At 39.6% G+C, this 997,500-nt stretch overlaps 7 protein-coding genes and 3 long non-coding RNA genes across 26 annotated transcripts in view; 5 read left to right on the top strand and 5 right to left on the bottom strand.

Moving 5' to 3' along the window:
- The window catches only part of LOC117420406 (alpha-adducin-like), a 78,180-nt gene extending 52,620 nt beyond the window's left edge, over positions 1 to 25,560 (top strand). For 2 of the 11 annotated variants that reach the window (XM_059026231.1, XM_059026235.1), the window contains exons 11-18: positions 2,221 to 2,322; positions 5,531 to 5,620; positions 5,724 to 5,744; positions 6,596 to 6,682; positions 15,775 to 15,931; positions 19,149 to 19,502; positions 20,313 to 20,420; positions 24,028 to 25,560. In XM_059026231.1, the coding sequence (XP_058882214.1) occupies positions 2,221 to 2,322; positions 5,531 to 5,620; positions 5,724 to 5,744; positions 6,596 to 6,682; positions 15,775 to 15,931; positions 19,149 to 19,502; positions 20,313 to 20,420; positions 24,028 to 24,395 (1,287 nt within the window). In that variant the 3' untranslated portion in view covers positions 24,396 to 25,560. Of the gene's footprint in view, positions 1 to 2,220; positions 2,323 to 5,530; positions 5,621 to 5,723; positions 5,745 to 6,595; positions 6,683 to 15,774; positions 15,932 to 19,148; positions 19,503 to 20,312; positions 20,421 to 21,336; positions 21,372 to 24,027 lie in introns of those variants that run through there. The other 9 variants (XM_034033841.3, XM_034033843.3, XM_034033844.3 and 6 more) reach the window with 7 other exon arrangements.
- A 1,233-nt stretch (positions 25,561 to 26,793) lies between these two features.
- LOC117420693 (major facilitator superfamily domain-containing protein 10-like) lies at positions 26,794 to 53,083 on the bottom strand. Of its 2 annotated transcripts, XM_034034225.3 has the most exons (13): positions 52,323 to 53,083; positions 50,537 to 50,740; positions 43,419 to 43,515; positions 42,824 to 42,927; positions 41,724 to 41,882; positions 40,225 to 40,413; positions 38,618 to 38,726; positions 38,225 to 38,336; positions 35,166 to 35,274; positions 34,973 to 35,063; positions 28,865 to 28,912; positions 28,302 to 28,391; positions 26,794 to 27,650 (listed from the first exon to the last, which is right to left on the bottom strand). In XM_034034225.3, the coding sequence occupies exons 2-13, from the start codon at positions 50,720 to 50,722 to the stop codon at positions 27,547 to 27,549; spliced, it is 1,398 nt and encodes a 465-aa protein (XP_033890116.1). In that variant the 5' UTR covers positions 50,723 to 50,740; positions 52,323 to 53,083; the 3' UTR covers positions 26,794 to 27,546. The 2 variants fall into 2 exon arrangements, with proteins under 2 accessions (XP_033890116.1, XP_058882263.1); XM_059026280.1 differs by lacking the exons at positions 50,537 to 50,740; positions 52,323 to 53,083 and adding an exon at positions 43,931 to 44,800.
- Positions 53,084 to 53,198: 115 nt separating this feature from the next.
- Positions 53,199 to 105,484, top strand: nop14 (NOP14 nucleolar protein homolog (yeast)). The gene is made up of 19 exons (XM_034034314.3): positions 53,199 to 53,348; positions 54,267 to 54,468; positions 54,689 to 54,823; positions 58,137 to 58,278; positions 64,559 to 64,707; positions 65,077 to 65,211; positions 66,744 to 66,866; positions 71,953 to 72,084; positions 72,491 to 72,821; positions 79,540 to 79,670; positions 80,453 to 80,538; positions 82,420 to 82,555; positions 83,308 to 83,409; positions 84,140 to 84,293; positions 90,387 to 90,546; positions 97,689 to 97,836; positions 101,276 to 101,394; positions 101,848 to 102,003; positions 104,749 to 105,484. Exons 2-19 carry the CDS (start codon positions 54,286 to 54,288, stop codon positions 104,846 to 104,848), a joined length of 2,622 nt encoding a protein of 873 aa, XP_033890205.3. The 5' UTR covers positions 53,199 to 53,348; positions 54,267 to 54,285; the 3' UTR covers positions 104,849 to 105,484.
- Positions 105,485 to 106,100: 616 nt separating this feature from the next.
- LOC117420485 (desmin-like) lies at positions 106,101 to 108,967 on the bottom strand. The gene is made up of 3 exons (XM_034033939.2): positions 108,349 to 108,967; positions 107,012 to 107,680; positions 106,101 to 106,371 (listed from the first exon to the last, which is right to left on the bottom strand). The coding sequence occupies exons 1-3, from the start codon at positions 108,848 to 108,850 to the stop codon at positions 106,289 to 106,291; spliced, it is 1,254 nt and encodes a 417-aa protein (XP_033889830.1). The 5' UTR covers positions 108,851 to 108,967; the 3' UTR covers positions 106,101 to 106,288.
- Positions 108,968 to 166,364: 57,397 nt separating this feature from the next.
- Positions 166,365 to 237,448, bottom strand: LOC117421484 (alpha-synuclein-like). 2 transcript variants are annotated; one of them, XM_034035953.3, is made up of 6 exons: positions 237,308 to 237,448; positions 236,134 to 236,279; positions 235,134 to 235,163; positions 233,606 to 233,751; positions 167,687 to 167,779; positions 166,365 to 166,905 (listed from the first exon to the last, which is right to left on the bottom strand). In XM_034035953.3, the coding sequence occupies exons 2-6, from the start codon at positions 236,252 to 236,254 to the stop codon at positions 166,873 to 166,875; spliced, it is 423 nt and encodes a 140-aa protein (XP_033891844.2). In that variant the 5' UTR covers positions 236,255 to 236,279; positions 237,308 to 237,448; the 3' UTR covers positions 166,365 to 166,872. The 2 variants fall into 2 exon arrangements, with proteins under 2 accessions (XP_033891844.2, XP_033891845.2); XM_034035954.3 differs by having other exon boundaries at positions 237,211 to 237,439.
- A 27,407-nt stretch (positions 237,449 to 264,855) lies between these two features.
- Positions 264,856 to 310,645, top strand: LOC117420880 (multimerin-1-like). Of its 3 annotated transcripts, none has more exons than XM_034034598.3 (8): positions 264,856 to 265,343; positions 296,168 to 296,287; positions 297,042 to 297,148; positions 300,808 to 300,903; positions 301,925 to 302,098; positions 302,857 to 304,809; positions 308,131 to 308,274; positions 309,156 to 310,644. In XM_034034598.3, exons 1-8 carry the CDS (start codon positions 264,961 to 264,963, stop codon positions 309,575 to 309,577), a joined length of 3,399 nt encoding a protein of 1,132 aa, XP_033890489.3. In that variant the 5' UTR covers positions 264,856 to 264,960; the 3' UTR covers positions 309,578 to 310,644. The 3 variants fall into 3 exon arrangements, with proteins under 3 accessions (XP_033890489.3, XP_033890488.3, XP_058882204.1); XM_034034597.3 differs by having other exon boundaries at positions 308,128 to 308,274; XM_059026221.1 differs by lacking the exon at positions 302,857 to 304,809 and having other exon boundaries at positions 308,128 to 308,274; positions 309,156 to 310,645.
- A 17,649-nt stretch (positions 310,646 to 328,294) lies between these two features.
- Positions 328,295 to 979,600, top strand: LOC117420735 (serine-rich coiled-coil domain-containing protein 1-like). 2 transcript variants are annotated; one of them, XM_034034306.3, is made up of 10 exons: positions 328,295 to 328,508; positions 375,213 to 376,491; positions 378,018 to 378,205; positions 436,699 to 436,789; positions 466,275 to 466,395; positions 586,653 to 586,860; positions 696,404 to 696,487; positions 749,754 to 749,831; positions 849,681 to 849,726; positions 974,288 to 974,483. In XM_034034306.3, exons 2-10 carry the CDS (start codon positions 375,252 to 375,254, stop codon positions 974,371 to 974,373), a joined length of 2,142 nt encoding a protein of 713 aa, XP_033890197.2. In that variant the 5' UTR covers positions 328,295 to 328,508; positions 375,213 to 375,251; the 3' UTR covers positions 974,374 to 974,483. The 2 variants fall into 2 exon arrangements, with proteins under 2 accessions (XP_033890197.2, XP_058882158.1); XM_059026175.1 differs by lacking the exon at positions 849,681 to 849,726 and having other exon boundaries at positions 974,288 to 979,600.
- On the top strand, positions 486,682 to 527,515 carry LOC131737430 (uncharacterized). Its single transcript, XR_009329029.1, has 4 exons — positions 486,682 to 486,744; positions 526,464 to 526,667; positions 526,800 to 526,869; positions 527,360 to 527,515. It is a non-coding gene; the product is annotated as an uncharacterized LOC131737430 (long non-coding RNA).
- Positions 700,194 to 705,835, bottom strand: LOC131737428 (uncharacterized). Its single transcript, XR_009329026.1, has 3 exons — positions 705,737 to 705,835; positions 703,919 to 704,038; positions 700,194 to 703,077 (listed from the first exon to the last, which is right to left on the bottom strand). It is a non-coding gene; the product is annotated as an uncharacterized LOC131737428 (long non-coding RNA).
- LOC131737429 (uncharacterized) lies at positions 772,599 to 778,076 on the bottom strand. 2 transcript variants are annotated; one of them, XR_009329027.1, is made up of 3 exons: positions 777,960 to 778,076; positions 775,426 to 775,561; positions 772,599 to 772,869 (listed from the first exon to the last, which is right to left on the bottom strand). It is a non-coding gene; the product is annotated as an uncharacterized LOC131737429 (long non-coding RNA). The 2 variants fall into 2 exon arrangements; XR_009329028.1 differs by having other exon boundaries at positions 775,426 to 775,545.
- Positions 979,601 to 997,500: the final 17,900 nt, after the last annotated feature.

Genomic DNA, 997,500 nt, shown 5'->3' with positions numbered 1-997,500 from the left:
TTATTTTTTCAATTGACTGCTATGTCCCTACCTTTAGAAGGTAAAAATAAATTCATGGCATTTGCTGTTATTTTAAGAGGGCTTGTTTTAACAGTCTGTGCTTATGAGAAATTTATTTGGAACTCATTTTGACTGAGGAAAAACTGGTAATGAAAAAGAGGACTTGAACTTGTCTCTGAAATATCCATATATTTAATGCGCACTTACTGTTTTAGACAACCCTTAATAATGACGTAATGAAACGCTTAATGTATTTACCTAGAAAAGCTGTTCTGAAAGGATTGTGTCTCTCTTATTGGCCAACATAAGTTCAAAGTTACCAAAATTAAAGAAATAACCTATTTTGACACTTGAAAGATTTATACTTTCTACACTTTTACATGTTTTTAATAAACTTGGTTATTCAAGTAATGATAAAATAATTATCCTATTCTGGTTTAATTGTGTGTGTTGGCATAACCACGGCACTCCTTTCCACCACAACCCACCCCCATGGATCATTCTTCCTCCAAGAACAACTCCAAAGCAATTTCTGTTATGCAAAATCTGAAATCTTACGGTATTCAGGGAAAGTAATCCACTGCAGCAGTAATGGTTATTTCCTTTTAAGGAAGTGAAATGGCAAAACTAAATGGCAAAACTATATTCAAAATTGTTAACTATTTTAACTATTTTTGACAAATTGACTTGGAAAGGGATTACAGTCCTTTTTATTTATTTGTTTAAATTTAATTGGTACTGCTGCAAGTAATGTTTATAATGCCAGACATCACCAAAAGGCCTGGTGCAATTTCTGCATAAAGTAAACTATTTTAGAAGCACACTTTGGATGGAATAAGGATCACTAGACCACGAGGCTGTGTGGTCCAGTGGTTAAAGAAACAGGCTTGTAACCAAGAGGTCCCCAGTTCAAATCCCACCTCGGCCACTGACTCATTGTGTGACCCTGAGCAAGTCACTTAACCTCCTTGTGCTCCGTCTTTTGGGTGAGACATAATTGTAAGTGACTCTGCTGATGCATAGTTCACACACCCTAGTCTCTGTAAGTCGCCTTGGATAAAGGCGTCTGCTAAATAAACAAATAATAATAAAAAATATTATGTTATTAATGATTAATGAATTGTAATAAGTGTAGAAAGGCAGAAGAGGCTCATATTTTTGCACCTGTATTAGTTTTAGACAAAACTTTAGTTATGCCCACTCATGCAATGTATCAGCTCCTTCACGTAGCTTCACATCACCCTCCATAGCCTTTTCATCTTATGCTTAAGGTGCTTTGGTGTTCTGTGTTTTCCAGAGCGATTTATCAATGATGATAATACTCCAGTCAAGTTTGACAAGGCTTTTTATGTTAATATATCTATTCCGTTAAACAGACAGATCTTAAAACAACCATTATTGAAAAACAGTATGTATTTGCCTTGTTATTTATTTTTATCTGGGATTTTTTTTTTATTTTATTTTAGATCAGTTGAACAGACCCTATAACTTTTTTTTAATTGCCTGAAGTAACCAGTAGCAAAAAACATTAGGGCTTAGAATATATCCCTAATGGCCAGCAGCCATCCCATTCCCCTACTATCTGCAGGCAAGTGTCTCCATGTAATATTCAACAAAGTACTGCGAGGGACAAATTCAGATGAGCATGCACCAATCCAACAATGTATTTATTGAGGGAAGTTCAGAACGTGTAGCATACCATTGTTTTATTGTACTAGTTTAGTTCATGAACTATCACAAACAAGTGACCACTAAGCTGTGCAATAGATCACTTATATTCATAAGCAGTTAATGGGGGACTGCATAAATCTCAGAGAGCATTAATATTTATGCATGTTTTAAAGTAGGAGTAACAAAGCAAAAAGGATTGAGATTTAGAATCTGTTTTAAATAATTTTCCTGCCTGATGGGACCCCCCAACCACCCCACCCCCCACCCCCCCAAATGCATGATTTATAGCAGCCTTTTTTATATATAATAAAATATGTTATTAGTAATGCCTTAATGTATAGTAATGGATATGGTTAATTTTTACATGCAATATATTTTTCAGAAAATACTCTGCCAGTTGCATCATCATTGGTTACATGCTCTACTTGTAATTTAATAGAAATTTCATTTGAAATGCATGATGTACTGTGCTGTATGGTTTGTGTCCCCTGGTTGTGTTTTTGTTTGTTTTTTTTGCAATGCATTTTAATATTTTTCGTGATATTGCAGTGGACTAAAGAGGAAGGACTCAGACAAGCTGCTGCCACTGCTTCCAATCAGTTTGTCCCTTTGAACACTAACCCAAAAGAGGTCCAGGCGATGAGGAACAAGGTGTGGTATTAAGATAATGACTGTAAATGCATTTGTAGTTTGCATGTTTTTAAAGGTGCAGTGTCCATCAACCTCTTTATTTAAATTGTATGCTAAACTAGGATTCTTGCTCTTGCTCTTATTGAGTATCTTGGGAAAAATGGAGGAACAACCCATTTGTATGTAACCTATGAATTTTACTTGTACACATGGTGCTTGGTGATTTACATTTTCAAGATGCTCAGCTCTAATTAGTGTTACTATTTTCCGTAATTCAATCTTAAATGCACTCAACCTAACTATTTCTTTTAAAAGTAATTTCAGCTGTAAGCCCACCAGCCGCCTTCACCCTTGAATCAAGCTTTCCACTATGCAACCTACGTTCGCAGACAAAAGTATTGGCACCCTATACTTTAATATAAGATAATTCAAGAAAACATTAAATGCCAGCATTTAGTAAACATTAGCCACCAATTACTATGACAGACCAAAATACAGTTTGTAGTAGTTTTACCAAACAATCTTTATAAAAACTTGTTAAAAGCAATTAGGCAATTTTAAAATATTTGTTCATGACAAGTCTGTACAAATGTAATACAGCTCATTTAAACTCAATAGATTCATTGGTTAGTAGTAATTACATAGTAATTAAGCTGCATTATAAAGTCACAGATTTCAAACATCTGTTGAAGAAAAACATTTTGTTAACAAAGCAGATGATGATGATCAAGACAAAGGAGTTGGATTCACACTGGACCACACAGCCTTCTAAGACAATTTCTTAAATATGCCAAGAACGATGAACAAGAATCAAGCATTCTTCAACAAAATTCTTTGGTCCGATGAGAATAAAATATAACTTTTCCCTAATGTAGAATGTTTGTAGATAAAAGGGGAAATCCTTCAATGAAGAAAACCTAACATGGAGCTGATTTGATCATGATATGGGGGTGTTTTAACAGTTCAGGGACTTGAGACATTCATGTGATTTTGAATATTGAATGAATGCAGGCATGTATCAAAACATTTTACAACCTACAATGATACCATCTCCTAGTAGGCTGAATGGCAACTTCTAACTACCCAAAGCATACGGTTAAGTCAACTGGAGTTGAAAATGAAGATAAAAGTTCTCGAATGACCTTCGTAATCTCACCAGATCTCAATCCAATAGAAATGCTTTGGCCTGATCTGAAAAAAAGCTGGAGTGAAACATTGGCTGGGCTTCTAAGCAGCTTAGTCTCTCCAGTGATTATTTATGTGTCTTAGCATGCATGTTTCACACTGTATAGGAAGTGCACGTCTAAAAAATTGTATAACGTAAGGGGGGTAAATTGCCTTCTCATGCTGAAAAGTCATACAAGTGACCAAATACTCAGTTTTTATTTCTTTTTTTTTTTCTTTTTTGCATGGAAACGTCGAAGTCGTATGTTATGCTTATGAGACTTTAGCAGTGAAAATCCAGTTTGTGACGAAACCTAGTGCAATTTTCAACTACAACTGAAGGCTGTGCCAAGCAACCTTTTATTGGCAAGCATCTTCGACCAAATAGGAAAAAATAATCATACAGTACGTGGGGTTTAGAGACATCTTCATTCAGTTTTTTTTATTCAATTTTTTTTGTTACACCATTTATTACATGTTTCAGATTTGACGCATAAAAAAGTGCTTTTATAGTTAAGTTTTTATAAGCAAAATTATAAAAAAAATACTGAAGCTACTACAAATTTAAAAAAAAAAATACTCTTAGCAATAAATACATAAATAAATAACAAAGTCCTTACACTTACTTGTGTTATCTTTGTGATCGGTCATCGGATAGCTGATTGCTTTATCCTAGTTTGTTTTGTCCCTCAGCAATAAGATGCAAAAAAAAAAAGCCAAGTTTGTACCAAAATATGTATTAAATTAACGTAGCTGTATTATTGCTGCCATCTCCTGACAACACTAGGCTTGAGCAAATTCATTGAGGAAGATTTGCTTTAAAAGTACGAAAACATGAAAGAAAAAAAGTCAGTTCCATTGATTTGATCAAAATGGCAAATACGGGTCTAACATCAGGTTGCTGCAAGACCTACTACATAACGAATTTCCAGAAAGTCACGATGGACAACACTGAGAAATGTGTTGAAATCGTATGGAATACCGATGCTCTGGTTAATTTGTTTTGGTGGCCAAATGAGCCAGGCTGCACTTGCAGTGTTTTTAACACATCCTAAAAAGTTTGTGGAAACCCAGTTTTAAAAAAGCGGTACTAATATCAGTAGTCGCGCAAGGCCAAATTGCAAGTTAGACAGAAACATTGAAATATACCCTCCCGTATTTTAATACGGTTATTTGCATTTAGAAGGAGAATTTCTCTGGCTAAGAAAACTACATGGAAATACATAAAACACAAAATTACTACCAAAACAGCGCGAGGAAAAGGCGAGACATTTCTTTTTCCCCTTGGAGATTGCCCCAATGTGTATCCAGTCTGTCTGAGCTGAAAGAAATATGCAAGACAGAATGGACCCAGATTTCACCAACAAGATGTAACATACTGGTTAAGAAAGATCAGAAACATCTGAAAGCCTTAATAAAAGCAAAAGGAGGACACACGAAGTACTAAATAAGGGGTGCCAATAATTTTGTCATGAACTAATACTTTAAATGAAATTTGGTTTTGTTTTTTTAATAGATTTGTTGGTTTTACTAGAAATTGGTTATTTTAGTTTTTGTTATATTAAAAAGTGGTTAACGCTTACTAAATGCTTGTCCTTAAGAGTAAGTAGCAAGTTCAGAGAAATATAGCGTTCTACGTCCACACGTGTTGCTATAACTGTTAAAATAATGTACCTATAATTTCTTTTTATTGTTAACATCCTGACAACTTTTTACACTTTAACTTTTAGTCTGTTTATGTATACATGTTATTTCCCTGTCCAGCATTAAAGTACAGTGGTGTACAATATATTAAAACATTGTATATGATGAGTTTTTGAAAAAAAAACAAAGAAACCAATAATGGTTTCTCGGACAGGATCACACTGTAAACATGAGCTGGTAGCTTAGTTTTGTATGCTGAATACATATTTTAATAAATAAAAACCTCTGTTTTTAAACTTTTACACCTTTTTCTATTCTAATTTTTCTAAAGCATTTTAAAATGATGTGGCATGTGCAGATGGTATAGACTAAATATATAGGATAAACATTTTTACATTGACATTTTTGTTTCTTTTTGTAGATACGTGAGCAAAATTTACAGGATATTAAAACTGCTGGCCCTCAGTCTCAAGTGCTTACAGGATCTGTGATGGATCGAAACTTTGTGCAGGCGAGTGCAAGATTTAAATGTTTTTTGTATTGCAAGTTACTAACCATGTGTGCCCCCCTATCTACACCTAACATGTAATTGTAAAATTGTTCTTTGACTGCAGAGAGTTACAACAATCTGGCAGGTAAGTGTTAGGTAACCACATGCTGTGTCATAACTCTGCAAATATGCAGGTTGGCTTTTTATGAGCTCTGTTTTAAAAAAAAGGCTTCAGTCCAAAAATTAAAGCATGTCAACATGTAAATATGGCCATTGCTTAAAATGCAATTCAATCATAAAAGTGCATGTAAGATTTGCAGCAGTAATGTTTCCCATTTATATATCTTACATTACTAGTCAGGCTTTCAAAATAACTTTCTTTTGGTACTCCTCCATCATTTCTATTTATTTTCTCTCATTTATTTCCTGTGGTGACAACAATCCCATAGACACAACTGTAAGCAGCTTTTAAAATACTGGCCACATTCAAATGTTAACAAAATGGTGGGGGAAAACGATTGTCTTGTTCCATTTAATACATTGTAATCAGTTTTTAGAGTTGCTTGACTTTTACCCAGGCCTGGGAAATGTTGAGCATGACGTACATTTTAATAAATGTAATTTGCACTTCAGATTTCATTGAATGTGTGTACTGGTTATGCAAGCTGTTTCCCAAATTCTATTTGCATACACAACCCTATCCGATTTGAATTCAGGGGGAAAAAATGCTTGCACAGAATTCTATTATTGTGAAAGCACATACAAAATAGTTTTGAAGTGTATTATGAAGTTTGACTAGTAGACTCTCTTTCTATTCATACCCCATAACACCATATCATATTGTGTGTGTGTGTGTGTGTGTGTGCATGTTGTCAGTATCATATTTTTTCCATTGTGAATGTTTTCTGCACGCTGATGGGCTGATTTCAATTTCTTGGTTGTTGATGTAAAATCCAGGGCTTGGTTTGCTCTGTTTTACTCAGTTTACTGTTTCAGGATGCTCCGCTCTCAGACTGTACGGAAACTATTGATGGGCTCGATCTCACAGAGCAGGCCTTTAGTCCCGCTAAAACTGTTAGAAAGGTACTTACTGCCCTGTCGTTAAGCTATAACCCTGCACTCCTCCTCCCATATCTAACCCAAGCCTGTTTGTGTTAGTTTAATACCCCTTTTCTCACCCTTTAATCTTAGCCAGCTAATAGTGACATCCTTGTGCTGGAACAGTAATGGCTAGAAAGGCATTGTTAAGCCTTGTTTCCATGTGCCACCCCAAAAATAATTCGGTTTCAACTGAACTGGTTACAAATTGTACAAGATATAGAACCAAATATTACAGTGTAGAAATGACACTGGAAGGTTTTAGACCTCTTTTTTACCAAGTTTAGAATGTATTTGCCCATGGCAACAAGGCATTTACATAAATAAAAAGATTAAGAGATATCCATTAAACATCCCATAGAATTATATTATTCTGATTGTGTTTATAGCTTGGTGTACTGCAGAATAATGACACAAATTGATAAAATGTAGATGGAATGACACATTATTATTTCATCTTCATTACCTTTCACAGGAAATGTAATCAACATGGTGTGTGTGTTGTTTTTTAACACTTAGTAGTTGTCCTCTTTTTGAAAGTAGACTATAGTTTTAATTTTGTAATACATTTGTCTGGTTTCATCTGGTTTCACAGGCTAGCACTAATTACACTACCTATGTTGTCTAAGGTAAGGTAGTCCCAAGATTAGCATTAATCGAGCTCTATAAAACAAGCCAACTTGTGTTTGGGACTGGGGTCTTCTGCCTGTCCAACTGTTCGTTTAAAAGGAGTATACTGCGAGCAAAAGGTTTAAAGATGTACTACAGTTTGTAAGGCTCAGTTGTAAAGTAGGATGTTCCATAAATAATTTAAAGGAGCGACGACTTTGGCTTCAAAATTGATAAATGTGATTATTGTGCTTTTTTCCTGGATTGTCATTTCACAGATTTTATGTAAAGCCGTTTAGTGCCCAGTATGTCAGCATTCAATTTTAATATTTTTTATTTTACCCTTTTAAATTCCAGTTTAAACAATTGAAAAGTATTGGTAGTTGACTGCGACTGGGCTTATGAGTCAAGGTCAACTACCACACGGTAGAGCCTTCATCGAGATGGCGCTATCACTATTGGGAAAACTATTTCTCATTCCAAATACTTTTAAAACCTACATTTACCTTGAACTTGTAATGAGAAGTTTAAGGAAAATACTCCCCAAGAATTACATAATATACATACATAATTAGAGGAAAAAATGAATAACTTTAAACTAACTTTTGTACTTGTCAGAGCTGCTTGTAGCTTATCTGGACAGTGCCAGATATCAGAATGGAGCAATATTACTGAATTGTCTGTGGCTCGGTTTGTTGTTGAAAGATACTGTCTGAGCTGACATGCTGTGATTGGCTGGTTCGGCAGTTGCGGGTACAAACTGTCTGCTTTCGTCGGTGGAAAGTATTGATTGGCTGGTTTTAGTGGATAGTAACATACAGTTGTCTTTGTTTTGTATTTGCTGTCCAATAGATATGAACTGAGCTTTCATTACGGCAATTTTTAACAATTAAAAAAAACACTAGTTGTGCAGATTGCTTTTAAATTTGATTCACAGTTGATGCTGTAATTTAGCAGCGGGCATCTACCGTGTGATAGAACACTTTTTCAACCACTGGGTACTCAAGGCTGCTGAAACTGGCATGCATAAGGTAAATATATATATATTAGGGCTGTCAATTAATCGCAGTTAACTTCTGTGATTTTTAAAGTGTGCGTTTTTTGGAGATTTAATTCTTTTAACACTATTTACTGTGTCTTGAGCCTTTCGAATCACAGGTGGTGAATGCTTTCCTTTTGAAATTGTCAGCATAGATGGCTAGAAAATGTTCCAGTAGAGGAGAGAGCACTTGAAGTTTGGCCTAATGTCATTAAGTACAGTGACTCTCAAAAGTATTCACCCCCCTTGGACTTTTCCACATTTTATTGTGTTACAATATGGAATCAAAATGGATTTAATTAGGAGTTTTTGCCACTGATCAACACAAAGTCCATAATGTCAAAGTGAAAAATAAAATATACAAATTGTTCTAAATTAATTACAAATACAAAACAGAAAATAATTGATTGCATAAGTATTCACCCCCTTGAGTCAATATTTGGTACAGGAACCTTTGGCAGCAATTACAGCCATGAGTCTGTTTGGATAAGTCAACAGCGAAAAGTCAGCGCTTGAATTTAAATTGGAACGCAGAACTGCGCTGGCTAAGATTGTGGGTAAATTACTGGAGAAATCGCCAATCAAATATGCTCTTGTGAGAAGCATGTCTGCCCTAGATCCAAGGCTTATGTCCTCTGCTAGTGCTGTGAAAATATGAAGAAAATTTCAAAGATTTTAGTGGATGCCAAAAGAGTGACGATATACTTCACCAGTTCGGAGAGTTTATGGAAGTGATTCATGATTCAAAGATTATGAAATGAGTGACAGAGTTGATGCCCTTCTGTATGAACACATGGCCAGTAATCCATCTTTTACAGCTTTGTGGAAGATTATTCAAACATTGCTGCTGCTTTCGCCTTGCCAGGCAAGTGTTGAACAAGGGTTTTCGGTGAATAAGGGGCTTGAAGTTGAAAACCTGCTTAAGGAATCATTAGTATCGCAATGCATTCTCCTCACTCACATTCAGTCAGTTGGTGGAATACTAAATGTGCAAATCACAAAACCAGCTTTTGCAGTTTGCTTCTGGTGGTGGACAATATGGCACGTCTTGAAGAAAAGAAAAAAAGGCGCAACCATGTCAGAAACGAAAATCGGTGATGGATCTCAGAAAAAAGAAAAGGAGAATGGAAACGGACATTGGCAGTCTAATAAAATCGGCTGATGAATTTGCTGAGAAAGCAGAATCAACAGGACATTTGACGTGGATTAGTAAATCCAACAGCATGAGGAGAAGTGCTAAAGAAAGAGAGACCTCGCTTCTCTTCAGGATAAAATTGGTGAACTTCTGCAAACGTTAAATGTCAGCAAGTAAACAGCCGGGTAAGATTGTCAATTAATATATATTTTAAATATAATATACTAACTCTGCGTTTTTAAATATAGTATTGAAATAATATATGAGCAGTATTCATAAATCATGTCTACCGTTAGATGCTTGTAAGATATTTTTTGTAAATTATAGAAAATAAAATATAATTTTGTCGAAGCGGACAAGCTGGGTCTTACCAACTTTCCGCCAGTAGTGGCCCCCATTGCTGCGCTTGTTCAGGCTACCAACCTGTCTTTGCTAGCCAAGGATGCAGTGTGCCTAAATGAGCAGTGCAGAGTGACGCGAGTCATTTTAAAGAAAGCATACCCTGCTAGTGTGTTTACCGCATGCCTGGCTAACTACAATAGCATACTTATAGCTTACCAGACTCAACTTATGGGGTCCCTCTCTGAGAACCATAGGCCCTCGTCTCAGCAACTGGACGAGCTGCGCCTAATTTCCAGGAACCTGCTACGGCTGTCCAAGCTTAGCAGACAAGCAATAGGCAGAAACCTGACACGCGTGCTTGATGCAGTCATGACGGCACTGCTCGACGCTCAGGTCACTCCAGGCCACACATTTGGTCCTGCGGTAGATGAGATGCTACAGCAATCTCACCAATCAAGGGAGTCCACCATGGAACTGGTGTGCCTTCTCCCTAAGAGACCGCCTCCACCACGTAAGCCTGCAACTCGGTTTGAACCGCAACCACCTATTGACAGTGTCCTCACACTGTCTACAGGCATTCTCTTGGTGGAGACAGCCGGCCCACCTACGTCTAGGCGTAGTGCTGGGCAGTGTCACCAGGAGAGAGGTCATCACCACAGACGCATCCAACACGGGTTGGGGCAGAGTGTGGAATGGCCGAGGCGTGTACAGGGTGTGTGACAGCCCCCGTGGAAGGGTCACCACATCAATATTTTGGAACTGCAGGCAGCGTACCTGTCCTTGCAGGAATTTTTGGAGCAGGTTCGGGGGAGACACGTGCTTGTCCATACGGACAACACGTCTGTGGTGTCCTACATAAACCACCAGGGCAGTTTACGGTCACCCAGTCTCCACTGTGTGGCCCACAAGCTTCTGCTGTGGGCCCAAGTGAACCTCCTCTCACTTCGGGCAGTCCCCAGCGGTATGGAGTGGAGACTCCGTCCCGAGGTCGTGAGCCTCATTTGGGAGGGATTTGGGAGAGTGGAAGTAGACCTTTTTGCCTCTCAGGAGTCGACACATTGTCCCCTGCGGTTCTCCATAAAAGGAGAAGGAGGACCTCTAGGGAAAGACGCACTGGGACACCCGTGGCCAGCACATCTACTCTATCCGTTTCCGCTGCTACCGCTGTGTTTGGAGAAGGTCAGACAGGAGTGGGCCAAGGTGCTCTTAATAGCTCCTTACTAGCCCAGGAGAGTTTTTCTCCCTCTGATACAGCTCCTGAGCAGTCAGCCGTGGGAGCTGTCCATGCGCCACGACCTGCAACAGGGCACCCTCTGGCACCCCAACCCGTCGAGCCTACAGCTGGGTCTGGCATCTGAACGGCTGCATTTGAGCCGCCTGGGGTTATCAAACAGGGTGATTGACATCCTACAAAACGCCAGGGCAGCCTCTACTCATTCTCAGTATTGTTACAAGTGGGGCGTGTTTCAGACGTGGTGTTTGGCTTGTGGGTTTGAACCCACTGCATGCCGTATGGCAGTTATACTGCAAATTTTACAGGACCTTTTTGATGAGGGGAAATCTCTCTCTACTCTAAAGGTCTATTTGGCAGCCATCTCGGTGTGCCATATACAAATCGATTCAGTCTCCCCAGGAGCTTGTTTCCTGGCAGGGCAATTTTTGAAAGGCACTCGGCGGCTCAGGCCACGAAGGATATAGTCCCTCGCTGGAGGTTAAATGTAGTGCTTAATGCACTGACAAGACCTCCATTTGAGCCCATGCACTCAGCTGAGCTCAAATTTTTGTCTTTCAAGACTGCTTTCTTGCTTGCAATCACCTCCGCTAAGTGGGTGAGTGAGATGCAAGCATTTTCAATTATCGAAAGCTTGTCTAATTTCGTACTAACCTTGTTTTTGGCAGAAAAGCCATTTCGGCTTTCTATGTTAACCAGCCGGTGGAATTGGAGGCTTTCCATCCCCCTCCTTTCCAATCTGACAGGGAGAGTCTGCCCCAGCTCAGACACATCTTGAGAAATTGTACCAGGAATTTGTGATGTACTTTCCCACAGTAACAACACCACACACGTGAAAAGATTTTGTTGTGGGTGCAGATCTCCTGGAAAAAGTGCATGAAAAACAAATAAAGCTTTCTACAGATGATCACTAGTTTCAATGGGAGTTTGCCTACAGATTTTTGGTATGGAAAAAGAACAGAATATAAAGACGTTAAGTGTTTTTACTATTTGGATAGACCTATCTCTGCGAAACAGAATTTTCCGTATTGTTTAACATAAAAACCAAACACTGAAACAGACTTCAGCCAGAAAACAATTTAGTACAGTTGCCACCACTTAGAACGGGTGCGTTTTTAAATGTAATAACCTGACATTCAAAGTCTCCCAATCACCAGTACAGTAATTAAAACAAACAAGCGTGTATGCGGTTAAAAAATCTTTATTAAGACACGCATTACACCAGTACAAAAGATGTATTAAAATGTATGAATATAATAAAAAGTACAGTAATCCGTCACATATGTGACTGCAATGGGACCAGAGTAAAACCCCGGTCACACCTGGAACGATAACCATATATTGTTTATGGAGCGATCACACCAGAACAAAAAAGGGCTCCGATATATTGTACAGCAAATGCCAATCAACAAATCATACACTCCCACTTTTACTTCCAGCAAGGTGAGGGACAGTGCGGAACATTAAGAAATGTTCCTGTTGTATTAGATCAACAGAAGGTGTAGAAGACAGAGAAGATGAGTGTGGGTACACAGAATACTACAGAGTAGTGAGGAGTTAGGGGAATTCCACACGCACGTTGGTATAGCCAAGTTCTGAAAATTACACAGTGGAGGTCCCCTGTTTAGAAAAAATCCCTTGTTGGAAAGATACAAGGTATTAATGCTTGTGACAGAGTAGCCATCTGTCGTGTGGGTGCGTTCATTCGCTGCCGAGTGACAGGCAGGAGATCGAGACAGGTAGAAGTTGATACGCCCCACGGACGAACAGGATTTATTTACATATTGTAGCACTGAGCTGCAGGGTTTCCAGGATAGAATGAGACGGACAAACAGTTGCGGTTCAAAGCAGTAGGAAACCGCTGTATTTTTTATTTATTTTTTGGTCTTATAGTGAACAATGGCTGTCATTCCTCTCCTCTCCTCTCCTCTCCTCTCCTCTAACTTGCAAACTCAACCTATATTAACTCACACACACCCACCTCAGTCCCCTTCCTTACTCATTGGTCCAACACTCCCTATCTCTGACTGCTCGTGTCAGACCTGCTCCCACCGCCCTCAGTGACGCACTCACACACAGGCAGTCTCAGCTCTGTCACACAAGCACCAAAACACGCACAGAATACTAACAGATCTGAACAAGAATAACACAGTTTACAAACACACATTATTTACTCCCATCCCCTTCACCAGTCCATAATCAGGTCCATTCCCACATAGTCCCTGGCTTTTTGAAGCAATGTTGCATTGTTGCTGACTGACAGAGTTCTAAGCATGCTTAGCGTACAGCATCTAACAGAGACATTTTATTTACGCTGAATTTTCTTGCTGATGCTCATCGCTTTTCTTTTTCTAGCCATGCTTGCTTGCTGTTGCAGTCAATGCTGTTTCAAACTGTAAATAACATCCGACACAGCGTACAGGGATTAAATAGCCAAGGTACAGTACAGGAGTAAACGCTCAGTAACGAGGTGCAAACAGCTGATTGATTGATCTGTCAAGCTTTTTTACTACAGTAAAGTGCTGCCTTTTTTATTGAAATCTATGTGAATGGCAAGGTGAAAACAGCTGATTGCTGGATTAGTAAGAGCGATTACTACAGGAACAAGCAATGTGTTTTGTTATTGAAATCTATGCAAATGGCACATAACGAGAGTTGCCCGAAATATATGGCGTGCTTAACATTATATAAATGATGCCTTTTGTTATTGAATTCAATGGGAATGGCAAACGGCAAAAGCTATTTGTCCGATATAAACGGCTGCCCAAAATAACCCTGTATGGTATAAGTGGTGGCGACTGTACTTGCATTAAGCACACTGAAACCAAGGATACATCAGCTAGTTACAGAAAAACAGGCCCAAGTTTCCAATTAAGATAGGCAGATGTTTTTATTTATTTTATTTGATTTAATTTTGTATAAAAAAATGGGCGAAATCTATTTTATCCACATGCAGGCATTTTATACTTGCTTATACGTAGATACCGCCTGACTTCACTCGCCCCCGAAACTGATACGTGGGACTGAAAGGTTGAAAACCACTTTGATAGAAGGCCATGGTGATAGAAGTTGATTGGCTGATGTTACTGAATCGTTTTCTAATTGCTATATCCTGTACTTATCATGAACAGCTTAAGTATATGCTAATAGATTTGTATGATATTAATGATTTATTAGATATCTTTTTTTATGGTATGTGTTGATGTGTATAGAATTAAGTCACTTGGCACAAACTTATTATTTTTTTAATTTGTGATATATTTAGAACCAAAAGTACCGTATTTATTTTGTGAGGTGACCAGATAAGCTTGCCCAACAAAACTATTGCATGAATCCTCCATCAGATTGCTTCTCTTTTGAAATGCTCTAAAAGCTTAAGTTGAACCTATCCATGTTTCTGTGTTGATGAATTCCGAGGTTTTTATTTGTTGGATACAAGTCTGTTTAGTGTTCTAATAGTAAGTTTCCCTGTGTTATGTTACATGCATTCTCTCCTGGTAAAAGTGTCTGTTTTACCTTTATCTTTGATGCAGTGCTGTGTTATTTCAATTGTCATTTGAATTCAGTTCTATCCAGAAGTTTGTAAGGATGCCCAGAAGGTTACAGTATAACACATTATGAAGTTCAAAGTCCTTAAATATGTGTTTTAGAGGGTGATTGCAACATTCTAATCCAGTTAGTTCTCATCAGCTGGTTCCATAGTCTTAAACCTAAATCCTATTCATTTGTGACATTTAGCAGACCACGGAAATCCAGTCTCTTCTCCAGTTATTGTCTCTCATTTAACCCGCAATGGGGCAGGTCTTTCTTAATCCTTCTGTTAAATTTTTAGGTCATAACCTCTAATTCACAATTTCTTTGAAAAAGCTGAAGGGTCTTTGGTTCAGATACTGCTATAATGTGGACAGAACTACACTCATTTTGCTAGTAATATCTTATACTTCAGTTTGAACCGTCTAAGGTTATTCAGTCATCGCACACTTTTTAATGTTCATTAAGATTAGAGTGAATTTGTATCTCTGTACTGACCAATGGGTATTGGTCTTTCAAATAGTCTTTATGAAACATGCTTAAGTTCTTTAAAGCGAGGATACTATTTCTATTACTAGTCCATTTTGTGACTTACATAAAGATGACTTAAGAAAACCTTATTCTGTTACAAAGGTTGCTTATTTTTGGTTTAATGCAATTTCTTTGGGGTTGGTGGGAGTGACTTTAAGCCCAGTTCATATCAAGGTACTATATGCTATTTTTAAAACTGTAAAAGTAAAATGAAACAGTTTTACATATATTTTTCAAAAAAATGGAAGTTTCTCTTAACAAAAGTTTTCTATTTACACAATATTAGTAGTAGTAGTAGTAGTAGTCGTAGTAGTATTGGTTATTTTCACAAACTGGTGCAGATTGCATTTTGGGATGAATACATTGATTTAATCTGGTTACACTTTAAAATAATGACTGCAAATTCCAATGAATGCCAGTGCATTGACTGGTATTCCTGTGGTGTTCCACTTTTCATTTATTGTGAGTTTGTAGCCATTTAAAAAATAAATAAATAATCAGGACTAGAAACATTATTTTGATTTAAGGCTTATCTTAGTGTTACCATCTAGCCCTTTGTCTTTTTAAGTTCAGTTAAAGGACAAAGGGTTAGGAATTTGAAAGAATGTAAAGCAGTACTATACAAATATAGTCTTAAGGCCTTTTTGTATTTTTTCCAGGGAGAACTGGTGACTGCATCCAAAGCGATCATTGAAAAGGAGTACCAGCCCCGGGTGATTGTGAGCTCAACGGGACCAAACCCATTTAACAAGTTCACTGACCAGGAGCTGGAGGAGTATCACAAAGAAGTGGAGCGCAAACAGAAGGACTTTGAAGGTGAGTGTCTGCACACTTTGTATTTCAAAATCATTGTTTTACTTTAGGATCCCAACTGGCAGACGTTTTTTATTTTATTTTATTTTTTTATCTTTCTATTTCTGCAGGTTTTACAAAAAAAAATTAACACTTTTTTAAATTATGAATGTTGTTCAGAATAAAAAGTTTTAGTAAAAGCCAGAGGAGACTCATCAGGCTTTTAATACTCTCCACCACTATTTGTAAGGGTACCATGCACACTGTTCGTAACCAATATGAAGGATGCAACAAAATACCTAGGTGTGACTCCTAAGTGAAATAATCTTTGTTCATGAAAAGTTTGTCATGTAGATGTTTAACATTACCTACAGTTTTGTTATTCATAACAAATGTGGTGAATGCAGATCCGCGGTCCATTCGGGTGACTGTTGCACATGCCTGGTTGCCTATTAATTGAAGTGCTGCAATACTGCCTTGCTTATGACATTGAGTAGTTTAATCTCCATTGACTCATTGGCATCTGTGTGCTACACAAATTCATCACTCCAAGTCCGCACTAAAATTCTAAAAAATTCAATTTAGAACAATGCTGCTACTGTGTCTCTACTGGTGTCCTTTAGGCCAGTCTCCAATACTTTGTACCAAAGTGGGAACAAGGTCAAAATGTACTTTATTACATTTATTTGTTTAGTTCTCAAATGTGTAAGGTATGGGTTTATATAACAAGTTAGTCTTAAGGGTGATAGGATATACTTTGGTTTGTTTGTAAATGATAAAGATAAGTCCTGCTGGTTCCCTTCCCCTTTTTTAAGAAAAAAAAAAAAAAGTAATTTTCAGTTGACACATTTTTTTATTCAATGACCATCCTACTATTCACATGTAACATTTGACACCAAAAAGTGGGTGCTTTTTTATATATAGTATGGCCCTTCAAATTATGGGTTGCTTACTTACATTTATCAATTATAATGTAAATTGTTTAACATCCTCAAACATGTAGTGCATCGAACTGTCTTCAATATTTAAATTGTGTTATTATATGTGACATTGTTATACAGAAATACAACTTTCTCAGAAGAGATTATTCTACCATTTAATATCTCCTAGGCTTGAAAGGGGTACTTTTTAATATTAAATATGCGCAGTCACATGTAACATTGTATTCTGAAGGACATTTCAGAAAATAGTATGAAGTAATTCCTAAACTGTACAGTGTTTTTTTTTAATTAATTGAACTGAATATGCGTAATAGTTTAGTTTTTAAAGCGTTAGCAATGTTACACAGTAATCCACAGCTCCACATCTACTATTACTGCGTTATTTATTTATTTATTTTACCCTTTCACAAATGAATCAGTGCATCAGCTTTTTTGGAGAACGGTGTATCGATAGTGAAAAATTATGGATCGCCCCAGCCTTACTACAAACAAACTGGAATGTAAGCAAGGTCTGCATTCTAAAGAAGTTGAGTACACAAACAGTAGCTATGGAAGAATGCAGTAAACATGCAAATATAATCAACAATAGTTTTGAATATTCTTTGAGATTATCCTTTGTATTTCATTATTATCTTGTGAAACTGAAGCTATTCATAAATAAGTTAGTATTCCACAGTTCACTTGCATATTATTACGCTCTTGTTGCATACTATATTGGGTAACTTGACGACATTATTATATTTATTTATTTATTTATTTATTTATTTATTTATTTATTTATTTATGTATGTATTTATTTATTTAGCTGCTTCCTTTATCCAAGGTGATGTTTTAATAGTAAAAAAAAGCAAAATACAAATGTATCTCCCAGCTCTTACCCCTGCAACCCATCTATTTATTAATTATTGATATTTATTTTGCTTCAGTCTCAAATAACTATTTCAGATATTTAAATACATAGATGATAGTATTTGTAAAGTTGGATTAATAGAACACAGGGAATTAAGGTTTAGGCTATTTGAATATGAATGGAAAGAAACAATACAAAATCCGATTTATACTGCATAAATAGTAAGTAGCTGAAACCTGTTTCTGAGCAAAATAAATCTGTACTGTTACTAGGGTGGTCTAACCAGGGGTCTGAGAGTTCTGCTCCTATGGAGAGTTCTGCTCCTATGGAGAGTTCTGCTATGTGCTGCTCATGAACTTTGCAGTTTTCAACTCGTCATATAATTGAATACTAATCAGTGAAGCACAATCTTTCTACATTTAGAAGTATAAATACTCCGGTAAACATAAATAATAATCACAATACTTTTTTTGTTATTGCCCTGTAAAATCCTCAATTTTAGAAAATATCATCTGAATCATTTTGAAACTGGTAAAAATAATATTCGTCAAATACACATTTAAGTATAGTGTAGCAATTGAAGAAGACGTATCATGTGAAATTCATTTTTCTTTTCGCTTGTAGTATCTTGGGGCAGCAGTGTGGAGTAGTGGTTAGGGCTCCGGACTCCTGACCGGAGGGTCGTGGGTTCAATCCCTAGTGGAGGACACTGCTGCGGTACCCTTGAGCAAGGTACTTTACCTAGATTGCTCCAGTAAAAACCCAACTGTATAAATGGGTAATTGTATGTAAAAAATAATGTAACTGTATGTAAAAATAATGTGATATCTTGTAACAACTGTAAGTCGCCCTGGATAAGGGCGTCTGCTAAGAAATAAATAATAATAATAATAATCTTCTATATTGATTTCATAATACCACCTCGCAGAATGGGTGTTTGCTGTGGATCTTTGGCACCTTGTTTTTTATTTGCTACCGTTATTCAAGCTCCACATTTAGTCGTCTTTGTCGACCTTATAGGTAGAAGTAGAAGGTCTAAGCTTTCTGCCGGTGTAGGCGCTAATGAGTAGGACATACAGAAAGGTGAAAACTCATTTCCTTCCTTTACTCCTGAGATTTAAAAATCTAAACCCATCAAGGCAGATTTAAGATTTACACTGTTTGCTGTTGAAAGTGTCTATAATGCATCGTCATTTAAACCAAGAGCCAGTCTTGCTTCGGTTTTTAGATATATGCGTCATTTTACAACGGTGATGTAGGAGGGCAGAGCGAGCTTTACCCAGTGCTGCCTGTATGATACAGGGGCTTTTTAACCTAAAAATATATTGTAAACATGATTGCAGCACAGGGATAATAATATTTTCTTAATAGACCAATACATCACATTTTAAACAAAACTTTAAGAATTGTGTTTTGATATGTAATAAACTGTTTCATGTTGCTGCACTAGACGCGGTGTTCGAGCAGGCAGAATCGGTTACGTTGCATCCAGTACAGGAGGATACAGAGGTTGGAGTTATACCCCAGTGTGCTAGTCAACAGAAGCAGCACCCTTCCAATTGCCAGAATGAGCCAGAAAAATCACTTGATAATGGAAAGAAAGCAGACTTGAACAGCTCCACTGGGCCCACGGACTCCCTGCCTTCCCACAGCCCTGGGCAAGAATCTTCAGAGACTGGGAGCGGGAATGCAGAGCAGCCTGGTTCAGAGGAAACGGATGCAGCTGAATCGCCCCACAAGGAATTTCATTCAGCAGTCATCAAAGCTCTCAGCTCGAACTCTGATCTTTTTAATGTGACCTCAGGTACTACTGAGCAACCTTGGGCTTTGGCAAAGGAGGGCAGTCTCTATCCTACTTTCACATTTTGGAGATTCTTGGTTCACAATTTCCCCCTGTTTTCTGAATGCTGAATGGTCTTCATTGTTTGGTTAACTTTTATATCTGGTTCTTAATCCAGTGCAGGGTCTTGGCTGCATTGCGGTGTTTTTGTGATTTCATTGATTTCTCTGTGATTACTTGGTGAAATTCTCAAGATGATGGTTAATGTTAAAACAATAAAACACCTTGTAATCTGGACATTCCACAAACTGATCTTTGTCTGCTGTGGGCCTATACATTTTTACTAATATTTTTATTGTAAATATATTATTATCCTTTTCATTTCTCCAGTTTTTTTATGTTGGGTGATGGTCCATTTCATAAAACCTTTTTAAGCTTTTCACTCTTTTTCTGTTTGTGTATGATAATGTTACAAAATATCCTCTACGCTTCGGTCATCCTTTATATATCTCAACACTTTCTATCGCTTTATATACTTTCCATGTTTTACTGTCATACATGGAGTATATCTTTTACAATGTCTGTGCCATCAGTAATTTTTAACTTGTATCCTCACCTTAGTCTCCTAACCTTTTTAAATGCAATCTTTTTAATAACTACCAATTGCAGTAAACATGTTCATTTAAAAAGGTTAATGTCATCTTAAATTATAAGAAATACATATCTTCCATTCATATACACACATGATATCCATTTATGTTGGGTCACTTGCATATCAAGTTATATATTGTAGTCTGCATTATTACAGTATTTTCTCTCTTGTGTACTGTTTAGACCCGTCCCAACCAGTGCCTGAAGAAGCTGAAGAAGTGAAGGAGCAGAACCCTGCAGTCCCCACTCCCACACGCACACCACCAAGCACCCCGACTAAAGCAGAGGAAGGTACGGTATTCACAGTCCCCTTACTTCACTGATAGCATGAACAGTTCAGAACTGGACTGGGTTTGACTAATGGTATTTGAAATAATGTGGTTAACAGCTGCCTGTGCCATTTTTAAAGTTTTGTGATGGTAAGTTCTGTGTTGCTGAGCAATAATGGAGAAAAGGGGTGTTTATAACTAGGAGATTGAAAATGTTAAAGCCTGTCACATTTTAATAATGTGTACTGTAGGGAATGTAAATAATTTAGTGCTGATATGATGTGTATTAACCTTTATTTATTATTATAAATGTAATACACTTGTCAGATTGCTGTAATTCATGACAGTTGGGTTAGGTTGGCTCTTTCCTTTTACAAAGTAGCCAGGTAGGATTTCAGAATTTGAAAGACAGATTTTTGTTAATTTTATTACTATCCTCTAAAATATGGGAGTTACTGTGTATCCTAAACTATGTGATCGTGTCCGCACCCCTTGTTCTTCTTTATTGCATTTGGATTACACCTATCGTGTGGGAGACTAAACTGTTTAAATATGAAGGATGTGCTTTATTCATTTAAAATTAGTAACATGAAGTAACTATAAAAATGCTAAATTGAAATTCATTACGCTTAGTTTAGCTTTTAAAACTATTCAGCCAAAATAAGCTTCTGAAAACTGTACGATAGAGAAATATGGGGAATTATTTTATTTACCAGGTCTTTCAAACGGGTGTAATCTAATTCCTGTGTCTTGTTATGTGTTTGGTTTTTTTTAAGATTTATATATTAAGGTTTACCACGTGACTTTGTACTTTTATTTCCATTCACTTTTCCATTTCATTTCTGGGGTCTTGTTTTTTAATTTAACATGATGGCTATGATGAATGCATAGACATTTTCTACTTGTGTTTTTTCCTCTTGTGCCTGCATTACAAACAGGAGATGGATATGCTAAAGAGTACCTGTTACCATAGTAAGTACTGTACATCTCATGTTTGGACATGCCTTCTTTTTAACCTTGTCATGCATGGCTTGATTATCGTGCATATTTGTGTTTTTAATGCATTTGCTGATCTCTCTCTCTTTTGAAAGTATATTACTATTTTGTTTTTCTTTTGGTGACGGGCACTATTTCAGAAGTCATATTCGTGTAAAGTGAGAAGACTGATCCCACCAAGTCCAACACTAATACAACTAGGTGGTTGTTGTAACAGCAATTTCAACTTAATAGATGGAACCAGTGCCATAAAAGTTTGCCCTGTACAAAATGAAAGCTGGATACACATTAGATATTTAAGACGTCCTGACCTGGTTCTACTGCATTTCAATAGCTGTCTGTCTATCCTCAACACCTACTTACAACAGCGTACTTCTGTACCATTATTTATTGTACAAACAACTATATCCTTTTTGTATGAAATAGTGGAGTCATCAAGATTTAAGTACGCTTTTTATTTTTTATAACTGGTGTGGTTGTTATAGAAAGATGTTGAAGTACAGTGGAATAACGTGTATACAGCCATGTTCAGTTTAATTGTAATTAATGGTGCTTTACACTTCAGCACTGTTTCATTTTTGATATCCATTCTGAAGTCATTATGCCTGTTCTGGCATTGGACATACAGACTGCCCCTCCTAATTGGTACAAGCCAAAAGAATTACAACTTAGAGGCACATTCTTGGGGACGAGAGAAATACTCAAAAATTGCTGCTGAAATGAAAGGTGTCCTTCCATGATGGGGACATTATTCAACCTGTGGTACAATATCCACTTTCCAGATTTTAAGTGTCTCCTGGTAAAAATGGTGTTGGTGGGTAAATAAATCTGGAGTGCTCCGAGATAGTCCTAGCAACAAAAAGCTTACAGCTAAACTTTTTTTTTTTCTTCTTTTCATAGCTTATCTTAATAATTTAACAGTGGTGTATGAGTTTGTCATAAATGCTTAAAATCCTTAACTTATTATACTATTCACGTAATCTACGTTATTTTGACCCTTTGTCTTGGAATTTCTGGTATTCTAAGAAAGTAAACGCTTTGTGTTGCAATGTCAGTGTTTACAAATATTCATACGTTTATTTACTTTTTGCTGTTGTACTTTGACTTTTTGCTGTTTTTATTTAAAGCTTGCTAAGCGCTATAATGATATTGTTTCAAAACAATAACGTATACATGGAGGTGCAGGAAAAAGTTGAGATTTAAATAGTCATTTAACACAATATACACAGGGATGCGGGTGAAGCAGAACTGATCTTTATGGGGAAGGTATGGTTCAGAATATCATATGGAGTGGGGAAATGTCTAGCCTGATGGTGACAATGCTGCTTTTTTAAAGAACCCACCAAAATGCTAGCCTGAATAACTCCTCGACTCCACACTTAAGGAGATTTTTTCATCATTGTAATGGTAGTTTTCAAACACACCCATAGTAGTGTCCTTAACCTTGTTCATTACAAATCTTTTCATTCTTTAAAATGGACCTAGGTCACTTACTGACAAACAAACAATTGTTTTTCTCCATGTATCAAACATTTACTGACCCCGTCACAGCTAACCTAACATAAGGGAGACATTAAATAAAAGGTGACTTGCATTGTATTAAATCCAGGTATTACTGGTGATTTTGAGCAGAACACAAAAATGGTTGATGGACCACATGTTTTTTCTGTATATGAAATGGAATACAAACCATGCAACAGGCTGCTAATTTATGTAAATACATTCCTAATCTTATGATGTGTTAGCCATTATTTTATTTATTTATTTATGTATTTATTTTTTTAGCATTTCCACAGTTTGGACATTTTATAACAATCTGAAATCAGTAGCTGCTTTGTTGGCATCAGGAGAGAGCTAAAGTTTGACTTTTTCCCAAATTATTATTGTCGTCTGGCATCTTCTTAAATCAAAGGCAATGCTTGCCCTCATACCAGTAGACTCCAGGGCATAATTGACAAATCACTCCACTGTATATAGCTTTTACTGCTTGGGGGAGAGGAGTACCCCTGTCACAAATTATCCATTGGTTCAAATTGAGTTAGAATTATAACATCAGGTATAAAAGTGCGGAACTATTCAAGATATTTCACGATTTTAAACATATTTGTTAAAACAGGAAAATAAATATTTTTGTTATTGTACAACACATTCCTACATTGTTGCTGTATTTATTTAAGTGATAAATATTTAAATTTATAGTATTTAAGAAATTAGTATTTTAGCGGCGAACTACATATTACACAGCATTGGGTTAATTTCACAGACATCTGTGATAACTGAAAAAAAACAGTGTCACCTATTTGAAGATAAGCAGCAATATCTGCTTCAAAGTATTACTTTTATTTTTATTTCTAGTTGGTTGTTCTGGCTGAGTCGGCACAATATAAGCAGCAGTGATCAGTCTATAGCTAATTAATAAAGTCATATTCAGTAAACGATAAGACTGTGGTAAGTCTGACATAAGTGACAGTGAATGCATGTTTGCTGGTAAGATAGTCACAGACTTAAAAAAATAAATAAATAAAAAAAATATCACAGACTTGCACATTCTGATCTGTTATTGAATTGTGCCCTTTATCTCTGCTTTCTATTAACATTTCCCCTTCCTCCCCCTCCTTTTGTGAATCCTGTAGAATCCCAACAGGAGCACACATACAAGGATGAGAGTGATGCAGCAACTTTGAGACAGACCCTTCCAGACCTAACCCCTGATGAGCCCTCGGAGGCCCTCACCTTCCCTACTTCGGGAAGGGAGGAGATTGACAGCCATCTAGAGGATCTGACCAAAAGCCAGACTGGGCAGCAGCAGCCTCCTCCTGTTGAGGACCACGACTCGCAACCCCCTCCTGTTGAACAAGCAACCACCCAGGCCCCTGAGGACACAGCAGCTGCTGCTGACCCAGGCAGCGACGAATCCCCCAGCAAGTCCCCATCCAAGAAGAAGAAGAAGTTCCGCACTCCTTCCTTCCTGAAGAAAAACAAAAAGAAGACAGACTCCTAAAGACCTACAGATGCAATGCAGTTCTGCCAATGTACACAACTATCAATTTAATGTTTTTGTCTTGGGGGGGGGGGGGGGGGGACACGAAATATTTTAAAAGGAAGGCAGAAAAAGCTTTGTGTATCTAAATTGTTAATTGGTGAAACCAGAAACAGAAACATGTGTTTTTGAAGGCAGATAAGCACCTGTTTTGATTGTGGCATTGTACAGAACTTTGGGGGTTTAGCTAATTTTCTAATAACTGTGACCAATTAGGATGTGGCTATACTGAAGTTTGCTATTTGATGGTCTTGTGTTGAGGCTGGATTCCAAACAAATACTTTGATCCCTAATTTTAGGCTTGGATAGCTATCAGTTTATCAGTTGACTTTTTTTTATCACTTTATAAACTGGGGACAAAGTTTTGAAAGTTTTGAGCATTAGAACAACAAAAAATGAAATTAAACAATTGAAATTAACTATCAAAAAGTTTATACCAGGAATACGAACTTCGATATAGGATTGAAAGAAAAAAAAAATGTTTCCATGGAATTCACTGCTTGTTTATTGAGACTAACCAGTTACTTTTTTGTGTCCTTAATATTATATAATTGCTAATTGCTTCTTTTTAACCTAGCTGAATATTTGACCTTTGTGAGCAATTAGAATGTGGCTATACTGAAGTTTGCTATTTGATGGTCTTGTGTTAAAGCTAGAGTACCATCTGTAGTGTAATTAAAAAAAAAAAAAAAACTGGCCTGTAATAGGTATTTCCCTAGCACTGGTTTTTCACACTGGAATTGAAACTGCAGAACCTTGATGCCATTTTATAAACCACTAAAGACTGTGGTATTTGTCACAGTAACTAACTTTTGCATATAATGAATACCAACCAGTGTAAAACCCTTAACTATATATATATTTTTTTCAAATCTCAATTTGTCAATTAAAAACGTAGCCTTGCATTTTATTGCATTTACATGCTGTTGCCAGGAATGACTGTCACAGCATGATTTTACATTGAGCACAGTAATTGCCCATTCAACTCGGCTGGACTGTGAATGATAAGGAGAATTAAAGATGTGTTCTTTTAACATGACAGAACTGTGTTGTTCCAGGCACAGTTCCAATGTATTGACTTCAAAATCTGTGGTATGCAAAATAAACTGATGAAATTCAGAAACACTATCAGTTTTATAATGTAGTTAATCTATATCTGTGTAGCATGTGGTGCCTTTCTGTTTTATGTACTTCAGAGGCACTTAACATGAAAAATACAAGCCTTGTGATGATGTAAACTTAGTTTGGCTAGAAAGACAATATACCCAGAAATGTCGAAGATACTAACTCTGCTCTTATTCAGAGATGAAGGCTTGAATAATTTTAGTACATGTACTTTTTTTTTATATACAATATACTGTATATCTATATTGGCTGAAGTGCTAGATTATTCAGCGCAGGAATAGTTACACTACCAATATTACAATATAGAACAAGCTATTGGAGATAGAGTGGATTCATATTCCCTTTTACAAAATAAACTAATACAAAGACAAAAACAAACAAACAAAAAAATAACATAACCTGGGATGTTATCACACTGGACCAATTATGCACTTGACCAGTCTACAGGCCAGCCTATTGTTGTAACAAACCACTCTGAAAAACTTAAAACAAATGTTTCTGAAGGACTGCATGGCATAATGGCTTTGAGCTAGTATTTTAACCGTATATGTCCTCTATACATGAAGGCTTTGTACCCTTTTTTTTCATTGTTTTACTATAATGTGTTTTACTGAGTTTTATGTAATAATAGTACTAAATATTAGCTACATTTTGAGTTCGTAAGTGATCTAAGTCTCGTCCTACTACATATGCAACTATTTTTAACTTCTGATTTGTACTTTTTCTTTTTATGACCAAGTTCCACATAGGTTTGTTACACATTTCTGGAATATACATTTGTTTCATCCACAAATAAAATTCTTTTAAAACTAAAAATGAGTTTTATTTTATGAGCAAATTGCTGTTGATTTGGGTAAGTATATTCAGTCTGCCTTTACTGAAGCCATCTCTTCAAGTAAATATCATTGTATCCCATTATCAAAGTGCTGCACGTAAATAATACACAGAACTGAAGTTTTGATGTGTCAAAGTATTAAAACTAGCCTGAGCTTCATTATTGGTGTCTTGTCTCAAAGAACAAGTGTTTGTGCTTATATAGCACTTGCGCGTATGTTGTGTTGTCTTCTGCAATAAAGGGTTTAGAGTAATGTGTTCTGTGACAATTCAAGATTACTTTTAACCTTTTTCAAACACTGCTTGGCATGTGAGATTACTGTACAGATGAACAACTAAACATATTTATAGAGCAACCAAACTTTGTTTAAAGGGAACTTCCTCCACAAAATGACACATACAAATTTAAAGTGATTTATTTGTAAAACAAAGTGTATACAAAAACAAAGGCACTTGCATGATCTCGATATAAGTCCTGTAAGTGTATCTTAAAGTGAACATTATTATTCTTCAACTAACAAACCAACTGATTTGAAGGATGCCATCAAGATGTGTCACTCTGCAAATGCTGTCATTCTGATGTTTACAATCTCGATGGCTGGACATTTCTAGAAGACAAATGATGTCCATATAAAGCACTTAAATGCAATTTCCCTTATGGGCACATTTATGGTAGTGCTAAATCAACCCTCCTTCAGCATGGTTTCGTTTCACTGTAGTGATGCAACTTGAGAATCCAACTGACCTTTTACTCAAGCAACATATACTCTATGAAGATCAGAAGATTTGGTACCACACTTTACTGCTGAGCTCAGTACAGATTTTGGATCCTCATGATCATTTTTAAACCAAAACCTCTACATCACATAAGAGAGAATGGTACTGTAGCTCCCTTTAAGGGCTCCAGTTGATATGCACACATATACAAAATGTCTATAGTAATCCAGCAGTGTTTTATTTTTTTATTTGAGTGTAATTTACTTTATATATAAAAAGTATTAATGTAGAATATAATTTCTTTTAAAAAAAAGTATTGAACAGTAAACAGGTTTCCTGTGTGTTTTATTTGCAGTTATATCTCCAGGGCCCATTGCAGAACAGCAGTGTTTCAGGGCTCTTCCTCATCCTGTCCAGTTTCTCTTAAATCTTCCCTTCATTCTGTTTTTGTCTGTTTGATAAGCCTCAAAAGCACAAGAGGGACAATGAAGAAGGCAGAACTAATAATGAAACATATCTCTGCTCCAGCCCACCAATACACTGCAAATTTAAACAGAAAACATGAAATCAATATTTAGCCTTATAAAGACACACAATTGAATGCAGAAATACCTGCTGCAGTAGTACTGTACTACTCACCATCTAGTATTGTGTTCCCCAGTATCCTTGAAACATTTCTCAACACCATACATTTATACATACCACAATTGTTTAAAACAAGTTTTATTTTCAAGGCTTTTGTTTAGAAAGTGTTATTGAAAGTTCCTCCATGCAATTACTAAAAGTATATATTTTTTTTGCTTTTTGAATAGTCTGGTTTTCTGAGGTTAAGAAGAAACTGCTCAATTTTGAAGCAAAAAAGGACTTTGTTTCAGGATAGGAATTCTAGTTTCTTGCTACTTTTGTAATGTTGCAGATTATTTTATTCCCCTCTGAAAGTTAAGATTCTGCACTCCATTCAAAATACCTTAAGAAGTAAATCACCCATTAGCGCCAAGTCCAGTCCTTATATTTATTGTAATTGTTACAGTAATATAAAATAATTACAGATTTACAATCCAAAAAAGAGGGAGGTAAACCTGTTCTCTAGGCCAAGAAGGGACCCACTTGCAAGTAGAAATCAGGACTTCAGAAATGAATGCTGAGTACATTAACTGAGAGATATCTAAGCATATCTTTATGTTCTCATACCAGTTGATGCTATAATCGGTCCTAAAGCTCTTGCAAGAGCGCCCAGACTGCGAAGAATCCCCATCACAGTCCCCTTCTGACTAGCAGACCCTAGACGAGGAAAAGATTTAGTTGGCTACATGGAAAGAATCAGTGTTCCAACTATGAGCCATTCGGGTATAACTTGTCATTTACAGCACAAGTCCATGCTTTCAATTTGAATGTGGTACACATAGCCGACAAATAAAACCCATAAAAACAACTTTACTGCTCCTTCATCTGTGATCTGTAACATTGCTATCTCAGTTACCAAAAAAAACCCTGTGAATTAGACTTGTGTTTTTTTTTTTAGATGCAAATATTCCACCCAGTCATTCTGCATTTGTACACATGCCTTGCTTTATTGCAAAATCTATAGGCAAAAGTATGTACTGAATATATAGATTTTAAAAAGTCCACAGCTTGGTAATAATACCACGTGTGTCTATTACTGTAATACTTCTGCTTCTATGTTTTCCTATGTTTTTAGCTTGTTAGCTTGGCGTATAAACAGTAAATATGTGCAATACATGTAGGTAACTTACCATATGCAGACACCAGTGTGGACAGGCATGGCACAACAGTAGCAGCAGCTGTAATTAAACCATTTAACAAATTAAAAATTACTGTACTAACCAGCACCCACTCACTGGATGTTTATGGGTATAGCTGCAAACACTGTAAGCCAGCTGAAGTTAATGTTAGAATGTCATAGCTCTAGCTAGATGCTGTTCAGTCCTCAGAATAAACTCGCATAATTGTTTTAATGTTTATCAGCAGTACCATGTAGGCAGCACCTCTTCATTTCTTATATAAATGTATATCAAGAAAAGTCAGTGATTGGCTGGTCTTACACTCTTGCTTACATTGATAGTGCTTTAAGGTGCTTCTGTTAATTTCTTATTGTGGCTGATTTTATTAGACACATTCCCATTAAAGTATTTTACCTTCCAGGGTGTCTTGGCAGCGCTAAATCTGATTAGAGACAAAGCCTCTGAAGCAACTATTATAGGGAACAGAGCTGTACAACCTTTTTGAAAGTGGAGTGTTTGATAATAAAGCATACAGTTATTACCCTGTTTAAAAATACAAGTGTATTCTTGCAGTGTGTTGTGTCCACCACCATTGGCATCAGGAACCCAAAAATATATGACAAAGTGGTTGTAAGTGGCAAATCACGTCTGAGTAGAACTGCAGCTCATGATTTTCAAAATGTGTATATTTAATCAACATGTTGGCTTCAATGTGAGAATACCCTTGCTGTAAAAAACTACGCTAAAGTTAAACACAAAGAGCAAGTAAATGTAACTGAATTAATTCCTGTGCTTTTTTTTTTATACTAGCTATGTCCGAAGACAAGGCACGTCCGCCCTCCACGTTAAAATATAGTTGGTGAACTGGGAGTCATGAGCCAGCTCATCGCCCAAAACAGTGCAATAAATATATATACAAACAAGTTGTTGATGCCCTCTAAGAACTGACCAAATAAAATTGCAAATTAACCCATTGATTGTGTTTTATTTGTTTGCATCATTAATATTTAACACAACAGTAAATCCAACACAATTTAAAAGAAAGAAGAGAATCTCTGACAGCACAAGCCTCCTCAGATCGCTGCTGTCCAATTGAAACTGGCGGTTGAGGTAACCTTCCCCCCGTCTGTCTCACAGGCAGCCGCTGATTCCTGTACACCTCATTCTGTTGGTTGACAAGTTTGTACAGGATACAGCAGGCAGTGGCAATTTTGGGAACAAACTAATGCTGCACTTCAGTCAACTTCAGTATCTGCCACCTCCCTTTTCAAGTGCCCACTACCCGTACTCGCCCAAGCGTGGTGCTGAATGCTTCCTCAGCAGCTGTCAGCAGTCCGGACGGGTAAGGTTTCTAAGCCAGGGTAGTATACGCAGCATCACCTGAACCCCTATATGCTGTATTGCCTGAATGAAAGATATATATATATATATATATTATAAAATGTCTCTGCCGGTTTTCAGCCATGGTGATCCGCAATACCTGTTGGTCAGTTTAATTTGATACCTTTGAGTTCATTTTTAATTAATGAGTCATAAGATAAATTGGTTGAAACAGTATTCACTACTAAACGACATGACACCCCACTAATGAAATTTGAAAAACAATTTGGGCAAGAGCAGTAAAACATATTATTAAACAACCAGGCACTAGGTATTTAGAAATCGCAGCTTAGATTCTCTCGTGTACCAGTTCTCTGTGTGCGGATGGAAACAACATTTTCACGAGCCATCTATGAAAACAGCATTATGCGTAGCTAATTTACATATCAATCCCCACCTTTACTCTTTATTTGCATGACGTCGGATGAAAAGCCGTGTTTTCTCAAGTAAAATAAACAGAGCGAATGGAAAGCCGAAAAGCATTTTGCACGAGACATTTTTCTCGAGTAAATGTCTCGAGCTAAAAAAAAAAAACATGCATGGAAACTCCACCAATGATGCCATACACAATGTGGTGCAACAGCCTTTACGCAAGCTGCAAGTCCACTTTTGTGTCCACTCATGGTTTTTGCCCCATCCGTACAAATATCGACACCACAATTCCACTCTGTTTTTATCTATCATGTACCTGTCAAAATTTCTCGTTGGGGCAGGGATTCGAAATGGAACGGAAACTGGAATGATAAACGAAAAAAATATATATATATATTTTTCATGGCACAGAAACAAAAGACAAAACAAAATTCATTTATTACGTTCTGGAAAGAAAACGACATTCAAGATTTTGTTTATCGGTTAATAACGTTTTTTTTTGTTTTTTGTTCCCTTTCAGCCTGTTCTCTCTGCCTCTCCAATGTTTTCAAACAAACAGTAATTTGAAAAAAGTGCTCTTCCCATGGTCTTACACCTCAGTGATCAATGACAAAGCATTACATCACAGCCAGCTAATGAAATTCAACATTCCATTTAGCTTGCTTTTTCGGAGCAGCCAGTGAATCAAATAGCACTATATCTGCCTTCAGTTCAGGCTTCCACCTTGCAGTTGGATACATGCTGGATCCACATTACGTGATCAGTCTTATATTCGCTCAAAATAAACAGGTACTGTTATCAACTTATTATTAAGTTAAGTACACAGAAAACTAGCTGTAAAAGTATGTGTGACAAGTAAAGAGCTTTGTTAATAATCAGAGGTTTGCTAGTTATATTCCTGGCTATTAAGAGTTAAGACATTTTACGTCGACTTGAGAAAACAGCAATGTTAATTGTATAATGAATTTGTTTCGTTGTATTCTCAATCATTTAACGACTCATGATTTAATTCTTCAGTGTTTCATTTTCATTGTTATATCCAAAAGAAGTATGTAGAAAAGTTGCATGTGTGTACAGGTTAGATTTGATGTATGTCTTACTGTGAAATGTGCATACCGACAATAACAATGTTCCCCTTAGAGCTTAATAATAGAGTATTCATACGTAATTGATTACTTTGGAGAGGATTTTCTTCTGCATAACTTTTGTTTAAAACAGAGTAGCGATGCAATAAGAAATATGTAGGTTATGGTAAATATATAATGCTTTGAAGAGATGTTTGTCACAAAAATGTTTTTTTGGTACTACCTTTCAAATATACGGCAGATGTGTAGAGCCCTGTAATTATTATTATTATTATTATTATTATTATTATTATTATTATTATTATTATTATTATTATTATTATTACTATTATTATTATTATTAAGTTAAAAACACCACAAAGTTGAAAGGTGGAACAGAATGGGAAAAAAGCAAGTGGCATATTTGATGGAGCCATGATCTCGATAAGCTGCAGTTTATTTCAGACAAACATCACATTAAGTTATTAGGTTGAATGTAAGGACGCTAACCCACCAAAATTGTTGGAAAATGTCGCTGTTTTGAATTGTTTAAAAAAAACAACGAGACTTAACTGATCAGCAACTTTCCTTTCACACACTATTGATTCCATTTCGATTGCTGCACAAGACCTTCACCAATCGTATGAGGTTTTCCAATTGTTGCTATTTGGTAGGGGACCGTGTACGATGCTTCAAGTGCTTTGGCAGGTGTAGCGCTGCTTTCTTCGATTAACCTCCTCTGTCCTTTGAGTTGAAAGAGCTGTGATTCGAAAAGATCTCATGACTTTATCTTTGAGGGCAGGATGTTTGGTCTCCAGATGGCGTTACTTTTAGTTTGTTTGGTTTTATGCTATCATTGGCAAGAACATCCACTCAGACAACACATTGCGGTCGCTGATGTTCATCAGGACCAATACATGTAAATCCCAAGTCCAAGTGAAAAGGTTGGCATTTCCTGTTTTTTTTTTTGTCTGGCTTTACCTGCTCCTTCATCTGGATCAATATCCTCAACTTTACGTTTTAGAAAAACACTCCATTCTTATTGTTTGCCGTCTAACATTAACACAGCTGATCATTCGCGAGAACAAATAACATCTGAGTCACGTTCACGTCTCTACCTTCACATGTCAGTTTGGGTGCTAAGAGGCGATGACATGTGTCAGAATATTGTTCAATGAAGCTTTGGTGTGATGCACCTTGTTTTATCAGATATTTATTAGTCAGGTCTTGCACCCCCCTGATAATCTTGTCACACCCCCCTAGGGGGGCGCTACCCCCAGTTTGAAAACCTCTGGGTTAGGGTATACAGTTATACAGTATACAGTTTGCATATTCTGGTATTAGCACCACCTTTCATCAAATAAAAAGAAAACATCTCTAGACATCTAAACATTCAGACTAAGTCTGAAGCTGCAGTTATCCCAACTGAGGGCAAGCAGGTAAAACTTGCCATAACTTTTAATTTATGTTACCACGTTAAAATTATTAAGGGATGTTAAGATTAACCATTTACTGCAGCAAAGTGTACGATGAGCTCCTCAAAATGCCGCCGGCTTACTGCTGTGTCTTCCAATGCTTTTTCATTGTACAAAAAAAAAAAACCCAAAAAATCGGTTTAGATTAGTATTTTGCCGGAATCGTTCGGTTTGGAATTTTATGCAAATGTTGGTTTCGGTTCGGTTTGGGAAAATCATAACCGTTGCACACTTATACCTAAGACTAGGTATTGTCCTTGAAGTCTACTTCAAAAGAGTCACATAGCTCAAGAGCCATCTGTTGGACAGCCCTGATAAACTTACATCTTACATGTGAAACACTATCTGTGAAATTCCCACAGGTGCATCCTGTTCCTGTGTCTGATAGCAAGAAATTGTTATCTATTAGGACTGCACAATATAGTGCTGAAAGATAGCTTGTACTTTTGTCTTCAACACTAAAATGTAACTTTAATTTTGTAATGTGTCTTACATTCATTAAAATCCAGCAACAGAATTAATGGGCAAATCTCATCTTTCCAAATTACGCCCTTCATGGGCTCGTTGGTTAAGGCACATTCAGCCTGTGGAATACACCCAGTATTCCATGAAAATTCTTGAAGCATCCACAATGTATAACCTGACTATTGCCACAAGGGTTGAAAATGTGTCATATTTAGACATACCACCCACTGGAGATCACTTTTTATTTTTAACATTTATTTATAAACAATAAAATTGGAGAGTGTATCTTGCACTCTTTTCTATGCTGTACTTCCTGTTGAAAGAACGCATCCGACATAGGAGTTGCTTTTGGGAGTTTAAGTCCTTGTAGGAAAAATAATTCTGAATGTGTCTTTTTTTATACAATGACTCTTCCTGAGCGCATTTTTTAAATATATACCGTATTCCTTCGAATTTAAGATGTCCTTGAATTTAAGATGCAGCCCAAATTTCCCATCCTAAACCTGAGGGGAAAAAAATCAAATAAAGATGCATTTACAAAGATGCATGTACTCATATAAGAAAATGACGTATGGAGGTAGTTTGCAGCCATCTGCTCATTATACAGAGTGTTACAGTTATGCGCTGCTTCTCATTTTCAGTTGTCTTTACTTGCACATGTTTTGCTCCCTTTTTGTGAACTGTGGTATTGCTTGGCAAGTAGAAAAATAGGGAGGTCGGATTAGATGGATTTGTTTACATCGAGGAGGAGAGTCTGCTCTGCAGGATAACTGTTACGGAACCTTTCAACTGCCAGTCAGTCACGTTGCTGCTTGTGTACTTGGGCAGTCACATCTTTTGTTGGCAATTTTAATACATGCATCACTATACTGTGCTGGAATTTAAGATGTAGGCCATTTTTTTGAAAAAAAAAAATTGGTTAAAAAAGTGGTGTCTTAAAGTTGAAGGAATATGTTATATCTTCAAGAAAAAACAACTCAACATTCTAAAAGTTTACCATTTATTTTCTTTAAAGGAACTCAAACTCCCAGAAGCTAGACACATTGGCTCACATGTGAGTACCAATCAGTGTTTTTCCTATGACTGATGTGTTTTCAATGGCAACTTTATTCCTTCATGCGACTTTAGGAAATTGGCTGGAAGTGCAGCACTGAAGTATCTGCAATGATAAATGTTCTTCTCCAGCTTCAAATAAATGACCATTAAAAAATAAAATTCAGCTTTATCGTAATGTGTGTGTTTTCATATAGGAAAATCTGAGACCTACAAAATTATAGCAATATATATTAGGTACAATTTACTGAAATGATTTTGTTTGCATCATAGACTTCAAAGCACAAAATAGCAGAATTTGTGACACTTACCAAATGAGTAAAGTAACAGCCCAATGTACAGCATAGTCACATTCCACGCCAAACCAACCAGAACGAAAGCTGGGATCAAAAGGATTATCGCCTAAAAGACATAATTTTTGGTTGAGCTATTATATGTTTTCTTGTTTTAAAAATCATGGATAGAAACCTAGGCTAGGTATTTTTCAAAAGTCCTTGTATTCACCCTCTTGACGGTTTTAATCTGACTTCCTGGTTTGATTCTTCGGGCATAACCTCCTTGGATGACAGCCATTGTAATTCCAATGAAGAAAAACATCTTTCCTTGCTGCATGCTGCAACAGGAGACATATAACCAGTTTAAATGTGATTTCCCAGAATTATTTTGGGTTTGTACTATATGAAAGAAACTTAAGTGCTATCCCAGTCCTCCACTCCTTTCGCGCTCGCAAAATATCTCACCAGCACCGTTCTAACTCCATCCAGATCTCTCTGCCCCTGCCCCCATCTACTCCTTCCTCCTGCTCTCTCTCTGTCTCTGGCACCCTCTGGAACTGACGGTCAGCCTGCAACAAAGCTGACTTCATTGCTGCCTACGCCTCTCATCTCTCTCTCGACTTTCTGGCCCTTACAGAAACATGGATCATCCCCAAGAACAATGCTACTCCAGCTGCTCTCCCTCTCTCCATGTCCTCTCTCACTCTCCACGCTCTCCAGGAGGTGGCGGGGAACTGGATTCCTACTTTCTCCATCCTGGAACTTCGATACCCTCTACTCTCTCCTCCATCTCTGTCAGCACTTTTGAGTTTCACACCATTGAGTAGCATTCTTCCTGTCATCTGCTTTTTATTGTTCTCCCCGTTCCCCTTGTTCATTTCCTTGACAAGCCTGACTTCTTTCTCTCTTCTATCACCACTCTATTCCTATAATTTTGTTAGGCAATTTTAACATTCATCTCTCCAACTGCTGGCTTCCTCCCTCTTCTTGATTATTTTTCTCTCTAACTCTTCCCCTTGCCTCCCACACAAAGTTGGCCGCCAGCTGGACCAGATTTCTTCCAGAGACTGCTCTCCTCCTTCCCCTACTATTACCCCCTCTCCTCCTCTGACCATTTCTTCATCTCCATTTCACTCATTCTACCCTCTCTCTTCCCACTTCTCTTTTATCACCGTAATCTCCGCTCCCTTCCCCCAACCACCTTTACTTCCTCTGCTCTTTCCATTCTTCCCCCTATTGACTCATTCTCCCAACTTTTAGCAAACTCAGCCATCATAACAATTTCTTCTTCTCTCACCACAACTTTTGACTCCTTCTGACCTATCGTCTTCCACATTGCTCGCAACCGCCCCCCACCCCCACCTCCAGCCCTGGCTATCTACATTCCACTCATCCCGTAATGACCTCTGCACTGCTGAACGGAGATGGAAGAGGTCAAAGGAACCATCTGATTTAGACCACAACTGCTCCCCTCCTCTCCTTCTTGTCGACAGCCGTTACCTCTGCCAAACATTCCAACTATCAATCTATCATCCCGCTGACTTTTCTCCACCTTTTCCTCCCTCCTCAAACCCTCCCCCACTCCCCAATCCTCATCCTTTACACCCAATGACTTTGCCTCCTTCTTCTGCTCCAATGTAGAGGACATTCAGAAGCTATTCTCCAGATGATTTTCTCCTTCCCCCTCCCCACCTGAACACATCTCACCTTCCTGCCTCCCCTCCTCTCCTCATTCTCAACGATCACACCTCTACCTGACTCGGACCTTTCCTCCTTACTCCTGGACTCCAGGCCAACTACTTGCACCCTGGACCCCTTCCTACTTGCTTCTTCCAATCCATTGAGCCCGCTCTTCTTTCTTTGCTTTCTGGCTCCTTTTCCTCAGGCTTCAAAACTGCTCGTGTCACTCCCATTTTTAAGAAACCTTCTTTTGACCCTTCCTCTGCCCAGAACTATCGCCCTATCTCTCTCCTCCCAGTCCCCTCTAAAACTCTACCAGCTGCCATCCTGCCTCACTGAGCACTATGATTGGCCCTCTTCAATTTGGGTTCCGTCCTACGCATTCTATGGAAACCATCCTCCTCTCAGTAACTGACTCTGTGCTTGGGTTGCCTTCCTCTCCTCCATTCTATTTCTCCTTGACCTCTCCTCTGCCTTTGACATCTCCTCTCTCTCTCTCTGACCTGGTGATATCAGGCACTGCTCTTGCCTGATTTTCCCATCTCTCTAACTGTTCTTTCCAGGTTTCCTGGCATGGCTCTCTCTTCTCTTTGCCCCCTCTCTACAGGTGTACCTCAGGGATCTGCCCTATAGACCCCTCCTCTTCTCACTCAATGCTTCTCCTACTACCTTTACTCTGATGATGCCCAGATCTTCCTCTCCTTTCTCTCCTTTGACTCCCACATCTCCTCCCGCATCTCAGAATGTTTCTCAGCTATCTCAACTTGGACACATTCACACCACCTCAAACTCAACCTCTCTAAATCTGACCTCCTCTACTTTCCTGCTGCTTTCTCTCCCTCCTCCATCTCAGTATCCCTTGACTATCACTCTCTCTCCATCTCCTTCTGCTAAAAACCCCTCCCTCTCCTTCTTGCAACACATCTCTTCCATGACATGCACTTGCAGCTTCTTTCTTAGCAACATCTACCGAATCTGTCCTTTTCTCACTACTTATTCCACCCAACTCCTGGCCCAAGCTCTTGTACTCTCTAGACTACTGTAACTCTGTCCTTGCGTCTCCCTGCTTTGGCTATCCTCCCCCTTCAGCTCATTCAAAATTCTGCTGCTCGTCTTGTTTTTTCCCAACCTCGCTACTCTCATGCTACCCCTCTGCTTCGCACCCTCCACTGCGTATCTATCTCTGCTCGCATTCAATTCAAGACCCTTGTTCTTGCCTACCGCTCTCTTCACCACACTGCCCCCTCCCACCTCCAATCCCCCTCTCTATCCTCTCTGCTCATCCTCTACTGGCTGACTAGTCATTCCTTCCCTCCACTCTCCATCCTCCCGTGCCCGCTCTTTCTCTTCCCTAGCCCCTCTCTGGTGGATCAGCTACCGAAGAACCTCAGGACTGCTCCGTCTCTCACTGCCTTCTGCCACCTCCTCAATGACTGAATTGCCTATAATTTCTGAAAAAATGGTAGGCAGTAATAATTGAGGAAACAGTCACCTTGCAAACTTGCCATACCAAATCGGTGCTATAAGGGCCCTGATATATTTCCTAATTAATCGCATGTTCAATCCCTCTTTCTAGTTTCAACCTAAACTGAATCCTGTAAAGAGTACCTGGTAAAGTGGAAGCGCTGATGAGTGAGGAAGCTCAGTGTGTACTCCAGTCCAGAGAAGAGAAACAGGTAGAAAAAGTAGACCAAGCCCAGTACTTTAAGGCTCTGCAGACCTAAGCAACACAGGAGAAAGAATGTATATATGTCAGATGTGCTCACAGTGTTGGATACCAATTCAGGGATGAAAATAAAACTCTTTATTGTGAAGCAGTTTCACCCATTCCAGGTTTTAATACATGCTTGATTAGCCACAGTGTACAAGTCACACACTTATCTTATTAAACTTGTAGTAAAACCAGTAATGGATCAAACTACTATATGAAAATATAAGTATAATAATAAATTAAACAATGATGTCTAATTATTCTTAACTAAGGAACAAACTGGTACTTACTTTCTTTTGAAGGAGAATCCTTTCTTCTAGTAATAGCAGAGAACTGAAATAGTGCCACTGGGCTGAGCAAGTCAACCGATTCCTGTAACCCAGAATTCACTGATGAAACCTGAGAAACAACAGAGATTTCAGCTTATGTTAGATTACATGAGTAATTCTATAAAGTAATTAGACTTCTTGTATGGGCTGAATATGTTTCTTGGAAGCTGTTTCACTGCTTTCAGTAAAAGAAATGGATCAATTGTTTGGAAGCAGGCCTTTGGTCTAAATAGATATCGTTTGGCGGAAGATCCTAACTGTGTGACCTTGGACGAGTCTACTTTTAGCTCAGTCTTGGAAATGCATAGGCTGAACTCAAAATAACTGAAACGTTCAAGGGAAAGGTGGAATTTATTCAAACTATTTAAATCATGTTCTGCTTACTGTGCATAATGTAATTTAACAAGCTTTTTTTTTTTTTTTTTTTTTTTTTTTTTGCGAGTCCAAAGTGCCATACATATTCCAGCATGCCCAGCCATTGGATAGGTGTATTAATGTACCCTTGTTTTCCCCATGCTGACATATAACAATACAAATCAATGGGATCTCAACTATAATATGCTACTATTTACAAAAATAAGGATTGTTGACCCATATAGCACAATGCATGCAGCATAGTAAAGCTATTGAGAGTCTATTTAGTTATCACAATAATAAAAGCCCTCATTTCTTTTACAGCCCCCCACCAACTTTAACTATGATGGGCATAGTACAGTATGGATTGCAGACTGAGCTTGGTTTTAGCGCGCGAGTCATAATTAGGCTAGCTGCTATTCGATTTTTATTTTTTGGCCAAATCGACGATTAGTATAGGTGTTTATTTAAAAAGAATTTACCGGGTTTTTTTATCTTTATTTTTCCATCCAGACTCTTTATGCCATTGAGAAACATCTTACTTAGAGAAACCCCTTTATCATATTCAACATGCAACAAAACCATGGTTACCAACACTCTAATTGAATTAACGTTTGCTCACAGCAGAGTTATACCTTGTATAGATATAAATCTTACACAGATTTAAAAATGGTCTCAAACTGTAGAAAACACAGCATATAAAAGTGTATTACACAGACTTTTACAGGATAAATTTATGAGTAAAAATAATATGCACAGAACAAAACACTAGATAGTTGAACAGAACTAACTTGCACTTATTATTTGGAGTCTGAGCTCCCCCTCTCCTGCTTCAGGCACAGCACAGCTGGACTCAGAGTCACTGGAAGGTAATGCAGACAGGCTTGCTTTGTCCTGCCGCAGAGACTTCAGCCATCGGTCAGGATATTGTGCACAATATTCATGAAGTGTTTTTCCTCTTACTCCCCATTTTCAAATCAAACAAGTAACTGTAACTGTCACCGTATACCTATGGCAAAACTGACGTTTATCCTATTTACATTTATTTCAACAAATTTGATGTTTAACGAGTTCACCCAATTAATATCGAAAAGTAGCAAGCCTAGTCATAATGGTCTAGAAAAAAGAGGCTTCCACTAACAGCACTAGAACATATGACAGTTTGTGTTACATCATTAAAGATCATTACATGTTATCTGTCTCTAATAACTCACTCTGTTTTCTTTGTGAAGCGTCTCTGGAAGCATTAGGAAGATGAATAATAAGTCAGCAGTAGAAAACATTAGGCCCAACAGTGCTGGGCTGAGGTAAAATATCTCCCCCTTGGCTGTGTTCATAGCAAAGTATGCACCAATCATTGGGCCAACAGTAAAACCAAGTGAGAAGGCAACACCAATCATGGCCTTAAAAAAAAAAAAAAAAAAAACACCATGTTAGGTTTGAGTATAATTCAAGGGCAGAACATAACAAAATGTGATCCCTAATGCTCCTATATAGTAAGTTACAAAAAAACTGAACTTTCACTATCAATTTAGTTCTTTGAAAGTGAAGCAAAGTACAGTATACCGCAGTTATCATGCAGTGCAGCTTGAAGTGTAAAACCAATACTTTCTTTATCCTGCAGGGTGCACCAGGCGTAAGTTACACAGGGGACATGTCCCCCTCACTTTTTCAACGATGGGGAAATGTCCCCCTCACAGTGCAGCAGTACTAAAACTTGTATTTCTCAATAATTTATTTGAATAATCACTAGTCTGCATAGAGTCTCCACTAGGACCCAGTGGAAACACCAATCAACTGCGGCAGCGTTGGTGCACACTGCATTATGGGCAATCTCAAGCAGAGAGGAGAAAGCCAACCCCACACCGACTGTTAAAGAACTGTTTCTATTAGTTTTATTTTCTTCTTTTCAATTTCGCAACTGTGATACCTTTTCCGATGTCTATGGTGTCAATACTATAAAATATTTTCTATTTGAACAATGGGATATTATTGTTATAAAGTGGCTATGAAATACCCCCGCCTGTCCTCTGAAGAAGGAGTTCATGACCGCAAAGGCAATCTGAATGAAATGAACGTTTATTTTTAATTGTATTGCTTCAGTATATTATGTAATAGGGTCATTCAAGGTGCGATACCAGGGTAAATGTGATAAGTATTTAACATACTATACTATACTATAGAGTATATTTGAAGAACACAAGCCAACAGATATTTTCATTCAACATTTTTTCATTTGGGAATTGGTTACATAAAAGTAATTACACTTATCTTGAATTACCCGATCCTAATAACTGGATGACTCAAAAAGTGCACAAATTAATAATTTGACAATACTAGTAACAAAATCATTTTGTAGGTGGGGTGCGTCCCTATAAAACCAATTAAAGTCCATATTTTCCGGAACTAGTTTCCGTCTGTTCAAAAGGAGGTGTCTTATGGGTTTTATTCAGTAATCTGGCTTGGTCCCCTGCTAAATTCAATTCCCTACATTTCGCTTTCTTGTTGCCATGTTTTGGGGCAGTCACTAGCAAAATCACATGTGGGATTGATAGGTTGCTGGAGGCTGGGCTCTGGATGCCGATCAAGGAATGGAAAGTCTTTACAATATGTTTCTATGGTAATGTATCACTGTACAACCCTAAGAACTGCAATAGTGTTGTTATTCCACACAGACCTACTTGTTCACGTATAGTACAGTTTTCAGTCTTACCATTCCTTTATTTCGCATTTTGGGGCATGGCAGGTCAGCAATGATAGCTGTGCAAAGACTGACGTTCCCTTTGCAGATTCCTCCAACCACTCTCGAGAGAAGGAAGACACTGAAGTTCCAGGAAACAGCCCAGAGTGCATAAGAAGCCATCAACCCCACCTGCAATCACAAACACAGAACCGATGTACAGTACTATAGCCAGGGTTCCCTGCCAGGACAGAAATACCCAGTTTACATGGTCACATTAATCGATCTGCCTTTATATTACCCAGAGAATAATCAATGGTGAATGCAGTAAGAATGTACAGCCTGGAGTGTGTTGTATGCTTATAAAATGGTTTAATGTCAAAAAATCCAATTGTTGTAAACAAATAAAAAAAATACAAGAAACAGAAGTGACCATACCTAACTATATGTCTGTACTGAAATATTAACACATCAGTGGAATAGCCTATCAGATACCGTAGCTGGAAGTAATTTTATACCAAATAGGTTACAAATGTCATGTTTTTATTTATTAAAAGTAAAAATGAACACTTAGATGTTTCCTTCATAACATTTAAACATTTCCATTCTTCCTATGTTTCAAATGTAATATATATACGACCAGTATAAGTGATGTAATAATTGATTTATTATTATTATTTATTCAAATAGCTTGGTACAGTAGGGGTCTATTTTAATCATCTAAGCAATGATACATCTAAAACGGTGCAACTCTTCAACTCCCGCTGACCTTTTTTTCACAGTATCCCCCCCGAGGGAAAACACAAGCAAGAATAATACAGAGTTGAAGGCTGGCAGCATTTAGATCTTCAACTGTGTAGACCATTAAGACCATGATACACAAGGCAATTATTTTGCTTGCGACGCCATCTTCATGCTGCAAGCAATCAATTTGACGTGTGTAAACCTGCTGTATCACTTGTCTCATGATATATTTTTACTGTCGGTGCATTTTGAGCATGCAAAAAAAAGCACAAACGAGACACTTGCCTTGTGTAGTTTACCAAGCAACCTATCACCAGGTTTGTAACCAAAAATAATTGCTGGTGAAATCACATGACAGACAGACAGTGAAACAATATCTATAAACTTACTGTTGAAATCATCATTAATGGTCTTCTTCCAAAATAGTCAGAAGCAGCGCCAGTGAGAGGGGAGGAGAGGAACTGCAGCAGAGAGAACAAGGAGCCAATCAGACCTTGTGTATGTTAAGAAACAAAAAACATACATCAGTAACAGCACAAACTAAACTGACAAACCTGTTGTGTACAAACTGAACTAAAAGGCACGTTTTTACTTGAGCAGTTAGCTAATCCACCTAGTTATTTAGTCTGTCAATTTATATCCATTGTTCCAGTTGCCAGCAGACCATGTGATCTACAGCACAGAAAGCACAGTACCAGGAAACAACAATATAATAAGTAGCATTGTACTGTACTTGAAAAAGCTCTAGATTCCAAATTAACAATTATCTTCATCACAGTTAATAAAGGACCATAGAAATGGTTGTTCATACTAAAAGAAGTAAGAAAATAGAATTTAAAACATTTATGATGCATGGAATTTTTTAATGCCACAAAAGCTGAGCACTTACAGGATTGAATTACATGACTCAGCTGTTTTGCAATTTACTGTACTGTATAGTTAAATAATCCTCACACCCCTAGTCCCCTACCTATCTCACCTTACCTCCAAAGAGAACACTGTTGTATTTTCTTTCAACAGGAACCCCTATCGTTTCACCAAACCAGTCCACGATGCTCTGTAGAGACTGATATACACCATCCTGCCAAAAGCAATTAATCCTGTTTAGTTATGTATCCTACTTTAGCTAAAAAAATCATGTGTTAGTACTGCATAACCTTTACCCGATAAGCAAATTACTATACACCACACTAGGGTAATGGATGTCCTGAAAGATAAAATGTTTGGATTGCTAACATACAGATTTTTTTTTTTTGTGTACTGGATTTTTTGTTATATTGCCACTTTTACTATAGTGCCTGTCCTGTACTTGTAGGTAGACAAAAGGACTCATGGTGTGTTTACCCTGGCTGTTTTTAGGATGGCTTTGGGCTGTCTCGGGTCTTTTTTCTGCAGTGTAAACGCACACGGCCTACTCTTAGCTGTCCTAAAAACGTCCAACTAAAGACGTGGCTCAGCGCCAGCTTAGGCCCTTCTGAAAGGCAGTGTAAACTCACCCGACGTGAGGGCCGCTCGGCTCCTCTCCCACGGAATCTAAACAGGAAGAAGCTGCAGTGCAGTTGCAGCGTCACAAAAAGAGAAGAACGACTTGATACACAAGCATCCTGAATATTTGAATTTATTAACTGTTTTATATTGGGGAGTATTTGTAAATATCTAAGTTTTATTATTAAGTTGTCATCAAAAGTGTACATACCCCAAATATCCATACATTGGGCTATGTAAACTTTTGCTTTGTTAAACAGGTGCAGATGCCGGTGGACGTCAAAGAAACAAAAGTGTAATATTTGAGTCTATCGGTGAGAATTATTTTAAAAAATGCTATCAAAAATAATTTTATACAAAAACTATTGTGGATTGTGTTTTTCCCAGTTATTTTATTGTAAACCAGTTAGTTATTGGTTTAGTTTCAAACACGCTTTCACACACCGTCTTTCTGTTGTTTGTTTTTATTGTTATTTAAATAATTATTTTGATTGTACCAATGATTAGCTTAAAAAAATTGAATAGTTTTTTTTTTTTCAAATGTTTTTTTTTTTTTTTTTCTGACAACCACGGCGTGACCTGGGGAGAGCAAGAAAGCAGAGCTGTCATAGAGTTGTGGGGCAAAACTCAAATCCAGAGTGCACACTAAGTGTAAACACAAAATAAGTACATATACCGAGAAACAGCGGCAGGTCTGGCGAAAGAACTGTGCTACCCCCTTTCCGCACATTTTAATTATAGTTTGTCTGTTACACAATTGCATTTACATGCTATGTTCTAAGTTTTAAATAAAGATTGTTTTAATAAAGGTGAGATAATATTGGTGAAGAAATGGAATAGAGTTCTTTTGAAAAAAATTATTATTACAGTAATAAACAGCAAATTTACTTATCTTACTCAAGGTGAAATCCTTCACATAACAAATGGGTCAGGAACCGCTATGTTGTGTCAAACACTGTCTCAACGAATAACCATTTTTCTTGTAGACTGCAAGATAAGTGTATATATTTTTTAAGATGAGTCCCCGCAATATGAACACGACACTGTGTTGTTTGTTTGTAATACTACTTTGCCTCTTCCGCCTTTGTGGTTTGGGGAGGGGAAAACTCGTCATCCCTTCAGTGGTTGTTATGACGTCACCGAGCACGTATTGTAATTTAGATGGTATGCATGCGCATTCGGACCTAAGCCGGCTCAGGGCACAACCGCAGTCTAAACGCTATGTGAAAAATGATAAGAATCACCGTGATCAGTTGGACCTGAGTCGGCTTAGGTTCGAGGTGGTAGTGTAAACGCAGCATCACAGTAGTTTAATTAAATTCAGGTACCCTGTACATGACATATGAGCATACATGTGCCTCTACCTATCTCTCATGGGTAATAATAAATATAACTGAATTATGTCCCTTATTTACATTATACTACACTATCTAAAACAGCAGCTCTGGATGTCAAACTAACACCAAAAATCCAGAACCTTCTGTTGGTCACATGGGCAAACCAAAGACTCTTTCCAAATCATTCCATCTATAGCAAGTAAATTATGTTTCTCACATAGAGGTCATTCAATAGCTCTCAAGTGACTATGTTCTCATTGTGTTTTCAAGTTAGCCTTTTCATATTATATCTTAGTGGTGGCTCGTCATAAGATGCTACAGAGGCTAAGCCTACGTGTAGTTTTGTAAAAGTAAAAAAAGCTTACCTTATGTCATGCTTTCCAAGGTCTACTGTATTGCTATTGGCTAACGTAGCCTCAAACTGTGTGGGATTCTGTGTGTCTTCAACCTGCAATCACCCTTTGTCTGTCAAGTTTTAATATATTTGTATTGGCTACATGATGCAAGTTTGCAGCTAGCTTCATAATTAGATTTAATCTTGACGTATCTGTTGACAGGCAGGTAATGGGTCACGTGTGGCTACTCGCTTAAATTTCGATTTCTATACAGTACGTTGTAGATTTTTTAAAATTCATACGCCATTTTCCTCGCTTTCAATTGAGGTAAAAATAAGAATAAAAAATAACAATAAAGGTCATCCAACGCCTAAATTGGACCTTCTTCAACAGGGAGGACCAAAACAAAATTGCCTTTTTAATTGCTTGTGGTACGAAACAACGAAATGGTTGAGTGTGAGTATTCGCTGTTTGGTTTTTGAAACCATCTTTATCTTTCCAGTGGATTTCTGTGGGCTACAGTGATTTAAAAAAATCTTCCACGGGCTGTAAAAATATTTTTTCTACAAATGATATCACTCAGGATTCATCAATTAAGTAAGTCCACAATGTTTTTGTTATATTCAGTTGCTTGCCTTATGTGCTGCATATACGACATTACTGTATTACATGTCTTATTAAATTACGAAGTACCTTTTGAAACGTGCCATGTTTTATTGCATATAATAAAATTATATATATATACAGTGGTTTGCAGAAGTATTCACCCCCCTGCAAAGTTTTCACATTTTGTTGGCACCTGAGCGTACATATGTACATAAATTAGCCTTTACATGTAGAATCTACACAAACTACTCCACATTGGTAAAGTTAAAAAATGCATATACTGTAGAATATAAATAAGTAAGATTTACAGAGAAAAACAGATTAATCTCAGTTGCATAAGTATTCAACCCCTTTGCTGCAGCCCTAAATCAGCTCAGGTGCAAATGATTTGTTTGAAAGGTCACAAAATTAGTGAAATGGTTTCAGCCTGTGTGTACTCAAAGTGGTTTAACTTGTAGATAACTTCCCTCAGGTATATAAAGACTTTCAAGCTGCAACTCACATAGTGATCCAACAAAGCAACCATGAAGACCAAGGAGCTTTCGAAACAAGTCAGGGATAAAGTGGTAGAAAGGCACAGAGCAAGAGAAGGGTACAAGAAAATGTCAAGGGCGCTGTAACAGGGGAGATCTGTGCTGACTGTCTGGCGTATGCATGGTTCTGCAGGAAGAGGGCAGCAGCCTCGTAAGATCCGCTTGTCAGTCATGGCAATGACACGGAGAGGTGGGGAAGAGGGTGTGTTGGCTTTCCCTCTCTCAGAGTGGCTGATAGGCGGGTCTTGGGGGATTGCTGGACCTATCAAATAACGCTCTGTTGTTCCCCCAGCTCTGCCCCTCTAGACCGACAACGAGCTAGTGGAAGCGCTGCTCTAAGAGACCATGAACGGACGGAGAAAGAAATCAAAAGAAAAACAAAAGAGAAGAAAATAAAAATACAGAGAGCGGGGAACCCTTGGGCAGACCCCCAACAGTGTATGAGAATATGTAGAGGGAACGGTAGAGTGTAGGACGAAGACCCAGGCCGTACGGCTAACGACGGTCGGGGAAACGCTGCAGAGTGCAGCAACTTTATTTTGCAGTTTTGTTTAAAAGTGTTCTATTTTCTCTTTTCCTGTGTACCTTCTGTTTTTGATTATTATTTGTTTAGGTATCTGCGAGTGTCTATTTGGTCATTCTTCGTTACCATTGCTGGTATCTGGGAACGGCGGACCTACAGTATAGTGCCACCTGCCGGTGCATAATAAATACTGCACCCAAGTGGTGTTTAGCACTACAAATTTCTGTCTCCTGTGTCAATGAATTCCTCACCTTTCCACAAGCGCTGATTATCCCTTTCAGCACAGTGAAGTCCATCATTAAGAAGTGGAAGATGCATCATACCACCCGACACTACCCAGATCAGGTCACCCTCCCAAACTGAGCAGCTGGGCAAGCAGGAAACTGGTTTGGGATGTCACTCTGAAGCCAACAATGACCTTGAGAGATCTGCAGAGTTCTAGGTCTGAGATGGGAGTCAGTGTTCACACATCAATAATAAGCCAGTCCCTACACAAAGCTGGCCTGTATGGACGGGTGGCAAGAAAGAAGCCATGACTCAAAAAGCCTCATCTTAAAGCACGTATGGAGTTTGCGAAAAAGCATGTAGATGATACTGCAGACATGTGGAAAAAGGTTTTGTGGTCAGACGAGACAAAAATTTAACTTTTAGGTCTAAATTCCAAACGTTGCGTCTGACGCAAGCCGAACACTGCACATCACCCAGTCAACACCATCCCAACTGTCAAGCATGGTGGTGGCAGCATCATGTTATGGGGATGCTTCTCTTCAGCAGGCACTGGGAAGCTTGTCAGGATAGAGGGGAGAATGGATGGTGCAAAATACAGGTGAATCCTTGAGGAAAACCTGTTTGAGTCAGCCAAAATTGGAGAGGAAATTCACATTTCAGCAGGACAATGACCCGAAGCACAGAGCCAAAGCCACACTGGAGTGGTTGAACAAGAAGAAAATTCATGTTCTTGAGTGGCCCAGTCAAAGTCCTGACTTGAATCCAATCGAAAATTTATGGCGAGACTTGAAGATTGTAGTCCATCGATGATCCCCAACAAACTTATAAGAACTGGAGCAATTTTCCCATGAAGAATGGGCAAAAATGTCACCATCCTACTGTGCAAAGCTAGTAAGACCTATCCAAAAAGACTCATAGCAGTAATTGCTGCAAAAGGTGCTTCTACCAAGTACTGACTTAAGGGGCTGAATACTTATCCATTCAGTAAATTTCATTTTGTCAATTCTTTTGCAAGGTTTGCTGACATTTAACCTCATCCTCATATAACAGTATTCAGTTTAACCACTACAGCTTTGAATAAAACAACCACTGTATATATATATATATATATATATATATATATATATATATATATATATATATATATATATATATATATATATATATAGCCTCCCCACTTATTAAAGTCAGGAGTCGCTACTGTTATATATAAAAGTTATTGCCATGTTATCAGTATATTTACTATATAAAAACAATATATATTGAATTATGGGGTTTAATCGATTAATGATTAATCGAATAATCATATCTGTGGGCTTTGAGTGATTACAGAACAATTGATCAATTAATCTTGTCTACTTGAGTGCCTGTGGCAATGTGCCCCGCCCCTGTGTGTATTTTTGTGTTTTATGTTGTATGTAGTGTGTTAATGTTGGTGTATTGTAGTTGGTACATGGGATATAATGTGGGTAATGAGCACGAGTGTTTAAAATGTATAATTGTATTTAGGCACGGGGATTGCACTTCACTTCACGTGCATTTAAAGTATGTAATAATATGTGAGCACGGGGTTGCACAGAATTAGTTCACGTGCTGGGATTCAAGTGAATAATTAATTAGTAATTGAATCCCGGCACAACAGTTATATATAGATGCACAAAGCACTCCGTCGGGGTTGGGTGTTCGGTGAGGAGAGAACGGGAGAGAGAAGGAGAGTAAAGGAAACTAAAAGAAACTAAAAGAATAATTGTTATTTGTTTTGCCTCACCGTTTTTGTTTGTCTGTTACTCCACTGTTCGTTTAAGTGTTAATCTGTTTTGTTTGTCTATTTATTTTAGCCGCAAGTCCAGTGTGCTGTTTTTGTTTAAAACCTTTTTATTTTGTTCATTATTAAACCACGCAGCAGCGCAATTCACATTTCACTTTGCAGTACTGTGTGTTTCTTCCAGGTCTGACATCACCACTACAGCCTGCTTGTCACAGTGCCTTATCAAAAAACAGTGCGTGAAAAAGAAATCTTGAAAAATGGCGGAGGGTACTTACTGGAAGGTATACCCAATATTTCACAATATCTCAGAATGAGGAAAAAAAGTCAAGTTTATCATTTCTGTTGTAAGTTGATTTTTCTTTTTATTCAACATATTTCTTTGAACAGGTATCAGAAAATTTGTATTGAAAAACGTATTTGTCTGAAACACTGGCTGGCTTAGTGATTCACCTACAGTGACCTACAGACCTACAGACAATCTGACCCCCCCCCCCCCCCCCCCCCCCATTTTTTTGCTTATAAAAGCACTACACACCTTTAAACCATCCTCCACACCACCGATTAAAAAGAAACCCCTCAATTTTTAGTTATCCTCCTCTCCTCACCACTAAAACTCTTGTACGTCAAATTACATGTACATAATTATTTTAAAGTATATTAAACATTAGCTGGCATTATGAAACATTTGCATTAAATAGCATTATATTAATATTTTGTATTACTGCACTTGTATTTGCCTTTCAGTACAATTTCATATCACTAGCAAATTAATCGATCGCAGTCTGGATGATTAACTGACCAATAGAAAATGTCAGATTAAAACCTATTTTTATTTTTTATGATTCTATTTTCCATATAGAGAATAAGTAATGAATTTCCACATTTAAGCACTTTTTCAGTTTGATGTACACTCCCTTTGGTGTACAATGCAGGAATATGTCAAATAAATAAATCTGAATTATATCAGGTACATATTTGATTATATTTCATACATATATTGTAGTTACAATTCTGACCCTGCTATATATTAAAAGGTTCTTCTGAACATATTCTGGAATATAAACTTATTTTACACATATCTATATTTAAAATATATAAAAAGTGGCCAAAAATATTTAACATTTATATATGTTTCAGGTGTATTGTAATACATAACTGATATATGGGTACTGCTTAAGGCTTCATTTTAACCATTTTGAATTTCTAGAATTAAAAAAAAGTCTACGAGCAGGAAATGTACTGCTGAGAAGTTGGAAGAAAACAAAAACAACAAAATACAGTACTTACATCTGTCTTCCCATAGTCATCCAGAATTGAAGGAAGCAGCGGCAGAATAAGAGTGAATCCCAGCAGATCTATCAGGAGAGCCAGGAATACAACTAGTATGACTCGAGACGTGCCGCTGTCAGCCTTGGGACTGCTTTCTCCTGGGCTCTCCATCGCACTGTTCCCCACTGATTCACTCTCCGACATATTTCAATGAAGAAGCTCCTACAACCACATAAAGCAAACATGCTGAGTCACCCCATATCTTGTCTTGTACATATCTTTGAACTTGAAAACCAGACTTGCCTTTTTTGGTTTGCTTTTTCACATCATCCAGGCCGAGAGTTTAATAATAGAAAATGGAGTGTATACTGTATGTCTGTATTATTCAAGAAAACTGTCTCACCTTATGCAGATGCAGAATTCCTTAATACTTAATGAATCTGACCCAATTTCAGTGTATATGGTGACAGTGTACAAAACATTATTAAAATGAAATTTGTTGTGGTTTTGCATGTGGGTAGAGTTTTGGGGCTCTAGAGACTTGTAGATTTGGGGGTTAAAAGGTATTTAATACCAACATTACAGGTACAGCAGTACAGCCAGTGGCACTCTTACACCACAGCAGGAAGTGACTACTCACCCACACCACACAAGAACAATAATCTGTTTGGTTTGCTATGAACACAGGAATATCAGTGTTTGACAGAAAACATCAAATTTATAAGACAGGGTAGATATTATTTTGATTCCATTGATTAAACCGTACAAGCACAACACTGATTAGCAATACACATTTCCTAACAAGTGCATTTAAAGTGCTGCCACCTACACTGACCTCAGATTCCATTCCAAGTTTTCATACTACTGCACTCCTCAAATCTGCATGGCAGTTGCAACAGTAAGTGCCCCTTAATAAATACTACAGCTGGGATGCAGAACTAAGAATCACTTAAAATGCAGCACTGGAAAACAGCCAACCTGAAACACTGAAAAATGTTTTTATAATAGCTTGGATGACCATTGAAGGTATGCTGGAATGACCAGTAATATCATTTACTTGTATTCAAGTTGCGCAATTCAAATAATGTTGCAATACAGGGAAGAAAATTGTGATGAAATATTTAAGATGACTTCCTTTTCCTTAATCTAAATGTTATTCTTTTCTCTGACACTTAATATGACAATTCAACCCCATATACTGTAGGTAGAGGTGGAATCTTTAACACACTCAGCTTATTAAGGTGAGGCAGATAGATATATCAGTTTTTGTTTATTTCCTCGCTCCCCCCACCCCTCCATTGCTGTTTGAGGGTTATATATTATTTATAAATACTAACATTAATTCAAAGTGTATTGGGGTTGAAACCTCTCCCTCTCTCTCTATAGATTGATTTTTTTTTTAAGTTGCAATCTCTAGACAATGCATGGAACAAGTCAGTTTTCAACAATACAGTACAACACACGTTACACAGATGTATCCATCGGCTTCTCAATGATTTCAGAAGTGTATCAGAAAATTGATTATTGCTACTGTTATTAGCTACAGTATCTGTGAAGGCAAATATTTGCTATTTGTCTTCATGCAAATACAAAAACTTGTTATGGCATTTCTTGAATAAGTATCAATGTAAGGTAACATTCTGACTGTTCTCCGAACTATACATTTTAGAGTTCTACTCACTCAAGATGTACCGAAGCATCAAACCTCCAAAGCCTTTTTAAAAGGTGTACGGGCAAAACAATAAACACTGTCGTTAAAACTCAAAACATTTTACCGTGTAGAATATTTTTAAATCATACATACCTGTATCGGCCAGATGACTATACTCTATGGAGTTTCTGCAGGCTTGATCAGCATGCTCAGCACAAATGAATGTTTCATTTCATTCTTTTAATGTACTGTATAAATCCAAGACCAGGAAGAGGTTTCATATTTCACTTCGGACAAAAAATGGTGACGGGTGCGGTGCGAATACAAGGAAATAATTTCTGCTTTAGAAATGTAAATGTACGTGTGTTTTTTGTTGCCTGACGAAAACCTGGACGGCTGCTATGCCATTCACAAATAGAGAATGTTGCTGCTTGAAACGTGTTGCTAGGGCCGAGGCCACAGCTTGCCAAAAGCATCCAAAATTATGTTGGAATATTATTCATTGTGTAGACTAGCTCAAAAGATGCCAGCAACGTAAGCAAACACACCCATCTACCCTAAGTGAAATGATGGAGGGATGATTTAAATTTTAGATTTATCTTTCTCCGCCCCTTAAAAATACATACAGAGCATTTTGTTTCATAAAAAAATCTTATCATTAAATAACTAAAATGCTAAATAAATAAATAAATAAATAAATAAATAAATCTGCATTCTAGCAAGCTTCATAACAAACCACCAAACTTATTTTCTGAAGGTTTAGATTCCTTTAGGATTTTTTTTAGCTGCAGGCTTTTCCAATACTTGAACTTAAGCAATTTTCCACTTTCTTTTCTGATCTAAACAATACCATTTCCCTTGATTACTACTTATTGCAGCAGCAGTACAATATACATCATTAAAACGTCGCTGTATCCCAAGTAAATAACTATCTAGATGTAATCAGGAAGACTAACAGTAGAGGACGCTAACTCGATATTTTTTTGGCGACTTGATTGCGGAAGGGATTGTCGTGGAATGTGACCCTTACCCTTCGACCTACAGAAACATACCGACTCTTGTAGTGGCAGCGTGGTAGTTGTTTAGTTTTTTTGTAAACCTATAATATATATATTTTTTAAAGAAAAAAAACATTTAACTCTGGATATTTTACTTTCAGTTTGTTTACAGGTATCACAAGTAAGTGTTATTTAATTTCGGTACAATCATAACTGGTGGATAGGTTGTTCTCGTATTTTATTTACTTGCAGTGTGGTGTGATTTAATTATTGTGTTTGAAGAGCATATGGCATGATCGGGCTGCTGTAATTAAAGTAATTACAACCAAAACCTTGTTGTATGTATCGGAAGATTTGAGTTGTTTGTATAGTCGTTTGATACAACATAAACGTAATGTGTTACAGTGTACCTGCACTATTTCGAACTCGTCATAGTATCGCAATTTACCACGTTTTACGCCAGCCAAGTTAGACATTTATTATGTGTACAGTGTAAACTACAGTGCATATTTACATTAACTTTATGATATCACAATTGACGCGATTTCATTTTCCTATTTGAAATTCCAGGCATGGCTAGCACTGGTGTATACCTACTGTATAGTTTGCTGGTTTTTGTTTTGTTGGTCGTCCTGGTTCAAGACATGCTGGCCAAGGAGCTGGTTGAGCTGATTTATAAAAACATTGAAGTTCTCAAATCAAATGTATGTTATGTAGTCTCAAAAATGTGTTTGTCTAAACATGTGTTCTATTTTATACTATTCATAAAATTCATAAAATTCATAAACTCTTATTGGCAACATTATCACTGGTACCATCCCATTTTGCTGTGTTTGTCCTTTTAAAAGTAAAGACTTTTAAAGTTAATCTGCTTCAAAACTGATGATTCTTGATATGTTAATCCTTCCTAGGTAGGTCAATTTGTATATAAATTTAAGTAAAACATTAAAAAAAGCCTTGGTTATACTTTTTGAAGCCCGTTTTACTTCATGTTGTACGTAACTTGGAAGTGCGGCGTTCATTAATGGTAGGTTTTGTAAATATGAAAAACGGTCGAATTGCTTTAATGATTGTAAAATCATATGTGTTACATTTTCAGAGTTCTGTCTGTCACTAGTATGGGGAAGCCACAGAAGAAAAAGAACCTCTCCGACAAGGTGCGGAAAACAAAAACCGCCGCAGACATTAAAAATAATCCGTTTGAGGTGAAGATAAACAGGCAGAAGTTTGAAATTCTTGGACGAAAGTCGAAACATGACATAGGCCTGCCAGGGGTGTCGAGGTCTAAAGCCATAAAAAAGGTAAGAAACAGGCGCAAAGAGGATCCACCAGTTAATGAAACATTTCTGGGCTGGGGGAAAATAGACTGCCAGGGGAGTAAAAAAAAATACTAAAATATAGTATTTGATTTGTTATTGCAATTTCTCGAAATCATTTGTAAATAAATGCACATGGTGAATTGTGTTTAATTTTTCTTATTTAATTTTTTGTTTCTGATTGTATCGTGCTTTTTTATTTCAGCGTAAAGAGACTCTTCTGAAGGAGTACAAACTGAAAGACAAGACGAATAAGTTTATTGACAAGCGGTTTGGTGAATATGATACTAAAATGGCACCAGAAGACAAGATTTTGAAGAGGTTTGCTTTAGAAAGACAGGTACTTGTAATTTTTTTCTATAAGCTATTGGACATTATGAAATGTATTTCTCAGGTTGATTGCTTAAAAGTTAAGCAACTGTATTGTAGCTGCAACTGGCTCCACTTTGGGTTCAAATGACAGACACAAACAAACACGGTCCAGGAAGAATCCCAATATATATATATATATATATATATATATATATATATATATATATATATATATATATATATATATATATATATATATAGCCCAAGGTTTTGCCATCAGGGATTTTGCTTTTTATAAAGACAAGTAAATGGCATGGATGCTTTTTTTCGTTTTTTTCCCATTTGCCTTTCAAATGCTCGTGTTGAACAAAAACAAACACAGTTCCATCAAATTGGAATTGGAGTACGGTTCTCGAGATCGGTTATGTAGTGTGGACAGAGCGTTAAATTAAAACAGTTCCTGCCACAAACAGCCTTGTGTTACTTTAGGCTACATACACACACACACTGCAGTTGGCTTGACAACCGTATTTACAAACGGTACTCGCTGCGGTTGTTTGTTGTACACGCACACACTTTTCATTACTGAAGTGAGTGACTCCCTGTTTAAACAAACCACTTAACTCAGGTGAGGTTTTGTGTGACAACATGGAGGCTGTGTTTTTGTTTATGCTTTTGGAAGAAAGTTACTGTACGTAATCGATCGAGAGCTTGTCAAGCACAGCTATGATCTTTTCAGCAAAACCAGCGGAGATGCCGTTTTGCTTTTTCTGCACTGCTAAATACAGTGGCGACGATCTGCAGTACCATGACGGTAGATCGAAACATTTCGGCGATCTTCCGACCAGAAGGCTGGTGGAAGCGACTTGAGTGGTTTCCAAATGACTGGATTAAAAATATACGCATGTTTAAGGAGTCGTATATGCTTCTTCGTCATTTACTGAGACATTTCCTGGAGTGCCAAAACTTAAAACACACAGATGAGACGTTTGATATCGGTGGAAAAACGAGTTGCGGTCGCACTGTGGGGTTTGGGGATACGAATTGTCCCATATTGTTTTATTTAAGTTGCAAAACCAAATATATATACAGTACTGTGCAAAAGTTTTAGGCAGGTGTGAAAAAATGCTGTAAAGTAAGAATGCTTTCAAAAATAGACATGTTAATAGTTTATATTTATCAATTAACAAAATACAAAGTGAGTGAACAGAAGAAACATCTACATCAAATCAATATTTGGTGTGACCACCCTTTGCCTTTAAAACAGCATCAATTCTTCTAGGTACACTTGCACACAGTTTTTGAAGGAACTCGGCAGGTAGGTTGGCCCAAACATCTTGGAGAACTAACCACAGTTCTTCTGTGGATTTAGGCAGCCTCAGTTGCTTCTCTCTCTTCATGTAATCCCAGACAGACTCGATGATGTTGAGATCAGGGCTCTGTGGGGGCCATACCATCACTCCTCCAGTTCCAGGACTCCTTGTTCTTCTTTACGCTGAAGATGGTTCTTAATGACTTTCGCTGTATGTTTGGGGTCGTTGTCATGCTGCAGAATAAATTTGGGGCCAATCAGATGCCTCCCTGATGGTATTGCATGATGGATAAGTATCTGCCTGTACTTCTCAGCATTGAGGAGACCATTAATTCTGTCCAAATCCCCAACTCCATTTGCAGAAATGCAGCCCCAAACTTGCAAGGAACCTCCACCATGCTTCACTGTTGCCTGCAGACACTCATTCGTGTACCGCTCTCCAGCCCTTCGGCGAACAAACTGCCTTCTGCTACAGCCAGATATTTCAAATTTTGACTCATCAGTCCAGAGCACCTGCTGCCATTTTTCTGCACCCCAGTTCCTGTGTTTTCGTGCATAGTTGAGTCGCTTGGCCTTGTTTCCACGTCGGAGGTATGGCTTTTTGGCCGCAAGTCTTCCATGAAGTCCACTTCTGACCAGACTTCTCCGGACAGTAGATGGGTGTACCAGGGTCCCACTGTTTTCTGCCAATTCTGAGCTGATGGCACTGCTGGACATCTTCCGATTGCGAAGGGAAGTAAGCATGATGTGTCTTTCATCTGCTGCAGTAAGTTTCCTTGGCCGACCACTGCGTCTACGGTCCTCAACGTTGCCCGTTTCTTTGTGGTTCTTCAAAAGAGCTTGGACAGAACATCTGGAAACCCCTGTCTGCCTTGAAATTTCTGCCTGGGAGAGACCTTGCTGATGCAGTATAACTACCTTGTGTCTTGTTGCTGTGCTCAGTCTTGCCATGGTGTATGACTTTTGACAGTAAACTGTCTTCAGCAACCTCACCTTGTTAGCTGAGTTTGGCTGTTCCTCACCCAGTTTTATTCCTCCTACACAGCTGTTTCTGTTTCAGTTAATGATTGTGTTTCAACCTACATATTGAATTGATGATCATTAGCACCTGTTTGGTATAATTGTTTAATCATACACCTGACTATATGCCTACAAAATCCCTGACTTTGTGCAAGTGTACCTAGAAGAGTTGATGCTGTTTTGAAGGCAAAGGGTGGTCACACCAAATATGGATTTGATTTAGATTTTTCTTCTGTTCACTCACTTTGCATTTAGTTAATTGATAAATATAATCTATTAACACATCTATTTTTGAAAGCATTCTTACTTTATAGCATTTTTTCACACCTGCCTAAAACTTTTGCACAGTACTGTGTAAGTGCAGTTAAAATACTCTCACACACACACACACACACACACACACACACACACACACACACACAGCCTTCACACACCAGACGCAACAGGATTTTTCCTGCGACGACACGACAAATTTGCTGCGAAAACACTGCACGCCAGAAGCGATCACAGATGCGACAGCTGGAAATTTGCCAAATCTTTCAGAAAGTATGATTACTAACAAACAAACGCAATGGAAAATGGCTGATTCAGAAGAGGAAGAGCTCTTATTATTACTGATGTTATTTCGCAGATGTCAACAGCGCCGGATTTGGGTGCACAACATCCTAAAATGCCAGTAAACTGACCACTGAATTAAAAGAGACATGCTTCCATCTGTAGCATTACATTTTGTATTTTACTGTTTTTACTGACCTACATAATTGATTTAAAATGAATGCTTTAGGCTAATACAGCAACACAAAGTGTATAGTTGTAACACTGGTCAAATTGTGGATGTTTTCTGCCAAATTATAGAGAAATATATTTTGTACCTAAATATCTTACTCTAAGGTATTTATGAGAACACCCTTTAAGCTGAGCAATGTATTGTAGCCCAAGACATACAGTATATTGTAGTACTTACTATAGTATGCTTCAGTATTTGTAACAATTTAACCTTGCATTTAAGCGTAACCATGAAAAGAAGGACATCTATACCCTGAATGAAGAGGAGGAACTGACACATTTTGGACAGTCATTGGCAGACATTGAGAAACTGAATGACAATTTTGACAGTGACAGCGATACTGAGGAAAAGGGCCTACTATCAGGTAGGTAAAAGTAGATTGAAAAGAATAACTGCCTTTAATTGTTAAACAGTTTATAATTGTTTAGATTTAAAGGTTTGCCTATGTGTCTTTGATTAGTCAACAAGTTTACATATACAGCAGAGATGGCAACGGCTACGATTTGGCCGTAGCAGCTACTATTTTGGAGGTTTTGCTATGGTACTACATCGAAGGGATATAATGCTACAATTTTTATTAAATAAATAAATGATGGCTACTCCCTGAACATTTATGAAATATTATTTCAATACCGTGTGTGTGCTTTCCTGTCAATGATTTTTTTTAAATGACTTAATTGTTCTAAATACTGTATTTCACTGACAGTTTATTGTGACATTTTAACTGTCATACTAAAAGCTGTGAGCCAGGTTGCTTAGCAACCAGTTTAGGGGTCTGTGGCAAAGTGTCTGCTGATTAAGACCGGATGCAGAGGTGATGCAGTGCAGAAACAATCACATGTGAAAACTGTAATCCAATTTGGAAAATGTTCTTTTTATTTTTACAGAAATCCTGGTCTGGTGACCAAACAATAATCCTCCGGCAATACACCCCTGGTGTAAAGCTCGGCAGGAAAATAACGATTTGTAAACACAAACAAATAATAACACGTTATCCGCTCCCACAATACTACTAACACAAATCACCGGTCCGGGTGCGTGCAGTAGTGCTCATGGTGGGTGATAACAAATAACAGTGACACTGGTGTTGTTGGTCCGGGTAGTGCTGGCCCAAGGAGACAGCTCCGGAGACGTGTTAGCCGTCTAGTGAATTTACAAACAAAAGACAATTGCTAACAGTGCTACAAACAAACAAAACACTCACAAATATTTATTATTTATTTTTGGGAACTCTCCCGGTCCTTCCAGTTCCGTGCGTCTCTGAAACCAAGCGAAGGAACCGATTACAAGTCTCTGTCCCCTTTTTATGCTGTCACGCATGACCCCTTGGTAAACTAATGCAGCTGCCTTACAATCACCGGCTGCTACATTGTTTACCTTCTGGGTCAATACGTTCTTGCAACAGAGACTCGCCTTCTTCCAGACTGGCCAACTCCCCGACCCGGGAAAGAACTGTCAGTCCAGCCCGTCAAAAGAACTCTGTCCTCGCTGCTTAGCGCCCTCACAGGTCGGGAGGGAGATTTACAACCAGAACTCATTATATTTCTGTCACAGGGTCCTTCAGAAATTGGTGCGCAAATGTCGCCTTGTTATCATTATCAATCGCATGTTTACTCGATTGCTTATCAGTTATTAAAATAGGAATCGCAAATCAAATAAATGTAACTCTCCTCCATCTAAAAGATTGCGGTTGGCTTGTCAGAAATATGGAGAGGAATTTACCACAGAATGGTCATTCATTGAAAGAAATCGCGTCTCAATGTCACGTCTACTGTGAATACTGCTGGACAGCCTTCTCTCTGAAACATGGTGGGGGTCATGACTGTATCCCTCATAGGTACGAAGAAACACCAGCAATGCACAAAATCTGACACTCACCATTGTGTTTGTGCAAATGGGTTCAGTGGTACCCTAAATATGATTCATTACTAACAATGCTGAATGACTGGGTGGAGAAATTGTTCCCTGTTTTACCCAAAAAACAGTCTATGTCCAGAAACTTATTTGTGAGGGTAAAATGAAGAGAAAATGTCATAATTCCTCATTGGTAGTAAGTGGATCATATTTGGGGTACCACATCACCTGTGGGATAGACTGTTCATTAATTTTACAGAGGAGACCATTTTCTATTCAGGGCAGTGGCGTGCCGTCAGCACCTTCAAGGTATTCTCTGCTGACCAGACAGTGCCAAGTAAACCGTCAGTCAAATGACATTATGTTGCCTCACTCACTTGCGTACAGTGTGCTTGCTTATACTATGAAACATACTACTCTAGGTATTATTTGTTAATTTGTCTGACGCCTTTATCCAAGATGACTTACAGGGTTTACTAGAGGTTTTTTTTAAGAGTCAAGGGGTTTCCTGAAAGGGATGTGATCAGCCAATAAGAGATCTCCATTTCCCCTGCATAAGTCGAAAACAACAACCAGACGCTAGAAAAAAAAACAGTTGAGTGTATTCTCCATTGTTCACTATTTTTAAAGAGGATACTGTATTTGGTAATTTTAGGCTGCTCATGATCTTTCCGCCAAGCAGTGTTCAAGTTTCGCATTCTGTGTTCTACGACAGTGTTCTACACGGAAAAACCCTATTCTTGACATCAGCCGTGACACTTTCAGTTTTTACAGTGATGTATTCTCCATGCCAGCACCGTTGACATCACTTGCTAAAAAAAATCATACCTTTTTCAAATTCCATTCAACTGTAAAGTTTATTCAAAACGGTGAAATCACTGTCGGCCGAGTACCTCAGCCACTTAACAGTGTTCTCATCAACCCTTTTTTCCCCTCTTGTCAATTAAACTGACAATGTTCTAAATAAAGGTTGATGATGTTTAAAAAACAAATAAAGCTGATTTTTTTTTTTTTACTTGTATATTAATAATAAAGCAGGGTTTAAAAGATGTATTGGACTGCAAGTGTCTGAGTGTGGGTTATACTCAGTGCTTAATTTGTAAATCAGGAGGTCCCGGAACACATAGTGAGCGCGAGAGGGGGGGTGTTCCGGGGGGCTCTGAGGTACCGGAACGCATGAGAAAAAAGTGACAAACACAATGTAGCAGCACAGCAGACAGAGTAAACAGCTAAGTAGCCTACTATCTATGGTGCTGAAATGGACGGCGCTCTCCAAGGTGCTGATTAATTCAAAGCATTTAGACGTCACCCGCCATACGCATAGCCTATAGTATGCCCACATAGGCCTACTCGAGTAGCTGTGGGGCTTACACAAGTCCGAATTTCTCATAGCCTAATTTTCAAGACATCAGTGTACAGCAACATTTTTAGACGTCACTGCAGAACACCCGCCATACGCATATGCCCACGTAGGCTACTCAGCTATGGGGCTTACAAGACCCCAATTTCATATAATTTTCAAGACGTCAATGTAGCAGTAGAACACATCACAATATCAGAGTATAACTTCAAATAAAAGAAATCAATGTAGGCTACAGCAGAACACACATATCAGAATAAGCCTGCCTATGTGATAATATGATTAACTTCACAGTACAGAAGTTTGTAAAGGAAAAAGATGTTCCTACCTTAGTTTTCCAAAACCTCCCACAACACAGCCATTTCCTCGTGCGTCTTCTCCTCCCTATTTCTTGTTTTGCTCCTGGTGTCTGTGCCACATCTGTGTCCTTTAGCAATCCATGACCTCACATAGGGGACTGGGTTGAATTTGGTCAGGGGTGGGCCAACAAGGTTCAGAAAGAGTAGTCCTGATATGGTGGAGGTATGCAGGGATGTGCGGGTTGAGGTGCAAATCAGATTCATTTGAGAAAATCCCCGCTCGCATTCTGCACTGGAGATGGGGATGGTGCTGACCGCCACCAACAGCTCCTTAGGTCCATCTGGAATGTCTCCTTTACCACTGGTGTCCCTGTACTGCCTGTAGGCCCGTATGACCATACGTGGACTGTCAATGCCAAACCGCTGGCAGAGAGATTCTATCTCTGTTTCTCCGTACAGTGCTCCTGCGTCCTGGGGTCAGTATTGCACGTAAAGCACCTTCAGCTCCTCGATAAACTGGCTGTATCCTGTATTGTCCACCGCCTGTCCTCTTTGAGAGAACATTCTAGGCTCCATGTTCCTCGCCAAGCTCTCGAAAAACTCCCTCTGATTAAGGACTCTGTTGCTGGGTCTTCCACCATTCAGTTTGACGCCTTGGAAAGAGTTCTTCTGAATCCCTCTCTGGCTGAGTTGTGTGTGCCGGCCTGGCTGCTGTGACATTGCACTGAACACCCTCGCTTCCCTGAAGACTGCCCTGTGTGCAGTAATAATTGTGCAGTCTCTCTTTTGGAGCTCGAGTGACAATTCAGATAGTTCTTGAAGTGCATCACACATAAGGCCTAGATTGTTAACAAACACATGCGAGGATATGCGCATGGCAAGGCCACTATAGCTCTGATGGGTCACGCTGTCGCGGGAGGCATCCTCAGCTGCTGTGGTGAAATGTTTGTGAAGAGCCGAGTAATTTTTCCACACAGCCTCTACAGTTCTAAAACTGGAAGCCACCCATCTAGTGTCCAAGATCCTGCTGATTTTGCACAGCTGAATGTCTAAACTCTCTGCGCACTCCCTCAGCTCCATTCTGTTTTTGTTGGATACGCTATAAAGCGCATATAGCTTGTCCATCAGTATTTTAAAATGATTGATAGCCCCCATCTCTTTTACAACATCGCCTACTGCGAGCTCAAGCCTGTGTGCCGAGCAGTGCCAAACAGTTATATTAGGGAAGAGGGCCTGGATCCTTGTTGCTACTCCGCTCTTGCATCCCAGCATGACAGACGCGCTATCACACGTTATTCCAATGAGGGTTTTGGAGAGAAAGTCCTCAGTAAACTTCACACCCTCTAACGCAGATAACAGCTTACGGACAATTTCCTCAGCAGATAAATCATCCAGTTCCACAAAATCAATAAAAATGTTTGCAGGTACGTCCATATCTGTCAGCTGAAGTCTGATGTATACAATCAAGGCACTCTTTTTATTCAAACTAGTAGCCTCATCCAGCATTAGGCTGATTTTGGGAGAACACTGTACTATTCTTTCAAATAGTTTTTGCTTCATTTCGGATGAAATATGTTGCTGTATGTTGGAGCAAACAACATTGGAATGGAGAATTCTCCCCATGTCAAGTCCATTTAACTCCTGACAGTCAATTTCTTGCTCAAAGCCATGAGCGGGCCTGTGACATTTAGCCTCCTTGTACGCTGTTCGGAAGACTCTGGATGTAGTGTCTATTTGATCATTTTGTGTTAAGGTGTCATCTTTAGCCTTGGCTACAGTGCTTGCTGCCGCTAAATGGGCCTTGGTTCGGGCATGTTCAACAACCTTTTTTCTGGGGGCTCTTTGTTGTTTTTTTTACGTCAGAGGCAGAGGACGTTACTGTACATTCCACCCACTCTTTTGCTAGTTTCATCCCGCCCGTCTTTTCCGGACCCAAGCTCCCTACCTTTTTGCATGTTGTACAGCCCAGCTTTGAATTTTGCCTGACAAGCCAGGGGTTATACGATTGCTTTTTATTAAACTGAGCCTCCGTCCAAACTGCACCTGCTCCGGGCACTTCGTCGGTGGCTGCACTGTCCTCCCTGATCCCGTCCCCCTCTCCCGCCGAGTCTGACTTACTAGTAGGCCTACTGGCTAGTGGAGGACGTGCCGGTGGTGATGCTGAAATGGCGGGATTAGCAGCACAGACATCAGGAGCAGTTTGCCCCTCACTCCTCTCCTCCGGCACTGACAGTTCTCTGGCTCGTTTCGGGTTCAATTCACCATCTTTCTCTGGATGTTTGGACTTGAAAAACATTATCAAACTCGATTGTCTTTTAGGCCTATCCATTTTTTATTTGGCTTTCCTTTCCCACGACACGTTTCAAATTCAGTAGCAACGACTAGCCTAGGCCACGTGACGTGATTACGTAGGGACCTCTCACTAGCTGTTTCAAGATCAGTTACTTACCTCGCCGGCCCGCCCCATAACTTCTATGTACAAATAAGAGAGCAGGTCTGGAATCGGTGTGGCAGGATAGGATGCGCTTTTACGTGATGGTTTTTCTGGGGGGTGTTACTGATGAAGACTGCTTGTATTGCTGTATGTCCAAGAATACCACACCTCCTATTTTATACCAATAAAAAGTCTCAGTAATAAATGGCAAAGGAATCAAGTAAACCATTGTTAAATTAACCAATACTAGTAAAAAAAAAAATAAGCAAGACACAGTTATTTACAATAAAATCTGTATTTGTTTCTACTGTATTCTTATTTTATGCTATTGTGCTTACTTGATAATCGTTCTGTAATAATTACTTGTGAACAGATTTGCTCATCTGCATGCCCTAGCTTATATAGAGAGATAGTTGTAGTGCTATTTCTCCAGCACTGTAATTTGTTTTTACATACAGTAATGTGATAGCTCCCAAGGGGTATCCTTGTAAAAGAGATGATCCTTCTCGGTAGAATAATCCTGGTAATCAAATTTTAAATAAACAACGTTTTCAACAAATATTGAACAGCAACTTCTGTTCTAGCGATCAGAAGGGAGATAAGAGACATATTTAAGGCATAAGATTTGCAGATGGGTGATCTGTGCATTCAGTTTCTGTTTGTGAGCTGTGTTTAACATTTTCCCTTGCTTTCAAAGCGGAATTCACGGCTGCAAACTTTGGAGGGGGTGGGGGCCTGCTGAGGAAGAAATCTCTGTCTGAGCAGAAGGGAGAGGATAATAACCAAAAACCCAGGTCCCGCAAGGAACTCATAGAGGAGTTGATTGCAAAATCCAAACAAGAGAAGGTGAGAGTTTCTGTTGGACGTTTAAATTGGATTGTAAAATTATAATAATCTGTTAAGTATTCTCAAACAGTTTTTGTCCTCCTGGTTTACCATGTCATCAGAACTAATTGATTGACTTTATTATGTACAGTTGGGTGTAAATCATTACTTATTCGCTTAAAAAATATATATTGAATGATTTCACCAACTGGCTCGTCTCTCCAGTGGTATGTGTCATTTTGGAGCATTCATTTCAAAAAGTCTTCTGTTCTAAAAAGTACCTTTATGATGCATTTAATATACAACATACTTTTCTTCCGCACTGTGTATACACACATATGGAGTGTATACAGATTTTAACATTTTCTTTAAATTTTGAACCTTTGACAGCATGAGAGGCAGACCCAGAAAGAGGAGTCCCAGGTGCTGACAGAGAAACTAGATAGTGACTGGAAATCCATCCAAAGTCTTCTGGCTCATAATACTCCCAAATCTCAGAGACCGGTGCAGGTGGAAAAACCCAAGGTAACATAATCAGTGTTTTTCAGTTATCTTTTATGGGAATTATATCAACCCAAGTCAAAATGTTTTGATGCAGGGATTTATATAAATAACATGTCCTTAAAAAGACTAAAAACTGATAGAATGTATGTCAGGGGTATAAACCAGATGCATATACAGTCTTTTAACAACAGCTAGGCAGAAAGAAAAGAAAAAAGTACAAGAGAAAAGCAGATATTTATCGGTTCATTGACAATTTTGCTAATGTCTAGACTTCTGACAGGACTAACTTGCCTTGCTTGTTTAGAATATATTGATCTGAGGATCTCCCTCTAGTACCACTACATCTCTGTCATAATTTAAGTAACGTTGCAAAAATGTACAACCCTACTGCAACTAAAAATATTTTCAGTAGTCCTTTATGGGGAAAAAAGTCATATACAAGTACAAGGGCATACCAAAGACATATGTTTTTAAGTGAAGGTTTTTTTTCCTGTATTTTGAGAATTTAAGACCCTTTGATAGTTAGATTTGAGGAATTCCACTGCAGAGTGGATCAAACAGAGTTACATGATAATTCCCTTTCAACCTAATGAGTAACACAAGTTCAGAGTTAGTTTTACTGATGATTAGGTTAACAAGGATTGGCCCTAATTATTTTGTGTACATTGCAACAAACTGCTACTGTGTACAGCAGACTCCTGCCATCTGTCCAACATCGGCCCCCTTTAATTCTTTGTATGTTTAATATATACGTTGCCTTATACAGGGTTCGAAATTAACGACAGCCAAACGGCAATTGCCGTGGGTGCCCTTCTCGATTGCCGCAATGCCCCCCAAAATGTATGTCTATTCTCGGCCATTATGGCCGCAGTGCCCTTTCAGCTACAGCACCTAGAGAGACACCTGTATTAGGAAGTGTTTGGGTCCAAACAATGGCATGATTACGTGATTTGCGTGGTTAAGATGCACCATTTCCATGCACGACACTTGTGTCAATATTTGTCAGTAGAATACAGTAACCCCAATTTCTTGCACCAGTTGTGATCATGACCAAACATGTGCAAGTACTGTTGTGTACATTTTGTGCTTAAAATGAAATATTGCATTAAAGAAATTTGGAACAAGAACAATGAAAAACTAAAATACACTTAAGGTTGGTGTGTTGCACAGGTGCCATTAACAAAATGCCCTGAAAACTTAAAATAAAAAAATAATTCTAACAAAGGGCTGAAACACAGCAAGAGGTCAATAACCAAAAATAAAAATAATAATAAAAAAAAAGAATATGGTAGCACCCAACAATTGGATTTGGTAGCCATTGGCTCCTAAAGCAAAAACTTAGTCTGGAGCCCTGTACAGGCTGCTGGTAGACAAAAAATACTGTGCTCTCTACTTTATTGAACTGAAGGCCATTTTTGCCTGGCCATTTTTGCCTTGCCCTTTTTGTTGCCAATCTAATATCCGCTAAGGCATTTAAGACCTTTGCTGGTCATTACTGAGGTACTGTATAATGTATCGGACTGGATTAGCTTACATTGTTGGTTCCTTTTCAGCCAGATGAGTATAACATGATTGTACGGGAGCTGGGGTTTGAGATTAAAGCCCAGCCTTCTGAAAGAATGAAGACCAAGGAAGAACTGGCCAGGGAGGAACGAGAGCGTCTTCAGAAACTGGAGGTGGGTAGCTCAAACTGTAGATAACATTTTTGCAGTTATACAGTACAAAACCTTACTCTCATTGCCCTATTAAACTCTAATTGCCCTATTTAGCAATGTTCGCAAACCCCTAAGGCTATCGCAAAACACTTTTGTGAACAGTTAACGCACCAGAATCTGGCGCATGTGTGGGCAAACAGTCTTTACCCACATATGTGATTTAGCAACCGTGTTTTAGTGCCGACTCAGCAAGTCAGCGTTAGCGCTCGACATGGGCTGAACTTTAGGGAAATGAACTCATTTACATACAAATGTAATGATTTAACATGCCATCAACAGGGTTTGCGTTTTCAGTTGACATGTGAAAACCAGGTCTAAACTGTGCGCAAATTACATGGTCGACTATAAATACCGGTGAAACTACCAGGGAAGCAGGCAAAGAAGAGAGAGAAACAAAGATAAATCAAATAAATATGGAGTGCGCACTGGATTAATGTGATATTTTATAATGTGATACTTTGTACAGTGATTTTGTAACAATTGTAAGTCACCCTGGATAAAGGTGTCTGCTAAGAAATTACTAATAATTTCTACATGGCCAGACAAAGACAGGAGGAGGCGACATCCCCAAATATTTAGAAGTCATCTGTCTTTACTGAGCTTGTCTGACACACAATGCATGCAGCAATTTTGCCTCAACAGACAATCACTGATATGTGCCAACTGCTTCAGGCTGACCTGGAAGGAAACATGCGGAGAGCACACTGTTTGCCTGTAGCACTAAAGTACATGCACCAACACAGAATAGGCACTTCTACGTAAATTGTAAGGGGACCTATTTTGTCAACGTGCAAGTAGTGTGTGATCTGTGATGCCAACAACTACATCACAAATGTGTATGCAAATGATGGTTGCTCCGCTCATGACTTGTTTATCCTCACTAATTTGCAGATGGCAGCTGCATTTTAGCGGGTTGACAGTCTGAGAGGCTGGTTGATAGGGTACAACGGGTATTCACTGAAGCAGTGGCTACTGACACCGCTGCTCAACCCCACAACCCCTGTCGAACAGAGGTATAATCGTACCTTTTAAATGTGCTCGTATTGTAATTGAGCGAATATTTTGAATCCTAAAAATGTGATTCCGATGTTTGAATGTCTGTGGCTGAACACTACAGTACACTCCTCAGAAGGTTAGCAATATCATCCTGGCTTGTTGTGTTTTACAAAACATAGCTTTCCGTAATGGATTTTGAAATTACAGAGGAAAGATTACAGGGTTTGAGGGAAGCAGACGCTGAACTCCTCCAGTGTTGGAGGTTGCAGATGTTGCAAGTGCTTGGCAGGTCAGACAAAGCCTTAAAGATGGGTTCACATTACGCAGGTATATAATATAGGTACATAGTAAAACTACTGTGCGACTGTACCATTTACTATGATTATTTCTTTGCTATATAAAAATATGTGGCAGACAAAAGTATTGCCACAACTGTCAAAGAGCAAAATTGGTAGTTTAAGAAAAAAAATTTATTAAAAAACAAAAAGACTCGAGCAATTTAAAATATTTGTTCATGACAAAAGTATTGATACCTTTACCTTCAAAGTCTGTAATGTAATAGAACAAATTAAAACATATATTCATTGGTTAAAAACCATTACACAATAATTAAGCTGCATTATTATTATTATTTATATATTTGGCAAACTCCTTTATCCAAGGCGACTTAAAGGTGTTCGAGAGCAGTACAGGGTTACAATGCAAGATTAGTATTTAAATACAGTGTAGATTACAGTAAGTGCAAATAATACTACTAAAATATAATATGAACTAGGATGCAAGAAGTTAGGATTACAACAAGTTATATCTACAATGACATATTAGTAGTGCAAGGATCAGGCATTAGCTGAGGATCCAGTAACGTGGTGCGTAGGTCAGGCAAGGCCAGTGCATAGTAGGAGAAGTAGATCAAGAGATCTACAAGTGCAGTCTAAACAGGTGAGTCTTGAGGAGGTGGCAGAAGGCAGTGAGAGACGGGGCAGTCCTGAAGTCCTTCGGTAGCTGGTTCCACCACAGAGGGGTTAGGGAAGAGGAGTGGGCACGGGAGGAGTGGAGGGAAGGCATAACCAGTTGGCCAGTAAAGTTCGGTAGATGTTGCTAAGAAAGAAGCGGTAAGTGAGTGGCAGGGAGATGTGTTGAGAGAGGGAGGGTCAAGAGTAACAGAAGGAAATGGAGAGAGTTATAGTCAAGGGATAATGAGATGGAGAGGTCAGAGGTGGGAGAGGAAGCAGAAGGAAAGTAGAGGATAGACTTAGAGGTTAAAGGGTACATAAGGACCTTTTTTGTTTTATTGTGTTACATGTTCCCATGTGTTGCTACAACTGTTTACGTAAGGGGTGTGTGTGTGTTTATTTTTTTATTTTTTTTGTACATTTTGACCACTTTTTTAAACTTTTAAATTGCATTCCCTGCCTCAAGATGGCTTCACATTTCCCATCATCCTCCTGCTCACTTATGTAACTGAGATGGATTTACCAGTGAGCAGGAGGATGATAGGAAATGTAGTTCTGAAAGGTCCATGCGGGTACATATGAAGCCATCTTGAGGCGGGGAATGCAATTTAAAAGTTTTAAAAAAGTGGTCAATGTAAAAAAATTATAATTAAAACAATACACACATCTTATGTAAACAGTTGTAGCAACACATGAGAATATGCAACACAATAAAATAAAAAGGTCTTTCTGTACCCTTTAAATTTGAGCTGGTGAGAATGTGTCCAAGTTGAGATAGCCAAGAGGCATTCTGGGATGCGGGAGGAGATGTGGGTGTCGGAGGGAAAGGAGAGGAAGATCTGGGCATCATCAGCGTAATGGTTGTAGGAGAAGCCAAAAGAGATGAGAGTACCTAGTGAGCGGGTGTTGTGTTGTCCCAGGACAGATCCTTGAGGTACATCTATAGAGGGGGCAAAGAGGAGAGAGGAGGGAGGACAAGTTGGTGGAGGACAGGATGATAGATTGATAGTAGGCGGTGAAAAAATAGAAGGGGAGAGGTGAAAAGGAGATGAAGTGGTGGTCTGAGGAGGAGAGGGGGGTGGAGTAGAGAAGTTTCTGGAGAAAATCCAGTCCAGCTGGCAGCCAGCTTTGTGAGTAGGAGGCGAGGGGGAGAGTTGGAAAGAGAAAGAATCAAGAAGAGGGAGGAAGCCAGCAGAATAAGTCGAGGTAGAGTAATGAATGTTAGAACTGCCTAACAAAATGATAGGAATAGAGGTGGTGATAGAAGAGAGAAGGAAGTCAGCAGGGGGGACCAGGGGGGCGATAGAACAATAAGAAGCAGATGACAGTGAGAATGCAATTCAAAGGAGTGAAACTCAAAAGTGCTGACAGAGATGGAGACAGGGTATCGAAGTTCCAGGGTGGAGAAAGTTGGAATGCAGTTCCCCTGCCTCGTCCTGAGGAGTGGGGAGAGTGAGAGAGGACATAGCGAGAGGAGAGAACAGTTGGGGTTGCAGTGTTCGGGGGGGGGGGGGTATCCATGTTTCTGTAAGGACCAGAAAGTCGAGAGAGAGGAGAGAGGCGTAGGCAGAGATGAAGTCAGCCTTGTTACAGGCTGACCGGCAGTTCCAGCGGGCGCTGGAGAGAGAGAGTGGGAGGAAAGAGTAGATGGGTGCAGGAGTAGAGAGATCTGGTTGGAAGGGTTAGAGCGGTGCTGGTAGGAGATTTTGTGAGCACAAGAGCAGAGAAAGATAGCAGAGAAAGTCATAGTGGATACAGTGGACAAACTCTACTATTACAGTTGCAATCAAACAGGACTCTGTTCCACCTGGGACAATCAAAAACACTTAGCAAATATATATATATATATATATATATATATATATATATATATATATATATATATATAGATATAGATATAGATATAGATATAGATATATATATATAGATATAGATATATATATATATATATATATAGATATATATATAGATAGATGTCTGTCTATCTATCTATCTATCTATCTATATATAAACACACACACACAGTGTTTTGTGATACCTCATTTAGGGAGCCTTGATACGATACCACGCACAGTATTATAATATTCTATACTATCACGATACTTTCGATCTTATGCCCATTACATGATAAAAGGCTGTATAGTACATAAGAGGCTTTGATATTTTTATTTTATCCCGATATTAGGTATCGTACGATTTACCATAGTGCTTATTTAAGACCGGCAGTAATTATAAGTACTATGATTTTCGAAAGACGACATTTTTTATTGCGGTTTTTACGGTATTTGGGGAAGGCGTATATGGAAGTTTATTTCTGCGGATACAACTTGAACAAGTTGGCAAAGAAGTCCTACAATTTTAAACTGAAAGCTGTTGAGCTTGCAGATGAGAGAGGCAGTCAACCTGCTGCTTGATAACTTGGAGTTGATGGGCGTCGCATTAGGGAATGGAGAAAGCAAGTACCTCAGCTACAAGAAGAGCCGACATCTTCACGGTAAAAAAAGGAGGAATAGTACTCCCGATGGCGACGTAAATGAAGATGATTTAAGTGTTCACTCAAACAAGGAAAATGAAGAGGAGGACAACAATAGAGAAGAAGTTGTGTATGACTTGGTCTGGACGCATACCAGTATCAATACATAGTGCTGTGTAAATTCTTTTTTTGTTTGGGTTCCATAAACTTTACAGTAAAATACCTGTATGCACCAGTGTTTAATTATATTCTTTTAAATAAATTGTATTCAGGTTTATTCAATTCCTTATGCTTCTATTTTTTAATGTTTTGCCATACTGTGTTTTTTTTATGCATTTCTTTAAGTGCTGTGTTTATTTGAGTTGGGGTAGGGAAAAAAATGTACATGTTTCATTATTGAGAGCGCCATTTGTTTGAGGGTGGCGTCTATTACAAATCTGATATCTGATTGTGGTGCTTATTCAAGGGCGGTGGTAATTCAAAGTAATACGGTATATATTTTACAATGAACAAAATCAGTTTGTTTGCTTATGTTAACATCCTATCATAATGTAATGAACATAGCTTATTAATGCTAGCTGTGACTCTTGTTAATTTGTTTTTCATTGACAATTGTTAAATTTAGGAAGACAGACTTCGCCGCATGCAAGGAGATTTTGAAGAGGAAGGTGCTAAGAGACCCACTCATCTGTCAGCAGATGATCTGAACGATGGATTCATCATAGATAAAGAGGACCGGCGGATGCTCACATATCATGTCAGTGTCTTAAAACCAATACAAAAGAATTCACTTTTAATTCTGAAATTTTGAACACTGCTGATTTTAATACAGTGAGGCAGCTTTAAACACTTTAACCAGTTGAAGTTGTTGATATTAATAACTGGTAATCAAATCTGCGAAGAAACTGTAAAAAGTTAATTATATGTGTTCTAATATATAGATTTAAAACTTAAAAAAAAAAAAAAAAAAAGATGAATGCAATAAGTTAAAATTTTGAATAATTTGAACGACATAGTTAAGAAGCATTCAGTAAGATGATCTAATTATGTAACAAATGTTTACTTGAGTAACTGTAAATATGTGGATACACCATTTAAATGTAACATTTCTGCTTACGCCATTGCTGAATTGGTGGCAAAATATATTCTGCTATATTCTGCAGGATGGAAAATTGAATGTGGAATTGGGTGGTGAGTCAGGAGAGGAGGAGGAGGAGGAGGAAGAAGGAGGAGGAGAGGGAGAGGTGGAGGGGGAAAGTGAGAATGAAGAGGGAGATGAGAGCCCTGATGAAGAGGAGGAGGAGGAGGAGGAGGAGGAAGGTAGTGATGCTGAGGACAGTCACTCAGACCTGGATTCTGAAGTGGACAGCGAACCCGAGGGGGAAGAGAAGAAGATGGCAGAAGAAAACCAATCCAAAGCAGAGAAGGCACTAAGTGAGGAGCAATCTGCGCAGAAAGAGGCTGCTAAAGCAGAGCTCCCATATACCTTTGCAGGTAAGTGCATTAGTTACAGAATACATTGTAATTCTTACACTTGGTGATTTATCTGTTGTAGGGAGAATTGGTGTTTAGATATCCAATTAACATTAGAACCGCCATGTAGGTCACTTTGACCAAAATGTTTTTAAACTGCTTTGTTATGAAACCGAAATTATTATTTCTAATACTACATAAAACACTACTTCTGGTATGAAGGCTACATTGTACTCTATGGAGGAGCATACGCGTCTGCCAGCGGTCTGCCTGCATCCAGTGTGTTGTAAACACAGATGCAGTTCCATTGAACACTATTGTGTAAACACGTGTATACTGGTACATACAAACCTGTAAAACCGAAATGTTTTTTTTTTTTTTCTGAAAGTAATATAAAAAAAATTATATATAACATACGTTTATTATTAGGCACATAAGTTGTTATCCTACCTATCATTTGTTTGCTGTGTGCAGATTCTGAGTGCAGCTTGCCGTATTCCAATTAAAATGACTACTTTCAAGATTAAATATTTCTTTCCGATCTCTTCCCAGTTGCATTTCTGGAACAAAATGAAGGATTGTTGTCTCCCAGGTACATTGAAAAATAAGCAACCAGACTTTCACTGAGTTGGCATCTTGACAAATCCACAATCCTAGCAATCTCTGTCTCATATTCAGTCTACAAACAAAGAAAGGCTTGAAATAAAAACACGTGTGCTGGAGGAGGGGGCATGTCTTGTTTGCTGCATTTAAAAAAAAAAAATATATATATATATATATATATATATATAGAATATCTTGAGTTATATTAAAAAGACGTATTGTACTGCATGGGTCACATTGACCCACGTGGCGGTTCTAGGTAGAACTGTTTAGAACTTTATCATTTAGGATCGGACATACACCTACGATTTACAATGGAAGAGTAAATAACAGTTTAAATACAAAATGGGTCAAACTGACCCGCATGGCGGTTCTAGTGTTAAAGATAATTAATTAGTGTGTGTAACGGTTTAAGTTGGTTAGTTACAAACTTCTCCCAAATGAGTTTGAGATTGCAAAGGAAACATTTGCACTATAAAACATGCAACACGGTTATATCTTTTATACATTTTATCAAACGTTTGTAAATAAAATATGGTACACAAGCAGAAAAGATTAATATCAAAGTAGCATAAATCCGCACATTAATCTCAGTAAGCAGTAAGTTAGGTAATACCTGGTTTTCCGTGTAGATATTAACTACATGTGAAAGCAATCTTAAGAACTAATAATCGTCTTAAGTCAACAAATACAATACTATGAGTATGCAAGCAGAATAACTGAGTAAATATTTCAAATAAAATCCTGATGAATTCTAATAGGATTTTATGACATTGTACTTAATTCTTTATCAATCTGTTGCGAAGTAGATGTTCTTCAGCTGCAACACCCATTCATTTGTTATTTAAAACTATTTCAGCACCTCTTGTTCAGTTGCATAGATTGCTTTGTAGTTATTCTAGCTATCTAGTTGCTAATTTACTTTCATGAGCCCTTTTGTTATAAAGTGTGACACATCCCTTTTACATTTCACAACTTCAACCTTTCTGCAAATATACAGGAATTACATTCTTCAAGTATAGTTTCTGTAATTCCATATTTAGTTCAATTGGAGAAAATACTTAATTCAGGTTGCAGCTTTGATACCGTCTGTGATGACTTGATGGGGCGGTGTCCCTTTCAAGCTTTGTTTTAAGAGCAGGAATTCGTCTACTAAAATTGACCGATTTCAGGTAGGCCAATTCAGTTAATTAATTAATTAATTGATTAATTAATTATTTAATTATTCACTTTCCTTCTCTTCAATGGCGATCCGAGTAAATGGAGTTCCTAAGTCCATTAACAATATTTTAGTTTTGTTCTAAGTTTTCTACAATTGACAGTTGAAGTTGTTAAAAACTGCTCTCCATTTTTCTGACTGACTAGACAAATGCTGAACAAAGTCCTTTTCCTTGTAACCTTGACTCGTTTTCAAACTTAAAAACATATCTTATTACAGTAGCCTCCGGCTAAGAGAACCCCCTCGCGAAGTGTTCCCTAAGACGGAGTTGACCACCAAACACAATATTAATCAATCAATAAATAAATATGTATTACTTGTCATGACGCACGTGCATCACTATATGAAATGAACACAATAAGTAAGAGAAAAGCAACAGGCAAGTGTATGTTAATGAAGTATAATAATAAAGTAACAGAAAAACTAACATTAATAAATTAACTGTCAAACTAAATTAACACAGCACCCCTACACACATTAAAAAATGCAGCAGCAACTCTAGATTAATTATGAATACATGTACAGGAGCAATATTGAAGACATGCACAGCATTATTTCACAGAATGTTGAAGCAACTCACCAGAACGGGAAACACCAAATTGGTCTGACTTGTGTCTGATTCAGGTTTTTTTGTAGCAAGAGAAACAGCGGTGCGTTTCGTCATTTGTTTGTCTACATACCATTCTGTAGCTGCAATAGACTACCATACTCGCCCACATTTCCCACTACATAATATTCTGATAATAATACTACTCTACTACCATATAACGGGTTTCGTTGTCATTTTTCAATTTGTAGGGCCTTTAGAGCTCCATTAAACATATAACCACACATACATACTTACATATTTTAGGACAAACATGTAGCAGACAAAAATTTATATTAAAATAGATGTTTTGCGATTTGATTACTGGGATCGATTTCAAAACTGCTGAATTGAATGATACACACATGCTGTCCTTCTCATAGGGGATGAACCCGATCACTTTCTGTTCGCCCATCCCACTAAGACTACTACTAAATAATAATAATAATAATAATAATACATGAATCTGAATTCCACAGGGATAGTGCAAGACAATACATTTACTGAATGTTTTTGGGTAGTCTATTACTATTACATATAATTAGGACTTGAATTTTTCAGTTATGTTGCATTTGTTCTGCGGGGGGGGGGGGATTTATTTGCAAAATCTGTTATATATATATATATATATATATATATATATATATATATTGGGGATCCATTAGATGCTAATCCACCCGAGACGTTCGTGAACTGTGTTACGTCTTGCAGCAAGGTGATTTTAAGCCCCCTGTCTTTTTGAACAAATTAAAAAAGACAGGGGGCTTAAAGATTTATTTCTTTATTTAATTTTCATATTTTTGTTCTTCTTCTAAAACAAATCTTCCTCTAAAATTAGGTTGAAGACATTTTACTAACAACTCTAGGTGGACGCTTAAGCCTGGTGCTGTTGGTAGCCCGCAGATAACTAAGAACATAAGAAGAACATAAGAAAGTTTACAAACGAGAGGAGGCCATTCAGCCCATCTTGCTCGTTTGGTTGTTAGTAGCTTATTGATCCCAGAATCTCATCAAGCAGCTTCTTGAAGGATCCCAGGGTGTCAGCTTCAACAACATTACTGAGGAGTTGGTTCCAGACCCTCACAATTCTCTGTGTAAAAAAGTGCCTCCTATTTTCTGTTCTGAATGCCCCTTTATCTAATCTCCATTTGTGACCCCTGGTCCTTGTTTCTTTTTTCAGGTCAAAGAAGTCCCCTGGGTCGACATTGTCTATACCTTTTAGAATTTTGAATGTTTGAATCAGATCGCCGCATAGTCTTCTTTGTTCAAGACTGAATAGATTCAATTATTTTAGCCTGTCTGCATACGACATGCCTTTTAAGCCTGGGATAATTCTGGTTGCTCTTCTTTGCACTCTTTCTAGAGCAGCAATATCCTTTTTGTAACGAGGTGACCAGAACTGAACACAATATTCTAGGTGAGGTCTTACTAATGCATTGTAAAGTTTTAACATTACTTCCGTTGATTTAAATTCAACACTTCTCACAATATATCCGAGCATCTTGTTGGCCTTTTTTTATAGCTTCCCCACATTGTCTAGATGAAGACATTTCTGAGTCAACATAAACTCCTAGGTCTTTTTCATAGTTCCCTTCTTCAATTTCAGTATCTCCCATATGATATTTATAATGCACTGCAACAGTGTTTGCCACTCCTCCTATTTTTGTGTCGTCTGCAAATTTAACGAGTTTGCTTACTATACCAGAATCTAAATCATGAATGTAGATTAGGAATAGCAGAGGACCTAATACTGATCCCTGTGGTACACCATTGGTTACCTCACTCCATTTTGAGGTTGCTCCTCTAATCAGTACTTTCTGTTTTCTACATGTTAACCACTCCCTAATCCATGTGCATGCATTTCCCTGAATCCCTACTGCGTTCAGTTTGAGAATTAATCTTTTATGAGGGACTTTGTCAAAAGCTTTCTGGAAATCTAAATATACCATGTCGTATGCTTTACAATTATCCATTTTCATTGTTGCATCCTCAAAAAAGTCAAGCAGGTTAGTTAGACAGGATCTCCCTTTCCTAAAACCATGCTGACTGTCTCCCAGGATATTGTTACCATATAGGTAATTTTCCTTTTTGGATCTTATTATAGTTTCCATAAGTTTACATATAATAGAAGTCAGGCTTATTGGTCTGTAGTTACCTGGTTCGGTTTTGTCTCCCTTTTTGTGGATCGGTATTACGTTTTCTATTTTCCAGTCTGTCGGTACAACCCCTGTGTCAAGAGACTGTTGCATGATCTTGGTTGGCGGTTTGTAAATAACTTCTTTCATTTCTTTGAGCACTATTGGGAGGATCTCATCTGGCCCAGGGGATTTGTTTATTTTAAGAGCTCCTAGTCCCTTTAACACTTCTGCCTCTGTTATGCTAAAGTTATTTAAAATTGGATAGGAACAGGTTGACATCTGGGGCATGTTGTCCGTGTCCTCCTTTGTAAAAACCTGTGAAAAGTAATCATTTTAATATATTTGCTATTTTTTTTTTTTCTTCATCAATGATTTTGCCATTTGTGTCTCTTGGACATTTAACCTTCTCTTTGAATATTCTCTTGCTGTTCTAATATTGGAAAAACATTTTGGAATTGGTTTTAGCCCCCTTAGCAATATTGATTTCTATCTCTCTCTTGGCCTTTCTAACTTCCTTTTTGACTTGTGTTTGCAGTTCCAAGTACTCTTTCTGTGTACTTTGTTTTTGGTCCCTTTTAAACGCTCTGTAAAGTGCCTTTTTTCGCTGAATATTTTTTGTAATTGATCTATTAAACAAACCATTTTGTTTTAGATTTAGATTTGTCTACTTTTGGGATGTAATTGTTTTGCGCATCTAGTACTACATTTTTAAAAAACAGCCATCCTTTCTCTGTGGATGTTTTCTCTATTTTACTCCAATCTACTTCTGTTAGTCTCTGTTTCATACCTTCATAGTTTGCTTTTCTAAAATTGTAAACCTTAGCTTTAGTCATTACTTTCGAGGTTTTAAAAAATACTTCAAATGAGACCATGTTGTGGTCTGAGTTTGCCAATGGCTCTCTGACCTCTGTTTTAGTTATTCTGTCTTCATTATTTGAAAAGACTAAATCAAGGCATGCCTCTCCTCTAGTCAGTGCCTTGACAAATTGCGTTAGGAAACAGTCATTTGTCATTTCCACCATTTCAATTTCGTCCGTCGTACTCCCCACCGGGTTCTCCCATTTTATACGGGGGAAGTTGAAATCCCCCATTAGTATGGCTTCTCCTTTTCTACACGCATTACGAATGTCATTGTATAACTGTAAAAGGATGAAAAAAATATTTGTAATATTTGTTTTTTTATTTTTATGTATATCCTTGTTTATAAACCAACCAAACTATAAATCACTATCATTTAATGAGTCGCATGGCAGTAATTTGAAACGTTGAATAAATGGTGTCCTCATAAAAAATAAACACTAAATGGAGGTCTCTAAACTCCTCATACTGTAATCTTATTTTTTTCTTATTTGGTCAAAGGACCTTGTCATGGCCATTTCCAGCAAATCTCCGATAATAAAGGATTGCTTGGTACGGCCTTTACTTTAATAGAAAGTTGTGCAAGGATTTCCACTGCTGGAGTTTCATAAGCTTAAGGTAAGGCTTCCAGACATGTTTCCATGCAAAAAAAAAAAAAAGTAAAATGTACTGCTTTTTAGCGTGAGAAGGCAATCTAACCCCATTTAAAGCACACTTCCTATAGTGCGTGGTTTGTGCGTGCTACATCACATAAATTGACGGTGGAGAGCATATCGCCTTTCTAAACTGCATGGAAACCCGGCCATTCTCAAACTTCGTCAGTGTTGCTATGGAGACAAGGCCAGCTAGTCTCCATTTTTAATCGCACATTACAGGTGCTAAAGTTGTTTGACCTTTTGTCTACTTCTGTGGGCCTATACTATACCTAGCTTTTTTCTCTGTCATAGATACTCCCTGCTCCAATTTCAGGGAGCTCCAGCCTGCCACACCCCTGCTGTATCCCTTATGAAGCTACAGTATGTTAGGCTCAATATCAAATACGCTGAATAAAAGCATGCAACTAGGAGTATCTGGAAGCTGCAGACTTGTAGTATGCAGGACTGTACAGAGCAGCCTATGCATGCCCAGCAAAATAAAGTCTTGTGTTCAAGTACAGAGACTTCCTTATTTAAATATATATTATGCAATGTGCAATTTTATAAAACAAAGTCCTTGTTTATTGTATCTGGGATTCTGATGATTAATTCCACAAAAAAAAAAAAAAATTGAAGCTGTAAACTGATTTCCTTCAGGAAGGATCGAATTGTCAATACATGTATTTCTGCTTTTATCCAGCTCCTGAATGCTACAGTGATTTGAAGTCTTTACTAATAAAGCATTCTGCAGAGCAACAATGTATTATAATCGAGAGAATTCTGAAGTGCAACCACCCAAGCCTTGCAACAGGAAACAAAGCAAAACTGGAGGCAAGTGAATATTCCAACATCTTTAATCTGTTGTAGTGTTTGTTTATTTTAATTGCAAAACAGCTTAATATTATGATGCCTCATGTAGTAGACCCTGATATCTATTATTATAGGGTGCTGTAAGAGACAAGCATATTTATACCTCTTTCAAGGTCATGGCGGACAGATAACCAGTCGCGTGCAGCTGCTCTGATACCTTGTGGGGTGGGTATAATATCAGCCTGTATCGTACAGCAACTACACTTTTTTATTGGTAATAATTATAATATAGGTATATAGATGAAGTACTTATTAGTTTAGTCACTTAACGTGATAAATTAACATACTGCAAAATTGGTTATTAAAAATAGATACCACTCAAACGTATCAGTTTTCATTTTCTATAATAAATTGCATGTACATTTCACTCGTACATATAGTTGTTCCTGTGTAGAAGTGAGGATGTCCACATTTATGATTCAGGCAATGTAGAACTCGGGATGCATTTTGAATCCGAGAATTGTGTGAAGTAACAGATTTCGTTTTATGCCCCATTACCACCCACGTATCTATCACACACTGTAGAGGAGTTGTTGTTTTATTCAGCCAACACAAGTCACAAAACCTAGGTTTGTCGATTTTTAAAATAAATAAATAAATAATTCTAAATAGGTATACGGGGTGTTATCAGGTTAAAACCAAAAATGTCAAGCCCTACGTATAACATGTATACGATCTGTTATTTATCAATGGTTAACATGCTCTGACTAAAGAAGTTTTTTTTTTTTTTTTTTTGTGTACAGAAATTGTTTGGCTTTGTACTGGAATACATTGGAGAGTTGGCAACAAGACAACACCCTGAGCTGAGCACAATTAATAAACTCATCCCGTGAGTACTATTCCATCTAACTCACCACTCCTCCCTTCAATACACATTACTCATGGAACAGTGTTAAGGAATGCAATAAAGTAGACAAATGGAAGTTTGTCCAACTCTCTGGCAGATAACATTGTCCTATGTCTATAGCACAGTCTTTTTGTTGTGAATAATTGTTCATCATAACAAGAAACTGCAAGATGAGGGAGTGATTTTAATGTAACTCTATTCTGTTTAAGTTGCTTTTTATAAGAAGGAAGATTCAGTTAAAGTAGCTGTAGCTAACAAATTAATTCCATAACTGTTCCGGGTTGTGTTTTACCATTCGTTATATGTCTCAAATGTCCAGTTTTGAAAGAAACACGTTATAGTAAAATTGTCCCCACCATTTCAATGGTTTCTGTCCTGTCATTAACCAACCAGCTGCTTCCCAATTGACTGATATGCTTTCAGCCAGTAACATGCTTTGACCAGAAGACACTGCTGAGGTGAAATGACCCAGGAAGTACAAACAGATAACCCAATAATGAATCCTAGAAACCCTAATCCTGGAACCCTAAGTAGTACTAGATATAATGTTTTAAAATGAAAATACATGTGTGCTATCACGTTTTAAACATTAAGCTGAAAGTGCAAAACAGGCAAGATTTATTAAATTATATTTAGGGCTTCTGTTTTTCTGTTTTATTAATTGTATTTTTCGTTGCTTATTTTTAGCTATTTTCGGGTTTTATGTAAATCGTTTTTTTGGAGGGCTTTCGTTTTTGATATACTGTATGAAATGAGTGTTTTCGGTTACTTTCCAAAATGCTTGAGCATTTTTTTTTGTGTCAAAATGTATAGTAGTAACTCGACAGTACTTGCACACTTAAGTTGTACCTTCTTTCCATTGCTGTCTTCCACAATGAAATTCCTATGGTCACGGGCACATTCTTCTGGGGTTTTTGTGTATATGCATTTTTGTACATTTCGCCACAATTCTGTTTTAAATACTCTGTTTCTTAACTGTAATACAGCTTGAAATCCTGCTAACAAGCCTCCATCCTGATTGTAATCTCATTTTAAATCTCGCAAGCGGAGTCTCCAATAGAAATGTAGGAATGTCATTCAGTAGTTGGGGCGGGTTTAAAGGTATTGAGAACGAATCAGTGATAGACGCAAAGTCAGGAAGGCGGGACATTGCCCAGCAGCACTGGGAAATGTATTTATTATTATTTTTGTAGTAGGTTTTATTTTTTAATGGGAAAAGGGTACAGTCAACGTGAATTGATTAAACATTTCCACAGTTATACCGGTGTTTTCCGATGTTTATTGGCTAGCCACCGATTTCATTTTATTTTTTTTGTATCAGGGTGTTTTATAGGTTAAAACCAAAACTCAGAAGCCCTAATTATATTGTTAGTTAAAAACTTTTAGTTGTGCAAATATTGACATCATTCCTACAAAAGGTTTTGAGTTACAGTTCAGCTGTTTTACTTCTCAAATTTGAGTATTCATGGTTTTTTTTATGGTAAAAGAAAACAATGAAGCATGTGTAACCTGACAAAACTACAGCTGACAGAAAAAAAGTCTGGAATAGCTGGTTATGTCTGAATTTGGTCTTAAGGTCTACGAGCTGTTTTTACTTTTCAGTTTGAATCTCATTTTCAGTTTTAAATCTCGCATTAATTGGATCCTTGACTGTTAGCTGTTGCCTTAACTTGTGTAAGTTATGGAGTTTAGTTTTCCTCTTAATAAAACAGAAACCCCTGGGGACCCAACTATTTCTTAGTCAAATATGAATGTTATGCTTCTACTGGCCTCCCAAATATTCTGTGAAAGCCTGGCTCTATGAGGTATCAGGTAATGAACCATTCTGTCATTTTGTTAGTAATTTAATCTTTTCTGTTGTAGGCAACTGTATGCTCTTTGCCAGCTTTTTCCTGAAGCTGCTTGTAAAGCTGTTCAGTCAGTTTTTAGAGACAGTGCACATGAAATGGAAGAAGTAATAGAGGTGAAAGGTCGTGCACCATTTCCTGGCCTGGACATGGTAGGTATATTACGCATATATATATATATATATATATATATATATATATATATATATATATATATGTCCTCTTTAATAGCATATCATAAACACAGCATATGTAGATTTTCTTTATTTAATTTTTCACCACCCTTGCTTTTAAAACTAGTTGCACTTAATCTTGTGCAGATACATTTTACACGAACTTCACTGCATTGTAAATAGCGATGTGTGAAATGTCTTGCCATAGAGCATAGAGAAGTGGTAAAATATAATTGGCATACCTCCCTGAAGTAAGAATCATGTAAAAAGACATACACACCCCTGCTCTTGGCAACTAGACGGTACAGTGGGTTCAAATTGTATCTCACAGAACTTTGCTTTTGATTGAATTTGTCTGGTCAAATGTTTAAACCAAATAAAGAATATGAATACTTAAGCTAAAGAAATGAGGAAATACTTAGCAACTATTGTACTTTCTTTTTGTTATTATTGCTGTTGTTTTTATTCATGTTCCTGTGGTGTTTGCTGTGGGTATAATTAATAATAAATAAATAAAACATTTGACATGTTCAAGTGACAGCATTTATGAAACCCAATTGTTACCAAATGGTAACCAATATACAGACAAACTGTACACTAGTTTTATTATACAAACAGTTTGGAAAGAGCAGACTAATGCACATTACTAGTGCCTTCATTGTATGTTTTATTATGTGAAAACATTGCTTATTGTTGTTAATGGCTAGTTTCTCTGCTCTCTTCTCTCTTAGCTGATTTACCTGAAAATCGCAGCACTTTTGTTCCCGACCTCTGATTTCCGCCACCCTGTAGCGACCCCTGCTCTTGTTTACATGAGTCAGTTGCTTACCAAAGTATGTATTTATTTATCTATTTATCTATTTATCTATCTATCAATAAGAATCAGATCCTTTTATATATGTAATGTGTTAAACTGTTTCTTTGGGATCCCCGGTCTTCACTGGGGACTCCGGAGAGAGTGTCACATTGGCCTTGGCGTTCCCGTTGGTTAGGGGGTTAAAACCAGAAGGGACTGTTTCTCCTCATCATGTTACAGCGGGCCCTACTGGTCAGGTGCCCAGTGTGCTCAGGCAGACACCTGCAGGACTGGCCTTTTGTCCTCCAGAGGCTCGCTGACGTTTGCACTCGCGTTCAGGGTGTAGAAGAGGAGGCTGACTTGGTCGTGGGATCGGTGGCCCACTGAACCTTTAGTAACCCCTGAGCTGTGTGGGGAATTACTGCGGTGAGGGGGGGGGGGGAAATAAATGGACGTATAAATTGGGTACACACACCTGTTCTGGAACTTGTATTTTGTCATCCATATTCCTTTCTTTCTGCACACTTGACATCTTTTAAGGTCTTTTTAATGTTTAAGGTTAGAGGGCTAAGTAAATTTAGCATGCAAATTAGACGTAGGTATGAGGCAGGTTTAGAAATCTGTTTACTGCACCCTCTCCAGATCAAACATCATGTTGTTGTTTTTATATTTACAATACCCTCCGTGACATGTTTCACTTAAAAATACTTCCCTGCTGTTAATCGGCCAAATTAGTTTCTAATGAAAATGTTTGCGTCTCTCTTTAGTGCCCAGTTACTACGTTGCAGGATGTGGTGACAGGACTTATGCTGTGCTGTTTATTGGTGGAATATATATCTCTGTCCCACCGATTTGTACCTGAACTTATCAACTTCCTGCTGGGAATCCTTCATCTTGCTGTTCCAGAAAAGCAGTGCTTAGGTAAGTTGTGCTTGAAGCAGTTTAATACATCAGTACATTTATTGAATTTGTAAAATAATTTGTAGAAGCAGTTATGCTGGCTACAACCAGCAAACACCCAAGAGTTCAGAATGTCAATAACTCCCCCTTGCAGCCCCACTGGATTTGCCTTGCTTTGTTTATTGCTTGCCTATAGTACTTATTTTGAATATGCTTATGTATTGTGCCCAGTTGTTCATGGGACACAATTTCAAAAGGAAAATCAGTTGCCCACAAGTTTTAATCTGTCTGTCATGTGACTGGCATTTGAATACTCCAATAGACTAACGTTTCAGCTGAAATGTTTCAACAATCATTTATGTAAGCTTCCATTTTGAATAAAATATTTTAGGCTTTATATATATATATATATATATATATATATATATATATATATATATATATATATATATATATATATATATATATATATATATATATATATATAAAAATAAATAAAAATAAATACATATATTACACACGTATACATACACAGTGGTTTGCAGAAGTATTCACCCCCTACCAATAATGTCACATTTTGTTGAATTACCAATAATGTATGCACAGTTTTTCAACTAACTTTTTTATTCAAAGCTGTAGTGGTTAAACTGAACACTGTTATATGAGGAGGGGAAACTTGCAAAGAATATGTACAAAATGAAATTTACTGGTTGCATAAGTATTCAGCCCCTTAAGTCAGTACTTGGTAGAAGCACCTTTTGCAGCAATTACTGCTTGGGTCTTTTTGGATAGGTCTCTACTAGCTTTGCACAGTAGGATGGTGACATTTTTACCCATTCTTCACGGGAAACTTGCTCCAGTTCTGATAAGTTTGATGGGGATCGTCGATGGACTGCAATCTTCAAGTCTCGCCATAAATTTGGATTCAAGTCAGGACTTTGACTGGGTCACTCAAGAACATTAATTATTTGCTTTGGCTTTGTGCTTTGGGTCATTGTCCTGCTGAAATGTGAATTTCCTCCTCTGATTCAGAGTCTTGGCTGACTCAAACAGGTTTACCTCAAGGATTTGCCTGTACTTTGCACCATCCATTCTCCCCTCCATCCTGACAAGCTTCCCAGTCCCTGCTGAAGAGAAGCATCCCCATAACATGATGTTGCCACCACCATGCTTGATAGTTGGGATGGTGTTGACTGGGTGATCTGCAGTGTTGGGCTTGCGCCAGACGTAACTTTTAAACCCGGAATTATCCCGGGGTTTAAAAGGCATGTCGTATGCAGACAGGCTAAAATAATTTAATCTATTCAGTCTTGAACAAAGAAGACTACGCGGTGATCTGATTCAAGCATTCAAAATCCTAAAAGGTATAGACAGTGTCAACCCAGGGGACTTTTTTGACCTGAAAAAAGAAACAAGGACCGAAAAGTTCAATTTTTGTCTCGTCTGACCACAAAACCTTTTTCCACATGTCTGCAGTATCATGCTTTTTCGCAAACTCCATATGTGCTTTAAGATGAGGCTTTTTGAGTAATGGCTTCTTTCTTGCTACCCGTCCATACAGGCCAGCTTTGTGTAAGGACCGCCTTATTGTTGATGTGTGAACACTGACTCCCTTCTCAGACACAGAACTTTGCAGATCTCTCAAGGTCATTGTTGACATCCCAAACCAGTTTCCTTCTTGCCCGGCTGTTCAGTTTGGGAGGGTGACCTGATCTGGGTAGTGACTGGGTGGTATGATGCATCTTCCACTTCTTAATGATGGACTTCACTGTGCTGACAGGGATAATCATCGTCTTTGAAATTTTTTTGTACCCTTCTCCTGCTCTGTGCCTCTCTACCACTTTTATCCCTGACTTGTTTCGAAAGCTCCTTGGTCTTCATGGTTGCTTTGTTGGATCACTATGTCCGAGTTGCAGCGTAAAAGTCTTTATATACCTGAGGGAAAGTTAAACAACTTTGAGTACACACAGGCTGAAACCATTTCACTCATTTTGAGACCTTTCAAACAAATCATTTGCACCTGAGCTGATTTAGGGCTGCAGTAGCAAAGGGGTTGAATACTTATGCAAATTAGATTAATCTGTTTTTCTCTGTAAATCTTACTTATTTATATTCTATATGTATTTTTTAACTTTATCAATGTGGAGTAGTTTGTGTAGATTCTACATGTAAAGTCTGATTTGAAAGCGTCGTGGAGTATGCTCAGGTGCCAACAAAATGTGAAAACTTTGCAGGGGGGTGAATACTTCTGCAAACCACTGTATATACAGACGTGCTCAAATTTGTTGGTACCCTTACAGCTCATTGAAATAATGCTTCATTCCTCCTGAAAAGTGATGAAATTAAAAGCTATTTTATCATGTATACTTGCATGCCTTTGGTATGTCATAGAATAAAGCAAAGAAGCTGTGAAAAGAGATGAATTATTGCTTATTCTACAAAGATATTCTAAAATGGCCTGGACACATTTGTTGGTACCCCTTAGAAAAGATAATAAATAATTGGATTATAGTGATATTTCAAACTAATTAGTTTCTTTAATTAGTATCACACATGTCTCCAATCTTGTAATCAGTCATTCAGCCTATTTAAATGGAGAAAAGTAGTCACTGTGCTGTTTGGTATCATTGTGTGCACCACACTGAACATGGACCAGAGAAAGCAAAGGAGAGAGTTGTCTGAGGAGATCAGAAAGAAAATAATAGACAAGCATGGTAAAGGTAAAGGCTACAAGACCATCTCCAAGCAGCTTGATGTTCCTGTGACAACAGTTGCAAATATTATTAAGAAGTTTAAGGTCCATGGAACTGTAGCCAACCTCCCTGGGTGCGGCCGCAAGAGGAAAATCGACCCCAGATTGAACAGAAGGATAGTGCGAATGGTAGAAAAAGAACCAAGGATAACTGCCAAAGAGATACAAGCTGAACTCCAAGGTGAAGGTACGTCAGTTTCTGATCGCACCATTCGTCGCTTTTTGAGCGAAAGTGGGCTCCATGGAAGAAGACCCAGGAGGACTCCACTTTTGACAGAAAAACATAAAAAAGCCAGACTGGAATTTGCTAAAATGCATATTGACAAGCCACAATCCTTCTGGGAGAATGTCCTTTGGACAGATGAGTCAAAACTGGAGCTTTTTGGCAAGTCACGTCAGCTCTATGTTCACAGACGAAAAAATGAAGCTTTCAAAGAAAAGAACACCATACCTACAGTGAAACATGGAGGAGGCTCGGTTATGTTTTGGGGCTGCTTTGCTGCGCCTGGCACAGGGTGCCTTGAATCTGTGCAGGGCACAATGAAATCTCAAGACTATCAAGGCATTCTGGAGCGAAACGTACTGCCCAGTGTCAGAAAGCTCTGTCTCAGTCGCAGGTCATATGTCCTCCAACAGGATAATGACCCAAAACACACAGCTAAAAGCACCCAAGAATGGATAAGACCAAAACATTGGACTATTCTGAAGTGGCCTTCTATGAGTCCTGATCTGAATCCTATTGAACATCTATGGAAAGAGCTGAAACTTGCAGTCTGGAGAAGGCACCCATCAAACCTGAGACAGCTGGAGCAGTTTGCTCAGGAAGAGTGGGCCAAACTACCTGTTAACAGGTGCTGAAGTCTCATTGAGAGCTACAGAAAACGTTTGATTGCAGTGATTGCCTCTAAAGGTTGTGCAACAAAATATTGGGTTAGCGGTCCCATCATTTTTGTCCATGCCATTTTCATTTGTTTTCTTATTTACAATATTATGTTGAATCAAAAAATCAAAAGCAAAGTCTGATTTCTATTAAATATGGAATAAACAATGGTGGATGCCAATTACTTTTGTCAGTTTCAAGTTATTTCAGAGAAAATTGTGCATTCTTCGTTTTTTGTAGAGGGGTACCAACAAATTTGAGCACGTCTGTATATGTATGTATGTTTTGACTGGGGAAAGATAACGTAGGTTTATTGGAGTTCACAAAAAAAGGTAACCTTTTTAGCTTAATTATTCAGCTATTGCTTCATTTAAATAGTTTTAATTTTTCAGGGCATTTTGTTAATGCATGTCTGTTTTAGTTTTTTGCTGTTCTACATTTTTTGAATGCAACTGTTCATTTTAACTTTTTTTTTTTTTTTTTTTTTTTTTTTAACACATCAGTACTCACACGTTTGATCATAACTGTTGCATGAAACCAGAGTGTAATAATCCAGCACCACTGCACTTAAGCATTTGTATGTCAGCTGACAAATGTTCAGCTGATATCCCATCACACCTTTCTTCTTAAAGGCGTACAGCCTCTATACATGAACCCCCAATATCTCTTTCAAGCATCTGGGTACATATTTTTACAATATTACAACAATAGGAATATGTTGTGTGTGTTTGTTTTTTTTTGGGTGCATCTGTATAGCTATTCTGTACCCTATCACCTTACAGTACAATAATACGACAAATGAGCTGAATAATAATACCCGGAAATCTTAATATTTTTAATAAAGTAGTCGGCGCAAATATAGTATTAGGCGGTGGATTGTGCCAATCGCCGGCTTATTTTAACCCCCTGCATTCATTGTCACTTTTTGCTTTGAAAATAATCGGTTATTTTTTTAGCAGTCATTTTAATATTTTAGCCTCTCGAAGTGCTTAACACAGAAAACCTGCCCCTTCAACACTCTGATTGGTTAAATGTTGTGTCAAGATGTAACACAGCTGTCATGTGGTTCCAAGATTTTTTAACCCAGCAACGCGCAAGTGATCCAGTCTGCTAGAAGCGCAAGTGATCCAGTCTGCTAGAAGCGCAAGTGATCTAGTCTGCTAGAAGCACAATCACTCCTTATTGTTCAAGGCACAGTAGCACCTGCAGCGACAGCCACTTCGCCGGGTGACCCGCCTGGCTGAAAAGGCCTGGGGAGAACCCTGTAATGCATCAGAGTAGAAAAATGCAACATGTGTAAGACTTTTGCACAGTAGTGTGTACATATAAATAGATAGATAGATAAAATCTTGAAAAAACACAAACAAACACTTTTTAAATCTTATTTTTAACAAACACTTTTTAATATTTCTAATAGCAATAGAACTCTTATACGAGGGCTGTACCGTCTGGTTATGTTAAATGCATCTCACATTTGGCTCGGGTGATTTAACAGGCATGAGGCATGAGGCATCAGGCATGAGGTAGTGAAGCCGTGTTTTCCGGGTTGTATTACTTAAAGAATAAGTAGCGTGTTCTGAAAAATATAGTTACACGTTAGATAATGTACCTGTAATTTTTCTTTTCATTGTTAATATCCTGTCAACTTTTTACACTCATAACTTAGATAAGAAAACATAGGCAGATCTGAGCAATACGCATAGTCCCTTCACCACAGACATAACACGGACATAAACAAACAAGACAGCTGCTTCCATATCCAGCGCTCAAAGAAATTTGCGGTCATTTGCCAAGCTTTTTGAGATGTTATAGTAATAAAATAATGACTTGGATAGCATTATTGAGGAGTTTGGTGATAAATCAAGTGATCAGGAGATGATTTATCAGTATGCACTACTATGAAGAGATATGTAATAAATACAGCGAACAAGGAGTGGGGCGGGGCTGGAGTTGCAGTACTGAGTGTCCTGTTGATATGCAGTGCCTTTTAAACCTGTTTTACTGTGAATAAAATTACTTTTAAACAGTGCATGTAAAAATAAACAGCTTGTGTGAAAATAAATTGGACGTGACACGCCTGACAGGCGCTGAATAAATGGACCGCAAAGGGTTAAACATTGAATTTATTGGTTTATTTACCTTGATTACTTAGTTTCATTTTCCTTACATTGTACATGTTTTTAACTACAGCGTGGTAGTGCTGATTGGTGGATGAGTTCTGAGGTTATATCAATTAACTATTTGGTGGTAGGCTGAGTCTCCAATTTTAATTCCTGAAGGATTGTAATGATCTGGTTAATGCTTATCCCAATCTCTAATCAATCCAAATGGCACCAGGAATTTCTGTCTTGTTAGTCTATTTTGCAACAGATAAATAAAGAACTACTGGTGGGGTATGCATTATTGGCAGTTTTGCATGCATTATAATAACATTTAATGATACTATATCCACTTACTGATTTTAGCTCAATGTTTTTTTCAGGTTACACAGTTGTGCCACCCTTCAAGACAGTGGGGAAGAGTTGCAACTTGTTAGTTGTGAAGGATGAAAAAGTGTCCGAGTCTTGGATGAAGAAGTGTCTTCCAATGTCTGCTGTTCAAGGGCTGGAGCTTAAGGATGAATTGGAAAAAGACCATTTCAGGTAAGAAAAGGACTTCAAACCAGATAGACAATTAAACGATTGTGCCTGTCGATGATGGCTCTGCCGTGTGATAGTTGACTGCGACGGGAGTTGTGTCAAGCGCAGAAGGTGAGGGCGCTAACGAAAGTCAAGGTCAACTAACACACAGTAGAGCCATCACAGTGTTCACGCTAGGATGTGCCATTGCGCCAATGGCTCCCAGAAATAAAAAATGTCCCACTGAATTTCACTTAACGGGCCCGTGTGTCCCCCTCCCCAGACGCAATACCAATAAACAGTATTATAAATCACACACTTAAGGATTAGACACACAAATATCTTTACAGTGAAAAATAACTTATTTTCGTTAAATATAACATTCAACCCCCACCCCCCTTCTCCACGTCTTAAAATGGTTTGGTCTAGGATCGACCGTAACGTGACAAAAAATTTTCGAAATCTGGCTGAGTGACATATTCACAGCCAGTGACATCGGTAAGTACAACAAAGTTATTTTTACAGAGATTAGCTGTGTTTTGTTTCTTTGTCTATGAAAGAAAAACTACTCAAACCATACTTTATAGAGCAATTAGTAGCTTTTTTTTCTCTTGGCTCTAGACGTATACAGTTTCTTCAGATCTGTTCTTGAAATCAGATTTTTATGATTTACATAATTTAAGCCACAACAAGCTACATGTGTAGCTTGTAGATTTAGGTGTTTGTTTGCCTGATGGAATTCAGAATCTTTAGCGATACAGTATTTTTATTCCAGGGGTGTTGCTGAAGGTAGCAGTTAATCCAGTTCTCCAATCCCCCCCCCCCAAAAAGTGCCAGAACACACAATCATTTCAACAACAGTTAAGTTAACGTATTAACCCCAAACCTGAGTGTTACACTGTATATAACGTCATTCTGGAAAGCACATGTGACAGTGGTACTGGTGTTTATATACAAGTACATTAAATGTAAAACTGATTCAAACAAGTGAAGCACTGTTTTTTATTTGTATGCACATATCAGTTCATTGCTTTCACATTTTATTAACATTAAAAAAAGGAAAAACTATAAACTGAATACAGTACTGAAAACAAGATTCAACACTATTCTTAAAACAGCAGGCGGGGCTCCCGAGTGGCGCATCAAGTAAAAGCGCTCTACATGGAGTGCAGGATGCACCCTATAGCCTGGACGTCGACGGTTCGAGTCCAGGCTATTCCACAGCTGACCGTGGACAGGAGCTCCCAGGGGGGCGGCGCACAATTGGCCAAGCGTCGCCCGTGGTGGGGAGTTTAGGTCGGCCAGGGTGTCCTCGGCTCACCGTGCACCAGCGACCCCTGTAGTCTGGCCGAGTGCCTGCGGGCTTGCCTGTAAGCTGCCCGAGAGCTGTGTTGTCCTCCAGCGCTGTAGCTCTTGGGTGGCTGCATGGTGAGTCCGCAGTGTGAAAAAAAAAAAAAAAAGCGGTCGGCTGACGTCCTCCGAAGCTTCACCCTCCTGAGTCAGCGCAGGGGTGGTAGCGGTGAGCTGAGCCTAAAAATATAAATAAAACAGCAAAAAATGTAAATAAAACAGCAGGCTGTATTCCATAGTGCTGTTTTAACTGGCTTATCTCTTAACACAAAGTAAAAAGTTTTTATTTAATTAAAAAAAAAAAAAAAAGATTATTCAAAATTGAATATTACATAACATGGCTAGGCAAAGGTCTGAATGCAGCTACCAACAATTACTAGGCACGAAACCCCAGACCCACAAGCAGATAAGAACTTGAACTTGAAGCATATGTGGAAGCAAAATCATGGTCAGCACAAACTAGGATAGAAACAAAAATGATATCCCTCTTCCCACAGTATATCATGAGTAAAAGTTAAATGCATTAATATTCTTTTTTTTTTTTTTTACATTTGCTTTTCTAATTTCTATATATTGTGTATATAAATCAGTGGTCACGAACCCAAAATAAATGTTACTTTTCTTAACTTAAATATAGTGTTTCAAACATATATTAACTAAATAAATGGTCTTCATGAATTTATATAACAAACATGAACATACCATACAATGCTGAACTGTACATACTGTAACACTTACATCCTTGCTGTTTTTCTGTATTTATTGTTGATAAATACAGTATTGTAGTACACTTGTGGAAACGTAACTTACCTGTCAAGTTGTTTTTAGGCTTCTTGTTAGTGACAGAAAAGTAGGACAGTATCCCACTACGCTTTTTATCAGACGTTACTATCAGTGGTGTAGTGGTAAATAAAAGTTTGGAGTTGAACAGATAGATTGAACAAATAAACATGAACAGATAGATTGTTATTGTCTTTTCCAATGAGCATGCAGAGAGGCTGACATACTGACCCCCTCAGTGAAGAAAATGTCCCCCCAAAATTTTGGGAGAGGGACACATTGACCCTCAATCTGTAAGTCCTGAAGCAAACACTGCATCATCAAGAGGGCACTATCGCTATTAGAAAACAATTTTTACCATTGTGTGTTTATATATATATATATATATATATATATATATATAATGTGTATATATATGTATGTGTATATATATGTATGTGTATATATATATATATATATATGTATGTATGTATGTATATATATATATAAACTTAACCTAGATTTACCTTGAACTTGTACTGATTCGTCGGGTACCTTTCCGCCGAGTAAAGACATTCTAAGAAAATAGCCCCTAACATTTTTTTTTAATTAAAAAAACAAGGATGACATACATATAAAGAAAAACAATGAGTTTTTATTTAGTAAATCGATTTTTATTAACTTGTTGTAATCTGGACATTGCCTGAGAAATGAACGGAGCAATTCCTGAACAGTCCGTGTACGATGGAGTCTGAACTGTTTGTTATTGGAGCGTCATTTGAGCTGACAGGGAGTGGATTGGCTGGTGCGATAGTGACAGGAACAGGATTCAGTGCTTGATTGGTTGGTTTTGAGTCTTGTTTGGAGGATCCATCCGAGGATAGTATTGTAGACCAATTATGTTTTTGCTGAACATTTACTGTCCAATAGCTGCAAATTGAGTTTGTAATACAGCGTCGTATTGGACATGATTTCTCTGGTCTCCAGACCAGCGTCAGGTAGAAGTTGAACAGCTGTTGCTCTCACACAGTGATTTGTGTACCTTTTTAGTGAGATTGACTTTTTCCCTTAAATTCACTTAAATTACCAAGCGTGTTTTTTCCCAGTGGTTTGTAGGTGTACCAAATAGGGTGTGTGGCAGCATTTTCAGGAGAGAAAGGCTTTGGCTGAAGGTAGAAACGTGGCGAGACGTTTTAGGGTGGTATTTAATGTAATTTTTAAAAAGCCGGTATACACGTGGATTGATTTTCAAATTTGATTCACAGTTGGTGCTGAGACGTTCCAGCGGGCATCTACCGTCTATTAGAGCCCACTAGAGCTGGAAGCTGACAGTACTGAATAGTGGAAGCTCACAGTACTGAATAGTTTTCTAATTCCCAATGTATTTAATTGTTTGGGCTCTAAAGGTTTGTCAATTTAATATATATTTTTTTTTTTTTTTTAAACCTGATGGTTTTAACCTCATCTCCTGCTGTGGTACGTCAAGGCATTGCACTGTATCCCATGGTGCAGCTTGAAGTGTAAAACCAGTCATTTATTTTTCCTGCAGAGTGCGCCAGAGAGCTTTTAAGAATTTAATTTAATTTAGGAATTTAATGGACTGTATACTGTTGTTCCTCAAGATGTTTTATGCTTTAGGTTTGTTTCGCTCTCTGTAGGGGTGTCGTATGAATAGTGTTAACGAACATGCAGCATTTTTAAAATGAATTAGTTGATTGACAATTAAACAACAAAACAAATCTCTTGTAAAGAAAAGTTCTGTCCATACAAAAGCTATTTACATTTAAATGTTGGTCAAGGGATTCTTTCTTTTCTTTTTTTTAAGGTGTGAAAAAATTCAGTAAATGCAGGTATATGTAAAGCTATATGAAAAATAACGTTTTCTTTAGGTCAGCAATTGGTGCAACATGATAGCAACCTTAATGTTACCGTACTTTAGCCAGATTTAAAGTTTAATATCTGCTTGTTTCCATCTGTTTGGATGCTATCATCCTGTTTTATTTGGGGATGGAGAGTTGCTAACTAAATGTCTTGGTATCCCTGAATAGATAATTATCACTGCTTAAAAAATATGCCAAGGATTTTAATGAGCAATTCGTCTCAAATTCATTGGTACCCTAAATATGATTCATTTACTAACAATGCTGAATGACTCGGTGGAGCATTTGTTCTCTGTTTTACTCGCACACAAAAAATTCCTGAGTAGTGACTGCCAAGAGTGGTACAATAGTTAATGTAATGCTGTCCTTGGCAGTCCTGAGCCACTTATTTCCTGAATGATTTAAAAATAAAAGATAAATAAATAAATCCACGGTAGGGCTGCCAGAGTCAGACGGACAGGTTTTGGTTTTGGATGCTGAAAGTGGTCAGTTAAAGCCCCTCCAGCCTCAATGACTCCAACACAGCAAAGCTGCAGACTTTGTGGAGTGTCTGGTCTATTAAAAGTACAGACCTCAATGTACCAAGTTATTATTTATTACAGAACACATGGTAAAGTAGGGCAGGACTACTAATTAAGATTATTTTTTTTAATCTATCCTCCTATGGTTGTAGAGCAACATAGAGGAGCTTGAAACATACATTTTAAAACCTTTTTTGCTTGCTCGCTTTGCCATCCTGTGGGCATCTTTTACTGTCATTTTAATGAAGGCAGTGTGTATAAAAAAAAGAGCCATTGTAAAATTCATAAAGTCCTGATTGCAAAACTCCCAAAGTCAATCAGGCGAACAACAACCGGAAGTAGATTTGCCAGTGTATGGAAATGTGGAAGTAAGATGTGTAAAGAGCCCATTGACTCGCAACAGAAATTTCCCCCCAGCTCTCTCTGTATCCCATAACCCTTTGCGTGCAGTGTGATGGAAATAAAGGGTCAGAGTATCTTTGTATATAGAATATCTATAATCTATGCAACTGCAGTAGTTAATGCAACACGATAGCTACGACTGTCTGTACTGTACAGAATTCTTGCACATTTCTTGAAAATTTCTTTTTTTTTCTCCTGTAGAACTGTAACTTGATTGAGACCGTAGGCACCTAACCCATAACTATACATTTTTGCTCCATGTATACACACTATTCTATGTTTTGTTAGGGTTTTACCCTTAAACCAGGGGTGGGGAAAATTGTAAATATATGAGAATAGCACTTTTAGAACAACAGGCCCATTGTGGGGTTGCTAGGCAGTGTCATTTCATTTCACAGGCCATGTGCACAGTGTTCCACATGCTTGAGCAGCCATGTTGTGAGTTAGTTGTATCGTGGGTAGCTTCAAGTACTGTGAAACTTTTTTTGTGCTCTGTGTATAAAAATAAATACATTTGGGGGTGGGGAAAATGGCTACTACAAAATAAAGAAGAAAAGTGGATGCATGTTTTTAATGAAAAATTGACAAATTATTATTTTTTGTGGAAGTGAAATGCGAGCTTGTGTGCGCGGATAAAATGATAACATTTAAAAATAATTTGAATGCACAGGAAGCCATTTTTACAAAACCAAGAAAAGAGCTGGACAGCATTGTGCAAGCTATGCTGTTAGTGAACTCATGGCAAAAAAAACTTAAACCTCATATACAGGGTGATTTTAGAAAGCAAGTTTTACAGCATCAACGCACCATATATCATATGGTAAACTTTCTAATCACCCTGTAGAAGGAGAGTTTGCGATCGCCGTCTTATTGGCTCAGGGGGAAAATTAAAATTATTTGAGTGTGAGCTTATCTTGTAGGACAGTGTCGGATAAAATTGACGATATGGCTCAGAGTATTGAAACGTCTCAAAGATTTTCCGGCCGATTTTTTTTGAGTTCTACTCTCTGGTTATTGATGAGACATAACAAATACGGCCTAGCTGTTTATTTTGCTTGGAATCACACCAGATTTGGATTATTTACTCTCTTTAATAGCAATGCATGGCACCACCGAAGGTGAAGATCTTTTTGAGAAGTTTATGTTGGCAGTGTACAGGCTTCAATTATCATTTGTACTTGTTGCCTTAATCAAGAAAGAAATGAACCACCTCAGTCTTGATTCAAGTAAGTTGATAGTGTGTCACTGCATTCACCAACAGAATCTGTGCGCACAGTCCATGCGACTGAACAACGTAATGCTTTAGTAGTATTAAGCATTAACTTTTTTAAAAGTAGAGGATTATAAAGCCACCAATTTAAAGAGCTATTGAAAGACCTTGAATCAGAATATGGTGATTTTGTTTATTATTGTCAAGTGCGATGGCTGAGCAGAGGGAGCATGCTGAAGCAGTTTTATGTACTGAGGGAAGAAGTGGTCGAGTTGAGTGACCCCAAGTGACTGTGACCTAGCAACACAGTGCATTGTCCAACACTTGCGGGACACAAACCAACATCAACAGTGGCCAAGGAGTGCTCAAATTTACTCAGTTTAGTGTGCAATTTCAAGACCTAAAATCGAAGGAACTTGAATTAAACATTTTTTCAATTCTTTTCAATGTTGAGACAGTCGATGTACCCGAGAACAGGAATGTGATGCTTATTTAGCAGTTTATGTTCATTGGTTTATATTTAATACAAAGTGTCATTCTTTATGGAAAGCAGGTGAAATGTAGCAAACTTAACTCAAGGTTGTATGTATCAGATCTGGTGATGTATTCGGATGGACGCTCTAATAAAGTTAAACTGCATTCCTACACTTCGCTTTGTCTAAAGCCCACGCAGTAGTTTTTTTTTTTTTGTTGTTTTTTTTCCCAATGATCTGAAAAAAGTATTCATGTCCCCTATCAGCTACCCTAAAATTAAAAAAAAAATGTATGTTGTACCACCATTTGTTTAAATTGTTACTTAACTGGGATATCAGAAGCTGGCAGCAGAACAATTAGGTTAGCGTTAAAGCATTTGCCCACTTATAGCACAAAAGTTTCAGTGAAAACGACGACTGTAACATTACACACTTTATTAACATAAAGGGATAGGATTGTCTCCAGGCCAGATCCTCAATTCCTGCCAAAGGTGGTAACAGAGTTCCGTTTGGATCATGTCTTGCTCTTTGTATTGACGTTGCTTTAACATTTGAAATGTTGTCTTTACAGGTTCTCCTCCTTAAACACCTGTTTAGACCTCATTAAAAGGTGTACATCATTGTATGGATCACTGCCTTCATTCAGCAAGATATTTCAGCCAATAAGAGACCTTCTTACAAAACACCTACCTGCAGGAAACTATCCTACCCAGCTACAGGTAAATAGAGCGTAAATGAAACACTGTTAAAACGTTGTGTGAACAAACACTTTTTTTTTTTTTTTTTAGCTTGCATGCAAATTCAGGTATAATAGTTGTCATTGGTCTGTAATTTAGATGTCTGGTGTTCACATTAAAATACCTCTTTAATGCCCTAAATTAACAGTTTTTCACTTGTTAAAGTAGGTTGTTATCCTATTAACAATGTTGAAAATATCAGTTATGTATGAACTAGAAGTACTAGTGTTATGAATTTATATAAATACCGTATTCCTCAAAAATGGCCTTGCGTCTTAAATACAAGTATGGTGATGCATGCATTAGAATCGGCAACAAAAGACATGATCCAAACAGGAACGTGACTGACTGCCTGAGAAAAGACTAACAAACGTTACTGCCCGATCTCCTAACCATCCATGGCATACAGGCAGCCATTTTCAAAGAAGTGGAAGGCATTGTCTGGGAGATGTCATGTAACAAAGAGGATTCCTCCAACTCAGGATGATGACTAGGAGAGATGTGTTGTTACAGGCATGTTAATTTAACAATATGCAATATGCTATAACAATATGCCTAATATATGAAATATGAAATCCTATTTTTGTGCTTTTGGATTTTTTTTAAATGTCATTTGGCGTTTCCGTTGTTTTAAACCAACGTTTGATACAGTGACAATAATTAAGTAGCCTAACAATTGTGTGGGACGAAAGTAAACGTGTAATTGAATAGGCATCCCCATCCGTATCTGTGTGGTTATTTAATTCTTGAAAACCTTAAAAATTATAAATAAAGCATGTAACCAAATATATTAATATAATATATTTGATACGCTTCCGAAGTCAGTTTTACCCTTCCGAATGCTGTGCCATAGTAGAATATCTGCGCATGCACCACAATACAGGACTGTGCTGAGAAGATAGCATTTTTCATAATTGCGTACTGTCATAATTTGCCAATGTTGACGTTTTGTTCAAGAGACCTTGGGCAAAAGTGAAATGTGCTTCAAAATTATGGTGTGTGTGTTTTTTTTTTTTTTGTTTGTTTTTTTTTTTAACATTGCAAAAATCTGCAAAATTTTACTCTCAATTGAAAAAAATTCTCCCAAGCTCCCTCTGTATCCCATAACCCTTTTGCGCGCAGCGTGACAAAAGTAAAGGGGGAGTTTGAGTATCTGTATGTAGAATATCTATGGTCTCTGCTTCTCTTAGCAGCGACCAGCGATGTAGTTAATGCCCGCTCTGCAGCACAGTAGCAATGCCTGCCCTGTACTGTACAAAATGCGTGCACATTTTAAAGGTTTCACATTTTCCCTTCAAATATCTAATTTCCAAGCTTAATGCTGTACTGCCAAATGTGTTTTTTCCCTTTGTTTTTTTTTTTTTTCATACAGCAATGGATTCCGCATTATTTTGATTCCATCCATGTTCTCATTATCGCAGGTTTCATAGGGCTCTACTAATAGACAAGTTTGGAGTATTCCTTTGTATAAATGGAGCTTCTATGCATAATTAAGGTTATATCTTTGTCAAATTCATACTTTTTTATTTGATTTATTTTTTCATCAAATTGAAGGTGTCGAGAGTTCTTTCTGCACACATCCTTCAGTGGCTCGTCACCACATAGCAATGTCACTGCACTAGAATAAATAATTGATGGTGCTTTTATGTATTGATTAAAAGATGAATGACACCACCACCTTAGCATACCTGTAAACCCCCTCTCTTAGCTCTTTGTAAGGTGGAGGGGATCAGCAATGGATTTGATCTGCATTCTGCACAGCAAAGTTTCCTTTCCTTTTATCTGTATTTCACACTTTCTATTTTTGAATGTGTTGTAACAGGTAGTGGCACACTCTACATGACGGCTTGAAACAGTTTAGCAGACATTTGTACAGCAGTACTAAAAAGAAAAGTTATCAGAAACATGTTTTTTTTAGATCTTTAGTGAAACAATAGAACTGGCTGTTAGTTGACTGCATCGGAAAACTAGACAAGGTCAACATTATGGTCAACTTTAGGCATCAGCGGTCTGAATTTAATCAATGTATCAAGATGTTATTGATATGCTATATAATAGATGGTGCAGTGATAACTTTAACCCTTTGCGGTCCTATGTCGGACCTGGTCCGACATTGCAATTTTCCCTTTCCGGTCCAATATCGGACCCTGTCCGACATCATCAAAAAGACGCAAAAAACAGGTCTCAGGTCGTTTTCTTTCTCCGTAAAAAGCCGAGAAAACCATTCAATGGCCGAGTGAGACGGATAGGAGCCGAGAGAAGCCGTAAAAAAAGGGGGGCGTATCTCATGAATACTGATAGACCCGACACCAGTGAAGCACACTTCAAACAGATATCGTGCTACACCAGCGAAGTACACTTCAAATAGATATCGCGCTACACCAGTGAAGCGCACTTCAAACAGCTATCGTGCTACACCAGTGAAGCACACTTTAAATAGATATCGTGCTACACCAGCGAAGCACACTTTTTAAATAGATATCGTGCTACACCAGTGAAGCACACTTTTTAAATAGATATCGTGCTAGACCGGTGAAGCACACTTTAAATAGATATCGTGCTACACCAGTGAAGCACACTTTTTAAATAGATATCGTGCTACACCAGCGAAGCACACTTTTTAAATAGATATCGTGCTACACCAGCAAAGCACACTTTTTAAATAGATATCGTGCTACACCAGTGAAGCACACTTTAAATAGATATCGTGCTACACCAGTGAAGCACACTTTAAATAGATATCGTGCTACACCAGCGAAGCACACTTCAAATAGATATCGTGCTACACCAGCGACGCACACTTCAAATAGATATCGTGCTACACCAGCGAAGCACACTTCAAATAGATATCGTGCTACACCAGCGAAGCACACTTTTTAAATAGATACCGTGCTACACCAGTGAGGCACACTTTTACAGCCATAGTGAAGCAGTTGAGAAATTCCTCTCCAGCTTGAATTATTGCATCTGTCACATTGATGGAATATACTAATTAGACTGGGTTAGTTCACACTGGGGGGTAAGATCTGTAGCCTGAGACATGGAATTCCCATAGTGGGTACTTGCTAAACATTTCTTTTGGAGTGTCCTTTTAACTGAAATGAAAAACAGTTTCACTTTCACATCACTTGTCCTGGCAGATTCACTGTATGTTCACATACTAGAAGCAATAGCTCCCATTATAAACATGAAACACTGTATCCTGAAGGTTATATTTCAGTATGACACATTTTTTTTTAATTGTGTTTTTTATATTTCAGTATTAAATACAGAGTAATATTTTCAGTTGTGATTTAAGGTAACGTTTTTAAAAATGAAAGGTGCACCTCACCAAGATGGTTACTGCTATTTGCAATATGTTTTGTTTACAAGGTTGATTGCTCACCTGTGATTTTGTTGTCATTTTTGTTGCATATTTTAGGAGCTTCGTCAGGAAATTCTGCAAGCTATCGAGGACAAAACGACATCTCATGTACCCCTAGTGTTTGAAAAAAAGAAGCCTGTTCCTCTTAAATTGTATACACCCAAAATTATGGAAATGTAAGTAACCTGAATTTGAAAATGATCAAATGCACAAATAGATTAATTAAACCATATTAGAAGGCTGAGGTACAATATGTGGAACATTCAAACTAAAGGGTAAGAAAGACAACCAACATTAATCCAGTAATTGTATTTGTATTTTATGTTTTAGTTGTAGCTAGACAGCCATTTTCAAAAACAGAAACTGGTCTACATTAATGAGAAAACAGCAACTGGTCTACATACAGCCTCCGTTCATGAGAAAATAGGTCCCTGTACCAAGCATAGGAAAACCAGCATATATTTAGGTCCTTTTATCGTGTCCCATAATGAGCTTAATGAATTGGCATAATGAATTTGCCTTGCTGAGTGAATTATTATTTTTTTTTCTGTAACATAAAAATATATCATTTACATTAAAATAATGGTTTTAAGCCTGCTTCTGTTGTAACGATTGTAAAATACTTTCAGACTGGACTATGGGAAAAGACGTGGAGGAACCAAAGAGGAACGAGAGCGGCAGAGGCTGATCCATAAACACAAGAAGGAGTTTAAGGGTGCCATTCGAGAAATTCGAAAGGATTCACAGTTCTTGGCTAGGGAAAAACTTTCTGAAATTATGACAAGGTAGTTAATGCTTTTATTTTATACATTTCCAACAGACACAAATGCATGCTGCATAAGTACTAGAGAACCCCCATTTCATAATTACTGAAATACATCACTAATCAAATCCTAATGGGCACATTTCTATATTTTTAATATTCTTCAAAAAACAGTTTTTCAAAGGCAAAAACATATGTCTGTGGCTATGTCTAAATAGCAAGTGGAAAAAGAGCTCTGTCTGATGTGTGGGATTTCTTATATATAAAAAAAACAGAAGATCAACACAGCTACCCGACCCCCTCTTTTTAAAATGTTTTTGACATCAAGAAGTAAACAGAGCCCATGTTAGGATGCACACGCAACCCAAACTACCAAATAGTGATCTCTGCCGAAAGTCGCAGGTGCTGTTTCCGATTTGGGAAGCAAGGCAGAACTGGGTTTGTTTCTGTATGATAAAGATGCAGGTAGGTCACTCTGAAATGTCTCATGTTTTTCAACACTGCCCCAACTTGCAAGGGAAATGTTATATAGGCCTATAGTGATCATATTTTTATGTTATGCGGAAAGTAAAAATAAAGTTAAATTTGACATTTTTCAACCTGCTTGTTCAGCTAAACAAAAGGCATACGTAAACCTCATTAAAACCTCTTTGGCCACATTATTTATTGCGAAGAAATAACAGTGACAAAAACAACAACAAAAAACACACAGGACTTTTGTACTGGTTTTGCCTAAAATGCACACACATGAAAAAAATGTTTTACTTAAACTACTGTGGCATATTTTGTAGTTAATTCAGTGGGGTAAAGTAGGGATGCAACAGTTATGATTTTCCCAAACTGAAACTGACATTTTCATAAAATTCCAAACTGAACGATACCAACAACAGATAAAACGGAACCAAAACTGAAACTGAATTGTTGATGGAAGCTGCTGTTGCTTGTACTACAGGCATGTGCAAACACTCAGCCTGCGTACCCTGACATAAACCTTTGTTAAACAAAATGCATCCTAAGAAGTGAAAAGCTGAAGCTGGAAGTTGCTGAGTCTGTGTCATCTGTTAAATTACTCTGTGTAGACCCAATTTAGACCTAATAAATTAAACAAATCTGCCAAATGCAAAAGTATTGAAAAACAATCAAATGAGAATTGAGGTCCTGAACCTTTGTGAAACTGGAGTAAGCAGTAAGTAAACTGAGTGAAGCTGTATAACTAACAAAAGAGATGCTGCATGGACCAACTTGATGATCATAATTTGAGGAAGACCGTGCTTACTAAGGGGTGTTGTAGCCTACCGCTTGGAGTCTTGGTGCAAATCTAGATACTTTTAAATTAGATGCTTCTTCCTTTATTAAGGGAGCTTAATTTAATGTGCTTGTATTGATATTAGTTTTGTTTGTCTGAAACTATCAGCATATTGATTGAATTCAAGTCCTAGGGTCTTGTCCATAGGGTCATATGTATTTGTAGTAACGGGCTATAATAATCCAGCATACTTAATGATGATAATTTGTCATGTTTTTGGGAGGCTGGTGCCAGGCCTCAGTTCTAGCTTTAGTTTTTTGCTGATATAAATCTTGATGACATTTTAAATTAGAAGTTTCCTCATCAGAAACTATTTTAAAATGCTGCACAACAACTGTCACTTTGTAATAATTTCAGTTTCAAAAACCATGAGCTGCAGTTCTACTAGGATGTGATTTGTACATGATTTGCCACTTCCTAATGACCAAAAGCAATGTGCGTTATACCTTGTGGACAACTAGTGACAGGTCTTAGACGGATAATGTAAATCATTCATTCTTCTGAACCTGGGAATCTCAGTCATTTATATTCAAAGATCAGGTTCATTCAAGCTCTTTCTTGAGACCTGAAAATAACAAATAAAATAGAACACTTCATCTTGGTCATTTTAATAGCTTTTGTTTCCATTTAGCTGAATACTTCTAAACAAATAAAGTATTATATACTTACGGCTTCTGTTTGGCTGTCTTTTTTTTATGAATTTAATTTTTCAGTTTTTTCTTTTTTAGCTATTTGAGTTTTATGTAGATACCCTAAAATGAAAAAAAAAAAAGAAATTGGGGTTTTTTACATACCGTATGAGTATTGTTTTCGGTTACTTCCCAAAATTCTTGTAGTAACTCAACAGTTTGCACACTAGTAGTTATCAGTGAACATGTTTTCACCATTTGAGCATAGTGGCATGCATAATTAGTAGAAGTCGCTTCACTTTGAACAACTTATGAAATAAGTGCTACAGTAATTTAGTTGCTATGTCATTAAAGGACCCCCCCTTCCATCACCTGTTTTCATTTTATAGACACATTTAGTTTCCTGTGGATTTTATGCTGCTGAATTGCAAAGTTAGACTTTGCACAATTTTCTATTACTCATGTCCATCCACGATAATACAATTAAAAATTATTTTAAATACTCTTGACCTGTCATTGTCAGTCTCTGCTAAGCTTACAGTGTAGATGGCGTCTACAGTATGACTTCGGAGACTTCAGCACTAATTCTCTGACCATTCAGAAAGCTGAGGTGCATTATTTTATATTTTTAAAATGCTTGTGCTTGCTTGTGGAGTGATATACAAAAATATATATTACACAGTGACTCATAATGTAAGTTAGCTTTCAATTTCTAATAAGTGAAATATGGCATTATTGGTAATAATGTTTGACTGCTTCGGAGCTAACCTTTGAAGGAAGGTACTGCTGTGTGTGTTTCAGAATTTGTAATTCTGTGTTTACTGTGCCACAGGGATGCTGAGCGGAAGAGAAAGGTGAAGGAGCTGTTTGGAAGTCTGGCTACACAAGAGGGGGAGTGGAAGGCTCTGAAGAAAATGAAGATGAAACGCTGAGGAGGAGGAGGATCAGGGGTCCTTTAAATAAAGCCACAGTCAGTCTGCAGCATCAATGCTGCTCAGTTCAGACTGATTAAGTGGCAATGCTATGAGGAAAATGCCAGTTTAAAAATGCTGCAAGTTAGAACTGCATTCCTTTTTGAACACATGGTGTTTTGTTGTCTATCTAATTGTTTTATTAAATGAATATTGGTGTACAAAAAAAAACCACATTGCTTATTTTGTCCTTTTTTCTGTACTGAGAATTGTACATCAAAAACAAAAAAAAAAAACACATTAAAGGTAAAGATGAACTCCTAATCTGCAGCACCACTTTCTGTGTTGAAAACTGTACATTACCATAGTAACATCAATTATACGTAGGCATTTGTGCTAGCTGAGTGCTTTAGTGGTACATTGATGTAGATATTATATTGAAGACATTGAAAGACTAGTCACAATGTTTGTTCCTGAATGAATTTATTTTAGTAATCGTTCAGTATTGCATCTGATAAATAGCGCATGTACATGCATTTTTCAAATGTGGCTTTTAGGAACTCAACAATTGAGATGGGTCTACGCTTCTCATTTTCAAAACCTAATCTCATGATCTGAGAGATTTGACATTTCTAAAAAAAAAAAAAAAAAAAAGAACATCGCAAAACATCCCATGTGGATTTTGTTCAGTTTTACAGGGTAGTTAGTTATGACACAGTGATGAATCTCTGAAAGTTTTGTTTAGATTTTTTACTGTGTATAAGGAAATGGCTGCAATTTCACTTTTTTTCCTTTGTACTGTATGCCCTGTGTTTTTCGCGAATACAAAATAGCATTAAATTAAACGAAATATATAAAATGTCATTATATCCAAAATGTCTTTGGATATAAAGAAAAACTATTTACCCATGACCACCTTCTGGTGTGACCCCCTTTTAAGGGAGTGTACTCATTTTGTAGAATCTCGGAGGTCCTGCGACATCGTTTTGAACATGGGAAGTATAGACACAGATTATTGATTTATGTTTGAATATAATTCTTGGGGTTTGATTCCCTGCAGAAAAAAAACAGTATGTTAGACACCAACATATGTCATTCTCTACTATAGAATACAACAAATGTGTTGGTATTCTATATTCATGTTCATGTGTTCATATTTTTTGCAGATAAATGTAAACCACTCGAGTACTCTTAATGTGTTTTAATATGGTACTTGCTCAAAATAATAAAAACTGTGTCTTATTGTTTAAGTAACCAGAAACAACACGGTGCATTCAAGTCAACCTTTATTAAGAGATTGCTCTCTAGTACGTTCACATCGTTTTGGTTACATTAGGGAGTATAGGTTTTCATTACAAGACATCACATTTTAACAACAATTTTGCACATCATCTGCATCTAGGGAGTAATGACAAAATCTATTGAGGTTTCATCAGTTGTCGGCTGTAAGTTTTTCGAGTCTCAGGCTGTCACCTTGGTAGCCGTGTGGGTTTCCACCTTACGTGTAACTGAGGTGGTTCTCTCTTCCTTTGTTACTGCTTGAGCTAAGAAGAGAGGGAAAAAAAGTCATTGAAATTTACATTGCATATAAAAACAAAAGTTATTTCAGCAGTGTAGAAAGCTATTCAATAGTTCAAAATGTAAGTCAAAAAACAGTAACTTATGAAAAGTGTGGCATATATTCATTAAAGAAATACCCCTTTGACCTATATTATTTCCATATTCTATGGTGCTATTTAAACTAATGACATTAGGTGTCAATCATGTGATCATCTGTTGGTGTGTTGTCATTCTATAAGCCACTCATTTTTAAATGTAGCAAACACTGCATATATATATATATATATATATATATATATATATATATGTATGTATGTATGTATATATATATATATGTATGTATGTATATATATATATATATATATATATATATCTATCTATATATGTATAATCTCTTCATACTTTTCTTGCACTTTTATAGTTGCTTATAAAAGGAAATCTGGTGTTTTACAGTACTGTAGTGTGTCAAGATCCCAAGATAATTATTTTGTGATCCCAACATGACCCATCTAAAATTTCAGGTTTTGTGATGACACTTTCTATCCTAAAAGTCCTGACTGAATGACAGGTAGTTGAAACTGGATCTGACTTTGAAATGTATTTAAGAAAAATTGGATTAGTTACCTGAGGCACGCTCTGAAGAAATCCCCAGCCTTTGCTCCTCTCCTTCCAGCAGTTTCCTGTAGGTGGAGATCTCTGCATCTAGTTTCAGTTTGATGTGGAGAAGCTTCTGGTAGTCCTGCATGTATTTAGCCATCTCAGACTTGGTCTCCCTCAGCTGGCACTCGAGCTGGGCAATGATGTCCTGCAAGCTGGCTACCCTATCCAGATGATTTGCTTCCATATCCTGTAGTTGCTGCTCTAGCACACTGTTGCGACATCTCAGTCCATCGATTTCGTTTTGCAGGTCAGTGGCTTGGGACTGGAAGATGGTGATTTCTTCTTTAATGGACTTCATTTGCTCCTCATGCTTGGAAGCATGCTCCTTCAGGGTGTCGAACTTGCTCTTGTACCACTGCTCGGCCTCCTGGACATTCTTGGCGGCAACCTGCTCGATCTCGGCTCGGACCCTGCGTAAGTAGGCTGCCAGGTCTGGTCGGCTTGAATCCAGCTTGATGGTTATTTTGGAGTCTTCAATCTGCTTCAGGAGGTCAGCTACCTCCTCATCGTGCAGTTTCTTCAGGAACTCAATCTCTTCCACCAATTGCTCAACCTGCTTCTCCAGCTCAGCTTTCTGTAGGGTGCCATTGTCCACATCCTGGCGGAACTGTTGGAGGATCCTCTCTGCCTCCTCTAGTTTAAAGAAAGAAGATTTGCAGATTTAAATGATTGCCAACTGACTAAGGCATGAAGTAACCCATGATGTCTTCAAAAGGCAGTATTAATATTTAATGGCAGCATCGAAGTGTGGCATTTTAGCAAGTGATCTACTTAGTGAAGTAGTACAAGAATAAAAGTATTCATTTTGTATTTATAAAATGATTTAATAAAAAAAGGCTCATGGGAATCTGAATTGTTTGTCATGGGAGCTGTCACAGGAAATGAAGAAACCTCAAAACCTACTCTAGGTTCACACAAATAACTGCTTTAATTTTCAATGAAGGCATTAGTAGAAAATATAGTTTTGACAACTACTGATTTATTTACTTCAAATGTAGGATAAGACTGGCCTCTCATAATCGGTCAAGTCTTTAAAGAAGGGGGTGGCTGTACTAGTACCAATAGCTTTTCACGGGGAAGCAAATTTGTTTCTCAAAAGATTATGGCTATAGAAGCCATAGTCCTAAAGCTCCTTAAAGAAAATAAAAATGTGTAACTTGACAAGACCTAAAAATCTAGCTAGGTTTTTAACAGGGTCGATTTCCACCCTCATTAAGACCTCAGTTTCAAGACGACACTTTTATTGTGAGAACCCTTTCATGAAGATTTTGAAAAACAAAGGATTGAAAATAATGCCTCACCCTTGAGTTCCAGCTCCTCTTCATACTTCAGCCTCCATGCCTCAATCTCCTCCTCGATATAGCCCCTCTCAATGTCGGCTGCTCCCTTCTCTTTTGTTAGCAACTCTATTAGGTCCTTTGTGTCCTTAAACTGCAGCTCATACTCCTCTCCAATGCCAGTCGGGCCCCCCTTGAACCGGGCCTGCAGGTCTGCCAGCTCCGCCTGTAGGGCAGCATTCCTTTGCTCTAAGTTCTGTACCTTCTCGATGTAGCTGGCGAATCGGACATTCAGCTCCTGCATCTCCTCTTTCTCGTTGGCCCGGTGGATTTCTGTACCAATTTCAACTGCGGAGCCCTGGAAGCCTGAGCGGCCCCGAGAGTCACCTCTACTGACTCTGCGGGAGTCAGTAGAGGTGGAGCGGAAGGCGGTCCCTCCACAGCGTGAGGGAGATGGGCTCTGAACTCGCATCCTGCTGGAGCCACTGACTGACAAAGTCTTCTGGGAAAAAGATGTGCCTCTCATGGTTGCTGTGAATGTTTGTTTTGGCTTATTCTGTTGGGACAAGTCCTGTGAAAAGAGGTTGTTCTGAGGCAAGGCACTTTCCTTTTTCTTTTATGCGTGAAGTTGTTCACAGACACTCCAAACTTGGACCAATGCTCTCCAGTCGTGCTCCTGTGGTTTTTATAGGACCGACAAGAATGTAACAGTTACTTGGAAACTCACAGCTTTTAGAAATATTTTAAATTGGGAGGATGACTCGTTTCCAAGTTTTGCACCACACATCTTATTAGCTATTGTAGCATTGCATTGTAATGAAGGGCATGAAGTCAGGATGCAGAGGCCAGGCTTCACTCCCCAGTGCTACATTTCTCCAGCAGCACATATTGAGCTATTCTTCAGTTTGTACTCGGTTTGGCCGGTGCATTCGAAGGCATGGCATTTTGCATATGCGATAACACTTACGAAGTGTCTTGGCAACAGTTTTCCTATACACTCAGTATTTTGTTTTTTTATGACCGTGCTTGATATCAGACAGAAATGTCAGTATTTTGCTGCTGCCACAATGTTTAAATACGATGTTAGTGAATATACAATTTTCTCTTATACCTTGATCTCACACAATGGGCAGTTCTGTTCCTTGAAACAATCAGAAGCAATGACTTATATAATGGTAACTTGCTATTTTGATTGATTTGATCTGTATTTGAACAAAGTATACCTTTACACAAGTAGTCTTACATATTCCAGCAGACAGGAATTTTACAATTGGAATGCACAGCAGTCTTTGTTAAATGATACATTAAATTAATCATTTATGCTTTTAAACTAATTTAAGAATGTGAATAATTCTGTATTAATAATGTGGCAATAGGTTGTCTTACATTCCCATTTTGACAAATGTAAGTATTCTATTAAGAATATGCAGAGTGTGAAACATTTTGACAACAGATTAATGTCTCAGGTTCTCATTAAGGTTGATGGGGACTGTCAGAAATGTGTGTGTGTAGTTGTTGCTTGTGAATCCTAAAATAGTATGAGTGATACAAACCCATTTGCCATAAGCAGATACCACTTGGAAAGACTGACACTGAAAGCAAGGATTTAACATATGTAAGGAAAGCAGGTGGATTTCAAAGTGTTATAGTCCTTACTGATAAATTGATGGACATGAAACAGATTTTTTAGTAGAATGCACTTTAAATACAGGTCAGTGTATTTTTTAATTACTTACATGAATTCACTGTACAGTGCAGTGTAGTTATGTAGTTAGATACAAAGTGGGTTGCTTTAATGCACTCCCCCCAGCCCCCCCCCCCCCACACACACATCTGCTTAGTTTAATTTTATCTAGAACATTCTCTATTTTTAAAAGAAGGCAACACAGAGTTAATTCAAATGTCTGCATAGATTATTAGACACCCTCACCCTGGCAGTTCCAGTTGCATTTCCAAATCTGTTGCATTTTCTTATACCGTACCTAATACACATTCTTTTGTATACAGCATGTTGTATGTATTCACCCCAACAGCTTAATTTCACAGGACAAGAGCCAGGGCTGGATTGAAAGGTTGTTACTTGGAGAGGTAGTTTGAGGAGTGGCCTCAGGGCACAGAATAGGAAAGGAAAGAGGTTCCCAGCCGACAGGAGCCTTCTTGGCCAGAGGAGAGAGAACGGCCTCGAAGGCAGGCTATTTTGCAGCCCCGGGAACCAGAAAACACATAAGATAGATTGGCTCGGCGGAAACGAAAAGGACTGATACAGCCCAGTCCTAATTTGTGGAACATAAAGAGCAGGAGCTGCTAAAGGATAGAGTGTGTGGCCGGGGGTCCCCTGTGACTCATGCGGTGAGAACCCCCCCTCAGCAGAGGCGTGGATGGCGGCGGCCATAGAGGTCAGGGAAGTGAGCCTCATTTACCCCCCAGAGGAGACCTTGATGCAATGGCAATGTGGGAAGGAGGAGGGGGAGAAAACTAACTGAAAACGCTAGACAGCGAGCTGTGTGAGATTCAGACTTAAATAGGAAATAGGAGAAGATTGACAGGGAAAGCAGGGTGGAGTCCCGGATCTCGTCCCCCGAAATATGCCTATAGGCTATCACTTCTGTGAGCCTCACTTAACCCCAAAGGTTGGACCCCCGGTTCCCCACATAACCCAACACCTGTGGGACAAACAATAGTTCACATGCCACATACTGCTGAAGAGGACCAGCGCCCTAGGCTCTTAATTAGATGCTGATTGATGTTGTTTTTTGCTGCTGAGGTGGCTGCTCCAATTCTAAAAGTGGGAGGAGTATAGAACTGAGGAGAAAGGCCTGCTTTGGAGATGAGAGAGGCAAGGTGAGTTGAGAACCAATGTCTTGTAACTACAGCATGGGAGGAGCTGGTGAACAGTGGATCCATCATGAGGAAAGCCTTCTTGCTGTAGATGTATCTAGACATGGAGGTGTAGGGACAGAATGGAGAATTAATCTTCGACAGCTGTATAAATTGACCCTGACGAAGTTGATCTGTCTTAGAGATGCGGAGCATAATTAGGAATTGAGAATCTGGAACTAAGGAGATGTCGTTGGAACGGATGCCGAGAGAAGGGAAGCTGGAAAGGGAAGGAACTGTACATTCAGAGCATCTGAGGAATCCAAAGAAAGCAGTTAAGTACATGACTTCCATGAGGAGATAGTCGAAGGGGTTGTAATAGCCTTTTCGCAAGATTGATATGAGCGACTGTAGAATATCCGAAGATATAGGAAGCCGAGATGGGGAAGTAGGAGGGGAGCTCTTAGATATGCCATGGAGCATCAGGCGGATTGCTAGAATGGCCAGAAGAATGGAGAGGACACTGACATGACACGGTAATGGAACTGAATTCCTGAGATGTAAGATTTGATTGTGGAAGCAGAAAGGTGTAGAATGTTTGGCGCATGGACGATAAAGGCTAGGATACAGTCTTGATTAAATGGAACTGTCTGCATTTGGGTGTTTTTTTTTTGTTTTTGTTTTTTTTTGCAGAAGGAGGAGAAAGAAGACCAGCCTGTAGAGTAGGATGATCTTGTTGATGGAGCTAGGGCAGTAATTTCTAGCAGATTGAAGAAGGTTGAAGACAGAAAAGCTCACAGGAATACTAGGTGGTGGTATTTCGGAACTTGGAGAGGTGCTGTAGGTGCTGTGGGAACCAGCTGCTGAAATCTAGCGATCTGTAGGCGAGAAAGAGCATCAGCTGCATTATTATGTTGTAACAAACACACATTTAGCAAAAAAGCCAACTTCAACCAATAAGTTACCTCTTAAGTGACTTTACATTGGTGTTTCCATTTTTTTGTCCACTACCTGTACATATTTAACATCCATACAAACTATGAAACAAAGGGTTAAAATAGCATAAACATGAGCATTTATTTACAAGTGTTGAATGCTATGTAGATTATTCATAAGGGGTATAGGCCAGATAACTATTATTTTGAGCTGGTTTCTTGTAAAGTAAATTAAAATATATATTTTGTTGATTCACTTATGGACATAAGGAATTTGCACACAAGTTTGAGTGTATCTTCTTACTTTGAGGGCACCAATGGAGAGGAGTTTTGAGGAAGGAAAAGACAGCAGAACACTGTAAAATATTTTATAAAGATAAATTATATGTGCATATTAGGAAATTAAATGCACACAATCTCAGATTTTTAGAAAACACACATTATTGCCCTTTGCTAATGTGTATTGTTACTTTAGTTCAAAGTTTACCATAACCATGTTAAATAATACTGTAGGATCTTATATGTAACTGAAGCTGACTATTAGGCAAAAAGTAATTCATCAAAACCCTTTGCAACAAGTCACATACTGCAAACCAACATAAATGTATGTCAATTTTTTTTTTTATTTAAAGATTTGCAATGCTCAGGACAGAAAAAAATTAAGATTTTGATTCTTTTATTAGACCAATATGTCAGACCAACCATGTATTCTATTATTTAATGAACCTCTTTCTTTTCAAGAAAAATATTATTATTGTTTTTACTATATATTTTAAAGCAACACAAATTATGATTTAAGGTTAGGATTAGGGTTATCTTTTGATGTTCCTGGAGCCACTGGACATGGAGACAACATGCTTTAAAGTGATGTTGGTCTGCCTTGACACCCCTCTGCAAAAAGCTAAACAATAACTATTAATATCCAACACAGCGGTCATTACCTGCCAGATAATTGTCCAAGTTGACAGGTTTCTCAGATGTTCTGCACCAAGAACACAACACCAAGTTGTGACAATACAACCTTTGTCTTTACAAAATGCAGAGGAAATGTTTTTGTGCAAAGGAATAGACATATTGTTCTTTTTTGCAAGTTAGGCAACAGTGCCAGAATTTTTTCCATATAAACAACTGAAAAATGAGCAATGACACCTGAAGAGTCCCTGGCCTGATGCATTTAGATTGTTTTAGCATACAGATATGGGGTGCTTGTTATTAGAAAAGCTGCAGTGATTCCTTTTCAAGTACGAAATGTAACCGTTACCGTATGGGTATTTACAGTGGCTCTCAAAAGTATTCACCCCCCTTGGACTTTTCCACATTTTATTGTGTTACAACATGGAATCAAAATGGAATTAATTAGGAGTTTTTGCCACTGATCAACACAAAAAACATCCATAATGTCAAAGTGAAAAATAAAATCTACAAATTGTTCTAAATTAATTACAAATACAAAACAGAAAATAATTGATTGCATAAGTGTTCATAAGGGACCCCCCGACTCCAGGGCATATGTTTGGTCCCGCGTTGGATATGATTCTGCAGCACTCTCACCGCATGCAGAAATCCACTAAGAAACTGGTTTGTCTGCTTCCCAAGCAACCACCCAGTGGAAATCTGCCACCGTAGGCCCCGGCAGCCTCAAAGACCGGCATAGCCGGCTGCACCAGCTGCCAGAGGTGATGTTCGGAACAAAGGCTTTGAAAGGTTCCGTCGCCCTGTGCAGAGACAGTGTGGCCAGTAAGCTGTTGCTCTGGGTGCTCAAGAACCTCCTCTCACTACGGGCAATACATCTGTCCGGGGTGACAAACTGGGTGCGGACCTCCTCTCAAAGAGAGTCCCCAGTGCCTCATATGTGAGAGGTTCGGGACAGCAGATAGACCTCTTTGCCTCCCAGGAATCAACCCACTGTCTCCTGTGGTTCTCCATAATAGGAGGCAGGGACCCGCTGGCAGTAGATGCCTTGGCACACCAGTGGCCGAGACAACTGTTATATGTCTTCCCACAGCTTGCCTTGCTCCCACTGTGTCTGGAGAAAATCAGGCAGGACCGGGCCAAGGTGCTCCTAGTAGCCCCTTATTGACCCAGGAGACTCCTGAGTGGATGCATTTGGGTTTCTGGGGCTTTCTAATAGGGTCATTGACACCCTGCAGAATGCCAGAGCACCGTCCATGCATTCCCAGTATGGGTGCAAGTGGGGTGTTTTTCAGACGTGTTGTCTGCGTTGTGGGTTTGACCCCATGACCTGTCCCATGGCAGTTATACTGCAATTTTTGCAGGACCTTTTTGACAAGGGAAATCCCCCTCCACGTTAAATGTCTATCTAGGTGCTTAATTCACTGAGCTGAAATATTTATCACTCGAAGCTATCACCTCCACAAAGCAGGTGAGTGAGATGCAGGCATTCTCCATAGCGAAAGCCTGCTTAATTTTTCCACATGCCAGGACAAAGGTTACGCTCCGTACCAATCCTACCTTTTTGCTGAAGACAATCTTGGCATTCCGGACCCTGTGTCAATGCTGGCAGTGGCAATGCTGACAATGGTACAGCGCACTACAGCCCTGGCAACACTGGCAGTGGCAACAACAAATCCCCAGGGGTCAGCTGCAAAGGACCCCCAGGCAATGGGAATCAGCCTCCTGGCTGTGGAGGTCAACAGGCATCCCCAGGCAGTGCGGCACATGCATCCCTGGGCGGTGCAGAACAGGCAACCCCGGGCAGTACGGGTAGAAGCAGCTGCAGCTCCTCTCCCTCTGGTAGCGGAGGTAGCTCTAGCTCCTCTGGTGGTGAAGGTAGAAGGAGCCACAACTCCTCTCCCTCTGGTGGTGGAGGCAGTGGGGATTCTCCCTGTGGCTCTGGAGATGGCAGCGGCTCCTCCCCTTTTGTCACACAGGACGGCAACTCCTCCCTTTCTGACATTTGGGCAGACAGCTCCTCCTTCTCTGGCCTTTGGGCAGGCATCTCCTCCTTCTCTGACCTTTGGGCAGGCAGCTTTGCCTTCACTGGCCTTTGGGATGGCATCGGCTCCTTTGCTCGCCTCCGGCATTGGGCACTCCCCCCCCCTTTTTCACTCGGGCCGGCAGCTGTTCCTCCTCTTGGAGGGCTGGAGACAGCGGCAGTGGTGGTGGCAGCCTGCTCATCCTCCTCATCTTCTCCTCGAGGTTGGCATACTGCTGGCTCTACTGTCCATATGCGTCCCTGGCATTTTGCCTCTCTTTCTCTGCCCTCCTGCTCCGCTGGTCCCAGCGCATCCATTTTCTTTCTCCAAAATTACTTTCTTTTTTTTTCATGCAATGCAACTTCATGAGCTTTATTCCAGGGTGCATCATGAAAGGGAACGTTAGGCTATTATCATAACCCTGGTTCCCTGGAATGGAAATGTAACCATTAACCTTCAAGGTCAACGCATCCATGATTGCAAAAAGCTTGAAGGAAAAATTATGCTGAGATCTGTGAACACAGTACTTTTGTAAAGGTTACATTTCTATTTCAGTGAACCAGGGTTATGATAATAAACTAACATTTTCTTTCTTCAGTGCCACAGTATGCCATGCCCAGGCATCTTTTCATAACCTCATAAACATCACAAAGGCAGACAACTGCCCAGTGCAATGGTGCCCACATCAGGACTCATTGATTTGGTAAGTGTTGGTCTTTTATAACATTATTTAATCAATAGAAAACTTTCGTTAAAAAAAAATCCATATTTCAGAGTTTTATGTAAGCCTTTTGAAGCTCTGTTGTTTGGCATGTGGCCCGAAATACACCCATGTTGGAGTGACTGGCTTTTCATAACTCAGAGTGCAGCTGTGATGAGAACACTTTTGTTTTTGTATAAATCGTTTCTGCTTAGAAAGCAGTTTTGAGCCTATGTCCAAACCATAATCAAATGAATTAAAACTGGTTCCAAAACCACATACTGTTGTTAACACTAGAACCGCAGCGGTTATACTCATACCTAAAACCACCGCCAGCAGTCATTATGACGGTTACATTTTAAATCAATATTAAAATGAAAGACAAACTATCGGATACAATTCCTTTAAGCACTACTTCAAAAAATGAAAAACGATAATAAAATAAACATTTCAAAAGAAACTAGGGTGTAAACAGGTACATGTACATATAAAACTGTAAAAACAAAATAATTTTTTAATTTCATACAAAAGTAACATAAGTTTTCTCTTGCGTGTGTCACTCGGTGCAGCACTGAATCCAGGTTGAGCTGCAGCAGCAGTTTTCTGATCGAAATGTTTCTGCCTAAGTGCTGTGGCTAGCTTCAAGATGAAATCTCTCCTACTGATATTTTCCCTGGTGCATTCCTTGTACAAAAAGAAGAATAGATGACTGCCAGGTCCAGTAGAGATAACAGCAGGCTTGTATATAAAAAAATAGAATATTGTAGGTTATATTCAAAATAAAAACATGTATTGTAAAAGGCAGTCAGAATTTTCATGATCCTGCCTTTCAAACGCCATCAGGGTATTTAATACATGTATTTAGGAAAAGTCATAAACGGACAACCGCATAACTCTCAGACACACAGAGTAATTTAAATTTGAATACCTCAAACCGTCAAAATGACTGCCGTGGCAGTTCTAGTGTTAAAAGTGACATGCAATAACTTTAGGTAAGGGTCACAGAGTGCCTGTTAACACACTGTACAAATAGAACACGTAGGCTTTTTCTGATAAACACACACCCTGTGTGGGGCGGTGTATACATTGTTCCATTCCAGTTAAATTGCACAAGCTCTTATTCTTTCATCAGCCATTTGTTCCTTTCCATTATGAAACCTGTTGCTTATGTTGCCCCTTTAAATGGTAAAGAAATGATTGAAACTGTCTGTAAACATTGTGTGATTTTTCTGTGTTTAATGTAAGTTCTGAATCAATGCAGTGTTAATGAACTCTTAAAATCAAGCTGTGCATAGCTGGTGCACATCAGCAGTTTGCAATCACCAGCCTTGTCGTTCAACCTCGTGATGCGTGGGTATAGGGTGAGAATTGAGCAAAACTCAATTGTAACTTCAAAAATGTAACTTCTTGTTATCTGGGTTTCTGCTGACATTGGTGAAGTGAAGAAGAAATGCAGATGTTAACTATTAATTTGCTTTCTCTCATGCATCAAGCTAGGGAAATAAAACCAAATTTGGTCAAGGAAATTGCGTAAGCTAGCTGATATAATCAAACTTCAATACATGGCGGCAAGTCCCGACTGATAAATACAAATAATACCGCAACATTTAATTGTTATAATATTGTGGCAATGTGCCCCGCCCCTGTGTGCATTTGTGTGTTATATGTTGTATGTTGCATGTGTTAATGTTGGTGTATTGTAGTTGGTACATGGGATATAATGTGGGTAATGAGCACGAGTATTTAAAATGTATAATTGTATTTAGGCACGGGATTGCACTTCACGTGCATTTAAAGTATTTAAATGCATGTTTCATTCACTCGGGGGTTGTGTGTTCGGTGAGTGGAGAACGGGTGTGGAGAAGGAGAAAATAAAAAGTAAATATAAGTTTGTTTGACTCGCAGTGTTTGTTTGTCTGTTCATCGACCGTTTGTTTAGTGTTAATCCGTTTTGTTTGTCTATTTATTTTGGCCTCAAGTGCCGTGTCCTGTTTTTCAGTTTAAAACCTTTTGTTTGTTTATTAAAATACTGAGCGCTGCCGCGACTCAGTTTCACCATTACTGCCTGTGTCCGTGTATTTCTCTCTGGCCTGAAGTCATCCACTACAGCCTGCTTGTCACAAATATGTTTTATATGTGTCGGTCAATTTGACCGCTGCTGGTCGGAATAGGTATGACAGTATTTCATCTCCCTAATTTTTGCTACATGATTCTTTCTTTGTCAGGGTAGTTAGTACATATATTTAGGAAAAGTGAGGAAAGCACAGCTCCGTATCTTAAACACACGCACTGCAATTTAAATTTAAATTCCAAAAAAGATCAAAATGACCACCTTGGTTGTTAACAGACCATGGCATATTTCTGGTGCTCTTCTATCAACTCAATACAGATAGATAGTACTTTTGTTTTTTTTGTTTTTTTAAAATTCAGTTTACAAGGGCAATAAATGTGTACTATAAATAAAGTTCCTATAGACTGGTAGCAAAATGGTAAAATGAACGTATAGGGAGTAGGGATCGGCACGAGTATTCAAATACTGAGTACTCGCCAAGGACATTAGTATTCGTTAACATATGGAGTAATCGTTTTTTTGTTTTTTTTTAGATTTTCAACAATATGCTTCGTAAAATAAAACATAAAAAACGTGATGTCAATGTGGTATTGTGAAATACAAAGATAGACCATGAAATTTGAAATGCTTACATTAACAATACATTTTTAATGCAGTTTTTGCAACGGCGTGTTATTCAGAGCTGATGTCCAGACAGAAGCGACAAGTCGCAATGACACACCCACAGGAAGCTCCCACATCAGAGCTCAACACATTCTTTGGGGAGGATTATTGCATTGCCGACTCCAATGCCGATCGGAACAAGATTGAGCAGTATTTCGCCGAGCCATGCATCCCACCCGATCAAAACCCATTGCAATGGTGGAAAATCAACAAAAAAAGTACACCAAACTCAGTGTCCTGGCTAAGCAGTACAAAAGATTTAGAAGTGAGTAGTTTTTCGAGATTTACGATTATACTGTAAATCACTTTCACGAATCAGCCCCCAAATGTAGTCTCCCATCATGTTCTCGTTATACTGTCCTTGGTAGCGGCGTTCAAAGTCCAGTATATCCTGGTGGAAGCGCTCGCCTTGCTCCTCCGAGTACGCTCCCATGTTCTCCTTGAATTTATCAAGATGAGCATCAACATATGGACTTTGAGGGACATCCTACAGCCCATTGTGCCGTAGTTCTTCACCAGAGTCTCAACCAGCTCCACATAGTTTTCGGCCTTGTGATTGCCCAGGAAGCCCCGAACCACTGCGACAAAGCTGTTCCAAGCCGCTGTCTCCTTACTAGTGAGCTTCTTGGGGAATTCATTGCACTCCAGGATCTTCTTTATCTGTGGCCCGACGAAGACACCGGCTTTGACCTTTGCCTCAGACAGCTTAGGGAAGAAGTCTTGAAGGTACTTGAAGGCTGCCGACTCCTTATCTAGAGCTCTGACAAATTGTTTCATAAGGCCCAATTTGATGTGCAGTGGTGGCATCGGCACCTTCCAGGGGTCCACCAGTGGCTCCCACTTGACGTTGTTCCTCCCCACAGAGAACTCGGTCCGCTGTGGCCAGTCCCGCCTGTGGTAGTGCGCCTTGGTGTCCCTGCTGTCCCAAAGGCAAAGATAGCAGGGAAACTTGGTAAAACCGCCTTGGAGACCCATCAGGAATGCCACCATTTTGAAGTCTCCTATGACCTTGATGCCATCTCAGAAAAATGCAGATATGTATCCTCTTAGGCAGCTGGAACTAAACTGAACTGGTAGGCTTAAGGCCCCTGTATTTATACTACTATTTATATTACTGGAAAGTTCTAGAAAGTTCTAGAAGTTACTCCAAGTTTACTCAGCACTGAATCTATCTGGATTATTCTGGAAAATAGGTAAATTTCAAAATATCACTGTCCTGGTCACAAAAGCAAAGTTTGTGGGGAATAATAGCCATTTTCTATACTTTTGAGTCATAAGCAATTAGGAAATAACACTTACTACCCAGGAGCAAAAATAAATAAATAAATTGTTACACGGTGTAATAATATCATGAGAGTACTCGAATAGTGAAATAATTCCAAATGCCCATCCCTAATAGGGAGGCAGAAATGTGAGGAGTAGTACCCAAACCAGCTAAAACCTATTATAGGAACCTTATGATCATGGTCCTGTAGGTTTCCAGCCGATTTACAATTATGTGATTGAGGAGGGATAAAAATGTGACATGGTGCAAGGGATCAGGAAGGGGATCGGAACTAAATGGCTTAATAGTATAAATTAGCAGTAATCGGCATCTGTTTGAATGTGTAGACATTCCCCAGACTAAAAGCTACCCCCCCCCCCCCCCCCCCAGTCCGATTACTGTATGTAATGGTGATTATTAAAATATATATTTGCAAAATGTGTACTTTCTTTCAATAACAAAACATTGGTGCCTTTTGGCAGTATGCTATACATTGCTTTCACTGAAGAAATTATTATATATTGTGGAGCTCAGAATTCAACTGCTGTTAAAAGATTAGTGAATTATGTAAAAATGGTTATGTCACGAAAGATCCTTGAAATACTTAGTTGCTCTTATTAAAAAAAAAACACCCACAAATTAGATTTAGAAAATGACTGCTACAGTAGTTGTTTTTTTTTCCAAGTACTTAGCATTGTTCAAGAAAGCTAATAATACTTTGGACTTTCACCATTTCCGAGCTTGCTCGCTGACTAATCTCTGTTTCCTGTTGTCCTTTCCAGTTACAGCTTGATGAAGAATGTGTTCCAATGCACTCTATACAGATCAAAGTGAGCCCAGGTGCACCCTACAAGGTTGTTTATCAGGCAAGTGGTTTTGTGCCTGCCAGAGTTGTTGAAAAAGGACAAAATGAGTCATTAAATCATGTCACATGTACCATTTGAGATGTTCCTGATGTTCCTGTTAACTATATTGTAAACAAAATAATGGCAAATGAATAATACAAGAAGTTTCCTTCTTGCATTAAAAAATAGAATAACTGATTATTTATTTATATTACTGTTAATACAATGGCAGTCACAGATGCTGCACTTTGATTGGTCAATCACATATTCTAACCATATATGACCTGTAAGATATATGTTAGGCCTGCTAAATCATGCCTTTACTGTGTTTTAGAATTCTATTGTATAATCAAATACATTTACAATAAGTGGATCCCAATACTATTGTCTGCTATGATAACATTTTAAGGGGCGGTCTCATTGGGGCTTTCTAAGATTAACTATACATTTATAACATGTTTGTACTCAAAGAAAATATCTGAAATGCGTGCTTGCCTTTACTTGTTATAGCTATCTGTATGTTCTGACTGCTGCAGGTCCCTAGCATACTGTACAACTGGGCTCTCGCATTGCATGCAAAATTAAATTGTGGTGTGATAGAAACCCGGAATGCTCAATTGAAAAGTCAGCAGCAAGATTTTTCTTTCATTCCTAAAACCTGTGCTGTCGCTTGAACTGTGATCATTTAGGCTCCCACAAAAAAGTGTGTCCCTAAGCATTTTAACATATCTTTTTGGTATACAAATGTAAACATAGTCACAAAGTACAGTATTAACTCATTCATTTTGTTTTATATCTAATTTAATGGATAAAGGCCCTGTCCACACTAGGCCTTTAAACCATATTAGTTGCCTTTAAACCTTCTTAAAAGTGCTAAATACAGTTTGCGTCCACACTACACAGCGTTTAATACCGTACTCAAGAAGTGTACTCCAGACCACCTCAGGAGGTAGTCTCGAGTCCGGTTCTAATTAGATCGCATCAGGTAGTGTGGTTTGTCAGAGGTGTGGACGCTGTAATACCAAACTACATTTTTTGTGTATCCTTCAATATCCCCAAATGCTTTGAGATATGTTTGGCTAAATACTCAGAACAGGCGTCTGAAGGACTTGCTGTCAGAGTACACTAGGTATTCATATTTTTGCTTAAAAAAAAAAAAATCTGTCCGAACATCTCTGTTAAACTAATGGGAAAAATAACAAAAGCACAAAGTTAAATTAGGTGACTGCAAAAATGAAATGCGAGTTAAAAGTAGGATCGGGGATGAACAATTCACGTAATTTGTCAGCTGTGTTTGAAATAAAAATTACGGGGACCACAATTAGGCTGAGGCAAGATATGACGGTAAAAGCAAAGATTGTTTTGTAATTAACAGCTTTTTCTGAGTTTAATTATGAAACAGAATCAGCTCAATTTGTTTAAAGGGACCTGATTAAAAATAAAACCTGAAAACGTCAAGCCCTACTTGTGTGTGTTTGCATTTACTTTTTCCAAAACACTTATTAGCATAATGGACCTCTGTTAATATGGGACATAACACATTATTTTAAAATAAATTAAAGTGCATGGTGGGATACTATCAGTTATAATTTCCACTGTTCATTGCGCTGCTAGGAACTGTAACTGAACTATTTTAATAGTGTGTGTACGCATTAAGCCCAACTAAATTAATCCGCTTTGAGTTGGATTAATTAAAACGTTTTTGAGTACAGTTCTCGAGATTGGTTATGTAGTGTGGACAGGGCCAAAATGAAGTTAAGAGAACCCAATAACAGTCTAGTCCAGTTTCATAAATATGAAATGTTGTTCAAGTTTAAATTTGTGAATAGGGTCCTTTTCTAAAGGAAATCAGCAATACTTTATACATTAAATTTTAAAAAATGAGTCCTGCCAGTGGAAACAGTATTCCACACAGAAAAAAAACAACAACTAACATGTCCTCTCCCAAAGACTAAATAGTAGTCTGAAAAGCCACACAAAATTTGGCAAGGGTGGGGTTTCCAACCCATCCATGTGGCCTGTACTGTGTTTTATTTGCCATTTTTGTGTAAGCCAAAGTCCTGCTGAAGAAGCAACACCACATGAGTAGGTAGCTTGTGGCAGTGCCTGGTATTACATTTGCACTGTTTTGTTGTGAGTCAACCACAATCCCTCTGTCTCTCTCTCTCACAACCGACTCCCACATGCTTTCACCATGTCTCAGGATATATTTGTGCTTACTCTAATTTAATGTAGCTTTAAATTAACAATATTGATTGGATCCCCAATTACTACCATGAAATAAAAGGTTGACACACATTGATAGCTGAAGTACATTTGTTTACAGCGGGGAGACCTTTTATTCAAGATAATGGTTGTTATTATTGATCATTATAGCTAGTATGATGACAAAAATGTTCACAAATCTTCTATTTGGAAATAGAAAGGGTTGCTGTGTAAATCTGAATACCTGAATGCAGTGGAGGCGTTTGTCCTGCGGTGGCCCCATGCAAAGCTCAATTCTGGGGCCCCTGTTTCCTATTATTACCAGTAATACTACGCTACGATACCATGACTTTCAAACAGGGCAACAACAACACTATTAAATGTAGTGCATTTTACTACAGTAATCGCAAAAAAAAAAAAAAACACTCACTTTTGTGCTTTCGCAGTGGCAAAGTCTGCAATTATAGCTGAATAATCCAGTTTTCGGGAAATCTGGTGCAGGATCGATATCTGCCCATGTCCAGTCAAACGTTCCTGCGACATTGTAGAAAGTAAATCATTGTTGATTAATTTCATGTTCAGGCAAGAAAAGCTTCTCTCCCATGACGCTACTGTGACAGGCGCAAGCAAAAGCAGACGCAAGGCAATAGTGAGGTTAGGATACAGGTCCAGCAAATGTCCCTTGTAGATGTAGTCGAGCATCGCAAGAGGTGAGGACGATACATCGACTGGAAACTCATTTATTTGAATTTGTTTCCAGGTTCATTCAAACACAGCCCTACGCATGTGAGACACCTATACATGTATTCCCCTCAAGTTTGCAGCACTAACAGTACGCGCAAGCAAACTTTGTTTGTGGTGTGTCGACATGAGTTTGTTTTTAAATGTCTTACCATCTTTAGCTTAAATAGTGTGTTATGTGATTATGAGGCACATGCTGACATGAACTTGCACACAGCTTTAATAAACCCCTACATGTTGTGTTTTTTTCTGTTTACGGCTTGTGGCATATAGATACAGAAAAAATGTAAAATGGCTAATGTCATTCATTCTGGTGCAGACTTGAGGTGAATCTAAGTTTAGCCACGACAACCGGGGGTCCCATGCAATTGCATGGGTTGCTTGTACCTAAAACCGCTAGTGCCTAAAACCGCTAGTGCCTAAAACCGCTAGTGCCTGAATGTTCTGAAACAAAAACATAGGGATGTCCCTCACTACTGATATACAGCCAAAAATAAATAGCTGATCCTTATCAGGCTTGTCCCTAAAAGCATGTTCACTTTTATGGAGCAGGATGAATCATCACACTGACTTTATTGGCTGAGCTGTTCTTTTGACATAAAGATACCCTCTATGATAGGCTGATGGTGTTTCATGTGCTGGAAATAGACATCAGTACAGAAACTACACATCTCTGGGTGAAAATAATTCAGATGGTATCACTGAAGAACTGATTACTGACAATTGATTAGCATGCATTAGGAGAAAAAATAATAAGGTAAAAAATGCATTGATTTGCTGTTATGGACACTTAGAGAGGGTTAAATGTAACTTATTTGAGTCACAAAAGGCAGCACAATACTAACTGGACTTCATAATAATGTGACACACAATTGGACTTAAGGTTACATTCTAACCTTTCAAAGTTTCCATTATCCAGTTACTGTACATCTGTTGTAAACCCAGGTAGCCACGATTAGGTAAGTACATTTGGAACCTTTCCTGTAATATCATTCTAAAATCCACCTTTTAATGCAATGCACATTTAGGGGTAGATGTAAGTATAGGCACAGTGCAAATAATTGTGGATGCAAAATTCAAATTACATTGTGGCCAGGCAATTAGTTTGCACTGCACCCTATGTAAGCTTAAGAGCAATACAAATTACTCAACATGTACAAATAATGATCTGCAGTTATTATAAGGAGGGTCTCAATAAGCACATTGGTCTATTTAGCCGCCGCACTTGCAGAGCTAAGAGTAAACAGAGTAGTAGTCGCTGTATGACATTTGTGGAGCACGAAAATATAAAGCTATATATATATAGCTAAATAGACATTGGTCTATTTAGCCGCCGCACTTGCAGAGCTAAGAGTAAACAGAGTAGTAGTCGCTGTATGACATTTGTGGAGCACGAAAATATAAAGCTATATATATATATATATATATATATATATATATATATATATATATATGTCAGAAGAAAAGAAAAAAAAAAGTTTTCTGAGAAGGAGCTGACAGTCCTTACGGTTGAGGCCACTCAGCATGAAACAGAATTGTTTGGAAAAGCCTCAGCCAACATCAGTTATGCTAGTTTCCTTAGGAAATGAAATGTATTGGCATGCCGTTTTTAGCATGACATCCAGAAATTTGCCTAGCACTGGAAAAGCTGGACTGGGCTATCCCTCCAGACATTCCAACTGTGGTCTGAAAGGAACCAGAGGCTAAGTATAGGATTGGAGTGCAGGTTTGTGTATTTATGTAAAAGCACTTTCACACCTAGTTCGTTTGACCCTTTGATGCAGATTGAAGTGAGGTTCGGTTCGCTTGGAGTGATATGTGAAAGCACCAATACAGGTAATCGCACCAAGATGCACATCAAACCAAGTGAACCAAGGTCACTTCAAATGGTGGTCTTGGTTCGCTTGGAAGTGGACTAGGTACATTTGAGACTTTGCTCCATTTCAACTTTTTGCAATGTGAAACCAAACATATTCCAGTTCAAGTGGAAACGAACCGCTCCAAACAGCGAAGCAAATCATGGAAGTGACGTACTGCAGCAAGCACCAAGGAAAGTGTCTCCCCACTGTCTCACATATGCAACGCAGGGCTTTTCAAAAGACAATATAATGACCCATACACACCGACAAGAACACCATACATGTACACAACAGCACACCACCAAAAAATACTATGTGGCTGATTTACAAACTGGCGCAACCCAGGGCTTATTCATTGAAATTACGTTAATAATTAATACCAGTGTTTGAGGTTTATTTTTGTAGATGCACGTTCTTTAAGCATATTAGCAAAACTGTCACAAGTCAAAGAAAAGTCATTGGAAAAAAATATGAAATGACAATATTCCGCCTGGCTTCATTATAATTGCACAATATACACTTGCAGGTAAAACATTGTGCCAAGACAAAGCATTATTGTGCCTGAAAAACACAGGCCAAGTTAGTAGAAACAATTGGGGCAACCTTGGCCTCCACCGCTTTGACAGTTGTGCCTATTTGCTTGGTGCTGGGCAAGGTTGCCCCAATGGTTTCTTCTAACTTAGCTTGTGTTTTTGATACAAGTTAGAAGAAACAATTGGTGCAACTTGGCCCCCATCGGTTTTACAGTTGTGCCTATTTGCTTTGTGCTGGGCAAGGTTGCCCCAATGGTTTCTTGAAACTTGGCTTGTGTTTCTGATATCTCCACTTAAAATGGCTGGGCACTTGATAACTTGCCATTTTTTCACATTTCCAATGTGTTCTTGTTTCAGATATCACTTATGTTTTCACTTAATGGATATAACACATACACATTACGGGAATAGCAAAATTGTTCAACCTATATTGAGGCACTGTATTGCCGTTTGGATAGGGTGAATGTAAATAGTAGCCTAGTCTGTTGAAAGAGTTAAGATGTGAATGTACAACATTTGCAAGTAGTATAGCAGTAAAGTTACAGTTTTTAACAAGTAACGAGACAAACAAGATTTTGTAAATAATGATTATGTATGATCTTGACTGTACTGAAAGCTTTCATCTGATTTTGCAAACTATCATAATAACCTTTATCCGTTCATTTAGTATATTGTAACGTTTTCATGTTTAGGAAGTAGTACGCAGAGAGACGGTGTTGATTTCTCAAAATGTTTGTTTTATTTGAAACTACAGAGAATTCCTGTCAGGGGCTGAAATTCACGGCACCAAAATAATAACCCTACGTTTTAGCCTTGGCATTTTCACTGCATATTCTCTCCGGTCACAGCTCACACGCTTGCTCAGTCACACCCAGTTTCTCATTCAAGTTCAGTGCTACACTGTCTCTAGTCCCCAGACTCATTTACCCCCTTATATAATTTCCCATTGTTTCCCGCCGCTGTCCGGCTCATCAACCAGTCACACCCATGCTCTGCAAACCCCGAAAACAGCAACACACATTCTCCCCTCATTCACTCACTCCCCCTTCCCATGCTAAGTAACGGCGTGACCCGTTCCCCTTACAATACATGTAACATAAAAGACAGACAAGACAAACTGAACAGACAACAAGTCCTGCAACAAAGCAATTGTCCGGGTTGTTACAATATATTTTTTAATTTGAAAGTAAAAATATATGAAACCATGATGACTTTTATGTACAAAAATCTTCACTAATATACAACTGAACAAGAACTGTTGAGTATTTATTATTGTTTCATACAGTATTAAATGGCAGTGTTTATATCTGATAGTGAAAAAGAAATAAATAAATATCAAGATAAAGAAAGCACTGTCAGTAACACAAACACAACCCGCTTGCAAACTGAAGGTTACAGTTTAAAATCCCACACATGCTAGACATTTTTTATATTTATATTATATAAAATATATATATTTTTTGCAGGCAAATGTTCAGTTTTAAAACATAAATAAATCGTTTAATATAAATGATATAGAGGTCACAATAAGTGCATTCCCTAGTATATTTCCATGTTGACAAAACAAGTTAATTGTCATTAAACTCAAATGTCCTGTAATATACATATGTCTGGGGTCTGCAAAAATCGTCAAAAAAACAGGAGAAAAAGAAGAAGGGCATTTTGGCGACTTATTTCTGGATTTCATGGATCGTTATTGCTGTGTTACCTGTTTGACAATGTGGGCAATAATCCTTACACTATCTGTGCACTAGAGCGGCCGTTTTGAAAGGAGCTTTGAAACAGATGTTAAAGTTCTAAGTGTATAAAGTTGTCAGGATGTTAACAATGAAAAGAAAAATTACAGGTACGTTATTTAAACAGTTGTAGCAACACATGGGGACATGTACAGTGGCTTTCAAAAGTATCCACCCCCCCTTGGACTTTTCCACATTTTATTGTGTTACAACATGGAATCAAAATTGATTTAATTAGGAGTTTTTGCCACTGATCAACACAAAAAAACTCCATAATGTCAAAGTAAAAAATAAAATCTACAAATTGTTCTAAATTAATTACAAATACAAAACAAAAAATAATTGATTGCATAAGTATTCACCCCCTTGAGTCAATATTTGGTAGAGGCACCTTTGGCAGCAATTACAGCCATGAGTCTATTTGGATAAGTCTCTACCAGCTTTGCACATCTGGACACTGCAATTTGTGCCCATTCTTCTTTGCAAAATTGCTCAAGCTCCGTCAAGTTGGATGGGGACCTTTGGCGAACAGCAATTTTCAACTCTTTCCACATATTCTCAATTGGATTGAAGTCCGGGCTTTGACTGGGCCACTCCAGTACATTGACCTTTTTGTTTTTAAGCCACTCCAGTGTGGCTTTGGCTGTATGTTTGGGGTCATTGTCCTGCTGGAAGATGAATCTTCTCCCAAGTCCCAGGTCTCTTGCAGACTTCAGCAGGTTTTCCTCCAGGATTTCTCTGTACTTTGCTGCATCCATTTTGCCATCTATCTTCACAAGCTTTCCAGGCCCTGACGCAGAGAAGCATCCCCATAGCATGATGCTGCCACCACCATGCTTCACGGTAGGGATGGTGTTCTCAGGATGATGTGCAGTGTTAGGCTTGCGCCAAACATAGCGCTTAGCGTTGAGGCCAAAAAGCTCTATTTTGGTCTCATCAGACCATATAATATTCTTCCACTTGGTCTCAGAGTCTCCCACATGCCTTCTGGAAAATCTAGCCGAGATATGATGTGAGTTTTTTTCAACAATGGCTTTCTTTTTGCCACTCTCCCATAAAGGCCAGTTTTGTGAAGCACCCGGGCTATTGTTGCCATATGCACAGTGTCTCCCAGCTCAGCCGTGGAAGACTGTAACTCCTTTAGAGTTGCCATAGGCCTCTTGGTGGCCTCCCTGACTAGTGCCCTTCTCGCCCGGATACTCAGTTTTTGAGGACGGCCTGTTCTAGACAGATTCACAGTTGTGCCATATTCTCTCTATTTCTTAATAATGGAATACTGTGCTCCGGGGGATATTCAATGCCTTGGAAATGTTCTTATATCCTACCCCTGATTGGTGCTTTTGAAGAACCTTATTTCGGATTTGCTTTGAATGTTCCTTTGTGATGTAGTTTTTGTTAGGAAATGTACTAACCAACTGTGGGACCTCCCAGAGACAGGTGTATTTAACCTGAAATCATGTGAAACACCTTAATTGCATACAGGTGGGCTCCATTCAACTAATTATGTCACTTCTAAAGACAATTGGTTGCACCAGAGCTTATTTAGGTGTGTCATAGCAAAGGGGGTGAATACTTATGCAATCAATTATTTTCTGTTTTATATTTGTAATTAATTTAGAACAATTTGTAGATTTTATTTTTCACTTTGACATTGTGGCAACAACTCCTAATTAAATCCATTTTGATTCCATGTTGTAACACAATAAAATGTGGAAAAGTCCAAGGGGGGTGAATACTTTTGAGAGCCACTGTAACGCTATATCTTTCGGAACCTCGCTACTTTTTAATTTTTCCATTTGATGACTTTAGCAGTGCTTCACAAGACAGACTTGGTATGGATATAGTCAAGCTGAGGGGGTGATATTAGTTTGGGGATAGTACATGGCCAGCATAATCCAATAAAAAACAGGATGTATCAAAAGAAAACCTGCACTTGTGCTTGTTGTAAACTGGGAGGAGGAAAGAATTGTCCTACAGTCAGCCTCTCTACTTATCTGCAAGCTCATTTATGGACAGGGGTACCCCCAAAGGTGAGGCCAAAAGCCAAAGAATATAGTGTAACAAATATTTATAATGTAGTCATGTTGTCTAGTCTGAGCTTTAATAAATAATCTATCTTATGAGTTTCCTGACTGAACTCATGGCACCACAGAAAATGCTTGTCAAAGACCCATTGTGTCCATAAAGCTCCATGTGAATATAAATGGTGCTCAACTGAGGCATTACTTTATGAAAAGGTTGCCTTCATATTACCATTAATCTCAATGATAAAAGGAATGTACTTTTATTAATATTTTTTTACAGCCTCAGTACCAATAATTTGAATTACAAATTTGTTGGTATCAGTTTCTGTATTATATTTCAGATAAACATACAACCATGGTGCCAAAACACATTCTGATTCAGCAAAATGTGTCTGTAAATGTCAAAACATTACATTTATTAATATGCTTGTAACAGCCATAGTAGTAATAGTATGCTTGAAATGACCTTCTTTATTATTATTTATAATATGTCTATAAGATGTTGTTGTAAGTGACTCTGCAGCTGATGCATAGTTCACACACCTTAGTCTCTGTATGTCGCCTTGGATAAAGGTATCTGCTTAAAATAAACAAATTGCCAGTGGGCTCAGAGTGGACACATGCAGGGCTAGCCAGTAACTTGTTCTTGGGTGTAAAATAGGAAGCTGACTTGGTCGTGGGATCGGAGGATGCCCACTGAACCTTCAAATCTCCTGAGCTGTGTTGGGAATTGCTGCAGTGGGGAGAAAAAATTATTTGACATTCCAAATTGGGGAGGAAAAAAAAGTTTTGTTTTTTAAAATACAAAACCCAATGACTGAGACTAAGAATAGTCTTTCATATGTTTTATTATAGCAGCAAAAATAATAAAAGATGGGGACTCCTGAGTGGCGCATCTGGTAAAGGCGCTCTGCGTGGAGTGCAGGATGCACCCTATAGCCTGGAGGTCGTCGGTTCGAGTCCAGGCTATTCCACTGCCGACCGTGGATGGGAGTTCCCAGGGGGCAGTGCACAATTGGCCGAGCGCCACCCCGGGGAAGAAGGGCTTAGGTCAGCCAGGGTGTCCTCGGGCCTGCAGAGTGAAAAGAAACGGTCGGCTGACGGCACACGCTTCAGAGGACAGCGTGTGTTCATCTTTGCCGCTTCTGAGTTAGTGCAGGGGTGGTAGCGGTGAGCTGAGCCTAAAATACAATTGGATATTTCAAATTGGGAGAAAAATGGGGTAAAATCAATTGGCGACAACTAAATTAAATAATAATAATAATAATGATAATAATTATAATAATAATAAAAGACGGTTAGATGAATTAGATTTAAAAAAAGCAGAAAAAATAACAAAACAGTATCCACTACAACATTTCTGGGAATTGGATTTAGTGTAGCTTTACCATTCTCAAACAAATCCCTAATGTAAGTTTTACTTTGCTCTAAGGTGTCTGAAAGGGGATATGAGCGTTGCTGGAGCTAAGGGTCAACTTCAACTACATAAGCTACCTCAGATTCTGAAGTGCTTAGAGAAGGATAGTCAGGAGATGGAGAGTCTCCCAAATCTACTTCTATGTGATATGCTGGCTCTTTTATAGCTGATTTACAGAGGCTGCTCTATCCTGTGCTAGTCATGTATTAGGAGCTGAGTTACTGTTCTGGGGTTCCCCCTGGCTGCCTGTGGGCATGCTGGGAGGTGTATGTTTAATCTCAAACTACTCAGGAGTCTTGCATATTACTCATCTTGCAAGCGCATAATCTTTCCTCTAAATAGTTGTCTGTACTGTGCTGGTTTGGTGGATAGTTACCTCTGTAACCTTGATTACCTCTGTATCTGCGATTACCTGGTCGACCTCTCCATTGTGAGGCCTGTTGTTGGGCAAAACCTTTGTTAGCACTATTATCCAATTGTGTTAAATTCAGGATAGTCATCTAGCTAAACGTCATCCATCCCAGCATAATACACCCACTTTATCTCTTTGTAAAAGTCTTTTGGAGCCTCATTCTTTTTACACAACAATTTTCTAGCAGCAGAAGCTGCTGCTGATGTATTACGATAACCACGATACTCATAGGCGGCAGGAGAAAATATTCTTTTGGGGGAGGCTGAGTAAAACTTAATAAATATAGCTAATGTTCTACTGTTGCCGATCCAGTTTATTCTGGGACATGTCATCCGGGCATGTGAGATATCATTGGAAAGTCCCAAGCCCCCTCTTTCATTTCTATGTATTCCTAGCTCATTCCATTTTTGAATTACAGGCACTTGAACACACCTACTGATTTGCTGCACATCACTGCACTGAATGAGGGGATGGTAGAATGTATGCACATGGGCATGCCTGACATCAATGGAAAGCGCGAAGCCTGTGCTTTTAAATGACGTTGAAACCGGAATGCTATCTGTTGAAGCGACCGAGTAATAGGCAACAAATGAAACTTACAAGCTGACTCGTGTCACATATAGAACTAGTACAGAACTATTTGATGCATAAAATGAATAATAAAACCTTGCTGTTACTTTGCTATTCCAGCAGAAGTTTCCTGTTTCCCTTGGCTGAGTACAGTTTCACAATCTCTGCAGGATCAATGTTTCTTGCAATATCCGATTCAATGTTTAAAATGGACAGTGCAGAAAATCTTTCTTGGCTTGTTGTTCTCAAGTATGTTTTAATCCGACGCATCGCTGAGAAGGACGTTTCAGATTTTACAGAGCCAACAGGTAGGGTAATTACTAATTGAAGCAGTTTGAAGAAATTGGGGTGTTCTGAAGCTCTCACTGTGGAGCATAAATGTTCTAATTCTGCAACCAGTCCGTGTGCAATTTTCATTTTTGTCCCCATCAATTGTTATTTTGTAATTTTAGGCATATTGCAGGATATCTACCCAGACTCCCTTTCTTGTTTGTTCATTTTTCATATTTCTCAAAGTTGCGGCTGTGCTAGTAACGACCTTTGCTGCCATGGCGAGCGAGGCTTTTTCAGACTGTAGTGGCTTGTGAGCAGGTTATCAAAAACAATGAGACAGATGATAAAATCTTTTATTGCACTTGGTGCAGCAAACCACTTGCAAAACAAAACAAAATTGTGATTACTTCCAGGCTGAGAGAGCTCGTTTAGGCATTGAATGATAACCTTCAAATTAGATTTGCATGCATTGACATTTCTCCACCTACACGCCCAAAGCATATCACTCAGGCTTGTCAATTCAACTGGCTTTACGCCTAGTATACGCTGTACATCGCAGAAAAGTCCATGGTGCCCCGGTATGGAAGAAAAAACTATTCAGTGACTCCAAAATGCAAAAAAAAACCTGACACGATTATGTTTCTGATTTTCCGTTGGACTCCGTTTGTGTCGCCGGACATAACGCTCGCCCCATCGTATGCTTGTCCCACTGTTGGAATGGCACTTAGTCCAACTGCCTCTATGCCTTCTGTGAGACAATTGTAGATTCCCTCTGCATTTCATAATTGGGAACAGTCTTTAAACAAGAGAAATCGCTTGTACACGTTTAAATCAGTGCCTACATAACGAACACAGATTTGAAAGTTGCTCTTGTTTAAAAGACCGCCCTTCATCAGCAATCAGGCAATAAAATCCCACATTCTGCACATCTTCAGCTATTTGTTTCCTCACCAGGTCAGCCGCAATGTAGAGGAGTTTGTTTTAAACTTCAAGGCTTGTCAAGTTATTATTATTATTTATTTCTTAGCAGACGCCCTTATCCAGGGCGACTTACAATTGTTACCAAATATCACATTATTTTTACATACAATTACCCATTTATATAGTTGGGTTTTTACTGGAGCAATCTAGGAAAGGTACCTTGCTCAAGGGTACAACAGCAGTGCCCCCACCTGGAATTGAAGCCAATACCCTCCGGTCAAGAGTCCAGAGCCCTAACCACTACTCCACACTGCTGCCCTTAAACGTACCATGCAGTTTCCATTGAAATTGCTCATCATATTTTGCAAAAAGGGAGCATAACTCAAGAAAATTCCCTCTGTTTTCTGACGTTTGCTTTTCATCATGACCCCTAAGGGCCAGTCCCTGGTGTGAAAGAGCAGCAAATCACTAATTTTTTGAGCGTATTCTCTGTTTTCCTGAACTGTCATCCTGTGAGAGTTTGAGAGATGACATACAACTGAGCCCGATTTAATCGCTGCCTGGTAATCTTTCCACTTACTCATACATTCCAAGTAACCCTTACAATTGGAGTGACTGTTGTCACAAAGACGGCCAGAGTGGGTGGCGTCAGACCAGAAAAGGAATACACAGACAGAGAGATGGGGTTTTGGTAAAGCTGAGCGCGTGATTGCGCTCAGCATTTAATTAAACAGCACAGAAAATAAAAGGGTTTAACAGACAAAAACACGGGACACGGCACTACACGCCAAAATAAAAAGACAAACAAAACGCACTAAACACAAACGGTGCTCGGAGACAAACAAACACGGTGAGTACACACACTTATCTTCACTTTTACGATCTTTAACTTAACTCTCCTCTCTCTCTCTCCCGTTCTCCTCTTCCGAACACCTAACCACGACTGAGTGAAACTGTGCATCTATATATACTGTTGTGCTGGGATTCAATTACTAATTAATTACTCACTTGAATCCCAGCACGTGAATTCATTACGTGCAACCCCGTGCCACACATTATACACATTTTATCTGCACGTGAAGTGATGTGCCATCCTCGTGCCTAAATATAATTATACACTTTAAACACACGTGAAACACAGACCCGTTTATATCCCGTGTACCAATCTATACACCAACATTAACATACGCACGCATATACACAACACAGAACACACAAATGCACACAGGGGCGGGGCACTTTGCCACATATACCCCCCCTTGTGCGCAGCACACATGGCCTCAACGGCCACCTCCCCCCTTAAATACCCAGCAGTCCAGGCCAAAGTCTCGGGCTGGGAAGGGAGGCTTTAGTGGGCCCATGGCTGGACATGCTGTCAGCTCCCCTGCCGGTAGTGGCACGGCTGACAGCATGCTGGTCCCGTCCTGCAGCGAAAAAGCTGCGGGGGCAGGTGGTCCCCCGACCTCCCCCTTCTTCATAGCCGGCAGCTCCCTCCTGTGGGGCTCCGGCCACAAGAACTCCTGCAGCGAAACTGCTGCTGGGGAAAGTGGTCTCCAGACCTCATCCCCCTTCTTCGTGGCCGGCAGCTCCCCTTTCTGGGGCTCCGGCCACCGTACTCCCTGCGGAGGTACGGGCAGCAGAGGCAGCTCCAGCTCCTCTGCTCCTGGCGGTGGTGGAGGCAGAGGCAGCTCCAGCTCCTCTGCTCCTGGCGGTGGTGGAGGCAGAGGCAGCTCCTGCTCCTCTGCTCCTTGCGGTGGTGGTGGCGGAGGCAGAGGCAGCTCCTGCTCCTCTGCTCCTTGCGGTGGTGGTGGCGGAGGCAGAGGCAGCTCCTGCTCCTCTGCTCCTTGCGGTGGTGGTGGCGGAGGCAGAGGCAGCTCCTGCTCCTCTGCTCCTGGCGGTGCTGGCTCCCTCTGCTGTGGCGGCTGGGCATGTGCGCGCCGTGCTGCCTTCAGCAGCATAGCGAGAGGCTGCTGGGGGACACCAGCATCCTGCCCTTCTCCCCCCCAAAAATTTTCAGGGGGTTGAGCCTGTAACCCCTCCCCTTCCGGCTCTTGGGGCTGAACCAGCAGGCATTTTCCCTCTGCTGGTGGCTTGGGTCCCAGGGCTGTGGAAGCCCCGACTTGCCTCCCTTTGGGCTGTGGACGCACCGACTCCTCCCTTTTGGGCTGTGGACGCACCGACTCCTCCCTTTTGGGCTGTGGACGCACCGACTCCTCCCTTTTGGGCTGTGGACGCACCGACTCCTCCCTTTTGGGCTGTGGACGCACCGACTCCCCCCTCTTGGGCTGTGGACGTTCGGGCTCCTTCCACTCAGGCGTAGGACGTTCGGGCTCCTCCCACTCAGGCGTAGGACGATCAGGCTCCTCCCACTCAGGCGTAGGACGTTCGGGCTCCTCCCACTCAGGCGTAGGACGATCAGGCTCCTCCCGCTTGGGTTGTGGACGCTCAGGCTCCTCCCGCTCGGGCTGTGGACGCTCAGGCTCCTCCCATTTGGGCTGTGGACGCTCAGGCTCCTCCCATTTGGGCTGTGGAGGCAAAACCAGCAGGCATTCACCCTCTGCTGGTGGAGATGGGGACAGCAGGCATTCACCCTCTGCTGGTGGGCCTGCTACCTGGGCTGCTGTTCCTTTTATCGTTGCCTCCAGGTAGCTGAGGAGAAACTCCACACCTTCCTCCAAGGTGTTTGGGGTGTGTTCCTCCTGATAGGCCTCCCATCTCTCACTGTCCATCATCCACAGGGCCCGGACGATTATGGGCAGAGACTGGGCCTCCAGCCCAGCATTCTCCAGGAACCAGCCCCGCAGTTTGATGGCGTCTTCTGCCATTGACTCTCTTTTTTTCTTTTTTTTTTTTTTTTTTTTTTTTTTTTTTTTTAAACAAAACCCCTCCGGGTCTGACGCTTGGAGGCGCGGCTATCCCACTTCTGACACCACGTGTCACAAAGACGGCCAGAGTGGGTGGCGTCAGACCAGAAAAGGAATACACAGACAGAGAGATGGGGTTTTGGTAAAGCTGAGCGCGTGATTGCGCTCAGCATTTAATTAAACAGCACAGAAAATAAAAGGGTTTAACAGACAAAAACACGGGACACGGCACTACACGCCAAAATAAAAAGACAAACAAAACGCACTAAACACAAACGGTGCTCGGAGACAAACAAACACGGTGAGTACACACACTTATCTTCACTTTTACGATCTTTAACTTAACTCTCCTCTCTCTCTCTCCCGTTCTCCTCTTCCGAACACCTAACCACGACTGAGTGAAACTGTGCATCTATATATACTGTTGTGCTGGGATTCAATTACTAATTAATTACTCACTTGAATCCCAGCACGTGAATTCATTACGTGCAACCCCGTGCCACACATTATACACATTTTATCTGCACGTGAAGTGATGTGCCATCCTCGTGCCTAAATATAATTATACACTTTAAACACACGTGAAACACAGACCCGTTTATATCCCGTGTACCAATCTATACACCAACATTAACATACGCACGCATATACACAACACAGAACACACAAATGCACACAGGGGCGGGGCACTTTGCCACACTGTTCAACTTTTCATTCATCTTTTTCCAATCACGCAACCCATTTTCTGTAAAAGTGTTATACTTGTATTCAGAGGAACAATACAAACTTCTACAGGGATAGCAAAATACAGCATCAGCGGGTACATTGTACTGAATAAAGGGATATTGATCGAACAATGAAGATGAGAATGATCGATTTTGCTTGCCAAAGAAACTTTTGGGATGATTATCCAACTTCACCAGCAGAGGCCAACTCAAGCGGTTCCCTAGTTTCAGATCACTCAAAGCACTAGCAGCACAAGCAACACTTACATTCTTACCCGCTGTATGGACTTAGTCGTCTTTTTTTCTGTTTCATGTAGACGGGCGATTTCCACACTGACTGCTTCAGTATTTTCCGAACCACTTTCTAAAATCAATGTCGGCTAAATGTCCTCTTTATCTCTATTCGCATTTTACTGTCTTGGTTTAAAAAAGCTCCTTATGTCTGCAGCCATTTTTATTACTTCACTAACAGAACCGCCACTGTACAGACAGTACATGAATCAATCGCAAACTGCAGCATATGTCATTACGTTGCAGAAGCAACGAGACCCTCCCACAGTAGAGACAGCACAGCAACAGAGCGTGCACTGCACGCTGCGAGGTTAGGGATTTGGGGTATTGCCTTCGGTGTCGGTCAGTATGGTAATCTTTTGTGCCAAGCCTAGAGAAAAGTTTTTGAATTAGCAAATCAGTTTGGAGGGGCTAAGTCCCGTTAGACACGGCCTTCAGCTGCCTATGACAATACTCCTTTCTCAGTGCTTTAAACAGCAACTCAATATTTTATTTTACAATACTGGGCTGATTACACATCCAACTGCTTACCTACATTTTCACTGTCATTTCTATGAAACCCCATTTCACCTCATGGACACCCTGCCTGTAAATAGTGTTTTGTTTGGCTGTGGGTGTTTTCAATAAAGGTTTATTATTTTGAATTTAAGTTTGGCAGGGATGGGGTTAATTCCATCCCTGCCAAATACACGTGTGGAATAACTGATCATCACTCAAGTCCCAGCCACATGCTATAAAAGGGAACTCAATCCTTTGTTTAGAAAGTGGAGTTTGAAATGAGGGATCAGTGAAGGCTAATGCCCAGCCTAAACAAAGCAAGCAAGTAAGATGGCATTATTTGGGTGTTTGATTTGTATTTGGATTTGTTGTGTTTTGTTTAACCCTTTTATTTTGGTCCTCGTACCTTGTTTTTTTTTTTCTCGTATATTTTTGTTGTTTTTTTGTAAATAAACGTGCGCCTCTGTGCTTTAACTGCAGCCCTCTGTCTCTGAGTCTCCCTACTGCTGGTAACCAGCCTTGCCAGCGACGCTACCCTTTAACACCTCATTAGATACTTTATAACCAAGCATTTTAATTTCCTTGTTAACCCGCTCTAAATGATCCTCTATAACCTGGTTCATGAGGATCAAGCTTCCTAATGAGTTTTGCCATTCCTCTCAGTTCCTTCCATGCATTAGGTCGCCTTGTTACAGCCTCATGAATGTATGCTGGAATGTCAAGCTGAGGGAATAAGACTCTCTGCCGGCATTACAACACTGGGATCATCCTCTTGTATAAAGACAACTGATTTGTCCTGTCTAGGTGGATGGATAACTGTTGCAATAGCTGCCCCTTGGTCCAGACTAGTCTGGTCCCAGTACATATCCATCCTTGTCTGTTCTTTTTCCACACAATAACTTTCTAATTCTATCTTGTTCATGTACTATCCCTTGCAGCTATCTCTTGCAGCTTTACTACTTGCAAGTGAAAGCTTACAATGTTATGTTTAGAGGAGTTACTATTTCCCTTAGAATGTGCCATGCTTCTTGGCATGGCACATTCTAAGGACCAGAAAAGGTTTTTGTACTTTCTAGTATTTTTCCACTGAAACATCAATACCCCTAAGTTAATACTTCATGCCATGCTATCCTTTGAATTCTATTGAGAACCCCTGTAACCTCACAGCTATACATTCTTTGGACCCTAAATGTTCTCTGATTCCAGTATCACATACACAGCATAAAATATTGTTGGTCAGCTTGTCTTAAATGACTGGTTAGTTTCACAAAGCAATGTTATTGTGTCTTAATGACAGGTTTTTAGGGCCTATGTTACTACAACTGTTTTAGTCAATGGTTTTGATTTTTATATTTTACCATTTAAGAAAATCTGTAAAATCGAATTAAATTGTTTGCAGACACAGTACTGGTATCAGAAGGGATAACCTACAATGGCAAACTTTATTTGATTCTTGAGAAGAGAAAAGGAGGTTTGCCTGTTTTTTTTAATGGGTATTGTATTGTAAACTGTATTAATTGATGAGGGTATGCTGTGCTATGATGTCACTGATGTGAACTTCACAAAACTGGATGATGTCATAAGGACAGACCCTGATGTATTTACCTTGCATTTATCTAAAACGCAATACAGTACATGTAGTCCAATTTGGGAAGAAGATAACTGTTTTAGTTCAGTTTTGCACTATGTGGAATGAGTAATGGAAAGGAGATACCAGAATTTTCCTGTGGTGCGAGATAAAGTTGGCAAAGGAAGAGGAGGACATGCAAAGGAGATGGAAAATGTGGCAACAGAAAGTAATAAAGGAGCAGGAGAGAGAGGGACAGGGAACTGGAAGGAAGAAAAGGGAGAAGGGCAATACAGTGAACAAGGGGCCCAAGATAATCTAGGTGGAGGGCAAGATACTGCTGGAGAGTGGAAAGGCTAGAACAAAGAAACAGGCTCATATAACTCCTGTCTTTGCCTCACTGCACTGGCTTCTAGTGCATTTTAGAATTGATTTTTAAATCTTTCTATTGACATATAAAGCACTAAATGGTTTGGCACCGGATTACCTAAGAGAGATTCTGTCCTCATATAAACCTCTGCGCACAAAGGTCAGCTATCACTGGCTATTCAATTTTACCTTCCCAAAGGTAAAATTGAAAAGCAGGGGAGAAATTTAGTTATAATGCTCGCAGGTTGTGGAATTCATTGCCCTGTTCTATTAGAAATGCTGCTTCAGTTGATATTTTTAAGTCAAGATTAAAGACTCTTATAGTCTAGTCTTTTCAACCTGACTTACAAATACAGTGCTACCCCGTTATAACGCGACCTGTTATAGTGCGGAGTCGGTTATAACAGGGTAAGGTCGTGGCTACAGTGGCGTAGCCACGGGTGGGCCTGGGTGGTCCACCCAAATCTGCGCCTATGTGAATGCCAAGTTTAACTACATTTATATAAAAATAAAAAAATAAAAGTCAACTGTGCGCCCCAAAGGCGGGTGTGTTTAGATTAAATAGGCTTTTTTTTTTAAATGCCACAGGCTTTAACCAATCAAATCAAAGTAGTAATTGTGATGCAATATTTGGGTCAGATCTTCTTCTCACACAAATCATGTGCAAGCCACGTTTGATTGACAGCATGAGAGGCAGTTAGCGCAGATCTGTTGAAAGTCTGTTGAAAAGTCCCAGACGTTTATTTTAATGTGCATGTGATGGGGTACACCTCGTCCCTGTATTATTATTTGTATATTTCGTATTATTATTATTATTATTATTATTATTATTATTATTATATTTGTATTTGACGGTGGGAAAGCCGTGTTTTTTTTATTGTTCGTTTTGTTTATTAATTTAAAAAACCTGTGTGAATGTGGCTGGAGCCTCAATAAGGTAATTGTTTTATTGATAAGTAATTAAGGCTCCAGCCACAGCTTAAAAGAACCAGCTCCAGGGTAATGGGGAGAGATTTCCCTTTGAGTTAGAGACGGGAGGACGGTTTAGAGCGAGATCATACATCCGAAGCAACTGCTACCGCTGTACCACTCAGTATTTGTTTCTTTATGTATTTTTGGCCATCGAGCCCTTTTGTTTGTTATAAAGTGTTTTGTTTATTGTTTGATTTATTATTAAAACCTGAGCGCAAACGCGTCTCGTTTCCCCTACCTACCTTTGCCTTTGTTTTGTATTGCTTCTTCCTGGTCCGTGACGTCAGTACTGCAACCGCTCTGCCACATATGGTGTCCTGCGTGGGATAAACGCCTCCAGGAGCCGGACCAGGAATACAAAGGGCGTTTTTTTTAATTTTTTCGAAAATTGTTTTTTTGTGGAAAAATAAATAAATAAAAAAAATGGAAGGCTGGAACTGGAGAGACGGCTGCAGTGAGCTGGAGGAGCTCCTCGGCAGGTTGGAGGACCAAGGTTGGTGCCTTGCCTGCGGGGTGTATGGGCACACGGTGGCTGTCTGCCCCTTCCAGGAAGAGGAGGAGGAACCAGCCCAAATGAGGAAGGTGAGGAGAAGGAGGCAGAGAGGGGGAAAAGTGAGGAGGAAGCAGAGGGAGCCAAGGTGGTGCACCATGTGCATTGCCTATGGGCATGAGGACGAGGACTGCCCAGAGCAGGAGCCAGGGGAGGAGGAGCCCGAACGTCCTGCGCCTGAGTGGGAGGAGCCCGAACGTCCTGCGCCTGAGTGGGAGGAGCCCGAACGTCCTGCGCCTGAGTGGGAGGAGCCCGAACGTCCTACGCCTGAGTGGGAGGAGCCCGAACGTCCTACGCTTGAGTGGGAGGAGCCCGAACGTCCTACGCCTGAGTGGGGGGAGCCCGAACGTCCGCAGCCCAAAAAGGAGGAGTCGGTGCATCCGCAGCCCAAAAGGGAGGAGTCGGTGCGTCCACGGCCCGAGAGGGAGGAGTCGGTGCATCCACGGCCCGAGAGGGAGGAGTCGGTGCGTCCACGGCCCGAGAGGGAGGAGTCGGTGCGTCCACGGCCCGAGAGGGAGGAGTCGGTGCGTCCACGGCCCGAGAGGGAGGAGTCGGTGCGTCCACGGCCCGAGAGGGAGGAGTCGGTGCGTCCACGGCCCGAGAGGGAGGAGTCGGTGCGTCCACGGCCCGAGAGGGAGGAGTCGGTGCGTCCACGGCCCGAGAGGGAGGAGCCGGTGCGTCCTAGGTCCGGAGGAGAGGAGGAGGGACGAGGGCGTGAAGCTCAGGCTCCACAGCAGCCGCTGTTTTTGCTGCTGAAGGGAGCCCAGCGGAGACGCCCGCCACCAGCCCTACCCCCGCTGTCGGAGGAGCCGGCAGCGCCACCAGCCCTAACCCCGCTGTCGGAGGAGCCGGCAGCGCCAACAGCTCTAACCCCGCTGGCGGAGGAGCCAGCAGTGCCACCGGAGGGAGATGAGCTGCTGTTCCCGCCGCCACCACCTGAGGGAGAGGAGCAGGAGCTGCCTCTGCCTCCACCACCACCACCCGAGGGAGAGGAGCAGGAGCTGCCTCTGCCTCCACCACCACCACCACCCGAGGGAGAGGAGCAGGAGCTGCCTCTGCCTCCACCGCCACCACCCGAGGGAGAGGAGCAGGAGCTGCCTCTGCCTCCACCACCACCACCCGAGGGAGAGGAGCAGGAGCTGCCTCTGCCTCCACCACCACCACCACCCGAGGGAGAGGAGCAGGAGCTGCCTCTGCCTCCACCACCACCACCACCCGAGGGAGAGGAGAAGGAGCTGCCTCTGCCTCCACCACCACCACCACCCGAGGGAGAGGAGCAGGAGCTGCCTCTGCCTCCACCACCACCACCCGAGGGAGAGGAGCAGGAGCTGCCTCTGCCTCCACCACCACCACCCGAGGGAGAGGAGCAGGAGCTGCCTCTGCCTCCACCACCACCACCTGAGGGAGAGGAGCAGGAGCTGCCTCTGCCTCCACCGTCGCCTCCCGAGGGTCCGCTGCTGCTGCCGTCGCCTCCCGAGGGTCCGCTGCTGCTGCCGTCGCCTCCCGAGGGTCCGCTGCTGCTGCCGTCGCCTCCCGAGGGTCCGCTGCTGCTGCCGTCGCCTCCCGAGGGTCCGCTGCTGCTGCCGTCGCCTGGGGTCCTGCTTCGCCTGGGGTCGCCAGGGATCCTGCTTCGCCTGGGGTCGCCAGGGATCCTGCTTCGCCTGGGGTCGCCAGGGATCCTGCTTCGCCTGGGGTCGTTGAGGGTCCTGCTTCGCCTAGGGTTGCTACACTGTGGCCGGAGCCCCACGGAGGGGAGCTGCCGGCCATGAAGAAGGGGGGGGAGGTCAGGAGACCAGTTCCCCTCGCAGCAGTTTCGCTGCCGGAGATCGTGTGGTCGGAGCCCCACGGAGGGGAAATGCCGGCCATGAAGAAGGGGGGGGAGGTCAGGAGACCAGCTTCCCCAGCCGCACGTTTGCGGCAGGATAGTGTGTGGCGGGAGCCCTGGAAGAGGGAGCTGCCGGCCACGAAGAGTTGGGGGGTGCCGGACCTCCCACCATGGCCACCCCCATGGACACTGTGCTTCCCCCTCTTCCGGGACTTTGAGACTGAGGGGGGAGGTGGCCATTGAGGCCATGTGTGCTACGCACAAGGGGGGGCGTGTGTGATGGGGTACACCTCGTCCCTGTATTATTATTTGTATATTTCGTATTATTATTATTATTATTATTATTATTATTATTATTATTATTATTATTATATTTGTATTTGACGGTGGGAAAGCCGTGTTTTTTTTATTGTTCGTTTTGTTTATTAATTTAAAAAACCTGTGTGAATGTGGCTGGAGCCTCAATAAGGTAATTGTTTTATTGATAAGTAATTAAGGCTCCAGCCACAGCTTAAAAGAACCAGCTCCAGGGTAATGGGGAGAGATTTCCCTTTGAGTTAGAGACGGGAGGACGGTTTAGAGCGAGATCATACATCCGAAGCAACTGCTACCGCTGTACCACTCGGTATTTGTTTCTTTATGTATTTTTGGCCATCGAGCCCTTTTGTTTGTTATAAAGTGTTTTGTTTATTGTTTGATTTATTATTAAAACCTGAGCGCAAACGCGTCTCGTTTCCCCTACCTACCTTTGCCTTTGTTTTGTATTGCTTCTTCCTGGTCCGTGACGTCAGTACTGCAACCGCTCTGCCACTGTGCATTTTTAAAGTAAGTTAGTAGTAGTGTGGTGGTTCACATCGCAAAACAAATATGCACACACTTTTAAGAGATTAGTTGAGTAGAAGGGCTCGAGTGGACAGGATTAAGACAGCTGGCCGAATGCTGACAAATAGCTTAAATTGCTGTTCTTTGAAGAGATATGTGCGATTTTCTGGAGTGTCATGACTATATAACTGCAAGCCCCAACACTTTATCCTGTGTAAGGTGGAGCGGAGACGAGAGGATACTAACTTGGCAATGGTAAGTAATTGACTGACTTTCATTGTATTTAATAATTGCTTAAAATGTAATACTGTGTACTGATTAAGTACTGATTAAGGTTTGTAGCAGAATATAAAGAAAGCATATTTAAATAACCTTGGGCTCAAATCCTTTTGTAACAGTGAATGAAATCATTGATGCAAAGAACTGTGATATGAATGCACCTGGAATACCTGCCATATTCCTGTCAAATCAAACCTTTCATTTGTATGGTTTTAATCACTTCTTTTACTTCAACTTTCTGTTGCTGTGAGGTTGCTGATGATGTTTAAATTGATCCACGTTTATGGACGACAAAGCTGGTGATGTCATAAAGACTGACCCTGCTGTATTTATCTAGTAACAGTTCATAAAGTCACTTTAACAGTGTTCAGTTTGGGGAGAATTTTAAGGACATGCTGCTAAGTGAAGAGGAGGAGGGGGGAAATGGGACAACAGGCAATGATAAAGGAACTGGAGACTGTAAGACAGAGAAGGTAGAATGCCAAGACAGGAAAGAATGGTTCCAACAGAAACATGGTGAAGGGCAGGGCACTGTTGGAGGGGGAAGATATAGAAAGCAGTGGGTAGCTGAAGTATGGGAGGTGCTGCCACTTTGGAGTCCTGAGTGGAAGAGCTTGCAGGAGAAAGAAGATAAAGAGGAGGAGCCTTACAGAAGCTACACACCCCCGTCACAGGACCTGTGCCGTTGGGTAGAGATCTGGTAGAACAAACAAGGAACACAGCCAGGAGAGGGTGCGGACGCCCTCCGGGGAATTAAAGAGGGGGCAAAGAACATTGCACAGGGGGTATGATTGGGTAAAAAAAAAAAAAAAAGGAAGCTTTTCTTAATTGTAAGGAATAAAGTTATCCAGATTGGTAAAAAAAAATATATATATATACAGAATGAGGAACATATATTTTGCATATTCTATAGTAATTGCCATTCATTTGTTTGCTGCAAATAACAATTTCATTGTGTATATGAGTAACACTTGATTACTTTGTTGCTCTTTTACAAAATAAGGTAGAGCAAAACAACATTGCACTGTTAGTTGCTTTGTCAGAAGGAATAAGCAGATAAGAATATTGGTAATTAACAGAGGAGTTCAGTCAAGCATGAACATTATCTATGGAAACCAGTCGTTTCTACATGTCTAAAGCAATTTAATTGGAGATTTTGAGGTTACATATTTTCATATTGTTTAACCAACCCTGTGAAAAAATGTATGCTAGCTATTTCTAAAACTTGAAGTAAGTGGTGTTTTAAGAGCAACCTTTCTTTCAGTTTTACTAAGTTGCCCTAAACCTTTGGTATTCATAAAGATTTTTGAGAGTTGTGAATTTAATGTAAAATGTGAAATTTGGTGAACAGGGCCCAGACATATCCTCTACATTATGAATGTAAAAAACAATAATGATGTTTTTTCCTTCATTTCATGTTCAGGCAAGAAAAGCTTCTCTCCGCTGATGCTACATAGGAGGCTGTGTGGTCCAGTGGTTAAAGAAAAGGGCTTGTAACCAGAAGGTCCCTGGTTCAAATCCCACCTCAACCACATTGTGTGACCCTGAGCAAGTCACTTAACCTCCTTGTGCTCCGTCTTTCGCGTGAGACGTAATTGTAAGTGACTTTGCAGCTGATGCATAGTTCACACACCCTAGTCTCTGTAAGTCGCCTTGGATAAAGGCATCTGCCAAATAAACAAATAATAATAATAATACTGTGACAGGCACAGTCAAAAGCAGATGAAAGGCAATACTGAGGTTAGGATATTGGTCCAGCAAAATTTCTCTTGTAGATCTAGTTGAGCACCGCAAGAGGCAAGAGTGACACATCGGCTGGAAACGCATTTATTTTAATTTGTTTCCAAGTTCATTCAAACACGCAGCTCTATGCGTGTGAGACAACTATGCACGTTTGCAGCAGGGACCGAATGCAAAAGCAAACTTTGTTGTAGTGTGTAGAAATTAGTTCATTTTTAAATGTCTTGTCGTGGGTTACATGATTATGCACACATACTGACATAAACTTGCACACAGTTTTAAACCCAGATATGGTACATTTTGGTGCAGAAGAGGTGAATAAAAGTTTTTTTTTTTTTATAGTAACTGAGTCACGACAACAAGGGGCCTCATGCAATTGCATGGGTTGTATGTGCCTAAAACCGCCACTTGATTGGGGAACCACAGAGATGAAGAGACAGGCCAAGACTGTGGACTCAGATCTGGAACAAAGGGGCTTGGGCTAGCGGACAAGATGGTGAGGAACTGTGGCTGCTACCAGGACGGAAGAGCAGTGGAGCACTAGAACCACATGGTAAATGAGTTGTTCGATGGATATAGGACCTGTCCTTATTTCTTTGTTAATGTATGTAGTGTAGCCAGCTGAGCGTGGCTAAGCCCTGGTGTAGTGGACCCTAGTACACCTCTCTCCCACTGTCATTTTTTTTACTGAACTATTTGCAGGTTTTTCTTTTATTCTTTTTGGATTTGAATACAACTTTTAGCATCCTATTTAAGTTCTGGGACATTTTCTATCTCTGTTTTTAAACCTTTATCTACCACGGTTTAGTTTGGCTCAGGTGGGCATTTCATTAAGGGTAGCAAAAGTGGTTACAGTGAACTATTTAGTGCTGCTGCTGTTCTCTTCTTTCCTCTAGGAGGGGACATATCTGAGGGGGGCGGGGGGCGGGGGGCGGCGGGGGCAGTTTTCCTGCTGCCGGGGACCCAAGTGGAGATTGGACGGACAGCCATCTTGCAACCTTGCATTCTAGCTATTGCAGTGTTTTTTTTAATGTTTATTTAACTTTGCACCGTAGCCATTGTAGTGGGTGTTTCATTTTGTTTTGCTTTGGTACTTTGCACCCTAGCTATTTTAGTGAGTGTTATTTTGTTTATTTATTGCATATTTGATCTATTTTTATTGCCCGTATACTTAATAAATTGCTGTTTTAAAAAGTGCCTTTGTGTTTGCCTCCCTTGGTATGGTTACTGCCTGTCATGGTTCCCAACTGGTCACAGTTAGCGAACCTGTGTAAGCCTGTTAGAATCTGGGTCCTGGTGCCCAGCCTCCACTAGTGGCGCAGTCGGCTACTAATAAAACCAAATTGAGTTCAGTGAGTATACTGTATATATTATTATTATTTATTTCATAGCAGACACCCTTATCCAGGCCGACTTACAATTGTTAAAAGATATCATATTATTTTTTACATACAATTACCCATTTATACAGTTGGGTTTTTACTGGAGCAATCTAGGTAAAGTATCTTGCCCAAGGGTACAGCAGCAGTGTCCCCCACTGGGGATTGAATTTTTAATCTCACCATTTTCAAAGATGATAATATAAGAGACAATTTCTTCTCTTTCAGTTTAAAAGGGGGATGTTTAAATAATATTACAATGCTCTTTGAAGATGCTACCTAATGGAAATGAACATAGACTGAAGGTGGTGTTCTGAAATGAAGGTTAAAAGGCTGATGGCTTGTGCTTGTAAGGTCTGTAGGTGGCACAGATGAGCTGTGGTTGTAAGATGCGGCATTACAAGCCTTTCACTTTTTTATTGCCTGCCAGGATAGCGCCCACTGTTTCCGGTTTTGAAGGGATGCTGTCCAGTAATTTTTCAGGCTGCTTTCACACATATACAGCCATTATTTCTGTATTTCTCACTTTTAATGTATTTGCTTACAATTGTAAGTCGCCCTGTAAAAGGGCGTCTGCTAAGACTTCTAATTGGGTGGTTTGTATAACAGCAAGACAGCCCTGCTTCCTTAGACCATTATGTTTTTTTTTTTTAAATCAACAAAATATGTTTAACTATTGCAGTAAAATGAAGAGGCTTGCGAACACTAATTTACAATATTTGAAAACAGTAAAATGCATTTATCATTACCTGTTCTTATCATTACAAGTCTACTATTGCCCAGATATCTTTTTGACTTGCTGATTTAATTGCTAATTGGGTAAGTGCTGCGACGACATGTTTGCGACCAGTTTCTGCATTTAAACTTCCCACACGACACAAACCTTCTCTCCTGTGTGTGATGATGAGTGTGGGTGGGTCATGTGAGTAGTCCAGACCCAATGAGAAACTATCATCATCTATGATTGCTAAGGAATAAAAAAAATTAAACATGTCTACTGGTGCCAGAATTTAATGTTGTTGGTGCTATATGAGGTAACCTGGTGCTGGAATCTAGCGCCATAGCACCAAGTTTACACCCCTGTTTATGTCTCTTCCAACCTTTAGAAAATTCAGATGTCTGTTTATCCCTGCTCTCAGTCCAAGGAAGCTGGAAACACTGTAGCATTTTGCTTTCACTATTCTGACTATGCCATATTCTTTTTCATTAATACTTTCATGGCCCATGAAGCAGTTTTTTGGGTATTTTCTTCAAGGTCATTCAGTTCTTTTTCACTTAGGGATACATGCCAACTTACACTTTTGTTTTTTGTTTTTTTTTAGGTAGATGGTAGACGTCCAGTTCATCCAGCCGCCTTTCAACAGAAAGTCCTCCAAAAAGATCTAAGCTGCCAATTTTAAGGCTGCTCAGTTATTGTATAAGGTGCTTAGAATTATGAGCTATTTTTAATTGATTTATTGTGACAAATTATGAAGGATAAGTATGTATGTGATTTAAAAATGAGATCTGCACTGTCCATAAATGATACTTATGAACAGACAAGTGTTAGACACTTGCTAGGAACCAATCAGAGATGTTGGTTTGCACACCTGGTTTTATTACATTTTTGTAATAAGTTTAGAATATCACAACATGAATTACTTACATGTATTAGATGTTTCGTTCTCCTTTGAAATAGAAAATAGAAGTTTTTGTTGGGCCGAAAAAACATGCAGGTGATCTGGCAATGTGAGAGAGGGACAGCTGCAACACCAATCAAAGCCACTATCTTCAAAGCAAACAACCTGTCAATCAAGCTGTTTAAGTAAAGAGTGACAAGTCTGGCAGGTTTGACTGTCTATATACAAAGACTGATGTAGTTTAATGATGAAGTGTTGCAGTTACACAGCTAAGAAGGGATGCATAGCGTGAAAATTGATCATGGCTGATGGTGGCTACCCAAAGGCCACTAGGTGAATCGAACATCATAGATATAAGCTGCAAAGCGGTTAAACTGCCACAATCACAAATATAAACTACACAAATAAATATTATATTGTCCTTGCAAACTTAACATTTACAAAGTCTAATTAAAAAAATATATTTGTCAACACATACCTGTGCTTCAATATGCAATGCACATAAAAAGCAGGATCAGTCTTTTCTTCGAAAAAAAGTGTAAAAAAAGAACTTGTGTACATAACAATGTGTACCATATGCAAAAAATAAATAAAGATAGGCTCCATCTATAAAAAAAAACAAAAAACAAATGCCAATTCAAATAGTGCTGTTATCAGTGTTTCAAAATCCTGTAAATGGGGGCATATTTACTCCGTTGGCTGTTGTCTCTCTCAGGCATCAATTCTTCAAATCATCAGGGACTGCGCAATAGTGGTAGCCTAGTATAGGAAAGATGTAATAAGTGTGGTACTGTAAAGAATGTAAATACAGTGCTGGAAACCAATGAATTAGACATACATAGATGCACAGTTTCATGAAAATTGCTATTAGCTAAACAAATAAATAATTAAGGGTACATCAATAATTTAGAAGCAATACACCATGTCTACATCTCCTTCAGCTCTCCCACAACTCTCAATTGTATCAGTAAGCAGGAGCTATGATTGTGGTATGTGACAAATGTATATTTTCTGTAACTCTTGGAAGGCGGAAAGGGGGTGCAAATGCACCCCTAAAAATGTACCACATGCATTTTGAAGACAAGAACGTTCTTAGTATCAAAATAAAAGTAAATCACATGTAAGGATATCCTGCAATCTTTAACCCTTTGATGCCTAGGTAGAATGATCATATTTGGGCTTGAAAATGTCCACTTTGTGTTTAGCGCTTGTAGAAAGTAATGTCTTCAATACATTTTACTCACATGGGGGTCTATTCATAAAGGGTTAACGCCTGTTGAAATGAGAAAACAGGAGTACATGATCGGATTTCGTCCCTAGCCGCCTATTTAATGGCAGTTGCTATTCATAAGAAAATTCAAATGCGTCGTTAAGCACCAACGATTTTCGTCTATGAAGGAATGTTTTTAACGAATTGAGAGAAAGGTTAACAATTACCTCATTAGCATAAAGTTTTCACTGGTCCTGAGCATCAACCTACTATTCATAAGAGTGAACGACAGCAAAATGCTGTTGATAACGGAGTTAGTGAACGCTTTCTACAGTCAAGTCTAAACTAACGACAGCCTCAGCAGACTTTTTTTGAAGACATATTTTATTACTACACTTGCTCTGTTATACAGTTTGACATACCTGTGATTAACACTTCCTATTTTGAAAAAAACAAACAAACAAAACTATAGCTTTATATGAAGGGAAATGTTTAAATATACTCACACAAGAACGAATTCTCTGGCATTTTGAAACTGCACTGTGAAGCGGAGAGCAAGTGAGACTGACAATAGACAGTTATTCTATTATTATTATTATTATTATTTTTTGCTGTGATACGCGGCTGACAGCGGTCCTTTTCTTTTTCTTTTTTTTCTTTCTTTTTTACCTGTGTTCACAATAAACAGTTTAGACAAATACTGCCTGTGTGAACCTATTTATTTTCATGGCGCGTTACAATATACAGCATACCAGTGCTGCCGATGCAGTCGGTTGGAAATTTGGTCTTTCTTGCCTGGTATTGCAAAAAACACCGATCGAGCCGAACAGTGTTCGAAAGGGAGTCTTTTTTCACGCACCACAAAACAATCCATTTTATGTACAGTGTGCAATACGGCATGAAACTTTAACGGATTCATAAACATAAACTCGCCCCTGATTGATTCCCTGCTTTAAGCAGAGTTTATTAATAATAATAATAATAATAATAATAATAATAATAATAATAATAATAATAATATTAATAATAATAATAATAATAATAATAATAATAATAATTTATTTATAATAATAATAATAATAATAATAATAATAATAATAATAATTGAGAATTTGTAAGATTAACATTTAAAGTTTTCAAAATGATTATTTAAATTTATTATTATTATTATTACTAGAATTATAGTATTATTCAAACGTACTTCTACGGTGCTTTTTGTTTAGCTTTTTTTTTTTTTTGGTCCTGCAGTTAAGAATGGAAATCTTATGTGTGCTTATGGAAATATGTTTACCAGCATTGCCAAACAAAACGAAAATACAAAGTAGTAGAATAAGCTTCTGTGACCTTGTTATCTTTCCATACCTGTTCCTAAGCAGTAGCTATGGGACTGAATGTCATACCCTATATTGCTGGGGAATCTATGTTAGTGTCTCACGCTCTGGACAGCCAACCTGCAACTATATTCCAATATATTGGCACCCACAGACATTGAAAGAGAAAAATTACCTCTAAGCATCCCATGTAAAAATACTTTCTAGTTGTGGGAGGGTGTGGGAATTCACTGGACACAAGACAAAAGTGGATTTGAACACCGCAGGGGTGCACCATTTTATTTATGCCACAAGGTGGCAATGCTGCAGAGCTCAACCTAATACCAGCAATGGTAAAAGGTTGGCCATTTGGTGGTGGCGCACATACAGGTGCCCAAAATAATAATTAAAACAAAATGCACAAAGAAAAAGGAAAATACAAATTGCTGCTCTTGCAGCATCCCCCCACCGCTACTCGTACGGCTTGGGTCTTCAGCCGAAGCTTTGCTCTTCCCTCGCTATATTCTGTGGGGTTGCCTAGGTTTCCGTCACAGAAACCGTCACTGCCAGTTTTGCTTCCCTAACCCCCAGAACGCCAGTGCCAATAAATGTTTGACAGTAGAGTCTCTGCTACACTGACCTGGGCGTGGTCTCTTTTCCAGCTAGCTGGCATTGGAGTGTTACTGTAGCAGTGTAAACAACAGTGGTGAGTGGACCGTCTGCTTGCACTTTGTTTAGTGTAGCAGAGTTACAGGGGCAGTTCTCATTAGAAAATGTTGTCAAAGATTAGGTTGAGAGATCTTGGAGAACTGCATATCTGGAGAACTCGGTATCTTCATGTCTGTCCATGGAAGCCCTATGACCTATCAGCAGTGTTATGACCGGTATTTTAAATGTTTTTGTTTAAAACCCTGTTCAAAACGGCAAAAAACTGTATGAGACATTTTACTGTCTCACTTTTTTTTTTTTACCTGCCATTCTTGATGTTGGAAAAAGTGACTATTTTAATGATAAGCATCTTTTCCTGAATAAGCTCTCCGTCTGCATCCATCATTCCCAGCCCACTCCAGTCTGTACAGCTCAGTAATCATGCCTCCACAGTACTGCCCCCAAGGGGTTTGCGCTGTACTGGAGGTGGGTATGGGTTTTCAGATTACTTGCGTTCCTGGGGAATGCTTTGGGAAACTGATTAATGATTATTTTCAGTGAAAAGAAAATGTGGAATGCAATCTAAGCATGTAAAATTATGTTAATAAAAAAGTTTACATTTCATCCAATAGGTTTTCCTCAGGAAATCTGTGAAGAGGGTATATCCTTATCAAATATTACCTTTTATTCCATTGCAATTGCAGGATGTGATGCCTACACTCATAACTTAATACAACAATCACAAAATCAGATTAAAACATAAGGTCATAAATCAGTACCAACAGAAAATGTAGTTTTGCTTCAGTAATCTATTTCATAAAGAAGAACACTCTGCAAACTTGATTTTGAAATTAAAGAGTTTATGTCCTGTGAGATAACACAGACATAAACAAACAAGATAGCTGCTTCTGCATCCAGCACTCAAAGAATATCACAGACATTTGCAGAGCTTTTTGAAATGTTATAGTAATAAAATAGTGACTTGGATCGCATTGTTGAGGAGTTTGGTGATAAAACGAGTGATCAGGAGATGATTTATTGGCATGTACGACTATGAAGAGGTATGTGAAAAATACAGCGAACAAGGGGTGGGGCAGGGCTGGAGATGCAGTACTGAGTGTCCTGTTGATATGCAGTGCCTTTTAAACCTGTTTTACTGTGAAAAAAATACTTTTAAACAGCATGTCTAAAATAAACTGCAAGTTTGAAAATAAATTGGACCTGACGCGCCTGAGACGTGTTGAATAAATGGGCCGCAAAGGGTTAATTTATCCAACCATTCTCTAAGTTTATTTTAAACACGCCACCAACAAAGGGTTAATAACACATTTCATGACAACTGGATGAGCGGTTTTTAAGATATTAATTAATAGTCATAATAGTAAGAACAAAATATTTTGCAAAACTTTACATGTATCTCTATGTGAACTGGTGTTTTGGTTTTAGTTTAGGGTTAGGGTTAGAGTTAGATTTGGGATTAGGGTTAGGGTTAAGGTTGGGGTTAGAGTTATGGTAACTTAATATTCCACTTTTTATTGCTCATGTTATGAGTAACAGAAGTTTCAATTCAGTTATTGAAGTGAATTGGTTGCCTTTTGGTTTTAAATATATTTCCCTGGGGTAATGTGATTATTTTTCTTACAACCTAGTCACTTTTTTCAGTTACAATTAATGCATTTTGGAGCTCCATAAACCTGGCTATAGAATCCTAATAACATGGACAATGGTATTAACTATGACAATATAACAATAACATCACAGTTTGAGGGCTTGGTAGTTCTATCGGAAATGAGATGTAATTTAGATAGGCAATGCAAGAGAGGAACACAAATGGCATTGATGGGCTGATAAAAAAATGCTTTAAAACAGTGATGTTATTATTATTTAAGTCATCTTATTTCTATTTTTTCCATCATGTGTAATTTTAAATTGCCATTTCTATTTTTCCTTTTATTTACAACAAAATTAGAGGTAAAAAAATCCCTTGACCCTGTCCTTTTTTATTTTGTCAAGGGTTTACAACTAACTTCCAAGTGCCATACCAGTCATTTTATGGTAATTAAAAAGGGGCTATACAAATATTTCATACAGCACACATAAAAAGAACATACCAACAATTAAATGCACATTGCATTAAAAAGGGTGTTTTTGACAACTTTGTAAGATTTTACAATGATATTACAGAAACGTTCCAGTTTCACCAACTAATCATGGTCATCCTGGTTTACAGCAGATGTAACTGGATCATTCTACTGATCATCTCTTTTTTATATATATTCCCAGGATGGTTAAATGTAATTATATGTTAAATGTTTCCAGTATCCAATTCTCTTATAGCACAAAGGGGATTCCTTAATGTGCTGTGTTAAATTTGTCCCAACATGCTACCGCTACTACTAAGTAACACTAGAACTACCGGAGTTATATGCATACCTAGAACTACCATGAGCAGTCAATTATTATTATTTTATTTTAATTTAGTAATCAGCAATTGATTTTACCCTGTTTTTCTCCCAATTTGATATATCCAAATGTATTTTAAGCTCATCTCACCGCTACCCCACCCCTGCGCTGACTCGGGAGCGGCAAAGACGAACACACGCTGTCCACCAAAGCGTGTGGCTGTCAGCCGACTGCTTTTATTTCACTCTGCAAGCCCGCCATACAGCCAACCCAGAACTACAACACAGCTCTGGGCAGCTTATAGGCAAGCCCGCAGGTGCCCGACCAGTCTACAGGGGTCGCTGGTGTGTGGTGAGCCGAGGACACCCTGGCCGACCTACACTTGTAAACTGTTTGAGTGTAGTCAAGGTGCTTGTAGTGTACAGCTCTGTTTGCTGGTCTCCTCTCCTTTGTTTATTTACAGTTCCAACCAGGCTTGATTTTTTCTTCTTCAACTCTTTTGCCAATTGCAATGAGGTAAAAAAAAATGTCGGTGGTAACATTTCACCCTTTTCCTAAATAGGGTCCCATTAGCCGAAGTACCACACTGTCACCCAGCCTTTGGTAAGCTGGGCGATTCTCATCCTTGCCCAAGTAGGGGTAGCCATTGACCAAAAATTTGGACTAAACATCCTCTGCCAGCCAAAACTTGATCCCAGATTTGTCAGGTTTGTTAGACATATATTGAGTCCACCAACACCTTGCTTTTGTTGGAAAAAGCTGCTCATCCACTGTAATGTTCTCTTTCAGTTTGTAGCCGAGAATGCTATTGTCAATGAAGCGGGTCCAAACTTCGGATGCCAGGGCAAATTTATCATTTTGAAGGCGCACACCTCTGGTCATCAAATCAAAACGCAAACATTTTATAATTTAATAAAAGCAAATCTGTGCCTTTGTCTCTGGAAAAAAGAAGGTACCCACTTACTGGACCACAAGCTACCGCTGGAGAGGCTGCCTCAGGTGCTGGTGCTACCGCTGGAGAAGCGGCTGGTACAGGTGCAGGGGTGACACAAGAAAAATGTCTGGTACAGGTGCAGGGGCTGACACATGAGAAACGTCTGCTACAGGTGCAGGGGCTGACACATGAGAAATGCCTGGTACAGGTGCAGGGGCTGACACATGAGAAATGTCTGGTACATATGCAGGGGCTGACACATGAGAAATGCCTGGTAAGGGTGCAGGGGCTGACACATGAGAAACGTCTGGTACAGGAGCATGGGCCGATACAGGTGAAGCAGCTGGTACAGATACAGGGGATGACACAGGAGTAAGTCCGGTTCTGTGTCCAGGTGTTCCCAATGGAGTGCTGCGGCGGTCTCTTTGCACACTTGGTCATGGCACTTCGCTGGCACTGTCTTTTAACTGCTGCTAGAATTTTCTCATACGCAAACCAACTCTTCACCAGAGTCAGTTTTATCACTGTCAATGGCAACAACTTTTTTGTCTCCAGATTCACTTTCAGATAAATTCTGTAGTAACTCTAAGCATTGCTCAGCAGTCATATGTCTGGCAACTTATTTTCAATTTCTCCAGTGTAATTGTGGAAGACTGAATTCCTTTGGGTAACTTCCGACATACACAGGCTGCAAACTGATCTAATCACAGTTCAGTACATCACAGTCCTAATTGATAAATACAAATAATAAAATAGAATACTGTACTTTATAAGCAAAATACAATTGTTTTCTATGTAGCGGTCAATTTGACTGGTCTGGTAGTTCTAGGTATAAGGGTATTATATCTCCTTTATTTTTGCAACCCCACGTCTCATACTTTGTCAGGATAATTAATACATATATTTAGGAAAACTCATAAACGCACAGCCCCGTATCTGCCAAACAGGAGGAGTAAATTAAATTTAACACTAGAACCGCTGAGATTTCGGACTACATACAACCGTCGCACGCGCAAAATGTGTGGCTCCATTTTAAAATGGCTTCGATATGAAAATGAAAAACAAACAATCAGATACAACTTAATATTTTTATTTATGAACATCATGCATAACATTTTCAGTGCAGAAACACCTTATTTACATTGAAAATTCAACTTTTTTCTTATTTTTTTTCAAGAAGAGCACATATACATATACATGAAAAACTGTAATAAAATAAACTTCAAGCAATAAATGATAAAACATGATAAAACATAAATAACTAGTTATAAAAATAGCATAAAACTAAAATATAACATAACTTATGCAACGTGAAAGTGTTTTGAGTGAAACAGAGTTCAAAGGCTCTGTCTGTTCAGAGTTCTATTATAGCTTTCTAAGTACAATCTACGCAGAAAACACACTTTTCAACTGTACAAGTGCATTTGCCTTTTCACAACGGACGCAGACATCAAAAGTTCTGTTTTTATTGCATTTAGCAACCTGACATTGTCTTTTATTCTGTGTGCCAGTGGGCGCAGCGCTGGCTGAAGGTTGCCAGACGGCTTTCATGTCTCTTATCAAAATGTTTCTGCCATAGCTCCAGGGCTAGCTGCAAAATTAAGTCCCTCTGAGTGATTGTGTTGCCGATGAACACCTTGTAAAAACCAAAGCGTTGATGGCTGCCAGGTCCAAAACATTATAAAAAATAGCCACAGGCCACCTGCGAGTACCACCTTTGACAGAATACAGCTGTGCCATTTGATCCAGTATATCCACACCGTACTTCGTTGCGTTGTAAAATGCAACAGGCTCTGGATTTTATTTAGCATCAGTCCCGATGGTCACTGATTTGTGCAGAGAGCTTAGAATAAGTACATTTTTATTTTTTTACACCTGTACACACTCAGGGTGGCACAGTCGTTTGCCTGAGGCAGTCCTCTGTGTATATTTTGTGACAACTGCTAATAAAATTAATAATAATAATAATAATAATAATAATAATAATAATAATAATAATAATAAAAATAATAATATGATGTGTAGAATGACTTTCATTAGTGTTTCAGCACTCGACAGGAGTATATAATACGTTCTTTCACAATGACACTGATTTTATTACAAAGCCCAGACTAAATTGTCGACTATATTGTATTGATTTCAATATGCCGCATAAACTGCGGGTCTGGCGGTTGAAGAAGCAAGTGCTTATAACTTACTCAGTTTTTACGATTTTGCAGCTGAAATACCGTATGGGTATTTAATTCAAATATTTAGTAACAATTAAGAACGCACATGCACGAGATATTCACATACCAGGATATATTTAAATTTAAATTGCAAAAGGTGTTCAAAAAGCAGCTATGGTGGTGTTAAAAAATGTACAAACAGTCAAATTGACCATCTTGGTAGTGTTAAATTAAGTTTACTTTTTTAAACTACATAAATTAATAAGTGCTTTGTTTTTTGGTTACTCAGCATTGCGACAATCAGAATTGCTACAGTGGAACATGAACTTCATAAAAAGTATGTCCAGTGAAAGATGTACAGTATTTTGAATTAAGATAATTTTCAACAGCGGTATTTGATACCAGGATTTTAAAGGACCGTCAACTAAGTGTTTGAAATATAAAGCTGCTCTGTCTTCAGCTAGATCAGTCCATTACTCAAATCTTATAGAAACAAATAAAGATAATCCTCGATTTTCTTTTTAAAACAATAGCTAAATTAACAAACCAGCAGAAGGAGCCCTCCTTGGGTGCACTATCGCCAGCAAGCAGTGATGATTTCATGAACCTTTAATAAAAAAAATCCTTGATATAAGAAATCAGATATCTAATAGTACAGGTAATTTAAGAAATCAGATATCTAATAGTACAGGCAATTTAAGAAATCAGATATCTAATAGTACAGGCAATTTAAGAAATCAGATAACTAGGCTTGTAGTACAGACGATTTAAACAAGCCGTCCTACAACACAGACAAAACTACTTCTCTGGGTCCTGCTACACCGGACTAAACCTTTGATTAGTTTTCCTTCATTAATCAGCTAGATTTCACCTTATTAATCAGCTAGATTTAGACTTAGTAAGACAAAATCCCCCCGGGTTTTGTTCTCGGACCAATTTTGTTTTACCTATACATGCTGCTCTTGGGCGATATTGTCCGTAGACATTGTAGTATTTTGGTAGACGGCAGAGAGACAGAACACACATAGATGCACGTTGAGGTAAGCAATCTGTTTATTCTCCCCCAAACCGGAACAACTACAGGAAGGTCATCAGTACTTCCTAAAACAGCGCTATCAGAGATTAACTCTTTCATTGTCCACTAGTACATCTCCCCCTTTTAGCTGAAGTAGCCTTCCTTACATACAAAGGATATATACCTTGTCATATGTATTATTTTATTTTATTCATTTATTTTCTCTGTCCCCTTATAACACAACCCCGTGAAAGGTTCAAACATTTCAACTCTTAATTCTTCTCTAGAGGTCAGGGTGGACTACCTGTGCCTCCAAGCTTCTGAGGGGATTATTCTGCCCTGTATTCAGACAGCTCTCTAACTAACTTGGGCCAAGTCCAACATATTTACAAGTTGAAAAGGAGTAGCGGCTTCGATATCCATCCCAAATGTGTCATAGTCCCAGTGTGTGGTACTTGAGGTACTCTTGCTGTGTCCCGTCAGGGAGATCTCATAGGACCTTGATGTTTCATTCTGGACAGATAACAGTACCTGTGGCTGGTGTGTTTTTGACCCATACTCACTGTCCCAGTATAAGGTCTAGCTTTTGTTGAGCTCTATGTCAGTGGTTGTACTGCTGAGCTTGTGCTTATTTTAATGCTCTGTCTTCCTCTAAAGGCTTCAAGATCTGGCCATTCTGGTTTCAGTTGGTGTGAAGGAACTGGTAAGGGAGTTCTGATCTTGATCCATTAGCAGTTGAGCCGGTGAAACGCCATGTGCCAATGGTGTCGATCTGTAGGCCATGAGTGCCTTGTGTGGATCTTCCTCCTTCTTTAGTAACACTTTTACTGTTCTCACAGCTCTCCACCTCACCGTTACTCTGAGGATATCAAGGACTACTGGTCATGTGCACAAGATCATAGTCCCTGGCAAAGTCTGCGAACTCTGCTGCTGCAAACTGGGGACAGTGTCTCTGGCAAAGATCGCCTTCACTTTTGATGACTTGAGTGGATGTTGTGGCTCGGTGTTTCTTTTGCACAAATTTCACAGTTCACAACCAGTTCTCTGATCTGTTTTCACAGGCCTGGCCACCAGATTGATTGGTGTGCTCTGGCAGTGCATTTACTTATACCTTGATGGTGATGGATCTTGTCGAGTATCTCAAATCTCGTGTTTTGGTATAACCAGCCTGTGTCCTTTTAAAAGCAAGTCACCTGCAATGTGTAGATCTGACCTCTCCTGTCAGAATTGTAAAAGGTGTTCTGGGACTGCTCTTCTAGTCGACCAGCCTTTCTTTGCAAACCTTCGTAACTGCTTGCAAATAGCATCGCATTTCTGTGCACAACGTATGTTCAAGTTTTGAGGCCATAGCTGGCAAATTTTGAAGGATGTGGTCCATGTACACCTTAACGTCAGTTTCCAGTAACTGGTCCTCTTCAGTCAGTGGTCTGTTGATAGGAGCTCTCGAGAGTGCATCCGCAGTCACCAGATTTTTTCCAGGTACATGGACAATTTTGTAATTGAAGCAGAGCAGACGTAACCTGAATCTCAGTATACGTGGTGATAAATCATCAAGGGCTCTTGATTCCAGTAGTGAGACTAATGGTTTGTGGTCTGTTCTGATTGTGAAGTCAAGACCCACTAAGTACGTACTGAGGCGCTCACAGGCCCATGTTGCTGCCAATGCCTCTTTTTCAATCTGTGCATACCAATGCTCTGTGTTAGTCAGACTCCTTGATATGAATACCACAGGTCACCAGTCACCTCATGGTTGAAGCTGACAAGACTCCTCCAAGTCCATACGAAGATGCATCAGCTGACACTCTTGTTTCCCTCTGAGGACTGTATTGCGCTAAGACTGCTGAGGAACTGAGCTCTTGCCTAGTCCTCTCGAATGCTTTTTGTTGTTGGATATCCCATGTCCACACTTTTTCACATCTCAGCAGGTCTCAGGTTTTTTAAGTTCAGGCAGGCATGGGGAGAACTTGCCTACATAATTGACCATGCCCGTAAACCTGCGGACTGCAGCATCTTTGGACTGGCATCTCCACAATAGCTTTGATCTTTTCTGGGTCAGCTTCTATCCCTCGCACACTGATATAGGGTCCTACACATTTGACCTGTTCCACTGCGAGTTGGCATTTGTCGTTCAGTGTTAAGCCTGCGAACTGGAATCTTTTCAACACTGCATGTAGTTGGTCATCATGTTCCTCACGGATTGTTCCATAAACTAATATGTCATCTACATGACAGAGTGTGCCTTCCAATCAGAAATTAGTTGTGTAATTCGTTTCTGGAAATGTTCTGGTGCCGACGATATTCCGAATGGCAGTCTGTTAAAACAATATCTGCCAAAGGGTGTAATGAACGTGGTGAGAGGAGCAGCCTTTATGAAGAGGAATCTGCCAAAACCCAGCCATTGCATCCAGCTTCGTAAAAATATTAGCTCCTTGTAACTGAACCAATGTCTGATCCACTGTAGGGAGAATGTGTCTCTCTCGGCAAACACTCCCATTTAAATGTGTAAGATCAACACATATTCTTATTTTGCCATTAGGTTTAGGCACAACGACCATGCCCGTGCACCTGACTGTGGGATCTTCAATGCATGTGATCACTCCCATCTGCTCCATTCTCTCAAGTTCTTCTTTTACTTTCACCATCAAGGGTAATGGGACTCTCCTTGGAGATGACAGGGCATATGGCTGTGCTGACTCTTTTGTACTCTCCCTGGAGTTTACTTAGCCCTGTAAAAACCTCTGGATACTGTCCCCTGAAATGTGTTGCAGTATCTTGGATAGAGTGGATTTGTTTTAAGAGCTGAAGACTCTGTATAGCTGGCAGACCTAGTAGTGGCGCCACCAGCCCTGGTACAACATATATGTCTTGCTTGACCTTTTTACCACTTTTCTCAATAAGGCCAACCTGTCCTGTCACTTGCAATGGTGTGTTGCTTGGTCCACTCTGCAGGTCTCCATGGGTTGCTTTAGAGTACATACTGTCTTGGATAGCTGTCACTGCAGCTCCTGTGTCTAGTTTAAAGTACACTTGTTTCCCATTCAAATACAACCACTGCTGCCATGTCTCAGATGAGTCTGCTGTGGACATCACACCTAGGAATACTTCTTCCGTTTGTGGGATGTCTGTACTATGTATCACTTCTAGTCGTTTTGTTGACCTACATAATGCTGCAAAATGTCCTTTTTTTCGACATCTCCAACATTCTGTGTCTTGAGCAGGGCACATGTTCAGTGGGTGTTGTGGTGATTTGCCACACCTTCCGCAGTTTGTTTTGTGGTCTTTAGTGTTTGCTCCTGAGGTCTTTTGTCTGTGTTGTTCAGGTTTCCCCCCAAAAACTGCTTTTTAAAAACTTTCACAAGGCTCTTGTCTATTAAACCTTGCTTGCTCATATATGACATTATGCTTCCCTATAATGTGTTTTTCAAATGCTTTCTTTATTGCGTCATATTTATTTTTCTCTTTGTTTATTCCCTTTGTTTATTATTTATTTATATTATGATTTAAGTTTATATTATGGCAAAGCGACGCTTATTTTGTTATTGTTTTTGCATTTTAAAAACCTTGTGAGGATGCGTGACTGATCAGCTACTGATTATTTAACTAGCTGACAGTCACGCATCCTTACTAAACTCGTGCAGACTGTGGCCGAGGGGTAATAAGATAATTAACAGCTAGTTAACCCCTCGGCCAGAATATAAAAGCCTCCAGCTGTCTGCGCAAGGGGGGAGTGTACTGAGGAGAGTATGGGAGAGCGAGCAAGGAGAGCTTAAAATCAACTGTTAAAAACAACTGCTAAGCGTGCTGGTTTACACCAGCACGATACTTATTTGTTTATTTGTTTGGTCAACGCGCCTTTTTGTTTGTAGTGTTTCGTTTTGTTTAAACTTTTTGTTTATTTATTATTTAATAAATACGCTGAGCGCCGTAGTGCTCAGTTTCACATCCGCCATTTCTTGCCTTTGGTTACTTCCTGGTCCGTGACATCACTACCCACACGTCACTGCAACAACAGCACTTGGTCACATATGATGTCCTGCGTGGGACAGACAACGCCTCCAGGAGCCTGACCAGGAAAGAAAAGTGCGTTTTTTTTGTTAGTTTTTTTCAAATAGTGTTTTTTGTGTTTGGGAAAAAAATAAATAAATAAAAATGGGAAGAAGTGGCCGAAGGAAGCAGCAGCAGCAAGTCCTTCAGGCTGAGCATCCACAGCCCAAGGCTCCACTAGCAGGGGAAGAATACCTGCTGGTTTCACCTCCACCACCACCATCTGAGGGAAAGGAGCAGGAGCTGCCTCCGCATCCCCCAAGGCGGATTGGTCCACTCTCCTCAGAGGGGATCTGGGACTGGCTGGTGGAGCCTGAGAGGGATATCGTGGAGGCCCTCCTTGCTGTGATCAACCTCCTGTGGGTGAGAGATGGGGAGCGCTGGGAGGCCTGGGAACAGAAACACCACCCAGCATCCCTCCCAGACATTGCATCCATGGTGCTCAACTACCTGGCTGCAGATATGGGACGGGCCCCGCTGCCGTCTCCAGCGCCAGAGGGAGAGGAGCCATCGCTGCCGTCTCCAGCGCCAGAGGGAGAGGAGCCATCGCTGCCTTCTCCAGCACCAGAGGGAGAGGAGCCATCGCTGCCTTCTCCAGCGCCAGAGGGAGAGGAGCCATCGCTGCCTTCTCCAGCACCAGAGGGAGAGGAGCCATCGCTGCCTTCTCCAGCGCCAGAGGGAGAGGAGCCATCGCTGCCTTCTCCAGCGCCAGAGGGAGAAGAGCCATCGCTGCCTTCTCCAGTGCCGGAGGGAGAGGAGCCATCGCTGCCGTCTCCAGCGCCGGAGGGAGAGGAGCCATCGCTGCCGTCTCCAGCACTAGGAGCAGAGCAGCAGGAGCTGCCTCTGTCTCCACCACCACCAGGAGCAGAGCAGCAGGAGCTGCCTCTGTCTCCACCACCACCAGGAGCAGAGCAGCAGGAGCTGCTTCTGTCTCCACCATCGCCAGGAGCAGAGCAGCAAGAGCTGCCTCTGCCTCCGCCACCTCCACCAGCAGAGGGTGAATGCCTCCTGGTTCTGCCTCAACCGCCGTGGGAGGACTGCTTGCCCCTCCCACCTCCACCAGCAGAGGGTGAATGCCTGCTGGTTCCGCCTCAACCGCCGTGGGAGGACTGCTTGCCGCTCCCAGCTCCACCAGCAGAGGGTGAATGCCTGCTGGTTCCGCTTCAGCCGCCGTGGGAAGGACTGCTCCTGCCCTGCCTCGCACCGCCCAGGGATGCCTGCCTCGCACCGCCCAGGGATGCCTGCCTCGCTTCGCCCAAGGCTGCCTGCCTCGCTTCGCATCGCCCAAGGATGCCTGTTGCTCCGCATCGCCTGGGGCTGCCTGTTGCTCCGCATCGCCTGGGGCTGCCTGTTGCTCCGCATCGCCTGGGGCTGCCTGTTGCTCCGCATCGCCTGGGGCTGCCTGTTGCGCCGCATCGCCTGGAGAGCCACCAGTTACAGGGAATGAGGGAGAAGTGGAGCTCCCGCTGCCGCCTCCATGGCCAGGGGCAATACTGTGGCTGGAGCCCCATGAATGGGAGCTGCCGGCCACGGAAAAGGGGGGGGTGGTCAGGAGCCCAGCTCCCCCAGCCGCACTTTCGTGGCAGGAAATACTGTGGCTGGAGCCCCATGAAGGGCAGCTGCCAGCCATGAAGAAGGGGGGGAGGTCAGGAGACCAGCTCCCCCCGCAGCAATTTCGCTGCAGGAGAAAGGGTGGCCGGAGCCCCACAGAGGGGAGCTGTCGGCCATGAAGAAGGGGGGGCAGGTCTGGAGACCACCCCCAAAAATTTTTTGGCCAGAGGAGCCGGCCGGTGCACGGGCCATTGGAACGCTACGGCTGTTTGGGTGGGAGGAGGACATCCCACCGTGTCCACCACCTTTGGTCCGTTGCTGCCCCTGTTCCTGCGCCGGGACTGCTAACCGGGACTTTGGGGACTAAGGGGGGAGGTGGCCGAAAAGGCCATGTGTGCTGCGCACAAGGGGGGGCATGTGTGGCGGAGTGTCCCGCCCCTATGTATTATTATGTATTATTATTTGTATTATTTGTATTCGTCTTTTATTATATTTAAAAACCCCGTGAGGATGCATGGCTGATCAGCTACTGATTATTTAACTAGCTGACAGTCATGCATCCTTACCAAACGCGTGCAGACTCTGGCCGAGGGATAATAAGATAATTAACAACTAGTTAATCCCTCAGCCAGAGTATATAAACCTGCAGCTCTCTGCACTCGGGGTGGAGTGTAGAGAGGAGAGTATGGGGAGCGGAGAGAAAGGACAGTTAAAAACAATTGCTAAAACTTACTTGTTTGTTTATTTGTTTGGCCCTCGCGCCTTTTTGTTTTGTTGTTTGTTTAAATATTTTATTTTTGTTTTGTTTATTAATAAATACGCTGAGTGCAATAGCATTCAGCTTCACCCGCCCATCCACTGTTTTGGTGTCAGTTACTTCCTGGTCCGTGACGTCATCCACCTCGCCACTGCGAGCCAGACTGCCACAGATGCACATAATCAGAATGGCTAAACAAATAATCCATAAGACTGTTTATTTTATTTTTGAATGGCGTTAACACACAACCCAATACATTACTCTGCTATTAACTTGCTCAGCACGCTGATACAGTTTTGTACTTGAAAAAAATAAAAATACAATAGCAAAACCGGGACAATGAACAATTGTACTGTTTCCGACCAGGACAAAAAAATTATTCTGAAAACCGTGACAATCTCAATTTTCCTAGGCGTTCTGGTAACCTGAATGCAGTTCCCCGAGATAATTTTTAGTTTTTTTTTGCTTTACTTGTTTCCTCAGAATATAAACTAAACCGCAAAATGTTTACTTCCTAGTCAGGTTACCTTGTATAGTTCATTTCCTATGTGCAAAAGGACTGAGTCCAGCAGTTGTTCACATTGAGGTTTAGCAGTATGAACACAGCGACACTGATACAATTAAAATACAAATGAAACTTATATAAATGTGTACTTACCATGCTCAATCCTGGAAGATCCTGGAAGCAGCAACATTCAGATAATGCAGTACTAACATTCAATGCCGCCAACGTATTTTCGGTGCTTAAAACTCCACCACCGTCAGAAACACAGTTCGGTGCTTTTACTGATTTTTCCCCTCTGACATCTGGCTTCAACCAAACTTATCTGCTTCTGTTTTCTCATTACTACCACTAAATAAACAGTACAATCCTATAAGCTTAAAATGTAAAAAAGTATGGATGCTGAATAGTATATACAGTATATTCTTCAAAATAGTTTGCAATTTAAATATCTGCAGTTAGTACCATATGCAAATTTGAGTCCTGTTATTTTATCTGAAGGCATAGATTTGGGGTCTGGGCCCTGGGGCACTTGGTATAGCTGTTCAACCCTAAGAACCAAAGATGCCTTCAGTTCCTGTGCAGCTAGACAACTTTGAAAATTGTCTGTGATATTGGAAGGTTGTAAGAATCACATAACATTGCATGAATCCTGGGTTTAACAAGCCAATTTGCTCAAGGTGCTATATTTCTACCATTGTGTCATGTTTTAGGAATGCAACCTTTCTTTAGAAGTGAATATCTGTGTAGCTGTGCCATCCACTCTTAACACTGCTGCAGTTGTGTCTAGTTGAAATTGCCTGATTCAAATATCATGGAGGTGTCTTAATTACATTTTAGGCTTGTTGATATTTTGTGTAGATTTCAAAGATTGTGTTATATTGGTGGAGTGATAACATTTACCACATTCATATTCACAAAGTATTTACCACCGTTAGTTCTGTAACATTAGCAGTTTGTTTTTTTGTTTTACAAAAAAATTGTGCAAAAGCTTTGTAATAGTCTTCTGTTGTTAGAAATGGACTATTTCAATGTTTTGGTAAAAATTGTTCAGTGATAAATGTCATTTTTGTTTTTTTGTTTGAAACACTTTATTTACAAACACAAGTCAAAAAATGCAACACAGACATAGTAAACATTCACAGTCAATAGTAATATGTGCACAGCCTCATGCACAATGGTGAATTCACACATTTCAGTTTAAACATAGAAAACATAGAAAATCAGCATTGCATAACACCAGTTTACACAGTGACAATTCACAGACAAAAATATATAATTCAGTTTTATGTTAACAAAGCAGCAGACACTTAGGTGTTTTTTGTAATTAATATATATTTTTTTTGTTAACCTTTAAAGCCACAGATGCCCACAGAACACATAATGTACCTCTGACCAGACACTCATTCCAGTGGGAGGGAATCACAAAAATGGTGGCAGGTCAAAAGTGCATACACTCCAGTTACTGCTGATGGAAGACTTCAAAATTCACTGTTTTACAAACTTGAAAAGAAATCACAATTTGGGCGCAACTTGGTAGAGGACTTGGACAGTCTTGTTGATTATTTTTCAGTTTTTCAATTCTCACGCATCTGACTGAAAACCATGGTAGTCCCCCTACAAAAACAAAATAATAAAATACTTTAGTTGTAAATTCTTTGATTACTAAATTCTTAGTGTTCCTCATAATATGATAAATGTAAAATTTGCAGGATATAATAACAGCAACATAGGAAGTGGAATTCCATAGGTGGTGCATATAGTGTCTGCATAACCTTTGGATGGAGGAAAACTACCTTTAAAACTCGTACATGTATGACTGGGTTACTTGAAAATTGGTACAGTAGAGTCTTTCAAAATTTAGCTTACAAGGATAACGTCTTTGAGGTAAGCGTGGTTCAGGTAACAGCAGCAAATTAGATTACAACATAAATTAATTGTACAGTGCATACAAATTGTGATGATACAATTCTGGTTAAATAATTATACAAATTATACAATGTTGAGCTACACACAGGTAGGATTTGTATTGTTTTAGCTACAGTTGTATGTACGGTGAGTAAACCTTTACACAAGATAGCGTATGTGCTTGTATGCAGGACTAGAAATCCTCCTACAAGGCTTCAGTATAGTTTCTAGCAATTTCATTATCACAACTTACCAAGTACTACAGTCATAAATATTTTAGCCTCCAGTTCTTGCATTTCCACTTATCTTCAGTCATAAAGGCATTTATATCCCAATAGGTGCATGGGCTAATATATGAAACCAAAGAACAAAACTGCATTTTCGAAAACTGTGTACCCAAGCCCATGCACTTGTTATACAGTTAAGACGTAAGCAGTTCTTATATGTATTGCAGCAATACTTAGACTTAAATTGTTATTTTTAAATGTACCTGTGGTGGCATCTCATAAACATCATTGTCAGGATCCATTGGAATGTCTCCTGTGTTCTCCATCAACCCTTCCTGGGAGAGAATATCTTCACCCTGTCATAAAAACACCAAATCACTCAATTATTTCCATCTTGCATTTTTCAAGACATCTGGTACACACTTTCATTGTACAATAGATGAAAGATGTTTTGGATAGACAAAATGAGACCGTAGAAATTATCATATACCAGTGTTGTACCAGAAGTATGTATTGTCAATTTTGCAAAAAATACAATGTTTTTTTTAAATCAAATGGAGAAGCCATACAGAGGGATATCAAGGATGTGTTTTCATTTTTTGTCCTAGCAGCACAGTTATAGTCATTGTGTCCAAGTGGTGTTGCTATACACTGTGGTGTTACTAAACTGAGTTGGATTAAACAAATCCATTAAATAAAAACATATAAAGGAATTCATCTGGATTTCCCACAGACATTTATTATGGTAACAACTTACTACATCTCTTCCATTCACAATGCATTTAGCCATAATGTAAAATTGGGTTACATTACCATTGCTATGGTACTGAATCCATGTCTCATTTATGTAAAATGAATGTACCTGTATTTTAAGCTTAGACTTTATCTGCTGCAACAAATAACATTTCATGTGGTACCTTAAACAGGTCAGTAGTCCTACTTCCTGTTCTCCTGTGTCTATGATGCTGCATTACCTTTAACGATACCTTTAGCGAGAGAACAGACATGTGAAGCATGTCTTGTTCATGCCCAGACCGCAAGTTAAAGTAACATGAGAGAGAATCAAAAAAATAATCCAGTAAATCATGATATCAAAATACATATGTATAAATGGACATGTAACTAAACCCAGGTCATTGATTGAATTAGATGGTGTGAGAGGGGACGAACTGGTGCTAACTCTCTAGTGCATTCGAGTCAGCTGCAGGAAAGGGCTGTGTGTGCTCTTAGGTAGCTATTGGGCGAAGCTCAGCAGAAATACCCTGTGGTCTGTCTTCTGTCAGCGGATCCCCTTTTACAGAGGATAAGAATAAAAAAACTATGCAAGCTAGGAGTAAATACTTTGTGTCACTTTAACTGGAAGTGTACTGTTACATTATCAATATTTATGGGCATGATGCAGTTATGGGGTTGCATTTATGCTGGGAGTAAAATGCTTTTAATCTGTTGTGATATATTTTCTTGCTAAAGTGTGACTTTTGCATGTCCTGTTTGTACTTGTGTGATTGTTGTAAAAGCATAGTTTGAAAGGTAACTAGGAGTTAATTTGATTAACTCACCACAGCATGTAGCCATAAGGAGACTGCTATTTTAGTTAACTCGCCATAGCCTGCAACCATAGGTGAAGTAACTATTTTTAGTTAGTTTCCCTCCCCACCCTCTGTGGGTAAGAACATGAGTATATAAGGCTCTTGAGTATGGTAACAATTCACCGTTCAGACTCCAGACATGCAGCAGAAAGAAGCAATCTCCTCCATGCCACCTGGAAGGAGTAATATATTTTCGTTATGTATGCTTATGGCTTAATATACTATTTTGTTATATTAGAAATAAACAATAAAGACTAATAATAAAGTTAACTTTGCATCTTTGTGTGATGTGTTGTTTATTCTCTGTCACCACTGGGCAAAACCCTTAGAATTTTACAGTAGTTTGTGAGATTTTTAGTTTATCATCTTAAATTTTACCCCATTGTGTTTAGATGTCAGTTGTGGACACATGTCACATGACTGGAAGAAAAAAGAAAAAACAGATAGCTTGGGCAGTCTTGTTTGCGTAACCTGCTGGTAGTGTCATCGTTATTCCAGAGGGATGGCAATAATCAGCCAACCCTGTACACACCACTGACTTCACACCCAGAAGAATATTTAATCTGGCCTATAGGACATTTTACTGGTGAAAACTTCAAACAGATTTTCTTTATTTACAAGTAAAAATAACATATGGCCCTGTTACAATATCCTTAATATGTTTTGTATGCTTCATACTGCAAGTTACATCAGTGAGAAATTTTAATCCACTACAAATAGAATTTCCTTTTTGAACTGGAGCACTCACCAGGGGCTAATCAAATTATCTTCAAAGGCATTTATGCAATAGTTCTGTACTGAATTGCAATCATACCAGTTGTTAACCATATCTCACTCATGTGAGTTATTTGTGAATTTAACCCAATGAATCTGCTCACTACAACTTTGTCAAACAAGACTTTCCTTCATCAACTAAAATGCCAAAAAGTCCAGTGAGTTGTTTGTTTTTAGGACCATGAATTTCCAAGTTTTTAAACCTGTAAACACACAAATAAAAACTTGGAAATTCATGTTCATAAATCTTCTAACCCCATTAATGAGCAGTTTACTTGCACTACCAAGGGAAATGTGTACTGTTCATCTGAAAAAAGTGCAGCTTGCTACATATTGGAGAGATTAAAAGATGTTTAGCAGATCACTTTGTAGAACACCTCAGAAGCATTAAGGTCAAATCCACCTTGGTCACCTGTAGCTATACATTTTAATACTGATGGACATTCTATTGCTGATGTTACTGTCCGAGGAATTTAGAAATGCTACGGAACACACACGGCCAGAACGCAGAAAAAACACAAGCTGATTTTCAAACTGTGCACTTCTGAACCTTTTCGGATGAACATTCTACCAAGAAGCCCCACAAACAAGTCACTGGAAACCTCCTAAATATTTTTTTATTTATGTTATACGCTGTGCACCTTTACTATTACTTTCAAGGTTTTTTTTTATACATATGTTACGGGGTAACCCCTAAACTGGGCAATTTGTGAATTGCCCGGTCAAAGTCCGAAATGAATCACAAAGATCTTTAATTCTGGGTTTTACCCACAATTGCCCAGTCAAAGTCTAAAATCAATGTCAAAGGTCTTTCATTTTATGTTTTCAGGGGACAGAGACAGAGCTACGATTAAAGAGTTTGTCTGACCCGCCTACCTGAGTAGCATCACTCACTCATCTCATTCATAAAAACTACACAAGTCCAGTTTCAGAAAATAGGCATATATTTAAACTTGTATTTTTATTGACGACATGACTGTATAAAATATTTAATGAGATATACAAGACTAGTTTATTATAAACAAAGTATTAAAATCTAGATATGTATTATGTGCTTAACTTACACTCTCAGTCACTCCACTAAGTACTCTCCAACTGTTTAGATCGCTTGTCATAAACTCTGTCAAACGTGAATCAGCTTGAAATGTATTTGTTTACGACTGTAAGTCGCCCTGGATAAGGGCGTCTGCTATAAATAAATAATAATAATAATAATAATAATAATAATAATAATAATAATAATGTTCCACCCAGTAACTGCATCCATCTCTCTGATTGGACAGTTTAATACAACTCCTTATTATTATTGGTTGTTATTACGTTAATAATACTACCCTTTTTATAATAGAACTTGAAGCAGCCTATTATAGCGCTAGGGGGAGGGATTTGGTAATTACATTTAAGCAGCTAGGGATTTAGTTTTGTTCAGCAGCAAATCTCCAAGCACCCAGACCCTGAGACCGAATGGAAAAGCCATGGTCTCCGGGGAAGTAATAAGTTATTTTAATTTTTATTTCGAGCTTTTTCCAAAGACTGCAGGCAATCTGCGAATGGTAACATGTTCAGTAACTGTATTATCTTTGCTGTCGAAATGTGCTTTAACCAACAACAGCTTTCCATGTATTCAGAAATGTGTAATTCATGTTGAGGTATGTAGTGATGAGTATTTGATGTTTGGAAAGGAGTACCTGAAAATGGATGGGACATGCAATATGTGAAACCCTACATGTTAGATAACACTCTCCTTTAAATTTCACTCAGAAGGCGCCAGTGAAATAGAAAAGGAATCTTCTGTAGTACTGTATGGTATATTGCTGCTCCATGTATACTGTGGTACACAAAGCAGTGTTTTATGTTTCTTGGAAGCATAAAATCCACGCATTACAATCCACTTCTGCTTTATGTACTTCATTGAACTGCAGAAATCTGCAATTGTATCTAAACATTTCAATGTCATAATTGGCTTCCAGCCATAAGATTATGTTAGCAAGAATTCTTACTGAACTGTTAAGTTTGAAAGAAGAATGGGTAACAGTGCAAAAATAAAATGAATAATACTACAGAAAATGCAGTGACTCCTTTTGCCATGTGAAGCAGTGTAGTTCATACAAGAAAGCCAATGTTGTGGATTCCAATATTAGAGATTGGAGAAATATGGCTTGTGGAAGGTCCCAACTAATTAATTAGCTCTACTGTATTCTGAGTTAATTGGTTTTATTTAGAACACCGGTGAAATAATGAGCTTGACAGCAAAGATTGTGGGAATGCAGTTACTGAACATGTTTCCAATCACAATGACTTCCGTATGGCCAGCCTTTGGGGAGAATTTATCATGTGCTTAGTGATGTCATTGCCCATGTGTGGCAATGTGCCCCGCCCCTGTGTGCATTTGTGTGTTTGTTGTATGTAGTGTGTAAATGTTGGTGTATTGTAATTGGTGCACAGGATATAAATGGGTCTGTGTAGTACGAGTTATTTAAAATATAGTTGTATTTAGGCACGAGGATTGCACAAACACTTTACATGCATTTAAAGTACGTAATAATCTGTGAGCACGGGATTGCACAAATGAGTTCACGTGCTGGGATTCAAGTGAATAATTAATTAGTAATTGAATCCCGGCAAAACAGTATATATAGATGCACATTTCACTCACTTGGGGTTGTGTGTTCGGTGAGTGGAGAACGGGTGTGGAGAAGGAGAAAATAAAAAATAAACAAAAAATAACTGTTACTTGTTTTGACTTACCGTGTTTGTTTGTCTGTTCGTCCACTGTTCGTTTAAGTGTTTGTCTGTTTTGTTTGTCTATTTATTTTGGCCTCAAGTGCCGTGTGCTGTTTTTTTGTTTAAATCTTTTATTTGTTTAATAAACCTACTGAGCGCAGCCATTGCGTCTCAGTTTCTGCAAGTACTGCCTGTCTGTGTGTTTCTTTCTGGCCTGACGTCACCCCTACAGCCAGCCTGTCACACCATGTCATTGATGATGTCATATATAATGTTATGATGTCATATGTGAAGTGTGACAGGAAACATACACATAAGGGTGCAGAGTTAAGTTTGCGTGGCTACCTTAACTTGCAATTTCCTAACCTTTTGGACATTTGCAAACAAACCTTAACGTTACTTAACGTTACGTAACGTAACTTAACGTTACTTAACGTTACGTAACGTAACTAAGTTTTTGCCATTGAATATATATATTACATTGTATAGAAAAACAATTAAAAGTAATACAAAGTTATACCGTAACAATGTTACTGTAGCCGACTGGTCGGTGAAAGAAAACCACTTCCAGACAGATGTCTGTAAAACCAATCCAGGTAACGTTTATTGTTGAGTCTCCCGGATACAGTAACTTGATCATGCCTTTTCCTATTATACAAACAGGAATGTGAAATAATATTCTTGCAAGTTTGAAGTTGCCAAAGTAACACACTGAATACACGCTTGTACTACAACAAGGACTTCCCCATAACTCCACAATTCCTGCAAGCACTTTGGCTAGGGGTCTACCTAAATTATGATTTTGTGGAAATCTGGAAATAGAGGGGTCACCGTGAAATTCACTTCTTTTAGGGGCCAATACATACAGGACAAATATGGTGAGAAAAAAAAAAAAGAAACCTTGTTTAAATGAACTAGTGCACAACGCAAGTGACGCAAACTACGTGTCTTCCTTCTGTACAGAGGCTTTTTTTTATTCCTTCGCCGTCCTTTGTGCATTGCACTTAGGCAAAAAAAACAACCTACCTTAGACAAATAACATTTACAAAAAAATACTCCAAAGCTGTTAACGTTCTCGTTTACTGTTCAAATGACAACAATGTTTTAATCAGCCTATCAGTGCGTCTGTATTGGCTTGTCTGTGACCTGTACTGTATAGTAAGGGGTGGGACAAAGTCAGTGCTGCAATGTTTTGATTTAGGTTGCTAAAATCTAGTTTTCAGCATTGGAGGTAAAATACCAGAAATGGATGACAAAGCAAAAAAACAAAAGTATATTTCAGCTGATGATTGTGTCAAGATATTTCTCAAATAAACTGTACATGCAGATGGAGATAACTGTTTTGCACATCTTGTAATGTGTTTTTGGAGAAAATACGATGATAGCTATTTAGCTTCAGAATCACACATTAAACGAAAGGTTACTACAGAGGCCTCTGAACAGAACGTAAGATAAACAGCTTTCAGAAAACAAACTGGAAAGTCAGCGCAGACAAAAAGTATTCCTGTCGGTTGTAGCCAAGTTAAATCAGTACTACAGGTACGATCCAGCACAGCCACCTCGCTTCAATCAACCTACTGCTTACTTTTTAAACGCAGTTAGAATTTTAGACCCGAATAGGCATGTTTTCTTTGTTTTGACTAGGTACTAGTAAAATTAATTATTGGATGGGACAAATAACATGACAACGAAAGTGCTGCATATATTGCCTTTATTAAAGTATGCCAGATGCCCTCGGGGGTAACGGAGTTTTGGAACTGTTTCTAATCGATTTCCACATCAGTATAACTTGGCAAAGCTTTGCCTTACACTTCCAACCAATTCAGTGGATGCAGACGTGCAGTCTCAATGTATGGGCAAGTCCACACCAGACAGAGAATGTCGGCAGCAACTGCTGGGGGATGTTGCATGCTTGCCTTTAACAAATTATAGCACTCTGTTTTAGTAAGGAAGCAAGTACCACTATTTTTAGGCTTTTATAGTGCTCTGAAATATTGTCTACTTAGGTTTTTTTAATGTTTAAACAGGTCTGTGAAACGTCTGCGAAATCCTAATTTTATTCCACACCTACCCGCGAAAAATACGTAAATTTACCGCGATTTAAGTAGACCCCTAACTATGGCACACATCATCACTCTCTTAAAGCTACAGCAGCTCATTTATAAATCAGTAATACAACTATAACTAGGGAACCTAGTTCTCTGCAAAAAAAAAACGATAACAAAATCAGCGTTATTCCGCAATTAAAATAAAAGGCTAAAATTGAGTCGTCGTCATCCCCACGTCACATTATAAGATACAAACAGTACTATTAAATAACAGTTAACACAGGAAGTATGTATTGGTACACTTTCAAATTCAAAGGACGTTACAAGCTCACCAGGAGTGCCAACAATCAATAATATAAACAAATATACAATTTTACTGGTACTTTAAACATTACAAATATGTCTGTGTAGTAATAATAAAAACCAAAAATTAGTATTCATATTAGTTTATCTCGAGTTAGTCTTTGTCACCTGAATGGCTATTGCCAAACTCATTTAACCGATCTTTGGGGTTGATTTTTATTGTTTTCGTCATCTTTAAACAGCTTGTTGAGTAGTAAAAACGCACTGGATACTGAAGTAAACTGCAACTACGTTTCAGCATGAATGTGACACTGACAGTGCGCCTCGTTCAACCAGTAAAATTACCTGTGTTGATGATTATACATGATAAGTGTATTGATTTGGTTATCAAACAATCAAAAAAAGCCTTGCATGTTTTTTGCCCCGCCCCAAGTGTAAAACAAAAAATTCTTCGACAGCATAGAAAAAAGTGTTTTTCCACGTTATTCCGCAGCAAATAAATTCCTAGGATCCCTGACTATAATACACACTTGGGGAGATTTTTAAAAGGTCGTACATTATAACTCCAGTGTCCATCTTCCCAGCTATAGTAGATTCGGGTATAATGTTTACCGTTGGGATTTTGGGGATGATTTAATTGCGCAGCATCTTCCCTCGTTGGGTGATGAGCTGATACTATCTCTTAAGCCAAAGAAGCAGACGTGGTAATTTAAGACGTCATCATAATGAAAAACAGTACATGTAGCGTGAGTTTTGTACTAAAGGAGGGCCAGCTGCTGCAGGGAAAACTGAACTTATTTATCAAACTGACCATTTTAAGAACGGTGACAGCAGAACACACAGAAATACAGCAAAATGTAAATAAGTGTATTGCTGAAAAAAAACAAAACATTGAGGGAATTAAAAATGAAATGTACTACAGCTTACTTGATTGCAGTAGATTCACTAAACTTAACTTTCAGATTGTGGTAATGATAAAGAATGGTTTGGAAATATTTCAAATATATGATATTGTGTTTACTGGGGTTTATTTTATATGGTAAATAAAAACATAACATAAAAAAGTTTAGGAAAGTGAAAATGCCATTTGGCCCATCAAAGCTTGTCCCTTGTTAACACACCTTTCTCCCTTAAATGGGGGGGGGGGGGGGGGGGGGGGGGGGGGGCACAGCACTAATTTAAAAGCACAGCATCTAGTCTTCTTTTAAATGTTCCCAGTGTTTCAGATCCTACTACTTCACCTGGTAGGCTATTCCATGCATATAACTCTTAGTGTAAAATAATGCTTCCTACCTTCTGTTCTAAACCTTCCAGTTATGCCCCCTTGTTCTTCTCTCTGTACTAAATGTTAAGTAGTGTCTTTGGTTAACTTTATTTATACCATTTCTGTAACCCTGAGTGTGGTTCAGGGGGCAGGAGCTAGGGTTCCTCCCCCGTTCTGTCCCGCTAATAATATCTGTCAATCTCCCTATTTAAACCTCAAGTCATGCCCTTATTCTCTGTCTTGCTTTTTTCGTTTCCTTCCTCCTCCACTATGCTGCTCCACCTCTGCAATGGTTTCCCTCTGGGGGCAAGTAAAGCTCACTTCCCAACCTTAGTGGCCCAGCCACGCTGGCCTGGTCCTCTGCCAAGGGGAAACCTTGTGCTCTTTCCTAACTCAGAAAGCACTTCTCTCCTATTTTAAATTCCAGAGGTTCTTCCTCCACTCAGTTCTTGCTCCTGTTCCGTGAAATGATTCTAAAGATTTCAATCAAGTCTCCTCTTTCCCTTCTTTTTTCTAGGCTGAAGATATTTAATTATTTTAACCTGGCCTCATAGCTCATGTCTTTAAGTCCTGGGATCAGCCTAGTTGCCTTCTCTGTACCTTCTCGAGTGCAATTATGTATTTTTTATAGTGAGGTGACCAAAACTGCACACAGTATTCTAGGTGGGGTCTAACTAGGGCATTGAATAATCTTAGCATAACCTCGCTAGACTTGTATTCCATGCTTTTTGCAATATAGCCTAACATTTTATTTGACTTTTTAATTGCCTCATCACATTGGCGAGATACATTTAATGATGACTCCACTATAACCCAGACATACTTTTCAAAGTCCTCGTCCCTTATTTCCATCCCGTTCATTTTATTCTTATGGTATGGATTATTATGCAAAATATGCAATACTTTACATTTATTAACATTAAAATTAATTTGCCACAAGTTTGCCCAGTTACAGAGGTCCAAATCCCTTTGAATTAGCTGGGCTGCGGTTTCAGAGTCTACTACTCCATCAATTTTGGTATGATCTGCAAATGTAACAATCTTGCAATGTGCGTCTCGGTCCAAATCACTTATATAAATGAGGAACAGTAATAACAGAACGTACTCACTGAAATTTAACATACGAGCTGTCTGTGTTACATGCTCTTGGATCAGGACTTCACTAACTAACAAACACTAAGTATGCGAACTGCAGCACCGATTCCATATAAAATACTTGCAAAATATCTAAAATAGAAGCATGCTGAATTCATTGCAGTCATCAGCTGCATAGATAACCATTCAGCAGAATATGGCAACAAACATTTAGTTACTGTTTTAGTATCACTTCAGTGTCTTAACAAGTTGTTGTATTTTAAGCAGTTGAATATGGTAGCAACCAACTTCCTCCTAAAGTGGTACCCTATAATTGGATTTGGTGACCAATTTCTTTTATTATTAAATTTTAGGATATGTGCGGGAGGGTTTAGTCTCTCAAAACGTGAATGGTGGATTGATCACGTCAATCAAATGGTGAATGACTGATGCCTATAGGCCTATAGGATTTCTCTGTGTTGTTCAGTCTGGAATCCAGTAAGTCAAACAAACAAACTGAAGAGTTTTATATTTCGGATCGTGGTTTGATTTGAGCAAATCCTGATGGCTACAACATTTAGCAGACCCACAGGAGATATTTTTGTCAAATTTTATTTTCAACAGTTATTTGCAGAACTAATCCATTGTTATTGATTGCTGTGTACTGTGTCCCAGGCTATGCTGCACCATCCGCAGTAATAATAATATTATAAAATATGTCGGTGCCCTAAAGGCTGCGAGTGAGTAATCGCTTACAAAATTTTAGGACATGTGTAGGGGGATTTAGTCTTCACCTATATTGCTACAGTAAAAACCCAACTATATAAATGGGTAATTGTATGTAAAAAATAATATAATTGTATATAAAAATAATGTGAAAATTGTAACAATTGTAAGTTGCCCTGGATTAGAGTGTCTGCTAAGAAATATATAATATTTAACAATTATTCCTATTTGCTTTATTGACCACAAACAATATGGCTGTGAAGCAAATAAACACAAAAACAGACTGCAAGAATGAAATGCAATTAGGATCAGCAATGAGCAATTAATGTAATTCACGTCTGTTTGAAATAAAAATGAAGTGAAACAGAATCAGGCTCAGTCAAGATATGAAGGTAAAAACAAGTGACATTGTTTAGAAATTAACATCTTTTTCTAAGTTTAATTAGGAAACAGAATCGGCTTAAAAGGGAGTTTAAAGGGACGTCATGTGATCAAAAATAAAACCTGAAAACTTCAAGCCCTAAGTAGATCATAACACATGCCTATGTCTGGTGTCATCAAATTGTGTGATTTCCTTTAACAGCTCAGTCAATTAAGTTTTAATTTTGTTAAAAGGTTATGAGAAAAGACTTTCATTACCCCAACCAACCAGGGACAAAAGCTCCTATGCACAAGTTTAATCACAATCAGAAACGTGGTTCCAAGGATACAGGTAAAGATGTAAAATATGGATGAGAGGTGAGGAAGTTGTATGCCTCTTACTCAGCTATTGACACAATCCAGCTATTGCTGCAGCACAAGGTAATAGGTCAGAGTATAATGATAAAGTAAAAAATAGGCCATTTTATATTAGCTAATTCAAGGTCTTCAGCTTTAAGTCAATTCACATTGGTTCTATGTTCTAGGCTGTTAACAATCTAAAAAGGTTGGCCACATAAAGCAGAAGATATACCATATGGTCTTTCAGCCCTCCCCAGGATACACAGAATATTCTGCTTCAGATTGAAAGGGATAGTTTCAGAATGCAATAGAAAACAGTTTTCAGAGTATATTTTGTTTCGGTTTGAACATTACTGAAAAAACAATATAGTTTCCCTGTTGAATCTAAAGCATCTTCCAGCAGCTTCTATTTTACGATTCAGAACAGCAGACTTCCAGTGACGAATTGTAATTTCAAATTAATTGCTTTTTCTTTGAAAAAAATTGACAAGTATGTTTTACTAATCATTTTAATTTGTATGGCTAGTATCAGGATACTAACTGGAATAGTTCTTGCTGCTGCACCTTCAAAATGATTAGTCTGCCAGCAATTAAGAATTTATAGAGATTACCTTGCTGCTTATCATTCAGTTTGAGGTTTGACAATCATTTTGGGGAAGTTCACGAGAGATATTGGAAATAGACTTATCCTAATGTGTTCACATTTATCCAAGGTACATGAGTACAAGATGCATTTTGTGGTCATTACAAGGCAGTTGCTTAATGGTAGTTCGGCATGGTATTGGGCCCGGGAGTTCATTCTAAACCAGCGTTAATTCAATTAATTTGTGCTGACTAATACCTACAGTGGCTCTCAAATGTATTCACCCCCTTGGTATTTGTGTAAACACCCACACAGTAAGTATAATATGTATCTTGCTCCTTTACTTCAGAGTTGGTGATGATGAATATGTATTCCCCAGTTATTATATTTGGAATATGCACGCCTGCTTCTCGTTCTTTGAAAATATATGGGTAAATTGCTGTGTATTTCCATATACAGTAACAAGTAAAAGTTTTAAATAGCAACGGTGTTGGTTTACATTCACAGAGAGCAGATTACATTTACTTCATTTCGGGCCAGTACTATTTACAAATTTTATAAATGCCATAAGAATTAATTCTTACCGGTTATATTCTGAATTAAATGTACATACAGCAAGACATTGCACCCTTTTATGGGAGGATTAAAACCAGATTAAAAAAGTACAAGAACACTGGCAGTGAGACTGCTTCTGTTATGTTCTGCCAAATTGTCGTTCTCTCTCAGGTCTCCATTTGTGTTCCTACCAGTTACGAGGTAACCTGGCTGCATTGCTTATTTTTTCTTTTTTCTTTGGTCAACGGTACTGTTTGTTTTTAAATATCATGTTCCCAATATGTTGTAGGATGAGATTCTCTGGACTCCACTGGAGTAACATGTATGTTTTATTTAAAAAGGTTTTATTAATTTTAAATTTGTATATTTTTGTTGTACTGGTGGCTTGTTTTAATTTAATTCGAGTGTTGGTGTAAACATTATTTCCCTCCTTTCAGGACATGAACGTCATCTAGTCACTGTTTCTTACTGACTTTTTTATGGGTTGTCAGTGGAGGACTGGGCAGAGGAGGCTCAAGCTTCTATTCAGACTCAACATATGTCCCGCACAGAACAGGCACTGCTTGTCTGTGAAGCCTGAGCTGAGATTAAGTATCGGGCCTGTGATGAATAGGACAATCCGGAGAAAATTATTGAGCCTTTGACTGATCTTTATGGATGCTCACAGTCTTATGAAGGGCTATATAAACAGTTTTTTGAAAGAAAGCAGATGGAGGGTGAATCCGTAAATTAACTTGTGCATGCCTTAACCCTTAGCGGTTCATTTATTCAGCGCGTCAGGTCGAATTTATTTTCACACACGCAGTTTATTTTAGATGCACTGTTTAAAAGTAATTTTTTTCACAGTAAAACAGGTTTAAAAGGCACTGCATATCAACAGGACACTCAGTACTGCATCTCCAGCCCCGCCCCACCCCTTGTTTGCTGTATTTTTCACATACCTCTTCATAATCGTGCATACTGATAAATCATGTCCTGATCACTCGTTCTATCACCAGACTGCTCAATAATGGGATCCAAGTCATTATTTTATTACTATAACATCTCAAAAAGCTTTGCAAATGTTCTTGGAGCGCTGGATGCGGAAGCAGCTAGCTTGTTTGTTTATGGCCCTGTTATCTCTGTGGTGCCGGGGCTATGTGTATTGCTCAGATCCGGCCCTGTGTTTTACGTCTTTTTGATGATGTCGGACAGGGTCTGACATCGGACTGGAAAGGGAATATTGTAATGTCGGACCTGGTCCGACATAGGACCACAAAGGGTTAATGTCTTTAATGGCGATAACATTGCAAAGTAACCCGCATTGTTTTCCAGATTCTTTCAACGTCAGTTTACTGACAAAGTGCGGCATAGTATGTTGTCAAGAGTTAAAAGGTATAATAAATATGTCATAGTCCCCAAATTACCCAAACTGAATTAAAAAAGGCTCTCTTGATATGGTTTCTTTTAAACACTATTTTATTTGGTGATTTATAGTTGGCTGAGTCGGATCTAACCCAAGTGAACGGAGGAATTCGGTGCGAGTAACCCCAAGTCCAGTTTTGCTTTGTGTTTCAGGCGTCCAAGAACTCAAACATGTTTTCTTTTGTTCCTGTTAAATTGTATAACCACCTGCAGCCATCAATTTTGATTGGTTGTTTCTTATGTGTTTTAAAAAAAATCTTTCTGCTCAGAAAAGTGCTACACACTGAAATTGGTCTCATATTTTCATTTTGTTGAAAGGGGATTGCATTTGGGGAAGAGTTTATATGCAGTTGGATTTGTTTGTGTTATATTATGTTTCAGTCTAGAGATTTCCCTCTTTAAATCTTGTGGCGTAGATAGGACTCATTTTGATAGCCCATTTGTCAGAGGTGTGAGTCTGCCACATTAAAATATACATTTTTTTGAATGTATTAGTCAAAAACAGTGAGGTCCACAACCACCTTTAAGTATTTGGACGCGTAGAGTGTTACCAGGCATTAACAACCATTGGTGATCAGACGAGAGGGGCATGGTGTCCTCGGCTCACCGCGCACCAGCGACCCCTGTAGTCTGGCCGGGCACCTGCGGGCTTGCCTGTAAGCTGCCTGAGAGCTGCTTTGTCCTCCAACGCTGTAGCTCTTGGGTGGCTGCATGGTGAGTCTGCAGTGTGAAAAAAAGAGGTCTGCTGATGGCACGTGCTTCGGAGGACAGCGTGTGCTCATCTTCGCCATTCCCGAGTCAGTGCACGGGGGGGTAGCGGTGAGCTGAGCCTAAAAATAATTTGCAACGACTAAATTTTAACAAAAAATAAATTAAAAATGTATATCTAATCATTAAAATATGAAAATGCTAGGGTCTAAACATGTGCAACTTGGAGGAATCAAGGTTATCTTTAATTTAGATAACTGCTCCCATTTCAGAGGACTGTCCAAAGTCATCTTCATGTAATTTGTTACAGGCTCCAATAAACCTCATATTATTCCCATGGAATTCCTGGGGTTGAAGCAACAACCTCCACACAGCATGCACATGGTCCTGCTGTCTGTTTAAAGCCTTCATATATGTAAACCTGTGATTTACTCAAGCACAGGAATGCAGTTAACCATTATGTATTAGTTTTTCAGTTAGTCTGTAAACTAATTATCTACCCAGCTTAGGCCCACCATTTAGCAACACATTTTCCTAAAGGAATACAAAATTGTTAAGATCATAAAACTTGCAAAGCTTGTTAAAATTATTCACATGTTCCATAGCTGCAACTAAATTGTTTCTTGCTAGCTTTACAATAAAAAATGGTTTAATTCCATTCAAAAGTAAAATTTGCTTTTACCCTTGCACACATTGCTAAATAGGGCAACTAGGTTCTTTCATTTGGAGGACTAAGAGTAAAAAACAGCTTAACTACACTCTTTTCTAAGTGTGTCAAGTGTCCAGTGCCAGGAGTAAAACTAAAAAGATAAAACACTTGAAAAAAGAATAGACACAATCTGTGTCCTATTGTGTGTTTTTTCTACTTAATCAGTGTTTGCTCCAGGACTTACAGACTGAGGGTCAACGTGGCCCCCTCTCAAAGTTTTAGGGGGACATTTTCTTCAGTGAGGGGGTCAATATGTTTGATTCAGAACCAATCACCATTTCTTATTTTTGATTGTTTTAAATATGCCAACAGAGTTTACTGACCTTTTGTTTCTGAAAAACAAAAAATTTGGGGGAAAATATTGGGAAATGTGTCACAGTGACGCTGGTGTATCACGGAGTAGAGGATATTCATTATACCAAATCACATTAGAACAGGGGTTTTCAATCTTTTTAAGCTGCATACCCCTTTCCAAAAAATGTAGTCCACCGCGTACCTCCATCTGAGAGTCTGAGAGAGTCATAATAAAATGAAAACAAAAAAAAATGGTCTGTACAATAACATGATACAACAAAACGCACAAGCCTTGGAGTGGGTGGTGGATACAATTATAAAAGTTACAGTATTATAACAGAAAAATATATATTATATTTAGTTTTGGATAAAAAGTCCCTCAAACATCAACCTAATTTTATTGTAATTACTAATTAATTAAAATCAACAAAGCCCCCATGCTAGCCTCAACACTCTGAAATGACATAGGTCTATTCCGTGATAGCAAATGGCAATCATGTATTTTTATTGATAATAAAATTACAATAAAGAAGGCAAAGAAAAGTTCACTATCCACGCATCTCTACAGCTGACCGCATTACGAAAACATATTGGCATTTTTTAATTCTTGGTGACTAAAATGTACAGTACTGATGCTAATTAAAAAACAATAACAAAACACTTACCTAGTATCAGTGTGATGGATGTCCCTGCTTGTTACCACACAAATCACTGATGATGGCAGGGAAATTGGAGAGCGCTTCAGTCTCAAGACATTTTTGGCGTTTTTAATCTCTGACCGTATTTCGTCTTGATCGACCTTTGCTTCTAATGTACTAGTATTGAGCCAACAATCCATATTTTTTCACTGGATTGAAAGCTGAAAACTCTTTCTCACACCAGACGTAACGGCTTGTAAAATTAGACCACATGGCAATACTTCGGTTTCTGATTGGCCATACATTCTGTATTTTTAAATGAACCAATAGTACTTACAATAAACTTTAATCGGGTCGTTGAAAAAAATAAATAGATTTGCAGACACAAATGCACACAGGAAATAAAATTAGTTAAAGTCTAGGCTTTTAGTTTTTTAAAAATGTATTTTTTTTTTTTTATCCCAAAGACAGACTGCAGTAACCGCCCAACTGTTTATATGACATTTAAACAGGGCTTATTTAAAACGTACATATTTAATATGTAAATTAGTCATGTGTGCACTGAACGCTCTGTCACAGCTCGTCAGTCTGGTGTTAGCGATTAAACGTTGATTACATGACAAAAGTTTGCAATAGATTGGCAAGTGGTACTAAATAAAATGCGTTGTCCGCCAATTCAGAATTTCTTGCATACCAGTTTGAAAACCGCTGCATCAGAAGAAACCACATTACCAACAGACACAGTTTAATGGTAGTAGTATTTAAATGCCATTGTTCTGACTGGTAAATTCTTACCTTCCAGCTTCCCCTTTATTTTGACAATTTCCATATCAAAAATTGCATTTTATTTTTTTTGAAAAATAGCCCCAAGTATATATTTTTGACAGTTTTCAAAACAATTTTAGCTTTATTTTTACAACACTGTTGGTGTTGTTGATATGATAAACACGTAAATCTGCTTCAGGTACTGTATTTAATTTTTTTCAAGGTTAAACAATGGCCCGTGTTACACAGAACACTAAAAATAAAATGTCAAATATACAATATGTATTTCGTTGGTTTTGTGGATTTGCTATTTTAACATATTTTAATACTGCACATAATGATATGGTTTTGAAAATGCTAAGTACCAAAACCATGCTGCACGTGAACTGTATTACATAATAATTTCCTTTATTCCGATTCCAGTGGTGTTTTCTCAATGCAAGATGTATTGTAGGCATATATACAGTGCTGTATAAAATCACATACACTGTATATATATTTATTTTATCATGCCATTATAGGCCTACTGGCAAAATGGGCAAGAGACAGTTGGTGCTTAACACATACTGGATTATTTTGGCCCTGAATTTTAGCATTTTTTGTCATAGAAAAGACACATTTCCCATGTTTTTTTTTTTTTTTTTTTAAATCAATGGTGCGGTTTTCGTTTCACAAATATACTGCACTTTGTCTATAAACTGTACTGTTGTACGCAGAAGTACAAATTTCTCCCATTCATTTGCTAGGTCACTCCATATCTCCAAAACTTGTCTAATAAATAGATAAGTTTACAGAGGATGAATTTCACAGTATTTTTAAGCACAAATATAATAGCCTACATTTCAACAGTCACTGCCGAAGCTGGTTACTTATTCTTCCAGAAGTAATGGTCGGGTGTAACAGGGATACAAGGTTATATTTGCACCGGGCCATGTTGTTAACAAGCCTGATGTTGTCGTCCAGGCTTTACTGTGAAACTGACTGTAACCAGGGCGGGTGCGAGCGCATCTACTGGACTGGAGAATAAAAGCACGGGAGTTTAATTATGAAAACGCAAGTGTAAACAAACAAGTAAAAAAGATTAGCCTGTCGTCAGACATGTCATGTTAAAACAAAATGCTTTAATTTACTGTGTATTGGTATTGCGTGTGTTCTGGGAAGGGGGACACACGGGCGCGTTAAGAGAAATTCAGCGGGGTATTTTTTTATTTCAGAGGGGCATTAGCGCAATGGCACGGCCTAGTGCGAACACTGGTTAATTGGCATGGGTATTGCCACTAATTAGTATGATATTTGATCAAATCTTTGATAATTCATTTTCTACTTCAACACCTGAAATTACTCTTGCTGTTTTAAAATGTCAAATAATTAAGGTTGTCATCTCCTTGACAAGCTTTAGAGGCAGTTCAGCACTGTTTTGGATATAATGCTGTTAATCTGAGATTGAACTAGAGGTTAATGTAATAAACACGGCATTAATTTTACTTGAACATCACTTTTTGAATTGATGCGCAGTCCAGCCTCAATTTTTTTTTTAACTATCCAAATGTGAATATTCAGCTGTGAGAGATAAGAGATCTCATGGTTGTGGTGAGAGGAGAGTTCATAGCTGAACAAGCTGTACTTATTATACACTACTCAATTAAATGAGCAAACAATAAATATGAAATAACACCATGAATATACAGTTAAAGTTGTTAAGGTATTTGCCAGGTAGACCTTTTACATGTTGTTCAATAAATTGACAGCTGTTGAGATGCATGTTGCACTGGCTGCCCCACCTTAAAAGCATGTACCCCCATGTGGCGGAGTGTCCCGCCCCTATTTATTATTATTTGTATTTTTGTTTGCGGCGCGGGTAAAAGCGCCGCGTCTTTTATTATTATTTAAAACCCCGTGAGGATGCATGGCTGATCAGCTACTGATTACTTAAATAGCTGACAGTCATGCATCCTTACCAAACGCGTGCAGACTCTGGCCGGGGGATAATAAGATAATTACCAACTAGTTAATCCCTCGGCCAGAGTATATAAACCTGCAGCTCTCTGCACTTGATGTTGGGGTGTTGGAGTAGAGAGTACGGGGAGCGGAGAGAAGGAATAATATTTAAAAAAACAATTGCTAATACGTGCTGGATAATCCAGCACGGCACTTACTTGTTTGTTTATTTATTCGTTTGGCCCTCGTGCCCTTTTGTTTGTATTTTGTTTAAATATTTTGTTTGTTTGTTATTAAATACGCTGAGTGCTTTTGCACTCAGTTTCACCCGCCCATCCACTGTTTGGAGTCAGTTACTTCCTGGTCCGTGACGTCATCCACCACACCACTGCGAGCCAGACTGTCACATATGGTGTCCTGCGTGGGACAAACAACGCCTCCAACAGCCGGACCAGGATTGAAAAGTGCGTTTTTTTTTTGTTTGTTCGTTTTTTTTTTCTCAAATTAAAAATGGGGAAAAGTAGCCGGAGGAGAAAGCAGCAGCAGCAGCAACAACAGCAGCAGGAGGCGCAGCAACATCAGCCTTACCTTGCCACACTGGATATCTGCCTCACCTGCCTGAAGGGTGAGGAGTGGTGCTTCGCGGTTGGTGAGGTTGGGCACGTGGCACCAGACCAACCCCCTCCATGGCAGGAGAAAGAGGAGCCAGAGCGTCCAGTGAGGGAGGACCTGCATCCTCCAAAGAGGACGAATGCACTCTCCTCTGAGGGAGTCTGGGACTGGCTGGTGGAGCCGGGGAGGGATTATGAGGAAGCCCTCCCTGCAGTGATCAACCTCCTGTGGGCAAGAGATGGGGAGCGCTGGGAGGCCTGGGAACAGCAACACCACCCAGCTTCCCTCCCAGACATCGCAGCCATGGTGTTCAACTACCTGGCTGCGGATATGGGAGAGACCCTGCTGCTGCCATCTCCAGCATCAGAGGGAGAGGAGCCATCGCTGCCGTCTCCAGCGCCAGAGGGAGAGGAGCCATCGCTGCCGTCTCCAGCGCCAGAGGGAGAGGAGCCATCGCTGCCGTCTCCAGCGCCAGAGGGAGAGGAGCCATCGCTGCCGTCTCCAGCGCCAGAGGGAGAGGAGCCATCGCTGCCGTCTCCAGCGCCAGAGGGAGAGGAGCCATCGCTGCCGTCTCCAGCGCCAGAGGGAGAGGAGCCATCGCTGCCGTCTCCAGCATCAGAGGGAGAGGAGCCATCGCTGCCGTCTCCAGCATCAGAGGGAGAGGAGCCATCGCTGCCATCTCCAGCATCAGAGGGAGAGGAGCCATCGCTACCGTCTCCAGCATCAGAGGGAGAGGAGCCATCGCTACTGTCTCCACCAGCAGAGGGAGAATGCCTGCTGGTTTCGCCTCCACAGCCTGGGGAGGAGCCCGAACGTCCTACGCCCGAGTGGGAGGAGCCCGAACGTCCTACGCCCGAGTGGGAGGAGCCCGAACGTCCTACGCCCGAGTGGGAGGAGCCCGAACGTCCTACGCCCGAGTGGGAGGAGCCCGAACGTCCTACGCCCGAGTGGGAGGAGCCCGAACGTCCTACGCCCAAGAGGGGGGAGTCGGTGCGTCCACAGCCCAAGAGGGAGGAGTCGGTGCGTCCACAGCCCAAAGAGGGGGGAGTCGGTGCGTCCATAGCCCAAGAGGTGGAAGTCTGCGCTTCCACAGCCTTAGGACCCAAGCTGCAGTCCCAAGAGCCAGAAGGGGAGGAGTTACAGGCTCAACCCCCTGAATTTTTCTGGGGGGGAGAAGGGCAGGATGCTGGTGTTCCCCAGCAGCCTCTATTTATGCTGCTGAAGGGAGCACGGCACACACCAGCCCAGCCGCCACAGCAGAGGGAGCCAGCACCGCCACAGCCTCCCTCTGAGTGGCCAGCATCCGCCCCATCGCCTCTGCCTCCACCACCACCAGGAGCAGAGCAGCAGGAGCTGCCTCTGTCTCCACCACCACCAGGAGCAGAGCAGCAGGAGCTGCTTCTGTCTCCAACATCACCAGGAGCAGAGCAGCAAGAGCTGCCTCTGCCTCCGCCACCTCCACCAGCAGAGGGTGAATGCCTGCTGGTTCCACATCCACCATCGTGGGAGGACTGCTTGCCCCTCCCACCTCCACCAGCAGAGGGTGAATGCCTGCTGGTTCCGCCTCCACCGTCGTGGGAGGACTGCTTGCCCCTCCCACCTCCACCAGCAGAGGGTGAATGCCTGCTGGTTCCGCCTCCACCGTCGTGGGAGGACTGCTTGCCCCTCCCACCTCCACCAGCAGAGGGTGAATGCCTGCTGGTTCTGCCTCAACCGTCGTGGGAGGACTGCTTGCCCCTCCCACCTCCACCAGCAGAGGGTGAATACCTGCTGGTTCCGCCTCAGCCGCCGTGGGAGGACTGCTTGCCACTCCCAGCTCCACCAGCAGAGGGTAAATACCTGCTGGTTCCGTCTCAGCCGCTGTGGGAGGACTGCTTTCCCCTCCCACCATCGCCATTGCCTGGGGATGGCTGTTCTGCATCGCCTGGGGCTGCCTTTTGTTCTCCACAGGACACAGGGTACGAGGGAGAAGTGGAGCTCCCGCTGCCGCCTCCATGGCCAGGGGCTCCCCTCCCGAGTTCGCCTCCCGAGGGTCCGCTGCCGTCGCCTTCCGGGGGTCCGCTGCTGCTGCCGTCGCCTTCCGAGGGTCCGCTGCTGCTGCCGTCGCCTTCCGAGGGTCCGCTGCTGCTGCCGTCGCCTTCCGAGGGTCCGCTGCTGCTGCCGTCGCCTTCCGAGGGTCCGCTGCTGCTGCCGTCGCCTTCCGAGGGTCCGCTGCTGCTGCCGTCGCCTGGGGTCGCCAGGGATCCTGCTTCGCCTGGGGTCGTCGAGGGTCCGGCTTCGCCTAGGGTCACCGGGGATCCTGCTTCGCCTGGGGTCGTCGAGGGTCCGGCTTTGCCTGGGGTCGCCAGGGATCCTGCTTCGCCTGGGGTCGTCGAGGGTCCGGCTTCACCTGGGGTCGCCAGGGATCCTGCTTCGCCTGGGGTCGCTACACGATGGCCGGAGCTCCATGAAAGGGAGCTGCCAGAAATGAAGAAAGGGGGGGAGGTCAGGAGACCAGCTCCCCCAGCCGCACTTTCGCGGCTGGAGATCATGTGGTCGGAGCCCCACGGAGGGGAACTGCCGGCCATGAAGAAGGGGGGAGAGGTCAGGAGACCAGCTCCCCCAGCCGCACTTTCGCGGCAGGATAGAGTGTGGCGGGAACCCCGGAAGAGGGAGCTGCCGGCCACGAAGAATGGGGGGGTGCCAGAGATTCCACCATGGCCACCCCCCAGAAGTAACTTGCTTCCCCCTCTTCCGGGACTTTAAGACTGAGGGGGGAGGTGGCCGTTGGGGCCATGTGTGCTGCGCACAAGGGGGGGCATGTGTGGCGGAGTGTCCCGCCCCTATTTATTATTATTTGTATTTTTGTTTGCGGCGCGGGTAAAAGCGCCGCGTCTTTTATTATTATTTAAAACCCCGTGAGGATGCATGGCTGATCAGCTACTGATTACTTAAATAGCTGACAGTCATGCATCCTTACCAAACGCGTGCAGACTCTGGCCGGGGGATAATAAGATAATTACCAACTAGTTAATCCCTCGGCCAGAGTATATAAACCTGCAGCTCTCTGCACTTGATGTTGGGGTGTTGGAGTAGAGAGTACGGGGAGCGGAGAGAAGGAATAATATTTAAAAAAACAATTGCTAATACGTGCTGGATAATCCAGCACGGCACTTACTTGTTTGTTTATTTATTCGTTTGGCCCTCGTGCCCTTTTGTTTGTATTTTGTTTAAATATTTTGTTTGTTTGTTATTAAATACGCTGAGTGCTTTTGCACTCAGTTTCACCCGCCCATCCACTGTTTGGAGTCAGTTACTTCCTGGTCCGTGACGTCATCCACCACACCACTGCGAGCCAGACTGTCACACCCCAATTAGACAGATTTGATTAGTCAAATGAAGTTGAAAGTTTTGCGTGTGCCTAAGGCCGGCCCTGATCGATCTACTGTCCTTTTTCTTTTTATTACTATAGTTAAGGTTAAAATGAGCTTCCCATGTTAAACCAGTTTTTTGCACAGCTCAAAAAGGGGGTTAACATTAGTCAATCTGGATTTCAGGTCAGATTGGCAGGCACAATTTTTCCCCCAAATGGGGTTGTAGTTCTGTTTGGTAGTTTTTGTTTTATTGACACATCGTAAAAATAACATTTTCCCATAGAGTAACATTACAAACAAATCACCCTTGTGGTTCTCTAAAACTACCAGGTTAATTAAAACATGTAGATTCTGTTTGTGTGACACGCCTTTTGCTATTTTCTTTTTAAGATTTTAACCTGTTTTCTTAAAAAAATGGTTTTACAAAAGATGCGCAAGAGTTTAGTTGATCACTTTTTCAATGCTAAGACTACATTTCTCATAATTCTCTTGAACTTTGCACAGGAGTGGAGAGCAGTTTTCAATCTGAAAAGTCCATTAATGCCGCCATTTTTACTGGGACTTAGCATACATCATGAAACGTTCATGTCCCACTTGGGGCTAACTGTGGTTGCAAAGGTTTTAAAATCTAGTGCCCGGCTTGTCTGTGAGAAGGCCCTAAAGTTTTTCATGTTCAAATATTCTTTATTAAAAGTTACAATAGGTTAATAAAAAATTACCTGTCAAACTGTAAGCCTGTTTTATCATTGCTAGATATCCATGATGTAATTAAGAAATGGAGATGGTTTGGGGGTCCCGAGTGGCGCATCCAGTAAAAGTGCTCCGCGTGGAGTGCAGGATGCACGCTATAGCCTGGAGGTCGCAGGTTCGAATCCAGGCTATGTCACAGATGTGACCGGGGGTTCCTAGGGGGCGGCGCCTGGGTAGGGAGGGCTTAGGTCAGCAGGGGAATCCACGGTTCACCGTGCATCAGCGACCCCTGTAGCCGATAGGGTGCCTGTGGTTCTGCAGTGGAGCAGCCAGATCTATGTTGTCCTCCAGCACTATAGGTCTGGAGGCCTCGCTGTGGATCTGCATTGCGAAAAATGACGGATTGGCAGGAGGACGCATGTTCCAGCTGCCGTTTCCCGAGTTGGCGGGGGGGGGGGGGGGGTTGCGAGCGGTGAGCCGAGGATACAGATAATAATTGGGCAAACAAAATTGGGAAGAAAAACCGGGGCAAAAAATTGCCGATGACTAAAACTATTTAAAAAAAAATTGGAGATGGTTTAACAATGCGAATTACAGACGTAAAGGCAGGTATAGAGGACTGAAATAAACATCAAACGGTACAAAGCCTACTATAAGTATACTTTTTATCCTAGAATAGATTGAATTAACAATTATAAGTGTTGTAGTTTGAACGGGAAAAATGTGCAAGTCTATACTACAGGTGATCTCTTAACGATATGATGTCTATATACTTTAAAGGTACAGTTATCGACACATAATTAAATAGGCCTACTTCTGTGTATGTACCATGAAAAATAATAATATTACAGTATCATACTTTTGTGTGCTTTCACCTGTTTAGAAAAAGCAGCAGTGAATTGAAATCTGGTAATCCTAAATGTAGTCTACAGGCCTAATGATACAGTAATGTAAACATAGTAGGATTTATGTGTTGTATGCATTGTAAAGCACTTTGATAAAAGCGCTATATAAAAACTAAAGTGAGTAAATTGCAAGTGGCATCACTGTTGATATAACTAATCACATGACAAATGCTCCCCAAAGACTGGCCATAGGAACATAAGACTTGGAAATCGTTCACCATAACTTGGTCCTAAAGCATCTGGTAGTTGATCAGTGTAATACAGGTGGAGTAAACTGCCCTTCCACATCAGTAACAGTGATTAAGATCATTAGTGTCCATGGAGTTATAACGAACTAGCCAATTATCAAATTATTATGGATGAAAGGTGAAAGAAAGAGAATAAGAAGTATCAACTGTGAAACATGATATTAAAATAGACATTACAAAGATATTAAATCCATAAACAAAACAGCAAATGGTATGAAATAAAAACATTATATAGATATTTATATAATTAGCATACTAAATCTATTGTCATTACACCTGTTCCACCAATTACTTTTGGACATAAAAGAGAAAACATTGCAGTATATGGAATTATGACATAAAACCTTTAACTTTGAAAACACTAATTATTTTTAAAGATTAGCGATGATTTATAAAAAGATTTATAAAAAGATTAAAACAGAAAAAAAAACATGAAATAAACACACAAACTACTTTTCTTATATGAAGATATGCACTGCTGTGCAAAACTCTTACACATGTTCTCTATCTCTGTTCCTCTGGAATCTACCACAATCTCTCCCTCTTCCTCCGCTAAGAACCTCGGCATCACCCTGGACCCCTTCCTCTCTTATTCCCAGCTCATCTCCACTCTGGCACGCACTTGCCGATTCTTCCTGAGCAACATCCGAAGAATCCGACCCTTCCTCACCAACTACGCCACCAAGCTCCTGGTCCAGGCCTTGGTACTCTCCCACCTAGACTACTGCAACTCCCTCCTGGCTGGCCTCCCTGCGTCCTCCACCCGTCCGCTCCAGCTCATCCAGAACTCCGCTGCCCGCCTGGTTTTCTCTCTGCCTCGCTTCTCCCACGCAACTCCACTACTCCGCTCACTCCACTGGTTCCCGATCACCGCTCGCATCCAGTTCAAGGCTACCTCCAGACCTTCATCTCTCCCTACACCCCCACTCGACCTCTTTGCTCCGCCTGCACTAGAAGACTGGCTCTACCTCCTCTACGCTCCCCTGCCTCCAGAGCCCGCTCCTTCTCCATCCTGGCTCCGCAGTGGTGGAATGACCTTCCTACAGATGTCAGGACTGCCCAGTCCCTGACCACATTCCGGCGCCTCCTTAAGACTCACCTCTTCAGACAGTACCTGTAGAACTCCTCTGTTTTTCCCCTGGGACACTTATCACCCTTCCTTAAATGCGCTTTACTTGCTCTTATCTGCCCCCTATTTTACTGCATTTAATCCTGTACTTCAGAGTACTATAATCTGCCAAGTGTTTAATCTGTAGTATTTTGTATTTAATCATATCCTGATGTAACTATCACTGACACTGTTATCTGCTGTATTATTGAATTGTATTTTGTCACACTTGTACTTGCTTGAACCAAAGTCATTGTATTTATCTTGCTCTTAATTGTATTATTACTTGTACTGTAATACTTGAAATGTATTTGCTTACGATTGTAAGTCGCCCTGGATAAGTGATACATTATGAGCATTAATAATTTACTGAAAGCCTCAACTAGTGTGTTCTACTATTATAACAACCTTGACTTGCATAAAGAAGGAAAAACATTGAGTGAAATAGCTTGCATCACTTGATTTTCAAGGTGTGGTATCCGAAGCATAATCAGCAAGTACAGAGAAACATCATCTGTAATTGACAAACCCAGGACTGGAAGACCTTACAAGCTGTCTAACAAGGATAAGCAATCTGCCAGTTCTGTTGTCAATTTAGCAGACCCATCCAGGACCAAGTTATGGTGAACAATTTCCCAGTGTTATGTTCCTATGGCCAGTCTTCGGGGGGCATTTGTCATGTGATTAGTTATGTCATCAGTGTACTCATCCTCGAGTACTCAACCTCGCCTCTGCCAGAACACATTTTCAATAAAAACAAAACAATAACAAACACGCGGCGCTTCGCCGTCATATATAAATACATAAATCATAAAACAAACAAATACAATAATAACATGCACAGGGGCGGAGGGGGAGACCCTGTTCTAAAAATAAATAAACAAATACATGTACAGGGCTCCTCACCCTGTTACATATCCCCCTCCTTGTGCAAAGCACACCTGGCCCAACGGCCACCTCCCCCCTTAGTCCCAAAGTCCCGCTTCAAAAGGTCCCGGAACAGGGTCAGCAATGGGCCAAGGGTGGCTGCCACGGTGGGATGTCCTCCTCCCACCCAAACAACTGTAGCGGCCAGGCTGACCACACACAGGCCGGCTTCTCCGGCCAAAGAAATCTTGGCAGCCCCCCTCTATGGGGCCCCAGCCACAGTATTTCCTGCTGCATGGCAGGACTGGCAGCGACCCCAGGCGGAGCAGGCAGCGACCCCAGGCGAATCAGGACCCTCAGCGACCCCAGGCGAATCAGGACCCTCAGCGACCCCAGGCGAATCAGGACCCTCAGCGACCCCAGGCGAAGCAGGACCCTCAGCGACCCCAGGCAAAGCAGAGCAGGCAGCGACCCCAGGCGAAGCAGAGCAGGCAGCGACCCCAGACAAAGCAGAGCAGGCAGCGACCCCAGGCGAAGCAGGACCCTCAGCGACCCCAGGCGAAGCAGGAGAGGCAGCAACCCTAGGAGAAGCAGGACAGGCGATGCGGAGCAAAAGGCAGCCCCAGGCGATGTGGAGCAACAAACAGCCCCAGGCGATGCGGAGCAACAGGCAGCCCCAGGCAATGCGGAGCAACAGGCAGCCCCAGGCGATGCAGAGAAACAGGCAGCCCCAGGTGATGCATCACTGGCATCCTTGGGTGATGGCGAACTGGCATCCCCAGGCGATGGTGAACTGGCTTGCCCAGGCGATGGCGAACTGGCTTCCCCAGGCGATGGCGTACTGGCTTCCCCAGGCGATGGCGAACTGGCTTCTCCAGGCGATGGCGAACTGGCATCCCCAGGCAATGCACGACAGGGCAGCGGGAGGTGGAACCAGCAGGTATTCTCCCTCTGCTGGTGGAGGTGGGAGCCCTCTTGGGCTGTGGACGCACCGACTCCTCACTCTTGGGCTGTGGACGCACCGACTCCCCCTTCTTGGGCTGTGGACGCACCGACTCCCCCCTCTTGGGCTCTGGACGCACCGACTCCCCCCTCTTGGGCTATGGACATTTGGGCTCCTCCCACTCAGGTGCAGGACGTTCGGGCTCCTCCCACTCAGGCGCAGGACATTCGGGCTCCTCCCACTCCAGGTCTGTGTCCCCTCTCTGCCTCCTTCTCCTCACCTTCCTCTCTCTCTTGGCCTGTGGAGGTGATGGGGTCTGCTGCTGTCCCCATTGAGTAGGCCTTCCAGAAGCAGGGGTCTTCATAGGGGCAGTCCTCCCGGTCATGCCCAAACTCTCTGCACATGACGCACAGGGGAGCCCCTTCAGCCCTCCACTGCTCCTGCTGTCCCAGTCAGGTGGGGTCTCGTAACCACCATCTCTTGCTCTGCTGCTGCTGCTGCTGTTGTTGCAGATTTCTGCAGCTCTTCCTCCTTCCTCTTTCCTCACTCCACAAGAAATAGAAAAAAACGAAAAAAAAAACAAAAACTGCAGTACCATTTCCGGCCTGCGTCCAGGAGGTGCTGGTGATCCCGCACTGGACACCACGTGTGACAGGGATGGCGTGTGTGGTGACGTCAGGCCAGAAGCAGGAAGACAACACAGTTTATTTTCACAACAAAAATAAAAGGTTTAACACAAAAACACTGCTCACAGAGCAAAATAAATATTTAAACAAAACAAAATCACAAACACAAAATTAAACAATACCGGTCACTTAATTAATTTGGGAATTAACTTCTGCATGAGGTTTTTAATTATTCCCGGCAGAGGATGAGTACCCAACCTCGCTTCTGCCAGAACACATTTTCAATAAAAACAAAACAATAACAAACACGCGGCGCTTCGCCTTCATATATAAATACATAAATCATAAAACAAACAAATACAAAACAATAACCTGCACAGGGGCGGAGGGGGAGTCCTCGTTCTAAAAATTAATAAACAAATACATGTACAGGGCTCCTCACCCTGTTACAGGCATATATAAATGTGACGTCTCTGAAGGACTATATTAAAAATAAAATTGTATATTTTATTGTAATGAGGTCAGTGTTTTCGCTGTCGCTCGTCACTCTCGCCAATTACAAATGTTTTTTGACAGTGACAAAGAAAAAATCAGCCCAGTAGTCACTAGTGACGACTGCTTCTGTTTTGTATAATTTGTTTCATTTTTCAATAATTGTTTAATAGGATGTTAGTAGTTAAAACATAACCGCACAATATGATAGGGAAACAAAAGATCATACTACTATAATCTCTATGGAACAATAAAAAAATGTTGGTAGTACAGTGGTTGAGTTCAGTGTTTCTTACTAATTCTGCATTTTTGTCATTTGCTAATTTTAAAAAGAGTGTGTCTCCAGGCAGAATGTATCTATTTTCTGAAACAAGTTGTGTGCACAGTACTGTAGTGACTACATCTTCCTCACAGGGAGAGGAAAGCAAACAGTTTTGTCAAGGAATGTATAGCTAGAATTATTTTTTGCACATTTTATCATCATCTGCTATTCATGATGTTCAGTAATTGAGATACCGTGCCTTGCATAAGTATTCACCCCCCTTAGACTTTTCCACATTTTTTACTGTTACAACCTGGAATTAAAATGGATTTAATTGGGATTTTTACCATTTGATTTACACAACATACTTAACAGTTTGGAGGTGCAAAATATTTTTTATTGTGACACAAAAGTTAATTAAACAAAAAAAAAGACATTTGTTGGTTGCATAAGTATTCACCCCCCTGAGTCAATACTTGGTAGAAGCACATTTGGCAGCAATTACAGCTGTGAGTCTTTTTGGGTAAGTCTCTACCAGCTTTGCACATCTGGATCCTGCAATTTTTGCCCAATCTTCTTGGCAAAATTGTCAAGCTCTGTCAAGTTGGATGGGGACCGTTGGTGAAAAGCAATTTTCAAGTCTTGCCACAGATTCTCAATCGGATTGAGGTCTGGAATTGAGGACTGGGCCATTCTAAGACATTCAGGTTCTTGTTTTTAAACCACTCCAGTGTAGCTTTGGCTGTGTGTTTAGGGTCATTGTCCTGCTGGAAGGTGAACCTCTGCCCCAGTCCCAGGTCTCTTGCAGACTGAAACAGGTTTTCCTCTAGAAATTCCCTGTATTTGGCTCCATCCATCTTGCCCTCAATCCTGACCATTTTCCCAGTCCCTGCCGATGAAAAGCATCCCCATAACATGATGCTGCCACCACCATGCTTCACCGTGGGGATGGTGTTCTCAGGGTGATGAGCAGTGTTGGCTTTGCGCCACACATAGCGTTTTGCGCTAAGGCCAAAAAGTTCAATTTTGGTCTCATCAGACCAGAGAACCTTTTTCCACATGTTTGCTGTGTCTCCCACATGCCTTTTGGCAAAATCCAAACGGGATTTAATATGTTTTTTTTTCAGCAATGGCTTTCTTCTCGCCACTCTTCCATAAAGCTCAGCTTTGTGGAGTGTCCGGGTTATAGTTGTCCCATGGACGGTTTCTCCCATCTCAGCTGTGGATCTCTCCAGCTCCTTCAGAGTTACCATTGGCCGCTTGGTTGCTTCTCTGACTAATGCCCTCCTTACCTGGTCACTGAGTTTTGGTGGACGGCCTTCTCTAGGCAGAGTCGCGGTTGTGCCATATTCTTTCCATTTTTTAATAATGGATTTAACGGTGATCCGGGGGACGTTCAAAGTTTGGGATATTTTTTTATAACCCAACCCTGATTGGTGCTTATCCCAGACTTGTTTTGATAGCTCCTTGGTCTTCATGATGCTGTTTGTTTAGATATGCTCTCTAACAAACTCTGGGGCCTTCCAGAAACAGGTGTATTTAATCTGAGATCATATGACACTTTAATTGCACACAGGTGAACTCCATTCAACTAATTATATGACGAAGGCAATTGGTTGCACCAGAGCTTATTTAGGGGTGTGTGGCAGGATGGCTTGCAGTTGTGAGGTGTGGTGACGTCACAGACCAGAAACACAAGACACACAGCAGCTGCGGGTTAAAACCAAGACGCGAAAGCGCTCGGCTTCTTTATTAAATAATAATGAAAATAAAAGAGTTAAACAAAACACACACACAAAACAAACGGGCACAAGGGCCAAACAAAACAGTCGTTTTGAAATGTGTCTCCTCTCTTCTCGCTCTCCCCGCTCCCCGTACTCTTCTCTGTGCACTCCTCCCCGCAGCACGGACAGCTGCAGGTTCTTATACTCTGGCCGAGGGGTTAACTAGCTGTCAATTATCTTATTACCCCTCGGCCACAGTCTGCACACGTTTAGTAAGGATGCGTGACTTTCAGCTAGTTAAATAATAAGTAGCTGATCAGCCACGCATCCTCACAAGGTTTTTAAAATATACAAAAACAATAACAAAAGACGTGGCGCTTTCATCCGCGCCACAAACAAAAATATAAATAATAATAAATAAATATATAGGGGCGGGACACTCCACCACAGGGTGTCACACCAAAGGGGGTGAATACTTATGCAATCAAGACTTTTCAGTTTTTTTATTTGTAAATAATTTTGAAAAATATGTAGATTTTTTTCACCACTTCGACATTATGGACTATATTGTGTAGATCAGTGACAAAAAATCCTAATTAAATACATTTTAATTCCAGGTTGTAACACTACAAAATGTGGAAAAGTCCAAGGGGGGTGAATACTTATGCAAGGCACTGTATTTTATCAATGGTAATGAAAATTAATACATCGCTGTAAATTTAAATAAGGGTGTTTAAAATATAAAAGGTGCCTCTATCAAAACCTTCATAGTTGTTTTAACCCTTTGCGGTTCTATGTCGGACCTGGTCCGACATTGCAATTATTCCTATCCGTTCCAATGTCGGACCCTGTCCGACATCATCAAAAAGACGCAAAAACTGGTTTCTAGTCGTTTTTTCTCCGGAAAAAGCCGAGAAAACCATTCAATGGCTGAGTGGGAGCGACAGGAGCCGAGACAAGCTGAAAAAAAACAAAACAAATAAGGGCGTATCTCATGAATAGTCATACTTGCCCCTGGGATCAGATAGGGGCGGCCATAAGGAAACAAGCTGCCTGTGACTGCATCAGCGTTCAGAGAATATCACGGACATTTGCAGAGCTTTTTTCAGATGTTATAGTAATAAAATAATGACTTGGATCGCATTATTGAGGCGTTTGCTGATAAAACGAGTGATCAGGAGATTGATCGGTATGTACGACTATTATTATTATTATTATTTATTTCTTAGCATATGTGAAAGCTATAGCGAACGAAAGGGTGGGGCGGGGCTGGAGATGCCTAGTGAGTGCTTTGTTGATATGCAGGGCCTTTTAAACCCGTTTGACTGTGGAAAAAAAAACTTTTAAACAGCGCGTCTAAAATTACCTGCGTGTGTGAAAATAAATTGGACCTGACGTGCCTGACACGCACTTAATAAATGGACTGCAGAGGGTTAAATGATACGCAATATGCAATATATAATGCATTTGCATTGCAGGGTGTTAAAAGAAAAAAAAAAGATGTTGCTGAAGTGAAGTTTCTGTAGCCATGAGAACAATCTGTTGACTGTCATGATCCCTTTGCCGTGTAAAAAGGGTTATGACGGCATTACACTGTCATAGATTGCGCAATTCCGTGCTGTGTGAATAGGTATTTTAAAGAATTTGTGTGTGAAAGGGGTATTGGACACGGTGCCAGGATTTCAAGAAACAGCCACACAATTCCCTTCAGCCAAATCCAGAGCCTGCACTGTTCTGATGCGCAACGCATTCACTTAATTTAAATTCAGATGCACAGATGCCGTTTTCAAGACAGTTAATACATAGCCTGGAACTTTTGAGAGGTGCACTTGCTCGCTACTGTATTACACACCCGACCTGTACTATAATAGCTTTGTAAAATTCCCTAATCTTGACCAAACCTATTTGTGTTTCAGCTGCCCCCGTTAACATGAGGTGACTTCTAAAACACTTAGGCAGCACAGTATTCTTACTACTCTGTCAGTTCACTTTGTCCAAGCACTTTTAGCCATGCTGCTTCATTGCCAATTTAATGAGATTCTTTCTTTTCCTCTCTGTCTCTCTCGGAGGAATGCTTCTGGCTGGAAACAGAACTTCAGGCTGTTTCGCGGTTCATTTTAAAAGGTTAAGACCATCTGCCCCCCCCCCCCCCCATCTAATCAGGGATTCTAGGTCAGCCAGTCTCTGCCCGAGTGTCCCTGTGCAACCACCTGCTCCCTCCTGCAGTCCCCAGTAGCATGCCTGCAGCCAAAACAATGGGTTGCCAAATCTAATTGTTGTATTCCACTTTAAGAGCAAATTAGTTGATACCATATTCAATTGCTTAAAATGCAACAATTTGTTATGACACTAAAGTTACTTAAACAGTATTCACGTGCTTTTTCATTGGCAGTGAATGGCATTACATTTCATTTTTAATTCCCTAATGTTTTTTGTTTCTCTCTCAGCAGTTGCTTCAGTAGCACATTGCTCTGGCTACTGGTGTCAGGGTAGGTACACTTCTCCCAAGTACTTCTATGCTTTCTGATTTCATGGTTCTTCAAATGGTCAGTTTCAGAAATAAATTCCTTTTTCCCTACAACAGCTGACCGCGCTTTCGTACAAAACTCACAATACATTAACTGTTTTTCATTCTGGTAATGTCTTCCATTGCCGTGACTGCTTTTTCGTCTGAAGCTCATCAACTAGGGAAACTGCTGCACAGTTAACCCTTTAAGGACCGCGATCGTGTAAACACAATCATACGAAAGTATCATTCTGGGCCAGGGATCGGGTAAACACGATACTGTGACTTACTACGGCCACCATGCTTGCAGTACAGGCTGTAAACTCATTGGATAGGGGAGGGATTGAATTTCACCGCTTGATTTTTTATATTATTGTGATAGTACGCAGAAACAAAACATCACAAGAACTTGGTTTAGAGCTAATAAAAAAAGGAAAAACGCTGTAAATCTGATGTATTTGACTTATAATTATATCAGAACATTCTACTCTGTCCTGTTTTAATACATATGTTTTCACAACATTTATAGATATCAAGAAACGAGTGGATATAAGCAGAGAATGTTTCATGAACTAAATGTGTCAGGCAAGTTTTTATTTTCCTTATTACTGATAATAGGGAAATGAGGAACTATTATTTTATTTATAGATATAGGTGAAACAATGTCTTTTAATTTTTCCAAACATCAATATTTTTCAACAAAACTTTCACGAAGTATTTTAAGGTCCCAACAAAAACTTTTTTTTTTTTTTAAATCGTGTTAAAAAAAAAAAACTAAAAGTTTTTATGGTTTCTGAAGTACTTTATAATGTTCCCCAGTGTTCTGAAAAAAGGACACCAATTTCAAGATGCTACTGTACAAAACATTTTTTTGTGAATTTTTATAGGAATACAGCAAAAAAAAAAACAATAACCAACTCTATTATATCTGAGATTTAAGATGTAACAGAACATTGTTCCTCACACAGACTAAATTGGTGTATTTGTTACCTCCTGGAATACCTTTTTGCTGGCCTCTTACCGTCATTGAATTGTTTGTCGGTAGTTCCATTCCAAAATTGAAGTCTGCCAGTAAGAGAACCTTTGCTTAGGGTGACCAATCATCCCGCAAATCACGGGATAGTCCTACATTTGGACCCTTTGTCCCGCATCCCGCAACATCTACAAAATGTCCCGCAAAATACCCATTTGGAAATTTGAACATGCAAATATGTTATTATCTAACACTATGGCTAATATTATCGACATTATTAAGGTTAACACAGTTTTTCGTAAATAGACTACAAGTTCCAGTATGCCGTCCTCTTGTTTAAATGGTTTGTTTAACCCCATTTCCAAGGTAATGAGCCTCCTTCAATATTGGCACTTGTTGGGGAAAGCGAGGCGAGTTTACTGACCTGATGCCTCATACGTGAATCACACGTGCACTTACTGCACAAAAGTACAGTAGCTTGCTACAGTCAATTTGGAATTGCAGTTAAAGAAAATGGATCCTCCAAAAACGAAGAATGGGAAACAGCATACCCGTGGATTAAGTCGGTGTCAGGAGATTCGCAGAAAGCAGAATGCACCGTCTGCCACAGAACTTTTACTATCACACACAAGGGTGAGGCTGATGTAAAATGGTATGGCACGAATGAGTCTCACAGAAAAAAATGAACTACAAAGAGAAAAACAAATCTATGCCCAGTTTCTTCGTAAGGCCAAAGGACAAAGTAACTGCTGCAGGAGTGACTAGTGTCTACCACTTGGTACGCCATGGACATTCCTATAGATCAGCTGACTGTGGAACGAAACACTACTGCACTGTATTTCCAGATTCTGACACTGCAAGGAAAATGTCATGCGGTCGTACAAAATGTGCTGCAATTTTTACAGACATGCTTGCTCCTGCTTCTGTTGAAAAGTGCTTAGGCAAAATTCTAAATTTTAAATACTAAAATGATCGCGACCGAGAGTGACTTCTGTTGCTTCAGATGCCTCAAACCATGGCAATACCAAACTGTTTCCCCTCGCACTCCGATTCTGTACACCCGAACTTGGTGTACAAAATAAATTGCTGGACTTTTATGACGATCACTGCAAGGCCTGAGTGGCCTGAGTTTAGACAAGGATTCTGCCTACACAGCTGACAATGCTAGTGTAAATTATGGGAAACATAACTCTGTTTTCCAAAAGTTCAGAGATCAGAATAGTGGCATCATAAAAGCGAACGGTGTGGCACACATAATACACAACTTTGCGCGCTATGCAGCTGACAAGCTTAGACTGGGATATTGAGAGCACAGTAACGAAAATTTACAGCCACTCCTCATCATCTGCCAAACACGTCCACCAACTAAAAAGCATTTTTGATTTTGTGACAGAAGAGACACTGTACAATCATGCACCAACAAGGTGGCTGAGTTTGTTTCCTGCTGTTAAGAGATTACATGATTGCTGGCCAGCTGTTACTTTTTGTCACTTGGGGAAGATCAATGCCCGAGATTACTGTGGAAATACTTTGAAAACGACAAGGATGGCGATGGAATACTGTGTGAACCTGAAATCTACCTGAAATTGTGCTCTCCTTGTTGAGGGAAATGAGCTGAAAGCCTGTGAACTATATGAACTGATGTCCAACCTCAGACTGAAAATCCAACAAAGAAAAACTGATTATTTTTTTGGATTTGAGACCAACTCTCTCCTGAAGAAATTCCCTGCTTCACACAGGCTGCCTCGATCAAAGGAGACTTTTTAGTGTTTTACCAACATGCTTTCAAGTAATTGACAAAATGATTGGTTTGATTTCTCTGACGAGAATCACTTGAAGCAATTGGCATGCCTAGCACTGAAGAAAGAGCTCTGTGAAGCAGTGGAAGCCCTTCGGATGTCTACCAAACTCCACGGATGCTCTGTATGACGAGTTTTGTGTTGTTCTGCCATGTCTGAAAGAAATCACAACCTCAACAGATCCCGTGGGAAAGAAATGGTGTGCTTTATTGAGGAGCACGGAATGCCAAACATGACTGTCCTGGTCTCATTTGTTTTGAGCATTCCTGTCACCAACAGCTTCGTCAAGAGACTGTTTTCACTAATCACAGTTGCATGGACTGGCCAGCGGAGCCGGAGCAGTGTGGACCTCTTCAAGAATGAGATAAAGGTCAAAGGCTCTACTGGAAGCTGCTCGGTCTGAGAGGAAATACAAATATAAAGTTAGGAGATTGATGTAAATAGCGAGCTAGCTAACTAACTCAAGTGTCTATTCCTTTTGGCATTGTGTGATAGTTTTGCAACACGTTTTGCAATGTTTTAGCTAATTGTAGTTACAATTTTATTGAATGCTAAAACCATTTGTGACGGAGAAATCTCAAAAAAGCTGTTGTTCAGTTGTTATTGTTGATAAGGGTTTACCTAGCTAGCTAGCTAACTATAGCTACAGTCTGCAAATTAATTAATTAAATGTTGAGAAATAGTGACATTCAGGAGAGGAAACCTATGAAAAAGTGTTTAACCACCACTACTAGCTAGCTAGCCGATTGCTGTAGTGTGTGTTTACCTCGCTATTATTTACCTCGCTATTGAATGTAGAATTGTGTAACGTTAGCTAAATGCGCCGTTGTTTTAACTGTTTACAGCTTGCCAAAACGTAAGGCTATTTTGCTAGGTAGTGCGCTCTTGGTTTCATTAAAGGGATTTTTTTTTTTAAATTTCGTAGTATCCCGCAAACGAGATCATGCTGTCCTGAAACTGGACTCGTGTCATTTGGTCACCCTAGCTGCGTGCCACGGAACATGCTGCCAGGAGGCATCAGAGACTCCAAAAACAGAAAACAGGCACACGGTTGATATTCAAAAAAAATCATTCATTTAAATGTATGGAAATGTTTTTTTTTTTTTTTTTGGTTGCTTAAACTATCAAACCTCTGTTGACCAAATAAATCCAAACCATGGCTGCATTTCCAGCAATTATTATCTCCCTATACTGTATGCTATGCATATCAGTGCGAAATTTGCACAAAAAAAACTGCCTTTTTAAATCTTCAATTCTCTTCTCTTCACTGGTTCTCATACTAAGCAAGCCCCTTTATATTGTGTTGTATTATTGTAATCCAGTATCTAACAGTAAGTAAAGAAAGCCTTCACACAATCATATGAAAGTCATATAGTAATGTGAGAATTAAATTAAGCCATGCATTACAGCACATTGGAAAACATAGAACGGATCATAGGTGTCACTGGTTTCAAACAGATCTGTAAGGTAAACTCAGCACCAGAACTCATTTATTGTGCACACATAGGCCTATAAATAATGTTTGCTGACAGTCATGGCAATAAAAAAATAAATAAATAAAAAAATAAAACTATGACTAACTCTGAAATAAGCCTCTTCTAATGACAGCGTGATGAAAGAATCCATGGAGATTTGGATAGGCTTACTCTTAAAAACCAATACACTGACCATCTGTCAGGTTTCGCACTTGTACATGGAATCAATAATCTGACTTTTAAAGTGCTGAGATACCAGGCAATGTCACCTGACACATCAGAGAATTTCTCGCTTTCAATGACTTTTCTGAAGCATGACGCAAACTAATTCTGCATGTAGCCTGACAAGATAATGCTGCTTTTACATAACATTCTACCAAAATGGACCTCAAAGCTATTACTTCAACAGTCTTGGGTGATTTTATAAATGCTGTGCATTTAAATTCAGTCGACATCTATACAAACCTCTCCTTGCAAAACCAGAAGAACTGGGGCTAACATTTAACAGACAATAACATTCAGCAAGTTACATATGCCTAAATACAGAACAACTGGGCTTTGGAATGTATTTTTGTTTACTCCACTCAGGCCCTTTTCTTTCTAAAATCTTCTGTATTGGTATTTCAAGATAAAACAATGATCTACTAAGCAATGACAAGATGTTTAGTTAGCAAGGGGTAAAATGGGCTACTAATGTCAAATGTGGTGTATGTTTTGCTCCACTGGTCTCGTCAGAACCTATTGATATAATTACAGCTACAACACTCCCGAGGTGTCCATATATAATTATGTGTAAGAAATTAATAATAATAATGAATAAACACTTGTATACGCAAAAACAGTGACCAGACTCTACTACACATGTGTAATTAAACATTTACTTACCAATGGAATATGCTAGTCATCGAGATTGCTGGAATTCCAAGGTATATAAATATATTAGGGGTTTTAAATCGATTAATGAGTAAACGATTAATCACACCTGTGGCCTTTGATCAATTAAAAATGAATTGATCGATAAATCTACCTGAGCGCGGTATCAAAAAACTGTGTGCGAAAAAGAAATCTTGAAAAATGCCAGAGGGTACTTCTAAAGACCTTGACAAAAGGGTAACTGGAAAGTATACCCAATATTTCACAATATCTCAGAATAAAGAAAAAAAGACTGCAACTTGCAACATTTGCTCATCGGTGCTTTCCTTTCACGGCAGTAATACAAGTGTATCGTATCGTCGCAAGTAAGCAGATTTTTCTTTTTATTCAATGTACTTCTTCCAAATGGTATAAGAAAAGTAACAGCGATACTGTACTTTTTTTATTCAGCTAACTAAAATAAAATAGCACTCAATAAATTACATTTCTCTTCAGCTAACCTTAATAAAATAGCACTCAGTAAGTTACTTTTGTTAGTATGAAACCTGAAAGCTTATAGCAGTGGTTCTCAATCCTTGTTCCAATCAAGCTCTCAATTACTTAATTGAACCCTTAATTGAACTAATACTTATCTTAATTTGACTTTTTAAATAGTGTAGCTTATAAAAACTTGGAGAATTTAAGTTCCTTTTACAATTTTATACCTAAATTGGAATCACCATCTGTTTAAAATAATTAATGCTCAGATTAGCAAATTATTAGTTCAATTAAGGGTTCAATTACGTAATTGAGCGCTTGGTTGGAACAAAAACCAGCAGGGCAGTGGTCCCCCAGGACCAGGATTGAGGACCACTGGCTTATGGTATACCAAAAACAGATCTGTTAAATACAGTATTCTAGATTGTAGTGCAACTGGTAATTTACAGCAATATATACGCTCTTGATGTATTTTTTATCTTTTTCTTTTAGACATGGCATTTGGCTGAAGGAAACGCAAATGGGCAGTACAGCTCAAAAGAAAATATCAGATTATGTCACTAAAAGTGATTACTTGTCTTTCAATACAATTTCATATCACTAGCAAACAGGTGTGATAATCGATCGAAGATCGGATGATTAATCGATCTATAGAAAATGTCAAAATGAATACCCCTAATATAGAATTATTTGTATTATTAAAAGAAAGAAATGAATCCGAGGTTGTATGATTCAGAGTAGTGTTATAATGGTGTTTGGAAGAGTGGAGGAGGTGATGTAGGTTGATTTTAGTCATCATGAAAATGTTAAGATGTAGTCTTTGTATTGATGAATGAAAGAATACATTTCAACAAAACAAATGTAACTTTTATTCCTACATGGAAAAAGTAATAAGCAGGACACAAAAGGTAAGTCACAAAGTGCTCTGATGAATGTAAGGTCAGTATGACATTAAAGTGTGTGCTTTGTATTCAAGTCTCTGTAAAATCTGGCAAGTACTGCAGAACAGCATTAATCCTGACAGCTGCCCTGTCCTGCTGTAAATTAAGGATGGCCAAGAGGAGATGAGAAATACCACTCTGTGTACAGTGGCTATAAGATGAAAATTACATGCTCTAGTTTTTTTTGTAGGTTTCCCCACAAAAGTGCAAATTGTGGAGCTATGTGCTCAACATTGCCATTTATGGGCAATGTTATGCTGAGCGTTATAGATACATATATTTTAATGTTAATGCTTTATTTGAATTTGATACTGTGGGGTATATTTTCAATGTTTTTTGTTTTTTAGGGGGAAAGACACCTTTTATAATAAGCTGTCATTTTTGCTTTTGCAACATAATGGTAAGAAATGTTGTGACAATACATTTTACAAAAATGTTCTATGAATGTTATGTTTTAAAGTGGTTTATTTATTTTGAACTGCAGCATAGGCGTGCGAGTACGCAGGAATGCAATGCGTTTAAAAAAGAGAAAAAATGACTGCTGAAGTGACACTCTAAAGAGCCCGCCAACACTCAAGCTTCATGCAAAAGGCGCTATATTAAATAAAGATTGATTGACTGACTTTCACGCTACCTTCACTGACCATTCCTGCTTCTCCAAGCGGTGCTCACTCTACATTAATGCAGGAATCCTGCATGAATCCTGTTACCTTTACGCTGCATGAAAATAAACCCAACATCATAACTACCATTAATTCTGCCAAGAATTAACAATCAATCAGTAGACCTTTAAACTTAGCAGAATTACTACAGTAAAGACAAAATAGACAGCGGAAAAATAACCTACTCTGGCTACTACATGGTTGGACTTTACTCTCTTTCGAACACTGTACTTAAAAAGACGCAACAGATAGGCAGAAAGATGTTCTCCGGTTCTCTCTCTGGTCTTGTGCCGGTTCAGTTCTTTAGGGGGCAAAACAAATCCATTAAACTTCTCTGCCATTTATTTGTCAGCAGCTGCTGATGTCTTTCAAACAGTTACTGGTGCTTGAAATCGATTTCAGCAAAACATGCAACTGTAAGGATCAATGTTGTAAATCTCCCTCCCGATCGGAAAGGACGCTGTGTAAGGTCGGTGGTATGCTGCCTCCTAGATGGACCGCCTTGATGGTAGGTGGAAACCGGAAGGTGACCATATTAGGAGGGGCGCGTAGTTGCAGGTGCCTGGAACGACTCCATTGCAAGCAGCTGCAGGACGGCCCTCTATTGGAGAAACCATGGCGACGGGTTGTTTGCAGGGGGGAGTCTCTGGGTACAAAGGGGAAGCAGCTACGTCAGTACGGGGCCTTGTGCTGAAAAGTACACAGACGGCCGGAGCTGTGTTTTTGTTGTTTTGTATTACGTGTTTGTTTGTTGTTACGCCGTGTACCCCCCGATACCATCGCTGGTAAAGGGGCGGCTCTTTTTGTTTGTTTCTTAAAAACACAGACGTTTTTGGGAATAATTTACTGTCTGGACTGTCTTTTGTATACACTACACCACTCGCACCTGTCACATGTGCACAGGAAGTCACGTGAAAGGGGCACAACTAAGTATAATGTTTCGTCCATTCCGATCCAAGAGGTTCCCGGTCCATGTTTTTCAGTTCTCCAGTGGGAACTACAAAGCAGAGCATGTCCACGGCAACATTATGAAGCTTGCACCTCACACACTGCAGCTGTATTACCTGCCTGACTTAAAAAAAATAAAACAAAATAATAATCTGCGGTGGGGCTGCCCGCGTTAGACGCGTGTTCCAGGGACGTAGACAACTGAGGTATTAATTACAGAACAAAATATGCAGTGCACAGTGATAAGGCAGTGTAAAACAGAAAGCAAAGTAATGAAGGACAACAGGGTCTTCATTATGGGGCCTAAGGCCAGCTTTCCAAGGGTTACATTGTAGTTGGATTAAACCCACAGGGTGAACAACCGTTTAAAAAAACTACGTTAAGATAAAGTTTTTTAGCTCAGCTCACCGCTACCACCCCCGCACTGACTCAGGAGCGGCGAAGACAAGCACACGCTGTCCTCCGAAGCATGTGCCTTCAGCCGACTGCTTTTTTTTCACACTGCAGTCTCACTGTGCAACCGCCTCAGAGCTACAGTGTCGGAGGACAACACAGCTCTGGGCAGCTTACAGGCAAGCCCGCAGGCGCCCGGCCAGACTACAGGGGTCGCTGGTGCGCGGTGAGCCGAGAACACCCTGGCCGACCTAACCCTCCCTCCCCCCGGGCGGCGCTCAGCCAATTGTGCGCCGCCTCCTGGGAGCTCCTGTCCTCGGTCGGCAAAGGAATAGCCTGGACTCGAACCGGCGATGTCCAAACTATAGAGCGCATCCTGCACTCCACGCGAGTGCTTTTACTGGATGCGTCACTCGGGACCCCCAAGATAAAGTTACGTTTGTGAGACAAACCAACAAAACTAGGGAAATTGGAATTACGTTTTTACAATACAGCAATCTTAACAGACTTAGGTATTGCAGCACAGACAAGGGAAGTGTGGAGTCTCCCCTGGTACCCACAAGTGTAATAGTTAGTCTACTTTTACTTTTCTGGAGTATACAACTATGTCAATAAAATACATTATTTTTATTTCAGGAACATAAGAACATAAGAAAGTTTACAAACGAGAGGAGGCCATTCAGCCCATCGTGCTTGTTTGGTTGTTAGTAGCTTATTGATCCCAGAATCTCATCAAGCAGCTTCTTGAAGGATCCCAGGGTGTCAGCTTCAACAACATTACTGGGAGTTGGTTCCAGACCCTCACAATTCTCTGTGTAAAAAAGTGCCTCCTATTTTTTTTTACTTTGTGTTTATTGTTTGTGTTTAAGAACCTTTGTTTGGACCTCGTGCCAGAGGAAAGCTTGGGGAATCCGACATCAACCCCGCCCACCACCGCCCGAGGGACATAAGGGGACTCTTGGGGGGAGGGCTTGGGTTCAAAGGGGGTGGGGGGGGGTGGGGGGGCTTTACTTTGTACGTGGGGGGAGGTGTGTGGCAGAGCAGGGCTCTGCCCTTGTAAATATTGGCAGGGATGGGGTTAAGTTCTCCTCCCTGCCCAGGTTTATTGTGTCAGGTGGGAATCATTAGTAATCAATCAGCACCCAGCCACCTGACATAAAAGGAGGCCTCAGCTCCTCAGTAGAGAGAGGTAGCTGAGGAAGCAAGTGTGTTTTTTCTTGGTGTGCTGGGTTTTTGTTAATTTTGCAACCCAGTGAAGGCAAAGCTCAGCCTGGAAGCTTTATTTATGTAAGTTTATACTTTGTGTTTATTGTTTGTGTTTAGGAACCTTTTTGTTTGGTCCTCGTGCCTGTTTATTTTGTGTTTTTTATTTAATAAAAGTCTTTTGTTTGAACTGCAGTCTTTCTCTGGGCCTCAACCCTTGCATCATCCTGTCACAAGCTGTTATTTCCTTCATGCTCATATTGGACTTGGCTTTCGTCAAGATAAAATTTGATAATAGTGGTGGGGCCCAACCAAGATGGAGCTTCACTGTAATATATAAGCCTTCATTGCTTTTCCGCAAAGTGGATCTCCTACTGGCCCAGTGTTTATGGCAGAAGTGTAATGCTGGTCCAGGGATCAGCCTATTTGTGGCCTCCCTGGCGCATCAGTACACACAAAGGTGCCGAGTGTGGCCTTCCTTTCCTGAGGCATGGCAACCATCTGAAATGGGCTGGGTGGGGCACTTCGCAGGGATCATCAGGTAGCAAAATATGTGTCAGCGCAGTACTGTTAATACACATTTTATGGTTGCAGATTCAGTTGACAGTGTTTTGAGATCTCTACAGCAAGACCTCCTACATGCAATTAAGTACACATTGTAAAATAAATGTACAAGTAAAGCCTCTGGCAATAAAGATTGAAGTGTATTAATAAAACAGCATGGCTTATCAGTGGTTTCCCTGCACTCTGTCATGTGCGCCACTTGCTGTTTTCTATACCAGGTGTGTCTGGATGAAGCCAAATTCACAGATACAGAAACATATGAACTGCTACATTTTTCAATTCTCTCCTTCCAATTTGAGAAGCCTTTCGTACAAAATGTTTCCTCTGCATCCACTGCCTGCAAGTACTGTGTTGGTCAACAGTGATAGGCCTACTAGCATTAATTCCAAGAAAAGTCTCACTATTTAATTAGACAGCTACAAATAAACTGCTGTATCTTTAAACAATCATATCACTTTCAGAGTGAAACTGAGAATGTACAAAACAGCTAATAAAGCTCAAATACAAATCACCCTGGAAAACTGATGCAGACTAAACCCAATACTACTTACTGCCAATATTAAGTTCAACCACAGTAAAGTTACAGTACCTATAACAATGCATACCGTTGTTCAAATAATGGGGAGAGCAAAGATTCAGCTGACCTCTGTCATCTGACATATCTGCACTTTATTCAACAGCATGACACATTGGATTATTTGTGCAGCCTCCTATAGCATTATCTTCAACGATGTCCACACTGAGACAGGTAATAACGTCAGCTTCTCACCAACTGTATGGGGCTGCATTGCTTTTGCAATACGATTTTTTTATCTGGACATTTTTACCACAATGAATAATAATCAAATGGCACACAGTTAAAGTAGCAAGATTTTTTTGATGCTGTTTTTTATAATAATATGACACATCATATTTGTTGTTGAGTCCATTGCATAAGGGGAGTGGGGGAATGTTAAACAAATTAACTATAAAAAGAAATCTAGTGTTTGCTTAGTTTTTTATTTAATTAAAAGATAAAAAAAATAAAACACTGTCCTTTACATTGCTGTACAAATATATTTGTATGTGTTAACTTCCCTGTTCAGAGACTCACTACATCACTTCTTTGGGAGAGCGGTATTGCTGTTTTTTCATGTGACTGTCACTGTCCATAGTGATTATAGCGTGTCTTGTAAAATACAAATCTAAAGTATACGTTTAACTATTTTTAATGTACGATACAATAAGGCTTACATCTACATTAGTATCACATGAAAACAGTTTTAAGGACAATAAAAGAATATTCATAATACAGGAACTTCTCTATGCAGCAATGACTAGGTAGAATAGTTCAGATTGCTGTATTGTAAGAAATGTACCCCAGATTCTCCAGTTTTGTGTGTTTGTGTTGCAAACTTAACTTAGTTATCTCTGTTTATCAAATTGTCTCCAAACTAAAAAGGGACTAATAAAGAGTGGTCCTAATGTTGAGCAGGTTACAAGGAGTAAAAAATAATTTAAGGTAAGGTCTTGTAAATCAATTTGAGGACCAGTATAACACAGGGTCACTATTTTAAAATGAACAGAACCTGCACAAATATTATGTACCAGTATAGTTTTTATGTGTAGAGAAAAATACAATAAATATAAAAATAATTCCATAAACTGTGGAATTTATATAAAAAAATACATTTTTAAAGCACTTCTAATAGTACTGTATATTCAATTCCCTACAGAGCTGATATTTTAAAACTGTATGGGACAACTTCCATCAATATATAACAAAAGCAAATTAATGCCAACATTTTTATTTTGTTATAGTAATTTTAATAAATTGCATTCTTAGTATAACATACCCTAGCAAAAACACTATAGTATTGTATACATTAGAAAACTATTCAGTAATTAGAAAATGGAAAACAGATTTCCTTTAAATAGGTAACTGGGAGCAAAAGGTAAATGTAGCGTGAAGGGGGAGAAGTCTCTCAGTGCAAATTACACATTTTTAGATGTTATTTTAATTGAAAGAGGTAGTAATTTTGATTTGAAGGAGAGTAAAAGCTTTACTCACATCTCTATTTATTATGACCTCGAGATACAGAGGAGAAAGGATACAAATTAGATCATTAACATGGATTTGTATATGTTTAGGTAGTAAATGTGATCCTTCCTGTGAATTTTAGTTTTGACTTGGACTATCCTGGTAAATAATAATATTAACTGACATGAGTGATGCCGTAGTCATAACTGCACATGTGAGACCTATATAGCAAACAGAAAAGGATGACAGGTAAGATTTATGGAATTATTTTGTGAGCTTCAACAACTTTTACCTTATCATCTACTTGACTCAAAGCAGTTAATGTAATAAATGATCATGTCATTTACAAATTTCAAATGTATTTATTTATCCAGGATAGAACCCTTGAGATATAAATCTCATTTCAAGGGGGTCCTGGCAGGAGAAGGTGTCAATCTTCTCCTATTTCCTATTTAAGTCTGAATCTCACACAGCTCGCTGTCTAGCGTTTTCAGTTTGTTTTCTCATATTGTGTTTTCGCTTTCTAGCAATCGCTCAGACTCCATCAAACGTGCTTAAACTTCTTCTTTACTAATGTCTAAACTTCATCTTCTCATTCTCTCATCCGACTCAGATGATTTAAAGCAATTTTTCTCATCCTTCAGCTTCTTTCTTTCTTGCTGCAGCAGCTGCATCACCAGTTAAGCCTGCAACTATCTAATCTCCTGCCATGCTGTTCAAAGCGCCGCTCCATTATAAAGACCGGCCCTCTGCCAAACTTTTAAAAGCTCTGTTCAACAAAGGCATCAACATTCCCATCTGCAGCAATCGCTTTGCCCTTAACATTTATTGCGAAGCTTAACAACTACAAGCAGGCGCCCCTCCCTGACTTTTCTTTTAAGATTGGTACATCAACAGGATTCTGAAAGCCATTTTCGTAAAGGTATGTTCTCCTCCGTAGCAGTTCAGTGTTAAATCAGCAGTCGTGTCCCTCCCCACCTGGTTATTCGATAACAGAATCGCACAATTCTGTTACACTCTCGTCTCCTTGCAGACGCCAAGTTCAACTTGCCGGATTCGTGACATTTAAATCAACTGCAGGTGCGTATACAATTCTCCCTTTCCAATTCTCTGTTGGTTGAGAGGACGGATGTACCAACAACGTCGCTTTTGATTTTTTTTAAACCTCTTGTATATTTTTACAATTACGCGAATGCAGTCTGATCAACAGACAGTCTGGTCTAGTATCTAGCAATGATAGCAATGTCTAGTAACCAAGTCTCTAAAAAGGAATTTACAACAGGGATATGAAACAATTGCACCATATCTCAGGGAAATAGATGGTTAATCACAGAAACTATCAACGGTGTCCCGAGGAAATGGGGTGGAGGATCGTAAAATAGGCTGTAAAAATAAGCTGTAACTAAATTGTTAATATTTATCCTAAATATTTAAAGTGTTCCTAAATGTACACTTTTATCATGTACATTTTTATCAAACAAAATAAAAATAAATAAATAAATAAAAATAACAACAGACACATGAAATGTCCCCTTCTTGTACTGCACAGAGAAATCTTTAGCAGAAATATTTTAGACCTTTGATGCATCTGGTGTCTTTCGTTGAAGACATTTTAAAGAAATCATGCAGCTTTATGCAATGTGTTCAGTCCTAAAAGTGACAGGTAGTGCATCAGTAAAGGGCTATTCACAGTATAGCGTTTATTCGCTGCGTTTTTTACGCCCAACGTTTCGCTGCTATTTTTGTATTCAGACTTGCGCATCTAATATCACAGGCAAGATGGGGAAGCATCTGATTATTGCAATGCAGAATATCCTGTTCTTTATGATAAGCAGCACAAGAAATATCTCCATAAAGAATACAAACAGAAAATATGAGGAAATCGTAAAGTAAGCACTATTGGTATGTTAAAATAAACACACTGTTTTGACTACAGGTTTTCATTAAATGTCTGGGTGTAGCATCTAGAAAGTGCATGCCATGAGATACTCATACTATAGCTGCATGCTATGGTTGTGAAGGAGTCGTCGGTAACAAGGTATCTGTGAGAAATAAAACAATTTTTAAAAAATTTAAAAAAAACATCAGAATGCATCAAAATGATTGCGTTTGGTAGTCCTATCTGTACGTCTAACTTTGTTTAAACAATGTTTTTGTTGCCAGTAACATTGTTTGAGATGATTTGTTACCAATACAGCGGCTGATCTGACACTCACCTTTTTTATTGGCACCCTGAGCTCAGGGTGCCCATTCGTGCCACACACACCCAACCATATATATATATATATATATATATATATATATATATATGATAACCTCTTGAATTTCATAACTACGTAAATAAATACAACAGCATTTGTAGGATATGCTATATACCAGAGCTGTAATGAGTCAAATCGCCATTTTTGATTGACTCGACTCGACTCGACTCAAGTCATTGTCATCAAATGACTCGACATGACTCGAATCCCTGCAAGAAAAGACTCAACTCGACTCGAGTCTCTGCTCAAAAGACTTGATTCCACTCCCGGGCCAAAAGTTTCGACTTGACTTGAGTCATAGTCTTTATGATAAAATAAATTACAAGATCAGTTTCATTTTCATTAACTGCAGCCCTTCTTCTTATGTGTACAAGCCCTGCCTCTTTGAGTGAGAGGAACACGTGACAACATAGAGACAGAGGTCTAAAATAACTGAAATCGTTTTTGGTCTTTTTTATTTTTTCTTACTGTGGAAGGGTGGTGGGCAATTCACTGACACACACGGGAGACAGAAGGTTTTATTTGTAACACCGCTCAGGCGCACTGATTTATTTTTACCCGCAGAGGGTGCTGTTGTCCGTGGCCTGAATACTGGCAACAGTAAACAGGACCATGGGGTTACCAATACTGTCATACAGTCCAGTGCACATACAAGTGCTCAAAAATAATAATGAAAACAAAAGGTGAAAGAAAAAAAAGAAAATAAAACACAGTAATAAAACTACAAAACAAAAGTGCTGCTTACGCAGTGCCCCCACTGCCACTAAGCCAGCTATTTTCTATACACTGGGGAGGCCGTATAACTACATATGTCCCCTTGGGTATGTAATTCTTTTATTTTTTGTTTCTTTTAAGGCAGGCTGGCTCACTCATCCGTGCTTGCCTGCTCTTTCTTTACACTTTCTCCAGCGTCACTGGGTATCCTCTCTCCGGCCACCCAAATGCACAACCAAGCACAGTTCTTATGGGCCGAGCAATCCCCCAAGGCCCGCCTCTCAGCCACTCAGAGAGAAGGAAAGCCAACACACCCTCTTCCCCACCTCTCTGTGTCATCGCCATGACTGACAGACGGATCTTACGAGACTGCTGCCCTCTTCCTGCAGAACCACGCATATGCCAGATAGTCAGCACAGATCTTCCCTGTTATACATCCTCCTCCTCAGAATGGCACCACTGGTCCATTTGAAAATCCTACACCCCCATGCCTTCCCGAGGGAAAAAATCTGCATTTTGATGCAGTTTCCCTGCTTGGTGGACTACCCTGAAGGCATAGGGTTGCAGGGCCAAGTACCACCACGTGATTCTGGCGTTGTTATCCTTCATCCAGTGAAGCCATGCTAAGGGGGCATGATTTGTAATCAAGGTGAAGTGTCGCCCCAGGAGGTAGTACCGGAGTGACTCGACTGCCCATTTTACTGCGAGACACTTCTTCTCGATGGCATTATAGTTTTTCTCGCGGGGAAGGAGATTCCTGCTGATATACAGTACCGGGTGCTCGCTTCCCCGCACCTCCTGAGACAACACTGCCCCGAGACCTGTCTCTGACGCATCCGTCTGCAGGGTGAACCTCCTACTAAAATCAGGACTGCATAGCACTGGCTTGCTACACAACCTTTGCTTCAAAGCGAGAAAGGCTCTCTGGCAAGGCTCCATCCATTGATCCATATTTGGGGCAGCCTTCCAGGTGAGGTCTATCAAGGCAGCAGCGAGCGTGGTGAAGCTCGGAATGAACTTCCTATAATAGCCCGCTAGTCCCAAGAATGAGCGCACCAGGGTTTTGGTCGTAGGGACCGACCAGTCAGCCAAGGCTTTCACCTTAGCAATCAGCGGTCTGATCTGGCCGCTCCCCACTTGATACCCCAAATACTCCGACTCACTCTTCCCAATAGCACATTTCTTTGGGTTCGCAGTGAGCCCAGCCTCCTGCATGGATTGCAGCACTGCTGCTACTTTCCACAAATGACTCGGCCAGTCCTCACTGTGGATAACCACGGCATCTATGTAAGCAGTGGCATACTGCTGATGGGGCCGCAAAATGCAATCCATCATCTGCTGGAAAGTGGCTGGTGCTCCGTGCAATCCAAAAGGCATGGTCCTAAATTGGTACAACCCAAAGGGAGTCGAAAATGCCGTCCTCTGTCTGGATTCCGGGGTCAGGGATATCTACCAGTACCCCTTCGTTAAATCCAGTGTCGTCATAAAATGAGCCATGCCTAGACGCTCCAGCAACTCATCTACCCGGGGCATGGCATAAGCGTCAAACTTCCATTTTTCATTAACTCGCCTGAAGTCAATGCAAAATCAAGTTGACCCATCTGGCATATCCACTAAAACAATCGGACTGTTCCAGTCACTTTGGGACTCCTCTATTACACCCAGTCTGAGCATCTCGTCAATCTCCGCCTTTACTACCTGCCTTTTGCACTCAGGTATGCGGTACGGCCTCTGGCAAACTGGCGCCCCCGGCTCAATCTCAATGTGATGGTGGGCTACTCGAGTCTGCCCTGGGACAGGAGAAAATACATCAGGAAACTCCGCCACCAGCGCCCAAGCCTGACATTTCTGTGTTGGTGTCAGATTATCTGCAATCTGTACCGACCCCTTTTTCGCCAACAGGTCTGTGACGTCATCTGCTTGTACCACTAACAAAGCCTCCTGTTGCAACCAGGGCTTCAAGAGGTTTACATGATAAATATGCTTTTCCCTCCGTCGCTCCGGCTGGCAGATTTCATAATCCACCGTCCCACTCCGGCGTGTAACCTCAAAAGGTCCTTGCCACTTTGCCAGAAGTTTGGACTCATTTGTTAAAGGGTTTATGGTGTGATTGTGTTCTGTGTGAAATATTTTTGCTATTTTTTTAATCGCATTAGTGAATAACCCTTTTTTTATCTGAAAATAATGAAAATTACTTATTTTGTAACACGCCTCATTATGCTAAACTCTTAGCCTTTGAAGATACATTTCTTTCTGTAATATTAAGCAAATTAGGTTGAGTTTATTGATTTTGAACTGGAGCATACATGTGCGAGTATACAATGGTTTTAATGATTTCGCCTCAGTGGACTGTTTTCTTTTGTAGCTGCTACGTTTTTATATATCAAAAATCAAATTAAATGCCACACAATTTGATTTCATATGGTTAAGGTATCTGAAAAAAAATATCAGAGTTTCACTGTTGAGAAAAAGTGAAAAACACTGCATTTTTTAGTTTTGTGGCATCCATTACTGTATATCCAACCCAACTGAGCATAGATAAAAGGGCCTCTGTATGGTCTATAACCAAATCTTCTTATAAATAGGCCAAGGAATGTGAATTGCTAAAATGGAGAGACACAACACAAGGCAGAAACTGTGGACCTTTAATGGTGAACATCAGTGTACATTGTTGTGCATCTCAATTTTATATGTTTAACTGAAATTATTTTCTTTTTACTTGTAGATTGCTAATCTCCTGTAAAATGTCTCGAATTTGCAGAACAAATGACTTGAATTGACTTGAGCCAGATAGGTGACTCGACTCGAGCAAACTGTGACTTAACTCGACTCGAGCTTGGCATGTCATGTCAAGTCTTACCACCTGTGACTCGACTCGAGCTTGGCATGTCATGTCGAGTCTTACCCCCTGTGACTCGACTCGACTCGAGCTTGGCATGTCATGTCGAGTCTTACCCCCTGTGACTCAACTCGACTCGAGTCCCAATTTGTGTGACTCGATTTCAACACTGCTATACACATAGATTTGTGTTTGTGTAGAGCTTTCTTTCTCTTCTTCTTTGGAGCAAAAACCATGCAGCAGCCTTCACCCAATCCATATTGCCCTTCAGATTATATCAAAATTTAGCAGGACAGGGTAGCTTCAGACCTGTTTCGATTTTATTTTTGCAGCAAATTTCACATCTTTTTTTTTAAATGGGTAACATGAAAACAATCAATGAGTAACAGAAGGAAATCATGAGATGAAATCCATACTAGGTTTGTAGTTCCTCACAATTCTTTTGCACTATCCATCATATTTTCTGTTTATCCTACTTTAAAAAATCAATACATTTTTATTTGTGTTTATTTAATTATTTATTTTTAAATCATTTTGATTTTCTTGATCATGGCCCTTTATTGGAAAACCTGGGGATCTGGGGATAGTTTGCATCTTATCATAGTTTGCATCTTATCACACCACTATCATTCAGTCAGTTAAAACTGTCTGTCTTTATTCTAAGCTCTAAATAGTGACCAGCGTACACACAGAAATACATACAGAAAAGGTTTAAGCCACCAACAAAAAGTATTTTAACTACCTAGAGTATGAAAAACATCCAAAACTACATAGTAAAGTTGATTGTTGCCTTACCATTCGAACAATTTAGGCCTGAAATTGCAAAAGGCAAGTGATGTAGACTACAGTATCATCTGAGAAACAAATCTGGTGATGAACCTCAAACTCAGGTAGACATATACCTAAAAGGGTGTATTAGGACCTAGTCTGTCCCAAAAACACTGACAATTACTTAAAATGTAAAGCTATTTTTCAATACAGATGATAGACTACTGTACTTGAAAACATCTGAGTTAGAGTACCAAGTGACATTTCGCAAGTCAATTCAAAGTTATTCTTTTGTGTTTATGGTTGCTTAGGCATTATTTTTAGTTTAATGAAAATCATCAGGCAAATGATTGTAGTGCCAATTTATACCATGATTTCCAACAAATACCTGATACAAAAGAAAAATATAATCTGTTAAATGTAGTAACTACTAAATTATGAACAATAAATCACTCTAACTCAGAAGAGCTCAAAATCTGGACAGTTAAAGGACTTTTTGGTGGTGGGCTCAGGCTTATGAGCAATAGATGAGTAGTGCGATCTCTGAGCTGTCACAATGCCTGTCTGAAATTTAACTATGACACATGCTTTTAACGCCTCTGGTGCCTCAGTCTCAGCTTTTTTCACACTGGTTGCCATTATGGTTTAGAACTGATAATGAGATTCTCATTTTAGCTTACAGCACAATGCATTGTCTGGCCTTGAGCCAATTTTCTGTATCACTCAACTGTGTAGCGTGAAAGTGGGTCATAATATCATTCTGTATGAAATTAACAAAATTGAAATATATAGAGGGGGGTCCTCTGTGTCTACTTGGTTTCTGGTCACAAACTTCCCCACTGACAAACAATGCCTTTAAAAAATAACTGCTGGACAAGTGTTTTATCCTCCCCCATCACTGAATGAATCATTTGGTGCCGGCAGTATCTAGCACAAGGCAAGCCTGACAGTTTTAGATGCTTTGAAACCTTGGACAAAAAACAGTCCATCTCATAAATCCAGCCGACAGGGGGCAAAACAACGGACCAATTGAGGGGCCATCTAGGAACGAGAACAACCCACAGCCCAAAATAAACAAACTGACCAATCACAGGGTGGAAGTGAGAATCACAAAAGCAGCCGCGCAACTTTCAAAGGACATGCTTCCCATACGGCGCGTATCCCACACAAGGAACAGGGCTTAAGGGAAGAAGCAAGCTCCACACACTAGAAACAAGGCTCCTGAGGCAATAGGAAAGAAAGGAGTGATGAGAGGAAGTGGCTTGGAGTTCGGAGGAACGAAATGGAAGCTAAGCGATAGAGTCACGCGATAAATGCGTAAGGGAGGCAGCACCTGTGTTGAAAACTGGAAGAAAGTGGGCGGCAAAGAAAGCTGTGGAAGATGCAAAGGCTGCCCTTCGAATTGGTGATATCATGGGGCAAGTTCAGCAGTTCAGGGACGGAGGGGGGTGAAGCTGGGACGCCAGAATCACCGTCGAGCCCTCTTGAGGTGTCGTGGGCTAGTCGACGAAACACTGAGGATGGAAGGTGCCCACTTGAAAACCCCAGAGATGTACCCTACTTAGCTCAATCCAGACGGTTGTCATGCTGATGCGCTGGGGAGGCCGCACTGTGGTTGATCCCCGGAGCCAGCATCGCAGCCGTTGTGTGTGCTGATGCGCCAGGGAGGCAAAACAAGCTGATCCCTGGAGCCAGCATTACACTTCAGCCATTAACACCAGACAGAAGGATATCTACATCATCATATGGAAGGAAACGTAAATGGATGGAGACACATATGGATCACATTAGTTTACTGTAAAGCTACGTCTTAGTTGGTGCTTATCTTGGCGACAGCCGAGTTCAAATCAGCATGAAGTTTTAACATCTGCTCTCGTGTAATGGAAATCACTGCTCTGAAGAAAGTTTCTGAATTCATGGGAGCATAAGTGCTCGAATTCACGGAAGGCAAGGAAGAACTAATGTTCTGAAGAATGGCTAAAATAATTTTCTGAGAAGGCTGAAATCAGCTTTGACGAGAGCCCTAGCTCTTTGCCCTACGAGAGACTTAAACAGTAAACGGGACACTGCCTTGATCTGAAAGCGGGACTTGGTTTCCACGTCGCTGCATGGCACAAACGGAAGCATAGCCAGCGGCTGGGCCTAAGGTCATGCACTAGCCGTACAGAAGAATTGCAACGAGAAAACCTCTACGAACTACATAACTTTTCAATTGCATTATCTGAACTGAGTTACATCTGATCAACTGAACTATTTGCAGTTGGAAAACTGCAGTCAACAAAGACAATGCTGCCAGACTACTGGAAATCAACCAGCTGATCTCCATTTGAGAATAACTATTTGTTTATTGCGAGCCGACAAAATACAATGCGTACTTCAAGCAAAGTACCGTCTTCTTTCACTGGAAATTCAGATCCAGAGAGCTGCCGTGTTCATCAACAAAGCAGATTGACTTCTTTGTTTAAAATCGATAAGTATTCAGCATATTAAATACTTTATGACTAAAGAAATTAACTGTAGCAAATCGTATCAAGTTAGTGGATAAACTGTTCTAGGATTAGAATATAACTTCCTGTTTTAGAGTGTGTAAGAAATGCATTTTGTTTGTTGAAATGTGCAGCTCAAAGGAGTTAAGTCATAAATGCAGAAAATTTGATCATTGCCCCATTTTTGAGTTAATTTGAATATATAATCAATTGAGGTTGATAACATATTATTAGTTTGGTACATCATGTCTAAGCTAAATTGACACAGTAAAACTGATTTGCTAAATTAAGTACTGGAATGTTGGATTCCATTCTGAATGGGAAGTTGAATTAATTCTCGTGCATATTGATATGAATTACAATGAGAAAAACGCATATTGAAAATACTAACGCAAAGTAGACACTTTTTGTGATCAGCCATAATTAATACTAGTATATTAACCATGCATGCTAATGATGTTATGGTCGCTGTAATCGTTTGACTATGAAATCAATGAACTGTATATTATTTACACATATCTCTAACCAATAGCCTTTCTTTTCTGTAGTATTAGATTAGTTGTGCACCCCTTTTTATTCTTAAATAAACTATTTTATATTTCTGACACATTGTGTGAATGTCGGTTATTGTCAAGGGAATCTGAGTTCTACATGATCCAGAACTTAAATATGGTATGTCTCATTCCTTACATTTTCACGTCACTGAGTGGGCGACTAGAGACTAATTTATTTTTAAATAAATTGTATACCTAATTCACTACAACTGCTTACTTCATATTTCCTGCTCAGACTCGGAGATCATAGGGTGCTGTGTTTCTAGTCCCTAGGTTGGATACCATTTATTGACACAGAGGTATTTTGTTTTACTTCACAATGTCATGCTTCTTTTGAAACATTGGTATGAATCACTATAATTACACATTCAATTCAAAGCTTAGTGTTAGCACCATGGCAACCACACATTTCTAAAAGGAACTGTCTCCTTCCAACTAATTTCTCTACCCTCCACTTTCTAGCCACAAAATAAGAGGTTGCTCACCATAACTGTACAATTTATAATGTATTTATCTTTGTTTTCCTGAGGAGCATCTGCAGCACTTCTACACATAAACTGATCAAGCTCCAATAACGAAACAACTTTTTCCTCAGGATGCTCCTTGAATTTCTTAATTTTACCAAAATAATTCTAACAAATGTACAGGATGGAATATCTTCCATTTAAAATATTATTATTTATTTCCTTAACTTATCTTGTGGGTCGTTAATATAACAACCTGTTTCCCTTCCTGTCGGCTTATCGTCAATAAAATATAATGTGATGAGCTAATGGGGGGTCCAGTCTGTAATTCGACCTCCCAGCACTAGAGGGTGCTGAGCCAGCTGAAGGTTTTCCCTTACCAGGATCCGCTGGACCGTGACATCTATCACACTTGGAGGCCACTATCTTGGTAAAGGAAGACAGTGTAAGTGCATAGGTCCCTGCTACTTTTAAGCCATTATTATGAACACATGTCCTTTCGGGGATTGGTGTTCGGCTGACTACAGGGGCGTAGCTCTGGGTATTAAAGGGAGCGTGCTGTCTCACAGCCTGTGGTTCTTGGTGCTGCAAACCAGCGGGAGAGTAAAGTGGTGAGGGGCGAGAGTTTGTATGTGCTCTGTTTATTGTCTCTTTGTTAATGCAGACAAAGCAGAAGGTACATGCTTGTGCGAACGGCAAGGAGGTGACAGCGGAACTGTGTGCCAGTGACGGGAACAGGATACCACCAGATCACCATTGCTCAAATCAACAGTACAAAGGTCACTCTTGAAATCAGGATGTGTTGCAGTAAGAATACCTCTGGTAAGAAAGGGGAACAAGACTGAAAGGCTAAAGCATGCACAAGAACACATAAATTGGACTATGGAACAATGGTCAAAGGTGCTTTGGACTGTTGATGGTCAACGACGCCTGTGCCTTCTGCCACTTCTGTTGTCAATTCAACGCTTCTCTTCTTTCTATTCCTTAAGGATATTATCTTCAAGTATTGCTCATCATTGTTAGACACCTTTTTGGTGTTCTAGTCCTGGGTTTGTCAATTACAGATGATGTTTCTCTACTTTTTGATTATGCTTTGGATACCACACCTTGAAAATCAAGTGATGCGAGCTATTTCACTAAATGTTTTTCCTGTTATAATAGTAGAAAACACAGGTGTCAAAAAAAAGAAAAATAAATTTATATTTTATTAAAAATAAAAAAATTTTATAAGTTCTTGTGCTGTGCGCTTCTGTAAAATCTTTTCTTCTAAGTTTATTTATCTGCGTTGTTCAGTTGCTTTTGCTCATCTGATAATAAACCGATTGCTGTTGAAAAGTTAAAAATGTATTGCTATCGTTTCAGTTTTATAAATATGTATGTTGTAAACCGATGTTTGTTCAGATGTTTATTTATTTACATTTTCTTGTTTTGATTTGTAAAATAAATGTTCATTTTATATATATATATATATGACATACTCAATAAAAAAAAAGAATTACATCTGTTTCTCCTTAATTACAGACTGTTTCTCCTTTCATTATACTATTTACAGTATTTTGAATACAGCCATCAGAAAGACTGCTGCGGGGCTTCTAGGTATATCTCTGTATATCTCCCAGAAGTGGTATATATCATTGGAACTGCACGGCCCGAAGTGGTTTATACCGCTTATAACATGGCTACCTGTCATTTGTGGGAAGAAAAATAATTAAAATAATTAAAACACATTTAAATGAAGACAAAATCAGAAACTTTTATTGTGTATACATCCGCAGTGCAATATAGTCCCAAATTTAATTTAATTTAATTAATTGTTTGCTTATAAAATAAATGTTCGTTTATTGTGAATTTCTGTATCCGAAAGTGCCATTTCACTATAAACTAAAGGACTGAGCACAAGCTGTGATGATGGGTGAAGTTTCAAATGACACTAAGGAAGTAAGGGGAGCAGCTGTGATGGAGAATGAAGCCGGATCTTGAAGTGAGTTTATGAACTTATTATATGCGAGGCACACATATTCTAGTACGTTTTCATCCTTTTGGATCTCAAAGTATGTTTTTGTTAGTTGTTGGACACCCTCGTGTCCAAGTCGTGCCAGATCGAACCAGACTTTACGCACCAAGCCGACCGTGGTGTCAGGGGACAGTACCTCAGACGCAGACACTTCAAATCCAGGCCGGTAATTCAGGTGGGTTCTGGCCTTGTCTTTACCTGCTTTTCTAAAAGTTTTCCTGACTGACAGGAATACATTATTGCTGATTTTAAACTTGCTGTCAGCAGAGATGTTAAAACTTCTACTGTTAAAATATGTATTTAGTCCAGCTCAGCGTTATGAATACTGAATACTGGTCCCCAGTTGAACTTCTTGCACTGGCATAAAATTCCCTTATGTTGTTGAGATTTTTTTGTACTTATTTCTATAAAATGAATGTCCATATTTTTTTCTTTAAGTACATTAACCAGCCCATTCTGTAGTTTTTTGTGTGTGTTTTTTTTTTCAATCTTTGTTTTCTTCTATTTCATTTAGCTCTTCCTCATCTACTGTTATGTGTCTACTCTTGCTGGTGCACTTATTTTATTTATTTATTTTTTTCAGGTGGTCTGCTGTCTTCACTCAGAAAGTTGGTGTTGTACCAGTTATGTGGCGTTTCATCCCCAAATATATTAAAGGAAATAGGTGAAATGCCACTTTTCCAAGCCGTGTTATATATATATATATATATATATATATATATATATATATATATATAAATAACAATCTCTGATTGGTTAAACAGCATCACATGACCGTGTGCATATATAGCGTATGCCATGGCTTGCATACTAATGAGCCGCTTCACATTGAATAAATCACTACACACTGTAACATTCTAAATTCCATGACAAACTGTTGTTTTATTTGTTATTAGTTACAAAACCACTGCCAAAAATGAGTGACATTCCACCTATTTCCTTTAATATATTTGGGGATGAAAACAGATAACTGATACAGCACCAACTTGCTGAGTGAAGACAGCAGTCGACCTGAAAAAAAGAAATAATAAAATAAGTGCACCAGCAACTGTCAAGAGTAACACATAACAGTAGATGAGGAATAGCTAAATGAAATAGAAGAAAACAAAGATTGAAAAAACACTAAAAAAAAAACTACAGCATGGGCTGTTAATGTACTTAAAGACTGGCTTAAAGAAAAATATATTCATTTTAAGGAAATAAGTCCAAAAAATCTCAACAACATTAAGGGAATTTTATGCCAGTGCAAGAAGTTCAACTCTCCAGTTTTATAACGCTGAGTGCTGGACTAAAGAGATATTTTAACAGTAGAAGTGTTAACATCTCTGCTGACAGTGAGTTTAAAACCAGCAATAATTTACTCCTGTCAGTCATGAAAACTTTTAGAAAAGCAGGTAGACAAGGCCTGACACCACCCGCTGAATTACCGGCCTGGATCTGAAGCATCTGCGGGAAACTGAGGCACTATCCCCTGACACCGCGGTCTGATTGGTGCGTAAAGTCTGGTTCAATCTTAAACTTAGTCTGGTATGACGTGGACACAAGGGTGTTCGACAACTAACAAAAACATCTTTTGAGATCCGAAAGGATGAAAACGGACTTGAGTATGTGCACCTTGCATATAACGATGTCATAAACTCACCTCAAGATCTGGCTTCAGCATCCATCGCAGCTGCTCTCCTGCCTTCCTCAGTATTATTTGAAACTCCGCCCAGACCATCAACATCATTAGCTTGTGCTCAGTCCTCTAGTTTAAGAGCCACTTTTGATAAAATCCTTCTTTTTATTCCTGTTCAAATTCTGCATTGGTTGCAAAGGTTCAATTTAAATGTATTATGTAAAATATAAAATGAGCAATGCTTACCCTTTTTGTGAAGTCTGTGTTGTGAATACAGTTTATTTCTGCTCAATAAGGTGTATTTCGATGCTGATAACAATGACAACAGACACGTTGAAAGCAGGAAACAAAAGTGTACTTTAGTTATTGAGTAAGCAAATGCGATGGGAGTATAACTCTAAAATGTTAATGTTAACAAAGCTAGCCCAAGCAGCTCTTTGGTACAACTTCTCTCTTTCCTGACTGTAAACACCCAAACAGAATATATAGATTCCAAACTACTGTCGCTGTATCTGAACTACAGACATTTATAAAGTGACCCAGGAATACATTCTCAATAAGTCTAGTATTCTGACACTTGCTTTGGAGAATGATTCTATCCACTCCAAACTTCTCTTTTTAAAGAGTTTTAAAACAAAGAGCTGATGTAGGCTAATATTTGCAGCATGTATTGTATATTAAATGATTCATTTTTTTTTTCTTCTTGAAAATACGTTTTTTTATTTTTTACTTTTGTTAAATATAGTAATAAGAGTCAATTTACTACATTTTATTTGTAACACCTCAAGGACAGCTTAAGCACGGCTTGGTGAAACACTGTTACATGAGTAACTGATCCAGATATGAATCCATCAGGCTGGGTCTTGAACCTATCAGTCTATGTCCTGGATTATCCCAATTTTCATCCATACCCAAAAGGCTCCATTTAGCAGCAACACTTTCAGTATAAAAATAATCCAGAAAAATGTCCATGAATCTAATTGTGGAACACCATCCACATATTAATTATGGGCTGCGTCTGAGGTACTGTCCCCTGACACCACGGTCGACTATTTGGAAATTAAGTTTTTAACTGAAATATGTACATAATACTTCACATCATACAATTACGGAATACAGAAGAACAATCATTTCACACTAAAATGTACATATTGATGGTGTTGACCTCCATTATGGTAATATTTACAAACATATTGCTATCACTTAGGACAGAAATCAGTTTGTGTAATTGGATGAGAATATTAGCAGATAAGCACATTGGAAAACAATGTGGATGTACAGTATATCATTCGTCATTTTTGTGGCTTAAATAAAACACATTTTTGATAATTAAACTTACTATTTTACACTCCTAAAAATTGAATTGAGAATTGAGCCCTATTTCTTCTTACAAATTCCTATCCATTACAAATATTGTAATGTGATAACCAAAAAACAATTTTCCAGTTGTTCTACCTTTCCCTGGAACCACCTATAGAACTTTCATCTCAGAGTAGTCATCAAACATCATAAAAACTGAACAGTGGAGAAACCGCAACAGGAAATAATACAGGACACAGTGGTAGTGCACATAATATACATTGTGTGATCTTTCAAGGAACAGGGAAGCAACAATAAGCAGTTCATCATAAAACATGACGTTCTCTAACATAAAGCCTTATTGTTACCCTACACTCACAGATTTCCTTTTAACCCATTACATCTTCCTTTCCAACATCTTGATTAAAGGTGACTTGCATTCAGAATGCCTTACAACACCACAAGGCTGGCTTAAATATTAATCAAATTGCTGGCATGCTGAAACAGCTTGACAACCTTCCTAGGGTTTTTCCATCTGTTTTGTCTGAGATCCACATGAACATGTATTTAAAAATTAAATAACTGGCAAAGGCTATAAAAATCAATACAGGGTTTATTGTGGTACCCCACTTTTTACACATCTCACAATTAATACTCTCTGCTTTCTGTTTTTTAACCAGTTCTGTATCCAATTACATGTCCTCCCCTGTATTCATGCTGATTTGAATTTACGCATGTCTTTCACGTGGTACTTTGTCAAAGGCTTTTTGAATATCAAGATAAATTATATCATAAGCATTGCCATCATCTACATTAGCTGTAACATCCTCAAAAAAGTCAAGTCGTTTAGTTAAGCATGACCTTGCTCCTCTGAATCCATGTTGGTTATCCCCTATAATATTGCTGCTCTATACATAGTCTTCAAGCTTGCCTCTTAATTTTGCTTTCATCATTTTGCATGTTACGGAAGTTAAAGTAATAGGTCTATAATTACCTGGGTCTGTCTTAGCCCCCTTTTTAAACAATGACACAGTATATGCAAGCTTCCAGTCTTCAGGGACCTAACCTGTTTCTATAGAACTATTCATGATAGTAGCCAGTGGTCTACTTATTTATCTTTGTTTCCTTAAGCAACCTTGGATAAATCACATCTGGGCCCAGTGATTTGTTATTTTTTTAGCTCCTGTAGCTTATTTAATACAGTAGTCTTCGCATATAGGAACACCTCCTAAGAGAACACTTCACCTAAGAGAACACCCTTGTGGTGAATCTGATTTTTCCCTTTGTAAATGTGCAGCCTGAAGGAACAGGAACTCTGCTTAGAAGAACAGCTTTAACCTGATTACTCACCATCACCAAACTTAAATGAAATGGTTTATTCAATCTTTTCAAAACTGACTTGTCATCGCGAGAGTGTCTTGAGGCACACTGATAGGTTTATTCAGTCTTTCCAGAACCGCCGTCATTTAACATTGCCTTGTTTTGTATTCTGATTTCCAGGAGTGCACCTCATCACTACAAAATGGCATGTAAACAAACGCTGAAACACAACGCTGTTTCTCTTGCTACAAAGTTCGAGCTCTTGAAGAAAAACAGAATCAGACACAAGTTGTCGAGCAATTTGCTTTTGTTAAATAATGTACTTGTCTTCAATATTGCTCCTGTACATTTATTTAATCTAGAGCAGCTGCTGCATTTTTTAACATGTGTAGTAGGGGTGTGTGTTAATTTAGTTTGACAGTTTATTCACATCAGTTTGTCTGTTACTTTATTATTATAGTTTACTAACATACACATGCCTATTGCTTTTCGCTTACTTATTCTGTTCATTTCATATGTGGATGCATCATGACAAGTAATAAATATGTATTTATTTATTGATTCATATTGTGTCCGGTGGTTAACTCTGTCTTAGAGAACACTTTGCTTGCTTCCCGAGGGGTGGTCTCTTAGCTGGAGACTACTGTGCCTGTCACTAGTCCCAAGAGGAGCTGGGGGACCTCCTGGTGAATCTGCTCCTGGGTCTTGGTAGACTGGCCATCTACAAGACCAGGAAGCGTAAGATCACCGGGGAGAGTCTCTTTGACTGCGGAGCCATGTTCAGGGCCCTGGTCCAGTCCCGGGTTCTTTTAGAGCACGCCAATGTGGAGTCCACTGGTGACATGATGGCTTTTGTCAACCAGTGGGCTCTAAATGGTGTGCTCTACACTGTCTATTTTTGGTTCCCTTTTTCTATACATTTAATTTAGTCCTTTTATCGGTTTATTTGTTAAAATGTGTTAAATGTCTGTTTTTGTTAGCGATTTTTTTCTCCAGCTGTCACTTGACAGCCGTAGACCTATACAGACTTAAATTGTTATTTATTATTATTTATTTCTTAGCAGATGCCCTTATCCAGGACGACTTACAATTATTACAAGATATCACATTTTACATACAATTACATTATTTTTTACACATTATTTTTACATACAATTACCCATTTATACAGTTGGGTTTTTACTGGAGCAATCTAGGAAAAGTACCTTGCTCAAGGGTACAGCAGCAGTGTCCCCCACCTGGGATTGAACCCACGACCCTAGGGTCAGCAGTCCAGAGCCCTAACCACTACTCCACACTGCTGCCCAATATGACTGTACCTCTACTTCACTGATGCTGAAATCTTTAAAACCTATGTGTGTGCAAACAGGCGCCACTGCCTGCATATTATTTGTATCCTCTCTGGTGAAAACATAAAACAAAATGTTTAATACATCAGATATTTTACAAGAAGTAGATATAAACCTTTGGTCACTGCTCTGCTAAAAATGCCATACACAAAAAGATCATAGTTTAAAAATACATAACATACACACGCATGCATTGGATGAGTTCCTCTTTAAAATATCTCAATTCATTCTGTCTTAGTCAGCTGACATTTTTTCAGTTTTCATAGTTCTGATCTCTTTGAAAGTAACTTTTGCCCCCCAAACAATGCAGGCACATTATACTCACTTTACCACTGACATTACCACCAAACGGTGAAATTTACTTACCGATAAATAGGGCTTGACGTTTTTGGTTTTAACTTATTTTTTTCGGTTTTAAACTTTTTTGCTTCTCAAAAATAACCTGCGTCTTATGTTCAAGTATAGTATAGTGATGCGTGTATTAAAAGCGCCAACAACAGACATGACTACCCGAGTACACAAACAGCAACGCGACACTGCTGAGAAAAAACAAACCAAGCTTCCTGAGGAATTCCAAGAGAAATGTTTACAATTTCAGTATTTCTAACAAACAGTACCAGCTTGGAAAGATCGGAAATGCTGATCAGACCCCCGTATTTTTCGACATGCCAAGCAATGTTCAATGGTGTTGTGTCATGCTTGCTGTTGCCGGGATGCGTGATGCCATGAGTGGTGGTATGTGTACGACAGAGACGCCATCTTAAGTATAATACAGTGTGCAGCACAATAAACAAGCTCCGTGGTTAATCTACAACAACACTGTTTCGTGTCAGTTTTATATGATACAACAGCGCAATTGAGGTTGTATCTTTATAAATGCGTATTTATTTGATATTTCATTTTTTCCTCAAATTGAGGGTGGTAAATTTGGTCTGCGTCTTAAATTCGAAGGAACGAATAAAAAATACTTACTGTAAAAGGACAATAAATTGGTTACACTCTCTGGTTAATTTTAAGCTTGCTTTGCAGTAGTGTATTAGTGTTGACTTCAAATTGTTTGTATAAAGTTATTTAAGTGTCTTTTATAAAATGGGTCTTTTAAATACTCTGATTGGTCAAAACCTGTCACATGGGGGTGTTGATGTTACAGCATATCACCAAGGGTTAGCACTTTTTTTTTCAAAAAAAGGGGTGGGACTCCCAAATGGCGCATCCAGTAAAGGCGCTCCGCGTGGAGCACAGGATGCACCCTATAGCCTGGAGATCGCAGGTTCTAATCCAGGCTATGTCAGTGCCTACTGTGACTGGGGGTTCCTAGGGGGCGGCGCACAATTGGCTGAGCGCCGCCCGGGTAGGGAGGGCTTATGTCGGCAGGGGAATCCACGGTTCACCATGCACCAGCAACCCATTTGGCCAATAGGGTATTTGCGGTTCTGCAGTGGAGCCATCGGATCTGTGTTGTCCTCTGGCACTATAGGTCTGGTGGTCCCGCTGTGGATCCGCAGTGCGAAAAATGACGGATTGGTAGGAACACGTTTTTGGAGGACGCGTGTTCAAACTTCCGTTTTTCGAGTCGGCAGGGGGTTGCAGTGGTGAACCGGGATACAAATAACAATTGGGCATTCCAGATTGGGGAGAAAACCATTGGCAAATTATTTACAAAAAAATGGGTGAATCACTAGTTGATATCCATACGTCACTAGCCTTTAAAAAAAAAAAAAAAAAAAAAACAGCAGCCATATTGGAATTTATCGTAATAAACATAACTAATGAGATTTATGTAAATGTTGACCTTTTGGGACACCGAAGTGTACGTGAGATATTGAATGAGTCTGAATCGGACACCAGTGATTAATTCAAATAGTAAAAAAAGCAAAAGTATTCAAATCAATTCAAAACTTGCCATTCTGATCGCTCTGCTCCTTTTCCCTGAAACACAGCATTTCCCTATCCCATTCTGAAAAAAATATCTTAAACTTTCAGCTTTTTACAGAAGATTTGGTTCACTCTTAAAAGAAACTTTGGTGGTTAAATGGATGTTTTGTCGCTGCTGCCCCATCTCTGTCTTCTCTGGTCGGTTGCATCTCCTGCCCTGCCTGCTGCCACTGGTCCCACCCCCCGTGCAGCTGAGTGATCTGATGCAGAATATTTATAAATGTATGTCGATAATTCCTGCCGTACCTTTCTCTGCACATAAATGTGTCCAGGTACAATGGTATTATCTCTTCTACTGTGCCCTGCATTGTTTTAAATGGTTTCTTAACACTGGCACAGTAGTTTTCCACGTTGTCCAGTCGTAAACTGCAAAATCAGTTATGATAAGTAACCGGGTATTCCATTATGCAAATAACGTCTTTCTATAGGAGCTATATAAATTTATATATATTACGGTAGTGGTGGGCAACGATATGAAAATTGTATATCAATATCATGCACGTATCTCGATATCGATAATACTTAAGTCTTGCAAAACACAGAAAAATATAATAACACTGCTATATCAAACATATATATATATATATATATATATATATATATATATATATATATATATATATATAGACGTTAACAAATATACACATGAAAAGGAATAACTTTAACTTAGTGGTGCTTTGCTTCACAATAGCCATGGAGAAAAACAAGGTCTTGTTATATTGTTTTAAATTCCATCATCAGCCACCTCAGAATATTCCTATACTTCACTGCGCAGACTTTGGAGTTGTTCATTTTCTTGCCAATCCAGAAGTAATTGAATCTTCAGCTGCTCTGCGTGTAAATGCTGACTCACAACACCTCTAGAAGTATTAAGTACGGTATCATGCCAAATTTTGCATTATTTTGAGATGTTTTTTGGTGTTTTAAAAGTACATATATATGTGCTTGCCAATGGATATTGCTACCAAACCATAAAAAATCTGGACATTTTATATAATCACAAGGCCATTTTTATCAAAGATCCAAATGTACAACTCTGCACTCATGTGGTTAATAAATTTCATAGATTTCATATCCTGACCTGCTTCGCCATCCTGTCTTTCTTCACAAGTCCTGTAGCAGCAGCAATGTTCCCTGCACCTTCCGCAGTTTTGTGTGCAACCGCTGTGACCCCTGTGACCATTGCACCTCCAACCTGGGACACCTGCTCTTTGGTTTTCTCTGCCACTGCAAATGCAAAAGGAAATGTATCGCCATGTCATATATTTAAGGGATAATGGCATAGTTGTGGCATGTCAAAATGTAATAATGGAACTCTAGAGTCAATCCCCAGTGGGGGACACTGCTGCTGTACCCTCGAGCAAGGTACTTTACCTAGATTGCTCCAGTAAAAACCCAATTGTATAAATGGGTAATTGTATGTAAAAATAATGTGATATCTGTATAATGTGAAATAATGTGATATCTTGTAACAATTGTAAGTCGCCCTGGATAAGGGCGTCTGCTAAGAAATAAATAATAATAATAATAATATTTGAATGAGGGTGATTCATTATTACAGAGGAACACATCACAGCAATGTCATGAACACCTCTGATTTACCTCTGTTTATAATAATAATCATTGTATTCCACTGATAGAGGTAACTTTTGAAAGAATGGCTTGAGTGTCCCTGTGTAGTGTTTCACCAGTACGCAGTATTTTGAACAGGTGTCGTGAATTTGTGAAATCTTCCCAGTTATTGAGTTACTGCATAAGCAGAATGGCAGTCTTCCATAGATAGCAATGGGAGAGCAGTGTCCGGTTGTTTTATAATATCTTCTATGGTATGTATTCAGTGGTTGTACAACACATTATAACACCTGTATTAGCACACTTATTCTGTAATGTATAAAAGCTCCTTGTTGCGAATCAGTTTCAGCTGTAACGGACAGACGCTTATAGAGGGTTGTAAGTAGGCATTCTGTTGGCATATATTTCTGTATCCAAGACTATATAAATTACTAATGTGTCACAAAGAACAGTATTTAAAGTAATGCCTCTCTGGGCCATTCTGGAGAACAGGCTGTGATGCCCTGAAGTAAGTTAATCATTGAGGAATGGTGGTATCGAGAACAATTTAAACACATTGCAGACTTGTCACATCGAATCAGTGCTCTGCTGGCTGCCCACAGTGGCACAATATTTTATTGACAGTGTTATGAATTTTGTTTTTTTTTTGCCAAACCATTCAATTTTAGACTTTTACATTTAAATAAAAAATCAAACACATTTTTCAATTTTGCCCTTGATTCTTTTATTAATACTGAATTCATTGCTTAATTTACGGTGTCTAATAAAATGCATGTAACATCTGTATAAATCCTAGTACTAAGTAAGCAATAACACACTTCAATGTATGCACTTATACCAGATGCATTGTGATGCACAAAGTACAGCCAAGTGACTTACCCCGATATTAGGCGCTGTGTGGTTATAGTAAGACAACTGCACATGTTCAAATCCTTTCAGGCAATCAGAGTGCTTAGATTGTCCAGGCCATTTTATAGCCTTATACAATAACATCTTGCAAACTGAAAACTATGGAATAATTAGTTGATATTATTTACCTGATGAAACTCCATCCTTGGTTTTGGTGCCTATACAATGAAAACAACAAATACCTAGTTATTAAATAATACATTCTTAAAAAGAGTTGCAATTAATATGCAATGAAAGTGCATACCTGTGGTACTGTATAAAGCAAATGTTATAAACTTACACAGGTGGTATTTAATAAGCTGTTCAAATTCTGAATATAATTATACAAATTAAAATTGCAATGTCAGCTATATTTAATGAACATTTGGAGAAAAATTCTGTCTGTGCCTATCACAATTACAGCACAGTATGATGAATTGTTTTTGTAATGTTGAATAATGTCCACCAAACTCATTTCACATGCAACAAGAGGGGGATTTTAACCCATTCCTCCAGAGTTGAAGACAAAGCTATTGAAAGCCCACTGCACTACCTTTTCTATTATTATTATTTGTTTATTTAGCAGACGCCTTTATCCAAGGCGACTTACAGAGACTAGGGTGTGTGAACTATGCATCAGCTGCAGAGTCACTTACAACAACGTCTCACCCGAAAGACGGAGCACAAGGAGGTTAAGTGACTCGCTCAATGTCACACAGTGAGTCAGTGAGCGAGCTGGGATTTGAACCAGGGACCTCCTGCTTACAAGCCCTTTCCTTTAGCCACCGGACCACACAGCCTACCTTCCCCTATGATTCTTTTTCTGTATGATTAATAGTTTGTGTTCATTCTGCTCCAAGTAGTAGCAAGAGCATGTGAAACAGTGCAAACATGTTTTAAAGAGGGTGGGAGTTTGTGTCCCTGCAGCTTAAACTACCTTTGGTAATACAACAAATTAGACTGTGATTACAAAATGGCAAAACTACATAGAATGCTAAACTATTAAATAATGTAGGAAACAGACACCAACGAGTTATATTTTATTATACCATGAAACATGATTGTGGGGAACTGCTTTCTTTTCCTCATCATCTTCACTGCATAGTTCCAAAATGTAAGTCACAATGTTAAGAGAATCTTCTCACTTACCCACATAGAGCACTCCCTCTTTTGTTTTGCCTGCTGCTTCCGCCACTCCATGCTTCGTCTTTTCTGCTGCTGCCACAACACCTTCCTTGGCTTTAAACAGTCCCTTCATGAACGCGTCCATCTTCAGTCAAATTATTTGCCAATCACTGTGAGATTACAGTAAATCACTCATATTATCATTAAATGTAGCATCATATAGCTTTGTTCTGAGTGTCATATGGCTGTTGACATTCTAGCACCCACCTTTTTAAATGTTTTTAGATGCAACACTGTATTTAAAAATATTTACTAAGAATAATCACATTATGTATTCCGTGTCAAAAAAATGATAAATAGTGCGATAGCCTTAATTATATGCAATAGCCTATCCTTACTGTTTCATAAATAGTATTGCGTATTCCTGCACACGACCATACTGTATGTATGTAGTTCACTATACTTTATCTGATTGAAAAATCCAGTAACTGAAACGCATTTAAAAAAAAAAAAAAAAAATGCATAGCTTGTACCAGAAAATAAATCATGTTAATTTATCATTTAACAGCGTACAAACACATAATAAAAATGATATTATTTCGGTTTATTGGATTTCACAAACTAATAAAAGTCTATATAATTGTAATTCTGAACTAAGCATGACAATACAAAAGACAATGACAATAATGACGTATCACATACAAGTTATATAGAGAAAGCAAATCTTCCACGATTCGTCTTCATTTACATCTTAAGACATTTTTTTATATAACTTTCATTGCCATACACTGGAATTAAATATAACCTTATCGCTATGATTCCTACGTTGTACAGCAATGGACAAAAGTTTTGCATCACAATTTAAAAAAAAAAAAAAAAAAAAACTATATGAACATAATTTAGATATGATGTACTATTTTTTTCGTTAAGTACTGTATGTGGAAAACTACAGCGCGGTATGTAAAACAATATGTTAACATAGGAATATTCAGCTGGTTCCATTCGACTTTATGAAGCAAAATTAGTTAATTATATAGGGTGATGCAAAACATTTGGCGATAGCTGTATTGGCGTCTTTGGCTTGTAGTAACATACTCTCACCTGTTCCCTCTGTATTTCTTGTTATAAATGCTTAACGTCCAAGGCAGCTCTTTAGAACATGCCAGCTATACTCCCTGTTTTTAGTGCTAATAATTACCAAGAGTTTCTTCTCCCCGTTCAGTGAAGGAAGCGAGAGTGATTCAGCCCGTGGTCCTGATGCTGAGGTAGTTCCAATGCTTTTGGGTTGGGTAAATCGCTGTATCTATCTGCCTCCTCTCTTTACAAGCGTACCTTGTGATTAGTCACGCAGCAAGTCGAAAAACGACCACCCCCACTAGGAAATGGCAGTGTGTCTGTTCGTGTTCGACTGCTGTCTGAAGCAGCTTTATAATTATTTAATTTATCTTATCGTTATTTTTTTTTAAGTACCTAATAATTGTATCATTGCAGAAAATAAAATACCTAGAAATACGGTATATAGTGCTTAATATGCCATGCAAGTGCAGCATGAAATAAATTTACAAAATCCAGTACATTTCTAAACCAATTGTAAAAATTATGTTTACATGCATTTGCATGGGTACAGCAATACACAAATAGTGTACAATATACAATTGTAGTAGTTAGTAGTTTATGACTTTTGATTTGTGTGGGTAAAATGGTGTAGTGAAAAACAACTTACGATTTTCTCATGGTAAATCTTTAATATCTTACCATGAGAAACTTTGAAACCAAAACTTTGCATGGTAAGATATTAAAGATTTACCATGAGAAAATCATAAGTTGTTTTTCACTACACCATTACCATGCAAAACTACTATATATATATATATATATATATATATATATATATATATATATATATATATATATATATATATATATATATATAGTAGTTTTGCATGGTTAGATTTACCATGAGAAAATCATAAGTTGTTTTTCACTACACCATTTTACCCACACAAATCAAAAGTCATAGTGACCATTGATCTCCAACTGTGGTAATTAACTTGACATTTTCTGACTTTGTTTGATTCAGCCTTATTATTTCTCCCACGTCTTATCTGATTTTAGTTTTATGAAAAATCATTGTGACTGATGTTTTCCAAAGACAACATTGCTAAATTAACCAATTAGAATACTCTTTTCATGATCAAACTCTCAGCTTCAAAGTGACATCACCAGTAGGTTGTCATTTCCTATTAAAATACATTAATATGCTCTGTTGCCCCTCTCTCTTCTTGGTCTGGTGTTCACAAGGGTAATTTATTTACTCCCTTATTCATCTTAGTACAATACATAATATGCAGTGTAAAGTAGAGGGCTGTGGAATACTAGGCTTACAAGTTTTAGGGTGACAGAAAAAAACTCTACATGTTCAGTTCACAATACCCCCACCCTAATCCCATACAGATAATAATCATCACACATAGTAAAACATTCATTAAGAAAATAAAAGCTGTTTTGGAATAGATCAATTACATTTGATCATACGGGCAGCAGTGTGGACTCTTGACCGGAGGGTTGCGGGTTCAATCCCAGGTGGGGGACATGCTGCTGTACCCTTGAGCAAGGTACTTTACCTAGATTGCTCCATTAATAACCCAACTGTATAAATGGGTAATTGTATGTAAAAAAATAAATAAATAAATAAATAATGTAATTGTATGTAAAAATAATGTGATATCTTGTAACAATTGTAAGTCACCCTGGATAAGGGTGTCTACTAAGAAATTAATAATAATAATCACCTACAGTAGATTTACATTTTCTGTGGTGAATGTATTTGACTGTGAATAGTAACCAATTCTTCATGCTTTACCACCTACAGCAATGTACTCTACAAAAGTACCTGCATGAACCTTTACAGGCAAACAGTGCCTGTGAAAGTTCTGTTCAGCACTCTGATTGTATGACCATCGTGTGTGTATCCACCCAATACAAGAAGCTTCCAGGTGCACATGAGCAGCAACCATCCTCTTCACCCACCTACAGTACATCCAAATATTTCAGTGTTTATGTCACTGGAAAAGCACAAGCAAACCCATCCAACATAAAAGATTAAACCCACAACGCTCCCTTTCAATTCAAAGACGACCACCAAACATTACTTATGGGATATGCCTGCCTATTGATAGGTATTCACTGAGCTCTCTATATCAGAGCTGCCGATAGGCCCCTTCCTAGATGACATCCTCGGTCCCGCCTACCGAGGGGTTAAAACCGTTAAAACAATTTCTCTTTTTGCCTCTCAAGATGGTAAGGTAAGACCTCTGTGTTTAAACTAAGCGTTTTGTGAAAAAGAGCTTTTCAAAGTCGACTGCAGTTCCCCTGCATTCGTGCTCCAAAATTGAAGCCTCTTTTTCTTTCTTCCTTCTTTCAGCAGCCTGCTTGCTTGCATTGCAGGCTGCCTTTCCTTACTGTCTGTCATGTGTGAGCGACTGCAAGTGCAGTATTGATTTAAAGGAGTGCGTGTGTACGTCTTTTCTTGTCTACACTTGGGAGAACACATTTCAAGTATCACAGTACAAGTAATAATACAATTAAGAGCAAGATAAATACAATGACTTTGGTTCAAGCAAGTACAAGTGTGACAAAATACAATTCAGTAATACAGCAGATAACAGTGTCAGTGATAGTTACATCAGGATATGATTAAATACAAAATACTACAGATTAAACACGCGGCAGATTACAGTACTTTGAAGTACAGGATTAAATGCAGTAAAATAGGGGGCAGATTAGAGCAAGTAAAGCGCATTTAAGGAAGGGTGATAAGTGTCCCAGGGGGAAAACAGAGGAGTTCTACAGGTGCTGTCTGAAGAGATGAGTCTTAAGGAGGCGCCGGAATGTGGTTAGGGACTGGGCAGTCCTGACATCTGTAGGAAGGTCATTCCACCACTGCGGAGCGAGGGTGGAAAAGGAGCGGGCTCTGGAGGCAGGGGAGCGTAGAGGAGGTAGAGCCAGTCTTCTAGTGCAGGAGGAGCTGAGAGGTCGAGTGAGGGTGTAGGGAAAGATGAGGGTCTGGAGGTAGCTGGGTGCAGTCTGGTCAAGGCATCTGTAGGCTAGTACAAGAGTCTTGAACTGGATGCGAGTGGTGATCGGGAGCCAGTGGAGTGAGCGGAGTAGTGGAGTTGCGTGGCAGAAGCGAGGCAGAGAACACCAGGCGGGCAGCGGAGTTCTGGATGAGCTGGAGCGGACGCGTGGCGGACGCAGGGAGGCCAGCCAGGAGGGAGTTGCAGTAGTCTATGCAGGAGAGTACCAAGGCCTGGACCAGGAGCTGGGTGGCGTAGTTGGTGAGGAAGGGTCGGATTCTTCGTATGTTGCTCAGTAAGAATCGGCAAGTGCGTGCCAGAGTGGAGATGTGCTGGGAATAAGAGAGGCAGTGGTCCAGGGTGACTCTGAGGTTCTTAGCGGAGGAAGAGGGAGAGAGTGTGGTAGATTCCAGAGGAACAGAGATAGAGAGATCAGAGGAGGGGGAGGAGGAGGAGGGAAAGAAAAGGAGGTCAGATTTAGAGAGGTTGAGTTTGAGGTGATGCAAGTGCATCCAGGAGGAAATAGCAGACAGACAGGTAGAGATATGGGAGGGGATGGTAGAGTCAGAGGTGGGGAAGGAGAGGAAAATCTGAGCATCATCAGCATAGAAATGGTATGAGAAACCATAAGGTGCGATGAGGGGGCCCAGGGAGCGGGTGTAGAGAGAGAACAGGAGAGGACCCAAGACTGACCCTTGGGGGACTCCTGTTAAGAGAGGGCGAGGTGTCGAGGTTGCTTCACGCCAGGTTACCTGGTAAGTGCGGTTGGAGAGGTAGGAGGAGAACCAGGCCAGAGCAGTGCCAGAGATCCCCAGGTCAGCGAGAGATGATAGTAGAATAGAGTGATCAACAGTGTCAAAGGCAGCAGAGAGGTTGAGGAGAATTAGGACAGAGGAGAGAGAGGCAGCTCGGGCAGACTTTAGTGAGTTGGTGACAGACAAGCGGGCGGTTTCAGTGGAGTGAGCAGAGCGGAAGCCAGATTGGAGAGGGTCGAGCAGAGAGTGGTTGGACAGGAAAGCAGAGAGCTGGCGGTGTACAGTCCGCTCGAGGGTTTTGGAGAGGAAGGGTAGGAGGGAGACAGGACGGTAGCTCTGGAGGGAGGTGGAGTCGAGGGTAGGTTTTTTGAGGAGGGGAGTGATAGAGGCTTTTTTGAAGGCAGAGGGAAAGAGACCAGAAAGTAGAGAGGTGTTGAGGAGGGAGGAGATGAAGGGAAGTAGAGCAGAAGCAGCAGCTTGAAAGATGTGAGTGGGGAGGGGGTCCAGGGCACACGTGGTGGTTTTGTGACCCTGGAGCAGGGAGGAGAGGTCAGAGTCTGAGAGGGGCGAGAAGGTGGAGAAGGAGGGTGAGTTAGGAGGGGATGCAGTGGGTGTAGGGGTTGGAGCAGGAGAGGGTGCGGAGGAGGGAGAGGTGTTAAAGAGTTTGCGGATATCTGAGATTTTAGAAGAGAAGAATGAGGCAAAGTCATCAGGGGAGATAGAGGAGGGAGGAGGAGGGGGGAGGGTTTAGGAGGGAGGAGAAGGTAGAGAATAGTTTACGTGGGTTGTTAGCGGAGGCTTGGATTACAGATTGGAAATAAGTACATTTAGCAGAGGAGAGAGTAGAGGAGAAGGTGGAGAGGAGAGTACGGTAAAGGTCTAGGGCAGCAGGGAGTTTGGTTCTCTTCCATTTCTTTTCAGCAGAGCGCAGTGTGATTCTTGCTGAGCGGAGCACAGAGGAGAGCCAGGGTTGGGGAGGGAAGGGGCGAGCAGGTCGGGAGTTGAGGGGACAGAGGGAGTTGAGGGAGGAGGTGAGGGAGGAGAAGAGGGTGGAGGTAGCAGAGTCTATGGAGAGTTGTGAAAAGGAGTCGATAGGAGGGAGGTGAGAGAGAGCAGTGGAGGCAAGGACAGAGGGGGAGAGAGAGCAGAGGTTACAGCGAGAGGGGACAGTGGTGGCAGGAGGAGCAGGGAGAGAGGGGAGAGACAGAGAAAAAGAGATGAAATAGTGATCAGAGAGGTCCAGGGGGGTGACAGAGAGGGTGGAGGGGCAGCAGGCCCTGGAGAAGGTGAGGTCCAGTTGACGGCCAGCTTTGTGGGTAGGAGGGGATGGAGAGAGACAGAAGTCGAAGGAGTGAAGGAGAGGGAGGAATCCAGCAGAGTGGCTGGGGTTGGAGAGATGGATGTTGAAGTCACCTAACAGGACAGTTGGGGTAGACAGAGTGGGGAGGGAGGAGAGTAGATAGTCAAGTTCATCTAGAAAGTGAGCGAGAGGCCCAGGGGGACGGTACAGTACAATTAGCAGGAGTTGACAGGGAGAGGTTAGTTGGACTGCATGAAATTCAAAGGTATTAACAGAGAGTGAGTAGAGTGAGGAGGGGACAGAAAAGAGTAAGAAGGGAGAGAGGAGAAGACCAGTCCCACCTCCCCATCCAGTGAGACGCGGGGTATGAGACAGGACGTAGAGAGAGGACAGGGCAGCAGGAGTTACAGTGTTATCAGGGTTATACCAGTAGTATGCGTACAGCATTAGGGCGTGTCTCCACACTTGTATAATGATGTCTGAGAGAATGATGTTCTGTAAGTACTGCAAGTTACTAATAATTTAATATTATATAATAAACTTGGTTAAATCCAGTTACAGTCTCGTCTGAGCTTAAACAACACACCACATTACATGAAACAGGAAAGATTTAAAAAAAAAAAAAAGAAAATGGAAACTTAGCATGGCTGAACAGTGGAGGAAATTCAAACAGAGATTTGAAATATATGCAGCTACAGAAGGGAAACCGGAGAAGCAGCAAACCTCACTGTTTCTACACGTGGTCGGTGAAGATGCATTAGAGATTTATAACACTTTCATGTTCAAAACAGAAAAAGAAAAACTGCAAGTCATAATGAAAAAATTTGAGGACTACTGCACCCCAAGGAAAAATATCACGTACGAAAGGAATGTTTTCTTCACGTGTGTGCAACGCTCAGGTGAGACGATAGATCAATATGTAACAGAATTGAAGAATATAAGTAAGACGTGAGTTTCGTAATCTGACAGAATCTCTGATAAGAGACAGAATAGTCTGTGGGATAAGTGATCCAGTGTTGAAAGAAAGACTGTTAAGAGACCCTGACCTTACCTTACAAAAGGCAGTGGACGTTTGTAAAGCAACAGAAGTTACCAAAATAAGAATAAAAAAGCTCACAAATACTGAAACAGAGAACCAAGTTCCTGAGATGGATGAAATAAAAAGATTCATAGAAATGAAGAGAGTAGGAGCGGGAAAAAAGGAAAGACCAGTAGGTGGCAGTAATAGACAGAGACATCAGATTAAATGTGGAAGGTGCGGCAAGGAACATTCGAGAAATAGCTGTCCAGCCGTGGGAAAAGAGTGCATGAACTGCAAAAATAAAAATCATTTCGCAAGGCTGTGTAGAACGGGCAAAATACAGACAGTGAAGCAGATAGAGGAAGACAGCAAAAGTGAACTGTTTATAGGAGTGTGGCAAAGTGGTTGTGTGCAGGTGAAGATAATACAGCTGTGCAGAAGAAACAGACAGACAACAATATCCAGGTGCAATGGTGTTTATTGATTGTATTTTGTCCAGAGCCTGACGGCAAACAACAGTAAACAATAATGAAGTAAAATGATACAGCAGCATGTATCACTTTATTTATAATCCCCGGGTTTGACCCGTAACCAAAAGTCCCGTCCTTTATACACCCACACGAAACACAAAACACATACACAGGTTCTTTAGTGAGTGAATTAGTGCTCGTGGTGCAAATACAGTTCTCTGTGAAACAAGGGGAGTGCTGGTGTCTGGTTTGGTGCTGGCCTTCAGCTACAGCTCTGGATCGTGTTAGTAGTTTAAATAACAAAGAAACAGTTTTTATGTAAGACAGTACAAACAAACATAACACTCACGTTTTTCACCGGTTCTCTTTTTAGGTTTTCTCTAACCATTTACAAAGGAACAGATCACTTTACTACATCCACTTTTTGTACCCTCACCCATGACCCCTTGGTTAACGAGCGCATCCACTCCTCCAATCCGCGGATGCCACGCCGTTTCCCATCCGGGTCATTGAGTTTGTGTACCGTAGCTCCGCCCCCTTTCTAGATGGCCGACTTCCACCTAACCCTGGGAATAAACTGTCATGCCATTTAGTCCAGGGTACTCTGTTCCCTTTACACAGCACCGTCGCAGGTAGGGAGGGAGATCTAACACCAAGAATCATTCGAGCTCTGTCATGGAGAATGTAAAGAGCCCTGAAAAATACTGGAAAGCACAAATAGAAGTAAATGGAGAATATGTCATGCTTAAACTAGATACCAGAGCATAAGCCAACATTTTGCCAAACACACACCTACCAGAAAATGAGCTCAGAAAAAGACAAAAGTGAAACTGACAACATACAGTGGAGAATTAATTCCAGTCATCGGAGTGACAACAATGGAGTGCGCCCACAAAGGTACTGTCAAAACTTTTGATTTTAAAGTAGTTGATGTAAAAGCACAGCCTGTGTTAGGATTAAAATTATGTGAAGAGCTCAATTTCGTAAAGCGAGTGATGCATTTAAATATAGAACAAGAAGGAAGTGAGATATTAGCACAGTACGGAGATGTTTTCGGAGATTTAGGATGTTTACAAGGCACTCACAGAATTAAACTTGATCCGGATGTTGCTCCCGCTGTGCATCCACCAAAGGAAAATGCCGTTTGCTTTAAGAGACAGAGTTAAAAAAGAATTGGAAAGAATGACAGAACTGGGAGTAATTGTGAAAGGAAATGAACCGACCGAGTGGGTCAGCCCCATGGTAATAGTAGAAAAGTCTGACAGGTCCTTAAGAATATGTTTGGACCCTCAACAACTGAACAACGCAATTCAAAGAGAACACTACCAGCTATCAACAATGAAAGAAATAAGTAGTAAATTGACGGGAGCAAATTACCTAAGTGTTTTAGACGCTTCCAGTGGAGTCTGACAAATACCGCTGGATGAGCAGAGTTCAAAGAACACCATGTTCAATACACCATTCGGGAGGTAACGTTTTCTGAGACTGCCATTTGGAATTTCGAGTGCACCCAAAGTTTTTCACAAGAAAATTGCAGAAATAATGGAAGGAATTGAAGGTGTCACAACTTATATTGATGACTTGCTAATCTGGGGCACTACCAAAGCAGAGCGGGAGGCTGTGTGGTCCAGTGGTTAAAGAAAAGGGCTTGTACCATGAGGTCCCCGGTTCAAATCCCACCTCAGCCACTGACTCATTGTGTGACCCTGAGCAAGTCACTTAACCTCCTTGTGCTCTGTCTTTCGGGTGAAACGTAATTGTAAGAGACTCTGCAGCTGATGCATAGTTCACACACCCTAGTCTTTGTAAGTTGCCATGGATAAAGGCGTCTGCTAAATAAACAAATAATAATGATTCAAGACTGAAAAGAGTCTAATGCAAGCAAGAGAAGTTGGATTACAATTCAAAAAGAAAAAGTGGCACATTGCATTGCCATAGTTGAAGTACCTGGGAAACATCCTCACAGCAGATGGCATGAAACCTGATGATGCAAAGATACAGGCAGTTGTAAGGTATGCTCAAATTGAGAAGGAGATGCTGGCAGTAGTATTTGGATGTGTGAGGTTCCACCAGTATGTGTATGGCAGAAGAATTGACGTTGAATCGAATCACAAGCCACTTGAAGCGATAGTGAAGAAACCACTAAAGCACCACCAAGATTTCAGAGATACCTATTGAGATTGCAGAAGTACCAATATGATCTGAAACATGTTCCAGGTAAACTAATGCTGGTTGCTGATGTGCTATCAAGAGCTTACCTGCCAGAGACAGATCACAGCATTGAAGAGGAACCTGAGGCACAGGTACATATGCTGACACAACATTTTCCCATCTCGTATGACAAACACAAAGAGTTAAGTGTCGAGATTCAAAATGACAGCACAATGCAGGCTCCGAAAAAGGCTATAGAGAAAGGATGGCCTGAAACAAGCAAATAAATACCAAAAGAGCTGAAACTCTGGAATGTGAGAGAAGAACTCAGCAGAGCTGACAATCTGATCATAAAAATAGAAAATAGAGAAAATAGTCGTACCTGAGAGAATGTGGGGCGAAATGCTAAAAAGAATACATGAAGGACACCTCGGCCTTGTATTGGCCAGAGGTCTTGTATTGGCCAGGTATGAATGCATTAATTACTGATGTAGTGTCAAAATGTGGTGTATGCCAGAAACACAAACGACAACAGCAAAAAGAATCACTGATGCAGAATGTGGTGCCAAACAGACCATGGCAGATGATTTCCACTGATATCTTCTACTATGAAAACAAAGAATATGCACTGATGGTGGACTCATATTGTTGATTCTTTGAAGAAGGCCTGTTAAGAGAATCAATAAGTGAAACTGTGATCACTCTGATGAAGTCTGTATTTGCAAGACACAGAATACCAGAGAAAGTAGTCTCTGACAATGGACCACAATATGCAAGTAAAAAATTTAAAGAATTTGCAGAAACTTGGTGATTTCAACATGTAACGTCAAGCCCTCTGTAACCTCAGTCTAACGGCCTTGCTGAGAGAACTGTGCAAACTGTCAAGAACCTGCTTAAGAAGGCTAAAGCAGCTAACCAAGATTTTTATTTAGCATTATTGGCTTACATAGATACACCCAGAGGAACTGAGTTACAATAACCTGCTCAGATGTTAATGGGCAGATGACTGAGAACGAGATTGCCCACAGCACACAGCTTATAGCAACCTGAAAACTGCAAGAAGGTACAACAAGCACTGCAAAAAGTAAAAAGAAAACAAAAGCACTACTATGACAGAAACGCGAAAGAATGAAAAGGTGAGAGTTAGGCAAGGCAGATACTGGGAACCTGCCAGAGTAGTAAGAATAGTAGATGCATCCAGGTCGTACATTGTGGAACTGCCTACAAGAAATCTCCCAAGAAGAGACCTGAGAGAAATACAAAAAATTCCACAAGACAGAAACCTGCTTCAGAAGAGAAGACAGCACTGTCCCAAGAGTTGGGTTTGCCACAACCTGCACCCAACATCAGAGCAGAAGATAGTGGAAGTTCCACTACCAAACCTGAAGTAGGAGGAGTGTATAGTCACAACACCTGTCCTGAAGACAAGAAGTGGACGACTGGTGAAGAAGCCAGCAAGGTTCAATGATCGAACTTGTAATGTTTGGGGTGTAGGCGGATCACTGCCCCTAACAGATTGCTGTGACCGAGCTGTCGTTGAGTGGCATGTGGGTGGTGACGTCACGGACCAGAAACAGAAACCAAACAAATATTGGCGGTGGTGAAACTGCAGCGCTACGGCGCTCAGTGATTTATTAAATAATAAACAACCAAAAGATTTAAACAAAACACACTAAACAAAAAGGCATGTTGGCCAAACAAATAAACAAATAAGTATCGTGCTGGTGAAAACCAGCACGCTTAGCAGTTGTTTCTATCTCTCCTTGCTCGCTCTCCCGTACTGTCCTCTGTACACACCACCCTTTAGCGTGGACAGCTGGAGGCTTTTATATTCTGGCCGAGGGGTTAACTAGCTGTTAATTATCTTATTACCCCTTGGCCACAGTCTGCATGAGTTTAGTAAGGATGCGTGACTGTCAGCTAGTTAAATAACGAGGTTTTTAAAATGACAAAAACAATAACAGTTTATGGCGGCGGCTTTTATCCATGCCGCAAACAATAATACAAATAATAATAAAACAGTGCACACTATATATATATATATATATATATATATATATATATTGTGAGATAGAGGGTTGTGAGAGACAGCAGGGAGGGGGTTAATACCTCCCTGCGAAAGAAGTGCACATTTTGTTTAATTGTTTTATTGTTTTGTTAATTTATTTATTGATTAATTATCACCCGCACCAGGGTATTTAAGACGTGCAGCTTGTCTGCACAGGGCTGCTGAGTAGAAGGAAGCAGAAGAGAGGTGCTCTGCTTCCGAGCAGTGAGAAAAAGTAAGTGCTGTGTTAGCGTTTGTGTTTGGTGGCAGGTAAACGGCTTAGCCGTCCTGCAAGGTAGTAAGGGAAAATCCTGTTTAGTTAGCGCTCCAGTGGGAGTTAGGTGTTTGTTTGTGTTTTGTTTACTTTTGTGTTTATTAAAAATTAGCGCGTCAGCGCTTAAAAACTCAATTTCTCGTGTGTTGGGTCGTACTTTTAAAGGGGCAACGAACCCGAGTGGGTGAGTTCATTTACAATATATATATATATATATATATATATAGGAGCACATATATATATATATATATATATATATATATATATATATATATATAGAAGCTGTTAAATGTGGAACTGCATAGTCATAACATGTAGATAGTTAAAGACTCATAGTAAAAGTAAGAAACATAAGGTAATATAGAAACCCTGTAAAGTTAATTGTAAAAGAAATTACTGATTAATAAGCTTTGAAGTAATATTAGATTCTGTCATAATAGTAAGTGTGTTGCTTCATTTGAAAAGGAAGGATGTCAGGATATTGTGTAGGTTATACCAGTAGTATGCGTACAGCGTAGCGGCGTGTCTCCACACTTGTATAATGATGTCTGAAAGAGCACATGTTCTGTACTTACTGCAAGTTACTAATGATTTAATACTGTATAATAAACTTGGTTAAATCCAGTTACGGTCTCGTCTGAGCTTAAACAACACACCACATTACAGACTACACCACACTGCTTGTCTGGGTCATGCTGTGGATTAGCTGCAGCGGGGTTGTCATACAACAACAGCCAACAGCCGTGTATTCCTCCACCGTGCTGTGTGTTTACATACATCCCGCTGTAGAGTAGACCTCGCCAGCTGCGTCAGCCCGCCCACCTCAGTGTGTCAGGCTGTCATAATAAACGAACAACAACAGTGTGTTCTCCCCTAATTGTTTTTGCTGTGTTTTTGCTGTGCCTGCCGTGTATGCTGCGTGCTGACCAGGTGAGTGACCACACGTGGTTAGGGTAAGCACCGCTACATAGCTGCCCCCCCCGGTGCTTTGGTACCTTGGTACACGCTCAGCCTCTGGTACTTTGGTGCCTCGGTGTGCATGGTGCTCATTGCACACAGTGCACACGGTGCCCTGTGGTCACAGTGCTCGGTGCACTTGGTGCGCACGGTACTTCGGTGCCTCGGTCGCACAGCGCATTAGTGCAAGCGTTACTCATGGTGCTCGATGCATGTGCATACGGTGCTGCACAGTACTCGGTGCACGTAGTGCATGTGGTACTCGGCGCACACGGTGCCTGGTGTCACGAAATCCGCGTGTTCAGATTCCTTTACGTACTCTTTTGAATTGCTCAGCACACACTCTTATCTCAGGGGAGACGTTAGGAGTACAGAGATGTTATTACTCCTAGTGGGATATAGTTCGTGCTCTGGACCCGCAGTATATCCAGATGACTAATATAGTACTCAAGAAATTGACAGACTCATGTATTTAAAGTTTTTTTACGAATCGGAGTATGATTAGTACTCGTTCGGTTTATTAACGGTTAAATATTGGATAGAGTAGCTACAGGCTACGTCGTAGCCCCAGCTGACAGACACACTGGGCAGTCCAGTGTCTTAACAGATATCAATGTTAACACTTTAATACATGTATATATATGTAATCAAGGCCAACAAGCAGGCCAAGAACACGTCACCTAAAGTACCCAATGGTCTATTTCAGTACATTCAACAAAACTCTCTCTTATTTCTAAAACATAGCATGAGTCCCTTATAGCAATACATGCAATACATGTGAGATAAAATAATAATTGATTAATGCTTACCCTTTAATATAAATCGTAAAAGGATATGACTGTCTTCACCAGGCAAATTAAACTGAGTTCAATCAGCTTAATTGTGTTTTGGTTTGCAGAAGATGGACCACCTTGCCCTGTCTGGGATGAGTGTGGTAACTCCTTTGTAATTTCTGTGCAATTTTTATAGGTTTTTCATCCCATTGGAATACATGGGACGCCTCAATTAAATACAATCATTAATCAGGTGAGACAGTTCTTATCCCTTTTACAAATAATAGTTTTCAAAAGATCTGGACTAACTTTTCAGAATTAATAGGTGTCATGTACTCAATAAATTCAAGACTTCACATTTGTCCAACTCAAAACCTATGATCTCATTCTTTGCTTTCCTCCGAGCCCCTCCTTTATCTGAAAAGTCAAGTGAACCAAAGTTCCCAGGATCTTATAATATAAAAACACTACTGTTTATATGTGCATGTAAAACACTATTTTTATATGTGTTATATATGAGAGATGTTCTTAATATGTGACATCATCTTGATGTCAATATGTGACATCAATTAATTATATTATGCTAAATTAAAGGTATGTGTTTCTTTTAACCTCGTATTGTTTCATCATTTTGTTAATGAGTCAGTTTTAATTCCATATACCATTGTCTAACAGAGTATTTGACAAAAGATTGTCTCATACAGTATTTAAGTCAATTAGTTTCACTAAGTTTATGTGGTAATAGTTTTCATTAGAATTATTTTTCCCTTAAGAGATGCACTAACCAGGCTCTGACCTGTACTTGACTCTGGGAATGTTACTGCAAGCAGTTTCCACAGTCTCTTGCTTTTTTTTCCAAGGTCAGAGTCTGTGCAAGACCACTAACTCCATAAACCTTAACACTCCCCAATCTAGCTTTTACTGGCGTGGAATGTAAGAAAACCAACACCTTGTTCTACAGGCCATCTGATAAGAAGAGAGGCTCCCTTGCAATGCAGCAGTTTCACAGAACCACACAATGACTTCATCTACCATCATTAGACAACAGTATAGTGGATTAATAACAAGGTACATTATAGTATATTATTACAAACTTAACACAAAAACATAACACAACACCTTTTATATTCTATAATTCAATGAATATCATAATGGCTAGAAGTCTTGTTGTTCAATAGAAGGATTGTGGCAGAGCAGGGCTCTGCCCTTAGAAATACTGGCAGGGAAGGAGTTAAATTCTCCTCCCTGCCCAGATTGATTGCGTCAGGTGGGAGCAATCAACCCATTAATCATTCAATTAAGGACTCAGCCACCTGGCATAAAAGGAGGCCTCAGCCTCCCATTTGGAGGAGAGTTCTGGAAGGAGAAGAAGAGTGGTTTTGTTTGTGCTAGTAAAACCAGTGAAAGCAACGCCCAGCCTGGAAGCTTTATTTTGTAAGTTTTGTTTTGTGTTGATTGTTTTGTGTTGTTGAAACCTTTTTGTTTGGCCCTTGTGCCTATTTATTTTGCATTTGTGTTTATTAAAAAGCTTTATTTTGAACTTTAAAACTGTCTCTGAGTCTCAAACCTCTGCCAATCCTGTCACAAGGATAAATAAACTTGTACCATTTTCCCATTTAATTAAATCGAATACTGATCCAGGTTTTAATCTTCTTATCACTACAGCAAAGTCATGAACAAGCAATAATACTTGTCAGTTTTAAATAATATGTTTTCTCATTATAGCAAATACTTAAAACATATTATTAATCTTATGAAATAACTATTATGAACTATAAACAGTGTCAATTAGCACTGAACCTGTTTCATAATCTTTCAATTAATTTACCTCAGTTGCTCCTAGAATTTATAATATTTCTTTATTTCTTTGGTGAATCCCCCTTAGGATTTAAATCCAAATACAGGCCAGTATAACTGCATTCGACTCTTATCATTTTTTTATAATGATTGAACTAGACTTGACCTTTTTCTCTGTTCATACAAAATCCAGCCGAGACAGGCTTTCTTCTCAAGACCTCTGGCTTGTTAGTTAATCTTTTGGTCATAAAGAGTCTCTTTTCTTATCTTGTGTTTTTAGAACATAAATTTGTAGATTAACGTTCACTTTTAGCCGGAATGGTGCTTTTTATCAAGCGTCATGCTTTCTGAAGATAAGATATACAACTGGTAAATCGTTCATTATATATTTTTTTAGAAATTCTCCAATTGCTAAGTGTTTGATTAGAAACAGATGTAGACTGACCTATTTCATGGAGCAAGAGAGCCATCTACTGGTGGTACAAGCCTCTAATACTTCATTTTTATATTACAGTACATTCCATATTTGAAATCGCCTAGTACATGTCCAGCATATCCACAGTTCCCAGCAGGATTCAACTTCTGTGCCGGGTTCAGCTCTGGTTGGTTCCGCGAAAACGACCACAGGCCCCTTTATCCAAAGTTTAGCATCACAGGTGTGAGACGCCATCTCCCTCACTTCGTACCTACAAGATACTTGGACACGTTTAGCTGGGACACCTTCTACACATTCCAATTTACCTAGATGTGCCCATTTCACTAAGTGACCTCCTTCACAATTCATGCATTCAATCCTCTTTTGGGTCTACATTTAAATGAGAGAAAGAAATTCCTGTAGAATCATTGCATTCAAACAAGATTCTACAGTGTTTAGCCAAATGACTGCAGGCCGGACAAAGTTTGAGCCCAGTCACTGATGACTTGCTTTGGCACATATTACATGCACACATAACAAGAGGATTATGTTTTAATTTATGTGCCAGGGTTAATTCTGCACCCTGTACAATAGTTCTGGATCTGTACATATTGTGGCTATACATTTCCTTCTGCTCGCACAAAGTCACTTGGCGAGGTACGCCCTCCATCCAGAATACAGAGGGAGGCCAAAACTCACTGTTATTCATATTTTCTGGTATCCAATTACTGTTCTGCCTCACATCATCAGTTAGCAGACACAATACAACTGAATCTGAATCAAATGATGAACCATGAGCCTTAGCTACTGAGATCCTCCATGCAAAAGGTGTCAATGTTTTACTGACCAGCCTAGCTGATTCAGCGTCACTTGCGACACTGGTGTGCACGGCACCCAACGCACATAGAGCCCTCTGCGCTCAGTACACTCAGAGGGTGCACATCCGTCAGAGTGGTGGAGTGCATTTGTGAACGATTCGGGAAAACGCAAGTTGATCTCTTCGCCTCGGTAGAGCTAACACACTGCCCCCTGTGGTACTCCCTCCACCACTTAGGCTGTCCACTCGGCATCGACGCCCAGAGCGCTCCTATACGCATTCCCGCCGATACTGTTGCTTCCGGCCTTTCTGGAAAAGGTCCGGTTAGAGAAGGTGACAGGTCTCCTAGTGGCCCCCAGGAGAATCTGGTTCTCGACCCTGTGCCAGATCTTACAAGGCCAACCCTGGATCTCCTAAGTCAGACGAGAGGCACTCTCTGGCACCCAGAACCGGGCAGGTTCCAGCTATGGCCTGGTCCCTGAACTGGACCACTGGTCAGCCCTAGGGCTATCAGACGCAGTTGTGGGTATGTTGCAGAACGCTAGGGCGGATTCCCCTTGGTCATTGTACGCCTACAAGTGGAAGTATTTTCAGAATTGGTGTCTGACTAAGAGTCATGACCCAGTCTCTTGCCCCATGCCAGTTATCTTACAGTTTCTGCAACAACTGCTTGATGCTGGTAGGTCACCTTCCACATTGAAGTTGTATTTAACGGCTATTCCTGCTTTCCTCCCCAAGGTGATCACAGCCTTCTACATGAATCAGTCTGTGGAACTGGAGTCCTCCCATCCACCCCCGTTTTCTTTGGAGGATAGGAGATTGAATTTCCTCTGCCCGGTGTGGGCATTGAGATGCTACATAGATAGGACAAGAGCTCTGCATCACTCTGACCAGCTCTTCGTCTGTCACAGGATATGGACCCTAGGACAGCCCCTCTCGAAGCAGTGGCTGTCACACTGGATTGCGGACACAGTCTCGACTGCGTATGATGGTGCTGGCTTACCCCCACCTGGGAGGGAAGCTGCACATTCCACTAGATGGTTGGCTACATCATGGGCCCTTCAGAGGGGCCTTGAAGTTTGATATATGTAATGCGGCTAGCTGGGCTACTCCGCATACGTTCTCCAGGTTCTATCGCCTTAACGTGATAGATCCTTCCTTACCTATTGAAGCTCTGATATAGAGAGCTCAGTGAATACCTACCAATAGGCAGGTATATCCCATAAGTAATGTTTTGGTGGTCGTCTTCTCTTTCAGGGAACCAGGGTTACGGTAAGTAACCTAACGTTCCTAAACATTAATTGGGAGATTGTCTTTATCCAGGTGTAAAAAAAGGCAAGAAACACCACGACAATGTCCAAGGTTCAAAGCATGTCCAAGCATTCTTTGAACCATGCAACCTGGAACATTGTCCTATCTGCACTGCGATCATTTGTGCCTGTGACTTCAAGCTGTTCCTGACATTGAAAGATTGTGCAGTAGGGAATCCCATTGCTATTTTTTTTTGTATCTGACTTAATGTTAAGTAAAACATTTTAAAAAGGTTTAAAAATGTTACTGAATAAAAAAATAAAAACAAAACAGCTCAGTGACAAAAGTTCAGATTTGGTGTAGATGTTTGTTGTAACATTTGTAGAACAAAATATTACCTCGACTGCATGATGCACTATTTATTTTCTATTATTCATGTATTCATGCCTGAAATGTACAGACAAATCACATGTATAAGAGCTGCAAATAGGATAATCAAGACCCTTTAAAATAATTCAGATTTGTTAATGCATTATTACTGTCATTATAGACCTCATCTGATCTCACAGTCTGGTATTAATTAATTAAATATCTTGTGTCTATATCAATAAAAATACGTTATTTTCAGAAAATACTGGTAGTTGTTTACTTAACTTTTTACATTTTTTAACATTTATTTATATGAAACATACATATTTATTATACTGTGGGTAATATTTTAACAGTAGTATTCTTAAAACAATAACTGCATTTATTATAATATATAAACCCATTCTCAATATCACAGTCTGAAAACACATTATAACAAATTAAAATACCATTCTTTTTAAATTAAAGTTCATAAATCGAGGTTATTACACAGGCAAATGATTTACTAGGAATCTATTTAAAACTATGACATAAATTAAGCATGCAATCGCACAATAATACATTCGGAAAATCAATTAAACATGCAATAACACAATACATTCAGAATATCTACAAAAACAATTGCACAGTCAATATTACACTAAAATGATATTACAACGAAACAAGACATTAGACAACAATTGGTGATAAACAGTGAGCAGTCGTAAATGAATTGTTGAGAATACCAATCTGTCTGTATTAAAATAATCCAATATGACCTACAATACCAAGATTGAGATCCAACTGCACACCTCATTGTGTAGTGTGCACACTAAGACACAGTTTACAATAACAATGGTATGGTATCATCTAACTCCAGTAACAGAGTGACAACAAACTAAGGTTGAACCCAAATCTGAATTTACTGTATATTACAAACTTAACTTCAGAAGCAATGTAGTTTTTCAGGGGGACTTCTGGTCTTCTGTAGAAGTAACTAAATGACTGCATTACAGAGTATACTGCATTTTATTTTTAAAGGGTCAACCCACAGACCAAGCCAAACATTTGAATTATCTAATTGTATAGGCTTTATTTGCATGAATTCTGTTCATGTACAGGGTTTACTTACAGGTAAAATCACAAAATCCAGTTCCTATAGCCTTAAATAACTAAAACAGAAGGGTGAAGGACATTGCAAAAGATGAAAGGGAACAAAAGAAGAGAATAACACAGAGAATCACAAGTCAAATAAAATGACAAATGAATAAAAAATGTAAGACATGACATGTAAAAGCTTTTAGTGCATCAGAACATACACACCAGCACTAAGCTAATATATTCCAACAAAATGCACTTTGCCTAGGGTTTAACCACAAAAAGGAGTGAAACCCATCTCTTATTAGCATTAGAGGAATTATCACTGGTCCCCCTTTTTGTTTGGTCCTGTGCTTGTTTTCTAAACTTTAATTTGGGATGTACAGATACAGTACTGTGCAATTTTCTTCCTGATTCCTGATCACTTCCTCACTGTACATGGCCTGATTGAATCTAGATCATTGGAGTGAAACTGAGCTACAGCCCGGCATGTAATTTTGTACCAGGAATCAATAACAAAAATGTATGTGTAACGGGGAGGGGGGGTCAAACTGACTCGCTTAGCGGAGGTGATAGCCAAGAGGAAGGCTATCTTCATAGACAGGTATCAAGGCTCCATTCGGGGAGAACAGTCCTTCTAGGAGGACGTAATTGCAGAGCGCCTTTAAGAGAACGGGTAGCCAAAAAAATGCGCGCCCAGAGACATTGAATCTACGGTGGCATGGCAAGCAGAGATAGCCGCTAAATACACCTTCAACGTGGAAGGAAACTGTAAGATGACTGGCATAGGGCAAGATATGGGGTCATGGCTTCTAGCCAGACACCAAGCTTGGAAATACCTCATAGGTATACAAAGAGTCTGCCCTAGCGCTCTGCAACGTACCCACAACCGCATCTGAAAGCTCTTGTGCTAACCAGCAGTCCCTTTCAGGGTCCAGACCCATAGCCAGAACCTGCCCGGTTCCGGGTGCCAAAGAGAGCCTTTGGAGGCGTCTGTCATCACCTCTTGGCGGTTCAACACTACTCCCATTGGCACACCTTCGCGCAGGTGAGGGGTCATCCTCCACCAGCGTAGGGATGCCGAGCACGCGTGACACACAGTCAGCCTACGGTGTCTGTTGTATTTGGCATTGAGGTGGAACACATTGAGCCACGCTTGTAGCGGTGCATGCGAAGCAGACCCAACTGAATGGCCGATATGGCTGCAGCCATCAGACCCAATAGTTTCTGGTACAATAGGAGGGTCATCTGCGATCCCTGTTGAAACAGGGAGAGGCAACCCTGGTATTCGCACATCGTAATGGAGTCCAGCCGGAGCCCCAAGTACGTAGTGCTCTGCACGGGTGTAAGCCGACTCTTTGCATTGTTAATGGTGAGGCCCGTCAAGATAGTTTATTACTCTGATCCCTTGCAGCCGCAGGGGAGCCAGGATAGCGTCCATGCTCTTTGAGAACATACGAGGAGCTAGCGAGACGCCGAATGGCAGCACAGCAAACTCGTAAACGCTTCCTTGAAAAGAGAAGCAGAGATACTTTCTGTGCTCTGGACGAATGGGAACGTGAAAGTACGCGTCCCTTAAGTCCACGGTGGTGAACCAGTCACCCGACCGGACGGGCTGGAGGATGTGACGGTGCATCAGCATTTAGAACCTCCTTTCTTTTAAGAACCCATTGAGGAGCCTCAGGTCTAAGATGGGGCGAAAGCCGCTGTCCTTTTTGGCTAACAGAAAATACCTCGAGTAGTAGTGGGAGGTGGGGTCTACGAGACGAATGGCTCGCTTGCACAGCTAGGTGGTCACTTCCTTCTGAAGTACCGAGGCCTGGTAAGGGTCTGTCATGAAAGTATTTGTGATGCCTCGAAAGGGGGGAGGTCCCAAGCGGATAACCGTTTTGCACGGTGGCAAGCACCCAGGTGCAAGCGTGCCAGTACTGCAGCTGTTGTGCCGAAAAGGGGGTCTGAGGCTGCCTCGGGGGCAACGTGGGCCCCCTTCCTGTCCCCATACTTACAACCATCCACCTGCAGCACACACAGCTGGAGCCCGACTACCAAGCTGGGAGAGGGTGGCTCTCCTCTCTCCTGAAGCCGCTGACAGCAATCCACACAGACTGGCTGTGGTAGTCGGGAGAACTACCGCAGGGGACTTCTGTCACGTTCCAGTCCGGTTTGAGGGGGTCCCCTGCACTGCCCTGGTGGACACCGGCTCCAAGGTGACCATGGGAGGGGCAACCTGGCCAAACAAGTGGCTGTGCGGACAGTACACCACCCTGTCTGGGTAGCAGCTTTCCAGGACCCCTGCATACTTGGTCTGGATTTCCTGCACTACACAGGTGGGCAACTGGACCTCCGAACCAGGACGTTGCACTTACAAGGGGACCCGGCCCTGGCCTTGGCCTATCCGGGCCGTGACCAGGACCCCTTTGCTTGACAGGACCAGACAGCTAGGAGGGGAGCCAATGAGCCAGCCTGTTACACCGCCATGGCCCATACCATTCCACACCGGGTCGGGGGGCCTGGGCCCCACCATGCCAGCGGTCACTGACCCAGTCATCAACCCCCGCAGCCCTCCATGCCAGCCCTGGGGACCTCAGCACTTCCTTGTCCCCCAGCAACCAGGGACGGGGACCCTCCTCTTCCAAATCCCCATCAGTACAGAAGATGACCGCACCAGCCCCACCTCGCCTGCCCCAACCCCAGGTCCTATGGAGGACCCCACTTTTGCCATGGTGACTGCAGTCTTGCGCCATAATTGTGAGGAGCTTTGCCTGGAGCAACAGGCCCAGCTGTGTGAGCTGTTGCTGACCTATCGCCATAGCTTCGCTACCAACCCTGAAGACATCGCCCAGACACACCTGGTCCAGCATTCCATTGACACTGGGAAGCCCGGCCCATCAAGCTGCAGCCACACCGCCATCCACTGGCCTGCCAGGAGGCTACAGAGGAGCTGCTGAAGGAGATGCTAAAGGCTGGAATCATTGTGCCCTCAGACAGCCCCTGGATGTCCCCAGAGGTCATGGTTCTGAAGAAAGATGGCAAGAAGCTTCGACTACAGGTGCCTGAATTATGTGACAGTGAACGACTCCTACCATCTCCCCCGCATCGACAAAGTCCCTGGACCTGGTGGCCGGGTCGAAGTGGTTCTCCTCCCGTGACTTAAGGAGTGGCTACTGGCAGGTGGACCTGTCCCTGGCTGCCCGACCAAAGACCGCCTTCTGCACTGGCCGAGGGCTCTGGCAGTTCACTGTGATGCCGTTCGGACTTTGCAATGCCCCCGCAACGTTCGAGCGGCTCATGGAAAACATGCTGGTTGAGCTAGCAGAGTGCCTGCTCTACTTGGATGATCTGCTGGTCCATGGGAGGACCCACCAGATGGCCCTGGCCTCCCTGCAAGAAATGCTCTGATGACAGAGGCATGGCTGAAGCTACACCCTGAAAAGTGCCAGTAAGGAGGTTACCTTCTTGGGCCATCAAGTTAGAGAGGATGGCATCAGTACGGAGCCCTGCAAGGTTGCAGCAGTCAGATACTGGCCCACCCCCATCAACCCCTGCCAGCAGGGAGGCTTCCTTGGACTTGCGTCCTACTATGGGAGGTTTGAGCAGGGCTTCGACACCATCACTGCCCCCCTACACTGCCTCCTGCGTAAAGGTGAGCCCTTTGAGTTGACCCCGAAACACTGGGAAACAGCCTGAAGAGAGCCCTGTGTTGGCACCCCCAGATCCCCATTCCACCTTCTTGCTGGCCACTGACATGAGCAACGAGGGGATTGGACCTGTCCTATCGCATCCTGACAGTGAGCAGGTAGTCGCATACTACAGCCTGTCGCTCAGCAAGACCGAGCGTGGGTACTGTGTGATGTGACAGGAGCTGTTGGCAATAGTCGAGTTGGTCCGCCATTTCTGCCACTACCTCTGTGGGCTCCCCTTCACAGTGTAGACAGACCACACAGCCCTGCAGTGGCTCCTGACCTTCAGGGCGCCGGAGGGACAGGTCGCTCGCTGGATAGAACAGCTACAAGCATTTAACTATTCCATCCAGCATCAGGCAGGGGAGAAGCATACTAATGGGGATGCTCTGTGCCCAGGAGGGCTGTGCACACTGCGACAGGAGGCTGAGCTTCCCCAGGAAGTACAGAGCCATGCTATGCGCTGGTACCAGTGGAGAGGATGGAGTGGAGGAGGCACCAGGCTGACCCAGATCTCTGTCCTATGCTGCAGTGGCTGGAGGACCAGTGGAGACCCTCCTGGGAAGAGGTGGTGAGACACTGTACTGCCAAACGAGGGTTGTGGTCGCAGTGGACGGGACTGGCTTTGATGGATGGCATCCTCCAACGGCAGTGGAAGGAGCCAGCAACAGGGGAGGTGAGATGGCAGTTGTGACCACTGCCAGCCACCAAAAAGACTGGGATACCCACCTGCCTCTTGTGTTGCTGGCCTGCCGTTCAGCTGTGCAGGACTCCAGTACCTGCACTCCAGCTCTGTATGACTCATCCTACGCTCCCAGCGCTTTAACTGGATGAGCCACTTGGGGACCCCAAAAATGTTACAATACTTTAGCTGTATATTTTATACATTAATTCTACAATTCGAGGGTGTGGTCAGGTCCATTATGAATAAATATTTTCTGAGTTTCTTAGGAACAGAAAATTATGGTAATACAAACAGTTGGTTTCTTTGGAACAGTAATAATACAATTAGTTTTAGTTACGGTTCTGCTTTTGTATGATTTTTTTGGAAGGGTATAGTATTGTATTTATAGTAGAACCCCTATTACCCGAACTGGTAGCCCCAGCTAATTTCCTTATTCTTTCCAGCGAACAAACAGCATAGGAGAATACCATCCTATTCCCATATAGTCTACTATTTTCTGAGATTTTTTAGTCTGTTGTAAAACAGACAATCCCTGATATGTGTTTGGACTTGAAAAAAAATTGTATATAAGTGTATTTACAGTAGTTATCCCCTTCAACATTATCTATTACAGTATGTCATTTTGAATCAAGAACAAATTATAACAGAATACATATTGTTATTCAGTTATAATAAACCAGGCTTAACCCATGTTTAAAAACGTAGTGCATGTGTAAGGAGGATGGGATACTAAAATACGTGTAAATGTTTTGCTTAAACAAAACATCCTTTTTTCTTTTCAACAGGATATTGTTCCATTTCCCTCAATTTATTTTCTGGGATAGAAAACCTTGGAGTCTCAGGTCTCTAGAGGACCTGGAGTTACAATAATATATATTATGTGTTGAAAAGATCAAGCTTATTGTGTATCAGGGACTACAGATGACTTATTTTGGAGTATCGTGTCTCAATATGTCTCAAAGCCTCATGTATAAATCATTGTAGCAATCCACACTGAAGAAAAAAAGTTTACAAACAATGTATACCATATTCAAGAAAAAAGAAAAAAAATACAATTTTTGCACTCAAAAATATGGGACTTAGTACCTGAACAACTGGAGTTGGGAGAACGAGTTTTCTTTTGTTACATTCCTATTTCAATGTCCATAGATTTGCCCTTGCACTCGCATCCCAATTGGCTAATGCTAAGTCACATGACCAACACTAAATATTACAGCCCAACAACTTCATTTTTTGATTGTAAAAAGATCAACAAAAGAAGATCAAGACGAGGAGAAAGAAAAGTATGATACTATTTTTTAACAGTTTTGCTTGGGAAGTTACAGAACAGCGTCTTGTTTAAGGTGGAAATAAAAAGCAGCCCAGTGATGCACATAATGGGAAACGCTTAATGATTTGGGATAATACAATATGTAGTCCAAGGGATGCTTTTGTATTTTGTGTGGTGTTTATTTGGCAAAAGAATCTATAAAAGAATTATAAGTGGATGTCAGATTTCAGACACTGAGCAGTTTACACAAATCCATTTGTTTAGTTACGGATTAAGTTACATTATTAATTTAAATAAAGTAATAGTATTTGATAAAAAGAAAACTCCATTATTATTATTATTATTATTATTATTATTATTATTATTATTATTATTATTATTTATTTATTAGCAGACGCCCTTACTCAGGGAGACTTACAGTTGTGTACAAAAAATACATATCAAGAATTACAGTACAATTAAGAGCAAGATACAAAATACAATGACTTCAGTCCTAATAAGAGCAAATACAAAACACAGTACGATTGTTCACAAAGAAATTGGAATGTATAGTTGTTCACACAGAAATTACCTATACTGTTGGTGTTGCCACCTCTCAGGACATTTTTCACTGTCTTTAAGTGTAAATAAATTACTTGAAACCACAGATGGGGTGTAAACAGGGCAGTACCTGTATATCTATTCATATATCAAACACAAAAAAAATAAAACAAAAAGTCTAACTCCTTCCAGGAGTGCTAAACTACACGTTTACAAGCCCTTAACTAATACCGGATGGCTACACAGTTTACGGTCACAAAATCAACAATCATAAGCATTAAATACCATTTCCAGGTCTGCAGCCACCCATGCTTCCCACAGGCCTTAGCCTTACCACAGACCCAGACCAATCATTTTCACCTGCTTATATATCTACCTGCTTAATCCCAGGTAGATGTCCCTCATTAAAAGCCAGGTGATTCCACTTCTGTCTCTACTTCAACCCTATGGCATTATGGGGGGTGTAGTCCTGCAGCAACTCCCTGGACTACATCTTTCCTCCCCCTGCTCTACCACACTATATAAAATGTATTGAGAATTGACAGTATCGTATGTAAGGTACAGTAGCTTATACAGTATGAAGAAACTGATGAGCTGTTGCAAGAAGTGGGCAGTTTACACACACTGGGGAATTAGAACAAGAGAGATGTACAGGATAATAATCTGTTGAATACAGCATAAGAATTTACAGCGCTGCTAAATTTAAAATACCTGATAATTCATGCCTCAGTCTTACTGCAGGTGTTACTGTTCCCATCCTAGTCGCTACTGCGTATGCGCAAATGGTCTACGTTTCCCAAAAAATTAAATCCATATCCACAGTTTAATTTATGGGAAGTGTAATGGATTATCTATTCCAAGTCATGTAAACACAGAAAAGTGTTGTTTTCAGAAAATCAATTTTCTGATTCAATTTTTCCGAATATATTAGTTTTCTGAAAATGGGATCTCATGTAAACATACTGATTTTCAGTCATCATATCATGGTGACCTTCTTAAAGCACTCCTGTGGTCTCAATAGCGCTTTCAGAATCATGTCTAACCTCCAACTATATCTGGTACTACAAAGGGTAACCATTAACCTGTCCCCCACAAGTATCTATACCTAGTGGAAAAACATCAGTAAGATACTGTATATCACATAGAACAAATGTGGTATTTTGTACATCCACTAGGGGTAGAGTTTTGTAGAGGACAGGTTATACTCTAGTGTACCAAATGCAGTTTCATTCCTTAAACTAAAATGTCATTTCAGACATGTCAAGTCTCAAGGTTTTCCCCTTGAAACTCAGTTTTTCACAATTTTGAGGGTTCTCACGTCCGTGTAATCGATTCTTACGGTTTTTGTTGTGTACTCGGTTTCAATCTGTTATAGGGCTATGCACACCGGACACGAGCGAGCAAATAAAAAATAATTACAATTATTGCTTTAAATGGAGCAATGCACACCGCTAGCGAAGTGAGCGAATATAGAAATACATTTGTTTTATTTCTACAGTGTCAGAGGACAATGCAGCTCTGGGCAGCTTACAGGCAAGCCTGCAGGCGCCTGGCCAGACTACAGGGTTTGCTTGTGCGCGGTGAGCCGTGGACACCCTGGCCAACCTAAACCCTCCCCCCGGGTGGCTCTCGGCCATTTGTGCACCGCCCCCTGGGAACTCCCATCCACGGTCGGCAATGGAATAGCCTGGACTCGAACCGCCGACGTCCACGCTATAGGGCGCATCCTGCACTCCACGCGGAGTGCCTTATTTGTTTTATAAGGTTTAGTAAGGTCAAAGATAGCGGCTGTCTCACTATTACCACAGAAATAATAATTAAAAAAATGGACATCAATGAGAATTTAATTATTAAAGTAAAAAAATATAATGTTCTTTGATGCCAGTGTCAGTGGTTATCAAGACAATATTTAATGTTGTTGAAGCTGACACCCTGGGATCCTTCAAGAAGCTGCTTGATGAGATTCTGGGATCAATAAGCTACTAACAACCAAATGAGCAAGATGGGCCAAATGGCCTCCTCTCGTTTGTAAACTTTCTTATGTTCTTAAGTTCTTAAAGATGCCACATGACAAGAAATAGCAGAACAATTGGAAATTGATGGTATCTCTCTTTATTGCACCTTAATTTTAGTCAAAGTGACGGGGAGCACCACACACTTTCGTATTTCTGTAAAATGACGCTTCTTTGTTTTAATAATGTTGACCAATAATAATAATCACATTCATAAAATAACTGCAGATTTTATTAAAACTGAAAATCAATAAAAGTATATTATGTTAAACTAATTTTCTCAGGGTTTACATAGAAATATGTGTTGATTAAACCAGATCACATATAAACATTCACTGTTAAATTTCATTTTTTTAGTGTGTGGTTTTGTTTTATTTATTTTATTTCGTCTCCAGAAAAGGAGCAAAAGCAGAAAGTATTTTCTTTTCATGACTAGCTACAGTTGTCTGTTTTATGTACTTGTACTGTATTTGTGTCGTTCGCTTCGCTTTCGGTGTGTATCACCCTTAAGTCTAGGTCAGTGGCGTAGCTGCCAGCCATGTGCAAAAATTTTGATCTACCACCAGCATCCCGCCCCTGCCCCTGAAACAAAATCTAGGTTTAAGGTTTTTCATAAATCCCAAGGTTTTTCAGTAGGGGTCTCACTGGTGTGAACCCTTAGGGGTTGACGTGTCTGTTAGTTATTACACTATTCCATCTCCAACACAGATAATGATGGCAGCTTTTGTAAACAATTTTTAGGGAGCCTCTTCTTGTGAAAACGGTTTTCAAGAGGAAAATTATGTATTTGAAAGAACTTAGAGGAAAAGCACAACAGAACTTCTTGTTCTTTTTCTAGGGATTTTCCACAACATCCCCCCACCCCCCATCCCCACACCCGATTTCAACAGGTCAAGAGCTGAAGGGAAGCAACCAACAACAGGAAACGGCAAACAATGTTTCCACATTGCAAAATGATAGAAGTAATTTCCTCTGTTAAAAATAAAAGCTGGAACATCAGGCAGTTAGGATCATACAGCTCAAGTGTAAGACAAGTGCAGAGACTAGAAGACCAAACAAGGTCCTTATCTGAATAGTTCTAATTAAATGTTTGGAAACGAAGTGGTCACCAAAGATGAAGTGGATAGTACTTTCTTTTGTATATATGTTAAGTGGGGTTTATGGGGGGTTTTCCAATAATACTAATAATGGTACTGCAGATGGGCATGTACCTGTTGATAACAGTAGCATCAGCACAAATAATATTACTGGCAATAACATACGACTGAAAACAAATCATTTTGAAGGGCTAGTTACAAGTATAAAACTCTCTCAGCCAACAGCGAGGGCACCTGAAGATGCAAAGGCAGATGAAGCCACCACCAGATTGAAGCATGCAAACGAAAAAGTGACGGTTCAGAATGGAGCCAAGGGGGTGCCTAGTGGAAACAGACTTCCCAGGCAGACCTACAGCAAGATCAGCATCAGCAAACCCAGCTTTGAGACGACAAGGGGAAAGTAAGACATTTTTTAACAAAAGATTAGCAATTGTATAGCTGTTGCTTAATTACTAGATTAATGATTAGGTACACTATTAGGCAATACCCAGTATATACATTTATGAATAATTCTATCTTACTGAGCCATGCTCAGTATTTGATTATACTGTTTTAGGAAGATGGTCACTGTTAGGCGTAATATTATAGTCACGTGTAATATTAGCTTGGCAGTGACTACTGAGCACGGTAATTAATAAAGCAATTAAAAGATTTGTTTAGTTTCCCAGTAATAACTGTTAATATTGATTAGCCTAGAGTTGAGTCTGGTGTTAGGCTAATACAATGAAACCATAATAATGATGTGGTAATATCCTATAATGGATCAATATATAGATGGATAGAGATGAAATGCTGTGCTGGTTTACTACATGACTCAGATAACTGAGACTAGAACAGACTGTTTAATTGTGTGGTTTAGGCATACACTGGAGAGATAAAATACCACTAAGTCCAATGCAAAACTTAATATGCCTGTGTTTTTGTTGAACCCAGATATAAAGGTTATAGCAGGCAGTGGTGTAGTCCTAAATCTGAAAGTACTGGAACGGCAATTAAAATATAGATTTTCTAAAACAATTATATGAATTCACGTTTTATTTATACTTTGAACTTGAGGTAACGTTTAAGTAATGCATGTGTCTCGCATGCGACTTTTAAAGGCTACTCCCCCTGATCAGTGCTGCCAGATCGGCTCGTTCTGAAAGCTTCTAGTGGGTAAATACTGTCTTTGGTGGTTTGGTTATTTTTTGGCTATTTTTATCAGGCATGTTTTTTCGATTATGAGGTCATCACCAGTGCAGAACTTCAATCACCATGATCCCCTGTATAGTATATCACATCCTCCACCCGTTGTTTTACCTGACCTATCTGCATCCAATAAAATTACTAATCACACAAACGCTTGGTTACTTTTTATTTGTCACCAATTTAAGAACTGTCAGTGCAATTAGATTGTTTTGTTTGTTTTTAAATACTGTATCCACTGACAGATCTGGACAATTTAATTTTACACTACATTTGATACATTCTATTCTGGACCTATTGCATTTGATCTCATCAGATAAAGAAAGCAGTTCTAGTACTGTAAATTGTGAGAAAAAAACAAGCAAAGCAGATAAATAAATACATAGTTTACAATATTACTGTTTTTATTTTAAATAAATGTGTAGCACTTATTTATGAATACATATTAAATCTTAAATGGAAGTGTGTTTTTTGGATGGTTCAAAAAACACAATTTGGCTACTTTTTGGTGGGGCGTTGCAAAAAAAAAAATCTGCCACCTCTGCCCTTGATTAGACCTCCTCCAGCTAAGTCAAAGGCTGCGTTCATGATACTTTTTCGCCCAGCTAGATTGCATCCACAGTCTGTGGCTGACATCACAGATTTTGCAGACTGAGCGTGAACGGCTTTGGGACGTTGGCTGCCAAGCAGACAGAGCAAACAACGAGGCTGAATTGTGTGAGATCCTTATTGCAGAAGAAGTGGATTTTGTGGCACTTGATTACACAGTGATTGATGGAAAATATTTGATTGAAAACATGCTGTCATATTGTGATATGCCTCACAAATTTAATATATCTCTTAATTGTCTAAATTATATTGAAATGCACTACTTTGCATAGTGTTTAAACAGAGCAATTTTACCAATTACATTCCAAACACATGATGGCCCTGCAGGTAAGTGCTCCAATCAGCTGTTGCAAAGGGATTGTTTGAATTGAGATATTTTTCACCCTCGGTGTTTTTACCAGTAATTGCACTCGCAACAAGATCAACAGGTTATCAAGGAACACTGTGGGCATTTTATAAACTCATGCAGAATATTCCAACATGCCCTCCTTAAACTTTCCAATTTAAAAAGAACTGTGTATTTTTGCTCTGATAGGACACACTTTCATCAAAACTAGGGGACATGGCAAATGTAGGGTTGTGGACGTGCTTATTTCAGTAACTTCAAGGTTCTGATATTTACATCTAGTAGGCTAAATCATCAGAGTTTCTGATATAGAAGTCTCCTGAAGAGATTGGGAGACTCAATTAAGAGTTGCATATCAGTCAGTTATGCACATATGTGAACGTGTGGGTTGCAGTGCCTAAGTGAAAGGGTGATGCAAGTGCTCCAGACAATGACAAACACAGAGTTCACGGTTCACGTTATTTTTATTTTATTTTCCCAGTCTCCTTGACTGTGTAAATAATAAATGCTGGCTCTACCCAACTATGGGTATTGCCAGCGTATAAACCAAGGGGTTACAGTCTCAAAATAATAATACAAAAACACAGATACAGACACGTCTCCGGACAGTGCTCTAGGTGCATGTGCGGTGCTTGATTCAGTACAGGTGCAGTGAAGTCCGGGCTTATGACTGGCTTGAAGCGGCAGCTCCCGGATACGTATAGTAGCCGTCTGGCAAAGACAAACTTACACAGATATTGATAACTAACAAAACACTTCACTCACTGTTTCTCCGTCATCGTTTCCTCCCATTAACCACAACAAAGGAACCGATTATGGCGTCACGCCTCCCTAAAGTACCCTCAGCCCCGCCCCCTCCGATAGCTAGTTCAATCACGTCTCCTCCAATTCATGACTGAATTCAGTATGGTCCGCAGTACCTGTTGTACAGCGCTCTCACAGGTCGAGAGGGAGATTTTTGATTCGGATTCATTCGCTCTCTGTCACACCATAGTATTTTGTATCTTATGAAAAATATTCATTTAGAGTCTGAGATGCATACATAAATACATACATACATACATACACACACACTCTCTTTGTAAGCAATACGACATGACAGGGTGTTGGATTTGCCTTCAGCCCCTAGAAGTTATTCCAGTGCACCCAACACCCAGGAGTGAAGGAATGTCTTACTGCACTTATTAAATGGTTCATATTTTTAGAACTAAAGATATATACAATTTTATTTTATTATTTCAAATGAAATATAAATGTATTTTGTTCAATCTATTACTAAGCTAGGAACAATAGTCCCGTTACATATGATTTAATTACATGAACACATCTACATCTGTATTACTAGTGTTACTGGAACCTTTTTCGAAATCTTTTAAAGAAAAATTGGCTGAAAGTCATTTGAATGGTGGTTTTGTGCAGTATAATTGTATGTATATATATATATATATATATATATATATATATATATATATATATATATATATATATATATATACAGTATATATATATATATATTTATATTTACTAGCAATGACATATGTGTATGTAGTGAGTGTCTATTAAGGGTTCACTTAAAAGTCGACTCTTTCTAAGATGTCATCCAAGATAACATCGTAATAATGGAAGGCATTGGTGATTTTTCTGTCATTCACACCTCTGACTAGGTGGCAGTAGCAGGTTTCCTAATGACGGCATATCCTTGCCTACACCCCTCTCTGTCTGTTAGCACTCCTTTGCTGTTTTGCAGCTGCTCCAGCACAGCACCTCTCAGAATCTGTACCAACTGTGCAGCCGCTGAAGCTCGTGTTCATGGCCACAGTCGAAGGATGTACTTCTGCCGTCTTCTTCGTCAGCATTTTTACTACAACAGATTGTTAGCCTTAAAGTAGTACAGTAGTTTGTTATATACGTTCCTCATGTTCTCTTCATTGCATCACAAGGACGACTGACTGAATCAGACAATTGTGCGGGAACTGGGAGATGTGTGGACTGTTGACTCTGCAAACATTTAAAATACACGCCGTTTATCAGACTCCGGTTCCTGTGAGAAGCCCCTGCCTGCGGTAATTGAAGTTCACCACAATTTCATCAATATCAGTGGCGTAGCTAAGGAGGTGGTTTTAGGGGTTTGAACCCTGCCACCCCACCCCCGTGAAATTCATTATTCAACGACTACGTGGGAGAGAAAAAAATGTCAGCCACCTGCGACACTGTAAACCCCTGTCCCAACCAATGTAAGCTCTGTTTGCTTCACTGCCCATCTAACCACACTTAAAAAAAAAAAAAAAAAAGAAAAATCAGTCAAACACATATCTAGTTGTGATTGGACAGAATCCTGTCATTTTTACACCAGATTCAGCCTTTGACTCCTCCGATTGGACAACGCATGTGCACATACTATTCAAACCGACCTGTGATGAGATGTCAAAGTTGAAGATTAATTATGGCCTCAGCTAATACTAGCATTATGGGAAGAGGAAAAAAGAAAAAAAAGATGTGATTTTTTCATTAGTCTTACTGCCTTTAAACCAGTGGTTTTCAACCTTTTCATCTCAATACCAGTGTTTCTAGCAGGGACCTACAGGTGTACCAGTAACTATGAGCAATCTAAGCCTGATTCGCACAGAACTAAAAATCACCACGTAAACAGGTGGTTTTGGAATTTTTACAGACATCGGTGAAATCCTGTGCAAACCGTCCATTTCTTTTTATTACAGATAATTTTCTCAGAGGTCCTTTGATTATTTTACAGGACATCAGGACCGTCTGTAAAATATCAAATGCAGGAGTCCTGTGTCTTTTTACTCCTGTGCGAATCGACCATGTCAGTGTTATGTTAAAATTGATAAAGCATTTCCGTGGTATTCACCTCAAAGCAATACCAGCTTTTGCATTAAACCATAATAAAATATAAAAATTGGTATAATGTGTCTTGAGATTCTACAGTTCAGTGAAACACAACGATTGGGCATAACCAAATTGGGGCCGGGCGAACATAATTGGCTACTTAAAAAATGAATGCTTTTAACAGTGCATTTGAAAATATGTATGGAAATACATATCACCTAAAGGATGAAATAGTTATTGTAGCCTTTGGACAAGAAGGTGCAACAAAATTAGTTATATAAACCCGGTTCATTGTTTACAAATCATGCACAAAAGTCCTTCTCTGGCCACAAAATCGCATTTGATTTTGAATTTATCGACTTTCATGATAAAAACTAATCCATGTCTGGGAGGCTACTAGACGTCCTTTACTTTTTTTAAAATTTAGTAGTTGGCAATTATTTTTTATTATTTTCTCCCAATTTAGAATACAGTTATTATTTAAGCTTGGCTCACCGCTACCACCCCTGTGCTGACTCGGGAGCGGCGAAGACGAACACACGCTGTCCACCGAAGTGTGTGCTGTCAGTTGACCTCTTCTTTTCACACTGCAGACTCACCATGCAGCCACCTCGGAGCTACAGAGTCAGAGGACAACGCAGCTCTGGGCAGCTTACAGGCAAGCCCGCAGGCACCTGGCCAGACTACAGGGGTCACTGGTGCGCGGTGAGCCGAGGACATCCTGGCCAACCTAAACCCTCCCCCCACCCCCCGGGTAGCGCTCGGCCAATTGTGCGCCGCCCCCTGGGAACTCCCACCCAAGGTCGGCAATGGAATAGCCTGGACTCGAATCGGCAACGTCCAGGCTATAGGATGCATCCTGCACTCCACACGGAGTGCCTTTACCAGATGCGCCACTTGGGAGCCCCCAACGTCCTCTGCTTTTGACCAACTCTGAAGACACCTGAGTCTTATTGATGCCAAAGTGCCCCACTCCGGGCACGCCGTGGTTGGCTCCAGCGCACTGGAGTGAGGCGGGCACCACCAGTTGCAGACGAGCTTCACCAGTGGCTGGAACTTGGGCGGTGCAGGATGCCCTCCCACAGTTCCAGTCCACTGTGACCACAGTCCTTTCACGGTCTAGGAGAGCGAGGCTACTTCAGCCCAGTCTGGCTGCGTTGGTATACCCCTTCCCACTGAAGGGGCTCTGTGCAGCTCTTATGCGATGAGGGCTGTCGCTTCCCCTTTCCCCTCTTTGTGCCCCGCTCTCTGGTGGCGCCCCTCGCAGGAGCCCTTGAAAGGGCAGGCGCTCGCTGGGGCTTGGTTGGGAAGGGGAAGGTCTGTGGTGAGGATGGCCATAGCTGCTCTTGCTCTCCTCTGTCGCTTTGTTCTGGGGTCGCACCATTTGCAGGAGCCCTTGAAAAGGGCTGGGACTTGGCTGGGGAAAGGAAGGGTGGTTGCAAGGTGGTGTCTGAAGGAGCCCTTGAAAGGGTTAGCGCTCACTGGTGTTCGAGTGGGGCAGGCGTTGACCAGGGTTGGTGGTTGGCGCGGCTAAGTGTAGCGCCGGCCCCGCTCTGAAGGTCACTGTCCCCTTCGCCAGGTCCATCTGTCCTCTCGCCTGCTGTAGAAAGTCGAGTCCCAGGATGCACTGGTCCTGGATGTCCGCCACCCAGACCTCCTGGTCGAAGGCGGTCTCACCCAGGTGCACTACTTTAGCTTGACTGGTTATGGAGGCTTGCTGGAATATGGGCAACACTTTACTTTAGGGATATGTTATAAGTGGTTATAAACAATAGCAAAAACAAAACAATGGCACAAGTGTATAATAACTGTATTGCAAAAACAAAGCAACCCCATACAATTGGTGAGACAGACATATAAAAACAGACTGACAGATAGACAGACAGACAGACAGACAGAAAGGCAGGCATAGAAAGACAAACAGACCTGAAAAGACAAACTATTGTTAATAAGCTATTATAAACAATAGCGCAAAAACAATGACAAAAGTGAAAAATAATACTCTTACTATTTCTAATCATATTCTATAATGTTAATAGCATAATTAATAACTCGACCAGCGAGGTGCAGGGCATGCCTTCCTCCCGACAGTTTAATTGGAGGTACGCCCCGATTCTGGTTCTCCCCACGATGACTGGTGAGCTGGCAATTGGGTTGGGGTTGAAGACTCAGGCAGATGTTTCCCCTTTTACATTGGCCCCTTTTCGTTTCCCACTGGTTGTCAATGGGGTTTGGGTCGCGGCTCCTTTCGGGGGCAGTAGAACTGGATGTGACTGGGCTGGCCACATCCCCAACAGAGACGGGGACGGGTGGCTAGTGGGGGTCCGGACCCGCCCAGCATGGCTTACTGGACGGCCACGATCTCACACAGGATCTCGGCGAGTGGCGCGATGCTCTGAGTGGTTTGCCTTCTTCTCGTTTGGACCCCCGGACTGTGAGACATGGACGGGCGCTGCTTTCCTCTTGGTCACACCTTCCCATTCTTGGGCGAGTTGAAGGGTGGCCTTTAGTGATCGGGATTTGATGAGGGGCAGATACGTCCGGAGCTCACCCGGTCCTATGGCTTCAATGTACTGGAACTGGGCTTGCCCCTCTTGCTCCTGGGTGGCAGCGTTGGTGTACGCCGGCCTGGCTCCTCTCTCCAGGTCGGTGACCAATCGAGTCAGGCTTTCTCTGGTCGTCTGCACCTGTCTTTGGAATCGGGCCCTCAGTAGCTGGTTCTCCCATACTACCGAACCGGCGTTGAAGGGTGGCCACCAGGGTGGGGTAACTGCCCTTGTATTCCTCGGCCAGGTTTAGCAGCACCATCTGAGCGTCTCCTCTCAGCATTGCCATCAGCTGCACAGCTTGACCAAAACTGTTGCTTGAGCGTGGAAAGCTTCCCAGCTTGTGGTGCTGTCGAAGCTGGGCAGCTTCACGTTCCGCCATCTCTCTGCGCTGTCAGTTTGGGTGGCCTGCAGTCTCTCCTGGCTCTGGGTATCTGGCACGGTGCTCTGCGGGACCCAGCTAGGCCCCATTCACTCTGCTGCTGGTGACCGCCGTCTTTCAGAGCTGGCCAAGACACGTCTTTTCTCACTGGTCCTGGCTTGTTCCTCCATCTAGTTGAGCTCCCTCATGATGTCCTTCTTGCCCTGGATCAGTCGCTCCATTGCGTCACAGAGTGGGAAATTACAATTATAAACAGCGGGAATGACATAGACACACACAGCACGTAAATACACATACACAACAGGAATTACATTACAGTATTATTCATTTTAATATAAGACAAATGAAACTTGTATAAATGTGCTCAATCCTAGAAGAGCAGCAGAATTCAGATAAAACAGTACTAACATTAAATTATGCCACCAACTTATTTTCAGCACTTAAAACTCCACCACCGTTAGTGGAAAAAACAGACAGTTCAGTGCTTTTACTGATTTTTTCCCTCTGATATCTGGCTCATCAGAAGAAAGATTTTTGCTATTTTTCAAGGCCCAACCAAACTTATCTGCTTTCGTTTGCTCATTACTACCACTAAATAAACAGTACAATCCTATAAACTTAAAATGTCTGTTTCGCTTCAACCGATTGCACTAGATTACATGTGAGTCCACACTTATGAAACCGAAATCTTGTAAATCAATGGTACGCACAATGCGTAACCAAGTATGGCTGCGGACGCTAATGTCTCCAAATGAGACAAACAGTGTCAGGGTTGGTTCATACTTCTGTCGCAGATGAATGCAATACGTCAGGCGTAGACAGCTATAAAAGCTGTGCAGCTTCGCTCTGATCATGCAGCAAATGTTGAACATTTTCAACATTATCCTACCCCATGCGATTTCAGGTCACAGACGCATGACGCGTTAGAATTAGAAAACCACTGTAATCATTTTTTGGCTATGGGCACTAGCAGATATTACAGATGCAATAAGGACAAGAACCACTGTGCTAAGTAGCTTTGTCCAAAAACAAACTTGTCAAAACTCAATATGGCTGACAATCCTCTTGGGTAGACATTTTCATAATAGCATGGTTTTAATATTAAAATATCTTTCCACATTAACTGAATTTACTTTTTGATTTTAGAAAACAAGTCACATACTCGTTTCCCACACACTCTACTTACTTTATATCCAAATCTTAATGCCAGTTACCGGCACTCACTGTGTATTCAGATTTCATCATTAGCATTTGGAACACCTACTCATATATACTGACATACACAATATTGTGACTTGTGTACCCCCCACTAATCAATAATGTAGAATGTTTTAATATATTGTTTTGTTTACTGCTAATTAAGTCAAATGGCAATATGAGCAGATAAATGAGAATGGGCAATTATGGTAAAGTACAGCACAGTCCTTAACAAAGCACCACTTTGCAGTTATCATAGCAGATTAGAGGGCTGATTGTAGTCACTCAATTGGCATGTGCAAGTTCATATCCAAGTCTCAAAAGAGATGACTCTATGATGAGTCATTCTAGAGAACAGACGTTAATGCAAAATTCTCTCACCAGCGTTTCTGATGGAACTTAGGCAGTAATTATTTAGAAATTGTCTCAAAGCCTTTTAGAATAATTTAAACACTTCAGCACCAACCACACTGGTTGTCCTATAGCCAGAGCCCTGTGTTTTTCGCAAATACAAAATAAAACTAAATGCAGATATAAAACAAAATAATTATAAAGCAAACACAGAATTACATTTTTAAATTGGGAGGTTTATACAAAAAAGACTTTAAATAAATACTTGCAATCGTAGTTGTCAAGGCTCAGCCATTACCACAGACACGGTCTGAAGGGAAACAGAAGCTCTATAACTACCACTTGCACAGATGTATAATTTGGAGTGAATCGTTTGGGAATTAAAATTGTGATGGAAGAGAAGAGACGTTTGTTTTGGGACAGACTAAAACAAATGACAAAATGGAATGCCCATTGACTACAATGGAGAAAGGAATGCACATTGAATATAATGGAGAAAAGAATGCCCATTGAGTATAATGAAAAAAAAGATGAATAAAAAATGAAAGCTTGTATCTGAAAATCCCTAACAGAAATCGTAAAACCCCTAATACTGTTTCTTACAAATAAACTATTATACAAAATAAAAGTGTAATGAAATGGAAAGACAGGCCAGGAATACCGAAAAAACTGTAAAATCATAGATAAATAAGGAATGATAGCTTGTATCTGAAAATCCCTAACAGAAATCTTAAAACCCCTAATACTGATTTAACCCCTGAAATACCCCAGTTACTTATTCAATTTGTGTTATTGGATAACATACCAACTTGCTATCTGTGCCATGTTTACACGCAGTTTTTGTACCAAAATCCGGGATAAATACATAAAGTATGGGGAACTGTGGCAAAGTGGTAAGTGGTACGTGCAGGTGCAGGAGTGATGCAGTGCAGTGATGAAACACAGAGAGTTATAATCCAGTTTGGAACAGTTATTAATTGAATCCAGGTCTGGTAACCAAAAAATAATCCCCGGCAATACACAGCAATGTGTAGTGCACGGAGTAAATAACAATGGGGTTACAGTCCCAAATAATAAACACGAATATCTGTCCCACAATATACTAACACAGTCACCAGTCCTGGGTGCGTGCAGTAGTGCTCGTGGTGGGTGATAACAATTATACAGTGACTGTGGTGTAGTGTTGGTCCGGGTAGTGCTGGCCCAAGGCGACAGCTCCAGATACGTGTTAGCTGTCTAGTAAGCAAAGGAAAAGATTTGCAATTCTCCATCCCCTTTATGCTATCACGCATGACCCCTTGGTAAACGAGTGCAGCTGTCTCTACTATCTGCAGCTGCTACATCGTTTCCCTTCTGGGTCAATACGTTCCTGCAACAGAGTCTCGCCGTCTTCCATACTGACCAACTTCCCGGCCCGGGGAAAGAACTGTCAGGCCAGCCCATCCAAAGACTTCTCCTTTCGCTGCTTAGCGCCCTCATGGGTCAAGAGGGAGATTTACAACCAAAACTCATTGTATTTCTGTCACCTATCCCACCGCTCAGAGTGGAGCCAAAGGAACACTTGGCTGAATCTATCTTTCCCATTACTCCCTCCTCCCGGGAAAAATAATCCGCATTTTGATGGTCTTTCTCCGCACGGTGTACCATGTGCTACATGAAGGGTTGTAACGCCAGATACCACCGAGTTATCCAGGCATTGCTGTCCTTCATTGTGCTTAACCACTTGAGTGGGGATAAAGCGGCGGTAATAACCGGCTAATCCCAGTAGTGACCTCACCTGAGTCTTGGCTTTGGGGATCACCGCGTCGACCAAAGCCTGGATTTTGGTGACCACGAGTCTCACCCTTCCATTCCCCATTAAAAATCCCAAATATTGAGTCTCTGTCTTGGCAAATGCACATTTACTCAAGTTAGCTGTCAGCCAGGCTACCCTTAGAGACTGAAGGACGGCTGCAATCCTAGCCAAATGCTCTCAGCAGGTGAAGCTGTAAATAACCACGTCATCAATATACGCTGCTGCATATTCATGATGTGGTCGTAAAACCTGGTCCATTAGTCTCTGAAAGGCAGCGAGCGCACCATGTAGCCCAAACGGCATGGTTTTAAAGTGAAACAGCCCTTCTGGTGTTGAAAATGCGGTTTTCTCTCTAGAACTGCAGGTTAAGGGGATCTGCCAGTATCCATTTGTCAGGTCCGGAGTGCAGATAAACCTTGCCTTTCCCAGTCTATCTAAAAGTCTGTCGACCCGAGGCATAGGGTACGCATCGAACTTGGCAATAGCGTTTACCTTCCGGAAATCTACACAGAAGCAGTTGGTGCCGTCTTTCTTAGCCACTATGACAATTGGACTGCACCACTCGCTCCTGGAAGGTTCAATCAGTATACTTTTAGTTTGGAGTATGCCGCCGTGTCTCCATGGATACAGGAGATGGCCACCTGACCTTGTGGCCACCACGACACACTGCCCAAGAGAGCTAATTAATGTTTGCTCACATCCTGTGTCCACTAATGCGTGGGTTTTCACATTGCCTAAAACCACATCAATCATACAAGGCCCCTCCCGACATTCCCAGGGTTAGGCGGAAGTCGGCCATCTAGAAAGGGGGCTAGAACTACGGTACACTAAATCATCGACCCGGAAGGGAAACGATGTCGCATCCGTCGATTGGAGGAGCGGCTGCACTCGTTGACCAAGGGGTCATGGTTGACGGTATTTAAGGGGACGTAGTGATGTGATCTGTTCCTTTGTGAGTGGTTAAAAACTGGTAACTAAAAAGGAGAACTGTGCTGTGATAATCGTGAGTGTTTGTTTTGTTTTGTCATTATTAAATACTGTTTGTTGTTATTTAGATGGTTAACACGATCTGGAGCTGTCGCCAAAGGCCAGCACTGAACCTGGATCAACACCACTGCATTTTGTATTTGTATCACTAAAGAACTGTATTCACCACGAGCACTAGAGCATGCACTGTGGACTAGTGTTTGTGTTTGTGTATGTATTATGTGTGGGTGAATTGAAACAGGACTGTTATTATTTCGGGGCCAACCCGCAGATTATAAATAAGCAATAAATGCCGCTGTCTTGCTTCATCAACATTGTTATTATTTACTGTTGTTTGCCATCAGGCCATTGGATTTAAAACCATTAAACAACATTGCACCTGGATTATCGTTGTCTGTCTGTTTCTTGATCACTGCTGCATTACCTTCACCTGCACACAGTTAACCACTTTGCCACAGTGGCCCAAAGCGATTTTACCCGTGAAATACCCAAGTTATTTATTTAATTTGTGTTACTTTTGCGGGATGCAAATAAGAAGCTGGAATGTGAATAAGAAGCTGGGGAATAAGCAGCCAACTTCAGCATCGTGTTGTTTGTTGTGGCAGAGACACATCAAAAGCTGAGGTCGGCCTTGATGTTCGTTCGCTGAAATAAAAAATACTCCTGACTTCATCTTCAATGCATTTTGAGGACCAGTGTGTTGGAGTTACACTTTTAAAATTGTTGTCCAGTGCATCTGATAGTGCCTTTTGCACATCAGGATTCGCCAGCAAGTTCGAAAGAAACGTTACTAATATTAATAGTAGTGTTCTCCATTTTGATTGCCCACAAATCTTCGGGACGACCTGTATTAGAGCAAAAATAATAAAATGTCAGCCATGCTTTTGATTATTATGATTATTATTATTATTATTATTATTATTATTATTATTATTATTATTATTACCGATATTAAGTACAATGATTTAGCTTTCTTATCCTTCAAAACACTATGCAGTTGTAAAATAATGCCTCATCATTTTTGTCTTTTCATGGAAACTTTATGCCTATCTTTGTCACCAGAGTGCGCTAATACTCAGATGGCAAATGTGAGCTAATAGTAATTTTCTTGGAAAAGACGGCGCATCCAAGTATAAGACATTTATGCATTTATTTACGCATCTGTAGGGTATGACAGTAAGGACCCCAAGGGTGTCCTTCACAGTGCCATTTAATATCCCAACCATACTGTTTATAAATTAACCATCTTGAAAATAAATTAACTATACTGTTCATAAATTAACCAATGAATTATTTCCTGAACTGCACCTCATACTTTTTGTCATCATCTTGTTTTATGCCTAAAGAAAATTACTGGATAGTAAAAGTTATGGACAATATCATATTCTGAAATATGCAAGGCTAATGAAAAACAAGTTAATTAATTAATGGAATGCTATACATTATTGTATGCAAAAAATGCCAGTGTATATAAACACCTACAAAATACATAATGATTTCCATTACATCAGAGTAAACTTCATGCTGATTTGAATTCGACTCTCGCCAAGATAAGCACCAACTAAGACATATCTTTATAGTAAACTAGTGTGATCCATCTGTGTCTCCATCCATTTGTGTTTCCTTCCATATGATGATGTAGATATCCTTCTGCCTGGTGTTGATGGCTGAAGTGTAATGCTGGCTCCAGGGATCAGCTTATTTTGCCTCCCTAGCACATCAGCACACACAACGGCTGTGATGCTGGCTCCGGGGATCAACCACAGTGCGGTCTCCCCAGCGCATCAGCGTAACAAACGTCTTGATTGAGCTAAGTAGGGTACATCTCTGGGTTCTTCAAGTTGGCACCTTCCATCCTCAGTGTTTTGTCGACTAGCCTACAACACCTCAAGAGGGCTCAACGGTGATTCTGGCTTCCCAGCATCAACCCCCTCCGTCCCCCACTCAACTCAGCTTACTTACCCGTACATCAGCGTTTCTTTCTTTCTATTGTGCTTGAGATCCCCAACCAGAATTTTTCCGTCTCAACCATAGCCAGTTGCTGCTCCTCTCTGCTGCTTCAAATAAGTTCTTTACTGTGCAACGCAACTCTTGGCCACTGAATCCGACGTCTCTGAGAAACTGGGTTGTAGAGTGTGCCACAAATCCTCAACAACCCACATCCTCTGGGTAAACCCGGACTCTCCATCCTCGCTGTTCCGCTTCAGCGGCTAGTTGAGCATACCACAGTTTCTTCCTCTCATACGCCTCATCTACAGCATCCTCCCATGACACTGTTAACTCTAGCAGGTGAACATGGCGTGCTGATCCAGACCACAAGACAATATCTGGTCGAAGGTTAGTGGTGGCAATCTCAGGTTGAAAAATAAGCCATTGACCAACATCTGCCAGCATTTTCCAGTCTCTAGCAGCTTCCAGTTGTCCTGGGCAAGGCTTGGTTTTAACACCTTTTCTTGGCGGTTGCTCTCCTGGGCGGAGGAATGTTGTCTTTTGTGTGTAATGTTTTGATGGAACTGATGGCAACTTTGGTCATGTTATGCTTGTCTTCCAATGCTAAGGCCAAACATCGCAGCACCTGGTCATGGCGCCAAGTAAACCGTCCTTGGCTAAGAGCCACCTTACATCCTGTCAAAATGTGCCTTAATTTTGCAGGTGATGAACATAAAGGACATGAGGGATCCTCTCCTACCCAGAGGTTTAGGTTCTGTGGTGATGGGAGAACATCATATATTGACCTAATGAGGAAACTGATCCTGCTCTGTTAATTTGAGAAATCACGTTTCTGATACTTCTGCATGCAAAAAGGTATTATCATATATTTAATTTTTAATTAAAAAATAAGTGCACATGTTTCATATTTGTCTTTATATGACATGTTTACTTCTTGCAATGTTGTTTTCTACAATTATCTATCTATCTATCTATCTATTCAAATTGTATCTCACTTTTCCTAATATATTTCTAAATATGAATCACTAATAATGTTCCAACTTATCACAAGGTCATATATATATGTGGCAAAGTGGTAATTAGTAGCAGGTGTATAGCAGGTGTGGTGCGGATGCAGTAATCCCAAGAACAAACAGACAAAGTACGGGTGAAATGGTTGATTTAATGATTATTAATCCAATGGTCTGATGACCAGCCAGCAAATAATAATGAACTGGCAATACACAATACACAACAATGTGTATTGCACAGTAATCAAAAGGGTTGCAGTCCTGTAAATAATAAGCACAGTACTAACACACACAATTAGACATACACACGATCACAAGTCCATAGTGAGTGCTCTCAGTGCTTGTGGTGAAGTACAATATAATACGTGCTATACTTGTGAACAAGTGCTGATAACAATGTTAATCGTGACTATAGTTCAGTGTTGATCTGGTTTTGTGTTGGCCCTTGGCGACAGCTCCGGATTTGTGTTTAGCCGTCTAGTGCTATATAACAAAAGCACAGGCAGTTACTAAACAGACACGAACAAACAAACAAAACACTCATGAATATTTTCCCATACGCTTTCTCTGCGTCTCACACGGTCCTTCCAGTCTCTCAATAAAAACCAAGGGAATGAAAAGATTTACAATTCTCCGGCCCCTTTATGCGATCATGCATGTCCCCTTGGTAAACGATTGCAGCTATGTATATGTTTATTGCCTGCAGCTGCTACCCCGTTTACCTTCCGGGTCAATACGTTCCTGCAACGGAGTCTTGCCTTCTTCCAGGCTGACCTACTTCCCGACCCAGGAAATGAACTGTCAGGCCAACCCGTCTAAAGACTTTCCCTTTCGCTACTTAACGCCCTCACAGGTCGGAAGGGAGATTTACAACCAGAACTCATTACATTTCTGTCACAATATGTAATTTGGAATTGCCAATTATTTTACCACCGATTTTCTCACAATTTGGAATGCTCAATTATTCAACCCAGCTCACCGCTGCAACCCCTGCACTAACTTGGGAGAGATGAAAATGAGCACTCGCGTTCTCTGAAACATGTGCCATCAGCCATCCGCTTTTTTTCTGTGCTGCAAGCCCGCCATGAAGCCATTACAGAACTACAGTGTTGGAGGACCATCCAGTTCTGAACTGCACACAGGCAGGTCTGCAGGTGCCCGGCCAGCCACAGGGGTTGCTGATGCTCAGTGAGCCAAGGATTCCCCAGCCAACCTAAACCGACCTCGCCCAGGTAGCGCTTTGGCAATTGTGTGCCGCCCCCTGGGATCTCCCGGCCACGGAACTGGCGATCTCCAAGCTATAGGACGCATCCTGCACTCCGGGCGGAGTGCCTTTTCTCGGGAGCCCATTATTATTATTATTATTATTATTATTATTATTATTATTATTATTATTATTATTATTATATCATTCAATTTTGCATTTTAGTTCACCTGTAAACAGTGGCATGAAGGGTTTTAAGATATGTGTTAGGGTATTCAAATTATGAGTTGTTATTCATCATATATCCAAGTAATTTCCTTTTCCGGTATTCGTGGCCTGGCATTCCATGGAAAGCAGCTGTCATTCCATATGTAACGAGGTGGGGGTGACGAAGCCACAGCGGGCGGGGGCAACTACACTCAGGTTAAGCCACCACCAGCTCTATAAAAAAGAAAGAGCAGCTAAAATATTATGTTTCCCAATTTTTCCCTGCATGAACCACAAGAAAAAGCAGAGGACAAGCAAAATGGAGTTTGATGTTTTTATTTATAAGATAAACTATTTTTTTCGCATTTACACAAATAAAATACATCTAAATTGATCCTTTTTTCCAGAGCTTTGTAAAAAACAGGCATATTAGTTATCAGTAGGGGTGTCAGGTTAACTTGAAAACTGAAATTGATAATTGAGCCCACAATATCAAATCAATCGATAAAAAAATCGATATTTAGAGTTATTTTTGTTTCACCTACAATACAAAATAAGACACCTCTATATTATACTCTTACAACGTTTTAGTATCTTCGCAACCCTCTATGTTTAGAAAAACACCTGCATCTCCCCGCGATGGGTGATGGCAAAACCAGATGACGGTCAAATGTCAAACTAAAATAAAAATGCGTTCAGTCAGCACAGTCTGTCTGCTAGCTTCTTTATTTTCAGAACTGCCATGTTCCTTTAGCAAATCAGTTTCATTTACAAAACGTTGTATCACTTCTGTTTGAATTTCTTCCTGTACCTGACGCTTTTCTTGTTCAGATAAATGTATCAATCGGTGAAAGCATGGGTCAAAGAATGACGTTTTGTTCAAAAGCATGAATGTTGATTGTCGTTCTTCTTTGTCGTACCTCAAACTCAGACCACTGTAGATTTTGTTTTTCATCTCCTTTATTACAGGAATTTCAGATGATGCAAAGTTTTTAACTTGATTGATCAGGATATGCTGAAGAGGTAAAACAGATGAAGCTGTGGGGTATTTGTCTGTTGATAATGCAGCGGTTGCCGTTTTGAATGGTTTCAGAGTATCACGGATATTTTCAACAACCATCCATTCGTTAGTTGTTAACTCCAGATGCGAGAGCTTTTTTTCAAAGATTACAGTGGCCACTGCAGCCTGTTATTCTGATGCTCAGCAAATCGTGTCGTAGGTGCTGTTCCAGCGTGTAACACAGTCATTGATTAAATTGTCATTTTTTTAGCTGAGCAACTTTTGCTTATCCTCCAGAAGACATTTGTCAGTTGGTGACCTATTGAAATGTGCAGCCGACCGTTTAAGTCGGGTAAGTGTTCTTTCGATCAGTTCAGTATTCAGTCTCTTCCGTACAGCAAGGTTAATTGTGTGAGCCACACACGGGATGATGACCAAATTGAGATACCTTTCTACTGTGTTGGCGTAGTTCAGCGCATTATCAGTAGTGACAGCAATTACTGACCCGCGTATATTAAAATCATCCAGAATTTCTGAAATTCAATCTCCGATCCTCCTCCAAAGCAAAAGGAGGGGGATGGAAAGCCTCTAGTTCCACAGATTGGTTCAAGTGGAAAGCCGTAACCACCTTAGGGAGGAAAGCGGGGTTCGTGCGCAATGATACCCTGTTTCCATCATCCCAAATATGCATACAGGCACTATGCACTGCCAGAGCCTGTAGCTCACTAACCCGCTTAGCGGAGGTGATGGCTAGCAAAAAGGCTGTCTTCATAGAGAGATATTTCAACTCTATGGAATGTATAGGCTCAAATGTGAGAGCCTCCAACACCACATCCAGTCTCCACTCGTGGAGGGTGTCCTTTCTAGGAGGACGTAGCTGCCGAGCACCTTTTAGAAAACAGGTCGCCAGAATATGAGCGCCCAGGGAAACTGACTCAGTGGGGACATGGCATGCAGATATAGCTGCCAGGTATACTTTCAGCATAGAGAGGTACCTGCCCTCCTCTAACAGATCTTGCAGAAACTGTAGGATAGTTGCTATAGGGCAATAACTGTGATTATGACATCTGGGCATACACCCATTTTGAAAATATCTCCACTTATAAGCATACAGTGCCCTCATGGAGGATGCCCTAGCATTCTGCAATGTACTGACTACCACGTCTGAGAGCCCTAAGGCGGACAGACGGTCCCGTTCAGGGGCCAGACCAACAGTTGGAGTCTGGCCGGTTCTGGGTGTCAGAGTGCCTCTAGCCTGACTGAGGAGATCCATGTGCAGCGGGATCTCCCCGGGCTGGCCTTGCAGTTGGCAAAGGTTCATGAACCAGATTCTCCTGGGCCATCTGGGGGCCACCAGGAGAAACGTTGTCTCTCCTCCGAACTTTCTCTAGGAAAGCTAGGAGGCACGGTATTGGCGGGGATGTGTATAAAAGCGTTCTGGGCCACTCGTGCACTAGGCCATCGATGCCTAGTGGACCACCGCAGCGGTGGAGGGAGAACCAAAAAGGGAGACAAAACCAAACCAGGTAACTACATACCAATAAGCCTGACTTCTATTATATGTAAACTTATGGAAACTATAATAAGATCCAAAATGGAAAATTACCTATATGGTAACAGTATCCTGGGAGACAGTCAGCATGGTTTTAGGAAAGGGAGATCATGTCTAACCTGCTTGACTTTTTTGAGGATGCAACATCGACAATGATTAATTGCAAAGCATATGACATGGTTTATTTAGATTTCCAGAAATCTTTTGACAAAGTCCCGCATAAAAAATTAATTCTCAAACTGAACGCAACAGGGATTCAGTGTGGTGCAGCAGAATGGAGTAGTGGTTAGGGCTCGGGACACTGCTGCTGTACCCTTGAGCAAGGTACTTTACCTAGATTGCTCCAGTAAAAAAAAAAAAAACAACTGTATAAATGGGTAATTGTATGTAAAAATAATGTGATATCTTGTAACAATTGTAAGTCGTCCTGGATAAGGGCGTCTGGTAATAAATAAATAATAATAATAATAATAATAATAATAATAATAATAATAATAATAATAATAATAATAATAATAGTAATAATAATAATGATTCAAGGAAATGCATGCGCATCAATTAGGAAGTGGTTAACATGTAGAAAACAGAAAGTACTGATTAGAACCTCAAAAAGGAGCGAGGTAACCAGTGTAGTACCACAGGGATCATTATTAGGTCCTCTGCTCTTCCTAATCTACATTAATGACTTAGATTCTGGTATAGTAAGAAAACTTGTTAAATTTGCAGACGACACAAAAATAAGAGGAGTGGCAAACACCATTGCATCAGCAAAGGTCATTCAAAATTATCTAGACAGCATTCAGAACTGGATAGACACATTGCAAAAGACATTTAATAGAAAAACGTGTAAGGTACTGCACACAGGCAATACAAATGTCCATTATAAATACCATATGGGAGACACTGAAATTGAAGAAGAAATCTATGAAAAAGATCTAGGAGTTTATGTTGACTCAGAAGTGTCTTCATCTAGACAATGTGGGAGACTATAGAAAGGCCAATATATAGTAAAAAGTGTTGAATTTAAATCAATGGAAGTCATATTAAAACTTTACAATGCATTAGTAAGACCTCATCTAGAATATTGTGTTCACTTCTGGTCACCTCGCTACAAAAAGGATATTGCTGCTGTAAAAAGAGTGCAAAGAAGAGCGAACATAATTATTCCTGGTTTAAAAGGCATGTCACATGCAGATAAGGATAAAAGAATTGAATCTATTCAGTCTTGAACAAAGAAGACTACGCGGCGATCTGATTCAAGCATTCAGAATTCTAAAAGGTATTGACAATGTCGACCCAGGGGACTTTTTCGACCTGAAAAAAGAAACAAGGACCAGTGGTCACTAATGGAGATCAGATAAAGGGGCATTCAGAACAGAAAATAGAAGGCACTTTTTTACACAGAGAATCGTGGAAGTCTGGAACCAACTCCCCAATAATGTTTTTGAAGCTGACACCCTAGTGTCATGGAGTGGAAGCTGCGGCCATCAGACCCAAAAGTTTCTGACACAACACCAACTGTACTGTGGATCCCTTTTGAAACAGGGTGTGGCAAAGTGGTTAACAGTGTGCAGGTGGAGGAATGCTGTGGTGATCAATAAACAGACAACAATAATCCAGGTGCAATGATGTTTTATTTGTACAATCCAAAAATCTGATGACAAACAGCAGTAAATAATAACAATGAGAACAGGCTATACAGCGACATCTATTGCTCTGTCTTAATCCACGGGTTGGTCCCGAAATAATAACAGTCCCGTTCCTCCACACCCACACGTAACACAAAACACAAACGTCCACAGTGAGTGCTATAGTGCTTGTGGTGTAAGTGAACAAGGTGCAGCGTTGTCCGGGTTTAGTGCTGGCCTTTAGACATGACAAACAAACAAAACACTCAGATTTACAATACAGGTCTCCTTCCAGTTTAGCATTAACCATAACAAGGAACTAGTCCACGGCCAATCCACGGCTGCCACGTCATTTCCCTTCGGGGTCGATGATTTAATGTATTGTATCTCCGCCCCCTTTCTAGATGACCGACTTCCGTGTAACCCTGGGAATGAATTGTCTGGCCATCCAGTCCAGGGCACCCAGGGCTAGACAGTTCTGAATGGCGGACACTCTGTCGTCTGACAGGTAGGCTCGCATTGTAAGGGAATCCAGCTGGAGACCCAAGTAAACCATACTTTGCACCGGTGTTAGTTGACTTTTGGCATCGTTCAGGGTGAGACACAGTCTCGCCAGATGCTCTGTCACGATCACCATGTTGATCACTGCTCTCTCCTGCGACTGTGAGGAAATCAACCAGTCGTCCAGGTAGTTCAACACCCTCATCCCTTGCAGCCGCAATGGAGGTAGGATGGCATCCACGCACTTTGAGAACATGCAGGGGGCTAAGGAGAGGCCGAATGGCAGCACGGAAAAGATGAAAACGCTTCCCTGAAAAGCAAAGCGGAGGTATTTCCTATGCAGAATATATAGGAAATATATATAGGAATATATGTGAAAGCATGCGTCCTTTAAGTCCACAGTGGTAAACCAGTCGCCCAACCAGACTGACTGGAGGATGTGGTGATGTGTGACCATCTGGAACCTCTTCTCCTTCAAGAAAGTGTGGATGTGTCTCTGGTCTAGGATGGGGCGAAGGCCCCCATCCTTCTTTGGCACCAGAAAGTATCTCAAGTAGCTCCCCTCTTGCTGAGAGGTGCGTTCTACGAGACTGATGGCTTGTTTTCGAAGTAATCTACTTCTTGCCTGAGAGCCAAGACCTGGAAACCGGATGTAACCGTGATCCCTCGAAAGGGAGGAGGTCCCACACGGAACTGCAGCACGTAACCGGTTTGTAGGGTGGCGAGCACCCAGGAGTCTGAGGTGCAATTGTGCCAGTATTTATTTATTTATTTATTATTTATTTCTTAGCAGACGCCCTTATCCAGGGCGACTTACAATCGTAAGCAAAAACATTTCAAGCGTTACAATACAAGTAATACAATAAGAGCAAGAAATACAATAACTTTTGTTCAAGTAAAGTACAAGTTTGACAAACCACAATTCAATAATACAGCAGATAATAGTGATAGTTACATCAGGATATGATTAAATAGTGATAGTTACATCAGGATGTGATTAAATACAAAGTACTACAGGTTAAAAACTTGGCAGATTACAGTATTCTGAAGTACAGGATTAAATGCAGTAAAATAGGGGCTGATAAGAGCAAAATAAAGCACATTTACATGAAGGGTGATAGTGTCCCAGGATACAAACAGAGGAGTTCTACAGGTGCTCTTTGAAGAGGTGAGTCTTAAGGAGGCGCCAGAATGTGGTCAGGGACTGGGCAGTCCTGACATCTGTAGGAAGGTCATTCCACCACTGCGGAGCAAGGGTGGAGAAGGAGGGGGCTTTGGAGGCAGGGGAGCGTAGCGGTGGTAGAGCTAGTCTTCTAGTGCAGGCGGAGCGGAGAGGTCGAGTGGGGGTGTAGGGAGAGATGAGGGTCTGGAGGTAGCTGGGTGCAGACTGGTCAAGGCATCTGTAGGCTAGTACAAGAGTCTTGAACTGGATGCGAGCGGTGATCGGGAGCCAGTGGAGCGAGCGGAGTAGTGGAGTAGCGTGGGCGAAGCGAGGCAGAGAGAACACCAGGCGGGCAGCAGAGTTCTGGATGAGCTGGAGCGGACGGGTGGCGGACGCAGGGAGGCCAGCCAGGAGGGAGTTGCAGTAGTCTAGGCGGGAGAGTACCAGGGCCTGGACCAGGAGCTGGGTAGCATAGTTGGTGCAGTTGGTGTTGGGAGAAGGGATGAGTCTGAGGCCGCAAGCCTTCATGGGCCCTGTTGGGGCTGCTGAGGCTGAGGTGGAGCCTGTTTAGTAGGCTGTTTGGTGTGTTTCCTCAGAAACTGCTTCCCAGATCACTGATGTGCTGGGGCCCCACGTCCATCGTTTCCCATCCTTGCGGATGGCCCCACGCAGCGCAGTGAGGATTGGAATTGTCCGGGTAACCGTGGTTACAGCCAGACACCAGCGCTTCGACCTGTCCCGTACCGGAGCACAGGAAGGGAGCATCGCAGCCACCTGTCGTAATGCCTCATGCTCTCTGTGGGAGAGTTGTAGGATCTCCTCTACCGCTGGCCCGAAAGTATGGCCTGGGGAGATAGGGGCGTCTAATAGGGCCGATTTGTCTGCATCCGGAAACCTGGCCTGAGACAGCCAAAGCTACGCGCCACTACAAGCCCCGCCAGGTTTCTACCTAAGGCTTGCTCTTGGAAGCCTGAAATGTGGAGCAGTGTACCTGACACTAGGTGCAGCTCTGAGGCTATCGTCTCAGGGAGTTGCAGGATGCAGGATGCCATCCAGGTAGGGCATTAGGAGACCTGCTGTGTTGGCCAAGCGCATTACCTGCGCTTCAGCTGCATAAGCCTTCTTAAGGTGGGCCTCTGTGGTCCTGCATTGGCCATTAGGGCTTACAGGATCCTTGGCCAGACCTCCTACAGAATGGGCTCGCACCAGGGCTGCTATGGTGGAGTCCACCGGCGGAAACTGCGCTTGCCCCAGTGTCTGAGGCACCGAGGCACTGAGGCCCCAAAGGCACCAAGCACCAGGGGCGTGGAGGAATCGACTCTCTTTCTCTCTCTGTTATTGTTTTTTTTTTTTTTTAAGCTGCAAGAAAGCAGCCTACAATGGGCGAGTGATATAGGCTGTTGCTCAGTCCCCAGATGCCAAGATGCAAGCCAACTTCCAGCAATATTTGCTTGGAATTAGCAGAAAACTCAAAGTGACAGCTCTTTTACAAAGATACAATCATGCAACTGGAGAGGTTAGTTATACCTACCTTACCTACCTGATGGTGAGAAGCAAAAGAGAATGAGTTCTCCGCGTAGTGATGTGGCAAAGTGGTTAGCAGTGTGCAAGTGTAGAGGTGATGCAGTATTCAAGAGAAGGACAACAACAATGTTACTGGTGAAATTATGGTTTATTTGTAATCCAAAGTCACTTGACAACAGTAAATAATAATGTTAACTGGCAATACACAACGATGCGTATTGCTCAGTAAAACCACAGGGTTCAGTACCGAAACAATAAACACGGTATTTAATACACACACAATACACAAACACTGTCACAAGTCCAAAGTGAGTGCTGTAGTGTTCGTGGTGCAAATACGATTTATCGTGAAACAAGTGCAGTGTTGTCCGTGTTTTGTGCCGGCATGTAGCGACATCTCTGGATCATGTTAGCCATCTAATAACAATAAACAAGTACAACACGATTTACATATGGTTCTCCTTCCGGTTTACCATTAACCATAACTAAGGAACAGATCACCTCGCTACGTCCCCTTTCTAGATTGCCGACTTTCTAGATTGTCTGGCCATCCAGTCCAGGGCACTCACAGGTCGGGAGGGAGATTTATCATAAATAATCATTCTGTCTCTGTCACGAGTGACTATTTATTACCTCGGTGAGGTGGGAACGAGGAAGTCACTCCACGGAGGGGACTGGATGGCCGCTCCTACTTCCCAGTCCGGCATCCATGCTCACACGCACTACTCGTTATTCTGAACGTCCTCCCAGCTCTCACCTCGTTCTTTTTAATGAAGCGTTATAAAGTATTCAGCTACTAACAATTTGACTAATTAATCAATTACAACACGATTTCACACGTGCTTTAAAAAAAACATATAAATATAAAATAATCAAAGTGCATTAGAAAAACAATACATCTTAAATTATAAATAAAAAATAAAGTGCAAAGAAAACTTAACCCGGTTACACATGTCATTCCACTTTTATTTTGTAGCTACATTAGTTTATTTGTAAGAAACGGTATTAGGGGTTTTCAGATTTATGTTAGGGATTTTAAGATACATGCTGTCATTCCTTATTTATCTATGATTTTACTGTTTTTTCGGTATTTCCGGCCTGTCATTCCATGCCATTCCTCTTTTAGTTTGTATAATAGTTCATGTCTATGTAATGACATAATGGGTTTAAGATTTGTCTTAGGCATGTTAAGTTATAAGCTGTCATTCTTTTTTCCCCGTTATATTACATGGGCATTCCTTTCTCCATTGTAGTCAATGGGCACTCCGTTTTGTCATTCATTTTGGTCTGTCCCATTTGTTTCTAAAATGCCTAAACTGCACATAACAATTAAACAACGCTGCAAAGACTTTCTCGTGACCTCTCTTGGCCAACTGTTTAATCCACTGGAGAGAGCCACTTGGGCATCAGTTGATAAAAATATGTTGAAGGAATGTATTGTGAACGTGCCACTGCTAAGGGAAGTGGAAATGCATTATTTTCTGTTGTGGTACATGAAACTAAGTGACAGTGTGGAAGATGCAGTTAAGAATCATTTTGACGGCTCTGTAGATATTAGTGACATGCTGTTTGGGCTCAGGTGCCAGAATGCCAGCTTATCCAATACCATGATTTCCTGTTGCATGTACCCTGTAGTTTCTGATGACTCTGAACGTTTTTTTTTTCAAGTATTCACTGATTGTAAGTGACACACAAACATGAAAAAAGAAAACGTAGAGTTATGTTGTATGCTTGCGTTTAATTCTTAATTTGAATATTTGTGCTAGATTAAAGTGAAAAATTATAAAAAAAATAAAAATAAATTTCACAGGGCTGTAACTATAGCTTTATGTTATTTGAAGTAGTCCATCCATGCACACATTTGCACGACCTCAGAATATCAGAAGAATCCATAGCTCATTGCTATATCTACACCCACACCCTCTTGTGGTTTGTATGTGTGACGAATGGTACTTCCTCTGTCTGAGGAGCTCCAGTGATCTGTATCCTTTAAAATAAGCTAATTCCAGTATTCCCTACAACACTGAAGGTCATTGTTTTGCTATACTGTAGTTCCTATGAAAATCTGCATCAATATTGCTTATGTCAGTGAAGTTGGAAATATATATATACTGTAGGAATGAATTTAAGAAGGAACTTGCGTGGTGATATATTCACCCTAATCATGCTGGAATATCGATTGTTGTGTACTGTATATAATATATTATCCATGTGCTGTTGTAAGACAAATCAATAAACAAATAAAATGATAAGCTTAATAATCTTGAAAAAAGAAACCTGTGATTTATTATTATCGCTATTCATGGAAGAGACCTGTCCCAATGAATCAACTTTGTAAAATAAAATATTTTTTTCATAATGAAAGTAACCAACCTTCAGCTAATGCCTGGATGTGTAGTTTGGTGTTCTCAACATAGCCCGAGCCATCCACATAACAAAACCACCACACAATTCTGCAAAAATAAGACTCTTAAACTAAAAATCGGAGGATGCTCAGGGTTGAGATGCATGAACAGAGTTATGAGGGGGTTCTGATGGTGCCTTTCAGCAACGTGTCAGAATGTAGCCATTCTCTCACCTGTCATGATTAATTATAATAATAATAATAATAATAATAATAATAATAAGAAGAAGAAGAAGAAGAAGAAGAAGAAGAAGAAGAAGAAGAAGAATTTAGCCAGAGTAAGGGGGATTAAGCCAGAAAAAATTAAAAACAATCAGTATCAAATTAATAAATCTTGCCCTTAGGACTGAGTAAAATAAGTTGTATTTACTGTATTATTATTTGTTTATCCACGGTGGCTTACAGAGACTAAAAACATTATAGATGTTTATTACATTATCCATCAAGACTAAATACAAATGGTAACTATATTGCACATCATTTTTAAGTGTTGTAATTTATTAATTGCAAATCCTGGAAAACATTGACACCTGCTGGTGGTTCTCAAAATATACAATTTTTAAGGGATTTTTTAAATTTATTTGCACACTTTAACAATGTACAGCTTTCTCACTACCTGCATTCATCATTTGGGTTTTTATGCACAGTGACAGTCATGCAATTCCATAGACTATATACTGTAGGTCTCAAATGTGCAGTTTCGAAACAAACATGACTTTGCAAACATATTTTAATTGTAAAAGATGACATATGGGCCTACACTAGATCAAAGAAAGTTTTCAGTTGTCTTGCCTTCCCTACCAGGAAATCTGTTAAACCTGCACTTCCTGGATCATTTCACCTCACCAGTGTCTTCGTGGTGAAGCATCTTACTGGCTGCACAGCATGGCAGTCATTAGGGAAGCAGCAAGTTGTTTTTTTTAACTGGAAAGGTGGCTCTGTAGGGATGGGGAGAATTTTACTCTCTAGGTCAAATTACCATGATTATGCAGGACTAGGGTTCCCACCTCTGACATACAAAAAACCGGGACACCAGAGTCTTTTCGTACAAAAATAAATAAATGATATAGTTTGACATTTAATGTCCCGGGAAGTCTTACAGATTTCACAGGACAGCTGCCTCAAAAAGAGAACAATCCAGGCAAAACCAGAACGGATGGCAACCCTATGCAGGACTATCAGAAAGCAAGGCCTACAAACAAAGATTTCTTTATTCAAGTGTAGTTTCAAATATGTTTTCAAATGAAAATACACAAGTTTCTTTAAAAAATGCATGAGACCTATATTGATGTGCAAGGTGTAGAAAAAGTCTCCTGACATTGTAGTCCTTGATTTCCCAGTTACAGTCTGGTATGCAGATTATCTTTTTGAGCATCCCTTGTCATGTTCCTTTTGATCATGGGAAATATGAACTCAGACATTAGACATTATATTATTTTAATTTTGATTTGAAGATAAACATTTTTTTTAATACACTTCTGTTTTGTTTATAACATAGCAATTACTATTTTCCCAAAACACTTTCTTTCTAGCTAATACTTTGGTGAATTCAATCTTAAGACTACTTCATTCTTAACTGTAATAGTATTTGACCTATTAAATGACAATTGATCCTGACTAGAAATACTACTGGTGGCCAATAATGCGTGTTTATTTTTTATTATCCTTATTACTCTTATTGATAGTTTGCCTTTTCCGTGCCAGAAGTATATAAATTAAACAAACAAATCAAATAATTCTCAGCATCTTTACTAATATTTGGGTCAACATTTAGAAAAATGAATGACTGTATTCAGTGCTTGTGAAATCTTGACAGAGTCCTGCAATCCTCTTTTTATTAAAAGGTGTTTAACGCTCCCCATGAGGCATTACCATCAGGAGCCAAAAGAGTTCAATCTCACACATCCAGCCCATCACTTCTCTGCATCAAAGCTTCCAACAGAGATGCTGTTATACATGGATGGTGATGGTTTTGTGATATTCACAGCTGAACACTGAGAAATAGGCTAGGCAATATATTGCAAAGGGCTCCCAAGCAGCTATTCAATGGAAATGACTTAACCCTGTGATGTCCATTGATAGGCCCATACAGCAACACATGCAAAGTCAAATATATATATATATATTATATATATATATATATATATATATATATATATATATATATATATTTCTAAAAGCACTACAAAATTAACAGTATAAAACTAGCAAGGAATTGATCCGAGTATACAAATATTTGAGCAACATTTGGAGTGATAGCTAAGGTCACTGTTTTTCTTGTTCTGAAATGATCTTTCTTTGTTCGTTCATTCATTTTGCTAATTTCTATATTTGTGTAAGCACAGGATCTTCAGAACAACAGATGGGTACCAGTAACAAAATGGATGTCAATGCCTTGGTTATCACTCCCTTACTCAACACAAAAAAGCTAAATACCACTGAAATACCATTTTGTATTAAACTAAAGTAACTCTATCAGAAGGTGAGCATCCTCAAGCAACAAAGTGAGTTTGGGGAAAAATAAACACTGCACATGGGTCCTCCAATGTTACTGCTTTAACAGTGTGTATCACAATGGTAACGATTTGGGGGACTGCCCTTAGAACAGAACATTACATTGCCTTTGAAGCCCTTTAAGTAATTTGGTACTGACTGAAGCTGAAATCCAATCAGTAGAGTGAAAGAAAAAAAATGGAAAGTTGAATGTAAAATACAGAAATAGGGATGAAATCTCTTTCTTTAAAAGCAGGACATAAATACTACATGCACATATCATGGTTAATGACGTTACAACAATTCAATTATAACCATGTAATGGTTGGTTACATTTTGACAAGAGTATATAACACAAATAAATGTATGGTGATTTGCTTGATTGTTTTTTTTAATGTCAGAAAGTTGACGGCTTAAAAAAGTCTGTGTGCAGTACATTATTATTATTATTATTATTATTATTATTATTATTATTATTATTATTATTATTATTATTATTATTATTATTATTGTTTAGTTAGCTTTATATCAACTTAGAGCTTTTAATGTTTTGTGTCATCAACACAGTTTGTAAATCTGTTTGGCTCATTTCAACATAAAATCTTCCTAAAACCTGTACCAAACATTGTTTAAATAAATTATTTATAGTAGGAGTGTTCATTAAAGCCTGTGTGTATTTCAAGTTCTCCTTGCTAGATCACAGCATTTGAATGCATTAGTCAAGTAAACAGGCCCACCCATTGTACCATACAAGACAGCCCAGTTTTTTTTTCTAGTAGTCCTGGTGGAGAAAGCAGAGTGCGTGTTGTGGCTGACAATCTGAGTCCATTAAACTCATTCACTGCTGACATATAAGTGTGATTATGATCAAAATCCACTCTGGCAATCGTTCCAAGAAAGTGGGGCATACAGAGGCTGTTAGCGTAGTGTAACAGTCTCCGTCCACCAGTGCAGAGGAATGCTGTCAAGATATATATATAAATGGTGTAATTACAGAAAATGTGATTATAGCATCATTTTTTTACCTTACATTTTTGACTAAATTAAGTAATGCTGCATTATTATAGTACAATGGAATAAGGCACAATAGTACTAAACCTGATAAAGAAAGAGAAATGGGTAAAGGTAAAATACGGGTATGCAGAGCCAGTATGGTAAAATATTTTAGATAAAAAAAAGTTTTATAAATAATTCTCAATCTAAAACAAGAAAAATTACTTCAACAATCTAACAGTATTAGAGCATTTCTTGTAAGCAAAACCTTTTACTGTGTCTTTTTTGAGTAACTAATTGTGCCCAAAAAAAACCTTCCCACTTGAATGTGCTGTATTTCAAATTACCTACTGAAAATTATCCCACGGATATTAATGAAACATCTGAGCTACACCAAAGGCTTTACATTTAAAATTAATCACTTAATACTCCATTTTGCTTGAATAGCTTTTTCCTAATTAGTAGCCAGCACTATTAGACAGAGTATGTGCCAAGAAGGATTTACTTCTCACAAAACAAAACACAAAAAATATAAGCTGTTTGAGCCGTCTGAGCTAATATATATATATATATATATATATATATATATATATATATATATATATATATATATATATATATATATATACAGTATATATAGTCAGTGTATTTAATTAATTTCAGTCTGGAATTACATATGGTGTGTATAACATGCATAACTAAGCTGCCTTGGGTATATGTACTACCTTAGCAAAACACCAAAGTATAATATGTAGGAAACTACTGCACTATATACTATAATAATTACAGTAATGTTAAACAGGGGTGTCAAACACAGGGGCAGTTTTTTTTTTTTTTATCAAACTCCAAACTCCAACAGAAACAAAAATCAGAGTGTAGATTCTGAATAACACCCTATCATTTGATAAAACTGATAATTCAGGCAAAAGTGAACAGGTTAGGTTTACATGTTTTTATTAGGTACCATTAATTACAGGCCAACTGAAATCAAGAAAACAAAGAGAAAATAGAGAGCCACACTGGGATTTGAGGTGTGCTTAATGCAGAGGCTTTGGCCTTGATTTTCTCTGCCTGGGAGACTTGGTCTATGCTCTTAATGCTGAGGCACTAGCTGAAGTTCAACTTGAACAGCTGGAGGACAGGAAGGCAGAATCATTCCAGCCCCACCTCCTAGGGAGATAGAATTGGCGCACTGTGGTGGAGGAGGTGGGGAGAATCACAAGAGACAGGTAAGATCTGCAGGTATAAATAGCATGAAGGGGTGGAGGATATTACCTGATTCAAAAGGGGGATGTGAAGTGAGGCTGTGCCTTTCAGAACTGTAACCAAACTTTAATATACACTTTCACAGAAACTGGTGTGCATATGTCCACACAAGGCTCTCACCAACAGTAGTGATGGACAATGTGGAATCATATGTGACCATGTCCACAGAACCATGCTCCTGGAACACTGGGGGTTGCCCTGTCAGGTATGTACTTTAACACATTGAAACTTGGATCACACCAAAATGACTTAATACCAAACAAAAAACAAATTACAAGAGTGAGGGTGTACTCCTTAGTTAAAATGAGATGCAAAAAATGTACAGTTGCACTATCCCATAAAAGAACATTCTTACATAAAAGTTGCAGCCTTTTTGATAGGTTCACATGAGTGTAATTCACATTTCTCAGATGCTACGTATAGCATTGCTGACTAGCCACCAGATGGCATAAATTGCTACAGGGGAATCTGATGTCTTTAATTTCCATCTGTTGATAAAATGTACTTATCTTACAAAGAAGGCACGAAATAAAGGGGGGGGGGGGGGGGTGACATAGTGACATGTACTTTTGATAAAAACATTTTGACTGATACTTTCCATAAAAATTGTAGATTTTCTTACCCCAGCAACTATCTAATATTTGGTTGAAATATCAGATTAGTAGTTAATTATTTTATTTTTAACACACATTTTACAGAATCTCAAAGGAATGTTACTACCGTCCCCGTAAAAACCTTGTCCGTGACTGAAAAACTCCTGGTTCAAATAGGTTTCCTGGTTTCCTGGTTCAAATAGGAATAGATAAATAAAGAATTACATTTCCTTGAGGCAAACTATAGCAGTTCCATTAAATACCTGTTTTATACATTTTACAACAGAAGTGTTCATCTGTTTCATTCCAGATTTTTTGCTTTGTAAACCAGGTTTTATTGACGTTTTGTTTTTATTTGTTATTCAGATATCAAATGATGAATCGCCCTGCCTATCGCATGAGACACAAAATAGTCACCTCCTTAGAGTGGAAGTGCTGCCCTGGTTACATTGGATCCAAGTGCGAACCTAAAGGTGTGTGTGTGTGTGTGTGTTTTCCATTATAATATATTTCCATATTAACATGCTTATTAAAAAAGCAAATTCCTTTATTTCTTTTGAAATAAAACAATTCTGACCATTGGTGAGTGAAATGGAACACATCTCAAATATTAAAAACACAGTAGTTGGACTGTATTTAAGCTTTTGTTGCATTATGTAATAATACATGTCCTTACAACAAAATAATAACTTAGTTAAATAATGCATGTAGTAAATATTAGAAAACACTAACTACATTGTAACTGCATGTAATTAATGTACCTCTATTTTGGGAAACCATTAGCTACCATGCAACATAAAAGAAGGCATCGAGAATATGTTTTTTACAGTTTAGGACTGAAATTAATTTAAAAACATTCCATGAACACAATAGTTCAGATAACTGTGATATATATATATATATATATATATATATATATATATATATATATATATATATAATTACCAAAAATATATAGCCGGTGCTACAAAAGTGTTTGAAAGTCTTGGTATAATCACGGGGTGCTTCGTCTTAGGAAAGGTCTCCAGTGGCAATATACAACAAAAGAAATGTAGAGTGCATCTGCTGATTAAAAAGCAAGTCCACAACTGGGAGATGCACTATATATATATATATATATATATATATATATATATATATATATATATATATATATGTATATATTGACTTTTCAAACACAGTTGACATAATTATTTAAGAACGATTTCAAATGATGTGGGCACCTTCCCCAGTACCTCCCACTCACTAACTTCCCACCTTCCCCTTCTCGGCCTTCCACCGCCCGCCTGCCCCATCCCTCCCACTACAGGAGGGGAAGAAAAAAAAGAAAGAGAAAAAGGGGGGGAAATAATGAGGGAAAAAGTGTAGAGCAGAGGAGACTACTCTTAGATAATAGAGAGAGAAAAAAAATAAAAAAAAATAACAGCCCTTAAAGCGTGACTGGGACTTTTAGGTATTGGGCTCAGGATTTTTGGGTACAGGTACCCTTCAAGTAATTGCATAATATCCCTAATCCAGTGGAGAGGGTGGTGCAGCATGCTTCCAGTTCAGCAGAATTAGGCGTCTGGCCAGTAAGGTTTGTCAAACTGTCCGACTGTAATTTTGACAAGTTAATATCCTTGCGTGTAATTCCAGAGTGCAGACAGAGGGGAGTTATTGAAGTTTAGTCAGAATATTTGAGAGAAGGTTTTAATACTTGAGACAAGACCAAAACATGAATAAGTGATGCAGGGGCTTGACTGCACCTGTCGCAAATTGGATTCAACTCAGAGTAAATCTTAGCCAGCTTAACTTTGGACAGGTGTAGCCGACGCAGAACTTTAAATTGAATTAGTCCATGCCTAGCACAAATAGAGGACAAGTGCACTCACCGCAAGATGGACTTCCAATCATCGTCAGTGATCTCGGTTTCTAAATCTTGCTCCCACAATTTTTAGTGTGGAAAGTGAGAGGCAATGAAGTGACAATATTATGGAATAGATTTCAGATAGCAACCTCCTATGGCTTGAGTTTAAGGATGGAGTCAAATGGTGTCCCATCAGGCAGAGTAGGGAATTGAGCACAATTCCTATTGCATAATTCTTATTGCGCACAAAGTCATGAATCTGTAGGTAGCGAAAGAAGTGGGTACGTGGTAGGTTGTATTGAAGTGATAGCTATTCAAAAGAAGCAAAGCAATTCCCCACGAAGAAGTTGTTTAAAGATTTTATTCCACTTCTATGCCAAATGCAAAAGACAAAGTCTCCAAGCGAAGGTGGAAATAGATGGTTTGCATCCACAGGACAGAACATGGACAGTGCTTCAGACCAATAATTGAGCCTGAACTGGGCCCAGATCCTGAGAGAATGGCATTCTAAAGGACTGCTGCTAAACCAGGAGGTGGCTAGAGGAGGAGGGGCACATAGCACAGCAGTTAGTGAGGAAGCAACACATGAAGCACCCTCCATATGTCACCAGGCCAGGAAGGGCCCCTGTTAAGGAGGTTGCAGCAATTTAAAACACTACGAATATTATCAGAACTATGAATATTATCGAATCCAGTAATAGAACTGAAAATTGGGGAGGGCAAGACCCCCTAATGTTTTAGGCCTTTGGAGAAAGACCCTATGGATACGAGGAGGCTTTTTGTTCCATATGACAGAGGATATAATTTGGTCAAGAGAGTTGAAAAAAGACTTAAAAATAAAAACAGGGATACACTGAAAGAGATACAAAAACTTGGGGAAGGAATTCATTTTGACTGAGTTAATACGACCAGCAAGTGAGAGAGGCAGAGTGAACCAGCAAGCAAAGTCTTGCTTGGTATGCTCCAATAATGAAGCAAAGTTTCATTTAAAGAGATCGGTAAATGACCTCGCTACTGAGACTCCGAGATAGGTGAAATTATTAACTATCTTAAATAGTAAGGATGGGGGTAGATGGTGTGAAGCAAACATATTTATAAGAAGTAGTTCACGTTTATCTAAATTAAGCTTGTATCCGATTAACTGGGATACCAGAAGCTGGCAGCAGAGCAATTTGGTTAGTGTCTATAAAAACACAAAAGGTTCGGTGAAAACGACGACCATAACGTTACACATTATTTTACTATAAAATCAGACTTAGTGGAATGACATTTTTGAGTTTGTTACCCTTAATTGTTATGTTTGTTATTGAACCCTTAATTGAACGAATAATTCGCTTAATTTGACTTTTTAAATAGTATGTTATAAAATGTTGGAGAATTTAAATTCCTTATAAAATTGTATACCTAAATTGAAATCTCCATCTATTTAAAATAATTAAAAAGATCAGATTAGGCAAATTATTAGTTCAATTAAGAGTTCAATTATGTAACTGAGCACTTGGTTGGAACAAAAACCATTAGGGCAGTGGTCCCCCAGGACCAGGATTGAGAACCACAGCTTTACTAGGTTCCCAGGGTGTTCATTCAGTAGTGCCGAAGCGAAGAAAAACTCTCACCAAAAAGAACGTGCAAAACAACAAAGAAAAGTAAGTCTCGTTCAAAACAGAAGTGTGGTAGCGGTCTCAATACCCAAAACAACTCACGCTTCCACCTTTTCTCTAAACCAGTTCCAAGCTTCACTCATGCTGCCTATAGAACTGTCTCTCTTATTGTGGCTTTAAGTAATCAGCTACTGCTATGGGAACTAACAGATTCATTAACTTCAAAGGGTGGATCTTTAACAAGCAGTTGAGGTAGGAATGCAATTTGGATGTGCATGTGAAAACAAATCAAAGTGATCATAAAGAAAATATACAAACTAAAATATAAGTGACATACAATAAATTCAGTGAAAAGCAAAGTAAAATATAAAATAATCATAGGGAATAAATAAATCAAACCATGAAAAAAACCCATTAATGAGCACACTAATTACATCATTTAATCCTATGTATTAACTGGCACACTTATTACACTTATTGCACTCTGTCCACCACACCCAAAGACCTTGGCCGTCTACGGAGAATGGAAAGAAGCTATTGTATTTCCTGCATCTTAATTTCCACAAACCCCCCAAAAATGAATACTATCTTCCAAAACAGGAAGCCAATACGCACAAGATTTGCATGAAATGAGTTCCATTTGTAAAAAGAATGTAATGTACTAATTGTGGTAATCTTTTAACAGCCCAGCAGTCACAGACCCCAGCATCAGAGAGTCAAGATGAGAGTGATACTGCTGTTAGTGAAGGACCAGCTGCAGACCAGCAGACCCCAGACCCAGGTTAGTCTGATTACTATAATGAATCCCTTAAATTGCTCACTGTTAAACCTTGTTTAGATATTAGTAGGTAAATTGGGAAATTCAATGTGTAATGACTTTACTACTTAAATTGATCAATTAGGGAAAAACAGGCACTTGTGTGATAATTATTACTTTGGGTATGGTTCCCTAATTGACCATTAACCACATGACAATGGGTTATAAATGAGGGCCTAACACATTGGTGAATTGGAGATGTCTTGGAATACAGCAGGATTAGACCTGTGATCTTAGTCGCCACAAAAATTGGATAGGAAGTCGAGCCATGAGTTTTGGGAGAAAAAAAACCAAAAACTGAAACGTATTATTTGCTTTGTAAAATACTTATCTGTGTTTGTCAGGATGTGAGTGGTGCGAGTAATGGTCAAATGTCCACAACAACGGGTGTATTTATAAAAGTCCTGGATTTTAATTAATCAAAATACTCCCCTCTACCAGCAATGATATTGGGGAGGTGACAGTGCGCTTGAGGTCCCAAATAAACAATAAATTCAGTTCCAGGGTGCAGTGCACGTGCTCTGTGGTGCTGTATCAGGTTGGCTCCGTGGTGTCCATCTGCACAAAATACAAAAACAACAACAACGCTCTGGTGTCTTTACTGTTTCAGTGTACAGGGCCGTACTCACGTAGCTGCGTCCCCTTTGTACTGCCAATCTCCTCCGTGTGACCACTCCTCCCAGTCTTACAGCTACACCCTTTCACCGAGTCGGCCCATCCCTGTGAAGGCTTACTTAGCGCCCTTCCAGGTCAGGAGGTAGATTTACAGTTTGGATTAATTGTCTCCAGTTCAGTGTTGTTGCAACAAAGTCTTGTAAAATAAACACGTGCAATTTAACTGTGCAATTTTTCTGACCACCTCACTCAACATGAACTGCATATTAAATGACCTGCATAAAGTGTAATTTGCTTGTTCACAATTTGTATTCCACTATGTAATTAAACAGTTCTGTTAACACTCATGTCTTGTCGTTTTCTTTTGAAGCATTGACTCTGAAGATGACTGATCAGATATACAGCCAGGAAATGAAGCTCACAATTTTGCAGAAGAAAATGGATAGCATCTCCACTAACATGAGTGATGTAAGAAGCATGATATTCTCTTTGGAAGGAAAAATGAATGAAGAAAGTGGGAAAGATCTACAGTCAACACTGAAAGGTGCACACAGTAATTTATATACATTTATTTTTTACACACATTAAAGCATATATGATGCTGTAGCCTCAGAGCTGGGGATATGTACAGAGTGACATATCACAACAGATGCAGCCCAAGCTCCTTTGTATCTGATGCAACCCACCCAATTGGCTGTACTCTTTTAACCATATGGGATTCAAGAGTATGCAAGATGAGGATGCATGAAATGTTCAAGGCATTTATAAATTGTTAAATGTGGTGAATACTGTACAAAAATACCAACGGCTTTAAAATGTATATTCTTAGTAGCATTATCAACATTATCATTGGTTATTTGTGCTTAAGATATTTTGATTCTTTACTTGTTTGTTTTATATTAAATATGATTTTCAAATACAGTACAACAATAAAATAGAGTACAATTCAAACTGCTGCCTTCTGGTACCTAATCAGTTTCTGCACTGTAGTTTAGATTCACTTTAATGGTCAAGCTGCAATAGACCGTCTGACCTGTATGTCCACTACCCTATTAAATATACACATCTTTACAAAAGCAAGCTAGCAAAAAAGTATATTTAGTACACAGAAGAATTGGTAAGCTTGTTAATGCTAATATTTAGTTGCACATTTATTTTAAAGCCATGGTTATCTCCCCTTTAACTGAACAAAAGTATAATAATGGGAAATGTGCAGCTGTAATTGTTCCAAACGAAGTAACTGACATTAATGAATATTCTATTAGTACATTTAAAATGACACATTGTTTTTAATATTTACAGATTTTAAGACAAAGGGGATCAGTGACCTTGTGAAGGAAATTGTACAGGAGCAACTCAAAGTATATCAAGATAGCACACAAGAGACCGTTGTCCAGTTATTTAAGACTGTATCAAGTTTGACTGAAGAGCTTGAGACCACAAAAGAAACAGTTCATAGATTAAATAAAACAATGTCTTCAGTATCAACAAACTACACGCCCCTTCAAAAAAATAACAATCAAACAATGACTGATATCCAAAATATAAAAAATGGAATGACAACTTTGAGAGAGGAAGTCTTCAGTACTTATGGTAGTATAACTAAGGAACTAATAGAAAAACAGAAATCTCTCGAAGAGGAATTTGAGCGTGAACGAGAAAAGAACAATGTTTACTATGAAACTATAAAGCACACCCTTTCTCAAATGAGGGAGATCCACGAACAACTCCAGTCTGGAGAGCAACTTGAAAGCCCAACAACAGTCCCTCAGAACGATAATGTTACTGAACATGTTTCACTTCTGAGTGAGACTGTCAAAAAGCAATCGCTGGTAATTCTACAGCTACACAATGAATTATCTGCACAAAATATAAAGATCAGCAATCTTACACTTGCAGATAGACACCAGAGAGATCTTGCAAAGACTACCTGTGAACTACAGAACCAGATGGAGAAGATAGAAGACCATATGAATATCTTGAATAAAACGCTATGCGACACCATCATGCCCATGGACGATATGTTCAGCGTGATGGAGGAGAGGATCAGTCATATGTCCTATGATCTTGAGGAACTCAAACCCTTGATAGAAAAAGAGACATTTCAAAAAGACGATCCAAGTAGTGAGCTCAATTCTGAACTTTTAACCATGAAGAAACAAATTGACAGCCTTAAATCTATTGTAAACAAGCTGAATTTGAAAACCCAATACGTAATGAAAAACCAAGATGAACTTGGCAATCTATCCAGAGAAAAAGAGGTACAGTTTGATAAACATCTTGATAGATGTCGCATGGAAATAGAAGATGGTCTTAATGACACTATGTCTGTTATTAATGATGCCATTGATGCTGTTCAGGATAATTATTATGTTCTTCAGAATGATGTGGCTACTATAAATAGCTATGTTAATGTGACCCATCGTGATATCACTGAAAAAGTAGAGACTGTATTGGGTAAAATACCTCAGTTTGTTCAAATGAATTACTCCTTAAAGGCCATGCAAGATAAAACAGACATGCTATATAACACATTGGGAGCAATTGGAGTTTTTTCAGATCAGATATTAAAAGATTCTGAAAATAATAGGCCTCCAAACCTTGTGAAAGTTTCCCAGCAATTAAGTGAAGCAGTATCTATAATTGGAGACCACCAGCAAGCAATCAACCGTTTGGAAGAAAAACCCTCCAGTTCTTCTCAGGACCTTAAGACCATCAGATTACGTCTCCAGAGTGTTGAATCCAGACTAAACTTGCTAATTGCAAAACCCCCAAAATCTAAATTATCGCCAGAAGAAAAGAACGCATTACCCCCTACAAAATACCAAGAGCTGAACAACAAAGTAAAAGAACTTGTAGCTCAATCCTTAAACCAAACCAATGCTATTTTATCTTTAAAGGCAACTGCCTCAAAAGCTTGGGTTTTATGTCAAAATGTGTCCAGTTCACATGAGATGATGCAAGCCAGTGGTCCTCTGCTTTCTAAAGAAGACCAACTAAACATCACAGTTTTGCACGAGAGGCTTAAAGAATTACTGAGCCCAACCCATGAAGCCACCAGCAGATTAATCTTAGCCAACATTACACTCTACGTCGAAGCTGCCATTTCCAGCATTTTCAAGGATGTCACAAAACTCCAAAAACAAATGAGGCAGCTCTCAAAGAAGCAAGAAACAGCTTTAAAACTAACACTGAATGCTACCACTGCTCTAACGAACCGGAGTCAGAGAAATGCAGAAAATGCAGTAGTTTCAGGTAAATGTGCAGTAGTTTCAGGTAAATGAGCAGTTCTGAAAGAAGCACATGTTATGCCAAATGTGTATTTTAATATTTAGTCTGGTACACTTGCAATACCCAGGTATTTTCACGCCAGCTACTTTTCTGTCATTAACCAGCAAACTGCTTCCATGGATATTGACTGAGTGCAGACAGTGGCATACTGATATCATGAAAATACATTATTGCTTCAGTATAACATATGCTTCATTCACAGAGAAATAATGAGCCTCTAAAGTGGACAGCAGCCCAGAAATGACACCCCTTCAGCACCCCAGAACTAAAAAGAGATAGCAGATACACACTTGTGCTTTTGACAGGTCATAAAGCAATGTTTGTTTCGCACTTTTTCCTTAAAAATAACACACTTTTACAGTTCATAATGGTATTTTATAAGTTTACATGCATCTAGACAGCAAATAATTGATGGAACACATAGCAAAACAAACTATTGTTATCAGGGAAACTATGTACAGCATTCACAGTATTGTATACAGTTTTGAAACATTTTATTTGTATCCATGTCTTGGTTTATGACATTACAGAAATGTCTTTCTTGTATAGTTTTAGTCAGCCATTTGAAATAATATAATAAAATAATCTTGTGCCAGCAATGTGAGCATCAAACCAATGCTAAATTTCCTATGAACAGGTTAACTGCTGTCCTTTTACGGTTGCCTGTATCTCTTTCAACATGTAAATGAATTAAAGATCTACAGACTCGGGTGAGTGGTTTCTGGTTGGTTAACCTATAATAAGTCTGATCAGTTAAGAGCACATTTGGGGCACACGATTACAGTATTTTGTAATATTCCAAAACACTAAAATGACTGACTTTCTCTCATAGAAAGACCTCTGTATTGCCATAGGGACTAGTCTCATCAAGGGATGGATACAAATATAATTCTGTAGATACTGTACATTGTTAAGTTGATAATTATTTACTTAGAAACCACAGTTTGTTGTTCCATCAATTATTTGCTGTCATCCATCACAGGCATCCCCCATTATAGGCCCATAATTTAAAACAATAACGAGAGAACTAATATTTTGGGATTCTTCCTAAAACCCTTCCAGGTACTTCCAATACCAAAATAATCTTAGACAGTGACATGTGGAATATCTAAAAATGTGCCAATTTGGTGTGGAATGACCCAGTACGATTCCGCCAAGCCCTATTATAAATCTAATAAGCACATTTTAATTAACAGAAGATGGTGTATGCATTATTGAGTTTTTAATTATATTACCACCATCAGCTGCCACCAGATGGAGTTTCTTGGGAATTAAAAACTGATTTAAAAATAATTACTTTTAAACAATATTAATGTAATTTAATTAATGTAAAACTTATAAGAAACAGAGGACACAGGTGGATTTTCCAGCACCTGGATTGCACCTGCTTATTTTTATTGGTAATCCTAGTATAACCATGGATAGGTGATACCCTAGTGCTTCAAAAACATTCAGCTGCTGTTTATCCCAACAGGATAAAGATTGATTGTAAAACTCTTTCTTAAGTTTTCAGTAAAATGTTTGATTGAGTGTTTGAACTTGGAGCAAATGTTTACTGCAGTGTAAAGTGCTGTGTGGATCATAAAACTGGGCCTGAATACCCAAATACGAAGTGATATAACCTCTACTTAAAAGTTTTTAATTTGACAAATTTAGGTGGACCAATATAACAGTGGTGAGAGTGGATTTAAGAAAAATGACAGAACGAACATTTTGCTAATAGCACGGTCCTTCTGAATCAAACTATGATTTTTAATAATATTGTATTTCTTAATGTTTTCTCTAGCTACCTATTGTAAAGATCCACTGGCATAATACATTAGCATTCTTAACACATTATAGAGATATCGACTGTGGATCACACACTGGTCTTCATGTTCACACTCTACTATATCAAAAGAGCCAGGCTCCATTTTACGACAGACAGACCACCAGTAATCATATGTAAATAACTATTTATTGCTGCAGGTTTGTATAGGCACCTCACAGAAAGCAGACCCTGCTTGCTTGATGAGCATAAATCATTTTATATGAGTAAGCTGGTAAAAAAAAAATGTAACCTAAAGATCAAAGAACCAGTCTTAAAAAAAAAAAAAAAATCTGTGACATCACCCTTTGATCATTTCATTGATTCTGTGAGTTCTAACTAAAAGCTGCTGTGAGGCCTTGAAGAGAAGGGGAGTGTGGGGCAGATATATAATTAAGTAACCCTTTACTGATGCTGCAGCTATTGTAACTTACTGTTGTACAGTCGTAATTAATCAATTGATTAATCATGCAGTTAAAATGAAAATAACTTAAACAAAGTTCTTGATCATGCTTGACAATCACACATTACAATGTAACCATTTAAATATTTGCCAAATTGCTATTGGAATGGCTCTTGTGAGCTGTATTGGTGCAAAAGGACACCACTTAGGATCAGAGATTCCTTTACAGAAGAGATGTTTACCCAACAATTGTCATGCTGCTCCCTGTAGACTGGCTTTGGCTGCCTGCCCTAGGAGCTGTCTCACATTATACCTGTGAGGAGCGTTATTGCAGCACCATAAAAGAGCAGAACAATCAGCAAGACCAGAAAGCATTCCAAACAAAATGCAAAATGTACAGCGATTTAAGGCCATCAGTATTTTAGGTTCCTATCCTCACATGAGGCTGGGGGTTCAACTCCCACTTGTGCGTGTGGTCATGTTTTTTATTAATTTGGACACCCACTTTCTAAAGTGATCCAACCCTTTAAAACAGTGGTGCACAACTCAGGTCACGGAGGGCTGGTGTCCCTCCTAGTTTTTGTTCTAACCATACCCTAAATTAGTTAATTGGACCAATTAAGCTTCTAGTAAGGTCCAATAAAGTACTTTAGGGTGGACACCGGCCATCCAGGACCGAGTTGTGCACCACTGATCTAAAGTTACATCATTTTTTTCTGTGTTTTGTTAAAAAAAAGAAAAAATGCTTATTGTGTAAGAAAGCTTTAGCTTTAGTAATATATATATATATTTTTATTAAGCCAGTGTATTACCATGAATAAAACCCACACACAAACATAAACAGATCACAGCATTACCATCAATGACAATAAAATGGTTTTGGAACAAAAACTGCCTATAAACATACGATAATGTTAACACTGTTGTATAGTTCTACAAATGTAGCTACCCATTTTAGCAACTGTTACCTCCAAGTAGAGACCTCAGTTTCAGCAGTGTTTTTTTTCCCAGTAAGTCTTTTAATAAAAACCTCAACTGACACCCACTTATTTCTCCTTTTTTTTATTGATAGCAGAGTATGTCAGCTGCAGCAGTTCTCCGTGCCAGAACGGGGGCACCTGTATTAATGAAAGAAGTGCTCATGTATGTGCATGCCGCCCTCCCTTTGGTGGTGTCAACTGTTCCGTCAAGTTAGTGAATGAAAACAATCTGTCTACTGGTAAGAGATAATAGCAAATATTTTTCTTACTTTGTGTATACAATACTACTACTTATCCCACAATTGAAATCTACTTGTGTAAAAGTGTTAGACAGCCATCATATTTTTTTGTTACATTCTCTTATACCCATTTTAATAGATGTTGGGAATGTCATTTGAAATAATATATATATATATATATATATATATATATATATATATATATATATATATATATATATATATATATATATATTTTAATATAATTGTCTCGGATGCAGCTGGTTGTAGTATCCACTTGTCCCCAGTATGGCAGCACACTCCTGTGGATCCTTTTGAACAGTTCAATAAGGTGAAATAATCGGCATCTCATTAAAACCAATATTTATTGATATCCATTTGTTTTAAAAAGTGTAGAACAATGTGTTTCGACACATCAATGTCTTCATCAGGTTACAAGTTTGTAACAGGAGTGTGCTGCTATACCGGTTTCTGATACTGGGGTCAAGTGGATACTACAACCAGCTGTATCAGAGACAATCATATTTAATTATCTATTGTGGTAAGCACCTTGTCATGTTAAACTTTTTGTGCACGAATGACTTTCTAAAAAAATATATATTTATATCTATTTTATTTTAGTGCATTGAAGTGGCGACACCATAAAATCTAGTGTGCATGGTTTTAAAAATAATAATAATCAGTGGAAATATGTCTGCTTTAGCTCTATCCTACTGGTGCTTATCCACAGGGCTGATGTGATGACATCCACATTATTTAAATAGACTTCAGTGGTCTAAGAACTATGTTTGGCTGGCAATATTGATAAACAGCCTATTTTAGCTGAATACATATCCCTGCTAAAGGAGTTAACACACTTTTTTCCATTATTTATTTTAAAGATTTTTCTAAAGGATCCTACAGGTACGCTCCGATGGTAACTTTCTTTGTTGCACACACCTTTGAAATGAAAGCTCCTGGCATAATCAAATTCAACCATCTCTACGTAAACTATGGAGCATCTTATTCACCGGGAAGTGGAAAGTTTGTGATTCCTTACCTGGGGGTGTATGTCTTCAAATACACCATTGAATCCTGCAGCCCACAGGTCGCTGGGTACCTGGTTGTTGATGAAGTGGACAAGCTGGCGTTCCAGTCTGAAGATGCCACGGCTGCAGTGTATTCCAGCAGCCTAATAACTGGGGATGCTATGCTTGAGCTAAATTATGGGCAAAAGGTTTGGTTAAGGTTGGAGAAAGGGTCTATTCCCTCAAAGTACCCTCCAGTTACAACATTTGGTGGTTATCTGTTATACCGTACATAGTACTCTGCTAACCAGACAGTATACTAGTAACTATCTTGTCACTTAGTCTGATTCGTTAAACAATAAGTAAATCAGTGCTTTTCTCATGTATACTGACTTTTACGAATTATGTGATGCATAAATATTAAATATATTGCATGTTATTTTGCTTAAGAATCCAATATTTGTTTCTACTTCTATATGTAATATGTAAACTAAACTAGGTTTCCCCAGTTGTACTTAGCTTGGTTCTGTAGTAGGGCTATTCTAGTATAAAGTCACTTGGGACTAATGGTGTGGAAATTTTGTGATGTAATAAATAAGCTGAAGCAATGCCTGCCATGTGGAGACATAACAAATTAATACACAATCTACATAGCATTTAGGAAAGTTGCACATGGCAAAGTGTACATTATTAATTTAACTTGCTATTGTATTGAGGATTAAAAAAAACAACTGTGTTTCTCGGTGTAAGATCTGAAATAAAAAAAAAAAGATTGGTTAATGATATTCAGGTGCTTTCCTGTTTTTATCTTTTTCAAGTCACTTTATTTATACACAGTCGAATTAGTTCAGCTGCCAGTTGGAACTTTCCAACAGCAGATGTTTATCTAATCAGACCATCCATTCATCCAAGGTGCATTGAGGGCAGTATTGGAACTCCTCATAGTTTAACAAAATGTATTCTTTACTCTAAAAGAAAATACATTTCACAAACGTATGATTGTGTAGTTATTTGTATGCTGTTTAATCGTGCCTATAAATAAAAAAAGTTTAAAACAGTGGTCTTTATAATATAGCATGCTGGCCATATGCAGGTCCCTGATAAACTGTGGACTTACTGTATGCTGTTACAAGTTCAGTGTTTCATGTGTCCTTGTAAAGACTTAAAAACTTAAAGAGCCAATACTATAGTGAACAGCTACTGGAGATAAAGTTTACTTTTATACTGCTGGCAATGCCCAGTAGCTGTGGACTAGATGGCACTGGCTCTTACTATTTTAAAGACACTTTCAACTCTAGCTTGTCTGTGGCAGGAAAGCAAACCTCAATCTTCTGAACTCATGAGGATATAAAAACAGCAATATATATATATATATATATATATATATATATATATATATATATATATATATATATCTGAGAATGGCCACTAATAAGGTGAATGCATTTAAGTTCAAAGTTGACTGTTATAAGTTTTTCAATTACGTGTGAAACATTATTTTTCTACTAAAAAAACATTGTTGCAGAATAAGAAAAAAAATCGACCTTTTTTCTAGTAGGTGTATTAAATCCAACATTAAGTACTTTTAGCAAACTAGTACAGAGTGATATAGAAAAAAACTATTACACATTGTCATACGCCTAAATACTGGAATGTAAGTCAAGTAGAGAGAAAAGCTACTGGGGAACTTAAGAAAATAACAACATAATAATAAAATCTGCAGATAAAGGAGGCTCCATGGTTATTCAGAATAGTGACGATTATGTAGCTGAAGCTTTAAGACAATTAAATAATACAGATTTTTAGGAGCCTGGCTAGTGATCCAATCTTACGATTAAAACGAGAGGGACGTGATTTTGGATAAGGCTATGGAAAGTAATTTGATCACACAGAGTTAATATCATTTTTTGAAAATGCATTCCCTGGAACACCTCTTTTGTATACACAACCAAAAATATATAAAAGAATCCCAAAGGGCCACCAGGAAGACCTATAGTATCAGGGAATGGGCTAAACCCGTTAAGTCAATTTATTGATTTTTTCAATAAAGATATTGCAAAAGATCTGCCATCTTATTTATCTGATACTCGTGATGTGATCAAGTATACAAAATACCACATGAGGCTGTCATTTTATTTTGAAGTAAAGCAAAACGATCTACACATGGATTTCCTCTTGGAATTAACTAGATTTACATTGGAATCAAACTACTTCTTTTTAAAGATACATTTTATTTACAAATTCAAGGCACAGCCATGAGCTCTGCTTTTGCTCCAAACTATGCAAATTTATATATGGGATATTGGGAAAAAGAATATATTAATGACACTGCCTCTAACCCACTCCTACAGGATGTTTTGTTTTGGAAAATATATATCAATGATGTGTTATTAATATGGACGGGATCTGAGGCTGATATATTTTTGTTTAGAGATTATATAAACAATACCATTCTAGATTTTTCTACATTTGTTAATTTTGGTAAATGGTGAGGGTTCTCTTATTTTTTGAAAATGAACAGATAGAAATACAATTTTGCGTGCAGATAGTGATCATCCAAAACATTTGATCAAAAATATACCATGTGGTCAATTTGTACGGCTAAAAAGAATACGTAGTGATACGTCTTGCTTTAAAATTAAATCTAGGGGTCGATCTAGGGGTTATAATAAGACCTTAATTGATACTGCTTTTAAACTGAAATGAAAGAACATAGTGAGCTCATAGAAACTACAAAGATTAAGAATTCGACTACACAAGAAAGATTGACTTTTGTCACTGAATATAATTATATCTCCAATGATATTAAAAGAATAGTCTCAAAACATTGGAGGATACTGGAATGTGACCCTCAGCTTCGGCCCGTCGTTACCTCTCCACCTGGATTTTGTTTTAGATGTGGTAGGAATATTAAGGATCCGTTAGTCGCTTCTATGTATAAGTCAGTACCATCTAATGACAATTGGCTTACTGAAACTGAACATGGTAACTTTCAGTGTGGAAGATGTGTTCATTGTTCTAACATGCACAATACCAAATATTTTAATCATTCACTCTCAGAAATACATGATACAATGTTTTATCAATTGTAATACAACCCATGTGGTTGTATTACATAAACTAAGCTTTTGTGGCTTAGTTTATGTAGGACAAACAAAAATACATTTAAAAAATACATATAGCAGAACATAAAGCTGCAATATGAAATAACAACATGGATTATGCAATAACGAGACACTATAAAGTGTTAAATTTATAGGACTCGAAAAAGTGGTAATACAATTAATCTGCTAATGAGGCGTCATTCTGGGTTTATACTGCGAATATATAAAATATATAAAATCAATGGAACCACATGGACTTAATGAAACATTAGCTCTCAATCCATATGTTAAATGTTTTAAAAATTAGATAATTAATCTTTGTATGCCAACTTGAATCTTCAGGTGGCCGGGGATGAGTTCCAATGTCTTCCAATCTTTAGCATTGAATAACTGTTTAAGTTAACTATGTAACATGATGTGTAACATACAGCAGAATATATGGCTGTTTTTTTTAAAATGTTTTAATATATCAGTGTTTGAGTTTAATTATTGTATAATTACACTATGTATGGACTAACAATCGATTCTAAAACCATTTTCAATTAATGAATGCTACGATAGGTGAAAATTGTCATCTGTAACTTTAAATAATGTCTATGGTTATTTTCCAATTAATGATTAACTATTGGATTGATTGGTGTCCTTTATATATGATAAATCTGTGTTTTTTAATTGACAATCACTGCAAGACACACTATGTCGAAACGCGTTGTGTTTGTTTTTTGTTTTGTTTCAATAAATAATAAAACGTTTTTAAAAGAAAATGCAAGATGAATCTGATGCATAACATTAGCAGTCAAGTCTAAAAGAAGAAGAGATTTTTGAGCGTGCAACCAACCTCGTCTCTACAAGCATCATTGAGCAAAGTATACATGGATTATATGTCATTGCTGTTAACTACTTTTTAACTCTTGTAAATGAACTGCACCCACTCGCGTTCGTTGCCCCTTTAAAAGTAGACCCAGGACACAAAAATTAAGGTTTTTAAGTGCTTTTGTGCTATTTTTTAATAATAACAAAAAAATAAATAAACAAAACAAACACCTAGCTCTTTTTGAGCACTAACTAAACACCACACTGGAACCGACCTATAAACAGGACAGCTAAGCTGTTTACCTGTAAAACAAAACAAAACATTCAAACAAAACAAAACAAAACAGGTTTACACTACTGTTTCTTTTGTTACGCTTGTGCACACAAACAAGCAGGCTCCTATACACACCACAAAACAGCCCTGAACAGACTGGCTGCTTCCTTTAAATACCCTGCACCTGGCTCTAATTTACAATAATCACCAGGTGAGGGGATAATCACCAATAAAACAATTAACAAAACAATAAAACAATTAAACAACAACCTGTGACCTTATGGGAGATGTAGTCCTTTTTCCCCCTAGGCCTACACTCTCACACTCTGCAGACATTAATATATAAAGTGCATTATGGTCGGCGCCTCTTTTTGAAAAAAAAAAGCTTGCTGTGCATGAATGCCTTTATTATCACCCGATGCGCATGCCAGAGTCAGTGACACACGGGGGACTGTCAGGGCTTGTTTTCAAAAGATATCAGAACAGACATTTTATACAAACCAATGGAATACCTTGTGTGTGTGTGTGTGTGCGTGCGTGCGTGTATGTGTGTGTGTGTGTTGCTAGCTTGCTATTGGCTGCTAATCGGTGGTTCAGTGCTGACCTGCATATTACAGGTGTTACGCACCAGCAGCAGTGAACACTGTACGCTTTTCACCATAACCGACAGTGTGTCACTGATGCTGGCATGCGTATTGGGTGTCAATGAGGAACCCAGTGGGGTCCCGGGTCAAAGCCTAGGGATTTTTTCACATTTACAGTGCCAGTGCAGGCAATTTTACACCTAAAAAGACGAAGACATTGATCTATAGATATTATTTGGGGAGCCTGGGCCCATAAAAAATCATAGTTTTAGGTTACCAATAATCAGTATAATAATTAAAATTAATAGTAGAACATGTCATTGTTGGGTAGATTTTGTGTGGAAGGTTACCAGCCCAAAATAAAGATTCTCACTCTCTAAACTAGGAGGGCTATCCTTGCCTGTTCTTGAGAAATATTATTTGGCTGCAAGGCTATCGGTGCAATACTGGATGTACCCACATGAAACCATTTGGAAAATAATCTGACTATTCACATCTCCTAACTGGTCCCAATAAAATTGTTTAAGCGTTTAAAAAAAAAAAAAAAAAAAACATCTATTTTACATACATTAAATGCCTGGTGTAATATTAAAAAAACAATTAGGATTAGACAATAATTATTTAAAACTGGAAAGAAACAAAAAGATATTTCGTCCACAAAATAGAAAAAGCTTGGTATCAGCACACTGCAGGCCATCTCTCAAAGTGGCACAATGTTATCCTTTGACACTGCAGTCAGTCACAATTCAATATAGCAAAGGAACTCTTTCAGTTCTTCAATAAGACAAGTCCTCAAAATGACCACAATATAGCATACACACTAATAGCATACGTCCAATCGAATAAATATGATTGCTGTATGCTAAGCCGTAAAACAAAGACCATGAAACTGCAGGTTGCAAATAAAGGAAAGCATAAAAAAAACAGACAATTATTAGCCTTGTGTTTACATACAATATAGTATATCCCAAAGGTTTTTTACAATAAAAAATAAAAAGACCATACAGACATCACAGAACACAGAAATAAGACACAAGTAAACAGAATGCATAAAATTTAAAAAAAGAAAGAAAAAAGACATTACAAATCGGATAAAATAGCAGGTCACAAATAAAAAATAAACACGACAAAATGTATGCAATAAAATAAAGAACAGAAGGCTTTATATTATAGTCTAGTATAAACAGGTGTGTGGTGTCTGTGAACAACTGATATGATATTAAACAACTTTCGCTTTATATTATAAGCTTTCGCAATTATTTTCAGCAAATCGAGAGATCTTGCTAGGAACGCAGGATCGATAAAGGAGGCGGTGCCTGTTGTGTGTTGTTTTTCATCAAGTCTGTTGGATTGTGTTTAGTTGGTCAGTTTTAGAAGGAAAGAAAAAACAAGTTAAGCTATTATGCTCATTTTAGTTTATTTTAGAAAGGTGTTAAATGAATCAACACATGTTATGTGTTTAAAAACAAAAATGCAATTGCCCTCTAAAAACCAGTTGTCACGTCAATTTTAGTTCCCAATGCCGCTTGTCAATTTCAGTAGGCTACTGTTAAGCCAGAGAGCACAGAAGCAATAAAAGGAAAAGCTGCGTCAGGATGCTTTTTATAAATACCCTGCATCACAGATCACACAGCTGTGCAGGAGGGGCAGGAGATTCAACCGACCGAAGGAAGAGTACAGACATGCAGTACACTGGGGCAGCGGAAACAAAACATCCATTTAACCCCAATCTGGTAGCGCTGGAGTGGGGCCCTTGACTGCTCCTGCTGCCCTTTCCTGGCCATGCAGACATCGCACCGACGGACTTGAGTCTCCAAATCACACTGACATCTGACCCAGTAACAGAAAGCTTGCAGCTGCTGGATTGTCTTCGTAAACCCAAGTGGCCCGCAGCTGGGCTCCCATGCACAATCCAGAGCACTCTCTCCCTCAGGGTGGCCGACATGACCCATTGCCAGGGATCAGCTTCAGTAGCGGGGTGGTGTCACACCCCTGGTACAGAACCCACTGACCGATGAGCCCTTTCACTGCGGGCAGCAGGGGGGACGCCTCCTCCCAAGAGGGTCAATCCCTTGATCACAGGGCCCAGTTCTGGATCTTCAGCCTGCACTTTCCCCAGTTCCACGTCTGACAGCCCCTCCATTGGGCCCCTGCTGATGGAACCGGCGTTGACTCGTCATCTTCACTCGTGCACAATGGCGGCACTGGTCAACGTCGCATGGCCTGCGCGACAAGGCATCGGTATTCCCATGTTGTCGACCTGCCCGGTGACGAACTGGAAATCAAACCCCTGTAGTGCCTCGATCCACCTCATCGCTGCCCCTCTAGTTTCTTCAATTGCAGCAGCCACTGGAGCGACGATGGTTGGTCCTGATGGACCAGGCTGGTGCAGCAGCAGTTCGTGGACTTAGGGGCAAAACAATCACGATAATCTTGAACTTGAACTTGGGACAGGCTGGTATGCTGACTGGCAGGGGCAGGGCTGGTCAGGTTTCCCTTGACGGCCTCGCCACCCTCTCTGGAGCATAACCTGAGTGCAGTGGACTGCCCCCCCCCCCCCCCCCCCCCTCCTCCTTCCCCTCTCCATATGTGCAACAGTCCTTGCTTCAGGTCCAGGGTGGTAACTGAGTTTATTGTCACTGACCATAATTAAATACCAGTCCTCATATTTCAGAGGGTTCCAATTCACTGAAAAGTCCATCCCTGCTAGCGCTATCATTGGCTGCTTCAAGGTTTTATTAAAAAAAAAACTATTGAGAGCAATAGGTGGAATCAGTCACTCCAGTTCAAAACATGAATAATTTTATTTTAATGAACACTTGAAACAACCAATCATAGCAGGGATCTCGATTTAACTGTCCATTCAGAGAAGAGGGAAGTAGTTACAGGGAGTGGCATTGTGGAAGCTCGCTTCCCAAGCATGGATGAGAAGAGGAGGTAACAATGTTTGAGAGCTATTACATTTAAATGTGAGTTTAAAAAATAAATTTACTTAAGTATTTTACTTAAAAATAATATTTTGTTTCCCTCAGTTATATCCTTCTATAAATCCAGTTGTACCGTCAAGCTAACGTGTTCAACAACACTAATATAAAATGAAGAAGTGTTATTTTTTTTTGCTTTTGAATCCCCAGTGCTGGAATTTGGTGTTAGGTTATTGAAATAAACAGAGAATGTGTGATGATGTGTTAAATTTTTTTAATAACCAGCAATCCAGACTCCTCCATAAACTATTGTTGATGTCTTGACATCCCAGTTGTTTGAACTGTTGTCGGAGGAGGTGGAGCTTGACAGCGACTTGGATGATGACCCCTAAATTTGAAGAACCTAATGATAAACGTTATGTGAACCCCTGTATACCCCCTTTTTTGTAGTGTGGCTAGGCTGCAAACCTCACCCAGTCTCGTAATTTCTGGGGTTTCCAGGTTGTAGGCAGACTACTTACGCAATAGTGCCTTTCAAGGGCTCCACCGTGTGTTAGTTCACCGCGACTGGAGTTATGTGTCCCGAGCCGAAAGCGAGGGCGCTAATGAAAGTCAAGGTAGAGCCTTCATCAACAGGCACTGTCGCTAATAGAAAACTATTGTTCTCATTATTTTCTTTAAAAAAACACTTCAAAACCTACATTTACCTTGAACTTGTAATGATTCGTCAGGTACCCTTCCGCTGAGAAGTTTTAGGAAAATAGTCCTGAAAATTTTCATAAAGGATTACACACATAATTTGAGAAAAAAAAAACACTTTATTAAAACACATAACTTTTTCACTTGTTGGGGCTGCTTATAGTTTATCTGAACAGTGCCAGATATCTGAATGGAGCAAATCATCGATTTAGCAAACCATCAACAGGTGCTAACATTTGCGTTTCAATTGACATGAGAAAACCAGGTCTAAACTGTGTGCAAATTACATGGTCGACTATAAATACCGCTGAAACTACCAGGGAAGCAGGTAAAGAAAAGAGAGAGAAAAAAGAGAAATAAAAGAAATACAGTGTGTGAACTGACAACTGACAAACCATGTATGCAGCAATTTCAATTTCACCAATGTTCCAACGTACTGTGGGATATACTGCAGGCATGAGCCAGTCGGCTGTATCATGTGCAGTGCGAGCTGTACCTGCAGCTTTAGTAAAGCAGGCAGGAGAATTCATCCATTTCCCTGTCTCTCACGAGCTGCAACAAAATGCAAAGCAGGGGTTTCCTGAGAGCTATGGGTTTCCTGGTGTCCTAGGAGCCATCATTGCACACATGTGCAGCTACACGCACCAACACAGAATGCTGTCAACATGCAAGTAGTGTGTGAGGCCAACAACTACATCACAAAAGTGTATGTAAACTATCCTGGCTCTGCTCATGACTTGTTTATCACCGCAAATTTGGCAGCTGCTTTTCAGCGGGATGACAGTCTGAGAGGCTGGTTGATAGGGGACAACGGGTATCCACTGAAGCAGTGGCTACTGACACTGCTGCTCAACCCCACGACCCCTGTTGAGCAGAACCGTACATTTAAATGTGCTTGTACTGTAATTGAGCGAATATTTGGAATCCTCAAAATGTGATTCCGATGTTTGGATGTCTCTGGGGGAACACTACAGTACACTCCTCAGAAGGTTAGCAATATCATCCTGGCTTCTTGTGTTTTACATAACATAGCTCTCCGTAATGGATGTTGAACATACAGAGGAAAGATTACAGGGTTTGAGGGAAGCAGATTCTGAACTTGAAGCCCCAGTGGTGGAGGCTGCAGATGCTGCAAGCTTGGGCTGCTGGGCATTTTTAATTTTTTTGTACTTTTGTCTCTCCTTTTTTTCTGGTTTCAAAATGTCCTCCATTCGCTAATGCAGATGCACAGGTGCTCTTAAAGCAATGTTGAATCCTTATTGGTTGTAACCTTATTCCCCCCACTGTGCTTTGATTGGCTGGGCGCATGATTCACTATTTGATGTGAGTTTGCCCACGCATGAGACCCGACTTCTAAATTACTTTTTCATGCGCTATTGCGGTGGTTCGCAGACGTTGTCAATTTTTGCCCGAGTGGAAGCGGCTGCACACATATTTGCTAAATGGAGCCCATAATAAGCAGTGAATAAAATTATTTTATTTTCAAGTCCAAAATAGAACAACTGGCTCTTTAAATGCAAACAAAACACTTTGCATAAACCAGAAACAAAGCCTAGCTCTCTTTGAACTTATCTTCTGTGATTTCACCCGATTAGTCCCTGACTATAAAAAGAGAGGGCTAATTCCTGCTCCCCTTTTGTACACCAAAAGGGCATTTTTGGTTTTACCTTTGTGGTAATCACACAGTATATCCAGTGCAGGTCCGCCTACTCGCTGGCTTTCTTTTAGCAGCGCCCACAACCATGCCCCATGCTAACACCACCAACCAAGAACTGTTTGAGCCGGTCTTTTACACCAGCCTTTCTACAATTGCAACCAGCTCGTACAATTAACTAATTTGCCATACACAATTGGCCTCATTAGACAGTTGTATTCTGGGAAATGTAGTTTTCTGTCCCTTTGAACTACATCTCTCCTTCTGCACTGTTACACAGGGTATACGCTCTTAGCGAGACGGGGACCAATATTATTGTTATTATTATTTAGTCATTTAGCATTCGCTTATATCCAAAGCGACTTACAACTGCATCACAACTGCTGAACTCTGCATCACAACTGCTGCTGCATAGTCACGTACAATAAGACCTCAGTTTTACATCTCATCTGAAGGACAGAGCACAAGGAGGTTAAGTGACCTGCTCAGGGTCACACACAGTGAGTCAGTGGCTGAGCTGGGATTGAGCCTGGAACCTCCTGGTAACAAGCCCGTTTCTTTAACCACTGGAGCCTCTACTATTATACCCCATACTTTACCACAGTATATATAATTTCTTACCAGTGTGGTACATCATCAGAATGTGGTACGCATAACAAAACGTGACCCGTGTAAGGTCAGAAAATGGCATTTGTTTGTATTTCAAGTACTTAATGCATGTACCAGTTCTTTTTTTCATTTTTCAATCCATACACTGATAGCGGGAAAAAAACAACTCAAAGATAAAGAAAACAAAAGAGAAAGAGAAAACAAAGGAGACAGGAGCGGACATGTCACGTCTTGCACCCAGAGGGCAGTGTGGCAGTGTGGGTGGTCAGGGGAGAGGGGGAAACCTGAGCTCTTCAAAGTGGACCAGGAAGGGCTGCCAGGCAAAATTTGTCACTAGAACCGCGGATTGTGAATTTAATTTTCTCCAACTGGAGCATTTGCAATAGATCCAATGGACAAACAGAGGGGGGGGGGGGGGGGGGGGAAGCAACTTGCTTCCAGCAATATAACATTTGACGTCTAGCTAGTAATGTTGCGAAGGCCAGAGTGTCAGACTGCATCCTAAACAGAGCCATATCTTTTTTTTATTTATTTATGTTTTTTTTTTAATTTAGTAGTCACCATTTGTTTTTTTTGTATCATTTTTTCTCCCAATTTAGTATAGCCAATTGTTTTTAGGCTCAGCTCACCACTACCACCCCCACACTGACTTGGAAGCAGCAAAGATGAACACACGCTGTCCTCCAAAGCGTGTGCCATCAGCCGTCTGGTTCTTTTCACACTGCAGGCCCACCATGCAGCCACCTCAGAGCTACAGCGTTGGGGGATAACGCAGCTCTGGGCAGCTTACAGGCAAGCCCGCAGGCGCCCGGACAGACTACAGGGTTCACTAGTGTGTGGTAAACCACGGACACCCTGGCCGACCTAATCTCCCCCCCCTCCCCTACCCCCCCAATTGTGCGCCGCCCAAAGCAGTCAGCTCGGGACGACTGAGTAGAAGGAAGCAGGAGGTGTACCCTGCTGCCGAGCCGTCACAGAGAGGTGCTGTGTGTTACTTTTGTGTCGATAAAGAAAACTGTGTGTTTTGTTTTCAGCCGGTAAACAGTTTAGCTGTCCAGCTTATATAGAGTAGGTTCCTGCTCATCTTTAGTTAGTGCTCGTAAGAGCTAGGTGCTTGTTTTCATTTTCATTTTTGTTTTGTTATCAAAAATAGCGCTTCAGCACTTCAAAAATCCATTTCTGTGTCCTGGGTCTGTGTTTTAAAGGGGCAACGAACTGTGAGTGAGTGCAGCTCTTTCACTATATATATATATATATATATATATATATATATATATATATATATATATATATATATATATATATTGTGTGTGTGTGTAAACACTTATGATTTGTGTTTGCAGTGGGGAAGTGATTGACGTTGAGTTCATCAGTGTGCGACAGTACTAGCTACAAGGAGAGAGTAAGAAGAAACTGGACATTGGTCAGATAGCATACCCCTGTTTTATTTTGAACCCACAGATAAGTGGAGAGGGCTAGTAGGTGGAGTCCTGTCCTATAAAAGGGACTATAAAAGTGGACTATGGCCAGAACAGGAGGAGCGCAGCAAATGGAGTGAACAGAGCGAGCTGGGTGAATAGGACAAATGAAGTGAACGGAGAGAACCGAAGAGACCAACAACACGGAATAGAAGGACTGAGCAGGAGAGACGGGAACGTGGCGAAATAGAAAGTGAGTACCAGAGCTGATGGGGCGCGGACAAGGCAATACTGCAGTCAGGCGAAGACGCGGAGCAAACCCAGCTGACGAGGTATTGACAAGATATTGATATGGAGCAACTGGTGTCTGCCTGCTGTTTGTTTTTTTTGATTTTGTATTTGTTTCACTACTTTACACCCTAGCCAATTAGGGGGTGTTTACTTTTTTATTTGGTTTGCTACTTTACCTCTAGCCAATCAGTGGGTGTGTTTTATTTTATTTTAAATTTTAGAAAACCTATTACATATTGTCTCAATTGCATTGAGAACACATTTTTTTAAAATACATTTGTTATACACCATGTTTCATTTGTCTGTTCCCACTGGTCACATACTGAATTAAAACCCGAGAGTCACAGTTATTCTAGAGACAATTTAGGACCTGGTGCCCATGTTCCACCAATTGGCGTAGTTGGCTACAACCCTACGTGTAACACACGCCTTCTTTCCTGGCACAGTCGGCAGGATTTGTGACCAGTTTGAGGGAGTAGATTATGGACAGCACGCCTGGGGAGGGGGCACAGGCAAGGCCTACTGGAATGGCTGCACCATTTTTCCTAGGGGCCCCTTGGGTTCTACAGTTTCAAGGATCTGATTCTGATATGAAATTTGGGGAATGGCAAGCCCAAATGCAAGCTATGTCGAGGGCTCAGGTCTGGTCAGTGGAATGTGACTTTGTTATAGGGGCATTGGAAGGTGAAGCCAGACATGAAGTAATGATTTTAGAAAATGCAGAAAAGGTCCACCTCTGAATGTATTTTTAAATATTTGAAGTAACTGTTTGGTGACAAGACTTCTGTTGCAGAAACCTGGGGAGTCAGTTCGAGCATTTCCCTTCAGGTTACATGAGCTACTACAGCGGCTGAAACGACGGGACCCGGACGCCTTTGCGGACACATACCGGATCCTAAGGGACCAATTCCTTTTGGGCCTGAGAGAGGGGGGACTTCCTCAAGGGCTGTGACGTCAGGTTCGCCGAGATGATGTTCTCACTTTCAACGTGTTGTGGCATGAAGCTCTGTGCCATGAAGAAGACCAGCAAGGTGAGTGGTGGCCGACAGCTGCATGCTCTGCTATTGATGACTGGAGAAAGAAGGTGGACTGGAAGAAGGAGCTTAGAGAAGAGATCCTCCAAGAAGTGCGGAACGAGATCCGTGACCTAGGTAAGGCCCTCAAGTACAGAGTTAAGACCAGCTTATGCACCTCCAGCACCCCCACCACCGACCTTGGGATATATAGACTGACCTGCTGAATCTAAGGAGCACAGTTAATATGCCAGAAGCAACCGAACTAGGTTCGATTATAGTAAGAAAAAAACAAAAGTATTTAAATAAATAAGAAACCTAATATAATAACATTAAGTAAATGTATGAGCAGTCTTAAGTTTTAATATTCAAGGATGCATTTGCTGCTAAGCAGGTGTCTAATTAAAAATTAGCCTCTTGCCTTTTGTGTATATCAATAAAGTAAAATAGAATTGCAGTTTATAAGAGATTGCTATATTGACATATCTGAATTAGAACTACATGTTATAAAATCATTTGAAGTATAAACTGTAACTTTACATATATAGTGAACCGATTTGTAACCTCATTCTCACCTGCTTGTAGTACAGGCAGTGTTGAAGATGACTCATTGATGTTGGCAGATGAAGCGAGTATTTTTTGATAGTCAGCGATTAACAGCCAAGATCCTCTCTATAATGAGCAATCTTGTTAATATTAAATAATGAAATACCTTTCAGATAACAAAAGATAAGAGTTTATTGCAATAATCATTTTCTATATATAACAGAAATTAATTAGAACCTAGCAGGAAGAGATGGGAATGGAAAGTGTAGGACGTGTTAATATGTTAAGTTAGATATTAGATAGGTTTGAAATAGAGTATTGGAAATTGCTTACGATAGTGTTTCATATTAATAAGCCCTAAAATTGGCAAAAAGCAAAGGTTACCTTAAAACCTGCTTTAACTGGATTTTGTATGAACAGTGAAGAAGGTCAGACTAAGTTCAGTCACTATATTGTATTGTATAGTATGGCATTCTAATATATTAATGATAGCCTGTATTTAGATATAAATAACTGGACCTTCTATTAAAAGTTAATAGATTTATCAATGGAGTAAAGTATTACAATTTCTAGGAGCAACTGTTATACCGAAGTATCTTAATTATAAATACATCTTATAATGCAATACATTATAAGATGTATTTACAATCTTAAACTGTTCAAAGAACATATTAAAAGTTTATTATAACAGAAGCAAGGCTTTGACAATATTGTAAACATATTGTTAAGACACATTTGAGATAATGTTCATTTAATTAATTTAAGAATTAGTTCAGTTTCTCCAACTAAACAAAGTATTTTAGACATTGCAATATCAATTAAACTAAATAATATAAATGTTTAATTTATATAGGTTTTACTGCAGTAATAAACAGAGGTATTTATTTACAGGGAAACTGAATAATTTAAAAGTGAAAGAAATAAATGTTTGTCTCAGACACACACTATAATTCTGGAAGGGCATTAGACCTTCAAAAGATAAGGCTTAGTCTTTGGCACCTCAAAGCAGGATTCGGTGTTGACTCTTAAAAGTGGAATTTGCCAACCTTAAATAATAACCAATGGAAGGTGCTTTAAGAAAGACAGGAGTATGTACCTAATTATATTATAAGAAAATAACGAGAGCTTAGTTATAAAAATTAGGATGTATGTTTTTATCCTATCTGAAAAGATACCGGTCCAAGCGTCTCTTGAATCGGCTAAAAAATGACTTCATGCGGTGAATTTGGAAAAGTGCTTACAGTGGAATTTCATATTCATTAAAACACTGGGCTTGGCAAGTAAACAAGGTGTGTGGAAACCTGCTTGTGCAGGCAACTTTTAGAAACAGAGAGAGGTCAGGTTTGGTCCAAGCATGGTACAAGTTAATATAAGGCTATTATATTTAACATGTTTATTATAGCCTGAATTTAAATGAAAATAACTGGCTTATAAGGCTTATGATAAACCCCTACACTCTTTGTCAAATACTTTGTTAACACACATTTGTATATGAAGTTAACTGACCCATTGACAACACACTGAAAAGGTAACATAATATACAGCTAAGAGGGACATATATTTTTTTGACCCAGGTTAATATAATGAAATAGATCTGGTGTTTCATATTAAAAACATCTGTCATATATACACATATACTTGTATTGTATTTGGTAGCAAGGACCCTGTGAACTCCAGTTCACCTAGTTTTAGGGAAAGGAGGGGTGGAATATAGTGAACCATGAGCTCACATTCAGTTAATTTTGAAAACAGAGTTGATCCTTCTAGAAAATATCATTAACTCAAAGATAGGAACTGTCAAGACAGATTGATGATCCGATTTAATTGGCACTCTGATGTATTCAATAGAGGGGAAATCCTATAAAAACCAAGGTAAACCCCAGTCAATTATCGCACGACTTGCTTACTACAAGTAGTGTGGTACATGCTCTGAGGATCTCTGAAAAACTGATTGCTGTTTGGTCAAAGTCAAGTCTCTGCCTTTTGAAGACAGTTCTTATTTTTCAATATATCCTACACTACACTTCCATATACTGGAAGGTAAGCATATATTTGAATTTAATATTTAATAACAGTCTACAGGTAACCAGAGTCTGAGGCAGATAGGTAAGTGATCCTGCTTCAAGTAAGTGATCCTGCTTCTAGTAATTTACATTAGCTATATTTAAGTAACATTATAAAGGTGGTGTTTCAATTAGGTGATCTAGTGTTTGATTAGTACCAGGTGAGTGTGGTTAAATTGAAGAGGTTGATTTGCAATTTGATTGGTTTCCACACAGTGTTTTGTAGTTGTGTGATCCCATTGAAGTGCATTGAAACTATTATATTGCTTAAGTACTGTCTTTAGTGCAGTTAGCAGCTGTTACCAGTTCCCTTGCAAAGTGGGTGGAGGGTGGAGGCTACTTAAGCTGAGTGAATCTACTAGTGGTCAGTCTACAGGTAACCAGAGTCTGAGGCAGATAGGTAAGTGATCCTGCGCCAAGTAATTTACATTAGCTATATTTAAGTAACATTATAAAGGTGGTGTTTCAATTAGGTGATCTAGTGTTTGATTAGTGCCAGGTGAGTGTGGTTAAATTGAATAGAGGGTGATTTGCAATTTTATTGGTTTACACACAGCTTTTATCCACCTAGTTGCTATATTAGTCAGGTAGGCTACTTGTGCACTCTGGAAGATGCCATCTATTATTATTATTATTATTATTATTATTATTCTCAGCAGATGCCCTTATCCAGGGTGACTTACAGTTGTAAACAAAAATACATTTCAAGAATCACAGTACAAGTATTAATACAATTAAGAGCAAGATCAAAATACAATTTTCGGTTCTAGCAAGTACAAGTATATGACAAAATACGATTCAATAACGGAGCAGATAACAGTGTCAGTGATAGTTACATCAGGATATAATTAAATACAAAATACTACAGATTAAATAACACCTGTGACAGATTACGGTACTCTAAAGTACAGGATTAAATGCAGCAAAATAGGGAGCAGATAAGAACAAGTAAAGCGCATTAAGGAAGAATGATAAAGTGTCCGGAGGGAAAAGAGGAGTTCTACAGGTGCTGTCTGTAGAGGTGAGTCTTGAGGAGGTGCTGAAAGGTGGTCAGGGACTGGGCAGTCCTGACATCTGTAAGAAGGTTATTCCACCACTGTGGGGCGAGGGTGGAGAAGGGGCGGGCTCTGGAGGCAGGGGAGCGTAGAGGAGGTACAGCCTCCTACAGACTACAGTCTTCTAGTGCAGTAGGAGCAGATAGGTTGAATGGGGGTGTAGGGAGAGATGAGGGTCTGGAGGTAGCTGGGTGCAGTCTGGTCAAGGCATATGTAGGCAAGTACAAGAGTCTTGAACTGGATGCAAGTGTGATTGGGAGCCAGTGGAGTGAGCGGAGCAGTGGAGTTGCGTGAGAGAAGCGAGGCAGAGAGAACACCAGGCAAGCAGCGGAGTTCTGGATGAGCTGGAGCGGACGGGTGGCGGACGCGGGGAGGCCAGCCAGGAGGGAGTTGCAGTAGTCTAGGCGGGAGAGTACCAGGGCCTGGACCAAGAGCTGGGTGGCGTAATTGGTGAGGAAGGGTCGGATTCTTTGTATGTTGCTCAGGAAGAATTGGCAAGTGCGTGCCAGAGTGGAGATGTGCTGGGAATAAGAGAGTAACTTTATACAACTATTCAGTTAAAATATAAAATCTGTGTTTCAAACACAGGGCTCTATACTCATGCCGTTCTCCACAATTAAGCATTTTGATGACTGGACTTTTATGTATTTACTCTGTCCTAAAAAATTAAATAATGTAAAATATACATAAACATAAAGATTATATACATTATATTTATTCAGTGCTGTACACATGTATATTCGTGTCAGGTAATTTTACGCAGTAGCAAAATGCATAGGTTTATGACAAAAAAAAAAAACATTGCTGAAGAGCTTGGTCATGGTGGATGAACGGTTAGGGTGGATATGTGACGGGTGGATACACGACGGATTATTGTACTTTAAACAGTGGTGTTGTTTAGAGCCACCATCATTCAGATCATTAAACCTTAAACTGAATTGTATAGTAACAATGTCCTTGTAACTTAAGTTGTTTTTTGGTTGTTTTGCAAGTCTTTATTTTTTATTTAAATATAAAAATAAAATAAAATGTTTGTATTACATATTAAATAAATGTAAGACAAACAAATGTGAAATCTAGCATCATATTAAGACAATATTGTACTGTTTTGTAATTCCAGTAATTAATTTGCTTTATTGATTATAAGTTTTGTGGGACAATAAATTACGTTCAGATTCATTTTGACTGCTGCTTCGTCTTTTTAATGTTTAAGGCTTAATGTATACTTTCAAGTTATATGCAGGCAACTCTTCTCTTTAGCTAATGGTGTTTTTATGTACTATTTATTTTAAAAAGTTGAAGAAATACATTAAAAACTAATCAATTGCATCAGAACTATTTCAAAAGAGAATACATTAAAACAAAAACGGTTCTACTTAAATGTAATGTTCTTATACATTTCTGTACTTGTTCTACCTTTATTCCTGTACTAGGGGGGCTGCTTTCAATACTTGTAGTAATTAAAGAAATAGGTTTATAAAAAGAAATTGGTTGAAATGTTCTGTTTGATACAGTCCTATAGAATGAGTACTGTAGTATAGAAACATAAAGGAATTATTATTATACTAGAGAAAGACCTTTTTGAGTACTATAGGAGGATACTTTTTTTTAAAGGAATCCTGTAGTATTTATTTAAAACATTTTCAGTCCTATACACTATAATTGATTCTAAAGGGCATTTTCGTAATGGAATTGCAGTCTGTCGTGCTACTGTACGATTCCACCTAGTGGCTTTATTTAAATTACAGTACTTGCATATCGGGGATTAATATATAACAATACAGTACTGTAGGCAATTAATTTTAAATTAAATAATAAAGTCAGTTTCATGGTTTGCTACCGACATGTCTTCACAATAGGCAAGCAGTGCACTGCACATGAGTGATTTTCGCAGTTAGATGTGTCATGAGCTGGTTGCATGAGGAGGTGTGAGTTTCGGTGCAGCGTCACATGTCTCTGTGTTTACAGATACGGAAGGGGAGGAGAAGGAGACTCACGTCATTAAGGTAACACTAACATTCAATGGAAAATACATCAGCGGACCTTTAAATCCAACCATTGCATGAAAAAAAAAAAAAAGAAAAAACGGCTTGTGGATTACTGTCTTATCTGGATACAGCTTTGCAGTTTGGCAGAGTGCCTAATAAACAGACAAGGCCAAGTGTGTTCGTCTGCTAAAGGTAACATTATATCTATTTTTCTCGCCTGTTAGTTGATACAGTGGCTCACAGGTAGTCTCTACTGTTGTCGGTGTCCAGCTTCCTATAATTTGCAGGGAATGTGCAAGCTTTTCACATTTCGGGCCTTTTTAAAATCTGACTCTCAAAGCATGTTACATTTTATTACACCGTTAGAGTAGCATGTTTGATGTGAAGAAACGTGACAGCCAGCCCACAAGTAAGGAGCAAACAGATGCATGTCTGTGTGTGTACATTTAATATTAGCGATTTCAACATTGGACAGTGGAGTATGCAGGAGAATTATGTTCAATGAGTGGGAATATTACGCGTAAAGACACATTTTGACAGTTTCTAATAATCTTTGCAGTGGCCATTGTTTTACTTTATAACATGTTATGTTTAGGTTTATATTAATTATTGAACCTTTCCCTCTGTGTTTAAGGAAGAGGATCTTTATGCAACTAGCAAGTGTTGTTGCAGATGTAAGAAGCTTCCAAAACATTGCACGAGGCAACTTAAGCACCTAGGATTCTTTAACACTATATTAATATCACGTTTCAAAAGCTATTTTACTTTTATTTCTGTTTCAAAAGGACACCTGTGTTCTTAAGACATTACTGTGATCTGATCACAGGTCACTGGATTTCATTTTCTCACCCCTGTATGTCTGAGAATTGTGAGTCAGAAGTGACAGCATGTTCACTGAAGGATAGAGTGTGACTCCACACGATGAAAAGGAAGCTTCCTTACACTAAGTACTTATTAAGTGAAAATGACCACCACTGAGAGCAGAACAAGGTGGTTATAAAGAAAGTTAGAACGGTATGCCTCTTGTAATGTGCCAGTAAAAAAAAACAAACAAAAAAAAAAACGTTGACATCGAAGTGGTTAAACTTGGCAGCTGAAGGCAACATTCTAAAACCCCTTTCACACTGGCACTTCTACCTGGGTCACAATCCCACGTATTGTGAAACCACGTACCTGGGTCATACCCGGGTTAACCCGGGTCCCAGCGACACACCTCAGGATGTGGGTTGACATGCTTTGACCCAGGTTGAGCGAGACAAAATGCATGACTGACTAAATGAATGCGTGAATTTTTGACTTCCGCAGGAACGTTTTTGTTTAATCTGTTTAGCCATATTTTTGTTGATTGAGACACTATGAGCCACATTGCAGCAGGGATGAAGAAACATTTGCTCTAATCAACATTTGAGCCGACTGTTCAATCCAGAGAAGCTTGGAGGAAGCGTCTGTAACAAGATGCTTCCGGGGCATTGATATGCATATAGTTTACTTGCGTTTGTCACCCAGGTCAACCCTGAAAGCAGCGTGAAATCGCGTAGCCGACCCGCATGTCACAGGGTCCTGACCCAGGTAGAGCATGCCAATGTGAAAGGGTCTTAAGACAACTGGGTACTGGTATCAGTTGATTCCATTTTTTATTACAGTATGCGACTGACTCAATTTTCAAAATTGTTGGAGTTTGCTTTGAAACAATATTTTTTGTTTGTATTAACTACTGATAGGATACAATTTATAAATCATTGGAGAAGGCAGAGGAGGCACTTACTAATTGATAATTTTAAAATAAATAAGTTCTTTATTTTACGCAGAGGCAGCGACCCGATCCAAATTCTCCACTCAGTTGTTTGGAGGAGGAGGAGGCAGACGTGCTTGTGCCTCCTCTATAGTTATGATTAGCACGTCTATTAGCCAATCATATTCTTCCATTTCTTCAGATGGCTAGCATGGAACATGCGAGTAAAGCCATCTAAAATAATAGCTAAAGGTGGCATGCTTCCCATCCTCTTTAGCCTGTTTTAGCCACCGGCCATGTGCCATCCCACATTGATGACCTCAGATGCTAACATTGACGAGAGTGAAAGGAAAGTGGCGTGGGTTGTAATGAAGGACGTAGTACTTCTTGGCACCAATAGCGATTCGTTCACAACGGATACAGTACTGTTTTGGAACCTGATAACCAGGGTTCCCTTTCAAGTCGAAAATAACCATCAACATGAGATATTGCCGTCAGGCAGCACCGGTAGGCTGAGCTTTTATAGCAAAGCTGCCGATAGGCCCCCACGCCAGCTGCAGTGTAAGCCCGCCCCCCTGGGAGCTTACTTAACTGCGCGCGTGGGGATGCACTTCCTCTTTTGTCTTCAGCCTTGGTACGGTAGGTAATAGATAACAGAGCGAGCTTGTTAACTGATTGTACTCGATAAGCTTACGCTTGAGAAGCTGGTTAATTACCCCTTCTCTGAGTTTATTTCAGTTACTGTGTTTTAGGATTTATATATTCTTGTTAATATATATATATTTTTCCTTTCGCTTTGCTTCGGCATCGCGTCTTCGTGGTCTCCCGTCTTCCTTTTCTTTGTTATTATAATATATAATTATATTATATTTATTATTTGGGTTTTTTGTGTGTATATATATTGTTATATATATTCTTTTTTGTATATTGTTTGGGACGCGTGTTGCGTTGGCCTTAGGCCACGCGCATTTTTGCAGCCTCGGTCTTGCTTAGGCTAGACCGCGTGTGTGTGTGTGTGTGCGTGCAGACCTGCATTGCAGTCTCCCCCCCCCACCGCGGCGCGTTCTACCGCCACGTGGCTGCTATTGAGTATAGCCCCACTGTTCTACACTATACGTAGTGTCTGCTGCAGCGTCCAAACAAAACAAAAAAAAAAAAAAAAAAAAAAAAAAAAAAAAAAAGTTTTTTTCCCATACAGTACTAAGGAAGACGACCACCAAGTGCATTAACTGTTGCCCTTATAAGCAGCACAACACCTTGTCTTTCGAGACTCAGACACAGTACTAGAGCACATAGCGTCTCCGCTTTGCGGGTCAGCTGACGTGGATCGTCTGGTGCAGTACACGCGCTCCGGCGCTTTCGGTGTCAGCGCTTAGGCGCCTGGTGTAGCGCTTCGGCGCGTAGTGCTTGGGCTCAGTGCACGCAACGCACCTGTGCACGCACCTCGACGCTCGGTGCTCGGTGCCTCGGTGCACGCACCTCGACGCTCGGTGCTCGGTGCACGCACCTCGACGCTCGGTGCCTCGGTGCACGCACCTCGACGCTCGGTGCTCGGTGCCTCGGTGCACGCACCTCGACGCTCGGTGCTCGGTGCCTCGGTGCACGCACCTCGACGCTCGGTGCCTCGGTGCACGCACCTCGGTGCTCGGTGCCTCGGTGCACGCACCTCGACGCTCGGTGCCTCGGTGCACGCACCTCGACGCTCGGTGCTCGGTGCCTCGGTGCACGCACCTCGACGCTCGGTGCTCGGTGCACGCACCTCGACGCTCGGTGCTCAGTGCCTCGGTGCACGCACCTCGACGCTCGGTGCTCGGTGCCTCGGTGCACGCACCTCGACGCTCGGTGCTCGGTGCCTCGGTGCACGCACCTCGACGCTCGGTGCTCGGTGCCTCGGTGCACGCACCTCGACGCTCGGTGCTCGGTGCCTCGGTGCACGCACCTCGACGCTCGGTGCTCGGTGCCTTGGTGCACGCACCTCGACGCTCGGTGCCTCGGTGCACGTACCTCGACGCTCGGTGCTCGGTGCCTCGGTGCACGCACCTCGACGCTCGGTGCTCGGTGCACGCACCTTTGGTGCACGCACCTCGACGCTCAGTGCCTTAGTGCACGCACTCGACGTTTGTCTTCAGTGCTTGGTGCACGCGCCTCAACGCACCTTAAAGCTGTTCGCTTGGTGCTCAGTGCTTAACGCTCGGCGCTCCTATTACTGGCACGGTACGCTTGGGCATACAACGTGCTGCACCATGTCATTTCACCGCTGTATCACCTGTGGGACGAAGTTACCGGCTAATGACCCGCATGAGGACTGCGTGTCCTGTCTGGGGCCGGAGCATGCGGCATCTGCTTTGGCAGACAAAGCCTTTTGCACGTTATGTGCAAGTTTTCAGACGCGCAATCTGCGTCGTAGGGCGAGGAGAGCAGTCGGGGATCGCTCCCCTTCATCTGGGTCGTCACACACCCTTTCCGCCCCGCAGCCTTCTTTGGCTTCCCCGCCAGCGAAGCTGCCTTTTTCCAGGAGTTCGCCTTCCCAGGTTACCCCTGGTCAACGATCTCCTGACGTTAGGCGTAAGAGAGACCGCTCCCACAGCCTTTCTGTAAGGCGAGGCCCTTCTCCTCGCGGCGAACGCCCCCGTCAGATCTCGAGATCCCGCTCTAGATCGCCCCGAAGGAGAGGACGTTCCCGTTCTCCTCGTCGCGACAGGCGAGGTGGTGTAACTGAGCTTACTAGTAAGATGTCTCAGTTTATGGACCTTATGATGGGGCAGCAATCGTTGCTCATGTCCCTGGCCACAGCTCGGGCCGCAGAGGAGCCAGTCAGACCGGCTGTCAACCAGCCGATCATCCTACCACAACCCCTGTCCGTTCCAGTTGCGCAACAGGACGCATGGGACGTGGATGCTATCTCTCGAGATGCATCAGAGGGTGAGCCTCTCCACGGAGAGGATAGTGTGGAGGCAGAGCTCACGTCCCACCACTCAGAGTCTGAGATGGAGGTAGGCGTGGATGACTCTTTATGGTCCCTAGTAGAGCGGGCGACTCGCCACCTGGGCTTAGAATGGCCTGCCACTGAATAGCCTAGGCGCTCTCTTTTTGAGTCGCCTTTGGCACAGGGCCAGCAGTCTAGGACGCTTCCGGCCTTCCCAGACTTTGTTAAGGAGGTGCAGTCCACTTGGGGGACTCCAGCCTCCGCCCCGGCAACCTCGCGTAAGGCGGCTGCCTTTACCATGCAAGGTGCGAGTGAAGCGGGTCTGGCGTCATTTCCGCCAGTTGGCGCTGCGTTCGCAGCGTTGGTGAAGTCACCAACACTCTCTGGGTTGGTGAAAGACCCCACCTGTCCTAACAAGCAGTGCAGGATCACCGAGGTGCACCTCAAGAAGGGCTATTCGGCGGCTACAGAGGCAGTTAGGCTGTCCAATCTGGCCAGCCTCCTCTCAGTTTATCAGGCTGCGCTAATAAAGGATCTCCCAGACTACCCTTCGGTGTCTCTGAGAGCAGAGTTGGGGCTAGTTGCCCAGCTGCTGGTCAAGCTAGCCCAGCTTAACGCGCGGGCCCAGGGCAGGAGCATCGCGTCTCTGGTGGTGGCCAGACGACAGCTCTGGCTCTCGCAGGCGAGAGTCCAGGAGCATGACAAAGCTCCCTTGTTGGATGCCCCAATTACACCGGGGCACACATTTGGCCCAGCGGTGGAAGAGATGTTGCAAAGCTCAGCTAAGGCTAGAGAGGCATCACAGCAGTTGGCTACGATATGGCCGCGTAGGCCTTTCCAGGTCAAACGCCCACAAGAACATCAGTGGCGTAGAGCACCACCGCAACACCAGCCGCGTCCAGGGGGTACTAAGACCTCCCCGGCGGATACAGCAGCGCGTGGCCAAATCCCAAGGGGACGACCGCAGCGCACAGGGTGGCGACCTAGAGGAGGCGGCAGACAACGCCCTCGTGGCGCTGGCCAGGCCCCTCGTGAGCGAGCGAAGCCTAAGCAGCCCTGAGAAAACCAGGCAGCCATTAACCCAACCCTATACTGTTCCACAGCTTCTGTTTTGGCAACAATGCACCAGCGATATCTGGGTGCGCAAAACTATACTCACCGGGTACACCCTTCAGTTCCGGTTAAAACCCCCCCCCTTCAGGGGGGTGGTGGTAACTGTGGTGAAGGACGTGGTTCAGTCCTCAGCTCTGAATGTGGAAATACAGGCACTGCTCAGGAAGCGTGCCATTCAACTAGTAGACCCTGCTCTGACCGACCAGGGGTTCTACTCCAAATACTTCCTTGTGCCAAAGAAGGACGGCGGGCTCCGCCCTATTCTAGACCTGCGTGTACTGAACAAATACCTACGGGTGTTGTCGTTCAAGATGCTCACGCACAGGCACATTGTCCAGTCTGTCCGGCAGGGCGACTGGTTTACCACCATAGATCTGACAGATGCGTACTTTCACGTTCCCATCTGTCCGGGTCACAGGAAGTATCTACGATTCGCATTCCAGAGCAGGGTCTACGAGTTTTGCGTCCTGCCATTCGGCCTGTCTCTAGCTCCTCGAACCTTTTCGAAGTGTATGGACGCCATTTTAGCTCCTTTGCGGGCTCAAGGCGTCCGACTGCTGAACTATCTGGACGACTGGCTCGTCTGCGCGCAGTCAAAGGAGCAGCTGGCACAGCACACAGTGATGGTTACAGACCATCTCCAGCGGCTAGGTCTGAAGGTCAATCCAGACAAGAGCCGCCTCGTGCCCAGCCAACAGACCGAGTTTTTGGGTCTGCATCTGGACTCAGTGTCCATGGAAGCGACCCTATCGACACAAAGAGTTGCCTCATTAGAGCGGTGTCTCTCCCTATTCAGGTTGAGAGAAACAGTCAGCATGGAGCTCTGTCAGCGCATGCTGGGGTTGATGGCTGCCGCCTCGCAAGCCCTTCCTTTGGGCTTACTACACCAGAGACCTCTGCAGGCCTGGTTCAATGCCTTCGCGTTGCACCCGCGGAGAGACAAGCACCGCAGGTTGAGGGTATCCCGAACCTGCTGGGAGGCATTACGCTGGTGGAAAGTTCAGTCGAACATCCGCCAGGGCGTGCGCTTGGGTCCCATCTTCCGAAGGGAAGTTATCACAACCGACGCTTCCAACCAAGGTTGGGGAGCAGTCTGGAACGGGACAGGGACCCGTGGAGTGTGGTCAGGACCCTGGAGGTCAGCCCACATCAACGCTCTGGAACTCAGAGCAGTGGACCTCGCCCTTCGGCACTTCTTGCCAGTGCTTCTAGACAAGCACGTGTTAGTGCGGTCAGACAACACCACAGTAGTGGCGTATATCAATCGCCAGGGCGGATTGCGGTCCCCCGGTCTTCACCGGATGGTAACGCGGCTGTTGCTCTGGGCTCAACCGCGTTTAGCCTCTCTGCGTGCAGTTCATCTGCCGGGCAGAGTCAATTACGCAGCGGATCTCCTGTCCAGAGGAGGTCCTCTTGCGGGCGAATGGCGTCTTCACCCTCGGGTGGTAGAGCGCATCTGGGAATGGTTCGGCACAGCGCAAGTCGATCTCTTCGCTTCGCGAGAGACCACGCACTGTCCTCTATGGTTCTCGGTGAAGGACCTCGACAGCCCCCTGGGGGTGGATGCACTGGCCCACGAATGGCCGCCAGGGCTCCTGTATGCCTTTCCACCGATTCCGATGCTCCCCGCCTTCTTGGAGAAGGTCAGGGTAGAGCGAGCGACAGTGATTCTGATCGCTCCTCGGTGGCCTCGGAGAATATGGTTCCCGAGTCTAGTGCAATTACTGCACGGCCGCCCGAGGGAGCTCCCTCTGCGGGCGGACCTGTTGTCCCAAGCTCAAGGAGAGCTTTGGCATCCGAACCCCAAACTCATGCAGTTATGGGCTTGGCCCCTGAGCGGGAGCGCCTGTCAGCCTTAGGGCTTTCGACTGCAGTTATATCGACCATCCAGAGTGCGAGAGCGCCCTCTACTAGGTCGCAGTATGCGTATAAGTGGCAGTTGTTTCAGAGTTGGTGTCTGGCTGGGAGCCACGACCCAGTCTCCTGTCCTATGGCAGTAATATTGCAGTTTCTGCAGAAACTGCTGGATGAAGGGAAATCTCCTTCTACACTTAAAGTGTATTTAGCCGCCATTTCGGCTTGTCATGTACGCATTGACGGTTTATCACCTGGTTGCCATTTTTTGGCATCTCAGTTTCTGAAAGGCGCAAGACGCTTGCGGCCTCCAAGAACGACCAGTTTACCGTCTTGGAGCCTTGATGTGGTGCTAGAAGCCCTTACCAAGGCACCATTTGAGCCTCTCCACAGCGTGGATATGAAGCTCATATCTATTAAGACTGCATTTTTGCTGGCTGTGGTATCAGCAAAACGCGTGAGCGAGTTACATGCACTTTCAGTGCATCCTTCTTGTACTCGTTTTGCAGGAGACGGTTCTAAGGTCTCCATGCGCCCTAATCCGGCCTTTTTACCAAAGGTTATATCCCCGTTCCACATGAACCAGTCAGTCGAGTTGATGGCGTTCCATCCTCCTCCTTTTTCTTCCCCAGAGGAAGAGCGGTTACACATGCTCTGCCCCGTGAGGGCATTGAGGTGTTATATTGACCGTACAAGGACTGTGAGGCAGACAGAACAGTTGTTCATATGCCATGGTTCTAGATCTTTGGGTCAGCCGCTGTCTAAACAGCGCCTTTCCCACTGGATAGTGGATGCTATTAAATTAGCGTATGAATCTGCAGGCATTCCGCCACCAGGGCAGTTGAAGGCGCATTCTACTAGGGGTATGGCGACATCCTGGGCTCTCTTTCGAGGGGTGCCGGTGTCTGATATTTGCGCGGCAGCCAGTTGGGCTACGCCGCATACTTTCATGAGGTTTTACAGGTTAAATGTACTGGATTCCTCTGCTCCACTGTTTGGAGCATCTGTTTTACACTCTATGACGCCTCAGGATGCAGACGTATAGAGTGGTAGATAGCATGGTGTTGACTGTTCCACCTTTAAGACAGGTGTCATTACGAGCATAGACGCTGAGGCGCAGCTCCGCATATGCCTAGATGTACTGCCTACGCAGTTGCGTTATGACGTAAGTCTGTCCTACTGCCGAGAATCCTCCCTCGCGACAGCTAGGGTACACTGTATCCCATGTTGATGGTTATTTTCGACTTGAAAGGGAACGATAGGTTGCGGATGCAACCCCGGTTCCCTGAAAGAGAAAATAACCATCAAGCTGCGAGGTCGCTCCGGTAGCCTTCACGGCCTGAAGAGCAAAAGAGGAAGTGCATCCCCACGCGCGCAGTTAAGTAAGCTCCCAGGGGGGCGGGCTTACACTGCAGCTGGCGTGGGGGCCTATCGGCAGCTTTGCTATAAAAGCTCAGCCTACCGGTGCTGCCTGACGGCAATATCTCATGTTGATGGTTATTTTCTCTTTCAGGGAACCGGGGTTGCATCCGCAACCTATCGATTCTAGGAATCTGTTTCCTGCGGAATAACGCAGAAAAACTCAGATTTTCTATGCTGTCGGAGAATTTTTTGTTTTAGACTTGGGGCGGGGGAAAAAACATGTAAGGCTTTTTTTGGTTGTTTGATAACCAAATCAATGCACTTATCATATATAATCATCAACAAGCAATTTTGCTTTAAATTTAGTAAACATACTTTGTTCAATAAAACTGCTTCTGGTGTACAGAAGTCAAGGTTGAACGAGGCGCACTGTGAGTGTCACATTCGTGTTGAAACATAGCTGCAGTTTACTTCACTATCCAGTGCATTGTTACTACTGAACAAGCTGTGTAAAGATGCAGACAACGATAAAAATCACCACTAAAGATCGAGCCAATGAATTTGGCAATAGCCACCCAGGTGACAAAGACTAACTTGCGATAAACTAATATGAATACTATTTTTTGTTTTTTATTATTACAACACAGACGTATTACTACATAGACGTATGGCGCTCTGGTGAGCGTGTAACTTCCTTCGGATTTGAAAGTGTACCAATAAATACTTCCCGTGTTAACTATAATTCAGTTGTACTTTGTGTAACTTATAATGTGACGGGGGGGGGGGGGGGGGGGACTAAAATTTAGCCTTTTATTTTAATTGTGGAATAATGCAGATTATTTTTTATCAGAGAAATTATTTTATTGCGGAAAACTAGGATCCCTGCTGATAACTCATCATCATCATCAAACTTAAATTAAAATTGCTTATTCCGTCTTTTCAAAAGTGACTTGTAATCATGAGTGTCTTGAGGCACACTGATTGGTTTACTCAATCTTTCAAGAAAAGCCGTCATGTTTTTAATTATAATTAATCACTATTTCAGTTTTTTTTTTTTTTTTTAATAAATACTTTTGGGCAGAGTTTTTCTATCTTTGCTTCAATAGATACAGCTGAGTGCTGTACCTTGCTCCAGAACTAAAGTTTGTCTGAATTGCTTCTTTTATATTAAATAGATGCACAGAACAGTACATATTTATTTTGTTGGCCATTTATTAAGTTTAACAAATTAAGTCGATAGTGTGCGCTTGATTTTTGTCTGCCTTTCTCCTGATTTAACTTTGTTTAGAAAATATTTTATGCAAAGTATGTTAAAGTGACATGGTCTTGAAATCTAAATGCTATATTTTAAACACAGGTTGGCAGTGTGTAATAGTTAAGCTTATTTGAGTAAATTACAGCAGGCTACTGTTTTCTTTTTTTCTACTGACTGGTGGAGAAATTGTGTTTAGCAGCTTTGATTTGGGGTAAAACGTTAAGAAGATAATAGTAAGATTCTTCTGCTGGTGGCTTAAGGGGACCCCAAGACTAGGGGTGCCAGATTCTATTTAATTTAATAAACGTTTACACTTTAAAAATATATATAGTTTAAACGTTTAAACGGTAAAACAAAAACATTTTGAAAAGGCGCTATGTAAGGGGGGTAGTATGCGCCCCCCTCTGTGCGGTCTCGACAGCAGAAGAAAAACGGAAGTCTTGAGGGATGTGCGTTAGCTGCAAGGGCTCTGAGCATTTTAAAATAAATAGCTTTCTATAAATGACCGCATATATGTCTATAAATAGGTCTTTTACATTGAATGTTCTACTCTCCATAAATGCAATTGATTAGGGCAGTCAGTTAAGCCTCAAAATAGCAATCAATTAATTGGGCACACAAAATATAATCGTTCAAGTAAATATCGACGATTGCAACATGCATTTTCAGTGCACTCCTCTTCCCGCGACATTATTATTTTAATACCATTGCAGTTCAGTAAAAGCTTGTGCACAGCAATTGACTGCGAGGGGCAATTACGCCTGAGTAGCGTCAGGAGAAAAAAAACAAAAAAACACAACATTCGCAACAAGCCTAAAGCAAGTTTAACATACTACAGGAGTATTACTAAAATAGTTATTCCAAACAGATTACAGTAATTTGGAATGTAATCTATATAAACTAGACACACGTTTATGAAATACTTTTTTTTTTTATTCAGTGACAGCTGCAGCATCACGCATTGCATCTTGTTAATACTGTACCATTCCATCTAGTGAAACACAATGCGGAAATCCCTGCCTAAAACATCATCATAATAATAGTAATAATAATAAATTGAGTTACTTATGACAACATGCATACCCGCTAGCTGATCCTTACTCCAAAATTGCATTTAACATTACTGATCATTTATTTATTTATTTTTTAATGTTATTGAATATTGTTAAATATTCATTATATAACAGTTCATTTTTAAACTTTAATGTGCACAATTTATTTACAAGCTGTTTGCTAGGAAGCCTGTTGTCCTGCTCTGGATTCAAGGCAGCGCGTTTTTTTTTTTTTGTTTGTTTGTTTATACAGTGAATACACAGAGGGTCGTATTATTATTATTATTTATTTATTAGCAGACGCCCTTATCCAGGGCGACTTACAATTGTTACAAGATATCACATTATTTTTACATACAATTACCCATTTATACAGTTGGGTTTTTACTGGAGCAATCTAGGTAAAGTACCTTGCTCAAGGGTACAGCAGCAGTGTCTCCACCTGGGATTGAACCCACGACCCTCCGGTCAAGAGCCCAGAGCCCTAACCACTACTCCACACTGCTGCCGTACTTACAAAGCATTCTCAAAACTGATTCGCTGGTAGGATGGGACCAGCAAATCAGATGCTAGTTAACACGAGCAGGAAAAGAAGAGCACGCCCACTGCTTGTCTTTGGCAGAAATACTGTAAATAGCAAGGCAGCGCGTTCTGTGCAGTTTCGTTGATAAACTTCATAATATCCAATATTTATATCGATGTTTATGACGAGGAATGGAATCGATTGAAAAATCGATTTTCTAATTAATTGTAGCAGCCCTATAATTGATAGCTGTTAATCCATTCGTGTAAATTGGTTTAATTTACTTTTTTTCTGTGAAACAACTAAATGGGTCTTAATTTTTCATTTAAATGCCGAAGCGACTCATCTTTATTAATTTAAATACAGATACTCGTCATAACGATTGTAATAGTGTGTCCCGCAAAACACTTTATTTTTCATTATAGCTTTAATAAAGATTAGTTGCTTATTAACATGTGGTGATCTCGTATGTACGTGAAAAATGAATGCTTGGCCTATTTAAAAGTCCATTAAGTTGTTTGAAAGAAAAAAATAACAAAATTAAATCAAATAAGTTACTAAATTAAGCCCTATATATAAATAAATCTATAAAAACAGTGCAGCAATATGATAGCATTGGGGTATAATAATGGTGTGTTTTGATTAGAGGGCCAGCATTAATTGCATTATTACAGAAATGTTATGCAGTCTGATTATTCAAACAGTGCTAAAATCCAAATCGCTAATTTATCCTACTTACTGTATATACAAGAGACAATAACTAGTTATGTTCACACTGACTTTATTCCTAGTACAGTATCACATTAATTCAAAGAATCAGTATTCGGGTTTATAAAAATAATAATAATTTACTAATTGCAATAGTTTATATTTATCTGACTGGCAGCAATAAAAAAAAGAGACCAACTAATAAACATAAAATGGAAGCAATCTCCTGTTTAAAAAAAATAGAAGAAAAAAAATGTATTAACATCGCTCGAGTCTCAGAATGGCAAAAAAAAAAAAAAAAAGGATCCACACAGTCTTCTGTAATCTGGCTCAACAAAAGACATTAAAGTTGAATCCGGTAACCTCCTCAATTGACATTGGTTGCATGCCATTTGCGATCGTTTCAATAATCAACCGTGTTATGTTTTCAGCCCCAATTTTATCACATTTCGCTTGCATATCTGGGCCCCACCTCCTCCACGCTAGATCCTCCAATGACAATGATGCCTTGTGACACAGGTAGGAAGCAATACAAAAAAACAAACAACTGAGTAGCCGTTATTTGCAGACACCCGCTTTGTAATATTTGACCTGCACATTTTTGACAAAGTTTAAATGATTAAGCAAAATTAAAAACGTTTGACACTTTACTAACGTTTAAACGTTTGAAATGAATTTACACCCCTACCCAAGACCTCTACTTTTTTTCTGCCTCCCCATTTTTTTCACTGTATGTAATATATATATATATATATATATATATATATATATATATATATATATATATATATATATATATATAAATATAGTGTTACAATTTATGTGTAAAATTGGTAAGTCTATAGATTAACTGGTAAATGTGTAGAGTTACCAGCTCAGCGGTCAATGTATAAAATAACTAAGGAGGAGAGGGTAGTTTATAATGCTACACCATGTTTGGTGAATTCAGAAATAAAGTAACATCAGGTAGCTTAATGGCAATAAGATAAATAAATAAATAAAATAAAAAAAATATTTAAGACTTGTTATGTACTTGGGTAAATTAACTAATTTATTTTTCTTAAACTCCAGCCTTATTTTTTGTGTGTATTATTTGATTAATCTTTATTATAATAATAATAATAATAATAACAATAATAATAATAATAATAATAATAATGTATGTATTTCGCAGAGACAGTGTATTAATGTTTTGTCTCATATAGACATGATTAGAGACAGATTTCTGGTTTTATTTCTAACAATTTTATGCCCCTTGTCTTTCGTTTTATGTAAATGCACTTTCCCAGTTTTATTTTAAATCAATTTACCAAAGGGCAAACATTAGGTGTGGTAATAATGACATCTCTTCAGCAAAACTCATGCTTAGAACAAAGCATAACCTAAGTGCACGCAGGTTTCGCATTTCAGTGAGAATCATACAGTGTGCTACGTCATTTTGCCGGCAAAACATTATTTTGTATTATGAATCGTTGCCAGACAGTGATCATGGATGCAAGTAAAAGAGATTATTTACTACCATCTCCTTAGTTATTTTATACATTGACCGCTGAGCTGGTAAATCTACACATTTACTGGTTAATCTATAGATTCACTGATTTTACACATGAACCGTAACATATATATTAGGGTTGTCAAGCGATTTAAAAAAATGAATCGCGATTAAAATTTTTAATCTTGGTTTTAATCACATATTTGATTGATACAATTACTGCATCCATCTCATTCATTTGTTTTGTTACTGATGCTATTATTATTATTATTATTATTATTATTATTATTATTATTATTATTATTTTTTTTTTTTAAAGTTCTTATTACCTATAAGGCCTTACATGGTCTTGGACCTTCTTATCTTCAAGATCTGCTGACCCCATATGTCACTTGTCGTTCCCTGAGATTGGAAAATGGTAATCTTCTGACAGTAACTAAAATTTGTTTGAACATTGTTCTAGTTGTTTGGCACTTTATTTTGCTTAATGCAATCTGTAAAAATACGCAACAGTATTTTTGTCATTTCTTCACCTCCTTTCACAATGTCAATCGTTATGCCGTCTTCTCCGGGTGCCTTTCCTGTCTTCATATGTTAGATAGCACGCTTCATTCTTCCGGTAGAACGTCTGGAACTTCTTCCTTAGGTTGTGTTTTTTCCGTCTCATCTTCGTCATTTGCTACATTGCTCTTTTCATCTTGATATCATTTTCTGTAAAAGTCTTCGACTCTCTTCAAAATCAATTCACGATTCTTGATGGATGTCAGTCCTGTCCTCTTGTTTGATTTGCTAAAATTGTTTTTTCCCTGACGATTAGTGTTTGTTTTGCTTTCTTCATGCTTTGGTTGTTTTCAATAGTTTTCTCTACCAGCCTATAGTTGAATGACTGTATATCCTCAGTAATGTGCTTTCTTACTGTCTTGCAGAGCTCAATGTATTCAAGCTTTGACTTCAGAGCTGTGTTTGTTTCATTTCCCTGCTTTTCCTTATGAGGCCTTTTGTCTCTTACGTGATCTTCTGGTCGCATTTTGTACTCTATGTTCCAGCGAAGTTTTTTGGCTGTTTCTGCAATTACGTGCATCACTTCCTCATAGATTTTGTTTAACTTGATTGCTTCATCTTCTTGAAGAGCGCTGAATCTATTCTTCAGTTCCAGTTGAAACACCAGGCTTTGCTTCTGGAGCATTTCTACGTTGTTTGTTTTGGATTTCGTCATCATGAGTTTCACTCTCTCCAGTGCTGTGTTTAGGTGTATTTTGCATCTTACAAGTCTGTGGTCACTTCCTGTGTTAAAATTGTTTAGTACTGAGACATCTTGTACGGTGTGCTTCTTGTTGGTGAATATGTAGTCCATTTCATTCTTCACTCCGCTGGGTCCTCTACATGTCCATTTCCTGATGGGTTTCTTCTTGAAGCAGGTGTTCATGATGAATAAGTTCTTGTTCTCTGCAAAGATCTAGTCTGTCGCCCCTCTCGTTCCTGTTGCCATGTCCAAATTTGCAGACCGAATTCTGGGCTCCTATTTTGGCGTTGTAGTCACCGATGATTAACTTATAGGGGCTCTTTCCATTTTTGTGTAGTTCTTGTACTTCATAAAAATCTATGACTTCTTCATCTGAATAGCTGTTGTTGGTGCATATACTTGGATGACCTGAAGTTCATACTTCCTTGAAACCTTCACTATCAGTCTTCCGGACCTCTCTGATGCGCTGTCAATCTCTACTACGTTATTCTTGATTCTCTTGTGGACAATTAATCCAACACCTCCTGTTAGTCCATCTGTAGTGCCTCGATAGAAGAGAAGTCTTCCACTCTTGAGTTCTAGTAGTCCTTCGTTTTTTCGCCGTACTTCGCTTAGTCCTATGATGTCCAGCATGATTCTTCCAAGTTCTTCTTCCAACTCTTGAAGTCTTGCTTCACCTGAAAGAGATCTGCAGTTCTAAGTGGCCAGGGTCAGTGTTCTTTGATATGCCTTAATGCCTAGCTGGACGCTGCCTTGGTCGGCAGCAATCAAGCCTCTAGGGAATTAGGGCCATGTTTTTGTCATGGGGGAGGGGGCGGTTGGCCATAACTAGGCTTGCTACTTTTCGATATTAATCGGTAAAGCTTGTTAAACGTCGAATTCCCAAAAAATATGAGTTTGACTGAAATAAATTTAATATCCGATAAATGTTGGTAAAACCACTCGCTATTTTTTTATTTTCTTACCAAAAATAATCATTTAGAAATGCATCTCTAGTTTGTGTAGTTTTTAGTCTCCATTCCGCTCTGAATGGCTGGGGGTCGCTGTCAGTCATCTCAGTGGCCCGTTCGTGCTGTAGTTTCACCTTGTTCTGACAGATCTTGTTGACTGAAGCAGTGCTAAAATGCTCTCATTTGCCAGCCTAAGTGCCTGTCATTCAAAGCACCTACTTTGAAATTAGTAGGTTAAGGTGTACGTAACCTTTTGCTTTAGGTATACGGTGACCGTTACTAGTTTGATTTGAAAATAGGGTGCAAGAGAAACACTTAATGAATATTGTGCACAATACCCTGGCCGACGACTGAAGTCTCCGTGGCAGGACAAAGTGGGCACGTCTGTCTTGCCTTCCAGTGACTGAGTCCGGCCGTGTTGAAGCAGGAGAGGGGGAGCTAAGACTCTGAATAATAAGTGCAAGTTAGTTCTGTTCAACTATCTAATGTTTTATTCTGTGCATATTATTTTTACTCATAAATTTATGCTCTAAAGGTATGTGTAATACACTTTTATATGCTGCGTTTACTACGGTTTATTTGAGACCATTTTAAATGTATAGTTCAGCTGTGACCAAATGTTATTTCAATTAGAATGTTGGTAACCATGGTTTTTTTGCATGTTGAATATGATAAAGGGTTTTGCTAAATGAGACGTTTTTCAATGGCATAAAAAGTCTGGGTTTTTTTAAGCATAAAGGTCGATTTCATCCATTCTCTGCTTGAGTTGAAAAATAACAATTGAAAAGAACCTGTAAATTCTTTCTAAAATAAACATCGATATTAATCGTCGATTTGGCAATAAAATAATAATTGAATGGTAGCAAGCCTAGCCATAACTCACCACGCTGGCAAGGCGGATTGGTGAGTGCCCCTTCCACTTTGGCCGATACTCAAGCTTTCACAGCATGGTTGAACCTGCCAGAGTCAGGGGACCCCATTGTACTTTGACTTGAGAACCTGTTGTCACCCTCCTGCCACTTTGAGGCAGTGGAAGTTGGACTTTAGGAGGGAATATATATATATATATATATATATATATATATATATATATATATATATATATATATATATATAATATATACACACACACACACATACACAGTGCTACCCCGTTATAATGTGATTGTTGCGGTCCGTAATTAGGAGACCGTGTTATTTGTGTTTGGCCTTATAATGAATATTGGCATTTTTGTTCCCGCTATGATTTACAATGCCCACAAGCCAAATTAATATTGTACCGTACAGTTTCATATCCCATACCCGATGAGTCCCAACTGGTCCAGACAGAAGTGTCATTACGTAGCATGATACGCAACGTCAGTGTGTTTTGGGATTTTACTGTAGCAATGGTGGAAAAAAAGAAAAGAAAATGTTTGCTTACCTTGGGATGGGGAGGAAATGAAAGCAGTTTTGAATATTTGGTCAGTTATTGGGTGCAGTGCGAAGTCTTAGTTTTAGAAAAACATTTGAAAACACTGCAGGCAATAGGAATTGAAAGGAAGGCAATCCAGCATCGTGACAAAATAAAAAAAAAAACTCTTAAAATAGAGTTCAAAAAAAGAAAAGTGAAGGACACCAACAACACAAGTGGCAACAGCAGAAAAACGTTCAAATACTTTGAGGTAATGGACAACATATTGGGATGCCGTCCAGTACACAGTCTTGAAGGCGTTGTTTGTACCAGTGCAGCAGAGGATACAAGCCCTTGTTCGGAAGGTATGTGGACTTACTTGTTTTAAATGAAGCTTTGTTGTTGTTCGGCAACTTTATACGCAAAGTACGCTATTGTTTTTATTTTTTAATCTGAACTGTGTACCTGTTTATTGTTTTAAAAATAAATTAAAAAACAAATGCTAAAATAAAATTATTATTTTTTTATTTTTTTATTTTTTTTAAATCGATTTCTAAAATATTATTTTATTCCATTAGAAACACTGATCAGCAATACACCTGCAAACCACTCCAGTAGAGAAATGTGAAACACAAGGACCTTTTTCTCCAGACTCTGCAGAATTTGACAGAGGTATTCTTTTTTTTTTCATAAAGAACAATTATTCTTGTATTAAATGTACATTGTAGTATGCAGTTTGTGGGCATTTCTAACATATGTGAAATATATATCCATTCAGAACAAACAGCCAGTGATCACCAGGATCTTCGACCTGCATGGCTTCCACAGGACCTGCAGCACGTCCCAGAGGTAATTGTGCAGTTATAGCAATGTACTATTGCACAAAATAGTATTAACGTAAAACTTCAAATAATTGCCAGGTCTCAAATAATCGCCTGTCTCCAATACACACCGGGTCTGCTGGCAAATATTGTAAATAAATACCGGGTCTTTGTCATTGCCATTGAAGCTGAGGAGGAGCTTGAGCGTAATGAACTGCTAATAAGTGACAGCGATGAAAGTGACTATCAGGATTAATAAATAATAACAGAAAATCTAATTTAAGGTAGGCCTACATGTAATACATATTTGTTTAATGCAGTTATTAAAAGTTTTGATAATTTTAAGCGTGCTTCATTGAAAGTAGGCCAGATACAAACCTCTTGGTTTTTTTTTTAATTTAGTAATCGCCAATTTTTTTTGTATTATTTTCTCCCAATTTGGCATATCCAATTATTTTTTAGACTCCGCTCACCGATACCACTGACTCGGGAGCGGCGAAGACGAACACACGTTGTCCTCCGAAGCGTGTGCTGTCAGCCGACCACTGCAGACTCACCATGCAGTCACCTCAGAGCTACAGCGTTGGAGGACAACACAGCTCTGGGCAGCTTACAGGCAAGCCTGCAAGTGCCCGGCCAGATTACAGGGGTCGCTGGTGCACATTGAGCAGAGGACACCCTGGCCGACCTGTTGTTGTTGTTGTTGTTATTATTATTATTATTAACAATGGTAGATCTAATTCCGTTTTTAAATATAAATTCATACTTCTGCTTGTTCATTTTCCAACATTTTGCATAGGCTACCTTATCCTTGTTAACCAGTGCATATAAAGAGACCATAATAATACTTTTGCTTTATACTTGAGGGTGTACAATACAATGTAATTGTGTTATAAAACAAAACTGTTACTTAGTTCCCACTGACACACAACATTTTAACAAAGTTGCTGGAATGTTTAAATTGAGTTACGATGTTGCTACAAGGTTGTGTGTTAGCGGCTTCTCAATGACCGCATGAAGCATGTGAAGCTAGAGATCTGATCTAAACGCCGGTCTCAGATACGCGCCAGGACTGCTGACAAATATTGTAAATAAACACAGGAGGCATTTAATTGAAGTTTTATGGTAGATATGATATATGATTTAGATTTTCAATCTTATTGTTGCCATAAAGCAGCCCTTGCAAATAAGTTGAACTGTTTTTGTACAGCATGTTTTGAATGTTATTCTACAACATAGATCATGTGTTTTGTTTAATTGTTTGTTTGCAGGTGTCTAATATTTGTTTTTTGCCTTTTTCTTCAGACAGGAAAAAAAATAGATTCTGTCAGTGCCCTCGTATCTGGATTTGCAGATTTTGATGCCAAGGCATGGTATGGAGAAGACAAGAACTGGAACTGGAACTGAAAAAAAAGCAAGAGATTGAGAACCAGAGGCACCTTGTCAATGTGTTGGCACAACTTGCTACAGCCCTTACAGCAAACCCAAACAATCCACTCTCCATAATCAATAAACCTGCCTTCAGATTTCTCACTATGCCTAGTAACTGCTCCTGTATGGAACTGTCCTATGGCAAGATGTTTTAACATTTATTCCTGAATTTCTGATATCAAATGTTTTTCCTGATTCCATTATTCCATGTTTGATATCAGTATTTTTCACATTTTTGCTCTAAAAATATAATTGTTGATATCAGAATTATAATTGTTGATATCAAGGATATAATTTGTGATATCAGTAATTACAATTGTTCATCAAATTCTATTTGATATCAGCTATTCAATTTCTGATGTCACAAATTCAGGATTAAATGTTGAAACGACCTGCTATACTTTCCGACCATCCAGTGCTTTAACTTCCTCTCATCCCATGTTCACGTTCTCATGTTGCACTATGTGTTCCTTGTTCTTAAATGTGGCTGTCTAATTAAAATGTTTAATATGTTAATATATGTATATACAATAAATATTTTTTGAAGTATTAATCTCCAGTACTCATTCTGGTAGTGACACATTTATTTTATTTAAAGACTTGAAAGTAACATGTGGAACTGCAATGTACTATAAAAACACTAGCATTGTGTCCAATTGTCCGGTATTCAACTTTCGTTGCTAGCTTCCAAATTGTGATTGCCACTTTCTTCTTCGCTGGTATAGCACAGCGAAACCGGGTATCTCTGTGCTGCACCACAGAGCATAGTACATTGCAACTGTAATTGAAAGTATTTTTTTTACATTCTAAAGTTTTCCATCCACTCAGCATGTGTGAAGCTGTCATTAGCTATGCGCTCCCACCAGTCGGACAATCTTGTTTTGCACCACAAAGAGACATGGCGCTTCCTCCTGAGGGTGGACAGGACACTCTGTAGTATATGGAGAAAAAAGTTAAAAGATAATAAGGCTCCTAAAAGAAATGTTTGCTTTTACAGATTCCATTTTCTACATATAAGCTATTGAAAGCACTCAAATATACATTTTAAAATCTGTGTTTCACATTTAATTAGATTTTTTTTTTTTTTAATGATTTGTAGTTACATAAGCTTTAGCTGCTGGATGAGAACACTACTTTTCACACTGAGGGGATGACAAAATGCAGAAATACACTTTTTTTTTTCTTAGGAGTACTTACAAAGGTGAAGTAAGCTAAAAAAAAAATGACCTGCCAATAACTTGTTTTCATCACTTCTATTAGCATTACAGTATCATATAGAATACTTACAGTAAAATATACTCTGGCCACTGTAAAACTACTGTGTTTTTTCCAACACTAGAATATTTGCTTTTAACTAACAAACCCAATATAAAGTGATACAAACAACAAATATTAGCTAAATCACAACGTTTTACGGCTCGGCCTGTGTACAGCTTTGTTTTCATTTTTAAAGACCACCGACACAACAAACAAATACTTACCATGCAAGTTTTACAAACAAATTCTTACCATGTGAGCTTAACGACAATGTAAGTACAGGTCATTATCTTTTGTTTTCACTGCCAGTTGCTTTCTGCTTCTTGCTATTTACTCTAAAATCAGTATTTATAAGGCTGTCAATAGTGTGGATAATGAAAATGAAAACAGCAACAAGACTCCATGTTCACAAACGATCTGTTTCTGAAAAGCCACATAATCCCAGACCTCTAATGTAGCACAAATACTTCCAAGGTTAGCTGTACCTGAGAAAATGCAATGGATATGCAGGCAGCCATTTTTAGCTACACCACAGCTAGACGGGAGGCGATCTGATTGGGGTGGCGATCTGAAAGATAGTTAAATAAATTGGTGGCATTTCCTCTCTTGTTTTTCACTTCTTTAAAACACTTTCGACATGTTAACTGTCCGCCTTCAAACAGATTTTCATTGTCATCTTGCTGAAATCCAAAATAGCTCCACACCAAACTTCTTTCTCTGGCATTCACTATTACTGCTGCAGTGATTACATTTTCCTAGAACACGCAGTGTAGTTGGTCACTTCCACTAAGAGGAAATGAGTAAGCTTAGTTCATATTGTTTTTCAAGCACACAATTACAGAGTTTTGTTTTAAAAGCTAAAAAAATAAATTAAAAAAATGGTATCTAAAAATGGCGATACTTCGATATTAGGTGTTGTAGGATTTTGGTGTCATGAAATACCATAGGTGTCAATATACCATGGAACAGTAGTCAGGAGAGTGTATGCCAGAGACAGAAAAGTGTGGGGGAAGTCAAGAAGGGAACAGTTGCCTGCTGGATTATTTTTATGGAGTACAGAGATAAATCTGAGAATTTGTTTAGTTTAATATCTCGCCTGTGACAATGCCATCTAGTTAAAATGATGTTGATCAACCTAAAAATTATTCTGACTATTGAATAATAAAAAGCAACAGATAGTTCAGATCAATACTCTGTAGGAAACATTGAAATTAGATGTTCAAGGCAAGCAGAAAAAGGAATCCATCAGTGTAACCTGAAGCTTGTCATTTCAGTTGACAATGGTGTACTGAATCTGAGAACATGTCAAATCATGCAAGACTTGTTAAAAAGTACAGTAAATATAAATACAAAGTCTATGATGTGAAGGATTTCTTGTATGTCAAAATATAAAATACCCTTAGTATTTGTATTGTAGTTGAGGAGGCAAAAAGAAAATGCTATTTATCAGACACACATTTACAGACACTTGCATGCATGTGTACACTAACAAATGCTTCTTGAAAAAAAACTTCAGGATTCCAATGGGTCACTTATTTGTAACTTTCAGAGGTTATTTAGAACAAATCAATGATAGGTACGGAAGTCAGGAAGGAGGGACATTGCCCAGCTGCACTGGGAAAGGTGGTTTTCTTTTAGTTTTTTGTACTGGAGTAGTTTTATTTATTTATGTTTTTAAATGGGAAAAGGGTGAAGTCCGCGTGAATTGAGTAACCATTTCCAGTGTTTGTGTTTTGTATCAGTTTTATCGGGAAAATCAGAATCCCTAATCTTAAGGTATGTCAGTATTTTTTGTGATCATGTGACCCCCCTACAATAGCCTTGTGACCCTGTGACACGATGAATGGTGCAGTGCAAGAGATGAATGATGTCCAGACTGTTGTCTCCCAAAAATAATCAACTTTTAATCAAAAAACAGAAATAGTACAAAAATAATCCACACTGGAAAATAATAAATAGCCCCACTACCAGCGATGGAATTGGGGCAAAACACACCAGGGTCCAAACTCAAACAAAAGAAAATAAACAGACACTCCGATAACCACAGTCCTCTGTGCACGAAAATGTGCTCTTCTTTTCCGGGGCTTGTGGTGCGTGTGCTGTGCAGTGTAGTGCTGTGTGATGAGGGGCGTGCTCTGGGGTAAGTGCTGGCTCGCTGGCTACAGCCTCCCGTCCTCCGGCTTCTCTATTAACAGACAAAACAAAAACACGTAATACACACAAAACAAACATCGGCTCCGGCCGGTCGCTTTCATTACCTCAGCGCATGGGGAGGTTTTGACGTAGTTGCTTCCCCTTTGTACCCAGCAAACTCCTCCCTGCAGTCAACACGTCGCCTGGTTTCTCCAATAGAGGGCTGCCCCGCAGCTGACTGCAATGGAATCGTCCTGAGTACTTGCAGCTACACGCCCCTCCTAATATGGTTACTTTCCGGTTTCCAGCTACCACCGAGGTAGTAGATCTAGGAGGCAGCTTACCTTCCCCCTTACACAGCGCCCTTTCTAATCGGGAGGGAGATTTACTGCATCGATCCTTTCTCTCGCTATCACAGACCCCCAGTTTGAGAAACGCTGTTTTACACAATTTATATGTGATATTACAAATAATCGCAGTATTAGTTTTACTAATTACACATATTTGTTTACTACAGCCTGTTGTTTGTTACGTGCCCCACGTGAAGCTGGCAGCTTGAGTCGCCCCTTCCCAGGGATCAAGCAACGTAAGTCGGCTAACTTTGTGCTCTCCCACCAGGCTGCAATAGCTCCGGCCGGAGTTATTTTATTCTCATTTTGGCTTCGGCCAAAATTATGAGATGGTTTGTATGATTAAGGAATTGTATTACTGTATTATTGCATGAGAGAAATTTTTTCTTCTCATTATATTTTTCTGTTTTTACAGAGACTACGTGCAGGCTTGTCTGCATTGCATGCTGCGACACACGTGTAGTGAGAGCAGTGTTGTAATCGAGTCACAAAAATTGGGACTCAAGTCGAGTCACAGGGGGGTAAAGACTCGAGTCGAGTTGATGTTGTCACATGTTACTCTCACTCATAAAGAGGCAGGGCTTGTACGCATCTTCTTCAGGCTTGTACTTTAAGCAGTCAGCCTGTTGAAGACAAGCAAGGCAGATACTCTTCCTGCCTGGGGCCAGAGTATGTAAAGGAGGCACTGGTGAAACGCTGTTTTTGCAAGTTTTGTGCACATTTCTCCAAGCATACGCTGGAGAAACGTCTCGTCTGCAGCTCTACAGTGTTCTCCGTCCTTTACTCCTGCACAGTGCTCTTCTCCCTCTGGTAGAGAGGTGACTGCGTCCTCACCCCATGGCTCTGTGCCAAGGGACAGCGAACGATGCAACTGGGAAAACAGCCCATGCAGGAAGCCATCTTCACGGTCTTCCTTGGGTGTCAGAAATATTTTACATACACACCTTGATGGTCCTTTCCATCAGTCATTCTGTCTTGCTTTCCTAATTATGCAGGACAATCATGTGACAAGGAGAGCCCTGTCGCTGATTCTTGTGCAAATGTGTGCAGCTGGGACGTGGAACAGGAGACACGTTGCTAGGCAACTAACTGAGCAGGTAGGCTCGCCAGGCGCAGAGCTGATCGGGAGGTCTGGGGGGTGGGGGTGGGTGCCAGGGAGGCTGGGTGGAACTCAAAAGGCATCTGCGCCACAGCTCGAGGTGACTTAACCACCATGCTACACAGAGGGGCGCTTTGTTGACATTGAGGAGGAGAGCGTCTACGGAACCCTTCAACTGCGACAACAACCTGGAGTCGCTCGGAGGCCGGGACTTCGGGAGCAACAGCAGTAGGTTAGTTTAGGGGATGTTGATCCCAAACAGTATAGAAAGGGTTTACGTAGTGTAGTAGGTTTCTGGAGCAGGACGTCTCTTTTAGTGAGGCTAGCGCTCGCCTTGTGTGGCAAACTTATTTTTTTAGCTTTGTTTTGTTTTTGTTTACTGTATTTAATCTGACACTAGGGTTACCATTGCTGGTACCCTAGTGGTAACGCGTGTGTGTTAAATAAATCTGCACATCCATGTAGCGTGTCAACACTCAATGCTCTGTGTCTGCCTCATTATTATTCAGTGACGACCCACACACATAACAAATCCCCGTTACAAACCATTAAATGTGTTTACATGTGAAGATGCTCTAAACCAATTGCTTTTGGTTTAAAGCATCTTCAGTAGGATTGTGTTTGTTGCTGGTCATCATGCTGTACAAGTTTATATAAATACTGTGTGGATCTAATTAGTGGATTGAAAAATGTAAATGCCTTAATCTTAGCAGGGTTTAGTAAAAACATAATGAGATTGAAAATGTGTCAACTCTTAATTATTTGGGAAGACAGTTCCTCTGTTGAGAGAAGTAACATTAGAGTTGCTATTTAAAAAGCCTTCTCAAATAGTTTTTGCGTGATGTTTATACACATTGAAAGAAAAAATGTACATCCGTAAAAAATTCCAATATTTACAAATAAATGGTTTACACCTGTAAAGCCACTAATCGGCTTGTACTCATAATGGAGTTGCGTAGGTTATACAGTACTTTATATGTATTTCCATTCCTTAAACTTGGTTAGACCATTTATACTGCAAGAATTTCTGAGTATAGAGTGATACATTTCAAACCTGTTTAATTTATACTGTTTTCTCTCTTGACTTTAATATGGCACTCAGTCCAGATTTGTTACTATTCGCCTTCACACCAGAGGGGAATTGGGGAGCAAATTCACCTAACTCCCAAACTAACTATGTCTCCAGGGGTAGATTAGATACTGAATTAATTACTTTGTGTGTGAAGGCAAGTATAGTGCAGCAAAAAGTACTGCGAAGCAGTATTGCAGTACTAACAATGCTGCTTGCTTCCGATATAAATTCCCATTCTGCGGTACATCTGGTGTTGTGGAGGATTCACATGCACTGTATCAGTGCTTCACTATTTCACTGGTTGAATATATCAAAACACAGTCGCTAAAGTTTACAGACTACAGAGATGCCAGGAACAACAAACTTAAGCATTAATCTATAAAACATCAGATTTATGATATTTGTACTCATGCACAAATCAAGTGGAGTTTAATGCACCATCAAATACAGTATTATGTGTCTGTAAGAAAATAATTATTTAGTTTAAGGCTAGTTCCTTAGGCAATGATAAACATTATCTAGTCAAGCAGTGGGTACTACATTACAACTTTGCTTTCCTACTTCCACCTGAAGAAGAGACGTTTGAGGTCTTGAAAGTTTATGATTGTTTATTTAGTCCAATAAAAGGTATCACATCTTCTCTTTGTCCTTCATCTTTGGACTGATACAGTTAACATTTCGTCTATCAACTTTAGGAGTAAAAGTTCTGTGTTTAAACAATATTAGTGACCTGTGCTACTTCAGTTTTAGTCAGTATGTTTTTCTGTGTTAGCCCCAGTCAACACTTACACATGCTTTGATTGCATATCCTTTGTCCTTGGGGATTTCCTGCCAATTGTGCCTGTTTGCAGATTTTCTCGGTTACACTGAGGAAATTTAAATGAGACAGCGTTAATGTTTCGCATTTATTTCAACTGACATGTTTTTCTTATGTTTGCTCTTTTGTAGTGAGTAGAAATTGAGCTTAAACTGTTTTCCTTAGCTACCCATATTGTGGTTGTAGACCACGATAGATTTTTTTTTACAAGAAACTCAGGGAGAACATTAATTTTACATGGACAAACTCAAACTGTTGTATTGTGTACTGTATAGTACATCACACATAGCAGCAATGTATGTATGTGATTAATATTTTCATGTAAACAGAAGCATTCACCTAGTATGCTGCTTTGTGTTCCTGCTTTTTCACAAGATTGCCTTTATAAAGGGGTCAATATGGAATTCTCCAAGTAGACTTTTATAAATAGTTGTACATAGTTAAAAACAAAACAAAACATACTGTATATAAAGCTATGGCCAAAAGGTTTTCTACCCTGAAGAATTAACTCATTTTGCTTCATAAAGTCGAATAAAACCTGCTGAATAATGTTACGTTAACATACTGAATTGCATACTGCTTTGTAGTTTTCCATATACTTAACGAAAAACTGACAAAAATTGAAAAATGTGACATTTCAAAATCTAACATGAAATACTGAACTACTATTATGGCTTCCGGTGGCTTTTGCAGTTTGTTTGATTGCATGATGTTAAATAAAAGATTTAAATTAGGTTCATATAGATTTATTTTTTTTTAATTATGTCTCAATCCTAAAATTCTAGGTGATACAAAGCTTTTGGCCGTAGCTGTATGTTGTTAGGAGTAATCTCAGTTTACTTTATTTAAATGAATGTACTTTTTGTAGCATACATGCATACCTTTTTTTTTAAGTACATGGTACATCGCTGGAGCCTGTAGGCATTATCAGATACTGCAACAATTCTCTTGGTTTACATAGACAAAATTGTGTGAGTCTCAGGAAAAATACTCAGCATTTGTTATTTCTAGTTAATGTATTTCAACACTGAGTTATCTACAGTAGCTTATCTACAGTAGTATTATTTCTAGATAACACAAAAATATCTTCTAGCCTATCAGCCTTTTGGTTTAGAAACCATTTTGCCACAATATTCCAAACATATTTTTTGTTATTGATAATTGAGATTAAAACCAAAATAAAACTACAAGCTGCTGTTATAAGATATTATCCTGGTTTAATAAAATCACTTGATACATGTACTGATGGTGAAACAAGTATGAAACACATTGTTTTACAGATACATAGTATTATGTTAAGCTGCTGGATCTCACAATCTTAATTGTTTCAACCCTGAATAAAAAAAATAATAATTAAAAAACGAATAAAAGCACACTTTCAAGTTCTTTTTTAAAACGACCTGAGCCCTTTTCACACCGGTGCTCCTAACCGGTGTCCCAGGAAATAAGTAGATCAGGATAAAAGTTGATCAAGCTCTAGAATTTAAAGGGGAGGTTCCATTGTTTCTAATGTAAACGAGCCAAGGCTAGGAAATCGAGCCAGGAAATAAATAGATCGGATATATTAATGAACAATAAATAATTTAAAATTAATGTTGTAAGTATAATTTATATCAATTAGTAAATCGGATTTATTCTTCAGTATTCTGCTAGATAAGATGATGTGAATATCGCTTTAGATCCGATATATTAGCCTAACAAAATGCGTAATTTAAAATGACTTTTGTACGTATAATTTACATTAACATGTAGATCGGATACATTCGACAGTATGTTAGATAAGGGAATGTAAATATTGCTGTAATATATAGTAGCAGCAAATAAATAATTTAAAATGAATTGTATGATTGTACATTTCTGATTGTGTATTTCTGTTTGTGTAACAAACGTTAACTTATAAACGTTAACGTAGCTTATACAGTATTATTATTTTATTTTTGTTCTTTGATTTATTTTTACATACAGTACTTTGTATAATTAGGACAGAAAAAGAACAGGAGACTGGTTATTCATAGTGTATGTATTTCAATTACAAGTGTAGGAAGAAACAATTCATTCATTCATTAAAAACTAAAGAGTTGACGTCTTTGCTAAACAGTGGTAAATACCTGTAGTTCAATACCAACCAAGATTTTGTGTTGTGAGAGATCATACAGTATATGTAGGCTACTCTATATCAGCATCCTTTTAAAATGGTAAATCCCTGTAGTCCAACAAACAATAAGACATAAAGAGACACAGTATATTGAATTAAAGTGCACTGCCCTGTGTCTGCTGGGTTAGGTTAAGGAATAAGCGGTTATGATAATGGATGGATGGAAAGAATAAGAAACTTTAAAAAAAAACAACAACTTTAATTTAAACAATTCACAAACAGTAAGTGGTGGGAATGGGATGAGGAATCATTTACATATGGTCTTTGATTCCATGCTGTAGGTTTCTTAGGAATATACCATTACCTGTGTCGCTTAAATGGACACCATCCCTCCTAAAAAGCCCAACCTGATCATGTTTAATTTTGGGGTGCCGAATTGAACCTCCCCCCCTAAACCCCTTACAAAATCTGAAATGACACTGTTCACCCAGTTACGTGCTTTGTTTATTTTTGGTGATGCCTTAATATTTTTCCAAAGACGTCTCTGGGTGATGCATGAGAAAACAATTTTTGTTTTTGGAAACATCTCATGCAATTTAGTTATATTTGTCTTCATAACTCGAATTAACTCCACACCTTTAAGTTTCCCTAAATCATTGCCCCCAGCATGGATGACCAGGACATCAGGAGGTGAACCATTAGTAATCAAAGAAATAAAAAAATTAAAAAACATGTGCCATTTCAGGCCCCTCCATCCGAACCAGCGGATGGAGGCGCCTTGGAGCTGCAGGTCCAGCCCGAGCCCTCTTCTGGCCAGCTGTTCAGCCCAGTGGACAAAACTGTGTCCGACAATCCACACAGATGCTGTGAAGAAAAATTATGTAGCGTCAAGAAGTTTGATTGCAATCACTACAAACACAGCAGTGGTCAATACATTAAAGCATGCACCTTTGTAAACAGAATGAGTTTTGCTTAACAGGTGTATTTACAGTATGTGTTCTCAAAATCAGGTGAATTGTCAAAACTTTAGTTGCAAAATATTACAAAGACATCAGCTATAAGGTAACAAAGTAGGGTAAAGAATGTCTTTAAATAACCAAAATAATTAGACATCTTCCACTGTGGTTTAACTCTCACATTACAATAACTGTATTCATAGTAATTTATATGTTTTCGCATCATTACATTACACAGTGGCAGAGACACAGCTCTGCCACAATTCATACACAGGTAACATTATTATTATTATTTATTTCTTAGCAGACACCCTTATCCAGGGTGACTTACAGTCGTAAACAAATACATTTCAAGAATCACAGTGCAAGTAATAATACAATTAAGAGCAAGTTAAATACAATGATGAATGCAATGACTTTGGTTCAAGCAAGTACAAGTGTGACAAAATACAATTCAATAATACAGCAGATAACAGTGTCAATGATAGTTACATCTGGATATAATTAAATACAAAATACTACAGATTAAACACTTGGCAGATTATAGTACTCTGAAGTACAGGATTAAATGCAGTAAAATAGGAGGCAGATAAGAGCAAGTAAAGCGCATTTAAGGAAGGGTGATATGTGTCCCAGGGGAAAAACAGAGGAGTTCTACAGGTACTGTCTGAAGAGATGAGTCTTGAGAAGGCCCCGGAATGTGGTCAGGGACTGGGCAGTCCTGACATCTGTAGGAAGGTCATTCCACCACTGTGGGGCGAGGGTGGAGAAGGAGCGGGCTCTGGAGGCAGGGGAGCATAGAGGAGGTAAAGCCAGTCTTCTAGTGCAGGCGGAGCGGAGAGGTCAAGTGGGGGTGTAGGGAGAGATGAGGGTCTGGAGGTAGCTGGGTGAAGTCTGGTCAAGGCTGGATGCGAGCGGTGATCGGGATCCAGTGGAATGAATGGAGTATTGGAGTTGCATGGGAGAAGCGAGGCAGAGAGAACACCAGGCGAGTTCTGGATGAGCTGGAGCGGACGGGTGGCGGACGCAGGGAGGCCAGCCAGGAGGGAGTTGCAGTAGTGCAGTAATACTCTTACTTTTTGAGGCGGTTCTCCTGGCGTCCATAGTTGTTTTTTTTTTGTTGTTTTTTTTGAGTCTGTTAGAAACAGTATGTGTGTGTGTATAAATACATTGTCATCAGAAGTTTGCTGCATACAAGGTATATCATTGAAAAACATTTATTTGCATTATGTGTGCCTAATATAAGAAATCAATGTGTCCTCCTTGTAAGTATTGTAATAATATGAACACTACACAGGTGTAAACTATGCAAAAGACAGAGATTACAAAATAAAACACATGGATGGCTTTTTTCAGTATAATAATACTGGCGATATTAAATGGGTATTTGACTTTTTGTTGTTGAAGTTGTTGAATAAACTATAGGACAAAATGCATGAACACCATTAGATGTAGAAAACAAAAATGCCACAGCTAATACATTTGTACCTACACCTTTAAATTTGTGTAATTTAACTACAACCTTTCAACTCTGGTAGTTTTATTTTTACATGCAGGCAATTGCATACGCCTGTAATGTAGGAAATAGCGTTAAAAGTTAATCATGGTGATGTTAAAATATGTATTATCTTAACTTGTTAACTCAAGAATAACATAAAGTACTCAAAGTAAAACCTGCATTTATTTCAATGTAAGAAATAAACACATAAACACATCTCGTTATAATCATACGTGAAGCACGATTGCGAAAAAAAAGAAATAAAACTACGACACTAATGCAAAATCTTTCTTTTTTTAATAAGGTTGTTATCCATACATTAATAATTGCAATTTACTTTTTTAATGAGTAGAATTAACTCTTATATTTCTGTCGGCATAGGGCTACTACATAATCAACCTAAAATGTTTTTCAAAGAAATCCTTACAGATCGATTATGCTGTAACGCTGGCGGAGTAGCAAGTTATTACAAATTGCGCCTTTTTTTTAGGCGGGTATGCACGAATATGAATGTATTTTAAAATGAACTGTACAGTGTAATGTAAAGCAGATGTGGCGTCAAATGTAAATGCATTTGTATTTAAATGTAATCTTCTGAACTATTTGCATTTGACTATTCTAAATACATATTTCCATTTGTATTTAAAGCTTCAGATTATTTCAAATGCATTTAAATACTTTTCAATAATATTAATGTTAATAGTTTTTCAGTATTGCTGGTAAAGTTTAACTTTTCCATGCAAATTGAAGTACTTTTGAGAACTTAATGTTTATTAAATGCAACAATCACCCTAATGTAGATGTACACATATATGTCTCTCTTCCTCTTTTTTTTTTATATATCTCTATCTCATTATAAATTCCTGTAGTGCAACAACCATGTAATACATAACGAACAATCATATCTACCATGGCATACGTTTTTCATTTCTGTATTTGTCCTATCTAGAGGATTTGACAGGGTTCTTTTTTTTATATATAGTTACTGCAAGGAATACAATTGTTACGTTTACGAAGAATATGGCATTTATGTTAATGTATTGTGTGTAAACAACATGAGAGATTGTTTTTAATTCCCAACCTGAGTACACGACACAATTCCTTTCTAAAAAAAAAAACTTTCGTCTGGCTATTTGTGGTTAATTTTCTTCACCCTATCCCAATTTAAAAACCACAATCCTAAACCTAGAACCTTTTTTAAATAAACATAAGACATGCAGACAAATCAAGGTCCTGTAAATACTATTCATTTTTTTTAACTGGCGGTTTTGCCACGTCTAAACTGTAGTAAAGTTACAGCTATACTCATATTAAAATGTAAAAATACGACCTTGTCATACTAATATGATGGATGCAGCATGTCATCAGATTATATTACTGAAACATTTTAATTTTGATTAAAGATTGACAACATTTTGACGTGTAAAATAATTTCATATATAAATAAATCTCCGCGATCACACATAAACTACATCTGATTGACAAGGATGTTATAGAAACATAAAAAGACAGGGATTTAAAACATTTTACCGTATAAAGTAGAGCCGTCGATCACACATTTTAAAGTTCATACGAAAAGACAGTGGCACGAACACGCACCAACATACAGTCTAGTAAATAAAACGTCCAGATAAAAATAAAAAGCCATGCAATGAATCTCCCCTTTAATCAAACTGTAGCCCCGCCTTACTTTTTGTCTGCTTTTGCCTTACTGCGCTTGCGTGATCAACTTTTTTCCTGGTCAACTTATTTCCTACGACACCGGGTCCCAACCCGAGTTCTGGCTACCCAGGTCACAATCCCACGTAATATGAAACCATGTACCTGTGTCATGCCCAGGTTGTCAGCGACCCACCTCAGGATGTGTGTCGACACTCTTTGACCCGGGTCGAGTGAGACAAAATGTGTGACGAAGAAACAAACAGCCATGCCTGCGCAAAGGTGTCACTTCTGCAAGGAACATTTCTGTTTATTTTGTTTAGTCATATTTCTGTTGATTGAAATACACCATGAACCAGATTGCAGCAGGGATGAAGAAACATCTGAAGCTGAACAGATGAAAGAGTGGTCTTATAAACTTTGCTGCTTCCAGGGCACCCAGGTCGACCCTGCTTTTTCAAAAAGCAGTGTGAAATCACGTAGCCAACACACATGATACCGGGTCGGGACCGAGGTAGGGTCCGACCCGGGTAGAGCATGCGGGTGTGAAAGGGACTCTGTATACTAGGCCAGGGGTTTTCAACCATGTTATCAAAAACTCTACCCCTTCTGGCTAGAGGTTTCAGCTCAAGTACCCCTTTACAATGTTCGCTGTACTGAATGGTATCACAATTGAAATAAAAAGTTCGAATAATTTGATTAACACATTTATTTTTTTCCCCGTTTATTAATATATAATTTATGTCACAAAAGTTTAGGACTGACAAACTGCTGGTTTAGGACAGGATACCAAACAGTATGGCTTAATTCTTAAAACTTTAAATTACATGTCTTTGGATGCTCATATTTGAAAGACAGTATTTGGGAATCTCTTTGGAAACACTTGTATTCACTTTCTATTCTGCAAAGTTATTATAAATAATCCAAAATTGTCTGCACTGTAAATGTGTATCACATTACCATTTACTTCCCATCTCAGCATACTTATGTGTGCCATTTAAAATGTTTACAACATCAAAAACATTAACTTCAAGATAAAACTATAATAACTAACAATGATACACTTTTTATTAAAGCAACATAAAAATTATCCAAAAGGATTTGGTATAACTTTGTGCCTTTGCACTTTCTGTAGACTTTCTGATTTTTTCCTTTTATTTTGCAAGTAAGAAATGTATCCATTTCAAACACCGAAAACAAATTCAACCAGCCGCTACTGCTATTACTAAAATGCAGCCACACCTAATAAATAAAATAAAACCAGTCAAACTATGAGTATTGTGATTATTATTTCTAGAAGTACCCCTGGTTGAAAACCCCTGGACTAGGCAATGGACTTCTGTTCAATTTTCAGGTTTTGCCATATTCTTTTTGTAGGAAAAAGGGATTACCCCTTCTACATACTGTTGTTCTATTTCCATGCAGTATTTAGTCTTCATTCGTATTGATTGTAAGGCATAGATACAGGATCAATGGAATGCCATACAGTCTCACTACAGTGCTGCTTATGCTGCTGCAGTTGATTAGTGTGGCGCTCAGGGAGACACAAGCACCATATTCAGTTACACTTAAATTGTTCCTGTATCCCCAAAACCCATGTGTCAAAACATTCTGCAAAGCACAGAGACACCATCAGCTCATAGGCTGATTGGCAGACAGTTTATCTTCCAACATGACAACGACCCAAAGCATACAGCTATGTCAACTCTGGAATTCTGGAAGAAAACTAAGATAAAAGTTCTGGCCTTCGTAATCACCAGATCTCAATCCAATAGAAATGCTTTGGACTGATCTGAAAAAGCTGTAGCCAAGCTTTGTTTATCCAATCTGTCTGAGCTGAAAGAAATATGCAAGACAGAATGCGACCAGATTTCACCAACAAGATGTAACATACCGGTTAAGAATGATCATAAACACCTGAAAGCTGTAATAAAGGCAAAAGGAGGGCACAGGAAATACTAAAGCAGGGGAGCCTATACTTTAATCATGAACAAACATTTGAAAGTGCTTTTGTTTTTTGGTCTTGTTATGTTAATTAGTGGACAATGTTCACTACGTGCTTGTATTATCTTTTATTAAGTGAAGTTTATGACTGTAAATTAGTCATTACCCGATTAAATGAACAAGAGTGAAAAACAAAAAAAAATGAAAGATCTATTTACTGGCATCTACAATGTTATATGTATTTATCTACAATGTGGCACATGCAAGGATTGTACAATGAATTAGAAACATCTACACTGTTTATAGGGGGTAAGACCACCGTGCATAGCCAGGATTGCACTGATATGAAAAGCTTTGGAGGGATAGAAAAGCTACTCAGTTCTGCATAAAGATGCACCAGTCAACCAAAGTCTGTCAGATCTGCAGATCTGATTTGCAAATGTGCAGTGTACTTAGAGTAATATTAATCAAGGTCTTAACTGTTAAGTGTACTTAATTGTGTGATAAAGGAAAATAAAAAATATGTATATTGTAATTTTATGCCAGCATGCATTTTGCACCATGTTGTGGAAATCTTGGAAATCTAGCATTCAATGCAAGGCTTGCAAAGGAATTCCACTACAAATAATACTACAGTTGCAACCAGTCAAATAAAAAAGAGAAAAAGACAAACAATATCTTCTTTAAAAGTAGGTTGAAAGGCTGGTAAGACAATCTGTCACTAGAGACTCCTCAAATAAGGCTGCTTGTGTGTGTCTATATGTACATATTTTAACACAGTAATCTATGAAGCACTTAAATGTGGATTAAGAAGGATTTTATATATAGTAAAGCGTTAACTGTCTTTGCATGTTTATTAATAAACACTTTGGACTCATTCAACATGTAACATTTAACATGTACAATATTTTTAAAGCGATTGTATTGTCTACTTTTGTTTTTGCTTTCCATTTGCATAAATTTAGATTTTACTTAATGTCAGAGTGTAACATTTTCAGGTTCTACAGACACTCAGCTTTTCAAAAAGGTATAACACTATGCTTTAAATGGATAGATACACTAACTCACATAAGCTAAAACCCTGCCAATCACGTCTCAAAAAGGTAAAAAAAAGCAACAATCCTGAGGTTTGTGGCTACCACTTTACAAATTTTCAGTAGAAGATCGGTAAATTATACTTATGAGGACATTTCTAAAGAAAAAAAAAAATCAAGTGAATTATTTAACTTGTTTTCACATTCAAACTAAGTCTGTGTAGAGCAGGGATCTCCAACCATGGTCCTGGAGAGCCCCAATCCTGCAGGTTTTCTAGGTGTCTTTACATCAGTGGATAAAGATCTGCAACACCTGTTAAACTTGACTAATTAAGCCAATGATTGGTGCAATTAAGTAGCAGAGCTCAGTTGAAACGAAAACCAGAAGACCCAGTAGCTGTCCTGGACCAGAGTTGGAGACCCCCTGATATAGGGCATACATGATCATAGAGTGAAACCATTATGTATTTAGTAATCTGCAGAACAGCTTTTTAGAAATGTATAATAGTGCACTCTAAGTAGATATTTGGACTGATACAAGCCCTACAGTTAAGTCACATCAGTCGGCCCTCAAAAAAAGGTAGAATTCTCACAGTCTGCAAAGTTGTTGCTTTAGTTGCCCTTTCCTGGTGTAAATATCATCAGCACATAGGCCGGATAGTACTTAATAGTGTGAATTTTGGATTTCGGTCTGAAATTCCTTCATAATAGTGGCAGCATTATTCGATTCTCAAATGCCACCACCGAGGCATTGCGGTGCCTAAAAAAGTTGAAAAACACTGGGATAGGCGATTGCTTTAAGTCTAGACTTTATTGTCCTTTAGCAATAAGATCCAATTCACTGTACACTAGCCTCAAGTAGCATCTATCACGGGTACCTACCAACCACAAAAAAGTCACGTTTGTACCCCAAAATGCATTAAATTAGCATAGCTGGGAATTCGTACCAGTGGTCCCCTGTATCATTGCTACAGTCTACAGCACTAGGCTTGACTGACCAGCTATAGAGTTGAAGTAAAATTTCTTCAACCTAATTCGTTGAGCAAAATTTGTTTCAAAAGAACGAAAACATGAAAAATAAAAAAAATCAGGGTTTACAACTTGCTGCAAGACTTGCAGAACGAAGTTCCAGAAAGTTGCAAAAATACCTGATAGATTAGCATCTGTTTTGTTGAACTTGTATGGACTACCAGTATAATAGATCCCAAAAACAAACAAAAAATTATATATATATATATATGGACTAGAGAGGAGGGCTAAAGTAGAAAATTATTGACCTGAGGGAAGACTATTGTCTTGTTACCGACCGCATTTAATATTCCACTATGAGCCGAGTCTGCAGTATATGTTTAATATACGAGTCAGTCAAAATAATGAGAGGCAAGGTTGGACAGTAAACATGACTTTATATACTGTAAAGCCATAAATATGTGCGATCCTTTTATTATGTGTTTTTCTACTACCAGTGCAACGGTTCAGCAACATTTCTGGAGATGTACATATATAATAGGTTTATAGTAAATATATATGCAGTCAAACAATATTTAGTATGTAATACATGGATAGTTTCAGAGTGTTTTCTTATGGAATGTTGGTATTTGTATATATATATATATATATATATATATATATATATATATATATATATATATATATACACATTTGTATTTGTGTAACGCTAGTCTGGGTTTATGTTTGTTTTCCCTTGCTTTAGAGTAAACCCATTGGATTTTATTAATATGATAATTAGTTCAAATTAGTTCAATTAGATCAAAAATCACAGACATTTTTTTTATTATTTACAGGTTTACGGACAGTGTTACAGGCTGTCCTAAATTTACGAACGGTTGGTAACCCTAGACAAAGTTGAGACTTATTTTTATTTTTCCATGGAAACCACACCCTTGTGGTGTGTCTGGCAGGACACTGAAGTTTTACACTCATTAGGTGCTAACTTTACTAGGTGCCTCATCGAGTGTTAAAAGTACCGCTTATTGAAACCAGGCGGTGTCACAGAACCAGCAGAAGAGCTGCACAGGAGAGCGAGAAGAGGAGTCAGGGAGAGAGTGTTTAAAACCAGGCAGACGTTACTAGGGCTGTGTGAAGAGGAGGTAATAACTAGATACAGATTGAGCACAGATCATACTAGCCTTATATTCACAATATCACAAATTTCACAGAAATCGTGTATTTGACTGCCTACCATGAAAAATATGCATTTTATTTTCCTTGCAGTATTTTACATTACTCTTCACCTCCCCTGTTCATTTCATATTTTTATCAAGTAGAAGCAGCGACACAGCAGCTGTACACGGTCCGGCGTCAATGCCGTGCATTTGGTTACTACGGCAACGGGGTCAAACAAACACAGGCTTCATGATTGGTGAATCCCTCATACTGTACAATGACGCATCATGAAGGATCCCAGGGTATCATCTTCAACAACATTACTGGGGAGTTGGTTCCAGACGTCCAATATTCTCTGTGTAAAAAGGTGCTTCCTATTTTCTGTTTTGATTACCCTTTTATCTAATCTCCATTTGTGACCCCTGGTCCTTGTTTCTTTTTTCAGGTCGAAAAAGTCACCTGGGTCAACATTGTCAATACCTTTTAGAATTTTGATTGCTTGAATCAGATCGCCACGTAGTCTTCTTTGTTCAAGACTGAATAGATTACATTTTTTTAGCCTGTTTGCATATGACATGCCTTTTAAACCAGGAATAATTCTGGTCGCTCTTCTTTGCACACTTTCTGAAGCAGCAATATCCCTTTTGTAACAAAGTGACCAGAACTGAACACAATGTTCTAGATGAGGTCTTACTAATGCATTGTAAAGTTTTAACATTACTTCCCTTGATTTAAATTCAACACTTTTTACTATATATCCGAGCATTTTGTTGGCCTTTTTTATAGCTTCCCCACACTGTCTAGAAAGAAGACATTTCCGAGTCAACATAAACTCCTAGATCTTTTTCATAGATTCCTTCTTCAATTTCAGTGTCTCCCATATGGTATTTATAATGGACATTTTTATTGCCTGTGTGCAGTACCTTACACTTTTTATATTAAATGTCATTTGCCATGTGTCTGCCCAGTTCTAAATGCTGTCTAGATCATTTTGAATGGCCTTTGCTGCTGCAACAGTGTTTGCCACTCCTCCTATTTTTGTGTTGTCTGCAAATTTAACAAGTTTGCTTACTATACCAGACTCTAAATCATTAATGTAGATTAGGAATAGCAGAGAACCTAATACTGATCCCTGTGGTACTCCACTGGTTACCTCACTCCATTTTGAGGTTTCTCCTGTAATCAGTACTTTCTGTTTTCTACATGTTAACCACTCCATAATCAATGTGCATGCATATTCTTTAATCCCTACTGCGTTCAGTTTGAGAACACCGTGTAACAAATTTTTTTTTTTTTTTTTGGTTCCTGGGTAGTAAGTGTTATTTCCTAATTGCTTATGCCTCAAAAGTATAGAAAATGGCTATTATTCCCCACAAACTTTGCTTTTGTGACCAGGACAGTGATATTTTGAAATTTGCCTATTTTCCAGAACATTCCAGATAGATTCAGTGCTGAGTAAACTTGGAGTAACTTCTAGAACTTTCTAGAACTTTCCAGTAATATAAATAGTAGTATAAATACAGGGGCCTTAAGCCCACCAGTTCAGTTTAGTTCCTGCTGCCTAAGTGGATACATATCTGCATTTTTCTGAGATGGCATCAAGAGGCTGCAAGCATCCGGCAGACGCATTTTGCTATGTCTGCGGCCAATTTATCAAGACAAGAGCGAAAAAGTACTCCGTGGAAGCATCTGCTAAGATGTGTGAGGCCTACAAGGCATATTTCGGCATGCCTGTCGGGGATCAAGACAAACCCTGGGCACCTCATTTCACCTGCGAGCACTGCAAAAAAACTCTGGAAGGTAAGATGGACAATTGTTGCTCGGAATTTTATGTTATAAAATTTGTTAAAATTTTTAAAATTGTAAAATTTTTTAATTTTAAAATGTTTTACAATTTTCAATGTTATTGAAAAAAGATATCATATATGAAAAATGTTGCGAGAATCTCTTACACATTAGTCATGGGTGAAATAAATGTATTTTTGTAGGATGGTACAGAGGGGAAAAGAGAGCCATGAAGTTCGCTATCCCAAGAATTTGGCGGGAACCCACTGACCACTCAAGCAACTGCTACTTCTGCATGGTGGACCCTTCCAAGCGGACCGAGTTCTCTGTGGGGAGGAACAACGTCAAGTGGGAGCCACTGGTGGACCCCCGGAAGGTGCTGATGCCACCACTGCACATCAAATTGGGCCTTATGAAACAATTTGTCAGAGCTCTAGATAAGGAGTCGGCAGCCTTCAAGTACTTTCATGACTTCTTCCCTAAGCTGTCTGAGGCAAAGGTCAAAGCCGGTGTCTTCGTCGGACCACAGATAAAGAAGATCCTGGAGTGCAATGAATTCCCCAAGAAGCTCACTAGTAAGGAGAAAGCGGCTTGGAACAGCTTTGTCGCAGTGGTTCGGGGCTTCCTGGGCAATCACAAGGCCGAAAACTATGTGGAGCTGGTTGAGACTCTGGTGAAGAACTACGGCACAATGGGCTGTAGGATGTCCCTCAAAGTCCATATCCTTGATGCTCATCTTGATAAATTCAAGGAGAACATGGGAGCGTACTCGGAGGAGCAAGGCGAGCGCTTCCACCAGGATATACTGGACTTTGAACGCCGCTACCAAGGACAGTATAACGAGAACATGATGGGAGACTACATTTGGGGGCTGATTCGTGAAAGTGATTTACAGTATAATCGTAAATCTCGAAAAACTACTCACTTCTAAATCTTTTGTAGTCATTTTTGTATTACTTTAGTATAAATACATGTTAATTTGGATTCATATGTTGTTTTATTCTGACTTTATGTGAACGAAAAGACACAAATTCGCCCGTTTTCTCACTGGAAATAGGTAAATTTCAAAATATCACTGTCCTGGTCACAAAAGCAAAGTTTGTGGGGAATAATAGCCATTTTCTATACTTTTGAGGCATAAGCAATTAGGAAATAACACTTACTACCCAGGAACAAAAATTGTGTTACATAGTGGAATTAATCTTTTATGCTGGACTTTGTCAAAAGCTTTCTGAATGCGATGAGGCCACTGATGATCAAGGCAACTGTGTTTTGTACATTATTTTCATCCCACAGAGCTTTACAACTGCTAATTCAGGGGAACTTACTGCTTACTTAGTAGATACACTGCTTCTTGACTCTAACCACACAACAGTAGTAGGTCAGGCTATCATTAAAGTGCTTGTGAAGAATGGCATTGATTTCAACTGTGTCTGCCTTTGTAATAAAAGACAATGTAACAGAGGGAGAAACACTAGCTGTTTATGCTTAGTAGTATAAGATGTTTTTTTAATTAAATTACTTTTTTGATAGGCTCCAGTGGCATATATGATGTTATTATTATTATTATTATTATTATTATTTATTTCTTAGCAGACGCCCTTATCCAGGGCGACTTACAATTGTTACAAGATATCACATTATACATTATTTCACATTATACAGATATCACATTATTTTTACATACAATTACCCATTTACACAGTTGGGTTTTTACTGGAGCAATCTAGGTAAAGTACCTTGCTCAAGGGTACAACAGCAGTGTCCCCCACTGGGGATTGAACCCACAACCCTCCGGTCAAGAGTCCAAAGCCCTAACCACTACTCCACACTGCTGCCATGTTATATAATTTACTAATAATTTGACAGTATCTGTGGTTTAAAACTTCATAAAAATAATTTCTACATACTACTAGAAGTGTACAGTGTGTATAAAGAAAAACACAAAAGCTTTGGTTTTGTCATTTCAGGTTTGCAGTTAACATTTCTCTCGTGTTTAATATTTTTGGATTAAAGGCAGCAAAATAGGCTATGGGAATTAGACGGCCATTGTAATTAATGTGTCAACATAAGTTTTAAAAGTTTATAAAACTCGCAAGTGTTGCTGAATTTGTCATTCAAGGTTGTTTTTAAAAAATCTGTTTTGTCTGCTTGTTACTTTTTTTGCAGCCAACACAGACCATTTTAAACGACTCTTGTTTCCAGCAGAAGTTTGTTACATTTTTAAAGATTGTTTCAATAGCGACTCGAGTTCCAATGTTACATGTGCTCATACATCCTCACAGTACGGGATATATGAAGATTGCAAGGCGGGTGTAGATGCAACAATTCCGGCTGTGTTAATATATTTATGTAGTTACCATGTACGTGTGATATTTAAGTAGGCTATGCTTAAAATAGCTTTAAAATATACAAAAGAAAATTATGGAAACCGTAAAGGTCCAATTGATTAATGTACAGAGTGAGAGTTGAGGTCCAATCATAAATACAAGCAATCAAACAGCATCACTTTTTTAACATTAAAAAAATTAATATTTCGCCAAACACTGTAAATAGTGAAGTTTTAATTAACAGAGCAAGTGCTTCACTAACTTTTGATTAATATTACAAAATAAATCACAGGGAGATCAAGTTGGACAAACACATATTTATTTGATTTGCAGAGTTAAACATAAATGTTCCATTAACAATTACTGTAAAACTTTAAATAAACGCCCCAGCGTTTATTTACAATATTTGCCAGTAGCCCTGGTGCCTATAGGAGACCGGCGACTATTTGAGACTATTGAAACAAACAAACAAACATGGTTTTAAAATGAATAAAAGCAATAAGTATCATCTTAACACATATATAAACGAGGACTAAAGCAAAATACTTTAAAATCTCTGTGAGGTTAAAGTAATCGGTTTATTTGTAATACCATGACTGGATCAAAAAACTGTAGGTCAGTCCTGCTGAAGTGGACCAAGGTGGGTTGCTGAAATCCTTTCCTCATTGACTTATGTCATTTCAAGGGCTTTGCAACCAAAAAGTTATCCTTGTTGGTTGCAAAGCCCTTGAAATAAGTTTTAAAATAATGTCCCTGTAAAGGGAGCATGTGTGAGTCCGGCTCTGCTAACATCTCATAAACCATTTAGGCTGGCAACTTTATATTTTCAGTGTTATGGAAACTCTCTATGTTGCCATGCTTCACTTTGACTTTGGGTTGCAATGGTTTTCAGAAATAAACAATAGACTAGCACTGCCAACTACAGCATGTTGCTCATGCTAGCAAGATTTGCCAGCTTCTGTTTAATTGCTTAGGTGTACAAATTAGATGGTAGCAGATCTTGTGTGAAAGGGGTGTGACTTTGGGTGAACTATGGCTCTGGTAAAATTAGCAAATATTATGCTTTCCCTTGAAATTGCAAAATTAAATCCTTGGCTTGAACTGGGTGATATCCAATTACTCTTTTGCAGCCTTCATCATTTTTGTTCGATTCCTCTAGTGGTCTTTGAATAGCCACCATCCGCCATATTTGATTTTGCGCTATGCAACCATTCTTAGCTGTGTTATTACTGTATGGCATTCCATAACTGTGATATCCAAGTGTTTTTATCATAGATGTCACTCCACAGCCAAGCATTTTATGACAGTTTTTATCACACTCTTTAAAGTACTATAAAAATTGATTTGAGGCAGTTGAGTCCCCCCACTGCACAAATAGCAAAAAATCAAATTTCAAGGGGGTTTAATGATCAGTGGTGGGACATGAAACCAAATGTTTTTCACATAATTTGGAAGACTGGCACCTAAGGGTCTTACAGCAATACTTACATTTTAGGACCCACATCCCCTACAGGATAAAAGGTTAGGCTGAGGTTCAAATAAAACTTGTCAGTTACCCCTCGTCTGGCAATTTTCCAGAAGTAGGGTGCTCCTAGTATTTTTTATTTTTTTTTATAAATTTAGTCATTGCCAATTATTTTTTATTATTTTCTCCCAATTTGGAAATGGCTAATTATTTTATTAAGCTCAGCTCACCGCTACCACCCCTGCGCTGACTCGGGAGGGCGAAGACGAACACACACTGTCCTCCGAAGCGTGTGCCGTCAGCTGACCTCTTTTTTTTCACACTGCGGACTCACCATGCAGCCACCCAAGAACTACAGCGTCGGAGGACAACACAGCTCTCGGGCAGCTTACAGGCAAGCCCGCAGGTGACCGGCCAGACTACAGGGGTCGCTGGTGCGCAGTGAGCCGAGGACACCCTGGCCGACCTAACCCTCCCTCCCCCCCAGGCGACGCTCGGCCAATTGGGCTTCGAGTATTTTTTTCTGAAAAACCCTATTCATTACAATTGGGCTCCTAGTATTTTTTTCTGAAAAACCCTATTCATTACAAGTAGAACGAGGTGCTTCACATGATGGTAGCATCTAAATTGTGCCCAGGGTGATTTTTCTGGTCAAGGTCCCTGTAACAGGGCGAGGAGCCCTGTACAGTGTTGATTTGTTTATTTTATTTTAGAACGGGATTTCCCCCTCCGGCCCCGTGTTATTTTGTATTTTATTATTATCGTTATGATTTATTTATTGCGTTATAGGACGGCGAGGCACCGTGTGTTATTATTTCTGTATTGTTTTATTTGTATTTATGTATTGTTGGCGTAGCCGTGTTTTTGTTTTATATTTTGTTTAGCGTGGATGGGTAGTCCCATCCACAGTTTAAAAAAAACTCGTGCAGAAGGTGAACCTTCTCCCGAATTAATTACAGGATTAATTTTGTTGCTAATTGGGAGATGGTTCACCTTAATAAAAGCCTGCAGCTCTCGGGACTCGGGGTGGGTGTTTAGGAGTGAGAGCGGCGAGAGGAAACGAAAGCAAAACGAAATTAAAAGATCATATTATTTTTGTGTTCGAGATTTTGTTTTGTTTATCTGTTTTATTTTGTGCTCTGTGAGCAAAGTGTCTTTTTTTGTTTAAATATTTTATTTATTTTTGTTTAATAAAAACGGCGCTGAAAGCGCGTTTTGAACTGCAAATACCTGTGTGTTTTTAGTTCCTGCACTCTGGCCTGACGTCACCACTCGTCATTCCTGTCACAGTCCCTTTCTCACTTTAGGTTGACCTTTGCAAGGTCACAGGTTGAAGGGGACATTTTTAAAAATATAATGGAAGTCATTTCTAAACTTAGCGTGTCAGAAAACCCCAAGGTGAATTTTTCTAGGAAAATCCGAGACGGACGGGCAACGAAATGTCACTTTTTATGATGAACTGCTGTCTAGGCAGCACTGCAGATTAGCTAAGCAGCATCCCAAATACAGTCAGAACTCGGATATACGACACTCAGATACACATCAGTCGCATTTACCGCCCTTGTATTAAGAATAAAATCAATCCCCATTATATATGTAAAAAAATAATGCACTTACCCGTCACATGTGATTTCCGACTCACCAGTTTTCTGATACAAAGCCCATCTCTTCAATATAATGTACGTGTTTATCCGTCATGCAGTTACACAGCGCTTTCACCAGTTTCTATTATTTATTAGTTAACAATTCTTTGTTAATTACAGAGAGGGTCAACATATGGGGGTATATGAAGATTACTGTCTGTATTATACACTGTTCTACAGTAAGCGTCTGCAATATTCATGAAACTTGCTAAGGAGCTTCTTTAGTGCAAATTTCTGTGTGTCATAATCATAATATGGGGGTATTTAGTGGTTCTCTGTCGGTATGCTACATTTACATTAATCTACATTTTGTCTGTAATACTGTGGAATGCCCCCAATACAAACTTTATTGAATCTGACCTATTGACAACAAATACAGTTAAATACAATCTGCTCATGCATCTTGATTGATATTCTTCCAAGACAATCTGTGATAATTGGAATATACGTGCTGTATGTTTTCCAAATTAAAGTATAACATCAAAGTTAAGAACCGTCAGATATTCAACACAAGAAAAAGTGACAAGGCTATAATTTTATATTAATTTTATATTAAGACAGTGGCTGACAAAACCCTCTTAACAAAATCCTTTATGTCATCTACATTGACTGCTTATTTGGGGGCTTCTATGAAAAATGTGATGTTCACATGGCAGAACATGATTAAACAGTTACATGATCACTCATCCTTAAATCAGTTCTGAAAAGGTCTACACATTTGGTTAATTTTTTTGTTGTTGTCAGAATCTTGTTGAGCCTCCACTGTTGTTGGGTATATAGTTGTAAGTAATGCATAAACTGCAGTATGCCTTGCATTCAAGCAGAATACTGTTACAGAATGTGATTTAAAAGCAATACAAATATAGCTTGTGAATGCCACCTACTGACAGTTTCGTGCACTGCACTCTATTGTAATTAGTTTTTATTTTCTTTTTATTTTTACTAAGTTGTACGTGTAATCAGTACATAATGTACATAAATGTTACAACAATGATTCCTTTCACCACCTGCTTGCAATGCTTATAATGGGGCTTCACTTGATTGGTAAATAGTAGATTATTCCACGAGGAATAAAACAATGTTAACAATGTTCTAAAACATGCTGGATATAGCTCAACAAATAATGTATATTCAGGGACTGAAAACAGGGTTAGATATTTCCACTAAGGTATTTCCAAAAGGGTCTCATCAGAGATCTCACAGCAAAGTAGCGTTTATGTATGAACATAATCTGTAACATGTTGCTCAGTGATTTGTAGTTGCAATCTGTTGTCACAGCATTGCTATTTATACCAGCAATATTGATCTTCATCTATGCGTTATTGTGTGCTGATTTTTTTTTTTTTTTTGGTTTTGAGAATTACCATAATTGTGAAATAGCAGGTTCCACAGAATATGCTCATTTGGTGAAAATTAGTAAACAATGCTATAATTTCCTTACAGTACAATGTTTACAGTACTGGTGTTAAATGCAGTAGACTGGAGTTCTGTGCTAGCATGTACCTGTAGAATGCAGTAAACCACCAATGTTTTTTTTATATATATACTGTTTAAAAAGAGCAATGCTCACATTTGTGTAGGTTGAAGTAAATAACTGAAGTGCTTATGGCTAGCTGTAGGTCATAGTTGTCATTGTGATTCCTTGATTTACTGTAAAAGCTTTTATAAGTCAATGTATTTCATATTACAGTAGAAGAGGTATGCAGTAAATGTAGTTGTTCCGTGCACTGGGATTCGTTAATGGTGACCTTATTCATTTTGTTTTTATCTGTTTCAGATAGACTGTTACCTGCTGCAACACTAACTTAATGCTCTGATGGCCGGACGCTCAACTCTAGTTTCTAGGTTGCCCATATTCAGACGGAGCACGGGCAAAAAGCAAGACTCCTTGCCGTCCTCTCCCTCCTCTGGCAATGTCAATGGCGTTCACACCCCCTCCCCGTCCAGCACCAACTCCAGCTCCAGCAGCACGGGCAAGCGCAGGAATATCTTTCGCACCTCTTCCATTGGCTTCCACAGCAAGAAGCACAGCGATCACAAACTGGACACTGTTGAACCTGTGGATCTCAGCCAACACAATGGCAGCCAAGCTGCAGACTCCAGCTTCCAGAAGGTGGACCTAGAGGAGAGTATCAAATCCAAGTCTAGGCATTCGTTCGGCTTTGGAGGCCACCGGGGCAAAAAGATCACCAGGTCTCAGACAGAAGACTTTGAGAAGGGGAAGGAGCAATCGACTAACCGAAACATGTTTACAAACTGCATCAGTTCGGGGACCAACGAAGGGGATGACTCTGGCTTTTTAGATGATTACAGCAAGCGTTCCTCCAAACAGTCTAGTAAAAAGCTGCTGCCTAAGTCATTTTCTTCACATTACAAACTTTCCAAGCAGAGCCAGTCCACATGTGTTATGGAACAGCCCAGAGACATAGCTAAAAGTGCAGGAATGGAGCCTACCAATTTAGGGACCCCTGGGTCTTGTCCCGGTGAGATTGCTGAATGTTCATTGCAGTCCCCCATGCTTTCAACTGACCACACAACGGCTCATACTCCCTCTGAATTCATCCCTATAACTGAAGACTCAGTCTCGGAGGCGGATGTGTTGCCCAATTGTAGTCCTGCAGTGAGCCACGTTGATAACTTTGGCCATGACGTTACTACCTCACAGGTTTTCCTTAACCCAGTTACATCAATAGGAGGATCAAACTCTTTGCTGTGCAAAGAAAGTAGTCATCAGGCAGAAACTAGCGCTGTGAATACAGAGAGTGCAGTAACTGTTCTGAGAATAGATTCCACTATACTTGATATAGATGAGGAATCCTTAGATACAGACGATGGAAAAGAGATCAGTGGACAAGAAGAGAAAATCCAAGTACATGCACAGGTCCTAGAGATTACCAACCCTGAAAGCGATAACCCACAGAAGATTCCTACTGACCAAACTGAAGTGAGAGTGGGTAACAAAACTAGTGATGCAATAGTGATTCAGGAAGCCTCACAAGTCATTGTCAGCCTAAAACCCGACCTCAAAATGTGCCATCCAAAGAATACACATGCAGGTAATTTTTTAAAGAACTAATTCAATGTTTGCACTTTTTAAATCATTATAACATAGCTATACACTGTTGGACACCCTGAGTCCCTTTTCAGTTGGCATTATTTTATTTAACTCTTTGTTTCTTTTTTTTTTTTTACACCGGTTTTCTCCCCAATTTGGAATGTCCAATTATTATTTTTATCCCGGTTCACCGCTGCAACTCCCGCGCTGACTCGGGAAATGGCAGCAGACACACGTGTCCTCTGAAACGTGTCCCGCCAAGCCGTCTTTTTTCATGCTGCAGGTCTCAAAGTCACCAGACCCATAGTCCCGGAGGACAACACAGATCTGAGTGGCTTCTACAGCCCTCCCCATCTGGGCGGCGCTCGACCAATTGTGCGAGCGCCGCCCAGATGGGGATGGCGGCGATGGCATAACCTGGACTTGAATCAGCGATCTCCAGGATATAGGGCGCATCCTGCACTCCACACGGAGCACCTTTACTGGATGCGCCACTCAGGAGCCCTGACTTTTTGTTTCTTGATGTTCTACCATGAGGCCTAGAGACCCAAGACATACTTAAAATGCTTTTTGAAGACAAAGTTAGATCTGAACAATAGTATAAAAGCCAAAAAGTTTGCTTTTTTTTATAACAGTTTGTGCTTATTATTAAGTGTCTATTGTGCTTATTCAGTACTTATTGAGACAGGTACTGTATGTGTACACAACTCAAATAAAATTTTTTTAAAAAAAAGCAAAAACCATCAGAAACATTGATTTTTCACAGCACAGTGACACCTAGTGGTTCTGAAATATAAAACGACATGCAACATACTGTACAGTTACTGCAGCAATAAATATACATTTAAAATGTAATTTAAAAATAAAAACAAAACTGTTTATGTTGTATATGTATAAAGACGGTAAAGCAGTCAAGCATGGTAAATCAAAAAACTAAAGCCACATTCTCGACCAGCAAAAACAATAAAAAAAAACTAAGCACAGTAAATGCATAATATGAAGCATGGGAGAAGGATGATGAACTGCAAAATGACCATGCAAATTTGTGATCAAGTTTTATAAAGGGAACATTATTTGCTTCTTAGTAAAACAAAACACCAACCTGAAATGTCTGTTGTGCAATACCAACTAATTGAGGCATAAAATGGCTGACAAAAAAAAAGACTGACAGACTTATTAGAACATCGCTTTATAAAGTAAATCATCTACCTACATTTCTATCGATAAGTGACCAATCTGACAGGTAATTTATAAATAAACCGGCAAGCACAATAATGTGTCCTAAATATATACTTTGAAAAAATTAAATATTCAAGCAGAAGGTATATAGAACAAAACAGAAGGAATGCCTTGGACAGTAAACTACTGATAGTGCTAGTTGGTCAGTGGTTGAATCAATTATCTGTTTTATATTAATAATCCTTAAATTCATGATGCGTTAAATTCACTAAAATAGCTTTATAGTTCAGTACAGGAAAGCTGTATTAGGGTTTGGTGATTTCATATTATATTTCTACTCTCCCACAGTTGCTCTTGCTAGCAGTCTGAGTCCATACCGGGATGTCATTCGCATGGAGAGACGCTTGAGGTCCTCTTCAGAGGGCACTGCTGGAAGCGCCAGGTTAAACTTGAATTTAAGAGATGTGCATACTGGAGAGATCAGTAGCCTTCAGAAACAGAAAGCAAATTCTTCATCTTCCAAATTGGATAGCCTGGTAGGTGATGCTACATTTTGAGTTTGTTTAGATTTTTCTTCTGTCAAAAACAAAAAAGTCCAATGTAACTGCTAAACATTTTCTCTGGCAAATTTAATAGGTACTCTTTAACTTGAGAAAGAGGCTATGATTACCTTTTGTCAGATCTTTTTATAGTGTGTCAAAAATCCACAATGAATTGATCTACAACGTAATGGGTTTGTTTTCTTAATAATAATAGATTTGAAGAGTTGATACTGTTTTTTTTCCAAATAACTGTGATACACAACCACTAGCTTTCAAGATATAACACATCTCTTCAAGTATGGCACTATATAATCTATAATTAATTTGAAGAAATATGTGTTGTTTATATTTGCATATTTCAGATATTGTTTTTATCTGTAAATCATAGTTAATCAAATAAACAGTATAATAGTTATTATGGATTATTACCTGGATTAACAGAGCATTAAAAAAAATAAAATAATAATACTAAAAGTAGTTTTACTACTTTTTATAATGAGCTGCCAAAAGATGTTGTACACTACATACATTCCTGACTTTAAATACATCCCAGAACCCATGTTTAATCTCATGTCATTTACTCTGGGTTACATATATACAGTACCTTTTATCCAATTTTAGATTTATGTCAGACTCATAAAACTGTGACCCCCTCGATGACTTTATACCTTATTTAAACTGGAACACTGCCATTTATCTTGACCTTTGGGAAAGTTTCACAATCATGTAAACACTGTGAAATAATCCAAGTGAGCATCTTTAACCACTGCTCAAAACGGATGACAATTATTTGAATAAGGAGTCCCCTTTCAAGTCGAAGACGACCATCAACCAATACTTTTGGGATATGCCTGCCTTAGGTAGGTATTCGCTGAGCAATTTATGTCAGAGCTGCCAATAGGCCCCTCCGTGGAGTGATGGCCTCTCACCTACGGTAAGGTACGCTTCTGTGTCACTAAACAGAGTATTTTTTTGAAAGAACTCCTCTGAGTTGACTGCAGTTCCCTTGCATTCATGCTGAGAGCTGGCTTGCCGCTCTTGTGGAATCAGGGGCTCCATTTTGAGTGCCTTTTTCCTTCTTCTTATGGCCTGCTTCATTTGTGTCGCAGGCCGTCTATTAGGTATGTGCGTGTGTTGTCTTTCAACCTACACCTTCAGGGAGAACACCGTTCCTCTGCCGGGGCTCGGCTTGCTGCCCACGCCGTTGAGCAACAACAGCGAGTCAGCCATGTGCCCTCCACATCAGTGCTCGATGCACGCTGCACAGGACTCGGTGCCCTCGGTGCCTTGATGCTCTCTGCCTGTAGGCGGTGTTCCACTCCGCTGTAGGCTACGTGTTGCCCCAGTTGTGTGACTGCATGCAGTCCAGGCTAGACACCCTTGTCCAGATGCTGTGAATGAGCCTGTGTGAAACAACTCTCTCTCTCTTTCTCTCTCTCTCTCTCTCTCTCTCTCTCTCTCTCTCTCTCTCTCTCTCACTCTCTCTCGTTTTCAGGAGTGGCTTGCCACTTCCCTGGAATCAGAAACTCCGCTTCTGTGAATTCAGCTATAAACACTGCACAACTGCGCTGTGTTTACTCTTTTTCTTTTCAACAGCCTACACTGCTTTGCGATTGTAGTCTGCTTTTCTAACCTTACAGCGCTGACTGTTTTGTGTTTTTTCCTCTGCCATTGCAGCTAAACAAAAAAAAGAATGATCCTCCAGTGCAACAGCCCCGCTGTTGAGTTGACTCCGCTGGATTGTCTCGACCCGCCCTCTCGTGCGCTTAAAAATTCAGTTCATCCACGTTGCCGTGATGACTGTTCTTTTTACCCTCACAGCTTTGCTGTTGTGTGTGTGTGTTTTTTTTCTTTACCGCCTTGCAGTTTTAAAAAAAAGAGAAAATAAGCGTGATTCCTCCACCGGGACCCAGCTCTGCTGCACCCCGCTATTGAGTTGAATCCACTGGCTTGTTTCAGCCCGCCTACTCGGCGCGCTTGGTAATAACAATAATAATTTTACAACTCACCTGCCTGGCGTGGTGACTGTTCTCCCATAACTCAATTGCTGTGTGTGTGAGCCTCTATTTTCTTTTCCTATTACTGCCTTTGCAGTTTAAAAAAAAAAAAAAGCAGTACACTTTTCTAACACTGCAGCTCCTTGAGCCTGTGCTCTCCTGATTGCCTACCTCAGACACTCGAGCCTGTGTATCCACCCTGGTGTATGCTATGCGCTACCCTGGCTTGTGTTGACTACAAGCGGTTAAGGCTAGGTGCCTCTCAGTGCCTCACAGCCTTGGTGCTTCTGTGCTTCGGCGGCCTCGGTGCTTAGATGCTCCCTTTCTCGGTGCTTCAGCGCCACAGCATGTCAATAACACCTGCACTCAGTGCCCCGATTCTTCGGTGCACCAGTACTGTATTCTGCCTCACTCAGTGTCCTCGGTGCTTCTGCACCCTTGGTGCCTGAGTGCTTCAATACACAGGTATACACCCTCTGGTATTTAAACAACGCCCTTGGGGCCATACAGACATCAAGTATGGCTAAATTCCACGCTTGCATGTACTTGCACGGTGACTCAAACGGTTCTGATCCCCACTGCCCCACGTGATGACCTGAGGCACCACCTTCAGGTTTCCGCGGCAGCTAACAACCGGGCCTACCCGCAGCGACGGGAGGGAGCCAGACGTGGGATTCCAACACAGCAGCGATCTCAGAGGTAGTCCCAACACTGCCCCAGGCAGCCCCCAACAGTTATGCACACCGTCACATTCTACAGTCTGTCCGGCCGGGCGACTGGATTACAACAGTGGACCGAAAGGACACGTATTTCCACGTCCCTATTAATCCAGCACACAGGATGTATCTCCGCTTCACCTTTCAGGGGAGTGTCTTTGAGTTTTCCGTGCTGCCATTCGGCTTCTCCTTAGCCCCCCACACGTTTTCAAAGTGCATGGTTGCCATCATAGCTCCCTTGCGGCTGCAAGGGATCAGGGTGATGAACTACCTGAACGACTGGTTGATCTGTCCCAGTCACAGGAAGGAGCAGTGGCTCATACAGTGATTGTGACGCAGCATCTGTTGAGGCTGGCTCTCACCCTCAACGATGCCAGAGCCAATTAATACCGGTGTAAAGTACGGTCTACTTGGGTCTCCGGCTGGATTCCCTTACGATGCGAGCCTACCTGTCGGACGACAAAGTAGCTGCCATTCGCAACTGTCTGGCCCTATTCAACAAGGGTTCACAGTACAATTGGTGTTGTGTTAAAAACTATTGGGTCAAACCCAACTGGGATTACTCCACATGCGCCCAATCCAAGCGTGGCTCAGTGCCTTTCGGCTACACCCCAAGTGCGACAGACACCGTCGGCTGTCCGTGTCTCACCTATGCTGGGAAGCCCAAGTTGCAGTATCTGTCTATGAAGACAGCCTTCCTATCTTGGCTATCACCTCTGCAAAGCGGGTCAGTGATCTACATGCGCTGTCGGTGCACAGCTCCTGCATGCGTGTTTGGGATGATGGCAGCAGGGTGTCACTATGTACAAACCCTGCTTTCCTCCCTAAGGTGATCATAGCCTTCCACATGAACCAGTCCGTTTTCTTCGGAGGAGGATAGGAGATTGAACTTCCTCTGTCCGGTGCAAGCATTAAGGTGTTATATGGATAGGACAAGAGCTCTGCTTCATACTGACCAGCTCTTTGTCTGTCAAGGTATATAGACCCTAGGACAACCCCGCTCGAAGCAGTGACTGTCGCACTGGATTGTGGACACAGTCTTGATTGAGTATGACAATGCTGGCTTGCCCCCACCTGGGCGGGTAGCCACGCACTCTACCAGAGGGTTGACAACATCTTGGGCCCTCTTCATAGGGGCCTCGCTGTCCGATATTTGTACTGTGGATAGCTGGGCTACACTGCATATTTTCTCCAGGTTCTATCGCCTTAAACCTGTTTTACTGTGAAAAAAATACTTTTAAACAGCGCGTCTAAAATAAACTGTGCGTGTGAAAATAAATTGGACCTGACGCGCCTGAGATGCGCTGAATAAATGGACCACTAAGGGTTAATGTGATAGATCCTTTCCTGCCTTCATTAGTTGCAAGCTCGCACTGCTAACCCTTGGGTTATGCGGTTCTGATGCATTCCTCATCTGCTGCCATTCCTTCTCCCTCGCGACTGCTCTGGTATACTTTTCCATAAGTATGTTTTGGTGGTCATCTTCGAATTGAAAGGGAACGTTAGGTTTGTTACCGTAACCCTGGTTCCCTGAAAGAGAAGATGTTCACCAACCAGCGAGGTTGCATCGGTCGCCCTCACGGGTTTGATGCAAAAAGAGAACATGGCTTCCGTGGGTTGATTGTTTAATCCCTCCGTAGGCGGAACCAAGGACGTCACCCCAGGAAGGGGCCTATCGGCAGCTCTGATATAAAGAACTCAGTGAATACCTACCTAAAGCAGGCATATCCCATAAGTATGTTTGGTGGTCGTCTTCTATTTCAGGGAACCAGGGTTACGGTAAGTAACCTAATGTTTTGGGTATTTTATACTGAAAAGGAAATCTGTCAGGACTCTGTTAAACAAGTGAAATGCAATTAGGATCAGTGATGGGCAATTAACATAATTTGTCACGTCTGTTTGAAATAAAAATTAAGTGAAACAGAATCAGGCTCAGTCAAGATATGAAGGTAAAAGCAGGTGACATTGTTTTGTAATTAACAGCTTTTTCTAAGTTTAATTAGGAAACAGAATCGGCTTAAAGGGAGTTTAAAGGGATGTCATGTGATCAAAAATAAAACCTGAAAACTACAAGCTGTATGTATACAGGTATTGACAATGTCGACCCAGGGGACTTTTTCGACCTGAAAAAAGAAACAAGGACCAGGGGTCACAAATGGAGATTAGATAAAGGGGCATTCAGAACAGAAAATAGGAGACAAAGAGAATTCTGGGATAAATAAGCTACTAACAACCAAACGAGCAAGATGGGCCGAATGCCCTCCTTTCGTTTGTAAACTTTCTTATGTTCTTATGTTCTTATATGACACCAAGATTACTGTCAACTACAGCACTGTTCATCCACAAGTTACGTTTTGCAAAGACAGTGGCAGCTGTAACATGCCAGATCCCAGTATTTCATGTCTCTGTTTTCCAATGGTCGGTGTAGTTCCTCAAGCAACTGCAGGATCACACAATCAGTAAAGGGTGGAGTTTACATATATGTGTGTTACATACCAAATGTGTTCTCTTTTGTTTTTTTGTGTAAGTTTTATATATTACCACTAGATGTCAGCAGAGGACTAGAAATAAGATGATGTTTTGTTTATAGCACTTCTGTCATACACTTATATTGGGCCTTAATCACACTTTTTTAAAGACTGTTTTTTTAACACTGTTTTTATGAGTAAAACGCTTCTTATCTATGATAAAGAAGATAAAGAGAGGTAAGACTGATACAGAAACCAACCATAGTCCATAATACATAATTGAATAAAGCTTTTGCATGTAATGGTAAACAAGATAATCTGTTTTGTATTAAATCCAGCTGTTTTATTGCTATAAATGAGACTTTTGAAGATTTTAAATACAAAGGTGCCTATTCTATTGAGCTAAATATTGCATCTAGTAAATACCACCATCCTTTATATTACTAAAAAGGGTACTCTCTGATATCATCAGACAGAAATACACTAAAGAGACTTGCATGCACTGTTAGATGTTTGACTTTCGTTGGGTCTTGGTTCTCAGTCGTGTGGTTTAGGTATGTTGCTGTTTAGTTCAATTAAATATTCTGTTTCAACTCTCTCTCTCTCTCTCTCTCTCTATATATATATATGTATATATATATACTGTATATATATATATATATATATATATATATATATATATATATATATATACAGTATATACACACAGTATATACACAGCTGTGCAAAAGTCTTAGACATGTTTCATTTTTCTACTCTGATGCATTATGAGCATCAATAATTTACTCAAAGCCTTCACTATGTTTTCTACTATTAATACAACCTTGACTTGCATAAAGAAGGAAAAACATTGAGTGAAATAGCTCGCATCACTCGATTTTTCTTGTTCCCCTTTCTTAACAGGGGTATTCTTACTGCAACACATCCTTTAAGTCATGATTTCAAGAGTGGCCTTCATACTGTTGATTTGATGGACAACAACACCTGTGCCTTCTGCCAGTTTTGTTGTCAATTCAACACTTGTCTTCTTTCTATTCCTTAAGGTTATTATCTTCAAGTATTGCTCATCCTTGTTAAACAGCTTTTTGAGTCTTCCCATCCTGGGTTTGTCAATTACAGATGATGTTTCTCTGTACTTGTTGATTATGCTTCAGATACCACACCTTGAAAATCAAGTGATGTGAGCTATTTCACTCAATGTGTTTCCTTCTTTATGCAAGTCAAGGTTGTTACAATAGTAGAATAAATGCAACATGTCTAAGACTTGTTAGGAGTATAAAATTAACAGGATGGAAATAGGGGATTAGGACTTTGAAAAGGATCTCAGGGTTATAGTGGAGCCATCATTAAAAGTACCTCACCAATGTGGTGAGGCAATTAAAAAGGCAAATAGAATCTTAGGCTATATTGCAAAAAGCGTGGAATACAAGTATAGAGAGGTTCTGCTAAGATTATACAATGCCCTAGTTAGACTCCACCTGGAATACCGTGTGCAGTTCTGGTTACCTCACTACAAAAAATACATCATTAAAGACATGAGCTATGAGGACAGGATAAAATAATGAAATCTCTTCAGCCTAGAAAAAAGAAGGGAAAGAGGGGACTTGATTGAAATCTTTAAAATCATAAATGGTATAGATGAAGTGAACCCAAGACACTACTTCAAATTTAGCACAGGTAGAAGAACAAGAGGGCTAAGTGGAAGCTTAGTAAAAGTAAGTTTAGAACAGAAGGTAGGAAGCACTTATTTACACTGAGGCCCAAATTTATAAAGGGGAAAAACCGACCGCAAAAAGCCACGTGATGTGCGTGTTCAGTACGTCCGCACTCAGCATCAAAATAACAACCTATTTTATAAGACTAATTGGGTGAAGCAGGTGATTTCTGGGTGAACCTCAGACCGTTGGTATGAGGTTTTTACTGTGGAATGCAGTGTTTGGTTTTCGCCAGACATAACGGGGCCCATGTCAGCCAAAAAGTTCCACTTTTGACTCATCTGTCCATAGAACATTGTTCCAGAACTCTTGAGGATCATGCAGGTGCTTTTTGGCAAACTTGAGACAAGCATTCAAGTTCTTCTTAGTGAGCAATGGTTTCCGCCTTGCTACTCTGCCATGAATCCCATTTTTGCCAAGTGTCTTTCTGATGGTGGAGTCATGAACACTGACCTTAGCCGAGGCGAGAGAGGCCTGCAGATCCCTGGATGTTGTTCTAGGGTTCTTTGTGACTTCCTGGACGATTTTACGCCTTGCTCTTGGAGAGATTTTGGCAGGATGGCCACTCCTGGGAAGTTTCACTACTGTCCCAAACTTTCTCCATTTGGACAATATGGCTATGACTGTGGTTCGGTGGAGTCCCAGAGCCTGAGAAATGGCTTTGTAACCCTTTCCAGACTGATAGGCATCAACAACTTTTTTCCGGAGGTTTTCAGGAATTTCTTTTGTTCGTGGCATGATGTGCCTCTAGAACCTGTGTGCTGACAACTTCACTCTGATGGTAAGGGCCAAAGTTAGTCAGATTTATATTGGGCAGGGCTGGCCCAAATCAGGCCTGGTTGTTAACCAAAGTACTCAAACAGCTGACCCTAATTATCCCTTTAATTGGGTTGAGTTAACTAGGAGGGGCAATAACTTTTTCACACCTGAAGATTGCATGTTTGATTACCTTGCACACCAAACAAATGAAAGAAGCACCAAACTTTGGTGTAATTTTTTCTCAGACTCCCTCTATATACTACTACAACCCACAAATAAATCTGACCAAATACAATGTGAACAATGTGCAAAAATGCAGAAAATCAGACAGGGGGCAAATACTTTTGCACAGCACTGTATATGTCACCAGAAACCCTTGATAGAATTACAGCCTTATGATGCACAGTTTGGTGTACCATGGATGTCAAGTCTCAAGGTTATCCCGGTAAAACTCATAGTTTTTCACAATTTAGAGAGCATCATGGCCATGCAATGGATTCTCACGTTTGTGCACAACTTTGTTATTGCTTGTGAGGCTGCGAAACCCTTTATACATGATGGTGGTAAATCCAATACAACTGTCCAAGCGTATTATTTCATTTTGAGGGGGGGGGGGGGGTGTCACCGTGAAGAGGTGTACATTACCATTCTATATTCCTGCTACGCAAACTCCCCCCTTACTCCAAAGATAGAATTGCCTGTTCTCAAACTGACAGATTGTCTGCTCGAGCTTTCTATGTTTCTATACACAACACGTCATTACTCGGACAGAGTTGAAGGAGAGGCTGTCAGACTGTCACTGTCTCGTTCACGCAGAAATTACCACAGAAATAAAAGAGAAATGGACATCAATGAGAATTTAATTATTAAAGTCGAAAAATATAGTGTTCTTTATAATGCCAGTGTCAGTGGTTATAAGTACTGTAAAGATTTGCAGAGAAATTGACGTTAACATATTGTCAGTGCTTGGAAGTTGTAGTATGGTGAAACCGTGAAGCCGCAGCATCATAATAAATGTCATCCAGAAACAGGTATACTGGCTAAAACAGTTTCACTAACAGAATTTAGATCACTCCTAGTCTTCCATTTTCTCTTTACTTTTGAAGCTTCTTCAATTTGATATCCAGGCTTATTTGTTCAAGGGAAAATTAATATGGTGGGGACATAAAATATGCATTTGATGTATTATGAGAAAACTCATAATATTTGTAATACAGTATCAAGATAATTAAGACAAATAGTTGTGAAAACTCTCTGAAGGAAATTGTTTCTGTAATAAAGATCTTCCATAATAAATCATTTTTTTAGAACCACAGTACCCATTCCTCACACATCATTAGTTTATCTTTAGAGTTGATCCTTAGCTATAAAAACACTCAATGATAGAATATGTAGTAATACTAAAACAGTGTCTTCAATGTCTTCAACATTGGCTTGGTTTACATGCAATAATAAAAATAAGTCTCATCTTTTTGTCACACTTTTTGTAGTAACTTTTCAGTAATTTGGACTTGCATGTAGTTTTTTTTTTTAAATAGAGAGACATTCTCCTTCAAAATTAAAACCCTATTCTATTAATATAAACACATGGGAGGGTAGAAAGTGTCACAAGCAAGACCCTCACTGCTGTTTTGAATATATGACACTGTTTTCGTACTTGGTGCTATACAAAAGAAAAAACGTTGTTTTTAGTCAATTTGCATGGCTTTTTAGTGTATGAAGGCAGTTTATCCACCCTACCTAATATTTTCTATAGCGTGAGGAATGTGTGAGGTATTTGCATGGTAAAAGAGAGAATTTGGAGTTTCTAAACTGCATGTGAATCTGTCCACTGAGAACGATTTCTAGCTGTAACATTTGGTAAACAATCTGGTAATTACACACCGTGCATGAATACATAAGCATGGTCCTTTGTTTGTATCAATACAGCCCGTGTATCTACAGATTTGATCAGACCACAATATATTAATTGTAACAGAAGTTTCACTGCACTTTCTAAGTGTCCTCCTCACCTCAGTGTTTGTAAAGTAGGCATAACATGGCGTCATGGTAAATGTAGTCACCCTTGACAACAGTGCCTGCAGTTTCACTGGAGCCTTAAACCCATCGGGGGGTGGCTGGTCAGTTTGTATATGCCATTGAAGGCCTCAATAAACTGCCAGCGCATATCCCAGCAGGCAGAATCCTGAACTTGATGCTTTAACTTGACCCGGCAGTCTCACGCTAACATCTACAGGCATAGGAGAAAGGGGTCAAGTTGTGGAAGCTGTGCTTACTAAGACAGAAAAAGTAAATAATTATTCAAGATCAAGAACTGTGTCAATGTGTACCCCTTTAGGAAGTCTGGCTAACAAAGAAACCTAAATATAATTTATCAAAAAAGTATAACCTCAGCTGCACTGTTGGATACCTGTTAGCTCTGTTAACTAAAGGAGTTCAAAGGAGAGTACTACCTTGTGATGTTAGTTTTTGATATGTCCAGCAGGGCTTTCCCATTTAAAAGAACAAAAGAAAAGACAAGAGGATGCTTGGGGTTCCTTTTTGATCTGCTTCCACTGTAATTCATCTACTTCAAATACACTTCAGGCATGTTTCACTTGCGATAGTAATGAACAAGATCATGCAATTTCCAGATATAATTTGGCTTTTTGAAAATATGTAAAGAATACATTTTCCTAATTATTGACCTTTTACTACAGAAATATGTTACAAATTACTTATTTCTCATGACATAATGGTGAGATATTGTTGTAATATAGCTGATGTGTAAATGTAATTAAAATGTAACCTTAGAGGGTATTTAGATCATTGCTACATAATGTACAAAAAAACCCGCCAACCAATTTGGATATTAGTACATAATTCTACTCTTTCTGTTACTTTTTTAATGAAGGGTGAATATTATTATTGGTCAGAAGAGTGCAGTCATGCACTTGGTTGGCAAGGCAAGATGACTAGGGACTGGCTTTTTGCTAGTTGAAACCTGTAAATTTGTTTTAAATGTAAGGGGTAAATTTAGATTCATGATACATATTTTTTCTAATAATTATATTTCGGCAGTACAGGGGACATTCACCAAGTTAATGTAAGTATTTCACACTCCCAGAGATTTTCATTTTTTAGTAGGAGAAAGCTGCCAGGTTTCATTAAGATAGGAGCCAACCCAGCTGAGGTTTTTGTTGGTATTAGCAACTCTTTTCAGACCTTTGTCTTCCGGTAGTTAACAGGACCTGTCAATCTGCAAAGTGCTTTTATAACATTTTCACACAGCACAGAAAGGAGAAACACTATGGAAATGTCCTTGGTTACAGGAAATTCTCATTTGTATTTTGTGGGTGCTGTGGAGCCCAGGACTTGCACTTTAATTGTACTGTAATTAGTGGTGTGTTGTATTTCTTCACATGATCTCCTCAGAGATGGATGGCTTCACGTAAAGCATGTCAGCTGGGTCAGTCGCAGTTTAAGGGGTGCACAGCAGGAAGGCAAGGAGCATTACTATAATCTATCATAGGCTGATTGCAGTACTCCTGCTAATCACAGCAGTATCAGTCAATATTAAGGAGCAAGTCACTTGTCTTGTATGCTGTGTGTGACACAAGGTGTGGTCTAATTCAATGTATAGACAACCTGTATGGTATTTTCAATATATATATATATATATATATTGTGACAGACTGGGGTGTTTTGTCACGGTTCTTCCGGGTCTTGAACACAGTCTTTCGGAACCAAGCACACTGGACAACAGTATTTTATTGTAAACAGGGCGGTGCCTGTATGTTTATTACCGTGTTCTCTTTATCCAGAGTCACACAAATCAAATATCAACAACGTAAACAAACAAAACCAAACAAAACCTAGCTCTTTATTAAGAGCACTAACTAAACCTTTTAATTATCTTTTAACTACCCCTTTCTATAAGTCAGACAGCTAAGCTGTTTACTGACCAAACAGAATACGTTAACTAGGCAGCAGTTGTCTTCCCCTAGGTAGAACACCAACCTTTAATCCGTTTCCAGCATGCATCGGTCTCTCTGCATGTCATACCCTTTGCACACACTCGCGTTTGAACAAACCCATGCTCTTTTATGGCTGCCTAATTGGAGACAGGTGAAAACCCTTGTCTCAAAATGGTCGCTCCTGTGGAGCTCTGGGAATTGTAGTCTTTGTGACATTGGCAGTCAAAGACTACAACTTACTTATATAACCCGAATTCAATGGAGAGGATACAGGCTTCTCTTCACTCTTGGACCAATATACACACCGTCCACCACTTTCCCATATATTTTATAGTTCACTTTGTCACACATCCTCCCCCCCAGCTCAGACCTACTGGTACGAGCGACCTTGGTGAACAAACAGTGAACACGTGATAACCCATCCGCATTGCCTTGCAAAAGGCCAGCCCTGTGTTCAATTGTAAAATTGAATGCCTGTAGGCTTAAAAACCACCTGGTTACCCTAGCATTCTTCTCTTTATTGTTCTTCATCCAAGTTAAGGGAGCATGGTCAGTAATTAGTTTAAAACGTCTGCCCAGTAAGTAATATTTAAGTGCTTCCAATGCCCATTTAATTGCTAAACATTCTTTTTCCACTATAGCGTAGTTCTTCTCTTGTGGAGAGAGTTTCCTACTTAAAAACATTACAGGGTGCTCCTCACCCTGGACCTGTTGGGAAAGCACTGCCCCTATCCCTACTTCAGAAGCATCTGTCTGTACCATGAATTCATTATCAAAATTTGGCGTAACTAATACTGGCTGCGTGCACAGAGCCGCTTTCAACCTCTGAAAGGCAGCCTCCGCTTCTGCATTCCACTTTACCATTAGGTTTTTCCCGCCTTTGGTAAGATCTGTGAGGGGTGCGGCTATTGTAGCAAAGTCAGGGATGAACCTCCTGTAGTAACCGGTTAGTCCTAAGAATGCCCTAACCTGTTTCTTTCCCACTGGCCGTGGCCATTTTTCTATTGCCTCTAGTTTATCAATTTGTGGTTTTACAACGCCCCTTCCCACATTAAACCCCAAATATTTTGCTTCCTCCAGCCCTATTGTGCACTTAGTGGGGTTAGCAGTTAAACCAGCACTTTTTATAGAATTTAGTACTGCTTGTACTCTCACCAAGTGGGTGTCCCAGTCACTACTGTATATTACCACGTCATCTAAATACGCGGCTGCATACTCCCGATGTGGCCTTAAGATCCTATCCATCATGTGCTGAAATGTAGCAGGAGCCCCATGCAAACCAAAAGGCAGTACTGTGTACTGGAATAAGCCCTCGGGTGTGGAAAATGCTGTCTTTTCTTTGGCTTCGCTAGTTAGAGGGACCTGCCAATATCCTTTTGTTAAGTCGATGGTTGTTAAATAACGAGCTGGTCCCAATCTCTCAATCAACTCATCAACTCTAGGCATCGGGTAAGCATCAAATTTGGACACTTCATTCAGCTTCCTATAATCATTACAAAAGCGAAGTGTCCCATCAGGTTTTGGAACTAGCACTATAGGTGAGGACCATTCACTATGTGATTCCTCAATCACCCCAAGCTTAAGCATTTTCTTTACTTCCTCTTTAATGGCCTCCCTTCTTGCCTCAGGTATTCTGTAGGGTTTTACTTTTATTTTCTCTCCTGGTTTGGTCAATATTTTGTGGTGTACGATGTCGGTTCTGCCAGGTATGGCGGAGAACACATCCCTATTTCTTCCTACAAAATTTCGTACCTCCTGCTTCTGGGTCTCCGATAAAGTATCTGCTATTTTAACCTGTGGCTCAGGCTGAACTTCTTTAGATTCTACAAATGCATTATCGTTCATAGCCAACAGACCCTCCCTGTCTCTCCATGCTTTTAAGAGGTTAACATGGTATATTTGCTCCACCTTTCTTCTCCCCGGCTGTCTCACTTTGTAATTTACCTCACCAACCTTTTCTATGATCTCATATGGGCCATGCCAGGTAGCCAAAAATTTACTCTCTACGGTCGGAACTAATACCAGAACCCTGTCTCCAGGCTGAAAAACCCTGACCCTTGCCTGTTGGTTATAACTGTGCCTCTGCTGGGCTTGAGCCTGCCGCATATGCTCCTTCACAATGGGTATTACAGCAGCTATTCGGTCCTGCATCTGAGAGACATGTTCAATAATGCTACGATACGGGGTGGGTTCTTGCTCCCAGACCTCTTTCGCTATGTCCAGAAGGCCCCGGGGATGTCTGCCATATAAAAGCTCAAAAGGTGAAAATCCTGTAGAGGCTTGGGGCACTTCTCGTACAGCGAACATTAAGTAAGGCAGCAAGAAATCCCAGTTTTTACCGTCCCTATCAATTACCTTCCGTAGCATTGATTTAAGGGTCTTGTTGAAGCGCTCCACTAACCCATCCGTTTGGGGATGGTAGACAGAGGTTCTCAGGTGTCTAATTTTCAGTAATTTACACAGTTCCTTAGTAACCCGAGACATGAAAGGAGTGCCCTGGTCCGTAAGTATCTCTTTTGGGATTCCTACCCTGCTAAACACCACAAACAACTCCTTGGCAATACCTTTAGCTGAAGTATTACGGAGAGGAATAGCCTCCGGATATCTCGTAGCATAATCTAGGATAACCAGAATATGCTGATGTCCGCGGGCTGACTTGTTTAGGGGGCCTACTAAATCCATGGCAATGCGTTCAAACGGAGTCTCTATTATTGGCAATGGCACTAATGGGCTGCGAAATGTTTTAAAAGGGGCCGTACGCTGGCATTCAGGACAGGAGGTACAGTGTCGGGCTATATCAGCATGTATCCCAAGCCAGTAAAACCTGCGAACGATACGTTCTGTGGTTTTCTCCACCCCTAAATGCCCCCCTAAGGGATGTCCATGGGCTAAATCTAGTACCACCCTCCTGAACTTCTGGGGCACAATTAGCTGCTCCACAATCTCTTCCCCCTTCTTATCTACACGATACAACAAATCATTCTGCATAGAAAAGTGAGGATAGGTCAGAGGAATCTCAGGATTTGTTTGAACCTCATTTACCACCATTATATTCTCCCTGACAGAACCTAAAGTGGGATCGCGTAATTGGGCGGTCCCGAAATTTTCTGCATTTGTTCCCAAATCGAGTAAGTTTTGTTCTGGGTCTGGGCCATTACCAGAGAGGCTAGGCCCCTCGTGATCCACTTCCTCTCCTATCATTACGTCCATTGGGAACTCTGGTTTACACTCTGTAACAATGTCACTCTCTAACACTGGAAGTAAGGGTTCTGGGCCGTTACTCTGTGGCTCTCTTCCTGCCACCTCAGTTTTATCGGGTTCATCTAATGCAACCTGTTTCTCCCATAGTTTAGTAAAATTGGGAAAGTCCCGACCCAATATTACTTGATACGGCAACGTCGGTACTACTCCCATTCTATATTTAAGCGACCCAGCACTCGTTGTAATGCCTATAATTGCCGTTGGGTAGTGGCACGTATCGCCGTGTATGCAAGTAATATTAAGGTCCTGGTCCTTATCTAATTTATGCGGGTCCACTAATTGCGCGGCCACCAGAGTTACCATGCTTCCTGAATCGAGTAATGCTTTACCCTTAATCCCCTCTACAACCACTGGGCACATGTGTTTCTCCCCCTTTGGGTTCCCCGGTGCTACAGAAACTATAGTACAGGTATATAGAGAACTGTTATTAGGTTGTTCCCCCATGTTACACTGCATAGGCTCCTCATTTCCAGGACAGTTGGCCGCTATATGACCATATTCAGAGCACCTAAAACACCTTAAGGGCCTACTAAATGACTGAATTTTAAACCTTTCAAAACCCTTTTGTTTAAGCCCTGGGTCATGTTTACCCTCAGATACCCCACTCTCAAAATGTCCCTTCACAGACCTAGTCTGCTCTTCGGTTCCCCTTTCCCCAGGAACAGTCTTACCAGTTCCGCTGTAGTTCCGGGTTTTCGGGATCGGGGAACGTTCCGGTCCAGTTGGTTGAAGTAGCGCTCCTGCTGCAATGTAGCGTTCGACCAGCGCAACTAGCTGATCTCCATTAGATGGGTCTCCCTGACCAACCCACTTGCGCAGACCTGGTGGCAATCCTCGTAGGTACCTATCCATCACAACTCGCTCCACTATCTGACCGTTGGTTAAAGCCTCAGGTTGGAGCCATTTCCTGGCTAGATGAATGAGGTCGAACATTTGGGACCTGGGTGCTTTATCCTCCCGGTACTTCCAGCCATGGAAGTTTTGAGCCCGAACCGCCGTAGTGACGCCAAGTCGGGCAAGGATCTCTGCCTTTAGTTTGCCGTAGTCGGCAGCCTCATCTCGTTCCAGGTCAAAATACGCTTTTTGGGCATCCCCAGCAAGAAAAGGAGCGACTAGTCCAGCCCACTGGTCAGTGGGCCACTTCTCTCTTTCAGCAGTGCGCTCAAAGGTTTTCAAATAAGCCTCAACATCATCGTTACTAGTCATTTTCTGTAACCAGTGACTAGCGCGTATGGGTTGAGGGCTAGGCAAAACCCTGTTGGCCAACTCATTGATTTGCTCTGCCAAGGTCTGTATGTCTTTTTGCAGAGTCAAACTGGCTCTCAACTGTTCCTCTCGCAGTAACTGATTTGTGTCCTGTTGGATCCGGTTGGTCTCCTGTTGGAGTCGTGTTGCTTCTTGTTGTGCTGCCTGTTGGACCCGTGTTGCTTCTTGTTGCGCTGAAGCGACTTGTAAGAGCCCCTGCACTACTGTTTCCATGGTTGCAAGCTGTTGTGTTCCGCTTCACAGACTTTATTTTTTTTTAATGCTGCCCGCATTCTCCACCACATGTGACAGACTGGGGTGTTTTGTCACGGTTCTTCCGGGTCTTGAACACAGTCTTTCGGAACCAAGCACACTGGACAACAGTATTTTATTGTAAACAGGGCGGTGCCTGTATGTTTATTACCGTGTTCTCTTTATCCAGAGTCACACAAATCAAATATCAACAACGTAAACAAACAAAACCAAACAAAACCTAGCTCTTTATTAAGAGCACTAACTAAACCTTTTAATTATCTTTTAACTACCCCTTTCTATAAGTCAGACAGCTAAGCTGTTTACTGACCAAACAGAATACGTTAACTAGGCAGCAGTTGTCTTCCCCTAGGTAGAACACCAACCTTTAATCCGTTTCCAGCATGCATCGGTCTCTCTGCATGTCATACCCTTTGCACACACTCGCGTTTGAACAAACCCATGCTCTTTTATGGCTGCCTAATTGGAGACAGGTGAAAACCCTTGTCTCAAAATGGTCGCTCCTGTGGAGCTCTGGGAATTGTAGTCTTTGTGACATTGGCAGTCAAAGACTACAACTTACTTATATAACCCGAATTCAATGGAGAGGATACAGGCTTCTCTTCACTCTTGGACCAATATACACACCGTCCACCACTTTCCCATATATTTTATAGTTCACTTTGTCACACATCCTCCCCCCCAGCTCAGACCTACTGGTACGAGCGACCTTGGTGAACAAACAGTGAACACGTGATAACCCATCCGCATTGCCTTGCAAAAGGCCAGCCCTGTGTTCAATTGTAAAATTGAATGCCTGTAGGCTTAAAAACCACCTGGTTACCCTAGCATTCTTCTCTTTATTGTTCTTCATCCAAGTTAAGGGAGCATGGTCAGTAATTAGTTTAAAACGTCTGCCCAGTAAGTAATATTTAAGTGCTTCCAATGCCCATTTAATTGCTAAACATTCTTTTTCCACTATAGCGTAGTTCTTCTCTTGTGGAGAGAGTTTCCTACTTAAAAACATTACAGGGTGCTCCTCACCCTGGACCTGTTGGGAAAGCACTGCCCCTATCCCTACTTCAGAAGCATCTGTCTGTACCATGAATTCATTATCAAAATTTGGCGTAACTAATACTGGCTGCGTGCACAGAGCCGCTTTCAACCTCTGAAAGGCAGCCTCCGCTTCTGCATTCCACTTTACCATTAGGTTTTTCCCGCCTTTGGTAAGATCTGTGAGGGGTGCGGCTATTGTAGCAAAGTCAGGGATGAACCTCCTGTAGTAACCGGTTAGTCCTAAGAATGCCCTAACCTGTTTCTTTCCCACTGGCCGTGGCCATTTTTCTATTGCCTCTAGTTTATCAATTTGTGGTTTTACAACGCCCCTTCCCACATTAAACCCCAAATATTTTGCTTCCTCCAGCCCTATTGTGCACTTAGTGGGGTTAGCAGTTAAACCAGCACTTTTTATAGAATTTAGTACTGCTTGTACTCTCACCAAGTGGGTGTCCCAGTCACTACTGTATATTACCACGTCATCTAAATACGCGGCTGCATACTCCCGATGTGGCCTTAAGATCCTATCCATCATGTGCTGAAATGTAGCAGGAGCCCCATGCAAACCAAAAGGCAGTACTGTGTACTGGAATAAGCCCTCGGGTGTGGAAAATGCTGTCTTTTCTTTGGCTTCGCTAGTTAGAGGGACCTGCCAATATCCTTTTGTTAAGTCGATGGTTGTTAAATAACGAGCTGGTCCCAATCTCTCAATCAACTCATCAACTCTAGGCATCGGGTAAGCATCAAATTTGGACACTTCATTCAGCTTCCTATAATCATTACAAAAGCGAAGTGTCCCATCAGGTTTTGGAACTAGCACTATAGGTGAGGACCATTCACTATGTGATTCCTCAATCACCCCAAGCTTAAGCATTTTCTTTACTTCCTCTTTAATGGCCTCCCTTCTTGCCTCAGGTATTCTGTAGGGTTTTACTTTTATTTTCTCTCCTGGTTTGGTCAATATTTTGTGGTGTACGATGTCGGTTCTGCCAGGTATGGCGGAGAACACATCCCTATTTCTTCCTACAAAATTTCGTACCTCCTGCTTCTGGGTCTCCGATAAAGTATCTGCTATTTTAACCTGTGGCTCAGGCTGAACTTCTTTAGATTCTACAAATGCATTATCGTTCATAGCCAACAGACCCTCCCTGTCTCTCCATGCTTTTAAGAGGTTAACATGGTATATTTGCTCCACCTTTCTTCTCCCCGGCTGTCTCACTTTGTAATTTACCTCACCAACCTTTTCTATGATCTCATATGGGCCATGCCAGGTAGCCAAAAATTTACTCTCTACGGTCGGAACTAATACCAGAACCCTGTCTCCAGGCTGAAAAACCCTGACCCTTGCCTGTTGGTTATAACTGTGCCTCTGCTGGGCTTGAGCCTGCCGCATATGCTCCTTCACAATGGGTATTACAGCAGCTATTCGGTCCTGCATCTGAGAGACATGTTCAATAATGCTACGATACGGGGTGGGTTCTTGCTCCCAGACCTCTTTCGCTATGTCCAGAAGGCCCCGGGGATGTCTGCCATATAAAAGCTCAAAAGGTGAAAATCCTGTAGAGGCTTGGGGCACTTCTCGTACAGCGAACATTAAGTAAGGCAGCAAGAAATCCCAGTTTTTACCGTCCCTATCAATTACCTTCCGTAGCATTGATTTAAGGGTCTTGTTGAAGCGCTCCACTAACCCATCCGTTTGGGGATGGTAGACAGAGGTTCTCAGGTGTCTAATTTTCAGTAATTTACACAGTTCCTTAGTAACCCGAGACATGAAAGGAGTGCCCTGGTCCGTAAGTATCTCTTTTGGGATTCCTACCCTGCTAAACACCACAAACAACTCCTTGGCAATACCTTTAGCTGAAGTATTACGGAGAGGAATAGCCTCCGGATATCTCGTAGCATAATCTAGGATAACCAGAATATGCTGATGTCCGCGGGCTGACTTGTTTAGGGGGCCTACTAAATCCATGGCAATGCGTTCAAACGGAGTCTCTATTATTGGCAATGGCACTAATGGGCTGCGAAATGTTTTAAAAGGGGCCGTACGCTGGCATTCAGGACAGGAGGTACAGTGTCGGGCTATATCAGCATGTATCCCAAGCCAGTAAAACCTGCGAACGATACGTTCTGTGGTTTTCTCCACCCCTAAATGCCCCCCTAAGGGATGTCCATGGGCTAAATCTAGTACCACCCTCCTGAACTTCTGGGGCACAATTAGCTGCTCCACAATCTCTTCCCCCTTCTTATCTACACGATACAACAAATCATTCTGCATAGAAAAGTGAGGATAGGTCAGAGGAATCTCAGGATTTGTTTGAACCTCATTTACCACCATTATATTCTCCCTGACAGAACCTAAAGTGGGATCGCGTAATTGGGCGGTCCCGAAATTTTCTGCATTTGTTCCCAAATCGAGTAAGTTTTGTTCTGGGTCTGGGCCATTACCAGAGAGGCTAGGCCCCTCGTGATCCACTTCCTCTCCTATCATTACGTCCATTGGGAACTCTGGTTTACACTCTGTAACAATGTCACTCTCTAACACTGGAAGTAAGGGTTCTGGGCCGTTACTCTGTGGCTCTCTTCCTGCCACCTCAGTTTTATCGGGTTCATCTAATGCAACCTGTTTCTCCCATAGTTTAGTAAAATTGGGAAAGTCCCGACCCAATATTACTTGATACGGCAACGTCGGTACTACTCCCATTCTATATTTAAGCGACCCAGCACTCGTTGTAATGCCTATAATTGCCGTTGGGTAGTGGCACGTATCGCCGTGTATGCAAGTAATATTAAGGTCCTGGTCCTTATCTAATTTATGCGGGTCCACTAATTGCGCGGCCACCAGAGTTACCATGCTTCCTGAATCGAGTAATGCTTTACCCTTAATCCCCTCTACAACCACTGGGCACATGTGTTTCTCCCCCTTTGGGTTCCCCGGTGCTACAGAAACTATAGTACAGGTATATAGAGAACTGTTATTAGGTTGTTCCCCCATGTTACACTGCATAGGCTCCTCATTTCCAGGACAGTTGGCCGCTATATGACCATATTCAGAGCACCTAAAACACCTTAAGGGCCTACTAAATGACTGAATTTTAAACCTTTCAAAACCCTTTTGTTTAAGCCCTGGGTCATGTTTACCCTCAGATACCCCACTCTCAAAATGTCCCTTCACAGACCTAGTCTGCTCTTCGGTTCCCCTTTCCCCAGGAACAGTCTTACCAGTTCCGCTGTAGTTCCGGGTTTTCGGGATCGGGGAACGTTCCGGTCCAGTTGGTTGAAGTAGCGCTCCTGCTGCAATGTAGCGTTCGACCAGCGCAACTAGCTGATCTCCATTAGATGGGTCTCCCTGACCAACCCACTTGCGCAGACCTGGTGGCAATCCTCGTAGGTACCTATCCATCACAACTCGCTCCACTATCTGACCGTTGGTTAAAGCCTCAGGTTGGAGCCATTTCCTGGCTAGATGAATGAGGTCGAACATTTGGGACCTGGGTGCTTTATCCTCCCGGTACTTCCAGCCATGGAAGTTTTGAGCCCGAACCGCCGTAGTGACGCCAAGTCGGGCAAGGATCTCTGCCTTTAGTTTGCCGTAGTCGGCAGCCTCATCTCGTTCCAGGTCAAAATACGCTTTTTGGGCATCCCCAGCAAGAAAAGGAGCGACTAGTCCAGCCCACTGGTCAGTGGGCCACTTCTCTCTTTCAGCAGTGCGCTCAAAGGTTTTCAAATAAGCCTCAACATCATCGTTACTAGTCATTTTCTGTAACCAGTGACTAGCGCGTATGGGTTGAGGGCTAGGCAAAACCCTGTTGGCCAACTCATTGATTTGCTCTGCCAAGGTCTGTATGTCTTTTTGCAGAGTCAAACTGGCTCTCAACTGTTCCTCTCGCAGTAACTGATTTGTGTCCTGTTGGATCCGGTTGGTCTCCTGTTGGAGTCGTGTTGCTTCTTGTTGTGCTGCCTGTTGGACCCGTGTTGCTTCTTGTTGCGCTGAAGCGACTTGTAAGAGCCCCTGCACTACTGTTTCCATGGTTGCAAGCTGTTGTGTTCCGCTTCACAGACTTTATTTTTTTTTAATGCTGCCCGCATTCTCCACCACATGTGACAGACTGGGGTGTTTTGTCACGGTTCTTCCGGGTCTTGAACACAGTCTTTCGGAACCAAGCACACTGGACAACAGTATTTTATTGTAAACAGGGCGGTGCCTGTATGTTTATTACCGTGTTCTCTTTATCCAGAGTCACACAAATCAAATATCAACAACGTAAACAAACAAAACCAAACAAAACCTAGCTCTTTATTAAGAGCACTAACTAAACCTTTTAATTATCTTTTAACTACCCCTTTCTATAAGTCAGACAGCTAAGCTGTTTACTGACCAAACAGAATACGTTAACTAGGCAGCAGTTGTCTTCCCCTAGGTAGAACACCAACCTTTAATCCGTTTCCAGCATGCATCGGTCTCTCTGCATGTCATACCCTTTGCACACACTCGCGTTTGAACAAACCCATGCTCTTTTATGGCTGCCTAATTGGAGACAGGTGAAAACCCTTGTCTCAAAATGGTCGCTCCTGTGGAGCTCTGGGAATTGTAGTCTTTGTGACATTGGCAGTCAAAGACTACAACTTACTTATATAACCCGAATTCAATGGAGAGGATACAGGCTTCTCTTCACTCTTGGACCAATATACACACCGTCCACCACTTTCCCATATATTTTATAGTTCACTTTGTCACAATATATATATATATATAATTTATTTCTTAGCAGACGCCCTTATCCAGGGCGACTTACAATTGTTACAAGATATCACATTATACATTATTTCACATATCACATTATTTTTACATACAATTACCCATTTATACAGCTAAATAAATAAATGATATACAGAACACAATTGTGAGGGTCAATGCATTTAGTAGCATCTTTCACTTTTTTATTACCTTAGTTTGGTATCCAGTCCAATCTCTGGATAAATCACCAAGACAATCCTTGCAGAAATGTCATGCAGGAATTAATAAGAAACCCAAACAACAATCTAATCTCAAGTCCACATTTGTTTCCAATTTTGTAATAACATTTTACCATTTTCCATGCAAATTAAGTTGAACCACTTAGATTTTGTTACTAATATGCGTATTACTAGTGAATTTCAGTAAATTGCTCAAATGTGTTTTAACATAACAATTTTTATATACTGTATAGTAAAGTTGTGGCAAGCAGGTTTCAAGGAGGAGAACACTTCTGTTTCCATGCAGTTTATACACCGGTTTTTACAGTACATGTCTAAGATTTTACAACAGTGTCTAAGATATACAAGTGACTTGCAAAAATACATTGCCTTAAGGAAACATGCTTGAATTTAAATCAGGTACAACACAAAGCTAACATTTCTCAAGCACTGTTGGAGGCTTTGTTGCATATAGTATATTAGTGAAGGATCTTTCACCGGGCAAAACCCTTTGTGTTATGCTGTATGTCAGATACACTTCACTGTTTCAGTTCCTGTGCCAAAGTCTGCTTTCCACTGACAAGTGATTTGTCATTTTTGCCACCCTTACACATTGCACAATTTTGTTACATCCCAGTGGCTTTTGTTACATCCCAGCAGACTCGTTATTATCCCAGCTGGGGATGCATATCCCTGTTAATGAAGATATAGTTAAGGCACCTTACATACAAACCACAAATATAATTGAAACTTGATAAGGGCATTCTTTATGTTTTTGGGGATATTTTGAGAAAAAAATTCCATGTGCCAAAAGTCTTTATACTCAGTCACCCTGACTTTGTCCCTTAAAAAATGTATTTTTAGTTTGTAAACACTACAGAAAAACACAAAAGACACTTCTGCACATTATCCACCCCTCTCAGACACATACATACATTGAAAAATTACTGAAATCTGAGACGTATTTTTATTCCTCCCGTCTGTTCTGCTCAAACAGTGTGTCTGCACTGTCAGTGACACGGGAAAAAAATTACTCGGTGCCATCTCAACTCCGCCCCCTGGTGTATTTTTTCAATGGCAATGCCCACAATGTCAAAAATGTTCCAATAAAATTAATTTACTCAGCTTAACTTAGTGTATAGTTCAAAGTTATAAATGCGACTACATTATTGGCGTAAGGATATTTAATTAAAAAAAAACTAACAATTTGATTTACTTCGTCAAATTATTAGTCGACGTATACGGACGGCCTGTCGGGCCTTATGGCATACATATATTACAGCTCCTTTGGATGCAATACCAAGCATCACCTTCAAAGCCGCCATTAACTGAAACAGCTTTCTAAAGCGAAACAAGTACTAATTAAATAAGTTACACATTATGAAGGCACATTTGTTTTGTCAAAATTACATCTTTCTAATCTGTGCTCATTTTACTGCTTGTGTTCACTGTTTAGGGGAAAATTTAATCTGGCTGTCCCAGCCTTTTTGCGCACTAAATAAACAAAAAACATTAAAACCACAGTTTTAGTACTTTTCATATTCAACAATATACAATATGTGCTACAGTGGGATACAGGAATATACCTATTATTTCCATATATATGTTTTTGGAGAGGTTAGCTGCGTATAGTAACAGAAGTTAATGTGAAACAGAAAGAGGCTGTATTTGTAGCTTGACTTGTGAACTGTACCGTAGTGTGAATGGTCGATTTCAGCTCCATGTTATTATATAGGTTTATTCAGCCAGGTTTCATATGTCATAAGACTAAATGCCAAAGGAAAATTCTATTAACACTTCTGGAAATAATGTGTACAGTCTGTTCTTGATGCTGTCATATTTAACCAAAATGCTATAAATCCTATCGACTGCGTGCCATCAATCCCGTTTAATTTACACATCACAGCCCACCAGAAGTGGTAACATCCTGTACACTCTCCATTCATTTAAACATTTGTTCATATTCTGGTGTTTTTCATTTGTACATCTAGCGAAGTTGACGAATAATAAGTTGCGTTAGAATTAGATAGATTAATTTGCTACACAAGGTAACGGTTGCGGGGACCAGCACTGGCATTTACATTTACTGGATCTGAGGGCGACCCAAGCCCCAGTGCACTATTTGTCAGGAGGTTTTGTCAAACAAAACTCTTAAACCTGCAAAATTGAGACTCCATTTATCTACAAAGCATTCAGAATGTGAAAAAAATTGAAACAAAAGAAACAGGAACTTTGCCACCAGCAACTTTCACTGTGCAAAATGACAACATTCCTTGCTGACCTGGTAGTGAAGATTCAAGCCCAGGAATCTCATTAAGTTAGGTACGTTATATAAATACTTTACTTTCTACATGTACTTGTACATATACACATAAAAAAGTAGTTTAGAAATGCTGTTGTGAAAAAATTTGGCAAATGGTCTGTGAGAAAAATCCAAACACCAAGGTGGTCCCTACATTGAAGAAAATTGGGAACCACTGCCCTACTGTATTATTAAACACAAAAAACTTTGTTTTATTTGACGGTAAGAGCTGACAATTCTGAAAAAGATGGGAAATTGTCAGGCTACTGCGCCTTTACCTGACCCATGTTCTGACAAGGCTTTCCAGCACACACTGCTTAACTGCTACAGTAGGTGGGTTCACTTCAGACAACATGTAGTCACCACTGGGCAGCTCAAGTCAGCTTGTTTTCATGTTGTCATAGAATTATATGTGACTTTGAAAAGCTAATTAGAATAGTTTGAATATTAACACATCTGGAGTTATTTATTGTGTACTTTTCCAAGTATACACATATTTACAACTGTTATTTCAGCTTTTTCTTTCTTTTTTTGGATTTTGGTTTTGTTTATGAAGGACACAAAAACATGTGTTTGATATTCTGGAAAAGAAATTTGATGTATGTGTGACATAGTAATGTACGGAACCCCTAAAGGCACATGGTGTAAAAATAATAAAAATAAAAGGTAGCTTTTTGTGTTTAATATCCATTCCTTTTTCAGTTGAAGGCTGTTTTTAAAACATGATATTTAGATGCAATGAAAAGTAGATCCCTCCATTTAGACTGTAGTCCTCTCTGTAAATCTGTATATCAGTGGCGGCTCGTCATAAGAGGCTACGGAGGCTAAGCCTACGTGTAATTTTGTAATAGTAAAAAACGTTTACCTTACGCCTGGGGTGGGCAATTCCAGTCCTGGAGGGCCGGTGTCCCTCCTGGTGTTTGTTTCAACTTACCAATTAAGCTTCTAATAAGCACTTAATTGGTCCAATTAAGTAATTTAGGGTACAGTTAGAACAAAAACCAAGAGGGACACCGGCCCTCCAGGACTGGAATTGCCCACCCCTACCTTACGCCATGCTTTCCAAGGTCTACTGTTTTGCTATTGGCTAAATGTAGCCTCAGAATGGGTGGGATTCTGTGTGTATTCCACCCTCAATTACCCTCTGTATGTTAAAGTAGTTGTATTGGCTACACGATGCAAGTTTGCGGCTAGCCTCTACCACTCATAATTACACTTAATCTTGATGTGTCTGTTGCCAGGCAGGTTATGGGTCACTTGTGGCTACACACACTTAAGTTTCGATTTCCATACAGTACGTTGCAGATTTTTTTAATTCATATGTAATTTTCCTCGCTTTCAATTGAGGAAAAAATAAGAATAGAAAATAACAATAAAGGTCATCCAACGGCTAAATTGGACCTTCTTCAACAGGGAGGACCAAAACAAAATTGCCTTTTGATTGCTCATGTTACGAAACAACAAAATGGTTGACTGTGAGTATTCGCTGTTTGGTTTTTCAATCCGTCTCTTCATCTTCCCAGTGGATTTCTATGGGCTACAGTATTTTAAAAAATCTTCCAGAGACTGTAAAAATATTTTTTCTACAAATGACTCAAGATTCATCAATCAAGCAAGTCCACAATGTTTTTGTTATATTCTGTTGCTTGCCTTATGTGCTGCTTATATTATATTACTGTATTAAGTACCTTTTGAAATGTGCAACGTTTTATTGCATATAATAAAAACAAAAAAATAAATTTATATACAGTATATATATATATATATATATATATATATATATATATATATATATATATATATATATATATAGTGAAAGATGTTACTTCACTCTGGTTCGTTTGGCCCTTTTAACAGACCCAGACCCAGGATTTTAAAGTTTTCAGCACTTTCATGCAGGATTTATTAAATTGTACAGAAAATATAAGAAAAGAAAAGAAACACAAAACCAAAACCTAACTCCGTTTTGGAGTGCTTACTAAATACTTCTTTTCCCTTGCTAATCACTGGACGGCTAACCCGTTTACAAGTCAAAACAACACTAACACACCGTGTTTTCCAAACTACACACACAACAAATCTGGTTTTAAATACCCACCTGCTAATTGCAGGCAGGTGATAATTATTACAGATTGGATCCAGGTGACTCTCATCCTGGCTCCCTCTTGTGGCATTCTGGGGGATGTCTTTTGTAACCCCTCCTGGACAAAATTTTTTCCTCTTCCTCCCATCAGTCTTTCACAATATAAATATATGTGTATATATATATATATATATATATCCTCCCCACTTATTAAAGTCAGGAGCCGCTACTGCTGTATGAATCTTCAGTAATAACTGGCCAATCCCAATAGAGACCTCATCTGGGACTTGGTTTTGGGGATTGCCACGTTCATCAAAGCCTGGACTTTGGTGACAACGGGCTTCACCTGTCCATTTCCCATAATTAATCCAAAATATTGTGTATCTGTTTTGGCAAATGTACATTTACCCAAGTTGGCTGTTAGCCGGGCTACCCTTAGAGACTGTAGGATGGCCGAAATCCTAGCCAGATGATCTCGCCAGGTGGAGCTGTAAATAACCACATCGTCAATATATGCTGCTGCATACTCACGATGTGGGTGTAAGACCTGGTCCATCAGTCTCTGAAAGGCAGCGGGTGCACCATGTAGCCCAAAAGGCATGGTTATAAAGTGGAACAGACCATCAAGGGTAAAAATGCAGTTTTCTCTCTAGAATTGCAGGTTAATGGGATCTGCCAGTATCCCTTCGTCAGGTCCAAGGTTGATAAACCTGTCCATCCCCAGTCTATTTAGAGGCTCGTCGACCCGAAGCAGGGGGTAGGCATCGAATTTGGCAATAGCGTTTACCTTACGGAAATCAACACAGAAGTGGTTGATGCTGTTCTTTTTGGCTACTATCACAATCAGACTGCACCACTCGCTCCTGGAAGGCTCAATCACCCCAAGTTTGAGCATTGCCCATACCTCTTTGTTAACGCCACTACGTCGACTTTCTGGGATTCGGTAAAGTCTCTCTCAAACTGTGATAACTGGGGGAGTGATAATGGCATATTCAACAAGGTTAGTTTTACCGGGCAAGTCAGAAAAAACACAATTGAACTTCTCAATTAACTTACGCAGCTCTGTTTACTGATCTGGAAGTAACTGCTCCCCCATTGAAATGTCTCTGGTGCTAGGGGTCTCTGGGCAGGGTCCTAAATCATCCTCTACTTTGCCTGGGGCTATAAATAAGGCCTTCCTTGCCTGCCGGGGCTTCAACAGATTCACATGGTAAATTTCTCGTTGTGGCAATGTGCCCCGTCCCTGTGTGCATTTGTGTGTTGCGTGCGTGTGTTAATGTTGGTGTATAGTCATTGGTACACGGGATATAAACGGGTCTGTGTTTCACGTGTATTTAAAAAGTGTATATTTGTATTTAGGCACGGGACTGCACATCACGCACGTGCATTTAAAATATAATATGTGAACACGGGGTTTCACGTAATGAATTCACGTGCTGGGATTCAAGTGAATAATTAATTAGTAATTGAATCCCAGCACAAACAGTATAAATAGATGCACGTTTAGTCACTCGTGGTTAGGTGTTCGGTGAGTGGAGAACGGGATTGGAGACGGAGGTAATAATAATAATAATAATAGTAATAGTAATAGTAATAGTAATAGTTAAATCTGCTCACCGTGTTTTGTCTGTGTAGTCCGTTTTGTTTGTCTTTTTATTTTAGGCGTGTAGTGCCGTGTCCCGTGTTTTTGTGTTTAAAACCTTTTATTTTCTGTTTATTAAATGCTGAGCGCGATCACGCGCCCAGCTTATACCAAACCACATCTCTCTGTCGTTTGTGTTCCTGTTTCTGGTCTGACGCCACCCACTCCGGCCGTCTTTGTGACACGTGGTGTCCTGCGTGGGATCGACAGCGCCTCCAGGACTCAGGCCAGAGCAGGAACCGCAGTTTTGGATTTAAAAAAAAATAAAATAAAAAAAAAAAAATGGCAGAAGATGCCATCAAAGTGCGGGACTGGATGCTGGAAAATGCTGGGCTGGAGGCCCAGTCTATACCAGTAGTCGTCCAGTTCCTGCAGTTTATGGACAGAGAGCGATGGGAGGCATATGCGAGGGAACAGACCGTAAGCACCTGGGAGGAAGGTGTGGGGTTGGTCCTCAGCTACCTGGAGGCAGTTATAAGTGGAACAGCAGCCCAGGTAGCAGGTCCACCAGCAGAGGAAGAATGCCTGCCGTCCCCGTCTCCACCAGCAGAGGAAGAATGCCTGCTGGTTTTGCCTCCACAGCCCAAGCGGGAGGAGCCTGAGCGTCCACAGCCCAAGCGGGAGGAGCCCGAACGTCCTACGCCTGAGTGGGAGGAGCCCGAACGTCCTACGCCTGAGTGGGAGGAGCCCGAACGTCCTACGCCTGAGTGGGAGGAGCCCGAACGTCCTACGCCTGAGTGGGGGGAGCCCGAACGTCCACAGCCCAAAAGGGAGGAGTCGGTGCGTCCACAGCCCAACAGGGAGGAGTCGGTGCGTCCACAGCCCAACAGGGAGGAGTCGGTGCGTCCACAGCCCAACAGGGAGGAGTCGGGGCGTCCACAGCCCAACAGGGAGGAGTCGGGGCGTCCACAGCCCAAAAGGGAGGAGTCGGTGCGTCCACAGCCCGAAGAGAGGGAAGTCGGGGCTTCCACAGCCCTAGGACCCAAGCTGCCAGGAGAGGGAGAATCCCTGCTGGTTCCACCTCCACCAGCAGAGGGTGAATACCTGCTGGTCCCACCTCCACCAGCAGAGGGTGAATGCCTGCTGGTTCCACCTCCACCGCAGTGGGAGGACTGCTTGCCCCTCCCACCTCCACCAGCAGAGGGTGAATACCTGCTGGTTCCACCTCCACCAGGAGCAGAGGAGCTGGAGCTGCCTCTGCCTCCACCACCGCCAGGAGCAGAGGAGCTGGAGCTGCCTCTGCCTCCACCACCTCCAGGAGCAGAGGAGCTGGAGCTGCCTCTGCCACTTCCAGGAGCAGAGGAGCAGGAGCTGCCTCTGCCTCCACCACCGCCAGAAGCAGAACAGCAGGAGCTGTCTCTGCTTCCCGTACTTCCACCACGGGGAGTACGGTGGCCGGAGCCCCAGAAAGGGGAGCTGTCGGCCACAAAGAAGGGGGAGGAGGTCTGGAGACCACCAACCCCAGCAGCAGTTTCGCTGCCAGAGATCGTGGGGGAGGTCCGGAGACCTGCTCCCACTGCAGCTTCTTCGCTGCCGGCAGTACTGTGGTCGGAGCCCCACTAAGGGGAGCTACCGGCTACGAAGGAAGGGGGTGAGGGCAGGAGACCAGCATCCCCTGCAGCAAGTTCGCTGCAAGCATGGACCAGCAGGCTGTCAGCCGTGCCACTACCGGCAGGGGTGCTGACAGCATTGCCAGCCAAGGGCCCACTGAAGCCTCCCTTCCCAGCCCGAGACTTTGTCCTGGACTGCTGGATTTTTAAGGGGGGAGGTGGCCGTTGAGGCCATGTGTGCTGCGCACAAGGGGGGGTATATGTGGCAATGTGCCCCGTCCCTGTGTGCATTTGTGTGTTGCGTGCGTGTGTTAATGTTGGTGTATAGTCATTGGTACACGGGATATAAACGGGTCTGTGTTTCACGTGTATTTAAAAAGTGTATATTTGTATTTAGGCACGGGATTGCACATCACGCATTATGCATTTAAAATATAACATGTGAACACGGGGTTTCACGTAATGAATTCACGTGCTGGGATTCAAGTGAATAATTAATTAGTAATTGAATCCCAGCACAAACAGTATAAATAGATGCACGTTTAGTCACTCGTGGTTAGGTGTTCGGTGAGTGGAGAACGGGATTGGAGACGGAGGTAATAATAATAATAATAATAGTAATAGTAATAGTAATAGTAATAGTTAAATCTGCTCACCGTGTTTTGTTTGTGTAGTCTGTTTTGTTTGTCTTTTTATTTTAGGCGTGTAGTGCCGTGTCCCGTGTTTTTGTGTTTAAAACCTTTTATTTTCTGTTTATTAAATGCTGAGCGCGATCACGCGCCCAGCTTATACCAAACCACATCTCTCTGTCGTTTGTGTTCCTGTTTCTGGTCTGACGCCACCCACTCCGGCCGTCTTTGTGACACTCGTTCATTACCGTGATCGGGCTGTTTAATTTCATAATTTACCTTGAATCACCTCATACAGCCCCTGCCATTTAGCACACAGTTTCGATTCCGATGTGGGAAGGAGCAACATTACTTTGTCTCCTGGTCGAAAAATTCGAATTCATGCATTTTTATTGTACTGTTGCTCTCAGTGGTGCTGAGCCGCTTTTAGATTGTCCTGTGCCAATTTATCCAGGCGATCTCTGAGTAGGAGCACATGCTTCACTACATTTGTGGACAAGCCTTTGTGCTCCTCCCACCCCTCTCTCACGCTTTCCAAGCGTGCTAGGTGTAATAGATTGCACACATGTTGCAATATCCCCAGATTCAAGGATGAAAACATCATCATTCTTTAACTGTGCAAGTTTTATGTGATGCTCAATGTATAATCACAGATTAGTTGCTAAGTACCTGGCTCATGCCACAACTCATTTATCCTGGAAAACAGTGCCTTGCTCAGAAAATTCCAACAGGGGCTTATAAGTGGAGGCTGGCTAATTTTAGAATATATTAAATACATAATTAACTGTGGCAAAGTGGTTAACAGTGTGCAGGTAATAAACAGACAATGATAATCCAGGTGCAATGGTGTTTTATTTTATAATCCAATTGCCTGATGGCGAAACAGCAGTAAATAATAACAATGATAAGCAATACGGTGGTGTGTATTGCTTTACTGTAATCCGTGGGTTGGTCCCGAAATAATAAAGTCCCAATCTTTTACACCCACACGTAACACAAACACAAACACACGTCCACAGTTCGTGCTCTAGTGCGCGTAATGCAAATACAGTTTATTGTGCAAACAAGGTGCAGTGTTGTCCGGGTTTAGTGCTGGCCTCTGGCGACAGCTCCGGATCATGTTAACCATCTAATAATAACAAACAAGTACACTTTAGACACGACAAACAAAAACAAATAAAACACTCATGGTTCACAACACAGGTCTCCTTTTGGTTTCACTTTAACCATTTACAAAGGAACAGATCACATTGCTCCATCCCCTTGGTTAACGAGTGCCAGATCCTCCAATCCACGGTTGCCACATCGTTTCCCTTCCGGGTCGATTATTTAGTGTACTGGAGCTCTGCCCCCTTTCTAGATGACAAACTTCCGCCTAACCCTGGGAATGTCTGGCCATCCAGTCCAGGGTACTCTGTTCCCTTTACACAGCGCCCTCACAGGTCGGGAGGGAGATGTATCACCAAGAATCACTTTGTCTCTATGACATTAACATATGACCATTCGGAAACATATGCAACAAATGCATATTAATGTTTAACATTTTTATTATGATTTTTTCACAAACATACAACGTTCAGATATTGCATGTAAAGAATATTAATATTACATCAGAGAATACACTGTGATATTGAAATCAATTAAGGATTTTTTTTTTTCTATGGCACGCTGTATTATTATTAATATTAGTATATTATTATTTAGTCATTTAGCAGACACTTTTATCTAAAGCGACTTACTAGGGGGTGCATCACAACTTTAGATCCCAGAATCTTTTTTGGCCTTCTTTATTTGACCTTTTTATGGAAGAGGTTGCATTTATCTTTTCGGTTGGATCCTTCCGTATTTTAAATTTAGCAGTGGCACCGGACCTTTTGCCGAAAATAACAGTGTTGTGTTCTAAAATATCATCGAGCAAAATCTCAACTTGGATGGCTAAGAATGTATTTTTCCTTGCTTTTTCCAATTGTTGTGACTACATGTGCCTCGTTGTTTTCCAGTTAAATGGATGTCCAGACTATTGAAATCTGACTAATTGGCTTGTTAATGAACCTGAAAATCAATTGTCGTTTCAATTAAGTCATTCATAAGCAGGAGTCGCAAAGGGCGTGCGAGTAGGAGAAATTAACCTGTTCACTTTTGAAAATTGAGAAGTATAATTAGGTGGCAAAAAAACTTGCAATGCAAATGCATTGCAACCTTTATTGAAAATCAGGCTATTACTGTTTAAAATTCTGGTTTACGTCATATGGTAATGATTATTGTTATAGTGTTGAAATTTGTATTTGTCTGGGAAATATGTCAACTTAATAAAATAATACCCTTTCCAAACCAGGCCACCTTAAATTGCATAACTATGCGGACGTGATGGTGGTAACAGTAAATAACTAGAGAATCATTTACAGCAAAAATAATTATCAAATAGTACTTAAAATATGTTTTAATTGATTGATTTAAAATGTAAATTGTGTTATGAAGGATTCAAAGAAAGACATTGGGCCTACCTGGGGATTGGATTTCAACCCTTAGCGGTCCATTTATTCAATGCGTCTCAGGCGTGTCAGGTCCAATTTACTTTCACACGCGCAGTTTATTTTAGACGCACTGTTTAAAAGTATTTTTTTCACAGAAAAACAGATTTAAAAGACACTGCATATCAACAGAACACTCAGGGAAAATTGTAATGTTTAGCATAGGATGCATTTAACTCCAAACAGCTGACTTTCTCTTTCCTTTTTTTTTTGCTCCCTGTCGACATTTTTACCAACAAATGATGGTGTTGTTGCACCAATAATACTGTAATAATAATTAGGGATGTGATTCTATCACAGTGAAAATATGTAAAAATCACTGCACAGTGATGGCTACAAAGATTTGAACTTAAAAATATATATTTATTCATGTAATAGACTCCAATATTTTAGTATTTGTGCAAGGTAAATATATATATTGTAACAGATTTGCACTCACTCACGGTTCATTGCCCCTTTAAAACACAGACCCAGGACACAGAAATGGATTTCAAAAGTGCTGAAGCGTTATTTTTAATAACAAAACAAAAAAGAAAATGAAAACAAACACCTAGCTCTGATGAGCCCTAACTAAACATGAGCAGGAACCTACTCTATATATGCTTCTGCACTATCAAGTGTATGCCGAGGTATATTTTCTGCACAAAAGGCTTTGGTTAATTTTAAGTTAGTTTCTCCTTAAAGCTTTCATGAAATTGTTTGGGATTTGCTCTGCTAGTAAAACTTAATTTTGTCACTTTTTTATAGTTCTGTGTAAGTATTTTATTTACGTTTGCTAACCGCATTAACTTAAATTAGTATTAATACATTATTATTATGGATGTGAGTTTGTCATGTTGGTCAAAATTCAAGGGTCCGTGATGACTTGACCACCATGACAAAATCATATCCCTAATAATAATAATTATAATAAAATAAAAACCCAGTGTAATATATTACATTTCAGTTAGGTATTATGTGTAATATTCAATTCCGTGAGTTGGAATCGATCCTGGTGCTGGAGAGTCGACTGTCTATGATGCCAAAAATAGAATCGAATCCCATGTTTGAAAGCAACGGAATCGGGTATCGGTTCTTTTGGGATCGATTCCCTATCCCTAGTGCAGAGGAGTAGATTTTTCTTTTTTTTTAAATATATAATTAAAATCTGTATGTTGCCATATTGTTTAAAAAGTTTGTGAAGGCTCTCCCCAGCCAGGACAGTTTTTGTGGTATTTTGTTTAAACCTTTTTTTTTGGCCCTTGTGCCCTTTTGTTTGTGTTTTTGTGCCATTTTGTTTATTAAATGTACACTTTAGCGCTTAAACTGCAGATTCCTTGTCTCTGAGTCTCATTTTTGATGCTACCCTGCTACTCATTGCAGTTACACTTCTATAAAGTCTGTAATACAGTGATGCATTTACAAGATTGTGCTTCGGGACCTTGGTGCACGCTCAGCCCTTGGTACACGGTGCTCAGTGCATACAGTGCCTGGTGCTCACGGTGCTTGGTGCACTCGGTGCGCACGGTACTTCAGTGCCTCAGTGCGCATAGTGCCTCAGTGCACTCATGCACACGGTCATCGGTGCACACAGTGCTCAGTGTGCACGGTACTCAGTGCACACGGTAGTCAGTGTCCATGGTACTCGGTGCGTATAGCGCCCTCGGTGCACGTGGCGCTCGGTGCATGCGGTGCGCACGGCGCTCGCTGCAGTGTTTGATTGGTGCACGCGGTACTTAGTGACTTGGTGCTTAAATACCAGGCAGTATTGAAAAGTGACGGCAAGCATGTTGTGGTTCCATGCTGCCACGTCCTGCAGGGCGAACATGCCCCAGGAGGATGGGCATACTCTGTGTGTGCGGTGCTTGGGCGTCCAGCACGCCACTTTGGCCCTCGGGGATGAGACCTTTTGTGCACAGCTTTTCAGCCCAGGGTGCTCCGCAATAGACTGGCTAGGGCCACGGGGTGGAGGCTCCGTCCTCTGTGGCTGAGCCGTCAGCGGCCCTGGGGGCCCCGGTCCCCCCCCCTCCTCCAATTGTCCCACAGCCTCTCACAGAATATTCCCTGTGCACAGGCTTGGTTGTCAACCCCTCGTAGCCACTCCCCGTCTCCGCAAGCGAAGCAGGTTAATCGCTCGAGGCCGGTGAGGGATATAATGGACCTCAAGGCACAGATGGCCCAGGTCCTGGAGTTATTCACTCAGTAGCAGGCACCTGCTGTTCCGGCCGCAACTCCATCTCCACCATTGCCTGCCCCAGTACCAGCTCCTGTCTCCCCCAGGGGAGCTCAGGGTGAGCGGGAATCACCTACACTGATGGCAGAGGAGGACGCGCTTTCGATAGCAGCCTCTTGGTGTGAGGGCTCTCTCCACCGAGATGGAGGAAGGAGAGGAGCCTGTGCTCTCGGTCGAGGCGGAGCCTCATTCCAAGATTGCCTTGGAAACTAGTGTGCTCCCACCTTCGAGCTCCATGTCGGCACTGATAGGACGCGCTGCAACCTTTTTGCAGGTCCCTTAGACAACAGCAGCTGAGCCACACAGGTCCGTGTTCCAGATGCAGGCTGTCGCTCCCTGATCTCAGCCCTTTCCATGGAGGTGCATTCTTCCTGGGATCGTCGGTGCCGAGTGTGCTGAAGTAAGCGACCCTGTTTGCTTTCCTGGAAGGCGCGGAGAAGCTGGGCCTGGTGGGTTTTCCCCCAGTAGATTCCACCATTGCAGCCTTGGTCAAGGCTCCGCGGGTGGGGGGCTTACCTAAGGACCCTGCATGCCCAAACCTACAGTGCAGGGTCAGAGACACATCTGAAGCGGGCTTATGCAGCGGAGGCACAGGTGACCCGACTAGTGAACATGGCGGGTATCCTGACTGCCTACGTGGATAGCATATTAAGGGAAGCCACGCTGTCTGAGCCGGTGGCTTCCGAGTTATGCCTCCTTTCAGGCATGCTGCTGCAGATCTCAGGCCTCAAGGGCAAGCCCTAGTCCGGAGCCCAGCAAGCCTGGTGGTGGCTCACAGACAGGTGGCACTGTTGGATGCGCTAAATTCCCCGGGGCATACCTTTGGGCCAGCAGTGGAGGAGATTCTGCAGCGCTCCCATCGGGAACGCGAAGTGTCGCGGCAAGTGTCTGTGCTACTCCTTCCCTGTGTTCCGGCATGGGGCAGGTCGAGTCGTTGGCAGTCTCCCCAGGCACGCATTATAACCCAGACGGTCCTGGTCCCCACGGCTCCATAACCTGAGGCACCGCCTGCAGTCCACCGTGGCAGAAGGTAACCAGGCCCTCCCACAAGGCAGGGGGAATGCAGGGCATGGCACACCCACACAACAGCATTGCAGAAGGCAGTTCCAGGGCCGTCACTCTAGGCAGCCAACTCTGCGTGCTCCGCTCCAACCTCAGCAGGCTCAGCAGGGGCCCTGAAGGCTTGCGGCCTCAGACCCATCCTTTCACAACACACCAGCTGCAATATTGGTGTGCTTGCACCTCAGACACCTGGGTGCTTGCCACTGTGTACACCGGTTACACACTACAATTCCACATGGGGCCTCCTGCCTTACGACCTTGGTGTTGTGTCAAAAATTATTGGGTCTGATAGCCGCAGCCATATCAGCCATCGGCAGCCCTGCATTAGTAGAGGCGGACCTCTCAGCTGCGCGAAGGCGTGCAGATGGGAGTAGTGGTAAACCATCAGGTGGTGACGACGGACGCCTCTAACTTGGGTTGGGGGGCAGTCTGTAAAGGCAGAGAAGTCCACGGCACCTGGTCGGGCCGTTGGACATCCCTGCACATAAACATGCTGGAGTTGCAGGCTGTTTACCTTGCTCTCCAGCACTTTCTCCCAGTGCTCCATGGGGCACATGTGTTGATCCGGACGGACAACACATCAGCAGTGGCGAATGTCAACCACCAGAGTGGCCTTCGGTCCCTGGGGTTGCATCGCATTGCCTTCCGGCTCCTGACTTGGGCACAACAGAACCTGCTGTCCCTACGGGTGACGCATCTTCCCAAACTGGGCAGCGGACCTCCTCTCTCCGTCGGAGTGGCGGCTCCACTCTCTCGTGGTGGAGTGCTTTTGGGAACGGTTCGGGAAGGCGCAGGTCAATCTCTTCACCACAGCGGAGATGACACGCTGCCCCCTATAGTACTCCCTCCACCGCTTAGGTCCACTCAGCGTCGACGCCCTAGCCAACGAATGGCCCAGAGTGCTCCTTTATGCATTCCCACCAATACAGCTACTCTTGGCCTTCCTAGTGAAGGTGTGGTTAGAGAAGGTGACAGTTTTACTGGTGGCCCCTCGGTGGCCCAGGAGAATCTGGTTTTCGACACTGTGCCAGCTCCAACAAGGCCAACCCTGGGAGATTCCGCTTCGCCTGGATCTCCTCAGTCACACGAAAGGCACTCTGGCTTCTGGAACTTGGCAGGTTCCAATTATGGGTCTGGCCCCTTAACGGGACTGCTGGTCAGCCCTAGTGCTGACGCGGTTGTGGGCACGCTGCAGAACGCTAAGGCAGGCTCCACTAGGTCGTTATACACCTATAAGTGGAGATATTTTCAGAACTGGTGTCTAGAGGTCATGTATCTTGCCCTTGCCCTATGCAGTTTCTGCAGGGATTGCTGGAGGCTGGTAGATCACCTTCTACTTTGAAAGTATACCTAGCAGCAATATCGGTGTGCCATGCCCCCGTTGATTCTGTATCTCCAGGCGCACATTTCTTGGCAACCCATTTTCTCAAAGGTGCTCGGCGATTACGCCCTCCATGAAGGGACGTTCTCCCCGAATGGAGCCTTGATATTGTACTGTAGGCTCTCACAAAGGCCCCATTTGAGCCTATACACTCCATAGAGTTGAAGTATCTGTCTATGAAGACAGACTTCCTCTTGGCTATCACCTTCGCAAAGTGGGTCAATGAGCTACAGGCGCTGTCGGTGCACAGCTCCTGTATGAGCATTTGGGATGTTGGCAGCAGGGTGTCACTATATACAAACCCTGCTTTTCTCCCTAAGGTGATCACAGCCTTCCACATGAACCAGTCTGTGGAACTGGAGTCTTTCCATCCACCTCCATTTTCTTCGGAATAGAAGGAAGGTTAGGAGATTGAATTCCCTCTGCCTGGTGCAAGCATTGTGGTGGTACGTGGATAGAACAAGAGCTCTGCATCATTTTGACCAGCTCTTTGTCTGTCACAGGATACAGACCCTAGGACAGGCCCTCTCAAAGCAGCGACTCGTACTGGATTGTGGACACAGTCTCAACTGCGTATGACAATGCCGGCTTGCCCCCCACCTGGGAAGGTAGCTGCGCACTCTACCAGAGGGTTGGCTACATCTTGGGTCCTCTTCAGAGGGACCTCGCTGTCTGATATTTGTACAGCAGCTAGCTTGGCTGCACCACATACTTTCTCCAGGTTCTACCACCTTAACGTGGTAGATCCTTCCTGCCTTCTTTAGTCACGAGGGTCCTTGAGGTTGCACGCTCGCACCGCTAACCCTTGGGTTATGCGGTTCTGATGCATTTTATATGCTGCCGTTCCTTCTCCCTCGCGACGGCTCTGGTATACTTTCCCATAAGTATGTTGGTGGTCGCCTTCGAATTGAAAGGGAACGTTAGGTTACTTACCATAACCCTGGTTCCCTGAAAGAGAAGACGACCACGAACCAGTGAGGTCACATCGGTCGCCCTCACGGGTTAGATGCAAAAGAGGAAATGGTCTCTTTGTGGGTTGACTGTTTAATCCCTCAGTAGGCGGTCCTGAGGACGTCATCCCATGGAGGGGCCTATCGGCAGCTCTGATATAAAATGCTCAGTGAATACCTACCTATGGCAGGCATATCCCATAAGTATATTGGTGGTTGTCTTCTCTTTCAGGGAACCAGGGTTACGGTAACGTTTTCCTGCATCCATAATAAATTATTTTCATTTTGGTAAATTAAGTGGTATTAAGTTATTCTGTCTTTCTTTTTTTCTATCAGTCTGATAAGCCTTTTTTAATTTAGTAGTTGCCAATTGTTTTTATCATTTTCTCCTCAATTTGGAATAGCCCATTATTTTTAGGCTCAGCTCACCACTACCACCCCTGCGCTGACTCGGGAGCGAACAAGACGAACACACGCTGTCCTCCGAAGCGTGTGCCGTCAGCCGACTGCTTATTTTACATACTGCAGGCCCACCATGCAGCCACCTCAGAGCTACCGCATCGGAGGACAACGCAGCCCTGGGCAGCTTACAGGCAAGCCCGCAGGTGCCCGGCCAGACTACAGGAGTCACTGGTGCGCAGTGAGCTGAAGACACCCTGGCAAACCTTAGTCTGCGATGGTTGGATTTGGATTTATGTGGGGATGTGTTTACATTACAACCTAACTCGCTTCCAATTTCTTATTCTTACTATGATTGGCTGCAAACAGGGCTAACAAGTTATTGGATAATGTTTTGTTGGGTGGGTTTCCTAGTAACTGTAATATTATTTGTGTAATAGAAAAAAAATGACTCGTTAATATCTCAGAGTCACGGAGCCCGAATGTTCGAGTCACACAAGGTCGAGTCTGAGTCACGAAAAATGCGACTTGAGACCGAGTCCCAGACGCATCCTACAAGTCTGGTGTGTGTGTGCCTATATATATATATATATATATATATATATATATATATATATATATATATATATATATATATATTGGTTAAATTATTGTGGAAAGGTGCAAAAATAATGTAACCTATTTCCTATTTCTGTCACGGCCTAATATGATGGTTGACAAAGTGTTGGATACTGAATAAAATATCAAAGCACTTGAGTTTGGATTTGTATGTGGGCCTGCTGTACTGATGTACTATAATGAAAACATTCATCTATAAATTTACAACAGCCAAGCAGCCCTAAAATAAATGACAGAACAGATTTGATTATTCAGGTGATCATTTATTCACCGGATTAACTGAACCATGTCCTGGTCTCAATAAAACCATTTTTTATCTTTAACAGGTGTTGAGCTTTATTTTGGGTTCTGCGGGATACAAAAGTTTAGAACTGGCAGCACTGTGCTTATGCTAAGCTAGGTATATGCAGTATTTTTCATTTTTCTAATGCATCTTTATTACTTTCAGGGTGTGGGTCAATTATCCATAAAATCAAATAACCAGAACACTATACTATAGTTAAGTTTCTTGACAAATGTTTCAAAGAAAAGTCTTTGTCAATTACTTCATACAGTGCCTTGCATAAGTATTCACCCCCCTTGGACTTTTCCACATTTTGTAGTGTTACAACCTGCAATTAAAATGGATTTAATTAGGATTGTTTTGTCACTGATCTACACAAAATAGTCCATAATGTCGAAGTGGGGAAAAAAATCTACATATTTTTCAAAATTATTTACAAATAAAAAACTGAAAACTCTTGATTGCATAAGTATTCACCCCCTTTGCTGTGACACCCCTGTGTGCAATTAAAGTGTCACATGATCTCAGATTAAATACACCTGTTTCTGGCAGGCGCCAGAGTTTGTTAGAGAGCATATATAAACAAACTGCATCATGAAGACCAAGGAGCTATCAAAACAAGTCCGGGATAAAGTTCTGGAGAAGCACCAATCACGGTTGGGTTATAAAAAAATATCCCAAACTTTGAACATCCCCCGAAGCACCGTTAAATCCATTATTAAAAAATGGAAAGAATATGGCACAACCACGACTCTGCCTAGAGAAGGCCATCCTCCAAAACTCAGTGACCAGGTAAGGAGGGCATTAGTCAGAGAAGCAACCAAGAGGCCAATGGTAACTCTGAAGGAGCTGGAGAGATCCACAGCTGAGATGGGAGAAACCGTCCATGGGACAACTATAACCCGGACGCTCCACAAAGCTGGGCTTTTTGGAAGAGTGGCGAGAAGAAAGTCATTGCTGAAAAAAACCCTTATCAAATCCTGTTTAGATTTTGCCAAAAGGCATGTGGGAGACACAGCAAACATGTGGAAAAAGGTTCTCTGGTCTGAACTTTTTGGCCTTAGTGCAAAACGCTATGTGTGGCGCAAAGCCAACACTGCTCATCAACCTGAGAACACCATCCCCACGGTGAAGCATGGTGGTGGCAGCATCATGTTATGGGGATGCTTTTCATTGGCAGGGACTGGGAAACTGATCAGGACTGAGGGCAAGATGGATGGAGCCAAATACAGGGAAATTCTAGAGGAAAACCTGTTTCAGTCTGCAAGAGATCTGGGACTGGGGCGGAGGTTCACCTTCCAGCAGGACAATGACCCTAAACACACAGCCAAAGCTACACTGAAGTGGTTTAAAAACAAGAACCTGAATGTCTTAGAATGGCCCAGTCCTCAATCCCAGACCTCAATCCGATTGAGAATCTGTGGCAAGACTTGAAAATTGCTTTTCACCAACGGTCCCCATCCAACTTGACAGAGCTTGACAATTTTGCCAAGAAGATTGGGCAAAAATTGCAGGATCCAAATTTGCAAAGCTGGTAGAGACTTACCCAAAAAGACTCATAGCTGTAATTGCTGCCAAATGTGCTTCTACCAAATATTGACTCAGGAGGGTGAATACTTATGCAACCAACAAATGTCTTTTTTTTTGTTTAATTAACTTTTGTGTCACAATAAAAAATATTTTGCACCTTCAAAGTGTTAAGTATGTTGTGTAAATCAAATGGTAAAAATCCCAATTAAATCCATTTTAATTCCAGGTTGTAACACTACAAAATGTGGAAAAGTCCAAGGGGGGTGAATACTTATGCAAGGCACTGTATATTATAATGTGTGGTAAACAAGGCCAATACTCATTGTCAGTCTTTTCACAGTATGAGTAGAACCAATAGTCCAAACACTAACAATAGATTGGCTTTAACCAATACATTCTAAAATGAATACACTTTAAGCCAAGAAGCAGCTATGAATATATCCAATTTTCTCAAACCAACATGCATAATAAGTCAATACCAGTACTCACTTAACACCATGTTCCTGTAAGAAGTCTAATTTTAAACCTATTTTTGTCTCAAAGCAATTAAACAGCTCAGAAACCATAATTAATCAGTGCATTTTCTTAGGAAAATACTGTCATTCCCAGTGTGATGATTCTTGGTAAAACATAATTTGGTAAATAGCTTAACATGATACTTGTATTTCATACATTGGTGCACAATAATACCTGTATTTACTTCCCTTTATACACCTTTTTCTGAGAGAAAGAGACCATCTGCTGTAAAGTATTCAAGCTCTTCTGCAGTATTTGTAAATGTAAATTAGCATGTGTGGATGCCGGGAGGTTAAAAAATCTGACAGTTTCTCCTGTTTTAATGAATATAAAGCAGATCAATGTTTGGTATAGCTCGTGAGAAGATTTTTTTAAGTTGTACCAAGATATTTGTGGAAAATGTATTCGAAGAATAGGAAGAAAAGTTGAAATACTGGATATATTGTGTAACCTATTTATTTCAGATGCAAACAGCAGTAACTGTTTTAAAATATCACCGTAAAAAAAACACAAAGATGAAAGATAAAACATTGTCAATATTAGAACAATAGAACTTGGATCATGTTCTATTGCAATCAATCAATATGAATCAATATGAACTGTACTGTTACATTCAAGTGGTACTGAACAGGCTGTATTTTTGCAAGTCTAGGGGATATCATTTAGTTCTTTTCAACAGATCAGTTGCTTTAAATTGACGACTTCAACAATTCGATCCAGCAATGCTTAAGAACTCAGACCTGGAGATGAAGCATCCCCAGATATGCATCTTGAAGATTTTCAGGATGAAATTGATTTAAACATATCAGTAGGAATATTGATATAAATTGATATAAACATATCAGTAGGAATATTGAAAGCGTGCTACATTTTTTATAGACTTGTGACAGGGTAGCGTCACTGGCAAAGCTTGTTTATGACAGGAGAGAGACTCAGACACAGGTTTAAGAGCTATTGCACATTTTATTTACAAACCCCCTCCCTGCCAACCCAATATCCCCCCCCCCCCCCCCCCCCCCCCGCCCCCCCCCCCCCCCCCGCCCCGCCCCGCCCCGCCCCCACACACCCATACATTACACTGGCAGGGCTTCTGTCCTGCCACAAGACTTTGGAAGTTTTTGTTTCAGACTGGTTAGAACTCAGTTTTTAAACTGACTTGAAGTATTTAGATGTGTAAGTTTGCTATTTGTGCACACAGATGTCTGAATGTCCCCATTGGCCTTTATTTCAGAAAGTTAGTGTGATTTTCAGAGTTCTAGACTTTAATCAGCCCTGTCTAGGCAGAATATAAATGAATAGGAAGTGATGTAATATTTGTATACAGTTTCGATGTTTGGACCTATTACCTGTTTTTGAAGAAAGAAGAAGTAGGTGTATGTGTCACAGCAATGGCTGAAATTAAAATAATATATTTTAAATCACAGTAAACTACAGGAAGGATTGAGATTGAAGATATGTTTGATGAAGGGATTCAAATTGAAACCAGTGCCATTGCCTGAGTGCCTGCTTGTAGTATGATAAATGTTGCTTGGAATTGACATTTTGTAAACAACTTTCAGGAGCTTTACTTTGAAGGTAAAAATAAATATTCAGGAGGTGAGAACTCTGAATTTGCTAAATGGAAATTACCCCAGGTGTCCTGATCTGCCTGGGTCCTAGTATATTGTTCAGTATTAATTGTACAGTAGGCCTACATTCAAAGTGTTACAAAGTCTGAAAATTCTACTTTTCTATGTACAGGTATTTTTAACATTTTTGTAAACATTATTGCACGTGTAATGCAATTACAGTCTCATAACCTCTTGCTGCAAATTAATTAAAGGATGTTTGACACTACAATGTCAAGTTTGAAAACAGCATACAAACTGGGGATTGTGAAATATAATGCCAGGCAATAAAAAGGTTGTCCCACAATAATGTATGGAATATATTATCACACAATAATATCTCAAGTTGGCTTTGGGCAGTAATGCACGTTTAGCAGCCCACAATCAACGAGACACACATATTATTGAGTGATAAGAACATACTCTGACCCGTATGTTATTTTTTTCTGTGTTAAAGCATACAAAAGTGAATAAAACATAAAACATTTCTATAATTATTGTTTGTCTGTTTTTCATCTGTTGCAAATCTTATAGATTAACAAGAAATGTAGAATAAGTATTTTTTTTTATTTATTTCTATTGCTTTCATTCATAAACTGCTGAAATAAAAAAATGTAAAAAATGTTTTTAAAAAAAAAACGAAAAAAAAAAACCAACCCCCATATCTGCGACCAGTGCATAGGATACTGAGGGATGGGTTGCTGGGCAGACTCGCCATGCTTGGGCAAACACAGCTATACTACATGCGATATTGCTGACAAACCTATATTGAGTGAAATTATAAGAGAGCGGATAGTGATGGTAAAACAAAAGGGAGGATTATATTAAAGCTCTCAGATAAAACGGTATAGTGCGTTGTGTTATCTTATTTTGTTTCTCTTGTTGTCTCCCACTGTTTTTTTTTTTCTTGTATTTTCAGTTTCTTGCTCTTTAAAAACGTCTCCTTAAATTCTTCTGTTATTGGTCTGAACCTCATTGTTTCTGGGTTCTCATCATTGTTTGGTTGAATGTCCATGTCTTCATTTTGAATGTATTATTTCTTCTACTTTGTACTGTGCTTGTTGTAGCGAGAGTGATAATGGCAGTTTGTTTTTAAATGAAGCTGCAAGCCAGAGAGTGTCCTGACATAGGAACATGTATATTATAGGAATATATTTTTTGCACATACGTATGTAAATGAAGATTACAAATATATATATATATATATATATATATATATATATATATATATATATATATATATAGATAGATAGATAGATAGATAGAGAGAGAGAGAGAGCGTATTGTTTCCATGGAAACATGTTATTCATGTTATTGTAGTAGCAGTGGTACATTATACTGGGTTATCATCCTAATAGCAAAGTTAACATGAACTCATTTTATGTATCCTAACAAAACACAACTCCCAGTACTGATATTAAATGTAAAAAGCCCAATTCCTGCAGCATTCCTATATGAGACAACTGTGTATTAAGACCTGATTTACATGAGGTATCAACAGTTGTAATTCAGGATGTCTAAACTACTAATTTTAAACATCACACCGGTTAATGAGGTCCAAACAATCATGCCGGTATTGTAATGGTTAAGTGCTTAATGTACAACTACTTGATGCTTGTAAAAAATGCTATTAAACCCCAATATAAACATCTAAAAGCTTGAGTTACACCTGACATGCCCTTAGTCGCTTAAGGCAATGAATCCTAGAGAGTTTATAGACAGCCTGTCAAAGTGTGTTAGGGAATATTGGACAAAATGTGCTAAACTTTTATAAACCCCATCACTTTTCAAACACCATGATTTTTTTTTTTTTGTCCTGATTTATGTTGCACTCGTAATTTCAATCCCCGACAAAGCTTAATGGTTTGGTTATTAATAGACATAACCTCCTGAGCATTTCATGGTGACATATTTTAGAACCTGCTGAATAATACATTAACATTAATATATAATTTCAACAGAAATGGGTGTGAGGGACAAGGCAGTGACGGCAAGTCATTAAACGTGGTTTATTATTCTCCGTGTTGCAGTCTGTAAACCATATGTAAACAATCTGCAGCTGAATGGCAACTAAAGGAGGATGGCAAAGTAGATGTATCACTAGCATATAATACATTGAAGTTTACCAAGAATATCTATGGGGCATATTAAATCCAAAATTCTACTGGTAGTGATATATTACCAAAAACATAGTTTTGTAAATTAGCAGCAACTATCTGGAAATGCTCTATCAACGTGCATCTTACTTTACTACAAAATCATGGGGTTGAATTGTTAAAAAATAAAAATTAAGTGCAAGTTAATGATGAGAAAGTTTTATATTGTATGTTTATATTTTCTTACACAGAATTCTTAAATATGTGCATAGTGCATTTATAATAGAAATGGAAACATTTATAAAGGATTTCATTATATAGTGTATTTATTTAACAATTACAAACAAACCTGTGTATCAAGTCAGCAGAGAAATCTTAATGCATGCCAACTGCCAACAGTAATTTACAAGAGGTTGTACAGATAAGTAAATTCTTGGTACTGTAGCTCCCTGTATGGTTCTCAGCCATAAGAAAACTCCTATTGCAAAAGTGCAGAGGTATTTTAAAACAAATAAGAAATGACAGGAACGTTGCATTTCTGTAAGCTTCTCATTTATTTATATATCGCTGGAAGTGCTTGTATTTATAACTTTTTTTCAAATACATTACCTTAAATAACTTCTCTGTTTAAATGTTGTAATACAACATTTACCTATGCTACACAGTAACTCAAACATGTTAGCAGAACACACCTGGAACATGGTAAGGAGAGAGGGGAAGATAATTGAAAGAACAGTGCACTGCTTCAAAAAATCCATTAGCTTTGTATGGCAGAAAAGAGAAACCAAAAGATGTGGCTACCTTAAAAGATCTAAAAGCGCATCAATAAAACTATTGCATATGAAAAGAATAGATGAAAGAGGTCCACATTTCATGTAAATGCTTTCAGATTTTTGTATGTAGTGAATGCTTTTTTACAGCATCTTTTTTACACAGTTAGAGCTGAGAAACAGCAACAGAAGCTCTACAAAATGCACTTCTGAGACTTGCTGGCAGATGGCAGCAGAGTATTTTAAATGAGTGTAAAATCAGCTGTTTTTGTTCTGGGATTATTAGTGAAGACTCATAGTAAAACAGGTGTCTTATGCTGCTTGAAATATTGTGTTGAATGTCTTTGCACGTGATCAAGACCAGACAACAGCCAGCTGGGAAATGCCTTCCTGATTCTTAGAGTAGAAGAAGAACCATATATATATATACTGTATATTTATTTACATAAAGGGATGCGGCTGAAGAGATATTACCAGTACATGTACAGCAATGTTATGTGGGATACTTCATCGATGTCTCAATGATGTTTGCTTGCTTTCTATATGAGGAGGACATCATATTCTATAGCAGAGGTGCACAATTCTGGTCCTGAAGGTTTGTTCTCCCTATGCCCTAGATTAGTACATTGAACCAATTATACCTCCTTCCAGATCTTAATCAATTAGATGACTTCAGATATTGAGGACCAGATTTGTGCACCACTGTTCTATAATTTGAATACTACGGTTAGACAGGGATTTAATTGTACCTGAAGTCAAATCCATTTACTAAACCAGTGTAGTGTAGGTTTCTGCAACACTATATCCGCAAAATGAATCCTAATGTTTATCTAAACCAGAGGTTTTCAACCAGGGGTACTCTGAGGGTCATGGGGGTACACAGGACGACTGAGAAATGCAAAATTAAAAATGAAGGTAAAAGAAAATAATGATCTTGAATTGATTTTTAAAGGTATTATATATTATCTCTAAACCATTGTACATAAATATGTAATTTTTTGTTTAGCAGCTGAAAGTTTACAGTTTAAAAAATGATCAACCGCCTGTATGTGTGCATGATTTCGAGTGAGCAGGTTTCCACTCTGATATAGGCACGGCTGCATTTTAGAAAAGCAATAGCGGCTGGCTGAATTGTTTTCGATGTTTGATAGAGTACATCCAGATTATCCTGGAGTGGATGAATTTCTCACTTGCAAAAAAACAAAATTCAAGAATACAAATGGTAATGTGATACACTTTACAGTGGAGACTATTTTGGATTATTTATAATAACTTTGGCGAATAGAAAGCCAATACATATGTTTCCAAAGAGATTCACAAATAGCTATTCATTCTGTGCATCCAAAGACTTGTAATTAAAAGTTTAACGAATCAAGCCTACTGTTTGGTATTCTGTCCCAGCAGTTTGACAGTCCCAAATTGTTGTGACATAAATAATAAAAAATAAATAAATATATTTAGCCTTTTTTGCTACTGTGGTAACATTCAGTTGTGCAAATATCTTAAAGGGGTACTTGAGGTGAAACCTCCAGACAGCAGGGGAACAGTTTAAAAAAAGGTTGAAAACCACTGATCTAAATCAAAAAGCTTTTTGATAAAATTTATTAACAAAGGACATACCATCTAAAAATAAGTGTTGCTTTAGTTTAAAGGCCAGTTTATTCACTTTTGTGAAGTTAGCTTACTAACCTGTTTTACTAACAAAATACCCTAATCCCACAAGTGATTCTCATCTGTTTTAGTTGATTTTATCAGTGAAATGTGTTTCGTTTTTATAAAATAACTAACCATTAACCATAAAATAACATTTATTAACATCAGTTAGTTAGCTTGCAGTGTTCATAAATGAAAACGTGACCATTACCAGAGATTGTGACCTAAAACTATATTTTGGAGTTATCTTTCATGGTGTAATAGCAAATGCTTAAAAATTAATGTCATTGATTGCAAACTCGGTTGCTTTTCTGAAAGCGAATCCGCCCCTAACCAACACGTCATCAGCAAGCGGGTAAAGGCTCTGTGTGTTATTCTCTCATGTCGCTTCTTCTGTCGTGGCCTCTCAGTCACACGCTGGGAATCCGAAACTGGATTCGACTGCTTAGAGTCTGGAGGAGGGGCTGCCCTCAGGCGTGGATTCCCTGAGGTTTCCCCTTAAAAAATTATAAATATGTGAGTAGGGTTTTTTTCCTTACCTGAGCGCTGAGCGGTTCATATTTAGTTATGCATGTGCGTGGTCAGGCTGGAGAGGCTGGACTCTTTCCCCCAGTGCAGTCAATTTCATTACATTTTTCATATTGTGTGGTGTGTTAATCATTATTATTTTTCCATTCATAGTTTGGCGGCCTCGACTTTTGTGGGGAGGTGGCTCATAGCCACTTCTTAGCTGCAGCACTGGGATGCATGTAACTGTTCATGTTTTTTCAGCCGGCCTCACGCAGGTAGTCTTTGCGCACCCATGGACGAGGCTTCCGGCCAAATTTATTATTCACCCTGACTACCCATCAGAGTAATCGGGTCCAGAGCGTCCATCACAGTTCACTAAACCATCTGCAATTGCAATCAATACATCTCATCCGTGCGGATTCTCCGTGCTGAATTGTATATTCATGTGGGGAATGGACTGTTCATGTACCGCTCACAATACAAATGGAATACAGTTGCTATACTGATTAAGTATTTTTTTCAGAAGGACAATGCAGTAAAGTTGTCAGTCCTCAATACTTTCATTTTATTCTGCCTCTCTCATGTTGCTGTTGCTCTTATCTAAAATGTAGCTGTACAGTAATTCTGTTTTAACATACATTAGCATGCTATTATAGCATTACTTTTTTGGTACCCCTAGGTGCTGTAGCTGGAAATATTCACAGATAGATGTGATATACCTCTAGGCTGGAATTAAAATGGAAAGCAAATTCTGTACTCCCCGTCAGTATTAGAAAACATATTCTTTGTTTTTATTTAGGTCTGCTTCAAAACCTTTTTTATTCCTAATGTGATGCAGCAGTCAGTAATAAACATATAAATCACCCAACAGCAGACTATTTGATTGTATTTGTTTATTTGTTTAATCAAATTGCATGAACTCCACAAACAAAGCTCTATAATCAAAATTCAGGAACAATATTTAAAATATCAGATCTACTTTTGGTCTGAAAACAGTTGCTTGCTTTTAATACCATTATATGGTATTGTTCATCTTATGTTTCTTCGATCCCATATCTAATTGTTTGTCCAATTTATTTATATCTACAGTATAACTTCAACAAGTATGCTTTCTGTCTTTTTGAAATGGAATATGTCTAAGTGGAGAATAGTTAAGAGTAGACAAAGCAGACCATCGTAAATCGAAGCTACTTTTTATTTTACCAGTAATTGCAAGTACAGTTGTAATTTACCTGTAAAATACAGTGAATTAGCAGTATAGCTATGGCCAAAAGTTTTGCATCTCCCTATATAATTAAATGTTACGTTAACATACTGCATTACATACCGTTTTGTAGTTTTCCATTCCAACATGAAATACTGTACTATTATTATGGCTTCTGGTAGACTTTTGCGATATCATTCTGTAGTTTCTTTGATTACACGATGTTAAATCAAACATCTAAATTACGTTAATCTATATTTTATTTTTTATGTCTCAATCCACAAAAGAAAAAATGTAGGTGATGCAAAACATTTGGCCATAGCTGTATCTGGAACTCCGAGCAGACCGGGCTGTTCGACCGAACAAGCAGAACATGTTCCACGGCAGGAAGGTGGAACGGCTTCGCCAAATCAGATTGTCCAGTTCTGTTCAGGCCTTAGTATCGCATCTCCCAGCAGAACAATCACATGACCTTAACACTGACCTATTGCTAGAGCGCTTGCTCCGCATCCCGCCTCCAGATAGACAATCTGTCAGCTGTGATTTTTGAATTTGTGTTTTGATTGACAGTCTGCCAATACCTTGCTATGTTTGTTTGTTTTTTTTTCTAATGAGTGCAGTTGACGGCATCTATATATTTTTTTTTATGTCTAGTCAAAAAAAAAATTGACTCAGGGCGGGGCCCCCCCAAAGGCTGGGCCTGGATTCAGGTGCACCCCTGGCACCTTCCCTGACACTGGGCCCTGATCTATCGTCATACAATAATTCACAGTTTTTGAAGACTTTATAAACTCACAGCATAGTTCACACAGTCTGTAATTCACATGTAATTACCAAACTGTCAATTAAAATGATTACATTCTTAATTAAACAATTAGCCAGCAATAAATCCTCTCAAGCCACTGTCCCTTTTTTCTGGTAGGCACAGGTAAACTGCTAAACTGAATTAATACGAGGCAGGGGACTGACACAATCTCACAGCGTGTTGGAACATTAGTGGTCTCTACACTAACTAAAAGCATGTTACAGTGTCTCTTGGAAGAAGACGGTAAAACATAATAAATTGTTTCTGCACTGGCTTTAAAAAAATGATCACATTTCCCAAAAATGGGGACAGGACATCCACAGAGTTAGTGGAATAATACTGGAGTATTCCAGGAGGTTTCCAGGGAAACTGAACAGTGTAAGTTTTCAATAACACTCTAACACACACAAAGGTTTCACAGAGTACCTTTTTTTGTTACCAACAGCCTCTTGCCTTCACACAGACATTTCTGCCCTTAATATACCTGCCTCCTAATCACAGGCAGGTGACATTCATTAAATATTAGAGCCATTCTATATGTATATAAATATACACACACACTACAGATATACACTACAGATAGATATATAATAATTAGGCAGAGAGCCCTTCACACTGGAAATGTGTGTTTGTGGCAAGGGGAAGGTTAAAATCTCCCTGCCAAACTAAAATGTTTTTATTTTATTTTATTGTTTAATTATCACCTGCACCTGACTACCATTGTAAGTTACAGCCAGGTGCAGGGTATTTAAAGGAAGCAGCCAGTTTGCTCAGGGCTGCTATGTGAATAAGCCCTACTATGCGTTTGTGGTCGTGGTCGTGCGTGCGTGCGTGCGTGCGTGCGTGCGTGCGTGCGTGCGTGCGTGCGTGCGTGTGTGCGTACAGCCGTAGTTAAACGAAAGGTAGAGTAAAACCTTTTGATAATTGTGAAAAACTGTGTTTTTGTTTGTTTTTGTTTAACAGGTAAACAGCTTAGCTGTCCTGTTTTATAGTTTAGGTTGCAGTCTGTTTTAGTTATTGCTCGAGTAGAGCTAGGTGTTTGTTTTTGTTTTGTGTATTTTGTTTTTATAAATAAAAGTGCGCAACTGCGCTGAACTGCAAATTCCTGTGTCGGGTCAGTGGTTTTTAAAGGGGCAACAAACCTGAGAGTTGCAGCTCGGTTTCAATATAAATATATATATATATATATATATATATATATGGAAGATTAGGCCATACTCTCCTCCAGTGTGGGATAAAGAAACTATTTTGGTTTGTGTACTTTTTAATGCAATCAATTTCTTGAAAGTATATTTGAGAATCTGCTTGCAATAATAATTTTTTTTTAACGCTAATCAGTTATAAAAGTTAATACATACATGATGTTGATTAATGGAAAGCCAATTCTAGTTAAGTACATTTTAAAATTTGATGTTTGATTGATGTCACGCTAATTTAGTTGAGCTATTCAAGTTTAATAAAATTTAATGGAACAAAAATCTTTGTGGAACATGAAAGAAACTCATGTTCCCTAGTGTATTTCGGGGGGGGGGGGGGGGTGGCTGGAGCTAGGACTCCTTTCCTATTTTATCCCGCTAAAGCATCTGTCAGTCAACATTTAATTACCTGTCAGTCACCCTATTTAAACCATAGCCAGCTTCCTAATTCTCATCTTGCTTTTCAGTTTGCGGTTACCACGGAGACTTGCAGAACCAACCTTAGAGCAAACTTTTATTTTCAATCAGGATAAAATGACTACACACCCAAGCCAGCTTTCTTTTTCATCTGACTCAGATGAAGAATTGTTCTCTCCTTCCTCCAACAAATAATCCACTGAAAAAAACTTTCAAACAAATCCACCCGTCCTGCTTCTCCTACATCTGACAATGCTGCTCTTTCAACCTCTGCTTATCCAGCTGTGCCCACTGCCATTCCTCTTCATCGCTCTAAACGCATCAAGACCTCAGGATGATTCTTCAGCGTAACTTTTTTTTACAAAGATTGGCCCATCAACAAACTCTTGAAAGCTCTGTTTAAAAAAGGATTGCCCATTGAATAGGAAGCGATCGGGCTGCTTTATTTATTTCATACTGCAATTTCATATTGGCTGAGCCTATTTTCCCCCTCAAAAGGCACAGCAGAGATCCAAACTTGTCAGTTCACACTCCGTCCCCACAGTACAGTCTCCACTCACTTCTGATTCAGCTACCACAACACCTCAGCTCTCAGTTTCATCTGATCCTTCCTCTGATTTAAGTTTTCAGATTTTTAACGATATCAAGCAACTCATTCATCCTCTTTCCACCTCCATTTCTGCAGTATCTGATAGCCTTGATGCGCTTGATAACAGAATCACTCACTTAGAACCAGCAGCCATTTCATCACTTCTCCCACTGCTTCAGCCACGCCCACACCTGCCCTCAAGCTGCCAATCGTCACTTTAGCAACTGCCTCTACTTCAAGATCCTCTTCTGCTTTAGTTGGTCAAGCAGCAGTGTAGAGTAGTGGTTAGGGCTCTGGACTCCTGACCGGAGGGTTGTGGGTTCAATCCCCAGTGGGGGACACTGCTGCTGTACCCTTGAGCAAGGTACTTTACCTAGATTGCTCAAGTAAAAACCCAACTGTATAAATGGGTATTTGTATGTAAAAATAATGTGATTTCTGTATAATGTGAAATAATGTATAAAGTGATATCTTGTAACAATTGTAAGTCGCCCTGGATAAGGGCGTCTGCTAAGAAATAAATAATAATAATAATAATAATAATAATAATAATAACTCTCTCTCCTCAAATGAGACGCAATATTATTGAAGGCAAAGACGTTAATTTGGTCTCTATTCTTATTGCAACCTTATAATTTCTGGATCACAGTGTAGTTGACTGTGGAGATCTGTCTGTTACTTAAAAATCCAGGATCCTAGGCGGTCTAAATAACTCTTTTTGCTTGCATTTTCTGTTTTTCACAATGTCCTTTGTGAAGTTTATGCTCACCAACAAGAAGAACTGGACTCATATTTACTTAACATTGTTACTCTCTCATTCAGATATGGCAGTACCATTTTTTATGAGTCTCATAAAGCCTTTTCAGTCAAAGTTAGCATTGAACAATAAACTGATTGACTGATCTCAACCGATCTTGAGCTCTTTAATAGATTCTTCAGTGGTCTCCATGGTAACGCTTGCGGGGCTTGTGCTTCCACCACCCATCCTACCTCTCTGTGTCCAAACGCAGCCTCCTCTGCAGTCTCCTCATCACCCTCAAACTATTCTTCCCACACTCTCAAACACTTATTTTTTTTTGGAATCATGCATCTGCAGTTCCTTCTATCCATTTCTCAGCTCTGCCTGCTTTTTCAACAAGCAATGGGAGACCCATCAAATACTCAGGTGGCAGACAGCTGTGCAATAATTTCAATTCCTCATTCTGCATTTCCAAAAAAATGCAGTTTTTTACATAATGTGCAGTTTCTGTGGCGATGCTCATTCATGTTCCATCTGCCCTCTTCCATCTAAATGCCATTCATCATTACTAATCGCCTCTACCCCCATCAACATCCCAGCTCTATCAGATGCTCTTCACCCGATATCACCCGATTGTTTTTTTGTAATTATCTAATTTCTGGCCTTATTAATGGTTTTTCTACTGGTTTAAAATACATCCATTCTTCCTCTAGTACTTGTAAAAACCTGCTATAAAAGAACCAGAAGTCATCGATTTTCTCATAATTCCAAGATCTCAAAGGGATTCATGGAGGGCCCGTTTTCAGCCCCTCCCTTCCCTCAATTCTTCATTAATCCTACTGGATTAGCTACAAGGAAAATGTCAGGCAAGAAGCGCCTTATCATCAACCTCTTTGCCCCACGTGGCTCTTCTATCAGCAGCATTAATTCTCTCATTCCCTCGGATCAGTTTTCTCTTTATTACATCACCATATATGATGTTATCCATTCCATCAAAATATCAGGACGGGATTCCTGGTTATCTAAAGCAGATATTTCTGACACCTTCAGAGTCATTATTATTATTATTATTTATTCATTACCAGACACCCTTATCCGGGGCGACTTACAATTGTTACAAGATATCACATTATACATTATTTCACATTATACAGATATAACATTATTTTTTTACATACAATTACCCATTTATACAGTTGGGTTTTTACTGGAGCAATCTAGGTAAAGTACCTTGCTCAAGGGTACAGCAGCAGCGTCCCCTACCTGGGATTGAACCCACGACCCTCCGGTTAAGAGTCCAGAGCCCTAAACACTACTCCACACTGCTGCCTTGTGTGGAGTAGTGGTTAGGGCATATACTCCCTTCTCTCCATTATTTTTTTGGTATCTGTTGGAAGGGGCAATTTTACTTTGCTACTAAACTAACTTTCGGATGCCGCAGCAGCCCTAAGATCTTTGATTCACTCTCTGAAGCCCTCTGCTGGATTCTACTCAATGTTTATTGCATCCCCTTTCTGCTACACTTATTGACTTTCTCCTTATATCTCCTCCATCAGCCCCTCCAGCTGAAGCGTTTTTAGAGCTCAGCTCTCTCTTCTCAGCAGTCGGTGTCCCCCTCTCAAAGGAGAAAAACATCGGTCTAGTTCACACTTTTGAGTTCCTAGGAATAACTTTGGATACTATTCAATTTGAAGCCTGACTACCTCCTGATAAACTGGAATGCATTCGCTCTTTCATTCAATCTTTTGAGACCAACCACTCTACTTTCTAAACCGAACCTTCATTCACTCCTGGGACAATTCAATATTGCAATTCGCATCATTCCTCAAGGTAGGACATTTATTTCTCGTCTTCTCGCTCTTTCTAAAACAGCTAAAAATCTCAACTCTCTCATTAATATTACAGCTGAAGCCAGGAAAGACATTAGGATGTGGTCCTCTCTCTTACAGCACTGGAACAGCCTTTCTCTGTTTTATGATGATTTCATTTCTGCCCCCCATGACCTCTCACTCCATACGGATGCTTCTTCTATCAGTTTTGGCTGACTTTTTCTTAATCAATATTTCTCCGATGTCTGGCCTCCAGAAATCAACAATCTTCCTCCTCAGCGTAAATCCACAGCCATACTCAAAGTATTCCCTATCATCATTGCAGCTTTAATTTTGGGGCCCATTTTGGCAGAAAACCCTTTGAGGTCCTATGTCGGACCAGGTCCGACATTACAATTTTTCCTTTCTGGTCTGATGTCGGACCCTGTCCGACATCATCAAAAAGGCATCATACACTAGTAGTTTTTTTTTCCGGAAAAAATCGAAAAGCTTTCAATGGCCCAGAGAGGCCGATAGAAGCTGATCCTGATCAGGAGATGATTTATCAGTATGCACTACTATGAAGAGATATGTGATAAATACAGCGAACAAGGAGTGGGGCAGGGCTGGAGATGCAGTACTGAGTGTCCTTTTGATATGCAGTGCATTTTAAACCTGTTTTACTATGAATAACATTACTTTTAAACAGCAAGTGTAAAATAAACAGCTCATGTGAAAATAAATTAGACCTGACGCACCTGACAGGCGCTGAATACGTGGAACGCAAAGGGTTAATCTTCTGTGATAATCAATCTACTGTTCATATTATATAAATGGTGTTCCTCTTCCCCTCTAATTATGCAACTTCTCCGTCAGCTAGTCTGGATTTCAGTTACCAATAATTTTATTTTGAAAGCCCAACACCTTCCAGGTGTCACTAATAACACTGCTGACGCTATGTCTCCTTTACAGATTGCACAATTCAGACATCTGGCTCCCTCAGATCAACCTTTCCCTCTACCCATTCCTCCATTCAGCCAACTGGTTTTCAACAAAAGTCATACATTTGCAACTTTTGTCTTCAGCTCATTCTAAGCCATCCTTTCTCCCCAATCGCATTGTTCCATTCATCCATATAGGTGCAGCAACATCAGCAGCCATCATTAAAATCATCCAGTCCTTCCTCAGTGGTGGAATCTTACATTCACTCTTCTATCTTCAATATTATTCCACTAAACAAAGTATTGCTAGCATGCCCGGAGTTGTTGGCCATCTCTCTGCCAGGACCACCAGAGGTTTCCTCCCACAAAAGGCGTGGTTTTTCCTCTCCGTCGAGCGGTTAGATTAGATTAAAAAAAAAAAAATTCTCTCTTTGCATTGGTGGCGCAGTTGTGGGGAGCTGGGGTCCTCTTTTGGGGGCAAGTGAAGCTCATTTGCTGACCTTAGAGGCTGACTACGTTGCCTCTCCCTCTGAGAGGAAAGTTCCCCGCTGGCCAAAGGGAATCCCCGGCCAAATAACATAACTATATTTCGTTTTCCATTCTCATGCTGTCCTTGTGCTCCGTCTTTCGGGTAAGACGTAGTTGTAAGTGACTCTGCAGCTGATGCATAGTTCACACACCCTAGTCTCTGTAAGTCACCTTGGATAAATGCGTCTGCTAAATAAGCAAATAATAATAAATAATAATCTATACACCCGTGCCAGTCTCCCCCTTTGGAAAGCAAAGGTTGCTCCCAACTTTTGAGTCATTTCACTCAACTTATTGAAGTTGGCTCTTATAGCTAGGAGGGGAGAACCCTTGGTTTTCCATGCGGCCTCGGAGCGTCAGCTCAGTCTGACCTTTCTCAAATAGACAACTCAGTAAGCCAGGGAGACCTTGGTTTGTCCTCCTGACCTTCCTTAGTTTCCCCTTGGGGTAAGTCCGTCGCTTCCCAGCCCTGGAGGTTGATCGGTTCGGCCTCACCTCCGCGAGGGCGGTTCTCCGAGTAGTCAAGGGGAAACCCCTATTCTATTACTAAGTCACAAGCATTTTGTCTTTATTCTAGTAGTCCCTTTACGCAGGCCTGGCTCCTGCCTCATGAAATACATTTTTTATTTAACTGGTTACTTTAAAAGACTTAATCTCTTACACATTATAAAAAGAAACCAAGGTTCTAATTAATATTTTCTTTCAGCAAAGATACAAATTACAGTTGATTGAATTTCTTATGTGGCAAGATATTAAACTTTGAAGATTCATCACAATGTTAAATATATATATATATATATATATATATATATATATATATATATATATATATATATATATATATATATATATATATATATAATAGCTAAGTGATCACTTTGAAAGTTTCTCATAGAGTGCAAAATCATAATACATGCAAAATGGTATTGTCCATAATGGGCTAAGAAAGAAAACCCTCACAAAATAACAGACATAGGAAAGGGCACTCTTCTGATGCTGCATGTTGTTTAAGTTCACCTTGTTTCAAGTGTTATTGGGAGCTCTTTGGGTTCTGTCACCAAAATGTGAGTGACAAGATGATCATATACCATTAACAATTGAACAGTCTTTAAGAATCGTACTCTGTGAAAAATTATTTGTGCCCATCCAACTTGGCAACACATTTCGCAAACTACTGGAATAAATGGCAGTCATGCAACAGGTTTGTAAAAGTAGTCTTCCACTCTTGAGTTCTTTAACAGCTTTTTAGTTAGAAAACTGAGAAACTGTTGCATCAGTTGCTGAACTCTGGTCCTTATGGTGTTTATAATTAAATAGATATAAAAATAGTAGGTTACAGACTGGCTAAATCTTCAATCTAAGACAAGCACAGATGACACAAAATGTAAATACTGATGAACAGATTGCCCCCACAGGAACCCCTTGCTAAAATAGTTTCACTATTAAAAAGATATTAAAAGCATGTGAAAATAGTGACCTTGGTAGTTTCCATGGATGTCTTCTTAAACTGTATTAAGTTTGTATTTTCTGATATATATTCCCTTCTTGTTACAACTAGGATGTCTTAAACAACCTCGGCTCCTGTGAGCTGGATGAAGATGACCTCATGTTGGACCTGGATATCCCAGAAGATCAGCGACATCATTTTGGTAAGTCTCAAAGCCCAATGGAGTGAGGACTTTATAGCAAAACAGTTTTATTGCATCTGCCTTCATTTTAGATAATTCCCAAATGAAGGTCATGGTCAGATGAAGGCTGAAAGCATTTCGGCAGTACTGTCCAAATTGCATAGTGATGGTTCTGTTCTTGGGGTCATTTTGTTTTTTCACTAGGAATGCAGGGATTCTCTCTCTCTCTCTCTCTCTCTCTCTCTCTCTCTCTCTCATATAGATAAGTAGGTAAATAGATATAAACTTTATTTGGATCTGTTACCAGATTGAATATGGCATCATCCTGAATTAAAAGGCAAGTTAGTTTGATCATGTGATGTGACAAGTGATCTCTGAAGTTTAGTTAATCATCATTGTGGATCAAGTCCACCCAACAATGCTGCACTTGCACCCTGATGGTGATGTCTACTTTTAAGATGACAATGCACTCCTCCACCTTCATTCAGCCATCTTCAGTGTCCACCACAACCCAATTGATTTGTTTGGGATGAACTTGAACAAAATCCTCTGCCTACTCTAACTCTGCACCAGCTGCGTGAAATATGCGATCAGGGCAAACCATGGTCCAACTCAATGCATGATTGCAGTTCATTTAGACATCATTCTGAGAGCTTTAATGTCACCAGGATGTGATGACTGAAATAGGAAAATGATCAAATGTGAATCTAAACTACAAGGGAATACACATTAGTTGAGGTAACCAAACCAATTTGCTATTTTAAATCACTGCAATGATTTGTGAAAGTAACTAGTCTTTCGAATAATTTGGAGTGAAAGATGACAAGTTGTTATGCACACTGCATTTCAAGTACTGTAGTTGGTTGAAAAAAATCATTTTTATCATTAACAAGGAAATTCATTTTGTTAATTAAGTTCAGTGAATGTGCAGGGTGAATCTTAATGAAGTACTACATTTTCTACTTTGTGCTGCTTTTTTCAGGTGTCAGATAGGCTAGATAATTGATATACTCTACCTTTCTATGTGAGTTATGAATACTATTTATTTTCCATCTATAAATCATCCAAGACATAACCTAATGTTTGATGCATACTTACCATTGAAAGTTTTTAAAGGTCGGCTCTAGGATATTTTGACTGCTTGGAAATGTGTATTACACTCTGGACCTGCACCGTATTTACTCAATGCACACCAGTGTTGCTCTCTTTCATTTGCTCTTCAGGAGTATCATTTATTTTAGTCAGTATGCATGTTATGGGTCAGGGTTTGTCATGGGGTTATGTGCTGCAGATCTGCTCATTTATCATGACAGCAGGGCACTCTGTCCTTTTGCTTCAAACTATTTAAATAACTTTTGTCTAACACAATTGCTGTTTGGTTTAATTAGATAATCAAAAGCAATTAATCTACAAGGTCATTTGAATACTTACTGCTCTTTTGTAAATACTGAGCTGTCAGCATCACAAAGCTAAACAACACACCACACAGCAAAAACAATTCTGCAGTAAAGAAAATAAACTGATTGATATTCATTGTGAATACATGTAGGACATGCAGAATTGAGGAACACTGCAGCTTTCATTAAAAAACTTGAAAGGCAATCCTAAATGGGTAAAACTATAATCTATTGATGCTGAGTGATACTCAGACTTATTTATGTCATTGACATTTAAGAGGTTTTACCGCAGAATTTAAGATTGCTTTCACTGACTTATTTGATTCGGCATGTTCTTCTGGAAAACTATTTCCAGGAAACTATTACCACAAATTACCTGGTTGCTAGATCTGGATGAGTTTCTAGTATTAGCGGTTTTCTTACATAGTATAATAAATACTGTAAAACAAACAAAAATACTGTCTCGTTAGTATGCCCCATATAATCAATGAGTGAACACTGACAAGGTAATTCAATATTGAAAAAGAACTTGCATGCAACTTTATCCCCTGTCAGTGGTTTTCAACCTTTTCTTAAAGCTGCACCCCTTCTGTCTGGATGTTTCAGCTCAAGTACCCCTTTACAATTTTCGCTTTACTGAATGACACCTCAGTTGCAATAAAGGCAGAATAATCAGATTAACATTTTTTTTTCCTGTTTATTTAACATTTTTTTTCCTGTTTATTTAAAATATAATTTATGTGACAACAGTTTGGGACTGACAAGCTGCTGGCTTAGGACAGAATACCAAACAGTAGGCCTAATTCTTAAAATGTTTAATTACAGGTCTTTGGATGCACAGAATCAAAAGACAGTATTTGGGAATCTCTTCAAAAACACACATATTTGCTTTCTATTTGACAAAAATTGAAATAATCCAAAATAGCCTGCACTGTAAATGTTTTTCACATTACCATTTACATCTCAGCATTTATATAATTAAGTGCCATTTAAACTGTTTACAATATCAAAACATGAATCTCAAGATAAAACTATAATAACTAACAATGCTAAAAAAAATGTAGTAAAGCAAACATAAAAATGATTTGGCTGTACTCTATCAAACACCGAAAGCAAATTCAACCAGATACTATAATCAGGCTTGCTACTATTCGATTTTTTTTGCAAAATCGACGATTAATAGATGTTTTTTTTTTTTTTTAAAGAATTTACCTGTTTATCTTTATTTTTTTATTCAAGCAGAGAATGGGTGAAATCGACTTTATGCTTTAAAAAAAAAAAAAAACTTTTTATTTTATGCCACTGAGAAACATCTCATTTAACAAAACCCCTTTATCATATTCAACATGCAACAAAACCATGGTTACTAACATTCTAATTTAAATAACATTTGGTCACAGAGGAGCTATACCTTGTAAAGATAAAGATCCTACACAAATTTTAAAATTGTCTCAAATAAACCGTAGAAAACGCAGCATATAAAAGTGTATTACATAAATGTATAGCATCAATTTATGAGTAAAAATCCACAGTTGGACTCAGATTCACTGGAAGGCAAGGCAGACGGGCGCGCTTCAGCTGTCGGTCAGAGTATTGTGCACAATACTAATTAAGTGTTTTCCTCTTTTCCAATCAAACTAGTAACTGTCACCATATACCTTTTAGGGCTGTCAGTTAAGTTTCCAAATAGGAATCGATTAATTGGGCACACAAAATCAAATCATTCGAATAAATATTGATGATTGTACTGCCCACATACATGTTCGCTCCGTTCTTCTCTCCACGACGTGATTATTTTAATATCATTGCTGTTAAGTAAAAGCTTGTGCACAATAATTTAATGCAAGGGGTAATTACACCTTGGTTGTGTCAGGTGAAGAAAAACACAACATTTGTAATAAGCCTAAGGCAAGTTTAACATACTACAGGAGTGTTATTAAAATATTTATTCCAAACAGATTACAGTACTGTGGAATGTAATCTATATAAACTAGACACACGTTTATGAAAACCGTCTTTTTTGATTCAGTGACAGCTGCAGCATCACGCATTGCATCTTGTTAATACTGTACCACCTAACCTTCACTATCTGTGAAAGACTCAATGTGGAAATCCCTGCCTAAAACATCATCACCATAATAATAATAGATTCAAGGCGGCGCACTTTTTTGTTTGTTTACATCGAACACACAGAGGGGGGGTACTTACAAAGCATTTTCAAAACTGATTCGTTGGTAGGATGGGACCAGCAAATCAGATGCTAGTTATCACGAGCAGGAAAAGAAGAGCATGCCCACTGCTTGCCTGGCAGAAATACTGTAAAGGCAGGGCATTCGGTGCATTTTCGTTGATAAACTTAAATAATGTTAACTATGTGCATTACAAAAACAAAATTATTGAACTGATAATCCAGTATTTATATAGATGTATATAATGAGGTATGGAATCGATCGAAAAATCGATTTTCAATTTAATCGTAGCAGCCCTAATACCGATAGCAAAAGCTTACCTACACCTTAGCCTGCTAATTTCAAAGTAGGCGCTTCGAATGACAAGTGCTGTAGCTGGCAAATGAATTGACAGTCATTTAAATGAATGAGAGCATTCTAGCTCTGTTTCAGACAATGAGATCTGTCAGAAAAGGATAAAATGACCGACAGTGAAACTACAGCAACCTACTAAGGGACCACTGAGATGACTGACAGCGACCCCTAGCCATTCAGAGTGGAACGGAGACATGACAGACACCAAATATAAAAACTACGCAAACTAGAGATGATTTCTAAAATATAATTTTTGGTAAGAAAATAAAAAATAACGTTTACATTTATCCAATGTAAATTTATTTCAGTCAAACTCATATTTTTGATGAATATGACGTTTAAAGAGCTTTAACGATTAAAATCGGAAAATGTCGCAAGTCTACCTATAACTTACTAAAATGCAGCTGCGCCTAATAAATAAAACAAAAACAGTCAAAGTATTGTGATTATTGTTTATGTTTGTCAAGAACATTCAGTGCCAGTATGACAGAACAGGCTGTTGATGTAATGGGATGCATCTCATCTGAAGCTTGAGATCATCAGAGAAAGACAGCAAGCAAACTATGTAGTGCATGCTACCAATGTAGAGTATAGTTATTGCTTATAGCAATACTTTCAGTAAAAGGGCAGCTTAAGAAAGCCTGTTACTTAGAATAGTGTGTGGATACTATGGCAGCCTATTTTAGGGAAACTGCAATGTGGGAGGTGTGTGTAGTGAAAGTGTTGAGACTGTGCTCTGTACAGATGGATGCGAGACACAGTGAAAAGAAGGAGTGTGGCGCACCCTGTGTGGCAGGAGAGCGGTAGAAGGCAACGCTGCACTGTCTTGTGTTTTGACAGGGTCAGGGCAGAAGTTCTTATCAGATGCTGCAGATTAACAGCTTGGAGGAGGAAAAAAAGGAAAGACTAGCAGTAATCTGCTAAGGCATACAAAAAAAGAAGATAAGGGTGTCAGAAGTGTTTTAAGCCATTATTGCACAAGCTATATTAAGGGAGCCAAGGCCTTTTTATTTATGTATTCAAAGGCAATGGGGTTTTAAAGCTTATGTTCCAAACTAAAAACAGCAGTGTCAGAAGTGTGGACATAGTCAAATCAAATGTTCGCACTGAGTTGAGATATAAGCAGCTGTCCGTGCATCTCTTTTGAATTTCACAAAATATAGGGCCTCATTTAATTAAGGGCGCTAAACTTTATGGTGCTCGATAAGTGAAATTACTGTGCGCGTTAATGATTTCCGTATTTACTATTACAATTGTGTTCATTATCGTGTGAAATAGTGGGCATATTATGGTGCACACTAATTGTATTGTGCCATACTGTGGTAATCAGAATGAATATGTGATTTGTATGATCATGTATGATAATGTATTTAAATGAGGCACCCCGCTCTGAATAATGAGAGGAGCTTCATTCACACAGTATTTACTAAAGGGTGATAATTGTATTGTGTGCATTAAAGGGAGCGATTATTAGGCTTTAACCACTGATAGCCACACTATTTAAACCAATTTTTCTGGGCAGAAATCTAGTGATATACAGTTTGATTCTTTTTACTGACTCGATTTGTTTGATTCATTCAGTTTAGTGAATCAATTCAACAGATTTGTTTGTTTGATTCACTGAATCACTAACGTGAAATAAATACATCTTGCTGAATTACTTGGATATGAAAATGTGTTTGAAGCAAGGGCCATTTAAGTTAAGATTGTTAACTTGGTGGGCCACGCCATAAAAAAATAAAACACTGCTAAAACACTTTTGATTACATTGCTTGAGCAATGTGAGTATAATAGTTATGACGGCTACAGCATAGTTCAAATAGAGAAGGACGAAAACTGTTTCTTTAGCTGTTTAGGTGTGGTTTTATATGGTTCACAAAATGACCATCGAACAATTAGACATAATGCAATAGAACTAATGGAAAGCAATATAAAACAATATGAAATGTACATCGACTCAGTGACCCATATTGAAAAAATGAAATTAAGTGACGGGAGTATAGATTCTTGGGCTACAGAGGCAGAAGTTATGGCAGCTGTAGACCTCCTAAATAGGCCCATACACGTATACATAGACTTAAAGAATAAGGACTGTTTTAAATACGAAGGCACAATAGAATATATTAAAAATAAGAACGATCCAATTAATCTTTTATACAACAATAACCATTTCTCAGTTATTGTATTTAAAGACAATGAAACCGGAAGAAAATCTGAATACTGTGGCATAATTAAGAAAGATAATCAAAATAAATCAAAAACAGTAAAAATAAACCAGTTTAAAATAAATAATAAAATGCAAAATAGAGAATTAAACATGAACAGGACAGAGAATTCAAAACAGAAAAGATAGGAGACCCAAAAATGGAAATGGTACCAAATACACTAAAGATAAGACAGAAGACATAGTATTTAATTTATTAAGTAAAACTTTAACCACATCCCAAAAAGCAGTATTGAGTAAAGGAGTAAAGTTTATACCGACTGTAACAGGGCGAGGAGCCCTGTACATGACTATTTGTTTATTTTTAGAACGGGGTACCCTTCTGCCCCTGTGCGATTTATTATTTTGTATTTGTTTTGTTGTATTATTATTATTATTGTTATTATTATTATTATTTATTATTTGTAAATGTGACGGCAAAGAGCCGTACATTTTGTATTGTTTTGCAGCGTGGATGGGAAGTCCCATCCACATTAAAAACCTCGTGCAGAAGGTGACCATCTCCCGAGTTAATTCATTGTTTAATTGTTGCTAATTAAGGTGGGTGTTCGGAGGAGTGAACGGGAGCGAGAGAGGAGAGTTTAAAAGAAACGGAGATTGAAATACATATAGGATCAGTGAACGTAATCTGCCTCGCCTGACCTGTATTTTGCTGTTCGTGATTTGGTTTTGTTAAAACTTTTGTTTTGCCAGTGGTTTTTATTCAAACCTTTTATTTTATTTTTGTTTGTTAAAATAAAATGGTGCATGCGCCTTTGCACCGCAGTACTTGTCTTTTTCTTCCTGTATCTGGCCTGACGTTACCACTCTGCCAACCCTGTCACACGGACTAAAAAATACATTGATAAAGATAAACTGCCCACCGAATTAAAGGAGTGTGAGAGACGCATGAGATTAGCAGAATATTTTTGCAATGAAAATATCTCAGATTCCGAGAGTAATTATGAGCATGAGATTAAGGTTAATAATATGGACTCCTCTGGATGGAAGAGATACATGGTTAGATATGTATATTGAAGTAGTTAAACAAGAAATTATAGTAGGACCAAAGAAAAAATGTAAACTTAATTTAACCAATATTGAAGAACAAGCTATGACTGAGTTGTTAAATGATGATGACATAAGTATAAGACCAGCAGATAAAGGTTCAGGAATAGAGATAATGAACACAGATGACTATATGAAATCTGTAGAATGTGAATTAAATAATACGGATACATATGAAGAAGTTAAAATCAATAAGATCAATAAATTAGTAAAAGAGGTTAAGAAAATTGCGGAGAGACTATACAATAAAGGAATTATATCAAAAGAATTAAACAAATACATGCAGCCACATAATGCAAGAACAGGCCTAGCAAGAGGAAATCCTAAAATGCACAAAGAAAATCACCCTAGTCAGCACGATTTCACGATTCCAGTCTCTCCAACATATTTGATTTCATCACGTTTTTCACAGGCTATTCCATAAACAACATTGCTATTTTTACAGTAGGTATTAGTTTTTAGTGGATATGGTGTTCTTATGTTTAATTATATTTTTACTTTTGTCCATGTATTTACACACTTTACATCTACTGGTGCACATATTCGTAGAACCTATTTTGTCAATTATTCTTTTATGTTTACTGTGAACTAAAATATCACCTAAATTAGCTTCTCTTTTGAATGCTACAACTGGGGCCTTAAGAAACACGTTTTTTAATTTTTCTGAATAATGTAGAATCTGCAAGTGTTTCCAAACTATCTTAGAAATATTGTGCAAAAGTTTAGAGTAAGTCATTACTAATGGGACTCTTTTGTCCTTTTTATCTCTATTTTTATAATCTAGTAGATCATCTCTTTTTAATTTATCCACTTTTCTTAACTCCATCTCTATAATTCTTAATTAATCAGTTCATACATCAGGAAATGGTTGGGAGTTCCACGCTGCCTCAGCAGAGTGGGACTTTATGGTAAAGTAATACTGCAGCTACCAGTCTCCGCTCTAACCGAGGAGTTTAAGTGCGCCAAGGTCAGACTGGAAATGACATTAGTAGAGTCATGCGACAAATGCGTAAGGGAGGCAGCACCTGTGTTGAAAACTGGAAGAAAGTGGGCGGCAAAGAAAGCTGTGGAAGATGCAAAGGCTGCCCTTCGAATTAGTGATATCATGGGACAAGTTCAGCATGGAAGAGGGGGTCTTGGTCTCAGTTCAGCTCCTCCTACATGGCACAAGGCAGCCCCAGCTCAAAGGAGGAAGCTGGTAGTCAACGAGGTGCAAAAGCAGGAGGAGAGGATGAGGTGTATAAAGGCCATTTCCCAGGCCAAGCAGGGAGAATGGATGAGATGGGAGAGTGTGGAACAACGCAAGATTGGCTGGCAAGACCTATGGTCAATGGAACAGAGCAGGATCAGTTTCCTCATCAGGTCAACATATGATGTTCTCCCATCACCACAGAACCTAAACCTCTGGGTAGGAGAGGATCCCTCATGTCCTTTGTGTTCATCACCTGCAACATTAAGGCACATTTTGACAGGATGTAAGGTGGCTCTTAGCCAAGGACGGTTTACTTGGCGCCATGACCAGGTGCTGCGATGTTTGGCCTTAGCATTGGAAGACAAGCGTAACATGACCAATAAGTTGCCAACTGTTCCATCAAAACATTACACACAAAAGACAACATTCCTCCGCCCAGGAGAGCAACCACCAAGAAAAGGTGTTAAAACCAATCCTCGCCCATGACAACTGGAAGCTGCTAGAGACTGGAAAATGCTGGCAGATGTTGGTCAATGGCTTATTTTTCCACCTGAGATTGCCACCACTAACCTTCGACCAGATATTGTCTTGTGGTCTGGATCAGCACGCCTTGTTCACCTGGTAGAGTTAACAGTGCCATGGGAGGATGCTGTAGATGAGGTGTATGAGAGGAAGAAACTGCGGTATGCTCAACTAGCCACTGAAGCGGAACAGCGAGGATGGAGAGTCCGGGTTTACCCAGTGGAAGTGGGTTGTTGAGGATTTGTGGCACACTCTACAACCCGGTTTCTCAGAGACGTCGGATTCAGTGGCCAAGAGTTGCGTCGCACAGTGACGAACTTATCTGAAGCAGCAGAGAGGAGCAGCAACTGGCTGTGGTTGAGACGGAAAGATTCTGGCTGGGGATCTCAAGCACAATAGAAAGAAAGAAACGCTGATGTACAGGTAAGTAAGCTGGGCTGAGTTGAATGGGGGACGGAGGGGGGTGATGCTGTGACGCCAGAATCACCGTCGAGCCCTCTTGAGGTGTCGTGGGCTAGTCGACGAAACACTGAGGATGGAAGGTGCCCACTTGAAGACCCCAGAGATGTACCCTCCTTAGCTCAATCCAGACGGTTGTCATGCTGATGTGCTGAGGAGGCCGCACTGTGGTTGATCCCCGGAGCCAGCATCGCAGCCGTTGTGTGTGCTGATGCGCCAGGGAGGCAAAATAAGCTGATCCCTGGAGCCAGCATTACACTTCAGCCATTAATACCAGACAGAAGGATATCTACATCATCATATGGAAGGAAACGTAAATGGATGGAGACACAGATGGATCACATTAGTTTACTGTAAAGCTACGTCTTAGTTGGTGCTTATTTGGCGAAAGCCGAGTTCAAATCAGCATGAAGTTTTAACATCTACTCTCGTGTAATGGAAATCATTTTTGTATCCTCTTTTTTTAAGATTTGTTTTTAATACATTTCTTTGTTTTACATAGTCACTTTCTTTTGAGCACATTCTTCGTATTCTTATTCCTAGACCCTTTGGGATTGCCCTTTTAGTGTGTATTGGATGTGCAGAGGACATGTGTAAATACTGGTGCATGTCAGTAGGTTTAAGAAAAGGTCAGTCTCAATTGAACCTTCTTCAAGTTTTACTATGGTATCTAAAAATTTCTTTTCTTGTCCATCGAAGGTCCACCTTAATATTACGGTGTATTTCATTTGCCATTTTATGAAACTGGAAAAGAGATTCTTCTCCATGTGTCCAAACCCCAATAACATCATCTACAAACCAAATGTATTCTAAAGGTTCTCTTTCTGATTTTCTAAGAAATTGTTCTTCCCATTTCCCCATGTATGTACTGGCAAAATGCATTCCTAATTTAGATCCTATTGCTGTACCATTGTTTTGTTTGTAATTCTTATCAGCAAATGTAAAATAACTGTTTTCTAAAACTATGTTGATCATGTTCAGCACCTCTGCTGTTGGTATTGATTTATCTAGTCTATTATCTAGTGCTTTTTGACAAGCCTCTAAAGTTTCTTTACGAGGGACACTTAGGTACAAGGATTTTACATCCATGCAAAATAAAATTGTATTCTCTGGAAGGTTGTGTTTTAGTGATTCAAGTCTTTTTAAAAATTGTGTTGTATCCTTAACATTGCTTGGTAATTTCTCAACGTGAGACCTAACTTGTTCACTGGGACTCGAATTTCCTTCTGCAAGTACGATCCCCGGGTGATACCAGCGAATGTGATATGTGAGTTTGGTGATACTACTGTCATAGTAAATTTTGCCCACTGCCAAATTTCGCATCCACCATTAACACTAGAAGCCCTGCGGCGGTCATTTGGCAGTTTTTGGTTTTAAAATGTAATTTTCTCCAGTCGTGTAACACATATGGGGCTGTGCGTTCGTGTACCTTTCTGTCCATATGTATTAAATATTCACACAAAGCATGAAACACGGGAGTGCAGAAATAAAGGAGATATATTACATTATACCTAAAAGCCCCGGGAGCAGTCACATTGACGGCCACACAGAAAACAATTCAAATTTAAACATCTCCGCGTATGTGAATATCTCATGCATGTCCGTTCTTAAGTGTTACTAAATATTTGAATCAAATACCCATACGGTGCTTCAGCTGCAGAATCTTAAAAAAATGAATAAATCATAAGCACTTGCTTCTTCAACCGCCAGACCCGCAGTTTATGCAGCATATTGAAATCAATATAATGTAGCCGACAATTTAGTCTGGGCTTTGTAATAAAATCAACAGCATTGTGAAATAACGAATTATAATCCTGTTATAGTGCTTGAAACACTGATGAAAGTCATTCTACACATCATATATTATTTACACTACATTTCTCAGGCAGAAAGACTGTGCCACCCTGAGTGTGACTGTGCAAAACATTTTTTTTAAAATGTACGTATTATAAGCTCTACACAGATCAGTGACCATCGGGACTGATGCTAAACGAAAGCCAGAGACTGTCGCATTTTACAACACAACAAAGTACGGTGTGGATATACTGTATCAAATGGCACAGCTGTATTCTGTCAAAGGTGGTACTCGCAGGTGGCCTGTGGCTGTTTTTTTTATAATGTTTTGGACCTGGCAGCCATCAACGCTTTGGTTTTGTACAAGGAATGCACCGGCAACACAATCACTCGGAGGGACATCATTTTGCAGCTAGCCCTACAGCAGTAACATTTTGATAAGAGACATGAAAGCCGACTGGCAAATGCCCCTCAACTTTCAGCCAGTGCTGCACCCACTGGCACATGGAATAAAAGACAATGCCAGGTTGCTAAATGCAATAAAAACAGAACTTTTGATGTCTGCACCTGTTGTGAAAAGGCAAGTCTGTGGCAAATGCACTGGTACAGTTGAAAAGCGTGTTTTCTGCATAGATTGTACTTAAAAAGCTGTAATAGAACTCTGAACAGACAGACAGCCTTTGAACTCTGTTTCACTCAAAGCGCTTTCACGTTGCATAAGTTATGCTATATTTTTGTTTTATGCTATTTTTATAACTAGTTATTTATGTTTTATAATTTTATATGTGCATATAGCTTTCTACACCTGTTTACACAAGTTTATTGCGTAAAGTTAATTTTATTACAGTTTTTCATGTTTATGTATGTGCTCTTTTTGAAAAAAATAAGAACATTTTTAATGTAAATACGGTGTTTCTGCTCTGAAAATGTTATGTATGATGTTCATAAATAAAAATATTAAGTTGTATCTGATTGTTTGTTTTTCATTTTCATATCGAAGCCGTTTTAAAATGGAGACGCGCATTTTGCGGGTGCTTCGGTTGTATGTAGTCTGAAATCTCGGCAGTTCTAGTGTTAAAGGGTTACAAAATTGAAATCTACATGTGTTGCTTCACTCTGTGTTTTCAGATTTCTTCTTTACATTTTAAATAAATGGCATATGTTTGACTTATGTTTCTGAAAGCTTTTTTCCCCCTTAACTTACTGTTCTTACAGAATTAAATATCAATAACTGTATTACCCCTAACAGGCACCAAATAAAACCAGTTTTTAATGTAATTTGGGATTAACATGTCTTGTTACTTATGTGTGTGATGAAGTAGTATAAGATATTAATCACACAAATCATGTTGTGACAGGTTACTTCCCGTCCCTGTGCATATATGTTTTGTGTTATTTTTGTATTCCTTGTATTAATTAAATGTACTGTTTTGTGTGTAAAAACACACTGTTTTATTATTATTGATTACAGCCTGGATGGGGTTGGAATGCCCCATCCAGATAAAATCGTGAGAATGCGTGGTCAACAGCGAATGCTTATTGATAAACTGGCTGTTGACCACGCATATGATAAAACCTGTGCCAAATGTAGTTAAGCGGTGAATTAGGTAATTGATAGCCAGTTGACCCCTCGGCCACAATATAAAAGACCTGCAGCTTTGGCTGAATGGGGTTGGAGGTTCAGAGAGGAGAACGGGAGAGAGAAGGTGGTACAGAGAAAAAACGAAACTAATAACAATTGCTACATGTGCTGGTTCAATACCAGCACAATACTTGTTTTAGTTAGTGTTTAGTTTTGTCTGTCTATTTTGGCCAACGTGCTGTTTTGCTTTGCAAAAGTGTTTTGTTTTGTTTTGCAAACCTTTTATTTTGTTTATTTATAATAAACACGCAAGCAGCACATTCATACACCAGGGGAAGAAGCCGGTGCAAGCTTCAGCACCCACGAGAGGAGAGCCCAAGTGCCCACAAAGGAGGAGCACGAGGTCCAAGGTCCTCAAGGGCAATGTGGGACTGGCTGAAGGACCCTGAGGGGTGGATGATGAGGGACCTCCCGAGGGCGATTGACCTGCTGTGGGCCTGGGATGGGGAGCGATGGGAAGCCTGGAAACATCACCCAGCGTCCATTCCAGACATCACAGCCATGGTACTCAACTACCTGTCTGCAGATATGGGAGGGGCCCCAACATCTCCAGTCTCATTGGGAGGAGCCACGCCTACTCCAGATCCACAGGTTGTAGGCAGGTCCACACCAGGGCCTGAAGGAGAGCCGCATCAGTCCCCCACGACCGAAGGAGAGATGCACCAGTCCCCAGCCACTGAAGGAGAGCTGCCCCAGTTCTCTGCAACTGAGGGAGAGCAACACCAGTCCCCAGTGATAGAGGGAAACTACCTGTTGCTCTCGACTCCACCGACTACCCGCTGCTCCCGCCTTCACGGTCAAGGGAAGACTACCTGCAGCTCCCACCTCCACTGCCAGATGGAGACTAGCTGTGGTTCACACCGCCATCACCAGAGGGAGACCACTTGCTGCTCCCACCTCCACCACCAGAGGGAGACTACCTGTTGCTCCCGCCACTACCACCAGAGAAGTTGAAGCTACCTCTCGAGGATCAAATCCAGCCATCGCCTCCATACGATTAACTCCTGCCCGAGTCTGCAGAGCCTGCACCGCATAGGGATGGCGAGCCTGCACCGTCTAGGGCTGCCGAGCCTGCATCGCCTAGGGCTGCTGAGCCTGCAATGCCTGGAGAGGCTTGTTCGCCATCGCCTGGGGAGGCCTGCACAACACCGCCGAGGATGCCTGCTTGTTGGGGCTTTGTTATATCCAGCAGCAGCATTTGCGCTGCCGGAAATTTTGGGGCCGGAGCCCAAAAGAAGGGAGCCGCTGGCTACAAAGAAGGGGGGAGAGGTGAGGAGACCACCTCCACCCACAGTAGTTGCAATACTGGAATACACGGCACCACCACCACTGCTGGAGTGTCCTGCGCTGAGAGCATCATGGCCATTGCTAGCGCCACCGCTACTTCCGGAGTGTGCCACACCGCTGTCAACCTTTCCGCTGCAAGCAGTGCCACGGGAGGAGGACCTCGCTCTGCTGACAGCATTGCCGCTGTTAGCCTTGCAGGTACCAGCATTGCCACTGACAGCCTTTCCGCTGTCCTTGGTGCCATGGGAGTAGGAACCCGCTGTGCTGTCAGCATTTCGCAATTCCTCCTCCAGCCGGAATTGCCCCGGCTGGAGGAGCCAGCCTGGAAGTTGTCAGCCTTTCCGTTGACAGCACTGCCACTGGCAACATTGCCGCCCATGGGCTCAGTGATGCCTCCGTTCTGGGCCCAGGACCCTGACCGAGACTTTTGGGATTTTAAGGGGGGAGGTGGCCTTTAAGTCCATGTGTGCTACGCACAATGGGGGAGAATTTTTGTATACCTTGTATTATTTAAATGTACTGCTTTGTGTGTAAAAATATGCCGTTTTATTATTATTGATTACAGCCTGGATGGGGTTGGAGTTCCCCATCCAGATAAAATCGTGAGAATGAGTGGTCAACAGCCAGTGCTTATTGATCATTTTTCACATGTTGCAGTAAATTAGCATAAGGCACTGCACAATAAACACATGGTCTTGTTCAGGTTTCACGTCGGCCATCTACAGAAGATTTCCCTCTAATTGAGTACGTTGTACTGCATGCATATGTTTGACAGTATGATTGACAGTATTTGGAACCATGTAACAGAATTCTTTAGATGCCTCATTAAACCCAAGGTTTATGTGAGACAGGTAATAAAGAAAAGCATTAATTAAATTCTAAAAGAAAATAAATGAAGGTTAGACACAATTAGTAGCTTTCTTTGTGAATTGTGAGTTAATTAAAGAAAACTTTATACAGCAAGCAATTTTAAATGCTGTTTCTCAACACAAATGTGTGGATATGTGTAATACCAATTTTATACTAATTTTAATGCAAAACACCAGCAGTTCGTCTGAGAGGATTAAGACTCCCAAGCCTATTTGTGCTTCATAATGAGGCCATGGACACCACTTTGTATCTGTATAAGGATGATCATTTAGCACATGATGGGGTGTTGCATCTCCCATTAGCCTGGTAGAACATCTAAATCATTGTTGGCTGATTTTGTCTGATTGTGGTACACTATTGGCTACTTTCATAGACCTTGAATAGTACTAATATTGGATTACCTTACCAAAAATAACATTAGTCCTGATCTAGGTCTGTGAAACCAGTCGTATGTGTTACTGTGGCAAAGTGGTTTGCAGTGCTCAGGTGTACAGTTGATTCATGTGCTCCAGACAAAGGACAAACACAAAGTTCACAGATCAGGTTCTTTAATATCCTTGAAAAGGATTTAAATAATAAAGCTGCCTCTACCCAGCAATGGGGGCACGGCAGAGTCTTTGCTTAATGGTATCAAAGGCCCATTCCCCTGTCCATTTAATTAAATTTGGTGCACTCTTTTTAGTGAGGTTCACTAGAGGTTTTACCACTGTGGTGTACTCGGGGATGAATCGACGGTAATAACCGGCCAACCCCAAGAGAGACCTCACCTGGGACTTGGTTTTCGGGATTGCCGCGTCCATCAAAGCCTGGACTTTGGTGGCGACGGGTTTCTCCTGCCCATGTCCCATAACAAATCCTAAATATTGGGTTTCTTCTTTGGCAAATGCACATTTACCCAAGTTGGCTGTCAGCCAGGCTACCCTCAGAGACTGCAAGACGGCTGCGACCCTAGCCAAATGCTCTCGCCAGGTGGAACTGTAAATCACCACATCATCAATATACGCTGCTGCATATTCATGATGTGGGTGTAAAACCATTAGTCTCTGAAAGTCAGCGGGCGCACCATGTAGCCCAAACAGCATGGTTGTGAAATGAAACAGATCATCAGGGGTAGAAAATGCAGTTTTCTCACGTGATCTGCGGGTTAATGGGATCTGCCAGTATCCCTTCGTCAGGTCCAAAGTCAAAATGAACATCGCCGTTCCCAGTCTGTCTAGAAGCTCGTTGACCCGAGGCATGGGATATGCATCGAACTTGGCAATACCGTTTACCTTACGAAAATCAACGCAGAAGCGGTTGGTGCCATCCTTTTTGGCGACTATCACAATCGGACTGCACCACAAGTTCGAGCATCGCCCGCACCTCTTTGCGAACGCCACCTCGTCGACTTTCCGGGATCCGGTAAGGTCTCTCCCGAACCGTGACACCTGGTGGAGAGATAATATCATATTCAACGAGATTAGTTCTGCCGGGCACATCAGAAAAAACATCCCTGAACTCCTCAATTAACCTGCGCAGATCTCTCTGCTGATCTGGGAGTAACTGTTACCCCATCGGAATGTTCTGTATGTTAGGGGCTGAGCCGATTTTAGATTGTCCTGGGCCAAACGACTGACCAAATCACGATCACGGAGTAGGAGCACATACTAACATTTTTGGACGAGCCTTTATGCTCTTCCCACCCTTCTCTCAACAGATCGAGGATGCCGCGAGGCTCTCGGCCGTACAAGAGCTCAAAGGGGGAGAACACTGTTGAACTCTGTGGCACCTCTCTCACTGCAAAAAGGAGGTGGGGGAGAAGGGATGCCCAATGTTTTTGCTCACAAATCATTTCAGCATCTGCTTTAATGTTTGATTAAAACGTTCCACCAAACCGTCCGACTATGGATGATAAACAATGTCCGGGTGGGACGTATTTTTAACATTTTATACACCTGCTGAAGGTTTGGGGCAGAAAGTTAGTTTCATGGTCAGTCAGTATTTCTTTGGGGATCCCTACTCTCGACATCTGTACTAGTTCTTTGGCTATTGCAGTGGCACTAGTGGACCTCAATGGAACTGCCTTCGGGTATCGCGTTGCATAATCCACCACTACTAATATATGCGTATACCCGGAGTCAGAAGGTAGCAAAGGGCCGACTATGTCCATTGCAATGCGCTCAAAGGGAGTGGAAATAATTGGCAGTGGGACCAAAGGAGCGGGTCACACTCGACCCGGCGCTACTCGCTGGCAGTCTGGGCATGTGGCTACATATTTCGACACTTCATTATGAAGCCCTACACAATAAAATCGAGCCAATATGCGTTCCCTCGTCTTGTCAGCTCCCAAGTGTCCTGCAAAGGGGTGCCAGCCTCATGACCTCGGGCCGACACGACAGGGGAACCATCAATTGTGTTACAGGCTGACCTGTGCCTGTGGCAGGGTTTACCCTATACAGTAATTGCCCCTTGATAATGAAGTGCGGATATACCAGCGCCCAAGCTGGGGGCCAACCGCTGTCTCCATGATAAGGAGGTGGGCCGGCCCATTGAGGTCGGTGATCTGAGAGGTCTGGTTCCCAGATGGAGAGACGAGGGCACTGATCCGCGGGTGATTGCCACAACGAAAGGGGTCAGTAGTCCTGTTTTTACGGAGACCTGGGAGTCCTCAAATCCTCTGCAAGTTTGACAGTGGCCTCCAACGTGGACGGATTGTGGTGCCGTATCCATCCCTGCGTCTCGGCGCCGACCACATGGCAGAACTGCTCCAGGACGATGGCTTCTCCCATTTGCTGACCTGTCTTTTCTGCAGGGTTGAGCCAGTGCACCATGTGGTCACAGAGTTTTTGCGCGACCACCCTGGGACGGATCTCCCATGGCCTCCGATACTACCTGAACCGCACCCGGTGTGTTTCCCCCGTGATATTCAGGCGTCGGAGGATGGCCTTTTTGACCAGGTCGTACTGGCTTGCCTCCTCGTTGGTCATAGCCTGGTACGCTGCCTGGGCTACCCCGATCAGACAGGGACCCAATTGGCTGGCCCAGTACTCCTTCGGCCATAACGCGGTGGTGGCCAACCGCTCAAAGGCAACCAAGTACGCCTCCGGGTCATCCTCCGCCGTCATCTTTTGCGCCCGCGCTTTAGGAGGCGCCATCACGGGTATTGCTGGTGTTTGGGGTGCGTTTCCGAGACTGACCCTCTCGATCAGCGCCGTGTATCTCTCCTCCCTCTGTCTATCCTCCGTCTCTCGTCTGTGCTCCAGTGCCTGTAGCAGCGTGGTCAATGCAGCTATGTCCATGCTCCCGATTCTGACACCACCTGTGGCAAAGTGGTTTGAAGTGCTCAGGTGTACAGGTGATTCAGGTACTCCAGACAAAGGACAAACACAAAGTTCACAGGTCAGGTTCTTTAATTCCTTTGAAAAGGTTTTTAATAATAAAGCTGGCTCTACCCAGCAATGGGTATTGCCAGTGCCAAAACAAGGGGTTGCAGTCCCGAAAGAATAATTCAAACACAAAACATGTAACACAGTCACAAACAACACGTCTCCAGACTGTGTGCTGTGGTGCAGGTGCGGTGCTCTGAGTGGTGGTGCTTTTGTGCGTTCAGATCCGGGCTGGCTTCTCGCTGCAGCTCCCGGCTTCGTATCAGCCGTCTGGCAAAGACAAACACAAGCGTTTTATCAATTGGACAACACTTCATTCAAGGTTCCCGTCCTTGTTTCCTCCCATTAACCACAACAAAGGAACCGATTACGGCGTCACGTCCCCCTAAAGTACCCTAAGCCCCGCCCCCTCCGATAGCTCGTTCAATCACGTCTCCTCCAATTCATGACTGAAACTTCGCTCACCGTACTAGGGCGATGACTCCAGGTACCGTAACGCCGCCCTCTTCCTGAATGGCCGGCTTCCGACTGTCCCCGGAATGAACTGCCCAACCATTCAGTACGAAGCCTGCAGTTCCTGTTGTACAGTGCCCTCATCGGTCGAGAGGGAGATTGTTGATTCGGATTCATTCGCTCTTCATCACAGATACTAATGACAGAATTTTCAGCTTTTAAATTGACATTTAGACCTGTTCAAGTACAAGAAAAACCTATATACTGCAGACAGCTATGGTTGGAGTCTTTCTTCAAACAAGTGTACACATAGCTTTCAAGCTTCCAATACTGTTTTCATACTGAATTATTATAACCCTAATTAGACCTTTTTGGTTAAAAACACATCCAAAAGTGATATATGATGTTGGCAGATTCAGACTAAGCAGGCATTAAGAAATGCTTTTTTGAAACTTGCACAAAGGTGGGATTAATTGCCTCTATTCAAGTTTAAATTGGGTTAACAGTCAGACAATAAGGTTTAATCATGATTTACAGAGAGTGACAATGATGCTTGAGCAAAAGTCCAATCACTTAAAATAACAAAGGGATACAGGGGTATATTTTAATGATCTGTGAGGCAATTTCATTTCAAAGCATTGGCGGCGGAAGCTTGTTATGACTGGAGGGAGGGGCGAAGCTCTGTCAATGTTATTTTTAGTGTTCTTGGCAAAACACAATTCTGAATAGTGAACACAATTGAGGTCCTACCTAAATCTCAGCGAGATCTTTAAAAGAAAATCCAGCTCAATTGCGGCCAAAGCATGAAATATAGTTTTATTGCCTTATTAATTGTAGCCAACAAAGCCACACAACAAACAGTATTTCTTTTTCTAATTTAATAAAAATACTGATCTGAAATCGCAGAAAGGTGAAATAACTAGCTTTTTTAATGCCAATTTGACATACATTTATTGGTAGACTAATCAGTGCATTTTCAGTATTTCACAGTAAATAAAGTTGTAACACAAAAGCAAGCCTAGACATACCAGTACATTACAGTTAACTTTACAGACATTACATTTCAAATAAAAATGCTCTTGCAAACTTTTTCAGATACTGCCTAGCATGGTCTAAAGCACTGACATACATAAGTCTTTTTGAAGCTTTTACTGACTTTCTTTCTGCTCGAATTCATGCTGTACTGTGATCAAATGAGATGTGATCAAATGAGTGTTCCCAAGCAACACTTAATTTATCGCAAGATATAACAAGACACAGCAGACTGTGTTAAGCAGGTACAAATCCATGGACATAATATTGTTTACCCATATTCTTGTGTATTTTCTTTAACAACGGCAACTTTTAGTTTCCAATTTCAGATTATAAAATTGATAAATGTGAAGATATCTAGAAGCCTATGTGTTAATGCAGATCATGCTGTTTGTTCAGTAACTTTTTCATAGTGTGTTCATCAAGTTTATTCAAAGCCTCCTGACTGTCATCATGATATACTATGTTTAAAGCCCCGTGTTTTTCGCAAATGCATATAAACATATAAAACGAAATGCAAATATAAAAAGAAATAACACCAAAAATCATTATAAAACAGAGTGACATTTTTAAATTGTGAGGTTTTGTACAGAACATACTTTAAATAAATACTTGCAGTCGCAGTTGTCAAGGCTCAGCCGTTACCATAGACATGGTCTGTAGGGAAACGGAAGCTCTGACTAGCACTTGCACAGATGTATAATTTGAAGCGAGTCGTTTGGGAATTAAAATTGTGATGGAAGAGAAGAGACATTTGTTTTTAAAATTCTTGAAGCCTTCTCATGCTTAAAAGCAGTGCAACTTCACAATTTTTTCTTGCATGGAAACATGTCTGAAAGCTGTACCTTATGTTCACGAGACTTCAACAGTGAAAATCCCATTTGTGACATAACCTTGCACAACTTTCTACTATAACTAAAGGCTGTACCAAGCAATTCTTTATTAATAACTATGTACTGGTGTGTCAATGTGCCCCGCCCCTGTGTGCATTTGTGTGTTATGTGTTGTATGGTTCGTGTGTTAATGTTGGTGTATTGTAGTTGGTACACGGGATATAAATGGGTGTGTGCAGCACGAGTATTTAAATTGTATAATTATATTTAGGCACGGGATCACTTCACGTGCATTTAAAGTATAGTATGTGAGCACGGGGTTGCACAGAATTAATTCACATGCTGGGATTCAAGTGAATAATTAATTAGTAATTGTATCCCAGCACAACAGTATATATAGATGCACATTTCTTTCACTCTGGGTTGTGTGTTCAGGGCGAAGGAACGGGAGAGAGTGAAGAGAGAATTAGTTAAAAAGCAATTGCTACGGCGTACGTGTTTGTTTTAGTGTTCGTCCCTGTGTGTCAGTGTCTGTTCGTTTTGTTTACCTGTTTATTTTGGCCGCAAGTGCCGTGTCCTGTTTTCTGTTGGTTCAATCTTTTTATTTATTTGTTATTAAACGCTAAGTGCAGCCATTGCACTCAGTTTCATTCATCACCACCGTCTGTCTGTGTGTTTCTTCCGGGTCTGACGTGTCACTACCAGCCAGCCTTGTGACAACTGGCAAGCTCTTTCACCAAATAGGAAAAAAATAAGCATACAATACGAAGGGTTTAGAGACCTTTTCATTCTGTGTTTTTTTTGTTTTGTTTTTTTATGTGATGCCATTTATCCAATGTTTCAAATTATTGCCATTTGACTTATAAAATTATAGTTTAGTTGTTTTAAAAGCAAGGTTATAAAAATACTAAAGCTGCTACAAATTTTAAAAATGCAGCAATAAATAAATACATGACAAAACCCTTTGCAAAGCACATAATAATTTGTTTTCATCCTTTACACTTTTGTTATCTTCGTGTTTGGTGATTGGATAGCTGACTGCTTTAAGCCTAGACTTTTCTGTCCCTTAGCAATAAGATTCAATGCATTGTACACTAGCCTTAAGTAGCATCTATCATGCGTACCTACCTAGGACAAAAATGTCTTGTACCCCAAAATGTATTACATTAGCATAGCTGGGAATTGGTGCCAGTGGTCTCCTGTATTATTGGTGTGGGCTATCGACAGTACCAGGCTTTAGCGACCACCTCACCTATAGTTGATGTAAAATCTCAAATTCATTGAGCAAGATTTGTTTTAGAACAAAAACGTGTTCAAAAAGACAAATACGGGGCTTAACATCAGCTTGCTGCAAGACTTACATATCTCTCAAAAGGGAGCCATCCTCTGCCAGAAGACAGGTGTTGTTCTTGTAGAAGAAGTATGTGCCGCGGTCCATCTCCCGAAGGAACCTTGGGACAAAAGGACTGAAAGAAGAACGTCAAAACCCCAATTCCAGTAGTCAGTTGGCTTCAGCCTCTTGAGTGGTGTGTGTTTCCTGCAAGAAGCACACAGAGTAACCTCCCTTTTTCAGGTAGGAGATTACCTGGGCCTTGCGGAAGTGGTCCTTACAACCATTGGTGTTTAGTGTACCAATACGTGATAATCTTCTGTCAGGATTTGTTGGTGACTCTGACAGGAGACCCTGAGTTATCTTGTAGGTTACAACTCGTTGTTCAACTTTTGGACTGGAATGTGCACGAAGTTTTCTCAATGTTGCTGGCCCTGAGCAAGGATCTCACAGATAGTAAGATCTTTTGGAAATCTTTCCATTTGTCCAGGGCCAGTCCTTCCTTCTTTCTGCAGTGGATTGTGGCTTTCAGAAATTCTAGGAGCTCCACTGCAGGGATGTTTGGAAAAGAGGCGGACAATTTCTCTGATTCCATGTTACACATGGAATCTGTTTGCACCTCCCTCTCCCCCGGGTCTCCATTGCCCTCCTCTTGATGGAAAAGCACAACACACCCATGCTGTTTTGTGAGTGTGCTGCACTTTATTTTTAATTTTAGGTTCCACGCCCAGGGGACGCAGCGAGAGAGAACGGTGGAGGGCTCGTCTTCGGGACCATCCGCATCCTTGATTTGGGAGGTGCGGATGTGGGCTCAGCATATGCTGCCGAACCAGATGGTTCCGTCCCCAGTTTGGGTCTCTCTTCAGAGGACCAAGGCATAATCTCATCAGACTTGTCCTCAGTCCTCGCCGAGAGCTCCTCAATCTCTACGGTTGAGGATTAGATGTGTAATTTAGGTATTTTTTAATTTTATGAAGTAAAATAAAACTTACCTTTGGAAAAACCTTGTAAAGTTTTTATATTAAGTTTGTAGCAGTGAGTCCTGAGCAGCGCCATGTTGTGTGGGGTATCAATGGCTAGTGAAGAGGGAATTGTTAAGCCCTCTGTTTTACCGTAATTCAGGTAAACAGAGGGCAGCTACAGTTGACTTATTATGTCTACGCTAAGGGAAAGGGGAGTACTTAATGGTTATAAAATGAATATTATGTTGTAATGTGTTTTGTTTCCAAAATTGATTTAAAATGTTGTTATTAATGAAAAGGTGATCATTTTTGTATATTTGTGCTTGCTTGAGTTAAAGTGTACATTGCTGAATCTATTCATTGATTTTTTTGGTTTAATCCATGGGAGGGTGTGGTCGAGCAGCAGTTAAGTGGCATGTGTATGGTGACGTCACGGACCAGAAAGTACCAAAAACGAAACAATGAATGGATGGTGGTGAAGCTGAACGCAACGGCGCTCAGCGTTTTATTAAATAATAAAACAAACCAAAAGATTTAAACAAACAAAACACAAAACAAAAAGGTGCGTTGGCCAAACAAATAAACATAAACAAGTATATTTACATATAGCAATTGTTTTTAATCTGTTTGTCTCTCCTCGCTCTCTCCGCTCCCTGTACTCTCCTCTGTACACTCTCCTCCGAGCACGGACAGCTGCAGGTTCTTATATTCTGGCCGAGGGGTTAACTAGCTGTTAATTATCTTATTACCCCTCGGCCACAGTCTGTACGAGTTTAGTAAGGATGCGTGACTGTCAGCTAGGTAAATAATCAGTAGCTGATCAGTCACGCATCCTCACAAAGTTTTTAAAATATAAATACAAAACAATAACAAATACGCGGCGCTTTGACCTGCGCTGCAAACAAAAATACAAATAATAATACAAATATATATATATTGCGGCGGGACACTCCGCCACAGAGGGGCTATCTGAGCAGGTATAAAAGCCAGAGCATTGAGTATGGAGAAAAGGTGAGAGACACGGTTATGCTCTTGAAACTTGACTGTGAAACCCTTGGTTGCTTTAAACCAGGTTGTTTCTTCAATCCTGCATTTAGAATGTTTATTTTTCTTTTGTACATAGTTATAATAGTTTTTGAAGTTCTTTTGTTTGTGTTCATCAATTATTTGCATAATAATAAAATAAGTATTTGGATTGAAATCGATAGCTTCTGTTCCTGTCTACTTCCTGCTTACACCTGAACCTAGGCCATCACTACATTTTCCACAGCAGCACAAGAGCTAGGACCCTTGTCACCGCTAGAGGAGGAAAACTAGGTGCCCCTCCTGTGCACCCTAGTGACCCCAACTGGAACCGACCCCTTAGTAGTGGGATTAGGACCGGTTTCTTTGCACATTTGTGCAGTAGGGAGGGGATCCACCTCAAGGGCACCACCTCCTCCTGCCCACCAGGTCATTCTCCTCCCTCCGGTCCGTCAGTGGCGGCCACTTGCATGGGCTCCATGTTCTCTGTGGAGCCTGAAACTGCCTCAGGGGATGTGTCCTTTCCCCCTCCACAGCAACACAAGGGTCAGGACCCCTGTCGCTGCTAGAGGAGGAAATCTGAGGCAGTTGTTGTTCTGGGGGCCCCTTCTTTGCCCCCTCAGTGGCCCTGACTGTGGCCCATCCGTTTTCTTGCACTTCCCCCTCAGCCCTTTAGGACCGTGATTGTGTGAACACGATCATATTGAAATGTCATTCTGGGCCCGTGATCAGGTAAACACGATAAATGCACTTAATTTCTTTGACTTACTGGGCCATCATACTTTGCTGTACAGCTTGTTAACGCATATCATTGGATAGGGGAGGGATTGACTTTCACTGCCTGCTTGTTATTTTTTTTGTGTGAGATGGGCATTTCACTTTCAAAGTGTGGAGACAGTTTACAGCAGCACACAGAAACAAAACATCACAGGAACTTGTTTTAAAAAAATGGGAAAACACTGTAAATCCAATGTATTTTACTTATAGTAGAGCAAGCAAAGAGACTGCGTGCTGCCCAAACTAAAGCATGCCGCCTGTTTTAATTGCCTGCCAGCCCCCCCCCCCCCCCCCCCACACACACACTCTGTATATGGCAGAAATGGGGGTTGAAACTAATACCAATTTTAAACAGAAACTAAAAACAGTTTTGTGCCCAAAATAGAATTTATAAAAACAAACACAAGTATACCTTTTAGGTACAAATTAAATGTAAAGAAATAAAGTGTTAAAAAGAAGAGATAAACAAAATAAACACAAAGAAACAAAGAAAGTCCCTCCTGCACTTGCAAACAAACACAAGTGCAGGAAGAGAAACAAGAAAAAGAGAATAAACTGTGTTTTAAATAAAACAACTAAATAAAAAATAAAAAATTAACAAAAAAGGTGCACGACTACTTTATAAAAGTAAAAATAACAAAAGATTTAGAAAAAAAGTTGAAAGAACTGGAACTGTTTATATGTGTTGGACCATGGCCTGCAAGCCGGAGCTCAGACTTGCTCGAGACTGTTTGGCGCTAGTAATTAATTGCTGGCACATGGGACATACACATGAGGGCAATGCACGGGACTTTGCAAAACAGCTTGCCTTACCTAAAATAATGGATGCAACCTTGCACCAGCAGTGACCTCACGCCAGTGCGGGAAAGGTGGACAAGGGACTAAGGGGTGCACCGATCATAGGCAGAGAGGCTTCTGATTGGGCTTCTGATTGGGTACAGCATTTACAATGTTTCAACTGTATATGTAGTGCTCCAGATAAAGTTTTGGGTCTGGGAGTAACCCTCTAATTTGAACACTGAGAGAGTAAAATGTATTTTCATGGGGTAAAATGCAACATTACCTTGAGGTCATGAGTAATTTCGATAAATACTGTACAATCTTTAATGGTAATGGGGTAGGCATTAAAAAACAGCCTTCCATTTTAACTGCAATGTTACTTTGAACTGCTGTACAACCATGCATGTGTTCTACAAGGTTCTTTATAAGCTCAGTGCATTGTTTTCGAGGCATCACACTGACTGCAAATTAATTATATTACTTATATTTTAACATTAAATTCTTAAACTCAGTGAACATGTTAAAATTCAATGTAAAGCCAGACAGATCAATAAAATAAGGAAATGCATTAATAAGTTATAAAACAGTTTTTATTGGTTGCCTCTGACGATGGTTTCAGTTGGATTTTTAGCTGGACTGGGGTGTTTATGCTTCAACCCGTGTAGCTTCGAATTTTTCTTATTCTTACTGTGATTGACTGTAAAGACAACAGGACTAGCCAGTGATTGGATAATGTTTGTTGGGTTGTTTTTTCTTGTGTACAGTTTCCTAGTAACTGAAGCCATTGTAGTCTAGGAGATGTAATTGTTAGTGGAAGTTTTAGGGGAGACGGAAGGGGAGGCAGACACGCTGTGTAGCAAAATTGCTATGCGTATTTTTATGCATTAAATTTAATTTTAGTGCGTATTTCAGATTTTTTAATGCGTAAAAACGGCAGGTATGCAGCTTATCTGGACCTCTGTGCGTATGTCTGTGGGGCTATTTAAGGAGAGCCTGCAAGCTACTCAGGGTTGGTGATGTAAATCATCAGTTTGCTGTCTGTACTGCAAATAAAGACCCTGCTGCAAACCTGTGGCCTGATTCTTTTTTCACCTCCATGGTACAATATTAATGATCCTGTGTTTTGAAAGGTTTCTCTCAGAGTCATCATTATTCTCTGATAAACACAATAAAACAATCTGACGGTGTGTGTCGGCAAGGAGACTCAGAGACCAGAAACGCTGCAATTTAAGTGCTTACGCGCATTCATTTCTATATGTTTCATAACACAAAACAACAAACTGCACTGCCTTGACCATCACAACACTGCCTAACTAACACCCATGATCACCCTATTTATACACCTCCCAATACTCCCCACACACAGACATACACAAACGCACACACACACACACACACACACCGTGCACCAGCAGGGCTTTCACCCTGCCCTGCTGCCACACTCCTGTACAATCTTTTGGCAACTTTTCTTGTTGATCTAATGAATGCTGCTCAGCTGATGATCTCATCACTATATAGATCATTTAAAAAGCCCTGGGAGTAACGCTACAGGGCGCAGTTAGCAGTTCTACACCAGCTGCAACATACACAACAATGGCGAGAATAAAAAGGGATACCAACTGTGGTGTTTTGCATCCATCTAAAGAACCGTCCATTCAGCTGTGATGGTTGGGACTACTGGTCTAGCACTATTAGAATCTGGGGATACTTGTCTATCTGTCTTAAGATACATATTTTGCACTTATATTTTTGCATGTACATTTCTGGTGGATGTAGGTCATGGTGATCTATATTTTAATGACATTGGAAAGGATGCATTTTAACCATGTGTGAATTTTATGACAAAAGTAAAAGAAGATAAATAGGGGTCAGCAAGTTGAGCACATTGGACCCTTCAACAGACAGTTGGTATAAATTGGATAGCATTATCTCATGAAATCATCACAGAGATAGAACAATTGCCCAGTCCAGGATCTACTGATTCTAATTATTCTTTAAACCTTATCAGACTGATGCTGTAACCCTGCTTTACAGATCAAGAATAATAATGAAGAGTAAAATGACACTGGTTGCAGTGCTGGATCACATCATTTAGCACTTTAATTAACTATGTTTCAGCAGAGTGATCAGCAATAAAATTAAAATGAAGACGTTCAAACAGGCTGTTTATTTTTAGATACTCAAGTTGTGCATATATAACTCCCAAGCAATTTGGGGTCTGTAAATGCCTTTTCTGCTTCCAAACATATAGCCCAACAAAAAAGCTATTTTACGAGCCAATAGAACAGAAGTAAGCCATGAGCCAGTTTTACTTATAACTAAGTCCTGATGGAATTTGAGGAGATGGTTGATTTAGGTCTATTCACTGTATTTGTATCATTAAAGGGGTTGGGCTTTTTACTAGGAACTATAGGGGGGTAAAAGTGTACCCATCATGTGGTATGTGATTGACTGTGTCTTTTATAAGACCCAGAGCAGTTGGTTAGTCATAAAATGGGATGGGGCAAAGATTTATAAGTTTGAAATTATTTTACGCAGTAGTGAGTGTTACATTACAACTACAGTAGATTATTGGTAATCTGGAGCACGGTAGTATAAACTGACCCATAATCCAAACCATGTTATTTTAATAAAATACATGCTGAAAGCAACTGTAGAAACAAAATTTCCTCACAGGTGAATTAAAATATTGAAAACACAAACACTGCAGGTGTTATACAGTGTAGGTCATAATTTGAATACTGATTAAATAATTTGATAAAATGTAATTTGGGTGAGCATCAAATACATAAAACAAAGATAAATCTCTGAATTAAACAGGTTCCAGTCCTAGCTGGTTCGAATTAGTCAGGGTCTACTGTAATTGAGACAGGGGGCCAGGCATAGAATTAGGGCCAACAATATTCCGTCTTAAAATTGTTATGTAGGTCACCACCAACAACACAGAAACTGTTGCTAAAAGAAATAGCACTATGAAGAATGTTTATTTGTATATGTGGACTCTTGGTGAAGATCAGTCGGATTAAGTTATTAAGACTTAATGGTTTATGTGGTCTATCAACCTCATTGCAGTGTGGTGTGTAGATATATTAGTTCACCCTAAACCTCACATGAAATGGAAAAACAAAAGGAAAGCTTATCGCTTAACCCTAAAGTATTTCTATAGATATTATACAAGGCATGTAACCTAGCTGCTCACAGGGTGCACACATTCCGGAAATGACATACAGAGTATTTCAATGCATGAATCTGTATTTTTACACAATTTAGATTTCTCTTAAAAAAATATCTAAAATACAAAAATTCGGACCATAAACTGAAGATTTATCTGAATATTTGTAAACTCATTAATATTCTGACTGTAGTGCACAAGGTGTACCAAACCACTGTATGTATGCAGATGACTGCTGAATTCTTCCACATTTCTAATTAAAAATGTTTCAGTTCATTTGCTGCAGGCAATTTTTAATGAGCCCATTTTATTGTGCTATACTATATCTTTCCATTATGTCATGAATTTATTATCTTTAATTATAGAGATATCGGGATTGAAGAATACATTATTAGCATCTGTTATATGTAGCACCTACTTCTGTGTAAATTACTGAATCGTTTGTTATGTGAATGACATCCCTGACTTGTAATATATAAAAGCATCATCTCCCTGCTTCAATTCAGACAGACTTTAAAGGCTGATGCAGTAGTTGTGTTTGTTTCACAAGAAATAGTATAAAAAGTGATGACAACCACTAGGCCAGTCTAGAGTATAGACTTCTGCGCATTTCCACCCTCAGCTTTTCTGAGCGGAATCATTAAGGGATGGTGGCATATCCCTCATGTCTGTTGAATCAGTTATTCCCATAGTGGTTGTATACCACAATGATAGCTATGGCAGGTGTTTCCATTTTGAACTTGTCAGCTTCTGTATAAATCAGCATTGGTGCTTTAAATGTGTGTTTAATCTTTAATTGCAGTTTGCAGAGAGGATTCAAACCAGTCGATTGCCTCATGTTTGGCACTGATGCACTCACCCATGGAGACATCTATTGATAAGATTCCAGGAAGAGAACCAAAAGCCCTAGACACAACACATGGGTGAGTTTTGTTTTATTCCAAGCACATCATTGTGATACTTCAGAATTTGAAGGGTTGATTAAAAGGCCATTTAACAACAACAACAAAAAAATGAATTTCAACATTCAACATAAGTTTACAAGTTACCCTGGGTGATTGACTGTTGAAGAAAAAAAAACATTAAATACAAGAACTGCACTGTGTAATTAGACTATAATTGATTGTCGACTTATTCTACACTGACATAGGTTAATGGAGTTCTTTGCTTTGGTTTGAAGGCAGCAACATAACTGAAATGAATGTCCCTTTATAGAAGAATTACCTTTAATTAAAATAAAAAAGGTAAAAGATGTGAATTGATAAGTTTGAAGAGCAAGAACATGAATCCTCTTTATTTTTGTTATGCTTTCCCATTTTGTCATTTAACCCTTCTGGGCTTTCATTCAAATTAAATAACAATAAGAAGAAGAAGAAGAAGAAGAAGAAGAAGAAGAAGAAGAAGAAGAAGAAGAAGAAGAAGACAGAGATGAAAAAGACAAATAAGAATATATTATAAAATCTGCTAGAAATCTAACCTTAGATAAAGTAATATCCATATGTTAATATCCATAGAAACCACAAGGATGACATTGGAAAGAACTTCTTTTAACCAACCAACTGTAGTGTGTACAGAAGAAAGGGTAATTGGACAAATCCAATATTGAACAAACGCCATATGCCCTTCCATGTAGACAGACTTGTTTCTGAATGTGAAATACGTTAAAAGTCATCGTAAGTTGAGCCCAACTTCTCTTCGTTTATGGATATGTGAAGGATTATTTAATACTTGAGTTTGGTGACCTTCCACACCTCATAACAATATAGTTAAATCTGACATGTTACATTAAATTTCATTTGGTGTAATTCATGTGGAAATCAGAATCAGAATTGCCTATGTATGTATCTGTTTTTAATTCCTTCTTGAAATCAGGGTTATGACAATTAATTGCATCTAAAAAAAATTGAAATTAATTGTATTTTATTTTCTCCAAAACCAGTAAAGTGTGGAACATTCGTATGTTACTTAATTAGTTTTCATGTCAGTGCACTTTAATATGTATTTATCTCCAGTCTCTAAATGCATGGTAATCTCAAATTTAAGGAAGTTAGAGGCCAGAGCTTTGTAATGTACAATTTGTTCTGCAGCCTGTCCATATTTGTTTACTAGAATTATAACTGGATTGTATAATATTGTGGGCAGCAGCAGAAATAAGCATAGTAAGACCCATGCAGTATCTAATATACACTCTTCTTGCTCTTTGATGGATTTCGATTCTCAGTTACATTATTTTTTAATAATCTGTATCAAAGGTGATTAGTTATGATAAAGCTGAATATTGATATATAAGTGTTCCTGAGTTGCAACAATAGCAGCAATAACAGATGGATCATAGTTTTGAAATAAAACAGTTCATATCTATTTTTTTTGCAAAACTACAAAAATGCTCATTCAAAAGTATTCATACGCTGACAAGTAAAATGAAATGAATAGCTAGTTAAGGCACCTTTAGCATTAATAACCTCTTTTAAACAATTAGTTTATTTGTCAATGAGATTTTGGCATGATTCTTTAGTGATTTTTGACTATTCTTCAAAACAAAATTGTTCCAGTTCATTCAAATTTCGAGGACTTTTCTTGTACACAGCCCGCTTCAACTCATACCAAAGATTCTCACTTAGATTTAGATCGGAACCTTGACTAGGCCATTTCAGAACCTTGATTTTAAACTTCTTAACCATTCTGAAGTAGATTTTGATGTGTGCTTTGGATCATTGTTGTGTTAGAACGTCCAGTTGCGCTTTGAACCATGATTGACCAATATCTTTTGATATGCTATGGAATCCATTTTACTATGCACTGGAAATAAATGTCCTGTGTCACTAGAGGAAAAACAGCTCCATAGAAGGATATTACCACCTCCATGCTTGACAGTAGGTATGGTTTTCTTTTCTTTGTACGCCTCACCAGACTTTTTCCAAACTTAGCGACTATCAGGGTGACCAAATAGCTTGATTTTTATTTCATCACTCGACAAAACTTTTGACCAGAACTCATATCCATCATTCAAATGCCGTTTTGCAAACCAGCTTGTAAAACGGGAGCACAAGCTACTCTTGTTTTAAAACAAAAAGAGGCAACACATTTGCCTGGTTTATGCAAAAACAGGCATCAATACTTTTGATTGGTATTCTTAAGTTGTTTAATTTTATTTTGTAACATTAACTCTTTTAAAGAAAAAAATGGTGCTCATGACTCTGGAGTAAAAGGCTTTGCTAATTTCTACTGTTATGCTGAAGAGATCATTGATTTTGCCTACTTGTGAAAAACACACATGGTGTAGTGCAGACTGCTGTTTTTGCCATTGCCTTCACTGTCATGCTGCATTTAAACTAGAGAATATGTACATGCCCATATTCTTGTACACATTCATTGTTTTCTCAAAGGATAAACTTTTTCTTCTCTAGAATGACAGGATTGTTATTTTGGCAGTGTTGTGTTTTATTGCCGCTTTTGTGCTGGCACAAAGCTTGGTCACTAAAGTAGTCTGTCTGTCATTCCATGGAATCTCACTTAACGTCTTGCATCCTTCTTGACAGCTCATACTAAAGTGTGCCTTGCTGTTTCTCCTAACATAAATGGTATTCTCAGTGTTCACCCGACAGCCTTATGAAAAGATGATTGAACTGTTTTAAGTACTTATGCAGTTTTTTTCAGTGCTATAACTGGTGATTGGTGCATGACACATGCTTACTTGAATGATAGCGAGTAAGAAATGTACCATACTTACTTAAAAGTGGTATATCTGTACGGTAAAATGATGCTGATCCAAATTTATAAATCCAAAATAAATTCACAGCTCAGTTCACAACACAGTGCTTATAATCAAGGGCAGTATATTTGGTGCTTTGTGGTGTTCAGAAGCCAATGTAATATCAAGTAAATAATACTAACAATTAAAAACAGTACTGTAAAAGATTCACAGTTTTATTATTACATTAGAACCAAAACACATTTTCTGTTTTTTAGTCATGAAAATATTGCCTCTGTGTTTTCTTCCCAAATAAATTGCAATTGTGCTAAATATATAAAGGCAGTATTATGCAGATACTATATATAGTCATGAATATGCATCATGATCTATCCAAATTTTAAATATCTGGCCCTAAATTGCATTGTGTTTACCAATGTATTTGTATGTGTGCCACTATAGAGTAGGGTATATCTGTTTTTGGGAATTATTAAACTGAATAAGGTGAAGTTGTCTTACTTTTATCTTGCTTTTAACACCTGTAAATATTTAATGCTTGGTTGTTTGTGAGTGTAACATTGTAGAGAGGTGTGGGTGCTCATGTAACACTGTCAACAAGTGTAGCGCACGGAGGACATACAACAAAGCGTACAAAAAGCAAAAACAAAACATACAGTACAAAAACTACAAATCAAAGTAGCCATGAACACGGTGTACGCTACTCCCCTACATGGGAGGTCCCGCTCTTTAAGCTATGATCCTGGTTCACGTTGTCTTATGGCCTTGCAGCAGCTCTGAGGTGTACAAACAGGACTTTTTCATTAGGGATGCACTGAATCCAAGTTTTTGACATTCAGTTGAATACCGAATCCATCTCAAAAGATTCGGCCGAATACCGCACCGAATCTACAAAAACTGTCAAGAAAAACTTAAGGAAACTGTTGAATGAAAAACAGACTGGCAGCTACTAACAAGGGATGTGCACAATCTATTATTTTGAGCCTTTTAGTTCATAGTATTTTTATTACCAAAAGGAATATATCCCTGAATAAGATTTCAGTTTGAAACTTACACAATTTACCAATAGCCCCCTCCCCCCACAACAGAAATGTCAAAATACAGAACTGTTTACATTACCTTTACAAGAAAGGAGAGCTGCATCTTTGCCATAACCCACTATTTTCTTTGATGACGTTTCAACCTGTGTCACCTGATCTGAGAGCAGGGTTGCCAACAGGCTCCAGAATCTCGGGACACTTTAAGGCAGGTCAGGTTTTGTAACTCGCCTCTCTAAACTGCAATGTATTCAGTAAAGTGAGTGTGAATTGTGCAAACTGTCGCTAAATTAATTGAATTGTTTTACTTAGTTGTTACCAAGCACGCCCATGCCTGCGTGGATCGTTTCCATCAATCAGACCTATACAGCAGCTGATTGGCTTTCTGAGTCTCTGACTGGGTGGGACTGTGTGAAGCATGAAATATTAAACAAATAGAAACTGTACCTGCTGCCACAAGGTTAAATGAAAGAGTGCAGGTGAGTGCAAAGTTATCTATAATAATGGTGTTGCACAATTTTGATAGATATTGTTTACTGTATAAAAAAAATTCAAGCAATATGATTAATCGTTGTTACGAGGCTCTCCAGATAGAATCGCCACCACAATTAAACAATTAAATACATTTACTAAACTGCTCAAGCAATTCATAATCACTTTACATGTAAAATACATTGCAGTTTAGAGATGTGAGTTAAAAAAAAAAACCTGACCCTGTCGGGACACTGGGACCTTTAATAGAAAACCAGGACTGTACCAGCTAAACCGGGACCCTACATTGACTGCATAAATATATATTTTATTTTTTATCTTTCATTGATTTATTCATTATTAGGGGAGACCCTGTCTTGTTCATACAAGGGACAAACAGTGTTGATGAAGATTATTATTTAAATACAGATGACTGTAGTACACGATTGCAGTGGGAATGTCAGACTATATGGTAATATGCATATCACTGTGTGCATTATTACATATTATTATAGTTATCCATATCACACTGCATGACATTTCCCCAATAATAGTGAATCTCAGTAGCTGAAAAAAGAAGCATATGAGGAACATTTCTATGTGACTGGGTTCAGAAAATAATGATGAGGATTATTTAAATCAATGTGTAGGAGTTCCCCAGGAGCAGATCTTGAAATGTATTTATTTGAAAAAATATTTGAAAAAAAAACATTTAATAATAAAAAATGAATATTAAGCCTTGATTTGATTAAACCAGCATTATTTAATAGATAGTTTAAAAACATTATTACATAAATTTAGCAGAGAAACAAACAAGGAAATAAAACAACTGAATTCAAAGTGTGAAAAAAACCTTTTAAACACAGACTTTGTTGTCGCGTACAATAATGACGTATTTTACAATCTGCGCATGCAGGCTGCAGAGATACCCCTCTTCAAAAAGTAGGTATTCAGGCCGAATCTGAATCCGCCCCACTGGAACACACCTATCTGCTGATTAGGATTCCACAGCAGGTAGGCTCTCCCAGGAGTGTCAGGTTCTCCATTAACTATTTACAATAATTAGACACTATTTAACAACATTTTAACACACACAAACACACACACACACGCATATATATATATAAAACTCTTCATGCGTAGGGCTCCATCCCTGCCACAGTGAGTGATAGAACGATTGATTGAAAATTGCAGCTGATTCCACCTTGGAACTATTAAGGAGTACATTAAGCTAGTGAAGCATACTACATGTGACTAGTAGCCAATTGTATCCACCATGCATTTGAAAACAATAGGCATGGCAGTCATAATAAAATGTAAAGTAAGGAGCTATGTTTTAATTTAAGTTATGTCAGTGCACACAAAAAAATATATTATATTTAACTGTTCTAAATGGTGTCAGATCTAAATACTGTTGTTGTTCCTCTCATTATAAAAGGGAGTTTGAGAAAACCAACAGCTCTTTGTGTTCGACAGTCTCTTTAGTGAACTTTTTGTTAAAAGTAAGTAAAACACTAGGTTTGTTTCTATGTTTAGTGTTTAAATTGCGACAGTATTTAGATCTGCCACTGATTAGATTTCGGGGCATATTCAATTGCTCTAAAGTATTACCCATTTTAATGTTGTACTTTAAACATGAATTAATGTTGGACTTTTGTAACAATAAATGGTAAAGAATAATCAATCTGATTTAACCAAATACATGTAGTACATTTTTTAATATCTAAGAAGGGTCTATTACTGTAGCTTTAGTATGCAGCAGTGGGGCCCCTTTCATAAAGCTTTAACACTTGTACTATTAAATTAATGTTTTAATAAGTCTGTTTTACAAATAAAATAGACATTTGTTATCATAAAAATTGTTGTGGACTGGTGTTAAAAATCCACTAGGTGGGGCGATGAATGTGGCATCATAAACATTTCCAGAAAAAAAAAAAAAGATATATATATATATATATATTATTGCTGAAAATCTTTTTTAAAGAATAATGCTATATATAAAAAAATAAATACAAATGAAGCCATAATGAATAGCTTGAGTTTGAAAGTAGCCTTAGCTTACTTGCTTGGATATGTGGTTTTCATTACTCACATGACCTATTATAGTTTTTGTAAGTGAGTGATGCATCAAACATGTATAACTCTATTAAAAATGCTGCCTATAATTAGAAACTGCAAATTTTAACATGACATGATAGCCACCTAAAGTGCTGACACACTGGCTTTTGTTATCATTTCTTACTATAATGAGCATCAAAATCAATTAATGTAAGGCGGCTCATTCTTCATTTCTGTGCTGATGCAAAATGTTTAGTAGATTTATCTGAATGTTCCTTATGGGTAGGTGAAACATTCCATACAAACACAACCATTCAGTGCAGTCTAGTTTTTGTTTATAAACGCACAGGGCCATATTAGCTTTAACTCATGAGTTATTTAAATAAAAATAAATCTAGACTGTTAAAGATGTCCATACACTGTCATTAATATCAAACTATATTTTATTCATAAAAAAAACATACTTATGGAGATGGTTTATTCTAGAACTGGGTGGAAGTCTGTCTGTTAACTTTACACATATTCATATTATAGTAAAAATTTGATCGTAAACATTTCTAATTGGTTAAAGAAAGCAAAATTAATATGTTTGACTAAATGTTGTTCAATAAGTAAATCAGGCAAGATCAGAAGATATTTGTGTGTAAAGAAACATGTCAGATGCATACTCATGTTTGAGCCTCTGTGCCTGTCCAAAACACAACTATTTGTATTTGTATCCATCGTACAGAGACTGAAACACACAATGGTGTATATTTTAATAACAGTAATAGGCATAAAGGGTTACAACAAATGCATTTACCTGTGGTGTATCCTGCTTTGTATGTATCACATATATATTATTTTTACCATATAAATACAGGGGGCGCTGACGGACACAAGGCTTTATTTAGCATCTCTTGACAAGCTCTGCTGAAAATACTTTGTGATATGTGTTTGGATTCCTTCCCCAGTTGAAATTTACCCCTTGATATGTGAATTAAAGTATTAAAACAATATATCCATTCCAGTGGCATCTGGCCATTAAGGGCTGAAAGGGCCAAGCCCCTCCAGGGACATATTGCAACACGTTACTTACTGCGCTAATATTCATTGTTAGTTTCTCTTAAATCCATTTAATTTTACAGCAAAGGTGCACCCTCTGCATTCGGACGTTGTTGACATTCCTTGACCTGTGTCATCGGAGAGGGATAAATTTAGTTAGCCCTCAGCTTTGTTCAACTTGCTATGCATTCATCAGTCAGGGCTCGTAGGGACTCCCTACAGTTCACACAAAGCACACCGGGGATTAGATGTATTTACAGAAACTACAGATGTAACCTTTGAGCCCGCCAATTACACAGTTATTCAGCAAGTGCGAAGTGTGTTTATAAACGGCTACTGTATGATGAATTGCGTTGACAATTGTCTTTAGAAGCCTTTTCTTCTATGTCAACAGAAGAAAAGTTGGAGGTTAAAAGGCTGGGTGTACACCAACCAGGGGAGATTAAAAATTACACAAAATGACACAAAACAAAACCAAAGCTTTTGTGTGTCATGGTTTGATAGGAAGGATTGACTGACAGTGAGTGAAGCAAAATTACAGCGTTTTGTTTTCAATGCATCTTGTTTCGTGGGGATACAGCTTGGACCAAAACCGCAATGAATGATTTAAAACACCTGTCAGAGAAAGTTAAGAAAAATGAGTGCAGTGCTTCTCATATCAGGAACTGTGTTAAACTGAAAAATGATGGGAAATGTTAATATTGCTACTCAAATTGATGACGGTTACCATATTTCCATGCAAAGGCATAATGAGCTTGTACATAAGAATAGGTTTGTTCTTTCCCAGATAATTGACTGCATCATGTTCTGTGGAAGTCATGAGCTGCCACTTCTTTAAATCAGGGAGTGTTTTCTCAATTAGACCATTAGTTAGCTGACCACCTTGCAAATGCAACTGTGTCTAAAAATAAATTGAAGACCATACAAAACAAACTTCTAGATTGTATGCTCGAAGTGTACAAGAATAAAATGAACACTGTTTAAAATGCAAGATTCATATTGGTACCAGCTGACGAAACTACAGATGTGTCATGTACAACTCAACTAGTGCTTGTGCTTAGGTTTTAGGGTTTGTTTAACCTAGGGACTGAACTACTAAAGGATTAGCAACTCTTTTGAAGCAAGATCTGGAGCCTTACAATTTAAAAATGTAACTTGTTGTGCAAACATAACGTTGCAGCTGTAATGAGTGGTGCATTAAATGGTATCCACACAACACTCAAGAAAAGGTATTCATAAGTGAACTTTGTCCATTGCTATGCACATCACTTAAATATTATTAAGCGACAAATCTGCTCAGTTGTTAAACCAATCAGAATTTTCTTTGAGTCTTTCGGCGTTTTCAGTGTTTTTCTCAACATCTCCAAAACAAGGGTGACTTACAATCGTAAGCAAATACATTTCAAGTATCACAGTACAAGTAATAATACAATTAAGAGCAAGATAAATACAATGACTTTGGTTCAAGCAAGTACAAGTGTGACAAAATACAATTCAATAATACAGCAGATAACAGTGTCAGTGATAGTTACATCAGGATATGATTAAATACAAAATACTACAGATTAAACACTTGGCAGATTACAGTACTCTGAAGTACAGGATTAAATGCAGTAAAATAGGGGGCAGATAAGAGCAAGTAAAGCACATTTAAGGAAGGGTGATAAGTGTCCCAGGGGAAAAACAGAGGAGTTCTACAGGTGCTGTCTGAAGAGGTGAGTCTTAAGGAGGCGCCGGAATGTGGTCAGGGACTGGGCAGTCCTGACATCTGTAGGATGGTCATTCCACCACTGCGGAGCGAGGGTGGAGAAGGAGCGGGCTCTGGAGGCAGGCGGAGCGGAGAGGTCGAGTGGGGGTGTAGGGAGAGATGAGGGTCTGGAGGTAGCTGGGTGCAGTCTGGTCAAGGCATCTGTAGGCTAGTACAAGAGTCTTGAACTGGATGCGAGCGGTGATCGGGAGCCAGTGGAGTGAGCGGAGTAGTGGAGTTGCGTGGGAGAAGCGAGGCAAAGAGAACACCAGGTGGGCAGCGGAGTTCTGGATGAGCTGGAGCGGACGGGTGGCGGACGCAGGGAGGCCAGCCAGGAGGGAGTTGCAGTAGTCTAGGCGGGAGAGTACCAAGGTCTGGACCAGGAGCTGGGTGGCGTAGTTGGTGAGGAAGGGTCGGATTCTTCGGATGTTGCTCAGGAAGAATCGGCAAGTGCGTGCCAGAGTGGAGATGTGCTGGGAATAAGAGAGGCAGGGGTCCAGGGTGACTCCAAGGTTCTTAGCGGAGGAAGAGGGAGAGAGTGTGGTAGATTCCAGAGGAACAGAGATAGAGATCAGAGGGGGGGAGGAGGAGGAGGGAAAGAAAAGGAGGTCAGATTTAGAGAGGTTGAGTTTGAAATGATGCGAGTGCATCCAGGAGGAAATAGCAGACAGACAGGTAGAGATACGGGAGGGGATGGTGGAGTCAGAGGTGGGGAAGGAGAGGAAAATCTGAGCATCATCAGCATAGAAATGGTATAAGAAACCATAGGATGCGATGAGGGGGCCCAGGTTACTGTTACAGAAACTATAACATTGAGTGACCAACTACAGTACCTGCAAATATGAATGTTTTTCAATCTAAAGATACTGAACCACCAAAATCCCAAAAGTAGTAAGTAGACATGCCAATTTGGGGAAAGAGCTGTTAAATTAATTGGAAGATAGTGTAACCTGGGTCACTCTTTCTTCCCCATGCCACTTCACACTGGAATCAAGACTTCACACTACTGGCTTCACAAGGCGATTGTTTTATTGTGCTGCAAACAGAAAATGATAATCAGGGTTGCTGTCCCTCTTCATTAGCGCAACTCTCAGCTTTCTCTGAGTGTAAGAGCGCGGACTCCAAACATGCATACAATTACAATAATTAATAACACAATTAAACGTAATACCATTAATGATCGTATAGTGGTTTTCTTTTCAGCTTTCTTTTAAACAGTAAAAGAGAAATAACAAAAATACAGTACCTGCAAACAGAAAATGATAATCAGGGTTGCTGTCCCTCTTCATTAGCGCAACTCTCAGCTAGAAACAGCAATACAAGAAGAATCATTCTCTGTTTTTACAAAATACCAGTACTCTATGAACAAAATAACCTTATTGAACAAGATAGTCTAGTCTGCAGGTAATCAGTGAAGCCGTGCTCTTTGCTTTCAGTTTATGCTAATAAAATGAAACAGTACAACAGTGCATTAAGCCTTAAAATAAAAAATAAAAAAACGTATCGTTCCTTTCTTTTAAATAATGCAAAGTATCACACATTCATACAACACAAAATTACATAATACAATTCCAAAATAAATGTTCACCATAAAATACAAGACTAACTTATTTTTGAGTTATGTTTACACATTTATTTTAAAAGCAAAGAGCAGCGCCTACCTTTCTCTGAGTGTAAGAGCGCGGACTGGCTAAAATGGCGATTGTACTACACTAATCAGTAAGATCGGATCATACCATTTATGCCAGAACTCTGAAACACAAAATTTACAGCAAATTACTTCACAGTGGGGTAAATCAAATAATATCAGAAATAACTGTCTGCATTTGTACCATTTACCTAAATGCAACTGCACAGCAAAGGCTCCACAATTATTATTATCCACCCCTACGCCACATAGCAAAATGGACCGCGCTCTCAGATCGCACCACGCAACCAACTCTCCCCACAGACTTCCCGAACAAGGTAACTAAGGCTTCTAGGTTCTCCGATGTCAAATTTTGTGAAACTTCATTTAGTCATTTTCTATCTTGGTTACAATAGCAAAACAGAACAAAATATGAAAGAATGACAAACTGGGACTGGCTAAAACTAATTGAAATGGATGTATCAATGACAGAAAATATACACTAAAACAAAATACGAAGGGATTTCCATGGAAATGTAAAGGCCAAGGGGGACAAATATAAAATTTCAAGCTATGTTAGTCTCCGAGCTGGAATAAACCGCCATCTAAATTAAAACAGAAATCGGAAAATCAGTCAGCATACATAAACACCCTGATTTCATCCATTCAAACAGCATCTTTTTAGCGGTTTGTAAACGCTACAGGAAATCACAAAAAGACATATGAACATTATCCACTCTCCTCAGAAACAGACCTTCAAAAATTAAGTCTGAATCTCTGTCAACCGAAACGGCTCCGATCTTGGTGAGGAAATCCTGGGTAGAAGTACAGTACTATCTAGGGCGTCTACACGAAGAAGAAAAAAAAGAATCCAGTGCTGTTTGAACAATGTACATTCAATAGCAATGTACAATTCAACACATAGCAACAATAATTTGGACTGTTTAAATTAATGATTTACTAACTTTTACATGTTTCAATTAAATTAATTTATTTAGCTTTATTTCACCTAAACTGTACTGTTAAATGTCCCCTCACAAGTACATTTCTCTTCTCTACAAGCTGGTTAATAGCTTCATTGCACATATTCGGAGTTTCTTTGTTCCAATCCCTGTTCTGCTGCAGCTCCCATCTGCACCCCACCATGTATAGCCAACCAACTCAGCAACTTCCTCTGTGACCTTGAAGGCCTATTGCTCCTTGCAATTAGCTCAGATCATCTGCAGTCGTTATCTTGTCCTGTTGCTGGCCTGCACATATACACCACACAGTAGTTTTCCAAATAGCAGACAAATGCAGTTATTAACTGCAGTTCTTAACGCTTTCTTACTCACACCTATGTTTTGCGCGACAAACTGGTTGACTGTCTGAATATGCTTAATATACGATTCTAGCCATTTGACAGTTATGGCCGCCTTTTTCAATGGTGTTGATTGTGGACACAGTAAATATCCTGGCATCCTCATTACCCTACCAGGCATTGCCTCATATGGAGTTATCTTAGTAGTGCTGTGTGGTTTTGACCTGATAGCCTTCAGGACCTGTGGCAGCATTTCAACCCACCTGCGAGGATGTTCACTACAACATTTTTTCAATTTGTTTTCAAAGTTCTATTTGAAACTAGGTCTGGCAACTTTGTCATTGGCCCCTTATACGGGTGCAACTCGCGGAATTTCCCACATGGGACCCTGTGCTGCACATTCCCTGCTCATTGCCCTGTATTTTTGTGTGTGCTTTTATCTTGGCAATGGGTATATTCTTATGATGCAGAAATAGATCCCACACCACAATGAGCTATGAGTCAATGCATCGCCTCCTAAGGTGCTAAAACCATTGGCTGTATAGAGGGGCAGTGCCTTGGCAGTGTTGACCAAATACGCACTGTCTGAAAATATCTGCAGTGGTCCGGAAACATTTTGTAAGGTGTACAGTAAGGCACATACTTCTGCCAATTGGGATGAGGGCCTCTTAATTGAGTGTCTGTGTGTCTGTGGGGGTAACCACCAAGAATCCAGTATGGGGAGTGCCTCTGACATAATAGCTAGAGCCATCAATGTACACAGGTGTGGCATTGGGAAGAGACTGCATCAGTAATGTGTTCGGTGAAGGGGAGGGAGAGGTAAGGGACAGGTGTGGGGGGTGCCTTCTGTTATGAGAGTAGCAGGGAGTAACCATTTGCAAGAGCAATAGGCTCGATTTACTAAGGCGTTGGGAGGACAATTGAGTGGATCTTGGGTTAAGTAGCAGTGAGAAAGGGGTATGGGGTGTATGTAGTATAGTGGGGTTCAGGCCTGTGGCAGGGCAGAGAAAAGCCCTGGACATAATTAGAGGGGGCAGGGCAAAGCCCTGCTTGTAAATATATGTATTGTTTATTTTAGCACGGGTGACTGTATTGTTATGATTTCATATGTATTGGTTCATTATTATTAAAAATAATGTATTGTTTGGGAAAAAAGTAATGGTTTATTGTATTGGTATGATTTAAATGTATTTTTGTTTATTTAAAAAAAAAAAAAAGTTTTTTGTTTGTTATTATTTGGCAGCATGGATGCGGAAGCCCCATTCCACAAAACTCGTGTTGAATGTGACCAACTCCCAAATTGATTAATTAGTGTTAATTCGGAGGTGGTCACAATTATAAAAGCCTAGAGCTTTTGTTTGTTTCAGTGTGGGTGTTCAGGAAGGAGGAACTGTGCAAGAGAGAGCGAGAAACGAAACAAAATGAAACAGAAAGTAAAGAATAACAATTGTTACATGTGCTGGAAGCACCAGCACGGTACTTGTTTATTTGTTTGGTGTCAGTGTGTTCATGATTTGTTTTTTTCAACTTTTTATTTTGCTGTGAGCAGTGTTTTTTGTTTAAATATTTATTTTATTTTTGTGTAATAAAAACTGCGCCGCAGCGCTTTTCGCCCGAGTACCTGCCTGTATTGTCTCTCAGCTGTCTGGTCTGGGAACGCCAACCCTCGGCTACCCTGTCACAAGGCCTGCCACTCAAGTACAGTTGTACAGCCCAGCAGGTGGCATTTAGATGTACTGTAGTTCACAGGCTGTGAATTTGGAGGCCCTTGTGAAGCTCTGGATGCAAAGGCGATAGGTCTTATCTTGCCATCTCTTTCTTATGACAGGACATCCGATAGTGCACATGCAGTTGTTGCCACCTTCAAGTGAAACGGTGCTGAAGGGTCGGGAGTGATGAGGGATGTTGCTTGTGCTACCTCTGTTTTCAGAGCCTCCATGGCAGCAGTGTGGTGCCCTGTCCATGGTAACTTGTCATCAGGGACTTATTCTTTATTGAGGTCATACAGGGGTTTTGCTGCTTCTGTGAACCCAGGTATGAAGTCCCTCTGGTAGCTGACGAGACCCAGAAAGGAGCGAAGGGCTGTCTTGGTGACATATGCTTGTGATGAATTTGATCTTTTCTTCATCTGGCGTTCGTCCTTCCTTCGAAATTGTAACGCCAAGGAAACTGACAAACTGTTGAGCTATCTGTACTTGGTTGACCTTTAACCCCACCTGTCAGAAGTTGCAGGAGCTTGGGCAAGAGTTCATCATGCTCCTCCTGTGTTTCTGTTGCCAGGAGCAGATTATCTACATATTGTAGCAAAGCATCTGGCTTGCTGAATCCTTTTAAGGCCGCAGCCACTCGTTTATGGAATAAGAAACTCCCATGGCAACCGAATGAGTGTACTGCTTGTCCCCAAAGCTAAATGCAAACTTGTACTGAAAGTCCTCTTTTAATGGCACACTCCAAAAGCCGTTAGAAATGTCCAATACAGAGAATACAGTAGCGTTATGGGGTACGCTGGATAATATGGTAGGTGTGTCTCTTACTACTGGGCTGGCTGCTGGAGTACTTTTGTTAAGCAAGCTGTAGTGCACTTTGAAACGACAGGAGCCGCCCGACTTCTTTACTGGCCATATGTGTGAGTTGGTAACAGATGTTCATTCCTTTAGTACACCCTGATGTAGTAAAGATCTGAGGATGCGCTAGTCACCATCTGCCTCCCTTGGGTAACAATACTGTCGGGCTCCCTTATGTGGTGATCTGTTTATATCTTCCTGTGACAGGCTGGCTGCAGGGAGGAACTCAGACCAGAGAGAGAAACAAACAGACAGACGGTGATGATGAGAGAAACTGAGTGCGGTGGTTGCACTCAGTGTTTAATAACAAATAAATAAAAAGGTTTAACAAACAGAACACAGGACACAGCACTTCACGCCAAAATAAAGAGACAAACAAAACGGACTATACAGTAAACAGACGGACAGACACACAAACAAACATGGTGAGTTTTAAATAAACAAGTATCGTGCTGGTCCTACCAGCACGTAATAGCAATTGATATTTAAACTAACTTTTATTTCTCCTTCTCTCTCACCCGTTCTCCACTCTCGAACACCCAACCCCGAGTGAAAGAAACGTGCATCTATATATACTGTTGTGCTGGGATTGAATTACTAATTAATTATTCACTTGAATCCCAGCACGTGAATTAATTCTGTGCAACCCCATGCTCACATACTATACTTACAATGCACGTGCAGTGATGTGCAATCCCGTGCCTAAATACAAATATACAATTTAAATCACACGTGAAACACAGACCCGTTTATATCCCGTGTACCAATCTCTATACACCAACATTAACACACGCAACATACACCATATAACACACACATGCACACAGGGGCGGGGCACATTGCCACACTTCCTCACCTTGTAGCAGGCCGCAGCCATGTTTATGAGTGGCAAAGGCCGCCTGCTGAGCTGTAATTATAGCTTGTACAGAAGGGTTAGTGTGTGTGGGAAGGAGGTAAGAGTCAGGCTTTTTAATTACTGATATACAACCACCACCGTGAATACTGCACACAAGACCTGTTTCCTGCCAACATGTAATACATTGTTCAAATAATCCACTACACACTCCACCGCCTGCATTACACCGGTACCCAAAATACTAACCTCATCGGGAAGATGCATAAGCATAGGCCTGGACACCCTTAAGCTAGCATTAGCGGTGCTGATAGAAAAAGAGTTAGAAAATAGGCTTTGGCCAAGGCTCCCTGGAAGCCATCCAAAGAGGTGCCGCCACCTGAGAATAAGGGGTGTCGTTGGGGTTGCTCGGTGTGTAGGATAGATACGGATGTGCCAGTATTGACTAAAAAAGGGACCAGTGGGCCTCCACTCACTGACCATCGATTAAAGGCTGATTCCATCTGTCTTGCTGTAACTGAACGAAAAGTGGCTTAGGGGAGACCCCGTACCCCTAGCGGAGCTCAATATACAGGGCTCCAGACAAACATTTTGCCTTAGGAGCCAATGTCTCCTAGGCCAAACAAATCCAATTGTTGTGTGCCACTTTAGGAACAGCAACTTCTTATGACAAAAGGCTACAGAAGAGAGGATTAGATAACTATTAAAGGTCCATGGAGAGACTGAAGAGAAAGTGTTCTATACTGGTACCAAATGGGAGATTTAAATTATGAATTAAATTATGATTGTAATTCAGGCTTCTATGTTACTAATTATGATTTTCTATGTGGTCTATCTACATTGTTTAGTTTGTGACCATTGTAAACAGCTTGACTTTCTTATGCAGTGGCAGCTGCAAAGCTTGTTGTAAGTTGTGTAAGGCGTGGGTGTCTGTCAGGGAACAACTGGGTAGAATGTAGGTGACAGAGGTTCCCAGGATGGGTAAGATTGGGTAAAACAGACCTGACAACCTAAGACAGGCCAGTCAGTGCCCTGTCCCAGGTAAGCATGTGTAAACCCTTGGAAGTTTTTTGTAGTTGTGTCCAGGGTTCAAGGGGGTATTATGTAAAGCTTTCCTAACTTTTGCCTAGTGTTGTCCTGCCTGGTTTTACATAACTCAGTGCAGAGTTCAGCTGTGACCTCGGACAGATGATAACATCTTTGTTTTCGCTTAAGTTGTTTTTGCTTAAAAAGCTGTTTTGATCATATGTACAAACCACAATCAAACCAGCTAAAAGTGGTTCTAAAACCACAAACTTCTGCTACACAGTGTTCGCGCTAGGCCGCACCAATGGCCCCCTGAAGTAAAAAATGTCCCGCTGAATTTCTCTTAATGTGCCCATGTGTCCCCCTCCCCAGATGCAATACCAAAAAGTAGAATTATAAATCACATATGAGAAATAAGCCAATCACAGAGCAGCATTTCCAAACATTCATATACCTCTTATCTTGTGTATAAATGTAATCCTGTGTATATCAGTATTTTAAAAATAAAACTCAAAATAAAAACAGTAACATGGAAAATCCTGTTATTAACTTTGACCTTTGTTTTAATTTGGATAAACTGGACAATAGCTTGTCCGAAGAAAATATGACAGGAACTGCAGAAATAGAAAAGCAACTAATGAAATCCGAACCATCTACGGTGCAAAGTAATAATCGTTTTTCAACACTAAAACTTGAAGACATTAGCTTACTAGAGGGAGTGAAGAATAAAAAAAAAAAATCAGCAAACGTGGGCTGTTAACATTTTTAAAGATTTATGTTTTGAGAAAGAGAACTCTGTAGACTCTGAAGTTCTACCCAATGAAGAACTAGCGAAACTACTGTCCGACTTCTACCTCTCCCTGAGACAAAGTGACGGCAGTCTGTACAAGCGGGACAGCCTCATAAACATTAGAAATGGGATTAACCGTTACCTTCAGCAACACCCCTGGAATAAAAATACCGATATCTCTAAAGATTTTGAATTCTGTCAGGCAAACAAACACCTAAATCTACAAGCTAAACATGCAGCTTGTTGTGGCTCAAATTATGTAAATCATAAAAAGCAGATTTCAAGAACAGATCTGAAGAAACTGTATACGTCTAGAACTTTGAGTGAAAAAACAGCTACTAACCTACATGGCACAAGGCAGCCCCAGCTCAACGGAGGAAGATGGTAGTCAACGATGTGCAAAAGCAGGAGGAGAGGATGAGGTGTATAAAGGCCATTTCCCAGGCCAAGCAGGGAGAATGGATGAGATGGGAGAGTGTGGAACAACGCAAGATTGGCTGGCAAGACCTATGGTCAATGGAACCGAGCAGGATCAGTTTCCTCATCAGGTCAATCTATGATGTTCTCCCATCACCACAGAACCTAAACCTCTGGGTAGGAGAGGATCCCTCATGTCCTTTGTGTTCATCACCTGCAACATTAAGGCACATTTTGACAGGATGTAAGGTGGCTCTTAGCCAAGGATGATTTACTTGGCACCATGACCAGGTGCTGCGATGTTTGGCCTTAGCATTAGAAGACAAGCGTAACATGACCAATAAGTTGCCACCTGTTCCATCAAAACATTACACACAAAAGACAACATTCCTCCGCCCAGGAGAGCAACCACCAAGAAAAGGTGTTAAAACCAATCCTCGCCCAGGACAACTGGAAGCTGCTAGAGACTGGAAAATGCTGGCAGATGTTGGTCAATGGCTTATTTTTCCACCTGAGATTGCCACCACTAACCTTCGACCAGATATTGTCTTGTGGTCTGGATCAGCACGCCTTGTTCACCTGGTAGAGTTAACAGTGCCATGGGAGGATGCTGTAGATGAGGCGTATGAGAGGAAGAAACTGCGGTATGCTCAACTAGCCACTGAAGCGGAACAGTGAGGATGGAGAGTCCAGGTTTACCCAGTGGAGGTGGGTTGTCGAGGATTTGTGGCACACTCTACAACCCGAGACGTCGGATTCAGTGGCCAAGAGTTGCGTCGCACAGTGAAGAACTTATCTGAAGCAGCAGAGAGGAGCAGCAACTGGCTGTGGTTGAGACGGAAAGATTCTGGCTGGGGATCTCAAGCACAATAGAAAGAAAGAAACGGTGATGTACAGGTAAGTAAGCTGGGCTGAGTTGAGTGGGGGACGGAGGGGGGTGATTCTGGGATGCCAGAATCACCGTCGAGCCTTCTTGAGGTGTCGTGGGCTAGTCGATGAAACACCGAGGATGGAAGGTGCCCACTTGAAGACCCCAGAGATGTACGTTTCCAATTTCACCCAGAACAGCCAAGGCTTTTTCAAACTCCACGAAAAAAAAATCGGATGACATCTGGCACGGGAAGCATCCCCTCGGTGATAAGTTTTATTGCCGGTTTGATGAAAAAGATCTCCTAGAAGCTGCTCTCTCTACAATTTACACCAGCCACTGTGTTCGTGCCACTTGTTGCCAAGTTTTAAGTGATGCTGGAGTTGAAGACAGGCACATTATTTCAGTTTCTGGACAAAACAGCGAACTCAGTCTCAAGCACTACACAACAAACACAGATGAAATGCAAAAAAAGGGAAATAAATACATTTCTTCACGCAAGTCTTCAGGAACAAGTGTCCTCTCCTGCAACAGCAATGCCTAGTAATAACTTTCCTACACCAAATCAGAGCAACTGTTTCAACTCTTCAGTTACTAACGACACTTTGGGACACTTAAATGCTACTGGTGCAAGTTTTAGAGGTTGTACATTTGTTTTTAATAAATAGTTTTGTCACGTTTAATTAGTCTGAAAACACGGCATCTCTTATAAAATGAGACACCCTTCACATGACATATTAAACTTATAAAATGGCGTATGCTGTGATTAATGCATTTTGTATTAATATGGCATTTCTGTCTGTTGTTTTCTGACAAACTGACGCTGTTTACCTCAACCCAGACTAATCTTATTTTTCTTTGTTTATACTTGCCTATTAAAACATTTTGACCGATGCGTTTTCATAGATACAGCCTCAAATCCTTGATTTATTAATTTTTTTAAAAAGATGATCAATATGAAAGTCAACATGAAAATGACGACACAGCCAGCCAGGAAGCTCTTCACACACAGTTACATCAGTGGAAATGGAATCCTCTGATTTGCCGCCAGCGGAAAAAAATGCAGTGGCCAGGAATGGTTGAAGAAACACAAGTGGCTTACTTTTGACGAGGGCAGTGATAAGATGTTTTGCCAGGTTTGTGTTTCTAAAAACAAAACAAACCCATTCACAGTCAGATATAACAACCACCCAACATCAGCCCGGGAACGGCATTTACTGTCAAAGGACCATCGTAATGCTGTGCTTGAGAAAGATGCCGATACTACAATGATGAAAATGCTCCAACAGGCAATGAATGAGAACGAGTAGACTATCCTCAAAGCACTGCAAACCGTATACTTCATTGCAAAGGAGGATATTCCATCTCTGGAATATAGCAGCTTTTTGGATTTTATGATTTTCCAAGGAGTGGAAAACTTAGGAGAAACTTAGTGTTGGGGGAAATGTCACATACAGGTCACACACAGTCTGTGAGGAAATGCAAGAAGCCATTGCAGAGGTCATTACCGAGAAAATTAATGAAAAATTGGGAAGTTGCGATTATGTGACATGGCTGGCTGACGGAAGTACAGACATGACAGTTCACAAAAAGCTGTATCTGTATGAGGCTTGTGGAAGGTATTGTGTCCGAGACCCTTTTCATTAAGAATATGAGGATTTCAAGTGGGAATGCAGAAAACGTATATCAAGAAATAAAGTCCTTCTGGAAAGGAATGTTGACAAAGACAAAGTAATCAGCTTCGGCAGTGACGGTGCCTCTGTAAGTACATTAATTTGGTAAGGATTAAAATGTATTATGTTTCTGCTTAAAATACTCTGAAATTCATCTGCTGTAAACTTGTTTCTTTGCTAGACCAAATATGTCTGTCTGACGTTTGGAGATATGGAGTGACAGAGCAAGTGAATGGGGGAAATGTGTGCTGAGTGTAGTTTAAACGTTACTATACTTACTACAAAGTGCATTAAGTCTGTGAAACAAAAACCGCATCTGTTGATTTAAAAAAAAAAAACAGTAGCCTATGGTTTTTAAACACTTTTACTTTGATATGTTCTACAAAAACGTGCATGACTGTAAATTAGATGAGTAATGTACATCAATATAATGCAATGTAAATGTATTTTTTTAGGCTATAATGTTGTTTTTTTTTAAATATATTTTAATTAGCAATTTTTTCTAATGCTACTTCACATATTAATAATGGAAAAATCGCATTGTTTAAAACAAAAAAAAAAAGCCTTAATATTTTTATTTATTGCACTTCATTTTACAACAGGATTTATAATGTTATTTGGGTAAAGTTTTATAGTATTGAGAACTTACCAGTCAGGACAATGGCATTTATTTACTACTGCATTAAACTGTATCAGGAAATGTGGTTTATTTACTGAAAATCATTAGGTGATGAGGAGAACAAAAAATGGAGTGGCCACAAAAATAGAGCAAGATTATCCCTACCTGCACAGTTCATTGTTTATCAACTGGCACTGGCCACAAGTCAGGCAGCAAACAATGTCACCTACATGCAAAAGTTCCAGGAAATTATCACAGCCTTGTATTACTACTTTAAGCATTGTGCTGTTCGTGTGGGCAAACTGCAGGACATGGAGGAAGTCTTAGATGCCCCTCTTTTGAAAATCAAGGAGGTACATGATGTTTGGTGGTTTTCATTCTGTGCCGCTTTAGAAGCAGTGTATAGGTGCTAGGAACCTTGTGCTGTGATGTTAGAGCAGCAGAAAGACCCAAAAGGGAGTGGCATTTTGAAAAATATTGCATTATTTGAGTTTTTAGCTGTGATGTCCATGCTCATGAATGTTATTCCCATTCTGACACAATTAAATATGACTTTCCAGAAGACAGACTTGGATTTGGCCCTTGTAAATCCAGCTTTACAAGCAGCCAGAAGTCAGTTAGACTGCTTACTGAGGGAAGATGGGCCCCACTTGTCCAAGTTTCTCAGAGAAGCAGGACAATCCATGCAGTAGTACAAAGGGGTAAACATCTCTGACACTCCAACACAGAGAAAGAGTGCAAGCACAGTCAAAACGAATTTCTTCACTCTTTTGAGATCTGCGATGAGTGAAATCACTAACAATCAATTTTAAGGCACAGTGACTGATTAGGTAAATACACAATGGCAGGGTTGCAAAGGAAAAGATTTTTTTTTAAAGAAAAAAATGATACAATTATTGAAATGGATGGTCGACACAAATCTGTTCTATTTGGCAAATTTTCTAGAAGTTTTAGTCACGAAGAAAAAAAAAGTTGCAGATGATCAACTGATGCAGTAAACATTGTTGGGGAGGAGCAAAGAACAGCAGCCGAAATAAGAAAGAAATGGACAGATCTAGTGAGCAGAATGAAATTAAAAGAAAGGAGATGAAAAAGGTTTAAAGTTGATTGAGGAAAACAAAAATACCTCACTGTTAACAGAGATTTAGAGCTGTGTAGAATTGACAGGCTTGACAGTCTATGAACCAACTACGGTCAAAACCATAATTTGGGGATCTGGCAGGTTTCTTTTAGATTGTTTTTATTTAGAGACAAGGAGGCACTTGTCACTGTTTTTGTCACTTGAATTTAGTCAATTTTATTTTTCTATCATGTTCTATTTATTTGTCCACCATAACAAAGGAGTATGACAGTTACCTGCAGGGTAGTTCAGCCAATGGGTTTCCAGTATTGTCCTGAGGAACAGGAAGCCAGTGTGCTTTGAGGTGTGGTATACACAGTGCCCCCTGCCCCCCATAGTGCCCCCCCCCCCCCAAACACCCTAACATTGCATTTCCCTACTTTTTACATTTTAATATCAAACCTAACTGACGCATTAACACCCCTCATTATATCACCCCTCGCTATACTGCGGATTTGGATATGTCGCATTCCTGGAGTTGGCTCCCCATTTTTACAGTCTAACTGCACATAATTTAGCTGCAATATACTTAGGCAATTTCACTTAGAATTACTGTTCATTTTATTTCGTACTGCACACCACAAACAATTTCAGCCAACGAGGTGTTCACTTGTGGCAGCAATGCACTAGCAAAAGTCAGGGCAGTGATGTCGGCTCCCTGGCAACAAGCCTCCTGTGTTGAGAATGGATTCTTTCAATGCAGCGGGTTTGTGCATTTGAGAAAAGAGAGGAAGATTCATGAAATTAATTGGAGACTTAAGTTGATGAGAAGCAATTACCTTCCACAGTACAAATTAAAACTGTGTGCTGCATTTTATACGATAAATGAGAAAAAGCGGGTTGTGTAGAGTATTTATATTGGACCCTGACACCCCCGATAAAAGAGGGAGTGGTTGTACAGTATTTGTATTGTTTTTCTATGGGTCTCTCGCTATATCGTGGTCCTCAATATTTAGCAGACATCCGTGATATATAGAGTGGGTGGTGTACATCTTCTTTCTTTATTTTTAATTGGAAACTGCTCTGTTGTACAGTATTACAATATTAGAAAACCTCTTCATCATTCCAAGTTTATAACAGATGTTGTTTGATGACAGTAGTTTATATTGAAGTGAAGATTGAGGACCACAGTGTAAAGAAGCATTGGAGTTAAATGGTTAAAATCCAACAGCATTTTTAAAGGCTACCACTACATTAAAACAGAGTAATTTCCCTGACAGTTGTGTCATTGTATTAACAAATCGTTATTGATATTTCTGTCATATACTTCTGCATAAGTCAAGTAGAAATACAGGATTACACTTAAATAAGAAATGCACACAACACATGCAATCAGCTTTACATTTAGATTTGTTTTCTCTCTCAACCACTTGTATGGCACAACAGAGCAATGTACTTTATTGTATGTCGTTACATTTTATTTATTTATTTATTGCATTTATATAGCGCTTTTTATACAGAAGTATTACAAAGCACTGTACAGTACATAGCAGAAAAAAGAACAAACCACAATACATTTGTATAGCATGTCACACATACGACTGTCACAGCCAGACCATTTAAATACAGATTTAAACAGTATAGACATAATTAGGCTTGTTACTATTTGATTTTTATTTTTTTTGACAAATTGACAATTAATATCGACGTTTATTTTAGAAAGAATTTACCATTTTTTTCTACTTTTATTTTTCAATTCAAGCAGAGAATCTGTGAAATCGACCTTTATGCTTTGAAAAAACCCAGACTTTTTATGCCATTGAAAAACATCTCATTTAGCGAAACCCCTTTATCATATTCAACATGCAACAAAACCATGGTTACCAACATTCTAATTGAAATAACGTTTGGTCACAGTGGAGCTATACCTTGTAAAGATAAAGATCCTACATAAATTAAAAAATTGTCTCAAATAAACTGTAGAAAATGCAGCATATAAAAACGTATAGCATAAATATACAGATTCAGAGCTCCACCCCTCTCCTGCTTCAGCACAGCTGGACTCAGAGTCGCTGGAAGGCAAGGGAGACGGGACTGCTTCGTCCTGCCGCGGAGACTTCAGCCGTCGGCCAGGGTATTGCGCACAATATTCATTAAGTGTTTTTCTCTTGCGCCCCATTTTCAAATCAATCTAGTAACTGTCACCGTATACTTAAAGCAAAAGCTTACGTACACCTTAACCCGCTAATTTCAAAGTAGGCGCTTTGAATGACAGGCACTGTAGCTGGCAAATGAAAGTGCACAGTCGATGCAGGTCTTGATAATTGACAGTCATTTAAACAAATGACAGCATTCTAGCACTGCTTCAGTCAACGAGATCTGTCAGAACAGGATGAAACTACAGTAATAATGGACCACTAAGATGACTGACGTTTATCGTATATAAATTTATTTCAGTCAAACTCATACTTTTTGGGAATTCGACATTAATTTTAGATTAATATCTACAGGTAGCAAGCCTACACATAATACAAAAGCAGCAATTTTAAAGTTACATTAAAACCCACTAAGATAAGAAAGCCAGTTTATAAAAGTGCATTTTTAGTCTTGAAAACTATAACGGTCCCAGCTTCCCTGATTAACAAAGGCAGAGCATTCCATAATTTAGGAGCTCTACAAGAAAAAGCCCTACTTCCTGTGTTGCTCTTGTTAACCCTAGGAATAACCAGCAGCTCCGCATCCTGTGATCTCAGAGTGCGGTTTGGAAGATACGGGGTCAGTAACTCCTGCAAATAATTAGGTGCTAATCCACTGAGGGCCTTGTAAGTTAACAGCAAAATCTTAAAATCAATTATATACTGCACAGGGAGCTAGTGTAAAGAGACCAAAACAGGAGTAATATGTTCACTTTTCCTGGTTTTAGTCAGAATTCTAACGGCGGTATTCTGAACAAGCTGCAAGCAGGATACCACATGTTTTGGGACACCAGAAAAAGTGCATTACAATAATTAATTATATATGAAACAAAAGCATGCATTAATCTCTCCACATCAGATACGGAAATAATCGGTCTAAGTTTGGCTATATTTCTTAAATGGCAAAAAGATAATGCCAATTTTACCTCCCCAATAGAAACAAACTGAAACCTATCAGAAAGATAATATTTGAACCAGGATAAGACAAGGCCAGACAGTCCCACTGTGTTTTCAAGACGATTCAGTAGGATGGAATGGTCTACAGTATCAAAGGCAGCACTTAGAGCTAGAAGAATTAAAACTTATGGAAAGCTCGAGTCACAGCTTATCAGCAGATCATTCACAACTCTGACAAGGGCCATCTCGGTGCTATGTGCAGTACGAAAACCAGACTGAAGCTTGTTGAATATACTGTTAAGAGTTAGAAATGTTTGTACTTGAACTGCAACAACTCTCTCAAGAACCTTATCTAAGAATGGTAGGTTGGAGATTGGCCTATAGTTATTGAGAACTTTAGAGTCCTCTAAATTGTGCTTCTTAAGCAAAGGCTTTACCACAGCTACCTTAAGTGCTGAGGGAACTATACCGGAGGAAAGTGAACCATTTATAATTTTTAAAATGTGGGTATTAATAGCACCAAGAACATATTTTAATAGTTTTGTAGGAATAGGATCAAGAGAGCATGTAGTAGCTCTCATATGTTGAACTAGCTGTGTCAGTTCCTGTAAGGTAATCAAAGAAAAAGCCCCCAGAGTAGCCTTGATAGGTGTAGTTGGTAAAATTGTGCTGGAATCCTCCTTAATAGAAGATGTCTGTGGAATTTCATTTCTGATGTCTAGTCTTTTATTTTTAAGGAAATGTAGAAGTCATTGCAGCTGTGAGAGGAGCCAATGTCAAGGGTAGGACTATTAGGGGAAGAATTAATTAATTTATCTAGGGTAGCAAAAATAAATCTAGGATTATTTTTATTTGTTGCAATTAAATTAGAATAATATGATGATCTAGTCAACACCAGAGCCTTCCTATATTTAACCAGGTGGCCCTTCCATGCGATGTAATGAACGTGCAGTTTAGATTCCTGCCATCTCCATTCTAGTTTACAACCCTCATATTTAATCTTACGAGTTGTATCATTAAACCACGGTGAGCTTTTTTTAAAAGACACTCTCTGAGTTTTGATTGGCACTACAGTATCTAAGATACCAGATAAGGTGTTCACGGGGCGGAGCTATGCCACCTGATAGTGTTTATTGACAGAGTTAGTAAACATATACACATGGAGAGAGGGGCTCCGCCTCTTCCAGGCCCAACATTTACTTGATCGATAGACACGATAAACAGGAGGGGGGCCACCGTCTTTGAGGTGACCCGACAAACGAGAGGGGCACCGTCTCTGAGGTTACCCGACATACGAAGAGGCTCGCGAACCGGAAAGAAAACATGAATTAGTATTAATAACACAAAAGAGGTTCCGGCTCTTCCTGACCCAACATATACAGTAGGGGGGTTCCGTCGCTGAGGAGACCCGACAAACAGGAGGGGGGCCACCGTCTTTGAGGTGACCCGACATACCAAGAGGGGCACCGTCTCTGAGGTTACCCGACATACGAAGAGGCTCGCAAACCGGAAAGAAAACATAAAGTTAGTATTTGTTAAAACATATAATGCGTGGTGTTCCACCTCTTTGAAGCCCAACATAATAGAAGGGGGGTTCCGTCACTGAGGAGACCCGACAAACAGGAGAGGGGCCACCGTCTTTGAGGAGACCCGACAAACACGAGGGATGCCACCGCTTGGGGACCCTCACATAGAGGCATCAGACCTGAAAGAAGAATCCCAAAAGAAACATACATGCAGATGGAAGGGTTTGGCCGGGGGTCCCCTCTGACTCATGGAGAACCCTCCTCTATGAGGTAAATGAAGCGGAGCTTAACAAAGGGTTGGAGAAAGTGGAATCACTAACCCCCAAAAGATGGACCCCCGGCTCCCCGCTGACGCAACATGAAGAAAAAAGAGAGAACCGCCAATGCATAAGAAAGAAGAAAAGAGAAAACATTTAGACAAAAGAAAACAAACACTTAACGTGACAAAGGGGTTAGTAGACTGTACCCTAATGACTATGTGAAGACCCTCTGCACAGTGGAAAGAAAAAAAACCCCTTTCTTTAATTTTATTTCTTAGGGGGAAATCTTTGGTGGCTCAGGCAGAAAGGTCGTCCCCACTCCGGACATACTAGCAATGGACTGATGTGCGGAGGATATTTCAGATGATAAAGAACGAATATAGCTTTCAACTGCTGATGAAGTCCAGCGCCCCATATTTTTAATTAAATGCTGGTTAATGTTGGCTTTCGACGTTTATTTTAGAAAGAATTTACCATTTTTTTCTACTTTTATTTTTCAATTCAAGCAGAGAATCGGTGAAATCGACCTTTATGCTTTGAAAAAACCCAGACTTTTTATGCCATTGAAAAACGTCTCATTTAGCGAAACCCCTTTATCATATTCAACATGCAACAAAACCATGGTTACCAACATTCTAATTGAAATAACGTTTGGTCACAGTGGAGCTATACCTTGTAAAGATAAAGATCCTACATAAATTAAAAAATTGTCTCAAATAAACTGTAGAAAATGCAGCATATAAAAACGTATAGCATAAATTTACAGATTCAGAGCTCCACCCCTCTCCTGCTTTAGCACAGCTGGACTCAGAGTCGCTGGAAGGCAAGGGAGACGGGACTGCTTCGTCCTGCCGCGGAGACTTCAGCCGTCGGCCAGGGTATTGCGCACAATATTCATTAAGTGTTTTTCTCTTGCGCCCCATTTTCAAATCAATCTAGTAACTGTCACCGTATACTTAAAGCAAAAGCTTACGTACACCATAACCCGCTAATTTCAAAGTAGGCGCTTTGAATGACAGGCACTGTTGCTGGCAAATGAAAGTGCACAGTCGATGCAGGTCTTGATAATTGACAGTCATTTAAACAAATGACAGCATTCTAGCACTGCTTCAGTCAACGAGATCTGTCAGAACAGGATGAAACTACAGTACTAATGGACCACTAAGATGACTGACACAGACGTTTATCGTATATAAATTTATTTCAGTCAAACTCATACTTTTTGGGAATTCGACATTAATTTTAGATTAATATCTACAGGTAGCAAGCCTACACGTAATACAAAAGCAGCAATTTTAAAGTTACATTAAAACCCACTAAGATAAGAAAGCCAGTTTATAAAAGTGCATTTTTAGTCTTGAAAACTATAACGGTCCCAGCTTCCCTGATTAACAAAGGCAGAGCATTCCATAATTTAGGAGCTCTACAAGAAAAAGCCCTACTTCCTGTGTTGCTCTTGTTAACCCTAGGAATAACCAGCAGCTCCGCATCCTGTGATCTCAGAGTGCGGTTTGGAAGATACGGGGTCAGTAACTCCTGCAAATAATTAGGTGCTAATCCACTGAGGGCCTTGTAAGTTAACAGCAAAATCTTAAAATCAATTATATATTGCACAGGGAGCTAGTGTAAAGAGACCAAAACAGGAGTAATATGTTCACTTTTCCTGGTTTTAGTCAGAATTCTAACGGCGGTATTCTGAACAAGCTGCAAGCAGGATACCACATGTTTTGGGACACCAGAAAAAGTGCATTACAATAATTAATTATATATGAAACAAAGGCATGCATTAATCTCTCCACATTAGATACGGAAATAATCGGTCTAAGTTTGGCTATATTTCTTAAATGGCAAAAAGATAATGCCAATTTTACCTCCCCAATAGAAACAAACTGAAACCTATCAGAAAGATAATATTTGAACCAGGATAAGACAAGGCCAGACAGTCCCACTGTGTTTTCAAGACGATTCAGTAGGATGGAATGGTCTACAGTATCAAAGGCAGCACTTAGAGCTAGAAGAATTAAAACTTATGGAAAGCTCGAGTCACAGCTTATCAGCAGATCATTCACAACTCTGACAAGGGCCATCTCGGTGCTATGTGCAGTACGAAAACCAGACTGAAGCTTGTTGAATATACTGTTAAGAGTTAGAAATGTTTGTACTTGAACTGCAACAACTCTCTCAAGAACCTTATCTAAGAATGGTAGGTTGGAGATTGGCCTATAGTTATTGAGAACTTTAGAGTCCTCTAAATTGTGCTTCTTAAGCAAAGGCTTTACCACAGCTACCTTAAGTGCTGAGGGAACTATACCGGAGGAAAGTGAACCATTTATAATTTTTAAAATGTGGGTATTAATAGCACCAAGAACATATTTTAATAGTTTTGTAGGAATAGGATCAAGAGAGCATGTAGTAGCTCTCATATGTTGAACTAGCTGTGTCAGTTCCTGTAAGGTAATCAAAGAAAAAGCCCCCAGAGTAGCCTTGATAGGTGTAGTTGGTAAAATTGTGCTGGAATCCTCCTTAATAGAAGATGTCTGTGGAATTTCATTTCTGATGTCTAGTCTTTTATTTTTAAAGAAATGTAAGAAGTCATTGCAGCTGTGAGAGGAGCCAATGTCAAGGGTAGGACTATTAGGGGAAGAATTAATTAATTTATCTAGGGTAGCAAAAATAAATCTAGGATTATTTTTATTTGTTGCAATTAAATTAGAATAATATGATGATCTAGTCAACACCAGAGCCTTCCTATGTTTAACCAGGTGGCCCTTCCATGCGATGTAATGAACGTGCAGTTTAGATTCCTGCCATCTCCATTTTAGTTTACAACCCTCATATTTAATCTTACGAGTTGTATCATTAAACCACGGTGAGCTTTTTTTAAAAGACACTCTCTGAGTTTTGATTGGCACTACAGTATCTAAGATACCAGATAAGGTGGTGTTGTAGGTATTAACCAGCTCATCTCAGAAATAGTAAGATCTGGGGTTATGACGTTCTTAACAGCTAAAACACAAGAAATGACCAGATCTAAAATATGGCCACGATTACGCGTAGAACCTCTGACATGCAGGATATAATCTAAGGAATCCAGTAGCCTAAAAAATTCCAAGGAGTTAAAATCAGAATCAATGTCAACATGGAGGTTAAAATCACCCAGTAAAAGAACCCTATCATATTTGACTGTCAATATAGATAGCAGATCCCCAAAAGAAAAAATAGCGAGTTTGACTTAGGTGGTTGATTAATAATTACAATATGAACAGATAATGGACTGTTTAATGTCAAGGTTGAAACTTCAAAAGATGAATAACCTTCAACAATTTCCTGTTTGATTCTAAGTTCACTATGAAAAACAGTAGCAAGTCCACCCCCGCGCCCAGTACAGCAAGCTTTCTGGAAAAAAGAATAATTAGGTGGAGAAGCCTCAATCGGAAACATTGTCATTCGGTCCAAGCCAAGTTTCAGTTAAAGAGAGAATATCAATGTTGCAATCCTGAATAAAATCACTAATTAATGGAGCCTTATTAGACAGAGACCTGACATTAAATAAACCTAGGTGTAAATTGGTCCAATCAAGAGCATGTGATTGAGCAGGGGTGATAGGAATTTGACAAAGGTTAGTGTAACATACACCTCTGTGTTTACTCAGGGGATAGCGGGAATGGCAGGATACTTTAACCTGAATTTTACATGTCTCTTTAGATCCCCTCCCCTCCCCAGTTCCTAGTTTAAATACCTTGTTAGGTGATGTTCGATGTTATCAGCTAGCCTGCTTGCCCCTGACCTATTTAGGTGCAGTCCATCTTTTTTATAATATCTATTTCTTTTCCAAAAGCAACCCCCGTTGTTTACAAATCCCAGCCCTTTTTGCAAACACCAACCAGCCAGCCAAGTATTTAAGGCCCTAATTCTACTGAATACGATTAGCAACAAATTAATCACTTAATTAATTTGGGAGATGGCCACCTTCTACACAAGGTTTTTAATCACTACTGGTAGAGGACGAGCTGGAACACATTTAAATGAAAATAATAAAAAAACAACACTGCTACGCCGTCATATTTATAAATACATATATATAAATAGATAAATAAATAAATAAATAAATAAATAAATAATAATACTCAAAAACATATATACAAGCAGGGCTTTGCCCTGTCACCTTTTTAATAATGTGCACGGCTCTCTCCTGCTGCTCTGCTACATGCATCCTAAAGTTTTCAGCTGTCTTGTGGCACCTGCTACCATAATGCAGCATATAAAACTTGTTGACTGCACTTAATTAAGTGGCAGAATACCTGGCCAGGCTATTCCATTCAGTTCTAAATGATAGCTAAAGAAGCAAATAATATTTTTCTTAATTAATAGAGGGCTAACTCAATTTTTATTCGGTAGAATGGGGAGGCCAACAGAACTCCATAGTGGGGTTTGTGTATTTTATATATCAGTACTGATCGTTTGTGTGGTTTATTTTTATATATGGCAGAGTCTGACATCTCTAAAATTAGAATGAGTGTATTGGTTGATCTGCAATTGATTCTCTTTTGTTAATTACAGAAATCTGTGTCTAATTAAGGGGTCATTAAATACTTCCTGGTTCTCTGCTATGGAGGTGGAAGTTGGTAGTTGGAACTGGAAGACGGCAGTTATGTTATTTTTTGAAGTACTGATTTGCTAGTAAAGTTTAGTTTGCTAAGGCAATGGCGTCATCTCTTAAACACTGAAAAAGAAAATATATGAAGTTGTGGCGGAGTGTCCCGCCCTTATGTTTTTATTTATTATTATTTGTATTTGTTTGCGGCGCGGATAAAAGCGCAGCGTCTTTTGTTATTGTTTTTTTATTATTTATATTTAGAAACCTCGTGAGGATGCATGACTGATCAGCTACTGATTATTTAACTAGCTGATCAGTCATGCATCCTCATATAAAAATAAGTAGGATCAGTGAAGGCTGCTACCCAGCCTGATTGTATTGTTTAGTGTTTGTGATTTGTTTTGTTTACATCTTTTATTTCGCTCTGTGAGCAAGTATGTTTTTTGTTAAAACCTTTTATTTTTTGTCAAAAGTTTACATACCTCAATGGAAATTTAAAATTTCTAGAAGTTTCTCAAACAAAGAATTATAGGAAAAATCTTTTGTAGCAAAAGTTTTGCTTTTGTGGATGACGAAAAAAAGTTATTAAGCAATTTCCAAATTCAAAAGTATTTATACCCTGACAAGGAAAATAAAATGAATAGCTAGTTGAGGTACCTTTTAGAAATAATAACTTATTTTAAATGATTATATTTGTCAATGAACTTCTGACATGATTCTTTAGTGATTTTATTTTATTATTTATTTATTTATGTTTACCATTCTTCAACATAAAATTGTTCCAGTTCATTCAAATTCCGAGGATTTCTCTTGTGCACAGCCTTCTTCAACTCATACCAAAGATTCTCAATCAGATTTAGATCAGGACTTTGACTAGGCCATTCCACAACCTTGATTTTATTATTCTTTAACCATTCTGAAGTAGATTTTGATGTGTGCTTTGTTTTGCTAAGAGTGGCTTTTTCCTTGGCCTGCAACCATTGAGACCTTCACCATACAATACTCGACTTGTGGTTGAAATAGAAACCCCAGTCCCACTTGCAGCCAATTCACTTTGAATATCTTTGGCAGTCAATCTCAGATTGTTATTAACCTTCCTCACAATTTTTCTACTTGTTCTTGGTGAAAGAACCTTCTTTTTTCCAGACCGAGGGAGCGTTGTGAGTCTTGTACTTCTTGAGTCTTGTACTTCTTGAGAAGAGTCTTGTACTTCTTGATAATAAAAACAATAGTTGAAATTGGGATACTCAAATGTTTGGAAATTGTATCCTTCTTCAGCTTTATGACAACAAATAATTTTCTGCTTAAGGTCTTCAGATAGCTCTTACTTGATCCCATATTGACTTATTGGTGATGACAGCAATCATCCTATTAACCCTTTTATACTCTCTAACAATGTTCACCTACAATCCAGCATTTTCTAGACTTTTCTAGCATTATCATATTGAAATTTGTAGCACCGTGTAGACAATACTATCATAGCATCAAAGGGTATGAATACTTTTGAATTAGCATATTTTAGGATCTTATTATTATTATTATTATTATTATTATTATTATTATTATTATTATTATTATTATTATTATTTATTTCTTAGCAGACACCCTTATCCAGGGTGACTTACAGTCGTAAACAAATACATTTCAAGAATCACAGTGCAAGTAATAATACAATTAAGAGCAAGATAAATACAATGATCTTACTAGTAAGTGCTTAATATCCAACTATCTGTTGCATATAAAAAAAACAATTTTAGAAAATTGCTTTTATAGTAGAACCCCATCTAAATATCTAAAATCATGAGTTACACCCATCTAACCCCCTTAGCTACTTTTGAAACTTTACCCCCTTGCATCTAAAGGTTTGTATTGCTTTTAAATGCCTTTGTTGCCTGAATATTCAGATTTATGTGTTTGCATTATTCAATAGGGTAATTATATTTGAATTAATTTATTAATTCATGTTTTAAATGTGTTTTAGGTGCAAATAAATTACAAATCAATAGTTATAAAAACACAAACGAAAACCTTCAAATGTAAGGTCTTTATATGTTATCCTGGATGCTACAGCTGAGAAGCATGATACCAAAAAGCCATATCATTAAAGGATATATTCGTTTTACGACCCAGAATCTGACTGTTCAATCTGGAAACTAAGATCACAACAGGTGAACAATTCTGTTTTTTTAAGGAAAAGTTTTCATATTAAGAAGCAAGATCATCCTTTCCTAGTCCATGCTTCGCACCAGTAAGTATCTAATTCAGTGTTTTATTGGTATAGGGGAAAAGGTTCAAAAACATAATTTAAAGTTAATGAAACATTTTAAATAGATTTTTGAGGAACTGTTACAGTAAGCTGTACAGTTTTAAACCTCTGTTACCAAAAGGCAAAACAACAGATGGCCAACGTAAGATAACTTAATCATTCATGTTATTAAAATGAAATCTCTGGACCATGCTTTACTTTTGCTGATGCACTCAAAGGACAATAGCATCTAGAAATGAGTAACTGAATTTTAGAAGGAATTGCAAATATGCAAACATCTGTCTTGTTACTTAAATGAAAAGTTTAATTGCAGTCTTAGTTTAGGGCAGTGCAGAATGAAACTGAACACACTCACACACACACACACACACACACACACACACACACATATATATATATATATATATATATATATATATATATATATATATATATATATATATATATATATATATATATAATAACTCAGGATCCGGATTCCATCTGCTGATTGCCCTTTTGTTCTGCACATGAGAAGAAAAAGTAAATTGAATTCAAACACTTTGAAGTCAACCCTATTGGGTTTCACTGGAAATGAGATGGGGTATTTATTGAATTTTAGGATTCAATTCATTCAAAAGAAAGAACATTATTAGAAGCTTGTTACATTTCCCATTTACAATTTATATTTACCTTTTTGGGCATAAAACAATGGTGCTGTTAAGTAATGGCATGTTCATAATAAAAACAAATGCAATGCACCTGGGGTAGATTATAGCTAATGCTTAGGAGGCCTGGCCCGTCCAGTTTAGGTCCAGTGCTCCCAGTTTCAGATTCTAAATTGATTCAGTACCGCCAGCTTCCAGTTCTAGCAGTAGATGCCTGCTGGAATGTCTCAGCACCAACTGAGAATCACATTTAAAATCAATCTGTGCAAGTGCAGGCTTTTTCTTTTTGACTTGCTGTATTTTTAAGCGTAGTTCACTATTGGACAGTACATACTAAACAAAGACACAATTGATCCAAATTATTATCCACCAAAACCAACTTTGCATTGACGAAAGCAGCCAATACTTTACCTACAGCTGCCGAGAGCCAATCACAGCCTGTCAGCTCGACTGGAGCACAGACACAGCATCTTTCAACAACAACAAAGTGAGATGCGGAAAGTTCAGTAATATTGCTCCATTCGTATGTAGATTCAAGAGAGAAAGGCTTTGGCTGAAGGTTGAAACGTGATTAGGAGGCATTTTAGAGTGGTATTTAATGAGAGATTGTATTGGTAGTTCAGACTCCATCGTACACGGACAGTAATTACTCCATTCATTCCTCAGGCAATGTCCAGATTAAAACCCTAACAACTTAATAAAACATTTAAATTGATTTACTAATTAAAAATGCATCGTTTTTCTCTTTATATGTATGTGATCCTTGTTTTTTATTTTTTTTAAAATGTTGGGGACTATTTTCTTAGAACGTCTTTACTCAGCGGAAAGATACCCGATGAGTCAGTATAAATTCAAGGTAAATTTAGGTTTTAAGGTGTTTGTGTTTTTATTTTTTTTGTTTTTTTAAAGAAAACAATGGTAAAATAATTTTCTAGTAGAGATAGTGTACTCTCGATGGGCCCTCTCGATGATGGCTGTACCATGTGATAGTTGACCTTGACTTTTGTTAGTGCCCTCGCCTTTGGCTCGGTACGCATAACTCCCGTCACGGTCAACTATCACACGTAGAGCCATTATCGACGGGCAGTATTACTTAAATAAAAAAAATCTATGAGAAATCATTAATCAAATTAAAGTAAAGCAAAGCAAAATAATAATAATAATAATATGTCTTGTTGCTTCTGGTGTTTGGAAACCCCTTCTTAGGGCCGCCTTGTCAGATTGTTTACACGAGCGCCTGCTTTTTATATTCAGTATTGAATATGCAGTTGAAAGTAAGCATTATATGTAAATTTGTTACTTTACATTAATTTGGCGAGCCCATCCTAAATAAGTGGATGCCCCCCACAGCCTTCATGCTGCCGCCAGGCCTGACCATATACCTTAAAGTAAAAGAAAATTTGAAAATAAAATCATTTTTTATATGTAGATAATTATTGTAGATAAGTATTTTCAATTTCATATTATCTTTTGCAGCAAACTTGAATTGCAAGAAAAAATAAAAGTAGAAAAGTAGAAAAGTATCTTATAAATGCCATAGCTTCATCAAAACCAGACATGCACTTCACAAGAAACAGCCGTTAATCAGGTGTCAGCCGTGTCAGGCGCAATACACTTAACATTTAACATATGAAAAAAATAAATAAATAAAAAAAAAAAACAGACCTCGGATAATGAAAACTGCAACAAATGTATGAATACTGGTGGTCGTGTATTTAAGACAATGTATTTCTTCCCTGACTTCTGTCCCTTGGCTTTGCACTCCTCACAAAAATTATACATTTTTCAGGTATTTTACAATGACGACTAGTGTCTAGCCAAGTTAGAAGAAAGGCTGGAGTAAACACTACTGTGACTCTCGACAGTAAATGCAAAATTCATTCTTATACGTTCTTAAATAATCGTATGTTATATGCAGAACAGTTATTTCACATATATGTTCCAACGGGATTGTAGTGTATAACTAATTTTTTTGTAATTTTGTAATGCATGCAGCTGCTACCAAACAGTGTCTTTTCTGGGTTAATACTGTTAATATGGGTTAAAAGTTGTTGTGACACTGTTCAAATCTCACCTCTGCTGTTTGTTATAATATTTAAACACTTTCAAAAAATAATTGTAAGTGATTAAGCGAAATATGCAGGCAAGAAGTGGTAAGAATCGACTTTCAGTATTTTTATTAGTTTATTGCTCCCCACAGCCATTATGCTCATTAATTAAATCAGAATAGAAATGTTCACTCTTTGGAGTATGAACAAAAACATATTTAAAAAAGTCAAAAACAGATGTTCAGTGCATTCACACCTTCACTAGGGCGTCAAAGTATAAACGATAATCACACAAATATATACTATTACAGATAATTACAAATAAATAACTGCTCTAAATATACCCCAGTTAGACAGATTCAAAAACACAAACACATGCAGGGCAGCGCTGGGTGCCATTTTCTATTTCAGCCTTTCCCCCTTGGGATAAACCGCTGAAGCAAAAAAAAAAAAAAAACATTTAAATAATTTATTTGTTTTACTGTGAGTCTGTTTCTTGCTTGCCTGCTCCTGCACTCTGCAGATCCGTGACACAGTATTATTAATAATATTTATTCTATCTCTCTACTTTAATTCCAGCTGGAGTTTTATTAGTCTTGTTTTTTACAAGCATTTTGTGAATTTAAACTGCAGTCAAATCCACTTAATGTCACTTCTGTTAATGTCACACTCCACTTATTATCATCAAATTGAAATGTCCCGGCCTGAATATAACGTAAGTCAATGGAAACAAACTCCTCGTTATATCACTTCTTTTATTGTCACACTCCAGTTAATGTCAATCGAATTTAACAGACACACAATTAATTTCACTCCTACTTAATATCACTTTCAACTGCCAATCTATGACCAACCAATTCTGGCACATTTGGTCACGTGATCAATGCAGCTACATTAAGTAACTGTTATTGTAAAGCCCGCCGCACACAGCCCGACTCAAGCCGTCCCGACTCATCTCATCTGAGTATGCACAGATTCCGCGATTCCGTTGTGCTCAGTTTTAGTTTGACGTCACAACTGAGTTTTTCCCAACTGGGTGTCGCTCACTGCTAAGACTGAATTAGACGGACCACAACTAGATCCTGGTGATTACTATGTATGCAAATGTAATTAATACTGCCCTGCACACATTTTTGTATTAACTTAGCCCAACATAGCGACCCTCATATTATGCATGGCATCGTATGCTGATTAGACAGCGGAGACAGCGCCGCGAGGCAACCAAAAGAAGCGCTTAGTCTATTAATTAATTTACTATTTACACCGTACAAACGTTTCGGGCAGTGTTTGACTTTTTGTATAGCTTGTCTACTACACTTTAGCCTGTGGTAAATAAAATCCAACCTGTTGATTTTTTATTTGACTTTGGCGTTTTTTTCTCAGTGTGTGGATCTAGGGGCTTGTGATTTGTGACCTATTGGAGATCGACACACCGGTTACTTCTGTTTTAGCGCAGTAAGAAAATATAGGCTGCCAGTAGATTGATAATAAAAAGGTAAATTGATAATTTACCTTTGATTAGTAAACGCCTAAAAAAAAACTATTCAAATGTGCACATATGTGGTATTTTTGAATTCGGGACAATCGGAGCAATTCAAGACTAAGGTATTTTTACCTGTGGAACTAAAGCTGTCAATATTCCGCCATCTTGTATGACAAGTTACATGACAAGCTACGTCACTTACACCTGCTTCACCATAGATTGACACCCTTATGACTAATTGGTCTCAGTCAGTCTTGGTTGGCAACCGCCGCACACAGACAGACTGATCACATCTGAACGAAACTGCGTCTGAAAAAGATTCAACATGTTCAATCTTCAAATCTGAAGACATCCCGATCTGCATAATCTTGGTTTTGAGGGCACACACACTGCTACGATTCATCCAGACTCTGTACGGCCAGTTGAGATGAGATGAGTCAGGACGGCTTGAGTCGGGCTGTGTGCGGCGGGCTTAACAGTTAAGGCCTCAGTAAGCACATGGATACAAAACGTTACTAATCTCGAAAGAAAATGGAAAAGGCTCGTAAACTATCAGATGTAACTTTAGCTACAAAAGCTGAAATAATTGCTCTATCCAAGAAAGGAGAAAAAAAACTGTCTGAAAATGTTTTCAACTGCTTGTCATCTGTTAAAGTCTTTATCATGGATACTGCATTTCTGAAAAGTCGACAAGCCAAAATCACAAATTTCTCTGGGAAGTAAGACGCTGTGAGGTTGTTTTTTTTTTTTTTTTTAAACAAAAAGTTATTTCAGAGGATTTGCTGGACATGACATAGGATTCTATATGACAACTGTTTCAAAATAACTATTTCAATTCTGAGCTTTCGCCACCAGAACCAGTTTGTTTCTGTAACTTCAAGGACACATACTGTTAAAAGTGTGCTTTTTTTGTTTGTTTAATTTAAATACTGCACCATACCGTACCGTGTACAGTAGTACATCGTGCACCGTACCATTCTGTGTGTGCCATCCCCCGTGGATGGGGCTGCACATAAACGTCCTGGAGCTGCAGGCAGTTTTTCTAGTCTTGCAGAGTTTCTTCTAGGAGGTGCAGGGGAGACACGTGTTGATCAGGACGGACAACACAACCGTGGTGGTTTACATCAACCACCAAGGTGGTCTGCACTCGCCCCGTCTCCATCGGGCAGCCCACAAAATCTGCTCGCCCTAAGAGCAATACATCTGCCAAGAGCAGAAAAACACACCGCAGACCTCCTATCAAGGTGAGTCCCGCGGTGCTCAGAGCGGAGGCTCCACCCTGAGGTGATGAGCCTGATTTGGGGCAGGTTCAGGAGAGCAGAGATCGACCTCTTTGCCTACCTGGAATCTGCTCATGTCCCCTCTGGTTCTCCATTCTGGGGAACGGGGGTCCACTGGGAGTCGACGCCTTTGCACACAAGTGTTTCCACTGGTAGCATTACTTCCAACGTGGAAAAAATCAGGCTGGAATGAGCCAGGGTGTTTTTAGTGGCCCTGTATGTGGTTCTCCACGCTGGTGCAGCTGTTGCTATCTCTTGGGCATTGTTTCATGGTGCATCGGTCTCTGACATTTGCAGTGCAGCGGTGTGGGCCACACCCCACATCTTCACAAGGTTTTACAAGCTTAATGTCCTGGATCCTCAGAACCCTGCCTTTAGAACCAGAGTTCTGACAGCGGCGTATCAGCTGGACTCAGAAGCACATGCATAGGTAATCCTGCGTTCTGTGGCATTACCGTGCCTTATAACTGGCAGGCCATGTGTCTCACCAGATTGGCTGTTCTGCAAGTCATGTCCTTGAGACGGCTTGGGTACACTTAACCATTGTGTAATGGAATACATTTCGTACTTGAAAGGGAACGTAAGGTATTTATCATAACCCTGGTTCCCTGAAATAGAAATGTATCCATGCACGCAGTTTTGTCTCCTGTGTTATAAAGTTAGAGCTGCATTTTGTTTTACCACACAATTTTTTTTCTTTATATTAATACAATAAAGGTCAAGGTTGAGAAATGTGGTAGAAATTTGTGTTTGAGTGTGAGTTAAGTGCACCGTACCCCTTAAATTCTCTTACAAAATTTGCTGTCAGTCCAGTGGTTTGCGTTACCCTTCACCTGTTAAGTGGGCTCCAATAATGGCGCCTGTAGTGATTACACACACTGAATCATGGGATAGCAAGATTGCTTGTCCTATCCTTCTTTTTACTATCCTTGTAAAGCCCTAGAGGGAGTGCTCACATCGTCACATGTGTTCCTGTGCAGACAGTACAGTACTGAATTCAAACAAAAAGAAAGTCTGCAACAGTTTCAAAAAAAGGTATGCTTAGGGGCTCCCGAGTGGCGCATCCAGTAAAGGCGATCCACGTGGAGTGCAGGATGCGCTCTACAGTCTGGACGTCGCGAGTTCGAGTCCAGGCTATTCCACAGCCGACCGTGGACGGGAGCTCCCAGGGGGTGGCGCGCAATTGGCCAAGCGTCACCCGGGGGGAGGGAGGGTTAGGTTGGCCAGGGTGTCCTCGGCTCACCGTGCGCCAGCGACCCCTGTAGCCTGGCCGGGCGCCTGCGGGCTTGCCTGTAAGCTACCCGAGAGTGGGTAGGCATGCTTCGCAGTATCTGAAGTGCAGCAAGCACATTTATTTGAAATTGAATGTCTGTAAACTGTAAATATACAGGTATGTCTGGGCTGGCTTTTGTGTTCCAACTTTATTTACTGTGAAACACTGTAAATGCACAGGCCAGTCCACAAAGTTTGCTGGACTTGATTTTTTCTAAGCGATTTAAACTTGCCATTAAAAAAGAATGCTAGTTATTTCACGTTTCTGCCATTTCAGATCAGTATTGTTATGAAATAACAAAACGAAACGCTGTTTGTAAGGCTTTTTTAATTACCTTGATAATTAAGGCACTAGAACAACATTTCTGTGTTTTTTTTTTTTTTTTTTTCAAGCTTTGATCGCAATGGAGCTGCATTTTTTGAAGATCTCAACGCGATTCATGTAAGCCCTTAATTATTTTCAATATTAACTAACGAATTGTGTTTTGGTGGGAACCCTAAAAATAGCACAGAGGAAGCTTCGCGCCCCCCCCCCCCCCCATCATAAAAAGCTTCCATCGCCACTGATGCCCACCACCTGCTAAGTAGCTGCGAAAAATGTGTTATCACAAGTGCAAAGTACATAACAGCCTACCACACAGTAAGACATAATACACAGCATTAGGACAATAACTATTTATTTTATACTCTTCACCCCACTTTGTCATTAATATATTTTGATTGCCTTCAGGCAACTCTAAGCCATTAATGCAGAGAAACAAAACACACACAGCTTGTGTGCTTCATAGCACAAATTAAACTAGAAAAACATAGGAACAATTGATTATTTGAAATATTATTAGAAAATGGATCAGATGTCCTTTAATCTGATTGGTCAATACAAGGGCTTTAATCTCTGGTAAAGTACCTCAATGTTATCTTGAAAACTAGATTTACACTGTTCCAAAGCAACCAGCCAGAAAATACGTAAATACAGTATTTGTGTATTTTAACTTTTTTCTACTTGATGAAAGAAAATCTCAGTTCTGGTACACACCCTCTGGATGTCGGTGTAGATCAAGTCAGCTTCTATACGTTCAAATCTATCTATTTAAATTCAGTATAGCAAATACATAAAAAAATAATAAAAATATAAATAGCAACTAGTCTCTGGTTTTAATGACGAGTTGAAGAAATCAAAACAACTGGATGCAGTCTGAGTACTTTCAGCAACTTTATTTCATTTTCAGCATATCACAGTAACTACAGGATGGTGCTCTCTTCTCTAACAAAGCCAGCTAGGAGGCTTTGAATAAACTTTCTGAACACACAGTGAACAAGTTACTGAACAAACAGTACTATCAGGATTAAAAGTAAGTAGCAGGGCTCCAAGAAATACAGTGTTACACCTGGGACCAAAAAAAAAAACATGTGCAAAAATCTCAATCCATCACCACCACTAACCCCCTCCCCCTCCCTAAAAAAGAAATCCTGATGCCCCCTCCCTTCTGCAAAAAATCTCAATCCGCCCCAAAACAAAATCCTGCCTAAGCCACTGGTTATACATCCCCACGTGTTGCTACAACTGTTTAAATAACGTACCTGTAATTTTTCTTTTCATTATTAATGTCCTGACAAATTTTTACACTTATAACTTTAAAGTCAGTTTTAAAGCTCTTTTCAAAATGGCCGCTCGGGTTTGAGATCTGTCTTCTAAATCACTGCAGGAAGAGTGATAAAAAATTAACTGGCTTTTCTGTTCTGTTCCGTACCACATCATGGATCATTATTGCTGTGTTACCTATTTGACAATGTGGGCAATAATCCTTGCATTATCTGTAAACTAGAGCGGACATTTTTGAAAAGAGCTTTAAAACAGACTTTAAAGTTATAAGTGTAAAAAGTTGTCAGGATGTCACACTGACATCCCATCTGATGCTGATAACGACTCTGCATCACCATGCTGGAAAGTGTTTCAGCCAATCAGAGTGCTGCATGTTTGTTCTTTCAGCACCTACACTGTCACATTAGAAAACTGCAATCAAATTGCATCACCTTTCTAAAAATGAATAAACACAGTGTTCTGCCATCAAGATAAGATTTGAAGTTAAGAATCGTACATCTTTTACTGGACATATATTTTATGAAGTTAATGTTACAGTGTAGCGATTTGCAATGCTGAGTAACCAAAATACAAAGCACATATTAACATCATTTTTAAAAATAAATTAGCGGTAGAGGTAGCAAGTTGGCACAACTTTAGCACAGCACATTAAATAATCCGTTTAGTGCTATGAATCTTAATAGAAACATTCAACAAATAATTACATTTAACCATCCTACAGCTGTGGCCAAAAGTTTTGCATCACCCTATAGAATGAAGCTTCATAAACTTGAATTAAACCTGCTGAATAATGTTACATTGACATGGAGAGAGAGTGATGACTGAATCACTGGACAGAGAGTGACGGCTTTCTAAGCTGCATGGAAACTAGAAGCTTTACAGTCCCATTTCTCTAAGAAACTAAATTAAAAATACAACTAAAAAAAGCTTTAGGAAAATCAGAATGCATTAAGGAGTCCTGTATTTGCTGAGTTGTTGTTTTGCTGTGTGTGGTTTTGAATGGTTAATACAGAAGTGCCATTGCCTCCAGTCTGGGGGCCGGTTGTGTTGTGTTCCACAGTGCCTGTTTCTGCTATTCCACATATTTGCAGTAATTTGTATATGACAGAGCAGCGCCTTATCGTGCAGCATGCAGGGTGAATGCTAATGATATTATTAAAGTAATTGAATTCCTGCTTTAATGAGAAGATTTGAGATTTGCTTCTTGGGCTTCATCCCAGCCCCCAGAAGCTTGCCCAGGAAACACTATTACTCAGTTGATATGTTTAGTTTATCATGCAAAGCACTTTATATAAAATAATGAAACATTACAAAAGTCTAAAAAGTATGTCCCATAATAAGAATGGGGAAATACCTTGTTTTATAGCTGTGATCACTGGTGAATTGGTTCCAAAGATGAGTATAAACACAAAACAATAGGCACTGTACATTAAACAATTACTCCTGAAGAAACATGGTTTGTGGGATTTATATTTTGGTAATTGCAGGACTACTAAAGCACAGCACTGTTTATAGTTTGGGTGGAGAGAACATAAATTCACCTGGCTTTAAAATATGAAGTAACCTATTAGTGCAGAAAAATGTTAAACAAAAATAATCACGAACACAAAACAAAACAACACAGGTCAGGCTGGGCAATTGCTGTCACTGTTCCTGTGTTACTATTTTCTAAGTTTCGTTTCTCTCGCTCCTGTCGCTCCTGTTGCTCCTAACACACCCACCCGAGGGTAGAGAGCTGCAGGTTTATATGCAGGTGACCATCTCCCGATTAGCAACAAATTAATTACTTAATTAAGTCGGGAAATGGCCACCTTCTGCACAAGGTTTTTAATTTTTTTAATTTCCTGGCAGAGGACAAGCACCAATCTCGTCTCTGCCAGAACACGATTAAAAATAAACAAAACAATAACAAAAACGGCGCATGGCTCTCGCCGTTATATTTAAATACAATAAATACAAAAACAATACCGATAGCGCTTCGCCGTCATATAAATACAAATAAATAAATCATAATACAAAACAATAATCTGCACAGGGGCGGAGGGGGAGACCCCGTTGTAAAAATAAACAAATAAATAACACGTACAGGGCTCCTCGCCCTGTTACATATATTAGCATCAGAGTGAAATTAAACTAAGGTCATATACACCTTATTGAAACATATGTTGCTATAAGACAGACTGCAGTACTGGATGTCAAAGTAGAAAAAGCCATATAATTTAATTAACAGACATGATAACTTTTTCAAAATAAGTAGATGGGGAGGGGGGAATGGCACAAGCATTTGCTTTAAATTAAAAGCTGTCTGGTTCAGTGGGGAAAAAAATGCTGTTTAATGAGTTCTGAAATGTCCTCCAAAACACAGCATCTGCCATGTTTAACCAACAGTATCTCCCAGCAACTGGAGATGCTTTCATTTGATAAAAATTGCATGGCCATGTTTGCATCATTAGCCTCCGGCACTTTTCAAATAATACTTTCAATTTAAGACCTAGTTGTCAGATGGGTTTATTCAACATTATAGCAATTTGACTGTCTTATTTACATCACATAGCTGGATATAATTGGAGATCTATGGACATAGATATGTTTTGAAAAACTTTAACCCCTAAATGCATAATAAAATAAAGCTTTGCTTTTCAAATAGACTCTTTTCTTACAGTAGTCTGAACAAAGGACGTTTTCATCTATTCAGCGCTTGGCAGACAGGGGTTAGTCATACAATTGCATTGCTTCTGGGTGGCCCGCCAACCCGGCAACCAGTAGCCTTGGTTCAATTTGAGCCTGCACTGAAGGCATTGGCTTTTACCGTTACACCATGGGACCATTTTGTTCAATTTTAATAGCATATATTCTACACATTTTTAACATAAGCTAAAATACTGTTTCTGTGTGTAGCATACAAAATGCCGTGGCGCTGTGTTGCATTTATGAAGGAAGAGAAAAAACAAACGTATTTTTTATCATAAGGACAAATAATGATGATAAACACTGTGATACAATGTAGAAAAGTATTTCCTACCATCTTAGTTTTGTTGTGGTAAAAAAAGGAAATGAAAATAAGGGTATAACGGTGAACCATATTAAAAAGTGAGTTACAGTGAATCTTTTTTTTTAAACCTGAAAGAAACTCACGTACAAGTGGTTAAACCTTTCCAAACTACTGAATTACTAAGCTTTTTTTTTTTTTTTCAGTATGCAACACCACCTACTTTTTTTTCAGGACTCTTTGTTGACATGGCATTATTACACGCTGTAGAAATCCATGTGCTTGAAAGGGTAGTGTTTCCTTTTTTTCCCCCTGCTGACTTAACCATGCAAATCATGTTATTGTTTGGATCCAAACACTTCCTAATTTGGTATGTACAGGCATCTCAGTTACCGTAGCACAAAAAGCACTGTGGCCATAACTGATGTGAATAGACATACATTTTGAGGGGCATTGCGGCAATTGAGAAGGGCACCCCGTGGCAATTGCCGCATGGCCGACGTTAATTTCAAGCTCTGTATCAGTATTCCTTATTCAACATTTTCAGACAAAAATATGAATAAATAATCTATACATAATTAAAATGAAGTGTAAAAAGGTGCCACAGTAGGGGTACGTTTTATTTCTGTGTCTAACATGTCAATGTCTAACATGGGTAATATGCATACAGAAAGAATACACAGTTAGGTCTGGATTGGTTGAACAGTAAATGGATAGATACAGACTAGTGGAAGGATGAAAAATGAATTATTCTCTTCACTGATTTCTTCGTGCCATGCTTATGTTTTTAATTTGCATTTTATCTCTGAGTTCCCATAAATAATGGAATGCGGTACTATAACTGCTTTTACTGTAAAAATGACATAAACAATGACAGCAGGTGGCAGACCATACCATTAAATATGAATCTGAATCTTGCTGTGGCAATTTCAGTGTTGCCGTTGAGCTTGACTTCAAGCCTTAATGTCAGTGGATATGATATATGTAGGTTGCACAGAGGGTATTCTTTTTTATTTAAAATTGGATTTACATGGTTTAACTTCTCTGTGCTACAGACAGTTGATGATCACTTTCGGTGCATGGTTGTGAGTAAATTAAATACTGAGTCAATACTCACTAACTAATATTTACTAGCACTTGAAATATATATTAAAAAAGGCAGCTCCTTATTTTTAATTCAAACTGAACACTAAAAAGCGAGTTCAGTTAAATTACTTTTCCCGGATTTAAAATCTTAATCTGTTTTTTTTAATTAAATCAATGTAACTTCACTAGCTGTTTGCATTTGGTAATTTCACTAGCTGTTTACATTAGCAATTAAATAGAATCAGTCTCAATCAAATTATGGAAGAAAAAACTAACGTGAACTTGTTTCACAATCAACATTTTTCCAAGAGTTTAACTGAATGGAGTCGGCTCAAAAAAAGGGACATCACGTGATCAAAAATAAAACCGGCAAACAAAAAGCCCTAGGCCCTAGGAATATCGCTTGTGCCAAACGTCTTTATTTATAGGAATGAGTCTATTTATAAACCTGGAGTGTTGGCACTCCACTAGAGAATGCATGTATAAAATGAATATTATATTTACATTTCTTACATCTCGTCATGAGCAGTAATCCCTTTCAAAATAAATACAGTGCATTTGCCACCCACAAAGCTCTCCAAAGTATTTAATACTTGCAGCAGTCATTCAGGGGAAGTGCTTGTCAAAAACAATCCTTACAAAAATATTTATCTTTTTATGTGGTGTTTTTGCTGAAATCAGGCCAGTTATTTTACTTTGCTTCATAACTGAATATATTGTATTTAAAGTGCATAATACATGCAGTATAAACATAATGTAAAGACACCACAGTGTTACATGTAAAGTTTAATACACTTTAGATCTACAGTACAATACAAATTACACAGAAACTGTAAGGCTCTGCAATGTTCTATCCCTTGTTCTTGTGTATTTTGTTGCCATCAAGAGGTAACAACTACTGTACTGCACAGAGTGCAAGATTTTGTTACAATGTATGAGAGAATTTTAAAAACAAAATGTTTAAAACAATGCTAGTATTTAATGTCTTTCTCTTGCAAACATTTCATGTTTTACAGTATGTGTCTTGTGGCTCTCGGCCATATAAGCAAATTTTGGAATGCGGCTTGTAGGGTCAGGAAGTTTGGCCACCCCTGCCCTATATCAAAGAAAGCAAAATGCAAATCATCGTGTACCTCTTATACTAACATATCCTCCTACAAATACAAAAAATCAATACATCATTCAAAAGAACTTTAATTTATGGCAGTAATTTAAAAAAAAAAAACTTGACACATTGTAAACTTTTGAGATGAACATTCTACCATGCCCCCACTTGGCTTTATTTGAAATTAATTATTAAAAACAAACAATTTACTGGACTCTATGTCATTTTAGCTGATGTCCGAAACGTCCAAAATACTTTTGTATTTATGTTGTACTTTGTGCACCTTTTTAAGCAATAGATCCCGAAGAAGAGGGCTTTATCGTCTGGTAAGGTCCACCTCGTGTCTTTAAATGTCCCGAGCCGAAGGGTTCTATTGCTATTAGAAAATTGATACGTTAAAAAAATAACATTGAAAGTTTTTCTATTATTTTTTTTTTTAAAGAAAATTGTGATTTGATACAGCACTAGTTTTTGTTGCTATTGAATACAAATGTTTTCCTCATTATTCCTGAGTAATGCAGTTTGCTCAGAATTCCAACGGTGGGCGCTTTGTGGGTATTTCCAATTGCCAAATAATACCTCAATCCTAAAAAAAATGCTTCTACTTACATGGAGCTGTTTATATCCTGATAACATTTACACTAACTAAGCAGTTAGTAAAACACAAGCAGACACTGTGCTGAGATCCAAAAATTAATTAATACATTAATTTTTCCACAAGGTAAAACTGCCTGTCCAGTGTAAGTTTTCAAAACTATATTGGTGTCTTGCAAAGCAATATTGCTTAACTTTTCTTGATACGTTTTCTGTGAAATCAAAACTTGGTTTTCAATCAATTTCTGGTGTGACCCAAATGTTGTCCGTTTCTCCTTTTAAGTGCAAGCACATTCAAAGCAAGTTCAGTATCTGTCTCAGCATCGTCACTGGACTTGTCATTTACTCCCATGTAACGTGCTCCTTTCTTCCTAAAGGAAGCGCGTTCAATGTGACCTTTTTTTTTGCCACAACAATGGCAGGCTGGCTCTTTAAACCAGCACTCTTCCTCATTGATTTATTCTTTCCACAACAGAGCAATTACTAGACTTATATTTCTGTGTTAATGTTAGCTTACTTATTTTAGGCGATATGTAGAGTTTCTGACAAAAGACGTTTTTGGATGGCTTCACTTCTCAAACCGCATACCAGTCTATCTCTCAGGGTGTCATTAAGATTTGTGCCAAACTCACAGTACTCTGTTAATTTCTTTAACACTGCTAAACATTGCACCACAGACCCGCCCTCTTCCTGGTTGCATTTGTGAAAATGAAACCTTTCAGCAAACCATACCAGAGGCTTGAGGGAAAAACGTGCCTGTAAATCTTGTACTACTTCTTCATAGCTTTTATCCCCAGGCTTGTCAGGCGCTGGTAAACTTCATAATAGACTACATATGTTGCCCCCAGTCACACTTCATAAAGCTGCTTCTCGCCTTTCAGTTGGTCTATCGTTTGCTGTGATGAAGTGTTCAAAATTAAATAAAAAATGTGTACATTACTGCAATTAAGTTAGTAGGTTTAGGCAGACCTGAGATTAAAAAAAACAAACAAAATCACTTAATTTACTGTTAAAACTAAAGATGATATGATTAAGGGGTTAATGTAGGAATGACAGGCATACTGCATACACGGCAAATTCATATAAAATAAAATTCATTTAAAATATGCTACACGTGTGTTTTATTATTGTAAGATAAATGTATTCATAGCTTAAATATGTTATTGTAATTGTGAACACTAACATTCGCTTATCCACATACACACTGTGTTGCATATCTATTGACTACATATATAACTGGATGAAATGCAGGAATCAGAATGTATCATATCTGTCTGTCTGTCTGACTTTATGGTCTATCCTTATTATCATGTGACACTACTATCAAATATGATTGGCTGGTATTGAAAATGTTGCCCTTGTGTTGCTTGAAAGAAAAATAGCATGTTTTATTACTCGTTATATTTCTTTCTTTTGTCTTGTCCTGCAAAACAGTTGTTGTGACTATTGTTTACTTTTTAACTATACGTCTGGTAATTAACTTATTAACTGTGTCAAACAGGTTTTTAAAATGTTTGTAGTATAAACTTTTGGAATATAAACATAATGTACTGTATGTTTCCTGACTTTCAATAATTTTGCAGTATGAAGAGAAAATCATACAAACGTTAGAATTCAATAAAACCATGAATAGCAAATCCACAATAACTAAACAAAAACAAAAAAACGTCTATAGAAAAACTAACTATATGGTGATAAAGCAGTACACGTAAAAATAATGGGGTGATGCAATAAATGTGGCTACCACTGTGTAAGCAAGCAAACAAACACATAAATAAATACGAGGTACGTACAGTCAAGTATACACTCCTGTCGATCTTGTCCTAGTATAAACTTCAAAATGGGTGTGTTGTTTTATTCACCGCTGCAAAGAAACTGGTGAGGCGGAAGTACATGCACCGGTGACTGGATTCAAACAACAGTTTGGTGACATGAATATGGCGACTAGTAGCTGGAGAAAACTTTGTACTGCGCTGGCAGGCAAGACTGTAACAGACTTGCTGTTGTCAGAAAGAAAGACATTTTTTGAATGTTAAAGATTGGGACCATTGTTTCAATGCAAAAATACACAGCGATGCAGCGACACCTGCAGAAAGACTTGCAGTCACACTGCACATAGTAACTGGCAAAACCCAGCAGTGTGGCCACAAGCTTCTGACTGCTCTCTTTACTGCTCTTCACAAATCTTTCATGCAGTTTTCTCCATTGGGCTTTACATTCTCCCCAGTCTGTTTCTATTTTTTTCTGACAAATACACAACAGCGCTATTATTTGGGCATCTCTATATTCTTTAACTAAGTGAGGGCTTATATAAAAGTGGATGTTTACGAACTTCTTCTATTTAACTATTGTTATTGTTTTTTTTGTGCAGATAGTAACATGCTAAATTAAATTTAACAGTAAATTCATACAAACGTTTTGACATGTTTTTTTTTTTATATAATGTATTTCTTATTATGCTACCCAGTACTCATTTTTTATGACTTAATTGCTATGACATTAAACGCTAAGGTTAGATAATAAAAATAGTCATGTTTACAAACTCCATTAACTTAAATTCAAATGACTTTGCTTTTGGATTTGACGACTTAAACGGAAGGGAAAAGTTCATAAATTAAAGGGATTCGTTAGGACTTCTATTATTTACCATTTCTTAAACGATTTGCTGTCAGAGTCTACTAAACTGTTTAATTTGATCCCCCCCCCACACTCCACATTGACATGGGGGGTTGTCCATGCTGTTTTGGTGAATCGCACCAGCTTTCTAGCCCAGTGAGTCTGGTGGCTCATCGGTGAGTTTAATAACAGTTCGTTGAGCATCACTTGTTGACTCTAACAACAGTTCAGTGACCACACAGTGTCACTGGGTGAGCAAACGGTGAATAAAACAACACGCCCAATATACGTTTTTTGAAGTGTATCATCGAATTTGGGGATACACATTTTTTGTTCCTATTGCCTAGCCTTATTCAAATACATGGCTCAGAAAGACTGATTTGATTGCCCCATGGCTTATTATTGCCATGAGACATCCCGGAAGAGAGACGACGTCATCTGTGCTGAGGCACCAAAATTAGAGCAGTGGCATGTTGGGGTTAAAAAAAGACCATCATTTAAGTGTACAACGGAGAAAAGGTAACGAGACAAACTTGTTTCTTTTTTGTGAAAAGTAACTAATATTATTACTCCCATTCAAAATCTAACTCGTTATTGACAAAAGTAATATTATTATCAAATATTACTAATATTACTGATCAAAATAGTTAATATTCCTAAAGTAAATTTGACTAACTGAAACCAGTCTCAAAATCCAAACTGGGCTTACAGAGTCCCAGTTCAAGTTGGTTTGTTCTCGGTCTGTGGCTAATGGAAACAGACTGGCCTGTTTCCAGTTTGGTCCTAGTGGCAGATAGAAAGAAGTCATTAGAAGAGTACAGGCCGGTCCCATGGAGCTTATTGTACTTTCCCTTCTGTAGAAACAAAAGTCATCATAATAAATGAGGTTTTCACAAGTTTGTACCATAATGGTCACGCAGGTTGCGATCCGTCTGATTCTAAATGTTCCAGGAACATCTAGCCCAGATATTCGAAGCGATGTGCAATCCCCTCGCAAAATTTGTACCCTTGCAAAAATTAGTGCTTTTGCACAAAAATTGATATTTTCCAACAAGGCACAAAACAGTTGCGCAAAGTTGGAAAATATCAGTTTTTTGCTCAATTCGCAAAAGTGTTTGTGCCTCGCAAAACCACCTGCGCATTCAGTAACAATATAGCACAAATGCACAAGAGCTATGAATGCGCAGAATTGGAACACTGCACGACAATGGACTGTTAACAATATCGTGCCAAGCAGCTATCATAGGTGTACAGTACATACCAATATTCCTCAGATGAGTCTACACTCAAATGTAACCTGCACATGGAATGCATCGGTAGCATTGGCACCCCCGAAGTTGCGTGCCCTCCCCCACAAATATATAAATAAGCTACTAAATGGAGAAATGAAACAACTGACCACAGGATAGTGTAGGCTATTCAACATATAACTTAAATAAAACTATATTGTAGCGACTTGATAACTGGATAAGTGTCAACATGAAGGAGATGGACAAAATATCTCTGTAGCATCAAACGCCACTCTTTATTTTACAGAAACACGCCTGCCAGCCGGTGTTCTGAGTAGCTCTGTGAGTTTACGATTTCTCTACTTCTGTATCCATAATTGACAGATGTCACACAAATATGAATACATGTTACCTGTTCTAATTCATTAACATTTTTTCACTTTCTTGTTTTCTGTTACAGTACCATCTGTTTTTTTTGTTTTTTTTCTTTCTCAGTATTAGCCGTGATTCCGCTTATCAAACCACTATTGCTCCGTGTCTGGACTGATCTGATTTTTGTAATGTGTTTTTTTTTTGTAAGAACTGTAAGTCACCCTGGATAAGGGCGTCTGTTATAAGAAAATACATACATTAACAACAACAACAACAACAACAATAATTAATAACATTAATAATCCAGCTGGAATCACCTGTTTTTTTTTTGTATTGGGTGTATGTATGTATGTATATATATATATATATATATATATATATATATATATATATATATATATATATATATTGTAACAGCAGCAGGAATGTGAGACAGCAGGGAGGGGGTTAAAACCTCCCTGCGAGAGAATGCACCTTTTTTGTTTGATTGTTTTGCTTTTGCTTAATTTAATTGTTTAATTGTTTTATTATTTAATTATCCCCTGCACCTGGGTAGTAATTAAGAATGGGAACCAGGTGCAGGGTATTTAAGAGGAATAGTCCGTTTACTCGGGGCTGCTGAGTAGAAGGAGGCAGAAGGAAGGTGCTCTGCTTCCGAGCAGTCCTAATAGTAAGTGCTGTGTTAAACCAGTTTGTGTTTGTGTTGGCAAGTAAACGGCTTAGCCGTCCTGCAAGTTAGTGAGGGCAAAACGTGTGTAGTAAGCGCTCCAAACGGAGTTAGGTTTTGTTTTGTGTATTTGTTTTATTTTTGTGTTTATTAAAATATAGCGCAATCGCGCTTAAAAAAACGCCATTTCTCTGTTCTGGGTCGTAATTTTAAAGGGGCACGAACCCGAGTGAGTGCAATCGTGTTACATGTGGTGGCAGAGTGTGTGGGCGCCCCTACGACCCTAGAAATGGAGAGTATTGAGGAGTTGAATCAATCGCAATACTGCTGCTCAAATAAAGCAGACCTCAAGAATGGAGAGACAGATGAGCGAGTGGGGGTTGGCACTGCTGAAGAAAAGGGAGCCAACAGAGTTGGAGCTGTTGCTCCAGAAATGGGAGCAGGCTAGCGCAGCTCCACAGTCTCCCGAGCCAGAGAGGGAGGAGCTGCTATCGCCGCTTCCAGAGCCCAGAGGAGAGAAGCCGCCGCTTCCGGAGCCCAGAGGGGAGGAGCCGCAGCTTCCGGAGCCCAGAGGGGAGGAGCCGCAGCTTCCGGAGCCCAGAGGGGAGGAGCCGCAGCTTCCGGAGCCCAGAGGGGAGGAGCCGCCGCTTCCGTGGGCCAGAGGGGAGAAGCCGCCGCTTCCGGAGCCCAGAGGGGAGGAGCCGCCGGTCTCGGAGCCCAGAGGGGAGGAGCCGCCGCTTCCGTGGGCCAGAGGGGAGAAGCCGCCGCTTCCGGAGCCCAGAGGGGAGGAGCCGCCGCTCCCGGAGCCCAGAGGGGAGGAGCCGCCGCTTCTGGAGCCCAGAGGGGAGGAGCCGCCGCTTCCGGAGCCCAGAGGGGAGGAGCCGCCGCTTCTGGAGCCCAGAGGGGAGGAGCCGTCGCTTCCGGAGCCCAGAGGGGAGGAGCCGCCGCTTCCGGAGCCCAGAGGGGAGGAGCCGCCGCTTCCGGAGCCCAGAGGGGAGGTGAAGAGCATACATCCACCACAGCCCCGACCACCACCCCTACAGTCCAGTCTGGCGTCGCTGCGTCCGGTCCTTCGCCCCTTGCTCCTGGACACCCTGTCGGTTAGCCTGGACCTCCCGTCACTAGACCTAGAGCCAAGGAGTCAGCAGAATCGGGCACAGTTCTCCACCTGGTCCCCTGCTCCGCTCCTCCCGGACATTGAGACGTTGCTACGCTGCTCCCAGATGTCGCTTACGCTCCCCCTGGTCACTGCTTCGCTCCTCCTAGGTGACCGGACGTCGCTGCACTGGGCCCCAGCTGCAGACCTCTGCCCGCTGCTGCAGCCTCCAGTGCCCCGGTTGTCGTTCCGGTCGCCCCTGACAAACCGGTGGGGTCCCTCGTCGCCGGTGCGCGGTCCCTACCTGGCTGAGCCGGGACGTGGACCAATCCACCCTCAAGTCCGCCCATGGAAGAGGGCGAGAAAGGACATTTATGGACTTGAGGGTGGGTGGTTGTGTTTTAGGGGAGGGGGTGGCCTTGGAATGGCCGTTAGTGTTGCACACTTAGGGGGGAGGATATGTAACAGCAGCGGGAATGTGAGACAGCAGGGAGGGGGTTAAAACCTCCCTGCGAGAGAATGCACCTTTTTTGTTTGATTGTTTTGCTTTTGTTTAATTTAATTGTTTAATTGTTTTATTATTTATTTATCCCCTGCACCTGGGTAGTAATTAAGAATGGGAACCAGTTGCAGGGTATTTAAGAGGAATAGTCCGTTTACTCGGGGCTGCTGAGTAGAAGGAGGCAGAAGGAAGGTGCTCTGCTTCCGAGCAGTCCTAATAGTAAGTGCTGTGTTAAACCAGTTTGTGTTTGTGTTGGCAGGTAAACGGCTTAGCCATCCTGCAAGTTAGTGAGGGAAAAACTTGCGTAGTAAGCGCTCCAAATGGAGTTAGGTTTTGTTTTGTGTATTTGTTTTATTTTTGTGTTTATTAAAATATAGCGCAATCGCGCTTAAAAAAACGCCATTTCTCTGTTCTGGGTCGTAATTTTAAAGGGGCACGAACCCGAGTGAGTGCAATCGTGTTACAATATATATATATATATATATATATATATATATATATATATACACATACATAAACCTGGGGGGCAGTTAATTAAACTTAAATAAAACGGGCTGAATGGGCAGTGGAATCAGAAAGAAGCACCTTTCGTACATTAACTTTACATTCAAAATGCCAACAAAATGTACCAATACAGTAATCAGTAGCCTTGCCTACTACTGTATAAGCAGTGTCTTTGATATTGAAATCTATGTGATACAAGGTAAGGAGGTGCAAACTGTTGCCTCATCAATCTAGGGTTGATATACTGCTGTATGTGTCTATTAAAGTAAAGCTTTCCTGCATTATACAGGTAGTTTAGTATCTGCCAGCTCAGTCTATGTTACACACTGACGGTATGCACTATGATACCGTGCTGTACTCTTGATTCTGTTTTGGGAGTTATTCTTTCAGCACCAAGAAAGCGTGCTTGGGAAAGTGATTTGTTTTCTTTCGGTCCGAAAGAATGATCATGATTGCAGCTTCCCTTTTTTATAATTTTCAAACATGTATTTTAAACTAGTGATGCTGCGATCACAATCGTTCTATTGAATATAATCATTATATAGATGTGGACGGAACCTTGTATGATGGCTGGGTGTTTTCCATTATTGTAGTACCTCGGAAAGCTCCTGCATTTCACTTCAGTGATTGGGTGAGTGAGTGCTGGAGTGATGTGCGCGGAGTTAAGGCTTGCTTTTTAAACGCATTATTTTGTGCCTCGCAAAACTAGTTTTGTGCTTGGTGCATAATTTCAAACATGGCAGGATCTTGCAAATTGTCACTCCCACCAAATTGCGCTATGCATACATTATATTTGTGCACAGCGCAAAACGGATTGAGGCACCCAAACAGAAGTTTCGAATATGGCACATTTTGCACATTCGCGCATAACTACCATTTGCGACGCGCATTAACCCTCTGCGCAGTGCGCAAACCTTTCGAATATCTGGGCCCTACTCTTTAAATAGCATTTGTGGTATAGAATAGTATTTCAGTCTTCCAGATTTGAGACTGAATAACAATATTGTATTCTGGTAGTTTGGAGTACAATTGTTATTTGCTATAACATTAGGATTAGGTTTAACATCCTGACAGATAAACAATGTGCAATAGCAGTTTATGTTTTATATAAAAATCAAGACTGTCCAAAACAGGGTTTGCAACACAAAGCTGTTTCCTTCAAGGCATAAAGTTAATTGATTGTGTTTAATAATAAGGGTTCCCTATTTGAAGCACACAATAATAATGCTAAACAAAAAGCTGATATAATAAGAAGCAGTTGGCTGTCGCTGTCTACATTTGAAATATAATAAGCAATTTTATGGTAGGTACAGTATATATTGCTTAACGAGTCTTAGCACTTAGGGGACTAAATTGCCAACAAACTCTTCTGTTTGTTTTGTAGAGGTGCTCTGTCTTGTTTGTGAATTAATAGAGGGCCTCACTCACCAATTATTTCTATCGATTGACTTACAAATCCTAAATGAACCCTGTAATTAATGTATCTAGCACACTGGGCATTTCATTAGATGTCCTAATAACATACCACTGAGTTGTTAAGTAGCTACACAAAACAAAAACACCAGAGAACGACCAGGGGAGAAATATGCATTAATACGCAGAATTCCCCAAAAGTTATTTTTAAATACCTACATTTTAAGAATGTCAGAATGCTAAAATTTCACTTTCACATGAAATGGCAAATGCTTATTATGAAACTTGACCATGAGTTGTTCGGTTTGCATCAACATATGCATGTACTCCATCATTTAAAATTATTTGTTTATTTAGCAGACGCCTTTATCCAAGGCGACTTACAGAGACTAGGGTGTGTGAACTATGCATCAGCTGCAGAGTCATTTACAATTACGTCTCACCCGAAAGACGGAGCACAAGGAGGTTAAGTGATTTGCTCAGGGTCACACAATGAGTCAGTTGTTGAGGTGGGATTTGAACCGGGGACCTCCTGGTTACAAGCCTGTTTCTTTAACCACTGGACCACACAGCCTCCTAAAATATGAATAAGGACTACCAAAATACATTTATCAATGTCAAATCTCTGTGGACATATTAGACATTTACTGTACCTGTGTTTAACACAATCGTTCTACTTAACAGAAATCAGCGTTTAAAAATAAAAAAAAATCCCTACTCATCCGGCTGTATATTCTTAATGTTATATTTCCTGTTGACTGAAGTAGCATCTCATGGACAATGTATATTTTTAGTGAATACATTCAGTAACCATATAGGTAGGGCTTCTGATTTTCTGTGCTTTACCCAGACTTCTCTACTGTCCTTTAAGAATTATATTGATACCTGTTAAGCCATTTGTGTATCTCAACCACAACTAATTAGCGTGTTAATAGTAAAATTGATGTAATTTATAAGAACATAAGAACATAAGAAAGTTTACAAACGAGAGGAGGCCATTCAGCCCATCTTGCTCGTTTGGTTGTTAGTAGCTTATTGATCCCAGAATCTCATCAAGCAGCTTCTTGAAGGATCCCAGGGTGTCAGCTTCAACAACATTACTGGGGATGGTTCCAGACCCCCACAATTCTCTGTGTAAAAAAGTGCCTCCTATTTTCTGTTCTGAATGCCCCTTTATCTGATCTCCATTTGTGACCCCTGGTCCTTGTTTCTTTTTTCAGGTCAAAAAAGTCCCCTGGGTCAACATTGTCTATACCTTTTAGGATTTGAATGTTTGAATCAGATCGCCGCGTAGTTTTCTTTGTTCAAGACTGAATAGATTCAATTCTTTTAGCCTATCTGCATATGACATGCCTTTTAAACCCAGGATAATTCTGGTTGCTCTTCTTTGCACTCTTTCTAGAGCAGCAATATCCTTTTTGTAACGAGGTGACCAGAACTGAATACAATATTCTAGGTGAGGTCTTACTAATGCATTGTAAAGTTTTAACATTACTTCCCTTGATTTAAATTCAACACTTCTCACAATATATCTGAGCATCTTGTTGGCCTTTTTTATAGCTTCCCCACATTGTCTAGATGAAGACATTTCTGAGTCAACATAAACTCCAAGGTCTTTTTCATAGTTCCCTTCTTCAATTTCAGTATCTCCCATATGATATTTATAATGCACATTTTTATTGCCTGCATGCAATATTTTACACTTTTCTCTATTAAATGTCATTTGCCATGTGTCTACCCAGTTCTGAATGCTGTCTAGATCATTTTGAATGACCTTTGCTGCTGCAACAGTGTTTGCCACTCCTCCTATTTTTGTGTCGTCTGCAAATTTAACAAGTTTGCTTACTATACCAGAATCTAAATCATGAATGTAGATTAGGAATAGCAGAGGACCTATTACTGATCCCTGTGGTACACCACTGGTTACCTCGCTCCATTTTGAGGTTTCTCCTCTAATCAGTACTTCCTGTTTTCTACATGTTAACCACTCCCTAATCCTTGAATCCCTACTGTGTTCGGTTTCAGAATTAATCTTTTATGTGGGATTTTGTCAAAAGCTTTCTGGAAATCTAAATAAACCATGTCATATGCTTTGCAATTATCCATTGTCAATGTTGCATCCTCAAAAAAGTCAAGTAGGTTAGTTAGACACGATCTCCCTTTCCTAAAACCATGCTGACTGTCTCCCAGGATATTGTTACCATATAGGTAATTTTCCATTTATGTTTTTTTTTTCTTCTGTGAAACAACTAAATTGGCTTTTAAATTAGCCAAGCCTTATTTTTTGATAAACAAGCAGAACATACAAATGAGATCACAGCATGTTAATGAGTGACTAATCTTCATTAAAACTATAATGAAAATTGTGAATTTGGTTGCTTTTCTGCATGAGAATCCACCTCTAAGCAACATGTCATCAGCAAGCACATAAAGGCTCCGTGTGTTATTCTCTCATGTCGCTTCTTTTGTTTCGGCCACTCAGTCAAGCGCTGGGCAGCCGAAACGGGAGTTGGTCCCTTAGAGTCTGGAGGAAGGGCTACGCTCAGCCATGGATTGCCTGAGGTTTCCCCCTAAAAATGATATGTGAGTGAGCGGTTCATATTTAGTTCTGCGGGGTGTGTGGTCAGGCTGGAGAGGCTGGGCTTGTGTCAGCTTTCATTTGCATTAATTTTTCAATATTTGGTGGGGTAGGTGGCATGTGCCACTGTGGGGTGCGTTAATCATTATTATTTTTCATTCATGGTTTGGCGACCTCGTCTTTTGTGGGGAGGTGGCTCTTAGCCACTTCCTAGCTGCAGCACTGGGATGCATGTAACTGTTCATGTTTTTCCTGCCGGCCTCACGCAGGTAGCCTTTGCGCACCCATGGACGAGGCTTCCGGCCAAATTTATCATTCACTCTGGCCCTGTGCGCCCATCACAGTTCATTAAATCATCTACAATTGCAATCAATAAATCACATCCATGGCGGATTCTCCGTGCTGAAATAAAGTATTTTATGCTGTAGTACAATCGTTCTCCATGACTGTATTTACATTGATAAAGAGGAGTCACTTCTGCTTTGAAATGAAAAAAATAAGCCTACCTAATAGGTAGTATATGTCCCAATCAGTCTGATCCTTTACATACGAGGTCAGCATGCTCTTTAAAGCATGATTCACTTGTTTTGTGAGAACAGACTGTGGGTGGTAGGTAGAAGTATACCTTGCTGTTATTCCCCATTTTAGATGTGGGAAACAAATTCAAGCCGTTGTCATAAAATAGAAATTTCCTGCACTAGTACCTCAGCTGTTTTCTTAGCTGTTGCATTCTGTAAAGGAACAGTTTAACCCATTTTGAGAAATAATCAACAGCAGCTAACAGTTGTGTGAATCCCTTTAGGCTTCTAGGGAAAGGCCACAAAAGGTAGATTCCCAGCATTCCCAGGGTTCTGCAGCCTCTCTGGACTGCAGAATCTAGAAAGTGGTAAGTTTTCAGGTTTATATCTTTGACATATTTTACAGTGTTTCACATATCTGCTGACATCTTTGGCCAAAAGGCTACTTCCATAATTCTTGTTATGGTTTTATATCTACCCAAGTGTCCTGGTAAGGGGCTGTTGTGATATGCCTGCAATACTTAATACTGATCTTAATGTCTGGGGTACATACATTTGGTACGTATTCATCTCCCAAATGGTTTCTGACTGTACAATAACTTTGACATGGATAATGACATATGGATAGCTGCCAGTATCAGTCTGATGGTCCTTCCTGACAGCCTGGAATGGCTCATCTCCTTCATCCTCTGCATCTCCATCAGCGCAAATTCCAAGCACTGTAACATGGCTATGTTCAATTTTGGACAAGGCATATGTTGCCTCATGTAACTTCCCTTTCCTAGGTGTGAGGGTGAAGTAACTGGTGAACAATTAAAGGTGGAAACAAAGGAAACTGATGAAGACTTGGCTGGCATATTGACCTTCCAGAGGACTTAAGCTTTTAAGGAACATGAGGCAGGCCTTCATGTTCCCCTGAGAGATGCTACAGTTGCCTCTACTGTGAGACAGATCATGGAGTGCCTTATAAAGGAGTTGTTTATCCAATAGTAAGTATGTCTTGTTTGTATATGTATTGATTTAAATTGTGTACTATAATAGACATTGTATTACATATACATTTTTTTGTAGGCTCTCCAAGTATTTTTGTGTTCTAATTTTAAAACAATTTGTTTTTGCAGAAAGAGGACACATCTTTGTAAATGCCTGAGTTCACTCTAAAACCATCCATTGATGAGAATGGCATATAAGGTATGTATTATTGACTAAAATGGTTTAGGGGTCCCCTACTATTAGCAAAATCGCTTTATACTGAATGAATAACAGACAGCTTTCAACATTAAACAGAAGTTCATTGTTTTATTTTACAATCAGTACAATCTACTTATTTTTTAATTGCTTTTTGTCTAGTTTTATTTAATAACATTAATGCAGTCTAATATTGTATAAGACAACAACAAAAAAAGACGCTGGATATTAGTTGAAATGTTTTTAATTTTTTTATTAAACTGAAATGCAGCTCCCTCTGAAGCTTATTGAAATCTTGAAAGCCGACTGCTGCAGCCGAAGGAATGGCTGAAGGGCATCAGAGTTCTCCCTAATGATGTGGCGTAGGCGTTGGGATTGAGGAGCTATCACCAGCTCCTTGTAATGGACTTTGGGCAGGAGAACTCTGTGCTGGCCTGGTCATTTTTCCGTGGTTGACCTCTCGGCTTATCCTCCCTTTGCTCTTTCCTTCTAGGGCTGTCGATGTGACAGAGGTGTGTTGGTCTTCCTCCTCCTCTCTCTGTTGAATGGGATCTACAGATGAAACGCCAAACAAAACAAAGAACCAACATTTTGCTTGTATATATTTTTGTTGTTTTTGTTTGTTTACTTTATAAATAAAACATGTACATTGGGCTCTATTCATTATTAATTGTCGTTGTGTTTGTGGTTTTGTGATACTCCATCACATGTGCTTTTACTATGCATTTATTAAACAAAACAGAAAATGAATGCTTTTGAGAATGTTTGTTTGTTTCTTTGTTTGTTTTTTAATTAATTGTATATATGCTTACAATCAATACATGAATTAAAGAAAAGCAAATATACTGAATACATATACAATTATTTTAAATGGTGAGGTCTTAAACTATATAAGCCAGTTACACCAATTTCACTGGCTGGAAAAAACGATAATGTTTCAATAACATTAATTATATATATTATATATATATATATATATATATATATATATATATAATGAGGAGAAAACTAATTACCTGCAGGTAAGACCCACTTCTTGTCCTCCTCAACCCAGTATACTCTCCCGTTGAAGGGTGGATGAGGCGATCTCCTACGCGGATGTCAGTGGCTGGCTTTTGGAGGGACCCCCATCTGTAGAAACTGCAGCCCGGTTAGCACGTGATAATTTGTGTTTGCTTCTCTGCTGGACATCGTTGAACCATTTTTGGCACTTTTGTGCAGTTCTTTGGATGCCAAACTAAGAAGCATTCATAGATGCAGCTATTTGTTCCCATGCCTCTTTCACCTTATTTGCCCTGGGTGCTTGATGTTTTGTGCCATATAATACTGTTCTCCTTGCTTCAACCTCCTGCTAAAATATCTAGGCCTGTGGCATGAAGTGTGCCTTTCGTTGTCTGCAAGTTGCTTGTGTGCTGCCAAATTCCACTTCAGCTGCGATGGTGTCTCTTCCATGTTGGATACAGATAACATTGAGCCAGCGCTGCTTATTCTTTTTCTCAATTCAAGATCACTGAGCATCCTGGTGCCAGCGCAAACACCTTCTTAAAGGGAATGTTACTGACTCATGATTGGGCATCAGATTTCACCTCCCACTAGGCAGTGATTGGTGTAGCGCAAAGACACTGTGTCGGCTCTAAATCTGATCAAAATCTCTCTTGGGACAGGCCACATCCTGCAGCGCCAACGCAATGACTTTGCGGCTGTGCTTCGCTTAACAGGGAAACAACAGCCACTCCATATTTAATGTGTCATTTTTCAAGCCAGCAGAAACATGACTCCTCTAAAGTCCATCCAATACTTTCAAGAGCTTATTTTTTAACTATAATATGTGAATAATCTAAGAATTCAACTAATTCTTTAAGCAGTTGACAGTGAGCTAACGGGTCTCTATGGGTCTTTTTATTTTTGCTTGATCGCTAATGGGTAGTTTTCAACTTTTACACTTTTTTGTTAGTTTTGCCTTTTAAACAGTTTAAAATGTAATAAAAGTCATTCAGAAGACGCCAGAAGTCCAACATTGATAACATTTAAAACAATAAAACACACACTACAGGAAAATTGGTTTGATCCATAGTCAGCACTGCACTATTTAGCTAAAGTTAGCAGCAATGGGACTGCAACAGAAGATGCTGGGCAGTTTGGAGACTACAACAAATGATTATCTGAATATAGGCTAGGCAGTTGTTAGTTTAATTTGTTTTTATTCTCTATTAATTCACTTATATTCATTGAAAAAAGGCAAGATGGAACCAGACAGTTATTTATTTTTAATTATTTTAAATAAGAAGGAAGTTTGTGTTACTGCGGGGCCATGAACCAGTTTAAGTTCAACTCTAAATAATGTGTTGTTACTTTTATTAAGCACAAGTAATAATTTGCAGTAGTGGTATTTCAAACTTGTATGTATTGCAATTAATTTGCAGCTTTCACATTGAAGCTTATTGTGTACTACTCATTCAATCAAACCAAAAAGGAATTTGCTTGCATCATTTAAGATGTTTTTCAAGTCAACTAAGCTTATTGTGTATAAAAAATGACAATAGAGTTGCAGTCCTTTTGCAGCCAGTGTCATCTTAAAGGCACGTACCTGAAATCATAAGGTAATTAAAATATTTTGATTTATATTACTCTCCCCATCATTCTATGCAGCCCTAAAGATAACACCGTGTAACAAGTTTTTTTTTTTTTTTTTTGGTTCCTGGGTAGTAAGTTTTATTTCCTAATTGCTTATGCCTCAAAAGTATAGAAAATGGCTATTATTCCCCACAAACTTTGCTTTTGTGACCAGGACAGTGATATTTTGAAATTTACCTATTTTCCAGAACATTCCAGATAGATTCAGTGCTAAACTTGGAGTAACTTCTAGAACTTTCTAGAACTTCCCAGTAATATAAATAGTAGTATAAATACAGGGGCCTTAAGCCCACCAGTTCAGTTTAGTTCCAGCTGCCTAAGTGGATACATATCTGCATTTTTCTGAGATGGCATCAAGGTCATAGGAGACTTCAAAATGGTGGCATTCCTGATGGGTCTCCAAGGCAGTTTTACCAAGTTTCCCTGCTATCTTTGCCTTTGGGACAGCAGGGACACCAAGGCGCACTACCACAGGCGGGACTGGCCACAGCGGACCGAGTTCTCTGTGGGGAGGAACAACATCAAGTGGGAGCCACTGGTGGACCCCCGGAAGGTGCTGATGCCACCACTGCACATCAAATTGGGCCTTATGAAACAATTTGTCAGAACTCTAGATAAGGAGTCGGCAGCCTTCAAGTACCTTCAAGACTTCTTCCCTAAGCTGTCTGAGGCAAAGGTCAAAGCCGGTGTCTTCGTCGGACCATAGATAAAGAAGATCCTGGAGTGCAATGAATTCCCCAAGAAGCTCACTAGTAAGGAGAAAGCGGCTTGGAACAGCTTTGTCGCAGTGGTTCGGGGCTTCCTGGGCAATCACAAGGCCGAAAACTATGTGGAGCTGGTTGAGACTCTGGTGAAGAACTACGGCACAATGGGCTGTAGGATGTCCCTCAAAGTCCATATCCTTGATGCTCATCTTGATAAATTCAAGGAGAACATGGGAGCGTACTCGGAGGAACAAGGCGAGCGCTTCCACCAGGATATACTGGACTTTGAACGCTGCTACCAAGGACAGTATAACGAGAACATGATGGGAGACTACATTTGGGGGCTGATTCGTGAAAGTGATTTACAGTATAATCGTAAATCTCGAAAAACTACTCACTTCTAAATCTTTTGTAGTCATTTTTGTATAACTTTAGTATAAATACATGTTAATTTGGATTCATATGTTGTTTTTTTCTGAATTTATGTGACTGAAAAGACACAAATTCGCCCGTTTTCTCATTGGAAATAGGTAAATTTCAAAATATCACTGTCCTGGTCACAAAAGCAGTTTGTGGGGAATAATAGCCATTTTCTATACTTTTGAGGCATAAGCAATTAGGAAATAACACTTACTACCCAGGAACAAAAATTGTGTTACATAGTGTAATGTACCCGATCCGAAGCAAGTGCAAAATATAAATATTTTAAAACTAACAAGAAATGACTTGGTTGCAGCAGTTATATTATTGTTTTAAGTTATTTTATTATGGGCAAACCTTGCCCTCTAACTCAATGGACCATATTTAAAAACAAGCCCAATGGCAAAGACACACATTCTTAGAGGAATAAGACCATTTTAATGGTATGAAACCAAAAACCTCTTGACTTCCTGCAACTAAGTGTATACTGATAAATGTATACTGTTGAAATTGTTTTATTCAGCAAAAAAAGAAAATGTCTGCATTTGCTTTAGAATTTTTTTTTTTTTACTGTTGTAAACCAGTGCTTCTGACATGGCATGTATTTTCAAGAATAATGACCTTCAAAAGAACAGTACTTGCTTTTCTTTGTTTGTTTAACACTTTTCTTTAATAAACTATATGTGGGAATTGTAGGTGTAACACCGTGCAGAGACACCATTGGTACTGGTTGTGTCATTTGGTGCTACTTCCATGTATTTGTAATTAATGCTGCTCAGTAAGTACATATTGAACATTGTATGCTGAAACACCTGCCCAATTTTATAGGTTTGCAATTACTAAAACCACAACTTCACAACAGCAAGGTTTGATTGGTTTCTTAGAGCTTCTTAATTGAATTTTTTTTAAATAAATACATTTGCCTCTCTACTCTCAGCAGTTAGTCCTTCGTTTGTCCCTGTGACAGGCTAGCTGCAGGGATGACATCAGGCCAGAAAGAATCACACACAGACAGGCAGTTCTTGGGTTCAAACTGAGACGCTGTTGCACTCAGTGTTTTAATAGCACACAGAAAATAAAAAGGTTGAACAAAACAGAAAACGGGACATGGCACTTGAGGCCAAAATAAACAGACAAATAAAACGAATAGACACTAACAAACAGGGTGGACGAACGCTAAACACAAAACAAGTACCGTGCTGGTGCTTCCTGCATGTTGTAGCAATTATTTTCTATGATTTCTTTTTAGTTTTTACCTCCTCTCCACACCCGTTCTCCACTCACGAACACACAACCCCGAGTGAGTAAAACGTGCATCTATATATACTGTTGTGCCGGGATTCAATTACTAATTAATTATTGACTTGAATCCCAGCATGTGAACTAATTCTGTGCAACGCCTTGCTCACATATTACATACTTTAAATGCACGTGAAGTGAAGTGCAATCCCTGGGCCTAAATACAATTATACATTTTATATAACTCGTGCTACACACACCCATTTATATCCCGTGCAGCAACTACAATACACCAACATTTACACTACATACAACATAAAACACAAGAATATACACAGGGGTGGGGCATATACCCCTCCTTGTGCGCAGCACACATGGCCTCAATGGCCACCTCCCCCCTTAAAATCCCCAAAGTCTTCCCCATGCTCCAGGGGTGGGGACGGAGGCTTCCACTGGCCCACAACGGGCAAGGTTGACCTTGCGCAGGCCGGCTCCCCCGACCAAGGCAATCCCGGCAGCCGAACAGCTGCTTAGGGGGTGGTCTCCTGACATCCCTCCTTCTTCGTATCTGGCAGCTCCCTCTTCTGGGGCTCCGGCCACAGTATCTCCGGCAGCGAAAGTGCTGCTGGGGAAGGTGGTCTCCTGACTTCCTCTCCTCTCTTCATAACCAGCGGCTCCCTAGCTGACAGCGTAAAGGCTGCCAGCTTACCGACTGGCAACAGAGCCTTTAATGGCTTCCGGCCTGGCTCCTCCAGCCACAGCACATCCCCAGAGCTGGCGGCGACCCCTGGCAAAGCGGAGCAGCAGGCAACCCCAGGCGATGCGGAGCAACAGGCAGCCCCAGGCGATGCGGAGCAACAGGCAGCCCCAGGCGATGCAAGGCAGACATCCTTGGGCGAAGCGAGGCAGGCATCCTTGGGCGAAGCGAGGCTGGCATCCTTGGGCGAAGCAAGGCTGGCATCCTTGGGCGAAGCGAGACTGGCATCTTTGGGTGGTGCAAGGCAGGTATCCATGGGCAGTGCGAGGCAGGCATCCTTGGGCGGTGTGAGGCAGGCAACCCCAGGCGGTGATGTGAAGGCATCCCCGGGCAGTGACGTGACGGCATCCCTGGGCGGTGGCCAACTCAGCTGTAGCTCCTCTTGTGGTGGAGGTGGGAGCGGCAAGCAGTCCTCCCACATTGGGGGAGGCGAAACCACCATGTATTCACCCTCTGCTGGTGGAGGTTGGGGGGCAGAGGCAGCTCCTGCTGCTCTGCTCCTGCCGTTGAAGGTGGTGGAGGCAGAGGCAGCTCCTGTTGCTCTGCTCCTGGCGGTGGCAGAGACAGAGGCAGCTCCTGCTGCCCTGCTTCTGGTGGTGGAAGTGGTTGAGGTGGTGGAGGCAGAGGCAGCTCCAGCTGCTCTGCTCCTGGCAGTGAAGGTGGTGGAGGCAAAGGCAGCTCCTGCTGCTCTGCTCCTGGAGGAGGTGGTGGAGGCAGAGGCAGCTCCCTCTGCTCTGCTCCTAGTGGCGGAAGCGGTGGGGTTGGGAGTAGTGTGTAGTCTCCTGGCAACGGAGGTGGGAGCAGTGTGTAGTCTCCTGGCGACAGAGGTGGGAGCAGCGTGTAGTCTCCTGGCGACGGAGGTGGGAGCAGCGTGTAGTCTCCTGGCGACGAAGGTGGGAGCAGCGTGTAGTCTCCTCCTGTTCCAGGGGACTGGTGCGGCTCACCCTCTCTTGCAGGGGACTGGTGCGGCTCTGCCTCACTTGCAGGGGACTGGTGCGGCTCACCCTCTCTTGCAGGGGACTGGTGCGGGTCTCCCTCTCTTGCAGGGGACTGATGCGGGTCTCCCTCACTTGCAGGGGACGGGTGCGGCTCACCCTCTCGCTCTGGAGACAGCGGTGGGACCCCTCCCTCTGGCGCTGGAGACAGCTCCTCTCCCTCTGACTCTGGAGGCGAAACCAGCAGGCATTCTTCCGCTGCTGGTGGAGATGGGAGCAGCAAGTAGTCTCCCTTCAGCCCAGTGAGGGAGCAGGTAGGCGTGGCTCCTCCTACTTGGAATGCAACCTGCTGGGGCAGTCCTATATCGGCAGCCAAGTAGTTGATTACCACAGCTGCCGGGTTCACAAAGGGCACTGGGTAGTAGTGTTGTTCCCAGCGTTCCCAATGTTCCCCATCTCTGGCCCACAGCAGGTCAACAACCTTCGGGAGGTCCTCCCAGTTCCACTCTGGGTCCGACACCCAGTCCAGCATCTCCTCAGAGGATGGGAAAGGCACTGTCTCCTCCTGGGCTGTGGATGCTACGGGACCTCACTCCATTCCTGCTGTTGCTGTCTTCTGCTGTATTTTCCCCTTTTTTTTTTAAACAAACAGTCCTGTTTATTGGCCTGAGTCTCGGAGGCACTGTTGTCCCGGTTCTGACACCACGTGTGACAGGCTAGCTGCAGGGATGACGTCAGGCCAGAAAGAATCACACACAGACAGGCAGTACTTGGGTTGAAACTGAGACGCTGTTGCACTCAGTGTTTTAATAACACACAGAAAATAAAAAGGTTGAACAAAACAGAAAACAGGACATGGCACTTGAGGCCAAAATAAACAGACAAACAAAACAAATAGACACTAATAAACAGGGTGGACAAACGCTAAACACAAAACAAGTACCCTGCTGGTGCTTCCAGCACGTTGTAGCAATTATTTTCTCTAGTTTCTTTTAAGTGTTTACCTCCTCTCCACACCCATTCTCCACTCACGAACACACAACCCCGAGTGAGTGCTCAATTACTAATTAATTATTCACTTGAATCCCAGCACGTGAACGAATTCAGTGCAACCCCGTGTTCACATATTACATACTTTAAATGCACGTGAAGTGAAGTGCAATCCCCGTGCCTAAATACAATTATACCTTTTAAATAACTTGTGCTACACACACCCATTTATATCCCGTGCAGCAACTACAATACACCAACATTTACACACTACATACAACATAAAACACAAAAATACACACAGGGGTGGGGCACATTGCCACAGTCCCCCACTTTTTAACAAAGTTAGGCCCTGTGAAAATCGCGGACATTTTCTTTAAAAATCACAGCAGTGTCACGGTTAAAGTACCGTATTTTGCGGAATGTGCACAGAACTATTTTATAAATTATGTGTACAGGTTATTATTATTTTTTTAAACATCAAAATCAACGTCAAAGTTATTCAAGCACTTTACAATAGCTTGTGAAACGGTGTATAATTTAACAGCCTGTAAGTGAAGTGTATCTGCAAGGACAGCTTTTGGTACGTCAGATGCATGTTCACCATTTAGGTCTTGCAAAACAAATACGATGTGTAACCCATACTGATCTTGGGCATCAGTCAACTCCTCAGTGACCACTGACAAGCAACCATGTTTTACCAATTCCATAATCTCCTGCTTGTGGTACTCTACAACTTTAGGTAAGTATTCATGTCTCAGCTGGGCTGATGAAGGAATCGCTCCAACATTTGCAACATTCAGTCTGAAGAATTTACGTAACTTTTGGTTGTCCAATTTTTCAAGATGGATATTTGTGCAAACAAACACCTCTGTCAGGTCAAAATTTAATGTTTTCCATGCTTCATGGTTTTCAGTGTACTTTTGTAACATGGAAGTCATCGTTTTTTGTTTCTTTGCAAGTAAAGCAGTCTGGATTTCCGCTTTTCTCTTTCGGTGAATACTTGAATCTAAATGCCTGTCAACAGCTGATTCTCGGTAGTGATCTACAGTAATGTTGCAGGATGTACAGAAGAGCTTACCTCCATCGCTGTGTAAAGCTCCTGCTCGATACTACTTTACGTGATCTGCTGCAGACATTTTTAGTGACATCTATTTTCTTGTTTACAGTGTGTAATATTTTAATTTCCCGCCTAGCTTGCATATAGTCACATGACATACTCACTGCACACCACTATGTGCATGGCGAATAGTACACGCAGGCACACAGCAAAGTTGTACAGTTTTGTTATGCGATTTTTTTTGTATGAAATACAAATAATAATTATGAAATTATTTTTATTTCTTAAGAATATTGTAAAAATCACGGTATTTGGCTAATTTCACAATTTCCGCAGAGCCTGTGAAATTGCGATTTGCACAGGGTCTTACCTATGATTGAGACACAAAGTTCTTGGACTATTGCTTCTGACATGGATTAAAACACTGAATTGTTGCACTGCGTTTAGAATGAAACGCTCACCTATAGTTACCAAAACGGACATTACTAGAGTGACGTTATTTTGTTAATTCTGAAAGGAAAATCAATTTTCAGCTCTGTAATTAGTTATTGCTCTTTTTGTTTCAAGCGATCTGCCCTCAAGTGGTGTTATACTGTACCAGCTTCTTTTCAGCACCATATCCTGTATTTTGTATATATGTATTGTAAAAAAAATGTGTTGTAAACTAAAGAGTTAATGAAAAAATTAAGACACAACTTGTATTTTCTTTTTCCCCACATGTTCCCTTTCATTTTGTGTGTTCATCTACAGCAGGATTTTCAACTGGGGTATGCAGGACAACTCAAATGCACAAATAAAATTTAAAGTAAATTAATGAATGGCTTTTTTTTAACAGAATTAAATATTATCTCTGAACTAGTGTGCATAAATATTTCATTTTTGTTTAGCAGCTCAAAGTAAACTGCAGATGAAATAAAACCACAGGATCTATAATGTCCATACTTTCCACCTGTATGCAAGCGTGATTTTGATTGATTGAATTTCGGGTGGGTGAAGCCTGTGGAGAGCGCTGTGTGCTGCACATGAATTTTGCTATTTTTTTGTTGTCATATAATAGAATAGTAATCAATGAACATAAATAGTAATCACACTACTCATACTTTGACAGCTTTTGTTTTATTTATTAGGCACGCTACATTTTAGTAAAAGCAATAGCGGCTGGTTGAATTTGTTTTTGGTATGTGATGAAATGAATACATTTTTTACTTGCAAAAGAAAAACAAAGGAAGAAAACACAAAAGAGTACAGAAAGTGCAAAGCGACAGAAAGTTATACTGAGTCCCTTTGGATCATTTTCATGTTGGCTTTAATAAAAAAAAAAGTTTATTGTTAGTAGTTACAGTTTTATCTTAAGGGTAAATGATTTTTTTTATATTGTAAACATTTTAAATGGCGCTGTAACAGGGTGAAGTGTTACATGTGTGGGTAGTCACTGGAAAATACTGACAGACACAGAGCATTGGTGTTGATACGCTGCTCAGGCGCGCATATTTAATTTTAACACCAAACTGACACTAGGGTACCAGCGATGGTAGACCTAGTGTCACATTTAATAAAGCAATAAAAACAAAGAAACAAAAGCTAAAAAAAAGTTTGCCACACAAAATGACGAGCGCTAGTCCCACTAAAAGGAACGTCCCGCTCCAGGAACCTACTACTCTACGGTAACCCTCTTTATACTGTTTTGGGATCCACCTCCCCTAAGCTGACCTACTTCTGTTGTGTTATTTCTGAAGTCCTGGCCTCCCAGCGACTCCGGGCCATTCCGATGGTCCTGGCTGGGCAATCGCCTTCACAGGCCCCGTCTTGCAGTTAAAGGGCTCCGTAGTAGTCATTCCTGCAGAGCGGACGCTTCCCTCCTGGATGTAAACAAAGTTGAGCGCCCGTCTGTACAGCAATGGCCTTGCAGCAGCCCCGAGCTGTAGCGCAGCCGCTTTTTGAGCTCTGGCACGCCCCCCAGCCAATCCAGACCTCCCGATCACTTAAGCTCAGGACTAGCCTGCCACTGAACTGGTTGCTTAGCAACGCGTCTCCAAATGCGCGTCGCAGCTGATTTTCTACAGGCACACACTTGCGCAGGAACCAGCGACCCGGTTCCCTGTCACAGGCGCACATAATTATGCTGAGAGGGGAAGTAAATGATAAAGTGATAAACATTTACAGTCCAGACTATTTATAATAACTTTGCCGAACAGAAAGCGAATACGAGTGTTCAATAAGATTCCCAAATACAGCACTGTCTTTTAGTTCTGTGCACCCAAAGACATGTAATTAAAAGTTTTAAGAATTAAGCCTACTGTTTGGTATTCTGTCCTAAACCAGCAGTGTGTCAGTTGCAAACTATTGTGACATAAATTATATATTAAATACATGGGGAAAAAGAAATGTGTTAATCAGATTATTCTGCCTTTTATTGCATTCTACCATTCAGCAGAGCGAAAATTGAAATCTGCAGAGTACAGTTTCAAAAACAGGTTGAAAACCCCTGATCTACTGGTATAGTTTTACTCCCAGACAGTTAGATGCTTTAAAATGTGGTTACACAAGGAACCCTTTTTCATAATAGACCCCATTAAACCATAATTTAATTTAGAAATAAAATATATATAGGTGGTGTTATCAGGGCCGTAGCCAGCCATGAAAAATTACTGAGGCACGCCCATGCACATTGTAATATTAATAAGCTGGATTTGCTAAATTGCAGACTACCAAGGGAATGTATCATTCCTTAATATTAGGCTGATATGTACTTCTTTCTAATCAACACTATTACTTTGCCTCACCTTGTAAAAAGGTTGCTAATAATCCTTAGTTGTTTCGAATCATTCTAACACATTTAACTAACAGCTATGGTGGTATGAACTGAACCATACAGTGTCACTGTAGTCTGTGACAGTGAAGATTTTGAAGAACATAGAGGCTGTAGTGGTCTCAGCGGGACTTGGGAATTCATGTACACACAAGGGATGAAATGCATTTTATTTTGTTGCAAAGAACCATGTAAGAGAGCCTAAATAAATAATTATTAGTGTTAGATTTTTAACCGTAGGCCCGTGCCTCATAGCATTAATGTTTGCTGCATTTTTTAAAATATGTAATATTGGTTTTATTGCAAGCGGTGGAACCAAATTTCAAGAATTTGAAACCTTACTAAATAAAATATTTTAGAGGAATCTTGAACACCATAACTCTGCTAATGCAAGCTAGTGGAAGAGAGGAGAATAACATTTACATTCTAGAAAGTGCAGCTTACAGTAGCCTGCTCCAGGTGACATTTGTTGATTGTTATTTTATGTAAAACTGTGGACTCTAAATTCAATGCATCCTAAGAGCTCAGTGACATTTGTAAGCATTCAAAATCTCTATGTGAGATTCAAAAGTCTTTAGGCATTTCTTTACAAATGCACGGCATGTACAGTAACTATTTATTCTCATTTGAACAGCTGTTTACTGTGACAACATAAAAACTGATGGCATAAAAAAAACTTCTTTGACAACACCATAAAAAACAAAATAAAAAGTAATTTTAAATTCCTTGATAGCCTGTTTACTTTATATGTTTGGGCAGCTTCTTAAGCACCACCTTGAAGGGAGCTTATATGTTTTTGGAATTCCAGCACTACTTCAAACTCACTAAACCCTAAAAACTAGGTCTATAAATCTCCCCCAGGGGAAACCCCCTTTTGGAATAATACTGAGTTAAAAAGAAACTATACTGAGATATGACACTGTTTAGAATAGATCATTCAAATATTATTTTTTGTATTTTTTGGTGACCTACTGTTGCAGTTCCTTTACTTAACTTACTGAATAGTTCAGCTCAATTGCAAGTATCTCTAGATATCACACTAGCACAGTTAATGTAATTTGCAATCCTCATGTTTTTGTGTTTCATATGTTGCATACATGTAAATCAACGCACAAAACCTCTGGATAACCTAGGCCCAAAGTCTACTTTTATTTGTCTTTCAATCTATTTAGTGCTGAACACTCTATTACTTCTAACTGCTTTGCCTATTTAGCATGAAGTTGCACTGCCTAAGTGAAAACGCAGCCTTTTGTGAGCTTTGGTAAGATTGTTTATGGAAATAAGAAATGGGAATTACTATTTTTCTCATTTAAATTTTTATTAAAACTGTTCAGGGAAACTGAATGGGATCCTTTAAAAGGAAATACTGCAGCATTAAAACATATCCATCAGGTGAAAAACCCCATCACACATGTCAAAGTATCCTGAGCTAATAGTATTTCAAGTTTCTATTTGTTACCTAATGACTATTTAGTATTGACTGTCAGATTACATTCGGGCCATGAAATATAATCAGTTTTATGCTCTTTAGGCAGCACAGTACAGCAGGGCACTGCAGTTATCCTCACACAGATTGCAATGTAACTTGTTTTGTTTAATGTATATTGTATTGATTGTAGAAAAGATATAATGATTTTCTGATATTAATGGGTCTGCAAATGTCATACTCTTACAAAATACAAACTATAATTTGGTCTCTAAAGATTTAAGAGGACCAAAGACTTCAAAGGTAGAGGACAATGCATGGCACAGGAGGCTGTGTGGTCCAGTGGTTAAAAAAAGGGCTTGTAACCAGGAGGTCCCCGGTTCAAATCCCACCTCAGCCACTGACTCACTGTGTGACCCTAAGCAAGTCACTTAACCTCCTTGTGTTCCGTCTTTTGGGGTGAGATGTAATTGTAAGTGACTCTGCAGCTGATGCATAGTTCACACACCCTAGTCTCTGTAAGTCGCTTGAATAAAGGGTGTCTGCTAAATAAACTAATAATAATAATAATAATTTTGTAATGATGTGTGTTCAAGTGTTGCAGGCTTTGCTTTGACCAGTTGGTTATTTGGCCAATGTAAATTTCTGCTGTTCACAAATCACTAATTTATGGTTGAAAAACATACTGTATGTCTATACAATTGATCAAAACTGTGATAGATCTAAATACTCATATCAGTAAATCACAAAATAGATTATTATAATGCCTTTTTTTAGACTCAAATTGACAAATGAAAAAAATCTCCCATATTAGATGTTTGATATTCATAACCTTTGTTAACAAATTCAAATTCTCAGTGGTGGTAGTTAGATCTTCCACTTTTTGGATCAATTTAATAGCCCCTGCAGTGATCTTCATGAATGTAGGAGGCCAATTAAATCTTTTTTTAATCTGACTTTGTACAGAATCCATTTCTACACAATTTCACTGTATACCATTGAATATTTGACAATGAAAAGCGCCTACAAATATGTGTGCTTTATTTCCCAGTGCGCTTGGTTTTCCGAATTTAATATGTACCTGTACAGTATGTGAATTATTTATTAACAAATAAGGAAAAACACTTTTCCAAGACAGCTGCTGTAGAAATAATAGTGGAATAAGAGAAACTGGAAGTGTCTCAGGAGCATCTGATTACAGCAGTTACATGCTGTTAATCTTAAATACTTTCTTGTATGGCTACCATAGCGTATTAGCTCAACAGAAGCTGCTTGGCTTATGCTTGCTATAGCTGTAGATTTATTGACCTGAGATAGACATCTGTATCACACTGTGATCCCCACTCAAGATGTTTCTCACTGCAATTCTAATAGTTTGTATGTGTACATAGATTTCTACAAAAGGCGAAACAGTGTAAAGAAATACTGTTCACTATTTTGTACAGTGCACTCGGTATTCTTAAATGCAACCCCTGCCTGCATTGTTTTTACATATATCTAGAGAACCGTTAATGCTATTGTAATAAAATAGGGTTATGTCATTCTTTACCACAAATATCAGAATCTGATTAAATCTTCTTTTGTCAAGATACGGAGAGCTCTAATTATGTTTTTATAACAATGTATGGTATTAACATACTGTACTTGTAATAATTTGAATTATCAGATTCTGTCCAAAATAAATAATTACTACCCATAGTGACAATACAGTATATAGATAAATGAGCTCCTTTTATTTCTATAGTATTTTGATAGAAAATACGGTATTAGAACATAAGAACATAAGAACATAAGAGAGTTTACAAACGAGAGGAGGCCATTCGGCCCATCTTGCTCGTTTGGTTGTTAGTAGCTTATTGATCCCAGAATCTCATCAAGCAGCTTCTTGAAGGATCCCAGGGTGTCAGCTTCAACAGCATTACTGGGGAGTTGGTTCCAGACCCTCACAATCCTCTGTGTAAAAAAGTGCCTCCTATTTTCTGTTCTGAATGCCCCTTTATCTAATCTCCATTTGTGGCCCCTGGTCCTTGTTTCTTTTTTCAGGTCAAAAAAGTCCCCTGGGTCGACATTGTCAATACCTTTTTAGAATTTTGAATGCTTGAATCAGATCACCGCGTAGTCTTCTTTTTTCAAGACTGAATAGATTCAATTATTTTAGCTTGTCTGCATACAACATGCCTTTTAAACCCGGGATAATTCTGGTCGCTCTTCCTTGCACTCTTACTAGAGCAGCAATATCCTTTTTGTAACGAGGCGACCAGAACTGAACACAATATTCTAGATGAGGTCTGTGTCGGCACTGTCATTTTGAAACTATTGCTCTTTTTCTGCAAGCTACTGTACACCTAAAGAAAACATGACTTACATATTGTTTATAATTCACACCAATGTCTTTGGTTGAAAAAAATAGATCCTCCCTGTCTTCATTTCTGGCAGGAATAGAGATTGAATCTTGGAAAACAACCACAGTGCTGAATAACTTTGCCTTGCTGTCCTTTGCAACCATGTGCTAATGTCAAGATACTATTGAGGGAGCCTCAATCAGAATAACCTATGTTTATTTATTCATGAATGCAAGTTGTGCCTGTTTAGGTCAGCTTTGTGAAATGTACTGACATTAGCAGCAGAATACGACAACCCCATACAGTTTCCTTCACCACATGAGACTTGCTTTGTCCTTGAATAAACATATTTTTGGGTCACCTTCTCCTGCATTCAGTTTAAACATCATTGGTGCATTTGCCAGGCACTTTATGAACTTCTTGTCTAATGCAGGATGAAATTAAGCCAGTAGAAATCTATAAAGTACACGAATGGATTTCATGCTCAAAAACAAATCTTTAAGCAACCTATTAAATCAGCTGTTATGTGAGTTTGTTATTGTTTTGACAAATAAAATAATACTGGAACATGTAATCCATGAAAGGGGGCGTCACCTTAAATCACAGTCCATACTATGACTGTGTTGATGTTGGGAGTGGTGTTATGGACTTTTGTACTGTACCACTAAATGCATGGCAAGCATGGCATGTTTCTCAGCCTCAGTAATGGTATTTAAAATATTATTTTATCTGCAAAATTCAGTAGTGTGGCTGGGAGATTGTATCTTTTTGAGGACACTAGCTAGCCGATAGAATAAAGCCTGTGTTTTTTCTGAATGGTACGGACTGAAGCAGCTTTCCCCCTCCCCCCCTCTATTTTAGTGCTGGTAAATAAGGTTTGAGGTGAAAGAGTCTTCTTTGGCAAGGTTTGAAGTATGGATGTGGGTTGACGATGGATGCATTTCCAATCAGCAAAGCCATTCTTATGGACAATGGTAGTCATGGCCAGCTATAAAAATGGCAAAATATGGCGTGTTAGCTTCACAACAAAATTGAGGTCCCTGTGATATGCAGTTTAGTTAACCTGTTCTGCAGCTTCTGCACACTAGATGGAATTATCTGAGTATAAAGTGGTTTGTCACAGATTACTACTGAAATACAAGGTTTCACCAGCAGCTGTCACACGCTGAAGATCCAGCCTTCTTCTAAAACAAAATACTACATGTTATAATTTGATCAAACAGGAAATTAAATAAAAGCAAACGGAAAACAGTACAGTAGATGTGGACCAATGCACAGAAAGTTCAACATAAAATTTGCCAAATCCTGATATTAATCAAAAACATACAAATAACCTACTATTTCAAACTGTTTGTGGCAAACAATATATGTTCAATATACTGTAGCGTAATGCTTTATCATTCAGATCGGTAAAAAAAACAGTATTTCTATTGGAATCAAGGGGATGGGACTGTTTGCTAAAAGAGTATTTTTAGGTCTTTATTTTATATATTGTTGTATTATTATCATCAATATTATTAATATTAAAACATGCAATTAACCCCATCCCTGCCAAACTTAAATACAAAATATCCCTGCACTATTTACACCGGCAGGGCTTCCCCCTCCCACATACCTCCACCTTGTGCAACGCACACATGGCCACAACCAGCCACCTCCCCCCCTTGAAATACCATCCCCCTGCCCCATGGTCCGTCTTTCCTCCTCTGTATTCTTGTGGGTAGGTTGGTCCCGACTCCGGTGCTAGAGACCGAGATCCTGCGACAGGGGTCCCAAACGACGTGGACAGGGCGTCAGGAGCGTAGGTTTGTAACCAGCGGGTGTAGCAGCCGGCAGAGGTGTGAGCCCCAGCAACTGTGGAGCGATGCCTGGGCCACCAGGGGGAGTGGAGAAGGAGACCAGTTGACCGACTGTGTCTGGCGATGTAGCGACCTGGGAACCAGAACCAGCGACCAGAGGTCTGGACACAAATGCCGGGTTTCTGGGAGCCAAGGTCGAGATCTCAGACCCAAAGACACCGGGTCAGGACACAGGGGTGGTGGTCTGGATTGTAGTAAAGGTGGTCCCCTCGCCCCCTCCTTCGGCTGAGATGATCCTGTGTCTTCTGTTAGAGGCGTATGTTTAACCCCTCTGGTTACCCCTGGTCTTGTGTAAGGGTGGCACCCTTTTAGCCACCTTTCTACACCCTAAACCCAAGTGATTTTTCTCCTTTCAGGGCTCCATTAAAGAGGATGGCCCTAACGCCGCAGGCAGTGCTGGGCCCTCCTGTTTTATAAATAACATAATATGACAAATCACTTTGGTTTTATAGAAATGATACTGTAAGGTAACATCAAAATAAATAAGTATAGGCTAAAAATAACAGGGCTGTATAATACTTTTATTCAGAGTTGTGAATCATTATATTTGGAATTGTATGATATAAATACTGTACCTGTAGTATAAATACATATTTATATTAAGAAAGGTGCTGCAGATCATTTCATATTGCTATTGGCTTAAATACATGTTCCTAAACACAGAGATTGTGCTAGGAAATGATACCATTAGGACACATCACATTCTCGGCCTGGTCTGTGGCACGTGGTAATTATGATGCTGGTAAGGGTCAATAACGGCACAATACAGATTTATGAATTAGACGAATAATATGTTAATGAGAAAATTGGTCTCCAAGGGCACGTTATTCTAAAGTCACAATGAGTGATATTGTTTAACGATAAATGGCTTTTATGAATCACCTGATGAAATACTGTCATGTTAAATGCTATTACTGACACAATAAAGTAGATGCTAAGTTTTAAGCATATGGGCCTAATTATCTATTTTCATGTACACATGTACTGGTGGGAAAGTAGGACTGTTAGAATGTATGAAGGCTTTCATTTTTACTAGGCCGTTGTTTCTGTATTAGCGTAGCAATCGGTTTTAATGTGGGAGATAATACTACTGAATAACACTAAAACACAGGAAGTATTTACTGGTACACTTTTAAATTCAAGGAAGTTACAAGCTCACCAGTGCCATCAATCAATAATATAAACAAACTTACCATTTTACATACATTACAAATACGTCTATGTAGTAATAATACAACCCAAAAAACAGTATTCATATTAGTTTATCTCCGAGTTAGTCTTTGTCATCTTGCCAAACTCATTGACCCAATCTTTAGGGGTGATTTTTATTGTTTTCTGCATCTTTCAACAGCTTGTTCAGTAACAACGCACTGGATACTTAAGTAAACTGCTGCTATGTTTCAACATGAATGTGACACTGACAGTGCACCTCGTTCAACCTTGACCTCTGTACACCAGAACCAGTTTTATTGAAAAACTATGTTTATGTAAAAGTAAAGCAAAATTGCCTGTGTTGATGATATATGATAAGTGTATTGATTTGGTTATCAAACAAACAAAAAATGCCTCCGATCAACATAGAAAATCCTTGTTTTTCCGCGTCATTTCAGAGCAAACAGATTCCTATGATCCCTGATAATTAGAATATAATTAAATATAAAATGTAGCTATACCTCACCCCCCTACACAGCCATAAATAAAAACATTCTACAAAGTACAATGATACCATCTGCTCATAGGCTGATTGGCAGACAGTTTATCTTTCAACACAACAACAACCCAAAAGCATACATCTAAGAAAACTCTGGAATTCTTGAAGGAAATGAAGATAATCTGGAAAACGCCTTTGCAATCACCAGATCTCAGTCCAATAAAATGCTTTGGACTGATCTGAAAAAAGCTGTAGCCAAGCATTGTGTATCCAATCTGTCTGATCTGACAGAAAGGGCTCAGATTTCAACCACAAGATGTAACATACTGGCTAAGAATTATCATCAACATCTGAAAGCCATAATAAAAGCAAAAAGAGGAAAATACTTTGTCATGAACAAATACTTTAAATCAAATATGTTTGTTTTTTGACTAAATGATTTGTTAATTTACTAGAAGTGGTGTATTTTGCTTGGTTTTATTAAAATGTGGTTAAAGTCCTGTTACCTTGAATTATGATATAATGAGAGTAGGATGCCAATACTTTTGTCTGCGACTGTATGTGTCAGGAATGAGTAAGATTCCATTAGTATTGTTCCTAATTGTGCTCAACTTGTGTTTCAACAATTAGGCGCATGTTTGCATTATTTTCAATCATGTTAATCTACTTAAACATTAATCATAACTTGTTTTTATTAAAATGACTTGCAGAGCATTGACTAGATTAAACATAATTATATAAAAGTATAGTTAAATCCCCTTTATATGAAGTAGTTGAGGGATTGGAGTTAAACTTTAAGATTGCATACCTAATGATTCACCACACTGCTGCCCCACACGTGTTCAAGGATAAGGATAAGCTTTCATTACATTATCTATCTATGTTTTATTATTTTCTTGAAATCCTGTTTTACTTGAAATAAATAAAGGTAACAGTGTACTCCCAACTCCTTTAAAAAATGAGAAGGAAGGAACTGAGGCTGAAGCTTTGGGAACTAAAGTCAATTCATTTACTGTTATACTAACACTGCTGTCTCACTTAAATTCTAGCCAATACATACCTGTCAACTCATTTTGATGGTCATCTGTATATTTTACTTTTCAAACCCGTAAGATTAATTCAAAACCCTTAAGAAAAAGCTAAATGACTGGAAAATCAGTTTCAATTAATCTATTTCTGCGGTAACTAATTAACAAACTCTTTAAGAAATGAACATTAAAACTGTTTAATAGATTAACATTCAAATCTATTTTTGCTTTTTATTAAACTAAATGCAAATCCGAACACTTCCACTACCAAAACTAAATACAAATGGTCATACTTGACTAAATATTCCAAATACATTTGAAATAGTTTTCCATAAAACAAACATTAATTTATTGATTAATCAGCACCCAAATTAGTGCACATTATTTTTTATTATCATTATTAATGCATTTGCCTGATGCCTTAATCCAATGCAACATAAAGGAGTGCAGTTTATACAATAATAATATAAGCACCGTGTATTAAGTTGCAAAACATGCAAAAAGTAACAGGGCTTTAAAAAAATAGAATATAACACAATGCTCAGTTATATAATGTAATATATTTTGTTGCCTTCTAGCATCTGTGCAGGGAGTTTATAGTTATAGTTCTGAATATTTAACAGCAAATGCAGATAATACATTTTTTATGAATGGATTATCCTTTTTTAAATACCTCAATGTGTTCTTCACCACACTGAAGACAGCTGATGCAGTCACACCACTGCAAACAGGCCTGTCTTCAAAGCATTGGGTTATTGGGGTGTGTGTTTGCTTTTTTAATTTTATTATCTTTACGTATGCCTGTTTTAAAGTGATTGTTCAGATCGATGTGACCACTGGCAGCAACTTTCATACGGTGAATGCATACAAGGCACAAACTCTTCACTGAGAGGTGAAGGAGCCACGATTCTTGGGTAGAATTGTGGTAAATATTATTATTATTATTATTATTATTATTATTATTATTATTATTATTATTATTATTATTATTATTATTATTTATTTCTTAGCAGACGCCCTTATCCAGGGCGACTTACAATTGTTACAACATATCACATTATACATTATTTCACATTATACAGATATCACATTATTTAATTATTTTTACATACAATTACCCATTTATACAGTTGGGTTTTTACTGGAGCAATGTAGGTAAAGTACCTTGCTCAAGGGTACAACAGCAGTGTCCCCCACTGGGGATTGAACCCACAACCCTCTGGTCAAGAGTACAGAGCCCTAACCACTACTCCACACTGCTGCCCCTATATAAATATCTTCCGGTATATTGCTTCAGTGTTGTTGTTGTTTTATATTTATTTATTGATTTATTTATTTATTTTTTGGTAGATGTTTTAAGCCATCTTCGGGTTCCGACTTTTCAATATGGTTACAGAATAACTTACGGAAACTTTGATTACACGCTTGATACTTAAATCTCATTTAACGTGAGATTCTTGTGTGCTTACAAGCAGATCCAGAAAACGCGCCTAAGGTCACTTTGCCTTGATAATTTAAAAAATAAATGCTGATGCTTAAAACCCATAAGGTTTGTGTTTTACGGCCATAAGATGTGTGAAATTTTGAAAACCTGTAACACTTACGGGATATCTGTAAGCATTGACAGCTCTGCCAATACCAGGTCTAGTAGGCTATATTTTATTAAGCCTCCACTAAAAATTGCTCAGTACAAATCTTTATTACAATATACAACAATAGCTTAAAGACACCTGCTATAATACTGATATAATAATCACCGTGTAACAATTTTTTTTTTTTTTTTGTTCCTGGGTAGTAAGTGTTATTTCCTAATTGCTTATGCCTCAAAAGTATAGAAAATGGCTATTATTCCCCACAAACTTTGCTTTTGTGACCAGGACAGTGATATTTTGAAATTTACCTATTTTCCAGAACATTCCAGATAGATTCAGTGCTGAGTAAACTTGGAGTAACTTCTAGAACTTTCTAGAACTTTCCAGTAATATAAATAGTAGTATAAATACAGGGGCCTTAAGCCCACCAGTTCAGTTTAGTTCCTGCTGCCTAAGTGGATATATATCTGCATTTTTCTGAGATGGCATCAAGAGGCTGCAAGCATCCGGCAGATGCATTTTGCTATGTCTGCGGCCAATTTATCAAGACAAGAGCGAAAAAGTACTCCGTAGAAGCATCTGCTAAGATGTGTGAGGCCTACAAGGCATATTTCGGCATGCCTGTCGGGGATCAAGACAAACCCTGGGCACCTCATTTCACCTGCGAGCACTGCAAAAAAACTCTGGAAGGTAAGATGGACAATTGTTGCTCAGAATTTTATGTTACAAAATTTGTTAAAATTTTTAAAATTGTAAAAGTTTTTAATTTTAAAATGTTTTACAATTTTCAATGCCATTGAAAAAATATATCATATATGAAAAATGTTGCGAGAATCTCTTACACATTAGTCATGGGTGAAATAAATGTATTTTTGTAGGACGGTACAGAGGGGAAAAGAGAGCCATGAAGTTCGCTATCCCAAGAATTTGGCGGGAACCCACTGACCACTCAAGCAACTGCTACTTCTGCATGGTGGACCCTTCCAAACGTCAGACTGGCAAGAATGCACCTGCTATCACGTATCCGGACCTTCCTTCATCCATCGCCCCGGTGCCACACTGCCATGAGCTCTCCGTACCCACTCCTCCGGAGAGACAGCAGCCGTCTTTAGAAGAGAGCAGCAAGTCAGAGAGCGAGGAAGACGTTGTAGATCCAGATGACAATTTCAGAGGTGGAGCTGAGGAGAGAAACCCATACTACCCCAACCAAAAAGACCTCAACGACTTGATTAGAGATCTTGGTCTCACCAAGTCCAATGCCGAGCTTTTGACGTCTAGGCTCAAGCAGTGGAACTTGTTGGATGAAAGTGTGCAAGTCGCAGATCAGAGGAAGCGTCACCAACCTTTTTCCAGCTTCTTCACCCGTCAAGATGGGCTCTGCTTCTGCCACAATGTGACCAGTCTGTTCGAGGCAATCAGAATCGCCTGTAACCAGAATGAGTGGCGCCTCTTCATTGACAGCTCATCCAGGAGCCTCAAAGCCGTGCTGCTCTACAATGGTAACAAGTACCCGTCTCTTCCCCTGGCTCACTCGGTGCACCTCAAAGAGGATTACAACAGCATCAAGACCTTGCTGGACACCTTGAAGTATGATGAATATGGCTTGGAGGTCATAGGAGACTTCAAAATGGTGGCATTCCTGATGGGTCTCCAAGGCTGTTTTACCAAATTTCCCTGCTATCTTTGCCTTTGGGACAGCAGGGACACCGAGGCGCACTACCACAGGCGTGACTGGCAACAGCGGACCGAGTTCTCTGTGGGGAGGAACAACGTCAAGTGGGAGCCACTGGTGGACCCCAGGAAGGTGCTGATGCCACCACTGCACATCAAATTGGGCCTTATGAAACAATTTGTCAGAACTCTAGATAAGGAGTCGGCAGCCTTCAAGTACCTTCAAGACTTCTTCCCTAAGCTGTCTGAGGCAAAGTTCAAAGCCGGTGTCTTCATCGGACCACAGATAAAGAAGATCCTGGAGTGCAATGAATTCCCCAAGAAGCTCACTAGTAAGGAGAAAGCGGCTTGGAACAGCTTTGTCGCAGTGGTTCGGGGCTTCCTGGGCAATCACAAGGCCGAAAACTATGTGGAGCTGGTTGAGACTCTGGTGAAGAACTACGGCACAATGGGCTGTAGGATGTCCCTCAAAGTCCATATCCTTGATGCTCACCTTGATAAATTCAAGGAGAACATGGGAGCGTACTCGGAGGAGCAAGGTGAGCACTTCCACCAGGATATACTGGACTTTGAACGCCGCTACCAAGGACAGTATAATGAGAAAATGATGGGAGACTACATTTGGGGGCTGATTCGTGAAAGTGATTTACAGTATAATCGTAAATCTCGAAAAACTACTCACTTCTAAGTCTTTTGTAGTCATTTTTGTATTACTTTAGTATAAATACATGTTAATTTGGATTCATATGTTGTTTTTTTCTGACTTTATGTGAATGAAAAGACACAAATTTACCCGTTTTCTCATTGGAAATAGGTAAATTTCAAAATATCACTGTCCTGGTCACAAAAGCAAAGTTTGTGGGGAATAATAGCCATTTTCTATACTTTTGAGGCATAAGCAATTAGGAAATAACACTTACTACCCAGGAACAAAAATTGTGTTACATAGTGTAATGTAATGTTATAACCAGAATAATGTATGGGTCAAAATATATTATCACACAATGCCTCAAGTTGGTTTTGGGCAGTAATGTGCAGCCACATACATTTTATTGTATGATACAGTAATAATAATTTCTGAACCATACATTATTTTATATATTCTGTTTCTTAAAGCATACAAAAGTGAATGCCATTTAAAAACAATCACTTGTAAGTTTTTTTTTGCAGCTTGCAAAAAGGCAGCATTCACCAGTAATAAATACAGCCATGTACATCGCTTCAAAATGGTCATGGTCTCTGAACACAAAATGTAATGTCCTTGCATGATCTTCATTTAATTCACCCCCTCAGGCTCTCCAAACACAAAATGCAAGCCAATGTAACTCAGGAGTTTGACACGTACTTGTGCTATGAATTGTTCCAGAAGTAGAACATTCTGCTTTCAAGGGTATATGCTTAATTATTTTACTAAATCAATATAAACAAACTATACTATCTGTTGTGTTTAACAATGTGTTTGGTATGTCCATTACATATATTCTAAAAAAGACACATGCGTTCATGGCTTATGTATTTTAATACTTTGATTTGTAAACTGTAAACTATATACCTAGTCTTTAACTTTCTTTTGTAATCACATTACTGAAATGTAACATTTTGTTATTTTCTTATGCTGAAAAAGTAATAAAAATGGACAAACACAGGATTAGTTTACTGGTCTGCTGCTGTGAGTCTGCCATAGATCTGTGTGCAGGTCTGCAGTGTTGAAAGAGTTACAGATTTACTACTGTAGATCTGAAAATAAGACAGAACATTTATAGTTTTGAAATATGAGCTATATAATAGTGTCAGGGGACCAAGCATGTTAATTGATTGCTCTCTTGTTTAAGTTGATGGATGTTCCTTAAAAACTAACAAGATTTCCATAGCCATGTCACTTTGTAATCTTCTGAAGAACTCAACAATGTTTTAAAAACTAAGTGGATTAAATAAATCCTTTGTGACACAAGTCTGAAGTTACATTGGAGAAATTTGATTTAGTGAATGGCAGTTATATTACACTAACTATCTTGGTGAACTTATTATATTATGAAGCCCAAGCAGCAGTGGATTAAATGTTAATGTTAAGAGACAAACATAGATCCATTTAAGAAACTCCAGAATTTAAATTAAAGCTAAATGTCTTTATTATACAGTTTGTTTCTGTTTACTTAATATTAACATGAATTTGCTGTAACCTTAAAACATAATACCACAAAGCTGAATTATTACAAAGATTGGATGTAAAAACCATTTACATTGTAAAGCCCTTAGAATAGTTAACATAAGAAAAAAAGGCATTTATCAGATTCAAGAGTTTAGAGTTTAAATTGATGCCAGACAAACATGAGTGTTAAAAGGTTACTTCTTTTTATCTGGATTTATTGGATAGTGTAATTGATGCAACACGGTGCTTGTGGCTACAATTTAGATCCAATGATAATGTAAAATAAATGTCATCATTATAAAATTATGGTAATTTAAAATGTTGAACGGAATGCAAAGAGCAAGTAAATGGAGAAAAAGTAAGGCTGCAAAAATAAAAAGAAAACTTCCAAATAAAAGTAAAACAACACAGAAGACTGTCGTTAAAGGGTTAGCGAACACCCTGAGTGTTTACCACACACGGCTTCACCACTGCTGCACTGTGTTGTATGCAAAGGAGGGATATATTTTTCAGTACAATCAAGATGTGGCTATAAACACAGGATGCAGTGACAGAAAGTGATTACTGTCACATATAAACTGTTACTCTTGAGTCAGTAATCTGTGCATCCCTCATACCATTCTGATTGGTTATATTATGTTTTGGATGTACTTGCACATTCCACATACATTGTGCTCTATTTTGGAGAGTTGGCAAGATTATGGTTGATGCTGATTTTGTAATTCCAAGTTCCAAGTTTGCACGGGACTAAAAAGACAGGATGCTTGAGTTTGACATTTTACAGAAGGTCCTGACAGGAGCGCCCCCAGAAATGATTCACAAGACGCAAAACTGAACCACACCGACATCCCATCTCATGTGGATAACGACTCTGCATTAACATGCTGTAAAGTGTTTCAGCCTATCAGAGTGCTGCATGTTTGTTCTTTCCTGAGTTTCACAGCACCTACACTGTCACATTAAAAGAATGCAATCAAATTGCATCAGCATTTCACTTTCTAAAAAACACAGCGCGCTGCCATCGAGACAGCCATTGAGACAGAACAGCAACTACACTGACAGCCAAATAGTCCACAACAACTATAAAAGATTAAAAAAAATAACCCTATTTGAAATGCAGACTTAAACTACAGGGAAAACTAGCTCACAAAGTTGGTTCAGTTTCTAATCATTTATTCTCACAATCATTACAACTAATATAATCACTTACTCACCCCCTAAGCATGGCATATAAACATTTTTCGCATAGGACTAAAAACGGATACAGTACTGTTTTGTAACCTGGTAATTCATAATCCTTAAATTTAAATTAAAATGGTTTATTCAGTCTTTTCAAAAGCAACTTGTCATCACGAGAGTGTCTTGAGGCACACTGATTGGTTTAATTTACTGTATTTAATCCTGCACTTAACCCAATCTGTAGTTTTCTGTATTTATCTAATCCTGATGTAACTATCAACACTGTAGTGTTACCTGCTCTTGAATTGCCCCGATATCAAATTGTACTGTGTTTTGTATTTGGTCTTATTAGTACTGAAGTCACTGTATTTTGTATCTTGCTCTTAATTTTACTGTAATTCTTGATAGGTATTTTTTGTATACAACTGTAAGTCGCCATGGGTAAGGGTGTCTGCTAATAAATAAATAAATACATAAATAAACAGACAAAATTAAACAATGAGTGGGCAAGCTTCACAAGCCCCCAAGAAATGGGCAAAGGTGGCTGCAGGGGAGTCAGTCTGGCTCGCGGGGACCAACTCGAGCAGAGCACGTACGAGGAGAAGAAGAGCACCCTGCGGGACCTGCAGCTCCAGCGGTCCCGGGGGTCATTTGTGCGCTCGCATGTCCAGTTCCTCCGGGAGATCGACCGCAGCACACACTTCTTCTACGCATTGGAGAAAAAGAAGGGGGACCGTAAAAACATCACCTGCCTCCTGGCGGACGACGGCTCCCTTCTGACGGATCCGGAGAGCGTGAACGAGAGGGCCAGGGCCTTCTACTCTGCCCTCTTCTCTCCGGATCCCGTCGACTCTGAAGCGTGCAGAGTTCTGTGAGATGGGTTTCCCACGGTCGGCGAGGGCGTCCGGGATGAGTTCGAGGGCCAACTGACCCTGGCCGAGCTCTCCGACGTCCTCAGTCAGATGCCCTACAACAAATCGCTGGGCATCGACGGACTGACCGTGGAGTTCTACAAGAAGTTTTGGGACTTGCTGGGGCCCGCCTTTGTGCGGGTCCTGGCGGAAGCCTACGAGACCGGGGAGATGCCCCTTTCGATGAGGCGGGCGGTCATAATGCTGCTGCCCAAGAAAGGGGATCTCCGCTCCTGAAGAACTGGCGCCCGGTCTCACTGCTGTGCACGGACTACAAAATCGTGGCCAAGACCGCCTCCCTGAGCCTCAAGTCCGTGCTGGCAGACGTGATCCACCCCGACCAGTCCTACACGGTCCCGAACTGGACAATCTTTGACAACATCTTCCTGGTTCGGGACCTCATGCACTACTTCAGGAGGACCGGTCATTTGGTCGCCTTCCTGCCACTGGATCAGGAGAAGGCGTTCGACCGGGTGGATCACGAGTATCTCTTCGGAACCCTGCGAGCATTCGGATTCGGGCCGCGCTTCGTCGGCCTGTTCCGGATGCTGTACGCCTCTGCCGAGTGCCTCTTGAAGGTCAACTGGTCCCTGACCGCGCCCCTCGCATTCAGGAGAGCCCTTCCTCTGCCTCCTTCGCAGGAGGCTCACGGGGTTGGTGCTCGGCGCGTCAGACACGAGGGAGGTCCTGTCGGCTTACGCCGACGACGTGCTCCTGGTGGCCTCCGTTCCGGTTAACCTGGAGAGGATGCAGAGCTGCCAGAGCGTACACTCTGCCGCTTCCTCTGCCAGGATCAACTGGAACAAGTGCTCTGGGTTATTGGTAGGTCCCTGGTGGGTGGACTCCCTCCCTGTCGCGCTCCAGCAGTTCCGGTGGAGCGCGGACAGTTTCAAATACCTGGGAGTCCACCTGAGCCCCGCGGAGACCTCGGTCACAGCCAACTGGGTGGCGTTGGAGGACAAAGTTGCTGCTAGACTGAGGTCGTGGTCGGGTCAGTTGAAACTGATTTCCTTCAGGGGCAGGGCTCTGGTGATCAATCAACTGGTGGCGTCGATGCTTTAGCATCGACTCACCGTCCTGAGCCCACCCCCTGAGTTTGTGGCCAGGATCCAGAGGAAGCTGACGGACTTCTTCTGGGCTGGAAAGCACTGGGTCTCTGCGGGGGTTCTGTGCCTCCCTCTTGCCGAGGGAGGGCAAGGGTTGGTGTGCATCAGGAGTCAGGTGCACACCTTCCGCCTCCAGACCCTGCAGAGATACCTGTACGCAGACCCGACCCCGCAGTGGTGCTCGCTGGCGTCCCTCCTTTTGCGTCAGCTGCACGACCTGGGCTACGACCGGCAGCTCTTCTGGATCGACTTCTGGGGAATCCGTCTCCCCGGAGCATGTTTTCCATCGGCCGAGACGCCGTTCCGACCGAGGGCGAAGGACTCCTCCTGGAGCCCCTACTGCACAACCCCCACCTAGGTGCGCAGGCGTTGGAGTTCCCCTCGGTGCGGCGCGCGCTGATCTCGGCCAAGGTGACCAGAGTCTGGGATCTCCTGGATCGCGAGCGCTCGGAGTGGCTGACTCCCGAGTCGCTGGTCGCCAGAGCGGCTCGGGCGACCGTCAGGACAGCCGGCCGAGCAATCCGGGAGTGCAAAGCAGCGTTGCACCCAGACTCTGTCAGGTATCTCGAGGGAGTTCTCAGGACTGGGGAGCCACCTTCCCCCCCGACCCCCTGCTCTCCAGTCCTGTTGATTGAACCCAAGACGCGAGACCCCCCTCGGCCTCCCCTCGAGAACAACCTGAGCAGGATCTCACAGTTCTCCTCGACCCCCCTCCGATCCGCGTCGAGGAGGACCCTGTACGCGATGACGCTCCACACCCTCCACTTCCCCGTCCTTGTCTCCAGCCGAGACACCGCTTGGCGGGAGCCCCTCCGACCCCAGCAGGGCGAGAGTCCCCAGTGGGAGGCCCTGTACTCCCCGCTGGTCCCCAGAGGAGGGTCCTGCACGGAGCGCTCGCGTCAGGAGAGATCCTGCGTCACTTTACCGACTCGGACGCCGCATGCCCTTTCTGCGGTCAGTCCGAATCAGTAAGTCACATTTATTTTTCATGCGCCAGGCTGCAGCCGTTCTTCCTGCTGCTAAAGAACATACTGCTGCAGTTCTGGCTGCATTTCTCCCCAGCCCTCCTCATTTTCGGGCACCCTGTTCGTGGCTCCAGCAGGAAGAGAGACCTCCGGCTCTTGCTAAACTAGCCATTTACAAGACCAGGAAGCGTAAGATGATCGGGGAGGGTCTCTTTGACTGTGGGGCCATGTTCAGGGCCCTCGTCCGTTCTTGGGTTAAGTTAGAGCACGCCCACGCGGAGTCCGCTGGCGACATGACCTCTTTTGTCGACCAGTGGGCTCTAGGGGGCGTACTCTGTACCATCTCCCCTTTTGTTTTGCAAATTTAATTTACAGTCCTTTTAACCGGTTTTTCCTTTCGTTAGTTAAGGCCTAGTCCTTGTTGGCACCCCTATTTTTAGGGGTGCTAAATTGAATTTCTTCTCCAGTGCACCAGCTGCCACTGTGCAGTTGGTGTAGTCCGCCCACTGGGCCTTATATAGGACTAATAATAATAATAATAATAATAATAATAATAATAATAATAATAATAATAATAATAATAATAATTACATCTTTCCAGAACCGCCGTCATATCATTGACTCGTTTTGTACTCTGATTTCCACGAGTGCACCTCATCGCTATAAAATGGCATGTAAACAAACGGCGAAACGCACCGCGGTTTCTCTTGCTACAAAAAGTTTGAAATTATTTGAGTTGAAAAAAAAACGGAATCCAATACAAGCCGCTAGCAATTTGGTGTTTCTCAAATTAGGTGAGAGTTGCTTTGCCATTCTATTAAATAATGTGCATGTCTTATATTGCTGCTGCATTTTGTAACGTGTGTAGGGGGTGCGGTGTTAATTTAGTTTGACAGTTAGTTTATTAACATTTGTTTTTCTTTTACTTATTCAGTTAATCTCATATGTTGACGCACGTGCGTCATGACAAGTAATACATGTACAATGTATTTATTTATTTATTGATACATGTTGTGTCTGGTGTCTAACTCCGTCTTAGAGAACACTTCAGCTATAAGAACACGCTATGTTCGCCCACCCTACTACCAGTACCCAAAGATTGTACCTTTGCCTTGCTAGCCTGTACTGTGTGACTAAGGCGTATCCAGTGGGATCTGTCCTAGCATGACAGTAAGTGACAGAAAAAACTGACAGCTGGATAGGTTGGTATAGGATTAGTGCTTACTATTAGGCTAATGATTGTGTTCCCGAGGATTCTGAGTTGTGGCCAGTATGATTTAAATAAAAAATATCAAAAGAAAATGTTGACTTTACTTTTCAAATAAGTGACAGAGTGGCACCCCATCACAATAAACAAATCCTCTGGACCCACTACACCACCGGCTTCCCATTAGTGGTAACGGCAGTGGCAAATTTACCCCCCCTTAGTGAATACCTGATGAATATCAGAGGCCTCATTAGCTGTATTTCCCAGGCTGTTTTACATAATTTTAGATAATTCAAACTCATTTAGTTGATGCAAATGAATGTGAAATGGTAAAAATACTATGTGTTATTTAACACGCAGTGAATCCCATTTACTGCGTGGTATCATGAATGAATAGTGAATACGACAGAAGAAATACCGCGTGGGAAACACATTCACACAAAAAGGGTAGCAATGTGAACAGAAGGCTAGTCAGCTCGTCATTCCTTAAAGATACTAACAAGGTAGTTAGCTTTGCCATGATCTTCCTTCAGTTTCATACAGCTGAAGGTGACATTTATTAAACTGCACCAGGTGTTCATAGGAAAGCTTTTATGAGCCATTGGCTATGAATGCGGGAGATGGATGACAGAGCCAAGGTTAAAACGACTGCTTCAGGCAGGTAACAGGGGCTTCGGGAGCAAACTGTTCCTGCACCTGTTTCCATAGAAACAGGTCGATTCTCAACTCCAAGTCATATTCAAAGATTTTGCTTGACATCAAATAATGTTGGAGCTGGAGTCTAGAACAATTTAAAATTTGAATTTGAAAGAAAACAAGTAGTGTTCTTTATTATTGGTAATAAAGCTTTTAATCTTTAAACTATAAATATGAATTGATTTGCTTGAAGTGCAATACATGTAATACTTTTAAATAAAAAATGCATTTTTATATGTAGTCGTTTAAAGCACATAATAGTTACTACTATTACTTCTACAGTCACATTGTAGCTCCTGAAGCAGCAGATTTACCTGGCTATGTTTCATTTGCTTCTAAAATACATTAATGTCTCATTAAGTTACATTTCTTCATGAATACCTTAGCATTTTTGTTCAGTTTGGTAGTTACCAGTTGTGTAACAGATGTGGTGTCATTTATATTTTTAGATACAAAATGAAAGGTTGTGTATTACTTTATTTTATCCTCTCATACCAGTGTTACTACACTAATTAAAGTTTACTACAGTTATGTTTGCAGTTCTCCCATGCTTCTCATTCCCATGGTTATGTTATACAGTACATTTATCACAGTTTACTATAGTCTGACATGTTTTTTCTAATAAAAAAAAGAATATTTGCTTTTTAAATATGTCAATCACTAATTTCTTTAGTGTTATTAAGAAAACATTCTGTTAAGTGCCATTTGCATTGCTTCAGATGCTAATTGCACCCTTGAAGCACTCCAACTCTGAACCAGCTGCAAGTAAAGATGATGAGAATGTGGGTTTGCTGGCTCATTTTCTGAAAGTAATTTGCAGTTCTTGGGCAAAACAAGCATTTTTCTGCAGATAAACCATCAGGACTTTGGGGTTAATCTGCTGCTGAAGCTGATAAAAACATCACTGTGAACAAATGCCAAAGAGTGACATTTTTACTCCAGAAATGTTCTTCCTAGATCTGACAAATTGCACATGAACAACATTTCCTAGTCTTTTTCATCAGTGCGGGCCTTGGCCCTGAATCACATTCTGATGTTTGTGTTTCTTAAAGGAATGTACTTTTCAAACATTAAGCTTCAGCTAGCCCAATAAACTGGAAGCAGGGGAGTCTTAAACATTATGGGGGCTATGTTCAAAGGAGATCCGCTGCAGCCCTGTTTCTCCCACCGGTTCAGTATTTTCTAAAGCTGTGGAAAACACGACGGGACTCTATCCGCTAGTTTGGTTCACTAGTTGACTAGTGACAGCAAGTCAGAACAAGTCTCCCTGGCATTCAACGTGGATCCTATGTTTGAAGCAGCTGTGTGTGTGTCTGTGTGTGTGTCTGTGTGTGTCTGTGTGTCTGAAACAATAAAAGTGGATCGAACGCATGAAAAACACAAGCCAAGTTAGTAGAAACAATCGAGGCAACCACGCTTTTACAGTTGTGCCTATTTGCTTGGTGCTGGATAAGGTTGCCCCAATGGTTTCTTGAAACTTGGCTTGTGTTTTTGATATCTCCACTTTAAATAGCTGGCACTTTTGATAACTTGGAGTTTTTTCACATTTGCTATGTGGTTTTGTTTCAGATACAATACATTCCTTAAGTAAGTTAGCTTTCATTTCTCTTCAGGGACCGTCTTCAGTTAAACAATACAGTATTCAGTATTTTGATGCATATGCGCTACTTTCTGTACCATTTTGTTTTAGCACTTTTCCTTTTTTAGTGCATATTTATAATTTTTGAATGTTTTGATATTATTATGGTTGTGTAATATTGACTTAACAAGTAAACATTACTTTGCCCACATTAGTACTTCTGAAATATATAAATAAATAAATCAGATGGTTTGTTGATTTTATTTAAACGCATATGTCTGCAATGCATTTTATTTATTCATTAATTTTCTTACTTTTTACATTTTTATTTCCAACGTTTAGTTTGATACATTTGGGGCTACCCTGGAAATTTAATTTAAACTAAGTCTCACTTTGACACGAAAGGGTGGTCAGATCTTGTTATTTTAATTGTTCTTAATCAGGCTAGCTTTGGTAAAGTAAATTGTCTGCACAAGCCGAATAAGATTTCGGCTTTCTGAAAATGTCAATGAACTGTCCCAAGGCGATGGAGTTGACCCGATCTCAATGGGGTCGTATTTCGGCTTGGGATCTTAACATGTACACAAAAGGTTTACTGATTAAAAAATCAGAAAAATAATTTATTTCATGACGTATTAGACTAAAGCCTGTTCATCTGTGCAGAGAGAAACATTTAAGCGCCCTGAAATAAATGATAAACGATTAATTGAAACCTTTGTTTCATTCATTCATTTTCATTTTTGTACACTGCAGTTTTACCGTCTTTCAAACCTACAACTCCCATAAATTGTTCCGATTTTGTTTTTGTTTTATGTTGTCCTAATTAAACAAGCGATTGGTAAAAATGAATGGAAATAAGAATTTGCCGTTGTGTTTGGATTTGCATTTTGACTCATTTCTCCATTGGTTTGGTACAGTTTTCTATTGTATTTATATACCATTTGTTAACAAAATTGAACCAGAAATATTATTTTGGCAGATAAAAACGCTTAAATGTTCATTACTTATTAATTTAGAACCGCAGAAAATGATGCATGAAGTGTGATCCGTCGGCAGATAAAACAGATGATCACGTTAGAAAGGAGGACGTTAGGGAGATATTTTTTAACAGATTAACAGGTAGAAAAATTATTTGAATTTTGCAATTTCCACAGAAAATGAAACCCCTTTTGAAAATCGGGACCTATAATGGGTGCACTTTAATTATGTTGGACCATATTTCATTTAAGGGTTGGTTGTAAACCTGGTATTTTTCTGATGAAATATATTGTGTATAGTGACAAGACTTTCTAGCAAAGGGAAAAGAGCACTGGAAAGGTAAACCTTCTTATATTCCATATTGCATTGGGGGTATTGTGGGGGTGTTTGCATATATCTTGTTGTACGGTAACTGCTTCCTTGTGAGTAAGAATACAAACAGATCAATAGTGTAAACAGTAATCCAGGTGAAATGCAGGTGTAAGAAGGGAAGTAGAATGAGCAAATTAAGGGGGAGCTGCAAAACCCTGTGTGTGTACTCAAGATGCATCATGAAGCATGTGCTGTTCACAGGAGATAAACTATGTGACTGACTGTGCAGCATAGAAACCACCCAGCATTAACTCCCTATTCAGTTATTTAATTGCTGTTTATAATGCAGGTGTTATGGCACCCCATTGGTATTTAACATCATTGACTTTAACACTGCCCTGAAAACAAAATTGCATTATTGATGATAATAACTGGCAACACATGCCACTTAACAGTATTACAGAAACAACCTCTCACTGTGATCTGTGATTTCTACTCCTTGACTTACATCATATATTATGGTTGATTCAATAATGCAGTAAGTGCATTTTATTGTTTTCTGGTTGGTTGTCAACAAAATCAGTATGTTTACTACAGCAGCACTTTGGATCTAGATTACACTATTATTATGATGATGATGATGATGATGATGAACAGGACAATGTTGATGTTTTATATTGGTAAGTGAAGTTTCATTCTTCTGTATAAACATAACACAGTGTAACAATTTTTATTTATTTTTTTGTTCCTGGGTAGTAAGTGTTATTTCCTAATTGTTTATGCCTCAAAAGTATAGAAAATGGCTATTATTCCCCACAAACTTTGCTTTTGTGTCCAGGACAGTGATATTTTGAAATTTACCTATTTCCAATGAGAAAACGGGCGAATTTGTGTATTTTCGTTCACACAAAGTCAGAAAAAAACAACATATGAATCCAAATTAACATGTATTTATACTAAAGTAATACAAAAATGACTACAAAAGATTTAGAAGTGAGTAGTTTTTCGAGATTTACGATTATACTGTAAATCACTTTCACGAATCAGCCCCCAAATGTAGTCTCCCATCATGTTCTCGTTATACTGTCCTTGGTAGCGGCGTTCAAAGTCCAGTATATCCTGGTGGAAGCGCTCGCCTTGCTCCTCCGAGTATGCTCCCATGTTCTCCTTGAATTTATCAAGATGAGCATCAAGGAAATTGCCTTTGGGACAGCAGGGACACCAAGGCGCACTACCACAGGCGGGACTGGCCACAGTGGACCGAGTTCTCTGTGGGGAGGAACAACGTCAAGTGGGAGCCACTGGTGGACCCCCGGAAGGTGCTGATGCCACCACTGCACATCAAATTGGGCCTTATGAAACAATTTGTCAGAGCCCTAGATAAGGAGTCGGCAGCCTTCAAGTACCTTCAAGACTTCTTCCCTAAGCTGTCTGAGGCAAAGGTCAAAGCCGGTGTCTTCGTTGGACCACAGATAAAGAAGATCCTGGAGTGCAATGAATTCCCCAAGAAGCTCACTAGTAAGGAGAAAGCGGCTTGGAAAAGCTTTGTCGCAGTGGTTTGGGGCTTCCTGGGCAATCACAAGGCCGAAAACTATGTGGAGCTGGTTGAGACTCTGGTGAAGAACTACGGCACAATGGGCTGTAGGATGTCCCTCAAAGTCCATATCCTTGATGCTCATCTTGATAAATTCAAGGAGAACATGGGAGCATACTCGGAGGAGCAAGGCAAGCGCTTCCACCAGGATATACTGGACTTTGAACGCCGCTACCAAGGACAGTATAACGAGAACATGATGGGAGACTACATTTGGGGGCTGATTCGTGAAAGTGATTTACAGTATAATCGTAAATCTCGAAAAACTACTCACTTCTAAATCTTTTGTAGTCATTTTTGTATTACTTTAGTATAAATACATGTTAATTTGGATTCATATGTTGTTTTTTTCTGACTTTATGTGAACGAAAATACACAAATTCGCCCGTTCTCATTGGAAATAGGTAAATTTCAAAATATCACTGTCCTGGTCACAAAAGCAAAGTTTGTGGGGAATAATAGCCATTTTCTATACTTTTGAGGCATAAACAATTAGGAAATAACACTTACTACCCAGGAACAAAAATTGTGTTACATAGTGTAATCATTCAGTAGCCTGTAAGATACACAGATGTGGGGGTTAAAATGTGCATTATAGACATTATACTGTACCTCAAGCAGGCTTCAAAAGGGTCCTGTGACCCCCAGCTATCTCCTAATCCAGTTGAGAACTCTGACATGATTTGCTTCAGTTTTACTACAGATGTTGGTAAATTGAAAGGAAACAGATATCATCCAGTATGTTGTTTTAAACATCCAAGTCTAAAGACATCTTAATCTGCTGGTATGATCTCAGCGCAAACTGTAGCATGCTGGGAAGGGTGTATTATTGTGGCAATCCCCTCTCTGTGATTCATAATGTACCTTTTTTACTCCTGAGTTGAGAAGTGTCATCTCTACTACTCTCGTCTCCTTTTATCTGTTTTAGTCTTGCTAAAACGGTAGGAAGTACCTTCTGTGTTCCAAGCTTTGGACTGAGACAGAGTAGGAGGTACATATAAATGAGAGATTTTGCTGCATGCCTTTTGCAAAAGAAAAGGGAAACTAGACTCAAGACTCTTTTGGTGTTTTTTTTTTAATATGAATTGATGCTGTATTGAGTTTTCAAGTGGAGTTATTTTAATCTCACACTGCCAAAACACTAGTGTTTGCGCCTTTTCGCTTCAATAGAGAGATTGTTGCAGTTATCTGTATAACGTGTGGGCTATAAGTCTGATAATGGCTATGGCAGCAATTATTTAAAGCAACTGAATCACCGGATTGGAAGTCAATAATGGACCAGAAGTAATAACTATTAAAGGAACAAGTCCTAGAGTTATATCACCTCTACATTTTAAATTGGCCTCACAGCTCAGATGTACATATTGAATACAGCATCCACAAGAAAACGATTATATTACATTTTGAAAAAGGTTGATTAGGCAATACAATTTGACGTGAGGCACTAGAAACTGTGGATTATTTTCTTACTGATTTGAGTTGTTTATGCCACTTAAAAATGTTTTTGCTATTTGTTACCTGTTAGACAAGAAGATTAAATTGATTGTTAATTTTAATTGGATTTGGTTTTCGCTTCTTTGTTAGCTTAGTTCAAACTGTTAAAATGTTTGTCTCTCACATTGCGGGAATGTTGTCATGAGTTTGAAATCCCACATACATAGACAAAAGTGTCTGTAGTATGTAAAGATAGTAGTGAGGACTATGTTTTAGAACATGAAAGTGGCATTGGAAAAATAAAAATGCAAAAAACAAAGGAATGTGAACAGGGAACAGAGAGTAAAGTTATTGATAGTTTTGCCAAACCTAAAACATAATGAAGACTTAAATATCATTGCCAGCGATCGGTTTTCGAGAAGTATGTAAGTGGGCTGTATGTAAGTGGGTGAATTACATCCGACAGAAAGAGATCCACTCATTTTAAGTAGAAATTATTAATAATTAAAAAAAAAAAATACAAACCATAATCTGTTTTTCTTGTGTAAGAGATTGAATGGATTGTTCACATAAAGTCATTGGATTCTAAATGTACACATCATCAAGTTGCAAATAAGCAGAGAACTATTTTGTCGAGCTACTGTACAGTACTATAAACATGAGGACAGTAAAAACAGGGCAGTGGATGGGGCTTTCGCTGTTGTCTGAGAACTGCATGAATAAAAAAATCTATTTGGCTTTTAAACACCTTGTATGGTACCATACATGTTACCTTAACATAATCTACTGTTATCTTAACATATTGGTTGTTAAAAACGGGGTTACACAAAGAATTAGAGAGCAGTCTTTTTCAAAAGCTGAATTAATTTAAGTGTTTTTCATTTCAGGTATAATATTTTTTTTTTATTTTCAACCTATTTTTTTTTATTAATATTGATGTTTGCTCCTGTATGAAAGAGTAAAGGGAATTATTATTATTATTATTATTATTATTATTATTATTATTATTATTGTACTTTATGGGATTTTTCTTGTTTTTCTTAGTACAAAGTGGTACACTATTGGGTTAAATCAAAGCATTCACATCAGGTTACAAATCTGAAGGGTCACTGAATGGACAAAGATACAGAAAATAAAAATAGAAATAAAAATAATTAATTATATATTACACACGCACACGTACATACATGCAAACATACATACATATGTACACACACCAGAGTAAAGGGAATTTCAGTCAGGACAATCTTGCGTTAAATAACCACATTTGTTATAATACAAAATCTTACAGATTTCCAAAAACATTGAATCCAAACAATGTGTGTATAAAAATAAAAAGTAGTTGGAACACAGCCTCATCCCTTGGAGCATCCCGGTGCTACCTGCTAAAAAACAAACAGTACAATAATAAATCTATGTGATGTGTTCATCCCAGTGAACAAAAATGATTAGGCAGAGGAGCATCGTATACCCCCCCAAAGGAACAAAGAGGCTGGGAGATTCGCTGAGAATCCCTATTCGCTCATAATTGGTGCGCTGTGTTCATCCCAGTGAACAAAAACCAAAAAACGAAAAATAAATAATATATAATTATGACCACCTCACAGAGAAATCTAAAAACCAAATCCTGAGGGGATCTCGAATTGTGTTAGCTGCAGCCAGTGGTATAGTGCTGGACTTTGAGCTGTACCAGGGGATAGACCAATTGTGAATTGTTTCACAGCGTCTGTGAATCTGTGAGTGGCTCATTCATAATTATATTCCCTTTTGTAGAATTATAAGTAAATCACAATTCAAGCACCTGCACTGAGTACACAAATACTAGTTGAAATCTCTACCATATGTGGAAGAGAAATGTATAGTTTTGTTGTATAGGTTTGTTGCATAGTTTTGGTATTTATATAGGGAGGGCTGATTACCATTACATGAGAGTAGGTGTTAAAACTTCATGCTGATATTGGACTCAGCTCTGTGATATAATAACGGGGCATTTCGACCCTGTTACATTCGTAAAATGAATAAACTAGCCACAAAGCCTGTGAAACGAGTCACAATTGGTCTTCTTTAGATAAACAGTAGTTTGAAAACTGTGGCTGCTGTGGTTGGGGATACCTGTTCTATTTTGTTCATGTCGGGTATATGCGTCTATAGGCTAGTGCACCGCTTTTTATAAATTATTGGTATGATTCACAGATACACAAAAGGCTGGTATTTAATGAACCTCGTTTGCTCTAGGCACATATGTGGAATATTTTATTGATTTTCACAAATTGTTTATAGAATTCACAGTCAAAGCAAAGGTCATGTATACATTCACAACTGCCCAGCTCTACATTAAAGTTGGTTTGGAAAGCCTAGGTGATGCAGTTTGGAATATCAAATGAATATCGAACGTCAAACTAACTTTACCACAGTTCAATGTACCAGGCACTTGTACTATAAATTTTCTGCCTGAAACTTTGCAAACTTTCTATTAAAATGGCATGTCCTACATTACCATAGAAATGAATAACACGAATAGCTGATTGTGTGCTTCCGATCAAAACCAGATATGAATTAATTAAAAATAGTCCACTTTTGCATAAGTGCAAGTGAGGCGCATATTAGCGTACAAAAAATGGAGGCGCTATATCTTTAAAAGTCGGCCTTTTAATGTTACTATTTTAATAGATACTATTTTGTTAGAGATTTATATTGTTGAATTTGCAGTTTATATAAATTTGACATTGTTTTATCTTTTTCCTTATCTCCACCTAAGAACTGCAAAATAAGGAACACTTGTGCGGCCTGAGGGGTTGGAGTGTTGGTAGCCGAGGGTCGTTGAGGTAAAGGGTGTGGGGGGGCAAAGAAAATATACCATTTTATTTGGATTTAATCAGTACCTATAAGGAACTTTTTAAGGAGACTGCACAGAGTGAAACAACCTTTATGAATATCTGTTACAATGGACATCCACAGTGTCTTAAGCCTTTTCTACTAACTATAATAAAATAGAGATTTTATTCTGAACTTGCTTCCAAAATTGGATTGAAATCCATAGAAAAGTACTGAAAGTTTGTCCAATAACAAAGTCACATTACACAATTTACTGTTTTTAAATAAAGACAAAAGTTGGCACAAACATATTTCCAAAACTGAGTACTATCCTTTAGTAAGTCATTGTTGTGAATTGACTGTCATTCACAGTAAATTAGAATCTCTTCTCATTTGGCTTGCCTGGTATAATAAAAGTTTTTTGATTACTTTTGGTGAGCAGATTTCCACAAATACTTGTGGTTTCCTTGTGCAGCAGTAAGAAGAGCCCTGTCCTTTAGAACCATTGTGTGGAAGATGAAAAATTCAGACTCACGAGCAGCTTCTACAGAACATCTGTAGCGATTAACATTCCACTTGCTTAGCATGTTGGAAAATATGTGCTCAACATATCCAGTAGCTGCAGGTATACTCCAATGACACCACAGACAGCATGTGTGTAGGCAGCTTGGAAGATTGTTTTCCACTTAAGAGGAGTACTGTTTGCTTTCCAATCATCTGCTTTCTCAAGCTCATGTAGAATTTGTTTGAATGTTGAAAACTCATTACACATTTTATCCATATCTAACTGCAGCATTTTGATGAGATTTAGCCTTTCAGCAATTTTTTCCACATCTGTGTAAGATATCTGACTAGCAGTGTGCAATGAGAGTGGCTCTCATTGAATAGCCAGTTTTCCTCTGAAAAGTTGAAACACTTATCCAGATAAGCAATAGCACAATTCAGAAATTCTTTAAGCTATTTTTTGGCAGTGTCTGCTTTTGAGGGAGAAAGCCCAACCATCTTCTATTTAGTTAAGTATTCATCAAATTCCTCTTATTTTCTTTGGTTCAGCTTATCTTTTAGACACATCATTGAGCTGTATATGTCAGGAGTAGTTGTATAATTTCTTTCTAGTTTTTTTAATTGCAGAATATTATTGCAAAATAATCACGGTTTCTGCATGTTTTGCCAGTTTTAACAGTAGAACCGCCGAGATTTCAGACTACATACAACCAGCGCACTCACAGAATGTGCAGCTCCATTTTAAAATGGCTTTGATATGAAAATGAAAAACAAACAAACAATCGGATGCAATGTAATATTTTTATTTATGAATATCATACATAACATTTCCAGAGCAGAAATACCATATTTACATTGAAAATTCAACTTTTTTCTTATTTTTTTAAAAAGAGCACATATACATAAACATGAAAAACTGTAATAAAATCAACTTTATGCAATAAACTTCTATGTAAACAGGTGTAGAAAGCTGTATGCACATATAAAATTATAAAACATAAATAACTAGTTATAAAAATAGCATAAAACAAAAATATAACATAACTTATGCAACGTGAAAGCACTTTGAGTGAAACAGAGTTCAAAGGCTGTCTGTTTGTTCTATTACAGCTTCTAAGTACAATCTACGCAGAAAACACGCTTTTCAACTGTACAAGTGCATTTGCCACAGACTTGCCTTTTCACAATGGGCGCAGGCATCAAAAGTTCTGTTTTTATTGCATTTAGCAACCTGGCATTGTCTTTTACTCAGTGTGCCAGTGGGCGCAGCGCTGGCTGAAGGTTGAGGGGCATTTGCCAGCCGGCTTTCGTGTCTCTTATCAAAATGTTTCTGCCGTAGCTCCAGGGCTAGCTGAAAAATGATGTCCCTCCGAGTGATTGTGTTGCCAGTGCACTACTTGTACAAAACCAAAGCGTTGATGGCTGCCAGGTCCAAAACATTATAAAAAACAGCCACAGGCCACCTGCGAGTACCACCTTTGACAGAATACAGCTGTGCCATTTGATCCAGTATATCCACACTGTACTTCGTTGCGCTGTAAAATGCAATGGTCTCTGACTTTTGTTTAGCACCAGTCCCGATGGTCACTGATCTGTGCAGAGAGCTTAGAATACGCACATTTTTTTTTTGCACCGTCACACTCAGGGTGGCACAGTCATTCTGCCTGAGAAATGTAGTGTAAATAATAATAATATATGATGTGTAGAATGACTTTCATCAGTGTTTCAAGCACTCAACAGGATTATAATATGTTATTTCACAATTACATTGATTTTATTACAAAGCCCAGACTAAATTGTTGGCTATATTGTATTGATTTCAATATGCAGCATAAACTGCGGGTGTGGCATTTGAAGAAGCAAGTGCTTATAACTTATTCATTTTTTTAAGATTCTGCAGCTGAAACACCGTATGGGTATTTAATTCAAATATTTAGTAACACTTAGGAATGGACATGCATGAGATATTCACATACACGGAGATGTTTCAATTTGAATTGCAAAAGCTGTTAAAAAAGCGGCTATGGCGGTGTGGCAAAGTGGTGAGTGAATACAGGTGAGTACAGTGCAGGTACAAATCACACAGACAATTACTAACAGGTGCAAGGGTGTTTATTGATAAATTACAATGTCCAGAGCCTTATATGCAAATACCTGTAAATAATAATGTTGGAAGTGATTACGCGGCGTGTATCACTTCGGTTTTTGTAAACTCCCACAGGTTTGACCCGCAACCAAAAAGTCCAGTTTTATCACCCACACAAAACACAAAGACACAGACACAGTTCCTACGGTGCGTGATTTAAGTGCTTGTGGTGAAAAGACAGTAGGTTGTGAAACAGGGAAGTGCTGGTGTCTGGATTTGTTGCTGGCCTGCGGCTGCAGCTCCGGATAGTGTTAGTAGTCTTAAAACGACACAAACAGAACAATGTTACAAGACACACTAACAAATACAACACTTTCCTTTTGGTTCTTTCTCTAACCATTCACAAAGGAACAGATCACGTACGCTACCCCCCTATTTATATCCTTGCACATGACCCCTAAGTTAACAAGCGCATCCGCTCCTCCAATCCTCGGATGCCACACCGTTTACCGTCAGGGTCATTGAGTTTGGATACCGTAGCTCCATTCCTCTCCTAAATGACCGACTTCCACCTACCCTACGGAATAAATTGTCGTGCCATTTAATTAAGTGTACTCTGTTCCTCTTGCACCGTGCCCTCACAGGTCGAGAGGGAGATCTAACACCAAGAATCATTCGATCTCTGTCACAGGCGGTGCTAGTGTTAACAGTTTTTGGATCTGTGTTGGACAATCATCACCAATGATGATGAAATAGGATTTGTTTGAATCATCAGTTTGGATAGCAAATAGAACAGACTTCCCATCTTCTGATAAAGCAAGTAAAACCTTGGAGCTAGCACATTTTTTCACAAGACTTTCAGCCTCTGTCCTACCACAGGAAAGTTTCTTTCTGAGGCTGAAATCACTGAATTAACTTGACACCACAGTCCATGCTGTTGTAACTTAAACAGCTCTGCAGCAGTAACCTAAAAAAAAAAAAAAAAAAGCACAATCATATTGGAATGAACCAATTACTATTCAGTGTATATTTCATAGCTCCACCTGACACAGTGGAAAAGGTTTAAAAACACTGTGTGGGCTTATAGTAAAATATCATTTTGATAACTTGTATAAAACCACAAGAAAACTAAATAAATGTTAGGCTGTTAAATAGTCCTTATTGTAAAACTAAAGAGCAGTGGTGCAACATTTGTTGACTGACTAGTTTCTTTTTGTTCTTTTGTACCTGAAATGGAAAACTTTTTTAAGAAATGAAACGACAGCATGAATTATATTTGGAGACCCTGAGGGGGGCGTCACGTCTGCTCCATTATTGAATCGTATTTTGTCATACTTGTACTTGCTAGAACCAAAGTCATTGTATTTATCTTGCTCTTAATTGTATTATCACTTGTACTGTGATTCTTGAAATGCATTTTTGTTTACGACTGTAAGCGTCTGCGAAGAAATAAATAATAATAATAATAATAATAATAATAATATTTAAATGCAACATGTCAATATTTTTTACTTTAAAAATGATATGGCTATAGTATGCTCACATGAACAATGAAATGTCCTATTATTTTTTTTATTTATTTATTTTTTTTTTTTTATAAATTTAGTCGTCGCCAATTTTTTACCCCGGTTTTCTCCCCAGTTTAGTATGCCCAATTATTATCTGTATCCTCGGCTCACCGCTCGCAACCCCTCCGCCCACTCGGGAAATGGCGGCTGGAACACGCGTCCTTCGACAGAGCCGTCATTTTTCGCACTGCAGATCCACAGCAATGCCACCAGACCTATAGTGCCGGAGGACAACACAGATCTGGCGGCTCCACTGCAGAACCACAGGCGCCCTATCGGCCAGGGGGTCGCTGATGCGCGGTGAGCCGTGGATTCCCCTGCCGACCTAAGCCCTCCCTACCCGGGCAGCGCTCAGCCAATTGTGCGCCGCCCCCTAGGAACTCCCGGTCACGGTCGGCTGTGACATAGCCTGGATTCGAACCTGCGATCTCCAGGCTATAGGGCACATCCTGCACTCCGCGCGGAGCGCCTTTACTGGATGCGCCACTCGGGAGCCCCCCAATTATGTTTTTTCTCCTCACCGCAGCGAGTCCCCACACAGCACAGGTGTTCTGAGGGCATGTGAGCATCCTCCGATGTCACAAGCCTAAAGCCAGACTTGCTTTTACACCGAGCAATCCATAGCAGAGGTGGGCGGGCTACCGATCCTGGAAGGCAGAGATCAGCCCTTCTTATCCACTCTGAATGTGCTCAGTGTCTGGCCTGTAGGGTTCACTGTTGCGTGATGAGGAGAAGCAATCCCTGCCAGTTTCCCATCCCCCACCGGGGGGAGCATCAGAGCCAATGTGACACCCCACTCAGGGTCTCCAAGAAAGTTGGGCCTCTTTGCACAGCCTGGACATGAAGTAACGCCGTCCAAGCTATGTGAATCATCCTGCAATCCCCGTGGCAGATCTTTAACTAGAAGAGCCACTCGGGGACCCCAAGGGGTACAAATTTTTACAGAATTTAAATACACATCATTAAGCATCTCCAACTGGGTGGGTTGGTTGAAATGAACATATATCTAGTACAATCACTATCAGCACATCTATATGTTTGCATTTTACCTCATTATATAATACTAATTCATCATATTACAGTTTGTATATAAAATTTGCTTTTGCCAATACACCGTCCAGGGTTATTGCAGGCAGCCGTTTATTTTGGACAAATAGTGTTTGCCATTTGCCATTCCCATTGATTTCAATAACAAAGGCATTGTTTATATCGTGTAGTGTGCAAGGTATATTGTATTTGGACTAGTTTAAGTTGTAATCATTATAATACCTTATTTGAATTAAAATCATGTAGGACCAACCAGTATTGAAATAATCAGACTTCATGCTTCTAGTGAATATAAAGGAACAGTTTTATTAGAAATAAAACTAAATAAGGGAAAAATAATAAAGGAGCAACAACTAAACTGAAGTAATACAGAAAGGAAGAATTAACTAAACAGTACAGAAAAGAAAATATAAACAACAACACCCCACTCCCGATAGTTGATTAGCAATCTATATGGAGATTCCCTTAAAGGTTACAACCACATTCCTGACATTTATTTAAGACAAAGGTTAGTCTTAGCGGAGGTATAATAAGTAATACTTTCATAAATATTTGATAATCAAAGCATTGTTAAATCAGTCTCATTATATACATACATCTATATATATATATATATATATCTATATATATATATATATATATATATATATATATATATATATATATATATATATATATATATATATATATATACACACACACACACATATTATATATATATATATATATATATATATATATAGGTTCAGAAGGCAATTCTCACTCTTGCGAAATAAAGACGCTCTTTGCGTCCAGACAACCTATCAAGAATTATCTATTATCAAGACAGCTAAATTTTGATGCTAGCTTTTAATGCAAAATAATAATTGCCTTGGAAAACCCATATAAATTTGTATAAATCACATACAACAAACAATTACTATAGTGTTCATTAACTCAAAGCATGAATTGAAAGCAATAATACTTTTCTTACATTCTACCTGAAACAAAACGTTAATTTTACTTTAAGGTTGGCTTATTCTTGAGTTCATAAAAGGATAAAACATTATGTGTTGAATACATAACGGACTTTCACTCCTCCTTCAGATGATCCGTGTCTTCAACAAAACAGGCATTCAAAGGGAAAGTTCAGATTCCGGTTTCTGTTTTCCTTGCGTTTCGTCTCCACTTCAGGGTACGAAAGAAATGTCTTTACAAAAACAAGAGTCATTAACTATTTAGGTATTCCACTGAAACAGCAAATCCTCCACTAATATGTGCATTCTTCATCCGGTTATGTTTGGGATATTCCACCGCAAACTCTGGCACTGCTAGCTTAATAAAAGACTAAATATATTTCAATCTGTCGACTTCAATTGTTCATCCATCTCTTTCTCCCCGGTGATCAATCTAAGTTAGAGATTTGATTACAAGTACTTTAGGATTTTAGACGTCTTATGCTGCGGACTCCCACACCAAGGCAAACACTAGAGTACTTATCTTGTATCAGATTTTACGAAAACTGTATCTCTGTTCAAGCCAGTCGCAGGCTGAGTCTTCAGATTGTCAAAGTTCAGAGACTTGTTTGTGTGTCAAGAGCCTTGGGTTTCGTGTCTGGAGCACTGTTTGAATATTGTGCTTGTCCTTTTGTAACAGACAGTTGAAAATAACTAGTCTGAGCTCCTCCCTCTCCTGCTTCAGCACAGCCGGACTCACTGGAAGGCAAGGCAGACGGGCCTGCTTCGGTCAGAGTATTGTGCACAATGTTCTCTGTGTTTTCCTCTTGTGCGCCATTTTCAAATCAAACTAGTAACTGTCACCGTATACCTATAGCAAAAGCTTACTTACACCTTAACCCGCTAATTTCAAAGTAGGCGCTTTGAATGACAGGCGCTGTAGCTGGCAAATAAAATTGCACAGTCGATGTAGGTCTTGATGATTGACAGTCATTTAAACGAATGAGAGCATTCTAGCGCTGCTTCAGTCAACGATATCTGTCAGAACAGAGTGAAATGACTGACAGCGAAACTACAGTACTAATAGACGACTGAGATGACAGACAGCGACCCCCAGCCATTCAGAGTGGAATGGAGACGGGACAGAGCAAGTATAAGAACTACACAAATAGAGATGATTTCTAAATAATTATTTTTGGTAAGAAAAAAAAAATAGCGAGTGGTTTTATCAACATTTATCCTATATAAATTTATTTGTCAAACTCATATTTGATATCTACAGTCTCCGTCTCTCATTTCTTAATAGCGATTAGAATAAATACTAACGCTATATTACTTTACTGTATCCACTATGGCTTGCAAGTTTGATTGCCAGAAATATCAAAAGCACAATACTATTTATAAAATGGGTATTTTAAATACTCTATCCTGATTGGTTGAAACAGGTCACATGATGTGTCAATATTACATCATATCATCATTGGTTAGCACTTCTTTTCAAAAAGGGTAAAATCACTGATAGATATCCATAGCCTTTAAAAAAAAATGGCTGGCAATTTATTGCAGTATTTATGTAAATGTTGACCTTTTGGGAAACCGAAGTGTACGTGAGATATTGAATGAGTCTGAATCGAACACCAATGATTCATTGAAGTAGTGAAAAAAGTCAAACGTAAGTATTCAAACCAATTCAAAACTCGCCATTCTGATTGCTCTGCTCCTCCTCCCTGAACTACAGCTAGTTTTTAAAAAATATCTTCAACTTTCCTGATGCAGCAAAGCATTCCCAAACCATGACGCTACCACCACCATGCTTGACCGTTGGTATGAGGTTCTTACTGTGGAATGCAGTGTTTGGTTTTCGCCAGACATAACGGGGCCCATGTCGGCCAAAAAGTTCCACTTTTGACTCATCTGTCCATAGAACATTGTTCCAGAACTCTTGAGGATCATCCAGGTGCTTTTTGGTAAACTTGAGACGAGCATTCATGTTCTTCTTAGTGAGCAATGGTTTCTGCCTTGCTACTCTGCCATGAATCCCATTTTTGCCCAGTGTCTTTCTGATGGTGGAGTCATGAACACTGACCTTAGCCGAGGCGAGAGAGGCCTGCAGATCCCTGGATGTTGTTCTAGGGTTCTTTGTGACTTCATGGATGATTTTATGCCTTGCTCTTAGAGAGATTTTGGCAGGACAGCCACTCCTGGGAAGATTCACTACTGTCCCAAACTTTCTCCATTTGGACAATATGGCTCTGACTGTGGTTCGGTGGAGCCCCAGAGCCTTAGAAACGGCTTTGTAACCCTTTTCAGACTGATAGGCATCAACAACTTTTTTTCAGGAGGTCTTCAGGGATTTCTTTTGTTCGTGGCATGATGTGCCTCTAGAACCTGTGTGCTGACAACTTCACTCTGATGGTGAGGGCCAAAGTTAGTCAGATTTATATTGGGCAGGGCTGGCCCAAATCAGGCCTGGTTATTAACCAAAGTACTCAAACAGCTGACCCTAATTATCCCTTTAATTGGGTTGAGTTAACTGGGGGGGGGCAATAACTTTTTCACACCTGAAGATTGCATGTTTGATTACCTTGCACACCAAACAAATGAAAGAAGCACCAAACTGTGGTGTCATTTTTTCTCTCAGACTCCCTCTATATACTACTACAACCCACAAGAAAATATGACCAAATACAATGTGAAAAATGTGCAAAAATGCAGAAAATCAGACAGGGGGTATAATTTTGTTTTTTATACCACTTGTTAACTAAAAAAAAATCATAAAACGTTGACTAGCTCATCATGATATATGTAATTGTTTTAACATTATTTTCTGTTTGCACTAAAAAGAAAAATAGCAATAGAGGTAAACTATGATTTGTATGACTCGGATGCTAATTGTATTAACTGGCTCACTGGTGTGAGTCTTATTTTGTTGATTAACTGAAATGATTTCAGGGAATTTTTTGGAGTTTATTTTACATAATTGGAAAAAAATGATGCGTAGCAGTTCTGGTTTCTGATTAAGGTTAATATCCCTGGCATGTATGATGAAGCAGTATCTGTGCAAGTCAAAGCCACATTTTCCTAAATTAGCTGGTAATTTGCGAACGTTTGGCCAATGGCTGTGCTGACGGAAATAGTATCTGCAGAAGGTATGAACATGACATCAGCACAAAACAAGCCAAGTTTATTTGCCTTGAAATCATAAAAATAAAATAAAATTGACAGAACTGGGCGGTGCAAGCCATTGGGAGATGCGTCAAAAATCACACTGGACATGTTTACCAACTAAAGCAGGGGTTACCAAAGGTTTGGTCAGGGGGGGCCACTGAACAGGTGGGACATTGGGCGGTGGGCCGCATAATAAAATTCACCTATAATTAAAAACACCAATATGTGCAATAAATGTAACATACCTTTATATATAGACCCAAGACATACATCTTTTCGGCTGCCTTTTCTTTTTTGGTTTCTGAAGTATGTTTTTGTGTTGTTGTTTTGTTTTGCTTTTTAGATTTGATTTGATCATGTTTGCATTTATACTTTGTTGGCTGCTTTCTCAGACCCAGATTAGCACTAATCTTGGTTTACTTTACCTAAATTAACATTGGGTAGTCCAGGACTAGTACTAATCAGGGTCTGTGAAACCAGCCATTTATGTGTATGTTTATAGGGACATCCTAACGCTTACTGTGTCTTAATGTGCTTAAATGGAAAACAAATGCTTACAAACGTTGCCAATATTAGGCTTAACACTTCGCAATACTATCCTAAAATAATTAGTGGTTTTCATTAACATAATAACGTTAGCCCTAAAAAAAATAAGCTGTTTAATGTGAACTACTCATAATGTGAAAAGCGTTTATGCGCAAAATGAAGTTATTTGTTTGTTTACCCCTATTTATTAAAATCTGTTGGGATTCCTTATTTTAAATGTTTTAAAATTAAAAGATAAAATGCAGTTTTTTTTTCACTCATCTGAATTTATTACAAAACACCAGTGCCAAAATAAGTAAATCCAGAACACTGGATATATCACAATTAACACGCAGTTTAATTACAAAAGTAACGATTTATTTTAGGATAGTATTGGAAGTGTTAAAGTTGGATATCTGCAAAGTTTGTAAGCATTTGTTTTGTATTTCATCACATTAAAGCCACGTTAAGCGCTTTTCATATTATGCACAGTTCACACAAATTATTTTATATTTCAAGGAACGTACCTAGTTTCTGCTCAGTGGGATTTATGCAGCTGACTTTTTACGGAGATCATTTGGGACAGTAATCACCAAAATCCGATCACGAAATCCCTCCATCGGCGCCCCTGGGTGCGCGTGTGTCTTGTTTTCATGTTCTTAAAGCTACAGTAGCGCTGTGTTGCTATGTGCGCTGCTTGTACCGATATTGAGCAGAAAATTAACTTGTAATGGCCCAAGTGTTTTCTTTCTAAGAAAATATAGAAAAATGTTTGACGAGGGCCGCAGACAGTGCCATGGCGAGCCACACTTTGGGAACCCCTGCACTATAGCATCACCATTTTCTGTCAAATATTTACAATTAAGATTGTCGGCATTAGGCAGTGATTTAGCTGATGGACAGCACTGTCGCAAAGTCACCAATACATACCTGTCTGCAATAAACAATGGCTGTCCTGCAAAGCACAGTGCTCTGACAAACTCATTAACAGTCATTCTGCGCTCTCTTTTTTATTAAAGCGTGTGTAAAAGCTGCATAAATGGATTGCTTGTCTCTGTTCACTTTCTTGTTTTAGTTTAATGTGCTGCTTATTTTTCAGTATGTTCCTTTATTGTCAGCATGAACATGTACCTCAATGCAGCAGTATTTGCAGCGCTATGCATCCTCTGCCTCATCTGACCCACTTCTGCTATTTTTTGCTTTTTGTATACTTTGAAACATTTGTTTTCTTTTTAATATTCATACACAGATTTACGTTTTCTCCCCATTCCTCATCCACAAAAAATATTATATTTTCGTGTAAGTATTTCAATTTAGTTGTTGATCAAGCTAGTAGTTACTACGCCCAGCAATTGCCAAATTAATAAATCAGACATTGATTGGCCAACATATTCAGGTAATAATGTGTTTGTGAAGTGACAGAGAACCACGTTTGAATGTTATTTGATCCTCTGACGTCTAAACATCTGCTGTATCCTAGGATACAGTGTAGGGCTGCTTATTACAATGTCAGAATCAAAATAAAACAGCTTTTTAATCAAAATATTGTGTATTTCCTAGAAAATGTGTGGTCCATGTGTGGTCCAGTGGTTAAAGAAATGGGCTTGTAACAAGGAGGTCCCCAGTTCAAATCCCACCTCAGCCACTGACTCATTGTGTGACTCACTTAACCTCCTTGTGCTCCATCTTTCGGGTGAGACGTAATTGTATGTGACTGCAGCTGATGCATAGTTCACAGACCCTAGTCTCTAAGTCGCCTTGGGTAAAGGCGTTTGCTAAATAAACTAATAATAATAATAATAGTACTGTGAAAATATTTTTACTATAAAAATCAGTAAAAACCAATGTCCAGTTAAAAAAAAAAAATCCTGTAAAATTCTGAATAAATTGGAAACGTGGAACACTTATACGTTTAAACTGTGCAACAGCTGTGCCAACAAAAACATAGAAGAATAAAAGTAAACAGCAACTGTTTTTCCTACCTGACGTCACAAATGCCACCGTGGCTGTCATTTTCTGTCCTGAATGTACCTTATTTGAGCAAAATATCTACCTGAATTCATACATATTAAACAATACTGTATATATTAAACTGTACGTATTAAATGCAAAACATCTGCCTGTGGAACAGGAAAACTGTATGTATTAAACGGTATATATGTTATAAATTAGTCAGTTTTAACCAGAGTATGGCATAAAACCCATGTTGTTTGGCAGGGATATGCCTCCTCAATACGTTGTAAACAGAACTCTGTTGTAACAGGATCCGTTATAAGTGGAGTGCACCTGTATATATATATAGAATAATAGATGGGATTCAGTGACTATCAGGAATATACTTCCATCTTGGGTTTCTGTGACGTCATGAATTACGAGACCAAAGGTCAAGTAATTTATAAACTGTCACAGAAACCCGAGATGGAATTGCTTTATTTGGATGATTGCCTTTACCTTGTTTTAATTTCGCATTCCTCTCCAGTTTCTCTGAGATACAGAATGTACCAGCTTTACATCATTTTTTTAACGTATTCTCATTTTGTTGATCATTAATGAACATTTCTGTACTGTGGGTGTTGTTAAGTGATTGAAAACGAAACATTTTGTGTTTGAATTGAAAGTGATGGTCTCGAGGAGTCGAATGGGTCAGAGTTCAAGTATATTATCACTTTTTGACGTCACTACTGTGGTATTATGCCTTATTTTTCAAACGGCTCAGGATGCAAATGTAGCCTTCATCTGTATGAAGGCTACATACTGTATGTATGTGTATAAAAAATAAAAAATGTGTGTGTATATATATATATATATATATATATATATATATATATATATATATATATATATTTTATTAATTGGTAATTTAGCTGATACTTTTATCCAAAGCGACTTACAGAGACTAGGGGGTGAACTATGAATCAACAACTGCTGCTGCAGAGTTACTTACAATAGGACCTTGGTTTCTCTCATCCTAAAGGCCTTTGCACACTGGATCCGTTCCGTCATTTGGAATCTGTCATCCGAAAAAGTTGTCTGTCAATCCACTGCACACTAGATGCCCTTTTCTTTAACTACTGGACCACCAAGCCAATAACTCTTAATACAAATTCTGACATTTCTTCCCTTATTATTTGGGTATATAGTGTCATCGGAATGTACAAGTCATACGTTTAGCTGCATCGTTAGAACCACTTAACCAGTTATGATGGAAATTGTTATGGGCATTCTATAGTCAAGGTCAGAATGAATTATTTTTGCATGATATTAGCTAATGAAGGTTTATCGTGAGAATCAATCTGAATATACGGTTGTCACAAAGACGGCCGGAGTGGGTGGCGTCAGACCAGCAGCAGGAAATAAACAGACAGAGATTTGGGGTTTGGTGAAGCTGGGCGCGTGATCGCGCTCAGCATTTAATAACTGAACAGAAAATAAAAGGTTTGAAACAAAACAGGACACGGCACTTTAAGCCAAAATAAATAGACAGACAAAACGAACTAACACTTAACAAACGGTGCACGGAGACAAACAAACACGGTGAGAACAAACACTTATATTTACGCTTTCTTTCACTTTCTTTCACTTTCTAGTTTCTCCTTCTCCACACCCGTTCTCCACTCTCGAACACCCAACCCCGACTGAATGAAAATGTGTCTATATATACTGTTGTGCTGGGATTCAATTACTAATTAATTATTCACTTGAATCCCAGCACGTGAATTAATTCTGTGCAACCCCGTGCTCACATATTACATTTAACCAGCACGTGAAGTGATTTGTGCTCTCCTCGTGCCTAAATACAAATCTACACTTTTTAAATACACGTGAAACACAGACCCGTTTATCTCCCGTGTACCAATCTATACACCAACATTAACACACGCACGCAACACACAACACATAATATGCACACAGGGGCGGGGCACATTGCCACATATACCCCCCCCTGTGCAAAGCACACATGGCCTCAACGGCCACCTCCCCCCTTAAAAATCCAGCAGTCCAGGCCAAATTCTCGGGCTGGGAAGGGAGGCTTCCAGGGGCCCACAGGTGACAATGTTGCCAGTAGCCAGGCTGCTACTGGCCATGCTGTCAGCAGACGTGCTGACAGCTCCCAGACTGACTCCTTCAGCCGGGGCAGTCCTGGCAGCGGAAAGGCTGCTTGGGGGATGGTCTCCTGACCTCCCCTCTTCTTCGTAGCCGGCAGCTCCCTCTTCCGGGGCTCCGGCCACAGTCTCTTCTGCAGCACAAGTGCTGCAGTGGGAGCAGGTCTCCGGACCTCCCCCACGATCTCCGGCAGCGAAACTGCTGCAGTGGGAGCAGGTCTCCGGAACTCCCCCACGATCTCCGGCAGCGAAACTGCTGCAGTGGGAGCAGGTCTCCGGACCTCCCCCACAATCTCCGGCAGCGAAACTGCTGCAGTGGGAGCAGGTCTCCGGACCTCCCCCACGATCTCCGGCAGCGAAACTGCTGCAGTGGGAGCAGGTCTCCAGACCTCCCCCACGATCTCCGGCAGCGAAACTGCTGCAGTGGGAGCAGGTCTCCTGACCTCCCCCACGATCTCCGGCAGCGAAACTGCTGCTGGGGTTGGTGGTCTCCAGACCTCCTCCCCCTTCTTCGTGGCCGACAGCTCCCCTTTCTGGGGCTCCGGCCACCGTACTCCCCATGGTGGAGGTACGGGAAGCAGAGACAGCTCCTGCTGTTCTGCTTCTGGCAGTGGCAGAGGCAGAGGCAGCTCCTGCTCCTCTGCTCCTGGAAGTGGCAGAGGCAGCTCCTGCTCCTCTGCTCCTGGAAGTGGCAGAGGCAGCTCCTGCTCCTCTGCTCCTGCCGGTGTAGGTGGCGGAGACAGAGGCAGCTCCGGCTGCTCTGCTCCTGCCGGTGTAGGTGGCGGAGGCAGAGGCAGCTCCGGCTGCTCTGCTCCTGCCGGTGAAGGTGGGAGCAGCGTGTAGTCTCCTGCCGATGGAGGTGGGAGCAGCGTGTAGTCTCCCCCTTTTCCAGGGGACTGGTGCTGCTCTGCCTCTCTTGCAGGGAACTGGTGCGGCTCCGCTCCTATTGCAGGGGACTTGTGCGGCTCTGCCTCTGAAGGGAAAACCAGCAGGCATTCTTCCTCTGCTGGTTGTGCTGGGGAAACCAGCAGGCATTCTTCCTCTGCTGGTTGTGCTGGGGAAACCAGCAGGCATTCTTCCTCTGCTGGTTGTGCTGGGGAAACCAGCAGGCATTCTTGCTCTGCTGGTGAAGGTGGGAACAGCTGCCTCTCAGGCTTCGGATTCCCGTGGTCCCCCCGTCTGGGCGCTGGACGCTCACGGTCCCCCCGTCTGGGTGCTAGTTCCTCCTCTTCATACTGGGTGGGGCATATGGCTAACATGTGCCCATAAGCCCCACAGCCAGGGCATAACTCTGCCGCGAGGTTCTTTAAAAAAACCTCCCAGTCATCATCCCCGACCTCCTCCCTTTTGGGCTGTGGACACCGCGACTCCTCCCCCTTGGGCTGTGGACGTTTGGGCTCCTCCCACTCAGGCGTAGGAAGTTCGGGCTCCTCCCGCTTGGGCTGTGGACGCTCAGGCTCCTCCCACTTGGGCTGTGGACGCTCAGGCTCCTCCCGCTTGGGCTGTGGACGCTCAGGCTCCTCCCGCTTGGGCTGTGGACGCTCAGGCTCCTCCCGCTCAGGTACTGGAGAGGGCAGCGACTGCTCCTCTCCCTCTTGCTCACTGGAAGGCATCCCTCCCATGTCTGCAGCTAGGTACCCCAGCACCACCATGGTGAGGTCACGAACGGATGCCGGGTTGTGCTGTTGCTCCCAGTCCTCCCATCGTTTCCCATCTCGCATCTGCAGCGGGTGAATAACCCAGGGGAGGTCACTGGCGAAGTTCCCCTCGGGGTGCACCAGCCAGTCCCATATTTCCCGGGACGGTGGGGAACCCGGTGGCAGTGGGGTGGCTACTGCCCCGTTGTGGCTGTCCTCCTCCCAGCCCGGCATGCAGGATGAGGGCTGCAGCTGTTGTTGCTGCTGCTTCCGCTGCTTCCTGCAGCTCTTTCTTCCCATCCTCGCTTTACTATATATATATATATATATATTTTGTAATCCAAAACCCCCTCTCCTGGTCTGACGCTTGGAGGCGCTGTTTATCCCACGATGACACCACGTGTCACAAAGACGGCCAGAGTGGGTGGCGTCAGACCAGCAGCAGGAAATAAACAGACAGAGATTTGGGGTTTGGTGAAGCTGGGCACGTGATCGCGCTCAGCATTTAATAACAGAACAGAAAATAAAAGGTTTGAAACAAAACAGGACACGGCACTTTAAGCCAAAATAAATAGACAGACAAAACGAACTAACACTTAACAAACGGTGCACGGAGACAAACAAACACGGTGAGAACAAACACTTATATTTACGCTTTCTTTCACTTTCTTTCACTTTCTTTCACTTTCCAGTTTCTCCTTCTCCACACCCGTGCTCCACTCTCGAACACCCAACCCCGACTGAATGAAAATGTGTCTATATATACTGTTGTGCTGGGATTCAATTACTAATTAATTATTCACTTGAATCCCAGCACGTGAATTAATTCTGTGCAACCCCGTGCTCACATATTACATTTAACCAGCACGTGAAGTGATTTGTGCTCTCCTCGTGCCTAAATACAAATCTACACTTTTTAAATACACGTGAAACACAGACCCGTTTATATCCCGTGTACCAATCTATACACCAACATTAACACACGCACGCAACACACAACACATAATATGCACACAGGGGCGGGGCACATTGCCACAACGGTATACTATTTTATGGGACTGTCACAAAGACGGCCAGAGTGGGTGGCGTCAGACCGGAAGCAGGAAGGAATACAGAGACTTGGGGTTTTGGTGGAGCTGAGCGAATGGTTTCGCTCAGATTTTTGCTCACATATTACTTTTTACTTGCACGTGATGTGATGTGCCATCCCCGTGCCTAAATACAAATATACAATTTACACACACGTGAAACACAGACCGCTTATATCCCGTGTACCAATGCCTATACACCAACATTTACACACAACACGTAACATATAACACACACAGGGGGGGCACTTTGCCACATATACCCCCCCTTGTGCAACGCACACATGGCCTCAACGGCCACCTCCCCCCTTAAATACCCAGCAGTCCAGGCAAAAGTCTCGGGCTGGGAAGGGAGGCTTCAGTGGGCCCATGGCTGGAAATGCTGTCAGCTCCCCTGCCGGTAGTGGCACGGCTGACAGCATGCTGGTCCCGTCCTGCAGCGAAAAAGCTGCGGGGGCAGGTGGTCCCCCGACCTCCCCCTTCTTCATAGCCGGCAGCTCCCTCCTGTGGGGCTCCGGCCACAAGAACTCCTGCAGCGAAACTGCTGCTGGGGAAAGTGGTCTCCAGACCTCCTCCCCCTTCTTCGTGGCCGGCAGCTCCCCTTTCTGGGGCTCCGGCCACCGTACTCCCTGCGGAGGTACGGGCAGCAGAGGCAGCTCCAGCTCCTCTGCTCCTGGCGGTGGTGGAGGCAGAGGCAGCTCCAGCTCCTCTGCTCCTGGCGGTGGTGGAGGCAGAGGCAGCTCCAGCTCCTCTGCTCCTGGCGGTGGTGGAGGCAGAGGCAGCTCCAGCTCCTCTGCTCCTTGCGGTGGTGGTGGCGGAGGCAGAGGCAGCTCCTGCTCCTCTGCTCCTTGCAGTGGTGGTGGCGGAGGCAGAGGCAGCTCCTGCTCCTCTGCTCCTGGAGATGGTGGAGGCAGAGGCAGCTCCTGCTCCTCTGCTCCTTGCGGTGGTGGTGGCGGAGGCAGCGGCAGCTCCTGCTCCTCTGCTCCTTGCGGTGGTGGTGGTGGAGGCAGAGGCAGCTCCAGCTCCTCTGCTCCTGGCGGTGGTGGTGGCGGAGGCAGAGGCAGCTCCTGCTCCTCTGCTCCTGGCGGTGGTGGAGGCAGAGGCAGCTCCTGCTCCTCTGCTCCTTGCAGTGGTGGTGGCGGAGGCAGAGGCAGCTCCTGCTCCTCTGCTCCTGGAGATGGTGGAGGCAGAGGCAGCTCCTGCTCCTCTGCTCCTTGCGGTGGTGGTGGCGGAGGCAGCGGCAGCTCCTGCTCCTCTGCTCCTTGCGGTGGTGGTGGCGGAGGCAGAGGCAGCTCCTGCTCCTCCCCCTCGGGTGGTGGTGGAGGCAGAGGCAGCTCCTGCTCCTCTCCCTCGGGTGGTGGTGGAGGCGCTGCCGGCTCCTCCGACAGCGGGGGTAGGGCTGGTGGCGCTGCCGGCTCCTCCGACAGCGGGGGTAGAGCTGGTGGCGGGCGTCTCCGCTGGGCTCCCTTCAGCAGCAAAAACAGCGGCTGCTGTGGAGCCTGAGCTTCACGCCCTCGTCCCTCCCAAAAAAAATAGGGGTTTGGGCCTTCAGCTCCTCCCCTCCGGACACAGGACGCACCGACTCCTCCCTCTCGGGCCGTGGACGCACCGACTCCTCCCTCTCGGGCCGTGGACGCACCGACTCCTCCCTTTTGGGCCGTGGACGCACCGACTCCTCCCTTTTGGGCCGTGGACGCACCGACTCCTCCCTCTTGGGACGTGGACGCACCGACTCCTCCCTCTTGGGCTGTGGACGTTCGGGCTCCTCCCACTCGGGCTGTGGACGTTCGGGCTCCTCCCACTCGGGCTGTGGACGTTCGGGCTCCTCCCACTTAGGCGCAGGACGTTCGGGCTCCTCCCACTCAGGCGCAGGACGTTCGGGCTCCTCCCACTCAGGCGCAGGACGTTCGGGCTCCTCCCACTCAGGCGCAGGACGTTCGGGCTCCTCCCACTCAGGCGCAGGACGTTCGGGCTCCTCCTCCCCTGGCTCCTGCTCTGGGCAGTCCTCGTCCTCATGCCCATATGCAATGCACATGGTGCACCACCTTGGCTCCCTCTGCTTCCTCCTCATTTTTCCCCCTCTCTGCCTCCTTCTGCTCACCTTCCTCCTTTGGGCTGGTTCCTCCTCCTCTTCCTGGAAGGGGCAGACAGCCACCGTGTGCCCATACACCCCGCAGGCAAGGCACCAACCTTGGTCCTCCAACCTGCCGAGGAGATCCTCCAGCTCACTGCAGCCGTCTCTCCAGTTCCAGCCTTCCATTTTTTTTATTTATTTATTTTTTTTTTATTTACTTTTCCACAAAAAAAAACTGCGGTTCCCGCTCTGGCCTGAGCCCTGGAGGCGCTGTTATCCCACTTCTGACACCACGTGTCACAAAGAATGGTTGAGTGGGTGACGTCAGACCAGAAGACAGGAACACAAACGACAGAGAGATGTGGAGTTTGGTGGAGCTGAGCGAATGCTTTCGCTCAGCATTTAATGAATAAACAGACAGAAAATAAACGTTTGTAACAAAACACAAAAACAGGACACGGCACTTGCGCCAAAATAAACAGGTAAACAAAACGGACTAGACAGTAAACAGACAGTGCACAGACAGACAAACGAAACACGGTGAGTGAGACAGTTATTTACGTTCTTACTTTCTTACTATTTACTTTCTCCTTCTCCACACTCGTTCTCCACTCACCGAACACCAACCCCCAGTGAGTGAAAACATGCAGCTTTTATGCAGTTGTACCGAGATTCGATTGCTAGTCAATCATTCAATTGGAATCTCGGTACAACTGCACGTGAATTAATTAAAGTGCAATTCCCCGTGCTCACATATTACTTTTTACTTGCACGTGATGTGATGTGCCATCCCCGTGCCTAAATACAAATATACAATTTACACACACGTGAAACACAGACCGCTTATATCCCGTGTACCAATGCCTATACACCAACATTTACACACAACACGTAACATATAACACACACAGGGGGGGCACTTTGCCACAGGGACATATGACACCTGTAATGTCTATATTCTTAACTGGGTTTATGTATGTTACTGAAATGAGTTGTTTTATTTTCACCAGGGCTATATCCATCCAGTCTCAAAAGGAGATCAATCTAGGTGACTTCCGACCCTCTTCCAGCTGCCTTCCTGGAGTCCCTCTCACTGACTGGTGTCTGCCAAGGGAAGATGAGATTGGAGGTCTTGAAGCCTTGCCCTTTAGGTTGATGATGCAGGACTGCACTGCAGTAAAGACACTACTGCTGAGGCTGAAGAGGATACTGCAAGAGGTAATGGATTTACACTAATATAAAATGGTCTTGTTTTATTAATTATGCTGCAAGATTTTTCATTTAAATTCCAAGACATAACTAAGCTAACTAAGCTACATCCAGGTTAGGCTTTTAGCAGAGATACTGAGATGCGATGAGCACCTCATTAGCTTCAGTTTCAGTTTTCAGTTAACCTATCTTGTTTTACTAGTTTTGTAATGTTTACAGTTTATGTTTACATTTTAGAAAAGAGGCAAACACAGCTGGCCCATTTATAAATATAAATATATCTGTTCACAATAAGTGTCAGCAGTGTTTGCAAAAGACTGCAAGCTCTGGAGTTTAATGCCATCTGTAAAAGATCTACCAACACTAGAAGACCTTGATGTTCTGGTGCTGACACTTATTGTGACCATCACAAAAGCTAAAACTTTTTTGGGGGGGAATTCTTTCAGCAAGTAGGGGAAAAAAAACAAAACGTTTACATGTTTTGAAAGATATATATTTTTTAATTGTTCAAAATAAAGCATTGCTGCACTTATTACGAGTGTAGCTCATGCCGACATGCTTTTTCACACTACTGAAACCTGATTGGCTAACCTGTTGAGTGGTATATTTTGGGGAACTGCTTGCCACAATTTGTTAATCTTTACATTGACTTTTATTAGAGCAATTTATACCACATACATGAATTATTTAACACACAATAGGCTGAGCGATTGAAGCCTTTATCTTGGAAACTACTTGCCCAAATTTTATTAAACTTTGCATTGGCATTCATTACGATATATTCTACAGTAACACAATACGTTGAAATATTACAAATGAATGTTAAAAGCCACCAAAGTCCATAATGTTATTTATACCCTACAGAGTTCTATATTTTTCTTAATGTAATCTAACTGTAATTTTTAATGTTAAACTAATTTTAAGTGAATACTAAAGCAGGCTTTCGAATACCAAAGCAGGTGATAGCGAGCAAGAAAGCTGCTTTTGAATGATAAAAATTTCAGCTCAGCTGCATGCTGGGGCTCAAATGGAGGCTTCAAGAATGCATTAAGCACCACGTTTAGCCTCCATTGAGGAACAACGTCCTTCATAGGCTGCCGAAGCCGCCAAGCCCCTTTCAAAAATTGTCTTGCCAGGAAGTGAGCTCCTGGGGAGATCAAGTCAATTATGACATGGCAAGCCGAAATGGCTGTCAGATAGACCTTTAAAGTGGAGGGGGATTTCCCCTCGTCAAAACTGCAGTATAAATGCGATGGGACAGGTCGTGGATTTGAACCCACAAGGCAGACACCACCTGTGAAAAACACCCTGTCTGAGGTCTCCATCTCCTATTACGGGGAACCAAAGGGGACAGTGGGTTGATTCCTGGGAGGCAAAAAGATCTCTTCTCTCCCGAATCTCTCCCAAATGAGGCTCACCACCTCAGAGTGAAGCATCCACTCTGAGCTGTTGGGTCTCTCCTTGAGAAGAGGTTCACCGCCCAGTTTGTCACCCCAGGCAGATGTACATCTGCAGTGAGAGGAGGTTCTCGTGTGCCCAGAGCAAAAGCTTGCGGGCCACAAGATGGAGACTGGGTGACATGAGGCATCACTACCATGCGCGCTCTGTAGAGCTGAAACAGCTCCAAACAGGCGGCTATTCTGTGCACTGCTGTCCGACAGAGTGACCAGCATGGCCCTGGAGTCCTCCTGTGGCCTCCTGTGGCCAACCAGCACTCGCTGCCCTCTGGGGCCCCAAGGGGGCAGGCGGGGCAGGAGGTGGTGAACGGTCCCTTCAGCAAGAACGGTTCCTTGATGGGAAACAGCTGCCCTGAGCTTTTCCATCTGCTCCGAGTCTGCCAATCGCCTGGAACGGCGACTTCTTCCCCTTTCACGGGGGAGGGGAACGAGAGGCAGGGCTCGAGGAGAATGAGGAAGACCGTGAGGACAGTCTCCTGCGTTGGCTACTTTCCCGGGTGCGTCATCCGCTCTCCCTTGGCACAGAGAGGCTGATAGGGAAGAGCACTGAGCAGGAGTAATGGACGCAGAGCACTCCTTATAGCTGTGGGATAGCTGCTTCTCAAGCGTGCGCTTAGAAAAAGGGGCAGAAAACTCACAGAAGCTGTGATTAGCCAGTGCCTCCTTGGCATGCTCTGGCCCCAGGCAGGAAGAGCACCTGCCGTGCTTGTCTTCAATAGGCAGACTGGCCTTGCATGTCTCACAGGGATAGAACCTGGGTATGATGCAAGGCGCAAGTAGTGTTGTGTGAAGATACAGTTGTACAGGTATAGCCTCAATCTGCTTACCGATATCGACCGAGCGGGTCAAGACCAGAGCAGGACTGGTTTGGTACCAGACTGATGACTTGAGCACCGGTCAGTAGCGGACTGGAACCATGTAGGACCAGGTCGGTACCGTTTCTGTGACTGTAGCACTGGGTCAGTACTGCGTCAAAACCGGGTCAGTTCCATACCAGTTTGTTGTCTTTAGCAGTGGGTCGGTATGGGTACAGTACCAGGTCCAAACCGGGTCAGTTCGGTGACTTTAGCACCGGGTCAGTACAGATACAGTCCAGGATGGCTCTGGGTCGGTAACTTCAGTCGTGGTTCGGTACCGGGTCAGTGACCTCGGTACCAGTACAGGCAACGGATGCCCACCTGTAAAAGCCAATGGCAAAACCACTCAGTCAGTTCCACACACGAGACTGAGGGAAGCCTGATTGTTAGCAAGGCCTAACAGCCTTCGCAATAGTGATGCTAAAAGCTGTCACCAAAATGGCATCAAGATCACAACCGAAGTGAGTGCTGCTGAGCCCAGCAGCTGCTCTTGCTGCATGTGTGCTAATATAATTTCTGTATAAACATAATACATGCAAAATATATATACAGATAGAAGAACAAGTACTTATCTGAACAAGGCTCTCCGATTTGGTCAGTCTTGAAAGGAAAAATGGCGCTGAGATCTGAGAGCGCAGCCCTTTTGTGCCTTTGTGGGGGGGCATGACTGTGTCACAGGCTCGCAGAGCAGCTTTGGTATACAATTTTCAGGATTCGGGTCTTTAGGAAGTAAATACCCATGCAGTAATAGTTACATTTTGTACTTGAAAGGGAACTAATCTACACCTTCCCTTAATAAAATGTTATGTGGCATCATTGAAGTGTGAAATAACCTAGGCCTTATAGCTGCACTGTGTGATTTGATCTAAAGCACCCCAAGGCTGTACAACATTCATATTTTTTCTGTGTAGATACATAATTAATACATAATTAAGTCAGCTACCTAGCTTAATGTATGAAAAAATATCATGGTATTATTGTGAAAGAAGGCAGTAATTGTTTGTTAGTTATCAATTGTGGCTGTATGAATACAAATAACCTTTCCTTTTAGTTGCTGTGACCACTTTTGGGGAAAATAAAATAATTATTTTCATTGCATATAAATTAAAACTGAGCTTTTCTGATTTCAAGATAATAGCCCTATAATATCTATTGTGCTAATAAAAAAAGCACATATTATGTTTAGCTGGTTGCAAGCATCCGCTCCTTGTGTAATGGCTTATTAAATGATTCATCAAATAGGTATTTGAACCTGTAATGTAGGTATTTGTTATGCATGTATAATTTTCAACTTCTTCATCCACATTAATGTGCCCATTAACTGTATACCTCTGCCAGAACTACACAAGTCCATGATGTGCTAAATGGGGCAGAGGTTTTGGAGATTAAGATGTAGTGCTGCCACAGTCCAGTGGGTGGCAATCAGGAAACAGGAATGGCTTCATTCCATCGTGGTATTTTTATTTTAACAAGGCTATTATCATTGTCTCCCACCTACAATATTTATGAAACTTTGGCCAAATAAATTAAACAGTGGCATCTGTCACATGTGTCAGCAAGTTTTACATTAAGTCACCCATATGGTTTAGATAATATGTTTAGCACGGAATACAAAGTGTGCTTTTGAATGTAATAATGGCATGGAAAGCAGCATGAAAATCATCTGGTTGTATTTGAAGCAGGTGCAAAACATGCCCCAATTTTTCTGAATAAAACAAATACAAATAGCAAGAAAGTTATTTTCTTTTAAAAAAAATGATTTTAAAAAATGCTGAACATCTAAGGGGCCTTAACTATCAATGTCGTTAACTGCCATTATGGCAACGAGAAGCTGTTGACCCAGAAGAGGTTTGATCTTCAGAGGTGATTAGCCCCTAGCTCTGCAGTCAGGCAATTCTCATTGCACGGTCATGTGATCCTGACATTTAAAAAAATGCATTTAATACACACAACAGCACTCACACAAACACCTCACATGTGCAGACACAGGCATTTTCACAGTAATACATATGAAAAAAAATGTGTACCACTTCTGACCAAATAACAAGAGTAATTATAAAATGTCTTGAATAAATTAAACACTGTGATTGGCTGAACAAGATCACATGACAGCACTTACCAAAAAAGTAAAGCCTGCCGCAACATGCTGTTGATGTATACCAGCAATATTGCTGAAACCCTCCTGCAACCAGGTTGCAGCATTATTGCAGCTAATCCACAATTTGTCATGTAAATTAGGTTGCTATTTCTAGTGCAACCTAGTGGCAAAAAAGTAGAAAAAAAGGTGTACAGCAAACATCTATAAAACATATAATCTTCTAAAACCAACAACTTCCAAGTGAAACCAAGATTAGAGCAACACCAGTGGAATTCCCCAGTCTTTCTCAGAGACAAAAATAAGATTGCACCATTCAGAACAGGGGTTACTGGCAAGTAGGTTTCAACAGTCCTGCTTAGCAATACAGCAGTACATTCTTTTTTATTTTTGCCTGTAGCCCTGCTACTGCGATAGATATGAATAAAGAAGAGTTAGGGTGAAATGTGACCATTCATTTTAAAACAATTATTTAAGTCTTATACATAGGGAAATGTGAAGCCTTAGCAAAACTCTCCCGAGTCCAGGTTTTGCAGCAGGTAATCCTCCCCGCATGTAATTGAAACCAGTAAAGAGCCCTGGTTGTGTTGGTCTTTTGTTAGCTGTGATGTGGCTCCTCCTGCTTGTTAACCATTTCAGATTATATCTAAAATGATTAACAAGTTTCAGCATACAAAGTCTGATTCTGTCGTTGTTGCAAAGTTGTTGCAGCACGGTAATAAATGGCCATCTTTTGATTTTATTCCGGGGCATCCTCAATTTGTTAAAAGTGAAAGAAAACAAAGCCCAATATTTTTTTTAATATCCGTAGAGACACGAGAGCAAACATGACCAGACACAACTATTTCAAATCACACTAATCAGGTCCTACCATCAACATACAGGTAAAATTATACAGAGAAATTCACTACTTCTTGAGTTTATGAATTAGCCCTGATACAGGGTAACAGATAAACTAAAATACTTAGCTATTAGCTCTGGACAGTTGGCGCATGTCAGCCTCTCGACTGTCTTTCCAACTGTGAGTGTGTTTAACATTGTAACAATACATACACCCACAAACCCCACCCCAGCCTAAAATAGATACATTCTACAACCCCCACCCCAGCCCACAATAGATGCATTCTGCAAACCCCACACTGCTGAACATTCCTCAGATGAGCTCATAAGATAAGAGAGAGGGGGAGGGAAATAGAGAGAGATAGAGAGAGGGTGAGGGAAAGAGAGAGAGAGACCCAGGCAGACACACACAGACAAACTGTGATGCCCACACACAAAAGCATGGAAATAAGACTGCTATTGCATAGCACTTTCACCCATTTTGAGCAACTATTGTCAAAAATACCAGATGGTACAGTCCACCTCTTGAAAGAGAAAGAACAGTGTTCCGACCTTTCACATTTTAGCAGTAAAATACATATAAAAGAAATGTTAATGCTTATACTTTTAAATTAAAAATTAAAACCGCAGCTAAACAACTCCTTTGAAAAGCTTTTTTTTGGTAAATTCCAATTCAATTCAAGAATTTGAATTGGAATTTGAATTGAAAAAATCTTCAAGATACAGAATTGGAATTTGAATTGGAATACAAGGAAATAGAATTTAATTCCACGAAATTCCACTCATTTTAAAAAGTCAAATGCCACATATATTTTATACTATATACTTTATTATATCACTATAAACAATACTGATTGCAATAGCATTAATATATAATTTTGAATACTGTATCTAAAGCATGGCTCAAAGCTTTCAAAACTTAGTTTTTTACATTTCTGTAATGAGACGTTTAAGAGCTACAGTAGTCCTTAATTATTTGTTTTTCTTTATTCATCTGTTATTTAATCCTTTAGTTCTTCACTCCTATGTTATTAATTAAAAAAACACATTACCCAGAATGCATGTAATCAAGCACACCTGAATGAAGAGTAATGACTTGCCTTATATAAAGAGAAGCCAACAGTGCCTCAGTGAAAGGGGAGTAGAAGGAGGTTGGTGTTGTGGTGAGAGGTTTTGGTTTGTGTTTTTGACTGGATTAGATTGGATTGCTTTTTGTGTATGTCCTTGGACTGTTTGGAGAACCCTGTTGGCTGCCCTGACCCTGCTTTGGAAGACTACATGATTTTTGGGTGTGAATTCTGGACTGGCATAACTACTGTGAGATTTGGATGTTCCTTGAAAAATAACATCATGCAAAAACGTTCAACTACAGATGCAAGGTCTGGAAAGACTTTAGTCCTTATTCACTTTGGTGAGCCAACTGCAAGTGGTACAGCAGGAAACCATCGTGCTACATGTAACCACTGCAGTACACCTGTCTGTGGTTCAACCAAAGCAACCTCCAACTTCAAAAGGCATCTTCAAGTAAGTACATGGTTTCATGATGGTTTTTTCCACCTCAAACGCTTACATGTCTTAGAAATAATCAAATTATCAAATTTCTTTAACACCCAAAATATGAATATTTTACAAAAGCAATTAAGTACCATCATTCATCGGTGAACTGTTCACCACATCGGCCATTTAACAAAAGTACAGGTAATGCTGAATACAAACATCTATATAATAGCTAACCCTTACTGCGCACACTGTTTCTTATTCTCCTTGAGAATCAAGGCCTCTTTCATGCATGGTTATCGGTGACTAAATAATTAAGCAATGCCCATTTGCACATTGTTCTGGTTTAGGTTTTTGTATGGATGTGATTGACCAAAGTTTTATTAATATTGATTTAGCCATCAAGAAAAGATTTAATGAAGAATGAATGGTACATAATATTTTTATTTTTCAGAAAAAAACACCCTGATGTCCTGAAGGAGCCTGAAGATACCAGTATGAACAGATCTATGCAACCTGACCAGACTGCGGTGGATGGCCACCCCCAACCCATGAAATGGCCAGCTACAGTGGCGCTGACTGACAGCATTATTAGTTACATAGCTAATGGTCTTCTCCCTCTGTCTGCTGTTGAAAACAATGATTATCACAACATCTTCAGCTTGGCTGAACCATGTTTCAGCATGCCCAGTAGGAAACACATGAGCCAGATGCTTATTCCTCAGCGCACTGCCAGTGTCAAAGATCATTTGAGGGTTCAAATGCAACAAGCTGAAGACATCTGTCTTACTATAGATCTGTGGTCAAGCAGGGACATGAGGTCATTTTTTGGGATCACAGGCCACTTCCTTTTGGATGTTGCTCTTCAAAGTGTCATGTTGTCTTGTCAGTGTTTTAAAGGTAAACATATAGCAGAAAACATCTTTAGAATTTATGAGGAGACCATGGCATGCTACAACATAGCAAACAAGGTATTAGTGATAGTGACTGATAATGCTGCCAACATGGTGAAGGCATTCACTTTATTCCTACCAGTAGCGGTCCAAGATGGTGAAACCAATGAGGATGAGGATGAGGCAACTGACCTTGAAATGGTCAATGTAAGTGAGGCGCTAGATTATTTTCCACCTGAACGGAGTCCATGCTTTATTCACACTCTACAACTTGTTGTCCGTGATGCCACGGAACAAGCAGGCCCTGTAAAGATATTGATGGCTAAGGTTCACAAATTTGTGGCATTTTGCCACAAATCTACAAAAGCCACTGAGGTCCTAGAAGGATACTTCAAACTGCAGCTTGCAAATGCTACCAGATGGAAAAGCCAGTTGATGATGAGGTCCATCCTGCGAGTCCCTGGAGAGGTTTTGTCGGAGCGTCATGCCCCCATTCAGTTAACGCCATATGAACTGAAACTCAAAGGAGAACTCTATGAAGCAGTGGAGCCATTTGAGGAAGCCACTGATAAATGTCAGGTAGTTTAGGTAGTCACAGACAGTTATGTCATAGCATGTGTTCAGGGTCTCCGTCATGTTGTGGCAGACTTAAGGGCAACCTACATCAGCTGGTGGTGGCCATGCAATCCTCAGTAGAGAAATGCCTTGCCAAGTTTGAGAACTTGGAGTGTTTCCAGATGGCCGCCACCCTTGACCCATGTTTCAAATTGAACTGGTGCATGGGTGAAGAAAGAAACAGCATCAAGGAAATGTTGACTGACAAGATCAGCTCTCTCTCTCTGCTAAAATGACTGCCATGGCAAAGGATTCCTCAGCCCCACCAAAACAGCGCACAAAACATTTTGCATACATGAGCAGCCAGTCCACAACCCCACCAAGAATTCCTGCTTGAGATGAAATCCCAACTTACTTGAACTTACCATGCTTATCAGAGGATGCCGATCCACTGGCATACTGGCAGGAAAACCAAAACAGCTTTCCTTACTTAGCCCAACTTGCCTGCAAATACCTTGCCATACCTGCCTCATCTGCCCCTGTAAAGCGTATTTTTAGTGTGGAAGGCAAGATATTCAGGCCAGAGAGGTGTAATTTAAGTGATAAATAAAAATATTTTGAATAAAAATGCTGGTTTAAAATAAAGGAAAATCATATAAAAAAAACTAAAGAGTTGTTACTGTTTTGTGGGTTTTTAATATTTTTAAGGTATGACAATATGTATGGAAATATTTTGTGTTTTAAAAATGAGTGGCATGTAACATAGGAATGAAAAACTAAAGGGTTAAATAACGGATGAATAAAGAAAAACAAATAATTAAGGACTACTGTAGCTCTTAAACATCTCATTACAAAAATGCAAAAAACAAAGTTTTGAAATCTTTGAGCCATGCTTAAGATACAGTATTTGAAAGTATATATTAATGCTGTTGCAATCAGTATTGTTTGTAGTGATGTATAAAATAAATGTGGCATTCAACCTTTTTAAAATGAGTGGAATTTCATGGAATTAAATTATATTTCCTTTCATTCCAATTTAAATTTCAATTCTGTATCATGAAGATTTTTTAAATTCAAATTCAAATTCAAATTCAAATTCTTGAATTGAATTGGAGTTTACCAACACATTCGGAATTGACCCCAAACCTGTAATCAGCACAATAAAAAGTCACTGCACCTGCTCTAAAACAGAGTTTGTCATTTTTCGGTCACATCTAGTGAATTTTATCCAACTATAAGTGATAAGTTTCTTTTGATGCTCAAATATAAGTGATACGTTTCTGTTGATGCTCAGTGTGTGTGTGTGTGTGAGTGTATATATATATATATATATATATATATATATATATATATATATATATATATATATATATATATATCGCTTGGCCTTGTTTCCACGTCGGAGGTATGGCTTTTTGGCCGCAAGTCTTCCATGAAGGCCACTTCTGACCAGACTTCTCTGGACAGTAGATGGGTGTACCAGGGTCCCACTGTTTTCTGCCAATTCTGAGCTGATGGCACTGCTGGACATCTTCCGATTGCGAAGGGAAGTAAGCATGATGTGTCTTTCATCTGCTGCAGTAAGCTCCCTTGGCCGACCACTGCGTCTACGGTCCTCAGCGTTGCCCGTTTCTTTGTGCTTCTTCAAAAGAGCTTGGACAGCACATCTGGAAACCCCTGTCTGCCTTGAAATTTCTGCCTGGGAGAGACCTTGCTGATGCAGTATAACTACCTTGTGTCTTGTTGCTGTGCTCAGTCTTGCCATGGTGTATGACTTTTGACAGTAAACTGTCTTCAGCAACCTCACCTTGTTGGCTGAGTTTGGCTGTTCCTCACCCAGTTTTATTCCTCCTACACAGCTGTTTCTGTTTCAGTTAATGATTGTGTTTCATCCTACATATTGAATTGATGATCATTAGCACCTGTTTGGTATAATTGTTTAATCATACACCTGACTATATGCCTACAAAATCCCTGACTTTGTGCAAGTGTACCTAGAAGAATTGATGCTGTTTTGAAGGCAAAGGGTGGTCACACAAAATATGGATTTGATTTAGATTTTTCTTCTGTTCACTCACTTTGCATTTAGTTAATTGATAAATATAATCCATTAACATGTCTATTTTTGAAAGCATTTTTACTTTACAGCATTTTTTCACACCTGCCTAAAACTTTTGCACAGTACTGTATATACTTGTGGAAGGGTGGTGGGCAATTCACTGACACACACGGGAGAAATAAGTTTTATTTGAAAACACCGCACTGGTGCCCAGTTTTATTATTTTTGATGTTTTTCTTTTAGCCCGCAGAGGGCGCTGTTGTCCGTGGCCTGAGTACCGATAATGGTACACAGGACCACAGGAATACCAATACCAATACAATAAAAACAGTGGCGCACTCACAGGTGCTCAAAATAATAATTAAAACAAAAGGCGAAATGAAAAGGGAAAATAAAACACAGTAATAAAACTACAAAATAAAAGTGCTGCTTACGCAGTGACCCAACTGCTGCTAAGCCGGTCAGTTCGGGTCTCCGTCCTACGCTGTTATGCACTATACACTGGGGTGGCCAGAGTTCCCCGTATACCTACACACGTCCCCTCGGGTACGTAATTGTTTCTTTTACTTTTTAAAATATTTTAAGACAGGCTGTCTTCCTGAGTCTTCTGCCAGTGTCACTGTATATTCCCAAACACTTCTACCCGAATGCACAACCAAGCACAGTTCTTATGGGCCGAGCAATCTCCCAAGGCCCGCCTCTCAGCCACTCAGAGAGAGGGAAAGCCAACACACCCTCTTCCCCACCTCTCCATGTCATCGCCATGACTGACAGGTGGATCTTACGAGACTGCTGCCCTCTTCTTGCAGTACCACACATGTGCCAGATAGTCAGCACAGATCTCCCCCATTACAATACTGTAAACAAAAAGCAATTCATAGACAGATTCACTATATTTATCGCTATAAATTAATAATAACATCAGTCTACTATTCTATAGAAGCTACCTGAAGAAGACGCAAGCCGAAACATTATAGTGACAGTTAAATAGTGCACAATCTGTTTATCAATTCCTTTTTGTTAGTACTTCTAGTGATCGATTTAGTATCCCTTTTGGATCCAGATTTCCCTTGGATATAAATGCTGTTTTTGGACTCTCTCATACACACACTTTTTTCTGGTTAAGTGTCTGTGTTCATAAACAGCTATTTTAGGCTTTTAAATAACATGAGGAGAGGGGGGTTCTCTACATACATTCTCTGTCAGGCCTCTTACCTATGTTATAGGAAAATAAAATAAAAAAAGATACACATTTAACAAAGAAAAATCAGTATACCTTTTTGTAGCTCATGTAGCCACTGTTTTAATCCGTTAATCTACGTTTTAGATGTGAATTCTCTTCAGTTATACAAGTAATCTTATTGTTAGTCATAGTGCATTGAGAATAATACTCCTCATTCTCCAACATTTCAGTAAAAGAAGCTTGATTTGGCTGTTGCATAAATTAGATTTGTCTTGAAGATGAGGTGGGCAATGTAAAAAAGTTAGGAGGTTGATAATTAGGATGAGGAAGTCCATATGATGATGAATGAAACGTGCCATTAAGAGGGTCTTGTTGCTCACTGGTAAGATGCTGATCTTGGTGTATAGCTTTAGAAGTGAACTGGGAGCTTGGAACAGGGTAATTAGTATTGGGAATTGAAACTAAACTGTCATGCATGGGATGTTGCCAATTAGGAGGATGAACATGTGGTGCATCTGAGGGGGTATATTGGTAGTTCAGAATAGGTGAAGGTGAAGAAGAATAACTATTTAGAGAGGACGGTTGCGCTCTGGCAGGGTGCTCATGTGGTGCAGCTAAAGGGATAAAGTGGTTAGGGAAGATTATAATTAGGAGGTGAAGAAAAACTATTATTAGGGGTGGAGTGTTGCTGTGCAGAAGAGTGATCAGCTGTAGAGCAGCAAGATTACTATAAGGAACTGGCATGAAACTGTCATTACGCATGGGCTGTTTGTTAGGCTGATGAACATGCTGTATAGAGGAAGGGTTGAACTGGTTATCTGGGTGGTCATTTGATGCAGCTGGGGTCCTTGTTTTAATAGCTTTGTGTTTGTTTGTTTTTTTGTGCAAATAACTGCTTTGCCAAGTGTTGTACTGTTTTTTTCTTAAAAAGATTTCTTCTTTTTTGGAAGATCTAATTCCTATAAAGCAAATAGAAAGGTGAATTAGAGCCAAATAAACTCATTCAAATCAGTCATAATTTTTATCGGTTAGTTTCGGATTGGCCTTTAAGAAAAGAACAAGCCCTGATGGGCTGAATGTCTATTTTTTGTTGTTCTAAACATTTCTTATGTTTTTATGTTTGTATGCACTACTTTACACCTGTGGCATAATATACACTACCTAACTGTCACATGTGGGACAAGGTAAAGAACATTCTATTGTAACAGAAAATGAAAGCAGGGAGGATACGCCAATCTGATGCATGTTTAAAAAAAGTTTAAAACAGTAGTTACAATACTTTCAAATATAAATGTATTTGAAAGCATACTGTACCTTGTGCTTCTATCTTGTAGATGATCAGTTTTTCTCTTCTCAGATTGGCATGCTTCTTTAACAATCACCTGATTACATGCTGAGGTGTAGCTCACACACAAAGGACTCAAAAGTAAAATGATAATATTATGTGTATTAGCTTTTTAAAACTATTTCATTTTACCTAATTATACGTTAAAGTTTTTTGCCGTGGTACAACTATTTTTAATTGATGTATAGGCATACTAACCACTGTTTTCATTTGCTTTAGTCTCATTTTCATTGACAGAGATTTTTCTTTGTCATCTGTTAAAAAAAAACAAAAAACAAGAAAACAATAAATGGTTAATTACTTTAAATAGCTATCTGCTCAGAAAAAACTAGACTAAAGACTACATCTTTACATTGTAGCTTTTAAATATGTACAAATGGCGAATTACATAAATGCTCTCTGTTAAGTAAATACATATATACTGTATTATTATTATTATTATTTGTTTTATTTAGCAGATGCCTTTATCCAAGGCGACTTACAGTGACTGGGGTGTGTGAACTATGCATCAGCTGCAGAGTCACTTACAACTACGTCTCACCCGAAAGACGGAGCACAAGGAGGTTAAGTGACTTGCTCAGGATCACACAATTAGTCAGTGGCTGAGGTGGGATTTGAACCGGGGACCTCCTGGTTAGTATATTCATCTGATATGTACTTGGTTCGTCTTGCCATTTGCTGAAATTGTAAGATTTTTTTGCGAGAAAAGATTAATCAGCATGATAAGACTCCCAAAATATAACAAATTACAGTAAAAATACAGTTATGTGGTCATAATATGATTAACTATTTAAAGTTGCCTAATTAGATGTTTTAACCAGAACTAATTTGCACTCTAGTATCACTCAATCAAAATTATTTTATGCCATAGTGTACATGGCTTTCAACTGTGTTTATGAAATAAAGTGACACAAATTAAATCATATTTAAGATTATTTAATTTAGAAGTGTCTGGTGTCGTTTTTGGCATTTTATAAATATAATAACACACTTCTAATAACACTAAAACATTCCATGATGTCAGTTTGACTTATACACAGACTTCTTGGGTTGATTCGCAGCCCGTCGTCTGGGTTTAGTGCTGGCCTTTAGCAACAGCCCCGGATCATGTTAACCAACTAATAATAACAAACAAATAGATTTTTAGACACGACAAACCAAACAAAACACTCACGGTAATTCACAGTAATCCTTCCGGTTCAGCTTAACCATACAAAGGAACAGATCACCTCGCTACGTCCCCTTTTGTACCGTCAGTCACGTCCCCATGGTTAGCGAGTGCAACCGTTTCTCCTCCAATCCGCGGTTGCCACATCGCTTCCCTTCCGGGTCAATGACTTGGTGTACCGTAGCCACGCCCCCTTTCTAGTGGCCGACTTCCACCTAGCCCATGGAATGAATTGTCAGGCCATCCAGTCCAGGACACTCTGTTCCCTTTACACAACGCCCTCACAGATTGGGAGGGAGATTTATAACCAATATTCATTCTTTCTCTGTCACACCCTGCTTAAGCAATTTTTCAACACTGGGAATAAAGTAAAATCGGGCTTCATATGAGACATGCTTTAAATGTATATTAATTGGATTGTCACATTTAAACTAATTTGTAACAGTCTAAAACAGGGGTACTGAATTACATTCTCTGGCGGGCCAGATAAGACAATGTCCAAACCTTGGGGGGCCACAGGGCGCTCAAGATGTGCGTAGCGGGGGGGGGGGGGGGGGGTTGTTTTAGTGGTCATGAAAATCTGACTATCCCACTGTAATGCTATTAAAACATCATGCTATTAATTTTTATTTTATTAAAACTAGAAAATGTTCAGAAAATTACTGTGCACCAAGCATTCAAGTTAATTAACGAAAGCACAACAGTTATTAATTGCTTTATTTATGTTGTATAAGCATCTTATTAAGCGCCTAATTAAAAGTGTAGCACTGTGTCTAAATATGCATGTTCTAACTCCAATGTGTTTAAATGTAAATTAAAAGTTTCTAAATTAAATACATGGCATGACAGTAAACAGAGGAAAAATAAACTTAAGTGCATATCCACTGTAGTGTGCAAGGTATATTTGTATTTGGAGTAGTTTAAATTATAATAATAATATACCCTATTTGAATTCAAGTCATGTAGAACCCAAACTATATCAAAATAATCAAACTAGATGACATTGTGAATACAAAGGAACCATTTTATTCGAAATAAAACTAAATAAAGTAATAATTAAAGGTGCAACAACTAAACTAAAATAATACAGAAAGGAACAATTAACTAAACTAAACAGTACAGAAACAAAGTTTAAACATAAACAGCAACACCTCACTCCCGCTGGTTGATCAGCAATCCAACGCAATCTATGGGAGATTCCCTTAAGGTTACAACTGCATTCCTGACAGCTAAGGTTGCCAACTGTCCGGTTTTGGACTGGACATCCGTTTTTAAGGGAATTTGTACTGTGTACGGTCAGAACCACTGACCGGACAGCAAAAGTCTGGTTCTTGCGAATCTTGCTTACTCACTGTTCATTGCCGTTTGTGTATTTCCATTCTCGCTGAGCCAGTCCACTATGCAAACGTTTGTTTTTTTTTGTATTATTATTGGTCCGTTAAGTTTAAGAACTACACTGAGATGTATTCTGCGTTATTTTGCCATTCAGGATCCGATTACTGAGCATCTATCATTAAAAAAAAATCACACACAGCACCCCCTCCCCCCGCCCCCCCCCAATCACTTAGCTTACATTGCTGGTTTTGTCCGGTTTTGGAAAAATGGAGTTGGCAACCCTAATGACAGCTATTTAAGACGAAGGTTAGTCTTAACAGGGGTATTGTTAGCAACACAAATATTTACTTTCATTAATATCTGATAATCAAAGCATCGTTAAATCAGTCTCATATGTATAATTTTGGTTCAGAAGGCAATTCTCACTCTTGCGAGATAAAGACGCTCTTTGCGTCCAGACAACCTATTGAGAATGATCTATTACCAAGACAGCTAAATTTGGATTCTAGCTCCTAATGGAGAATGATAATTGCCTTGTAAAACCCTCATCAATTTGTATAAATCACATACAACCAATTACTATAGTGTTCATTAACTCAAAACATGAATTGAAAGCAATAATACTTTTCTTACATTCTACCTAAAACAAAACGTTAATTTTACTTTAAGGTCTGCTTATTCTCAAGATCATAAGAGGATTAAAATACTACTCATTGAATACTTAACGGACATTCGCTGCCTCATCCAGCTGATCCGTGTCTTCAACAATACAGGCGCTCGAAGGTTCTCCTGCTGGCAAGGACAGGTCCAGGTTCCGGGGTCTGCCTTCCTCACTTTTCGTCTCCACTTCAGGGTATGAAAGAAATGTTTTTGCAAAGAACAAGAGTCATTAACTATTTAGGTATTCCACTGAAACAGCAATTCCTCCACCAACGTGCACTCTTCGTCCGGTTATGTCTGGGATATTTTACCGCAAAACTCTGGCACTGCTAGCTCAATAAATTGAATATATTTCAAATTATGTCGACTTCAAATGTTCATCCAACGCTTTCTCCGGTGATCAGTTGGGGCTATGTTAGAGATCTGAATACTTTTAGGATTTTAGACGTCTTAGGCAGCGGATTCCCACACCAAGGCAAACACTAGAATAGTTATCTCGTATTAGAGTGTCCAAAAACAGTATCTCTTTTCCAGTTGGACGCAGGCTGGATCTTCAGCTTGTCACAGTTCATAGACTTATTTGTGTATCGATAACCTTGAATTTCGTGTCGGCAGCCCTGTTTGAGTGTCACGCTCATGCTTTAGTAATCTTCTCTTTACCCCTGTGTTTCCCATTGGTTATTCTCGTTCTGATGCAGCCCCTTGTTCTCAATTGGTCTGGATTCATGAGATGGACTGTTTTTCTGTCCTAGGTGTCAAAGCACCCAAACTGTTTGGCTTGTGGCGCCAAAGGAGTCATTCAGCGATCGTGAAGATAAGCCATTTGTCCAGTATTTAGTTTATGACTCATTTTAAAAGCATTCTTTGTCAGTGGGGGAGCATGTGACCAGAAATCAAGAAGACACAGAGAATAGCTTAAGAGAATAGAATGATATTATGACCCACACTGATGCTACACCACCATGTAATTTTTGACAGGCGCGCCATAGGTTACTGCTGCCAAAGAGTTTTTTTTAAGCACAAATAAAAGTTCTTTGATAGGCTCAGTTTCTTCAGCCAATTTCCTGTGCTTGAACACTAAAAATAAAGGAAATACAGACATATGTACTTAAGTTTTTCATGTATTTCTATAATAAAACCAAACTGTTTCTCATTTAAAAACATACAGCAGCCCCTCTCAAATTCAAACGTAATAGGTTAATCAATCATATAACTTAATACAGTACCTAAGCTAAAGTACATTGCTAACATATTGAAGTTATATAAATACAAAAACTACTTTCACTTTCCTGTTCCAATCACATGCTGCACAATTCCCAGATAAATCTAGCAAAATTAAAGCAATTTCCAATACTATTTATCCTAAAACTATGTGTAAACTGTAATAATCCAGAATTGTTTGGTTGGTTGTGAAGGCTTTACTTTGCTCCACTGAATTAACTATAAAGCACAGGATGTGAAACTTAAAATTATACACTTTTTCATTTGTGTATTTCAGGCAGACACAGTACAAAAGTAGTCATCACTTTTTTTGTCTTTATTTATCCCTGCCATTGTAGTTTCTTCGCAATAGACTAAGTGGCAAATGACACATTTTCATAAAGTAATAGCATTACTAGGGTTTGCTTGAGAATTATTTTTTTTTAAAGCCGTGCACGCAAGTGAAAACTGTCAAATTTAACTTAAACGTTTCAAAAAATAAATGGAAAAGGGTCGTTGTACAAAGAAAAAAATGTTGGTTTTCGTTTATTACTCTTCTCATAACAGAAAAAAGGATCACAACAAAACAAAATGCTGATCACTATACGTAACATTTACCTTGCAAGTTTGGCCAGTGTCTGGAAAGTGTGAAGCATTTTCCAGTGATGTGCACTACCTGCATCTGTATCACCAGATTCTGACTCGCTTGCCAAATCTGAAGCATCACTTTGTTGATCTTGTTTTTTTATGTTAATCCCACACATCACTTGCCATTTTAGACACAGATGTAGATTTTTGCCTTCAAATTAATGTACAGCAATGTTTGTAAGAATATTCAGAATATTCAGTTTCTCCGCACTAAAGAAAATAATATTACTACCGCTGTTTTCATATTGCACTATTAAAGCCTTCTCTCTTTGCTCAACCAATGAGGCACTGAAACTAAGCAAATGGGCGGAGATTTGTGACACATGCCAAAATGATATCTCATCAGAATGAAAGCTCAGCCAAAGCTCGGCCAAGCTCTTGTTCCTGAATTAGGTTGCCAAAAAAAAAAAAAAAAAAAGCTTCTATTGTTAGCTGACACAAATATCCTGTAGATAGCAGCGACCTTACAATCTTGCTTATCAGCAATTTCAGCTTTTGTAATGAAGGACAGCTGATGCTCGACGGGCCAAAAGAAAGGCTCTCGCGGGCCGGATTGCACCCGCGGGCCGCCTATTGAAGAACCCTGGTCTAAAAAGATAATTTTTTTTGTATTTTTTATATTTAAAAAAAAAAAAATGAGCCACTTTGTACAAGAATGTAAATAAAAGCCAATCTTTTAGAAAACCATCAAATCCCCTTTCACTTGAAGAAGGAATTCAAATGTGATCTATTAAAATAAGTCAAAATTACAGTGAAATGTAGGAATATCTAGGCTATATTTTTCTTTATGTTTTAATGTCTTAAATACAGTCCTAGTAACACAATCGTAAAAAAAAAAAATTATAAAATATTTTGGAAAACAAACCTCAGTGACACGAAAGCTGTTGCTGGTCTAAATGATGTGAGGCTAGAGCGACCACTGTGGCACGAGAGGTTGTAATGACATAATGACAGTCAAGAGATCAAAGTTTGTATTGAAATCAATTTGGATTTTCATTCATTTATTCAGTTCCCGCGGGCAGGGGTTTCTCACAGGCGGAGGAGGAACACGAACCTGGGACTTGCCACTCTGAAGCATAGCGCCGATACTGCTTTACAAAAGAGCTAGGCTCCCTTGCAGGTGCAGATATCTGGCTTATGACTTCATGTTCAGATTGCATTACCTACCAGCCCTGACCCCTACCCCCGTGCACACTACACTGTCCCCTGCCAGCCTCGAGTCTGCCCTCGGACTCACCAGGCTACAGGCTTCCAAGTGCATGCTGGGGTACCTGCATCCACTTCTGACACCAATGTGGTAAACCTTGGTTCTCGCAAGCAGGGGACACAGGCGGAGGTCGGACACGAACCCAGGACCTCTCGCTTAGTTCCGATGCCGCTGTATAAAAGAGCAGAGAATTACGTATATTTCTGTGATTCATTTTAATTTATTTTTTTTAGTTTATTTGATAGTCAGCCAGAAAAAAAAAACCAGAAATGGTGAGTGTAGAAACTGTTTAATTTAGTTTAATTATCTATGGTATTTTTTACTTGGGATGCAATCATAGACTTTGCTGATTTGGTACATCCCTGATTCTTTTAAATGCCCAATTATTTTGATATTTTTTCACATCATTTGGTCTTCTCTCCCTCATCCCACAGTCTCACTCAGTATCCTGACATCTGTTCAATTGCTCAATAGAAAGGAAACAAGAAAAGTATTTTTACATTATGCTCTACTTTGAAAAAGTCCTCACACCTTCTGGTTAAATTATAGCTCTGTTCAATTCCCCCAATTGCCGTTATATCATTTTATTTTATTTCTATGTGGTAAAAATAGAACTGAAGTAAATGTTTGTGAATAGAAACTAGAAGTACTGTTAAATAAGTAAGAAGCATTGTAGACAGTTTCCAGGCATCTATACGGGGAGCTTAAAACATCCCTTTATTTCAATCTACTAAAAATATTTTTGTAAATATGATACTATGTTACTGCACTCTTTTCTTTCTATAGAGCATGAAAACACAGATTAGCCAGACATCCTTATGCTGCCACTCTGAAAGTGAAGTGCCACAGACATCAGTCAGCAATCAGTGGGAAGGCAGTGCTAGTAAACAAGATAGGAAAGATTTCCTATTGTCTGAAACATGCCAGAATTACATTGTAGGAGCCTTGTGTAAGAACCTTGTGTAAGCACAAAATTCTGCACACCATATAAAGAAAATAATGATAATACCTCTGTTATAGCTGAAGTCTATGAAGGGATCCTGGATGTTGATGGAAGGGAATGGTTTTCAGAATCAGTTGATAGTGGTTGTAAATCATCTGATGAAAGTGACAGTGAACATGAAATAGAACAGGACTGTTCAAAATACAAAAGTCAGAATTCTCGTAGCGATCCAGTCTGTCCTGGACATTCTTTAACTATTGAATAAAGCATGTTGCTCATAAATGCTTACGCAGTTGCCCACTCTATTACAGGTGAACAATTAACAGACTTCATAAAACTACTTAACTTGTACCTGTTAATACCACATAACCCACTGAAGAGTTTGTAAACAGTTCTTTGCTATTGCTAAAGAGGCTCTTGTAAAACATTTCTACTGTGATACGTGTCATGCTTCTGTAACAGATTAAGCTGTAGATTGCCCAAATTATCTGTCAATATACACTAACAGGAAAATGCTACTTTCTAGAGTTAACGCTCTCTGACCAATTGAAGAACATGTTTAAGAGAAAAAGGATTTTGTTAAATTTATGCAGCATAGATTAATCAACTATCTGAGCAACATCCATACAACATCTCACTGACATCCATACGGATGGCATACTGATCTTCAGGTCATCAAAGATATCTATTGGCCCCTTATGGGCTCACTCCTGCTTTGGTTTCGAACAGTGCAAATGGAGATTTGCTACACTTGTTCCATGGCACTTAGTTTGTGGATGTACAGATAATAAATTCTGTGAGCTTTATTCAATGGTTCCCCAAACCTCTGTCAAGTATCTCCCCTTCTGCACCTGCTTATGGGCTTGCATGTAAACTGGTCAAAGCCCTAAAGTTTCACCAATGACTACTGTACTTACACTGGTGATTGTACTGTACAAGGAAAGGAGTACACACAAACTCTCTCTGATGATATGTTGTGACAGAGATCGAATGATTCTTGGTGTTAGATCTCCCTCCTGACCTTCAAGGCAGCAGCATAAAGGGAACAGAATACCCTGCACTAAATGGCATAACAGTTTATTCCCAGGGTTAGGTGGAAGATGGCCATCTAGAAAGGGGGCAAAGCTATGATATACAAACTCAATGACCCGGACGGGAAGCGGCGTGGCATCCGCGGATTGGAGGAGCGGATGCGCTTGTTGACCAAAGGGTCATGGATGACATTATAAAAAGGGGACAGTGATGTGATCTGTTCCTTTGTGAATGGTTATGTTAAATGACCAGAAGGAGAACCTGTGCTGTGAAACGTGAGTGTTTTGTTTGTTTTTGTTTGTCTTTAATAATACTGTTTGTAATTATTTGGACGGCTAACATGATCTGCAGCTGTCGCCAAAGGCCAGCACTAAACCCAGATCAACAACACTGCACTTTTGTTGTCACTAAAGAACTGTATTCACAACGAGCACTAGAGCACACACTGTGAACTGGTGTTTGTGTTTGTGTATGTGTTACGTGTGGGTGAACTGAAACGGGACTGTTATTATTTCGGGGGAAAAACCCATGAATTATAAATAAGCCATACACGCCGCTGTATTGCTTCATTAACGTTGTTATTGTTTACTGCAGTTAGCCATCAGGCATTGGATTATACAATTAAACCTTCATTGCACTTGGATTATTGTCTGATTATTGATCACCTGCACCTGCACACTGTTAACCACTTTGCCACATATGTACATAACTGTTGTTAATTTTCTGGGTGTACATCCACAAAAAATGTACTTCTATAGGAGAGGCCTTATTAGAAACACTATGTATCACTCCAGGAGCTATCACAGAGTAAAGAAAAGGAATCCATTCACTGTTAAGTACATTTCATCAGATTGCACACTTAAGATGGGATATGTACACTGGTTTGCAAAACTGTCACAAAGATGTAATTGCACAACCGACGAACGTACATGTAGAGAAGTTCTTTGTGCTTGCATTAACCCATTACGCAAAGCTAGTGGTGTTATGCAAGTTGCTGCAGAAAAGTCACCTGAAAGTGACTGTTCTGTAGAGGACAACTTCATGAACATCAGTTTGGCACATGTCCATTATGTTGACCATACAAATACCTTTGAAATTGTTATGCTTCACGAAACAGTTGGATTATGTGTTTGTGTTGCTGTCTCTGGAAGTTATTTTGTATGTGAACAACCAAATATGCATGAATTAAACTTGTAAATATTGTAGATGAGCCTAATGGAACATACTGAAATCTAAACTTCAGAGATTATGACTTAGTTTTAAAAACATGGTTCCATATTTGAATTTAACAAACTACACTGTTCCAAACCAATAAGGCATACTCGTTTACAATAAAATGACTGGAGTTATAATAAGCATTAAAACACAAAATTCTGTATTGAAATAATACTAATGTACATATCTCTGAATATCTGTTAACAGTTTGAAGCACGCTAATATTACAGAAATATAGGTCACTACCACACAGACATTTTCATTAGTATGCTCATCTACTGTATTAAGGAGGCAGTGTGGTCTAGTGGTTAAAGTCCAGTGTTTGTAACCAGAAGGTCACCAGTTCAAATCCCACCTCTAACACTGACTGACTCACTGTGTGACCCTGAGCAAGTCACTTAACCTCCTTGTGCTCCATCCTGCAGATGAGATGTTAAATCAATGTCCTGTTGTAAGTGACTCTGCATATCATGCACAGTTTACAGCCTACCTCTGTGAAGCGCTTTATTACGATGGTCCACTATGAAAGGCGCTATATACAATTAAAGATATAATTATTATTATTAGTAGTCATAGTAGTAGTCGTAGTAGTATGTAGCAAAATACAGAAGTCTTGTGACTATCAATGACAGAGAAGTTCCTGAGTTTGCATATGTCATAGCCACAGACCCATGTACCCCACAACAGTAACTGACTTGAACATGGAATTTGAGATTTTGGACCACTTGCTGGTGTTAATAACTTCCATGTAATTTGATAGATGTAGCCTGTTGATTTGAATTATTTATAATTGATTATTACAGAGGTAATGTCTGTTATGCATTGCTTTGGTAACATTACCCTTGATGAATTTTTAAATTATTTTATTGTAGTTCACTTTTAAGCTTAATTCTGCACCTACAGGATCATTTACGGTAAAACATAATATGAAAAAAAAACTGTTGTGTATAAAATATTGTGTCAATTACAATGGAAAAGCATGATGTAATTTCCTTTCTGTTCTACATAATACTTTGTTCATTAAAACGTTATTTTGAAGTGTTTTTTTTTAAATAAACTAGTAATATCGGCAACTGCATAACACTTACAATTAAATAATTTATAACATGATAGCTATTTTCTTTTTTGTAATGTTTTTAAATGCAGTAAGTGACTCTTGTGTGATTTTAATAACAAACTATTGTTTAGATAAACATAGTTGTGCACCTGCTTATTTTTCCAGGACCCAGACCTTTCTGCTACCTTCCTGCTAACATTAAAACCCAAATCTTCTTTGCAACCTGTCTGCTAACTTAGAATCGGATCACAGCAAGGCTGCAGCTACCTGCAACCTGCTGCTACCTAGGTAATTTCAATTCTTTTGGTTTGCTGCAATATAACAGCAATGTTTCAGATATATTTCTGCAATCTTATTTGTAAGGGAGTGCAGTAAGAATGGGCTAGGGGCAAACCACCTCTGAAGATCATGAAAACCTTCTCGCCATCCTACTTGCAGTTAGGGACTTCAGGCATCTTTGAAATTTAGTATGAGGATTGTCAGGAAGGAAACTCAGAGGCTGGAAAGCAGCACACGTTTACTAACAAACAGAAAATTAATCAAAACAAAGAAACGAGGCACAGGGGCCAAAATAAAAGGTTCAAACAAAACAAATCCGTGAAACAAACACTTGAAACAAACACACCTTATTTCTTCTGGCTAGTCAGGTGCCTTCACTGAACCCCAAACTCCTGCACCAAACAAAGGATGTTGCTTCCTTTATGTGCATGTGGCCATTCCCCAATTAGCACACAATTACCAAATTGGGGAATGGCCATATTCCCCACATGATTGTAGGCACAGATTTAATCCCATCCCTGCCAAATTTACATTCAAAGTGCACCTATTTACACAGGAAGGGCTTGTGCCCTGCCACATTTAGCATTTTGTAAATATTTTTTTATTCGTCAACCACTAACATAAACTAAATAGAATTGTATACAATTGAAATGATAATCGGTTTCCTTGGATTTTCTTTTCTTTAAAATCTTGATCTCTTCAGCCACGGTGAAGCCGCGTGTAAAGGATCTGTAATTGGGGTGGACAACAGTTACGTTTAATCTCAACAATGAAGGGGCCATGTAATATTTTCAAGAATATGGTATCAAAAGTTTACTTTGTTCAGGTTGACTGATATGAACGACATTCTGCATGACTGCCTCCCTGACCATATGGGTTCAGCTGTAGCACTGAGACTGGAGAACTTAAACTAGTGTTGAGAAGAGAGGTAGGCAGTTTGTGTTTGGAGCAAGGTTGCCAACCGTCTGTAAATTTATGGACAGTCAGTAAAAAAAAAAAAAAAAAGTCACTTTTTAACACTGTCCGTAAACTCGTAAATAATGGCAGTGATTATGGATCAAAATAAAGGATGGTATATTTTTTATTTATTTGTGGCTTTCCCAATCAGCTGGAATTACATATAACTACGCCTTATGTGACAGCACCGAAAAGTATCAAAAGAAGAATGCCAATTAACAATACTGTGCTGAAATTAGTACGCGTTCTTCAGTCAAGTAGCCAAAACACAGCGAGCTCGGGAGACATCGTCCAGCTTGCATGCGTTTGCCACAGCTTGTTCTTGGAAATATGCTGGATAGCCTAGAATGGAATTTATGCAGTACCAAGAGACTGACTTGACGGAGCTTAGACGAGATCTGGCAGCTGATGAAAACTGGCACAAAATTGTGCTCTTGTCTAAACCTAGCGGAGAGCCACATTTTCCTACACTTGCCAAATTTGCCATGAATATGTTGGCTTTGACACACAGTACTACAAAATTAGAACAAGTTTTTTCTCAGATAAACCTTGTAAAAACAGATGTAAGAAATCTTCAGACATTGGAACTCTGGAATTCTGACTATAAAGACTGCTGTTAAAAACAGCGGCAGCTTTGGAACAACGAAGCAAGTGATGCAATCAGCAAATGTGTCCATGTATGACCATAATAAGTACATTATTATTATTATTATTATTATTATTATTATTATTTAATTATTTAGCAGACGCTTTTATCCAAAGCAACTTACAAAATTAAACAAAATATTAAAGTATGATGCCCCATACTTTGGCATACTATACCCTGCTCCATACACGGCAGCATTATAGCACATGTGGAGTTGCTATAATGATTTGGTAGTGGATTTTAATACAACCTTTGTTTATGTAATATGCATCATACAAATCAAAAGATTCAATTTTTGCATGTGAGTGACATTTAATGTGTGATTTATAGCTCCCGAGTGGCGCATCCAGTAAAGGCGCTCCGCGCGGACTGCAGGATGTGCCCTATAGCCTGGAGATCGCAGGTTCGAATCCAGGCTATGTCACAGCTGACCGTGACCGGGAGTTCCTAGGGGGCGGCGCACAATTGGCTGAGCGCTGCCCGGGTAGGGAGGGCTTAGGTCGGCAGGGGAATCCACGGCTCACCGCGCATCAGCGACCCCTGTGGCCGATAGGGCGCCTGTGGCTCTGCAGCGGAGCCGCCAGATCTGTGTTGTCCTCCGGCACTATAGGTCTGGTGGCATTGCTGTGGATCTGCAGTGCGAAAAATGACGGCTTGGCAGGAGCACGTTTCGGAGGACGCGTGTTCCAGCCTCCGTTTCCCGAGTCGGTGGGGGGGTTGCGAGCGGTGAGCCGGGGATACAGATAATAATTGGGCATGCTAAATTGGGGTGAAAACCGGGGTAAAATAATTGGCGACGAATAAATTTTTAAAAAAAGAAAAAAAAAAAAAGAATGTGTGATTTATAGTATTCACACATTGTAAAACGGTTTCACTATGTAAAAACACAGTGCGTGATTGCCACGTGATGAACTTCAAAGATTTAAAACTACCTTCGAATTCCTGGCCAGCGAATGAACCTTTGAACACAACCCTAACTCAACACATCAATTTTCAGTTTCTGTAATACATTGAATGTACGTTTCACTAATACATATACAAACGTTAACTTACTGTGTTGAAGTGAGGATGTCCACATTAGGATTCCAGCAATGTAGAACTCTGCATGCATTTTGAATCAGATAATTGTGAGAAGTAACAGATTTAATTGTATGCCCATTACCGCCTGCGTATCTATCACACTACAGATACAGTTCATGTTTTTTTTTTCTGCCCACCCCATCGTATGACTATAGTGTACTGTAGTAATTAATCAATCTCAGCATACAAGAAGTTATTTACATTTTTTTTAATAATAATGTTAGTCGTATTAGTAATATGATAATAACAATTTGGCAGTCGTTGTACACAAGAAAAAACTTGAATGTGCATTGGTAGAAGAATAACTGTTTCGGTTCATCACTGAATAAAACCGTAACGCTAAAAAAAACTACCTGGCAACACCATGTTGCTGGTTTGTTTGGGTGGGTTTGTGGTCGCTAAGACCATTACTAAGCAAATGACGCATTGATGCAAATGATGTGTATTACGTAGTTCACAAAACTGATGATCGGTCACTTGCAATGTCTTTGCACACTGCCTGCCTTATAAAAGCCATTTTTCTTTATGTAGAAGACAGTAGTGCATGATTGACATTAGAGAATCAGGCCCAGTCAGGTGATAGTTTTTCTAATTGTGTAAACTGCAGTCAAACCATGATCAATTATATTTATTATTCAACAGTCTTAAGGTAATGTAATGAAGTCATTTGTTGGCAGTCAATTAAGAACTGCCAATTTCTGTGTTATATTCCAGTAATCCAGCCATACGATTATTCTGTGTCTAAAAGAATGTATTTGAGTCACTTGGCAGTGTTTGCAGAAGGAAAACCATTACTATACCTTTATCACATTAGGTCTATAGACCTAATTTCAAAACTGAAGCAGCATTTGGCTGATTGGTTAAATTGCTTTTGTGTTTCGGCATTCCACAGGAAGACGACTCTGGGGAAGATGTCTTTACAGTTACAGTTTAATATTTCCTGTTTCCAAGGCACTGTGGATGGCTGGGTGTACTTAGGCAGTCAAGCATTTCATTTGGTTCGGTAGTAATTTAAGAGAGAAAATATAGCCTTTAAGAATTTCACAGGGAAGTTTCTGCACTGGGAGATCAGATTTGACTTACGTAGGGATTGTACTGTTTACAGATCCAAGTACTAAAATAGCAACAACAAGCTTGTCAGCAGAACTTTCAAAGCACGTGTTTATGCATGCAAAACAATTGACAATGCTTGATTTCTGTGTGAAACTGTAAATTGTTTATTGTTCATCGAGTTAATTCTGTTATTATTATTTAAATCGAACTATACATTACTATAATTGATTCACTGCAGTTCTTTCAACTGTTTTCATAAGGATATTTAATTAAAAATAAACTTGTAACTACTGTAATAGGGTTGTCAGTTAAGCCTCGTTCGAATAAATATCAATGATTGTACTGCCCACATACATTTTCGCTCTATTCCTCTCCCCTCGTGAGAGGTAATTACGCCTTGGTAGCATCAGGAGAAGAAAAGAAAAAAAAAAAACACAACATTCGCAACAAGACTAAGGCAAGTTTAACACACTACAGGAGTGTTACTAAAATATTTATTACAAACAGATTACAGTACTTTGGAATGTAATCTATATAAACTAGACACAAGTTTATAAAAAACATCTTTTTTTGATTCAGTGACAGCTGCACATCACGCATTGCATCTTGTTAATACTGTAGCGGCGGTGCACCTGTAATGAACATGGCCTGTGTTATGGACTGGGGAAGGGGTTGGGACTGTGCTGTACTCATAATGTGACTGTGTTGTGTGAACTGTAATTCTGTCCTAGGCTAATCCTCACCCTGTCAGGCCAATTCTCACCCCAGTACAGTTCTGGGAGGGTGAACATTAGCCCGGGCCAATTCTCACCCCAGTACTCTATACAAAGAATAATCGTTTTCATTGTACGATAACTAATCAGCAGTAGGACATATATTTGTGAATGTACTGTAAAAGATATGGGGAAAAAAGACTGTGATGTAGACAAAATAAGCAATGTTTGTTGAACAATAATAGTGAGAACAATAACAGAACAAAAATGTTTCATACACTACAAACCAATAATCTTGTTTAGAGCAAGCCTGGACAATAGATATATAGATATCAAGTATCTCTGCCATGACAAGGTTGTTGATACAATATAAACAGCAATGTTTTAAATAATAAATATAGTAACTTTTCATTCTAAATTAAATATGGAGTGGATTATTCTTTCATTATCAGATGACCATATAAAAAGAAGTTTCTGATGAGTGTGCACCTTAGTTTAAAGAACTTAAAATTGACTGTACACAAATTACATTTCAATAGTAAATAACAGGAAAGCACTCTGCATATTCCATGCAAAGAAAGACACATCCAAGAAGACTGCAAGTTCATTGATATAGAGGTTATAAAAGGGATATCATATTCCAATGGAAATACGCAATAAAAAGTTTAATACTGTCCAGATATATATATATATATATATATCATTTGAAATGTACTACTTATTAAAATACAACAATTTAAACGTAACTATCAATAAAACAAATGACACACACACACGTGATAATTAAAATAATAAATCTTAATTTAATTAACGTACAAAAACGTAAAATCACACTAAGGACACATATCCTCTTGTCTTTTTGATTGCTAAAATCTCAAAAAAACCTTCACAGCCCTGGGGGTAAGAATTAGCCTGACAGGGTGAGGATTATTTTAGGACAGAACTCAACCGGGGTGAGAATTAGCCTGTAACACCAGCTCACTGCTTGTCAGTTCTGTGTGTGTGTGTGTGTGTGTATGCCAGTGGATACTGCTGGGCCAATGCGTGATGAGTGGGTAGAGTTAGAGACCATATAAGGGCCTGTTTCGCGCCAATCAGGGAGTAGTGAGTGACAGAGAGATATAGTTACCTTTGAATGAAAAAAGGACACCAATTCCAAGATGCTACTGTAAAAAAAAAAAAAATCTGTCTCTGCTTATCTTATGCCCCTGACAGTAAGCTCAGAATAGACATTGTCAAAACTGCACTCCTGACACACAACTGTGACTCCTGACACACAAGAATAATAAGACAGAAATTCATGTAAAAATCCTCCACCTTTATGCAGTACCTTTTAATACAGTATAAAATAATCTTACAGCCCTTAAAGGGTTAAAGCTTAATCTTTGTCCGCAGAGCTCCCCGTTTTGTTTTATGCATGTTCTGCTCATTTTTGCCACTGGTGGCAGGACTAGTGAAGTGCAGCTGATTCAATGGTAGTCAGAAAAAAACAGGATTGCAAAACTGCAACATTTTTACGCTATCACACTGCGACAGTATCGTGACAGCTAAATAGCTGTTTTTGGCTACCAGTGTAGGTTACAGGACATTCTAAATCCTTGATTAAATCAAGGCAGCAGATTTATAGCCCCGCTAAACAACAAAATTACAATAAGTTGTAATTGTCCTTTACCGAATTTAACAATTATGGAAACATTTTATCATTGGGGTGTTTCAGGTTTTGTGCAACCATTTATCCACAATTGGAGTGAATAAGAAAGATTTTTATACAGTATTTGAAATTAATATATAATTTTTTTATATCGCAAATTGTGTAAAAGAAAAAAAAAACACATTAGCAAAAATATTTTTATCACAAATAATATGTTCATCACAAATAAATTACACAGGAACCCTCACGAACGCGCAGAAGAACACATAAAGGGCCTCATTTACGAAAGGGCACTAAATTTGGAGTTAGCACGCATGTAAAGTAGTGAGCCTAACTTGCGCAATAAATCTAAATGTACTGCCCCATTTACTAACAGAGAACGCGTTAAAATACGTGCACAGTATTTGGCTAATTTACATGCCATACTGTGCACACTACATGTATTGTGAGCGATAAGTTAATGTGCACGATAATATCAGAGACTCACCCGGGACCACAGGGCCAGCCTTAGGCTGTGTGGGGCCCTAGGCGGTGATGATGAAGTGCAGGGTCCAGAACATCAAATGAATGCTACAGTAGCAACCGTGTCCTAAAGCTAGTATATAGGTGCATCATGTAATCATATATATATATATGTCTTGATCAGTTTCAGCCTGGAAAAGCTGTGCTCATCAGAAGCAACCGTCACTGGAATGTTTTCATACATGTACTGCAACATTTTCATAGGATTCATACTTGTGAGGTGCCGACAAGATGAGCTGCAGCTACAGCGTCAGGGGTGCAAATCATTTAGAAAATTTGTGCTTAACTTATGAAACTATTTTTGAACTATATTATATACAGTATATGTATATATATATATATATATATATATATACACTGTATGAAACAGTGAAGAAAATAAGTGAGACAAGGTTGGATAGTAAATATATATCTATATATATATATATATATATATATATATATATATATACAGTACTGTGCAAAAGTTTTAGGCAAGTGTGAAAAAATGCTGTAAAGTAAGAATGCTTTCAAAAATAGACATGTTAATAGATTATATTTATCAATTAACTAAATGCAAAGTGAGTGAACAGAAGAAAAATCTAAATCAAATCCATATTTGGTGTGACCACCCTTTGCCTTCAAAACAGCATCAATTCTTCTAGGTACACTTGCACAAAGTCAGGGATTTTGTAGGCATATAGTCAGGTGTATGATTAAACAATTATACCAAACAGGTGCTAATGATCATCAATTCAATATGTAGGTTGAAACACAATCATTAACTGAAACAGAAACAGCTGTGTAGGAGGAATAAAACTGGGTGAGGAACAGCCAAACTCAGCTAACAAGGTGAGGTTGCTGAAGACAGTTTACTGTCAAAAGTCATACACCATGGCAAGACAGCACAGCAACAAGACACAAGGTAGTTATACTGCATCAGCAAGGTCTCTCCCAGGCAGAAATTTCAAGGCAAACAGGGGTTTCCAGATGTGCTGTCCAAGCTCTTTTGAAGAAGCACAAAGAAACGGGCAACATTGAGGACCGTAGACGCAGTGGTCGGCCAAGGAAACTTACTGCAGCAGATGAAAGACACATCATGCTTAGTTCCCTTCGCAATCAGAAGATGTCCAGCAGTGCCATCAGCTCAGAATTGGTAGAAAACAGTGGGACCCTGGTACACCCATCTACTGTCCGGAGAAGTCTGGTCAGAAGTGGCCTTCATGGAAGACTTGCGGCCAAAAATCCATACCTCCGACGTGGAAACAAGGCCAAGCGACTCAACTATGCACGAAAACACAGGAACTGGGGTGCAGAAAAATGGCAGCAGGTGCTCTGGACTGATGAGTCAAAATTTGAAATATTTGGCTGTAGCAGAAGGCAGTTTGTTCGCCGAAGGGCTGGAGAGTGGTACACGAATGAGTGTCTGCAGGCAACAGTGAAGCATGGTGGTTCCTTGCAAGTTTGGGGCTGCATTTCTGCAAATGGAGTTGGGGATTTGGTCAGAATTAATGGTCTCCTCAATGCTGAGAAGTACAGGCAGATACTTATCCATCATGCAATACCATCAGGGAGGCATCTGATTGGCCCCAAATTTATTCTGCAGCATGACAACGACCCCAAACATACAGCGAAAGTCATTAAGAACTATCTTCAGCGTAAAGAAGAACAAGGAGTCCTGGAAGTGATGGTATGGCCCCCACAGAGCCCTGATCTCAACATCATCGAGTCTGTCTGGGATTACATGAAGAGAGAGAAGCAACTGAGGCTGCCTAAATCCACAGAAGAACTGTGGTTAGTTCTCCAAGATGTTTGGGCCAACCTACCTGCCGAGTTCCTTCAAAAACTGTGTACAAGTGTACCTAGAAGAATTGATGCTGTTTTGAAGGCAAAGGGTGGTCACACCAAATATTGATTTGATGTAGATTTTTCTTCTGTTCACTCACTTTGCATTTTGTTAATTGATAAATATAAACTATTAACATGTCTATTTTTGAAAGCATTCTTACTTTACATCATTTTTTCACACCTGCCTAAAACTTTTGCACAGTACTGTATATTTTGTTTAAATATAGTTGATACAGCATAAGTAAACAAATAACATAACTAAATAACAGAAATTGTTTATGAAGTTCAAACCGCATAGTTATCAAAGTCTTTTTGGCGTGCATCTCTCCATCTGGCTTCCTGACTGCTCTCTTAGTAGTGCATTTAGATCCTGGCCATCATATTTGTTTACATCGTTGAGTTAAATTTGTCTGAGTTTTAGAAAGTCAGAAAACAGTGATGTTTTAATCACCATTTTAGTGTTTGGAGAATCTTTCATTTGTAATATGTTTTGTTATTCATTTTCTGTTAAGTCACAGAATCGCTGTTCAGCAGTTCTTTCACTTTCAGCCATTTTCTCTTGTTGTGAGGAGTGCAGGGGAAGGGCATTCTTTTGAAAAATGGCAGGACTGACAGTGATGTGAACCAATCACATGTGAGAGGGAGACTATTGCCCTGTGGAGTAAGGATGTTAGGGCAATGGTTAAATCTATTTTTGCTCCTATGATGAGGATTTAACCAATCACAGGCCAGAATTTCCAAGCACTGATTCAGATATATATATATTAGAGGTCGGCACGGGTAGAAAATCCAGAACCGGATACCTGTTTAAATACAGTTATTAATGTTAAAAGCACATCATGCTGTGGGATTCTTTGCGACATACATTGGCCATATTCCACGGTTGTTGTTGTTGTTGTTGTTGTTGTTGTTGTTAACATGGCTGTTATGTTCAGTTTTAAAACTAATGCAGTAGTACAGCACCGCTATTAGTACGTTATGGACTGTCCTACCGTAAATTGAGCCAGCTGGGTTTTGATGGCAGTCGCAAAAGAGACATGTGCGTCTGTTTGATTAACAATCATGGGGTTTCCATGCAAGTTTTTTTTTTTTTTTAACTCAAGACATTTACACGAGAAAAATGTCTCTTTGGGTTTCCATTCGCTCAGTTTATTTTACTTGAGTAAACCAGGCTTTTCACTCAACGTCATGCAAATTAATGGGAAAGGTGGAGGTTAATATGTAAATTAGTTATGCATAAAGTACTCGTGCTGTTTTTGAAGATTACTAGTGACATTTTGTGAAAATATGGTTTCCATGCACAGAGAACTGGTACACGAGTGAATCTAAGCTGCTGTAATAAAGCAAAATACCCTGTGCCTGCTTGGTTAATAATGTGTTTTACTGCTCTTGACCAAATTGTTTTTCAAATGGGCAGCAGTGTGGAGTAGTGGTTAGGGCTCTGGACTCTTGACCGGAGGGTCGTGGGTTCAATCCCCGGTAGGGGACACTGCTGCTGTACCCTTGAGCAAGGTACTTTACCTAGATTGCTCCAGTAAAAACCCAACTGTATAAATGGGTAATTGTATGTAAAAATAATGTGATATCTTGTAAGTCGCCCTGGATAAGGGCGTCTGCTAAGAAAAAAAAAAAAAAAAAAAAAAAAAAAAAAAAAAAAAAAAAAAAAAATGTCAGGTGGGTTGGCTTGTCATTAGTATTGAATCCAGTTTCAACTAATTTATCTGACGACTCATTAATTAAAAATTAACTCGGAGGTATAAAATGAATCTGACCAACACAGGTATTGCAGATCACCATGGCTGAAAACCGGCGGAGACGTTATATATATATATATATATATATATATATATATATATATATATCCCTTTCATTCAGGTAATACAGCATATAGGGGATCAGGTGATGCTGCGTATACTACCCTGACTTAGAAACCCTACCCGTCCAGATGGCTGACAGCTGCTGAGGAAGCATTCAGCATCACACTTGGGCAAATACGGGTAGTGAGCACTTGAAAGGGAGGTGGCAGATACTGATGAAACAGACTGAAGTGCATTAATTCCTTCCCAAAATTGCCACTGCCTTCTGCCTGCACAAACTCTTGTCAATAATAAAATTAGGTATTTAGGAATCAGTGGCTACCTGTGAGACAGACGGGGAAGGTTACAGTCTCACGAGAAAAAAAAGCGGCACTGCCTTTCACAACAAGCACAAAACAAGCGCAAACCCATGTTAGAGTATGGGTGTTTATGCAAATGACAACCCGCGACTCTAAAAATGTATTATAAGTGGACTTGGCAACTGTGAAGGTTACCTCAGCCTCCGGTTTCAATTGGACAGCAGCGATTTGAGGAGGCTCGTGCTGTCAGAGATGCTCTCCTTTCTTTTAAGTTGTATTGGATTTACTGCTGTGTTAAATATTAATGACGTAAACAAATAAAACACAATCAATACGTTCATTTGCAATTTTATTTGGTCAGTTCTGAGAGGGCATCAACAACTTGGATGTTGTTGCGTTGTTTTGGGCATTCGAGCTGGCTTATGACATCCAGTTCACAAACTATATTTATTAACGTGGAGGGCAGACACGCATTATCTGTGGACATAGCTGGGATCAAAAAAAGGACGGGAATTAATTCAGTTAAGCAGCTCACTTGCTCTTCGTGTTTAACTTTAGTGCAGTTTGTACAGCAAGGGTATTCTCAAACAGCTGCTTTAATACTATAACAAATGCAAAACGCAGTTCGTGGTAAGTGGTTTTATACAGAACTGTAAACCCACAAGATATATACAACATGACAGACCAGACACAGCAAAAAATAATAATAAAAAAGGCCGCCCGCATTAGCATTGAGGTGAAATACTCCACTGCTAACCATAAAATCGCCCATCAGCCACTACTTTCTGCCTTCTTGGAATCCACAGTACAACTGACCTGATCCCTTGCAATATTTATAGTTAAGGATAAACACGCTCATTAACATTTACACGTGAAATGCGGGTTTCCATGCGAAACTGAGGGTGGTTTTTCCATGTGTTTCATCATTTACACGAGTAAATGAGATTTACCCTATCCCTCTCTTTGGCTGTTTTTTTCAGCCACAAACCTGATTTACCCGAGTAATTCTCCCAAACGTGCACACGCATCGCCATTTCATGTGTAAATTGACCTGAATGGAAACCCCATGATTGAAGTGCCGTCTTGTGACTACATAACAATGGCATCCAAGCAAAGCATTGGGTGGAATTTCTTTACCAAGCAGGAGAAAATGGAATTTGCAAACTCTGCCAAGGAAATTCAAAGGAGGAAGCACACTTACTTAATGTGCTCCACATTATTTTATTTTATTTATTTGCTTATTTATTTTTAAATAAAGGCTACTTATTTGATCTTTTTGGTAAGAAACTATATCTGCTCAATAGCTGTAGATAAAGCATTTTGTATTGGAAGCCACACGGTTAATATTAATGGATCACAGAGTTATCATTGACATAAACCAACAGGATGTTATTATGTTGTTTTGTTTTCTGATTTAGTTCCTTAGAATAGTCGGCGCAGTTATTATTATTGAGGTGTACTTGCTGCTTGCTGTGTGTTATTGTTTTCTGTAAAACATTGCTATCCTGTCAGTTAAGAAAAGGCTTAATCCAAAAGCTTGTTTTAACGTTGTCTTTATTACGCCAGCCAGAGACCCACACTTACAACTGTATTGTCATATTTTCTACATTTTCTTTAAATTCTCAAACTAATAAATCGAAACCCGGGTAGAGTCGGGTCTATATTGTGGAAGTGCGCCCCTAGTGGGTGGTGATAGTAGGGCAGCTGCTTTCTTTTATGTAGGTACCAATGTGTATGGGTAGAGGCAGACAGATGACACAAGAGGTTGAATAAAATGCTATTGCACACATTATTATTTTCACACAAAAAATAAACAAACAAAAACCCTTGCCTGATAAGCACCAACTAAACACAGAATTTTCCCTACCTAACAAGGAGGGCTAGTCCCTTTACCTCCAAAACAAAACAGTGTGAACAAAAAGCAAAAGAAAACAAGATAACAATTCACAAAAAATAAAGAAAAAACACTTAGCAATCACAGGTGTGGCCACTCTCCAGTTACTGCCAATTGGTGCTAATTAGGGAGTGGCCACCCGCATAAAAACAGCCAGAAAACCTGAGAGAGGAGTAGGTCTGTGTTGCTAGGATAGAGATGCATGTTCAGTGAAGGCAAATGCCCAGCCTCACGTCATGTTTTGTTAAATTTTAATTTTTTACTTAAAAAAAAAAAAAAAAAAAAAAATGAACAAAAAAAAAAACCCTGCAGTCCTGCTCTGAGTCTCCCAAGTGCTTCCTACTTCCAACACCATATGTAGCAGGTTTCTGGCAAGAAAGAGACTCAGAGGCAAGGAAGTTGCAGTTTAAGTGCTAAGGCGCACATTTAATAAACAAAACAGGACACAAACAAAAGGGCTCAAGGGCCATAATAAAGGTTTAACAAAACACCAACACAATGTCAGGCTGGGCATTCGCCTTCACTGAACATCTCTGTCTCTGTCTCTGTCTCTGTCTCTGTCTCTGTCTCTGTCTCTGTCTCTGTCTCTGTCTCTCTGTCTACTCTTCTCTCAGACAGAGGATTTCTAGCTGTTTTTATGCAGGTAGCCACTCCCCAATTAGCACCAAGTCGCATTAACTGGAGAGTGGCCACACTTGTGATTGCTGGCAGAGACATTAACCTGTCCCTGCCACAATGAAGATATTGCATTTATATATAAATGTAGAGTTCATGGACTTGCTGGTACCATTGTATTGTTCAGAAAACATCAGGTTTAATAGCTTTGTAAGTTAGATACAGGTTTTTAAATATATTGTTGCCTTTTACTGTAATCATTTTCACAGCAGTTACATTTCATGTTATATTAGCCAACTCAGTCTATTTAAACTGAAATGTAATTTCTTCTGAATTCCATTCAAATACACTTTGATCACTCATCATCTGGCATGCTTTAATCAAACTCTTGATGCAAGCAGCCGTACTCGAGACTCTGTTCATTGTGTCATCTACCTCCTCTTTCGAGTCTGGGTATTTTTCTTGTTGTCTAGCATTTGGTATGACATGTTTTTTGGAACAATGCAAATTATGTTACAAGTTAAAATAAATTGGTTTCTATTGACAAATGAATGAATGGATGAATCACTTGCCCTTTCATCATTGTAGACAGGAATATACTGTGGAAAGAAATAAATAAATAAAATAAAAAAAAGTACATTTCTGTACTGATAAGCGTTCAGTGGAGAAAAGAAATCAGTGTTTGCTTTAGTCTATTTGTTAATACAGTAAAAATCTTTGCAGACAGACTATGCCAAGGCTTGAGCCATTATTTGTTTTTTTTCGCAAATTTAAACATTTGCGTACTTACAGTACTGCATAATAGAGAAAGACTGAGTGTGATTTTTTTTATCCTTGCTTTGTTATGAATCATTTTTTATACAGATATCACTTTTAAATGTAAACCCTTTGAGCGTGATTTCTGAAGTGACCCTGTCACCTTGTTTGGCTGGACAGAAAAACTAAATTTCTTTTGACACCTCTGCTCTTTCAAGTGCTTGGGGATCACAAACAAATGTCACTTCAATTTGTGTCTTACTAGTAGAACCATAACTCTAATAATACATTGTCACAATAGACTGTTATGTGGTATGCACTATTTCTTCTTGCCTACATACATTTACATATGCCTAGAAATACTTAAGCAATAGAGCTTGAAGAAGAGGGCTTTACAGTCTGGTAAGGCCCGCCTCATGCAGCTAAATGTCCCAAGCTGAAGGCTATTAGAAAATGGATACCTTGTTTTTTTCGTGTGGTGTGTTAATCTTGGTGTATAGGTATTGGTGCACGGGATATAAATGGGTCTGTGTAGCATGAGTGATTTAAAATACATAGTTGTATTTAGGCACAGGGATTGCACAATCACGTCACGTGCAGATAAAATATGTAATAGTATGTGAGCACAGGGTTGCACAAATTAGTTCACGTGCCGAGATTCAAGTGAATAATTAATTAGTAATTGAATCCCGGCACAACAGTATATATAGATGCACATTTTACTCACTCGGGGTTGTGTTTTCAGGGAGAAAGAACGGGAGAGAGTGAGGAGAAAATAATAATAATAATAATAATAATAATAATAATAATAATAATAATAATTGCTATGTCGTGCTGGAGGACCAGCACGGTACCCTGTTTGTTAGTGTCTGTTCGTTTTGTTTGTCTATTAATTTTGGCCCAAAGTGCCATGTTCTGTTTTGTTCAACATTTTATTTTCTGTGTGTTAATAAAACACTGAGCACTGCAGCGTCTCAGTTTCACCCACAGTTGCTGTGTGTTTTGGTTTCATTTCCTGGCCTGATGTTACCCCTACAGCCAGCCTGTTCACACGTGGTGTCAGAACGTGTGATAACAGCGCTTCCACAGACACAGGCCAGGAAAAGTACTGCAGTGAATATTTTGGAAGAACATTTTTTTTTTTGCTGTGTGTGGTTTTTGGGTGAACAAAAAGGCAATGGCAGAAGATGCCATCAGGCTGCGGGACTGGATCCAGGACAGTGCTGGGCTGGAGGCCCAATCTATGCCCATAGCCATCCGGGTCCTGTGGCTGATGGACAGGGAGCGATGGGAGGCCTATGAGAGGGAACACACCCCAGACACCCTGGAGGAAGGTGTGGAGTTGGTCCTCTGCTACCTGGAGGCAGCGATAAACAGAACAGCAGCCCAGATAACAGGGTCTCCAGTGCAAGAGGGAGAAGCCCCGCTGTCTCCAGCGCCCGGAAGGGAGGAGCACGAGCATCCTGCGCCCAGAAGGGGGGAGCACGAGCATCCAGCGCCCAGACAGGGGAAGCACAAGCATCCATCGCCCAGAAGGGGGGAGCACGAGCATCCAAAGCCCAGCCGGGGGAAGCACGAGCATCCAGCGTCCAGGAGGGGGGAGTACGAGCGTCCAAAGCCCAGAAGGGGGCAGCACGAGCATCCAGCGCCCAGAAGGGGGGAGCACGAGCATCCAGCGCCCAGAAGGGGGGAGCACGAGCATCCAGTGCCCAGAAGGGGGGTGCACGAGCATCCAAACCCCAAGAGGAAGCTGTTCCCACATCCACCGCCATAGGGAGACCGCCTGCAGCTCCCACCACCACCACACAAGGGAGACTGCCTGCAGCTCCCACCTCCACCACGAGAGAAAGGACCAGGACGTGATGCTGGCATTTCTCAGCAGCCACTGCATAGGCTACTGAGGGGAGTACAGGGGAAAACAGCCCGGCTGTTGCCGCGAAGAGGGCCAGTACCACCGCAGCCACTGCCAGAGTGGCCAACCCCAGCACCACGACTCGTCCTGACATCACCAGGGAGAGAAGTGGAGCTCCCGCTGACGCATTCTGGGTCAGGGGCTCCCCTCGTGGCTTCATCGCTTGGGGATGCCTGCACGTCACCGCCCAGGGATGCCTGCACATTACCGCCCAGGGATGCCTCCAAGACATCGCCCAGGGATGCCGGCACATCACCGCCCGGGGATGCCTGCACGTCACTGCCTGGGGAGGCCTGCCCCGGAGGTAGTTTGCTGCTGAACTCCAGGGATTTGCTGAGGTTGGAGGAGCCAGCCTTGGCGCTGCCAGCACATCTGCTGACAGCCTCACTGTTGGCAGCATTTCCTCTGCCAGTGGTGCAACGCTGCTGTAGTGTGTGCCCCCGCTGTCAGCTTTTCCGCGGCAAGTGGGGCTACGGGAGGAGGACCGCACTTCGCTGACACCATTTCCGCTGTCAGCAGTTAAGCTGACAGCATTGCTAGTAGCAGCCTGGCTACTGGCAACATTGCCGCTCATGAACCCCTTGAAGTCCCTGTTCTTGGCCCGGGACTTTAAGTGAGACTTTTGCGATTTTACAGGGCGAGGTGCCCATTGAGGCCATGTGTGCTGCGCACAAGGAGGGAGGTATGTGGCAGTGTGCCTCGCCCATGTGTGTGTTGTGTGTGGTGTGTTAATGTTGGTGTATAGGTATTGGTGCACGGGATATAAATGGGTCTGTGTAGCATGAGTGATTTAAAATATATAGTTGTATTTAGGTACAGGGATTGCATAATTACTTCACATGCAGATAAAGTATGTAATAGTATGTGATCACAGGACTGCACAAATTAGTTCACGTGCTGGGATTCAAGTGAATCATTAATTAGTAATTGAATCATGGCACAACAGTATATATACAGTAGATGCACGTTTTACTCACTCGGGGTTGTGTGTTCAGGGAGAAAGAATGGGAGAGAGTGAGGAGAAAATAATAATAATAATAATAATAATAATAATAATAATAATAATAGCAATTGCTATGTCATGCTGGAGGACCAGCACAGTACTTTTTTGTTTAGTGTGCGTACCCTGTTTTTTAGTGTCTGTTCGTTTTGTTTGTCTTTTTATTTTGGCCCAAAGTGCCGTGCTCTGTTTTGTTCAACATTTTATTTTGTGTGTGTTAATAAAACACTGAGTGCCGCAGCGTCTCAGTTTCACCCGCAGTTGCTGTGTGTTTTGGTTTCATTTCCTGGCCTGACATCACCTCTACAGCCAGCCTGTTCACATGAATACAAATGTTTCCTCAATATTCCATGAGTAATGCGGTTTGCTCAGAATTCCATGTGTGCTCTGGTAGCCTTCAGGCTTCAATATCCCAGCGGCGCAGCACTACATCGCGTCCCGGGTATTTCCAATACTGTAAATAATAACTCAACACACAAAAAAAGCCCAGGTAAATCGTACACCAAAGCGAATATGGGTTTGTGAACGGTTTGTAAAACATGTAAAGAAATAAAAGTAGTGGTAACATTTTGTTTTTTAATTAAGATTTGTGTGCAGGTTTGTGTATTTGCGTATGTTTTAGTATTAAGCTACTGTTAGGTCCTAAAATGAATTGGCAAAATTAAAAAAAAAATAATAAAAGTTTTAGTAATTTAAAATATCTAGTAGTTTACATGTGTTGATGCTGATCGTGCTATTTGTTCAGTAAGTTGTTCAAAGTGTGTTTAAAGTTTAGTCAAAGCCTCCTTCCTAGCTTTATTAGAGAAGAGAGCATCGCCCTGTGTTGTTTCTATGTGATATACTGAAATAACATTGCTTAAAGTAATCAGACCAGTGGTGGAGGAATATATATCTAAATAGATATAGATATAGATAGAGTTGCGGAGGAATAGCCAATGCAGCCGGTGCAACTGCACAGGGTCCCACGCACTCACAGGGCCCTGGAGGAGCCTGAAAGTTTGGAAATAAATATTTAACAGTGATAATATCCTTCACATTTTAGATTTGCAGATGTTACAACCTTCATGTTTGTATCATTGTAGCTATCGGTGCCAGTAATTCACTTTTTATCCTCCCTCGTTCCAACATCGTTATTATCTTAAAAAAAAATTAGAAATTGGATCGGAGATTTCCTTTAACCTGATTGGCCAATACGAGGGCTTTAATCTCTGATAAAGGACCTCAAATATCATCTTTCAAACCATGTTTAATCACTGTTCCAAATCAATCCGCCCGAAAATACACTTTTTTTTTTTGGTGCTTGTTGAAAGAAAATCTCTGTTCTTGTACATGTCCTCTGAATGTTGTTTGTCAATGTAGACTATTCTGCTTCCTCGCTGTCCTATCTATCTATTTAAATGCAGTACAGCAAATAAAGTAAAATAAATAAATAATCGAGAATAGGGTTTGCTGTCAGCTGCAATACAGTAACAACAATACTATTGCAACTAGTCTCCGGTTTGAATGACGAGTTGAAATCAAACAACTGCACGCAGCCTGATTACTTTCAGCAACTGTATTTAAGCATATCACAGGCAAGTTGCACCTCTTCTCTAAAGCCAGGAGGAGGAGGCTTTGATTTTATGAACACATACTGTGAAGAAGTTACTGAACAAAAAGCACGATCGGGATTAACACATACTGCAGATAACTAGATATTTGAATTACTAAAACTTTTTATTTTATTTATCTTGCTAATAAATGTCAGCACCAAACGTTAACTTACATACTGAAACGTACACAAATACACAAACATGCACTCAAATATAATAAGTTAGCTGTACTTTTGTTCTTTACATGTTTTACAAACAGTTCACAAACCATGTTTCCTTTTCTGTACGAGGTACCTGAACTGAAGAACAGCTTTTTTATTATTATTTGGCAATTGGAAATACCCACAAAGCATCCACTGCTGGGATGAAGCCCAAGTGAAGGCTTTGAGATATTAGATGGCATTCTGAGTAAACAGCATTACTCACAGAATAATGAGGAAAACGTTTGTATTCATTGGAAACAAAAACTAGTGCTGCGTAAAATCATGAAAAAAATAAATAAAAGAAAAACTGTATTTTTTTTTTTATTTTTTTTTTAATGTATCCTTTTTCTAATAGCAATAGAACCCTCATAAGAGGGCTTTATCGCCTTCAGCTCGGGGCATTTAACAGCATGAAGTGGGCCTTACCAGACGATAAAGCCCTCTTTCGGGTTCTGTTGTTTCATTTAATTTCCTTGAAGGGACTGGTGATTAAACTTGTTAAGCTTGTGATTAAAAACAGTGTAGTGCTGGGTGTAAATAAAATAAAATACAAATATTACATGTAGTCCTATACTGTGTCAAGCATGCTAACATTCTGAATTCGATATTGTTAAATACTGAACACTTGACTTGGCATGTTTTTTATGTTTATAAACAAGTGTTACATTCAAGTTTGGGAGGGCCCACAATAAGGTATTTCTGTACTTCTGCCACTGAATCAGACTACATCCTGTTGTTTGTCTTCTTCAAACCAGAGACTAGTTGTTATTGTGGTTACTGTATTCCCGCTGACAGCAAACACTATTTGATTTTTTAAAAAACTTTATTTGCTATACGAAATTTAAATAGATGCATTGAGCAAAATTTAAATAGTGTGTGCATATTCAGTGGTTGATTGACATGCATGAGATCGAGACAGAGGTTTTTAATTGACACACCCTAAAGGCGCAATCAATCTATCAATCAATTTTATTTATTTATTTATTTTAATTTAGTCTTTGCCAATTATTTTTATTATTTTCTCCCAATTTGGAATGGCCAATTATTTTTTAGGCTCAGCTCACCGCTACCACCACTGCGCTGACTCGGGAGCGGCGAAGACGAGTACACGCTGTCCTCCGAAGCGTGTGCCATCAGTCGACCGCTTTTTTACACACTGCAGACTCACCATGCAGCCACCCAAGAGCTACAGCGTCAGAGGACAACACAGCTCTCAGGCAGCTTACAGGCAAGCCCACAGGCGCCCGGCCAAACTACAGGGGTCGCTGGTGCGCGGTGAGCTGAGGACACCCTGGCTGACCTAAATTTGAGTGCCAATGAATAAATACTTTTAAAATGTATACATATTGGTACATGATACATTAATGAATACAAAATAAGCATTAAAAAATAACTGATCAATTATAACCAATTCACCATAAACAAAGAAGCTGAATATACTGAAAGCTTTGTATCCTTTGCTTGTATCACTCAGTCATGCACTGTAATATAACACTTAAGTTAAACCTTAAATGACAAGCATTAACACATATTATACTATGCAGTAACTACTGTAGAGAGGGAGTTTTATTTCAAGATATCCTAAAAAAAGGATGATGTTATAAAAATGGTATAAAAAACAATGAAAAAATGATACAAAAATGTCTAAAGTCAAACAATGCACAATAGGAGCTAAAATAACCCTCAAATGTATTATGTAACAGGCACTACTACGACTAATGATGTACTTGGCCATTTTAATCTCCATAGTATTCTCTGAAATCATCCCCATACTTTCCAGACCCTACTTCTAATGCAGACTTCTCTCAGCAACCAGACTTGCTGTCCTGGCATTACAAAGATCAAAAATTCGCTGCCAGCAGGCTCAGCCTCAGGAGCAGCTATATTATAAGGATTGGCCACTCGCCTAACTTTTTAAAAAACCCTGCATGACAACAATTACAAAATCCAGATCCTTTTTATCCAAATTACACGTTTTGAAAAACCAGCATATTAATTACATTTACCAGTAATGATGTTCAAGGCCGTAGCCAGCTATGAGGCACCTGAGGCACGGGCCTCGGTTAAAATCATAGTAATAATTATTTATTAAGGCCCTTTTACACGTTGCTTTGCCGCACAATAAAATGCATTTCATCCCTTGTTTTGTGGATACATTAATTCCCAAGTCCTGCTGATATCTATAGCCTCTGTGCTCTTCAAAATCTTTACTCTCTATTTACTTCTGTCGTGTAATTGATGTGTTAAATATCGTTTTTTTAAATATATCTAGAGTTTCTGTTTTTTTTTTTTTTTTTTTGGTGGGGGGAGGAGGTTCTGACGAATGTACCTGCCCTTATATATGTTTTATGCTGACTCAATTTTTCATTAAAAAGTGAAACAAGACGATTAACTGACTTCTTTCTACTCCAGCGAATAACATGCAGAATGAAGGGGGTTGAATAAAATGAATTGCTCTGCATTTAAGTAGTGCTCTTATAATGCAAAACACATCATTAATCATCGCAATCATTATTAATTTTTATTTGACGAGTTTGAAGTCTTTGTTTTATGAAACAGTTAGTGTTGCATCTACAACCTCCAAGCAGCGAGGATATGTTAATGTACAGGTAGAAAAACAGAGCTTATTTTGCCATCATTTTTCCATGATAAAATTAAGAAACTGAGATGGTTTAGTGACTAATTACCACATTAAAGGCAGACAGAGCACTCAGAAATAAAACCTGAAAACCAGAAAACCTAAATATCCGTTCTGGTGCATTTAGAAGCATTTGTCTTTTGCTTTTGAAGTAAGTGGGATACTTCAAGATTTATTTGAGACAGTGTGTGATTGATACTGGTAGAGTTAAGGGTTGTGTCAAGTTCATAGGGCTGCAGTGTGCAAGGAGCCTTGCAGCTGGCCAATCACATTAATATAAGTAAAATGTATATTCATGAGTATTAAGTCAGAACACAGCAAAACAGCTTATCAAATCGACTGGTCAGTTGAAAAGCTTGAGCTGCGACCCTCTGAACTACATTGGTTTGATGTGCTTACAACTCACGCAGCTAAACTCTGTCTTGTCAGCCCGCTTAAGCTTATTTTATTGCTGAATGTGATTTTATAGTTAATATCACACACAACTTTATGTATGCAAGCACTCTTGTCTTCTTGGTATTTTGATAATGACATCACTGTTAAAATTAAAGTTTAATAAATGATGATGTAAAACTAAGTATAGTGTCTACAACAGATCTTCTGACATTGCTAAATTTCTTATTTTCTTGTATATTGAATATGTCTTGCAAATGTAGAACCTCAGGTACTCAAAATTCTATAATAGTATCTTATTCAGAAAGAAACCTGTTAACTAAACGATTGTATTTGAATAAACAACATATAATAATGTCCTTATATCTTTTTTTCTTCCATTATAAAAACTTTAGTGGGTGGGGTGGGGTGCATGGGCAAGTCTCTGTGGTTTTTCATGGCTACGGCCCTGATGTTACAGAGTTTTGTATGAACAGTAAAGTAGAAGGTTCTAAATAAGACCAAACTGCTTTATATTAACAGTATGCACTGCAGTATTTTAGCAGTAATGTATGTTTAGTTTGTACGGATATATATGGTACTAGATTAAAATAAACAACAGTGTATTGCTATTCCTAATCTACATTAATGATTTAGATTCTGGTATAGTAAGCAAACTTGTTAAATTTGCAGACAACACAAAAATAGGAGGAGTGGCAAACACTGTTGCAGCAGCAAAGGTCATTCAAAATGATCTAGACAGCATTCAGAACTGGGCAGACACATGGCAAATTACATTTAATAGAGAAAAGTGTAAAGTATTGCACGCAGGCAATAAAAATGTGCATTATATATATCATATGGGAGATGCTGAAATTGAAGAAGGGATCTATGAAAAAGACCTAGGAGTTTATGTTGACTCAGAAATGTCTTCATCTAGACAATGTGGGGAAGCTATAAAAAAAGGCCAACAAGATGCTCAGATATATTGTGAGAAGTGTTGAATTTGAATCAAGGGAAGTAATGTTAAAACTTTACAATGCATTAGTAAGACCTCACCTAGAATATTGTGTTCAGTTCTGGTCACCTTGTTACAAAAAGGATATTGCTGCTCTAGAAAGAGTGCAAAGAAGAGCGACCAGAATTATCCGGGGTTTAAAAGGCATGTCGTATGCAGACAAGCTAAAAGAACTGAATCTATTCAGTCTTGAACAAAGAAGACTACGCAGTGATCTGATTCAAGTATTCAAAATCCTAAAAGGTATAGACAATGTCGACCCAGGGGACTTTTTTGACCTGAAAAAAGAAACAAGGACCAGGGGTCACAAATGGAGATTAGATAAAGGGGCATTCAGAACAGAAAATAGGAGGCACATTTTTTACACAGAGAATTGTGAGGGTATGAAACCAACTCCCCAGTAATGTTGTTGAAGCTGACACCTTGGTATCCTTCAAGAAGCTGCTTGATGAGATTCTGGGATCAATAAGCTACTAACAACCAAACGAGCAAGATGGGCTGAATGGCTTCATCTCGTTTGTAAACTTTCTTATGTTCTTATGTTCTTATGTATTGTAACTGTATATTTAGGAAAAAAAGCCATTGAAACATTTCTGTAACCCTGAATTTCAGAACCCATCTACTGAGTAAATGCCCCAAAGTACTGTATCTTACCATATTTGGCACTTTTTGAAAGCTGCTATACGGATAGCAGCACCGCAATTAAAATGTATTCCTAGGTTTAGCAAAATTGAATTCCCCTGGCAGGGTACGGTCACATTGTCTTAGTGTAATATCCATGTTAAATTCATGATTCATATGTGTATTTAGACCGGGCTTGTTCATATAATTGTAAATGCCTGTTATTGTTTGAATTGTATGTATATGGTAAGTTTCATAACTGATTCATTCAGTGTTATGCTGGGTTTCTTTTTCTATCTTGCTCAAGGTCAGTCTTATAAATGAGATTTTTAAACCATGTTGATCAATAAATCAGGAAATATAAAGCTTAAATGGCAGTGTAATTAAATAAATTATAAAGGGAATCTAGTACAACACAGTACATCTAGTTCAATAAAATGTATGTATTTCCAGCTACAAATGTAAAGAAATCACATAAGCTAAAAATGGGTTGGTGGGAAGGAAGGTATGTCAGTATGTTACATTGAATTGAAGTCCCTCATGAAAGTGATAGACAGCTGTATTCACCAGCAGACATGTATTTAAAAACCCAAACTAGTGTGCCTGCTTTTGGTACTGTTTTAATACAACAATTAACTACTGGTGTAACAAGGTAAAATATTTCCTTATTTCCACAATGCACACTTGTATTTTCTTTATGATGTGTTACAATTGTTTCTTTATCTGGTGGTTTTGTATTCTGTGGTGTGTGAACACATTACTTTGAGAGATTAAGTCAGTATTTGTCATGGAGTTGCTTCAGTATATTCTTGGGACTCAGAGGAAAGCTACTGTCAGTTCCCATTGACTGTTTTTCACATACAGTGCACAGTTATTACAAGCTGTGGAGGTAGTCACAGGTGAGAAATTGAGCAAAAGGAAAAATCCATGTATAATTATCTAGTTGATTGTGTTTGTCAATACATTGTGCCAGACAGTCTGTCTGAGGAGCAACAATATGTTTCTCACCATCTCACAGCTCCACTGCCTTTCAGAGAGAACCACCAGTGTATGTACAAAAACAACCACCTAATAGGTTGTTTATACTTAGTTTACACATAAGTTGATTGTGCAGTATGTAGGTTAAAGATTACCTTTTTTTATTATGTTTGTATTATTATTATTTTATTGGCAGATGCCTTTATCCAAGGCGACTTGCAGGTGTTACATGGCAATAGAAGATTACAGTGCAAAAACAACATTTAGATACAGTATAGTTTACAGTAAGTGAAAATGCTACAAGAATACAATATGCGATAAGAAATAACAAGTTAGTATTACAACAATTTGTATTATTATTTATTTCTTAGCAGATGCCCTTATCCAGGACGACTTACAATTGTTACAAGATATGACATTATTTTACATACAATTACATCATTTTTTACACATTATTTTTACATACAATTACCCATTTTATACAGTTGGGTTTTTACTGGAGCAATCTAGGTAAAGTACCTTGCTCAAGAGTACAGCTGCAGTGTCCCCCACCTGGGTTTGAACCCACGACCCTCCGGTCAAGAGTCCAGAGCCCTAACCACTACTCCACACTGCTGCCCTTTGTATCAACAATGACATAATAGTAGTGCAATAGTGCGTCAGCTGAGAATCCAGTAAAATGGTGCTTAGGTCAGGCAAGTCCAATGCATAGAAGGTGGGGTAGATCAAGACATCTACTAGTGTAGTCTAAACAGGTGGGTCTTGAGGAGGAGGCGGAAGGCACTGAGGTACAGAGCAGTCCTGAAGTGCTCCGGTAGCTAGTTCTACCAGAGGGGCTAGGGAAGAGGAATGTGGTAAAGAGAGTGGTAGGCAAGAACAAGGGTCTTGAATATAATGCGAGCAGAGATAGGTAGCCAGTGGAGGGTGTGAAGCAGAGGGTAGCAGAGAGTAGCAAGGTTGGGAGAAAACAAGACTTGCAGCAGAATTCTGAATGAGCTGAAGGGAGCGGAGAGCCAAACAGGGAGATCAGCAAGGAGAGAGTTACTGCAGTTGAATCTGGAAAGTAGTGGAATAAGTAGTCAGAAAAGGATGGATTCTGTAGATGTTGCTAATAAAAAGCAGCAAGTGCGTGACAGATGTGTTGAGAATAGGAGATGGAGGGGTCAAGAGCAACACCTAGGTTTTTAGCAGAAGGAAAGTAGAGGAGAGCAGATTTAGAGAGGTTGAGTTTGAGGTGGTGTGAATGTGTCCAAGTTGAGATAGCTGAGAAACATTCTGAGATGCGGAGGTGTGGGAGTCAAAGCAGGGAAAGGAGAGGAAGATCTGGGCATCATTAGAGTAAAGGTGGTAGGAGAAGCCAAAAGAAAAGATGAGAGCACCTAGCCAGCAAGTGTAGAGTGAGAACAAGAGGGGTCCCAGGACAGATCCTTGGAGTACACCTGTGGGGTACACTGACTGGCCAAAAAAAAAAATCTATATTTAGAAATAAAAATTAGTAAAATGAGAAAATTCCTTAGTCTGCAATGTATGCAGTCACATGATGTGTCATGTGATACGCTAAATCTATATAACAGTTGTGTACAATGCGGAGGATCTGAGAGACTTCTCAACTTGTGTGAGGATTGAGGACTGTGCAACCTACTTGTCCCTCAAAGCAGTGTCTGAATTGATGAAAGTGTCAATGAAGACAGTCTCCGGGATGTTCCTGGAATGACAGTGCTGAAGAAAATCACCACAGGAAAGCGTAACTCTGGTCGCAAGCTGTTCATGACTGCTGAAGCCTGCAACAAAATCTGCCACACTACAGAATACAAGCAATGCCCAATACACAGAAACCTTCACCACTGAAAAATGACACATTATCCACTCAAACAATGCACAAAGAGTTCTATCCTATCCACTATTAAGACCAGTCAGTGTTTCTATTATTGTTAGCAAACAAATTATATCATTCTTTGTGAAAGTGGAAGGCATAGCTTGGGGGTTATATCATACAGACATTTTAATTGATTTGCCATTTATTTCTCAAAATATTACCACAAGAATGCTTCATGTATTAATGTATTCATTTATTTATTTTATAAAAGTTATTAGTCTATTAGAAATTAACCAGTTTAAGAAATCAAATTTCAATGAAGCATTTCAAATGCAAAAAAATATCTTATGCCATACATTCTTCAGTATGAAATTGGAGTTTGCAAAGCAGAACTCTGTATATTAAAACTAGTTTAGCTTGCTCTTGTATGTCTGATAATGTAGCTCACCAGAGGAGAAAGATGACTACAGTACACCTTCATTATCTGCTTTCCAGTTCAATTTCACATTTCATTTTCTAAAGGAAAATCATATGAAAGTAGTATTGTTTACCAGTCTCTGGCATTTCATTAAGTGAAAGAGACAGATTGGGGCTGCTCAGCGAGTGTTTTTGTCAGTTTATTATTTATGTATTATTTAGAAAGCAGATTGACCTTCAAAGTTGAAAACTGAGCTAAAAATGGTCCTAGTGTCAAGTTTATTAGAATGTGAGCAGTTAGAATCCACCAAGCAACATTGCGATCTGGCAGCAATTTAGATGGAAATAAGTGGAGTCAATGACATTTCTTCAACCCTCTATCAGTGTTTGAATAAGGTGATGTTTATTGGTTACACAGTGTCATATGGTTGGACAGACAGATTCTGGTTCTGTAGTGTATTGGGTAAAATTATAGGGAAGAACAAGTTTCGGATTCATTTTTGAACACATTTGCTTCTTGTTCAGTAAGATCAAAGGGAGTATCTTACCAAACTATTGTATAGCGTTGTGATGTACAGTATATTCACTTCCAAGGTTCACCCTGTTGCAAATTACAGTAATTCCCAATTAATTCCTAAATAAATTGCACAAAATTATTCACATTTTTAAAGCTGGACTACAATAGTAATATGTACTGATTTATTCTGAAATTCAACAATGGTCTTATTTTATTATTATACTTTATCTTGAAATCTGTTGAGGCATACAATATGTTGATATCAGGAATGTATGAACATAGGGCTGGGATGGAGGAATAATTAACTCAGTTCTTGTGTTGAAATGGAAAGCGAAAAAAGTTTTAAATGTTTTTAAAAACTTCTTTCATAAGTGATAGTTAATGCCAGCTATTTAAATGCCTGTATTATTTTCAGTATTTGAAACAATAAAAGTCTAGAGCTTATGAATATACAATGCCAAAGATCTACTAATTCACTCCAACTTAACAGGTAAAGATCCAGTGAGAAAAAAGGGTATGTGCTGCAATTGATCAGGGTGTGGAATTTTTTAAACAAATAGAAAAATCTACTTGTTCTCGTCAACAGGATGGCTGGTGGGTGACATCAGACCAGGAAGACACAGCCACAAGTAGCGCTCTTTTTTTATTAACGAAAAATAAAATATTTGAACATAAACCTAATACTGAACCCAAAAGAAAACTGCACAGTGGCCAAAATAAACAGATACAATAATTTAAACAAGTATCATGCTGGTGTTAACCCAGCACGCGTAGCAATTGTTTTTAAAGTTTGTGTGTCTCTCCCTCTCTTACTTTCTCGCCGATCTCTCATTCCTACTCTCCACTCTCATCCTCCTTCTATGAGTGGCTGCTTCACTTTTATATATGTGGCCATCTCCCAATCGGTAATTACTTAATTAATCTGGAGATGGCCACATTACGCAGAGTTTAGCTGGATGGGGGGTTTTAACCTGGCACTAGGTTCACATGGCTCTTTTTCATTGTTTTTTCTGTATCCTGTTTTTTTCAGAACCCAAAGATGAAAAGACTCTGAGATATGGTTAAAACTACAGTTATTTCCTAATTATTTATTTAAATGTGATCTATTATTATAAAGTTCCCTTTCAATTCGAATACGACAAAAAACCAATACTTTTGGGATATGCCACAGGTCAGGTATTCACTGAGAATTTTATATCAAACCTGCTGATAGGCCCCTCCATGGAGTGACAGCCTCAGTCCCGCCTCACCGTCGTAATAAATAGTCACTACACGGAGAACTCATTCTCTTTTGCTTTTCACCATCAGGTAGGTAAGGTTGGTAGAACTAACCTGTATTGCGTGATTATATCTTTGTAAAAGAGCTTTCACTCAAAAAAAAAGAGTCGCTTCCTACACTGGGCCATGGAACTGCCGTATCCACTGTCCAGTCGACGACACTGGACATACATTTGCCCTCCCATTCGGTGTGAGCGGCCTACCCTACCTTCAGCTTTGCTGTGTGTGTCGTTTTTTGTAAAAAAAAGTATACCTCTCTTTTTTCTATCTCTCTCCTTTGTGTATAGGCCTGTAGCCATGCTCCATGCCGCTGTAAGCTTCGCGCTGCCCTGGTTGTGTGACGACTCACGGGCTAGACTAGACACCGGCCCAGCAATCTCGGTGCTTACACCCCTGGTGCTTGGTTCCTTCAGTGCCCTTGGTACCTTCGGGGCATCGGTGCTTCGGCGCCCTCGGTGTCTCAGTGCCTTGACGCTCACCGCCTCGGTGCATCGAAAACAAGCCATCAGTCTCGTAGAACGCAACTCTCAGCAAGAGGGGTTCTACTCGAGATACTTTCTGGTGCCAAAGAAGGACGGGGGCGTTCGCCCCATCCTAGACCTGAGACACCTCCACACTTTCTTGAAGGAGAAGAGGTTCCAGATGGTCACACATCGCCACATCCTCCAGTCAGTCCGGCTGGGCGACTGGTTTACCACTGTGGACGACAGGTGGCCTCTGCGATGATGTCAGATGGCCTCAGCTTCATCAGCCATCTCAGTAGGGTTGCTCCACATGCGCCTGGCCCAAATGTGGCTCAATGCCTTCTGGACTCGCTTGTGCTCCACATGGAAATCACAGGATAAGCAGCTGGGTGGTTAAGTATAGTTTGCTGCTGAAGTGCCGTATGAAACCAAAATGCTCCAGAGGCGTTCGGAGCGACAGAGGATGGCGCGCTAGTATCAAAAAGAGCAGAAAGGTGTACTTAATTGTTTCAGATGCCGGTCTACTCATGTACTTAATGGGGATATAGTAAATATTTTGTGCTTGAATTCAGTTCAGCACGCTGCTGGAGCATCAGTTTGAAACAGGAGTTGGTCAACAAGAAAATGTAAACACGTCCAAGAAAACCAAATTGGCTTTGGTAAAATCTTATCCAAATCTTACCGGTAACTTAAAAAGACAGCAGTGAGTACACACCTGGCACTGTGTGTAGTGGGCTGAGCTCCCTAAGAGCCTGCTGCTGTGGAAGCTACTCTCTCCCCTTGCATTGCTGTCTCCTAGCAACTGTGCTGCAGGGACGGGGCTTTTTACAGAGTTGTGGTGAGAGAGGAAGAAAGAATCCTGGTAGCCATGTCAGCTGAAAGCAGGGAGAATGATTCAGTAGGAGGAACACGACAGAGAGCAGAGGAAGTAAAGGTTGTTGAGGAAAGGGAGTTGGGATTGCGATGAAAAGAAAGAGAAGGGGTAGAAATAGAGGGTAGGGAGGATAGAAGAAGTGAAAAGGAGATGAAAAAGTGATCAGAGGAGAATGGGGTAATAGTAGGGGATGAGAGAGAGCAGTCTCTAGAGAAAATCAGGTCCAGTTGGCGACCAACAATTTGAGTAGGTGAAGGGGAGAGTTGAAAAGAAAAATAATTAAGAAGAGGTAGAAAAGCAGCAGGATGAGTTGAGTTAGATGAGGAAAGGAAGCAATCAAGATCATCAAGGAAGTGAGTAGGAGGACGAGGGGGGTGATTGAGAACTATGAGAAGCAGATGGCAGGGAGAGTGCAATTCAATGGCATGAAATTCAAAAGTAGTGACTGAGAGGGTGGAGAGAGCAGAGAGAATTGAGAAGTTCCAGGATGGAAAAAGTAGGAATCCCGTTCCCCCACCTCGTCCTGAGGAGTGGGGAGAATGAGAGAGGACATAGAGACAGGAGAGAGCATCTGGGGTAACAGTGTTTTCAGGGGAGATCCATGTTTCTGTAAGTCGAGAGAGAGATGAGAGGTGTAAGCAGAGATGAAATCAGCCTTGTTTATAACACAAATATTTATACCACAAATTTTTACCTTTTTTTATCTGAATATTTATTGGCTATGAACCCGGAAAGGTACGTTCTATTCTGAGTAGTACTGAGATATATGTTGAACAACAACATATTTGATCATATTTCTTAAATCCGTATTATAAAAAATAACATATGAGCTGGTGCATTAGGAGAAAATATCTCATCTTGGCTTTCTGTGCTATTTCAAGCTTCGCTCGTGCGGTTTATGATGTCACAGAAAGCCTTGATGAAATATTTTCTCGCAATGCACATCAGCCCATATATTATTCTATATGTATACCACAAGAGTGGGTATATCTAGCATGGGATATAACATGAGTGGGATAACATGCTTACCAGGACTAGTTTCGAATGTGTCCTTGCTTACATTCCAATCCAGTGGTGTGCTGCTGAAATTCAGGATGGAGATGTGCTTCGGTAGTTCAAACAATACTGCCACCTATGCGTGTTTTATAACAACTTTAAAATGGGCCTAGGTGGAGAAAGACGGGCCATGATCTTTACCTGGTGCAGAAAGACGGGCCAATGTAAAACTACGACGTTCTTTTGAACACATGAAACGTTCTCATTGAGCGGTTGCTTGTTCTCAAGACCATGGCATTGTACCACACCGCTTACAATTTATCCCCCTGTGTGCTCTGTTTCTGAATCACCACTGATACATTGAAAGTTCTGATGGTGAGTGAGAGTGCCACTGACACTCTAAGGTTATAGGTTTTTGTGTTTCAACTATATTGAGTGTTGAAAAATTAAATGGATTGCCATAAATGTGATTCTTCTATGGTTATAACCCTAACCCTAATGTTAAGGTAGGTGTGCGTGTATGTGTGTTGTAACTGTGCCTTCAAATGTCTGAAATAATTTCAGATTTCTGTTGCTGTTTTGATTTGAACTCTGTTAATTGAGAACGAGTTTAGTCGAGAAATGCCAGTTACCTATCTGACTGCGTCTGTCTTACCTGAGCAGCCTGTAGCCACTTCATTAAAACCAGTAAAGGTAGGAAAGAAAAGGGGATGTAAATTGACAGCCTGAGCTCAAGGTTCTAAAGACATGTTGCGAAGAGGCCATAAACGGTTCAAAATTAATCTGCATCGAAGCATAGTCTGTTGACCATGAAAGTAAAGATCTGCCAGGTAAAATAATCCCTGAATTAATTGATTTAATATTAGAAATGTACACATTTAGTACTATTTATTTTAAATGTATATTTGTGGTATAAACAGAATGCTGAATGATCATACCTGGTACATGTTTTGTATTCCCCACAGCAGGATGTCCCAGGAAATCACGAGCCCCAAACGATCATTCAGTTTTCAAATAACAATGTAAGTTGATGTCCAGCTGTTATATTTCTCAAAACAAATTAATTTCCTATTGAAATACAAATTAAATAAATACGCAGCCCAGCAACTGCAGAAAGCCCACAGGCTTGCCCCACCACTCACCCCTTTTCAGACGCCTCAGTTCTAGGATTCAGGGGTTTCATGAATCACCAGATTCTGCAAGCTGCAGCACCCTGTACAAGGTTGTCCTGCACCTCAGGCCGTAACTGCTATCAGTCTTCTGGGCTCAAACCTGAATTCTCCCTTTCCGTTCAATCAAGACTGGATCCATGCTTTCATTGCTCTCTCCATCTGGCTCTAGGCACAATTAAATCATATATTCGTGGGGTCCAGTATCACTATCTTGCTGTCTAGAAGACATCAGTGTTACACGCAACATCAAGTTCCACACCACCATCAGGAGTCGGATCAATATTTATTTTACATTATCAAGCTCTCTTAGATACGGGAGTATTATGTTCTATGAGTACCATAAACATTCTCCTATAAAACCGCTGCCATCTCAGCAGCAGATAACCATTTTGCCGATCGGTTTTCCCCGAGTCAGTCCTCTTAACCGCATTTTCAGCGGTCCGCGAGCTAACGCCTGCGGACTCTGCGCATTCACAGCCCATCTGCCATCTGCCAAATACAATCAGATACACCATCAGAGCATTTAGTATAAACATTCCTATTGTGAGAGTTATTAATCACAATAATCAAATATTCTACCCTGCATCACTTTCTAAAGTCAACGGTTTTATGCTAATCATAACCTCTAGATGGCAGTACAACACCTTAAGTTCTATATATTTTAGCGGGTCCCCTTTCATTGCGGAAGTCAAGTATTTTCAAATCCGGATCAATTTTACTTCAGAAGTTAAGATTTCATTTGATGCGAGACACATGTCAGATACGGAAACCATGTCCTACGATTAATTATCAAGGTTTCAGTCAAGGCACCCTCCTACCCAGCAATGGACAATATACTCATAGACTGCTCCTGATTAAATCAATAGGGTTCACAGCAGCCTCAGAGCAATGTATTCTTTATCCTCTCAGGTTCTACAGCGGCCTCAGATCTATGCATTCTTTATCTCTGCCCAAAGGCAGCCTCATCTTCAGCTCAATCTAAATCGCCTTAACACTCAAAGACCAATATCATATCCGATGGCAGTCCACCATTCACTATGCTTCAGCAGATCTCTGTTCTCTATAGCTGGGCTTCTGCACACTACTGACAGTACTCATCGTTTATTTCCTTAGCACTGTTCAGCTGATACCACTCTCTACTCTTAATCACTCCTCACTACAGCAGATCTCAGCTCCCTCTTCAGATCTGCTTACTGTTGCAGCACGCAAAAGTTGCTTTAGTTTACAATTTTAAATCTGCAACTGTCCTCCTCCAGAGCTTCCAACGCTCCAGCTTGCCTCCAATACTCGGATCGTGGCGGCCATTTCGCTTGACTTCCTCAGCAATCTAGTCATATGTCCGCTCATCATTTCAAATACTACAAGCTTTAATACATGGTGAGAGACGTGGTACGAGACTGGAAATCTGTCTTGATTATGAGTTAACACTAGAAGGACCGGAGATATACTTATACCTAGGAGCCCCGCAGCAGTCTTTCTGACGGCTGAATTCAAAACACTGAAAATAGTATAACGAAAGGAGAAACAGTCAAATGTAATAAGGTTTTTTTTATTGGGTCCGTCACATAAACATCTGAACAACCAAAGCATATATATATATTTTATATATATGAACATTTATTTTACAAATCAAAACAAGAAAATGTAAATAAATAACCATCTGAACAGACATCGGTTTACAACATACATATTTATAAAACTGAAACGATAGCAATACATTTTTAACTTTTCAACAGCAATTGGTTTATTATCAGATGAGCAAAAGCAATTGAACAACGTAGATAAATAAACTTAGAAAAAAAATATTTTACAGAAGCGCACAGCACAAGAAGTTGTAAAAAAGTCAAATTTTTCTTTTTTTCGACAAAAGGGTATTCCTTTACCTTGAGTACCTTGAATCAACACAGATAATACGCTTCTCCACAGCTGTTAAGCAGGCGCCAGCCTTCAAAAGGCTGATTGAAAGCAATAGCCTGTCAGTCATTCACTCAGGCAGAGAGTAGAGAATAATCTGATTACAGCTAAACACATTGCGGACTGGTAAATAAAAATAATAAAGTAGAATATACCGTTCTGTATAATCAAAATGTGACTGCTCCCGTGGCTTTTAGGTATAATGTAATATATCTCCTTTATTTCTGCACTCCCGTGTTTCATGCTTTGTGAGAATATTTAATACATACGGACAGAAAAGTACACGAACGCACAACCCCGTATGTGTTACACGACTGGAGAAAATTACATTTTAAAACCAAAAACCACCATAAGGAGTTCCACTATTGGGTTATGAAACCCAAATCTCTGGATGTGAGTTCACCTTTTCCATTCCAAGCAGACATGATAGTAGCAAACTGCTGATCGATCCTGTATTAACTAACACATAGGATTCTCTCACCACTCTCGTCTCCAAAACCGGCCTTTTTACCCCAACCTTATACCCCCTGTTGCAGGAATGACGAGTGGTCAGAGTGCAGAAATTAAAAATACTGACAGGTAGGTACTGCAGGTAAAAGGCGCAGCGCGTGCCGTTTATTTTCAACAAAAATAAAATAAAAGTTTTAACAAAAAAACACACACTTGCTCACAGAGCGAAAATAAAACAGTTAAACAAAACAAAATCTCGAACCCAATACACGTAGATCAGTCAGGCTGGGCAATAGCCTTCACTGACAGATTTATTTTATTTCTACTCTCCTCTCTCGTTCCTCCTCTCGAACACCCCACCGGAACCGAGAGCGCTGCAGGTTTACACTACCGGTCAAAAGTTTTAGAACATCCCCATTTTCCCAGTTTTTATTGAAATGTAAGCAGTTCAAGTCCAGTGAATAACCTGAAATGGTACAAAGGTAAGCGGTAAATTGTCAGAGGTTAAAAAAAAGAGTTTAGGTTACCAAAAACTGAAAAATAATGTACATTTCAGAGTTATACAAAAAGGCCTTTTTCAGGGAACAAGTAATGGGTTAACAACTTACAGCTGTTCTGCAGCAATGGAAGTAAATTAAGCCTTGAAAGTTGATGCCAACAATTCCTACAGGTGTCCCAACTTTTGTTGATTACTTACAAACCCTCTGTCTGTATAAAAGCAGTGTTGGAACAGATTGTGTTACTACACCCTCTTAAGCATTATTTGGACAGTATTGTACTGCAGGAAGTAGTATATTGCTCTCATAATGGCGAGAAAAAGGCAATTAACAAAGGAAGACAGACAGACCATTATAACCCTTAAAAGTGTAGGTCTTTCCTTTAGAGAAATTGCAAAGAAAGCCAAGGTGTCAGTGAGTACAGTTTCCTACACCATCAACAGGCACTTGGAAACTGGAGGAAACTCTGACAGGAAGAGGTCTGGCAATAGCTTGCGTGATAGGTGGCTCACAGGACAACAGCTTCAAGCACAGCTTAACACTGGTCGAAGTAAGCAAGTCTCAGTTTCAACTGTGAAGAGAAGATTTCGAGCTGCAGGTTTGACAGGTCGAGTGGCAGTAAGAAAGCCATTGCTAAGATGGCAAAATAAGAAAAAGAGGCTTGCCTGGGCCATGAAGCACCGCCAGTGGACTACTGAAGACTGGAAGAAGGTCTTATGGACCGATGAATCAAAATTTGAAATCTTCGGTTCATCACGCAGGGTTTTTGTACGTCGTCGAGTAGGCGAAAGGATGGTTCCTCGGTGTGTGACACTAACTGTCAAACATGGAGGAGGAAGCGTGATGGTCTGGGGCTCTTTTGCTGGATCCAGAGTCGGCGACTTGCACAGAGTGAGTGGCACCCTGAACCAAAACTGCTACCACAGCATTTTGCAGCGCCATGCAATACCCTCTGGTATACGTCTAGTTGGCCAGGGGTTCATCCTACAGCAAGATAATGACCCAAAACATACCTCCAGGCTATGTCAGAACTACCTTAGAAGAAAAGAACAAGACGGTAGGCTTCAAATCATGGAATGGCCAGCACAGTCTCCAGACTTAAACCCCATCGAGCTGGTTTGGGATGAACTGGACAGAAGGGTGAAAGCAAAGCAACCTACAAGTGCAACACATTTGTGGGAACTTCTGCAACAGTGTTGGGAAGAACTTTCTGAACAATATTTGATTTCCATTGTAGAAAGAACGCCACGAGTGTGTTCAGCTGTTATATCTGCAAAAGGTGGCTACTTTGATGAGTCAGAAATTTAGATTAAATTTTGTTAAACAAAACAATTCCATGATTTCTTTTTTATCTCCAATTGTTTATTTGTTCTATGCTTTAATTTCAGAGTACATTGAGACATTAAACTGCGTAAATTTCAATAAAAACTGGAAAAATGGAGGTGTTCTAAAACTTTTGACCGGTAGTGTATATGCAGGTGACCATCTCCCGATTTAGCAACAAATTAATCACTTAATTAATTCCGGAGATGGCCACCTTCTGCACAAGGTTTTTAATTACGAGTGACCAACCTCGCCTCTGCCAGAACATGTTTAAATAAAACAAAAAAATAACACGGCACTTCGCCGTCATAACTACAGTAAATAAATCATAACACAAACAAATACAACAACAATAATCATAATAATAACTAACACAAAACAAATGCAAAACAATAAACTGCACAGGGGCGGTGGGGTAGACCCCATTCTAAAAATAAATAAGCAATATAAATGTACAGGGCTCCTCGCCCTGTTACCACCCGCCATTCAGTTTGGATCAGAGCAGCTACTTTCAAAGCCAACATCAGTCTCCCTCTAATCAAAAAACATGGGGCACCGGTCCTCTGCAGTAATCAATTTATACATCCGTTCATCTCATACCGACATAGTAATAGCCCATTAAAGACTAGTTAGTATACCCGGAGTGGGGGCTACCTGACTGCCGGGACCACCAGAGGTTTTCCCCTTCTAGGAAATAGTTTTTTTTCCTCTCCACTGAGCGGCAGGTAATCACATAACCATACCAAACTAACACTATTTTAACCTCTCCAGTTTGTTTTGTATGTCCCTGTTTTTTTATGTTATGCACTGGCGCGTCTCCTGTTGTATTGTCTCTGTATCACAGTGGGGTTTCTGCAGGGAGCCGGGGTTCATTCTTTGTGGGGCAAGTGAGTCTCACTTCCACAACCTCAGGTCTGCTTCAGCGACCTCGTTTCTGCTTCCTCTATTCCATCCTTACAGCCTCAACAAGCGCCCCATGTTAGCCTTTATGCAAGATTCAGGGGGCAGGCGTTGGGTCTGCTTAATTAATATATATCATTATTAACTCTCTATTTAAGACACAATCTTATGCACTTCCCCTGTCTAGTGTTTTCGCTTTGTCCTCCTCCCCTCCTTCTTTTACACGCCTTTGCATCGGTGTCCTCTGGGGGGCAAGTGAGTCTCACTTCCCCGACCTCAGGTCTGCTTCAGTGACCTCGTCCTCGCTCTGGGGGGTTCTCACCGCTGTGAGTCAGAGGGGACCCCCGGCCACATTATCCTGTATCAGCTCATGCGCTAATCTTACCTCGTCACCCGAGGCTCTGTTCTATTTCCCTCGGGACGTGGCCCGCTTTACGCTCTCAGTGCTGAGTCCCAGACTAAACCATCTCTCTTTGTTGCAGGTTCCCTGCGGGATGCCTCTCTGCTCCCAGCTTAGGAGGCCTGTGCCTCACCTCGTCCGAGGGCAGCACCAGATCAGTCAGGGAACCCTTTCTCTATATTTACATGGTACTGAATTTCTGCACCAAACCTAGTAAGGTACACTTGGTCTGTGCTGAGGAAGGTGCCTTTCAAATCTTTGGTGAAAAATATGAAACAGTTTTTGAGTTATTAATAATAAAAAGATAACAGGCTAGCATCCAGGACTTTTTGAAATCCTCTCAGCAAGGAATCCTTTCCCTGAAGGAATGTGCTTGTTACACAAGCTGTTTGCTGATTGGGTCAGCAAAACTGTGTGTAAGTGACAACAGGCCGCTGTGGGATCTGTAGTTTTGAGTGAGCCTGTAAACAATGCAATCACATAGACACATGCTCCCATTTGAACTACGGCTTCCAGAATGCATACCAAACTGCTTGATAAGTGTTGTTTTGTTAAACGTGCCAATACTTTCACAAACGTAGCAGAGCATCCAATTTTACTAGTCAGTAAAAACTAAAATAAAAAAACATGTCAGTCAGCAATACAAGGTGAGTGAGCATTTAAATATATATTGCACACAGTCTGTGGAGTGCCACTTAATGTGAGGACAACCATAAATAACTTAGTGAAACGTTTAACCCCATGCTATTGAACATACCTGGTACGTTCTCAAAAACGCTCGCTCAGTGCTGCCTAACATACCAGGTACGTCCTAATTTAAAAGATATATACAGCTCTGGAAAAAATTAAGAGACCACTGCAAAATGATCAGTTTCTCTGGTTTTACTATTTATAGGTATGTGTTTGGGTAAAATGAACATTTTTGTTTTATTCTATAAACTACTGACAACATTTCTCCCAAATTCCAAATAAAAACATTGTCATTTAGAGCATTTATTTGCAGAAAATGACAACTGGTCAAAATAACAAAAAAGATGCAGTGTTGTCAGACCTCGAATAATGCAAAGAAAATAAGTTCATATTCATTTTTAAACAACACAATACTAATGTTTTAACTTAGGAAGAGTTCAGAAATCAATAGTTGGTGGAATAACCCTGATTTTCAAGCACAGCTTTCATGCGTCTTGGCATGCTCTCCACCAGTCTTTCACATTGATGTTGGGTGACTTTATGCCACTCCTGGCGCAAAAATTCAAGCAGCTCGGCTTTGTTTGATGGCTTGTGACCATCCATCTTCCTCTTGATCACATTCCAGAGGTTTTCAATGGGATTCAGGTCTGGAGATTGGGCTGGCCATGACAGGGTCTTGATCTGGTGGTCCTCCATCCACACCTTGATTGACCTGGCTGTGTGGCATGGAGCATTGTCCTGCTGGAAAAACCAATCCTCAGAGTTGGGGAACATTGTCAGAGCAGACGGAAGCAAGTTTTCTTCCAGGACAACCTTGTACTTGGCTTGATTCATGCCAAAGCTGCCCGATTCCAGCCTTGCTGAAGCACCCCCAGATCATCACCGATCCTCCACCACATTTCACAGTGGGTGCGAGACACTGTGGCTTGTAGGCTTCTAACCATTAGACGACCAGGTGTTGGGCAAAGCTGAAAATTTGACTCATCTGGGGGTGCTTCAGCAAGGCTGGAATCGGGCAGATTTGTCTTTGTGAAGAACGCATGAATCAAGCCAAGTAAAACTGATAATTTAGCAGTGATCTCTTAATTTTTTCCAGAGCTGTATATTTTAAATGAAGGCTGGATTGCTGTTATTTCGCTTGGGATTGCTCATCGAGAAGCTCTGATAATATGGTATCGGTCTTTCCAATTTCATTATGTTACACAGATAAAATTTCTTCAATGTGTTTTAACCAAATATGGCCTGCTTGGATGCTAGCGCTCTGAGACATCCAGCAAATTTAAAATAATCTGCGTGAAGCTTTCGTTTCTGTTCAATGAGGATCGATAATAAAAAAAAGATTTATGATTAGCTTTATTACTGTCTTGCGTTTCATCAATTAAAATTCCAGATTGTCTACCTTTACTTGTAAGCCTGTGTCTTTTTCATTCTTTTCGCCAGTTAAATCCTTTGAAAATGGTCTCATATTAGAAAAGTGTTAATAGAATATGTTTTTCTGTTAGCAACACTGGTAGCTCAGCAGAGTGTTTTTTATAACATAAAAATGCAAATTTCCCTTTTTTTGTGACATTTTCAACGGAGATGCAGAATCGCATTGTAAGTGCAGTTTAAGATTACATTTGATAGAATCGCTTTGCAACTGCAGTTTAACACCAAAAAGCAGTAAAAAAAAACATATTGCAACTGCCCAGGGGCGGATCCAGACTTTCATGAAGGAGGGAGGTCAAGACTGTCACGAAGGGGGGATACCTGACACGAAACATACCGTTAAAAGAAACAATATATTATTGTACATAATATTCTTTATTTTGCATAGTTTATGCCGTGGGTGCATTCTGTATATAAAGAAGAAATGGCTTAAGGATGCATTTTATAAAGTCAGAAGTGTCAAGCATGACAGTTTATTTGTTAAAAAATAAAAACAACAAACAATGTTCAGTTAATTACGCATTAACATTCAACCCTCTTGGTAATAAGATCAAATCAGTAGTGACTAAACATTGGCATATGTTGTCTTTTGACAGGTCTTTGGGTTCTGGTTTTCAAACTCCCACTCTTTTTACTTACAAAAAAGCACCTAATCTTAAAACTATGTTGGTGAAAGCAGATGTACATGTCGCAACTGTGTCTCTTGTAAGAATCTTATAAAGTCTATTTTTTTTATTGTCCTACAACTGGTAAAAAACGAAAGATTAAATCTTGTATAACATGTAATACCACACATGTAGTGTATCTACTGACTTGTCCATGTGGAAAGGGGTATATGGGGTAAAACCACTCGTCAATTAACCCTTAGCGGTCCATTTATTCAGCGTGTCTCAGGCGCGTCAGGTCCAATTTATTTTCACATGTGCATTTTATTTTAGATGCGCTGTTTAAAAGTATTTTTTTTTCACAGTAAAACAGGTTTAAAAGGCACTGCATATCAACAGGACACTCAGTACTGCATCTCCAGCCCTGCCCCACCCCTTGTTCGCTGTATTTTTCACATACCTCTTCTTAGTAGTGCATACCGATAAATCACCTCCTGATCACTCATTTTATCACCAAACTCCTCAATAATGCGATCCAAGTCATTATTTTATTACTATAACTTCTAAAAAAAAGCTCTGCAAATGTCTGTGATATTCATTGAGCGCTGGATGCAGAAGCAGCTATCTTGTTTGTTTATGTCCGTGTTACCTATGTGGTGCCAGGCTATCTGTATTCAGGAGATACGCCCCTTTTTTTCCGGCTTCTCTCGGCTCCTATCGGTCTCACTCGGCCATTGAATGGTTTTCTCGGCTTTTTCCAGAGAAAAAACGACTAGAGACCTGTTTTTTACGTCTTTTTGATGATGTTGGACAGGGTCCGACATTGGACCGGAAAGGGAAAATTGCAATGGCGGACCAGGTCCGACATAGGACTGCAAAGGGTTAAAAACTAGACTTAGTGAACAGAGAAGCTCCATTCGGAGACAAGATATAACTTCACCACTTGCGAAACATTTTTTGGAAGAAAACCATGACATTGATACTTTAAGCTGTATTGGAATAGAAAAAGTAAGGAGAGGTGGCAATCTGAATAATAAATTGCTACAGAGAGAATCATTTTGGATTTTTAACTTAAATACTGTGGTACTCAATGGGTTAAATGAAGAATTAGACCTTAAGTACCTTTTTTATGAACTATACCTAATTTTTATTTTAAGAATGACGGCTTTTATTTAAGCTTGATTAATAATTAAAATAATGGGTTAGGAAATTGGTTTATTAGTGTATCTATATATCTGGTTTACAGGGTATTTGAAGGATCGATGCTGGATAATTAATTGATGTTTGTAACTCAATTGAGGAATGGTTCATTTTGTATGTAAGTTACACTGAGATAACAGTTTTAGAATCTAAGCGAAAACTGATGAACAAATATCTGTGATATACCAGGTGTGGTAAATCAATTGGTAATTGGTGTTGTGTGCCCATGAACTAACACTTTACTTAACTGCAATTACCTGTTAAACTCTGTGTATTTAAATTGAGATATTGAAGCTGTGTATACACACTGATGAAGTTTTTTTTGGCTGAAACATGTTTGTGACTTTTCTTATGGATTAGAATTTTAATCAGTTTGTTCTTCAAATTAATAATATTACACATATAGGTTATCTCAACAGGGGTGGGAGCAGAGCAAAGTAGCTAAGACTGAAAATGTATGGTGCCGAGTGAAGCAAGGCAAACATTTTTAGCAGTTCATATTTTAACAGTGGTTGCATGTATAAACTACAAATACAAAGCAAATGTGCATATACAACATACTACAGAAACAAACACACTGTGCACAATAATTGCAAAAATCATTTCATTTTACAAAAAATAAAAAAATAAAAAAAAATAAACCAAAACAAAAAGCTGTATTGCTTGTTTCTTAGCTTATTGTAATAACTTGTTACCTCTGTAAGTCGCCGTGCATAAGGGCGTCTGTCAAGCAAATCCAAAAAAACAACACATATGCTATGCTCCAGCTGCCTTCAAAACAAAACAAAAAGTTTATTACTGAGCTGAGAATATCTCATTTTCAGCTAAATATGTCTGCTCGTTTTCACTGCATTTTCTCAGGTACAGCTAACCAAAGACATTCAATTTATTTCTATTTTGTTAAATAAAGTATTTGCGCTACGGCAAAGATCAAACGGCAAGCAAACACGTGGACAAAGTTGAAGCAGAAAAAATGGCTACTGGTAATTTCAAACCTACCCCAAAAAGGAGTTCAGTGTGAAAGTATTTTCACCAGCAAGATTTTTTTTTTTCTTGTGTGATGCCGAGGATAAAAGAAACATTGGCCATATACTTTCCTTATGGAATTTTTCGATTTGTCTTAAGAAAAGAGAAACTAGCACTAAACTAAAGGCTAAGGATAAATACACTATTGTTTTTATTTCATGCAAAGTGACTATTAAAATAGACGAAAAATGTTTTTTTTTTTACATTGGACTGCAGTACAATGACATTTGTACAAGTACATCCAGTTATGCTCCTTGTTTTGAATGATTTAAATACTATTGAATAAATAAGTCATTTGATTTAGATTAATCTGATGTCAGTACTTTATAGCTAGTTGTATTTAGTAGCTAATAATGTTAAACTATTATGCTGTCAATTTTTAGTAGGTCTATAGTACGCAGGTATGGTACCCCAGGACCCCCAGGACCATCCTCTGGATCCGCCAATGCTGCCTGTAATAGAATCACATTGTAACTACAGATTAACACTAGACTATAATAAAGTTACTTTGTAATTACAGATTAACACTAGACTGAAATAATCATTGTAACTGCAGTTTAACCACAATGTAGTACAATTCAATTGGAACTGCAGTCTAACTCCCACTGCAGTACAAACATAAACTGCAGGAACAATAATACACACTGGAACTGCAGTTTAACATTACATTTAATAGAACCACTTAAAAAATCCTTGCTTTCAATTATTTATATTTGTTTCATGTTCATGACTTTTTTTTTTTACTGTTAATGAAGATTGCATTATAAATATTTCTTTAATAGATGATAATTAAGTAGTTTTTTTAATGGGCAAAACCTAAGAGGCATTTGTGAAATTAACCTTATGTCTTGTTCATTAAAACCTGTTTAAACTGACATAAAGGGCTACTACATTACGTTAAGTCACTTATGTTGTGTAGTGTGAACCCATCTTAAGAGACACTTCATTTCTTACAATTATGCATCATAGATTTCAAAAACATTAAAGACACACATTATCAACATTGTTTTACTATGTTGCTCAAATTACTGAGTTTGCACTCTTTGCATTAACATGACTAATACAATGTGATAAAATGCAGCAGTCATGTACGGAACACCAGGGGCGTAGTGTACATTGAGGCTCGGCTGCCTTGGTAAAAATCAGCTAGGTACATTTTTTAAAGAAATAAAAAGTACCAAAATATATCTAAAGATTTTTTTTTTTTTTAATAATGTGCCCATTTGAATTTTTAAAGTGGCATAATCGACATGTTTTCATATTATTATTTTTATTTGCCATTTCTTTGTAACATTATTGTGATCTCAGGCTGTATAGAAATGTGCCGGCCACACAGACATGTTCACTTCTCATTGGTCAGTTTCCCTAGTTACGCTGCGTGTAGCTCCAGAATTGGATCAAGATTATGGATCAGTGGAGTCTGATCCAGGTCCACTTAGTGAAACACCTTTTTATGATCCGACTTAAGTGAATTAGGATCGGATTTGTTCTCGTTAGTACAACCGGTCCCTGAAGCAGTGAATAGTCCAGTATATTATTTAGTGGACGGTTCATTACTGTACATACTCAAAGATGAAACTAGTCTGTAATGCATTTCTTTTAGAAGAAGCCAACTCTAGTTAAGAATGTTTAGTGATCGTATTTTTTCTTCTATTAATATTGTTTTTCTGCTAACAGTCCTGTGCAATGTGATGTTTAGCTGCGATACGTTTTGATAAACCAGTGTTTTTTCTTGCACAATAACAACGCCTTCCCCCTCCCCCGATATAACGATTCATAGCTGTTGGGTTTTAGTAATTTTCATGCATTGTATTTGATTGCTGTGGGCTAGAAGAATTGGAGGTAATTATATCCATAAATTCACTGTTTGGCGACAGCAGTTTAAAAAAATATATGTTTTCCAAATGTTTTCTTTAGAGAAAAATAAAAATCAAGGAAATACTGTTTTTAATACTGATGTGTTGTAGAAAATGTGTAAACATGGCAGCTGAGTTTGCTTTATTTATATGGGTTTCATTCGGTTTGATGTGGATTCCCTGATTTCTTACATTGCAGGCATATCTTGGTATAATATTGTGGTTCATGACCAGGGATCCTAGTTTTCCACAATAAAAAAAGAAACAAATTGTCCAATAAAAAAAAAAAGAAAAAATCTGTGTTACTCTACAATTTAAATAAAAGGCTAAAATTAGAAGATACTCAAACAGTACTACTGAATAACAGTTAACACAGGAAATATTTATTGGTACACTTAAATTCTAGGGAAGTTACAAGCTCACCAGTGCCATCAATCAATAATATAAACAAACTTACCATTTTACATACATTACAAATACGTCTATGTAGTAATAATAAAAACCTAAGTTAATCTTTGTCACCTGAATGGCTATTGCCAAACTCATTGATTTGATGTTTAGGGGTGATTGTTATCGTTTTCAGCATCTTTAAACAGCTTGTTCAGTAGTAACGACACACTGGATACTGAAGTAAACAGCAGCTACGTTTCAGCATGAATGTGACACTGACAGTACGCCTTGTTCAACCTTGACCTCTGTGCACCAGAAGCAGTTTTATTGAACAAGTACATTTACGTAAATGTAAAGCAACATTGCCTGTGTTGATGATTATATATGATAAGTGTATTGATTTAGTTATCAAACAAATAAAAAAAAGCCTTGCATGTTTTTTTTTGCCCTGCCCAAACTGCAAAACTAAAAATGTGTGTTTTTCCGCAGCAAACAGATTCCTATGATTCCTGTTCATGACGTAGAAAGAGTTTAACTGAGTGCGTCTTTTCAATGTGTTTGATTGGTCTCGCAGCAGTATGTGTGTGAATAGACTGAATGGCCTTGCCCCGCTATGTCCTCAGAGACAAGGAGATGTCCCTGAAGAAAGTGTTACAGCATTTCGATAGATCAGGTCATAGGAGGATTGGCAAACTCTATATTTAAAATAAAGCTTTCTAAATCGTGGCATCATACAGTCTCAGCAGTGCGATCAGTCTAAGCACTAGTATCAACAATCTTACCAGTCCCAGCAATGTCAGTCCCAGCAATGTCAGCACCAGTCTTACAAGTCCCAGCAGTGTCAGCACCAGTCTTACCAGTACAGCAGTGTCAGCAGCAGTCTTAACAGTCCCAGCAGTGTCAGCATCAGTCTTACCAGTTCTAGCAGTGTCAGTACCAGTCTTACCAGTCCCATCAGTGTCAGCACCAGTCTTACCAGTCCCAGCAGTGTCAGCATCAATCTTACCAGTCCCAGCAGTGTTAGCACAAGTCTTACCAGCCCCAGCAGTGTCAGCACCAGTCTTACCAGTCCCAGCAGTGTCAGCACCAGTCTTACCAGTACAGCAGTGTCAGCACCAGTCTTACCAGTACAGCAGTGTCAGCACCAGTCTTAACAGTCCCAGCAGTGTCAGCATCAGTCTTACCAGTTCTAGTAGTGTCAGCACCAGTCTTACAAGTCACATCAGTGTCAGCAACAGTCTTACCAGTTCTAGCAGTGTCAGTACCAGTCTTACCAGTCCTAGCAGTGGCAGCATCAGTCTTACCAGTTCTAGCAGTGTCAGTACCAGTCTTACCAGTCCCAGCAGTGGCAGCAGTAGTCTTACCAGTTGCAGCTGTAGCATCAGTGTCATCAGTCTCAGCATTAACTTCAGTAGTAGTGAACCAAATGCATGTCTCTCAATGAAGGTATAAACCCGTCTACTTATTCATATCGCTTTTCCGTTTGCATTAATAGTCTCCAAGCTTTATAAGATGATAACTATCACCTTCGTAACATAAACAGGATATGCAGATTTTTGCCTCAGTAAAATCTATTCCTAGCTACGCCCCTGAACACCTCTACAGAAGCATATTAATAAATGTTACTAATTCATGCAAAACAACCAGCACTATTGGTGTGTCTATTTGAGACAAAATAAGTTAAAATAGATAGATAGTAATTCAACCATATGTTATGTTGTAATTAATTTTTTTCTGTAAAGGTTATGTATTTAATCACACGTAGATCAATGTAATGTAAAGCATCCAGAGATGATAAAGAACAAAGGCAAGAAAAGTATCAACATTACGATTAAATACCAATTAAAAAAACGCACAAATATATTTTTGTTTTTACTCTTCACTCTGAATCGCTAAACAAAATTATCACATGACTCATTTAGGACTACAGGAGGGTGGGGGCAAATTTGGCATGACAGCGGCACCAGATTTTCCCTGATGAGGGGGAAGGTGGGGGGGGGGGCAGAACAAAAAAGTGAGGTAGGTACACCCCACTTTGTGCGGGCATGCATAAAATACATTCAAATCATTTTCCATGTCAGAAGTGGACCAGGGTGAACAGCAAGCATTTAAACAGCAATCTTAAGGAAATATAGAACTTACAGGAGTGTCTTAAGAAGTTAAATAATAATAAAAGTAAACTGTAAAAAAATATTCAGGTTATGGAGTGTACTGACGCGAGTGTGTGACTAAACTGTAATATTTATTGATTGAGAATAGCTTACATACAGGTTAAGTTGTAAACAAGGAAGGAAAAGGGTTATCACCAGAAAGTGCACTGGACATTTGTTCCTGTATTATGGTATATTGCTAATAAATATTGCTTGTTAGGGGACACAAATTCCTTGCAGATAGCAATGATCTTTCAACCATGCATATCTGCAACTAGCATTTGTAATGAAGGACAAGATTTGTAATAACCAGGCCTGCCAACTACTTTTACAAACACCTGCCTACTTCTTCCCGAAAAAAACCTTAAAAAATAAAAGCATGGCCCCAGGACTGAATGTATCCCTGTTGTGCACTAAGTTCTGTGCAGCTGGATGTCTTTGAGAACGGTGCTGTTTGTGTCATTTACAATGTCTAGCCCCGTTCATACTGGCACTCCTGCCCAGGTCCTGACCCTGATTCTGGCTACCGTGTCACAATCCTGCGTAGTGTGAAACCACGTACCTGGCTCAACGCTTTGACCCGGGTTGAGCGAGACAGAATATATAACGGCCGTTCATAAGCTGACGAAATAACAAACAGAAATGCTGGTTTCAATTCTGCCCGTCTCTTTTTGTCGCTAACCTCTAACATCGGTGCTACTTGGAAGTTTGTTATTTTATTCAAGGCAGAATGATTAACATAACACATCGCAGAGATGTCATGTTAAAAAAAAAAAAAAAAAAAAAAAGGTTTTGCTCATCATGAAAAAACGCCCAGTTGACAGCACTGCAGCTGACATCTGGTGGGCCAGACGGAAGGCTCTCACGGGACAGATTTGGCCTGTGGGCCGCGAATTAAACCAATACAGTACTATCAGCCTTTTCACTTTCATTTAAAGTAGGAGGCTAGAAATCCCAAGTAGAAGGCAGGGGGGTATGGGGGTCCTCCCCCAGCGCGGGTGCAGGGGGCTATGGGGTTCTTCCCCCAGCGCGAATGCACGTGGCAACGCCCCCCACCGAAAATGAATTTCAGGGTTTTGCAGGTGTGTAAAACTGCATATCTTGGGCCAAAATATGTGTATTAATAGGGGCCCAAAATTCAAAATTAGTGTAACTTTGTTCATTTGTTTTATGATTTTAGGCGTCGAGATTTAAAGAGCAAGTAAAAGTTACTTTTATGTGTCTATGAAAAGCAATTACAAAATAATTTATTTATATTAGAATTTTAAAACCACAAACTTGTCTTAGCACACAGTACATTTCAAAGTAAGCAAAAAAGTGGTGAAAGACAGAACCAGACACCAATGAAACAGAGAAATTATATTTCAGGCACAAAAACAAACAATGTCACATTATACAGATACCATAATACCAGTGAGACGGAACAGAAAAATGTGAAGCAATTTCTAAATTAAAGACATAAGATAAGAAGCAGTATTAATTGGTAGTAAATTTGAATACAGAAATGGTAAGCCAAGAGCTGTGTTTCTTTTTCTATTTTTTCATGTATTCCATTTTTCTTTTGCATTTTATGCAAAAAAAACAAAACAAAAACAAGACACATTTTAAGTTTCAAAAAATATTAATGGAACCAACCAGTCCTTACATTTATTTTTAGTCTTCCAAGATTCTGAGTAACGGTATATATACTTTCCCATGTCGCCGTTTCTCATTAACTACCGAGTCTGAGAATACGCAAGTGCATTAATTAATTAATAAATAAATAAATAACACATTTTTAAAAAATGCTTGCAAGAACTGCGATTTCAAACACTGTTGATTTTTTGTAAACACTAATACGGTATTTTTTCTTTTGTTTTTAATATATTTTTTTAATTCTGTTAACTGTTGCTTGATTAAAATAAATACAAATAACAATAAGTAATTCATTGGCATTTACTTGAACAATATAGCTTGAAAGTAAAAGTCCAGTACATAAATATCAAGCTACAGGTATATGAAATGGAAAAACATGGAAACTATTTCAAATGGAAAATACCCTCCCTCCCCCGACTGTTGCTCTTGCCTAATATACAAAGAAAATATGGCTGTATTTTAGGAAGACATGTAAAGTGTGACATCAGCAGAAGAGGAGGAGGAGGAAGAGATTCGTATTGTACATAAGTTTGAACACACATTTCCATTTGACTTGAACTTCTTAAAAAGGGAATTTAGATAGTCTTCTAAAAAATAACTAACCATTGTTTTTAGTCATCTTAAGTACTGTGCCTATTTAAACATAGATAGATAATCACAGTATGTGTTTATACGTATTTGTATGTGCGTGTTTGTGTGTGGGTGTACCTTTTATCTGCATTTTGTTTGTAAACTGTCAATAATATTACTTGACTACAGTTTTACAGCAGCGGATTACTTACTGTATGCAGCAAAAGATCTGGGGGCCGTTTCCCAAAAGCAACTTAAGCCATACGAACATCGTAACACCATCGTAAGAGCAATGTGTCAAATCTGATGCGTTCCCCAAACGCTATCGTTAGTTAAGTAGTTTGTGAACAACATCATAGGTTTATGAGTGATCTGGGGTAATCGTAAGGAGATAAGTGCGTCATGAAAATACATACATGCATTGCGAGATCATTCCCTCTTGCTGTATCTGGCAGTATGGCTGCGATTCACAGAACTGTGGAACTTAATCGTCGCAGACGTCACCAGCGCAGGTGTGCTATTGCTGTGTTCATTGCGGTACTATGCCACAGGTAGCTGTCTCCAACCCACAGGCGATGGGCTGGGACTCAGCAAAGCATCTGTATCACTGTGCGTCCAAGCAGTAACGACAGCGCTTGGTAAGCACGCACCTGAGTACATTAGGTTCCCGAGAACACAGGCAGATATTCATGACATGCACAGAGGATTCTATTCCATTGCAAACATCCCACAGGTCATTGGGGCAATTGATGGTACACTAATTCCCATAATAACCCCGTGGATTGATGAGCCAATGTATGTCAGCAGAAAAGGCTACTCAGCAATCAATGTCCAAGTTATATGCAATCACGAGGGTGTTATCATGGACATTGTGGCAAAGTGGCCGGGGGGGTACCCACGTTGCCTTCATATGGTCCAATTCCGCGATATCCCAGGCAACAAAGAACGGGCAATTTGGTGACGGTTGGTTGTTGGGTGATAGTGGATACCCCTTACGACCGTATCTCCTCACTCCTATTCTGCATCCCCGCAATGTTGCTGTGGAAAGATTCAGCAACGCGCATCACCTCACTAGATGCATCATTGAACGTACCTTTGGTGTGTGGAAAATGAGGTTCAGATGCATTGACAAGTCGAGTGGGGAACTACACTTCACACCAGCCGAACGTTGTGCTGTGATTGTGGTTCTGTCGATTCCACACAGGTTTCAATTGTAGGCCACTTATTACAATAACGGAGAACATATTTAACAAATCGATTAAGTTGAGATTGACTCCTCATCCTTTTCAGCACCTTTGCTGGGACAGTACCTTCTACGATGCACTTTAGGGTAATTTTTAAAATGCAGTTTAACGATGTGTTTCGGGAAACGCACGTGAAGTTCGATCGAACTCAGCTGCAATCCATCGTGGGCATGATATTGAAACCTCAAGTTCTATCGTTATCGGGAAACGGCCCCCTGACCGGTTCATCGTGTAGCTCATATATTGAAATTTTGCATTTAATAAAGACTGAATCAGCAAAACAAAGCACATAAAAATAAAATAATCAACAGTCATATTCATTAATTGCGGAATGCGACTATCGTTTCCTGAATTAATTGTACATGCTAGGTTTCAGGTCGATCTTCTAAGTCAATGCATAAGACATTTTACAATGCTATAACATATACTCACTGTATTTCTTACACTTTGAGTAAAAAAGACGATCTTACATAGAAAACATATGATGTTTGTTATACAATTTCATAACTGCTGTATGGTTACTGACTCAGGTACAGTATATGATTGTACAGTTCTGCCTTCACCACCAACATCGCTTGTAAGCTCGAGACTGATTGGTCCATCGCGATTCACTGTGTCCATCGAAACATAAGCCCAGAAACGAAACGAAATGCCCTCAGAGAAGGAATGTTTTACTCGACGTACATACGTAATGAATTGTGGAAATTGCTGCTATTTACTTGAAAATAATAAACATGTTGAATACTACTCACTGGAACATACAAGCACTGTAAAAACGTGTTGGTTTTCTTTTTTAAATAACTTAGGTGGCTCATCTGGAAAAGTAGATGGCAATTCAAGCTGGCTGCGGGCTGGAAATGAGAAGGCTGACTAGTATAATTTTAATAGCTAAACTGTATTTTTCTTATGTATTCAAATTGTGGGAAAACCTCAACATTTCTATAAATAAATATATATATATATATATATATATATATATATATATATATATATATATAAGGGCATTTCTCAAACCTCCCATTACATCTGCATTATGCAACACTGGCTCTGGCGTTAAGATAAAGAGTACGTTTTAACATGACAATTGAAGTCTGAAACCTCTGCTGGTAAAAGCAGATTTTGGAATGAAATTGTTGTAGCACTTCTTCATATGCATGGCACGCTAATTAATAGATACTTTTAGAATGATTTTTTTTGCACTGGTTCCTTTGAGGACATTAGGTGCTGCTGCAGGTATTAGCCAGTCGTCTGTAAGCGGTGCAGTACATGAAGTTACTGCAGCTTTAGTGAAGCGTGCCGGGCACTGTATTCGTGGCTTATGACACCGTTTTGCAACCCAAGTACTCCTGCTGAACACAGATATAATCAAGCCGTCACCTCTGCTCAATCTGTCACTGAGCGTGCATTTGGAATGTAAAAAATGTGTTTCCATACGAAATGGATGTCGTATTTAACTTCCAGAGGAAACCAGCTTTTAAGGAACACTGCGAGACATACCCTGTGTTATCAAAATAAGGCCTAAAATGTTTAAAAGCCACTGTACAGCTTTTAATCCAGCCCTTCCTCTTTTCTACCAAGTTCCCTCATATTCTTTGATATCAGTTCCATTATAGCTCAAATTCTGATCTACATCAACCATATATGGAATGATGCTATGAATAAATGCTTACCCAATCACAATGTCATAACGTCGTCTATAGGAGCCCACTAAAGCATTTTGTTCAAGCATGCCAGCTCAAAGTTAACCTTTTATTATGTAAATATGGGGATTTTTGTGTATGTTTGTTGTTTTTCATTTGGGAATTAAAGAGCTTAAGCTTGTGCTGGTGGGAATGGGGGTGTATTTGGTGTATTTCTAGAACAATACATTTAGCTATGTATTGGGGATCCTTATTTTAAAGGTCTGCATCTAAACCTTGGTTACATATAGAATTTTAAAGGTTGCTGTGGTGGTTGTTGCACAGCCAGACATGATTGAAGTCTTTTTCCACATATCTAATCACCATTGAAAATTTTACAGAACCATATGGAGTTTGTCAGAGCTTCTGTTTGAGTTTAAAGTAAGATTAGCACCACCTGTTTATAAGAATTTTAAAGTCATTTTACCACAAGATTTTCCAGCACAGCATCATAGTTTCATCATGAAGGTGTTTTGCAGAAGATTGAGTTGTATCTGATTTAGTTTATGTTATTTCAAATTAATTCTTGTGCTATAGGTATTTTCAACACTGTGTCTTCCAAAGTCACATACCAGGCTTCGGCACACAGTCTTAAAAACACCACTTAGAATATTCCAATAGTATTCTGAAAACTAACATAATTTATGTCATGTAAACACACTTTTCAGAAAACGTATTCTGATAGTGTATTGCAAATGTGCAAACATCATTCCCATGCACGTGATTATTAAAGCAACTATATCTATATTTCCAGACAGAAAAAAAAACTGCTGCAGTAATGACTAAACAGAGACAAGACTTAGTACCTGAACAATGGGAGTTGGGAGAACGAGAGTTTTCTTTTGTCCCGTTCCCATTTCAATGCATCTTCATAGATCAAAATGTTGGGGACTTGATGTATACATACCGGTACATATTAAACCCATGGTAGATTGACCCTTGCATCCAACAATACAATTGTACTTTTTGTAAATATTACATCCCAAAAAATGATTTTGTTTTTATTGTAAAAAGATGAAAACAAGGTCTATAGAGCAGCAATACATGAAGAGAAAGCAAAGTATGATAAAATGCTGTTTATCAGTTTTACTTTGCAAGTTATTATAGTTTGGATTATATAATAATATGTACTACAAGGGATACTTTTCTATTTTGTGTTGTATTTACTTTTCCAAACCAAAAATAAATAAAATAATTATAAATGAGTATCATCGATCAGTTTACATGGATCCTTTTGTCTAGTTATGGATAAAGTTTTATTATTCATTTAAATAAAGCAATAGTATTTGATCAAAAGAAAACTCCATTATTATAACTATACATAGATGTTCACAGAGAAATTGCCTGTAACGTTGGAGCAGCACATTAATTCTAGCATGGTAAAAATGCATTGAGACTTTACACAGTACAGTATGTAATGTACAGGAGCTTATATGAAGAAACTGATGAGCTGTTGCAAGGAGTGGACAGTTTGCACACGCTGGGGAATTAGAGAGATGTACAGGATAATAATCTGTTGAATACAGCAAAGTCTAAAATACCTCATGGGATAATAAATACACCTGGTTAAGGGGCTCCCGAGTGGCGCATCCAGTAAAAGCACTTGCGTAGAGTGCAGGATGCGCCCTATAATCTGGACGTCGCGAGTTCGAGTCCAGGCTATTCCTTTGCGACCGAGGACGGGAGCTCCGAGGGGGCAGCGCTCAATTGGCCGAGTGTTACCCGGGGGGGGGGGGGGGGGGGGGAGGTTAGGTCGGCCAGGGGGTCCTTGGCTCACCGTGCACCAGCGACCCCTGTAGTCTGGCCGGGCGCCTGCGGGCTTGCCTGTAAGCTGCCCGAGAGCTGCGTTATCCTCCGATGCTGTAGCTCTTGGGTGGCTGCATGGTGAGTCTGCAGTGTGAAAAAAGCGGTCGGCTGACGGCACACGCTTTGGAGGACAGGGTGTGTTTGTCTTCGCCCTCCCGTGTCAGCGCAGGGGTGGTAGCGGTGAGCTGAGCATAATAAAATAATTGGCCATTCCAAATTGGGAGAAAATAATAAAAATAATTGGCAACGACTAAATTTATAAAAAATAAAAAATAATAAAAATAAATAAATACACCTGGTCCACAAATGCAATCATTAATACTTGTTGGCTTCATTTTAGTCAAGTGACTATATGTTTGTGAGTCTGTATGTTTGTCACACTCTAACTGTTGAACATAATTACTTGAATATTGAACCCATTTTCTCCAAACTTTTATCATACAATCCCAGCCTCCTATACACCTTCCATATTGTATTTGGGTATAATCCGATACACCATTGATGTAATACAGATATTTAAACACCTATGAGACCCTGCACTGATCACTGTAATGTTATTCTTATTTCTTTTGCAGCCAGTTTTAATCTGTAACTTTATATAGCAGGGCGAACAATTGGTCTGCTTTGAGATCTTACTATTGAGATTCTTTATTACATCTTATCCTTGACATTAATGTGCCCTTTTACGTCTTCTGCTACCTCTAACTTTAATAGCCTACTTTATTCAACAAACATAATAGTTTCTCTAATTCCCTTTTTTTTTTAGCAAAGTATAGAAATGAGTCCTGCCAGCAGTGTCCATTCCCTCCCTGTGAGCCCTGAAAAACCACTGCTCTCTAAGGTACATTTTAATTTAAAGGTGTTTTTACTTCAAACATTTCTTGCCAACTGCCTTGCATTTTTTTGTGTGTTGGAAGCCCAAGTAAAACACACTGCTAGGAATAAAGCTAAAAACACAGAGTGAAAGAGAGCTCTTTTATCACACATCTCATTCTTTGTGTTTATCACAATCAATACAATCATATTTTGCTGCACCACACCACATTAAATACCCTTTGTTCCTGTTGAAATGTCTCATAGTTTTCTCTAGTGGTGGTGTATCCACCACTGTTTACCTTTTCACTGCTATTGTACAATTTCTGTCCTGTGAATATATATATTTTTTTTTAGATCACCAAAACAACTTTATTTACAGTATAGGAATTTTGAAAACAGAAATTCAAAAGATCTAAAAGTATGCAAAAAGTATGTTTACCAATAATCAAATACTCGTTTAGCGCAATGCGTCTTAGTGGACATACTGGTAGTCTCATTTGTAAGAGATGCCTTAAAATGACAGTAAATTGTTAAATGGTATAAACTTAGCACTGGAGTAAATTCTGTGTGAATATGGTCCTGTTTTGTGTGTATTGGTATGCAATTTTACATGTAATAGTCTGTATCCAACTAACTCTCTTTTAAATTGATGATCAGTTTTCTTTCTTCCCACAAAGTCCCGTAAGTTCTGTGATTTATGTGTCTTACATAATCAACAGTCCTTGATGTTGTCTGAGTGAGCCTTGTCACCGATTGCCTTTTTGGTTGTGTCATAGTTGTCAAACTACATATTTGAATATCTAATGCTGTGATGTGACTTATCACCCCAATATTTGATGTTGACCCAGTTTGTTTGCATATACAACCCAGGTAGGGACTTTGCTGGACTATTTCATAACCTCTTTTAATACATAAAAGCAAATCAAAGAATTCAAAAATATCTTCATGGTTTGTATCTTCTTTTTCTAAAACTGCAACCTAGTTTCCTGAGAAAAAACGATTTGACCTATCTTGAAAATAGAGCACAGAAGGCGATCTTTAAGGACAAACATACCTATCAGCAAATTTCCTAGGGAGCAACTCTGAGGACAAAAATGTTTGTTGGCAGTATTTGAAAGGTTACCTTGATGAAATATATTTGTTGTTTAAGGCTCATTTCTTAGAAGTGGGTATCTTAAATAAGTGAGCCACATTTATTTTCACTGGTAAGATCCTTTTGAATAAGTACATGTATTTAACATGCTTTCCTATTGTAACAAATTTGTGTGCTCATTGAGCAATATCACTCAGTGATAACTTTCTCTCATTGCTTTGCTGTTTAATTACTTTTGTTTATGAAGCATCTTTGGCAGACGATGGGACAAAACCCAGTTTGTTAACTGCGCTCCTCAGAGATTTTGTCAGCAGTTCAATTAAATTGTTCAGGTATTGTGAAAAATGAAAGCATTTGCAAAGCAATATTGTGTTTGACTTTGTAAGTCACCGAACACTTCCCCACAAATTATAATTTAGCATTGAGGGAATGTACAATCTCCCAAAGTACCAGTGATTTTAACAGAGTATTCAATTAAAAGTCAATTTCTGTAATAAAATAAAAAAATATATAATTTTATAAATGAGTGTGTTTTCTTATAACAGTATATTGTGCTGTTATTAATTGTTCTTTCATACACTGTAAGACACCTAAGACCTTTGACTGTTTATCAGTGAATATTATGTAATATAAGAAGTAGATATGTGGGCAATAGAATTGATTATGAAAAAAGATTGTTTTGATATCAAATTCTATAATTCCAGGGTGCAGTTTAGTCTTCACTTTACTCTACAATAACTCTTAACCACCAAATTCATTTTCCAAGGAAATTAGAATCATGTAGTCTTGTATCTGTAGTCATTACCTTCTATAGGAAACATCATCAAAGAATCTGCATTGTGTCTTGCAAAATATGGCATGCACAACCTACTTCCATTAAACAGATGTCTCTGAAGATAAATAGAATCATTGGTTCTACTCGTACTCTGGGAAAGACAAAAACAGAGGTTTGTACGTAAACCAAGCTTGTACATAATTCAGTAACCGTGCAATAGTTTATTCATATTGGATGATCGGTTCTTATCGTGACAATGTGACCATGACCTGGAAGACAAAGTTTACCATGCTTATATATGACCTAGTTTACCTTTGCGATAATGACCTAAAGCAATTTTTGAGGTACAGAGTGTGAAGGATGCGAGGAGGAGGAACGAAAGCATCACTTTAGTATAATGTGTGGCTACAGATAACAATGTATATATATATCAATATATGAGGCTGGCCTCAATCTTGAGAAGCTAATCTGTAAATTTGCCTTGCATGCAGGCAGCACTGTGATTTTTTTCAGGGCATCTGTAAGCAGTAATGGAGACAAGCCTAAAATAGGAAGCAATGCATCTGACATTGTGTTAGATGACAAGGGATTGGAGTGTGTGGCCTGCTGTTCTAGAAAATCTGTTTTAAAAATAAGATGGAATCCAACTGAGACTAACCACATCCCTTTTTGTCCTACTTTGAGCGAGTGCACAAACTTTTTTTCAACATTTGTTATCCTTGTCACCTTAGCTTGCCTTTTATAATCAGTTCCTGTGGACAGTAATTCCCACAGTGAGGTATGACACCAACATGGGTAATGAAAGTGAACGATCCTCAGTGCCCCTTGGATACAGCAGGTAGGAGGTACTATTGGTTCTCTCATTTACTCTCCACTTCTTGTCAGCCCTTTGTTCTGTAATTCTTTTTATGTAGCAACCAGGATACTGGCTATATTTAACATCTTTGGAATTGCGATAGGCCAGCAAAACAGACAGGAGTAAAAAAAAAAGTTTACTCACGTAACCCTGGTTCTCTGAAAGAGAAGACGACCACCAACGACATTATGTATGGGTAGGTATCGCTGAGCTGTCTATATCAGAGCTGCCGGTAGGCCCCTTCCTGGGATGACACACTCGGTCCCATCCACCGAGGGATTAAAACCGTCATACTGAGGAAGCCATTTCTCTTTTTCCATCGAACCCTTGAGGCGACCGATGCAACCTCACGGTTGGTGGGCGTCTTCTCTTTCAGGGAACCAGGGTTACATGAGTAACCTAACGTTCCCTTGCAATTCAAAGACGATGCAGTGTCCCCGCTGGCCTGAGTCGGAGGCTGTGGTTGCTCCCACAATGACACCACATGTGACAGAATGACGAATGGTGGCGTCAGGCCAGCAGTGCAGGAAACAAAAACACACAAGTACTGCAGTTTCAAAAAGACATGGTGTGCGCCGTTTTATTTTAAATACAAAAATAAAATAAATATTTAAACAAAAAAACTTGTTCACAGAGCAAAATACAAGATTTAAATAAAATAATCACAAACACAAAATACAAACAATACAGTTCAGGCTGGGCAATTGCTTTCACTAATCCTGTATTCCTAGGTTTCGTTTTAATCTCTCCTCTCGCTCTCCCGTACTCTCCTCTGTACACCCACCTTGAGTGCAGAGAGTTGCAGGCTTTTATGCAGGTGACCATCTCCTGATTAGCAACAATTACACAACGGGAGATGGTCACCTTCTGCACGAGGTTATTAATTATTCCTGGCAGAGGACGAGTACTCAACCTTGCCTCTGCCAGAACACATTTTAAATAAAACAAAACAATAACAAAAACACGCGACGCTTCGCCGTCAAATTTACAAAACAATAAACCAAAACAATAATAATAAAACCCTGAAGGACGGCACCTCGCTCGTCCTATATAATGAATACATAAATCATAAAACAAATACAAAATAACACAAATGAGACACAGGGGCGGAGGGGGAGACCCTGTTCTAAAAATAAATAAACAATACATGTACAGGGCTTTCTACCGCCCTACTACATTCCCCTATAGCAAATACCAACTACTTCACCCTTATTCCCCAGTTTAAATATATGCCAAAATGAACTTGATTTCTAAAAAATGAGATGTAGTGCACAGAAGGGAGACCTATGGGTAATATAGTCAGCTGACACCGATAAATCATAGTTTAGTGGCTCACCTGGTAAAAGCACAGCTGTGTGGTGTGCAGCGTATCATACAGTGCAGGTTCGCATCCTGGCTGTGCAAAGTCTTTTTTGTTTAGTTTTTTTGAGCTTTTAAAACAAAACTCTGTAATTGTGTGCTTTAAAAACAATATGAACTAAGCTTACTCATTTCCACTTAGTGGAAGTGACCAACTACCCTGCAGCAGTCATGGCAAATGCCAGAGAGAGAAGCTTGGTGTGGAACTATTTTGGATTTCAGCCAGATGACAACAGCAATCTAGTTGAAGGCGGACAGTCAATGTCTCAAGTGTTTTAAAGAAGTGAAAAACAAAGGAGGAAATGCCACCAATTTATTGAAACATCTTTCAGATCGCCACCCCGATCTCTTTGCTGAAGTTTACATTTACTGTAGTTTCTTCCATTCTTTTAGTTTAAGTGAATCCCAGTGCATATTACTTATAAAACTATTTTTATCTTGCTCCTAATTGTATTATTACTTGTACTGTGATTCTTGAAATGTATTTTTGTTTACGAATGAAGAATAGCATTCCACAAATTAACAAGAGTCCATTCTGTAGTTGCATAATATTAGTATTTAAATAGACATTTCATACAATTAGTAAGAGTGCCAACTATTGCACACCCTTAAGTAAATATTGCACATTCAGGTAACAGTAGCACTTATTCAGAGGTAGTAGTTATATATATATTGCACACAATCAATAACAGTACCTTCAATTGACTTACACCCATCTAACCAAGTATATCATTCAATTAATAAGCACAATCCAATAAATCTGGCATTTAATTAATATACATTTGTCAATTGGCCCACATCTAAATAAATATTGCACATGACCAATAGCAACACCTTCAATTAATAAGCATAGTTGTTAATCAATTTGCACACATTTAAATACATATTGCACCTGACTAATAGCAACACCTTCAATTAATAAGCATAGTTGTTAATCAATTTGCACACATTTAAATACATATTGCACATGACCAATAGCAACACCTTTAATTAATAAGCATAGTTGTTAATCAATTTGCAAACGTTTAAATACATATTGCACAGGACTACTTTGGAATGCATATTAACAAACCCAAAAAAGAAAAAGAACACATCCATTATGCTCTATGGTTTACAATTCATTTAAAATGTACCTAACTACAGCTACCTAAATGATTCTACATTAGCACAATTAATGGTCAAGAGCCCGGTAACTAAGTGTGTATATATATATATATATATATATATATATATATATATATATATATATATATATATAAACAAAACCATAAAGCACATAGGACGTTGCAGTGCACTGCCGTTTAAAAAATAAAAGTACTGACAACAAGACAAATGCATATATGTTTCAAAACGTATTAATGTTCCTTAAACTATCTCCCCCAACATCACATAACAGAAAAAAAGAGAATAAACAAAGTAATATCTTTGCCAAACGGGGAGGAGTACGTATAATATTTCTTCTGCCGAATAAAAAGGAAAAAAACGTCCCGAACTATATACCAAAATCTGTCCTTATTTCGGCCAAAACAATAACAAACTCCTGCAACCCGGGAGACCGCAGTAACCAACCAGATAAATCCCCACGCCATCCAAGATAGCAACAGTCCCAAGATAACAGCACACAATACAGAGTTAATCGCACATGGTTAGTTGCCCAAACACAACAAAATCCAGCAATACTAATAATAGCTTTTCAGAGTCAAACCCGCTTGAAGCTTGCCGATCCGATTCGCTTGGATGCCATCATCTCCGACACCAACACAGCAACAATAGCAGTCTCATCACTCGAACCATCAGTACACGTTTCCTCTTGGGATAAACAAAAAAACCAACAGAATTAAAACCACTGGTTGATCATCTACTTGCGGTTCCCAAATCAGCGCGTCTCCATGCTTCTCTTTTTTCTTCTCTCTAAACCCCATTCCCCCCTTTTAACCTCTGCACCGCAAAGAAATCCTCCAACCGCATCCCTCCTTGTTTTCTAATTAATATTTAAAGTGACAGTAAGGATTTACACAACACGGAAATATAGGGCACAGCGCTACAGGCTCCCCCCCATAAAAACTCAACCATGGCTGAGGCAACTATTACCCCCTAAAAACTGTGAAAATCCTCCTCTTCACTCTCATCCTGGAACAGTTCAAGCACATATCGTATTTCTGTGTCTTCCTGTTCCTGAGCAGAAGGGTAATAAGCTTTAAGATTATTGACATGTACAGGTATGTATGTTTTGTCCAGTTTCTTCACAAACTACCAGGTAATTTACAGGCCCTCTCTGCTGTATGACCCTATAGGGTCCTTTCCATCGGGGGGCAAATTTAGCTGTAAATCCTTGTGAAGCTTTTGATAATGCATGATTTCTTATCCATAATCGACCCTGAGGGAGGTACTGAGTATCTCTATGACGTTTATCATAATTTCTTGCCTGGCGATGTCTGGATTTGGTAACATTATCTGTCACATGTTGTTTCAGCTGGGACATGTCCTTCAGGACGGTATAAGCAGACTTTTCGGGAGTTACTGGGGAGCCCTGCAAAGCCACCTCTATGGGTCCTCAAAGCAATCTTCCAAGGTTCAGCTCAGCAGGCGTATATCCAGTAGTCTCTTGTCTGGCCATATTGATGGCAAACCTAAACTCGGCCAAGTAACAATCCCATTGTTTATGTTTATCTTCCACATAAGAGGAAATCATAGCTTTTAAAGTTCGATTCACTCTTTCAGTGAAATTAGTCTGAGGATGGTAAGAAGTGGTCAGTTTTTTTACAATGTTCCTGTGACAGGATGGACCGAGGTTTGAGACTCAGAGACAGTTGAAAGTTCAAAATAAAGATTTTTAATAAACAAAAATACAAAATAAACCAGCACAAGGGCCAAACAAAGAGATTTAAACACAAAATACAAACACCAAACAAAAACTTACAAAATAAAGTTTCCAGGCTGGGCGTTGCCTTCACTGGAACCAAAAACTTACACAGCACAAACAAAACACTCTTCTTCTGGAACTCTCCTTCAACTCTCTCCCCTAGCCAGGGCCTCTCCCCTGGCTTTTATTCCCTGTGTCTGGAGCCCAATTATTCAATAATTACTGATTAGTCAATTAGGGCTCCAGCCACATTCTCACATGTTTTCCTGGCAGGGAGGAATTTTAACCCCCTCCCTGCCAGTCCCAACCATGATCATAAAGACGGGGCAGTACCCCGTCACATATCCCCCCCCTTGTGCCAAGCACAACATGGCCTAAATGGCCACCTCCCCCCTCAGTCTCAGTCCCAGAAGAGGGGGAAGCACAGTGTCCATGGGGGTGGCCATGGTGGGACGTCCGGCACCACCCAATTCTTCGTGGCCAGCAGCTCCCTCTTCCGGGGCTCCGGCCACACACCATCTTGCCGCGAAAGTGCAGCTGGGGGAGCTGGTCTCCTGACCTCCCTCCCCCTCTTCATGGTCAGCAACTCCCCTCCGTGGGGCTCCGGCCACAGTGTAGCGACCCCAGGCGAAGCAGGATCCCCGAAGACCCCAAGCGACGGCAGCAGCAGCGGACCCTCGGGAGGCGACGGCAGCAGCAGCGGACCCTCGGGAGGCGACGGCAGCAGCAGCGGGCCCTCGGGAGGCGACGGCAGCAGCAGCGGACCCTCGGGAGGCGACGGCAGCAGCAGCGGACCCTCGGGAGGCTGAGACGGGAACGGCGGCCCGGCTCCCTCTGGTGGCGGAGACGGGAACGGCGGCCCGGCTCCCTCTGCTGGCGGAGACGGGAACGGCGGCCCGGCTCCCTCTGCTGGCGGAGACGGGAACGGCGGCCCGGCTCCCTCTGCTGGCGGAGACGGGAACGGCGGCCCGGCTCCCTCTGCTGGCGGAGACGGGAACGGCGGCCCGGCTCCCTCTGCTGGCGGAGGCGGGAACGGCGGCTCGTCTCCCTCTGCTGACGGAGGCGGGAACGGCGGCTCGTCTCCCTCTGCTGACGGAGGCGGGAACGGCGGCTCGTCTCCCTCTGCTGACGGAGGCGGGAACGGCGGCTCGTCTCCCTCTGCTGACGGAGGCGGGAACGGCGGCTCGTCTCCCTCTGCTGACGGAGGCGGGAACGGCGGCTCGTCTCCCTCTGCTGGCGGAGGCGGGAACGGCGGCCCCTCTCCCTCTGCTGGCGGAGGCGGGAACGGCGGCCCCTCTCCCTCTGCTGGCGGAGGCGGAAACAGCAACTCGTCTCCCTCTGCTGGCGGAGGCGGGAACGGCAACTCGTCTCCCTCTGCTGGCGGAGGCGGGAACGGCAACTCGTCTCCCTCTGCTGGCGGAGGCGGGAACGGCAACTCGTCTCCCTCTGCTGGCGGAGGCGGGAACGGCAGCTCGTCTCCCTCTGCTGGCGGAGGCGGGAACGGCAGCTCCTCTCCCTCTAGTGGCGGAGGCGGAAACGGCAACTCGTCTCCCTCTGCTGGCGGAGGCGGGAACAGCAACTCGTCTCCCTCTGCTGGCGGAGGCGGGAACAGCAACTCGTCTCCCTCTGCTGGCGGAGGCGGGAACGGCAACTCGTCTCCCTCTGCTGGCGGAGGCGGGAATGGCAGCTCCTCTCCCTCTAGTGGCGGAGGCGGAAACGGCGGCCCCTCTCCCTCTGCTGGCGGAGGCGGAAACAGCAACTCGTCTCCCTCTGCTGGCGGAGGCGGGAACGGCAACTCGTCTCCCTCTGCTGGCGGAGGCGGGAACGGCAACTCGTCTCCCTCTGCTGGCGGAGGCGGGAACGGCAGCTCGTCTCCCTCTGCTGGCGGAGGCGGGAACGGCAGCTCCTCTCCCTCTAGTGGCGGAGGCGGAAACGGCAACTCGTCTCCCTCTGCTGGCGGAGGCGGGAACAGCAACTCGTCTCCCTCTGCTGGCGGAGGCGGGAACAGCAACTCGTCTCCCTCTGCTGGCGGAGGCGGGAACAGCAACTCGTCTCCCTCTGCTAGCGGAGGCGGGAACAGCAGCTCGTCTCCCTCTGCTGGCGGAGGGGGAAACAGCAACTCGTCTCCCTCTACAGGTCCCTTCAGCCCTAGGCCTGTGGGCTTCCCCTTCTCGGGCCTTGGACGCACCGACTCCTCCCGCTCGGGCCGTGGACGCACCGACTCCTCCCGCTCGGGCCGTGGACGCACCGACTCCTCCCGCTCGGGCCGTGGACGCACCGACTCCTCCCGCTCGGGCTCCTCCCCCTCGGGCTGTGGATGTTCGGGCTCCTCCCTCTCGTGCTGTGGACGTTCGGGCTCCTCCCTCTCGGGCTGTGGACGTTCGGGCTCCTCCCTCTCGGGCTGTGGACGTTCGGGCTCCTCCCTCTCAGGCTGTGGACATTCGGGCTCCCCCTCTCTGGCCGACGGCAGCGGCCCCCATTCTGGCTCTCGGGACGGCAGCTCCTCCCCTTCTGGCTCTCGGGACGGCGGCTCCTCCCCTTCTGGCTCTCGGGACGGCGGCTCACCCCTCTCTGGCTCTCGGGACGGCAGCTCCTCCCCTTCTGGCTCTCGGGACGGCAGCTCCTCCCCTTCTGGCTCTCGGGACGGCAGCTCCTCCCCTTCTGGCTCTCATTACGGCTGCTCCTCCCCTTCTGGCTCTCGGGACGGCAGCTCCTCCCCTTCTGGCTCTCGGGACGGCGGCTCACCCCTCTCTGGCTCTCGGGACGACGGCTCCATCCCTTCTGGCTCTCGGGACAGCGGCTCCTCCCCTTCTGGCTCTCGGGACAGCGGCTCCTCCCCTTCTGGCTCTCGGGACAGCGGCTCCTCCCCTTCTGGCTCTCGGGACAGCGGCTCCTCCCCTTCTGGCTCTCGGGACAAAGGCTCCTCCCCTTCTGGCTCTCGGGACAAAGGCTCACCCCTCTCTGGCTCTCGGGACGATGGCTCACCCCTCTCTGGCACTCGGGACGATGGCTCACCCCTCTCTGGCTCTCGGGACGATGGCTCACCCCTCTCTGGCTCTCGGGACGACAGCTCCACCTTCTTTATTGGAATGATTGGGGCGTCTCCCATATCTACCGCCAGGTAATTAATGACCATCAGGGCCAGCTCTGCGAAGGACGCCGGGTGATGCTGTTCCTCCCACTTTTCCCACCTCCCCCCATCTCGACGCCACAGCGTGTTGATAACTATGGGGAGGTCGTGGAAGAGGTCCGCCTCAGGGTGCATCAACCAGTCCCAGATTTCCTGGGATGGTGGTGAAGGCGGTGATGTAGGAAGTGGTGGGGAGGCTGCCGAGGACGGGGTTTGCAGCTGCTCCTGGTCCCGATTGTGGGGGCATCCTGCCCAGTTGTGGCCATCCACCTCACAGTACCCACACCAGTCTGCTGGTAGCCCATCTGGACAGGACCTCCACTGATGATCCTCCTTCCCGCACCAGGAGCACCAGGGGAAAAGACTGGCTGGGTCCTCCAGCTGGGGTGGCTGTTGTTGCAGCAGCCTACATTTCTTCGGCTGCTGCATCTCCTGCCTTTGCCGCTGTCTGCTCTTCCTCCCCATTTAAATCAAGTTTCCAAAAAAAAACTCCCAAAAAAGAAAGAAAAAAAAAAAAAAAAAATTACTGCTCTGAGGCTCCAGGTGGCGCTATCCCGTTTTCTGACACCAAATGTGACAGGATGGACCGAGGTTTGAGACTCAGAGACAGTTGAAAGTTCAAAATAAAGATTTTTAATAAACAAAAATACAAAATAAACCAGCACAAGGGCCAAACAAAGAGATTTAAACACAAAATACAAACACCAAACAAAAACTTACAAAATAAAGTTTCCAGGCTGGGCGTTGCCTTCACTGGAACCAAAAACCTACACAGCACAAACAAAACACTCTTATTCTGGAACTCTCCTTCAACTCTCTCCCCTAGCCAATGCCTCTCCCCTGGCTTTTATTCCCTGTGGCTGGAGCCCAATTATTCAATAATTACTGATTAGTCAATTAGGGCTCCAGCCACATTCTCACATGTTTTCCTGGCAGGGAGGAATTTTAACCCCCTCCCTGCCAGTCCCAACCATGATCATAAAGACGGGGCAGTACCCCGTCACAGTTCCATTTTTCACAAACACTGGTTAACAACTCAGACACAAACTGTGGTCCACGATCCGACAAGATAAAATCAGGAGTACCCCAGCAAGTAAAAACTTCTTTAAGTATTCTCGCGATGGTATCTGCCGTAGCACGTCTTAGGGGAAATAGTTCAACCCATTTCGTATAATGGTCTACAACTACCAGGAGCTGTTTATTGTTCCTAGAACTAGTCGGCAGTGGACCCACCAAATCCACTCCAAAAGGATACTCAAAATTGGGATGACCCAAAACAGGGGGGGTTACCAAATGCTGCTTCAACTGCTCAAAAGCCAATTGACATTCCTCAGACCAGTTCCATCGCACCCCCTTTTTCTTAAGGGCATTCAAAGGAGCAGCTATGACAGTAAAATTCGGAACAAACCGATGATACCATCCTGCCATGCCTAAAAACCATTGCAACCCTTTCACACAAGTGGGTTGTGGGAAATGTTGTATAGCCTCAGTCTTTGAGGGATCCACTTGAATTCCAGCACCAGAAACAATATGCCCTAAGAAGGCCAGCTTTGCACATCCCAACTGACATTTCTTTAGATTCACTGTAAGTCCACCAATTCTCAATCTTTCCAAGATTGCCTGGACATCCTCAAGATGTTGCTTTGCATTTGGAGAATAAATAATGATATCATCCAAATACACAAAACAAATCTTCCCTTGTACATCTCTCAAAACTAACTCCATTAATCTTTGGAAAGTAGACAGAGCATTTTTAAGACCAAACGGCATCACATTAAAATGATACAGTCCATCAGACACAACAAAAGCTGTTTTAGCCTTACTATCAGCTTCCATTTCCACTTGCCAATATCCACTATTAAGATCCAGAGTGGAAAACACATATGCACCAGACATGACCAAAACAACAGGGAAAGCCCAAGGAGAAAAAGGTTTGATTATCCCTTTAGCTAACATGTCTTCCACCAATTCCTTAACCACATGCTGTTTACCAACAGACATACAATAAGGACGCTGTTTAACCGGAGTTACCACAGAAGTAATAATCTTATGCTGCAACACAGCGGTTCGACCAGTAAGGGGGGTGCAAACATCAGCATACATCTCCAACAAAACTTCCATATCCTTCCTATAGGGAAAGACTTCATACATTTTTGCCAACACTTGATTTACTAAAAGTTTGCGTCTTTCCTCAACAGACATAGGCCCAACAGACAGAGACATAGGCATGGCAGTAGTATACAGATTAGAAGTCAATAAATTAACTCCAGATTTGTCCTTATCAGACCAAATCCAACTATCTACATGCACATTTCCTGGTTGAAAAGGGTGGTGAACTCCCTCACAGCAATAGCTTTGCCCTGTTACATCAATTTTCATACCATTAGTGGCAAGAAAATTAAGACCCAATACAAGAGTAAAAACAAGCTTCTCTCTAGGCATCACAATAGTAGGTACAACTATGAAAAGTATATTCGATGTCCACAACTCCACTAGGATACACCTCTTCTCCATTTGCCAAGTAAAAAGACTCTCCCTTCCAAGGTCTCAATTTCTCTATGGGGCGCTTCAATTTCAACCATAAATCTGCATGCAGCAAGGTTAAACTAGCTCCAGTATCCACCATGCCTTTACCTTCCCATTGACCAATATGAATAGGAACAACTAGCTGTTGCAGGAAAACTACCGGAGAAAACCTGTTTGTTTTACACCCACCAACTACCGGGATCAAGTGAGTCACTGTACTAACATTTTGTTTACCTGTAAGGTCGTCCTTTTGGGGTTTTCCCATACAAGCAGTGGTCTTGTACTGTGGACATTGCTTAGGAGGATGCTGTTGATTGCATCTCCAACATAAAATAGCACTCACAGGAATCTGGGTCAAATTCCCCTGTAACTTCTTGGGGCCTATATCGATAAGTAACTCTTTCTCTGTCTTGGCACGTACCACTGGAAAGTTAGATATTTTCTTTTCAAGTTGGTTTTGTAGTTCTCTGTCTTTCTCCAATTGTCTTCCTAACCTAACAATGTCATCAACCGTATGTGCTCTACCACGCAAATAGCTAGTAAAATAAGGATTCATATTTTTAAGCATTAATTTCACTATTTCAGACTCTTGCATATCTGTCTTCCACCTTTTACACAAGGCCTGATAGCTATAAGCATAATTCTGAAGGGATTCCTGATTTTGCTGCTTTCGATTTCTCACACGTTCAGCCATCTCATCTTCATAATCATCAGATAAAAATGCAGCCAAAAACTTATCCTGAAATTCCTGCCAACCTCTTACTTGTTCACGGGCAATTTCCCACCAGTCCCTTGCTATACCATGTAACACGTTTCTGAAGGTAGCAAGAATTTCAGAATCCAACATAGGACGCAAAGCAAGATAATCACGGCATTTAGAAAGATACAACACAGGATTTATTTCATCCTGAGGTCGACCAAAAGAAGGAAAAAACAGTTTAATAGGCAACTTCACCGCACTAGAAGTAGAAGTACTTGGCCCACCACTAGCCCTCCTAGATTCATTAGGTTTTACTTGGGTCACTTCACATCCTTTAGACTGGAACTCCAAAACTTTAATTAACTTCTTATTTAAAAGTTCATTTTCCTGAAACAGAGCTTTCACGTCTTGCTGAATCTGGAAAATGAACTTTCCAGATCTCCATTCCCATTCTTAATGAGTCCCATGCAAGAGAATGAATGATCGTTCTCCAGAGCAGTTAGTGCACGTTAAGGATAGGTAAATGCGCAGAGCAGGGGTGACATTCGGAAACTTGGAAATCACCTGAGAATTCAGGATAAGTTGAAGGTGGTCAAACGCTGTTCTCTTGTCCTTGCCAGAAACAAATTTAGTAAACTGGAGCATTTCTGATAGGAAATATTCATCCAGATCTGCAGGATAGGTTTGCAGTGTAGCAGCTTTGTTTTTGATGTCATATTCTGACATGTTCTGAAAGTCGGTAAGGAAGCCAAACAAGTTATGCACAGTAACATACGCTTTTGATCGTTGCAAGAAATCTGTTGAAAGAGTGTCCAGAATCTTTAGGAAGATATGGACACGAAATCTGTCTCTGCCCTGTAATAAAACTTTAGTTACACTGGGGCAATCGTGATCCTGCAGAGCACCGGGTGGTCATCTCTGCCGTCGCTCTTCGTCTCGATATTTCTACAGCACTGAAGTTTTCAAAATCATCAAAATGATCACAAATCTCATCCAGAAATGTTTTCAGGAGATTCAAGTAATTCAACTACCACTGACAGTTTGATGTTTTACTAGTTCTGATGAATCTCTCCAGAATGTTATTTCACAAGTCTATGGGTTAAAGCGAAAGGCAGATTGAAGTTACCTTGATCGTTAATTGGTGATGTGGGCAGACTGGGTCCGACTCCTTGTTCTGTACTACTTTCTAATTCTTCAGGCCCATTATTTGGAACAGTAGCGTCGCCAAAACTCTCGTTGACTAGTTGTTCAGGTTCATTTGTTGTTGTCGTTACTTTATTCTTATAGGATTTAAAACCGAAATTTGATAGTCTCAGAATGTTTTCCAGCAGGCATTTTTCACTAGCTTGATTTTCCTTTTGTTTCGTTTTTTTCGTTTCGCTGCACCGCTAAGTTTTTCCATTTTTTCTATATCAGTCTCTCTCTCTCTCTCTCTCTCTCTCTCTCTCTCTCTCTCTCTCTCCATCCTCCAGCGTGCGCGTGACAAGTAAGAGATGCAAGTGTTTAGCTAGTGCGATCACGGGGCAAGTGGATTGGATTTTAAACTGTAAAATAGCAATTTTTATTTATGTATTTATTTAAACCAGGCTACAGCCACCCCTCAGCAGCCCAGGGCCCTGGACAAATGTCCCGGTTGCCCCCCCTTAAATCCGGCCCTGTTGTTAACTAAAGTACTGACATAACTATACAATTATGGGTAATGTGAAATATTTTAAGTATAAATCTATGTTAAATGTAAGGGTTTTTATTAACCATTCCATGTTGCCAAGATGCTGGTTCTCCGCGGACATCTGCTGTCCCACTGGTCCATCCGCGTTGGTGTTGTCGGAGTCTGTCTCCGAGTTTGAACCCTCTGATTCGGAGGCATACGGCTCGAATTGATAGGGGAGACAGTCCCTGTTTTCTCTCACTACATCAGATCCATCACTACATAATTCACATTCATAAGGGGTGTCTGAAACTGATAAAATTAGGCTACTCTCACTTTCGCTGTCGCTGTCATCCATACTGGCAGATGCAAGGAGCCTGAGGTCACAGTCTCCTGGCCCCACACCAGGAAATGGAGATCGTCCTCTGTGTATTTCCGGGTATTATTTGATTCATTGTAGCGCGATTAAACATCATTTGGTAAAGTTAATGTGATTATATGTTCAAGTGAGACCTGTTAATATTATTTTGTATGTTTATGTTAACAGTCAAGTTCCATGTCATAGGCTCTTTTACGACTTTAAAGAGCAAAAAAACGCTCTTCCTGTCTGCTGGTGGCAGAGTAGTCCTGTTCCTTCCCATTCCCGGAAGCTTAAATCCCGTTCTTGCCGGTCCTGAGAGGTTTATTTTTTTTATATCCCTGTCCCACCCGTTCCCCGTGAGCTTCACTCCTGTACCATCCCGTCCCGCAAAACTTAACACCATTTTTTTCCCGTACCGCGGGAATCCCGTGGGTCCCGCAGGAGTCCTGTTTTCATGTCACTCTCTAGTAGAGAAAATTGTAAAGTACTGCATGCAGGCAATACAAATGTGCATTATAAATATCATATGGAAGATACTGAAATTGAAGAAGGAATCTATGAAAAAGACCTAGGAGTTTATGTTGACTCAGAAATGTCTTCATCTAGACAATGTGGGGAAGCTATAAAAAAGGCCAACAAGATGCTCAGCTATATTGTGAGAAGTGTTGAATTTAAATCAAGGGAAGTAATGATAAAACTTTACAATGCATCAGTAAGACCTCACCTAGAATATTGTGTTCAGTTCTGGTCACCTCGTTACAAAAAGGATATTGCTGCTCTAGAAAGAGTGCAAAGAAGAGCGACCAGAATTATCCCTGGTTTAAAAGGCATGTCGTATGCAGGCTAAAAGAACTAAATCTATTCAGTCTTGAACAAAGAAGACTACGCGGCGATCTGATTCAAACATTCAAAATCCTAAAAGGTATAGACAATGTCGACCCAGGGGACTTTTTTGACCTGAAAAAAGAAACAAGGACCAGGGGTCACAAATGGAGATTAGATAAAGGGGCATTCAGAACAGAAAATAGGAGGCACTTTTTTACACAGAGAATTGTGAGGGTCTGGAACCAACTCCCCAGTAATGTTGTTGAAGCTGACACCCTGGGATCCTTAAAGAAGCTGCTTGATGAGATTCTGGGATCAATAACCTACTAATAACCAAACGAGCAAGATGGGCTGAATGGCCTCCTCTCATTTGTAAACTTTCTTATGTTCTTATGTTCTTAAGTGCTTTATGTTCTATATGTAGTTCTTTATGTTCTAGACTCACCTCTTCAAACAGCACCTGTAGAACTCCTCTTTTTCCCTTTGGACACTTATCACTCTTCCTTAAATGCGCTTTACTTGCTCTTATCTGCCCCCTATTTTACTGCATTTAATCCTGTACTTTAGAGTACTGTAATCTGTCACAAGTGTTATTTAATCTGTAGTATTTTGTATTTAATTATATCCTAATATAACTATCACTGACACTGTTATCTGCTCCGTTATTGAATGGTATTTTGTTATACTTGTACTTGCTAAAACCAAAGTCATTGTATTTTTATCTTGCTCCTAATTGTATTATTACTTGTACTGTGATTCTTGAAATGTATTTTTGTTTACGACTGTAAGTCGCCCTGGATAAGGGCGTCTGCTAAGAAATAAATAAATAAATAAATAAATAAATAAATAAATAATAATAAATGTCTTGTAATTTATATTAACTGTCATAATGAACATCTCTAATACCATGCAATATTTCAAATATGTTTAAGGCACTATATTATACACTTTATGACCTGCATTATTTCCCTGTTCTATGAACTTATCCTTACCAAACATGTCCATATATACTGCCCCTCTGGGAAGTTTGAACATGGAAATAACACATCTACCGCCATGATCCTATTTTCCTAGGTATTGAGACTCACCTATCTTCAGAGACCTTGAAATATGTCTTGAACAGCACTTACACCTTATTGATTATTCAAAAAGATGCATGTATACACAAGTCCATAGACACACAACAGAAGTGAGTGTGTGCATCACTTTGACATTGAAGCATAATGTTTGTCTCTGGCATGTTTGAATGTTTACCACCAGTCGGTAACAGCCTTTCGGGCTCTAGAACTGTTATATTCAGTGTCATTCACACATAAAACTGCCTACAATTTTTTTACTTGATTTTTTTTTTTTTTTTTTTTTTTAAGAAATTGAATAATCGTATATAATTACCGCGACTACTATTGCTATGCACTTTTCCATGTGGCTCCACCAGCAAAGTTACATCCACAAGTAGAACTAAATAAATAGAACATTACACTGACAGCTGATTTCTTGTCTTGTGTCATTTTTTCAGTTTGACGCAAACAAAACATTTTATTATACTAGTTAAAGTAATTGTTATATCACAACACACAACAATGCTTGAAGGTTTTAATTACCTCACAATACAGTGGTAGGTAATGCTTTTGGTCATATGGTGATGTGTAGCAAAGCCATGTATTGTTTTATTATGTAACACTAAAAAAAGGATAATGCTGTTGTATCAATTCCTATATATATATTTTTTGTTTGTTTACTTATTAACTTTTTTTCCAGTATAATTGACAATTGTGTGCTAATAATATACTCTGTATAGCAACTGTCACACTCCCAATTAGGCTAATGTTGTGTCAAAGAAATCGGGACTGTCCTATTCTGACAGAGATTTCTGCATACTTGTCATAAAGCCTTCAGTTTTTGGCACTGCAATGACACCTTGTATTACTGGGAACAAGCTGGAACTAACTTGTTTTTAGTTCTACTTCATTTCATGGATGCAGAACTACGTGATTGGCTGACAACTCCAATAAAGCATGAATGTATTGCTTTATGTGACATTTCATCTGAAATAATTGAAGGTTTCAATACAACACATTAACGAAAGCAAAATGAAGCAAGAGCCAATTTTACCTTTATTAGTCACCACTCAATTATAGTTTGAGTTTACATTTCAAATGCTGCTATAATCATTAAGGGTATAGCTACTGTGTTAGTTACACAGTAGAGTAAGTGTAAGGTTGCTGTCCAAAAGAACAGCTTTGGAAATCTGACCAAGTTATCCTATATACTGACTGTAATTATTACAGGCAGCATGTTTATGGCTATAATCTGCTATTTGATGGCTAGTTATTATATACTGGTAACTACATTTCAGTGACATGGACAGACAACTCAACTACATGGCTATGCATACTCAATTTGGCAGGGGATGCTGTATGTTTTACTCCCAATTCACTTAAGATAATAAAAATGATACTGAGGAGGACAGACTTAATAGACTGTCATTCCCATGATGTTCTTCTTTTCCAAGTGCATCCGATTGTGAACAAAGGAGCAGATTTGGAGCTGTCATTTTTGCCTGGCTATGTCTTTATCCATAATTTCAAGTGAAGTGCATTGCAAGTAGAACGGTACCAGGGCAAATGTGAATTCACCCACAGCAGGGTCCCCTCATAACCATTCGAAGGTGCCTGGTCCAGGTGTGTTACATTTTTTAATTGAAGGTGAATAGTTTCACAGCAGTTACAGAGAACAAGGAAATGTTCCCTCGTGGCTTTTTTTTCATTAATTTGAAAGAAAAAAAAAAGTTTTTTATGCTTGTCTTCACTGTTGTAACTGTAAAAATGTAGCTAGTATAAAAGCTAATTCAATACATAACATTCTGATTTGTGAATGCTATTTTTCTTTTGATTAGTTTTTTTGTCTGTTTGATGACCTTGCTCAAAGTGAAGCATGTGATACATGCTGTGATAATACAAATTAAAATTGATGCCTGACTGGATTTTCTTTCAGAAACCAAAATTAAACAAAGTTATTCCTGCTGAACTGAAAGCAAGCAGGCTGGATCTCGACTCTTTTTTGAAGAATGATCACGCAGAGTCTGCCTAATGGCTCCTGACTGCCTGTTCCTTTCTTTCTCAATCACACAATTATTTCTCATTTTAGCTCTGTATTCAGTTTGATTTTTTTTGCTAATGTTCCATCTTTTTTTGTTTGTTTGTTTAATCCATAGGAATTGATGCTTCAGTTTAAACTATATGCTGTATGCTACGTTTCTTTGACATGTTACAGTGCTGGCGATTATAAATAACACTTAAATAACAAAGCACTTGATGCTAAAACAATCCAGAATATATATATAAATACACACACCATGGTTTGCTAGCGATAATCCGTTAAGACCTTTAGCCCTCTTGTGATTTAGTGGCTTTGTTGTGCCTCACTGTGACTAAGGTTGCTATCTATTTTCAAAGAGGTTGCAGACAGAAAATGATAAAGAGCTAAGATGGGTCATATAAATAGAACCATCCTTTTCAAGCAGCTCACAGATCTGCAGGGCTCTGGGTTGAAAGTAGCTATTTTTTAAAGTGAAATCGCTTTATATAAGGTTTCTCAGCTGAATCAGAAATCAGATTTTTAGCTGTCACATTTTCACAGCCCTACCAAGACAGTTGTACTTTCTTTTTCCTGTAATATAGAAAGTTGGTAGATCTGGGTGATTAAGGATGTCCTTACTCCAAGCCACAATACTATTGTTTCCCACCAAAATAAGTCCATTGAAAACAATTTAGAATCAATGGCCGGATTTGCATGCTGTTTAGAAACTCCAAATTCTCTCTCCATTGTTATTAGTAGCATGTGACATAGCATGCACATTCCAAAATAAGTTTTTTTTTTTTTTAATGGAAATAGGTCAAAGCCATACCTTGTGTTCACGAGACTTCAGCAGTGAAGATCCCATTTGTGACTAAACTACAGGCCGTACTAAGCAATTCTTTATTAACAACAGAGATCTGCTGGAAGTAGCCCTGGCAAACTTCTTTGACTAAATAGGAAAAAAATAAGTATAGATTACGAGGAGTTTAGAGAGCTCTTTATTCAGATTTTTTTTTGTGAGACAATTTACTGAACTTTTCAAATTAGTGCTTTATAGTTTAATTGTTTTATAAGCAAGGTTATGAAAAAAATATTGAAGCTACTACAAAAAACAGCCATTTGCAATAAATAAATAAATAAATAAATAATCAAGCCCTTTGCAAAGCACAGAAATATATTTTTTCATTATTTTACACTTTTGTTATCTTCGTGTTTGGTGATCGGTAGCTGATTGCTTCAAGCTTAGACTTTTCTGCCCCTTAGCAATAAGATGCAATTCATTGTACACTAGCCTTACGTAGCATCTATCATGGGTACTTACCAAGGACAAAAAAAGATACATTTGTACCCCAAAATGTATCAAGCAGCATAGCTGGGAATTGGTGCCAGTGGTCCCCTGTATCATTGCTGCGGGCTACAGCACCAGGCTTGATCGACCACCTATAAAGTTGAAGTAAAATATATTAAACCTAATTCATTGAGAAGGAATTGTTTTAGAAGAATGGAAAGATGGAAAAAAAACTGTTGGGTCCACAAATTTGTTCAAAAAGACAAATACAGGGCATAACATAAGCTTGATTCAAGACTTACAGAGCAAAGCTCCAGAAAATTACAAAAGTGTAGCAGTGTGGAGTAATGGTTAGGGCTCTGGACTCTTGACTGGAGGGTCGTGGGTTCAATCCCAGGTGGGGGACACTGCTGCTGTACCCTTGAGCATGCTTCTTTACCTAGATTGCTCCAGTAAAAACCCAACTGTATAAATGGGTAATTGTATGTAAAAATAATGTGATATCTTGTAACAATTGTAAGTCGCCCTGGATAAGGGCGTTTGCTAAGAAATAAATAAATAAATAAAAATGCCCAGGTGGATTAGCATCTACAGTGGTAACCAAAACCAGCTATTTACATGTTGCAGCTTTCAGTCCTGTCTTTTCTGACAACAGTAAATCAGCGGCACTTTGTTAGTCCTGCCACCAGGTGGCAAAAGACAGCAGAAAATGCATTAAGCAGTGGGGATATCAGTCTTTATGTTGCCAAAAAATGTAGGACGAAATCTGTTGCTTCTACAATTTTGAACATAAATATAAAACATTCTCTCTCTCTCTCTCTCTCTCTCTCTCTCTCTCTCTCTCTCTCTCTCTCTCTGTTGTACTTTCAATTACTTTATCATATCCTTAGACATATTGACTCTTGTGTTATCAGGATTCTTTTTTTTACCTTCAATTGTGAACCGTGGTGTATTTAAATCTAAAATATAAATGGCATTAAGTTACTTCATTTTATTGTTACTAGAGACCAGCCAAATGTCTGCTAGTTAACGATAACTAGGGGTCTACTTAAATCGCGGTAAATTTACGTATTTTTCACGGGTATGTTGCGGAATAAAATTAGGATTTCGCGGACATGGTTAAACATTAAATGAACCTAAGTAGACAGTATTTCAGAACACTATAAAGCCTAAAAATAGTGGTACTTGCTTCATTTCTAAAACAGAGTGCTGTCATTTGTTAAAGGCGAGTATGCAGCATCCCCCTGCCGTTGACTTGCCCATACATCGAGACTGCACGTCTGCATCCACTGAATTGGTTGGAAGTTAAGGCAAAGCTTTGCCAAGTTATACAGATGTGGAAATCGATTAGAAACAGCCCAAAAACTCGGTTACACAAGGGCATCAGACATACTTTAATAAAGGCAATGTATGCAGCACATTCGTTGTCATGTTATTTGTCCCATCCACTCATTTATTTTATTAGTACCGAGTCAAAACAAAGAAGACGTGGCTATTCGGGTCTAAAATTCAAACTGTAAGCAGCAGGTTGAAGCGAGGTGGCTGTGCTGGATCGTTTAAGTACTGATTTAACTTGCAGACAGGAATACTTCTTGTCTGCGCTGACTTTCCAGTTTGGTTTCTAAAAGCTGCTGTTTATTTTACGTTCTGTTCAGCAGCCTCTAGTAGTAGCCTTTTGTTTAATACGTGATTCTGGAGCTAGCGAGCGATCGTATTTTCTCCAAATACACATTAAGATATTGAAAACAATTACCTCAGTCTGCATGTAGTTTCTTTGTGAAATATCTTAAAACGATCATCAGCCGAAATATACTTTGCTTTTTTTGTCGTCCATATCTACTATTTTCCCTGCAATGCTGAAACTAGATTTTAGCAACCTAAATCAAAACAATGCAGCACCTTTGTCCCGCCCCCTCCTGCACAGTACAGGTCACATAAAAGCAGTAAAGACGCACTGATAGGCTGAAAACTTTGTCATTTGAATAGTAAATAAGAACGTTAACTGCTTTGGAGAATTTATTTTGTAAATGTTACTTGTGGACATTTTTTGTTTGTTTTTTGCTTAAGTGCAGTGCACACGGGACGGCGAAGGAATAAAAATGGCTATCTACAGAAGGAAGATACATAGTTTGCGTCACTTGCGTTGTGCAGTAGTTCATTTAAATACGTTTTTTTTTTCCCTCTCTGTACTTGTTTGTATGCATTGGCCCCTAAGAGGTGAATTTCGCGGTGACCCCTCAATTTCAAGATTTCCGCGAAATACGCAAAATCGCGAATTAGGTAGGTCCCTAACGATAACCTTTTTTTATCCGTAAATATATATAACCCAATCAGGCCGATGAGAGGGCGGGGAGTCTGGTCTTACTAATAACACCTTATAAAAGTGCTTTTAATCTGCGATCATCAATCTGCTTGGATGTATTGATAGGGTGACCAGTCGGCTCCATGTTCACCGGGACAGTAAGAGACATTTCAGATTTAACAGACTCCCATTACCCCAATACGTTTAAAAATACAGGTTAAAACCCTCAATTTATTGTGATGATGGGGGGTCTGTAAAGCCTGAACTGTCTCAGCCTGTCCGAGTGAACATGAAGCCGTCTGGTCACCCTATTATTGAAAAAGAGTTACATTTGTTTAAAGGCACTGTGACGGAGTAAAGCGATCCTGTACTGCAATTCAACCTCCCAGCCATCAGAGGGCTGTGAATCAACCCTGAAGTTCCCAACAAGGATCACCTGATGTGGGACTGACACTGGGGCAGAAGTGCAGTTACAGCGGTCACCAGCTTTGTTGGGGGCAGCAACCCTGGAACATGCTGGAACATTCTTGAATCAGCAGATGATTGAGTGCTGTTGATTGGAGGGGGGCGGTTCCTTGTGTATATAGGGCCCAGATTGTAAACAGCTTTGGGTTGGTTGGGGGAAGGAGACAGGCATGCTGTTTGCACGGGTGCTTGTGAAACACTCTGTGTGGATTTTTATCAAGTAGATCCAGAGAAAGAGAGAGAAAAACCAGCAGGACGCTGACTCTTCCCACGGAGTGAAGCCCTCCAGTAAACTTTAAAAACTTTAAAACAGTCTTCTTTTGTTTATTGTAAGTCCTTTGTTAGTGGTTCTCTTACATTTATGACTTTTTTAAGTTAACCAAACCAAATACTATTGTTGGTAGGAGGGGTTATTTTATTGATTTACGTAAAGAAAATATGATTTTTAAAGGAACTTTGATTTATCAAAAGTAAGAAGGAATTTTTAAAGAAACGTGTGAACAGAAAGCCTGTGGAATTATGAAGATTTGATTTGCCATTGATGAAAGATAATAAACAGAAAATAAGAGACTTCTCAGAAACTCAATACTGCCTCAAGTGGTTTCCTTTGGTAGTGCACCCCACACTCCCACTGCCTGTGACAAGTTGGTGTCAGAGTGGGATTTGCACCACCGTTAGGATGGATCCAAAAACCCTGCAAGCCATCCTAGAAGCTCAGGACCGACGTCGCGATGGTGAAGAACGGCGACGAGAGGACAGAGATAATCAGTGGGAGTCTGAGCAGATGGCTCAGCTCACCGCTATGATGGAAAGGTTAGCAGCAATATGTCAGTCAGTTCAGGGAATCCTCACGACCCAGGCTACAGCATCGGCCCCAGTAGTACCAGCCCCGGACTCAGCTCCGAAGATTAAACTCCAGAAGATGACGGCGGAGGACGACCCAGAGGCCTTTTTGACAATGTTTGAGCGGGTTGCCACAGTGTCAAGATGGCTGAATGTGTGGTGGGCTGCTCATTTGGCCCCCTGCTTGACGGGGGAGGCGCAAGCAGCTTGTCAAGGTCTTCCCGCAGAGGACGCCCAGGACTATAACAAAGTCAAGCTGGCAATTCTCCGCCGTCTTAATATCACTCCGGAACATCACCCCCGGATGTTTAAGACTTATATGAGACCGGAGGGCGTTAGTCCCCGGAGGGTCGCACAGAAGTTATGGGACCATCTTACCCGCTGGACCCAACCTACAGAAAGAACCGTACAGCAAGTTTTGGAGACAATAGTGGTGGACCAGCTGGCAACTGTTCTTGGGGGTGATACCCGGGACTGGATTCTGAGACACAACCCTGAATCCCTGGACCAGGCGGTAAAGCTGACTGAAGCCTACAAGGTTTCCCTGCCCTCGAAAGACAGCAAGGAGAGCAAGAGCAACCCTGGTGCCATGAGGCCTATTGATATAAAAAGTAAGCCCAGTGGGCCCAACCCACCTCTGAAACCATGGAAGCCGAGGTTGCCGCCCCAATGGGTAAGAGAAAAAAACCCTAACCCGCTGGTTTTGGGCCAGCGGGACAATTTCAATCCTTCCCCACAGCCCTCTCTCCCCAGGTGCTTTTGCTGCGGAGAACCAGGTCATATAGCTCGGGATTGTCCACTGATGGAGGTCGGAAGCCTGAGTACCTGATGGACCACGGAAGCGGGTAAGAAACCTGGGTTTGGCTGGGAGAGCCCTTATTGCATTAATGTGCAGGTTGGAAATAGGAGTACCCTCGCTTTAGTGGATTCCGGGTGCGCGCTAACCCTCAATCGATACGAGGTCTTGGAGGGAGTGGTTTCAGAGCCGACAGGTCATAAGGCTATCACCTGTGTACATGGGAAAACCAGACTACTCCCTACCACTAAAATTAGGATCACGGCAGGTGACCAGACGGAGGACGTTAGAGTCGCTGTCACAGAGGTGTTACCGTACCCAGTGTTGTTGGGTAGGGACTGGCCTTTTTTTGATATATTAATCAAACAAAGGTGGGCTTTGGTCTCTACTCAACAATGGCCCAACAAAGGGGAGAAGACGATTGGCGAGATCTTCCCCCTTCAATCTGACCTATTTATTACCCGGTTCCGGCCCTGAAAAACACGCCGCGAGTGCCGGGCGGAGCGATACGCGGGTACATTCATGCAAATAAGGGAGGGGCCAGAGGCGCTTGTAAGCCAGAATGCCAAACGACATGGCAAAGGTGTTGCCATTCAGTATGACCTGGAGGACGGGGTTACTAGTAATGGAGGCGTGGTAGATGCTTCTCCTCCTCTCAATGTTCCTGATTTATGGGAAAGATATATTGATTTGGCCTGGAAACAACAGAACGATCCCACTCTAAAATTTGCGAGGGAACAGGTAAGGTCCATTGAGGGGAAGGTGTTGGATGGTAGAGGGCCTGAGACATTTCCGCATTTTGTTATAGTCGGGCACTTACTCTACCGAGTAACCTGGGACGAGGGAACTAGGGAAAAGATTACCCAACTGCTCGTTCCTGAGCCTTTTCGGGCTGAGGTTATGCGGCTCGCACATGACCTACTGTTTGCAGGCCATCTAGCCGTCAAAAAGAATCAGGAACAAATCCTGGCCCAGTTCTATTGGCCGCGGCTCTATACACAGGTGCGGAACTATGTAGCAGCATGTCCTGACTGCCAGATAGTTGCCCCGAAACGGGTTCGCCCCGCCCCTCTGGTACCACTACCTATTATATCTATGCCGTTTGAACGTATTGGCGTAGATTTGATAGGACCTCTGGAAGGAAGTGACACTGGATACCGGTACATCTTAGTCATGGTGGATTATGCTACCAGGTATCCAGAGGCAATTCCTTTACGCACAATGCACTCCCGTACAATAGCTGAGGAATTGGCCAAGATCTTTTCGAGGGTGGGAATCCTCACTGACCAGGGCACTAGTTTTATGTCTGATTGTGTCCAGCAGCTGTGTAAACTGCTCAAAATTCGTTCTATCAAAACTTCAGTTTATCATCCACAGGCGGATGGGTTGGTAGAACGGTTTAATCAGACCCTAAAACAAATGTTGCGCTGCTTTGTAGATCAGGAAAAGAAAAATTGGGTTAAACTCCTTCCGTACCTTCTTTTTGCGGTCCGAGAAGTTCCCCAATCCTCAACAGGGTTTTCCCCGTTTGAGCTATTATATGGTCGCAAACCAAGGGGAATTTTGGATCTAAAAATATAGTGAAATATGTATTGCACTTAAGAGACCGTCTGGAGTTGGTCGGTCAATTGGCTAAAGACAATCTCAGTGCGGCGCAACGCAGACAAGAGAATCACTACAACCAAAAAGCAAGAATTCGGACATTCCGACCAGGAGATAAAGTGTTATTGTTGCTCCTCACAACGGAATCTAAGTTGTTTGCTAAGTGGCAGGGTCCATTTGAGGTAATCAGAGCTATTGGACCGGTTAATTATGAAATCCGACAGCCTGGGCGTCGAAAAGAAACCCAAATTTACCACATTAACCTACTCAAACCCTGGATAGAAAGGGAAGTTCATTTTATTTGCTCAGAGAACATCGAGGAGGACTTTGGACCCTCAGCTGAGCCACTAGAGGCCGCTGAAATTTCAATGGGGGAGCAATTGTCACCTGATCAGCGAGGAGAACTAAGACATCTTATTCAGCAGTTTGGTGATGTGTTTTCTAAGGTGCCTGGTAGAACTCACATAATTAAACATGCAATCCTTACGCCTCCAGGTTCTAAAGTGAGGGTTCGGGCATACCAGGTCCCTGAGAGTCAAAGGGAGGCCGTTCAAAAAGAGGTGGAAAGCATGCTCAGGCTTGGGGTGATTGAACCTTCTTAGAGTGAATGGTGCAGCCCGGTTGTGCCTGTAAAAAAAAAAAACAGATGGTTCCTAAGGCTGTGCATTGATTTCCGAAAGGTGAATGCCATCTCAAAGTTTGATACTTACCCTATGCCACGAGTAGATTAACTCTTGGAGCACCTGGGGCAGGCTAGCTTCATCTCTACTTTAGACCTCACCAAAGGATATTGGCAAATTCCTTTGACGGAAGAGTCTAGGGAGAAAACAGCATTTGTGACACCAAACAGCCTCTTCCAATTTCGCACAATGCCGTTTGGACTACACAGGGCCCCTGCGACTTTTCAGAGACTGATGGATAGGGTGTTACTTCCACATCAAGAATATGCTGCCGCATATATCGACGATGTGGTTGTTTATAGCGCCACCTGGAGGGAGCACCTTGATAGGCTAAGGGCCGTCCTACAGTCTTTGAGAGAAGCGGGGCTCACAGCGAACATGGCAGTGTGCTTTTGGAAAGGACGAGACAAAGTATTTAGGGTTTATAATGGGAAAAGGTAGAGTAAAACAGTTGATCTCCAAAGTCCAGGCTTTGTTGGACACACCGATACCTACTACTAAGTCCCAGGTGAGATCACTGTTGGGCCTGGCAGGATACTACCGCCGATTTGTAAAGAATTATTCCACCATTGCCGCACCCCTCACTGATCTCACCAAAAAGAATGCACCTAACAAGGTCAAGCGTGTCAGAGGGCCTTGAGTCAGGCCCCTGCTCTTATAACACTGAATTTCAGTCAGGAGTTCATCCTCCAAACTGATGCTTCAGAAGTAGGTTTGGGGGTGGTTCTGTCCCAGGAGAGAGATGGTACAGATGGAACATCCTATCTTATATATCAGCCGTAAACTACTGTCTAGGGAAACTAAGTACTCAGTGACAGAAAAAGAGTGCTTGGCAGTAAAATGGGCCTTAGAATCCTTAAGGTACTATCTCCTGGGATGTCGCTTTACTCTTGTCACTGACCACTCCCCTTTACAGTGGCTGAACACAATGAAGGACAAAAACGCCAGAATAACAAAGTGGTACCTGGCGTTGCAACCCTTCTGCTTTGATGTTAAACTATTTTTCTCGGGAGGGTGGGTTTTGTGCTGGCCCTTGGCGACGGCTCTGGAATGTATTAACCATCTACTAATAACAAACAACAACAATTAGTGACAAAACAAACAAACAATCACGATCCGTTATCACAGGTACTCTCACAGGTCCTTCCGGGTTCTATTTTCAAACCAAAGTGAAGGAACAGATTGCGTCTCTCCGTCCCCTTTTATGCCGTCACACATGACCCCTTGGTAAATGACTGCAGCCACCCCTCCAATCCGCGACTGCCACATTGTTTCCCTTCCGGGTCGATGAGTTAATGCACCGTCGTTCCGCCCCCTTTCTAGCTGGCCGACTTCCCTTGAACCCTGGGAAAGAACTGTCAGGCCAACCCGTCCAAGGTACTCTGTTCTCACTATTTAGTGCCCTCACAGGTCGGTAGGGAGATTTACCACCAATAATCACTGTATTTCTGTCACAGGACCCCATGTGTCTTCTGGTTTTCATTCCAAGTGAGCTCTCAATTACTTAACTAAACCTTTAATTGTTTTCAGCTCTTAATCAGCTGGAGATTTCAATTTAGCTATAACAAATAACTTGAACTCTGCAACTTTTTATGAGCTGAGAAAAAAAAAATTATTAGTTCAATTAAGTGTCTTAATTGAGAGCTGAGTTGGAATGAAAACCAGAAGACGGGATGGGAAGCCCTGCCATAGATGTAAGGTAATACCGTAGTTGTAAATTGACCAATGTATTGAGTTTGTCAAACATGGACATATGCTTTTAAATACTAGATTTAATATTTGGTTAGAATTTTATGTGTATCTTGGTTGGTAGCATATGATATGTGTAGGCTTGCTGCTATTCGATATTAATCGGTAAAGCTCGTTAAACGTCGAATTCATTGAAATTTGACTGAAATAAATTTATATACGATAACCGTTGGTAAAACCACTCGCTATTTTTTATTTTCTTACCAAAATTAATCATTTAGAAATCATCTCTAGTTTGTGTAGTTTTTATACTTGCTGTCTGCCCTGTTTCCACTCTGAATGGCTGGAGGTCACTATCAGTCATCTCAGTGGTCCATTAGTACTGTAGTTTCACCCTGTTCTGACAGATCTCGTTGACTGAAGCAGTGCTAGAATACTGTCATTTGCCAGCTACAGCACCTGTCATTCAAAGCGTCTACTTTGAAATTAGCGGGTTAAGGTGTACGTAAGCTTTTGTTTTAGGTATACGGTGACAGTTACTAGTTTGATTTGAAAATGGGGCGCAAGAGAAAAACACTGAATGAATATTGTGCACAATACCCTGACCAACGGCTGAAGTCTAGGTGGCAGCAGGCCCATGACACTGCTTGAAGAATGATAATGAGCTATTTAAGGTAGCCACACTTTACCCAGACTGCTGCATGGACCCATATTTTGGTTAGTCCGGGTGTGCACAAGACTTGATTCTGCGCTCTCATCATCAAAGATAATTTCCATTCATGTATCAAACCACAAAATCCCTATTCTACCACAGACACGCGTCCTTAATCTTTGGTAAAGGACCTCGAATGTTATCACTGTTTAATCACAGTTTAATCACTGTTCCAAATCAATCCGCCGGAAAATACGTAAATACCAGCATTTAATTTTCACTTGATCTGTTTTGTGTTTTGGTGTTTTTATACTGCTTTGATGTCTAAAACGTGCATTTTATTTATAATGCCGAAAGTTCACATTGAAACCATGGCGAGGAATAAATGAATATGTGCATATCTCAAAGTAATGCACAATTTGGCATGACACAGGGAACTTACAGAAATAATTGCTCGATATGACGAGTTACTTGCTGCTCACATAAATAAGGAACCGTATTTACTAGGATGTCAAAAACCATACAGAATGACCTGCTTTCATCCATTTCCTTTACTGTGCTAGAAGTCAATAAAGAAATTAATGAAGCTCCTTTTTTTGCATGGGAGATTGATTAAGTGAATATGGTATGTAATTGTGCCTCTTGTGACTTAGTCACCAGCCACCACTGCTACAGAATGGTCTAGTTACAGTTATTTATTTACGTTTAATAAATGAAGTCGATAGGATGTGCTTGATTTTTGTCTGCCTTTCTCCTGCGTAACAACTGTATTTAGAAAAGATTTTCTGCAAAGTATTGTGACGTGCACGGGGGTGCTATGCAAATTAGTTGCATAGCGCATATGATCGTGGGTAATCTGTAACTGGCATAAAGGGGTAATTAAACGTGTGGGTGGGGGGCTTTTACAAATGTGGGGAGGGACTGGGGTGGGGTATGCTTGTGTAAACATAGGGGACACGGGTGGCGGTGGTTTGGGGGGGGGTGAGGGCTGATGGTCACAGTGAGAGGGGGGATGCTTTCCTGTAGTGACCCCCTCTGCTTTTACTGTGTTCAGGCAGATACCCTTTGGGCTCTGTGTCAATAAACTGCTTGAACTTTCAGTGAGCGTGTCAGTGTACTTTCTTCCTGCTAGTACCAAATGATAGCAGTGTGATTGCTTCCAGGGAGTCCTTGTAAGGGCTGCCCATTAACCCTGTTTTGTTACAGTATGTTAGCAGGGTGTGATTTGATGGGGGCGTGTCCCTGGCTCTGCTTTTTGTATCACAGGCTCTGTTTGCTCCTTCAATTTTCACCCAAGGCAGGGAAAATACATTTTGTACTGACAATGTCTGTCTGCTGGAAAATGTAATTTATACTGATGATATTCAAACATTTTGGATATAGTATGGCAATTCTGTGTACATACAGTACACTGTTACTCCGTTTTTAGTTTGGCAAATATTGTTTGTAGCATTAGAAGCGTATGTTGTTATTGCCTTAACATTTGCATGGTGGGAGATGTTAGCATATCAGTGGTGTATCAACTTGATTAATTTTTACTAGAGGCTTTCCTACTGTTATGTAGTTTGTGGATTTTACACTCCCCCCGCCCCCCCCCCCCCCCCCCGGAAATTTGACAAATTGCACCCTGTGACATGATCTTGAAATGTAAGTTCTATATTAGTGTTGTATACAGTGAATTTTTAAACATATGTTTAAAAATGCATAGTTGTGTATACTAAAGAACAAGGTTTAGTACCATATTTTTCAGTGAGGTGCATATTTCATGTTAGCAAGGCCAACGGGTGGTCAGTGTCACAAAGCATCATGCTGGGGTGTTGGTGGATTGTGTGTGTACAGATTAAGATCAGGAAATTATGACAATGTACACTGAATATTGCTTCTTCCTGTGCTGATGTTGTCTTTCAATGTCTTTAGGGACTCAAAACACCACTAATATTCTCTGTTTCTGACAAACTGAGGATAATTTCTAAGGGTTGATGTTGCTTAGTAACTGTCAAATGTAACTAGTTAGTGTTAAAAAAGAGTGAGTCAAATTGATCTCTGATGAGTAGCCTTAGAAAACCAAATGCACAGGTAGCTTCAGTGCTCTCTTTTCATTGTGTGTTCTAATGCATGATGGAAGAAAATTGCTCCTTTGAAGGTCTAGCTGGAAGATATCCGTGTATTATTCCATCACCTCTGATGTTTTTTTTTTTCTCCTCCTGGTTGATTTTTAGGATATAACGAAAGATGAATGCTCCCTGCTCATGCTACAGCTAAAAGAAAAAGACGAATTGATCTTGACGCTTCAGGATGAGCTGGTAAGAAACGAGAGGGGGAAATAACCTTGTACAGTACAACATAAGTGAACATACATTTTCATGACACACCTTGCCCTTTAAATGAAAAAGAAATATGGAAAAAAAAGCATTTACAAAAACTAAAATGTTTCCATGTTTCCATGTGGATAAAAGAAAAGTCTCTTTTAACTGCCAGCCCAGACTACAACCCTGCCCCTTTACCCTCTTGCAGGGTTTCAAACAACTGATTCTTAACAGTTCCTAGTTTTTAAAGACCAGACACATCTGAAACCAAAATTATCATGATTACTACTATGAGTGTATGTCTTGAGCTTGAGTTTATAATGATAAAGAAGCTAAGGAAAGTAACAATATACAAGTGTTTCCTTACTATGTGAAGCAAAGGAAATAAGTCTAATGAAGAAGATAAGATAAGATAAGAACCAGGTCAAGTGTTAAGGTATTTGTCCAAAATTCTTTTTTAAGCCTTTTCTACAGTACAGTATTTGACACATTACTGTAATCAGGTGATAACAAGGTAATGTTTTCGAAGTATTTGAAAGGCTGCTGGTGGTCCAGCTTATTGTAAAAAGTTGATCCTGTTGTTGGTTCACATCTCAAAATAGACAATAAGAATTTGCACCAAATGTTTATCTTTGTTGCTTAAATGTTTTCTTTCAGTGGGGGAAAATGAAAACTATAGTGACACATATCCTGTATTATTTATGTAGGTTTAATAGAGCCTATCCATAGAACCTCCAGGTGGCGCATTTTCTTTAAAACTTTAAACAAAATACCCTGGCTGGACACCAGGTGGTGTCATTTTATTTATGTAACACTATATCATGTTTTAAACAGTAAGTAAAGCTAATGCTTTTATATAGTACACCTAAATATAAGACTTATTTTGGCAAGGAAACAGAATTAATATTATCATGACCAAGATTGTTTTTTTTCTAAGAACCTGTCGGAAAATAAAAACATAATTTTTTTAAGGACAGTATGTTAGATTGTTATAATGCCTCCTATCCTGATGTCAGTGTTGTACTATATAACAATATGTAAGCTTTCTACAGTAAAGAAAATGATTTTATTAGTACTATGACTTAGGTTTGCCTAAAATAGCTCAGCTTATAGTTTTCCAAGTTCAAATTTCATGCTATGGCTTCATCTCTGTATTTGTACACAACACTCAGCCTAACTACGCATCCAGTATAAGTATGTTATGTTCTCATTTTGCTGAACTTCTCAATTATAAAATAGCCAACATTAAAAGAAAAAAAAGTTGGTATATTTACTATCATCGCATCGATTTTGTGGCATCGGCTGATGAGCCCGCCCCCTTGAGTTTGTCACCAGGGTCCAGATGGTCTCTGTCAAGATGCTGTTCCTCCCCTTGGATGAGGGCCCGGTGTGCATCAAGAGTCAGGTGAACACCTTCCGTCTACAGACCCTGCAGAGATACCTGTATGCAAACCCGGCCCCTCAATGGTGTGTGCTAGCCTCTCTCCTGTTACGCCAGATACACAACATGGACTACGACTGGCAGCTGTTCTGCACTGATGTCAGAAGGATCAGTTTCTCTGAGCTGCCAGTCTTCTACCAGGAACTGTAAAAAACCTGGATCATGATATTTCCGTGAGCCGAGATTCTGTTATGACTAAGTGGGAAGCATTCCTTCTGATGCACAACCCCTATATAGTGCACACCCAGAGTCTGGGATCTCCTGGATTACAAGCACTCTGAGAGCTTGGAGTGGGGAGTGAGGCTGGCTCTCTGGTCCTAAGGACCCCCTTGAGATACCTGACAGAGTCTGGGTACAAGACTGCGTTGCATTCCTGAATCACACGACGCGGCACTTCTTGCAGTGAGCGTCTCGGGAGCTAAACACTCTGAGTGCTTGTGATGCAGGAGATCCCAGACTCTGGTCACTCTGGCCGACACTATCTGCTGTTGCACCGTGGGGGATTCCAACACTTGCTCATCCAACCAAAGGCGCGGGACCCTCCTCAGCCTCCCCTCGAGAACAACCTGAGCAGGTTCTCGGAATTCTCCTTGAGCCCTTTCCGTTCTGTATCGAGGAGATCCCTGCACTCGATGATGCTCCATACTATACATTTTCTCCCTCCTGCGTCACTTCAACGACTCAGACACTACCTGCCCTTTCTGTGGTCACTCCGAGACGGTGTGTCACATTTACTTTCTTTGTGCCATACTGCAGCCCTTCTTCCTCCTCCTGAAGAATCTGCTGCAGTTTGAGCACCCTGTTCATGGCTCTACCAAGGCAAGAGACAGTCTGGTAAATCTGCTCCTGGGTCTTGGTAAACTTGCCATTTACAAGGCCAGGCAGTGCAAAATTGCCAGGTCTATTTGACTGCGGAGCCATGTTCAGGGCCCTAGTCCCATCCCAGGTTCTTTTAGAGCATGCCAATGCAGAGTCCATCATGGCCTTTGTCGCCCAGTGGGCTCTAAGTGGAGTGCTCTGGACCATCCTCTTCGGTTAATTGTTACAAATAAATATATAATTTACAGGCATTTTAACCTGGTTTTATTTTAAATTAGTTAATCCGTCCTTGTTAGCACCATTATTTGACACATTTTAATATTGTATTATCACTTTTATATTATGTTGTATCTAAATATAGGGGTGTTATGCATCATAAACTGTTAATGCTACAAAATTCATTAGAAACAAAAAAGCGATTTTCGAGTCCTTTTATTACTGATTTTGAAATACACATATGGTCAGGAACAGTGGCGTAACTTTAGTTTAAAAAGTGTGTGTGTGCTATATGGATGCTGTGTGGTCCAGTGGTTAAAGAAAAGGGCTTGTAACCAGGAGGTCCCCGGTTCAAATCCCACCTCAGCCACTGACTCATTGTGTGACCCTGAGCAAGTCCCTTAACCTCCTTGTGCTCCGTCTTTTGGGTGAGACGTAGTTGTAAGTGACTCTGCAGCTGATGCACAGTTCACACACCCTAGTCTCTGTAAGTCGCCTTGGATAAAGGCGTCTGCTAAATAAACTAATAATGCTAAATAAACTAATAATAATTAAAAATAGGTGATTGAGATTGGTGCCTTTGTGGTCATGGACTCCGGAATCATGCATTACATTAAATATAAGTATGCAGTACTTGCCTGAAGGCATGTGTTGCATATTTCTTAGAGCTAGATGAAATATAAAACTTTATATTTAAAATGTGACATTGCAAAAGAACATACTCATACGCTACACTACATGAAAAATGAATGCTTTACTGTATTACTGTAGTTTGTGTGCTTTTATTGCAGAGTTTGTGTAAGGGTTAACTCCAGTGGTATTGCACTCCCAATGTTTCTTTTTCTGAGAAATATTTTTGCCTAGGTTAATTTGCCTTTCCAGTTTATCAGTATGTTCCACTGGATTTACCTGCCACAAATATTGCAAACTTACTGCACATTTTTTCTCTCTACACTTGTGCGATCTCTAAAAAGGATGCCATCCTCTAGAACAGCTGTTATTATCTATGTAAAACTAACTGTGTGTGTAAGAATTAACTGACCCATTACAAATAACGTAGTCCCTCTAATTGTGAAAGAGTGTGCACATCTTTTATAATTCAGGTATAATGACAACACAGGAAAAGGTTATGTTGCAATGTTTTGTAATTTAATTTATATATAAATAATCAACTTCTCTTAGCATGTTTTCTCAACATTGTTGGTTCTTAAAGTATTAAAGTAAAATATTTAAATGAGGGAAAATGTTTCCCTTGTCTGTGATACCAAAAGTAAGAGCAGCGTGATGGGAGCTTGGTATTCAATGGAAGAAAAGTAGTCAGAAAACCAATTGTTTAATATATAGTCCATGCATTCTTAGCTGTTCTCTTGTGATGTAGTATTAAACAAAAGATAATATGCCACTGATATGCAACACATGTAAGTGCACTGAGATGAATAGAGGGCAACCCATCATGTAAAACCACAGCATCTTGATCTAGTATGTATTTTGTTATAATAAAAATTAAACTGAATACATTGCAATTTTAATAGTGGCATTATTCCTTTTGATGTCCGCAAACCTTTTAAGTCACAATATCAATTTATCCTGAAAATAATCTCAGGCTTTGTTCTATCAAACATTATTACTTGTACTGTTTCACATCTGGGGCTTTATTAGAGACAGAGAGATGATTAACATTAAATAGACATTTATAAGTACTTTAAAATCAGCTTTTTATTCACTCATATTAAAGGAAACAGTAGTAAGGAAATAGATTATGTATACTTAAACATTATTAAAAAGTCTGACACTTTAACTATGAGAATGAATTGCCTGGCTTTCAGAAGACAGCTTATCTCTGCATTGAAGCAGGCACTGCCAGACAGATGTAGTGCATGAAAGTGACATTATCCCATGATACACAAGGGATTAGCTTCCCATTCCTGGACCACACCTTGTTGAAAAGATACAAAGCAAGATAGAATCTTTAATATTCTCCAATGCTTTGCATAATTCACAAAACATTGTCATATTATTGTGGAGCTATTAGGGCTCCCGAGTGGCGCATCCAGTAAAGGCGCTCCACGTGGAGTGCAGGATGTGCCCTATAGTCTGGACGTCGCGAGTTCGAGTCCAGGCTATTCCTTTACCGCCCGAGGACGGGAGCTTCCAGGGGGCGGCGTTCAATTGGCCGAGCACTGCCCGGGGGGATGGAGGGTTAGGTCGGCCAGGGTGTCCTCGGCTCACCGCGCACCAGTGACCCCTGTAGTCTGGCCGGGCGCCTGCGGGCTTGCCTGTAAGCTGCCTGAGAGCTGCGTTGTCCTCCGACGCTGTAGCTTTTTGTGGCTGCATGGTGAGTCCGCAGTCAAAAAAAGCAGAAGGCTGTTGGCTGTAGGTCAACATGAGCATGATCGTTATTCTTTTGCATACAATCCGTGCAAAACAATATAGGAGGTTGTAGACAATACACACAGCAGTATGCTAATCCAAACTATGTTTTCTCTGTAAAATATTTTGGTAATTCAATTTTTAGATTAAGAGGCACAGTCAGCATTACATAATTCCACTGCACATGAATGCAGTAAAAAATGCTGGGTGATCTTGACCTTGACCTAGACCTTCCATACAATATGATTGCCTGGCTGCAATCTTATAGTAAAGGGCTCGTCAATAGGTGGCCCGTGAGTGTCCGTACATTTTGAACGGACGGCCAAGTCATATGCCAATCTTTGTTTTGCTTGCATTCAAATTGGAGATGCTGTTCATTTTTGAGGCAACACAGTTCTAAGAGAGTGTGGTTTGTGTCAGACGAAGAAAATGCTGATTTTAATAATATTTATAATTAGGAGTGTGCTGAATCCGAGTAATTGTCTTTAGGAATTATTTGTCGGCAGGTATGTGTAATTAGGTATGTGTAATTATATTTGTGTAGAAGCGCTGTAAGTTAAACAAGATGTACTACAAAAGTGTTTGCAGCTTATAATGAAGTGAAACTGCTGTAGTGTGCTGGCTTACCTATGTTTTTTTTGCAAATCAACCATTACCATAAAAATCGCTTTATAGGTCGCACTGGCGTAAAAGTCGCTTCCCCCTTTTTGAGACTTCAGTTTTAGGAAAACACCTTTTTTGTGTTTTAAAACATGCTCAACACCAATAAATAAAGAAAGATTCACAGGTTTAGTTTTGAAATAACCCTTGTTTGCAATGTTATTTCATAATAGTTTTACAGTGTTTTTCACTTTTAGTTAAACTGCTAGAAACTATTCAGTTTTTCAAAATTTCTAAAATTTAAAAAGTTATAATTAACAGCATAAATCAAGTTATACATCCCACATCACATCTGTATTAACCTACTGATATTTTATTTATCAAGTACCCAAACAAGTTCAAGTATCAAAGCACTGAGGTACCGAGGCTATGGAGCACCAGGGACCCGAGGGTCTCGAGGGTACTGGGGCACAAAGCTTAAAGGCCTCGAAGCATTGAAGCGCTGTGTATAGTCCTCCAGGCACCGAGGGTGTCGAAGCACTGAGGTACCGAGGCTATGGGGTGCCAGGGCACCGAGGGCACCGATGCACAGGGCTTGGAAGCTTCGAAGGCGTCGAAGCGCAGAGGCGTGGAGCGCTCGAGACACCGAGGCTCTGGAGTAGGTTGGCACAGTGGCACCGAGGGCGCAGATGCACAGGGCTCAAAAAGCCTTCGAGGCGTTGAAGCACTGAGGCGTATAGTCCTTGAGGCACCGAGGATGCTGAAGTACAGAGGCACCGAGGCTATGCACAAAGCCACCAATGTCTGGGAGCACTTGAACACCGAGGGCGCCGAGGCACGAGACGTCAAGGCTTTAGTGCACCGAGAGTGCTGAAGCACCGAGGCTGTTAGGCACCGAGGACCCGAGGGTACCGCGGGTGTCGAGGCCTAGACACAGGGGCGCCGAAGCACCGAGCACCAATTACTGAGGGGAAAGCACCAAGGTACTGGGCTGCGTGTCTGTGTCTGGGCTGCTTGCAGTCACACAACCAGGAACAGCGCTAAGCTTACAGCAGAGTGGAGCAATCCTCAGATGGTCCGGTCTGGATTGCGTGCAATACACAACTGGTGCAGCGCGTAGCTTAAAGCAGGGTGGCACAGCCTACAGACGGGAGAAAAAGACAGGAGAGAGAGTGAGAGAGACTCTTTTTTTAATGAATTATTATTATTATTATTATTATTATTATTATTATTATTATTATTATTATTATTATTATTATTATTTTTGGACCTTGTGGCAAAGTGGTTGATTGTGTACAGGTGCAGGAGTGATGCAGTGCGCAATGAACAGACAGAGAATTGTAATCCAGTTGGAAAGGGGTTTTATTAATTATAATCCTGGTCTGGTGACGAAACAATAACTCCAGGCAATACTCAACAATGTGTACTGCACTAGAAGTAAATAAACGTGTAGCAATTCCAAATAATAAACACACGTATCTTCCCCACAATGTACAAACACGGTCACCAGTCCTGGGTGCGTTCTGTAGTGCTTGTGGTGGGTGATACAAGTTTATTTGTGACAAAAGTGAAGTGCTGTTCCGGGTTTTGTGCTGGCCCTTGGCGACAGCTCCGGAACGTGTTAGCCATCTAATAATAACAAATAAACAATTATAGACAAACAAAACACTCACGGTACTTTTATCACTGGGTCTCTCACAGGTCCTTACAGGTTTAATAACAAAAACCAAAGCGAAGGACCAGATTGCATCTCTCCGCCCCCTTTAATGCCGTCACACATGACCCATTTAGTAAACGAGTGCAGCCACCCCTCCAATCTGCGACTGCCACGTCGTATCCCTTCCGGGTCAATGCGTTAATGCAACGGAGTTCCGCCCCCTTCCTAGCTGGCCGAACTATCAGGCCAGCCCGTCCAGGGAACTCTTAAAAGAGTCAATCACACAACTGGAGAAGGTTAGTTTATACATACCTTGTTTACTCACCTGAAGTGAAAGACAAGAGACTGAAGTCTCTGTGCATTATTACCTTGGGAGGCGGGACTGAGAACATCACTCCATGGAGGGGCCTATCGGCAGCGTTGATATAAAATGCTCAGTAAATACCTGACAAGCAGACACAAAAACTATGATAACAATTCTACAAAGCTGTTAATTGCCAAGACTTCAATACTGTATGGGAATTTTTTTAATTAATTGACAAATTGATGAACTAATTGATTAATTGATGGCCAAATTGATCTATAACTTTATGCACGAACTGACAAATTCATTTATGAATTGACTAATTAATTGATAAATAATTTTGGCACAAATGGTGCTCCATAGTATATTGTAGCGCTGACAAGTGCTGGTATTGTGTTATACACGAGAGAGACAGCAGACATTTGGAAGGCCATCCGGGTCAAAAACGCGTTATTCAGTACACGTTTCAAATATTTAGTACACATATTGATTTGGACCAATCAGAATACATAAAATACTAATAATAAAATAAAATAATACTTTGCAGATACCAAAATTTGCATTAGGCGATACTGGTGCTGGTGCTGTGGTACTGTAGTAGGCATCATTCTTGTTGTTTCAATGAAAATCAATAGCAAATGTATCAAATAGTCAATTTATTTTCATAATTGTCTTTAGAAGTTCCTCTCTGGTGTCACTTTATAGCAGATAAAAACCTGAGCAGTGTTTGTCCACTATTTAAGAATTAGAGAAGATCAAGGACAAAATGGGCCGTTTTCTTATTTTCTTTAAATAATCTGACAAAAACAAGCCTGTAAATTGTATTTAACTCTTTATTTTGAATGCTTGGTCTTGAGACCTTTATTAAAGAGATGAATTGCTAACATTGTATCACATCATCATTATAATTAATTCAACCCCAATTAAAATGTTATAATTTAGACTCATTAATATTCATGCAGAAACTTGGGAAGTTTTACAATTGTGCCCTAGTCAAATAAGAATTACTAATTAAACATTTTAAATTTTTTAAATGTTATGAAATATGCTTCTTAAATAGATTCTTCCTAATGCATATTAACTCAGCAGTGTCTCACTGTCCCGCAAAACCAACAATACTTGTTAATAACAATATGGTACACTGCATACAGTACCACTGCACATGTACATCATGATCCCTAGTGTTTCAGTTTCTTCTGACTCACCAGAAGCTAAGCAGCTACAATAGCATTTACAATTACTGTTATCTTGTTTAAACATTTGGTAGTGTAAGGGGAATTATACAGTATTAGCATTGCAGAGGGTTTTGTCACGTTTTCACTTTTCACGTTCTCTTTTATTATGTTATTTGCTCTGCACACACTCTTAACTCAGGGGAGACGTTAAGGAGGACAGAGATGTTTAAAACTCCTAGTGGTTTATGTTCGAGCACTGGACGAGCGGTGTGTCCTTAAAACCTTTTATTTAATCAAGAAAATCACTCAGACTCATTTATTCGAAGTTTTACGAATCAGAGCAACATCAGCGCTCCTTCGTTTTATTAAAATGCCTTTAATATTGGTTTAGTAGTTTGCGCATACCACTAAAACCCCAAAACATGTAACAATAATTAGCAATCCTAAGTTTATTACAAGCTCAGCATTTAATACTTCAATAACATAATACAATTATATGTATTCAGTGCAGCCCTCAGGCTGGCTAAGCACAAAGCCTACAAGCACCCACTGCTATGTTTTAGCACATTCAATATAACACTCTCAATACTAAAACATAGTTTCAAAACCTCATAGCAATATAACCAATACATGCAAGATACAATATTACCATTAATATGCTTACCTCCTACTATAAGGAAGAGTGGCGTGAACAAAAGAGAAGGACTGTCCTGTGGAGATCTGCAAAGGATGGACCACGTGGCTCTGCAAAGCTTAGTCTTGGTTGTGGTGCTTTTAGTGTGATCAGCCCAGGGTTTTTATACAATTTTTGTCCCATTGAAAGCAATGGGAGGCCCCAATTAGTTCCAATCATCAATCCTCATGGACAGTCCTTATCTCTTAGCGAACAGTAATCTATAAGGAATTCAACCAACTCTTCAGACCCACTTGGAGTCATATGCCAATAAATCAACACTGGCCCATGATCTCATCCACTCATCCTTGGCCCCCTCCTTTATCTAAAAAATTTAGGTAAAGCAGAGTTCACAAAATCCTTGCTATTTTGATTCACTACTTAATATGTGTGCATTATAAAAAGAAGTGGTGTTTTGAATGTATGCAACACCAACAGTTTATATCATAATATAGCAGTTATAGTTATAATGGTTATAATTGATTACATGAACTTGGCTTTCAAAAATATATTCCTTCATGTCATCTCACTCAAATTAGTTTCCTTCTTTCCTTACTGGTGTATGTTCAGCCGGTATTATAGGGAACTTTTATTCTATATCTTTTTTTAGTATAGAATTTTCTCCTTATGAAAAACCCAACTATTTTACTGAGCTGTGAAGTTGTAATGTCTTTTTTCTCCTATGGGCCCCAATTGCCTGAACTCAATTGAAATCCAGATGACCCTGTATGTTTCAGCTATATTCATACTGGCTAAATCCAGTTTGTTAAAGACACCTCTTCCCTTGCCAAGTTTGGTAGTGATGGATGTTTCTATAAATCTCCTTACACCTATGTCTCGCATGCCTCCTTTGCCCTTTGACTAGCTATTTTAGGTGTTAAGACCATCCATTCTAACTCCCTATTTTTGCAGTCCGGCCCCTGATACTATAAGCCTTCTGATAAGAAAATTCCGGCTTCTTCCCACCAAAGAGGCCTTCCAGCAGCTAATACTAATCTTTCCAAGGGCAGGCTGATAGAGAGTTCAAGAAGACAGGTCACATAGAGTTTATTCTTCTAAAACCTATCTCCTGCTTTTATTCTTCATTATTTATTCAATCCTTTTATTTTGTATGTTTACCACAACTTCTCTTTATGCTGCGTCTTTTAACTTCAGAGTCAAACTAGTACCTTACTTCTTATAGCGTATGGCTGCTAACCTTATTACTTTCTGCTAGCAGCAGCATAGCAGCAATGTTACCAATAGGATTTTATTCAATTTTTCTGTTCTCTATTTGTGGTGTATCTTCTGAAATGCTTATTTTTCTTAAGTTAGAGTCTGCTTTTTACTCTAGGTTGTTCTTACTCACCCACTTATTTTAAAGCTAAATTGCAAGCAGAAACCGACTCAAAGTGAGATCCTTTAGTCCCTTTCTGTCTTTCTCTTTTCCTTAAGAATACTCCTAACTCCTTTGTCCTTTATATTCAGAAAGTATAATTCTAAATGTAAGCACACAGCAATTCTTTTCATTGAATTAGGACTCAGTTTTTAACTATGCTTATCTTGATAGAAAACAGCTTCAGGTATGCTATCATATTAAGCAAAGTGAATCATATGATCCTATACATAAAAATTGTTCATAGTACACTATTATTTAAACTAACAATAATTACCACTACCTATGATTACATGTTACCACAACAATCTATACCATTTAGAACAAGCATGTTAACATGTATTAGTAGTATAGCATTATTCTGTTATTCCAGCTAAAAAAGTTTTAGCAGAAATTCCAGCACCCAATTCTGGAGCTGTGCCCACCTTGATAAGGTTTAAGGCTGACTGGGTTAAAGTGTCAGGCTGTCCCCGCTCCAGTTAAAGGGTCATACAGAGAGAGCATTCTTACAGCAATGGTTACAAACTAAAAACTATTAAACATTACAAATACAAACTAAAAACTATTAAACATTACAAATGATTATAGCACATGCATTTCATTAATATATTTAAATCATCCAATCCATGTCCAAGGCTTCAGCTCATTCCCAGCAGGACTCCATTTCTGTTCTGGGTTCATCCCGAGTTGGTTCAGCGAAAACAACAACAGGTCCCTTTATCCAGCGTTTGGCATCACAGGTGTGGGTCGCCATGGTCTTGACTTTATACCTACAAGATACTTGTACACGCTTAATAGGGACACCTTCCTCACATTCTAATTTGCCTAGATGTGCCCATTTTACCAGGTGGCCGCTCTCACAATCCATACACTCAACTCTTTTTACATCCCTGGGATTTACATTCAAATGAGAGAAAGAAAGTCCCTCGGAATCATCACATTCAAACAAAATTCGACAATGTTTTACTAAATGACTGCAGGCTGGACATGGCTTGGGCCCAGTCCGGGGTGATTCACCTCTGCATCTGTCACAATCACACACAACAAGAGAATCACTTCTCATTTCATGAACCAGGGCTAACTCTGTGCCTCTCACAAGCATTCTGGACCTGTACATGTTTCTGTCATGCATCTCCTTCTGTTCGCACAGAGACACCTTAGGGGGTATGCCATCCATCCAGAACACAGTGGGGGGCCAGAACTCACTGTTGTTCATGTCAGCAGGCACCCAGCATTTGTTTTCCTCCACATCATCAGTGGACAAACTTAATACAACTGAATCTGACTCAATCGAGGAACCGTGAACTCTAGCCACTGAGACCCTCCATGCGAAGGGATCCAATGTCTTACTACATATAACAGTTGGTTCGGGGTCACCTGTGACAGTTTATTGTTTGTTTACAGGGTTTTCATTACCTCAGCAGACAAGCACTAATAAATAGCAAGTCTACTGTCTCAGAGCCGCAATCCCATCCAGGGTACTGAAACTTTTAGAGCTTCAGGGCTTGGATTAAAGTTCCAAATTCCAAATCCCAGTTAACAAGTCAGGCACTTCACCAATTTTGAAATGGTAAAAACAAACCTGGGCAAACACTAAAGAATGCTAAACCCAAGCTTTCAAAACAATGATATTTTTGTCAAATATGTGGGTATTTGAACAGATTAAAAATGTTATGTGGCATAAATTACATTTTATTTGTATATATAACCCATCAGAAAAAGATGGTTGTTATTGGCTACATTTACAATGAAATAGAGGTAGCATGCTATTATTCCTGAAAAAAATCGACTGACCATGTCCTTTGTAGGGTCCTCATTTTAAAAATGGGGACCCTGATACTCTGATTGTGTCTGGTTGTCTGTCCGTCCATCTGTCTGCCACGCTATACCTGGTGAACACGATCTGCCTTAATTTTGCACCAATCTTCACCAAACTTTTATCATACACTCCTAGCCTCCTATAAACATTTTGGATTGCATTTGCAATTTATATGAATATTTGCATCCTGTACATGCACTCATTCACTTTCTTGCAGAGCATGTGAGCGGAGTGGAGCGCTCATAAACGCCACTCCTCACTCTCTTCCTCTTTGAAACCGCTCGCCCCAAAGCTTTTATTTACCCTGTCCACTCTGCTCCGGTGCTTCTAATTCTGCAGCCAGCTCCACTCACGCTCCGCTCCACTGCTAGTGTAAATCGCTTCCAAAATGCAGAGATGTGCAAAGCGGTTCCTTTGAAATCGGGTAGCCGGTTCCAGCTTTGGTACCGACGAACCAGATTCATATATCAGGGATCTGGTTCCAGTGAGTACTATTATGTTTTTAGTAAAACTGATTATTAAAACATTAATTTCTGTCAAAAATACATTTGATAACTATAATTGACACTGAAAAAAAAGGTCTGCAAAATATTTATTACAGCAATAACAGGGTTTTTAAAGGTTTTATATTATTTTTTTTATTATATTTATTTCCCTGGAGAATAATTCAATTTCACTTTTACATAAAGTGATGAAACGCTTTGGGTAAAGTGAATCTTCTGCACCTCGATGGGATCATTCACAAGACAACCCCAAGCCAAACACGACACGATTTCAGCTATCTAAAAAAGTAATTTAACCCCAAGCTGATGGGATCGTATTTCGGCTTGGGATCCTATCATACAGTGACCCTTTTGCACATACCCTGTGGTTAAAGTTTTTTTAATTGTATAAGCTTTGTGAAATTTGTAATTAACATGGTTCATATACAAGCACACAATGGCTTTCGCTGTTGTAATAAAACTCTTACTGTGCAAATTGGATATTATGGATTATTTTGTTGACTTTAATTATACAGAGCGATTTCATAGATTGCACAATATTGTCAGAGCATCACAAAAGCTGCATCGTTTACGGATCATATCTTATATGTACAGTGTCAAATATTTTTCCTTTGCAAAACATCTTTTGGAGCGGGAGCGGTGCCAGAGGCTTTTCATGCTCGTGCTCCGCTCAGGCACTTTACCCATCACTCCACGCTCCTAACAACATGGTTCCGCTCGCGCTCCGCTCCGCTCACATGCTCTGCTTTTTTACTAAGCAGCGCAAAAGCATTACATCATCACTTTATGATGTATCCGCCTAATGCATAGGCACAAAACTTACTGACAAGTTCAAAAACATATCTTCTTTGCTTTACTGAACATTTCTTTCCAAAACCATACACAGCTGCATTGGTGTTTGTTGTATTAATTCAAATTTAAAAGAAAAGTATTAAACTGTGCCTCTTCATCAATTAAAAAGCATAAATAAATAAATAAATAAATAAATAAATAACTAAATAGTGCACCATTTAATAACCAGTAAACAACACATTTTAGTGTTGCATACGGTGCAGTACAATTGCATTACATGTTTTGTCTCCAGTCACGTACGGCTCTCCCACCAGCGAGCAGCAGCCAAATGGAAATAAAAAATAATGGGAATATCTATGTTGTGTATAATTTGTAAACTTAATTTAAAAATTATGCATTTTGTCATGCAGAATGTACATTTATTTAGATAACTTCACATATACAATGCTGATTTATGATTATCTGGCGTGTGGGTAAAAATCGGTCGGCACAGATTTAAAAAAAAAAATATATATATATTTTTTGGATGGGGTGGGGGGGAACCATCTATCTATATTGGTTGGAATTTATTTTCTTATGTTGACATCTACTTTTGTATGTATTTTAGTATGTACAATTGTAGGCTATAAATAAATACGTTCGAAGTGTCATTTGTGTTAGTAGTTGTTAGTTATTATACATGTATACCATGTATGTAACGCTTCATTATACATTTATTAAGCTTTTAAAATTACGATAGAACTCCCCAACCCAATACACAATTTGTTTATAGTTAATTGTTCGGTGAATTCCTCTAATCATGCATTTTCTCCGGTACTTTTTGCTCGCCTATGAGATAAATAAACTCAACATGAATAGATGTAGCCATCGAACACTTACAGTATTATAAAAAGGTGTTACAATATGTGCATACAGACGTGTGAAGGTGAGAGTGTACACTGTACATACAGTGTGGGGGGAGTCTGACAACATTACAAATGCGTTAGGCAAAATCCATGTCAATGATCTCGATCACATTAGGTATTCCATTCATGTCCGTGGCAATACCTTTTGAAAACAAGCCCCCTTGCACTTTTTAACTATTAGACGAAATGTTTACAGAATACTTAACAACTGCTATTAGGACCATGCTGCACGATTTGTTTATTATTAATAGCGTTATAAGTAAACTATACCAAATCACATTTTTACTTACAATGAAGGGACAACATGTTTTTGCTGACTATTTATGAGCATTTGGGTGACACAGTATACGTTACCTTCACTGCAAATAAACGTGATTTGGTATAATTTAATGATAACACTATTAATAATAAATGAATCACGATTATATCAGCAGTTTTTAAGTATTCTGTAAATATTTTGTCTAATAGCTAAAAAGTACAATGTGGGGCCGTCAGGTCTTGTTTTCAAAAAATATTGGCACAGACATTATATACAAACCAATGGAATACCGTGTGTGTGTGTGTGTGTGTTTAATAGAGCGAGAGAATACATGCATGTCTCCAGTCATATGTGGTTTTCACGATCATGTTGCCTTAAGTTCTAGCCAAAATTGTAGATATTTATTACTGCCATAGCCTTATCTTTTCGCCTATTGATTTGCCCCAATGTAACTGTACTTTATGCATCCCATGCATCCCTTTCTGCGATATCATCGGGCAGTGTGTTCTGGGCTTAAGGTTACAAATTGCTAAAACAAATGAACAAATCTTATTCATAACTGTATATAAAAGTCTAAAATATCTTCATAACTACAAATATTGAATTATCTAGGTAGTCCCTGTATCGTTGGTGTCACAGCCGCAGTCTGTTAAATTTTTGTTTCAAGGTGAGTTATAGTCTTTCGTTAGTTTCAACACTCCAAAGGCAAATTAACTCCTCATAAATTATGACAAATTAACACGGATTTGCTTTTAAATAACCACGCGAACAAAATAAATAGTTGCAAGAAGCACTGCTCGTTAAGATATTAACATTAATTCGTAAATCAATCAAGATAGGCATAACGATCTCTTGAAAATGCCAAAATCAATGCTACATAATGGTTTGTTGATTAACACTGGAGTTATCATTTACGAACTTTTGAAAATCCTGCCCATAGATTGTTGCTCCACTTAATTTGTTAAAATATCCACATAGTCCACTTCTATCAATATAATACACCTACAGTACATTTAAACTTTTACATTGATAGAATCATTCTATAAAAGTACAGAATCTAGTATGTTAAGCATTACTAGTTTTAATTGTACATTCAGGTTAACTCTTTCACTGACCCACATGCCTGTATGTCTGTCTGCCTGTCACACCCTACATTGTGAACATTGATAACTGTTGTGATTTTGTAGCAATCTACCACAATGTTTTACTTTACACTCCTAGCCTCCTAGTGTCAGAATACATTGTTTTATGATCTTTTTGGAATATGAGGACCCTCAGTATATGCCAGCACTGATTTAGTATGATGTGAAATCGCGTCAGTTGTACTCCCTCCAGGTGTTCCACGCTTGGAACATGCATTTCCAAAATCTAGAAAAGTGCTATTGTGGTATGATGCCATCAAAATTCTAGAAAAATAATGTTCCATTCCATGTGCCAATAGTCATTGTAAGCCATTGTTGGGTTGTCATTTATTTGCCCTGTCGCAATGCACAGCTTAGATTTAAGTGCATTCATTGTGATTGCCCCACAATGCAATGCTACTTAGACATGTGCATTATACACAGGGTGTATGTTATCTGCTGTAACTTCAAAAATTACCGCAATCCAAAAAGAGTTATATATTCAAAAAGATCATCTCCCTTATACATTTTTTTTTTAATCAATAGCACATTACAGGGATGACACCGCATCTCAGGTGGATTTGCCTTGTGTCTTAGTGTTTATGTTTCAAACGAAAACATTTATGTTGGCGTTTAATGGAAATGTCAAGAATCTAAAGCCTGTGGGCATCTAAATGTTGGATAATAACCACTCTACTTAGAAATTTATTGGTTGAGATCTGGAAAGTTTGCTGTAATGGTTTTTTTTAAAACTTTATCCTTTCGGTAGTGCAAAATAGAGTATTTTTCTTTTGCTTTAGATCAGTGGTGGCCAATATGTGGATCACGATCCACTAGTGGATCTCAAGAGGTTTTTGGTGGATCTTGGTCCAAATCTGATCAAGCATCAACACATAGGCAGAGAATAGTTTTAACATGGTTGATTGCATATTTTAAAAATATAATTCCTGACTATGAATACATACAAAGAAAAATGACATTCATTCCAAACAGTAGATGGTTCTAATAACTGTACTATGGCTTCCATCCCATAATAACCTGAACAACAAGCTTCCTCAACTCGTTGGTTTGTAGTGTACAGTTGTGAGTTTGTTTGGTGGTTTCAATGGATCGTTTTGAGGTGTGAGTAACAAGATATGGAGGAGAGCCTTCTATGCCTTCCAGTAGTAGCGATTTGGGTGAAATCAGTGCTGTGGTCAGTGCTCTCGTCGCATATTAAGTTTACAAACGGTGCATCTACTGCTGCTTGAACAGTTGCACTGTAAAGATAGCCACCTAAATCCTCAGTGTTTCTTGACACAGTTTTTGCACTGCAATGCAGTCTTTGAAAAGGAGCAGAGTTTGGGTCAATTTTTTCAGCCATTTCTTTGAAAACGATGCCTGCTGTAAATGGCAGTTTGGCTTTTGCTAAACTGTAGGCAAGGCAAAGATCATTCTGTGCATCTTTGAAATTGCGGTTAACAAAGTCGGTCATTGACTTTACCTGGCTTCCTCTGTTGGCTTTGGCCTCCTTGATGAATCTATCCTTCTCTACACTCGACATGTTTGAAGTCTAAGATATTTTTTTGCACCATTTTTCAGCATGGTCGCGAGCTACTGTTGTTTTGTCATTGTCAGTTTACGGGGAGAAGCAGAGGCCAAATCTAGCCTGTTCACATCGCAATTGCAATATGTACATAGATAAATCATGTCTTTTTTCAACAGAGATTGTAAATTGTACTTTTTTTAAAATAAATTACCACGGACCTCAAACTTTTTACCACGGACACTGGTGTCCGTGTACGGACACCTTGCCGATCCCTGGGTACACGTGATGGACACCAGGCTTGGGGGTGGTGTTGGAAGGGGAGTTATGATTGGTTGCATTGTGTAAATGTTGCACATGTATGCAAATTCTGGGCTATAAAATGGGGTGGCTTTAGCAGCTTAGAGATGACTTTTGAGATGCAGCAGGAGCTTATGATACTGGAGCAGTAGAGCTTTACAGTGCCCACATGTGTTTGTTTGTTTTATTTTATGCAAGTGTTTTCTGTTTAACTGTCTTTTATTTTGTGCCTGAGTTCGACTCTTGGCTATTCAATGGTAATTGCCAGTCTCATACTTTTTCTCAGTCTTGCAATAGCTGGTTTGCTACACTATTATTTCGTAACTTTATTTTTGTTTTGTAATATAATCATGCACAACAGGATTACATTAAAAAGTGTTCAAAAGCTCAAATGATGGAACTTACAACTATTCAAAGGATGCAAGTTACAACTGTTCAAAATGTGGATTGTTCAACTGCTCAAAAGATGGAAAGGTAAAACTGTTAAAATGTGCATTGTTCAAATGTTCAAAAGATGGAATGTACAACTGTTAAAAAGATGGAAATGTATAACTGTTCAAAATGTGGAATGTAAAAAAAAGTACCACAAACATGTGCAGTGCTTGCCACACACTGCCTTATTGCACACAGCACAGCTGTCATGTGTCTGGTTTACTATATCAACTCCAAACTTCGTGGAATTATAAAACTGTACAGTCTCTGGGATCTTCTTTGCATCATTTCCGATGGCAATGGATGAAGCGTGCTCAGCAAAATTACATGTTTTCTTGGTTTGCACTTGAGATTTCAGCTCTTCTGCGTCCACAAGTTGATACATGGCCTGTCGATCGACCTCTATCTAAGGTAGTTAATTGCTGCTTCCCGGGTGGTAACAAAAATGTAACTTGAGTATGCAGCTGTGGCTGTGTTTGTCTCTGTCCCAAACTTTCACTGTGCTATCAGCAACCTCATTGTGACCAGAGTAAGTTTCATCACTGTCTGTTGGTCTCGCACATTTTTGTGTCCAGATTTGTCTTCCAATAACTCTTGAAAGTACTGCAAGACTTGCTGTGCAGTCCTACATGTGTTTGTCTATTCATTTTCTCTAGAAAATATATATTTTTTACAGTTGTTGATAAGTAAATCACTTGTCTGAAAAAGTATCCTGTTGTAACTATTCAAAATAAACAAGAAGCTTTCAAGTTCAGCAGCTCGATCACGCGCACTAAACCAAACCTACTGTTTTTACTATGACCGTCAAAATGACAGCTCCGGTGCTCTATAAAGTTCTGCAACCATGGGTCTACTGATGCTTTGAGATGTTTAATACATATATTTCGGAAAAGTCAAAAAAGCACAGGTGTGTGCATGGAATCCACATTTTCCCGAGCTGTCTGCGAAAAACAGCAAGAGAACGCTACGCATGGCTAATTTGCATATCAACCTCCTCCTATCCCCTTCATTTGCATGACATCAGGTGGAAAGAGGGTCTTCTCAAGTAAAATAAACTGAGCCAATGGAAACACGAAATGTATAGGGTCATTTTTCATTTGGCTCGAGCACAATGTCTCGAGAAAAATTAGAACACACATGGAACTCCTCCATTGATGCAACCTAGAAGAAACAACAAAAGAAACATCAAAGAAAGGAAAACAAAAACAAACCAACAACAGAACAACAGCTGACAGGATAGATGATGCTGCTGAATGCTTATCACTGTCAGTGGTGGACAGGGTTGCCAACTATTTTTATAAAAACCAGCCCACTTATCTCTGAAAACCCACCCCAAACCTGCCCAATCAGGAGCGTAAGTTGTGACATCACAATCACCTCTGATGTTCCCCATTGCAACAAATAGCAACTACAGTATTTGCAATTGCAACTTTTTGGTGCTTTATGTACTTAAGTACCAGTGATCCTAGGAATCTGTTAGCTGCGGAATAATGCGGAAAAACACAGCTTTTCTATGATTTCTGAGAATTTTTATTTTTACACTTGCAAAAACCATGCAAGGCTTTTTTTGGTTGTTTGGTAACCAAATCAATACACTTATCATATATAATCACCGGCACAGGCAATTTTGCTTAAATTTAGTAAACATACCTGTTCAATAAAACTGCTTCTGGTGAACGAGGCACACTGTCAGTGTCACATTCATGCTGAAACGTAGCTGCAGTTTACTTTAGTATCCAGTGCGTTTTTACTACTCACCAAGCTGTTTAAACATGCCGAAAAGTATAGAACTATAGAAAACTATACTATATCGGGTCAATGAGTTTGGCAATATCCATCCAGGTGACAAAGACTAACTCGAGATAAACTAATATAAATACTATTTTTGGTCTTTTTTATTAGTACACAGATGTATTTGTAATGTGTAAAGTAAAATGGTAGGCCTACATTTGTTTATTATTGATTGATGGCACTCTGGTGAGTTTGTGGAACTTCCTTCGAATTTGAAAGTGTACCAATTAATGCTTCCTGTAAAAACTAACGTATCCAATAGTACTGTTTGCGTATCTTAATGTGACGCGGGAGGGCACTCAATTTTAGCCTTTTATTTTAATTGTGGAATAACGCTGATACAAATCATACAAATCAATGAATCATTCCTTTTCTTTAATCAAGTAAAACCCTGAAGAACAAATTCTCATTTGCAATAACGCCTGTTACCAGACTGTGCCTTTTAGAAAGTGCTACATTTGTAGCCCAAAGTTATAATGGAATATACGTCATATCACAGATATTGATGCGTGTTATTGTTACAATGTTTAGCAACAGTGATGTAAACACTAAGGGTTGTGTATCATATAGCTGAGTATTTTGCTTAAAAATATCATAATATTTTAAAACTATTCAAACTATATCCAAATGTAATACCTGCACAAATGCCCAAAACTAGCCCAAAAAATAGACACCTGCCCAAAGCCATTTTTTCACGCACAGTACAAAATATACAAGCCCAATTGGGCATGAACCCGCCCAGTCTGGCAACACTGGTGGTGGAGAATGGATCCAGTATGAAAGATGTCATAGATGGGCACACGTGAACTGTGCTGCTATCTCTGGTGATGGTTTCATATGTAAATTATGCACAGTTGGAAGCATTTCATGCCCTATTTTTAAATGACAAGGTTAATGGTAAAACTTAACACTAATTCATAAATGCTTAAAATGTTAAAATGTTTTAAATGTTTTAAAAACATTTATGATTTAAATACAGTTCATGTTGAGACTGGGTCTACCACTTTAACACTAGAACCACCATGTGGGTCAGTTTGGCCCATTTTGGATTTAAAATGTTAATTACTCTTCCGCTGTAAATCGTATGTGTATGTCCGTTTTTGACTTTTCCTAAATATATGAATTAAATATCCAGACGACGTTTGATAGCCAGAATCGCAAAAATGATAAAAGTTATGGGCAGCAGTGTGGAGTAGTGGTTAGGGCTCTGGACTCTGGACTGGAGGGTTGTGGGTTCAATCCCCAGTGGGGGACACTGCTGTTGTACCCTTGAGCAAGGTACTTTACCTAGATTGCTCCAGTAAAAACCCAACTGTATAAATGGGTAATTGTATGTAAAATAATGTGATATCTGTATAATGTGAAATAATGTATAATGTGATATCTTGTAACAATTGTAAGTCGCCCTGGATAAGGGCGTCTGCTAAGAAATAAATAATAATAATTATAAACAGTTCTACCTAGAACCGCCACGTGGGTCAATGTGACCCATGCATTACAATACATGTCTTTTTTTTAATATAACGTAAGATATCCTATTTTTTTTGTAAATGCAGCAAACAACACATGTGTTTTTGTCAAGATGCAAACTCAGTGAAAGCCTAGTTGCTTATTTTTCAATGTACCTGGAGACAACAAATCCTTCATTTTGTTCCACAAATGCAACTGGGAATATATCAGAAGGAAATATTTAATCTTGAAAGTAGGCATTTTGATTGGAATATGGCAAGCTGCACTCAGATGCATACAGCTAGTATGCATACAGACAGTTATTGTGTATATTATATTTTTCCACCGTTTGTAGACGTGCTGAATATGCGCACATTTTAAAAGTAAAGCCTTTATGCTTAATTTTCCATTTAAATACGGTGTTTCTGCGATGCAAATGTTAGATATGATGTTCATGAATAAAACTTTTCAATTGAATCTGATAGTATGTCTTTAATTTTCATAACAAAGCAGTTTAAAAATGTATGGGTCACAGTGACCCACGTGGCGGTTCTAAGTAGTTCGCCGGGGTTCTAGTCCTATTTCTTAAATGTTAAACATCTTTTAAAAACATTTGTAATTTAAATACAGTTCATGAGACATTGTCTACCACTCTAATTCTTAAATGCTTAAAATGTTTTAAGAACATTTGTATAATTTAAATAAAATTCTCTATTTTTCAACCTAGTGTATTTTGTTCTTTTAGGGGATGTGTATTGTTTTGTTTAGTTTTTTTTTTTTTTTGGGGGGGGGGGGATTTTACCCTGACCCCAGGGGCATCTTCCCCCGAGGACAAGGCAAAATGCCCCTTGAAAAATATTTTGTTAAATTACAAGAATAGCAATTTAATTTTATATGAACATTTTTCATGGTGTTTGTACATTGATTTATGAACTTTACTTGTATACTTCTTTCATTTAAAATTTCCATCATTTTCCATGCATAAAATGAGATTTCCCTTAAGGGGGGGTGTCTTCACCCATGTTACCCTTCTTGTTAGTGTCAGTATTTTTGTGTGCGAGACTTGTTTTGTTCAAACTTTTATTTTGCTCTGTGAGCAGTATTTTGGAAAAGTGTTTTGTTTATTTTTGTAAAATAAATATGCACAGCAGCGCATCAACCCGCAGTATTTGTGTGTCAACTTCCTGATCTGGGGACGTCATCCACGAAGCCTTCCTGTCACACCCTTACATACATTTTTAAACAGAATTCTGTAAAGCGCTTCCTTTACTGTTGAGTCTATTTGCATACTCAGTGCTACAGAAAATAGTTTTTTTAATATAAATTAATATTTTAGTTAAGGCATTGAACATTATATTGTTTCTTGTAGTTGTAATTATAACAATTCTGAATTGGTATCCTAATATTTTGATGCCATCTGTTTATACTACATATATGAGGATGGGCTTCTATCCAAGTCTTTGTAAGCACTGTTGCTGATGACTAAGAAGGGATTATGTGAACGTCATTAATTGGTTTTAAACTGACATTTTAATTTACATAATGACTTTTCAGGAATTAGCACCGGACAACAGACTTCAACACCATTCACTATCATTATCAGGACCCTAGGGTTTTGTGTTTGAGCAACATCCTAATGTGATCTGTTGATTAATGTACTTGCTGCGCTGGACTACAGTATGTTCTCTTGATATTTCCCTTTTTTGTGGAGGGTTTGCTGTTTACTAAGATCATTTTAGTATGTTGTGTTCAGCTTTTATTTCAGCGTTCACTACAGTATTCAATGCTGATTAAGTGATGTACATACACAACTGTTGTGACTGTATAAGGATGGGAAGGAACTTAAAAGTATATATTTATTTAGTGGAAAAAGTAGTTTACAAATACTAAACAACCACTAACTGACAGCCACCCCTGAGATGGAAAGCAGCACATTTGCAAGAGAATGGTGCTTTGACACAGATATGGACCCTTACAGAAAAAGGAACAAATATGCCCTTCTCCAAAGCTGACCTACTGGTACTGTACCTACCTATCGTTTGAAGCTCCATTGACCTTTATGGAACTGAAGACACTAATAATAAGGGAGTTAAAAATAAACTTTATAGAGCTGAGGTTTACTGGTTGTAATAAATACCCAAAGAAGCATGCTGAAAATAGAACAGATTCAATACCCTGGAGAAGAAAACAATTAAAGATTTACTGAACCTTGGGTGTTGGTGTTTGTGGCAAAGTGGCTTGCAGTGTGCAGGTGTAGAGGTGATGCAGTGCTCAAACAACGACAACAAACAGTGTCACGGTCCAAACAGTTTCTTTAATTTGTTTTTACGGTTTTGGCACTTTTAAATAATAATGCTGGCAACTACACAACAATGTGTAATTGCACAGCCAAACAATACAGGGTTTCAGTCCTGAAATAATAATACACAAAGGCAATGTAGAGGCACGGCTACTCGTCATTTCGCGGTGCTCCTGTGCTGGTGGTGAATACACAGTTAAGTGTGACTGGTGCAGTGTTTGTAATCCGGGTTGGATGCTGGCTTAACAGCGACAGCTCCCGGTTTGCTTAGCCATCTAATAATTACAAATAAACAGTTAATAACAAACACAAATACAAAACACTCATGGTTACTTTCAGTTTCGCCCGTCCTTTACAGGTCTTTCCATAACCACAACAAAGGACAAGTGAGTTACAAAGTCCTGTTGCACTGGTTCATTCTCTCCTTATATAGATTTGTACCTTTGTACACAATCTGTGGAGATGTTCAGGTAAAAGCTGTTAGCCACAGCAGGCAATTTTAAATGTATAATCAATGTAGCCGGCTACACCACAGTGACAGACTCTAGGGCCTTGAATATTTGCATTGTTAGTTTTATGATTTGCAAGAAATTACCTCATAAAAGTGGCTAAAGCAGAGTGAAAAGACAATAAATATCCAAGCAAAACTAAACATTGTGCGCTCCACATCGATTGCTCAACAAGGTGCTGTCACACTGTTAACAAAGCTGCAACTCCGGGACTGCCTAAGAACAGGACCCAGGAAGAGGAAGCAAGCTGCAAGCGAGTCAGCGACTAAATACAACAAAATTGAAGCCCGGCTGTAGGTCTGCCGTAATACTTACAGACTTTTATCAGACTAACCAGTCTGGGTCTGCTGTATCCAAAAGAAACTGCGCCCTGCTACCTGCATAGCTAAAGATTCAGCGAAGAGGACAGAGCGGACAGGCGCTGTTGTGGAGCCTATCGGGAGTGAAGACTTTGATGCAGCTGTTTGTTGATCCTACCGGGGATTGAAGACTTTGTTGCCGAGTTTGTTGATCCTATTGAGGACTGATGACTTAATTGCTGAAAGGATAACCTTTTATACCGAACACTTCAACAGATTGAGTTTCCAAACCAGCCAACCAAAAATCTGAGCTTCAAGGAACCGTTGATTATAATTCCAGTTGCATTCTCTTTTCATGGAACTAAATTAATTAATTGTAACACATTTACAAAGAACTGAACTATTCAGTATTTAGTTTGCACACCTTGTGTGTGAAAGAACTTCTAGTGAAACTTGATGAAGTAACTATAAGTATCTACCTTATATTGTTTGTGTGAAGAATTTATTTTGAAAGTAAATTCACTATATCCTTAATCTATATACCATTAGTAAGCTTTACATGATATATTCTAAGACCCCATTCACACTACTGGTCCGCCCCATATTTAGGTGTGCAACCCCCTTCACATTTGTGTTTTTAAGGCGTCTTTGCGCATTCACATATGTCACTGAAAAGCAGGCCTAAAATGTGGCAAACTGCTTTTTTTTATTTTTATGGCACGATAGCCTGCACTCAGAATGGAAGAGCTACCAGGAGATACAGTAATCCTTTTGTAGCAAATGTTTGTTCATAGTTTTTTTTTCAATGCAGCACAGAAACAATTTTATGGTACATATTAAAAAAAAAAAACACACATTGACTATTTTGACTTACTGTTATGGTGTGTAACAGGGTGACAGTCCGAGCTTAACCCCACCCACAATCACATTATTCTCGTAAGAACACAGAGGTACTTAGAACGCGGGAAACAGCAACTTGCTAGTGTTCACAGGTATAAATATTTATTTTCGTAATGGATACTTCACTCAGATTGCAAATGACTATCATGTTGTACACAATGACTGACATTCACAAGACAAACTCACGATTGACCATCTAATAGTATTACTGCTCCCTCCTAAGGAAAGACACGGCATTAAATAATGTTAAACATGTTTCTTCTCAATTATACGTATTTGTTTAACCTGCCTGAATACTGTCTTTGTTTACAAATACGATCGTTAAACTATTCTGTTTTTTACTCATTATTATTATCATTGTCATAATTTATATAGTCCCTAACCATTACAAGTAAAGACTGAACACCAGCATTACCCCTTCTCTTGGAAGATTACCGAACATATGGCTATAGAATAACTTTAACATTAACAATAATAATCACAATAACAGGCATTAAAATATAACAAAAATTACAGTGAATATACCATTTTTTACACTTTCAAATGTTAAGCAAGTTACAAGCTTACCAGTTCCGTTGATCAATAAAACAGATATATATATATTTTTACTTCAAATATTACAAATAGTTACGTGTTGTAAAAAAAAAAAAATATATATATATATATATATATATATATATATATATATATATATATATATATATATTCATGTTAGTTCAACTCGGAGTCTTCGTCATCCAGATGGCTATTGTAAAATAATAGAGCTGCAGCATTCTCCAGCCAGATTGTCTGAGATGTGCTGGCGTTGAGCACAGAAAAGAATCCCAAGTTTTCTGCTGTTTTTTGTTTAGTTTCATTCAATTTATGTTTAGCGATTACTATCGTACAATTGTCTGCCTGCGAGTGTAATCTACAGCATTGCTGCATGAAGTACAGAACAGCATATTACTATCGACTCATTGATCCGATTATGGATGATTGTTAATGTTTTTGGCATTTTTGAACAGCTCTGGATACTGACTGAAGTAAACTGAAGCCTCATTCAGCACTGAACTCGAATACCGGAAGCAGGTTTATCAGACAGGTTTACTTAAATTTAAAGCAAATTTGACGGTGTTAATATTTATATATGGTACTTGTATTGATTTGGTTATTATCAAACAAAAAAAAAAAAAAAAAAAAAACTGCATGTTTATTGCCCCTCCCCAAATGTAATCGTAATCAAAAGACATCATAGAAAATCCGCGTTTTTCAGTGTTATCATAGAAAAATCAAATTGGTAACATGATACGAAAGGCCAGCCCTAGTCTGCTTTGCGTTCATACATATGTAAAGGACAGCCCTGGTCCCAGATTGCAGGCCGTGGACCACATCGAAACAGTGGCTTAAATCTAGGCTGGCCCAGGGTCGCTTTAAATTGCAAGTGTGAACGGGGTCTAATTAGTCTGCACCATTTCAGTTTAGGCTGTGTGTGGGTGTATATTAGTAAGCTTCTAGATACATCACAGCCTGCATGCTGCTGCTGAGTGCTGCTGTGTGTATGTGTGAAGATAAGCAGTGTCATATTTCACTGGCCCTGTGTGGCAAAGTGGTTCGTAGTGCACAGGTGATGCGGTGCTCAGGAATGATAGAAATAAGACAGTTCACGGTGAAAAAGCAGCTCTTTATTTGCTGACAAATAGCAATACCTGGCTCTACATAACGATGTGTATCGCTCAGGCAAACCACAGGGTTCCATCCTGAAATAATAATACACTAAACAAGACACACACCAACACAACACGGTCACAAGTCCAGAGTGAGTGCTCTTAGTGAAAGTGGTGATTCACAGGTTTATTTGTATACAATGGTGAAGTGGAGTCCGGGTTTATTTGCTGGCAGGTATGCTAGAGCTCCCGGAGGTTAGCCTTCTATAATGACAAGCACAGACAGTTAGCAACAAACAAAACACTTAACACTCATGATACGCTTATCACAGTCCATTTCCTTTCTCTGTCTTTATCATAACCACATAAAAGGAAAAGATGACATCGTCACATCCCCAGCTATACCCTTAGTCACGTTCCCTGCGATAGCTAGTTCAGTCACATCTCCTCAAATCCATGACTGACACATCGCATACTGCTTTAGGGCGATGACTTCAGGCATTGTGACTCCGCCCCCTTCCTGGATGGCTGGCTTCCGACTGACCCTGGAATGAACTGCCAGACCAACCAGTACAAGGCACTCTGTTCCTGTTATACAGCGCCCTCACAGGTCGGGAGGGAGATTGTTGACTAGGATTCATTCGCTCTCTGTCACACCGTGCTAGCTGCTTGAATGCAGGGTTAGAGCTTTGATGAGTTTTTGTGTGGACAAATATCCAAAAGTCTTGCGAATAATCTCATCTTTCTCTCAACTCTGCTTGCGTGCGAATGCTTTGCGTAAAATCGCAAGTGAGTGAAATCTAAAAGAGTTGCAGAGAAACTGCAATTATCGCAGAGCTGCGGAAATTAATAAATTAACATGAATTAACACAGGAAATCTATCGCAACTCTTTCGAGGTATATAACCATCGCAACTTTTTGCAAAATGAAGACGCATTATTTGGGCTTGACGAGGCATAGCCCCAGCACCTCTTCAGCTATGAAAGTTAAAAATGTCATTAAATGTTTTGCTGTCAAATGCGTTTTGTTACAATTCTCAACACAGTTTTATCCATTCTGCAAGTTCTTGCTTGCGCTAAACAGAGACAGTCCACTGCCAGGGGCATTTAATTACTTTACCATTTACGTGCCATAAAGATGACACTGGCTGTGAAAGTAGGACTGCGACTCTATTGTCATTTTTTATACACAAATGAAATAAGCTTACTTGATTTGAAAAACATCTTGAACGATACATGCAAATTCCTACACTACTTCTTTGATGAAATGAGTAGTTGAGGCAATGTGCCCCACCCCTGTGTGCATTTGTGTGTTATATGTTGTATGTAGTGTGTTAATGTTGGTGTATTGTAGTTGGTACACGGGATATAATGTGGGTAATGAGCACGAGTGTTTAAAATGTGTAATTGTATTTAGGCACGTGGATTGCACTTTAAAGTATGGATTGCACTTTAAAGTATGTAATAATATGTGAGCACGGGGTTGCACAGAATTAGTTCACGTGCTGGGATTCAAGTGAATAATTAATTAGTAATTGAATCCTGGCACAACAGTATATATAGATGCACAAAGCACTCACTCGGGGTTGTGTGTTCGTCAGTGGAGAACGGGTGTGGAGAGGAGGTAAAAACTAAAAAGAAACTAGAGAAAATAATTGCTACAACATGCTGGAAGCACCAGCACGGTACTTGTTTTGTGTTTAGCGTTCGTCCACTCTGTTTGTTAGTGTCTATTTGTTTTGTTTGTCTGTTTATTTTGGCCTCAAGTGCCATGTCCTGTTTTCTGTTTTGTTCAAACCTTTTATTTATAATAAACCGGCGCAAGCAAACGCCTTCATCATTTCATTTCACCGTCCTGTGTGTGTTTCCTTTCCTGGGTCTGATGTCACCACTCAGCCAGCCTTGTGACAGTAGTACACAACAACTTCAATATGAAAGCTGAACATTAATTTAAATAAACAACAAGTTTGTAATGAAAACAAATATTGTAGCCTACTTTACTAAAGTGAAAACTGGCTTGCTATTTTTAAATACCACTGCTTCCTATTATACTACTGCTTAACAACATTTTATTTATTATTTATCTTCGTTCTGCTTCCTCCGAACCCAGAATCACTGAGTCTCTAATTCAAGTCTAGATGGACAAAGCATTCATGGCCGGACCCATCCCAGCTCCGTTCCCCGTCTTCAGGATTAGCCCCATCGGAATAGCGACCCGCCTGGATATCTTTCCGCCCAGAGAGGCAGTTCCACTCTAGTCAGTCTCAATGATCAATTCTCCCTTCATTACATTACAGCTTCCGACGCTATTAAATCCATCAAAGCAGCAGTCCACGGTGCAAAAGCGGATATTTTAGACTCTTTTAAATCATGACCATTCATCCCTCCCTCCACCACCTGTATGGGATGTGCGGGGAAGACAACTTTTCTCCTTATATCCCTCCCTTCGGACCCACCCCCCACTCCTCCCCACTCAAGCAATCTAAAATATGCTATCCCTGTTTTCTTCAGTACACGTCTCACTCTTAAGATAAACATCAGCCCAACTAGAATTCCTCAGAATCACCCTGGACACTAAAATCCAAAGCCAGCCTCCCACTCAACAATCCTGGAACGCATTTGTCAGCTCATTAACAACTTCCAGGTATCAAAATCAATCTCTAAATGCAACCCGTTATCTCCCCTCGGCCACTTCAATTTCGCAATTTGCATTATTCCAAAGGTAGAACATTCATATTGTGCCTTCTCGCTCTCACCTCAACTGCGAAAACCTGGATTCTCACGTAAAAATATCTTTCAGAAGCAAGAAACCCTCCTCCAGAGCTTCCAACACTCCAGCTTTCCTCCAGTACTCGGATCGTGGCAGCCATTTACGCAGTCAGGCTAACGCTAATTCCCATCTAATATGTCCGCTCATCCTCTCAAATACTACAAACATTAATACATGGTGAGAGACGTGGTAAGAGGCTGGAAATCTGTCTTGATTATGAGTTAAGGAGTTCCACTATTAGGAGAATGACTGGAGTTGTGAAACCCAAATCTCTGAATGTGAGTTCAACTTTTTCATTCCAAGCAGACATGGTAGTAGCAAACCGCGGCTTGATCCTGTATTAACTAACACATAGGATGGTCGGCATGTCATCTCTCTAGACATCAGAATGTGGTACACCTTGCTGCAACATTGGAACAATCAACGAATGAAGTTCCAGCAGCTCCTCTTTAATTGTTTGGATATCAGTTTCCCACAATTTAATCATCCAAGCTAGCTATTCTAACAAGCATCTACAATAATGCAGTCATCCCAGCAGTACGTCTGACACTCCGAGGAATCACCAAGAACCCCCCCTGCATCTTCTTCCAGATGTCCTATAATTGTTCCAAAAGCATCATTACCAGACACTGGTTCTCTTCCCACCAGGTTCTCTTTCCACCTCTCCACTCTTGTCACCAGAGCAGGTCTTTCTCCCCTATTCTACACACACACTCCTTCAGCCAGAGCCCGCATCAGCCATCACCTGATCAAGACCATGGGGCGTCGGTCCTCTTAAGCAGTCAACTCCAACATCCGATTGCTGCCATCCAATATCACTGCAGCTCACCAGTCTATAGCTAGTATGCCCGGAGTGCGGGCGCCCTCTCCGCCAGGACCACCAGAGGTTTTCCCCTAATAGAAGGGTTTTTTTTCCTCTCCGACGAGCGGATGGCCAACACATAGCTTGTTCCACTAACCATCTATTTTTAGGTATTTTGTTTGTCTTTGTCATTGTTTGTCCCTTCTTACTTTTATGTTATACATTGGCACACGGTCTTTGTTTGTATTCACAGGTCCGGGTTCAGCGGGGAGCCGGTGGTCCATCTTTTGGGGGGATAGTGAGTCTCATGCGCTGTATCTTGCCTCAAGAAAGAAGGTTCTGTCTTACTTCCTTCTTTACCCTCTTACTCTTAGTGCTCGAGTCCCAAAACTAACACTTATTTGTGATTTCAGATTCTCTTTTCTTCCTTATGTCAAGGCTTCGTAAGAGCCGTTCCGTTCTCTGAGGGTCGAACCCGGTCGCTAACTGGGACCCAGGCGCAAGGCAGAGCCCATAACGACTTTCTGAGAAGTCAGAGGACTCTGTCTTTTCAGGAGCCCGGAGGCCATTAGGGCTAGCCTCGATTCCATAGGGAAGGCTTTCTCGGTTGGAGTCCGGCCCGTCCTTTTGTCTCTCCCTTGTCTAGAGGCCGAGCCTCCAATCCTAAGTTGCAAAAACACTCCGTTCCTCTCGCAGCACTGGCTCCCGCCCCGTGAAACACAGAGCAAAAAATGTGGACAGGCAAAGTACATATTTTTCTTGTCCTGCATTTGCCTCTAATTTATTTTTCTGCACATACTACTGCTTTGCATATATGATGTAGAATACGTGATTATAAAATCTAACAATAGTATGTACAATACTCTTTCAAAACTTGTTATGAATTTGAATGTGCGCTTCTTAAGAATGGTATTATTGTCATTATTTGCGCTCCGGCACCTCTTTCTTTACAAATTAAGCACTGGTAATTAGTATTGTTTAAAATAAACCACAAATAAATTAAATGTTTGAGTTGGATATAAACCAAAATGTTATTATGTTTAATCAAAGTATAAATTGACTAAGGATTTAGCTTGTGGTGGTGAACTTGCAGGATTATTCATGACACCTCCCCCAAATTTGAGGGAAAAGCACTTGCGAGAGAACAACTCGCAAACCCATTTTTTTGGCGGAGCATCTATTTTGAATATTTGAAATTTAAGAACTGTATCAGTACAATTAGAATTGTTTTTGAATTTATTTTGAAAGACTATCTGGTGACCGTTCCGGACAATTTAATTAAATTGTACACTACTTTCTGAATATCTTTTTTTTTTTTTTTTTTTCCTGGACCTACAGCATTTGATCTCATCAGAAAAAAAAAGAAGTGGTTCTAGTACTGTAAGTGGTGAGAAAAAATCAAACAAGCAAACAGATAAATAGTTTATAACATTACTTATGAGTGTTATTTTATTTTAAATAAACCACCACTCATGATAACTGTTATTTTATTTTAAATAAACCACCACTCATGATAAGACCCACCCTGTCGTGTATTATAGCTTAAATAATCACTGCTGCCACCTTTTGGCATTTCTGGCAAACTGACCAATTAATTTTATAGTACGACTATCACCTATAATACATAATAAATTGATACACTAATCTTGCATTCTGAAAATGTCTACTGTGGAATGTCAGATTTGTATTACTCTATCAGTGTTTCTCAAACCCAAAAGCGGGTAGCATGGCTATTGTAGGGGGGTCGCGTGATCACAAAATACTGTCCTAACCTTAAAATCCGTAGCATTTCATTACAGTGCATATACACTTAATCCCTAACAGTAAAATATGTATTATGAAGCCAGCCCTCCCCCCAAGTTTTACTGGTGTGTTTTGTTTTACTCATCTAGATTTATACCATAAGTACACAACCCGCCCACCACACACATCAAGCAGTGTGAGTGACAAGTTTTTAAAACAAATGTGTTGATGGGAAGGTGAGTGAAAGTGAACCGTCTGTATAAAAATAATTTGTTATAAAAGTAATTAGTTTACTACAAAACCTATCAGGAACTTAACATGTTTGTTTAAATTGCAAATACATATTTACGCAGAAAAAGCTTGTGGACTGTGACAGACTACTATAGTTACAAATAAAAGTTGGCAATAGCAGTCTATTATTGCTTGTTTTTCCAAACTAACATGTAAAAGTGTTGCTGTTTTGCTTAATATCCTTTTTTTATCCACTGGACTGGTTGATTATTTGCTTTTTTTTTCTCATTGAGTAAACAGGTCTGAGATGAGTCTGTAACTCAGCACTGTCTTGAAATTAGTGTTAATTTAGGTAAAGGACTGGGTGTCTAGAATTGGTAATCAAGTTTGTGAAAAAGTGGGTTTTTTTCGTATTACCCTGTGTCAAAGTACTGTAAATGGAAGTGACTACTGTACAAAGTATACTATATATATATATATATATATATATATATATATATATATATATATATATATATATAAGCAATAAGACCCGACACAGAGGGCATTACCAGGCATTATATGACTGTTTGGGTAATGGGGCCCGAGACGTATATATATAAATAACAAATAAATAACAGAAAATGTTTTTTGAAGTTCATACTGCATAGTTAGCAAAGTTTTTCTCTGTCTCTGTCTGGTTTTGCTGACTGCTGCATTATCCAGTTTATATCCCGCCCGTCATATTTGTTTTCGTTAAGTTGAATTTGTTTGAAAGTCAGAAAACAGTGACGTTTTAATCACCATTTTAGTGTTTGGAGCAGCTTTCGTTTGTAGTATGTTTTGTAATTCATTTTCTGTTAAATCACAGAATCGCTATTGAGCAGTTTTTTCACATTTCTCCATATTCTCTTGTTGTGAGGAGTGAAGATAAAAGGCGTTCATTTTAAAAGGGACGGGACTGACAGTGATGCGAACCAATCACATGACAGATGGAGACTATTGCCCGGAGGTGTAAGGATGTTAGGGCAATAGTTCAATCCAATTTGATCCTATGATGAGGTTTTAACTAATCACAGGCCACTATATATATATCCTCAGAGCCAGCATTGCATGATATAATAAAAATATAAGTTTATATAAAGTAGTGTTAATTAGAATTAATACAGATTCAAAGATAGAAGTAAAAATGATGTCACAATATATAGAACACCATTACATCATGTAAGAATAAATCATGGATTTGAATGTAAACAATAACAAGTAGTTGTCATGCCGCCAAAAACCTATAAATACCTCCAATGTTTTGATTCAAACACAGGCTCCCTTGAGAAAGATATGTACAACATATCGAAACGTTGGGCAGCTGGCTCTTTGAGCTAATATATATATATATATATATATATATATATATATATATATATATATATATTTTTTTTTTTTATTTACCACCAGTTTAATTCAAGTAACATATGGTATTGTAATGTTTCATGAGATTGAAGACAGACGGAGACAGGGATTGCAGTTCTTGAATTCACGGTTTATTTACAGATGTATATATATATATATATATATATATATATATATATATATATATATATATATATATATATATATATATATTTGTGTAACGCTATGTCTGGATTTTGTTTTTTTTCACCTTGTTTTTTTTTTTTTATATTTTTTGGTGGCCAAATGAGGCAGGCTTCATTTGCGGTTCTTCAACACAATCTAAAAACAAAGTGAAAAACTTGGAAATGACCTAATAAAAGAAAACTACATGGAAACCCAACTTACTAAAAGGTACTACCAAAATATAGCATCAGAAAAAAGGTGAAACTTGTTTTTATTTTTTCCATGGAAACCCTGCCTATGAGAGACAAAGAGAAAGGGATAGATATGTGAAGCTCATGCAGCAGAAATCCATGTGAATATAGTAATTTCATGTTAGCTAGGAGCACACTATTCATTTATATTGTCTGCTTTATAAGTTCCAAGCATTTTTCAAATAATTGAGCAGCTACGAGACCCAAAAGCAGGTGGCATTTGTGTTGATACTGTAGTGTAGCTGCATAGATAATATGGAACAAGACTCCAGGGTAAATCTGGTCCACAGTTATTTAGAACATCAGCTGGGATATCATTATGATTTTTTGGTTCTTTAGCTGCTTGAGATTTGTTGACACCTAGCTGTGATTTAGCAATGCAGAGAGTTCCTCCAGCTTGGGCTTCTTGGCAATGTGGTCAAGCACTGCAGAGTCGTCTTCTGCAGGGAGGGAAGTTGAGCGGCACAAAGTGCTCACGCCATCTGTCACTGACTTTATCTTGCTGGTCAGAAATGTAATTTTCTATGTAATGTCTAAAAACACTCCCTTCCAAAATTTGTGCACTGTAGTTCAATAACACATTTCTTACAGAAACAGAAAACTTGGTGAAATGAAGTGTTGCTGACGCACATTGCTGTTGGACATTCAGTACCTCAAATCTTACACAGCTTTTTATGCAATGAAATATTAACTCAGGTTGAAATACACTTGCCAAATCTCTGCAAAGTATTTAAAGTTTTAAGATATACATTATACTGTGCCATTTTGGCTAGGCTTTGCTTTTTTCTACAAAAACACCAATCTGTTTGTAGCCCAGTTTAGGTCATGTACACGGACGGTTATATCTTTTTATAATGAACCCTAGCTTACAAAGATATTCCCCACTAACAGTTTTAAACTGTATTATTCTTATGATTGTAATAGTCTTAACAATATCTAAAGACATAGACAGTAGTATAAACACTGCTATGTTTAGGTGCACTGCTTGTAGTAATCCCTTACAACTAAAGGTGGGATCCAGTGCATTAGTTTGTATAGTAAATTTGTCATAAATTAATGTCAAAAGTGGGAATATATACTGCACAAAAATAAAGAGCTTAGTATCATCAAAGAGGTTAATTAAAACAGCATTGAGTATGTGCTTTTAAATCATGGACTTATTGAGGAGAGAAAGGTAAGTACATTAAAGAGCACCGATAAATATCTACCCATGCATCCATCCAACTGTGTGTTTGCAGATATTTCCAAACGTCATGAAACTTGGCATTACCATTGTTTATGTTTTTAAGAATATCAGATTTTGGGGATATATTAAAGTAAGGTGCATATATCTGGAGATTTTCTAGTTTAAGTGATTAAACAGGTCTGCATTGCTGCCCATTTCATATAGTATTTGTTTTGTTTCTGTTTTTAACCTGCTTGTGATTCCCCCTGTATAAATATGCAAACAAATACACAAAAACAAGCTCCCTGGTGATGGTTTGCTATATTCTTCCACAGTTAAGCACTGCAGTTCCAAGTGTAGTTTTAGCTGTAATGAGACAAGCTCTCTCCCTTTTAAACCCCGATTTACATATAGATTATTGAATACATATTCAATATGTACTATAATGTAATTCAGGAAGCAATATTGATGTCATTTTCCCATAAATATAGCAATGTGGCAATGTCTCAATACCCTTTCATCATACACATTATATGGCTGAATAGTGCATTTTGTTATTTGTTTGTTGTCTTTCTTATATGTGCACTGCATTGATCATAGGACACATTTTATTTTTTATTGTCCCTAATGACTTCAGGGATTAATACAAATTAGGTCTGTGCTGGATTCCATGCAGTTCTGTTAAAGTTTTCTTTAAGAAACCGTAGGGGAAACCACCAACAAGAAACAATATATTCCTTTAAGAATCTGCATTCCCAGTTGACATTGTAACATTTGCTCATCTCAAATATGTTACTTCCAGAAAACATAATTTACATTACTACAGTACCAGTGAAAATGGACTGCAATAAAACTGCTCTGTGGGTCCATCTACTCCATGTACACATTGTTAATGTCATAATGATGTGCAGTTTTACACACGATTACAGATCTTCATCATTAACCTCAACTGACACCCTGTGTCTTGGAATCCATCTGTGTGGGTGAAGTTTGTTAGTTAATTGGATTAGAAAACAGGGAGCTTCCAGGTGTGTACATCAGGAAGCATTCGTCAAGTAGGTTACTTCAGCAGGAGTGCTAGATTCTAGCGCCAGGGTACCTCATAGCGGCACCAACATTAAATTATGGAGGCAGTAAACATGTTTAATTTTTTTTAATTTCTTTTTTTTTATTCCTTAGTAACCATAGATGATTATAGTTTTTCATTGAGTCTGGAATACTCACATGATCCACCCACACATACACAGAAGAGAAGGAAGAGAAGGTTTGTGTTGTGTGGGAAGTTGTGAGGAGGGCTTGATCAGGACACGGTTTCATAATTTAGTACTAGTCGGCTCTCTGGTGCTAAACTTTCAAAACAGTTTAGCACCAATTTTCAAAACGATTTCCACCCCTGTTCAGCCATATCAAGCAAACATGATTTGCAAAGATGGTAATGGTGTCAATGAAAATCCCTCTGCGGTCAATTTAAAAAAAAGTATAATTGAACTTTTGTTCACCAGAGGGAAAAAACATAATATACATGTTTTTCTTTGTTTGAAAGACGCTTGAGACCAAGGATTTCTGATGGCATAGTTTGGATTAAATAATCTATGTTGGCATCACAGTTTTTTGTTAATGCTTCTTCATTATACTTTCTTGGATTCCAAGACAATAGCATTCTGTGTGTCTCAAATAATGTGATTAAATATTTCATCGGATCTCTTGAAATTTAAATATTAAAAAAATAAAATCTGTATTTTTATGGTTATTAGTTTCTCAGTAATGTTGTTTGTTTCTGTGCTTTTTCCAAGGCCTTTATAGAAAATAGCTGAATTGCTTATTATGCTTAAAAATGAATAAATGAATGACTGAATGGATACAGAAATAGACAAGGCTGACTGCTGCTAAGGAAACAAACAAAGGGTCTTCTGATTATCTGGGCTTTTCAGTATCCAATAGCTCTTTTGGGATTTTTTGTTTCTTTTTTCGATTATTACCAAGATTATGTTATTATGGTGACATGAAATATTTCAGTTCAGTCAACTCTCATTAAGACACATTTCAAGGGACCAGCAAAAATGTGTTGTATCAGTAATTATTATTATCAGGAGTCTAAGCCAAATGCAAACAGTCAGTTTTTTTTATTGAAGTCACAGCAACACTTAAATCAAATTACAAAGACAAATATTATACATTTAGAAGTACTGCACATTATATTGAAAAAAAGTATATTGCATGCATTAGTGAAAATCTATAATGCAACATTGTTACAAAAAAATAAAATAATCCTGTGCATTTCAAACAGCATCCTCAACATCTGGTATTGAGCAAATTTGAAATGGACTTGCATCCACAGTTTGCTGTTTATAGGCCTGTACAATTGTATTCCGGGTTTTTCAGAATAGTTGACAGTGTTTATGGGAAATGAAATGTATTTTTTGTTTACAACTGGATAAGGGCATCTGCTAAGAAATAAATAAATAAATAATAATAATGTTGAAATCTTTCATTTTCTTGTAATGTGGTGGACTATCCACCACACTATATCTTTATTTTTATATAGCGCCTTTCATATTGGCCCACTATCACAAAGCGCTTTACAGACGTAGGCTGTGAACTGTGCATTATATGCAGAGTCACAACAGGACATTGATTAAACATCACAACAGTGAGTCAGTCAGTGGCAGGGGTGGGATTTGAACTGGTGACCTTCTGGTTACAACCCCTGGACTTTAACCATGGGACCACATTGCCTCCTAATGCTTATATTAAGGAAGATTAAATAGTATTCCTTTCGTAAGTAAAGAAGTGACAACATTTCATTTGATCAAAAAAGGAATACGACCTTATTAATACAATCTTATTACACCTTGATCCATGTCTCCAGCCAAGATCAGCAAAGAAATTATCCTTTGTAAAATGCATAGTTATCTAATTTAGATTGTCAGAAGGAGCTTTCTCATGTTCATTGATTGGCTCCAAAAATGGAATAGGCGGGAAATTACATCATGCAATTAACACGTTTTTAACAGGTTTCTTTCTGTTTTAAGTGTCACCTGTCAGCTTACAGCATGTTAAAGGGGGGATTTGGAAATACAACTATTCAGAGAAACTTAAAGGGTTTGCCTACATGGTTTACTATTTACAAATAACTACTTCAGAAGGAAATTCCTGTTTCTGCAATCAGGGCAGCTTCTAAACAAAACTCAGAAAAGCTGATTAGTGAGCTTCATTTATTGCACAGTCAAAATATAGGATATTTAACACATTTCATCACCTTTAATAGTAATAGTTTAATAGTAGAAAGTGGCTGAAAAAAAATCCTAGTATCTATTAATCACGGCACACTAATAAAAAAAAATATACAGAGCAAATACCACGTTATATTAAATGGTAAGAAATGTTTTGAAAATATTGATATATGTAAGTTTTCATACAGGAATGGCCTGGTTTGCAGATTGGACACTGGAGGACAGCATAGAAATAGAGAGAGCAAGATGGAAAGTGGAAATCAAAGAGAAAAGATGCAGTTTTTCTTAGGCAAACAGGGACTAGATTTGCAGCAGTAATCAGCAATAAAATAGAATCTCGGAATCTGATATTATTGAATTGCTAATGTGTAATGTAATAACTATACTTGTTGTGTAGAAATGAAATTATAAAGACAGTAAGATAATTTATTCATGAAAACAAGTATTTGAAAGTAAAAGATTCCACTCTGAATATCACCATGAGTCTCTGCATTCACTTTCAATATGATATTACTGTAGATCAAACATTGCCAAAGCAAAAATAAAAACCCTAGAGCTTCCCTGTAGCTTGGAAGTTGGAAGTTATTCACAATATTTCCATACTGTCCCAGTTGAAGGACTTAAAAATCTGGTCACCTTAGATATTGAGAATGTTTTGGGTCTGATAGGGCAGGAAATCAGGAAAAGTCAGCAATGCAGCCGAAATGAACTCGAATCAAGTGTAAAAGCTGCATGGAGGAATCTAAAGGATAACTCGACCCTGTCCATGCCTGAGAGGATTAGGAAGCCTTAAAACACAATGGATGCACTGAAAATACTAAGTACTACTGTTATGGCTTCTGGTAGATTTTTGCGATATCATTTTGTAGTTTCTTTGATTACATGATATTATATAAAAGATGTAAATTATGTTCATATGTATAAATATATATTTTATTATGTTGCAATACTAAAATTCTATGGTGATGCAAAACTTTTGGTCATAGCTGTAGGTTTGCTTTTTCCACGAAACACCCATGAAATTCATCACGACTCATAGCTTGTTGCTGTTCAACATCTTCAGCTTCTTTATTTGAACATAATACAGGCTTTTAGACATTATTTTGTATTTATTTGTATAGAAATGCAATTATACAGAAAGTCAATAACTGGAATAGAAATCAGAAGTACATTTCTGTACTCTACAGTATTTTCTTTACTTTTTTGTTACTGTTACAAACTGTTACAAGTCTACTTTTGAGATCATAGGAATTTGGTGATGTATAGAACGAACTAGTTCCTGGCAAGGATGAGTCAAGTCCTCAAAAGTAACCCAGCAGTTATGTGAGTTATGAAATTCAAATCACTTAACTATAATTCTAAGTTCCTTTAACATATTTCTTGTGCAGAATCTTTTCAATTGAGTAGACATTCTCCATACAAGCAGACAATTTCACATGAGACAGGCAAAGAAAAAGCAGAAGTATCTTCTGGTTGTAGGTCACAGAGGTTGTCCTTTACCTAGGACTCTGTGTTCCTTATGGCACTGCTGCATACAACTATTAGGCATACTGTGCTGTGAGTAACATCTCTAGTTGTTGACACAATACACTTGCTTAGGATTTGCCTAAAAGTTATACAACTGTTATAAAATGAAAAAGATTTGATTTGTTAACCCTTTGCCAACAGCAATGGGAGCAAATGCACCCCAGTGTGTTTAAAATGACCATGTCTCTTAAATGTGTATCCTTAAATGTGATTAAACTTTAAGCTTACATTTATTTTGATACAAATAACATCCTTGTCTGACCAGGAAACATGAATAATCCTTCTTAAGTGCAAATGGTTCATTTTTGGGGTGCATTTGCACCCTTTCTGGCCTTTTGAGGGTTACAAAAAATGTACAGTACATTTTTCACATACCACATCCACAGCATGCTTACTGGCAGAATGGACTGTTGAGGGTTGTGAGGGAGGTGTAGAAATGTGTATTGCTTCTAAAATTATTCATTTATGTGTTTAGCCAAGTCATTTTCTTGCACCTCTGTGTGTATAATACATTAGTTTCCAGCAAAGTATCTGATAACTGCATTCTTTCAGTATCCATCTTATTACCTGATAAAGTACAGTATTGAAAAAATGTGATTTTATAATTGTTTCTGTCTTCAGGGAGTAAAAAAAGGTGTGTCTTTCATATACTGTAAATGCTACCACGCTAAGATTTGGCCACTTGCAGAATCGAGTGCTGAGAGTTTGCTGGGATAGATGTAGAAAATTGTAAAATTACTGATTTAGCCCTTAAGATTTTTTTTATCTGTATGTCCTGTCTTAGAATGAGCATCTATGGCCACATTCACAATAAAAAAAAATCCCTTGACCCTGTCCTTTTTTATTTCGACAAGGGTTTACAACAAACTTCTAAGTGCAGCGCCAGTGGGTGCCATTTTATGGTAATTATAAAAAGGGGCTATGCTAATAGTGCCTTCACCCACCCAGTCTGGCGTGGGTTATTGCACTTATAAAATGGCTCTATGTTTATTTTATCAAAAGAAAAAAAAACAATAACATTTTAAACTTTAAATTACATTTTATATAATGTATCCTTCGACCAGTGCTAAACAATTCATATACTTAAAAAATGTATTAATATTGAGTACATTTTTTTATATATTCAATGTTATTTTTTTAAAGTGCAATTTGAAAAATGTAAAATGTAATTAAAGTTGACGTTTGAAATCACTGTTTCCCTCGTACAATAATCACCCTCTGCACCTTTATTTTTTTATTAATTCAACCACTACTTCTCAACACTAGTTTAAAGCCCCTTTACACTGGCATGCTTTACACAGGCCTGCAGTTGTTGTCTTGTGGGTCGGCTAAACATTTTCACACTGCTTTTTGAAGAATGTTCACATGACCACACTTTCATCTGTTTTTAATCTGTCTCTGCACTGGACTGATGTCCTGTGAAATCCAGTTTAAGCCAACTTCTCGCAAATTGTTCGGAAGACATGCTTTACGGACGCTTATCCAAGCTTCTCTGGATTGAATCATCAGCCCAAATGTTGATTTGAGCACATTTTTCTTAATTTCTCCATGCCATCCCTGCAGCGATCTGGCTCATGGTACAGTGCCTTGCATAAGTATTCACCCCCCTTGGACTTTTCCACATTTTGTAGTGTTACAACCTGGAATTAAAATGGATTTTATTAGGATTTTTTGTCACTCATCTACACAAAATAGTCCATAATGTTGAAGAGGGGAAAAAAATCTACATATTTTTCAAAATTATTTACAAATAAAAAACTGAAAAGACTTGATTGCATAAGTATTCACCCCCTTTGCTGTGACACCCCTAAATAAGCTATGGTGCAACCAATTGCCTTCAGAAGTCACATAATTAGTTGAATGGAGTCCACCTGTGTCACATGATCTCAGATTAAATACACCTGTTTCTGGAAGGCCCCAGAGTTTGTAAGAGAGCATATCTAAACAAACAGCATCATGAAGACCAAGGAGCTATCAAAACAAGTCCGGGATAAAGTTCTGGAGAAGCACCAATCAGGGTTGGGTTATAAAAAAATATCCCAAACTTTGAACATCCCCCGGAGCACCGTTAAATCCATTATTAAAAAATGGAAAGAATATGGCACAACCACGACTCTGCCTAAAGAAGGCCGTCCACCAAAACTCAGTGACCAGGTAAGGAGGACATTAGTCAGAGAAGCAACCAAGAGGCCAATGGTAACTCTGAAGGAGCTGGAGAGATCCACAGCTGAGATGGGAGAAACCGTCCATGGGACAACTATAACCCGGACGCTCCACAAAGCTGGGCTTTATGGAAGACTGGCGAGAAGAAAGCCATTGCTGAAAAAAACCCATAGCAAATCCCGTTTGGATTTTGCCAAAATGCATGTGGGAGACAGAGCAAACATGTGAAAAAAGGTTCTCTGGTCTGATGAGACCAAAATTGAACTTTTTGGCCTTAGCGCAAAACGCTATGTGTGGCGCAAAGCTAACAGTGCTCATCACCCTGAGAACACAAGTACTTCATTTTTGGAATTTTGTACTTCAGACCAGATCGAGATTTTAAAGAAAATAAATCCATGGAAATGCATTATTTAGATGTTTTAAATTTCTATTTAATTTATGTTACTGTTTGATTATTAAAGAAATATCCTGAATATCTATGTGGCCTTAAGTCCTTAACTGCCAGTATGGCGGCGAGATTTTTAAGCTTTTGACCCAGATGCACTTTGATCTTCAGAGGTGATTTGCCCCCAGCCATGCATAAGACAATTCTTACTGCAAGGTCATGTGATGTTGTTCAGCTGGCATCATGGCATTTAATGTATCCAAGCCATTTTTTAAAAAGGGTATTTATAAAAAAGACTGTGTAGGTTTTTAGAATGATAATACAGAAACGTTCCAATTTTACTTACCTACAGTAATCGTGGCTCTTCGAGTTTACAATAGATATAACTGGAGCGTTCTACTGGTCATCTCTGTTTTTTTGTATTTACAAGGATGGTTAAATGTTTCTATTAATATTCCCTCACAGCACAAAATAGATTCCTTAATGTGCTGTGCTAAAGTGCATGATTATTTAATACGTTTTCAAAGAAAGGCTATAACTACTATAATTATTGTAAAATAAGTATTTTGTATTAAAATATTTTTCAACAACAGGATCTAATGCTATGATCTTAAGTTACGGGTTTATTGATTGATCTAAACGGAAAGCTCAGCTCATTGCTGAGATTTCAGTGATTCATCAGCCACAGCCTGGAGGTAAATATATCAACCTGTATATTGCATTTATAATACATATATATATATATATATATATATATATATATATATATATATATATATATATATATACACACACACACACACCATATTACTAATAATTAACGCCGCTCTCAACAAAGAAATGTAAAGGTATTTTTTTCTACCCCTGCTCAAAAAATAAATAAAGAAACGTGCAACTCTGGCTATGTGAAGCCCCCGAAGAGACTGCAGCCTCAATCCACCATGTAATACAAACTAATGTACACATACCTTAGTAAGAACATTTTATTTTATGGTACAGTCCTGACAGACAGCCCAAGATGAACTACTTACAGCACAGCAGTCCTTCAAGTCTTTTTTTATTTATTTATTTTCCAGCAGAGTTCAGTGACAACACAGCAGGGGATAAACAAGACCTGTCTGTTTACCTTGTCCTCAGCTTGGATGGTGAAAACTTAAACTCAGAGGAACTTCGAGCTCTGCTGGTCACTCTAACCACTATCTGAAAGCTGACTGAAGATCTCTTCTTGTAGGGGGTTTAGTTGTTTAGTTTTCTATTCAATTGGAATTTTACTCAGTCCTATACAAATACACATATATATATATATATATATATATATATATATATATATATATATATATATATATATATAAAACACGTGCTTACTATCTATGAGAAGATTTAGTTTTGGTTTCTCTTACAGAGAAATTACAAACACGCACGCAGGTAAATTACATTGAGAAAAATAAATAAATAACCGAGTAGGATATATTTTAGTTTTAACAGAAATCAAACCAAAATTCAGAGGTAATATTTTTTGTTAAGAAAAACAACTGCATCACACTCAACTACCGTTCTCTCTCTCCTTTTTGTCCCGCCCCATAGCAACCAATACACACTCCTGATTCGCTGATACAGTACTCCCCTGACCGCCCAACTCCCACCTAATAGGCTCTTGTTAACTGTCAGTAAATGTACTGTATTCAAGCCCCCAAAACACACAAGAGTATAGTGCTGCAGGTTGGAGGCTTTCACAGCGCCACTTCGAAAATGCCTTAAATCGTAATAAAATACTGCACTGTTCAAAAACCTTAGTATTTCTGACAAACACCGCCCTCAATTAAGTGCCACAGCCGTTTTTAACAATTTAAAATAAACGCTGCAGCGCTAATTCGAAGTAATACTATATATATATATATATATATATATGTACATTATAAACAGATTCATATTTAGATCTGCCACTGTTTAGATTTCATTCCAAAATAGTACAATATCTGCACATCTAGGGGCATGAGGTGAAGCATATCCTTATCATGTCAGTATGTAACATTTTTGCACAAGTTGGAATAGTTTTTAGCCAAAAACACTGCTTCTTCCTTCCTTGCCATTTTATAATAAATATTATCAGTGATTATTTCAGATAACCAATTGATCTTGATTTATTATGATTAAGTATAATAACCTGTATATCATAAAATATTATCTTGGATAATTGTAATGGTTTTTGTTGGGCAGCTATTCATCAATTAGGGTTAATGATGACAAATTAGGATACCTTTAATGGGGTTTGATTATTGATCATTACTTTTATTTATGATAAAAGCAAAGGCTTTGATATTATAAGATTTTGCTTGATACATGACGATCAAGCAAAATAACCTGCTGTCAATGAAAATCTACGTTGAGTCAAATACAAACTCTTGAATAATATTAAATACCTCCAGCTTCTTTTGTTTGTGAAGCCAGACAGCTGATACCCAAATAGAGGTGCTAACCCTGAATCTTATGTGATTTTTGTATATTTGAAGATGAAGTTGGGCAGAGATAAGTGATCTTATGGAGTTTAAGACTAAGGCAGTGTTCTGTGTACCTTATAAGAACATAAGAAAGTTTACAAACGATAGGAGGCCATTCGGCCCATCTTGCTCGTTTGGTTGTTAGTAGCTTGTTGATCCCAGAATCTCATTAAGCAGCTTCTTGAAGGATCCCAGGGTATCAGCTTCAACAACATTACTGGGGAGTTGGTTCCAGACTCCCACAATTCTCTGTGTAAAAAAGTGCCTCCTATTTTCTGTTCTGAATGCCCCTTTATCTAATCTCCCCTGGTCCTTGTTTCTTTTTTCAGGTCGAAAAAATCCCCTGGGTCGACAGTGTCTATACCTTTTATGATTTTGAATGTTTGAATCAGATCACCGCATAGTCTTCTTTGTTCAAGACTGAATAGATTCAATTATTTTAGCCTGTCTGCATACGACATGCTTTTTAAACCCGGGATAATTCTGGTTGCTCTTCTTTGCACTCTTTCTAGAGCAGCAATATCCTTTTTGTAGCAAGGTGACCAGAACTGAACACAATTTTCTAGATGAGGTCTTACTAATGCATTGTAAAGTTTTGGCATTACTTCCCTTGGATTTAAATTGAACACTTTTCACTATATATCCAAGCATCTTGTTGGCCTTTTTTATAGCTTCTCCACATTGTCTAGATGAAGACATTTCTGAGTCAACATAAACTCCTAGGTCTTTTTCATAGATTCCTTCTTCAATTTCAGTATCTCCCATATGGTATTTATAATGCACATTTGTATTGTCTGCATGCAGTAACTTACAACTTTTCTGTATTAAATGTCATTTGCCATGTGTCTGCCCAGTTCTGAATGCTGTATAGATTATTTTAAATGACCTTTGCTGCTGCATCAGTGTTTGCCACTCCTCCTATTTTTGTGTAATCTGCAAATTTAGCAAGTTTGCTTACTATACCAGAATCTAAGTCATTAATATAGATTAGGAAGAGCAGAGGACCTAATACTGATCCCTGTGGTACACCACTGGTTACCTCGCTCCATTTTGAGGTTTCTCCTCTAATCAGTACTTTCTGTTTTCTACATGTTAACCACTCCCTAATCCATGTGCATGCATTTCCTTGAATCCCTACTGCGTGCTGTGTCTGGAATACTGGCTAATTCAGGATACAATTTTCTGCATGAAACTAATTTCTCATAACAGTACTTTTTTACCCATCATATTAGTAAATAACTCCAGCATACTTACTGTGGACAGAGACAAACCATGAACATTTTCGTGTTGAGCTTCATGTATAAACCACTCTTCATTTGCAATTTTAAAAGATAATATTTTAAGAGCGTATTTTAAAAGTGTAATAAAAAGCACCTGTTTCTGACTATAACTCAGCAAACTCTCTTTTTTGTAACTCCATAATAATAATAATAATAATAATAATAATAACAATAATAATAATATCTTTATTTTTATATAGCGCCTTTCATAGTGGACCACCATCACAAAGCGCTTAACAGAGGTAAGCTGTGAACTAGACTCTAAGCATTATTTATATACTGAAAGAACTGGTGATACCTCACAATACTGTTCACAAATCAGCCGTGCACTTTACTAATCATGCAATGGGCAATGTTTGAAAAAATGACTCCCACAAAATTAAATTTGTTGTTAGTTTTTGAAAGTGTCACTTGTGGACAAAGTAATTGTTCAGGGTTTTCAGATGGATAGAGACATGTAAAGCTGTCTCTGTTCTGGCATTTAACTATTGCACTTAGAACTGTTTTTAGCATTCCACAGTTGTGGTGCAATGAAAACATGATGAATACATTTAAATTTGGAATAAGTTAATTCTTTCATCTAGAAATACTGGTCATCAAAATGGCCTACTTACCCCAACCTTTCACTGTTACCACATATATGGCCTTATTTAGCAACGTTCGCAAACCCCTAAAAAGCAATCGCAAAACACTTTTGCAAACAGTTATCGCACCAGAATCAGGCACACGTGTGGGCAAACGTGATTTAGCAGCCCACTCGTCAAGTCAGCAATAGCGCTGGACATGGACTGAACTTTAGGGTTTGCGTTTTCAGTTGACATGTAAAAACCAGGTCTAAACTGTGCGCACATGGTCGACTATAAATAAGGCAGACAAAACAGAGCGAAAAAAGAGAAATAAAAGAAACACACTGGATTAATGTGATATTTTATAATGTGATACTAATTACTGTGATTTTGTAACAATTGTAAGTCGCCTGGGGAGAGTGGAGGAGGAGACGTCTCCAAATATTTAGAAGTCATCTGTCTTTTCTGAGCCTGTCTGACACACAATATATGCAACAGTTTTGCCTCAACAGACAAACAATCACTGACATGTGCCAACTGCTTCAGGCTGACCTGGAAGGAGACATGTGGAGAGCACACTGTTTGCCTGTAGCACTAAAGTACATGCACCAACACAAAATAGGCACCTAGTCTGTCAACATGCAAATAGTGTGTGATCTGTGATGCCAATAACTACATCACAAATGTGTATGCAAACTATCATTGCTCTGCTCATGACTAGTTTATCTTTGCTAATTCGCAGATGGCAGCTGCGTTTCAGCAGGATGACAGTCTGAGAGGCTGATTGATAGGGGACAACGGGTATTCACTGAAGCAGTGGCTACTGACACCGCTGCTCAACCCCACGACCCCTGTTGAGCAGAACCATACCTTTAAATGTGCTTGTACTGTAATTGAGCGAACATTTGAAATCCTCAAAATGTGATTCTGATGTTTGGATGTCTCTGGGGGAACACTACAGTACACGCCTCAGAATGTTAAATATGTACTGCAGACTCAGCTCATAGTGGAAAATGAAATGCCCCTCCAGGGTGCAATGCCGTCAGCCTGTGGCTACGGGCAATATAGCCCCCTGTCGGTAACAATAGTCTTCCCTCAGGTCAATCATTTTCCACTATAGCCCTCCTCTATATATTTACTATAGATACATACAGTTGTAGTCAAAAGTTTCCATACCCCAGTGGAAAATTATAATTTCTCGAAAACAAAGAATTTTAGGAAACATCTGTTGTAGCAAAAGTTTTGCTTTTGTGGATGAGGAAATAGATGTCTACAATTTATTTATTTCAGCATTTTTTTTGCAAAACTCAAAAAATGCTAATTCAAAAGTATTCACACCCTTTGATGCTGTGATAGTATTGTCTACAACAGCGTTCTTCAATTGGCGGCCCGCGAGAGCCTCGTCTGGCCCGTCAGATGTCAGCTGCAGTGCTGCCAACTGGGCAGTTTTTCCGTAAGATTTGGCTGTTTTTAATTACGTTTTGCGTTTGTGGGCGGTTTTAGCAAAACGCTGTTTTTTTTTTTTTTTTAAACATGAAATCTCTGCCATGATTGACACAACATGATTAATAACACATCCAATCAGAATTGGAGTAACACACACAGCCGCCGGCCCCACCCCCTGCCCTTTCAAGTATCCACCAATAGGATTGTTGTTGTTTTTCCGGGGAAAAATAGACAAAGTTATTTTTAAGTGATGAACAGAAACCCCTCAGAATCAGATCCCACAAAGGAAAGATGCCGAAGTTGTGGGCAAAATATATTCAAAAAAACAAATCCTTCCTGGGAATGAGAAGCAGTTTTTAAAGGTGAGTCTATTGTTGGAGCTTGACCACACACATTCATTAGATCTGACAAGAGCAGCTGGCTGTTCATCGGCTACTACCTTAATACTGTACTAACACATGCCAGTTTCATCCTGACTTTAATGTATCTCATCATTACAATACAAAAAAAAATGAAAAAGAGATTTGTTTAACCCTTATTTAAACTGTTAGTATCAGAAGATACGACCAGTTGATAATTTTGGCCCTTTTGACGACACTGTCTATATATGTGAGACTGCAGTGTGTACTGTCTATAATATGTGTTAATTTGCCTTTGTCCAGTTTACCTACATTTTAGATAGGCAAACCTAACTAGCAATATAAAAACATAAAATATATTATTATTATTATTATTATTATTATTATTATTATTATTATTATTATTTTATGTTATTTACTACATAACGTAAAAGTGCCTTTAAACAAATTTAACTTAGTTTCAATACATGAAAGCAGATAAAATAATATAATATCTTTATTTTTCTATAGTGCCTTTCATGGTGGACCACCATCACAAAGCGCTTTACAGAGGTAGGCTGTGAACTGTGCATTACATGCAGAGTCACTTACAATAGGACATTGATTTAACATCTCATCCGCAGGATGGAACACAAGGAGGTTAAGTGACTTGCTCAGGGTCGTGCAGAGGCGGGTAATGAACCAGTGACCTTCCGGTTACATGCCTTGGACTTTAACTACTGGACCACACTGCCTCCACCTATAAACTTTAAGACATGGTTGCTACTGTAGCATTAATTTCTGGACCTCACACTTAATCATCACCGCCTAGGGCCCTGCACAGCCTGCCGGCCCTGAAACTAACAGCAGTAATAAAGTAAAATACTTATAAAATACCTTATATAGCTATCACACTTGTGCAGCAGATATCAGTAAATATGAGTACTACATTGTCTCTTTTTTTTCTCTAAACTTTACAGTAAAAATATACTACTTCTATAATACATTTAATACAGAAATAAAAAGGGGTCATCAAATGAAAGACATGTATCCTGCATATAAGGCAGCTTATTTAAATATTTTTAAAGAAAGGTAAAATTAAATGATGACGTGATTCTTTTTTTGTAATTGTTTTAAACCATTTGTATCATATACAGTACTCCACTATGTAAATCATTTTTTTTAAAGAAATTAAATGGGCACATGGGAGACCTGAAACTATTGTATTTCATTATTTCTAAAAACAACATAAAACGTATTCTTAAAAGAAATAAAAAATGTTCTGAAACTTTGTAAATATTTTTACAACTTGAGTTTTACAAATGTGAAAATAACTACTGTAGTTCACAAATTATTTGTTATTTTTCACTAACATACCTTTTTTAGAGGGTGAAAGTGAATATAATTCCAAATACTTGTCACATTTTATAGCTCCTCCTATTGTTGTGATGGGCTATTTTGATGCACAAAGTGTTCAAACCACAGCAACCTTCAGTGCACTGCATTGTAAACATGCCACGGTGATGTGACATGACAGCGTTGATTACTGCAATTGTCGCCTATAGCTACACACAAAGCAAAGTCTTTTACATGCAGATACCTGTATGAGAGGTTAATGTAGACTACACTAGTTTAACCTCTTCAGGCAGCGCGAGTGAGGATTCAGACAAGGATACACAGGCTCTAGTGGCTGCAGTAGGCAATCAGGAGAGCAGTACATGGGAGCGCACGGTGCAGGGCGGTGATAACCTGGTTCTGGACCATGTGCAGTCATACAACGTGGCAGCTCATAGCATATGCCAGAGTGGAGCACAGGCTCAACGAGATGCGGTGTGTTAGGCAGGAATAAAAGTGTACTGTTTTTTTTTTTTTTTTTGTTCTCTCTGACTGCAAAGGTAGTAATAGGAAAACATACAGGCTTACACACACAGCAATTCAGCTATGGGAGAACTGTAAACTTACTGAACATTTATGAGGAGGTAATTGCATTGAAAGCGTATTGGAGCTGGAGAGAGTAATAACAGTTATAACAGTTATTTTCAAGAGTGAAATAGTTTATTTGCAATTGCATTTATTATTTTTGCCTCTACGTTTGTTTGCTGTTTTTCGATTGATTTAAAAAGTGACAATATTGCATTGTTATACTGGCAGAAATGTAAATGGGTTTAAAAGATTAAACATTCTATTACTAGTTGCATTGTCTGCTGAAGCGGTAACTTGTATTGTGTTTTTGTTGATACTGAAACATTGACTCCAGTGTGCAAGGTAAATCTGGAATTTCTAAACTACCAGTAGACTTACCTAAATTACCAATTTCAAGGTCCTTGCAGCAATTCAATTGTTTCAGATTATTGTTCTAATTTAAAATAAATAAATAAAACAAAAAGTTTCAAATGAAATGTTTCAACAAAACAAAATCATTCAAACAAAACACTCATTATTCAGGCTGGACATATGTCCTCACTGAACCCTTTTCCCAAACATTGCATTTTCACGTAATCATAATGCTTTCTACCACACAGTTATACACTTATCCACTTCCACTGGCAAACATCTGATCAGAAAACTACTTATCTTGCTAGATCTGTTTTTCAGCAGTTGCTAGGGTCAACATTTTCATTTTATGACTGGACAGGAGGGGTATTGGCAAGAAAATTTTGATATTTTTAAACATGATATCCTCTTATCAGCAGGAAGGAGACTGAAGCTGGAAAGTTGCAGTTTATGCACTAAAGGGCACATTTATTAAAGGGTACATAAGGGCCTTTTTATTTTATTGTTGCATGTTCCCATGTGTTGCTACAACTGTTTATGTAAGGTGTGTGTATTGTTTTAATTTTTTTTTTTTTACTTTTAAATTGCATTCCCTGCCTCAAGATGGCTTCACATGTACCTGCATTGACCTCTCAGAACTACATTTCCCACCAACACATGGTAACATGTAATAATAAAATAAAAAGGTCCGTATGTACCCTTAAATCCCACAGGGGGACAAAATAACAATAACCAAACAAAAATACAGCACAAGGGCCAAAATAAAGCATCAAACACAAAACTTACAAGAGCCAGGCTGAGCTATGCCTCCTCTGGCTTGCCTTCCCCAAACATCACCCTCAAAAAAAGGATTTCTCCTAGCTTTTATACATGTGGACACTCCATAATTAGTATCAATTACCTAATTGTGGAATGGCCACACCTGTGATTGGTGGCAGGGACAGATTTAACCCCATCCCTGCCAACCTTACATTCCCACACCCACACTATTTATAGCAGCAGGATTGTGTCAGACATTTGTTTTACATTCACTGATATATGCATAAAAATGTAAATGTTAAAGCCATGGGTACATTTTTCGGTCTGTATCTCGTGTTGAGTAATTGCAACATTCAACTGACTTTTTATTGATGGGTCAAATTTGTTAAAATTTTCCTTTATAACACATATCTCCCATTGCAATCCAGTTCATTTTATGCTTTAGTTCTATATTTGTCTGTTCAGGATGCTAGCACATTATAAGCCTCAAACACATGGGTTTTTTGAGATATCTGGCATTTCTTTAAAAGTCTTGTATTATTTTGTGAGTGCAGGGATTTGATAATATGAGGTACTGAAAGTTGTAACCACTACTTAAAAATACATTTACGTTTTGATTATATGAAAAGTTACTTCAGCGATGCACTCTTCTTTGGGCTATCTATCAAATAATCATTGTTTAGTCATTTTAAATAAATGTGGAATTCATTGTATATATTTTCTGGGAGATAAATACAGTTTAATCATCTAAAAGCTCAACAGCGCATTTATTCTGTTACAAAACATGTTTTAAAGGCTTTAGAGAAATGTATTTCAGAATGTACTCCATTAGTTGTCCTTTACCTTTTTAATTATTTTCAGGCATCAAAGACAAACAGTATTTCTGATAGGGAAGGGTTTAGTGAGGAAACAGGAAAATCTACATCTATCAAATGTACTGGTACCCATTTACCCATCCAATCCAGTTCTGAAACCTTAATAATCGATCATTCAAACACATAAATACCTTTATACTTTTTATGTGTTGTAAATTTGTGCCTTTGTAATACAGTACTAGTTTACAGTACAAGTAATAAGGATATCTGCATCTCTCTTTACAGGCAAAAGTGCAGAGTTTGCAAAAAACTGTTTCGCACAGAATGGACAAATCTACACAAACAGAAATCATTGGCCATGATGTGAGTACAAATGCCTTTATAAAACTCCTTATTGTTATTCAGCTCTCCACCAACCTATTTACATGTGCTGCTGTCTCCATCACTTACCTAATAAGATTAAAAGCAACACCATTCATCATTTGCTCTTAAATGATTATTGGACGCTCTCTGCAATAAGAATAAGATAATTAGAAATGAATTACAGCATACCCGTATCTATTTAATTACTCTTTAAACAATCACTCGTATGCATTGTCTTGTATGAGCTACTGTAGGGACGTGATTTATTTTGTCTTTATCTTACAGTTTGAGATATTACTTACCCACTAATTAAATGTTTATTGATGGTTGTTAAGGATATAATTAGTGTTTCCACACTGCAGTATATTTTGTAATGGAGTCAGACACACTGTCAAATAAACCTAAACTAACCCACAGTTTCATTTTCTTAGATACTCTATCCTTGAGTCATATTACCAAGAGAAAAGGGGTTTCCACCATCTTTTTTATTTTCTAGAAAATAGTTTTGGATGGTAATATTAATCAAAATGAGATGAATCTGAAATAGAATAGTGGGATATTATGTTTTCCAGGACACACCTCAATTATAAAAAAATTAAAATAAAAAATGTCTGGAGCATAAAATTGAATTAATTATGTTGTCCACAAAAGTGATTGAATTGTTTAAATTTGGCATCATTTTTTCTGTTGTTGTACTTGGATTTCAACATATTTTCTAGAATTCAATTTTGTAGTTTTGTAGCTAAAAAAAGAGGCACTTAATGTTGTATGTCAACCAATATGTATGTGTTCCTGTAGAAGCTATTACCAATAATGTAACCAGTAAACATTTTTATTGATGGTGACCACTGGCAGCAACGATCACTTAAATGGTGTCTAAATTCTGTGGGTGCACTCATGAAGAAAAAACAGCAATGGACAGTTAATGTTGATAGCTTGTTCCACATTTCACTGCCTCAGCTGAGTGCGCCAGAGGCACGTTTTCAAAGTAAATAACTCCTGTTTTTTAAAGGAGAAAAATACAATGTGTTTAAAGTAAATGGAGATATTTCCATCATTCCATAGGTCTAATATATTCCTACAAAAAGACAAACACATTGTTTTCCCGTGAAAACCATATATAAACATTAATTCTTATAATTTATGTCACAGAGCTGTGTTTTTCTTCACTTCACAAATTATATGCAGATAAAAAACAATAGACTGATAGCAGTATACTACAGAGGACTTATATTCAGCATCTAATCAGGATTAACTATTTGGGGAACTTTCGAGTTAATAAGTTAATTAGTTTATTCACTGATTGAAAACCTACACAAATAAAAATAGAAGTAAGTATTATTTAAATTTGGTGTTTTCCAAAATGCAAAACACATTTTAAAGACCAGTAACAATACTGTAGGTTATAGTGTAAACAAAAGTTGACATCAATTTGATATCAACAAAGGTTTGCATATTACAGGTTTTTTTTTTCTTTTACTCTAAGACATCACTGATTGGGCATGTGCCTTTTGATGGACACAGATCTTTTCAGAACTAAAGGATTTTAACATATCTTCACTTAAATAATATACAAAAATTGGGGGTATGGGGGCTAAACTGTTCGAACTAACCAAGCAAAGTTCTGGAATCCATAAATACAAAACTCAAACTACAAGGTCAATAAGCTATTTCTAGTCACAAGCAGGTGTTTATAGATACTTCTAACTTGATTTGTGAGGAGAAAAGTTCAGTAGATGACATTAAACATTACCTTTTTTTCTAGAAGGGCTGATACAGAGGTATCATTGACAAGTACCTGGTTTTAGGGGCACAGTTGAGAAGAAAAATCTATTAAAGTGAGGAAAGAAAAACAGTTATTCATAACTAGATTTTAATAACATTTAAATTCACTGCAGAAATATTTTGCTTGGCTTGGCTAGGAGGTGGGTATGTTCAAATTAGATTTTTCCTCCTCTGCCCTAATGTTTGAAAATGCATATTAATACTGTTGTGAAAATAAAATATTGCTTGATAATGAATGGTACCACACTGAAAAGCAAAATAAAAACTTCTGAGCACTTGTATTTTCTTAAAATTATTGAAAATAATAATGAAGAGGTGCTTGAGGCTAGATACAGAATAAAAAAAAATGGCTCATGTTTATGGATGGGTAGTTTTTAATTGCTTCAGTTTACACCAGATTTTTTAAATCGTTTAATAAATTGCAAGGCAGGCAAAAATGTTTCTCTCTAAATGCCTTTGAAGAGAAATTCAAAAAACAATTTTATTGAAAAACATTGTTTTATTGAATTTCAGTTTCTAAGCTGAAGGTTATGGTTTTATAATAAGATTTGTAGTGATGTATTGAAAAACAAATGCAGTAAACAAAAGTTACAGTGTATGATAAAGTTCTAAATATTCAGTTATGAAAACAGAAGATGATATGCTTTAAAGAGTAAGTAGCGGGGTTCTGAAAAATATTGCATTATACATCCCCACGTGTTGCTACAAATGTTTAAATAACGTGTCTGTATTTTTTTCTTTTCACTGTTAACACCCTGGCAACTTTTTACACTTATAACTTTAAAGTCTGTTTCAAAGGTCTTTTCAACATGTCAGCACTAGTGCATTCGGGTTTGAGATTAGGGGTGTGACCTGGAAGTAGTTTTGGACATTTTTCATTTTACTCGCCGGTAATCTATCCTTTCAGGTTAAACAAAAAAAGAACACAAACAAATATGTTTTGCAAACAACATGAATTGATTTATTTGGGGAAACCAACATTTTTAACAAAAACACATTTTTCTTTCCCTGTTTTGGGTTACTTTACACCCCCCAAATGTCCTTACCAACATGTGTCTCTTGCTCTACAAATAGCATTGCAAAGTGTCAATTTATATCTTTTTAATGTTTTTTTCTGATGACAAAACCATTCTTTTGGAGAACAAAACTAGCTAAGTATGAATTATTCTTTATTAATCTGGTCTTTATTTGTAATGTTACTGTAGCATTTTTATGTTGTCCCTTGATTTTAAGACTAAAATGTCCTCACTGACATTTGACATAATTTTGCTCAGATCCAAGTTTTTTTTTTTTTTTTTTTTTTTTTTTTGAGGTGAAAGGTCAGCTTTCTCTTGAGAGACAGCAGGTGGTGAGGTAAGGGCTGTCTTGGTGTTCATGAAATTGTGACGTTTTACATGAAACCTTGGTGTGGGGACCTTATAAATGTCTTTACCAACATGCATAGAAAACGGGGGGAATACCAACATGCATAGAAAACGGGGGGAATACAGACATTTTTCAAAATGTGATATACAGATTAAAAAAAAATGAGTTTGCTCACTGTACCGTGATGTCAAATGCAGATATGGGCAGCAGTGTGGAGTAGTGGTTAGGGCTCTGGACTCTTGACCGGAGGGTTGTGGGTTCAAACCTAGGTGGGGGACACTGCTGCTGTACCCTTGAGCAAGCTACTTTACCTAGATTGCTCCAGTAAAAACACAACTGTATAAATGGGTAATTGTATGTAAAAATAAAAATAATGTGTAAAAAAAAAAAAAAAAATTTAATTGTATGTAAAAAAATAATGTGATATCTTGTAACAATTGTAAGTCGCCCTGGATAAGGGCGTCTGCTAAGAAATAAATAATAATATTAATGGCCGCCAATCATTGAAAAAAAAAGGAATTTGGATCTTTTGTCCTCACCGACAGTTTATAGTTATTTTTACTTTAAAAAAAATGAAATGTTGGTGAAGATATTCACATGTCAGTTAGGACAATTTATGTTTTATTGATCTTCACTGTTCTTATACAATGGCAGACCTATCAATTGTTTCAGGAGTTCCTGGAGGATCGGTGGAGTGCTTTTCCTGAAGTCATTTATACTGTATTTGTAATTATGAAAACTAAACATTGTAAAGTTTAAGAACTGCAATTGTATATACAATTTTATATTCTATATACAGAAATATCTATCCACTCTTGTGCGTTACAGTGTGTCATTGTATCTGCTTTGCTCATCTATTTGTGCTTCTTCTGGCTGTTTTTATAATGCATTGTATTAGAAATCAGAAGTTTTCTGATTTCTAAACTGTAGATGAAGCCAATATTTCTAGAAATCTAGAAGCATTGCTTTTTGTGTAATGTATACTTTGCTTGAATATTCTTGGAATCTCCAAGAATATTTTGGTGTCTTAAAAGCTACCATTTCTAGTCTTGTCAGTAACGAAAAGCAAACAAAAATTCAGTACCTTTTAATCTATTTTTCTAGTCGTCATCATACCAGCCAAGAGTACCAATAAGTTGACAAATACTGAAAGATGCAGGAGGTATAGAGAAAAAAGGAAGAATGACAGGGAGAGACAAGACATATATCTAGAGAATGAAAGACAAAGAAGTAGGAAGCATTACAGGGACATTAGAAAAATGACAGACAGGGGACATTTACACAGGAAATGGAGGTTACAGAAGAGACATACAGAGAAGCTAAAGGAAGACTTCAGGAACTGTTACCAGGCACTCCACCTATTTCTCCAGCAACTCCTGAAATGCCTGACAGAGCTCCCATTGAACAGGGGCAACAAAGATCACAAGAAACACCGACACCATCAGTGGATTTCAATGATAGCCAAAAGTATGATAAGCGAGCCAAACACAAGTATAAAAAGACACTGGAAAAAGTGCAGAAGGTTAATGTACTGGAGGAACAATCTAGAAATGTAAAAAGGGATGTTTAAAAATGGAAGAAAAGATACTACAGAATTCAAAATAAAAATAAATGTCCAAATTTGACCGATTCACCTGGAACAAGAACAAAGAGATTTTTAAGAGCTGTCATGTTAACAATAAAGTAGAGAAATAACTGCTCTTGCACAATATAGTGGTAGAAGATCAAAAAAGAATTTCAGATTATCTACTCTGAAGACTGGTATGTTTTGCTCAAAAAATCTTTCCAGAGATGCAAGAACCTTGAACAATGAACCAACAAAGTAGAACGAGAAAGTGAAAATGAATGCACAAATCAAGAGGCAAATGGTCATCACATCTTTATCTAGAGATGACAACAGTGTGTCCTGGAAAGAAAGACACAATCACACTGAAGAAAATTCAGAAATGCAAGAGGCTCCTTTGTGCACCAATGACAAAGCAACTTAAAGTTCAAGCAAGAAAACATAATGACTAAATTGTCATTTGGCCAGTTTTGGAGGTGCAAACCTTTCTGGATTCTGCCTCCCAGATTGCAAGACAGAGGCACCTGCAAGTGCATAAGACATGATAACCTTAAAAATAAACACATTCTTTTGACACAAGGTCATCACAAAGAATGACTGTGAAGAAGTGGCAAAGACACGTGTTTGTTCACCTGCCAATAAAGCCTGCATGTACAGAGAATGTTCTGAGTGTGCAGTGCAGAAAATCGATGTGGGTGTACATGATCCTACCAAACATGTCTAGTGGAAGAAGTGGACAACAAAGAAAGAATAAACTGAAAAAAGAAAATTAGAGGTCAAAAACAGAAGCGTTACTTTTAAACACAGTGTGGATGGTACTTTGGAGAAGCTTGTGGCAAAAGTAAACAAAGATTTGCAAATGTTGTGTACACATGCCCATAACATAGTCCATCAATTTACTACCCGAACGAACCTGAAACAAAACTTGGGAGTGGATAAAGCACTAATATTAGTTGACTTCTTCGAGAACTATAAATGTACAGACAGCTTGAGACATGATTAGGGTTTAGGGCCACCTGATCCCATTTCTTAGGTGGTTGAAAGAAAATGACCCTTGTGTCAGCAGTGATGGTCCTACCAGCCAATACAGAAACAAAGGAAATTTCTACCTGAGGAGCACCACTCCTTTCCTCCATGGTTTCAGAGCTGTCTATGGAACTTCTCTGCAGCTGCCCATGGCAAAGGGCCACATGATGCAGTAGGAGAAACAGTAAAAAATCTTGCAAAAGGAGAGGATATCAACAATGCTGAAATGATGATCCAGAAACTACAACTACTCTATCCTTGAGTCACCAGCATACTCCTAATGATGGTGTCTGAGGAATACATCCATATTGCTGATGAGCAATTACCCAAGGATAGTCTGAAGACAGTAAAAGGAACAAATCCACCAGATTTTCACCAATCAAGCAGGTGTAATAAACTATTAACCACTATCCTGCTATTGCAAGAAGCCAAACTTCTGCAGCTGCTTTGGAGTTGTCAGAGACCACAACATTTCACCAGTGCCTGCATGTATATGAGATGATGCTAAACAAGGTGAAGGCTGTGCTGAAAGTCTACAGCCAGTGGAAGAAGTCTCATCAGATCTCATTGGGAAGTTATGTGTTGTGGAATATGATGGGGATGTGTAATCTGGAAAGATAACAGGATTTAAACCTGAACAATAAGTACTACTGATCTTCAACAGGATTAGAAATCTCTCTGTCCAAACAGGATTAGAAATCTCTCTGTCTGTTTCATTACCGCACTGCATCACCCTGCACCTGCATCCACTCAGCCACTTTGTCACACCTTCTCTAACATCTTATGCACATTTTGAAAATCACCAACCCCCCACCGCAACTCCCCATGAATTGAGGTTTGTAAATGTGATTTAAAATTGTTTTTTAATTCAAGTACGATGTTGCTTTCTTTTTTTTGATCAATTTTTTAACTAAAATGGAGTACAGACATCAAATCAGGTGCAGGTGTCTTCACCGACATAACAAGGTCTTCACCAACATTCAAATATCCAAAATGTGCTTTTTAATATGCATGATGTTCAATGAACATGTTTCTAGTTGCATATGATTTGCTTAATTAAACATCTTTATTATATATTTTTTGGTATTTTATATAAATAATGTATTTCATATAACAACTTTCCCCTCACATGTTAAAATTGGCATGTTGGTTAGGACATAATCTTCTTTAAATAACAACAAAAAGAGAAACAGAAAGTAACAATATTAAATATCATTGTAAAATGTACAGAAAGAGAATCTGAAGTCTATTTCAACAGCAAACAATAGGGAAAAAAAGTAATTTCAAGGGTCCCTTTTTAAAGAATATAATACTTAAGGTTGTGATGTATAAAGAGGTACTTATTTGAACAATTTCTGAACATAAAAAGTGTAAGTGTTGGTCTTTGAATATCAGCATGTTAAATGTTCCGTACAACAACATGGGTCATTATTGCTGTGTTACCTGTATGGCAATGTGTCCAATAATCCTTACACTATCAGCTATAATAATAATAATAATTATTATTATTATTATTATTGGTTTCTTTCTTTATTTACCTTACAAATATTACAGTATAATGTATCTTATAAACCAGGGCTGGTAATGGAACATGAAACAAGCAATGTGTTTGATCGAGAAAGGTTCCAGCTGTCCGCATATTGGATGGATATGGACAGTTGGAGCCTTGTCACATATTCAAAATCACTGCGCTGCTTCACAGAATTTAAAGTACTGATAGCCATCAGTACAGATGTACAGTAGCTATAAAACTGAGGGACCAATTACCAGCAAAAAAATCCCAAAGGTAGTATGCAGACATGCCGATTTGGATGAAGAACAATTAAGTGAACTTTCAGCTGCTAAACAGCAATGAAATATTTATGCACAGTTGTTTAGAGATAATAAAAAATTAAGATCATTATTTTCTTTTACTTTCATTTGAAAACACCTGCTGTAGGATATAGTTCTAATGCTTTTTTTTTTTTTTTTTTTACTGTACAGTGTATTGCTTACAGCATTAACTATGTTAACTTTATCATAACATAATTTTACTCAAGTTACTGAGAACTGGATATTCTGGATATATGATGACACATGTTTGTACTTACACATATAGCATACACTTTTTTTTTTAATGCCAGATGTCCAATTTTTCTTTTTTTTCTTTTTTGCACAATATATCATTTTGAAAGACTGCTACACAAAAATAAACTGCAAATCAATGAGGCACTCAGCATATCGGTTTAAAAACATATTATATTTTAGTGCATGGAAAGAGTTTCAAAATTGGACCCCACAGTATATTTCATTTTTTGTGTGTATTAGTGTTATTCAGTGGCCTGTGTGTTTTTTGTGCATTACTAAGGCAGGTCATTGTTACCGGCAACACTAGAACAGTTGGTAATAAAACAAAATGCTCAACACCTTTGTAATGAACTGTGACAAGAAAATAATGGATGACACAAAGGGACGATACCATATGAGATGGCATGCGGTACCCCAGGGTAGCATTGTACTCCAGTCTCAAAGGACATTTGGAAATAAAACTATTTGAAGAAACTTAAAGAGATCAACTCCAGCCCCCCAGTAATTCGAGCCCTGACATTTGCCTCTTTTGCTGAAGGAAAAACTTATATTTTTATCAATGTGTTGTTTTTCTTCTATTAAACTAATAGCTGTGATAAAGTAAAATACTTATAAAATACCTTATATAGCTATCACACGTATGCAACAGATTAATCTGTGTCTATTTTTTTTCTTAAACTTTGCAGGATAAAATATACTTCTTCTATAATACATTTAACACATAAAAAATTAGGGCTCACCAAATTAAAAATAGATCTATCCTGCCTCTAAGGGAGCTTATTTAGAATTTTTTTAAGGAAGAAAGGTAAAATGAAACGAGGACGTGATTCTTTTTTTGTAATTGTTGTAAACTATTTGTATCATATACAGTACTCAACTATCAATGTAAATAATGTTTTTAAAGAAATTAAATGGGCACCTGGAGACCTGAAACTATTGTATTTCATTATTGCTAAAAACAACATAAAAAATGTATACTTAAAGAAATACAAAATGTTCTGAAACTTTTAAAATATTTTTACAGCATGAATTTCACAAATATGAAAATAACTAGTTCATAAATTATTTTGTATTATTCCCTAACATACATTTCTTAGAGACTACCTGTGGTGAACTGAAAGTGAATATAGGCATATTTCAATAGAAAATACATTTTCAAATACTTTTGTCATATTTTACAGCCCCTCCTATTATGATGGGCTATGTTGATGCACAAAGTGTTCAAACCATGACAAGGTTCAGTGCACTGTGTTGTAAACATGGCACAGTGATGTGACATGACAGTGTTGATTTCCTAAACCTACACATGAAGCAAAGTCGTTTGCACGCACGATATACAAATATCACGGATGAAGAGAATAATTGTTAGACGAGGATGATTCAGACAAGGATAGGCCGCCAGTTTGTTTTAGTCAGTGGATAAAACCACCCACAATTCTTTGTGATTGGTTGCAAATATGAACGTTGACTGTTTAGTAATTAGTACATAAGAACATAAGAAAGTTTACAAACAAGAGGAGGCCATTCGGCCTGTCTTACTCGTTTGGTTGTTAGCAACTTATTGATCGCAGCTTCTTGAAGGATCCCAGGGTGTCAGCTTCAGCAACATTACTGGGGAGTTGGTTCCATACTCCCACAATTCTATGTGTAAAAAAGTGCCTCCTATTTTGTTTTCTGAATGCCCCTTTATCTAATCTCCATTTGTGACCCCTGGTCCTTGTTTCTTTCTTCAGGTCGAAAAAGTCCCTTTGGTCGACATTGTCAATGCCTTTTAGAATTCTGAGTGCTTGAATCAGATCGCCGCGTAGTCTTCTTTGTTCGAGACTGAATGGATTCAGTTATTTTAGCCTGTCTGCATATGACGTGCCTTTTAAACCCGGGATAATTCTGGTTGCTCTTCTTTGCACTCTTTCTAGAGCAGCAATATCCTTTTTGTAACGAGGTGACCAGAACTGAACACAATATTCTAGTTGAGGTCTTACTAATGCATTGTAAAGTTTTAACACTACTTCCCTTGATTTAAATTAAACACTTTTCACTGTATATCCAAGCATTTTGTTGGCCTTTTTTATAGCTTCCCCACATTGTCTAGATTGTCAAGACATTTCTGAGTCAACATAAACTCCTAGATCTTTTTCATAGATTCCTTCAATTCCAGTATCTCCCATATGGTATTTATAATGCACATTTGTATTGCCTTCATGCAGTACCTTACACTTTTCTATATTAAATGTCATTTTTCATGTGCCCAGTTGCTGTCTAGATCATTTTGAATGACCTTTACTGCTGCATCAGTGTTTGCCACTCCTCCTATTTTTGTGTCGTCTGCAAATTTAACAAGCAACAGGTCGAAAAGAGGCTAGATTTGTAGCTTGACTTGTGAACTGTACTGTAGTGTGAATGATCGATTTCAGCTCCATGTTATTATATGGGTTTATTCAGCCAGGTTTAAGACTGAAACAGGTTTTCCTCTAGAATTTCCCTGTATTTGGCTCCATCCATCTTGCCCTCAATCCTGACCATTTTCCCAGTCCCTGCCGATGAAAAGCATTCCCATAACATGATGCTGCCACCACCATGCTTCACCGTCTGGATGGTGTTCTCAGGGTAATGAACAGTGTTGGCTTTGCGCCACACATAGCGTTTTGCGCTAAGGCCAAAAAGTTCAATTTTGGTCTCATCAGACCAGAGAACCTTTTTCCACATGTTTGCTGTGTCTCCCACATGCATTTTGGCAAAATCCAAACAGGATTTGCTATGGGTTTTTTTCAGCAATGGCTTTCTTCTCGCCACTCTTCCATAAAGCCCAGCTTTGTGGAGCGTCTGTGTTATAGTTGTCCCATGTACGGTTTCTCCCATCTCAGCTGTGGATCTCTCCAGCTCCTTCAGAGTTACCGTTGGCCTCTTGGTTGCTTCTCTGACTAATGCCCTACTTACCTGGTCACTGAATTTTGGTGGACGGCCTTCTTTAGGCAGAGTCGCGGCTGTGCCATATTCTTTCCATTTTTTAATAATGGATTTAATGGTGCTCCAGGGGATGTTCAAAGTTTGGGATATTTTTTTATAACCCAACCCTGATTGGTGCTTCTCCAGAACTTTATCTCGGACTTGTTTTGATAGCTCCTTGGTCTTCATGATGCTGTTTGTTTAGATATGCTCTCTAACAAACTCTGGGGCCTTCCAGAAACAGGTGTATTTAATCTGAGATCATGTGACACTTTAATTGCACACAGGTGGACTCCATTCAACTAATTATGTGACTTCTGAAGGCAATTGGTTGCACCAGAGCTTATTTAGGGGTGTCACAGCAAAGGGGGTGAATACTTATGCAATCAAGACTTTTCAGTTTTTTATTTGTAAATAATTTTGAAAAATATGTAGATTTTTTCCCCCACTTCGACATTATGGACTATTTTGTGTAGATCACTGACAAAAAATCCTAATTAAATCCATTTTAATTCCAGGTTGTAACACTACAAAATGTGGAAAAGTCCAAGGGGGGTGAATACTTATGCAAAGCACTGTATATAAATAATATTATATACGCTGACATCTTTTTTTTTTTTTTTTTTACTGTTTGAGATTTCCATTGAACTTAAAATAGTCTTCTATTTCCTCCATTATATTACATTTGTGATTTTGAGTTTTTTTGTCAGTGTTCCAGGAAAGCTGCTTCTATAGTTATATCTGCCTATTTTTGTACTACAATAAATAAATAAATAAATAACACTTGTTATGTACTAGGGGTGTGCATGACAAATATTTTTACTATCGATAATTCCACAGCTGCTGAGGTCAACTAATCGAATAGTCCCCCCCCCCCCCCCCCTTCAAAATGAGACGTACATTAAATGTGAAATAATGCAATGTGACAATTATTGCAATTACAATAAATTCTGATCTTTATTTTAAAATACTTAGCTAACACAGCAACTTTAACAACTTTGTTAAATAAACATTAGGCTATGTAAAAAATACCTTCCTATTAGGAGACATACGGAAATGCCATAATAACAGCAGCAATAACATAAGCATACCTGTCAACTCTCACGCATCTCGTTCGAGACTCTTATATTTTGCAAGTGTTATTTTTTCCCGATATTGTCACAACCTTTTCCGTTAATTACAATTTCAAATGAACTATAAAGGTTGTGACAATTTAAAAAAAAAGTAACGCTTGCTTATAAAATATGGGCGTCTCCCATATAATTTTTATTCAATTATTAATTTAATTTTCATTCAATAATAGTTTAGCAATGTGAGCTACGAGGCAAATGCCTTAACATTAGCGTCCTTGTGGCAATAATGTTTCCCGGTCATAACAGCGAAATACAAAATGCATTAGACTATCTAGCTAGCTAATTTATACAATCCACTTAACTAAATGATTTACTTTTCCCACGTTTTCAAACCACACTCAACATATAGACTACTGGTCTACGTTAAATCAAATCGGAAACATACCTGTGCGTTCGAGTTCCAGTAAATAAAAAATAAATAGCTTATATAGGCAATAGCTTGCTATGTGTGTAGCTAGCTTAATAATATTAATAAATAAATGAATGAACAAAAAGACCTGAGTGGCATTAACGCACTAGCTTTCCATGAAAGCAAAAAAAAAATCCTAACAAAAACTTTAGGAATAATTAGGCTATCAATGTCCATTATTATTATCATGTTCACTTATTCTTGTTAAAAAAAATGAGCATGTCCACATGGTCCGGGAGAAGACGAGTGCACAGTCTGTTGACTATCAGGCCCGCAACCGAGAAAACTTTCTCAGCTGGTACAGAAGCTGCTGGGATGCACAGGCTTTCGCTAGCCGTGATAATTTCCTCTACCTGCTTTCATTCACCCTCCACCATGCCAGAGGGTCTTCATAGGGAGGAATGCACTCATCTTGTGTGTACTTTTCCAGTTCAGTTTGCAGAGAGGTTGTGGCGTCTGTGTAGTATTCATCTCCGAATAAAGTAGCCACAGCAGAATCCCTGTCAGAGCGTTGTTGCTTTGCGCTTGGTCCACTTGCCTCTGATGTACCTGGTTCCTTTTCTGCGATATCAGTGTTCTCCGGGAGACTTGAAAGTAATTCCCCAACTTTATCTTTGACTGCATTCCTGACCGCATCCTCTGTAAACTTCAGGTGTTTGTGTCTGGGGTCTAGAAATGAAGTGATGAGCGCCACCTTCTGCGCTGTTTCTGTGTCTTCAGGTGCCAAGCGGCGCTTAAGTGACTCGGATACAGTTATTTTAAACTGTGAGACTTTTGTGGACTCTCCTGTGGTAGAAATCAGATAGATGCTTGGACAGCAGAGTGGACGTGACAGGGTACATCATAGAGATTGATACCTCTGACTCACCGCACAAAGCAGTTGTAGCGCATTTCAAGGAGCGTAACACTGGCAGTAGCTCCTCGATAACGTACCAACTGTCGTCAGCTAGGTCAAGTGTGCGGGCATCTGAAAGCTTTGTGTACACCCTGTCAGACAGGACTGCGACAACTGCTCATCTCTGTTCCTGTAAGCGCTCAAACAGCCATCTCCCTGCAGCACCGTCACAGGTTGGGAGGGAGATTTATTACAAGGATACATTACCAACCTGTCACAGTCCCCCAATCACCAGTACAGTAAGCAAAACAAACACGCGTTTATGCTGTAAAAATTATTTATTAAGACATGCATTACACTAATACGTTCTTTTTCATTAAAACCTATGAATGTAATAAAAAGTAATACACGTGCAGAAATGTACAGTACAGGTAGGTTACATCCTTTTTTCTGTCCAGCCATGCTTGCTTGCTGTTGCAGTCAGTGCTGTTTTATTAACTGTAAACCTGACACTGCTCACAGAGATTAAATAGTCAAGGTACAGTACAGGGGCATTCGCTCAGTAACGAGGTGCAAACAGCTGACTGATCAATCTGTCAAGCTTTTACTACAGTAAAGTGCTGCCTTTTTGTTGAAATATATGTGAATGGCAAGATAATGAGGTGAATACAGCTGATTGGTGGATTAGTAAGAGCGATTAGTACAGTATAAGCAGTGAGTTTGTTATTTAAATCTATGTGCATGGCACATAACGAGATCCAAAACAGCTGAATTTGCCTGAAATATATTTCATGCTTAACACGGTATTAACGATGCCTTTGTTATTGAAATCATAGTGGTGGATACTCTACTAAAACTTTTTTATTTTTATTAGTTAATACATTTTCGGACATAACCATATCTTAAATACTGAACTGTATTTATGTAAATGTTTTACAAAAAGTTCACAAACCATGATCGCTTTTGTGTACGAGGCACCTGAGCTAAAGAACAGCTCCATGCAAGTTTTTTTTTGGTATTGAGGTATTATTTAGGCTATTGGAAATAGCCAGGACACAATCACTGGGATAATGAAGCCTGAAGCTACCAGAGAACACATGGAATTCTGAGCAAACCACATTTCTCACTGAATAATGAGCAATAAAAATAAAGAAATACTTTAAATGTTATTTTTCTTAACCTATCAATTTTCTAATAGCAATGGAATCCCCTGGAATACTATCTGGTAAGGCCCTTCTCGTTATGTTAAATGCCCTCGCCTTCGGCTCAGGACATTTAACGACATGAGGTGGGCCTTACCAGATGGTAAAGCCCTCTTTTTCGGGTTCTATAGCATAATTAGGTTATTTCCATTTTGAAGGAGAATTTATCTGGCTAAAAAACTACATGAAAATCCACACTACCTGAATGTAGCGTGAGAAAAAGGTGATTTATTTTTCTTTTTCCATGGAAACCCAGCCAATGTGCCATGCCACAAAACAAGTGTGTTGGTGTTCCACAAATATGTCAAAATACTTGCATGTAGTGAAATACAAAATGAAGAAAATGCTGGAAGATTGAACCCAGTCCTACATCAATACAGCCATAAGAACATGTCAGTGATTTGTTTGGGCAAATACCTCCCTCAATGGCCAGAGACATACAGTAAATTTACCATGTCTTTGATTTAATCCTTTTTTGTGCATGAACCAAGAAAGACATGTGTATTCCTTCAGGGCATCATATTTCAGTGAGCCTGCTTGTGGGGGCGGAAAAAATACTTGATGCCTGCAACTCACTCATAACCAACATAAATATTATCACAAAGGGCACCCTATTGCAAAGCTCCTGCATATTTGATACGGATTTTGTATTTCCACCAATACTAATTTTGAAGCAACCTGATGATAAACAGAACATAATGTTTGAGAGAGAAGTCATAAAAAGAGGCACAGCAAGTCTTGTGTTCTATTTCAGTAGTGTTTGATGTAGACGAATTAGCCTATTCCTGCTAAATTGACTTGCTTTGATTTGTTTCTTGGTAGCAAATTTGAAGGACTTCTATTTTTGCCACCCAACATGCTGTTAATCTACATTAAACCTTATATATATATATATATATATATATATATATATATATATATATATATATATATATATATATATATATACACTGCTGTGCAAAAGTCTTAGACATGTTGCATTTTTCTACTCTGATGCATTATGAGTACCAGCAATTTACAAAGCCTCTACTAGTGTTTTCAACCTTGACTTGCATAAAGGAAAAACATTGAGTTAAATAGCTCGCATCACTCGATTTTCAAGGTGTGGTATCTGAAACATAATCAACAAGTACAGAGAAACATCATCTTTAATTGACAAACCCAGGACAGGAAGACCCAAAAAGCTGTCTAACAAGGATGAGCAATACTTGAAGATAATATCCTTAAGGAATAGAAAGAAGACAAGCGTTGAATTAATAACAGAACTGTCAGAAGGCACAGGTGTTGTTGTCCATCAAATCAACTTTACGAAGGTCACTTGAAATCAGGACAAAGGATGTGTTGCAGTAAGAATTCCTCTGTTAAGAAAGGGGAACACGACTAAAAGGCTAAAATATGCACAAAAACAGAGAAATTGGACTGTTCTTGAGGTCTTCTTTATCTCCTTTCTTATATAAAAGTATCACCGATGTGTTGTTCCAGTCATTTGGCACTTTCTTTTGCTTAGTACAATCTGTAAAAATACGCGACAGTATTTTTGTCAGTACTTCACCTCCTTCTTTCACAATGTCAGTTATACCGTCTTTTCCAGGTGCCTTTCCTGTCTTATGTTGATAGCATCTTTTTACTTGTGAGTACAGTTGCTCAAATATTATGCTTTTTAATGTTTTTTTTTTTTTAAACAATTTTTTTGTAACAGAATTGTCCACTGTTTTATGATATACATAAAACAGTGGAGATTGTATAATGTTGTTAGTCCCCATAGTTACTCCATCATGTGCTCTACTACAAATACAAGTTTAAAGCAAAAAATTAAGTAGTTTCAGGGAACTTTACTTTATGAAAGTGTTTTCCATCATGGCCTCCCCCTTGCTGTGATGATGAAAAAATACAGGTTGAGAATTATCCATCAAAATGTGATTGAGCTGCCCAAGGTGAAATGATGCATCAGAGAAAGTGCATTGTAATGAATATGAGAATACATGATCTGTTTTTATCGAGAGTGACTGAATCCTGTCACACCTTGTACATATATCTAGAGAACATCTTATCCAGTGATGAAACAACATCATGTTATTGAGTTACTGAATCTGCCCTAAGTACAGGGCTGTGGCAGTGTGCCCTGCCCCTGCATGTATCTTTGTGTTTCATGTTGTCTGTTATATGTGGATATGCATGGGGTATAAATGGGTCTGTGTAGCACGAGTGATTTAAAATATATAGTTGTATTAAGGCACAGGTAATACACAATCACTTCACGTGCAGATAAAGTATGTAATAGTATGTGAGCACGGGGATTGCACAAATTAGTCCACGTGCTGGGATTCAAGTGAATAATTAATTAGTAATTGAATCCTGGCACAACTGTATATATAGGTGCACGAGTCACTCACTCGGGGTTGGGTGTACAGTGAGGAGGTACGAGTGAGAGACAGAGGAGATAAGTTTAATAATTAACAATTGCTACCGTGCTGGAGGGCCAGCACGATACTTGTTGTGTGTTTAGTGTCCGTCCCCTGTTTGTTAGTGGCTGTCTGTTTTGGCCAAAGTGCCGTTTTGTTTTGTGCACAGTCTTTTTTTGTTTGCTTAACCTTTTTATTTTGTTAATTTAATAAACGCGCAAGCAGTTGTCATGGAGTGACCCTAAAACCCGTATTCCCCTGTACAAGCTGCAAGCACCTTTTTTGAGTGAAAGGTATATGCGGCCGAGATGTCTGACTCTTTGATAGAAACAGTTTAATTTATTTGAAGTCTTCCCACTAATGATGGGAGCCGAGCTAACAAGATTTAAGTTTTTGTAGGTATCAGACTTTTAAAGACTGTCACCCACACCTGTGAGCAGAAACTGACCCAAAACTGTCACAGTTACTGGAAGCAGGCCGATCTTTGGGAAACTGCAACAAATATTGTAATGACTGTAATGTGTTTTAGAAAATGTTTTTAGCAGATGTGCACAGGCCTGTCGTGGTGTTCACAGAACCAGTCCAAGCTGAGCCTGGCGCAGAGTTCAATTCCTGTTGGGAATGTGCTGAGTTATTGGGTGATTTTAAACTAACCTGTATTGATTGAAATAATATGATATACTCTTTGTCAATAATTATAATAATACTGTATATGTTCCTTTCATAAAGATCTGCATACTCAGTAGAAAACAATGGATAGGTGTGTGCAGTCTATGAAAGCACCTGCTAGAAGGAGTCAAACTCAGCAGGCTCTTATCATAAGGCCTTGCTAACATATTCCAGTTTTATGAGAAAAAGTAGCTTCTTTTGTTACTTTACTTTCATTACTTCATGTCTCATTTTAATCAACACCAAAAAATTGGCAAAAAGCAAAGGTTGTCTTAAAACCTGCTTCAACTGGATTTCGTATGAACAGAGAAAGGGATCAGACTTAATTCAGTAAAATAATATTAGCAACTGTTATACTGAAGCAACTGAATTAGAAATACATGTTATAAAATCATTAGAAGTTAAACTGTTATACAAATGACAGTATTATTGTTGAAAAAACATTACAGTACAGTTAAAAACTAAAGTAGTTCAGTACTAACTGACACTGTCAGAATATTGTAATAACTGTACTGTGTTTTAAAGAATATAACAACAGCATAAATAATATTGCAGCAAATTATGAACAGGTTACAATGATTTAAACTAAGAAAACTGAACAAGTGGTAATGTTAGAAAAAAAGCTTGTCTGTGTGCCTTTGTTATTAGTGCACATACACTCGTATTGTTATTAGTGCACATACACTCGTGGAAGTTTGTAACCTAACCCTGAAAGAAAGCTAGGTATTGCAAATTAGTAAAAACAAAAGGGTAACCCTTTTTAGACAGAACGATATTTGAAACTAAAAGACCTATTTGACTTTATTTGATTGTGTTGTTACTAAGCATAGAGGTTTTAAAAAAAGTATTCTGATCTAATAATAGAGTGACAATGCTCTCTGAAGAGAAATAATATGTTTTAAGTATTGTGATCTAATAAGAAACATAATATTTAAACTAACAAGTGGTTTTGCTTGTTAATGCTCTACTGTAACAAAAATAGACTGTAAAAGCAGGAGCGAGCATTTAATTTAATCAATTGAAGAATTAGTTCATTTTCTTTCTCCAACTAAACAAAAAATCTTTTAGACATTACATCATCCATTAAATTAAAGAATATGAATGTTTAGTTTATATAAAGGTTTTACTGCAATAAAAAAAACAGGAACTGTTAGGTTGGAATATTAGACAAATGTAAACTGTATTCAATAATTTTAGTACACAAAAAACCCACTGAAAATTAGCCTTGCCCTTATCTGCCTGCAAGCAGAGCGGTGCTAGATATGGAAGGTTCTTTTTGGCAGTGAAAGTGAGATTTACTTGTAGTCCGCAGTTTTGAATCAAACGTCTTTCTATGATAAGAAAACCTTGTAGTAGAAGGGAGCATTCCACAAATTAGGGGAGTTGTGTTCTGTCACAGTTCTTATCAAATAAGTAGCGACTTTCTTTGGGAGAAAACCGATTTCATGAGGTGAATTTGGAGAAGTGCTTACAATGGTGTTTCATATTAATCAAAACAATAGTCTTGGCAAGAAAACAGGGTGTCTGAATCCTGCTTGAGCAGAAACAGAGCGAGAGGTCAGGCATAGTCTGAGAATGGAACAGTTAAATAAGGCTGTTATATTTAACATGTCTATTATAGCTTAAATTTAAATGAAACTAATTGCACTGACCACTGTATGCTTATTCAAAGGCAATCTTTGTCAAATACTTTGTTAACACACATTTGTATATGAAGTTAAACTGGCCCATTGATAACACACTGAAAAGGTAATGTAATATGTGGCTAAGAGGGACATATAATTTTTGACTAAATAATAATATAATTGTAGATAAATATAATCGAGTAGAGGTGGTGTTACATATTAAAAACATCGCTCATATATACACATATTATATTATAGCAAGGATTCTGTGACTTTTTAAAAGGAGTTGAAAAAGAGAGCGATGAAATCATGTTTCAATGTTTTTTGGCAAGAAGTTATATCCAATCAGTTTTGAAAAAGGAGTTGACCAGATCGTTCTAGAATGTATCATTAACTTAAAGATAAGAAATGTCAAGGCCGAGTGATGATTAGATTTACTTGGGATCTGATGTATTCAATGGAGGGAAAATCCTATAAAAACCAAGGTAAAACCCAATGAACTTGCTAACTACAAGCTTATGTGATTGATGCTCTGAAGATCTCTGAAAAACCGATTGCTGTTTGGTGGTATTCACAAGTCTCTGCCTTTTGAAGACAGTTCTTATTTTTCAATATATCCTACACTACACTTCCATATACTGGAAGGTAAGCATATATTTGAATTTAATATCTTTTATATTGATGCATTGCTATAAGGTATAGAAATGATGTTTTAGTCTTAAGAGAGTGATATATATTGAATGTTCTAGAATTTAGCAGTGGGCATTTTTAGCTTTTTGCATTTCATAGCCTAAGAGCTAAATATATGATAACCATATTTGTATTACTGTATTGAAGTACTAATGCTGTTAAACCTGTAAAGCACTGGATCGCCCAGACTGCTTTTTAATTGGGACTTATGGTGGTCTGCGCAACCAACCAATCCAATTTTTAACATAAGCATTTAATAAACCGAAAAGAGCTCTACTACTGCTCTGATTCGTTAAAACTTCTAATTAAATGAGTGTGTGATTTTCTTTATTATTAAAAAAAGTCATCTGGATACGCTGCAAGCCAAGTGCACGAACGATCCACTTACAGGAGTCCGAAACATCTTTATGTCCTCCTGAACGTCTCCCCTGAGTTTAAGAGTGTGCTCAGAGCATATATAAATAAATAAAAAGAGTATGTTGCGAGAATTCTTGACACAGTGCATTTATCATTTCCCCAATATGCTGTGTGTTTGTTCCGGGTCTGACGACACTGCTCAAGCCAGCTTGCCACAAGCTCTGTTTACAACTGAAAAAGCAAAGCTACACTTTCTATGAATATATTTTATGCTATTTTAACAATTTGTTGCATCTTTTTTTTTGGACTCCAGAAAAAAAAAGTCATATTCTTACAGTATGCAAGTCACCGCACTCTTAACAACCTGTGCTTGTCAACAGAATGTTAATATTGTTAATATTGACAAATTAAAGATGGTTCAGAAATATGGTACCTCAAACATTGTATCTGAATATTATGGATAACAGAGAGTACTGCTGAGGTTAAAGCTGCACATAAAGGTTGCTATAAGTGAAATGTGTGTATGCATCCTACTTTGTAGAATCTCTTTTTATACATTACCCCTCTACTAAATATAATTACAAGCTATATTATAGTATATGGGTTGAGCAGCTACTCCTCATAAAGTTGAAACACAACTGTCCAAATAATAGACAGATTAGAATAACTGGAAATTGTTTCCCATAAATAAATGTTTCTCAATATACAGTATAATACTAGAGTATGTATAATCATAATGAACATTAGTTGAGATCAGTTTGATTGTTTCAATTAACCATTTCACTTCTATAGATTCTATTATTTATAAAAGGCAACTCTGCATTTTGAAGTTCACCATGCTTTCCATTACCATGTTGTTTGCATTCATGCCTTCACAAGTGTTTCTCCAAATATAGAATTGATCAATTCTGGTTCAACAAACAATGATGATGTACAAATCCTTGTTTATTTCCAACTATAACATTTTACAACTGTGAAAAATGTATTAAACGCTAAACATTGTAACACTTGTATAAACAAAATCAATTCATTTTTTTTTTCATTTTCTTTTTTTATAAATTTGGAATCGCCAATTATTTTTCTTATTTTCTTCGCAATTTGGTAAGCCCAATTATTGCTTTTCAACCCCACTTACTGCTGCCACCACTGATTCCTAGTTATATAACTTTTACATCAGGGGCATGGTTGATATTAACTGGAGTTTACATGCATTCTTGTTATTAACTGAATGAATACAACCATTGGAGATGCCAACTTCATAATTTCACTGTTGGCTGTTTTTAGGGAAAATTAAATGAAACCATTCACCTTGACTTTACATATGACCTAAGATGGCTGACATGGTAGTCTTCTGAATGTTTGCTTTTTTGGTAACCATTAAACATTTCACTGCCACAGTGATAAAGAAAGTACATCTTGATACACCTTTACTATCAGGAAACAACAGTTTTCTATTATTTCTTTAGTCAAGTTCCATCATCGATCTTGTCCTATAAAAATGAACCACCGTCACATTGTTTTTAACTAATGACCATAGAATCTACAAAAAGACAGGCTTGGATAGAGCCAACGTAAAGCACTCTGCATCCCCCAAATAGGGGCTTAAAAAAGTATTAGTCTTGACAAAACAAGTTTATGTTGTGAACATGTATTTATCATTCTAATATATGGGGGAGGGGGGGGGGTTGTTTTACTAAAAATAGTTAAATCAACACAAGAAATATGTTCTTTTTTTAAATTGAATGTACCTTTCTAAGCCTAACAAGTACAGCTGCAGCAGAAACCAATCTGTTTCTTTAATGTAAATTCAGATGGTTTTCACTAATTGTTTTGCAACCCATTTTACAACTAATGTATTACAAACGTATTTCTGGAAACCCATCATGTTTGCCCTTGAATTCAAGCATATGAATAATGGAAAAAGAAAGATAGGATGTCACGCTGTGCTTTTCTGTCAAATGATTCCTTTTATTGCTGTTGGGTTTCATTATGTTTAAATGCAATTGGAATGAATTGGAATGGATGAATATGTTGTGCTTTTTAAATGATGTTTTCATTCAGATTATGAGAAAGTGTACTTGTTCATTTATTTGTATTTTCAATTATTAGTTCAGGTTGGCTTTCATAACCTTTTTGCACCAGGAGTCCTAACCCACAGTGTTCTGTATTGTCTCAACTGTAGGGGCAGAAGATTACTAAATTAATTGGAATCCATTGTTCATCCTCCACCCCAGGTCTGGCTCCTTTGAGATCTACAGTAGTAAAATGTGGAAGAGTCCACAAGCAAAAGATGTTGTTGTCTGTGGTTAAAAGTCATTGGCATTAGAAGGAGTATCCCTATAAACCTTTACTGTTAAGGCATTATTCTTTTTGGAGGAAAATCACAATTTGATGAATATTTCCATAATTTTAGAATAGATGAAAACACATTGTATTCAAATGGGAATTGTAGGGATCTAAATGATTATATTTTGTAATGTAGTTATAATTCTTAAAGCACTATTGTGTTCAATATCTTCTACCAACATGAAGAAATTGTTAATATTATATCAGTATAGTAGGGTTAGTCTACTTTAAACACTGTTTTTTCTTAAGGGAGTGTGGCAAAGTGGTAAGTGGTACGTGCAGGTGCAGTGCAGTAATCCAACAATAAATGACAAACAAACAAAGTACAGGTGAAAAAGGTTTCTGTTTATTTTAATCCAGGGGTCTGATGACCAAACAGAAACAAACAACGATGTGTATTGCACAGTAAATGATGGGTTGCAGTCCCGTTTACAATGAACAATCCCACAAGAACAATAATCTCGATGGAGATACCAAAACACAAACACGGTCACCTCTCCCAATGAGTGCTGTAGTGCTGGTAATGAGTTTACAATGTTATTTAGTGAACAGTCAGTGCATTGTTGTCCAGATTTTGTGCTGGCCGTGGGCGACAGCTCCGGATCGTGTTTAGCCATCTAGAAATACACAAGACAAACAAGACGATATAGATAGACTGACAAAAACAAACAAAACCCTCACGTTCTTTTAACACAGTATACCGGTCCTTTCGGTTCTTTTGCATAACCACAACAAAGGAACAGATTACGTCACGTCGTCCCCTATTTATACCGTCACTCATGACCCCTTGGTAAACGATTGCAGCCGCTCCTCCAATCTGGGGCTGCCACATCATTTCCCTTCAGGGTCGATGAGTTAGTGCACCGAAGCTCCGTCCCCTTTCTAGATGACCGACTTCCTTTTAACCCTAGGATTGAAGTGTCAGGCCAAACAGTCCAAGGTACTCTGTTCCCGTTACTTAGTGCCCTCACAGGTCGGGAGGGAGGTTTACCACCAAAGATCATTCTATTTCTGTCACAGGGAGGCTATAAAGTGGAGATGGATTATTAATCATTAATTACAGATTATTTCTGTGCAAAACTGACCTGCACATGGGCCACTCAGTTACATATTGTACTGTATCAGATCATACTTAATTATAACACTCTTTTTTTCTGCCATTGTCTTTTAACGAAGTATTACTTCTCCTTACAACAGGTCTGTGTGTGATGGGAAATGACTGGAACATCACAACGACTTTCTAAATTGGAAACTCAGAACAAATACTGTTATTTTCTTTAATAGAGGTATTGTCATTTTACTGTCCGCCCTAATTAATAAAATGGTAGTTTAACTGTAAAACTGACATTTTTACTATCACATAATGTAGCAGGAGTAAAGTTTTATTAATGTTGGCAACAAAATGGTTAATAAGTGTATGTGATGGAAATATAATGAGTTCTGGTTGTAAATCTCCCTCTCGACCTGTGAGGGTACGAAGTAGCGAAAGGGAAAGGCTTTGGACAGGTTGTCCTGACAGTTCATTCCCTGGGTCAGGAAGTTAGGATAGCTTTAGCAGTGGTAAAATGTACCATGATAAAGGGGTTGCTACAGTGTGTTTGCTGTTAGGCAGATTAGTTGGATTTTGAATTTAGTCAATTCTGACCAGTCTGCCACACTAAAGTTGCAGTACAACAGTGGAGTGACTCGCTTTGTATTTAAAAGTTATTTACTATTTGTATGTATCCATTTTCTGTGTCCCAGTATAAAAAAGCAGGTGTGGAATAAATACAGTTCTAATTAAATTTTGTAATTTATATAAAAAAATAAATCATAAATAGGGCAATCATGTAGTTCTTGAAACTGAAATAGATATGGTCTAAATAGGTTATTGTATTGAGGACGCGTACTTACAGTGAAATCTTTCAAAGTGTGTCAGAAAGTAGGTCAGTGCTATTTCCAAAGCTGACAAGACTTTGGGAGATTTCCTCCGCTTTCTAGAACACTCCGCCTTTATTATGGATAGCAAATTAACTGGAGGCTTATAAGGCTGTTACTGCCAAATGGTCTCAGCAGAAGAGAAATGAGTAACAGAGCGGCACACCTTAGGGACTCACCTGGCCTCCTTTACAGGGCTGCCTCTCTCCTCTGAGCAAAGGAACAGAGCCTTGAAGGTGAATGTATAGGAGAACCAACTGAGAGTGGGACTCTTCTTTTTATAACTAGGATGCTGGGGAGTCTTTAAAATGGGTCACAGAAAAGATAACCCATGCCTATAACATGCTGTTTGTACATTGCTCTTACTGAGTCACAAACAGTGATACTGTAATTCTGGTGGCATGATTCTGTATCTTAATTTAGTTGCTTGCTATTTAAGTAATACAGATCACAGCACTGCTCAGATATAATAAGACATTATACAGAAGACACTTATAAACATAGAAACTGCATAACTTTTGAATGTCTTTCAGAAAATGAAAGTCAGATCCATAACAAGGTTATTCTTGATCAGAATTAAGAATTTCACAACATTGCTTTACTGAAAAAAAATGCTAAGCTTTATCAAAGAAAAAGCATTGAGATTTTGAATCTAATTCTATAAGCAAGCTTCTGCTGTCCCCATCGCTACTATTTATTGGACCAGGTTTAAAATAGCTTTTAAAAACATCACTGTTAAATGTAACTTGAATTTAAAAACACTTAAAAGACTATTTATTCTACATTTCCTCTCATTGTGGCTGTGATAAATTTGTTATGCACTCCTTTTTTTGTAAAGCTTAATATTAAGCCCCTTTCACATTTGCGCTCCTTCACAGGTCCCAAACTGAGTTCTGGCTAACCGGGTCAAAATCCCACGTAGTGTGAAACCACATACTTAGGTCGTACCCATGTTGACAGTAACCCACCTCAGGATGTGGGTCGACACGCTTTGACCCGGGTCGAGCGAGACACAATGCATGATGGGCATTCGTAAGCGGACAAAGTAACAAACAACCACGCCTGCGTGAAGGTTTCACTTTCTCAAGGAACATTTCTGTTTATTCAGTTTAGCCATATTTTTGTTGCCTGAGACACACCATGAGCCAGACTGCAGCAGGGATGAAGAAACATTTACTCTTATTAACATTTGGGCTGACAATTCAATCCAGTGACACTTGGATGGACTAGCTGCTTCTGGGGCATTGCATACTCACATTTATTTGCTTCTGTCACTCAGGTCAACCCTGCTTCTTCACAAGCAGTGTGAAATCATGTAGCCGATCCACATGACACCGGGTCGCAAACCCGGGTAGAGCATGCCAGTCTGAAAGGGACTTTAGACATAAATCACTGTTAAGAAAATGACAACAGTGAGAAATAATTGATTCAATGAATACTTACCAGAAAATAAAAGCCCCATAACACCAGTCATTTATTTTGTATATTCAAACCGGTTAACTGTGAACTCAAACTCTCCAGTGGTAGGGTTATAAGTGACTGTTGTCCTTGTGTTCAAGTGAAGAACCTGTGGATTCACTTCTTCATCATTTTGTGGACAAACCACTTTTAAGGGGAGAGTAATGCATTAATTTAAAAATGCTAACCACTTGAGTTTTGCTGTTATATACCTTTATACAGTGGGTCTCTAAACTCTGCTATGTACTTTATCATTATGACTGATTTGTCTCCAAGTACAGAGGTTAGAAGTTGGTCTTAAATCATGTTCAGGTCTGTAATTTGACAACAGTGTATATTTGAAAAACACCAAAAGTTCTTACTTTTCCTTATTTATTAAATATTGGCCCATTGAGTTCTCAGTGTGTTCTAAGGGAAAATAATTTGTAATTTTAGAAATGTGATCTACTTGCAGGCCATTAGGAAAAAATTAAAAAATCGGTAACATACTGGCAATTTATTTTTTTAAATGCTGTTTTACACTCATTTTAAAGAAATGCTTATGTGGCAGGATACATAAAAAATACAAAAAACGAATAATGCCTAGTAAATCAGGTCTTATTGCTTATGTATTATTAATGAGATTATCCTTGTGGGTAATAAAAAAATATATTTGATATCTTAAAAAAAAAAAATCTTATACCTGCTTATCTTGCAGATTTTGCAGTGATTTCTAGATGGCAGTCTAAATATTGCAGTCCTTTACATTTTTAAAATAGGATTATCCCTGGCATTTTACATTAACTGATTTTTGATTTTCATAACTTTTGCACACAGAGGTTGATTTAATCAGCCTATATCCCGCCAGGAAAGCCTGTGGATTTCAGTTACCAGCATTGCTGTTAACGTGCAAACTTAATTTAATAATGTCCGAAATTGGTTTACAGATAATATTTTAACTCTTATCTCGCAAGAGAACCTTCTCTCCATGATACTGAGCATTTAGCAAAAAATGGCCCTTACTAATGTTTATTTAATGCAATTAATGTAATGCTACATGTAATGCTTCTTGGCAGTTGTTAAGGAATGCAGGTGGGTTTGTGGATTAATCCAACATTAATTAATTAATTAATTTATTTATTTATTTTTAAGATCCACATTGAAAAATGTACGCCTCTGTGGGTTTGCTGGAAAGTGGTTGTCCACCTGTGGCTTCCTGCTATGGATTATGTTGTTTATTCATCTTTATCTCAGACTTGTCTTCAAAAGTTAGGCATAGCCTACAACGATTTGTTCTGCAATGCAATTAAAAGACACACACATAAAATGCATGATGCATATTTGAGGGAGACACATTTGAACTCCTGCTCAAACTGCATCATTTTCCATTCCCCTATACTCATTCAATTTAATAACACAACATTACATAACTTTTATTAGAAAATACATCATGTAATTCTCCTCTATAGAGTTAAAAAGTCTGTGTAAAATAAAGACAGCAAAGTCTACTGTATGCATTAATATTAAAGTTGTGTTGTAAAATAGAACCTGATTGTAGACAGGTTAAACTGTGGCTTGGTTTACCTTTTAATATACACAGCACATATCCTTTACCCCAGTACTGTCTAATATGTCCTTCAAATATTTTCCATGGAACAAAACAAAGGGTCATTACAGATTTCATAAAATGTTCACATTTTTTGCTTGCTTGCGTTTAGCTGCACCGCAGTTTCTCCATTAAAACAATAATATGAGTAAACAGTGCTACTTTTATTAATTACTGTTTAATTACTGTCAAAATAGTTTTATAGGTCGCACTGGCATAAAAGTCGCTCCCCCCCTTTTTGAGACTTCAGTTTTAGGAAAACACGTTTTTTGTGTTTAAAATACTTTTTTTACAATTGATTTTTTTTCATACATGCTCAACACCGATAAATAAAGAAAGATACACAGGTTTAGTTTCGAAATAACACTTGTTTGCAACATTTTACTCCATAATAATTTTACAGTGTTTTTCATTTTTAAACTGCTAGAAACTATTCTGTTTTTCAAAATTTCTAAAATTTTAAAAGGAATAATTAACAGCGTAAAATCGTTATACATCCCACATCACATCTGTATTAACCTACTGGTATTTTATTTTAGCTTATCGAGTACCCAAACAAGTTCAAGAACATAACTTACTGAACATTTCTTTCCCAAGCCAAACTTACACAATACAGTGCTACCCCATAACACGGTTGTCGGGGTCCATAATTGGAGACCGCGTTCTTTGTGTTTCGCCTTATAACGAATATTGGCATTTTTTGTTTCCGAAATTATTTATAATGACCAAATTAATATTTTAGTGTACCGTGGAAAATGAAGGAAGGAGACGCACACAATTTGCAGGCACTCGAATCCACGGTTTATTGGGACGATTATTCCTGTCCCCTGTCAGCCTGTGCCACATCAAAAACAACAAACAATCTTGCACATTTACACAGCAGCTTGTCTGACTCAGCGGTCAACTTTGTCCGCGTTGATGTGGGCTTTCCTGTCCCCGCCTACTCGGACGTCAATCAGTCCCGACTGAGGCAAGCTTACCATTTCCCTGCTTACACACACACAGAGTCCATAGACTGGTAGTGTAACAGTATAAATCCTGGGTCGTTACAATATGTACAGTATAATAGAAACTGCTATTCCACTAGTTTAAAATTTACACCACTCATTTCAATTGTATATTTTTTTTATAATAAATGTAAACTGTAAATAAATAATACAGAATCCAAGGATGTTTATATAGACGTTTATTTTGTACTTGTTTTAGAAAAAAAATACAGTGCAGGCATGGGACCGTTATAAGTACTATATGTCCCAGTTTCAACAATAGAACCCAACGTTTGTGAGTCAAATTGCATAATGGGAGCCACGACCTTACCATTTATAACCGATTCCGTACTATAGGAGGTCGCGTTATAACGGAGTAGTACTGTAGTTCCAGCTGTATTGGCTTTTACAAATTTGTTGTATTAATTCAACTTTAAAAGAAAAGTATTAAACAGTGCTGCTTGCATCAATTAAAAAAGAAAAAATAAATAAACTAAACAGTGCACCATCTAATAACAAAACATTTTATTGTTGCATACAGTGCAGTACAATTGCATTCAATTTCCAGCTGTACAAATACATTCATTTTCTTTTGTTAATCAGAACCATAACCATACACATACATTGCCTATAGTAAGTATTCACCCCCCTTGAACATTTTCACAGTTTGTTGTGTTACAACCTGAAATCTTGATGCATTTCAATTTGATTTTTTTCCTTTGATTTACACAACCTACTCAACACTTTCAATGTTTGAAAAAATGGGGTGGGGGGTGAAAAAACAAATCAATTAAAAATAAAAACCTGAAAAGTCTTCATTAGATAAGTATTCACCCCCTTTGCTATGACACTCCTAAATAAGCTCAGGTACAACCAATTGCCTTCAGAATTCACACAATAAGTTAAACAGAGTCCATCTGTGTGCAATAAAAGTGGTTCACATGATTTCAGGTTCAATTCACCTGTCTCTGTAAGGTCCCACAGTTGGGTAGTGCATTCAAAGCAAAGATACTACCATGAAGACCAAGGAGCTTTCAAAACAACTCAGGGATAAAGTTGTGAAAAGGCACAGATAAGGGGAAGGGTATAAAAAGATTTCAAAGGTATTGGAGCAGAGACAAGTCGATCATTAAGAAGTGGAAGGTATATGGCACCACCCAGAATCTGCCGTCCTCCCAAACTGAGCAGCCGGGTAAGAAGGGCATTGGTCAGAGAAGCCAGCAAGAGGCCAATGACAACTCTGAAAGACCTACAGCGTTCCATGGCTGAGGTGGAAGAAACTGTCCATGTGTCAACAATAGCTCAGGTACTCCACAAATCTGGCCTGTATGGAAGAGTTGCAAGAAGGAAGCCATTTCTGAAAAAAGCCCTTGTAAAATCCTGCTTGAAATTTGCAAAAAGGCATGTGGGAGACTCTGAAAAGATGTGGCAAAAGATTCTGTGGTCCGATGAAACAAAAATTGAACTATTTGGCCTAAATGTCTGGCGCAAACCCAACACAGCACATCACCCAGGTAACACCATCCCTACTGTGAAGAATGGTGGTGGCAGCATCATGCTATGGGGATGCTTTTTATCGGCAGGGACTGGAAAGCTTGTCAGGGTAGAGGGCAAAATGGATGGAGCTAAATACAGGTAAATCCTTGAGGAAAACCTGCTTTAGTCTGCAAAAGACCTAGGATTCACCTTCGTAGATTCACCTTTCAGCAGGACAATGACCCCAAGCACACAGCCAAAGCGACACTGGAGTGGCTTAAAAACAAGAAAGTGAATGTCCTAGAGTGGACAAGTCAAAGCCCGGTCTTGAATCCGATAAACACTTTCCTCCTCTGTCAGCTCGTTTTTCTTTCACCAAAGTTTGTCTTTGTTTCATCTCTAGTCACGTACTGTTTTTTTAGCATTGCGATTAACATGTATTTCGGCAAATTCAACAACATACAATTTCAAACCTGTTGAGTAGCATTTTCGTTTTTTTTGTCTGACTGTCCTACTTTATCCAGTCTCAAAGTCACCTGCATAATTATAGCATTGCTGTTACAACGAATGGAACACTTGATAAGTTTACTCAGCTTTATTTAATTTCAAGTGGTGCAAACTTTGCACTGGAGTAATGCTGTTTTTGGTTTTGAATGCTTTGCTTAATGTTTAAATTCTGAGAAACCCGCTTGTTGTATGCAGCTTCAGTGCAATGGGATTGAAATACAATTCCTATATATTTTTTTAAATGGGTAGATACATATAATGTATTTTTTTTCATCATCTTATTGTTTATAGAGGGCATGGGCAGTATTTACTGTAAATAGGCAGTTAGTTAAAAAGAGTGGACTATACATTACCGTTACTGCCACTAATGAGAAATTATGGTAACTAAGTAATTTTTCTTTGCAAGGTCTTTCAAAATGTTTTTAAAAAAACTGATAATGTTTAAGACTAGAACCGCCACGGTTATACTCATACCTAAAACCGCCGCCGGCAGTCATTATGATGGTTACATTTTAAACAACATCAATATTAAAATGAAAGACAAACTATCAGATACAACTCAAACGTTTTATTCAAGCATGTCATATCAAACATCTGCACAGCCGAAATGCCCTATTTAAATGAACAGTAGTGGTTAGGGCTCTGGACTCTTGACCGGAGGGTTGTGGGTTCAATCCCAGGTGGGGACACTGCGGCTGTACCCTTGAGCAAGGTACTTTACCTAGATTGCTCCAGTAAAAACCCAACTGTATAAATAGGTAATTGTATGTAAAAATAATGTGATATCTTGTAATAATTGTAAGTGGCCCTGGATAAGGGCGTCTGCTAAGAAATAAATAATAATAATAAAAAATAATAATAATTAAACAGAAAAGCAGTTATTTTCTAACTTACCACATATTATTATTATTATTATTTATTTCTTAGCAGACGCCCTTATCCAGGGCGACTTACAATTGTTACGTTATTTTTACATACAATTACCCATTTATACAGTTAGGTTTTTACTGGAGCAATCTAGGTAAAGTACCTTGCTCAAGGGTACAACAGCAGTGTCCCCCACTGGGGATTGAACCCACAACCCTCCGGTCAAGAGTCCAGAGCCCTAACCACTACTCCGCACTGCTGCCCCTACATATAAAGCACTACGTCAAAAAATGAAAAACTATAATAAAAGAAACATTTCAAAAGAAACTACTGTGTAAACAGGTTTATGTACATACAAAACTGTAAAAACAAAAGTAGTCTTTAATCTAAAACGAAAGTAACCTGTGATTTCTCTTGGGTGTGTCACTTGGTGCAGCACAGAATCCAGGTTGAGCAGCTGCAGCCTGCAGCTTTGCAGTTTTCTGATCGAAATGTTTCTGCTGAAGCACTGTGGCTAGCTTCTAGATTAAATCTTCATTCAAAATAAAAAACATGTATTATAAAAGGCAGTTCTAGTGTTAATGAAACATAACTTTCAGATGTCCCACAAACACATACACACACACACACACACACACACACAAATATACATTCCAAGTAGTAAAACTTGTTCTTAGTAGAAATTATGTTTTATATCATTTTGTGTGCTTGTGTGTGTGTGTGTGTGTGTTGGAAAGGTAACCAGACAAACAAGTAGCTAATGCGCAGCGTAATTCAGAATGTGCGCGACAACACGTGAATTCATTTCTCTTGTTAAATGTTTTTATCTTCATGGCAACGCATGAAGCTCTCCTCATGATATTCAGAGTCGTTCTTTTCCTACTTAGTAAGCAGACATGGACATTTAAATATCCCCTCCCCTAAATGACTATGAATTGAGTAATCTGCATTGGTACAGACGATTTTTTTCCTTAATCAGAACTGCATAGCAACGCATTTCCTGAAAAGTACGGCAAACATGTTGTGAGGAAAACTGTCATGACTTGTGCATGTAAATGTCGCCAATGTCAGGACTGTGTCACATGGGACCCTAAAAACCTTTCTTCCCTTGTACAAGGTGCGAGCACTGTTTGCGGCAGAGATGCATAGCTCTTTGATAGAACCAGCTTCATTTCTTTGAATTGATGGTGGAGATGAAAATGTAAAGATGGGAGCCCAGTTAACTAGATTTAAGTTTTTTGCAGGTATCAGGCTTTTAAAGACTGTCACTCACACCTGTGATGTGCAGAAATGCATAAAGGATCCTGTGGTGGCTTTGACACACTCACTGAGAGCAGAAGCAGGACCATCTTTGGGATACAAATTGAACATTTGTGAAACTACAACAATGTTAAAATATTGTAATAACTGTACTGTGTTTTAAAGAATATAAAGCCAGCACAAATACTATTGCGGCAAATTATGAGCAGGATAACAGGATTCAAACTAAGAAACAGAGCAAGCAATGACCTCATGTTAGAAAAAAAGCATGTCTTTGTGCCTTTGCTTATTAGTTCTTGGAAACCGGCCAGACTTAAGACAGGGGCCTTCCTATTCTGAGAGCCACTCAGTGCTGGAAAAGAAAGGGAGTTTGAATCTTGCTGGAGCTGGGCTGACCTGCTTGACATGAACTGGGTGTTGTAAACACATTGTTGAAATACACTGCTCAGGATAATGTTATGATATACTCTGGATTAGTTTATAAGTAATGCTGTAGGGTTCTGTATTTGAATATTCTATTATAACAGTAAAAAAAATATTATTGGATCTTTGTAAGTCTGAGTAAGAGGCTGGGTTGAACTCGTTGACCAGTAATACCTATGAAATAATCAAAATTTTCCTTTATCTCAGAGCTACAGACGTGGAAGCCTGTGTAACCCTGGGAGATGAGCATTTCATTTAATTAAATGTGTGTTCACAGTGAAAGTTCTTTTCAGAAAAGCAGTAACTTTAATTGGGAAAAAAATGTTAAGCCAAAAACACGGTGCCTCTTAGGTATTGCAAAGAAAAAGCAACAAGAAATACATTTGAATGACAGAATTACATTTGAAACTAAAAAAGAAGTGTCGCGCCTATTTAAGTTTTACTGTAATAGAAAATAGAAGTATTATAACAGAAAAACTGTTAAGTCTGAAAAGAGACAATTCAGTACAAACTGTGACCTAATTAAAAACCACTGGTAGATGCATGAAGCTTTGTCTTATCAGTAGACTTACTGAAAAAGGCCCCTCGGCATTAGAGACAACCTTGGACATTAGCAGATAAGGAAGGATGAATTTTGGTATCCCAAAGCGGGTTTTTTGCTATGTATAATCTTTTATATTAACTAATATCATAATGAGGTCCATTACCTCATTATGATATCTATAAAATTAATGAGAAGTTGGTAATAATAATTAGGATGAAGACATCCTCTTATCAGTAAGAGTACCGGTGTAAGCAGTTTCTTAAAGTCTGGTATGATTTCATGCAAAGAATTTGGGAAAGTGCTTACTGTTGAGTTTTCTATCATTTAATAAACCAAGCTCTGGCTGGATGGCAGGGCCTCTTGAGTTCTTATCTATTGTCAAGGACTACTGAAGTGAGGGACATTTTTAGTTAGAGAAAGAAGCCAAGTCAGTTTGCCACATAATTATAAGTAAAAAGAGACAAGTTTATTAAAATCACACTGAAAAAGTATGATTTTACTGTTGAGAAGGAAATATATTTTAGATAAAGGCTGGAATAATTAAACAGAGCTGTTGTTATATATTAAAAAATATCTCTCTGTATATATATACTTGTATTTTAATAATTAATAAGAACTTTGTGGTACTGGGAAATATTTTATCAGTCTGAAGATTACCTCACATATTTTAGAGATTAGAAAAGTAGAGAACACAAGGTCATATACAATTAGTTTTAAAGGAGTTACCAGGGATTTTTAAATATATATTATTCACTTAAAGATAAGAGCTGCCAAAATAGACCAAATGTTTAGATTGAATTAAGTCTTCTGACGCAAGAAGTGGAGGAAAAGTTATATAAAAGCCAAGTTCATACAAGCCGTTTGGTTCATTCTCTGAAGATCTCTGAAAAGCTGGTTGCTGTTTGGTCGTATTCAAGAAGTCTTTGCCTTCGAAGACAGCTCTTACTTATAATCTGCACAGAACTTCCATATATTGGGAGGTAAGCATAATCTTGAATTTATTTCTCACTTATATTGAAGCATTGCTATAAGGGATAGCTGGCCAACTTTACCCCTCCGGAAAGCTCACTGCCCATTCCACCAGGGGCATGGCAACTTCATGGGCTTTATTCCAGGGTGCATCTGTCAAGAACATTTGCAATGCAGCAGTGTGGGCTACTCCCCATACCTTTACTAGGTTCTACAGACTTAGGTCGTGGATCCTCAAAACCCTGGTTTGGAATTAGAGTGTAAAGGGCAGCTTCTCAGTCAACCCTTACAACACAGGCATAGAGGTGAGTTTCTTATTCAAATTTTTTGCCCTAGCTACTTGTTACTGGGGTTCCGAATGGTAACGCACAAGGCAGCCTCTGACATAGTTTGATACATATTGTGAAGTAGATGCTCGCTTACAGGAGCAAGTTGCGGATGGTCGAGCGGTCTGAGTAGTGCGTTAAAATCTCAGTACCCCTAAAAGGTTTAGGTTTGATTCTCACTTTTGACAAAGCAAGATTTGTAATTAATGTTCTGTGTTGTAGCGCACTGTCTCCTGTGGTTAACCATGTGATTGTTCTGCACTGTGTTGTAAGCGCTTATTGCCTCCTGTGGTTGACCATGTGATTGCTCTATTCTGTGTTGTAAGCGCTCATTGTCTCCTGCGGTTAACCATGTGATTGTTCTGCACTGTGTTGTACACTCACTGACCATGTGTTTGTTCTGTTTTGTGTGATTGACTAGGTGAGCAAATATCTAACTTGAAAAGCTGTACTGCGCATGCTCAGAACCCCCAATTTAAAATCCTTATAACTCAGAAAGGATTCATATTTTTCACCAAACCAGCAGGGCCAGTCCCTGTTGTACCCTGACCATTTCAAACCAAAATTACAATTTGTTTGGGCGTTGGAGAGTGACAAAAAACAAAAAAACAAAAAAAAAAAACAGAACATTACAAAAAATATTTGTTTGACTTTTTCACATCCGAGTGGTTCATAGAACATAAAATATATACCGTATAAAACAGTTCTAGTGTTGGGTGTTGGCAGGGGGGCTTGTGATCCACAGTACAGACACCCTTGAAACATCACTGGTTTATACTTTGCAGACATTAGACAGATGCTTTGCGAAGCTGTGTTTAGATACTCTCTTTTAATCGTATGTGTTCAGCCAAATCCTACTTCAAAAGTTCTTCAACTTTGATCTCATCTGATCAGTTTGAATGGACCATAAGGTAACTCCTGCCAGTTTGAGATAATTGTCAAAAACAATAAAGGTTTTAATCCTTTAAACCCATCTTGTAATTCATCATGCAGCACTCACCAGATGTTTGTCAGTTTAGGCTAACTCACAGTTTGCCAATTATTGAAGGCATTCCTAATATCCTGCTGTATCAAGGTCATCTTTTTGTATTACGTTATTAATACCAGCTTGACATTTATAAAGTCCAAAGTAACATTTATTGTGTTTTGGGGATATTCATATCTCAAGGTATTGAGATTTTGACAAGTACAGTTAAAAATAACCATTTATATAAAGTTCCTCTTCAGGCTCAGTGATCACAGTTAATAATGAATGATTATACTAATCCTCTAAACATCCATTAGAGAATTATCAATGTACTGTGTTATTTATTAGTAGAAGCTGGTTATCTTGAGGCAATTGCTTACGTAGATTTACTCATTTTTTATCTCACCAAGTCATGTTGCCATGGAAACAGAGCGCTATATAGAAAAAACATATCCTTGTAATCTTCATGTACATACGTAGGTATGTGCAAAATCTATGTTTCTATAATACAGTATACATATTCCTACGTCATGACGCTCCCTGGCTGGCAGCTTCATTTAAAACCAAACAATGAGAACCCAGAAACAAGACCAATAACAGAAGAATTTAAGGAGACGTTTTTAAAAGAGCAAGAAACTGAAAATACAAGTGTAAAAAACTCTTGCTGATATAAACCTCACCTCAAGTCATATTTGCTTTCAATGGGAGAAACAAGTGAAACAAAATAAAATAACACAGCGCTAAATATCTACTCTACATGTGGAAGATTATGGTTCCAGGAGTGGGGTGCCTGTACCTTTTAATGATGTCAGAATAGGCGCCGAAGGCATAGGAGGAAAGCACAACAATGAAAGCGTGTCTGAATCACAACACTATTATGAGTCTCTGTAGAAATGCTTTCAATTATATAAGCACAAGCACCTACATTCTAGTGGAAGAACAGGCGACCGGCGTCTGTCCTTCACCAGTAGGTAGCTTTGGAAAAGATCGTCTAGCTCTGCGTCTCAGTCTTGTTCGCTAACCTACATTTTTATCTGCCTTACTTCCTCTCTTAGTTACGTCATTCCCAAGCAGCTATTTGGCTAAGCAACAGGTTGCACTGACCTTTCATTTATTTCTCCTGATTCACATTCCCACAAATATTCAATGTACACTTAATTTTCTCTCCTGTATTAAATATATACCTTGAATATGTTCTGGGCTCTCTTGACTTGGCAGGCAGTCAGTAACTCCTTACTTAACTCCTGAGTTTGTTGGCAAAGAACATTGCATGCATAACAAAGTTCAGTTCTCAGTAGGAGTGCGCGATAATACCGACATACCGGTATATTGCGATATTCATAAGGCAATACAATAACCGATATTTGAACAACTATACCAGTATTTTTGGATAAACTGATTTAGGGAAATGTCTACTGGAACATGTTGGCTATTATCTCGTGAGATAATCACTTCCCGTGAGACCTCGTAATGCGAGCAGTGCTAACACAAAAGAAAATATGGCAGAAGCACACAGAGATTTTGAATTGCTTAAATTCTGCAACGCAGTCACTTGTGTGGAATCACTTCCTAATAAAAAAATCTAAAAAGGATGCCTGTATAGCATAGTTTATGCAAGGCTGAAATAAAATATGCTGCCGGTACCACCAACCTTACATACAGCGGTGTAGTCCTACAGCTTAAAGTAATGTTGATTTTTCTAAAACAAATTATTATACAAACACATTTTTTATTTGTCACCAATTTAAGAACTTTATCAGTGCAATTTTAATTGTTTTTACATTTATTTTTAAAGACTATCTGCCAACAGTTCTGGCCAGTGTAATTTTACACTATATCCTGAATATCTTTTTTTCCTTGGACCTCCCGCATTTGATCTCATCAGATTAAAAAACTGCGGTTCTGGTACTGTAAATTGTGAGAAAAGCAGATACATAAATAAATAGTTTATAACATTACTTACTAGTATTTTTCTTTTTTTTAATAAATGTGTAGCACTGTGGGGGGCTCCTGAGTGGCGCATCCAGTAAAGGCGCTCCGTGTGGAGTGCAGGATGTGCCCTATAGTCTGGCCATAGCAAGTTCGAGTCCAGGCTATTCCTTTTCCGACCGAGGACAGGAGCTTCCAGAGGGCGGCGCTCAATTAGCCCTCCCTCCCGAGGGGAGGGAGGGCTAGGTCGGTCAGGGTGTCCTCGGCTCACCGCGCACCAGCGACCCCTGTAGTCTGCCGGGCACCTGACGGCACACGCTTCGGAGGACAGCGTGTGTTCGTCTTGGCCCTCACGAGTCAGCGCAGGGGTGGTAGTGGTGAGCTGAGCATAATAAAATAATTGGCGATTCCAAATTGGGAGAAAATAATAAAAAAAATAATTGGCAACGACTAAATTTACTTCAGAGGATACAACAAAAATTAGTTACTGGGCATTTCATATGAGAGTTTAATTTGTCATATTACATTCTAATACTTAATTCCATAAAAATGACAAAAAGCACAGTTTATATATGTAGATTTATTTTGGTAGAAAAATATCAACACCAGCATCATTCGGCATTGAATTCCAGTACGTATTGCAATATACTGTATCACAATATTGTCTTCAGTATTGCAATACATATCCTGTCCCATTACCCACCCCTAGTTCTCAGCAAGAAAAAAGTTAGACAATTAAATGATTATTATAAGTATATTAAAGTACTAAAATGGTTAATACTAGATAGTAGATGTGTTTATTTGAGAATTTCACTCAGTTTAGGTTTTATCAGCAGTATCACACATAGTACAGCCCAGTGGTGACGCATAGGGGGGGCACAGCTGGTCACATGCCCCCCAGATTTCTTTTTTTTAATTTTTTTTTTATAAATTTAGTTGTTGCCAGTTAGTTTTTATTATTTTCTCCCCAATTTGAAATGCCCAATTATTTTTAGGCTCAGCTCACCGCTACCACCCCTGCGCTGACTCGGGAGGGGTGAAGATGAACACACGCTGTCCTCTGAAGCGTGTGCCATCAGCCGCCCGCTTCTTAACACTCTGCAGACTCACTGTGCAGCCGCCTCAGAGCTACAGCGTCGGAGGACAACGCAGCTCTGGGCAGCTTACAGGCAAACCCGCAGGCGCCCGGCCAGACCACAGGGGTCGCTGGTGCGCGGTGAGCCGAGGACACCCTGGCCGACCTAACTCTCCCTCCCCCTGGACGACGCTCGGCCAATTGAGCGCTGCCCCCTGGGAGCCCCCCCCCCTCCCCCAGATTTCTGCCAGTGTTTATTATTAAAAAAAAATATATATATATATATATATATATATATATATATATATATATATATATATATATATACAGCTCTGGAAAAAATTAAGAGACCACTGCAAAATTATCAGTTTCTCTGGTTTTACTATTTATAGGTATGTGTTTGGGTAAAATGAAAATTTTTGTTTTATTCTATAAACTACTGACAACATTTCTCCCAAATTCCAAATAAAAATATTGTCATTTAGAGCATTTATTTGCAGAAAATGACAACTGGTCAAAATAACAAAAAAGATGCAGTGTTGTCAGACCTCGAGTAATGCAAAGAAAATAAGTTCATATTCATTTTTGAACAACACAATACTAATGTTTTAACTTAGGAAGAATTCAGAAATCAATATTTGGTCGAATAACCCTGATTTTCAAGCACAGCTTTCATGCGTCTTTGCATGCTCTCCACCAGTCTTTCACATTGATGTTGGGTGACTTTATGCCACTCCTGGCACAAAAATTCAAGCAGCCCGGCTTTGTTTGATGGCTTGTGACCATCCATCTTCCTCTTGATCACATTCCAGAGGTTTTCAATGGGGTTCAGGTCTGGAGATTGGGCTGGCCATGACAGGGTCTTGATCTGGTGATCCTCCATCCACACCTTGATTGACCTGGCTGTGTGGCATGGAGCATTGTCCTACTGGAAAAACCAATCCTCAGAGTTGGGGAACATTGTCAGAGCAGAAGGAAGCAAGTTTTCTTCCAGGACAACCTTGTACTTGGCTTGATTCATGCCAAAGCTGCCCGATTCCAGCCTTGCTGAAGCACCCCCAGATCATCACCGATCCTCCACCACATTTCACAGTGGGTGTGAGACACTGTGGCTTGTAGGCCTCTCCAGGTCTCCGTCTAACCATTAGACGACCAGGTATTGGGCAAAGCTGAAAACTGGACTCATCTGGGGGTGCTTCAGCAAGGCTGGAATCGGGCAGATTTGTCTTTGTGAAGGACGCATGAATCAAGCCAAGTACAAGGTTGTCCTGGAAGAAAACTTGCTTCCTTCTGCTCTGACAATGTTGTCATTTTCTGCAAATAAATGCTCTAAATGACAATATTTTTATTTGGAATTTGGGAGAAATGTTGTCAGTAGTTTGTAGAATAAAACAAAAATGTTCATTTTACCCAAACACATACCTATAAATAGTAAAACCAGAGAAACTGATAATTTTGCAGTGGTCTCTTAATTTTTTCCAGAGCTGTATATATATATATATTATATTGTGACAGGATGGTGCAAGGGATGAGGCCCAGAGACAGACTGCAGTTCAAACAAAATACTTTTATTAAATAAAAGACTTACAACAAACAGGCATGAGGGCTAAACAAAAGGTTTTTTTAAAACACAAACAATAAACACAAAGTAAAACTTACAGAAAATAAGAAAATAATAATATATTGAAAGATTGCCCTTTGTAAACAGACCCGGATTGAAGGTTTTTAGGCACTTGCATGCAATTTTTATTATTTACAGAAATAAAAGAAATGAAAAACAAAAACCTAACTCCCACATGGAGTACTAACTAATTTTACAAGCACACACAAAAAGGTTTACACGCTTCCTTTATTTTTTAATCACACAGGTCTCTCCACACTGACAGACCCTTTCCTTCTCACAGACTCCCCAGAACAAACATTTTGTCCCTGTTATGTACCTGCCTGCTAATTACAGGCAGGTGACATCAATTAATTAAATAAAACCATTAGAATAAGTAATTAATTACACATGTGGCTGTGTAAAGACACACAGCCACACACACATTTATCTGGCACGGACAGAAATTAACCCCATCTTTGCCAACCACCAATATATATATATATATATATATATATATATATATATATATATATATATATATATATAGATAGGATAATTGCGTCTGTTTGAGAGTAGCCGCTAATTGACCACTGTTAAATCATTGATGCAGCACCACTTGGGTTATATATACTGTATATGTGTGTGTATTGATTTTACTGAACTAATCCACACTGCAGGCGATGCGAACGGCACAAAATATATATTCTATAGGCTTAATTTTTTTTTTCATTCAGTTCGCGTCTGGTGTGTATTGGCCCTTAAGTCTTAATTACTCACACCATTCTAATGCTTGACCTAATTGAATAGGTATGTTAATTGTTGTGCATTTCAACGAATGACCAACCAAATTCAATCGTACTGTGTTCCAAAAATACCAAAATCATATAGCTTGTGGTGATTGTATGATGCTGATAGCTTAGCATTTAGCAGAAAAGCCACTACCACGACCAGTTTCATACAGATATCCTCTGTAGGGGTAAGGCTCCTTTTTTTTTCTTTATGAAAACCTGACGGGGTGGCCAGTGAGGAGCAGCTTTTTATCCCAGTCTGTAAAGCTAAATGGTTCTTAAGTCTACATAATTTTTGCCATGCACTTAACTCAAAACCTCCTATACTATAGATACATACTATTGTTTTTAATGTAGTGATTTTACCAGTCCTGCTGCAGAAAGGTCACAGTTACTATGTAGTTAAAGCCCTCAGGGAGGGTTGCACTTAGCATAGGTGAATATAAATTATCATTTTATCTGATGAAAACATTTAGACACATTTACCAATTAACATGTTTCTTTATGTTTTAATTAGGAAACTGCTCTGTTGTACACATGTATTACAATATTAGCAAACCTCTTCATCATTCCAAGTGTACTGCAGATGTTGGTTGATGACAGTAATTTATATTGAAGTGAAGATTGAGGACCACAGTGTAAAGAAGCATTGGAGTTAAAATGCTTCTAACCCAACAGTGCGTATTTTCGATGTTATTAATGCTTATCTGCACCGCTGACTATACTACTATTATGGCTTCTGATAGACTTTTGCAATATCATTTTGCATCACCTGGAATTTTAGGATTGAGACGTAATTGCTTGCTACTTTTCGATATTAATCGGTGAAGCTCGTTAAATGTCGATTTCCCCCAAATTATGAGTTCGACTGAAATATTTATACAGGATAAACGTCGGCAAAACCACTCACTATTTTTCTGTGTAAAAGTCTGTGTAATATACTTTTATATGCTGCGTTTTCTATGGTTTATTTTTTTTAATCTGTGTAGGATCTATATCTATACAAGGTATAGCTCTGCTGTGACCAAACATTATTCCAATTAGAATGTTGGTAACCATAGTTTTGTTGCATGTTGAATATGATAAAGGGGTTTCTCTAAATAAGACGTTTCAGTACTACTCACACACTCTCAGCACTGAGTCACAGGAAGCCCTTCCCCACACTGGAGCACTACATTAGCTCCCAGGATGACACACACCCAAAACACAGCAATAGCAGAACATTGAATCACTTGAAATAAACATTAGAGGGAAGAGAGCAATTAAATACAGCAATAATGAACAACAACCCAGAGACCCTTTACATACCCCACTCCCCTGCCGCTTGACTCTCCACAGGCAGCTGCAGTGTCTGAAGCCTCCAGCAGTGGGCAGCAGGTCCAGGCCGCCCATGCCCATTACATTGTCCCCTCCTTACGGTCGAACTTCCCGTCAGCCCATTGTCCATATTCTGCAAAGTCCAAGAGTCTCATTGGCAGCTGACAGGAGTGTTGACCACACTGTTACGGAAGCAGCAACGACGGGGAGTTGCCCCTATCCTGGGCATTAGTGCTCGACTCTCCACCCAGTGGCTCAGGTGGCGGCGCTAAAGGGGAAACATGATTCTGAACCCTGGGGCCCAGCCTCCTCTTGTTCTCGGGGCAGCACCAGTCCATCCCAGGGCAGTAAGGGGCCAGGTGGTCCTGGTGGAGAACGACCACCCGACCACTGGTCCGGAGCCTCACCCAGTAGGGTCCCACTGGTTGGCCAGCTTCGGTCAGTCCTTTCTTTCGCTGGGGGCAGTACACCCAGACCCGCTCCTGGGCCTGGAAACCACGCCCCCGACAGAGGGTGTCATACACCCGCTTCTGCCGCTGGCCAGCTGAGGACAGGTGCTCCCGGGCAAAAGCGTGGGCAACGTCTCTCCAGTCTTGTAGCTGTTGGAGGTACTCCAGACCAGCCTGCTCAGGGGTACCAAGCTGCGGTGGCCTACTGAACACAAGGTCTACCGGGGTGCACAGCTCTCTCCTGAACATGAGATCTGCTCACGTGCACCCCGTGGACACTTGGGGAGCTGTCCAGTAGGCAATTAGGACCAGAGGTAGGTATAGGTCTCAGTCGTGCTGGTGCCGGGAGGTTCAAATGGCGAGCTGGGTGGTGAGGGTCCTGTTGAACCACTACACCAAACCGTCACTTTGCGGGTAGAGTGGCATCGTCCGGGTTTTGTGAATGCCCAGCCACAGACACACCTCCCCAAGCATTGCAAGGTCCTGCCACAGTTCACCAAAGGTGGCAGCACAGTCCTGGTCCCAAACTAACCGACCCCCCTTCTCTGTCAGGCAGTGCAAAGGCCTGGCGAACTGGACGAAGTCCCGCACAAACCGCCTATAGTAGGATGCCAGGCCCAAGAAGCTCCGCACCTGTGACGGTCCCGGGGATCGGCCAGTCCTTGACTGCTGCCACCTTAGCCGAATCTGTGGTTAGGCCTTTCACCCCAACGGCATTCCTAAGGAAGTGCGTCTCTCTCCGGAACAGGTTGCACTTCCCCGGGTGGAGCCTCAGTCCTGCAGCTAACACCTGCTCCATTAGGGTTTCAGATGTCGCTGGGGGATTGCATAGTTCGAAAGGCATGACTGTAAACTGCCACAGACCATGGACAATGGAGAATACGGTCTTCAGGCGTGCCTCAGGAGGGAGCTGAACCAGGGAGAACCTGCTATACTGTCGAATCTGGGGAGGGGGTACGAGTCTTTACGAGTCACTGCGTTAAGTTTCCACGTAGAACCGCAGTGACCCATCCATTTATCGTACCAGCACAGCAGGTGCGGCCCACAGGCTAGCTGATGGTTCAATTACTCCGACAGCAGCCATCTCGCGAACAAGTGCTTCATCCGCCTCCCGTTTCACCAGGGGCTTGTGTCCTCCATGTGGATGCTGTGCTGGACCAAGTTTGTATGGCTGCAGACCTCCACTTTTGCCACGGAGATGTCCTTGTACCCCCTTAGCAGGTCCCTTAGCTGGCTCCGCGTGGGCCTTCCCGGTTCCACTGCCATGCCACAGTATTTTCTGCTTGACACAGTCCTTCTACCTGCCTGGGAGTCTGTTTTCAGGTGGTTGAGGCACTAGAGGCTGCGACAACTGGGGGCCTGCGGCCCACATCAGCTCCATCGATGACTTTAAAGAACCATATCCAAAAGTAATTAAAATAGGATCAGAGATGCTGGTTCCTAGAGTTCCTCAAATAACATAGTGGGAGGCATTAATGCTGATCCATGACAAGTAGATAACCTTGACAAGTTGAAATCCAGCCATTCAGCTGTATGTATTAGTGTGGGGCTGCAAAGGTGTGGTTCTTCTCTAGTTTGCTGAAAGCACCCTAGCCTTATCAATCCTTGTATTATTGTTTTTTGTCCATTTTAAATTTGTATAACTTTTTGCCCAAACTTCAATCAAAATGTATAACAAAAAATGTCTTATACCAAAGAAAATAACTTTTGCCGACATCCAAGGGTTCTTCCATCCAGTTTATTTGACACCTAGAACACTGTCAGAGATCTATATTATTTCAAATAAAGCTTACTCAGTCTTCTGTGTGTTCATGCGGGTCTCAGGGGGACACACAATATGAGCGTTATAACCGAAGAGCGTTATAAACGGGGGAGGGGATGGGGGGGCGCCGCGGGACACATAACAGCACACATCTGACTAAAATGCAAAATAAAATAAACTCCCTCTCTATAATGCACTTATTGTGAAGAAAAAATGTAACTTTCAGTGAATTAACCATGCATAAAGCACCATGTAATCAACACTATATTTTTTAAAAAGGTAACATTCCCACTCGTAGATCATTTTAGTTTTTAAACTATAAATAGCCTGGCTAAACAGCGGTCGGGAGTTCAGTTTGAAGCGACAGACAAGCAAACCAAGTGGGAGAAGGAGAGTGGGTCGGGTGAGGGGAAGAGGGAATGGGCTTGCCCCAGGTTCGGCTGCCGGAGCGGGTCTGAAGCATCTCGTCTCCCGGAGAAAGCTGTAATAGGCCAAATATTTATTTACTTATTATTATTATTTATTTATTACCAGACGCCCTTGACCAGGGCAATTTACATTTGTTACAAGATATCACATTATTTTTACATTTTTTTACACATTATTTTTTACATACAATTACCCATTTATACAGTTGGGTTTTTACTGGAGCAATCTAGGTAAAGTACCTTGCTCAAGGGTACAGCAGCAGTGTCCCCCACCTGGGATTGAACCCACGACCCTCCAGTCAAGAGTCCAGAGCCCTAACCACTATTCCACACTGCTGAATGTTATAAAGTGCCAGCGCAGCTTTCCTTCAGTTCAGATACTGTATCAAAAGGGAGAGAGAGAAATGTAAGTTGGACTGAGAAGTTGTTTACAGTTTGAACAACACCGGTAGTGTATTTACTGTAGAACTATTGCATGAATCACTAGTATAGGGAATTTGGGGACATGCTGTAGGAGCGTTATATCCGAGGTGTGTTATAATCGAGAACCTTATAGCGAGGGAGTACTGTATACTGAATTTGAAGGCTTCTTGATTGGGAATCCCATGATAAACATTTGTACAGTAATAATTGGATTATCTACACAAAACATTTTTCTTTTTAAATTAGATTATAGAAGTTTTACTGTATTAAATTATGATACTAGGTGACATAAATATGTATGTTAGGTCACTGTCTGCTTGTGTTTTACAGCAATATTTCAAGATATGTATCACCTCAGCAATAAGAACACAGACTACCCTGAGTTATAGTTTTTACTGTATAGTTTTTTTTTGTTTTTTTTTTTAATACTGTCACATTATTTTTTTTTCACTTAGAGATTCCTGTATTCTATGGATGTTTACATGATGTGCATATGTTGTCTTCCCTTTGATTATACATTAACATTTTTTGATACTGCTTGTGGCAATGTGCCCCGCCCCTGTGTGCATTTGTGTGTTATATGTTGTATGTTGCGTGCGTGTGTTAATGTTGGTGTATAGATTGGTACACGGGATATAAACTGGTCCGTGTTTCACGTGTATTTAAAAAGTGTAGATTTGTATTTAGGCACGAGGAGAGCACAAATCACTTCACGTGCTGGTTAAATGTAATATGTGAGCACGGGGTTGCACAGAATTAATTCACGTGCTGGGATTCAAGTGAATAATTAATTAGTAATTGAATCCCAGCACAACAGTATATATAGATGCACATTTCTGTCACTCGGGGTATGCTGTTGTCAGTCACTCTGTATGCCACAGAAAGTTTTAACCTGGTATGGACATACTTAGGTCATGGTGATCTACTTTTTCATGTTACCAATAGCTCTAATTTTGAATTTACAGCACTGAAGGGAGGTGTGGCAAGGTGAAAGCCCAGCCGGTGGATAGGTGTGTGTGGAATATTGGGTGGCAGGGAGAGGGTTAAATTCCTTCCTGCAAAAATACGTGGGAATGTGGCTGGAGCCGACAAGTGAATAAATGATTAAATTAGGCTCCAGCCACGGGTGTATAAAATAGGTGATCACGGCTGTTAGGGGAGGAGATGGTGATGGTGAAGGTGCTGTGCAGTGCGGTGTGTGGTTTGTTGTTTTTGTATTGTGTGAGTTGTAAATTAAACTGCAGCATTCTGGTCTCTGAGTCTCCTTGTCGACTCTATCGCGTGACATGTTTGTTAAAAACAAATGATGAGTGTAATAGCTTATCTGTGACCACCTGTGTATGCTTCTAATCAAGGTACCGTATTCCTTTGAATCTGAGACGCCCTCGAATTTAGACACAGCCCAAATTTCCCACCATCAATTTGAGGAAAAAATAAAACATAAAATAAATATGTATTTACAAAGCTACAACCTCAGTTACACATATGGAGGCAGTTTGCGGCCGTTTGTTATCACACAGAGCATTACAATTATGTGCTGCTTCTCATTTCCAATTCTGATTGCTCACACCTGTTTTTCTCCCAATTTGTGAACTGTGGTATTGCTTGGGGTCTGTTCAGCATTTCTGATCTGTCGAAGCTGGTACTGTTTGTTAGAAATGCTGAAATTATAAAATCTTCTTGTGACAGGATGGACCGAGGTTTGAGACTCAGAGACAGTTTTAAAGTTCAAAAATAAAGTTTTTAATAAACAAAAATACAAAATAAATCAGCACGAGGGCCAAACAAAAAGATTTAAACATAAAATAAACACACAAAACAAAAACTTACAAAAATAAAGGTTTCCAGGCTGGGCGTTGCCTTCACTGGAACAAAAAATCACAGCACAAACCAAACACACCTTCTCCTCTGGAACTCTCCTCTACAACTCTCTCCAACTCTCTCTAGCCAGGGCCTCTCCCCTGGCTTTTATTCCCTGTGGCTGGAGCCCAATTAATCAATAATTGCTAATTATTCAATTAGGGCTCCAGCCACATTCTCACATGTTTTCCTGGCAGGGAGGAATTTTAACCCCCTCCCTGCCAGTCCCAACCATGATCATAAAGACGGGGCATTCCCCCATCACATATCCCCCCCCTTGTGCCAAGCACAACATGGCCTAAATGGCCACCTCCCCCCTCAGTCTCAGTCCCGGAAGAGGGGGAAGCACAATGTCCATGGGGGTGGCCATGGTGGGACGTCCGGCACCACCCAATTCTTCGTGGCCAGCAGCTCCCTCTTCCGGGGCTCCGGCCACACACTATCTTGCCACGAAAGTGCCGCTGGGGGAGCTGGTCTCTTGACCTCCCTCCCCCTCTTCATGGCCAGCAACTCCCCTCCGTGGGGCTCCGGCCATAGTGTAGCGACCCCAGGCGAAGCAGGATCCCTGGCAACCCCAGGCGAAGCAGGATTCCCGAAGACCCCAAGCGACGGCAGCAGCAGCGGACCCTCGGGAGGCGACGGCAGCAGCAGCGGACCCTCGGGAGGCGACGGCAGCAGCAGCGGACCCTCGGGAGGCGACGGCAGCAGCAGCGGACCCTCGGGAGGCGGAGACGGGAACGGCGGCCCGGCTCCCTCTGGTGGCGGAGGCGGGAACGGCAGCCCGGCTCCCTCTGGTGGCGGAGGCGGGAACGGCAGCCCGGCTCCCTCTGGTGGCGGAGGCGGGAACGGCAGCCCGGCTCCCTCTGGTGGCGGAGGCGGGAACGGCAGCCCGGCTCCCTCTGGTGGCGGAGGCGGGAACGGCAGCCCGGCTCCCTCTGGTGGCGGAGGCGGGAACGGCAACTCGTCTCCCTCTGCTGGCGGAGGCGGGAACAACGGCTCGTCTCCCTCTAGTGGCGGAGGCGGGAACAGCGGCTCGTCTCCCTCTGCTGGCGGAGGCGGGAACAACGGCTCGTCTCCCTCTAGTGGCGGAGGCGGGAACGGCGGCTCGTCTCCCTCTGCTGGCGGAGGCGGGAACAACGGCTTGTCTCCCTCTAGTGGCGGAGGCGGGAACAGCAACTCGTCTCCCTCTGCTGGCGGAGGCGGGAACAGCAACTCGTCTCCCTCTGCTGGCGGAGGCGGGAACAGCAACTCGTCTCCCTCTGCTGGCGGAGGCGGGAACAACAGCAACTCGTCTCCCTCTGCTGGCGGAGGCGGGAACAGCGACTCGTCTCCCTCTGCTGGCGGAGGCGGGAACAGCGGCTCGTCTCCCTCTGCTGGCGGAGGCGGGAACAGCGGCTCGTCTCCCTCTGCTGGCGGAGGCGGGAACAGCAGCTCGTCTCCCTCTGCTGGCGGAGGCGGGAACAGCAACTCGTCTCCCTCTGCTGGCGGAGGCGGGAACAGCAGCTCGTCTCCCTCTGCTGGCGGAGGCGGGAACAGCAACTCGCCTCCCTCTGCTGGCGGAGGCGGGAACAGCAACTCGTCTCCCTCTGCTGGCGGAGGCGGAAACAACAGCAACTCGTCTCCCTCTGCTGGCGGAGGCGGGAACAGCAGCTCGTCTCCCTCTGCTGGCGGAGGCGGGAACAGCAGCTCGTCTCCCTCTGCTGGCGGAGGCGGGAACAGCAGCTCGTCTCCCTCTGCTGGCGGAGGCGGGAACAGCAGCTCGTCTCCCTCTAGTGGCGGAGGCGGGACGACGGCTCCTTCCCTTCTGGCTCTCGGGACAGCGGCTCCTCCTCTTCTGGCTCTCGGGACGACGGCTCACCCCTCTCTGGCTCTCGGGAAGACGGCTGCTCCCTCTCTGGCTCTCGGGACGACAGCTCACCCCTCTCTGGCTCTCGGGACGACAGCTCACCCCTCTCTGGCTCTCGGGACGACAGCTCCACCTTCTTTATTGGAATGATTGGGGCGTCTCCCATATCTACCGCCAGGTAATTAACGACCATCAGGGCAAGCTCTGCGAAGGACGCCGGGTGATGCTGTTCCTCCCACTTTTCCCACCTCCCCCCATCTCGACGCCACAGCGTGTTGATAACTATAGGGAGGTCGTGGAAGAGGTCCGCCTCAGGGTGCATCAACCAGTCCCATATTTCCTGGGATGGTGGTGAAGGCGGTGATGTTGGAAGTGGTGGGGTGGCTGCCGAGGACGGGGTTTGCAGCTGCTCCTGGTCCCGATTGTGGGGGCATCCTGCCCAGTTGTGGCCATCCACCTCACAGCGCCCACACCAGTCAGCTGGTGGCCCATCTGGACAGGACCTCCACCGGTGATCCACCTTCCCGCACCAAGAGCACCAGGGAAAAAGGCTGGCTGGGTCCTCCAGCTGGGGTGGCTGTTGTTGCAGCAGCTTACATTTCTTCGGCTGATGTATCTCCTGCCTTTGCCGCTGTCTGCTCTTCTTCCCCATTTAAATAAAGTTTAAAAAAAAAACCTCCCAAAAAGAGAAATAAATAAATAAAATATTACGGCTCTGAGCCTCCAGGTGGCGCTATCCCGTTTCTGACACCAACTGTGACAGGATTGACCGAGGTTTGAGACTCAGAGACAGTTTTAAAGTTCAAAAATAAAGTTTTTAATAAACAAAAATACAAAATAAATCAGCACGAGGGCCAAACAAAAAGATTTAAACATAAAATAAACACACAAAACAAAAACTTACAAAAATAAAGGTTTCCAGGCTGGGCGTTGCCTTCACTGGAACAAAAAATCACAGCACAAACCAAACACACCTTCTCCTCTGGAACTCTCCTCTACAACTCTCTCCAACTCTCTCTAGCCAGGGCCTCTCCCCTGGCTTTTATTCCCTGTGGCTGGAGCCCAATTAATCAATAATTGCTAATTATTCAATTAGGGCTCCAGCCACATTCTCACATGTTTTCCTGGCAGGGAGGAATTTTAACCCCCTCCCTGCCAGTCCCAACCATGATCATAAAGACGGGGCATTCCCCCATCACACTTCTCTATGAATTTCTCAGGAAGGTAATGATGCTTTTTTGAAAATGGCTGCCTGTATGTCATAGATGTTTTGAGATTCGGCAGTAAGTCACGTTGCTGCTTGTGTATTCGGGCAGTGACATCTTTGTTCTTCTTTTCTCGGTAGTCAGTTACGTTGCTGTTTGTGTATTTGGGTAGGCTTTTGTTGGCGAGTTCAATACACAAATTTGAGAAGCAAAAAATGGTTACAAAACTATGTCTTAAATTCAAAGGAATACGGTATTAACCATTATGTTTAGGGTTCAGAAATATAAGCAATTTAGTAGCTATCATGCAGAGTACTACCTATTATTGGCCTAAATGCTTTTTTTTGCTAGGTGTTGCATCATGAATGTAGAAAAGAGGGAAACATTCTCTAACAAGGCAGTCTAACTCAGCTAAATTCTGTGTGAATTATGTACCGCCCAAATGTAGAATTTGGACTGCCCACCCACACAGAGAATACAGTGCAAGAAAAAACTCTGATTAATAATGAAAGCCATTTTTATTCAGTCCATGCGTACTCCCATTGTTGAACTGCGTAAATTACATTACTGATTAATCTTTCCATCAGCTGGAGAGGAGCGTTGTGATGTATGTGATCTCATGGCCTGTTGACAGCATCTTTATGTGCACAACACTGGTTGTTAAATAAGATATATGCAGTGAATTAGACTAAAGTTGATTGCTTTGCCTTGTGAACCAAAACACTATAAACAGCAGATTGATCATGGAACTGTGATTATAGAGGAATAAAATATTTAATATTAACTTATTGAATGGGTATTTTAATGTGCAATTGTTTTGTTCAATTGTGGGATCCCCGTACAATATACCTGTTTCACTATTATGCATACTTTGTCCATTTTGCATCATGATAATAGCAAATGGTTATGGAGGACTTTACACAGGCAATATAAAAAACAATGTGTGATTATTGAGCTGCTGCAGTGCTATGCTTCTGTCTCATTTTGTAACCTTCTTTGAATGAAGTAATAACTTAAGATTTGCATGATCTTTAAACACCACACATATGCTGGAGATGAATCAGTTGTAACTAATAGCTAGTCATGGTACATATATTAAAAACTGCAGTGTTACTCAGTGGCCTGGTACATGATTTAGTTTTTTAGAGTAGGTAAACAAAGAAAAAAGAACAATATAAAATGGCATTGCTTTGAAACAACCCTATGCTTTATTTAGGTGTTGCTATGACCACCACAGGCAACATTACACTTGTATAATGCCTTTCGCAAGGCCATCTCTAAAAGCATTATAGAAGCACTTTTATTTAATAGCTACAGTATATCAAGTTTTGAGGTGACATTTTAAATCTTATATGCAGTTGATGAACTGAAACATGAACACATTCTCAGAACTCTGTTAAAATATTCTGTGATTCTTTTATAAATATATAATGGACGGACTTTCAAAACAAATTGCCTGCCCTCTAATTGACATTGCTGGTTGCATTATTTGTTTAAATAAATGGAATTCTGACATTATGCTGTGCTTTCTTATGTGGTATATAAAGTTATGCTATCAAGCCATACCTCTTTCAACTGGAAGAGTATATTTTGCTATGTTTATATGTTTTGTTATTCTTAGAAGTTGCTGTTAGACAGTTTTTCCATTTTGTTTTGAAGCAAGGGCATGCATAGTTACCATGGATAGCAGCATGTAATGAAGAATACTGACAATTTTCATAGCAAACAGTTGGACATGTATCCTGTTGATATGGAGGTGTTTTACTTTTTACTGGTTGTTTATTTACTAGCTAGTTACTTACTACTTGCATAAGGTCAGTTCTCTGTTATTACTCAGTCTTTCTTGGAAATTATCTATTAAACAAATATTTTACATATTCTCAATGTTCCGACAATGTTAACAAACATCGATATACATTGTAACTCCTGAATGTATCTAAGACTCACCTGGTAGAGTTAACAGTGCCATGGTAGGATGCTGTGGATGAGGCATAGGAATGGAAGTAACTTCGGTACGCTCAACTAGCTGCTGAAGTGGAACAACGAGGATGGAGGGTCCAGGTTTACCCAGTGGAGGTGGGTTGTCGAGGACTTGTGGCACACTCCACAAAGTTTCTCAGAAACATCGGATTCAGTGATCAGGAGTTGCGACGCAAAGTGAAGAACTTATCTGAAGCAGCAGAGAGGAGCAGCAACTGGCTGTGTTTGAGACGAAAAGATTCTGGTTGGGGATCTCAAGCACAATAGAAAGAAAGGAACATCGATGTAAAGGAAGGTAAGTAAGCTGGGCTTAGCTGAGTGGGGGACAAAGGGGAGTGATGCTGGGACACTACAATTACTAACGATCCCTCGTAAGGTGTCGTGGGCTAGTCGATGAAACACCAAGGATGGAAGGTGCCCACTTGAAGACCCCAGAGAAGTACCATACTCAGCTCAGTCCAGACAGTTGTCATGCTGATGCACTAGGGAGGCCGCACTGTGGTTGATCCCTGGAGCCAGCATTACACTTCAGACATCAACACTAGTCAGAAGGATATCTACATCATTAGATGGAAGGAAACGCAGATTGATCACATTAGTTTACAGTAAAAGAAGCTATGTCTTAGTTAGTGCTTATCTTGGCGAGAGCTGAGTCCAATATCAGCATGAAGTTTTAACACCTAATCTATGTAATGGAAAACAATTTTCTCGGAAGGCAGTGTAACACGTTGTAACAGTTTTGGCAGTCTCCTTTCATCACCAGAATACTGTGTTTTGTATGTAACTGTAATTGAATCAGCAGATTACTTTCCATGTAAATTAAATTGATTTTGCTCAAACCAGTAGGGAAGACATAGTAAATGGTGATTGGTAACAATACATTAAAAAGTTTAAGAGGAAAAAGTAGGGGAACATGGCAGTGCTTTTCATCATCAGCTTAAAAAGAGATGTTGGGGAGGAGCCACACAACACAGACATCTGGGATGATCTTCACTGTTACACATGGCTGGGTATAATAAGATCCAGAGGCAATGCAGAGGTTCAGTCATTTTAAGACAAACCAGCAGATAATGATGAAATAAATTTAATGTAATTGGAGGAATTGAGGATCTTAGAACAAAGAGAGAAAAAAGTTAGGCAGTTTTTAAACTAAGATATGTTGCTAACTTTTAAGTTACTAACTAAGCAGATTATAAGAAGACTATGAATGCATAGTTGGTTCTCCTATTCAGTTCTATATTGTTTTAACTTGCATATGGATAAAGTATTGGTAACAGCTGAACAACTATCAGAATTTACCCACATGTAGCGATACATCTTCTCAGCTGGGATATGCAAGGTAAATAATATAAAATGACCAACTGACCAAGTGCGATCTGAAGCATCCACTGGATATTAGCAGTGTTGCATTGAATAAAAAGCAGGCCTAATTATTGTTAACAAAAGTGGAAGAATTATATGAATATAATAAAAAAAGATATGAGGGTAACATCGGCATCTTTCTGGAACTTGTGGGGCTGAGTTCTTTGATTATCATGTTATGGTTTAGTAAAACAATGCGTCTTGGAAGGCTTCAGCCTGAAGGACTATAGATGAGTATCAGTCAGGCATTAAACAGCCCAGAGTGCTATTTGTCAAACTTTTAGTGGGCGGGATAAAATACACAAACTACAAAATCAGTAAGCAAGCCTCTAGTAAACACTGCCTACAACACTTTGATATACATCACTCATGTGCCAACCTCTGCCACCATAAAATGCAGTTGAAACTATTTTTATTCTCGATAACTAAAAGGCAATAACAATGTATGCTTATAATAAATAAAAAATAAATACATTTTTTAAAAAAGCACTTCGGACAGGTAATTGCACATAACCTGTATAACTTACTCCAGTAGGAAGTGTATTTTTACATCAAGAATAATTGAGCATTTAACGTTACCAAACAACCGCTGCTAAATTGACCCAATCCCAACAGAAACAATGGGTAGCTGTTCTTCTGAGGTGGTTTTTGATCACCAATTCCTTTGGCTTTGAGAAGATTGTGTAAGGCTTGTGTATTAATTGTTGATAGACAATAAGTGGGATAATTGAGATCCGTTTTGGTGGATCTCAATGGGCTCTGCGATCCACCAGCAATAAAGTGAATACGAGTACAATAAAGTAAAACCCTTTTGACCAATTGAGATTATCTAGCTTTAAGCCAGTGGTGACCAATACATTAAGGTAGCAATGAAAAACAAAACTTAATAATGATTTCCACTACATGAGAGTAGATGTTAAAACTGCTGATTTGAAGGCTTTCGCCAAGTGCCAATTATGATGTAGCTTACAGTAAATCTTCATCTCCATCCATTTGCATTTCTTTCCATCTGATGATGTAGATATCCTTCTGCCTGGTGTTGATGGCTGAAGTGTAATGCTGGCTCCAGGGGTCAGCTTATTTTGCCTCCCCAGCGCATCAGCACACACAATGACTGCGATGCTGGCTCCAGGGATCAACCACAGTGCAGACTCCCCAGCGCATCAGCATGACAGCTGTCTTGAGCTAAGTAGGGTACATCACTGGGGTCTTCAAATGGGCACCTTCCATCCTCTGCGTTTCGTCGACTAGCCCACGACACCCCAAGAGGGCTCGACATGATTCTGGCGTCCCAGCATCACCCCCCTCCATCCCCCACTCAACTCAGCAAAGCTTACATACCCGGACATCAGCGTTGCTTTTTTTCTATTGTGCTTGAGATCCCCAGCCAGAATCTTTCCGTCTCAACCACAGCCAGTTGCTGCTCCTTTCTGCTGCTTCAGATAAGTTTTTCAACTCTTGACCACTGAACCCGACATCTCTGAGAAGCCGGGTTGTACAGTGTGCCACAAATCGAGATGTCCTAAAAGCTGCTGACATTTTTGTGCAATACAAATCACCCCATAAAGTAACAATGAACCAGTGGCTAGCTAGGGGGGTGGAACAAACATTTTATTAAAATGAAAGAAACATGGGGCTCCCGAGTGGCGCATCCAGTAAAGGCGCTCCGCGTGGAGTGCAGGATGTGCCCTATAGCCTGGAGATCGCAGGTTCGAATCCAGGCTATGTCACAGCCGACCGTGACCGGGAGTCCCTAGGGGCGGCGCCCAATTGGCTGAGTGCTGCCCGGGTAGGGAGGGCTTAGGTCGGCAGAGGAATCCACGGCTCACCGCGCATCAGCAACCCCTGTGGCCGATAGGGCGCCTGTGGCTCTGCAGTGGAGCTGCCAGATCTGTGTTGTCCTCCGGCACTATAGGTCTGGTGGCATTGCTGTGGATCTGCAATGCCACCATTTTTTCTAGCTCAGGCAGCACTACGAAGCTGAGCCTCAAGATTTTGATCAGAAAGCTTCCCGCGCTTTTTTGACTTCAAGGTCAGTCAGTGCTGAAAAATATAATGGCAAATTCCAGCGTTGTTACAGCACTGGCGGCAGCTTCACCTTCTTTAAACCAGCTGGGATATTTTTATCCAAATCGCTACTACTGGAAGGCACAACTTTATTATCCAGTAAGTAATAGGAAATACATTTGTTATTTCTAATCCAGTGCATACTTTCCTGCAGTTTAAAAGCACAAATGATTATATATATATATATATATATATATATATATATATATATATATATATATATATATATATATATATATATATATATATATGATTATATATATGCATGTACAGCTATGAACAGAAGTTTAGCATAACCTACAATTTTAGATTTGAGACATAATTGAAAACAAAACAAAATGATATGAATATTATTTCATGTTACATGTCACATTTTCAATTTCTGTCAGTTTTTTGCTAAGTATATGTAATGCAATATGTTACCATAACATTATTCATTAGGTTTAATTTGACTTTATTAAATGTAGTTAATTATATAGGGTTATGCAAATCGTTTGGCCATAGCTGTACAATACACTAGGCTGAAACAATGATTTAAACAAATGTTTTTTATAAACACGGGGGAATTGCCTGTAGTCAACTTTTACTCAATTTGAACTCTATATTCCCTTAGCATTTACTCGTCACAATCTGGTAACTTGTACAACAACCTATAAAACACAGAATTTCGATTATACACTTGATTTACCTAGCCCCTAACTGCTTGAATCATTTCCCTCCACTTAAGTATGGATCTTTAAGAAGCATGAGTAAAATTGATGGAACATCCTAGCTAAAGCTTTAGGAACTTCAACTGAGATTCAACACCAAAATCCAATCGCTGAATCACACAATTAGCACAACTTTGTCAGACAATTCAAGATACAAATAATCATGAAGCGTAGACAGAAAAAGATCCCTGGATTGTCAATACTACATTGCAACAATACAGAATACGAGCTTCAGAAACTGTATTAAACAGAAATAAGATGTCCTGTGGTATTGTTCTGCAATTATGAAGAAAGTAATGGCTCAGTTTTTTTTTTAGTTTTTTTTGTGGCTCTGTGGCAGTAAATGTGCATAGCCATTCACCACAGAGCACTGCTAGGCTGACAGGAGGGCCTGATCAAGGCCTGGTCAGTTTAGAAGTGCTTTCTGTTAGTCCACTGCATTCACAAACACCAAATAAAAAACCTATTTTTCCCATGTGCCTGGATGCCCTGTTATTTTATTCTGTGATAACCAAACAACTAATTTTAGGCATTGTATCCACTGTTTGACTAATTACCGTGAATAATAATAGCAATAATGTAATGGATTTTGGAAACATTACTGGAGGAACAGACTGAAAATAACAAAATGCATTTTAAATATTGTTTCCAAATTACTTTCAACATTAAATAACTTCTTGCAAGCCTGTAAGCATTTTAATATGCAATAAGCCATAAAAAAGATTATAAAAACAACAATGGAATGCTTTTATTCTTAAGGAAAATTACTGCTCAGTTACAAAATCATAACAAAGTATGAATCAAGCGTCAGTTGAAATGGCTGACAAGACAGCATTTCACATTACAAAATAACCATGATTGTTGGGATGACTACATGTGTATTGAACATACATATAGGTGCATATATACAGCTCTGGAAAAAATTAAGAGACCACTGCAAAATTATCAGTTTCTCTGGTTTTACTATTTATAGGTATGTGTTTGGGTAAAATGAACATTTTTGTTTTATTCTATAAACTACTGACAACATTTCTCCCAAATTCCAAATAAAAATATTGTCATTTAGGGCATTTATTTGCAGAAAATGACAACTGGTCAAAATAACAAAAAAGATGCAGTGTTGTCAGACCTCGAATAATGCAAAGAAAATAAGTTCATATTCATTTTTAAACAACACAATACTAATGTTTTAACTTAGGAAGAGTTCAGAAATCAATAGTTGGTGGAATAACCCTGATTTTCAAGCACTGCTTTCATGCGTCTTGGCATGCTCTCCACCAGTCTTTCACATTGATGTTGAGTGACTTTATGCCACTCCTGGCCCAAAAATTCAAGCAGCTCGGCTTTGTTTGATGGCTTGTGACCATCCATCTTCCTCTTGATCACATTCCAGAGGTTTTCAATGGGGTTCAGGTCTGGAGATTGGGCTGGCCATGACAGGGTCTTGATCTGGTGGTCCTCCATCCACACCTTGATTGACCTGGCTGTGTGGCATGGAGCATTGTCCTGCTGGAAAAACCAATCCTCAGAGTTGGGGAACATTGTCAGAGCAGAAGGAAGCAAGTTTTCTTCCAGGACAACCTTGTACTTGGCTTGATTCATGCCAAAGCTGCCCGATTCCAGCCTTGCTGAAGCACCCCCAGATCATCACCGATCCTCCACCACATTTCACAGTGGGTGCGAGACACTGTGGCTTGTAGGCCTCTCCAGGTCTCCGTCTAACCATTAGACGACCAGTTGTTGGGCAAAGCTGAAAATCGGACTCATCTGGGGGTGCTACAGCAAGGCTGGAATCGGGCAGATTTCTCTTTGTGAAGGACGCATGAATCAAGCCAAGTACAAGGTTGTCCTGGAAGAAAACTTGCTTGCTTCTGCTCTGACAATGTTCCCCAACTCTGAGAATTGGTTTTTCCAGCAGGACAATGCTCCATGCCACACAGCCAGGTCAATCAAGGTGTGGATGGAGGACCACCAGATCAAGACCCTGTCATGGCCAGCCCAATCTCCAGACCTGAACCCCATTGAAAACCTCTGGAATGTGATCAAGAGGAAGATGGATGGTCACAAGCCATCAAACAAAGCCGAGCTGCTTGAATTTTTGCGCCAGGAGTGGCATAAAGTCACCCAACATCAATGTGAAAGACTGGTGGAGAGCATGCCAAGACGCATGAAAGCTGTGCTTGAAAATCAGGGTTATTCCTCCAAATATTGATTTCTGAACTCTTCCTAAGTTAAAACATTAGTATTGTGTTGTTCAAAAATGAATATGAACTTATTTTCTTTGCATTATTCGAGGTCTGACAACACTGCATCTTTTTTGTTATTTTGACCAGTTGTCATTTTCTGCAAATAAATGCTCTAAATGACAATATTTTTATTTGGAATTTGGGAGAAATGTTGTCAGTAGTTTATAGAATAAAACAAAAATTTTCATTTTACCCAAACACATACCTATAAATAGTAAAACCAGAGAAACTGATAATTTTGCAGTGGTCTCTTAATTCTTTCCAGAGCTGTATATATATATATATATATATATATATATATATATATATATATCTTTCCAAGGCCTTTGATACGGTTGATCATGCATTACTCAATAAAAGATTATTGTGTGCTGGTATTGGATTGCAAGCAGCTGGATGGTTTCAAAATTACCTTACTAATAGATCACAGATTGTCAAACATGCTAATTTAATGTCAAATCCTGTTTTGTTAAATAAGGATATATTATTGGCCTGTCATTGTTTATCCTGTATATTAATGACATCGGTGATAACATTAAACACTGTAAGTACCATCTTTATGCAGATTCTTGGCAATCAGTAATTTGCAGGCTGATTTTGATTCCATTCAACGTGCCTTAATTAATCTAAAGCTTCTTTTAAATTCTAGTAAGACAAAAGCTATGGTATTTTCTTCTACAAGGACAAATGCTACTAAAGAATTATCTTTAGTTACTTTAGATAGCAAAGTTATTGAGATAGTTGATAACTGTAAGTATCTGGGTATCTGGTTGGATAGTAATCTTGATTTTAAGGTCCATATTGATAATCTTGCAAAAAAATTGAAATTCATGATAGGCTTCTTTTATAGACTCTAATCTTGTTTTTCTGTAGTTACAAAAAAAGGCTAATTGCTTGTATATTCTTACCACAAATTGATTATGGGGACACAGTGTATAGCTTTGCATCGCCCTTAACATTAAGCAAACTGGATCCTATATATCATGCAGCCTTGAGATATATTATGAATTCAAGTTACAGGACTCCTCCTTGGCTCTGCGAAGGTTGAAGCACTGGTATATTATGTTATATAAGGCTATTCTTTGTAAATTACCTCCATATATAAATTAATACTTTATAGTCACTTTTTGTAACTACATTATTAGATTGCATACATTTTTTAATTTCACGGTTCCTAAAGTGCGTACAGAGGCTGCTGAAAGATCATTTGCCTGTTTTGCTCTTTGGTCTTGAAATGATTTACAATCTAAACTTAATTTGCAGTCCCGAATAACTTTAGTACAATTTAAGAGTAAGCTGCCCGATTATCTACTGTTTTAAGTAGTTGAGTAGACTTGTTACTGTTTGTTACTATTTGATTGTTTCACTGATTGATGACTGTATTATGATTTTTTTTGTGTCTTAAGTATTTTATTTTTGTATCTGTGTTTTTGAACCGCGTTTTATTGTGTTGCTGCTTCCTTTCTTGGCTAGGTCGCACTTGTAAAAGAGATTTTAATCTCAATGTGCTTACCTAGTAAAATGAAGGTTTAAAAAAAATGATATATAATTATATATATATATATATATATATATATATATATATATATATATATATCATTGTGCCTTTACTGTGTGACTGCCAACTCTTTAGTGACTAGTACACACAATTGTGTATTATTTAATCAATAATGTTAACCCACTGGTGTCAAATGTACTACGCCCGACTCACAAGATGACCGTGTCAAGCATCACGACTTCCTCCAATTGACTTGACACACAGTTTTAAGGTTTAAAAAAGTATATTAAGTCTAGTATTTTATGGGCAGTTTTACTGGTAATACAACATTAGATATCACAGTCAGCAGTCTCTACTTTAAAGGGTCACACCAGACATTGTCTTCATGATCAAGTTTATACACAAGCAGGTCATTCAGATTCAACATTTTTCATTAGTTTATTGTGTCTGCACTGCCACAATGTAAACCACATCTAGGAATAAACTGATATTGTATTTTAGCATCATTTGCTGCATGTCAACGGGCATTTGAAAGCACATTTGTAATGTGGCTAGCCACCACCAATCAGATGTGCAATATTTATTATCCTCGCTTGTTTTTAAATGTTTGATCGTTTTGCTAAAGTTACCCATTATTGCTAGTTATAAAACAGACATAGCTATCAGTAAACATATTTACTGGAACTTTCTATGTGTGTTTTATTTATTTAATTTGGTAACAGGGCAAAAACTATTGAATGTTACTGCTCACTTTCAATGAGGGAGATTTTCTTAACTGAAATATCAGAAATATCCAGAGAAGCCCTCTTCTATAAGCTGTTGTTTAGCTACAATATTAGAGTATTCGAGTCCCCCACAAAGAGACTTCCTGCTAAAAACAATCCAAAAAATGTGAACCAATATGGAGAAAGGGGCTGCTCTGGTATTAAGTAATCAGAGATCAAGGGTATTTTACTATTTGCCCTATTCTATTATTAATTCCCGGATAGAAGTTATTGCTATATAAGCCGTCTTAAGTAAAAATACATTTGAAAATGATTTACCAGTGTTCTGTGTTCATTTCATAATCTTGTTTCCCTTTATCTTCTCATTGCTTTGAGTCTTTTATGCTTTACTGGGCATTTCTAGAGAACTGACAACCTCTCCAGTAACCAATGAGGTAAAAATTATATGAAAAGTGAATCTGTAAAATTACAGGGGAGATCAATGAAAACGATAATGAAGCTAGGGAAACATATGTGAAATGGATTTCAAAAGCTTAATGAGCTGTGATTGTGTTGATCAAGGGGAAAGATACTTGCATGTTTTATTGTAATGTGATCACACAATTCCATTTCTTTTTACAGGGCAGCTTTAATTATGTTCTGATTCTTATCCTTTGAGAATATTTGGCAATAAGGGCTATTTGGAAACATCTGTTTTACATGCATGATATGCTGAGCTATTTTAATGTTGTGTAAACTAGCATTATCAAGCATTTGTAATTCCTTTTAATTGCTCGATCCAAGATTATATTTACCACAAATACACAGAAGATTTCCATTTTTTCTGTATTTACACTATTAGCCAACTGTAACAGTTGACCATGCAGAGATACTTTAAATGTTGCTTATTTATATTACATTTACAGTAATCAGAGTTATTGTCTCTCTATCGGCCTCAGTGTACACTGATAGTGGCCTGCTCTGCACTTTGAGGGTAAGGCTTAGGAAAAGGAGAGGTTACTTGTTGTGTTCGGGCTCCGCAACTGTGGAAGTCTCTGCCCCAGCATATCAGAAGTTCGCCCACAGTGACTACTTTTAAATCAAGGCTTAAGACTTATCTTTATCATTTAGCCTTCAGATTTTATTTTGCCATGTCTTGGTTGTTTTAACTGTTTTATTTAATTCTAAACCTATGTGAAGTGCTTTGAACCTTGCGGCATGAAAGGCACTCTATAAATAAAGATCATTATTATTACCTTACATACTGTACTGTCCATTCTACCTAGCTAGAATTAATTTGCTGTGCCAACAGTATAGGCAAATTCTGTGTGAACAACTATAGTAATAGTAATAATGGAGTTTTTGTTTGATCAAATACTATTACTTTATTCAAATGATTTATATAACCTTATCCACAACTTGACAAATGAGTCAGTGTAAACTGATCGATGACTGAAATCTGACAATTATTTACATTTTTAAATTATTTTTTCGGACAAATAAATACAAAACAAATAGAAAAGCATCCCATGCCATAGGGGGATCTGTCTGGACTGCAGCTTCACTGGTGGGGGCACGGGACAAGTACCGTTCAGCCACATCAGCCAGTCAGGTTGTTTATTCTGGTCAGGTTCTGTTCCAGTCCTCCGACGTGGGTCCATAAACTTCCTCTGAAGCATGTAGAAACCTGCCTGTTGCAGCCAAAGATATGGCTGAAGGGCCTCAGAGTTCTCCTCCATGATGCGGCATTGGTGCCAGGATCAAGGAGCTGTCACCAGCTCTCTCCTTGACCTCGGCCACACTGATGGACTTTGGGTTGGTGGACGTCACTGTCCTGTGGTTGACCTGTCTGTCGATGTGACAGAGGTGTGTTGGTCTTCATCCTCTCCTGTCTGTTGAATAGGATCTACAGATGAAACGGCAAACAAAACAAAGAACAAACATTTTGGCTGTGTAACTTAACTGCAGCATCAATAAAGCATGTACATTGGGCTTAATTCATTATTGTTGTTGTTTTTGTGGTTTTGCAATACCCCATTGCTCATGCTTTTACTATGCATCCATTAAACAAAATAGACAATTAACGTTTTTGAGTGTTTCTTTTTTTTACTGAATCATATAGGTTCATAATCAATACATAAATAAATGTAAAAAAACACACACCAAATACACTATTTTAAATAGTGAGGGGCTGAAATATATAACAGTTACACCATTCCAATAAGGCCTTTTGTGTAGCCTGGTTGAAAAAAAAACGACACAGTTTAAATAACATTAACTATGTATAGTACATGAAGGGAAACTAATTACCAGTAGATGGAAAACCCACTTCTTGTCCTCCAAAATCCATTATACTCTCCTGTTAAAGGGTGGATGAGACGACCTCCTCCGCAGACATTAGTGGCTGGCTTGTGGAGGGACCCCCACCTCTAGATACCGCAGCCCAGGGAGCTTTCGGCACTCTTGTGTAGTTCTCCGGATGCCGGACAAAGAAGCATTCATAGATACAGCTATTTGTTCCCATGCCTCTTTCACCTTATTTGCCCAGGGTGCTCGATGTTTTGTGCCATATAATACTGTTCTCCTTGCTTCAACCTCCTGCTAAAATATCTAGTCCTGTCGCGTGAAGCGTTCCTTTCATTGTCTGCAAGTTGCTTGTGTGCTGCCAAATTCCACTTCAGCTGCGATGGTGTCTCTTCTATGTTGGATACAGATAACATTGAGCCAGTGCTGCTTATTCTTTTTCTCAATTCAAAATGGCTGAGCACAAGTGCAAACAGCCTCTTAAAGGGAACGTTACTGGCTCACGAATGGGGAGCAGATTTCACCTCTCACGGCAGTGGCTGGCTTAGCACAAAGGCATTGTGTTGGATTACTCTTGTGCCAGGCGCTAAATCTGATTACTTTTTTGGGACAGGCTCCTCCCTGCAGAGCTACCGCAAGGACTTTGTGTGTTGTGCTTGCCCCAATCAAAACACTAAAAATAAAGTTTTGAGACTAGGGTTCATTAATTGCATATGCCCTTCCCTTTACAGTATTATTATAAAGACCAATTTATAATGTGAATTCAGCATAATGTTAAATAAGAACATAAGAACATAAGAAAGTTTACAAACGAAAGGAGGCCATTCAGCCCATCTTGCTCGTTTGGTTTTTAGTAGCTTATTGATCCCAGAATCTCATCAAGCAGCTTCTTGAAGGATCCCAGGGTGTCAGCTTCAACAACATTACTGGGGAGTTGGTTCCAGACCCTCACAATTCTCTGTGTAAAAAAGTGCCTCCTATTTTCTGTTCTGAATGCCCCTTTATCTAATCTCCATTTGTGACCCCTGGTCCTTGTTTCGTTTTTCAGGTCAAAGAAGTCCCCCGGGTCGACATTGTCTATACCTTTTAGGATTTTGAATGTTTGAATCAGATCGCCGCATAGTCTTCTTTGTTCAAGACTGAATACATTCAATTCTTTCAGCCTGTCTGCACACGACATGCTTTTTAAACCCGGGATAATTCTGGTTGCTCTTCTTTGCACTCTTTCTAGAGCAACAATATCCTTTTTGTAACGAGGTGACCAGAACTGATCACAATATTCTAGGTGAGGTCTTACTAATGCATTATAAAGTTTTAACATTACTTCCCTTGATTTAAATTCAACACTTCTCACACTATATCCAAGCATCTTGTTGGCCTTTTTTATAGCTTTCCCACATTGTCTAGATGAAGACATTTCTGAGTCAACATAAACTCCTAGGTCTTTTTCATAGTTCCCTTCTTCAATTTCACTATCTCCCATATGATATTTATAGTGCACATTTTTATTTCCTGCATGCAATACTTTACACTTTTCTCTATTAAATTTCATTTGCCATGTGTCTGCCCAGTTCTGAATGTCGTCTAGATCATTTTGAATGACCTTTGCTGCTGCAACAGTGTTTGCCACTCCTCCTATTTTTGTGCCGTCTGCAAATTTAGCAAGTTTGCTTACTATACCAGAATCTAAGTCATTAATATAGATTAGGAAGAGCAGAGGACCTAATACTGATCCCTGTGGTACACCACTGGTTACCTCGCTCCATTTTGAGGTTTCTCCTCTAATCAGTACTTTCTGTTTTCTACCTGTTAACCACTCCCTAATCCATGTGCATGCATTTCCTTGAATCCCTACTGTGTTCAGTTTGAGAATTAATCTTTTATGCAGGACTTTGTCAAAAGCTTTCTGGAAATCTAAATAAACCATGTCGTATGCTTTGCAATTATCCATTTTCAATGTTGCATCCTCAAAAAAGTCAAGTAGGTTAGTTAGACACGATCTCCCTTTCCTAAAACCACGCTGACTATCTCCCAGGATATTGTTACCATATAGGTAATTTTCCATTTTGGATCTTATTATAGTTTCCATAAGTTTACATATAATAGAAGTCAGGCTTATTGGTCTGTAGTTACCTGGTTCGGTTTTGTCTCCCTTTTTGTGGATCAGTATTACGTTTGCTATTTTCCAGTCTGTCGGTACAACCCGTGTCAAGAGACTGTTGCATGATCTTGGTTAGCGGTTTGTAAATAACTTCTTTCATTTCTTCGAGTACTATTGGGAGGATCTCATCCAGCCCAGGGGATTTGTTTATTTTAAGAGCTCCTAGTCCCTTTAACACTTCTGCCTCTGTTATGCTAAAGTTATTTAAAACTGGATAGGAACAGGTCGACATGTGGGGCATGTTGTCCGTGTCCTCCTTTGTAAAAACCTGTGAAAAATAATCATTTAATATATTTGCTATTTTTTTTTCTTCATCTATGATTTTGCCATTTGTGTCTCTTAGACATTTATCCTCCTCTTTGAATGTTCTCTTGCTGTTTAAGTGCAGTCCGTCCCACCTATATAGATAGTCCTTGTTGTAGAATGTGTTGTAGAATAACCATAGCTCTATTGAAAATAATGTGTTTTGAATAATTTACATGAAGGAAGCAAGGCTATAAGCTGTGATCAAAAGTGACAGATGGTTAGTGCATTTTGAAAGTGGCGGCACAGTGCTTTTCATCCATCTCTAAATAGGAGGGAGTAATCTTACATGATCATTTAATACTGAGTTGACTTTGTCATTACGGTATGTGTTCTTCATAATTACTCTGCATGCAAGGCTGTTGTTTTAAGTCTGTATTTCAAGTATTCTTTCAGAATGTATATGAAAAGTAAACACAGTGAAATTTAGATTTAAATAATAAATTAATAGTCATCATTTTTTGCACTTGCTGGCACCCATGCAAAAGTAGAGACACTCTTTGTAAAAATCAAAACAAAAAATATGTTAAAAGATGTCAGTCCAGAAATACAGTTTAAATTCTTTTAACATCTGAATTCACAGGTTGACGTTGGGCTGTAAAGAACACAAACCCTGTATATATATATATTTTTGTCCCTGGTTGCCATTCCAGTCTAGGTTTTTGTTCTAACCAGCTGAGAGTCAGATCACTAATTTACTTTAAGATGTGATTTAAACACCTAGATTGATATGTATTCTCTCTATTTTAATCCTTGTGCAATCCATTAAAGTCAAGTACTGCATGGTGTAGGTCTCAATGGTTATAGGCCATGGAAAAAGCCACTCCTAGGAAAACGACACAGGGACAATCGCTTAAAGTTTGCATTTGAATGATGGATATGAGTTCAAGAAGGCTGTGCACAAGAGAAGTCCACAGAATTTTAGTGAATTAGAACAATTTTGCACTGAAGAATGGTCAAAAATCACCTAAGAATCATGCCAAAAGCTCATTGTCAAATATCCTAATCGTTTAAAAGAGGTAATTATTGCTAAAGGTGCCTCAACTAGCTATTAATTTCATTTTCCTTGTCAGGGTATGAATACTGTTGAATTACCATTTTAGGAGTTTTTCAAAATAATTGATGAAATAAATAATTGTACACATCTATTTTCCTCATCCACAAAAGCAAAACTTTTGCTACAAAAGATTTTTCCTAAAATTCTTTGTTTTCTACTATAGATTTGCTGAACTAGGCACATATGAATGTCTCTTCATATGTAACTTTCTTGATCTTAATTTTTCCTTTGACTATGAAAGGTGTTATTGAACTGCTGGCTTTTTGGTGTTTTTGTGATCTCTCTTGCTTACCACACACATGACCATTCTTGCCCATGTCCCACCGAAGCTAGAAATTTGGATCAATATATCATTTTTTACCGGACCATGAGGGCTTGCACGTACAGTCATCGTAGATGGTCAACTACTGAATGCATGCCTGCCACAGGGCCCTGTTCATTCTATAGGGTGATGCAAAACATTTGGCCATAGCTGGATATAACACGTTTTAATTGGTAAAGCCTGATCTAATTTTTTTAACATGGCCTTTTGTAAAATAATTGGGAGAAGAGCATCTTTTACCAAAGTCATGCTAGCAACGTGAAAGTGACACATCATGAGTTGGATGCGATATGATCAAGACAAAGATCAGTAATACAAGCAAGATTATTAATATATTAAATTAAGACAATGTTAATTTGTATAATACAGTTTACTGTAAGAATATAACAGTCTATTAATGTTAATTTGTTATGAAAGGTAAACTTAAAGTACACATGCATCCAAAATACAGGAATCATAATACTTTAAACCACCTTTTTAAGCAACGTTATTATACTTTAACTCTTCAGTCACAATTGTTTCTCTTTTTGACATTTGAGCATCATTTGTTATTTGAGTTTGTAAACTCTGAGGGTGGCTGATTTTTATTCATGAATTTTTAACAGTTAGTTGCAATGTTACCAACCTTAAAGACCTATTTTTTAGCATTGAAAAGATAGTTATTTAACAGGCTAACAGGAAAATACATGACATTTAAAGTATAATATCTGTTTTTCTTCAATTTAATAAAGTTACATATTTTATGCTACCTATGTGTTGACTCTTTATTTCCTTGAAAAAATAAATAAATAAATAAATCAAACAAATATGACAAATTAGCTGTGATATTAGTCACCACTTCAGACTTACATTTTAGGGACCCCCTATTTTTTGTCCCATAATTCGAGCACTGTCTATGACTTTGATTATTTTTATTTTGCTGTTGCATCCAGTAGTAGACTTTGCCTCCCACTAGATATGTAACTAGGCAAATCCGAAAGGCAATGGTTAATTGTATTCATGGTTGAAAATGAAACATCTGTTAGGAAAGGCTTGGCAGTACATTTTGCTGTCTAATACTTTTAATTGAAGAGACATTTAAATGACCAACATCTGCAATGATTTCACAGCAGGAAACACCATAAAAATGCACATAAAATGGTCAAAGAATTGGACATTCTTTGACCACTGAGCAGCTAAGGTGAAAGGCTATAATCATATATTTCAATTAATGTACTAATGTACCTGTCTGTTTACCCAGTAACACTTGCCACTGATTCTATCTGCCTGTCCTTCCATATCTGTCTGTCACACATTACGATGAACAATAACTGCCTCAGTTTGTTTCCAAACTAATCCCTTAGCCTCCTATCGACCTTTTGGCAGACTCGACATACAGGTTTACACTTTTCAAACCTTAACACAACTCCAGCCTTCTGTAATTGTATCTTTTGTGTATCATTTTATCATAATAATGCTGATGTTGGTCGGTCGGACTTACACATGTAAACATGTTTTTGTGCAATCCACTCTACCTCTGCCATTTAAAAAAATAAAACTAAAAGTGCAGACTTTTTCTTCATTTTTTAAATCATAATAATAACAAAAAGCACTATCTTACCATCTCGTATTTGGATACTGTCATTTGATAGTCAAATGTGCTTATTTGTCTTTTTTTTTTTTTTTTTTTAAAAAGCATCATGACTAGTTTGTTATCCAGTGTTGGGGTGCATAGTGGAGACTTGCCTGTGTGTATGTCTATACTTACGTATGTCATACTTTAGAGTTTTGCATACTGTACATCTAGAGAACTTCTTGTACAATATTCATGAAACTTGCTAACACAAATTATTGAATGTATTTTAATCTCAGAGAATATAGAGGCTGCTGGTCTGTCTATACATGTACTGTATATCCAGAGAACTGCTTATTACTTAGGACAAAACTTAAAACGGAGTAGCCATTACTCCTGTCTGTCTCTCTGTCCTTATGTAATACTAAGGTTTTACATACTGTATATCCAAAGAACTTATTTAACTGTCTTTACATCTATTAAGAAAACCTATGCGTATATGAAATCATCTGTCCACCTGCTTATGTAAAACATGTCATTTTACATGTCTTTATGTCATATGGTGGTGTTTTTTTATGTTACTGATACTTCAGTCTAGTTCAGAATCTACACCCGAGGTGGGGTGTTAATGTCACGTTTAAAAATATAAACTGTGCTCCCAGTTAATTAGCTGTTTTGATATAGTGAGCCCATGTTTTGTAAACTGCAAATTCATTGTGTTGATGTAGATATGTTTTATAAATTCACTCTAAATATCAACATAGTAAAGAGGTGTTTTACACATTTCCTAAATAAATTGCCATAAGTATAGACCTACTGTAGTCTTACCTTGTTTTGAAGCTTTTGATTATCAATCAGATATACTCTATCAAGACTTAATTTGTAGGGGCTATCCTGTACAGTGGTTAAACTCTGCTATATCAGACTATTGTAACATTTCGAGACAAGATTTGGATAAAAAGGTACCAAAACAAAAAAAGACGTTTTCTTGTATTTTTAAGACTACCTATAGTAACATCAGTAATCATCAGGGTATTGTCAATACTCATTGGCACATATTAAGTAGTAACAGACAAATGACTAATCGTTTTAAAGATCCTCCATTGTATGTACACTCAAAAGGTAAAAACCTAAGAGATAGATTGGTGAAATCAGACACTAATTCACAGCCTGTTAGGACAGGCACATTGAGTGGAAGTGTTGGGAATTTTCCTTGTGAACATTGCGCAGCTTGCGCTCATAGTCTTAAAATTAAATAATTTATACATCCCTGTGGCAAAGTGGTTTGCAGTGCACAGGTGTAGGGGTGATGCAGTGCTCAAGACAAGGACAAACAACAAAGTGCTGGTGAAATGATGGTTTATTTATGTGTAATCCACAGTCTGATGACAACAGTAAGTGATAAGTGATAACAGGCAATCCACAGAGTGGTGTATTGCTCTGTTTAATCCACGGGTTCAGTCCCGATATATAATCACCAACAATAAACACAAACACGATCACAAGTCTGTAGTGAGTGCTGTAGTGCTCGTGGTGCAAATACAAGTAATTGTGACTCAAGCGCAGTGTTGTCCATTGTGTTAGCCTCTCATAACAACAAACAAGTATTTTAGACACGAACAAACAAAACACGACACGAATCACGATAACAATACGGGTTCTCCTTCCTAACCCTAACCCTAACAAAACTCTCTTTGCGTATTCGGATTAGTGAACATAAAAGCTCTATTCTAAGATAAAATATAACGTCTTCTGTTTTTCTGCATTTTAAAGAGGCACAACATTCTCTTTCTGATTTAAAGTTTTATGGTTTAGAAAGAATTTTACCCCATCGTAGAGGTGGAGATCGGGACACTAAAATATGACAGAGAGCCTTTTGGATATTTAATAAATACATTATTTCCTAAGAGGATTAATGAGGATTTGGGCCAGTCATGCTTTCTTTGAATTTATTCCTGTCTAGCGACAGGTAATATATGGAATTGTGAGGTATACACACTGCATTTTTACACCTATAAAGCTTTCAGTTATTAACTGGGGATTTGCATCAAGCCAGTGTGTTCATTAAATATTTTGTTTGTAATTAATTGAATGATTGTATTATGTAATAACTTAACTTATTTTGTATTTGTAATTTGAGGCTCATTTGTTTGTGTTTTTGCAATATATATATACAGTACTGTGCAAAAGTTTTAGGCAGGTGTAAAAAAAATGCTGTAAAGTAAGAATGCTTTCAAAAATAGACATGTTAATAGATCATATTTATCAATTAACTAAATGCAAAGTGAGTGAACAGAAGAAAAATCTAAATCAAATCCATATTTGGTGTGACCACCCTTTGCCTTTAAAACAGCATCAGTTCTTGTAGGTACACTTGCACAAAGTCAAGGATTTTGTAGGCATATAGTCAGATGTATGATTAAACAATTATACCAGACAGGTGCTAATGATCATCAATTCAATATGTAGGTTGAAACACAATCATTAACTGAAACAGAAACAGCTGTGTAACAGCCAACAAGGTGAGGTTGCTGAAGACAGTTTACTGTCAAAAGTCATACACCATGGCAAGACTGAGCACAGCAACAAGACACAAGGTAGTTATACTGCATCAGCAAGGTCTCTCCCAGGCAGAAATTTCAAGGCAGACAGGGGTTTCCAGATGTGCTGTCCAAGCTCTTTTGAAGAAGCACAAAGAAACGGGCAACGTTGAGGACCGTAGACGCAGTGGTCGGCCAAGGAAACTTACTGCAGCAGATGAAAGACACATCATGCTTACTTCCCTTCGCAATCGGAAGTTGTCCAGCAGTGCCATCAGCTCAGAATTGGCAGAAAACAGTGGGACCCTGGTACACCCATCTACTGTCCGGAGAAGTCTGGTCAGAAGTGGCCTTCATGGAAGACTTGCGGCCAAAAAGCCATACCTCCGACGTGGAAACAAGGCCAAGCGACTCAACTATGCACAAAAACAGAGGAACTGGGGTGCAGAAAAATGGCAGCAGGTGCTCTGGACTGATGAGTCAAAATTTGAAATATTTGGCTGTAGCAGAAGGCAGTTTGTTCGCCGAAGGGCTGGAGAGCGGTACACGAATGAGTGTCTGCAGGCAACAGTGAAGCATGGTGGAGGTTCCTTGCAAGTTTGGGGCTGCATTTCTGCAAATGGAGTTGGGGATTTGGTCAGAATTAATGGTCTCCTCAATGCTGAGAAGTACAGGCAGATACTTATCCATCATGCAATACCATCAGGGAGGCATCTGATTGGCCCCAAATTTATTCTGCAGCATGACAACGACCCCAAACATACAGCGAAAGTCATTAAGAACTATCTTCAGCGTAAAGAAGAACAAGGAGTCCTGGAAGTGATGGTATGGCCCCCACAGAGCCCTGATCTCAACATCATCGAGTCTGTCTGGGATTACATGAAGAGAGAGAAGCAACTGAGGCTGCCTAAATCCACAGAAGAACTGTGGTTAGTTCTCCAAGATGTTTGGGCCAACCTACCTGCCGAGTTCCTTCAAAAACTGTGTGCAAGTGTACCTAGAAGAATTGATGCTGTTTTGAAGGCAAAGGGTGGTCACACCAAATATTGATTTGATGTAGATTTTTCTTCTGTTCACTCACTTTGCATTTTGTTAATTGATAAATATAAAATATTAACATGTCTATTTTAATATTAACATTTAACATATACTGCTATGGTCTCTGTAAAAGACGGACTGCTGCTGATAAATGTCTTTTGACTTAAAAAGAAAAAAAATGCTACTCTGTATTGTGCTTTGAAATGTAATTGACTTGCCTTAATGATCTGACTGCTGCTGTTTGCCCAATTAACATTTGGTTCCTTTGTCCATCAGTGAATACATTTTTTTAAAATGCTAATTAAAAAAAGATTGCTAAAACAATTCGAATTAAATCAATATATTGTGTTCTAATACGTAATTCGTTTGTCATAATGATCTGATTGCCATTGCCAGTCTAATTACCAGTTGGATTTACAGGTATATGTATATTGTTAATACGAATGATTTGAGACCTATATAAATGTTAAACATGTGTTTAAGTATTATGCACTGATGATAGCAGTGGGGGCTGCTGGAACGTTTGCATTTTAGCACCTTTTCTTTTTTGGATATGTGAGTGTGAATAAGATTAAATATATTTCTACTTTGGACTTTTTTTTATCTCCATGCCATTTTGTGATACACATTGTGTGAGCATTAGACTTAAAAAAAAATTGATATATTTTGAGCTTAACGCACCTGTGTTTGGACTACAGGTTTGGACGGTCTTTGTAAAAGTACAGAATCATTGCTATATGAAAACCTGCTGTGTAAAATATGGAGCATCCCTGATGCAGTTCTAATAAGCATGAAGAAAAAAACAGTTTGAAAAAAGTACCAATAGGTCCTTCACATTACATCCCATCTAAATGTTAATGCCGAAAGGCTAAGACATATAAGTCCTTCTAGATAAGACAAGGATTTGCTAGCTTCTAATTCCGCTTTCTTGCCCACGAATATAATGTTAAGGCTATAATTTTCCAAGCAGACTGGTAATAACTTCTTTGAATGTATATATATATATATATATATATATATATATATATATATATATATATATATATATATATATATATTTGGCACAACTTATGAATAATGGAGCTCCATTAGAGTAAATGTAAGATTGGTTGTAATTGTCCAGGGGGTTAAGAAGGAGACATGCTGCATTCAGTGTAATTGCCTTATCTCACCTTAAAGGACAAGAAGAATAAAATTATTATACATTTTCAGTCTCAAAGTTTCTGAAGGAGAGGACACACACGACCTTATAAGACTGTAGAAAACACCTGCATCGTAGCTAAGCAGAGATTTTATTATTATTATTATTATTATTATTATTATTATTATTATTATTATTAATTTCTTAGCAGACACCCTTATCCAGGGCGACTTACAATTGTTACAAGATATCACATTATTTTTACATACAATTACCCATTTATACAGCTGGGTTTTTACTGCAGCAATCTAAGTAAAGTACCTTGCTCAAGGGTACAGCAGCAGTGTCCCCCACCTGGGATTGAACCCACTACCCTCCGGTCAAGTCCAGAGCCCTAACCACTACTCCACACTGCTGCTTTATATAGCTGTGGTATCCATACTTCTTTCTCCTTATTGAAACCAGAGCCAAGGTGTATTCTGCTTAGAGATACATGTATAAAAATGTGTTATTTTAGGACCTGTGAGACTGCACAATACTTTCTGAAAGTTTTGTTGAAAAATATTGATGTTTGGGCAAAATACAAGACATGGTTTCACCTGATTAGAATCCGCCAAGTCTAAGCTGAAGCAAGTACTGGTACAACGAGGTGCCATAGAGTCCAGTATAGTCGAGTTGTGAGGTTTACAGATGCTGTCTGAACAGGTGTGTCTTGTGGAGGTGCCGGAAGGTGGTCAGGGACTGAGCAGTCTTGATATCCGTGGGTAGGTCATTCCACCACTGAGGGGCAAAGGTAAAGAAGGAGCAGGCTCTGGAAGTGGGGGAGCTAATCTGCCAGTGGTTCTGACGGTGGGGAGAATAACCAGGCAGAAATAAATAAATGCATAATAATAATAACACTATGTAACACAATTTTTGTTCCTGGGTAGTAAGTGTTATTTCCTAATTACTTATGCCTCAAAAATATAGAAAATGGCTATTATTCCCCACAAATTTTGCTTTTGTGACCAGGACAGTGATATTTTGAAATTTACCTATTTCCAATGAGAAAACGGGCAAATTTGTGTCTTTTCGTTCACATAAAGTCAGAAAAAAACAACATATGAATCCAAATTAACATGTATTTATACTAAAGTAATACAAAAATGACTACAAAAGATTTAGAAGTGAGTAGTTTTTCTAGATTTACGATTATACTGTAAATCACTTTCATGAATCAGCCCCCAAATGTAGTCTCCCATCATGTTCTCGTTATACTGTCCTTGGTAGTGGCGTTCAAAGTCCAGTATATCCTGGTGGAAGCGCTCGCCTTGCTCCTCCGAGTACGCTCCCATGCTCTCCTTGAATTTATCAAGATGAGCATCAAGGATATGGACTTTGAGGGACATCCTACAGCCCATTGTGCCGTAGTTCTTCACCAGAGTCTCAACCAGCTCCACATAGTTTTCGGCCTTGTGATTGCCCAGGAAGCCCCGAACCACTGCGACAAAGCTGTTTCAAGCCGCTTTCTCCTTACTAGTGAGCTTCTTGGGGAATTCATTGCACTCCAGGATCTTCTTTATCTGTGGTCCGACGAAGACACCGGCTTTGACCTTTGCCTCAGACAGCTTAGGGAAGAAGTCTTGAAGGTACTTGAAAGCTGCCGACTCCTTATCTAGAGCTCTGACAAATTGTTTCATAAGGCCCAATTTGATGTGCAGTGGTGGCATCAGCACCTTCCGGGGGTCCACCAGTGGCTCCCACTTGACGTTGTTCCTCCCCACAGAGAACTCGGTCCGCTGTGGCCAGTCCCGCCTGTGGTAGTGCGCCTTGGTGTCCCTGCTGTCCCAAAGGCAAAGATAGCAGGGAAACTTGGTAAAACCGCCTTGGAGACCCATCAGGAATGCCACCATTTTGAAGTCTCCTATGACCTTGATGCCATCTCAGAAAAATGCAGATATGTATCCACTTAGGCAGCTGGAACTAAACTGAACTGGTGGGCTTAAGGCCCCTGTATTTATACTACTATTTATATTACTGGAAAGTTCTAGAAGTTACTCCAAGTATACTCAGCACTGAATCTATCTGGAATGTTCTGGAAAATAGGTAAATTTCAAAATATCACTGTCCTGGTCACAAAAGCAAAGTTTGTGGGGAATAATAACCATTTTCTATACTTTTGAGGCATAAGCAATTTGGAAATAACACTTACTACCCTGGAACCAAAAAAAAAAAAAATAATAATAATTGTTACACGGTGTAATAATAATAACAAAAATCCCTCTTTCATGGGGTTTCCATGCGGGTCAATTTATACATGAAATGGTGATGCACGTGCACGTTTGGGAGAATTACTTGTGTAAATCAGGTCTGTGGCCGAAAAAAACAGCGAAAGAGAGGGATAGGGTAAATCTCATTTACTCGTGTAAATGACGAAACACACAGGAAAATCCACAGTTTCGCATGGAAACCCGCATTTCACGTGTAAATGTTAATAAGCGTGTTTATCCTTAACTATAAATATTGCAAGGGAGCAGGTCAGTTGTTACTGTGGATTCCAAGATGGCAGAAAGTAGTGGCTGATGGGCGATTTTCTGGTTAGCAGTGGTGTAGGTCACCTTAATGATCATGCGGGCGGCTTTTTGTTATTGTCTGGCCTGTCATGTTGTATATCTCTTGTAGGTTTACAGTTCTGTATAAAACTACTTACCATGAACTGCATTATGCCCTTGTTATAGTATTAAAGCAGCTGTTTGAGAATACCCTTGCTTAAAAACTAAGCTAAAGTTAAACATGAAGAGCAAGTGAGCTGCTTACTAAATGTCTGAAACTGAATTTCCTTGCTTTTGATCCCAGCTATATCCAAAGACAACGCGTGTCCACCCTCCACTCAAAATCACTGGAGCGAGGAAACCAGTGCATTAGTAAGTATAGTTAGTGGCTTGGATGTGTTGAGCCAGCTCAATCGCCCGAAACAGCGTAACAAGCATGTGTACCAACAAGTGGTTGATGCCCTCTCAGAAAGAGGAATAGAGCGCACAGTCCCACAAGTTAGGAACAAATTAAAAAAAATGTACAGTCCTACCTGCAAGAACGAGCAATGAGGTGCCGTTCAGGAGATGAGGGATGATCCCGCAGAGCAATGCTGTTTGCTTCAGTTACATCTGGCATAGCTATGTACATGTTGTAGTGCCTCTGAACAAGGGAGTCAACAAACTTGTAAATACAGTGATGAACTGTGGTTTTATGCACCCCAAACACATTGCCAACTACCCTGCACTCAGCTGAGTAACCCTAACCCTGTACTCAGCTGAGGATGCCAGCCTATACAGAGCAATCACACTCTTTTTTTCCACTGCACAAGAGGCTGTATGTAATTCCTTTTTGGCTGCATATCTTCCTTTACCAGTTCCACTATAATGCTGAATGTTGCCCTGGTGACGTAAAAGGACTATCCACTGCAGATCTGAAAGAGTGATGCAGCACAACCTCTTCACACCACAAGATGGATGAATATGTGTCCAAACCGTCCTTTCGCTAGCCACTGGCATTAGATAACAAGGCGAAAGGACTTGCTGGTAGAGGATGTTTGGAGGTCCAAGCCCAAAACAAGGCAAAACATCCACTGTTCCCAATCCAGACAGCCTTGGAAGCATACGTGGAAGATGTCTGGCACAGAGCTTTAGAATCTCTGTGCCAGACATCTGCAATAGCTGTGTTTGTCAATTTCATTTTATACCTCTCAGTTAATTTTTAATAAGATAAATGAGTTGAAATGGATTCAATACTAACGACATGCCACCTGCCAATGACATTTAAAAAACAATTTGGGCAAGAGCAGTAAAACACATTATAAGCCAACCAGACACAAGGTATTTTGCTTTATTAAAGCAGCTTAGATTCACTCGTGTACCAGTTCTCTGCGCATGGAAACCACATTTTCACAAAATTTCACTAGTAATCTTCAAAAACAGCACAAGTACTTTACGCATAGCTAATTTACATATCAACCCCCACCTTTCCCATTCATATGCATGATGTCGGATGAAAAACCCGGTTAACTCAAGTAAAATAAACTGAGCGAATGGAAACCCAAAAAAGCATTTTACACGAAACATTTTTCTCGAGCAAATGTCTCGAGCTAAAAAAAAACATGCATGGAAACGCCACCTTTGACACTTAACACTCTGTGTGCAATGCTACTTTTTAAATGTTTTTGTTTTACAAATTAACCCCTGGGGATTATTAAATCCTTTTTTTTATTTTATGTTCTAAATGAGGTAAGAATATAAATTACAAAGACATCTAGCTCTAGCGGCAGCAAAGTCCTTTTCTCAAATCTGAGTATTCTAAATTCTAGGCAACTTTGCTTTCATTTGACAGTATAGCCAAATTTGACAATCATTTTTGAGTCATTGTTGAGATCAAATATATCTTGATCAGTTTCAGTCTGGAAAAGCTGCGCTCATCAGAAGCAAAGGTCACTGGAATGATCTGTCATCTCATCTGTTTTCATGCATGTACTGCAACAATTTCATAGCATTCATACTTGCGAGGTGCCAACATGATGAGCAGCAGCTACAGCGTCAGGGGTACAAATCATTTAGAAAATGTGTGCTTAATTGTTTTGAAAGTTTAGCACACCAAAAATAATTTGTAAACAAACATGTACTTAAAAAGAGGGTATTTTGGATGTGGGTAGATGTAGTTTAATTGTCATTGTTATTATTATATTATTCCATTCAGAAATAGAGTATTTTACTGGGTAAAAGAATGACTTTTATTCAGTCATTCACCCCGTATAGTCCCACAAATAGCAAAAGTTTTGCTTTTGTGGATGAGGAAAAAATTATAAATTCCCATTGGGATATGTAAACTTGACTACAACTGTGTGTATATTCTACTGGCGAGAGCCTTGCATTGTCCCTGCAGAATTCAGATTCAGGTATTTATTAATAGTAGTCGTAATATTAGTCCTATTTAAGTGGTTGTGTGTGGTGATACAATTCTACTTAGCACCCCTTAAACAAACGAGAGTGCTAACAAAGCCAACACTTAACTAATTATAACAAAAAGACCAGTAAAAGGACTGTAAGTTAAATGTTCAAAGAAAGAACAGAACCAAAAGAAACGGTACAGAGCATGCCACTTACAGCCTTGTCGTAGTAGTATTATGTAGTGGAAAATGAGGGCGAGTAGGGTAGCCTATTGTAGATTTGCAACCAGCATTTAAAAAAAATGTACTGTACTTAACATTTTGACTAGATCATTTTTATATCATTACCTTAAGTGCTGGTATTTTAGACTATAAGGATCAGAATTGCTGAAGCTATGGCTCTGTAAGAAAACTTGTATATCTCATATATGTAAATGTATAATAGTTTTATCATAAATATATATGCAGTAAAAAATGTTTAGCAAATACTACAAGAATAGTACCCAGCACTTTCTTGTGAAATGTTTTATTTATTTATTATTATTTTTTTGTATTTGTGTAACGCTTTGTCCGGGTTTTTGTTTTGTTTCCCGTAGTTTTTTTTATTAATTTTTTTTGGTGGCCAAATGAGGCAGGCTGTACTTGCTGTGTTTTAACACAACCTGAAAACGTTGTGGAAACCCAGTTTAAGAAAGCTGTATGATATCAGTCGTCGCGCAAGGCTAAATTGTAACTCAGGTACATTTAAAATATACCCTCCCGGATTTTAATATGAATTAGGTTTTTGCATTTGGAAGGAGAATTGCCATGGCTAAAAGAAAACTACATGGAAACACACACTACCCAAAAGGTACTAGCAAAACTGAGTGAGAAAAACTGCCCCAATGCCATGCCACAAAACCTCTGTGCTTGTACAATATTTTCATAGACTGGCAGCTGTTATTTAATTTGTTCATGATAACAAGAGAAGGGTTAAAGAAGTATTGGGCTTTTGTTTTAAAAGAGGGTTAGCACTGTAGATACAGAAATGGTTGCTTGTCTCTATGTATTCAATAGGCAGCACAGCGTTCATTGGAAAAAAAATCTGTAAGGTTATGAGGGCTTAGTGCTCCAGGCAACCAGAAATACTCACTTGCTAATGGAATGTGTTATTCATGTAATGTACTATATTGAGGGAAATTTGATAAATGGGGATTTTTATAAGTCATGCAACCATTCATTTCTCAATAAACGTGTGGTGCTTAAAGATCCACCATCAATTCCTGAGTTTCACCATAAAGTAGCTGAAAGCAAAGTAAACACATGTATAAAACAAATAATGTCATTGTTAAAAACGAATAGGAATGAAAAACATGATATATGCATTGGGGTCTATAAACTGTGTACCCATTTCAGTACACCAAAAACACTGCATAAGTTATAAGTTATACATTCTGTGTAAAGTGTCTGTATTATATGAGATACATTATTTTGCACAGTTTGAGCTGCTTCGCTTCATAGCCCTCTTGCCCAAAGTGCACAATATGACAATGACGAGACAATAAGAAACACCCTACACAGGACATATTAAAATACACCCAACACAGCTATCCCTTTCATGATTTATGACACCAGAAACTGAAAAACTGTTGCTGGAACTTTGTCTGACCTGTTGACTTTCCATTCTTAAAATTAACGAAAGGCTTGTCAGTCTTCCATGAAAGTCATTAGATCTATGTCATGTCATACTTTGTATAGCTCATTTCCATCTTTGATGAGGGAATATCCTCTGGAGTGAGATTTAAGTGACATTTTAATTTAAAATGATTTGGCTTTTTGCCGATATCTCCCTACAACTTTTAATTAGGTTAAAGTACCTATACTTTATTCAGCAAAACTATGCAACTACATTGCATTTACTGCTTAGTTTAGTTTGATGAGCATAGGGTCATTTTAAATGGAAATTATATGCAATCAAAATAGAATTGGAATTTCTAATAATTGTAGAGATTTTTGTTCTCTCACATAAAGATATTTATAGAGAAGCCTTTGACTAATCTTGCACAATTTATCCAGACTAGTCTGAGATTTCAATTTGACTGACCATTTTGTTAGACTGTGACAGGATAGTGTCATGGACCAGGCTGGTTACCGGCAGGAATTAGACCCAGAGACAGAAAGCTGCAGTTTTAAAGCGCTATTGCACACTTTATTAAACAAATAACACAAAAACAAACAAACAGGGCACAAGGTCCAAAATAAGAGGTTTAACAAAAGTAATCAGTCAGCTGGGCATTGGCATTCGCCTTCACTAACCTACAGAGAACACCGTGCACGGCACACGGCACACGGCACACGGCACACGGCACACGGCACACCGCACAAAGTCCTCCAACCAACAAAGGATTTCTGGCTCTTTTCATACATGTGGCCACTCCCCAATTAGCGCTCAATTACCTATTTGGGGAATGGCCACACCTGTGATTGTTGGCAGGGACAGATTTTACCACATCCCTGCTAACCTTCCATTCTCACACACACACACTATTTACATTTTAGGGCTTTCGCCCTGCCACATAAACCTATCTGATCCTGGAAATTTTAAAACACATCTGTGCCAAAATGGTGAATGTGAGCATATTGTTTACCAGTCAAACATGTTGCTTTGTGTTTGATACTCCAATAACTTTAATCTCTTTTAATTTCCATAACCATCTGCTGCAAACAATTGGGCAAGTTAAGCCAACATAACGATGTCTTTGTAGTTCACAGACTCCTACTAACAATGCTTGTTTTATTGTGTGTAAACAGCAGAGTGATTGATTCAATGAGGCCTATATCTGAAGATTTTACTTTTTTACATCAATAGTGGTTGGCTGCAGAGGCACTGCAGATGGTCAACAAATCCGTTACAGCATTTCTTTATATCTCCTGATGAATGATCATATTTAATCAGCTGGGAGCACCCTGGGGAAAGAAGCTTATGTCTTTCTGTTTCCAACTGTTTCAGGGCAAAATGGATGCATCTTTCTGTTAGAAGAGAGTGCCATATTTATTTGATTAAATAAGGACTTCTTGATATAAATGTTGGCATCAGTAAATAAGATGAAGGTTTTGATATCAATCCGGTACAGTTATTTTGGTGATTTATCCACCCTTCTGTATATAAAAAAGCTCTGATTATCGCATTACATGACACAGTTTGTTGAATGTAATGGATCTTTAGATGAGCTTATGTTGCAGGGAAATAGACTAATCTTTTTGGTTCACCATTTTAAGTAGCATATGTTAATCCGATGTCTTGATTTTAGCAATACATTTCCCAGTCAGAAAAAAACATCCAAGTGGTACAGAATGTATCCAATTACAATTTTTAACATTACAAGTTTTAACATATCTGTTGACAGCGAGTTTAAGACCAGCAAAATGTTTTCCTGTTAGTCATGAACATTTTCAGAAAAGCCGGTAAAGACAAGACCAAAAACCACCCCCGCATTACCAACCTGGATTTGAAGTGCCTGCAGCAATGTGAAGCACTTTCACTGGACCCTGCGGTAAGATTGGTATGCAATGCCTGGTTTGATCTTCATCTTAACGCCTAAGCAGAATGACCATATGTGGGCATGAATATGACCCTTTTGTGTTTTAGCGCTTGTAGTTTGGCGACTTTAAATCAGAAATTAAAACCCAGTATATCCACAGAATACTTATACTTCATACAACATATACTTCAATGGAAAGATTCCACGCATTCTAAATACAGTTGAGCTAGAGGCATATAATCCCCGATATATGCCCTTAGAATCTTTGTAACTGCATCACAAAAACAAATCAAACAAGATCACTCCATCAGCTATTAACAAAATGTCATTTAAAGTAAATTTCAACCTTTTTAATAAGACGTCAATTGATCAATGGCTAAATCAAAACATCCCGGAAAATATGAGCACCTCTGAGATGTCTACAGTTGCTATAAGTAGTACAGAGAGAAGTACTGTCAGACAAACTAAAAAACCTACCATCAGTACTACTACAAGTAGTGCTACTTGGTTTAATTGAAATAGAAAGAACTGAAAAAAATACCAGAAAACAAACAGCTTGGGCAATTAATGTTTTTCGAGACTGGTTAAAGGGAATAAAGATAATTTGGTTAAAGACAGTCCGGTATATCGAGTTATATTTCTTTGAGAGCTGGGATACACAGACATTTAACAAGCCCTCCGTACTGCAAACAAATACATATAATACAAAACTCCAATTCTACATCAGCCAATAATGTCTTTACCTCAATAACAAAACAGCTCAGGAGAGAGTGTAAGGATAAGAGCATACATCGCCTAGCCATTACTGGATAAGATCTGACAAAAGTAAAGTCTTCTAATATTTTAAATATGAACACTCCACATTTATTCGCCATCTTCATCAAGCTCTTCCGAAGGTCACACTGCTTCTGCTGTTCAATTACAAGGCAACTGTCCTGGAAGCATTTTTAATGACTGTTCGATATATGGAAATATTCAAATCAATCACCAAGGAAAAGACTAATTGTTATTATTATTATTATTATTATTATTATTTCCAATCTTTGTCCTGCGCACTAATAATAATAGTAGTAATGATTTATTAATAATAATAATAATAATAATAATAATAATAATAATAATAAGACACGTTAAAAAAAGGAAAACCTATATAAATTCAGTTAAAATCAATAAAAAATATAGCTGTAACATTGAAGTATATAAGTAATAAGAACCTCCACATCGGGCATTACCAGGCATTATACGACCGGTTGGGTGTAATAGCGCACTCGACTTCGTCTCAGGCTCCATTACCCAAGCGGTTGTATAATGCCTGGTAATGCCCTCAGTGTTGGGTCTTATTGCTTACTTATATCATTTCTAGAACACAGTGGGGGAAGTCACAAAGACATTTACTCCAAAGTATCATTATATCACTTTTTTCTGAAAAGAGAAGAGCACTTCTTGATGTTAGAAAAAACCTATTTTGGAGTACCTAAGTGCACTTGAATTAAATTATTTATTGTTTTGTAATTGTTTTTCTCCTTTTAGACATTAAAACCTTCAGCTAAACATGGAATTGTGCTATAAAATACCTTGAATCACATACAGAACACATGTTCTGCTCTTCCAGTCCCATTCTGTATTTAATAGAATTGGAAAAGTTGTCTGTCATTTCCTTATTTGTTCTTAACACCTCAAAAATCTTGATTCCCAGACAGCATGAGAAACTATGTATGATGCCCAAATGCATCATTTGTTATCACACATTTGCAGTGCCCTGAAGGGAAATAACTTGCTGAAGCAAGATGTGGCAATGCCAACTCTGATTGTCAATTACAACAGAGGCATTGGCTAGATAAAGACTACAAAATATTTGAAAAAAGAATGCCATTAATTTAAAGATTTTAGCTGTGAAAACACTGGGTCACAATAACATAGCAAATGCATTTTGTTCAATATTATTGTTCTGCTGATATTAGAACAAATATTGCCTTTGAGCAATACATTTACATTTCTCAAATCTGATATTTGCAACAAACAGGGAGTCAGTGTGACAGTAACTGGGTCTATTTGCTGGTCCCAACAGATGGCTTAATTAGGATACAAATGTAGTGCAATTACAAATGTACATCCCAGTAATTCAACTGCAAATTACATTTTATAAAAGCTAATGCCTAACACCTGTAGATTATAGCCTTGCTACCCGACCCGAGCCTGACGGGACTCGACAATAAGTCCCATTGGGCTCGGGTTCGGGTTGGGTGTAGTTTATATATTATAGTTCAGACTCGGGTCGGGTCGGGTTGGGTCAGTGTGTTATCAGTGAGTGGATTATGGCGTTTTTAATTTTAGGTGAATATTTTTTTCTTCCTCTGTGTGCAAGTGCTTCCTAAAACTCACTTCCTGCTTCACGATTTTTGAAAAACCACTCGCCATGCACCATAGGTTATTTTGTGAAATTACCTGTCTTAATATCATCTCACAAACCCGATTATTCATTTTGTGCAGCCTATCAAATGCTGCGTCGCTGGCCTTTACTAAGTAACCACAGGATTTAATTTCCAACATAACTAACAACCAATAATCATCTCAGCTGATAAACTGACATTTTGTTCTGTGGCACAAATCTGTGACAAGAAGAAGGTCTTTACATACACATAATGTGAAGTTTTGTGGTGATTCACCAAACAAACAAAAATATTATCGAGATCCTACTATTTTATACGTTGTAAAACAAAGCCAGCAATACGTTTGTATTCTATGTGACACATCCCAACATTACCAAGCTTATAGTTTTGAAGATTATGAGCCACATTTATAAAGCATTTTCTGTCAAGTTCACCAGACTCTTTTAAAAGGAAAAAAAAACTAAATAAAAGTAAATAATAACACGAGGAAAGTGGTCACCTGTGCATAATAACACAAATTTTAATAATAATAATAATAATAATAATAATAATAATAATAATAATAATAATAATAATGAAGATGGTGATTATGTAGTGCTTAACAACAACAACAACAACAACATAATAATAATAATAATAATAATAATAATAATAATAATAATAATAATAATAATAATAATAATGTTGCACTTTAAAATACTTAAAGTTAATAAACAAAAAGGATCAAAGAAGGAATTTGTAAGGAAACACAATTGAGATTGCAGTAAGTTGTATATTTAAATGTATAACAATAAAATAATTTTGTTGAAAATATCAGTTAAACTATACTACTGTCCAGCTGTCTTCTGACAGCTGGAAATGTACCAGGCTTCAAATTAGACTACTACGACTACTGGTACCACGAAAAAAAAAATGCTTCGACTACAACTGTACAATTACTACCAATTCACGGGGAGGGAACCAGGGCAGCGAGAGGAAGGGAGTGTTTTGCAACTTAGGATTCGAGGCTCGGCCTCTAGAGCAGGGGAGAGAGAGAGAAAAGGACGGGCTGGACTCCAATCGAGAGAGCCTTCCCTATGGAGTCAAAGCTGGCCCTATCAGCCTCCGGGCCACTGAACACAGTCCTCTGACTTCTTGGAGAGTCGTTATAGGCGTTGCCTCGTGACTGGATTCCAGTTAGCGACCGGGTTCGACCCTCAGAGCACTGAATGGCTCATACGAAGCCTTGACATAAGGAAGAAAAGAGAATCTGAAAGAACACAAATAATTTTTAGTTATGGGACTCGAGCACTAAGAGTGTGATGGCCACGTCCCAGGAGGATAAAAGAGGAGGTAAGACCGAGTCTTCTTTCATGAGGCAAGATATAGCACATGAGCTGTGAAAGAATAGTGTGGCCGGTGGTCCCTTCTGACTGCATGAAAGACACAGAGGCACGCGGCATGTGAAAAAAGTGAGGCAGAGGAAAAAAGCTAATGCAAGAGAAAGAGCTAAGCTGTGACTGGATTAAAATAGGGAGTCAATGATAATAGACAGGTGATACTAGGAAATAGTGAAGCCCTGGTTCACGCCCCCCGAATTTCACAAAAGTTAACATCAATAAGACTGTTGGATATATAGGGATGTTCAATAACTGATCTATAAATTTTACAAGTCCAACCTTTATTTTACAACGGAGTTGCTGGAGGTCAGGGTGGTAACCAAATAAGACCTCTTTTGCAATGGGACAGCCCATCTCTAGTATGTCCAATAGGAATGCATAGGCGGGGTCATGTATTTATTTCCAGTCTTTTGGATTGTTTCCAAGTCGCGTCTGGTGTGGATTGACATTGAGCGACTTTGCTCACGACGCTCTGTCCAGTGTGGATGCAGCATTATTCAACTGGCGTGTTTGTAAACAAAAACAGTATTCATGCAGGTTAAACAAATACGTATAAATGAGAAGAAACATGTGTAATGTAAAATATATGTATGTGTTGTAAAAGTATGAATGTTAAATAATAGTTTATTTTTGTATAAAATAATTCCAGATGTAAATGTTTATTGAATAATGAATCCTGTTAGGAGTAGGCGTGGCTGGTGATTATTTGATGTTGTATCTTTCCTTAGGAGAGGAGAGTGTATTTGGTCAGTCGTGATCTTGTCTGTGGAATGTCAGTCATTGAAGGTACAACCTGCTAGTCTGTCCTAGTCAGTTGCAATTTGTGTGCAGTATCCAGTGCCAAAATAAATATTTATACCTGTGAAAACTACCAAGTGCTGTTTTCCTGCATTTTAAAGATCTCCGTGTTCCTGAGTAAATAATGTGATCGAGGGTGGGGGTAAGCTTGGAACATCACCCCGTTACATTAGGTTTACTGCTTTATCACCATTTATAGTTCGTTTTTCAATAGACTATATTTTTTCTGTTTTGTTTTTTCTTATAGTTCATTTTCATATAGACTTTTTTTTGTTATTGTGGATTTGCTATTATTGGTTATATTGAGTGCTACAACTTTTGTATATACATGCTTTTCTCTTCATAATGCTATGAATATTGAATATTTAATCAAAAGGACTGCATTTTTACTTAATTCATTTCAAGGTTAAAGGGTTTTACATAAGATTTGGCAGTGTACTTTGTGATATTTTGCTTAGTCTGGACTACTTCAATAAGATATCTGACTGTGTCTCGGACAAAATCTTATATAGCTCCTCAACGGTGGAAGATATTTAAAATCAGATTTTTTAAATTTGAAAGCGTCATAAAATTACAAAGGGGTTGAAATTGGTAGTTTTTAAAAATAGTTATTATTATTATTATTATTATTATAGTTCCCAGCTATGCCATTTAATACATTTGGATTACAAACGTGACTTTTTTTTTAAACCTTAGTTGGAACCCATAATAGATGCTACTTAAGGCTAGTGTACAATGAATTGCATCTCATTGCTAAAGGACAGGAAAATCTTGGTTATTATTTATTTCTTAGCAGACGCCAGGGCGACTTACAATTGTTACAAGATATCATATTATTTTTACTTACAAATACATTATTTTTTTTACACATTATTTTTACATACAATTACCTATTTATACAGTTGGGTTTTTACTGGAGCAATCTAGGTACCTTGCTCAAGGGTACGGCAGCAGTGTCCCCCACCTGGGATTGAACCCACGACCCTCCAGTCAAGAGTCCAGAGCCCTAACCACTACTCAACACTGCTGCAAAGGGCTTATTTATTTATTTATTCATTCATGTATTTATTTCATAGGGCTTTTTTATTTTAATTTGTAGCAGTTTTAGTATTTTTTATAACCTTGTTTATAAAACTAAACTATTAATTTGAAACGTTGAATAAATGGTGTCACATAAAAAGTAGAGGTTTCTAAACCCCTTTTACTGTATGCTTATTTTTTTTGTATTTGGTCAGAGAAGCTTGCCAGGGCTACTTCTCAGTTGTTAATAAAGAATTGCTTGGTACAGCCTTAGAAAGTTGTGCAAGTCACAAATGGGATCTTCACTGCTGAAGTCTCGTGAACACAAGGTGTAGCTTTTAGATATGCAATGTTTCCATGCACAAAAAAAAAAAAACTGTGCTATGTGGAACGCAATCTGTTTTGCAATTCCATACAGGGCCTCCTGCCTTTTCCATGTCCAGGACATTTATGCACTCATAGCCTGGTATGAGATATGACCACCTTCTGCGCTACTGCAAATGGGCTAGCCACTAAGAGCTAAATGAGCCATGCTGTAAGAGTTAGAGGTGGTTAAAGGACAGCAGTGAATGTTCCCACACTTCAGTCTCGGACAGTAAATTACTCAAGCATCATTACTCCCAGTAGCTTATATCTTCAGAGGACTGAATATGCACCTTGCTGAATTATTTACCATTTCAGGCAAAGCTTTTTAAATAACAAGACTATTTGTTTGACCAGTCTGTTACAAGTATCGCAACCCATTTTGTGTAGCTTTCAGTCTTGTTTTATATACATTATATATATATATATATATATTGTAAAAGGATTGCACCTCACACGGGTTCGTGCCCCTTTAAAAATACGACCCAGGACACTGAAATGGATTTTCTTGCGCGGTTGCCCTATTTTTTTAATGAACACAAACAAAACAAAACACACAAAATAAACACCTAACTCCTCTTGGAGCACTAACTCAACTCTCAGGAACACCCTTCCTAACACGGGACAGCTAAGCTGTTTTCCCGTCCTTTCAAAACCACAAACTTAAACACACAGGTTTGACACCGCACTTACTTTTTTTCTCTCTGGCTACTCGGAGACAGAGCACCTCTTCTGCCTCCTTCTACTCAGCAGCCTCGAGCACACTGCCTGCTCTCCTTTTAAACCCCGCACCTGGGTCTAATTCCCCAATAACGCCCAGGTGCGGATGATCATTAATAATAAACAATTGAACTAAAGAATAAAGCAATTAACAAATCAATTAGAAAATTAAATGAAACAATAAAGCAACACAAATCAAACAAAAAGGTGCATTCTCACATGTTTTCTCTCTCGCAGGGAGGTTTTAACCCCCTCCCTGCTGTCTCTCACAACCCGCTATCTTACAATATATATATATATATATATATATATATATATATATATATATATATATATATATATATATATATATATATATATATATATATATGTGTGTGTGTGTGTTTACCATGTAAAGCTTGTAGGACTTTGAGATGATTTTAAGAATGTAAAAGATAACACAGAAACACATTGCATTCTATTATTTCTATAATAATATAATATTACTAACATCATAATGAGTAAAAGGGAAATGCCAGATATGTTTGTCACAGCAGGTGGAAAATGGAAGAAATTAAACACAGCGAAACAAGGATGGATTCACTTGCGGAAGAAACTATTAACATTGCTTATGCCCAGGTACAATTATGTATACATGCTCTAAAAGAAAAGGTACCATAGATTTGAGAACAAGATTTAGGCATGTGTAGGGCTGTGCTGTGCATTTTCGGTTTTGCATAGCTGTTCTATAAACTCAGCGTTGTCTTTTTCACAGTGGATCAGCAGAAAATAATACTTAAGGTGGTACATTACAGTACATTCTTAGATACACTCTAGTAGGCAATGTTATACATGAAAATCAATGCAATACATTACGAGTTTGTTATAAATCAGTGCCGTGCTTTAAAAATACTTGCATTGCACATTCTGTATAATTTATTTTAAAATAAGAACGATGTTGACAAAGCGAAGCACATGATCTCGTTGTAAACTGGCCTAATTACTGCATGTTTTTTCTCATTCATGATGCTATTTGGGACAGAGAATGTTCAATGTTGATACAACTTTGCCCCCCCCAGAATTGTTCTGAAATTACACCCCTGCCCTTCAACAACATTAGCTAGGAATCAGACAGCTATGTTTGTTTTGTTTTTTCCCTTGGGGTCTCTCACATAGATCAGTTGAAAAATCTGTGTTTGAACCTGTAGGGTCAAGTTCTGGAAAGAGTTTTCTCATTTTTTTACATTTAGTTTTAGTCGAAGGAGAGTGGATGTTGGGGTCCAATGTAGATGCATCCCTTTTCTCTGGGGTCTCCATTTAACAAAAGTGATAAAAATCCCCTCCGTTGAAGCAAAACCTGTATTTTTAATGTAATTTGGGCTGGCAGTGTGCAATCTGTAAGGCATGTCGCCATCTTGGTTTGAGTCCAACCTGAAGTCTCTTTTTTTTAATTAACTTTAGTTGATCATTTAATTGACTAAAATCCTCAATACATCCATAATTGAAAACAGCAAGTTAATGGCTGTAAAAGCTGTAAAAGCTTTTCTTGTATTGTCCAAACAATGTGCCTAAACCCCACTGTGGAAGCCCCAACCTCATGTCCATAAAAATACTGGCCTGGGATAAATCATACAATATTCCATCCCAAAAGCACCTTAGCCATCCAACTCTGTCTACAAACCTTAATTATCAGCATTAGGCAAGGTAACTTTAACAAGCCTGAGCAAACAGCTGCAGATACAAGGCAATCCTTCAATTGGTAACAACCCTGTCTCATGCTGCTTTTTGACAGATTACTGTTATAAGAAGGATAGAAACAAAAATACATTTTCCTGTGATTTTGTATTGTGCACATAATGGGTCCATACTATGATGATAAAAAACAAACACCACATCATGGAAACTCCGAGTCCAAACCCAGTGGTGTCTACAACCCTGGGAAAAGTGGATATTTTGAATGTTTCATAAACATTTTTAGTAGTGGCCACTACATTGTGATCTAAGTTTGTAAAGTTCTTACACCTCCATTAAAATATATATCATACTTTTGATCAAAAAGGGATTTATAGTTATTATTATTTATTACTTAGCAGATGCCCTTATCCAGGGCGACTTACAATTGTTACAAAATATCACATTATTTTTTTACATACAATTATCCAATTATACAGTTGGGTTTTTACTAGAGCAGTCTAGGTAAAGTACCTTGCTCAAGGGTACAGCAGCAGTGTCCCCCACCAGGGATTAAACCAACAACCCTCCGGTCAAGAGTCCAGAGCCCTAACCACTACTCCACACTGCTACCTTTTCTTTGACCTCATTTATTTTATGAACCTCATTATGTATGTATTCATGGGCTCTTTTCATAACTAAGGCCTGTTTCTAAACATTCTCTTCGATTAAACAGTGCTGAACAAAACATCCCATAACAGTCTTTTAAGTGTTGTGAATAGTAACTTTCATATCTTTCTACTGTACCTAAACAATATTTGTACCAGTATATATTTTACATTTTTTTTCTCTTAGATGTGTTTATTCTAGTGCTATTTAGCAACTATTTGAATCACTAAACTTTAAAATTAAATTCCCATTTTAGTCCAAGGTAGTAATTTAGTTTTAAAGGAGAATAAAAACTTAGCAAACTTTGCACATCTCAGGTCTACACAAATTTGCATTTGTTTATATAGCTCCTTAAGCCATTAAACAAAATGTAAAAAAAAAAAAAAAAATACTGTAAGCCAAGGTGCCGCCTACATGCAACCTGGTGAACAACTAGGGCTAAATCCATGTGGCACAAAATAGGGTGAGTATAAAACAATAATAAATGCAATCCTGCATTGCAGAAAGGTCTTGCTTCCAGAGTATACTTCTCAGATTTCAGAACACAGAGCTGTGTGTGTAATTCAAAAGGTGACAGGAAATACAAGCGATAGGCTTATTCTTGACCCTTCTCCTCGATGTTTCGAAAAATAAATGTCTTAGGAATGGCCTGAACTTCACATTTGATATTATAAAGTGAATGCTTAAATCAGAGCCTTATGGTGAGAAATGTCTGATAGAACTGTCACTTCAGTAAGACTGTGCTGTATCACAGGACCTTTAACACAGATAGCACAATGTAGCAATCATGTCGCCTAAATCCCCTTCTCTCTTCTCTATGTAGAATTGTTTTTTAAGTCTGGCTTCAGTCATATGACTTGAGTCTCAGTTCAGTCCCCTGTGGGCTGTTACTCACATCATAAACTAGCTGCCATTGAACAATCTTACTGTCTACTGTAAATACTGGATCCCTCATCTCAGGAAGTTTCAGAAAGTGATCAGTTTTATTGTTTGACGGTTGTAAAAACTCTACCTGAATTTGAAGAGGTTTTTTTGTAGTATGACTATAAATGTTTATCATATTTACAATAGGTATTCAACCCTTTCACTTGAAAGCTGTTTAGTGCAGGGGTCAGCAACCTCAACGTAGCCGACCACTGCACTAAATGACTGCTCTCTTATTAGCATTATTGAATGAGCAGATCACTTCCTCGTATGTTATATAAATCTCAGGGAAACTCACCTGGCATTGCCGTCGCAATCCCAGTTGTAATCCTACCCTCCACCTCCCTTAACAACACATGTTTTGTTCTGATGATCAGGTTGCATTACAAATACTGACATATCTGGATAATCAAACTTTTCTGTAATAAGATAATACTTGGTCCTAATTTTACTATAATGTGTGTACTGTATTATTCTCTATTGTTGTTGCCGATTAGATAATCTGACAAGCTTGCTAACTATCCCAGCAAAAGTTGCTTCTGAAAACATTCCCCAACACCGAATTGGAATCATGATAGCATTGTGGGGTGCACTGAAGCCCCTAGAAGAAGCATTGTACACTGTGTAACACTTCCTTACAGTCAGTCATGAGGAATCTTTTCAAAAGCAATTTCTGCAGAAATAGTTTGTAAGCACTGAAAATAATGATATAATAATCAAACAGAACACAGACCATAGGATATTAATCAGGTAAGAAATTAACTATTAGAATATAGATACACTATCCTTTCAATATTCCTAATATTTTTTAAAATATTTAATTAGATTTTATGAAAACATGGGTCTTACAGGAGTCTGATTTGTAGTTTGTGTCTCATTATTCCACATGGTACCTTTTAAATGTCAGTGGTTAAAGTGATGCATAAAATATGGAAATGTTTATTTTTTCAATTATGGTATTCATTTCATTTTCAGCGTGCTTCAGAATGAAATTCCTCAACTGTACTGTCCCATTTCCACAAAATATTTAAAATATTCCCACCTGAGCTGAAGCCATAAAGCTCTAAAGAATTGGCCCAAACATCTGCCATCCCATAACCCTAACTCTAACCCTAACCTTAGCCCTAACCTTAGATCTAGACACTGGCCACACATCTGCCATCCCATATGCACCAACAATATAATGCATTACTTTGCTTTCACCCGTGGCTCTCAAAAAAAAAAAAAAAAAGTATCTCTCTCTTGCACCCCGCCTGCACTCACTGAAGGGTGTACTGAGCTGTAAAAATCTGTTCTAGTTCATTTTTTATTTTATTATGGATATCGTGATCAATCATATGTGTATCATATGAGATTGTAGGCTGATAAGAAGTTATTTTAGAAATGTAAAAGCATTCTTATTTTGGGTATCTACAAAAAGAGACCTTAATTAATGATAGCTGCTGTAAAAGAATACCTTACCACAAAGACAACATAATATAAATATATTGTGGCTTTTTAACCCTTTAATGACCAAGCATCTTTCAGTAGGATTCTCCCCCAGAACTAAGGTTTTTTTTGGCTGTATTTGACTCTCTTCCTATAAAAATTCACTAAAAATCTATTTTTTCCAGCAGCATCTTGGAATTGGTGCCATTGTTTTCAGGACACTCTGGGAAACATTGTTACTTCAGAAACCATAACTTCTCTTTTTTTTCAACACTATATATTATTATTATTTTTTATTTTTTACGTTAAGTGTTTTATTATTATGTATTCTGCTTAGTGCTTTCAAAGAGATAGATGTGTATACAAACTTGTTATTCTATGTCCTCAGGGACCTTACAATACTTCCTGAAAGTTTTGTTGAAAAATATTGATGTTTGAGCAATTTATAAGACAATCAGTACGTTTACATGACAAAGTGTTTTCGAAAACGAATGTTTTCAGAAAACTGAATCAGAAAACTGATTTTCTTAAAACGTCACTTTTCTGTGTTTACATGATTAACGATAGAAAGTCTAATTAGAATTCAACTGTATACATGGATTTAATTTTTCGGAAAAAGCAGGATATTTTCGCATGCAAAATAGTACCTTAAAGTACGATTTGAACAGACCGGACATTTTCTCTGCGATAGAACAGAGACCAATCCAATAACAAGTGCTTTATCGGAGTGTTAGGTCTTAAATTCAAAGATTACTATCCTATACCTCTTGTCAGATTCCCCACAAAGTGCAATCAGCCTTTCCAACAGCTCATCCTGTTCTATATTACCAGTTTCAATTGCAGACTTTATTTTAAATTATCACGTAATTTTAAAGCTGGAAAACATGTGCTGCTTCAGTATGGGCTATTAAAAAAATACATACGGACAAATATTACTTTATCCCTAACTTATTATTATTATTATTATTATTATTATTATTATTATTATTTATTTCTTAGCAGACACCCTTATCCAGGGCGACTTACAGTCGTAAACAAAAAAACATTTCAAGAATCACAATACAAGTATTAATATAAGAGCAAGATAAAATACAATGACTTCGGTTCTAGCAAGTACAAGTATATGACAAAATACGATTCAACGGAGCAAATATGGATCCATGCAGACTGACTACATATTATTATTATTTTCTCTGTTTTCTAAAACCACGTGCAGGAATGAAGGTCAAAGTTTTCCGAAAAGTGTGTTTACATGATATACATTTGGTTCATTTTCAGAATTGAATCAGAGATTTCTAGATGCTGTTTTCCGAAAACTGACCTAAGGAATATTCCGATAAATTCTCTGAAAACTGTGTTTACATGACTTTTGATATCGGAATTAGTTTTCCGAAAAATATCGGAATTCTTATGCTCATGTAAACGCACTGATTGTTTCACCTGAGTGATTTAGTTTACACATTTTTTAGCTGAATTGAACTAATAATTAGCTTAATTAAACCTTTTTAATTGTTTTCAGTTCTTAAACAGTTGCAGAGTTCAAGTTACTTATAAAATGTTATAGCTAACTTGAAATCTTGAAATGAACTGATTCAAATGTTGTTCATGAAACATTTGCATATATCGGGGCTCCCGAATGGCGCATCCAGTAAAGGCGCTCCACGTGGAGTGCAGGATGTGTGCCCTGTAGTCTGGACGTCGCCAGTTCGAGTCCAGGCTATTCCTTTGCTGACCGAGGACGGGAGCTTCCAGGGGGGAGGGTGGACTAGGTCGGCCAGGGTGTCCTCGGCTCACCACGCACCAGCGACCCCTGTGGTCTGGCCGGGCGCCTGTGGGCTTGCCTGTAAGCTGCCCAGGGCTGCGTTGTCCTCCGATGCTGTAGCTCTGGGTGGCTGCATGGTGAGTCTGCAGTGTGTAAAAAAGCGGTCGACTGATGACACATGCTTCGGAGGACAGCGTGTACTCGTCTTCGCCGCTCCCGAGTCAGCGAGGGGTGGTAGCGGAGGGCTGAGCCTAAAAAAATAATTTGATATTACTAAATTGGGGAGAAAAAAATAAAAATAATTGGCAACCACTAAATTAAAAAAAAGAAACATCTGCTTATATCCACTTGTTTCTTGTTATTTATAAATGTTGTAAAACAAATATAATAAAACAGAAGACAATAAATGTTCTAATATAATTATAAGTCATATACTTTGGATTTACAGTGTTTCTGTTTCCTTCTTATCTGTAAACAAGTTTCTTTTAATGGTTTATCTCTACGTGTTGCTGAAAGCTCATTAAATTTACCCACCAGATGAACATAAGGAAGAGTAGTACCATTGTTACTCATCCTATTTGATTGTACAGAGACATGCATGAGAACCATTGTGAATCCCTATACTTTTTGTGTGCTGGCTATGTAAATCCTTTTTTATTTTGTATTTACTGGAACTGTTGATTCTTCAGTGTAATCCATTAGGTGGTTCTCAAGTTGCTTGCAAGTTGTTTTATTAATTTATGGCATCTATTAAAAAAAAAAAAATACTATGGATGTACCCATTACATTTAAAAGGACCCCTTCAAGTGCGCTTTAGACAGGTAAATAACTATAAGTGTATAAGTGAGTCAGTGAGTGTTGCACTACAGATGATACTTCTATTTCAGTGGTCTGTTATACAGGGTTGACTGCATTCCATCTACACACAAACGGTCACAAAGCAGTGCTAACTTCAAAATACATTACTTGATAATAAAAAAAATACCAGTACTATAATAGTCATCAGGCTGAAATTGACAAAAAAGAGATTGATTACTTGGAAAAGGCTCATAAAGGGTTATTCCTGATGGATGTACCAAATCAATTTCATAATCTATTATTTGTATTCATTTATGCTATTTTATTTTTCATGACATGTGTACTTTAAAGTGCACAGAATAGACAAGACCTTGGTTTAAGATCTTGCTGGAAGGACAACACTTCATGTGATGCATGTTTTGTAATACCTTATTTTAAGAACGTCAGCATCTCGTTCTCTCCGGTACCACAGTACAGGAGGGGAGCATTGCAGCTACCTGCCGAGACGCCTAGCGTTCTCGGTAGGGATGCACCAAATCCAGTATTCGGATTCGGCCCAAATACAGCAAACGAGCAGGGTTCGGATTCGGCCGAATACTTAGGATTCGGTGAACCGAATCCAAATCCTATTCATGATTTGCACCTGATGTCACAAGTCACATGCCAGCAGCTTGTCGGCCATTTTGGAGGTCAAAAACCTTCAGATGGCATACTGACAGCCTGTTTACCAGTGTTTTAAAAAACTAAAATACAAAAAAGATGTTGTAGTAGGTGGTACAGAGGAGAGCCCAAACAAGTTTTATAAATGTAAAACATGCGTTACACAGATAAATTAATTAAATAGTTTAATATTTCCTCGTCGATGTGGAAAATAACCTTGTTAAAACGTGATCTGGAGGCCATTACGTTGTGCAACCACATCAATAACAAAAAGGTTAATTCAAGGTAAGGAGCAATAAATAAATACATAAATAATGAATTGCCCTAGCTAAATTACACTTATTAGCTTTCACTTGAGTCTGGTGGCCCTGAATCTTTAAGCAGTTTAATGCAAGGGAAATAGGCAGACTTGCTATCAGTAAGTAGGGTTGTCACCTGGCCCAACAATCCCGGGACATTGAGACAGAACGGGATTTTAAACTTGCTGCTAAATTTAAATAAATTAACGTGTTAATTAGCCCGACACCTTTGCTAAAATGAATCCTATTGCTGAATTACTGTGCGCAACAAACAAGTCATTCTAATCAGTTCAACATACTGCCTTCGAACAGCTGAGCAATGTTACCGATTGGGAGAGTAATTGTACGTTTTAGCGATTTATTATTAACAAACAGAAAGTAAGCAACTTTTACGTATTATTGTCTGCAAATAAACAAATTAAATATTATTATTATAATTAATAATAATGAAATACATGAAAAGTAATATATTGTATTCATTATTATTATAATTATACCATTGTTTGCCGTGCATGTTAATTAAGCACCATCATTAATTTGATCGAAGGTATCAGAGCTAATTAACACGTTCTTTTCTCTCAGTTAAGTAGTCTTTTTAAAATCCTGTTCTGTCTCGAAGTGTCCCTGGATTGTGGGGCCTGGTGGCAACTCTATCAGTAAGCAATATTATTTTCATTTGTATTTTAAATAAAGCGCACACCCTCAGAAAGGTGGGATTCTTACACAACAATGTCACCCTATAATTCGTATAACTTAAAAACATAACAAACTACAACAACAAAAACCTCTGAATTCTTCTTTGTAATTCTGTTCTTATATTTCCTTTGGCTATATTAGTGATGTCACTGTCATTGCTAGTTTATCAAGTGAAATTGAGACGTGATTACCTTAGCCATGATAAGATGACAGACACGCCCCCCTGGTATTAGCCACTGATGCAAACATGTCACCCATCCTGATATGAAATACAGGTATGCATCAAGGCTTTTGTATGCCTTGAGATCTTGACCGGTCTACGAGGAGATGTTGTTTATTACATAGTGATATATATATCGTGATGCGTAAAGTCAGGCAGGGTTGTAATACTGTCACACTTGACATCCTCAGAGATACACATTATTTTGAATCCCGGAGAGCAGAATTTTCTCGATGTATCTATCTCGATGTTCACCTCTGAGATGACTGACTTCATCGGACAATGTCAAATATGGTTTTTCGGACTGCATGAGTTGAAAAAAAACAGTGTTTTAAAAAAAAGTTCTACATCTTCGCAGGTTGTCAATAGGACATCCAAAGCTTTTTGACGTCCAAAATGGCCGACCACACTTAAGTCACGTGATTTGGTGACGTATGTGCAAATCATCAATATATCTGCCCAGACGCACATCCATTTTAATATATCCCTCCAATGTGTGCGGTTCTTCTTTAAATAAAAGACACGATACCATATGCAAGGCAGTAAAAGAAAAAAAACACATACACACATAACAGTAATAAAGCTGTGATTGTAAATAGAAGTCACCATGGCAACACGGGTACTAACTGTTTTATTATTATTATTTATTTTTTTTAACCAGCACGCCGAGTAGGTGGCAGTAAAGAAGAAAATACATGCACCCACACACAACAACAAGCTATGAGGGTAAAATAACATGGCAACGCGTCTACACGGCAACGCAGGTAACTGATTTTTTTTACCAGTGCGCCGAGTAGGCGGCTGAAACAAGCTGGCAGATTCAACTCAACAGCGGGGCGCAGCAGAGCTGGGTCCCAGTGGAGGAATTACATTTCTTTTTTTTTTTAAACTGCAAGGCAATAAAAGAAAACCACACATACACACACACAACAGCAAAGCTGTGAGGGTAAATAGAACAGGCACCACGGCAACGCGGGTCAACTGAATTTTTAAGCGCACCGAGAGGACGGGCTGAGACAATCCAGTGGAGTCAACCACAGCAGGGCGCGGCAGAGCTGTAGTCCGGTGGAGGATCATGCGTCTTTTTTTTGCAGTAGCAGAGGAAAACACAAAAGAGTGACTGCTGTACGGTTAGAAAAGCAGACTACATTCGCAAAGCGATGTAGGCTGTTGAAAAGAAAAAGAGTAAACACAGCGCAGTTGTTATCGCGGGTAATGGGCGGCGACGCGCTGAGGTGGGCGGGAAGAGGAGGTCTAGCAGTGTCTGCTCAAACTCCACCCCTTTCACTGGGCTGTGACTTCTGATTGGACCTAATACAAAATGAAAAGTGCTGAATGGCTGGTATAAAGCACAACAAAATAATGGGACCGTCCAATCAAAAGATGCAATTTATACAAGTCCATTGTTAAATTCACCACTGCATGCACAATAATGTGATATCTTGTAACAATTGTAAGTCGCCATGGATAACGGCATCTGCTAAGAAATAAAAATAAAAATAAAATAAAAATAATAATGCACTGATATAAAGTGGATTCACAAAACCGTTGTTAAATTCACCAGGAGTTGCTCAACAAACTGTAGTTAAATTCACCAGTGCGTCACCGCTGAAGCAGTGGATTCACCGGTGTTGAGAGTGGGTGAACTGCAGCAAAACCTGTGGAAGTTTGTCTTGTCAGAGATACTATTATCAATGTAACTGTAGATTCAGAGACACCAAATATTTTGAAAATCGGTATAGAGTTGTGTATTTTTAATAAATATATAATAGCGCTAATAAACATATTGATAAACAATGTCACATTTGCCAATTTATCCAGAGTAGCCGACTGAGCTGGTGATGTACAAGAATTTGATATGAGAGTTTTATTAATTAAAACAGGGTTTAAAGAAATTGCCCTTAACAAAACTTAAAATAGCCCTTAAAGTTTTGTCAGTATTTCTTACCATGTATAAGATGGCTGATCAGAGCAGGAGTAAGCTTTGGCTTTAAATGCAGAACTGGTTTAAACAGCAACTCTTTGTGTGGTGACATAATACCACTAAATCCTGATCTTCTTTTGCAAAATTTGGAATAAATGCAACAATTAGTTGAGTGTAAAAAAAAATCTGCCCACAGACCTTACAAAATGTCAATTGCTTGGGTTATGGTACAACTGTTGTGTATTTTCATTACATTTATTCTCTTCTTGACTGTCAATTCTGTCTGTCACTGATGATACTGGCATCCCTTGCTCCAAAGAATGTGTTTTATTTACAGGGCACGGCTTATGGAAGTGCTCCTGTACCTTCGCGCAGACAACTATGTGAGTCTTTACCTGTAGATCTGTGTTGTACTTCTGAGTGTGTCTTCTGTGCTCAAGCATGGCATGCCAACAGAGACTTGCTAGTCCCTCTGAGGTCAATATATGATGGTAATATTATTGTATATTACCTCTGCCCCCTGTGTCCTCCATACCTTTTATTTTCTCCCTGGCCTCCTTCCCTCGCTTCCTCTCTCCCTGCTTGTCTGTCATTGTCTGGCACTTCAGTCAATCATGATATCTCCCTAGCCCATATATTCAGCGTTCAAAAATGTAATACTCCCCAGAGTAATGTAACTGTCTATTAGATAGGCAGCATAGAAAACTGTTATTGACATTTCATGCAAGCATTACACTGTGGTCTGTGGTTCTAGATAAAATGGATAAATAGCTAAGAACCTTTTCCAGCTTTGCTCACCCATTACCCATTTTGTAGCCCCATTCATTAACACTATATTAAACTGAAATATTAAGAGGTGAATGACTGTTGCTGGACAGACTACAATTTGCCACATGAAACCAAATGGAGCAGAGCAGTTTCTCTTTGGTAAATCTAAAAGAACTAGCATTGGGCTAAAAATTCTATTGACTGCAAAAACTAAATAGCTTAGAGATTTGTTCTAAAGTCTGGTATAGTGAAGGTTTGTTGTTGGGTAGGGATAACACTTAATTTCAGAACAAACCCCACAAAGTTATAGCAATGGGTCACTCCTTACAGTCCACAGTGCATGCTGACATAGCAAAGCTTTTTTTTCAGATCATCTGTAAGATACAGTTAGATGTGTAAAAGGAGTATTGAAACCTGCAGCTTTATTTTTTATTTCTCTTGCTGTTTTTTTTTTCTTCTCATTTCTCACTCATTACTGTATGGCTTCCCTGAGAGGAATTTCCAGACACACTCACAAGAACAAAAACATAATAAAATGTATAAGATTATAAAACAAACTGTACAGTAATTTACATGGACCAGCACTTGGCAGCAGGCAGAGATGAGAATATAAGAAAAAGTAGAAATGTGACTGGGGTCCATCCATTAAGGAGTGTGTGCATGTGTGTGTTTTACAGCCTACACAAACGAAAAATGTTTTATAAAACAGGCAGTGTTCAATCTAACCCACAGTATTAACTTGTTGCTCTTATAGTCCATTTCAATCCAGGACTGGAAGAATTACAAGTATGAGTATTACAATTATTGTAACTTATTTGATAACTAGCATTTTACATATTTACATAGAATTTAAGCATTTTAGATATTAGTATAATTGATAGTGAAAATGGAAAGCAAGGAAAAACAACTGGCATAACATGAATTAAAAACACTCCATAAATTAGCATACTGTATCATATGTAAGTTTGGACGAGGTAGCTTTCTGACAGCTCTAATACTGTTGTAAGTATGGTTCGCTGACTGGAAAAATAAGGGGGTGATTTGAAAACGGTTTTATGTTTTTGATCCAGTCTTTATTGATATTTACTGATTTGCTATTGTAGCCTCATTAGTAGGGATGCAACGGTTATGCTTTTTACAAACCAAAACCAAACCAAACGATACCGACAAAAGAAAAAAAAAAAAAAAATGAAAAGTGTCTGCTGTTTCATCACTATGCAGGGACCCCATAGCACACTTTGCTGCATATAGACAGTTCATATTAACATACCTTAATAATTTTAATATGGCAACCCAAAAGTTATTGATTGATTCTGACAGCCCTCAGTAGGGATAACCACAGCTTCCTACTTAGTCTCTGTGTTTAGATGTCCAGGGCTGTTTTCATGTGCAAACACTAACAAACCTTTTAATAAAAAATACTGACAAAGTTTTTGAGTTTCAAAGCGTCTGTTAAATCACTCTGTGTTGAACTGACAAAAAATGATGCTAAACTGATTAAAGCAAAAATACTGAAAGAAAATGTTATTTGAGGTCCTGAACAACTGTGAAAGTGGAATAAACAGTGAACTGGGCGAAACTGCTAAACGAAAGGGATGCTGCATACAAATCAGTGGCACCAGGTGGGCAAAGAAAATGGGGAGACAGAAAAAAAGGCAGAGGGCTTAGTGTCCCCTTAAGTTCCCAGCAGCAGTAGAATCTTATTATTGTATTCGAACTGACAAAACCTTTCATATTATTATCATTATTATTATTACTGGTGCACTCCACTTATAACGGACTCCAAGGGACAATGGAAATCAGTACTTTTAAACGAAACACAATTCGAAATGCTGTATGTAACTGCAAACATAAGTACCTTAAATATAAACAATACAAGAATGCTTAACTGCCAAAGAACGAGAGTTTATTCTTTGTACAAAACACACCCTTGTGGGCCGTCCAATGTAATAAGTAGGACCATTTTACGAATTTATATTTTTATTAAATGTAATTAAATTTGTATACGTTATACGTTTAAACTGTACAACGGCTGTGCCAACAAAAACAATAATAAAGAATAAAAGTAAACAGCAACTGTTTTCCCTGCCTGACGTCACAAATGCCACTGTGACTGTCATTTACTGTCCCGGATGTACCTCATTTGTGCAAAATATTTGCCTGTGGAACAGGAAAACTATACCTAATAAAACGGTACTGTATGTATTAAACTGCACGTATTAAACGCAAAAGACCTGCCTGTGGAAAAGGAAAACTGAACGTATTAAACAATATATGTACATAATACCGAACCACAAAAAGGGAGACAAAACCGAAGCAGGTAACTACAGACCAATAAGCCTGACTTCTATTATATGTAAACATGGAAACTATAATAAGATCCAAAATGGAAAATGACCTATATGGTAACAATATCCTGGGAGACAGTCAGCATGGTTTTAGGAAAGGGAGATCGTGTCCAACTAACCTGCTTGATTTTTTTGAGGATGCAACATCGACAATGGATAATTGCAAAGCATATGACATGGTTTATTTAGATTTCCAGAAAGCTTTTGACAAAGTCCTGCATAAATAAATTAATTGCAGAAATAAATAATAATAATAATAATTCTTACTGAATGCAGTAGGGATTCAATGAAATGCATGCACATGGATTAGGGAGTGCTTAACATGTAGAAAATAGAAAGTACTGATTAGAGGAGAAAGCTCAAAATGGAGCGAGGTAACCAGTGGAGTACCACAAGGACCAGTATTAGGTCCTCTGCTTTTCCTAATCTATATTAATGACTTAGATTCTGGTATAGTAAGCAAACGCTAAATTTGCAGACGGCACAAAAATAGGAGGAGTGGCAAACACTGTTGCAGCAGCAAAGGACATTCAAAATGACCTGGACGGCATTCAGAACTGGGCAGACACATGGCAAATGACATTTAATGCTGCACGCAGGCAATAAAAATGTGCATTATAAATATCATATGGGAGATACTGAAATTGAAGAAAACGATCTATGAAAAAGATCTAGGAGTTTATGTCTTCATCTAGGCAATGTGGCGAAGCTATAGAAAAGACCAACGAAATGCTCAGCTATATAGTGAAAAGTGTTGAATTTAAATCAAGGGAAGTAGTGCTGAAACTTTACAATGCATTAGTAAGGCCTCATCTAGAATATTGTGTTCAGTTCTGGTCTATCCCTGACCTATCCCTGTGAAAGGGTCCCAATAAACTTTTTAGAACTCCCGAAAACAGATTATATAACAGGATTGGGCTGCAATCCCACAGACGAGGATTGCTGATCTCATCCACATAATGTGTAAATGCCTTGCGTAAGGCAAAGGGCTGCACCACATGTATTAACCCACTCATATTTTGCCAGTGCTATATATGGTTCCAGAATAAACAGGTGTTCTTCCCAAACTTGGCTGACTATTTACTTATGTCTAGGCTCTGTACTTGCTTACTTGGATATTACAACATAAATTTAAAAAAAAAACAACCTTGAGGTGTGGTTTCCTGTTCCGCGAAGGTCATTTATTTTCCCATTAAGCGCTCTTCCAATGTCTCCCCTTTTTGCCCCGGGAATCTTTTCTGGGTTTCATCTACACAATAAATAAAAAAAAAAATGTCATCCTTGTACTGAGTGTTATTATAGAAAATGCAGCAATCAGCAATTTGAAAAGTAAAGTAAAAACTCCTTAGTATTTTACAGGTGTTACTTATACAGTGTGTTTGAAAAACATTCATGCAACTATTCTTGTGCTTTTAAATAAGGTAATGCATTTTAATAAATATTAAGTCACATTTATAATAAGTTATTTAAAGACATTTTTCAAAGACATATTTTTGTTTGTTTTTTTAAGACTGTGTGTGTGTACATATATATTTTTTACAGGGTTGCAGACTTATTTCCTTTCTCATCTTGGTGTGCAGTCACTTTTTTTTTTTTTTTAAGCTGATGATGAAATTCAAAAGGTTTCTGTCCAGGTCTTTTTCGGGTACGGGGTTGAAATGTTCTCGTTTCTCCCACTTAATGTAAATGTCAGCAAGTGTTTTTCTTGCTCTTTTAAAAACATTTGTTTGAATTATTCTCTTATTGTTGTGAATGTTGCTTATTTTCTTTTTCATTTTTATGTAGAACACTTAAATTAGAATAAAAAAAACTAATAAATTAAACTTACGTTGTCAATGTCAGAATCTTTCGTTTCTGGTTGCTGGCAAAAGACAAGTTACTGCTGCTTAGTGAAACCTGAGATTGTCAGACTTCTCTTTTAGTCCACTCACTACTTTTTTGAGACTCTGTAAAGCAGCTGTGAACTCTAAAATAAAAAGACAGAGAGGACAAGAATTAGATGTGCATGGAAATTGACATTTCACCCTGTAAGAGCACAGGGCTGATTTACATTGGATGAATACTCTGAATACATCTCTGAATCAATCTAGCATTGTTCCAAAGGACTAACATTTAGGAATATACACAATCAAAAGAACAAGTTACTTCATAAAACAAGGAACGTTTAATACATTGTGGAGATCTGTCTTTTTCTTGGTGCTGTAAATGACTTAACAGAATGCCAGTTCAAAGCAGCCAGCTGGTGTGACTAACATTGTTAAACTTGCTCACCTGCAAGGACCTGTTCCCTCAACATCGTTTTCTTTTTCTAAAGTTTGTTTCTCACTCTCCAGCTGTTCTACCTTTGCTTTAGATACATATTCACACTCACTCCTGTCTTACACTGTACTTTCCTCATCATCTAAAACACTTGCAGTCTGAAGACTGCTTAGCCTTCGTGCTGCAATGATGGACTCTGCTGTTTTTTTCATAGCACTTACTTTTCCTCTCTCAACCACTTTCTGCAATAAATGATGAGACGGATTAAGGCATGTAGAGCTCCATTTATTAGTCACAAGCCTTTGATTTAGCTACAGGTTCAAAAGACAAGCCGGACATTCAGAAGTCACTGATGTCTAGTTACATGTACTGAATTTCTGGAAACACTGTTCTCCATTTGTGGTTTTCTTTTAGCCTCATACCAGGTGTGGCTAATATGCTAAAAATAACTAGTGAATGAGAATACTTAGGCTGGGACCAAACCAAAACTTTACCCCACTAATCGCATTTTTTTTTTTTTTTTTTGTAAGTATGTTATTTCTTCTACTCATAAAAAGAAAACGCTATTAAATACAGTTTTGTTAAGTGTGCTTAGCGGGTTGTCAAAGTTTTGATTTGGTCCCAGCCTTAGTGTAATAATAACGCTTGCATATAAGCGCAATAAAATATATATTTTTATTGACATAAATGATGTAAAGATAAATCACTGATATTTTATTTTACATTTTAATTATTTGGTTATTTTTTAAATATTTAAAACTTTTACCTTTCACAACAAATACAATTGCATGGCTCAAATGGTACTAGTTCCTATTATATAAATTTAAAATTAGGGCTAGCTATTCAAGTGGCATATGCAACTTGTCTACATATTGACAAAGGAATGCATCACTAGTGCTGACATTGAACACTGTCAAGAGGTTGCAATATATTTTGTGTTCAAGTGTGAAGAGCTGTATGGAAAAGAGAACATGAATGTGAATGTTCATCTGTGTCTGCATTTAACAGATTAGTGTGAAAAACTGGGGACCACTATGGTGCCATTTGGCAATTGTATTTGAATCCTTTGGAGGAGAGATCCTGAGCCTATTTCACGGCACTCAAGCAGTTCCACTATAAATAATGAAAACCTTTATGTACATGAGAGCACTGTCTTCCTTGTCACGTACATGCATGCACACTAGGGCCCCATCTTGTGAAGCCTTGTATTAAAAACGGAATGGCAGCTGGAGAGTGAAACATGCAGGTTCAAGTGTACCAACTGAAAGTGTTTCCTTGGTACAGCTGGGAGGAGGAGACGTGTGTTGTGCCTCATGGAACTAAATTAAAAATATATGGCAGAGTGATTATAAATGGGAAATTGTATCATTCAAAAAAAAGGTAGCTGATCAAAAAAGCGCTACAGTTACACTGTATTCCTGAGCAACATCCGAAGAATCCGACCCTTCCTCACCAACTATGCTACCCAGCTCCTGGTCCAGGCCCTGGTACTCTCCCGCCTAGACTACTGCAACTCCCTCCTGGCTGGCCTCCCTGCGTCCGCCACCCGTCCGCTCCAGCTCATCCAGAACTCTGCTGCCCGCCTGGTGCTCTCTCTGCCTCGCTTCACCCACGCTACTCCACTACTCCGCTCGCTCCACTGGCTCCCGATCACCGCTCGCATCCAGTTCAAGACTCTTGTACTAGCCTACAGATGCCTTGACCAGACTGCACCCAGCTACCTCCAGACCCTCATCTCTCCCTACACCCCCACTCGACCTCTCCGCTCCGCCTGCACTAGAAGACTGGCTCTACCTCCGCTACGCTCCCCTGCCTCCAGAGCCCGCTCCTTCTCCACCCTTGCTCCGCAGTGGTGGAATGACCTTCCCACAGATGTCAGGACTGCCCAGTCCCTGACCACATTCCGGCGCCTTCTTAAGACTCACCTCTTCAAACAGCACCTGTAGAACTCCTCTGTTTGTATCCTGGGACACTATCACCCTTCATGTAAATGTGCTTTATTTTGCTCTTATCTGCCCCCTATTTTACTGCATTTAATCCTGTACTTCAGAATACTGTAATCTGCCAAGTGTTTAACCTGTAGTACTTTTTATTTAATCACATCCTGATGTAACTATCACTATTTAATCATATCCTGATGTAACTATCACTTATCTGCTGTATTATTGAATTGTGGTTTGTCACACTTGAACAAAAGTTATTGTATTTCTTGCTCTCATTGTATTACTTGTATTGTAACACTTGAAATGTATTTGCCTACGATTGTAAGTCGCCCTGGATAAGGGCGTCTGCTAAGAAATAAATAATAATAATAATAATAATTATATTTTTACACGATGGAAAAATTGCTTGTGTAACTTGTTTCATTGTTGTGGACGGTCAGAACGCCAGGGCCGGATTAACGCAGGTGTTTTAGGGGCTGCAGCCCAGGGCTTCAGATTTTGAGAGGCCTCAAAAATATATATAATTTATAATACAATATCTAAAAAATGAATAAGTAGCGTGTGACTGTATGGATCGGAACAACATGTCTATTTTACCAAGTCGTATTGCGTTGGAGGAGCAGGGACTGCCTGATCATATGACTTGACCTGTGATCAAGTCAAGTGCCACTTTTTTTATCAGGTGTGCTGCGGCATGAACGTAATGCAGATCAGAATCTGTAAATGTCTGACAAAGCAGCACCTAGGAAGTATGAGAGCGACGCTGAAAAGCAGAAACACAACAAATGTCATCGCAAGGAAGATATTGTAGCGATCTCGGTTAACGCAGGCAGGCGCATCACACAGGGCGAGGCAGTTTTCTTTTAGACTGAGAAATTCTTGTTCCAAATGCAAATAAAGTAATTCATTTTAAAATAACGGAGGCAGTATGTTTGTGCCTGAGTTCCAATTTGGCCTTGTGCAACTTAATGATATCGTACAGCTTGCTTAAACCCGGGTTTCCATGAAGTGTTTAGGTTGTCTTAAAAGACAGCCTGCCTCATTTGATCCCCGCCTCCCCCCCCCCCCCCCCGAAAAAAACAAACAAACAAACAAAAAATATGTCGTTCCTGTGTGTGCAGCTCTGCTGACACAAATAATAATAAAAAAAACAACATTACATAAGAAAGTGCTGTGCGCTATCATTGTATTATTTGCTAAAAATGTTTTGGCTGCATATATTTATTATAAGCCTATCATACACGTACATATTTATAAGAGATAAGGACAACACATTTCCAGATAACTGCCAGTAACTAACGCTGTGGCCAATGCTCATTTTCAAAACTGGCGCTAATGCAAACATCGAATCAGGTAAAATATGGATCAGCTAAGACTGAATAATTTGACATTAGTGTTAATCGAGTGTGGTGGTAGTAAAACATAAAGGGAAGCAAATGAATATGCAAAGAGGGGCCCCCTGAACGATAACAGCCCCGGCCCCTATAAACTTAATCCGGCCCTGCAGAACGCACATTATGCTATTGTTCAGATCTACAGAAGAGAAAATGCTCTGCCACTTGCAAATGATAAGCTCACCCATGTAAAAGTGTCACACATTATACCAGCTGAAAAGCATCCATACTCTCGTAAAGCAGCTGTCATTGTTTAAAGAGAAATGTTGTCATTGACTTGCCTTCTCAAAAATGTATTTACATTGGAGTACCAGCAAACTGCCGAGGAGTAAAAGCAGTTGAAGGTGCAATAACAGGATATACATGCATTCCCAGTTACTCATGTTAATAAATTCATATGGATATAACATTGTTAAATTGAGAAACTGCACAGACTGTAAAAATGTACTTCATAATTGCAAAATTATATTTCATTTTGCGTAAATAAGTGTACAAACATGTCCTGGTTATTTCAATAGCAAATATTGTAATATATGTGATGTATGCTCTAATATATTAGTATTGGTCTATATACTTCTGCTCTCTGAAATCACTTACTTATGTGACTGCAATTACTGTTTGAATATACTAATTATTATACTGGGTTACATGGTTTATAATTTTCTTATATCTTTAGTACATAAATTAATTAAAAGTTTGAATTTCTTTTTCTTTATTTATATATAAATAAGTATGCATATTGTAGTGTATACATATAGTCAAAGAAAAAAGTATTCACCCCTGTATAAACGACAAAAACATATTCTTATATTAAATTTAAGAAAAATACAGCCTATAACAAAACTGCATTGCAAAAACTGATATTATACACAAGTATTCACACAATTATGTGGTTTACCTCTGCAAACAATGTAGGTTTGAGTTTAATATATATTTTTATTGAAAAAAACTATATATATATATATATATTGAAGCATATGGCAAAATATACATCAATATATTTTATATATTGTACAATATATTACGGTATATATATATATATATATATATATATATATATATATATATATATAAAATATATATATATATATATATATATATATATATATATATATATATATATATATATATATATATATTCCGTAAGGGAACATTGATATAGCATTTCGACTTAAATAAATGACCAACAAAATAATTATATATGAAAGTGAAAGTTTACCTCACTGGGGAAAATAAACAAACACTGCTGGGGAAGGGCTAAAATAATATAAATACAACTTCCAACAAACATTAACAGAGAAAAAAACAACACTAACAACTTGATGTGTTCCCAGAGAAAGGAAGTGTTATCATAATATGAAGCTTTGAAAATATATCTCACTTTACAGATGCTCCCAGTGTCATAATAAGGCTTTTGGGTACTGTAGTTTATCTGGTACACACTGAAAGGTGATTCCAATCAGCAGAAATGAGGACGAAAACTACGACTCCTGTCATCCGTGCATGTCAGTAACATGCTGGCTTTGTATTTAACTTTCTGTCAAGTTTTTAACTTTCTCCTACAGTTATGATGGATTTGTCCTACAGTTATGATGGATGGTTACTTTTAAAAATCTCCTTCAGAAAACTTAATACAAAACGAATCATGCAATTTCCATTATTCAACACTTCACTCATGATCAAGCACACAGCTTTAGCAGGGGTTGGGAGGGTATTAGTTGCTCCACCAATTAAAACCAGGGCTCAGATCACGTGATCTGCTACTGCTAGTACTGTGGTTAACAGCAGATATGAGTTTATAACTTTGACTTGCCTCCTTCGAGGAGCCAGAACTGCTGTTACTATAGGGATGTTGAATCTAGGGTTTTGGTTAAAATGCCATTTGTTCTTGCATTTTGGACAATATTTTTGTTTTTATTTTATTGAACATTATTATATTATAATACTACACAACAATATATTATATATATATATATATATATATATATATATATATATATATATATATATATATAGTGACTTGGTGATAAATCTCTCTCACGATCTGTGAGGGCGTTGTATAAAGGGAACAGAGTGCCCTGGACTGGATGGCCTGACATTTTATTCCCAGGGTTAGGTGGAAGTCGGCCATCTAGAAAGGGGGCACAGCTGCGGTACATTAAGTCATCGCCCAGAGGGAAAGCGATGTGGCAACAACGGATTACAGGAGAAACGGCTGCACTCGCTAACAAAGGGGGTGTGACTGAAGGTACAAATAGGGGACATAGATAAGTGATCTGTTCCTTTGTTATGGTTAAGGTCAAACCGCTGAAGGACGAGTAAAAAGTAACCGTGAGTGTTTTGTTTGTTATGTCTAACTGTACTGTTTGTAATTTATTAGATGGCTAACACGATCCGGAGCTGTCGCTACAGTCCAGCACAAACCCGGACAACACTGCACTATTAAATTGTATTTGCACCACTAGCACGAATAGCACTCACCCTGGACTTGACTCGTGTTTGTGTTTAAATACTGGGCTTATTATTTTGGGACTGAACCTCGTGTTTATTTAGCTGAGCAGTACTAATCGTTGTGCACTGCCAGTCCTCCATTTATTGTTTTCTGTTGTCATCAAACTATTGTATTACAAATTAAAACCACCATTTCACCAGTACTTTGTTGTCTGTCGTTACCTTGAACACTGCAACCCACTTTAAACTTTTGATGAGACACTGCCGCCTTGGCCTGTAATTATATAATAGCTTAATTTAATTCAAAATCATGTAGGACCCACCTAAAGGTGCAATAACTAAACTAAAGTAATACAGAAAGGAAGAATTAACTAAACAGTACAGAAAGGAAAATATAAACAATGACACACTACTCCCGATAGTTGATTTAGCGATCCAGAGCAATCTATGGCAGATTCCTTTAAAGGTTACAACTACATTCCTGACAGTTACTTAAGATGAAAGTTAGTCTTAACAAGGGTATCGTTAGTAAAACAAATATTTACTTTTGTTAACATTTGATAATCAAAGCATCTTTAAATCAGTCTCATATAGATGTTTTGGTTCAGAAGGCAATTCTTGCTCTTGCGAAATAAAGACGCTCTTTGCGTCCAGACAACCTTACGAGAATTTTCTAATATCAAGACAGCTAATTTGGATTCTAGCTTTAAACGCAGAATGATAATAGCCTTGTAAAATTCACATAAATTTGTATGAATCACATACAGTACAACAAAACAGTTACTATAGTGTTCATTAACTCAAAGCATGAATTTAAAGCAATAATACTTTTCTTACATTCTACCTCAAACAAAACGTTAATTTTACTTTAAGGACAGCTTATTCTCGAGTTCATAAGAGGATAAAAACACTACGTGCTGATTACTTAACAGTTTTTCGCGGCCTCTTCCAGCTGATCCGTAGGTCATCCAAAACAGGAGCTCAAAGGCTCTCCTGCTGACAAGGAAAGTCCAGGTTCCGGGGTCTGTCTTCCTTGCATTGTGTCTCCACACCAGGGGACGAAAGAAATGTTTTTGCAAAAACGAGTCGTTAACTATTTAGGCATTCCACTGAAACAGCAAATCCTCCACTAATCTGTGCACTGTTTGTCCGGTTATGTCTGGGATATTCCACCGCAAACTCCGGCACTGCTAGCTTAATAAAAGACTGAATATATTTCAATCTCTGTCGACGTCAAATGATATGTATGTCCAACTGTTCCTCCGGTGATCAATCGGGACTAAGTTACGGATTTTAGGCGTCTTACACTGCAGACTCCCACACCAAGGCAAACACTGGGGTTGTTATCAGAGTTTCTGAAAACGGTTTTTCTGTTCAAGCCGATCGCAGGCTGAGGGTCTTCAGATTGTCAAAGTCCTGATTGAAAGTCACGCTCATCCTTTTCTACTCCTCTCTTCACCCTGGTGATTGGTTAGTTTGTTTATTTTGGGCGGTGCCCAAGTCCATGTGGAGTGTTTTCCCATTGGTTGTTCTCGTTCTGAGACGGCCCAGTGTTCTCAATGGTCCGCTGTTTTGCCCCTATCGGCTGTATTTATGAGGTGGACTGTTTTCTGTCCGAGGTGTCAAAACATTCAAAACCATCTGGTTTGTACCCTCTTGGAAGACACCCCTGGTCCCAGATGATTTATTCAGTGATTGGTGATTTTTTGTATTATTACTATTTGAATGTATTGTTTAAGTGTGTAAAAACACAATGTTTTGTTGTTGTTTGACAGCATGGATGGGGTTAGAATTCCCCATCTATGCTAAACTCATGCAGAATGTGACCATCTCCAGCTTGATTAATTTATTACTAATTTGGAGATGGTCACATGTATAAAAACCTGCAGCATTGGCTGATCAAGGTTAGTGTGTTCAGAGGCAGAACAGGAGTCGTGAGTAGACAGAAATTGCTACGCGTGCTGGGTATACACCAGCACGATACTTGTTTGTTTTGTTCTGTGTCTGTTTGTCTGTTTATTTTGGCCACTGTGATATTTTGTTTGTACAAGTGTTTTGTGTTTGTTTAAACCTTTTTATTATTATTATTATTATTATTATTATTATTATTATTATTATTATTATTATTATTATTATTTATTTCTTAGCAGACGCCCTTATCCAGGGCGACTTACAATTGTTACAAGATATCACATTATACATTATTTCACATTATACAGATATCACATTATTTTTACATACAATTACCCATTTATACAGTTGGGTTTTTACTGGAGCAATCTAGGTAAAGTACCTTGCTCAAGGGTACAGCAGCAGTGTCCCTGACCGGGGATTGAACCCACGACCCTCCGGTCAAGAGTCCAGAGCCCTAACCACTACTCCACACTGCTGCTATTTATTATTAATAAACATGCAGGACTGTTTTGATATCCCAGTGCTGTCTGAGTGTCAATTACTTCCTGGTCTAACGTCACCACAAAAGCCATCGTGTCACAGTCTATTAATGTATTAGTTTATTCTTTCTACATTGTGTCTAATCATATTATACACTGGTATGAGCGCAATAACACTGTATTGAGCTTATTCGTCACAGTTAAAAAAAAAGTGTGTAATAATGGTATGTGCCATTCCCTTGGCTGCACAAATGCAGTTCTGTTTTTCGGCTTTAAACTTTCATTTTGGTTTTACTGAAAATTGACTGGATGTCAAAAACAACTAAACGAACTGATCATAACCAACTTGCATCCCTACTGTCTAGTGCAGGGGTGGGCCATCCTGGTCCTGGAGGGCCGGTGTCCCACCTGGTTTTTGTTCCAACTGTACCATACATTAATTAATTGTACCAATTAAGCTTCTAATTTAGGGTACAGTTGGAACAAAAACCAGGAGGGACACTGGCCCTCCAGGATCAGGATTGCCCACCCCTGGTCTAGTGTAACACATGTGATCAGTTTAAACAAACACATATATTAGTTATATTGTACTGTAGTTTGGATTTCTTTAATTGTTTTTTGATAATTAAACCTTGTTCTTTGAAGGAAATTCTGAATTGATTTGCAGATACAAACTATTTGAAAAAATAGAGTAAATCAACAAACATGGCTCTGATAGTACAAACAACAGCTTTGTCTTCTATGTTGTTTGAAGACAAAACACATTTTCAAATGATTAAAGCCGTAGGTATTAACAAGAGGAAACAATCCCATTGAACAGAGCTGAATGCGCTGGCAGCAGTGAAGGTTAAAGGTAAACCCTTATGTTTGTGTACGGAGTATCTAAATGCTGTTTTATGTTGCCTTATTATTGCTGAATCTAAGTAGCCCAGGGAAGTCATAATTGAAAATCAAGCAGGTCACCAAAAAGTCAGGCGCTTGAGATCTGTTAGATGCTGCTGGGCTTTTGAAACCGCTGTTGTATAAATTATGGAAGTGCTGCACTCCCTATTTCTATTCTATTATCCAGTCTTTACAATTCACAAAGAACTGAGATTCTGAAGCCAACATATGGCCTGGAACCATAACTGAAGTAGGTCTAAACTTTCTTTTCAAAGGCATTTTTCTTAAAAAAAAAAAAAAAAAATCACTTATACTGTGATAGAACGTTCCTTTGTACATGCATGCATGTTTGTTAATAAAGCGGTCTTGTCCGAATGATGGGCTGATACAGTCAATAAAATACCACACTGTCCATGATTCTGTACACATTTACTATCCTCCGCGGATGATGAATATACGTTAGTGATGATGTATGTTTCCACTAATCCAATTGGGACTGGAAAGTTTTTAGTACTAGATGACCTTTATTATGATGACCTACTTTTGTCATTTAATTGAATGAAGGTAACACTCACCTCAATTTGATAAAAAATATACAGACATCTGTACAAGGATGTGGCTGAGCTATTGATGGCTTTAATTTGGAAACCACTTGTCTGACTTTTATTAAACTGCATCATGGTGTTTTTATTCTCGGTACTGACACCTGTAATGTGGCAAGAAGTACGCATGCTGCTGAAAAATAAAAATGCCAGTCCAGAACATACAGTTAATATAGTAGCACAAAATAGAGAAATATTAGCAAGTATTTTTTTTCTGTGTTTTATTCTGCAGGTAACAGAATAAACTGTTTAAAAATTAATTTCATGGCTAATTTAAATTTGATTAAAAAACAATGTAAAAGGAGAGAAAAGGGTATTTGATTCTGTTACTCATAAAACACCTCTTGCTATTTGCTATCAACACATGTAGTGGTGCACGGCATCTGGCATCAAATCAGAGAACTAAAAACTGAACAACTCTTGTGTACCTCATTCAAACAAATGAGAAATTACCCCAGATGAATGCTGAGAGGTTCACACTGCATTTTATTAGCAGTGATTGCTATATCCGGACCTTCAGGTCACTTTTTATTATACAAAGCCAGGCTTTACATATGCATAGTCAGTTCAGTTTGATAAATGATGCTCAGTCTTAGACTGTAATAACATAAGTGGCTGCATGAAATGAGTGTGTTTTAGAAGAAGATTAGATGAAGGACCCCTCAAGAAACTTGTAATTATATTTTACTAAAGGTATTGTAGGCTGGCGAGAATGGCTTTTCCATTGTATTTAACCTTTTTGTTCCCATAACCAGTTTAGATTTGTATGGCAGATGATGGCCACTGCTAGTGAATGCTTCTGTATATTTTATACTGGTTATTCAAGGGCACAGTACATCATATTTGAATTATGTAAACTGGACAAGGCTTAGATTTAACATGCTGTATGCCATATACATTTGGGGAATAGCAGTCATTGCATGTATTTGTTCTAAACCATATGTATTCTAAACGTGCATACAGACAACATTGTTGATGTACATATGTATCTGGTCAGGAGTAACTGATTAGTTAATTTATGCAACATTTCAATTTGCACCACGAAACCAGTGTGTAAAATGTTAATCCTGTTAAAATATCATATTTGGGCAGCCACTGCATACAGTCAAAGTCCCAGTTCAAACTGCATTGATAATGTTTTGCTGCAGATGGAAAGACAGGGCTGATTTCAAATCGAGGGCAAAACCTTGTATCACAGAACCCATTTCAGGTAATGACTTCATATTTGCTGAGGTACATCATCTCTTCATGCTAAATGTGTTGCTGGAATTGTTCTCTGACCTACTATGAGGCTAGAACAGCATAACGACTGTACACTTTTATGTCTTCATGTCTAAATGGTACACAGCTGCATTTTTTATTATTTTCTTACTTAAGTTCCATTACAAGTGTCCAGTAAAAAAAAAAAAAAAAAAAGAAAAAAACACTTCTGTATTGCTTTAAATGATACAGATCAGATGCTTTGACATAAGGCCTTTAAAGTTGGTACACATGAAATGAAGGAAGAAAATACAAGAGTCTACAGAAAGTTCAAAGCGATCATTTTTATGCTGATTTTAATTTTAAAAAGTGCAAATGTTAAGAAATCATTGTTAGTTATTATAGTTCTATCTTGAGGTTAATGTTTTTGATATTGTAAATGGTAGCGTGATAAACATTTAATTGCAGACTATTTGGTATTATTTATGTAATTACGTTTTAAGAATTAAGCCTGCTGTTTGGTATGCTGTCCTAAACCAGCAGTTTGTCAGTCCCAGACTGTTGTGACAAATTATATATTAAATAAACAGGGACAAAATAAACGTGTTTCAAATAAAGGTTAAAAACTCCTTGTGAACAGGCTGGCTGGTGGTGACGTCAGACCCGGAAGAAGTAGCACACACAGACTGTACTGCAGGGTATGAAAGTGCAGCTTTGTGTGTTTTATTAATAAATAAAAAGGTTGAACAAAGACAAAACACTTCACAAAACAAAACGGCACAGTGGCCAAAACAAACAGACACAGAACAAAACAAGTATCGTGCTAGTCTAAAACTAGCACACGTAGCAATTGTTTTCTCTTTTAGTTTCACTTTCTCTTTACCTCCCGGCTCTCGTTTCGCCCAACCTTGTGTGCGTGAAACACTCACTCTGCAGCTGTACCGAGACTCGCTTGCTAGACCAATTGTAAGTTATTTATATATTTTCCCTCTACCTCTCATGTATGCGCATGGATCTCCTCAGTCAGACGAAAGGCACCCTCTGGCACCCAGAACCTCCAGGGTTGTATGCCTAGGGCAGCAGTGTGGAGTAGTGGTTAGGGCTCTGGACTCTTGACCGGAGGGTCGTAGGTTCAATCCCAGGTAGGGGACACTGCTGCTGTACCCTTGAGCAAGGTACATTACCTAGATTGCTCCAGTAAAAACCCAACTGTATAAATGGGTAATTGTGTGTAAAAAATAATGTAATTGTATGTAAAAATAATGTGATATCTTGTAACAATTGTAAGTCGCCCTGGATAAGGGCGTCTGCTAAGAAATAAATAATAATAATAATAATAATAATGAATCTTATATATGTATCAACTAAATCCAACAAAGATTACAAAGACTTTGTAAAAAAAGAACACATATGGAAATACATTGTGTGGACTTGGGCATGAATGATATGTACTATAAAACATGAAATGTGGATTTTGCACAGTATAGGTTATTACAAGCATATACTTTTTATTTCAGTTGTAGTCGAGGAAGTAAAGAAACAATGGCCTAACCTGGAGACACATATCAGAGAAAGAAGCATGACAGGACAAGAGCGGTCAGGGCTTCACAGTCAGAAAAGAGGGGCAGTACATGAAAGTGATGGAAAGTATTTTAGTAGCTCATTGCTAGCTTCCCAACTTCTAGATATATTTATTAAAGGAGCGAGTGTTTGAAAAATCAAATGTTGGTAAAATGGTTCCTGATGCTATGACAAAACCGTGTTGTGTAATATTATATGTTTTTTTTATGTATGGTGTAACATTATTGTAGTCTCGCAGAAACGTAATAATTAGCAAACGTTTTCCATCAGCGTTTGCTGATCATTAAGTTTATACTACATTTAACCCTTTTTTGTGTTCAAAGTTATGTAAGAATTAACAGAATTGTACTTATTTTTTATTAAAATACTGAAACTAGGTATATTTACTACAAAGGCTCCACTGCACATCAGCGCTCTGAAGTACGATATTAACGCATCTAGTGTGCAATAAATTGACGCACGACTTTCTTGGATGACGGATTCTAAATGACGGAACGGATCCAGTGTGCAAAAGGCCTTTAGTGTGTGACGTCCGCTGGCGAAACACTGTGTTTCAGTAGCAATCTGTAACAACCAGTTTCTACTCAAAATAACGCCCTCTAGCGGTTAACAAAACTACATATCGCATTGACTTCTGTTTTACCGTGCTTATTTTCAAAATTTTTATAGCTGGTTTTGGCTACCACTGTAACGCTGTATTGAGAATGTGCTAAAACGTGTCTAACACCTCAGTGGATTGCACTGGTTATATATTTAGCACAGAAACGCCCCAAATGCATTCACAAAGCACTAATAAGAAAATGTGTTAATAGCACTAATTGAAGTAAGCAGACTGACCTTTGTGGGTTGGATCATTTGTAGAAGAAGGAGATTAGCAGATAGTAAGTCAGAAATTGTACTAACCCCAACAAAAACTGTTTGTGAATGAATGTTTGTTTATTCCTATGAATGCTTGAGACCCTTAAATCGAAAATGTCTTAATAATGGTGGGGGGGAGAGAAACACGCACATATAGATGCTGATTATTTTAACAAGGGGTTTACCCTGGAATACTCAAAACACGGATTCACTGGCTTTTGAAGTTTGTGAGAATAACCATTTTCAAGCAGACACTATACAGTATACAATGATAGGCAAACTCCCTTCTATCTAGTTTGCACATACATACAAAGACTGTTTCATATTTTAGCAGTTGCAGAACAGAACTGGCATGATATTGATAGAATCAAGAATCAGTATACTAGCACAGTAGTCAGTTTTTCAGATTATCTTAAAATAACCAGTTATTCAATGGAAACTAGGTTATGTTTCTGAAAGGAGGAGTCGTCTCTAATCACATACGCAATCAGAATGTTCCTATAAAGAGACCTTTGCCTATGCCTCCTTGTCATTTCTTTGTTTGGTACTCCTCCCCTGCCTCCACCTTGCAGCATGCCTTGTCCAGAGTGCCATTTGCCCTGCCACTGGCAATAACTGTCATAACTATTACATCACAGTCAGCCAGTACATGGGGGGGAGGTGGCCAGGGTGCCACTGATCCTGCCACTGGCTAACTGTCATTAATCAATAACCATTACATCACAGTCAGCCAGTACATGGGGCAGGGGAACGTTGCCCAGAGTGCCACTTGTCCTGCCCGCTGGTAGAGCTGCATCAAGCAATAATCATTTATCTCACAGTCAGCCAGCACACGGGCAGCTTTAGAGCTGCAATGGACAAGGCCACGGGCCAAAAAGTTATAACTTTCTTGGTCCTTCTGTCAAATGCAATAAAGAATTGGTCAAATCAATCTTGGTGGATATCTCCTTTCTGAATAGAGAATGAATAATCTCTGTTTTTAACAGCTACTTCCTTCTTCAGTGTTGCAATGACACAATATCATGAACTTTATTGTGGGAATACTTTAAGAAACAGATAAACGATAAATGGCAACTAAAACAATATTATACATGCAGAGGTATCAAAGTAGAATAAATGTTTTTTATATCAACTTTAATGTATTAGGAAGCATCACATTTTATGAATTACTATTATCATTATGTAACTAATGGATAGTAAACATGATATAACAGTGTTTATTGTTAGACATATATTTGTCTTAGTTCAAATAAAATTCACCTTTTATATATGTTTTTTACTCGAAGTATAAAGTACAATAATTATTTTCAGCTAAAGATTTGATGATTGTTTGTTCACAGTAAGGGCCTAATTGTTTCCTCTTCTTTTATAAGTTTAGAATACGTAGGCAGAAAAAAAGAGACCAAGGACTGGATGGGCATGGAGTTTGAATTGCTCCCTCACCCCTGCGTGGGTAGTCTATCCAGGGCAGGCTTGAGACATGTTCAAGGGGCATGTTGAGTAACTTATATTAACATTGTTTGTGCAATCCTTGTTCTGGAGGCAAATGAAGAGGGCTTGAAAAAAGCATAAAAAAGCAGTAACTGACATAGCAACAGTAAAGCACTCAATTTTATTTTATTGAGGCACTTTGGCTGGTCATTCAGTGTGTCTACCTTTTATTAAACCCTTTAGCAAAGAAAGGTAGTAGTAGGAGATCATACATTGTAAGTTAAATTGATATTTTTGTCAGTACAGTATGCGCCGCGAGGTGTAATATGAAGCTCTTCAAGAGCAATAGGGGAAGGTGCTGAAGGGAGATTTGCAGCTTTGCAATATCTCTGTCCATTTTCATTAAATAACATATTTCAAATGTCACCTTTAAATGTATTTTATATGTTATTGTGAAGTTTCAAATACTTTTTTAATCTGAATATAAAAAAGTGTATTTCAGTAGAACATGTTAAACTGACTTATTAGACATCTGCAACTGAAATCTGACAAACAATGGTGCATCATGGTTTCCTGCAGGCCAAGTCATTATTTTCCAAGCCTGGGTGCAGTCTTGTGTGTATGAGTGGGCACTGACATGATTCATAGGCCTGTATGACAGCTGAAACACAGTCAAACATCTGTGCTTTTCTTTCCTTTCTGGGGGTCTGATAGATGAAACAACGACTAAGAAATAGCCTGTTAATTTTTTTTTTCCAATTTAGTAAATAAACAAGCATTACTTCACAAGCAGTTTTTATCTCAGTTCTACCACTAATGCTGGTAACTTTTTTCAGCCCATATAAATGTGGCACTGCAGAATGTTATAGAGTACTAGATCCTAACCCTAAACAAAACTGGCAGGACTTTCAGTTGCTTATTACATATAAGAATGTTAGTAGCATGCTTGATTAGTCATTCCGTATTGCAGTCTTTGCTGAATAGTGCCATTTAAGTTGTATTCTGTAGGTCCAAATATTTGTTTTAAATACCGGTACCTTTTTTACTATCTTTTCATACTGTATGTCTAAAAGCAGCAGTGTCTTAAAATTATGTTATTTTAATTTTTTTATATATAGATATGGTTGAGTGTGTAAACGTTATTAATTTACTTTGTTCCAATTATAGCCTCAAACTTTATCAGACACCAGACCAGCGCTGTAGTAACCGGAACAGATTGTACTTTTGTTTTACAGCTGATATTTGAAACATGAATTTAGGGTAACAAGCATCTGGAAAATATATATAGTTTTAAAACTGTACGACACCTCGCCTTAACATCAAAGATAAGGAAGGAACATTAAGCAGATACTGCAGTATTAAAATAACTCTTTACATGGTTTGTACCATTTTGGAGACTTGTTCATTTTTAATCAGCAAGTCTGGACACCAACGGTAACCTGTTCTGTGCTTAGGTTATCCGGTAGGCAAACAGCTGCACACCTTTACGATATCTGTTCCTGCAAACTGATTGTCTAGTGACACATGCAACCTAATCTGTCAAGTCGTGTTTTTACCAGCACTAAATAATCACATTTTCACCTGTTACATGACATGCCACAATATCACTTTGTAAATGTATATTTGAATACATTCATCTACTCATACATCCCATGTAACTATATCTTGGTGACTGATGTATATTGTGAATTTGAATCATTTGAAGGAAGCAATATTTACCCAGAGATTTCAAGAACCTTGTGCGGAGACAAACCATAATTTAGAAACAGAAAAGAGCAAGTCAAAATAGGGTTATCTTGTAGTCCTCATTTATTCAGTAATGAAAGGTTGACTGTATTATGAAACCATCTACCATTTTAACTGATGCTTGGTGGCTGCAATGCTTAAAATAGTCTGCTGCTTGCTCTGAATTTAAATCGTTTCAGCAAAAGTTTAGGCTTGGTTTACATTCAGTTCACAAACTCCAAATTCTCTTTCCATTGTCATGAGAATGTGATGTAACATGTGCATAGCATGTACATTCCTCACACTATAGGAAGTGCATGGCTAAAATGGGCAGATAAATCGCCTTCTTATGCTAAAAAGCCATTCCAAATAAATAAAAGCTTTTTTTTGCATAGCAACAAGTTCCATATGTTCACGAGACTTCAGCAATGAAGATCCTGTGTGTTACCTCGTGCAACTTTGTACTGTACTATAACTAAAAGCCGTACCAAGCAATTTTTTATTAACAACTGAGATCTGCTGAAAATAGCCAGCTTTTTTGACCAAATTATAATAATAATAAATCGTACGAGGGGTTTAGAGACCTCTTCATTCAGTGTTCTTTTTTTTTTGTTTTTGTTTTTTTTCATATGACACCATTTGTATAACATTTCAATTTAGTGCCATTTGCAGGTTACTCCTAAAATGATAATGCTTTATAATTTAGTTGTTTTAGAAGCAAAGTTAGAAAAATAAATACTGAAGCAACTACAAAGTAAAAAACAAAACAACAAAAAAAAATGAATAAATGAATACATAAATAAATAAAATAACAAAGTCCATTGCAAAGCATGCAAGATTATTATTATTATTATTATTATTATTATTATTATTATTTTTTATCCTTTACACATTTGTTATGTTCTTGTTTGGTGATTGAATAGCTGATTGCTTTAAGCAATCGGCAAGATTGCTTACACTTTTCAGTCCCATAGTAGTAAGATAAGATGCAATTCATGCTACACTAGTGTTAAGTAGCATCTATCATGGGTATCTACCAAGAAAAAACAAAAAAAAGTCAAGCTGGGAATTAGTGTAGTGGTCTTCTATATTGTGCTGCAGGCTACCGACGTTAGCATCAGGCCTGAGTGACCATGTATAGAGTTTAAGTAAAATCTCTTTAACCTTTTTCATAGGGCAAAAAAATAACCTGTTTGTTCCATGAATTAGAAAGACAAATATGGGACTTAATATCAGCGTGCTGCAAGACTTACACAACGGAAGGTGCAAAAAATCCCCGGGTGGATTAGCATCTACTGAAGAGTTTGTTGAACTAATATGAGCAACCAGTATACAACATCCCCAATAACAACAAATGTAACAGCTTACTGGTGAAAGCCTTGCACTGTCCCTGCAGAATTCAAATGTATTATTATTATTATTATTATTATTATTATTATTATTATTATTATTATAAAAACAGTATGTAGTGGGAAATGTGGGTGAGTTGGGTAGCCTGTTGTAGATTGAGTACCAGTATTTTGAAAATGTACCGTACTAAACATTTTGACTGGATCATTTTTATATCATTAACCTATAGCTCCGTTTGTAGACTACCATAAAGATCAGAATTGCTGAAGCTACCGTTCTGTAGGAAAACGTGTATATATTATATATGTAGTCAAAAATGTTTAAATATACCCTCCCATATTTTAATTAGGTAATTTGAATTTAGAAGGAGAATTTTTCTCCCTAATAGCTTTTCTCCCTACCAGAATAGCGTGCCAAAAAGGTGAGACTTATTTTTATTTTTGCATGTAAACCAAGCCCTGGAAAACACTGTCCACTTGGTTAGTTTTGTTTTGCAGGCCTTGTTAGTCCAGAGGGAATCACAATCTCTGCAGACTTATAATGCTTATTAGTGGAACATCATCTCATCTCCTTGGCCTACATTCTTACTTCTCCAGAACAAGATGACTGTAATTATAACTTCTGTTATATTTCTCATTTAAATGAAAATATTAATTGACTTGCATAGTAGGTTAATAAAACCAGTTGTCTAAAGCTCAGAGGGATAAAGAAATACGCTGTTTAAAGCTTTTTTTTTTTTTTTTACCCATTTGTGTATAAACAAAGGTTAATGTAAAAATGCAATGTTCTATCTAGTTGATTCAGTTGTGGAGGTCCTTTAGGATTTCTTAGATAATAGTATTGCCTGATGTACATCTTACCTTGTAGTTCTGCGAAGGCACACCTTCCATTCACTATTTGTTTTAGCTGTTTCATAACACCTGCAAGCTGTTTACATGAGCATGGAAAATCAAAAAAGGGTATCCATTTAAGACATGTAACCAAAAGAATGACCTATTCTAATTGCTGTAAAATGTATTGATATTTTATGAAATACGGGTATCTGAGTCCTTGTAACAGATCCGATCATCTCTAATGCAATCAAAATCTTGTAACAACTGTAAGTCGCCCTGGACTTTGCAGTAAACTGCAGTTTTTTCCTCTGATGTAATTTCCTGGTGCACCAAAAAAGGTCCCCTGAAGAAACTGACAAGAAATACAAGCATGGATATATCCACTATTGTAGAATAACTTTTTTGAAATATTATTTTAAATAGCACTTTCATAAACTCATCTTCCAGGGCTAGTGCTTGTTTATCCAGAGCTATTTCAGATGCTGGGTGCACTTGGACTGACAAGCTCTCTAGGGTTCATATCCACAAGTGAACTGTCGTACTGGCATGCTACTCCCTCATCCTCAGACTCCCACGAGGTTGAGATCAGGCCTTCACTTTCCCTGATCTCTTGTGTGTCATATCGGGCTATGCCATTCTTACGGTGGTGACACTCCTGCCTCTGGGTGACAGGTACAGGTGACAGCTTGTGTATAGTTGGGGAGCACTGCATCCTCACAAGGTGGCCAATGGGTTAGAGGTGGTTGCGGTAAAGCATTCTCACTATACCCATTGCTCTCTCAGGCTTAACCATGTATACCAGCAAATCAGGCAGCTTAGCCACTCACATGCAGTACAGACTTCCATCTATCGGCTACCTTGTGCTTTCCTGGGACCCCTAGGTTATGTAAAAGTACTTGATCCCCCACATCTAGCGTCTGATTACGTACAAGCTGGTCATAACGTCGCTTGTTACTGAGGTGGTTTTGGCAAGTGGCATTGGTGGCAAACCGATACATCTCCTGCAACTCTGTTTTCATCTTGCACACATACTGCTGGTACTTTGCTTCAGGTTCGCTGTCAGGTGACACGTCAAAACACATGTCCTCTGGAAGACGGGCCTCCCTCCCACACATTAAATAATACAGGGAATAAGTTTTTAGTGCAGTTATACGTGTGCGTTCTGAGCATGTTCAGTAAAGTCCTGTTAAATAGGTTGCGGGTCTCCTTTAGGGTGCTACGGAGTGGTTCTAGACTTCCGTATCCCTAGCAAACACAAGAGCCGTCTAATTAAACGACTTTTTGGTCCTTTGTTGGAAATGCCTGTGCGTAGCAGGTGTAATGATCCGTGGTGACGAGGAAGTTGGCTACTGCTTTAGACAGAATGACAGAAAGTCAATACATGCTAGGTCCTCTGCTCGTGATCTGGTTCAATAGTGTCATTCTTTTGGGTAAGGTTTTGCGTTGTATACGTCATCCACATGTTTTGATCTATTGTTCCACAGTCCATCTCCAACGCTATCCGTGGCCAATAAAAGTGGTCTTTGATGAGTTGGGTTGTCCTGTCAAACACAGATGACCTAGTTCTCAAGCAGTGCTTGTAACACGATTCTCCGATACTGGCTGGGTAGAGCTAGTTGGCTGACTTCACTCCCATGGGGTCTCTTTGCAACTCGGAAAAGCAAGTCATCCCTCATAACCAGTTTCTCCCACTCCTGCAGCAGGATGCTTATTTTTTAACTGTGGAGAATGGCTGTTCTTGGCTGTTCGTCACTGCTCGCCAAACCTCCCAACACCGGATCTGCTTTCTGCGCCATCTTGTCAGAAACAATGTGGCCGACATACTTTACTGTGAAGATCAAGACCAGGGGCCGTATTCACAAAGCTGGCTTAAGTCTAAGACCAAAAAATGGGCATAAGTCCCTTTTGATGACTTTGCTATGACCGAGTCTTAAGTCCGTTTCACAAAACAATTTTCTGGGGGGTCTTAACTTAGACCAGCGTTTCTGTCCTCACCTCAACGTCTTCGCTGTCTTCCACTCGAGAGAAAGCCGCTGGCTGAGGGACAGATTGATAATTTAGCTTCTTCACTGGGACTTGAAAAATCATTATGTCATGTAAATATACATAATATCAAATGTAAATATTTTATTATAGAATTTCATAATTTTCTATTAAAAAATATATTGTTATAATTATATTTAAACATATGATTAAACTGACTTGTTGAATTATTTTACAGTGGTTAGGCTCTCATTGATTACTTAAGTTATATATATATATATATATATATATATATATATATATATATATATATATATATATATATATATATATATAATCACATGTAATTACAGTGAAATAAAACAATGTAGAATGTTATGTAATTTTTATGTGTATTGTATTTAATGGAATATTTGTTAATAAAGTATATTTTAAAAAATTGTTTATATTTTTCTATTTGCTTTTAGATGTGTATCCCTTTAAGAAAGATGTTCCTGGTTTTTAATGAGATGCAAGCATTTTTAGAAACAGGATATAGTTTCTGGTAATGGAGTAACCAGGCAGAGGGGAAAACAGGGAAAGAAACAGTAGTAGGACACACAAAAAAGGGTAAACAGGTTGTAGATGTATTGTAGCTGTGGAAAGCTCAAAATACATTTTTGCTAAAACAAACAAACAAACAAACAAAAAAAACCACTATAGATAAAAAAAAAAAACACAAAACTACAACAGAGCTGGTATTACTTTGTATGTTTCTATCTCTGCTAATGAAGTCTTCATTCCTCTCAAGACGTGCTTTTGGTGCTGTTTGTTATAAATTAAACATAGATGTACAGCCCTAATTGTAGTTATAATGTTAATGGTATGATCTGCATTGCAATAACATATTTAATACTGTAATAAACAAAATTGGATTTGCATTGCTTCGGTTAGTTGATGGAGATAGATCGGTATGTAAAATATTTGTTAGGGTTTCAATTAACTATATTCTGCCATTTTATTAAATTCTGGAAACTTTTTTTTTTTTTTTTTAATCTTTTGCTAAATTGTATTGCCCTTTATTACGTTTACGCAGTTCTGTGCAAGGGTAACATTTTGATTTCATTTTGCTGTTGGTCGCTAATTGGGAATTTTACATACCGCTACAATATGTACTGGATTTAAAAGTACTGTATGTACTGTATTGCAGTCCACTTGTTGTCTCTTGGCAAGTGATATTTTCAGAATCATATCGTTCTGAATTAAAATTGTTCTACGTTTTGAAGTAAATTAAATTGTTTGCTTCATATGACTCACAACCCAAAATTCAGATAACAAGCTCATTATTATTATTATTATTATTATTATTATTATTATTATTATTATTAGTCGTAGTAGTCGTATTATTATTATTATTTGTCGTAGTCAAATTTGTTGTTGCAAACTTTAAATAAGCAGTAGGCTGAAAATGTGTTTACCTGCTAGTGTAGGGTGATGTATTAGCATTTTAAAATGTGTTTACCTGCTAGAGCAGAGTGATGTATTATCATTTTAAAATGTGTTTACCTGCTAGAGCAGGGTGATGTATTAGCATTTTAAAATGTGTTTACCTGCTAGAGCAGAGTGATGTATTATCATTTTAAAATGTGTTTACCTGCTAGAGCAGGGTGATGTATTAGCATTTTAAAATGTGTTTACCTGCTAGAGCAGAGTGATGTATTATCATTTTAAAATGTGTTTACCTGCTAGAGCAGGGTGATGTATTAGCATTTTAAAATGTGTTTACCTGCTAGAGCAGAGTGATGTATTATCATTTTAAAATGTGTTTACCTGCTAGAGCGGGGTGATGTATTAGCATTTTAAAATGTGTTTACCTGCTAGAGCAGAGTGATGTATTATCATTTTAAAATGTGTTTACCTGCTAGAGCGGGGTGATGTATTAGCATTTTAAAATGTGTTTACCTGCTAGAGCAGGGTGATGTATTAGCATTTTAAAATGTGTTTACCTGCTAGAGCAGAGTGATGTATTAGCATTTTAAAATGTGTTTACCTGCTAGAGCAGGGTGATGTATTAGCATTTTAAAGGTCACATTTCATCCAAAAAGCAGTGCAATGCATCAGAGTAACTTGCATGCAATGATGGTAACCTTTTTTTGTTAAACGATCAGACCTATAAATATTCCCTTTTAAGTTGTTAAAGGTTATGGTATAACTAATGATGCAAAAGAACATGAGTGTACTGTAGAATAAATGAGTTAAATTATTATTATTACTTAATATACTTAAGTAACATTTTCATTCTCTGTTAATTCTTATGTTGCCATTGTGTTTTATCATTGTTTCCTTTTTTGTTTTTCTTTATCTCCTTATCCATTATGCCTCATCGTACATTCATGACTGCAGCTCATGTAATCATTACCACCGTGTGACGGAAATCCCAGTCCCCAGGTATGGTGCTATCCATTAAGAACAATCTAGAAGTGTTTAATGAATTGACACCTGTTTCATTAATTTTGAAGGAGGCCCTCAAGCCTTAGTGCTAGGCTCAATTTGAACAGTTACCAACATTCATCTTTTCATTGATTCTCCTTGCTTTTTTTTAGTTTTAGGCCCAGTTAATCTACATATGTGCAAACACTATATCATTACAGTACTGACCAAGGCTTTAAAATATTGTTTTCCTTCTTATTAGCACTAGCAATATTTTAATGGTTCACCTTATCATCTTTTTTTTTTAATACATTTCTTGCATTTTTTTTTTTAATTCGGATGTATTGCAGAGGCAATGCTATACTGTAGTTCCTGCTGCTTCTTGGTATCTAATGACTGAGTTGTCATGTGTTGTAGTTCAAACTCATACCAACAGTCTAGCTGTAATCAGACCATGTGACCTACAGCAAAGGTGCCAGGGTGCAGAAGTGTTGTATTTGAAATATTTGTATGTCCTAAAAAAATAAAATAAATAAATAAAGAGGCACCACAAATAATGTTGATACATCTTATTAGTGGTTAAGTGAAATGATTTTCAAACATTGGATAGCACTCCTTTAAATACACACAAACCATTTATAAACACAATTGCACATCTTTACCAGTGCATTTTCGGAGACTAGAAATTAACTGCATTTGACTATTTTGCTGGCTGTACAATCTGTAACAAGAAATGTATCTGAATGGATTAATTACTGGTTTCAAGGCATCTGTTACTCATGAATTACACAGCAACAATTACAATGTAAGGTAAAACAACTGTTAAGAAACCAGATATGCCTTATGCTGTAAGTTATTGCCTGAAACCTACCTACAATATGCTACATTTTTGGGCATTCCTGATTTATAACTGTATTCATTAGTATTAAGACTTGCTATCATTTATGAATACTGTAGCGCTGGGGCAGTGTAAAATGGGGAAGGGGATGGGACATTCTCAAGACAAACTCCAAGCTGAACACGAAAAGATTTGGGGTTTCTAAAAATGACAATTAACCCAAAAACTTAAATAAATTGAAAAATGTGACATTTCAAAAGCCAACATAAAATACTGTACTACCATTATGGCTTCCGGTAGACATTTACAATATAATTTTGTAGTTAGTTACTTTGATGTTAAATACAAGATCTAAATAATGTTAATATATATATATATATATAGATAGATAGATAGATAGATAGATAGATAGATACAGTGCCTTGCATAAGTATTCACCCCCCTTGGACTTTTCCACATTTTGTAGTGTTACAACCTGGAATTAAAATTGATTTAATTAGGATTTTTTGTCACTGATCTACACAAAATAGACCATAATGTCGAAGTGGGGAAAAAAAATCTACATATTTTTCAAAATTATTTACAAATAAAAAACTGAAAAGTTTTGATTGCATAAGTATTCACCCCCTTTGCTGTGACACCCCTAAATAAGCTCTGGTGCAACCAATTGCCTTCAGAAGTCACATAATTAGTTGAATGGAGTCCACCTGTGTGCAATTAAAGTGTCACATGATCTCAGATTAAATACACCTGTTTCTGGAAGGCCCCAGAGTTTGTTACAGAGCATATCTAAACAAACAGCATCATAAAGACCAAGGAGCTATCAAAACAAGTCTGGGATAAAGTTCTGGAGAATCACCAATCAGGGTTGGGTTATAAAAAAAAAAAACTTTGAACATCCCCCGGAGCACCGTTAAATCCATTATTAAAAAATGGAAAGAATATTGCACAACCGCGACTCTGCCTAAAGAAGGCCGTCCACCAAAACTCAGTGACCAGGTAAGGAGGGCATTAGTCAGAGAAGCAACCAAGAGGCCTATGGTAACTCTGAAAGAGCTGGAGAGATCCACAGCTGAGATGGGAGAAACCGTCCATGGGACAACTATAACCCGGACACTCCACAAAGCTGGGCTTTATGGAAGAGTGGCGAGAAGAAAGCCATTGCTGAAAAAAACCCATATCAAATCCTGTTTGGATTTTGCCAAAAGGCATGTGGGAGACTGTGACAGAGATCGAATGAGTCTTAGTGTTAGATCTCCCTTTCGACCTGTGAGAGCACGGTGTACGAGGAACAGAGTACCCTTAATGAAATGGCACGACAATTTATTCCGTAGGGTAGATGGAAGTCGGTCAGTTCGGAAGGGGGCGGAGCTATGGCACCCGAGCTCAGTGACCCAGACGGTAAGCGGCGTGGCATCCGAGGACTGGAGGAGCGGATGCGCTCGTTAACCTCGGGGTCATGGGCAAGGGTATAAATAGGGGGCATGGCTTGAGTGATCTGTTCCTTTGCATATGGTTAAATTATATGACCAAGAAGGAGCCCGTTTGTGAGATCGACCGTGAGTGTTTTGTGTCTGTGTTCTAACACTGTGTGTCTTGTGTGTTGTTGTCTCACTAAAGATTACTGAGCACGATCCGGAGCTGCAGCCGCAGGCCAGCGACAAACCCGGACTTCACCACTCACCTTTTCACTACTGGAACTGTCTTTTGTTTTGCACCTTTTAGCACTTGAATCACGCACTGTCTTTGTGTTTGTGTTTAGTGTGGGTGTCGGAACGGGACTTTGGGGTTGCGGGTCAAACCCGTAGGATTATAACGAGAAGTGATACACGCCGCTGTATCACTTCCAGCATTATTATTAGTTACAGGTTTTGCCTTGAGGCTCTGGACATTTATTAATTTAAATAAACACCCTTGCACCTGTGCCAACGTTTGTCTGTGTGATTCTTCTGCACTGCACTCACCTGCACGTCATTACCACTTTGCCACACGTGGTTGTCAGAAGTAAGGATGGACTACGCAACACTGTCGGCGCTGCTGGAGCAGCTGGACAGCAGACGGGAGGTGGAGGAAAGACGGAGAGAGGAGAGGTACACTGCGCTGATCGAGAGGGTCGGGCTGGCAATACCTCCCACAGCATCAGCAGAATGCAGCTTCAGAGCGCCCAAAGCACGGACGCAGAAAATGACGGCGGATGATGATCCAGAGGCATACCTGGTGGCATTTGAGCGGCTGGCTACCACCGCGTCATGGCCCCGACAGTTCTGGGCAAGCCAGCTGGGACCCTGCCTGATTGGGGAAGCGCAGGCAGCCTACCAGGCGATGGGGGATGACGACGCCGCTCAATATGACCTGGTAAAGCTGGCTATTCTCCGCCGTCTTAACATTACGGAGGAAACGCACCGAGTGAGGTTCAGGGAGTACAGGAGGTCCCCGAACGTACGCCCCAGGGTGGTCGCGCAGAAGCTCTGTGACCACATGATACACTGGCTCACCCCGGCGCTAAAAACAACTGCCCAGATGGGGGAGGCCATCGTCATTGAGCAGTTTTGTCATGTGGTCGGCGCCGAGACCCAAGGATGGATACGGCGCCACAACCCCGACACCCTGGAACAGGCAGTCAAGCTCGCTGAGGACTTCGAGGACTCCCTGGTATCCGCCCAGACCGGGCTACTCACCCCGCTATCTCAACGGAGCGGCCGAGCCCCACCTCCTCTCTCTGCTCCACCAACCCCACCACCAGGACCGGTTCAACGACCTCCGAGAGCACCAACCCCAATGGGCGACCTTGCCTCCTCTTCATGGAGACCAAGGTTGGCCCCCAGCTGGGGTAGAGGTGCTGCCCCTGCCCCGTTGCCATACCAGCAGCGGGACAGACCATTTAACACTGTGCCCTCCTTTCCCCCTACCTGTTTTAGGTGCCGCCAGCCGGGACATCAGGCTAGGTCATGCCCATCTGCGATGGAGTGTGACGTGGCCGTCTGTAATCTGGCATCTGAAGCGGGTAAGCGAGGGAAAAATGGTCGGGAGGGGCCTTGTATTGTTAAGGTGATTTTTGGAAATGTGAAAACCCATGCATTAGTGGACACAGGGTGTGGTCAGACCTTAATTAGAGCATCTCTCTTAGGCGGTATGGTGTGGCAGCCACAAGGTCAGGTGGCGATCTCCTGTATCCATGGAGACACGGCAACATACCCCACAGTAAAAGCATATTTATCGGTCGGTCCGATGAAACGTTCCCTGGTAGTTGGGGTAGCGGAAAGGTTACCACATCCCATTATTCTGGGTCGGGACTGGCCCAACTATAAAGATTTATTGAAATTAAGGGCAGTCCCGGCCATACACGCAAATGTGGCAGAAAAAGTAGAAGGGGAAATGATTGGTAATGTTTTTCCCTTTCAAGCGGAAATGTTCTCTTCCCTGTTCCGGCCGAAAAAAACAAACAAAGAGAGAAGGCTGCGGAAATGGGAGGGAGCGTTAATGAGACAAGGCTGGGGGCTGGTGGGAGCCTGTTATAACGGTGAAAAACGTCAGTCGAAGGGGGTCGGAACGCAGTGTGACCGAGAGGGCGAGGTTACTGGGCCATCAAGGGCAGATGTTACTCCCGCCCCGCTCAATATACCGGACATGTGGCACTCGAATGTGAACCTAGTGTGGGAGCAGGACAATGACCCATCACTGGTGCACATTCGGGGACAGGTCCGGTCCATTGAAGGTAAGGATGTTGAAGGCGCTGGGGCACTAGTATTTCCACACTTCATTATCAAGGGGCAATTACTATATAGGGTAAACCTGGCCGCGGGCACAGGACATCCTGTAACACAATTATTGGTCCCCCCGTCTTGTCGGCTGGAGGTCATGAGGCTGGCGCATGATATCCCTTTTGCGGGGCACCTCGGAGTTGACAAGACAAGGGAACGGATATTGGCTCGATTCTTTTGGCCAGGTCTTTATAAGGAAGTGTCGAAATATGTAGCCACATGCCCAGACTGCCAGAGAGTAGCGCCGGGTCGAGTGCGCCCCGCCCCTTTGGTCCCACTGCCGATTATTTCCACCCCCTTTGAACGCATCGCAGTGGACATAGTCGGCCCTTTGCTACCGTCTGACTCCGGGTATACGCATATATTAGTGGTGGTAGATTACGCAACGCGATACCCAGAGGCAGTTCCATTGAGGTCCACTAGTGCTGCTGCGATAGCCAAAGAACTAGTGCAGATTATGGCAAGAGTAGGGATCCCCAACGAGATATTGACTGATCATGGAACTAATTTCTTGTCAAATACGCTACAGCAGGTATATAAATTACTAAAAATACGTCCCATCAGAACGTCGGTTTACCATCCACAGACGGACGGTTTGGTGGAACGTTTTAATCAGACTCTAAAGGCGATGCTGAGACGATTTGTGAATCAGGAGCAAAAACATTGGGCATCGCTTCTTCCCTACCTCCTTTTTGCGGTGAGAGAGGTGCCGCAGAGTTCGACAGGGTTCTCCCCCTTCGAGCTCTTGTACGGCCGACAGCCTCGCGGCATTCTCGATCTGTTGAGAGAGGGGTGGGAGGAGCACAAAGGCTCGTCCAAAAATGTAGTGCAGCATGTGCTCCTACTGAGAGATCGCCTAGATTTGGTCGGTCGTTTGGCCCAAGACAATCTCAGATCGGCTCAGCATCGACAACAGCAGCATTACAATCAAAATGCATTAATCCGAACTTTTCGACCTGGAGACAAAGTAATGCTGCTACTTCCCTCAGCGGAATCCAAACTATGTGCTAAATGGCAAGGGCCATATGAGGTGATTCGGGCTATAGGAAAGGTGAATTACGAAATTAAACAGCCCGATCGCCGTAACAAAAAAGAAATTTATCATATAAATTTATTAAAGCCCTGGCAGGCAAGAGAGGTGTTATTTATAGCCCCAGGCAATATAGAGGATGATTTAGGGCCCGAGCTAGAACCCTCTAGCACAAAGAACATTTCGATGGGGGAACAGTTACTTCCTGATCAGCAACGTGAACTACGTAGGTTAATTGAGGAATTTAGCGATGTTTTTTCTAACACGCCCGGTAGAACTAACCTCGCTGAATATGACATTATCTCTCCCCCAGGTGTCACAGTGCGAGAGAGACCTTACCGGATCCCGGAAAGTCGACGGAGTGGCGTTCGCAAAGAGGTATGGGACATGCTCGAACTTGGGGTGATTGAGCCTTCCAGGAGCGAGTGGTGCAGTCCAATTGTGATAGTGGCCAAAAAGGACGGCACCAACCGCTTCTGCGTTGATTTCCGCAAGGTAAACGCTATTGCCAAGTTTGATGCGTATCCCATGCCTCGGGTCGACGAACTCCTAGATAGACTGGGGACGGCGAGGTTCATCTCCACTCTGGATCTGACGAAGGGATATTGGCAGATCCCGTTAACTCGTAGTTCTAGAGAGAAAACCGCATTTTCAACACCAGAGGGGCTGTTTCATTTTACAACCATGCCGTTTGGGTTACATGGTGCGCCTGCTGCCTTCCAGAGACTGATGGACCAGGTTTTACACCCACATCGTGAATATGCGGCAGCGTATATTGATGATGTGGTCATTTACAGCTCCACCTGGCGAGAGCATTTGGCTAGGATCACAGCCGTCCTTCAGTCTCTAAGGGCAGCCCGGCTGACAGCTAACTTGCGAAAATGTGCGTTTGCCAAAAAAGAAACGCAATATTTGGGGTTTGTAATGGGGAATGGCAGGGTGAAACCCGTTGTCTCCAAGGTCCAGGCCTTGGTAGACGCGGCAATCCCCAAAACCAAGGCTCAAGTGCGGTCGCTACTGGGGTTAGCCGGTTATTACCGCCGCTTTATCCCCGAGTATGCCACAGTGGTTAATCCCTTAGTTGACCTCACCAAAAAGAGCGCACCAAATTCAATTAAATGGTCAGAAGAATGTCAGGGGGCGTTTAATACTGTTAAGCAGAGACTTTGCCAGGCCCCTGCTCTCATCACGCCAGACTTCACTAAGAGATTCATCCTCCACACCGATGCTTCGGATGTCGGCTTGGGTGCAGTCCTGTCTCAAATGGTAGGCGGAGTAGAACACCCTGTTCTGTACATAAGTAAAAAAATGCTCCCTCGGGAGCGCAACTACTCCGTCGTCGAAAAAGAGTGTTTGGCCATTAAATGGGCTACTCACTCTTTAAGATATTACCTGCTGGGACACTCATTTGATCTTGTCACTGACCACGCCCCACTCAAGTGGTTAAGCACAATGAAGGACAGCAATGCCCGGATAACTCGGTGGTATCTGGCATTGCAGCCCTTCATGTACCATATGGTACACCGTGCAGGGAAAGACCACCAAAATGCGGATTATTTTTCCCGGGAGGGGGGAGTAATGGGAAAGGTAGGTTTAGCCGAGTGTTCCTTCGGCTCCACTCTGAGCGGTGGGATATGTGACAGAGATCGAATGAGTCTTAGTGTTAGATCTCCCTTTCGACCTGTGAGAGCACGGTGTACGAGGAACAGAGTACCCTTAATGAAATGGCACGACAATTTATTCCGTAGGGTAGATGGAAGTCGGTCAGTTCGGAAGGGGGCGGAGCTATGGCACCCGAGCTCAGTGACCCAGACGGTAAGCGGCGTGGCATCCGAGGACTGGAGGAGCGGATGCGCTCGTTAACCTCGGGGTCATGGGCAAGGGTATAAATAGGGGGCATGGCTTGAGTGATCTGTTCCTTTGCATATGGTTAAATTATATGACCAAGAAGGAGCCCGTTTGTGAGATCGACCGTGAGTGTTTTGTGTCTGTGTTCTAACACTGTGTGTCTTGTGTGTTGTTGTCTCACTAAAGATTACTGAGCACGATCCGGAGCTGCAGCCGCAGGCCAGCGACAAACCCGGACTTCACCACTCACCTTTTCACTACTGGAACTGTCTTTTGTTTTGCACCTTTTAGCACTTGAATCACGCACTGTCTTTGTGTTTGTGTTTAGTGTGGGTGTCGGAACGGGACTTTGGGGTTGCGGGTCAAACCCGTAGGATTATAACGAGAAGTGATACACGCCGCTGTATCACTTCCAGCATTATTATTAGTTACAGGTTTTGCCTTGAGGCTCTGGACATTTATTAATTTAAATAAACACCCTTGCACCTGTACCAACGTTTGTCTGTGTGATTCTTCTGCACTGCACTCACCTGCACGTCATTACCACTTTGCCACAGAGACACAGCAAACATGTGAAAAAAGGTTCTCTGGTCTGATAAGACCAAAATTGAACTTTTTGGCCTTAGCGCAAAACGCTATGTGTATCGTGCTTATAAAATGGTTTACTAGTTTTTAGAATTAAAGATATAGACACATTTTTATTTAAAAAAGAATACAGGTTTATTTTTTCTTAACTATATTACTACGCTAGGAAAAATAGTTCCAATAAATGTAATAGTTCCAATGAATTTAATAGATCAACAAATTATTTTTAATAATAAATTAAATAAATTCAAATAAATGATCAGAATGTTTTCAGTATTTGTCTCATGAAGTTGACTGTACCAGGGAATGTACAGTTTTCAAAATGAAATGGCTGGTTACACAGTTACACAGTTGGACACATTGTGCAGTAGGTGGCACTGTTTGGTGATTAGGGGAGTTTGTTTCTGCCTTTTTGCTTACGACGGTACTGCAGGGAGGATGTAACTCCAGGACTTCCTGTCTTTCTCAGGTGCGCAATAGCTTCTTAAACTACCTTATAACATGGGTTAGGAGATCTGCGTCCTGAGTACTGAGGACGCAGATATCTCCCAACCCGTTTATATATATATATATATATATATATATATATATATATATATATATATATGAGGTCAGCACGGGTAGAAAATACGGAACCAGGTACACGCCTTGAAAAATACCCAGATCTTTTTCGGGTAATGATTAAAAAAAAAAAAAAAAAAATCACATATATTAATGTTTTAAGTTACATATTTAAACTATATAGTACACATACATTTAGTCCCTTTGGATGTGTATCCTTTTTAAGTACTGGAAACATCTAAATAATAATAATAATACAAAAAGAAACTCAGTTTGAATACAGTTATTAACGTTAAATGCACTTCATGCTGTGTGATTCTTTGCGACATCTGCCATATTCCGCTGTTGTTGTTTTAAAATATGGCATCCAGCAATGGAACCTTGTGTGGAATTTTTTTACCAAGCAGGAGAAAAAGGATTTTGCAAACTCTGCCTCTGTTAATCTACTTCATTAACACAGCTCACAATACTGTATTTATTTGTTTATTTATTTTTAAATAAAGGCTACTTATTTGGTCTTTTTGGGAAGAAACTATATCTGTGCAATCACTGTAGATAAAGCATTCTGTATTCAGGGCCGTAGCCAGCCATGAAAAATCACCTAGCCCCCAAACCCCTACCTAAAATTACGTAATAATGTTCACAACCTGGGTCCTTATACTATTGTTAGAATTGTTAAAATCTGTATAAACTGGGTCCGCTAAACTGCAGTTTACAAGCGACTTCCACTAGCGATTTAGCATTGGAATAATAATAAGCTGGGTTCGCTAAACTGCAGGCTACCGGAAGGTATTATTCCTTATTATTAGGCTGATATCTACTTCTTTAATCAACATTATTACAGCACTGTGGCTCACCTTGTAAAAAAGTCAATAATCCTTGGTTGTTTCGAAGCCATTCGAACACGTTTAACTAGCTGGTGGTATGAGTACAGTGTCGCTGTAGTCTGCAATGACAGTACACATTTGAAAAGAGCACAGCAGAGGCTAGATATCAGCAGGACTTGGGAATGAATGTATGCACACTAGCGATGAAATGCATTTTATTTTGCGGTAAAACAACTAAACAACGTGTAAAAGAGCCTAAATAAATAATTAGTATGATTTTATCCGAGGCCCGTGCCTCGGGTGCCTCATAGCTGACTGCGGGCTTGATATTGAAGCCACATGGTTATGGGTTTATGTTATCACTGACATAAACCCAACAGGATGTTGTTATGTTGTTTTCTTTCCGATTTAGTTCCTGAGAAGAATAGTCACCGCAGTTGTTATTATTGAGTTGTACTTGCCGCTGTTATTGTTTTCTGTAAAACCTTGATATCCTGTCGGTTAAGAAAAGGCTTAATAGTAACACAAAGCTTGTTTTATTAACATTGTCTTTATTATGCTGACCAGAGACCCGCACTTACAACTGCATTGTCATATTTTCTACATTCTTTAAATTCTCAAATTAATAATCAAACCCAGGTAGTAAAAAGAGACCCGGTTCGGGTCAGGAAATTTAAAACCTGACGGGTACCCGGGTATTCGGGTACCCGTGCCGACCTCTAATATATATATATATATATATATATATATATATATATATATATATATATGTGTGAAGAGCCCGACTGTGTGTGTATAGCTGTAAAAATATAGTAAGTGAAGCATTTGTGTATAATGTGTTTTCGTGGGTGGGTAAATGGTTTAGCCATCCCACGTTGATAGTCAGGGTGTTCCTGAAGTTAAGTAAGCGCTTCGTAAGGAGTTAGGTTTTGTTTATTTTGTTAAAAATAAAAAATGCGCTATGGCATAATTAATATCCAAGTACCTGTGTGTGTCTGGGTCCTGTACAAAAACAGGCAAATGAACGGGAGGTGAGTGAAGCTTGGTTACTATATATATATATATATATATATATATATATATATATATATATATATATATATACAGTGGTTTGCAGAAGTATTCACCTCCTACCAATAATGTCACATTTTGTTGAATTACAAATAATGTATGCACAGTTTTTCAAACTAACTTTTTTTATTCAAAGCTGTAGTGGTTATATGAGGAGGAGATTAAATGTCAGCAAAACTTGCAAAGAAAATGTACGAAATGAAATTTACTGGTTGCGTAAGTATTCACCCCCTTAAGTCAGTACTTGGCAGAAGCACCTTTTGCAGCAATTACCCATTCTTCATGGAAATATTGCTCCTGTTCTGATAGGTTTGTTGGGGATCGTCGATGGACTGCAATCTTCAAATTTTCGATTGGATTCAAGTCAGTACTTTGACTGGGCCAGAACATTAATTCTCTTCTTGTTCAACCACTCCACTGTGGCTTTGACTTTGTGCTTCAGGTCCTGCTGAAATGTGAATTTCCTCCCCAGTTTGAGTCTTGGCTGACTCAAACAGGTTTTCCTCAAGGATTCACCTATAGATTCCCAGTCCCTGCTGAATAGAAGCATCCCCATAACATGCTCCCACCACCATGCTTGACAGTTGGGATGGTGTTGACTGGGTGATGTGCAGTGTTGGGCTTGCGCCAAACGTAACACTTGGAATTTAGACCGAAAAGTTCAGTCTAGTCTGACCACAAAACCCTTTTCCACATGTCTGCAGTATCATCTACATGCTTTTTCGCAAACTCCATACGTGCTTTAAGATGAGGCTTTGTGAGTAATGGCTTCTTTCTTGCCACCCGTCCATACAGGCCAGCTTTGTGTAGGGACCAGGTTATTGTTGATGTGTGAACACTGACTCCCATCTCAGACCTAGAACTTTGCAGATCTCTCAAAGTCATTGTTGGCTTCAGAGTGACATCCTGAACCAGTTTCCTGCTTGCCCGGCTGCTCAGTTTGGGAGGGTGACCTGATCTGGGTAGTGTCTGGGTGGTATGATACATCTTCCACTCCTTCCGCGCCTTTGAAATTTTCTTGTACCCTTCTCCTGCTCTGTGCCTCTCTACCACTTTATCCTGACTTGTTTCGAAAGCTCCTTGGTCTTCATGGTTGCTTTGTTGGATCACTATGTGAGTTGCAGCTTGAAAGTCTTTATATACCTGAGGGAAATTATCTACAAGTTAAACCACTTTGAGTACACACAGGCTGAAACCATTTCAAAATTTTTGTGACCTTTCAAACAAATCATTTGCACCTGAGCTGATTTAGGGCTACAGTAGCAAAGGGGTTGAATACTTATGCAACTGAGATTAATATAGTGTGGAGTAGTGGTTAGGGCTCTGGACTCTTGACCGGAGGGTCGTGGGTTCGATCCCAGGTGAGGGACATTGCTGCTGTACCCTTGAGCAAGGTACTTTACATAGATTGCTCCAGTAAAAACCCAACTGTATAAATGAGCAATTATATGTAAAAATAATGTAATTGTAGGAAAAAAAAAATAATGTGATATCTTGTAACAATTGTATGTCTCTCTGGATAAGGGTGTCTGCTAAGAAATAAATAAATAATAATAATAATAAATCTTATTTATATTCTATATGCATTTTTTAACGTTATCAATGTGGAGTAGTTTGTGAAGATTCTACATTTAAAGTCTAATTTGATAGCGTCGTGGAGTACGCTCATGTGCCAACAAAATGTGAAAACTTTGCAGGGAAATGAATTCTTCTGCAAACCACTGTGTGTGTGTATGTGTGTATATATTATTATTATTATTATTATTATTATTATTATTATTATTATTATTATTTATTTCTTAGCAGACGCCCTTATCCAGGGCGACTTACAATCGTAAGCAAATACATTTCAAGTGTTACAATACAAGTAATACAATAAGAGCAAGAAATACAATAACTTTTGTTCAGCAAAGTACAAGTGTGACAAACCACAATTCAATAATACAGCAGATAATAGTGATAGTTACATCAGGATATGATTAAATAGTGATAGTTACATCAGGATGTGATTAAATACAAAGTACTACAGGTTAAACATTTGGCAGATTACAGTATTCTGAAGTACAGGATTAAATGCAGTAAAATAGGGGGCAGATAAGAGCAAAATAAAGCACATTTACGTGAAGGGTGATAGTGTCCCAGGATACAAACAGAGGAGTTCTACTCTCTCTCTCTCTCTCTCTCTCTCTCTCTCTCTCTCTCTCTCTCTCTATATATATATATATATATATATATATATATATATATATATATATATATGTCACCTTCAAAATTATTGGCACCCTTGATAAAGATGAGCAAAAAAGGCTGGATAAAATAAACAACACAGGTAATGAGATATATGTTATGCTCAAATATATGGGAAAACCATATTCTTTTATTCTAATACAATTGCTCAGAGAAAAAGTTTTTTATTAACAAGTAATAAAACATTTTCTCAAAAAGATAGGTGTCAGAATTATTGGCACCCCTAAATTATAAATAAAATCAAACAAAATTAAATCTGCATTAACATTCTACTTCTTTAAATTCATCTCAGTCTCAAGGAACTGTATTGTGGCCTTCCATGGCTTCCTGTTTCACTGGGGTATAAAAATGAGGTAACACACATATGAAATCCATTTGTCAAAAAGCATTTGACATGGTTTATTTAGAATTCCAGAAAGACAGTCCAGCATAAAACATTAATTCTCAAACTGAACACAGTAGGGATTCAAGGAAATGCATGCACATGGATTATGGAGTGGTTAACAAACCTCAAAATGGAGCGAGGTAACCAGTGGAGTACCACAGGAAAGGTCATTCAAAATTATCTAGACAGCATTCAGAAATGGGCAGACACATGGCAAATGACATTTAATAGAGAAAAGTGTAATCCATTTTAGCCAAAAACCTGGTTGCCTCTGCCAGGAGGCTGAAACTTGGCTGCAAGTGGATCTTCCAGCAAGACAATGACCCCAAGCACACATCAAAATCCACAAAGAAATGGTTAATTGACCACAAAATCAACATTTTGCAATGGCCATCTCAGTCTCCGGACTTGAACCCCATTGAAAACCAATGTGTTCTCCAATCTCATTAAACATTATAGAAAAAGACTCAGTGTCATTATCATTGCAAGGGGAGGGTGCACAAAGTACTGAAAACAAGGGTACCAATAATTGTGACCCTTCATTTTTTTTTGGGAAATAAATTTATAATTTGAGAAATGTGTAATTTTGGTTGATTCCATTGAATCATTAATAAAGTCAAATATATTCCACATGTTGGAAAATTACAATATAGCTCAGTACTGGTATTATTCATTTTATACAGTCTTTTTTGCTCATCTTTATCAAGGGTGCCAATAATTTTGGAGGTGACTATATATATATATATATATATATATATATATATATATATATATATATATATATACAGTGCCTTGCAAAAGTATTCAGACCCCTGACCAATTCTCTCATATTACTGAATTAAAATTTCGCTCTGTTTGATATTTTATTTTAAAACACTGAAACTCAAAATCAATTATTGTAAGGTGACATTGGTTTTATGTTGGATAATATTTTTAAGAAAAATAAAAAACTGAAATATCTTGCTTGCATAAGTATTCAACCCCTGTGCTGTGGAAGCTCCCAGTTTACACCGATGAAAGAAATTGCCCTAACGAGGACACAATTACCTTACCATTGGCCTCCATTTGTGAACCATTAAAATTGCTGTCACATTTTCTGGATAAAAACCCCACTGTTGAAGGATCATTGGTCAGGCTGTGAATCTGAAGGAAAATGAAGACCAAAGAGCATTCTACAGAAGTTAGAATTTGAATGAACTAGAACAATTTTGTGAACAATATGACCCCATCAGCATATATATAGTATAGTGGCATGGTAGCATTGAATGGATTTGCGAAAAAATGTGGATGTTTGGTCTCATGGGTTTTATCTCTTGATGTGGTCCATTTCGTTCCGTTTGGATGTGCAGATCTTTTTGCCACTCTCCACGCCCAAAACGGTTTGGAATTTTTTTCTGAAAATTTTAGGGTACAAAGGAACTGGCCCAGAATAGTGCCTTTTGCTGCTTTGGTTAAAAAAATAAACCATGACATGGCTCTATATAATTGGGACGCCATAAGATTTACAGTAACATTATTTTTGCTTTTTGTCTGAAATTTGCTTATTTGATCTCTTACAATATTTTTTTGTCCTTCGTATCACAAACCACAATTCTCATGAAGAAGTACTCTGACGAAAGAAAAATTCTTCTTTTGTGAGGCTGTGTCGTGCTCACGAAAAAAGATATTGGACAGCCAGCGACGGGTCTTCACGGAGTTTTGCCCCTGAGACAGACAGCGCTTGCCTGGGCAGCAGTGCAAGGGACCTCCCTTACATTACTACACTTGAGAAATGTTGCTTTATTCCATATTAGGTATAGGACAAGGTAACATTCACCTATGCCTATGCTGCAGGCTTCCCTGGGTTTGTAATGGAAACTTTTCTCTATTTGTGGTGAGAGGACATTTTTAAAGCAGTTTATCACGATACACAGATCAGTTTCCTAATTTTAGGTAAGGCAAGACGCTATTGACTGCTAAATGTTAGACACCATATCCAAATACTCTAGGCAGGACTACAAAAGTTGCACATTTATCGGGTAGGTCCTCGTTAAGCAGCTTGAACCACAGGCAGAGAGCTGACACACAAACATGAATATAAGAACATATACAAGAGGAGGCCATTCGGACCATCTTGCTTGTTTGGTTGTTAGTAGCTTTTTGATCTCAGAATCTCATCAAGCAGCTTCTTGAAGGATCCCAGGGTGTCAGCTTCAACAACATTACTGGGTAGTTGGTTCCAGACTCCCACAATTCTCTGTGTAAAAAAGTGCCTCCTATTTTGTGTTCTGAATGCCCCTTTATCTAATTATCTCCATTTGTGACCCCTGGTCCTTGTTTCTTTTTTAGGTCAAAAAAGTCCCTTGGGTCAACATTGTCAATACCTTTTAGAATTCTGAATGCTTGAATCAGATCGCCGCGTAGTCTTCTTTGTTCAAGACTAACTAGATTCAATTCTTTTAGCCTGTCTGCATATGACATGTTTTTAAACCAGGAACATTTCTGGTCGCTCTTCCTTGCACTCCTTTATAAAGCAGCAATATCCTTTTTATAGCGAGGTGACCAACACTGAACACAATATTCTAGTTGAGGTCTTACTAATGTATTGTAAAGTTTTAACATTACTTCCCTTGATTTAAATTCAACACTTTTCACTGTATATCCGAGCATTTTGTTGGCCTTGTTTTTATAGCTTCCCCACATTGTCTAGATGAAGACATTTCAACATAGACTCCTAGATCTTTTTCATAGATTCAATTTTAGTATCTCCCATATGGTATTTATAATGCACATTTTTATTGCCTGTGTGCAATACTTTACACTTTTCTCTATTAAATGTCATTTGCCATGTGTCTGCCCATTTCTGAATGCTGTCTAGATAATTTTGAATGACCTTTCCTGTGGTACTCCACTGGTTACCTCGCTCCATTTTGAGGTTTGTTAACCACTCCATAATCCATGTGCATGCATTTCCTTGAATCCCTACTGTGTTCAGTTTGAGAATTAATGTTTTATGCTGGACTGTCTTTCTGGAATTCTAAATAAACCATGTCAAATGCTTTGCAGTTATCCATTGTCGATGTTGCATCCTCAAAAAAATCAAGCAGGTTAGTTAGACACGATCTCCCTTTTTTAAAACTATGCCAACTGTCTCCCAGGATACTGTTACCATATAGGTAATTTTCCATTATAGTTTCCATAAGTTTACCTATAATAGAAGTCAGGCTTATTTGTCTGTAGTTACCTTGTTCGGTTTTGTCTCCATTTTTATGGATCAGTATTGTACAACTCCTGTGTCAAGAGACTGTTGCATGATCTTGGTTAGCGGTTTGTAAATAACTTCTTTCATTTCTTTGAGTACTATTGGGAGGATCTCATCCGGCCCAGGGAATTTGTTTATTTTAAGAGCTCCTAGTCCCTTTAACATGTCTGCCTCTGTTATGCTAAAGTTATTTAAAATTAGATAGGAACAGGTCGACGTGGGGCATGTTGCCCGTATCCTCTTTTGTAAAAACTTGTGAAAAGTAATCATTTAATATATTCGCTATTTTTTTCTCTTTATCTATGATGCTGTTATTTGTATCTCTTAGACATTTTACTTCCTCCTTGAATTTTCTTTTGCTGTTATAATATTGGAAAAACTTTTTGGAATTGTTTTTAGCCCCCTTGGCAATGTTCATTTCTATCTCTTGGCCTTTCTAACTTCCTTTTTGACTTATGTGTGCCGTTCCAAGTACTCCTTCTGTGCATTTTGTTCTTGGTCCTGTTTAAACGCTCTGTAAAGTGCCTTTTTTATCTGAATCTTTTTTTTTATTGATCTATTAAACTATTTTGGCCAAGTACCATCATGGTTTTAACTACAAATCCAGTTGTGTATTTCATTATAAATGTAGTAATAATAAATCAATTAAATTATCCTGTATTCATACTGTATAATAGCCAGCAGTGGTGTTTATGTTTGAGTCTAGTGTTTGTTTATATTCCCCAAAGGTCACTTTAGCTGTAAGGATAAATTAGTGCCATATCATTATAGTAACATTTATTAGGTGGATCTTAAATTACCACCACAGCAACTCTACCCTGCAGCCTTAATAGACTGGTCTACCCTACTCTTATCTGCCATTAGATAACACATAAACCATTCAGCAAGAACAAACAACAGGGTACAGAAAGGCAATTGCATAACTAGATCTCCAAATTTACTTTGAAAGAACCTAAAATACCATAAGGTTTAACTTAATCAGCTGTCTCATTGAATTTAAATATAATTATTCAAGGTTCAGTCTTAATGATTCTCTACTCCAATGCCAAAATAGTCTCTTTTTCCCCTTAGTAATGTATTGTAGTAATTTATGCAGTCATTGACCATGTGAGAAAAATAGGTTTGCAATATCGACTTGACACGTCAATGTATTATAAGTATGGTGACTTCACATTGTGTACAATGCAATATATAATTATTCCCTTGTGCTATGCAAGACTAAGGAATCGAGAAGCTTCATTATTTCATCCAGCAGTTTAGTTTCAGTTTTTAAATTCATGCTGCACATGCTCTCCCCAAGAAACACACGGGTGGGTGGGTGAGAGGTTAAATTGGGGCTCAGCCGGCCTCTGTCAATCACCAGACAGCCAGGGCAGTTCTTAACCACTCGCACACCCTGCCGTCTGATGCCAGCTGGCCCCAACACTAGCTCCATGCTACTTACTGGGCTTCTGTAAGGGGGCGCCCGTTCAACCCCCGTGGTGACCCCCCTTTGGCCCTTCTTGGGACTTCTCTCTACAGTATGGCCTTGGCAACAGTGCAAGCCCCGGGCTTACTGCTGGAATCGCTTGCGAGGGGCCCTCCAGCAGGGGCGCTGGAGAGAGTCCCTCCAGCAGTGGACCTGGCAGCAGCGCAGGGAATTCCGGCAGTGGAGCTGGCAGCAGCGCGGGGCACTCCGGCAGTGGAGCTGGCAGCAGCGCGGGGCACTCCGGCAGTGGAGCTGGCAGCAGCGCGCGGCACTCCGGCAGTGGAGTTGGCAGCAGCGCGCGGCACTCCGGCAGTGGAGCTGGCAGCAGCGCGGGGCACTCCGGCAGTGGAGCGGCAGCAGCGCAGGGAATTCCGGCAGTGGAGGTGGCAGCAGCGCGGTGGAGCTGGCAGCAGCGCGGTGGAGCTGGCAGCAGCGCGGTGGAGCTGGCAGCAGCGCGGTGGAGCTGGCAGCAGCGCTGACACTGGACCCTTTGGATGCGTGGATGGTAGCATGCCTGGATTCTGCCGCACTCCACTCAGCAGCATGTGTAGACGCTGCTGAGGACGGCATGGTTGCTGACTTTTCTTACAGATGGCACCTCCTAACCCTCTGGCTGTCGGGATGGTGGCTCCTCCCTCTTTAGCTCTTGGCACGGTAGCTCCTCCCTCTTTGGCACTTGGGACGAAAGCTCATCTCTCTCTTGCTTTTGGGACAGCAGCTCATCCTCTGTTTTCCTCAGGAGCACCTCATGTGCCTGCTGAGGGCCATTTAATACTTGCTCTGACACAACCTCATGAACTGGATGGGTCAGGTGCACAAAATCCACCAGGATCTCCCTGTGGTTGGTGCCCAGATATTTTCTCCCCTCAGTCCTCAGCCACTGGGAGGTGCTGGGGTCCAATAGCCAGCTCTCGAAGATCTCCATGTTTCTCTCTCTGGCAGGTGGTCTTGCCTTGCCTCAGCAGGACACAGCAGATCACACTTTATCCCCAAGTGTAACAGGCATGTTATGTTCTGCTACTGTGGTCCAGTGGTTAAAGGAGGAGGCTGTGTGGTCCAGTGGTTAAAGAAACGGGCTTGTAATCAGGAGGTCCCCGGTTCAAATCCCACCTCAGCCAATGACTCATTGTGTGACCCTGAGTAAGTCGCTTAACCTCCTTGTGCTCCGTCTTTCGGGTGAGATGTAATTGTAAGTGACTCTGCAGCTGATGCACAGTTCACACACCCTAGTCTCTGTAAGTCGCCTTGGATAAAGGCGTCTGCTAAATAAACAAATAATAATAATAATACTGTGAGGGTATCTGCTGATAGACGAGAGAGACACAGAGATTGACATTGAAACGCTGCTCAGGCGTCCAGGTTTTATTTACAGTTACAGGCAGTGGTAGGTGGCCGTCGCTTAGGTACCAACAATGGTAGTCCCAGTGTGGTAGGACATATACAAAAATGTAAGTGTAAATAAATACAAAAAGGCAAAAACAAAACTGTTTCAAAACAAGGCTAATAAACAAAAGGCTTACAGGCAACCATGCTCTACTCCCACTATGCAGGGAGGTCCCACACCATGAACCTATCCTCAAACGCAAACTAAAATACACTGGGTGGGATTAGAATCCCTCAAATGAGTCCCTACTCTAAACACTCTGTACACACAGTGATCTCTAGTCCTTGGTTGCATTGTTTGCTCACCCTGGTTCAAACACGCAGTCGTGAGGATTCTCAGCGAATTCACCTCCAGCTTTCTGAGACAAAGAACAACTAAGGACTGTCTTTTCACCCCATTTTTGACCCTTCCACTATGGCACCACTAGAAATCATTCATATATGAACGATGATATAATGGTCACGTTAGATGTCCATTTTAAGCCTTTTTAAACAACTATTGGTTGGTTACCAAATGACTGACACCTCCAAAGGCTTCAACAACCGTTCATGGATGGTTTTATATACTTTCAAAACAAAAGTAAAGTGAGATAGACAGAATGCTAGACAAGTGAGTTTTATTTTCTTCTTTTCTGTCGGGAGTTTCGTCGACAAGTACAAGCTTACCAGAAATCATACAAATTTTCATAAACCCAAAAATAAATTAACAAAATATTAACTGTTGTGAAATATTCATAGGATAACCTTCAAGGATGACTCTCCAATCAAAATGCATTTCACTAATGCCCCAAGCCAATAGAGATACCTTTTATTATGAGGTGCAGCATTTCAATGTCTTAGGTTTCGGTTTCAATTACCGTATACAATGATTTTAAAGCACAGCATTATCAGAGAGCATACTAATTTGCTTTACATAACCAAGAATGCTTACAGACCCGAAAGATTTTTTTTGTTTTTTACAGAAGATTTTGATGAGTTGGCAGATCTCTCTGATGGCAAAATCAAAACAAGACATGGTATTGATTAAATTCTTTCTGACCCTAGTTCCTGAGGGTTGTGGGTACCACTGATCATTTTACAGTTTTCAGGTAGGAGATCACTAAATTACATTTATGTGAACATTTCTAAAGAAAAATGAATTTGAGTACATTTTAAAATTAAAATTAAAACTAGGTAATCATAGGGTATATTTCATCATAGAGTGAAAACGTTATTCTCTTGATAATCTTCAGAGTCTCAGCTGTTTAGAAAGGTATAATACAGTATACTTTCGGTGGATATTTGTCCTGATACACAAGCTGAAAGTCAAGTTATGTCAGTCAGACCTCAAACCGGTAGAATTTTCACCGTAGAGGAAGGATTAATTGATTATCAATTAGTCAAACTTAATTTGCAAAACCTTTCAAATTAAACACTTTATTTACAAATAAAACCATAGACCCTCATAACTGTTAGAGATTAGCAATACAATTATACAGCTCTCCTTGGTTTGAACAACCCTATAATTTATATTGAGCTCATGAATTATATATGATTTCAAACACATATGGAATTAATCTAAATCCATGTTTTAGGTCCTTTCTGTCAAACATTTTATACTGTATATACCAGTGGTATTCAAGCTGTGAGGCGCAAACCCTTGGGGGGGCGTGGAGGAATTGCAGGGGGTGCATGATGTAAGGAATAATTTCTGTCTACATTTTGTAATACACTTAAGCACCTCAAAATAAATTAAATCCATTATTGCATAATTGCCATAATATAACAGTCTTTCACATTTTAATAATTTATTGTTTTCCGCTTTCCGGATCACATGCATGTAAACCCGTTTTTTGTCTGTGGCGTTTGCGCAGTGCATACTAGCGGGAGACCGGGAGCGTGTTAACAGGAGAAAGCTAACGTTAGCTGGCTGCGAAAATGGATCGATTCCTGATCTCGAAAGGTACTGTACCAAAGCGAAAGCCCGAATCCGCTGCACTTGATCCCTGTAGATCGACAAAGACAAGAAAGTATGACGAAGCATACTTGGATTTTGGATTTACTTCCATATTGTCAACAGAATAAGTTTGTATCCCATACGTTTTAAACCTAAATGTAGTTTATCTGAAGTTATTTTGTGATGAGCTTTGAGTTTGAGTGTGCTGTGGTTATTGTTATGATTAGATATTATTAATATTATTACATATATTGGGGGGGGGGTAAAAAGTTATGGACATTTAAAAGGGGGGCTCAGTGTGAAACAATGGAAAATATATTTAAAATGACTCTTAAATAATAGAATGGTCATCTTTTTGGAAAATAATGTTTGTCTAAGTACATTTTTTGGCTAGTATAATTGTAATGTTCTAGAGCTTACTTGATTGAGTTTTTGACAATGATTACTCCTCTTCTCAGTATGTTGATATAGTATCCACCACTTACACCACCCAGGGTTATTGCGGGCAGCCTTTTATATCAGACAAATAGCGTTTGCCAGTGATTTCAATAATAAAGGCATTGTTTATACCGTGTTAAGCACGGCGTATATATTTCGGGCAAACACAGCTGTTTGGATCTCGTTATGTGCCATTGACATAGATTTAAATAACAAACGCATTGCTTGTACTGTAGTAATCGCTCGTAATAATCCACCAATCAGCTGTTTACATCTTGTTACCTTGCCAGTCACATAGATTTCAATAAAAAGGCAGCACTTTACTGTAGTAAAAGCTTGACAGATTGATATGTATTTATCTTAGCTATTTAATCCCTGTACACAGTGGCGGGTTTACAGTTTGAAAAAACAGCACTTCAGATGAGATGTAAAACCAAGGTCCTATTGTAAGTGACTCTGCAGCAGCAGCTGTGATGCATAGTTCAACCCCTAGTCTCTGTAAGTCGTTTTGGATAAAAGCATCTGCTAAATGATAAAATAATAATAATAATAATAATAATAATAATAATAATAATAATAATAATAATAATAAAAGAAAAAAGCGTTAGCAAACAATGCAACATTGCTTAAAAAAAAGCTGTTTTTTTCTATGGTTGAGGAGGAGAATGCTGACGAAAATACAACCGAAACTGAAACTCTGACAACATTTTATATTTGATGTCTGTGGTGCGCTTTTATTATTATTATTATTATTATTATTATTTATTTATTAGCAGACGCCCTTATCCAGGGCGACTTACAATTGTTACAAGATATCACATTATTTTACATTATACAGATACCAGATTATTTTACATACAATTACCCATTTATACAGTTGGGTTTTTACTGGAGCAATCTAGGTAAAGTACCTTGCTCAAGGGTACAACAGCAGTGTCCCCCACTGGGGATTGAACCCACAACCCTTCGGTCAAGAGTCCAGAGCCCTAACCACTACTCCACACTGCTGCATGGAGCAGTATCCGGATATAGAGCCAAATTGGGATTTTTTAGAAAACGCTGACAAGGTTTGCCGTCCAGATGCGTATATCACAGAGTTCTTCGCTGGAAACAATCTGCAGTAATGTAGCCTACCTGTACTGTACATTTCTGCACTTGCATTACTTTTTATTACAGTCATAGATTTTAATAATAATATATATATATATATATATATATATATATATATATATATATATATATATATATATATATATATATTACACAGTACTGTGCAAAAGTTTTAGGCAGGTGTGAAAAAATGCTGTAAAGTAAGAATGCTTTCAAAAATAGACATGTTAATGGATTATATTTATCAATTGACTAAATGCAAAGTGAGTGAACAGAAGAAAAATCTAAATCAAATCCATATTTGGTGTGACCACTCTTTGCCTTCAAAACAGCATCAATTCTTCTAGGTACACTTGCACAAAGTCAGGGATTTTGTAGGCATATAGTCAGGTGTATGATTAAACAATTATACCAAACAGGTGCTAATGATCATCAATTCAATATGTAGGTTGAAACACAATCATTAACTGAAACAGAAACAGCTGTGTAGGAGGAATAAAACTGGGTGAGGAACAGCCAAACTCAGCTAACAAGGTGAGGTTGCTGAAGACAGTTTACTGTCAAAAGTCATACACCATGGCAAGACTGAGCACAGCAACAAGACACAAGGTAGTTATACTGCATCAGCAAGGGCTCTCCCAGGCAGAAATTTCAAGGCAGACAGGGGTTTCCAGATGTGCTGTCCAAGCTCTTTTGAAGAAGCACAAAGAAACGGGCAACGTTGAGGACCGTAGACGCAGTGGTCGGCCAAGGAAACTTACTGCAGCAGATGAAAGACACATCATGCTTACTTCCCTTCGCAATCGGAAGATGTCCAGCAGTGCCATCAGCTCAGAATTGGCAGAAAACAGTGGGACCCTGGTACACCCATTTACTGTCCGGAGAAGTCTGGTCAGAAGTGGCCTTCATGAAAGACTTGTGGCCAAAAAGCCATACCTCCGACGTGGAAACAAGGCCAAGCGACTCAACTATGCACGAAAACACAGTGGGGTGCAGAAAAATGGCAGCAGGTGCTCTGGACTGATGAGTCAAAATGTGAAATATTTGGTTGGAGCAGAAGGCAGTTTGTTCGCCGAAGGGCTGGAGAGCGGTACACGAATGAGTGTCTGCAGGCAACAGTGAAGCATGGTGGAGGTTCCTTGCAAGTTTGGGGCTGCATTTCTGCAAATGGAGTTGGGGATTTGGTCAGAATTAATGGTCTCCTCAATGCTGAGAAGTACAGGCAGATACTTATCCATCATGCAATACCATCAGGGAGGCATCTGATTGGCCCCAAATTTATTCTGCAGCATGACAACGACCCCAAACATACAGCGAAAGTCATTAAGAACTATCTTCAGCGTAAAGAAGAACAAGGAGTCCTGGAAGTGATGGTATGGCCCCCACAGAGCCCTGATCTCAACATCATCGAGTCTGTCTGGGATTACATGAAGAGAGAGAAGCAACTGGGGCTGCCTAAATCCACAGAAGAACTGTGGTTAGTTCTCCAAGATGTTTGGGCCAACCTACCTGCCGAGTTCCTTCAAAAACTGTGTACAAGTGTACCTAGAAGAATTGATGCTGTTTTGAAGGCAAAGGGTGGTCACACCAAATATGGATTTGATTTAGATTTTTCTTCTGTTCACTCACTCTGCATTTAGTTAATTGATAAATATAAACTATTAACATGTCTATTTTTGAAAGCATTCTTACTTTACAGCATTTTTTCACACCTGCCTAAAACTTTTGCACAGTACTGTATATATATATATATATACAGCTGGCTATTTGAGCTAAATATATATATATATATATATATATATATATATATATATATATATATATATATATATATATATTAGTGTAATGAGTGTCTTAATAAAGATTTTTAAACACATAAACGCGTGTTTGTTTTGTTTACTGTACTGGTGATTGGGGGACATTTTGAAGGTTATTGTGTGGAGTTTATACCATCCATCGCTTACTGCGGGTAAATCATGTTAACAGAAATGTGTCCGTTCTAAGCAGTCGTCACTGTACTTGTATTTATCTTATTATTATTATTATTATTTATTTCTTAGCAGGCGCCCTTATCCAGGGCTACTTACAATCGTAAGCAAATACATTAAGTGTTACAATACAAGTAATACAATAAGAGCAAGAAATACAATAACTTTTGTTCAAGTGTGACAAACCACAATTCAATAATACAGCAGATAATAGTGATAGTTACATCAGGATATGATTAAATAGTGATAGTTACATCAGGATATGATTAAATACAAAATACTACAGGTTAAACACTTGGCAGATTACAGTATTCTGAAGTACAGGTTTAAATGCAGTAAAATAGGGGGCAGATAAGAGCAAAATAAAGCACATTTAAATGAAGGGTGACAGTGTCCCAGGATACAAACAGAGGAGTTCTACAGGTGCTGTTTGAAAAGGTGAGTCTTAAGGAGGCGCCGGAATGTGGTCAGGGACTGGGCATTCCTGACATCTGTAGGAAGGTCATTCCACCACTGCGGAGCAAGGGTGGAGAAGGAGCGGACTCTGGAGGCAGGGGAGCATAGCGGAGGTAGAGCCAGTCTTCTAGTGCAGGCGGAGCGGAGAGGTCGAGTGGGGGTGTAGGGAGAGATGAGGGTCTGGAGGTAGCTGGGTGCAGTCTGGTCAAGGCATCTGTAGGCTAGTACAAGAGTCTTTCCAAAGCCAAGAAACCAGCACTCTTGATAGTCAGGAATTCCACTGAACCTACAGTAACTTCCCTGATTATTACACATGGGTATTTATAGCAGCTATTGTAGAATATGAACATATCGTATTTATCGACTAACAAATTGGTACTGTGACCTAATACGGCTATTGGGATCATGTGACAAGTTGTTTCCTAGCAGTTTGAGATATTGACTTCCTACTCGGTACACAACGGCATTCTGTGATGCTGTATAACATTAATATTGCAGAAGAAAATGAACCCTTTTGTGTTCGTAATTTAACAAAGCTGCCACTGGCGCTGTCATTTGCATTTGCCAGTAGTATCAAACCTAATTTAGTATACCAAAAATAGTCTTTAAATGTTGACATATCATATTAGATAATGTAATTGTATGTAAAAATAATGTGATATCTTGTATCAATTGTAAGTCGCCCTGGATAAGGGCGTCTGCTAAGAAATAAATAATAATAAATTAAATGACAAACATTTTGACTGGAAGTCTTTTTCAGTGTCTTTAAGTAAAAATGTTTGACATGTTTGACAAGTTTCCTTTTAGTATTTATCAATTTAGCCCTATGTGAACTGCTACAATCACAGATTTGAGTGATTCTGTTTTTTGGTTTTTTTTTCATGGAAACTAACCTTGATGTGAGAAAGCAATAATTACATTTCTGTAACAGATGACGTGTTCAAATAGACTGTGAATGTTCTGTGGACAAAGGGGATTCTAGTCAATACATTTCAGACTGCTGAGTAGCACCAATTTCATGCCTGGCCCTTCCTTAGCTACATAGTACCAGTGACAGGACATTCTTCACACAACCAAATAACCTTGTTTCTACACAAAACCGCTGATACAATGATAAATCTGCACTGGATTATCTTTTGCCTTTTATAAAAAATGTAAAAGAAAAATATTTCCCACACTATAAATATGATTTATTGGAGCTACTTTTTCCATGCTTAACTTACTGAAGCAAAAATAAATAAAAAATAATGTTGTTCTGAGACATGGGCTAGGTGATAGAAGACAGGTTAAGGTTTACAGACATACATCACAGCTTGATACATGGTTACATTGTAATATGCCCAGCCCTGATTCTTACTGCTATCCATCTTAAGGCATGTTATTTTACATTACAGAACCAGATCTGACTCACAGATTGTGTCAGAAGGTCACTGCAAGTCAGTAAAATCTCTTCTTTTTCATCTGGTCTGTAACATAGGCATTAAAATAGATAGAAACTGTGCACATCAATAAAATAAAATCAAAATAATTGCCCATCTTGTATGATGTTGGTTAAATCATGGTGCTGTAGTGCACATTAAAAACCCACTATGAAATTGGTTTTGGGGATCCAGTACAGTAGATAACTGAAACACTGGTTCTGTACTTCAGATGAGACAAAAAAAAGTGCCCATGCTTCATATTCTGTACCTCCCCATGGTAGTTTGAAGAACAAAATGAACCTGGCCACACAGTATCTCATTCAGGAATTCACATACACTTGCTTTCTCCCCCCCTGCATTAGGGATAAGGGTCTAGAGGTTATACAATGCTAATATTTTTAGCCTTCATCACCCCAAGACATTAGGCAGAAACTACACTCAAAGAGCTTACAACCTAAAAGCCAAGTGCTAAACACAATGCCTCTGGGAGATCAGTTGCAGACTTGGGTCCTGCTTGTTAGCTTTTTTTTGTCTGGATCTGTGAGTTCTGAGGCCTTGAAATTTCAGTAGCAGGGCAGCTGAATCAGTAAGTGAAAAGAAATGCGCCATAAGAGATGCTGGGTTGACAGATTATTTTTTGTTTGTTAGCTTTTTTATTTTTTTATATATTCAATGCTAGGGTCCTTAGTTATAATGAGAAAGGTAACACTTTAAATTAAAGCATGTGTGTGTGTATTTACCCAAGGAATGAACAACAACAACAAAAAAAGGATGGTCTACTTCTCAGCCACTTGCATGTTTTTCCTTTCCTGCATTGTCCCAGGCAGATTTAATTATCGAATTTCCTCTGCATGAAGTGTCTCGACCAATTTATTTGTTACTTTCTTTGATCAAAAACTCTTAAATCAAGAATAATGGAGACATACAGTAACATCAGTTATGATGGGCTAACACACTGGAGCAGACCTTAGAAGAGAAGCATATGCTCCATTTCAATCTGCACCATAAATGTGTAAATCTCAATGTAATCTCGTTCTACCATAAAACAGGCTGCCCCAGGTCTGTAGTCTAAAATCCAATCTGCAACTGGATGTTAAACAAAGGTCAACGATCATCAGTATGTATCATGTTTTTGTATATTTACCTTTTATAAATGTATACCAACCTCAATATCTCCCTGATAATATAATGAATTCACAGCCCTCTGTTTTGCCTACATGTTTATAACCTGTTTCTCGCATCCTTCGAATGGGACGCTAGGCACTGTAATTTTCTCCATCAGTGCAAATTAGGTTGAGTTCTGCCAGCCTGCAATCTTAAATGAGAAAAACAGAGTCCTAATTGAAATCCATTTGATCTGAAACTGCAGCCAATGGAAACTAACACATTATTTCAAATCGCTTTCAGATTCGTCCCTGTGGCGGATGCAAACGTGTCAATAGTGTAAGAGTCATTTCGGGTACCACTCAACTTGGCCTAAAGCCGGGTAGACCCAAGGACTTTCAGATCGGACGTAAATCATCTGGGACCTAAGTGAACTTCGTCGTAAATCAACTCAGATTATGGTGAAATCAGAGGTAAATCCGGTCAGACCATTGACAAATAATAATCAGTCATAATTTCACTAGCCTTTACCTTACACAGATGCAAGCACATTAAAGGTGAAACAACTGTATAGGTGTTGTGTTGCACCGCATAATTCAAAACTGCTAACAACAACAACAACAATAATAATAATAATAATAATATAATAAATTATATGTAATTTAATATATTTAATATATAATAAATTATATGTAATTTAATATATTAATGAAGCATTATTCAGCAGGTTTCATTGGACTTTATGAAGCAAAATTAGTTAATTTTTACACCAAGCGGTAAAAATAATTCACTTTTTCAAGTGACGTAATCAAGAAACTGGATTATTTTCTGACCGATTCAACACTTTGAGTTGTTTATGCCACTTAAAACATTGATATTTGTTCCATAAGACGATTTAATTGATTGTTAATTTGGTAATTGGATTTGGTTTCCGCTCCTTTGTTACGCTTAGTTCTTACAGTTCAAATGTATTCGCTTTTCTGTTTAATTGTTCTAACTCACTGTTGTTTTGATTACAAATCCAGTTTTCTGTTGATTCGTATCATTTACTGTGGATTCGTTATTCAACAATATATCTGCCCCGCACTCCCCTTCTCTTCAAAGCCACTCAGCCACTTTTAGTTAGTAGATTTGTAGAATTAATCAATCAAAAAATTAAAGGGTGACATCACAGAAATGCTTTAAATACGATGATGCAATCTTTTTTCCGATCAGATAAACCAATTACCGGGATCATCTGTTTGGTACGCTGCAATCAGGATTAAGTTAGCACAGATTTGCAGGATTTTATAGTCTGCTGATGTTTCTTTAATATATTAAATTACATCAATAACAGTAATAATAATACATGTTGTGTTTTTCAATGTCAAAATGCTGTAAAATGCTTCTGAGTTAAATAAATAAGTAGTAGTAGCAATAATAATATGATGTTGTGTGTTGCTGTGTGTCTTGAATTAACTGTAAAATGCACACTTTCTCGCAGTCTTATTTTTAGTAGGTTATTCAATTTAATACAGTCTAATATATTTAGAATAATAACACAACACATATACAATTGTTTCACTTAATTTGCTTGCTGTCTTTGTAAAGGTTAGTGAAATTCTGATTCTGATTACTATTTGTTAATGGTCTGACTGCACTTACGTCTGATTCCACCGTAATCTGATTTGACTTGGTCTGACAGTGCTTGGGCTGGCCTGGTTTTGGGTCGAATTGACTATGAACTGCTCTTTGCTAGGGTTAATGAAACTGCAACTCAAAACACTACCATTGTATTAAGATATGGTCCCAAAGGTGGTCTTTTTAGTCCAGTGTCACTGTATTATATTTTAATAAATTCGCCATCTGCTTTGGCCTCCTGTTTAATATATGGATGCTGTAGCTCTGTTTTTCGTTCTGATGTTTCCCAGAGCCATTGGTTATCATTGTCTTTCTCCTGGTGGTCAAATGATGAATACAAGCTGTTCAACAAACTGGCATGTTAGATACCTTTCTCCTTATGCCTCACATTTGTTCCGCCATCTGCTGTGTAAAATATGCAGCACAGGCCCAGTTGGACCGGCCCCTTGGGTACTGTTGCTGCTGGCTTTTGAAAAATTCACTTAACTTAGTTTAGACTGTAGTAGTAAATGACTTTAAAATAGCTGTGGTTCATGTAAGCTGATAGTGCTTTTGGGTGTAGAAGTAGAGAGTTGCTCTAGAAGTCAATAATGAGTCTGCTGCCTTCAGAGTATATTAGAAGTAGCCAACTACATTTTCTTACACTTCCTAAGTTGAATTCAAATCAAGATATTTGTTTCCACATGGAATCAAGCTGTTTTTTTTAAAAAAAAAAAAATCAAACTCTCAATCCAAGTTCTGTGTATGTATCCCAAATCACTCACATCAGCAGGGATATGGTGCAGGAAATTGAGATGTTTCTGTTTTTTTTAGGTATGGTTTAACTCCACTTGTGCAGTTCGATAAAACATGATTGCTTTTATAACTTACATTCTTTTTAAAAAAATACGTAGTATAGTAAAATATAGTTACATCATTGCTTAAAAGAGTTTGCTACATGGTTTGTCTTCAGAGCTCCATGAAATAACATCTAGGATGTTTTGGCTGTACTTCTCAAGAATTGTGCTTCCATGGTTTCCATGTAGTTATGATTTAGGATGACAAATCGGGCCGTACCAATGCAAATTACTGCAGTCATAGTGAATTAGGGGAGGGGATATTTAAATGTACCTGTCTGCATACTAATTAGGGAAAGAACGACTTTTAATATCATGAGGAGGGCTTGCATGCGTTGCCAAGAAGATAAAAACATTTAACATGATACATGAATTCACATGTTGCTATGCACATTCTGAATTACGCCGTGCATTAGCTACTTGTTTGTTTACACACTAGTTTCTTTTGAAATATTTATTTTATTAGTTTTTAATTTTTTTTAAGTAGTGCTTTATATGTGTGTGATGGGGTGCCAGCTTGCCCCTAAATTTGTGTTGTTGTTGTTATAATTTTTACTGTTTTCATTATAGTTATTTTATTGTGATTCTTGTTTTGGTTTGGGCCGGCAGGGAAGGGGTTAAATTCCTCCCTGTGAAAATAAATGTGAGAATGTGGCTGGAGCCTTAAGTGCTTAATTGGTAATTATCGGTTAATTGGGCTCCAGCCACAGCCTATAAAAGGCAGGTGAAAGCCTTTGTTAGGGAGGGTTGGTTTGGGTGAGAGAGAGAGAGAGAGAGAGAGAGAGAGAGAGAGAGAGAGAGAGAGAGAGAGAGAGAGAGAGAGAGAGAGAGAGAGACTTTTAAAATCCCTTTATTCTATAAATTAGAAAACAATTATAAAAACTAAATAAAGCCAAAACAAACAAAAAAAACACTGGTGCAAAAAAACATAACAAATCCAACATTTCTCATCCCAGTTTCAAAAAGTCCAGTTCAATGAGATCTTAGTCTTTCATAGCTTCTCACAAGAGCATAACAAGCTGCCCCTCCTCAGTCACGGCACACACCCCCTCCCCAATGCACCAACGTCTCTCAAAATTGTCCAGGTCGTGCACCATTTTAAAATAAGCAAATTCCATCTTGATCCTGGAGACCATCAGGATCCTAAAAACACTAATAGGATTTATAAAACCAGTGGCTAAAATCTTATTTTTTCTGGATTTTAAAATAGCTAATTTCGCCTGACCAAGGACAAAGTTAACCAATGAGCACCTATCCCTCCGTGCAAACTATACTTTACACTAAAAACAAAAAAAGTTTTAGTAAAAGTAACCCCCAAGGAAGCCAGCAGGTTCTCTAAAAACAAAAAGAAGGGCTGCAGCCGAGGGCGATCCACAAACAAATGGAAAACAGTTTCTTCCGTGGGACAGAAGGGGCACTGGACACTGACCCCCGGTTCCACTCGGCTAAGATAACGGTTTGTGGCAAAAATGCCATGCAGCACTCTCCATTGCAGGTCTCCGGAGCGCTTAGGCAAGGGAAGCTTATACAGCACCCTCCAGGCAGGAACTTCATCAACAGGGACACTAAGGTGAGCCCTCCACTTAGTGTCCACCAGGTCTTTCAGCTTATTAAAATGTCTGGTTTTCACACAGATCTCATACAATGCCTTTTTCTCAATTGTGTGGAAGGCACCCTCAGTGACCTTCCTAAGTGACAGAAGCTTTCCAGCCAGCTCCTCCTCCTCCTCCACTGTCACTGAAGGGGAGACCAGCACTACGGGGAACAGGGGTTCCTGCTCTGGAGCCACGCGCTCCACCAGAAACCTGCTCAGAAACTGGGAGAGTGCCGGACAGAGAGATGCCTGGAGATCACTCAGCACCTTCTCCAGGAAACGCTCTGATCTAATATTCAGTGCAGGGGTTAAAACCCTGCTGGCTTTCCAACTAAAAAGATTAAAATCAAGAACTGGCCCCAGTTTAGTAAAACCGGCTTTAAAAAACAAAGTGGATAAAAAAACAGAGCTAAAAACCTCGCATTTAAAAATGGGGTTAAAAAACAGGGGCTCTTCAAAAACCCACTGTGTGCTCTGTGATTCTTCTGACCTTGTGATCTTTGAAAGTCTCCAAGCATTTAAAAGATTCTTATAAAAACCCTCCAACCCTGCATCACTAAAACAATCAAGAGATATTAAAAACAAATGTCTGTCAAAGCCCAGCCTCCCTGCCTTCTGCAACAAACAAAACGCCAGGTCTCTCCAGCTCAGCTGTGGTGTGTACAGCAGTCTCTGGGCAGCCTGCAGCCTAAACGCTGCCATCCTGCTAGGGATATCAATGAGCCCCTGCCCTCCCTCTTCACGGGGGAGATACAAAACAGCCGGGCGCAGCCAGTGATGCCCGCTCCAAAAAAACTGCACCAGGCATTTCTGTATTTCGTTTAACAAAAACGGGAGGATCTAGGCACACCAGCTTATGCCAAAGCATGGAGGCGACAAGATTGTTAATGATGAGGACCCTGCCCCTGAAGGAGAGCCGAGAGAGGAGCCACTGCCAGCTCTGCAGCCTCCCCTTCATCCTGTCCAGCAGCCCCTCCCAGTTCTGCTGCATGAATTGCTCATTCCCAAAATAAATACCTAAAAGTTTGACCCCAGTTTTACTCCAGCTTAAAACTGAAGGCAGTAAAAGAGGGGGGGGGGGTATCCTCCCAGCTGCCAACAAGAAAAGCTCCACTTTTTGCCCAGTTTACTCGTGCTGAGGTTGCCTTTTCATACATTATAATGCGTGACTCCAGCACAGCGACGTCTTGGTCAGCTGTAACAAACACGCTGAGATCGTCAGCATATGCGGAGAGTTTAATAGGGGTTGCATCGGGTGCAGCTGGCACTGCCAATCCAGGCAGTTTCTCCCTCAGCTGGTGTAACAGGGGCTCTATAGAGAGGACATAGAGCATCCCTGAGAGGGAGCAGCCCTGCCGTATCCCCCTCTGCACAGGGAAGGGGACAGTCAAACTGTTATTAATCTTCACAACACTAAAAACATTGTGATAAAGGAGTCTTATAAAAGAAGTAAAAACAGGGCCAAAACCAAATGCTTTTAAAACACGAAACAGATACTCATGGTCAACTCTATCAAAAGCTTTTTCTTGATCAAGCGAAATTAGACCAAAATCAACATTAAAAACTTTGGATACATTAAAAAGATCTCTTAATAAAAACAAATTATCAAAAATCGATCTCTCAGGCACACAGTATGACTGGTCTGTGTGCACCACTGATCCAATCTTGGTCTTTAGGCGATTAGCGAGAGCCTTGGAAAGTAGTTTATAATCGGAGCACAGCAAGGAGACAGGGCGCCAGTTCTTGATGTTACAGAGGTCTCCTTTCTTGGGTAGCAGTGTTATCACTGCCCTGCGGCAGCTCAGCGGCAGCTCCCCATCCCGGACACATTCCTGCAGGACCTGGTACAGGTCCTCACCAACACAGTTCCAAAACTTCTGGTAAAATTCTGCAGGCAGTCCATCCAGTCCGGGAGCCTTCCCTTTGGAGAGCTGCACCACAGCCGCAGTGAGCTCTGGGAATGCCAACGGAATGTCCAGTCCGCTGCTCTCCTCCTTGTCCAGGCTGGGGAGACCCTGGAGAAGCCGCTCCATCTCTCCCGGGTCGCAGCCCTCAGCCTTGTAGAGATCAGAATAAAAGCTCACTGCAACACGCCTGAGCTCCGCAGGGCTGGAGACCTCTCTCCCCCCGGGCAGCCTCAGACAGCACATTGTCTTGCGCTCCGCTGTCTTCCTCTCCAGGCCGAAGAAGAAGGCTGTGGGGGCGTCCATATCTTTAAGCTCAGTAAAGCGGGCTCTGAGCAGAGAGCCCTTCACCTTCTTCTCCAGCAGGCTGCCCAGGAGCTGCCTCCTCTCCTGCAGGCCCCGATACGCCCCCTCATCGCTCTCGCTGGCCAGCTGGCTCTCAAACTCAACAATCTCTCTCTCCAGCTCACTGACCACTGCATCCACTGACCTGGTGACATTGAGTGTGTACTGTTGACAGAAAAGTTTTATTTGAATCTTCCCTATATCCCACCACTGTCTTAAACTACTATAATTAGTTTTTTCATTTTGCCAATTTTTCCAAAACAACTCGAAATAATCAGTGAAGTTTTTATCCTGTAGCAGATTGTTATTAAAGTGCCAATATGATTTTGAATGTGATTGGATTGGTAGTGAAACAGTGACGGAAACAAAATGATGATCAGAAAAGCTACTGGGTGCTATACTGCTTTTAATGAATTTGTTAATATGCTGTTGTGGAGTATAGAACCTATCCAGGCGTGCCCCTGACAGCTGATTTTGATTGCATTTGATCCATGTATACTGTCTACTTGTGGGATGAAAAATCCTCCAAATGTCAACCAGGTCAAAAATATTTAATACAGTGGCCAGCTCCCTGACAGATTGGGGATGGGGTTCCCCGTGGTTTCTATCTTTATTAAAATCCATAGTACAATTAAAATCTCCCCCCACCACGAGGAAATTATCTGTACTGCAACCTGACTGAGCTTTTTAAAAAATAAAATCCTCTCCTCCCCAACATTTGGTGCATAAATATTAATAAAATCAATAAAAATACCAGCGTGTTTTATTTGTACTTTTAAAAGTCGACCTTGAATAATCTCCTCAATAGATAAAATCTCCGCCCCAAATCCTGGAGAAAATAAAACAGCAACCCCAGCACTAAAATTAGAACCATGGCTTAAAATGCAGTCGCCCCTCCACTCAGACTGCCAGTGAGACTGATTACTGCTGTCTGAGTGTGTCTCCTGCAATAAAATCACGTTTGAATGCTTACTGTTTAAAAAATCAAATAATTGTGCTCTTTTATTAAAATCCGTGCACCCGTTCACGTTAAAAGAGCCTAAAATAATTTTCTCCATTGATAAAAATAGATTATTCAAAAATAACAAACACGTTAAAAAACAAAAATTCTTAAGAAAAATAGCCATTAAAAATGTTTAGATGTGGCTAACGTTTTCCGAACTAAGCCGACATATTTTTTAAGTCTGAACCTTTTTTTCTGTTCAAACTCAATTATAGTCGATTTCCTTAAAATTAAATCTGCAGAACACAAAAACAGTTTCTGGTCTGGGAAGAAGGATTTAATGTCTACTTGCCTCTTACCTTTTGTTTTTTCGAGAAAGTCGCTGATCTCTGTTAGTGAATACAGTTTCCCCCTTTGGCTGGCCGTGATGTCAAAGAGCTGCGAGGTGTCGGAGAGCCCGTCCTCCCATCCATCCTCTTCCGATCCTGCAGATCCGTCCTCCTCGCCCGCAGAATCTCCATCAGCAGCGGCATCTACGCTACCGACCCAGCAGGCTGAGGAGTCTCATCACTGGGGGGGACATCAACAGGGCCTGCCTGAGCCCCGATGCTATCACCCCCAACATTGCTCCCTTCCTGCACCGAGTCCTCAGACAAGAGATCCGCGGGTTGAGGCCCGCCTTTCTCTTGCCCTTCAGACCCGGTGCTCGGCTCCACCACAGCGGAGGGTTGAGACCCTACGCCGCTGTCGTGAGACACCATAATGGGCCCCCACACAGACTCCTCCTCACCCGCCGCCGGGTCGGCAGCAGCAGATGTTCTTTTTTTAAGTTTTCTTTTCTTAATTACTGCAGCATACACCCCCTCCTTGTCTGCGTCGGCCGGCGCTGCAGCCCCCGGTTCAGCTGCAGCCGCGCTGGTACCCGGCTCCTCCGGTCTCTTCCTCCTGGGCCGCGGCTCAGGTCTCGGCGGCTCCTCCACCTCCGCTCTCTGAACAACCGCGGCCGCCTCCCCGTCATCATTACGACTACTTGTCCCTTCTTCAGTTTGTAGCTTGGGGCAGGTCCGTTTAAGATGCCCCTGTTCCCCGCAAGAAAAACATTTAAAAACCTCTGTGCTAGCAAAAACAACATAATCCCTGCTTTCTATATTAAAACGCCAAGCTACATTTAAACTTTTTTCCGGGTTATCAAGTAGTACAAAAACTTGTCTCCTAAAAGACATAACGTGTTTAATTTCTGGATTTTTACATCCAAGGGGAATCATTTTAATCGGCGACATTATTTTACCGTATCTGGAAAGTTCTCTTTCAATTAATGAATTATTAATAAAAGGGGGAATATTTGACAATATTACCTTGGTAAGAAGCGTAGATAACGGTGTTACAGTTACCAAAGAATCATTCAACATAAATCCCTCTTCCACAATTTTGTTAACCAGATTTTCTTGATTAAGAAAAACGACTATAGCTTTGTTCATCCGTGAGGCGGATTTGATTTTTTCAAAACCGACCACCCGCCCCACGGCAAGCAGCACATCTTCAACAGAATCATTATTTTCGGAAAAAACTTTAAAACCGTGGCGCCTAGTAAGCCCCCCCAACCCACCGGAGTGGGAGCCCATCTTCGGACACACACTGGCTAAAACGTTTAAAAAGTACTAAGAATAGAAAAAAATACTTTTAAAAAACGTTTAATAAATATATAATAAATAAATATATAAGTAAATGGCGATAAAATTCACCACTACCGCTCTCACACAGCTCACAAACCCTGCCGCAGCAGAGCCGTCTCACAATCCTCAGAGAGAGAGAGAGAGAGAGAGAGAGAGAGAGAGAGGTGTTTATAAAAGTGTATAGATACCTGTTTACTTTGATTTATTTGTTCCAGTGTTTTGTTGAAAGCCTTTGTTTCATGTTTAAACCTTTTGTTTGGCTCTTGTGCCTTTTTATTTGTGTTTTGTCAATTAAAGTATTTTTGTTTCACTGCATTTTCTGTCTCTGAGTTTTCCTTCTGTGGCCATCCTGCCCCAATGTGTTAAGTTAGAAAATAAACCGCTTTATGTTTATTTGTTCATTTAAATACAGTGTTTTGGCTGTGCAGATGTTTGATATGATGTGCTTGAATAAAATGTTTGAGTTGTATCTGATAGTTTGTCTTTCATTTTAATATTGATGGTGTTTAATATGTACCAGCGGTTGTAGGTATGAGTATAACTGTGGCGGTTCTAATGTTGAAGTAATCCATAAATGTACAGTGTGTGTGTGTGTTGGGGGGTGTCTATGTTTTGTACGGCCTTTCTGCTGGAGATTACGTGATATTAAGTCAGAAAAACTGGATCTTGACTGCTGAAACCTCATGAGCCACAAGCACGATTCCTGCTCCGGTTTACATGGGTTTTTACAGCTGTTTTTATTGTGAGAAAGCGATTGACCCTGCCATTAAATTTGCACTGACCAAAGGATGTTCTTTTGCTGTTTTGCGTGAACGTCAGAGAGTCAAGACTGTAGAGTTGATTTTCATGTGCATGTAAACCCAGCCATTGTTTTAAGAAAAAAACTTGATTGATGAAAAATGTGTGTGGACAAAAAACAGGGAGATGTTGATTCCACCAAATCCATTTAACCTGCAACCCCATGCTGTTAATCATTTAATTAAAACCGTCAAACAATAGAATAGTATCCCTGCAACACAGCTGAGACTGGATACCTGTCAGCTGTTCATGACAGGCTCAGAATTTACGAGAGATATGAGGAGAATCACTGGCATAAATAATTATTCATGTTTAATACTGTTGCCTTCTATACAAAATAATCACCTGTCAACTTCCATATTTTTGTAGATTTAAAAAAAAAAAGTAACAGATCATCAGTCATATATGAGGAGTTCACAACCCTTCGCACAGACTTTAATTAAATTTTGGCGATGCCTTTTCAAAAATGCAGTTTTGTCTTGCATACACATAGCATGACAGCCTGTTATCAACCCCTTTTAGTACAGATACTTGGATGTGATGGGCAGGGTAGCATTCAATTATAATGTTAGCAGTGAAAATGGTAGAGATAGGAACATTTTAAATGTTTTTTAAAATGTTAGCAACAACACCTTTAACAAGGATACGTTCCACTAAACAATGATAAAAAGAGCCGTGAAAATTAGTGTTGCTCCCCTGATCATCTGCTGTTGAAGTTTGTAAATCTGTTTTATTAACGGTGGTTATAAAATGTATTTTGCTACCTCATCAGCTTCAGCAACATTTCCATATACGCTTCTATCCGACCACAGGGATACAGGGGAGATGCCTGTATGTCTGTTTAAACTACAGTATACCTCGAGAATTGCTCATTCAGTTGGTATGAATCTTGGTGTGGGCATTCATTAGCACAGGTGCTTGTGGGTATCCAAATCTTTGTCATTGTGACCTACTTTTGCATGGGTTTTGCTGGGCTAATGAAGACGACAGAACCATTTGCCCAAATTTGATTAAACTTTGCATGAACACTCGTTACAAGAAGTTATTCCATATACTATGTTAGTGTAACTCATGCCAACATACTTTTTCACGCTACTGACACCTGATCTCGCACTGCTTTGCTGTCCTGTATCTTCCGTGATCCATTTACAATGTGTATTGGGGTAACAATGAATTTCGAGCGACAGACAGCCTGGCGCTGTGAGCTGTCAAGGCTGATTGATGGGCTATCAGAGGCTCATTGAAACAATAGAAATGTCAGAAGACCGCTCACTTGAGGAATGCAGACTGATATAATCAAACTTCAATACAGCTGCAAGTCCCGACTGATAAACACAAATAATACTGCAACATTTAATTGCTATAATATGTTTTATATGTAGCGGTCACTTTGACCGCTCCTGGTCGGAATAGGTATGACAGTATTTTATCTCCCTAATTTTTGCAGCTACACGATTCTTTCTTTGTCACTGTAATTAGTACATATATTTAGAAAAGTCAGGAAAGCACAGCTCTGTATCTTAAACACACGCACCGCAGTTTAAATTTAAATTCCAAAAACTGACAGAATGACTGCGGTGGTCTTTCTAGTGTTCAAATATTTATTCATGATTACGTAAATCAGATTTGTATTGTCATTAGCAGTAGTACTGTCCATATAATTGTAGCAATTGATGTACCATTGCATAGTCCTAAAAACTGTTGAACACTTTGATTTAATTCCCTTCAACCACATATCTTGTCAAATAAAAGGAACCCCCAATATTTATTTTCAATTTGAGTCCAAACTGAATAATTTTTAAATATGATGATGGTTTTACTATTCATTTTCATTACCCAAACAAATCATTATGAGTGAAAATAGTGACTGAAGTTAGCTTTAGTTCTAGTTAATAACAAAGAACAAAGTTCTCTTTTATGTTAAAAACCGTAACCTATTAGATGGTGGTTTGCCCTTACTGGACATGTGATAATTACTGAAAATAACTTATTTTGAAGTATTTCTAAACTGTAAACACTGCAATTTACAAAATGTGAGTGTGGTAGCTCTAAACACATGGTGCTGTGTTGCAGGTTTTACCCCTCCTCTCCTGAGGCCCTTGTGGCGCCCTGTGTTACAAGAATTTTGTGATTTTGGGAGTCACCTGTTTGACACTTAAATTACCATATGTTCCCTTTCAGATACCCCAGGCAAAATATATATTGTTTTTTTCTCCTTTCAGAAAACAGAAATGGCACTACTGACGTATATATCTTTCCATATTTATGCTTTAGATGGTCTAGAAGTGGTCGTAATTTGAAGAGCCTGTCAAAATGACAATGCTCCCTCAGGAGAGCCTTAGCATTGTCATTGTAATGAAAAAACCTGAGCATTAACTGGAATCTGTCCCGGCTCTTTGTGGGGCAGCATGGATTGGGTTGGTGGACTATATTGTGTCCTTCTGTAGTCTGCAGTGATCTATTGATATCAGTGTCTTACTGTGGTGTTGAGTGGCGTGTGTGGTGACGTCACGGACCAGGAAGTACCAGAAACAAAACAATGGATGGGCGGGTGAAGCTGAACGCTACTGCGGTCAGCGTATTTAATAAATAATAACACAAAACAAAAGATTCATACAAACAACAAAACCAAAGGGCACGTTGGCCAAACAAATAATCAAACAAATAAGCGTGCTGGTTTTGGCACCAGCACGATACTTAGCAGTTGTTTTTAAATGGGTTTTTCTCTCTCCTCGCTCTCTCCTCTCCCCGTACTCTCCTCTGTACACTCTCCCTGCAGCAAGGACAGCTGCAGGTTCTTATACTCTGGCCGAGGGGTTAACTGGCTGTTAATTATCTTATTACCCCTCGGCCACAGTCTGCACGAGTTTAGTAAGGATGCGTGACTGTCAGCTAGTTAAATCAGTAGCTGATCAGCCACGCATCCTCACGAAGTTTTTTAAAAAATACAAAAACAATAACAAAAGACGCAGCGCTTTTATCCGCGCCGCAAACAATAATACAAAAACTGCACAAATATATAGGGGTGGGACACTCCGCCACATATGGTTATATGGTTCATGGGGTGGTGGGTGTGGGAATGATGTCCTTTTAGCTTGAGCAGTTGAGGAGGTAAAATGTCCAAGGTGATGGATTTGCTCACCCAGCCCCGAGTTACGTATAGACATTTATCTTCTTAGTTTCTAGTTGCTCTGCCTCACTGAGATTGTTACGTGTACTGTCTGCATTTGGGGCTGTACTATTTTTTATTTATTTATTTAAATGCTTAAATTAAACTAAACTCTGGATGAAATTGTACCTCTTTAAAATATTTACAGCCAAGACATTAGTCAGTATATATTTAGTTTATATGCATTATATACACTTTAAAACATAAGTATACAAGATCTATATTCGTAAAACTAATATATTGTGTACGATAACATATTACAAACAATATAATGTGCATGATAATTAATATTACCAAATGTTTGTTTCCAGACACAACAATCACGTAATAAATTGCTCACAATTATGGATTTGCAGAATTTGACCGATCATTTATGTTCAGAAAACCCTCCTTCCATGTGAACTGTGACACACAATACATACAGTATAGTTGCAAATGCACCAGGGTAGCTGCATTTGAACAAAAAAAAGTAAATGCATGCTTAAAAGTGTTTCTCTATTTTTTTGTATGTGATTTACCCCAGCGTTTTGTTTAAATGTTGAATTCCCTAGTTAATGGAGTTACAAGTATCCGGGAGATCCTGTTGTTCATGATTATTAGGCTATTATCTTGTTTATATTAAGCGATTAAACATTTGTATCGATTCTATGGAAATGTGCCGTTCTCCTCCTAATGACGCCATTTGAATCAATGTACATTTTTAAACAAGGTATACAAATTAATGTAAATGCATTTATGAATATATGCATGTTGTTAATAATCAATCAGATAGTTAGCCTAATATAAACATAACTAAAGTTTTCATGTTTTTAAAAATTGTTAAAAATGTTATTGCCTAATAATAATAGCTTGTTTTATGTATGAGAAGTCTATGTATATGTGTATAAGGTATCTAAAATGTGGTCCAACTTGGGAATGTTTGTTATTATAGAATATAATTTTTCTTATACAAAAACTAACAGTGCACCACAAATAAATAAAATAATAGCAAACCAAAACATGGTGTCAATTAAAAAGGGAGGCTACTGTCTCTTGCACATGAGATATTATAGTAAGTCGTGTTGTGTTAATGTTGTGCGCACGAGATAGAAGTCGCACTCACGAGATAGTACCGTCCCATTGAAATGTTTTCACAATGTACCTTTAGGGGCTCTGTACATTACTCTGCCACACATACATCAAATTTCCTTTCGAGCACATCAAGCACATGTTTTGTGTCCTTGTGACAGGATAGCTGTGTGGGTGATGGGAAATAAACCAGACCCGTCCCTGTTTTCTGTGTGCAATACACGCGGCTTTATTTTGGCCACCACAAAATAATAATGGAGCCAGGATACACAACAATGTGTAACCTGGCAACCACAAAAATAAAGTTACAAAGAAAAAGGAACCAGAAAAAAAATGTGCACAATCCAAAAACCCCAACAAAACAATAATCCGTCTCTCCCAAATCCTCGACGGGAAAACGGGGCGTCACCAGTCCGGCACTTCCGGGTTCACGCTCCTCCTTTTTGTACTCCGGAGCGTCCAGTTAATGCTCTGGCAGATAAAAGTAAGACAGTAACACAGTTATTAACAACACACGCGCCACACACCCCTTCTCTTTGTTTTCCTTCCCCTGTTTGTTTGTGTCCTTTTTTCCCCGTTATCGTCTCTCTCCGTCTCTCTCACACAGTACCTTGCAGGAAGGAACAGAACCCCGGGCCATGCCCCCTTTTGTACGCCCCGTCCCGTCCCCATTGGTCAGCGAGGGCAACCGCCATCAGCCAATGTGTGATTGCCACCGCGCTTCCCGACCGGGTCTGTGACGTTGCGCACCGCGGCTCCGCCTGCTCCTCCTCCCCAGCGTCCTCACCGGTCGGAAGGGAGATCTAAAACAAGAGTTCACTCTCTCTTTGTCACATATCCCACCGCTCAGAGTGGAGCCGAAGGAACACTCGGCCAAACCTACCATCCCCATTATTCCCCCCTCCCGGGAAAAAGAATCCACATTTTGGTGATCTTTCCATGCACGATGTACCATTCAATACATGTAAGGTTGCAATGCCAAATACCACCGAGTTATCCGAGCATTGCTATCCTTCATAGTGCTTAACCATCTGAGTGGGGCGTGGTCCGTGACCAGATCAAATTAATGTCCCAGTAAGTAATATCTGAGGGAGTGCGTCGCCCATTTAATGGCCAAGCACTCTTTCTCTACAACTGAGTAATTGCGCTCCCTAGGAAGCACTTTTTTGCTAATGTAAAGAATGGGGTGCTTAACCCTCTGGGACAAGACCGCCCCCAAACCAACCTCTGACGCGTCAGTATGGAGGAGGAATCTCTTGCTAAAGTCTGGTAATATTAGCGCAGGAGCCTGGCACAGTTTTTGCTTGATGGTCTCAAACGCTCCCTGACACTCTTCTGACCACTTGACTAAATTTGGTGCACTTTTCTTAGTGAGGTTCACCAGGGGATCAACCACGGTGGCATACTCGGGGATAAAACGGCGGTAATAACCAGCCAATCCCAACAGTGACCTCACCTGGGATTTAGTTTTGGGGACAGCCGCGTCCACCAACGCCTGGACTTTGGTGGCTACGGGTTTCACCCGTCCATTTCCCATAATAAATCCTAAGTACTGAGTTTCTGATTTAGCAAACGTACATTTCTTCAGATTGGCTGTCAGCCGGGCAGCCCTTAGAGACTGAAGGGCGGCTGTAAGTCGAATTACATGCTCTCTCCAGGTGGAGCTATATATAACCACATCGTCAATATATGCTGCTGCATACTCACGATGGGGATGTAACACCTGCCGTTTTTTCACATGAATTGCGGGTCAAAGGGATCTGCCAATATCCCTTCGTCAGGTCCAGAGTTGAGATAAACCCTGCCGTCCCCAGTCGGTCGAGGAGTTCGTCGATCCGAGGCATGGGGTAGGCGTCGAACTTGGCGATAGCATTGACCTTTCGAAAATCGACGCAGAAACGATTAGTGCTGTCCTTCTTGGCCACTATAACAATGGGACTGCACCACTCGCTTCTGGAAGGCTCAATGACCCCAAGTTCAAGCATCGCCCTCACCTCGTTCTGGACACCACTCCGACGGCTTTCTGGGATCCGGTAGGGCCTCTCCCGAACAGTGACACCTGGCGGAGTAATAACAGCATATTTGGTAAGGTTAGTCCTGCCGGGCACGTCAGAAAACACATCGCCAAATTTCCTAATTAACTTACGCAATTCTACTTGCTGATCTGGAAGTAACTGTTTCCCCATTGAAATCTGGCTGGGGCTAGGGGTCTCTATACAGGGTCCTAAGTCATCCTCCATCTCGCCTGGGGCTATGAATAAGACCTCCCTTGCCTTTATCTCGCCCAGGGCTTTAACAAATTGACATGATAAATTTCTGTTTTATTTCGGCGATCGGGCTGTTTAATTTCATAATTCACTAATCCTACGGCCCGTATCACCTCATATGGCCCCTGCCATTTAGCACACAGTTTCGACTCCAATGATGGAAGAAGCAGCATTACTTTATCTCCTGGCCGAAAGGTTCGAATTCCCGCATTAGTATTGTAATGCTGCTGTTGCCGATGTTGAGCCGATCTAAGATTGTCCTGAGCCAGTCGACCAATTAAATCAAGGCGATCCCGCAGTAGGAGCACATGCTGCACTACATTTTTAGAGGAGCTTTTGTGTTCTTCCCAACCTTCTCTCAACAGGTCGAGGATGCCCCGTGGCTGCCGGCCATACAAAAGCTCAAAGGGGGAAAATCCCGTTGAGCTCTGAGGCACCTCTCTCACTGCGAAGAGTAGGTAAGGAAGAAGGGTAGCCCAATGTTTCTGCTCCTGACTCACAAATCGTCTCAACATTTGCTTTAATGTTTGGTTGAAACGTTCCACCAGCCCATCCGTCTGAGGATGATAAACAGACGTCCTGATGGGACATATTTTTAGAATTTTGTACACCTGCTGTAGCGTTTGACAAAAAGTTTGTTCCATGATCAGTCAATATTTCTTTTGGGATCCCTACTCTAGCCATAATCTGACTTAACTCTTTCGCAATTGCAGTGGCACTAGTGGACCGCAACGGAACTGCTTCCGGGTACCGTGTTGCATAATCCACTATGTCCATTGCAACGCGTTCGAAGGGGGTGGAGATAATAGGCAGTGGAACCAGAGGGGCGGGGCGCACCCGACCCGGTGCTACTCGCTGACATTCCGGGCAGGTAGCTACATATTTCGCCACCTCGGTGTAGAGCCCTGCCCAATAAAATCGAGCCAGTATTCAGTCCCTCGTCTTGTCAACGCCAAGATGTCCGGCAAAGGGGACGTCATGCGCCAGCCTCATGACCTCTGGTCGACAGGACGGGGGAACCATCAACTGTTTGACAGGCTGTCCTGTGCCCGGGGCTGGGTTTACTCTATATAGTAAGTGCCCCTCTACAACGAAATGAGGATATACCAGCGTCCCAATGCCATCAACATCCTTACCCTCAATAGACCGGACCTGTTCCCAAGCGTGCACCAGTGTGGGGTCGTTGTTCTGCTCCCACACTAGGTCCGTGCTTGAGGCCCACACATCCGGGATATTGACAGGGGCTGGAGCAGTCTCTACCCTCGAGGGTCCAGTAACCTCGCCCGCCCGGTCACACTGCGTTCCGACCCCCTTCGATTGACGTTTGGGACCATCGAAACCGTCTCCCGCAAGACCCCAACCGTGTCTTATCGATGCGCCTTCCCACTTTTCCTTCCGTCTCTCCTTTCATGTTTTCCTAGGATGAAAAAGTGGAGAAAACAGCTCTGTATGGAAAGGGAAAATAGTACCAATTGCTTCCCTTCCCCGGGGGCCTGCCGTGTCTACATGTGTGGTCGAGGCTGCCGATACTTTTAGTAAATCCTTATATTGCGGCCAGTCTCGACCCAGAATAATCGGGTGTGGCAACTTTTCAGCCACCCCCACTACTAGGTGGCGCTTTATCGGGCCTACCGATAAGTATACTTTTAGAGTGGGGTATGTCGCCGTATCCCTATGGATACAGGAGATTGCCACCTGGCCTTGTGGCTGCCACGACATACCGCCAAGGAGAGCTGTCCGAATTAAAGTTTGCTCACACCCTATGTCCACTAACGTGCGGGTGTTCACATTCCCCAATACAACATCAACCATACACGGGCCCTCCCGACCATTTCCCCATTTCTTACCTGTTTCAGACGCCAGGTGACACGCAGCCACATCGCACTCCATGGCCGCCGGGCAGTATCTGGCAATGTGTCCCGACTGCTGGCACCTGTAACAGATGGGTGAGGCAGAGGGTAAGGGCGGTACATATCTGTCCCGCTGCTGGTATGACAGCGGGGCAGGGGGAACCATTCCTACCCCAGCTGGGGGCCAACCTTTGCCTCCATGGTAAAGGGGCTGGTTGGCCCGACGGGGCCGGTGATCTGACGGGCCGGGGTCCGGGGGAAGGGTTCGAGGGCGGTCCTTTGGCAGCAGAGGGAGGGGGGAAGTCCAGCAAGGTGGCTCGGGCGGACACCAGGGAGTCCTCGAAATTCTCAGCCAATGTCACGGCCTGTTCCAGCGTAGTGGGGTTATGCCGGCGTACCCACGCCTGCGTCTCAGCCCCGACCACATGGCAGAATTGTTCCATGACAATGGCTTCCCCCATCTGGATCCCGGTTTTCTGGCTGGGGTTCAGCCATTGCGCCATGTGGTCGCATAGCCACTGGGCCACTACCCTGGGCTGGGTGTTGGGGGGTCGCCGGAACTCCTGGAATCTGACTCTGTGAGTCTCCCCCGTGATATTGAGACGGCGGAGGATAGTCTGCTTCACCAGATCATACTGAGCAGCATCTTCATCAGTCATGGCCCGGTACGCTGCTTGTGCTACCCCAATCAAGCTGGGGCCAAGTTGGCTTGCCCAGTACTCCCGGGGCCATGCTGCGGTGGTAGCCAATCGCTCAAAAGCTACGAGGTAGGCCTCAGGGTCATCCTCCGCCGTCATTTTCTGGGCCCGGGCCTTCGGGGCAACCAGCACGGGCCCCGTTGCCGCCGACGTCATCCCCATCCCGACCCTCTCGATAAGAGCTGTGTACCGCTCCTCGCTCCTCCGTTCCTCAGCCTCCCTCCGGCTGTCCATCGCCTCCAGAATCGCCGACAAAGTGGTTGGGTCCATCCCACGATGACACCACGTGTGACAGGATAGCTGTGTGGGTGATGGGAAATAAACCAGACCAGTCCCTGTTTTCTGTGTGCAATACACGCGGCTTTATTTTGGCCACCACAAAATAATAATGGAGCCAGGATACACAACAATGTGTAACCTGGCAACCACAAAAATAAAGTAACAAAGAAAAAGGAACCAGAAAAAAACGTGCACAATCCAAAAACCCCAACAAAACAATAATCCGTCTCTCCCAAATCCTCGACGGGAAAATGGGGCGTCACCAGTCCGGCACTTCCGGGTTCACGCTCCTCCTTTTTGTACTCCGGAGCGTCCCGTTAGTGCTCTGGCAGATAAAAGTAAGACAGTAACACAGTTATTAGCAACACACGCGCCACACACCCCTTCTCTTTGTTTTCCTTCCCCTGTTTGTTTGTATCCTTTTTTCCCCGTTATCGTCTCTCTCCGTCTCTCTCACACAGTACCTTGCAGGAAGGAACAGAACCCCGGGCCACGCCCCCTTTTGTACGCCCCGTCCCGTCCCCATTGGTCAGCGAGGTCAACCGCCGTCAGCCAATGCATGATTGCCACCGCGCTTCCCGACTCCGCCTGCTCCTCCTCCCCAGCGTCCTCACCGGTCGGAAGGGAGATCTAAAACAAGAGTTCACTCTCTCTTTGTCACAGTCCTTCATAAACAAAACCAAAATCCCCCAAAAAGCTGAAATGAATATTTGTATACTTGGAAAAGTATACAATAAATAACTTGTCTCACTCCAGATGTGTTAGTATTCTAACTATTCTAATTAGCTTTTCCAATTCACATATAATTCTATGACAGCATGAAAACAACCATGGCTGTGCTGGTTTTAGACCTCACCTCACCTGCACAGTGGTGAACCCACCTACTGTATCAGTTAAGCTGTGTGTACTGAAAATAATAAACAGTTTATGGTATATAACTCTGTTGGAAAATTGATGCACTGCATTGTAGTGGAAAAATAAGCTGACAAATAGTTTTATATTTTATATAAAAACAAAGGTATACCTCCAATACAATCATATAAGCACGAGTTACAAACTGACTTCGGACCAGGCCTCAGTACAGCTCAGTGCATATGTTTCTATCGGAAAACACAGATATCAGCGGAGTCAGTTCAAAAGAGATGAAAAGACTAACAAACTTTTACAAGATTTGATATTTATTCCTTCGTAAGCAACTGGTGACTCCACTCCCATTTGTCTTACTTCTGTCCAATGATAGGGGTTTCCACTCTATCATTGCACATTCCCTCTGCGAGGGAAAGGGGGGGTTGTGCTCTGTTCATGACTCGTTGCATGCCACGTTGTACATAGCAGGGCGCATCCATCTTGTCTTTCAGTTCCCCTCCCCATCTCACACTATCTCTGCTAGTCTCCTGCCTTTTGGCATTTAGCTCAGACACCCATCTGTGACTTTGAGTCGTGTTCGGCTATGCAAAACTGCACATAGCTTGTTTTGCCGATGGGAAATGAAAGAACTCTAAACTTACACAATACTGTGTAGAAACTTAATATAAAAGCATATTAAAGCAAATGAATTATTAAACACATTAAAACAACTTAACTATAAAAGCACATTGAAACACAATCTAAACATAATGGAAAATGTATTAATCAATAATCTGTTACATGATTAATACCTTATGCAGAACGCCATTACTACAGCACAATAACTCAATATAGGAGTAACAGAATCCAGGAACATTCAGAATGATTGAAAATACTATAAAATACTGAAATGTAAAAAAAAAAAAAAAAAAAAAAACATTTACAATGAAGCTACTTACTGTATTCTTTAGCAATATATCATACAATGGACCAGAAAGAACTTGATTAATCTGGCTCATTATGCTTAAGTTTATTCCAGAATAAGGATGCTGTAAAATACTGTTGTACACTAAAATGCAGCATGCATGCTGCAGTCCAGTAAACGTCTACACAGGTTAGCAAATGAATAAAATAATACTAATAACAATCTGCCCATGTATTTATGTTTGTGTGACTACAAACACAGTTTACGAATATGACTCCACTTCTGTGGTTACCTGGTCATACTCACTCACTCAACTTCATGTATTACCAATTATTACCAATTGTTCTGTGCGTATTTCCCCACATTGTATTTTAACAATCAGTGGACATATTCTTCTGCCTGAAAAAGGCTAGCTGCTTGTAGTGATCTATGTTAATTTCACACATGAGGAGTACCATTTATAACTTACTTGTTCCTGTGGCACTAATGAGTTCTATGGTCTTGTGAGATCTACGTGATATATTTCTATATTTCTACAAGCTATTAAATGCCTTCCATGAAAACTATAAGTAGCTGCACTAATGGTTGATTCAGAATGTTTGTAGGCTTCAGTTGTTTTAAACCTTGGCTTTCATACTATATATCTAAGGAAAAATGTAGTCACCTGTATGCTGACCTTCAGAACTATAGCTACACTGTATATTAGTGCTAATATTAAGTTACATAATACAGTATTGTAAGAGAACTGAAAGGGACATATGTGTAACATGCCAAGGGCTGAACATATTTACATTTAGTACTTATTGATAATCCACTGATTAAGAAAGTTGCTAGTTTAACTTTGTGAATACATGAAGTTGCCACTACCATTTCCATTAATAAAGTGAGCAGTGGCTGTGCACAGTTTGCATGAGTCTTTTGACCAACAGGGAAACTAAGTAACACTACCAGTATTTTAGGGAGCCTTAATCTTAGTTCATTATACTTTCTTTGGAATGGATGTGTTTCAAGAGAAATGAAAGAATTGAAATAAATCACTGTTCACTGTAATTAAATACTGAAACATTTGTGTTGTGCTTGTGAGTGACTGACCTCTACATTGAAAATGCTTTTGAATACCTATGGCGTGGTGTGTTTGATTTTTGGCATGCCTTATATGATTCTGTTCAGCAGAATGTCCTTGTCATCCACATAACATTGTGGTTTGTTATTCCTCCTAGATTTAAAACACAACACTCTTGCCTTTTGGTAATTATTTATCTCCAGATGTAATAAGTAACAGCACATGCAATATTAACATGTCAGTTATGGTAGAAATGTGACTGTTATGCACATTGTTTATTTATTTATTTGAGGTTATCAGTAATTTATTCATAAATATAATTTTCTAATGTAATTGTATTTTATCTTTATCATGGCTGAACAACATTATTTTCAAAATTGTTATTTCATCACAGTTTTTTAAGTCTAGGTTTGAGATTATGAGGACAAGAAGATGCCAAAACAAATAAGTTTTAACAGTAATCAAATGTGATTTATTGTATTTGCTTATCACCATTTAAATAAGCAAAGTGCAATTCAAAGCAACAACGACTGAAGCAAGAGTACAAGAGTACTTCAATGGATTTTGAGAGAACTTAAAAAGCGTACGCAACCTCAGACACTCAGAAATTTGGCCAATATATAAAAAAAACAACGACCAATGACAAAAAATGGTTCCTATGTGAAGCGAATGTTTAGAATAAGATCAATTTTAGGCACTGTTTTCTACTTCACATAGAGACAGAGTGGTTCTTAACTTTCCAAATATTTACTGCAATCACAAAACTGTGAAATGCTACAAGATTTTTACAAGTCTGACATCAGATTGCCCATTGAATAGAAAGAGACACCTGGTCATTTTAAAATATACTGTATCAGTAGAGTGGAAGTGGTTTTGGTTTATGTTTTAAAAGTTCATATTAATTAGATCACATAATTACATGTTAATATCTTGTAAAATCATGATATTTCTTTCACTTTGCAGCAATGCACTTATGTAGTAATGTATCTCTGATATTTGTCTCGCATGCAGAGACATTTAAACAGATTGCCATTTTACTGTATTTAAGGAATTCAGACTGACACAAATAGAGATGCAATTACAATAATAATTTAGGGGATGGGGGGTATTTGCAGGATTTTAACATGAAGAATGGGAAAACCAGTAATCTTTCTAAACCAGCAACCTTTCTGCAGGCTCTGAAGTAGAATGGTACATTACTGTGGCAAAGTGGTTGCTGATTATGTACAGGTGCAGAGGTGATGCAGTGCAGGAATAAACAGACAGAGATTTGTAATGGAAAAATATATGTTTTATTTTCACTATAATCCAGGTCTGGTGACCAAATAATAAACTCTGGTTATACACAGCGATGCGTAAAACACGGAGAACAGTAACAGCGATTGCAGCCCTAAACAATAAACACAGTATCTCTCCCACAATTTACAACCACGGTCACCAGTCATGGGTGCGTGCTGTAGTGCTTGTAGTGGGTGATACAGTTTAAAGAGTGACAAATAGTGCAGTGCTGTTCCGGGTTCAGTGCTGGCTCTTAGCAACAGCTCCGGAACGTATTAGCCATCTATAAACACACAAGTAACAATTATAGACAAGACAAACAAACAAACACTCACAATACTCTTAATACACAGTCCACGGGTCCTTCCGGGTCTATTTCGAAACCAAAAGCGAAGGAAAAAATTTACAATTCTCCGGCCCCTCTTATGCGATTATGCATGACCCCTTGGTAAACGATTTCAGCTGACTCTATTGCCTGCAGCTGCCACCTCGTTTACCTTCCAGGTCAATATGTTCCTGCACTGGAGTCTCGTCTTTTTCCAGGCTGACTGACTTCCCGACCCAAGGAATGAACTGTCAGGACAACCTGTCCAAAGCCTTTCCCTTTCGCTACTTAGTACACTCAAAGGTCGAGAGGGACATTTACAACCAGAACTCATTATATTTCCATCAAAATTACCCCAGGTATTCAGACCAGTCAACTCTCCCTTATTTGCTGGGACTCTCCAATTTTTTTAGACACCTCCCAGACAACACCCGGGACCGATTTTTTCCCGTATTTTGCTCAAAACTCTACTGTTAAACCCCTATATGTCAGCAAACCTTTACTTTTAGCAAAAGTCATGTACAGTCTGTGGTTACTCCAATCCCCATATGTATCTAGCAGGGTTTAGGACCCAGGGGAGCCCTGTGGCAGGCATGCATTCAGTGCAAGCACGAGACAAGCTCACATACTCACGTCTACAAAGGCTTTGTGTGCGATAAGCCTTCCCGAAAAAAAAACTAAAATATTAATGCAAATTTCAAGCTTCTTGGACAACAATATATCTCACATAATCCTAAGAAATGTTTGAAAAAGGCTACTTTCTGTAAACTATGCAGGTTTTGCAGGACTGATTTTCACGGTGGGACATGGGAGCAAGAATGATGTGTGTGGTAAGCACGAGAGACCACAAAAACACCAATGACATCTTTCATTGCCAAAGGAAAAACAGAGATAAAGTTACATATGCAGAGACCTTTACATGTTGTAACTAGTTCAGCAAATCTGTATTAGACCTGTTCCGAGACTCACAAATTGCAAAGCATTCTGCAGGAAAGTGTAAAAGTCACACAAATAGTGAAAGACGATTCTATTACAATTTCAGCATCAATTGCTTTAGAAATTCATGTTGATTGACAACATGTGCAGTGTAATGAATAATGTTGCAATACCACATTGTTGTGTATTTTGGCTTTTTCTTTTTTTAAATGTATGATGGACCTGTTTACAAAGTATTGGCTGCTGCCAAATCAGCCACCTACAACAGTTCACTGGACAGGAGCTATGGCTAAGTGGTATTAGTAAACATCAGGATCCCATTGCTCAAAGAAGGAGCCGCCATCCCGGAGGTGCAGGACCGAGCGATTCGGTCTCCGAGCTTGATAGCTCGGCTCCTTCCCGGAGTAACCTGTAAACAAATAAATGAACGAACGAACGAACGAATGAACGTGAACTAAGGGAGAGAAGCATACAAAAAGTGAAGGTGTTAGAAAAGAAAGTTTTTCGGCCAGGTGTCCCCTCTGACTCATGTAGAGAACCTTCCTTCTCAGAGGAAGGGGTGGCCCGGATGACCCAAGGTTGGGAAGTGAAGCTTCACTTGCCCCCAGAAGAGACCGCTGCAGAGGTGACGCATCATAGTGGAGGAGGTTGGGAAGAGGAGGAAAAAACTCAAACACAGACACAGAATAAGAACCACAGGGGCCAAGAGAGAACTTGATTGTGAATCATTTCATGGTTGTTTTTATGTTTGATATTTTTCTTTTTTAAAAGCAATTAGAAGGTGCACCATATCACAGTCTATCATTCTATCAAATAATAGAGTGGAACTGTTGTATGCCTTTGTCTTAAGTAGGTATCCACTTCAATTCATGCCACTAAGATTTCAGTTTACAAAAGCTCACTTATTTAAAAAAAAACAATGTTGACAGGTATGGTATTTGGAGAATAAGAAATGTCACTGTCCCTATTAAAAAAGACTAGATCCTGTATAAATAACAACTAGGTGTCAAGAGATAAGAAATTCCCAGTTCCACACTTATTTACATTACTCATCTTTTATTTAGCTGCACCACTTCCTGGTAAAGCATGTGAATAATTGATGTATACGAGAGAGAGAGAGAGAGAGAGAGAGAGAGAGAGAGAGAGGATACCGTTTCTATTCACCGCATGAGGATGTCCCAGTAAATCACAAGCCCCGATTCGTAAGGGGAATAAAAAACGTACACGATCAGCAAATAAATAGAAATACAATGTGTACATTTTCTATATTAAATCAATTCATTCACAGATTATTTTACCTGGCAGATCTTTACTTTCATTGACAATAGACTATGCTTCGAGATTGATTAATTTCAAACCATGTTTATAGCCTCTTAGAAAATTGGCTTTTTATTTCCTGGCAGCTCATTGGCTAGTACCCTTGGCAGGGGATTACATTAAATTTCAATAGTTAACCAGGAAATAAAAAGTACCATCATAAGCACCTTTTCATCTTGACAGATATCCTTGAGCCACCTAATTTAAACACTTTTTTTCCTAACAGTTACCCAATTTCTAAGCATAATAAAACCCTGCAGGGTGTGCGGTATTGGGAAATACCTGCGGCGTCAGGCTTTGGGCGGTCTGGTATTGTCCAGTACCGCCCACCCTGTTGGGTCTTATTGCTTTAGTCTGTCATTTTGCAGCCTCTCTGTTGTTTCCTAACGTTCCTGGTGTTGATGAAGGGGCTACAGGCTGTTCGTATGAGTCAAGACTCAGGCAGATCAGTAACTGGCATTTCTTCACTAAGGCTGGGACCAAATCAAAACTTTGACAACCCGCTAATTGCACTTAACAAAACTGTATTTAATAGCGTTTTCTTTTTATGAGTAGAAGAAAAAAGATACTTACAAAAAAAAAAACGCTATTAAATACAGTTTTGTTAAGTGCGATTAGCGGGTTGTCAAAGTTTTGTTTTGGTCCCAGCCTAAATTGGTTTTCAAGGAAATCAGAGTCCAAATCAAAACAACAATATGAATTTGAAATTATTTCAGGCATTTTCACATATCGGTCCTGGATTTCAGTAGCACACCACTGGATTGGAATGTAAGCAAGGACACATTCGAAACTAGTCCTGGTAAGCATGTTATCCACTCAAGTTATCCCACTTGAGTGGGATAACAAAAATGTATCCCATGCTAGATATACCCACTCTTGTGGCCAGGGCCGGCCTTAGGCCTATGCAAACGCATAGGGCCCCCCATATTGCTTCCATTGGTCTTGAATTTGGATGCTTGCTCGCACAGCACCACTGTTAACATGTTGTATATGTACATTAGGCTACTGTTGCTTTAATGAATTATGCCTCTGTGCTCCCTGCCCCACATAAATGAACAAACGTGGGTAAACATTTCTTATTGGCCTTATGCGATGCTGTGTAAGCGAATTCAGTGTGGTTCAATCAGTAGCAGAACTAAGAGCTAACAAACAACCCATACTTTGTGTTTTGGGAGATTGCACGTCTGTACTTATTTCTGAAATATACTTGTGTGTGTGTGTGTATTGTAATTATGGCTGTATTTTTCATGGTAAAAATAGGTATTTTTAAGGTATTTCACGAATAAACAATAGAAACAAATGGCGTTGTCACATTCAAAATTTATAATTTTTTCTAGTTATTATACAACTAATGTTCCTAAATATGTTATTGTAAATAAAGTACCGGTAATACAAACAAATGTTGCTTATTGTTATAAAAGTCCTTATCTAAAATGTCTAGAAAAAAAAAAATTCACATGTGTGTTGCCTGAGCAGTAATGTAATTACTGATGTTATCTTCAATTTGTAAGTATTAGAAAATTGACATTATTTCTTTATAATTGATATTTAAGTTTTGTTTTAGTTTTCTTGATTATTTGAGCCGATTCAGGGAAGTTGTTCAGAACAGAATCATGAACAACATCTCAACAGCAACTGTGATTAGAATTATTTCATTTTTGCATGTACTAGTTGGTTTCAATAAGATTTTTTTCCCCATTATTTTTTTTAGTAAGCAAGCATAAATACATTATATTGAACCCTCCAAAATGTCATACTGATTGAGGAAGACAGAGAAACACGTCTGTGGGCAAGACAAACAGTGAAGAATAGCTCATCAATTTCAAGAGCAAATTAAATAAATACAAATAAATAGGGAATAGCAGATAAGGACAGAATCCACATAAGAAATACAAATGAACAGGATTAGTGCAATATATCATCAAAGAAAGGGTGTAAATACCTCTCTAGATCTCAAAGAGAAAAAGGAGAGCAGAAGTTAATATAATGCTCAAAAGCCAGGACAATAATAATTTTGCGGCACAAAAATCAAGGAAAGTTCATTTCTGGTGATGAGTTACTGAATGTATCCATTTTCAGGTGTGACAAAGGTTTCTCTTTTGTATATAGTTTATGCAATGGCATTTTAGACTGCTTTGCTACTGATTACTAATCAGAAAATACTATAATAAACACTGCAAGACTGTCCAGCCTACCACCCCCTTTTAAGACATTGTTTAGCTATTCATACCATGGCTGAAAGGGGGGCCTCATTTGTTCACCACATATGGCCCACAAAGAGGTAAGGCTGGCCTGCATGTGGCTAAAACATTGCCTAATAGTAAAGGAAAGCATATTGTTAAAATGTGTTTGCACACCAACAGTAAGCAGAGCAAATAAATAAATATCCCGCTCTCAACTGATTTTTTTTTTTTTGTGTATTTATGCAACCTACAGTAGTTGTAAACACATGTTCATAATTTATTTTCACTTACCATGTAGCTGTGTGTACGTTTAAGACCAAGAAGTAATGCATGGGTTTCTTAACAACGCATTTCCCAAGGGCGACAAAATTCGATAATGTACAGTAAGAATTAAAATTCAGGACCACTAGCGAGTATAGGAATTAATTATATGTTATGTATGACACAAAACTAGCATTGAAATGTATTGTTCCTAGAATTATTTTTGCAGCATAATCAATCCAATGGCACAAAAACTGCAGGGTTTTCTAATCTAAATTGTTTTAAGAAATATGGAAAACATATAGAACTTTTCATGACAAGCCTGTGAAGATGGTCTTATCATTTCCTAGCTATTGGGTTAAATAAAAGATAAGATGCTGGCCTATTTTTTATTATTATTAAAAATAAATAAATGGCAGTAAGAATATTTATTTTCTGTGTTCAAGATGGATGGAAACCCTTCCACGAAAATGTTCTCTGCAAATATCAAAATAAATGAGACAGCAGTTATTTCTTATGGACTGTGTTATATGATTGGGAATTTAATGTTCAGGGCACTCATTCCATTTGAGTGATAGGGGGAGTGGATCAACAATGTCAATTACGATGGCTCCAGAGGCAAAAAAGGCTGACAAGAAATCTGAAGGACATTCTTTTCTGTGGGGATACTTGCACAGGCGGTTCACAGTGGAACCATGGCACAACAAACTTGTGAGGAACAGAATAAATGAACAGTTCAGGGTGGCAAGGAAAACAGATACTATGGGTGAACATTTCCATTTCTGAAAGAATAGTATAAACAGTGCTTAACTGGGAGGCAGTGTGGTCCAGTGGTTAAAGTCCAGGGCTTGTCACCAGTTCAAATCCCACCTCTGCCACTGACTGACTCACTGTGTGACCCTGAGCAAGTCACTTAACCTCCTTGTGCTCCATCCTGCAGATGAGATTTTTAAGTCAATGTCCTATTGTAAGTGAATTTGCATATAATGCACAGTTCACAGCCTACCTCTGTAAAGCGCTTTGTGATGGTGGTGCTATGAAAGGCGCTATATCAAAATAAAGATATTATTCTTATTCTTATTCTTATTCTTATTATTATTATATTAATTTGTGCCAGTAACTCTGGGCATGCCGGGGCATAACTTTCTTATGAAAGTTACAAATCTCACACTGTGTTTTTCTCTCAAATGCATGCTGTCTGAGAATTTTCAGTCAGGCATAATATAATGCACAGGCGTTTTTCAAAAATTCTCAACACAGTTTTATCCCTTCTGCAAGTTCTTGTGTGCAGTAAAGATAGAGTCAGCCCGATGCCATGGACGTTCACATTTATGTTTGGTCCTAGGCAGCTGAGTGACGTGGGAGCGGAGGTGGAGCGTTGCTCTGTGGGACAAGAGAGCAGAGCAAGCCCGGGCAAAGGTGTAGGGGTCTGTAGCTGGAGAATATACCTGATCCAGAGGCTAAAAAAGAAACCACATACAACACTGTGTACGAAAGCTTCGGTGGGATCTACAATATCTGAACTAATCTTTTCTGTTCAATAATATAGTAACGTTGCCTAAGAGGTTGATCATGGTGGGTAAACGGTTAGGGCAGATATGTGATAGGAGGATACGTGACAGATTACTGTATCATCCTTCCCAAATTCAAATGAGTTATTGTACATAATGGTTCTGATTAGCTGAATGAGACCAGTTTGCTGTGTGATTAGGAAGCTGTATGTAATGTGTTAATTAAATAATTAACATGTGTTGTCTGTTTTTGTCACATTGTTCCAAGGCATGTTTTACTATGCAGTTTGAGAAGTGTTCTATCATACCCTTTTTATTTAAAGCATATTTCCAATCATTCCTTCATGTCCTTTCACTAGCTTTAGTAGTACAGTGCCTCACTCCTCTCTGGTCTGGGTTAGTGATAAACGGTCTGACTTAATTATTATTTTTTAAAACATTAATATTATAATTTTCTCATTTTACTGTATAGCTTGGACACAACATACACCTTTTAGTGGATCTTTATTGTATACTCCCCAAAGTGCATCAGTTTGCCAAAACACTATTTTACAACACAGTGTCTGGATTGCCAACAGTAATATACTATATATGAGAGATGCTGCAAGAATTTTAACTTCAACTCACTTCCAACTTGCTTTGTTCCTGTTGCTGTAGTACTTTGTGTTTCTTAGCCTGCTGTTACATTTATCATGTCAGCCTGATTCTTCCACAGGCCTTTTCTACCCCTCCCCTCTGGAGTATGTGCATTCCTTGGGAGACACTCCTCTTTGATTTGGACAGATTCAGGACATCGAGGGTTCATTTGTCATTGTAAAGTAGGGCAGCTGCCACGTGAAAACCAACCATTGTCAATTCCACCATTAACATTATTCAACTACAACAGAATCATCCTTAAAATATCTTTACAAATCTTGAGATATCTCTCTTTGTGTTTCTGAGTGCAAAATGTACATAAAAACACACACACAAAGAACACGTCGTTTGTTGGAGTTCTTGCTACAAGTATATTGAGCTTTGATATGAGATCAGCAGCTTTTCACCCAGAACAATCACAAAAGTGTAATTTATGAAAACTCTAATATGCACAGACATGTGCCCTCCTCCACAACATCTACCAAATGAAAGTACTGTATTACCATAGTAATACCACAGGGCAAAAGCGAGCTTCACAAGAAAAATGATAGGGGAGCAAATGTTCTGGCATGGAGAATTCTCAGGAAGACCAGAAAGGATTTAAACTAGGCAGGGGGTGAGTGGGAATCAGATTCTAGTTAGGCCTAAAGGTGTGTCAGACAGAATAAAAAAATAAATGCCTGTGTCTAAGGTCACTTTCACACCTAGCTCAAGTGATTTGAATCATGGTTCACAACAAACTCATTTTTTTCAGTTTTGCAGAATCAGAAAAATTCAAGCGAACTTGAGTTGTTTTTAAAGTGAATTCCAATTAGTTTGTTCTTTTGGTTTATTTGGTGCTTACAACATCAAATCATTGCCGAAGAAACATAACATGCCGAAAGAGCGTCAAGTCTTTGGTGGAAAATCACTGTTCTTTTGGAGGAAATGTCAGAAACAATCATGATTATGAGAAACATTTATATATTGTAGGCCTACATTCAACCAACTGCAATTTAGCTGTTATTGATAATTCTAATACGACTTAATAATAATAATAATAATAATAATAATAATAATAATAATAATAATAATAATAATAGCTTGTTGTGAATGTTGTACATGTGACAGTGTGGGGCAATACAGATGCAACAGGAGCTGGTTTACTAAACTCAGACTATTTAATGAATACATTTCTTGAGTGCCGTAGTAGGAGAATAGTGCAGTATTCAATAATGCGATCCAAGTCATTATTTTATTTCTATAACATCTAAAAAAAAGCTCTGCAAATGTCTGTGATATTCTTTGAGCGCTGGATGCGGAAGCAGCTATCTTGTTTGTTTACGTCCGTGTTATCTATGTGGTGTCGGGGCTATCTGTATTCATGAGATACGCCCCTTGAAAAATTGCAATGTTGGACCAGGTCCGACATGGGACCGCAAAGGGTTAAAATGTCTAAAGCAAATTAATTATTAATCTATTCTTTGAAACAAAACAAAAAAAAATGCATGTTTTCTTGAAAGGTATTAAGATAACAAACTTCATGTAGTAAAAAGCACTCGTAAGTAAGGGTGAGTCAGCACACCGATTCCCTACAAGAAATCAGTTTTTTAGGAATTAAAACATGTTCTCTATGTCTGTGTGCCTCATAGTTACTCTGTGTTTTAGAAGCAGTGTTAGCCCATTCAGTCCATCCTTTTTTACCACGTTTTACACTTACAGGCAGCACATTTCATGTTGACATCTTAGCAGGAATTCTGAGAACTGCCTGCTGTGGAGGGGTGTTTTTTTCCAGTGTCTTTTTTTGCATATATATGATCGCTCATTGTAATCACTTCAACTTCCTCTGCTGGCACATGTGTGATCGAGGATATTTTTCTAAACGGAATGAGATTTTAAAAAACATTTGGAAGCAAACTTTCATTTCACTTTGGGCGCTGACATCTTTTACACACACTGTTAGAAGTGCCGTAAGTGATACACAGCATGACGGATATGGTAGGCAAATTAGCAAAACGGTAATGATTCGTCACACACACGTGTCCTTTCCTTAGCCATACCTTAATATAATATAATTACTATGTTTCGTTTGTTTTTCGTTTTGTTCCACTGCATTTTATTTATGATAGTACTTTGATAGAATAAACTTATCGTAACCTATATAAACATTCTAGATACAAAACAAACAAACAGAGGTTACATTGGGAATAAACCGAATAGATGCAGTGGGTGGCTTTTTCTTTGATGGGCTATTTGCACAATGTAAAGATTTTTAGCTTTTTGAATTAAAAAGGAAATGTAAATTTAAAAAGTAACTCTCTAGACAAAATCATCCTGTGTTCTTTCTTCACAGTGGTCAACCACATCACAGTGAAATTTGTCTTTCAACTTCAGCTGCAGAAGTTCACTTTCAATTGAAATAATCACCAAGGATGACATCCGATCTTGTCCAGTGGTATTCCTGGAATAACTATTGATCCGTGTGACGGTAGAAAAATATCTTTCTACTGAACTCACATAAACGGGAATGGTCAATACCAGGCAGGTCAAGGCATACAAATTTGGCATACTGTCTTTAAGTCCAGTGGTATGGAAAAAATTGAACAAATCTCCTGGATGCTTTCCTTGGAAATCCATCAATGAATACATGACAGTGAGTTCATTTTTTAACCGCACTGCATCAAGCTACTCACCGTACATTTAAAAGGGTTGTTTCTGGGGAATTCTGCTTGTAAGCAACAAACCTCTGTAGGTCGAGCAGTGAGAGGAAGGATAACCTCTCCATCTTTGAATTGGATGACTAACTAATCTTGAATGTTGTCCATGATCTCAAAGTACAGCCTCTTGTAACGAGACTGCACGTCTTCATCTCCTAGTTGCTGTCTCTTGGAAGGGGGACCGTTGTCAATAGCAGTTTCTTTGTACATATGGTCTAAATTCTCTCAAACATTTTTTGTTGAAAGTCTGTAATCTGTTCAGACAGAAACTTAAGCGGTATGTGGAAAAGCACACCCAAGAATAAATCCCCATGTGTTATTATTATTTGTTTATTTTAGCAGTCACCTTTATCCAAGGTGACTTACGGAGACTAGGGAGTGTGAACTATGCATCAGCTGCAGTCATTTACAACTACATCTCACCCGAAAGATGGAGTACAAGGAGGTGACTAGCTCGAGGTCACACAGTGAGTCAGTGAGTGAGCCGGGATTTGAACCGTTGACCTCCTTGCTACAAGCCCTTTTCTTTAACCACTGGACCACACAGCCTCCTTGGACCAGCCACCATATATTATCTTTCATCTCTGTATCTTTATAATTGTGCTGATCTTTGTCATAAAGCTTTTTTTCCCCGGCAAATATTATTTTTTCCTCTTGGATACTGCTTCACCCTGGTAGGCACCGTGCATTGAAGCTGTTCTCTGATTGCTCAGTTCCCCAGTTGTCGTGCGAAGGAATTGCAAACAGAAGGATTCGATAGTTGCAGTGTTACCAGTTCTGCTTAAAACCTGCAGAATTGGGCTTGCCCGTGCAGATAGTTGCTTACAATTTTGCTTAGTTACTTTTTCTCATTTTGTTCCTGGTCGCTTATGTCAAAAGTAAAAAAATAACAATTGTCTGAGGTCAACATATACATAATGTACACCCAGGTTTAAATAAAGGGCTGTCATTTTCTACACAGTATGCTCATAATATGCATGGACATTATTGGTCATTATTTGCACATTGCTGTACCATTTTAAGAAATGTAATACCTGCAGAACAGCCAATGAGGCTGCTCTAAGCAGTGCTCTTTGTAGCGTCAGTTAGGCAGAACAGTGAATAGAAGGCGCAGGACTCTGATATGTTAATATAAAGTCAGATAAAGCAAATGTCAATGCATTGACTACCAAGTTTGCAGCAGGATTTGTGCAAAGACCAGTGTCGCTACTGGAGGAGCAAGGGTGTTTTACAACAAGCCATTGCACATTGAAAATTAACTGATGGGAGTGGTGGATGCCTGTGATCAAGATTTAGAGCCATATGGCCTTTGCCAAATAACAGACATTCACTTTATTTCACAAATAAATCTGAACAGTCGAGTGCTGTACCATCTTGGTGTGGGGAGGGGTAAGATTGCATACTTCAGAGTATCTTTTACAGTGCTGTGCTAAAATACTTACAAAATACAGTACAGTATACGAGGCTCTGAAGCAACCTTCTACAGCATGTAGATCACTTGCAATGCCTGCACCAGGTGACTCTGGAAATTAATTGATTACAATTCCTCCTACACAAGATAAGTGGGGACCACAGAAAAGGTGCAGGGTCTGCTATGAAAAACAAATCAGAAAGGATACCAGGAAAATGTGCAGACGTGAGATTGACAGTCGTCACTGCCCTATTGGAGCAAGGGGCTGATTCAGTTGATGTTTTACAGATTATTTTCTCTCTGAATAACAATAGCTAAATTAATTGTGTATTACCCGTACTCGTTACCGATACTCGTTTTTCAGGCACACTCATGCTCAGGCATACCCCTGCATACAAGAAAAATTATCTTATACAGTACAGTACACCTTTGTTCCTTTACAATATACATCAGCTGTGGGCACCCAGATTAAAAGCATTTAAGACAGGGTAAGTTTTTCACTTTTAAATTTGCACTGACATAATTACTGGAAAAATTCATTTAAATGTAGGGCAGAGTGCAATAGCCAGAAAAATGGAACACAGTATTTAGACGAGAGGGAGTGGTTGTTCATCAAAGCGTTCAGACATTCTGGACTCTTTTAAAAATAGAGCCCATAGCACTAGTTACAGTCTTGTAATACTTGATATATATTTCTAAGGAAGTGGTAGTCTAGTTAAAGTATACTGTAAAGTGCATACATGGAACTTTTAACTTTACCCAATGATTAGCAACCCATCAACGTAGAGATTGATTATTTGTGGATATATTCAATACAAACCAACATAAAATGACAAGAATATGTGTTTTATAAAACTAGCTTTCTGGACATGCAGCTCATAAATCAATTATGAATTTGTATGAATATTTACTGTATTGTTCAAAAATCTTCTGCATGATTTAACTAGAAAATGGACTTGAATTACCTTGAATGTTAAATCTATGTTCACATTTATTCTAGTACCACACACAAAGCTGGTGTATCCCATGAACAGATATAGAAATATAGCCATTAAATCTATTTCCTTCTGCCAAAGTAGGCATCTATGTGGTCATTCTATGCTATAAATAGGTAAATACTTTTCCCAATATTTACAGTGTTGGTTCTGTCTGTGTTTGCTTATCAAAGCCACTGCGTTTAAATGTCTGGTGCATATTCTGCCTTAGAAGGTCTTCAGCCGTCGCAAAGCAGGAAATGAACGTTCAGCTGTACAAGAAGTCAGTGACACAGTGCAGTACAGTTTCAGTAATTTATTCACATCTGGCAACAGTATTTTAGTAAAACTGTTGAACATGGTTACAAGTGTGGTCAGCTTGGCGACATGCTTTATGTTTTCCCTGCATTGAGCGTTGTGTGTCCTGCATTAATTGTATGGCATGTTCCCATTCTTTAATTATTAGTTCTATACATATTGCCTGCCTTAAAAATAATCTTTCGTGCGCTGAAAATAACTTTAGCTCACAGCAAAAGTAAAGGCTCCAATCGGAATGTGCGTGAGGTTGCTCTGCACACTGATAGGCTGCCTGTCTGTCTGCCACTGAATTTGATGATGTATCCCTCTCCTGTGGTCCTATTGCCTACTGTGTTTCTGTCTGCACATTTTTAAACCTGAAGAAATATTATTTTTGGTGGTGCTGTTGGCTATGATACCACCACCAGAATTTTAATTACATAACTGGCTGTTCCGGCGCCTATGTACAACAGCATGGGTGAAAGTGGCCTGTGATCATTTTGACTGAAACTCATGGGGCAAAACCAATCTTTTGTCCAGACGACGCTCTGGGGTTGTACATGCTCTCAGATGCATTCTGAGCCATTTTGGGCCACTTTTAGATGCAAATTTGAACTTGACTTTGTAGAAAAAGAAATTCAGAAATGACTTAACTTACAGTTTGTCATTTTACCAGATGGATCAACCTGATAAATCTCACATGAGGCTAGTTAACAAACATAGTTTTTGAAATGTTACTGATCAAACCTTTTACATGCATGCCAAAATTCAGCCAATATTAAGTCAGCGCAGGGTAGGTAGCGGTGAGCTGAGCATAATAAAATAATTAGCGATTCCAAATTGGGAGAAAATAATAAAAATAATTGGCAACGACTAAATTTATTATTAAAAAAAAGTGGGGGGTAAACTGAAGGACTAACTGACGATTTATTTTTTATAAATTATTTTACAATTAAGAAGCCCAAAGAAACCAAGCAAACCTTGCTGTTGTGAAGTTGTAGTTTTAGTAATTGCAAACCTATAAAATTGGGCAGGTGTTTCAGCATACAATGTTCAATATGTACTTACTGAGCAGCATTAATTACAAATACATGGAAGTAGCACCAAATGACACAACCAGTACCAATGGTGTCTCTGCACGGTGTTACACCTACAATTCCCACATATAGTTTATTAAAGAAAAGTGTTAAACAAACAAAGAAAAGCAAGTACTGTTCTTCTGAATAAAAAAAAGACTTCTTTCTGAAGCAAATGCAAAGACTTTTTTTTGCTGATTAAAACAATTTCAACAGTATACATTTAACAGTATAAACGTAGTTGCAGGAAGGACCAGTCATGAGTTGTTTCTTGTTTTATACCATTAATTATCTTATTGCTCTAAGAAATGGTGTCTTTCAGCTTCAACAACATTACTGGGGAGTTGGTTCTAGACCCTCAAACTTCTCTGTGTAAAAAAGTGCCTCCTATTTTCTGTTCTGAATGCCCCTTTATCTAATCTCCATTTGTGACCCCTGGTCCTTGTTTCTTTTTTCAGGTCAAAAAAATCCCCTGGGTCGACATTGTCAATACCTTTTAGAATTCTGAATGCTTGAATCAGATCACCGCGTAGTCTTCTTTGTTCAAGACTGAATAGATTCAATTCTTTTAGCCTGTCTGCATACAACATGCCTTTAAAACCCGGGATAATTCTGGTTGCTCTTCTTTGCACTCTTTCTAGAGCAGCAATATCCTTTTTGTAACGAGGTGACCAGAACTGAACACAATATTCTAGTTGAGGTCTTACTAATGCATTGTAAAGTTTTAACATTACTTCCCTTGATTTAAATTCAACACTTTTCACAATATATCCAAGCATCTTGTTGACCATTTTTATAGCTTCCCCACATTGTCTAGATGAAGACATTTCTGAGTCAACATAAACTCCTAGGTCTTTTTCTTAGATTTCTTCTTCAATTTCCGTGTCTCTCATATGATTTATAATGCACATTTTTATTGCCTGTGTGCAGTACTTTATACTTTTCTCTATTAAATGTCATTTGCCATGTGTCTGCCCAGTTAAGAATGCTGTCTAGATCATTTTGAATGACCTTTGCTGCTGCAACAGTGTTTGCCACTCTTATTTTTGTGTCGTCTGCAAATTTAACAAGTTTGCTTACTATACCAGAATCTAAATCATTAATGTAGATTAGGGGACATAATACTGATTCCAGTGGTACATCACTGGTTACCTCGCTCCATTTTGAGGTTTCTCCTCTAATCAAACTGGGTCGGAAATTGCTTGTGACGGGCAAGTGCATTAATTTTGTTACATATATATATATAAAATGGGGATTGATTTTATTCTTAATACAAGGACAGTAAAACACGACTGACGTGTATCTGGGTAACGGATATCCTGATTGTACAGATATTTTTCATGTATCTATTTTACTTTGTTTACTAACTGTGACATCAGATATTCCATTTGCCTTACCTTATTATTATTATTATTATTATTATTATTATTATTATTTATTTCTTAGCAGACCTTATGCCCCTGGGGATGCTTTGTTCTTATTAAAAAAAGAACATTTGTATTCCATGTTTCTACCTAATTGGAAATGCCCAATTCAACTGTAGGTTTACTTATTACAGTCGTTAAAGTAAGTGGAAGCTCTCATGGCACCTTGCGGCAGAGCCATTTTCTCTCACATTTTATGAATACTGCAATTCAAAAGTTACCAGAAAAAAACAACAATCCATAACTAATTGTACAAACCAACCATTAAGAAGTGATTAGTTAAAGTAAAAATTCAAATTACATGGGAGACAAATTTTACTCGGCAAAGTTAAACACAAGCAATTAGGAAGCTTTCAGAACACGAGGCACTTGCCAATCCTATGAATCCTGTCCTTTAAATAATTAATAATTGCAATGATTAATGATGTGTTTTGCATTATAAGAGCACTACTTAAATGCAGAGCAATTCATTTTATTCCACTTTCTTCATTATGTAAGTTATTCGGTGGAATAGAAGACGACTATTTTTTAAATAAAACCCCCAAAACTGAGAAACTCTAGATATAATTTAAATACCGATTTTAAATTGAAATAAAACGCAGTACTAAACAAAAAGCAACTGGCTATATACCTGCCACTCATGAAAGGAGACTCGATACAAGTAAATGCAATTTAAGCATACAGTATGTCGAGCTACACACTGCTTGACTCACCACAACACAAACGACCATTTATACACCCAATTTCAACTGGGTATTGGCCTATTTATCAATGTTTGGGTCTTGGGACCCAGCTGTGACGACACCACGGAAGGCCCTATATGTTATAAGGCATATTTATGTAAGTAAGTTAGTTTCTATTGGGGAAAGTCCCCAAGCCCTTATCTATTATGATGTAATAATATTCACAACCAGGGTACTCTAACTATTGTATAGAATTGTTAAAATGTGCATAAATTGGATCAGCTAAACTGCAGTTTACAAGCCGTTTGTGTACACACAACGAGGGATGAAATGCATTTTATTTTGAGACAAAGCACCATGTAAGAGAGCCTAAATAATTAATTATTATTGTGATTTTAACGAGGCCCATGCCTCAGGTGCCTCAAAGATGGCTATGGCCTTGAAGATATAAAGTGAACAGAAAAATACAATGTTGCATGAGAAATCCTTTACTAATGTTTCACAGTGTGGCAAGACTAAGGCAAAGTTATGTTATGTTATGTTTGGATATAAGCTGAATATGGGTTAAGCCAAGAATTTTATGAGCATCAGTGCATATTATTAACCATGTGTTTTCCAGTACCTGCGGTAAGGATCAGTAAACCTGTTGGACTGATGTGCAGACATGACAACGCATTATGTTTACTCTTTGATGTAAATCGTTCTTGCCCATGTAAACTGAATTATAAAATAGTTTAAATAGTTCCTGCATCCTGATTGGATTCCATTTCGATATGTAAAAGAGTGTAACACATGGATAGGATCTCATTTTCTAATTGGAGAGATTCCCACATGGATCGTTTCCGTAGGAACAATTTGTTTGGCCAATATAAACTCCAGGCAGTGTTTCAATCTCATGTCGTTATAATAATATATATATATATATATATATATATATATATATATATATATATATATATAGAGAGAGAGAGAGAGAGAGAGAGAGAGAGAGAGAGAGAGAGAGAAAGAGAGAGAGAGAGAATTAGCATTTTTATCATGATAAAGATGTGCAATTAATAGAAAAGGGACAGCAAAAGCAAAGGTGAGCAATTTTTATTTATTTTCTTTGCATTTTGTTTTTAAATATCAAAGAGTTAAAACAAATTAACACATTATTTTTTAAATGTACTTTTTTTTAGCATTCTTAAACTTAAAAATAATATTGGCCCATTATATAAGCACAATGACAATTAAAGATGTGAAGACTGATGTGGTACAGCCCACTTCACAGGTGATTAAAAAGTATTGGATAATGCCTAGTGCCTCACATTGAATTTACTTATTTACTTATATAATGTTAGATTACCAGGATCCAAAATATGGTGTCTACAAAATTATGATATAAGGATAAAACAACAATAGAGTAATCTTACTAGCTGTTATTGCTTTTAGAAAGGACCTTTATTGTTAAGAAGAATACGCTGGAAAATAAAGACCTACTTATCTGTTTTAGTTCTGACAGATGTTTGGCATTGTATATACAAATGGAGTGTCTTTGATGTGGTAAGTATTATTATAGCCATTCATCCTATCAGGAATATGCACTGCCGCAGGAAATACAGTGTTTTCTAAACTCGGACATTTAGAAATATAGCCTGTTTACTTTTGATGTCTGAGGCTTAGATGTACCTTGAATACAGTGCTAGTTGCTATGCTGGACCTTGTTAAAAAAGAACCACACTTCACTTCATGCAAGTAATATTTTGAACTGATATTAAATGTTTAATTGCTTTATGTTAGGAAACGATTTTGTGTATCCTTGTTGCTGATCTTGAGATTGTCATGAGATTCATAGGCTTGGCAGTTCCAATGGGAGACCGCCTAATCATCCATTGAGTCATGTGACTGCATAGCTCGCCCAGAAAGGGGAAACTAAAACTAAAATTAAAAGTGTAGTTCATTGTTGACCAAGAATTTAAAACAAGCATAACGAATTGCACCCCATTCCAGGTAAGATTTTCTTAATTAATTTCAAGGCATCTGAAATGCACTTACCATTAATTGCTTGTCCCTATTCTCTGTGGCAAATAGGGTTGTAGTTATTGCAATAATTCACATCATGGACTGAATTAAAGTGAATACATTCTCAAAGGGCACTGATACATTTAGAGCAGTGTTAGCATATACAAACATATGTTAACAATGCTCTATTTAAAATGTCCATCTTTTCTATTTGTATTCCTTATGGCCAAACACGTTTGTACTTGCTTCATTTCAGAGAGCAGTGATCTGCCTATATTCTCTTTTTCAACTTTTTATTAAAATCTTCTTGTGTTTTTTTGTTTTTCTCCCAGTTTTTTTCAGTGATTTTTTTTTTTAACAAAACTTTTTTTTCTTCACAAAACATAATCCAGATATTTCGGATTTACTGTTGGACTGCTTGACTTCACTTGCTTCAGCCTGTATATTTTGTGTTTTGCTTTCCAGACTGCTCATTTTCTAGTTCACTGTCTTCTGTGTCTCAGCTGATGTACTCAGGGCCAGATTAACCCATCACTGGGCCCTAGGCAAGCATACACTTGCCCCCCCTACCCCTGAACAAACAGCCACGCACACACACACACACACACACACACGCACACACACACACACTTCTATATAGATTATAGCCTTTATAACTAGCTCTTCACCCTTTTACAACATGTATAATTCTCAGTTTTAAATGAATCTGACAGATAATTAAACTGTAGGGGGTGTGCTAAATGCATTTCTGGATAAAACTGGAAAAAAATGAAGCCTATGTTAAATGTTGTAGCACAGCTCGACAATTACTTTTCCTGATTTACTGAATAAAAAGGCAACAGTTCAAACAAACAAGGAACACCATATGAAGTTGAAAAAAGGTAATATATAGAAGTGTGCTCAAACGTTTGTTCACTAGCGGTAGCTTCACAATTTTTTGTTGATTGGGTGAGTTTTGACTTGATTTATAAAGAAAATACCCTTTTCTCCAGAGCAGAGAAATGGCCAATGTTTCGACAAACAAGTAAGCAGAAGTGGCGTCACGGATAAAAAAAAAAAGTGGGGAGGCCACTAGACTAATGTTGGACGAATAGACCTGTGCATAAAGACCCAAATTGACTTAATGAGCCTTTCTTTTTACTCCAGCAAATGATGTGTTGCATACTTAAAATATTTGAACTCAAAGTTTGTATTGGAAGTCTTTCTTTTTATTTCTAGCACTAAAACAGTAAGGAGACGAGGGATGAAACGATTTTTCGATAGTACGATATAGCGTGATTATGAATATTCATAATAATCCTACCATGGACATTTTTAAATGATCCGATAATCGTAGAAAATGATAGTTACATGACTCACTCAACATGGTTATAGCAGAACAGACGCTTTTATCTCCAAATAAGAGGGTAAAATCATCGGTGTGGCTGTACTTTGGCTACAAAAAAGATGTAGAGGGAAATACCACAGAAGATGGCCATCCAATCTGCAGAATATGTAGCAAAACCACAATAACGAAAAGCAGGAACAACTTCAAACATGATGTGGCACTTGTGTACGCACCACCCAGTGGAGTTCAAAGACGTCAGTGAATCTCAGTCACAGCAATCAACAAGCAAGGTAACTTTAATAACAACATATATAGGGCTCCAATTTTGTATTTTTAAGAATTTCCCTTGATTTTTTTCGGTACGATGCCCTCCCCCTGTCCCCCGTTATAACACCATCCTCACGTAACGCCACAATTGTACCTGGAACAGATTCCCATTTTATTTCTTCCATTATACTTTTATTTGTCCCATTGTACAACAATACAGTTCTCCATTCTTTTCTCTGCCTTCATTACATCACTAAAACGTGTCCAATACTTTACTGCCTGCGCAAGCAAGGGTTATTTATTTTTTATTCCCCAGCATTTCACCTAAAATGGCTGCAGTAGTTTACTTTGTGATGCAGCAAGAATGGAAACGAAACAGTTAAAACAATGTGTTAAGTTACGTAAATGTGCCTTTAAACTAGTATACAATTGCACTGCTTATGAAATTCGGGAAGAGATCAGTAAAAAAGGGGGAAACGGGGTTGTGAGTGTGAGTGGTTGGGGGTGACTGACTGTGAGTGCATGCTAGGAGTGGGAGGCGGGGTGTAGGGAGGAATGGATGCGAGTGATTGGAGGGGAACACAGCGAAGGCATAAATAGGGGGTGCATTGCCCTTGACCCCCGTTCTTGGCACGGACGGTAGAAATGACAGGATAGAGAGTGAGAAAAGTGAGAGGTAAGAGTAAAAAGGAAAAGGAAAGAAATAACAAAAAGAGAAAAATAATGAATCACTACTATATTTTGTGTTTGCTCCCAGTACCCTTCCCTTGTTTATATTTAATTTGTTGATTAAATACATACGGGCTCAAGCCTTTAAACTACTCCATTCATCCTGGAACCCAGTAACGTTACATTGGAATGCACTTGGAAGCCTGTAGCCTGGTGAGCAAGTTCAAGGGCGGAATTGAGTCTGGCAGGGGATAGAATAATGTGCACAGGGGTAGGGGTCAGGGTTGGTAGGTGATGCAATCAAATATGAAGACTGTGACAGGAATGACAGAGGTTGAGGCTCAGAGACAGTTTAAACGTTCAAAATAAAGTTTTTAATAAACTTTAAATACAAAATAAACCGGCACAAGGGACAAACAAAAAGGTTCAAAACACAAAATACAAACAAAATGAAACTTACAAAAGAATAAAGCTTCAAGGCTGGGCGTTGCCTTCACTGGATTGCAAAAACGAAAAAAACACAGCACACACAGAAAAACATAGTGGCTTCCGCTCCTTCTAGAACTCTCCTCCCTAAATGGAAGGCTGAGGCCTCCTTTTATGCCAGGTGGCTGATACCTTAATTGAATAATTAATTGGTGGATTGCTCCCACCTGAAGCAATCAACCTGGGCAGGGAGGAGAATTTAACTCCATCCCTGCCAGTATTTCTAAGGGCAGAGCCCTGCTCTGCCACAAAGACATAAGCCCGACACCAGCTGCTACAAGGGAGCCAGGTCTTTTGTACAGCGGTTTCGGCACTTCAGTGCAGGAGGCCCCGGGATTGCGTCTCACCTCCGCCTGTGAGAAACCTCTGCCTTTGGAAACCGAAACTGTTGCAATATATATACAGTGCCTATAGAAAGTCTACACCTCCTTGAACTTTTTTTACCTCGGGTAAAGTTGATAACGATACTGAAATGTGTTTTCTTAAATTAGAAATTAAATAATAACGACAAAAATGAACATACATGGAAACTTTATATGCATAAAGAACGTCATATGGTAGTCTCCCTGTAGCAGTGGAGGCGGAAGCAGCAGGTAGTCTCCTTCTATAGCTAGAGACTGGTGCGGCTCTCCCTTGGTCACTGGAGACTGGTGGGGCTCTCCCTTGGTCACTGCGGACTGGTGTGGCTCTCCCTCGGACACTGGGGACTGGCGTGGACGTGCCTACTGCCTGTGGAGGTGGAGTAGGCGTGGCTTTTCCCAATGGGAATTGAACCTCTGCAGCCAAGTAGTTTATTACCACAGCTGCGATGTCTGAGAGGGACGCTGGGCAGTGTTGCTGTTCCCAGGCTTCCCATTGCTCCCCATCTCTGGCCCACAGCAGGTCGACCTCCATCGGGAGGGCCTCCTCAGAGTTCCCCTTAGGGTCCATCAGCCCGTCCAAGATCTCCCTCGAGGGCATTGGACGCTCGTGCTTCCCCCTCATGGGTGCTAGATGCTCGGGCTCCTCCCACATGGGCACTGGATCTTGCACTGGTTTCTTCCTCTTCTTCTAGGGATGGCCGCTCCTTCCCTTCTTCTTTGGGACCGGCAGTTCCACCTCCTGCCATGGATGAGGTAGGTCAGGTGAGACGTGGCCGACCTCACTAACGACAAAGCACCACTCTTGGCAGGTCAGGCAGACGCCCTGGTCCGTCTGGGGCGGTGGTATGGCCTTCAGGCAGATCAATTCCTCCATTGTATCCCTGCTGTACTGTTCCTGGCCTGCATAGTGAGGCACTGTTTATCCACTTTTCTGACACCTTTTCTGACAGTGTCACGGATTGCTCGGGTGGTGACGTCAGGTCAGGAAATGTAGGACACAGTGTGGTATTTGTGAATTTAATAACAAAATAAATTATTTAAACAGCACAAAACATGTTCTGCCTCTGAACACACCAACCCTGTGTGCGTGAAAACTGACTCTTATGCAGCTGTGCTGGGACTCGCTTGATAATCAATCATTCACTTGAATCCCGGCACAGTCTGCACGTGGACTAATTGTGCACCCCATACCCCCATACAAATATACACTTTACTCTGCATGTGAAGTGATTGTGCAATCCCTGTGTCTAAATACAAATAAACATTTTAAATCACATGTGGTACATAGCCCACACTCTGTGAACCACTACATACAGACATATAACATCCCACATACAGCATAAAACACAAAATACGCACAGGGGCGGGGCACCCCGCCACACATGCCAACACAGCTTCATTTTTTCAAAGATCGCTTGACGATTCTGAACAGTATTTACATGTAATAAAATGAAAATGTGTTTTAAAAGAAAAAAGTTTCATAAGGTTACTTTAAATCAAGGGCAATGCAGGAGGTTGAACGTACTGTATATCTAGAAAATCAGTGATGTTAAATGTACTATTTTATTTTGCCACAGAATTAGTTTTGTCTTGTTTACAATATGTGTTGCAAGCTGCAGCAGAACTCAGTGGCAGTGCTTGAGAACACAGTGGGGCTCGGGCATAGAAATATTGCGCGTGCATGTCCAGCGATCTTTGAAAAACTGTATCTGCACAGGCATGGAATCATGTGGGGGTACATCAGATTTGTATATATATATATAAAAAAAAGAAAAAACAGGCCCTTGTGTTTGGGCCCTAGGCACATGCGTTAATCCAGCCATGGATGTATTTATTTATTTATGAGTTTCTTTTATATTCAGTTCCTTCAGCTGATCTTATTGTTACTTGATTTCCATTTTTCTGTATGACTTCATATGGTTATCGTTCAAATGTAGTTATCTTGTTATTTCTATCATAACAGTACTTAATCTCCTGGTTGCATTTGAGACAATTGTCATTTCGTCTGTTGTCTGCATATTTCTTTTCTTTACCTTTCTTTCTGACATCTTTCTCTGAATTCTGAATCTGCTATTTCGCTGTCATTCACTTCTCGGAATTTTGTTCTTATTTTTCTTCCGAAAAGTACTGTAGGACTGACACCTGTTGTTGAATGTGGAGTACTTCTATAGGTGATTAAGAATGTTCTTAATTCTTGTTTTCAGTCTAGCTCTTGTGCTTGTGTAATTCTTATTGCTTTTAGGAGTCTGGCATTTTACCTTTCCATTCGCTTGAGGCCATAATGGTGTGACTGATCTGTGTCTTATTCCATTTCATTCAGATAGTTCTATGTTGCTATGAATTGGGGTCCATTGTCGCTTGCTATTAAATTTGGTAAGCCGTGCATAGTGAACGCTTGATCCAAACATTCAATGATTTTGACAGTTGTTGTTTGAAGAATACAAACTTTAAAATATCTACTGTAACGAGTAAATGATCTCCTATAGGTAATGGTCCAACTATATCGATTGCAAAATCCTGCCATGGTGCTTTGAGATGTTCCGTACATTCCATTGGCTCTGGCCTTGCAGGTTGGCCTACTAGTTGACAATAATGGCTTCTTCTACAAGTACTTTGCCTGGCCACCATACTTTTGATTGTAATCTTTTTTTTTTCTCCTTGTGATCTCTTGATGGCCATCAAGCACCAGCATAATTACTTGTTTCCTCAATTTCTGTTGCATTATTATTCTGGTTCCTCTTAATACTAATTTTCCCAAAACACAATGCATCTTGAATGGTTTTGTGGATCTGTTCTCGAATCCAAACCCATTCTCCTGTTTTGATATATCAGTTTTTCGTCATCTGCTGATTCTTTCTTATGGCTCGGCTCTGTCCATTCTGAACTTGTGTGAGGACTGCTCCAAGTCCTACTGGGCTAGCTTCAGCAATGATTTGTGTCTTGGCATTCTTATCAAAGTATGCTAGTGTTTCAGCCTCTGTTAGCTTCTGCTTCAGCATGTCAAACGCATATTGTTGCTGTGTTCCCCCCAAAAAATGTCTGTTTCCTGAGCGGTTCTGCTATTGTTTCTAAATTTAGGAATTAATCTAGCTCTGAAGTATACTAAACCAAGAAAACTTCTGAACCCGGATGCTGTTTCAGGTCTCCGAACATTTCTTACAGCTTGCACTTTAGCCTCTTATGGACCTATTCTGTGCTCTAACAACACATGACCCATGAACATCAGTCTGGACATTCCAAATTCACATTTGTCTTTAATTAATGTAAGACCTTTTATGGTAATCGCTTAAGAACAATTTCCAGCCTTTCATTATGTTATTTTTGTTTTCACTGTGTACAATGATGTCGTCTGAGATATTGTATGTTCCGCTGCACCCATGAAGCACTTGACGGATCACTTTCTGGTGCAACTCTGGAGCTGAGGGACACCAAACATAAGTCACTTATACCTGTACAGTGCTTGGTGTGCCACGCAAATTGTGATGTCTCTTGATTTTTCGCTCAGTTCAATCAGGTGATATCCCCACTTTAGATGTAGCTTGCTGAATATGCTACTGTTGTTCATTTCCTGTAAGAAGTCATCAGTTGTTGAAACTGAATATCTTTCTCTTATAAGTGCTTCGTTTGCATATCTCTACAAACAGACGTATGTCTCCTGATGGCTTATACGCCATTATTACTGGACTCTGGTCCTCCCACTGTCTCATCTCTATTATCTCAATTTCTTCAAGCTTATTTAGCTATCTTCCTACTTTCTCAGGCTGAATTGAATTATTCTCCTATTGTGTGCTATAGGTCAAAGTCAATCAATGATATAAATATCAACTTGAAATTCTTTTAATTTCCTTATACCGGAGAAGCACTTGTTGTATTTCTTGACTAGATCATATTCTGTAAGTACAGCATTTGTCTGGAGTTCTGTTTTAAAAACTCCTCTATTGCAGTTTCTAGTAATGGCTGTCCTTCCCCATCTATAACAATGAATGTACCTTTGCTGTAACATTTCCTAGGATTTGTATTTGTTCTGTGTCAGTACAGCTTGTTGTTTGTCTTCTCTGACATGTACTTAATGCCTTTCATTTTTAACTTAGTCCATATATTTTTATCTATTATGTTTCAGTTTGCTCTGGAATCAATCTGCATTTTCAGCTGTATTCTTCCTACAACTACTATTGTATTGCCGTCTCATAGTCAGAGTCGTCTTCCTTTCTTTCCAAGAAGTAAATTGTATGCCCCTGTCTCCACTGTTGTTTATTAGCTGTTTTGGGGTTTGCTATTATTTTGGTTTTACACACACGTGCAAAATTACCTATTTATTTCACTTTGTGTCTTTAGCTAGACATTCTCTTTCTATAAAAGCATGTTTCTTACCACATCGGTAACATTCTCAGAATGGCTGCTGTCTGTTAATGTATGTGTGGCAGGATTGGCAGAGGGTGAGGCTCAGAGACAGTTTGAAAGTTCAAAAATAAAGTTTTTATTTAAACAAAATACACCAAATAAACAGGCACGAGGGCCAAACAAAAAGGTTTCAAAACACAAAATAGACACAAAACAAAACTTACAAATAAAGCTTCCAGGCTGGGCAACGCCTTCACTGGATTCAAACCGAAAAACAGCACACACAGCCAACCACTGGCTCCTTCTCCTTCTCCTTCCAGAACTCTCTCCCTAGCCAGGGCCTCTCCCCTGGCTTTTATCCCCTGTGGCTGGAGCCCAATTAATCAATAATTGCTGACTATTCAATTAGGGCTCCAGCCACATTCTCACATGTTTTCCTGGCAGGGAGGAATTTAACCCCCTCCCTGCCAGTCCCAACCACGTTCATAAAGACGGGGCAGTATGTGATTTTCTTTTCTTGTGCATTGTTTCCTACAACTCGACACCTTTTCTATTTGGGAAGCCTGCTTGTCCGCCATTTCTGTGGCTCACGCTAGGAAATCTACAAGATTGAGCATTCTCCCTCTTTATAAGAATTTCCTCGATTTAGATTTATCAATGACTTGATCTCTAATTGGTTTGTCTACAGTAGCATCAAATTCAGTTTTCCTCTTTCTGTCTGAGACACATAACAAACTGATCCGCACTTTCATTTTCTTCCTGTTGTGTTTGTCTAAATAATGTCGTTCATACAGCACATTCACTTGTGCTTGAAAATAATCATCTAATTTTTCTCATAGCTGTATCGTAGTCCTCATCATCTCCAATATCTGTCAGAGTACCAAATATTTCTTGAACAGACGTACCTGCACAATGAAACAGCAGTGCTCTCTTCCGGCCGCTGTTTGTGATTCCTTTAGCTCTGACAAAAAGTTAAAAAGCACGTTGTCATCTTTTCTATCTTGTTGCAACACTTGTAAGTCCGCTGTTGCAGTCGAAGGGCTGTAAAGCTATTTCTCTCACTTTCCACACTGTCTTCTTTTTTTCGTATGCTCTTATATGATTCTGTTTTACACCATCCTTGTTGCCAGTTGTCGTATTTAACCTTCCTGCAGTTAAATATCAGTAAACACAAATCATATTCATCTTGGTTCACTCAGCTCATAGCCATTTCTTTATTGATTAACTCTTCTCTCTCTTACCCATAAACCTGCTGCTTAATCCACACTTTACTAGCAATGTAGCTCCACCTAGCAGCTTTGCCCTGTTCACTACCGCGATACTACAGATATCAATTTGATTAGGTCATTTGTCACTTGCTAATGTACAGTACATTGTTACAGCTCGTGCTGCAACTGAGCCGCTTCCTTCATGACTGTCTGTCCAAAGCAATCAAGTCATTATTTGATTTGTGTTTATGGAAATATATAATAAAAAGTGTATGTCTCTTTTATCTTTAATGTAAATGATATAAATATCTATTTTTAATATGGAGAGCTTCCTACACCATAGTGTAAGCAGGTATGCAACAAATTGTACTTGAGAAGTATTCTCAGTCTTCAAAAGAGACAGCCCTCTTCCACTGGGGTACAAAGAATCCTTTGTGACAGCTACAAAACACCCATTACAGATACAACTGACAATGAGCATGATGGCCCTTTCAGTGGAGCAGGCGCGGAACAGCACATGAAACGCAAGCAGGACCCAGAGGAGCTCTTTACAGCATTAGTGTCCAATACAAATTAAGTGATGTGTGAGCTATTTACAGTTACCCAGCAAATGTTGAGGCTGCAACATTTATTATAGACGCAGAACAGTTTATGCTTAAAAATAATAAATAAATAAATAAATAAATGCACTTAAAAAATCAATGTTTGTATATCTGTATCCAGTCTGCATCAGATAAATCTCACTGTTGGGGATTCCTTAAAGTCAGGTAGAGCAATTTACATGCATATTTTTTTTTTTTTTTTTTTTGCTGCTTTTATTCAGTGACATTCTTTGTTTCCTTGGTTACAAATATGGTGGCCTTTATTCTATTATTTCTAGAACACATTACTGTGGCTTAGCCTAAAGAAAAGAGAATGAGATAATTTAACTTATTCAGTTGCTTATGACTATGTTAAAGCATGGTGAGGATGAAAACTGTCACCATAAACAGCAAAAAATCTCAACCTACCAAAAAAAACAGTACAATAGTAAACATAACAAGTTAGTTGTTTATTCTTAGTTACATGTGTTGTCACTGTCATTCAAACTGCAGCAGTAACTAGTTCAAGGGCTGCAAGCTTTATTTTTTTTATTTTTTTTCTATTTCAAAATTAAGCATTTTATATGTTGTGAGCTATTTCAGCAACTCATCACATTTCCGGTAGGCTATGTCATTTTATGAGATTTCTACTTGCTGAAGAGGTCAAAGCAGGAGACCACACATATTTTTTGTAGGTTGCACACTGCTACACCGTTAACAATATTTTTCTTACAAGACTAGTCATTTGTATATTATGGGAGACAATAAAATGACAAGAGCTCACGTCAAAGGCACTGAAAACATTAAAGAGTAGGATCCTGTGGGGAGGAATGCTTGATTTCTTTCCCCACTAAAATGGTTTTATTCCCCATGGTGAAGTATGCTTTTTTTTATTTTTTTTTACCTTTGTTATAATAGCTAGCATTATCATTTCTTCTAGATCTTAACAACATGATTTTCAGTGGTATAAGGATTCTGTCTTGTAACAACTTGCACCCCTGTGCTAAATCAGATACTATGCTAACCCAAACTGTTTAACACACCTTGACACACACTGCTTGGCTTGTAATAGGGGCTGCCATGTAAGTGAGCTTCTGTAAGAGTCATAACATTTGATACCCTCACCAATGCAAATGGGACCTTGTTTTTCTTCACAGCATAAATTGTGTTGTTCTATTTCTGCTTAAGATGATGCTGTGTTATATTTCACAGGCATGCCCAGCACTGACATTATTAAATGTACATCAAAAAAAAAAGATACTTATGTTTTCTAACGTCGGAGGGAAGAATTCCACGTCAAGCGCACTAAAGATTTAAATAACCTGCAGTATTAAAATTAAATAGAAAATTAGACAGTAAAGACAGTAATTGCTGTGCCACTTGTTCCAGCCTGCTGTGATCTAAGTAACAAGCACAAGTATTTTTCAATGGACTGGGCCACCAGTGCTACTCCAAAAACCCAGTAATTATGTACATGTACTCCACTGACACAAGTGCACTGTACCAAGGGAAGATACAGAAATGATGTAATTATGCATGCCTAGAAAATGGACAACACACTAAAGGCTGGAAGCCCCCAGTGGACAGTAGTATCACAAAACAACCACACAATTCAGCACAATTTGTACAGATTATCGATATTTCTATTGAAAAAGGTATATCTACGACAAACTGCAGTGCCTTTATGCATAAACTGCCCATTCTTTGCTCAAGATGCTCCTGCTGTATTTTCCCTTCAAGTAAAATATAGATAACAAAGATGCTCCTAGAATATATATTTGGTTTTAATCATTTCCTTAAACTCTTATGTATTGTAAGTACTACTGCCTCATTCTTTTTGTCTAAATTTAAGCCCAGTAAAATATCAATATTTCAATTTCATCAGTACTGATATAAATCAATTAAACTTTAGCCAAACTAACAAAAAAATAATAATAATGCTAGATTCTTCCTTGATAATAAATTCATATGGAAAATAAATAAATAATAAGTATATCCATAACCTATATATTAGTTATATAGCATGGAAGCCCTAGAAGCTTACCCCCTGATCCATTTGGAAGGTAACAGCACTAATGCAGCAACCTAAAGCTTAAAGATTGATGCCTTTGAACTGTTCATTGTAAGGTACTCCTTGAGTGTTGCACTTTCCCAGAGCCTTTTTCAGTGGACAAATCGATAACCAGCACAATTTGCAATCTCGCTTAAGAGAGGCCCAGGATGAATAGGAAGGATATTCAGGTCTGGACTGAGGGCCACTAGCAGGTCTATGAGGAGGAAGCTCTCATGGTGCTTGCTAGCACTGTAACTGACTGTAGCCAATATCATTGTCTCATCTATGGCTGAAGGGCCAGAAAACTGATCTTTGGGTGTCCGTCTCCCTGTCTTTTGGGTAATATAATATAATTAAGTTGCACCATTTATTAGCCTAGGTATTTTTCCCTTTAAAGTGCACCCCCTAAATATCTATGATTTACATAGTTTAAATCCATTTTGTGCATTACAAGTATCACTATGTGCTTTGGACTTTTTTCTAGAGCAGACTGCAGCTGAGCTCTATCTTCAGTGACATTCAATTTGGTTTGTTTTTTGTAATGTGGTACAGTAGTATAGCCATGAGGCAGGGCTAATGATCGATGCAAGCAATTTCAGGTTGTTGTTGGAAGTTCATGTGCATTCTAAAGTAGACCAATGAAGAAAAACTTAACTTAGTGAAGTGCATGGAATGATTACATAATAGAACAGAATGACACCCTTAAGTCTACACATACCCTTACACGTGCATGGATAGTAGCAGTAACATAGTACAGTAGTAACAATCCAGAAAAACAGGTAAATTACAGACTGCTTAGGGACTTTCAATCATTCCACCATTACAGTACATCGGTGTAAAGTATGGTCCCTTATAAAAGTTTACCATGTTCATTTTGCAATTTTCCCCATGGTTATACTATGCGTTTACCATAGTTTACCGTGGTTTGCTGTTTTTTATATGCTTTACCATACCCCGTGGGCTTTACAATGCTTACATTTGCTTTATCATGCTTTCACAATGCTTTATTACACTTTTATGCTTTTTCTACAGGAAAGGGCTGCAACATCACAAACAATCCATAATCATGACCCCATCAGTGATATTGAGGCTTTACCATATCTTATTCATGTTTCAGTACAGTTGGCTTTACCTACCTATAGTTTAATATATTCTCCTGTATTTCACTTCTACTGAATTTCTATACTCCCACTTCAATTAAGATTTAAAAGGGTAAAGGCAGCAACACACCAGACACGATGCGACAAAATTAAAATAACTTTTACTCAGTGGTCCAGATAAGCTATGTACCTGCGTTTTTACGCATTAAAAAATCCGAAATATGCATTACATTTAAATTTAATGTGTAAAAATATGCATAGCAATTTTGCTGCACAGCTTGTCTGCCTCCCCTCCCGTCTCCCCTAAAACAACTACATCTCCCAGAATACAATGCCTTCAGTTATTAGGAAACTGTACACAAGAAAAAACAACCCATCAAACATTATCCAATCTCTGGCTAGCTCTTATGTCTTTGCAGCCAATCACAGTAAGAATTTGAAATATTCAAAGCTACACAGGTGAAGCGTAAACACCCTAGTTCAGCAACAAATTCTACTGGAACCATCGGCAGACGCAAATGCTAAAAAAAGGTGCCTGTAATATTAAACAAACTGTTTTACAACTTATTAATGCATTTCCTTATTTTATTTATATGTATGGTTTTATATTTAAGTTTTAAAATGTTCACTTAGTTTAAGAGTTTAATTTAAAAATATAATTAGTAATGTAATTAATTTGCAGTCAGTGTGATACCTTGACAAAATGCGAGTGTTGACATCACAGACCAGGAAGTTGACAATACAGGCAAGGTACTACAGGGTGTGTTGCAAATGCACTCTTTCTTTATTAAATAAAATAAAATATTTGAAACGGAAACAAAATACTAAACACAAAACAAAACATCACGGTGGCCAAAATAAACCGCCACAATAATTCAACAAGTATAGTGCTGGTGTAAAGCCAGCACGAGTAGCAATTGTTTTCAGTTATTTATCTTACTGTCTCCTTTCTCCAAAACTCTCTCCAACCAACCATGATGAACCACTGATTCGCTCTTTATATATACGTGGCCATCTCCAAATTGGTAATCACTTAATTAATTTGGAGATGGCCGCATTACACACGTGATTAGCTGGATGAGGAATTTTAACACCATCCATGCTGTAAAACAACAATAACAAAATATCAGGTTTTTAGAACACACACAAAACAGTACATTTAAATAATAATAATACTACAGTAAATACGGGCACATGGCCTTAACAGCCACCTCCCTCTTAAAGGCCCAACAGTCTCAGTCTATGTCCCGGCACAGGAACGGAGGCACCAATGGGCCCATGGGCGGCAGCAATAACAAATCCCTGGGTTTCAGCAGCAAAAGGGCCCCAGGTGATGGTAACCGGCCTCCCGACTGCTGAGGCGGCAACAGCAGCTCTAGTGGCTGTTCTGGCAGCCATGATGTGAGGCCCTCCCATAGTGGCAATGCTGGAAGCGGAAAGGCTGACAGTGGTACGAGGCCTTCCTCCAGAGGCCACACTGCAACTGGCAAACAGCAGCAAAGGACACCCAGGCGATGAGGAAAAGATATCCCTGGGCAGTGACGAACAGGCATCCCTGGGCGGTGACGAACAGAGATCCACGGGCGGTGACGAACAGAGATCCCCGGGCGGTGGGGGACAGGCATCCCTGGGCGGTGGGGGACCGGCATCTCCGGGCGTGACGAACAGGCATCCCCGGGTGGTGACGAACAGGCATCCCCGGGCGTGATTTACAGGCATCCCCGGGTGGTGACGAACAGACATCCCCGGGTGGCGATGAACAGGCATCCCCGGGCGTGATTTACAGGCATTCCTGGGTGGTGACGAACAGGCATCCCCGGGTGGCGATGAACAGGCATCCCCGGGCGTGATTTACAGGCATTCCTGGGTGGTGACGAACAGGCATCCCCGGGCGTGATTTACAGGCATCCCCGGGTGGTGACGAACAGGCATCCCCGGGTGGCGACGAACAGGCATCCCCGGGCGTGATTTACAGGCATTCCTGGGTGGTGACGAACAGGCATCCCCGGGCGTGATTTACAGGCATCCCCGGGTGGTGACGAACAGGCATCCCCGGGCATGATTTACAGGCATCCCCGGGTGGTGACGAACAGGCATCCTGGGCGGTCGGGACAGGCAACCCCGGGTGGTGATGCCGTGGCATCTCCAGGCGGTACAGGCTTGTTATCCCCAGGTGGTGCAGGCATGGCATCCCCTGGTGGTGCAGCTAGAAGCAGCTGCAGCTTCTCTCCCTTTGGTGGTGGAGGTAGCTCCAGCTCCTCTGGTGGAGGTAGAAGCTGCCACAGCTCCTCTCCCTCTGGTGGTGGAGGCAGCAGGGCTAATGCAGGCGGGGCACCCACTCGAGACCTCGAGAACGCTGAGGTAGATGTCCCAGCTGCCCTCCGGCAGTGGTTCCTCCTCCCCTGGGAGGGGGCATTTGACCACAAAGTGCCCCCACTCCCCGCAGCGAGGCACCAACTCGAGACCTCGAGAATGCAGAGGTAGGCGTCCCAGTGGCCCTCCTGCCTTGTAGCTGGCAGGGGTGCGGGGTCTTCGGCAATGGCAATGGTGGCACTGCAGACAGCAGGGCTTCCCCCATGTAGGGCTGGAGACAGCAGGGCTTCTCCCAGTGGCGCTGGAGACAACAGGGCTTCAGGCTCATCCCTTTCCTCGTATGTGTCCCAGTCGACCTCCGAACAGCTTTCCTCTTCATGCCCATAATATGAGCACCACTCTTCATCATCCAGCTCAGCGGTGGAGTACTCCTATCCACTGGGGTCCCTCAGCCAGGTCCTATTGCTCACCTCCCTGATTTTCCCATTCCTCTTTTGGGCAGGTGGCAACTCCTTTTCCCCACGGAAGAGGCAACACGCTGTGTAGTGCCCACACTCTGTACAGTGCAGGCACCATGGGCCTTCTTCCTTCCCCACAAAACTATTCTAAAAAATGGAGGCGCTTGATCCCACGCACAGCACTATGTGTGACAGGTTGGCTTGGTGAGTGACGTCACCAGACAAGGAAATAGACAGGCAAGCAAGTACTTCGAGGTGAGGCGCAAATGTGCTTGTATTTATATAAACAAAACAAAATATTTGAACAAACAAAACACACTTACACAAAACAAAAGACACATTGGCCAAACAAATAAAAAACAGAGACTAACAAATAAGTATTGTGTAGCAATTGTTTTTATATATTTTGTTCTTGCTTTGTCTCTGTCTCCTTTTACCAAAACTCTCCCCAACCCACCCTGATGAGTGGCTCTCCAAATTGGTATTCACTTAATTAATTTGGGGATTGCCGCATTACGCAGTCGTTTAGCTAGATGGGGAATTTTAACCCCATCCATGCTGCAAAATAACAATAACAAAATAATAACAACAATAACAAAATATTGGGTTTTGAAAAAACACACAAAACAGTACATTTAAATAATAATAATACTACAAAAATACAAATAAACACAGGGGCGGGGTGTACCCCATCACACTACCCCATTAACTTTAAAGATTGTACAGTATTTATCAAGATTACTCATGACTTCAAGGTAATGTTGAAAATACATTTTACTCTCTCAGTGTTAAAATTAGAGGGTAAGTTACTCCCAGACCCAAACCCCCTTATCTGGAGTGCTGCCTATATTTTTGACAAGTATCTTTTACACCACAGGCGACATGGGGGGCGACACTGAAATGCTCTTGAGTCATGGTGGACTGGAGGACATTTTTGTCCCTTTTTAGAAGAGAGAAGGAACGTTCTCCGCTACAGTTAGTAATCATTAGTGACAAATACAGCCGTAATGCAGTTTTAACAGTTTGGGAAACAGTCTATCACATTGGATTCAGTGATAACTCTGTACATCCAAATAGATTTGCTTTCGTCGGCTTTTCTCTCTATATCTAAGGGGGATGTGAATTCAACAAATTGTTGAAATTCTTTAGTAAAATCTACTGGGAGATTGTCTGGGTATTTCTGACACAGACGTAAGATATACACACAGTATATATATATATATATATATATATATATATATATATATATATATATGTATATATATGTATGTATGTATGTATGTATGTATATATATATATATATATATATATATATATATATATATATAAAATGTGTCCCATGCTGCACCGCATCATGTACTGAAAACTGAAATGATCTCAATTAATACTCACTCCGCAGTTTATTAATAAGTGAAGCTATCTCTATTTAATGATAATAGGTATTGCTAGCAATAGATTTTAAATTCTGTACGTAAAAGAAGTTTAAATAAGCCAATTTTTTTGTAAAGGGCGATACTGGTATTATGCACACCGCTATGAAAATTTCAATCACGATTTTCTTGAAAAAAGGTTAGTCCTACTCAAAAATTGTACATATCGTAAAATATTAAACTTTACAAGATCTGCAACTTTTGCTCATAGAATTTTCCGGTGATTTAGTTGTTATAAAATCGTGTTGATTTTATTATTTTAGATCATAAAAATAAAAACTATGAAATGGTTTATTATAGTAATCGTTAACTTTTAACATAAAGATTAGAAAATCTTAAAATAAACATAATAAAAGGGCTCCCGAGTGGCACATCCGGTAAAGGCACTCTGCGTGGAGTGCAGGATGTGCTCTATAGCCTGGACGTCGGCGGTTCGAGTCCAGGCTATTCCACTGCCGACCATGGACGGGCGCCGCCCGGGGGGGGTGCTTAGGTCGACCCGGATGTCCGAGGCTCACCGCGCACCAGTGACCCCTGTGGTCTGGCCAGACACCTGCAAGAAGCGGACTGCTGACAACACACGTTTTGGAGGATGCATGTGTCCGTCTTCATCTCTCCAGTCAGCGTGGGGGTGGTAGCAGTGAGCTGAGCCTAAAAATAATTGGCTATTCCAAATTGGTGAGAAAATGATAAAAACAATTGCCGACTACTAAATTTAAAAAATAAATAAATAAATAAATAAACATAACAAAAACATGGAAATTGACCTTGGTTTCCGAAGAATCGATTCATCTGGAGACAAGGTTCCAAAATTAATATTACAAATATGTTAAATAAAATCTTTAGAATGTAAAATGTCTATACAATAAACTATAAATAAATAGCACCACATACAACAAAGCAAGCAAACGCGATCTCTAAAATAAGGGAAATAAAAACGCAGGCAGACTCAAGATTGATTTTTCAAACGGCTTGAAAAATGGGTCGCTGCCACAGAGACAGAGTGTTCAACTAGTGAAGGATGAAGACTAAGGGAGTAGTTTGCTAACTGACCACGAGGGTGCTACAATTCGTGTCGCTAATGTCGTCAATTTGTACAAAGCAATATCTGATGAGACAAAACATTTCTGATGGCCGCGCTACAGTCACTCAGCTTTTACTTCAATATGGAATGGAGGGCCTAAAGGAGGGCCTACAAAATATGAGGGCCTAAGGCAAGATACTGTCCCTTATTAGCCTATGGGTTAATCCGGCCCTGCACATGATAAGCCTGTATAAGTTATTGCCAGAGAAAGCACTCATAATTACTACATCATGTTGACGAATATGTACCAGTCTTGATCATAGTTTTGTCAACAGCAGTGTTTTATAGTTGTATTGATCTGGCAGTTTTACAATGTGTCACATCACCTCTGTGTCGCTTCTGGTGTGTGTGCTCATGTCGCTGCGGAAGTATCTTGTCGCCAATGAAAAATCGCATCACATCTGGTGTGTGGCGGCCTTCATTGATGGTAAATAACATAGTCTTCATTGGGTGGCAAGATACATACATATAGCCATCTTAGCTACATTTCTTTATCAATTACAATGCAGTTTACTGCTGCTGAAATAAATATAAATTGTTTTCATAATTCAAATAAGTACTGTATAATTAAAACTCCTTAATGTTATCTGTTTATGTAATTATAATTACTAGTCTGCCAGCATTGCACATACTGTTTTTTTCAATTTAATAGTTTGCTTAGCTTGTATGTCATTATCTACTTGTATTTGATCCATTAGAAATCTGTATTTTTAGAGCAGCTTATTTGAGGACAAATGACTAAATGGTTTTCCAACAAACAGAAATTAGCATCGGGGATCCCGAGTGGCGCATCCGGTAAAAGTGCTCCGCGTGGAGTGCGGGATACACCTGATAGCCTGGAGGTCGCCGGTTCGAGTCCAGGCTATTCCACTGCCGAGTTCCCAGGGGGCGGTGCACAATTGGCCGAGCGCTGCCCAGGGGGGGAGGGCTTAGGTCAGCCAGGGTGTCCTCGGCTCACCACGCACCAGTGACCCCTGTAGACTGGCCAGGCGCCTGCGGGCTTGCCTGTTAGCTGCCCAGGGCTACATTGTCCTCTGACGCTGTAGCTCTGGGTTGGCTGCATGGCGGCACTGCAGAGTGAAAAAAAAACAGTCGGCTGACGGCACACGCTTCAGAGGACAGCATGTGTTTGTCTTCGCCGCTCCCGAATCAGTGCAGGGGTGGTAGTGGTGAGCTGAGCTGAGCTAAAAAAAAAAAAAAATACAATTGGATATACCAAATTGGGAGAAAAACATGGTAAAATCAATTGGTGACTAACTGCATCCTGCTTCATCGGTCACTCCAAGGATGAGCAAAGGGGAGCTAGTAAGGGTGAAAGATCTGGTGCTTCATCCTCAAGAGTCAAGTACAACTCTACAAACAATGTTTCTGTGTAATCTGTTAGGGTTATTGAAGTATTGATACAAAAAGAATAATAGTTATACATGTTTTAACACTAGAACTGCCACGGCAATCATTTTGACGGTTTGAGGTTTTCAAATTTAAATCACTCTGAGTGTCTGAAAGTCATGCGGTTGTCCGTTTATAACTTTTCTTAAATGCATGCATTAAATACCCTGACGGCGTTTGAAAGGCAGGATCGCAAAAGTTATAATCCCACCAACCTAGAACCGCTAAAGCCATCATTTTGACTGATAATTCCGGCAAGAAGATACATAAATAAGGATAAGTTAATAACAGAATTAAAATAATGGGAAAGACGAATGAGGCTAGCGGAATATTTTAATGATGAAACACACACAGACACAGACAAACAAATGGTTAGACTTGTATATTGAAGTACTTCGAAATGAAATAGTCACAGGCCTAAGGTAAACTAAATATAACTAGGAATGAAGAAGCGCTAAAGGAATTAATAGAGGATGATAGTATCATTACAAGACCATCAGATAAAGGTTCTGGGGTGGTAGTAATGAACAAAGACGATTATATAAAAGCAGTAGGGACTGAATTACAAAATATAAATACATGAAGATGTAAAAACTAATAATAATAACAGCATAATAAAATAAGTGAGGATTTGGGCATAGATTATATAAAAATGTGTAACAAAAGAATTAAAAAATGACATCCTTCCGCAAAATCCAAGAGCAGGTTTGGTTAAACAAACCAAAAATGCACAAAGAAAAACACCCAGTGCGAATGATTGTTATCACAATTGATAACCCAACATATGTTATTGCGGAAATAGCTGAAAGGCAGCTGCAGCCCCATGTTGAAAGCTTACCTAGCTATGTTAAATAGGCAACACATTTTCTGAAAAGATTAATAATATAAAGATTAAGCTTCCAAAGAATACCATTTTATTTTGCATGGATGTAAAATCCCTTGGAAACTTCTTGTCTTTCTGAATAGGAGAATCCACCCATTAATTAATAACATAATCATCAGCCCTATAAAGCCTTGTTTGTCTACACCCTCTTGTCATTTTTTATTGTTTGGTGTCTTTGACTTACCTCGCATAATGGAAACTCCTCTCAGTGTTAAACTTAGCATTCCAAACGCCGAGAATGCTTTATCTCATAGGTTATTAAAGGTATGGTTCCCGAATATCTTAATACTTTGATCAAAAACATCAATACTTGCTATAGTTTGCGATCTTATGATTCTGGTAGTTTGATACGGTAGTCCCAAGGATACAATTAGGATAATTGACTTTTTCTTATCGACTCCCAAAACCTGGAACACTTTTTCACATGGTTTAAGAATGGAATTTGATAACCTCTCATTTTTTGGTTATAAAGAGCGTATTAGGGATTTGCTTAAAACTCCTTGCTATTGCTTTTCTTTTAGTCCACATTGAAAAAAAAAGAAAACCTGCTGTATTACTGCTCCTTTGTTTATTTGTTGTTACTGTCTAAGGCTGGACCACACAAATATTAATTGTGTTGTTTTATGTATGATTGTGTCTGTGCATGACAGGACTCACTTGTAAATGTGGCATTGGCCTCAATGGATTAATTTCCTGTATAAATAAATAAATAAAAAAATACAAAAAAGTCCCCAGCAGAAAAGTATGAGGCTGGCTTCCGTTCACGATTCCGATATAGGATACAAACAATTCCTCAATTCAATTCCTCGTATTCTGAATACATTTTTCAAAAGGAAAGTATCCTACAACGCTGGCACTTCCCGTACGGCACTGATTGTTTTGCTGCTTCTTTCCGACCCCTCAATGTCCAAAGCTATTCATCAAGCTGCTTCATCATCGTTGCGTATTTCAGATGATCCCGGTCTTTCAGTTCAATCTCATGCATCTGTCCCAAATAGTCCAATTCATACTCCCCAGCAACATTTTCAACATAGTCATTTTTCAAGCTCTCCAGTCACTACAATCCACTATTTCTGGTCTAGATAAAGCACCTTTCTATTATTGAGACCCGCCATAAATCATCTCAGCCCACTCACAGTTTTATTTTATTATTTTAATCATTTTCTCCCAATTTAGAATAGCCAATTATTTTTTTTTTTAGGCTCAGCGCACCGCTACTACCCCACTGTCCTCCAAAGTGTGTGCCATCTGCCGACCGCTTCTTTTCACACTGCACTCACCATGCAGCCAGCCCAGAGCTACAGCATTGGGGGACAACGCAGCTCTGGGCAGCTTACAGGCAAGCCCGCAGAATCACAAGGGTATCCATGTATTATAAAAAATAATAGATGGGCCTCTTCAGTGAGTTACAGGAAAATAATTCCATCTCAGGTTTCTGTGACAGTTTAGAAATTACTCGACCTTCGGTCTCTATTGGGCTGTTCTTCATCTAATGGCACAAGACATTTAGTTCCAATACATGGTAAAAATGGATTCCATAGCATACCAAAATATTGGCCAATCATCTGAAACCCTCCGCTTACAAAACTTGGTTTAAAGTGCAACTGGACGTTTCAACACAACAATGATCCAAAGCACACATCAAAATCTACTTCAGAATGGTTAAAGAAGAATAAATCCTAGTCAAAGTCCCGCTCTAAATCTCATTGAGAATCTTTGTTATGAGTTGAAGAAGGCTGTGCACAAGAGAAGTCCTCGGAATTTGAATGAACTGGAACAATTTTGCGTTGAAGAATGGTCAAAAATCAGTATAGAATCATGCCAAAAGCTCATTGACAAATATCCTAATCGTTTAACCCTTTGAGTAGTACGGACGTACTGGTACGTTCGCTGCTCTCTGGTCCCCAGGGAGTACGAACGTACCGGTACGTTCTGCAACTTTAAACTTGAATTGCTGAGCCTACAAAACCCCTGATCACACTAGGTTTCTGTAACACCATTTATTGGTCTCTTGCGCCCCCTGCCAGTGTTTGTAAACTGGCAAAAATCGCTCAGTGAGAAAGAAGTATTAGTAATAATACTGAATTCAGATTGCGATATAAATTCAAATACATACAATTCTTCCACTGAATCGGATGTCAGAATGTGTCAGTGAAGATATAAGCAAAGAATATTTACCACCAACATCAAGTGAGAGTGAAGAGGCGGCGCTAAACTGTGCGTTGCTCCATGCTTCAAGGGGTATCATACGCTGAAGTATTAGACACTCCCACTCCCTCCGCCCCCACAACCTGTTTACCCGGATATGATTTATTCATGTGTCTCTCTCTCTCTCTCTCGCCCTTGTTTTTTGTTAGGACGTGTTGTTGTGGTTGTTCCACCCTGTTGTTTATTGTTTATTGCCTACATGTTATTTTTAGTCAAAACCTTTCCCTATGACAAAATAAAAAAAATGTGTTTTATTTATTTACAGTAAAAATGATGTGTCTGTATTTCGTTAGTGTTCATTACATACATACATACAAACATATAGCTTTCAGCTTGTTTGTACGCTGTACTCGTAATAATCAAGCACATGCAGAAAAAAAAACTCACTCCCTTAGGACCAGCAGTGCATTTTAGAACTCACTACTTAAAAGGTTAAAAGAGGTTATTTTTGCTAAAAAAAATTCCTTGTCAGTGTATGAATACTTTTGAATTAGCATTTTTGGTGTTTTGCAGAAATAAATAAAAATTGCTAAAATAAATAATTGTAGACATCTATTTCTTGTAACTTTTTTTTACAAATGCAAAACGTTAGGTTACTTACCGTAACCCTGGTTCCCTGAAAGAGAAGACAACCAACAACATACTTATGGCATATGCCTGTCTATTGGTAGGTATTTACTGAGCTCTTCATATCAGAGCTGCCGATAGGCCCTTTTGTGGGATGATGTCCTCAGTCCCGCCTAGCGAGGGATTAAAATAGTCAGCCCACGGAAGCGATTTCTCTTTTTGCATCGAACCCGTGAGGGCGACCGATGCGACCTTGCAAGGTTTGTTGGTCGTCTACTATTTCTGGGAACCAGGGTTATGGTAAGTAACTTAACGTTTCCTTTCAATTCGAAGACGACCAACAATATACTTATGGGAAAGTATACCAGAGCAGTCGTGAGGGACACAAAACGGCAGCATATGAGGGACGTGGAATACGTGTCCATTCGGTCCACTGTTATAAACCATTCGCCCGGCCAGACAGACTGGCAAGTACGGAGGACGCCAGCGTCTCGTTCTCTCCCATACCAGAGTACAGGAGGGGAGCACTGAGGCTACCTGCATAGACGCCTTGCGTTCTCGGTGAGAGCACTGCAGCAATTCCTCTACCGCTGGTCCAAGGAATGGTCAGGGGAGGTAGGGGCTGCTTCTGAAGGCCACCTTCCCATGAGGCCGCAATCGAAATCGCATCATGGTCCTCCTCAGTAATGCTGACATCCGGTTCTGTAACATCCGTGGTGACTCCCGTGCAGGCTGGGTCAGCTCCGGGGCCGGTGTTATCGGCTGAGCTGGGGCCAGAGCAAGGGCTTGAGCCTGTTGCTAGGGCTCCCAACGCCACGTAAGGCGCAGCTGTGCTAGCAGGGGACATTGTGCAGGACGTGCAAGCGTGGAATTTAGCCATACTTGATGTCTATATGGCCCCAACTGCGTTGTTTAAACACTGGAGGGTGTAGACCTGTATATTGAAGCACTCAGGCACCAAAGGTGCAGAAGTACCGAGGACACTGAGTGAGGTAGAATACAGTACTGGTGCACCGAAGAATCAGGGCACCGAGTGCAGGTGTTATTGACATGCTGGGGTGCTAAGCACCGAGGCATAGAGCGTCTAAGCACCAAGGACACCTAGTCAACACAACCCAGGGTAGCGCATAGCGTATACCGGAGTGGAGCACAGGCTCAAGGAGCTGCGGTGTGTTAGTCAGGAAGAAAAAGTGTACTGTTTTTTTTTTTTCTTAACTGCAAAGGCAGTAATAGGAAAAAAATATAGGCTTACACACACAGCAATTGAGCTATGGGAGAAACACAGTCACCACACCAGGCGGGTGAGCTGTAAATTTGTATTATTATTGTTATTACCAAGCACACCAAGTAGACGGGCTGAAACAAGCTGGCTGATTCAATTCAGCAGAGCTTGGTCCCATTGGAGGAATAGCGCTTTTTTAACTGCAAGGCAGTAAAGAAAAAACACTTACACACGCACAACAGTAAGCTGTGAGGGTAAAATAGCAGTCACCACGGCAACGCAGGTAACTGATTTTTTTTTTCTTCATTTTTGACCAGTGCTTCGCGTAGGCGGGCTGAAACAAGCTGGGGGTGCAGTAGAGCTGGGTCCCGGTGGAGGGCAAGGCAGTAAAAGAAAACCACACATACACGCACACAACAGCAAAGCTGTGAGGGTAAATAGAACAGACACCACTGCAACGCGGGTGAACTGAATTTTTAAGTGCACCAAGAAGGCGTGCCGAGACAATCCAGCGGAGTCAACTCCATAGCGGGGCGCGGAGGTGCTGCAGTCCGGTGGAGGATCACATGTCTCTTTTTCTTTTTTTTTTTCTTTTTTAACTGCAATAGCAGAGGAAAACACAAAACAAAATAGCCCCTGAGGGAAGAACTGTAGTTACCGACAGGGGACTATAATGCCTGAAGCCGCAGGCTCCCCTGGAGGTGAATCAGTGAAGGAAATTACAATAATTAAAAGAGCTTTTTTTTTTTTAAATAATACATTACACTTTTTTTGCATCAAACTGTCCGTCGGACTTTCTCATTGCGTTGTATTTTTACATCGTCGAGTTGAATTTTAGGAAGTCAGAAAACACTGATAGCAAAGTTTTTATGACGATTTTAGTGTTTGCAGCATCTTTGTTTTGCAGTATATTTTATAGTCACAAAATCGATGTCCACATGTGGGTTTGTCCGGCATTTTGCTTGTGTGGAAAGGAAAACGCTCATCGTGATGATGTCATTTGAGGGAGGGAGAAAAAAACTATTGACCAAAAACAGCATCATGGGGCAATAGTTATATCTATTTTTGGTCATGTGATGAGGTTTTAACCACATGCCAGAATTTCTAAGGACTGATTCATAAATATATGTATATTTATTGATAGATTAAAATCCATCAATAAATATACAATATAAATGTGAATATTTCTATTAAAATGTGCTGACTTGCTGTTCTGTCAGTGCTGTTAGATTATGCTCATTGTAAATACATACCACCCTTACATGGGCTCGTCCATGTAAGGAATACAATGAAATGCATTACGATCAAAATTGTAGAATGTTTGTTCCCTTGGAAAGCAGGATTACAAATAGCCTCCACTATAGCTATATCTCCTCAGATGCCGGAAATAAGAATAAAGCTACTATGTCTTGTTTTTTCCCCCTCACAACTGCTTTCACTGCAATAATGACCCATGATGTCATACGGAACACAAAAGCCTTGTTGTTTTTTTCTGTTTTTTTTTTTTTTTTCGGGACACCCTGATCTCAAACTTGAGTGCACTAGAGCTGATATGTCGAAAAGACCTTTGAAACAGACTTTAAACTTGTAAGTGTAAAATGTTGTCAGGATGTTGGGTAGTCTCCTTCTGTTGCTGGAGACTGGTGCGGCTCTCCCTCGGTCGCTGGAGACTTGTGCGGCTCTCCCTCGGTCGCTGGAGACAGGTGCGGCTCTCTCTTGGTCACTAGACGCTTGGGCTCCCCCCTCTTGGGTGCTGGATGCTCGGGCTCCCCCTTCTTGGGCACTGGGATGCTCAGGCTCCCCCCTCTTGGGCACTGGGATGCTCAGGCTCCCCCCTCTTGGGTGCTGGACTCACCATCTCCTCCTCAAAGGGGTCCCTGGTGTAGTGCCTGGTCTCTGCACAGGCAAGGCACCAAGGACATGCTTCCTCCAGGCATCTGTCGGCCCATACGGATTGGACGCACAGGGGCTTTTTTTTTGGCTTCTGCGCCGAAGACCCAACCTCGTCATTATGGCAGGCCGTACCCTGTCATAGTGCCCTTTCGTAAATGGCCCATGATGTAAGGGCACTCGTCTCCCTGGTGCACAAACTCTGCACAGGCATAGCTGATGGGAGCCCCTTCTTTTCCCAACCACTATTGCAGGTCATGCCAGTCTTCCATTTTTCTTTTCCATGTCCAAAAAAATCCAACAAGTCTCAAAAGAAAAATTGTACCTGCAGTACCTGTTCTGGCCTGGGTAGGTGGAGGCTGTGTTGCCAGACCCCACTTCTTACACCACGTGTGGTAGGATGGCTGGGTGGGTGACATCACCAGACCAGGAAATACAGGTACACACACACACAAGGACAGCGGGGTGAGTCACCACTGCGCTCTGTCTTTTATTAAATTAAATTAATAAACAGTAAACAAAATAAACAAATTAAATAAACAAAAACACTGTCAGCAAACAAAACAGCACGTTGGCCAAAAGAAATAATAACAAACACAGTTAATAACACAAATATCTGCTGGAATGCAGCCAGCCGGATAGCAGTTTTATTTACCTTGTGCTTCTTGATCTCTCTCACTCTTTCTCCAAAAGCTCTCTCTCTGCTGTAAGTGGCTGATGCACTTTTATATACATGGCCATCTCCAAATTAGTAATTACTTAATTAATTTGGAGATGGCCACATTACGCACACGTTTAGCTGGATGGGGAATTTTAACCCCATCCATGCTGCAAAATAACAATACTAATCACTCTCTTTAAATAAACACAAAACAATACATTTAAATCATAATACACAAATAATACATAGAGGCAGGCGTACCCTGTCACAGTGCCCTTTCGTAAATGAGGCCCATGATGTATACAATATCTACAGACAGTATGTGATAGATACATGCACATGTATGGGTCAAACTTTTGTTCTATTTACACCAGTGAAAAGTTTGATTCAAATTATAAAGTGTAAAGTTGTTTCTTGCTGGTTATTAACATTTAGAATAGAAACACACTTTTCACTGGTGCACAGAAATACTTCTAAACATACTTAAATGCAGCAAATACTGTAGATCTGGGAGATGAGCTTACTGGTTACTGCTGGATGTGTACGTACTAAGTTTCTGTATACATTTAGTTGCTTTCTGCATCATAATCTATGATTTATTCCAATGTTGTACAACTCAAGATTACCTTGGGGAATCTGTGGTTATTATTCATTTAAACTGTTCCTCCGGGGAACCACTTTGCATGGAAAATTCAGGTTTTCTTCCTCAGGATGTCTGAGTGTCATCAATAGAGCTGTGTGGAATAATCCACACTCTCAAAGTTTACATGTTTGAAGGTTGTAATTTAAAGGTTGCTGGAAGCAAACTAGTCAAAAACAGGACTGAACTAATGTTTCTTCTGGAACCCAAAGGGAATAGACTTCACAAGAATTTTGGAAAACAGGCATCTGTGGCAAACTGTTTAACTATGTATGGGGAAAAAATAAAGGGTTTTGCGTTTGTTCTTGAAATAGGCTTCTTTTCCCTGTTTGTAATCAACATTTAATAAGTGTTCTGTGAGGACTGGTATATGGCATATGCACTTTAAAACTCAGGTTACAGTACTGAAATGTATTAAACACAGTAAAGGATATAGCAAAATAATAGACTGACCCTTGGATTAGCAAAACTTAAATAGATATCTGGTACAAAGAATGTTCAGAAGGACCACTTGCTATTGTGTATTCAGCATAGAAAGAATATTTAATGTATTATACATGTTGCATGTTTTCACTGGGAGCCTAAATTCAGCCACTGAAATGTCTATAGTTTAAGCTGTTGCAAACACAGTATGCCTAATACACTGAGCACTGAACTAGTAAATTAATAGTAGATTAGGATTTATATAGAAGTTATATTGAGGTCTCTGAGGATTCATGTAGCAATAATTGTTAAAAGGGTATTTCCAATTTGGAATTAAACATAAAAAATAACTGGTTTTAACAAAATGTTTTTCTCTTTTCACTGCAGGCTATATGTCTAAACAGACCTATGAACCAAAACCTCAACTCAAGGGACAGAAGGTTAGTGCATACTCTCATAGAGGACCAATTTAGCCGACCACCTTCAGACAGACCAGTCACCTGCGAGAGCAAAATCTGCCAGGTGCCCAGCTTACATTTCAGCAACCTTTTGAAACAGCGAGAGGCCTCGCAGGCACCCCAGCACAAGACTGCTGTACCTACCGCCAGTCTCACACACAACAACCGAAGCAGCCGCTCCGACATCAGCAGTCTCTACCGGAGCAAAAGCAATCAAGTGTTTGACACAGAGAGCTTTCCGGTTGTCTCTGCTTGTCACAGGGAGAAGATTGCTTTGCCCAAGCAGCACTCCACTTTCACTGGCAGGCTTGGACAACCTCCAAGGGGACCCCTCTCCTTGCACGTGTACAGCAGGAAGAATGTCTTTCTTCAGCACACTTTACAGACTGCAGAGCTGCAGGGTCTCAGCCCACATGATGTGTGAACTGTATTGAAAGTTTTCTCCCTCATCCCTTTCTACTAACATGTAAAAACAAGTGATTAAGGCATGTGGGAAATGCTTCTGTGTTGTAATTGCCAAGCCTCCTGCCACTGCTCCTTTGAATGTTATCCCCCTATAGCAACGAAAAAAAAAAAAAAAACATTCCTAATTTAATAGTTGCCATTTATGGCACAATTACAGAAAATAGCCACTAGATGTTGGCTAAAAATGCTGCTCTCTAAAGTCTGCAGAAGGCTGTAAATTGCTAATATTACAGGTTCTATCCAATAAAATGTGACACTAGGGGCAGAGGGTAAAGGCAAACTTGTAGTAAAATCAGAATTTCTGTGACACGTTTAAGGACTGTATCATAAAAGTCACGTATATGAAAATTATGTTTCCATTTAAGCTTATTTTGGTGGCTCAAATCTCTTATTTGTTTTCGCTCCTAAACACTATGATTCACTACTCTATCAACGACATTATTTGTGCAGACACATGCTGAAATGGAGGCTAATAATAATAATAATAATAATAATAATAATAATAATAATAATAATAATAATGCTCTCTTGATTAACCACATTTATAGAAAATATATTTGTAGTGTCCTTTTAACAAAATACCAAAACTGAGCAATTCTATTTAAGCCAAAAAGCTCTATACTTTAACCCTTTCCCCTAAATACTGCTATACAAAGAATGAGCAGTTAAATAGAGTTTAACAATAAAAAGTCACCAGCAAAGAGCTGCTAAAAGTTGTAATGGCAGGTTTTCCCTGGGTGAACAGCATTACTTACTGTGCTTTGTCCCTTGTCTTCAAAATCCTTTTAAAAGGTGAAATATTTTGAATATTTTCTTGTTAACAGCAGCAGCAGTAGGAGGAGGAGATTTAATTGTAGGAAGAATTAGTGTTGATAAAATCAACTTTTTAACTGCTTACTTTTAAAAATAAAATTAAATTAAAAACATTGATATATTTTGACCCCTTTTTGTATATTTAAAGTGAGTTTGTTAGCAAGTAATTATACATTCAAAAAGTGTTAATGACAAAACTGTATTTAAATTAAATAAATGTTGAAATCTGAAAAGAAATGCTAATTCATTCCATAAATTTTTATACAGTATGCAGTACAAAAAAAGTATGCAAACGTGGTTTCTAAGAATACAAATTACTATTCTTCTATGCCTACATCTTTTAAACATTTTGAGTTTTTGATATACACATTTGTCTACAGATACTTAGTTTAATACATGTAGTGTATTCAGATCATTTACTTGCATACACTAATTATACATGGTTAAAATTAACTTATTTTACAAACTGCCACAAACATTTTTTTTTGTAACTAGCCTCAAGGGGTAGTTATTTTCTACAGCAAACTGTTCCTTACCAGTTTTTAAAGAGACTGTGTTTGAGCGGCATAGCAACTCTTCACAAAAGGACGTTTTGAGGTGAAGGAAACTCTCAAGTAAAAGCCATCTCTCTCAGGTCTTTTGTTCCAGTTTCACAATTCAGTGGGGAATGGTGAATTGCCTAAAGTAACCTAATTATATTTCATTTAATTTTTTCACAAACTAAAAAAAGGTATTTATTGGAAAATAAAAAAAATGTATTTTACCCCCACTCGTTTAACCCTTCTCATTTAACCCTTTTCTTTTGTTATAGACCCCATTGATGATGGATGTCTCTTGTGTTATCTGCAGATAGTTGTATGTTTGTCTTAACTGATGATAGCTGTCTGTGGTTGCTTGTGTTGCAATGGAATGCAGAGTTAGGGTTATTTAGGACTACTTTTGTCATTTTAATAGCAACCCTAACTGATGCATTAACTAGTAATAAAATATTATATATATATATATATATATATATACATATAGCCTAACTCCCACCTGGAATGCTAACTAAACTTTAACGAGAAACCCTAAACCATAAAACCGGACAGCTAAGCCGTTTACTGGTTGCAAAACACACAAAAAGGTTGACACACTACCTTTTCTAAACCACACAGGTTTCTTCACCATGACAGCCTCTCTTCACACAGACTGGAGACTGCCCTGAACAAACATTTCTGCCCTGTTATACACCTGTCTGCTAATTAACCTGCCATATTTTATATATAATTAAGCACTTCATTACCCAGGTGCAATCAATGGATAGATCAACCTGTGGCGAACTAAAAACGTATACCACAAATGATCATTCAGTATCCTCTCTCTATATATAGAAACAATATTAATTTCTCAGTAGCAAAATAGATGGCCATATATTCTCAGACTTGGTCCAAATGTAGTCAACTGATTTCAGGCACAATCAGGACAAACAAAAACAGATAAGAATATAAGAATTGAAGTGGTGGTTGCTGTTTGCTTATCCATCACATTATCTGCGAAATGCTGCCACACCAATGCCGAAATGTACAACCTATGGATAACAGACATCTGCCTGTTAAAATGCCAGGGACATCCTGAGTAATGGAGGCAGATGTGTTGTTAGACTCATTATCTGTTGGTAAAATGGCATAATCTTGTTAATCAGAACATAGGTATTGTTTCAGGCGTATTGAGATGGTAATGCATACATCTATAAACCTGTCAATGTTTATTTCCATGGGCAGGTGACCAGGTATGAGGTAAGAACAAATGTGTCACTTACCTGGACCCATTCTTTTTAAAACCCCTTAATCTCAGAGGATACATTGGTATACGTGTTGCTTCCAATTTAAATTAAGTAGGTAGGAGTTCTAACTAATCAGCTGATATTCAATTTCAAATCGTTTTAAAAAATATATATATTATACATTATCACTGAGCCACCCTTAATTGTGCAGTGAATCACTGGGTTCATCACTTGTTTTTTTTAAACAACACTGGATAAACTGTTGCATTTTGGAACCTTTGCTGTAGGTCACACAGTCCAATTGTAAAATAAACTGACAAAATGGGTTTTCTCCGGGTATTCTGGTTTCCTCCCACAGTCCAGACATGCTGGCTAGGTAGATTGGTCCTTAGTTGCCCTGTGATGGACTGGCATCACATCCAGGGTGTAGTCCAGCCTTGCACCCTGTGTTAGGCTCTGGCTCACCGCAACCCTATATAGGATTAAGCGGTTACAGATAATGGATGGATGTTTAATGGGAGACCAAATTTTGCATACAAAATGTTAAAAGAAGCAACCATATTAACTTTTACAGGAGAAATAAGTACAGCTTTGTAAAGTTATCTATCAAATTGTTCATGTTTTGCATGCCACACCACAGTAGTTTCAGCATAAATTTGCTCAGCAAAGAATACAACTAACACTGTTCTGTCGCTATGTCAATGTGCATTACCGAAATCCTGAAGGCCAAAATACTTGTTTAATTATTAAAACTGTAGCGCCTAAAACAATATAGAACAAATATGTGAACATGCATAGGCTGCTAGAAGAGAACAGCTGTTTCACTGACCCTTATTATTTTTCAGTAAAACAACTATGTGTTGCTTAGTTATCAACAGTATTAGGGATCTCAGAGTCGGGGTCTTTAAAGAGGCCTCAATAAGCTCCTGGTAAGCTTGCAGTTTTTTTCTTTTCCTTTATTCTTTTCTTAGGAAATACTTTGTTGAAGTATATAATCCCAGATTAGTATTATACAGAATTTGGAACATTTTAAACACATATTGATATTGTGCAATCTGCAAGAAACTAAGTCAAGTAGATAAATATTTTGGCTGGTGCATTCAAATATTGCTCTGTGGTGTTTTAATGCATTTTGTAAATAAGGCCTCAAATAGTGTAAAATAGCTAGGTGAAGGTGTTAACATTTTAAATCATAATGCTCAATAACACAGCTCCAAATAATTAAGGGATATTCAGCAATCTGTATATTAAGCATGTTGAAATACGCAGGTGTCTATTAGTTTCACTGGACAACACACACCATATTAATATATGGAGAATGGACAATAGGACCTTTTTTCCCAGTGTAGACTGTATTGATGGATATTTGCATATTTCAATTTTCAATATTTCAAGTTTTGCAATACATAAAATAAGGTACCATTTTCAGAAAGTAAACTCTTTTGAAAAATATCATAATACAGAATGGTTTCACTAGTTGGGACAGCCTTTGAGACAGACATACGGTATACCAAGACTGTCATTAACAGCATTTGTACTTTAAACCTGGAAATAACTTAAAAACCATGATCTTTCATTTTTTTTAATGTGTGTGTGCGTGCGTGTGATCTATTTGCATGTGTTTATTATTAATCTTACTGAAAACAAGCAGTGTGTATAAGAAAGATTACATTTATTTAAGCATACAGGTATTGTATCATTTTAATAGAAAATCCCAATGAAATTAATTGAATTGATTTGTCTGTTTTTTAATTATTAAGTTGGCCGTATTTATATTATGGTATTAAGTTATAGTAAATAACAGCTGGCATGTTCTTATGTTCATGTTTTATATTTTTTTGTCGTGTCTTTGTATTATACAATATAAGAATGTTTATTATAATTGGGGGACAGTGCATATTGTAAAGAGCTCATGTAAAAATGCTTCTGCATCATACTGAGGTTCTGAAAAAAAGCTTTTAAATTGTATTGTATTATTTGCTTCTATTAAATAAATGTACAGTGTAAACAGTCACCAGTTTTGTATTGTCAAACAAAATATTCTACAAATGAATTACAGATGCTACAAACATCAATTTCTGGAAAACCCTGAGACTATCTTTGTTTTTTAAAGCCTGTGTTATCACGGGGGCTGTGTGGTCCAGTTTTAAAGAAAAGGGCTAATAACCAGGAGGTCCCCGGTTCAAATCCCACCTCAGCCACTGACTCATTGTGTGACCCTGAGCAAGTCACTTAACCTCCTTGTGCTCCATCTTTCGGCTGAGACGTAATTGTAAGTGACTCTGCAGCTGATGCATAGTTCACACACCCTAGTCTCTGTAAGTCACCTTGGATAAAGGCGTCTGCTAAATAAACAAATAATAATAATAATAATTACACAGCTGATGTCACCAAGTTGTTTTACCCAAAAGGGGGCTTTTGTCAGTCCCCAACCCACAGCACAAAGGCCACTGCAACACTTACAGAGGGCCCCAGCCAAGATCTTCAATTCATCATCACCAGGATTCAAACCAGCAAACTCCTAATCGTATGATTCACCCTACACAGTGTGGTTGTACCTTTACTGAATGAGTCACTGGGGACCATATTCTAGTAACCCTTTGTACTAATATACCTTACTAACTAGTAACTCATATGAGTAGCATATTAATGCCTATTTGACAAGCTCAAAGAGCTTGAGTAAGTCAGGAATATTGAACTTATATTGGAATGAAATATTAAACAAATTGAAAACAACAGGATGACTAGTATTAAGATACTATTGCTTGTTGTACAAAGACTGATTTCAAACATGCTTTATAAATAAATAAAACAATGTAAAAAACAAATAAGAAAAACTGTTGCTTAACAACAAACTTATGTTATAATGTTTCATTATATTTGACCTCAAATGGAGCCTCACTGCTGCTGCAACGCACTAGACCATTTATACCCATGTTATCTCTGAAAACCAAGCACCATCATGACCTTAGAAATCAACTGGACTGATGATAAAAGATTAAGAGCCAACCTCTATTCCTACTGTCAAATCAATCGCCTCTTTTCGCCCTCCCCAATACCAAGCTGCTGAAACCTGGAAGTCTCCTCTTGGATTAGTCGGGTGCCTGACTGGTAGTGGTCACTGAAGTGCGATGTGGTAGATTGTTATTCTCAGTCAATCTTCCTCTCTAAAGCTCTTGTTACACGAGTCAATGCGCTGACAACATACATTGTAGTAAAGTGTTGCCTATGACGTCACCGCGGGGGATTTGACCTGTTACATGATACAATTAACAGTTAACTCGCATTCGATACAAATTGCCTTTAATCCAAACAATATCCAATCATATTTAAGAACTACGTCACGTAGTTCTGGTTTTCAGGTCATATACTTACAAATACCAAGCATCAGTACAACTATTTAGTATTACTGTCATCTTTAAATAACTGAACAACTAATAATAATAATAATAAAGTAGTAACGTTTACAGAATAAAAGCAAATAAACCAAATATGTAAAACTCAATTTAACGTACAGTACTACACGTAGATAAGAATGAACGATAATTCTTAATTTCTTTAAATGCTGTAATATATATATATATATATATATATATATATATATATATATATATATATATATATATATATATAAAAAACCCGGCCTTTTATGGTTATATTATCACAGTGCTGCGGAGTAACGGTTTAAAAAAAGGTAACAAAATAACATAATATGGACATCGGTTTAGCAGAGTTAAAGTAGCTACATTTTTATTCCCCTATTATTATTATTATTATTATTATTATTATTATTATTATTATTATTGCTGTCTTTTATACAAAGGTATTTTAAATATTAAGAAGGGGAGACCTGAACAAAGGTGCAGTTCGGGCGTAGTTAACGATAGATGGACAAAGATTTTAAGTAGTTTTAAAAACTTGTTAAAAGTAACTCTAGTCCCAGCACTGGTTGTTATCAAAACAGTCCACTACCAAAATAACGATGTGTTGACCAACCTTCATAAAACTCTATGAGAAGTATTTCTTTCTCATGAGTCCAGGTAATTGCGGCTTTCGTTTCCATTTCAACTGTTGTTTTCACTGTAGCAGACAGAATCACGTGACACACACCAGTGCTCTGATTGGATATTGCCTGGAACCTGTTGCTTGGAGTAGGATTGCTGTCCATTCAAGCAATCGCGTTGCCACGCAGTTGCCAGAACGTTGATAATACGTTGTCAGGGCTGTTACACGGGGCAATCCTCACGGGATTTGATCGCAGGCGATAAAAGTTGCTTGTAAATTGACTCGTGTAACAAGGGCTTAACCAACAGGACCTTAAAGACCAATGAAGTGTTCCCTGCAAACAATACTTGCATGACAACCTTCACTGTGAGCAGTGGTGCATTTACTAGGTAAGTCAATGGGGGCATTTTATTATAAATGAGTAACAAGCAATATTGATTATTTCCCACATGAAATAAAAATCTGAAAGAGAGTGAAAGGAGAGGTAATGTCTTAAACAAGCAAATTACATGTATAAAATCAGTGACAGTGCTGTTCTAGTTAAGGTAAATTTAAGGTATGTAATTTTTATTAAAGATAAAACCAAAAATCCCACTCTCACGTGTAGTAATGCAATTTCTTACTGTTGTTTATTACAATATTTTAGAAACATTATTTTATTTTGCATAGTTGTTATACATTGAAGCTATTTGTATTTTTTTTCCATATTGTCTGGCTGGAATGTAACCGCTCAATCCTCATTATATATATGTAACAAATTAATGCACTTATCCATCACACGTGGTTTCCGACTCCGTCACCAGTTTTCTGATACAAAGCCCATCTCTTCAAAGTTAAAATGTACTTGTTTAAACGTCTCAGCCTGCAGCTTTTTTTTCTGGCATGGCAAATCAGTCTGCCTTTATTATTGTGCAGTTACACAGGACTTCCTCCAAAAACAAAGCAAACGAGAAAAGCTACGGTAATGTAAAAGTTAATCATTAACAGTTTTAGATACTGTTTTTAAGTCTGTGATCTTTAGTTGCTTTTGTAAATTTTCATTTGCAAGTGAACTGTTACATTAGGGCCTTATCGAGCACTATATTTTGCAATTTTTAATACTGATTTTGGATACTGTTTTAATTCTGGAAACTGGTGTTTTTTTTGTTTGTTTTAATCTTTTGCTAAACAGCATTGCCTTTTATGTTTTATGCAGTGCTGTGCATGGGTAACATTTTGATTTAATTTTGCTGTTGGGTCGTTAATGGGGAATTTTACATACTGCTAGTACAATACCTGCTGGATTTTAAAGTATGTACTGTATTACAGCCCACATGTCGTCTATTTTGGCAAGTGATATTTTCAAAATCATATCGTTCATGAATTAAAATACTACTTCTGTTGAAAATATAGTACTGTACCAACAAAACCAACTACAGTACATCTAAATGGAAGCCTACATATTTTAAAACACACTCCTTTCAGCTATGCATTTTTGACATTGTATCTTTTTTTGTGTTCCCTGAAAAAACAGACAAGTGTTTGTCTTTTACTGCTGTGTTATTCCCCCAACTTGTACGCTAACAAATTTCAATGAAAGACCCCTCTGGATGAAAAACAAAACTAACAGGAGGACCGTTTTCAAATAGTTTTAAACATTCGAAACAGATTGCTGGATTGTCGGATATGTGAGTGCAATGTTTGCAAAAAACATTGCAAAAATTGTTATTTTCGGCTTGCCTGAAACAGTGGGGTGTGAACACTGGTAGAAATTGGACATTTTCGTTGCTGTCAATTTGTGATGTGCAGTTTGTGAACAATTCATTCTTTTTGAACAACTCATTACGGTGAATCATAGAAATCTATGAGGTGCCGTTAGGGACATAATCTGTCCCGATTCCCTTTTTTATAGGCAGAACCTTAAGAATTAACTTAAGAATAGTTACCAATTTGTTATGAAAATGCTTATATGCCTGGGCACCAATAAAGCAATTACTTTTCCGTGGGGAAGTCAATTAGTCTTTCTGCGCCTTCCCACTAGGAACAAATAAATAAGTGTCCGGTTCCCTTCATATCAGTTTTGATGGTACACTCTGAATCAGAGTCTCTGATAAGCGGCGCATATTCGAAATGTCAAGAGTCCACACATCTCCCGCACAGTTGTCTGATTCAGTCGTCATTTATTTCAGTCGTCTTTGTGATGCTGTGACGGGGTGCCCACCCCTTGTGCATATTTATGTATATATTATTTATATAGTATTTGTATTATTATTTATAATATTGTGTTTGTGTGCGGGCGGATGAAAGACGTTCATCATTTTTGTTTGAGACTAGCGATAAGCCGGTCTTATAATGTATAGTCAGTGTAGATGGGGCCTTAATAAGGTCATTTATTAATAGGTAATTAAGGATCCAGCCACAAATATAAAATGACCCACTCTCGGCTCATTAGGTGGAGAGAGTTAAGAGCGAATAAGTGAGCTATATTGAACGAGAGTGAATGTTACCGAAATAAAAGAACGACAGTGATTGTTTAAGTTTGTTTTGTTTTGGCCCAAGTGCCCTTTCTTTTGTGTATTTTGTGTTTTGTTCAAACTGTTTATTTTTGTTTAATTAATAAATATACTGCACCATCAGTTTCAGCCCCATACTTCTTGGTCTGTTTTTGCTGCTTCCTGAACCTGACATCACCACCCACACGCCACACAGAGCCATCTGTGACAGATGCAATGAAGAGAATAATAGGAATTTCTGTTACAAACTAGTACCTGTTCATGGCTCCACCAAGGCGAGAGACCACCTGGTGAATCTGCTCCTGGGTCTTGGTAAACTGGCCATTTATAAGACCAGGAAGCGTAAGATTGCTGGGGAGGGTCTCTTTGATATCTTGTAACAATTGTAAGTCGCCCTGGATAAGGGCGTCTGCTAAGAAATAAATAATAATAGCCATATTCAGGGCCGTAATTTTTTTACGTTTCATTTTTTTTTGGTTCAAATGTGGTAAAACAGGTAAAATGTTCAAATTACCTGTCTTTGTTAGCACCCTCTTTTTGAGACTGCTAAATAGATTTTCTTAAAGTAGTCCTATTTAACGGATAATTAAATAGGCCTTCTTTAAGAAGGCTAACATTTTTTTTTGTTCAGTATGGAGAATCCACAATGTGGATGATTTAAATTGAAATTGAACAGACAAATTAATGATGATAATGAATTTGGCCGGAGACCTTGTCCGTGGGCACTGACAGCTACTCACAATGTTGGCCGACTAGCAAATACACGATGACATAATTTTGTCTACTGCCGCGGACAGGAAGAGGCTTGTACCGCCCCCCCAACGACAGAGCATGCTGCAAGGTGGTGGCAAAGGAGGAGGAGGCCAAACAAAAAAGAAGCAACACTTTCCATAAAAATGCTGACAGCAAAAGTGCATATTACTGTGGACATACACAGGTTTAACGCTGCTTTGTATATCAGTCAGTGCAGGGAAAAAAGGTGTATAAGCTATGATTTGGTGGGAGAAGAATGAGGTGCCAGTGGGCTAGAAAAATGTGTGTCCATGTTTTCCCCATGTCTCTGACTTAGCTGGGGGAGGTTAATCAAGCGAAGCACAAAATTGTGTTTTTTAAACCAGCCAAAAACCACACTTAGATTTAATATGTTTTACAAAAACATTAATAAGTGCTACACATTTATTAAAAAAAAAAAAACACAGGTAAGTAATAATGTTATAAACTATTTATTTATTTATCTGCTTTGCTTGTTTTTTCTCACAATTTACAGTAGCAGAACTGCTGTTTTTTATCTGATTTGATCAAATGCGGAAGGTCCAGGGGGAAAAAATGTATTCATAATGTAGTGTAACATTAAATTGTTCAGAACTGTTGACAGATAGTCTTTGAAAATAAATGTACATTGTACTGATACAGCATTTGTGTGATTCGTAATTTACTAGATGCAGAGCTCCAGAAAAAAAGTCAGGGACGACGACATGATAGACTATAGAGGGCATTGCGACGATTGAAGTACTGCCCTGGTTCTGCCTGGTGATGACCTCATAATCAAAAGGAATAGAAAAAAACATGCATTATAAAAATAGCCAAAAAATAACCAAACCACCAAGAAAACATCTATCCGCTTTCAGGGCTGGCTCAAGCAATTTTGTATTTATACATACATTGTTACATTGTTACATTGTTAGGCTACTCACTTTTTAAAACAGGGCTTTTTTTGCAAATTCATCAATCATCACTGAGTAGTCCAGGGACTGGCAAATTTCATGCTCAATTGATATTCCAGCCAGACCATTTAGCCGTTCTAGGGTCATGGTAGAACAAAGATAGGTCTTTATGAGCACTAGTTTTGAGAAGCTATGCTCAGCAGTGGCTACACTTCCAGGCATAGTCAATAAGATGCATAATGCGATGCAGGTATTTGGGAAAACTTCTGACAATCCATGCTTGACAATGAAGTCCAGTGCTCCTTGAGCAGTGCATTACTTTGGTAAGAGGTAAGGAAGGTTGTGTAGCTCATTTGCCAAGTCAGTTCCATCCACATCTGATTTACTGTTGGTGTCGCTGTTTTCTAAGGCCAGCTGCAAGTCCATGCAACTGTTCCGGATCTCTTTTTTATCTCTGTTGGACAGTGATGTCTGGTTGAACAGAAACCCAAATGTATTGCTGTGGTCTTGCAGCTGACCGAATCATTCACCAAGTCGGGATAGTGCAACATCTAATAATGGATTAAAAAACTCTTCTTTGAGTTTTTGGGGGATCTGAGATTGACTCATCTTGGGCCTTGTACTCAAAGTGACACTTTGCTCTCTTGGCTCGTGGCTGGGAAGCTCCTTACTTACTTTGAGGTTGTCTGCTAATTCACTAGCATCTGATATTGCCTGTTCAAAACCACTCTGTTGGTAATTCACTAGCACAGTTTGCACAATACTAAGTAGCACAACAGCAGCATCGAGGTGCATGCCTGGATCTTGCATCACTTTGCTGATTTTGCTTTCCTCAGATAACACATGGTGCTACACAAGAAAGTGGAAGGATTCGAGTTCCTTTGTAAGGAATTCTGCTTCTGAACAGGTGATTGCATCTTTAGCTGCAGCTGCAACTTCTCTCAAAGCAGCATGCACCCGCTCAGTCTGGTATCAGACAGCTTTAACACTGTTAACTCTAAACTCCCATCTGGTGTCAGAAAGTGGCTTGAACTTGATTTGGGCATGAGTACAGAGAATCTTCCATCTTTGAGTTAAGGCTGTAAATACTGCATTTATGCGTTGCAGGTAGCCAAAGAATAATTTTGCTGCTATCAACGATTGTGCAGCATCACTGATAACCAGGTTTAGACTATGGCAGCAGCAGGGGACAAATAAAGCTCCAGGATTCATTCCAAGCAAGCATGCTTAGACACCATTGTGCTGTCCTTTCATGTTGCTGCTATTATCGTAGCCGTGACCCCTGCAGTCAGCTAGGGGGATTCCTTTTTGCCTCAGAAGAAGTCTCAGTTAGACCTGCACCAGTTGTCACTTCTGCATTCAGAAAACTGAGAAAATGCTCTTTGATGCACACATTGCCATCCTCAATATACATTAATTTTTGCTGCCACATTCCAGGATCTGTATTCAATGTGGCTATTAGCTGACTGGTGGTGCTGACTGTCCCTGGCTGCTTTCTTCTTTACATTGTCTTCCACTACTCTGAAAATCTTTTCAGTGCTCCCTGTTGCTTTCTGACTTCTGCTTGTTCTTTAAGTTTTTTCTTTCTTTTGAAGCACCAGATACATAGTTTCTAAGACTCTCCATCATATATAATCATTCACTGCAATACAAGAAAAGGTCAAATAAAATTAGTCTTTCTGTATGTGTAAGTTTTAGTATGTGTGTAAGCCTGGAGAACGGGTGACAACCGTTCAGATGATGTGGATATAAGACATAAACACACATACTGTATACAAAAAACACCCAGTGACACACATACCTCACACACAAACACACATTCATAATACACACAGAATGTAATAAAATGTAATGAGTAGGTTGCATTTAAAGACCATCCTATATAATACTTACTGTGGTTAAATCATGCTACAGATATATATATATATATATATATATATATATATATATATATATATATATATATATAATGTGTTATGGACCGATGCTGAAATCGGGCAGTTGCCGAAATGCCCAGGCAGTTCGCGAAGTGGTGGGCAGATGCCAAATTAGCATTGAATTTTATGTCATTTCGTCAACTGCCCACAGCCACCCTGGCTGATGGCGAGGAAAGATTTTTAACAGATACAGTATACTACTAATAGAGAGTGAATGACCTCTGTTGTCTTTAAGAGCAAAAGTGCACCACCATCAAGCCACCCATTGCCATGTTTATTTAAATAACTTAAATATTTTCTGACAACGCTAGTTTAGACCAATGGTACTCAACAAAATATCAATGCACAAGGTTATTTTCATCGTGGGTTAGATATAGAGGTAAAATGCAACAATATTTTATTGTATTCTTATTGCAGTAATGCAATATAGATCTCTGTGCAGAGTTCCGTTGAATGAGAGATCATTCAATATCAGCAAGAGACTAATATCAGCAAGAGACACTCTCTGCTTGACCCTCTCCAATCTGGCTTCCGCTCTGCCCACTCCACTGAAACCGCCCTCCTGTCTGTCACCAACTCACTTAAGTGTGCCCGAGCTGCCTCTCTCTCCTCTGTCCTATTTCTCCTCGACCTTTCTGCTAACTTTGACACTGTTGATCACTCTATTCTACTATCATCTCTTGCTGACCTGGGGATCTCTGGCACTGCTCTGGCCTGGTTCTCCTCCTACCTCTCCAACCGTACTTACCAGGTAACCTGGCGTGGAGCAACCTCCACACCTCACCCTCTCTTAACTGGAGTCCCCCAAGGGTCAGTCTTGGGTCCTCTCCTGTTCTCTCTCTACACCCGCTCCCTGGGCCCCCTCATCGCATCCTATGGTTTCTCATACCATTTCTATGCTGATGATGCTCAGATTTTCCTCTTCTTCCCCACCTCTGACTCCACCATCTCCTCCCGTATCTCTACCTGTCTGTCTGCTATTTCCTCCTGGATGCACTCGCATCACCTCAAACTCAACCTCTCTAAATCTGACCTCCTTTTCTTTCCCTCCTCCTCCCCCTCCTCTGATCTCTCTATCTCTGTTCCTCTGGAATCTACCACACTCTCTCCCTCTTCCTCAGCTAAGAACCTTGGAGTCACCCTGGACCCCTGCCTCTCTTATTACCAGCACATCTCCACTCTGGCACGCACTTGCCGATTCTTCCTGAGCAACATCCGAAGAATCCGACCCTTCCTCACCAACTATGCTACCCAGCTCCTGGTCCAGGCCCTGGTACTCTCCCGCCTAGACTACTGCAACTCCCTCCTGGCTGGCCTCCCTGCGTCCGCCACCCGTCCGCTCCAGCTCATCCAGAACTCTGCTGCCCGCCTGGTGTTCTCTCTGCCTCGCTTCGCCCACGCTACTCCACTACTCCGCTCGCTCCACTGGCTCCCGATCACCGCTCGCATCCAGTTCAAGACTCTTGTACTAGCCTACAGATGCCTTGACCAGACTGCACCCAGCTACCTCCAGACCCTCATCTCTCCCTACACCCCCACTCGACCTCTCCGCTCCGCCTGCACTAGAAGACTAGCTCTACCTCTGCTATGCTCCCCTGCCTCCAGAGCCCGCTCCTTCTCCACCCTTGCTCCGCAGTGGTGGAATTACCTTCCTACAGATGTCAGGACTGCCCAGTCCCTGACTACATTCCGGCGCCTCCTTAAGACTCACCTCTTCAAAGAGCACCTGTAGAACTCCTCTGTTTGTATCCTGGGACACAATCACCCTTCATGTAAATGTGCTTTATTTTGCTCTTATCTGCCCCTATTTTACTGCATTTAATCCTGTACTTCAGAATACTGTAATCTGCCAAGTGTTTAACCTGTAGTACTTTGTATTTAATCATATCCTGATGTAACTATCACTATTTAATCATACCCTGATGTAACTATCACTATTATCTGCTGTATTATTGAATTGTGGTTTGTCACACTTATACTTTACTTGAACAAAAGTTATTGTATTTCTTGCTCTTATTGTATTACTTGTATTGTAACACTTGAAATGTATTTGCTTACGATTGTAAGTCGCCCTGGATAAGGGCGTCTGCTAAGAAATAAATAATAATAATAATAATAATAATAATAATAATAATAATAATAATAATAATAATAATAATAATCACAGTTTAAATGTGTAAAATCTCGTTACCTGAAACTCAGGAAGAACGCAGTGCCAAACAACTCATTTATCATAGCAATACATGGGAACATGGGAATACAACTGGAAAAGAGAGGAAGTGCTGCACAAATTAATGGAAGATGTCACCAGTGAAGTTTGATCAGGATGCGGCTTCGTGGAAATTAAAGTTTAAAAGCATGAACTGACCTTCCGTATCTTTGCCTTTTTTATGATCTCTCATTCAAACAAAGCAACTCTGCACTGAACTCTGTATGCATTACTGCAATAAGAATACAATAAAACATTGCTGCATTTTATTCTGACCCCCCACCACCTGACCCCGTATGATATAACCTGTGGATTGATATTTTGTTGAGTTTTGTTGCTCTAAACTGCGTTGTCAGAAAGCATTTAAGTGGTGCGCTTTTGCCAGAGGTAATTCACTCTCTATTAGTAGTATACTGTATCTGTTAAAAATCTTTCTTCGCCATTAGCCTGGGTGGCATCGGTCCATAACATATATATGGCACACACCTCAATATATGAATATATGAAACTGAAAAAGAAATGTGAACAAAATGTAAATATTATTTGAGTGAATTTTAGGTTGGGGGACATGAATCGCCACAGCTAAAACATATGCTGCAAATAAACCTCCCAAATAAACTATTTTCTATTTTAAAAAAGTAAGTCTGGACATGCTACATACTGTTTGTGCACCTTTTATTAAGCAATTTCTGCTTGTATTATTATTATTATTATTATTATTATTATTATTATTATTATTATTATTATTATTATTATGCTATTTTCAATAATTGTATAACAATCATTAACTATATTAATGTGGGTGTAATAGTACCGCCAATGTAGTTCGGGGGGGGGGGGGTCGACCACGACAATACTTTACTTCCTCGGGTATAATATATTTGTTTGATGTAAATTACTCTCAGTCCTGCAGTTTATGAATTTAACCAATTCATTAGACAAGCTCAGGTGGCAGGGAAAAAATATGTTTCATTTTACTTTCACAGACCGGCATTAGATCTGATTGCACATTTCTAGAGCAAGCACTGGGCATGGGAGGTTAAAAATACTGCACTGATGAAAGTTCAAAGCGAGCTGAAAACAATGTGCTTAGTCGCTAATATTACTGGAGTAAAAACGTTTTTTTATCAATTCACCAAATATTCTGGACGTAAATATTGATGGAGTTCCAGTATTTCCAACGTCATTCAGTTCTTTGAAACAACCCTTTATGTTGTTACACACAGAAGTTAAACTGAAATCTAATTAGTTTCCCTCATCGCCATTCATGGCCTTTATTTTTACACAATTCAAAACTCGGTTGTATCTGTGCCAGTGTACTGTAAGACGTACAGTATACACTGTCGTGAATGGTGGGCCATAGCCTTACAACAACAATCATCGTCAAGAAAATATTTTTTGAAATCCTTTGATTACACCGTGTAACAATTTTTTTTTTTTTTTGGTTCCTGGGTAGTAAGTGTTATTTCCTAATTGCTTATGCCTCAAAAGTATAGAAAATGGCTATTATTCCCCACAAACTTTGCTACTGTGACCAGGACAGTGATATTTTGAAATTTACCTATTTTCCAGAACATTCCAGATAGATTCAGTGCTGAGTAAACTTGGAATAACTTCTAGAACTTTCTAGAACTTTCCAGTAATATAAATAGTAGTATAAATACAGGGGCCTTAAGCCCACCAGTTCAGTTTAGTTCCAGCTGCCTAAGTGGATACATATCTGCATTTTTCTGAGATGGCATCAAGAGGCTGCAAGCATCCGGCAGACGCATTTTGCTATGTCTGCGGCCAATTTATCAAGACAAGAGCGAAAAAGTACTCCATGGAAGCATCTGCTAAGATGTGTGAGGCCTACAAGGCATATTTCGGCATGCCTGTCGGGGATCAAGACAAACCCTGGGCACCTCATTTCACCTGCGAGCACTGCAAAAAAACTCTGGAAGGTAAGATGGACAATTGTTGCTCAGAATTTTATGTTATAAAATTTGTTAAAATTTTTAAAATTGTAAAAGTTTTTAATTTTAAAATGTTTTACAATTTTCAATGTTATTGAAAAAATATATCATATATGAAAAATGTTGCGAGAGTCTCTTACACATTAGTCATGGGTGAAATAAATGTATTTTTGTAGGATGGTACAGCGGGGAAAAGAGAGCCATGAAGTTCGCTATCCCAAGAATTTGGCGGGAACCCACTGACCACTCAAGCAACTGCTACTTCTGCATGGTGGACCCTTCCAAGCGGACCAAGTTCTCTGTGGGGAGGAACAACGTCAAGTGGGAGCCACTGGTGGACCCCCGGAAGGTGCTGATGCCACCACTGCACATCAAATTGGGCCTTATGAAACAATTTGTCAGAGCTCTAGATAAGGAGTCGGCAGCCTTCAAGTACCTTCAAGACTTCTTCCCTAAGCTGTCTGAGGCAAAGGTCAAAGCCGGTGTCTTCGTCGGACCACAGATAAAGAAGATCCTGGAGTGCAATGAATTCCCCAAGAAGCTCACTAGTAAGGAGAAAGCGGCTTGGAACAGCTTTCACAAGGCAGAAAACTATGTGGAGCTGGTTGAGACTCTGGTGAAGAACTACGGCACAATGGGCTGTAGGATGTCCCTCAAAGTCCATATCCTTGATGCTCATCTTGATAAATTCAAGGAGAACATGGGAGCGTACTCGGAGGAGCAAGGCGAGCGCTTCCACCAGGATATACTGGACTTTGAACGCCGCTACCAAGGACAGTATAATGAGAACATGATGAGAGACTACATTTGGGGGCTGATTTGTGAAAGTGATTTACAGTATAATCGTAAATCCCAAAAAACTACTCACTTCTAAATCTTTTATAGTTATTTTTGTATTACTTTAGTATAAATACATGTTAATTTGGATTCATATGTTGTTTTTTTCTGACTTTATGTGAACGAAAAGACACAAATTCGCCCGTTTTCTCATTGGAAATAGGTCAATTTCAAAATATCACTGTCCTGGTCATAAAAGCAAAGTTTGTGCGGAATAATAGCCATTTTCTATACTTTTGAGGCATAAGCAATTAGAAAATAATACTTACTACCCAGGAACAAAAAATGGTAACAAATACAAAAACATTTATTTGGATATATAATTTGTCACTTTACACTGTCACTGCCTGATAAACTAACCGAATACACATAGCCTCACTAGTACTAACTTTGTGCAATGAACTAATGACGCTGACTAGCAGCACACAAGTGTAAAATATAAATACTGGGTAGAATTTAACTTCTTCACGCTCATCAGAGCTTCAGGCTGAGCCAATCACAGTGGCACAGCACCATGTTGGTCACATGACACCACAAGTTGCTGGATTTCTAGACATTGAATACGATCACGACCGGGGTAATTACTTACAAAAAAATATGTATAAAAAAAATGTGCACCTGAGTTTTGTGCCTTTGGGGCCCCCCTCAACAACGGGGCCCCCTGCAGTTGCAGGGTTTGCTGGTGCCTCGAGCCGGCCCTGCTCGCTTTAGATGCTTTCAAAACAAGCCAAATTTGCCTGGAAAAACGCCAATCTGGCAGCACTGATCAAGGGGGAGTTGCCTAAAAGTCGCATTCAAGACACATGCATTACCTATTAAATGTTACCTCATGTTCAATGTACAAATTGAAATGTGAATTTGTATAATTTAAGAAAAATCTGCATTTTAATTGGCTTTCCGTACTTTCAGATTTAGGACTACACCACTGGACATAACTCAAACTGACACCTCATACACTACACACTGAAATTGAATGCGGAACACACTGAAATCGCATACGCTACACAGTGAAATCTCATACATCTGGAAGAAAGAAGGCTTATTCACCAAGAACAAGTAGAAGAATTGCGAGGAAGGTTAATAACAATCCTAGATTGACTGCCAAAGATATTCAAAGTGAATTGACTACAAGTGAGACTTGGGTTTCCATTTCAACCATAGGTCGAGTATTGCATGGGGAAGGTCTCAATGGTCGCAGGACAAGGAAAAAGCCACTCTTAGGAAAATGTCACAATGACAATTGCTTAAAGTTTGCAAAACGGCATTTGAATGACGGATATGAGTTCTGGTCAAAGGTTTTGTGCATTGATGAAACAAAAATCGAGCTATTTGGTCATGCTGATAGTCGTTATGTTTGGAGAAAATCTGGTGAGGCGTACAAAGAAAAGAACACCATACCTACTGTCAAGCATGGAGGTGGTAATATCCTTCTATGGGGCTGTTTTCCCACTAATGGCACAATAAATTTAGTTCCAATGCATGGATTCCATAGCATACCAAAAGATATTGGCCAATCACCTGAAACCCTCAGCTACAAAACGGTTTAAAGTGCAACTGGACATTCCAACACAACAACGATCCAAAGTACACATCAAAATTTACTTCTGAATGGTTGAAGAAGAATAAAATCAAGGTTCTGGAATGGCCTAGTCAAATCTGATTGAGAATCTTTGGTATGAGTTGAAGAAGGCTGTGCACAAGAGAAGTCCTCGGAATTTGAATGAACTGGAACAATTTTGCATTGAAGAATGGTCAAAAATCACTAAAGAACCATACCAAAAGCTCATTGACAAATATTCTAATCGTTTAAAAGAGGTTATTATTGCTAAAGGTGCCTCAACTAGCTATTAATTTAATTGTCCTTGTCAGGGTATGAATACTTTTGAATTAGCATTTTTGGGGTTTTGCAAAAAAATTGCTGAAATAAATAATTGTAGACATCTATTTCTTGTAACTTTTGTTCCTCATCCAGAAAAGCAAAACTTTTGCTACAAAAGATTTTTCCTATAATTATTTGTTTGAGAAATTTCTAGAAAGTAGAAATTTCCATTGCGGTATATATATATATATATATATATATATATATATATATATATATATATATATATATATATATATATTAAAGAGTTTATCTCAGTTGTTTTTATAACAGTTTCATGTGCAGAACATTATTTTTGTATATAAAATAAAATCAACCAATTCTCTGCGGCGGGGCATAAACAGTTGACGGTCTTTAGTAGGTTTAACCAATGGGAGAGTCAAAGATCTGCCCTGGTTTTACAGCTGTCCAATTATTAGTGAGCAGAGGCAGGACATAAATATGCTAGGGTAGGGTGTAAGAATAGCTGAATTTCGCTCGATATTGCTTATTACAGAGACTGTTATTGAGAATTATATTGAGAACTGCTAAGTAATATTTCAACAAATTAAAAAAAGAATGTCATAAGACAACAGAGACATTGTAGTTGGTATGGTTACGAATCAATTTTCAAGAAGAACTTTCTCAGAAAAAATTGAGGTATACACCACAAATACCTGAACTGACACAGGAAGGGATATACTCAGCACTTTTTGAAATTGAAATTATGAAAGGTATCCGTGGCTTTCCGGTAGCTGTCAATTAAAAAAAGTATACTGCTGGAACTCTATTTTGTTCAGTAAAGAAAAGGCGATATGGAACAGCACTGGATACAGCAATCTAGGATGTCTAACGAAGTCAAAATAAAAACATGAGCGTTCCCAAAGTCACTTGCGAGCCGCTGTTACACTCAAAACTTTGACAAACCTGGATTGATGTTTAACTGGATGAGCAGAAGCGTAGGGATACAATGCATCACAATGAGCAAGCAAGAACTGACTTTCAGAGGGCACGATGAAGGCACCAATTCCTCAAATAGAGGTAATTATGTGGAATTACTTTCTCCGATTTCTGACTACGACAGCATGTTAAGCAATCACTTGTCAATAGCCACAGCATTCTCGGTTACCTGTAAAAAGATTCTGAACGGCTTAATCTCTTCGATGCCTCAGGTTCTGCTAGATGCAGAAGTACAAGAAGGAAGCCACGTACGCAGCTATAATAGTAGATTAAATAATGTTGGAAACGCAGCTCAACCGAAAGAACAGTTGTTCTGTGAAAATGTGTTACATTTACTAAAATAAAAATAATTTACTACCTTAACTACCTTAACTTGCAACAGAAACCTTAATGTTACTTTACAAAGTTTTTGCCATTGAATTTCCATTGTTTTGCAGAAGGCATTCTGGAAAATCAAACAACCACATCTGCCACATAGTGCAGTGGTGAAAACACAACTTGAGACACTAAATAGCACAGAAGAAAGAGACATATAAGGCAGATTTATTGAAGCCAAATCAAACGTGAAAAATGTTAATCCCTGCCCCTGAGGCTGAAAAGGAGGGGACAGTAATGGCTGTCCTTGAGGCTGGAGAGGTGGGGACAAATTTGAACAGTGGTGCTGAGGGCAGTTATTCTTCATGTTGTATGGGTTTGTCCACTCTCTCTAGAAAGATCATGTAAGAAACATGCAGGTTTTTAGGCAGTCTGATGCGTTGTGTGCATTGTGCATCATTACATTGAAACCATTGCTCATCTTTTCGCACCCAGGCAACAGTGACCATGGCTGATGGTTTTCCCTTTGTGCAACACAATTGCCTGAGTTGCCGATGTTTTCCTATCATTACAACTCTGTCATGCTTGAAATTGGCAAGTGGTGTATTAATTGCAATGTCATATCATTTTAATAAACTAATAAACAATATTGGGGATAATTAAATCTGTGTTTGAATTTTAAAATGGTGCTATATAAATCTGGTGAAACGGAGCAGTAGGTTTTTTTGTTCTATCTCAGCATGCTAGAGCCTACCCCTAAAAACACATCTGTCACTCTGCCAAGACTGTCAGGAGGAGAGCATGGCACCGAGACAGACACTAATGCAAACAAAAATGCATAGGCGTCATTTTTAAATGCATGGGTTTTGTTTATAATATACAGAAATGTAACGTGTTATAGCATGTTTTAAAGGCATTTATTTGTCTTACAAAATTATAATTATACCCATTATGCAATATTTGTAGTATTTCTTAGGGGTCAAAAAGCCATAACAACAACATTTTACATATGAATAATTTGTAAAGAATGTTATTTTACAAGATTGGATGAATGTATTTGCCACTGAAAAAGCAGGTAATGTGAATATGTATATAAATTAATATGAAGCATTTCTGAAAATATTATAAATGTAATCCAATTTAAACTAATCTGTGCATTGCAAAGTCATGTCTTCCACATGTTTTAACTTCCTTTCTATATTGCAAGTCCATGTATTTAAACGGCCTAGCTGGCATATTTGCAGAATCAGATCCACCGTGAATTATATTGATGCTACTAGCCTTGTGAGCACTATCTCAGCTGCCCTGTGACGTTTGACCCGTCATACCATCGTCACTGCTGACACTTGTCTTCTTGCAAGTAAAAATGTGCCTTAAATGTATCCCGCGAATTCTTAGTGGAGTTTCTACACACACTAATTATTTTATTTAAGTGTTTTGAAATACTGTTCATGCTGCACATTTCTAATATCGAGACTGAAGTTACGATTTAAGATGTTATAAACTGCAAGAGTTACATATCGTTCTGTCTCGTTACTACTTCTGCCAAATGTATAGATCTCCTGCATCATCCCATTTGTTAATAATGACATGTCTAATTCTGCACAAAAAAGAATGCTGCTTCCCTGTACCACTGTTTGACGCCTTCTAAAACTCACACCTGCAGCTGGTGTCATTGTCTCAGCGAGAGAGAATTTTGATTAGGCGCTTGTAAAAACCTGATGTGTGTCACTTAATCCAACCCATATATCTTATAAAACCACAGCCGATAGGAAAATAACTCCAAGAGGTATGTCTTCACGTATAGTGATCAACGTTTTGTTTTGTTGTGATCCTATTATGAGGAGAGTAATAAACGAAAACCCAAATG

The sequence above is a fragment of the Acipenser ruthenus genome, chromosome 1 (assembly GCF_902713425.1).
Source record: "Acipenser ruthenus chromosome 1, fAciRut3.2 maternal haplotype, whole genome shotgun sequence".
Classification (NCBI taxonomy): Eukaryota; Metazoa; Chordata; class Actinopteri; order Acipenseriformes; family Acipenseridae; genus Acipenser; species Acipenser ruthenus.
This window is presented reverse-complemented; position numbering and strand designations above follow the sequence as displayed.

Excerpts from the sequence above, each read along its gene's own strand:
- nop14 (XM_034034314.3), top strand. The coding sequence starts at position 54,286 with ATGGGGAAGCCACAGAAGAAAAAGAACCTCTCCGACAAGGTGCGGAAA. Across the intron at positions 66,867-71,952 it reads AGCGTCTTCAGAAACTGGAG|GAAGACAGACTTCGCCGCAT; the intron begins GTGGGTAGCTCA and ends TGTTAAATTTAG. Across the intron at positions 84,294-90,386 it reads TCCAGAAAAGCAGTGCTTAG|GTTACACAGTTGTGCCACCC; the intron begins GTAAGTTGTGCT and ends TGTTTTTTTCAG.
- LOC117420693 (XM_059026280.1), bottom strand. The coding sequence starts at position 44,143 with ATGGATATTTGGGGTATGTACACTTTTGATGACAACTTAATAATAAAA. Across the intron at positions 38,727-40,224 it reads CGCTTCACAAAGAAAACAGA|GTTTCATCAGTGAATTCTGG; the intron begins GTGAGTTATTAG and ends GTTGTTTCTCAG. Across the intron at positions 35,275-38,224 it reads CAGCGCTTCCACTTTACCAG|CATGCAGCAAGGAAAGATGT; the intron begins GTACTCTTTACA and ends CTCCTGTTGCAG.
- LOC117420880 (XM_034034597.3), top strand. The coding sequence starts at position 264,961 with ATGAAGTGGATAGTACTTTCTTTTGTATATATGTTAAGTGGGGTTTAT. Across the intron at positions 297,149-300,807 it reads ATCCAAGTGCGAACCTAAAG|CCCAGCAGTCACAGACCCCA; the intron begins GTGTGTGTGTGT and ends ATCTTTTAACAG. Across the intron at positions 300,904-301,924 it reads CCAGCAGACCCCAGACCCAG|CATTGACTCTGAAGATGACT; the intron begins GTTAGTCTGATT and ends TTTCTTTTGAAG.
- LOC117420485 (XM_034033939.2), bottom strand. The coding sequence starts at position 108,850 with ATGAGAGGCACATCTTTTTCCCAGAAGACTTTGTCAGTCAGTGGCTCC. Across the intron at positions 107,681-108,348 it reads AGAGGAGCTGGAACTCAAGG|AGGAGGCAGAGAGGATCCTC; the intron begins GTGAGGCATTAT and ends TCTTTAAACTAG. Across the intron at positions 106,372-107,011 it reads TTCTTCAGAGCGTGCCTCAG|CTCAAGCAGTAACAAAGGAA; the intron begins GTAACTAATCCA and ends CTCTCTTCTTAG.
- LOC117421484 (XM_034035953.3), bottom strand. The coding sequence starts at position 236,254 with ATGGACGCGTTCATGAAGGGACTGTTTAAAGCCAAGGAAGGTGTTGTG. Across the intron at positions 235,164-236,133 it reads AGAGGGAGTGCTCTATGTGG|GCACCAAAACCAAGGATGGA; the intron begins GTAAGTGAGAAG and ends TTCATTGTATAG. Across the intron at positions 233,752-235,133 it reads CAAGGATGGAGTTTCATCAG|TGGCAGAGAAAACCAAAGAG; the intron begins GTAAATAATATC and ends TTGCATTTGCAG.
- LOC117420735 (XM_059026175.1), top strand. The coding sequence starts at position 375,252 with ATGGCCGGACGCTCAACTCTAGTTTCTAGGTTGCCCATATTCAGACGG. Across the intron at positions 378,206-436,698 it reads CTTCCAAATTGGATAGCCTG|GATGTCTTAAACAACCTCGG; the intron begins GTAGGTGATGCT and ends TGTTACAACTAG. Across the intron at positions 436,790-466,274 it reads AGATCAGCGACATCATTTTG|TTTGCAGAGAGGATTCAAAC; the intron begins GTAAGTCTCAAA and ends CTTTAATTGCAG.